Source organism: Balaenoptera acutorostrata, chromosome 4 (assembly GCF_949987535.1).
Source record: "Balaenoptera acutorostrata chromosome 4, mBalAcu1.1, whole genome shotgun sequence".
NCBI classification, from domain to species: domain Eukaryota; kingdom Metazoa; phylum Chordata; class Mammalia; order Artiodactyla; family Balaenopteridae; genus Balaenoptera; species Balaenoptera acutorostrata.
In genome coordinates, this window is record NC_080067.1 from 28770058 (window position 1) to 29923490 (window position 1153433).

The window sequence follows — 1153433 nt, forward strand, 5'->3', positions numbered from 1 at the left end:
TGGGCTGGGAGGTTGGGGGCCAGCTGAGCTCCACGTGGTCATTCAGGGACTACGCTCCTTCCATCTTGCTCTGCCATCCCTTAGGGAACCGTCCTTAACTGCACAATCAAAGCTGGGTCACCAGCCTGTCTGTGGTCCAGCATCTCTGCAGCTGCGGTCTTTCTGCCTTTGATCGCTCTCATTTCTCTCTCCCTCACTCCTTCTTTCCTTCTCTTCCCCTCCATCCCCCTCTCCTTTCTTTCCTTCCTTTTCTTGCTTTATCTTCTTCTCTTTTTACTTCCTCTTATAAAATATACCACACATAAGAAAAGTACATAAAATATACATGATAATAAACACCCTCTAAGTTAAGAAATGTAATATCGTGAGCTCCCTGAAAGCACCCCCACCTGCCTTCTCAATCAACATTTGCTTTCTCCTCCACAGAGGTAACAACTACTGACTTCCGTGGAAAGCATTTTCTTGATTTAAAAAAAAATAACTAAAAAAATATGTAAAGAACATAGTGTAACTTCTCCTGTTCTTGAACTTCATAGGAATGAGACAATACTGTGTCTTGCTTCATTTTTACTCAACAGTGTCTGTAAGATTCATGTTTTTGTTTATACTCCAGTTCATTTCTTTTCATGTCATATTCCATTGTTTGACCATATAATTTATTGATCTGTTTTGATGTTTTGGATTTTATAAACACTTCTGGTCTGTCTCCTCGTGCCCATGTCCACAGATGCTCTAGCAAATATGCCCTATGAGTAGAACTGCTGGGTCATAGAGATGAACGTTTTCAAGTTTATTAGATAATATCAAAATTTTTTCCAAAGTAGCAATAGTTTATGATTCCCACCAGCAGCGAATGAGAGTTCCCTTCCTCACCAACAGTTGGCACTGCCAGATTTTTTATGTTTTTAGCAATTTGGTGGTGTGTAGTAATATTGCTTCCTGGTCTTTAATTGCATCTCCTTGATTACTAATAAGATCGAGCATCTTTTCGTGTATATTGGCAATTTCAGTTTATTCCTTTGTGAAGAGCCAATGCAAATCTTTTGCAGTTTTTTCTATTAGGCCACCTGCCTTTTTCTTACCGAGCTGTGAGAATTCTTTGTGTAACGTGGATTGAAGTCCTTTGAAACTTACATGCGTCGCAATATCTTCTCTCATTCCATGGTTTGTATTGCCATTTCCTTTATGCTATTTTTCTGCTGAACGGAAGCTCTTATTTTTAATGTAGTTAAATGCATATATATATTTTTTCTTCATGGTTAGTGCTTTTGTATGTTTACAATTTTTCTTTCTCTATTGAGATCATTAAGCTATTCTTCTACATTATCTCCTAAGAGCATTAGTGTTTTACCTTTCACATTCAGGTTTGTAATTTAGCTGGGCTTGAATTTTTTGTATTGTATGAGATAGGTGTTCAATGCCATCTTTTTCCGTATGGACATTCAATTGTCCTAGCATCGTTTATTGAGAGACTGTCTCTGTCCTACCCCTTTGCAGTGACAACTACGTCACAGCTCAGGTCCATATATGCATGAGTCTGTGAAGGAGCTACCTGGTCTATTCCAGTCCATGCTCGATTTTTCTGTTCCTGCACCAATATCACACTGTCTTAATAACGAGAGCTTTATACCAAGTCGTGATATCTGCGACAGCAAGTCTTCCTACTTGTTCTTCTTTGAGGTTTGCTTGGCTTTGCTTGGTCCTCTACACTGTATATCCACTGTGAATGAAAAATGGTGCTTGCCTTCTCAGTAAATAAAGGATGCTGCAGCCATCAAGCCACTACAGCCGCCCCTGACGGTGAGCCTTGAGGGAACTCAGGATGGAGAAAAACAGGCTGCCGCTGCCAAGCTGTCAGCCACCGAAGGCACCCCCTATGGTGCACCCTGAGGGGACTCGGGCTGGGAAAGCACAGGATAGTGGCCTTACCTAGCTAGCTGAGGTGCATATCAAAGGAATGATTTCAATGAGCCCAGACTCTTGCATCTTCCCGTACATTAGGAAAGTGCTAATTTCATTAACTTGAGGTGGCTGTTTTTCTTTAATTAGCAGTAATCTTTTGATGTTCCAACTACCTGGTGTTTTGTTGCAAAAGCCCCTATGTATCCTTGGTCCGTCCTTCCTTCCTTCCTTCCTTCCTTCCTTCCTTTCTTTATTTTATTTGGTTGTGCCGGGTCTTAGTTGCGGCAGGCGGACTCCTTAGTTGCGGCATGCCTGTGGGATCTCATTCCCTGACCAGGGATCTAACCCAGGTCCCCTGCATTGGTAGCGCGGAGCCTTAACCACTGTGCTACCAGGGAAGTTCCCTCCCTTTCTTCTTCCAGTCAGTCCCTCAAAGCTATCTGATTGGCTGCGTCCCAGGGTTAAGTCCTCAGTTCTGGCTGCCAAATAAAACATAATTCTCAACTTTTAGGCTGTGCATTTTTTTTCAGTTGACACCACGAACTTTCAGTAAGTGGGTATGTTAATCCGAATAACCAAGTTTGTCACTAATGGAAGCAGTACCTTCTGAGTAGAACATTTATAAGGATTTGCATATGTTACCCCCCAATGGCACTCTAGAAAACACGATACAAATGTGCACCCCCAAAGCAGGTCAGAACAAGATTTAGCATGGAGAAGGACCATTTATATGTTTTGTGATTTAATTTAGGTGGTGGTATAATGTTGACCTCATGCCTCTAGTAGCTGTTCAAAAAGTATGTGCTGAATATAAGAATCTTTTGTACGAATAGAAAGGCCGAGTGTAATGGCAAGCAGAACGTGTTTTCCCTTCTCATTGTAACTGTATGTGTGGCACTCATGTGGCTTTGATGCTTGAAAATAATTGATTATATACTATTCTGAAAAGAAGAACGAGATACACTTAAAAGCAAGTTGAGTGTTTTAGAAAGGTCTTTCTTAACTCTAAACCTTCACAACAAAAGGGAATTGTATGTATGTATATAGTTCACAGAAGCGTTTCAATGGAATTATCAGATTTGGGGTGCATGGAGTTTGCCAGCATCTTTTGCAGTGCTCATGAGCCTGGAATGGAAATATTTACTGTTAAGAAGGAAATAGCATGAAGTTGTTCAGTGAGCTGGAGCCAGGGCTGCAGGTTGAGCATAACTGCTTTGGGTTGCACAGACGTAAACACAAACCCTCAGCAAAGGAGAAGCTAGAAACTGGAGGATTAATATTAGACATACAATCCTAAACCAAAACCGGAACATAAAAACCAATCAGTGGCTCTAATAAACCGTGTGGTTCATGACCTAACATAAGTGAATGGGGTGATCTGGCATGCCAGATGGAAAGTGTAATACACAAACAAAAAACCCCACTTCAGCCTCTGTTAATGAGCATTCTGACCCTAATCTAATCACATGCAAATCAGGAATTGTATAATCGGAACTCACCACACAGGGGAAGGAGTTCATGGGGTAGAATCTGCATTGTACCAGGAAGACCCTGAACTGGACCACTAAATGTTAATGGAGTAATTAAATGGAGGAAAGTTGCAAAATCAAATTTTACAGTCAAGATGTTTGTACATTCCCTCATTCATTCACTCAACAAATATTCAATCTTTGTTCAGTGCCTCCATATGCAAGGCACTTGTGCTAAGTCCTAAAGCAGTTTTAAAGATGTACATGATGGTATTATAAAACGTTCAGACAGATTTCTTAAGTGGCAATCTACTTTCAAATTGTTACCTTTCCCATAAAGTACAGTCCTTGTCTTTGAGAAACTTCAATTTCTGGCACGGTGTTTCTTAAAGACTAGGAACCCTACCACTCAGGGTACGTCAGATTGTTTTCAGGAAAATGAAGAATAATTTTCAGTTTCGGTCTGGGGCTGGTCTGTCTTCAATACCTACTAATTTCCCCCTCCTTTAAAAAACAAAACAAAAAAGCAAAAACAAAACAACACAAGACAAACAACAACAACAACAAAAAACACAAAAAACTAAAACAAAAAAGAAACCAAAAACAAAGAAAGGCTATAATCTCACTGAATTTAATAACTTTCTTTTGTTTTTTTATTACATTTGTATTTGGTTACTTTTCATTTGTAAAAACTGATAATGGTTTTCCATTTATAGTGGTGATAGACAATTTCTACCTAAAATAAATATAGGTTAGCTCTTGAACAGTGAATCAGATAAAATAAAATATTAAATAAACAAGAAAACAGGTGGTATCTGGACATGACAAGAGGGAGTGAAAGTGGAAGAGGAATGAATGAGGTTTGGTAAACTGCCAGAGGAGAAGTAAGAGACGCACACACATATCTGCTCAGCTAACTCAGTGGTTCAGACATGAGCTACAGACAGAAAGAGCTCTGGGAATTGGCTGCTTTTCTTCCTGTAGTAATCATGGAAGGCTCCCTGGAGGAGGCTTTTCAGCCTATCTATGGATGGGGACTAGCATTGGAGCCAAGGGCCTTGCAAAACGGGGGAAATGACTGTGAAAGCCTGAGGGTCAAGGCGTGTGCTGCAGTTGACAGTGGTCCCCCCATTTAAGTGCATCAGAATCAGCTGATTCTGGAAAAAGCTGAGAGCTTTTCCAGGACCCTGCCCTTGGAGATAATGATGCTGTGGGTTGGGGGAATGGGGTGTTTAAACCTCACTTTGAGCAGGTCCTTGGACCACAGTTTGAGAGGGCCTGTGAATCTAGAGACTAAACACAGCGCTGGAGGTCAGAGCCCATTGAGCACGGAGTCAGCATCTCTCTTGTGGTCATAAACTTGCAACATGGCTGGGCTGCTTCCACTTTCCTGTGTCTTCACTGCAATCCCGGCTAACATCAGTTTCAGCACTCTCACGTGGCCCACGAGGCTTATACACATATTTGCTACCGGTTTGGTGGTGTTTTTGTGGGAGAGATTGGGAGGAGAATGCTTGGATGTGGGAAGATGGAGAGAGAAGATCTGCTATGAGTTCTCTGTTCATGCTTTCTATATAAGCCTCGTGCAGGGCTAGGCCTCCAGAACTGGGTCCTTGGAGGACAGGATGAAATAAGGATGCTAAAATTCTGCTGGACCTAGCTATTCATGGGTAAAATTAGTGCCTCATTTCCAGTCTTCGTGAAATTTCTACCCTTCTCTGGTGGGAGGTTATAAGGACGAGCTTCTGTAAATTGCTTTGAAAGTGAACCATGATTATGCAAACAGATGACATTATCTACTTTCTCCTGACAGCAAGAATTGGTGATATGGGGAGTCTTGCAGGTAAATAAAGACTTTTTGAATCAGGAGGAACCATGGGATTAGACTACATGGGAGCCCCCAAAGCACACAGTGCATCTTCAGCACTTTGACTTGAACTACCAGATGGATAGTAATCTGTTAGGGGATATTCTGAGTGGGTTATTTAAAAGGATGTAAAAGATTGCTAACCCAGGCTGGGACCGTGGGCAAGCTGTGGGCACATCTGCAGCCATCGAGTACCTATTTCTAAGGGTTTCCGGCAGAACATAAGCAAACCATTGCCTGCCCGAGTGATATGGGAGTTTCCTAATAGCCGTAAATACTTAAGTTGATGGCCAGCATGGTTGGACAAATCCAGCTGTGTGCAGAAACAATGTCGTTCAGCTAAAACGTACCAAATGGCGCCATCGCCCTTGGGTTCTTCTCCAACACAGCACACCAGGCAGAAGGGCAAAACTTGAGCAACGGATACCCAAGTGCTCTGATGCGGTGACACCGGCAAAAATGCTGCAAATAGGGGAGGATGTTGTGGCTTTCACGTCATTCTGGACAGAGTTCAACAGGCCAGGGATCCAAAAGCTTCCAGAGCAGTGCCATGCATAGTAATTGAGAAGAATTAATTTTCACCAGAAGGAGAGGGCTTTCTCCTGTCATTAGTGACCCTTATTCCCACTTTGTTGGTACTGCCATTCTGTCAAGCACATCATCATATGCTATGATGCTGTCCATCATATCTTCATTCTCTGGGTACAGAGTCCGGGCGGTGGCAATGGCTGAACGTTGCTTCTCTATAGTGAGTATAAAGCCATGACCACTGTGGTCTGGGCAGAGGAGATTTGAGGGAAAAAGAAACAAAACATCCATCATTAAAACGATAATGGAAAAATAAATCTGGAGGAACCCAGAGGTTTGTCATAAAAATCAAAACAGATAGTTTAGTATAATAAATTCCTAATTTCTTTTTTTTTTTTTAAATATATTTATTTATTTACTTTTGGCGTGTTGGGTCTTTGTTGCTGCTTGCGGGGTTTCTCTAGTTACAGTGAGCAGGGGCTACTCTTCGTTGTGGTGTGCGGGCTTCTCATTGCAGTGGCTTCTCTTGTTGCAGAGCACGAGTTCTAGGCATGTGGGCTTCAGTAGTTGTGGCACACGGGCTCAGTATTTGTGGCACACGGGCTCAGTAGTTGTGGCTCACGAGCTCTAGAGTGCAGGCTCAGTAGTTGTGGTGCATGGGCTTAGTTGCTCCACGACATGTGGGATCTTCCCAGACCAGGGCTCGAACCCGTGTCCCCTGCATTGGCAGGCGGATTCTTAACCACTGCGCCACCAGGGAAGCCCAATTTCTAATTTCTTAACGTTGTACTGAAATTTCATCGAGTCAACTAGATCCTGAAATAAATGAGAAATGGGGCATTGGCTGGAGATGAAGAGAATGATATATTTTTGTACGAAGGCTAGGAGTTTAGACATTTATTGGATTGGAATTTGACCTGTGGCATTAAGATGTAGATTGCCTCCCAAAACTGTAAGTGGGGCACGGATTTGCAGAAGAAACTTTTCTGCATAAAAAGGTGTGTCCTAACAATGAAATCTTGCATAAAAATAGACAGCTAACAAGACGAAGGAAAAGAAACACTCAACAGATCAACAGAACATTTTGTGCTCTCAAAATGGAAGTGGCAGAAAGCACGCTTAAGCCGAAAGGTTGCTCCTTGAAGGAAGTAAAGCCACTTGTTACGTCGTGACTGAGAAAAGAGAAATCTGTCGAAAGACAAGGATATATCATCTGAAAACTAATGAGACGTTACATTCTGAGCCAAAATTGCGTCCAACTTTTCAGCATGTAACTAGGCAAGATCTGAGCCAAAGTATAAAGAGTTGACCTAAAACTTTGGGAATTCAGAACTAGAAGCTGCCACAGAAGATGAAAGCGGGGCATGGGCCAGGGAGGGGGGAAGACCAACTATAGACGGAGGAGATGCAGAATGCAACTATCTAGGTCAAGACCTACTTTCTTTCTCCGATTTTTTTCCCCGCTTGGATTTTCTATCTTGTGACTGCCAAAACAATGTATGCATGAAATTCTACATTCCCCTGCATTCACCGACACACCATAGAAATTACACACATAAGCATGGAGGTCACCTGTGGAAAATCGCTGGCTTTCTGCATAATAGTTTGTCTATAAGTTACAAGGACGGAGATAACTTGGCCCAGAATGGAATTTGCTTTTGTGCGTGGGGCTGAGTACCATGAGACTCAGAACATGCCCAAAGCACTCGCCTTTCTTCAGAAAAAACTGATGTGACGATGGGTTGCTACTGTAATTAAGCGCGGGCATAGTTTCTTTTTTTTGTTTCTATTTAATGCCAGCAAAGCAGCTATTTCTATGGCTTTAGGTAAATACGGAAGTTGAGAGTGAAGGACTAGTTCTGGAAATTTGTATTATTTTTACTGATTTTTGTGCCAAGAACATTCCCTCGTGTGGTTGTGCAGGTTGTATTCTGCACAAAGTTTCCAGCATCTGCTCCGCTGGCTGCGCACCCTGGCCTGGGGCTGTACCTGGGGTGGGGACGGTGGGGAGGAAGCATTTCTTATTAATATGTGTGCTAGCAACTGCTCCAGAAGGAGCCTGTACTAGCCACCTGATAATCCTGCGCAACAGAAAAGGGAGTGAAAAACCAGTCCACTCACCTGCGTGACCTTAAGTTATTTATTTAGGTGTTCACGCCCATTAACACCAGAATGGCTGCTACTGGGCTTCCCAAACTCTAAAGTGCAGACCAGTCACTCAGCGATCTTGTTAAAATGCAGATTCTGATGGAAGCCGTCGGAGGCCTGAGATTTTGCATTTCTAACAAGCTCTCAGGTGACCTTGATTCAGCCCATCCACTGACCATATTTTGAGTAGCAAGGCCCAGGGGACGTCAAGGCCAATGAATCCCAAGGTCAAACTCCAGTCATGATGGCCTCATCCTTCTGCTAACCACTGAATCCTTCTCCCATCTTTCTGCCCCTACAAATCTCAACCAGAACACTCCCTGCCCTGAAAAAAAATCCCTCGCTGAGCCAGATCCCCAAATGTCCTCACCAAAAAAGGGGTAGAAAAAGTGATATGGCATCCTTCTTTTTGCAGACCCCAGAGTTCACTCCTCCCTAAGGAGAAGATGCCCTTCACCTGGGGTGGGGGGCAGGAACTGTTATTTACTAACCACTCTGAGCCACGCTGTGTGCCTTCCTCCTGCACTTGCCCTGGCTTTTACTAGCCATTCGAGGAGATGGCTATTATTATCCCATTACTACAGATGGAAAACTGAGGCCCGAGGAGATGACATACTTTGTCTGGGAACATAGAACTAGTAAGTAAACTTGCAGGGAATTGAATCCAGGGCTGATTTCAAATTCTGTACATGAGCCACTATATCTTTTTTTTTTCATTTATTTTTTATTTTTTTATTTTATAAATTTATTTATTTATTTTATTTTTGGCTGCATTGGGTCTTCATTGCTGCGCGCGGGCTTTCTCTAGTTGCGGCGAGTGGGGGCTATTCTTTGTTGTGATGCGCGGGCTTCTCATTGTGGTGGCTTCTCTTGTTGTGGAGCACGGGCTCTAGACGCAGGCTTCAATAGTTGTGGCACGTGGGCTCAGCAGTTGTGGCTCGCAGTCTCAGTAGCTGTGGTGCACGGGCTTAGCTGCTCCGCGGCATGTGGGATCTTCCCGGACCAGGGCTCGAACCCGTGTCCCCTGCATTGGCAGGCGGATATAATAATAAAAGAGCCCAGCAGGTCAGGGGTTATGAGTGAGCAGCGCAATCAGTGTTAGTGTGAGATAATGAGAAATATACATATATTGGTCTCTGTCTTTGGTTCCCGGCGGCACAGGACTCCTAAAACCCTTGCAATTTCCTAAGTGATAAGAGTACTAGGAGCATCTTTTGTTCTAATGAGGTGACTCTGGGTAGGCTCCTGGGTGGCTCCTGGATAAGGGCTGGTCACCAGAAGGACCAAGCCATATTAGAAACAGAATTCTCAGCCCCAGCCCCCCTCTTCCAGCGAGGGAAGAAGAGCTGGAAATGGAGTTAATCATTGGTCATGACAACACGAGAAGCCTCCATACATTCCAACAATAGGGGGTTCAAAGAACTCCTCGCCAGTGAACACGTGTTGGTGCCGGGAGAGTGGTGAGCCCAGAGAGGGTGTGCAAGCTCCGTGCCCCTTCCCACATACCTCGCCCTGTGCATCTCTTCCATCTGGCTCTTCGTCCATATACTTTATCGTATCCTTTTACAATAAACCCATAAACCTAAGTAAACTTCTCCTGAGTTCTGTGATCCGTTCTAGCAAATTAACTGAACCCGAGGAAGGGGTCGTGGGAAACCTCTTACTTAGGACCGATTGGTCAGAACCCCGGGTGGCAATCTGGATTTGCGATTGGCATCAGAAGTGGGGGGCAGTCTAGTGGGACTGAGCCCTTAACCTCTGGGATCTGACACTATCTCCAGGCAAAGAGTGTCAGAATTGAGTAACGTTGCTGGACACCCATCTGGTGTCACAGCCGTGCTTGGTGTTGGGGAAAGAATCCACACGTTCGGTGACCTGGAGTGTCAGAAGTGAAGTGAGTAGCAAAGTGTTCTGTGGAGGAGAAAGACACAGGTGGGAACCTGTGGGTTCTTCTCATCCAGCTGGTGATAAATAAGGCCAGGGGGAGGTGTGAGTGGTGAGGTCACTGGTGCTGACGGAGAGGCTGGGCTGGAGTTGCTCAGGAGGACTGGTGGCTACACGCTAGAATTTGAAGGTGGGAACGCAAAAGAGTTCCTTCACAGCCGTCAGACGATTCAGGCTATTTCCTTTTTTGACAGTTAAGGCAAGCCCCTCTCCCCCCACCCTGAACTTGAGCATTTCATTTCAGCTTTTAAACTCAATTAAGCAGAGCGGTTACCTCTGGAGGTTCGTGGGCTCTGTAATGGGTTCATGAGTATTCATTATATTATTTAAAATCATATAAAAAAGAAAAGGGCCACCCTTGGACTAATGACAACAGCGTGTTTTAGCATTTTTTTTTTTAACTTATTTATGGCTGTGTTGGGTCTTTGTTTCTGTGCGAGGGCTTTCTCTAGTTGCGGCAAGCGGGGGCCACTCTTCATTGCGATGCGCGGGCCTCTCACTGTCGCGCCCTCTCTTGTTGTGGAGCACAGGCTCCAGACGCGCAGGCTCAGTAGTTGTGGCTCACGGGCCCAGTTGCTCCGCGGCATGTGGGATCTTCCCAGACCAGGGCTCGAACCCGTGTCCCCTGCACTGGCAGGCAGATTCTCAACCACTGCGCCACCAGGGAAGCCCAACAGCATGTTTTAAATCAAGGATTATGATTAATCCAATTCTGTACACTCAAGTTCCCCTGACAATGCATATTCGCTGAAACGATGACTGACTGAATCTATCTTGGTGCCCGGGGGGCAGGCATTCCCCAGAGGGGAATCTCGTGGTTCCACAGTGACACAGACAGGCCTGGAAGGAAACTGGCCGGGTAACCCAGCCTGACATCTTTTCTCGACAGACTATGGAGGAAGGTCTGGGAAGATCTCTCTGCCACGTCCCACAGGCTGGGCCCTGGGCCTACAGCACCCCAGAACGTTTGGCCTCCTATCTGTCCAGGATTAGGTAAATGCCACAGCAAGTTTCCAACAGCAGTTTCCTTTCCACAGCCCAGACCGCAGAGGACGGACTGAGGAGCCTGGTGGAAAAGACTCTGAATTGCAATAAACTCAACAGTGAACTGAAATTAAGGACAGCCCTGTGGCCTGACTCCTCTGGCAATGAAATTATGTGACTTCTTATAGGTCTGGGTCATTACTATGCTAACGGGATAAGTGGCTTAAAATGAAAGGACATCCTGAACCCACGTGTGAAGACAGGCATTATCAAGTCTTTGGGTGTCATTAGTTGTGACGAAGGTTGGAATTAATCGTGACACGCAAAACGGTAAAACATTTGCAAGCAAGGAGAGGGTGGAGATGCTGGAACCTGTAAATTGATGCCAGCTGAGCACTCACTGGGGGAGTGTCTGGCAAATGGATTTACTATTTTGCCAACTTCAGGAAAGTGTTACAGAATGGCAGACAAAACTGTTTCTATGCAAACAATTGTTTAGAAAAGGGTCCTTACAGCAAATAACTGCAATTCAGGGGCTTTCTGAGTAACCACAAAGCCAGGGACTAAATTTTAGATATTCGACATTATTTTTCTTGGAACCAGGCTGAATACTAACGTTGAGGTTTTCTTGCCTCCCTAACTCCCTCTCTTCCACCAGTCTTTTAATGTGTCAGTATCACTTCAGTTTTGTGGGGAAAGGGTAGAGGGAAAAAGGGAGAGGGATAGAGACAGCAGGGGGAAGGGCAGTGGGTGGGCCCAGAAATGGAGAGATGGGAAGTCACTCCATTAAACTATCACCTTCATCTGTAAACAGGGATTAAAAATGTCTGTCTGTCCTGACACGCTCCCAGGAGAAATGGCATGCTGCTTGAGAAAGCTGTGAATAAAATTCGATCTCTACTCTCCCTCCCTCTATTTGCATAAAATCTGTCCCAGAAACGTCTCCCCCTTACATTTTATCAGAACCTCGGGGGGAAAAAATTATCTGAACTCTACCCATGGCATTATGGATTTTTCTGGAAAACGAGGCTAGGTCAAGTTCTTGGAACATTTTTCTACCCTGAAAACTCATATGAATTAAGTCACTTTCTAAGACTACTTGCACTCCGAAGATTCGTACTTCAGTAAGATTCACTGAAGAATAATGGCGCAAACAACATTTTTTAATTTAGAAGGATCTTGCTGAGAAAGGCTGCCCCAAATAGTACAAAGATAAATTCGCAGTAACTTTGTCAAACTTCTAAAAACTCCATCAGGACAGGAGGCAGCAAAACGTCTCCAGGAGATCAGTCTGTTACCAGCGGCCCGTGAGCTTCAAGACCGGTCGCAGTTCGTAGCGATTCAGCCCAGGGCTCAAGAGGGGTTTAATCATCTGGGCATCTAGCTCCCCATCACCGTTCAGTTACTGGAGGCTATTATAATTGTCCCCATTTTGCGGATGAAATTGAGCTATGGCTTAGTCTCTTTTGGTGAGAGATTGAGAGAGAGAGAGGAGGAGGAGCAGGGGAGGGAGGGAGGAAGGGAGGGCTGTTCCTCATTATCCTAAAAAAAAAAGTACTTAAACCTTAACTTAAAAAATGATCTACTTCCAAAAACTGCTTTTCCTTTAGGTTGAAATCGTTTGATCTCATCTCTAACACCAAGAAGCAAAACAAGTATTTTACTGTAAATTGGAACAAAGAGTCACCCCCCGACCCCCCATCACCCCAATTCCCGAGGACGTCAGTCACAGCGGACGCGTCATTACGATCGGAGGTGGGGAGAGCGTCTGCTGGGGGCTAATAAAACCGAAGAGGCCCTCTCCGTAGGTGGAGTAGAGCGGGGAGAAGACGCCCCGCTGTCACACACCTCCGGAAAACTGAAGCTTCTTCTTTGACCCAGGGGTCAGAAAGATTTATTACTTCCTCGGTGAGGGAGAAGCCTCAGGCCAGCTGGAAGGGACGAGCCGGGAGTGGGAAGCCTGAGAGCCGCGCTCGGCCTCCTCGGAGCGCTCCGGGGCGCGGGTGCGTCCTCGGTTCCCGGAGAGGCCCAGCGGTGCCGACCCCGGGGGAAGAGCGGAGTGGGAGGCCGCTGGGGGATTTCTGCCCAAACTTTATCACCAACTCTTTCCGAGAGCAAAACTGTGCGGTTGAGCACGGTAGGGGCACGGAGAATCCAAGTTTCCCAGAGGTCGGGACGCCCGAGCGCTCCGAACCCCGCGTCCGTACCCTGGCGCTTGGCGCACGGATTGCTACGGCCTACGCCGCGCGGATGGCGGCCCAAGCGGCGCCGCTGTAAATCGGAACCCGCATCTCCAACCCCCAAGGTGGCGGCGGCGGGAGCTGGGCGCTGCAAGGGGGGGGCGGGCGCGGGACGCGCGGAGGAGGAGGGCAGCACGCCGAAGGGGAGGAGCCGCAGCGACAGACGGCGGCGCGCACCAACCCGGCGCCGGCTGGCAGGAGCCGCGCAGAGGCTGGCCCGAGCGCGTTGCAGCCGCTCCGCGTAGGGAGAGTCGGGTAGCAGCATCCTCCCGGGCGCCGGCTTTCGCGCGGCGGCTGCGGCGGCGGCGGCGGGGTTTTCTCTGCCCCGATGCCTCGTTGACCTGAAGAGGCTGGTGCCTCTGGCGAGGCGGGCAAGGGAGCGCTGCGGACCCCGGCTCCTTTGCCTAGAGCTGTGTGTGTGTGTGTGTGTGTGTGTGTGTGTGTGTGTGTAGGGGGTTTCCGGGCCAGTTGGAGGCTGAGGAGCGGCGGGGGCTGCCGGCAATGCCCGCCCGGGCATCCTTCGGGTGATGGAAGAAGCAGCTGCTGCCGCCGCCGCTGCCCAGTCGCGCTGCGCCCCATCTGCCACCGCCAGAGACATGGGAAGATTCGGGGCGCGGAGGCCGAGAGCAAGAGAGGCGAAGCCGCTTTGCCGGGAGCTGGGTCGCGTATAAGCCCCCTCCCCCTCCCCTCCCTCGGCCAACTTCACCCCCCAAGCGAGGAAGGAAGCTACAGTCCCGAGAGGGCGTTGGAGACGCCGATGGAGCCGGGCGCACTGGACTCAGCGGAGCGCAGAGCAGGGCTCCGGGCCCGGTGAAAGTTTCCCTTCCCCAGCCGCAGGGCGCCCGCTGCCCGGAAACTCTGCCCAGGGCTTGGGCTGCCAAGTCCCTCGGCCCCTTCGGAGGCGCGCGGACCCCGGGCGGAAAACAGCGCTCGAGAAGGCGAGGAACGAGTGACAGCAGGACTGACCGCTGGGCCGTGCTCCCGGGCCGCTCCGGGGAGCGCCCGCGGCTCCAGGTTAGCGGGGTAGCCAGGCAGACCCGAGGGTGGGCGTGAATTAGGGGGAGGAGGCGGCTGGGGAGGAGGATTGGGGCGCACCAGCTTACTCCGCTTCCCCTCGCAGGTCCTTCTCAGAGCCGCTGCCATGGGAAAGCCAACCCTGGGTGCCGGGGACCAGCCGCCGCTGCTGCCGCGCCCGCCTCGGAGTCGCGGCCCAAGTCCCAGCGCCCGAATCCGGGCCGCTGCGTCCTCCTCCCGGGTTGCAGGGCCGCCTCCGCCGCGCTGCCGGCCCGGGTTGTGCCTGTGATGAGCCGCAGCCCGCCGCGAGCCCTGCCCGCGGGCGCGCCCCCCCGGTTGCTCCCGGCCGCGCCTGCCGCCGGGCCGCGCGCCTTGCTCCCGCCGTGGCCCCGGCGCCCGGGTCGCCGCTGGCCCGCGTCCCCGCTCGGAATGAAGGTGTTCCGCAGGAAGGCGCTGGTGCTGTGCGCGGGCTACGCGCTGCTGCTGGTGCTCACCATGCTCAACCTCCTGGACTACAAGTGGCACAAGGGGCCGTTGCAGCAGTGCAGCCCCGACGGGCCGCTCGGTGCCGCGGCGGGGGCGGCTGCGGGCGGCTGGGGGCGTCCGGGGCCTCCTCCGGCCGTGCCGCCCCGCGCACACACGCGCTCGGACCCCCGTACCCCATACCGCTCTCCCGTCGCCCCCGTCCGGGCGGCTCCGGCAGCCGGGGCGGGGGCGGCGGGGGCCGCAGCCCCTCCGGGTAATGGCACTCGGGGCACCGGGGATGGCGGGGACAAGAGGCAGTTGGTGTACGTGTTCACCACGTGGCGCTCGGGCTCGTCCTTCTTCGGCGAGCTTTTCAACCAGAACCCCGAAGTGTTCTTCCTCTACGAGCCAGTGTGGCACGTGTGGCAAAAACTGTACCCAGGGGACGCCGTTTCCCTGCAAGGGGCGGCACGGGACATGCTGAGCGCTCTCTACCGCTGCGACCTCTCGGTCTTCCAGCTGTACAGTCCCGCTGGCAGCGGGGGGCGCAACCTCACCACGCTGGGCATTTTCGGCGCGGCCACCAACAAGGTGGTGTGCTCGTCGCCACTTTGCCCCGCCTACCGCAAGGAGGTCGTTGGACTGGTGGACGATCGCGTGTGCAAGAAGTGCCCGCCGCAGCGCCTGGCGCGCTTCGAGGAGGAGTGCCGTAAGTACCGCACTCTGGTCATCAAAGGCGTGCGTGTCTTCGACGTGGCCGTGTTGGCGCCACTTCTACGCGACCCGGCCCTGGACCTCAAGGTCATTCATCTGGTGCGGGATCCCCGCGCTGTGGCCAGCTCACGCATCCGCTCGCGCCATGGTCTCATCCGTGAAAGCCTGCAGGTGGTGCGCAGCCGGGACCCCCGAGCGCACCGCATGCCCTTCCTGGAGGCCGCTGGCCATAAGCTGGGCGCCAAGAAGGAGAGCATGGGTGGGCCTGCAGACTACCACGCCCTTGGCGCCATGGAGGTCATCTGCCACAGCATGGCCAAGACGCTGCAGACGGCCCTGCAGCCCCCTGACTGGCTGCAAGGCCACTACCTGGTGGTGCGGTACGAGGACCTGGTGGGAGACCCCGTCAAGACCCTACGGAGGGTGTATGACTTTGTGGGGCTATTGGTGAGCCCTGAAATGGAGCAGTTTGCCCTCAACATGACCAGTGGCTCAGGCTCCTCCTCCAAGCCTTTCGTGGTGTCAGCACGCAACGCCACGCAGGCCGCCAATGCCTGGCGGACCGCCCTCACCTTCCAGCAGATCAAACAGGTGGAGGAGTTTTGCTACCAGCCCATGGCCGTGCTGGGTTACGAGCGGGTCAATAGCCCTGAAGAGGTCAGAGACCTCAGCAAGACCCTGCTCCGGAAACCCCGGCTCTGAGAGGGGTTCCCGGGAGACCAGACTCCCTGTGGTGACACCCACAGAAGGATTGTGGTGTGTTTCAACAAAAACAGCCCAGATCCAAACTGAGGAAGCCCACACATTCTGTTATAGATACATAATATAAATAACCACACAGGCACTTGCTGTCAGTGTTTTGAGTCATTGAATTTCAAGGAACAGCCACAATACACACACATCTCAGAAAAGGCAAGGCTTGAAAGTTCTGACCCGCTGCCCTTCTTCTTCTCTCCCCTGCCTTTTCTCCCTTTTCTTACCCTCTCCCCTACCTGCCTTCCATTTTGAAGTGGGATGTTGATTAAATCAAGATCCAGTAACCCAAATCTTGTTTCCAAAATTTTCGTGGTATCTGTGAACATGTAGAAGAGTCATTTGGATGTCGGGGGTGGGGTGGGAGGTGTGGGAGGGTGGAGAAAGGGGAAGTGGTCCAGGAGCAAAAGCCCCACTGGGCATGCTAAACCAAGGAGGCATTCTTCTAAGTAGACTTTTGTGTAAAAAGCAAAGGTTATACGTGAGTATTAATAAAGAAAATAATAAATAATATTCTTTTTTATATTTGCCTCCATTACTTTGGATTTGCTTGTGTTCCTTGTCCTGTGCAGCTTCAGACAGAATCTGCTTCTCCTCCCCCCACCCCCTTTTCCTGTCTGTTTCCTAGAAAACAGCTAAGATGGGTGGGAGCAGCTTCAGACTCCTTGATAAGAGCTTTGGAGTTGTGTTCTCCCGTGTAAATCACAGCCTGTCAGGTGCCCAGGAATGGGAACAAATCTTCAGATTCTAAAGGCAAAAATCAAGCAGGGCAGTGGAGAAAAAGCACAGCACTACTTTCCTGTTCCACTTGGAGCACGGAAAGGAAGAAGCAACCCCTTGAGGATCTGAAGGCATTCGGTTTTGATTACTCTTGAGTAAACACTGGGAAACCTTGAAGCAGAGACCAGTGTTTTGGTCCTGAGGTTAGTTCAGAAAAAGGATTTTTTAAAAAAGAGAAGTATGTAGTTCAAAAAACTTCTGATGATAAGAACACAAACCTCAAAAATTAGTGTGAACGTTTTGTTGGCAGCGGTAGCAAGTTCTTCGGTTAGAAAAGTGACAGAAGTATTTGAGTTTGGAGCGTTTTTCTGCCTCTGACACAGTCCATGGAGGCATATGAAAAGGGAAGTTTGATCTGGGAACTGTAAGGGTACCCACAGGTTATCCCCCTTATTCCTGGCTTCCCATCCAAATTAGTGCAAAAGAGAATGTGAATTTATAATGGTTTACTTAGGTTGCTTGTGGGGTACATTGCTTTTCTTTTATCATGTTTTCTGAAAGTAAAAAATTGCTAAGAAGCTACGTGTTGCTGACAGTATAAGTCTTCAACCAAGAGCTTCTTTCAGATATGAAAATAAATTATGGGAAAGAGGAAATGAAAATGAATTATGAGTTTGTATGTTGGATTTTGAGATTTGGTATTTTCCAGGGAAAAAACCATTGCAATTTTCCTGTAGTGGTAATGGTGTTGCTGCTGTCCTGAGCCCATTTGTACTGAAGCATTCTGCAGAATGTTGTATTATGATAAGAAGTTATGAAGCTAAATAGGAACAAGAGAGTGTAGTTGTATATTACATTAAATACGGTACAAGTTCAAGTTCATCATAATTTTATTTTACTGTAATTTATTGTGAGATTTGTGCAAGCCAATCTGTATAGGTTAAATGCTGAGGATTTCATTTTAAGGAAAATATAATGAAAAGGAATATGTACGTGGGAAATACTTTAAGTATAATTTTTATTACAATGTGAAATCTAACTACACTGTTAAGAATTCTGAGAATTTAAAAGCACAGAGGTTAAAAAAAGGGATGTATTTAGCAGTGGATTTTATAACACATTCTAGAATGGTTATTTCTTAATTTACTAAAATTGTTTATAGTAATTGTGTTTATTAATCCAGATTACAGCTATAACACACTGATCATGGTTTCTATGATATTTTCATGGTAGCGCCTATGCTGAATTATCTTCAGCAGCAGTAGAATATTTGTAACAACTTTAATTTAAGAATACTTTAAAAGTAAATGAACAAAATGAATATTAATGTTGGATGACTAGAGATGAAACAGGTTTAGCAGGAAATTAAGACAGCATCATTAAAAAGCAACCACTCTGAATAAAAGAACCATTTAAAAACAAATTTCATGTGGCATTAGAATCAACTCGTTTCACTTAATCACAGTAAAATTCATGCTTAGTGTTTGAGTGAAGGATTTTTAAGCAGTTGAATTCATTCTTCTCTCTGGATAGCTAAGGACTTTGATTGCATTAAAGTGGAATCACGATGTTTTTGAATCTTGTATTTAAAAAATGTGAGATGCCACGTAGAGGCTTTGTAGCCTGCAGCACATTCGCGGTCTCTGCTCCGGTGAAATTTTAAGCTAAACACCAGCAGTTCTGCCCTTGCTGTGTTTGAACGGGGTTTCCGCCCATAATATCCTTGTTTTTGTAGCAGCTGCCTTCTCTCCACTCTGCCACTCCTGGGCTCGGTAATTTGACAGGGTGAATTGTTGCTCCTGGAGATTTGTACCTCGCTGCATTCTAGGAAAGCGAGACAGGTGTATTTCCCACTAACAGCCGAGATCGTCATATCAGTGACATTCACCTTCTACAAGTCTGAGAAGGAGAGAAGCAATTTTGGACGTTAGTCAGCTTCTGTCAGCCCCCGGAGCAAGCAGACTTGTGCCACAACAATTTGTGACAGCCTGTGACCATTTCTAAAGCAGCAAATGTGAAGGAGTTCCTTTCACCGTTCCCAACTTGGCAATATGTCCATCAGCAGGAGGACATATTCTTCAGAGCAGGTTATCAGAGTGATTTTGATTTTCACATTCTGCTTGACTGATAGCACGCCTGATTTACCCCATTGACTTTGGAATGCCTTTGTTAATTAGAAAGCTCTATTTGTAAAACAAAGTCTACTCAGTGCATTTAGCCAACAAATATGAGTTTGGAACAAGGGCAGCAGCTCAGGCTGAGTGCTTGAGTTTCAGGGAGCTCAGGCCACTCAAAGGCCTCATTCAAACTGACCCGTGGGTACCTTGTGGGCAGGCATGGGGGCAAATCCTGTACCCTTCAGTGTCTACTACACAGTGGGTACTTGATAACTATTTATTGAGTGAAATATGTAACTATCCAATTTTGAAAGTGCTCAGAAGGGAGAGAGTGGGGAAACGAGTTACCTGTTTGGAGAAAGTGCCAGGCTGTTCATCAGAGTTTGCTGAAGAGGATGGGCCTTAGGCTCTATTTAGATGTGGGGCATAGGCACTAGGAACACCTTCAAGATTTCCAGGGGGATCTGCGTATAGACCAATATTTCCCGCTGATGAATTAGAATTTCTGAACATGGAGAGGTAAAAGTCTCCAAATGAGGAATTCTATTTTTATTATTTGTTTTTTCCAACGGCATGAACAAGATAAAAGGCAGGGATCAGAACATACCGGCAGAATAAATGCTGCCCTGGTACCTAAGGGATGTTGTTCATGATTGCAGAAGCCTGTGATATTTATTTATGGTTTCGCGTGCTGTGAATTTCACCCAGGCAGAGAATAGTGACTTGCAGGAAGCGAGTCCTATTGTGGATAGTGGACGAGACAATGGCTGCCTGTCTCCATGCATCCCCTGCCTGGCCGAGGCCAGTTCTGTCCAGGGTTTCTGTTGCACACTGGAGAGCTGTGGCTGAATTAACGCTGTCTGTTTGAAATTAATGTGAATCTGAGTGAGGCCGTTAAATGAATATTCCCTTGGTCTGAACAATGAAATAAACATCATGTTGGAAACCCAGTCTCTAGAGATGACTTCAGAGAGACTAAGAGGGAAGTAAAAAGGCGTGTCTTATCTGTAGTCGTGAAGAAAGACGAGGTGTCACTTTACCACCGTCCCCCAACCTCCTTCCCTTCCCTCTCTACACACAGCACACATGCCCGCCCGCACATACAAGTGTGTTTGTGCACCGTCTTGAGGTCTGGAAGAGAGAATGTTTTTATACCAGCTAATGGGTGTGTGGCGAGGGACACTTTTTGATCTCAGGCCTCTGAGAGCTCGTGGGCGATGATTCTATCAGAACCAGTGACAGTTCCGTGTCAGGATCCAATGTGGACAGGTAGAAAATGTCAGTTGCAATCTGCGGAATGGCTGGAGGTAGGTGATGGGATGTCCCAAGGTAAATGCACAGTTTGTAGACCCCTTTTGTCACTCACCTTGAGAAGGACCCTTTCAAATCTGTCACGGCTAAGAACACAGTTGGTTTCCATACCTTTCCTTCTTTCTGGCGATCCAGCTGCTACTTTTGCAGTTCAAGTACGAGCCACTGAGCTGCTTGGGTATGGGCTCTGGTACAAGTGTTTAATAATTGAAATTACAGGGCTTGACTTTTATTACATCTGATACAATTCTGCACACCCTTCATCAAATTATGCTAAGGAAATGGTTCAATTCTGACTAACACATTAAGTTTGTAGAATGGGAAACTTTATGAACCAATGTTTGAGGGGTGGTATTGTTTATAAACTTGAAAGAGCCTTGAAGAAATAGGGCCTGTCTGTATACCTGGCAGGATGAGAGAGGATGGCCAAGGCCAAAGCTTAACTTTTGACCAAGCCAGTTGTTTGTAATCAGACATCAAATGTGTTCTGGGGCTGTTTGAACATTCAGGTTGGTGACAGTCACCCTGCCAAGTAAATTACTGTGAAAATGATCACTGTAACCAAAAGCTATACTCAGAACCATTCAGTAATGGCTCCCATCCTGAGTGTGTAGACAGGGCTTGATAGAAATTCACCTTGAGGCAGTGAGTCCTTGAGACAGGACCAGCTACATAATTTGTGGGGCTCCGTGCAAAATGAAAAGGCAGGGCCTCCTGTTAAAAAATTATTAAGCATTTCAATTCTGCAGCAGCAGAGAATTAAATCAAGCATGGGCCCTTCCGAGTGTAGGGCCCACAACCTGTACGGGTATTTGCCGTGAAGCCAGTCCTGCATCCAGATACAGAAACGAAATGCTTAATTATAGGAGAGAATAAATAACAGTGGCCTACAATTTCCTGGAAAGTGGCTGCAGGGTATCATGTGTAACTATAATTAAAGCCCAGACATCCTAGCGAGACAAGTGCACTCTTCATGATGGAATTCTAAGGAGGTGAGTGCACACATGACAAATAATCCTTGATGATTGTAGCAAGTGATTGACAAGGCCCTCTGAGTCATCAGTTGGGCTTGTGACAACTTGGGACCAATGCTGTTCAGGATGGATATTGCTTTATTAACTTCTGGTCCTGATTTTTCTTCCCTTGTAGCTAACCTGTTTATTCTTTTTGTTTGTTTTATTTTCTTTTGTTTTTTCCTGTCTTCCAGAATTCTTTTTATGAAAAATTAAAATGTCAAACTTCCACAAGAACTAGTCTCTTTATGTGAATTTTGTCTAGTATTCATCAAGCCCATTTGATCTGAATATTTACTTCTTAAGTTCAAGAAGTTATTTTCTATAACTTTATATAAATATAAATATATATATATATGGTCTGTGCCATCAGGGGAACCCTTCTGGCAAGAACAGGTCAGATGGTCTTCCATGAGGATGGAGAGCTCGACCTCCTTGCCCTCAGCGTGGATATGCTAGCAACTTCTGCTGACAACAATGTTCCCTTCCTTCTGAAACTACTGTGGGACTCTGTGCATTTGCTTCGTGTATAATAGAGAGGGAGAGTCTATGCATAGAAAAGCAGAAGGTCAGATTACAATGAACGCAAGGAGTAAAGGTGCAGGGTGTGCTAAGCCAGCAGCTAAGTCTCCTTATTGTGCCCAGTCTCTTTGGCTAAGTTTATTTCATTATAGGTGTGGGATGTCCCGCTCTTCTCTGGGGAAATTTCTCTGCACTTTCCTCTCCTCTCCTGCCTGCCATTTCTTCTCTACTTTGTAAATTCCTACTCATTATTGAAGAGCCTAGATCTGTTTGAAGGTTTTATTTATCAGCCCTGCTCCAAGGTGCAGACGTGTCTTTCTGTCTCCTATTCCCTCCGACTGCCTCGTGTATGGATCTATCGGTACGTATCCCTGCAGATTGGGATTCTTTGTTTATAATCTACTTCCTCTTCTAGTCATGGTCCTTCGAGAGGAAAGAAACTGGATCGTATTTGTGTGTGTGTCTCCCCAACACTGAAGCAGCATCTTGCTCGTAGGTCTTTAAAAAGTGAGTGCTGGGGACTTCCCTGGTGGCGCAGTGGCTAAGACTCCGATGCTCCCAAAACAGGGGGCCTGGGTTCCATCCTTGGTCAGGGGACTAGATCCCACATGCATGCTGCAACTAAGAGTTTGCATGCCACAACTAAGGAGCCCGCCTGCGGCAACTAAGACCCGGCACAGCCAAAAAAAAAAAAAAAAAAAAGTGGAGTGCTAAATAAAAGAGATCACCCAAGAAGCCACCGCAGCAGAAGGGATTGAGGGGAGCAGACACTGTCAGAGGCTTCCGAGTTGGGATGTGACATTCCACCATGGTCTGAACTTCATATGTGTGCCAGACAGAAGCGGAAAAAGCCAGACAAATCAATACGGACGAAAAGGAATTCCAAAAAGTCTTGTGGAAGGCCTCAAACGTGGTCTTTCCATATTAATGTTTGAAACAGAGGAACAGTAAATTGGAGCCCTCCAAAGAAAGGTAACAACTGAATTACAGTCAATAGAAATGATACAATTCTTTTGGTCCTACCCATGCACATAATATATATGTATTCTTTTTACATATTAAAAAAATTTTAATACAATTTTTAAAGGTTACTTTCCATTTACAGTTATTACAGAATACTGGCTCTATTCCCCGTGTTGGACGATACATCCTTGAGCCTACCTTACACCTGATAGTTTGCACCTCCCACTCCTCTACCTCTACCTGCCTCTCCCCCTCCTCCCCACTGGCAACTACTAGTTTGTTCTCTATATCTGTGAGTCTGCTTCTTTTTTGTTATATTCACTAGTTTGTTGTATATCTTAGATTCCACATATAAGTGAGCTCATACAGTATTTGTCTTTCTCTGTCTGACTTACTTCACTTAACCTAATGCCCTCCAAAGTCCATCCACGTTGCTGCAAATGGCAAAATTGCATTCTTTTTTATGGCTGAGTAGTATTCCATTGTGTCTGTCTATCTATCTATCTACCTATCTATCTATAGATATAGATATATACACAATGGAATCTATCTCTACATATAGATAGATATATACACAATGGAATATATATATATATATATATATATATATATATATATATATATACCACAGTTTCTTTATCCATTCATCTGTTGATCGACACTTAGGTCCCATATCTCAGCTCTTGTAAATAGTGCTGCTATGAACATTGGGGGGTGCATGTAGAAATGATACAATTTTTAAGGGCCCACTAGGAAAATGTATTGCGGTCATGTAGGCTGAGCCCGTGTATTTATTTTATCATATGGAGCTCATCACTGGTATGATCATCTTTTAACTTTTTCAGGGACTGGAAAAGTTTCAAGGAACAATGTGGAGGTCTGAATATTACATTTCCATTTTCAGATGTCCCAGTTACTCTGGCAAACTCTTATTCTCTCTAGGACTGAACTGGCTCCTGGGAGGAATTAAAATATTTGATGTTCTCATATTCATGCTCAGCACCTTTAGATGAAGGAGGGTATTATGTTATTTCTTTCTAAAAGAAAAATAGAAATGAAACACATTTTCTTTCTGAAAGAATGGGCATTCACATTTACAGTTTTTAACCCTGTTCCTTAACCAGCCATACTTGCTGGTGAGACCAGTATCCTTCCAGAATGTGAGCTCCGAGTGCACTTTTTTAGGTTAAGTCTTCATTTATATTTTTACATTTCCCAAGTGACTTCTCGATGTGTTGCGCTTTTTATAACTTTCTATCACCATTTTAGTTTCACTTTCAAATGCCCTAATTGTGATGGTGATAATAATACTAATACTGTCATTTACCCTTTGTAGAGCATTTGCTATGTGCTAGTCAGTGTGCAAAGTACTTTATATGTAGGATTCTATTTGATTCTCATAACAATCCTATGGAATAAGTATTATGGCCTCCATTTTTTTTCTTCCAATTTTATTGAGGTGTAATTGACATATAGCACTGTATAAGTTAAATATGTACAGCATCATGATTTGATTTACATACATCATGGAATAATCACCACAATAAGTTTAGTGAGCATCCCTCATCTCATATAGACACAAAGAAATAGATTTTTTTTTTCATTGTGATGAGTGTCTCCACTTTACAGAAGGGAACTATAGGGTTAGATGCTTAATTTTCCTCAGGTCACACAGCTATTTAAGTGACAGAGCCTCTTTCTTTTTGCTTGGTACATGAGAGGTCACACTATTTCCATATAAGGGATACCAACAAAATAGCAAAGCTTTTTATCCCAGCCAAATGCTTTCTGAGAAATGCTTCCTAAATGCTGGAGGCATTATGCCTTCAGCCAGGGAACAGGTGTTATCAGTATTGTTAGAGATGCATTTTTTGCAGCAGAAAGAAAGAAGCAATTGTCGGTCAGAATTCCTCTTGGAATGACCTTTGTTTAGCGAAACATGTAATAGGCCATTTTGGTGGTGGGAAGAAGGCGTGGAAAATCTGAACAGGAAATTTGGGGACTGGAAGAAAGAGTTTGAAAGGAGAGGGGAAGAGACAGAGGGAGGAGACAAGCCACATGACGGGATGCTGGAGCCCAAGGAGGGGACCCTGCAGTGATGTTCCGGGAAGAGAAGGGAACGGCCAGTGACAGGAAGAGCCATGTTCAGCCTGGAGGTATTTGCCCTCCTCCGCTGCAGTGTGTAGTAGCCTCTGTTACTCCAAGCCTTCAGCAAGGCTGCTACGTGCTTTGCCTTGAGCGGGTGGCGCTTTGCAGGCTGAAGGGATCAGGGTAGTGCCACCCAGGATGACATGGGGTGAAAAACTACAGGAGGTGAAAGGCAGGGAGGCAATTGCAAATTCAGTGGAAGCAGGAACTCAAGCTAGAATTGACCTGTGGGAGTGTGGGCTTACCCCAGGACTCCCTGGAGGCGTTGGGCAGGGAAGGAAACTTCTCTCCCACTGTGAGATGGGGCTTCTAGGCAATCTTATTTAAAATTTCAAGGATGAGGTGGTGTGAGCACTGCTCAAGGAGTAGGGGTGTCCAGGAGGTGGATGTCTGGCTTGCGACTCCAATGCTTTGCAGGCAGGGACTCAGTGCGCAGGTGGAGACCTAGCAAAGGTAGGAAGTACTGGCATGTCATAAAGGTTGATGTGATAGAGACAGCTCAGTCATCTACAGGTGTGGAGATGGAGGTGCAGAGAGGCTGAAAGATGTCCTCTGTGTCTCTAGTCAGAGAAACTGCCCAAACTAGAGATCACAGCTCTTGGTTTCCTGACACATCCTTGCCCTAAGACTTATTTCCTTGGCTCCTACCAGCTTTTTGGCCACTCCAGTGTTTCACAATATCTCTATAGAATGTCTGGGAATCAGAGAAGAAGTGCCCTTTGGGATTCTGGTCAAGTTTTAGTAGGAGATGAGGTTGAATCCAAAGCAGACAGCTGAGTTTCTGGGTGGTCTGCAAGTGTCATTCTCATGGGCATCAGTCAAGGTTCTTTGGTTGAAAAACAGACTCAATTACAGTAAGTAAAACAGGAAATAAGCTGGAAAATATATTGGGAGGCCACAGAATTGAAGAACAGCTAAAAAGCGAGGCCGGATACACTGGTTTTCTTGTTTCTTTCTTTTCTCCCTCCCTCCCTCCCCTTATCCCTCCCACACTCCCCCCACCCCCCCTCTTTTTTACTCCCTCCCTCTCCTCATCCTCTCCCTCTCCCTTTCTCTCTCTTTCATTTGCCTTGCTTCACACATTCAGAATTCAATGTCTAGGAAGAGAGAGTTGCATTGGCTGAGGTTGGGGCACCTGAGCAGGGCACCTTGACTGACAGTCCCACTGAGGCAGGAGATAGATGGGCCCCAGGCTGAGCATCTGAAGTCTGTCCCCTGTGGACAGATACTCCAAGATAAAGATAATGGCAGGAACAAGGAGGAGATGAGCCCTGCCAAGATAAAAGATAAAGAGACCACATATTTCTCATTCTTGAGGTCAAGGAGACCTCCTGACTACACATGCACAGAAACGCTCCTTGGGGGTCAAAAAGGGAGGGGACACCACCCCATAATAAGTGGTGTCAACCTTCCCACAGGCCTCTGCGCTGGAATCCATCTTGGCTAAGAGATGTGTGTGCACGGGGTGGGGGGACCCTGACATAAACCAAATATGGACTCAGAACCAGGCAAAGCAAGATGATTGGCCAGAGGAAACCTGGCAGAAATGCCCCATATAAGTGATTCGAACTACCACAAATCGTGACTCTCTCTCTGAACCCGCTGGTCTGTGTCTATTCACAGGTACTTTTTCCCTCCTAATAAACACTTTACTTGTTTTACTACTTTCTGTCTCTTTGTTGAAATTCATTTCTCCAAAGCAGACAAGCCACGGTCTTGTCACCAGCCACTGGCCCTCGTGGTCTGGTGGTGAGGATTCAGTGCTGTCTCTGCTGTGGCCTGGCTTCAGTCTCTGGTCGGGGAACTGAGATCCTGCTTCAAGCCACTGCAGGCCGAGGCCACCAGAGTTCACCACCAACCTGCACACAATGTGGGAAAGTAGTTTTCCACAAGAAAATCAGGGTGCAGTGATCAAAAGTAGGTGAATAAATTCCAGGTGGCCTTAAACCAATAAAAGTCTTCTATATTCATTTACATACTTTCTTATTATCTCCTGTTACCTTGAATAATTGGGACCAATCTTCTTCAGCGCCCACTACACACAAGGTGGTTCGCTCTGCGTTGCTGTGTTAAAATGTGGGCAGTGATATACCTTATTAGTGGTTTGGGCAGCCATGCTTGTTGGATGTAAATAAGAACATTCACTTATTTAAGTGATGGGGATTAATTCAGGTAATGAAATTCATGTAGACAGTGCATTTTGTGATGTGCTTTCATTCAGGTTTTAATAATTACGCCACCTTACCCTTCTGTAATGCTTTGTAGTTTACTAAGTATGGCAGGTATTGCTGGTTTCCTACCCACTATCCATTATCCCCTTCTTTCTTACTCACAGAATCTTAGGAGGCAATATGCTCAGCTAAAAATATTTCCCAGTCTCCCTTGCAGGTAGGAATGATCCTGCGACAGCCAATGAGATGTAAATGGAAATCTGCTGGGGATTTTTAGTGTCATGTCTCTGATAGACACAGAGCTTTTTCTTGCCTGTTTTGTCTTCCTACCTGCCTTCTTTCCTTGCTCCCTTCCTCCTCTCCCCCCTCCTTTCTGTCTATCCGTCTGTCTGTCTGTCTTGAGTCTGGAAGGGGAGACTCTATGCTGTGGCTGAGAGGTGCCCATGAAGGTAAAGGCCACTTGCAGAAAGACAGAAGCCAGGGATGTTGATGAGATCATGAAGTCACCGCACCAGTTGTGGACCACCAGCCTTCAGAATACCTGTGTTGTAGGAAAAATAAACACCTAATTGTTTAAGCTACTGCTGTCAAATTTTTTGTTACTCACAGTCAAACACAATCCTAATGAATACACTAAATAGTCTCACTAATACTTTATTAGATTATTAGAAACTTGCCGCCACCCGGCAGAAGTAGGAGTATGATCCATCTTCTATAGGAGAAGGAACCGACTCTCAGAGAGGCTAGTGACTCGCTCAAGGTCAAAGTACACACAGTAAATGTCAGTTTTGAGGTCCAAATTAGTACTCTTTCCAAATTAGTACTCAACCACTGGTTCTCAACTGTCCTTTCAATCTGCTTGGTGGGGAGGATTGAGGGCCAACCTTTGGAAAACTGTGTGTGTTTGCCATGACACTGGCATTTAGTGGGCTGGGAGCAGTATTGCTGAATGTTCTGTTGTGCACAGGACTGTCCCAGGTAATGAAGAATTGTCCCGCTCCAAATGCCAATAGTGGTTCCTTTGAGAAATACTGAGCTAAATTAAGCCAAAGAGAATTATGTACTTACTGACTCAGAACCAACAATAAAGCTGCCTCATAATGATACTCCATAAATGTTAGGTGATAATGATATCACCACCACCGTCAACATCATCATCATTGCTATTTGGGGCATTTAAGGCGGTAATGAATTTAAAGTTTGCATGTTTCTATAGCTACATTCTGTGGCTTTAGGTCAGGTGTAGAGAAGAGGGCTGATTGGATGATGGGTAATGAATAGGGAAAAAGTAGGAGAGATACTGAAACTCTCAATGAGAGCAAAGATTTGAGATTATATATATATATATATATATATATATATATATATATATATATACAGTTCTGGCAGGATAGATTATAGAACAAGCAGTCAGGAATTCTTGAATCCTATATTTCTGAGATGGTGCAGTTGTTCTCAGTCAAGGGCTAAGGTAGTTGTGTGGATTGAAGGGGAACATGTTAAGGAGCTGAAAAAGTCTAGGATATCAGATAGGTTCCCAACGTGGACACTCAAATCATGGATAATGGTGGTCTAAGCCATGGTCGTTGATCTGGGCGCTCAAATCTTGCACTTATCCCTGGTGTTTGAAGTTGACACTGTCCTCTTCTACAACTTGTTTAATCTCTTCATGTCCCAATGCACAAGCTAGCTCATTACTGCAACTCTATGTTCATGCCTGTGGAAGCTTCTGTTCCAGCTTACACCAATGCCTCCTTTCTTTGAGGACAAATCAGTACTTAGCTACACAGTATTTTGTATTGGCTTTAAAATATTTGATGTGTCAATCTGGTCTATATTCCAATTTAACTCTAATCTCGGAAACAATTAAACCATACTTTTCACTTCTCATTTCCTGCACGGAAAGTAATGAATGAAATATTTCTGGAGTGACTGAACTACACCATTGCTGAGGTAGAGGTTAAAGGCCCCCAAGAAACCAATCTTTTGAAGAAAGCAGTCTTTTCCAGATTGGGCACTGTGTGTGCTTTGCCTGTGGCTGGTGACACATACACACACACACACACACACACATGTGTGCATGCAATGTCAACAGTATTTATCAGGTACCAGTGTTTTTCTCTATGCACATGCTTCTATCACTTTATCAGGTACCAGTGTTTTTCTCTATGCACATGCTTCTATCACTTTATCAGGTACCAGTGTTTTTCTCTATGCACATGCTTCCATCACACCTCTGTTGTGGTGACTGTGGCCTTCTGGCTGCCTGGCATCCAACCGCTGATTTTCTTTTGGGAATCCATGCCTCCTGCTCTTTTGATGCACGTGGTTCTGCTGGGGCTAACTCCACCCTAAACACTAGTGTTTGCCATGGCGGAAGTCTGGCTTCCCAGGACACAGTGATTGGTTAAGTGTTGAACACATGACCCAATTAGAGCCAATGAGATACCCTGAGATTTTTGCTGAGATTTCTGGGATAAGCGGGCACTCTTATTAAGAGGAGAAAAAATATGGGCTGGTACCCACATTGCCTCCAAGAGAAAAGAGCCAAACCACAGGAAGCAGAGCCAAAAGACTGAGAGAGAGAAACCAGGTACTGGTGGAGAAAGAGAAACTAGGTATTCATGATGTCATTTTAGCCCTGCTTCAAACCGGACCTGAAGTCACCTTACCCGAGCTTTGCAATTACAGGAGCCAGCTACATTCCCTTTTCACTTGAACCACTTTGGATGGGTGTTTCTTGCTTGCGATGCAAAGAATCCAAACGACGGTTGAATTTTCCCAGAGTGTTTTAAGCTGTCTCTCCTATGACACCAGCTTCTCTAAGGCAGGGCCCCCGTCTTATCTTTGTATTTCTAGGAGAAGGCACAGTGCCTGGCACCTGGGATGCCTCCAAACTATGTTTATTTAATTGTGAAGGGAAGTGGGGTCCTCAGATCAGTGGCATCAGCCCCTCCCGATCCCGCCAGATTGGAATCTGCATTTTAATAGGCTCCCAGGTGATCGATGTTCACATTCAAGTTTGTGGCCGACCTATAGGCAATTTCATTTTGCCAACATTCAGCCTGGAGTGGTTCTGTACGAGGAGCACCGTCGCAGTTCAGTAAATCTGGCTGCATGCCAGGCTTCTTTCAGTGGGCATCTTGCTCACTTCCATAAATGTATAGATAAAGATGCTCAGAAAGACAGGAGCAGCACATGTAGCTGGTCCAGTCCCATGGAGTGAGGGACGTGAAAGCCCCCCATGGCTTCACCATGGATACCTGGATCTCTCCCTGCTCCACATTCCTGGCCACCTGTCAAAGGACCAAACATTTGTTTACTTATGAATATGCTAACAACCCACTAGATTCTTCTTGATTTGGAGAGCCTGAAGAAAGCTAATTGAAACCTGAATTCTGTCACAGTCTAGGGAATACTACATGTTAAAATGAATTCTGGGCTTCCATCCTGCAGCATCTGAGCCATGTGGCTGACTCCAGAATTTGATTTTTACTCTTTTTGAGTGTGCATTTTTAGAAGGACCAAAGGCAAACAAGCATTGTATAAATCACAGAAAAAATGACGGATATTCTCATTTTTTAGCATGTTTTCAGGTGATAAGAAAACTTGACCTACCAGACCCTCTAAAGATTAGATGCTGGTTAAAAATGACAATGTCAATCTTGTTCTTTTTTTCTGATTTCTGCTCACCTCAGTTAATAAGAATATATTTCTACCATAAGAGCTTTACACCCAATCATAATATGAATTTTGAGTAAATTTAGAGTCTCATCTAAGGGTCATATATGCATGTTTTATACATATGTACATGTAACGTAAATAATTTGCATAACTTTTGATTAACACAGGGCAGAAAGAATGAGTCATTTCTTTTCTGTAACTTAAGAATTTGTTTAAAAATGGCTGGTTGGAGACTTCAAGCTGGGGGTAGGCGAGGAACATGGTCATGTGCTTCCTAGCTGCGGTTTGCTCTCCAGGACGAGGGAGTGATGACTGATGCAGCATTGTCCCCAGGGTGGACGTGGTCCTGGCATTGCCATTGGCAGTTGCTCTTCAGAAATACCTTCAGACTTTTGGCTTTCATTGTTCAGTGTAGAGCTGAGAGTCAGCTGTGGATCTGTTATCTGGGCTGTCGTGATGTGATGATGCCTGATGCTAATATCTAAGGACTTCCAGGAGTTCCTAATGGCCTAGAGATGATTCCCTAACCACTCTGATGAGAGCTGCCCAGTGTGGTAACTTACATTTTAATATCCAACATGTTACTCATCCTTTGTTTCTTTGTGGCAGGTTAAATACCTTTGTTTCCACAATATTTGCCAGCCAACATTGTTTACAGCTCCAATAAATGGTAGAGAGCAAAGACACCACAGCCTAAACACGACACATTGTGCAGCACACTCAACCGGCTGTAGCCTGGAGGAGCACTTATGGGGCAAGGGCTCAGGACAGTTGGCCACACCAGCTCTCATTGCTAAGGCTGAAGCCTCAGAGTGTGGGGAAAATCAAGATCGTGGCCATAGATGGTTATCTATACATTATATCCATTTATCTATATAGGTACACACATATATATGCTTGTGTGTACACATGTATTTTAAAGGAAGCCATTTTAGGGACAGACAACTCTTTAACATATCAGAGCTGAGCAAAGAGGGGGAAAACACCCACCTTGGGCTTGAGTGCACCTCCCAGGTGGTACCTAACATAACAGCTTAGGGCCTGAGTGCACCTATCAGCCAGCTGGTGCAGGCAATGCCTTCTTCCTCCAGGAGAGGTACCAGCCCTTTTAGATTTGCCAAACTGGTGGTTGGTTGGTTCACTTTTCAAAAGCGACTTTATACTGACAGTGAATGGGTAGGAAAGATCCTCCTGCCTTTGACCTTCAGAGGATGATAATAATTTGCTGACCTCCACTGGGTGTGCTGTTCCGGCCACTGTGCTAGGCATATATGTCATCCACCCAGTGACCCTCTAAGGTAGCCACTTCTCTTAGCCCCACTCACAGACAAGGCTCAGAGATACAGTAACCTGCCCATGGTCACACAGCCAGGAACCCGGAGAGCCAGCAGTCTCAGCCCAGAGCCCAAGATCTTACCATGCAACTCTTTTTTTTCCCAGTTAGAGTTTGTAGTTGTTCTCATTTCAGACCGACATAACTACCTTCTAAGTTGAAAACCTAGAATAGACCTAATGATTTGCCACGAAGAGGAAAACATCACACAACTCCCTCTTTACATGTGGGTAATTATGGAGGGATCTTTGTTTTTGGCTTTTTCAGGCTTTCTATTCTTTCTTTTTTTTTTCTTTAAAGAAAACTTCAAGTTGTTTATCCAGAGACCCAATTAGGATCTAGTTTCCTATTTGAATCATCATCATGTATCATCCCTATTTTGAATCAAATGAACAGTTTGCATGGAAATGTCCTATCTGGGTGCAAGAGGAAAGCAATTATTTCTGTTTTGGTGCCATTTAGAATCAGCTGACAAGGAATGATTTAGGAGGACTTATTTACGTGTTTTCTTAATCAGAAGTGTGAGCGGGGGACTTCAGTGACCCCATTGCTAATAAAGATGCACATTGAAAACTTAGTCACACGTGGATGTTGGTTTTTTAGAGATTGAGTCCTCAAGTCATTATGAAAATATCCGGTGATGTTCTGAGCAGGTTGAAAAAAAAATTGCCAAACCTGTCATCTTCCACAGCATTATGTACTTAAAAATAAGGATAAAGACATTGCCTGTGTGTGACAACTGTTACTGTTCCATGTCATAGCTCTGTGTTCACCGACAGGAGACGGCTGTGGAGCATAGATTTGGTTATCCAGGGAGTACACACAAATCGCTCTGGCCTGTTGAACAACCAGTAAGAGGCAAGAAGGTAGGGAGATTTTGATTAAGAGTGGTGTGATGGGCTGGTGACATCACAGACTAGTACGGGCCAAGGACCCAGAATGATGTATGGGCTTATTAACTTCCTTGAGAAAGAGTTCTTGGGTTTTCCTTAACTTTCCTTGAGTATTCAAAGAAAACGTTGTATCTTTGGCTTCTTTTCCCAGGTGGGAGGTGTCTGATGAGAAGACATTGTCATTTACCAGCTGGGGACCATTCTGATCCCTGTTTTGTTATTGACCTTCTATCATCGGCAAGAAAATGAAAGGAGATGAAACTTCTGCTGCAGCCCAACGTTTAGAGGGCTCGATGTCTAATACTGAAAGAACTCTTCCTCACAAGAAAAAAAGCAAGCCCTCCATTGAGAAACTCATGTTCAAAACTCTGATTTGGGAGTGAGGGAAACGGCCCTCAGGGAGGAAAGGACGGTGAGCCGGGGTTCTAAGCCCGGTAGTAGAATGAGAGTTAGGATTAGGTTTAAGATTAGGTTTCCTTCAATACAGCATCCTTAGCAATCGGTAACTTTTTTTTTTTGGAATATATAATTGCACGAAGGAGGAGACAGAGAAGAAGCACATTTTTCCTATCCCCAAAGCTAAAGCTACAAACAGAAAACAGTGTTGAATCCACAACCCAAAATTTTGACTGGAGGATGTTGCTAGCTGTGTTCTTCTAGGACTTTCCTTTGGTTTCCCAGAAACCCACCATCCCTACTCTGTTCAGAGAGATGCCCCAGACCAAGGGATGACCAGGCTTCCAATTTCCTTCTCTATCTTGCTTCCAAAGTAGTGATTAAAGGTAGACGGCTGGGAGGAGTAAATGAAGGACCCTCCAGTGAAACCTTTAAGGCACTCACAAATTGGTAAGTTTTTATTCTTCCATCTGAGCTTAATATTTTTCTCTCTTCCCCTTTGTTGAAACTTGGACAGCAAACAGCCTAGAACTATTGATATATCCTTCACTCTCCTACTTCAAACAAACCAAAACAAACATTGAATCCACAAACATGTATTTAAGACACTGATTTGGGACTCATGGAAATGGTATCAAGCAAGGAAATTTAGAGTTTTGGTTGAAATGCCCTTTCTCCTTGGCTCATACAGTTTTGTGTACAGCTTGCAGGGCACCGAAGGAATTAATCTGGAAAAAAAACAATCAAAGGCTTTTAACATTAAACAGGCTTTTCATGTTCATAAGCCATCTGTGCTGTGACTTCAACCAGCAGAGTCCTGATGTTGCCACCCGAATGCTCCTTGCCCAGGAAGCGAGCCCGTGCTGTCCTGAGCTAGAGACGGTCCGCAGTCTGGCTGATTTCATGGAGGGAGGCATTGGTGATGGGGCTCTGTTGTCCTCCAGCTCAGCCAGATGTAAACAGGAGTTGGGGGCAGAACAAACATTCCCAGGGTCCTGCGGGGCCCACAGCATCTGGATTCCTTCCTTTCTTAAGCAGTGGGTCTGATTTCACTGGTGTCTTCTCTACTACCTGCCTGGGTCCAGGGTGGTTATGTTCATGCCAAGAATATTCTTCCACTGGGCAAAGCAACAGTAGCTTGGAAATTCAAATACAGATTCTCAAAAGTATATATACTTAATAATTCAGCAGAAATTTAAAGCACTGTAATGTGCAAGGGACACAGACAAGCATATTCTCTGCCCTCTTGGAGTGTATATTGTAGTAGGAGAGACAGACTAATAAACAGTTTAGGTACAGTGTGACAAGTGCCACTGTAGGACAAGTTCAGGGACAGTGAAAGACTTGGAGTGTATATTGTAGTAGGAGAGACAGACTAATAAACAGTTTAGGTACAGTGTGACAAGTGCCACTGTAGGACAAGTTCAGGGACAGTGAAAGACTTGCATGGAGGGAGGAGGACCTAATCCCTACTGGGTGGTGATGGGGGTGCTAGAAGTCTTCCAAGAGGAAGTGATGTCTCTTCAGGGGTCTGAAAGGTGAAACAGGATTTTCTAAAAGGTGTGGGGTTGAGGCCAGGCTAGGGCACCAGGCAGAGGGAACAGTGGGTGCAAAGGCCTGGGAGAAGTGGAGTGGGGCTGGCTTCTAGAGTGGGAGAGATGAAGCTGGCAAGATTGGAAGTACTGCTGGTGGCTTCCGAATAGCGTCATCCTCTTCATCTACAGTAATAGAACCAGCAAAAGCTAGCAAGGCATATGGCTGCCCAGAATAAAGACTACATTTCCCAGCCTCCCTTGCAACTGGGTGTTGCCCATGTCTAAGTTCTGGCCAGTGAGATGGAAACAGAAGTGAGTGTATATCCTGTTGGCTGTGCCCTTAAAGAGTGTGTCCTTCCTCCTGCCCTTTCCTGCTTCCTGTGGGCAGGAATGTGAATGAGGTCATGAGCCTTCTGGGAACGGCCCTGCCCCAAGAGTCCTGTTCCTGGAAGCATCTTACAGTTATGGGCTGCTCATACTCAGATGACTATGTGAGAGAAGAATAAACTTCTCTCTTATTTAAGTTACTGGTCTCTTGGGTCTCTGTGACAACAGCTGTATTTCTGTTCAAAATAATTCCAGAGGGAAGCTGTGCCAGATGTTTCTTTCTTCTATTTGAGTAGCATGCCTTATTGAGTGTCTGCTCTGTGGAGGGACCATGTAAAGCTGGAGTTACTGAGGTCACCACGCTGGACAGAGTGCCCACTCCCATGGAACTAGACTCTAGTGAGGCTGTTTGTAAGGCTTTGCAGGCAGAATCATAATAATGATGATGATGGAAAGGAGTATGATTGTTAGAGCAGCTAACATTCATCAAGAGCTTTCTCTGTGCCAGACACCATGTTAAGTGCTTTTCATGTTATGTCATGTAACCCTCACAACGGCCCTATGACCTACCTTCTATTATGGCCCCATTTTGTAGATGGAGAATGAAGAGGTTAAGTACCTTGTCCAAAGCCACATTAAGGAGTTTGTTCTCTATTTGGAGAGCAGTTGGAAGCAGGGTGAGGTCTGAAACATATGTGGGTATGAATAGGTGTGGCCAAAGGTGTGGGTTCGGGTTAATAGGTTAGTGCGGGGTTTAGGCTTGATCTAGACCTTGCTCTTTCAGGTCACTGCTGCCTCCTGTTGGTGGCTGACTCCTTAGCTCTCTGCCAGACCACACAGTTTAGTCTCTACAAAGCTAGCTGCCCCTTGCTTGCCAGCTCCAACCACAACCCCAACGGGAACCATTTTCTCTTTTAATGCTTAATTTTGAAATAATTTCAGACTTACAAAATGTCGCAAGAATAGTACAAAGAATTTTCTTATCCCCTTCACTCAGATTCCCCAAATGTTAACATTTCACATAGCCACAGTAAAATGATAAAAACCAGAAAATTAACATTGATGCCATACTGTTATGTAATCTAGAGACCATATTCATGTTTCTCCAATTGTCCATCTGATGTCTCTTTTCTGGTCCAAGATCCAATCTGGGATAGCATGTTGCATTTAGCTGTTATGCCTCCTAGTTTCCTTTAATTTGTGACAGCTTTCTCCTTAGTCTTTGTCATTCATGACGTTGACCTTTCATGGAGAGTACTGGCCAGCTACTCTGTGGAATGTTCCTTAATTGGATTTGTCCAGGTTTCATGATGATTGAATTCAGGTTATGCGTTTTTGACAAGAACATCACAGAAGTGGTATTGTGTCCTTCTTGTGCAACGTATCAGGAGGCACTTGAGATTGATTTGGTCCGTAACTGGGGATATTAACTTTGAAAACTTGGTTCAGGTGGTGTCTGACAAGTTTCTCCTTTGGGAAGTTACTATTTCCCCCTCCGTAACTAGTAGGTATTTTAGGGGGAGATACTCTGAAACCATGTAAACATCCTGTTTCTTATACTCGTGCCTATTAATTTTAGCACCCATTGATAACTCTTGCCCAAAACAATTATTACTGTGGTATTTGTCAAATTCTCTACTGTCATCATTCTTTCTACATTTATTAGTTAGAATTCTACTGCAAGAAAGAGCTTTCCCTTCATTCTCATTTATTTGTTTATTCTCAATTGTTTATTTATATCTGTATAGATTAATGCCTTTTATTTTACTCTATGGGCAATTATCTATTACTATCTTTATTTATTTTATTGCTGAAATTGTCCCAGATTTGGCCACTTGGATTCTGTGTCATTTTGACATATCTCCATCATTTTTTGAGCATTTCTTACTCTTTGGCGCCATAAGATGGTCCAGGTTCATCTTCTTTTCTTTCCCTGTCCTGGAATCAGCCATTTCTCCAAGAAGCCGTGATTTCTTTTATTGTAGAACGGTGTTTAGAAATTAAGATCTGAGTGCTAGATCTGGTCATCAACTAGAACAAGTGTAAGCCTCTATACAAGGGGGCATGGTTGCATGTTGCCACTTTTCATTCTTTTCAACTTAGTTTTATGGCCTGTGAGATATTGGGATAAAAGCCACTGTTCTAACAGTCACAGAAATATCAGTGTGCGTATTTATGTTTATTTACTATTTTTGACAAATATTTATTGAATATTTACTGTTCTAACAATTCATCTTTTTACCTGTGAGCATCAAAATTTATTGCTACTAGAGCTGAAAAGAAAATAGATTATGGATAATCTAACTCTGATTATATACATGTATGTGTTGGTGTGAATAGACTAGATCTATTTAATGCCTTATCACCTGGTTAACTCAGCCCATTTGCTCAAGCTACTGGTCAATTTAGTAAAGCAAAAATCAGCTTGGCTAGTTGTTTGGCATAGTTAGATCCTAATCAGCTAACTACATTTTTCATTTTTTAAATAATTGTACTGTTGTGTAGAGACAGCTTTAGTTAGAAATTCAATTTCCCAGTTTGTAATACATTTGCCAAGATGGTTGAGTCATATCAAATCAGCATAGCTAATACTTCTTCTCCTGATGGATATCATAGTTATATGCATAGTCAACAGGTAATTTATGAACTCTAAGCCCAAATCTCCCAGTGCAAAAGCTAATGCTGGTCTGTTTTGGTGGAGGATGTCTCTATTTCATTTTCGATGGATTCCTAAGCAAATTCACTCTATAGATCAAACAGAAGTGCAGTGAGGAAACCCTTGGAACATGATTCAATCATGCTGATTTAGCCAACAATTTCCCACATGGGTAATGCAGTTAGAGCAATCATATAAATCAAAACACCTAATTCTTCTTATCCAGAAAGTCAAAGACTTTTCTACATTGTATTTGATGTATTTGGTGGCACATAATTGATTAAGAAGGAAAAATACAAGATTTCAAAAGAGAAGTTAGGAGGAATTATATTCTTATAAAAAGATTTTTTTTTGTGTTGCTATTGTCCAGAGCTAGTTCCCCAAAAGATGAGCAGTTCCTGATATGATCAAACCCAGGTTGTGATTATAAAAGTAGTTGTTGTTCAAGAGATACATCTGAATAGGTTGTATACCAGACTTGACCATGGTACCATCCTTCCAAAGAGAAGGACACCCCCAAGAGCCTTGGAAAGATCACCCAGATATCTCTATTACTTCCTGTGTGCCTCACGGGACTATTTCAACAGAACAGTGCTTCTTATGGGTAGTTCTTCCCTTAAAATTGTATTTTGAAAAAATAAGGTCCATTCAAGTCTTCCATCTTAGCCTCTTGAGACACACTGTGATACCATTTTGAAGCCACTTGGGAGCATCATTTCTTCATTCAGAGCTCCTGATGGAGGGAAAGTCAACTTCTCTCACCCCAGCACAGAGACTCCTCTTCCAGTTGGCTCCTGCTCCAATGGATAGTCCTCAACTCCAATTCTCCTTCGTAGATTACCCCCAAGGGCAGGTGTTGCTGCCATCATGAGAATCGTGGGGAAGAGGAAAACTCGAGACCGACCCAGATCAACCAATTTGGCCACAGAATATGCTCTCCCTCAGTATTTGTTAAAAACCTAACAAACAACCTGGTGCTTGTTAAACACCTTCTCAGGACCACCCCCAAACCCCACATACATTTTGAGTCCATGTGTCGTTTCTATTGGTAATTGCCCCTAGAAGGTTCAGAGGGGGTTCTGCAAACCAGTTCTTGCACCTTGAAAACAGCACTTATGTTCTCCTACTCTCCTGGGATTCTGTGCCCTTATGATTCTTTAACATTACATTCACTTCTTCAAAAAGATGCTCATTTTCTATGTTAGAAACATGCCCATGTTCTACCCTGGAGAGCTAGGCCATCTGTTCAAGAAATGCTGCAGTGAGATCTGACATGACATGGACCTGCTTTGATGGTGAAAGGAAAGGAACATGGCACAGACTCACCCCAGGGCCTTTGCACTTGTGGTACCTTCTGCCCAGAATGTTGTTTCCTGAGATCTTTGCAGGGCTGTTCCCCTCTGGCCATCAGGTCTCAGCTTAAATATACCATCCCCAGAGAGGCTTCCCTGACCGCACAGGCACTCTCTTTCCTGTCCCAGTTTTATTCTCTTCATAGCACTCATCATGACCTGATATTATTTTGTTGGTTGATTTGTTTACTCGACACTTGGGGGCCTAGAATAGGAAGCCCTTGGGAGCCGGGACCTTGTCTGTTTTGGTCGTGAGCATATATCCCTGGTTTAGAATAGGAACGGCGAAAACTTACCACATGTTCACGATGCTTGTGTCAATTATGTACATAGAACCGTCAACTTTACCTGGAAGAAACAAGTATGCACCTCCTTCATTTGTATGCTGTGGTCTCAGGTACATCCCAAATTGTAAATCCACATGCCCCTGTAAGCTGCCTGTCTTTTGGAATTTTATTATTATGATCACCCTCTTTGTAAGAGATTAGAAAAGATGGATTTTGGTGGCAAGTGAAGGGCCATTTGCCTCTTACTTACTTCCAAGCCTTCTTCCCTCGCTGAACATTACATAAATTAAGCAGTTGCAGTGTCCAGGCCAGCAAGCTGTCAACTGCGTGCCAAGTGTACTTCACACCGTAAGTCAGTTCATAATGTAGGGGTGCCGATAGGATTTGCTTTACTCTGGCATCCAGGTCTGGCTGTGGCTTCTCAGGGGCAGAGGAGAGTCTGTTCCACTGGCCACCTCCCGGGATAAGCCAGCTCTGAGCCCTGCCATCTGATGTCTCTCTCCTAGCTCATCTCTTCTCACCCCAATTAATATCACGAAAGGGCAATGTTTATGTAAAACCACATGCCGAGCGGCCTTTCGCTCCTAATTTAAACTATTAAAATGCCATTAAGAATTGCACAGCACATTTCAGCACTGTTTTCCTTCATTATTTCTTGTTGAAGAACAGCCACGTGGAAAGGAATGCGTTTTGTTTCTGTGCAAAGTGGAGCTCGTTTTTTTCAGGATGGTTTATGGTACCCACTGGTGGAATTTATATCCCCAAATCCAATCCCCCCCCTACCTAGAGATGGAGTTAGTAGATACACTTTCTGTCAGCGAAACTCAGGACAATCAATACAAACATACCAAGGCATTTCTTTTAAACATTTGGCTGAATAAATCATCGTGGCCACCATACCGGAGACAGCCTTCATTTCAACTGTGGAACGTCTTGGAGCCTGTGAAATTTCTATTCTGTTGCTTGTTTCTTTTCGATAAAGCACCATCCTTTACTGTACCATGGCAAATGCCTCATCAGAGGTTACACCTGCTGCTCCGATGCAAAGCTGGTTATCCAAAGACCAGTTCGTATGTCACGGGAAACTCTTCATGAATATATAGTCTACCCGCAGGGCTTGTTATTTTTGAAATTTTGGCCCAATTTACATGGTTTGGAGATTAAAACACACGCAGTTTCATCTCAGCTTTGACCTTTTAAGTTGCTACAAGTTAATCTTCGGCTAAAAGCATGGAGAGTGGGAATAATTATATTTTGTGAAGGAAGCAGGCTATGAGCACAGAAGGGGACCGCGGTTATGGAAATGTGTCTCTTAGACAACGTTTCAATGCTAGAAATGGTATCAACAAAGAAAGATGGTGTTTTCGTGCATCTTTAAAATTGAAAACGTGCACTTAGATTCTGGATGGCTGCTTTGCAAGCAAGCTGCTCTTGGGTGTTTTTCTTTGCCCTGCTTGTCTTCGTGGGAGGGATGGTGTCCCCGGGCAGACGCACCGGAACGGTTCATTCAGGGAGCCAGTGTGGTTGCATCTGAAGCCAGGGTCCCTTTAGGCAATGTCTTCCTGACCTTGGAAGGAAGAGCAATTTTTGCCTTCTCTGCCCTGTTAAGGTCCCACAGCTAGCTGGGTGGTAGTCGCTCCCCCGGGACCCTCCATTTCCAGCTGAAATAATGGCGAGCTTGCTCAGTGCCTGCACTGAGCTCAAGGCTTTGCATCATGAGTTCATCCAATCCTCATGTCCACCCCTGAGGAGTGCACCAGCTACCCCATTGTATTGCTGGGGGGAACTGAAATTATTCACCCGGTGGCTGGCAGAGATGGGAATGGAACCCTGGTCCGTCTCACTCCAGAGCCCATGGCAGGCTCCAAACCATCGTGATAGGTCGCCTGCCATCTATGGAATTCAGAAGGTCCTTCAATCCCACCATTTGCTAGACTGAGGAGATGAGCAGAAATGCCGAGAACTCTCTACGCCCCGGTGTCCAGGGGAATACATTCTGCAGAGAGGGCCTGATGATATTTCCTCCCTGGGGACAAGAACGACCAAGCCTTCACGTAATGACATCTCAGGAGTCGTGACTATGAAGTAAAATCAATGGCTTTTTAACACACATGGGGATGGCGTCCTCCACCGTCAAAGCCTGAGCCACGATGGGCTGATTCCAATGACACCACCAGTTCTCTCTTCCTCTGTCTCCTCGGCTTCTGTATCCCGTCCTAGACAATGAAGCTCCTCTTAGAAATGGAGGAAAAGCACAGGGTTTAGTGTCCTAAGATGAGAGGTCAAGCCTGAGCTCCACTGATGACACAACAAATGACCTGAGGCCATGGAGTCAAGCTCTGAGCCTTCGCTTCCTTCCCTGTAAATTGGAGCTAATTAGAACCTCGTCATCACCTCCAGTGATGCGCCAATCTTTATCCTTTGAAGGTGGGTTTGATTTTTGGATTAGAGCTAAAAATCCTTTGCAGAAAGGGGCTGTGAATAAGGTGAGCTTTCTCTCCGGGAGAAGCTGGGCACATACGATGAGACGGCTGAGGCATAATGCTCCTTTCCTCTTGTGATTTGTGAATTGGCTCTATGGAGATTTCGGAAATGCCTTCCTCTTGGCATAATTGTTGGAAGAAGTATAGCACCTTTTAAACTAAGATGAAAGTGTCCTGTTTGTTAAACTCTCTTATAGATCATAGGATGCTTTATGGATCTTTATTTCCTTTGAGACTGTGATTGAATGTTTACTGCCTCTCAGATTTTCCTGGTGAAGATCTCAGGCCTGGGAAGGCACTTAATTCTTCCACAAGATGGTGAAACTTGGTGAATAGGAATACCAATCCTCCATCCTCTCTTTATGACACAACTTTAGACAATTCATTGAAACTCTTGAAGGCTCTGTTTCTCAATTTAAAAATGGAAAAATGCTGCCTTCTTTACAGGATTGTTGAAAGGATTAGAAATAACGTACGAACAGCATCCAGCACATTGCTGGCATGAAGTAGGTACTCAAATTATATCTGTCCTTATTGAAATTGCCTGAGCAGAAAAAGATAACTATTTTCACAGTTGGCTTTAAAAATGTAGGTTATTTCCAACAAACGATGACTCTCCCAAGCATTTAAGGACAGTCATACAGTTTTTAATAAATGTTTACTAGTGCCTATTCTGTGCCGAATTCATGATGGGTTAAACGAGGCCTGGGGTCACTTCAAGCAGTGGGAAGAAGGGAGAAAAAGATTAAGAAGTAAGGATAACTGCAGAACTGAATGAAGTCCCTGAACAGTAGACAGGCACTGCTACAACCCAACCCACTGTGTTGTGGAAACTTCTACAAGGTGAAGGCAGAATAAAGCAGTGGCTAACATCTTTGCTCCGCAGCCACTGTCCGGCTTTGAGTCCCAGCTCTGCCATTTACTGTGCAACTTTAACTTCACTGAGCCTCAGTTTTCTCATCTGAAAATGGGATGACAGCATTTACCTCATAGAGTTGTTGTAAAGTTTAAGTGAATTAATGTATGTAGAGCATTGAGAATCATGCCTGGTAATATTTGATAAATGTTTACTTAGAAGTTATTGGACTGACATTTATTGAGCATCTTCTCTATGCCAGGCACTGGTCCAGGCACAGGAGAGAGTGTTGGTAGAATACTTGCCCTCGAGGAGCTTTTAGACATGTAATAGAAGCACCAGGCAGGAAAATAGAGAACAAGGAAACACCAGATGTATTAGGGAAGGTGGCCAGGGAAGGCCTCTCTGAGCAAGTGATATTTGATGTGACATATGATGGATGTAGGGTGATCTTAGAGTCTAGATCAAGGATTGGAGGTAGAGAAAGACTAACTTTCACGAGAGTTTCACCTGTGACATAGTCCTGTGGTCAGGATCTCCCTGAGATATTATGTTGTTCCACAGCCACTCCCTTCAATGGAATTAGACACTGGGTAATTACGGGAACATGTCATCACAAATGGTAGACTCTATGCAGCGGTGGAGGAGAACTAAATCAGATACATGTTCCACACTGTTAGGAGGGCTATTTGCTCCGTCTCCTCACCAGATAATTCTAACTCCCCTTAAACCCATTTCATAGATGTAGAAAACTGAGCTACTGACAAGACCAACTCATATACTACACACTTATCAGCATTATACATTAATATAAAATGCCAGTGTTCTTCAGACAGCCACCTGAACTCAGCAGATTACAACACAGGAACTGAACGACAGACCCACTAACTGTCTGGGCTGGTGCTTGTGATCGCACATGGTATAATTAGCTCAACTCTTGCGGTGGCCCTGCTGTTGCCTATCCAATATGTATTTTAACTTTATTAATAGAATGGTCATTTTGTGTGGGGTTGACAATGTGTCCCACTAAAAACGCACACCTTTCAGACTCCCCACTAAAAACGCACACCTCTCAGACTCCATTGCAGCTAAGAGTGGCCATGGGACACTATTCTGGTCACTGAGGTGTAAGCAGAACGCTGCTAAGGGGGTTTTGGAAAAACATTCGCTTTCTGGATGCAATGCTTCCCCTTTCTGTTTCTTTCTTTTCTTCCTGCCTAGAATGTATATGTGATGACTTAAGATGCAGCAGCTATTTCGGAGCCATGTGGCAAAAAGCATGAGAACGGAGGCCTGAGATACAAGACTTGTGGGACAGAAAGAAGAGAGGAACCTGGAATCCTGATGCCAGTGTTGAGTTTCGGAGCTATTGCGAGACTGCAGACCCCAGATTGCTTCATGCATTAGACCAATAAATCCTTATCTATTTAAGTCCCTGGTAGTCAAGTTTTCTTTTATTTGCATCTGCACACATTTCTAACTGATACAAATAGCTTCCATAACAATGGGCTAGCAGACAGCAATAAATTTCCCCATTTGGAAATGGGCACTCGATTTTATGTGAAAACAGAGGGCATATGAGCAGATAATGAAAACAGTATACGGTCTAGTTCTCTGGAGGAGAATTGGCTTTTCTAGCTACTGCTTTGTCTTAACTTATGGCATCTGGCTTCCTATGTCTTTTGTTCCTTAAAAAAATTTAAATTGAAGCAATCATTTGTGAGGACGCCGACAGGCCACTTACATCTCCAGATCTGGCAGGGTTCCTTCTGCCTTTATTTAGCCTGATTTCTTGTCCTGGCTCTTTTCCTCTGGGTCACATCCCCCAGCATCTTCTTGGCTCTGTCTGCCACCCAAATATTGCTCTCTCTGCAGTTAATGATTTCGGAGGCAGTTCTTGTCTCTTCATTTTGACCAGGAGTGACTTGACCTAAAGCCATGAGAATGGCCCGAGAGAGACCAGTGTAGTCCTAATTGCTTTTCCTGGCCCTTCAAAAAAGAAATTCAACAACCAATACATTTGGAGGTAATTGTATTATCTCAATTAACCCCCTTGTTTTAGCTCCTGGTTTACTGGATGAGAAAGAGGAACGTGGTTTTAGGCAAAAGGCTCCTGGTGTGCAGTTACAGCTCGGAGTCTGATGCCCCCCTACCCACTCTTCCGTGTAAAAGAGAGAAAGTGCTGGGAACAGCCTATGCCTGCTCCTTTAGCTATCAGCGAGTAGGGACTCTGATGTCTGCCAAGATGTGACCAAGCCTTCAGATTTCTCTTTGTTTGTGTCCACATCTGCCCAGAGATGTCCCAGATTAAAGAAGTTCACATATTTCCTTTCCTGAAGTGATGAGGGTCACTTGGAGACAGCCTGGGGTGAAATGCAGAAGTGAATATGGTTATTTACGAATTGCTCTTACACACGGGAAATAATCACCTTCCGAGTCCCTCCTTTTCCAATAAACATATAATTGCATTCTAAATCAAGAAGTGCCAATACCTGCAAAAGCTGAATGTGGTAAAAAAAAAAAAAAAAAAATTCAAATGAATGGGCCTCTCCAAAGATGTTTTGCTCTGCTGTGTGCTCTGGCAGCTACTGCCTGCCAGAGGAGCATGCCTCGTCTAAACTCCTGGTTGTGTCAAAGAGATTTTTTCCCTAGTCTCCAATTTCATTCTTTTTCTCCCTTTGTCCTTGTGTTATTTATGGGACAAGGCTGAGAGTGAGTTGCTGAGGCACTTTTCAGCATATGCTTCATGAGTTATATGAACCTCAGTTGAATTTGCTTTTTTGTCTCCCTAGTCTAGGCTGAATAACTCTTCTCTGGAGTATAACCTATCAGCCTGCTGAAGGCAGTGGATACAACCCCCCAGCCCTTGCAGCCAGCCAGCCAGCCTAGACACTTCCCAATCATTTGCCTCATTTCCTGATGCAATGGGGCACCTGAAATGGGGCTCATCGTTTCAGCTGAAGGCTGCGGGACAGGGCATCGGTCACTCCCTCTGTCCCTCAGCTCAATAAATACTCATCTCGTGGATGTTGCCACTGAAGCCTTCTTCAGAAGTGAAGGCGCCTCTTCTCTCTGGAGCCTCCCTCCCTCACGCGGTTTGTGAAGTGCTAAGCTGACTTGAAGTGCTGGAAAATCCAAAGCAAACACATTTGTTAGACCAAGGCAAGTGGACCGGCAGGTGGGGCACCTCTTCAACAATCAGGCAAAATCTGAGTTGAACTACCCAAGTGTGGTGGACATTCGTCATTGTTGGCTTTCTCAGCATCAAAGAACCCTTCTTATTTGAGACAAGCCTCTGCTTGTGGGAGTCTTGGGGATGGGCAGGGCCCAGATGTCTATGAGAAAATCAAGGAGAAGGACAGATACTCTTTACTCCTTACTCCTTGCTTGCTTGGCAAATAAGACGCTTCCATCAAGCCTTGGAATTTTCAGGGAGTGATGCAAGGATGCAGGGTCCATTGAAGCAAGTTGTAGCAGGCAGAGGTGGGTGCTTTTGGCTCTCCTGGGGGTGACCTGACAACACCCTGCCCGGATGGGAACTTGTCTATGTTCTTGGGCTGCCCAGGCTGCCTTTTTCTGTCTGTTTTCCAAGCTTACATCTTCAGTCTTCCAATGGATTCAGAGAGTGCCTCCATCCTTTCAATACATCCCTTTTGGTAAGACCTACAACCATAACTGGCACGTGAAGGAAAAATTAAATCTCCATTCCTCCCTCCACCACCCAACCCATTAGAACAAAATCAGGAGAAACTGATAGGTGTTCCCTTTCAGTCATCATTTCTACCTGAGATGGACAACAGCCCATTTCTTGCATGAGAAGAATGGCACTCCTCACCCATCCCTATCATGATCTGAATTAAGGTCAGGATTGTTTTCTTTATTGCATTTTCAGGAGAGGTTTGGAGGAGGTGACCGATTGCTCATGTTTTTACCACACTAGTAATACATGAATGCATAGTCCTCATAAAAGACTCCAGCAATGCAGGAATATTCAGAGGGAAACAATGCAGGAATATGCAGACAGCCTCCCTGACAGCATGCCCCCATCCCTCTTGCTTCCTGCCCCATGAGACAAGCACGGTGAACACTGCTCTGTATTCGTTCGGTCCATGCACTTTTAAACACATAAACGGGACATACTGTGGGCTTTGCTTTGTGACTTGGTTTTCAATTAACAACTTGTCTGGAAGATCTTTCTATAAAGGCTCAATATATTCTTTTAACAACTGCACAGTATTCCATACCATGCTTTATTTAACCTCTTCCATTTAGGAAGTAGAAAAAAATGCTCCCATGAACAACCTTGTATATCTTTGTGTTTATACATAATTTTCTTTTCTAGAATAGGTTTTTCTAGAACTGAGTTTTTTCTAGAATGGATTTCCTAAATCAAATATTATATGTATATTTTCAACAAGAACCTACTGTATAGGACAGGGAACTCTACTCAATATTCTGTAATAACCTATATGGGAAAATAATTTGAAAAAGAATGGGTATATGTATAATTGAATCACCTTGCTGTACACCTGAAACTAACACAACATTGTAAATCAATGATACTGTAATATAAAATAAAAATAAAAAATATTGTATACATGTACAATTTTGATAAGTGCCATCCAACAGCTTTTGAAAAAGGTTTTACCAATTTACAGCCCCTTTAATAGAACGGCCTAGAGCCCAATTCTCCAGCCCTTTCAATGATTTTATAGGCACTTAATTCTCCTTCCACTTAAAATTGCCAAAGTGGTTTTGATTTCCTGCAACAGAATCCTGCCTGATAGTCCATGCTATGATCACAAGACTCCTCTGCTTAAACCACTGCTGTGCAAAAAAACCAAACAAACCAATCAAAAAATGGGCAGAAGAACTAAATAGACATTTCTCCAAAGAAGACATGCAGATGGCCAACAAGCACATGAAAAAATGCTCAACATCACTAATTATTAGAGAAATGCAAATCCAAACTATACAGTTAGGTATCACCTCAATCCGGTCAGAATGGCCATTACCATCAAAAAGTCTATAAATAATAAATGCTGGGGTGTGGAGAAGAGGGAACCCTCCTACACTGTTGGGAGGAATGTAAATCGGTGCAGCCACTATGGAAAACAGTATGGAGGTTCCTTAAAAAACTAAAAATAGAGCTACCATATGATCCAGCAATCCCACTCCTGGGCGTATAGCCAAAGAAAACTCTAATTCAAAAAGATACATGCACCCCAGTGTTCATGGCAGCACTATTTACAATAGCCAAGATATGGAAGCAACCTAAATGTCCATCGACAGATGTATGGATAAAGGAGATGTGGTATATATATATATATATATATATATATATATATATATATACACACACACACACATACATACATATATAAAATAATGGAATGTTACTCAGCTATAAAAAAGAATGAAATAATGCCATTTGCAGCAATATGGATGGACCTAGAGATTATCATACTAAGTGAAGTAAGCCGACAAAGAAAAATCTCATAAGATGTCACCTATATGTTAAATCTAAAAAAAAAAAAATACAAATAAACTTATTTACAAAACAGGAAGAGACTCACAGACATAGAAAACAAAGTACGGTTATCAAAGGGGGAAGGGGAGGGCAGGGATAAATTAGGAGTTTGGGATTAGCATATACACACTACTATATTTAAAATAGGTAAATAACAAGGACCTACTGTATAGCACAGGGAACTGTACTCAGTATCTTGTAATAACCTATATGGGAAAAGAATCTGAAAAAAAGAATATATACATATATCTGAATCACTTTGCTGTACACCTGAAACTAACACGACATTGTATGTCAACTGTACTTCAATTAAAACAAACACACTCACATACAAAACACCACTTCTGTGTATCAAATACAGTCCAAACTAAAACATTCTGTGCTTCCCTTGAGTCCTACTTTTCCTCAAGAACCAACCACAGTCTCTCTTGCCTCTAGCATCCAGAACAACTCAGGCCACCTTTCAGGCTCTCCAGAATTCTGCTCCATTCCCAAGTTAGTCAGTGTGGGTTTGTTTCCTCACATTCATCCCGTGCTCCAAACGAATGTATCTCCCACTGGTCTGCCTTTATCTGTAAAAATAATGGAAAAATAAGTGAAAATGGCTGGCCTCTACCCACATGTACTCCTGTCTTCATGCCTTTGCTTCTTCCCCTCTCCAGCTCAGTTGTGCCCTCCAAGCCCCATCCTCTCCTTGTCGGTGAGTGCCACGCTCAGGACAGCCCCACTGCTCTTGAAGGCTGCCCAGGGGATGCTGGATCACATTTCTCCCTTCTCTACTTTTGTTTGGGTTGTGCTCTGGTACACACTGTCCCACTCTCAGGTGAACGCAGCATTTGATTATATCAGAGGGTAAAGCCATTCTTTGGTCATTATTTTACACCTGTGTACATTTTGTCCCAATCTAGATTATAAGGCCCTAATGTAAAAGGGAGCACATCTTGTTTTCCTTTTGTATTCTAACATGCTTAAAACAAGAGAAAAGAAAAGAAAAGAAATTCACTGAATACTTACTATGGATAAAGTGCTTTCTTAAGCATGACCTCATTTAATATTCATGACAACTCTGGAAAGATCTTATTGAATTTCAGAGGTGTGAAACAACTTTCCCCTGACAAATTCCCAAAGTTCAGACTCAGATCTGCCTCAGCCCAGTGCCACAGTGCTTCCTAAATCCATTGCCTCATCAACAGCCCCTTAGGGCTTTATATTCTTAGCGGAGAGAAGTGGTGGACTCCTATTGTGAGTTACTAACTCATAAAAAATGAAAGTGTGCCTTCTTTGCCTAGAAAGATGATGTCTCAGGACTCTCAAAGTTTTCACTCTGTGTGCCTGTATTTTTCTTCAGATATTTAAAAAACGTTTAATTTTGAGATAATTTTAGACTTTCAAGGAAGTTGCAAAAGTAGTACAGAGAGTTCCATATACCCTTTATCAGGCCATCCCTAAGGTTAAAATCCTATAGAAATGTAGTATAATTATGAAAACTCAGAAATTAACATTGACACAGTACTATTAACTAAACTACAGATGATTTTAGAATTTCCTGAGTTTTTCTGAGAATGTCTTTTTCTGTTCCAGAATTCAGTGAGAATGTACTTAGGCATAATGTCCCTTTCATCTCCTCGGATCTGTGACAATCCCCCAGTCTCTCCTTGTTTTTCATGGTTTTGATAGTTTTGAAGAATACTGATCAGAGATATTGTAGAATGTCCCTATGTTGGGGTTTATCTGATATTTTCTGGTGAGTAGACTGGAGCTATGGATTATTGGGATGAACACCACAGAGGCTATGTGCCTTTGTCAGTGGGACATGTTGGAGGGTACATGATGTCATAATGACATCACTAGTGATGTTAACCTTGATCATTTGACTAAGGTGGTTTCTCTGCTGTACAATGACCATGTTTACCTTTGAAATGAATAAATATTTATTTGGGGGGAGGTAGTTTGAGATTATGGAAATATCCTATTTCTCCTTAAATTTTCACTCACTAATTTTAACAACTATCAGTGGGTTGTTCCTCCATTGGGCACTATGGTGGTGTTCTAATAGTGATTTCCTATTTCTCTCCTTCCTCCTACACTTATTTACTGGAATTCTTCTGTAAGGAAGTGTTGTCCCTTCTCTTCTATCTATTAATTATTTAATCATTCAATCATTTATTTATCTCACTATGGACTCAGGGGATATTTATTTTAATCTTTGGATTATGATCCAATACTTCTGCTATTTATATTGTTGCACACATTGTTCCAGCTTTAGCTATTTCAGGTTGGCTCCTGTGCTTTGTAGCATGCCTTTGTTTTCTTATTTTTTTGTAAAAAAACCCCTTTTTAACTTTCTGCCAATGTGAGATGCTCCAAGTTCATCTTTTTTTTAAATAGTAGAATGGAGTTTTACTTTGATTTACTGGAAAGATAGACATTAATAAGCAGCCAGTTGATAACTAGTTACAAGACATAATTGTTGAGCATCAAATTATTCTACCTTTCATTGTAAGCTGATCAAGATTTTAGACACAATGCAGATTAATGGCCATCTTATATTTTTCCTGCTCCAGCCCTGGAATCAACCACTTCTCCAAGGGGCGTGGGTTCCTTTCATGGTAGCATGGTATTAGAAACCAAGATCATGGTAGTAGGTATGCTCATTGTTACTGGGTTATTACTACTTCTAGAGTTTTCCTTTTTTTTTTTTAATTAAAAAATTAAAAAAATTTTTTTGGCTGCACCACACAGCACATGGGATCTTAGTTCCCCAACCAGGGATCAAACCCCTGTCACCTGCATTGGAAACGTGGAGTGTTAACCACTGGACCGCCAGGGAAGTCTCTATTACTAGTTCTAGACTCTCTCAGGAGACACACTGAGCTAGGACACACATGTGTGTATACTAACCTATGCATACATCTATATTTCCTTCTGTATTTTTGTAGCTGTATATATATTACAATTAACCATGAGCCTTGATAGCAAAACCAAAGACACTACAAGAAAAAAACAATGGGACAATGAGAAGTTATCATTGAATGGGTACAGGGTTTCAGTTTGGGGTGATAGAAGAGTTCTGGAGATGGATAGTGGTGACGGTTGCACAACAGTGTGAATGTAGTTAATGTAGCTAATATTTTAACCACACACAAAAAATAGCCATAAATTCACGTTGCTACCTCCCACTCCCATCTAGCAGGACAGGGATTATTCTAGCCTCCTTCTTGCCTTATTTGGAACTTCTTCCTCTAGCAGTAGGAAATTTAGCTCTCATTATCAGCAATATATGTTCTTGTATGTTCAACTCTAGCATACATAGAAAATGGTTTCAAAATTGCTAACCCAATACTCCTGTGAGAAACAAAGTTACCAACTAGAGTACATTCTTTATGTCTTTAGCCTTGTAGTATCCAGTCAAGATATTGTTTTCCAAAGTTACTTAGCTCGGTTCCTTCCTTCCTCACCTTCTTCAATGTGGTTATGTCGTTCATTTGTAATACACTTGGATTCATTTGTCACAAGTGCTGGCTTGACGGTCAGTGACATAATGCATGTGAAGTGCCTAATGCACTACCTGGCATGGCTCAGGGTCTTAAGAAATATGAGCTGAACCTGAATTTGTGGCAGTGATTAGTGTTGTCCGTCAGCTTCATTACTCCAGCCCCGTGAAATGTCAAAAGAGCTTTGATCGGGTTTCGAGTGCCATTCTTGGCTGTGACTCAGAACTAAGGTAACCAGCCCACAAAAATCAAGTCAGAAGTGCTGCCCTCATTAGCATTATGCCCTAGGCAGCTGAGTTACCTCTCACAGGACGATAACTCTATGGGCTTAAATGGTGAGTAACCGTAAAAGGTGTGAATCATGCAAGGGACAGAGAATTTCAGGGGTTAAAAACTATCTAGAAACCCAACAAAATGAGAGCCTATTCTTTCATCTTCTTGTCTCTCAAAACAGCCCCATTTGTCCACTCATTTGCTCTCCAGTAACAGTCACCCTCTGATCTCTGTAGTAGATTCTAAAGGTTCAGACTCACCAGTGTCAAGGGATGCCTCCCCTTGGGCAACTGGAGATTCAGTTAGGATTTTTTTGGTTGCAGGCAACAGGAAAAAAACCCTAGCTACCTTAAGCAGAAAAGGAATGTGCTGGAGGATATGAGGTTGCTCACAGAATGGAAGAGAAAGCTGCTGGACCCTGTTTCAGAACAACAGGGACTTAGAAGCTCTGGGAAACTCCATAGCAGGAAACAATTGTCACTGTGTCCAGGCCATGGCTGCCAGAATGAATCAATTCCAGAAACCTCTCTTTGTGTCTCTCCACACAAGACTCAATTTCTGGGAGTGTTCTATTGGTCTAGCCTGGGCCACATGCCCACCTCTGGTTGTGGGAAGGCAGAGCACCTTGAATAGAAACCCACCAATGGGGAGAGGGGGGTAAACTGCCAATAACAGAAGTCCAGTACTCTCTGTGATATGGTCATCTTTCTTCCGTCTATTGTGAGCTCTAAGTTAATTTAGCAATAAAAAAAAAAAGTTGAGCAATAGGCAGTCTTTCCCCATATTCCCTACATGTATTCGCTGTAAATCCTACGAAGTTCTCCCCTCCCTGCCAGGGTAAGTGTGAGTCAGATAGTGACACATGGTTGGCTTTGCTGTTGTCCAAAATGTGCTCTGGGTCATCCTTCAGGGTGGAGTGTAGCGAATGGTCAGGGTGTGTCACTTGGACGTTCACCCAGCTTCTCTTGAGACAGTCCTTTACTGTGGAATTGGGTGTTGGTTTGAAGCCCTGGGATTCCCCTGATTTCACATTTTATGAAATCCTCAAATAAAATGCAAATAGAAGTTAGGTTGGGTGTGAAAGTCAATTTAGTACAATACCAAGTTGAAGAGCGTGGAAACTTGGAATTAGGATGACTGGAATTCAAGTCCTGACGTGGCCACTCACCAGCTGTGTGTTCTTTGATGTATTATCTTCTCTAGGGCTCAGCTGCCTCATCTGTAAAATGTGGGAAGGTCTCGTAGTCAAAGGCACAAGCAATGGGATCAGACACTTGGATTGATTCCGTGGTCCACAATCCCTAGCTATATGACCATGGGAAATAGATTTAGTGTCTTTACATTTATTTAATGTCCTTAAATTATTTCCTGATCTGGAAAATGGGATAATGATAGTGCCTCCCTCCAAGGCTTGATCTGACAAACAAATAAAATAATTGACATAAGTTGCCATTGTTATTATTATCACAGAATTTCTGTTTTGTTTTATTTTTTGGCTGCGCTGCGCAGCTTGTGGGATCTTAGTTCCCTGACCAGGGATTGAACCCTTGCCCCCTGCAGTGGAAGCGCGGAGTCCTAACCACTGGACCGCCAGGGAAGTCCCGATTACAGAATTCCTTGAGGATTAAATTCCTGTATGTGAGGTGCTGGGCATAGGGCCTGCCCTACTACACTAAACCTTTAATAAATGGTGGCTGTTGGTATTATGTGGCTTAATGGCAGTTTGTGAATTACCTGTTCTTCCTTTCATTTGTCTGGGTAATTGAGTTCCTGTGTTTGTACATATATTTTAACTAAATTGCCTTGTATCTGGTGAGAAACTATGTAGCTTTTGTTTTCTTCAGAGACTAATAAGAGATTACAAAGACCTCAGGAGACTTTTAGAAAAAAATGTTTATTAAACTGATTTGATTCAACAATCTAACTTTCTCTGGAGCTACTGAAATGGTGAGCCTTGTCTTTAATTGCAAGGTTCTATTTGTAGAGCTCTAAAGGTAGCGCTGAAGATACATTCTAATAATTCAGATGAAGAAAGCAACAGACAGCCCTTTCTTAAAAAGCCTGAATCCTTTGTCCCCAGTTTCCCAGGGTTGTGCTGAATTCTCTGCTTTGCTTGTGGAGACAGGAATGTTTGACTGTGTCCGGAGGGTAGGAGTGGTCCACAGATCCCATGAAAGTGATTTTCTTTTCTTTTTTTTTTAAATTGAAGTATAATTGCTTTACCATGTTGTGTTAGTTTCTGCTGTACAATGAAGTGAATCAGCTATATGTATACCTATATCCCCTCCCTCTTGGACCTCCCTCCCACCCTCCACCCCCATCCCACTCATCTAGGTCGTCACAGAGTACCGGACTGAGCTCCCTGGGCTATACCGCAGATTCCCACTAGCTATCTATTTTACGCATGGTAGCATATATATGTCAGTCCTAATCTCCCAATTCGTCCCACCCTCCCCTTCTCCCCACCCCCCCGTGTCCACATGTCTGTTCTCTACATCTACGTCTTTATTCCTGCCCTGCAAATAGGTTCATCTATACCATTTTTCTAGATTCCACATATATGTGTTAATATACGATATTTGTTTTTCTCCCATGAAAGTGATTTTAAAGCTAAACTCCTCATTGGCTTCTGCATCTGAGCGTTTCTCTTTCTACCGCTTAGATTTCGTTCTTTGTCATGAGTTCTACCATTTTGTTTTTAATGCCTTCTGAATTCTTGGACAACTGGCCTTCTGTCCTCATGATTGATCACCTCTGTGTTTCTCTAGAGGCTGCCTTACCCCTTCCCTGGAAACCTTAGCCTCTAGCTCTGGTTACCCCATGATTTCTTGCTGACAGTGTCTTTGAGATGGAAATTGCTCCATCATCTCTTCTGAGGAGCAGGCTGTTTTGAAGAACTAATTTAACTTCTCAGTAACCACGCTCACCCCCTGCGTGGACTGTGGCTTCTCTGACCCTCAGACACCCTGCCCTACGAGGGCATGGCTTCTTAGCTGCATTTCTTGGTGCCCTTTGAGCTTCCAGTGTGGGCGTCTGTGGCCAGCAGCTCAGCTCAATACCTTATATCTTTGGGATGCCTTAGAAGCCTCCTTTTCCAACAGTGTCCCGTGATTCAGTCTTCAGTTTCTTTTGTAATTCCTCTGTGTCTAGCGGCACATACATGTTTCCTATTTATGACAAAGCTACAGTTTTCTGGAGACTTAACTATTTTTGAAGGGAATTTACGTATTACTTTCTTTTTCTTATTGAAGCATAGTTGATTTACAATATTATATTAGTTTCGGGTGTATAACATAGTGATTCAATGTTTTTATAGATTATACTCTATTTAAAGTTACTACAAAATAATGGCTATATTTTCCTGTGCTGCACACTATATCCTTGTTGCTTATTTCTTTTATACATAGTTGTTTGTATCTCTTAATCCCCTACCCCAATATTGCCCCTCTCCCCAGTGGGAACCACTAGTTTGTTCTCTGTACCTGTGAGTCTGTTTCTGTTTTGTTATATTCACTAATTTATTTTTAGATTCCAATATAAGTGATAACATAGAGTATTTGTCTTTCTCTGTCTGACTTATTTCACTAACCATAAAACTCTGCAGGTCCAGCCATGTTGTTGCAAATGGCAGAATTTATTCTTTTTTATGGCTGAGTAGTATTCCCCCCACCCCCCCCACCCCCCCCCCCACACACATATATTCTTCCTAATCTGTAAAATAGGGAAAATACACCACAGGATTGTGAAGATTAAATATGATAACATGGTAATCGACTGATGTGCCAAGTTATTTCAATGCAAGACAAGAAAGTCTTTTCAACAAACTGTTCTGAAACAATTGGATAGCCCTGCAGCAGGAAATGAGCCTCGACCCCTACAAGTCCACATTTAAAACTAATCTGAGATGAATTATAGACATAATATATAAAATCAGAGTCCTAAATCTTCTAAAAGAAAGTATAGGAGAATATCTTAGTCAAAGATTTCTTTGTCAGGATGTAGAAAGCACCAACCATAAAAGAAAAAATTAGTAAGTTAGACCACATCAAAATTAAAAAATTTTTGTTCATCAAAAGATACTGTTAAGAAACTAAACATACAAGATACAGACTAGGAGAAAATATTTGTAATACATGTATCTGCATAGATCTGACAAAGAATTTGTATCCAGAAAATACCAAGAATTCTTACAACTCAACAGTAAGACAAACAACCCAATAAAAACATGGACAAAAGATTTGAGCAGAGAAACTCACAAAAGAAGATATACGAGTGGACTAAAAATACATGAACAGATATTCAATATCTTTATGCATCAGGAAAAGGCAAACTAAAATCAGAATGAGATACCACTAGATATCCATTAAAATGACTAAAATTAAAACAACGGATAACACCAAGTTGTAGAATACCTGGAACATTCGTATGCTGCTGGTTGAAATTTAAATGGTGCAACCACTGTGGAGAACTGTTTGCCAATTTCTTATAAAGTTAAACATACATCTACTCTATGACCCAGTAATTAAACCTGTAGATATTTATCTAAGAGATAAGAGATATGAAAACCTATGTTCACAAAAAGGCTTGTGCAAGCATGTTCATGGCAGTCTCATTCCTAATAGCCAGAAACCAGAAACAACCTACATATCCATCAACAGGTTGAAAAGATAAGCAAATTATGGTATATCCATGTGATTGAATACTGCGCAGCAATAAGGAAGAACAAATTACTGATACATAACAGCATGGGTGAACCTCACTATGCTGAGTGAAAGAAAACAGATACAAAAGAGAACATACAGCATGGTTCCATTTATGCTAAATTCTAGGACAGAACTAGATGAATCTAGAGTGATAGGAATCAAACAATCATTGTCTTCATAGGAGGGAACTGACTTGAAAGTGACACAAAGCAACACTGGGGTGTGATGGATATGATTTCTATCTTTTCAGGACTGGTTGCATGCATGAGTGCATAGAACTGCCAGAACTCATTGAGCTGAACACATAAGATGTGTGCATTTTACTGTATGTAAACTATTCCTGAAAAAAAAAGGACAATGTGGTAAAGGGCACAGTACAGGGTAACTTCTCAGGAATGGTGGCTGTGGGTATTACAGGCATGGACAACAATACCAGTAGTTTTAGTTTTGATCTGCTGCCCCAATAAGTCAGAGGCTCTGTCAACCATCTCCTTTGCCTACCAGGGCCCTGTGGACTCACAGGGAACTTTTAGTAGATGTTCTGATTTGATTATTGTTACCCACAATGATGCACCTAAATTCTTTTTTTTTTTTATTAAGGTATAGTTAATTTACAATGTTGTGTTAGTTTCAAGTGTACAGCAAAGTGATTCAGTTATTTATATATATGTATTTTTTTCAGATTCTTTTCCATTATAGGTTATTACAAGATATTGATTATAGTTCCCTGTGTTATACAGTAAGTCCTTGTTGTTTACCTATTTTATACATAGTAGTGTGTATATGTTAATCCCAAACTCCTACTTTATCTCCTTCCCACTCCGCTATCCCCTTTGGTAACTGTAAGTTTGTTTTCTATGTCTCTGAGTCCCTTTCTGTTTTGTAAATGAGTTCATTTGTATCATTTTTTTAGATTCTACATATAAGCAATATCGTATGATATTTGTCTTTCTCTGTCTGACTTACTTCACTTTGTATGATAATCTCTAGGTCCATCCATGTTGCTGCAAATGGCATTATTTCATTCTTTGTAATGGCTGAGTAATATTGCACTGTCTATATGTACCACCTCTTCTTTATCCATTCATCTGTCGATGGACATTTAGGTTGCTTCCATGTCTTGACTATTGTAACTAGTGCTGTCATGAACATTGGAGTGCATGTATCTTTTTGAATTATGGTTTTCTCTGGGTATATGCCCAATAGTGGGATTGCTGTGTCATATGGTAGCTCTATTTTTAGTTTTTAAGGAATTTCCATACTGTTCTCCGTAGTGGCTGCACCAATTTAATTCCCACCAACAGTGTAGCAGGGTTCCCTTTTCTCCACACCATCTCCAGCATTTATTTGTGGACCTTTTAATGATGGTCATTCTGACTGGTGTGAGGTGATACCTCATTGTAGTTTTGATGTTCATTTCTCTTATAATTAGTGATATTGAGCATCATTTCATGTGCCTGTTGGCCATCTGCGTATCTTCTTTGTAGAAATGTCTATTTAGGTCTTCTGCACATTTTTTCATTGGGTTGTTTGATATTTAGCTGTATGAGCTGTTTGTATATTTTGGAAATTAATCCCTCATCGGTAGCATGGTTTGCAAATATTTTCTTCCAGTCTGTAGTTTGTCTTTTTGTTCTGTTTATGGTTTCCTTTGCTATGCAAACGCTTTTAGTTTAATTAGGTCCCATTTGCTTATTTGCACCTGAATTCTTAACTCACACATATTCTCTCTCTTTCTCCCCATCTCTCTCTCTCTCAAACACATGCACACACACACACAGACACAGAAAATCATGGACCCTCTCTTTCTTTCTTCCTTCCTCCTTCTCTCCTTCCTTCCTATTCATTTCTCATCTTTATCCCACCTCACTCCAAAGTCAATTTAACGCGGTTATAATAATAATAGAGTCAGCTACCGGATAAAATGGCGTAGGAAATAAACGTAAACCTAAAGCCACAAGGAAATAGACACCATTTGGTTCTCAGCCCTTGCTCGAGGTAGGCTACAAATTGGGCTCTGAGCTTCCTAGCCACAGCAACAAAAAGGGAAATATGATTAGTCACTAAACAGCCCACAGAGCAGATTCACAGATGCCCTCAAACAGCATCTTGAGCTGGTACCTGTTATTCAGAGCCCCAGGTGTCCAAATTTGTTTGTCCGAGTGGTGGATTAGTGGTGAGGCGAGAAGGAACTAGAGATTTATTTGCTCTTGGCTCAGTTTTCCTGGCGGGAGACACTGAATGTTTCCTTCTGGAAGCTAGTGTTGCCAGGGCTCTCCATGCAGTGGAGATCACATTATCTGTATTCTGAATCTCTGTGGTCATCCTCTGGGTGAGCAACCCACTCCACTGCCCAGTTCATCCTTCACGCTGTTTTTCTGCAGTTTCAATTTTGATGTTGACACCTTTTCTTGAGTGGTATTCTGTCAAGACAAGCTTGTTGCTGAATGGCCCTTCCCAACAGAGGTCTCTTTCATTTGTCTTGGCTGTTTTTCTTTGATTATGGTAGACTTATTTTTTCCCTTCCCCTTCTCAGAGTTATTTTAGACTTTAAAGCCTCTTCTTAGGGTTTCAGCCGAGCTATCAAGTGCATGGATGCAGGAATTTTTTAGATGGAGAGCCCTCTCCCATTGACCCTTTTAAGAATGAGCTTCCTAATTACGGGGAGTCACTGGCCTTGCAAGATATTACAGATCCATCTCCCTCTTGTCTTGAAGAGTTACTTTCCCTAAGAACCTGCTGTTTCGTAGCTGGAAATGAGATTTTTCAGGCTGCTCACTGGAATTAAACCTTGACTTCCAAGAATGAGCAACTTGTAGTGTCAAGTACACCAGACTGGGTGTTGGCAGATGTAGATTCCAGATGAACTTCCAGAGCTGACCCACTGTGTGATGTTAGGCAAGTGCTGTAAACTTCCTGGGCCTGCTTTCCTCATGGTGTAATGGAGGAAGTAATCTCAGAAGGTCGTTGTGATGATCAAACAAGATATAACACTTGAAAGTGTTTTGAAAGTCTCAGTGCTTTAAATTCTAAGTCTGTAATGGAGAGGAAATGAAGGAAATAGATTTTCAGTCGTATGGAATTTGTAGGTTGTATTCAGTGCCTTGGTAGGGGGACAAAAGTATTAGGAAACGCAGTTCTTATCCTGAAGAGTTTTAGGCAGAGTTTGAAATGAAGGTTGTGTGTAAAATGTAAAACATTTACTTTTGACAGCTCTCTGAAGTGTTTGTTTTTTTTTTTTGGTCTGAAGATTTTGGAGTCAGACTTGCTTCTTTAACCTCTCTTCCTCTAAACATTTAACTTCTTCCTCCTCACATTGATCTCTAGGCATTACAAAAATAGCTCTTACCTCCCTTGAATAGTATGTTTCAGATAATGAGAATTTCAGAACTCATCACGTTTCTCTTTTTGCTTTGGCTACCAGTAACCTCAAAGCCATAACTACTGCTGAGTTTAAATAACCATGATATTCATGGTGCTTGAAGCATTTCCTTTTGCTTCTTCTTTTTCCTACCTGATGTCTGACATTTTTTTTTGTTTTTGCATTTGAATAACCTTATTGAATATATCTTTTTTTTTTTTTGCTGGAAGTTGTTACAGATTATTTTTGGCAGTATAAATAATTTATAAATTAATTTGGAAGTATAAATAATGTCGGCACATAACAACAGATGACAAGCACTGTCCAACGGGAAAAATGTATTCTGAGTTCTAATTCAGCGTTTCTCCTGCTGTCTCAGTGGCTGAAAAGAGGACTCTCTTGAATTCTAAAGCATCAGCTGTAGCAGTCAGTGACTCCCACTGAAGGAACTGAGTGCCAGGTGGAAGTCTCTGACCACTTGAGAATTCTCTAGATTTGTAGAGGAGAAGGACAAGCTTAGGACTGGTGCTTTCTCAGTAGCTCAGAATGGTCTGTTCAAACAGATTTCCTGGTCTCCATTTGTAGATATATGTGTAGCCAATGCTTGCCACTCAGAGCAGTTCTCCTCAAACTTTAACCTGCCTATGAGTCACCTGTGGATCTTGTTAAAATGTGGATTCTAGTTCACTACTTGTGGGATGGGGTCCAAGAGCCTGCATGTCTAACAAACTCCTAGGTGACGCTGATGCTGCTGGTCTGGGGACCAGACTTTGAGTAGTGAGGACTTAGAAGTCACTCGACCCAATCTGTTGAATGGATGGATCTGACTTGTGCATGAGTCATACTTCCTAATTTTAGAACCACTATATTGCTAGACCTGTCTCCTCTTAAGAACCCTAATTCTTCAACGTTCCTAATTTCTTACTGTCAGTTGAGCATCTCTTCCACCTCTTGATGAGCTTTCGCCTTTCTTTTCTTCCCTCCTGGCCCGCACCAAACTCAAGTCCATTCCTAAAGGGAATATACTGTGAGCTGCAGTGTCACTGGATGGGTCCAGTCTCTCTAGTCTTAGAGGTAGACTAGCTTGTACTTTTCCTTAGAACTGGGGTGATGGGGGCAGGGGTGGGGTGGGCCTGCAGGGTTTTGTGCCTAGTGGGTGCTTCTTAGATATTTGTTGCTTGATTGATTTGCCTGTGACTGTAAAGGTTTTTGATAATGGAGACTGAAAAATTGACAAAAATTGGCTATCCTTTACCGACCTCTCCCTGCCTACAGAAGCAGAGGCTAATGGATGCAGTAGTGATTGAATAAATCACTGTGAAGATTAAGGCCCTACTCTGCAAGGGACAAAAGTGAGAAAATGGGTACTGGGGTCCAAACACTGGTGCATTTGGGTCAGGCTCTCAGGCAGTTCCTGTAATGCTGGTTCACCACAAATTAGGCCGCAGAGACCAAAGGTATTCACAACTCAGTGGCTGGAAAATGGTACAAAGTGTACTGTGAGGGTTGCATATTTGAAACCATCAATACTGCCTCTATACCACATGCTCTCTGCCATGGTCCTTTTCCACTCTCGTGATTCTCCATCACTTTCCTCCCTGCTTCAGTCAGAGAGGTGAATCAGAAACGTAAGGTGCAATTAGCCAGGATTCCTTTACCTGCCCACATGACATGCAAATTAGTAGTACAAAGTAATACTTAACACTGGCATCTTAGAACTTACATATCTGCATAATTGACTCTCTCTCTACTGAGTCCTTCATCTTGGAATAAGATTATAGTTGCCCCCAACAAGGAAAGTTTCCATTTATGTTGCAGAACATCAGTCATGAGGTGTGTCAAAACAAACTTGTTATTAGTCATGCTTACAGCATGCAAGTTCACTAACAATGTATTTAAAAAAATAAATTAGAGTAGATTCAGGGATTTCTGTCTAACCATTTCATTCTCACTGACTTGCATTTGATATGGTCTCAGGAATGAGTGGGAGAGAAAGGTTGTGTAACAATTAGTGAGTGGTAGCTTGCGTATCCATCAGGTGCTGAATGGCACTTCTGCCATCTTGAAAAATTCAGCTGAAGTCCCAAAGCCAATAATGATTGGGTGATAAGTTCCTAGGGAGTTGCTGTTAGCCATGTCCCTGCAGCCCCTACTGAGAAGGGGTCAAACCAGCCCAGTGAACCTCAGCCCAAGAACCACCTCCAACCTATATGAAGAGAAGACGAGAACTTCAAAAGGATCATCAAGGAAATGAGTGACGTGGCTTTGGCTTTTCCTTCTAAGCCTGGGATGGGGGCTCCCCCAGGGCACCAACACTGAATCACAAAAGCACTGATCAGGTATGTCCACTTTACCCCATCCCCCTTTCCCTGCTCCTACCCCAGAAGAGAACTGGGTGGAGGTGGAGGAGACGTGAAAGGGCGGTGGAAATACACACAGCTCTCCAGCCTCTGCAGGTCAGTGCTAAGCTTGAGGGGACAGGGTATCAGTGGTTGAAGGAGAGGAGGTTGAGCCTTGAATTGCATGGGACTGATATTTTGATTTTGAGTGGACCAGGCTTGAGAGTGAGTCTTGATGGCCAAAATGAGGCTTGTTCTTAGAAGTGGCAGAAACAGGAAAGTTATGGGATCGGTCAAGTATGTCAAGGGGTAGAGGAGGGCGGTCTGATAAGGCAGATCTGAGGGCAGCGGCTAGAGGAAAACAAAGCTGTTTCCTGTTTGAACCCTGCTTGCTTCAGACTGTTCCATGAGCTGGTTTCCCACGTGAGCCTGGGTACACCCATGGGAGTATGTTCTGTCCGTGACCATCACCTGACCTGGGTGTCTCAGGGGAAGAAGTGTAGGGAGACTTGGGGCTAGAACTCCTTTATCTCCCAGCCTCAAGGAAGACCATCCTGGTGTGGAAGGGGCTTTCTGAGGACTAGTTGTGGGTGCTGTCCCAAGATACGTCCCTTGAAGATATTCTCTCATTGGACACCTATTTCTTTGCATAAGCAAACACATTTTCTTTTTTTGTGCCTTTATGGAGTTTTTTTAAAAAATTAAAAAAATTTTAAATTTTATATTGGAGTATAGTTGATTAATAATGTTGTGTTATTTTCAGGTATACAGCAAAGTGATTCAGTTATACATATACATGTATCTATTCTTTTTCAAGTTCTTTTCCCATTTATGTTGTTACAGAATGTTGAGCAGGGTTCCCTGTGCTGTACAGGAGGTCCAGGAAGTTTTAAATTGAAATATAAATATTTCCAGGAGGGCAGCACCTGAGGTAATATTAATTAGTGGTTTTGGGGAATTGTTTGGTGGGATCAAGTCCCCATCCCTGCTCAGAAGCCTTCAGTGGCTCCCCAGTGCCCATGTGATTAAGTCTGAATAGTCTAGCCTGGCCCACAGAGGCTCTCAGAACTAGTGCCAGCCTACTCTTCTGGACCGGACTCCTCCTGAATTCTCCCATCCTACCCCGCAAGTCAATATTACAGCTCTTCCGGAGTCTGTGCATCTTCTTGAATGTGCTACTCACTTTTCCCATGGATTCCCATCCTGCTGTCCTCCCATCACTGTCTTTAAAAAGTCTACCCATTGGGCTGTGTTCAGATGTCACCTCCTACAAAAAGTCTTCCTTGAGCTTCCTAATTCATTTCTCTCTCCCTTAGTGATCCTTAATGCAGAAACCAGCCCCTACTTTGATAACATCGCACATCAGGAGTTAGAGAAAGAGAGGTAAAGTTTCAGCAAAATGAAAGCTCGTGAAAATTTTATCTGACAAACACTGAGACTTTTTTCAAGTGTATCATCGGCAACTCCCGTTCCTCTCCCCCGCGTTTTTTTTTTTTTTTTTACAGTTCTAAGCTTTACCCTTCCCTCTCATATGCAGTCTAATGAGATCTCCTCTCCCCTGAGTGTCATCTGGGTCCCCTTCCCCTGCTGACCACAAGGCAATTCTCAGAGGGCTTTGCTTACAAATTCTATGTGTTAACTGGCTAATGAGCACTCCCCTCCTCCCTTCCCTGCAGATCTTAGTACCACAACGCTTAAAAAAATTCCTGTGTCTGTAGCCATAATATTTACATCACCCTATAGCTTGGTCTGTACACAATTCTAGCACACAGTACTCCCTGCCAGCTTTAGAATTTTCTGTCTGCTCCCCTGACAGATTGTATACTTCTTGGCCGTCCCTTCATGTGGTACACACGTTCTACCTACTTCATGTAGAGAACTTTGTAGGGGCTTAGTAAATATTTGGTGAATGACAACTCATGAGATCTCAATCTGCAGGTGAAAAACTCCAGAGAGAGGCTAAAAGAGAGCTGTTGGAGGAGGTGTAGAACTAGCCGTTCTGTGGACCAGCTTCCGTCATGCCACCATTTTGTCTGAGATTGATCTGGAATCAGGCTGCAACATCCCTATTCACATAAGGCTACAGACCTCCAGCATATAAGGAACATTACACCTTTCTCCTTGATTTACCTCTTCGTGCCTCCTCAGGCACTCACGTTGGGGTGTGTGTGTGTGTGTGTGTGTGTGTGTACGTGTAAGATGGGGGCAGGCAGCACACGTGGGCTTGGGAGTGAGGGAAGTTGTAATTTTGACCGCTTACTCCAATGTGTGAGGAAGAGGGCTTGAGTTTTCAGTCTGGTCTCAACACCAGGTCTAGGATATTTCATTCTTCCCTGGCTGGTTGGCAAAGTGCAGTACACATGTTATACCCAGACTAAAGAGAGTGTGAGAGACACACGAGTGTTTCCAGGGTTAATTCTCCCTTCTCCATGAAGTCTGCAGATATTTACAGTCTACACACATCACCCCTTTACAGAAGATCCTACAGCATTTAATACTTGATACTACTCCAGCCCTTGATTATAGCCATTTTTGGTTAGTTTCTTTAATAACGTCTGTCTTTCATTTGCTTCAAAGCTCATCTCTTCCACTGCTCCCTTGCTTCCTGTCATATGAAGCAGTGTTGAACATGTAGGAGGAGCTTGGTAACTATTAACTGTTTTACTCTCTAATTAGATCCACCATGGAGTAGCTACCAGAAGGTGCTGGGTTTTAGGGGGTGTAGGAAAGTAATTTGGGGGAATCATCTCTAAAGACCAAATGTATGAATATTAATTTAGGTTGCTTCTCCGTAGACCTCATGGGACTTAGATCAGATCAACAGACTTTTCAAGAAATAAACCACAAGTAGCTGAAAAACACAAAAGTTCAAATTACATCCGGTGTAACCCTGTGAGAGAATTTCTACAGCAGAGGAAGTCTGTTATTCTTAACCTGAACTTCAGTCTTCTGCGATAACATGGGGGCTGCAAAAGTGTTTCTAATCTCACTGATAAAGTTATATTCTTACCCATAAATCTATCTGAAATGAGAGGGACCAAATGACTGAGAGCTGAGAAAATATTTCCCCAGTGACAGTACACAGTCTATGCATATGTGTATATATATTTAAATCAAAGTAATTGGTTAATATTATGGAAACTTCATCTCGGTTTTAAGTGGTGTTTCTCTTAATTTGATGTGCATTATTTTAAAAACATGGCACAGATGTAGCCTTTAACAGCCCCCGACCTCTGGCATTATTCATGCTGAAGCTTTCAACCAGCTGAATAGGAAAGCACTTTTAATTACAGTCCACTTCATTAATGTTTCTGCTGTCTAAGCAGAAAAAATTGGGATATGGCTCAGCAAAAGGCTGAGGAAAGCATAAAATAGGAAGAGTAATATATCTATTTCTCATAGAGTTTTCCTATGTAAGGAGCATCTTAATGATTTTCTTTCAATTAACATAGTTTCACACATCTGAGAATGAGAAATGCAAGAATATATTGTTAGGATAATCTGTATTTCCCAAGACATGTTCAGTTTGGAGTCGCTGGTCTTTATTCAGCTCTTGCTCTGCCAGTCTTCCCCTTCTGGGCCCTCACAGCTCGGTGTCAGTTCCTGATCTTGCTTCTGGGTTCCAGACTGAACTTTTTAGCTCTCTAATAAACATTTCAGAAAAGTCCTATTGAAATTTCTAACTCAGCAAGCTAACAGTGACTTCAAGATATTATCCCCAAGCAATATTTGCATCAATACCATTGACATCCTCCACATGCCTGAGTCAACTTTGACTTATTTTTCTGTCTCCTACAATCAATCCGTGGTGGCTGAGTCTTGTTGATTCTGCCTTTGAAATGTCTACAGAATACGCTCTCCAGTTTCCATTTCTACTTCCACTGCCATAGTTCCTGCTTGCCTGGGTCATGACAGCAAAGAATTGTCCCAGTTGGTCTCATGGGCTGCCATCGATTCCCTCTCAAAAGCACCCTCATGAGGCCTCCGGGTTGTCTTCCTAAAGAATGACTTGGGTGATGCCCTTCTCCTGCTGAAAAACTTGAGGTGGTTCCGCCACTGCCTATTGAATCTGTTTCCAACCTAACTAACTCTTCAGCCTCATTTTCTGCAACTCCCCACCATCTCCCCACACTAAGCTCCAAAAGACAACTCACTTTGCTCAATGAGATGCCCACTGTGCTTTTGCCTGGGCTGTTTTCACCCTCAAGAGCCTCCAGCAAGACAACATGCAAATATCCTGTATCTTCCCCTAGCCCCTCACCCCCGACTGGTCCAAGCATCATTTGTCCTCTGTTTTAAAAACAACCCTTCTTGGCAGGCTTTCTGGAGACTTTGTTTACATTTCTGTCTCTCCTGTGCACCAGATTTGAGCTCCTGGAGAGCAGGGACTATGTCATTTTTATCTTTTTTTTTTTATTTAAAAGATTCAAATTAATGATGGATATGTATTAACTGCTCAATGAATTCTTCTTGTTGAATGGATGAATAAATGAATTGTTACCTCCTTTGTGAATATCTGATACACTGAAGCAAAACTATTTTTCTCCTTTATGTGACAATAACATTTTGCATATTCTTCCAAGATTTTTCTCTTTGCATTTGGCTTTTAGCAGTTTCCTGTGATGTGGGTTGGTATATTTTTCTTGTACTTATCCTGTTTGGGACTTGAGGGGCTACTTGAATCTGTAGCTTGATGTCTTTTTTCAGCTTTGGAAAATTCTTTGTTATTATTTCTTCAAATATTGCTCTGCCCCTTTCTTTCCTTCTTCTCTTTGGGACTCTAATTCCATATGTTAGATTCTTCTACTGGGTCCCCTATATCTCTTTCAATATTTTCCATCTTTTTTTTCTCTCTGTGCTTCATTCTGGATAATTTCCACTGTCTTATCTTCCAAATTATTAGTCTTTTTTCTAGCTGTGTCTAATCTATTAAATTTATTGAGTTCTCAACTTCTGATATTAGTTTAGAATTTCCATTTGATTCTTTTTTATAGATTCTAATTCTCTGGTGAAATTCTCAATCTTACCATCTATTTTTATTAACCTATAAATCACAGGAGTTTTAAAGAATTTAAATAACTCCTTGGATTGCTGGAGGGGGAAGGTCTCTTTCTACTGTCTTTCTCCCCTCTTGGTGATCTCTCTTGGATGTCTGAAACATTTTATTGAATGCCAGATATGCATATAAAAATTTGTAGAAATTATAATAACACTTTCTTTTTCCAAAGAGAACTTAAAAAATCTTCCAGCGCTCTGGTGTTGCTGATAGCTCTGCCCAGCTTGTTATAGTCTTAGAAACCACTATTTGCCTTTCCTTAGGTGCTTGTATGAATCAGTAAATGCCTCAAGGGTAAATGCTGCTCAGATTGTTGGGTTAACCCCTCTGCTTCCCTCCTCCCTGAATCTTGGCCTCTTAAGTCCTGGCCGTCTTGCTGGCTCTGAACTCCAATTTTTGTCTCCCTATCTCTGTGAGATGGTGAAAGCTCTGCTCAGCCTTTTTGTCTCAGCAGTTGTTTTCTGCTTGGCTTCTCAGCCGTCACACACACTGTGTATGAATCAGAAAATATCCTAAAGAAAAAAGTGTTATGAAATATTGGGCTCACCTCAGGGAGTTTCTCCTCTCTCTGGGCTCCTGCAAATCCTGGCTTCCTTAAGAGTTTCCAATGTCTTCAAACAGATTTTTTTTTTTTTCATTTTAGCACATCTTTGTTCAGTGGGATGATTGCTCTGCTATGGCATAATCCGCTGTAGCTGGAAGTGGTACTCTGTGTATTCTTCTATTACATCATGCTCTTACATTATACATTTTCAGGTGTGTTTCTTTCTCCTCATTTATGACTTCCCTGAGGTCAGGAACAGTATTTTCTTTCATTTATCTTTCACAAAATGCCAATTCATTCATCAATTCATTCATTGATTTTGTTTTTGAGCAGCTACTATGGTACAAATGCTGAGGATACATCAGTGAATAAAACAGACAAGGTCTCAGCTGTTATGGAGCTCCTGTCCTAGTGGCGGAGAACGTACGCAAACAAACAAATGAATAGCAAAAAACCCCACCCCCAAACCAAATAGTAAAAGATGTTATGTACAGGATTAAATTAGAATGCTGGGGTCCAAGGTGGGTCACCACTGAGATCTAAATGATCAGAAAAAGTCAACCATAAGGAGATCTGGAGAATTGCAGGTAGAGAGAGGAAGCAAGGGCAAGGAAGGACCCAGCATGTTTGCTAAAGTTGATGAATTTTGTGAGAGTCTAAATTAAAGATTTTAACATAAGCTTTTTCTTTTTTTTTTTGAGAACATTAATTTATACATTTTGAAACATTTCGAATATTTGCTAAATAACTGTCTCTGAGGTACTTTAACTCATTTAGGAATCATGAATGTTACTTATGGTTTCTAAGAGCTAAAATATCTGCAATAGGCGTAACTCCCTATAGGAGGGTCCCTTGCTCACCAGGGTGGCAGAGCTGAGTAGAAACAATAATTGTTTTTTTCTTACCTTTGAGGTTATGTGTATCTGCAAACATGCTATTTTTGTTTAATAATTACATAAAAGTATTATATTTTTAGTACTGCTTTGTATCAGTCAGGATCCCAACAGTAAACAGAAGCCCATTTACATAGTTCAAGAGACTGCAAAGAAGAGCCTGCTTAGAATACAAAAGAATGAAATAATGCCATTTGCAGCAACATGGATGAACCTAGAGATTATCATACTAAGTGAAGTAAGTCAGACAGAGAAAGACAAATATCATATGATATCACTTATATGTGGAATCTAAAAAAAATGATGCAAATGAACATACTTACAAAATAGGAACAGACTCACAGACTTCAAAAACAAACTTATGGTTACCAAAGGGGAAAGGGCAGGATAAATTAGGAGGTTGGGATTAGCATATACACACTATTATATATAAAATAGATAATCAACAAGGATCTACTGTATAGCACAGGGAACTCTACTCAATACTCTGTAATAACCTATATGGGAAAAGAATCTGAAAAGGAATAGATATATGTATATATATAACTGATGCACTTTTCTGTGCACCTGAAACTAACACAACATTGTAAATCAACTATACTCCAATATAAAATAAAAATTTAAAAAAACTTTGATAAGGAAAATACAAAATATAAATATCCAAAATATCTATGTTCCTAGGCCTGAAGACTTGGTGGACTTGGGCTAAGTCGTGTTTAATTCATGCCCCGTGTTTTTCTCTAAAATATCTCAAACTGAACAATCTCTCATCCCACATCTGAATATTGTGTAAATTTTCAGTCAATATTTTTTAAATGTCTAAGTTAAATTTCCATCGTTTCTTTTCCACATTGAAAATGGGACAGTTCTTAGATGGGGTGTGGCAATGGGATAAATCTCATTGGTTCAAAGGGTATGTATACTCTTTTGTTCCTGAAAGTTTGAAACAATTTATGTCACATATTACTTTTCAAAAGCTTAGTGTTTACCATTCTAAAGTACTTTATAAAATTTTAACTCATTAAATTTCCAGCAATGCTGTCAGTAGGTACTATTATTACTATCCTCCTCATTACACGTATGGGGCAGCTGAGAAGTGTGGCACAGAGGGTTTAAGTACCTAACACAAGGCTGCACAATTAATAAATTGGATTAAAACTGGGATTCAAACCCAGGAAGTCTGGCTCCAGAGTCTGTGCCCTGAACCACTACGCCAGGCTGCATTCAGTGGAGGCTTGAGTTTACAGTAATTCCACTACTGTGGGGTTCAGATTTCCACACCATGAATTGAAGTGTTTATCAAACAATTAAACCAAGATTTTCAAAAGTGCCTAGTAGATAAGTCCTCAACTTAAAAAGACTGTTGATTAGACTTTTACCATTAGAGAATCCATTAATGTTTCTTTGGGCCAAAGAAACATTAATGAAATCTCTTACGGTAAAAGGGAAAGATCTAATTAACATTTCTTAAAATGTGTTCCTTTCAGGAATGCTCTTATAGGATGCTCCCTGTAAAAAGGTTTCCATCATCAAATAAGTTTGGAGAACCTCACATGCTATATACATATATTTTAGATTCACAACACACATAATAAAGGTACTGAAAAGTCCTTCAGGAAAGACACTTTCTTAACTTTTTTCAGCCTAGAATTTACCAAGTTAAACTGACCAAAGGATTATTTTTTCACAAAATTCTTATTAACATCCTATAGCACCAGTGTCGTACAATTTTAATCGGGTTCCTTAAAATCAAAGTGTTGGCTCTGAGTCTTCTAGAAGGCAAGCAAAAAGGGGCTGAAAAAAATGACCAAGAAGTGAAACAATGATACAGACAATTGTCTTTTTGCTTATACTGTCTGAATTCACCTTTTAAGTCTATGATAATCTGCTAAACTGACATTTCCTGTCATGGAATAACATTGTTGGATTTCTTCCTGATCTTAGTCAGCTCTAGATGTAAGCTTGGGAAGTATTGTGGAGAAGCTCACTTGCCCTCCCCATGTGTGCTGTGGATGTCTCCTCAAACAGCCTTGCTTTGTTTGATATTTTACAGTGATTTCTAAATGCTCAGAAAGGGCAGATTCTAAATCCGGATCTGGTGAGAGACGTTGTTACTTATCTGAGAAGAACAGCTATGGAGTGCGCACACATATGTGAAAAGATCTTTTTAAAACAAAGAAATGAGAGAGAGAGAGAGAGAGAGAGAGAGATAGATAACTTGATATAGAGATTTGTCATGTACTGAAGACTCTGTATTCGTCATATCACTTCATGCTTTGTCTACATCTGGGGACTGGAATTCCCAACCACATTCTGAGAATACTGTTAAAAAGACTGTATGCTCCCTTCTCTGCCATACACTCTCTCTCTCTCAACACAGTCAGGTTTAAGTTCACTGTATTTTGGACACCTGGTTCTGACTATGGTGTTGAGCCCCTGGCTTTGTCCTCTCTCCCTACCCCTTCCTGATGGTAGTGACCTCACCCCCAATCTTTTGGTTCCAACAATCCCAAGAGCAACACAGGGAACAATTTCCCTTTCTCACGGTCATTATTGCTCTTCCTGTTTCTCTCCCTCAACCGGGCTCCCAAAGCCCAGGACGGTCGGGAACCACTGTCTGCAGGGACCCTGGGTGCTGCCCTTCAATTGTCCATTAGACGCGGGCCTGTTTGGGCAGGGAGGAAACTGCTCTCTGAAAGTGAACCTGTGACCTGTGCAAAATGAATTCACTTTTCCATGGCACTAGAGGGCTATTTAGTAAATGACTTTCATTGCACAGAATTCCACCCTGGTGTCCTGGAAGACAAGACTGGTGTCACACAGGTGAACTATTTTCTCCCTGAGCAAAAGTGTTCCTACACAGAGGGCTCTGGGGGGCCCATGTGCCTGAGTCTTGTAGGCGGACTGAAGGATGTTTGGCTGAAGGTCTGCTGGGACGGGGCAAGCATGGGGATTGTGTTTGGCCCCTGAAGCTTCTAGACCTGGGTCAGGAGGGTTTTCTGGGGGACTCTGAAAACTGAATTCTTGACCACATTTTGTTGTGGCAACATCAGTGATGACCACAACAGTGGTAACAACTCCTTAGGTGGCTCATATCAAATTCTGGCACAGCTGAGGATACTTCACACACATTATGTCAGTTAATTTAGCAATAGCAAAATGAGATATGTTCTGATATCATTTTATGGGTGAAGAAATGAAACTTGAGAGGGTTAAGCCCCATACTTAAGGTCATGCACATAGAATACGATGGAGTGAGGGTTCAAATTCATTCATTTATTCAACAAATATTGACATTCTAGGAATAGTTCTAAATGCCAGGGATGTAGCAGGGAACAAAATCCAAAAGTGAATATAGTCTATTAGAGGATGAGAAGACTAATGGAGAAAAACGGAGCCGGATGAGGAGATAGCATTTGTGTGGATGACTGTTCTATTTCATGTGGGAAGGGGTCAGGGATGTCCTCTCTAACAAGGTGACATTTAAGGACAGAGTTGAAGGAAATGTGGAAGCAAGCCACGTACATATTCCAGAGATAAGGGAACAGTAAGTGCAAGAGCCCTGTGGTGGGCGTGTGCTTGGCCTGGTCAAGGACGGAGAAGACCAGTGTGACTGGAGCAGAAAGGGTGAGGGGGAAGTGGGTACTAATGAGGTCAGACAGGTGGCCAGGTCATGTAAGGCCTTAAAGGGCACTGTTAGGGCTTTGGTACTTACTCTGAAAGCCATTGGAGAGTTCTAGCAGACGCATGGTATTGAGGCCTTACATTTAATTTTATTTTCATGATGTAATAAAGGACATTTTAATCCAACAGTAATTCATTTCTGTATTACATACTTTGAACATTCCTCTAATTTCTTAAATGTAATTAACCAATTAACCAGAGGTTCCCAATAATGTAACAGAAAGAAGGTAATTCATAAATTTCTGTTTTTGAAACTTTGAAAAATTATTAAAACATACCAGGTAGAATTCTTAACATCTTAACTTTTTCATGGTATTTGAAAGGCATTATAAAATATCATAAAAGCCCTTCAGGAAAGAAGTCAAACAAAGTGACAAAGGGACTATCATACTTTACAAATGCAGTATAGTATTGTCTCTGGGGTCAGAGACCTTACATTTTAAAAAGCTGATGTGGAGTATAGACTGTCAGGAGGCAAGGACAGAAAGTAAAATACCATCATGAGCTCTTGTAATAATCCAAGCAAGAAATGATGTATTGAGGCCAGGATGGTGGCCATGGAGGTGAGGAGAAGAGTTTGAGGGCAGAGGCTACAGGATTTGGTGATGGTTTGGATACAGGATGTGGGGAAAGGAGAGGAGTTGAGGATGATGCCGAGGTGTTTGTGCCAGGAAACAGAAAGGATGCCATTGTCATATATTGAGATAGGAAGATGGTAGGAGGAGCAGGTGGGGAAGGGTTGGGAAGGGCAGATCAAGAGCTTGGATTTGGGCGAGTTAAGTTGGAGATGCCTAGTAGATACCCAAGTGGTGAGACTGAGTGGGTTGGTGTACATATAAGTCTGGAATTCGGGGCGGAGGTCTGAGTTGGAGATCACGAATCTGGGATTCTTGCTGTTTTCTAAACCATGAATCAGAAGAGATCACAAAGGAGTGAGTGTAAATAGAGGAGAGAAGAGGTTGGAGGCCTGAGCCCCAAGTTAGGGACATGAGATGGGCATGAACACAGGAGACAGAGAAGAACCAAGGGAGGGTGAAGTCCTGGAAACCAAGTACAAAGGTGTATCAAGGAAGAGGATGTGATCTTCTGTGAAAAAATGCTGCTGACATTTCCAGTAAGATGAGAGCTGGGAATTGACCACTGGATTCATTCATTCAACAACAACAGCAGATGAATAAATTCAGTAGAAAGGAGCTGTTTTGGCAAAGTAAAGAGGCTGAAAACCTGTTTGGAGTAGGCTCAAGAGAGATGGGAACAAGAGGAATTGGAAGCAGTGGATAAACAAAACAAAACAAAACAAACAAAACAAAACAACCCTCCAAAACTCCTTTGAGAAATTTTGCTGTGAAGTGGAGTTTTGGGATGGCATGGGGAGCAGAGTTAAAAGATTTATTTTTTAAAAGATACTTGGTATTAGGGCAAGTTTATATGCAGATATAAACAATCTAGCCAAGAAAGGAAAAAAGTGATGCAGAAAAGACGGGGTAAATGGTGGAGCAATATCTTTGTGTGGGCAAGAAAGGAGGGGGAAATCTTGGGCACAAGGGGAGAAGTTGGTCTTAGAAGTATGGAAGGTTTATCCACTGAGGGAGAAGGGAGGCACAAAATAGAGGATCACATGTGTGGATGGTAGGAGCATGTGAAAATTCTTCTCTGATTGATTCTATATTCTCAGAGAAATTGGAAGCCAAGTTGTTAACCAAGAGGGAAGATGGGGAGGAGATGTTGGAGGGTGTAAGAGAGGAGACAGGAGAAATCTAGGAGTGAGGAGAGTGAGTGGACTCAGGAAACAGACGTGGTGGCAGCATGAAAGACTGTAGATAATGGTCCTGAACTTAAGTTGGGACCTGTCAGCCTGGTTGTGTGCTTTTCTCCAGCCACATCCAGCTGGAGTGTATGAGTGTGGATGAAGGAGGGTATGAGGTTAAACTAAGGCTGTGTTTTTTTCCAGATGAATAAGAAGAAAGGAGGAAAGGGCAAGGGAATGATTACAGTGGTGAACCATAGATTCTAAGCTATGTAGAGAGGGAAGTGAGAATCTGAACAATAAAAGTGGTAGGATCAATAGATTTTATCCTGGTGGGTCAAAGAGTTGTTGCAGTTGGGGTACCAGAGGGAGTGATGTAATTGGTGAATGGGCAGCAGGAGATTTAAAGTGAGATTGCAGAGAGCATGTAGTTATTGATACTGACAAGATTTAGGGCGACCATGTGACTGAGCAGTTGAGGTAGATCAGCAGTGGTGGGGGGAAGGAACAGATCATTGGAAGAAGGGTAGGTCTAGGAACTGGGAAGCCAGAATATTGGAAGGTTCATTTCCATGGGTCTTGAAATCAGCGAGTATTAAGACAGGCAGGTGCTAGTTTGTGAACTTGTAGCTAAGAGCAGTAAAGAATGAGGGATTGTGACGAGGGTCTTGAGATCATGGCAGCAGGAGAGGTAGTGGACGTCTAAGCTGATAGCTGGCTGTGCAAAGCTGGGAGATTTTTAGGAGAGGTGAGATGTCAGTGAGAAGCAAGCAAGTCACCCACTCCACCTCCAGGCCCTGTGAAATGATGACCGCGAGACAGAAAATAGCTCGCAATGCCTGAGGGCTGAAGGGGAGGCAGCGTCCTCAGATGACAGGTGGTTTCAGATGGAGCAGGGAGGTGATGGAAATGTTTAGAAAAGATGTTGCGATGTGGGATTTTGTGGATGTGCAGTGAGCTTCAGAGGACACAGTGGGAGAGTTTCAGGAGTTGGGGAGGGGTGGGAGGGAGAATCAGAGTAGAGGATGTCTGGGATGAGGGCTGGGGTATAAGGGATGACCTGGAGTAACGCGTCTGTAGAAGTTGGCAAACGGGGATCCAGATGGTCTCTACAGCAGACAGTGATGTTGAGGCTGTGAGTGTTGGTGGTGGGAGGGGGCAGGAAAGGTGTGTGGGGTCTTCCCAGGAACACACAGAGCTTTGCAGCCCCCCTTGTCTCCTGCCAATGAGGGTGTGGGGACATGGCTGGGTGGTGGTATCCAGAGCACCTGAGCTTTTGGCCTCATTTCCATTCCTGTGGACAGAGGCCATGAACTAGGTGTCAGAGTTTGTGCTTAGCACCGAGGACCAAAGCTGGGGTCAGTGGCTCCTGTGCCACACCATGGTGAGACTGTCACATGTGGGTGTCCTGCACAGGAGAAACAAGATCATCTAGCTACCGTCTCTCTTCATTTCTTCACTCTGCTCTCCACGGAGTTGTCTTCATTTTCAGGAAGATTCTCTCCATGCCATGGTAAAGTCAGCCTAGCAGCTCCAGCCTTGCATCCATTCATATGACCACCCCTTAGGAAAGAAATCTCTCCCCCAGTGATTCTCCAGAAAGATACCTTGGGTTCTTCTCTCTGGCCTAGCCTGGTTCATATTCCCATTGTGGCCAAGAAGATGTGGAACTGCAACTGGCCAAGTACACCCCCCCATCCTGGAGCTGGTTCACATGAACTGGGAGCGTGGGAGGATAGGTCCCTGAAGGAAAAAAATTAAATGATTTGCATCACGTTTATTCGGAGGAAATCTGAGTGAGGAGATTGAAGGCTGTGGGGACAGCATGTCCAGCCTTCCTCTGTTATCCTGAACAATTCAACATTGGCCCCAGATTTGCATAGACGTTCAGCTGAACAAAAGCCCAGCAGTTCATCAGACCCATCCATTTTGGAAAGCAAGTTAGGCATCATCCATTGTTAATTACCTTTTTCCAACATCAGTCAAGATAGTCTAGGTTTTGTCACTGTTACAAATAACTACCAAAGTCTTAGTGGATTAAGCTTAATTATTGCTCATACAAAGTCCACTGTGGGTCCTGGCAGCCATCTGTCATGTGGTTCCTCAGGGACCCAGGATGCTTTGGTCTTATATGGTTTCACCATCTCAACATGAGTCCTCCCCGAGAGCATGGTACCAGGATGAGAGGAGACTGGAGAATTGGCGGGGGTGGTGGGAGTGGGGGAGCTTGTCACCATCTCTGCTTGACGTGACAGACTTCACTTCTCACATCTCATTGGCCAGGACTTGTCACGTGTCTGACGGGAGACACAGGGACTCCTCTTTGCTTCCATAGATACCTGTGCACTCCTTTGTCATAACACCTGCTTTTCAGTGTGGGAACTAGCTGTTTAAGTGTCTGTCCTCCCCCAAAGGCCGTGGGTATCTAATTCATCTCGGTGTCTTTGGTGACCAGTACCAGCCAGACATATTACGGCATTAAAAATATGTATGAATTGAATTAGTCCAACCTATTCATTTGGCATAGAAACCAAATAAGACCCCTAAAGATGAATGAGCTCAGAGAGGAGAAGTGGTTGACTCAAGTTTGCATAATTAGAACCAACACAAGAACCCAGTGCAGCTGACGTTTAGTCTGCTTCCAGCCTGTGCCACCATGTATTACATGCAGGTTGTGCATTATAAGGGGGGCACCTGGCTGAGCCCATGTCAGGCTTGGTGTCCTTGTTATAGGCTGTGCTTGCTCAGAGGAAGCAGAGGCCTTTTCTTTCTATAAAGCACTGTGTGCTGGTCAAGCCAGGTAACTTGGAGGCTGCATCTGCCTGGAGAGAGTGTCTTTTCCTGATTTGCATTAAGGTACTGAAACATAGACTGAATGTTTGTGTGCCCCTAACATTCATATGTTGAAACCTAATCTCTAATGTGATGGTATTAGGAGGTGGGACTTTGGGAGGTGATTAGAACACAAGGGTGGAGCCCTCATGAATGGAATTAGTGGCCTTATAAAAGAGACCTCTGAGAGCTTCCTGTTTTTTTTTGTTTTGTTTGCCATGTGAGGACACAACGAGAAGACAGCTGTTTAATTACCAGGAAGTGAGCCCTCATCAGACTCTGAATCTGCTGGTTCCTTGATCTTGGACTTCCCAGCCTCCAGAACTGCAATAAATATATTTCTTTTGTTTATAAGCCACCTAATCTATGGTATTTATGTTATAGAAGCCCAAACAGACTGAGATGTACTGTAAAGACCAGTAATGGTTCCTCTTTTGCCATGGGGCATGCCTAGCACCTAATACCCTTTAATCACCCAGGGTCAGGTGACCTAGTCTCTAAGGCCCAGGAAGAGAATAATCACCCTCTGGGCTTCCAAAAATAGATCACAGATAGATGCTCTGATTCTTCACCCTTCCAGCCAGGGAGAGATGGGAAGACCCCCTTTCTCCCCCAACCCTTGTACATTTTAAAACTTGCGTAGGAACTGAATTGCTCAGCAGAACAGCTTGGAGGAGGTCTCTGCCATCCCCTAGACCCACGCACCACTTTGAGCCATAAGAATGGCCAGCTTGTTCTGGATCTTTCCACATTTCTTCTTGAGAGACTTCTTGGACCGCCCCCTGTGGATCATGAATATTTTTGCCTTAATCCTTACTCCCCATCTGATAACCCCTCGCTACCTGCATGTTGCCTTATCCCTACACTGTTCTGTACATCCTAAAATATGACCCTTCTTCCATGCCTTTGCATCTGTCCAAACCCTTCCACTATGCCCTTTGGAGCTCCTGGTTTGTCTTTATCAGACATAAATTGTCATCTTTTCCCCCGAATGTTCCCTTTATCTTCTCACTCTAACTGGAACCTGGCTCTCCCTGAGGACTCTGCTTCCTCCACAGTTCTCTCAAGGAGAGACTTTGATTTCATACCCCATGGATCTGAAAGCCTGGAAAAAGGGTAAGTCTCTACCTTAGCCCCCTTTACTGCTTCTAATTAATCATTGCTCTTGCTTCTAACTTCAAAGACCTGAGCCCCTTTGAAGCACAGCATCAGATGTTACCACCTGCAGCACCTGCTTGCTGCTGTCATTCACTGACCTTAGTCCTTGGTGCTTCCAGCATCTGCTTTGCTGTCCTTATCTCTACTGCCAGTGATAATGACAATGATAGTTAGCATTTACCAAGTGCTCTTTTTTCTCCTGGAACTCTTCTAAGCTCTCTAAAAACATTATTTTATTTAACTCCTATAATACTATGAGATGGGTACTATTATCATCCTCATTCTATAGATGAGTAAGCTGAGGTGCAGAGAGTAATCAAATATCACACACAGTTAGTGACAGAGTCAGGGCTGGAAATACAGTCGGGCTCCAGAGCAAGTGCCCTTAAATACTGTGTTAAGCTATTTCCTTGTCGACGTTCCTGACAACCTTAACATCTCTGCAGATGACCCACTTGACACCCTGGCCATTCTGCTCCTTAATCTCCTTGGTTCCCCTGTTCTACCACAGCTGCCCACTCCTGCGATCTTTGCTTCAGTTACAACAGCATTATCTCCAAATATGGATTTCAAGTTCCCTCCTGTCTGGCATCAATCCCTGTTTTTCTTTTTCTTTTTTTTTTAATTTTAATAAACTTTAATTAGCATACAATAGGGAATCACTGGAGTTGTCTTTAGTAGGAGCTTGGCCTGAGAACATGTTAGGAGGACCGATTTCCAATACTGAGCAGGTTGGATCAGAGAAGAAGAGGAAGGAATCAGAGAAACAATTCAGGAATGTGTCCCAATATTCCAGGAGCAGAAATGAGGAGGACTAAACTCAGGAATGAAATACAGGGAACAAACGCAAAAGATGTGGTGACTGAAGAATCAGTGACTTGGTCTGGTGTGACAGAAGAGACTGAGGGTATCACAGGGGAAACCCAAGTTTCCCCTGAGGGCAAATGGCCCTCAGAAGAAGAGCTAATTTGAGGGACAGTGAAATATTGTCTGGCTTTGGGCAAGTTGTCAACTCCTGTTTTTCCAACCCTCTACTGAAGTGATCCCACTCCAGAAATTCCTCAGCCTCATGGAAGCCTCAAATCCAACAACTCCATTGACTCTGTATTATTTCACTTATAATAACACCCCCTGAAATCCTCATTTCCTTTTGGTGGACGATGGCAACAAGCTAGGGGAGCACTTCCTGCTTCAGTTATGTAATGCCGTGTAACAAATCACCCCAAAGCTTAGTGGTTCAAAACAACAAGCCTTTTATTCACTCACAATCCTGTGGGTCAGAAATAGAGCAGGGCTTGATGGGATGGTTCTTCTTCTCCAAGTGGCATCAGCTGGAGTCTCTCATGAGGTTGTAGTCAGATGATGACTGAGATTGGAGTGTCCACAATGGCTTCTGTCTCATGTCTGGACCCTTGGTGGTGATGGCAGGGATCTCTCACTCTCTCTCAATTCATACTGCACTGCAAGTGTCCATCCTGGGCTTCTTTACACAGCAGTTGGATCTCAAGAGTGAGTATTGTAATTAACAAAGCTAGAAGCTGCAGAAGTTACACAGCGTCACTTCTGCTGCATTCTCTTAGTCCGAAACAAAATGTATGGTGAGCCCAGATCCAAAGGGAGGGGAAATAGACTGTGTCTCTTGTGGGTGAATGGCAAGATTACACTGCAAAAGAGCATGTGGAAAGGGGTGGGGGAAGATTGTTGACACGATCCTTGGAAACAATTTAATTATGACACAGCATTACAATTTCTCCTTGGAATGGGCTTGTACCTCCCTTATCCTCTTTCCCTTCCTCCTTGCCTGGCAATATTCCTGAGCTGGTCAAACCCAACTATCAATTGACTCCGTGTTTGCACCTGAGTAGCTGAATGTTTCTGGAGAAAGACCACACAACTTTCTAATTATTCTCACTTTTATATTATTACCATGAGTCTCAAACGATCTCTGAAGACTTCTAGACAATCTCCACACAGTTTCCTGATGTTCACCCTTCCACTCTCCAGCAGGACCATTTCACACCTCTTCTCCTTCCTTAAATCCCCAACATCATTCTATCCCTCTAGCCCACCCTGGGGTTAACTTTACCTCACAAATTATATACACAATCAGATGAGAAGTACCTCATTTTCCCATCATCATATTCATCAACTTACAGGAATCTGCACTCACACACCTTGCCTTCCACTCTGTTGAAGTGGAAAAAGAATCCCTGATGCCACCCAAGGCAACCCCTTCCAGTCGGGCATGGCATTCTTTATCCTTTCTCACCTCATTAAATACTTCATTCCTGCATCTCTCCCTCCTCTCTCTAACATCATCAACTTCTCGGTCTCTGGGGATATCTTCTTCTCTCTATTTGCACTCTCTTCTTCGTGATCACAAATAATCTCATGGTCTTAATACAATCCGTCCTTTGATGATTCCTAAATTATATCTCTAGCTAGGGCTTGTATATCCTGCTGCCTATTTCATGTCTCCACTTGAATGTCTAATAGGCATTTCAAAATTAACTCAGCTAAAACAGAACAATGGATGTAACCCCCTTCTCCTACCCTAAACTGCTGTTCCTCAGCTTCCCACTGGAGCAAAGCCCACCACCATCCATTCTGTTTCTTATGACAAAAATCCCACGGTCCTAACAGATTCCTCGCTTTTCTCCATCCATCCCTCCCTCCATCCATCCATCCACCCATCCACCCATCCACCCATCCCTCCCTCCCTCCATCCCTCCCTCCCTCCCTCCCTCCTTCCATCCCTCCATCCATCCATCCATCCTTAAGTCCTTCCACTCTACTTCCAAATATGCTGAATATGACTGTTTTACCATCTCCACTGCGATCATCCCAGTCCAAGCCACAATAACATCTTATAGCTGCTCATCCTGCCTTCACTTTCACTGGCAGCAACTTACTTTATTACTAGTTGGGTAAAGCCATCACTATGTGGTTAAAATCACAGTGAATTGCATCAGACTGCCTGATTCAAATGACAAACTAATTAAAGAGAGTGAGAGACAGCTTATTAAGGAGAATATCAGGCCATCTCACTCTCCTCCTTAAATCCCTTTAATGACTTTTCATTGTAATTGAACAAAATCAAATGGTTAATCATGGCTGAAAAGGCTCCTGCCAAACTTTCTGAACTCAGTTCCTATATTCAACCTCCCCTTTTCCTACTCCGTTCCAACCAGCTGGCCTTTCTAGCCTGAGAACATGCTCCTTCCAATCTCAGCCCTTTGAATGTGATACTTCCTGCATGGCTGCTCTGAGAGTATCATCCACAACTCAGTTCAAGTCACCTCCTCCAAGAGGCCTTCTTTGATTACTGTAGGTAAAGGAGATTTCATGTGACCCTTTGTAGACTCTGTATCAGATTACTCCATTTTCTTCATAGCAATCACTATCTAAAATCTGCTTATTCATCAAGTTCCAAGTTTATTGTTAATCTTCCTCACCAGAATGTTAGTTTCTTGAGGCCAAGGACTCTCTCTTGTGATTCTCGGGACCTAGACGAGGCCTGGCACAGAGTATGTATCTGTAAATATTTATTAACTAACTGGACCAATGCTTTTTAATTTATTGAATAATATGAGTAATTCAAACACATGAGAAAATTTTCAAATAACATCAAGGCATAAAATAAGTAAAATTATCCATGTGTGTGTTCTCAGGACACCAACCCCCTCACCCCCATCCGGTTCTCACTCCCAAGAAGTAAGTTGGTTTTGGAAGTTTGTAGAATTTATCATATTACCATCACTTCTCTCCTCTTCTTTGTCCATTTTTAAAAGTTACATTATTGTTTAAAATGTCTTCTTTTGGTTAACTTTATAACTATAAATAGCACACATAAACCACTATTTCTTGTCTCCCCATTAGGGAAGAGGAGAAAATATACCCAGATACTTCCTTCCCCTTTTCTCTGGCCCCTCCCCTCTTAGCTTCAGTCATTACTTTCACATGATCAAGGTTTATTACATTTATATTCTGATCTGTAACTATAATTAAGTCTTCTGTGCTTTGATGATAGGTTAGTTTCTTAAAATTGAATACTATTAAATGGCAATTGGAAATTATGATTATGTAAATATTATTCAGTGTAGAACCAAGTAGTTTGATTAGACTTGTAGAGAAGGAAAAATAATCCCAAATTACCAAACCCATGAAATGCAATGGAGAAAAATCCAATCTTCAAGGTCAAATTAATTCTCTGTTTTCCACTCCACATTCTTTTACTTGCTAAATTCACCCTGCGGTTTAATTTGCTTTGACATATGACATTTCTTGACAGCTTTGTTTTGTTTTTTCCAAAATCTCTAATTGTCTTTTTTTCTGTTGATACAAAAATTATAACAATAAAAAACTTACTGAGGGCCAGGCACTAAATATTTTGCATGTATTATTTCATTGAATACCCACAATGACCTATGAAGTAGAAATTATTTTTATACCTATTTTTCAAACAAGAAAACTGAACCAAAGAGAATTTAAGTAACTGCTCAAGGTTACACACATAGTTTGTAATTTGAACCAAGCAGTCTAATTTTGGAGACTGAGATTTTAATCACTTTGTGATGTCTTTACCCAATTAGTAAGCATATCAAACTTCTTAATTACAGTGTTATTGAAGTAAATTTTTTTTCTAAATTGAAGACCTTTTGTGGGAAGGTTTCTGACATCCTGTTTCAATTTAAACTTTCAGGTTTAGTACTGCTGCATAGTTGTCATCTTACATTTTTTATTTTATTGTACTTCTGGTTTGGTCCATGTCTTCCTCTTTCTTTTATTTCACTTAAATTTTTGCTGGCATGCAATGACAGGTAAGTTCTTCAGAATGGGTAACTGGAAAGTAAAATTTCTGAGTCACTGTATGTTTAAAAAGTTCTTGCACTATGTTGCCCTCACACTTGACTGATAGTTTGGCTGGTTATAAATTTAGGTTGGAAATAATCTATCAAAACTTTGTCAGTATTGCTCCACTATCTTCCAGCATCCAGTATAGATGATGAGAAGTTTTATGCCAGTTGTTTTGAAGATATTTTTCCCCCTCTGGAAGTTTTATGTTCTTTTTATCTTTGATGTTTCAAAATTTTATAAGAATATGTTTAGGTGTGGGCCTTTTTGTTCAGTAATTGGTACATCCCAGACTTGTGCTTCCTTCTACTCTAGGAAATTTTCTTCTATGATTTATTTGAGGATTTTCTTCTCTCCAGTTCTTTTTTTCCCCCCTCTCCTTCTAAAACTCCTGTTGGATTGGTGTTGGAATCCTCAGGATGAAGTTAAATCTACCATGTTGTTTAAGTTTTTCTCTTTAAAAATTTTTTCCTTCTTTCCTTTCTTGTTTCTTTATAATGTACAATCTTTCTTTGACTTTGTCTTCTAGCCCTTCTATGATTTTTCTTTTGACAATTAGTTCTTTAATTTCTGAAAGGTTGTAGTTGTCTCTGCACATGTTCAAGTGTCCTGTTCAATTTTGATGGATGTGGTGTCTTTTTGAATCTGTCCATGTATCCTTGGTAATCAGTTGCTCTGCTTACCTTAGAGTTTCTTTCATGTTGTTGATTTCCTTAACTGTTTGCTGAGCCTTGGCTGCTTATTTCTCTTTGTAATAAAAGGATTAGATTTTCTACTATGGGCCACTAAAGTAAGTTTCTTCTGGAGCTGATTAGATCTATTTCTACAACTGATATCATCCTTCGCTTTCAAAAAAAATGTCTGAGTTACTCATCCTCCGGGGTCAGTATATAACCCGTTGTATTTTTATCCAGCTGAAGCCAGAATAAAGTGAGTCTTGTGGGAAGATTTAAGAGAAAAAGACATAAAAAGTCAATGTGTGGCTTGAGGGATAGATGTGCAGAAGGGGAGTCTGTCTGATAAGTGGAGGTTCTGGCATGGGTTAGTATTTAATGTGGCTGATTGTGTACAAGGGAACATTAGAGGGTTTTTTTGCTTTGTTTTTTTTTTTAAAGAAAATTTTTTTAGAGCAGTTTAAGGTTCATAGCAGAATTGAGGGAGAGTTACAGAGGTTTCCCATATACCCCTTCTCTCCTTACATGTGTAGCCTCCTCCATGATCCACACCTCCCACCAGAGTGGTACATTTGTTACAACTGATGAACTTACACTGACACATTGTTATCACCCAAAGTCCATAGTTTACATTATGGTTCATTCTTTGTGGTGTACACTCTATGGGTTTGGACAAATGTGTAATGACATGTACCCATTATTCTAGTATCATACAGAGCATTTTCACTGCCCTAAAAATCCTCTGTGCTCCTCGTATTCATCACTCCCTCCCCCCAACCTCTGGCAACCACTGATCTTTTTATTTTCTCCATAGTTTTGCATTTTCCAGAATGTCACATCGTTGGAATCATATAGTAGCCTTTTCAGACTGGCCTCTTTCACTTAGTAATATACATTTAAGGTCCCTCCATGTCTTTTCATGACTTGAGAGCTCATTTCTTTTTAGGACTGAATAATATTCCTCGTTTGGATGTACCACAGTTTATTTATACATTCAACTATTGAAGGACATCTTGTTTGCTTCAATTTAGAGGATTTTTGATGGTTGTGAGTTTTTTCTCCCCTTCTCAAAACTCAGAAATCAGAACCGTCTCCTCCAGCCCCTGGGCACCTACAAAGTCACTTCCCAGCCATAACCATTAACAGCACAGCAGACCTCTAGGACTCAGAATATAGAGCCACTGTTTAAATCTATATTGTCTAGAGAAGGGGATGGGCATGCTACCCCTGGACCAGCTCTGGCCTCTTCCTAACTTGGTATTCTGTATTATTTTACTAATAACATTTTTTCTCTTGTGAATATAAGATCATTGTGAAAAATTCAGAATTTAAAATATTAAATATCACTCAATATTCTACCACCCAGAAAAAAGGTTACAAATTCACTGTATACCTTTCCAGTTTTTTTGAGAAATAGATAGCATACGATGAACATAGTTTTTATTTGACTTTAGAAAAATTTATAGTTTATGTCTTTAAATATGCTTCAAAACATGATCCTTGATGTTGCATGATATTTATCACATGGCTACAGTACAGTTTATTTGCCTATTCTTTACTTTTGATTTTTGGAGCATTTCTAGATTTTCTATTATGAGTCATACTATGAGAAATATCCTTGTTCATAAAGCTCCTCCCGCCCCCCATCTCTTAGTTTCTTGGATTAATTCTTAGGATTGCAGATATAGGCCAAAGTGTTTCAGCACATTTTAAAGCTTTTGGAACATACTGCCAAATTGTCCATCTGTTGAGATAGTATCAACGAATACATTTTTTTGTTAGTATGTAAGAATTCCCTAACATCTAAACTTGATGTTATCTTTTAAAAAAAGAGAATGGGAAAAAAGATTTTCTATCAGCATGTTAGAAGAACATGATTTTCAATGTTCTTTTGTGTTTTTTTGATTCTTACCAAAATTAAATATGTCTATCCTATTTGCATTTCTTCTTTTGTAATTTTTCCTGCTCAGATCTTTTTGCCTATTTTTCTGTTAGTGTGTCTCTCTTCTATTATTTATAAGACTTTTATGGATTAAGAATTCTTCTCTTCTATATATATGTATATGGAAGAGAAGAATTCTTGAATATATGTATGTGTATACATATATGTATATATATTCAAACAATTTTTTTAGTCTCTGAATTTCTTTTTAGTTTTGTTTAGGACTTTTTTTTTTGAATAAAGAAGTTTTAAGTTTTTTGCATGAATCCTTTCTCTTATGGGTTTACTTCTTTGTCACTTTTGAAATTTAAATCTTTAAACCATCTGGAATTTACCTTTCTGCAAGCGTGATAGAGAGATCTAACGTTATTGTTTTGCTAAACATATGGCCAACTGTACCAACACCATCCACCAAATAATATTTTATTTATCCACCAAATAGAAATGTTATTTTTGAAATATACTTAATTCTTACATACGTTGGGATCTGCTTCAAGGATATCAATTCTTTCCTATCACTGTATCTGCTTACTGAAGTGCTACTATACTGTTCTAATTCTTGTATTTTTACAGTATATTCTTATAAGTGGTAGTGAATATTCCAATGACTTGCCTTTCTCAAATATTTAAAAGCAATTCTTGCCTACTTATTCTTTCATATGAACTTCAGAATAATTTAATCACACTCTTTCCTATCCCCAGTGTACTTAATCTAATGTGTTAAGCCTATAAATTAATTTGAAGAGAAGTAGCGTCTTCTCATTACCCAGGCTTCTTTTCCCAACATGATCTATCTTCTCATTTATTCAAATAGCTAACTTGTTGTTATATTCAGTAAATTATCTACAGTGTAATATCTTTGATAAACCCATAAAAACATGAAGAAATGTGATTTGACCCAAGCGGTCCTGGAACAGAAATCAGGAAACTTGGATTCCTGCTCCAGCCCTGCCACCAATTGGCTGTGTAAACTTGGATGATGAGCATCTTTGGGGCTCTGTGTTTTCACCTGTAAAATGAGGAAGTCTTGATAAAGACTTCTCTAAGATCTCTCCAGCAACAGCATCTGTGATTCCATGAATCATGATGCAAAATTTGTACAGCAAGTGGTCCCCCGCCAGGAGAATGTTACTCTAGCTCCCTGCACTAGCATCATAGGCGTGCACAGAACTCTGAACACATCCACCCACCATTCCTTACATGAAAGTCAGTAAGAAAGAGAAGAACTGTGCACACTATGGAATTAGTTTCATTTCTTACATTTTCTAGCTTTCAGTGCTGTGATAAAAACAAATTTAAAACCACCTTACCAGGCCATTGTTGCTGTTCCAAAGCAGGGTTGAGATGTGAGCTCTCAGTGGGAGGAGGGGGGCCTCATGGAGGGGCATGGAGCCGTGGGCACTGTTACCATTTTGCAAAGCTCCAGGGAAGCGAAACAAAAGAAATGGAGCTGCTTTGAAGGTCCCTGCCAAGCTCTTCTTAAGAGCAACAGGATTAGGAGGAAAATGAGGCTTCTAAGAGCATGACCAAGCATTTAATACCCCCTGGAACCCACAAAACAAAAGCACAGTCATCTTTATCTCACCAGTAAAAAGAAAACACGAAGGACAGTGGCTTTGCTTGATCTCATTAATTGGATTATAAAGTTTTTATGGAAATTCTACTGCAACGAAGTGACCAAAGCTTTATGGCCAGGACAGAATAACTCAGAGCAAAGCTACAGGTCCACCCAAGATCCTTCATCCCTAGAAAAATGGGGCTTAATTTCCACATCATAAATGGTTTGAATCTGCACAACTTTTCCTATTGCTTTTTTTTTTTTTTAATTGGTTTTTTTTTTTTTTTTTTAACTTTTGGGTTTTATTTATTTATTTATTTATGGCTGTGCTGGGTCTTCGTTTCTGTGTGAGGGCTTTCTCTAGTTGCGGCAAGTGGGGGCCACTCTTCATCGCGGTGCGCGGGCCTCTCATTATCGCGGCCTCTCTTGTTGCAGAGCACAGGCTCCAGACGCACAGGCTCAGTAATTGTGGCTCACGGGCCCAGTCGCTCCGCGGCATGTGGGATCTTCCCAGACCAGGACTCGAACCCGTGTCCCCTGCATTGGCAGGCAGACTGTCAACCACTGTGCCACCAGGGAAGCCCTCCTATTGCTTTTGAAAACAATTCAGTTTCAAGAACAATGGAAGATTGAACTCAGTTTGGTGATGGCCATTAATAGTTCTCATGTAGAAGGATATTTTGGAAAGCTCTTTTTTCCCCATTGTCACAAAAAAATGAACTGGTGATGCCTAAGCCAGCACTAGAAGAAGAGCTTAACATATTGGCAGATAAAAACACAGCACATACTGAAGGAATGTATTATGGACGTAAGCAATAAAAATGTTTTCAATTTCTTTTGGTGTTAAGCTACAGTGTAAGAAACTAGTCAATTTCTGGAGACTCACTTGAGGCAATTTGCATGTAGAATGTTTATTGCAGGATGGCAGCTGTGACTATGAATAAATGCAGCCAGTTCTTGTGAACGTTGCCTCCCATCTCTGTCCAGGCTACCAGCATCTGGAAGTTGTGACCACGCTGCATTAAGAAAAATGATTCAAGGGACTGAGAGACAGTGTTCAAAGTTTATATAATTTTAACTTAATTTGCAGCTAATTGATGTAGTCCTTTATGAGGTTTCTGTGAGTCCTCTTAAGGAACTCTTCCAACATCAAGAGAAATAATTGTTTTCTCCCAACTCCAGAACCTTCCTTTTCTTTTCCTTTGTTCTGTTTTTAAAAGGATAAATTCACCCTGTCGGTACACATTGAAATCCTGTCCCTTTTCTCTTTGGAAAATAGCTTACTGTGAAGCCTCCTTTACAACTGGATTCTGGGGAAGCATTTAATTACACACCAAGGAAGGAAGGTGCTCATGTGGATAAAAGAATGATGAAAATGCTATGAAAAGTGACAAGGATTGAAAGAGAGGATAATATGCCAAATTATAAAACCAAACAGACAAACGTCTTTGACTTCATTCTAGACCTAAGAAAGAGGGAGTGTTTACAAACCATCCTGCAAACAGAAGGCTTGTTTTCCCTGGGAGCCCTGGGAAAGGAAGGGGGTGGAGGCAACAGAGCCAGCCCACAGGTTGCAGCTCCTGGGAATTTCTCGCTCCAGATGCAGTGAGGGCAATGGACCAGCTCCACTTCCTCTTCCAGTTGCCTTTGAGGTCTGGTCCTAATGCTGAGGAGCCCGCGAGCTCCACGCCAGCCTCTCTTCCCGCTGCCCTGCACAGGCTCCCAGTGTTTCCCAAGAGCAAATGTCACCAACGGAGGTTGGCCTTCCATGACCTGCAGGTCTAACTCAGCTCTCCCAGTTGTATTTGCTCGTGGCATCCTGTGGGTTTCCTTCCCGGCTCTCACAGCCGTCTGTAAATGTGCATTGACTTGTGTGCTTACTGGTTTCTCTGGCCAGGTTGTACATCCCCGTCAGGGCTCCGCTGGGCTCCCCAGCACCTGGAACAGGCTTGGCACACAGCAAGTGCCCAGTACATCCTCGGTGACCAATGAGCGAACTTTGTGGTTTTCCGAGGAGGATTCATCTCCACTCCCGTCCCTGCCTTGTCCTGGCAGAATTCTCCAACAGCTTGATTTCCATCTGTCTCCTTTTTACTTTCTCACTCCCTTCCTCTGTCCTTTCCTCCTTCCCCTATTCATTTGTAACAACTTTATTGGTTTCCTTGTTTTTTCTCCCATACAGCTCTAGAAGGAAACAGATGGGTAGAGGATTTCGGATGAATACTGAATATCACATCCCCATTGATGAGATCATTTTGGAATTTTCTAAAAGTACTCTTTGTGGTTACGTGGCCAGGGAGAAAATATCTCTGGGTTTTTGAGAGTGGGGATGCTTCTGCCAGGTTTAAGTCATTATTAAAGAGACAAAGACTCATCAGGATAAAGCTGCTGGAAAGTTTTTTTTCTTTCTTTAGCAGTAGAGCCTATTCAATAAATAGCACTCACCTGGAGGTACGCTGGATGAGAGCTTCTTTTGTGTGTGTGTGTGTGAGTTTATGTGTAATTACTTGTCACTGTATCTAAATGTCATATCTGGGAGAAATTATCTTCCTTTAGACATTTCCAATAGCACCCACTTTGGGACTGCCAATAGGAGATTACTCGGCCCCAGAAAGAAGATTTTTAACGGCTCATATTAATAGCATATGATTTTCCTCCTCCCTTTAAAAAATGTGGGCAAATGTGTCAGAAAGGCAATGTCGTGCCTTGAGCATATGAAAGACGTTCCAGGTATTATTGCCTGCTTGTTACGTTTGATTATCTCATCCCTTACTCTCCAGAAAATGAAGTGCATATGGACTTGGCTCCTTCAGAGAGGCAATCTCAACTTTGTCAGGGTTAAGCCCATCGGTTGGGTGTTGAGCCGTCTCTAGCATTGATACTACAAGCTGGGTTGTTAGATTCAAAGAGCAAGTGGACATTACCATGGTACTTGGTGGCTAAATGCCCTCTCTTCCCAGTGATGTCCACAGCAGTTTGACTCTAGGTCAACCACCTCTCTCTCCCACCTTCATCTCAGCTTGAGAAAGGCTGCCCTTGGTGCAAAGCTGCAGCGAGTCTCGACTCGACATTTCAGGGAAGACAGGGAGATCTGTCGGTAACCTAGCAACGTGGCGACATAAGCATTCGTGTGCTGTTTAGTTTTTCAAATAATGAAATGATAGTCGCAACATTTTGCGTTTAAACAGCACAGTCTCCAAAAACCTTACAGACTGTTGTAAATAGAGAACAGGAGTCACAAGAACCTGCTCTTCTGGAGATGGTTAGCTCTATTTTACAGATGGCTAAGCTAGAGCAAACACAACACAAGAGTCCATTTTACATGAGCGGCAGAACTAGCTAGGAAGCATGCAGAACTTCCAACCAATGGAAAATGCTAAAGAAAACGATCTGTAAACCAGCTCATGTTTTCTCATTAAACTTTTCAACTCCTAGGGAGCAGAGAATGTGTTCTTCATATATTTTGAAAAGTAATTGCCTTACTGATTGCTAAATGGTAGATGAAGTCAGTGGGTAGGTGGTCTGCCTTGCAGCCTCACTGCTGAAAAAAGAATCAGCTCTAGGAAGGGTTTGCAAGATGTTGTTAGTTTTCTAAACTTGTGGTTATTCTGGGATTGTTTTCTGAAAATGAAATTTATTTCTGATCCGAAGGCAGATGCTGTTATTTATCTACTCCTTTTTTTGCTAACAGTGTGGTTTTTAAAAATTGGCACAATTTTTTTTATGATACTCTTTCCTTTGAGAGATAGGGTCTTTGTAATTTCTCCTTGAGTCTGGTGGGCTTATGACTGATTCAACCAATAGACTATTGTGGAAGTTATGCTAGATGACTTTCTAGGCTGATTCATAGAAGGCGATACAGCTTCCCTCCTGTTCACTGGAACATTCACATTGGGAGCTCAGGAAGCCATGAAAGAAGTCCAGCTACAATGAGGCCGCCATGCTGTGTGGAAACCCAAGTCGCACTGTGGGGCTATGTGTAGGCATTCTGGTTGACCACCGCCCCCCCCCCCCCCCGCCCCCCAAGCTGAGCTCATCCTTCGAGTCATTCCCGCCCGGGCACCAGATACTTGAGTGAAGAAGCCTCCAGATAATTATGCTGTCCACCACCCCACTCTGGCCATTCTCATTGTCCCATCTGAAATCCCAGACCTTGTGAAACATATTAGCCATCCTTTCTGTACCTTTCTAAATTATCAGTAAGAATGATTAGCTCATCATTATTTTATGCCACTGCGTTTAAGGAAGTTGGTTAAGCAACAGTAATAACCAGAACACTCAGAACCCCTGTCGTCCACCCTCCTCTGCATGTTTATGTCCTGAAGCAGAGGCTGTGGCCCTTTCTTGACTCCTGAGGGTGAGTATTTATTTGTCTAAGGCAATTGTGGCCATCTCATTTCTCTTACTACGTGTTTAGGTTGGGTATGGTCAGGAGATGCAATTCTGGTCAATTAAGTGAGTAGAAGAGTTTGCTGGGGCTGCTTTTGGGAAAATTTCCCTTCTTCTCCATAAGATTTGAAGGACAGACTGGTTCTCCCTGCTACCTTTGGATGCTGTTGTCTGCACATGACACCTACACCCGTGGTACCCATCCTAGGACCGTCAGGAGAGCAAAGAGGACAAGCCACACACTGAAGGGGACAGGTCAAAGAGAAGGATGGAGAATCTACGTCCTTGATGAGGCTCAACACTGACGACGCCCAATCCTGGAACTACCTCTGCTTTTGCACTTCTTGTTACGCTGACATTTTCCTCATTGTTTAAGCCTGTTTGTGTTGGGCTTTCTGAGAGCTTCAGCCACAGATTTCACATTTCAGAGCATAGGTTCTGGTCCTAAAGATCTAGATTCAAATTTTGGTTCTGCCACTTATTAGCTGTCAAACTTTGAGTTGTTCTCCATTTTCTTAGGCTAAAAAAGATTTTCATCACTCAATTCTTGCGAAAATAAAATCAGTCACGCAGTAGGTGCTTGTTGAGGGCCTGCTGTGTGCCAGGCGCCATTCTCAGCTCTGGGGAAATGGCTTTGTATCAGACAGATAAGCTTCCAACCCTCATCGTGGCTACATTCGTGGGAGGGAGAGAGATCGTAAATGAGGACATAAACAAGATAATCTCAGGCAGAGGCAAGCACGATAAAGCTAACATAAGATGAGGTCTGCAGAATGCTTAGCACTGGGCCTGGCACAGTGCAAGCAATCTGTAGTGGCATCTATTACCTTTATCATTCAAGTTAATAAATAGTATTGAAATCGCCATTAGGGAAAGTAAGTGCGCATGAGTGAACTTTGATTTTGGTCTGAGGATTATAGAAACATGAAGGTTGTTTGTTCCCCCTCCCCCATTTCCATCCATTAGGATTCAGTGGGTAAGGCCTTCTCTGCAATGCACTGGCCTGAATTTTTACCCTTCAGGATCTTGCAATTGGCTCTTCCTGGGTGCTGCCCTTCCCCAAGTGAGCCGAGGAGAGATGTGTGGTTGGTGGGAGAGCTCCACGGACAGTCCCCCGCTGGCTCTCTTCTGACCCTTGGGCAGCCAGGGCTATTGAAGTATGTCAGATGGAGGTGGCCAAGGGCCAGCATGTTCCCCTCCATGGTTGTCCCCTGCCTCAGGTCTCCCAGCCCTGCAAAGTGGGTAGATGGGTAACACTGGCTCCTAGAGTCCACACTGAGGCTGTGCATTGGAAGGCGTGAGGGCTTGACTTGTGATGAGGCTTGTTTAGACTTTAGAGCAGCAGTTCTGTGTAAGTACCCCACGCTAACCGATTGTGCCACTGGAGCTCCTAGAGCAGCGGTTTTCATTCTGAGTATCCCAAATACCTAGAAATTGGAGAATAATGACAAAAACAATGCAGTATGGATTTTTGGTAGGGACCTACGGGCCAGGCATTTGTGAAGTATTTTTAAATTATAGTGGTGTCTAAGAAAGATTAATGTATGAAATGTCCTGATTCCCAGCTCCAAGTGGCAGAGCAAATTCTCTCATAAGATGGCCCGCTGCTAATCCCCTTCAGTGACAGAGGCTGGACCATGTGTTTTGCACTCTCTTATTTCTCTGTTAAGGCATCCAACTACTGTTTGCTTTCTCCCTAATATTCACAGCTTGTCAATGCTAAATAGTGCTGAAAAGCAGTTTTGAAACCTACCCACACCTCCAGCTGAGAGATTTAGTTGAAGGGTTCTCTGCCCGTGTGTTTCGAAACATTGCTTATGCCATGCACTGCCTTGACCCTGGTTATCCCGAAGAATATCCCCTTCTCACGTTTCAGCTTGCTGAGCCGGCTTGGAATTCAATCTGGCTGTCTTGCCAGGCAGCGCTTCAGACCTGACTGAGGTCTTCAGGCTGCTGCTGTCAAGTGTGGAGAAGAAAAACAAGTCACGTCTGCCCAGCCCTGTCTGCTGGGCTCCTGAGAACGGCAGCTGTGCAGCCCTGGTGTCCTGAGTGATGGGCCACGACCACTCAACTGTGCAGAGTCTCGCCTCCGAAAATGCACATGCAGCCCTTTCTCTTTGTGCGTGCATTTGCAGCTGCTCACTGAGGCATTTCCCTGGAGCTCAGGATAGTGCATTTTTTGTTTAAAGGGGATTTTTGGTTTCAAGCGCTTCTTGCAGTCTTGTGGAGGAAACCTGTTGAATCACTGTGGGTGGCCAAATGCAGGGGCCAGAGGTGGCATCTGATGGTGTTTCTGATGGAGGGGCCACCGACAGTTCCAGCCTTAGGCCTCTGCAAAGGGGTGAGGCGGTCTTATTAAGAAGGGGTGTAGGTAAGTAGTTGCCTTCTGGGACACTACCTGTCATCCCACATTTTCCATCTCCTCTTTTGGTTATAGAGAAAATCCCTGGGCTCTTAGACAGACCTAGGTTTGAAAGCCAAACTTGCCATCTAGATACAGTTTGACCTTAGGTAATATGCTTAACCTCTCTGAGTCTGGTTTTTTTTTTTTAACCTATGTTAATGAAAATAATGTTTAACTCACAGGATTGATGGAAGAATTAGATGAGCTCACTGCATAGCACGGGGCTCAATAAATGTCTCATTTTAGATGTCCTCTTTGAAAATACAAGTGTCACATCAAGGATTCCTCCAATACAATGAGTGCTTATCAATGAGCACTCACTCAACACTTAATGATAATTAAAACAAGGATTGGCAGGAATTAAGTGGAGAGGGTCAAAGGGGAGAGAGAGAATCTCGTAGGAAATGGGTAATAGCACCAAAGACGTTGATTTTCTCACCTCACAGCTTTCCTGGATGTCAGGCCTTTTATGGAAAGCTAGTGTGTATATATATATATATATATATATATATATATATATTATATATTATGTATGTTAAAATCAGTTCTAAGGTATATATATATATACATAGTATATATAATATGTATATATATTATACATATTTTAAAATCAATTCTAAGGTACACATTTTAAAAAGTTAATATCTCTGAGTTTTGAATCCATTTGACAATTTATGACATTTATAATTACAATTTTTTTATGGTATACGAAATAACATATCTCGTAATTGATGGCATCTTAGTTTGGATGAATAAGGTAATACTTTTTATAAACAACAATAGTTTCAGGAATCTAGGGCCTTCTTTAGGATCTCCTAGAACTGCACTGCCCAAAACTGTAGCCACTAGCCCCATGTGGGTTTTGAGCACCTGAAGTGTGGCTAGTCCAAATGATGATGTGCTGTAGCACAAAATACTCACCAGAGTCTGAAGACTTCTGTATGGAAAAAAATAATGCTAAGCTATCTCCTTAATACTTTTCTGTTGATTACATGTTGGAATGATAATATTTTGGCTATATTGGATTAAATAAACTATATTATTAAAGTTGGTTTCATCTGTTTCTTTTTCCTTTTGTAAGGCTACTAGAAACTGTAAATTTCCATATGCAGCTCACGTTTTTTTCTCCTGGAAAGTGCTGCCTTAGAACAAAGATCTCAGAGTTGGTCTGCTGTGACCACCCGGTAGAAGCTGGATGGGCTTCAACCCCAAATTTGGTTCAGATGTTGAGACCGATTATGCCACATAACAAGAGGGTACGAAAAGGTTTGCTACTCACAAAATGAGGCTTTCTGGGGAGAACAGTGTAGGTCCTAGGCAGTTCCAAAAATACCCTGAGAGCTGAGGGATAGGAGACTGGCTTGGGGTTTTTATGGCCGTTCGGGAATGGGACTGGGGTGAGGGTTCCCATGTGCTGGCAGAGGCTTGAGTGACTAGAAAGTCCCCGGAGGGAACATCTGGGCTTTCTTTTCAGCTTTTCCAGATGTGGGGCAGAAGGGGAAGAGGGAGGGTGAGGTTAAAAGCTGTCAATTCCAACTGCTGATCCTAAAAGAGTCAGAATTATTACATGATCTAATTCTGTGCCTTCATTTTACCAATGAGGACTCAGATGCAGAAAGGGAAGGTGACTTGCCAAAGGTCACACAGCCAGCTAGTGGCAGTGCTGGTGCCGGAATCCAGGCCTCTGGAGACCAGAGATTTTTCCTCCCCTTCACAGCACCTGGTGGAAAGTCTTCTTGGAGGACAAGGAAATTCTTTCTCCAGGGGACAACAGTCTCCACGTTTTGTGGATCTGTTGGGAAGAAAGAAGTGCTGAAGGATGGCGGTCAGGCTCAGCATCAACCACCTGGGACTCTCTCTCTCTCTCTCTCTCTCTCTCTCTCTCTCCCTCTCTTGCTAGGGCAGCTCCAGGCCAACTTGCCTGATGTTTGCTGACAAGCTGGCTCAGGAAAGTGACTTGAAAAGTAAATACTAACTCAACCTAAAATGAAAAGGAAATCAAGAGCTGAAAAGGAAAACAAAAGAGAAAACCCCCCAAAAAACAAACAAATCTGTGAGAACAGAGTAGGCATTGTGTACTCACTTTTTTGGATGTTAAAGTGGCTTTGAATCAAGCCAGAAAGCTCTCACACCTACATTCTATGCGGATTAAAAACTTCCACGAGAGGTTATGAGTCCAGGGACAGAGAGTTCCCATTGCAGGTGCAGAGCTTAAATGCTTTACAAAGGAAAGGAAATAAGCTCATTGGGGTTTGTTTGAATACTTCCAGGAGAGTCGTTTCAAGTTGACAGCATGCATTTTGGAAGCCCGAGTACTTAAAAACACACTTGAGAAGGAACTGGTTTTAAAATCTGAAACTTTGCCTGGTTCTTGGTTTCTCTGAAGTGTCAGTAGTTTTGTGTTTTCTATTTATTGTATCACACAAAAATCAGTCTGAATTTGTTTTGATTTTTTTGATTTTCTCCTACCCAGGGAAATTGAGCTACCTTCTCAGTGGAAATAAGTTTGCATAAAGTCTCCAATAATGACCAGTTTCAGCTGACACTCGATGGGACCCTGGAATACGCTCTCTCTGCTGCCTTCCAGGAAGAACAAAGGGTAGAAGAGGTTGATTGAGAAGCAGATAAAGAGCTCCTCCTGTGTCATGGCCAACCAAGAGAATTTCATCCCTATTTGTGTGTAGGGTCAGCCCACAATTGTCTGGCAAATGAGACATGATGGATAGAAAAATGTGACAGCTGTGGATGATACCCAATTACTTATATTTAGCTTTGAACTATCTTTTGTTGGGTTGTGTCTTTTGAATATGGGGAATTTTATGGTTATAGCAATACCAGCATATATCAAATTATACATTCTATGCCTACCCTGGGGAAATAACTTGTGATATTGTCTCTATTGATTCTATTATTTACTATCTGAAGGGCATATTTTTGCTTGGAGAGGAATACTCGCTACTACCTATCTTTCCTTTCATGCTCAATTTATTAATTTTTTGGACTTTATAAAACAATAAGCATTCACATAATTAAATAATTAATATCTTCTAAATATTTGCATGCTATTCAACACAACTAATAAGTCAAAATTTAGGAGTTTGAGAAGATATTCCCCCCCCACAAACTTAGAAAATTATCTGATTAAATGTTTTCACACAGTAAATCTTTACAAGTCCTATGTATCAAGATTCTCCTAAATGCTCTAAACACCCAAGAGGGAGGTAAAACACACAGAATATCACAATGATTGCAGCCCTTATTCTTGTACTTACACTATTGATTGCAATGTTTTATTGTTTCTATCCAAATCTGTATCCTCATTCGCATCTGTATTCTTATACTTTCCCAGGGTGGCAGTAAGTGTACCAGACCAACTTAGATGCCAAGTTCTGGGATGCATCAGCAGATTCTTGGTCTGGATGTAGGACCAAGTTCGAGATGATTTAAGCCAGAACCCTGGTCAATGGCCCTGGCTGGGTCCACTTTTTAATTGTTTCTCTTGCTTGTCATGAGATTTTAGATTTCTGAGGCTTTTAGGCTTTTGATATTTGTTGTTCTTTCTCACTATCTTGCCATTATTGTATATTGACCAGGTCTTTAATTCTTGTTGGAACGTAGTTATGCATTCCTAGAATCTCATTCTTATTAATAAATGCATTTAGAAGATTAGGTTTGTATGGTAAGTTCTCTTCTTTGGGTTACATATTGGATGCTGTGATGTGCCTTCCAGCTCCTTCCCTGAGGACTGGGGCACTCATTTCCCAGTGGGTAGGCGTGTTGCCTGCTGACGGCTCAGCAGAAGCTGTCCTTGGGCAAAGGGAGCTGCCTTGCCCCAAAGACAGGTTGGTGTAGTGGTACAAATGCTGATCCCCTTGCTTCAATATTCTAAATCTTCAATATGGGAGCCATTCCAGTCTTGGAGCTCCGCGTGGGCTTGGCTTAGGCTTAGCTGCCATGCATCACAATTCAACTCCCCCCACCCCATTTGGCTTTCCTCACTTGCTTACAGGAGTCTTTTCCAACAAGACACCCTAACAAACCTCTATTTCAGAGTTTGTTTCCAGGAAGCCCACCTACAAATGTTTGTGCCAAGCATAGTCCTAGCAAGCGGCATCCAAAGTAGAATTTTGGAGCTGGATCACTGATCAGGTGGCAATGAGGACCCCATCATTGGTGGTAGCCCCCTGATATGTAGTGCAATTGCTAAAATGTCCCTGGTGGTGAACCGGGATGGGGTACTGGTGGAAGGGAATTCACTGGCAGATGCAACACCTCAGCAGTCAAGACGTTCAGGGAAAGTAAACTTTTTTAGGATTATGGAATTGGATGGTGGTTGGTTGGAGAGAAAGAAAGACTGAAGGTGATTAATCACCAATTTCAGATGAAGTGTGAAAAGCAGAGCCAGCCTGCATGTCTGGCAGCATGTGAAGAGATTCTCATTTCCTGCAGCCAAAGGGCAGAAAACAGTCAGCATCAAATCTAGGACTTCTTTATAAGAGTGATGGTGCTCCAGAAGAGGTTGAATTCTTAAACATGGCAAGTCTGCCACCCCAAGTTTAGGATTCTCATGAGAAAGGTGTAGGACTCTGAGATTTGGAATGGGGCCATCTGGGTTGATGTAATTAAACTCAATCCCTGGAGTCCCCCAAAGTCTCTGAGCTTGTAGAAATGGTCAGAGCCCTCACTATTAAAGACTAGTGTACTCCTTTCCTGAAGACAAGGAGGAAGTCTCTGCCTTGAAAAACAATACATCAGCCATGCCCGCCATCCCCAGGATCTATCTCCACCTCTTCTCTAGACCAGTAACTAGAGTTAAGCCACAGTATAACCTGGCCAGAGAAGTGCTGGGTCTGCTAAGGGAGGAGAGGGAACAGCAGTACCTGGGCAGCACGTGGTTCCCAGAACTGGGAGAGTATGAATGGGAGGCCGGATCAAGTGTGGGTGAAGGTGAAGGGGAAATACAAGGTTGGTCAAAGGGGAGTTTATGGATATGGGAACACTCTCTCAGGATACATGATTTAACACCTTGGCAAGGACCCTGGGGGATGAGGCTGACACGCTGCTAGCACATTGCTCTTAGAAGCTTAGAGAAGGTGACGGTCTACACTAGGTGAAGTAGAAATTCCAGAACTGTGGCAGATGGTGGAAGGGATCAAAGGCTCAGAGAATTGAGGATGCTAGAGAGAATACACTAAGGAAGGATAAAAAAGTACCAATTAACTTCCTGGCGTTCCATGCGAAAGCCAGAAGAATAAGGTCAGAAGGATACCAGCCTCACCGAGCAGCTCAGTGGTGGCTGTGTTCTGAAGGCCAGGGCTAACACAAGGTGACGCTGTTATAGCACCTAGTTTGGTGACGGCAATGGGGCTGATAGGATCCACAGGACTTCACTCTCAGAAGTGAGGAGGGCACAATAATCATAATTAATGGCAAGATCAAAGTGGCAGCCAGAAAACCTGACCCACTGAGAGCTATGGAGGTGGTTAGTAAAATGTAGCATCGCTGCAGGTGAGATAGACGGGCAACCACAAAGGATTGCTCAGTCCATACAATCAAAAGACATCAAGGCTAGATGATCAGGAAGTTGAGGGAACTAATCTAATGAAAATTCATGATGTCCCTTGTCTAGTTTCCAGGGCTGAGCCAGTTTTTGGACTTGGAATTTTTCGACTGAAAGAGAGGTAGAGTCCCTAGGAGGACGGACCCTGCAACACCATGGCAAGGGAATATGATATAATTCCTCTGGGTAATGATGCCCCAGAGGGCATTCCAATCATTTACTCAGTTAACGGTACACTGGATAAAGGGGAATACCCAAACATTTCAAAGACTGTTGGCAACAGAGTTGATATTAATACCTGGGGTCCCTTCCTCTTCAATAGCATAGTCTAACTCACAGAGTACATTGAGTTCATGGACTCATCCAGAGGTCTTTCCCTGGAACAGACATACTTGGTAGTTTGCAGAACCGCCATATTTATTCCTTGGTTCTAAGCTAAGAGATACTGTAGTGGAAAAGGCCAAGTGGAAGACTTTGCCGCAGCTGCTCTCCTCCTAATGGTCAATCAGGCAGTAACTTTGGTGGCCCTGAATGCACCACCCCTCCCAGTATTCACAGCTTTGAGTTGTCCCCTCCAACACTGAGTCTGAGCTTGGGAAAATGGGTATGAGCAGGCATGATGCAAGCAAAGGCTTGATAAGAGTTTGCACATAAGGGCTTGTCTTCTTGGAATGCTTGCTCTTGGGATTGGCTGCCATATAAATATGCTCTAGGTAGCTACGTGAAGAGATGATGTGGACTGCCAACCATCTCTGCTAAGATGCCAGCCATGTGAGTGAAGACATCTTGGACGTTCCAGCCTCAGCTGCCATCTGGTTGCATCTGCGTGAGAAACTCCAAGCAAGACCAACAGAGGGATGATCCAGTTGAGCCCCTGTTAACCCACAGAATTGTGCTAAATAATAAAATAGTTGCTGTTTTAAGCCACTCCATTTTGTGGTAATTTGTTATTCAGCAAGAAATAAACAATTGTAAATAAAAAATATAACATCCTGGGGGAAATGGCGGCAATTAACATAACTGATAAAGACCTAGACCCTCTCAAAGGGCAGAATTTCGAGTGTTGAATCTGGTCTATACTTTTATGGAAAGAGAAATGGTTCAAGGCAGGAATACGAATGGACTCCTGGGCAGTGGCAAACGACTGGTTGGCCAGAGGCCTGGCAGGAGAAAGATTAGCAGACTGGGGACAAAGAGGTCTAAGAAAGAGGTGCCAACTAAAAATTGGCATTTGCCATCTGCCTCTACGAGGATTAAGCCACTGCAGCCAGTGACCTTCAACACACCCTGAAAGGAGTTCAGGGTGGAGACCAGGAAAGAGGCGCTCTGTACTCTGGGAAAAACTGGCAGAACAAGCCTTCAGAGAGTTAGATATTTTCAGGAGAAGATTTTATAAGCCCATTTTTTGCCTCTCCTTCTGTCTAGAAGAGCAATAAAATCATTCATGGTGACATCTGCTGCTTGTGACTAGCAGCAACTTTCTGCAAAAATCTGTGCATGATTGCATGTACCCCCCTTCACCAAAATCATATATATACTGACCTTCCCCCCTGCCTCTTCGGAGCAGTTTCTCAGAGCTATCTGAAATGCTGTCTCCTGGGCTATAGTCCTCATTTTGCCCCAAATAAAACTTAACTCACAACTCTCACGTTGTGCATTTTTTAAATCAGTCTACAGAGGCATGTGGATGGACCTACAGGAGTGGCCACAAAGTGTACCCTGTGGGTCCTGGAGGACATTTCACATCTCTGGTCCAAGCATCTCTCCTCCATGCTGTATGTGAGAACTACATTCCTAAGTTGAACGTCTCTGTCATTTTTGTACTGGTTTATACCTTCCTAGGAGCAGGTAGGTCATTATATGCCTAAGGCTGAAATGACTTTCCTGATGGGTGGGTCTGAGTGTGGTGAGAAAACGCCAAACCTTCCTTCCTGGGGGATGGACTAGGGTTCAGATGATTGTGCAATCACTAATGACTTTTTTTCTGATCTATTGGTTTGAACACTGAGGTTTGCACAGATTGTGAACGAGAACTGCTATGTCAGTTCTAATTCATCCTTAACTATGTAATCTGAATCTTGAATCCAAGAAACATGTCCAGAGATAGCCAGGATCACACTGCAATTTATATTATTTGAGGTAGAAGGTCTTATCTTTCCTTGATTAAGAGGCCTGAGTAGGTAGTTGTCTTGGCCTTTAACTTGAGTAGGTACCTGGCTGCATTCCCAGCTTACACTTCATAGAGAAGGACTCCTGTCCTCACAGGGATCTTGTCCTGCCCGCCAGGTTTGTTCTCCTGACGCTGTCTTTCTGGCCACGGTTGATTGGAGCCAATGTGAGCAACTGATCCACACTGAACCAACCATATTTTTTCTCCTTGGAACTTGGAACTGAGCTATGACCCAGTTAGTCCTGGCTGGTCTATTGAAGCGAGAGGACAGAGACTTGGGAGCTGAGACATATTCACCCTTTGCTCACACACGCACAGAGAAGCATCAGAGGCCCTTCAGAGGGAAAAGAGAAGTGGATTCCACAGAGCTTTCCTCCTTTTGGCTTCCAGATCCCACCTTCCTTTTGCTTCCTGAATTTTCTTATATCTTTATAAGAATTCTTATATCTTATGTCTTTATTCCTATATCTTATATTCTTATATCTTTAAGCCAACTTGAGTTACTTTCTGTGACTTAAAACCAAAGAGATTTAACTAGCATAGACCCATTTTCCTGAACATACTTCTGGTGCCTGGATATTGCTGCTTGATTTTCCTTTCTTCCTTCTTCCCTCCTGCTCTTCTTTCCTCTCTCCCTCCCTCCCTCCTTTCCTCCCTTCCTCCCTTCCTCCCTCCCTCCCTTTCTCCCTTCTCTCCCTCCCACGCTTTTCCTTTTATGCTTTTCGTTTACCCCCAGGACTTCATTGCCATTGTGTATTCAGGTTACAGAGAATCCCTGTTCTAACCCAAAGTGGTTTTCTTGCCAGGAATCCCATAGGTACAAACCCTCAGCTTTGAAGGCTAAATTAAGCTTAAGGGTATACCTCCCAGAATATAGCTCGCAACCTATTATCTGAAGAAAATAAGCAAAGTCATTGTTCTTCCCTAAAGGCAGCCTCCTCTTAGTTAAGTACGTATGTCTAGTTCCATTTGTGTGATCTTCAACAGCTGTTTGCACTGAGAAGGGAATAACAAACCCCCAGAGACAAAGGACAACAAGAGGGCCTTTCACACGAGTTTCTTAATCTTTTCTCAATGTTCTTTAATAGAGAAGAAGAGAGACTTGACAGTCCCTTCACCTGTCAGTCCAGGAGAGGTAAAAATGCAACGCATTTGTTTAAATATATTTGATGAATCTCCACTCAAATTCAAGTACTCTTGCTTGTCATGGCAAAGAGAAAACAACAAAAGCCTGGAAGTAGGACACATTTTCAGAAATAGGAGGATGGTTGGAAAAACTATGATCACCCACACTTTAGAGAATTGAGCGATTATTAAAAAGAATGATTGGGGGCTTCCCTGGTGGTGCAGTGATTGGAAATCCACCTGCCAATGCAGGGGACAGGGGTTTGAGCCCTGGTCCTGGAAGATCCCACATGCCACGGAGCAACTAAGCCCGTGCGCCGCAATTCCTGAGCCGGCTTTCTAGAGCCCGCAAACCACAGCTACTGAGGCCCGCGTGCCTAGAGCCCGTGGTCTACAACAAGAGAAACCACCACAGTGAGAATCCTGTGCACCACAACGAAGAGTAGCCCCCGCTCGCTGCAGCAATGAAGACCCAGCATAGCCAAAAATGAATAAATTAAATAAATAAATTTAAAAAAGAATGATTGGTTATTAAAAAGAATGGTTATTAAAACCAGCAATATGTATTATAGTAAGAGCTTTATCTGGGGCAAAGTCTGTGCCCAATAAGTCTATCCCTTTCCATGAAATTTAGCTGGCCACATAGCTGCCAGGGGAAAAGACTACATTTCCCAGCTTTCCTTGTAGCAAAGTGTACTCACGTGACCAGGCCCTGGTTAATGACATATGTGGAGAAGTGAGATAGGCAACTTCTGGGCATGTCCTTTCCTCCCTTCTTTCCTTCATCTTATTTCCTGAACGTGGCTGTGATGGCAAACTTAGGCCATGTGGATGAGGGGTACTGCTTGGGGAGAATGGGTAACAAGATAGAAAATTTTGGATGCCTGGCCCACGGTATGGGACAGAGTTCCAGAAGGCCCCTTGACCATCTACCTAGGAACTGTTAAGTCAGATAGAAAGAAACTTCTGTCTTCTTAATTTGGATCTCTGTTACCTGCAGTCAGACTTATAGCCCAATTAATACCTCATATAAGTAGGAAAAAATGTTCAGTTGTAGAGTCATGTGTATAGTATGATATGATTTTAAAATATCTGTGAAGAATTTGCCTTGTATGTATGCATATGTTTAAATGATCTTCAAGAAAGGTGGGAAAGTATATGGCCAAGCTTCTAACTTTGATTTCCTAAGAGGTGGGGTAGAGAGAAATTGTTCACACTTTCAACATCTTTTTTTTTTTAACTTATTATAACAATCAAAACATTTTCTTAATTTATAGAAAAAATTATTTCAAGTCTTCCTGAAATCGGAGTAGCTAACATGAAGGTGCTAATTAAAACTGTTCAGTGGAAGGCTTTTGGGCTAAAAGTTCAGGAACAGAAACCCAGCCAGCTGTTCTGCTGTGGCAGGACGCTATATCTGCCTGAGAGACTTATGTGTGGGGGGATATTCTTTTTATTTTTTTGGCTGCATTGGGTCTTCATTGCTGCGTTAGGACTTTCTTTAGTTGCGGTGAGCGGGGCTACTCTTCATTGTGGTGCACAGGCTTCTCATTGCAGTGGCTTCTCTTGCTGTGGAGCACGGGCTCTAGGCGTGTGGGCTTCAGTAGTTGTGGCTCGCGGGCTCTAGAACACAGGCTCAGTAGTTGTGGCAAACGGGCTTAGTTGCTCTGTGAGGTGTGGGATCTGCCCGAACCAGGGCACGAACCTGTGTCCCCTGCATTGGCAGGCGGATTCTTAAACATTGCACCACCAGGGAAGTCCTATATGGGGCTATTCTTACAAACTTCTTTCTAGATAGAGGTCCTGCTGGCTCTTTTATGTGGTTGGGTAAATGCTACTGAGGAGGACTGATTATTTTGTAGTAAAAAGAGAGGAACTATTTTGTTTCATACAACATTATCTCTCTATTTGCTTCTATTATGGAGCAATTGTGGGGCGAGGTGGACAGAATGAGTGAAGGAAATAATTAAACTGTGGAAAGACATCTCCCTAGTGACTTCTGACCAGCTGACCACATGGCCAAAACTCAGAGTGAGAAGGGGTGTCTGAGAGCCATGAATTTACTGCCCGCAATGAATACAGCAACATCACCCGCAGGATGCAGAGAGATTTGCACATTTGTTGATACGGCCCCAGTTGGAAATGAAAATTTGGAAATCCTGGGCTTCAGAGTCAGTAACCAGCAGCAAAAGCTTTCAAATTCTTTTTCTAAGCATTTGTTGAGACAATGTTTTTTCTTTTTGTACTCTGCCCTACCTCCCTATTTTTCTAAGGAAAAAATGATGCCACAAGACTATAGTTTGACAATAGTTAAAACGGCGCTATTCATTGAGAAGAGGAGCTAATTAAATTTTTCCACTTGACCAAGGAAAGGGAAACTAATAGCTTCCTTTGGTTTTCCATATCTGGGTAAAGTGGTCAAAAATCACTGAGAAGAGAAGGATGTGGCACAGACACATTTGAAAGGACATCTTTTCCAGCACCAAAATGAAGACTATCCAAAAAGTACTAAATAAATTCTAAATGGAATTCTGAATTTGAATTTGGAGGTTGTCTGGCATAATAGAAAGACTAGGGAATTTGGAATCAGCTAGGTGTGGGTTCAAATCCTGATTTTCCACTTATAGCAGTGTAATAGGATATTAAAATAAAACTCTTTTTTTGGTATCACTTTTGGCCAGGGCTTTAAGACCATGATATTAATTTACATTACAAAGTGGGGTATGACACCACCATGTAGGACTTGCAACAAAGTGTTTAACACCGTTTTGGGACTCTTATCCCCTCAGCATCAAGGATATAAAAGGGTTGAATAGAGATTAGAAGATTTTTATTTGGAAAGGTGGGACATTTTTCTTTTACCTCAAGCCCAGGGAGAAGGTCTTCAGTGGGACCACCAGTGAGTTTGACATGTGTCCCAACGGATTGATGTTTGAGTCACGCTGAAGACATCAGAAAGGTAAGAGACTGTTGTTGCTTCGTTTCACCAAGAGAAGAGTGAAAAGATGCTGCATAAGGATGACTTTCACTCCCCAAGATGACTGGGGCAAAGAGCCTATGTTTCCTTCTGACCAGATGTTGCCCAGGAGGGCTGTCTTAGCTGCCAACCAGGAAGGTTGCCTGAAAGGGCAAAGTGAAGTCAGGAGAGAGTGTGGTTGGGTCCTGCTGGGTGAGGTTTGTGGGAGAAAACCCAGTCTTTGAGGAGTCTCTGAAGAACCCACATAAGTGCCCCTTGAGACAAAGAGTCAGTTGTATACAGCTGCCCATCCTAGGAAGTGCTGGTGTCACACCACTACGGTGGCAGGTGGGGTAGGATTGCTAAAGAAGACTCACAGGACCTCAACAGTCAGCGCTTATCAATCTACAGTTCATTGCAGGAAAAGGATGAAATAGACCATCAGCATTAAAGCCAGGACATACATCTCAGCCAAGGGCGGCCTCACAGCAAGGGGTCAGGAGAGCCCAAGTTCCAGGTGCCTTCCTCTGTAAGGGCTGAGGTGGGCTGCCCTTGTTCTGTCAGCTCAGGAACCACTGATGTGTGCACAGAATACTTAGGAACCGGGGAGCCCGGAGGAGAGTCTGGGCCAGGGTTTCTCATACTCTGCCAGTCACGTGGGTATAATTTTGCTATGCAGCCAGCTCCAATGGCCAAGGTTTTTGGGGTGGGCTCTCACCAAGACCAGGTGCAAATCATCAGCCTCACTGTTATCTAAAAAGATGCTGACAAGCTTGTACATACCACCCCAAACTCCTCAGACACATGGTTATAAAGTGACACTATTAATCATGCCTTGGCATGTCAGTGCCATGCTGGTGCATTTCATATCTGAGTAAAACAGCTCAGAATTATTCCAGGCTTGCTGGCATTAATCCTCTCCATGCACCAGCTCATGACTATCTCTGTCTAATAAGAATATTTCTGCCCCTGGCTTCTCCCTGCCCTCTAAGCCTAGAAGAGGTGAACGCGGCCTAGGGATTGGAGGGGAACAGAAACTCAAGATGAAGAAACAGAAAAGGAGCTGACCACATCTATTTCCTTCTCAAAGCATGTCTGACAGGAAGAAGATGTCATTCTAAGTGTAATCGAATCTTGTGACTCTTCTGTAAGACTGGATATTTTAATTATTGAACTGAGACTATTTTCATGAACTACACATAGCTGGAAAATTCTTTTTTTTTCTTATTGGTGATGATTGACCATAAAACCATGAGACTTGTCTTCAATTTCATCTAGCAAGCAGGGAAAAAATTAGGCCTCACAGGATGTGTTTGAATAGATAGGAGGAGAAGATGATCAAGCCACACATGAGCTTGATTCTTTTCATATATGGATTCCATGAGAATATTAAAGGTGAAATTGGACAAGTGTTAAGGAATGTCCAAGAAAAATGAGAGATGTTAAATAAGTAAAAATTGATGATTAAAACTCTCCCTTTCCCACGTCAAACCTAACTAGAAATAAGCACTGGAATCCTGCTGCTTTCTTTTTTTAAATTTTAAATTTAAATTTAATTTTTTTAATTGAAGTATAGTTGATTTACAGTGTCTCAGGTGTACAGCAAAGTGACTCAGTTATACATATATACATATATATTTATCCATTCTTTTTCAGATTCTTTTCCATTATAGGTTATTACAAGATACTGTGTACAGTTCCCTGTGCTATACAGCAGGTCTTTGTTGTTTGTCTATTTTATGTATAGTAGTGTGTATCTGTTAATCCCAAGTCCCTAGTTTATTCCTCCCTCCCTTTTCTCCTTTGTAACCACAAGTCTTTTCTTTTTTTTTTTTTTTTTTTTGCTTTTATTTGCATTTATTTTTTTGCAGCATTTATTCCCGGGCCATAAGTTTTTGTTTCTTCAGTTTCTTCTGGGATATCTTTTTCTTCTGTGCAACCTCCTCTTCTGGTTTAGGAACAATCTGTTCTTTTTCTGTGAGGATCATCTCAATGTGGCAGGGAGAGCTCATGTATGGGTTGATCTGACCATGAGCTCTGTAAGTCCTGTGCCGTATCTTGGGGGCTTTGTTCACCTGGATGTGCTCAATGACCAGAGAATCTACATCTAAGCCCTTAAGTTGAGCATTACTCTCTGCATTTTTGAACATGTGCAGTAAAAATTCAGCACTCTTTTTGGGCCTCCGACCCTGTGTCCAGCCCCACTGTTTGGCCTGGGGCACACCTACGAACTCCACCATTGTAATGATGGAATGGCGCACATTGCTTCTGTAAAGTGACATCCTTCAGATGCTTGGTGGCTTTCGGATATGCGTACCCTTAATGGCCTGGGCAGTTTCACCAGTGTTCTTAAAGCGAACACCAAGATTTGAACCTCTTGACTTGCATGATTTTGTGGGGTTTTCTGGGTCAAGTGAATATCGAACCATTTTTAGAGGTTACCTCAGGCCGTTTACCGGAAAAGGAAGCGCAAGTCTTTTCTTAACAAAGCAAAATGTTTACTTACATCGTTTGATTTTATGATGAAGGAAAAGGGATTAAGATACCAGTTTCATGAGTTTTAGAGCTGGTAGGCGGGATTAAGAGAGATCTTGAACAGCTGGGAAGATTGCAGGATTGACACATGGGACGTGCTCTTCCAGGCCATTAAGGCACGTCACCAGGAGCAGAATGATAGCTCCTTTTCCCCAGGCCCCCTTGCAGTTCTTGGTTTCTGGCCATCCGATGAGGGCGGAAGTGGTGTAAGCCACTTGCAGACCTGGCTCTTAAAAGCCAGGCAGACTCTCCAGTTTCCTCTTTCTCTGCTACTCTGAAGTTTTCTAGATGAAAACAAGACAGAGGAAGTTCCCCTGACCTGTATAGGGCTTTGTGTGAGCAAGTTCAGCCATAGAAATGTTGGGTTAACTGTAGGTTAAACCATCCTGACTAATATGTGGGAAAAGACCTAGGAAGAAAGGAAGCAGCAAAAACATAAAGCAGTTTTCCCAAAAGAGATCTAAAGGTGGAATCAATATTTCTCCTACATCAATATTTGTTGAAGAGAGCAGGGAATAGGGAAAGAAAGAAGAAATGATATTAAATAATTTTACCTTGTGGTTACACTAAAAAAAGAAAAACTTCTAAAAAAGAATAATACATATAAAGAAATGTATAAAAATCATACAATTTTCACAAACCGAATATGTCCATGTAACTGACAAGTGAGTAATAATAATAATAATAGTCATAATAATAATAAATCAACCCAGAGTATTACCAGGATCCTAGAAGCTCTCTTCATGACCCTGTCAGTCACAAGCCCACAGAAATACCTCTGTTCCGACTTCAAACTCTGTGGTTGCACCTGAGCTCTGCATGACCGTGTGGTTACAAATGAACCTCACTCCCCAGACCCACTTAAGTTTCCATATTATCCAGAAACTCCAGGCTTCTCAAAGTTTCTTATTTTTTTTGCTTTCATAACTAGTAGAAAAAAAATAAGTTAAAACAATGAGGAATTGAATGAAACCATTATCAAACTGATTTTAGTTCTTAGTGGATTTTATTTTCATTAATTTTAATTTCATTTTCTTGGGATAAATATCATATGTGTGTATGTCCACAAAAATTTATAAAACTAGTTATATGTTACCAAAAAAGGTCATCTTATTACATTTTTAAAGGTAGAGATTTTACAGGCAAATTGTATGGTTGTAATTCAATACAATTAAAAACAAAGACTGGAAATACCAAAATATCACTGCATGGAGAATAAAAATAAATAGAAAACACTTGGTACAATCCAAAATCAAAACTGAAGTTACAGTCTTTTTAAAACCATGAAAAGAATGCTTTATCTTAAAACCTAATAGCCACTGCAAAAGCTATTCTCATAGAAAAATCCATAGCCTTAAATATCTTTATTATTATAGAAGGACTGAAAATAAACATTGCCTATCTTAGAAAAATATATAATAAATCAAACAAAATAAGCCAGGAAGTGAGGATTACCATATTGCATCAATTCTAAGGCCCACTTTCCTTTTTCTTTTGACATCTCTTAAATCAGAACATGTCCTCAATTTCTGCTGACCATGTAGCAGTGTGACCTCGTTATTACCTGTGCCTGTAAGAACTTGGCTGTTCTTCCTGGTGGCATGATTGAAATCCCTTTAGATGTCAGTCAAAAAACCATTTAAGCACTGTTTGAAGAAGGGCTACGAATACTGGCTGATGTCTGAAATACTTTGAATGACACTTCCAGTAAGAGAGAACTAGCATCAAAACTTGAAGAGTGAGTATCAGCAATTTGGAAGAAAATCTTGGAAACAGTTGTGGGACGCTCTTAGGAAATGCTGTGTCACCAGCACGGAGGACAAAATTGTGTGGAAAAATTGGAACATTGATGACTGAGTGGATGATGATTTAAAAGAGCTGGTCTCTCAATCAGAAGACATCTTAGAAGTACTTTAAGTGATTTTATGTTTTCTTTTATGGATGCATAAGAGAAATATGATTAAAATTTATGCCTAATGAGTCTAAAAGAGCTCTTCCAATAAGTAAAAATTAAACATTCTAAAAGTGATAAGAAAGCCTTATGTCCTAGATAATGTCGAAGAGTTTTATTTTTTTAGTGGTGTCCAAAATAATGATGAAATGTGGTTACAGAGCCAAAAGTTAAAGTTATGAAATAGAAACCTGAAAGAGTAGAATGCATAAATAAATGGAAAAACTAGATTTTTGCAGAGATTGGTAACGTATAAATAAACTCTTCATGAGCCTGATTAAGGACAAAGTGTGGGAGCAAAAATATACAGGATTAGGAGTAAGAAAAGAGACAGAACTAACAGAGAAGGTAGATTGAAACAGTAAGAGAATATTACATGCAAATCATCAGCAACCTATCTGAAAATCAAGAACCGGGGTTGGTTGGACCTAGAGTCCGTCATACAGAGTGAAGTAAGTCAGAAAGAGAAAAACAAATACCGTATGCTAACGCATATATATGGGATCTAAAAAAAAAATAAGATTAAATGGTACGGATGAACCTAGTGGCAGGGCAGGAATAAAGATGTAGACATAGAAAATGGACTTGAATGTAAAGCAATTATACTCCAATAAAGAGGTTAAAAAAAAAAAAAAGAAAATGGACTTGAGGATATGGGGTGGGAGGGCGAAGCTGGAGTGAAGTGAGAGTAGCATCGACATATATACACTACCGAATGTAAAATAGTTAGCTAGTGGGAAGCAGCAGCATAGCACAGGGAGATCAGCTCGGTGCTTTGCGATGACGTGGAGGGGTGGGATACGGAGGGTGGGAGGGAGGCTCAAGAGGGAGGGGATATGGGGACACGTGTATGTATATGGCTGATTTGCTTTGTTGTGCAACAGAAACCAACACAGTATTGTGAAGCAATTATACTCCAGTAAAGATCTATTAAAAAAAAAAATACCAGGGGTTGGCAAACTTTTTCTCTAGGAGGCCGGGTAGTAAATATTTTAGGCTCTGTGAGAGGTAAATCGAGGCTATTACGTAGGTATTTAAATAACCATTTAAATATTTATAGAGAAAGATGTGGCCAAGATGGTGGAGCAGGAAGCCCCTGAGCTCATCCCCTTCCATGTGCACACCAAAATTACAACTATTTACAGAGCAACTATTGATGAGAATGACCTGAAGACCAGCAGAAAAGATTTTCCACAACTAAAGATACAAAGAAGAAACCACAGAGAGATGGGTAGGAGAAGTGGCGACACAGTAGAGTCAAGATTCATCCCCCTGGGGCAGGCAATCCACAAACAGGAGAACAATCACAACTGCAGAGGTTCTCCCCAAGGAGTGAGAGGTCTGAGTCCTGCATTAGGCTCCCCAGCCTGGGGGTCCTGCACCGGGGAGATGAGCCCCCGGAATGCCAGGCTTTGAAGGCCAGCAGGGCTTGCGTACGGAAGAGCCAGAGGGCTGTAGGAAAACAAGACTCTGCTCTTAAAGGGTGCACACAAAAATCTCACATGCTCCGAGTCCTTGCACAGAGGTAATACTTTGAAAGAAGCCTGGGTCAGACCCCCTTGCTGATCTTGGAGAGCCTCCTGGAGAGACAGGAAGCAATTTGGACACCTCCTAGGGACAAAGATGCTAGCAGCAGCTATTTTGGGGGAGCTCATTCTATCCTGAGGACACTGGGGATGACAAGGGCCATTTTGGAGTCCTCCCTCTAGCCTACTAGTGCCAGGGCATTACTGCCCACCGGCAGGCCAGCACCAGTCTTGGGACCCAGTCCCCCCACCCACTTATGGGCCGTCATCAGCCCTGGACACTCTGGTCTGTGCAGCCAGCTGCACGGGGACCTGGCCTGGCCCAGCAGGAGGCTGGCAACCACCACACCAGGCAGGACCTGGCAGCCAACTGGGCTGAGTGCCAGCTTCAGTGACCAGTGGGTCCATAGCAGTCACCCCTACCACAACAAAAAGGCCCACACAACCCAGATGAGGGGCACCCCTAGAGCATAAAGCTCTGGTGACCAGCGGAGAGTGTGCTGCTGGGTCCCACAGGAGGTCTATATAAAGCCACTTCTCCAAGATCAGGAGACGTAATTGGCCTACCTAACATGTACAAATAAATACAGCAAAGTACCGAGTGAATGGTATATTATAACCAAGGAGAAAAGGCAAGGGTGGTTGCCTCTAAATTATCAAGAAATTTATCAATAATTAATTATATCAGCAAATAAGAGAAAAGCAAATATGATCAGAGCAATAAACGCTAAAAAAATTTGATTAAAAGCAATCACAGCAGTTATTCCTAATAAAACCCCCTCTAAATAAATGGCAGTTAAGAAAAGCTACTTAAATATGATTAATGAGTGAAGAGGGTGAAAATATACAAACTACCAGTTATAAAATAAATAAGTCATGGGGATGTAATGTGCAGCATGGCGACAATAGTTAATAATACTGTATTGCACATTTGAACATTGCGAAGACGTAGATCTTAACAGATCTCATCACAAGAAAAAAAATTTGTAACTATGTATGGGGACAGATTTTACCTAGACTTATTGTGGTGATCATTTTGCAATATATACAAATATTGGATCATTATGTTGTACACCTAAAACTAATATAGTTATAGGTCAACTACACCTCAATTAAAACAAAAGGCTCTTTTTTGAAAACGAAATAGGAAACATCACTCTATGTACTGAAATGATGAAGGCAAGTCAATGAAATTCAAAAAAGACGTGCCAACTATTACCTTTATCATTCTATATTATTTTGGAGGTTCTATTGTATGTACTGAGACAAAATAAAAATAAAATACCGTAAGTCCCTTACATACGAACCTTCAAGTTGCAAACTTTCAAAGCTGCGAACGTGCATTCCATCAACGTCTGGCATGAGTGAAATTGCAGCTTGCTCTCCGTCTGCTATTGCTGACCTTCCTTCAGCTCTACCATCTCCCTTCTCCAGTCAGTAACTCTTCTTGCCTGTTCACTCCATGCCAGCTCCTGTATGCCAGGTGTTATACTGTACTACTGTACTTTTCAAGGTACTGTACTGTAAGATTAAACATGTTTTATTTTTTGTGTTTTTTTTTCATGTATTATTTGTGTGAAAAGTATTATAAACCTTTTACAGTACAGTACTATAAAGCTAATTGTGTTAGTTGGGTACCTAGACTAACTTTGTTGGACTAACGAACAAACTGGACTAATGAACGCACTCTCGGAATAGAACTCGTTCATATGTAGGGGACTTACTGTAGTAAGTATAAGCAATGGAGAAAAAAGAGGGAAACTGATCATATGATTCTACACCTAGAAAAACCAAGAAATTCTAGTTTTAAAAATTTCTAGGAAAAGAATTTTTCCTAGAGAATGAAGAGGAAATAAGAGAATTTGGTGATGTGGGACACAAGCTTTTCTTTATTCTAGAAATAAGACATGGAAATGGGAAAACATTTCATCGATAACGTCAACAAAAATTTAAACATATAGATAAGAATGGTACAGAACCTGTAAAATAAATGATAGTATGAGATGGAAGGATATAAATCAACAGCTGAATAACTGGAAAAACTTTCATGTTCTTGGATTGGAAGTGTTAAAATCAAACAAAATCAATTATGTCACTACTAATATGTCAATGCAATTTCAATTAGAATTCCAATGAGAGGTTTTGGGGGGATAATTGATTATGATGATATTACATTTCATATGGAGGAAAAAATGCCTATGAACAGCCAGCAAAAGTATAAAAAGAAGCATAGTAAGGAGGCATCTGCTTAACTAAAAAGCCACCATAATAAATCAGTATGATACAGGCATAGGGATGGCCATATAGATCAAAACACAGATGGACACTTCAGAAATAGATCCCATTTTATAGGATTAAAAAAATTTTTTTTTATTGAAGTACAGTTGATTTACAATGTTGTGTGAATTTCTTCTCTATAGCAAAGTGATTCAGTTATACATATATATATTCTTTTTCATATTCTTTTCTATTATGGTTTTTCACAGGATATTGAATATAGTTCCCTGGGCTATATAATAGGACCTTGTTGTTTATCTATCTTATATATAATAGTTTGCCTGTGCTAGGATGATTTTACATATGAAAATGTGGTATTTCGATTCAATGGAAGAAGAATGATTTATTTAATAAATAATGTGTGCAACAGGCTATCTGTCTGGAAGAAAATTAAAGAGGACTCGTATCTAGTGTCATTTATAAAAATAAATCCCAAATAGATGAAAGGAATGAGACTTGTAGGGTCTCTTTCAACGGATGGACTTCACATTTTGAAACTCTACTTTGGCCACTGTATCTGGAGTCAACCCTGTCCAAAGTCCTCACAGGATGAAGGGGAAGCTGGCATCTTCCCATCTGCCTAGCTGCAAGGGAGTGGAGGCTTTGAACACAATGAAGGAAGACAAGGAGAAGGCATACTGAGTAGGCGACTGGTGGTATCTGCTAAAGAAAGCCAGTTGGAGAGAGCGAGAGAGCGAGAGAGAGTTTATATTGGAGTATTTTTGTCATTGGCTGGGATCCATTGCTGTTACTACAAGACAGGATGGCTTTCCATTGCTTTGATTAGCTTTGGCTTCTGGCCAGGTCTTTGCTGTGGTACCTGCAGCCCCTAGGAGGACAGGAAGACTGACTTCTATCTTAGGTACCAAGGAGGAAAGAGTCCAAATATCATGTCTAGGACACCCGCCACCCCCTGCCTCCAACTCTCTAGAACTGCTCTTCCGCAGGAGGGAAAAGACATGTAATGAGTGCTGCCTCTTCCTTCATACTTAAATACTCTGAAGAAAAGGGGATGAAAGCCAGGAAACTAAGCAGAAGGCCAGCTGCTTTCTTCACCCACTTTTAAGGGATGCCCAAGACAGGTGCGGGGTCATTAACCGTTTCCCCAGCATCCTGCACGGGACGACCCTTGGGTGGGGTGTCTGGAAGTGAGCCGTGAAGGCCCGTCGGATAGTCGCCCTTGAAAGGCGTCCTATTCCTGGTGCTTCTGGCATCTGGTCCTGAGAGACAGAGGGCCCAGCATCACCTGAGGAGCGGTGGGTGTGGGGAGGAGAGAAGAGAGGCCAGCTGAGCGGAGAGCCCGGGAGAGGACTCTGCACTGTCCTCTCAGGCCTGGGGCTTGCTGGGGGAGCCGCTGACCAGAGCTGAGGACCTCAGGGAAGGGAAGGAGCCCTCTGCCACGCTGCTCACGGATGCAGAGGACGCTGAGCTCGGATCCCGAGGCGAAGCGTCGCTGCAGCCACAGGTAACCGTCTGAAGGACTAGAGGTGCTGGCGAGGGCAGGGGTGGCATTCTCCCCAGATGCCAGATTACCCTGCCCTGGCCAGAGAGGTGTTTATTTAAGGGCAGAGGCTAGGCACATCCAGAACCTTCAAGGCTTCTGTCAGGGGTTCTCTGACAGAGCCGGGGCCTGGGTGGGGCCTCTGTGCCCAGGAAGTGACAAAGAGGCACAGCACTAACCCCCCCCCCGCCCCCAACCCTTGCCCTGTCTCTGGCTCTCACCAACAGTGCCAGCTCGGGGAACTTCCCGAGCATGCAGTAGTCAGGGCAAGCCGCCCCTCAGCAAGGGTGTCTGAGGGAAGAAGTGTGGTTTTAGGGTCAGACAGACCTGGGCTTGAGTCCTGAGTGACCCACTTGCTAACCAGCTCTCTGATCTGGGGCAGGTCTCAGTTTCCATGCTGTTTGTTCATTTGTGAATTATGAGATCACACGGAGCTGGGGGGAGTGGTCAACAGGAATGAATGACACGGCACTTAGCACAGTCTGGCACCAAGTAGGCACTTAATCAATGTGAATTTCCTTCCTCCTCTCTGAGGAAGCAAGGTGGCCTTCCACGGCAGGCATCCTGGAGGTCCTTTTGTTTTCCTTTTGTTGGGCTCACCTGGCCCTGCCTCTGGTGGGTGCAGCGGGCACGGCTTAGTGAGCTCTATCTCCCGGCACCTTAGCTTACATTGCTACCTGCTGCTTTATCTAATTTCTTTACTGTTGTTTTGCTTTGCCTAGGACAGTGCCTGGCACATAGTAGGTGCTCAGTGAAAGTGTTCAATGAATGAGTTCGTCTCTTCTGTCCTTAGACTGCTTTGAGTGAGGCCCCCAAAATTCTATAATTTGCACCTGGACGATTACTGTCACTTCGAGATCCATCTCTGTTTTTTGGTTTATAGTTTTTCACAAAGAACTGTCACATTCTAAGGTCAGTACCAGGTTTCAGACCACATTCAGACATTATATGTATTAATACACACCCAGAGCCTGCATTAGAAAGAACTATTTTGCTGTAAAATAAGCCAAAGGTTTCTTTAGAAATTATTGGCTACTGGAAACTTAGTTAATTGACAATCTGCTAGGATTTCTTGGCAATCATCGTGCCTGCTCAGGAGTTTCTGCAAAGTGAGCAAATCTGACTTACAAATGGTTTTCAGATGTAAATGAAATTTTTATGAATACTAAACTGAACAATTAACGAGGTTGAAATAATGTTGTATTTTGGCAATAAACATTTATTAATTTATGTTTTGCTGGTTTCTTTTCACATTTGAGAGCCAATGATTTTATATTCTGGCCTCAAACATTTTTGTAGGTCCCTGAAGAACTCATGTGACATGAGCACAGGGCTGAGAGCGTCTGTTGGAGAAAATAGTCTCAGAGGATTGTAGACTCAGAATGTCTGTAACTTATTCTTATCTAGAGTGGGTCATGGGCTATCTTGGTAAAGGGAAAGGACATCTTAGGAGACTGTCTTTTAGCTCTAGCCTCTTCGGCATTCAGCCCTGATTCTCCTTTTAGTGTCTTTTAGTATCTTAGCCCCTACCTATTTCCTTTTGGTTTTCACCCTCTGCACTGAAACCTGTTATATCATTTGCCCTCAAGGCCACAATTCTTGGCTTATCAGGCTCGCTGATCTGCATTATTAAATTCTTGCATCGTTGGGCTGAGTCATTCATTTTTGTATTCCCTTAGAAAGGAAAGTTAGTAAATGTAAGTTGAAGGTAAGAAATAGTAGATGAAGTCTTTACATCAACTAAAAGGCATCTTCCCTTCCCAGGCGATGTGGCTATATCCCGTGGCCCCTGGTGGAGGTGTTCCTATCTGGAAATCCCCTCATTCTGTGTCCCTCTTCCTCATTCTGGCAGATGCCTCCGGTCTTGTCCCTTTTCAGAGAGAGGACAATGGGATGAGGGGGAAAGGAATGGAGAGTGAATATCTGAGAACAGTTTATCAACTGCTTTATTGGACTGCTACGCAGACTATAGTCTGAGGGCAAGTAGTATCTGTACCCGCTGGGGGCTTGTTGGAAATGCAGAATCTCAGGCTCCACCTCAGACCTGCGGAATCAGAAGCTGCATTTTAAGAAAGTCTCTGGGTGAATTCGTGTGAACATTAAGGTTTGAGAAGCCCTGGACCAGACATCATCACCTGGATGTCCCTTAAATACTCAATGTCCACAGGTCCGAATCTAAGCCCATCATCTGCTCCCACAACTTGCCCCCTCCTGAGCTTCTTCTCTTCCTCTGTGTTTCCGGGGTGCCTGAAATTATATTTCATCACAGGACTTGTTTATTGTCTATTAGGTTCCTTTTTTTACTGTTTTCTCCCAATTAGATTGTAAGCTTCCTGAAGACAGGTATTAAGTCCATTTATTTTCTGTCACCAACAGTGTTCGCTGAGCCTGAAACAAGTTTTGGCTTCTCTAACCTCAGTTTCCTCATCTGTAAGGTGCAGGGGCTGGGCTTCATCTCAGAGACTCTGTTCACCCATAACATTCTGTGATTCTATGATGTGCCTTAAAGAATCAGAACTGCAAGTTTGAGAAACACCTTGGAAGTCACCTAATTCGACAACTGCTCCCCAAACCCCCATATCGCCCCATGATACTCTGGCTAAAGCAGAAGCCCCTTCAGCCACATCCGCATGTAATGACTGTCCCACTTAAGCATGGACATCTTTAGCGACAGAGAAGTTAGGACCTCTGCGGTCAGTACATTCCATTTTCAGAAGGCTCTACCTTTTTAGAAACTTATTTTATAGTTTTGAGGCTTCATAGCTAAATTAAAAGAGAATGGATATTGGAATAGGATAGAAGTGGTCTCCAATTCCACAAGAGTTACTAACTGTGTGAGTTGAACAGACTCTAAGATGAGCCCATGAGCCCTGTCTCCTGGTGTTCCTGTCTTTGTGTAATTCGCTTTCCTTGAGTGTAGGTGAGCCCTGTGACTTATTTCTAACCAACAGAATGTGGTAAAAGTAATGGGTTGGCACTCCTCTGGTTACATTATGCTATGTGGCCAAGATGATGTCACTCCCATACCCATGATATATAAGACTCCATGTTCCTCACAGACCACCTCTCTATCTTCAATGCTGGCTTTGAAGAAGTAAGCTGTGATGAATCTTACAGCCACAAGGAAATAAATTCTGTCATCAGCCTGAGAAAGCTTAGAAGTGGAACCTTCTCCAGTCAAGCCCTCAGATGAGAACACATCTCTGACTGGCACCTTGATTTCAGCTCTGCAGAGGACCCAGCTAAGCCATTCCTGACCTCCTGACTCTCAGAAACTGTGCAATAATCAATGTGTGTTACTTTAAGCTGCTATTTGTGTAATTTGTTACACAGCAAAGAAAATGAATAACATACTGTATAATCTAGGGCTGGCTTCTTAACTTCATTGATTTTCTATAAAACATAATAATACCTACCACCTAGGGTTCTTGTAAGGACTGGAGACAATTTGCTTGCCGATAGTGGGTGCCATCAATGGTAACTTTTCTCCTTGTTATTTTGGTTATTGTTATTTTCTCCTTGTATCTCCCGAGGCTTTTCATAGCCAACTTCATGAGAGAGTTGTCTTTGGAAGCCATCTCCAATTCCTTGCTTCTCGTTCACTGGTCAGCCTTCTCCCATGTAGTTTTTGTCTGCATCACTTCATTGTCAAGATTACCAGCAACCTCTAGTTTATAAATCCAATGTCTCCTTTATTCTGTCATCAGTTTACTGACCTCTCAGACGATTTTGTTATAGCTGACTGCTCACTCCTTCTTGAGATACCCTGTTGACGTCCATGATAGAACACTCTTCTGGCTTTTCTCTTTGATGCTTTTTTTTTTCTGCTTGGCTGATGACCCATCTCTACCCAGTCTCTAATTTCTAATACAGCACGGTGTTAAGCCCTCCATTTCCTTACATACTTCTCCCTTACATGATTCATCCATTTTTTCCATGGTTTTCATTAGCATCTGCAGGCTCCCAAATTTGTAGGTCCTTCTCTGAACAATCCTCTGAGCTCTAGACTCATATATCCAACTGCCATCTTGACTCTTCCATCTGGCTACCTTACAGGTATCTCAGATTAACATGTCCAAAACTGAACATTCTATCCTCTTTATCCATTCCTCTGTGGATGGACACTTAGGTTAGTTCCATGTCCTGGCTATTGTAAATAGTGCTGCAATAAACATTGGGGTGAATGTACCTTTTCAAAGTATGGTTTTCTCCAGATATGTAGCCAGGACTGGGATTGCTGGATCATATGGTAGCTCTATTTTTAGTTTTTATAGGAACCTCCGTACCGTTCTCCATAGTGGCTGCACCAATTTACATTCCCACCAACACTGTAGGAGGTTTCCTTTTTCTCCACACCCTCTCCAGCATTTGTTATTTATAGACTTTTTGATGATGGACATTCTGATTGGTGTAAGGTGATATCTCATTGTAGTTTTGTTTTGCATTTCTGTAATAATTAGAGATGTTGAGCGTCTTTTCATATGCCTTTTGACCATCTGATAAAGAAGATGTGGTATATTTATACAATGGAAAATTACTCAACCATAAAAAGAATAAAATAATGCCACTTGTAGCAACATGGATGGACCTAGAGATTATCGTGCTAAGTGAAGTAAGCCAGACAAAGACAAATATCAAATGATACGGTTTATATGTGGAATCTAAAAAATGATACAAATGAACTTATATGCAAAACATAAACAGACCCACAGACATAGAAAGCAAACGTATGGTTACCAAAGGGGAAAGGTGTGGGGAGGGATAAATTAGGAGCTTGGGATTAACATACACACCCTACTCTATATAAAACAGATCATCAACAAGGACCTACTGTATAGCACAGGGAATTATACTCAGTATTTTATAATAACTTTTAAGGGAAAATAATCTGAAAAATATATATGTATATATGTATAACTGAATCACTTTGCTGTACACCTGAAACTAACACAACATTATAAATCAATTATACAAAACAAAACAAACAAAAACCCCCAAACCAAAACTGAATGTTCCATTCCCCACCCTCCCAGACTATTCACCAGCCTTCTTCCTCATCTTGATAAATGGTATCACCATCCACCAATTTGTTTCAACCAGAATCACCCTTGATTTCTTGCTTTCACTCATTCTTCCTGCCCCCCTGTAAGCAAGTCCTATCTATTACAACTAAAATAGTATGTCTTGAATGTGTCCTCTTCGCTCCCTCTATACTGCCACCACTCTGTCCAAGCCCCCAGGAGCAACCCCTTGAACAGGGACAACATCTAACTGCTCTCTGCTCTTTCCCTCAGGCCTCTCTTCAAACCATTCTTCAGGCCACAGCCAATGATCTTTTAAAAATTTAACTTGAATTATATCCCTCTACTTTTAAAAAACTTTACAGGCTTTTCTTTGTATTTAACATAAAATTCAGACTTTTAAGTGGCCTAAAGCCCTATATAGTGTGGGTCCTCCCACCATTTTCCTGTTCTTTCTTTTCCCATTGTTACCTCACCTTAAATATTCTTCCCCTTGTTCTCTGAATAGTGTCTTCCTTTCAGTGTTTTGGCTTCAGTTTAAACATAACTGCCTTAGAAACATCATTTCTTACTGCTCTATTTACTTTAGAATTCTGCTCTTCTTCTCTAATTCAGCACCTTGCTTCATTTCCTTCTTTGCACATTTTATACTTTGTAATAATTAATTTGTTTGCTTATCATCCATCTGCCCCACTGGCCCATAAGTTTCATGAGGGCAAGTTCTGGCTGTTAGGTGGCAACTTGGTAGATCTTTATTAAATGAATGAATGAATGAATGAATGACAATAGTGTATTCTATCCTTACCCTCTGGGTCCACCCAGAAACAGTGTCATCCCTCTCACGCACTCTGCCCCTTCAGTTCCTTGAAGACACGCTCCTTCCCTATCCCAAACAAGGCTTCTTCTTCCCTAAAATAAAATATTTTCCAGCTTTCCCTTTGTCACGTGATTTTGATGTCACTTTATAATCCTTGATATTCATTCAATAAATCTACTCAATAAAATAACAAATATTATTCACTCTCCTTTGGACAGGCCTCAGCTCTATTTTGTCAGGTTCTTATTAATATGTGTTCCCCTGCCCCCAGTAAATGGTATTTCCTAGAGTTGAAGAAACTCTTGTAGATGTTGACTGACTAGTCCAGCTCAGAGTTGACAAGGACTGTCATATCCCTCATTTCAGAGTCCATACTTCTATTGATTCATCCCAAGTGGGAGTTTCAAGAAGTCTAGAAGGGAAGGTGACGTCATCACAACAGTGGGGAGGTGGGAGTGTATCAATTACATGACTTTCGGTGAAAGTAACAGAAAACTCAACTATTAACAATGGATTGAACAATAAAGATTTTTAATATCTCATATAACCAGAAGCCAATCTTTAGGCTTGGTTAAGGAAGTGGTTCAGTGATGTCATTAAGGACTTAGGTCTTCAGTGTGTGTCTTTGTCCTTCAGTTTGCTTTCCTCATGCTTGCAAGATGGCTGCAGTAGCTCCAGGCATCACCAAGCCCAGATGTAGAAAAGGCACCTTTCTTTTCTTCTCATGCATCTTTTTTTTTTTTTTTTTTTGGTCTGGTAAGTTTAGGTTGAATTTATTAAGAAACATTATCAAGTTTATAGCAAAATTAATTCCAAAATCATTCAGTACTCAATAATAGTGTCTGAGGACAGTTCTCATTCAGAAAAAATTCAGTCTCAGTCCTAAGCTCCAAAAATTAAAATGTAACTTTACCACCATTAAGACATTAAGCTGCTATAAGGTAGGACAAGTCATTATATTCACCTTCTACTTCTGACAAAAAGTCATGGAACTGATGATATTTAAGTCCATAAGAGTAAGTAAAATACCCCATGGACAGTTCTGTTTCAATAACAAATGAATATTTTACACAAGTGCTGATAAATAGTACAAGGAATAAAGATAGACTTTTAGAATTTTACATTTTAATAAATTTAAAACGTAAAATTTGTAAATTTCTCTAAACCTTTTTCTGCCCCACATGTATTTTTATCACCTCAGTTGTAGCACATCTTAGCAGATTCCACTTCAGGTTGTAATAAATTAGTGCTTTTTCAACTTCTTTGAAAAAAAAATATATATATTTTAAATTTTTATTACTATTCAGAAAAGCTTAATCCAAATGGTGTTAACTGAGGCACCAACTAACTTTTGACCCAGTAGGAAAAGATGCAATAAAAAAATAGTAAAACTAGGACAAAATCAAATACACGAAGCACTTACATACATAAGTAACATTCAAAAACAAGCTAATTGTAAAATGTCTCAAAATTCTACTATTACATTATAGAGTCACAACTAATATAAATCTAAAAAAATGTAGCTGGATCTTTTTTTTCTTTTTCTTTTTTTTTAATTTTTGAATTTTATTTTATTTTTTTATACAGCAGGTTCTTATTAGTCATCAATTTTATACACATCAGTGTATACATGTCAATCCCAATCCCCCAATTCAGCACACCACCATCCCCACCCCACTGCAGTTTTCCCCCGTTGGTGTCCATACGTTTGTTCTCTACATCTGTGTCTCAATTTCTGCCCTGCAAACTGGTTCATCTGTACCATTTTTCTAGGTTCCACATATATGTGTTAATATACAATATTTGTTTTTCTCTTTCTGACTTACTTCACTCTGTATGACAGTCTCTAGATCCATCCACGTCTCTACAAATGACCCAGTTTTGTTCCTTTTTATGGCTGAGTAATATTCCATTGTATATATGGACCACATCTTCTTTATCCATTCATCTGTCGGTGAGCATTGAGGTTGATCCACGACCTGGCTATTGTAAATAGTGCTGCAATGAACATTAGGGACATGTGTCTTTTTGAATTATGGTTTTCTCTGGGTAAATGCCCAGTAGTGGGATTGCTGGATCATATGGTAATTCTATTTTTAGTTTTTTAAGGAACCTCCATACTGTTCTCCATAGTGGCTGTATCAATTTACATTCCCACCAACAGTGCAAGAGGGTTCCCTTTTCTCCACACCCTCTCCAGCATTTGTTGTTTGTAGATTTTCTGATGATGCCCATTCTAACTGGTGTGAGGTGATACCTCATTGTAGTTTTGATTTGCATTTCTCTAATAATTAGTGATGTTGAGCAGCTTTTCATGTGCTTCTTGGCCATCTGTTATGTCTTCTTTGGAGAAATGTCTATTTAGGTCTTCTGCCCATTTTTGGATTGGGTTGTTTGTTTTTTTAATATTGAGCTGCATGAGCTGTTTATATATTTTGGAGATTAATCTTTTGTCCGTTGATTCGTTTGCAAATATATTCTCCCATTCTGAGGGTTGCCTTTTCGTCTTGTTTATGGTTTCCTTTGCTGTGCAAAAGATTTTAAGTTTCATTAGGTCCCATTTGTTTATTTTTGTTTTTATTTCCATTCCTCTAGGAGGTGGATCAGAAAAGATCTTGCTGTGATTTATGTCAAAGAATGTTCTTCCTATGTTTTCCTCTAAGAGTTTTATAGTGTCTGGTCTTACATTTAAGTTTCTAATCCATTTTGAGTTTATTTTTGTGTATGGTGTTAGGGAGTGTTCTAATTTCATTCTTTTACATGTAGCTGCCCAGTTTTCCCAGCAGCACTTATTGAAAAGACTGTCTTTTCTCCATTGTATATCCTTGCCTCCTTTGTCATAGATTAGTTGACCATAGGTGCATGGATTTATGTCTGGGCTGTCTACCTTGTTCCATTGATCTATGTTTCTGTTTTTGTGCCAGTACCATATAGTCTTGATTACTGTAGCTTTATAGTATAGTCTGAAGTCAGGGAGTCTGATTCCTCCAACTCCGTTTTTTTCCCTCAAGACTGCTTTCACTATTCGGGGTCTTTTGTGGCTCCATACAAATTTTAAGATTTTTTGTTCTAGTTCCATAAAAAATGCCATTGGTAATTTGATAGGGATTGCATTGAATCTGTAGATTGCTTTGGGTAGTATAGTCATTTTCACAATATTGATTCTTCCAATCCAAGAACATGGTATATCTCTCCATCTATTTGTATCATCTTTAATTTCTTTCATCAGTGTCTTATAGTTTTCTGCATACAGGTCTTTTGTCTCCCTAGGTAGGTTTATTCCTAGGTATTTTATTCTTTTTGTTGCAATGGTAAATGGGAGTGTTTCCTTAATTTCTCTTTCAGATTTTTCATCATTAGTGTATAGGAATGCAAGAGATTTCTGTGCATTCATTTTGTATCCTGCAACTTTACCAAATTCATTGATTAGCTCTAGAAGTTTTCTGGTGGCATCTTTAGGATTCTCTATGTATAGAATCATGTCATCTGCAAACAGTGACAGTTTTACTTCTTCTTTTCCAATTTGTATTCCTTTCATTTCTTTTTCTTCTCTGATTGCTGTGGCTAGCACTTCCAAAACTATGTTGAATAATAGTGGTGAGAGTGGACATCCTTGTCTCGTTCCTGATCTTAGAGGAAATGCTTTCTGTTTTTCACCATTGAGAATGATGTTTGCTGTGGGTTTGTCACATATGGCCTTTATTATGTTGAGGTAGGTTCCTTCTATGCCCATTTTCTGGAGAGTTTTTATCATAAATGGGTGTTGAATTTTGTCAAAAGCTTTTTCTGCATCTATTGAGATGATCATATGGTTTTTATTCTTCAATTTGTTAATATGGTTTATCACATTGATTGATTTGTGTATATTGCAGAATCCTTGCATCCCTGGTATAAATCCCACTTGATCATGGTGTATGATCCTTTTAATGTGTTGTTGGATTCTGTTTGCTAGTATTTTGTTGAGGATTTTTGCATCTATATTCATCAGTGATATTGGTCTGTAATTTTCTTTTTTTGTAGTATCTTTGTCTGGTTTTGGTATCAGGGTGATGGTGACCTCATAGAATGAGTTTGGGAGTGGTCCTTCCTCTGCAATTTCTTGGAAGAGTTTGAGAAGGATGGGTGTTAGCTCTTCTCTAAATGTTTGATAGAATTCACCTTTGAAGCCATCTGGTCCTGGACTTTTGTTGTTGGAAGATTTTTAATCACAGTTTCAATTTCATTACTTGTGATTGGTTTGTTCATATTTTCTATTTCTTCCTGGTTCAGTCTTGGAAGGTTATACCTTTGTAAGGACTTGTCCATTTCTTCCAGGTTGTCCACTTTATTGGCATAGAGTTGCTTGTAGTGGTCTCTTAGGATGCTTTGTATTTCTGCGGTGTCTGTTGTTAATTCTCCTTTTTCATTTCCAATTTTATTGATTTGAGTCCTCTCCCTCTTTTTCTTGATGAGTCTGGCTAATGGTTTATCAATTTTGTTCATCTTCTCAAAGAACCAGCTTTTAGTTTTATTGATCTTTGTTATTGTTTTCTTTGTTTCTATTTCATTTATTTCTGCTCTGATCTTTCTGATTTCTTTCCTTCTGCTAACTTTGAGTTTTGTTTGTTCTTCTTTCTCTGGTTCCTTTAGGTGTAAGGTTAGATTGTTTATTTCAGATTTTTCTTGTTTCTTGAGGTAGGCTTGTATAGCTATAAACTTCCCTCTTAGAACTGCTTTTGCTGCATCCCATAGGTTTTGGGTCGTCGTGTTTTCATTGTCATTTGTCTCTAGGTATTTTTTGATTTCCTCTTTGATTTCTTCAGTGATCTCTTGGTTATTTAGTAACGTATTGTTCAGCCTCCATGTGTTTGTGTTTTTTATGTTATTTCCCTGTAATTGATTTCTAATCTAATAGCATTGTGGTCAGAAAAGATGCTTGATATGATTTCAATTTTCTTAAATTTACTGAGGCTTGATTTGTGACCCAAGATGTGATCTATCCTGGAGAATGTTCCATGCGCACTTGAGAAGAAAGTGTAATCTGCTGTTTTTGGATGGAATGTCCTATTAATATCAATTAAATCTATCTGGTCTATTGTGTCATTTAAAGTTTTTGTTTCCATATTAATTTTCTGTGTGGATGATCTGTCCATTGGTGTAAGTGAGGTGTGAAAGTCCCCCACTATTATTGTGTTACTGTTGATTTCCTCTTTTATAGCTGTTAGCAGTTGCCTTATATATTGAGGTGCTCCTATGTTGGGTGCATATATATTTATAATTGTTATATCTTCTTTTTGGATTGATCCCTTGATCCTTATGTAGTGTCCTTCCTTGTCTCTTGTAACATTCTTTATTTTAAAGTCTATTTGATGTGATATGAGTATTGCTACTCCAGCTTTCTTTTGATTTCCATTTGCATGGAATATCTTTTTTCATCCCCTCACTTTCAGTCTGTATGTGTCCCTAGGTCTGAAGTGGGTCTCTTGTAGACAGCATCTATATGGATCTTGTTTTTGTATCCGTTTAGCAAGCCGGTGTCTTTTGGTTGGAGCATTTCATCCATTCACGTTTAAGGTAATTATCAATATGTATGTTCCTATGACCATTTTCTTAATTGTTTTGGGTTTGTTTTTGTAGGTCCTTTTCTTCTCTTGTGTTTCCCACTTAGAGAAGTTCTTTAGCATTTGTTGTAGAGCTGGTTTGGTGGTGCTGAATTCTCTTAGCTTTTGCTTGTCTGTAAAGCTTTTGATTTCTCCACTGAATCTGAATGAGATCCTTGCTGGGTAAAGTAATCTTGGTTGTAGGTTCTTCCCTTTCATCACTTTAAGTATATCATGCCACTCCCTTCTGGCTTGTAGAGTTTCTGCTGAAAAATCCGCTGTTAACCTTATGGGAGTTCCCTTGTATGTTATTTGTCATTTTTCCCTTGCTGCGTTCAATAATTTTTCTTTGTCTTTAATTTTTGCCAATTTGATTACTATGTGTCTTGGCGTGTTTCTCCTTGGGTTTATCCTGTATGGGACTGTCTTCGCTTCCTGGACTTTGGTGGCTATTTCCTTTCCCATGTTAGGGAAGTTTTTGACTATGATCTCTTCAAATATTTTCTCTGGTCCTTTCTCTCTCTCTTCTCCTTCTGGGACCCCTATAATGCAAATGTTGTTGCGTTTAATGTTGTCCCAGAGGTCTCTTAGGCTGTCTTCATTTCTTTTCATTCTTTTATCTTTATTCTGTTCCGCAGCCGTGAATTCCACCATTCTGTCTTCCAGGTCACTTATCCATTCTTCTGCCTCAGTTATTCTGCTATTGATTCCTTCTAGTGTAGTTTTCATTTCAGTTTTTGTATTGTTCATCTCTGTTTGTTTTTTCTTTAATTTTTCTAGGTCTTTGTTAAACATTTCTTGCATCTTCTCGATCTTCGCTTCCATTCTTTTTCCTAGGTCCTGGATCATCTTCACTATCATTATTCTGAATTCTTTTTCTGGAAGGTTGCCTATCTCCACTTCATTTAGTTGTTTTTCTGGGGTTTTATCTGGTTCCTTCATCTGGTACATAGCCCTCTGTCTTTTCATCTTGTCTCTCATTCTGTGAATGTGGTTTTTGTTCCACAGGCTGCAGGATTGTAGTTCTTCTTGCTTCTTCTGTCTGCCCTCTCACATCTTTTTTTTTTAATCCTAGAAGTCTTTCCTCCCCCTCCCACTCCCATATTTTCACATCTCATTGGTAAGAACTGGGCCACGTGTCACCCCTAAAACAACCAATGGGAAAGGGAAGCAATCATGATGTTGGGATTGATTAATGAAGCTTCTCTGGAGTGGAGAAGGAACAAGTCTCTTCTGAAGCACAAGGCCCTGTCAGCCTTGAATCAACTCCGGGTTCTGCTAGCAAGGAAGTCAGGGCAGGGAATGACAAGCAACAGCAACTGCTTTAGGGCGGGTGATGCTTTTGGGTACGCAGACCTGTCTCTATGTCTCATCAATGTCTGCAGTGGTTGCCCTCTCCTGAAATGTGAACTTATCTTTTTCAAATTCTCAACCACTTTCAAGGGTTTTCTTGGGGGTGAAACTTATTCTGGACATGCTATATTTCATCAAACCTAAGAAACCATAGACTACAAAGTTCACCATTATCTAGTGAACTTCTAAGATAGAAAAAGTTATTTTAAACTCTTACGTAATGTCTTAACAGTCATTCTGCATGGTCCTTGATTGGTCATACTAACCTGTGCTGCTTTGAAATTTCTTTCATCTCTTCTGAAGGATTTGTCAATTTCTCCAGCATTCAGTTGCTTTGCTGGATGTGGGGCAAATATAACTGCTTCATTTCTTGTAGATTTCACCCTTTTTGAGGTCTTGAAAGAAGTTGATTGTTGCTTTGTGAGAAAGTATAGAATGGCAGTTTTCCTGTAGCAACAAATACTTGCTTCACAAATGTCAAATTTACAGCCCCTTCCTCTGTTTCTTTTTGCATCCACAATAGCTCATTGTTCGAATACCAAAATATAGGATAATCTTTGGAGGGCCTTTTAAACGGCATTGAACCTCCACACCCGTCCTTGCAGCCATGCATTGAACTCAGCTGAAAGTATGATAGCATGAACAGCTGTGACCAAGTTTGCCACACAGAGGCCATGACAACTATCCCATGATTGCCTTGATTCTAAGGCACATTTTGATTTTAAAAGATGTTAAAATGTGGAGGGCGGGGAAGCCTGTCTTAGAATCTGTGAAATATGGTACCTCTAAATAGCATGGTAGTCTGTGGCTTAATCAAAACTATTGATGGTTTCATGTCCCTCATTAATGGCCAACTCGGGCATGGGCCTGCGTGGACTAAAAATGCAGAGACTGGCTGGGCAGCCATGGCCCGAGTGGTTCTAATTAGATCAGAGAGACGTGGAGCGGGGCTCTTTGCTGAGCTGGCTGTTCGGCATGAATGGTCACCACTGGGGCCTGTGATTTTCTTATTGCTAATTGGACAAAGGCTTGTGTCGTCTGTCACTTCCTGCATTTGTTTTCTGCTTCACTGCACTCTTTGCCAAGGCAGTAAGATGTGGCTAGAAAGGAAGAGGGGTGTGTGTGTGTGTGTATGTGTGTGTGTGTGTGTGTGTGTGTGTGTGAGAGAGAGAGAAAGAGAGAGAGAGAGAGAGCGAGGGAGAGAGAGAGGCAGGCTTGCCAGTCTTGAGTTTAGTGATGAAAAACACTCACCTTTAAAAAATCGGTTCCTGGACTTCCCTGGTGGTAGAGTGGTTAGGAATCTGCCTGCCAATGCACAGGGAACACGGGTTCAAGCCCTGATCCAGGAGGATCCCACATGCAAGTATGTCCATGTGCCACAACTACTGAGCCTGCGCTCTAGAGCCCGCGAGCTGCAACTACTGAGCCCGAGGGCCACAACTACTGAAGCCCACGTGCCTCGAGCCCATGCTCTGCAACAAGGGAAGCCACTGAAATGATAAGCGTGCACACCGCAATGAAGAGTAGCCCCCGCTTGCCACAACTAGAGAAAGCCCGTGCGCAGCAACGAAGACCCAATGCAGCCAAAAATAAATAAATAGGATAAACTTATAAAACAAAAATAAAATTAAATTAAAAAACAAACAAAAACAAAAAACAAAAATCGGTTCCTGAAATGATGGGATCCAGTAGGCCATGTGAAATCAAAGAGGAAAACACAAGCCCTGGGTGGGATTCTGGCAAAGGGGCTCATGGGCACAATTTTCCTCCAGGACCCCCTCTCTGAGGCAAGGTCGGGCTCCTGCTGTGGCTGGGTCTGGACACTGCAAATCATGGAAAACAAAACCAGACCCAAGATCAGACTGCCTTCTGATGAACCTAGGGGCAGGACAGGAATAAAGATGAAGACGTAGAGAATGGACTTGAGGATATGGGGAGGGGGAAGGGTAAGCTGGGACAAAGTGAGAGAGTGGCATGGACATATATACACTACCAAATGTAAAGTAGATAGCTTGTGGGAAGCAGCCACATAGCACAGGGAGATCAGCTCGGTGCTTTGTGACCACCTAGAGGGGTGGGATAGGGAGAGTGGGAGGGAGGGAGACGCAAGAGGGAAGAGATATGGGGACATATGTATATGTATAGCTGATTCACTTTGTTATAAAGCAGAAACTAACACACCATTGTAAAGCAATTATAGTCCAATAAAGATGTTAAAAAAAGATGATCAATTAAAATAAAAAATAAAGAAAGGAAAAAAAAATGTGCGAGAACCGTCTTGTCTGATGTCAAGCAATTGAAAAGGCCCTCTCGGTTCGGATGATTCGCTGAAAAAAATGTGCCCTTTCGGCCAAGCTCCCTCTGCCTTGAAGTCTGTTGTTTTCAGCGTCTCAGTCCCCGGCCCACCCACTCTGCATTGTGTTCGCAAACCATCCTAACATGTCAGCGTGTGCTTGTCAGCTTCAGAAAGGAAGGACCAGACGGAGGTCTGTTCCCTATGGTACCCTTTTTCCCCCAGCACAGGCAGGCTGGGGCAGAGGCAGTTTCTGTTTCCGTTTTAGTAATCCACGCCCTCCTTCTCAGTTCTCCTAGCCCCCAAATCATGGTTTCTTCTTCTAATGTTTGCATTGTAAAATTTCTCCTCTTGGTAAGGAGCAGAGGAAAAAAAATAGTTCTTTTCTTTCTGGAAATAGTAAGTGGGATTTGCACCGCAGGTTAACTGTTTGTGCTCTGCACTCTGATAAAACTGGCAGCAAAACCCGCCTCCTTCCCTTATAATGTATAACCCGGGGCAAGTCCCTTAACCTCCGCAAATCTAGACTTGCTTATTTGAAAAATGAGGACAGAAATGGGAGACATGTCTCCGATCGTTTGGGGATGACATGGGATCACTCATGCACTGCCTGGCACCTGCTAAGTGTCCAACAAATGGTAGCCAGCACCGGCGTATTATTTTTATGCATTTGAGGGGCTGTAAGTTTCTTATTAGTCATTACAGAGTCCATCACCGTCAACCCCTCTGTTTCCAGAGGGAGGATTCTCACTTGACTACGTGTGCATCTCACAAACACGCTTTCTGTGGGCAATCACATCTCCCTCCATCCTGTATCCCCAGTTTTGTATTTCTATCGTGGTCAAGCCTCTCATCCCAGCCCCACATTTACACGTTCACCTGCTGACAGGACCCAGCTTGCAACTAACACTAAAACTGAACTCTCCCCAAACACGCCTTCCTCCATGGTTTCTCTCTCACCAGCATCTCCCAGTCACCCAGGGCAGCAACCAGCTCATCCCAGCCCCCACTTTCTCTCCTCCTCACTCCTGCCTTGGTGCCCCTTGATTTCTACCATTTTATGCAACGAGCTTCCCAACTGGCTTCCTCATTTCCATTTTCTCCATCTTCCAATCCATCCTTCACTGTGCTGGTCTTATCCATTCACGACACTGTTTAAAACCTTTGGCGACTCCATGTTACCTTCCGTGTAAAATCCAAACTCCTTAATGGGGTTCTCAAAAGCCCGGTGATTTGGTCCACCCCTCCTGCTCATCCCATCTCTTTCCCTTTGTCTTTAAATTCCTCACACTCCAGCTGTGCTGGATTGCTTGAAACACTCTTCCTGATCCACGGACATGTCTTGGACTTTGCATAAACTCTTCCCTCTGCCTGGAATGCAATTTCCGTAATTTTTCTTTGTGTTATTTATTTCATCTCAGTTGAGACTCCCATAAAGCCTTTCCTGACTAAACCCCTCAAATCTGGCTTTTGTTCCCCTCACATTGCACATTGCATCCTAAGCATTCCTTCATCCCAGCTCTTTCTGAAACGGAGCAGGACCCTATGGTCCTTCCCCGCCATGTCCTCAGCCTGCTTTTTGTCTGTGGAAAAACTTTAGCCAAAGAAGAAGTTTAATCAAAGAAGTGAGAAAATGCAGAAACAAAGGGAAACATCCAACAAGACTAAATAATAATAGTTTAGTCAGTGAGCAAGTTCAAGAACCTTGAGTTCCTCCTCTAGGGCTATAGATAATATTCTGAGCCGTATCCTGTGAGCCGTCTTATAGACACTAAAACCCCCGCCAGGTGGAAGAAGTTAACTACATGATGACCAGACTGTAACCATGACATAAGCTGCCATAATTCCAAGAATTATCCTCAAAGAAATGGGAAAAAACTGACCCTGGAACTGAAGATTCATTGTGCTTAAAACAATCAAGATGACGCTGATCAGACCACTGATGACCAATTTCAAGATGACGGTCAGAGCTGACTGTGCTGTTTCTGCATGTGACCCCCTCCCTACATCTATAAAAGCTCTTGCCCACTAATTGTCAGTTGGGGGGGGGTTGGCCTTTGGACAGGAGTCCGCCCTACCCCCGGTTGCTGGCATCCAAAATAAAGCAAACTTTCCTTTCCACCAACCTTGCCTCTTTAATGGCTTTTGAGTGGTGAGAAGCCAGACCCCACTTTCGGTTACATTACCACACTCCTTGAATGAAGGGAATTTTTTTTTTAAGCTTGGTATCCACCATACTTTGCATTAGGTCTGGCACACCGTACAAATATAATATGTTTCCTGGAAGAGTGAACAGAAGAAGGAAGGAAGAGATGAATCATTTTGATGGGAAAATATCAAGAAGGTAGGGACTTCCCTGGCGGTCCAGTGGTTAAGACTCTGCCTTCCAAAGCAGGGGGTGTGGGTTCAATCCCTGGTCAGGGAACTAAGATCCCACATGCCTCACAGCCAAAAAAACAAAACATAAAACGGAAGCAATATTGTAACAAATTCAATAAAGACTTTAAAAATGGTCCACATCAAACAAATAAACAAACAAACAAAACTTAAAAAAAAATAAATCAATCAAGAAGGTAGATGGTTCTCCAGGATAGTATGTCTGCATCTCGGTGCTTGCTGCAGGGGATGGCATCCTGAGATGAATTGCCTGCATTCCATCTCGGTTATCTGCACACGGAGAGAACCCTAGTTGCTTCCTGTGCTCTCCATAATCAAATAACATTGCCCACTAGGGTCAGGTCCCCGGCCTGGGAGGAATTAACCAGACGGCTTCCCAAGTTCTGTCCTTCTGACAATGGCGATCACATAAAGAGTTTAAGTCCACTTTCTCAGCTACTTGACCTCGGAGTACTGAGGACTTTGGAAGAACAAAGGCTAAGCTGCATCTGTAAGTCAGTCCTGACCCTGGTCTTTCTCACTGGATATCATTGTTTAGTTTTTGTATCGGTTTTTATTGTTAAGAAGGCTTGTCATGGTTAATAAGTTTCTACCCTTATTTCCTGTTTATCTGTAACAAGAAAGAAATTTTGACAAGGCACGAATTCATCTGTAGATATGGGGTGCTCTTTGAAAGCTTGTGGGTTTTTATGCTTTTTTAACAGATTGTTGAGACTTCTGACGCTCTGATTTACCCTGAACATATTTCAACTCTGAGTAGCTCTGATCAGCTTAATTTTCAAAACATTTATCTTCAGCGCACTGAGGGAGTTTTAATATGTCCTTAATCTAGTTTGGTCCATTTCCAGTGGTTTTGTCTCTTGTTTCTGTAAATAGAGAAGTAAAGCAATGGGAAGGGAGTAAAGGTAGCATTTATCAGGAGGAATTGTCCTTCTCTCCCATTAACAACTTCTGTGGCCTGTTTTTTCATTCATTTATTATAGGTCAAAAGTTACTTTTTGATGAGAGCTAATGCCTTTTGTTTCTTTAAAGGATCTTTAAAGGGCCAAGAAGGCCATGCCTACTCCTCAAGTGGGTAAACTTGATAAGGGAGGTTAATAGATTTATCCAAGGTCACATAACAAATGAGTGTCAGAGTCTGGGAAGAACAAACACCCAGGCCTAGACATGGTGTCACTGTGAGATTTTGCTAACTGTACCCTGGTGGTCTGATCCTTTATAACTTAGGGGACAGGCTTCCTTTATCTGTCAGTGTCTTCCTTTGTGAGTAGACAGTTTTCTTCCACATAAGCACAGATTCGCCCTCCTTTAAAGCTGACCTCAGGATCCTTTAATTCTTAAGCTCATCATCCTTAGGTATTCAAGACACAATGAAGGGGACACACAGTTCCTAGGACGTTTGTAGATGTCTCTTCCCAGGTGACATCAGCCTGCAGATGAATCAGAAATGATGATCTGGACTCATTCCCTGAGAAGCCCAGCATCTTCTAAGCCAGGTGTCTCCAACCCCCTGGCCGTGGACAGGTACCGGTCCGCAGCCTATTAGGACCCGGGCCGCACAGCAGGAGGTGAGCGGCGGGCAAGCGAAGCTTCATCTGTCGCTCCCCATCGCTCGCATTACTGCCTGAACCTCCCCCCCACCACCCTGGCAGGTGCCTGGTGCCAGAAAGTTTGGGGACCGCTGTTCTAAGCAGTAGTTCTTAACTTAGCTTCACGTTTAAAAGAAAATTCCAGAATTTAGGCCCCAACCTCAGAGATTTGTATTTAATGGGCTTGGGGTGAGGTTCTGGCATGGTAATCTAAAAAAATCTCCTTGAATGACTTTAACGTATAACCAGGGTGAAGAACACATATTCTTGGCTATCTTGCCGATTTGGTGTGGAACCACTTTATCCTTAAAAGCAAGCTTTGTAGAGCCATGGCCAAACGGTTGGAACCTTACTCTATTTTTTTTTTAATTAACTAATTTATTTATTTTTGGGTGAATTGGGTCTTCGTTGCTTCGCGCGGGCTTTCTCTAGTTGCGGCGAGCGGGGGCTACTCTTCGTTGCGGTGTGAGGGCTTCTCATTGCGGTGGCTTCTCTTGTTGCGGAGCACGGGCTCTAGGCGCACGGGCTTCAGTAGTTGTGGCATGTGGGCTCAGTAGTTGTGGCTCACGGGCTCTAGAGCGCAGGCTCAGTACTTGTGGCGCTCAGGCTTAGTTGCTCTGTGGCATGTGGGATCTTCCTGCACCAGGGCTCGAACCCGTGTCCCCTGCATTGGCAGGTGGACTCCTAACCACTGTGCCACCAGGGAAGCCCTCTATTTTTAATTTAAGCCACATTTATTGTACTCTGCAGATGCTGAAGAAAAAATCTCATCCTTGGGAATTACAGACTGATGATATAACTTCTCTGTAATGAGGCTGAGACAGACAAAGCAAAATGAATCACTCAAGAGTCTTCTAAAGCACCTGGATGGGTAGAATTTGAATGGAACAAGCTGGCTTGCCTTTGGAGTGGGTAAAATTATGCCTCTTGAACCTGTCAGAAGTCCTTGAAATAAAGCCGTGGATAAAAGGGACTAGTGGCTATAATTTATTTAGTCTTTCCAGAAGCCTTTGATAAATTTCTTCATGAGAAGAGAACCTGGTAACTGGGGAGGGAGACTGCAGAACTGCCAGGGATTAGGACTGATTAGGAACTGGGACCCCTGGGGTCAGGGACAAATGTCTGTTTTCAGTGTAGCCAGCTTCAGCGGGGACCCGCACAATGATCTGATCAACAAACTTCGTGATATCTAAGATTCTCTTTTGTTTTTATTACCCAATTTTACAGCATCTTTTGAGAGACAAGGGTTCTCAAGCCAAGTGGTTAATGACCAGCTCTCTGCCCTCCTCCTTGTCTATGACAGCTTGTCCAGAACAGGGCGGCAAGGTTGAGTGGCTATTTGTCTGGCTTTGACCCCAGACCTTGATTCACACTCTGAAAATGTAAGATCCTCTAAAGTGCTGTAAAGAAAATGAATCATGGGTATTCCAGAGACTGGAAAGGCTGATGGGATGTGGTAATCTACATAATCAAAGGCAGACAGGGCAAGAATTATACGCAGAAGAGCTGCTAGGAAGTTATGTGTCTCTCCTCCCATCTCTGGGGTCTGCTGTATTTGCTGGGGACCTTTTGTGGCTCAGTTAACCCAGGCCCCCTGTGTCTTAAGTCCCCTGGAAGGTTGTGCTTGGCCAGCGTCTACTTCTGCTTCTTTTAACCTTAGCACTTTTCTCTTTCTTTGGCAAACAACTCATCATCCACTCAATCCATGGAGCTCAGGAGGGAGCTGTGACTCACCCGCCCTCCCAGCACGCATCTATCTTAGCTCCAAGGTGGGCATGTTCCCTCAGCCTGGCCATTAGCATATTCCATCTCTTTGGCCTCAGTGACTTGTATAGGGCTGGTCACCTTGCCCAAGTTGGTCCAGTGAATTCCAACCCAGGGATTTTGTTGGAACTCTTGGAAAGAGGCTCCCTCTGTCCATTGTGTTTGCTAAGCTGGTGACCAGGGGCCACCCTGAAGAAGGTAGCTTCTTGAGACAGGGAAACAAAATGGAAGAAGGCAAAGCCAAGAGGTGGAGCATGACACACTTCTTGACAACATCTTTGGCGCATCCGGATCTACGTGTATTTACGAGATATGTCCACTGGACTTTTCTGTTATATTAGTCAACAGATTTTTCATCCCACATAGTCTTTCCTTACGCTTCTTAAAGCTGTGTTTCTGTCACTCACAGGATCCTTTCATAAGAGGTCCCTAAGTGAATACCCTCCTACACACCTTAGTGGCCCATCCCATTAAAACTAGTCTTTCCTTTCTCCTTAGGGACAGGCTCTCTGGACAGTGGTAGTGGCAAGCTCATTTAAGAAATGAGTCTGTGTTGAGGAGCCAGTCAGGGGGTTGTCTCAGGTAAAAAGTTTACATTAAATAGAAATTATTTTATTGAAGTATAGTTGATTTACAGAGTTGTGTAATTTCTGCTGTACAGCAAAGTGAATCAGTCATACATATATATATATATATATATATATATATATATATATATATACACACACACACATATAAATATATATTCTTTTCCATTATGGATATCTCAGGATACTGAATATAATTGCCTGTGCTATACAGTAGGACCTTGTTGTTTATCCATCCTATATATGAGTTTGCATCCGCTAATCCCACATTCCCACTCCATCTCTCCCCCACCCCCTGACCCTCTGCAACCACAAGTCTGTTCTCTATGTCCGTGAGTCTATTTCGTAGATAAGTTCATTTGTGTTGTATTTTAGATTCCACATATAAATGATATCATATGATATTTGTCTTTCTCTGTCTGACTTACTTCACTTAGTATGATTATCTCTAGGTCCATCCATGTTGCTGCAAATGGCATTATTTCATTCTTTTTTATGGCTGAGTAATATTCCATTGTATAGATATACCACATCTTCTTTATCCGTTCATCTGTTGATGGACATTTAGGTTGTTTCCATGTCTTGGCTATTGTGAACAGTGTTGCTATGAACATAGGGGTGCATGTATATTTTCGAATTATAGTTTTGTCTGGATATATGCCCAGGAGTGGGATTGCTGGATCTTATAGAAACTCTATTTTTAGTGTTTTGAGGAATCTCCACACTGTGTTCCATAGTGGTGGCACCAATTTACATTCCCACTGAAAGGTTTACATTTTGACAGCATTTTTCTGGAGCCAATAGTTCTTCTTTTCAGTTAACCTAGCAGAGTGATTGTGAGGAACACAGGGAAGGAGGGGATCGGGAATGAATTGTCACTGAGCATCTTCTACATGCCGGGTCCTGTGTCAGGTGCTTAACATAATGTTACCTCATTCTTACACAAATTGTGTGTATATTACTACCTTTGTTTCACAGATGGGAAAAAAAATATCAATAACAATAATAAATAGCTACAATTTATTGAGTGCTATGTTCTCATGTTAGCTATAATTCTACTTTATTCATTACAATAATAACCTGCAAGGTAGAGATTAGAACCTATATTTTATAGATGATGAAGCCAAGGTTCAGAAATGTTAAGTTCACTGTCATGCAGCTAAAAAGAGGGCAAATCTGTATCCAGACAGACTCAAGTTGGAAGCCAAGCTTGATAGGAAGCAGGTCTTCATTATAGGCTTGTGATGGGACTGGATGGGGAGATATTTGGGGCTAAGGAGGGACTCTTGCCATGGACGTTCAGTCAACAGGAATAAGTCACAGATAGTGTTGGCCTGAGCTACCTGACTCAAGCCCTGGCATACTGACCACCAACTTTAGTTGGGAGCTCTGGTCATGTTACTTGCTTGATGAGATCTAAAGGAGTTTTCTACTTGGGACTTTATAAAGAAAAGAAGAAAGTATAATTAAGAGCACAATGTAGAGCACAGTTGTCATCTAGCCTATATATTGTAAAATAAACCCTAAACATACTGGATACTCCTTAATTTGAGCATCAGTGTAATTACCAGTTGGTAAACGTGGAGCTGACTGGGGCTCGGGATGTCTGCTGGGCGCTGTTAGTATTCTCTCCTAGGTTGTGCCGGTCCTGGGAGTTCTGTTGGTCTGTGCTAATGTCCTGTGGTGATTTGTGTCCCACATGGATCCATGCCAGCCCCCTTCAGACGTGCAGCTCCTTTCTCAGTCAGAATCGATATCCAAGATACAAAGAGTTCTCTGCCTTCTAGAATGCAGCCCCTTGGAGCTCAGTCTTTAAGGTTTATCAATTGCATTTCAGTTGTGCCATTTACTTCTGTCCCAACTGTTACATTAATTAAACAAGGAGGCCATTGGACTGGCTCCAACGCCTTGACAGCCTACATAAACTAACCAACATTTGAGCCCATAAATGTCTCCAGGTTACAAGTCCAAAATGCTAAGGACAACGAATCACAAACAGCCAACCAGGCTTTACGCTACAGACGATCAAATCATTTCCTTTCTTTGCTTTTGCACCTTCTCTGCATAAGTCTTTCCCACTGCGCCTGTCTGCAGAGCACTGCTAACCACTTCTGGTTTGATGCTGCCCCAGTAGAAGAGATTTTTGCTCAAACTCTTATAATTTTAAGTATCTTACTTTAAATATTTTATCTTTCAACACCACCCATGGCTATGATGCTGTTGTAGGCTGGAAATGGCTCCCACAGACATCCAGGTCCTCATCCCTGCAACCCGTGGATGTTGCTTTATGTGATGAAAGGGATTTTGCAGGTGTGATTAAGTTAAGGCTTTTGAGATGGAGAGATTATCCTGGATTATCCAGGGGGGTCCAATTACAAGGTCCTTCTAAGAGGAACGGTCAGGCGGCTCAGAGTCAGGAGAAGGAAATACGATCACAGAAGAGGTTGGAGTGATGCGGGCAAGGGGTGATGAACCAAGGAACACGGCAGCTTCTAGAAGCAGAAAAAGGCAGAGAGACTCTCCTCCTGATCCTCCAGAAGCAACCAGCTCTGCCGACACCTTGACTTTAGGCCAGTGAGGCTGATTTTGGACTTCTGACCTCTAGCACTATAAGATAACAAATTTGTGTTGACTTAAGCAACTGAATTTGTGGTAATTTACAGCAGCAATGCTCCAAACCATAACTTAGATGCTTGAGGGACTTTTTTGTTTTCCTCCAGCAAATGCCTTTAACAAACACATGCCGCACATTGTTTTACTGATGTTCGTGAAGGTGTACAAATGACTTCCCCTGAGCCACCTAGGGTGGGGGGTTTCAAGGGTTCCTCTGGCTTGAAGAGGGGAGAGGATAACTTTTTTTTTTTTTTAATTGAGAAGATGGTGAGTTCCATATTTTAAATTTATTTATTTATTTATTTATTTATTTATTTATTTATTCTTGGCTGTGTTGGGTCTTCATTTCTGTGAGGGCTTTCTCTAGTTGCGGCAAGCAGGGGCCACCCTTCTTCGCGGTGCGCGGGCTTCCCACCATCGTGGCCTCTCCCGTTGCGGAGCACAGGCTCAGCAGCTGTGGCTCACGGGCCCAGCCGCTCCGCGGCATGTGGGATCCTCCCAGACCAGGGCCCGAACCCGCGTCCCCTGCATTAGCAGGCCGACTCCCAACCACTGCGCCACCAGGGAAGCCCGAGAGGATAACTTTTGGTTTGTGTGCATCCTCAAAAAAGCTCCCCTTCCTTACAAGGTCTCGATTCTCCACTTGCTTCCTGTGTTGCACTAACAATCGCTCCCCTTGCCACAGCAGCTGCCCGTTAAAACTGTCCCCTTGCTCTTTCACTGGGTTTTACTGTGATAGAAGAGTTTTCGTCAGTTGATGGATACAAAGTTAACCATTTAATTCACACTTACATGTTGTAATTTGAAGATAGTGGTGGAAGGCCAGGTTCTACTGGGTTACTGAAGGCCTCGGGGGGGTGGTGAATTCATCACGGGGCTGGGCTTCAGCTGGATAGGAGGATGACTTGACTTGGGATATGACTTGTGTGTTATTGGAGCCAATTAAACTCAGAAGAGACTGATGATTCAGCTGGATTTTATACATCCATAACTGAGCGTATTGAATGTCGCCGACTGGTATTGATACTTGCCATTTGGAGCCTAAGGAAGAAGAATTATCAGAAGCTTCCTTGGTAGACATGAAGTCAGAGCAAAGGGAAATATTAATATATCAGAGTTTGGGGACATTTAATTCAGGACAGTTTTCAAAAGAAGGCACTTAAAAAATGTTTGGGGAAGTCTAGTATGTGGAAGTTGGTGCATCAGGGGTGGAGGTTTCTCCGCCCCTGTGGTGGCCCCCAAAGGCCCTCAGAAACCCACCAGGGCTCTTCCAGGGACAGGGCTGGTGTGTCAGCCCTGTGCCATGGCAGGATATGCCTCCTTGCTGATGCCAGCTTTGGGATCTCTCCCATCCAGCCTGACAGAGCTGAACAAACACTGTCAGTGATGGGGTCTCTGGGCTTCCCTGCTGTGTACTCCAGGCCAACCACGCCCCCTGAGTTCCAGAGACTGTTCTTAAACTGGGTACAATATAATTGATTAGGATTGATTTTTCTAAATTACAATTACAGTTTGGTTTTTTTCTTTAAAATTACACTCTGGTCCCCTTGATTGGAGTTTTGAATATTCCCAATCTTTTCAGTTATACATTTACAGTCTCTGGGTTTATTTCCACAGATGGCTGAACTCATGCATTATGTATGGGTTTTTCAGGTGGTGACTCGGAGGGCAAGTCTGTTCTTGAATGTTTGCTGGGTCCTATGGTCACTCCTATGTTTTATCCACATGTGTGGTGCTGTCTCCCCGTTGAGTGGGGCTGCTGATACTCCTCATGGGAAACCGGCCCCTTAGCATTGCCAGTGTACCTGTGAGGGAGTCAGGATGTGTTTTCATCTTCCCCCCAGATTCCTGTACGGGGAGGGGATTGTAAGTGTTGACATTGGATCAGAACTGTCAAAAGCGTATAAACTCAGCTTCAAAACTTGAGAAACTTGAGTTGTGGTTCTCTTTGTTCTGCAGCAGGGCTAAATCCCCCTGTTTCTCAGCAATCTAGAACAGAAAAACAAAGAAACACATGGAACCCTCGGGTGCTACTCAACTGATGAGGACACTTCTATCCCAGCAACCCTGTCCTCAGGGTGGCCGTGCTCACTCAGCTTGGGTTGGCTGAGGACCCAGATTTCTTACTCTCCTTTAATCACTTGCGATTTCAGCTGTGGTTGGGTGGGACTTCTTGTAATTGTGTTTAATTAACATTGATGTCGAAACAAGAGTTCCCCCCTACCCACAACCTAGGGCGTCCTTCAGGGACTGCGCCTATAGTAGAGCTTCTGGTCGCCCTCTCTGCTTCCTTTTCTCTCCCACCTCCACCAGCTGTGCCCTCCCCTGGTTCAGAATTCCTGTGAAAGGCTGAATGGGAGGAGCAACTACACCAGCACACGTCAATCACGTGCTCCCTGTCCCCCATCCCCAACTCCCATCAACACTTTAGTCACACACTGTAAGGTTCAAACTATCGTCCTGTCTCCCAGGGCATCAGTGTTTGTTCAGAGACCCTCAGGGCTCCGGCCCTCTCTCCACAGAGGGCTTGCTCTCATCTTCTGCAGCTGTGCCACCTGCCTTCCTCCCTTGAACTTGACCTATTAATGCTTCCCTCCAGAGGATCAGCACAGTGTGGGAGATGCATCAATGGGCTAATTACATATGGTGGAGAAAAGTTTACCCCTCAGAGCAGGAACTCTTTTGAGGTTAAAGCCACCATAAGCGCTTATGAAATGCTGATGCCTGGACAGAGAGAGAGAATCATTCCTTCTGCCCCCTGCATCATTTCCAGGCCACAGGAGAAAGCCAAGGCTAGTGGGTGTTGGAGGAAGGAGCTGTCATTGGAATAAGTGTGATGGCTAGAGGTCACCTTAACTGAGCTGCTAAATGGAGTTGTGTGCTTTGTCTTTTTAATGTGGATGGGTCACTGTTTTTATGGCTGTACTTATGTCATCTTTCTTATAACTGGCTTGGCTTATTGGCACCGCTGGGTATTGTGGACTGAGAATTATTGGGAGTAATTTTTTTCCCTTCAAATGAAAAGCCTGCCCTACTTCTTCCGAGCTTATCCGTCAAAAGTACTTAGTATCACCTGACTGGTGGTAAGTGAGTGACTGAATTGGGTTTACTTGCAGCTTCTTGGCGTGTGTTTCTCAGAATGTTAGCCTACCAGAATACCTATCAGACATTTGATACACCCACGGACCACCGTTTTCATAGAAAAAAGATGCAACACAATTTTTAAAATAGTAAAGTGAAAACTGCATTCAAAATGAAAAACAATGTTTTTTTTTTTTTCCCCCGGTGAGAGACATGATATAGTTTACCATCTTTCACTAATGTGTCCATATCCATATACAGACCCATCATAACGTATCTGTTCAGTGAGGGAGAGTTTGAGCCACAGAGGAGTTTCCCTATAATCTATTGCTTTTTGGTTTGTATTTCTCCTAAATTTGAAAATCCTTATTCAAAATTATGTGTTTGGTAATGGAGGGACATATAGGGTGACTCTGTCAGATAGTTCTGGATATCAGCATAGGAAGGACAAGAATCCCAGATTATGGGGTGCTTTCTCATTATTGTCTTTCTGCCCATCAGCCCCTTGTCAATTAACACGTCCTACTAATGTAGATGTTTCAACAAGGAAGATGATGGCGAATGAATTCCTTATTTCTTCTTTGGTTTTATTTGTAAGTTTTCTTCATATTCTTCTGCAATATTCAGATATGGATTTTCAATATGCCCATTAATAAGCCATATATTTCTCTCTATCAGAAGACAAGAGAAATTGTTTTGGAAAATAGCTACTTCCAGGGATGGAGTTGTCTGTACCACTGTTTGTTTCTTAAAAATCCAGATGTCTCATTTCCAATATTAAAAATGATGACATTTCAGCTCTGAAGTGAGAGTTGCAGGCTGTTTAAGACACTGAAACTTCAAGTGTGATATGTAACTTGAACAACACAGTTGAAATGATTAGTTACAGAATTGGTTCCTACTGGAATCCAGAGTCATGAAGTAAAAAATCATATTACCCATTAAAAAAAAAAACTACGTGAGTCCCTTTCTCCTTGACATTCAAGATATTTTGGTGAGTCAAACACAGAGGACTCCCCATCCATGCTTTACGTGGTACACAGAAAAACTCTGTACTTGGTGACCACAATTTGATTTGATATGCCACTTTTTATTGTAAAATCAAGATCATTGCTTAAAAGAAAAATACCATCTGTATGCCAATGATTCTACTGAAAAGAAAATTCCAGGTCTAGCCTGCTGGTCCCAGAGGAGGATGGGATTGGAGGTACAGCAGGGCTAGACCAGTGACCACCCCAGTGGGACCCAGCCTGGATTAACAGACATGCCCCCCGCCCCCCAACAAATGACTCATGACACATGAGCTAAATAAATGCATACTGTTTGTATTGCTGAGATTTTTGTATTTGTTTGTTATCTAGCAATAGCTGACCAAAATATCTTATTTCTATCATTACCTTCCTAGAGTCTATTTTCAACACAGCAGATGGAATGATCCTTTTAGAAGTCAGATTTTGTCAGTTATGTGTTGCCCATGCCATGAGTTCTCATTTCACTAAGGGTCAAACAAAAATTTTTACAAGAACCCATATGGATGACCTCTTCGCCCTACTCATTTCCTCCTGATTTCATCGTCCACAAGCCTCCTCCTTGCTAGCTCTCCTCTAGTCACACTTATTTCCTTGTTGTCCTTAAACATTCCAGACAAGACTTTAACTCTCTCCCTGCAGGTATCTCCATGGCCTTTGCTCAAATGCCATCTTCTCAGAGAGGCCGCCTCTGATCATCCTACTTAAAATCCCAACTTTCATGTTACTCCTCATCCTGTAATCTCAACCTCCCTTACATTGCTCTATTTCCTTCCCCTTTGGTGCTATCACTCATTAATCTACCACTCAGTAATCTACCAGACAGTCATTGTTAAAGTCTGTCTTCTGCTAGAATGTAAGTTTCGGAGGGCAGGAAACTTTGTTTTGTTCACTCAGTATCCTAAGCACCTAGAACTGTGCCTGACATAGTGTAGGTGCTCATTAAGTATTTGCAGAATAAATAAAGGTCAAGAGGTATACTGGTGACCAGAGAGGTTCTCTCTGAATAATGCAATGTGTGGATGGACATTTCTGCTTGCTTGTCAAAGCCCTCGCTGGCCACCTAACAGCATTTTGTCAGTATGATCCAAGCACACCTTTCCTGGTCTACGTCACCAGGTACGAAACAATCATTTCCAAAATAAAGAGTCTTTTCTGTAGAAAAGGCTTTTAGTAACAAAGAGAACAAAAACTTGCAGGGCATTTTTTACTTCATTTATTTATTTCACATAAGCCTAGAGCTGATTTATATTCTATTCAATGGTGATATTATCCAAGTGAAAACTGAAATACTCACTCGCAAACTCACAAGATCACAAAGACCTTTCACCTTGAAAATCGTTTCCTAAAGTTTACTCTTGTTTTCCCTCTAAGCGGAGTATTTATAATTAAACTGGTTTAACAAACATTTTGGCGAAAAGTATAGTTTGACCCATTTTTTGCTGTTAGGCATACAACTTTGAATGGTGTTTCTGTGGCTTATAACTCTTCTTCAACTTTGGGCCAAGTTTGTTAATTTTGTACTGGAGTGTATTATTTTGTATTTGTTGTAGAAAAAGGGAAAGATTTTTTTAAAATTAATTAATTAATTTACTTTTTATTTATTTATTTTTTTGGCTGTGTTGGGTCTTCGTTTCTGTGCGAGGGCTTTCTCTAGTTGCGGCGAGCGGGGGCCACTCTTCATCATGGTGCGGGGACCGCTCTTCATCGCGGTGCGCGGGCCTTTCACCATCGCGGCCCCTCCCGTTGCGGAGCACAGGCTCCAGACGCGCAGGCTCAGTAGTTGTGGTGCACAAGCCTAGTTGCTCCGCGGCATGTGGGATCTTCCCAGACCAGGGCTCGAACCCGTGTCCCCTGCATTGGCAGGCGGATTCTTAACTACTGCGCCACCAGACAAGCCCCAAAATGGAAAGATTTTACCACAGAAGGAAAAGAAGTTTCCCTCTGCGCTCTGAAGTGGAAGTAAAGCTTTATGCCCTCCTCTGACAAGTTTTGTAAAAGATGACGTTCTTCGAGGGAGGGGTGAACTGATAACTGAGTTTCAGATACTTTTCCTTTGTGCTGCTTGTGTGCAGTTGTCATTCGATGAATTCACCTGCCTGGTCAGACACCAGAACCGCAGAAGCAAGCTCTCGCTCGAGTCTTGTTTGCTACCTACGTGTATAACATTTTGAATTATAGTATTTATAACCTAATGGTTCTGTCACTTAATTTCTGAACCCGCCAAACTGCTTGCCGACCCCTTGACTGATAAAGATTGCCTGTTAACTGCATCCCAAGCCTGAGAAACACTGCTCTGGCCCTCTGGCCTCTAGCTACTTGAAGTATGGTCCAGGGACCAGCAGATCAGCATCACCCAGGAGCTGGCTGGAAATGCAGAACCTCAGGTCCCATCCGAGACCTTCGGAATCTGAATCGTTATTTAACACAGTCCTCAGGGCATTCAAATGCCCTTTAAAGTTTGAGAAGTGATGCTCTAGACAGCCCTTCTTAAGATGGGTGTCAGGAGGGTGGGGTTACTCTCCTAATAAAGAACAGCAGCCTTGTAGGCCTCCGAGGATGGCAATAACACCAGCTGAACGGGCAATTGAGGGCCAGCAGAATAAGCCACCCCAGGAGGCGCCACTTGGGCATGTGGATTATCTCAGCCTGAAGACAATCGGGGCCCAGCAGGCTCAGGAAGAGCTTTTTACCTCCCCTTTAACTGCCTAAAAGAATTTAGATAGGGGGTCTGTACCAGGAAGAGAGCTATTGCCAGAGAGAATTTTTATACCCAAAAGACTCATCTGCGTGGCGAGGCAAACATTTGTTCCCAAACGTTGGCTCTTCCCATCTTCCTGTGAATTGTCTTCCTCCTCTTTGAAGCCCCAGATCCCTACTCCCTTCTCCTTAGCTCAGGATGGCATAAAAGCCTCAATTACCTGACTGCGGGGGTGTGTCATATTGTTATGGGGCTCCCATATGTACAAACTTTGTTTTTCTCCTGTGAATCTGTCTTATGTCAATTTAATTATTAAACCAGCCAGAGAACCTAGAAGGGAAGGAGAGAAGAGTTTTCCACCCTACGCAATCCCTGACTGTATCAAGAGTCATCTCTTGGGCTTCCCTGGTGACGCAGTGGTTAAGAATCCGCCTGCCAATGCAGGGGACACGGGTTCGAGCCCTGGTCTGGGAAGATCCCACATGTTGTGGAGCAACTAAGCCCGTGCGTTGCAACTACTGAGCCTGCGCTATAGGGCCCGCGAGCCACAACTACTGAATCTCGCGTGCCTAGAGCCCGTGCTCCGCAACAAGAGAAGCCACTGCAATGAGAAGCCCGCGCACTGCAATGAAGAGTAGCCCCCACTCTTTGCAACTAAAGAAAGCCCGTGCGCAGCAACGAAGACCCAACACAGCCAAAAATAAATAAATAAATTAATTAAAAAAAAAAAAAGAGTCATCTCTTCATTTCTAGCAGGCGCAGATTGTTGGGGGAGGGTGGGAAGGGCAGGGCTGGCTCTTGGTCAAGGTTTCACCAGGAAAAGGATGCACTTGGAGACCAAGGCCAGCTCCTGATGCAGTTCGTATCTTTGGACCCAGTGGTATGAAAAGGAGACAATTTGAAGTGATTTGGCGGGTGACGTTGCATGGTCACGGGGGCTTGAAGGGAGCAGTTATTTTTTCTTCTTTTGTTCAGGCAGCAGCTGTGGCTCCCAAATGCGTTGTCTGCTGGGGATTTAAAACTTGATGATTCACAAGTTTTGTGAGTTGGTGCTTTTCTAGCTGGACAGTGGTCTCGGCCGTGCATGTGGTTATAGCCTGAGGGTTGAGAATCAGACACAAATGAAGGCAGCATCCTCATGACCTCTGTTACTTCTTAGCCATTGTGTGGTTCCTTGTTGCCCCAGCAAGCAGGATGCCAGGGACGCGCCCTCCGGCCCCTGCCGTCACAGTTTGCCCTGCTCTTCCCCTTCCCTAGGCTGTCCCCCCGCCCCACATTCCCAGCTTGTACTGCCCGTCCCAATCACCACTTCCTCTTTGATGATTTTCTGCAACTGGATGATACTGCTCCCTCCTCCAAAATCCCTTTCATCTAGTGGTTTGCAAGCTTGGCTGCACATCAGAATCGTCTGAGAAGCTTTAAGAAATCCTAACATTCAGGCCACAGCCCAGACCAGTTAAGTCAGGATTGCAGGGGGTGGACCCAGGCATCAGGAACTTGTAGAGCTCTCCCGGTCCCTCCAATGTTCAGCCAGTACTGGTACCATAACACTTGTCTGATCACTGTAAACCGCATGAAGCTGAGGTACATCTGTCTGGCTTTCTGCCCCTGGTGCTGGGGCATCAAGGGTTCTTAGTGCATATTGACAGACTTGTGCTAAGTCTGCCTGCAGCCTGGTATAATTGCAGAAGAAGTCATGGTCTTTGGAACTATACGGTTCTGGGTTCAAAACTCCCCTCTGCCATGAATCAGCTGCGTGATCTTAGGCCAAGACTTAACATCCCTTTCTCCCAGGTCCACGCACGTAAGGCGGGAGTTGAAATGTGATGCTCCCAGGGTGATTGTGAGGATGAAATGAGATATTGTATCTGGAAAAGTGAGGCCCGTATCAAAAGGTCAACTAATATTTGTTTCCTTTTCTTCCTTTTGTCATTTTTCCTTTTTCCCTTTAGGCATGGTGCCAGGTACAACCAAGCTCTACCAAGCCATGACTGAATTCAGTTCAGTTCTGCTAAATCAGCATATCCTGAATGCTGGCCATCTGCAAGATAATGAGTGGACAGTGGGGTTTCAGGGAGGGGGACCTGGTGATTTTGGTTAACTGAAGGCTGCCTGTAGACCAGGCAAAAGATGGGTGAGTTTCACAGTACGACTGCATTGCTTAGGCCACATCCTGAAGTAGGGGGCATTTGAATCTGATCTCTTGTGTTTGGTCCTTGCTGAGGTGCTCCCCTCCCACTGACCAGTTCCCAGTGGGGAGGGGGCACAGAGGAGGATGCTGATCTGCAGAGAAGCTGCCTCCTGTGGTGCCAAGGCGCAGATGGCACAGTCCCCTCCTTTACCTCCGGGCTGGCTTGGTGGAGCTCCCCTCTCCTCTGCACTCATTGCTGAAACTAATCAGTCTGCCTATTGAGGTGATGCAACGAACCAAGATGTCTTTGAATTCATGTGCTGTCTGGACTCATCGTTAGTCATCTATGCCATCTTGACTGATCCCATTAATGATGTTGACACTGGCAATTACTAACTTGGATTATCAGCAGTATATTGTAAGCCTCTAACAAATGTTTGTGAAACTGAAGGGATGACAGGTTGATGGACAATATTTGGGAAGACTATGGAACCTTCCATAGGCAGGCGTCTTATTCCTTGCAACCTCCCCAAACCTAGCCTAACAGCTGCCCACGCTCAGTGATAAACACACCTGAAGGCTTCTTGGCTAATCTCACAAGTACTTCAAGAGCGTGCTTCAGGATCATCCTATGAACATCAGTTATCCTTGAACTGTGCTACGTATCTCCACACAGAGGGATAAGAGACTGGGGCAACACTATGAGTAAATCAGAAAACAGCACGGAAGGTGGTTTTTTTAGAACCAAATCCCTGAAGTGCTCCTTTCAAAAACATTTGAATTGATCAAATAATCTACCTGTTTCATTTATTTATTTTATTTTATTTTTTTAACATCTTTATTGGAGTATAATTGCTTTACAATGGTGTGTTAGTTTCTGCTTTATAACAAAGTGAATCAGTTATACATATACATATGTTCCCATATCTCTTCCCTCTTGCATCTCCCTCCCTCCCACCCTCCCTATCCCACCCCTCTAGGTGGTCACAAAGCACCAAGCTGATCTCCCTGTGCTATGCGGTTGCTTCCCACTAGCTATTTATTTTACATTTGGTAGTGTATATATGTCCATGCCACTCTCTCACTTCGTCCCAGCTTACCCTTCCTCCTCCCCATATCCTCAAGTCCATTCTCTAGTAGATCTGTGTCTTTATTCCCATCTTGCCACTAGGTTCTTCATGACTTTTTTTTCCCCCTTAGATTCCATATATATGTGTTAGCATGGTGTATTTGTTTTTCTCTTTCTGACTTACTTCACTCTGTATGACAGACTCTAACTCCATCCACCTCACTACAAATACCTCCATTTCGTTTCTTTTTATGGCTGAGTAATATTCCATCGTATATATGTGCCACATCTTCTTTATCCATTCATCTGTCGATGGACACTTAGGTTGCTTCCATGTCCTGGCTATTGTAAATAGAGCTGCAATGAACATTGTGGTACATGACTCTTTTTGAATTATAGTCTTTGTCCTTCTGTTCCCATCTGGAAGGAGAGGGGAAGGGAAGAGGGAGGGGAGAGAGATCAGGTGAGGGAGGGCATATCTTGGCAGGCAGGCCATCAGAGTGGGCAGTTTGGAAGTCTCTGCTGTGAGCTGACACTGCGGTCACAAGCAGAACTTCTCCTCCTCAGAAACCTCAGTTCTGCTCTGAAGGCCTTTAACTGATTGAATGAGGCCCACGCAGATTAGCTAGCCTAGTCTCCTTTAAAGTCAACTAATGATGGATGTTAATCACATCTACAAAATATGCATTCATAGGAACACCTAGATTAGTGTTTGAATGACTGGGGATTATATCATAGCCGAGTTGACAAGCGAAACTATCACGGCTGAGGAGAGGTAGGGTCGTACACGACCTCTAGAACAGTAACGGTAGATATCGATGCTTCTCTGATCTAGTTCCCTGTCCCCGGAATGCCAGAGCTTCTTGAATTCTCCGTGAGGGCTCATCCAGGCTCTTTTCCCGGGTGCACACTCCGTCTATCCACTGAATGTAGCACTTAGCCTCTGTCCGATTCTCTCTTTCTTCTTATTGTCAGTGGTTCTCCCCAGGGACTGAGTGAGAATCATCTGTGGTGCCTTCTGAGGAAAAATATGCTTGTCCCCTTGGAGATTCTGACACGGTCCCTTTGTGGGGAGGGCATATCAGAATCTCTTTGCAGGAGTTAGAGAGAGGTGATGAAGGTCATGTGGCATTTGAGAAACTCTTCAGTGAAGCTGTGATGCACATCTCGTCCCTCCAAACACTCACCTCCAGCCTGGACGTTTTCCTTAAACTTCAGATCCTTGTAAACCTCTGGATAGCTCCATGAAGCTCTACATGGGAACCTCAGGCTCAGCATGTCCAGAGCTGAATCCACTGGCTTTTCCTTGTTCCTCCTCCTAATACCCTCAGTGAATGGAGCCATCAACCTATTGTCACCTAAGCCTTAAACTTGGGATTGTTCTGGGCTCCTCCAGCTTCCTCATCTTCCATATCCAATCAGTTACCAACTTTGTAGATTCTCACTCTGAAACCTGTCTAGAAGGTGCCCCCTCTCCATCCTCCTTGATTCCACCTGAGTTAAGTCTCTTATCATCTCTCTCCTGGGCTAGTAAAATAGCATCCTAACTGGGTTGTTGCACCAACTCCCAGTCTTACTTGCACTCCGTCTCCTCACAATACATGTAATTTTCTTCCCTGTTTAAAATATTTCAATAGCTCCCCATTCTCAAAGGATCATGGCCCAGACTGCTTCATTTGATCTACATCTACAGAATTATCTCTTATTCTTCCATTTTCTCACACTCAAACACATAAACAGCCCCATGTGGAATAATTTACAGTTTCTCTAATGCGCCAGGCTGCTTCATACCCCTTTGTCCCTGCCCAGGCTGTTCCCTTTGATTGGAATGCCTTTGCCATATTCTAATGATCCACCGTACCTCCTGCCCCACGGGCCAGCAGCACCCATCATGTCCGCTTGGTCAAATCCTCTCATCTTTCAAGACTTCACTCAAATGTAAGTTCCTCCTCGAAGCCTTTCTTGACCATATCTTCACCCCCCACTCCCATCTTGAAGCCAGAGCCACTCTAAGAACCGATCATACATGAAAATGGTATCATTGTAAAAATTAAAAGTAATGTGGATAAACCAAAAGGCTCTCTTGATTCAGTCCTCCTATTCACACTCCTCTTTTTGTTATCAGTCTGCTGTGGATCATTCCAGACTGTTTTTTCACTAACAATTTATCTTGAAAATATTTCCATGTTGAGTGCATATGTATGGGTCCATCTCTACATAGAGTATAACTGCTGCAGAGTATGGGTATAATACAGTTTAGTTAACTCTTCTCCTACTTTTTTTTTAACCTTTTAAAAGGAGTTTTATTGATGCTATGCAGGCATTAACATTTCTCAAAAAATTTCAAATAGAAAGAATTAAATTGCTTTGCTTAGCAATCTTTTTTCCACTAATTTATCTTTTTTTTGAATTTTTGAATTTTATTTTATTTTTTTATACAGCAGGTTCTTATTAGTCATCAACTTTATACACATCATTGTATACATGTCAATCCCAATCTCCCAATTCACCACACCACCACCACACCCCCGCCCCCCACTGCTTTCCCCCCTTGGTGTCCATACGTTTTTTCTCTACATCTGTGTCTCTATTTCTGCCCTGCAAACCGGTTCATCTGTACCATTTTTCTAGGTTCCACATATATGCAATAATATACGATATTTGTTTTTCTCTTTATGACTTATTTCACTCTGTATGACAGTCTCTAGGTCCATCCACGTCTCTACAAATGACCCAATTTCGTTCCTTTTTATGACTGAGTAATATTCCATTGTATATATGTACCACATCTTCTTTATCCATTCATCTGTCGATGGGCATTTAGGTTGCTTCCATGGCCTGGCTGTTGTAAATAGTGCTGCAATGAACATTGGGGTGCATGTGTCTTTTTGAATTATGGTTTTCTCTGGGTATATGCCCAGTAGCGAGATTGCTGGATCATATGGTAATTCTTAGTTTTTTAAGGAACCTCCATACTGTTCTCCATAGTGGCTGTATCAATTTACATTCCCACCAATAGCGCAAGAGGGTTCCCTTTTCTCCACACCCTCTCCAGCATTTGTTGTTTGTCGATTTTCTGATGATGCCCATTCTAACTGGTGTGAGGTGATACCTCACTGTAGTTTTGATTTGCATTTCTCTAATAGTTAGTGATGTTGAGCAGCTTTTCATGTGCTTCTTGGCCATCTGTATGTCTTCTTTGGAGAAATGTCTATTTAGGTCTTCTGCCCATTTTTGGATTGGGTTGTTGTTTTCTTAATATTGAGCTGCATGAGCTGTTTATATATTTTGGAGATTAATCCTTTGTCCAACTTTTCTGCTATTGATGGACATTTTCTCCCCCAGTATTTTGCAATAACAGTGTCACAATGAATATCATTTTGTACACTTCCTTATGCATAAATGCCAAGTATTTCTTTTCTACAGGGATGCCTAAAAGTAGAAGTCTGGATAGAAGGTATACATATTTGATTCTACATTTCTTGACATATTTTTTTATTTGGTAGTTTTTTTCTTTCTTTTCTCATGCATCAGTAAAAGTTCTTTGTATATTTTGAAGAATGATCCTTAGTCACACAAACAAAAAGTATATATATATATATATATATATATATATATATATATTTCTCCACTTCATTTAAAAAATTTTGCTTATTGTGTCTTTAATTATAAGAAATTTTGTATTTTTATGTAGTCAAATGTATCATTCTTTGTTTCTGGTTTTTATCTTTCTCAGGAAGACCATCCATATGCCAAAGTTATTTACATATTCTATTTTATATTTTTTGTTATTCTGTAGCTTTATTTTTTACATTTAGCTGTTAAAGTTACTTGGAATTTAATTTTATGATGTTTGAGGGTATTACCTAATTTCCTTTCTTTTTCCAAATTGAAAGTCCACTGGTCCATACTGTTTATTGAATAATAGTCTATTCATCCATGCCCCCAAGTTGAAATGACATTTTTTATGTATTAAGTTTCTAAATATATTCATGAGTCCATTTCTGTCCTTTGTAGTAGATTTTCTTGATTGCTTTGCTTATTTCCAGGCCAATACTACACTGTTTTGGTTACTATAGCTTTATCGTATATTTTGATACCTTATAAGGAGTCATTATTTTTTAGCTGTCTGTCTCTACTAGATATGGGCTGGATGGGACTGAGTCACATGTCTTTGAATTTTAAAGATCTTTTACATAGTTTGCATCCATGTGTGTTGAATGATGCAAATGAATAAACCAGAAGCTATTGGTGTTATTGATGCTGTACTTTGTATTCTCAAGGTCTCAAAGATTGCAGTGTAAAATAGTTTTTCCAGTCCTTACTTCCTATTGCAACTCAGTACCTTAATGTGTTGCTTCATAGGAATCTTCTTCTTATTATTATTTTGAATAAATAGTGCATTTACAGTGTACAAAACCCAAAAGCTGCAAAAGTGAGAAATCTCTCTTTAATTCTTAAGAGGCAATCATACTACCAATTTCTTCTTCAACATCCAGAATGACAGCACACCATCTGTTCTGCACCTTGCTCTTTTTGTTTAACAATATATCTTGGAGATCATTCCACATCAGTACTTACGGTGCTGTTTCATGAGATGGCTGTGCCATGTTTTATTTAACCAGGATGGCAATTCAGTTGCTTTAATAAATATTCTTTATATGTATAAAATTCTCAAATATCTGGAATAAAAATTTTGCTTATGAAACTGGTGGGTCAAAGGGTATTTGAATTTTCAGCTTCGATTTTTATCATTAAGTTGTCCTCCAAGAAGTTTCCAGAAACTTCATGAATGAAGACCGTGATGGCATTTGCCACCAGGCTTCAACTTGCTCAGACGTGTGCTGAGTACCAGGGAGAACACTACAGAGACGTTAGCTGGGACCCTGACAGTGAAAGGAACTCGTGTGTGTGTGTGTGTGTGTGTGTGTGTGTGTGTGTGTATGTGAGTGTGATGTATACACGGTAAGAAGTTCAAGGAAGAACCTTAAGTGAATTAATTAGGGTCCTGTTTAAAGCTCTAATAATGAATGCAAGCATTAATGGTTTGAATAAAGCTCCTTTGCCTTTATTATTCATTAGAAACTGGCAGTAAATAATAGGTTTGAATTCCACCATCCTGATGCTGCTAATGAAAGCACAGAGCATTTCTTAAGATCATAAATTATTATCCTTCACAACAGGAGCAGAAAGGGAATTTGGTTTTATGAATTGCTAATGGGACACTAGCTAGCCTCTGTTCTGGTCTTGGTCTGATTCAGAGGGAAAGAGGCTGGTTATCACATCTTGAAGCTGGAACCCTGTCCAATTGGGCGGGACACACATTTCCTCAAACTCACAATATCATACCTACCTGGAGTCAGCTGGGATAAGTGGTCCAGCCCAGATTAAACAGCCCTCATTCTCCTTGTGGGTAATGGTTCATGATGTTCAGATGGAAAGAGATTTTTTTCCAAGCAGGAAGAGGGCTTTGCCTGTGGGCCAGGAGGCTATTTCGTTGTCTGCCCTCTTAGCCAGTTGGTACTGGGTGTAGACAGTGTATCGTCCCCTCTCTACCTCACCTCATTTCCATCCAGTGTGTCATATTTCTCTCCCTTCTCTCCACTCCTTCCCTCACTAACGTTTGTCTGTTTTGGGGGGATCTTCTCTTTCCCTGATGTGTCTTCCTCCACGCAGAGGAAAAGAAACAAAACACCGAGTTCTCATCCCTCCCTTTCACATGATAAAGGCAGAAATAAGATGAATCCTTCTCTCCCACCTTTCCTTCATCCTTTCTCCTCTAGCACCTCCTGCCCTGTTTTGCAAGTTTCTGGTCCCCTGCAGTGTGAAAGGAGGAGGTGCTCCCCTCTGCCTGACTCCGCTTTCCCTTCTCACATCCTCCCAGCCCGCTGTGCTCTCTCCACGCGTCACTGACTAGGCCAGCAGCCCCCATGGCTCTTCCTGGCCCAGAGGACCCCTGCATCTCCCTTACATCACCTTTCAGTCCCCCTTCACCTGGCACTTCGAGAGCAAGGGCTTAGCACTGCCAATTGGCGTGGACAGTAGAAGATGGCTTTAAATACATAAATAAAACAATCGTGCTTTTTAACAAAATTTTATTAGGATGAAGTCAAATTAGAAAACTTCCTGCTTTGCCATTTGCCATATTTACCCGGAATGACCATGTTATACTTAGCTGAGTAGAAAACAATTTGTGCCCTTGGATTCTACTGTTTGGAAAGCAAGAGAATCTGCGTAGTGGCGTGCCCAGCACCACCATGGTTCACGTCTAAAGCCAAATAACTGGTCAGCAAAGCCTATGTTACTTCCGAGCTTTGGGTCCCAGGAAGATGCCATTCCTAACCTGTGACTGGGGTCTGCTTTCTTGGAGTCTGATGTTAACATTTGTATTTCAAGAGAAGCTGTGTTTGAGGTATCTTAATGGCTTAAAAGTTGTGCAGCTAAATTAAAAGCTATTGCGTTGGTCTCCCCGCCATGGGCCGTGAGCCATGCCTTGTAAAAATGCTCCTGATGCTGCGTCCTTGTCTCCTCCGCGCGGTCTCTGCGCACCCTCCGCCCTGCTCCTCTCGCTCCTGCCCCTGCGCTGCTGCTGAGCTGTGAGAGTTGGAAATGGAGGACAGGTCAGGGTTCCTGTCCCGACTCCTGCTGTGTGGAGAGGAACCTGTGCTAAGGAATCTCATCACTCAGCAGACAGAGGGACCTGCCACAGAGCCAGGAAGTGACTCAGTTGCAAACAAGGACATGGTACGGAGGAGAGGACCCCGCTGTCCCTGGAAGGGGTCCTACCAAGGTGAAAAGTGGCACTGCATTTAGTGCAGAGCGCAACAAAGCTGTCACCAATGGCTTCAAGCAAGGGGAGGAGCAACTTGAAGAGGATGCGGAGGAGAACAGCGGGTCCCCAGGCGCCGTGGGTTCTGTGAGGCCGTCAACAGTGGTATCAAGCAAGCACTTATCTGGGCAAATATCCCCGGATCATTAGGAGCGAGTGGGAGCCTAGGTTCTAAACATATAAAACGTCTCACTTCCTGAAGAACTGGGCATTCCCTCCAGCTTAGGAGCCGCACATTTAAGCTCAGAAACTCTTTTTCTGATGTTTAAACTCTCCTTAATGAAGGGAAGAGAATCCCAAATCTGAGTGAAGGGCCCAGAGAGCTGCACACAGAAAAGAAACACCTTGCAGACACAGCACATCTGTTTCATCCTCCCAGCAGCTAGACTCCTCCCTCCCTCCCCCTGCACCCTTCCCACCCCACTCGATTCACTAATAAAAATGGCGCTGTCAAAAACTTAAATGCAGTTGCGTAACATAGAGGGATGATAATAAATTCTCATTTCTGCAGGCACCAGAGGATACACGTGATAAGGTTTTGAATCTCTCCAATTTATGCCCTTCAGACATTTTCCAGCCTCTCCCCCATGCAGCCGCGTCGGCTTGGCTTGATCGTCAGTGATCCCTGCATTACCTGTGATTACCTCGGCGTTGTTCACGCCCATTAATTCAGCTGGGATTCACCCGGAGTTTGCTCAAGCTTGAGTTCATAGCCTCCTAGGCCAAGGTCCCCCTCATAAATGCTTTCCTTGCTTGGAGTCTGGGGTGAAGCTTTCTGGTCCAGACCTGGCCTTGCAGGAGGGCTGCAGGGTGAGGTGGTTTGTTCCTGGTAATTCATAGCCAGTTCATCCTGGTTTACAATACATTCTACATCATCCTCTTTAACCTGTTCCTGGTTTTGGAAAGAAAGAGAGGTCACTTCCTGATAAAAGCAGAAAACAATAGCAGTCCTACAGTGTTAGAAACTAGGATGTTTGCTTTCCTTTTTTAACTGCCCTGTCTTGTCTTGGCTGAAGTGGCTGGTATGGCAGATGTCACGTTTTCCCTCTCTATGGGTAAGAGAACATGTGCTAATTGAGCACCTCTGTGGATAAGGAAGTTAAAATAAAATGCAGTGGATTTTTTGAATGGATACCTAATCTGGGTGAGAGGAGTTAGGAGTTTGCAGAATCCTGTGACCTCAGAGTACGGAACGATTCTCAATGTAGGTTTTGTAACGCCTATCACAAAATTCTTAAAATGCAATGTCTGTTATATTTTCTTTGAAGAGTATATCCTCACAGCATGTTTCTTGGGATGAGTGTCACAGGGCTAAAAAGGGTTGGAAGTTACCATAGCAGATAATGGTAGAAATGAACTAGATCCGGCCACTAAAGTTTTCCTCAGACAGAGATTCCCTTAAAGAAAGGAATTAAAATCTCAACTCTTCTTCCATTGGTTTTTGGAAGACCACACGAAATTACCTGTAGAATGAACCCTGGCTAGGTGACCTCAGCTCAGTGGTTTCCAACTTTGGCATGTCTCGGAATCACTCGTTGAAGCACAGATGCTGGGCCCCTGAGACCAGAGTTGTGATGTAGGGCCTGAGAATTTGCAGTTCTAACAAGTTTCCAAGTGATTCTGAGGCCGCCGGTCTGAGGACACACTTGGAGAACCACTGGCTCAGGCTGCGGTGTCCTGAGCACGTCTGAGATCTGAGACGCCTTTTTCTCTGTTTAGACAAGGGGTCGGCCAGCTGGACAACCTCCAAGGGTGCCACAGACTCCAAGATTCTGCTCCTCGCCAAGCCCTGACACTCTGATTTACTGATAAGGATTCTCATTGCTTCTCAGCATTTTTGATTCCACCCCCTTGAGCTATAAAGCCCAGGCCTAGTATTCTAAATCTCAAAACACAGCACTTTGTGAGGGCATATTCCTTCTTTTATATTTTCTAAATTCATTTTATGGTTACAAATAGTGGTCACAATAAAAAAAAATTGCATTTTTTTTAAAAAAAGAAGAACGAGCCCACATCAGCAACAACTGAAAAGAGAAGAGAGATGATTCTTGGTGCCGTGAATTTTAAAAATGCTTCCTCCTCAAGCTGGGAAGAAATAGCTCCGAGGTTCCCCGGGCTCATCAATAGTCACCATGCCTGTCCCTCTCGGGATATTTACTCACCCCGTAGGCCTGAGGACTGGTGAGCAGTCTGGAAATTGGGTCACACCATTCAGGTAATGTTGTGGTCAGCGGAGGACCAGAGTGGGTTAAAATTGGTTTCAGATATCTGCGAGGGCTGTTAGGGAATACTTGCCAAGAGGAAGCCAGGATTTAGTTTCTTACACAGCACAAACCTTTGCATGCCGCGAAAGAGACGGTTATTTTTACGTTTAAATCGCCTACTCCCTCATTTAGGAGGTAATTTGGCCCGCAAAAATGGCTAGTTATAGTCTTTGCTCCACACACGTTCCCAGCCCTCCTCGTAGTCTTTAATCATGGAGAAATGGCGCCTCGACCTGAATGACTTTAATAGCAGCATACGAGACTGTGTTTTCCTAAAACCGCACGCACATCTTAAACCAGAGGTAATTGTCACAAAGAAGCAAGAGGTATTTCATAAAACGTTCACTCATTCTAGGACTGGGTAGTGAACAGAGATTGTTTACCAAAATACTTTATTTTCACTAGTCAACACAGTCACTTTATACTTCATACATCAATGCATCTCCATACGAAATAATGTAAATAAGCTGGAGCCAGGTTTATTCTACTGTCTAGCACCTGCCTTTCTCCTCTCTTCATCCCAAAGTGCTCTAACAAGTGAAAAGAAAAACCTGTTCATCTAAAGCCGTTATGTTTCCCTCCAATCTATCTGTAATGAAATCCCTAGAGGCTGCCTCAGGTTGCCTTATTTATTTATTATTTTCCTCCAAGAAAAGTAGTGAAATTATTTCACCATTCTATCAGAAACAGCTTTTAAGCTTTGTATTATTTCCTCTTCTGGAGAATAGCTCACCTCATCGACTTTCTGAAATGCTCTAATAAATAGGGAAAGGGAAAACAAAATGGAAAGCAGGTACCATCGGCTCGTGAGGATGTACCGTCACCCCCAGGCACTCAAGACAAGAGGTCATCCAGGCAATGGCTCGTCTGGAGCCCACCCACCGCTGGACGACACCATTCTGTCATGCCCTGGATACTCTGAGCGTGTGGGACAGAGGGAGGATGCAGCCCACATGGGCCAGGAATCTGGTTGCCTCTGGCTTCAGATCACTCACCACCACAGTGGGGACAGAGCAGGCGAGGCTCATGAACACAGCCTAGTTATGATGCAAGGAGAGCGACTGAAAAGATGCTTGAGAGGGTCTGTAATTGCAACTGCGAATAGAAAACTTGACGACTCTTTTCAGATGAGCAGCTGTTGTGCTCAGTTAAGGACCGGGAAGATATTAAAGTTCAGAGCCTGGCATTCTTTGCAACATCTTGTAAGTCTATCTACAACTCTGGGAAGCCCTTGATGATTTGCCATTAATTTTTATTACAGAGTGTTACTACCTTCATTTTATGGATGAAGGAATTGAAGCCTAGAGATATGATGATTTTAAATAATCCGGAGGCTCCCTTTGCTATTCGAATCCACCACCGTCACCCCCTAGTGAAAGGTAATTTATCAGAGCAGAATCGTGCATGTGACCAGCTGGTTCTCTAGAGAGAAAAGCTTGCAGACAGCACCCCTGCTGGTGAGCTGCGGACCCTCTCAGGCAGGGGGCATATGGTCTTACTAGGTTTTATGGTGTGCATAGGTCAGAGAAGATTTTTTTTTGTTTTTTTAGGGAGGTGAGGTGGATGAGATATATATATTATACAACTGGAGTATAAATCAAAGAAAATCCAGCCAATTTTATTTCCAGATGGAAAAGTGACAGCAAGTAAGCAACATTTTTAGCGATGTTGTGTAAATAAAAATGAGGTCTGTTGTTCAAGAGAGGCCTGGGCAACTTCCATTGTTTGAGATTCTCAATATAATGAAAAATCAAAATGCCAAAATCATGTTACAAAACGAAAACACAAATTTAAACTTGCACAAGGCACATTTTCTTCTTTTCATCCTGATGAGGTATCTCTTCAACTTTATGTGTCTTGTTATTGGAGCTAACACTTATGACTTACTTTGTAGCTTTTTGTGACCGTGAGGCCTGGACCAAATGGGCTACCGTCTAGCCCCTCTGGACAAGCTCTTGGATTTTCGACTCAGAAGACTTGGGCACAACTGCCATCTCTGCCCCTTCACCGACTCTATGACCTGTGGTCTAGTGATTGACCCCTGTGAGCCTCAAGCATTGCCATGGCTATTAACTGAAATAACATGGAAAAGAGGTGTTACGCTTTCACATGCCATTCAAATGCTATTTTATTTAAAAACATTATTTTCTAAGCAATACTTTCTGGAGAGAGTGGTGTGTCAATTATTGTTCAAATAACAGAGGGGAAATGATATGAGGGTAGAGATGAGAGAGTGGCACTCCTGGCATTTGCTGCGGCATTGAGAGTCACAGGCTAGTTAGTGGTTGGAATATTTGAGCTGCTCCTACACCAAAAATAGCTATTTGGGTTAAACATTGTTGTATGGGGGGCTGGCGTCAGGTAGTAGGTGAGAGGCGGGAGAATTTGCTGACATAAGACTCTTCTAGGAAACTCATGATGCCATTCTGGCTGTGCTGGCATCTCAGTAGCGGCAAGTCAAAGGAAGGACACATACACCGCGTGGCAAAAGTGAACGGAACGTGTAAGCACCATCCGCAGACACGGCAGATGTGGACCAGAGTCTACGTTCTCCAACGTCTTGGTTTGCCCAGTGCTTGCCATATATAATGTGCTCAGTGGATGTTCGTCGAATTTATAGTTTAGGAAAATATTCAGGGGTATTATGAGCGATGGAGGTGGATTCTGGGTGACTGTGTCAAGGGAAGAATGAAGGGAGCAGATGACAGCCAACAAATGAGGATTTCCTGAGGATAAAAGCCTAAGGAAGGTCAAGTCAGAGATGGATCTCTTGGGCCTAGGTTATCAGAGAAAGGGGACCATGTGGTAATGGCATAAAATAAAGTGGTTAGAAAACAACTTTGTGCTTCACTCATTCAATCATTCATTTGTTCCTTCATATACTCACATGTTTTTATATTATGTGCTAAACTACTGAAGTATCCACACAAGGAAATTAACAATTACATTATAGAATGGAAAGCTCCCTTGTCTCTAGATGGTGGTCTCCTTGAGGGCAGGGCTGTCCAGTTCAGCTGGATACAATGCTTGGCACATATTAGATGTTCAAGAAATAGTTGTTGAATTAATGTTGAAAACAGGCTCAAAGAGAGTAAAAGAATTGCTCAGTGGAACAGAGCCAGCTAGTTATTGGCAGAGCTGGGCCCGAGACCCCAGACATTTCCACCACATTGGGCACCTTCCCGCTAGTATAGAGACACTGAGTAACAAGTCTCATCTAATTGGATAACTTATTTGGAATTGGGGACTCAATGACTTTCTGCGTTCTTCATCGCTGAGCAGTATCTGGGAAGTGGCTGGATCTCCAGGATTACCTGAATTATTAAAAAGTAAGAAAACTCTTTTGATCTACAGGAAACCCCAACTGCCAATTTTGCAAAATGTGTTATTTTTCTTATCAGGTTCTAGTATATGTTCGGAGAGAGAGAGATTCCCCATTGGGTATTTCTGGTACAGCTAGTTTTGCTTTTCTAATAAGCTCGAAATGCATCGAGATGAAATGTTAAGCTCTGGGGGGAAAAAAAACAATGACTTTTCTCATCTTTAAAGGGCATAAGTTTGGGAAGAGCAGTCTGGTTCAGGAGATGTAAGTAAAAGCTGGAACTCTACCCGGAATTTAACATGTGTGAAATAGGAAAGACAATTAACTCAGGCCAAAGGAGAAAATGCATCTGCTATCAGCAGGTCCAGAGCTAAATTTATTGCTTAACTGAACCAACATCCAAAATAGTGGTGACATTGATTTCTCTCTTTTGTTAGTTTCTGTTTTGATTATTCTAAGTCCTCATGTTTTGTCCTTTGTAAGTTGCCAAAACCAATGGGTGCACAGCTTGCACTTATAAGAGGCCTATGCCTCTTATAACACGGTCCTACATAGATTGCTCAGATGCAGAAACCCCAAGCAAAGATCCAGCTCCACAAAGAACATCTGCCCCTTTGAAGGGAGTAAGCCCCATTGCCCTGTACTATGGATTGAATGTTTGTGTTCTCCCAAAATTCACATGTTGAAGCCCTGACCCCCACTGTGATGGTATTTGGAAATGGCGCCTTTGGGAGGTAAGTAGGGTTAAATGAGATCATGAGGGTGGGGCCTTCCTGAGGGGATTAGTGTCCTTCTAAGAAGAGAATCCAGAGAGTTTGCTCTCTCTCTCTCCACATGTCCACAAAGGGGTCGTGTGAACACACAGTGAGGTGGTGCCTGTTTGCAAGCCTGGAAGAGAGTTCTCACCAGAACCTGACCATGCTGGCATCCTGAGCTCAGACTTCCAGTCCCCAGAACTGTGATAAAATAAGTTTCTGTTGTTTAAGCCAGCATTTTATGGTATTTTGTTATGGCAGCCTGAGAAGACTAACATGCCCCTGTTTCTGGACTTCTTGAAAAGTCTTTGATTTTAGAACCCTGAAGAGCTATGTTCTATCTTGGCTTTCTCTAAACATGCCTCATCGTGAAGACTGTCTTGGCATTTGTTAAAAATTCAGATGTCCAAGTCTTGCCCTGGAGATTTTGATTTGGCAGGTCTGGGAAGTGGCCTGGGACTCTGTATTTTCAATGGTCAAGGCGACTGATGATCAGGCAAGTATGGAACACAGTGGTCTCTCTCCAGAGTATTGCCCTCCATATGAGATTTAGAGCTTAAATAGGAAGAAAAAGAACATGGCCTCTTATGTCCATAAAGCCATCATTTTTAGGGTGAGGATAGGTATAAGATAAGCCCATTTTGCCCAGAACCCAGACCTGACTAATGCCAATTGTTTCAATTTGTCCCTGGGGGATGGGTCAGCAACTTGGCTCAACAAGATACAGTCTTGATGATGTTACACCTGAGAGTGGAGTAATGAAGCATCGCATCTTGTAGGAAGACTTTGTAGGAAGTCTTTGTAGGCTTGTGTAGGAAGACTTTGTAGGCTTGTGTAGGAAGACTTTGTGCCTATTGGGAGCATATGCATGTGTTTGTATGTATAAGCTTGATAAATGGTCTTGTTATCAGGAAAAAATTCTTGTTAATTCAGAGGTGTGTAGAGAAGGAAAGCACATTTATCTTTTTAGGAATACACCCTGCATCTTTTTATTTATAAGACATTTCTCTATACCTTATTTTCTCTTTACAACTGTAGGTGGGTATTATAGTCCCATTTTATAGATCAAGAAATGTGTAATCAGATGGCTTTTCGATTCTCTTCTAAACTATCTTTACCTCCCTTTCCAGAGTGCATTTAACTTCCAGGGCTGACTTGCTACCAGAGATGGTCAGGGATCAATGGCAGGTGGGTGGGGAAGGGTAAGTGCATCCCAGAGTGGGAGCCGACCTTGCCCTCCAAGCCCATATGTTACTGCAAGAAACCAGGTCCCATTTGCTATGGATTTGCTGAGTCCCCATGCTGGTATTTACTCAACATCCATAAACAGAACAAGTAGAGGATACCCCCAAATTGTACACACCCCATCATTCTTTGATTCCAATATACAAATCACACACTTTATGCTTTATTTCACAGGAAATGTGGGCTAACAAATTGAATTGAGTGTGTTCTCCCTCTTCCTTAGGATATGTTGGATTCTGTAATTGGACACACTGTCTTGCCATCTTGCTTAAGTATGTGATGAAAAATTTTGCTGAGCTGTATTTGGGGTTCAGGTTGGAGGAAGGCTTTAAGAGTCCAACCAAAAGCCCTCTTCTTTAAGCTCTTTCATCACTCTGTTCTCTCTAGCTTGAGGGAGGACTTCCCATTCTGCACTGGCACACGCAGAGAACGTAGAGGTGTGGTCCTGTCTTTGCAGCAGCCACTCTATTTCAAGAACAAGCTATCAAGAATATACAATGGAATATTACTCAGCCATAAAAATGAACGAAATTGTGTCATTTGTAGTGATGTGGAAGAATCTAGAGTCTGTCATACAGAGTGAAGTAAGTCAGAAAGAGAAAAACAAATATCGTATATTAATGCATATATAGGGAATCTAGAAAAATGGTACTGATGAACATATTTGCAGGCCAGAAAAGAGACACAGATGTAGAGAATGGACTTGTGGACACAGGGGGGAAGGGGAGGGTGGGACGAAGTGAGAGAGTAGCACTGATGTATATACACTACCATGTGTAAAATAGATAGCTGGTGGGAAGCTGCTGTATAGCACAGGGAGCTCAGCTTGGTGCTCTGTGATGACCTAGAGGGGTGGGATGGGGGAGTGGCAGGGAGGCTCAAGAGGGAGGGGATATATATATACATAATAGCTGATTCACTTCGTTCTACAGCAGAAACTAATACAATATGGTAAAGCAATTATACTCCAATTAAAAAAAATAAGAAAAAATAAATAAAAACAAGGAAAAGGCAGAAACCCGCAATTCACATACAAGGGTGAACATGTGTTCCTTTGGTTGACAATCCTAACCTTTACGATTTTAAAGGAAATTGCCCTAGACAACTGCTAGGGCAGAAATGAAGCCCGAATAAACACCCTGAGTGGTAAGCAGAACTGCCTGGAATAAGATAGCAAGGAGTGACCGCAAGCCCCTTCAGCCTGGTCTCTGAGCTCTGCTACTCACATGTCTGTTTGGAGAATGGCTCTCCCTTCAAGGCCAGGCTGGTGTGTCCCTTCCTCCCAATAGCCATCTCAGATCTGCCACGCTGAACTGCTTCAGCTCCATGGCGGATCCGGAGCAACATGTATAATACATACCTGCCTGACTGCATTTATCACATTGTCTTAAAGCTGATTGTTTACATCTCCATCTTCCTCTTTAGACTCTAAGCTCCTTGAGGGAGCTTATAAAATAAAATCTTTTTGTTGTAAAATGAAAAAGTGATACATCAAACATCACAAATCTAATGTGTTTCTTAATGGATCATTATAAGGCATGGAAACCTTCCAGTTTCCAGGAAATGGAACTATGTCGCCTACCCTTGAAACCCTTTTCAGGTGTCTCATCCTAATCAAAACTTCTTCCTCTCTCCAAAAGTAACTACTATCCTGATTTTTATACAAGTCACTTCCTTGAGTTTTTATTACAGTTTTGTCACTTAAATGTGCATTCTGGCACACTACAGTTTGGTCTTGCCTATTTTAAAAAATGTGTTATGTCTTTTAATCTATAGATTCCTCTTCCACCCTTTTCTTTATAATTTATTTGCTGAGGAACCTGGGCCATTGGACCTGTGGAGTTTCCCATGGTCTGAATTGCTGATTGCAAACTCATGTGCAGCCCAGCATGTTCCTCTGCCCTTCGTATCTCCTGCAAATTGCCAGCTGGATCCAGAGACTGGATGAGATTCAGGTTTTATTCTACCCCTTCTGCAAGACTAAAGAAGGCACATCATATCTGGTTGTCTCTCTTCGTGTGATTTTAGCAGACACTGATGTGTAATAACTATATCTATTTGCTCACTGGAGTATGCAAACAGTGAAATTCTAATTTTATCTTTTTATTATTTTATTAGGTAGAATACTTTTATAAAGAGACACTTTTCATTTGTCCTATTGGGATATTCAGTGGAATAGTCAATACAGGAAAGGCAAGATAAATGTTTGATATATTCCCTCTATTTACTAGTTTTCCAGATAATGATTGGTTATGACCCTCTGAAAATGACTGATTCTTTGTTTAAATATCACCATAAAGTAATGCATTTAAATGAATTTGATTGCAATTTTTATCACTGTTGAGGTTCAAACTGAAGCTCTTTGGTCAATGGGAATCTTCAGTTTGGCTTCTGAGTCCTACTGACATGATGCCAGTATCTTTGATAGCTTCCTTGTCATCTGCATGGCAAGTTGTAGGTTCATCTTATACATTTCCTGTTTCAGACCTCAAAGAAGCTATTTCTCCAAACTTCTCTGGGTTTTTTTCTTCAGTGAGAAAGGGTATTTTAACAGCACAACCTGGGCACCAAAGGTTGCAATATAAAATGGGGTGCTGGCAAATGTTTAACAACTGACTCTCTTAAAAAAAGGGCAGATTTGTAGCATTTCCCAATTTTCACGGTGTAAATACTCCCATTATGGCTGATTCCACTATACCAACATGGAGTCATTAAATGTGGAGTTGGGACAAAATGTGTACAATCTGTTCTTACCAGCTCTTGTAAACCAGCTTCACCACACCACTGATTATATATCTCATGAGTTCCTATGTATACTTCCAATTCAAGTTCAAGAACTTCTGATTCTCAAGGACATAGGGGATGATAGAATTAGATTACTCCACAATGACTCATTTGTATTATCCATAGTATTATACTTACAGTAGTCTCATAATCATAATATACTACCACTGTAATAATTACATCATATATTTAAAATTTTTGCTTATCCTTCCTCCATTCTAACTTCTCATTAAAAAAAGAAAATCTATAGTAGAATTATTCATAGTTGTACTATATTTACATTGTCAGAGTATATAACCATTACATTCTATACTCTCTCTCGACCCTCATGTAATCTTAGCACTACAGGTAACTGTATATTTAATGTTCACCTTCAGGCCTTATGTCAATGTCTTTCTAGTCATTTTGATTCTTTGAAGCTTGTTCTTTAGTAGATTCCTTAGGAAGCACTCATGGAAAGATTCTCTGAGTTCTTGACTATTGATAAGCGTTAGGGCCCTTTATATATTGAAACTCTGTTTTTCTGGAAATAAAATTGTGGGCTTATACTTTCTTTATTTGATTACTTAAATATGTTTCTATTTTCTTGTAACATAAGGAGTTGCTCCTGAAAAGTCTAATGAAAATATAATTTTCTTTCCCTTATAAATCACGTTTTTTTTCTCTAGATGTCCAAAGGACTTTTAAAAAAATTTCAATAATTTCACTAATTTTTTTCTGATGTTTGCTGTTCCTAGTTGATAGTCTCAGGTACATGGTGTACTCTTTCAGTGTGTTGTTCCCAATGTGTTAAATGTGTTGTATTTCAGGGAAGTTCTCTTGAGTTAGGACTTGTTCTGTTGCCTTGCTTTGCTCTTTTTTCAGGGATTCCTGTTTTCTAGATGTTCAATCTCCTGTGCCTATCTTCAATATTTGTCACTTTCTCTTGAATCTTTTTAATCTTTTTCTTCATTTATTTTTGACTTAAAAACTTCTCTTTCTTTTCACTTGCATTTTCTCTTAAGGTATTATCCATTGTGTTTATTTGCTTTTGTAGTCTTTCTAATTTACTATTCATTTCTGAAATAATTTTTTAAAAATTTTAAATTGTTTCCAGAGTTTTTTTCTAATTCTGATTTATTTTGTTCTTTCATAGCTCGTATCATTTTCTTAATGTCTTTTAACTTGTTTTAATATAGTATATTATAGTTTTGATCTATTTATGGGCACATCTTCTGGCATGCTTTCATTATTTGTAGAGATGTTATTCTGCTCCTCATCTTCTTTTTTGTTTTTTTTTCCTTATAATAAGTCTCTATGGGATTTGACTTCTTTTCTGTTGTTCGTTTTTATGTAAAATTAGTTTTCCTAAAGTTGTAGAATAAGGTAGGGTTCAGGAAAGCTGTTCTGACTTCACAGGGTTCCCTCTTCTGTTGTTTTTATATAGTGGTAAACATGGTGGCTTGCATTCTGAGATTTCCTGCCCTGTTTCCTGTGCCCACCGCACTCCCCCCCACCCCCCAGCTGATCTGGACCTTGTCTTTCCTTTATCGCTATTGTCTCTATGCAGCTCAGTTTTAACTCTACTCCAAGGCCATTTCTCCTGAGTGTAGGACCCTGACCTGGAAGGGAGACTTCTGGAAAAATGCCCGTGTGCTCATCACTTGTGTACAATTTTGAGAGATCTCAGGGTTCTCGACAGCTCCAGCCCATTCAGTCCTTCTTCCTGGGACCTTCCACTTACTCCTCTTAGAGAAAACTACATCCCCCACTCCCTGCCCCAACACCAGGTTTAGAGATGTTTATCAAATTGGTCCAACTATACTTTCCAGGAAATATTATTGGCCATTCAGTTCTCCTGATTTCAAGCCCCTCAGATGCTACGCTGTTGCTTCCTTTTTCCTCCTGAATGGACACTTGTACTATTGGTGGTTTGTTTCCCCTTACTTCTAATTTGGAGTTTGTGAGAAAACTTGCCCCTAGTTTTGCTGTACATGTGTCCATGGATTTTGGTTTTGTTACCTAATTGTTCTGCCTATATTTTTTTAAACTTAAAAATTTTTTACTTACTTTCTAAAATTGTTCTGCCTATTTTTATGTAGGGATTTGGAGAGATTGAGAGACTGCTGTTGATGCCACTGCCGTCTTCCCAGAATCCTCCAGGACTGTATTTTATTTGATCTTCTATCTTTGGTGATTAGTATCTATCACATTACTAATGAATGGGGATGTGGTCTAGTTAGATTTGTAAATTGTGCTCTGTCTGAATTGCCTAAGCTAACTGGGGACCGTCCATAATTCAACCAATGTGGCTTAGATTTATCAAAATGGACATTCTATGTCACAGTCAGGTAAGCTGATGGTACCTGGAACCATGATTCCTAACCTTCCCTGGCCTTGGATTGGCATCTCTGAAAGAATGCCTGTGTGCTCATCATTTGCGTAAAATTTCATGTGACATTTCAGAGAGTTCCCAGATGCCTTGAAATGCATCCATGTTCCCCTAGAGGTCCTGAGCTAGGAGACTCTGGCGATTAAGTATTAAGGACAAGGGCAGACTAAAGGCCGATAAAATGATGTGCTTGCTATCTTATTTGTACCGGGAGTTGGTTTTATCAGTGATATCTATAGGATCTACCTATCAAATGTTAATTCTGTTGGGCTTCTCGGTTCCAGATAGACAATCCAGGGACAGAGAAAGGGCAGTGGAGTTTGTTTAAAGGTTAAAGGAAAGAAGACAGTTGTAAGATACCAAAGCAGCCAGTGTAAGTAGGGCAAGTGTACAGGAGATAAACAGGGGGAAATATTGAAATCATGAGGCTGGAGGAAACCTGAGAGTTCATCTGAGCCACAGCCTTGGATCTCAATACAAAAGAAAGTCTAAACCTGGGGTTTCTCCAAGTGCGGTCACCTGCTCATCTGCGTCAGAATCATTGTTGCTTCTTAAAATGCAGATTTCCAGGCCCTTGACCCTGACCCCCTTAGGTGGGGGCCTAGCAATCTGCATATTAAGAACTCTCTGAAAACCACTGGTCTAAATGATGCAGAGCAGAATGGCATCCTGTCTCTTGAAGAACTCTGGATGTGGAGGTACAATATCTATGAGCTGCACGGTGCAACAATAACAATAATAATGATGACAATAGTATTACTTTCACTCTTAACCACCACTGCTTCTCCTCCTACTATTGTGGACTTAAAATTTTTCCCTTTGGGCACAGGATGGGATCACAGATTTCCAGGAATCTTTGCTGCCTATCAGACGCATTTCAATCCATTTGCACCACATGGGAGGTGACATTTGGCTCATTGTTTCAAGAGAAGACAGTTCTGGAGAAGAATGCTGCTGATACTCACATGGAGTGGGTCTTGGCTTTTCGTGGCCTTCTGGTTATTAGGCGAAGTGCTGCCAAAGACCCAGACCTCCTCTGTTAGCTCACGGTGATTTTGACAAGAGGCCTTTATGGGTCACCTCCCTTGTGGTGTTTTGGAGAACTGGGCTCTGAGAAGTAACTCTGCTCCAGCGTTCCAAGTCTTCACTCTTGTTTGGAGGGAAATTTTTATTTGATTTCTTCCCCCCAACACTGATTGCATCTGGTCTTGTGAGTATTGGAGCCTCAGCTGGCTACCCCAGGATTCACATTTAAGACGGAGGTGGCCAGCGCTGCCCAAGCCCTCTCGGGCTCATCCACGGGGCTGGGCCCTTCCAGAACAGAGTGCGTACCTGAGGGACATGCTTCCCCATGTGGGCATGGGCAGGGACCCCCTGGGGATGCAAAACTGTACTCATCTTCTACCTGTAGGGGGCCAGGAACAGTCACTTTTGCACTGACAACTTCAGCGTGGACTCCAGGGGTCAGGATACTCAGAGCACGAAGCTAAGGAGGAAATTACCTTCAATGTTTTCATGCGGAGGCAGATGGCAGACACCAAACACAGATGGCTGAGGTTCTGGCTCCATGACTGCTTCTCAATTTGAGCAAAAGTCTCCAACTCTTTGTGGCTCTATTTTCTCATTACTGAGGAGACTCATAATGCGATGTTAGATCCGGTTAGGTAAGTATTTAGAGATTGCAATTACCTCGTGTCTTTGTTTCCCAGGGCTGCGTTAACAAAGCACCACAAACTGGGTGGCTTAAAAATAACGGAAATGTGTTATCTCACAGTTCTGGAGACTGGGAGTCTGAGGTCAAGGTACTGGCTGGGTTAATTCCATCTGAGGGCTCTGAGGGCCAAGCTGTCCCATGCCTCTCTCCCAGCTCCTGGTTACGGCCAGAACTCCTTAGTATTCTTGGCTTGCAGGTGCATCACTGCATTGCTACCTTCATCTTCCCATGCTGTTCTCCCTGAGTTTTCACAGGACTGTCTTCTTATCAGCAAACCAGTGATATTGGATTAGGGACACACCCTATTCCATTATAACTTCATCTTAATTTAAGTAATTACATCCGCAACGAACCTATTTCCAAATAAGTTTACATTGTGAGGTACTGGGGCTTAGGACTTCAGTATGTCTTTTTATGGGAAAATAATTCAGCCAGTGATTTCCCGCTACTTCTGAATAATCCCAAGTCTTCTGTGTGTTTATCTATTTATTTTGGGGGGAGTAGTTAAAAAGGCAGACAGGCTGGGTTTGAATCACAGCTCTTATTATCTGTGAGTAAGCAAATTTCCTAAGCTCTTTGAGCCTCATTTTTGCCATCCATAGAATGGAAATAGCTTACAATAGTGACTTCATGGGGGGGATTAAGTGAGATGAAAATAGATACTTTTTTAAGCACAGGTCTGGGCACATAATAAGCACTCAGCAAACATTAGTTAACGTTATTATTATTATAATTTTCACTGTGTCCTTTGAGGAGTTGTATGTATTAGAAATATATTCCAAATATCCCCAAGTCAATTTACTCATGAAAACCCTTCCATGTGCCCCAAGGATTTCCTAATATTTCTTCTGCTGGCTGCTGGAGCCCAGAGGAAGGTACTGCAAAGTTTGTCTCAGGAGATTCTCTTCTGTTCTTGGAGCTGTGCCCCAGGTGATGGTGCCCAGGGAGGATCTGCTCACTGTTTCATGTCAGCAGGGTTTCAATGGAGCACTTACGTTCCGAGGCTCCTGACACAGGAACGACCTGTCTCCACGGGAGTGAGGCACTCACTCAGAAGGGGGGTGTTTTCATGTTGGGCATCGGGCTTTTAAGGTCGCCCTAGAGCAGCCCTTTCTCATCATTGTATTTGTTTCTCTGGGCTCTGGTTGTCCTTGAGGCCGATCCAGCTTTCCTGTACTCTGAAGACACCGTCTCTTCCTGGCCATTTAGTGAACTCCTTACTATTGAGAAAGACAAATCTCTGTTGCTCTGTCTCTCTCTCACACACACACACAAACACACACACACCCCAGCAAGGCTGACTGCTGTAACCCACTGAGTTAGTTACGCATATGGGAATCAGGGTATGTGACACTGGGTTATTTGGAGCTATGGAATGAAGCCCCATTCAGGAGACATTAGAAACTCTTTTTCCTTTGACTGAGAGGACACAGGAGGAGAGCCCTTTGTTGTTACAGGGTCACATGTCATAAATAATCGCATTCTGCTCTCCAGGCGCATTTTTCTCTCAGATGCAGTCACTTTCAAACTTGTTTTCACCTCTAACCCCTACCTGGAAATACATTTTATAATTGCTTCTCAGTACATGTCCTAACATCTGCCAAGTCATAAAACTAAAAATACTTCTGTGATGCACTTGGGTCTATTCCTATTCCTATTTTTATTCTTTGTCCTATTCTCCATCCTATCCTATCCTATCCTATCCTGTCCTATCCCATCCCATTCAGTCTGTCCTCTATATGTTTCTCCTGAGCATTGCTAGGATGCACCAATATCCAGGTCTCCTCGTCTTTCAGGTACATCAGCATCTTTGAAGAAGGTGCCTCGGCTTCCTTGAAGTAGGTGGGGCTATATCACTAATTCTGGCCAACGTGCTGTGGTCACGGTGACTAGCGTCACTTCTGCGCTGAGACATAGGAAGCCAGCAAACCTCCAGCTGACTCTTTCCCTGATACACTGATCCCAGGAGGCCTCAGGTTGAGTTGGTGGAGGCACAGATCAAAGCTGCCTGCATCACTGTGTTGCCTCATGGAGGTCTGTTGCCCTAGAGGGTCACCTGCATCCTTAGCGGCCTTGAAGTAAGAGAGAAATAAAAATGTTTGATGGGCCACTGAGATTTGGGAAGTGTTTGTTACCACAGGATAGTCTATCCTATTCTAATATGGTATTCTCGTGTATTTCTTTTCTTTCCTTTTTTTAAGAAATGCTGGTCCTGGGTTACTGAAACGATTCCATGACCCACTATGGGTAGCCTCCTACAGTTTGCAAATCTTTTTTTCAAAGCATCTGTCACATCGATAGCCCCAAAGTTTAGATAGAGAGAGAACGCCACAGAGGAGGGTACACACATGTCAGTGCTGTCTCTCTGCAGGGCTCCAAATACTGGGGATTGGCTGACTTAGGACTACCTGGTTGTATGACTTGGGACCTAGAGAGTGAGGCTACAATAGTTTTGGTGGGGAGGCACCAGAGACCAGTTCCAAAGGTGACTGAGTAGTGCATTTACCCTTTCTGTGGGACTTTTTTTTGCCTTTTGGATGTACATGGATCCAGATTCAGACCTCATATATACTGCATTTTATCAATAGTCCTGTGTGCACTGAGAACCCAAATAAGCAGTGTATCCTGCTTATTATTAAAAGAAGTTGGAGTACAGTCGCATGACTGCTACTACTGTACTGTCAAGTGGTGAGATCAGAGGCCTCCTTCATGGCTGCGTCCTTGACTAGATACTTGAACTTCATTATCCTCTCCTGATCCCACTTACTTTCCCAACCCTATTCCCCATACTTTTCCACGATCCTTAGTTTCTGATAAATGTAGTTGGGCACTGATTTCTGTTTATGTATCACTGTCTCTCTGGGCCTTTGCATATGCTGTTCCCTCCATTTGAACAGCTTTTCTTTTCACCTTGGCACTTGGAAATCCTACATCCTTTCAGACACAGCTCAACTGTCACTGTCTCTGAAATCCCATTGATCTTTTATTTACTCCTCTTCTAGGACTTACCACTCTCTACCTTATGATGATTAAAGTTCAATTCTCCTCCCGCAATCCTACCTTGAGCCAGAGCTGCTCTCTTTTAGCTTTTTTATCTTGGGGTTCCTCATAAAATTCCATCTAAATAAAAGGCTGCCTATGAACAACAATAACCATAACACATACCCTAAAGTTAGAAAATCCACTGACTTAAAAAAATAAGGTTGAGGGACTTCCCTGGTGGCGCAGTGGTTGAGAATCTGCCTGCCAATGCAGGGGACACGGGTTCGACCCCTGGTCCAGGAAGATCCCACATGCCGCGGAGCAACTGGGCCCGTGAGCCACAATTACTGAGCCTGCACATCTGGAGCCTGTGCTCCGCAACAAGAGAGGCCGCGACAGTGAGAGGCCTGCGCACCGCGATGAAGAGTGGCCCCCGCTTGCCGCAACTGGAGAAAGCCCTCACACAGAAACGAAGACCCAACACAGCCATAAATAAAATAAATAAATAAAATTTAAAAAAAAGAGAAAATGTTCCCTATTTCACTTACAAAATTAATTAAAAAAAATAAAATAAAGTAAGGTTGAGGGACTTCCCTGGTGGCGTGGTGGTTAAGAATCCACCTGCCAATGCAGGGGATATGGGTTCGAGCCCTGGTTCAGGAAGATCCCACGTGCCGCGGAGCAACTAAGCCTGTGCACCACAACTACTGAGCCTGTGCTCTAGAGCCTGCGCGCCACAACTACTGAGCCCGTGTGCTGCAACTACTCAAGCCTGCGCGCCTAGAGCCTGTGCTCTGCGACAAGAGAAGCCACTGCAATGAGAAGCCTGCGCACCACAACAAAAGAGTAGCCCCCGCTCTCCACAACTAGAGAAAGCCCGTGTGTGGCAATGAAGACCCAACACAACCAAAAAATAAAAAATAAAAATAATAATAATAATAAATTAAAAAAAAATAAACCAAGGTTGATTTACTAAGACATGGAAGGCCTTTGTAGGCTACTCACTGTTCCCATAGTTACCAAATACTATACGGACTTTTATCTTTGCATGCTCTGTTTCTTTTACAAGGAATGTCCTTCCTCACTATCTTTGGGGGAGGCCCATTTATTCTTTAAAGCCTGTGGGATAGATTGCTTTTTGCCTATCCAATATCCAGTCTCTCTTTCTTCCTTATGATAGCAAGTGGTTCTATTTCCTCAGCAGATTAGGTGGCCAGTGAAATTGAAGAAGTTTGTTGGGTAGAATTTCTAGAGAAGCTCTGCAAAGAGAGCTTCAATTTTGTCCTTTTTCCTTTCTTGCCTGGGACTTGTATGTGCTGTCTGAAGCTCCAGCAGCCGTTTCGGGGCCATGAGGTAAACTTGAGGATAGAAGCTGTATACTAAGGATGGTAGAGGAGAAAGATAGGAGGACCATAGGAATACTGATGACATCATAGAACTCTGTTACCAGCTGTAGACTGTTTAATGCTGGACTTCTTTTGCATGAGATGAAACCTCTATTTTGATTAAGCTATTGTTATTTGGATTTTTGTTATATGCAGCAAAACATAATCCTAATGGATATACTGCTCAATTCTTCTTTGTCACCATCCCTGTATCCTAACTAGGGAATTTTTTTACTGGGGCTCCTACAGGCCTTCACTCAACTTTCTGAGTATATTTATGTTGATATATAAGAACTATTTGACTATATATCTCCTCCCCTGTAAGCCTGTGAGCTCCTTGAGGGAGGAACATTGTCTCAGTGTTTTCTATTCATTTCTAGCTACTGGACATTAAACACTGCAGACACTTTTCGTGTCTGCAGTGCTTAATGTCCAGTAGCTAGAAATGAGTCCTCTCGATGTTTGTTGAGTTGAATTGAGACTTGAAAAGGATTTCGGGTTTTCTGTTAACTTGCAAATTCTTTGGGAAAGGGTATTATCTGAAACCTGAACCTTATTTGGGATTTAGTTGGCAAGAAATAAAATCATGGGAAATGACACTGGATGGGGGCCTTTGGGATGAGGGTGTGAGGGATGAGTAGGGCTGAACTGGCCACAGAAGGAAAGGTGGGAAAAACCACAGCCATGGATTTCAGCCCATCTGGATCTCCCTAGGGCAGCTCTTGTTTGCTGTTATGCTTTTCTGTACACAGAACCTCCCTCCCTGGAGAGCCCTAGAGGAGGCTGCCTGCGTTAGGAATGCTTTCCCTCGTCCCTCCTGCCTCTCTGAGAGGCAAAGCTTCTCTCCCGAGACCAGGTATCACAGATAACTGGCTCCTTGGGCATAGCTGCGAGTGCCTCCTGCATGCCCCAGCCCTGTCCCCTTGGTCCTCCCAAACCACTTTGGAAGGGTCTGTCACTCTTGAGTTGCAAGATTAAATGAATGCATGTTTGGATAAGATGCTTTTGGGCCCTAGATCAAAGTCTTCCCTACCCGGGCTCTAGACCCCTTTCAGAGCGAGTATAAAACCTGCCCCCCGCCTTTCAGTGAATTACAGGTGCAGAAGGAGAAAAGTCCTACATATCCACCGTATCAACACATCTTCTCAGGAGCAGAGCTCAGGTGGCGTCCTCTGAAACCGGTGTGCTGAGAAAATGGAAAGATGCACTTTCTATTAAAACCGTTCAAAAATTTTATTGGCATGGACAAATATGATCCTTTGGCTAAATAAAACCACTGGAGGGCCAATTAAACCATGCCACATGATATGATTATTCTCTCCTTGTAAAAATAATAAAAAATGTTTTGGTAGGTTTGCTGTGCTTTTGTGTGTCTGCTTTAATAAACGGTTCCAGGGTCTTTTTTTTTTTTTTTTTTTGGTAAGTCACAGATCTGGATATAAGCCAAACCAGTGGCAGGAACTGTCCCGCTTGCCACAGAAAAGGAAGAAAAAGCACCGAGTCGTTGTACAGTTTCACCCTCCTAAATCAAACCTTCCATTTGCCACAATTATTTACCATTGCTTTGTAATTGTGAGGAGACAGCTGAGCGGAGTTGGAAGTCTATTCATTCTTTAAAGTGACATAAAATGGCACTTGGAGTGCCAAACGATAATTGTTCTTTTCTCCTTGTTAATATCCAACCGCTACTAGGAGTTCTGTGAAAGATTCATTTAATGCCAGCTCCAGAAACTTCTGTGGGATTTGGCTCTTGGCTTCTCTTTTGAAAACCAATTTGAAATCACCCTCAGGAATTGGGAAGGCTGAATTGGTTGTGACTTTCAGTCAGAATTCCTCTCTAAATATTTTAGCAGGATGGAGAAATTTTCCTCATTTACAACCCTATCCTACTCAGTAGAGGTATGGGTGAGAAATATTGGCCGTTTCTCAGAAATATGATCACTTCAAGGACATTTCCAGCTCCACCTGAATCTTAGGAACTGGAATTTGGTAAGGAAACTAGATCTTATGAGATTTTCACCTAATCTAATAGGACCTTGGTGGCGAGACAAAATCTTGAAGTCCACGGGAACCACTCTGCAAGGATGGGAGGGTCCTTGCTCTTTGGCTACGTTCTCAGGGGTTCCCCCACCCAACAATGAAGTGACCATTTATGGGTAAATCTGCCAATCCAATGAAACTTTCTGCTGACAGAATGAGCGATACAGATTGGCTGCGTCCTTTGGCTTTATGTGAGTTTCCAAACACCCTTGAGATCCCTGTTGATTGACTACAAATAGGGCAGGGAAGGTAAAGACGTGCTGATATCAATGGGCCTTTCTACTGTACGGATGAGTTTCTGCTACTCCTGCCCTCCAGTTTCACATTCTATGCAACACTGTCAAGTTTCTGACCTGGGTTAGAATCAAAAGCAGCAAGCTCATGCCTCTCTGACCCTCTGGCTCAGAATTGCAATATTAATGGTGTCCAGCATTTATTAACACTAAGTATATTGGAAACTCTGTGTTAAGTGCTTTACATGAATCATCTCCTTTAATCCTAGGAAGTAGCTTTATCATTATCCCCATTTTATGGGTGAGGAAACTGAGGCCCAGGGAGTTGAGGCCATTCAGCTAGGAGATGGTGAAGCCAGAATGCACACTTGAGCTGCTACACTGCCAGCCTCACTTCCCCTCGCTTTGACTCTGGAGCTCAGAGCACGACGATCACATCCCTGGCTTCGGAAAAAGTCAGCAGAGGTGCCTCTTAGAAAAGACCTTCATTTTCTGTATTCTCAGAGCCTGCTTCAGCACCATTCATACCTGAGGCCATTAACCGAGTAGGTGACTGTGGCCCAGGAACTTTGTGGATTGATAATGGGCTTAGGTTCGGAACAGAATTATTGGTGTGAAAAGATTTGCCATGGGGCAGACTTCCATTTGCAATGGTTGGAGTTTTAATAGTCTGTCCCACGTAGCCCTGGTTCCTTGAGGAAAAAGAAGAGAAGGAGAGGAAAGCAGAGACACCCTGGAAGAGGAACTGGGCTGTCTCAGCCTCCTCCCTTCCTTTCTACTACATATAGTTTTTAGGTTCTATTCATGAGCTGTAGTGTTTTGAGCCTTTTAGGAATTGAATACACAGTTGAGGGAGTATGAAATGTGACTTAATAACCCAGCACCCGGGAGGGGTTGGATACAGAGCTTAGTAATGCACTCAGAACTGAAAGATTCTCTTCTCTTTCAACCAACAAAAGGCAGGCCAAGGACATTCAAGAACTGGTGACTTTGGAAGTTGGGGAATTTTCATCTTCCACGTGCCATCTGCTGATTGAACAGTAGTTGTTATTTTCTCCTAACTGAGCTTCTTTTTTTGAGGCTCATTTTAAGAGTGTTTGCAAAGGAAGGTGAGTGTGTGCTCTGGAGGTGGTAGGGGTAGGAAGCAGTGGGGTCTCGATAAACCTTCCCAGGATCTGCCTGAGAGCTTCGGCCAGGCCCTGGGCCTGTGCAGTGTTGCCAGACATAGCGGCTCTGTGACCTTCTTGAGGATTTGGAGGAGGCCAAGCCAAGCATTCTATGGCTCTTTCCGTTGGCTCCTGCAGGGCCACAGGGCTCCTGATGCCACTCAGAGCCCTTGGAGTAAATCTGACATTTTGAAAGGAGGCCAGGGCATTCTCGGTATAGGCGGTGCCCGGTCTCGAGCCGATTACCGAGGTTTATAGCCTGGTGACATTCCCTCCGGCTCCCAACCTTCCTCTCAGCCAGGGCCTCACAGGGTGTTCTTGTTCAGGCTAAGGCTGCATTGTTTTGTGCTGTGGACGGACATTCTCTTTCTCCCATTGATTCTTCCCAGTTTAGGGATGCAGCTCTGTCTGGATATAAATGGAGGTGGAAACAATCACACCAGATTTCAGTGACTTCAGATAACCATCACAGTGGCATCTTCTAGGGTTTCCCCCAGGAAGTAAATAACTCAGATTAACTCCAAACTCTTTAGAATAAAACTTCATAGTGTCTGCTAGACTGTGAAATGCAGGTGCCAATGCAGGTCACCTTTGAGTCATCAGAGCCCGTGACATGAGAAGTCTTAGAGCAAAATGTAGCTCCCCTATTTCTGGACCTCACAAGGTAGGTGTCAGCAAAGTTCTCCATCTCTCAACCCCTTCTCTGTCCTAGTAGCTGGGCTGGTGGGGAATGGGAGATAACCATTGGCAAACAGGGGAGGCCCAAGAATGCCTGGCCAAGCAGCTCTAGAGGGGCCGCTGGCGTGACCTGGATGAGGCGGCAAAGCAGATACCATTTCCTAGTCTCTGTTTGACCTGAGGCTTGGCCAGCTTACACCCTGGGCAAAAGTCTTGCGTTGCCAATTTAGAAGAGTGCTAATCCAGCAAACTATGAATAATTGGATGACTCAAAAAATAGCCTGTTAAGGGGCAGACATCAAAGGGTGCAATGGACCAGAGGGAAAAATTCTTTTCTCTCTTCTTTATCCTCTGGGAGCTTCTCTTCCTGTGCCTACCATTGCTAGCTTCTCTTGTGATTTCGCGTCTCATTTCTGTGATTCACAGGTGATTGAAGTGGAAATACGAACCAGGAGCAGATCGCCCGTTGTTTTGAGTTATCCCTGCAAATTCACTCTCTTTGCCGACACAGTGAAGGAGCTGACTGTGTAGCTATTCCCCCTGGGTTTGGAATAATTCCCATTGCTGCTATTCATGCAGGACAGGACAATCATTTTCCCATTTTCTGCTCAGCACCTTGTCCTTCAGTGGTGATGGAATAATAGTGAGTTTATAGAATCGTTGTATCTGTAGACCTTTGCACTTTAATTAGGAACGGGCTGGGCTAAGAGGAGAATTTGCATGAAGTGGATGCCAAAGGGGATTTTAGAGATTAAAAAATGTCCCAGAGGTAAACTATTTGGTTTTTCCAGAAGGGCTCAAAATTATGCCAAGTGCTTACACTTAAGTATCACTAGGATGTTATTCTCCAGTAGATTCTGGCCTGTCCCCCGAAAATATCTTCCTGGAAGAAAAACAAATTTAGGCTTTTGATTGGTTTGTTTTTATTCAGAAAAACTGAAATGGAATTAATTTTATATGTGGAGAACTGGTCTTTGCTTCTACTGCTGACAGTAAGTACTACAATAGGAAAAAAATGGAACATTTCCTTCCAAACAGAATTGTAGTGAATTGAGAACTAAAGAGCTTATGGAAAATAGCTTTCAAATGATTATTTTTGTTTGCTTAAATGCTTGATTATGATGATTGTAATTCCAGCTATACACAGAGAGAGCATGGAAAAAAAGCTAAGCCTAGACTCCTGTTATAACAAAAACCACAGAACACATCACACTTCATAAAATCCAAGTGCTCATAGGTTTCTTGGGACTGCTAAGTAAAATATAAATACACTGTTCAGGTTCTACTTGTTTGCATTTTCAAGGCCGAGAATTCTTTTTAGGCTTTCTTTAAAAGGTTTACCTTGGCCTTGGGTCACTGTAACACTTATGAAGTGAAACTTGAACTTGGAATTTTCTTGATTTGCCTGCAAAGGTTGGCCCTCTGGATTACAACAAGGGGCTTTTGGGGGTGACGAATACATCTGCTGATGGCTCAGGGTTTCAGACAACAGGATCATTCCAGCCCCTGAACTGGATACTTTTTGGTGGGATGATTTCATCACTGGTACAGAGGCGAACCCGGCTACAGCATCACTATCAAGCAGAGCCCTATTGACAACCATGTTCCGTGAAGTAATTTTTCTTGTTCTTTGCTTAGAAAGAGTAGGACCATTACAGACATGCAGCCACTTTAACTTCTCAGACCATGACCAAGATGAATAATATGAATAAACCCTGAACCAAGAACCTACAGGCAAACATGATGGGACAATCAAGTAGAGAACTTCAAATGATCTTGGAAGATCCAATAGCTGCCTTGGCAGTTTTAAGCTCTGATCTTCTCTGGCCAAAAGCAAACCAAATCCCCTTGCCTCTGCCCTCATGCAACCTGCACAATGGCCCCAGGGGTGATGAGGAAGCAGTGGCAAGAGAACTGACACTGTTGGTGGATGGCTCAGGGGGCTGGCAAATGGCTTCGAGAGCATTCCACCGTCAGCCTGTAAACCTGCCTCAGCCTGAGAACGACTGAGACCATGTGATAACTGCTGGTTTGCTCAGCGGGGCTGTCAGTGGTAGCACAGGCTGGGAGCAGAACATTCTGTGCTCAGGGTGAGTGGGAGGGATGCTTACAGGGCCCTTGTCTACACCTGCTCTGTTTCAGAGAGAAACAGATGAGCTTGGTGTTGGAGGCTCAATTCACTGCCTCCCAAAAAACTGGCAGCCAGCGACACGTTGTGCCAGTAGCAAGGCTGCTACGGTACACTTTGACTGGGCTTTTTGTTTCATTCAGTTTCAAGAATGTTTGTGAATCGTTTTTTAAAAATGCCCCCTTGTCTTTACCCTTTCAGCCCTGAAGCTCTGGAAAAGGCCAAGACCCGGCAAGGACACTTCACATTTGTCCTGGCCAAAATTGACCTCCTTGTCTCCCTCTCCCTAAGACCTGTTCCTCCCCTTATACTCCCTGTCTCACTGAAGAAGATTCCATCATTCAGTTTCGTGCTCAAGCATGGGGTTGCCCTTCAGCTCTCTTCTTCCATCCCCACCACAGCCAATCAATCAATCAATCACCAAGTTCTATCTATTCCACCTGCCAAAGACCTCCCTATCCATCCATCCATCCATCCATCCATCCATCCGCTTCTCTCCAGCCCGCAGCTGCAGTCCTCACCCAGGCTGCCAGCACTTCTCCCCTGGGTGGCTCTAACAGTCTCGTCACTGGTCTAGGGGCTCTGCTGACTGACCCCAGTTCACTGCCCCACTTCCACTCCCAGTCACAGAGTGGTTCTTCTTCAGTGTCGACTAGATCGTGATACTTCCCTGTCTACAGCACCATCAAGGGCTTCCCATGGCCCTGAAAAGTCTCACCTCCTTAGCCTGATACAACTGGACTCTTTGAGACCTGTCTCCTTCAATGTAACCACACGTGCTCAGTCCTATCTTTTCTCATCCTTTGCACTTGCTCTTTCCCCCACCCGAGTGCTGACTCCACCACTGTCCGTGGCTCCTCTTCTTCCTCAGTTTTTAGGACTCAAGGGTCAGTTCCTCCCAGAAGCTTCCCCTGACGCTCCCTCCTCTGGACTTCCACAACCTGCACCCATTGTAACTAGTGGGACGTTGTCATCTAATGTCAGAACTAGGACACCTATGGGAGTGAAAGGGGCACTTGTACATATTATGCACAGACAACAGGCAAACCCAGGCTGTATGGTCACCCTTATCATGGCATTTATCACACCTTCAAATTGCTTGTTAACTGGCCATGTCACTCCCCACCCTGGCCAGCAGACAGCAAGGTCCCTGATGACACAGAAGGCCCAGTTTTCAATTAGTTGCTGCCATAGTAGGTGCTCAATACATATTTGTTAAATGAATGAAAGAAGGGATGAAAATGAATGAAAGAAGGGATGAAAATGAATGAAAGAAGGGATGAAAATGAATGAAAGAAGGGATGAAAATGACGGAAACAAATAAGAGTCTGGTCATGTGGTCCCAGACTCCAGAGTCTGATGTAATGTCATTTGTCCCCAAACCCTGCTGGTAGGCCTTGATGTCTAATGGACCTAGGTTTTCTCTCTGTTTCTCCTTTGAAGAAGCCCTCAGCCATCACAAAGAGCACAGAGAAAGGGTGTACTAGATTTCCTTGCTAATAATCCCAAAATTCTTAATTCCAAAGCACGTCTGGCTTGGATGGGTTGGGTCTCGAAGTGTGTTTCCTGGTGGATAAGCACCTTAGGATGTTGAGACATGTTAAATGATAAATGGGTTCTGGGCCCAAATGAGTCATGGAAATTAAGCATGTCTCTTTATTGCTAAGGCTCACTGTGAAATAAGCAGTATTTCTGAAGATTAGATAGACACAGAACCTATCCCCCTTACCTCTCCCATCTCCCAGCCCTCATGTTCCATGGTACCTGCTTTGAGAAACAATAAAATCATGTTGCCAGGCCATCTCTATGTAGGTGAAAGCTTTGAGTCCCTCAAGGCCAGGCCTGTACTTTACTCATCTCTCCCCATTGCCTAGACCAGTTGGCACACAGTTGACACTCAAAAACATGTTTGTTGCATGTGGGCTGAAATGCCATGCACTCGATGGAAGACAGAAGAGATTGGGGTTGGGGAAAGCCATGTCACCCTGCCACGCTGGCCCCGCAGGTGGCCTAGGAAAGGGGAGGAGGCCGACTTGCCTGAAAATGATACAGGGAAGCGATGAGGTTGGTGAAACTTGTCTGTCACGCTTTGAGCCGTGCCCCCCTTGACCTCATACCCTGTTCCCATCCCACCTCCCCCATGGGATTTGGCTGTCATTGTCTGTTCACCAAAACACTGAGCTGGTGAAGCTTAGTCTCACCCAGTGGTGTTTGCTTAGATGGTTCCTGCTAACACCCTCTGGCCTCAAGGTAGAGCAACTCGAGTGGCAGAAGGCCAGGTGGCAGGGCTTATTTCAAGCAGGCTCCTGCTGCCCCACTAAGGTATGTTGCATTTCTCGCTCTGCCCACTTGGGTGGTTGGCCCTGATCATGCACCAAAGCCAAATGTTCTGTCCATCGCCCAGAGGGGGGCCTCACGGGTGAGTGTTCAGAACGGAAGAGTGTTCCTGAGACATCAGGAAAGAAAAGCACAAACCCAACCTAAAACCACCCAATGAGGGAGGAAAAAACAAAGATGGCGCTCAGAAGTTAAACGCTGCTCCTTTGGAGCAGGTTTAAAAGCCTGTCTTGAAGAATTTTTTGGCAGTGTAACTTCTTTTTCCTTCTGGGATACTATTCCTTCTTCCAAATTAATTATTAATTATAGAATGACAAAATTTCATGAAGCTACAAGCTGAATCTTCTCCTTTTTCACTGTCCTTTTTCCAATCTAAAAGGGGAAAAACAGTCAGAAGATGCCATCCTGAAACTTGGCAGCTGAGCCAGTATGGGCTACAAGCGAGTGCAGTGGGAGGGCCTGTCGCCCACAGGGCTGCTCTAAGCCAGCGATGCTGGGGCCAAAGGGACTCTCCTAGGAAAGAGGGGGGTCCATCTGCAGGGAAATGAATTACTTGAAGCTTTTAGAATACGAGTCAATCTGACTTCTCCCTGTACCTTACTAAAGAATGCTTTAGACTTTTAGATTTTGCTCCTATAAAGAAGAGCCGGCCTCTTGGCCTAACCTGCTACCAACCAGAAGAGCAGGCAGGAGTCAGGGGCTTAGAAACAGCAGAAGCCTCTTCGTTGAGCACGTGGGATGAGGACACAGAGCCAGAGGGCTTCCATTCGGCTTAGGAGCCCCTGGACTGGCCCCTGGCATGGTGCTCGGCTGCCATGGGATTAATAATGACGCTATGTAGCCTCGTCCCTTCAGGTCGGCTTTTACCTCCAAGTAAGTTCAGTCTGGGCTGACTCTGCTACCAAATGAATTAGGAAATGCTTTTGCTTTTCAGGGCCGTTTAGATTTCTGAACTACTGACGACAGCTTGTGGATTTATACTGTTATTTCCACTGTAGAGGTGAGTCACCTGAGGATCAGAGAGCTTAGGGATTTGGTGCAGTTTATACATCTGTGATCTGAACACAGCTTGGCCTAGTTCCAGAACCCAAGTTCTTTCTACTACATCCTGCCTCCTTCTGGCCACATGGAGGTCCCCTGCTTGTGTTTTCCTGCGTCTATGTGGCTGGGGGATCTCCCAGAGTTGTAAAATGAGAGCTGTGGATTGGATGTTCTAGAAGGTTCCTTCCTGACCTCTCATTCCATAACTCGAAGCAAACACATGTTCCGCTGTCTACAATGGGGTATATACATCCAAGTGGATGCCTAGGAAGGGAACTCTGCCCCCTTTAAGACCTCTTTTCCAAAATGTGAGACCCTGGTGCTTTTGGACCAAGTGACATATGTGAATCCCTTGATCCCTCTGTGCCTTGATGACACTTCTCTGGCTGCAGCATGGGTGGTCTTAACTGAGACAGGAGACCCGGGCTGGTTAATGCTACACTTTCTTGGGGGCAACATAGAAGACCCTTAAGTACACTAAGGCCCCAGAGCTATAAATAAGGCTCTGATTTTTTTTTTGGAGGAGTTGGGGGTGAAGGTGGGGGAAGAGACCCTTTAAATTGAAGAACTTGTGGGTATAAATCTCTCTTCTCATCTGTCTTTATTTTGGAGTGTGTTTAAGGATACATATAATATGCATTCCTCTTCCCATATATCTCTATGCTTATATCAATTCATAAATAAAATATACAGCTGCTCGGCTGAAATGTATTACTTGTCTGCAAGATTCCTCCTGCAGGTTAATATCTCCTGCCAGGGGAGCTGCCCTGGTTTGTATTGACTTTCAATGACCTACTTGTATGCACTGGTTCAGGCAGGGTTTAACAAGTGGTCTGGTAGATATGTGCATCTGCATGTATTCTTCATTTTTATGTTATTTTAGTATTAATTGGCTTCACTACGCCAAAAATCAATAGTATGTGCATAAAGTTAACTTGGCAGTTGCACCTTTAGACAGGAAACCTGTCATGAACAGATACTTAAAAAAAAAATGTATTTATTTATTTATTTATTTAGGCTGCACGGGCTTTCTCTAGTTGTGGTGAGCGGGAGCTACTCTTCCTTGCGGTGCACGGGCTTCTCATTGCAGTGGCTTCTCTTGTCGCGGAGCACAGGCTCCAGGTGTGCAGGCTTCAGGAGTTATGGCTTGCGGGCTCTAGAGCGCAGGCTCAGCAGTTGTGATGCATGGGCTTAGTTGCTCCACTGCACGTGGGATCTTCCCGGACCCGGGCTCAAACCCGTGTCCCCTGCATTGGCAGGCGGATTCTTAACCACTGAGCCACCAGGGGAGCCCTGAACAGATACTTTTGGAAATGGCTCCGGAGGGGAGACTAATTCATGCTGTTTATCATTCTACAGCTGTTCTGTTATTGGCATAATCGGCATTTTCCCGATAACTGCCTTCAAGATCTTCAGTGCTTATGGGAGAGAGAACCTTGAAAACGGAACCCACCTGAGGACTGCACATCATTGTGCAAGTTCCCTTTCTGTTGTTGAATGTGATCTGAGACTGAGGTTGGCGGCTGTGAATTTTAGTATGTTACTGTCAATCACGGGAGCTTATCTGAGTCTATTTGGCTTGGAATTGGAAATTCCTGAATAATGTGACACTTAAGCATTGGGTAGTCTCAGAATCAGAAGGCAGTTAAATCTCCATGATCAGATTTTAAAATATGATTCCTACAGTATTTACTAATACTGTAGGAATTCCATCTTTGAGCACAAGTCAGTGTTTTGAATGTGCCTGTAACCCTTGCAGGAGGTATATCTTGTTAAAACTAAGCATTCAGTTAGGGACCAGAGAGCAAAAAAAAAACCATTTATAAACCTCTTTTCTTACACACATCTGTAAAAACAAATAGAACAAATAATATGAGATGATGAAACGTAAATTCATATAAAATGTTGTAGAATATACTCAGCCAAGTCAAGCACTTGGTGCATTGTGAAAAACTGTTTCTTGTAAACTAAATTACAAAAAATTGGATAAAAAAATCAATGGACTATTATTTATGTTCCATTTAATCTAGGTGCTTTAATAATGTCTATCTGGCCAAATACAATATGGATTTTTCATTGCTGTGGGATTCACTTAACCTCAAACAAAACTAAAGAAAACTAAACCCCAATTGCTTAACGTCTCTTGCAATTGTTGGTGTTTACAGTGGGAAACAACACGTTGAATTTAGGCAGCCGATGGGGAAAGGGGAAGAGATGTAGGAGCCTTGGTTTTCTGCCTGTTTTCAACTGACAAACACTTATATTAGGTGTGAGATAATAGAAAAAGTATATATATATGTATTGGTCTTTGACCCTGGTTCCTGACACTGGGCTCCTGAATCCCTTGTAAATTCCTAAGTCATAAGCGTACTCGGAGCATCTTTTGTTCTAATGAGGTGACTCTGCGTGGGCTCCTGGGTGGCTCCTGGATAAGGGCTGGTCACCAGAAGGACCAGCCATGATTAGAAGCTTAGAATTTTCATATCCACCCCCATCCTCCTGAGAGGGGAGAGGGGCCAGAAAGGAAGTTAAAAATTGGTCATGACTACGTGAGGACGCCCCCATAAATTCCCTACAGTAGGGGATGTGGAGAGCTTCCAGGTGGGTAACCACGTCCATACCAGGGGGGTGATGCATCCCAACTACACAGGGGCAGAAGCCTCTGTGCTCGGAACCCTCCCAGACCTTGCCCTGTGTATTGCTTCATCTGCTGTTCATGTGCATCTTTTATCATATCCTTTAATAAGCTGGTACATGTAAGTGTTTGCCTGAGTTCTGGGAGCCTCTCTAATGAGTTAATCCAACCTCAGGAGGGAGTCGTTGGAACCTCCAATCTACAGTGCAGGTGATAAGCTGGGCTTGTGGCTGGCGTCTGAAGTGGGGGTAAGGGTAGCCGCCTTGTGGGACTGAGCCCCTTACCTGTGAGATGTGACGCTATCTCCTGGTAGGTAGTGTCAGGATTGAGCTAAATTGCAGGACACCCCGACATCTGGTGACCGGAAGTGTCAGAAGTGAAATGCGCTATGTGAGTAGTAAAGGAGATTACCAGGAAAGAAGCACAGCAGAACGGAACTGGGTGTCCTCTACTCTGGAAGGAAAAATCTGCTACGAGTAGGGTAAGGCTCAAATTCGTACTGTGCATTTTCAAATATATCGTATATCAAATGATAAGGCAAGACTATTGCCAAACAAGGTACCCAGTAAGTGTGTGACAAGGAAGCCGAGAAGTCTAGTGGAGGAGACTGCTTCAGACAAAAGTAGAAGTTCCAGTTTCTATTTTACATTAACTTTTTGAGAAAATCAGTTGTATTCCAAGTGGGTTGTCCAAATACTGAAAGAAAAGAAATTTTCAGGTGAAGGAGGGTAGAGGGGTGGAGGGGGGTCAGTGGCAACCCCTAGGGCCTTGCCCAAGCTCTTTCTGACAGGCCTTGTGCACTATAACTTCTAATAGTTGCCTAATTTAAATCTTATTTTGATTTAGTAATTCACGTCAGTGTCTCCATTTTGCAGATGAAGAAACTGAATACTCAGAGAGGTTGAGTTGCTTGCTTTAAGGTCACACAGCTCTTGCTTAGCAGGACTGGGGTTCTAAACTTGATCGGACAGCATGTTTTTTCTACACATGTCCCATGTAGGAAATAGATAGAAATGTGTCAAAAATAACATTATCATGGGGATTAATACATGTACAAGATGGAGGAGCTGATCAGAAGATCATTGATTGAAGTCCCATCTGTGATAAAGTTTAATGATTTGAGACTGGATTAGAAAAAGCTGAAGTCACCTCTGGAAGTCCATGAACAGAAATTAGTTTGCAGATAGGTTTTGTTTTGCCTGTTGATGAAACAGGTAAACATCTGAGGTTAAGATTTTTTTTGAGCTAACATTAAAACAAACACTAAACCTTATATAAACTTTATATAAAAATCTGAATAATCAGCAGATCTGGCAACTGAGTCTGCACTCCTGAAAGGTAACAAACAGTTGGTTCTGAGTACCAGCTGTTCACTTTAGATGTTGTCTGCAGTTTTCCACTTTGCCATAGTCCCTACCAATCCCTAATGTCTCCCTGACTCTGAAGCCATGTATCGATTGCTTTTACTTCTTTTTTTCCCCTCAAACCTGGCAGCTCCCTTTATTTGTCCTGCCTGATTTGTCCCTGTAGGCACTTTTAGGTGGGTTTCCTGCTACAGAAAGCAGTAGAAGCTAAAAGAAGAGAGACTTGCATTCAAGAATCTACCATGCCACTAATCAGTTCTATGATCTCAGGCTAATGCATTAACCACTCTGAGCCTCAGATTCCTCATCTGTTACGTGGGGATGATGAATGATTTGGGGAAGATTAAATTAAAAAGTTTATGAGATTTGGTTCAATAAATGTTAACTGATTCTAAGACATTCTTAGAAAACAGTTCTTAAAGAAATTTTGCCCTCACCACTAATCCACAGAGGATGCTAAAACTGACAGTGTACCAACAGCCTCTCACATCCATCTTATAGCTAACCTTTCAAATCACCTATACCCTTTTCTAGACCATTTTTTGCTCTCTTTCATTCTTCCTTTAGTCAAGTGATTTTTAATTGTGCTTCAGACCGTTTCCAACATTACTGTAATTACATAGCAAAATCTTTTCATAATACGAAATGGAGCAATTGAGCAAAACATGCAAAGGCCCCTGCCTCCCCAACACCCCTTCACACAACTGCTCATGGTATCCCTTCTTTGCTCATTGGGAGATGAGGCGCCCACACTTTCTGGCATGTGGCTACCATTTTGGATCTTTCCATCATCACTCCTGTTTCAAGGGCCTACAATCGTTAATAATATGGTATTGCCCAATCATGTCTGAATAGCTTTTTTCTTGACTTTAATCTAAGAGTCAGTCACAGTGGTGGTGTATTTACTTGGAAGGTACAATGGGAAGTGGCATTTGGAGTCCCAGTAGTGACAAGTAAGCGGTAGTAACCCTTGGGCTGGATGCAGGTTTTCAAAGAGTCCCTGACTTAACCTCAAACAAGAGGGAAAATGGCCCATGGAGGCCCTTGCAGAAATAACTGACCTGCATTTTGGCCAAAACGTATAATTCAAATAAAATTACTCAGAGTGGAAAATGGCTTTCTCTTTGCATGAATGAGAAAGGTTGAAATGCAATTTTTGTTTTGCCTGCTGATTTCTGCATAGCATAGATCTCTTTGGACCAAGTGTTGGAAGGGCTTCCCACATCTTGGGATTCAGATTAACCAGTGTGTGTCCATCCTGTGGGTAAACGTGGCGATCGGGAAGAGGGTGTTTAGAGGTTGTTCTGGGCAGGTGCTGAGGCAAGCAGACAGCAAAGGAAGTCTGTATGGATCCACAACCCAATGCTAACCTTTAACCAGGTGTCCATCTCATTCTGTGATTGAACTAGCCAGCATCCTTTTTGTTGGACTTGTCGGATCATAGCTCAGAGCCTTCTTGCATTTAATGGCATGAATGTGAGCTCTTACTGGGGATGTGGGGAGGACGTGACTCACTGGCACTATTTTCACGTGCTCCTTTCTCTTGGGAGTTCATTTCCCAAGTTCTAGGTGTGGCAAAGAGGTTCCCTGGTCTTCTGAAGAGCGAAGCTCAAGGCTGCCTAGCAGGGCGTTGGCAACGCAGGACCCGCTAACTTGGAACATTCGCTGCCGGTTAAGAATAGATTTCTAAGTGTTTCAGGGTGCTCAAGCACAGCTGAACTATTTCACTTTCCATGGCTGATCTATTCTTATGCTTTGAGAGCAGCTTCCGTAGTGCAGCCAGAACACACAAGAGGTTTGTTGAGCTAGGCATCCCGGGGCTTTGAGTAGGCGGATCTATTTTGGGAGCTTGCTGTGAGAATTCTGAAACCCAGTCATTCCAGATACTGAGTGTGCCCTAAGCTCTTTACCTTTCCTGCTGGAGAGGAAGGAATACAGGAGCACAGGCTGTTGGAAAAACCCTGCTACCATTGCCATTTTGTGATTTTAGGCAAGTCACATCATCCCTCTGAACCTCAGTTTCCCTATTTCTCAGACAGGGATCACTCTGTTAAATGAGAGGATAGGTGAGCAGGGTATATATGCTGTATCGCTGTATGCCTGATGCCTGGCATACAGTTGGTGCTCAAGAAATGCCAGTTCTCTTTTCTTTTTCTGATGCCCCCGTGTTTCTTGCCCTAGCAGAAAGTGAGCTGAAGGCATGGAAAGCGTGCTTAATATTTAATCTGTTATCCATCATATTCTTTCTCTTTTCTAGAGCATTACGGTTCTTTCCTGAGAGGTGAAGAAGGCCCTAAAAGATTAAATCAGCATGTAAATTTCAGCGTAGTTCAAAGCTAAGCCCCTTAAGAAATCTTTATTTTGCAGAGGGTCCCCTCCTGTGGCAGGGGCTCAAGCACAGGAGCTGCGGGCAAGCACGCTGGCAGGGCCACCGGGGCTGCTTGCCTTAGTGTGCGGGCTCAGGATGGCCCGGAGCGCTTGTTAAAACAGCTTGCTCGGCGGGTCCTGAACATTTGCATTTCTCACAATTCCCGGATGATCCTGATGCTCCTGGTCTGGGGACCGCAAGTGGAGAAACAGTGCTTTGTGGGAGGAGACACGCAGGCAGTTGGGACTCCAGGGCTCTGGACCCACGCTGGCTTTGAAAGGCTGCATGACCTTAGGTAAGTCACGTAAGCCCTAGGAGACACGGCTTCTTCTCTGTCCAACAACAGGCAAACAGCGTAATTTGGAAAAAGTACAATTTAGAGCAGAGCTTCCTAATCTTTTTTCTGTAGCGAGTGGCCAGCCCAGGTCCTGCTACACTGATGGAGGGCTGAGGGGATCACTATTTTGGCACATCTGTAACCCATCCCGAGTGTTTGGCTGGGAAGGTCAGATTAAGTGGTTAAGAGCGTGTGCTTTCGAGTCCTGGAGATCTTAGGGTAAGTCCTCCCTCTGCTTATCTGTGTGGTCTTGCAGCTGTCCACCTAGGTCTGAGCCTCAGTTTGGTCAGCTGTGAAATGGGCCCAGTGCTTGTATCTATATCATAGGTTTGTGGTAAATATCAAACAAAGTTGTGCACGTAGAGTGCCTGGCATGCGAAGTACCTTGCATAGAGTGAAGGCTAATAAGTATTAGGTAATATTTCTTATTACTAGCTATTATTATTGCCATTTCTAAAATTCTGTGATTCACTTTTGCACCTATTCTGGACCTTATTGGAAGAAGGAGATGAACCTTCAATGTTTAGAAATGTAAGAACTTTTTTGCTTTATACATTTTTTTTATTTTGGCAGGGGCATGGCTCTAAAAGAATGCTTCTCAGACTTGAATGTGCATCCGAAGCACCTGGGGTTCTTATTAAAATGCAGATTCATGGATGGAGTTAGAGTCTGTCATACAGAGTGAAGTAAGTCAGAAAGAGAAAAACAAATACAGCATGTTAACACATATATATGGAATCTAAGGAAAAAAAAAAAAAAAGGCCATGAAGAACCTAGTGGCAAGACGGGAATAAAGACACAGACCTACTAGAGAATGGACCTGAGGACACGAGGAGGGGGAAGGGTAAGCTGGAACGAAGTGAGAGAGTGTCATGGACATATATACACTACCAAACATAAAATAGATAGCTAGTGGGAAGCCACTGCATAGCACAGGGAGATCAGCTCGGTGCTTTGTGACCACCTAGAGGGGTGGGGAGGGCGGGAGGGAGGGAGATGCAAGAGGGAAGAGATATGGGAACATATGTATACGTATAACTGATTCACTTTGTTATAAAGCAGAAACTAACACACCATTGTAAAGCAATTATACTCCAATAAAGATGTTTAAAAAAAAATGCAGATTCAGACTCAGTAGGTCTGGGGTGGGGCCTGAGAATCTGCATTTCTAAGCAGCTCTCAGGTGACGCCCACAGTCCTGGTCCAGCTCCTACTCCACAGACCTGCACTTTGAGTGGCAAGTCTCCTCAGCAGTTGCTCTTGAACTTGGTTGCACATTGGAATCATTTAGGGACTTTTAACAACCTCAGACCATACTCCCAGCCAATTAAGTCCCAGTCTCTGGGGTGGGGTACAAACATCAGTCATGGTTGAAGCTCCACGGCTGATCCCAACATGTAGTTTTGACAGCACTGGTTCTCAAAGTTGGCTACATATTGGAGAGTTTTACAAAATAATGATGCTTGGGTCCCACTCCCAGAGATTTTGATTTGGTCCAGGGTGAGGCCCGAGCATTAAGGTTTTCAAAAGCTCCCGGGTATTTTAATGAGCAGTAATGTTTGAGAACCTCTTTCTAAAGTCCAAAGCACTCTTTAGTAAGGCAAAGGGAGAAGTCAGATTGACTTGTATTCCAGGAGATTGAAGCAATTAATTTCCTTTCAAATGGGCCCCCTTTTCCCTAGGAGATCTGCACTGAAATATGGCCAAAATAAGAATATTTTTTACTCTTATTTTAAAGGCAAAAAACTGTTTAACATCTGTATTCAGGCAGCTGTGTTGTACAGTAGCTCAGAAATAGGCTCAAGAGAGAGCATTCAGCACCTAATTCCTTCCATCACCACCTTCAGAGTGACCTTGGAAAATCTTTTCATGTTTATGTTTCCATATTTTCTCATTTGCGAAACCTGGCTAATCTTACAAAGTGACCACAGGACTGGTGTATGGTCAGCTGCGGCTTCAAAAACACTCCTGGGGCACTTCTCCTGAATTGTTCTGATTTGCTGACTACATTTGGACATTTATGCAAAATGCATACTTCGTGAGTCTTGAAAATCTGTCACATTTAAACTATAGTTTTCTATCTCTCTCTCTCTTTTAAGGGTACCAGTTGCTTCCTGTTCTATTCACACAAAGTTTAGGCTTAACACACCCCAGGGATTCAGAAAAATCAGCAAGAGGGCGGAAATGGTTTTTGAAAAGCTGTGGTTTTGCAGGCTTCGCAGGGTCAGTCTTTTTCTTGACCCCCTAAGTGGAAACGTCCCACAACTTTCCAGTGGTCCACTTGGCCCCCCGGCTCGCGCTTCTTCTGGATGATTGCCTGTACTTTAGCTTTATGAAACAAGCTCATACATCTTTGTTTCCCTAGCGCTTAGCACACTGCCTGGAACATAGTAGGTGCTTAAGAAGTGCTGGTCCAACAAATGAATGAAGTGGCAGAAAGAAGTAAAATCGGACAGTATGCAGGAGCCAGAGGATTTCAGGAAACAGAAAGGGTACGATATTTAACAGGAAAAGTAGGTAAAAATAAGGTATTGATGCTGATAAATATTGAAGGGAATGAAGTGAAGGGCTGAAAAAGCTCAGTAAATGAGATGCAGGAAAGGCCAGGAGGCCTGAGTGAGGTTTGTGAGGGGCAGAGAGGATGAAGGGACCCCTGGGACAGCTAGAGATAAAGGGGGAAATGACCGGAGAGAAGGAAGTAAAGGTAGTGACTGACGAGGGACCTCGGGCAGTTGAAGATAGAGGAAGGGAGTGAAGGTAGGAAGAAGGAGGCGGGGGAGGGGGAGAGCTGTCATGGGGACAGAGCCTCCCAGGACCAGGACAGCTGGTCCCCTCGCTGAGGACAGACAGGAGTGGCTCAGGTCTGACTGAGGCAGGGCTGGAGGGAAAAGCCAAACCGGTGCGAGTGAAGTGGGCCACTGCCAGGGTTCATCACGTTTCCTGGAATCGGATATTTTCAAACTGCATAATTCTCTTTGTTTTCAATTATCCTCTGCGAGCGAGCACAGTCCCTGCCACCTCACAAGTCCACCTCGGTTAAGCCCAGACAGCCACTGCTAACACCGGGATGACCCCTTGGCCGCCTCCCGGCCCTCCCTTTCCAGCCACCGCATCCTGCCCCTCCGCCCCCAGAGCCTCCGCTGCATCTCCAGTCATTTCCCCTCCCGACTTCCAGGCACTGCTGGCCAGTGTGACACACGGACTCTTAAGCTGCCTTCCTGTCCCCACGGACCCTCGTTCCTCCAGGGCCACTGCCAGCCTATCCGCAGCCTTTGTGCAGTTTGGGAAAAGGGGCCCGCGGGGTCCTGGGCAGATGAGTTGGAGAAAAGTGCCGGTGGGATAAGACAAGACTTGTGTCGCAGTCAGCAACTCTGCGAGGATGGTGTGTGTGTGTGTGTGTGTGTGTGTGTGTGCGGGGAGGGGTGTGTATACAGAGGTGTTTGGCGGAAGCTGCTCATAAAAAGTGATATTTGAACTGAGTTTTCAAAGATGAGCAAATGTTTTCCCTCTTCCAGATGGTTTTGCGGGGGGGTGGGTGGAGCAAAGGGAAAGAACTGCTTTGGGGCAGGAATAGCGTGTGCAAAGGAGCAGAGGTGGGAAACTGTGATTTTCAAATATTGCTGGAGCGTTTGTGTGAAAGGCGGTTAAGAGGGGACCCAGTGATGGAGATGAGGTTAGAACAGGGAGGAAGGACCCGGTCACGAAGGAACTTGAATGCCAGGCTCAGAACCAGATACCACTTTACAGGAACTAGGTAGTGTCTGGTTCGAAGCAAGGATGAGATGTGAGATTTGCATTTGCGAATGATTACTTTGGAAAGGTATTATTATTTAGTTTTTTAATATATGATCAAACTCAGCCTCAGAGGGGTATTTATAAATGACCTGCTCCATGTCACATAGTTAATGGCAGAACCAGAACTTGACTCCGTTTTGCTGTGCTTAAACCTGGATCTCTTTACCCAGACCTCAGGTCTGAGTGACCTGTGAGATTTTCCTTGCAGAACTTGCTAGGCCCATCTCACCTTCAAAAGCCACAAAGGACTAGATTCAGGCCAGTTCAGAGAATGCCCCTTGGGCCCCTAAAGAGATACTTTAAAAAATCTAGTTGCTTCATTTCTTAACAGAAAGACTTTATTCATACTAGGTTAGTCATTAGAAAGCTGAACCAAAAAATGCTCCATTGGGCATTTATTGGCACTGATTTCCAGAAAATATTTATATTGTCAGCTGGAAAGAGGGAAATTGGGGGAAAGAGGACTCAGTGATCTCTTAGATTTCCGTGGGAAGACAGCAACTACAGTCAATTGTTAGTGGCCACTGGATGGTGTATCTACTGGTTTTGGTCTCTGACCTCAACATAACTTCATTCCAGGTCTGCTTATGAAAACAAAATGGAATTCCTTCAGCGTTTTTCTCCTTTTCGTGTGTCCTATACATAGGTGAGATCTCTACCAAAGAGAGATGGCCTCAGGGAGGAGAGAAATGATAAAGAGCCTTGAAAATCCAATTTCTGGGGTTCATCTTCTGAATCACTGGTGGCCGAGGCATCCAGGAAATATCCACCTTAATGGTTGTGCCTGGGAAGTGCCTTTGTTCAACTCCAGCAGTGAGAAACTGCTTCCTGTGTCTAAGACATGAAACTGAGAGAGGAACCCAAAGTCTCTTAGTCATCTGGAGTTCTGCAAGAGAGGCACTTTGGGATTAGAGGGGATGTTTATACCTTGTTTACACTCAGCTTCATCTTGGTGGCATTCAGGCCTCGGTCAAGAACTTGGTTTCAAGTTGACAGACTTGATAACAGTCCAGCCAAGGCTGGCTCATGAATGAGACACCCAAGGTCTATCTTCAGAGCAGCCAATAAATTACTATTATCACTGCTGATAAGGCTGAGTTCTTTGAGATTTCTCTAAATAAAGATAATGCGAACAATAACGACTTCCCAGAACATTCCCACAGACATTCAAAATACATCTTCTATTAGTAATTTTTTAAAAAGCATTGGTTTAACATCCTCTCCTTCCTTCTAGAGTATTCCTATTAAAATTTAAGTCCAGTGACATTAAATGCGTTAGTTTTACACACAGATATTTTTTAGTTTTATTTTTTTAATTTTTTTTAATAAGTTAACTATTTTATACATATTAGTGTATATATGTCAATCCCAATCTCCCTATTCATCCTACCACCCCCCACCCCTGGCTTTCCCCCCTTGGTGTCCATACGTTGTTCTCTACATCTGTGTCTCTATTTCTGCCTTGCAAAACGGTTCATCTGGACCATTTTTCTAGATTCCACATATATGCGTTAATATGTGATATTTGTTTTTCTCTTTCTGACTTACTTCACTCTGTATGACAGTCTCTAGGTCCATCCACATCTCTACAAATGACCCAATTTCGTTCCTTTTTATGCCTGAGTAATATTCCATTGTATATATGTACCATATCTTCTTTATTCATGCGTCTGTTGATGGGCATTTATGTTGCTTCCATGACCTGGCTATTGTAAATAGTGCTGCAATGAACATTGGGGTGCATGTGTCTTTTTGAATTAACACACAGATTTTTTTTAAAGGTTGACTATTTGCAAGCCCAGGTGAAGAGCAACCCCACCCTTAGGTCACACCTCCCCTGTACACACACACACACACACACACACACACACACACACACACACACACCCACACACACTGGCATTCTAGCTCCTCCTGCTGGTGGCCACTCAGCTCTGCTTATAACTTTATAACTCAGGGTCAACCAATTGATCTGGGTCTATAGATAACAGCTTTGGAGAATATTTTATATTTTGATATCTGATCCTGGACCAGATGTCAAAATTAGATTTTTGGGCTTAAGAAAAAATTCCCTTTTCCTTTGCTCAGGAAGTGACAAGGCAAAGTCACAGCTTTTTTATTAGTATCTTGGTGCTCAAGAATCCTAATGCCAACTGTTGTGGGCCATTTGGGTAGATAGGGAAAGGGAGAGTTGAGGCCAACTTTTTGAGAAGCTCCGTTAGGCCTTTTTTCTGCTGCTTCTCACTCTGTTCCAGCAGGTGACCCCTGTCTCCTCCTCTAAACCTCTCACTGAATCATGATTATTTTGTTACGCAGCAGTAGCTACCGATGGTGATGCTAATAGCGACAGATACACTGAAGGCTAAGAACCTCATATTCTTTACCTCATTTATTCTTCTTGACAACCACATAAGGTAGGTAATGCCATTTTACAGTTGGGAAACTCAGGTTCAGAGAAGTTAAGTATATTTCCCAGTCACACAACTTGAAAGTGGTGGAAACCAGTACTGGAACCGGGTCTATCTGACCTCGAAGTCTGAAAGCAATTTTGTTGTCTTCATAAAAGTTCACGACTATTTGGATTTCACTTTCCTTATGACAGGGTTGCTGGGGGGAAGTGAATCGATAGGAAGAGAAAGTCTAGGGAAGGGGCTGCAAATGAAAATATAAATACTAGAGTGTGGATTGGTCTCAAGGAAATCTTTTGGCAAATTTGATGGATCCGGTCAATGACGGTCAATTCTATTTAAGGCCTCTGATCAAAACTAACTGGCCATCACTCCATAAAAAGAAATGACTGAAGATAAAAAGAAATATATTTTTGACCAGAAGTGGATTGGCAGAAAACCCAGTTCAAGTCATAGAACCATCTCCTCGGCTTCTTTCCTGGCTTGTCTCAATTTCTCAGCTGTCAAGTGGTGAAGAAGAATGTTTGCTATTTGTCAAAGTCATATTTATTTGAGAGTGAGCAAAACAGTGTAACAAAACCTCCTTTTGTGGTATATTCGGTAATTTAATCAGATTATGAACATTTGTTTTTTTCTCTTTGGCACGTATGACCTGAAAAATCACAAAAGTGGAATTCCTTAAAAACATTCTGAGACACGGACAAACACGGACATTGTTTTCCTTACTGTCCGGCTCCAGCCTTATTTTTTCCTGAAAGATATTAATGCAGCTCAGAAGCACCATCAGGAAGGCTGTGGGGAAGTGCAGCAGGGGTGCTGGGTAAGAAGGCAGGAGTTTGCTGGCTCCCTGGAGGACCCAGCCTCTTGCTGCCATCACACTGGCATCCACCTGCCTTCCAGCTAAACCCAGACACCTGCACCATGAACCTACCTGCTTTCAGTTTATGACCTAATATTTCACGCAAGGGCAACATTTAGACCTCTCCTCTAGAATTATTTGAGAATTAATGAGGCAATGCATGTAAAATGGTACTGCATACCATGCCTGCCATGCAGGAAACACTCCAGAGTTAACTATTATTCTATCTTTTAAAATAATTTCTCCACTTGCCTAGAAGATCCATGAAGGCTGGGGCAGTATTCTCACTGATGAATCACCAGGACCTTGCACAGGTATATGTATATGACACAAGCTCAATAAATACCTGTTAACACAAATATATAAAACCTGGCCCAGGACGCCACCATCTTCCACCTGGGATGCTTCCATGGCCTGCCTGGTCTCCCTGCTTGTCCTCTTGCCTCTAGACACATTGCCCACACTTAGCCAGAGTGATGGTTCTAAAATATAAGTACTATGTCCGTGGCTTCCTTATCATAACACCCAGCTCTGGAAGCTGGTGAACTTGGTCCCTGCACTGTCTAGCTGTCTGGCCTCTGCTTCTCCACAACCTTGTCTTTCCCTGCTCCAGCTCTTTCTCAAACATGCTTTCCTTTCTTCCTCCCTCTCTTTCCTCCTGGCCTGCAAACATGCTGTTTTCTTCCCCTGGTCACGTCTATGGTCTCACATCTATGTCTTCAGGTCTCAGTAGAAATCTTCTTCCTCAAGGAGGTCCTCCCTGCTCTCTGTTCAAAGTTATATTGACCTGTTTCCTGCTCTCCTTTTTCTTCTGTAAAACTTTCAGTGTTATAGTTTGTTCTTTCTAATAGATGGTAGCTCAGTGATATGCTGGCATAGGTTCCCTAGAGCAGATTCAGCACAACTTTTCCCAACTCTGTATTCGGTGACCTCACATTGGTAGATTGATATCAGCCATGGTGGGAATATTTATACCATGGAAATTGGCATATGTGACAAAGCAATTTTTTACTTGTTCTCCAGAAAGCTGGTTGTTAAACATTTATTAGCACACCCTTGGTTAATCCCACAAGAGCTGAAGGTATCCCCGTCCCTCCCACAGAGGCTGGCTCATAATAGGGTTCTTTAGATATTTATGGAACTAAATAAGTATAAATTTAGACTTTCAGGGTGACCATACTGAACTGTGCACTCTACCTATCTATCTATCATCTATCTATCTATCTATCTACCTATCATCTATCTATCTATCTAATGTCTCATTCTGACAATGACCTCATGAAGTAGGTACCGTGTCTCTTATCTTTCAAATGAGGAGAGTTAGGCTCAGCAAAGTAAGTGATTTCCCCAATGTCACGGAGTGAGTAAGCTGAAGATCCCTTGAGCCTGCGCCCTAGGGCTCTGCTCCAGCCTGCTGCCTCTGCTCCTGGCTGCCTGCACCCACGCTGTCTCTAGCCTGGCTTGGTTCTCTGAATATGGACTGAAGCCTGCCTGTTCCCAAATAGACTGGTCCGTCTGGATTCACTTGCCTGGTCCCCAGGTCTCACAATGATAGCTGGTTGGTTGTCCGCCCTCTGCTATGGCCTCCAGCCTGCCCTCTGGATGAGCCCTGTCTTTGGGGACCTACATGTGGCCCAGTGGGCACAGGACATGGCACAACTGATAAGGTCTGGGAAGCCTCCAGAGCCCCATGCCTGCGACTGCATAGTAGGGTAACCAACTCATCTCGGTTTGCCCTGGACTTCCCCAATTTTAGCACTGAAAGTCCCATGTCCTGGGAATCCCCTACAGTCCCAGGCAATCTGGAATGGTTAGTCATCCTACTTAGAATACAGAGACTTCTGAGGCCAGCAGACGAAGGGAAATCCCAAAGGGGCTTTGGAAGCACAGCATCCTCTTAGCCAGTCCCTTTGGTCACCTTCACACTGCCTGCTGACTCTGTATGTCTGTGTCCCTATCTTTGTGAGTGGCTAGGACCAAGAGCAAGCCATTTAATTTCTCTAAGTCTCTGTTGATACATCTGTAACATGGAGATAATGAGGACCAGCTACATAATTTGTGGGGCTCAGTGTGAAATGAAAATGGGGGATCCCTTGTTCGAAAATTAAGAATTTCAAGATGGCGATCGCAGAGCACAGGGCCCTTCCGAATGGTGTCTGTCTGCGACACCACTGGTCTCAAGCCCGTGAAGCTAGTGCTGGTTATCGATAACACCTATCATCCAGAGGTGTGGGGATTCCATGGCCCAAAGCATCGACAGCATTGAGCACGGTGCTTGGCCCAGGGAAAATGTCCAGAACGCGGGGGTGATTGTTTCTGTGGTCTGGCCTGGCTCCCCCTGGCCTGCTCAGCCTTTTCCAGAACAAATCCTGAATTCTTACCTTGATGGTAATGTGAATTGGGTGATTTTTTGTAAGTCACTTCAGCTTTTCTAGGCTCAGATTTTTCCCTCTATAAAACATGGGGATTGCAGGAAATCTCTAAAGAGCTTACCAGCTCTAAATCTGTTTTGGCCAACTCCGTGACATTTGTACATACGAGCAAAGTCTTAATGTTCTTTTGAAAGCAATTTCTCCCTCCCTGGGTTTGCTGAGATTCTATCTGGCCCTCAAGTTCATTTCATATCAAAGAGTCTTTCCAACCCTGAATACATAAATCAGGGTATGTATTCTTTCTAAAGTTCCTCTAATTCAAAGGTCAACCCATTTTACACACGAGCAGTCTGAGGCTTGGGATGGCTGAATGCTTCTTCTGGGGCCGTATAATGAGATGGAGGAGGGTAGGAATCAAGACCTGCTCCTCCACAGGATTATACCATTTCTTTCCTGGTGAAGGAAACGTCCGAAGACATCTTTATAATCATATGTTGCAATTATTCTCTTCTGAAAAAGTTTTCATAAAAACCAAGAAGAAGTAGAAAAGCAAAAAAAAAAAAAAAAGTAAATTTTCCTTTAGGCTCACTGGATGATATTTTTTTCAAGTATGTTCCTACTTTCTCAAATGCAGGACACCTGACCCAGGCTTAGTCTCATCATTTCTCCAGTAATTTCTATTTAGTAAGGATGAGGGTTTCCTCTCTTCCCATTTGAGTGTAGGATTCCCAGATCCTTTCTTCTCATGTTTCTGTACTCCCGGGTGAATAAACAGATGTTCCTTTAAAAGCACATCTTCTTTTATTTATTTAATTTTTTAAAACATCTTTATTGGAGTATAGTTGCTTTACAATGTTGTGTTAGTTTCTGCTGTATAACAAAGTGAATCAGCTATATGTATACATATATCCCCATATCCCCTCCCCCTTGCGTCTCCCTTCCACCCTCCCTATCCCAGCCCTCTAGGTGGTCACAAAGCACGGAGCTGATCTCCCTGTGCTATGCAGCTGCTTCTGACTAGCTATCTACTGGTCAGAATGACCATCATAAAAAATCTACAAACAATAAGTGCTGGAGAGAGTGTGGAGAAAAGGGAACCCTCTTGCACTATTGGTGGGAATGTAAATTGATACAGCCACTATGGAGAACAGTATGGAGGTTCCTTGAAAAACTAAAAATAAAACTATCATATGACCCAGCAATCCCACTACTGGGCATATACCCTGAGAAAACCATAATTCGAAAAGAGACATGTATCACAATGTTCATTGCAGCTCTGTTTACAGTAGCCAGGACATGGAAGCAACCTAAGTGTCCATTGACAGATGGATGGATAAAGAAGATGCGGCACATATATACAATGGAATATTACTCAGCCATAAAAAGAAATGAATGAAAAAAAAAAAAAAGAAATGAAATTGAGTTATTTGTAGTGAGGTGGATGGACCTAGAGTCTGTCATAAAAGCATATCTTCTTAACTTTTTGTTTCCCTCTATCTCAACTGGTCTTTTGGGGATATCTAATCATTCCCTTAAAAGAAAAGGTTGAAAAGAAGGAAGGAATGTTCTCAGTCATTCCCTGGGTCTGGTCCATGTGAATTCCCAGTAGACCTCTCCATGGGGCATCTGGTCATGTGCCTAGTGGCTGGAAATTTTTGAGCTTTTCCCAAGGTTGAGAGTTAGAGACAAAAAAAAAAAGTCTCTGTCTCTGGAAATCCTGTTACTTCCAAAAATATACCCACCCCCATTTGTGCTGGTTCTTTCACTGAGGAAGCCCTGGCTGGCCAATGGATCCAGCTCATTTTTGAGTGATATATTTTTAAATTTAAGGTTGTACTTTTCACATGAACTGGCTCAGGGCTAGACTAAACATGTATTGTTTTAGTGGGAGTGAAGACTGTAATTTTATCTCTTCTCTTAGTTTAATCTGCCCTTCTTCTGCTGCAGTGGTCCTGAACTGACAGATACTTCAGAGACAAAGGGAAAGGGTTTTTTGTGCCACTCTCAACATTCATTGAGATTTAAGGCCATATGCCATTTTCTCCATTTTCAAACAGCTTAGAAAGGAAGTCCAAAGGCTCAAATTCTAAGGAACTGTGATTTGCCAACCAGTTTGAATCAGCCTGTGAATGAGGTTTGTAAACTAAGAACAGTTTCCAGTGGGCACTCTCTCCCTTTTCCATAGGCTGTGTAATAATCTCCTTTCTAGAAGAAAGTCACAGAAGTCTGGGGCTGCTATGAAATTTTCAGCTGGTATCAGGCCAGAATGAGGGCTGAGAAGCTTGGAGTGAAATGTGGAGGTGGTGTGGCCTTTACAAAACAAACCCAGAAAGTCTTGCACTTAAAAAAAAAAATCCCAATTTAGAATCTAGGTTTCCACCAATTTCAGAAATGGATACTTTCTGCTTCCTGTCCCCATCCTGACACAAGGGATGCTTTCTAGTTGTAGGGATTATAGAGTTGTAGGGGTAGTTATAGCTGTGTAGGTAGATGGAGCATTCCCTAGAGGGACTAGGAAAACTAGGGGGCAAATCCTGTGTGTGCAGGAGAGGGCAGTGATGAGAATTGGTGTAACCACAAGAATTTGTGTCTCACAGGCTCATGAGATCATGGAGACACTAATAAGCACAGGTGATCATAATGTTCATGAATAGAAAATCAGAAGAAAATTTCAGATCCAGAAAGATATTCCGGGCCTAAAATCCTTCAGGGCTAAGAATGTCCTCAAGTCAAACCAGATTGTTGATTTGGGAGGATGTCAGATGTCCTTAGACCTCACATAGTTTAGAGATCAGAAAATGGGCACCCTGAAAGGTTGAGTTACAAGAGGTTGTAAAAGCTCTCTGTGTAAACGACTTGATTTCCAGAGAAATTTTTCCACCCAGTTTAGCCCAGACTAAAACTGGCTTCTTACCTACCCTACACGGTCAGTGGGAGATGGTGGTCTTTTCTTTAACAGCAAGTCCATCGTGCTCTAATTGGCCCTTGGTCAGCTGCCTTGTCTTTAGGGGCCAGGACTCTTCTTACCTGCCTGGTCTCTCTCTTGTAGGAGGGTTTATACTTTGCAATAAAAGGAAGGATGTCTCAGTGAGCGGAAAAGACAGTGAAACACTCCTGATAGCCAGAAACCAAAATCAATACTGATAGTACAGGTTTTGATAATTTGGGCCTACCTAGGGAAGACCTTACATGGCTGGTGAAGTGAAATGGCATATTATTTTGGTATGGGATCATAAATATTCTACATTAATAAATTAATGTGCCTGCTCTCCCTATTGGTTATGACCTTCTCTTACAGTTAGTTGGGAAATGTAATGGAACAAAACCATTTAAATATCATTCAGTATTATACATTTGTATGGCACTTAACAGTTAATGAGAACACAGTGTTTCATCTGCCCTAAATGTCTGTTTTGTGAGGTATGTGTTCCCATTTTCACAGATAAGGAAATTAAAAACATAGGGAAGAATGACTTGCTCAAGGGCAGTAATTAAGTGGCAGATGTAGGGCTTGACCCAGGGACTTTTTATTCCAATTCAAAATTTCCCTTCCATCTTAAAACAATTCAACTTTTCCAGGTTATGAGAAATTCTTTTCTAGGACCCTGGTGAAAGCAGACTTCACTCCCAGGCAGGTTAGGTGCTTCTACTGACAATAACTACACCTTGTACCTTGCGGAACTAAACAACAGTAATGGGGGAGATTAGGACAAGTAAAGTTGTATTAGAAGCAGGTGATATGTCAGGTCTTATTACATAAAATAAAAATATTGGGGAAAAATGTCTCTTCTAGTTATGTTGACATAATTAGTGGTGAGAGGAACTATCTTCTGAATGTTCTTTTGTCTCTACCTGTGGCTCTGGCTGACTTTGCTCCCCTGTGTACTGAATACCAACCCTAAACATTATGAGACAGAAGAATGATGGTTGCCCTTCCATATTTTAGTTTCTCTGAGATCGTCCTAAGTTCAGCCTTAGAAAATAATTTGAAAATATATTATACTTCCCTACCCCATGGGGAAAACAAAAACATTAGATGAGTTAGTCCTTTTGAGGGATGAGAGACATCCTATTCGTCTACCAGAAGGTGAAAAAAAGCATTAAGCTCCAATCCTCACGCAGAAACAAAATCTGAATGCTGACCATTTGGCCTGTTAAATCTTCTTTAAGTTACAGAGAGTCAAAACACCCCAGGAAAATACTCAGTTGCCCTCTCTCCATGTCAGAGGACATGGTGTAACCTACTTCTGTCGTTTGCTGAGCAAGGATTGATGTGTGGGCATGTGGGTGAGGGATGGTGGTGGATGGTTGAAAATGTATTGCAACAGGGCTCAGTCCAACAGCAAGTCAAAGGAACCGGAATGAACTTTGGAGGAAACACAGAAACGGTTGCCAAAAAGTTAACCCTCAATTGTAACGTCACAAAAGCACCTCTACAAAAGGTCTGGCCGTGCTGTTTCCGGAAGCACGAGCATTTGTCTGGAAAAAAGCTGCTCTCAAATCTTTGCTCCAACCTCCATCTGACTCTCTCTGAATCTGCCCCAAAGGAGAGAAGCAGGTTAGCTGCTTGATGTCACACCAGGGTGGAAAAGCATGGCCTTTCCAAACTGGACCCTGGCTCACCAGGCCTGAGGATGAGGTGGGACCCAGTGAAGTCATCTGTTCCATCATCCTGCCTTTCTCTAGTGGATGAAAACCTACCCTGCTTTCCACAGCTGGCAGAGAAGTAATATTCTACACCTTCCTTCAGGCAACTCCTTCCTTGGGGTAGCAACCCCACCTTCCTAGAAGGTCTTCTCACTTTTGAAACTGAGTTCCTCATGTCGCATCTTGTTTCAGTGCAGCTGGCTACCGTTTTCTAATAATATCAGACATTTGGGGACTGACGTTATCCCCCTCTCACCTCTGGTCAGTGCTCAGACCAAGATGGCATCTCGTGCCCCGTGACAACCCGTGCCTTATGTTGCTGACTCAGTGCGCTCCCCAGTGACTCCTCCATCCCAGAGAACAAGCTCTTGTTAGAACTATACCTCCTCTTTTCTCAAATATCCTCTTTCAGGTCATTCTCTGGGCAAGAGAGCTAACGAATTCGTCTTGTGAGACTTCGATAAAGCTAATAATATTACATAGGAAACAGCGCAAAGGGTCAGGAGGTTAAAAAAAACCTTAAGAACTAGAATTAATTGATCTTCTACTGTGGACCACATGGGCCCTCACAGTTAATCCTCAGGATGGTTCTTCAAGGTGGGTTTGGCCGGTGCTAGCTTTGTACTTGAGGAAATGGAGTCTCAGTTCCGTAGTGAATAGAAAAGCTGCAGCTCAGCGTCTTACTGATTCTAAGGCCACACACTCCGGGAAGGCAGGGGCCCAGAGATGAGGAAGGGTTCCATGCCCAAGGTTAAATCCTGTCCCTGCCTCTTTTTTTTTTTTTTTTTTTTTTGGGGGCCACACCGCGTGGCTTGTGGGATCTTATTTCTCCAGTCAGGGATCGAACCCGGGTGAAAGCGCAGAATCCTAACCACTGGACCACCAGGGAATTCCCTGTCCCTGCCTCTCTTTGAATTTTTTGGTCCCCTCGTAGCCATAGGGACATAGCTCCACAAAGCACAGCCAGGGCCCAGCTGGTTTGGGATTGGCAGAGTGCTCTAAACTACAGCCGTGCTCAGACCCAGAGCCACAACAGCCGGGACCTGCTTGCTGCCTGTCGTGAGATTCTTCATGCTCTCTCACCAGAATGTCAATACCTCTGTTTTCTCCCTGAATCCTCCCCAAATGTTCTCAGTGTTATTCCCATCCTACAGATGGAGAAACTCATGTCCTGAGAGCAATGAAGGAGTGAAAGTTCACACTCTTTTTACCTCTTGGCTTTTGAGGGCACACTTGGGTCTTTCCCTTTCTTCCATTTTTGGTAGAGGCAAGGCAGCATGTCTCTCTTCTCCTGGACTGTCCTGGAGAATGGCCCTGCCTGGGATGCTGGCCTTCACAATGCACCGAGCTGACCACGCCGCCAGACCTGCCGCTTTGTGGGACTGAAGATGTGGGTGTGCTCGGGAGGGGTGGAGAGTAAGTTCAGCAACCCTCCTGGGAGCTCCCACTGCCCTTGTGCCCACCTCCATCATGGGACTTAACTCTGTGAGTGATGACTTTTTAAGCCCTTGTCTCCCCATTGGACCATGAGCTCCTTGAGAACAGGATTTGCATCTTCTCATTTCCATCCCGAGCAGGCAGCATAGTTTGTTAGCACATAGTAGCTGTTCAATAAATATGTCATGGACGAGTGGAAGGAGAAACATGGCTGCCTCCTTCCTTACTGCTGAGATCACAGACTGCTCTATTCCATATGTTGTCAGTATCCCACACTCCTCTGGCTCACCTACCTCTCCCCACATTTTGCTGGCCCTTCTCCTTCTGACCTGTCCCCATAGAGGGGCTGGCCCCAGGGAATAGAGGTAAGGAACCCAGCAGACAGAGCCATATGCATGAGCTTGATGAGTCGACTTGGGGGTGGGGAGAGAATGGTTTGAATTCTACTTTTCCAGGGTTTGAAGGGGAACTCTGTGAGTGACACACAGCAGCTGTTTCCACTTAAAATTGATTACCAAGTATCACTACAAATGGACTCAGAATTTAAAACAAAACTCCATGGAAATGAATCATTCTAAATGGGTTGATGGAAGAAGTTTCTCCAGCTGAAGACCAAAGAGATCTCTGTTAGTCCTGCTTTCTGCCTACTGGACAGTCCTTCTAGAGGCTACGGTTCCCCCCACATTACAGAGATAAAACGAACCCCAATTCTTTCTCGCTGGCTGCTTGTCACTAATTCTAACTGGTCCTGAGCAAATGCCCTGGCACTGTCGGCAAAGCTGGAAGTAAAGTGTCGCCAGAGACGGAGGCGGCCAGGCTAGCCTCACTCTACTTTGGGGCAAGAGCCACACTCTTGGAGATGAACCTCAGAGCAGCCCTTGGACTCTATCACAGCCCTCAACAGTGAGTAGCTGGTAGGCTGGTGGGCAGTGCCATTTCCATCAGCCCTTCAGCACCTGGCAAGTTAAACATAAAATACTGTTTGGTTTTTGATTTGTTCTTATTAGAGAATTAAGAGTCTAATTCATAGGAACAAATAACCTCAAGGTGTGATACTCAAGGAAATTTCAGAGAGTCCTGGGGTTATTAATGGCCATACCATGGGCAGTCTTCGTAGAAAGCCTGATAGAGGCGGCAAATCAAATAAAGAAAATCAATTTTTGAGAATAAATTAAATTTAAAACGCATCAGCTGTAAGGCCCCAGCAAAGACAAGTTATAGTACCTCTTCTGGTCATCTAACTAATGGAAGTCACATTTTCTTCCTATTGTACTGGGCACACATTACCGAGCTCTGGTCTCTCTAAAATTAGATCTTTGCAAAGATATAGTTGGCTCATCCTGACAGGGCTGATGGGCGGCGAGAGCCTCTAGAAGCGACACACTCCAATGGGGAAGATTCTGTTCTGCTCAGCTCTGTAAAGCATTCTTTGTGTTTCAAGAATTGAGGTACTGCTGTGCGGCCTGAGAAAACGAAACCCAGCGGTCCGCTCCTCTTTTCTCCGCTGCTGAGCTCATAGAGTAGGTACACGGCTGGCCCTAATCAACATCCAGGTCATCTCCAAGGAGAACAGAGATGCCACTTAGTCCCTTTCCTACCTAGATTTGTTTAAAACCACGTGTGGGGATCATGCCTCAGGAGCCATAAGATAATAAAGACCCAGGGGGCTGCTTGTCCTTTGGTCAAGGAGACTTGACAACACGTACTTGTTGTCTGTACCGGTTTTAGGCTTTTATATGATCTTCCTTAATTGGAAGAATTCCCACTTGGGTAGAGCTAAAGTAAACCCAGTGTTTAAAGCTTCCCTGGGGTAATGCTAAAACGCGTATTAATTGTGTGCAGGTAGAGTGAACGTGATCCCACGGCCCTGTGCTGTGGAAGGTCCTGGAGAAGACGGAGCCTGGGATCTGGATGTAGAGAAAAGGCCTCCAAATGGCAGCCAGGAAGGACCTCTGGCTGATGAAAACAGCCAGGAGGCAGCGAGGGGAGACGGTGACACCTAAGTCCCCTTGCCCAAAGCTACAGCCAGAAGGTTCTGTGATTGATAGGTATCTGAGTGTCTGAGCCAGACAAATTGGGTTATACTTAGCGGAGGCACCCAGCACTGAGGGATGCTGGGGCGTTGGAACGTTTGAAACTAGATATGAGGAGGAAATGACGCGTTGTTGAAACTGCACAGGCGAGAACAATCCCACATCTTTAAACATTGAAAACCACTTGCCACTCACAAGACCACATGGGCAAAGGGGGTTGCCAGCTTTATTTCATTTTCTTGATCGATCCACCCAACATTTACGATGTGCAATTACTACATGTCAAGGAGCTTGCTAGGCAATGGTGATATAACCATAATTGTGACGTCGTTCTTGCCCTCAGACTGTCTCCTATTCTGGTGAGGGAGACAAAAAGTAAACAGGCAACTTCAAGTCCTGTGCTCAGTGATCTGAGAGGGTCTGGATAGGAGTCTTTGGAGCATACAAGACTGGAAGTTATTACCAGACTCAGTGGCAAGAGGACCTCTCCTACATTCCCAGGAGAGCTGGTATGCAACAAAGTGCCAAGCAGACAACACTCCATGCAGTGAATTGCTCTGGAGATGGGCCTTTAAGACTGCACTGATGTTGATAACCACAATGATATTAATAAAACACCTAGTTGTCCCCATATCAGGCATGTAAATATGAAGTAATGCACTCTCGACATTTGATAGAACCCTGACCATCTGACTTGGACAGACAGTGAAAAACTCAGCCCTGCTGGGAATCAGCAGGATATAATGGACGCACCAAGGAATAGAGAAGAATGACCCTGGCAATATTAACAGCAAATTCATATTGAGCACTTAAAACAATTTACAAGTGTTACTGCGTTTAATTCTCCCAGCAGCCCTCCCAGGAAAGAAATGATCGCTATTTCCATCTCATAGATGAGCAAATCAAGACTCACAGAGGTCAAGTAGCTTGCGTGGGCACAGTATCACACAAATAGTAAGTGATGAACGTAGGAGTCGATCTTAGTTCTGATCTTCGGGTTGTCATGAGGACTAAGCATGTGCGAAGTGCTAGGGATGGGGCCTGAAACGTAGCCAGCACCCGATGAGAGTGAACCATTATTACCAACACAGATAAATCTCGCCTGCAGATCTCTTCCGAGAGAAAAATAAATGATCTCCCCTCAAATGACCAACTTCATGCAGACCTCTCAGTGATTAAAGGCACAGACTACCTGCGCCTAAAGGAGAAAAGAAATGAGGCGAGAGCTTGCCAGCCCCCTGTGTCCAGCCAGGGTCAGGCTCGTGGTGTGCAGTGCAGGTGGCCCTCCACGGAGCCGGCTCCACGATGCTCCCTGCCCAGGTAGAGCCCAGCGGGGGCCCTGGGAGCCCAAGGCGGGAACAACTCCCACCCCATTTGTCCCTCCATTTTCTCTTGGGCTGGATGTTTCAGTGTTACTGATTAAAAGACTTTCTTCAGTCAAAATCCTCCTGATTCCCATGCCAGCAGGAGGGCGTGAGGTCTTTGGTGGGGCTCGGGGAGGGGGAGGGGTGGGGACGTGCGGGGAACAGGTGAGATGTGATGAACCACACTTCCCAACAGTGTTTTCCAAGACGCAGGCATTCTGGGCACTGGAGAAAGCAGACATCTATTTTCTTTCTTTTAAAGAGAGCAGTTTCTGCGTCTGGAGCCTGTGCTCCGCAACAGGAGAGGCTGCGATAGTGAGAGGCCCGCACACCGCGATGAAGAGTGGCCCCCGCTCGCCGCAACTAGAGAAAGCCCTCGCACAGAAACGAAGACTCAACACAGCCATAAATAAATAAATAAATAAATAAATTAAAAAGAAAGCAGTTTCTACCAAATTCATTATTTCTAGAGAGTTGATATGCTCTGTATTTCATTTCTTCCTTCTCTCCCCATCCCAATCTCTTTATAGGCTTTTGCCACCCAGCGGGATTTCGAGAAGTTTGTTACAACCGCCAGCAGTGGGGCTGGATGTTGATATATAGTCATCTTTTAATTTTTACTTTTTATTAGACAATCTATTTTTAGAAACTATACCTAAGGTTGTTTCTCCACTGACTAATAAATACTCCTGCATGCATTTCACCCTTCTTTCAACAAATCAAGACTGGGATATTTCAAAGGGAAGATGAGAAATAAATTAAAATTGTATTGAGAAGAAGCTGTCATTATTGCAATCTTTAAAATAAGGAAGATAAGCAGCATTTTTGTATTATTTCTTTGAGGAACTCAAAGTAACATTCAATTAGCCCTGTGAAGTAAATAGGAGAGAAATGTGATTAGGTGCACTTCTCTCACGAGGAAACAGACATGGAGAGGGAAAGTGACGTGCTCGTTCAGAATGCACAGTGCAGTCAAGCAGAACTTGTAACTACATACAGACCTCACAGTTAGCCGGTAAATGTAGTAGGCAACCTCCAGAAGCACACATTGGACCAAAGAAACCAAAACAACCTATCAGTCACAAATGGCTGCCCTTTATGGGGCATGAACCTTGGACTTGCCGGAGTTCCCACCCCTTCTCCCAGACATGGGGTGGAGTCTCTCTTGTCATTCCTGGTCTTTACTTAGCCTGTGATACCCATTTCTGTTGCCTGCCTGAGAATAAGGTACCAGCAGTGGACACAGGTTGGACACAGGACCAACTCAAATAATATGACAGGGAAGCAAAGGGACAGTCGAGGACTGTCAGCCCATTTCACAGTTAGGAAAATAGAAACACAAAATAGGAAGTCATTTACCCATAGGTCCTCCAGGCTTCTACTCTCTCTGCTACCATTTTGCCCTGATAATCTTGCAGATGTTTCCTGAAGACCTTAAATTTCAGTTGCAACAGAAATCCTTAGTGACTTGTTACTCTCACCACTTAGCTTTCCCCCCAGTACATCTATCCTTTAGGAGTTTGTGACTTGCGACAGACTGCAAATGTCAGATGGGGGAAAAGAAAAATGATAATAATACGCTGGGAGTTGTAGCCTCTTTGCTAATTCACAGAAGCCGTTTCCAGAAAAATATTGCCTGCTAATTAAACAAACCCCCTTTTTTTTTTCCTGACAGATGAAAACATGGGAAAAATCTTATCCCATCAGATGGAGAGCAGCCACTGCCCTGGGAGGTGGCTTCTTTTTCTAAGGGAATTGACTTCTTGGGAACAGCCGTAAAAAGCTTTTACAGTAGGTAGAGCTCTGATCTTCAAGCCACGTGACAAACCTTAACTAATGAATACACCCACACCCTGTGGGGAGGTATCATTCATTAGCTCCACTGCTTCAAGGTCTTTGCTATGACGCCCTACAAACACGAGTTGTCTGTCATTGGAGGTCCACCCAGTTCTCTGCCACATGGACAGCCACTTTGGAGCAGCTGGGATGACGGTTCTTACCACCCTCTGAAGTTATTTTACTTGTTTACTTGTTCATACTCTGTCTCTCTTCACAGCACTGTGAGTTCCATGAGGGCAGTGCTGGCAGATGCCCCTTGTTCATCTTATTCACTATGGTATCCTCTGTGCCTGGGACTGGCCTGGTGTATAGTAGTTGCTCAATAAATACTGCTTGGATGAATTTACTGCTTATCCTCTATACGCTACCACTTCAATGACAACAAGCTCCTGTTTAGAAGAAGAGGAAGTTTCTGTATTTGTAGTGCTGTAGTTGAAATGTATCCCCTCCAAAATACATATTCAAGTTCTGATCCCCAGTACCAGTGAATAGGACCTTATTTGGAAATAGGGTCTCTGCAGATGTGATCAAGTTAAAATGAGGTCATCCTCGGTCAGGGTGGGCCCTAAATCCAATGACTGTTGTCCTTATAAGAAAAGGGGAATTTGTACGTAGAGACACAAATGCGCGGGGAGAAGACGATGTGAAGACGAAGGCAGAGATTGGAGCAAGGCATCTACAAGCCAAGGAAGCCAAAGAGTACCTGACAGCAACCACCAGAAGCTAGAAGAGGCAAGGAAGGATTCCTCCCAGGGGCTTCTGGAGGCAGCATGGCCCCGCTGACGCACTGATTTCCATCGTCTGACCTTCAGAACTGTGAAGGAATACATTTCTGCTGTTTTAAGCCACCCACTTTGTGGTACTTTGTTACAACAACCCTGGGAAACCAGTCCATGAAGGTTATTACAGATCAGCAAGAGACCCTTTGGGGAATGAGACAGGAAGCTCTGCTCACTTTTGCTTGGAAGCTCAGTTTGCTTATGGCCTCCACTGCAGAGCAAGGCAGTATCATAGCAGCTTTGTCAGAGTGGTGGTAATAGATACGGATGGGAAGAAAGGGAAGTGTGTGAAATTTACTGAGGCCTTCCCTTTGTGCCCAGGAGCCCTCTGACCCAGGTGGGTCTGTCTGGTCTTCAAATAGGGCCGCCCTGAAGTCCTTCACATTCCAGGAGGTGTATCTCCTGGGATTAGCTTGTCTTGGCATGTTCACCGTCATGGATACCACCAGCCACCTAATGACTGGCTGCCCTTCATTTTGGAGCTTCAAGCTCTTACTTTGCGTGGTCTACATTCTCTGTTTCTGGTGAGACAAATGGGTCTGCTATGGGCACTGCAGTGTGTGTGTCAGGTATGCTCTAGGACATTTCCCCTCACATTAATCATAATCACTGAGGTCCAAAGAGTCAGCTGAAATAGTACATCCATTGCTCTGAAGTATATTCCTTCTCGTAACTAAGGAATATTTAAAACTTTAAGTAATTTTGGAATGTCAGTGGTTCTTGATCATGATTTTTAGCTCTTTAGGGAGACTCTGGAGCATGATTCTTAGACTTTTTAGGTGACAGACCCTTTGAGAGCCTGATGATGTTAAGGCGTCTCTCCAGGTGGACATCCATGCAACATCTGCATGATGCTTTAGGCCTTGGATCCTGAGTTAGGAATTCCTGCTCTGCCCTAGGTGGATCACCTTTTTCTTCACCTCAGCTTGTCAAAAGGAGAAGCTGCTTGGCCCTTCCAAGGACTTTTCAGAAGAGGAGTCCTGGCCTCTGGCTTTTGGGAAGTTAGTGGAGGAGCCCTGACCTTTTGGTTGATCTCAGCTGACTTTTTCCCTCATTTACATAATTCACCAGTAGGACGGTTAATATTATTTGTCAACTTGACTGGGCTACGGGGTGCCCAGAAATTTGGTCAAACATTATTTTGGGTGTATCTGTAAGAGTGCTTCTGGATGAGATTAACACTTGAATCAGCAAATTGAGTAAAGCAGATTGCTCTCCCCAGTGTGTAAATATGTATGTGTATCTCCTGTTTATTCTCTTTCTCTGAAGAGCCCTGACTAATATAACCAGGGAAAGAGGAGTCAGAATCTGTACCTCATTTTGCCTGTGAACTGCTTCTTCCTCAGTGGATCTAGGCCCTTCATATGTGTGTGTGTGTGTGTGTGTGTGTGTGTGTGTGTGTGTGTGTGTGTATGTTTTCAAAGTAGAAATTCCAAGGCTTACTTTTAGGGTATTAATTAGTGCACAATAGGTTGCCTACAGATTAACAGAAAGAAGAAGTCTTCCAGACCAGAGTGCCTGGCATGGTCTTCACACAGTTGTAATCATAAAAGATGGTTATGTTTGCTTTGTTTCTGGCATATGGATCCATTTATAATACATATGCGCCCTGAGGAAACTAATATTCTTTAAATGGATTCTTGAAGCTGGCTTATGTAAGTCTTCAGTTTGGCAGCCTAAGAAAATGGTTACCTAATCTTCCAATTATTTAGTTGGCCCTCTATACTTGGTCCCAATGTATCCAGTTTTCTTTGCATTATATTTATCAGTCTGTTCTTGGCGGTGGAGGTGACAGCCCAGGTTGAAAGTTACGTCCTATGCTGTTCTTTGCTGCTGTCATCACCTCTCTCCTTTGCTCAACTTAAAGCTCCTGCTCCCCTGGGAAAGGACAGAGATGGGGTCAGGGGAACAACAGCAGCCTTCCTTGAATGAGACTTATTGAACGAGTGGAAGCACCGTGGGGTCATTGTAACGCTCCCCAGGCAACGGGTGAGCCTGGTCTAGGTCTTGCTCTCCATGCCCACAGTCTCCCTGTGTCCCCGAAGCTCCAACAGCATAGCCCGATGGGAAAGCACTCTGCAGTCAGACCAATCTGGGCTTCATCTGCAGTCGGGGGCCCTTCCTCTTACTAGTGTGTGACCCTCGTTGGGTGAGTTCCTCCATCTCTGGAAGCAATACTTGTCTCTTGGGGCTGAGTGAGGACAGTGTAAATGTAAAGGCCCTCGGGTGGTGCTGATACAGTGTGGATGCTTAGTAAATAGTAGCTGCTTCTCCATTCATCTGCATTAAGGCTCTCAGGGCAGCCTCTTAGAGGCTGCTTCTCCCACCTCCAACACGGCTGTCAGCTTACTCTTCTTAATGTCATCAAAAATCTTCTATGGAAAATAGGTAAAAATTCCCCAAATCCTTTACTCTGGTTGGTCAGATTATGGACAACCTGCTGTTTTCTTTTTTATGTGTTTCTGTCTCTTCTCACTGACCAGAAAATAAATAAATAAATGAAAGCAAGCCTCTATCGCTTCTCCTTTTTCCGTGGTGGAGAGAACAGTTCCAAGCCTGCTCTCCATTGGCCCTGGTTGAATTTGTCCTCACTGGCTATGTCACTATGTCACTTAACCTCCCTCAACCCCCGATTCTCCTCACCTATAAAATACTGTTTGTGCAAGGACTGAACAGGAAAATGCATGTAAAATACCCAGCACAGTGCTTAAGCACTGAGAGCTTTGAGCGCCAGGAAGTGCCTGAAATACTGGCCTTGCTAAGGGTTTGTTAACAGATCTGCGGGATATAGTCAATTACGTCTCTCATTTCTTCACCCTCCATAACCCAAAACTTCTCCCTTGGCCTCAGTTCAGACAGAGCTTACTGTCAGATTGGGTTCTGTTCTGGCAGGGTCAGCTTGGCTGTCCTTTTCGTGTCCCCTCTGTCTCTGACTGCAGGCTCCCAAGACCAGGGCCCTGCCTTATATGCCACACGTGCAAATCAGGATCAAAAGCTTCTTTACCTGTGCTAAGGGTGAAGGTGCTGTGGGCAGGAGTAACTGAGAGGAACAGATACTCCTGGACGGCCTTGGCCTGTTCCATAGGACAAGACATCCCCGTGGGCTCTGCAGTGTGTTCAAATCTTTGAAAGCCCGTGGCCTTGTGCCAGTCAGGATTATCAGCAGCGGCATCAAAAGGTACAGTAATGGACTGTTTATTGGTGCCTTGTCAGTAACTGTTTAAAGTGAATCCTTCAGACCTGGTCTCTGCCTATAGGATGAGCTCCAGGCAGACACAGAGGGTGTGTCAGCCATCACTCACGCAGGTTCTGGAATGTGCTGACGTGCCCTCAGTCAGTCCTGAGGCATTGCAAATGTGTCCTGGCTTAATGTTTTGCTTAATGTTTTTGCTTTAGGAAGGATGAATCTATCTTCTTGTAGTTGAAGCTCTGATACCACTTGGTATTGGTTTTCTCTTCGTGCACGCAACTGTTCTGTGAGTGCTTTATGTATTTGCTTGCACGTGAATATTCATAGAAAATTCAATAAAAAGTTGTTCGCAATAATGAAAAGAAAAAAAACGTACAAATCTTGGATGTGCAGCGAAAGGAGGTTTTGACTGTTTTTGGACCCAATTATTGGAGAAATGAATACTTTGAAGGAGCGGAGGAAGGATTGGAAGAAATTTCTCGCTACGTCCATTTCATCCTCTGTCGGCCTTTCTGGGTACCTCTTCTTCCCAGGTACCTGTGGGGTGTTTGGGTTTCATTCTACAAAGAGTTTCTAGTTCTGTAGGCGTTTCTGAAGTGACTTAGTGTTAGTACCTGAACAGGGACACATTTTGTGGCGAGTAGAGAGGCTTCTTCTGGAGACAGGAAAAAAAGATCTTCTCTCGGAACAGCATTGGAGGAAATCATTGACCTGAGTTGTGGTAACAAACCTCAACTGGGTACTTAACTGTGCTAGATGATCCTATTGTGTTTTTTTAAGCAGATTTGCTTTTCTTCCCTGAAATGACTTGCCTTTCTCCCCTTCAGCTTCCTGCTCCACCTTCACTGTCAGCTGATGACCTCGCCACGCACTCTACTGAAAATAAAGAGGAACCATCAGCTGTACCAGACGGGAGCCACCTCCCTTCCCCACCATCAAACTCCCACCCGGCTGGCCTACACTCTCCTCCTCTGTTCCTCTTTCTTCTGAGTGTTTGTCCTGCCCCCTCAAAGGCCAGTCCCTCCTCCTGGGCTGGGGAGTCCATCCTCTGTCACCTTTTCAGGGAATTCTTTTTTTATTCACACTTCAGCAGTGCTGTCTCCCTCCCTCCCGAATCATTTCCATCAGCTACAGACCAACGTGATCTGGTATCTTCCATATTTCACTTTCCTCCCTATTTTGCCCCATTTCTTTGATTCCTTTTAGAGCTCCAGTACTCAGAAGAGTTAATTTATGCTCACTACCTTCACTTTCTCATTTGTATTCACTCCTCAATCTAGCCCCAGCCAGCTTTTGCTCCACTGAATTTGCTCTAGTCAAGGTCAACCAATGACTTCTGTGGTGCTAACTCCAAAGGACCCTTCTCTGTGTCCCTCAGCCCCTGGCACAGTGACTGTCCTTCTCCACACACCCTGCTACCTGAGTTCTCAGGTTTCTGCACCCTCTTGCCTCCCCACCTGCCATTCATGGGCCTATCCTTTGAAGTCTTCTTTGCAGACTCCCATCCCTCTACTGAAGTCTAAAAACTGGTATTCCTGGAGGGTCTGCCCTGGGACCTCCTATCTTCCCCCAAAACACCATCTCTCTAGGTGATCTCATCTATGGTTTTAAATAGTGTCTAGAGATTAACAAATCGCATATAACAAATATTATATCTCCATATGTTTTCTGAGCTCTAAATGCACATATCCAGCTGGCTACTTACCATTTCCATTGGCCAATCTCAAACTTAACTAATGTAACTGAACTCTGGAGCCCTCCCTGCCCCCACCAGTCTTCCCTATCTCAGTAAATGATGTCACCAGCCACATGGTGGCTGAAGTCAGAAACCTGGGAAGTGAGTCTTGACTCCTCCTCTTCCCTCAGCCCACCCCCCATACCAATGCCCGAAAGTCCTGTGATTCCACCTCCAGACTAGATTCAAGGCACCACGATTCCCTGCATCCAGGCCACCGTTGTCTCTTGCCTGTAATAATACTACTGCTTCCTGACTAGTCTCCCAGATGCCACGCTCACTCTGCACAGCATAACCGGAGTGATCTGTAAAAAAGTAAATTAGATCACAAGATTCCCCTGCTTAAAACTCTTTGATGCATGTTTATTTCACTTAGAATAAAGTCTACCCTCCAGGCCCTGCGGGATCTGCCTTCCTCACTGGATTTCCCTTGGACCTTGCTCCGCAATCATCCTCTCTCAGCCGCACTGGCTGCCCTTCTGTTTCTTAAACATGCTAAGCTCTTTCCCTGCCAAGTCTTTGCACGTGCTGTTCCTTCTGCCTGGAACCCTCTTCTCAAAGCTCCTCAAGAGCCTGGGTCCTTCTCATTTTTAGTTGCTGAAGGAAAGCTCTTCCCTGACTGCCTTTAACGTAGCTTCTCCCCGCTATGGTTCCTCTCCATCACGGTAAAAAATGACCGACTCTGTAATTATTCCACTTGTTTGATTTGATTTTTGTTTTATTCCCCTGCTAGATTGTTAGGCTGCAAGCTGCATGATAAGAGGGGCCATGTCTTCTAGCCCCAGCCCAAGTACAGAGCCTGGCGCTTAGTAGGCACTAAATAAATATTTGTAGAATCAATAAGGTGTTATATGTTTGTGCACTTAAATCAACAGTCACGTGTGTCTCTGCCTCAGGGGTCCATTTTCTCTTGCCTGTGTTCATAGTTCTTACAAACGGTGATAGAGGCCACTCATCTACCTTGTGGTGAAATAACGTAATTTTTTTTCATCAGCAGTAATGATCCCCTTGAATCTGTCAGCAGACATGGGTTCAGAAATAAGTCTTTTTAGGATAATTTCAGCTGAAAAAGCTCAGAAAGGGTCCTTGCAAGTATTCTGAGAGTACAGTGGAGAGCTGGAAACACGTTTTTCCAGAACTTCAACTAGAACTCTCACTTGCAGAAGCTCTTTGAGACAGGAAAGAAAGAGGAAGGAAGTCTAAAGTCTCCAAAAATTGCAAATGATAAATCCAAGTGAGAGCTAAACTTCCTCTCTTAAAAAATCACAACCTCCCACAATGAAAGAAAAAAATCATAAAAGTAGACTTGTGGGTGTGAGGTAGAGTGGGGCGAATGAACAGGGAAGGAACTTGACTAGTAAATGTGGGGAATAAAGAAGAAAACCAACTTAGACACTGGATCAGACACTGCGAAAAGAAGTTCCTTAGTACAGCGCCATATGGAACAACGATGAATTTTAATTCAAGAGAAGGAGACAGAGCTTTTGTCTGTTTGACTTTTTCCATCTCCTCTTATTATTACTAGTAGATTGATTCCATTTCTTGCACCCTGAGGCTTTTCTTGTTTCCTGTCATTAGAACTTAGAAGTATTTTCCTCTGTCCCCCACCCCCCCTTCATTTTTCTTAGTTCTTCCACAAACATCCTTCATATATGGTCACCTACTGGAGATAGAGAAACAGCCTCTAACATCTTTTGTGCTCAGTGTACTTGAGGGTAATACTCTGAATGTAACACAGGATTAACAGGACATTCTGATCTCAAAATTTTTGTGTTCGCACACTGTTCCAGAATGTGGTAGTAACTAGATTTTCCAAGCTATCTAGGGGAAAAATCAAGTACATGTAATAACTTTTGTGAGAAGCAGTGCCAGTTCTTCCAAATTCATTCTAAACTCTTTGAGCACTAACTAGTCCACTCCCCAGCTTTCATGTTCCACTAAAAGTTGCAAACCTGGAGGAGCTATTCTTACTAAGAAAAGAAAGGTTCTGAAAGGCTCCTCTCTTCCTGCTTGCAATGTGTGTCAACAGAGGGAGTTTTTCTACATAAACGTTTCTGCTCCTTGTACAAGTACTATCTGTTTTTCTTGCCTGCAATAACAGATACTTATTTTAATCAATAATAGATAGATACCTAGAAATCAGAGTCTCAGCTGGCTTTAAAAAGGTGAACTATTACATATGTTACTCTAATGGTGGATACATGTTATTCCATATTTGCCAAAACCCATAGAATGTACAGCAGAGAGAGTGGAACTCAATGTAAACTATGGACTTTAGTTAATAATAATGTATCAATATTGGCTCATCAATTGTAACAAATGTACCACACGAATGCAAAATAATAATAGGGGAAACTATGTGCCGAGAGAGGTGAAGTATATGGGAACTCTGCTCAACTCTGCTCAAAATTCTGTAAACCTGAAACTGCTCTAAAAAGTAAAGTCTAGTAATTAAAAAAATACAAAGTAGTTACAATCCCTCTGGTTTCAAGATCTTTCATGATATTAAAGATTGTTTCACAGAACCATTCTGAACAGCCTGCAAACACAGCAACAGTGAGCCACAAAGAATCAGGGGAACTCTGCCATCTTGAACGGGTGCTGACGTAACACTGGAGTTTAGATGTCCCGATCATGTCTGACACACTCCCCTTCCTTCATCTCCCTGATTCAACACGCTACACGGTATTCTCAGCCCAGTTCCCTGAGATCCTCTTTTTTAGAATATCCAGTTCTCCACCTGGAAGTAATTTTGTCACCATTGCTGGAACTTTCCCAGCTTCCACAAGTGGTACACAGGGCTTCTCCTGTTTCTGTCACAAGTCAGCTTTAGCTGCTGGAGGATATCTGGGTTGTTCTCCCTGATTAGCTTGATCTGTTCCCCCATTACCCTATTTGTTATGGACCCGAAAGATTGTTAGAACAGTGCCTGGATTTTTCCTTGCTGGTAATGCTGTTCTTGCCTGTCTGCAAGTGTGCTTGTTTTGTGCTGTTTTAGTACTCTGCATCAACTTTGCTTGACCACATGTGACCCATTTAAAGATCTCGTCAAAGAGCCCTGAAAATATAACCTTCTTGCCTGATGTGGGCCCCAAACTTTCCACTCAAGTTTATCTTTGCATGTGGCACTTGCTCTAAAAGGGTCAGGAATGCCAACAGCTGACTTTCAAGAGTCCAACCATTTAAGAACAAGGAGCTGTTTCTGAGCCTCAGGACAGCCGTGACCCAAACAGCACATTGCTCCATAATGCTGACAAGAAGTCCTACCGTATAAGGAATGTTTCCTACTTAGGGCAACCTTTTACGGATCTAGTAATTTATTGTCCCTTGAAGTGTGTGTGTGTGTGTGTGTGTGTGTGTGTGTGTGCACGCGCGCACGCGCGCATTTGGGGTGGAAGTGGCAGTATGCGAGTTGATGCAAAAGGTGAGAAGCTGAGCCCAGGGGCAGAGCGGGTTACTCAGTAAAGCCACGAGGAACAAAATAGCCAAATGGGAAAAATGAATGACTTGTAGACCCTGTAAAGGAAACTCCCCTGTGTGTTGGTAGCAGTGGGTCTCTACTGACATGAAATTTAAAGTCATTGATTAGCAAAACAATTTTGATTTCCCATCAGATTCTTGGGGGGGAGGGTTGTTACACGGGAGAAGCTGGGGACACCTGTGTGCACGGCCCTCTGCCTCCCGGTGCCCGCCTGGCGGGGCCTCGGGTCTCCTCCCGGCCCAGGGAGCACCTTTCCTCTTCCATTCGTCTGCGAAGCCTCCCAGCGGTTCCCCTTCGGGAAGGGCTGGTCCCGGCCTCCGCGGGAACTATGGGGTCCTCGCTGGAGGGACCTCAGGAGCCCGGGGCCCAGGTCCCTGGGCGCGGCTCCCTTTCCCCGCAGCTTTTCTTCAGCACCCGTACCTGCAGGCTTGGCTCTGTGTGTGTGTGTGTGGTGGGGGGGGGGGTTTCTCCATAATATAGGAGGGAGGGTAATTAGAAGGAAATCCTGAGAAAGAGCTTTCAAAATCCTTTTTACAAAGAAGCTGGAGGTGCAATTCTAGGAAAAGTGGAATTTGACCGGGCTATGACCCGCCGCGCCAGGCTGCTGAGTCCGAGGTGGAGGAAACAGATGGTGAGGTGAGGGACCGTGTGTGCCACCTGATGTACGGGCCAGGGCCATCGGCGGGACGGCACAGCATCGGAGGGAGCAAGTAGTGTGAGCAAAGGGCAGCCCAACTGCGTTTTAAACCAACATGAACTTGAGGGCAGGAGAAGAAAAGGATAAAGCGCTATCAATGGGAAGTCAAGACGTTTGTGAACGGAATGAGCTCAGTCATTTTATTTTAAATTCAGTGCCAAGTGGTGGGGAGTGGACTTAATTAGTTTCAAGTCTCACCTTCAACACTGGGGACAGGCAGGTCATCAGAAGCCAAGAGGGACAGTCTCGACAGTCTTGGTCCGTTTCTGAGGACTTTGACCGACAGTCAACTAATCAGACCTGAACTGCGGGATAAACGGCACTTGGACGTACCTCTCTTGCATTAATTTTCATTTAAAAGTAGTTTGGATATTATTTTGAGAGTGCTTCTTTAAACACAAATTTATTATTAATGGCTAATATTTTAGGATATGGTTAGTTACATTTTTCTTGGGTGTGAAGCACATGCTGTTTCCTGAAAATCATTAAAGATCTTCCTTCTGTTCATAGGAGTGACACATCCCATTGTCTTGTTTCCACAATGCTTAACTCTGTTAGAGCAAATGCCAATAGCGAACTAACTATCCCTTTGACTGTTTCAAATGCGACTTTTAATTAAGTGTATTAACCTGATGAATCATCACTTGAGCAGCAACCAAAATAAGATTATAGACATTTTCAACTTTTGGATGTCCACAGAACATGAAAAGCACTTTATGAGGCTTGCATTAATGCATATTTCATTATAATGTAATTCTGTATTAGATACTCCACTTATGCATGGAGCCAAAATAGTTCCTGCTCTGTAGCGATGCTGATTTAAATGAGTAAACCACAAGGAATCGAGAAAGCTTAACTCTTTGTGTATCCCAGCATGGTCGTGCTTACAAAAGAATTCTCTGGGGGCAGAATTTCACCTTTAGTTAGTGGAGAGAGTATAGCATTTATGTTTCAGGCGGGATGGGGTAAGAAAGAACGGATGCAGCATTTCTTCTGCACATTAACTGATTAAGGATAATCCTGAGCAAACCCTGAGCACTTTCCCTTTACTCCACATAGACAGCCGATCAGTTTCGCTGCACCGAGCAGTCAGCAAGGCCAAGTTGCACACAAGAGGGTTGTGAGGGGCTGGTGGGCTGCCTTGACCACCTGGATGAGAAGAACACCTGCAACAGAAATGCATAAAGAAACCCTGGGAACTAAATGGATGGCCCTCTGCAGGGCTGCCATAAAGCACCCTGCACAATATTACTAATAGACCTTTTACAATTTTTATAGCTTCCCGAGTTATTTTTGAGTCAGTGCTAGCATTCAATTATTTCCTGTTGAATAAGGAACAAAACAGGCCTAAAGACTGAAAGGAAAAGCTGCTGAGGGGAGTGATCTCTCCAGATGGAAGTGTTCTGGCAGATTGTGATTTGTGACTCAGAATGAGCCCAGATCACTGTGCCATATGGATGGCAGCAGAGCCTTTAGACACCGACTCAGTCACTCAGCAGACTTCTGAATTCCTACTATGCGTCCATTATTAGCTGGGCATTGGGAAACAAAGATGAGTAAGCTATGGTATCTGCCACCAAGGAGTCCATTCATTCATTCATTCGTTCATTCTTCAACATTTACTGAGCATTAATGATGTGCATCGTATATGGGGGGACTTGAAGATGTAAACAGAGAGTAAATTACCATATGGTACCATGACAAAGTCAGTTATAAAAATAGGGGAAAATGCTTCGCAAGGATGGAGGTGGAGAGAGAGACTAATTATATCTGGCGTCGTCATAGGAAATTGATAAAGTGACCTTCAGCCTGAATTTTGAAGATGGATTAGTGGATTAAGGAGTGGTATTGGTGGGGTGGGAGGAGGGCAAGGCCCTTTCCTTTCCTAGCAAAGGAGTAGTATGAGCAAAGTCACAGACTTAAGGATTCATGCTTGGGAGGAAAAATAAGAAAATAAGAAATTGATTGTGGATGAAGCTTGTGGCTTCATAGACAGGAAATGGAACTAGAGAAATAACGTTTTCAGCATCTTCAATGTCATGTTAGAGCTTTAGCTTTATTCTATATACTGGGAATGGCAATCCCAGAGCTTCCCCCTTTCTACCCTCATGGCAGATGACCCCAGTCTGCCATGAATGGCGTTCTTTCCTGCTGAGCCCAGGCCGACCCATGGAATCTTTCTCTGCACAGGGCTTTAGGAAGCCACCTCCACCTTACTAGGATTGGAACATAGGAAAAGTATATTCACTATCTTTGCTGTAGGCAAAGGAAGTATTCTAAGGTTTTTAAATATAGGCATGACAAGGTCAGATTTGATTATTGAGAAGCCTATTTTACTAGTACACTAGAGAATGGATTGGAGTGGGCAGAATCTTGAATCAGAAAAACCAGTAGTAAACTGTTTAATAGTTTAAGCCATTGGTTCTCAACCCCGTGTGCACACTGAAATACTTGAGTGCTTGTTAAAAATATCTTGTGCCTAGGTCCCACCCCAAACCAGTGAACCCAAATGATTCATGTGTGCCCAAGGGTTGAGATCCACTTGTCTGGGTGTTAGTTAATGAGAACATTTATTAAACGTAATAGGTTTTATCTTCCTTCATGATGATCTTGGAGAGGGGAGAAGATGACTTGGGGAAGATGGGAAAGGATTTGCCCTTGTTTGACCTTTATTCAAATAGTATAACTAATAATGACTGTGCTTTCTTGGCAGTCTTCTGTGTGTTTATGTGTTTGCTAACTTATATGCAGATGTATAATTTCACTTGATCCCCACATTAATCCTGTAAACATGTATTTATTATCCCCAATTTACAGCGGAAGTAACCACATCTCAGAGACCTTAAGTAACTTGTTTATGATCACAGGGTACTCTGATGCCAAGAGTTATATTCTTTTCACTCCTCCATGTTACTTTCAGAACTTTTAATTTAAATCATATATAAAACGCAGGAAATACATTAGAAGAAATAAGAGCAGTTGAGGAGTGTACTGTTACTCTTAGGGATGATCAAGTTCACTTTCCGGAACTAAAACCTGAGCTTCTTACTCTGTCAAGTAGGCTGAGCTGGCCCTGTGGCTCAGGAAATGGGTGACTTTTAAAAAAATTTATTTTATTGAAGTATAGCTGATTTATGCTGTACAGCAAAGTGATTCAGTTATACATATATATACATTCTTTTTCATATTCTTTTCCACTATGGTTTATCACAGGATATTGAATATAGTTCCCTGTGCTATACAGTAGGACCTTGTTGTTTATCCTTTCTATGTATAATAGTTTACGTCTGCTTACCCCAAACTCTCAATCCATCCCTCCCCCAGCCCACTTCCCCCTTGGCAACCACAAGTCTGTTCTCTATATTTGTGAGTCTGTTTCATACATACGTTCATTTGTGTCATATTTTAGATTCCACATATAAGTGATATCATGTAGTATTTCCTTCTCTGTCTGAGTTACTTCACTTAGTATAATAATCTCTAGGTCCGTCCATGTTGCTGCAAATGGCATTAAGGAAATGGGTGATTTTACACCTACTGTAGTCTTTTTATGGAGTACTGATGGGAACATCAGTGTTTTCCTCTGGTCCGGACAAGGTAATTCCCACCCACCAGGAACTATGCTGTCACTCTGTGTCCTGGTTGGCCTAAATCCTCATTGTATGCACATCACATCATTGCCCTGACTAGGTGGGTTTGCTTGGTTGTGATTCCTGTGAACAGATAGTACAATGAAACCTCTAAAATTAAAAGACACATTAGGTCCTTTTGCAAATGTATATAAAACTTAGATTTGTCCCACCAATTGCTATTTAGCAACCAATTAATGCTCCGAGCCTACCTAAATATCCAGATCATTTCAGAACTAATAAACTGGAAACTAGTGATTCACAGGAAGCACTAAGTTCTTACTTGGTCTGAAACTTCAATTCTATTATCTCTCTCTATACAACAGAGGCAGCTAGAATAGCCAGCAGCCATGACATGAGTTGAATTTGACAACCTGTATCTCATCTACAATCCAGCAGGCTGCTTCCTGGCCTGGGTGATTGGCCATGAAGGTTGGGCTTGAGGAAAGCATGTTACTGCAGCTAGGTGAGCCCCATGGCTTGCCCTGGTAATAAAAGCCGCCAGCAGAGGAACACACGACAGAGTGCAGAAGTCCCTAACTTTGTCTAAAGTCTTCAATTATCAGATTGTGTTAATTCCTAACAATGGAGCCAAGTAAGGGGTGTTTTATTCATTTGTTATGTTTTACTCTCTCGACAAAATCTTATGCATTTCATTAGCATCTGTTTTTTTTTTTAAATTGCAACGAGACCCTAGGACCTTGGCTTTCCAGCTGTGTTCTGTGGAGCCCCAAGATTCCTTGCTGTATGGGAGGGACCTCAGTGGATGTCATGGGGAGGAGAAGAAGGTAGGAGAGAGGGTTGGACTCTAGGCTCTAGGATGTTCATCCCATCTTCAACCTGAGCAGTTTTGCTTTTACTAATTTTATATTTGAAAAAAAAAAAAAGGCTATAATTGGTGTGAAGAGCACTGAACTAGACATAAGAAATCCCTGGATAAGCATTTGCATGTGTCAATCAATTGGACTTCTTTTAATTTTAATTGTCTGGAAATTCAATTTTGACCCTATGCATGTCTGAAAAAGTGGCCTGAACATAGCAGAAAAGAGGTGTCACAAAGCCTATGAACTTGACTCTCGGGAGAGAACTGGATCTACCTACAGGCCCTTATATCATGACCATGGAGTTAAAATGGGTTTCAAGTCAAGGTTTCTGATTTAACAATCCTGGTTATTACATTTCAACAGCATATATTAGTAGAGAGCTGTTGGAAGCTGACATGCGGAAAACTAATAGAAGCCACAGCAGAGGAAGTGACGTGAGACTCAGTCACCCACTGCACTGGAGGGACTATCCCACTGTGGGTCACAGTGTGGACTATGGACTCTAACAGATTTTGGTTCATGAGCCAATTTGGCCCCTTACTTACTTTGTGACTTTGAGCCTCAGTGTTCTCTTCTGTAAAATGGGCACAGTAGTCAGGCTCTACTGGAATCTGACAGGGCAGCTCCTTCAGAGACTTCTGGACTTTCCCAAAGCTTTCCTGTTGACCTACTCTAGCAGAATCCCCTGGAATACTGGTTAAATGTACAGATGCTCTGGCCTTACACCCAGGCTGCCTGAATCAGAATCTGCAGGGGGAGGACCAGTGATCTGAACTTTTAATCAGTGCCTCAGGGGATTCTGAGCTGCCTCCATGTTTAGAAACGACTACTTTAGAGACAGCTTGACAAACCCTGGTGGAGATTCTTGGGGAACTAAAGAGTGGGAAGGGGAATCTCCAGCCTATGGAGACCCTGGCCTTGTACCCACATCCCTTTCTTCCTAGACCTACATCCTCTCTGTTGGCAGAGCAGCATCCTTGCCTGGGTACTTTGAAAGTCAGAACCCACTGCTGCTTCTCGTCAGGGCCAGAGTGGAAGCAGTCATGACCCCATGAAGGAGAATCTCATGCTTTTTGCTTTTCTCTCAAGCAAGGAGGGATCCTTGAATGTCAATTAAGTGACTTTTATATATTATACAAGAGACTAATACGGATGTCTCTTTAAATAAAAAGCCCTATTAAAACATATACTCATGTGGTTTTGGAGAGGTATGGAATGTGTATTTTTTGTACCAGGTTGAAAACTGGCCACATTACCGTCGTGGTCTTGCAGAGTTTCAAGAAAGAAAAGAGCTCTCATTTTTTATTGCAATGTCAAAGTGTTACGGTTGTCAACCCAGTTGTGCCTAAATCCATTCTAAGAGGCTTCATTATAAATAAAACTGAATCTAGTTTTTGAATCTTTCAGTTTGCACAAAAAATGTGGCAAAGGGAAAGGCATTGTAAATATATTTGGCCTGATTTGGTCTGTGTTTTTCTGTGTCAGACTGGAGCTCGTGACAGGCAGACAGGGCAGTGTTATATTAACAAACACCTTTGTGAAACCCATAGAGAGAGAGGGAGAGAGGGAGCAGGTGGGAGCCAGTCAGCTCTGTTTAATCATTTACTTTTGATTTAACTCATTCCTAGCCTAGAGTGTGTGTACAGAACTTGGGACATGCATACACATAGTTTTAAAAGATTCTTTAAAAATAATGACACACCTGACTGCACCCAAACCAGGTGATGGCCTTACACAGGTGTTTGCTTCCACTCACAGCTGCCACTGGGTTGAGGAAAACAGTCAGAATGGTCCAGGGTAATCAATCACCTTTATGTTAAAAAATGACTTAAAGCAGCCTGAGGATTGTATGTCTAGGTGGCCAGTTGATTAAAATAATCATGCATGTGGGTATAGTGCTTGATACTTTGCCATTATGACAATAGCTTCTTCCCGTTTTGAAGATTACGAAAGAGATTTGAAAAGTGACTTGGCCAAGTCACTCAGTTATTAAGTGAAAGAGACAGGGGTCTGAATCCATGTGCTTTGAATCCAAAGACCTTCAAAGTTCCACAAGTCACACCACCTTAGCTTATAACATAAAAGAATGCCATGTGATCTCTTCCTTATTAGGCGTTGCTGGAATTATAACCAAGGAGTGGTTAAGAATGCTGGAAACCTTCAGATTCCGTAACTTAAATCTTACTGATGCCTCCTACACAAGGCTCTGTGTCAACTGACAGCCCGAGGGACGGACTTCTGGCTTCCCTACGCCACTACCTGCCACCGAGGGCTTCACTCTCAATCATCATCAATGGTTATGTGTGCGTCCCTGGAACGCCACCTCGCTCTGTCTCACCGTCTGCTCAATAGCGCTCCCTCCTGGTGTGGAGGCTCATAACACAGCTCCCTGGATAGGTGCCCTCAGCCTCCTTCACTGCTGGTGTGTGTTGGCTGTCATCTTTCGCTTTTGTAATTAATTACAATTTGCTGCATAGGAGCTGAGTGGCTGGAGGGAAGAATGCAGTTTCCAGCTCTCTCGCTCACCTACTCGGCTCAAGCCTCGGATGAGGATCTTCTCCAACTGGGCTCCAGGCTGCTTGATTCTCACTCAATGCACAGAATTCCTTTTCCCTCCTGCCTTCCTTTATGTCACATTCCCTCCTTCTGCATTGACATACTACTTTGTTTCTAATATGAATAAATGATTCTTCAGATCCTTTTCACTGCTGTTCTTAAGGCTCTCCATCATATTGCATTGTCCCATCATTGAAAACCCTTGTTGCGCCTGGTGAATGATAGTTGTCACTACAAGAGCAGATTGTTGACGTGTTCTCTGGAGTTCTCAACAATCACACGGCTCTGATCATTTCCTCTCCTGTTCCAAAGCTGAGCTTGGCTGTGTTCAGTTCTGATCGTTAGGCTCATGTTTACAACTGTTGCTCAATTCACTGTTTTCTCACAATTATTAACACAACTCTGGGAGTGACAACTGCTTCTGTAAAAGAATGGTGCTGCCTGAATTATGGGGTGTGCTACGTACAATTACAGCTCCCAAAAAGGTGTTAACTGACATGGAAAAAAGCAATCAGGTCAAAGACTAATGCATAGGAGAATTCTAAAGAGCATGAAAGACACAACATGAGAACGTGTGCATCGTGACATTGTAAACAAAATAATCAGTGTCTTGGAATCATGGTTGATTAAATTCCTGTTAGAAGCCCTCAGCACTATTATATCATGCTTAGTCTCCTAGGCACCCTTGCGCATTATCAGCCAGCAAACTATAATTTCATGCTTGAATGGCCTAATACAGTCTTAGGTTCCAGGTTCTGTGCACAACCACGCTAAGCCAGCAAAATTAAGTGCAAAGCAAATAAATAAATAAAGCAGTGGGCAGAGGTCAAAAGCCAATGCCCAACACCAGCCTGAAATAGAGCAAGCCTTTTTGTGGAATACGTTCGTGTTTTTACTATTATTTAACTGAAGGACCTTTTTGATTACCTGCCGATTAAACATTTACTAGAACACCTGCTATGTGCCAGGCACAGTGGTAGTCCTAGAGGCTATCATGGTGAGCAGCTACTGGTGAGCAGTTGGGATTTCTCAGTGGAAAACCAAGATGGGTTCCTATCTCAACCACTGTATAGCAGAGTCTGAAGAGACACTGTCAATGGGGTTTTGGTTTGGGCTTTGGCAGCTTTCCCAGGGCTCTCTGTTTGCACCCTCTTCAAGATTTCTTCTGGAAAGGGGGCACCAATCCTTTTCCAGAGGCGATTCATAATAATTATTTGCCCTTAGTATACTCATCTGTCTGTATTTCAGAATATACTCAGAAAAGGTCTTCTGTTCAGATCTTATCTCCACTCAGTAAAGGTTCTCTTAAGATCCAAAAACCTGTCTGCAGGTGCCCTTTCATTTGCTCTTTCTAAGATGACGGTATGAATGGCTTGGTATGAGGAATGTAAAAAAGAGAGATGAGGAATTTATTGAAATTTGTCAGTCATCAGGACAAAAGTTTTTATGCATTTCTACATATTTTGTGCAGTTAGGATCATCTGAACTTTACCACTCTTGCTGGTAGCAGAATCATAATTAAAGCTGAAAAGGGTACTTAATTCAAAGAAAATTCTTTAAGAAATACTTAACAAAACTCTTAGGACTGCCCCTCCCACTATCCTTTAGGCTGAAAAATCTGTCCAAATGCCTTTTGGCACTTATATTGAATATAATCAGTTCTTTTCCCTGGGTTTATCTCAGGATAGCATGAATTTGGTATGATTGGGAGGTAATTTTCCTTCATTAGGCTTTCTGTCACTGTTCTTTAGTGTTTCTATTGTGCAGACCCTTTGGAGCAGAAGACTTACAGGTGCCGAGCTCCCATGAAGTCTTGGTCGTGAGAACATATGCCTGAGATGGGACCAGTTTGGGAGCCTCCAATGCTTGAAGTTACGGATATGTGGTCTGGGGTGGTTTGGGGGATCCAGCGTAAGATTTCAAAGAAATCATCAATTCGTAACTGTATCAAGTGGCAAAGGAGGGCAAGAGAGTCATTCTAGGTCATTAGCTGTACAGTGCAAATTTAGACTGAAGAATGAAAGGTATTGGAGGACATCCTGTAACAAACATGACTGGGTACCTGTGAATTTAAGCACACTTTTCAGGAGGTGACAAGGTACTTGCCATAGTATGATGAGCAGGAGAAGCCGTGCAAGGTGGTTGGGGAGAGATGTGGAGAGGAATAACATTAGTTTCAGATACCAAATTGAGGATTAAACTTCCTGAGGAATTTTTGAGCCCTGCTGAAGTAAATTGAAAATATATTATTTTACCAAAACTGCTCCAATAAGCAAATGCAGAAAATGGTGCTAAATGGGTGCCAGAGATTGAAATTTTTCACAGTGATGTGACACATATAAGACCAAGCAAACTGAAAATTAGCTGCAAGAATTCCTTTTGGGTGATCTGTTTAATCACTCAGGTTGGGTACGGTATGTCTAGTGCATGTTCAAGCCGGGACATACAGGCATGTACACGCATGTGCATGCACACACACAAACATGTCTCTCTTCGTGAAAAGACTCTTCCTTCTTTCTATCTTATCTCTCTTTGGACAAATTGTCAAAACAATCCTCAAATGCTACATAATATAATCCTCAAATGCTAGTAATATAAAAATGACTGTAATAATACAAGTGGTATTATTGCCATTCATGGCACTGACACTTTGACTGTTTCTCAAATCTGCAACTATCCTATTTTCTAGTCTTTATTCTTTTGTCCGCTGAAATGACTGATACGGGCAGTTTAGACACCCAGAGAAGGATATAATGGTTTTGACCTTAATAGATGGTTTGACTGTGTAGCACATCCCATAGACTTAATACCAGAAGAGGTTATGAATGCTTTTTTTCCTTGGTTCTCTCCCTCTTTATTATGAAGGGATTAATTTTGTGTGATCAGGCTCACACGAGTACATGTGTGACAGGAAATATTAAACTCCTTTTGATTTCTCACTTTGTAGTGACAGGAACAGGAGGGCATTCTTTTAAAATTCTTCTCTTTTTCTAAGCAAAGTGTGGGAATGAAGGGCGAGAGTAAGCCAATTTTCAGAATGAGATGTTTTAGCAAGATGTTAAGAGGGAAAAAATGTAATTTTCAACAGCTAAGAGAGAACTGCCACAAGTGGTAGTCGATCAAATCAATGATATGGCTTCATAATGTGGTCTTGGATTCAGCAAAAAAAAAAAAAATGCTGTAAAGAGAAAACTGCAGGAGTCCCCACTGTGTCCCCCCAGAATGAATTTAAAGGGTCTGCTGGAACTTGGAAGGCTGTGAAAGTGGCCTGACTACCACTGATTCTTCTGATGGTGTCAAAGATGATTCATGGTTATATATAAAAGGAAGCACTTTTGTCTGCTATTCATAAGTTAAAAATGACAGAGGGTGTACATTTTCACTAGGCTATTTACCCAAAACTGCTGCCTTGGAAGCCTGGTTCTAGGTCCCATGAGTTCCTATGAGTTCTCTCTCTGTGATCTGAGCTCTGAACAAGGTCCTGAGCTGACTACCTGAGCAACATTATATCTAAACTAACAGCCAGGTGTAGTGATCAATGACCTGAACAGCTCGCGAGTTACGGCTCAAGGAATGGCTTACCACCAAACCCACATAACTCTCAGAATAATGATTCCAGCTTTTGGGCTGGAAATTATTTAAATGAAAGATTATTTACAAAGGGAACAGCAGGGAGAAGAATCATGTAAATTAGATTCATTAAGTGGACAGATTTATTCGCAGTTCATTTTGGGATAATTTATGCCCGTTTTCTCTGATGTCATCTGTTGTTCAGGTTAATAATTAGTCATGCTCATTATTAACTGATGGAGGTTGTTTTGTATTTTGGCAGAGGGAGGCATATTATTTGAGAAAGCTCCTATCAATATTCCTATGAATACTGAGCTTTCAATATAGGTAGAGGGTTTACTTGCAAAAATATACCTCTTTCATTTTTCCAAGCAATGCAATATTCTGATGCATTTAGTTCTATATTCTTAGGAGGTTTTGCAGAAGAATATATCATTCTTTACTAGTGTAAAAACAGTCAAGACCAAAAGAAAACAGGGTAAAATGTTCATTTTAAGTCTTTAGTGCTTTCTGTTTAGAACCAAAGATAATATTTTAAAATATATTAAGACATCTCTTTTACAGGCTAAGTTACAGATCTCTTGAGAAATCCAATATGATGAGGAGGCCCATTTAAAAGATTTTATGATCTGAAAATTAACTTTAATACTCTGTTTTACAATTCCTCCAAATGGAAGAAATGTATGTATCTAAGAAGATATGACAATCCATTTAGACCTTTTGAAATTCTTGGGTGTAGCTCCGAGACTGTGTCTCAGTCCTGTGTAATTTCGTGACTCTGACCTTGAGAAGGTGACAAGAATGATGTCCACTATTAATGTTGTTTTTCTTTAAAAAAACAAAATATTTCCTGGCATGTAATTGTTTTGTTTTGTTTTGTTTTCAAAAAATACTTGATCCTGTGCAGTATTTTACACTTACATCATTTCCCATTTATAATTCTTTCTTGTTTCAGTGTGTTGGAGGAAAAAAAAGGTGTCAGGTAGTTCTTCTAAAAAACTCAACCAAACAATAGCAATCAAAACATTCTAAGCTATCCTGAACGTAAATTCTGAAGGTAGTAAAACTGGTGAGAGATGATTTACATAACAGCTGGATAAAGGAGAGGGAATCCAAGAAAATGCTTGAGCTTTTTGTCTGTGTTAACAGTACAGAGGGGACACTGGACATGGATTAGTTTTGCAGGGGAAATTCCTGAGTTTAAGGCATATGTGTGGGGCTATCAAGTAAATTGCATCTACGTACCTGGAGTTTGACAGAGGTTTAAATTTGTGACTTATCTCTGTTTCCCTGTTATTTTAATCCAAGAGTATAGATGGACACTTAGGAATAGAGAAGAGAGTGAGAGGAGGGCCTTGGATAGAATCTTGATTAATCCCGGCATTTAAAGGACAAAGAAAGAAGAGCCTGAAAACGACTGGCCAGAGTGACAGGAGGAAACTCAAAGAGAGTGTTGAGTCAGGGAGGACAGGGAAAGAGCATGACAAGCAGGGAGCCATCAACAGCACCACATGCTGCTAAAAAGACAGGTTAGGAGAGAACTGAAAAATATCTGTATGGTTTAGAGATCTGGGGGTCATTGTGGACCCAACAAACTGCTTTAGTAAAGTGGTTGAGATGGAAGCCAGAACTGAGTGGGATGAGGACTGATTAGAAGGAGAATAAGTGGAGACAGTGATTATAGTCATTTTTTCTGAGAATTTCGACTTTAAAAGGGAAGGTGAAAGAAGATGATTGATGAAGGGGTTGTGAGGTTACTGAAAGTTTTTATTTATGTAGTTGGTGTTAAATGGTTAAGACTTCTTAAGTTTGGGGGAGGGATAAATTGGGAGTTTGGGATCGACATATACACACTGCTATATTTAAAATAGATAACCAACAAGGACCTACTGCATAGCACAGGGAACTCTGCTCAATATTCTGTAATAACCTAAATGGGAAAATAATTTGAAAAAGAATAGATACATGTATATGTATAACTGAATCACTTTGCTGTACACCTGAAACTAATACAACATTGTTAATCAACTATACTCCAACATAAAATAAAAATTTTTAAAAAGTCATTTCAAAAGATTTAGTTGAGAAGGAGTGGTTAACAATATAAGAAAAGAGAAAGTGTAGAAGTAGGTTGGTTTTAACGTTTGACAGATAGATGAGAGGAGTTCCCATCTAATGGCTTCTATTCTCCACTAGCCTCCTCTCTCTATTAGGAGGGGAGCTCATTTGTTGAGAGTGAGATGGGCAAGTTGGAGAGTTGAAGTTTCAGGAAAGCAGACATAGGTTTGAAAGAGTAATTAAAGATCAAAGTTATGAATGTTGTGAAGTAGGAGAGTTGAGCAGTACAGATCCATTTGAGGTTGGTATTCAACAGTTTAATGGAGAACAAGTCTTCCCAGGTATGTAACTCTCTCTAACAGGGCTCAGCGACTCAGATGCAGTTTCCCCCAAAAGCAGAGAGTTGGGTTCGCCACTGCTTGGGGTTTTGTCAGATGGGTGTACCAAAAGGATAGCGGACAAAGGAATCTAGAGTGCTTGGAAAGGTGTTATTGAAATGATGGAGCATGGATTCCGATCTAGGTAAGTAGGAAAGTGGGGAAAGGATAGACCTTAGTGAACTGGAGTCTCTATCACATCAAAGAATGGTCTCATCTATGCCTATGCCCCCCTTAATACAGCTTGTCTACAGAAGGAGGAAAAATAATGTCTTATTTAAAGTTATAGATATTTAAGGCCACTGAATATAAAGAATTTCTTTTTGATTAAACTAAAGGGAAAAAGAGAACTAAATCCAATTTTAACTACTCCCTCTCCCCTCAAATTTGTAGGAAGGTCCAAGCACAGACAAAACGGATTTCAAAGACAAGCTCAGACTTGTATAAATTCTTATCTGAATATAGATTTCTCCCTATATGCCAGTTAAAACTCTCTCAGCATAATAAATTTGTGGGAAAAATGCTCTCTTTTCATTTGGCTAAGGGTAAAGGAACACCACTGTGTAAAAAGAACTGGAGACCAGATGAGGAAAAAAAGTGGAGAGAGAAGATGAAAAGCATAACTTTACTCAAAGGGGAACCTCATTTAATTTTTCCATTATTCTCAGCAAAATGAGTGCTGAGCTAATTGCAAGAGAAAACTGATACTTGATGTTGTAAAAAATACACTTAAAAATAATCATACTAAAGTCTCATTTCTTTCTCAGCACTCTGTGGCCTCTTTGTATTATATTATTTTTATTAAAACCTTTGGATAAAATGAAAAGGAAAAGAAAACACTAGCTATTAGAAAACAAGAGAAAAATCATGAGAAAAAACATTACATTCAATCTCCTCAAAACTTTTCAGATGACTGTTGTCAATTTCCTTCACCAAATAATAAGTAATATCACAGCCAAGGGCAAGTTTAACTTTTCTTTTTTTCCAGAAAGGAAAATGACTAGTTATTCCGGAAAAGCAAATGAAAGGAAATGGAATTTCTCCTCACTAGCTAAACCTCAAATAAACAAAAAGCATCTAACAATCCAAGGACATGAACTTGGATCTAAGTCCAAGTTCATGGGGACGTAACTGAAGCAATTGCTAGAATCCCAGAATGTGCCCATCTGTGAGCCTATGAGATAATGGATAGCATTTTTCTCAACAAGGAACATCGAAGATATATTTCATCATTGAATTTGGTCATGTACTGGTTCAAGAACGTTCCCAAGCATGGCAACTAATTTAGGGCTTTAATAGAGAAGCGGCTTTATGTATGGTTTAATCAGATGGCAGCATGGGAAAGGAGCATTTGTTTGCGTTAACAAATGGAATGCTGAGACAGATAAAAGGGGAAATCAAGAAACTCACTCAAGGAAACAGATAAGTGAAGGAATAAAAGTGAAGTTCAAAATTCCTCCAAAGAGAATTTGTTATAAGAAAATGTAGGTGTTTTCGGCTAAACCAGAAATCAAACGGCAGCTACTCCCAGCTGAAGTCCAGAGCGATAAAACACAAGATAGGGAAAGGGCCCCTGGATGAGGGTGTCCCATGCCCAGGGTTTCAGGCCCAGCTCTGCTGAGCCTCAGTTTCTCTACGTGTAAAGAGAAAGAAGCATCCTGCTCTGTGCGAGAATGAAGAGGCCACCACTGTTGTCACCTGCCCACTCTTATCCACAGCCAGACGTAGCAGAGCAGCTATTTCTAACTCTGTCTTGAAAGAATTATTTCGAAACCAAGATGATGAAGAGGATCCAGTTAGAAAAAAAAAAATTTGTAAGGTGACAATTTAAGGAGCATCATAAAAAGGTGAGTTCATGGCTTGTCAAAAGTGATTAAGAGGGCTTCCCTGGTGGCGCAGTGGTTGAGAATCTGCCTGCCAATGCAGGGCACACGGGTTCGAGCCCTGGTCTGGGAAGATCCCACATGCCGCGGAGCAACTAAGCCCGTGCACCACAACTACTGAGCCTGCGCTCTAGAGCCCGTGAGCCACAGCTACTGAGCCTGCGCGTCTGGAGCCTGTGCTCCGCAACAAGAGAGGCCGCGACAGTGAGAGGCCCGCGCACCGCGATGAAGAGTGGTCCCCACTTGCCGCAACTAGAGAAAGCCCTCGCACAGAAACGAAGACCCAACACAGCCAAAAAGAAAGAAAGAAAGAAAGAAAGAAATGTGAAATTCTTAAAAAAAAAAAAAGTGATTAAGATTTCTTCCTTTGTTTCTATCAGAAATAGGGTAAAACCAGGTCTTGCTGGAAGCTAGATGAGAAGGTAAGCAGCTATTGATGGCAGCTTATTGGACTTTATTTCATTTCTTTCTTTCATTTTCACGTATGCTTCCTGTGATTGAATCATAGAAAGTCACTATGTCAATTATTTACTTCCTGGGAGTCTAAGAAAGAAAGTACCTTTATTTACTACATGCCATCCAAATGGTATGTTACATCTTGTTAAGTTTGCAAGGATAAAAACATGACAAGTGTGCCCTATTTCTGAAAAATAGACTCCAAGTTTGCAACAGAGAGCCAGGAATGTCTTTCCTTTCTTCACTCAAAACCACGGGAGAATAAATACTCCTTTTCATAAAGGTGGCTTTTTTGGGGCCAAATTCTCACAGAAGAATTTGTTTTAAGCACTTGTGTTGTGCAGTATGGTGTTGGCTGGAAGCATAAATAGACATACAAGACTGAAAAATGAGCTCTAATTTCCAAGCCTATAAAGATAGTGGGGGTACTGTGTGGGAATCATGGGTTGTCAAAGCTTTGGGTTCCTGAACTTGCACGAGGAGTGCTCTGCGTTGGGGTAGTGGTCTCCTTGTTAAAGAATAGGCAGGGGCATTCCAGGTCCTCAGAGATGAGGAGACTGGGGCTGGGAGGGGTTGCCTCAAGCTAACATGGCCTGCAAAGCCAGGACCCCAAACCAGGACTTCCGCCTCATATTCTTCCTGCTTTGTGACCTCTGGGGCCCAACTGCATACTCTCTGAATATGATTTCTGGTTCAACTGACTTTCTCACAAGGAACACTCTATTCACATCAATAATTGCCTGGATGTAATGCTTGAAATCATATTTTATGATAGAAAAATAGGCACTTTATTTACATGGCCAGATGGGATTCCCCAAGGATTTTTCTGATCATGGGGCAGGAGAAAGCCAGCTGCCCCAGGTCTCAGCTGACTGCATCCATGGGAATCCTGTCTTCCCCCAACCCCTGGCTACTGGATGACTTGAGTGGTACACATGTAGGAGTCCTATTTCTGTGTGCTTACTCCCAGTGAGGGACACCTGGCATTTTCGGACCACTGTTGAGCTGGAACAAAGTAATTTTGCCTGAAGAGCCTGTAGGTGGGCTTAAGGCAGAGGTGCAGCGATAGCTTTTTTCTCCTGCAGACATAGGTGCTGCCAGGTCGGTCCCAGAAGCCCCTCTCTTTGAGCAGAGCCTGGGTAAGCCTCATCTTGTGGAACTAGGGAAAAGCTGTAGTGTGTGGTTAGGAAGGAGTGTGGAACACATCCATTCATACCCTTGAGTAAGAATAACAATAGCAGCCCTTTACTGAGGGCCTATTTTTTTAAAACCCTATTCTAGGTATGTTTAACATTTCGAATCTTACAACAATCCTGAGAGATAGGTATTATTGTCATGGTCATCATCACCATTTCACAGATTAGGAAATTAAGGTTCAGAGGATTCAAGTAGATTCCGCAGTGTCACACAGCTGGTAAGTGGCAAAGATCTAAACCCAGCTATTTGACTCATCCTCCATGCTGCTCCAAGCTAATGAGTTTGAACTTGACTTGGTAGGATATGGTATCAGGGCTGTATTCATAACATAAGTTAACCTGAGGTTTAATTTAAGCGAAGTCTACAAATAGAAGACAGATTGATGAGACTGAATTTTCACAAAATACTAAAGTGTTTTGCCTCATTTTGAGTAGATTTTTTTTTTTTCTAAACATCTTTTTTGGAGTATAATTGCTTTACAATGGTGTGTTAGTTTCTGCTTTATAACAAAGTGAATCAGTTATACATATACATATGTCCCCATATCTCTTCCTTCTTGCGTCTCCCTCCCTCCCACCCTCCCTATCCCACCCCTCTAGGTGGTCACAAAGTACCGAGCTGATCTCCCTGTGCTATGCGGCTGCTTCCCACTAGCTATCTATTTTACATTTGGTAGTGTATATATGTCCATGCCACTCTTGCATTTTGTCCCAGCTTACCCTTCCCCCTCCCCGTATCCTCAAGTCCATTCTCTAGTAGGTCTGTATCTTTATTCCCATCTTGCCCCTAGGTTCTTCATGACCATTTTTTTTTTTTTAGATTCCATACATATGTGTTAGCATATGGTATTTGTTTTTCTCTTTCTGACTTATTTCACTCTGTATGACAGACTCTAGGTCCATCCACTTCACTACAAATAACTCAATTTCGTTTCTTTTTATGGCTGAGTAATATTCCATTGTATATATGTGCCACATCTTCTTTATCCATTCATCTGTTGATGGACACTTAGGTTGCTTCCATGTCCTGGCTATTGTATATAGAGCTGCAATGAACATTTTGGTAGATGACTCTTTTTGAATTATGGTTTTCTCAGGGTATATGCCCAGTGGTGGGATTGCTGGGTCGTATGGTAGTTCTATTTTTAGTTCTTTAAGGAACCTCCATACTGTTCTCCATAGTGGCTGTATCAATTTACATTCCCACCAACAGTGCAAGAGGGTTTCCTTTTCTCCACACCCTCTCCAGCATTTATTGTTCGTAGATTTTTTGATGATGGCCATTCTGACCGGTGTGAGAGGATATCTCATTGTAGTTTTGATTTGCATTTCTCTAATGATTAATGATGTTGAGCATTCTTTCATGTATTTGTTGGCAATCTGTATATCTTCTTTGGAGAAAAGTCTATTTAGGTCTTTTGCCCATTTTTGGATTGGGTTGTTTGTTTTTTTGATATGGAGCTGCATGAGCTGCTTGTAAATTTTGGAGATTAATCCTTTGTCAGTTGCTTCATTTGCAAATATTTTCTCCCATTCTGAGGGTTGTCTTTTCATCTTGTTTATGGTTTCCTTTGCTGTGCAAAAGATTTTAAGTTTCATTAGGTCCCATTTGTATATTTTTGTTTTTTTTCCATTTCTCTAGGAGGTGGGTCAAAAAGGATCTTGCTGTGAGTTATGTCATAGAGTGTTCTGCCTATGTTTTCCTCTAAGAGTTTGATAGTGTCTGGCCTTACATTTAGGTCTTTAATCCATTTTGAGTTTATTTTTGTGTATGGTGTTAGGGAGTGTTCTCATTTCATTCTTTTACATGTAGCTGTCCAGTTTTCCCAGCACCACTTATTGAAGAGGCTGTCTTTTCTCCACTGTATATTCTTGCATCCTTTATCAAAGATAAGGTGACCATATGTGTGTGAGTTCATCTCTGGGCTTTCTATCCTGTTCCATTGATCTATATTTCTGTTTTTGTGCCAGTACCATACTGTCTTGATTACTGTAGCTTTGTAGTATAGTCTGAAGTCAGGGAGCCTGATTCCTCTAGCTCCATTTTTCTTTCTCAAGACTGCTTTGGCTATTCGTGGTCTTTTGTGTTTCCATACAAATTGTGAATTTTTTTTTCTATTTCTGTGAAAAATGCCAGTGGTAGTTTGATAGGGATTGCATTGAATCTGTACATTGCTTTGGGTAGTAGAGTCATTTTCACAATGCTGATTCTTCCAATCCAAGAACATGGTATATCTCTCCATCTATTTGTATCATCTTTAATTTCTTTCATCAGTGTCTTATAATTTTCTGCATACAGTTCTTTTGTCTCCTTAGGTAGGTTTATTCCTAGATATTTTATTCTTTTTGTTGCAATGGTAAATGGGAGTGTTTTCTTAATTTCACTTTCAGATTTTTCATCATTAGTGTATAGGAATGCAGGAGATTTCTTTGCATTAATTTTGTATACTGCTACTTTACCTCATTGATTAGCTCTAGTAGTTTTCTGGTAGCATCTTTAGGATTCTCTGTGTATAGTATCATGTCATCTGCAAACAGTGACAGCTTTACTTCTTCTTTTCTGATTTGGATTCCTTTTATTTCTTTTTCTTCTCTGATTGCTGTGGCTAAAACTTCCAAAACTATGTTGAATAAGGGTAGACTTTTAATTGCAGAGCATCTCCCTGTGAGAGAGCAGCTCGGGAGAAAAAAACGAAGTTCTCTCAGCAGTCAAGAGGACTGTATTTGCAAGGCCAGACTGGGCCAGTGGCTTGTTTTCCCCAAAAAACAGCCTCAGCAAGAACACAGAGCAGGTTCATATAAATAGGTTTCCACCTGGGGGGTTACCAACCGCTTCTCTCCATGAGACTAGTCTTCCTGCCTCCTCTTTCTGTGACTGGCAGAAGCAGAGGGTTGGAACCCCCCCAGCTACCCACAGCCCCCCACTCCCTAATAACTGCACCTCCTGGCCCTTCTCTCTGAAGCCCCAATACCCACAGTACCACGGCATCAGGTTCTATGGATTTGGGGCCAGGGTTTTCTAGCATCTGTCCCTTTTCTTTCTAGTCCCGTTGCCACTAGTCCCATTTAGACCCTTGTGACTTCTCCCTAATCAATGCTGTTAGATCAATCTTTCTGAAACAAGACTCTCTCACTCTTGTGTCTACAAATCATCTGCTTTCCCATTATCTACTGAATCAAATCCAGACACCTTCACCTGATACTCAAAAGCTTTACAGATTTCCCTAAACACAGCTTTTTAGCCCCTTCCTCTCTCATGGCCAGCCCTACATGTGCCAAGCTGCCATCCTCCGTCTATCCCAGGCACAGTCTCACCTTCATGTGAGACCTTTGCTTTGCCTGGAAAAACTTACTAAGCATATCTTGTGTTTGTTTGATATTTCCTAGTTTTCAAAGTGGTTTCACTTACCTTATTCCATTGGAAAATTGTAATTACTAAGCAGGGCAGATAGCAGATTAGAAAATATTGGCTCTGAGCAGGCCTAGAGCCTGAGGTTCCACTGCCGAGAGGCAGGCCTAGGAGCCAGATCTTCAAATTCCCTCTCTCCACAGCTCTGGGATGCTTTTCTCTCTCCTTCATCTGTCTTTCCTCTGGCTCCCTCCAGTTTCTACTTGTCAAGTTCTGCCTTTTTTCCAAGTCCAGCTCAAATCCACTAGCTCCATGAACTCTTCCAAAATAACCCGTAAGAGTCAATGGCTCTCTCTTCCCTACGCTCTTACAGCTCCTCACCCAACTACCCTGGCACTTAAAGCAATTAGGTGAAAAGGCCTGAGAGTTCCAGGATAAGGGTTTGAGGCCAGCATAGATCAAGGTTTCAAGTCTTTCTGATTAGGATTTCCTTTAAGAAACACATTTTATATCACAAAGTAGTGTACACACACACCCACACCCCTGAAACAAGTTTCATGATACAGTATTTCTAATGCTGCAATACATTATCATATTTTCTCTAGTCTATTTTTTTTTTTTAATTAAAAAGTACTAGTTAGGAACCCACTAAATTGATTTTGAGGACTAATGAGTCCTGGTCAGCAGTTTGGAAAACTGATTTAAATTTAATCTGTCCTTTTAAATGGCCTAGACAACATTTTCAAAGATTTGTAAAAGACAGAGCTAGCAAGAGAACTATGTTCGTTGGGGGTTTAATCTGTGCTTCTTATCAGGAACACAAATATCTCTCACAAAGGCGAGGCCAGGAAGGAAGGGCCTCAGTTGGAGAGCACCAGCTTCTACTTGCTGGAAGGTCAAGAACAGGGATGTTTTTCCCCAGCTTTATTCAGGCATAGTTGACAAATAAAAATAGTATATATTTAAGGTGTATAGCGTGATGTTTTGATGTATGTATATATTGTGAAATGATTACCACAATCAAGCTAATTAACAAATCCATCACCCCATACATTTACATTTTTTTTTTTTTTTGGTGGTTAGAACACTTAAGATCTACTCTCTTAGCGCATTTCAAGCATAGAATACAGAATTATTAACTATAATCACCATACTGTACATTAGATCTCCAGAACGTACTCATCCTGCATAACTGAAGCTTTGTACCCTATGACCAACATCTCTTCATTTCCCCCAATTCTGCCCCTGGTAACCACCATTCTACTCTCTGCTTTTATGAGTTTGACTTTTTTGGCTTCCACATGTACGTGAGATTATGCAAGGAGAGGCATTCTTAATGGGCTAATTGATAGAGGAATGGGGTGCATCCCTTTCACAGTGGATCATCTTCAAAAGAGAGTGCCAGAGATCTGGGGAGAAAGATTTCTCAATAAGGTACATCTGTAGACTGAGAGCCGATTTGTGTGCTCGTCATAATCTTGACTAGAGCAGGAAATCAGCTAGAATTTAAAAATAATAAAAACGTAATAAAATTTTTTGTTTATATCTGCATAGTGAGTCTGAGGGCCTTCAGGCCTATAAACCTGTCAATGAATTTAGTATCATTTCAACTTTATGAAGCACTTGACGTTTGCAAAGTGCTTGTACAGTTACCAATTACCATAATGTTCATCTTCCAAACATTGCGGTTCAGAGAAGGCCTGAGGACTTCAGACTGAGAGTAAAAATTTTAAAAAAAGTAAAGGAAAAAGAATTGGTCAAGCTAAAGACCAGGCTTCTGGGCTTATGCTGCCAGAGCTGTTCAAGATGTGGGGTACCTGCTTCTGAGTAGGGTCCCCTCTTCCTGCAGCGCATGCAGCCAGCCTTGGCACGCTGCTCTTGGAAGCTCCAAGCACGATCTGCGTCTACGTGAAGCAGGGGAGGGAAAGGCAAAGGGCTTGACACCTGCAACCCAAGTGCTCCTGGTGTTGAGGGATGTAGGAAGAGGTGTTGGCGACTGCTGGGAAACGGTAGTGAGGAAAGGGACAAAGGAGTTATGGCCTTTCCTGTTCCAGCTCTTAAAGGCTGTATGTATAAGCTGGAAATCAGCTCTGGCTATGTTTATAGGCAACAGGTCAGTGAAACTCAACACACTGGTGTACTTCCAGGAATTCCAAGGAAATGGCTTTAAGGAATGTCAAAGGCAATGCTTTGAGGATGTGTCTGTTTCCTCTGGAGAAAGGTTAGCTCTCCTGTGCTTCTTCCCCTGCATTTAAAATCATCAGTTACCACTGGCAAGGGGCTCACCCCAGGGCTGAGCATGGCCTGAGGGCTGGCGGTGTTCTAGTTTATCAGTTTAGGAACAAAAAGCAGCCTTTTCTTTGGAAGTGATTTTTTTTTTTTTTAAATTCTTACCATCTTAGTGAGGATTAATTTTTTTTAAATTAATTAATTAATTAATTAATTTTTGGCTGTGTTGGGTCTTCGTTTCTGTGCGAGGGCTTTCTCTAGTTGCCGCGAGCGGGGGCCACTCTTCATTGCGGTGCGCGGGCCTCTCACTATCGCAGCCTCTCTTGTTGCGGAGCACAGGCTCCAGACGCGCAGGCTCAGTAGTTGCGGCTCACGGGCCCAGTTGCTCCGCGGAATGTGGGATCTTCCCAGACCAGGGCTCGAACCCGTGTCCCCTGCATTGGCAGGCAGATTCTCAACCACTGCGCCACCAGGGAAGCCCATGGAAGTGATTTTTAATCCAACATTTTCTGTTAGATTAGTTCAAACCTCTGTCAGAAGGGCTCCCTTTTCTGACCATGGTTAGGTAACTGCAGTACCAGAAGCTGAGCTGAGAGACTGAGTTGGCTTTTGAACCAGAAAACCTCCTGGTAGACCCTCATAGTTTCACCACCGGATTTTCCTTAGTGGAAGTTAAAAAAAAATCAATCTCTTAATGAAACGATACCTTTCTATGTTAATACGTTTGTGTTTCGAAACGCATATTGAGCGTTTCCCAAATGCTTTTAAAAGGAGAATGAGACCATTCCTGTCCTCGTTTGTATCCACATAGAAAACGGGTGGGTGATTTTGAGAGCAACTGTCCAGAATCATCCTAAGTTTATTGTTCTCTCAGTCGCCCCCTTCCACACAGCCACGAGTTCTCTTCATTATAACAAGCCGGACTACGTGACTCTGTGCTTAAAGCGCGGCATTGGTATCCCGCTGTCAATAAGATAAAATCCATTTTCTTGACCGTGACACACGTGGTCCAGCCCAATCTGTTCACATGAGAACTCTCTAGTTTCACCTCCCACTGATCTAGCTGCACTGAATCTCTTACCATTTTCCAAGTACCTCACACCCTGTTTGTGTCTCTGCCTGAGCTGTTTTATTGCAAAATGCCATTCACATCCTCAGCCCAGCTCCTTACGGATTCTTACTTTTTTCCTCCACCTGGTTTCTAAGTTACTTCTGTGTGGCTTCTCTGGTTCTCCAAAGTTGGTGAGTGCATTGGCTACACCCGCCTCTGGCTTCCGTAATGCTTTTTGCTCATAACTTTAATACAGTTCTTAGTGCATTGGTGGTTGCTGTCTCTACCTCGTTAGGTTACTGACATCTTGAGGGCAAGCACCATTTCTTATTTATCCCTGTGACTTCAGAAGCCAGAAGCCATGCTCATATTTTTGTTTCTAGGAAAGAAGTATTAAAACTAAAGTCAGTTAAAACAATTAAAGAAAATTTAAGCAAAATAATTGTTTTCTTCCAGGAGAAATATTAAAATTAAATGTAATTCTGGAAACATTAAATGTGTAGGTACCTGATAAATGACTGTCAGACAGATGAATCAGATTTGCGACAGAAAGGAAACTTTAAAGGCTCTTTAGCCTGTGACACGCTGCCCTACCTTCAGCCATCTGAGTGACCAAAACAAAGAAATAAAATTAATACCAGTGGGAGAGAATTCTGATTGCGCTAGGTGTAGGGAATAAGAGTCTCCTCCTTTGCTTCAAAGGCTGACACTATAGTTCTCTGGAGACCACCTCCTTTCTCTTCTCCCAATTCTGTGCCTTACAGGCAGCTTTACTCAGGCTTCTTTGAGCTATTCATGCCACACTTGTCATGGGACCATCCTCCATGGTATTCCCTCCACGCAGAATGCTCTTCTTCACTTCCCATTGTTTAATTTCATGTTAGGAAATCCCAGTTCCTCCACGGACTCTTTCCCACATGATTAGAAGAACAGTAGTGATTTCTCCTGTAATCCCTTCTTGCATTCACCGCCAGCGCACGTACCTCTTTGCCTGCTCTTATTTATGCGTTGGTGTGACATACGTTGAGAAGGTGTTATCACCAGTCGCCTTGTGGAGTGAACTTTAATTAGGGTGGGGTCATGTCTGCCCACATGCCTCGTGCTGTGTCTACCACAGCTTCACAATCAGACAAGGGCTGAGTACCGCTGTCCACGAGGTAGACCTGGCCTCTGTCTCCCTGTCAGGTGAGAATGAGACCGGCAGCCAAGGCTCATGCTGCTCAGGTGTCTCTGGTAGCTCCTGAATTTGTTGGCAGCCTGTAAACACCTTGTCTCCTACGGCTGAGAAGGAATGACCGAGTAGCAATTAAAGACAATTTAAGCAAAATACTCTTTTTTTCCCATGGGGAAGAAATATTGAAACTAAATTCAAAACTGGCAACATCAAGGTAATACATATGTTTTTGTCAGTCTTAACATTGTTTCCTTCTCCTTTATTTCTAATAAAATGATTCAATATGTACTGACCTAGAAATCTTCAAATGTAACATCACACTGCTAATGACAAAACATGATGGCTTCACCTGAAAGGTGCAATTAAAAGATTTCCTTTATCACAAGAAGGTATAAGAGGAATAAGTATCATCAAAGGCTTGTATTGCTTCCATTGTGGGACAGGAAAATTGTTGCACTTTTCTATCAAGCGAAAATCGCTTTCTGTGGTGTAATTTCCAGAAAAATAACTATGGGACGAAGTACTGTAACTTAGAAAAATTGTAAATGAAACAATCACATGTGGAGAACAGGGGACACAAGGAAGTGCTGAGCACCCAGCTACTTCCATCTACTCAAGATCAAATCAGAAGAATTGTGTCTGATTTATAGCCCATGTGGAATCTTTTGTTTCTGGAGACTGAAGACTTTCTTATAGTATTAAAATATGGCTGTTACAACAAAAAATTATTACAAGCATACAAGACCATGGATATTTTGGTCACTCAGAAATAATAAATGACAATGAATACCAAATACATTACATGATGCTGCCCTTTAAGAGAGGCAGACATCAACAGGTAATAATGACAATAATAAAGCTCACATTTTTGAGCACTTATCTGAGGACTTTAACTCATTTAATCCTCAAAACAAACCTATGATGTAGGGACTTGTATTATCCCCATTTTGCAGCTGAGAGACTGAGGCACAGAGAGGGTAAATAACTTTCCTAAAATTACACAGCTAGTAAGTGGGTAGGCTACAGTAGCAAATCAATAAATCCTGACCACTGAGCCAGATTTCCCTCTATTTGATGAAAACCAATGGTGGAATGTCCAAGTGTATCTTTCTTTATACCATAGTCATTTCCTGAAAAGACATCTGTAAATCAGAAACCTAAAAACAGAACCAGATTGGAATGTAAGCTCTGTGAGGATTTTTCAACAGTTGTATCCTTACTGCCTAGTATATACAGTACATGGCCCATGGTAGCCTCTTGATAAACATGTGATGAATACGTGAATAAATAGAGAAAAGAGGAGAGTCTAATACAGTGCTTTGCAATGAGAAAGTGCTCAACAGATTTTTTAAATTGGATTTAAAGGAAATTTGTTTTATGAATCCATTCGAGAAGAGGAGGATTCATCTTCTGATTTCCTGTTTGTGTAAATCCAGATTTTCATATTGTTTGCTTACAGTGAAGATGAAATGAGAAAGCATTCTCATTTAAGAGAAATATTATTAAAACTTTTACAGGGGAAAAGGCAAAACAAATCAGGGTTGCCAAAACGCTTGTAGAATCCTAGGATTATTGTAGAAAACTCAGCGATCATCTTGGGATCCACAACTTTTCACCTTCACAGCAGAGTATCCAACATGTTTGGGCAACAATTCACAATGTCATGCTTCTAGTCACTTGTCAGGACTCCGGAAGAGTTTAAGTACAGTTATGGGATATTTCAACATATTTAGGCCACAGGGTCTTAAGAAAATTGCACTATTTAACTGTTTTAAACATGTTTTGGCTCTGAGAGATAAGTGAACAAGTTACCATCAGTAGGAAGCTGTTTTAATAACTAGCCCAATTTTCCAATGGATTTAGCCAAAACAGAAGATAATATTTATTGTTCCCATTATATGGAAGAAGAAATCATGGAAGACCCAAGTTATGACCTGAACAAAAGACAGCTCATGTTTCCAGGCACTGATAACACCCCCTACATGGATTCTCACCAAACAGTCAAGGAATATAAGGATCCAGGAAGCTAGTGTTTTCTTTTAGTGAATTTTAATTTCATTTCGCTTAGGTGCTAAGTCAAGGGCTATCTACGAGATCTTTCTACACTAGCATTTGTGAGGACACGGATGACCAGAAGTCAAGCTGCATACCCAACGGATTAACCACGTGGGTGGGAGTGCTGGCTGCACTACTGCCCTATACAAGCTCAGCTCCTCCCTATAGCCAGCTTCCCAGGGAAGCAGTTATAATGCCATGTACATCCTCACGGGGGATACCACTGGGGATGTATTTAGAGAGAGTCTTTACAAAGCTGATTGCTTACGTTTGTTTCAAATATTTTGAAATGTTGGTGCTTTCTGAAACCGCTTGTGGAGCTATCTGGTTACATTTTGCAAGTGAGGGTTACAAATTATTTTAATTCATGGCTCCCTAAAGAGTTCCCCCATTAAACTCTGGTGATGCCAATGTCTCTCTTTCCTACACTAAGGGCCACCTGTCATTTCAAGGGGCTTTGGGGTCATGACTCATTTGAATGAATCAAATAAGCAAGACTTCATGAGAGTCAACCATGCCTACCTTGTTTGCTGTTGGCCTCAGTACCTCCTGTTTTGCTTGGCACATAGTAGGTACTCAATAAGTTGAACAAAAGGCATCTTACTTACATCCTCTGCTATCCCTCTGGCTTTCTACTTAAAGTAAAACACACCCTACCTCCAGACTGGTGAAGATTTTGATGAGCCACCCAAGAAGCTATCACGTCAAACTATCAATTGTATGCCAGGCACACTTAACAATAAGAGCATCACACACATATTAATGCCACCAGAGCTCACTGGATGGATTACCCGAACCAGGACCCATGGATTCTTCAGGTGGACACAGCCCACTCTTTGTTGATTACGAACGCTGCCTCCAAGCCCATCACTGACCTTGGGTGTGCCTTTTCCCTCCTTTGGGCTCAGTTGCCTCATCGATAAAACAGCAATCACAGAGCTAACGTTCCTTGTTCCTCTGAGAGTTTTTTGCTAAGTGAACTCAAGTCATTCACAAGGCCACAGTACCAACCCAATAAATAATTCATAGATGCTTCAGCGAGTCAGAATAAGAAAAAACTGCAATGCAGTGATCATCATTTAAAATGGAAATTGCTGCTTACAATATTCATACCTATGATTTAAAATAAGCATGACTGTGTGGGATATAATGAATTCTGTCAAGTTTTAGGAGGAAAAGGGTTCTTTTCCCTTCTTGTTTTTTTTTGTTGTTGTTGTTGTTTAAAGACTACAATGCCGTTACATTTAAATCCATTAAATACTTGTTTCCAAGGATCATTTTGAATGATCCTGATGTTCACGTTTATTTTTCCTGGAATGCGGTCTGTCACCCTTTGGTACAGGAAGGGGTCTGGTACCTGCCACTTTCCTTGCCAGACTTTTTAATGGAAAACTCAAGAGCTGCAACATCCACACATCTGCCATGGACCTTTCATTTTCTTGGTAACATCTCAGTGCACAATTCATTTCAAGCCAGCGATGGGAAGGAAGTCTCCATCCATGTGACTTTGTAATTCTGTTACTGTGTCAACTTGCCAATCCATTGTTATCTTTGTGCTATCTTTACACTTATGTAAAATGTTGGCAACCACAGGATAACTCCTTATTTTCAGTTGATGTCGGCGTACAGGAAGCGCTAAAAATGATTTTAGGCTGCCCTTTTTATTTTGGAAGAAGTCATTCTTATCCTCTGTCATTCACATTTGTAGAACTAATATATACACATGCTTAAGGGGAGAGGTGATAACTGATAGAATGGATAGAGACTGTAGAAAGTAGACAGCCCAGCAGCATCATTAGTCACCTACGAATAAGGCAACCTACGATTCCCACACCAGCTGCAACACTGCGAATTCAAGCAAACCGTTTTATCTGATGTCTTAAAATCTGAATAAGGGGGCATCAATTTCTAACCTTCTCATTATAAGAGATTGTTAGTGAGGATGATAGGTGGCTCTAAATTCTGATTTCTGTATACAAATAAAATCAACACACAATCGGTGAGATAAGATACAGTCACCCAGGCAGAGAATGGCTTCTAAGCCAGAGCCAGGCTTGAATATATGAGATGAGGTGTACGAATTAAACCTAAGGAAGGATGGACCAACCATAGGAAGGAGGTCAGTGAGGCAACAGGGATCCAACTCTGCCGCAGTGGCTGTCCCTGCCCCGGGAGAGGGACCCTGCAGCTGGGGGAGGGGTGGGCGTCCACCCGGGGTGTGTCTTTTGGTGCTGAAGGGCAGCCTAGGTGAAAAACCCTAAGATTATCCCCTCTGCCTTGCTCTGCTTTCAGACTCACTTAGCAACCCTCAGATAATTAATTGGATTTTTCTGCTACATCAACGTTTTAGAGTAAATGTGCCCTGGATAGAAAATATTGCTTTCTTGCTTGATTCATTCATTCAGTGAATATTTATTGAGTGTCCACTATATGCCAAACACTGCTCTATGCTTTGATTACAGACCCAAATCCCTGTCCGCAGGAAGCATACATCCTGGTTGGGGGAGAATATTATAACAAATGCATAAAGTGCATACGGTGTCAGATGGTGATAAGCATAATGGTGACAAACGAAGTGGGGAAGGGGAGAGCGAGTGCTCCTGTTGGGACGGCTAATTTAAATATGGAGTCAGGAAAGTCTCACTGCCAGGTTGGATGAAAGAGATGAAGGAGGGAGGCCTGCGAATGTCTGAGAGAAGAGCATCCCAAGCAGGGGGAAGAGGAAACAGTGCGAAGGCCCTGAAGCAGGAATGTGCTTGGTGTATCTCAGGAAGGCCGGGGCGCTGGAGTAGGGTGAGCCAGCAAGCAAGAGGAAGAGAAGGGACCGGAGGGACACTGGGGACCAGATTGCGACTTGACCATCCTAAGGGCTGGGAAAGAATATCCCTCCCCATGAGGATACATATGATGATTTAGGAAGTTGATGTCTGGTTTCTACTTGTGCCTCCTTGAGCTTGGCTAGAGTGCATCCATTTCTATGAAACTAAACCGTTCTCGGAGTCTTTGGCATATTGAACTTTCTGCCTTTGAAAAGTTGAGAACATGATTCAGAAACTTGGAGACTCCTTTATGGTGGTGTTCTTAGGGTGACCGACCAGGACCCCTAACCTTATCACCTCCCATATCTTCAACAGATGTTTGGGATGTGAACTCTTTATGACATAATGTAAGCAGTCATAACAGTCATTGCTTTAATAGTGACATTCTGGACGTATGGAAATGGGGTATATGTGTAGATAAGTGCTATCATGGACATAGAGTTGTCAGTGAGAGAGTTCATTTAAGTATATTTATGGATTTTATCATTATGTAATGCCTTTCTTTGTCATTACAGTCTTTGTTTTGAAGTCTTTTTTTTTTTTTTTTGGCTGTATCGTGCAGCATGTGTGATCTTAGTTCCCTGACCAGGGATCGAATCCAAGCCCCCTGCAGTGGGATCGCAGGGTTCTAACTGCTGGACCGCTGGGTAAGTCCCTAATTTAGATTTCCACAGATCCGGGCTTGGATCATGGAATTGACACTAGCTATGGAAACTTAAGAAAGTTAAGTTCTTGGAGACTTTGTTTCTTCCATCTCAAAGAGAGTCTTTGTGAGAATGAAACCGAAAGGGTGGTTATTAGGATTAAACGAAAGAATGTTCTCAATGGCAAAGCACTGGGGCTCAGTAACATGGTTCCCTTTCTCATCGCCCCCTTCTCAATTTCTGCTTTGCACCGCAAGACTCAGAATTGCTGCCCACAGGGAATCATAATGAAATCTTAACTAATCGTCAATTTTGGCACCATAGGCTTCCGGCAACGTTCTTGAATAGGAGAGCACAGGCTGTTTTTGTTTGTTTTTTTTTTAAATTTATTTATTTTTATTTGTTGCAGTGCGTGGGTTTCTCATTGCAGTGGCTTCTCTTGTTGCAGAGCATGGGCTCCAGATGCGCAGGCTCAGTAGTTGTGGCTCACGGGCTTAGTTGCTCCGCGGCATGTGGGATCTTCCCGGACCAGGGCTCAAACCCGTGTCCCCTGCATTGGCAGGTGGATTCTTAACCACTGCGCCACCAGGGAAGCCCGCACAGGCTGTTTTGTCAGAGGCCAAAACAATCAGCAGTCCATTTGTGTGGTACTATACCCTTGGACCCTCCCTCTTACAGAGCTGTGGAGGTGACATGAAATTATAATGTAAAGCACTCAACACGGTACTTGACCATGGTTCATCCTTATGGAATGTTAATTTTTATTATTTTTATTTTTCTGTAGCTTTCGGAAAATTTTTATGGGAATGCATATGTATTAATTATGCTATGAAAAAACGAAAACAAAAGTATATGAGCAATAGTGACTTGTTTTATTGATACCGATGGTGAGTTAAGAGCATCTTTGTATCCTTGGGTCTGAATACTGGGCATAAGTTCAACGTGAATTGAGTACTGTGACACTTAGTTTTACATGTTTACTTGACTAGGCTACCTCGTTATTCAATCAGACCCTAATCTAGGTGTTCCTGTGAAGGTATTTTCTAGGTGTGGTTAACATCTACAGTCAGCTGACTTTAAGGAGATGATTCTCAATAAGGTGGGTGGGCCTCATCTGATCAGTTGAGTGGACTTAAGAGCAAAACTGAGGCTTCCCTGAGGAAGAAGAAGTTTTGTCTTAAGATTGCAGCATCTTAGCTCGTACTGGAGAGTTTCTAGACTGACAGCCTGCCCTACACATTCTGAACTTGCCACCTTCACAATCACATAAGTCAATCCCAATGTATGCATGTGTGTGTGTGTGTGTGTGTGTGTGTGTGTGTGTGTGTGTACTCCTGACTGGTTCTGTGTCTGTTTCTCTGGAGAATCCTGACTTACAAAGGTGCATATGAAGGCTCATTTCTTCTTCTTCTTTTGTCAGTAATTCTTTATGATGCCTCATTTGCATGATGAAATTTTACTAAAATGAAACTTGAACAGCTCCAAACTGCAAAATCCATTTCTTTCAGCCTCACAGTTTCTTTTTGGCCTCAGCCAGGCAATCTGACCCCGGAGTTGGGGGGATCATCCCTACATTGACAGCAGCTGGCATAGTCTACCCATGAGGTTCATGGAGCACATCGCCCGGGTTCTAGGTGGGCAACAGGATGAAGATAAATGCCAAGGGGATAATTTGTCTCTAAAAATATGGATAAATCAAGAGTTTACAGAGTGGAAACTGGTTGGTTTGCTACACTCTGGGTATGAATTCAGAGCATAACTAGGATATAAAAACTCTGTTGTCTAAGTGAAAATATATTTATGCAGTGATGGTAGCCCCGCAATTTCTAGGATGAATGCACAGGAGGACAAATTACCATGAGAAGAGATATTACTGAGAGTGTAAGTCTGCTTTCATTTTTTGCTAGTTTGTCCATAATCATATGGAAATAACCCCCTGGTGAAATGTGAGACAAAAACTATGACATCATCTGAATTTAGTGTCACTGCTCTAAGCTAAAAATTTGGGTGGGTTCCTACTTACATTGTCTTGTCTCCAAGTTATCTTTTCCATTTTGCTCCTTTTCTTCTTTATAAAGCATTCCTTACAACACTGTCAGAATTTGAAAAAAAAGTCTTTTATCTAATTTCTGATTTGCCATTTTGTGATATTGTGATTTATAATAAGAAATAGAAATTTGGTCTTCATCCCCAGTTTTGGTAGAGAGCTCCTAAAACCCTTGAATTTCCTAAGTGATGAAAGCAAAAGGCATCCTTCTGTTATGTTAATGGATGACGTTTGGACCCCAACTAAGGTTGGGCGCTGGATGCCAGGAGAACCCACCATGTGATTAGAGGGCTGGAACTTTCAGTTCTCGCCCTCACCACCTCTGGGGAAGAGGAGAGAGGCTGGAGATGGAGTTCAATCACCAATGGTCAATAATTCATCAGTTGTGCCTATGCAATGAAGCCTCCATAAAACCCCAAAAGGATGGAGTTTAGGAGAATTTCCAGGTTGGTGAACAGGTGGAGATTCGGGGAGAGTGGTGCACTCAGAGAGGGCGTGGAAGCTCCATGTCCTTTCCCGTACCTTGCCCTATGCACCTCCTCCATCTGGCTGTTCCTGAGTTATATCCTTTTATAATAAACCAATGATCTAGTAAGTAATGAGGTCTTCTAGCAAATTAATCAAACCCAAGGAGGTCATGGGAACCTCCAACATGTAGCCGATAGATCAGAAGCATAGGTAACAACCTGGGCTTGTGACTGGCGTTTGAAGTGGTGGTGGTAGGGGCAGTCTTGTGGGACTGAGCCCTTACCTGTGAGATCTGACACTGTCTCCAGGGACATAGTGTCAGAATTGAGTTGAGTTGTAGGACACTGACCTGGCACATTGCCAGGACTTACTGTACATCTTGTCATAACCAAGCAGCCTTTATATGTACTCTTTAGCCACATTTTTATAACTTCCTACAAATTTGGTTATCAGATACTTTAAGCAATGGCAGGAGAAAATTGTGTTTCCAGAAGAGAAACAAACTGCAACATAAACCAACGTAACCTGCTAAGAACTGGCTTCCCTCAGAGAGACCAGTGACTGGTTAATGAGGTACCAGAACCTCCAAGAGGCAGTTAATGGCCAAGATGGACCACTTTTAGAGTGGTGGCAACCTACACAGTCCATGAAAGCTCAAGATTGAGTGAGGCAAGGTATTTGCCCATAGATAACAGAAGTATGGAAAAGCAAAACTGTAGCCTCAAAAAGCCTCTACCTTCCACATCTCATTTCATAATCCTTGGAATGTTCTACTTTTTCAGAATTGCTTTCTAATTTTAACCTTGTTTTACTTTTGCTTATCTCTGCAATCTTCAATTGGCTTCTCTTCACTTCACTCTTATTTTTTTTTTCTACAGTCATTCCTCAAATTTGCTTTCCTTTCCTTCCTGCTGTGAATTTCCTGTATTTCTCTTGCTTCTTCTCCCCTTTCCATTTTTACCTCTTCTTCATCTTATTCTTTGAATTTCTTTCCCCTGTGCTTAATTCTTCTTCCTTTCCCTCTGATCTGTTGTGGCTTTAATCATTGCTGAGCTGCTTTAAAATCACCCAGTGACTGACATTTTCTCCCTGAAAGGAGAGGGATTTGTGACTGTGGAAAACTAACTACAAAGACCCAACACATTCAATTTTCAGCACAGTTCTTTCCTTTCTTCTGTGGCGCTTTTGCCTGGGATTAGAGGTGGACGGCTTACTGCAACTCACAATGGCAAAGCCCTTCAGGCCTGACTTCTCAGCTCTGTGAGTCGCATGGCAAGGTGTATCTGAGCCACTATGTTTACACTGATTGCTAGAATTTTAAAATTGCCCGTCACTAGAAAAAGCTTACTCAAGTGTTTCCTGGAAAACAAAGTAGTATTATTTCACAATGTGATGACCAGACTTATTCTTCTCCTTGGACTATTCGTCCTCCCTACCCCCTCCCCCTTCATTTTTTTACAGCATGAAACAAAAACAGACAAATGTGTTCCTGGCAGAAGGGTGAAGGAGCTTTGTCACCCTGGCTGACTCCACCAGAAGTAAGATTTTTACAAAGGGACGAACAGTAAAATTAGTAAAATAGATCAATTTTTCAGGACTCTATGATTTTATCATAGGGCATTAGGAAACAGTAGATTGCCACGAACACACCAAATTCATTTGCCTCTGAGAGATTTCACTTTAGCTCTTTGTAACACTTAAGTATGGACTACACAGCTTTCTACGTTTTGAAATCATTCTTTTGGCTAAATTGGCTCGTGAATTCACTTTACCTTTCTGTGTTTCTTGAAGAGCAGGAGAGCATACCTCAATGGTTAAGTGCTCGAAGCCAGTGTCTGTCATGTAGCAGGACCTGGGAGGTTATCATTATCAAAGGATACTTGTGGTCAAAGCTGTACCACATTCTGAAGAGACAGGCAGTCTCTGTTTTTGTCGTGCTTTTGCCAGAGTTGTTTGCTTCCTAGGGAGAGAAAACAGAAAAAGGCATTGGATAAATGATCACTATAATTATTGATATATAATATCAACATTAATATACAGTATGTATATAATATTAATATATTTTAAGTATAAAATATGTGTCAAGCCAAATTAAACTTAACCGCTTTTAAAAAATCTTTCCAGATACAGGTATTTTCATCCAAATGCTGAACCTGCTGCCAAGCAGATTAGCTCATGGATCTTGCCATAGGGGTGACGTTCTTGTGGCACAATTCAACGTTGACGTTTTTTCAAAATTCCTATTTTATTAAACAGCTAAGAAATGCCACTTTGTTGACACCAGCGAACATGATATTTCTGTCAGATTGCTGTTGTGGGAATTTTGCAGTTACTTCTGTCAGATTTGGATGGTATTTATTTACGATTTACCAAAAGGTCAAGACTATAGGGATAACAGTCTAATAATTGTTAAACTAGTTTTCATTCATTTTATTTTTGATAGATCACTACCAAAGCCTATGGTTAATTTTTAATATCTTCCCCCTTCGATTCTTAAGTTTTGAAATAGATATTCTGGTTAAGAAGCCTGGAATAATTTAATAACTGGATGAATGTGTTTTTCTCCCCCTGACCCCATGCTCACTCTCTCTTTTTTTTTTCCTCAAAGGACCACAGTGGGAGGGAGGAAGAAAAGGACAAAAGAGAAAGCATTTGATAGGCGTTTATGTAACAGTAGAGGATGAAAATGTGAGAAAAAGGGAAAAAGGTGAAAAATTTTTGTGAACTTTAGGTAGATGATAATGAACATTGCAATGTGGTATGAAGGAGATTCAGTGACATTTTTACCTCTTCTGTGTATCTCATTTTGCATATTAAGAGAATTCCAGACTTCAATCAGTTGTAATTATCTTCATCATTAAAAACATTTATATCTTAACATGGACTTCATTGCTTTGTTTGGGCCCTCGGTTTCCAGCCCAAATTGTATCAGGAGTTCACAGTCCAGTAATAATGTGAACATTCTCAAGAAATCATGAGGCATGGAAGACAGTGAGAAACCACTGGTTGCTCCAAAGCTAGCCCTTAGTTGAACCCAAGTTGATTTACTTTATTTACTTTTTTGCCCCTTTCCAGATAGTTCCACTGATGGTTCATGATAAATAACTGAACACAAAAGGCTGTATTCTGCTCTCTGAAACACATGTAAAAGCAGATGCTGCACTCCCATGCCCCACAAACAAAAGGGGAATACAAGAATGCTAAGTGTGGTCCCTCCCTTTCTAGGCAGCCATTTATCCTTTGTCTAAAATGGTTGAAGCAGACACTCAACAATAAAATGAAAACCCAAACTGGCAGCCCTTCTCATTGGTTGTTTTAAGATCTCTGATTTCCAACACTGAACAGTTTCCTAAAAGGCGTTCCTTAGTATGCCACTGTTCTATGTGATGTTGATGGAAATTCTGTGTCGATCGTTCAGGAAAGGATGGGTTTGAGAGTGTCAACCAGGTTTGTTATATTCAGAAATTTTTGGAATCTTTCATTTGTAAGTGAGCGTTGTAAATCTTTGAGAGAGAAGCCTTTCTCAAACTTACCTGATCATGGACCACAGGCCCCATTCCCAAGTCCCACAGTGGGACATCTATGATCTTTTCATGGATGTCAGAGTTTCATAGATCTGTTTTCTGATAGACCCAGAGTGCCATGCCCTGTTATCTAGAGCTAGAATGTACCCATCGCATTTCCACAAAAGGGAAACCAAGGTGTCCAGTTCAATTTCCATCCTTCCCTGAACCTTTCTCTAGCTATTTCTACCCCAAGAAAGGTGTCAGATTTGCAAAGTCGCTGCTATACTTAGTGTTTTCTTCATCATCTTGCAACATTTGCAAGTTGTTTCTGAGTCACTGTCTCTCAAACAGGTCAGCACGTTGGGGCTCAGCTGGCAGAGTAAAACTGTTATCCCTAAACTAAACGAGGTAGTAAAGCTCCGGGCTAGCCCTGGGGAGTTCTCTCTCTCTTTTCTTTTCTCTTCTTTTCCTTTTTCTTTTCTTAAGAACAATAAGGAGTTACAAATTTTATCCATCCAGAGGCACAGGTAATTTTGATAGCTGACAATATCTACTGATGACAAGATAGTCATTGAAGAAAATTGATAGAAAGGAGTGTAAGCAAATTCCTGTTTTTTTGTTTGGCTGTTTGTTTCTAAGTTAAGGTGGGCTGTGTAGTGTTGAGCTTGGCTGGCAGTCAGGGGCCCAGGATTCTAGCACCCACTCCACAGCAGCCCAGCTGAATGACATTTGTAATAAGATTCCCCAGCTATGGAATGCTCATTCATTCCTAGGCAATGTGCTGGTCACATTATCCAGTCACTAACTTTTTCAGTCATTGTTTTTCAGTTTTCACAACAAACCCTCAAGGTAGGTTGCGTTATACCTATTTTACAGGTGAGGACCTAGAGAGGCCCAGAGAAGGGAAGAGATGAGTCCAAAGTCACACAGCTAGCAAGCTACAGAGCTGGAATTTGAACGTAGGACTAAAGGACTCCAAAGATGATGTTCTTTCTGCTGGTATCTCACTCAGCCTTTGAACTTCGGAAAGCACACACACTGTATGATATTTGGGCTATTTGGGCTGCAGTTTCCTCATCTGTAAAATGAATTGAGGGAATTGGATTGGCTGGTCTCTAAGGTCCTAATCATATGGAAAATACTGTTTTTTCATTAATGACAACAACAACAATAACAGCTGGCACTTCTTGAATAGATGCCATGTGCCAGAAACTGTTCTAAGTGCTTTTCATATTATTATTCCCATTTTACAGATGAGGAAACTGAGGCAACTGGCGCACAGAGAGGTTTCCAAGCACACTTGTGGCCTCTCAGCAGCAGCCATGATTCCTGTCATCTAGGTGGGTGTAAGTGAAGAGCAAACTAGAGCAAATGGGTATCTGAATAGGAGATGAGGTCAGGATACTGAAGGTTGAGATGCAGCAGCTATATATCCCCCCAAACCTAATGAAAATGCATGGCTCCCCTCAGCTGGGTGAATGCTGAAGGGTTGGAAAGTGTCCCTGTAGAAACTTAACTTCAGTGTTAAAAATTTCTCTAGACTCCTAAATACTGGTTTCAGGGATTTCTCAAGGTCTTGGAAACCCTCCCTGCCTTTCACTCCCTTTTTCCTCTCCTTTTTATTTTATTTCCTGAGGGGAATATATCAGAACTTCCAGGCACTCCTGAAAGAGCTTATACTCTATTTCTGGGAAATCTTCCAAGGTTATTTTTTGCCAGCTGATGAGAGCAACACATACTAGGTAGCATTTTGGAAAAAAATGTTAACACTTGCAATCTATTTTTCAAACTTTAATTTACTTGGGATACTGGAGATGTTATTCATTTCACTGCTTTGTAGAGAAATAAACTGGGTTCCAATGAGAATGGAACATAGAAAATGTTTTTCCAGGTGAGGGAACTACCATGGACGACCCAGCATTGAATTTTCTGCTGCCCTGAGATAAAATGTTCAGTGTATGTCTTAAATATCTGTTGGCCCAGTTCTGGATCCATTCATTTATTTCTCTGAAGTTATTGATGACTTAATAACTCGGTTATGAAAGGCCATCAATAAATGAGTAGAAATAAATGAGTTAGTCCACTGTGTGCTCTGCTTGTTCACTGGGGGCTGAAGATAAATGTGCCAAGGGAAGGCCAGCCTTTGCAGTCACCCTGGAACAGGGAAGAGACCCAATGAGGCAGCGCAGAGGGCAAGCCCCTGGGAGGGTCCAGATGGGCAGAGGACAGCAGGTAGCCTCAATTTACCTGGATTATTCTGAAGCAGAGATCAGATCACACCCGAGGACAACGGATATAAGCAGTCATCAGAAGAAGAATCTGGAACTTGGTGACAGTCTCTTTATTGCTAGCAATATGTCTTCTGTTTTGAGTTCTTTGATGCCAGAGGGGCAGTGGCATGCATGTTGGAACAAGCAGAGGATCCAGAAACTGAAGACCAAGATCTGAGTTCTGACTCTCTACTGTCTACCATTTAATAATAATGATACATTTTCCGGATCGGAGCCTCATGTTTCACAGCTGTAAATGGGAACTGGAGATCCAAGGGCATTGCATGTTAGCTTTTATTTGCCCTTGCTACTTCTAAGAAGCAGAGTGTTTGATATATGTGTAATTTCTGTTTCCTTTATTATCCTCCATTTCTGGGAAAATGTAAAAATGACTGGGGCATTTGCTATCTTTCCTTTTTCTCCTTAAACAAGGGAATAGATCAGAGGTTGGGAAGTGGCTGAGCACAATAAGGAGTGAGTAGCTGTCTTTTAAGTGACCCTTCTAGCACGACCCTAGACAGGGAGCAACAGGAAGATTAGGAAGGTACTCTTTGTTTTATGCTTATTTGGATCCCTGAGAGAAAACAAAGGCTCTGGCCAGAAATCTTTAAAAAACAGACATTGGAGCAAGAGGGGATTGTTTGCTGTATTAACCTTAATGAAAAAGAACTAAGCAAATGTAAATACATTCCTCTATCAATATTCAAATCAGGGGCCTTTGCTTAGTGAACCAGAGGAACTCTGCTCTGGGCTGGACATATGGGATTACTCCTCACTTCAGGGGCATTCAGTGGATTAAGACAGAGAAGATTTTCCTTTCTATTTCTAAGATTTCATATTCAATACTAATGTCAGTGGAGGTTGTACAGAATGATGACAAAGACAGATAATTATCATAACAAATCTGTAGAGTTCCTTACGGGTTCCAGAGCACTTTTTCAAGCAGTAAGGGTGAATGGGATTTGACAGCAGTACTTTTGCCTTGCCATCTCCCAGTGTGGAATGTATTCATGTAATAATTTCAAGTTTATTGCCTTCATTTACTGATTACCAAGGAGAAGACCAGATTCTCTGTCCCTAAAGAGAACGATTTCTGGATTCTGAAGAAGGGGGACATGATACAGTTGAGAGTAAATAGGAAATTTTTTTCAAATTTATGTTTTAAAAGGTAAGATTAACTCTTAGCCTCCACATAGAGAGTATTTTATACAAATATTTTCACCTTCCTCACACTACGATAAATTCATAAACGTTCCCAAGAAGGTATAGTCACAAAATACATGCTTAGGGAGAAAGAATGAAGGAAACAATCAGATAAGGATGGGTAAAAATGCCAAGAGGAAACGTAGACATCACAGATACACTACCAGATGGGCTAAACTCATGGTTTAGCTACCAAAAAAAAAAAAAAGGTCTGCTTCAAATAACTTTGTCCATACAAGAGATTCAGCTTAATCCAGGGAAAAATAAATTGTTTGGTTCAGGTAAATATAATATTTTGGTGATTTAAAAATGTATATTCACAAATTCTTTGGTACTTTTCCCTTTGAAAGATGGAGACTAATTTCCTTTCCTATTGAGTGTGGGCGATACATAATGACTCATTTTTAATCAATGGAATGGGGCAGAAGAGATGGTGATATACAAAGCTAGGTCATAAAAAAACATTGTGGTTTCCTCCTTTCTGTCTGTGTTGAACCACTTGAGGGACGTTAGTTACCATATTGTGAGGACCCAAGTCACTCTATGAGAGATCCATGTGGTAAGAATCCAAGTCTCCCTGCCAATAGTCAGCAAGGCACTGAGGCCTCCTGCCAACATGGAAGTGAGCCTTTCAGACCCAGTCAAGCCTTCAGATGACTCTAGCTCTGGCTGACATCCTGACTGCAACGTCATGAGAGACCCTGAGCCAGAAACACTCAGCTAACTTGCTTTCAAATTCCTGACACTTAGAAACTGTGAGATAATAAACGTTGGTTATTTTAAGCCACTAAGTTTTGGGATAATTTGTTCAGCAGCAATAGAAGGCTGATACAATTACATATTGGAATTATAAGTTCTAGATGTAAAAGGCACTGGAGTAGAAAATGCACCTTGGAACAAGAAGATCCTAACTCATGCTGTTCCCCAGTGACAGTGCCCCAAACCACAAACACCATAGCAAAGGTAAGGGTTCTACATTTAGACTTGTGATTTGAGTATACAGTATTATATTTTTGTCTGAAAACAAAACAAAACAATGTTTCCCCCTACAAAACTACTTGCAAAATACATAATGGCTGATAAGAATAACTGGTATCATAAATACATGACAGAATTCAGATATTGGGCAACAGGCAGCAAAGGGCAAATGAGGTAAGCCCTATATTCTCTTTTCTCTCTGCCTGGAGGCCCTTTCCCAATTGTAGTACAAGCAGCTAGAGTCCAAGCAGAGAACAATTCAAGCTGAGAGCAACAGTCTTACTGAGTTGAAGAACTACAAATTGGAGATTGGGTGTTATCGAAGTGGCTGGAATTTTGTTGTTGTTGTTGTCTTGGGAAAGTTACTTTAATTCTTTGAACTTCAGTTTCATCACTTATAAAATGGGGTTTATAATATGTATCTCGATTGGTCAACGTAAAGATTAAATGTGATTTTACATATGGCACCTAATTGCTAAATTGATGCTACCATCTTCCTCCACTTCCTCTTCCTCATTATTATTTCTGTTTTCTAGAGCATGTAATTATAGAATCTGTAAATATAGATTCTATATTCTATTCCATATATATATATATGGAATTTAGCCTTAAGCAGTAAAAATGTAGTGGGGAGGGTGTATACTTTTGGGTGTATAAGCCGTAAGTAAAACCAAAATAAATTCAGTGTTGGCCAAGGGAAAACCCAAGATACTTGCTGTGAAATAGTCATTTTATTTTTCTCAAAGTACTATTAGTTGCAATAACATAAAAAAAAACGTCATCTGGGTCAGGTCAATTTTAGAGCTTACTGTTCTATTTCTGAAATATTTGTTGGTATAGCATGGAATTTACATTCTGTGAGGCCAGCTCCAACAGCATGGGGACATAGTATGGAAAAATATTGATAATTGTTAGATCTGAGGAACAGATACGTGGGAATCTTTATTCCGTTTTCTATAGGTTTGTTAGCAATATCTAGAAAATATTCACAAGGCAAAATTAAATTTTATTTAATGACTAGATGACCCTACCATCTGCTAATCTCTTTCCCTCTTGAACCTACTTATATTTCCAGCATTTAAGTATCAATTGTGCAGAAGAACACATACTTTTACTCTTCTCCAAATGAGCTCTTTCAGTTTTAAGGGTGCTTTAAGTTATGGTTTTCTGGGATTTGGCAAACAAGTCTTTGTTCACCTGACTCATACCCTCCATGTTTTTACAGACACTTTGTTGTATCCCTTCTTAGTGCTAGTCTCTCTGCTGGAGAAATCGTAATTCTTTTAATCTCCCTCTGCTCATTGAAGCTGCCCTTCTCTGAACCTTTCTCAGCTCTGCTTTGACTTTCCTGAGCTGTGGTGACCAGCACTTATCCACCCAGGTTACACACAAGCATAAATGACAACCAAAACCAGAATTCAATGAAGGGACTTCTCGAAGCAAAAATAAAAGTGGAAGTTAGCATTAAGAGAGCACATAGAGAAGCCAGCGTAGTGTTCAAAATAAAATTATGTTGGAAAAGATGAAAATTAGCCTCACTGTCACAGTTGGCAGAGTCGGAGATGGAAGAAAAATGAGTTTTTAAAAAAGTTGATTCCATTACTTTTAAGTTCCAAACCTGCAAGTTTTTGCTGCCATCACACATAGAATGAAATCAAACTCACCACCGAGGCCAGTGACCTGGCCCCTCTCGGTCTCTCTTAATCCACCTGCACTGGCTCCCACCTTGCTCACTGGGCTTCAGCCACACTGGCCTTCTCGCTGCGCGTGGAGCGCACCACAACCCACTGTGAGGCCAGGGCCTTCATCCTTGCAGTTCCCTCTGGCTGGACTGTTTCCCCCCAGAGCCCACATACACATCTCACTTCTGCACATCGTTCAGGACTCTGATCAAATGCCACTTCTTCAGAGAGGCCTGCCCTGGCCAGCCATAGCCTCTCCTCCATTGTTCTCCATCCTTGTACCTGCTCTACTGTGCCCATTCTCTAAACGTATAGTATGTAGCTGTTTACCTTTTTTGTTCCCAGGGTCTCCCATTAGAGCCTAAGCTCTGTGAGGGTGAAGACTTTGAATTGGTAACTGCTGCATCTTCCTCACACTTAGATTCGTGCCTGACATGGGTGGGTTGTATGAATGAATAAATGAATGAACGAATAGACGCACGCACACCAATTAAGAGTGGAAGTTCTAGAACCAGATTGTCTGGGTTCGAATTTCACTATGTGTCCTTTGGTACGTTATTTAACTTCTCTGTATACAGTTTCCTTATTTAAAGTATAAGCATAATAACAGCACCCACTCATAGGTTTATCTTGGAAGATAAATGAGTTAACACAGATAAAGTGCTTAGAACAGTGTTAACAACAAGAGTCAGTACTCCACAAATATTAGGCTGATCATGAAAAAGGGAAAGAAGGGAAAAAGAGAAGCAATCGTGGCAGCCCTTCTTGGGTAGCGGGAATTTTCTATTGAAAGATTAAGGTGGGCGTGGTGCTCCAGCGAGCCTCACCTTCTTTATGATGCGGGGCTGCCAAGGACACAGAATCAATGACAAGGAAAACTTCTTGTTGGGGCGAGGGTGGGGTGGTGGAATTTTGTCTCAGGGGTTTTTTTTGTTTTTTTTTTTACATTTAAGAGACATAAAATCACAACTGCGATACCTTCCATTTCTCAAAGTGGCACATTTGCATAGACTATATATTTAAGGTTTAATACTTGCTTGTGGAATATCCTTTTTAAAGCTTCTGGGTCTGGTATGAGTAAGAATGTAATACCATTCACACTCTCAAGGTATTACAAGGCAAAAAGGAAAATTGTGACCTTCCTGGTCAGTCACAGCCACAAGTTCATATTTCCCAAAGGTTATTTTACTCTCCAGAAACAGAGAAAAAGGAAATTCCTTCAAAAATATGTACATGCCATTACATATGCTTATTATTGATTTTGAGAGTATATGATCAGTAACTGCCACAATTATCCGAAAGTTTTAGCTTTTGGCAAGTAAGAATAAAGTCTTTATTTTCAGAAGTTGCCCAGTGCAAAGATTATCCTATTTGTTAATGCAAGACCAATTTAATAAGGGCAAGCTGAGTGGAAAAATGCAATCCTCCTAAGAATTAGGTTTCTGGTCTGTAGTCAGAGCAACAGATGTTGATAATAAGCGAAGAGTTGTCAGGCAAAATGAGGGCCGACAGGTTCTTGACACATAGTTTGGAAAGTACCAAAAAAACCCCCTCTGTCCAGGTCAAGTGGCAGCTGCATGGGCACTGTGGTTTGTTACTTCTGGCCTGAGCCCACTGTTTCCTGTACTTGACATTGAACATAAGAATTATTCCAAGGGTGGAAAAAACCTTTTTCTGAAACGTAGTTACCTCGGTAGTCAACCATCATGAATAAGAACACTTCCAGGACACTTTTTAAAAACAATAGCAGCAGCAGATCAGTAGGAACCATGTAAATTATGCCAAGATTAGTTAGATAACTCTTTATGTGTCCTCTACAGGAAGCCCCAAGTGAGAAATTGTGGCCTGTGAAGGTCTGTACAGCTTGAGGACAGAGTATAATTTTCCCCTCTAATTATAGTAATTTAGTATATTACTGGTCACCATTTCCTTTCCCCCCCTTTGGTTACCAGAAAGCTTACTTGTGGTTCAACTTCAGCAAGTACGTAGGACCTTATGATCTGCTTATTCATGATTCTTTTTACTCCTCTGGTTTTGTTCCTGCTTTCATTAATTTTTTTTAACTGAGTTTTAAAGTTCTTAAAAAATATTTTACTATTATTTTATCATATGTGGTGGTGTAGGCTGCTTCATCAAATCCTTCATGAGATAAGATGGTTTTAATGAAATTAATTAAGTTAGGTAGTTTTCATAAATATAATTCTAACGACCTGGAGAAGTAGACATTATTATCATTCACATTTTACAGTTAGGAAAATTGCAATTCAAAGATGTAAAAAACTTGCCCAAGATTCAAATACCACGTAGTTTTCACTGTACTATGTTGTACTATCTCATTTCTCTAACAACAACACAAAATACTTTTTACTGGTTTAAGTATCTTCAGGTAAGAGTAATTACTAAATTGACAATGGTACGAATGAGCTAAAATAAAGTACATTTAAATTACAAAAGAAAAAAGTTAAGCTAGCAGGTAACCTTACCAATAATTATATGTAATTGTAAAATATCAGGCAGTTAGAGGAAGAAGAAGAATTTTCTTTGATGAATTTTCTTATTCTATCACTTTTCTTTTAAAGAAAAAGATATAAGAGAAGGACAAAATTTAGATAAAAGTTCTACGTGAAAGTAGGAGAATGGATTAGTTGATCTATATGAGATTTATAAAATGCTTTGTGAAAATCTGTACCACCAGCCCTTCCTAAGGACTCATTACAGCCCACCAGTGTAAGGAGATGCTTTGATCCCCTTTCGAAGGTCACCACTCTGGCCCTAATCCCAGTACGCTGACACCCTGCTGGGCTCAGTCCTGCAGTTAAGTGTCTTTCCTGGGCAATAAAGTCTGTGAAAACAGCACCAGCATGGGCTTGGAACACATGTGACAAAAAAATTCAAAGTACATATGAGCCAGGATCATTGCCAACTTCATTTTCCAGCCCTTTGTGTAGAGCATAGGATCCTTCCCTCTTTACGTGAACCAGGAAAGCAGCAGCGTCTTCCCTGGCGGCACTAACCAGCTGTGCCTCATTGATGGGACTGTAGGAAACAACACCATGAAATAAAAGAGAGATGGCTCCTCTTCAGATCCAGATATGATCAGGACACAATTCATTAAGCAGCACCGCTTATTTAAGATGTTATTCTCTCATGTCTGTCTACCTGCAATTTCAGCAAGAGGTGCAACGTTTCTACACAATTGTTTGCTTTATGTACTGAGTTAAAAATGATTAAAGCAAAATTGCCAATGACAGGTTTTACTCTGATGTTAGATTCAAGTCCAGAATTTGCGGAGACTACACTTCCCTTACTCAAGGCAATAGCACATTGTTCTGAATAATTTTCCCTGAGGATTTTCAGGCTGTGCTTTTGCAGCTTTTCAATGTTTCTGTATTTCTGTATACCTGGACCTGATAAATGAGAAGTCATGCAGGAGAAGCAGGCCCATCTGTTGTGTGCCCAACATGCATCGAACGTGCATCAAGTAAATTTCACTGAGATGACGGCGCTAGCAAGTTGCTGGGCAGGGATTTGAACTCCGGGCTGCCTGATTCCAAGAGCTGTGCTCTTGCTCCTACACTGCAGTTTCCAGGCTTCCTGCAGCCGCAAAGAAGGCACGAGTGTATGCTAGTTCTAAGCACTCTAGAGGTTATGCAAAGGTTATCGACACCCTGAAATCCTGCGTATTTTAGAGTCATCTGATTTATGTTATCTGCGGGGGCAGCCCCCTTTAGAATGAGCCTCCTGGCTATGGAACAGAAGCTCTCATGTCGCTGTACTCTATGCGTCGGCGTCTTTGACTTGCCTGGTGTGAAGAGGGCTCCTCCTTCTGATCTTCATCTGGGTCCACACCAACCCTGTTAAAGAGAACAGAGGACTGGTAAGGGCCTTGCTGCAGATGAGATGAGACAGCCTCTTGTGTCAGATCACCTGAACCAAAGACAATATGAATCGGAGGAAAGGTTCGGCAGAAAACCCTCCTACCTCTCCCTGAATCAAAAGAACTTCAAATAGATGTATGGCAAGAGGAGAACTTGTACAGCTGGGCCTCTGCACAGCTGGTGAGATGGAGCACCGACAGCTGTTCCCTGCTGCTGTCTTTCCCAGCAAAAGAGCCTGAGAACCCGGGATAGGAGCGCTCAGGAAAAGACCTCCATGGCCCCCAAAACAGGGATCCTAGAAGGAAGGCCACCTGCTCCTCCTGCAGGACTCACTGACAAAACTGCTCTGGGAATGTGGTGGCCCAGGCTGGGGGAGGCTCCCCAGGACAGAGAAAAAACAGATCCTTTGTCCAGATGCTCACGGAGGCTGGCAGCAGGGAGGATCCAGGTTTGTGGGGCCTGAGGCTTATACAATTTGGGGGGCTCTCTTTAAGCAAATTAGTACAAAAATACAAATACAAAATTAGGGATGAAAGTGACTCTTTGAAGAGAAAGAGAAAATAAATTATAACACATTTCATAATTTTAAAATCTGGCAAATGCAACAGACATCTCCACATCTATAAAATACATAATATTCTAATTAATTTACTGCCCGACATACCTCTAAAATAATTTTTTCCTCCTAAGTTTTGCCTGCATACTTTGTTACTCTCTTTATATGATATAATGATTTTACACAAGAGAGAATAGGAGGACAAGGTAGTCTCTCCTCTAGCAAGAGTCATCACAATTATTAATAATTGGGAGGCATTAAAACATGGTTCCTTACACACAGACACGCTTGCTGTGTGCAGCACTGCTAAAGGTTTATACCCCGAAAAGACAGGATTTCTGATTAATTTCACTTCACGCAATTCTCATCAACAATACCCAGTACGCTTATCAGTGTATATGCTGCATCCCTGAATGTACGTATTCCTGAATTTCCGTTTTGACAGGGCATCAATGAGAACAGAATCCTCCACTTCGAACTGCACACATCTCATGACTGGAAGAATTTTCCACAGACTAGCTTCTGGCTCAGTGCATCTGAAGCCTTGTTTTTCCTCCACTACCCCCAGACTTGTGAAGCCAGGCGCCATAGGACACGTTCATCTTCCACCAGCCTCGTGACACGCTTCCTGTAAGCCGTCGCTGCAGGAGGCTGGCCAGCAGTGACCTGCCCTTGCACAGAAGTGGCTGCAGACCACACAGCCTCGTCCCACTAAATGCAAACTAAATGCGCTCCCAATTCAGCTTCCCCTTGGTCGGACCCCACAGCTGCCCAGGGCCACTCCAGAGCCATCTGACCAGGCGAGAGGTATGACGGAGGGGAAACTGTAGTACAAAGAAACAGTGATCAAACCCAACAGTGGTTAAAATATATTCCTTTTGCAAATCTTACGAAAACATAGGACCATGGGAACACAATGCTGGGGCTCTTCCCAGGGCCTTGGAAGGGCCGGAGCATGTGAGGGCCTGGAGCTTGAACTTCCTCTGCTCCGGAGAGCGGGCCTCTGCCTGTGGTGGGCGGCACAGGGTGCAGCTCAGGGCCTCAGCCACCTGGCTGGGGCTCCGCCAGAGCCTTTCCTGAGAACGTCACAATTTCTGGAGCTTTAGAGTCTTTCCTTCCACTCCGGCCCCTGTAAACACTTCTGCAGTGCCCTTGTTCTGGTCCCTAGATGGGGGGAGGGGAGGCAGGTTAGAAGCTACCAGGCCTGCAGATGTGTTAGCCTGCGAAAGGAAAGCCAGGGTGGAGAGGTGGCTTGTTTAAAATACCTCTGATTCTTCAAAACTTAGTGTCCTCTGGGCATGAATAGCCCCTTTTCTCTAACCCAGAGCGTGAGATGGGCGGCTATTTATTGTGTGCTGAACCTTTTGGCCTTCAGGTAACTAGAAAGAGCCTCTGGTGGGGACTAACCTTTGATTTTCTTAGAGTAGAAAGAGCTATTTGATCTATTTCGTTGAAGTTGGAGGGAGAGAAGGACAGGAAGAGGGGGGGTGGAAAGGGGGTCAGGAAGGAGAAAGGAGGAGGGGGGAGGAAAGAGAAGAGAGAAGAGAGGGAGGGGGCGGTGTAGGGATGGGGGGAGGAAGGAGGGGCAGGGGGGAGAGAAGACTGGGAGAGGTGAAGGGGGGAGGGTGGGAGGATAGAGAAGAAGAGAGGGGGAGGGAAAGGAGGAAAGGGTAGGGGAGAGAGAATGGAGGGGAGTTAAGGCCCAGCCTCTCAAGGTGGGTCTACACAGTGACCTTGGGGTATGGGTGGCCTGAGTCCAACCTCTATGAACAGTGGGGTCCCAGTTGGAGGCACCCTGGTCCCCTTTCTCATGGGGCTGGGCCACCTTCAAGCCTCTGGTGGATCTGAGCTCTCTGGCGGAGGCTGGGAGCCCCTAGGGGCCTTTATTACTGAGCCCTAACCCTTTTCCCAACACCAGGAGCTACAGGCACCCATGCAGGCTGTGAATTGAACTGAGGGTCCTGAAGTTCCCACTGCTGCATTTGCTTAGGGCCTTTTTCTTTTTTTTAGTTCTCTGTCTAGAAAACTGGAGAGAACAGAAATCAAATTTCACAAGAAACCCAACATTTAAAGTTTGAGGCAGCACTAAGGCCTTCCTCCCCGGCAGCAGTCATAGCAGACATTTCTAGTTTCAATTATTCTAGAAGCCAGATAGAGCGGACGAATGATAGCAGTGGATTAAGTGCTTCAGTTTTATGTGGGACTCGGTGAAAAGCATCTCAGGGGCCCGAGAGATCGGCTGTTTTCCTCGGAGCAAGAATACCTCTCCTCCCTCCTCCCGTTTCAGCGAAGCTCAGGGTCTGCTCCTGGGGCCAGGCCTGCAGCCCTCTTGCCTAGAGCAGACTAAACATCTCAAGAGGCTTGAGGAAAGAGAGACTCCGTGTGAGTTATTCCCTCCTGGGGGCAGCTTGTGGGGAACAAAGCAGATATGGTCCCTGCCCTCACAGGGCATACGGTTAGGTAGGTATAATTAGAAAAATCTGAAAAGTTGATTATAATTTTTTTGGTTTTATTTTTTTAATTAATTTTTATTGGAGCATAGTTGCTTTACAATGTTGTGTTAGTTTCTACTGTACAGCAAAGTTAATCAGCCATACATATACATATATTCCCTCCCTTTTGGATTTCCTTCCCATTTAGGTCACCAAAGTGCATTAAGCAGAGTTCCCTGTGCTCTACAGTAGGTTCTCATTAGTTCTCTACTTTATACATAGTATCAATAGTGTATATGTGTCAACCCCAATCTCCCAGTTCCTCCCACCCCCCTTCCTCCCTTAACCCCTTGGTATCCATACATTTGTTCTCTATGCTATTATAATTGAGGTGCTATGAAGGAAAGGCACCTAAGAATGATGCCTTCTTCCTCTTATGATTTTGCCTCCTTTTCATAGCAATCTTGCTAAAATATATTACCTGGCCCCCTGCTTCCTTAAACAGAGTGTGATGGGGCTACTCGGAACTTTACTGGGGGTTTCAGTACCGCCACTGGCCCCATAAAATCTAACACTCACTTGCTATAATGATTTCCAAGAGGTACGTGAACCTCTTTATGCCCAGATTAAATGGTCCCTGGCTACTATTCTTTTTCTTTTTGAAATTCTTGTATCTGCCATTTAGATTGCCTTGATTTCCTACCTGCAACAATATGTTAGAATATTGTCTCTATGCTTGCCCCCTACTTTTTTTTTTTTTTTTAACATCTTTATTGGAGTAAAATTGCTTTACAATGGTGTGTTAGTTTCTGCTGTATAAAAAAGTGAATCAGCTATACGTATACATATATCCCCATATCTCCTCGCTCTTGCATCTCCCTCCCATCCTCCTTATCCCACCCCTCTAGATGGTCACAAAGCACGGAGCTGATCTCCCTGTGCTATGCGGCTGCTTCCCACTAGCTATCTATTTTACGTTTGGTAGTGTATATATGTCCATGCCACTCTCTCACTTCGTCCCAGCTTACCCTTCCCCCTCCCCATGTCCTCAGGTCCATTCTTTATGTCTGTGTCTTTATTTCTGTCCTGCCTCTAGGTTCTTCAGAAACAGTTTTTTTTAGATTCCATACATATGTGTTAGCATACGGTATTTGTTTTTCTCTTTCTGACTTACTTCACTCTGTATGACAGACTCTAGGTCCATCCACCTCACTGCAAACAACTCAATTTCGTTTCTTTTAATGGCTGAGTAATATTCCATTGTATATATGTGCCACATCTTCTTTATCCATTCATCTGTCAATGGACACTTAGGTTGCTTCCATGTCCTGGCTATTGTAAATAGAGCTGCAATGAACATTGCGGTACATGTCTCTTTTTGAATTATGGTTTTCTCAGGGTATATGCCCAGGAGTGGGATTGCTGGGTCATATGGTAGTTCTATGTTTAGTTTTTTAAGGAACCCCCATACTGTTCTCCATAGTGGCTGTATCAATTTACATCCCCACCAACAGTGCAAGAGGGTTCCCTTTTCTCCACACCCTCTCCAGCATTTGTTGTTTGTAGATTTTTTGTTGATGGCCATTCTGACTGGTGTGAGGTGATACCTCATTGTGGTTTTGATTTGCATTTCTCTAATGATTAGTGATGTTGAGCATCCTTTCATGTATTTGTTGGCAATTTGTATATCTTCTTTGGAGAAATATCTGTTTAGGTCTTCTGCCCATTTTTGGATTGTCACCCCTACTTTTTAATTTAGTGTGGGACTGATAGCCTGAGAGTCAAATTTAGTACATTTTTTTCTTTTCAAGTTTATAACACACACACACATATGTAAAAAAATAATACAATTGAAACATTACAGAAGGGCTTACAAGAAAACACAGTAGTCTCCTGCCACACCCTGCACACCCACAGACCGACTCCCTTCTTCTGAGGGCAATTTTCTGCCTTTTCTCCATTGTGATGTATAAACTGGCATCAGCATGCGTGGCACATTCACACAGCATCCCCAGGGTTAAGCAAACACGCCAGCTGCGTCTGTATCTCTTACTCTCCTCTTCAAGAAAGCAAGTCAGAGTGTGAAAGTAACCCCCTAAAGGGTTAACCCTGAATCCACTCACTTTTATGCATAAGAGATCATTTACACACTGTGGGTTCTTGAGAGATTATTAGAAAGAAGACACAATGAACCCTGGCATGTGGCAGCACAGGTGTATACATGCAGCAGCTCCCAAGGTGAGATCACAGGTGTATGGGATGAAGTGCACCCTCCTTAGGTGGTATCAAGGCTCTTTGGCACCTTTCCCACAGCCTCGTACCACCCTTTCTGCTCATCTGATCTAGACGCAGTGTTCCAGGGCCGGTAAATGGACCTGTCCTTGTTTCTGAGCCTCAGTACCCAATCGGGCCCCTGAGCTCTGGTCCTGCCTGGATCAGTGCCTCTTCCATCGACTGAATCCCCTCTCTCCAAACTCTAGTTGGTGGTTGGGCCATGCTGGCCATCACTTGCCGTCTGTGATGCCCCGCCTCCTTTCCTGAACTTCCCTCTCCTGCCCTTCCTCTTCGGATCACCACCGTGGACCATCCGTTTTGTTGCCCTAACTTGGTTCAGATGCCCCATCACTTAAAGTGTTCACTGACTTGGATGGCAAGTAGCCATACGCCTTCGACTCCGTTCTCCGCTTCCCGGCAGAACCCCTTCCGGGGTGTCTGTGATTGTCCTGCTGTGTCCCTGGCCCACCCTGTGTTCACCTCTCTGGCGCCGTGCTCTTCAGGATATGCCAGCCCTGGCTGGAATCCCAGCACTCAGGATCACCCTGTGGTTGTTGAGGGGTGAAGTGAAAGAGCCTCTCACTACTGGGTGACCTGCATCACTCATTGCCTTGGTTTCCTTGTGAGTACAATGGGGATAATGACAGAACCTGCTTCCTATAGTTGTGGCGAGGGTTAAATGAGAAAATACTTGTAAAGTGTTAGCTTAGGGCCTGGTACCCACTGAGCTCTCAAGACACGTGAGCAGCTGTTGTCCATGCTATTATTTTTATTATTATCAGTACTTTTTTTTAAATCAGTGGGGCCAGAGCTCAGAACTGCCATGCTCACTGCTCAACCCTTCTAGTTCCTGGTTCTGCACTGGGCAATCCTTGGGTATAAACTAACAGTTACAGCTGAGCCATAGGCAGTGGCCAGTGCACAGCAGGAATTTCCAGTTTCACAGTAACACATCTTTTCTATTTACAGAGGGCCAAGCTTCCCAGATTGGAATTCATTTACAATTTACTGGTAGGCTAGGGAGGTAAGAGGGCAACAAAGAAGGAAAGGAAGGTGTCTAGAGAGCAAGGGGAAGGAAGGAAAGCGTAGAACTGAGCAGAAAGGAGCAAAGAGAAGGCAGGTGCAAAGGAAACAGTATCTTACTATAAAGAATAGGTACGGGTGGTGGATAAATATCCACAAAGGTGCGTGCAACTTTAGAAAGGGAAGCCAAGGGTGGGTAGAGGAACAACCGCACGGCCCAGGATAATCTCTAAAAATATAGAGAATTGAAGAGACAGTAAAGGATTAAAAAGCAATTAAAGAGTCTGGTTAAAATTTTATACCATGTTTTGCATTTTTGATGCACCTTTTAATTTTAAACAAGTCGAGGGCCGCCTCTGTGGTATTCAGATGAAAATGAAAACGAGCTTTGCACGTATTCCCAGCTGTGCCCTCCAACGTCTCACTCCGGGTTCCTCATTTATGGCGAGCAGCCAGCGCCGTTTTCAGAGCCAAACACGACTCTGTGCACCATCATGCACCTCCCCTCCCATGGCACCTCCATTCTTTGGTGAGTTTTATTAGACATATTAAAGTCTCAGGATGCTCCCATAACCAACCACGGCAAAAAGAATGCTCCCAAGTTGGGTTTTTTCATAGAGGGGAAGCAAGGTAAGTAACTAACAAAAGGCTCGCTTTTCCCATTAAAGCCAACAAAATCCATTCTGATCCTTATCACTTAGCACCTCCGGAAAGGCAGTGAAATATTACCAGGGCTTAGTCTCATTGTGTGAATTCTAATAGTCTTGCGTTCCGTTTGGTTCTTTTTGACCCCCACCCCCTGCTGACAGGGGCCAGGTGGTGAGGGAGGAGAAACCATTTCCTCTAAGAACTGTATTTGATGGCTAAATGTAAAAAATGACATTTTCAGTAAGGGAAGAGCGACTGGATATTGAGTGCAATAAATACAGCAGGACAATGGAGGAGTCTGAAAGCCACCCGCTGAGGTTTGCGGACTATTGTGTAGCCATGAGAACATCCCACAGGGGCCAAATCTGGTACTTCACCCCATTTCCACCCTATATTATTCAAATAAATATTAGTGAGGCTTGTGTATGACCCAAATCAATCTAATATAATCACTCAAATATTTTAAATTTATTTTGGGGAATTAAGAAAATGGACTAACGTAATTGGAAAGACTCACCTCAGTTCATTTTGTGGTTTCAGCGTGGCACAGTAGGTAGATGAGTTAGGAGCCTGCAGCCAGGCTGTATGGGTTCAAATCTCACTTCTGTGATTTACTACACTTGTAACTTTGGGACAAACTACTTAATCCCTCTAAACCTCAGCTTTCTCAATTGTAAATGGGGATATGTATATATTAATGTAGGGGTTATTATAAGGATAAAATGAGTTAATACATATAAAGTGTGTAAAATATTGGTTGCCACTTAGGAAACACTCATGAAACATTAACTGATATTCTTGGTGTTATTAGCAAGAAATTGATGTACCCTAAATTGAGTGGTAAATAGGTTAAAGCCAAGAGTAGATTGTCTATAAATGATAGGTGCTAAGCTATAAAGATCAATGACAGGATTCCTGCCATCAATGACTCCAGATCTAACGGCAAAGACAGACATTGTAAGCAAAGAACTAGAGTACAGTGAGGTAGGCGTTGTACACAGAATTATTGGAACACACAAATAGAGAGCCCAACCAAAATGGGTTGTGGAAGGATTGGGCACATTTCAAAGAGGAGCTGGGTAAAAAAAAAAAAAAAATCATCCCCAAACCATATTCCACAGCCAGGTTAATGAACTTTCATTCTTTGTACACTGCAATATAAATTGAAGAGGAGTGTAATTCAACTAACTAATTGAATAGTAGTTGGAGTTTAGAATAATATTAAAATTTAAATAGCTTCATCAAGTTAAAACAACAACAACAAAAAAAAACCCACAAAAAGCAAAGAACTGGGTATTGAAAAGGGAGTGTAGTGTATGTGCTTGACATTAAGATTTGATTGCCGAGGGGCTTCCCTGGGGCTTCCCTGGGGCTTCCCTGGGGCTTCCCTGGTGGCGCAGTGGTTGAGAGTCTGCCTGCCAATGCAGGGGACACGGGTTCGAGCCCTGGTCTGGGAAGATCCCACGTGCTGCGGAGCAACTAGGCCCGTGAGCCACAACTACTGAGCCTGCACGTCTGGAGCCTGTGCTCCGCAACAAGAGAGGCTGCGATAGTGAGAGGCCCGCGCACCGCGATGAAGAGTGGCCCCTGCTTGCCGCAACTAGAGAAAGCCCTCGCACAGAAACGAAGACCCAACACAGCCAAAAATAAAATATAAATAAATAAATAAATAAAATTTAAAAAATTAAAATAATTAAAAAAAAAAAAGATTTGATTGCCGAGGCATCCATTTCTAAAGACATCCATCTTCTATAAACACATTGCCTGCTATATGATACAATTCCTAGCATAACAACCAGACGAGGAATTAAGCTGCCCCACCCATAAAGTTCCCTCTTTCAGAAAGCCCTGGGTAACCCAGATGACTGACTGCTTGAGTGACCCAGGTTCTCCTTTCCCATCCTCGAATTCCTACTCTTAATGCTTCAAATTAGCCAATAAAGAGTGAGCACCCGAAAACCTAGACACCCCACTCTCAAACCTAATAAAGGCAGAGCCCCAGGTCCATTCTCTCTCTCTCTCTCTCTCCCCCCACCCCCATGACCTTGTTGTGTGGCCTCAGGGGTGCTGAGTACACCCTGTGAGCAATGAAACTTGTTCCTGAAAGTTCCCTGATGGTTTTTGGAAGTGTGTCATGCAATCATAACAAAAACCACAAGGGCTGGTCCAGCCAAAACATTGGCCCCAGTGGGAGAAATGTCTGTGGTGTCTCCCTACGAGGAATATGGGCGAGTGAGTGCCTCAGGCATTCCTAACTCATAGCTTCACTATCAGTAGACTGGGACCCACACCACATGAGGATTTAGTGAAAGAGAGGTTGGGAGAGGGTACTCCAGGCTGAGGGCACAGCATGGGCAAAAGGGAAATTTAAAAGAACAAAGTAGACTTAGGACATGGTAAATAACTGTGTGAGTAGATTGGGAGGGCTATGCATGTTGAGGTGGGCAGAATTGCTCTGGGTGAGATCAGAAAGTAATTTGAGGCCAAATTATAAAGGATCTTGAATGCTATGCTTATGAGAGTGTTTTTTGTTTTGTTCTGTTTTCCTGTAGGCAGTAGGAGTTGAAATAATTAGATTTATGTTCTAGAAAAACAACTGGTGGCAAAATTGTGATATTAAGAAACTGGAGGCATGGAAGTCATTTAGTAGACGACTGCAAGAGTCCAGCCAAGAGTCTAAGCTAAGACACTGGTGGTGGAGAAGAGATGGATTTGAGAGATGTGTACATGGCAGGGCAGGGGGTGGTGGTAGTGGTACATGATGGACTGACTGTGGAGGGAAGGAGAGGAAACTACCGAGATGATTCTGAGTTTTTAACTCAGCACACCTGAATAGTTCACCCCTGCCCTTAACCATATATGAGAGGCGTATATATGGATTTTCTCTCTTTCTTTTTTTATAAAATTTTTATTGGAGTATAGTTGACTTACAATGTTGTGTTAGTTTCAGGTGTACAGCAAAGTGAATCATATATATATATATCTCCATTCTTTTTCAGATTCTTTTCCCATATAGGTTGTTACAGAACATTGAGTAGAGTTCCCTGTGGTACACAGTATGTCCTTATTAGTTATCTATTTTATATATAGTAGTGTGTATATGTTAATCCCAATCTCCTAATTTATCACTTCCTCCCATATTTCCCCAAGGTCAGCCCGCTACATTCTTATCGGCTCAAGAAAATAGCCCCTCCTCCTTAAGAGTTTTAGCTATTTGCTTGTCTGAAGTAGAGGTTGAGACTACATGGTAAAATCCAAGGAATAAGGGCGGGAAAATGGGTGTTTCAGGGCCAAGATCAGTGCACTGGAAATGTTCACGGAAGCTGGAGAAGGGTGTATCACGATCAATATTTGAAGACAGTTTGGACATCTTATTTAAGAAAGGCTACAGAGAGGCTAAGGAAAGAGGCTCAGGAGAGTAATTTATCATAGTCTTGAAGAGAGGTGAACATTTTCTGGATGAAGGCTGTGGCAACAGAGGTAGAAAAATTTCAGTTTGGATTAACCTCCGTTACATGAGACAGACAGTACCACATGGGAATTACCCAAATGTAGACAATGTGGGCTCAGAATCAAGAAAAGCACCCCACCTCCCCATTTCTTGTTTGCTTTTAAGCAAAGAATGATGGATCATGTCAGAGGTGTGAGAGTGAGTCCCTTGGTCAGTAACTGGGTAGATGGTTTACACTTCTATCAGAAGACTGGATTTAGAGCGCACAGAGGCATTGAACTTGAGGAGTGATAAGATAATATATCTGGCAATGAAGTGAAGGGAGAAAGGGAGGTTCCATAATTTGGGGACATGGAACATTTGATATGACTGTGAACTCCACAGACAAATAAGATACCGGTGAGTCTGGGGACGCTGCTGAGAGCAGAGCTGTCTCTCTGGGTTTCCACCAGCACGTGGACACGCTGTCATCTGTTGGTCTCCCGTACGCTCTGCTGGATTACACTTTCCCACCCCTGGGGCTTGGCTGATCACTAAATAGAAAATGGCTAGATCAAGTGTTCACGTGACACTCCTGTCCTGGTGTCCTGTGGCTGTCCACATGACTTTTGTTTTTCAGGAGATTATGGATGTGGAACAGATTCCTTGGGTCACTGTCGGGCTGATCAGACTAGAGAAGGGTCTGATGTCTCTTTAACTCTTTGCTGATACAGTTTACTACAAATACTAGGTAACAGCTAACAAGGCATATAGCCTAATCATTAGGAGCTAGACACCCTGACAAGCTGGTCCCACCATTTACCTGTGTGGCTATAGGCAAGAAGCTGTGCCTCGCTTTCCCCTTCCATAAAATGGAATATGAATAGTAACTATCTATGGGGTTGTTGTGAGTTAATGGATGTAAGGGGCTCAGCGCAGGACTTCACCGAGAAGTCCTCAGGAGCGGTCGCTGCTGTTATTGTTGTGGTTCTTGTTGATGTTATCCTGGCTGCTTAGGGCTTCTGGATAGAGATTTAACTGTGAGTGTCTCCAGCATGGGAGTTATGTTTCACCCTTCATCACCTGGCCTTAAAGTCCGTTTTCCACGTAACTCCTGGTTCCAGAGGAGGCTTATTTACAGTGTAAACACTGAGAAGAGGAGGTGCTTTCTGGATGCATAGACGAGCCATCGGGCTCGTGTTTATAATCTCTGACAATTTAGAAATACATTTGGGAACATATAAGTATGCTGAAAACGTTATGTTCTTTGAAAAATAAACACCAGTAAACAAGTACATGTCACAGACACAAACCAGATCTATATCCTGTTCTTTAAGTTTGGCAAAACGTCCCTTGAGTTTGGAGTGTTTAGTTTTGCCAGGATGTAAGCTAATTTCAGGCTACAGATAACAGTCAATTAGAAAGGGGATTGGGACTGAATACCGGACTAATTTCTTTTGACCTAAGCTGCAAGCACACCGACACACTTTGGTGGGAAGACAGATGTAATAACTTATCAAGGCATCTGGCCTTTCTTCCCTAAGGCTTCACTCTGGGTGCCCCGTCTGGGCAATTAGGGATTTATCAGAGCCAAGCGTTCATCCCCTTTCAAGAAAAGCCATCCTTTCAAGTGGATTAGCTTGCTTACATTCTAGTGTGTTACCAGGTGAGGCGTCTTCTCAATGTCAAACTGAAGACGTTTTATGAGAAAAAAGAGAGACATTTTATTACCGGATATAAAGAGGTTGTAGGAGCCTGCTTTAAATGTTGGTGTGAAACCAAAAGTGGTTGAAAATAAATCCCAGACTGTCAGCTGTCTGAGTGAGAAGTGGAAAATTTAAAACTTGGAAACTATGGTGGTTCCTTCACAGTCAAATAGCCTCCCATGGCAATACCAGAATTGCATCTCCTTCCCTCACTCCAAACCACCCCAGGCTATAAGGAACTCAAGGTGGAACTGTGGCCTAATCCCTGCTCTCCAGGAAAGACCACACTTGGCATGTAGCGCTGGTCTAGAGACCATCTCAGAGCAAGACTTCACACTGCTGTTCTCTGATGTGCTCAGACTTCAGTGGGAAGGAGCCTGGATGGGGATGTGTCCTCCTGATGCAAGGAGCATATTATCCCCATGAGAAATCACCCACAAAAATCAAGAATGGACTTTGACGACAAGGGGGAAATACATGAAACATACATTTAGGGAACCATTAAATTTCTTTAAGCAATAACCCAGGAGAAAAGTTGACCCAGCCAAAGTAAATGATGGCCAGGAGACATTTATGTGGAATGATGTCCTGGAAATTATCCTAAGAAGAGAACAACAAAGCTTTGCAACATTGATGGATGTTTATCTACAGTACAGCTGTTGCAGGAGGTATAATTCCAGTGGCTGGTTCTGAATTCTCCATCCCAAGTTGGCTTTACCTGTTGGTAGGGCACGTAATCTACAAGGTGTTTTGAGAAGGCTACCTCCCCAAATCGTGACCTTCTCTAACTTCTAATGTCTGAACTTCCTTAACATGAGATAAAGTGCTTCATTCCCAGTTGAAGATTAGACCTAAAGGCAAGGACTTGGTAGAGGCAATATTTGGACTTGTATTCACACAATGTACAAGTGACTGGATTAGGCTTATCCCTGAGAGCAGGAAGAGGTGAGAACAAAAGCCCAAAGGGCACCAAGGTATTGAGAGAGGGCATCATGGAACGTGGAAGGGCGGCAGAGTGTGAAAAGGCACCTGGAAATGTAAACTTGATAGTAGCAACTAATATATATTGAGTGCATAAGGAGTGTTAGAATAAGCATTTGGTAATACTCCTGTTTTATCTAAAGCATATGGAGGTGGGGAAGAGGATCTTAAGTTATCATTGTAATATCGTGTATTTTAATAATTAAAAATTTATAAAAGATTTATAACCCATTTCTTTAAGTTAGCCATTAAAAAGCACTTGCAACTGGGTTCTATAATAATTTTGCACCAGTAAATCTGTTGCTTCTGGCTATCCACCACCAACATCCTGCAGATAGTACAGAATTATTAACCATGTGGACGTAAAACATGAAAAAATAGCCAAAGAAAATTGTTTCACCAACACTAGTAAATCACTAAAATTGAAATTAAAACATCTTTGGGGTAAATAATGGTTGCCCAAACCATTACTTAAGCCCTAAATTGGAGGTAGATTGTGATCCATAATCTCTGCAAACAACTGAAATCTTATCCTCCTTTGGGGTTGACACTTTTTAAGGCCATGTGATGCTATTAATAATTAATACTCAGCCTTGTGATATACACATATTTAATTTTTTAATGAAAAAACTTCTTCCTTATCCTCAGAAGAGAGTTAAGTCAGAAATACCAGTCTCAATATTGCATTATAAGTGAGTAAATGTCTTAATTTTAAAAGGGAAATTCACAGGAAGAGGTAATGGCTAAGCTAGGAAGCTGTTACTGCATGACTCATCAAAAAGAAGAAAATAATGTTAGTTTCTTGCAGAGAGGGATTAAAGTAAATCGCTAGAAAAATAATGTTTTCTCTGGCCAAACCAGCTGCTATTAACCATGAGACTGAGGTGCATGCCTGCCTGCAGGACTGTGTTAAAAGGAAATGAAAATTTTAAACTTTAAAGTAAAAGAATTCATGGTTAATGCTAGAATTACACTGAAAACTGCACTTTGACTTCAGAATCAAAGGCTTAAAATCAGGGATGTGAATTGAGAATTAATGAAATGCCATTGGGAAGAAGTTATCTTAGAGCAGATGAGAAAGAGGAAGATGAAAGAGTGACTGAAAATCTGCTGTAAAACGGTTTCAGATTGTCGTGAAGACTACAGAAAGTGCCCAGCATGGACACAGAATTAGTGTCAACTTGGCAGAAAATGAAATAATGAGAGTTAAGTGAATGCTCATGGTGAATGCAACATTCAGGCTTTTTTAGCCTATCATTGCAGAAGATCGTGATGAGAGCTTAAACTACTGTATACGAACTAGTATTTTTCCTGACACCACACTATCCAAGTCCTAAAAGGAAATATCAGCTAGGACAGGAGGACTCTCTCATTCATTCCCTCCTTCACTCACTTATTCATCCATTCATTCATGAAATCCTGGTTGAAGATATACCATGACCATTATTACATCCTAGGTATGTGTTAAATCCAGATACGTGCTCGAAGTATTTACACTGAATTTCATCAAATCAAAGATGCCGTCAATTAATAAGGCACACTATTACTCTGTATATCTCTAAGAAGAAAAATGCTGCTAATTGTACTTCTGACATCATTGATGATAAGACAAGATTGACTTCAGCAATGTTAAGATGTGAAAAAATGTGCAGTTGGAATCAATGACACACCCACACAAAATAATCAAAATCCAGGGCTCAGTGCCAATGCCAGGCCGTTAATCACACTAGCCTCTGGACACTTCATGTATGAGTAGTGTATTATCTGCCTGGACCTCGGTGGGGGGAAAGTCTAAAGAGATATTTTTAAAATCTCTAAAGAGGTATGTTTAAATCTTTGAACAAATGCTCTTTTTATACTAACAGATTAAAAGGTAGTACATTCCCTCTCTTAATTGTATTGCAAACAACTCTTAATTCCCTGGGTGAATCAGGGCTGGGGCTAGGCGACTCCTCTTTCCAGGTCAGGAAAGTGCTGAACCTCAAACTGATCCTGAGTGAGCACCTTCTTAAATTTTGCATCCTGGGTACCTTGTTTGCTTCACTCTAGTCTTGATCTGGGATAAAATAACCTCACAATTGTCTTTGCTGCCCCACCCCTGGATTTGGGAAACGCGTGACTTTTTCCATTTGCCCTTCTACCTTCTCCACACTGTCCTGGGCTCCGGGGTGCTCACCATTGTGAACATCATTAACTGTGTTCTCTCGCCCTCTGACTTTAGATTGGTTTTGGCCAAAGGGAAGTACCGGCAGGATATTGGAAGGAGGGAGGAGAGTGAAGACAGGGTATTTATTCCTTAAGCTCCCTCCTTGCTAGGCCACCATGGTTGTCCGTGTCCCTCTCCCAAAGCCTCAGCTCCTAATTGGCAGCCTCCTCTATATAGCTTCCCTCTCTGGGTCCTGGTCAGTACTCCCTCTCCCTAATCATTTGGGTGGGAACTTCTCTCCACTGATTCTAGGCCTGGGGTACTGCACTATCCCTTGTTGGTTTTCTTAGGCCAGCCCATATCTTTGTAAATATTCCCCTTATTAACTTTCTTTAAATGAGTCAGTTTGAACGTGCTACTTGCTTTCTGCCTAAACTCAGGCTAGTATAAAATATTCCACATCTGTAAGCATGCAGCTGCAGTGAGTTCTTACTTTGAACTGGGAATTTTGTAGGCACTTGAAATTTCTTAAGGAACTCATGAATATAATAAACAAATCTTAAACAGAGTTTTGTTTCCAGCCTTAAAAGTTAAAACTGCGTTTTTAACGGTTTCTCTAGGGCACCTTCATATTCATGCCCCGCTTGACATAAACTGCTCTCAGCCCTAGGCTGGCTTAGATTTTTCACTAGGGAAATCTGCTGACTGCAGATATTAGGAGTGCAGATCATACCACAGACAGGACCTAAACAGGAGGAACTGGGAGTTTCGGTTTGACATATACACACTGCTGTATTTAAAATAGATAACCAGCAAGGACCTATTGTTTAGCACAGGGAACTCTGCTCGATATTCTGCAATAACCTACATGGGAGAAGAATTTGGAAAAGAATAGATACATGCATATGTATAACTTAATCACTTTGCTGTACACCTGAAACTAACACAATGTTGTAAATCAACTATACTCCAGTAGAAAATAAAAATTTTTTAAAAAGTGTTTCAGAACCGAATCCACTGATTACAACCAAAGGCAAAGTGTGCTTTATTAAATCTGCATCTTAAACTACTGAATTCTGTAGAAATGTTAAGAGTTTGAAGAAGTCTTTCTAGAAGCTGAAATTGTAACCCAGTGAAGCAGTGAGGTGGACCTCACCAACTCAGCAATCAGGATCCTGCTGACCTCCTAATGGTGAGCTTGGTGAAACGGTTCACACCAGGCTCAGAAGAGACCTTAGATGGTCTCATTCTACCACATCGTTTAAAAGATGAGAACGCCAAGACCCATAGAGATTACTTGGCAGAGGCAATTAGGTTGTAAGTAATAGAAACAAGACTTAAATCAGTTTTTAAATTTAGGTTGTTTCAACTTTGTATGTTGCCTACCTTAAATAAGCAAATGAACAATGATGGGGGAGATTATAAAATCTTTTTTATCCTTTGGTGAGAATGGACTTTTAGGGGAGGGAAAGATTAAAATGAAAAGATTAGTGGAAGATACTTATTGTCTGAGATGTCAGGATATAACAATGCGGAGTGAACTTGAAATTTGAGAACAATATAGCCTTAATGTGGCGTGAGGTGGTATTTCTCAAACTCTAGTAATTTGCTTAGTCCCTTTGTGATTTTTTACATTACTGAAAGCCACTTGTACCATTATTTCTTTAATATTTTTCTTTGAATTAACTTTCCTTTCTTCCATTCTGTCAGTTTTGCTTCATGTATTTTGGGGCCTTATTGTTCAGAACGTGTGTTTATAATTGTTATATCTTCCTAACGAATTGACCCTTTTTATCATTATAAAGGAGTCCTCTAGCAACGTGTGTGTGTGTGTGTGTGTGTGTGTGTGTGTGACAGTCCATTTTGTCCGCTATTAGTATACTTCTCCAGTTCTCTTACAGTTACTCTTTCCATGGGGTATCTTTTTCCATCCTTTTAGCCTATTTGTATCTTTGAATCTAGTAGGATCTTGTCTTTTTAAAATCTAGTTCAATAATCTCTGCCTTTTGATTCGATTGTTTAGTTCATTCACATTTAATTATTGATATAGTCAGATTTACCTCTGACATTTTGGTATTTTTTTCTATATCTTTCATGTGTTTTTTATTCTTCTGTTCTTAATTTATTGCTTTCTTTTGTATTAAATGGATCTTTTCTGTGTACCATTTTAATTCCTCTAATAACTTTTAAAATATTTAAAAAATAATTTTCTTAGTGGTTGCTCTGGGGATTACAATATACATTTTAACTTATCAGACTCTGTCAGATTTATACTAAATTAATTCCAGTGAGATATAGAAAATTTGTTCTACTCTATTCCCTCTCCCCTCTTTTGTATTATTAATACAATATATATCACATCTATATATGTTACAAGCACAAAAATATAGCATTATAATTGGTGCTTTATATAATCTTATGTCTTTTTAAGAAACTAAGAAGAAAGCAGAAAGATATATTTATAAAGTTGTTTACTCATCTTCTGATTTACCATTTCTGGTACGCTTCATTTCCTCCTGTGGACTCGAGGTATCATCTCATGTCACTTCCTTGGACTCGAGGTATCGTCTCATGTCACTTCCTTGCTCACTATAGGCAGCTTCCTTTCTTCCTTTCCCCTTTGTAGGATTATTATGCTATAGGCCCCATAGTTCAATTTTATATTGTTTAATCTTGTTGACTTTTAATTAATAAAGAGAAGAAAGGAAAATAAATATGTAATTATGTTGTCTTTTATGCTTAATACATGATTTCCCCTGCCAGCACTTTTTGGTTTTCATATGGATTAAATTACACCCTAGGGCTTCCCTGGTGGTGCAGTGGTTGAGAATCCGCCTGCCAATGCAGGGGACACGGGTTCGAGCCCTGGTCTGGGAAGATCCCACATGCCGCGGAGCAACTAGGCCCGTGAGCCACAACTAATGAGCCTGCGCGTCTGGAGCCTGTGCTCCGCAACAAGAGAGGCCGCGACAGTGAGAGGCCCGCGCACCGCGATGAAGAGTGGCCCCCCCTCGCCGCAACTGGAGAAAGCCCTCACACAGAAATGAATACCCAACACAGCCAAAAATTAATTAATTAATTAATTAAAAAAAAACAAAAACAACAACAACAACAAAAACTCACTGTTTAAAAAAAAAAAATTACAGCCTAGCCTTAACTTCTTTTCAGCTTAGAGAATTCCTTTAGTAATTTTTGTAAGGCAGGTCTGCTGGCTACAAATTATCTTAGTCTTTGTTTATCTTGGAATGTTTTTATGTTTTCCCAACTTTTGAAAGATATAGTGTTCTTGGCTAACAGTTTTTTTCTTGAAGCACTTTAAATATGCTATCCAGTGCCATTTGGACTCTACCATTTCTGATAAGAAGCTGTAATGTCATTGAGATTCTTTCCTATGTGATGACATTTTTCTCTGCTGCTTTCAAGATTTTCTCTGTCTTTTACTTTCAACATTTTGACTATGATATGTCTAGATATGGCTCTTTTTTGTTTTTCCAATTTGGAGTTCATTGAACGTGAATGTGTAGATCGATGTTTTTCATCATACCTGGGAAGTTTTCAGCCATTATTTCTCTGAATATTTTTTCTGCCCCTTTCTTTTCTCTCCTTCTGGTACTCTCACTACATGCATGTTTGTGTGCTTAATCGTGTCTCAGAGGATCTATTCATTTTTCCTCATTCTTTTTTCTTTAGGTTTTAAGACTGTATAATTTCTAATGACCTATCTTCAAGTTTGCTGATTCTTTTTCCAGTTCAAATCTTCAGTTGAACCCCTGTAGTGATTTTTCCATTTCAGCAAGTGTACTTTTCAACTTCAGAATTTCCATTTTTCAATTTGATTTCTATCTCCTTATTGATATTCCCTATTTGATGAGTCATGGTCATCATACTTTCCTTTAATTTTTAAAAAATGGTTTCATGGTTTTAGTTATTTGAACATATTTATAATAGCTGCTTTGAAATCTTTGTCTCCTTCACCTGGGCTCCCTCAAATGCAGTTTTTATTGCTTACTTGTTGTTTTCCTGTACAAGGGTCACAATATCCTGTTTCTTTCCATATTTTATAATATTTTGTCAAAAACTGGACATTATACTGTACCAATTCTGGATTCTGATTAGCCCCCTTTCCCACCCCCAGGGCATGATGATATTGCTATTTTTTATTAGTTTATCTGTTTAGTGGATTGCCTGGACAAATTATGTAAAGTGTATTTCCATTTTGGAAGTCTTGCTCAATTGATGTTTTACAAGCTTAGTCTATCTTAAGCAATAATATCTATGAAATTATGGTTTGATATGCTAGCTATGTATTTTATATATCCCTTTACCCTCAGTATACCATCAGCATTCATTGGATCTAATTTTAGTTTTTGAGTTTATTTTTTAAGTAGTTCTATTTGTAAGTATTGTTATTTCATGATATTTTCCTTCTTTCTTATAAGTCTTCCAAAGCTCAAGGAGAAATCTTACATATTAAAAAAGTAAAATAATACCAATTTTTTTTCTTATAATTCTAACATAGGTCCACTGGACCTTTTTAAAAAGCTAAAATATATTTTAAAATCTTAGTGATCTTATTTTTCCTATCTTGAAAAATTTTGCTATTCTGTCATCCTAGAAATTATGTCCTCATCACTCATTATTCCAAATGATGCTATAAAATACTAAATTAAGAAGAAAACAAGAAACCTGATGGGATCACCTAGATACACTAGTGATATGAGTCATCATTATTTTATTATCCTTTAGCTCTCTTATTATGTTGTCTAAAGTGTTGCATTACCTGTTGAAAAGGTGTAAGGGAAGACAGAAGACACTCTCTTTGTAGTCGTAGTCTGCTTTTAGTTTTCGTTGGACACAATTGAGAATTCAGAATTTTTTCATTTCTCACCCATAATGATAAAAAGAGTAGAATTTACAACAGAAGACATTTCACAATTATTAGACAAATGAGAAAACAAATGCAAAGAGACAGCAAAACTCTATTCTCTAAGGATGATGGTCAAATTGATTGTATTAGCAAAATCTTAGACCATAATTCTTCCAATAACAATATCCTAGATGAATTGTTTTAAACTCCAGAATCCATGAGTGATGAATATAATTCTAAGAGCACAAAGGAAATATGGCATTCTCATCAATTTAGTCATTGAACAGGAAGAACTTTATCATGTAATATTTTGCAACAAGAACTTGGATTATCCCATGTTTCTAAAAGGACATATCCATTATTTTTTTATCTTTTATGATGCTTTTGTGCCAAAATTATTTGATATGATTTGTAAGTAGACAAATGCTGAATCAGATATATACACAAAGATGAGTGAAAGAAAATTAAAACAATAGACATTATTATTTTAATTGCTGTTTATAAATCTAAAATGGAAATGTTTTGTAATGTGGAATTAAAAATATGGCCTCTTCAACGAAATTATGATTAATCAAAAATTTAAAAAGTCTTTACGTTTTCCATTTTCATGATGCAAATGCAAAAAGAAGACCCATAAGTAATGATAAGCTAGATCTTCTTAGTGATACATTTGAAATCTGGAATATGTTCTAGGTGCATGCATGACAGTTGACAAGCAATTAATTGAACTAAGAGAATGGTGCCCAGTTCAGATTTCTCTCTCTCATTTATGTACTTAGAGAAAGAGAGGAAAAATATATAACAAAAATTGTGTTTTATGTGTTTGTATTCTTAGTAAAATTTTAAATAAAGTTGCTTTTCACTATCCTTTTTTTTATATCTTTATTGGAGTATAATTGCTTTACAATGTTGTGTTAGTTTCTGCTGTACAACAAAGTGAATCAGCTATATGTATACATATATCTCCATATCCTCTCCCTCTTAAGACTCCCTTCTTCCCTCCCTATCCCACCCCTCTAGGTTGTCACAAAGCATCGAGCTGACCTCCCTGTGCTATGCAGCAGCTACTCACTAGCCATCCATTTTATATTTGGTAGTGTATATATGTCAATGCTACTCTCTCACTTCGTCCCAGCTTCCCCTTCCCCCAGTGTGTCCTTAAGTCCATTCTCTACGTCTGTATCTTTATTCCTGCCCTGCCACTAGGTTCATCAGTACCAATTTTTTTAGATTCCATGTATGTGCAGTAGCATATGGTATCCTTTAATTTTTCTGAAAATTATTTATAAAATGTTTTAAAATATTAAAAACAAAAGCATATTTGATCTAGATAGTAAATGGTGATGAATATTCTTCCTATTGTACTAGGTATTAAACACAAATGTGTAACTTAAAAAAAATTAAAGTTCATCATTGTACCTCTTAAAATAGTCCTGCATGCATGTGTATCACACTTTAGGCAAAGGGATGTGCTAGGATGCCTAATGGTTTTGGAACCAGGATGACCCAGGTTTGAATTTTGGCCCCACTCCTTTTAGCTGTGTGACCATGGACAAGAAACATCCTTTCTATAAATTCTAGTTTATTCATCTATAAAAAGAGGATAATAGAACCTGCTCTGCAGAGTTAACATCATATTCAGAGATGAAGACAAAACACCCAATGTATTTACTAGGAAACATTAGGTGCTCAATAAATGCTCTCTTCTTCCTTCTTTCCTTTTGGTATTAATAATCTTTGTTGAGGAAGATGTATGACTAGACTAAGACTGATGGAAAAATAGGTCTGGCTCAAAAGAAACATTATAAATAGAGGAATGGCACTGTGTGTGTGTGTTTAAAGACATATAATTAAGAGAAAATAAACAAATCTTAGTAGAAAAATGAGATGAAGAGTGTTTCTGCATGGATGAAAGAGAAGTGGAAGGATTATATCCTGGGAGTATTATACAAACTTCAAGGCCAGGTAAAGGCCTTGACATACTCTCTTAGCATTGTGTACAGACCCGTACAGAGAAGAGCTCCTACAGCTAGATCTTCAGTGCTCCAGATATCTGTTGGAAGTTTAAGTTGTTTTTTTTAAATATAGGGCATCTGATTATTTCTTGGTTTTCCCTACTGACAATTTCATTATCATTACTCAGAAGAAAATGAAAGTAACAAGAGGGATTTCTATTTTGCTGTCAATACTGACCAAGAAATCAGAACAGTGATGACAAAGAAAGAATGGAAAATTTAGGGAAGGTTTGGCACATTATCCTGGACTTTACTAATGTGAAGGGAAAAAAATGATAGGCTCAATTAGGTACACCTCTGGCTTTAGGAAGGCATACTTCATAACACTCAGGAAAGACATGGCTAAACAGTCAGTGGTATTAGAAATTGCTACAGCTCTTTTGTAGAACAATTAGGCAATATGTAAAAGTCATATACTGTTTGGCACCAAAAGCCTACTCCCGGGAATTGATTTTATTTCAAATGCCCAACTGACATTTCAAATAAAACCTAAACTAAAAGCAACATCATGTTCACCATAGATTATCACCAACAGTCCAAAAACCTATCTAGAAACAACTTAGGTTTTGTCCCTTGACCTCCACTCCAATTCCCCTAGAACTGCAGTCAGCAAATGCTTTCTGTAAGAGGCCGGTAGTGATTTAGGCCATACTCTGTTGCAACTACTCAACTCTGTCGTTGAAGCATGAACCCACTCATAAACAATATATAAACGAATAAGTGTGGCTGTGTTCCAATACTTTATTGCGAACTCTGAAATTTTAGTTTCCAATAATTTTTATATGTCAAGAAACATTATTCTTTAAGAAATGTTTCTTCAACCATTTAAAAATATAAAAATCATTATTAGCTCATGAACCATATAAAAACAGGTGACACACCTGCCCAAGGATGCTCTCACTACTGTGGTAGAAGAGAGTCTTGGAGAGGGAGCCCTTCTTTCCTCCCACTCCAGGACTGGGTCTGGATTTTTCTGGTACCATCCTATAGTAAACATGTATCTCTTGCTCATTTGTCACTTGAGATGCCAATTCCTATTTGTAATGTTCTTTTTGAGAAAGACACATTTGTCCAATGATAATGTTCTTCTGGTCATGCATCTTATCTCACCAAATATTACTGATACCAAGGAGAAAGAAGGAAGAAACAAGTATTTATTGATAATCTTCTATAATGGAAAAATATTCAGGTTTCTGAAAAGGAGTAAATGTGATTCCAAACAACATAGCCCTGTAAACGTGATGGACCCCCCAAATAGACTGAAGAGCCGACTGATGCCACATAAAAATAAATGCACCTGTAGGATGGGAAGCCTCTGGTATAATCCAAAGAATTGTGCTATTCGTTCAATTTTGCACCGTACAATCCCTGCTGACCCTCTTATATAGAGTCCTCCTGAAAAAGGACTGTAGCTTTCTGTGCTCATAGATGTGTAGGGTTTTTCAAGGAGCACCCCTTCCCTCTTAACCAGAGAACCAGGATTCTCTTCATTTCAGAGATTACGTGGCAAATTGAGGCTGGCAAGAGTCTTTAGAATCAAAGAGTCAGGGCCTAACCAAGCCTAAGGCTCATTTCAAAGTCCATCCCAGTCCATGACTCAAGGTCTTTCTGTGGGAAAAAGACAGAACAGGGAATGGGTTTAAATAATGTCTTGATCAAGGTTAACTAAGCAGTGTCTTTCTCATAATTTAATATGCATACTCATCATCCGAAGATATTGTTAGGATGAAGAATCTGATTCAGAGGGGTTTTAGTCAGCTTGGGCTGCCATGACAAAATACCATAGACTGGGTGGCTTAAACTATAGACATTTATTTCTTACAGTTTTGGAGTCTGGGATGCCCCAGATAAAAGTAGTGACTGATTTGGTTACTAGTAAGATCTCTCTTCCTGGATTGCAGATAGCTGCCTTCTCACTATGTTCTCACATGACCTCTTCTTTGTGTGTATGGCAAGAAAGAGCACAAGCTCTCTGGTGTCTCTTCTTATAAGGACACTAATTTGATTAGATCAGGGCCCCACCCTTACAACCTCATTTAACCTTTATTACCACCTAATAGGCCCTATCTCCAAATACAGTCACATTGAGGGTTAGAGCTTCAAAATATGAATTTGGGGTGGTGACACAATTTAGTCCATAATAGTAGGTGTGTGTGGGGCCTGAGATTCTCTATTTCTAACAAGCTCGCAGGTGATATGGATGCTATCTGCCTTTGGACCACATTTTGGGTATCAGAGAACCAAAGTTAAAGGTCCCAGGTCTTGCTTTAGGACAGAATCAGGGTGCTCAATGATAAATGGGATGACACGGCTAATCATGTTAGTAAAGCTTGTTCAGGAATGATGCCAATGAGAATAACAGCACTGCATCCTATTGATGTGTAAAATGTCATCAAAGAAAGCACAAAGACATGAACAGATTAGCACATTGGCAGTCAATTCTTCAACAAATGACCCTAAGTGAAACTGCCTTGAACGGTATCTTTCAGATTTCTGGATTTTTTCTAAGACATGTGAAGTTCTCCAGATGAAATGCTTATGCCTCCAAATCTGAAAGCTTATTACCAAAGACCCCTTCTCTGGAGCATTATTAAATTTTCAGCAAAGAGACAAAAACATCATTACTATATGAGAAAAATAATCTTAGCACATAGAGGGGAAAGAAGACTCCGCCTGAATTTCCAAATTTGTACTACTAGTAACTCTACAGGGACAGATGCAACTTAGAAAAAGATGAAGAATCAGGCCATTTTGCCATCATTTTCTTTGGGCTGCTGATAAGCATCACCAGCCAGGAGAAATGAGGACTGACTTTATGAAAGAGCTGCACACACACACACACACACAAAAAGGAAAAGAAAAAGAAAAGAGAATGCCTGCCCAGATGTATTTTGACAGTTTCCTACAAATGAGGCAAGTTAATTCTGGGCTCAGGAATACTATTTTTCTCTAGTGATATGTCAGTGGTTCTCAGAACTACTTTGGGTATCTGTGCCTTTATTTTCCTTGAGCATGAATCAGGCTCATTTGGATGTGAGGTCAGGCCACTGTGCCCATTAATGTTATTAACTCAAAGACAAACTTTAGAGACTTCAACTGTAAATAGTGTGATATCCTGCTATTTCTTCTGACTGAAAAGTGGTGGGTAAAAATAATTATCTGACCTTCCATGGCCTGAACATGGAAGAACACTTCTTGGGATACTGCACAGATGTTCTCAGATACAGGTTCATGGCTGGAGGACCAAACTGAGTTCTCCATATTGTAAGCATCTCTGGGAGTCCAGAATAGTGACTTAGCCTCTCAGCAACAAAGCATAGCCTCAGATGAAGGACCAGAAATGTTTGATTAAAATCAGCTGCCAAAGCACTATTTACAGTAGCCAGGACATGGAAGCAACCTAAATGTCCATCGACAGAGGAATGGATAAAGAAGATGTGGTACATACATACAATGCAATATCACTCAGCCATAAAAAAGGAAAGAAATAGTGCCATTTGCAGAGACATGGATGGACCTAGAGATTGTCATGCAGAATGAAGTCAGAAAGAGAAAAACAAATATCGTATAATATCTCTTCTATGTGGAATCCAGAAAAATGGTACAGATGAATTTATTTGCAAAGCAGAAATAGAGTCAAAGATGTAGAGAACAAACTTACGGTTACCAAGGGGTGAAGGGTAGGGTGTGACAAATTGGGAGAGTGGGATTGACATATATACACTACTATGTATAAAATAGATAACTAATGAGAACCTACTGTATAGCACAGGGAAGTCTATTCAATGATCTGTGGTGACCTATATGGGAAGGAAGAGGGGATATATGTATACGTATAACTGATTCACTTTGCTGTAGAGCAGAAACTAACACAACATTGTAAAGCAACTATACTCCAATAAAAAAATAAACAGCAAAAATAAAATAAAATAAAATCAGCTGCCAATATTCAATGTTTTCAGTTCATTCACAGGTTAAACCTCACCAAAAGACTAAATTAACATGGTACAAATCAGTGGTAGAGAATTAAGCAAATATACTTTGCCTGAACCTATCCTTCTCCATCAAAGAGAAAATCAAGCTGGCCTAAGTAGAGGCACAGAACAGAAAAGTCTTTCCTGGATGCTTCACTGCCTGGCTCTTTTTTTTCCCCCAAGCAAATATTATCATCGACTTGCTGCTTTTCTAGAAGCTATGCAGGAAGATTGACTTGGATGGAATCCAGAATGTTTGTCACCAGTTTTGTTTGAAAGAGTTATCTGAATATTAAGAGATCTTGACCAGTGATTCTTTTATTTGATTCCCAAGATCTAGATTTCTCAGTGATATGTTGTTAGGGTTCTGGACTACAGGAACAGAAGGAAAGAAGGACAAAGAAAACATAAGTTGAGCTGACGTGCTAAAGCTGTATTAATAGTCATTGAGTTACAACTGTGAAGTTGTGTTTAATTACTTTAGGAACAAGTCTCTTGAGAAGCTCACTTGTTCCCTAAGTAGGACATTAGAGTTGAATAATGAGGCCTTGAGGAATAATAATGAGGAAATGCTGACCTTGCTGGTTTCTCTCTGTCCCCACCCTCCATCCCCAATCTCCTAGGACGGGCCCTCTGAACTGTAGCAGAGAGGGTTGGAGAGGATGGAGCTTTCTTCTCTCTCACTCCAGAGCTTGGCTGGACATTTCTGGAATCAGTCTATATTAAACATATATATGTTTGATTATTTATCACCTTTATATGCTAACTGCATCCCTGGACTGGTAACAGAGGCATCTGGGTGAGCAGGGGCATATTCAGATTTATGATGAGTACAGCGCCTCATAAAGTGCCTTGCCCATCACGGGCACCTCAAACGCTATGTATTTGAAATTGAACTTCATGTCTTCCCTCTCCAACTTATTCTTCCTTCTCCATTTTCTGTCTTACTAATAGTATCACCTTCACCTGATGACCCAATCTCCAACTCTCTCTCCTCTTTGACTCCTTTTACTTCCTATTTTCTGCTTCCAAATGCCAGGATCATTTCATTCCAGAACAGCTTCTCAATCCAGCTCTTCTTTCTGATCCTGTTGCTTTGGTATTTTAGGCTTTCATCACTTTGCTGCAGAATTATCTCCACCCTTATCTCAGGGCATTGCTGAGAAGAATTGTCTTCCTCTGCACTTTGCTATCCCTCTTCTAATTTCTTAAGTTGAATAGGTACATTTTATTTATCTTCAGTCTTTCTTTACTTTCATTTTAATTTTTCTAATATACTAAAAGCATTTATAGCTTTACATTTTCCTTTTGAATACAGTTTTAGCTGCGTCCTGTACTCTTTGGTATGAAATGTATACTTTTTCATTACTCTCTAGATAATGTCACATTTTTGCTAGGACTTGCCTATTGTGGCGAAGAACGTTTCTTAATTTGCAGGTAATTACACTTGTTTTGGGTAACCATTTGTTGTTGATTTACAATATACAGTAGACCCTTGAACAACATGGGTTTGAACTGCATGGGTCTACTTATATGCAGATTTTTTTTTTCAGTAGTAAATACCACAGTACTACATAATTCATCCGTGTTTGGTTGAATCCCTGATGCAGAATTGCGTATATGCAAGAACCTTGAATACGGAAGGTAGACTACAAGTTATAGGAAGATTTTCAACTGCACTGAAGGTCAGCACCCCTAACCTCCATGTTGTTCAAGGATGGGGATTATGATATTGTTTCCTTTCCCTTTCAGGTGAATGATACTTAGGTTGGATAAGATTTTAGGATCATAATCTGTTTTTATTAATAATCTTTCTTTTTCTGTACAGGTGTTATTTCAGCGTTCTTTAGATTCTAGTATTTCAGATGATGAACAAGTGACCTGTTGTTTCTGTCAGAAGGTCTGTAATATTTCCTCCTTATCTTTGAAAGGTAGAAATTTCACTAGAGTATATCTCAGGTTTTTATTGTTGTTGCTTTCCCCTCTTAATTCATCCTCTCTAGGACTCAGTGGAGCTTTCAGTCTGAAGGACCAAGTATTTCTTCAGTATAGGGAATATTTTCTTCCATTATTTGCTTATTGCTCTGCACACGTTACTTCATATGTTAACATGGTAGATCCTCTGGATGTGTCTTCTAGGGCTCTTTTCTCATTCCACATGACTTATACTCTGGGGACTAGTTCTCTGTGTCTTGAGATATTTCTTTAACTTGATCTCCCAGAACATGAATTCTATTCTCAGCAGTGAGCATTCATTTTTTTCAATTTGTCTACTGAACTTTTAAAATTCAGAAATATCATTCTTGTTTCCAGAAAGTCTTTCTGTGCTCTAATTAGATCTTGCTCTAATTACTGTTATTAATGTCCTCTCTCTCTCTTCCATTAGTTCTAATGTAAATGAAGTTGCCAGCTTTACTTGCTCAGCCTTGTCTTTCTCCCTCTGTCTACAGAGTCCCCTTAAGTGGGTTGTAATTTTTCATTACCTACTGATGTGGTGTGCTCCCTCAATCCGTGTACCCATCAGCCCATTGGGGAATTCTATCAGTGATGGCAGAGCATGGGGCAGGAGGCATGCCAGTGCCCATTTTTATGGTCTGGCGGCCAGCAAGCAGGAAAAGTGTTACTTTCTGCTGAGGTGCTGATCGAACTCTCTCTCAATAGAACAGATCCAGCCCACCAGGGAAGCCCCATGTAGGTCCAAGAGGGTGAGCATAAATTGGTGACCTCTTCGAATTCCACATCTGTAGTCGGGAGAGACACAGCCCCCTTCCGAGGGCACAGACAGACATCTGCCAGATGGGCTTCTTTGGGGAGTCACAAAATCCAAGGTCCTCACTTTATGGCTCCTCCTCTGCCATTGGTCACCCGGCCTTGCTGGTGACTGCCAACTACAAATTGGCACTTGCCATCTGCCTCTACCAGGGTTAAATTATGAGCTGCTGCCGCTGCTGACCTTCAACACCCCCTGAAAGGAGTTCAGGGTAGAGATCGGGAATGAGGCACTCTGTGCTCTGGGAAAAAACTGGCAGAACAAGCCTTCGGATAGTTAGATATTTTCAGGAGAAGAATTTATGAGCTCAAATTCCTGCATCTTCTCATATCTAGAAAAGCATTAAAATCCTTCACGGGGTGGGGGTGGGATGGGGAGGGGGGTGGGATGGGGAGGGTGGGAGGGAGGGAGATGCGGGAGGGAGGAGATATGGGAACGTGTGTATATGTGTAGCTGATTCACTTTGTTATAAAGCAGAAATTAACACACCATTGTGAAGCAATTATACTTCAATAAAGATGTTTAAAAAAAATAAAATAAAATAAAATCCTTCACGGTGACATCTGCTCCTCGTGACTAGCAGTAACCTTCATGAGATTAGAAGCAACCTTCTGCCAAAAATGTGCGCTTGATCGCATGTATCCCCCTTCACTCAAATCACATATAAACGGATCTCCCCACCACTTCTTTGGAGCAGTTCCTCAGAGCTCTCTGAGATGCCATCTCTCTGGCTATAGTCTTCATTTTGCCCCCAATAAAACTTAACTCACAGCTCTCACGTTGTGCATTTTTTTTTCCAGTCAACACTGCCATGGAGGCCGAAGTCCCCAACATGCTCTCCCTCGTTGTGTCCTCTGGACTCTGACTCTAGTCTCACTTCTATTGAGAAGGACAGGGGACAAGGCCATGCTTTCTCTCTGGCAGTCCCCTTCTCAGATTCCAAGTTATCTTCCTAAAGTGTAGGCAATACTAATACCTTCCAGTGGCCCCCCTCTCCTATAGCACAATATCCAAGCCCTAGGCCCTATGAGCTGAACCCTCCTTAAGCTGGATGCACTGAACCAGGCCTCACCCCCTCTGTTTTCTGTCATACCTGACTCCTCACTTTCTCCAGACCCATGCCGTGTATTCCCTTTTTGTGTTGACGTGCACGTTCCCTTCATCGGGAAGTCCCACCACTTTCCCTTGCTCTGACTTCCGGCACCCTCTTCATTCTCTGATTCAGATACCACCTTTTACAGGAAGCCTCAGTTGGAATTTATTCTTCCCTCCTCAGTGCCCCTATCGCTCCTAGTTGTTCCTCAGTGGCAGCACTTCATACAAGCAGCCTTTTCTTTTCTTTTCATTTGGCCGTGCCGCGTGGCTTGTGGGATCTTAGTTCCCCAACCAGGGATCGAACCCGGGCCCTCAGCAGTGAGAGTGCCGAGTCCTAACTACTGGACTGCAGGGAAGTCCCAAACAGCCTTTTCTTAAATTACCCTCTCTCTCCCACCCCAGACCCTACATAACATGAGGGCAGGTTCTAGGTCTGTTTTATTTTATCTCTTCTCACAGTGTCTTCCATGAAATGGATGCCCAATATTTGTAGTGTTGAATTGACAATGGAAAACGATTAAACTGGACATTGGTGGAGCAACCCTGAGTTTTTTTTTTTTTTTTAACTATTGGTGGAAGATAGTGTCATTAAGATCTACTGGAGTTTAACAGAGGAACTGATGTCCTCAGCATCAGTTTACAGACTTGCACCTTCAGAAAAGGCCTCTGAATCGCATGGGAAGGACTTCCAATTATTTTCTCCTACCCCACTGAGGTGTTATTGTAAAGAGAGAGATGGGATGTGGGTAACACGGTTTGTGGTCAGTCACAGCCACTGCATATTACGCAAAGCCTCTCCTCAGTTGCCTGGAAGTATGCAGCTTAGTCAGGTAGAAGATGGCCGGCGAAAGACCAGAGGTTCGTGCTTTTCAGAAGACCTGTCTGTCATACATGAACCATTGCAAAGATAAGCGCTGAGGGGGAAATGCCTCTGACACTTTAGGAAGTTTGAAAAGATTCATCATGTTAAGAAGTAGAGAGATTAGTCAAGCAAGGTGCAGTCCTACAGAATGCACAAGAGTTGGGAGGTGCCTTTCCCAAGGTGGCTGATAATAATGAAGCAGGACTCACCCTACTTCCACCTGCTTGCAGACTCCCACTTCATGGAGAACCATAACTTTCTGAAGAACACTTCACCTGTCACCAGACCTCTGTGTGACTCAGGAATGAGCAAAGATGACACAATTGGATAATCAACAGTCTAACCTTGACTAGTTGAACCATTTTCCTGCCTGGGGCTCCTTGAAGTAGCTGGTCTCTTGCTCAGCATTTTCTTGCTCTTGTTTAGAAAGCCAAGTTGAAGGTACTAAAATACAGAGACCTGTATTATTAACTGAGTGTGTGTATGTGTGTGTGTTTATTGTAAAGATGTATTAGCAGCAGCCTTCCCTCGGTGAGAATATATTGCAGCTCTTCCTGGAAAGGAGCCTATTGGCCCCTTTAAGAATCCCATTTAGCACACTGTCACTTTAAATGCGCCATTTAAAGGCAAGGGCCAGTGCCTCACCCAGGGCCAGACACATAGCAGGCTCTTGAAAAATGTGCTGAAAATGGAATAGTCAGTATTCAGCGGAAAGGTAGAGATTCAGTCTGATCTTTCCTTTCTTTTTGGCCTTTACACCATTTGTTTTTGTAATTGCATTCCAATTTCTCCTTTCCTCTCCACAACCTCTTCAAGGCTACATGTGTATATGTGTGTGTTTGTATGTGCATGTGTATATGTGCTTATGTGGGTAAAGTTGTATATGCTTTTATATATGTGTGTATATGTGTATATCTGTATATATGTCTGTGTATATGTGAATATATTTTTGTGTGGAGGAGTGTATGTGTGTGAATCTGTACATGTCTGTGTATGTGTATATACTTGTATATATCTACATGTATGTGTTTATGTATGTTGGTATGTAGATATATGTGTGCATGCACACATTTAATATATATAGTATAAATATATATTCTATAAATAAAAAATGTGTATATCAGATACCCACTACAGTTGATGATCAAGCCATTTCTTCATAAAAGCTAGCCTGAAAAGAGTCTAAACGACATCTTGCTTAAGTATATTCCTTGATTCTTGTAGCATTACTGGAGGAGGACAGGGGAATGGGGTATAGGAGAACATTTGGGATGCTGATATTAGCCTTCCAGTCTAAAGGGAGATATTGATGGTACAGGAAAAAGGGAGAGGAGGACTGAAGGAGGGAAGATCTGAGAAGTGAGAGAGGATAGAATCCAGAGCTCAGGGGAGAGGTTGCTTCAGATAGGAGAAGGGGCAAGCCTTCTACTGGGTTAGGAGGCTCCTTCCAAGCTGGGTAACCCTGTTTCTGTGTTCTCAGGGCAGTAGCAACTGTAGCAGAAGGCTCTGAAATTCTCCTTGCTATGCACTGAATTGGGTCTCCTAAAATTCATATTGAAGCCCTAACCCCCATGTGATTGTATTTGAAGATAAGGCTTTTAGGAGGTAATTCAGGTTTAAGTAAGGACGTAAGGGTGAGGTCCTAATCCCATAGGATTAGTGGCCTTGTAAGAAGAGGAAGAGAGATAAAGGTCTCTCTCTCTACCTGCACACACTGAAGAAAGGCCATGTGAGGACATAGTCAGAAGACAGTCATCTGCAAGGCAGGAAGAAGGTCCTCAATTGGAACTGAATCTGCTGGGACCTTGATCTTGGACTTCCCAGCCTCCAGAACTGTGAGAAATAAATTTCTATTGTTTAAGCAATCCAGTCTCTGGTATTTTGTTCTGGCAGCCTGAGCAGACTAAGATGCCCCTCCTAAGGACTCTTACCACACAGCCATTGACCTGTGAAAGAGTAGCTTCCAAGGCCCAGAGGGACTCTAGCTTTGGAAAGAGCACATCTTTGCTTTGTGTGATGGTCACAGAGGCTGGGACAATGGGAGACTCTCAGAGGAAGGAGTATCAGGATTCCGTAGCCTTACTCTCCAGTGCAAGGAGGTTCATTACATGCATTTCTTGTGTTCCTCTACCATGGCATTCTATTTGGTTAATTCCTACTCAATACCCTCAAGAAGCAAGCAGACCCAGCAGGAGGATCTGTTCTGAGCACAAAAAGGTTGACATAAAAATTCATGATTTATTGCCTCTTCTCCCCACTTCTGCTACCCATGCTTCATGGTGAGGCTGTACCCGTTTAAGAATTCAGTCTCTGGAGCCAGATGCCTGGGTTCGTCACTTTACTGGTATTGTGACCTAGGGCAGATTGCTTCACCTCTCTGTGCCTTTGTTTTCTTATGTGTAACGTGGGGACAATAACACTATCCATGTTGTAGGCTTGTTGTGGAGAGTCAAGAAAATTAATGTATGTAAAAAATCTTAGCATGTGGTAAATACTTAATGTTGGCTCTTATTATTTTTTTCTGTTCTTCTTCCTTGAGTTCATTAGCAGGGGACCCATGGCAGTTCCTGGAGCTGAAGCATGGCCAGCTCAGTTAGTCCAAGGCATGTGCTTCTAAAGGAAAATGGTCTTGACTGTATCGGGAGAAGAAGATGGGAGCAAGTTAAGTTGGGGTGGCAGGTTTGGTAGTGGAGGGTGAGAGGGTGTGTGCCTACTGGCTGCTGTTTTCTCAGTGAAGTGCGAAACAAGGTCATCAGCTGATGGGCATCGTGGAGGAGGGGCCGTGGGAGGCTTGTGAAGGCTGGAGAAGGAATGAGTTAGATGTCTAAGAGAGGGGGAAAATGAACCTTCTAGAGAAACCTAGCAAGCTTGCTGAGGAATATTGAGTGCCAATTTGAGTCTTGAGATCATGAATTTAAAGTGAAAACAGAGGCTTGATTGTGTGAATTTCTTCCAACATCCAGCAACCCAGGGTGATGCAGGGAGAAGGCGTGGAGCTGCTTTCTGATCGACTATCCTCGTTTGCAGGGCTGTGTGTCCACTGTGCACTAACATCTGCTTTTATACATGACGATTGTGCCGGTTTTGTTCATAACACACTATGTTAATGATGAAGGGAAATATTCTAGAGTCTTCTCACTTTGTTGTAGCTTCATTTTCATTTCCTTGTCCCTTTCCCCTGAGACCACATGTGTAAATGACCAGTTTATGGTAATTTAATTTGTAGAATGCTTTGGACAAAGAACTCATTTTCTTAGTTTATGTGGCTTTGGGTACTATATTTTCTTTTTATTACCCTATCAGGGTTTTAATCTCTTTGTGCCAAAGCAACAAAGGCACAAGATGACAATGAAAGCTCATACTTCTAGAGCACTTACTATGTGCCAGGCACTGTTCTAAGCACTTTACATATATGAACTCATTCATTTTTCAGGTAGGGCACAGGCAGTTTAAGTAACTTGCATGAGGTCACACAGCGAGGAAGTATCAGAGCTAAGATTCAACCAGGCCGCCTTGCTCTGGACTCCATGCTTTATACCTCTATGCTTCTCTAGGGCACCCTTGAAAAGAAGTTAAAAAATTTGTGTCTCTTTAAAATATTTACTTTCTGAGAAAATTTATAATAGATCTACCTACCTCTAACTAGGCTATTTCCTTACCTTCCTATCACGTTGCATGTACCTCCCCGCTGTCGACATCATTAAGGATAAAGATGACCAGTACCATCTCTCCAACCAGCCAACATATATTTATGAAAGGCCTACCTTGTTTTAGCACGAATGAGATAAAGATGACCGAAACACTCTCCATGCATCCCCAGAACTCAGTCTAGCTGGGGATCAGACAAATGGACAGGGAAAGTAAAACAAAAGATATAGGGAAACCCCCAGAGACACAAGATCCTGTGAAAAAACGAACTACATAAAGAAAAAGAACAGGTCAATGGTGCTGAATTTATTTCATTCTCAATGGCAGCCTTTTTAGTCCCTGAGCAGATGCCAGCTCTTCTGGTTGTGTTACAGAAATACTCTGGCAACAAGATGCCAAAAACTCTAGTCATTGTGCTCTTGAGTTTCCAGAACAAGGGGAATGTGGAATGCTGGGAACTGGAGGTGGTGTTCTGAGCTCATTGTTAGCAATTTTAATTTGCCTCTTTGGCCAAGTGGGGCATGTTCAGAGTTCCACAAATCAACTGGATGGGGTCACGTCCTGGGCATATTTCTCTTGACGAGTAATGTGACAGTGGTCTGAACAGAAGGTAGGTCTGGAGCCCCTCACACATTGGATCCAATCTGGACCCAGCCATTTACTGGCTGTGCAGCCTTGGGAAGACATTTAAGTTTTCCAAACTGCAGTTTTCTAATCTATGAAATGAACCTTCCTTGCAGGGATGTTGTAAGGATTAGCAACGAGTTTGCAAATTTCCTAGTATAATATGCATTCAATCAACCCAAAGCCATCATTATTTATTATTACACAGAGTTAAAACTCTATGGTAAAATTTTCTTAAATGCATCCTTTATTGCTGGAACAGTCATCTCTTCCTCCTAGTTCTATCGCACCTGGGAAATATTCAGAGAGGGTGAAAATGCCATAAAAATGCAACTTATTATACTCAATTGCTCTTTTAGAAGGTTATCTCACTGGACCATACTTAAGAAATTACATGATCATTTTAACTTCGCTGCCCATTTTTTAACTCTATATAGGTATAATTATAGTTGTATTATTATTGTTACTATTATTATTACTTAACATTGTGGTGAGGGGAAAGGTGAAGGGAATAATTATTTATTAATCGTTTCTATCTACCAGGCACTCTGCCAAGCAGTTTTGCATACAATTAAATATCACAACCACTTGGGAGCTTGGTGGTAGCATTATTTACATTTTAAAAATGAAGTAACAAGGCTCAGAGAAGTTGAGTCACTTGTTTAAGTTCACACAGCCAGTGGGTGTCAGAGCCAGTCTGGCCACAGGCCCTTTACTCTGACCTCCATCCTGTGTGTCCTCCTGAAACAGGTATTATGGTCACAGCTATTTTACAGATGAAGAATGGCAAACCGGAGCAGTTAAGTGACTTGTTCAAGATCATACAGCTATTGAAGAGGAGGCCCGGGACTCAGTCCCAAGTTTCAGTGCAGTTTTCTTCCTTTTCCTTGAACCCCGGGGGGGGGGGCAGACAATAGAGTAGAATGGTTAAGAGCACAGGCTGTTAGGTTTCTTGCTGTCAGAGATGGAAATATGGAAAGGGAGAAACTAGAACGGTATTAGACTAGTTTTGAAGGCATGGTATGAACTCGTATATAAAGGTATATGTAGCTGCACCCAGAACAGAAACGAACGTATATGTAAATCTCTCTCTCTTCACGTATACACGTAATTCCTAATTCTTTCTACCTAGACGCCCAGCTTTGAAGCAGCAATGAGCACACCAACACCACACCTTGGTTTCTAAATACCGTTCTTCATTAAAAGAAACCAGGGCTCCTTGGAGAAATGGTTGATGCCAGGGCTGGAGCAGGGAAGGTACAAGATGAGCCTGGAATATCTTATTGTGCCAGTTCGCAGGGAAGTGCTCTAAAAATGATGGGAAAATTAAAAAAGACAAAGCAGACAGGTTGAAGGGGCTCCCAATAGGCAAACTGAAGACAACTGGAATATCAAAATAAAAAACAGAAGTAATACATTATAATCCACTGAATAAGTAGAAAAGCACAAGTCTATGCTGGTATTCATAAATAAATGAATGACTTGAAAATTGATAAGGATTGGAATATTTACATAGCTTCAAAATACCCCCCCCCCACAAAAATACTTGTTAATTATGGAGGGTAAAATGCAATGTGATAAGTCCAAATCATGAGCCCCCGATAGCACGCAATGACAGGAACTCAGCATCACTTCTGTGCTATTCCCACTAAAGATGAAAATCTGAATCTAATCATGAGGAAATACCAGATACCCACCAAAGGAAGGATCTCTACAAAAGATCTGGCCTGTAATCTTCAAAGGTATCAAGGTCATGAAAGTTAAAAGATTGAGGAACTGTTCCAGATTAAATGAGACCAATGAGATGTGACAAATAAATGTAACACATGGTTTTGCTTTAAGGGACATTAGTGGTAAACCGGTAAAATGTGAATGGGGTGTGAGAATTAGATGGAAGAAATGTTTTGAATGTTAAATTCCTGATCTCGGTGGTTGTGTTGTGGTTGTGTAGGAGAATATCTGGTTTATTGGAATTGCATGCTAATATATTTCAAGGTAAGATGTATCAGGTGAACGACTTACTCTCAGATGGTTCAGGAAAAAAAAGGTCTTTGTATTGTATTTGTTTTCAAGATAAAAATTTATCTCCTCCAACAATAAAAATCTCAGAACAAAAACAACAATAAAATGGAACACAGGTGGTACATGCAGAAGTCACAGTAAAGTGGTTAAAAACATTCTTTAGGCTCTGGATTTGAATTCCAGATTTGCCACTTACTAGCTATGTGAACTTAGGCCTAAGTTATCTGTGACTTACTTTCTTGGTCTGTAAAATGGGGATAATAAAAGTACCAACATAGATTCTTTGTGGATTTAAATGAGTTAGCAACCATAAAGTACTTGATATCGTGAGGTCTATAATCAGTGCTTAATACCGCTGGTTGTTCTTCTTACATGGTAGGCAATGATATGGTTCTTTGTGATCCATGTTCCCCTCAAGGTGTATGCCAGGGAGAGAGATCTGGTGTACTCCTTCCGACTTATTCAGCTAGAAATAGAATTCAGCTAGAAAACATGTGCTATGTGGTCAATCCTATTATTCAGGCAGATGGCTGTAGATTTCACAGACTGAGAACGTTTAAAATAACACAGATGTGTTTGTAATCTTTGGATATATACTTTTTGATGTAGGGCCCAATGGGGATTAGTTTTTTTTTTAAAACTATACATAATTATCATATCAGGCCAAGATATTGTGTTAGGAATAATCTAGGCATTACTATGAAGAAAAAGTGATTATCGCATTGACAAGATGTTTCTTAAGCAGTTTAAAAAATATACATGCATGGCCTATTATAAAGGATTAAAGTGTATCCACTACCAACAGTGGCTAATTCAGTTAAAAATGGAAATAAAAAATGGAAATTAAAACAATGTTCTGGTTGGAAAGGAAGCACAGACAGCACTTTGATGTTGATTCTTTGAAATTATTCCTTTTCTGCCCTTTGGATACTTAATACCGAGCAGGAATGACACAATATGAGAAGCTGAGTGTGGGCGTGGGGAAGTAAGACTAGCATTTTGCTAGTTATCTTTCAATGCATATTTTTTTGGGGGTCCATCTCCACTAATGAAATTCAGTTTTAAGAACCCTGAGTTCTTTTTCAGTTAGCTTTGGTTGACATGAGAGCCGATGGGCTCTGACAAAGCCTCTTTGCTCTCTCATTTGGCGGTCTTTGAAAATGTTACTTTAAAACGTTTTAGAGGTTCACCATGACCACTGCTAACATGACAAAATGGGATCCACCTCACCCCTTGGAAAAGAGTGACAACCTCCAGCTGGGCTGAGCTCTAACCTTGACCCTGGGATGTCCACATGAATATGCCCGCGTTCTGAACTAAAGAGCCACATTGGCTTTTTTTTTTTTTTTCTTCTCAAAAGGCAGAGAATTTTTGATGCACCTTCAAGATTCCATTTATATCAGTGACATAATAGTGTCAGCTCTTTGAAGGAAGAAAGAAGAACAGGCAGCAACTGGTATTATATTTTTAAGTGCCCAAGAATCAATTACATCCTTGCTGAGACAAGAGGCAATTTTCCCATTTAAACTTCACAGATGCACGGACTGGCAAATTATTGTTGGGTTGTTGCTTCTTTTATGATAATTAACAATTAAAAAGCACACTTTATAATGTAATTAGCTGTTTACTGGCTGTTACTGGCTCAGGTCGTAGCTGGGACTTTACTTTCAAGGATATGAACTACTAAAAAAGTATTTTCATCAACTCTTTTAGATTCAGTCACTAGTGTGGAAACATTTTGGCCCCTCACAATTAAGCCACTGAAAATTTCCAAGCTGATCTGGGTTTATAAGAAGCATCTTGTGGAAACCTATCAGTTTCCTTTCTTAAAACATTCAGCTGGGAGTTCACTGATTCTTCATTTCTGGGAAATGTAGCAGCAATTTTCTTGCCTTCCCCCTCCCCCAACCTTTTTCCTCTTGTTCATCCTTAAATAAATTATTTTACCTCCATGTAGGCTTATATTCTTAATATTTTTCAAATACACACACACATGCAGAACACACAAGAAGCTAATTTTGTTCAAGGTCAAATAGAAATTTTATGATTACCCTTACACGGCCAACCTATTTGAAAGAAGCTAATAATTTAGATAATAAGCAATGCCATGTCGGAAAATGGCACTAGAAATGGAAATTGTTAAGTGTAACAATGGATGACTGTTTATAATTATAAAAGCTAACACTTATAGGGCACTTATTATGTACCAGGCACTGTTTAAAGTACTGTATACACTGTCCACAATTTAATTCAGTTAATGACCTCACAATGACCCTCTGAGGTGGTTTCTATTATAGTCCCCAGTTTAGAAACAGAAAAGGGAGGTGCCAGGAGGCTGGGTGATTAGGCCATGGCTATGGAACTTGCAAGTGGCAGAGCTGGATTCAAACCCAGGCAGCTGGCCCCAGAGCCCATGCTTTCAGCCACTACAGTCTACTAGTATCTACAAAACATGATGACTGTTGAAGCAAGGTCAAAGCTTCTTGTTCGTTTGTTTGTTTTTAAATCCATAAAAATGAAGTAAAAGAGATTTGAGAAGCAATGTCTTCATATACTCATTGACAATCCGCACTGATGAGATTCCTGGGGAATATACATTTGCTTACTATGAACCAGGCTAAAGCATGAAGTGGGTTAAATGTCCAGAAAATATCCATGGAAATAATGGCAAAAGTTATGCTTGTGTAACACACTCATGCACATAAGGTTATTGAAGTTACCCATACCTCCTTATGTGGTCTCAGACTCTAAGAAAAGAAACCACCATATGTTGTCACATATTTAAAACTATTATTGTTATTATTTACAAATTTAGGCTACTTTTTAGATATTTAAAACTATTCTTGGATCTTCTTCTTATTGCATCAGGGCATCTTGTGTAGAGTAAATGGTCTCTAATAATGGTCAAGTAAGGTACTTCTTACCCATACCCTATCCTTTTACAAAATAGGAGTTGAGGCAACTTATGATAGAAGGTCACGTAGTTGGACAAGGACAAGTGTTATGTCATGATGTGGGGGATGGGCGGGGGAGGGATGGGTAGAAAATGATGGTTTTAGAAAACTTAGGGCTGGACATAGTTACCACAACTGAGCCCAGCATTTCGTGCTTAATTGGCACCAAGCAATGGTGTGATGTTGGTGAAATGTGTCTTAGCTCCGGATATTCCATCTTTTATCTTCGTTCCCTGCCCGGCTACTGGTACTTAATTCTGATATTTCTCTCCACATGTCTCCTGAGGCTCCTTCCTCCCAGGGTCTCTCAGCTGGCTGTCAGCTCATCTCTTAGAAGTCACGGCTTGATATCGGTTTGAGAAACTACCTCTCCCAAGAGAGCAGGGTAGAATAAATGAGAACACTTGGAAAACTTGAAAAGGTGTTAGAGGTATTTATTGTTATTATTAATGGGACAGTCAAAGCAATAATACCTTTAAATTAGGGGACTGATTCAAGTGGTGACTCGGGCAGCTGGTTAGGTTGTGAGGATGTCTGGATGATGTTTGGGGTAAGGGGTCAACTTGGGACTCCCTAATAAGACTGTATGTAAAGCAGGCATTGACTTGCATTAGGAAGGGAGGAGAGAAGGCAGGTAAAGGTAGAATTCAAAGCCCCACTGAGTCTAGCTGCAAGGAGAGGAGTGGAGAAAGAGGTCTATCCCTGCTACCTTTCTAACCACAATTAGGGCAGTTAATCTCTACAAACATTTGTTGAATGCCTGCTGTGTGTCAGCACTGTGCTGGATGCTACGATACCATGGTGACCCAGACACATCCCTGCCCTCAACAGGTTGATGGTCTAGTGGATGACGCTAGGAGGCAGCTCCTCTCCATGGCTGTCCACACCAAGATACTCACTTTTAGAGGAAGTCAGACAGAGGTCTGGGAGGAAGGGCTTGCACACCTGGCTGGAGATCACCCCTGAAAAGGGAGAAGCAGAGTATCTGTGGTCCTGGTGGTCAGAGAGTGTGTAGGACAAAGCCTGCATCCACGATGGCCACTAAGGCCCAGTGGAGGCCAGAGTCACGGTGTCCTGGGTTCATTACTTGGCTGTATTGGCCTTAGAGGTCATCTCCTCCAAATCTGTTATTTTACAGATGAGGCAACTGAAGCCCGCAAGATATGCTGATTGACTGGGCAGTGAGTGGCAGAGTTAGAAATAGAAACCAGATGCTCTGATGTCCTATTCATGCCACACTTAGGCCTGAGCCACAGGGGCTTGGCAGTTATGAAAATAAGGACACACTTAGGGGAGGGGATATTTTCTGTCTTATGAGTCATTTACACTCCAGGGGTAGTGACTTCATCAGAGCCTCTAGGAGAACAGATTTGGAAAGAGGGTGAAGAGAGGTAGGCAGCAGTCACCTGGGGTCGGGGAGAGCTGGTTACGGCCACTGAGATCAAGTTTTGCAGACTCATAATGTGGCTCAGTCACACACAGACACGGGTGCCCTCACACGTGTGCCTTCCTGCTACATCACGTAGGCTGACAGGACAGAAGCCTCTTCTGACAAAACGCAAGCGAGCTCTGCAGGCTTAGGGAAATTTTGAGTGTTATATACACGCGTACATCCCTCTTCTCTACTGAGAGGCAAACCCCAAAGGCAGCATAGGAGCCCAGCCCACGGCTGAGTCAGTGGTGCTCACAGACACACAGGAAAGGCAGGACTTGGAAGCCCCAGCTGGCCCACCTGGGCCCCTGTGGAGGGGGCGGGGCAACGACAGCCAAGGTGGGGAGTGGGTGCTTCCAGGCAACTCTCCTTCCACTGAGCCCGCCTACAAGGGGTGGGGAGGCCGTGCAGCTGCACGTGGCCTTCTGGGAAAGCATCCTCTGCACTTGCGTCAGCTGCATGAAGAGCTCGTGGCAGCGCTGTTAGTCATGGACACACCTGGTCCACCAGCCCTACTGCTCAACCATCTTCCAGGTAGGCATGGTCATGTGACCCAGTTGGGCCAAAGATCCATAAGCAGAAGCTGTTGGATGGGGCTTCTAGGGGATCTGCTTTCCTGGTTAAATAAAAGGAAGTGACAGAGCCATGTGTTATACATGCTCTCTTCCCCCCTCTTCCTTCTGAGGACACGGATCTGTGGCAGCCTCTTATGACCGCGACAAACATGACAGAGATGACGGAAAGAGCCTGAGTCACCATTGTCATCATCGATTTTCTGCACTAGTTCTGGACAGATCCTTGGATTTCTTAATATGTGAGACAAAGAAGACCCTATTTGTGTAAGTTACATAGTTGGGTATTTTCCTGGTATCATAACAAGTAACAACCTTGGGATTCAAAGCCTTTCACAATCCGATGTCACAAAACCTTTCCCGTCTCACCTGCTGCCACCCCCCTACCTTCTTGAAACCCCATTCCTCCGATCCAAATATCACAGCCCTGAGAAGTCCTCCGGGGAACTGGTCGCACACCCTGCTCTACACTCTAACCTTGTTCGTACCATCGCCACGACACATAAAGCCATGTATTATTTGCTGATTTGCTTAGATTCTTTCAATTGCCTCCTAACTTGACTCCCAGCCTCCACCTTTGCCTCCCTACGGTGTATTCTCAGGACGAGAGGTTCCTTTGAAACACCAGTCAGATACATCTCTCTTCTTTGTATCCGCTAGCGACTCCTCGTTCTTTCAAAGTAAAAGGCAAAGTCCTTACAATGGCTTGTAAGGCCCCGTACGACTTTCCTGCCCCCATTTTTTCTCCAGGGTCTCCTTCTAACTCTAATTCTTCGCCCACACTGGCCCGTAGACACTGCCCCAACGTGTCAGGCTCGCTCTCACCTACACTCTGCGTAAGCGGCTCCCTTTGCCAGAGCTCTCTTCCTCCTCCCCGTCCTTCAAGTGTTTGCTCAAGAGACACCTTCTCGTTAGACCTACCTGGACCACCCTAACTCACACTGCAACCCAACCCCATCCCCTGTATCCAGCCCTCCACTCTCCCTTACTCTGCTCTATTTTTCTCTTTGGCACTCACCGCCTTCTAATATACTGTATAATTTACCTATTTGTCGTGCTAATTGCTTATGGTTTACTTCCTCTTGCCAGAAGGAAAGCTCCCCGAGGGCAGGCATTTTTGTCTTTTTTCGATAGCTGACTTATTTCAAGTGCCCAGAATTGTGCTTTGCACATAAATATTTGTTGAGTGTATGAATAAATTGATTCGTATAAGATTAATATGGCACTGAGGACCTACCAAGTGCCACACCCTCTCAGGTCCTAGGGATGTGGTGGGAATGAGTTACGGTCCTGGCTCCTGAAGAGTCTGCAGCTAGATGATTGTTTACCATCCTGGTTACCCTACTTAGACTAGTCTCACTAATAGATAGAGGGTATATTCATCATACAAAGGAAGAATAAGAATTAAAGCATTAATTTCTGGAGGGCTCCTTCATTACAATCCCATCCATAATTCATACAGAAAGGGAAACAGATTGGGTCCAGGTTTTGAGGAACTTTACAAAGAAAGATGTTATTACAATTAGCAGGCTGCCCAGGAATCAGTATTTGAAGGGCTTTCTTTCCTTGAGATGGAGGCCAGCTGGCTGATCTTGCCCACATTTTATCTCATCTGAAGGCACTCTCGCCTTTTTGACTACAGCTGAAAATCAGCGTCCAGGACATAATCTGATTGGAGCCATAGCATCAACCAACTCCCTTGGGAATGAAGTTACAGCCCTGGTAATTTCTTTGAACTTAACAATGAAAGGGAGAATTTAAATCAAAGCCTTGAGACAGCATTCCTTTTCATGCACATCTAATTGGACTTGATCATAAGATTCAGTCTTGATAAGTTTGCTCTTGATTTCCTGGAAAGGTGGACAGTTCCTGTAATGACTGCAGAGGTTTCCTCCCTTTACTCAAATGTGTCAGGGCAACAAGAGCACCTCTTGATTTTGACTTTATGGCTTTTTTAAAAGAGAGGGTCACTTGGTCTCTTTTTGGGGGTGGGGGGTTTATAGCACAAGCATCATGGAGATTTATTTACTTGTATTCAAAAATAGTGTGGTGAATAATTTTTATTGTGTGTTTTGACTCTGCTTATCTCTTTGATGGAAAAGTACTTTATAACTGATAGGCATTTCAGCAGATCAAGGAGATTCATTACCCTGGCGGTTTTTCATTTTCAGATAGGAATGAGTAGAAATTATCCAATTTCTCTTTTTGTAATAACGTCCAATACATTTAGTGTCCAATTTCACACTGCCCCTTGATTTATAGCGTTTGCCAGATTGATCAAGATCTGCTGATATTATAAAAGGTTGGTGTCTCTTAACCCTATGAAGCCCAGGAGGCAGGCATATAGAACCACACAAGGATTAAACCTGTCTGACTCTCATACACACTCCAGAAAGCAATTCATTTATATTCTGTTTACTCGTGTGTTTCTATCTTGTCCTACCCTGCCCCACATCTTGAGGAAATGTGCAGATTCTTGGCAGCAGCAGGAGTCTCTCAGAAACCTTTACTAAAACCACCCATAAAGTAAAGTAAGTGGGGAGTTGCATACCAAACCTTTAGTGTTTCAATGGTTTTGAAGTTTTGATAGCTTATATCTTCCTTATTTTGCACATCAAGTTTTCATTTAGGTGTCTTCCTACCTGATCTCTGCCTCACTAGAGGGTGATGTGCTGCAGAGGGCCTTCGGAGCAGGCTCTCCTGGCTCTGCCAGAAGACATGCAGATGGTCAGCACACACATGAAAGGATGCTCAACATCGTTAATCATTAGAGAGATGCAAATCAAAACTGCAATGAGGTATCACCTCACACCAGTCAGAATGGCCATCATCAAAAAATCTACAAACAGTAAATGCTGGAGAGGGTGTGGAGAAAAGGGAACCCTCTTGCACTGTTGGTGGGAATGTAAATTGATACAGCCACTATGGAGAACAGTATGGAGGTTCCTTAAAAAATTAAATATAGAACCACCATCTGACCCAGCAATCCACTACTGGGCATATACCCTGAGAAAACCATAATTCAGAAAGACACATGCACCCCAATGTTCACTGCAGCACTATTTACAATAGCCAGGTCATGGAAGCAACATAAATGTCCATCAACAGATGAATGGATAAAGAAGATGTGGTACATATATACAATGGAATATTACTCAGCCATAAAAAAGAACAAAATTGGGTCATTTGTAGAGACATGGATGGACCTAGAGACTTACAGAGTGAAGTAAGTCAGAAAGAGAAAAACAAATATCGCATATTAACTCATATATCTGGAATCTGGAAAAATTGGTATAGACGATCTTATTTACAAAGCAGAAATAGAGACACAGACTTAGAGATAGAGAACAAATGTATGGATATGGAAAGGGGGGGTGGGATGAATAAGGAGATTGGGAATGACATATATACACTATTGATACTATGTGTAAAATAGATAACTAATGAGAACCTACTGTATAGCACAGGGAACTCTACTCAATGCTCTGTGGTGACGTAAATGGGAAGGAAATCCAAAAAAGAGGGGATATATGTATACATATAGCTGATTCACTTTGCTGTAAAGTATAAACTAATAAAATATTGTAAAGCAACTGTACTCCAATTTTAAAAAATGGGCACAAGAATAAGATAAAAAGTCAAGTATACAGCACATAGTAGCACTACACAATGATACATGCATTCCTCTCCCCAACACACACATACTTAGTTTCTTCTAATTTATGTAATGTTTCAAGTTTGCTTCAAGTTTCAGCATCTTTTTCAAGGTGGCCTTTATCGTGAACTACAGTATATGATGCTATGTTGACATGTGGATGCAGTTCTATCTCTGCAAATATATTGAGAGTCATTTGAGAATAGGAACTAGGTGTTAAATTGTTTCTTTGGTTTCTTGCATAATGTGACTGCTTTATAGACATTTAGTGACTGATGACTTAAAAGAGAGAGGCAAGAAAGGAAAATAAAAGAGAAGTTTTATAGGTTATCTTTCGTGCTTATTTAGAAATCCTATGTTTAGCTTTCATTATGCTGGCATCTCCTCTAGCGCCTCTGAACTGAAGAAGTTCTCATGGAAGAACATCCTGTAATTTTTCCTTTCCAGCCTCTGTACTGTGCTGTAATTTTCCTTTCCAGTGTTCTATTGCAAATACTAACCACCTTGGCCTCCTCTTGCTGGCCCCATCCAATCTGCGGGCACAGGTTGAAAGAAAAATCCTTATTTCTCCCGAATCTACTGGTTCTGTCTCGAAAATGCCTCTTGTGTCTGCCCCTTCTCCCTATCCCCACAGCTACTCTCCTAGGTCAGGTATTCATCTCATCTCATTTGGATTCAGTTCCATAACCTTCCATCTCTCCCCACCCCAATCCATAACCTCTGCTGCTGGACCAATTTGATGTGGGTAGAGTCCTCATCATCTCAATGCCTCTGATGATAGAATCATCTCCCTCAGCCTGGTCCCCAGCACCCTCCATGACCTCTCCACACCCAGCTCTCTCAGCCTTACATCCATCTCTTTATGTCTCCTGGGCTTCATGCTAACCAAGCTCATGTGGTCCATCCCATGAGCCTCTTCTGACCTCTCTCCTACCGCTCATGTTAACCCCTTTTTTGGTCACCCAATATTGCCCTTGACTGCAGCTCTGGACCCTGTTTTCTTTCAGGCATGGCTCCTGTGCTTCTTCATCATCAAGCTTTCCCAACCTTCAGCTGGAATAAACACCTCCTACTGGCATCACTTAGACCTTATCAAGATACCTTTTAAAATATTTATCCCTCTCAATCTTGTCTTATATTTAATATAATATTTCATATATTTTGTATTATAAAAAATTCTATTTTGGGATGTATTTTCTCCCCTATCTATTTTTTTTAACATCTTTATTGGAGTATAATTGCTTTACAATGGTGTGTTAGTTTCTGCTGTAATAACAAAGTGAATCAGCTATATGTATACATATATCCCCATATCCCCTCCCTCTTGCGTCTCCCTCCCACCCTCCCTATCCCACCCCTCTAGGTGGTCACAAAGCACCGAGCTGATCTCCCTGTGCTATGCAGCTGCTTCCCACTAGCTATCTATTTTACATTTGGTAGTGTATATATGTCCGTGCCACTCTCTCCCTTCATCCCAGCTCACCCTTCCCCCTCCCCGTGTCCTCAAGTCCATTCTCTACATCGGCGTTTTTATTCCTGACTATCTTGTAAGCATCTTGAGGACAGAAGGCATGACTGTGTCTTTGCTTTTTAAAGATTTTTTTTCCCCATATAAACCCAATGCACCTGATTCTCTGAGTTGGAGGAAAGGCATTGTAGATAATGAGAAAGTTGGAGTCCAATAACCTTGTATTTTCTTGATGAAGAAGAGAGTAAAGTCAAGGTTTTAAAGTAAGAGTTTCAAGTAACTTATTAAAAAAGTAATAATTTGTTTATGTATCTAATAAATGCTTAGCTTACATATCCATTTTCAATTATAATTCTACAGCAAATCCTACTGTCCAAAACAATTTGCAGACTCATTACAGAAAATTTGGGAAATTCAGAAGTCAAAGCAAGGGAAAATGTCTTCACTTTGAGTCTAACACATTGCCTGACACCTTAGGCTTTCAGTAAATTATCTTTAAGTAATTAATCAATGAAATCCAGCCTTCCAGGAGATAAGGGCTTTGGAATGAGAGGGCCAGGGACATGGAAGCCTAGGGCAGATTTCAGAGCAGCCTGTGGAGTGGCAGGATTTGAGGGGTGACAGAAAGCCCCACTTAGATCTCCCCCAAAGGGTCCCAGCTTGAGTGCCACTCAGTCTGAAATGGCACCTGAGAATCCATCTCTCTACTCTGCTTAGTCAAACCACTAATACACCTGCAGGACTAACATAATTATATACAAAACAGGATTGCACCACACACGTTACATCCTCTCCTCCCTCGAGGGACATAGTGGCGCTGGAGGTAGGACCAGGAGGAATCGTGTAGAAAGATAAGCCACAGACCCTGACACTAAACCTTTAAGATGATTGTGCCAGCTTTTATGTCACTGTAATCAACCCCCTAGGCCCTTTTTCCTTACCCTCCCTCATCCTCAAGACAGGCCTTTCCTGCTTTACCTCTAGTCTCTCTTTGCCCTTCTCTTGCTCCAAGTTCCTGTCAATCAGCCCTCACAGCACCTCTTCAGACACAAGGGCCACGGGGGCTCCCTTCTCCATGGGGAGAAGTAGGTTCAAGTCTGCATGAGGCTCACACTCGGTGTCTGTGGTGGGCACAGGGTCTAGTCTTAGCTGACAGGCTCAGCTCATTACCCTATCCCGGGCATGCCCCTCTCCCACCCCAGGTGGCTAAAGAGCCAGACCCTGGCCTGTGAACATTTCATATGAGAGCACTTAGCAGTCACACGAGACCCTGTTATCTGTCATGCTCACAAAACATTTTGAGGCCTTCAGGTGGAAAGTGCTATAAATGCAAAACAGCCTCAGTCAGACCTCGTTCGGTCCATCAGCAAATGAGAGGTGAGTTACCGTCCTGTTCCAACGAGTCCCTTGCGATTTGGTCAGATGATTTGTGAAAATCAGAGCAGAAGCAAGGGCCTCTCCCTTGCTTTCTTCATGGCGCGGATGGAAGAGGCAACAGTGAGAAGTACGGCTGCCCTGATTCTTGGTCTAATATAGCAAAATAAAATATTCCCTCTTCACGGACAGTAATTTGTGACTAATTAGGCATAAGTGCTTTCTGGCTGACCAGCTCCAATCCAGAGGTCAGCTGGTGTGTTTCCTAACAGATCAAAAAGAGAGAAGGCAAATGCTTGTCACGGGGAAATGAGCTTCCTTAGCTGGGATGCTTGGCCGAGTCTGTGGTAGCCTTGCTGCTCTGTCTGCATGGGTCTGCCTGAGCCACCTTCCTCCTAGTTAACTCATCTTTTATGGGTTCACTCAGAAGTCACTCCCTTCTAGGGAGCCCTTCCTCCACTCCCTGGATTATGTAGAGCCAGGCACCGAGCTAGATCCTCCGGTTATGTCTCATAGTCTTGTGTGCCCTTTGTGTACAGCTCTAATCAGAGTATTATTGTCTCACACTTGATTCAGCTTGTTCCTCCCACTAGACTCGGAACTTCGTGATGGCAGGACTGGGTCTGCCTCGGTTCCCCACTATTGCTCCAGCCACAGAGGCTGCCGCATAGCCGATGCTCAATAAAACTGAATGAAGGAATTACAGACTGTTAGCACTGGAAGGGACACCGAAGCCCCCAGAGGTGACATAATGTGTCCAATGACACAGTGTTCCTTATAGCAATCATATTTTCCTGATTTTGAATTCCACATTCCTTCCCACATTCACTTGTGAGGCTCTCTGCCTTCAGAATGAAACGGGTCACTTCCAGAACTACCCTGGTCCTTGGCCTCGGGCTCAGATTCCAGGATGGTAATCAGTGGACATAGGGTGGCTAGAGAAAAGGGATGCCCAGTGCGGGTCCTGTCATATTCAGCACCTTCAGACGGTTAGTGAAACCTGCTTCCTTTGAGGACTTGGGATACTGTATTGAGCTAAAGATCTAAGACTTTAACCCAGAAAAACAGCTGATCTCTACTAGACGGACATTTGAGGCCCGAGGCAGCTCAACAGGCAGAAAAGTAGGTCAAGTTAAATTCTGTACACAGGGAGATCTGTGGCTAAATGATGGGAGGCGTGTTGTGATCCCACTGATACGGTCTCAGGGAAAGAAAGATTCCCCACCCCCTAGTCACCAAATTGGAGGAGGAAAAAATGAAAGGGTTTTACTTACTAGAAGCATCTTTTCTGTTCAGGGAAGAAAAATAGCTCTTAAGAGTGTTCAAGAAATAATTTCCATCAAGAGCAAGGCCATAAACATAACAGCATGAATGGTACAGAAGGATGTAAAGAGCCAGGTGCACCAGGAAACACACTGTCTTTAAGTTAAACAGCTGGTTTCCCTCTTATGGTCACTAGAAAATTATAGAGGGGAACTGTTAGCTTGGTATTTCTTTTTTCAATAGTAAATCAATGGATCCTTCATTTTCACTAAATTGTTTTCCTGCCCTCCAGGGAAAATATGACACAAGCATAATGCAGATGAGGAAAGGAAAGGCCAGGCTGGGACAAAACATTTAATTAAACCCCCTTTTATAAAACAACCTTCCTTCAGCTTGACAAATGGATGGAGCAAAATGTGCTTATACAAGCAAAACAATGAACCAGGTCCGTACAGTTTAGAACTCGCAGGGATCAGTCGCGGGTGGTAATTCAGCCCATTGCTCGTCAGGTGTGCGCTGTGGGGAGGGGCCGGGGGCGGGAGGCCCGGGAGGTCTCTGCAGGAAGGTGGCTTCAGAGCAGCAACTCTGCACTCCCTTCACAGAGCAGAGGTTCGTGTGGGATTTGGCAGTGCCCAGGTTTCTGTGTTTCTGGAGCAGGGTGGAGACAGACTCTACCAAGTGTCCCCCTGGTGCGCATGCGTGTGTGTGTGTGTGTGTGTGTGTGTGTGTGTGTGTGTGTGTGCGCACGCATGCGCACACACATGCGAAGTAGGGGCTGGGAGGGAGCGTGGTGGAATTCTACAAAAGAAGTACACTCCAGGGTACAGCCCGAAAGCCATCTCTGCCTTCCAGCCTGAGAAATCGTCTAGCTTAGTTGTTCAGAAACATGTGTCTGAGATTCACAAACACCTGGGGAGTTTTTTAAAACGCAGATCCCCAGCCCCACTCGAGACAGCGGAATTGGTCTCCCAGGGAAGAGTAAGAACACTATCTTACAAGCCCGTAGTCTGGAATGACCCACAGCGTTTGGGGCCCTTTGGTCCGTCCAGCGCCTGCTTTTGGCAGCTGAGGAAACCAAAGTTTGAGATTGTTGCAGCCACATGGATCTTGAACCTCTGATCAGGGAGTGGACCCCAGTCTCCAGAGCCACACCCCACCGCCTTTCCTCAGGAATGCGGTTGCTGGAGAACTCAGGGGCTCATTTGACTGAGGAAGGTCACACTGCCGCTGGCTGAACTCAGGCCTCCCCGTTCCAAGCCCAGGGCTATTGCTACAATAAGAAGCTGCTTCCTTTGTCCTTGCTAAGGTCCTTTCGCTTGTTGATTCAGTCATTTATGCAGTTGTTCAATTTGTACAGTGTTCACCTTGTGTGATTGCCCACTCTGTGCTACTCACAGCTGCAAGGGGTGGGGATATAAAGTTAAATGAGCAGTGTCTATATCCTAGGGAATAACACAGCCTAACAGGAGTGACAGCAGTAATAATGCACAACAATTATAGGAACTTATCACTTGCAAGGCACTGTTTGGAGCCTTTTCTGTTCACTTAGTTAATCCCTCACAATAACCCTGTGCAGTAGGTGCTATTGCCCCATTTTGCAGATGAGAAAACAGAGGCACAGAAAGACTTGCTTCAAGTCACACAGCTGAAGAGACCTAGGATTTAGTACCTTGGTAGTTGGGCCTCCGAGCCCGTCTTCCTAGCCACAGCCTCGCACTGCCTCTGGCTAAGCTCGCTGTACCTTGAGAGTCCAGTGGAGGCACAGGGTCAGTTCTCCGTGGGATCAGGAAAGGGTCACAGATGAGAAGTCGCCACAATCAGCACCAGGTGGAAGGTGGAGTAGGAAGAAGAATTAAGGCAAGAAAGGCACCCTGAGCTCTGGGGGTTCAGGAGTACAGGATGGAGGAGGGACCTCGCAGTGGGTTACCTGTCACTTCCTGGTTTGTGGAGTCATGTGGCTTTCATGTGTAATCTGTCCCCCTAGTAAGGGGTCACCTTTTGGGACCATGCCATTCCTCTGTGTCCCCCACCCAGAGCCCCCAATAAATACCAGGTGAATGAAAAGGAGAGGGTGGGGCAGAGAATGCAGGGACCCTGGCTCTGAGGAGAGGAGACAGTTCAGGGGCAGCTGTGGCCACAAGGACGAAGCAGAAGCCAGTCCTGCTAGGGGCAGAGGTGGCTCTTCTAAAGCTCTGGCACCTACGTCTGGGCTTTAAAGGTAAGCCCACAGTGGCTCTATGGGTTCAGGAGTTCAGAGGCTACCCTGGTGTCAAATTCAGCCTGCCCCTGACCGTATGGGCTTCCCAGGGCAGCAGAATTAGCCAATGCAAGTTGCTTTGCCTTCATGCTCACTTAAGCCACATTCAAACTGTGCTTAGAGCAGGAAAGTGACAGTTACGATGGAGTGAATGATGCAGGAAACAAGGGGAACACAGGCTGATGCTAGTGGAGAGTGTGTTTGACCTTGGTTTGCCGCTTTCCTCGGCAGGGGAGACCCACCTAAGGATTTTACAAGCTCTGAGAACACAGTGACTTCATGTTTCCTGTAGGAAATCAAAAGGTCCTTTAAGGCATTCTAATGATCTCTTTAATCGCCGCCATGCTAATGTGGTTTGAATTCTGGGAGACTTCCCTATTGTTTATTGTTGACAGAGTGGGGACACATCCCAATGGGTACATGAAGTTCTTTATGAAACGAGCCATAGGAACCTGGAGGGGTTTGCCAAGGGCCTCAGCAAGCCTCTGCTTCCCAAGGCAGGGTCTTTACTGAACATCGAGATGCTCTTTCTCTCTTTGATGCGAACTTCCAGAATGATCACAGAGGGCTTTGTGGTAGAAAACCACTTGAACAAGTACATCCCCCAAAGGAGCTTTGCTGGCAAAATTGAAACTGTTTAAATATGTTCATACAGAGGAAACTTTAAAATAAGTCTGGTGTAACTTTTGCAGGTTGTTGTTCTACAGAGCTTGGTCCAGAACTACAGATTTAAAGATGCTGTTATTGGGAATTCTGTTCACTGAACTGAGCATCCTGAGTGGTTTGGCCTCGCTGGAGTGAGCGAAGGTGGGAGGGTGGAGCGGGAGCCAGGGCTGCAGAGGCAGGCGCTGGCACGTTGGAACGCTGCCTTTTAAGTACCATATGAACCAAAATGGACATGCAGCGACAATTTCACACAAAAAACAAGGTGGACTTCCGACAGAGCAGTTTCTGAAAGGACTCAGTGTGTTGTTGGAGAACAGCATCTTGGCGCCCTGGTCCAACATAACGGAGAGAATCCACTTTCAACTCCCCAGTTCAGAATGTTCACCAAGCTCTCACATGCCTGACAGCCAGACGATGGCAGAGTGATCAGCTTTTGTAAACTGCTTGCTACCCATGCAAATCCTAACTTTTAAAAGCCACCTCTTTCAAGTATCCTTCATTAACAGGGGAAAGCGAAACAGGATGGGTGAGGCCAGTTAGTAGGCTGGGTTAGGTGTGTGACGGGCTGCGAGGGTCCGCAGGGTCGTGTAAGGAAACTGGGTGGGTTTGTGGGACCCAGTGGGGTAGGAGCTGGTGGTGAAGGACAAGGCTTTTCCTATTTCAGTTGGTAGAATGTTCTCTGAGGTTATAATCCTTTGTTTCCAGTACTTAAGCATCATCAACTGCCCTTTAAGCCGTGTAAAGTATGACTGAGGACTCCGGTTACAGCCTCTGGGAAAGAAAGGAGTTTCTGAACCCTCGGTAACCCTTTCTGGCTGAACAGACACGTGAAAGCAGAGTGTAGAGCAAGCCACCCTATAGGTGAACAGAGTAGGGCAGAGGTGGGGAGGGACGGAAAATTACATTTTGAAGCAAGGTTTAGAATAATTTTATCATCATGTGCTTCCCATGTATGATTTCTCAAAGCCACCCCAAGTCTCCTGTGCACTGCTTGCATAGGTGCCTCCTATACTGATGAGGTGAGCATTGTATTCAGGTTTTAAGCATAATAGTGTTTTAAGATGTAACCTTATTTGCTGCTCTTTTAATTGCTGCTTTGCAATGTTTTATCTATTTTAATTAGTTTTAATGTGCTGCATGTATCCCAAGATGCTTCTGTGAAGGGTACCATTTTAAGAAGTGAAGAACTAGATAAATAAATCCACATAAGGATAAGATTACATTAGTCAAACCTGTGTCTAAATGAGCATTTTTTAATTTGCCCAATGTTGAGTGTTAATGAGCAATAGTCTCTCTTTCAAGTGTAAGGACTGAGGTGGGATATCCAAGGTCAGACATGGAGCATGGGTCGAACTGGGAGTGGAAGGCAATATTCCCAAGAGCTCTCTTCGTTTCCAATAACTAGAATCCATGCTATCATGTTTGAGCTTGAGCTTATGTTCTCAACAAGTCTTTAAAAGTAACAATAGCTCTAATGAAGGCAAAAGTATATATTTTCCACTTAACTCTAGCAGCAATTGAATTGTAGTTCTCTTGGCCAGGAAACAAATTCCACAGACCCAGTTCTTAACCTGAATCATGTTACCCTTGGTCACACACTCGACTGCGTTCCTTGGCTTAGTAAAGTAGGAAACGGATGGTGGGTTCGGAGTTTCCTGAACCTGAAGTAGGTACTGTAATGACATAACGCCTCTCCAGTCCCCCACGGCCACACCAAGCTTTTTATTTCTGGATTTAAGCACAGGCAAGGTGAAAACAATAGCTGAAATTTCATAAAACAGTAGTAGTTACGCCTAAATGTTTTTACTGACTTCCTAAAAACACATTGGAATCAGCTCCAACTGCGTTTATAAATGAAAAAGGAAATGAAGTTCAACACCCCCACTGCAAAATTCTTTGGTCCTGAATTGGCCAGATGCCTAGATTTCCTTTACGTAAACGGGGTCAAATGTGAGGGCAGCCAATTGTAACCTAAGGTTCTGGCCTCCTGGAGCCTCATGATCAAAGATGTCAGTGAAGACACTACGAAGTCGTGATGTAACTTCTTAGTACGGAGAAAACCCAGGCAGATGGAAGCAACAAGCCCAGGGGTCAAGAGCCCTTGGAGCAAATGTGGCTCATGCAGCAAGAAAGAAAACACCTTTCTCAGGCCTCTCTCCCCTCCACCCAACACACACACACACACACACACACGCACACACACACACACACACCACACATACACACACACCCCTCTGCTTCTACAGACTCCTTCTGTGGGGCTGGTCCTATGACTTTTTATTACTCTCAGATAGCTTAAAAAATAGTCCTCTGATCAAAACAATGAGGAACCACCTCATTCTGGGCAGAATGGCTATCATTAAAAAGTCTACAAATAACAAAAGCTAGAGAGGGTGTGGAGAAAAGGGAACCCTCCTACACTGTTGGTGGGAATGTAAATTGGTGCAGCCACTACAGAAAACAGTATGAAGGTTCCTCAAAAAACTAAAAATAGTGTTGCCATATGATCCAGCAATCCCACTCCTGGGCATATATCCAGACAAAACTATAATTCAAAAAGATACACGTACCCCTATGTTCATAGCAGCACTATTGACAATAGCCAAGACATGGACTCAACCTAAATATCCATTGACCCATGAATGGATACAGAAAATGTGGTACAATATATATATATATATATATATATATATATATATATATATATATATATATATACACATACACACACACACACACACACATACACACACACAGTGGAATAGTATTCAGCCATAAAAAAGAATGAAAAATTGCCATTTGTAGCAACATGGATGGCCCCAGAGATTATTATACTAAGTGAAGTAAGTCAGAAAAAAAGACAAATACCATATGATATCACTTATATGTGGAATCTAAAATATGAAACAAATGAACTTATCTATGAAACAGACTCACAGACATAGAGAACAGACTTGTGGTTGCCAAGGCAGGAGGGTGGGGAGAGATGGATTGGGAGTTGGGATTAGCAGATGCAAACTAGTATATATAGGATAGATAAACAACAAGGTCCTACTGTATAGCACAGGGAACTATATTCAATATCCTGTGATAAACTATAATGGAAAAGAATGTGAAAAAGAATGTATATATATGAACCACTTTGCTGTACAGCAGAAATCAACACAACGTTGTAAATCAACCTTACTTGAATAAAATACACTATAAAAAAGAGTGTGTATAGTATGTTATACATATGGGTGGGGCAGACTTACTTTTCATTATTTACTCTTTTGTATCTTTCAAATTTTGTACTTTATATATGCATTTCCTATTCAAAAAGAAATAAAATAATTTAAAAAAAGAGTCCTCTGGTCACTTGTAATCACAGAAATAGTCTCAGGTAATAACTATGTTCCGTCGCATGTAATAATATCAGAATCTGAATTTCATTCCAAGTGAGTTCCCTTCACCAGCTTGGGCCTGCTACCAGGATCCATCTTTCTTTTGATCCTCCTGATGTTTCCCACTCTACTCCTACTTGCTAGCTTGGCTTCTCCAAGGTTAGGGGATAGGAGAAGGAGGAGAAGTAAATAGGCAAGAAAGGTTTCATTTGTCTGGCACAACTAAGGTGCCATTTCCCTTTGGCTGTGACAGATGTTGGAAGTTAACTGGTGTGGGCATTTGTGAGGGCTCTTCAGGAAGCCCAGAGGGCTCTCTAACCTGTGGTTTCCTACATGGTTTGTGCGTTTCATCCACCCCTCCTTTGGCCCCTGAACAACCAACTGTATAGCCCTGGCTTTCTTCCGCTGTGATCCCTGGCCTCTCCAGGTGACAGTCTAGGGCCAGGTCTATGACAACTCAGCACAACAAGATCAGCTTATTACATCACAGGATCAGTCAATAGGAAACATGCTCCTTAGATGCGTTCTCAGTGGAAACACATCAACTTCCTAAACTGTGGCTCTCACTCTGTTGCAGGCCGTCTCAGCCAGCTCCTGGCCCTTTAGATTTCTCAGGTGAGTCAGGCAGCAGGTCTGACACTGGGTCTCTCAATCCTCTGGGGACATTCATCAAGCTTGTCAATGGTCTCAATGAACCTCGTCTCAGGGGCTTAAGGGGAGGGGCAAGCTTCATCTGTGTTGTCCCTTTCTCATACATGATGTGACTCACAGATTTACTTTGCCCAGTGGAATGTGAGTAAACATGATACACACCACGTCCAAGTGGAAGCTTTTAGAGACTTCGGAAGTTTCAGCCCTTTCTCCTGTCATGGGAGAGGAGTGTGCTCCAGATAAGGCTGCTCCTTAGCCTGGGTTTTAGGATGAGAAAACAGATGGCAGAGCTCCAGCCAACCGGCAGCCAAGAGGAGTCAAGCCCAGCTGAGGTGTGGCTAAGTAGAGCCCAGTAGAGGCAAGCAGACATGTCGGTGACTCCTAGCCTTTACATAACTTGAACAACAAACATCAAACATCAACAAACACCTTTGTGGTTGCAGATCACTGAGATATTTGGGCTACTGTCCCTGCTGCAAAAACTGACTAGCTAAGTAGTGGCACAGTAGGTATTAGGAAAATTAGAGGGAGTATGTCCTAGAATCCAAGTGAAGAAGAAGGTTTCAAGTAAGAAGGAGGATCAGTTGAGTTAAATGTTGTTGATCGTCCAATAAAATGAAAAGTGAGGCTTGACCATTGGATTTAGCAACATGCGGGGAAGCATCAAGACTGGTAAGAACAGGGACTTCCCTGGTGGTCCAGTGGTTAGGACTCCGCGTTTCCACTGCAGGGGACCCAGGTTCAATCCCTGGTCGGGGAACTCCTGCAAGCCCCGCAGCCAAAAAAAAGAAAAGAAAAAAGTCTGGTAAGAACAGTTTGGCGGAATGATGAGGGCCACTGCACTATCAGAGTACATGCAAGAGAGATTGGGAGGAGAGGATTTGTAGATACGGTGATATGAAAACTCTTTTGAGGGATTTTGCTATAAAGGACAGCAAAGAATGAGGTTATAGCTGGAGGGGGATGTGTGGGCAGGAAAGGTTTTTTGTTTTTACTTAAGATGAGAGTGATTACACTAGGTTTTTAAATTATTCAGGGAAGGGGACAAATGGGGGCAAATGATGATATGAGACAGAAGAGAGATAAATGCTGGAGTGATGTCTTCCAGTAAGCGAGAGAGGATGAGAGTAACACGCAAACAGGAGGATAAGCCTTAATTGGAGTAAGATCAGTTTGTCCCTTGTAACACAACAAGGTGGAGTTTAAGGGCATTGATACAGGGAAGTAGGTAGATGAAGGGGGAACTTGTGAAAATTATCTTCTGATTGCTTCTGTTTCCTTAGTGAACTGAGAAGATCATCAAAGGAAAGAGAAAGCTGGGGAAGAGGTGATGGGGGCTTGCAGGGAGGAGAGAAGGTACGAATGAGCTTGTCTAGCAGAGTGGGATTGTTAATGGGTTAGGGAACTTTAGGATTATTTCTGGGCAGCCCTCAAAGGCCCTGAGTGCCTTCTGAGTGCCAAGCATGATGCTAAAAGCTAGAAGACAAAGGGAAGAGATCCAGACCATGCCCTTGGGAGTCTCACAGTCTAAGGTAGAGAATGCTACCATCAGCAACATTCTTCCTTTTCCCCATTTCCATTTGATGTGCGTCACATACTTGAAACTACCTCTGTATCCCCCCCTAAGCCCCACCTATCGCAAATACACTTGGCAGAAGACAAAATTACGATGTTGTTATTTATTTTTATAACATGTATTAGAAGTTATGAGACACACTGAACAATCCAATGAGAAGGCCAGATTTTCATTTCACCTTAGTATACTACTGAGTTAGACAGGATTTGGCTCAGTGACAGAGAAAAACAAAATCACAGCCAGATGTTTGTGTTGAGGATTGGAGGCAGAAATATTAAGTAAAACAAAAAATCAAAACTATACTATCAATAATCATCAGTAGCTTTACAAAATATATTTATTCCTATACTTTTGTGCTTCTTTTGTTGTGTTGCCAACAAAAAATTTTTCCAAAAATGATTGCCTCAAAGTTTACCCTGAAAAAAGGAAACAGAGCAAGTCAAAATCTGCAAATGCCCTGTGTGACTTCTATTTAAAATGGTTTCACATTAGCAGTCCCTAATGGTACCCCTCCTAATTTCCTACTAAAATGCTTTTGAAGACCCAGAAAAGGCCAACAACTCCAATACCATTGAAAACCTAAAATAACGGGCAGGCTAGTGCTAGAATCTCACAGGAGTTTTCAATAATCATAAGCTGGAGGAGGGACCTTCAAGATGGTGGAGGGGTAAGACATGAAGATCACCTTCCTCCCCACAAATACATCAAAAATACATCTACATGTGGAACAACTCCTACAGAACACCTACTGAACACTGGCAGAAGATCTCAGACTTCCCAAAAGAGGCCTAAGGGTGATCTACACGCAGAGGCGGGGCCAAATCCAAAGCTGAACCCCAGGCGCTGTGCGAACAAAGAAGAGAAAGGGAAATTTCTCCTTGCACCCTTGGAAGCAGTGGATTAAATCCCCTTGATGTACCCTACATCTGTGGAATACCTGAATAGACAATGAATCATCCCAAAATGGAGGTGGTGGACTTTGGGAGCAAATGTAGACTTGGGTTTTGCTATCTGTGACTGATTTGTTTCTGATTTTTATGTTTATCTTAGTTTAGTTTTTAGCGCTTGTTATCATTGGTGGATTTGTTTATTGGTTTGGTTGCTCTCTTCTTTTTTTATTCTTTTTCTTTTTCTTTTAAAAATTAAAAAAAATTTTTTTCTTTCTTTTTTTCTCCCTTTTCTTCTGATCCGTGTGGCTGACAGGGTCTTGGTGTTCCGGCCTGGTGTCAGGCCTGAGTCTCTGAGGTGGGAGAGCCAAGTTCAAGACATTGGACCACCAGAGACCTCCCAGCCCCACATAATATCAATCAGAGAGAGCTCTCCCAGAGATTTCCATCTCAATGCTAAGGCCCAGCTCCACCCAATGGCCAGCAAACTCCAGTGCTGGACGCCCCATGCCGAACAACTAGCAAGACAGGAACACTACCCCACCCATTAGCAGAGAAGATGCCTAAAATCATAATCAGTTCACAGACACCCCAAAACACACCACAGGATGCAGCCCTGCCCACCAGAAAGACAAGATCCAGTCCCACCCACCAGAACACAGGCACCAGTTGCCTCCACAAGAAGCCTACACAACCCACTGAACCAACCTTAGCCACTGGGGGCAGACACCAAAAACAACGGGAAATATGAACCTGCAGCCTGCAAAAAGGAGACCCCAAACACAGTAAGTTAAACAAAATGAGAAGACAGGATACACACAGCAGATGAAGGAGCAAGGTAAAAACCCACCAGACCAAACAAATGAAGAGGAAATAGGCAGTCTACCTGAAAAAGAATTCAGAGTAATGATAGTAAACATGATCCAAAATCATGGAAATAGAATGGAGAAAATACAAGAAACATTTAACAAGGACCTAGAAGAACTAAAGAGCAAACAAACAATGATGAACAACACAATAAATGAAATTAAAAATTCTCTAGAAGGAATCAATAGCAGAATAACTGAGGCACAAGAGCGGATAAGTGACCTGGAAGATAAAATAGTGGAAATAACTACCACAGAGCAGAATAAAGAAAACAGAATGAAAAGAATTGAGGACAGTCTCAGAGACCTCTGGGGCAACATTAAATGCACGAACATTCAAATTATAGGGGTCTCAAAGAAGAGGAGAAAAAGGAAGGGACTGAGAAAATACTTGAAGAGATTATAGTTGAAAACTTCCCTAATATGGGAAAGGAAATAGTCAATCAAGTCCAGGAAGCACAGAGAGTCCCATACAGGATAAATACAAGGAGAAAGACACCAAGACACGTATTAATCAAACTATCAAAAATTAAATACAAAGAAAAAATATTAAAAGCAGCAAGGGAAAAGCAACAAATAACATACAAGGGAATCCCCATAAGGTTAACAGCTGATCTTTCAGCAGAAACTCTGCAAGCCAGAAGGGAGTGGCAGGACATACTTAAAGTGATGAAAGGGAAAAACCTACAACCAAGATTACTCTACCCAGCAAGGATATCATGCAGATTCGATGGAGAAATTAAAACCTTTACAGACAAGCAAAAGTTAAGATAATTCAGCACCACCAAACCAGCTTTACAACAAATGCTAAAGGAACTTCTTTAGGCAGGAAACACAAGAGAAGGAAAAGACCTACAATAACAAACTCAAAACAATTAAGAAAATGGTAACAGGAACATACATATCTATAACTACCTTAAATGTAAATGGATTAAATGCTCCAACCAAAAGACACAGACTGGCTGAATGGATACAAAAACAAGACCCATATATATGCTGTCTACAAGAGACCCACTTCAGACCTAGGGACACATACAGACTGAAAGTAAGGGGATGGAAAAAGATATTCCATGCAAATGGAAATCAAAAGAAGGCTGGAGTAGCAATTCTTATATCAGGCAAAATAGACTTCAAAATAAAGACTACTACAAGAGACAAAGCAGGACACTACATAATGATCAAGGGATCAATCCAAGAAGAAGATATAACAATTGTAAATATTTATGCAGCCAAAATAGGAGCACCTCAACACATAAGGCAAATGCTAACAGCCATAAAAGGGGAAATCGACAGTAACACAAACATAGTAGGGGACTTTAACACCCCACTTTCACCAATGGACAGATCATCCAAAATGAAAATAAATAAGGAAACACAAGCTTTAAATGACACATTAAACAAGATGGACTTAATTGATACTTATAGGACATTCCATCCAAAAACAACAGAATACACTTTCTTCTCAAGTGCTCATGGAACATTCTCCAGGATAGATCATATGTTGGGTCACAAATCAATCCTTGGTGAATTTAAGAAAATTGAAATCATATGAAGTACCTTCTCCGACCACAACACTATGAGACTAGACATCAATTACAGGGGAAAAAAACTGTAAAAAAATATAAACACATGGAGGCTAAACAATACACTACTAAATAACCAAGAGGTCACTGAAGAAATCAAAGAGGAAATCAAAAAATACCTAGAAACAAATGACAGTGAAAACATGACCACACAAAACCTATGGGATGCAGCAAAAGCAGTTCTAAGAGGGAAGTTTATAGCAATACAACCCTACCTCAAGAAACAAGAAAAATCTCAAATAAACAACCTAACCTTACAACTAAAGCAATTAGAGAAAGAAGAACAAAAATACCCCAAAGTTAGCAGAAGGAAAGAAACCATAAAGATCAGATCAGAAATAAAGGAAAAAGAAATGAAGGAAACAACAGCAAAGATCAATAAAACTAAAATCTGGTTCTTTGAGAAGATAAACAAAATTGATAAAACATTAGCCAGAGTCATCAAGGAAAAAAGGGAGAAGACTCAAATCCACAGAATTAGAAATGTAAAAGGAGAAGTAACAACTGACACTGCAGAAATACAAACGATCATGAGAGATTACTACAAGCAACTATATGCCAATAAAATGGACAACCTGGAAGAAAAGGACAAATTCTTAGAAAAGCACAACCTTCCATTCCTGAACCAGGAAGAAATAGAAAACATAAACAGACCAATCACAAGCACTGAAATTGAAACTGTGATTAAAAATCTTCCAACAGACAAAAGCCCAGGGCCAGATGGCTTCACAGGTGAATTCTATCAAACATTTAGAGAAGAGCTAACACCTATCCTTCTCAAACTCTTCCAAAATATAGCAGAGGGAGGAACACTCCCAAACTCATTCTACTAGGCCACCATCACCCTGATACCAAAACCAGACAAAGATGTCACAAAAAAAGAAAACAACAGGCCAATAGCACTGATGAACATAGATGGAAAAATCCTCAACAAAATACTAGCAAACAGAATCCAACAGCACATTAAAGGGATCATACACCATGATCAAGTGGGGTTTATCCCAGGAATGCAAGGATTCTTCAATATATGCAAATCAATCAATGTGATACACCATATTAACAGACTGAAGGATAAAAGCCATATGATAATCTCAAAAGATGCAGAAGAAGCTTTCCACAAAATTCAGCACACATTTATGATAAAAACTCTCCAGAAAGTGGGCATAGAGAGAACCTACCTCCACATAATAAAGGCCACATATGACAAACCCACAGCCAACATCATTCTCAATGGTGAAAAACTGAAACCATTTCCTCTAAGATCAGGAAAAAGACAAGGTTGCCGACTCTCACGACTATTATTCAACAAAGTTTTGGAAGTTTTAGCCACAGCAATCAGAGCAGAAAAAGAAATAAAAGGAATCCAAATCGCAAAAGAAGAAGTAAAGCTGTCACTGTTTGCAGATGACATGATACTATACATAGAGAATCCTAAAGATGCTACCAGAAAATTACTAGAGCTAATCAATGAATTTGGTAAAGTTGCAGGATACAAAAGTAATGCATAGAAATCTCTTGCATTCCTATACACTAATGATGAAAAATCTGAAACAGACATTACGGAAACACTCCCATTTACCACTGCAACAAAAAGAATACAATATCTAGGAATAAACCTACCTAAGGAGAAAAAAGATCTGTATGCAGAAAACTATAAGACACTGATGAAAGAAATTAAAGATGATACAAACAGATGGAGAGGTATACCATGTTCTTGGATAGCGAGAATCAACATTGTGAAAAGGACTCTACTACCCAAAGCAATCTACAGATTCAATGCAATCCTTATCAAACTACCAATAGTATTTTTCACAGAACTAGGACAAGAAATTTCACAATTTGTATGGAAACACAAAAGACTCTGAATAGCTGAAGCAATCTTGAGGAAGAAAAAAGGAGCTGGTGGAATTAGACTCCCTGACTTCAGACTATACTACAAAGCTACAGTAATCAAGACAGTATGGTAGTGGCACAAAAACAGAAATATAGATCAATGGAACAGGACAGAAAGCCCAGAGATAAACCCACGCACATATGGTCACTTTATCTTTGATAAAGGAGGCAAGAATATACAATGGAGAAAAGACAGCCTCTTCAATAAGTGGTGCTGGGAAAACTGGACAGCTACATGTAAAAGAATGAAATTAGAACACTCCCTCAGACCATACACAAAAATAAACTAAAAATGGATTAAAAACCTAAATGTAAGTTCAGACACTATTAGACTCTTAGAGGAAAACATAGCAAAACACTCTATGACATAAATCACAGCAAGATCCTTTTTGACCCACCTCCTAGAGAAATGGAAATAAAAACAAAAATAAACAAATGGGACCTAATGAAACTTAAAAGCTTTTGCACAGCAAAGGAAACCATAAACAAGATGAAAAGACAACCCTCAGAATGGGAGAAAATATTTGCTAACGAATCAACAGACAAAGGATTAATCTCCAAAATATACAAGCAGCTCATGTGGTTCAATATCAAAAAAATAATCAACCCAATCCAAAAATGAGCAGAAGACCTAAATAGACTTTTCTCCAAAGAAGATATACAGGTCGCCAACAAACACATGAAAGGATGCTCAACATCACTAATCATTAGAGAAATGCAAATCAAAACTACAATGTGGGGCTTCCCTGGTGGCGCAGTGGTTGAGAATCTGCCTGCTAATGCAGGGGACACGGGTTCGAGCCCTGGTCTGGGAAGATCCCACATGCCACGGAGCAGCTGGGCCCGTGAGCCACAATTGCTGAGCCTGCGCGTCTGGAGCCTGTGCCCCGCAACGGGAGGGGCCGCGATGGAGAAAGGCCCGCGCACCGCGATGAAGAGCGGTCCCCGCACCGCGATGAAGAGTGGCCCCCGCTTGCCGCAACTGGAGAAAGCCCTCGCACGAACCGAAGACCCAATACAGACAAAAATAAATAAATTAATTAATTAAAAAGAAAATCCTTAAAAACTACAATGTGGTATCACCTCACACCAGTCAAAATGGCCATCATCAAAAAATCTACAAACAATAAATGCTGGAGAGGGTGTGGAGAAAAGGGAACCCTCTTGAACTGTTGGTGGGACTGTAAATTGATACAGCCACTATGGAGAGCAGTATGGAGGTTCCTTAAAAAACTAAAAATAGAACTACCATATGACCCAGCAATCCCACTACTGGGCATATACCCTGAGAAAACCATAATTCAAAAAGAGACATGTATCACAGTGATCATTGCAGCTCTATTTACAATAGTCAGGACATGGAAGCAACCTAAATGTCCATTGACAGATGAATGGCTAAAGAAGATGTGGCACATATATACAATGAATATTACTCAGCCATAGAAAGAAACAAAATTGAGTTATCTGTAGTGAGGTGGATGGACCTAGAGTCTGTCATAGAGGGTGAAGTAAGTCAGAAAGAGAAAAACAAATGCCGTATGTTAACGCATATGTATGGAATCTAAAAAAATATATATATGGTTCTGATGAACCTGGGGGCAGGACAGGAATAAAGATGCAGATGCAGAGAATGGACTTGAAGACAGAGGGAGGGGGAAGGGTAAGCTGGGACAAAGTGAGACAGTGGCATGGACATACACTACCAAATGTAAAATAGATAGCTAGTGGGAAGCAGCCGCATAGCACAGGGAGATCAGCTCTGTGCTTTGTGACCACCTAGAGGGGTGGGATAGGGAGGGTGGGAGGGAGACACAAGAGGGAAGGGATATGGGCATATATGTATACATATAGCTGATTCACTTTGTTATATAGCAGAAACTAACACAACATTATAAAGTGATTATACTCCAATAAAGATGTTGAAAAAAATAATAATCACAAGCTATATTGAGAAGAGCAACCAGTGGCCTATCCCTACCCCTACCCCACTTCATGGAATACAGCATCCTTGCCTGTCTGCAAGACAGCTGAAACCCACTATGTTCTTTGCCTCACTATCTACTGCAACCTAGAGAACTTGTATCAACGAAACAACCTAGAGCAGAAAGTCATAGGGTGGGATGCAAGGTGGCAGTTGGGGGTGTTGTGTCAGCCTCACAAAGGCAGGGACTGTGGTTTCTTGTATTCTATGCTTTATCTGGTGGCTGGCACAGAGTAGAAGCTCAATAGATATTTGCTGAATGACTGTGAATGAGTGGAGGAAAGGACGGGGGACAGAGGTCAGCATTTGCAATGGCACATTGCATTCCAGGGGTACAAATGTCCCATAAGTAAAGTGGTAGCCAAGGGTGGAGGTGGGGAGATGCCAGGAGCAGAGTGTGCAGCTCTGGTTCAGAGGGCCTCAAGACTGAGAAGTGAGGATGACAGAAACTTCTACACATAGGGCAGAGCTTCAAAGAGGAATATTTGCTTCATCCTAGAGCCTAGGTTCCAAATGTTGCAAATTGACTTGCTTCTATGGCTCCCAGAAAATAATGTGATGAACAACCAGATGGCTGTTTAGGGGAACCAGGGGCAATCCACATACCTGTCTGTTGGCAAATACCAAGTCTGGAAATCTTTCTCCATATTCAAATACTACTGGAGACAAGAAAAATCACACAGAGCTTACCAAGATGTTTTATAGAATGAAGAAAAAGAAACATCTTCCTGAAGACCTAGAAGAAATGAGCCTCTGGAATCAGGATAAAACTTTAGAAAACTGTTAGGCATCCTCAAAACATGCAGTAATCCTGGACTATAAGAAACAGGTTGGAAAGTCACCAAGGAGAGAATAGATTACATTATTCGTGTTTAACCTGACCTTACTAGAAACAATTTGGCAAAATATATTTTGAGCTCTAGAAAATATTCTACCCTTGACTCCTTAATTTCATTTTTATTCTAAAAAAAAATCAGAGATACTAAAAGTTTTATGCAAGTATGTATGTATGTATGTATGAAATAATTACATCATTTATAACAGTTTAAAATAAATCTAGTCTAATATATTCTAATGCCGATGTAGATAAATAATTTTGGCATATTCATATGATTTTGTTATTCAGTCCTTGAAAACATAATTTCAAAGGATAGCTAATAAAATTGGAAAGTTATCATGCTATATTTTAAGTAAAAAAATAACAGATCTGAGTTTTGCTTAAAAAAAACTGATTTCCAAAAAAAAGTCTATAGAAAAATGTACTGTTAGTAATTATCTCTGTATAGAAGAACTTCAGCTGAATTTCTTTTTTTAAAATAATATTTTAGTTTTCTAATTTTATACAATAAGCATGTATTAGTTTATACTCATAAAAATTAAACACCTGCTTAAATGCCTGGTAATGGCTCATGAAAAATAGAATTAAGATTACTGTTTCAAACATTTGTATTTTCTCCCCTTTCTCTGAGAATCCCTTTGAAATGCTAAGAGCGCTGTATAAAAACGAGTAGATCCATGGCGACAGTAAAATAAAAAAAAGAGAAGGGTGGGATTATTTTGCTGGCTAGACCAGAATAAACTGCAACCCACATGGACAAAGGCTGCAGGCAGGCAGCTGCACTCCCTGGCAGAGTCCCAGGAGGGCCACGCAGAGGGGCAGGTGAGGAAACCCAGGCTGTTCTGGCCCCAGAATGGACTGAACCAAACCCATTCCCAGCTGGAACTTTCCAAACAAAGATGATCACTTGCTTGGTGGGGACTCATGTGTGGGTGCTGTGCCCAAGGAGAAAGAGCCACAAGGAGGCTCAAGGGGACATGCGGTGACCTTTGAGGTCCACTTTGAATCCTGCAGAAAATAAGAAATAAGCAGCCAGTGCCACTGAGAAGTCAACTGTTGAGATGCTTTTCACCCTCATCTCCAAACATGAGTGTTGCTTCATAACTGGCCAGTTATACTCTGCACTACAGATCTAGCATTGGGAAGCATCGAACACTCTGCCCATTAAAAAAAAGGAGAAGAAAAAGAAAAGAAAAGAACAGCTAAGAGTCTTCCAAACATTCCTTGTACCGAATACAATGAAATCTGCATTAAAGCATATTTTGCCTCTAATGGGCAATTCCCTGTCTTAAGCAATTTCTTACAAGTGACTCTGTGTGATAGAATTCAACACTTATTTTTAAAAACTCCAGTTAAAATCCCATATTTTGGCTTGCAATTGATCTCTAGGGTAGATGCTAAATGGGAGCTTTATTGTAATTCTTTGGATTTTACACATTTTAAACCATAAGGTTTAAAGTGCATGCTAGCAGGTAAAGGATTATAATAGATTAAAAAAATAAGACTTTATTTTCTGAAGAGAAGTTAAGGACTTCAGGGAATGAAATGATGTTGATCAAAACACTGAAATCTACTAGCTCACTGCTCACTTATAACCAGAATGAAATGGAGGAAATAGGGAGTCCCCACTGTCTAGTGCTAATGAAAATGACTTTTCTATATTACTTTTACTCTTTAAGATTCCACATTATGAGAACTAGGGGATAGAAGAGGGGCATGAACATATAAGAAGGATACAACCATTTTAAGTTTCATTTCTGGGATGAGAAAGACATACCAGACAATTTGAAGATTCTCTGTCATAAAATGGTGTACTACACACAACACATCAGAAATATGTGAAAGACTGTATAAAATTAGAATGCAAGACCTTGATTACAAAAAAAAATTATAGTGGGAAATTTAATGTACCTCTTTCAGAATCTGACATCTAGTAAAAATATAGATAAGGATATAGGGAATTTGAGTAACATAATCAAGAAACTCAATACATATGTACAGAACTTTTTTCTTAAAAATAGCAAATATACTTCTTTTCATGTCCATGGGATGTACACCCAAATCAGTCATGTACTTGATCACAAAGAAAACTTACATTTTATTATTTAAAAAATTTTTTTTGATGTGAACCATTTTTTTAAAGTTTTTATCGAATTTGTTACAATATTGCTTCTGTTTTACATTTTGGTTTCTTGGCTGCGAGGCATGCGGGATCCTAGCTCCCTGACCAGGGATTGAACCCACACCCCCTGCATCGGAAGGCAAAGTCTTAACCACTGGACCACCAGGGAAGACCTGAAAATCTTACATTTTAAAAGTAGAATTATTACTGATAACATTCTCATAATTTGATAAATTAGAAATAAATTTTTAAAAAGGTGATCAAAACTGGGATCATTTGGTAAACTAAGAAACTGTCAAAAAATTACCTATCAAAGGAAATCAGAACTGAATCATCTCAAATGTAATCATTGAATCAGACAAGGATCATCAATGGACGCTAAAAACAGTGGCTTACAGAGAGATTGGAGACAGGAGATTCACACAGTGCTCAAGTATTGCCCCATAGGTTAAAAACTAATTCCAGGGCTTCCCTGGTGGCGCAGTGGTTGAGAATCTGCCTGCCAATGCAGAGAACACGGGTTCGAGCCCTGGTCTGGGAAGATCCCACATGCCGCGGAGCAACTAGGCCTGTGAACCACAACTACTGAGCCTGCGCGTCTGGAGCCTGTGCTCCGCAACAAGAGAGGCCGCGATAGTGAGAGGCCCGCGCACCGCGATGAAGAGTGGCCCCCACTTGCCGCAACTAGAGAAAGCCCTCGCACAGAAACGAAGACCCAACACAGCCATAAACAAATAAATAAATAAATAAAAGTACTCTTAAAACAAAAAAAAAACTAATCCCAAAGGTAAAACTATACTTTTACAACGGGGGTTAGCACTATAACCATATGAACAAACTTAGCATCACCAAGAGTGGGACAACTTGACCTTACGTGCCTGTTGATATGAAATATGCATTATTAATTTTTTTTTTTGAAATACACATTATTAAGCATAGAGCATTACCAATGAATATTCTTTTCTTTTTGGCTTAAACAACAGACATTTATTTTGTCACAGTTCTAGAGGCTAGAAGTCCATGATCAAGGTGCCAGCATGGCTAAGTTGTAGTGAGGGCCTTCGTCCTGGTTTGCAGACAGCCGCCTTCTCCCTGTGTCCTCGTTGCGTTCCTTGGAGCGTGTGTGCAGGGAGACAGCGATTGATCTCGATCTCTCTTCTTACAAGTCCACCAGTCCTGTCAGCTAGGACCCTACCCTCATGATATCATTTAACCTTCATTACCTCCTGAAAGCCCTGTCTCCAAGTATACTCACACTGGGGGTTAGGGCTTCAATGTATGAATTTTGAGAGGACACAGTTCACTACACAGCATGGTAAGTCTCAGTTTGGACTAGCCACATCCACATGGTCAAAAGACATGGGGCTACCAGGTACCGTGTGGAATAGTACAGTCCAACAGTTATACTTGAAGCATACCCCTAACGAGTGAGAAAGACTTGTGCATTTGCCAATGAATATACTTGTCTAAAAGGTTCAACCTGAGTTTCAAGCCTTGACCTAATTTCTAGTTTACAGGAAATATAGCAGAGAGAAGAACATATTAATGGATGCTAGGAGGAAACAAACAAGTCCAGAATGTGGAATAGTGTGCAAAACAACTGACCTGGTTTCTTCTAAAAATCAATGTCATGGGGAAGAAAACGAGAGAAACTGGTTTAAAGAGACTAAAAAGAAAAAAAAATTGACCAAATATAATACATAATCTTGATTTGATCATGAATTAAAAAACATCTATACATAATTTTTTTTGCAATAACTGGGGAAATTTGTGTATGTACTGATAAAATTATTAATTGTTTTTAATATTTTTAGACACAGTAATGGTATTTTGGTTACCTAATAGAATGTCCTTGTTTTTCAAAGTTGTAACCTTCAGTATTTAGATAAGAAGTGTATGTCTGTTTTTACATTGAAATGATTCAGTGAAAAATAAAAGAATAAATAAAAACACATATTTAATATATGTGATATATATATGTATATATGTGATATATATGTATATATAAAGGCAAGAAAGCAAAACGGGCATATTATTACCAGTGGATAAAACTAGGTAAATGGTATATGGACATCCTTTTTAGTTGAACTATATGAAATTGACAATACTTGACCATTTTTGAGTTTAAAGAAATGACAATTTTACATTTGAATACACCAATTACCATAGGAGACACTTGAAGGGTGATTAAAAACCCACCATTAAAAGAACTCCAGGAACCAGATGGGTTTACAGCTGACTCCTAACTAGCCTTTAAAAATCTGATCATTTCTATGCTATGCTATTTCAGGCCACGAAAAAATAGAAAAGTCTTTAGCTCATGCTATGAATGTAGCACTTCCTTAACACTATTTAAACCCAATAAAGGCAGCCCCCTCTACCCCCAAAAAGAAAAAGTATAGACTAACCTCAGTTATTGTTATAGATAGCAGAATTGTAGGAAAAAATAGCTATCCTGAGATTGTAAGAATAACTCAATACCAGGATATCTATCAATATATTTCATCACATCAATAAAGTAGAGGAAAAATCTATGTGATTATCTCAATATATGCTGAAAATACTATTAAATTTATCTGACATTTCTAATAAAAGCTGTGAGTAAAATAAGGTTACTAATGAGTGCTTAGTTCTGCTTAAAGGACTTTAACATGTATTTTCTTATTTAATGTTCACACATTTAATCTTCAGAGACAGATCCTGTTATCCCCATTTTGCTCTCTAGGCTAAATGTCTAGAAGATGGAAGGTCGAGTCCTATAATAATTGTATGTTTAACTTTATAAGAAACTGCTAAAGTGATTTACAGATTGGCCATAACGTTTTGCATTCCCACCAGCAATGAATTCTCTTTAAATGTGAGTATGTAGCTTGTATTTTCATTCTCTTAACAGTGTCTTTTGCAAAGTGAAAAATATTCATTTTGATGAAGTCCAATTTATCATTTTTTTCTTTTGTACATGATGCTTTTGGTATAACATTTAAGACTCCTTTGCCTAATTTACGGTCATGAAGATTTTTCTCTTATGTTTCCTTTTAGAAGTTTTATAGTTTTATATTTTGCATTTTGATCTATGATCCACACATGCCCTGCATGTCTGCCATCCAGTGTACAGTCTGGGACCTGAGTGATGCTCTATCTTGTAGCTCATGTCTCACACTTTGGTGTGCTGTTTAGGGTCAGATACATGCTTACATAGCTTGGAGGTGAGCCCAAAAGTTTATACACAATTTTATCGGATCACTTTCTTGTATTCCCTCTACTCCACAATCTCTTCCATGTTTTCTGGCTTCCCAAAGCCCAGGGCTTTCGTTTCCCTACACTGCTACATGTTTCCCATGATTTTTCCATAATATTGGGCCCGTTTCCAAGATCAAGCAGTGATAAGATTAAGAGAGAAAAAAAATGCAGTGGGACTTCTTCCCAAGGCCTCTGGACCTCAGTTCCTCTGGTCGGGAATTTGGGGTCCACCCAACTGTTGCTGCCATCATTACCACTGCTGCCCCAGGTTTGCCTGGTATTGGGATGAGAATGAAGTAAATGATAACAACAAACAAAAGAGGGGATTTCCCTCACTCTTTTGACCCTCAGCAGTCCTCTGTCCTGTTCCTTATGTCCCAAACAGATAATTTCTTTTGCAGTTCTGTCTGCCTTCCTTGTTGTGCAGTTCTGGCCTTTAAACTGCCTTTGAGTTCAGGTCAAGAGATTCCAGAGAGGAAAAAAAAATGGGAAATTCACCACTGTTTTAATAGTACTCTGAATTCTGGTTTCCTTCCCCAATCTATCTGCTACCACTTGCTTTTAAGAGTCCTTAGATGACTGCTACATTCATTCTGGCCAGGGATTTTAGTTGCATTCGTTGGAAGAGACAGAGGGGAGTAAGTGTGCTTACACCATCTTGACCAGAACTGGGACCCCTCCATAGTCTTTTGGATCACAAGTTCCAACTATTGCATTTAAAATATTTCTTTTTCAGACTTCACCTATTACCCAAAGTAAAGATACATCTATGACTTAAAGTAAGCCACCTATATTTGATCATACTTTATGGTAGCAAGCTAATAAATTCTCTTCGATAGAGAAGAATGTTCACTGTTTGGTAAACTTAATAAATGGGTGAAGCTTATTAACATCGATGTTCTCAAGAGCACGTTGGAGGAGATAAATAAGAACATGCCTAGTGGAGGAGAGCTGGCACTTATGAACATAAAGACTACTATCTCTGAAAGTGGGAAGATTCAGTACATAGAAAGAAAGCATATTAATGAACCCAGATGGCATTGGAGGCAAATTTAGGAGCTGCTAATCCCTGCTTGTCAAAAACCTAGGATATATTTAGGTTAACAATAGGTTACTAGAGTTATACAACATCTTTAATAAAATATGTCAAACTAGATTGATTTAAGCAATAAATATTTGGAGTTGTGAAACATTTTTTACAAGAGCCTACAGAAAATAGAATGTAATTTTAAATGGGGGTGAGAGGTAGGGGATATTAAGTATAAGTTTACATTCAAATGAGTAAACTGGTTTTCCATGTTTCATGACAAAGGGTATTTCTCGGACCTGCCAATTAATAAAAATTGAGACAAAATGTACAAATTGGTACACAGTCAATGCAAAATAATGAATTGATACACATTGATGAAGCGGTGCAAATTAAATATCTGAAGAGATCCTAAGCAAAGATGATCATGTTCAGAAGGAAATAAAGCAAGCTCTAGAAAGAATCTTTCTGAGCTGTTGGATGAATATAACGCTTTTTGTGAGCATTTTTCCTTAAGAGGTTTATCATTTTGAATGCAGAAATAGGAGCTGCCTGTAAAACTGATGAATCTAATCATTACATAAAATGAACTAAGCTCCCCAGAGGCTATTTCTTTCTATTCCCCATGTAAACCATGCTTTCATAAATACAATTAATTAATAACACTTTATGTGTATGTATGTGTGTGTGTATATATATGCCATAGGCAGAAAAAGAGTGTTTGGATAAGAAAAGGCTCATAGGTGGTCTTTTGGGTAGTGTTACAGCAACATTTATTGAGCACTTACTGTGTGCCCTAAATTTATATGTGCAATACTTAATCCATATAAAAATCTAAAGAGGTAGGTATTATTATTGTTCCAAGTTTACAAATAAGAAAACTGAAGCATAGAGAGGTTGCATTTCTTGCTCAAGATCCCACAGCTAGTAAGAGAGGGGGGCATGGTTGGGCCCCATACCGTCTGCCTCCAGAATGTGTGCACTGATTTACTATGTTAATACACCAGTGAAGTAAATTGTTAAACATGCACGAGACTTTGGATGCTAGAAAGAAAACCAGGCACGACACAGCTGGATATGAAGGGAACTTGATTATATGTATTCTTCCATTATATAAAACTGACATTGCCTCACCTCAGCAATAAAGGAAGTCTGTATGTAAGCAGGTATATTTAACTCTACTATTGTTTAAGATTAAAAACTATTACTAAAGACAGTTCTCTCTTTACCACTGTGTGCATTCCCATGGTGGCTGTTATTATAAACTTTGTGGCCAGTGGGTATATGTGATAAAGAAATCATTCTAGGACGACATAAAATAGGATGGGTCATAAACCCAAAATAAATTTTAAATACTTAATTAACTAAAATAATGGTAGTGGAGACATTGCACTAGCTAAAAGTTATTCACTCTGCAACGGACACAGGGCAGTATGTGTGATTTTTTGTTTGATCTGAGGAAGGGGCTGACAGCAGGCTGACTTGGGATCCCGAATGGGGTTGGGAAATGAGCCTGAGGGTAACAAATTCCTCTAATTCCAAATTCCTATAATTGAGGAAGACAAACGTCCCTGCTTGGCTACCTGAGATCAGGGCTGGCCTTGTTTACCTTTAACTTTTCTAGATCAAGGAAAAAAATCTGCAGCAAGAAACTTCTGTGTGGCACTAGCAGGTCAACCCCATCACTCATGAGGGATGAAGATTTCCTGTGTTTGTTTTTAACTGGCCTGTCTTGCTTATAAAAGTACATCTCTTTTTCCCCAGAGAATTTGTTAATCAAGGTAGTTTGCAGGCGTCAGGAATTAGCTCATTTATTTGGGGCAGCAGAAGAATGAACCAGTTGGGAGCACAGGCCCTGGGCTCAGGCTGCCTGGCCTTGTAGTCTGACTCTGTAGCCGGACAGTGGGGTGACCCTGGGCCACTTTGCCAGGCCTCACCCACCCTAGGAGGCAGCTACTGCTATCATCCCCGTTTTATAGATTAGAGGCTGAGTCACAGGGAGGTCTTATGCCTGGCACTTTATTTTCTAAGTATCTAGCACAGAGTAAATAGTCAATAAAAACCAGCTATTACTCTTTGAGATGTTCGAAGCAAAAATCTGGAAACTGTAGAAGTCATCTTGCTGGGGGCACTTTCTCATATTGTCTGGAATACAAGTTCTGAATTGCTCTGGTGTGCAAGGCTTTCTGTACTGTGGCTGAGGTATTTCGAAGAGATGGGTCCAGCATTCCTATCTGGGAGAAGCCAGGAAATGTTTGCACTGTGGTGTGGGCTCCATTCTCAAGAGTTCTGTTAACTCCATGTGCCACCCTACCCTAAACTAAGGATGGGGTTACCATCCCAGATTACTTACCACTGCCGGAGAGCTCTGCCCCACTGGTTTCTGAGGTGTATTTGTAGGCATGTGTAATTATTTGGTGGACAGTACTGTTTATTGGCCTCTGTAGGGCAAAGCCTGACACCTTTGATCTCTTGTTTCTTGGCTAACAGCAGAGCTAGTCCTTGGAGACTGGGAACTGGGTTTTCCTCACCACCAGCATTAATGTAATTCACAGAAGGGAGGATATCTGGATTCTAATCGAGAAACCATTCTGCTTTCTTTTACATGAAAACCTCCAAAATAATACTGGGGGAGTCTTTTCTTTTTCTCTAGAATTTTAAGAAACAAAGGTTCGCGATTTATTTCAAATGCTGCATTAAAAATATTTGTTATTATTAAAAAAACAACAGCTTTAGGACAAGAAATTTGAATGCGCTTAGGATAAAACTTAACCAATGAAGAATTTGTTTCATATGTTAAGATCATGCTGAGTCCCTTTAAGCATGAAGTCATTGCTGTTTTAAAGTTTTTCTATCAAAGTGCAACTCATATTAATATTATCAATTTTTACCTTACATAAAACATTTTATCTGCATCTTACGGTGGTAGTTTGCAGTTGAATGGCAAATTTTATAGGGACTAAAAAAGTAAATAAATAAAATCAAGTACATACCTAATAATTTAAGAGAAAAAAAATGTAGAAATTTAAAAAAACCAAAAAGGGAGGGCAATGTAAAATGTATAAATAAATCATAACCAAGTGAGGATGCCTGAGTTCATTCAATATTACATTTGTACACCTGCCCCTTGGGTTTCCCTTTATGTATCATTTTATTAAAGCCCCAATTTACTAACATTCTGGCGTTTTATGGAAAGAAGCTGACATGAAAGTCGGTCAATGAGACGTTGCTCTGTAAAGAAGCAAAGTCTTGCTAAATATAGTGTAAATGATGGACAACTATCATTTAAAAGCGATAATGAAATGAAGGATTTCTTTGATAGCATTATAAACCACAGTGGAAGTGGAGCATATGCTGGTATCACTGTAACATGGTCAAACCAAATTTATGTCATGCTTGTGTGTGTGTCTGAACACACACTAACTTATGATCCTATTCTTTTATGCTTATTCTATTGTGCTCTATTTCCTTCTCGTTGATCAATGCACAATGAATTTTTCTCTTCAAGTTAGCCCCTGCTTCCCTCCAGCATAGGTGCTAAAAGTTTTAAACTTGAGGCTCAGGTGTGGGGCCCTGGGCAACCCCAGCCAAATCTGACAGTATTTAATATTAGCCCCATCTCTATGTGGGGTTATAAGTCTAAACCAGTGGTTCTCAAAATGTGGTCCTAGAGCCAGCAGCAACAGCATTGCCTGGAGTGTGGTTAAAATGCAAATACTTAGGCCCTGAACCAAACCTACTTGATCAGAACCTCTGGGGCAGGGGCCCAGCAATCTGGGGGTTTAATGAGCCCTCCAGTTGGTTCCGATGTTCATTAAAGTTTGAGAGCCTTTGGTCTTAACTTGGTCTTGCTGCCCTGTATCCTGTCTGCCTGGGTTGACTTCCTAGATGCACACATACCTATAAAGCTCAGTTATCCCCTCTGATTTCCTCATGACTGGGTCTCTGTCTCTCTGACTGGGTTTATGCCCTGATTTCAGATTAACACTCTAGCTCCCAGCTGGGATTTCCACCTGGCCTGCTGGACCAGAGCCCTGTCAGCTCATTTCCTTAAATATATCACGGTCCTGCTTTTACTCTTCTCCCCTCCTGGCTGGTGGACAAGTCTGGCATTGAATCAGTTGGGCCGTTTGGGGCCAATTCGCACTGGGGCATCTCCACGACCTGGAAACTCCATGCTGTGCCTCCCAGCAGGCCATAATAGCACTGGCCTAGGATGACCTCCAGGCCCCTCACCTGTGGACGTTATAGTTGACATTACTATCCTTCTTTATTAGTCCCTGTCCTATAACCTGATAAACATTCTAACTGCCTAAGGCCCCATTTTATATTACCCTGTCCCTACTGATTTGGATATCAAGAGACTGCATGAGCTATGACATCTATCTGAAGTCAGTGGATATCTTTGGAAAACACTACAGTAGAGTTAGGTAAACATTTTAGGGTAAAACATGTTATTGATTTGGGGACAAATCCTTCAGGGTAAAGGAAGACAATAGTAGAAAATAAGTTATATTTGAATTACTTTAAGAAAATGTTGCCAGCACCACTTTATGTTCTAAATATTCTAATTTACCCGATAGAGCATTCAATACATTTATCTTGTGAGGATTGGTATCCTCTAACTTCTGCTTTCCAAGTCCTAATTTTTCCATGCATGGATCCACCTACTGAATTTATTTTCCCGAAACCTGAACACACCATTATCTTACTATCAGTTAACAGGAGACTCAACACTATAGCGTTTAATAAAATATTCGTGCTCATCCAGAGGAGCCTATAAGCAGCTACCACCGTGAAAGAAATTGAAGGTCACACTTATATGCCTAGAAAATAGTTCAACAAGCATTTCAAAACATTCTCCATTTCAACCTTTGGTCAAAGCCCTTTTATGTGTTAGCAATGTTCACAATACTTGAAGAGGTCCTTTTTTCTTTGAATTCGGTTTAATGCATAACCACTTGGCCCAGTTTAGACATAAGCTTTCTTACCCTAAACTCATGAGTCCTGCTTCTGCTTCTATTTGTCAGATGGATAGAAATTTGTCAGTAAAGGCTTAACAAAAGGAATTTACATGTGTGGTTATATTCATTCAATTTTTCATGGAGCAATTATTTATTCCATTCTACTATGTGCCAAGCACTACATTGGTGCTGGAATACCAGAGTCCTTGCCTGAAAAAAAATCTTCTTGGAAATCCCTTCCCAGTCAGATGGATCTTTTCTTATCAGAGGTGGTGGGTATGGATTTGCCTCACAGAAAATGGGTGGGGACCAGGGAGGGGCTGCATGATCATCAAGATGTATGGCTTTGGAAAGTAAAATGTGATTTATGCAAAGCACTGTTACATTCTGGGATATGAAAATGAGGACCCAGATCAAAGAAACAAAGACAACAACATTTTACTTTTTCACAATTGGCACAAACTATTCATTTTTCATCATATCTTCTACTACCTGCACACTTTGGGTTAATACCAATCATCTTCCAAGCACTGCTTATTGGATGGCCCCTAACTGAAGCCTTGACCCGATTTTCCTTTAAGAAATTGTCTAATCTGTGTCTATAGCATCCCTCTGGCCGAACATATGGTTGAATAATCAAATACATTTAAGCATTTCCTGTGTCTCTAATTCTATCCTAAGTGCTGTGACAAATTAAAAACTAAGCAAATTCATTTTCTCCTTGGTATTATAGCTTTTTCTGTATAAATTCTACTGTATCATAAGTATCTTGAGGACAAGACTCATGTCTTACTCATTTTTGTAAACTCCATAGATTATCACATTATACTCAGTAAATATGATTGAATGGAAAAATTCATAAAGAAATTCATTTCTAGGGACTGTAGACTATAAACATCATCCTGAGATTTCTAGAACTCTTGGAAAAGTCAATTCTGTTGGTGATAGGTCATACCGTTTCACCTTGTGAATGAAGGTCAACTTGACCCCAGGGAAAGTTAGTGTACAGACATGCCATTGTACTCTTGACCAGTCAGCAACATCAGAAACGGAACAGTGCAGCCATGCCTCATAATGATTTCCTTTGTTAAGCAGTGTCACTCACCTGATCTGAAGCCAGGTCAGCATGGGGGTTGTTCCTCCTCCGAATACCCAGACTGTGAAGAACACCAGGAGCAGAGTGGTGGTAAACATCATTTGCTTGGGCTGAGATCCTGTGTTCCGAATAGCTAAGGCAAAAGCTATCGCTCCTCGCAAACCTTACAGAGAAAAACCAAAGAAGGAAAAGAAACATCTGAACGAGTGTCATTCTCATTTCATTGAATTTATCTTTACAATTTACTGACAAACACAATTACATTTTAAAATTAAACTTTTAATTTTGAGATAACTGTAGACTCACATGCAGTTGTAAGAAATAATAGGGACTTCCTGTGTGCCCTTTCCCTACTTTCTCCCCAGTGGTGATGACTCATCTTGCAAAACTGTCTAGTACAATATCACACCCAGGACTTTGACACTGATATAGTCAAGATTCAGTACAGTCCCAACACCATAAAGATCCCTCATGTTGCCCTTTATAACCACACCTACTTCTCTCCCACAAACTCAACATCTGGCAGCCAGTAATCAATCCTCCATTTCTATAATTTTGCTGATTCAGGAATGTTATATAAATGGAATCGTGAAGTATGTAGCCTTTTGTAATTGGCTTTTTTTCACTCAGCGTAATTTTTGGATACTCATCCAGGTTGCCAAATGTATTGATAGTTTGTGCCTTTTTATTGTTGAGTAGTATTTCCATGGTATGGATATTCCACAGTTTGTTTAACCGTCAACTGTTAAAGGACATCTGGGTAGTTTCCAGTTTTTGGCTATTACAAATAAGGCCTTTGTGTGAGTGAACGTAAGTTTTCAGCTCTCTGAGATAAATGCCCAGGAGTGCAATCACTGAGTTATATGGTATTTGCATGTGTTTTTTTAAATTAATTGATTTTAATTAAAAATTTTATTGAAGTAACATTATTTAAATTTATATGTATAGCATTGTATATATTATAACATGTTTCACGTGTACATTATATTTCTTTTTTTAAATTTAATTTTATTTAATTTTTTTATATAGCATGTTTTTAAAGGAAATTACTACCAAACTTTTCCAGAATGGCTCTACCATTTTACATTCCCAGCAGCAATAGATAAGTCATCCAGTTTCTCTGCCTTTACCAGCCTTTATTTTAAATTTTAGCCATTTTGATAGCTTGTTGGGGTTATAATTTCCATTTTCCTAATGGTATTTACATTTTTTAATGTGCTCATTTGTGATCTATCTACCTGCTTGGGTAAAATGGCTCTTTGTGTCTTTATCTCATTTTCTAATTGAATTGTTAGATGTTTGTTAAATTCTGAGAGTTCTTTATATATTCTAGATAATAGTCCTTTGTTGGATATATAGTTTGCAAATATTTCCTCCCACTTTGTAGCTTTTTATTGATAAAGTCTAATCTGTTGATTTTTCCTTTTATAAATCATCTATGTGGAGCCAAGTCTAAGAACTCTTTACTTAGCTCTAGGTCCTGAGGATTTTCCCTTATATTTTAAAATTTTTTCTAAAAGTTATTTAGCTTTACATTTTACCTTTAAGTCCATGCTCATCTTGAATTAATTTTGGTATAAGGGGAGAGTTTTAGGCTGAGGATTTTTTTTTTTTTTTTTTTTTTTGCCTATGGATGTTTAATTGCTCTCCTGAATTGCTTTTGTACCTTTGTCAAAAACCAGTTGGGTGTATTTGCATGGCTCTATTCCTGGGTTCTCAATTCTGTTCCATTGATCTATGTGTCTATTCCTATTCTGCCGGTACACTGTCATGATTATTGTAGGTATATGGTAGGACTTAGTATCGGGTAGACTTCCTGCACTGTTGGTGGGAATGTAAATTGATAAAACCACTATGGAAAACTTTATGGAGGTTCCTTAAAAAACTAAAAATAGAACTACCATATGACCCAGCAATCCCACTACTGGGCATATACCCTGAGAAAACCATAATTCAGAAAGAGTCATGTACCACAATGTTCATTGCAGCACTATTTACAATAGCCAGGACATGGAAGCAACCTAAATGTCCATTGACAGATGAATGGCTAAAGAAGATGTGGCACATATATACAATGGAATATTACTCAGCCATAAAAAGAAATGAAACTGAGTTATTTTTAGTGAGGTGGATGGATCTAGAGTCTGTCATACAGAGTGAAGTAATTCAGAAAGAGAAAAACAAATACCTTATGCTAATGCATACATATGGAATTTAAAAAAAGAAATGGTACTGATGAACCTAGTGGGAGGGCAGGAATAAAGACGTAGACATAGAGAATGGACTTGAGGACATGGGGCGGGTGGGGAAGGGGGAAGCTGGGGCAAAGTGAGAGTAGCATCGACATATATACACTACCAAATGTAAAATAGTTAGCTAGTGGGAAGCAGCAGCATAGCACAGGGAGATCAGCTTGGTGCTTTGCTACGACCTAGAGGGGTGGGATAGGGAGGGTGGGAGGGAGGCTCAAGAGGGAGGGGATATGGGGATATGTATGCATATGGCTGATTCACTTTGTTGTACAACAGAAAACAACACAGTACTGTGTAGCAATTATACTCCAATAAAGATCTATTTTTTAAAAAATCGGGTAGAGTGATTCTTATTTTTCATTTTCAAAAGTGTTTTAAATATTCTAGATCTTTTGCCTTTCCATAAAATTTTAAAAGAATATTGTCTGTATATACAAAAAAAATCTTTCTGGGCACAAATACTTTTAGAAAATCAAGTGTGTGAGACAACAAGGAAAACCAAGCTTATGGGGCATTGAAAATTAATAAACGATTAAATGACATTTAAGAATTATTCCAGCCTGAGAACATACTTTTACAAAGTCTATAATCTAAACCGACCTATTAAAACCTGCTTTGTTGTCTATTTTTCTTCTTTAATAATAATATGTTAATTGCATTTTTATGAATCCATATTAAATATATTTGCAAGAAGAGGTTAAAGAAGATTAAATGCTAAAATTTCAAATCAAAGTGTGATGACATTATAAAAACAGATGTAGACTTTGAAGAAAAGTAAATAAAAGCACAAGTAGTAAAATAAAAAAGTTAAAATCGAAAATCTCTCTTGGGTAACACAAGACTTATAAGACATTTACAGGCTCTGTTATACCATGTAACAGGGGCAAATAAACATTTATAATGATAGCAAGTATAAGTCAAAGGTAGTGATTTTTGTTACTTTTATAGGAAGGTTTAAGTCACATACATAAAATTTCAATGGTCCATTTTTTATAATATTCATTGTATTAATATCATCTAGGTTTCTAATTTTCTAAATCTTTATTCATACATTAAAAGACTTAGAAATTGGATACAGGGTAGGATGAGAAAATCTGTAACTACCTTGGTCTTTATCCTTGGCTTGGCAACTTAGAATATAATGCTCCTTTCTTATCTTTACACTGAGAATATACAAGAGACAAGTTGCATAACTAGAGAGACTTAATATATTTTGCCTGAAACAAGGAAGCCTCAGAAAGAGAGAGGAACATGCACTCTGATTATAAAATTATCTTCAAGGAACAAAATGTAATGGAGGAAGAAAATTATTCTAAATCTCCATGTAGACAAGGAAATGGCCTGAAGATAAGAAAGATAACATTTGAAGTAGATATTAATAAAGAAAAGTTCTTATACATCAGAAATTCTGAACACTTAGATGGCTGTACTCAAGAAGAGTACACCAGAGACGTTCATACACTTAGACCCAGCTGGGGACAAGAGAGTGGGGATATTAATAACCCTTATTACTGGAGAATATTTCAATAATGTTCTCTCCAGGAAATACAAATGGTGTCATTAGGGAATGAGAACTGAAAGAAACAGTTTTCCAACAGCCTTCTATATCTGAGGAGAAAATTTATAGGTTAAGGTAAAGCTGCTAGCAGTGTTTAATCAGGACAAGATTGGAGATAGAAAGTGATCTTTTCTTTTTCTCTTTTCCTCAAGCTCACATTGCCAGAAGTGTCCATAAAGAAGCATTACTCCAGTTAAGTGGTGTGTATTAGAAATATTAAGTGATAAGACTCTAAGTATTTGTTTTCATTATATTGAATATCTGTGTGTGTGTGTGTGCGTGTGTGTGTATGTTTTTGGCTTTGTTTTTTCATTTTTTGTTTTGTTTTTACTTTGAATTTGGTGAGAAAGAAAAAAATAGAGACTGGAATAAAAGTTAAAACTTGCTATATCATGTTTATTGTAAAGTTCATGTTAGTTATCAAGGGCAAGGAAGGACATAATCATTTATCTTCCTGAATATGTTTAATAATGTATTGCTATTATGTTAAACTAGCATAACTAGGCTCTTAAATCTAAATTATCTATACATGAGCAGTTCTGAGTTTAAAAATATACTCAAAAGATATATGTTATTCTGACTTCTAAAAAAATCTATATCCTATAAATAAAACTCTATATTTACAGGAGATGCAATGTAGAGATCTCTTTAAAAAAAAAGAAGAAAGAAAAAAGCAGCCACTGCCTTGTACTTGTACTTGTGGAATATTAAGAAACACTGATATTTAGAACCAACTTCCAGATGGCTCGATAAGAGGAGCCCTTCCCCATATAATGGTCACCTAAAAAACCACAGAAACAGTGTGCTTTCGGAGAAGAGAGTATCTGCCTGTGGCCCTGGCCACTTGTCGCAAATATGGCTCATGCCACATGTGAGATGGCCTAGTAGCATGGGAAGCATGGAACTGAGAAAGGTGAGGTCACTAAGTAGACAAAGCGAAGCTCATTTAGAACTCTAGATGAGAACAACTGCCTACATACCATTCATCCTTTATGATGCCAAAGTTATTGATCACACATCTGGCACCTAGACAATTGTCAAATCAATGGCCATTCATTGCTTCATTCAGCACATATGTGTCTTAGTCTGACATAACAAAATACCCTAGTCTGGGTGGCTCCAGCAACAGAAAATATTTCTCACAGTTGTAGAAGCTGGGATGTCTACGATCAGGGTGTCAGCATGGCCGGGTCTGGTGAGAGCTTTCTCTCTGGCTTGCAGAAGGCTAGCTGCTTGCCATGCAAGAGCAAGCTCAGTGGTGTCTTTTCTTAATTCTATCATAGGGCGCCCCACCCTCATAACCTCATCTAAACCTAATTGTCTCCCAAAGGCTCCATCTCCAAATAACATCATATTGGAAGTTAGGGCTTCAACTTATGGATTTGAAGGGGACACATTATGTGAGGGGAGTCCATAGCAATATGTACTGATTATCTGTTATGTGGAGGCTCTGGGCACACTTATCCTATCTCCTTCACACCACGGATTTGGGAAACAGAGGACTTTAGGACTGAAATAAATTACTTAGGCTACCAGCAAAATACTAGAAATTAAAGATTAGTATTGACTTAGGAGTTTCTTTTAGCAAAACACTATTTTCCAAGAACACATGCTATTTTGCTTACAAACCAGGAAATTCAGAACTCATTGTCAAAACTTGTGTTTTATTTTGTTTTATGGGTACTTTGATTCTTTGGATTTACCTTTCTTTTTCTCTTTGTTTTGGACAACTAATGGACATAATTTTATACTTTTGGGGGTTATAGACTATATCACCTCATTTTAGATGGGTTTACTGTTCAGAGACTTTGACATATTTCACATACTCAGTTGGAAAATTAGCATCATCTTGGGGAATAAAAGAATTACCTGAAATTAAATGTGGTTTCATTTAAAGTTGGCCTCTAAGGGATTCTTATGTTAATTATGTTGATGTTCTATTCATAACAATAGAAGACTATTGAACCAAGGAAAGCTTTCAGGCAAGGACCCCTGCTGCAGAAAAAGTGCAGCTTCCTGTTTATCTTTAAACAGCAAAAGTGAAACTTAATCTGTTATAAATTTGCAAATGTGCTCTGAACAGGGTGAAGGTCATATACAGCTACATTTAAATCACAAGAATACAAGTACCCCCTAAGGCATTTTCATTGAAGGTGCAAAGCAAGAGTCTAAACCTAAACATTTATTGAGCACTCACTCTGTGCTACCTGTTACCGAAGGCACAGTGGGAGATGCAATGGCGAGGAAGCTTGGGCTCCTGTATTCTAGGGCTCATGGTTCTACAAAAATGAGTCTCTTAACAGGTAAATTATGATCAAGTATATTAGAGGTATAAAGAGTATGCTTTGCATGTATAGTCTGATGAAGAAAAAGGTAAGATTGCTAAACTTCATGAGGGCCCAAATCATGGCCATTGTCAACAAATGTGCAATGTTTAAGGCACTGAAATCAATGGTGGGGTGAAAGAGGTCTTTGCACATGTGGTTTTCTATACTTGAATCATTTTTCTCCCATTCAAATTTTCTCTAGTTCTTTCTTCTATAACCCTCACCCAAATTTCACCTAATTCCAACTGATCTTCAGAGCTCAGCTGAGCCTCTGATTTCTCTAGGAAGCCTCCACTGAGGTCTGGGCCTGGGTTAGGCTGACTGACATTCCCAGTACAAACTGTGCTTGGCTTATCAGGTGACTTATGACATTACACTGTAATTGGCTGGCTCTTTGTTTATCCACACACGTAGATCAATGCCAAGCACATAAAAGGTCAATGAACAGATGAATGTTCTGATTCTTCATGATTCTTGATTACAAATGGAAAAGTGGTTGATACCTCTTAGTTCAATGGAACGGTTGAGTAATTGTTTCTTCAAGTTTGGCTTCTGCCCTTTTATTATTTATTGAGACCCTTAAAGCCTCGTACTGAGAGTCAAGAGACCTGGGATCTGTTCTCAGGCCTGCCCGACAGGATGCGTGATCATTTGCCTCATCTGAATCTGTGCTGTCTCATCACTAAATGGAGGTTTTTAAGACTAGCTTGTGGTCTTTAGCCAGAAGTGCACATCAGAATCAACTGTGAAACTTAAAAATGTATGAGTTATTCATGCTAGTGTCCTGACTCTAGAGATTTGGATTCAGCAGAGAATGAGTTACCTGAAAGCTCAGGCTCCTCTCTCTTCCCTCTGTACCACCTTGGTCCAAGGCCCGTCACCTCACACTCTGACTGTGCCCCTGACCAACACCCTGGTCTCTTGGCCTAACAGCCTCCATCCTTTCTTCCTTCCAGACTATCGATGTCCCTCTGAACAGCTTCCTCAGAATCTAGCTTTATGAGGTGGTGATCTGACCCAGAAACCATAAGTGGCTTCCTACAGCCCATAGGAACACTTCAATCAGAATTTTGCCCCCCTTTTGGGGTCTACCTCCCCTTGTCCACTGAGAGCTTTGCATACCAACAAGGTGGTCTTCTTTCTCTCCGTAAACAATTGTTATCCTTGCCCCTATGCCATGATCCCACTGTTAAGCCTGTGTTTCACTTCTTTCTGCCTCTGTTCCACCCCCCATGAAGTTTTCCTGGAATACTCCAGTCCACATTGCTCTCTCTTTCTTGGAAATCCTACAAAACATATTGCTCATGCCACTCATATTATTAAATGATAGTCTGAGATGAATCAGTAGTTTAATATGATCTATTCTTTACTCTCAATTATTAATCTTTTAAAAGGTTGGAATTACAACTTCTTTACACAGCTTAATATCTCTCATAGTATCCAAAACATGAAACTCAGTAAATGCTTTTGAATTGAATGATTACAGTGGCTTCAGACTCTCAAGATACGAGGTGGTGACGTTCATGTGTTCCTTCATTCATTCGGGCTCTAGGGGATAGCAGAAAACAAGAGATAGTTTCTGCCTTAAAGGGGTTTCCAGATTAGTTTAAAATAGAAAAAAAAAAGTAATATGTAAGTTGTTGTGAAGGAAACAAAAGTAGGATAAGAAGATAGAAGATATATTTATGTGAAGGGTTGGAGTGTTCAGGGTGGTTAGGCAAACCACTTTGGTTAGGTGACATTTGAGCATAGACTCTAATGAGGGAGAGGCCATGTGGGTGTCTGGAAGAAAAGCACTCCAGGTTTCTGGAACAGTAGGCGCAAAGGCCCTGAGGCAAGGATATGCCTGATATGTTCACAGAGCAGCAAAGGGGCTGGTGTGGCTAGAATGGAATCAATGTGGGGCAGGAGGTGGGGGTGAGTGGAAGGAGATAATACCAAAGAGGTAACCGAGCCAGATCATGCTGGGCTCTTGAACAGCAAGGCTTCTGAATTTTATTTTGAGATGGAAAACTTCAGGAAGGCTCTTGGCAGGGTAGTGCTAGGATCTAGTCTATGATTAAAAGGATCACTCTGGCTCTGCTATGAAAAACAGATCTCCAGGCTGGAGGCAGGAGGTCAGTGAGAAGCCTGCTGCATAATCCAGGCAAGAAGCGGAAGTGCATCAGAACAGGATGGTAGCATGGTAAGTGCTGGAATAATGTCAAAGGTTGACAATATTTGCTGATGGGTTGGATGAGGGCTATGAGAAGAAGAGAGAACTCCAAGAACTTATGGCCTGAACAACTGGAAGAATTGGGGGAAACTGTGGGAAGAGCATATTGGGGTGTCTGGGGGAGATCAAGGGTTATATTCCAGCCATGTGAAATCTATGATCCCTGGTAGTCATACAAGCGCAGAGGTTGAGTGGGTGGTTGGATCTAAGAGTCTGGAGTTCAGGGGAGAGGGTTAGAGTCTTTTTTACTGGAGACAGTGGGGAGTTCGGAGGAAAGTTTGGAGTTTGAAAAGTGTGGGAAGATAAAGCTTATTTTAAACCATGTTTTATCTTGCTTTAAGAACTTTGTGCTGTTCTTCCCAGGCTTCCCCTCGCCCCCTTCCCCAGTCTCCCCCGCCGGCCCCCAGCCCTGGCTGCTCCTCTTCATCATTTCGGTCCTCAGAAAGGCTGCCCTGACCATGCCATCTAAGTGCCCTCCACTTGAACCCAGGCCTTTTTTACATGTCATGTATTACACTGATCACCATCTGAAATTATATGTTTGTTTTTTAGCCTTTAAGACTTGTGTCCCTCCACAAGAAAGTGAGCTCAGTGACAGCAGGCCCAGTGCTAGGATGATGCCTCTCATATAGTAGGCACTCCTTAAGCATTGGATAAATGCATGAGTGAATGGATGAGGGAAAGATCATATTTTGCCTTTGAAACACAATTGGAATCCAAAGGAAAATGAACAGTAGTTGGACAGGGATGGAGAAATGTCCCTGAGAAACTGACCCATTCTTTAAAAGAAATATCCCTTAGATAAGTTATTTTGCTGCCTTTCTTTTCATTTGGGATATAATCCATTGCAATACCTTTTTTCCTTTCATTTCAAGTACATCACTCTGATAAATCAAACCCTAGTTTGAGTCTACAATAGAATTATGTATTGCTTTTACCTTTGCTGAAGTCCCATGGCCTTGCAAAAGGTAACTACTTTCAGCAAAAATGTCAGTCTGATTTCAAAATACATTTTCTAGGATAGTACAACCTTGTTATACAGTCCCATTTTCAGTTCAACGTCATTTTATCACATGGAAACGAAGCCAACAGATTGTTTCAGTGAAAAAGCCTCTGCATTCAAAAATAAATTGAGTTTCTCTGGAAACTAAGTCTGTGTTAGACAAGCAGAACTTTCTTTCCTTCATCTCTCTTCCTGAACTTGAATCATTTAAACCTAAGGCCACTAAGAAGGAATGCGACGTAACTTCAATATATTTTTGCATAAAATGAAGTGTGTTTTTGGACACCTTAGGGAGCCAGGAAGGGTAATTGTAAATAGGATTAGCTCTGTCACAGCTCTGAGTCAACATGCATAGATGCTTCTGTCTTTGGAAGTTTATTTTTACGTAGGGAAGGTAGATGTGGTAGGAAACTGTGGAATAATCCTTGCCACTAGCTGAAATCTTCAATGGAGGGTTTCAAGAGAAAGGCTAAGAGACATCAGAAGAAAGTCAACTTTCTGTGAGCAGTACCCAACTTATGGCCAGCTTGTGTTTCAAAGGTCAACTTATAAGTTTCCTGTTTGACCAGTGGTTCTCAACTTGGGTGAGTTTGTCCCCCAGGGAATATTTGTCAATGTCTGAGGACATTTGTGATTGTCCACAACTGGAAGGTGGGAGGCGCTAATGTTAATCTAGTGGGTAGAGACCAGGGGTGCTGCTAAATATCCTACCATGTACAAGACAGACCCCACAAGAAGGAATTATCAATCCCCAAATATCAATAGTTGCTGGTTTGAGAAACCCTAGTTTAGACACTGGATTGCTTTTTCCCATAGGAGCAATGCTAAAAATGTTCCTACTGCAGAGGGCTATTTTGGCAAAGATGGCTATCTGTCCACCGGAACCTATTTTTATCATCCATGCTATGCTGCTATAACTGCATAAACTACATTTCCTAGCGTCTCTTGCAGCTAGGAATACAGCTGGTTCTCACCAGAGAAATGAGAGCAGAGGTGATACATGTCTTTTCTGGGCCCAGTCTCTCTTTCCCGTTCCACCAGCCAGTTATAAATCATGATGAATCCCTATAGCAGTAGCTCCCAGACTTTAGCTACATCAGAATTACCTGGAGGACCTGTTCAACCTTAGATTGTTGGGCTCCACCCCCAGAGTGTCTGATTTCAGTCAGTGGGTGGTGGGGCTTGAGGATTTGCATTTCTAACAAGTTTCCAGGTGTTGCTGATACTGCTGGCCCGGGGAACACACTTTTAGAACCCTTGACTTAGGGGATTATGATGCCACAGATGGAAGGAGCCTGGTGATATCTGAATCACCACCTGGAGGAGAGGCATCTTTCCCCCACCCTCATGTTAATATCAACCCTACCTGTGACTTGAATGAGAGAGGATTTACTACTGTGGTTCAACAACTGAATTTTAGGAGTCTGTGTGTTCTAGCAGCTTAGCCTATCATAAGGCTCTCTACATCTACCTACCCTACATCTCTCTCCCTTACATGTCCCTGTAGAATCACAGAATATTTTCTTAACAGATGAGGGAATATGGGCTGGGAAGGATGGAGTAGCCAAGGTTACATAGTAAATGGTATGGCTCGTTATTCAATCTGCTTCATTCCCCCCATTGAATATATAACCCATAACAAAGATAAAAAATCACGATTATCTTAATAATTTGAATTTTTAGGAAAGATGCGAAGAAGAAAATTTTCTTCCCCTTTCCTAGGCAGACGATCAACCTGAGGCAACATTTTGAAAAAGATATTTTGCCTTTGCTCTCCCTCCCCAATTCTTTCTGTGCCTTCTCTCTCTGTGTCTCTGTCTCTGTCTCTCTCTCCCCTTCCGCGCATTACTGCCATCATGCTGCTCTCCCCATCCCAGTCCCAGCCACCCTACTCTAAAATGATCGGTTTTTGACTCTCCAGTCAAAACCCCCATTTCCGCATGCAGCCAAAATGAGCTTCCTGCCAGGAAGAAAACAATTGGAAGGAAGAAATCTGCTGGGGAAGGGTAGCACACAATTCTCCTGAAGGGCGTGCTTTTAAAAATAGTTAACATGCATGCTTTCACATTTACTTGTGGAATTTAAAACAGCTCCAGGAAGGTCTAGTGACATTTTTCAGGCACTGAGGGAAGTGGACGGTGAGTGGGACTGAGGATCCTGTAAAGGGAGGAAAAGGCTGTTATTCACAGGCAGGGCATCTCTGGTGTCTCCTTCTGCCCTCGAGTGCGACCACAGGTCTCTAAAAGTTCCTGGTGCTTTTGGAAGAGGGTCAGTGGGAGGCTGGGCAGTGCGGCTGGGACCCAGCCCTACTCACAGAGGTTTGGTCTGTCTGTGAAGGATTTGGTTGCCCAAACAGCACTGGAATGTCCCCAGTATATTACAGCAAGTGCCGAAAATTCCTAAATGATGTAATGGCCCTATGGAAATTTAGCACAAGGCATTTTTAAATGTAACTGCTTCTTGCTTATTTGCACATATAACTTACTAGAGTCAGTCCTATTGACTTCTTCTGAACTCTATCCACAGAACCTGAGGGCAGAATTAGAGGGATTTATGCATGGCACAGACAGACTTATTTTTTGAGCTTTGTTCGTGTGCATTGATGGTTTTCTAAGGTTATGTCTACCGAATGCCAAAAACAAGCAAGCAATTAGTAAGCAAATTCAGGCAGAAAACAGGGAAAAACAATGTGGTCCTTTTGTTTGCCTCAGCGGACAGGTTAGCTTGGTTAAAACTATCAGTCAGACATTTGTGATATCTGTGACACTCCTGAAAAACTGAAATGCACACAGGAAGTTCCCAAATTAAATAAGATTATTTATTTTTCTGTATCTAAGGCCTTATCCTTGAAACACAGGGAGAGGTGACAAGTGTTCTGGGTTGTCCCCTTTCATTACTCAGTGTCTCTCAGGGGCTAGAGTGTTCTTATTGGCTACTCTCTCTATATAGTGCGGTTGGGTAATCTACAAGGCCTTGCCACTTTTTCACACTCAATAAATGTCTAAAAGTAGATAGTGGCATTTTGTATGTGTCAACTTGCCCCAGAGGGGGCTACAATATATTTTCATCACAAAAACTGGTATTTTGAGTTTCACTTTTGAGTTTACAACGTTTCATGTCTTAGTGCCAGGAGTAGGTCACTGCTGCAACTAAAAGTAGAATATCAGCAATTGTCCTTAAATGCAGGGGAGGGGAGTGGAGCCTTGGATCTTGCCTTCCACAGGTATGTCACTGGCACTTAGCACTGGCCTCAGACTAGGTCCTCAGCAGTGATCTGATGGTCAAACCTTATTTAGAATAAAAATCTTAATCTCTGATAGGAGGTTTTTCCGAGAGCAGTTGTGAGTTTATATGAATCATGTCTCTGTGAAGCACTAACGGCTATCCCCTCTCTGGTGGTTAAAGAAAGTGATGGAAACTCCCAATTGTCGAATGTGGCCTAAGTGGCGGTCCCTGTGCCAGGCATTTTATATACACTTTCTGCTCTGGTTTTCAACACTGACCGTCTAAGGTAAGTACCATTTTACAGCCACAGGAGCTGAGGTTTAGAGAGAGTTAAGCATAGAGTGGCCCATGGCTGAGACTGCTTCAGAGCCTGAGCCCTCTGCATTTCACCAAAACAGTAGCTCCTATTTAGAAAATATGTGGGCTGCCCAATAGAATCGAACATGCCGCTTAAAAATGCAAGAGCTAATAACTTTTACTGTAAATTTATTTTGGAACTAAGTGAAGAATATGCTATTTTGACCTAATCATAGGAGAACACTATGGGGCTGGCTGTAGCTCAGAGCTCGTTCTCAGATGTTCTGAATTTGTCATCATCACATAAACTTTTCTCAGCATTTGAAACCACGAGGACTTAATGGGATCTTCAGTTCATACGGACCTACCGTGCTTGTCTACTTTGTCACGGCAACGCGGCACGTGGTTATTTGTTACTCAAGATGTCTTTTGTCTGACTGTTTGGTACGCTGGTTAGAACATTTTCATGACTCATTCTCTGCATAAGCTGGTCAACCCTGCCCCATCTGAAGACCTCAGAAGACCTTCACCCGTCAGCCACCTGTTCACTAATGCCTGCCCCGCGCCACAGTGGGTGCCACGTGAGACAGGTGGGGACTGGGTAGAAGTTCATCCTCTCTAATGGAGAAAACGTCCTCAGCCTATGTCCCATTAGCTGGTTAGTGACCTTGTACTGGTAAGGAAGAGAGAGTGGCCTAATTAATTGCACAAGATACGCCCAGAGCAGGAAGGAGATGTACCACCACGGGAGCGGGAGGGAACACTGGACTCTGGGAGAGGGGCTGCGAAGAGGAAGGCTTGGCAAGGAATGCTTGACAGCCTGATGGCGTCATCTGGGCTGTCGCTCTCTGGAAGGATGAACAAAGGAAGAGACAAGGAGAGAAAGAGTCCTGTCGGGAATTCCCTGGCGGTCCAGTGGTTAGGACCTGGCGCTTTCACTGCCAAGCCCGGGTTCGATCCTTGGTCGGGGAACTAAGATCCCCGCAAGCCAAAAAAAGAAACAGTCCTGTTGCTTAGAAGACTCAGACTCTCAGACAACCCTTGTACATACATTTAAAGAAATCTTTTTCCCGAGCTGAAGTCAAGCCTGATTCTTGATTCAAATAATTTGGCTTGGGCTTCCCTGGTGGCGCAGTGGTTGAGAATCTGCCTGCTAATGCAGGGGACACGGGTTCGAGCCCTGGTCTGGGAAGATCCCACCTGCCGCGGAGCAACTGGGCCCGTGAGCCACAATTACTGAGCCTGCGCTTCTGGAGCCTGTGCCCCGCAACAAGAGAGGCCGCGACAGTGAGAGGCCCGCGCACCGCGATGAAGAGTGGCCCCCGCTCGCCGCAACTGGAGAAAGCCCTCGCACAGAAACGAAGACCCAACACAGCCATAAATAAATATAAATAAACAAATAAATAAATTAAAAAAAAGTAAATGGTAGCAGAATTCTTTAAAAAAAAAAAAAATCATTTGGCTCATATAAAAGTCCCAGGGTTTTTCATGAGATCTTAGGTCTTTAACTGGAAATCATAAACATCCATCCAACAAAAAGCAAGCAAAGATTTGAAAAACAGTTTCATATCCGAATGCTACTGTTGAGGAAGTGTTAACAATGTTTGCTGTTACGAATGCTCAGGGAAGGGTTTTTTAGCCTGAAGTGAGTAGGTGAAAAATATTTTCTTTTATTTCAAAAACAAAAGTCTTTATTTGTTGATCTCTTTCCTTAAATTTATTGTTGCTTAGCTCCCACCTGGGCAAACATGGTCTGAGAGCTGCCTTTGGGGTCAATTCTGGATTCAGAAGTTCCCAGGCTGATAGAACAGGAATGGATAGTCCTTAAGTGAAATTTTAGTGAAATGTACACTTTTAGTTGCATAGACATTGTTGTAGGTTGTTCATTCATTTGCCTATTCATCCATCAATTATTCGTGGAAGGTTCAAGTAGTGGGCTGGGTGCTGAGGTACAGACTGAATGAAACAGATAAGTATTTGGCCTCACAAATCTCCCTGTCTAGAGGGGCACACAGGCAGGCAAACCAAAAATCATGGTAGCATGTGATGGGTACTAGGAGAGGAGAAGTATTGGGTGTTATGGAAACAGAGGAGAGGGACATCAACCCAGACTTGAGTTACAAGGTTTCCTACAGGAAGTGATGTCTAAGCCAAGATCTGAAGGATAAAAGGTATTAGCTGAGTAAAAGAGTGAGGGTGGGGGGGGGGGAGGTGTGGAAAGGGGTCCGGGCAGATGGTGAGCCTGAGTGAGCAGGGAAAGAGTTCCACGTACTCGAGGAACTGGAGGGGATTCTGTAACTGGGTAAACACTGCTGTGCTGATCAGACGGCAAGGGGAAGAACAAGAAGTAAGACTGGTACCCAAGAGGGTCCAAAGCAGAACAGAATAAGGTGGGAGGGATGGACTGAAGAGAGAGCTTCATAACAGAAACCACGAATCGTGATTATGTTCTGGGATGCGCTTCTCAAACTTTCACGTGCCTGCGAACTGCCTGGGGATTTTGTTAGAAAGCAGATTCGGATTCAGCATTTCTAAAGAGACTCCAAGTGATGTCGTAGCTGCTGGCCCCTGGACCACACTTTTGGGTCTGAAGGATCAACAAAGCATGGATGTGTCCCTTTTACATGGTGGCTGGTAGCTATTGTGGGACAGTTCTGGTGGGTTAATAGCGTTCCATTAATTTGGGTGGTCATAGACACAGAGTCCTGTTCCTAGGCACTGCTGAAGAAATAACCTTGACTCTTCACTTTCATGAATTCCACTTATGTTTTCTTCCTGGGTATAACTGATCAATCAACTGGGAAGGCCACTTCTTGGTCAAAGTCTCAGACTGGCTCTGACAATGGCCTGATTGGTGGCTCACCAAAAAGACACTGAGAAAGGTCGTCACCTACACCTGGGCAGTGGTCCTTAAGCTGTCCTTCTGCAGAACACTGAGGTTCTATACAGTATTTCCCAGAACTTGAATAGTAATGGCAGTCTTTTTACCATTAGGGGGGAAAAAACTGAATGCTAATGGGAAAATTTTCTTAAAGTTTTACTTCCAGGCCTTTCTCTCAGTTCTTTGGTGCCAGCGGCTATCTGAATGCTAATGAGTGCTGGGGACAATCAAATGAGCGGCAAGCAACATAGCAGCAAAGCCTGGCCACGCTTGGTGCTGTTGTCTTTATGGCTATGTAGACTCATGGATGAGGTTTTATATTATATCCATACACTGAGGTCACATTTCCCTGGTTAAAAACCCTTCCCAGTTTATGCAATAGGACACATCAGGGTTGCAATGTCTCTTCAAAGTGCAACAGCAATGGACAAATTGGAGAATTATGTCCTGTGACACACCGTTGGGCCCCTTGAACCTGCCCGGGTGCTTCAGGGCCTCCATTCCATCCGGATCAGCACAGCAGCTCTGCACGGAGCCTCTGAAGCCCAGTAGGTTAAAGTCCCCAGCCACGGTGGTGGTTTCAGGAACGCTGCAGGGGCTCAGTTGGGCTTGGTCTTTCCCCTCCTTCAAGCAACTCCCGGCTCTTATTTAGTTTTAAATTAAATCAAAATTGCAGCACATGGATTTGAATTAAAACAAGAGGCCCGGTCTTTGTAATATGCACCACATCAATAGGAAAGGTAATTTGTGCAAAGCACATCCCCTCCTTTAATTTTAACCGCAGAGCTCTGCTTCTCCGGTTTCAAGGGAGCTGAGCACTGGGCAGGGCAGCTCACGCCAGGCACTAACTAGGGCTGTGCTGAGAGGGACAGGAACAGTTTCAGGGGAGCTTAGCGGTCCTCTTAAGCCCTTTGTGCTGGGTGTCACATGATACAGCAGAGCAGTTATGAACTCCTGGCCTTGAATTTAAAGAAGGTCTGAAAATGTCTCAGGGTAAACTTCCCCAACTGACTCTTAACTGCAACCTAGCTACCAAAAACAGAATTTGCGTTATTAAAAGCTTCTCAAGGCAAATGAGGCAGAGAGACCACACTGCTCCTGACCTTGAGACCTCATTTTAAGGTTCCAAGGTTGCATGTGTGTGGATTACTAGACTACACAAAACCAATCGGGTAGGGTCTGTGCTAGGTGAGAAATTCAATCTGGGTCCTGACAGTCACTTCGCTCAGTTTAACTGGCTCTAGAGGTCAAAGGTGGAGACCTTTGACCTCTAGAGCCAGTTAAAGTGAGCGAAGGGGTGGGGGAGGGCACAGGGTGGTGGAAGTGGCAGTAGGGTCATCCATGAACAATGTGAGCTTTGCTCAAAAACACTGCTGTACCCCAGCCATCTACACAGCTCCACGCCTTGCTTCAATGCTCACTGCCGGTAGTGTGTGCTCCCCACCAGGAGGTAAGTCATAAGCAGCTGGATCCCTCTGCAAACTGTCACCTCCAGGCACATCCAGATTTGGAAACGGGTCTGATTCAGGTTTTGTGGGGCCTGAAACTTACACATTTTTGGATCCTCTTTAAGAAAAATGATACAAAAACACCTTTCACAAATTTTATATACCATTAGGACACACTGCTAGCACCCATCCCAGGGTCTTGGAAGGTGGACACGGGGAGCTTAAAACTGAAGCTTCTTTAACTTTACAAGTAAATCCACTTCTGCTTGAAAAACATCACCAGTTCTCTACCTGCCCAGGGCAAAAAAGGCATGCACAAGGTGAGGGTAAAGGTGATGGAAAAGGCTTTGTCAAATAGTAGGTGTAATTGACTAAGACAGAAGTTCTGGCTCTTATTTGATTGGTCTTTGAACCATCTGTGGCGCATGGGCTTAGTGAACCAAGCTTGGCCCAAAGCCAAGTTCTCTCTCTTAGGCTGCAAGCCACCTTAAGGGCAGGGTTCTCGTCACTGTCTTCGTTCACCCAAATACCTACCAAAGAGAGCCTGTCAGGGAGTGTCCGCTGAATGAGTGGCTGGGTGACTGATTGAGGGATTGTGTAAATAAATTCACGCTCCCATTTTAGATCGAGGGTCATTGTTGTTTACCTTCTCCAGAGGACTCTTTGAAAAATGTTTTAAGCTATATAAAGAAAGGCTCCATCTAAATTTATTAGTGAGGCATGGACAACTAGTTTCCACCAGAGAGCTTCTAAACTTATCCTTCTTACTGGATGACCAAAACCACTCTAGACATAATCAATAACATTAAACTACATTATAATGCAAATATTCTTCAAGGGGTTTGGCTGTTTCTTCTGGTTTCAGCAGCTGTGGTGCCCACACACCCAGAAAAGGCTAGATAGTGTGTTATTTGATCTGCTTTTTCACTTCCTCCTCAGGCTTACATTATCTTACGTTGACCTTTTAAATTCTTTACTTCCTGTCGAATATATTTAAAACTTTAGGTCCTGAGTGAGGTACGGCATATCAGAATTCATGCAGAAAATCAAAGCCCGGTCTGAACCATTCTCTTTTGAAGAAAAGTACTGTGCTGCACATGGTGAACTCCTCTAATCCTTCCTACACTCTGAAGGGGGTCAGTGGGTGCAGTGTAGAACCTGAGCCTATGGCTGGGAGGGGTGTCACCCACGTGTGTGGTTTACTGTGAACAGGATCAGGGTCAGGTTTGCATGAGAGACATGTTGAGACATGCTGGAGTTGGCCTGGGCTAGGAAGGGCACGGTTTTGATTTAACTTTTGTTCTCATGACCTTGAGGGTAAATCTGAAGTTGTGTCAAGACAGGTGAGAAGGCTCTAAGTTCAAAGTCAAGAGGCCTGGGTTCAAGTCTCAATTGCATCTCTTAATGAGTTGTCAGATCGTGAGCAAGATACTCAAAAACTCTCCATGTCTTTCTCTCTCTCTTTCTTTTTTTTAATCTGCAGGAAGAGACCAAGAGTGCCTATCTTATCTTGCCCTGGCTATGAGTCTCAAAACATTACCCACAAAAGGCCTTAGAAAGGTATAAAGTGACTTTGGAGTTCAGCATCTATGATTCCATTACATAACCATGTAACATTACAATCTCCTCATTTTAAAGCTAAGAAGACTGTTTTTAGTGGAAAATCCAATGTTCTTAATGACAGGAACTAGCAGATGGATATTCCCTTGAATTAAACTATTAATGTCAATCCCATTAAAGTGATGGGGTTATTATTTTTCTTCTAGAGGATGAAGATGATCTAGAACAGGGCCAGATAGTAAATATTTCAGGTTTCGTGGGCCATACAATTTCTGTTGCAACATTCACCTCTGCTCGTATAGCACAAAAGGCAGCCACAGACAATATGTAAACAGAGGGGTATAGCTGTGTTCCAACTTTATTTAGAAAATTCCTGTGGGCTAGATTTGGTTCAAAGGCCATAGTTTGCTGACTCCCTGATTTAGAATATCATAAAGGTATCACCGAATTCTGGGCTTCCTCACATCCCCTGGTCATACACACCATACTGCTGGCCTCAGTTTTTAATGCAGCTCCAATCCAACAGCTAAGCAAACATAGAAGATGCCAAATCCAGAAAACCACCAAGCCACGAGGTTATTTGGGCAGACGCTTCACATCCCAACATGGCTATCTAAACCTTGCATTTCTCTCACAATCTTCTTTGTAAAAAAACAGCATTGTTTAAAATATAATCTCCAAGTTTTAAAAATAAACCACCATTCTCCAGAGTAAAGCTACTGGTATTTTGATGGGAAAGAAGGAAAAGTGCTTCCCAGCTCCTAGAAATGCTTTGCAAAACTGCAACCCAGTGCCGACTTCTTATTTATGTGATCCAATTTGCCTTTTGCTTTCTCATAATAGGAGTCAATCATTACCAAAGTTCATCACTGCTCTAAGTCAAAGATCACCTATCGGTACGAATTATCCTCTGTATGACTCCCTCTCTCACCCCGTCGGCATGTCTGGGAATGTAGAGAAGCACTGTCAGAGGCCTACAGAAGGACATTTTTAAACTCTGGGTCTCCATGTGCCAGTACTTGATTAAGTGACTCGTTCTCAGCCTGAGAGCTCCCACCCTTTACTGTGTGGAACAGGCTAGGAGGGAACTGAAGGTGAAACAAGCCTTTTATTCCTAGTACTACTTCTAAAAATGTGGATTTGGGACACTTAGTTGGGTTTGAGGTGAAGTCTCACAGACCTGGGTTTAGGGATGATTTCATCCTTGGCCAAGTTACTTGACCCCTTTGAGATCCTGAATCTCAGTTTTTCCATATACAAAATGGGTTAATATCTGCTTTACAGGATTGATATATAGTGAGTGGCAAACAGCAGATATTCAATAAATGATAGTTTTTCTCACTCTTTCCATATCTCCCTGTATACCCCAAATTGTGTTTGCTCTGTTCTGAAGCAGTTTTGTTTTACTCTCATGCATCTTCCAATGAACTACCTCTGAGTGTAATATAAGTGTACAAATACATAGAAGGTATGTAAGGGGAAAGGTCTCCAAACAAGAAAAGGCTGATGGTAGGAAGATTAATTGAACAGAGAGAAACAGAATCCCAAGAGTAGTTCAGGGTCAGCAAATTCATTTTGTTTATTTTCTTTGGGAAAAAAAGAGACTCCAGGTATGGTTTGAGAGCAGAGATCCTGTCGATTTCATCCACCTGTGCCTAGAACGGCTCTTGACATTTGGTGAGAGTGCAATTAGTACTTGTTTTCTCAACTAATAACTGATCATACTTAGATATGATTTGCTTTTGTATTAACCATAAGAAGTTCCTGGAGCTTGGCATTAGGGAAGGAGCAGGGGTTCTAAGGAGAAGGAGCTTTAACATTGAACAAAAATGGTACCATTTACACACTATTTACCTGCCAGTATGCAATTTATGAAATTATTAAATTATGCAAATTCTCCCAAGTGAAAATTGATCTGAAATAAGTCAGGGGAAAGTCCAATGCCTACTCCAGGCCAGTTTCTGGTAGATACTGAACCTTGAGGCCATTCCAACAAGATTCCCTTTAATTTCATTTCCCTTCTGCAAAAAAGAAAAAATCCCATTGTTGTCCAGAATGTATGGATATCCACATGGTAGTATGCACAATGGGATAAAGAGCAGTTATGCTTCCCCAGAAGGACTCCAAGTATCCTCATGGTTTTCCAAGTACCGGGAAATTACGAGAGAAGACGTGCACTGACACACAATGTAGTTCACATACCTGAAAACATCATCATGTGCTGAAAGTTCCAGGGGATCTTGTGTTTCCGGCCCAGATTCAGGAGGAAGGAGAGGGGATATATGTTGCATGCTCTGGCTACAAAAATTGCTAGCTGTGGATAAGCACGGGGAAACATTGAGGAAAATGTTGCTGCAATAAGGGTGAGAGTTCTTGAGCTTTAAATATTATGTCCTTAAGCTTCTCTATATTACGACCCAGAAAACAGGAATAAACATGTCTATACATGTATGTCCAACTTGCTTCCAAAATTCATTTTTCAATGTCAGTTCCTTTCCAGAAACAGTAGAGAACTCTGTCTTCTTTGAACATATACTCGGTTTAAAATTGTTAACCCAATACCATTGCAATCACTGTAAATTTTCTCATCATGTTTATGTGACTGATAACTGACTCTACACTCAGTTCTGCTGCAAAATGTGAGGCAGGGACCGTTCCGAGGCTGTGGCATCATTCTCTCAAGCAGCACTTTAGAAAGGATAAATGTGCTTCAGCTCACGACTATCATCTTACTTTCCATCAGTTTATACTCCTTAAACCTAGCAAGTTTCACTTAGTTTTTTTCTTTTAGTGGATTTAATTATGAGAGGAACTGTCTGTCTAAATGTATAATACAACTTCTGCTTTAAGAGGTGTTTCATTAAAATCCAAGCTTTCTAGGTTAAAAATCTATGAAAATATTTGTGGTAGTCATCTCTCCCCTTTTGACATCTTGGACTCCTTCCCTGATAGTCCGTCTATTCTAGTTTGTCCTCAAATGGGATGGAGTTATTTGGGAAGAGGGAGCTTCCTTCTAAGATCCAGGTTTTGGATGGAATTTGAAAATTCACTTGACTGCTCAATGAAAAGAGAACAAGAGGTAGGTGCAGGTGCTTAGTTGGACCCTGGCTTCCAGAAAGGAGTTGGCTCTCCTAGCTGTTACGATCATCTGCCTGTGATCCGAGGGGCCATCTGCCCATTTTCCAAGTGGGAACAAGGACAACAGCTGCTGACTGTCCTTGGGGACATCTGCAGTGGCTCAGTATCCTTTCTGATAGACATCCCTTCCTACTGGGAATGCTTATACCCCGGACCTAGAGCTAGAAAAGCCCCCTGCATTAAAACTGAAGTCTAGATTTTACCTGTCCTTTTACTTACAGGAAAGGGGCTATCTTATTAAAATAAACTTACATGTGCACAATGCTTAAGACATTGAAAGCACATCTATCATGTTAATTTCACTTGATCTTTACTCTATCTTTTTTTCAAAGTCCTCACTGGAAAAAAAGATTTTACCATCTTGCCCTGTAAGTATTTCTGAAGTTCTAAATCCTGGCTGTCTTCTGATACATTCTAATGCAGATTAAATATAAAAAATGGATTGACATAATTTTTATGTAAATGATTCATAATGTGAGTTAAACATATTTTGAATGTTCAAAAAATGTCATTTTCTTTTAGTTTTTCCCCCTTACTTACCTCAGTATTTTCCAAACTTTTTGTTTTGTTTTGTTTTTAGTTTTATTTATTTTTGGCTGCATTGGATCTTCGTTGCTGCACATGGGCTTTCTCTAGTTGTGGTGAGTGGGGGCTACTCTTCGTTGCAGTGATTTTCCAAACTTTTTATCCTGAACCATAACATTTAATAAAGGCCCCAATTTCTTAGGATGCTTCCCCCCCTAATTAGAATTACTTGTCTGCCTTGAATTTGAGCTTTGCAGTAAACCTGAGGAAATTACTTTAACAATTTAACAGAATAATCACTAAAGGTAAGTAGTTTGTTCTCTTTTCTCATCACCCATTGTTCTGTATTTCAAAGGATACAAAGGCTCCAAGGATGAAAAGAGCATTAAAGATATGATTCTGGAACGTGAACAGCGCCAGGCCCATGTAACAGAAGATGACATTCTCAGCCAAGAAGTTCATAAATTCAAACAACTGAAAACAAAACAGAAAACAAAACCCATGAATTATGACTCAGCTTTGAGTCCATTTAATTTCCTGTGACTGTACTTGGTGACTGGATGGTCCTCCTGTATCTGGGAAGGCCATCCTTTGGCCTTTTGCTCAGCCTCTGGCGGGGTGCAGGGGCCCTGCCTATCCTGCCAGGTCAGCTGACTCTACCCTGGCTCTCTACCCAGTGACAGATGCTGCAGCCGCGTCAACATCCCACCCTCCTTTCCAACTGCAAGGCTGCCAGAGATGCCCCAGGGTGCAATTAACTGGTATGATCCTCCATGGAACAATTCCTACTAGGATGAAAGAATAGTCCCTGTTACAGAAACTGAAACTGCATGATCTGCTTAACGTGTACCGTAGTGAATGATGCAAGAATTGTTTAGCCCCTTCTGCACATCACCCAGTAGATGCACTTGAGTTCCCAGACCCTGGAGAACTAAATTTAAAAAAAAAAACAAAAAACCTTTAGCTAAATTACGTTCCTCAGGCAGGCAGGAAGGGCAAACCTGGAAAACTTAGAAACCTGTGTGAGGATGAATGTCGATTATATTTCAACATTAGAATAATCAGTATATTTCAAACTTCAGACAATGAGACTCATTAAATTGACTGATGCAGGTATAGCCATTAAATGTCTACAATCTCTAGCTGGTAAAAAGAAAGTGATTAATCCCAGGGATCAGTTAATTCAGCAAGAACACAATAGATACATCAAATTCAGTCAGAGGGACAGAGTAATAACATGTTATGCTGAGGGATGCTCCCAAGAGTTATCCTTAGACCATTAACTAAACAATTTAAGTTGAACAAGAAAAACATTCTCCAACTTCCAGATGAGAAGTGAAAGGGAAAGGTGTCCAGGGGCTACAGCAAAGGCAGATTTAGAAGAGATTTTAGTTTATGTTCCAGACTCTTCATTTGGAAGTTCTGAAACTTCTTTCCCAGACCTACATAAATCATCATGTTAGGTAAACATCTCCGGAGACATTTCTCTTGATTTTTTGAGGACTCATTATTTTTTCATGTAATGTATTTACAGCCCCACAAATAATGCCCAATACCTGTTCACTGACAGCTGACAGAATGAAAAGGAGAATCTTGTCAGACACATTATTTAAAACCAGTAATAGAAAGAATGGATTAAAAAAAAAAAAACAGCTCTTTTGGTACAGGATGGTCTTTCTGCAGGGGTAGCGATCATCAATTATCCTGAGTACTCACTTTACATTCTAGGCCAGCCCATCTAAACAAACACCGTCACTCAAATAACCACAGACAACTTGAAAATATGGGGGGAAATATAGGAGATGGGGGACACTTTTCTATCTCATTAGGTCTTTACTTTTTCAAAAAGTGAGATTTGGCTGCTGTCTTAATCTGCCATAACATGTCAGGCTGCTATAACAAAATACTATAGACTGGGTGCCTTGAACAACAGAAATTTATTTATCATAGCTCTGGGTCTGGGAAGTCCAAGATCCAGGTGCTGGCTGATTTGGTTCTGGTGAGGGTCCTCTTCCTGGTTTGCAAACAGCAGCCTACTTGCTGTATCCTTACATGGCAGAGAGAAAGAGAGATCTTCTCTCTTGTGTCTCTTTTTCTGAAGGCACTAATTCCATTCATGAGCACTTCACCCTCATGACCTAATTACCTCCCAAAGGCCCCACCTCCAAATGCCATCACACTGGGGATTAGGACTTCAACAAATGAATTTGAAGGGGGTTAGGCGGAGACATGCAGTCCAGAGCAGCTACCCAGTTTTTGACATTAATAATCACATATCAAGGTTAAATTCATAGGGCTTCTTCTCCAGTCCCCATCCCAAGTGTATTTTACTCTAGAGGGGACATTTTGCTGACTAGGATCCATTCAGCCTCTTGTTAGTCGTCATACCCCAATTTGCCTCTGTGGTCCACCTCTTTCCCCACGCTCAGCCCAGCGTGTTTGGTTCAGAAATGTGTGTGATGAATTCAGCAATTATTAGCTGGAGTTAGAACGTCTGATTGTGAGACATTAAAAAAAAAAGTAAGCTAAGGAAACAAAGGATATGTTTGTATACATATGAATCCATCGTGTATTAACATATACATATACATATACACATAACTTGCACTCCACTTTACAGACGTTGGACATTCCTATTAAATTTTGTTTTTTACCATGAACATGTTACTTTCATAGCTTAAAAAACTGAATTAAATTATAACAAAAATTTTAAAGTGGAATAAAATACTTCCCAAATGTTTTCCTTCCTTAGCCTTGCTCAAGCACCAACTCTTCATCTTTTTACTTTCAGGAAGTTATCAAGCATTCTTATCTATTTCTAATATTTTTCTTATTTTCTTTAAAAATTGTTCTTGAGTGCAGGAGAATACAAACAACAACCAAAAAAAGCATTTATCTTTTTGTGGAACATCTTTTTCAGTGATCTCTTTATTCACAGATCCATAGATTATGTAGACAACATGCATAATGTTACATAAATCTGACCGTATTTTTATATAATTTACTTTAATTAACTCAGTAATATTTCACAAGCCTCTTTCCATGACAATAAATCTCAATCTACTGAACAATTTTTAATGGCAGCACAATATCCCTTTGTATCTTCATACCCAATTTTATGTCACTGTATCTATTATTACCCATTATTAGACATTTCGTTGTTTCAGATTTTCCCCTTATAAACAATGCTGCACTGAGCATCTTTATACAAATCTCTCTCCCCAGCTGAGTGATTACTCCTTAGGTGAAATTCCTAGATATGGGCTACTTCTGTCAAAGGATATATATTAATTTTTCTTTTTCAACATACTACCAGTCTGCCCTTCAGAAAGATTATACCAATTTACATCTCTAATAATGGTGCAGAGGCTGCCCTTTCCTCACACTCTTGCCAAAATTAATTTTTATCCATTTTAAAAAACCTTTGACAATCTAATAGACTCACTTATTTTAAATTTTAGATGGTTGTTAGCATTTTAAAAAAGATTCCCTTCATAGCAAGGCAGCAGCACTGATTAGCACTCCTTTGTCTATTTATATCATGTAACAACAATCCTCTGAATGAATAGGCTTCATAATAACTTCCTTCTCAGGGCACTTAATGAAAATGTGTGGGCAAATTCAACTTTGTGTTTCACATGCAAAAATATCCTGAAGACATGTTTCAGAAAGAGAATGTACATTAAGGCCAAGCTGACAGAAGCAACCAGTTTGACCTTTAAACCTTCATTGCCTGAGTCTGGCCCAGAGTAGTCAGTTACTGAGGGAATAGATTTACTGGTCAATTTTAGAAAAAAGAAAAAAGAACAAACTCCACCCCCAAACCAATAATAATAATAATAATAATAAATGTCAAACTAGTTAATTCAGTATTTAATATGAATAACCTCGAATCTATTTCCTTCCCACTCAGGGTCAATGAAAAATAACTTGAGTCAACATTTTATTTATCCAGTACAGTAAGCAACATTTGTTTTATTTCCCTTAATTCACAGTTTGTGAGCCTGAGGAGGGGACCCAGGTTAAAAGTAATATTTGCTTAGCAAAGCTTTTCTTCAGGACAAAAAAGCACGTTTAATAGGGCAAGCAAGACTAGGGAAATATTTAAACTGCATAAGAGGACAATCTGTGTTTAAAAACTCTGAAAGTTCATGGTAACAACTTACATGTTAAACAACTTAATCTGGTCAGCAAATCGTGTTCTCTAAAGACTTATTCGATACTATGTTTTTCAGTTGGTGTTACTTACTGTACTTACTAGAAAGTAAGAAAAAGTCATATCATCTGTTTTATAAAATATGTTTATTACTAATTCTGATTGACTTTTTCTCCTATTAGTAAAAGAATGAAACAACCATATTACTGTGGTTCATATACAGAAATATTACAGTTCACTATACCCTGCTTAACTAATACTAATTAAATTCACATGAACTCCTCAATATGGCTTTTATTTGACTTAAAGTTTGTGTCAACATATTGACTTTCATTTACTTGGCCAAGTAATGCACTGAAATTCATTTTAATTGGGATGTTAAAGAACCTACAAAACTATAATAAAAGTGAAAGGAAAGAAAGAACTAAATATATTCTTTTATTTTCCCCATAATTTTGCCCTGGGATTAATTTTTTGTTTGTTTGTTAATAAAATTTGCCCTTATTGCTAACGGGGAGCCTTCTTTAGAGAATATCTCAGATTTCATTTTTTTATACATTATTGGGTATATCTATAACTACTCTGAACAAACTGGAATACAAGTAAACAATTTTTATTCCTATATTGGGGGATTTGCAAACAAACATTACAATATATTCTATTAAAATTATAAACTTTTGCTCCTGGGATTCTAATATTTGCTTAGTCCCAAGTCCTGAGGAAATCTGTTCAAGGTGAACCCAATAATTCCTGTGGGCTCTACAGGTAGCATAGGACTTGAATTGTGCTGAAGACCTGTGACCTTTACCACCAGGACATAAGGGATCTGAAAGCTTTGTTGCCAGTCAAGGTCATGGTTCCCAGAGTGAAGCCTCTCATTAGGAAGCCGAAGATCTATAGTTACAAATAAGTACAAGTGCAATCCTTTGAGATCCTCTTGTAGATTTAGGACACTGTAATAATATCAGTATTACTACTTCTAAAATAGTAATAATGCTAATGGGACTCATTTTTTTAGGACTTAACTTGTGCTAGGGAATGAGTTAAAGGCTTTTGCTTGCTTTAAACATTTTTAGCAATTCATGTCATTATGAAAAGAAAACTCATAAATTGACATTATTTCTATTTTACAGTTGGGGAAATTGCACTCAACCATAGTAATGCATTTGCCCACGTAAAGCACAATAAAGGGAAGAACTGAGTTGTCCTGAGTTTTGTCCAAGGCCCATGCCACTTCTGCCAGACTAGGCTGCTTCTCCATTAGACAAGATTCAGGTTCAGGGACAGCAAGAAGTTTATAATAATAGTATTGGTGAATATTTGTAACACATTACAGTCTGCAAAGTATAGTTTCATTCATATATACATCCTGTTTGCTCATCAGAGCAACTCTTGGTTGGTAGGGAAGATATCTGTGACTCTGACCACATTGTTTTTCAAGTTAAGAAACCCGAAAGGTAAATTTCCTTGTACCCAACTAGTGGATGCAGGGGGTGACTTGAGGTAGGGGATACTTATCCCCACGCAATGTCTACTACCATCCGCTCACCAAGGTCAATTCTTCCAACCCTTTCCCTCCTCTCAAAATACAAAAAGTAAAAACAAAGGTCTTGCCATGCATTTGTAACTTCAAGACAAATCTCCTTCCCATTCATCCCTTTCCCCTTAGAGGAATTCTGGACTTTTCACTGTGCCTTATATAATGATTGTATACGGTTTTATATATATATTACGATACATATATATATCTTTATATCTCTATCTATTTATCTATCTATGGCCTAAAATAAGACAAACTTCATGCAATGTCTCTGCCCCATTTGCAGGAGGTGGGCTCCAAATCCAAGATCAGATTCTTCAAGGTTAGGACTATACAGGCCCTGAAGTAAAGGAGGCTCAGAGAGCTCCTTTACTGAGCTAACCAAGCTGGTGCAAATGATTTTCAATGCTTGATTTGGGTATTTTGAGCATGTTGGCTATCTCCCGCATGGTAGAACATTGATTGCTCTCAGGTAATGTCTCGATTTGATCGCTATCAACGTCAACTGGTCTACCCGACCGCGGAGCATCGTCCAGCGAGAAATCTCCAGTGTGAAACTTCGCAAACCACTTTTGACACGTTCAGTCAGTCACAGCACCTTTTCCACACACTGCACAAATCTTTTTTTGCATCTCAGTTGCGTTTTTACCTTTCTTGAAATAAGAAAGCATAATATGCTGAAAATGTTGCTATTTTTCTTCCATCTTCAATATTAAAATGGCTACACAAAAATTCACCAATTTTGATGTCTTTTTAAAATGCATGCTGATATGACAGCTGTCACATACAATCTAACAAAATTGTTTCGAATGAAGTTAAAGACAGCTAAGTGCTACTAGAGCCATCTTACAGAAAAAAAAACAAAAAAACAAATGAAACTTTTGGCCAACCCAATATTTCTTTGTTTGAGAATTCTTGGGTTCCTTATGCACTCCTGGCTGCTATCCAGCTCTCTCCCGTCCCCTGTATTTTTCATTGTTTTCTTTTAAACTTAATTTGACTTTTTAAAAACATGAGAATTTCAAAAGCACAGCCTATAAAAACACAACAGAACACATTTTAAGAAGATGAATAGGCATCATTAAGTAAGTAAAGCTAATATAGGAAATAAATGTAGTTACAGCTACAAGGAATTGAGCTTCATTAAACTGAATAAATACTATAGCCAGATTTTCTTGAAATCCTTGAGCTTATAACATAAGGGGAAGGTTATTTTCTATGAATTTGCTAAATTACTTTAGCCAGTAAACACTGATAATAGTGTTCTTATTTCTGGATGTTTCCCAGTTTTGATTCTTCCTTTTTTGGGGGCTATTAAGGTAAAAGTGTAGAGTTTTGTAAGGTTGCATTTAAGTTAATACACTATTAGGTTAAGAATAACTTCTCAAGTCTGCAACTTCAAAGTTCTTATTATCATGATATTGATCAGGAATATTGGTTCCCCAAATAAGACTGGCCTTAGATCTATTTTGATGAAATTAAACACACACACACACACACATGCACACACACGGGCACACCACAATATAGGAACACAAATTTCAAAGGTAGAGTCACCTTGTGATGTATGTAGTCCAGACATCTAGCCAATGCTTGATTGCTCCAACACTCTTGTTAACGGGCTCTCCAGCTTATAACTGAGCACAGCCAAAGGCAGAAACCTCACCACTTACCAAGGAAGCAAACGGCATTTTTAGACATCTATAACTGTAAGAAAATCTTTCCTTATGTTGAGCTGAAATTTGGTTCTCTATCACTTTCAACTACTTCTCCTACTTCTACTTCTTTAGCTCATAAAAAAAATAAGTCAAGTAGGGTATCATTTTATTCCATTCTGCTTTGCTCTAACAACAGAAAGGGGATTTCTATCAGAAGAGTTGCAGTTTAGGCAATTTTACAGTGTAGGCAGCAAGTGCCACTTTTCATCCTACAGTCTTGTTAGTCTTGAAAGTAAACATTTTGCTAGGAGTTTGTGGTTGGCATGTGGAGCCTCTAGTCTAGAATACCTGCAAAGGCTTGGGGGGTTAGAGTCACCGGAATTATGTTCAAATAAGTGTTCTCCAGAAGGATCTTCTCAGCAAATCTAATAGTACTGGCCTTTAGGAAAAAAAAAAAAAAAAAAAAAAAGGAGACGGCATAACATAATTTCTCGGTGGTTTGGCCAACAAATAAATTAGCTAGTTGAAACAATATATGTTCTTTGAAGAAATTAAATCCATGCTTTAAAAACATCTTTTAATGAAAAAACCAAGAGAAACATCGATATTGTTAGGCATTGGTATAAAAAAATTCACACATTATCAAAAATTTTAAAGGTCAATATCCCATTTCTTCTACTTTTTCATTTAGCTATTCTTAATCTCTTTTCTTATTCATCTTGTGTGTCTTTTTATCTTTATAATTAGCCTATGCTCAATTCTTTCTTGAGCAGGAGTGTGAAGAATGTACACAAAAAGGAAGATTTCTAATGATGTAATTTCTTTGGGTCTCTGAGTTGAATACCAATACCCCAGCCCTTGCCACTGATCTGAGTGACGACCACCCACAACATGGCTGAGGATATATTGTTCAATCCACCATGAGAATATTGTGCTCTTTCTACATGAAGATTTGCCACTGGCAACATACAGTATATTGAGCCCCAAACACTGTGAGCTGTGTTTGACTTCTTCCTGCCATCCCATTTCCTTGATGAAAGTGTTACAAACTAAAATGCCTAGTATTAAGGACATTACTCAGTGTTGTTTTATGATCAGCTATTTCACAATGTAATGCATAGAATAGCAGGACAAATGCAAAACACTAGAGCCAAACCAGTATTCACTGAGAAAGGCTTTGCCTCAGTATTTCAGATTGAGAAGTTGAAGCATGTGTTTGGAATAACACTTGGTTGTAAAGCTAGCTTGAAAATTTCCAGAGATTCTTTGCTTCATGTTATGTTACACCTAATAAACACTGTCATTTATGTTAGTGCATCTATCATATTTGAATTCCTTTGATAAACTTTCTGAATTAGATAATTTTGAATAATTTACTGTAATGGTACGACAGTAACCAGAACTTCTCAGAAAAAACTATTTTACCACCCTTACCCCACCTCCTATTTTTGAGGGAAAGTAATTTGAAGACTAGTTCAACTGATTTGCTATCTAACCTGACCAAAATCTTTGTTCAACTTTTCCTTTTGCTTTGAGGTCATCTCTTGTACAATACATGGAGGTAGGTTTTGCACAATTTAGAATGTAAAGAGGTATATATTTTTTCTTATGTATTTCAATCTGATTTTAAGTCTGATACAAGTATATAACACAACTTTATATTATATGTAAATAGTAATATTCAAACTCTTAATTTTTTGTTTTCCAGATGGTTAAAGAGTTCATTGATTTGACTGACAAAGAAAAAAATCACAATGAAGGGTTAAAAAGCATTTTAATTATGAAGAAGATTTTGAATTCAATTTCTGAACTATGGTGGATTGGATTATGGAAAGGCATTCAATAGAAGGTTTGAAGCTTAGAGTAGAACATTGTGCTAAACATGATAAGAAATTGGAACATGTGAAAGAGTCTTTATAAGTCAGAGAAATCAATGAAAATGAGACAAAAATATATGACAACTGAATAATGCCATGTAATTAGAAAACAGCTGCCAAGTGATTTTTATGAAGGCACGAATATCACTAAATCAATAGCTGATGAAAATTAAGTTTGCTTGACTTGTTTCTTTGTAATGGAGAGTTAAAATGTAGTGAATGTAGATTGTCAGCGCTTGTATTGAACTCCAGAAAACTCTTATTTTACACCGATTAACTTTGTTGAGCTTCTTTTTCAGCAAGATTTATAAAGCCCCCTCCCTGAAGCCTCTTTGTATTGAAGCTACTGCACACCCTTGACAATATAAATAAAATGTCAAAAATTATGAATGATTACAGTACGTGAATGTATTTCCCTTTGTTTCTAAGGAAGGCAATTTTATTTTCACATAAAAACCAGGCATGTATCAATCGATTCTGAATGAGAGTTTTAGCTTTGACTTACTTTGGTGGTTTGGAGCTAATTTTATTTTTGTTCCAAACTCTTTGGGTACTTCAGAGTTACCACACAAAGATCCCTCAGAAAGTTCTCTTGGGCTACATGTGTATTTTTGATGATATTCAGAATGAGTTTGTATGCAAAACAAATCATATTCAAATATCGAGGGAAAGACTCAGCTGTAGATATGCCCTAGAAGATCTTAATCAGTCTCTACTCTCTAGTTTAACCCTCCATTCCTTCTTACCACGTAAATTTTTAGGCTTAATGAGAGTCAGTTCCACTTGTTCCAAAGTCTGTTTATCTTTGCTTTAAATTGGTATCTGTAATTGTTAATTTAACTACGTAGATTAAGTGTGACTATGAAAGAAAGAGTTGATGCTTTTCAAAACTAAGTTAAATATGTAGAAAAGACTTGGTAAAATTTAGTTGCATAGAAAATGCTACTAAATTAGTGGTGAGCAGGACAACTATAAAACGTTTAAATACAGAAAAATTCTTAACGTATATGCTTTGCCGATGTCTTTAATTCTTGGCTCTGAACTAAAGACACAGAAATAGAAACTGGAAGTTCTGGTAGATATATTTTGGGTGTGCTTTGTGCAAGAAAGGCATCCGAGAACCCTAAGATTCAAAGAAAAAGCATTGAATCTTTATCAAAAGATTGGCAAATGAATATGCATTTATGTAAGTGACGATTAAATGTTGGAGGTATTTGTATCATTTTAAAATGATTCCTTGCTTTAACTGACTTTTCCATTAAGTGACTGATGCTAATTTTGTTTTAGATAAAAGTGGTGCCTGTTTTTCTCTCTTTTAATACTTTTTTTGTATTTAATATTTCCATTTGATTATTTTTTACGACATCTTGTACCTGTTCCAAATTACTAATATTCTTCTTTATCTCTTTAAGGATACTAATTATGTGTATTTTAAACTGTTGGCTTGCCTTTTCCAATAGTTTTGCTTCTTGTGGTCTATGTCCAGATTTTGGTCTCTGTTTTAAGTGGTTGTGCTTATTGGGCATTTTGTTATTTTGGCCTGTGAGCCCATATTTTCCTGGGGTCAATCCTGTCTGCCAATGTTATGAGGGACACACACTAGAGTGTTCCTTCAGTGATTTTTAGGAGATGAGCAGGGATGAGCTCCAGGGTGGAGAAAGCCCTCAGCACCATCAAACTTTTGATCGCCCCCCAAAAATGAACTGGTTTCACTCCTCTGGCAATTCCTCTGTCAGGGATTCACCCTTAAACCCTTAGAACATAGCAACACTGGGAAGAGGCAGTCTCTCTAGGTCATTTTCCATCATCCTGGGGGTTTGGAGGCACAGGAGATGGAGGACAGAGGATGCTCAAAGGCAGGGCAACTGGTCATCCTGCACTTTTGTCAACTTCTTCACTGCCCAGATGCTACTTCCAGGGCTACCACAATGGATGCTCTAGGCTATTGCAATGAGGTGGGCGAAGATCACCCCAAAACAATAAAGGCAAGAAGCAAATGCAGAAGTTAAAATCTCTAACTGATTCTCTCTTCGGGCTCCTGCTTTCGCTGCTGTGCAGGTGTGGCCATCCTTCATACCACTTCGACCACCTCTGGCCTCTGGACTCTGGCCTCTCCAGGTATTCTTATAGTTTTTATTACTTGCTTGGTTCCATGTTTTCTCTCAATTATGTAGTTTCTCCAGGTTTCATTTGGGAAGAAGGAGCCAGCAGCTGAAGCTAGTTTGCTATCTTGTGATCACTGAATTTTGTATTATTTTTAAAGTTAAAGTTACTGATTGAGAATGATAGATGGTATTGAAGTGTTCTCCTCCATAGGGGTTTCTGAGTTTAATTTGAGTCAAACTACTGAAAAGCCTGCTCAAGGCAAAACTGGGGATATGAGGTAGTCTATGGCCTATGCCCTTGGCCTCTCTGTGTGGGGCACTTCCTCCCTTTCCATGGGTGAGGAAATCATATATTTCAGACTTTTGGGGACCGACCTATTTTCATACACTTTGTTCTTTTGTCCCCATCTAAGTACTATTGTGCTTTTCTATCCTCTATTCTATTTTTGGTTTGGAAAACAAAGTTACTCTACCCTAAGAGATTTCATTCCTTGTACCCCTTATACTTCAGACGCCAAATATCCTAGAATCTTGACTTCTGGAAAATCAAACCGAAAATTCAGGAAAATGGGTAAGTCACAAACAAGCAATTTCTTAAAGAAGATATACAGATGACCCCAAAACTAATCTGTAAGTTTCAGAAGGGCACCTAGCACATTTGTTGTGTTTGTCACTGAACACCAACTCCCAGCAGAGAGCTTAGCATATCATAATGCTCAATAAATATCTATTGAATAAACAAAGTGAATAAAAAGGGAACTCTAAGGAATTGCCTGTGTCACTGTAAGTTTGCACAATCTTCCTTCATGGAAATTTAAGAAAATATAATAAAATTTATAAGATGTAAAACCTTGATCTGAACAATTCTACTTCTTGGAATTTTTCCTAAGTAAATAATGTGACAAGTATACATAGATTACATCAAGATGTTCATTGCTTAAAATAAAAAGATATGGACGACAACCAAAACATACATCAAAAGAAGAATGCTTAAACAATTTAAAAGGGATTACACTTCTGAAGGTTCACTGCCATGTATGATGTTTCCTATGGCTTTTTACCAGATACATTTTATCAGATAAAGGAAATTCTTCCCTTCTATACTTTGCCAGGAATTTTTAAAATAAATATTTGTTTAATCTTTCATATTCAATGCTTTTTCTAAATCTACTGAGATATTTTCATTTGTTTATGTGGTAAATTATACTTACAATATTTTAATATTAGAGCATACTTACATTCCTGGGACAAACCCAGCTCAGTCATAATGTACTTTTGATCTACATTGATGAATTTGGATTGCTGATATTGTTTTCACAATCTTTGTATCTACGTTCATAAGTGAGATTGGCATACATGTTTCATTTTTATTACTGCCATTGACTGGTTTTTATTTCAGGAGTATTATAATAGTGTCATTAAATGACTTGGGAAGCATTCCTCCTTTATCTTTTTTCTTAAAAGGTAAGTATAAAATTGAATGATTTGTTTCTTGAAAGTTAGATAGAACTCACCTATGGAACAATCTGGGCCTTGGTTTTTTTTTGGTGAATGGATTTTTAGCAACTGATTCAATTTCTTTAATGATTATAAGTCTACTTAATTCTTTTTCCCCTTCAGACAGTTTTTGTTTTTTTTTGAGTATCACAATGTTTATTGATAGATACAAGTATATAAGATCAGGGCATGAACATGACTTGATAAATTAAGTAGACTTAATTTCAATACTATAATAAGAGGGACCAATTCAAATTCTCACCATTTGTTTCACACCCACAAAGACCACTTCAAGGGCATTTACGATCTCTCAAAACTGATCAGTTTTGTGCAAGTAAACCACATTTCTTTTAAAAAGACTTGTGCACTTGCCCAGGCTCAAGGATATTAAAATCTAGCACATAAAGCCCATTACTAGAGGTAGAAATACAGGCAATACACTATTACGGCAGCAACCATCAATTACAGTTAAGAATTTTTCTGTAACAACCAAATGGATAATCAAATATTGCAACAACTCAAGTATTACTGAGCAAAGTGCATTTCTACAGTATTCAGTGTTGCTATTCAGTCTTCTAACTTAAAACAGCCTATTGGGCTTCCCTGGTGGCGCAGTGGTTGAGAATCTGCCTGCCAATGCAGGGGATAAGGGTTCGAGCCCTGGTCTGGGAAGATCCCACGTGCCGCGGAGCAACTAGGCCCGTGAGCCACAACTACTGAGCCTGCGCGTCTGGAGCCTGTGCTCCGCAACAAGAGAGGCCACGACAGTGAGAGGCCCGCGCACCGCAATGAAGAGTGGCCACAGCTCGCCACAACTAGAGAAAGCCCTCGCACAGAAACGAAGACCCAACACAGCCAAAAAAAAAACAAACAAAAAAAACAGCCTATGATAACTGGCAGCAAAGAAGGTCCTTGCAATAGACTGCCTCTGCTTAACTTGATGTAATTACTGCATGCTGCTAGTATACTAAGCGTTAAAGATACTCCTAAAATATTTGATGGTAGACTATGATTAAGACATTACACAACAAAAAAAAACCTTATGCAGAAAGAAATCCTAACAGACGTGCTTCTGCTTTAAATATTGTGAAAATGCTACAGCGGAATGAATTTTCGTAGTGGTTAGGTCAAATGCAGTTACATCATAGCACCAGTATGTTTTGCACAATTTAAGTAAGGCTTTGGCTGGTTTTTTTAGTCAGCTTCTTCCTCTGATTCTTCTTCTTCAGCAGTTTCTAGCCAGGTTAGCCACCGATTCACCTGGAACAAAGCCTTGCCTTTCCCTGGAAACTCTTGGGTTATATCTTCTTTCCAAGCCAAGAAAGCTTCTTCTTCAATAATCTCCATGTCATAGAAGTGAACAAAATGTGAAGTAACATGCCTTTCGGGAAGTTGCTATTGTAGCAGTGCACCTGAAGAGCATAGAGGGCACTGACTTGTAGATCAGCATGATCATGAAGAAATTTCTGCATTACTGGCTTGAAGGAAAGAAGCAGTTGTTTTTCCTGCTCTAACTGTTCTTTGGAAGGAGCAGAGGAAGAATCTGTTTCATCACTGGGTTGGTTTACTTCACTAGAAACGTACTGTAAGAAGCTAGTCATTAAGATGTTCACAAATCCTTTATCTACATGAAGTTTGGGAGAGATGTTATCTTTAATCCACTTATATATGGTTTGAGGAGATGGATCCAACTTTATTTGCTTTAACAGTTCCTTCTCCAATTTGAGGAGTGGGAATAAGAAACTCAGTCCCTTTCCTTCCAAGGTCTCTAATACACAGTCCTTATTCTGGTCAATTTCTGGGAGCATTTTCTGCATATTGACCTTGCTTTGTTGGAAGAGCTCTGTTAACCATTCTCAAGCTTGTAATTTAGCTAATTGCTGAAGACAAAATAAGAAGAGAGGAAAATGGGTGCCACTTTCCAGTGGTTGAGCTAGTTCTGAAATGCTGCAGCTCCAAAATGATAGTACGAGCTACAAACTGTGCTAAATATGATTTCACCAAGGGGATGTCAACTTCCAGTTTGGGGCACTGGTCCAATACATTCAGGAAAGCCTGCATGAAGTTGTCACTTGTGACTGTCCCTTCCTCTTTGAGTAAACTGATCAAAGAACTTGCTTTTTCTTTATCTTCATCACTTCTGTCTAGTGTCAGGATGATTACTTTGCTTAACATATCGGGGAGAAAACGTTTAGGAGCCCTCATCTCTCTTACACCATTGACAGCTTCGTTTCCATTTCCACTATTCAAATATTCGGTTACGACAGTTTTGGTTAATTTAAGCAGCTCTTCCTTTGATGGTGGTGGCTTTTTACTGGTCTTGGCAGGCTTTTCCTGAATAAGTGGTGGATTAGTTTTGAGACCAAGCTGAGGTGTCTGTCCCAGAGGTGGTGTTTGAGTGAGTGGTGGTTGTGCACTAGGAGAAATCATAGTTATCTGGCACTTGATTTTTATTCATTAGGAAAGACTGAGCAGGTCTCAGGCTAATCTCATTTGCATTAAGCTGTCCTTAGAAAACCGAGGTGGCATATCCTTCGACTGTCCTTGCAGCTGGGATAAGAGTCCCTGACTCTCGTTATGGTAGAGCTGGCTTAGCCCCTGGTTTTCATAAACTTGCCTTCCATCTCCCCAAACTACGATTGTGTGGGAGGCATGATGTGTCCCCCATGGCCATTGAAGAGTTGATTTGAACGATGACGCCCCAGGGTGGGTGAAAATCTATCCTGGATAACTCCTGGACCAGTACCAACTCCACTACCTGGCATTTGTCCAAACATGTCAGCAAGTCCTCCAAGTGCGTCCCTATCCATTTTCATCCTGGGTGGCATGAATGGTCCCTCCAGAAAGAAGTCACTTCTCATCCCTTGAGCCATAGGAGCAGGAATAAACACTCCTAGATCTTTTAATGCATCTTGACGGATTTGATTGATCGTCTTTGTTCCATTGTCAAGAAAAGCCTTGCGAGGAACTCAATGGTGTTCTCTCAACTCTACAGTATCCTGCAGCGGCAATTCCTTACTTAACATCAAGGAGCACATTCGGGCAAAGTACTGATCCTTTAAAGACTTGGCTTGTTCATGGTCTAACCTAGGTCCCACTGTCCTCATTATCTGACAGGGGCACTCTAAATCCTCTCCCATATCTTTGAGTTGGACTCTCTTCTTTTTTTCCAATAATGTTTTGATGCACTTATGAAGGATAGATGCATGAATAAGATCAAGCTTTCCAAGTTCTCCAATGAATTTGATGTTCCCCAACATCTTGATCTTAGCAATGGCTCTCTGTTCCTCCTCCTCGGGGAGGAGGGGATTTTCATGCTTATCACAGACATCAACATTTCTGGTTCGGTTTTCAAATTCATCTTGTAATTTGGAAATTAGGAGGTGTCTGAATGTTGTGCTTTGCTTCTGTCCTGCTTGACCCTCTGCTGCTGGACCATCAAAGTTTGGTGCATCTTCTGCCAATCGCAGACATAGCTGAGCATACAGTGAGCTATATTTTGGCTCTTCTAGGGCTTTGTCCACAATCAGCAGTATGACCCCTTTAAGGATGAGTTTAGACTCTACACCCACATTGAGGAACTCAAGGCATAGCTTGTCAGACTTCTCAGGAGTAAGCTTATTTACTATGCCTCTTACTTTCCTGAAGATTGCATCATGTCGTTCTTTTTTTTTTTAATTTTTTTTTTTTAAACTTTCGGTTTATTTATTTATTTATGGCTGTGTTGGGTCTTCGTTTCTGTGCGAGGGCTTTCTCTAGTTGTGGCAAGCGGGGGCCACTCTTCATCGCAGTGCACGGGCCTCTCATTATCGCGGTCTCTCTTGTTGCGGAGCACAGGTTCCAGACGCGCAGGCTCAGTAACTGTGGCTCACGGGCCTAGTTGCTCCGTGACATGTGGGATCTTCCCAGACCAGGGCTCGAACCCGTGTCCCCTGCATTGGCAGGCAGATTCTCAACCACTGCTCCACCAGGGAAGCCCATGTCGTTCTTTTTCATTTGCGGAGTTGTTTGCTGCGGAGTTGTCATCTCGTCTAGTGCTTGATGCAGGAATCCATTTCTGAGCCTTCTGCCCTGGGGTTTTCCCCAGGAACTCGCTGTTGCCAGCAGTCTTGGGGTAGTGCTGAGGTGCACCCTTAATTCCTCCTCCGCCCGAAGAAGCACTGAAACGAGAAGCACCCACTTCTACCATCGCACTCTCCACTTTGGCAGCTTGACAATGAAGAATCTTCAAAAGAATAATATTAATGGATGGGGTGGGGAAAGAAGGGGATGGGAGAAGTGAAAAACCTTCACCGAGAACTCAGCAGCTGCCACTGCAGCTGTCTCCTCAGGATCCAGTCATCCGGGACGGGGAAGGGAGGGGGAGGGGAACGGAAAACAAAAAACGGGGAGCCCCTTCAAACAGTTTTGGTAAGTTATATGGTTCTACGAAACTGCCTTTTTCACCTAAGTTCTTAGATTTATTTGCATCGAGTGTGCATGACATCTTCTTATCTTTTTAACCTCCACAGCACCTATGGTATTGTCCTCCTTTTCTTTTCTCACATTGTTAATTTTTGTTGTTTTTTTTTTTTTTGCCTTATCCAGATTGTCTATTTTATTGGGTTTTTTCAAAGAAACAATTTTTTGGCTTTGTTGATCCTCTCTATTGTAGTTTTGCTATTTCTTTTCTTTTGTTTTTACTGCTTTTACCTTTATTTTTTATTTAATTTTGTTCTTTGGACTTGTTCTGCTTGTTCCTTTTCTTACCTCTTAAACTGATATTTTTACTCATTAGATTTAAATTCTTTGTAGTTTTTAACATAAACATTAAAGGATATAAATGCTCTAATTTCATTTCAATACCACATTTAATTAGTTGCAAATTTTGATGTGCAGCTTTAATTGTATTTCTTTTGTAAAATTAAATACAATTAAACAAACAATACATAAATATGCTTAGAAATAACTAGAACATTTCAGATGATAGAGTCCCCTTTGACTATTCCTCCTGGTCCCTCCCACATCCATCCCATGTAGTCCATTTTTATCTAGAAAGGTATTCTCATTAAAATATATTTTTTGTACATGTTTTTCAAAAACAGTACTATTTTGAAAATATGCTGAAGGAAAATATAGTATCATTTAAAAAATTTGCTGGTTGTAGGTTTACACATGGCTAATTTAATAGATACTACAAAATTGCCCTCTAAATTAGTATATTTTTTACCTTTACATGAGCAGTTTATTGGAATATCTGGTTCCCTAAAACCTTAAAACACCTAGCCTGGTCAACTCTTAAAAATTTTGTCAATCTCATGAATATTATCTTATTATCATTTTATTTGTCGCCCTGATTAATAGGGAGTTTGGGCAACTTCTCATGTTTATTGACCAATTGGAATTGCTGTTCAATGAATAGCCTATCTTTTTCTTTAACCATTTTCTTTAGATTTTTGTTTAAAATTATTCTTGTTATATATTGAGTAGACAATATGTAATATTTATAACTATGAAATATAAAAATAGATAATAAAGCATATGCCTACACATTCCCCATACTGTTAAAGAAAAAGAACATGGCCTTTATACTTCAGAATTGCTCTCTGCTCCTCTGTGATCCCATCCCTTCCTTTCTGTCTCTGTGGTAATCACTATCCTAAATTTTGTGTACCTTATGGCCTTGTTCTTTATAATTTTTCTGCAAATCTTAACATCTCTAAACAATATATTATTTTGTTGTTATGTTTTTCAAATTTATATAAATGAAATCACATTGAATATATTGCTCAATATTTTGTTTTTGAGATTCATCGTGTTGTTTTGCTATAGTTCTGATTCATTCATTTTCCCAGCTATATGATATAAGCAATGGAAATGCAGTTATCCATTCTACTGTTGATGAACATTTGGGTTGTTTCCAGTTCTTTGCTTTTACAAACGGTGGAGCTTTGACTATTCTTGTACCTGTCTCCTGATGCAGGTATGAAGCACTTAACCAGAGAGTATCTACTAGGAGTGGAACTGCTAGGTCAGAAGGGACATTGATCTTTTGCTTTACTGGTACTGTCAAATTGCTTCTCAAATTTACCCTCCCACCAGCAATGTGTAAATGTTCCAGTTGCTCCACACTCTTGCCCAAACTAGGCATTCACTCATTCATTCATTCATTTATACATTCACTCAACAAAAAGTTATTGAGGACTTACTATGTACCAGCCACTATTCTAGGTGCTGGAAATGCAGTAGTGAACACAACTGACAAAAACACTTGCCTTTTGGAACTTAAATTCTGTAGAGGAGACATTAAACAAGATAAACAACTAAAATATATAGCATATTAGTGATATGAACTAAGGTTAAAAAAATAAAGCAGGAAGGGAGATATAAAATATCAAGGCTTTCTTTCCCCCTCCAAGGAGTTCACTCTGCTGCCAGGGAGATGAGAGCCACAGCTGTTAGACAGCAGTCCTGATACTCTTGCCTGCAAGAATGAAGGCTAGAGTTAACGACCTCCCTCCCCCCAGGAGAGGGCAAGCCTGATGGAGAAATATTGAGAGGGAAAGTGCAGAGGTCAGAAATGATCTGATGTGCCGTGTGGCCAAAACAGGAAGCTAAGTAGGAAAAAGTGGGGTTATTCAGTGTGCTGGCTGAACAACCCCCTTCTTCTCACTGACTTTGTCCCAGAAATTTCAATAGCTCCAGATTATTTTTGGCTTTTGGTTTCCCCTCACTGGAGGCTGAAAAATAATTATCAAGGTGGATGTTGAAATTTTAGATAGAGTCCAATGAAACTATTACTGACTTAAAGTAAAGACAAAGTAAAGACCTAAAAAAAAAAGTGAAGATGCAAGCCAGGTAGACATTTGGAAGAGGGACAGCCCAATTAGAGCTAGCAGCAACACAAAGGCTCTGAAGAATATCAAGGAACCCAGTGTGGTTGGAACAGAGAGGCAGAATGCGAGAGATCAGAATGAGAACCATGAACACGGTGATCTAGGAACTTGAAGGACTTAGTGAAGGATTTTGGCTTTTACTGGGGAAGAAGAGAGGCACTGGAGGGTTCTGAGCAATAGAGTGACATCGTTCTGATTATGCTTTAACACCATCCTTCTTGCTACCGTGCTGCAAATAGAAGCCAGTGATGAAGCAGAAGGGCCAGTCTGATGGTTATTGTAATAGTCCAGGTGGGAGATGTCAGTGAACCTGGACTAGAGTGGCAGTGATGCAGCTGGTGAGAGGAGAGAATATTCTGAATATATTTTTAAAATAGAAATGAGATGATTTGCTGAAGGCCAAAGACGAAGTCAAAGATGACACAAAGATTTTGGCCTAAACAGATAAAATAATCCTAACGAGGTTAATGCCTCTACGAGGTAGGAAGAATTAATAGCCTCATTTAATAAATGAGGAAACCAAAGCCCAAAGAAGTACAGTAACTTGCCCAAGACCAAATAACTACGTATGTGGATCTGGGATTTGAACCCAGCTAGGCTGACTCCAGAATCTGTACTCTTAACCACTCAATTATATTTTTCAATTTTTTTCAACCTGGTAGTTATGGTTTGAATTCCCTATGTGACCACTGATTTGAATATTTTGTGATATATTGATGATTATTAGGATTTCTTCTCATATGAAATATCTACTATCTTTGTCTAGTTTTTTTTTTTTAAGCTTTTTTCCTCTTGTATCTTTTCTTTTTTTAATTAATTAATTTATTTTTGGCTGTGTTGGGTCTTCGTTTCTGTGCGAGGGCTTTCTCTAGTTGCCGCAAGTGGGGGCCACTCTTCATCGCGGTGCACGGGCCTCTCACTATCGCGGCTTCTCTTCTTGCAGAGCACAGGCTCCAGATGCGCAGGCTTAGTAGTTGTGGCTCACAGGCCCAGTGGCTCTGCGGCATGTGGGATCTTCCCAGACCAGGGCTCGAACCCGTGTCCCCTGCATTGGCAGGCAGATTCTCAACCACTGTGCCACCAGGGAAGCCCCCTAGTTTTCAAATCAATGGGTAGTTTATCTTTTTCTTATTGATTTGTAGGAATTCTTTATATATTCTGGAATATATGATCCTTTGGTAGTTATATGTCAAATTGCAAATATTTTCTCTTGTTTATGACTAGCCTTTCTCCTGTTTTTATGATGTCTTTTGATGAACAAATGTTCTTTATTTTAGTGAAGTCAAATAGATCAAACTTTTCCTTTATTTATTTTTTGTACTTTAGAAGTCTTCTGAAATAAAAGGAAAAATTAATCTATGCTGTTACAGTCAAGACAGTGGTTACTCTTTTGGGGAAGAGCAGGGAGGTGACTGTAAGGGGCATTAGAGAGGCTTTTGAGGTGCTGATAATGCTTCTTTTTTTTTTTTTTTTTTTTTTAAGATTTTTAGAAATTTCATGTAATGTCTGAAACATTTATATTAACATATTTCCATACAAATAACCCAATGAAAGTTTAGTATTAGTTGTTTTGTTTGTTTTTTTATACTGCAGGTTCTTATTAGGCATCAGTTTTATACACATCAGTGTATACATGTCAATCCCAATCACCCAATTCAGCACACCACCATCCCCACCTCATCGCAGTTTTCCCCCCTTGGTGTCCATATGTCCATTCTCTACATCTGTGTCTCAACTTCTGCCCTGCAATTTGGCTCATCTGTACCATTTTTCTAGGTTCCACATACATGCATTAATATACGATATTTGTTTTTCTCTTTCTGACTTACTTCACTCTGTATGACAGTCTCTAGATCCATCCACTTCTCAACAAATGGCTCAATTTCGTTCCTTTTTATGGCTGCGTAATATTCCATTGTATATATGTACCACATCTTATTTATCCATTCGTCTGTTGATGGGCATTTAGGTTGCTTCCATGACCTGGCTATTGTAAATAGTGCTGCAATGAACATTCGGGTGCATGTGTCTTTTTGAATTACGGTTTTCTCTGGGTATATGCCCAGTAGTGGGATTGCTGGGTCATATGGTAATTCTATTTTTAGTTTTTTAAGGAACCTCCATATTGTTCTCCATAGTGGCTGTATCAATTTACATTCCCACCAACAGTGCAAGAGGGTTCCCTTTTCTCCACACCCTCTCCAGCATTTGTTGTTTGTAGATTTTCTGATGATGCCCATTCTAACAGGAGTGAGGTGATACCTCATTGTAGTTTTGATTTGCATTTCTCTAATAATTAGTGATGTTGAGCATCTTTTCATGTGCTTCGTGGCCGTCTGCATGTCTTCTTTGGAGAAATGTCTATTTAGGTCTTCTGCCCATTTTTGGATTGGGGTGTTTGTTTCTTTGATATTGAGCTGAATGAGCTGTTTATATATTTTGGAGATTAATCCTTTGTCCGTTGATTCATTTGCAAATATTTTCTCCCATTCTGAGGGTTGTCTTTTCGTCTTGTTTATGGTTTCCTTTGCTGTGAAAAAGCTTTGAAGTTTCATTAGGTCCCACTTGTTTATTTCTGTTTTTATTTCCATTACTCTAGGAGGTGGATCGAAAAAGATCTTGCTGTGATTTATGTCAAAGAGTGTTCTTCCTATGTTTTCCTCTAAGAGTTTTATAGTGTCCAGTCTTACATTTAGGTCTCTAATCCATTTTGAGTTTATTTTTGTGTATGGTGTTAGGGAGTATTCTAATTTCATTCTTTTACATGTGGCTGTCCAGTTTTCCCAGCACCACTTATTGAAGAGACTGTCTTTTCTCCATTGTATATCTTTGCCTCCTTTGTCATAGATTAGTTGACCATAGGTGCGTGGGTTAATCTCTGGGCTTTCTATCTTGTTCCATTGATCTATGTTTCTGTTTTTGTGCCAGTACCATATTGTCTTGATTACTGTAGCTTTGTAGTATAGTCTGAAGTCAGGGAGTCTGATTCCTCCAGCTCCATTTTTTTGCCTCAAGACTGCTTTGGCTATTCGGGGTCTTTTGTGTCTCCATACAAATTTTAAGATGATTTGTTCTAGCTCCGTAAAAAATGCCATTGGTAATTTGATAGGGATTGCATTGAATCTGTAGATTGCTTTGGGTAGTATACTCATTTTCACAATGTTGATTCTTCCAATCCAAGAACATGGTATATCTCTCCATCTGTTGGTATCATCTTTAATTTCTTTCATCAGTGTCTTATAGTTTTCTGCATACAGGTCTTTTGTCTCCCTAGGTAGGTTTATTCCTAGATATTTTATTCTTTTTGTTGCAATGGTAAATGGGAGTGTTTCCATAATTTCTCTTTCAGATTTTTCATCATTAGTGTATAGGAATGCAAGAGATTTCTGTGCATTAATTTTGTAACCTGCAACTTTACCATATTCATTAATTAGCTCTAGCAGTTTTCTGGTGGCAGTTTTAGGATTCTCTATGTATAGTATCATGTCATCCGCAAACAGTGACAGTTTTACTTCTTCTTTTCCAATTTGTATTCCTTTTATTTCTTTTTCTTCTCTGATTGCCGTGGCTAGGACTTCCAGAACTATGTTGAATAATAGTGGTGAGAGTGGACATCCTTGTCTCGTTCCTGATCTTAGAGGAAATGCTTTCAGTTTTTCACCATTGAGAATGATGTTTGCTGTGGGTTTGTCATATATGGCCTTTATTATGTTGAGGTAGGTTCCCTCTATGCCCACTTTCTGGAGAGTTTTTATCAGAAATGGGTGTTGAATTTTGTCAAAAGCTTTTTCTGCATCTATTGAGATGATCATATGGTTTTTCTTCTTCAATTTGTTAAGATGGTGTATCACATTGATTGATTTGCGTATATTGAAGAATCCTTGCATCCCTGGGATAAATCCCACTTGATCGTGGTGTATGATCCTTTTAATGTGTTGTTGGATTCTGTTTGCTAGTATTTTGTTGAGGATTTTTGCATCTATATTCATCAGTGATATTGGTCTGTAATTTTCTTTTTTTGTAGTGTCTTTGTCTGGTTTTGGTATCAGGGTGATGGTGGCCTCATAGAATGAGTTTGGGAGAGTTCCTTCCTCTGCAATTTTTTGGAAGAGTTTGAGAAGGATGGGTGTTAGCTCTTCTCTAAATGTTTGATAGAATTCACCTGTGAAGCCATCTGGTCCTGGACTTTTGTTTGTTGGAAGATTTTTAATCACAGTTTCAATTTCATTACTTGTGATTGGTCTGTTCATATTTTCTGTTTCTTCCTGATTCAGTCTTGGAAGGTTATACCTTTCTAAGAATTTGTCCATTTCTTCCAGGTTGTCCATTTTATTGGCATAAAGTTGCTTGTAGTAGTCTCTTAGGATGTTTTGTATTTCTGCGGTGTCTCTTGTAACTTCTCCTTTTTCATTTCTGATTTTATTGATTTGAGTCCTCTCCCTCTTTTTCTTGATGAGTCTGGCTAATGGCTTATCAATTTTGTTTATCTTCTCAAAGAACCAACTTTTAGTTTTATTGATCTTTGCTATTGTTTTCTTTGTTTCTATTTCATTTATTTCTGCTCTGATCTTTATGATTTCTTTCCTTCTGCTAACTTTGGGTTTTGTTTGTTCTTCTTTCTCTAGTTTCTTTAGGTGTAAGGTTAGATTGTTTACTTGAGATTTTTCTTGTTTCTTTAGGTAGGCTTGTATAGCTATAAACTTCCCTCTTAGAACCGCTTTTGCTGCATCCCATAGGTTTTGGGTCGTCGTGTTTTCATTGTCATTTGTCTCTAGGTATTTTTTTATTTCCTGTTTGATTTCTTCAGTGATCTCTTGGTTATTTAGTAACGTATTGTTTAGCCTCCATGTGTTTGTCTTTTTTACGTTTTTTTCCCTGTAATTCATTTCTAATCTCATAGCGTTGTGGTCAGAAAAGATGCTTGATATGATTTCAATTTTCTTAAATTTACTGAGGCTTGATTTGTGACCCAAGATGTGATCTATCCTGGAGAATGTTCCGTGTGCACTTGAGAAGAACGTGTAATCTGCCGTTTTTGGATGGAATGTCCTATATATATCAATTAAATCTATCTGGTCTATTGTGTCATTTAAAGCTTCTGTTTCCTTATTTATTTTCATTTTGGATGATCTGTCCATTGGCGTAAGTGAGGTGTTAAAGTCCCCCACTATTATTGTGTTACTGTCGATTTCCTCTTTTATAGCTGTTAGCAGTTGCCTTATGTATTGAGGTGCTCCTATGTTGGGTGCATATATATTTATAATTTTTATATCTTCTTCTTGGATTGATCCCTGGATCATTATGTAGTGTCCTTCCTTGTCTCTTGTAACATTCTTTATTTTAAAGTCTATTTTATCTGATATGAGTATAGCTACTCCAGCTTTCTTTTGATTTCCATTTGCATGGAATATCTTTTTCCATCCCCTCACTTTCAGTCTGTATGTGTCCCTAGGTCTGAAGTGGGTCTCTTGTAGACAGCATATATATGGGTCTTGTTTTTGTATCCATTCAGCCAGTCTATGTCTTTTGGTTGGGGCATTTAATCCATTCACGTTTAAGGTAATTATCGATATGTATGTTCCTATGACCATTTTCTTAATTGTTTTGGGTTTGTTTTTGTAGGTCCTTTTCTTCTCTTGTGTTTCCCACTTAGAGAAGTTCCTTTAGCATTTGTTGTAGAGCTGGTTTGGTGGTGCTGAATTCTCTTAGCTTTTGCTTGTCTGTAAAGCTTTTGATTTCTCCATCAAATCTAAATGAGATCCTTGCTGGGTAAAGTAATCTTGGTTGTAGGTTCTTCCCTTTCATCACTTTAAGTATATCATGCCACTCCCTTCTGGCTTGCAGAGTTTCTGCTGAGAAATCAGCTGTTAACCTTATGGGGGTTCCCTTGTATGTTATTTGTCGTTTTTCCCTTGCTGCTTTCAGTAATTTTTCTTTGTCTTTAATTTTTGCCACTTTGATTACTATGTGTCTCGGCGTGTTTCTCCTTGGGTTTATTCTGTATGGGACTCTCTGCGCTTCCTGGACTTGGGTGGCTATTTCCTTTCCCATGTTAGGGAAGTTTTCAACTATAATCTCTTCAAATATTTTCTCTGGTCCTTTCTCTCTCTCTTCTCCTTCTGGGACCCCTATAATGCGAATATTGTTGCGTTTAATGTTGTCCCAGAGGTCTCTTAGGCTGTCTTCATTTCTTTTCATTCTTTTTTCTTTAGTCTGTTCCGCAGCAGTGAATTCCACCATTCTGTCTTCCAGGTCACTTATCCGTTCTTCCGCCTCAGTTATTCTGCTATTGATTCCTTCTAGTGTAGTTTTCATTTCAGTTATTGTATTGGTCATCTCTGTTTGTTTGTTCTTTAATTCTTCTAGGTCTTTGTTAATCATTTCTTGCATCTTCTCAATCTTTGCCTCCATTCTTATTCCGAGGTCCTGGATCATCTTCACTATCATTATTCTGAATTCTTTTTCTGGCAGGTTGCCTATCTCCACTTCATTTAGTTGTTTTTCTGGGGTTTTTTCTTGTTCCTTCATCTGGTACATAGCCCTCTGCCTTTTCATCTTCTCTGTCTTTCTGTAACTGTGGTTTTTGGTCCACAGGCTGCAGGATTGTAGTTTTTCTTGCTTCTGTTGTCTGCCCTCTGGTGGTTGAGGCTAAGAGGCTTGATGGGAGGCTCTGGTGGTGGGTAGAGCTGACTGTTGCTGTGGCGGTCAGAGCTCAGTAAAACCTTAATCCACTTGACTGTTGATGGGTGGGGCTGGGTTCCTTCCCTGTTGCTGTGGCGATCAGAGCTCAGTAAAACCTTAATCCACTTGACTGTTGATGGGTGGGGCTGGGTTCCCTCCCTGTTGGTTGTTTTGCCTGAGGCAACCCAACACTGGAGCCTACCCGTGCTCTTTGGTGGGATTAATGGCAGACTCTGGGAGGGCTCACGCCAAGGAGAACTTCCCAGGACCTCTGCTGCCAGTGTCCTTATCCCCACGGTGAAACAGAGCCACCACTTGTCTCTGCAGGAGACCCCCCAACACCAGCAGGTACGTCTGGTTCAGTCTCCCCCAGGGTCACTGCTCCTTCCCCTGGGTCCCGATGCACACATTACTTTGTGTGTGCCCTCCAAGAGTGGGGTCTCTGTTTCCCCCAGTCCTGTCACAGTCCTGCAATCAATTCCCACTAGACTTCAAAGTCTGATTCTCTAGGAATTCCTCCTCCCGTTGCCGGAACCCCTGGTTGGGAAGCCTGACGTGGGGCTCAGAACCTTCACTCCAGTGGGTGGACTTCTGTGGTATAAGTGTTCGCCAGTCTGTGAGTCACCCACCCAGCAGTTATGGGATTTGATTTTACTCTGATTGCGACCCTCCTACCGTCTCACTGTGGCTTCTCCTCTGTCCTTGGACGTGGGGTATCCTCCTTGGTGAAGTCCAGGGTCTTCCTGTCAATGATTGTCCAGCAGCCAGTTGTGATTCTGGTGCTCTCGCAAGAGGGAGTGAGAGCACGTCCTTCTACTCCGCCATCTTGGTTAATCCCCTGATAATGCTTCTTGACCTGGGTGCTGTTTACACAGTTGAGTTCAGTTCACAAAAATTCAGCAAGCTGTGCACTTATATGTATTTCTCCTATGTATACTATAATACTTCAATTAAAAAAATTTTAAGTTAAATCTGACAGTCCCTTCCTTTTAACTCATGAGTTTAGTCCATTTACAGTTTTATTCACTATTAATGTATTTGATTTTATTTCTACTGTCTGTTTTCAAATTACTCTGACTTTTCTATGCTTTGGGGGTTTTGTTGTTGTTGTTGTTCCCATTTCCTGCCTGCTTTTGTATTGATTGACTTTTTTCCTTCTTTATTTCCCACTGGGTTGGAAGTTATGCATTCTATTATAACATACATATCTTATGTAAAGTGAATTTCTGTTAGTACACCCTTTCAATAACTTAAATTAAAATGCTTTGATCTGTTTGTGCCTCATTTTAATAATTTACTTTATTTTCTCATTTTTGCTTCCATCTATTATTTCTTTAATATTTTAAATATAAATTTTTATAATCTTTATCCAATTATTTATTGTATCAAAATCTTGAGGTCTAGCTCTGTTGTTTGCTATTCCTGCTGTCTCTCATGGTGGTTTGTTTCCTTGTGTGTTTTTAATTTTGATCTATGAGCTAATAGTGGAGTTTTAACAGAGGTGACATCTTTGTGGCCTTTGTCTAGAATGTGGCTTGCCAAAGATGTTTTGTTTTTGTTTCTGCCAGTTGTTCCAGGCATATTTCCAACCTGGACCACATTTTAAATTTATTTTTTAAGTTTGGGTATTGTGGATATCATAGGCAATATAAATTTAAACCATAAACTCTCATAAGGTCAAGCCTGAAGTCTAAATTTCTCAGGGGATACATCTTTCCCCACCTAGAACCCTCCAATGTTTTCTGAGATAGTGTAGATATAGTAGCTCACATGTAAGAACTATTTAGGAGACAAGTCTAGCCTGGAAATTAGACTTGAAAATAGTTTAAAATCATTATTTGTATCCTCTTAATTCAATTCCCATTTATTTCCAAATATTGGTTGACTGTTTGCCTTATGTTAAAGATGTGCTAGTCACTGGGGATACAATAAGAAATAAAACATAATTCTTATTTTCAAGGAAATAATAGTTGGATAGAGAAATTTACAGTCTTGTTACATAGAAATGGTCAAAACCTAGTATGTGCACCACAAGTTCTCCCTTGTATGCCCATGACAGGTATTTAATTGGTCCCAGCTTTCTTTTCCATTGATTTTGGAAACAGCCATAAAACTCCACCTCTACATCATATTGTCAGTTCATCTGAGTCTTCATATATCATCCTTTCTTGTCTTTCCTGACCTAGAAGAAAGACCTGAAGCATCTAGTATTCCCTCCAATTATAACCAGCTTCCAAGGGCAGAAAAGACTGGGCACCAGGGTGGCATAGAAACAACCAGATCTAACAAGGATTTCCCTGTGCTACTTTAACACTGCCCTGGATATTTACCTACACTGTGGCACAACCTTGCCACTTCATGGCATTATATTCACTACATTAGAAACATAAGAATATAAGAAAGCATAAGTGAAAATATGCTTAAAACTTCAGTAAAACACAACCTAAAAGATTACCCTGAAAACTAGAGAAAAGGTAATAGAAAGAAACATGATCTGTAAAGTTTCTCATTAGGCTAACTGCCTGCCTCTCGTTACCCACACCTCCCGATTCTCACTGGGCCTGCCCGGATTTCATTTGGTTCTCAGGTCATTGCTTATTTTCATATGGGGGCTACATAACAGGGTCTCTTCCAGTCCCAGAATTCCATGGAGAGAAAAAGAGAAAATGTCAATAATTAATGAACTGTCAGGGAGACACAGCTTCAACACGTCCTGAATCATGGAAAAATTCCTACTCTACAGCTCTTAGGCGTGACCAGCGAAAGGCCAGCATTTAACTTTTCTGAATGTATTTTCATATAATGCTTACCTTTGCTTCCAAAACGCACGATTTCATAAGGTAGGAAAAAATTGATATGTAAATTACAATGAAAAATGTGGATAGGAGTGACTTATTTTTACTTTTCACAAAACTCAAACTTTGCAGAACTTCATATTTTTCTTAATTTTTAGAAAAACAAATGAATAAATTTTAAAAAAACATATAATTAATTTTATCAAAACTCAAAGCTAACCCCGGTAATCACCCCTTCTAATAATTTGTACCTCTTAGGAACTGTTATACTTAATGTCGAGTCATAAAAAGAAAGTGTTGAGTTATAAAGACACAGCTTGAATCCCAGCTCTTTGGTTGCAAGCTGTTTGAACTTGAAAACTTGAAGCCTCAACATTATTCCATGTAGAATTGGAGAATTTAATACCTACTGTGCAACATTGTTGTTATGTAAACCTTCCGGCAAACATGAGGGGCTCAATGAAGGGTAACTGTTATCATTATATTTTTCTGTAATCCCCTCAATGTCTAGCACATAGGGATTCTCAATTATTAATCGTTGAAAGACAACCAATCATGACAAGATTGTGTGTATTGTGTATATCTAAGGTAAGAAGGTAATGAGAAAGAAACAAAATATTTATGGTACATATATTTTATTTTTACTTCTGCCACATAAGCTATGTAAAAAGAAGAAAGAGTTGAATATAGATGTCTCCTTTACCCAAGTCAAACAATGAAATCTAATAATAATGTTACATTTCTTTGATATGCTGAAAGGACATGATATTGGGGGTCCTTTTTTTTTTTTTCTTCTTTTTTTGGCCTCACCGTGTGGCTTGCGGGATCTTAGCTCCCCGACCAGGGATGGAACCCTGGGCCCACAGCAGTGAAAGTGCCAGGTCCTAACCACTGGATCACCAGGGAATTCCCTGGGTGGTCCAGGGAATGGATGCCTTAGCAGAGCAGACGCAAGACTGAAAAGGGAAGACCAGAAAGGAGGAGGAAGATCAGGAGAGGACTGACTGTCTCATAGAAACCAAGTAAAGAGGTGGATTGAAGAATGTATCTGTTGTCTATGGTGAAAAACACTGTGCTGAGGAGAAATAGCTAGAAGGGATGGAGAGGTTGAAGACACAGGGGGGAAGAAGATGACCCAAGTCCCTGAGGAGATCCAAGTCCCTGCTCTCACAGGAGAGGAAAAGGATAGAGGCTGAACTGAGATGAGGGATCAAGGTTAATAGATTCCCCATCCAACTAATAGTCTCAGGTATCACAGTCAAGCTGAAGGCAAGGGTGGCATGGGATTGGAGAATGTGCAGAAAGAGGAGAAAGTGGATCAGCTTTAATAATCAGGGAAGACTGTTTGGTGGCCACATTGTTTCTTCATACGTATATATTTGTTTCGAAAATGCTTGACTGGGCTTCCCTGGTGGCGCAGTGGTTGAGAATCTGCCTGCCAATGCAGGGGACACGGGTTCGAGCCCTGGTCTGGGAAGATCCCACATGCCGCGGAGCGGCTGGGCCCGTGAGCCACAATTACTGAGCCTGCGCGTCTGGAGCCTGTGCTCCGCAACAAGAGAGGCCACGATGGTGAGAGGCCCGCGCACCGCTATGAAGAGTGGTCCCCACTTGCCGCAACTAGGGAGGGCCCTCGCACAGAAACGAAGACCCAACACAGCCATAAATAAATAAATAAATAAATAAAAGAACGTGAATTTCTTTAAAAAAAAAAAAAAAAAGAAAATGCTTGACTGTACTAAAATCAGTTTTTGCATATATTTTTTGAAACAAGACCATAGAATTCTACCTATACTAATCGTTTGGGTTTCCAGAGTGCCCATCATTATGACCAATTAATGGAATTAGATTTCTTGAGATCTATATCCGTACTCAACCAAGATGAACAAAGTATACTGAATGCTATACAGATGTCAAAAGAAATTGTCAGCCTAGGAAAAATATGGCTACCTGTTCTAAAAAATGCTAGCTAAAGGAGGATGCAGTTAAGGAACTGGTTCTTATATTTTTAAGGCTTTTGAAAATGTCATTTCTCTATTTTTATATTGTTTACATTCACACAAATCCATTATGAAAAAGACCTCATCTTGCATAGTAAGGACAGAGCTCCAACAAGCGTCGATTATATGCTAGTGTCCCTGCGTGAGCTAAGTATTATTTCTCCCATTTCCCAGAGGAAGCCTCTGTGGCTCAGACTGTTGAGTGACATATTTAAGATCACATAGCAAGTGACAAGTAAGGACCCTGGCTCTGTCAGCTTAGTGACGGATGCTCTCTCTAGAATGCTGAAGTAGCATATGAATCTCGTCCTTCAAATCTCCCTACCATCTTCTCTTTGCTCTGTGAGTCTCTTGGGGAACCATTTCTTCTTTTACTTTAGGAATTAGCATTCAAACGTCATTACAACCTTAAGAGCATATTTCTGGGTCTGTAATGAAGAACAATTTTATCCCTTTAAAACATACCCTTTCACTTAGATGGTGTCAACAAATTGTTGTGGCATCTGATTTAATCTGATATATAAACAAGAAAGAATGAAATGATAAAAATCCACAGGTTGTGAGAGAAGAAAAGTAGATGGATCTAGATACATCTATTTGGCCAGTAATGACAAAACAAAGAAGACTTAGAATTAATGGGAGATGCTTAGTTTGTAACTATCAAGTAGATGGTGCAGGATACAAAATTGTACACACACAGTTTATTCCTGACTAAATTAAAATAGCTAAGAAAGACTAGCAGAAAAAAATGCCAAGTTCAGGTAATATGCAATGAATTCTTAGCATACATTTGTAAATCCTGGAATTGTGGGTAAATAAAATACCTATTAGTTGTTCTGATCAGGAATGGAGAAACTGTGTTGGTTCTTTGGAAATACAATGATATTCTAAAAGACAAAGAGAAGTGATGATTTGAAAGAAAAGCAGTTTGCAACAGATCAGCAAAAAAGAAAAAAAAAAAGCCAAAGTATTAGCAGTTACAGTGGTTGCTTTTAGGCAGTAAGATTTTCTTTTACTCTCATTATTCTGTTTTATATTTACTGGTATACTACAAGAATTATGTTATTTTTATAAATAGAAAAAATAACAGAGTCAAAGCCATTACCAAAAGCTTTTGGCAGGTGCCTTTGAAGTCTGGGTCTTTTAAGTCCACAGGGGGAACGACAGCAAACCATCAAACCACAGAATCCCTGCTTGTATGGGGCAGGGAGTGACAAAGCAGTCGCCAGAAGCGCCACAAGGAAAAGTCTCTTGGGCTTGTTGTCTTGTTCCAAGGAATAGCCCAAATGCAGGTCTACACAGGATTGTTTCAATTCACCTGTCATGGTGGCGAGGACGTGAGCAGCCGCCCAGAAATGCTTGGGAGCAGACTGCCCTGTGGGCACGCAGTAATCAAAGAAAACAGGCAGTAATCGTCCAGCAGTTCCAGCTGCCTTTAATGTAACTCCAAGCTAATATACTTACTTCCTGTATTTTAGCATCTACACTGGGTTTAAAGAAACGGATCTGCCAATAATTTAAGAGAACAAAGGCCCCTCTGAGCCCACACACGCCCCTCCCCAGCACTGCATACTGCCCCCTTGCAGCTGTGCTCACCTCCAGCAATCAGTTCCATTTCTAAGGAGACAGAACAATTTATTCAGCTTCAATTTGCTGAGAGGAAAACCTCCTATTCTCTAATATTAATTCTGGAAGCAGATTCAAAAACAATTTTTGTTCCTTGCCAAGGTTTGGGGCTTTGAAAGATATTAATGTAGACAGTCTTTGAAATATTAGGAGTTGGCAGCCATTGTAAGGATCTTGAACTTAGCAAGGAAGTCTCAGTGCAAAGTATATGCTATCTTATGTGTTGAAATATATATCAAGCATCCTGTGCGGTGAGGGGCTTGGGCACCCTCGCGGAACTATGGACGCGGACGTGGACAATTGATGCATTCATTTCAAGCAGATCTACCCCGTATTAGGGACCAGGGTTATTTGGGGAGATGTTTTCTTATTTTAAAGTAGGTTTTTACATTTCCAGTTCTGAAACTCCTTCCATGCAGTTTTAGGCAAATCTACTTGGAATGCACAAAAATATACCCAGAACAGTGATGACCTGTTTCCCCTTCACAGATTTAACATTTTCATTTTTGTTTTTGCTTTTCAGCATTTTTCATAGATAGCATGAAATATGTTCTGGCGTTCCTTTTTATGCCTTAACATAAGATTAATAGACTATCATTTTAACTAAACATATTAGCCGTATTGGAGCACAGTAGGATCCAGTACAGCGAAAAGTATTTAATTGACACTTGACAAAACTTGACAACTTGTGTCTTTTCATTGTTAGCATTTTCTATCGGTTCAGGAGAGTGAAAATCAGGGAACATGGTCACAAGGCTGATGTAACTGGATTAGGATGATTGTTTTCATCTAATTGACTAGTTGTCTTGGTGCCACACAGTATACGCTGAGCGCTATTGCATCAGAATTTGCCGGCTCTCATATGATGAAAGCAATCCTAGAGACTCCCTGTCCCAGCCCACCTTCTGACTTATCTTTCTAAAACACAGTGTGCTCCTGCCGTTGCCCATCAACTTTAGCTGGCTCCTAACTGTCTGTCAAATAAAAGCCAAACTGCTTAGCATGACTTTTAAGACTCAACCCTCTCCAAGATCTAGCACCAGGCCCATCTCCTGATGCTTAGCCCTCCTCCTCTCTGCCCCTTAGTAGTGGGAGCAGAGCCAAGGGGTGGTATGGGCCACATATGAAACTGTTTTGCAGGGAGTGGTGGTCCAGGCAGAGGGGAGGGACAGGCTTAGAGGACAGAGAGTGGCACCTCATGTTAAGAGCATGTGCCGGCATGTGCACCTGGGACAAGGTGACGAGAATGCCACCAGGTTGGGGCTAGGCAGTGGCATGACCAAGGCTAAGTGGCTGTAACGAAAGTAAATATCCAGGGCATGGAAGTGGGAGGGAAAAAAAGAAGACTAATGCCGGAGAGGGATGGAGAAAACTATATCCATTCCTTTTCCTCAGAAACCACTTTCATCGGCAGACTTCGCAGAAACCATAGACACCCAAGGAAGGGAGAAGTGAATATTTCTCCTTTGAGCACTAACTTTGGGTTCAGATTCTTTGGGCTCAGCTCCCTGCTCCACCACTGCAGGCTCTGTGACCCCACTCAGGCAACTTTGCTTTTCTGTGCCTCCTTTTACCCACTGGTAAAATGGAGATAAGAAGAGTTCCTACCTCATAGAATTATTGGAAGGATTAAACAAATTAACTGAGGTGTCTGCACATGGTGGGTCTTCAATAACTCTAACTGATGATTATATTTTTCTGATAAATTTGGACATTTTTTTCTTTACACATTTAGGAAATAAGAAATCACAGAAAGCAGAATTTGACTGTAGTGTACTGACTAGGGTGACCAACTAGTCTCAGTTTGCTGGGGTCTTTTCCTGTTGTAGCACTGAAATCTCACACCCTGGGAGCCCCTCAGTGCTGGGCTAACCAGGACCATTGGTTGGTCACCTAGGTGGGAACTCTTTGCAAACAGAATGCCCAGCTGCTCAGCAGCATGGTATTAGTTGAATCATACGAAATTGCCATTTCTGTAGTTGAAAACATCAAATAGCCACAGTTTCATATGGTCCAACATAGTAAAAAGTCCTAACATGGCTAGGAGTAGGTAAGGAGAAGAAGGTGCCTTCTATACTTTAACTTGTGCCTTTAGCTTAAAAGAAATAAAAGGCAACAAAGATTTCTTGAGTATTTACTATGTGGTAAATCAGGACTTTACTTTGGTTAATCTTCATGATTCATAAGTGGGGAAAATCAACAACATGAAACAATGGAAATATAGAGCCAGAAAGAGCATTAACTTGAAAGGAAAAGAAAAAAAGCCTGAAGGAGAACATGTGCATCCTAAAGATGAGGAGAGAGCCAGAGCCATGGTGGGAGGAGAGAGAGCGTCTGAACAGGGTGCAGTGACCCTTGGGGGAACCTAACTCGTTGAGGTTCAGATCCAGAAGCCTCTGGAGCAACAATCACAGTATCTCACTCCAGGGTGGGAAATGCCTTTCTGGAAGGAAGTCAACCTTCCATGGCCTAAACCACAACACTGAGATAGTTAAGAAAAACATAAGTTAAACTTAAAAGAATTGTTTTTTATAAAAACACAGGAGGGAGAAAAAGTCCAAGTTCATTGGCTTTTGGAAAAGACCTAGAGGATTTCTTATTCATCTGAAGCATTTTGGCCCCATTTCTACTAAAAAATTTTAATTGTTTTTGATATGTAATCCTCTCTAGGGGTTTGGATAAAACAAGGGCATTATGAAGTTTTGTTTGGGGAATGTCATCCCATAAAAGGATCTGTGAGTGGATTTTGGAAGGATCCAACACTGTTTTGTTGGATAGTTTTATATATTGGATGAACTGAACACACTAGAGCAGGGATTTTTAACTCTTAAGAAAACTCGAAGTACATTTTAACAGAGAAGAAAATAGAAGTCGTAGCTTTCAATTCCAAGGACTCTGTGACCTATGAATGGTTACTGGCTTCAAGGGAAAGACTGAGATTTATATAAAGTATTTGATATTTATATAAATTTGTATAGTATTTATAAAGTAGTTGATATATATTAAAAAGTGAAGAATTCACAAATGGAAGCCTAAAAAAATTGGACATTATATCTGATGCTGTATTTTTAGCTAATTTCTCAAAAGAAAAGTCTGTCCAAGGAGTGCCTTACTTCGTTTTAAATTTATGATGGGAGGAAGGGATGCCACCGCCCATGACTCCAGGATGGAGGAGTGAGGATGAGGAATCTGGGGTCGTGCTTGCCAAGAGTCTAGCCTGAGTATCACCTGTTCTTAGAGCCTGGAAGGCAGCTGCAGCCTCGTTTAAGCTTTATGGTTTATTTCAGCCTGCATTTATTGAGTCTGTGACACACACTGTGCAAGCAGAAGGGAAGGAATACCTTCCTTTGAGGAATGGAGAGGTTTGTGACTAATAAACAAGAAGTGGCACCTAAGCAACTGAATTATCATGGTTGGTAGAATATCCAAGTTATTTTATCTGGTCAAGGTTTTCCCTTACTGACCAGATGGAAAAATGCCCATGCATTTTCTCAAGTCTGTCAGAAGTCTTGAAAACACTATCCAAATAGTTGTTGCAGCACACAGCAAACAGAGACAAGAATCAGGCAGCTAAAGGGCAGATATGGCCTCTCACTGCTCTGTCAAGACATGCGTTCCCCACTACCTGTTTTCTGATCTAACCAGCTTCAGATTGGTTGCTACTCTACCTAAATTCATTGAAAAATTGCTATAATGTGATCCATGATTTGCCTATGTCAACTGAGCTTCTTTTAGCATTTTAAATTTGAGTTCATGGAATAAGATAATTCTATTACAGATCAGAAGCTTGAACTGCAAGATGTAATTATGAGTCCTAATTCTAGCACTCAGAAAACAAATAAAACAAAACAAAAACAAAATAACCAAAACCAAACCTAACATGCATATAAGTGCCACAAACGCTGTAAAAATGAGTGTGTGAAAACTTATTTAATCCTCACCACAATTCTATTCATTCGTCAACAGCTATTTGGTGAACTCTGTTACAGATTCTGATGCCGTGAAGTAGAAGCTATCATTATCCCCATTCATGAATGAACCTGATTCACCCCCTCAGGCCTCCTTTTGGGTATCCTGGCCTCACCGACCTCTTGAGATTTTTGAATGCTCTCTTGGCAAGGAAAGCAAACTGCAATCCCCAAACTTCCTCTTTCCTGAGAGTTCTGCTCTGGACTCTCCTGAGCCCACAGTGAATTCAGCTGAGTTTAACTTATTTGATTCTCTTCAAAAGAGTAGCAAGGGCTCCTTTTCTTGTCCTTGGGGATCGGGACTCAGATGAGGGAATGAAAGAACCCACACCACAAGTGGTCCACAGTCCGTCCTCCTGCTGGAAGTGCAGTAAACGAGGGAGGAGATGACATGTGGGAAGCTTGTCTGAAAAATCTTTAGAAAAGAGGCAGTCTATGCAAACTTCCTTCACTGGGTTCCTTCTCATTTCCTCTTTATATCTTAACTCTCTATAAAATACAAAATGTGGGTGTAGATGATGAGAAATGGTAGGAAAAAACAAGACCAAATGATCTAGGTAATTGTTACTCAGCATATATCCACAAGCCTCATTTTAATGAAGGATATCTATATCGTGGCCTGGAACATTGCCCATGACATAGTAAGTTAAAAAATAGTAAAAAGTAAAAGAAAGAATCTTTGGTGTAGGGAGATACCACAAGTGCATGAGCAGACCCAGGCCAAGAGCCCAGGTCTCCCATGTCCAGTGTCAATTGCCCTACCTTCCCTGCTTCCCAGATGCCAAGGTTGTGTGAAGACTGACTTGGAGACACACAGTATAATTCAGTACTTGTATTCTCTCGCTTCTGGGAGGCATTGTGCAGGTGTTAATAATTCAATAAGTCATGGCTCTAACCCAGCAGAGGATGCTTTGAAAAGGACAAACACACTGAAATCTGGGAAAGTGCAGTAAGTGAGGCTAAACAGGTAGAAGTAGTCAGATATATGAGCATACCACATGCAAAACATAGCAAAGCTGACCTTTGTTGTGTTACTGATGCATAACCATGAAAAAAACCCTACATCTTTAAATATCATATATCTTCGAATCATCTGGAGGTAGAGGTATGTTAAAAATGTATCTGAGAGAGAGAGAAAAATAATTCAAACAGACCATTGTAGCCAACGCGCCTTTGTCAAGGAAAGGTCTTTGTAGCTAAAGTGAAATGGCATTTCTTTTTTAATGAGGTGAACATTTGTGAAGAGCTATTATGCATATTTTTCAAAAAATAATAGCATAGATCTCTCCTGTAAAGCAATAAATGTTGGGTTTAGTCCACCTAACCTACTGTCTAAAATATAATGCAATTTTTAACATAAGCATCTACGAATAAATTGAGTTATATATTGCAATTTGGAACAATTCACAAAGCTATGGCAAAAAGCTTTTCTTATTAAATATTTCATATGGTAAAAGCTGAGTGTAATAATTATCTTGCCCAGATTTCACTTAAAAAAAAAAAACCCAAACTGTTATGTTTGTGGGAAGAAAGCCCATATCTTACACATTGAAAATTAAATCAGTTGTCAGATGATACTTTGAAACTCAAGACCAGCTCATAGTAATTAAAAGAATAATGTTTCAAGAATCAAGTAAATCTGAAAGTCAATAAAACACAAAAATAATTTATTGGTGCTTTTAAACACTTGAAAATAAATTCTAAAAAATTATTTTAAATGATGCGTAACTTCTGTGCAGCCGAACCACAAATCAAATCATCTCTCTGTTCACCTAGTTCAAAGTTTGAAAGGTAAAGCGTGACTTTTTGAAGTTGACTGACCGTAAAATGTGAATTTTTTAACTGGATTTCTCAATATTCCTGTGGTAACAGATTTCTCCAGGACCCCACTGCATTTGGGCATCTCTCCCAGAAACCTGGAACTACTCCCCCAGGGTCAGGCTGTGTTTTGGATGCAGGTGCTGGGCATGTTTTAGCAAGAGGATCATTTGTTCACGTTAAAGATCATGGGTTCATTTAGGGACCCCAGACTCTTTTGGTCCACAGAGCTCGGGTTTACTCCCAGGGCGGAGCTAGGGGTCCTGGCATCCCTCTGAGTCTTTTGTGCTGACCAGCAGGGTGGATTTAAGTGTTTCTTTATCAACCCTGGTGGTTGCTTGGCTTGACATTTGGAAACTGGTGGAAGAGTTGGGATGCTGGACAGTGGGATCAGAAAAACATATTTGGAATAAATAAGTTTGGCATGAGGTTTTCTTTGAACTGCAACCCTTAAGTCATTGGGAAACTAATGGTACAACTAACATTTTACTTAAAAAAAAAAAAGGCTTAAAAAAGTCACTTTTGTGTTCTGTGGCATAAGCTGAAGCTTCTGTTGCAATTTAAAATCAAAAGGCATTTTCTTTTCAAATGGAATTTCTAGGTTGAGGGAGGCCTTTTTAAAAATGATAGAAAAAGAAGCTTTGATTGCATAAATCGTTAAATCATTAGACTATTCGGATGAACAATAGAAATGAAATCATCTCTCTTTTAAAAGCAGATCTGAAGTTTAACCCCTGTAGGTTACCACTTAAATCATCATAATAAATCACAACCAAGGAAAACACTTAGGAAAGAATCAATCACTTAAAAGCACTTAAAAGTGCTGAGAAGGCATAGAATATATACCTTCAAGTCAAAGTAAAATTAAGATACTGATGAACATAGAGATTGGAGCAAGTCTTAAGGCAGCTTAGAAGACTTTAGTGTTCTGTCATAGAAGTTTCTACATCACAAAATCCACTAGCACATACTGTTCCTGAACAAAAAATTCATGTTAGAAGCAGAACCTGGAGTCAGCTTCAGTCCTATCACTTTCTGCCAGTGATACCTGGGTGTTTTATTTTCATGTCCAGTTGAACATTGTCAATGAATTTACATTTTTTAAATTTTGCTTAACTCTGAAAAACATGGTGTAAATTGCTTGAAATTAAGTACTAATATACGCTTTTGGAAACAGCATTTTTTTTCTATCTATTTCCAAGTAGTTGAGTATGTTCCTTATGGTGATATGAGCTTTCAGAGTACTGATAACTTATGACACAAATGTGTTCTTTGTGGGGGAAGGATTCAGTGAATAGAATAAGGTGTTCTAAGATGAAAGCTCTTGAGAATGTTAAAGAATCTAAAATTCTTGGGACTTCCCTGGTGGTCCAGTGGTTAAGACTCCGTGCATCCAATGCAGAGGGCATGGGTTAGATCCCTGGTTGGGGATCTAAAATTCTTAAACATGTACAATAATTGCACATAGATTATAACTTTAAACACACGTTTGATTCTTCTTTACACGTCTACCTCATCATATAGAAAACATTAAACTTTCTTTTGTACAGTTCTGAAAATTATCAAAGTGTGCCTTAGCCATAGCTTCTGAGAAATAGACATGGCAAGTTTTCTCTCAATTCATACATGGTAGAGTAGAGTAATTAGAATCACTGTCATTTAAGAATACCACCTCCTTAGCTGAAGACATTGGAGATTTGATTTCAACATTCTCAAGAGTATTGACTCTAAAAAGATATTATTTATTGAGGCTTCAAATAATTTTAGGTGGAAAAAATTCTCTATCCTAGAATTATCTATAGTATGGGATACTGTAGGTAAGTCTAGATTCATATGGATCGTATATTTAGCAACTTTCCAAAGGTATTTCATGAAATTCATCACAAATAAATGCTCCTATGAAACTAAAACTGGAAATGAAAGTTAAACTGTGGGATACTTTTAAGTCAATAAGAAGAGGTAGAAGAAAGGCAGCTTGGTGAGGTGGGAAAAAAAACCTGAACTTGGAATCTGTCCTAAACCCATCCAGGTCTATTTGTTGTGTGATGAGTTAGCTCTCTGTGTGCCAGTTTCCTCCTCAGTAAAATAGCTGCTCTTAAGACCTAACTGACCAGTTGTTCTCATGAAGATTAAATATGCTAATTTTGAGTAAACCACCTTAGACAGTGACTGGCACCTATTAGATATTCAATAAATATTAATCAAATCTGCAGTCTCCCAAGTTAAAGATGAAAGTAGTGAAAATAAATACCCCTAAATAGCTCATTCTAGTTGAAGTACCATTTTTTATGTAGTGCAACAGTTTTGCACGCTGTGATCACTACAGTGAATCTGTGACTTTTAAAGTGAAACCTCCATTTGTCTGCTTCAGACAGGTGAGCAAGTCACCCTACGAGGGGTCTGTCAATTGTTTTCTTCGGCTTGTCAGTTTGACTGCCTTCCCAGATCTAAGAACTGTGGAAATACTTATCCGGGTAATGTCCCTGAAACATCCTGACTGCAAATATAAAGGCATTTGTACAAACATCTAAATCCTGATGGCCCTGAACCTCCACCTACTCACACAGAATGTAAAATCCCTTCCAGAATCTCCTTTTCTCTTGAATGTTTATGGGAATCCCAAAGGGGAACCTCGTGAGTGATGTTAATATCCCCCAAGTCACTGGCTCTTGAGCATTGCTGTATATTAAAGCCACCCAAGGAGATTTAAACAGCTCTGCTGCCTGGTCCATCCCACCCCATGCCAATTAAATCAGAATCCCTGGGGGAGGCACCGGGCACAACTCCTGGGTAATTTCAGTGTGCAGCCTGGTTGGAGAAGGGCCTCAAGCCCACTGGCGTGCAGTTCCCACCCCAAGTGAAGTCCCCTGGACAGTTTGGCTTCTATCTGCTGGATCAAAACTCCACCTGTCAAATGACAGAACCCCAGCCCTTCCCCGTCCAGTGTCTTTCTAGAGTCCCAGCTTTGGTCCCTCATTAGAATCACTTAGGTAGAGTTAAAAAATATATATATATTGCAGCCCAGGCCCTACCATAGAGTAACTCAATCAGAGTTCCTAGGCATGTGGGATTTGTAAAAGCTCCTTAGTCATTCTAAGAGAGTCCAGGGTTGAGAACGCCTGCCCTGAGGGCTTTCAGGAGGAGCGAGCGGGGGTGGGGGGGGCGGCACATATGACCAGAGTCTGGAACTTGCCACGCCTCAGCTCCAGCTGCTCACGTGCTTGCTCGGCTCAGACACAGCCCTGCTACCTGCGCCCACCTACTCTCGCTGTGCTCCGAGCTGCTGGCCGCGCTCTCCATGCCGCCTGCACTGCAGCTGCCGGCTGCCTGCAATTCTAAGACAGCCTCATTCCTGCGGGCACCTGTTATTTTTGCCACCAGCACCTGAAGCTCTATTTCTGCCTGCCTCCTGGTCTTTGCCGCTTATCTCTCCCTCCAACTTCTTTTCCTTGTGTCCAGTTCTTTTAGAGGTGGTCCCTTAGTAGAGGTATTTGGACACACACTTAAATTCTTTCTAGTTTACCAGCCAGCATTCTGGGAAGAGAGGAGGGTCCCAGCAGGGACACAATGCTGCCTCCTCCTCTCCCCATTTTACCAATTAGTGCTCTCGTCCTCAGAGTATAGGCAGGCCAGCAGGTGGGTGGATTAGGAGGGCCACGTCCATTCTCACAAAGTCCCACAAAAAGGTGCTGACCCTCAGGGCTGTACTAGACTCCTTCCCATTTACAGGAATTTCCTGCTTAAGGGTTTGGTTATTCCTCTCTGTGTCTGGCTCCTGTCATTAACCCCTTCCTCATACATATATCACTACATGCCTGAAGCCCAATCAGGGATAAAATTCAAGCTCCTTCCCTTGGGTTGTCTGGACCTTGGGCAAATCAGGAACTAGGGCTAGATGCCTGTATTAGTGCCTGGGAACATTCTGGAGCCTTTAATAAGGTATTTTTTTGCCCAGAACATAGGGAAGACCCTTAAGGAATGGTGCTTTATTCCACAGGCCAGTGTATCTGAGACCTAGCAACAGTCCAGCCATTACATGAAACATTCAGTAGGGCCAAACAAGCCAGAAATGTTCCTTTAAAATCAGACTACTTTTCCCTGGAAGGTTAGATGGTTTCAAACTCTTTTGTCCCTAATAAAGTTGGATGAATCAAAAGACCCCTGTAGACTACCTGCCCCCACTTGGTACTATAAAAGCAAGCCAAAAACCGAACAATAAGTCAGCACAAAGGGGAAGAATGGTGGTGTTTTCCCTAAGAGGGTGGTGTAAATCATTAATTTATGTCAGAACTGAGTACAGGCAGTGTCATAACATTGAATCATTATGACACTAGACTACAAACCACCATTGGGAACACCTGCAGAAGGAATAAACAGTTAAGATATAGTTTGCCTTGTGACCCTAGGAAAGAACCCAGAGGCTGCTCATAGAACTTCACAGTAACTCTCCAGAAACCTGCTATGTCAGAACTCAGAATAGTGAAACTCAGCTGGTTCTCATCTCATCCCACGTGCTACCTGGAGCCCTTCTCTGTCTGTCTGTTGCTAGTTGGCCAAGAGATCTTCTACCTCGGCCCTGTGTTGTAGGTCCCTGTGCTATCATCAGAGCAGCATCTTTAGACAAGAAAAGCAAGTCAGAGGATGACTAGTGCTGAGGTCTGAAGTCATTGTCCTAGAAACCCAAAATAACATTTTTTCCAGATCTGAGTCCCAAGGACCACATTTTCACAGATCTCTGGGGAAGAGAAGAGCTGTGTAAATTCAGTTACCAAAAATGACAGAAAAGATTAGACATTCTTTCTCAACAGAAGAATTCCTTTATTTTTCCATCAGGCATCTTTGCCCCTCTAGTTTGTCCTTGAAAACTTAATTGGAATGGAGCAAGGCACAGTACGAAAAGGGAAAAGAAGTATGTTTGCAAGCATAATTTTTAACATCTTGGAACCAACGGAAAAATACATCAGGAATAGTTTGTTATTTGGGTGTTCACTGCTAAAGCAGTCCATAATAAGGGACATTCTCTTCTCCCTCAAGAACAGATTGGTCACTGCTGACTCCAATCAAGTTCTTTCTCAATGTAACCAACCCAGAACAATTGCATTAAGTGACTTTCCTAAAACCAAAGTCTTATTCTCATTTATTAGATTTTCCTTTCAGGTAATTTGGAGTTCTGTATCATCTCTCCACTGATGAGATTTTTTGGATTTTTGAGCTGTGCCTCCAGAAGCAATCCAATTTCTCTTCTGGAGGAACTGCACAAAGACTTAACATTTTATTAAATCCATTTGCTGCATCTTTCAAGACCATCAAGGAAATGGCATCCTTAAATTTGGCAGTATTCTTTAACAAACACACGCTCTGGTGCATGTATTCAGCCTTGATGTTTTCTGTGCTGCATCAATCAAATTTAATTAAAATGAGTAGAAAGATTACAGTAATTTCCATTTATCATCCCAAAATGCCATTATGAGACTGAAGCCCCTCATACCTGCATCTGTCAAGCATGGTGATAAAACTATAATGGGCTATTCAAGGGGGTTATGTCATTGCCATCCTTAGAAATTTTAAGGTAATAATGAGCAACCATCTGTCTTGAATGTCATCAAAATGGGGACCAGGCCAGCTGATCTCTTAAAACCTATTCAGATAAATTTTTCCCATTAAGCAGTGAATCAGACTCATACATAGAAGGACATGGATCATATATATTTATATGTTAATACTTAAGCATTAATAACGATTTTTTTTCTTGTTTTCTAAAGGTGAAAGAAATGAGAAAAAATTGAGACAAAGGGCAAGAGAGAAAGAGAGAGCGAGAGGACCATCTCTCTGAGAGGCTGAAGCTCTACATAGTGGTAAAGAATACAAAGCCATTATTTTGGGGAAAATGTAGTAAAAAATTAAGTTTTAGAAAATGCTAAATGAGGTAAGTATACTTTCTTAGGGTTAAGATAAGACAAAAATGAAGAGAAGGCTTTGAATCTTGTTGGCAAGAAATGTCATGGTGAATTAATATGGATCCCCAAAATGTTGCCTATTGGGTAGAGATAGTCCTGGCAGGTGACTCAGATATAGAGCCTTTTATGATCGGGATGAAGAAGCAGAAGAAAACAACAATAATACTCAATTACTCTTAGCTACATGGAGTACTGATGAATCAGGAAGAAAGAGGAAAACAACAGCAGCAAAATGGAATAAAATATCTGTCACAAGATAAAGAGGTGAATAGGATAGAAGATGTGACAGCATCGATACTTTGGTGGAAGAAGAAAAGTCATTCTTGGTTCTACCTATCAAGGCCGTCTCTGGTTAGTGTTAAGGCTGAGAAAGGAAAAGAAGAGAAAAGGGAGGAGTGTTGGTCGGCAAGGACAGGGTTACTTGGGTTCATTGTCATCTACAAAGGGGACAGGGAGGAAGAAGCGAAGCCCAAGGAGAGGAAGAAAATGACAGTGATAAAAGGAGAAAGGAATGAATTAGAGAACATGGTAGTAGAATAGATAAACAAATCCGAGTGCTGTTTCTTAAAATGATCAGTATCATATGCAGTTTCATAACTTAAAGAAGGGGGAAAATACATACACATCACTGTCTACAGGAAAAGTCTATAATCAAATATATGAAAAAGACATGAAACTAATAATGGGTTATGGTGCACAACTCTATCCTTTGGGTGACCTTTTTAACTTCTCTAAGGCTTGTAAAATATGATTAATATTATTATTTACCTCATGAATTTTTTGGTGAATTTTAATTGGAATAATTTATGTGAAATATATATTTATAATGCCAGGTAATAGTGTTCAACGATTGTTGTTATTAAAATTTTTGAAAAGCTGGAGAGAATAATAGATGGTTTACTAGGAAAGTAAAGTTGACTGAAGAAGTAGAAAACCTAAGTATTCAATCATATAAGAAATTGAAGCCATAATCAAAAAATTACTTCCCAAAATGGCATCAGGCTCCATGGTAGTTTTAAAATATGTTCACAATTCTTTGAAACTCCTCCTTTCAAGAGGTGGAGCTTAATTCCCCTCCCACTGAGCGTGGACTGGTCTTAGTGACTTGCTTCTAACAAACAGAATATGGCACAAGTGACAGTGTGTGACTTCAGAGAGTAGTTAATAAAGGGCATTGCTGCTTTCTTCTTGCTCTCTCTCTTTCCGGTTTCACTTGCTCTGGGGGAAAGTTACCTTCACACCATGAGGACACCCAAGCAGCCCTATGGAAGGCACATGGTTGAAGAACTGAGGCTTTCTGCCAATGGCTATGTGAGTGAGCCATGTTGGAGTGGATCCTCCAGGCCCAGTCGAGTCTTCAGATACTGCAGCCGTGGCCAGCAGCTTGTCTGCAACCTCATGTGAGACCCTGAGCTAGAACTACCCAGCTAAGCTGATGCTCCTAGACTCTGATCCCTCAAAAACAATACAAAATAGTACAAGTTTGTTGTTTTAACGGATACATTTTAGGGTAATTCGTTACACAGCAATAGATAAGTAATACACCAAAGGTTGCTTTTGAAGGTGGGTATTGCGTATTTTTAGCTTGCAGGGCATATCCCTTGAGCATTGGTCTATGCCCAGGTTGGCCCCTGGGTTGCAGAACTGACTCTACCCCTCAGGTCATCGAACTTCCTTGGGCTTCTGTTTCCTCCAACATAATTCTGGGTTTAAAAGTTTATGTTCCCACCTTGCTCTGAACTTCTTAGATTTTATGACTTAAAATTCTCAACTGCAATTATAAACTATGATAAACAAACACAGACGTGTGGTTAAAAGAGTAGCTAAAATTTAATCGAGTAGTTACAGTACCATTATGTTACAGCTTTATCAGAGAAAAAACTTACATGAAAAACTTTCAAGGGAAAGCACATCTCATGTCTTACTTGGCTTTATTTCTCTCTGGGCCCCAGTACCTGGCATATAGGAGATACCTACTACGGAGGGTGCCTAATGTTCATTTGTGGCCCCTACTATAATCCAAGTTGGTTGTGGCATACAACTTCTTAACTAGGGGTTCACAGACAATAATTCTTTCTGGGCACCGAAAGTACAGTGTGTTCTTGCCATTATGTGGGAGCTCCACTCTCATTAGCATTTAAAAGAGAACACTTATTAGCTGAACTACTAAATGTCCTTTATACAATATAATGAGTTTCATTGAAAAGAATCACCAGCTTAGCTAAGGAGAAATTTAAACACTTTGCCATCATTTATGAATTCAACCCTTCTAGGATGGTATTTTTAAACGTACTTTGAATGAAGGGAAGAAGAAAAGTGGTAGAAATCTTGACAAAAGAAATGTAATTAGAGTTTTTTAAAAATGGCAATTCTATGCTTTATGAAGATATCTTTGATCTTACTTCTCAGAAGCCAGGGAGACAGGGGCATTGTTGCCCCCGACTTTCTCTCTACACTGTGCCTCAGAACAGGTAACTGGGATGGAACGAGCTTGCTTTTGTTAAAAGTGATGGAGAAAAATTGCACAAAACCATAATCAAAAGCCACTGTAATGCAAATCAATAAGGCAGAGGCACACTGCAGGAAACAAGCAATGGAATTATACTTGATCTTTCTTTCAATATCTCAAGATTACCCTAGACATTTGCTTTGTACATCCAACTCATTACATTTAAATTAATGCATCATATCAGAATTAAATAAAACTATTAATTAGCATACATTGTTCCCCCTCTCTATTTTTTATCTTGGAATGTTAAAGGTCATAATTCATTCACTCATTCATTTATTTATTTATTAATTCAGCAACTCCTAAGTTCAAGACAAAACTAAATGGTAAATTTCCATAAACTTTTCATATAGACCACAACATCCTAAGAGATTATACAGGACAAAGGTATACCTAGAGCCACAGAAGGTTAAGATAAATTTAGATGTTACATATGTAAGCATTTATCAAAAGGACGTGTGGTGAGCAGGGAGAGTGATGTCATGGGTTGATGTCATTTCCTTCATGATCCTACCTTCATTATCTTTGTAAGGCACAGATCTGATTATTATCCTCATCTCTATGTCTAAAAGCCTTAAGCAAGTATGAGCCTTATAGAATATAGTTCTCCTAAACATAGCACAGTGAGACACTAAAATGTCCACCTGAACTCACCTCTCCATTTTAATCCTCAACCCTGTCCCACACCTTCCCCTTTCCTGCTCCACAACCTATACCAGCAGCCCAAACCCACCCCTATCTACTTCCCCAAGGCAACCTGAGCCCCAGGCAGAGTGTGCTATCTCTTTGTTTCTAGGTCTTGTCAAGACCATTCTTAGTTTTCTGCTTTTGCATACTCTCTTCTCTTTGTTTTCATTTCCCATGAAATCTGCATGATAATCTCCTAATTATCTTTATAGCCATCTCTAAAACACCCAACCCACAATCAGCTTCCCGTGAACACCTTGCCTCCAGGGAGCAATTCAGTCCCCTGGTTGCCTTTTTTTTGGCCTTTGTCTCCCTGGACTCTAGCATGGTGCCTGCCATGCAACCATGTGGTGCTCAGTCCACACTCGGTCCATGCTTGAAATGAAAAGCTGGGAAGCCCTTCAGTCAGACCCTGACACTGAGTGGTAGCAATGTAAGCTTTGTTCTCTCCACCCCAAAGAAGCAGGCAGTCTTTGAAGAACCCATTGCAATCACTCACGTAGGAACAGAGAATTTTTCCAGAAAAAAGTATCCAGCCCTCAGTGAAACTTTTCACCCCAGGATAAATCAAGGACTTTGATGTTCTACAGCTTCATCCTTGGATTTGATTTGACGGCTTATTAAAATGTCTACCCAACGATTTGTCAACAAGAGTAATGGCAAACTTTGACTGCTCCTCTCATCTCTATGCATTGCACTGTAATCAAGTGATCCCTGCCCATCCCAGTCTGCAAGAGGGAGCCAGATGCGTGTTTTATGCTCTATGTCAAGTCAGAGAATTATTAGGTTTACAGCATCCTCCTTAAAACCCAGTCATATAGTTCAATCATTCATTTTACAAAGGAGAAAACTGAAGCTCACAGGTGTTAAATTAATTATCCAAGGCCCCACCGTTAGTTGTAGAGATAATGGACAAACTCCAGCTTTCTGGACTCTCGCTGAAGTGTTCTTTTCACCATATCATCTGGATTTCCCCACATTCCTGTTCTTTTTCTTGAATTTTTATTTTACAAAGTCATGCACAGCACATCTAATTTGGCTCCCATTGTCTTCTTTTTTTATTATTGGAAATTTAAATTTGGATTTGCATTGCTGCTTTTCCATCCAATGGTGATAAACACTTAAAATATCATCTGGGGGAATGGAAATAAAATAAGCATCTGGAAAGAATGTGCTGTAATGAAGATGTCATTGTTTGCCCATAAATGCTAGGCAAAGAATCTGGCTTTTCAAAAATAAATGCACGAAAACATCTATGTCCATCTCGATCTATATTTTAATAAAAAAATTAAAATGCACTGAAAGACTTTCAAAGATGACAGAATTAAATATAAGATAAATGACTAATTAGCTGAAAGGATAATAAAGATAGCCAAACATTCATTCATTCATTCACTCATTCATCTATCCATCCACTCAAGGTTTACTGAATAAATGATGTTAAGCCCCCCAACTGCTACTAAACCCATTTACTAATCAAAGAATAGTAAAAGGCAAAACAGTTTGAATTACAAATCAAAAAATCTAAGTCAAAAATTTCCCTCTGCCACTCATAAGTCTTGGCAAACCCTCTAACACACGGTCTTCTACTCTGTATTATTCCCATCAGCATACAAAAGTACTGTTATTTCTCCCACCTTAAAAATAAAACGATTTGTCTTTCGGCCTCACTTTTCCCTCCAGCTATCATCTCATTTCTTTGCTCCCCATCCTTTGAAAGACTCGTCTATACACACAGTTTCCAATTTCTTTCCTTCCATTCTATCTTGAACCCATTACATTCAGGCTTTTACCCTGACACTCCACCAACACGGTTCTTATCAATGTCATCAATGACATTCATGTTCTTCACCTTACTTGACCTTTCAGCGGTATTTGACACCATTCACCATGCTCCTTCTGGAGACTCTCCATCTGACTCCCAGGACACCATACTTTCTTGGTTTTCCTTCTCCCTACTGGCTTCTCCCTCTCGGTCTCCTTTGCTGGTTCTTGACTTCTTACCTCCATTGGAGTGCCTCAAAGCTTGGTTCTTGGATCTCTCCTCTAGTACTTCCTTAGAGATCTCATCCAGCCTCATGTTTTCAATATCATCTCTATCCTGGTGACTTCTAAAATTATACTTGTAGCCTAAACTTCACTCCTGAACTCCAGAATTCTTTGTCCAACTGGCTACCAACAGCTTTGCTTTGTGGACTAATACGCATCTCAAATGTAACAAATCAGCACTTGGTTGTCGATTGTCCCTCAAATGTGCTATCTTGCAATCTTCTCCAGTTAATACATGACACCTCCCTTCTTTTAAAATTTAAATCGTATCATGCCACACCTGAACTTAAAAGCCTCTGGTGTTTTCCCACCTTGTTCAGGCTTCCCAGGACCCGTCCCTTGTCACTGCTCAGATATTGTCTTTCATGCTCTCCTCTGGTACACTCCACCTCAGCCACATTGGTCACCTGTCCCAGGGTGCCATTGTGTATGTGGTTCCCAATTTCTGGATAGTTCTGCCCCAAATGTCCACATAGCTCCCTCTTTTCTTTCTTTCAAGGATCACCTTCTTTTTGAGGCCTTCCTTGGCCACCCTGTTTAAAGGAGCAACCCTGCCTTCCCATATACACACACTCCTTCCTCCCTTCCTTGCTTTATCATTGGCCTTATAACTTACCGTGAATGTTCTGTATGTTTTGCTTATTTATTTTGATTACTCCAAACTCCTCTACTAGCAATTCTTTTTGATTCACTCTTGTATCCCAGCACCTTGAAGAGTGGCTGGCACAAAATAGGCTCTCACAAAATATTAGATGAATGAATGAAGGTAATCAGTGATAATAAGAAGAGCTACCACTTAGGTAGAGAAGTAAGTAAAAATTAAATAAGTACTTTGTACATGTTAATGCATCATAGATGTTAATTATTTAAATTAACATTATACATTCATGTGTATCTGTTGGAAGTAATTTTTAGGTGGAAACTGCAAGAAGGGAAGGAGAAATTCTAATTAAAAGGGATGGTAGATCTGTGATAAACCATAATGGAAAAGAATATGAAAAATAATATATATATGTATTACTGAATCACTTTGCTGTACAGCAGAAATTAACACAACATTGTAAATCAAATACACTTGAATAAAATAAATTAAAAAAAAAAAAACAACCCAAAACCTTGGAGGGAAAATTAAAGGATACCCTTTAATCTTTAAAAAAAAAAAAAGGATGGTAGAGAAGTACATGGTTTTGCAAGTCAGCCTCAGGCAAGGAAGAGACAGCTGATGGAAACACCCTGGAATCTGGCCCAGATTATCAGCTCCCAGGCCTGCCTAGGGGGTGAGGGCATGAGGGAGGAAGGGGTTGGGAGGAAGGCCGGGACTTGTGTGAGTGGGGTCAGGAGGTCGGTATGCGGTCTTCTGGATGCTTCAGGGTGAGACGTCTAGGCTCACAGACTGCCCTGTGCTGATGTCCATCTCGAGTATCTCTAACGGTTCTCAGTTTCTAGGTCAAGAGCCAGGGCTTGCAGTATTCGTCTGTCTATAGGGCTAGATGTGCATACCCTAAAGTAAGCAAACCGCTTTGAGTCCAGGGAAAGGGTTGCCACGTATGTTCACATACTCTTTACTAGAGTGCTTTGCTATGAAAATAGAAATCCTCATGGTGAGTAACAGCACCAGAAAGTCTCTATTATGCTGCTTTGTGCCTAACACACAGTGATGCAACATGTTTCTTCATGGCTTGGCGTGAAAATCAATTCACCGGCATCTAGATGGTCATTATCAGTTACAAAACATATTTTAATGTAAAACTGCAGTTTTAAAAAGGCACTCTAATTCTTGAAGCTACAAAGGATATATTAATTCTCAAAAGTCTTTGTATCCAGATATAGCTGTTTCATTAGCTGATCTAGGCACAGTCCAGGAATAAAATTCTTTTGTAAATCATATTACCTAAGGATTTTTTTTAATATATAAATTTATTTATTTAGTTATTTATTTTTGGTTGAGTTGGGCCTTCCTTGCTGCACACAGGCTATCTCTAGTTGCGGTGAGCGGGGGCTATTCTTCGTTGCGGTGCGCGGGCTTCTCATTGCTCAGTAGTTGTGGAGCACGGGCTTAGCTGCTCCGCGGCATGTGGGATCTTCCCAGACCAGGGCTCGAACCCGTGTCCCCTGCATTGGCAGGCCGATTCTCAACCACTGTGCCACCAGGGAAGCCCATAACTAAGGATTTTATAACACAAAGTTGATTTTCATTGATTTTTTCCTACACTTCACTAATTGACTTCCTTCACTCCCATTAAACAGTCCTGGGGACAGAGGCAAAGAGGCTATTTCTCCCACTGACAACGAACACAACTCAGGGAGATGCAGAGGAAGATAATGTATTCTGTAACCATGTGTTGTCATATAATACTTTCTAAACCTTTGCCCGTTTCTAAAGGAAACAGTGGCAATCTCTATAATACCTGCCTCAGCTTTTCTTTACAATTTATAATTGGTTTCCCACATGGAGTTTAAACTTTGCTTGCTACATTGGTGCAGATGTGGCCAAGGACTTCTGATCTGTGAAGTTCATTAAAGGACTTGATCTCATTTTTTTTTTTAAATGGTGACCTCAGACTCTATATACTAGAGTGGGGAATATGTGTGTAGATGTATGCATATATATTCATGTATAAATGTGCACAGTTGCTATGTATGCATATATTGAGAGAAAAAATAAATAGAAAATGAGAGATCCTGAAAGAAAAAATGTGAGAAAGGTATGAGAAGGGAAGGGAAGGGAATTAACATTCATTAAGCTCCTACCATGAACCAGACACCCAGGAAAGAAGACGATGGGGGGAACAAAGATGGAGGGATGCAATTATCTGGATGTTAAAGAATGAACTTGTAAAAATCTCCTTCCCTAAAGGAGACTGCTGTAAAAATGGATGCTGGCAGCCCATCAGGGAGTGCTTGTCAAGCCATTCAGAGGAGAACAGAAGGCTGTGGGGCACTGATTTTGGCTTTGTCTCCCCTAGGTGCTGGGCTGCTGTCTCGCCATGAGATGAGCTATCTTTGAAGTTCTGCTGAGCGGTCTAGATAGCGTGACTTAAAAGTGCAAGTCCCTAAACAGAGTTCAGCCTTTCAGAATACAAATGCTCAGAGAACCATATGAGGTCAGGAAAAACCAGCCCAAGATATTTCCCTTTAAATTCTAGAGAATGCTAGTAGTCTCCATAATTAAAAGGATCCTAGGAGACTATGTGTTGGAAGTTTCTAGGTATTGGTATCAGTTTTTTGGTTCATTTTTTAAAATTGGGGCTCCTTAAAATGTCTGTAAGTGCATCTTCTGAGTCCTCTGATGGGCAGAGATAAGGGTGACCTTGCAGAGTCCCTGCTGGGTAGGTGGGAGATGGGCTCAGGTCCAGCTGAGCTTGGGACATGACAAAGAGAGAAGGATGAAAACAATAGCCATTTTACAGAGCTTTAAGGTAAGTCTTCGAAAACTGTTTAGGAATTCCTAGCCGATCACAGGTTTGCTTAGATGTCTTTTTGGTGTTTTTCCACTCCCACTGCCCCAACATCAGATGTTCTCAGCATCATTGGGCTTATTATAGGAGCCTATCTACCTCCATTTGCATTTTGGGATAGATTGCAGTAATTTGGTTCTATTCTTCATAATTTTCTATATCCATGTTTCTTGTCATGTAACTTTACAGTGCTCTCCCACTGTGAGCTAGTGACCTGCTCAGCCCCTTGACCCTGGGTTCAGCCATGTGATTTTCTTTGCCTATAGGATGTTTAGGAAATGTGATGCAAGCAGAAGCTTGAAATGAACTGGCACACGGGGATTTGTTCTTCTGCCAGGAGAAGAATGACAGACATAGGGCACTGGTTAAGGTGCTCTAGCCAAGCCCACTCTAGCATAGAGCCCCACCAAACCCACAGACAGTGAATCATCCTAGTTGAGACAAGTAAAGCCACCCAGATCAACCCAGATCAAAAGAGCTAAGCCCTGCAGATGCACGATAAATAAGTGTTTATTGCTAAATGCCACTGGGGTTGCTTGTTATACAGCACAAGCTAGTTGATACAAATGCCATTTGATCCATGCTCTTCTTGTCTGTCAGTTGATATTTCTAAAATGGAACTTCAATTATCTGAAAATTACTCTACCTAAGACACTTCAATGACTTCCTGTTATGGGCTGAGTGATGTCGTCCTAAATTCATATGTTGAATTCCTAACCCCCAGTACCTCAGGATCTGACCTTATTTGGAAATAGGGTCCTTGAAAATGTAATTAGTTAAGTTGAGATGAGGTCAAACTGGAGTAGGGTGGGTCCCTATTTTAGTATCCTTATAAAAAGGGTAAATTTAGAGACAGACATGCTCGCAGGGAGAATGCCATGTGAACGTGAAGGCAGAGATCAGGGTAATGTGTCTACAAGCCAAAGAACACCAAAGATTGTCAGAAAACCTCCAGAAGGTCAAAACAAGGAATAGAACAGATTCTCCCTCAGAACCCTCAGAAGGAACTAATCCTACCTATACCTTGATCTCAGACTTCTACCTTCCAGAACTGTAAGACAATAAATTTCTGTTGTTAGAGCCACTTCCCATTACCTTTAGGTTAAAGTCTAAACTTCTTCACAAGGTATGAAAGTCCTTCCATAAGCTGGTCTCTGGCTGTGTATGAGGTCTCATCGCATACTGTATTCCACTAACTTCAGCCTTACCCCATTCACTAGCCACATAGAACTATTTAAAGTGCTCCAATCAACTGCTTCAGAGCTTTTGTCCATGCTACAACCTTGGCCTCGAATGCCCTTCCTGCTACCTTCTCATCCCCCACTGGATCCCACATCTTTACCTAATTAACTTCTATTTGCATTTCAAGCTCCAGATTGGGCTATCATCTCTGGAAACTTTCTCTTCACCTTCCCAGTCCTAACCATGGGAGGAAGCCCTATTGAATTCTCCCCAAACAACCTAGATAGACATTTCTATCTCAGTACTTATCACACTGTGGATAATTAATTGCTCACTGCACATCTCTATTGTCCTCAACAGACTTGATAATGAACCACTTAAAGGCAGGGTCATATATTATCTGCCCTTTTATTCCTTGTACCCAGCACGGTGCTTGACACAAAGTGGTGATGCAGCAAATGTTTGTGGAAGGAATCTGTGAGTGTTTATGCGCCAACATCAAAACAGATGTGTTCCTGGCATATGGGAGATACATTCTGCTTATGTGACAATTGGCAGTTGAGTTTACTTGGAAGCAAAAGCACCCAATTAGAGACCAAACATTACTTCCTTATCCTTCTTCATTTCCTTCTTTCTATAAAACTACCCAATCTCACATGCTTTATAATGCTTTTAGATGTAAGTGACTGTGAATTATTACTGACGGTGGGCCTTTCATCTTCAAGACTGACAGTCTACGTTCCACATTTCTCAGGAGGGAGAGACTATTATAACTATATTTTTGCTTACCAAGAGAATTGTTAATAGTTATCCTGAAGAAAAAAAAAAAGTCTATAAATATCCAACCTATAACGAAGACTTCAGCTTACTGTCTTCCTCTACTAATGAAATTCTTTCCAAGTGCCCTGCCAGAGTTGCTACGTAACCATTACACTGAGAAAAGAGACAAAGCCTGTAGTGAGCTTTTTCTTTTACCTGTTTAGTCCTCATTTTGGAATCCAACGACAGATTGTTGTAGGTATAATGTGCCTGTGTGACTCCACAGAAGAGAACAGCAACTATCCCTGAAATTTAAAAACACACCAGTCAAAATCAATTTTCTTTCCCATCTAAGTCAAAGGAGTAGGGCTATCTCAGCTGGAAAACAGACTTGGTATCAGTAGAGTTAACATTGCTAATAATTATGGTGATGAAACCTTTGGTAAACCTGGCTGCTTACTTTAAACATGGAACTTAACAGGATTAAAGTTAAAGAAAAGCATTAAGAAGTAGATTCTTCCTGGGGATAAATGATTCTCGGGTCATGAGTTAGGAAAGTTATACTTGGAAACCCATGAACAAAAGACTGTATAGTTAATTCCAGGCCTCTCACAGCTACTGCCAACTACTCGGCTGCATTTTATACTAAATGCTGGCATATTTGCTTAGACATTTGCTTTCCACTGTGTACCTTCAGGAACCTGAGAAGTTCCTATCATACCATAATTTAGTATTAAAAACCACGAGTCATAAACCTAAGACATCGACAAGGGTTCAGTTGCCTCGGCCAATACTCCTACTTGCCAAGCCCAGAAAGAGATCCTTGTTTGCCTCTACACCTCCTTGGCAAAGCTGGGGGCTTTGTCTTTCTGCTGCTGGATAATCTCGTGAACACATCCAAGGCACACACTCCTTGAAGGTAAGCTGGTCTGTTCTTGTGTGCTTCTTATCCACAGTGGGCCCTCAGCTGCTTCTTGGTTGGTTGCAGGATTTATTTCTTAAGCCATCATTATACCCAGCTTTAAATGCTACATGAAGCCACACATACACTAGATGCTGTCTGGGGACAGAGGAGGAGCAACCATGGGACAAATGTGTTATTTGTCCCTGGGCTCTGTTATTCTCTGTGTTATTGCCCCTGAGCTGAGGTGGGGAAGCGGTAGGGGCTGCATTCTACCTTGGATTAGAGATTTGATTAGCTATGGGAAATTGGGCATAGAGGAGGGCTTTGGGAAAAACACAAGATGTAAGTAGTCTTCAACCCAAACCAAGGGGATTGAATTGAATTTTAAACAGCACACTCTTTCCAACTAAAAACACTCATAAATTAAATGCTGATGATTCTTAAGAGTATAGAGATATGTGAACTGAATACTGACATTTCAAATGAAATAAAAATTCTGCAGTAAAGAATTTTAAAGAACCAAGCATATTTTTTATATGTACACTGTATGCTTCTATTTATATGTTGGTTATTTCTGGCGTTGGCTTTGGATAAAATATTGCTAAGACATATTTGTCTAATACATTTACATCACTTATTTCCTTCTAATATTATGCTTCAAACTTTTAGGCAAAAGAATAAAAACAGTTAGGAAATTGTGCCAAGAAATAATATATGCAGTAAGCATTTATATAGTTGCTTTGGGTAACTTTTCAGTTTTCTAGCCTCTCTTCAGAAATTCAAAGAAAAAAATGCTTATGGAATACTATATTTCACTCTTCACAGAATTTCTATTAAAAAACAACCAGTACCAGGGAAACTTTGGGGGTACTGAAGTACTTCAAGGACTTCGAGGAACTAGGAGGATTGCCATGCATGTTGTTTTGTCATCAAGTAGTTTTCTTTCTTTATTTAAAAATGCAATTTATCTACCTCTGCTGATGCAGCAGTCTGTTGGAGGTTTTTCTGGGTGAGGTTTAGCCGACCTCCTACTGTTGTAGGAATGTTTTGACTATATATTGATCTGCGGAGAAGTAGTGAATAAAAAGGGAGGGGGGGTGTGGGTAGTGCACAAATGCATTCTGAGAACAAAAAGAAGTAACAAAGAATAAAGGATAGGTAAGGGCCCTAAGATTGGCTGAATGCTTATTGTGGGCAAGGAACACACTAGTTTTATTCACATCATCTTATTTATTTCATTGATTTATTATCTCACAACAGGCTTCGCACGATTCACCAGCCCTTCCCGCTCTCTTCCCCTTCTCAGTAATAGCATCTCCATTCTTCCTGCTGCCCAGGCAAAAAACTCTGGGAACACTCTTTACTTCTCCCCTCTCTATACATCGGCAATGCTGTTGACGGGTCCTTCAAAACCTACCCGGCACGCGGTCACCTCTCAACACCTCCGCACTAACACCCTTTTCTAAAGCCACCATCATTTTCTGCCTGGATTACAGCAAGAGCTTCCCAATTGCACCTCTGACCCCGTCTCCCTTGTTGGCCCCCCACAGTCTACCTTCCACCCAGCAGCGCTAGTGAATCTTTTAAGACAATTCAGACCATGTCAGTCCTCTGCTCCCAGCTCTGTAATGGAAACCCATAACAAGCAGGCCCTGTAGGATCTAGTCCTGTTCCCTCCTCCCCTCCCCACAGCTCCCTGACCTCCGCTCTTACCATGCTCCCCCCTTGTCACACACCGTCTTCGTCTTCGCTAAGCAGGTTCCACCACAGGGCCCTTGCATGTCCGGTTCCCACTGTTTGGAAAAGTCTTCTCCAGACATCCACATGGCTCCCTCCTTTCCTTAAGATGTTACATTATCAGACTGGCCTCTGCTATGTACTATATAAAAATAATCCCTCTCGTCGTTCTCTATTTGCCTACCTTGACCTATTTTTTTAATATTATTTACTGCCACCTAACATTTTATATATTTATAGGTTTATTTTCTGCCTTCCTGCACTGTGGTGGAAAGCTCAGGGAGTGCAGAGTGATTCACTGGCCCCCAGCCATTAGAGCAATGTCAGGCACATGGTAGGCACTCCACATATTTGCTGAATAAATAAATGAACATTCCTATCACCAGGTAACAAGAAACCAAAGTAATTTACTCAAGGTCACCTTGAAAGTGGCAGAGCTAAGATTCAAAATTCCACAGACTCCCTGTACTTTTCTGCCTGTATTAGACCCTCCAGGAATGTTTTAAGGTAACCTTAAGCCATCTAAAAAATATCATTTCTGATGTCCCAGGGAAAGAGTCAGAGATTTGATGATGAAGATTATATACCTGAGTTGGCTGGACATCTCCTTTGAGGATATTTTCTCCAGTAGCTCCATTGGTTTTCCCATTAGAACACTAATAGGCAAAGTTTCTGCTAATATTTTTTGAGTTTTGTCTACAGATATGTCACACGAGCAGCAAACAATGGAGTCTGCCTACATGACCAGAGTCTTGATGTTGTAATTAAAATAAAACAACAAAGCTGATCTGACCCTTAGTATTAGCATACATAATCATAATTCTATAGCTTGGTAATTAATTAACTCACACAAATTAAAACACATTTTGAAAATGTTTCACCCGAATACATCTATTAGCTATAAAGTTCTCCGCCATCTAAACAGATTCACAGTTGCCAGTTTTCTACCTTACAAAAGTATATTTTAATTGCCACTATATTTTTACATCCCTGTGCCTGCTAGCCCTAGTTGTACCACTGTTAAGTGAGGCCCTAGACCACTCTCTTACATGCTCTGGATCTCAGATTCTCAGTTGTAAAAAGGAGGGGGAGGGGGACTAAGTGTTCCTTGTGCCGGTCTGTGAACTAGTGTCTCAGCCCCGAGCCCACCCTCCTGTGCTGGTTCTGTGACCCTGAGGTTGGGGGTCTCCAGATCACATCTTCCTTTGCCTGATGGGCTCTGTCAGCTGCATCTCAGCAATGGTTCTTCACCGCAGCTTTGGCAGCTGGTCCCAGCCTTGTTTTCTCTTTTTGTTTTTTCTTGTTTCCCTTCACTTCCAGACCAGCCTCCTGGGACCCCCTCAGAGAAAGCAGCAGCAGTCAGGCAGTGTCCTCAGAGGTCTGGGTCCCAGCTCCGTGGTTCCTTCTTGGGAGCTTCTAGATTCTCTTCCCTTTGCTCCCTCAGTCCAAGGGGTCACACTTGCTTCTTGCAGTGACGACCTCTGTGCTGCCTCAGTGCCCGTTTTTTACTTTCGCAGCTCTTGCTAACTACAAAATTTTTTTAAATTATATTTTTGTGTCTTATTCTCTATTTTTTCTTTCTGTGACTTTCTAGAATTGACATGATTCCATGAAATAATTTTAGGGTCATGGAACAATGATCTATTAAGAATGTTTGAGGAGTCACAAATTTTTTTCTTTATTTTAAAATTATTTTTTAATCCCAGCAACACTGGAATATAAAATAAATTAGTTAACATGGAATAAATTGATGATATATTTTACTATCAAATAGTTCAAAAATTCTTTCCCCCTCTAAAAATCAAAACACAACAAAACAAACAAGTTGCATCCTTTGATCAAAATGTTATAAAACTGGAAATTAACAAAAAGCATAGCTACATAAGTGTATCCATTAGAGATTTTTAACTGTATTCTTTTAAATAAAATTGGAGTTGAAGATGAAATCAAATTTGAAATTTTAGCTTATGTAGAGATAAATAACAGTAAGTGTATAGTACATTTCTTATCAAAACCAATGGGATAAAACCAAAGGATTGTTCAGAGGAAAGGTTATAGTCTAACATGCATTCTATTAGAAAAAATAAAAGGAAAATAAATGGACTATTTACCTAAAGAATCTAGACAAAAGACATAAAAATAGAACCAAAGACAGTAGAATTAAAAACTTAATAAAGAAAAAGGAAAAAATACAGCCAAAGAGAACATTCCTAATAACCATATGGTTCATGCCTCTCAGGCCTTGGGGTCCCTCTGGTGTCCATCCTCCCCAGCCTGCCGTTCTCTGGCCGTGGCTGCAGGTATGCAATGTGTGATGTTGGCCAAGGGCTTCACGCACCTAAGACTCAGTTTTCTCATTTGGATAGGGCCCACCTGTCTCACAGGTCTGTTCTAAGTATAAAGCAATACAATGGATTTTAAAATGATTTGTAAACTAAACACTAAAAAGTAAATATAAGGTTTTACTATAATTACTAGAAGTAGGTGAAAGGAAGAAGACATGAAAAGAAGGAATGACTCAGAGAAGCTCATTACAGGTCTAAACACAACAGCATTTCCTATTCAACAAGTTGCTGGGGGAAGAAATACAAAACACCTAGCACGTCTCACACATTTTATGTCCTTAATCATTATTTGTTGCCTTCTCCTCCACACCAACTCCTGCAACAAGGAAAAGCAGATGAAAATGTGTGCCTCACTCCTAGAAATCCAAACTTAGACAATTCTCAGTAATACTACAGTTAAGGTATCGGAGTTTTGCAAGTTCTATCTATCTACTGAGATATTCAATGAGGAAAGCATGGGTTATGGATATGGGGAACGCAAGGATGAATAAACACAGTCCTACACCTCAAGTAGCTTTATGTCTCCTACCAGAGACAACACATACACAGAGATATCTAAAAGCAGGTAGAATGAAGTAGGTGATAAGAAAATGGGAATTCTGAAGGAGTGATTTCTTTGGGGCTGGGGAAAGTGGGAGAGAGATGGGGAAAGTTTTCCTAAAGGACACAGAGGCATTTAGGTCTTGGAAGATAAGAAGAATTTGGAGGTGCAGGGTTGGGGGTAGGGAATTCAATGTGAGTGAAGGGCAAAAGCTAGGAAACTATGTGGCATGTCCCAGGAACATGCAGTTTACCTGCACACTTTGGGTTTGAATCTGTTATAGGTTAGGGAATAAATACACGTTGAATTAATTAATTACATTTTTCCAAATACAAAACTTAGAAGAAACATCTAATATGCTCTATGTTTAAAATGATCAAACTAATTATTATAAGTATGAAAGTATTTCTCTTACATGCTGTATTAGTCCTAGTATCCATAAAATAGAACTATGAAACATCTAATATGTTGATCTTCTGCTGGCAAACATTACTGCATTTTCTTTCCTAACTGAGGTAAAATCTGATCATTCTGCTTCCATCTCTTCTGACAAACACAAGCGGTCATTAAATGCAACTACGAGGGTTGCATGTCTAAGGCTTTGGTTTCAAGTTGTATTTATGGGGCCCTGTAGCAATGACAAGTGGAAACAAGTACATACATCCAGATCCACAGGGACGGAGCATGCTCAAAAATATCTGAGAACTAAAATAGAGAAGGAGCTCTGAAAGAAATCAAGAAGTGGCTTAGAGAAAATAACAATAAGAGTTTCTGACTCACGTGTGTGCTCAAAATTGCCTTTCAGTTTGCACAGTGAGCTTTTAGTGGTGGGCAAGATCCCTAAAGAGCTGTCTGCAAGGACTCATTTGTGCAATTTTGAATAAGAACTAGAACCGATACTTTATGACACTAACTAAAAGAGCTGTATGAGAAACCACAAGGAGGTACACAGTTAAATTCAAATTATTGGCAAGCAAAGGAGTTTAGAAAACAGCATGAGGAGGTCTGTAATTCTTTGGGAAGAATAATGATTCTTCTGGCAACTAAATTCTTTCCAGAGAGATCAATTTTGAGAGGACAATTAGCTCCTTTTGGTTAACAGAACACCATTTACACTCTTCTCCATGATTCCCACTTCTGGACCTTCTCAGAAAGCATTAGTGTTACTAATGCTTGTGTATATACAATATTTAGTAACATTAACCTATGCTTACACACATCACACACAAACCTATGCTTACATCACATCAAGGTTCATTGTGTGGTTGTAAATTATGTAAGAAAAAATGTACTACAATGGGTGTCAGGAGACCTGGGATCTATCTGGCATAGTTCGGACACTTAACTAGTTGAATGACTAATGCAATTCAAATTCATTGCCTGGTCCATTGTTTTCTTCTCAAAGAATTAAAGAAGATGGTCTGCATTAGTGTTCTTTAGATTGGGGTATGCAAGAAACCCACTGAAGGGTAGAAGAAAATATAAGAACTTCATAAATTTTTTTTAACTTTTTATTTTATATTGGAGTACAGTTGATTAATAATGTGATAGTTTCAGGTTCATAACTTTTAATTAGAACTTTTGTGTATTTTAAGGTAAGTAAGTACCATTGTGGGCAAAAAAATACGCTTGTGTGCAGATAAGTGCATGATAAAACTATCTTATTTTATTTTTTTATGATAAGGGTCAAGAAACTGTGGTAAATACTGCTCTAGATGATCTCTAAGCACCTTCCCATCTTAAGTGTCTGTGATCTGAATTGCTGTTTTTACATTTGCTTCAAGGACTGCATATATGGAATTGAAGAATTACATGGGACCCCCACGGCCTCATGTGGACTTCCTGACAACTAGATTACCTTCTCGACCTAGATCTCCTCAAGGGCTGGGTCTATTACCTCCTTCTTTGTATTGCTCCCCATCCCATAACAGTGCCCAGTAGACATCAGACACTCAAGTGCAGGTTTGTCAAAGTAATGAATATCTATTTCAAGAAATATTTATCTGCTCTAAAAAGAGAATGAAGGAGAAATTATTTTTGATCCTCACATACAAATAGATGTTTATCTGGACTTATTAGTGGCAGAGTCTATTTTCTTCTAACATTTAACTTTTCTTATTCAAGACTATTGTCACGTACGGTCTCTGCTACTAATAACATTATTCAGTAGTTCTTTTCTCATTAAAAGTTGATGAAGACTTCAGATACAGAAGCTGAAAAATAAACATCTGCCACATGGAGCATGATTTTCTTTGACATTAAATGCAGACTTGAGGGGTTTCTAAGACTGGAGAATATTGCGTTTCTGGACAGGAAATATTGATTATATCATCAGAACACAGAAAGAGAGAGAGTGAGAAAGAAAAAAATGTGTCTTGCTCTCAGGCGGCACTCTGAGGGGTTTTAAGGTTGATGGGTTATTTTTCCATGCCACACTTTTATTTATTTTTGATCTAGTAAAACGAGACGTTTCTGACAGGTTTCCTACCACCACTGTTGAACGTGAACCTGGAACTGAGAAGTCAAAGATTTAACGAAATGGAAAACTCCTTCAGGGAATATGAAGGATTCCAAGTTTGCAAAGAATACAATTACTGTCTAGTTTACTATATTTGGCAATGCTACAGTTGGCAGATGAATGATGAGTCTGTGGGATACAAGAATATCAATATAGAAAACAGCACAAATCTATGTTCTTCTTTCTAGATCCTCCAGTGCAGAGGGTAGGCATGCAATTAAGATTACTTCCTGTCTGTGTTGCAAGGTTTATAAATTTCCATTTAAAACAAAAAATTCCTTTAATAATGTAGTAGTGAGTACTTATGCAAATTAACTTGAGGTCTGGAGGAGAAGAAAAATATCCTTTTGTTTAGATCCCTGGCTTTCCACCTCAAATGTTGGTGTTGTCAGGTTTACTCCTTTTCAGTTTTCATTTCCTTGGAGTCACTGAAAACATGCACACCAATGTCACCTAAATCTCTAGTCAGCGGCCTCATCCCAGATATCCATGTCCAATTGCCCACTGTACCTTTCCATGTAGAAGTTCCACACTTGTATAGAATCCAGAAGACTTTCAAATGAACTAATTTTTGTGTCTCTCTTTCTGCTACATGTATTCACTCACATTCCCCATTTTGGTGAAATGAACCACTGATTCATTTGATATAATTCCCAGTATCCTCGACTCCTCTTTCTCCTTCAACTGTGTTAATCATTCGTGCCATCTGTCTTCTGAAAATTTTCTACACGCCTGTGCAGGACATGAGCAACTTTCTCTTTTCCCTATGGCTGCTGGCACCGTGAGGCGATGTTAAGTAAAGACAGAAAACATTTACAGTGAAGAAAGCAGAGCTAAATTTGTCCACTATTCAAGTTACATGTGCAAGATTGTCTGAATATTGAAACGATGAGCTATTTGGTTCAAGAAAGTGCAGGTGTGAGTTAATGAGTTATTATGCTAGGAGATGTACTCTACACCTGTGTTTATTGAGATGGCGTCTTTGCTGTTTGCCCTTGGTTCAGCAAGCTAGTTAATAAATCCCCTTGAGAATTTTGGGTGTCTATTGCTACAGCTTGAATGCCTAACATTTTGAGCCTCTGGCTCTATTTTTGGCTTGGAAAACACTCGGTGCACCTCATTTGTTGGTGAATTGTTGGCTAATTAAGTTGGATTCATATGGTCCTGTCAATATGAAAGCAAGAACAGTTTGAAGCTGAGATGTCAGCTAATGACATGTATTTAGAAGCTAAAACCGGCCAGATTTGAGTTGAGAAACAATTCAAACTAAGTCCTCCTGGTGATTTGTTTTATTTACTGAGATCTAGAAATATATTTCCCATCCAGTCATGCAATGCATCAGTGGCAAGCCAAATGGAACACATTTATCTCTGAACTAGAAACCTTCTTAAGAGTTTCAGACAAGTATTCGCCAAGTCGAGAGATGATGGAGATGAGAAGTAATGAGCCAACTTACTTACTCAGATCAAGTAAAGTCTCAACGTGTCCAGTAATAGTCATTTCATTTGGAAATCTTTCCTCGTCTGTTGCCAAAAAGAAAGACATTCCCAGTTTCCCCTTTTCCCGACTACTTATTCTACAAAAGCCTTTCAAGAGCTGACCTGACAGATAAGCAGGACCTGAGCTTTCAGGTGTCAGCTTTTCCTTATCATGACAATGTAATTAGGCCCTTGTCATTTGAGACCAAGGGGGGAACAAGGTTGGGTGATGGGATTGAGGTGAATTGACTGTTTATGTTGTGCTTCATGTTTGTGTGTGCTGAGTTCTTCTCTCGTTCAGACACCTTGGTCAATTCCTTAGTGAATGGGCCAGAGCGACATTTGCTTTTACCCTTCTACGTTCAAAATTTTTTTCTGAGTCTCTTACTCTCTAGAGTCAGACTACAAAGCCCAATAGCATTGCTTAGTACAGTAATCAGGACTTTTTTTCTTTCAGATTTTTACACATTTGTTTTCTTAGATGGAAACCATTCTAAGCTGAGTAAATAGTGGGCTATACTGTTTAACTTTTCGTATGAGAAAGTGAGGGATGCCAACAGCCTCCCTCCTCCTCCTTCACTTCCAGCTGACATAAAATATGCCCCAGGAACCTAAAAATGGAAGCTGCCTTTATTACAACAGTGCCTGGAAGCAGAGAAATCATTAGATGCAGTGTCAATGTTGCCATTAGAAATCTTACTCTTTGGGTGTTTAATGACAGTCCCTGAAAGTTTGCTTCTGGCGAAAACCTGACCCCCAAAGTCTCAGCTGGGAAACAGATTATAAAAATGAATTTTCAAACCACCTGTCCAGCTGTGCTTTTTGGTTATCTTTATAAACTGAAAAGCAGCTTCTATGACAGGATTCAATGCCACCAGAGATTATGTTATAAATAATACTGCTGAATTATTTTCAATATTCAATTTAAAATAATGGCTCAGTAACCTAATGACTTTTAGAAAATAGGCCAAGAAAAATTCTACTTGATCAGAAATTAGGTATGCATGTGTACCAGGTACCTGACAGAGAGAATACCTCGGGTCATGTATTTACTCAAAAGCCACATTTTGCATGTGTGCCATGTCCTTCCACTACAAAATAATAAAATCTTTTTACCTCAGCAGTAAAGAAAACTGAGATACCAATTAATAGGGTGACATTCCTATCCCTCAGCAAGTTAGCAGAAGAACTAGAAATCTGAGACATACCCCTTAGGGGCTGATTTTGTAATTAGGGCAGAAACTTCCATATACATTCTCTTCCTTCTGTGCTCTCCCAGTTTGTGAGGACTCCCTAAAGTCCATTTCTATCTACACACCCTCATCTTCTAGAAAGACTTCTCACTTGCATTTGATATTCTGCCCAGTCTTCGTAAATAAAAGTTTTCTCAGACAGCACTTGTACATTTCCAGCAGCAGAGCATCAGACCTTTGGGTAATAGAAATGCCAACCTTCATTTGCATGTCTAAAAGCCACTTGTTTCCATAAAACTAAGTGCTTCTGTGTGACTATTGAACATTTGCAGGTGCAATTTCCAAGAGACTGAGATGAGGCGGCTGCAAATGTGGCCCTTGAAGTAAAAGATGATCAAAATAAGTCAAATGATCATCATCAAATTAGTAACAACTAAAAGTGAAAGCAGCAAATGTGGTCATGAGCAAGCCCTGCCCACCACACTGAAGTGTTCATAATGAATCTTATAAGGGGGCGAATCGAAAAAGAATAATGAAGACTGTGCAAACTGTCTTTGTAAGCTTGATTCTTTTTGTTCGTCTATCACTATGCACCTGGTATGAGATGGTCCCAAGCATCCTAGCCTAGAGGCTGTGCTGTCTTTGAGCCTCTCTTCCCTTCTGAATTGTCACCAAGTTATGCAGCTTCTTTTGTTGAAATACCTCATAGAATATTCCTTCCCTTGTACTATTTAGATTTCTTTGTTTGCAAGCAATAAACACTGATTCTGGCAACTGTAATCAGAAAGGAATTTATTGGAGGGAAGAGGCATAAAGGCAGCTCCAGAGATCTGTGGCAGGAATAAATAGAAGGTCCCAATAGAGTTTTGCTGTTGGAAAGTCCGAGTGCCAACAGTTGTATATACTTCTAACTAACTCCCTCCTAAAAGCTCATATCACAGGAAAGGAGTGTTTGGTTGACCTAGCTTCGGATGCCCCTATTCTCTTCGGCAGGGGAGGATGGGGTACCTTGGTTAAGAAGATGGTATCTGATGGAGGAGGGGTAGTTCCCCAAATAACATCAGGATGCTATTCTCAGTGAAAGTGAGAACAGGCGCTGGGCAGCCAAAGCCGACATATGCCCACCATATTCTTTTAGATTAGGCTCTTGTTTCCCAAGGTCTCCATGTCTCTATTTTAACTTAAGAGTTAGGGAAATGAAATTGCAGATTAATGTAATTTATGATCTATCCTTTAGTTGATGTATGAATCTGCTCTGAAATATCCTGACCGGTGGACATAAAGAATCTACAAGAATATTATTAGGCATAAGGCACTCACTAACTCATAAAACAGTCTGTTATTCAGATTTTAGAAAATTTTCCTTTTGTTAAGCTAAAATCATTCATTCCATTGTTCAAAAGATATTGAATGCCTAGCACGCTTCAGCCACACTGCTGGTGTTGATACAGTCCTCACAAATCTGATAGTCTAATATAATTTTGGCCCATCAATCCAAATTCTACACATCAGCTATGGTTCTATATGTCAGAACTGCGGAGAGTAAATCAAATAGCATGGTGACGTCTAGATGCACATAAACAAACAATAGCCTTCCAGAAACTATAATGGAAGAAGTTTCCATTCATCATAGTATGCCAAAATATAAAATAGCTTAAAAAGTACTTAACAAGAAATTTGTAGGTCTAATGTGAAGACAACTATAAAAATTTACTAAGGGCCATAAAAGATGAGTTGAATAAATGGAGAGACATAACATATTCCTCTGTGGGAAGACTCAGCATTGTAAAAACACCATTCCTCCTAAAATTAATCTAAAAATTCAATACAACCCCAATCATAATCCTAAAGTTATTTTCTGCTTGAAACATAAGAAAGTTATTTTAAGTCATTCTGGAATATAAATATGTGAGTATAGCAAAGAATCTCTTGAAATTGGGGAAGGGGGATGAGAAATGGATCTATTAGCTATTAAAAGGAACCATGGAGTTGAAATGATGAAAACAGTAAAGACCAAGAGCTCAGTGGAACAACAGAAAGCCCAGAACATATATACACATATATGTACCTACATACATGGACATTATATTGTAAATTCATAGGTTAAGTTTGAAGGGCGTTAGGATGAGTGAAGAACAATCTAGGAAGAAAATCAAATCCCTACTATATCCCATACCTCATAGCAAGACAAATTCCAGATGGATTCCAATGCAAAAATAGAACCAGACGAGTATTAAAAAAAAGTATACATTATTATTAATAACAGTGGGCTTTATAAGTAGAAATCAATAAAATCTTGGGCTTTCTAAGGAAGAGATAAAATTAACCACATGAAACTTGAAAATGTCTATACCTACCTTTCCCTTACATAAACAAATAAAGCATAACATATTTAAAAGGTAACACCATGAATTGGAAAATATTTATAGCCCACATGACAGTCAAAAGGTTAATATGTTTTAATAGATAAAGAGTTTCTGAAATTTAACGTGACAAAAATAAGCACTTCCATAGGAAAAAAGGACAAAGGTCATAAACAGGTAGTTCACCAAGGGAGAAATACAAATTGCCAATGACATATAATTAAAATGATTTCCTCAGTAAAAATATAATGAATTTATATCAGAATAAGATGGAACTTGATTATCAAATTAGCAGGGGTGAATATGAGTTTGGGTGATGAAGATGTGAATGAATGAGCTCTCTCTTACATCATTGGTGAAGTACAAAGGAATGCAAATTTTCTGGAGGATAACTTGGATAAATTTTTCCAATTAAAATGTTAGCATTCTTGTTAACCCAGGAATTTTATTTTTAGGTAGTTATATAAATAGAAGTTCATACATCAAGCTATAAGGATTACCATTGCAATCATATTAACAATGTTTAAAACTATAAACAATCAAAAGGTTGGTATAATAAATTATGGCAAGTTAATATGATATAGTACTAGGCAGCAACTAAAAATAATACTATAGAAGAATATTTAATGCCATGAAAAACATTCACTATAAATTGTTAAGTGAAAATAAGCAAGTTACTTAAAAATAAAAATGTAATTACATATATGTATGCATGTATATATTTAATTACGTATATGTATTTGCATATAATTAGATCAATCCAGACAAATACTAACAATAGTTATTAATAGGCAGTGAGAATACAGGTAACTCTAATTTTATTTCCTTCTGTAAATCTACATTTTCCAAATTTTCTACAATGTATATGCCTTACCTTGGTAGTAAGAAAAAATAAAAAATATATTCTTAAAACAGATATATTTTGTTTAAAGCAACAGAAATCCTTTTCTTCAAATGAAATCTTAGGTGAAAACCCAGTCTGTGGAACCAATAAGAGGGGTGAAGTAGGGATGGCAGGCCTAGAGGCCTGCTCCCTTGATGGGCACCCTTGAGCCCTCACCTAGCAATGTCAGGGCTGGGGGAATTCTGCTGAGAACCCATTGTGTGTAAACACCATTTCTAGGTCCTACATGATGTGTTGTCAGTGAACCCATTCAGGGCCCCAGGATGGCTGGTTACCGCTACAGTTACTCATAAACTATTTAATAGCTCATTTCATTTACTTCACTATATTCATTGTCATATGTTCATTCGTTAAGCACTTTCTGAAATGTTTTTCTAGATTTTAGTTTTGCGTTATATTAGTTTACTTGTGGATTAGAGATAAAAAGATTTTCTTACTGCATGAAATATCCTCAGAGAATATAATTTGATTCCACACCATCAGATTTTATTGAAGGTTGATATGAGAAATGACTACATGAAGAATGGATCTCCATCTTCCCTAAAACAATACATTGTCTGTTATGGTGCTCAAAGGCCCTTACATAAAGATGCGTGTGATAAATTCCCCTAAAGTTTTAGAAGAAAAGTTTGCCCATTTTTACAAATAATTGTAACTTCCTTTTATAGTACTGTATTATTCCTATATAACTCATCATGTTTCCCTTTTGGCTTTGGCTGCCAGAAAGCTCGGAGCTATATTTATTGTTGCCAAACCACAGCAATGAACAGCTGCCTTATTTTGCAGAAAAACTCTATCCCGAAGCACTTGAGTGTCTAGCCTCAACTAAACGGTCCCTTGATATGCATGGCTCATGTTATGAGTTGTCTCAAAGCCAATTTAGAAATAGGCAAGGATTAAATGATAAACAAACAAACACATAAGTAATTTGGACTAAGCAGGCTTGGTCTTTGGCAGTACAAAATGCTCACACCTAAAGTTTGATTTGCATCAAATGCCTTTCGGGCATGTTGCTTAATCTGGAGTACTGTTCTGGATGAGCGCTCCCCTGGGTGCAGATGTGGACATTTGGGTCTTTCTGCTACCAAGGCCCACACATGCATCGACCCACCCCATGATGCTGGCTCCTCAGAAGAGATCTGCATGGTATCCAATAAGGGTATCAGGTCAAAAGCATAGCAAAAGAGCAAGGCTCAGATAAACTAAAAGTTTATACGTGGACCATAACCTTAAAAACAGTTAAGAAAACAAGATATTGCTGAACTGGATCAGGAAATAGACAATCTTCACAAACAGAAACAATCTTAAGCATTGGGATGTGTGTATGTAAGTGTGTGAGTGTGTGTGTGTGTGTGTGTGTGTGTGTGTTTATTACAATGATCAACAGTAGACTAAAATATATCAGGTGAGTTAAGGTACTTCTTTACCTTTCCAGAAGGTCAAATATGTATTCTTATTGTTAACATTACTTACATCATTTTACAATATGGTAAGTGCTGAAAAGGGCATAGAATGTGGAGGAAAGGGAACCACAATTTTTTGAATGACGTATGTAAATTGTTTCCTCCATTATTTCATTTAAGAGACACTTGTATCCTTTTTCTTTGCAATGCATAAGCTCTTTAGCAACCTTTCTAATAAGATGGTAAGGCCCTAATATAATGGATGTTGCGTTAGAATGGTTTGGAATGATACTGGGCCTGGTAGGGTGGCCTCTGGTAATGCAGTCTTGATTATAGTGTCGTAATAACTGGCAGGTGGCTGTCTGTATCAGCAACAGACACCCTCAAAGCCTGTGGAAATAGCTTGGTTCCCATGGCTATGAAGTAAGGTGGGTCAGCTGCCCAGAGCAACAGATTATCATTACAAAAAAGATTTGCCATGGCTTTCATAGGAGAGGCCAAACCAGCCTAGAAGCAAATGGACGAGGCAGGCTTCTGGGGCCCCAAATATCTTCCTACTCCTGGGAGCCTGCCTCATATTCTATAGATAGAATTTCATTCAAGGTAGCAGTGCTTGGTACCCATGAGCCCAGGCTCTAGAATCAGATCTCCTTATTTGAAATCCCAGCTCCACCACTTACTGTTGGCTGAGTAAACTGGGCATAGTCTCTAACTTTGGGTCCTTCTGCAAATGAATGAGAAAATCCATGAAAGGCAGTTAGCCAGCACCTGGCTCATGGTATGCTTTCACTATATATCAACTTTTATTATTATTTACACTTAAAGTACCACCTTTTAAAATGCAAGTACCCAGGGAGGCATACCTTATTCCCAGTTAGTATTTCGGAGGGGGGCGGGGGGGGAGTCTCACCACTTGAAAGTCAATTAAGATGTAGTGAGCAGCAAGGGATCCAGGCCTGAAACCCGGGAGAAGCGAGGAGCTAAGCCAATGGAGAGAAACAGCTTTGAAAGTTTGCTCAGAGCCACGGTGATTCCTCTACATGGAAAGGTACCCAATCGTTGCAGCTAGCCAAGCGCAAACCCTCGCTGTTGCAGAAAGGCAATCTAATTGCTGAATCCAGATACAAGGATGCGTGGCCCCTGGGACCTTAGGGTCTGCCTCTCTCTCTATCAACTGCTGCATCTCAGAGGACTCTACATACAGACCTTCTACAGTAAGAGGCATTAATTAAACCGTGAAGCCACCAAGTGAGCTCCTTGTTTTCTGGCCTGCCACGGAGCGTATGCAAAGATTTTTAAACACGGCTGTGTGTGGAGGTGAGCACAGCAGGAGAGGCTGCCTACGTGGGCGCTGCTGTTAACAGCCAATGGAAGGCCACCACCCTTTCCCCCAAAGCGGCTGTGCATCCCTTCACACTCTGAGCAGAGACTCCTATGTGTAAAGTCAGCCATCACCTCAGGATACCAGTCATTCATAGATTTCAACATCCCCTTCCTGACCAGCAAGGAGAGAAGAGGAAACGGCAGTTTGGAGACTTTCAGTTGACCTGTTGTATAAATGGATGATTTTTTTTCTTCTCCCCAGGGTGCCCAGGAGAGGCTGATTCTGACACAAACCTATAGAAAAGGGCCTCCATTTCACCTCTGGCTGGGTCAGGGAGGGGGGCATGGGGAGAGGCGGGGGAACACATGTGTTCACACATCCAGTTTGCTGCGCTGGACGAAACACTGACCTGTTAGGCCAGCGGCCTCGGCAGACAGGAAGGCGCTCCAAGACAGGAGGAAAAACAGGCCCGTTTCCAGCATAGGGAACTCACGCAGTTTGGTAAACTTGGTCAAGTGACAAAGACGCGTTAAGGGAAATAACAACTGCTTTTATGAAGAAATCTCCTTTTTGGCTGAGAAAAACGAATCTGGTTGTGTTTGAGATGAGAGAACTAATTTTCAGACCTGACCGTAACTCTGACTGAGGCTTTACTTTGAAGGCCAGCAGGAGTCATGCTTCATTGCGGGCTGAACACTCCTATAAAAATGCAAACTGGTGTTCAGATAAAGAAGACGTCTTACTAAGAGGATAAAATCAGCTAAGTGTAGACACAAAACTTCTAAAATTTGGCCTCGGCCCTTGGGGTGTGCCCCTCAGAATACTGGCAGATCTGGGAAAACAAAGCCGAGGGGAGTGAGGCTGGGTGAGACGCTGCCAGTGTGTCAACACTGCAGGAGGCCACTGCTCCCCAGGGAGTGCTGGTCTGGGGACAGATCATCTTGGAGAGCCTTCTCTCTTGGGGATAGAAATTGGATCAGGAGGAGCATTTATGTTCAGTGATAGGGAAACTGCCCGGACTCTCTTTGTAAAAGTAGGATGGAGGAAAATGGGTATTATTTCTAGGTCGAGCAAGATGCCCTTTGGCGGGCAATGGTTCATTCTGGCCAGGATGACACTTGGTCAATGGTCTATAAATTGCAAATAGAACAAAAGGCACAGTGATCTGAGTCAGGCAGAGAATGGGCTATGGGGAGATGATTAGGAGTAAGTGATGGATGGGAAAGGGCTACATTGTAATTGTGTCCACCACTAGGCGGAAAATGCCCTGACAGATAAAAGAGATGTTATGCTGTTGCATTTTTTATGTTTCTACAACAAAGTGTAAGGAAGATTCCATATTAAGAGATGTTTGGCAGCAGGGCAAGGAAGCAAAAAGTATGACCTCTGCGTTAGAAGATCTGGGTTTGAGTCTTGGCTCTGCTAGTCACTGGCTGCGTGATCTCTGAGCAGCATGGTAACCTCTGTGAGCCTTATTTGTATCCTAGGTGAACTGGCAATAAGAATAATACCTGCTCAGACAATGTGCAGAGGAACATGCAATGAAGATATTAAAAATGTTTTGTAAAGTCTTAGAAAGCACAAAATACTAAGGATAATGTCATGGTTGGGAGTGTGGCTTCTGGAAGGCAACTCTACCTGGGCTCGTATTCATTGTATCAGCTTAGACGGGTCCGTGGGCCACTCTTCGCTTTGGTTTCCATGTCTGAAAATGGGCATAATAGTGCAACCTACCTCCTAGGTATATAAACCACTTACAATATGTTAAGCACTCAGAAGAGTGCCTGGTATGTAACAAAGGATGTGTAAGTTTTTCAATTAGTGTGATTTAAATAAATTTGTTTTGTAAAACATCTTTTCTGGAAAGAGATTCAGTAAGGGTCTGGAAGCAATTCTTTATCTGGAGGAAAACATGGGCTGCCCTTTGACCCTTTTCCAGTGTCCCCTCTTCTTACTTGGAGGGAAGGCTTTGTTTCCAAGGGAGTTTGTTCCTCTGAATTCCCTCTTCTAGTTTGTTGTAAAGATAAGGCTCAGGCCGATTTGAGTCACAGAATACCAACTGGGCATAAAGTGTTCTTCTCTCTCCGTGGCCTCCAGGAAGTTGTTCAGTTCTGAGTCAAGCCCTAAGCTTGTCCGGAGCCCAGGGGCCCACACCCTGAGGAGGCTCTGCCTCACGGTGGACAAGGCATCCAGGCGATTATGGTGGAGGAATGGACTGTGCCCCTGTCCCCTTCACAGCCTGAGTTTGTGACCCAAGGCCATCAGGTGTTGCCACTGTTACTGAGCCCCTGTCTCTTCCTTTTCTCCACCCCTTTCCCCAGATCTGATCCAATGTCAGGGCAGACTTCCAGCCTCCAGGAATTTTTACCTTCCTTATCAATTCGTTTACTTATGTGTCCATACATTCCCTGCACACTGGGCAGAAAAATGTTCCAGTCTCAGCCCTTCCACCTCATGCCGTCCCTGGGACCAAAGGCCTGGTTTTAAACTCCTGCCCTAAAATATCCTAGCTGTGTGGCCTTAGACAAGTTGCCTAACCTTCTGTGTCAGTTTCTTCAGCTGAAAATTGGGGGAATAACAGTATCTCCCTGCCAGGGTTCTTATAAAAACTATCTGAGATAATCTATGCAAAATACTAAGGACAATGGCTGGCACATGGTACAGTTCTGAACATATGTAAGATGACATAATTAATATCATGCCCATTATTACTGATATGTGACTCAGAGTGAGCTACTTAACCTTCTTGAGCCTCGGTTTCCTCCTGTGTAACCCTGTGTCTTACAGGGTTAATTCGAATAAGAAGATATATATAAAGGCCCATGCTAGACATTCACTAAATACTGTGATCATTATTATTACTCTACTCCAAACAACATGTGACTTCCATCGTAATTCCACTTAATAATTAAGAGGCAACAGGGAGTAGGGATCAAGAGCATGGTCTGTCTCTCGGTTTCATTCCTTGGGTTTGATCTTGGCTCTACTTCCAAGCTGTACGACCTTGGGCAATAGCTTACCCTTTCTAAGATCCAGTGTCCAGTAAAAGTAATATCTGTGTGATATAACCATTGTGAAGGTTAAATGAGTTATTGCATGTAAAACAAGTAGTAGGGGGCCTGACATGTCTCCAGTACTGGGTAGATTGTTAATCATTATTTTTAGTTGGAAGTCAGCCCCACCTTTTCCGACTTACTTTTGTCAATGGAGTTGACATTCTCCAAGGTTTCCAGGACATGACTTTGGGGTGGTCTTTTGATTCTCTCCTCTTCCTTATCTCTTAGTACCAACCAATCACTAAGTCCTAGAGATTCTTCTAAACATTGGCCTCCTTCCCGATTTCCCCCCACAGGTTATCATCACAGTTTTCCTTGATCTTAATCTTCCTTCTTTCATTCACCCTACATACCAGTTCCTTATTTATGTTTTAAAAACAGGACTTTCATTGTGTCCCTCTCCTGAGCAGAAAACTTCAGTAACTGTGGACCATAGAAAGATGCCCAGGCTCCTTTGAATAACACTCCAAGATACTCCACAAGCTGACTCCATCCCACCTGTGTCCCCTCATCTTCCGCCGCTCACCAGCCTGAGCCCTCAGGTCCTTTCAGGCACAACTGCCATGGGCCATGTCAGTGCCCCCTCCGCCACACCTCCATGGATGTTGGTCTTCTCCTGAATCTCTTATCGTGTGACTTTTGCCTGTATCCTACCCATCTTTCAGGTCAAGCCCAAGTCCTACTCTGCATGTAAATACTGCTTTTCAGATTATTTTCCAGAATCATAAGATTGGCCAAGAGTCTGTTGGACTATCCCAGACACAGTGGCCTCATCATCATTTGAATTTTTATAATCTTAATAAGGTGGCTGTAGCTTTAGCCCTCACTTGCCAACCAACTCTTACTGTAGAGCTTGTCTTTCCAAGTTTGTCATTAGTTGAAGGCAGAGTCCATGTTTTATTCATCTTCTGACTTATCTTAGAAAACTTTAGTAGAACCTAGCCTTTTAGCAGTTGTTCAGTGAACTGTTAGGCTAGTCCTCATGAAAAAAGACCCAAACATTTTGCTTTCCTTGCCTTGATCCCTGACCCTTCTTGCATCTTTCTCCTTTCTTACTTCTCTTTTCCCCAAGGTCTCTGGTCCTTTGTTCTGCCTCTTCTCTGTAGCCTCAGTTAACACTTGACATTAGCCTTCTGGCTTTCCTCTTCAAATCTGACTTATTTTTGTCCCATCCAACTGCTGTGAGTGAAGAGCTCACCAGACCAGCTTCTTTCCCTGGCTCAAATCCTCTAGGAACTTTACCCATCCTCCCACCTCTCTGCTGAAAAAGAGGGAGTAAGATGACACAATTGCCTGGATATGGCAAACATCATTTCTGCTTTGCTTGCTGTTCCCCTTCCATAAAAGAGCTGTGGATTCTCGTTTAAACTCACAGTGATCATTGGCTTGGCCAACCCTGTGAACTAGTGATTGATACAAGTTTGAAAAGGAGGCAGATAACACTTAGTTTATCACTCCCAGTCAATCATGTTTTATTCTTGACCTTGGATCTTCAGTTCTTCCTCTTGACCTTAATATATCCAAGCCTGATACCCCCTGGCCACCTATATTCCTAGGTGGGAATTTTTTAAGACTGTTGCTATCCTAGGATCAGACAGTATGAGCAGTGCTAGAACTGGCCTTGGACAGGAAAAGAGCCTGGGCCCCTCTTCCACTGGTACCGACCTATGCTTCGAGGGGTGGCTCGGAATCAAGATGGCTCCAGTGGTGCTGTACTGCACTTGAACAAGACTGTCTAACCATTTCCTAGCCTGGAATTTGTCAGTCCTCAGAAACGTTCCAGGGAAGCTGACTGCTCTTAACAAGTCCCCAGCTTTCCACACAAGACAAAGGATATCAGTGCCGTGACCACAGCATACGCAGACCCCATTGCAAATGAGCCGGCGAAGATCCCCAGGAAATTCCCCACGGACTGGAAGAATGCCGCAGCGTCAAATGCATTCGGATTCTCCTTGGGACTGTAAATGGATATGGAACTGAAAAGAGAAGAGGGTGAAGGTTAGTCAGCGACTCCCATCTCGTGGCCCAAACACCAGAAGTCAGAATTTAGCACCCACTTTCGGGAAGGGCACGTTTTCCTACGAGGTTAGGTGTTGGTTGGAAGCTTTCAGGGGAAACGGATGAGGACAGGGAGAGGTGGAGAAGGCACAAAGCTTTCCGCTTCCTTACAACCCAGTTCCATGGTATCGCTGTCCGTCAGTAAACATTTTTATATAGGAAGGGTCGTAAGGAATATTGTTTCTGAGCAAACTAGGCATTAAAACATGGTAGGTGTATAAGGAATCTGCTGAGGAGATGATAGATAACTGTGAATTATTTAGTGGCCATATGTCTTCAGTGCTGTTATATATTCACAAATGTTCCTGATAAAAAGTGTACTTTTATGGCCTGTGCACAAATGGGCGATACAAATCACAGCATGCACAAAATATTCTGCTGTGATCTTGTCATAGACCACAAAGCATTGCTCCTCTCCAGTGTAACCCTTCAGAAACAGCGCCCAGAGGACGCTCAGAGCATCACAGTATTAACCCCTGGGGAGAGACAAAAACCCTCCTTTTCCCACTGAAACAAATGGCAGCAGCTGCCTGAGGTCATCTTTTATACCCCAATTCCGGTGGCTGCCAACAGATTTATATCCACAGAGAAAAATCAATCCACCAATAGGCAGTCTGTTCACTTAAATATTTTTGAGGATGTCATATTTGTTATTTTTTTTTTTGTAACTGGGGCCTCAAATCCCACAGTGTTAATGTAAAGGACAAGGTGTGTCCTATGTTAGGAAACATGAGCTCCGTATTATAGCATCAAAATGAACAGATGTGCTAGAACCAGTAGCTTTCGGGAGACTAATGAAGTAACTTTTCAGATTTTTTTTTTGCACTTTTTATTTTAATACAAGGTCTTCAAAGCTAATCAGACAAAATCAATAGTTTCTCAGCGGCTGCTGGGAGGGACTTTGTAGCTCTTAGAGAGCAAACAGTACACCAGGCACACTGACTTGAGATTAGACAGGATTTTACAGAGATGTAACTGAATCTCTTGTGGCTTGGATGATGAGAGTACGTTAACTCTCTGACCTGACTTTTTGTGTCTAAAGACTAGTTAAGAGAGAACAGGGGGAGTGGGTTCCAATTTTCCCTGGATGTCTTTAAACCCCCAAAGTAGGCCAAACACTTCTCCTTTTTTTTTTTTTTTTGAATTTTATTTATTTTTTTACACAGCAGGTTCTTATTAGTTACCCATTTTATACATATTAGTGTATATATGTCAATCCTAATCTCCCACTTCATCACACCACCCCTTCCCCGTTGGTGTCCATACGTTTGTTCTCTACATCTGTGTCTGTATTTCTGCCCTGCAAACTGGTTCATCTGTACCATTTTTCTAGGTTCCACATATATGCATTAATATACAACATTTGTTTTTCTCTTTCTGACTTACTTCACTCTGTAGGACAGTCTCTAGATCCATCCACATCTCTACAAATGACCCAATTTCATTCCTTTTTATGGCTGAGTAATATTCCATTGTATATATGTACCACCTCTTCTTTATCCATTCGTCTGTCGATGGGCATTTAGGTTGCTTCCATGACCTGGCTATTGTAAATAGTGCTGCAATGAACATTTTGGTGCATATATCTTTTTGAATTATGGTTTTCTCTGGGTATATGCCCAGTAGTGGGATTGCTGGGTCATATGGTGATTCTATGTTTAGTTTTTTAAGGAACCTCCGTACTGTTCTCCATAGTGGTTGTATCAATTTACATTCCCACCAACAGTGCAAGAGGGTTCCCTTTTCTCCATACCCTCTCCAGCATTTGTTGTTTGTAGACTTTCTGATGATGCCCATTCTAACTGGTGTGAGGTGATACCTCATTGTAGTTTTGATTTGCATTTCTCTAATAATTAGTGATGTTGAGCAGCTTTTCATGTGCTGCTCGGTCATCTGTATGTCTTCTTTGGGGAAATGTCTATTTAGGTCTTCTGCCCATTTTTTGATTAGGTTGTTTCAAACACTTCTGCTTTGATCATGTAATTGGATAAGGAAGATGAATGTGGATCTCAAATGGAGCCCTGATATGTATGTGAGAAAGAGACTGCCTTTGAAGTGTTCTTCTTTTTGTAAAGTGTTGTGCTATGCAGAAAAAAGGAAAAGCAAACCCATATTTGGGTCCTTTATAGCTGACAGTCCTGGGAAAGGGTGCCCATGGCTGCGTGTGTAAAAAAAACAGTAGTGATGAGGAAACATTCCAGTTGCTGTCTGTCTTTCAAACAAAGGTTTTTGCACAGTAACACAGTTTTGTAAATACTTCTGTTAATTCCTAAGGCTGCTCCCAGCAGATCTGATCCTTAGAACAGGCATCTCTTCAACCCCATCTTCACCTTCGCACTCGCTGGAAGTGTTTTCTCTGTCCCGATGCTTCCCTAGCTTGAAGCACCACCATCACTTCTTTTGGCCATATTCCATATCATTATTTATGTAATGTTTGTTTTTAAATCAACTCATTTTTATTCAAATGCAAAAGCTTTTATTAAATAATATTTATGAAATCATAGTTTTGATTTGCTTCATATATTGCTTTTTAATACACATGAGATTATGTAATTATTAAGTTTGAAAAAAAAAAGTTCCCCTTTGTGTCACCTAAAATCGTCTGGGTATCTCCACTGGTTCATAGTATGCATTTTGGGAGATGCTGTTTTCTTCCTGGGCTCTGATCCCCACCCAAAAGTGTGCAGCCAAATTTCATACCTTCCCCGTGAGATCTGATTTAACTAAAGGGAAGAGCTTAATTCTCCTTGACCTATGGAGACTCGTTCATTGATTTGCCAGCCCTAAAGCACTTCAGGATGTTAGTCGGGATGCATGGGGTACCTGCTATGTACCAGGTGATGGATTCGATGCAGGGAGTGGTGGGCTGGCAGGGAAGGGCATGGAAAGGAGAAGCAGAATTTGAGCCAACAAACATTTTATTGACCATGTGCAAGGCATAGGCAGAGAAGCCTAAGATAGAGATGACAACTAGCTCAAGTCACAGAGCTGAGTGTGACTGTGAGAGATGTGCAACATTTAATGGGGCAAATGAGGAAAGGGGCACTAGTTTAGAATAGAGGGGATTTAAGCAAGTCAACAGTCAGTGATGGGGAGCAGGCATTCCAGGTAGTGGAAAGAGTGGAAGCAAAGGCAAGGAGGCAGGAGAGTTGAGGGCACTTCAAAGTGGAACTATATAGTTATGGCTGGAGCCTGGGAGCATGTATGTGGGCACTGGCGGAGGGGTAAAGGCAGGTAGGTGGCATCACTCAGAGCTTTAAATTCCACCTTAAGAATATACAAAAGCCCTCACATTTATGTAATATTTAGTCCTCTTATGCCTGCATTATAACTGTATTTGATCCTATCACATCTCTGCCAGCTAATTAGGGCAGGTATATGGTTATCCGTCCTTTTCTTTCTTTTCTCCCACCTCCTTTTTAAAAATAAAATACAGAAACTAAGAGTCAGAGAAATAAAGATCATATAGCTACTAAGTTCAAAATGTAGATTTCTTGTTTCTCCCTTGAAAAAGTGATCTTGTTGGGAGGCAAACATGAACCCACATCAGGACCATTGAGTGAGTGTGGTTCTGATTCTAAGGGCAATAGGAGCTCAGGTGCCAGAACCCTGGGTTTCATGTGTGGATGGAACATGAGCGGCACCCTCCCACGTGCAAGGAGAGCGCGGAGCACCTTGCATGGGGCAGCAGAACCCTCTCTCCCGTCCCACTAGCAGGTGAGACGCAGGGCTTCTCCTGGAAACCTGCTTTCATGCCTGCCTCCTGCTCCTGGACTTCAGCTTTGCTAGGCCTGGCCTGGGCCTCTTTCCTCCTTGTATGCCCAGGACACAGCCTGATGCCCGGCCCGTGGCAGGCTATATAAAGGCTGAGGGAACGAGGGCAGGCTGACTGGAAAGCAGGAAGGAAATAAGGAAGAAATGCAGGAAGAGAAGAGGCTTGCAAAAGCTAGTCATCTTGAAAATGGATCATCATCTACAAGATTTTTTATTAGGCATTGACTCTGTGTAGTCATGTTGTGGGTACTTTTAGGGTCATCAATCCAAGCTTGAAGTTAACACTTGAGACTCTTAACTTGAGCCTCACAGATCTCATCCTTATTGGCTGTATGGCCTTGGTTAAGTTACTCCATCACTCAGGCTCGGTTTCAAAGTCTATAAAACGGCCCTAACAGTACGTATCCCACAGAAATGTGTGAGAATATGAGGTACATTTAAAAACCTATAAAAAAAAATAAGAGGGACTTCCCTGGCAGTCCAGTGGTTAAGACTCCGTGCTTCCATTGCAGGGGGCACGGTTTCGATCCCTGGTTGGGGAACTAAGATCTGGCATGCCTCAGGGCACGGCCAAAAAAAAACATAAAAAAAAAAAAAAAACCCTATACATTTATCTTACAGGTTGTAGGGCCATTCATTGAGTGCTGATTATGTGCACAAAACATAGGCTCTCAATGAATGTTGACCATCGTCACCACCACTGCCATGATCATCACCATTCTGCTAAGAACTTCCACAGGCTTGCAATCAGAGAGAGCAGAGCGCTGTGGCTGAACCAGGCCTTGATTCCAACTACGGGCCGATGGGGTGTGGCTTCCCTCCCGGCACACTGTGCTTCCAGGTTGCTGCAGAGGGACAAGTCACTTTTGCACGGGAACATCAGGGTCTCCAGGGAGGAAACGGCCACAGAAGTGACGCCAGTAGGTTGTTACGTTTTGCGTGGAGCTCTTGGCTCCGTGGATTAAGGAGGAAAGGAGCGTCCTCAGCAGCCTGGACAGGGACGTGCCCCAGGACAAGAACAGGCCAGGAGACTGAACTTGAGTTACATCTCCCCAAGTTTATCAGAGGACATTCTGCAGGCAAAGCCCTCTGGCTTCTGGTGAGGAGTGAGGCGAAGAAAGCAGGAGCCTTAGGTCCCAGAGACATTGTATCTCTCCCGACTGCCAGGATTTTAGGAAGTTGTTCCTCCAGGCTCTAAGCCCTGGCAAAGGAGGCACCTCTCTGGGCTCTGGTTTGCAGCTTCAACACTAAGCCTCTGGATTACGGAGCAGCAGCTGCAGAGAGTTTTCGGAAATGACCAAGGGTTTGGGTAGCATCTGTAGAGTTTTCTGACTTCAGCCTGAGAAAGGACGGAAGATCATGTTCTAACGGTTTCAGCACTTTGGACTTAAAAGGGAAATACCTCCTCCCGTGCACCAAGGGAGATGCTTGAACCATTAGCGGATGCAAATATCAGAGCGGGCAGAGGCAGGGAAGAGGAACTGGGCTTCCTGCTAATCTGTGTGGTGCTTGCTCTTTGGGACACCACTCTGAAGAGGCACTGTTTATAGCACATGCTGGTGAAGATAGATCTGTGATCTGCAGATTTCTGGAGAAGAATGTTTGAGTTGGATAGAACCAATATCCTTGAAAAGGACATGACCAGAAATACCCAGTGGTGTTTAAATATTCATCTTATAAATTGGATATAAGTCCAGGTTATTGATTCTGATTCATTCTGTTCAGGAACAGATTATTCACCAAAAACTAGTTTGATGATAGTGTACTGCATACAGTCTCAGAAATAAATATGCGTATCTTTTATTCAAAATTTTTGAAATGGATGAAATATCCTAAATTCCTTTGATGAGAGCAACATGAACAAGGATCACACTGCTCGCTGTATCATTTAAGACTCACAGACACCATCGAAACTCCAGTGTTTCTCAACAACCCATCTTTTCATCTTTATGCTGTTCCTACAGGAAACCCCCTGGCCACTGAGGTAGCGTTAAGGGCATAGTATCTGAATCTGAGATCTGGGTTGAAATCTCAGCTCTGCCACTTACCGGCTGTGTGAACTTGACCAAGTTACTTAGACTATATGCACCTCAGTTTCCTATGATGATGATAATTAAAAAATGATAATAAAATGAGGATGATAATAATAGTACCTATCACATAAGGCTGCTATGAGAAGTCAATCAGTTAATATTTATAAAGCATTCAAAATGGTACCTGGCACACAGTAAGAACTAGATAAGCATTTCTTAAGTTAATCATCCTTCTTCAAATAACCCATCCTCCTCCTCCTCCTCCTACACTTACTCCTTCTTCTTCCTCTTCTTCCTTTTCTCCTCCTCCTCCCCCACCCCTCCTCCTTCCTCTTCTTCTCCTTCTTCTTCGTCATCGTGTTGTTTGTCTGTCTTTCCGTCTCCTTCTCAAACTGAGAGATTGGTTTAGTTCTAAAAGAAGTATCCCAAACTAGATGTCCAATCAGTACCTCAACCAAAACAGAACTGAGATGTCATCACCTGTCTCTCTCACACTCTGACTGGTCCCTGGTCTAGACTCTCTTGGTATCAGGGATCATTTGATCATACAAATTGTTTTGTGTAGAATGGCATGTGGCACATATGCTCAATAAATGCCAGCCATGAGGAAGAAGAAGAAGGGGAGCGAGGAGGAGAAAACGAAAGAAGAGGAAGTAGGGAAGAAGTTATTGCAATCATGCTGAGAATGAAGACGAGATAATGTATAGAAAGTATTCTATAAATGGAACCACCATCACTGCCGCCAATGCCATCCCTTCCAAAACTCTGGCCACCTTCCCATTCTGCACCCTACTGAGTCATCTCTCTCCTGATTCTTACAATCTTTCTCAAGACCACCCGGCTTTCATCACCACCCACTCCTGTTACTCTTTACTGCTACTGCTAAGATATTTTCCCCATAATTACCCACAGAAACTACTCAACAACCTCAAGCTCCTGGGCAGCCTTCTTTCATAATGATGCTCGCCTCTGACAGGTCCTCCCAACTCCCACAATCTACTCACTATTCTGGATGCCTGATTGGGACAACCTGCTTCTCTATCTCCCAGTCCAGTCTCACTTCTCTTGTTAACATGAATCAATGCCACTTTAAAATTTTAAAAGGAAAGTTTTTTGTTTTTTTTTAAAAAATTATTAGCACCTTTTAAAATTATTATTATTATTATTATTATTTTATTTTGGCTGTGTTGGGTCTTCGTTTCTGCGCGAGGGCTTCCCCCAGGTGCGGCGAGCAGGGGCCACTCTTCATCGCGGTGTGCGGGCCTCTCACTATTGTGGCCTCTCTTGTTGCAGAGCACAGGCTCCAGACGCGCAGGCTCAGTAGTTGTGGCTCACGGGCCCAGTTGCTCCGCGGCATGTGGGATCTTCCCAGACCAGGGCTCGAACCTGTGTTCCCTGCATTAGCAGGCAGATTCTCAACTACTGCGTCACCAGGGAAGCCCAAAAGGAAAGTTTTAAGCATATACATCACACCCGTTTTTTAATTTCTATGAATGTAATCAAGAAAAAGATGGGAAGATGATTACTATAGCCGAAGATATACAAAAAGGACCTTCCATTTTCTCTGCCAAATCTTTAATCCCTAACAAAAAAATTTAAACTACTAGCACCAGTTTATTACAGAGTTCTTGATTCTTCCAACTGTACTATATTGAATCCTTCTTTGTGCTGGGTGTATAGGTCCATTAATGATGTCTTGGTCACATTCCATTATTCAGTTCCTTTCAGTTATCACAACTTAGTGCTGTCCAGCTTAAAACCTAAATCTTCAAAGCAAGGTCCTTCTTCTCCCTGCAGAATATTCTAGAGCAGCAGGCAGGATGACTTGAAAGGGAGGAGTGGTGCACTTGGTGGCACAGTGGTTAAGAATCCGCCTGCCAATGCAGGGGACATGGGTTCAAGCCCTGGTCCAGGAAGATCCCACATGCCACAGAGCAACTAAGCCCATGCACCACCACTACTGAAGCCCGTAAGCCTAGAGCCCGTGCTCCGCAACAAGAGAAGCCACCGCAATGAGAAGCCTGCGCACCACAAGGAAGAGTAGCCCCCGCTCACCTCAACTAGAGAAAGCCCGTACACAGCAACAAAAACCTGACGCAGCCACAAAAAAAAAAAAAAAAGTGCTCAGGAATGCTCACCTCCAACTCCCTCCTGAGCACCAGCGCCCCCTGGTGTTAGAGGCATGGAGGAGTGATGGGGAGCCAAGCTCTCCACCTTTTGTGGCCAATTGTTTGGCCACAATGGACAGGGTCCCTGGCCTCACTCTTGTCCCTGCTTGGTCCGTTTCTTGGAAGCCCCTGCTGACATGGTGGCACCTCCAATTTATTAAGGATCCCCTCACAGGGACCACTCAGTTTTCCTTCTGCCCTGCCAGCTCTATATATTCCCAGCCCTTTTCTATGGCTTGGATCAGGGGCCACTTGGGGAATTTGGTGGCTCTCACACCTCTCTTGATCTCCAGTCCCCTTTAGCTGGGGCACCCCTGAGCACCCTCCATGGGCCACAGAGCACGCTTCTAGGAGGGCTCACCTTGCGCGCTCCCCAAACACAAGAGACTAGGGAGCCTTCAGGTCCTGCGGACACAGAGGACTCCAGCTGACTCCTTTCAGAAATCTGTAGGCCAGCCCCTGTGTTCTGCTCTCTCACTCCGAGAAGCCACGTCCAAGAACCTCCTTCCCCGCTCTGTTTTGAGAGGGGCTCAGCCCCTCGGCAGTTCCTCCCACGGGGACAAGCTGGCAGCCTTCCTCTTGCAGGCAGTCTCGATCTATTTGGGTGATTCCAGTGGCATCCCTTCCACTTGACTTAGGGGAGAGGAAGCTCCCTCATGGGGAGGGGTAACAGCTTCACACCTCAAACACTGCAGTCTCTCCAAGGAGGACCGCCTTTCTTTCCCACTCCTTTCATACACTGTTTTGAGACCAAGGAGATGGGGTAGGAATTGGAGGAAATGAGGCTGATTCTGTTGCTAATTAAGCCTGTTGGGAGGTGTGTGGTTCTAAGTGCTGGGAACCCCTGACGCTCCTTTTAGTACCTATAGGCATTTAGCAACTTTTGCTTCAGGTCTGCTCCCTAAACCCAGTTTGGAAAACGGGCAAAAACCCACAGGATGACGCATCTTGTGACCTTTATGTCCGGGCGCTTCTGGTTTCTTTTCTCCCCATCTATCTAGAGTTGCCTTGTCATTCTGCTCTGAAGGATACATTTTAAGGAGAAATACAACATAGAGGGGTGATGGAAATTTGTAAAAGCTGCTCTGTTTGGTTGGCCCTGAGTTTCACAGGTAAGAAAGTAGAAGAAAAACTAATTACAGTGCTATTTTGTGTTTAAAATTTTTTATCTCCCCCACAAAAAAGAAACAAGTGGATCCTTATCTATTATTTATCTTTTAATAACTCTACCAACCTGCCCTTTCTCAAGAAGTTGCTTAATTATGAGTAAGGAATTGATTTTATGGGGCCAAGAATTGTGTGTACACATTGGAATTCATTCTGGCATCTGCCTGCCCATTATTCTGGCTTATGTTCTGCCAAAGGCTGATGAAGTTCTGTCAGGAGAACCTGCTGTAAAACATAATGACTTCAGGAATTGGGGGCATTCCAGGCACCCTGGGAGGTTAGAAAAGCTGCCTTTTAATAATAAGTGGTTCTGGCCAGAAGTTCACTGAGCTTGAGTTAGAACCACAGGGTCTCACCTTCCCAAGGGCCAACAGCCCTGCAGGGTCAAGGGCTGTGTTTCAGGAGGGCCATTAATGAACTCTTTCAGCTTCTGAAGGACTGCTTAGTTAATGACCGCTCCCTTCGGGTCCAAATTCACACCGAACAGTGATTTTTCCAAATCCTTGACAAATATCACTTTGCCATTTTGATGTCTGGCACCACAAGAGAAGGAGAATTTTGTGGGAAGTATGAGTTAGTATATCACGGCTGTCCCCAGAACAATACGATCTCAGGCTGAATTAATGGATTCATTCTAACAACAAATGTTTCTTGAGCACCTACTATGTGCAGACATTGTTCTAGACACTAACGATCCAGCAGGGAACACAACAAAGCTTCTGACCTCATGTTCCTTACGTTCCAGTGGAGAAAACAACATAATAAATAGCTAAGCAAGTAAACATATGATTTAAGGAGAGACAGAAAAGAGAAAGAAAGCAGCATGAAGGGATGGAATAGAGAGGGATGAGGGTGCTGTTTTAGTTAGGATGGTCAGGAAAGGCTTCTCTGAAAAACATTATTAAGTGGAGTCCTGCATGAAAAGAGTGGGGAGAGTTTTCTAGTCCCTGAAGCAGAGGCAGTGTGGCTGGAGGGGATTGGGCCAAGGGGAAAGTGGTAGGAGACAGGGCTGGAGACTGGGCTGGGGCCAGGTCTTGTGGAAGTTTTCGGGACTTTCTTAGGACTTAGGATTTTCCTCTAGGGGTGAAAGGGCATCCACTGGAGGGTTTGGGGTAGGGGAGCATGGTACAGAACATTCCAGGTGAAGGCTATGTTAATAACAGTAGAGGACGCTAGACAGGAGTCAGCATGGTCCCGTTGTCCTCCCCCATGGCTGGATCAGACGGGGCTTTCTTCTTTGGTCTTTCTTCTTTGGCACCATCTGAACGAAACCTGACAAACCATAGCGGACCACAGAAGAAAGAGTAGGGTGGTGGGGAAGAAGAAGTAAGGACGGAGGGGAGTTTAAAGGACAGATGAATTTAGCAGGAACAGCTACAGTGAGCATTTGAAAGGTGGTCAAGCAGAGGAAGGACTGGCCTCATTCTCTGTGTTTCCAGAAGGCAAAATAAAGTCCACGAGTAAAACATCAGAGGGAGAAAGATTTCAGCTTTATATTCTATTGCAGAATTTCCTAATTCTTAGATCTGACGGAAAATGAAATGAGATCTATAAAAGTCAAGTTCTCTGTCGCTGGAGATACTTAAGCATAGAATGAAAGAGTTACCTGTCAGGGTGTTATGGAGAAAATCCATGCACTAGACAGTTGGATAATGTGGCCTCGAGGAACCTCTTGCCCCCAGGGTCATTGACCCCCTATCTCTTTCCAGCTTCCTCCAGGACTATCAGGAGAGGAATGGAGGGTACTTGGCTTTCTACCCAAATCCTGCCATTGGAAATGGCCGAGTATTCAGCGAGCAAGGGGCAGTACTTCAGTGGGGATTCAATGAAGGCGCCGATGATTTAGGTGGGAGCCATGCTGATAATGACATCAAGAACAGTTACAAATTTCAGCACGGAATAAAGTCTTTGACAGATTCCTAAGTGGCTCTGGTCCATTAAGTTCCAACTTTAAAGTGACAAAGAGAGCTCTGAGCTTAAAATTGGTCAAAAGGGAAGAAGAGTTAAAGGTTTGTTATGAATTATATGTACATTTTCTTTGAAAGGAGATCTTAAATTACTTTGCGATTCAGCCTGAAAAGTCTTGTCAGAATTGGATTAGTCTGTGGGCTTTGAGAAATTTTCTCTTGCACCTAATATTGAGAGGAAAGTGAATCTGAGATAGTCCTAAAGATAAAAGTAACTCGCAAATACTCTTCTTATTTTGTTTTCTTTCTTTCTTTCTTTCTTTTCTGAAGCAGAAACAGGAATTTGAATTCCACTACTGTGAACCTATTTAAAAGAGAGAGAGAGACACTAATTCTCATGATCTAATGGGGACTTCAACCCTTTCTCCAACTTTTCAGTTCCTTTAATCCTCACTAATGAAATCTTAGCTCCAAAGAGTACTGTAATATGTGAAACTTTTAGTCATAATAGATATAAAAAGATATAGAAAAGTAGGTTAATAGCCACTAAAGATGGAAATCTAATTAAAATTAAAATATAATCATTAACAGGTGTAAGAAAGACCAAATATTAATCCCCAAGGTTGAAATGGAGAAGGGGGTCAGGTGCTCCAACATTTACTGAGAACTCAAATTACATATTATTCACTGTATTTGTTACTATGGAGCATTCACTATGTGTCAAGCGCTATGTTAAGCATTTTTATAAACATTATCTCACTGAACCCTCACAGTGACCCCCTGAAGTAGGTGCTATTATGATTTCCATTTTATAGATGAGGAAACTACGGCTTATGGAAATTAAGTAACTTTATATATCTCACCTCATTTAATCCTTCCAACAATGTAATGAAGAAAGTATTTGCATTTTAGAGATAAACAGACTCAGGGATGGTAAATCATTTGCCCCAAGTAACTCACTAGTAACTGGAGCGGCAGCCATTCAACTCAGGTCTCACTAGTGAAAGCCCGTGTGCCATGTAGACGGGGAAGTGAAAACACTTGGATCCATCGCCTGAGTGTACACCCAGATAAATAACTCAACAAACGTTTCACGTTCATAGGATAGAGGCAAAGACTACTCACGGAAGGTTAACATTTTAGGACTTCTAGTACTAATTTGTAAGAAAAAAAACTGCATTAGTGAATATATTCATTTCCATATGAGGAGTTTTGCTGACCACCTACTGCTGCTTGTAGGTCAGGATTTCTTCATGGAGGGCTCTTCTCCACATCGAATGAGTTTGTCATGAAACTACGTACACTCCGTGTCTCTTGATGTTCATGCCAGCACCAACCCAGGTCTCATATCATCTCATGCAGTTGTTCACCCTGTGCTGCCATGTGGTGACTACTGTCTCTTTATAGTAATTACTTGTGTCACAGTGTCTTCATCTAAGACATGGTGATAATAACAATTGTGCCCCCTTCATAGAGTGGGGATTAACTGGGTGAATACGTGTACAGTGCTTCTACTTGGAACACAGAAAGCACTCCATAAATGTGAGCTGCTATTATTGTTGTTACTGTTATTTATATCAATATTATTGTTGGAATGACTATCTTTCACCATTTGCTCAAAAGAAATCAATAAAAACTGAGCTCTTCTTCTTAGAATATAGAGGCATTCAGGAATTCCAATTAAGGTGTCAGAAACATTATAAGAATCTTCTGAGGTGGAATGAGTAATACATTTAGAGTTAGATCATGTACTGAATTCATCTTTTTCTTAATGAGGCCTGTAAAGCAGAAGGTTATTGGGATAGTATCAGAAAAGAAGATGCATGTAAATTGTTAACAGTTAAGACCAAAAGATCCACGGTTGTTTTACAAATCCAGCAGAGTTTAACTTCCAGCAGCCTTGCTGGAGAAGGGGACACCAAGATAGACATACGACAGAAATCCCGTTGCTATACCTGAAGCAAAAATGTTCATGAACAGAAAGTATCTAATGAAGTTGTATAGAATTGCGGATCAGCAACAATCAAGGAAAAATCATGAAACCGATGGAGTTTGCTTTCATGGCGATCACCAATTCACAGCTCACTGCACGCTACATAGAGATAAAAAGAATCCAAAAACAGGCACTTGCTTTCATTGGGGCCTGCAGTGCTTCATAGATGCTGTGTGCTGAGGACAGAGATGAGGGGCTCAATGACACACTAGCTTCCTCTGGTTGGGTCAAAGGACTTTTCATAGACAATGTCCTATGAAAAGCTTTCCTAATCTGGGTGCCTTTCATTCCTGTGCTAAACAAAACTCACTCCTGTTATAAACAGCTTCCTGAGACAGCCTGATGGAGTTTCACCTGGTGACAAGCCAACTCCCAGAAAATATTTGCACTGATCAACTCATATCCCCAGATCCTTCTCCTGTTCTTCTATTTATTAGCAATTAAGTGAGCATCTGGGCCCCAAATCACAACCTAATTGAGAATCTGCATCCATAAATAGAGTTGCAACTAAATAGAGTTGCAGATAATTTTGCTTGAGTACAAGTTTATCTTTGGGGGCAAAGCACATAGGTATGTTGCCTCCCCTCTACAGATTTTGATTTTATGTTTGAAGCATGGGAGCTGTGGACCAACAAATCTTACCAAAGAGGGTTTTGCTTTCACATAATGCTTTTAAATTACATTATATGTGTCTAGCAGTTGCTATAAAGTATATATTGCAGAATGCTAAAGTTCCACAGTAGAGTCATCTCTGATACTGCATCTTCAGGATACAGCTTTATCTAGGATAACAATGTAGACTTTACAGTATATTTGAATCTCAAACCAATACAACTTGTAAAAATTGAGAGATTTCTAACTCAAGCAATTAATAGGTTTTTCCCACCCATGTAGTAAAGATAGTTACTAAGACTTGGAGTCAGATGCCAAGCACCAGGATGAACACTTCATTTACCAAGGCCATTGCTGAGTCGTGAAGGAGCACAGGCTCCTAGGGCTAGGGCCCTGAGCCCTGGGCCCTGAAGCAGTCTTAAAGATTCAAAAAGATAGGTTTTGCACATCTAGGTGCACAATAGGTCAGAGGCTGGGGAAAATGCAGACTGGAAGACTTGGTGGAGGACTGGGGTGGAGGCAGGTCAGTAGAACACTTCAAGTTAGACCCAGGTGAGCAAGCCACAATGAGTATATATACAACCAGCAAGGCAGCCAGGGAATCAATGATTCAGGGAGTCCAGGGATGGATGTGAACCCAACATAAATGAACACAAGCACTTTGCTGGAAGGAGAGTCCTTAGCTTTCATACACCTTCGCCATTTATTCCATGACCTCAAAAAGGTTAAATACCGCTGAAGTAGGGGTACACAAATTCTGATGGCAGAACAAGGAGGGAGTGGTCAGAAGCTGAGGCTAACAGTGGTCTGCAGAAGGGGAGATAAGAGACAAAATCAGATAACCAGACCAAGGTACAAGAAACAGGAGTGGGCTCATGGAGGAAACCCCGTGCTTAAGCCATGGCCTTTCACTCACTGCCTGCTCGGGTAGGGGTCGTATATGGCAGCTGTGGGCTAGCAGGTGATGCACGGGAGAATGTAAGTAAATAATGACATCTAAGTATATCTGGAGAGAAAGGTGAGGTTTTGAGAGTTGTATTTACACAGGAATAAATGACACAGGAAGTATAGCAGATAACATCGTGAAGTATAAATTAACTGTGGCTTGAATCAATCCTACTCTCTATTCAGGGTTTAGCTTATGTCAACTTTATTGATTCAAAACATCCAAAGTCACTCACCATCACCACCACCACTACCAGGGCTTGGTTCTCCCCTTATGTCAATCAGAATGTGTGAGACACAGCAGCTCCCAGGCCTTGTTCAGTGCACCCATGGCAAGATCTTCAAAAGATCTACTGTCTTTATTTATATGTCATGAGAGCACATTGGAGAAACAGGGAATTTGGGAGAGAAATATTCCTTGATGACTCAATTATGAAATAAGTAACATGTTGGTAATAAAAAGCATTTGGGATGTAGATGTTTCTCTCTGAGATGGGTTAAAAACTAGTGAATTGTTCATATTGTTTGTAAGGGAAGAAACTGGTAGCCAGGGTGGGTCAGAAGGAGGGGCTGGAGATGCAGCTCCTCCTATTTGGAGGGCAAGTGGCAGGTGGTGACAGCTGCTTTTGGATAATTCCCCTCTGCTCCTTTTATGGTAGGGGGTCTCTCTCTCTCTCTGTCTCATTTTGTTTTTTGTTTTTTGGATTTCTTTGGTCAGGTCTATTTTGTATTACCATTCTACCCACCACTAACTGGGTATGCTACCAGCTAGTGTTGAACTTTACTACTTAAATGGGACTAAGGTTATATGGAAACTACAAAGTCTTTGAGATAAAGGGTGAAATTCAATAATTATACCTCACTGTCTCCTCTGGATTAAGTGTATTCATTAGATTTTTATTCAAACCTATTATCACCTTCTTGGAAAATCCAGTTTTTAAAAAAATGCCTCAGGGGCATTGCTAGAAAGCATCCAAATGGAAACAGAGGTGAGCCAGTGATAGAAGAGGGGAATGCCATTTAGATGAAAACAGTAGAGGATTGTGCTGCTTTCATATCCATTTTGTGTGTGTGTGTGTGTGTGTGTTAGAGAGAGAAAGAGCGAGAGCGAGAGTGATAGCGAGAGCGAGAGCGAGAGAGAGAGAGAGAGAGAGAGAGAGAGAGAGAAAAGCTCTGAAAAATCTTATGCAGAGAAATAGCAAAATCCATGTTTTTGTGTGAGAAAAGCCTGCTTTATCACTTAATGCTAATGAAACATCGTCAGGAGGAGGCCAGTGCATAATTAGAGATTATAGCACCATGGATGCGTATGGAGTGTGACGGTGAAGCCCCAGGTGACTTCATCACAGGAAAGGTATGATAATCCCCGCAAACTTAATGCCAGAATTTGGGGAATGTAATGAAATGGAAAGTCTCAGAGAACCAGACAAGCACCTCTGCCATCTTTTGCCTTGGATTGCCTGACAATCTTTGGCTCTGGCACCAACCGGTCTGTGTAGGTGGCAGTGGAGAGGAAAGAGAACACTGGTTCTATTAAATTATTTACTTTGAAAGCGTTTTGCCTTCAAACTTCTGGATTTAAAAAAAAAGGACTCAGTAAATTACCAAAATGACGACAGAGAAAAAAATAATAATTTCTGGCTTTTCAAACCATAATAAAATAAACTAGTAAGATATAAAAAGATAGTTTGTTGGTAAATTGAGCGATCAGTCCGTGCAATGCCAGCTTAATTATAGAGTCTTAAATACTGAACTTGGAAAGCATATATGGTATGTTCCTGCAAAATATTCAGTGTTAAAATCCTCTTGGACTTTGTGCTTTCCACATTGCAAAGCTAATAGCTGCCACTTATTGAAGCCCTCTTGCAAGCCAGAATGGTGATCAGCATTTTGTATACATTATTTGTAGTCGTTCCAACAACCCCACAGGAGAGACAATATTATCTACATATTACAAGGAGAAACTGAGGACATTGAGGGAGGTTAAGCTACGTGGCCAAAGACACATGGCAAGTAAATGGTAGGACCAGTGTTAGAACCCAGTTCTAAACCTCCTGTGTTGCCTCTCCCTTACGGCCCCCTCCCAGTAAACTGTCCTCAAGTGTGCATCAACAAAAGGGTAGCTATACGTGGTGTTCCCAATAGGTAAGTCCTTCCCTTAGGTAATCTCTACTGGTGAGGTGAGGTCTTTAAAGTATCTATGTGTATATTCCTTTAGTTCTTCCTTTGTGTGTTTATTTAATAGCAAACCAGCAGAAAAAAAAAAGAAAAGGTCCACAGGGCTATTGAACCTGAAGTTGAACAGGGTCAGCTCTCATCCAGACTTTCCCCTAGGCTTAACAAAATGTTTGTGTTTGAAAGGTGGAATGTTTTGTCTGTTATCTGGCAGGAAGTAGCATATCTGTCCTTGGCTGCTACTAAATTTTATGGATAATCAAAACATTATTTTTCTATCAGAATGGAATGTAGTACCAAACGGAGTAACCAATGATGGAAGCCTACACCACCAAAGCAGACTTGAAGACAGATGTCACCCAAAAATGCAACCCTTGATGAGTTCTCCTTTGAACATACCAGATTTTGGGGCAGTGGTTCCTTGTGACCTAAGCACAGCAGCAAAGGTGGATCTGATCCACCTTTCAGATCCAAGATCCTCCCAACAGAATCATATTCCTTTGGCTTCAGAGTGGTCCAGCAAAATGGAATACATTTATTAAATGAGAAATTAATTATACTAAGCTGCATTTCATGCCAGATGGTGATTCCTTCTCAACCAACAACTCTTATCAAACATCTGCCTGAGGCTATCAGATCCAGGAAAATGTATTGACTTCTTATGAAGAGAATGATTATCTCCCTTCTTTACTGCTGCATTCCTTTCAATGTTCCCTTTCCTGCATCAGGATTAAATCAGCACGTCCTCCCTTTTTGCCTAGTTCAGTGAAAATAAAATTGTTAGAGTCACCTTCCTCTTGAGTCTCTCAAGTAAGATATGATGCAATGCCATGAATAAACTGAGTCGGGTGGTATGGGTGGAGTGTAGAAATAAGGGGAGGGGTAAATCACGAGCACTGAAGATTTCTCTGGAGACAGTCCATCAAATGGTGTTCTGATCCCAAATTCTGGCTTATTTTGTGTAACAGTTGCTTGGTTGGCTTGAATGGGAAACAAACTTGGCAGCGGAAAGGAGAGAGATGGGACATATTGCTTGCTGCACAATAGATTCTAATATGCTGCCTTGTCTTCTAATGAACATAAAACAATCCCTAGTGGCTGGGCTTAACGGGGGAAAAGTTTTTTGTTTTCCAGTCATTTCCTGGAATAGGATGAGACGGAGCCTTTTTGCAATATGTTGCCTATAGCCCAGGGCAAAAACTTTCTCCATGGGCTTCTCTGCTTCTTCCGAGTGATGGGAGGAAAACAAACCACAGCACAGCATAGTTTAACCAAGTTCAGATGAAATATAACTTTGGTGGTGAAATATACACTCTAAAACTTTAGGATCCAACAACCAGAAAAATATATGGAATAACTTTTATTTAAGGGATTTGAACTTCGTGAGAGATAGAGCAGATCATGTAAATCCTAATCTTTTCTCAACACACACACACATACACACACACACTCACATACACACACACACTCAGAGACATAAGTAGCCACACACCCCTGCACAAATGAAGCACCTCATCGGGTGCCAGAGTTCTTTGGAAGTGAGTGAAAGACTTTGGTTTTGATGGATGTTTGTGCTATGCTCAAGACTTATTTATCTGTAGTCTTAGAGACCACAGCTTTTGGAGGTCTTATTATTTCCATAAGGTACCCCAAATTGGTATTGCTTTTCTGTTTCCTTATAGTTAAACACTTCCTGTTGAATTATCTGGCTGCTTCCATCAAGAACATGGTCTACGGGATCATTAAAATGATGTGACATCATGCTTAGGGAATATGAAAAACTTGTTCAAAACTCAGCATGCAGATGCTCCCCCCATAACGTATAAAGTCTTGAACATATGTCGTGGCAATCTTCTTTGCTAGCTTCCCTTTCACTCTACTTCTTAATGCTTAGCAAAGAGAGAGTGCCAGAACATTTAGCATGAGCCTATGAAATATGTCATTAATCTCAGAACTGAGTTAAAAGAAAACCAAAACTTACTCTTAAACTATTTTATACTTATTGGCTGAGATGGGAGCACATTGGGTCCTATAGTCCCAAATTTAGAGGTTCCTCAAAGTTTGAAGGAAGGTGTGGTGCTAAAAGCAGAAAACTGGCTTCAATTAATTCTAATCATCACTATCCTTGCTATTAAGCAATTCTACTTAGAGTACCATATTAGGTACCATGGAGTTAAAAACAAACAATGAGCACTGCTCTCCCTAGAATCCCATTTTTGGGAGCTAGTAACAAACAGTTGGATTTTAACTCAGGGGCCACAGATGAAAGCCTCCATTCTTGCTTACCAATTCCCTGAGCTCTCCAGTTCCCTGCTAAATTTCTTTTGAACACACTCTTATACTTTTGTATTTTTTAAAAATGGAAATGTTAGCAGGAAAAATCCACTCCACTGTAAGGGGCACATTATTCTGAGAGCATAGCTTTCCTCACAAATACCAGCATCACTTCCACTGCTCTGTAATAAGTGGCTGCAGCTGTTGCCATGGCGATTTTCATTTTTAAAACACTGTATCCACACAAAGACAGGCAACACAGCTGTTTCCAGGAGGAATCATAAAACATGTCCAGATGTAATGATGCTACTGTCTTTTGCTGGAGTAAGAGGGACATGCGTATAAGTCTAAGCAGAACTAAAGATGGGGCGGTAGCTATGCTGCCATCAGGGCTTGTCGGAGGGTAACTTAAAGCTGATGAGAGTTCAACTTATACCCAGTTTTCTCAGGCAGATACTCAGCACCAGGTTTACATAATTTTCTCCAGTAGCTGCCTTTCCAAAACATACCCTCATGCCCCAAATCTCAACGTTACCCCAGAACATTCCAGAAGCAAGCTCAACTGACGGCACTCACTCAGTCTTTGTTTATCTGAAGTTCCATGGCCTCCTACCTATGTGTTATTAAAAGGCTGCAAGGAAGTCCACACAACGTATTTAAAATCATTCCCCACTTTCCAGTTGGGGAGAGTGTGCTGCCTGCTGCTGTCCTGGTCCTTCAAGAGGGAAAAAGTTTGGTCTTCTCTGTGTGGGGTGCAGCAGGCATCAATAAAGACACATAGATACACGTGGAGCTGCCATTTCTTTAACAATGACATTAGGTTTCTCAGGGAGCAGGACCCTTTTGCTTGTTGTTTTGTTTTTTGTTTTTAAGGCCTTGATTTGCTTGGCAAATCAGATGCTGAAAATTATGTGAGTAGCTTCAAAATGTTGGTGGCCTCAATCCCTCATTGTAAACAAGATTCAAACTAGTTATCCCTTCGTTAACCTGAAGGGACAGTTCTTGCTGTCACACAGGTGCAGTGGGACTCTGGCAGCAAAGTAGGAAAAGAAAGCTTACCATATGCCTCATGGGAAAAGGGTTTGAAAAGAAATTATATTCCCCCCTGTCTCATATCATTATTTAACTCTTAAAAAACATAATTATGTTTCTGGAATTCTCTGTATTTTATCAAGCAGTTGGTTACAGCTATTTTGTTATCACTAAGAGCATTGCATTATAAATGGTATAAGTCACCAAATGCCCAGGAATCTAATAATAAAAGGACTTTACTTGGAAAGCATAATTGGTCCTTTTATTCTGTGAGGGCCTTTGTTTGCAAAGAAATACGGCTGTGGTTAACATCTGAGTAATCAGCAATCTTTGTGGTGGTTATTGTTATTAAACATAAGGTTGAGATGCGACCCACAAATAATCCACGGGAAGCTGTGGGGCTTTACGAGCTAAACAATTGCCTGTGTTTGGTCCTAACTTGCCACTGACATTCTCTGTGACCCAGCAAAATATCACTTCTCTCCTTTGTACTACTGCAATACAAATGGCGCTGAGGCTGACCAAAGACAAGGCTGTGAGGAATAGGGAATCCAAGTTCCTTCACAGTGCCCTGAAGTGTTCAGTGTCATCCATAATGAAGTGTATAATAAAATAGAAATAAAACAAACTCGTCTGGGTCCCTCAAGACCTATAAGAAATCAGTGTCGCAAAATATTCCATTTGTCTTCTCATGATGTCACAAAGTAGGAAATCAGTGGCTCTTACCATTTTTTTTTAAACTCAGAAACCAAAGGAAACATGGAGAATGAAGTCACTTGTCAAGGGTCATGCAGCTAATCAATAACTGTCCCAACTATTATTTTCTTGGCCTCTCACCTATCAGTCCAGTGCTGCTTGCAGATAGTCTGCTGCCCTGAAAGGCAGCAAAAACAGAGAAGTTTACTCTAGACAGATTAGAATTCTTTAAGTGTGCAAAAAATAAACAAAAGTAGAACTCACTAATTTATCAGATTTAAATATTAACCTTGGTAAGTCAATCCTTAAAGCTAATAAATATTATTAATAAAAATCATTAATTCAATATTAATGATGTACAGAGATTGGTGACATTCTTGTTCCTCAGTGGATTTGAGATGACTGTCCCCAAACTCAACTCCCAGCAAATCAGGAAAACTGATCAGTATGGAAACACCTATGTTGATCAGCAACCATGGCTAAGGAAAGAATTGGGAAATGGTTTCATAGTCGTCTAGAGGAGCTAAGGTAATGAAATATGGGCAATACAGGCTGTTAAATAGACCAGAAGGCTGAAATATTTTTTTTCACAAATGCTTTCAACTACTTCAAATGCTCTTTTTTCACTGTGCCCAAGGCTGAGAGAAGAGACCCACTGGGCTGTCCCTCTAGCTCTTGGCAGAGCTTGCTGAAGATCAGAAAACAATATGGGGAGGAAGCTCTGTGTGATTTATTTTAACTGAGCACAAGAAAGTGGCAATTGGGGATGCAAGTGTAAATGCTGCAAGTGTGTATCTGTTTAGGTACACATTTCATTTCTTCTAGGCATGGGACGCTGAGGGGAGAAACAGTCTCAATAATGATAGTAGGGGAGTTATTTTTCAAAATTTCTTCTCTTTAATTAAATTCCAGTATGATTATTTCTATTGGTTTTCATGCTTATTCATTCAATGAATGTTTGCTGAGTGCTTACTAAGTGCCTGGCACTATTGTAGATGCCATAGGTGAATATAGAGGGGGGAGGCAAAGAGACAGAAAATAAATATGAAAATCAACAATCAATCTTTTGAGATGGGGAATGATCTGTGACCCTCCCCACACAAAGATCTGAAATAATTCAGAATTTAGAATTATAAAGTGACTTCATAGACAATATCTTATCTGAGTTTCATCATATTCCAATGATATAAGTTTTGTGGCGAAAGCTCCATTTTGTAGATTTGGGAACTGAATTTAAGCAAAGTGAAGTGACTTGGCCAAATCCGTTTAAACAGTGAATGTTACGGGCTGGGGGGATGGGGGGGATGGTGAGGGGGAGGGATAGGTTGGGAGTCTGGGATTGACATGTACACACACTACTATGTATAAAATAGATAACCAAGAAAGACCTACTGTATAGCATAGGGAACTCTGCTCAATATTCTGTAATAACCTAAATGGGAAAAGGATTTGGAAAAGAATAGATACATGTATATATATAACTGAATCACTTTCCTGTACATCTGAAACTAACACAACATTGCTAATCATCTATGCTCCAATATAAATAAAAATTTAAAAAATGAAATACATAAAAAACAATTATCAAAAACAAAAACAAAAAACAGTGAATGGGGAAGCCAGGGTTTAAATTCAGGACACCTTTCTTCAAAACCTCTGCTCTTTTACTGTATCATACCACCTCCAAGGATTGATTTAAAATTTTATGTGCCTATGTACAGTTTCCAAATCCACTATTAAATAATTCTCCAAATTCATGTATTTAACCCTCCAACTCCATACTGCTAATTTATAGCTTTGCAGTTTAACCATGGCTTTCAAATTTCACTGTGCAGAGATAGGAGGGCTGGTGCCAGACGCTCTGGGTTTGAGAGTAAGTTCTATCACCCTGGAGGCAGCAATTTACTGGGCAAGTCACTCAACCTCTCCAAGTACAGAAACTTACAGAACTGCTGCAAGGATTCAGTGGGATAAGAGGCAATGCATGGCACATGCAACATGATGGTTACAGATGTAACCCTGGGGAGCTACCACGACTTTTCTTTGCCTCTGTTGGCTCACTGGTAAAAAGGGAATGATAATTACATTAGTTTACCTTATTTATCTCTTAGGGTGGTCATAAGAAACATATTGTACGACAGTCGTAGGAAGACTTTGTGAATGGTGAAGTGTAATTATCGCTAAAGGAATCCTCTAAATCAGATGCCCGACACAAGACATGTAGCTAGACTAGGCTTCTCATTATTTCCATTCACAAAGAGGACCCAAGTGGTCTGCTGAAGTTTGGGGCCAATGCCATGGTGTGAGCAGAACTCCAGCTAACAGACCAGGTGGTTTAATTCCTAAGTTCTCAAGCCCAGAGGGCTGCAAAGCACACCTTTTGGGGGGCTATTTAATGAGCCCATTATCTAGCTCTCATATGAAGTCACCCAGAAGGAAGACCCAGTTCTACATATTTTGAAAAATGCCTGAACTCGATGGGATGTGTCCACGTGTTTGCACAGGAGCACTGCTCCCTCTGTAGACTCTTCTGGAGGAAACACCCTCGCTGGGCCCAAGACCCTCTCACTCACCCTTCCCTCACCCCTCACGGCTCCCACACTCATCCCCACCTCCTGCACCCCGAACCCCTACCACCATCCCTCCGAGCTCTCACACTCCCCTGGCTAAGACTTGCAACCCTGCTGGGGAGATTTCCTGGAGAAATTCTCCTCTATTACATTTCCAGCCTGTATATAACAGCTTTCTAATGTTCTCTTTCCTATTTATTTTAAATTTTTCGACAATGCCTTTCTTCAATTTTTAAAAACTTATTACTCCTGCAGGCTTTATTCGTCCTTAACACTATCATATAAAAAATTAACTTTGCTGTTGTATTATTCAATGTTTCAAAGCAGCCAAGAGTCAGGGGAGAGAGGAGGCCCATTGAACCAGTTTGCTTTGAAAAATCGCTGGCTTGCTCATTGTGGGACCAGCGGCACGTAGCCAGCCCCATTGTCATGGGCCTCCTTCCCGTGCATGCTCCTGACCCGGGCTGGAGGCTCTGACTCAGATCCAAGGACTCTAGGTCAACACCTCTCAAGATCTCAATGGTGAGATCTTAGCTAAAGTCTGCCCCTTAAGAAGTTCTTCCCGGTGAGGAAAGCCAGCTGCGTATCATGTCAGCTGCTCCAAACATTTACTAGTTGCCTACAAAAGGAATTAAAGCAATTTTTTTACACTCTAGAAATTCTTAATATTCAAATACATTACTTTAACTCTGTTTAATACTAGCTTTTGTGCTTCTTTTAATTAATATTTCATTCATTTTTAATGGTTTAATAAATCCTTTTAAAAGGCTAAAGGAAATATGGGTATGAGTGGGACAATTCTGCATGTAGTCTAAAATGAGAGCGCCTAATCTCTTTTCTCCTGGCTGAATATATCTGATGCTTAGCTCTGTAATATTGGGTAAATTACTTAATCCCCCTGTACAACAGGGATAACAGTACCTGGCTTTCTCCAAAGGAGTCCCTTTCACATTTTAAGACAGTTCCCTTCTTTAGCTCTGTCCCTGAGGACCATTTAAGATGCAGTCCTACTGAAAGTCAAGCATGTGAAATGGCATTTCTAAGACCTGTGGCTGAGAATGCCTGTGACCACACATGGCTTAAAAGTTTTAAAGCCAAGAGTTTTTCTTCCATATTTTACGTGCAGAAATCTATGTGCAGCCTTTTTGAGTAATTGAACATAATCAGATTTCTTTCAAGGAAACTGTTGGCTTTATCACTGCAGGGCTGGGAAAGAAATATGTGCATCAGGCCTGCACATTTTCACCCCGTACCAGGTACATTAATCTCCTGAGACTGGAAGTATATACATCTCTCATTAATCAACAACATAACTATTGACTTGCAACCTCAGAAGTCAACTCCGAATGGTCTTCATGCACTACTTACAAGTGCTCACATCTGAGGTTCCAGAAGAACCATCTAAAGTACATGAGAACCAAACATTCTTTGGTTGCTTTGGCAGCCATCCCTTGAGATGGCCTCCAATGATCCCTGACACTTGGTATCCACACCCTTGTGTAGTCCCCTCTCCCATTGTACCAGGGCTGATCTGTGTGATCAACAGAAGTGATAATATGTCGTTTCCGAGACTAGATTGAAATAGTCACCACGGCTTCCATTTTGGTTGCTCTTTCTTTCTCTCACATGTGCTACATCATAATCTTTCAAACTTTCTCTTGGATTGCTCTCTGTCGGGGAAGTCAAGTCATGCCCAGCCCTGTGAAGGAGAATGTGCAACATGGCAGTTAAACGTTCTGCTGACAGCCATGTGAATGTGCTTGGAAGTGGAGCCTTCAGTCCCAGTTGAGTCTTCAGAGACTGCAGCTCTGGTCAACAGCTTAACTGCAAAGTCACAAGAGACCTTGAACCAGAACACCCAGCCTCAACAGACCCTCAGGAATGGTGAGATGAACGTTTGCCATATTAAGCAGCAAAGTTGTGGGGTAATTTGCTACCCAGCAGTGGATAACTAACAGTCACTTAAGCTCTAACTTTGTTTCACATCAGATCATCAGGAAACAACTTTAAAGAACTATTATAGTAGTGGCTTTATTTAGTTAGGGATTATTGCTCTACTTTTAGCTTTGGCAGAGGGCGGATTTTAGAAGGTCAATATGAAGAATAATTTTGTGTCTTTCATAAGACTGTAGTCAAGAACATTGTCTACTATGTCACCCTATGCCCTATTTCTCATGGAGTTCAATAACAAACAACACCGGCAGATGATCTGTGTGTTTCCTTTAGCTGGCTTGAAGAACTGTATAAACTGATGTACTTCCCTTTTCACTTTGTCGCCAGGAGGCTCTGAACAAAATTTAGTGCTAAATTAAGTATCTAAGTGGTGCCAGATACTCATGTTCTTGTTTCTTTTAAGAGATGTCTTTTCATCTTTTACTTATTATCCTTTTTGAAAATAAATAATTCCTTAGTCCTGTGAACTAATTCAAGTCCTTTCTGGACATAATTAAGTCTAATTCAAGATACTGTGAGTTTGTTGAGTAACTCTTAGGTGCCAAGCAGGGTACCAGGCCCTAGAAATACAAAGATGAATAAGACAAGAAGTAAGTCTTGCTTTTAAGAAGCTCAACATCTAGTACTGAACAGCTATGTGGAGAACCAGTCATAAAACCAAGTGACAGTCATTCTCATCACAGAGTGAATGAAGCAATGATGAAAGTGTTAGCAAGAGAAAATAACTCCTGACTTGAGACAAAACCAAAACTGGGCCTGACGAAGAGGGAGAGGCTGGCGTTATGTTTCAGGGAAAATAAGCATCATCTAGGATATGGTGAGAAGCTTAGTGCGGCTCAAGTGGGGGTGAAGTGGAGGTGGAAGTGTATGGGGTACAAATGAAAACAAGTAATATGCTTCTGAGTATCTGGAAACACAGTTTACATGGAAGAGGTTGTAACACAATAAGGCCTATTTTTTCCGCATGAGTACTGACCAAATTAATAAATAGCTAACATACCAGGAAATAATAAAGCTATTTCATAACAGTTTACAGCACCCCTACTTGGCTGTGATACTGCTGAATTCTTGCAAAACTAGAAAGAAGGAATAATTTAAAATTGGAAACATGTCCAATTCTTATTAATTACCCACAGATTCTACCAAGTTTCCAACAAGGGGCCCACTGGTTGAAACAAGAGTTAGAGAAAGTTCTGGAGGCTTTGCTTCCAAAGAAACCACGAAACCTCACAAAGATACAAATGCACAAATACGAGGCAAAAATGAAAGGTTTTCTGCTCTTTTTTGCTAGTCTAAGTCCCACGGGAACCCATTGTGTTTATATTTACTAAAATTAGTGTCTGTGTTTTCTTTACAGGACCTCGGATTACTCCCCAAAATAAATATGCTTCCCTTGGAGTATGTCAAAAGAGCAGATCATCTTTCTGATCTTAGCGAGTTAAAGAGCCTACATGCTAAAGCGAACTAACCAGATTAATCAGCCTTTTACATATTTATTAGGAGCTGAATGGTGACGTATTTTGTGGCACTCCACAAATTTTTTACTTCCTTAGACCAGAAGTTACAAACTCAGGTGCGTGCAAGGCCACACCTATAATGTAAAGGAACAAACTGTCTGTGGAAACAAGGGAGAGGGGTGAGAACTCCATCTTTCAGTACTGGCACAGGCATGCAGGAGGAACTGCATTTTTTTGGTTACTTTGTTTGTAAGAGACACTAAAACTCTTAACCATTATATAAAATTGGCCAATTTTTAAATGTTGGAAACTAATACAAAATTTTAAACATTGTGTGGACTAAACAAAATGTGTCTGAAGATGGGATATGAGCAGTGGACCATATGTTTGTAACTTCAGCCTTAGAAAATTATATTAGCAGGTATTATCTTTGGCACATATTAGAAACCACTTTTAAGATTTGTATTTGTTTTCATTGACTTTATGACATCACTGAGTGCTGACAGGAGTACAGAGCAGTGTTAAGGAAGTTAAGTGTCCTCAGAAAGTCATTAATAGGTGGTTCATGCAACCAGTACAACTAAACTAATGTAGAGTTTCTTCCCGTATTAGTGTATATAAATTTAAACGTAAATTATAACAACTTTTTGAACTCATAGCTGAATGTGAAATAAAGAAGTGGAAATCCCTAGGAGTAAGAAACAAAAGGAAAACTGAAAGCAAAAATCAGCTCCACTTGATGCTACTAAAAAAAACAAAACCTTCACAAAAGACAAGTTTGTGTGCTTTCTTTAATGGACTTGGAGGACAATTTAAATCAATATCCTTCACTTTTCATTCTAACTTTGTTTAACAAAAAAATTTGAAAATATATACATAGTGTAAAAAGAGAAACCACTATGAGGAAGAGGCAGAAAATAAAAAAAATTTAAAAATGGAGAGCTAGAACCATAAGAAATAGAAACAGCAGCACAGTCTGAAAATCCCTCCAAAACAGTTACATTTAAAACGATTAATGGTAAGTTAAAAATAAATATAAAACATAATGAAAGAACATAGCCAATTTTAAAAAGAAACAAACCAAAATCTAGAAAGTAAACTGCAGGCAATGAAATTAAAAACTCAGTTGGCACAGCTCAAAAGAGAAGTAGAGAACAAGAGCTGAGGAAATCACTCAAGTAACATAAAGAGAGAAAAAATTAAAAAAAATAAGACACATGGAGAATAAATTGAAAAGATCCAATATATATCTAATAGCAGTTTCAGACGAAAGAAAAGAGATGAGGGAGAGACAATATTCTAGGAGAATTTTATATAATTGAATAATCATTATTCTGAGTGGAATAAAGTAAAATTAATGCATACTTAGACTTGCTGCAGTGAAACTGCACAATTACGGTATATAAGGAGAAAACCAAAAATCAACCAGAGAGAAAAGATAGATTAGTTTTAAAAAGATAACGATTATAGAGCATATTTTTAATCAATAGCAACAAAGTCCAAAATACAATTTTCTAACATGTCTAAAGTTCTGAGGGAAAATATTTGTCAACTTTGAATTCTATAACTAGATAAACTATATTTCAAAAGTGAGGACAAAATAAAGAAAATTTTAAGTCAAAGACTAATAATTTACTGCGAAATTACCATTACTGAGATAATCTGCTAATCTCACATCTTTAGCAAAAGAATCATTACAGAAGAAGCTTCAAAAAGAAGAAAACTGGACACAGAAGAAAGAGTAGGTTCATGAAGCAATGTTGATTAAAGAAACTATTAAACATGAAGATGAACCAAAATAAGCATTAATTGTAACAACAATAATTATTATTGAATGGTTAAAAATGAGGTGGAATTAAAATACTAGCCAAATAGTAACATGAATGATGGGAGAAGTAAGAAGAGTTAAAGCATTTTAATTTCTTGGTATTATCCAGGATGATGCTAGAGATACTTATTTATTTCAGACTTTGTTAATTATGAATGCTATGTGAATTATATATTTAAAATTTAAGGATAATGACTAAGGTAACAAAAAGAACTGAAATGAATCACTCCACAGTAGTGTAACAACGACAATATAAAAGGGACATAGAGCACTCAATATTCCAAATGAAAAAGCAAAGGAGAAAACAAGAAACATAGAAAAGCATTTACACTGAAAGCACAAAGTAAGGTATATGTACACACGTATATGCACACATGTGTGTGTGTGATCAGAGATGAAAATGACATGATCTATCATCCTATTTCACTATTTAAAGATATATTTTATATGTATTCAATAATAATATATAGTATACTATATATAATGTAGTATGTAATATATGTATTATATATTGCATCTTTATGTAATCTATATGTATCATATATACAATTATCACATGAGTACAAAGATATATATATATATATATACACAAGGATTTCATTTTTGTAATAGTGAAAATATGGCAACAACTTAAAGGTCCACCGATAGGAAAATACTCAAATAAATTTTGATATATTTATATAATGAACTATTACTCAGCAGTTAACATGAATGGATTATATCTAGAATTACCAATATCGATAAGCTGAAAAAAAACATGACGGCAAATGGAAAAAGCAACTTTTAAAAGAATAACCTAGCAGACATCATGACTAGCTACTTAAAAGTTTATAGCCCCCCTTTTTCCCAGTGACTTTCTCTACTAAGGAAGCTGAAAAGCTAAAATATTCAATACTTTGCCCTCTCTTGTAGCAAAGGGTGTATCAGTTCTAGCAAATGAGTTGTAGTGAAATTCTCTGGGTGTCTTTTCCTTCCCAAATAAAATGACAAAACTTAACAAGGAAAAGACTGTTGCCTTCCCTCTTTGTCCTCCCTGGAATGTGAAGTCCTGAGGTTTCGTAGCCAACTCACCAGCAGGTGAAGAGTTACCCACTGCGACAGTGGAGCAGGATGACAGATAACATCACTATCATCTCAGATGACATCACTGAGCCACTGGATCACCACAGGACCACCTTTCCTTAGACTTCTTGTTTTGTGAGACAAATAATACTCAATTATTTACTACCTTAGAGTGTATTTTCCTGTTACTTGCAGCTGAATGCAATCTAATTGAAATAAATAAGCATAATACCATTTACGTAAATTTTTACATAAAATTTACAGAAATATGTTATATATTGTATACAGATACATACAGACATAGGGCATAATAAAAAATGGTCGGGAAGGGCAAACACTGACTTTAGGGTAGTGGTTACCTTCGGGGAGAAGGGAGGTGGGGGAAGGAAGAGAATAGGAAGGAACAGGACTACAATAGTAGCTGTATTTTTATTCCTTTAAAAAGAGTTCTGGGCTTCCCTGGTGGCGCAGTGGTTGAGAGTCTGCCTGCCAATGCAGGGGACACGGGTTCGAGCCCTGGTCTGGGAGGATCCCGCATGCCGCGGAGCAACTGGGCCCGTGGGCCGCAATTGCTGAGCCTGTGCGTCTGGAGCCTGTGCTCCGCAACGGGAGAGGCCGCAATGGTGAGAGGCCCGCACACGGCGATGAAGAGTGGTCCCCACTTGCCGCAGCTGGAGAAAGCCTTCGCACAGAAACGAAGACCCAACACAGCCATAAATAAATAAATAATTTAAAAAAAAAAGAGTTCTAAGGTAATATCAATCTTTTGAAAAAAATCTGAGTAATGGGTATATTTTTTTCCTTATACTTTCACATAGTTGAATCATTTTAAACATTTTCTCTAAAACAAAAGAAATGTGAAATCATGTAAAATCTCTAGTTATCTATGCTGGAACATGGTTTGTTGTGTCCCTTGTAGGTAGTGATCCGTAACTCCATTATCTGACCTATTTCCACACTCCAGGGAGTTAAAGCAGGGAAGAAGATAAGTCTATTCTCAGTCTGTTCCAGGTACAGTTGCTATAACTGTAGCAAATGACCTAAGAGAACAGATATCTGGGAAACTTTTATGTTGCAACAGAGTAAGTAAATAAAATTGTGGAGAGAGTGTTCTAAGAAGCAAGCAAGAAAGCACGATGATTTGCAGTTGGAGTTGGTGTAGGCAAAAATATGGGATGATGACAAGCCTGAAGAAATCCCAGCTCCTGGGCCAATTTGTTACAGGGCAAGCCAGCCTAGAATCAATATTTTTTCAATTACATTTAAAAACTGTTTCACAATCTAGTATTTGGACAGCAAGCTAGCAATGTTGTAGTTATTAATTTTTAACAAAATTTTAGCTATACAAGATATGTATTCTCATGGGAAAAAAACTGAAAAAAAAATTCAAAGAGTGCAGAGACTATAAAATGAAAAGAAAGACTTTTCCTTCCTCTCCAGGCCCCAATTCCCACTCCCAGAAGTACTATTAATATTTCTTCTGCTTCCAAAACTTTTATGTATGGATTAGCAATATATACCCTCTCTTATTTTTAGAAAAAATATGAGAAAATACCATACGTATTATTCAATAAATTGCTTTTTAACTTAAGTGATATATTGGATGTCTTCCAAATTAGCTCACATTTAATGATTTCATTCTTTTGAACAGTTGCAAATATTGTATGAAGTGATCACGTTTATTAAACTAATTCCATATTGGTGGACAATTCGGTTGTTTTTAATTTTTTGTTTTTATAAACAATGTTGCAATAAACATCCTGTTATAATTCATCTTTTCCCTACAGATATGAACAGCCACTTTTATCATATCCAAAATTCCCACATGTGTTTGTTTGGATTTTTTCTAACTCTAGTCTTCCATAAAGCTGCCAGCCTTTTCCTTCACAGCACCAAACTTTGATGGCTAGAGCCTCACAGTACATTTTAGGATCTGGTAGATCATGTACCTCATCATTACTCAGGACTTCCAGAATTTTCCTTGAATGTTTATTTTTCCGGATAAACTTTAGCATCATTTTCTTAAGTTTAAAATATCCAATCTGTTTCTCTGAGCTGTCAGCCATTATTGTGCACTCCATCTCCAGAGGATTTACTTAAGAAATTGAGGCAGGGAGAGTCTGGACTGCGGACAACAGGCACAGGGGAGGAAGACTGGGATACAGAACTGAATAGAGGTGGGTTAAATAAGAGACCATACCATAAACTGTGAGAACCCCCAGATCCTTTTCCATGCAGTACTCCCAGCATGTTGGTAATCTACTTACACCTCCCATTAGAAGGACTATTTGTAGACGCTGACTGGTTCACAGGTACTTAGATTTGGAGGTGCCCCCAAATAAAGGCCAGGTTCCCCAGTTACCCTACAATGAGGCTCACCAGTTGATAGCCAAGACTTGCCCCAGCCCACATCCTATGCCTTCTTAGGCTTTTTCTCCCCCCTTTACTCTTAAATATAGATATTCAGACAAGCCTGTCTAGAGAGGTGAGGAAAAACAGAGAGCACAATGAAAAGACAGGAAAAAAAAAAAAAAAAAAGGATTTTCAGAAAACAGACACAACTTAAGGTACTGAAAAAAATCTTCCAAAACCTATTATCAGTATTTTGAGGCAAGAGAAAATATTGCATTCATGAAGCAAGAATAGGTCTCCAGAAAAAGAAGCAATCAGAAAACAAGAAAGGGGGCTTCCCTGGTGGTGCAGTGGTTGAGAATCTGCCTGCCAATGCAGGGGACACGGGTTCGAGCCCTGGTCTGGGAAGATCCCACATGCCGCGGAGCAACTGGGCCCGTGAGCCACAGCTACTGAGCCTGCGCGTCTGGAGCCTGTGCTCCACAACAAGAGAGGCCGCGATAGTGAGAGGCCCGCGCACCGCGATGAAGAGTGGCCCCCGCTCGCCGCAACTAGAGAAAGCCCTCGCACAGAAACAAAGACCCAGCACAGCCAAAATAAATAAATAAATAAATAAATTTAAATATCACAACACCAATTCATGATTAAAAAAATAAAAAAAATTGGACGGAGGATTAACCAAGATGGCGGAGTAGAAGGACGTGCTCTCACTCCCTCTTGCGAGAGCACCAGAATCACAACTGGCTGCTGGACAACCACTGACAGGAAGACCCTGGACTTCACCAAGGAGGATACCCCACGTCCAAGGACAGAGGAGAAGCCACAGTGAGACGGTAGGAGGGGCGCAATCAGAGTAAAATCAAATCCCATAACTGCTGGGTGGGTGACTCACAGACTGGCGAACACTTATACCACAGAAGTCCACCCACTGGAGTGAAGGTTCTGAGCCCCACGTCAGGCTCCCCAACCTGGGGGTCCGGCAACGGGAGGAGGAATTCCTAGAGAATCAGACTTTGAAGTCTAGTAGGAATTGATTGCAGGACTGTGACAGGACTGGGGGAAACAGAGACCCCACTCTTGGAGGGCACACACAAAGTAATGTGTGCATCGGGACCCAGGGGAAGGAGCAGTGACCCTGGGGGAGACTGAACCAGACGTACCTGCTGGTGTTGGGGGGTCTCCTGCAGAGGCAAGTGGTGGCTCTGTTTCACCGTGGGGATAAGGACACTGGCAGCAGAGGTCCTGGGAAGTTCTCCCTGGCATGAGCCCTCCCAGAGTCTGCCATTAACCCCACCAAAGAGCACGGGTAGGCTCCAGTGTTGGGTTGCCTCAGGCAAAACAACCAACAGGGAGGGAACCCAGCCCCACCCATCAACAGTCAAGTGGATTAAGGTTTTACTGAGCTCTGACTGCCACAGCAACAGGGAGGGAACCCAGCCCCACCCATCAACAGTCAAGTGGATTAAGGTTTTACTGAGCTCTGACTGCCACAGCAACAGTCAGCTCTACCCATCACCAGAGCCTCCCATCAAGCCTCTTAGATAGCCTCAACCACCAGAGAGCAGACAACAGAAGCAAGAAAAACTACAATCCTGCAGCCTGTGGACCAAAAACCACAGTTACAGAAAGACAGAGAAGATGAAAAGGCAGAGGGCTATGTACCAGATAAAGGAACAAGAAAAAAACCCAGAAAAACAACTAAATGAAGTGGAGATAGGCAACCTTCCAGAAAAAGAATTCAGAATAATGATAGTGAAGATGATCCAGGACCTCGGAATAAGAATGGAGGCAAAGATTGAGAAGATGCAAGAAATGATTAACAAAGACCTAGGAGAATTAAAGAACAAACAAACAGAGATGACCAATACAATAACTGAAATGAAAACTACACTAGAAGGAATCAATAGCAGAATAACTGAGGCAGAAGAACGGATAAGTGACCTGGAAGACAGAATGGTGGAATTCACTGCTGCGGAACAGAATAAAGAAAAAAGAATGAAAAGAAATGAAGACAGCCTAAGAGACCTCTGGGACAACATTAAACGCAACAACATTCGCATTATAGGGGTCGCAGAAGGAGAAGAGAGAGAGAAAGGACCAGAGAAAATATTTGAAGAGATTATAGTCGAAAACTTCCCTAACATGGGAAAGGAAATAGCCACCCAAGTCCAGGAAGCGCAGAGAGTCCCATACAGAATAAACCCAAGGAGAAACACGCCAAGACACATAGTAATCAAAGTGGCAAAAATTAAAGACAAAGAAAAATTACTGAAAGCAGCAAGGGAAAAACGACAAATAACATACAAGGGAACTCCCATAAGGTTAACAGCTGATTTCTCAGCAGAAACTCTGCAAGCCAGAAGGGAGTGGCATGATATACTTAAAGTGATGAAAGGGAAGAACCTACAACCAAGATTACTCTACCCAGCAAGGATCTCATTTAGATTTGATGGAGAAATCAAAAGCTTTACAGACAAGCAAAAGCTAAGAGAATTCAGCACCACCAAACCAGCTCTACAACAAATGCTAAAGGAACTTCTCTAAGTGGGAAACACAAGAGAAGAAAAGGACCTACAAAAACAAACCCAAAACAATTAAGAAAATGGTCATAGGAACATACATATCGATAATTACCTTAAACGTGAATGGATTAAATGCCCCAACCAAAAGACATAGACTGGCTGAATGGATACAAAAACAAGACCCATATATATGCTGTCTACAAGAGACCCACTTCAGACCTAGGGACACATACAGACTGAAAGTCAGGGGATGGAAAAAGATATTCCATGCAAATGGAAATCAAAAGAAAGCTGGAGTAGCTATACTCATATCAGATAAAATAGACTTTAAAATAAAGAATGTTACAAGAGACAAGGAAGGACACTACATAATGATCCAGGGATCAATCCAAGAAGAAGATATAACAATTATAAATATATATGCACCCAACATAGGAGCACCTCAATACATAAGGCAACTGCTAACAGCTATAAAAGAGGAAATCGACAGTAACACAATCATAGTGGGGGACTTTAACACCTCACTTACACCAATGGACAGATCATCCAAAATGAAAATAAATAAGGAAACAGAAGCTTTAAATGACACAATAGACCAGATAGATTTAATTGATATATATAGGACATTCCATCCAAAAACGGCAGATTACACGTTCTTCTCAAGTTCGCATGGAACATTCTCCAGGATAGATCACATCTTGGGTCACAAATCAAGCCTCAGTAAATTTAAGAAAATTGAAATCATATCAAGCATCTTTTCTGACCACAACGCTATGAGATTAGAAATGAATTACAGGGAAAAAAACGTAAAAAAGACAAACACATGGAGGCTAAACAATACGTTACTAAATAACCAAGAGATCACTGAAGAAATCAAACAGGAAATAAAAAAATACCTAGAGACAAATGACAATGAAAACACGACGACCCAAAACCTATGGGATGCAGCAAAAGCGGTTCTAAGAGGGAAGTTTATAGCTATACAAGCCTACCTAAAGAAACAAGAAAAATCTCAAGTAAACAATCTAACCTTACACCTAAAGAAACTAGAGAAAGAAGAACAAACAAAACCCAAAGTTAGCAGAAGGAAAGAAATCATAAAGATCAGAGCAGAAATAAATGAAATAGAAACAAAGAAAACAATAGCAAAGATCAATAAAACTAAAAGTTGGTTCTTTGAGAAGATAAACCAAATTGATAAGCCATTAGCCAGACTCATCAAGAAAAAGAGGGAGAGGACTCAAATCAATAAAATCAGAAATGAAAAAGGAGAAGTTACAACAGATACCGCAGAAATACAAAACATCCTAAGAGACTACTACAAGCAACTTTATGCCAATAAAATGGACAACCTGGAAGAAATGGACAAATTCTTAGAAAGGTATAACCTTCCAAGACTGAATCAGGAAGAAACAGAAAATATGAACAGACCAATCACAAGTAATGAAATTGAAACTGTGATTAAAAATCTTCCAACAAACAAAAGTCCAGGACCAGATGGCTTCACAGGTGAATTCTATCAAACATTTAGAGAAGAGCTAACACCCATTCTTCTCAAACTCTTCCAAAAAATTGCAGAGGAAGGAACACTCCCAAACTCATTCTATGAGGCCACCATCACCCTGATCCCAAAACCAGACAAAGACACTACAAAAAAAGAAAATTACAGACCAATATCACTGATGAATATAGATGCAAAAATCCTCAACAAAATACTAGCAAACAGAATCCAACAACACATTAAAAGGATCATACACCACGATCAAGTGGGATTTATCCCAGGGATGCAAGGATTCTTCAATATACGCAAATCAATCAATGTGATACACCATATTAACAAATTGAAGAATAAAAACCATATGATCATCTCAATAGATGCAGAAAAAGCTTTTGACAAAATTCAACACCCATTTATGATAAAAACTCTCCAGAAAGTGGGCATAGAGGGAACCTACCTCAACATAATAAAGGCCATATATGACAAACCCACAGCAGACATCATTCTCAATGGTGAAAAACTGAAAGCATTTCCTCTAAGATCAGGAACGAGACAAGGATGTCCACTCTCACCACTATTATTCAACATAGTTCTGGAAGTCCTAGCCATCGCAATCAGAGAAGAAAAAGAAATAAAAGGAATCCAAATCAGAAAAGAAGAAGTAAAACTGTCACTGTTTGCGGATGACATGATACTATACATAGAGAATCCTAAAACTGCCACCAGAAAACTGCTAGAGCTAATTAATGAATATGGTAAAGTTGCAGGTTACAAAATTAATGCACAGAAATCTCTTGCATTCCTATACACTAATGATGAAAAATCTGAAAGAGAAATTATGGAAACACTCCCATTTACCATTGCAACAAAAAGAATAAAATACCTAGGAATAAACCTACCTAGGGAGACAAAAGACCTGTGTGCAGAAAACTATAAGACACTGATGAAAGAAATTAAAGATGATACCAACAGATGGAGAGATATACTATGTTCTTGGATTGGAAGAATCAACATTGTGAAAATGAGTATACTACCCAAAGCAATCTACAGATTCAATGCAATCCCTATCAAATTACCAATGGCATTTTTTACGGAACTAGAACAAATCATCTTAAAATTTGTATGGAGACACAAAAGACCCCGAATAGCCAAAGCAGTCTTGAGGCAAAAAAATGGAGCTGGAGGAATCAGACTCCCTGACTTCAGACTATACTACAAAGCTACAGTAATCAAGACAATATGGTACTGGCACAAAAACAGAAACATAGATCAATGGAACAAGATAGAAAGCCCAGAGATTAACCCACGCACCTATGGTCAACTAATCTATGACAAAGGAGGCAAAGATATACAATGGAGAAAAGACAGTCTCTTCAATAAGTGGTGCTGGGAAAACTGGACAGCTACATGTAAAAGAATGAAATTAGAATACTCCCTAACACCATACACAAAAATAAACTCAAAATGGATTAGAGACCTAAATGTAAGACTGGACACTATAAAACTCTTAGAGGAAAACATAGGAAGAACACTCTTTGACATAAATCACAGCAAGATCTTTTTCGATCCACCTCCTAGAGTAATGGAAATAAAAACAAAAATAAACAAGTGGGACCTAATGAAACTTCAAAGCTTTTGCACAGCAAAGGAAACCATAAACAAGACCAAAAGACAACCCTCAGAATGGGAGAAAATATTTGCAAATGAATCAACGGACAAAGGATTAATCTCCAAAATATATAAACAGCTCATTCAGCTCAATATCAAAGAAACAAACACCCCAATCCAAAAATGGGCAGAAGACCTAAATAGACATTTCTCCAAAGAAGACATACAGACGGCCACGAAGCACATGAAAAGATGCTCAACATCACTAATTATTAGAGAAATGCAAATCAAAACTACAATGAGGTATCACCTCACTCCTGTTAGAATGGGCATCATCAGAAAATCTACAAACAACAAATGCTGGAGAGGGTGTGGAGAAAAGGGAACCCTCTTGCACTGTTGGTGGGAATGTAAATTAATACAGCCACTATGGAGAACAATATGGAGGTTCCTTAAAAAACTAAAAATAGAATTACCATATGACCCAGCAATCCCACTACTGGGCATATACCCAGAGAAAACCGTAATTCAAAAAGACACATGCACCCGAATGTTCATTGCAGCACTATTTACAATAGCCAGGTCATGGAAGCAACCTAAATGCCCATCAACAGACGAATGGATAAAGAAGTTGTGGTACATATATACAATGGAATATTACTCAGCCATAAAAAGGAACGAAATTGAGTCATTTGTTGAGACGTGGATGGATCTAGAGACTGTCATACAGAGTGAAGTAAGTCAGAAAGAGAAAAACAAATATCGTATATTAATGCATGTATGTGGAACCTAGAAAAATGGTACAGATGAGCCAGTTTGCAGGGCAGAAGTTGAGACGCAGATGTAGAGAATGGACATATGGACACCAAGGGGGGAAAACGGCGGTGAGGTGGGGATGGTGGTGTGCTGAATTGGGCGATTGGGATTGACGTGTATACACTGATGTGTATAAAACTGATGCCTAATAAGAACCTGCAGTATAAAAAAACAAACAAAACAACTAATACTAAACTTTCATTGGGTTATTTGTATGGAAATATGTTAATACAAATGTTTCAGACATTACATGAAGTTTCTAAAAATCTTATATTTGTATTTGTATGGAAATATGTATGGAAATATGTTAATATAAATGTTTCAGACATTACATGAAATTTCTAAAAATCTTATATTTGTATTTGCATGGAAATATGTATGGAAATATGTTAATATAAATGTTTCAGACATTACATGAAATTTCTAAAAATCTTATATTTGTATTTGTATGGAAATATGTATGGAAATATGTTAATATAAATGTTTCAGACATTACAGGAAACTTCTAAAAATCTTATATGTTCTGGTATAATGTTATAAGTAATAATCCTAGTTATTACTTTAAAATGTATATCTCAGAAATAACTAATTTTCTTGTCAACTGCATTATTATGAACTTTCATCAAATCTTTAACCATGGTCATTTTTAAGTCTTTTGTCATTTACAGACAGTTCTGGGTGTACTCTGATGATTTTGCAAATATGTTCCTATAAAAGGGTTTCATCTTCAAGAAATTCATGGAAAAGACTCTGACAAGTACAGGTTTCTGGTAACTGACTGTACTGCTGAACTGAATGAATAAGCATTTTCAGAACTCTAATGAAAAACTGATGAACTCATAAAAGTGCTAACAAAAGATCAAGATGAAAAAAAATTAATTACATGGGACTGAGTGAACTGATGAGGATGAGTATAATTTTTGTGACTTTCTGTCTGAATTAAAAAAAAAAAAAAATCCCACAAGGACTCAGAGGCAAAGAATATACAAATCAATTTTCACTGCAAAGTAAAGGAGCTGTTACAGTGGAGGATTACTGGACTGAATGTCAATATTATGACATAGTATGAGTGAGTTTCATGTTTGGTAATTGCAATCACTGTTGCTTTTGTTGTGGTCATCCATGTACAATGCTTGGTGTCAGTCTATTTATCTCTTGTAAAAATAAAATACAGTGTGTGTGTGTGGAAAAAAAAATAAAAAAAATAAAAAATTAAAAATTAAAAAAATTGCTCTTTATGTTCCCTTTTCAGAAACATACTAAAGGATATGCTCCATGAAAATATAGGGGAAAGATGAAATAGAGCGTGGATGTGAAACTATGAGAAGAGATAAGTTATTGAAGGGAGTAAATGCCAAGAGAGAAGTGGAGGTGAGGACAGAGATTTAAGCCTCATAAACTTGGGACCAGGAGAAAGATGCAGTTAAGACAAAACAAAAGGGGGTCTAGAGAAAGACAGATGGAAAGCTAGGTTAGTGCAGAGTTGAGAATAGATGGAAGTGGAGAGAGTCCTAAAAAGTTAAACAGTTTTTGATGCTTCAGAGAAGAAGTCTGAATTCTTGGAAAGCACAGTTTGAATAGACGCAAAAGGAATGGAGAAGCAGGTTTGTTGAATCAATGGGATGGAAGTCAGTTTACAGGGGTTAAGAAGGGATAAGAGAAAGTAGAGTAGAACAATTCATTTACTAGTTTGGTGATTCAAGGAAGAAGAAAAATATATTCGTAGTAAAAATAGATAGTAGAGACAAGCAAAAGTACTATTTAAGGAGGAGAAAATAATGGCATAGCTGAAAGAAAAAAATAAAGGAGATGATACAGAAGAAGAGAAAGAGATACAGCAAAACAGAGGAAGAGATGAGCTTAGAAGCAAAGTCTTAAAATGGACACAAAGGGATGAGAATCCAAGTGAAGTCAGTCACTCTAACAAGAGGGAGAGTTTATCTGAGACACATGAAAAGATTAAGAAGATAAAGGCAGGAATGATGATATGTTAAGGTCTGATTGACTGTGTAAATGTTAATTTATAAGCAGTGACTTGGGTATTACTATAAATCAATGTCTGAAGGAGAAACTCAGAAGGAGGGTAAAAGAATCAGAGGTTTAAGGAGCAAGGAATAGATCTGAAACGTTAAATGGCAGAACAGTTCGGGCTCAGCAAGAACCACTCTCCTCATGAGAGATAGACACTTGCAGCAAAAAACTTTAATGGGACCCAATAAAGGGACTTGGTGATAGGAAATAACTAGTTCACGAGAAATGTGTTAAACAAGATAATTTAGTCAAAAGAATGAATTGCTGAAAATAATTATCAAAAACACTTTTTTTCCCCCACAAATAGGTAACTTGGGTGCTCCTTCAGTTTTATTTAAAATGTTTTGTTGTTAAATATTTTTGTCAATTTCCAGAATATTTTTTCCTTTTTCCTTTCTTAAGTTTTCAGTATCTATCTTTATAATTATTACTGTACTTATTTGTAATAGTAAAAATTTACCAAAGACACTCACACACACTCACAAATAAAACTAATATCCAACAATAGATGATTGGTTAAATGTTCTCAAACACTAAGTATGGTATGAGATAATTTCTGAATAAGGTATATATGTATATGTTATTCATATGTATGAGCAAAGAAATGGTACATCTATAATAGTGGTTGTCTCTAGGTTGGATCATGGTGGGGTTTCTGATGTACGTCTTTTTGCTTGTCTGCAATTTATGATTTTCTTCTGAAGTACGTAAATTACTTTTATTTATAGGTAAAAAGAAAAACACAGAAAAGGAAAAATACTAAAATTTTTCAGACTTAGGCCTTTTAGATATTTTTCTTTAATTTATAAAGTTTGAGTTAATTCTTAGTCAAGTGTGTCTACTCAGCTGTTAGGCCTGTTCTGTGGTCTCCTCATATACTACCTCATGACCTTTATACAAAAAGTTATAAAGTCTTGATAAAGCGAAGGGAAACATTCATTTTTTCACCCTCAATCCATTAAAAACTTTTCCAAACAATTATGGCAGGCATAACCCCCAACTGTTGAGTATTTAGGTTTTTTCAACTTATCAATAATACATTTTTTTGAACATTTATTTCCCCTTGTATTCTGGGGGATAGGGGTGGGGTGGGGAGACTTGGAGGAAACAGCAAAAAACCAAAAAGAGATGATCAGAGGAGAACAAAGCATTTCAAAAGTGATCTGGTGCACTTCAAAAATCGAACTGCTACATGAAAAAAAAAACCCAGAATGGAATTGATTTATGGAAAAATATTATTGTATTGATAGATCAATTTGTTTGCAGCCAGTTGGTCTTTAAAGTTGTTTTAAATTGGATCCTGTCCTGCAAGATGACTAGGAAGTGTTCTAGGGCCTGGGAGCATGAATGAAAAATACAGAGTGGGTTGACTCAGAGTGGATCTTGGTTGGAAAAAATCAAGAGGTGAAAGACAACGATATTATAGAGGTCGACGTGAAGCAATTGGAGATTAAAGCAGGGGATACTTTTAAGTCAATGCTTTAGGTCAATCATCAATGTTCGAAGCATTCAAAAGACAGATAATGAGTGCTAGACTTCACGCAAGGCAGGATCCCAGCCTGCCCCACGTGGGGTGTGTCATTGCAGAGTTACACTGGCCCTGTCTCCGTGCACAGACAGTGATTGCCAGTGACACAGCAAGCTTGAAGAGAGGTAGGTATCACTATATATATAGCAGCACGGCAGTTAAACTTTGCATTTTCGGCCTGTTTCAAAGTCTCAAACCCTGAACCCATGTGAATTTGCATGAGCGCAGCCCAGTTAAATGAAATATTGTCTGCAAGGTAGAAGCAAATCCTATGCAATCCTATGGCCTTCAGACAGTCTGTCTCACTCATGGGCTACTCTTACATAAATAAGCAAGGATCTGGCTTGGCTTTCAATCACACTGACCTTCAGGGCGGTGCCCTTGTGCTCTGACAGGTTTGCAAGAGGAACGTGTTAGGATGCCAGACCACCAGTATGCAAGCCGATTGAATACAGAGGTAAATAATTTCTTCCCTGAGGTGATTTCAAGGTTCTCCGACAGAACTGTTTATCAAACCTCCATTTCATAGTATCGTGTTGTTTACAGAAAAACAGACCAAAATACCTGCAACTGTCCTGAGCAGATTTTAAATGACATGCTCGGGAATTCCCAGCTAATTTGCAACAAGTTACATGTTCATACATCCCTGAGGGCAAACTCTGTGACACCTCTCACTGAAATGTTCCAGCTGACACTTAGAGAGGACGACTGTGATTTCAATTTGAATATTACATGTAAACAAAAGGAAGTACCTCAATAGCAACTTACTTAATGAACTGCCTTAGAAACCTGAAGCACTTTAAGAAAGCTAAATCAAACCAATATGGATCTTTTTTCCTAATGTAGAAAAAAAGAAAAAAAACTAACACAGCAGGGGCTGAAATATGTGACAAACAATTTGGAAACAGCTGTGCAGATTGCAATAGTCTCCCAATAATATACTGCTTGTATTTTCTTCTCAGTTTGATTCCTTGACTCCTGGAAGTACTGAAAAGTTACAAAATATTTTCTTATGGCAAGGTGTTTTACTGTGGTCAATTACCTTTCCTTCTGTGTGCTGTGCTGTCGTTAGTCACATGATTAATGTCTAAGGGGGCAGAGGGGGCGGGGCCCCGAGGTATGCTTATTTTTTTTTTTTTTCTTTCTTTCTTTTCAAAAAACATCTTAGAATTGAAAAGTGTGTAAAAGAAATTCCAAATGTCAATAGCAAATGATTAATTTCCTGGCAGTTATGGATAATAACTTACTAAAAAGAAAATTAAGCATGGAATCATAAAGAATTTGTGAAATTTCTGTAATTTTAATATGTTTGAAGCCTTGGCAACCAGTCTTCAGAATATATCAAAACCTCTCAGATTTTGCAATTAAATCTTATGACCACAAAATCTTCCACAAATATATTTATTAAGTGCTACTAGCTAGTATTAAGTTGTAGTAAACCTAGTATTTCTGGTGATTTTACGTACATTTTTTTACATGTCATCTGGAATTTGTTTTCACGTAGGGTATGACAGTAGAGTTATAATCTTTTCCTCTTGTCTTTTTATAATTAACCAGCAAAATGTCCCAACTTCATCTTCTTTTCAATTTTTCACTGAATTGTAATGTTACTTTAAACATAAAACACGTGTGCATACATGTCCACAGACACACCTCTGTTTATTTCTGAGTGATCTATTTTTTTAATTTGACTTGTCTATTCCTGTACTGGTACCATATTGCAATAATTATAATTGTATCATTCCATTAGGCTTTCTTTTTCAGAATTGCTTTAGACATTATTGTAACTCATTTATTCTCCTATACAAAATTTAAATAATTTTATCCAGTTTTAGTAGAAGTGGTCATATTACTTTTGGGAATTGCATTACATTTTAAAACTAATTTAGGGAGAATTAACATTTTTAATAATGAGTTTGCTTATGCAATAGTATATCTCTCCCCTCTTCACATTTTATAATTCTCCTCCTATAGTTTCTGAGCATTACCTCTGCTTGTGTTTTCCATCACCCATCTGCTCCAGAGCAGGACCCAATAGCTTGAATGAGTCTGGGTTATTCCACTGTTTGCTTTGGGGGAGTCTTCAACGAGCCATGTGATGAGTACATCATTTCTGAGGAATAAGACTAGTGTTTCCTAGGCTCAGTTTCTCTCTAAAAAAGTCGTTCTACTCATTTGTGGTATGCTTGTATCAGTTTCTGATCCCCTTTCCCCCTCCCTCCACTCTTGCTACGTATCATTTGGTAAGCTGTATATTTAGTTCTTTGATCAGTCTTTCTGGCTCTCAATCATTTCTAACTCTCCTTTCTAATGAACCACAAAGCTTATTCAGAGACACCTCTAGCTTGGGAGAAAATAGACTATGCAGAGCTCTCTGATTCCAGGCACTTTAATTCACAGTCCTCCAACAGACAATAAGAGTACATCTTACTGATTGCCTAATAAAACCAGGAGAAATTGCTCTCTCAATGTGCTATAATTGGATCATATCTTTGCTCACATGGCATTCAATAGGGATCCAGGACAATTTAAGGCTTTTGGGTTTTTTTTTTTTTTTTTTTGGTTTCTTTATTAGCATAAGAAAGATATAAACCATGGTTAGGACATTGAAAACTTTCCACTCCCATGATGGGTGGTGGAACTATCAATTCAGATTCTACATTCATGGGATCTTTTTATGTGTCAGATGGGGTACTTGTTCTCTCAGATACTATCTGGCTTTATGACAATCTCAGTTTTTCAAAAGGTAGCTGTAAGCCCAGACATTTGAAATAAAAAATAATAGGTTATGAAAGCTTAAGTCCATGTATTAAAATGATCACAGGAGATAATTGAGAGCCAATAGTAATAGTAAAATAAATGTAGCAGGCATCACTTGTTGAGTTTTTATTATGTACTAGATGCTGTAAATAATTTATCATCATTGTTAAACAACTGCATGAGATATGTAAAATTAGCCCCATTCTATAGATGAGGAAAACATCTCAGAGAGATTAGGTACCTTCCCCAAGGCTGCACATTGTGAGTGAAAGAAGGAGGAATTGAATCTTCATCTGACTAATGTTTGTGTTCTTTTCAGTACAGTATTTTGCTTCCATTCATCCTTACTATCTACACAACTCTAAGAAGTTTAGAGAAGTTGATTATCCAGTTTTATACTGTAAAACATATTAGAAATGGCAAATTGGAAAGAGTTTGAGAGACTTCTGGAAGTACAAAAGATTACACTGTACAACAATGACAGAGTTAAGTTGCCACAGAGACCATATGGCATATACACCTAAAATATTTATCATCTGACAATCTACAGGAAAAAGTTTGCAGAACCCTGGATTAGAGTAGATGGAAGCAGGGGGACAGATTATTCACTGATGGCCTATGGGCTTCATCTGATTGCCATGTTTTATTTGGCCTATACATTGTTCTTTTGTTTGTTTAAAAGAAAATATGAAATCTTTTCAACATTTAAAATTGAGATCACACATAAAAAAATCCAGATTCCTAGTTACTCTTGAAAAATCAGAAGTTCTAACAATTTTGGATGTAATTTTCTGCACAGCAAGAATTAGAGCTGAGTAGGGGCAACCCCCTGCATGGGCATGAGCTCTCCATTTTCCCATTGTCCTTCCACTCCCAGCCTAATCCACTTGTCTATCTACCTCTGTCCTTCAGGAATCTAAGTGTACAAACTCCAGAAGAAGCTGGAGATAAAGGTAGTAGTGATTCAGTAAAGAGCTAGGAATGCCCTGTTGAGGAGTTTGAACTTGATCCTGAGGTGCCGGGGAGCCACTGAAAGGTTTGAAAGAGACAACTGACCTGAGGAGATTGGCCTTTTAAAGAACAATACTCTGATAGCACCATGAAGAATGAACTAATGGAAACAGTGACTGAAGGCAGTAAGACCAGTTAAGAGGCTTTTGAAGAAGTCCAGTAAAGAGTTGAGGGAGGCCTTAACTTGGTGTCAGAGGGAAAGTAAAGAGGCAATCGGTATTAGGAATATTTACAAGGCAACCAAGAGCACAGCTGGGACTGAGCTACGAAGAGGAGATATTAGATTGACAAAAGCTCACCACTGCTACTTGTACTAGAATGGTGTGGGGAAAAGCGTTAGCACTGACCATTTTTTGAACACCCACTTGGGGATTGTCAACAAACTCTTAAAGTCAATAAGGCATAGGGCCTGCTTTGTATGGTTGACTGATCGACCTTGGGTCAAGATAGCTTATGTATCAGGAGCTTTGGGGATGACAGGCGTTGAGGTGGGGCAGAGAAGCTCTTCGGAAGAGACTATAAAAAGAATGTCTAGGGCCAGTGGCCTTCCATTATAGGTAGGTGTAGAATATTAGGGTAGTTGAAGGGAGAAATGGCTTTGTTGGGAGCCTTGGGGTCCAATGTACATCCTAGATTTGGAAAGTCTCGTAGATACAGATAGAAATAGAGACCTCACAGGGGCTCAAAGATAATACCAAATCCACGTGCCTCTTTCTACTGCTTCCTAATTCTGCCTCCAAAACCAAGGATGGTTTCTGATGGTGGAAGAGCAGCTTCTTCAGGACCAACCTAGGACTATGAAAGGAGACTTACCATTCCTCTCAGCCTCCTTAGATGCACAGCAGACGAGTCACTTCTTGCCTGCTGGAAAGACCCTCACGAGCTTTCCAATAAGGATCTATTCCCACCTCATAGTAAGGAGAATTGAAATCCTACTTTCACTTGTGAATGGAGAGATAATCTCAAAACAGTCATTTATTTGAAGAAAAAAAAAAAGAAAAAACAAGTACTCAATAGCATTTTCTAAAGATTTTGACCAAATGCAGAATGAAAGACACAGAGGGTTTAAGCCATTTCTCTGAGAAGACATGGCAGTTTCCATGGAGCATCACATCAAAGGAACTCAAACCACAGCACCCTGAATTTTGAAAATAATGGTAGCTTCCCCAATCAAGTTCATCATTAACAGTGAACTGAATCTTACAGAAGAGAAAGGATTTTTTCCTTAACAACCCACACACCTCTGTCGAATTCATTCAGAAGAGTAGCTGAGGCAATTTTCGAAGCCCTATATTTTACCAGTATTATAGAGAGGTTGCTGAAGAAAGTCCACAAGGAGTAACTGGAAGACAACGGGAAAAGCAAAGAGGTTAAAAAGGAAACCTAGAAAATGCTGTCACTGTAAAGATTACAGTTTCTGAAACAAAATCTCAGACAATGCTCGCTGTTTGAAAGAACTTGTGATAACTGCTCTAGGCAGAGTAATTTTGTTTGTGTATGGAGAAAAAAGAAAGAAAACACATTTTGAAACAGTAACTAATATTTAGAAAGGAAACTTACTGGAAGCAAACTAGAACCATTATGCTTGTCTGATAAAAATGGGATTTTCAAATTTGCAAAAATTTGCATTCTCTACATAATGCACACACATTTTCCATGCACAGCATTCAAATATTAAAATCTTTACAGAGCCTTTTATTTAGTGTAATGCATGTGTACAACATTTTGCACTGTCCCAGATAAAAATTCATCTTGTGGTGTCACGCTGTGTGGATCCTGAGGAAAGGCACACAAATCATCATTTTAACAGGACAATAGCTTTGGGTAAGAGGATAAGCTAGTCCTCCTTAATCTCACTACCCAGCAGCTGATTCTGGAGGGCCACCCACATGGCCAGAGATTTGAGGAAGAACTGAGGTGAAGCATTTCTAAGAATGGCCTTTTCTTTCTCAGTATCTCAACAACTTCTGGACCCACTGAAAGAAGAGACCAAATAATAAATACCACTTTCATGGTGTTTTACAGTCAACAGAAAGCCCATCTCATTAAGTTTTCATAAAAGTTGCTGTTGATGACAGCAATGCTGGTCAAATAGATGGAATAATTGTCCTAGATCATTAGGAGGTGGCAGATGCGGGGCTTCAACCCAGGCAGTGTTTGGGTTGTCACAGCTGTGTCTTGGCCAAAGAAGAGCAGCAGCAAGAGTGGGGGAACCCCTCTTCCTTTCAGTGGCCCCTGTGTCCGGGAGTCATGACATGATACTTCAGTTCATTTTCAGGGAGGGTCCTTCTCTTGCAGGTCCTCTTTCTTTTGACATTTATTCTATAATATTTATATCACTTCAAATTGTACCCACTAACTCTCTGCGCAGTGGCTCCATTACTAAGTTCTGCCACTTTCTAAGGAGTTTTAGGCAAGTAGCTTAACAGCCCTGAGCCTAGGTTTTTAAAAATCTGTTAAATGGGGATAAGAAGTATCTATCACATAGCATTGTTGGGAGGATTTAATGTAATGGTGTATGCAAATCACTTATCAATACATAACACGTACTAAACACTCAATAGATAAGAAAAAATTTTTTTTAAATTAGCGGGAAGCTAGTAATAGGCAAGTCCAGTGGAGAACATTTACTTCTCCAGTTAAACTGTGAGCTGTCAGGAGGACAGGCCATTATTTATTTAATGTATCTGTATTTATTGTATTTTATTTATTTTATTTAATGTAGTCTGTATTCTACCCTGGGGCTCTCCCTAAGAATATGTTAATCCTTTCTACACACGCTTAGGAAAACACTACTTTCTCACCTCTTAGAAGGAAGATGGTCTTGTTTAGAATGTGAGAGCCTAGGGGGCAGAAGCTATTTCCCTAAGGGACAGATGGATGGGGATGGAGAGATGGAAGGATAAAAGGGTAGAGAGAATAACATAATAACTCACTCTTTAATATTCATCGTTAGTTAGATGGAATATAGAGACCTATTTGAGTCACTTAAATTGATTATTTCTGTTAGAACAATCATTTTCTGAACTAAGTTATCTTCTGAACTATACTTTGGGATGTCAGAGTTACACTACATAAAATAAGAGGCATTTCATTAACACTCATTTTGCAGATGACATAAATCAGGTCCAAAGAGTATTTTCAAATATGTCTTTGAAATGTCATAGTTAAACCACCTTATTTTCTCCAAGATTAATGCATTCAAAATTTCTTCTTGTGCAAAAAACAAAAAAGTAAAATACATTTTAAAATTTAAAATGTAGCTTAGGGAATTCCCTGGTGGTCCTGTGATTAGGACACGGGCTTTCATTGCTGTGGACCCAGGTTAGATCCCTGGTGGGGGAACTAAGATCCCACAAGCCGTGCGGTACAGCCAAAACAAAACAAAACAAAACAAAATGTAGATTAGTTAAGTATTTTTCTTTTGCTAGAAAGATTAAAACAGACACAAATACCAGCATTAGAGGAGCTTCAGTATCAGCGGTTTACTAATCAAAATCTCTTTTGGGTAAGTTCATGACCATTTCTGTTTCCTCTGGATCACCAGCACTTAGGTCACTTTTTTGGTGATGTCATCAAAAGAAAAAGGTAATATTCTTTAAATGTAACTAACTGCAATCAGTCACCATGTGGTGGGGGGAAGCACTAAGCAATAAATGGTCTGTCTACGCAACTCATCAATCAATTAATGAAAAATCATTTATTAAGCTTGATAGTTCATCTGATCTCCAATCAACTCACTCAACAAATATGTATTAAGCATCTACTAGTGCAAGGAACTGTGTTGAGTGATAATGACATGTTGGTAAGGAAAACAGACATGGTCCTTGCCCCCATGGAGTTTACATCATAGTAGGGGATAAGAGACAATAAATGAGTAAATAAATGAATATATAATTGCAAATCATGATAAGTGCTATGATCAGGGCACCATACTTACGGTTGGCAGTATTAAACTTACATATACTAAAAGAAATTTTCATTGCTGATCTGAAGTTCAAATTTAACTGGGAGTCCTACATGTTCATTTGCTAAATCTGGCAACCCTACCAGTATAGAAAATAAATGTGTGTGTGTGCACATGTGTGTGTGTGTGCACACGTGCGTGCGTGCATGTGTGTGTGAGAGTCGGGGAAGAGATATATTAGATAGGATAATCAAGCAAAGCTCACTCTAGACACTCTATTTAAACTGACACTGAACAGATGAAAAGGAGCCAGCCAGGAAAGGAATAGGGTGGCATATGGTGGGATGTTGTTGCAGGTATGGGTAGGGAGTACAGAATTCCAGACAAAAAGGGGTTCATAGGGGGTTCAAAGGGGTTCAAAGGCCCCGAGATGTTCATTCATTCAGCAAGTATTCACTGAGTGTCTATTATGAGCCAGGCCCTGTGCATTGGGGGTACAGTGGTGAGCAGGACAGAAGCATTCTCTACTCTCACGGACCTACAAGTCTAAAGTACCAACTGAGGACGACAGGGCACAGCAGCAGTGAAATCATATCTAGCAAGGGGACGGAAGATAATTCAACTATACCATTTTTATTCCCTTAGCTGCTAATATGAGGCTCAATGAAAAAACAAAAATATGTATTTGTTGAATTCAACACCCATTTATCCTGAACTTGGCCAGGGGAAAAAAAAAAGAAAAAAAAGAAATTGACAGACAACCTTTTGTTACCCTTTACAATAATTGTCTTTGGGTTGCTCATCAATAAAATGCCTCAAAATTAATGAGAAGTAAAATGAACCGTCTAGAGAAAATTCATACTCGTTTAAATAACTCCCTAAACCAATCAACTCAAGTGGAGAAAAAAGGCAAAAGGCACAAAGACATGAACACAAAACAACCACTTGGTTGATCCAGTGTGCCTCAGGAATAGCAAAGATGCTCTGGATGCGAGAAAAGACCAAAAAAAGGATAAATTCTAGAAATATAACCATCTGGAAAGTTCCAGGATAACCACAAATATCTTATACTCCAGTGAATTGTCTTTTTGCTCTGAGGATCAGTTCATCTGGGGGAAAGGAGTGATTCTTGTGGATAAGAGCACAAAGCCATCCCTCTCCTCATAGAAGCTAAGGCAAATTTTTTCTGCCTTGACAATTATCTGAGATTTTTCAGATAATATCCATTGTATTAATGGTAATGCAGTTCAGGAAAAATGATCAGAGATTACCTTGCAAGCCATGAGTTGAGTTCATTATGTGAAAATCTAAGGGGAAGAAATAGAATCTGATTTAAGGCTCAATTTTTAATTTGCTTATCTGAGCAAATTAAAAAATGAATTCATATTCCAATGTATTTTATGAATATTACAGACTTTGCTTAAAGTGTATTTCTTTGCAAATGCTCTTACCTAGGTTTATTCACCAATTAATAGCCCAAAACAAAACAATCTGATAGGATGATTATGATATGATAATAATTCAGAGACTAGTTATGTCAAACTAACCTTAAATACATAGGGTAGTCTATTTCTCTAGCCTGTTGTTCTCTCTTGGAATCTCAATATCATATTCAGTCTATTTGTTATACCTCTTAGAGTCATATCAATTGCAAATTTGACAAGTCTGCAATCTGTCCTTCCATGTCAGTCAGCGATAAAAATATTAAACAGAATAAATCCCTCAATCGAGCTCTCTGCCAAGCTACTAGAAATACGGACTTTTATTGCTACTTAAATCAATACCCAATTACTTAATTTTGCTTCTTACTAACTCTAACTTCTCCATATTATTCCACAAGTTTCTAATGAGAGGCCAAGTGCCTTGCATAAATCCAGACGAAATTTAGTAGGGATTAAAAATAATCCCTGCATCTGGGTCAAAAATTCTAATGCACTTTTGAAAACATAGCAGCAAACTCGTTCACAGTAGAGCAACTAGGATGATGAATGAAATCAGAACTATGTCGTACGTAGAACAGAAATAGGGATTTGCAGAGAAGAAAACATTGAATTTTTTTTTGATAGTTTTTTTTTTCTAATGTATAAATGGCTTTCATATGAAAAAGAAGGTGTTCGTCTTCATTGCTAAGGAGGCAAATTCAAACTTCCACAGAGGTCTGGCAGGCAATGTGAGTGAGGGAGGACAGCCTTACTCTTGCTTTTCCTCCTTTGATAGAGACAGAAGCACAAGAAATAATGCCTTTCCTCTTAACTCTCCTGTGAAAAGGCACTGTGTAAACTCAATAGCCCACGGCAGACGATCCCTGGGCTCAGTTTAGGGGCAACACGGAGTGGTGGGAACTATGACTGAGGTATTCTGCGCGGATTAAAAGCGGGGGCAGCCGTTTCCTAACGCCAGCTCATTGTTGTCAGGGGAGATGTTATCTATGCACTCCCAATATTAGTACAGCTAACAGCTTTTTCAAAAGTAATCAGAAATCTGGGTTTTTATCTTAATTCTCTTGATTTTTAAATCTGGGCAATAAATTCAGAGTTTAAAAAGAAAACAAAAAACTTTGCCAGTCAACACTGGGGAAGCCCAACAAAACCAAGCTTCTAGTTACTATAGGATTCCCAGAGGTGAGCCCAGGACCAGTGATTTGCAGATACAGGGAAGCAGGTAGGAGGTGAGTGGAAAGAAGCACTCGCTGCTCCCCAGAGCTGCCCTGCTTTCCCTCCAGATCACCAGCTCTGGGTGGAGTGACCTCCTGCTGGTCATGACGGAAGGCAGCCTTATCTGAGACTGCACTGATTGAATTTTAATGCCCAGTCTCACTCTGAGAGGCTATGGTTCCAAATAAAACTTTCCCTGGGGGTTCAGAGAAAGGAATCTATGGCTGGAAGGTACTTGATAGTGTGTGTTGGAGAGGTAGGATGTAATCTCAGCTTTGCAAAACAATAACCATTTGGAGACAGAGGACTTGGGAGGGAATTCCTAACTGATAAAAGAGCAGGCACAAAAGAATTAAGGTAGAAATGAGGATAGACTGAAACGGAGATGGCAATGAGAAGATTCTAATGGAAGTGGATTGTTTATGTCACTTACACCTAGGGTCACAAACTGGCCCCCTCCGGTTAGGCTTGGCTATCACAATGCTTAAAATTAAAATTGAACTGGAAGTACTTTTGGAGGGCATGCACCCTCCACTTAGTCACCGGCCCCACCACTTTTTGTTGTCTTGTGTCCTGGACCATCACAAATTCGTATTACCTGCTTTGTTCACAAACTACTTAGAGCTGTACTATCATTAATACAAAGGCAAATTTTTTTGATTTTATGTGACTATATTTTCCTGAGTCAAGTTCATGATGCATACATCCAATACGTCTTAAACATTCTTATAGGAATTTGGAACTTCGAAAATGATCTAAATGAATTGGCCAAAGATTTCAATTTTCAATCAACTGGTCTGGCATCCGAGACACACACATTTCTAGGGTTTCACTCTTATAATTTAAAATCAGGTTTTGCTGTCACACAAATACCTGTGCTTGTATAAGCCTTTTACAACCATCTTCCCATTGGATTCTCACCAAATCCCTATTCATTCATTCATTAGACAGAGGCCTACTAACTACAGATGGCCAACTATTATGCCAGTTGTAGGTGCTCAGAATGTAGCAATAAACATAACTTAAAACCTCTACTAAGTAAGCAGGTGAGGCACTTTTTTTCCCATTACAAATGCATTTACTACAGAAGTAAAACAGAAATACACCCTCTGTATTGAAGATTAAGGCAATGCAAAAGTGTACAGAGTAAAATGTGAAAGCCATTCCCTTACGTTTATATGCATTTACATACAAATGTCATTTTTGCATAAATGCTATTATACAATATGCATTTTTGAGAAACATTATTTTGTAACTAAAAATGTTGATTTTTCCATGTCTTCTACTTTTTATAGGCTCCAAAGTCTTCCCTGGTTTGTATGTAGTACTATATATATATATATATATATATATATATATATATATATATATATATTTAATCCTTATTGGAGAATAATTGCTTTACAATGTTGTGTTAGTTTCTGCTGTATAACAAAGTGAATCAGCTATATGTATACATATATCCCCATATCAGCTCCCTCTTGAGCCTCCCTCCCACCCTCCCTATCCCACCCCTCTAGGTGGTCACAGAGCACTGAGCTGATCTCCTTGTGCTATGCAGCTGCTTCCCACTAGCTATCTATTTTACATTTGTTCGTGTATGTATGTTAATGCTGTATATAGTACAATATATTTAATCTCTTCCTTATCAATGGACACTTTTGGCTGTTTAAATTTTTGTTGTCGTTATACTGATGTACTATATAGGTATCTTTGTCTGCATAAGGAAATATTTCTTGAGGTATATTACTAGAAGTAGCTTAACTGAGTACATTTAAAATGTTGAGTGATACCGACAAAAATGTGTATAAGAACACCTGATTCTCCTCATTCTTGCCAACACTGAACTGAACGTGAAAAAACTCTTTAAATCTTGCTAATCAGATGGATGTAAAATGTCTCATTTGAATTTGTATTTTCTCCATTTGTAAATAAACATCATTTTACGTGGCTATATATATGTGTGTGTGTGTATATATATATATATATATATATATATATATATATATATACACACACATACAGAGATCTGCAAATTATTTTTTCATATTTTTATTCAACTTTCTATTGAAAATGTTTCATATTGATTTGTAGGTGTCCTTTGTGTATTTAAAATATTAAGACTGTAAAGATGTTGCAAATATTTTCCTCTGGTCTGTCATTTGTCTCCTATTTATGCAACTTACTTTTAAAAATTTGTGTATAAATTGGTTAATTTTTAATTTTACTGTTTTTAAGTTTTGAGTGGTATTTTTTTGAGTGTTATTTAGGAAGACCATCAACATTTCAAAATTATAGAAATAGCTCCTGGTATTTTTATAGTTTTTTCTTAACATTTTGCTCTGTAACCCCTCTAGAGTTTCTTTTTAGGAATAATATGAATTAGGCATTTAACTTTGTCTCCCAAAGGAATAGCCCATTGACCCACACTATTTATTAAAACACCTAATCTGTTGCCTTTATATTGGAAGAATAATTTGGCTTGGGTTTCACATTCTGTCCCTCAGAAGTAAAAATGTGCTGCCTTTCCATCTTCTGAAATTGAATGTCACTTGGGCCTTGGTCAAGTCCAAGGCCAACCTGATTATTCCTGCTTTTGTAAGTGACTTGGATTTTCTGCTTAGATGTCCCCATAATTCTTTCTTTAAACTTGAAATTCAATAACTTTGCCAGATTGTCTCATCGTGTTGATGATTCCAAATGAAAATTTCCTGGCATCTGGTGGGTCCTTTAAGTCTTTCCATACACTTATTACATCATTTCAGGAGAATATTGTTTTATTATGTTTTAAAATAATTTCCATGTGCTTTCTTCTTCAAAAACACTCAACTATCTGCCATCCACTTCTACCATATTCCCTATAGTCATTACTATAACTTTGTTTTTTTCTACTTTGTTTCATGTTATTTCCTTAAATCTATCTTCTATGTCCCTAACAGTGCTTTCAGAGAAGTTCATTCTATTTTTGTTGCTTCTAAAGTCTTTTTTATCTCTTAAGTGATTTTATTTATCTCTCCGACTTTTCTCTTGAGCTCTGCTGGCACAGTTTTAATCTCCCTTGATTTTTTTATGTCTCTTCTGTGAAATCTTTAATGATATAGCTATATCTATCTATATCTACATCTAGAGAGAGAGAGAAAATTCATACTGTCCTTCATAATAATGGAGAATTCTTTGTCTAAACTTTTCTTTAATACTTTGGTAAATTTGTTTGGGGGATTGTGGGCTCTCCTTTGGCTTAAATTGAAAAAAAATATTTTGCAGTTTTGATGAACATGTCCCACTCCCTCCGTTTTGATTATTACTCATCTTTAATAAAAGAGACTGGCTATTTATTAAAGAATAGTATAGTGCAGGGATACAGGGAAATGGGTGGAATAGCGTTGAGTAAGCGGAAGCCAATTGCAGTTCTAATTTGGGTTTTGTTCTGGTTATCTATCATTGCAAAACAAACCACCCCAGAACTTAGCGGTTTAAAACAACAATCAGTTGCTTTGTTTACAAATCTGCAAATTGGGCGGAGCTCAGCAGGTTCACCTCATTTCTGCTGCACGTGGTATCAGTGGGGCAGCTCTAAAGAGGCTGAAGGATCCACTTCAAGGATGGCCCACCCAAAGGTCTGGGAAGTCAGGCTGGCTGTCATTCTCTCCCCAGGTGGTACACTTCACAGAGAGGCTTGACTTCACAGTAAGGTGGCTGCGTTCCAATGGGGAGTGTCACAAAGAACAGGAAGTGGAAGCTGCTAGTTTCTTAAGGCCTGGGCCTGGAAATTGGCACAGCATCCCTTCCTCTGCATTTTATAGATTTACGGGGACAAGGGGAGGGAACATAGACTTCATCTCCCCATGGGAGGACTGTCAAAGAATTTGGGAGTCATGTTTGAAAAACTGCCCCAAGTTGTCTGTCTCAAGCATTTGTTGCTAAATCTGTTTTCTTTCTTTTGGGAATACATCTTTTTGCAGTCCATGGCATTCAAATTGAGTGCCATAGAGAAAAGATCCATAAGTTACAGATAAAGTCTGTTTTGGTTTGGAAAATTTTGCCTCCCTCCCTCCCCACCATGCAAATAGCCTCCTGCAATGCCCTAGCTGAGAAACTAGAGTGTAGGTCAGCATGATTTCTACTCATCTTGCATTTTAAAGGGTCAGATTATTTTCCTCCATTTCTTCCTTGGCCCATCCAACCTGATCTTATCTGTGATCTAAACAATGGAATGTTAGCTAGGCCTTTCAGTGATGTGATATGCTGTCAAGTCTGAGAGGAATTGACCTGGCTCAGCATCTTTCCATCTCTTGTTCAAGATTTCACATTATTTGGCAGCAATACTTCATACGTAAATATTTCATAGTTTGTGGTTTGGAGTTGTGACTGTTTCTATGTTTCACGTGCTATGAAAATTTCCTCTCTATTTTTCAATGTTTTTCATAGTTTTAGTTTGTTTTGAGGGAGTCTAGTAGAATAAATATTTTATCCTCCTGTTTTAAGCAGAAGCTCCATGTGAACTTTAGAATCACCTTAAAAAAATCTGTTGGGATTTGAGGAGGCAGATTATTCTGAAGGCACAGATTACTTGGGGGAAGGGCTGACTACTTTACAATATTGAATCTTCCCATCCTATTTCATAGTAGGGCTCCTCATTTATTGAGGTTGCCTTTTTTGTCCTTCACTAAAGTTAAGGTTTTTCTTCTCACATATCTTATAGGTTTATTATTTAGGGCTATTCTAATTATTTTAGATTTTAAAATGTTATCGTGAGCAAAATAATTTTCCCATGACATTTTATCATCAGTTGTTACTGAAGTCTAGAAAAGCTATTGATTTCTGTGTGTCAGTCTTCTGTCCAGCCAGATTTCTGAGCTCTCTAAATTTTGCCATTTGAGTCGCTTGTATTTTTAAGTAGACAATCATATCAGCTCATCTATTAAGTATTTAATTTTAATTTTTATATTTTAAATTTGTATGATTTTACTTTTAAAATTTCAACTTATCCCTGTCTTCAGGATATAGTCTTTTATCCCATCTTAGTAAATAATTATACATGTTTTGGGCTTTGGTTTTCTATAGTTTTGTTTTCCCATGACACTGATCTTATTGCTTTCATAATCTATATCTTCAGTGCAATCTCGCTTCTAAAATCCCAACAGATTTTTATATTTTAAATTGGGATAGATGTGTATACTGAGGCTGCCATCTTGATGAAATTAGAAAGCAGGCTTGAAGAAACTGACTGACTTGCTCAATGGTATAAAGCTAGTAAATGATAGAGTCATCATCCAGACACCCAGCCCAGCCTTCGCTTCTTCGTGGAGAAAATAAAACACACATTCCACACATGAGGTATGATCTAAGATTAAAATTCTTCCACCAAAACTTTTACCAGAACTCCTAATAAAACGAAATTGAATGCATACATGTGTATATTTTTTACTTTTCATAACTTGTTCTTATAAACATGCTAATGAAAAGGCTAAAAGCAGACTGCTGTTAGAACAATAGGCAATGTCTGAAAATCTAAATGTTCAATAGTCACATAATGAAAAATTAACTCTGCTTTGAAGATATTCTGATGTCCATAAAAACAGAGTAGGCAGAGGAGGGTGGGGACGGGGTTAAAGATAAAAAAGGATAAACCTCCAAATATACTGGGGTCAGGATTTAATGTAACGGCACCAGGGATAGCACGCTCAATCAATGGCATTAGATCACATTTGACCATTTAGCTGTCATTCTGGAAATAAGCTAATCGGCACAGGCTTCAGAATTTGACTTTCATATATTCAGTTGAATTAAGTACCTTTAGAAAAATCAGATGGAATTACATAACGATTCTGATACTATAGGATAATGCCAGCAAGCATGTGGTCTGGATTTTATGTGTTTCATTTCATAAAAGAATTCACTGGGCACTCACTCCACTATCTTTTGAAATGAGAAACTTGATGTTAACCCATGAAGAGCAACCTAAATACTGGAAGAATTTTTTTCCTTTTCCCTTCAACACTGCCTGTCATTCTGGCAATGAAAAAAAATGATGTATTTGAGGACCCCCGGGACAGGAAAATTGATAAGAGCTCCCAACTTTTCCATAAACAACCGATCTTTTAAAGCTATTAACACAGGAGCTGGGCATTCAAAGACAGTTCATTTATCATCTAATAGCAAGCCAGGGTATCAGGCATTATGGTCATGCTCTGAAAAATGGGCCCTGAGTTCACCCTCTATGGCTGAACAGCTGCTCCTTCCCAAAGTTTTAATCTGATTCCCTGAGCATTACATGCCCCAGTAAGGCAGAGCCCACATAAAACCTGCAATAAGCCTGCCATGTAAATTCATTATGGAGCCCAAATAACATGAACAGATTATATTCTCCAGGCCAAGAGAGAGCTTTTAATTTAGACCAAAATTATGATCGCATACTGATTTGACCCCTTGTTCTCTGGAAATTTTTTTCTTGGGAAAAATTCAGAATTGATCACCTAAAATAAAAGGCATTTTCTTGGTTGTTCAGAATGAGAAGTCAAGCTTAAACACATTGGAAAGAAAATATGCTTTAGGTCAAAAAAAAATCTTAACCCAGAGCTCCTGAAATATAAAGTTTTGTGTTTTTTGTTTAGATACACTTCCCTCTCTCTGACGTGAGAGCCACAGCTTTCTACATATTCTAAAAGAATGACCTCCTCCCCAAAAGTTTACTGTGTAGTGTTTTAGATCATGTTATGAACAGAAGCCAGTTTGGCAATGTTGGAAATCTAACCTCACGTGAAGCCCAAGCCATGATTGGTTCTTCTCATAGATGTCCCTGATACCTAGTTACGAACTATCCTCCATCACTAGGCCACTGTCTTGTGAATGTATGCCACTGGTCACAACACAGAGAAGGAGAGACAATCACTATTAATTCCCCCACCAGATATTAAAGGACATTAAATAGAGACAAAGGCATTCATGTGTAGTGACAAAAGTGCAATGTATCAATCAGAAGAAGGACTGACTAGTCATAGAAGAATTGAGAATCACAGAATCAAACACTGCAAGTGACCGTCCCAGGTTTATCTAGTGGGGAGAGAGCAAGGTTTAGTTATCCTAACAAATGTCTTAAATTGTCTTAAACGTCGGTATGGATTTGGGGAGTGGTTGCCTACCACTTCAAAATTCCAAGTTCAGTTGGGAAAAAAAAAAAAACCTTTTGTGTGAAAGATGCAGATAAACATCTGATTCATCAATCTACCCTTCATCTGTCCCCATGCTGAGCATACAACCCTTTGGATATTATTTGTCTTTATATGCAGGTCAGCCCACAGGAAATATTGCTTTTATCATGTGATCTTTGGCGTACTTGAAATCCCGATGACAGTAATTTCCTGTGGTGAATTAATAAAGTGGATGCTGATTATGATTCAGCTTCCTAAGTAGCTTGACTATAGAAAGAAAATGAGCTGATCATGCTAGCGTGGATAGTCTGGTCCATGGGTCAGTAACTTCTTGGTGTTTATTATATCAGCACCCTGGTGTCCAGCTCTGCCTCATGCATACTTGGCTTAGTGCAAATCATCCTCTTAGTACATGGCTGGTCATGCCAGCCCTAAACTAGAGAACATCACCAGGTTCTTCAGTGTAGAGAGAGAGCCAAAATTTCAAACAGGGGCTAAAATAAATAAGGCACTACTATGACTTGGTGACAATGTACATCAAAAGACAGAACTACCTCTTTCAACTCTCTCTCAAGACTGGTTTTTTGCCTAAAACATTAGCTCACAGTCATTTGTGCACATAAAGAACAATTTTTAAAAGAATCTCCATCACACAGCATATCAAGAACTGGTGTGGTAGAAAACGTCCCCTGCCTTCCACCCATGGAAGTAACCTCTTCTCAGGAATTGGCAAGAACTGAATAGATGAATTCCTAGTGTGGAGCATAAATCTGGCAATAGGAGAACATGAGGAAATCAGAACAGAGAGTAAGCAAAAGTAGGAAGACAATGAGAAAGATGAAGGACAGATCCAGAGAGAACATGACGAGTCCCACACTTGAGATACTAGAGGTACAAGGGATACAGCCTATAATCTTCAACAGAAAAATGGAGGGATGCCAGGGAAGATACTTTACCAGCTTCCTAATGTATAGAAATACCTCGTACAGTTTGAAATTATTAAAGACTATCTAACGTTTCAGAGCAAGCGTAAATTGATTGCAGCATTTCCAAACCAAACTGAAAAAAGATTATTTGTTGTCAGACTCTTGCACCATTTTGAGAAACATTTCGATAAATATGGCGCCTTGAGTGAAAATTGGATTGCTTTAAAACAGCTCTTTTGCTGTGTCTCCACTTCTTCTATATACCATCCATCATCTCTCAGTCCATTATCGTTCAATGTCCACTATCTCTGAATATTGTAGTGGATAATATAGTGCTTGTTTCTTCCATAATTTACCTCCCCCATTAATCATCATTACTGTTGTCACAGTCATTGCTTATTAGATTTATGATTGTTTCACCAATATCTTTGCTCACCACTCCTTGTCTCCCAAGTCTTTGTGAGCTCAGTTTCTTATTTCTATAATTGATTATCTATGAGTGGTAAACTCTATTTACCTGAAAATGTCTTTATTTCATTCTTTCCCTTGAATAGTATTTTAGTTGAATTTAGAACCTTGTTTGTAGGTTATTTTCCCTCATAACTTTGTACATATTATTCTACTGTCCAAATTGTTTTCCACTGTAAGTAATTCATCTTTCCTCTCTGGTTGCTTTTAAGATTTCCACTTTGTCTTTGATGATCTCATATTTTACTATAATATATTTGGATGTGGGTTAGTTTTAATTTTTCCAGCTCTGGACATAATATGATGTTTCAGTTTTTCTCTTCAACTCTGGAAAATTATCATCCATTATCGCTTCAAATATTGCCACAGATTAATTCTGCTCTGTATTCTGGGTCATTTGCAAACTTTATCTTCTGGTTAACCAGCTGCATTTAATAGGACATTTATCTCATCCATTTAGTTTTTAACGTCGATATCTGCATTATTCTTTCCTAACTTGTTTTCTGTTCCTCCATTTATCTCTTTAGTCATTTTAATATGCTTATTTTATAATATATCTCAAGATTTTATAATTTTTGTTTAGTTCCTTAGGGTGCTTGTTCTTCTGACTTACTTTTATCTCCTGACTTTTCTTCATAGTGGAGTTATTTCCTTTTGTGGCTTGTAAATTTTTATTGTGAATTTACTTTCAGGAAGGGTTGTTTTTTTTCTGTGGGATTTCCATGTGTCTGGGTTGAGATAGTATCACTTCAGAGAAGTTTAGCATATTTAGAAATAAGGAAAGGGAAATAATGCTGGGGCAGATGTTTCAATAGTCCTAAAATCTTTTAATCTTAATTCATTGGCTTGTATTTCCTACACACAACTTCCCAGGCCAGGGATTCTGATGCAAAATCCAGATAAATGACAAGTTTCCTCACCATTTTTTAAGGCTGACGGACAGAGTCTGTGACGGAGGGACCACTTTGAGAATCCAGGCTTTATTCAAAGAGCTTTGCTCAAGTTTATCATCATGAGTGAGCCTACAAGAGAAAGGGCTCTGATTTCCACATGGAAATGGGACTCCAGCTCCAAAACCTCTGGGTTTATATCCTATACAAAATCATGCAGCTACTGACAGTGGTATCTTCCCACTCTTGCCTTGTACACCTGGGAATTTCCTTTTCTCTCCTTCAAATCAATTCTACATTTAGCAAAGACTGTTTGCCTTTTTAGATAAAACTTTTTTTTTTAACATTTTTATTGGAGTATAATTGCTCTACAATGGTGTGTTAGTTTCTGCTTTATAACAAAGTGAATCAGCCATACATATACATATATCCCCATGTCTCCTCCCTATTGCGTCTCCCTCCCACCCTCCCTATCCCACCCCTCTAGGTGGTCACAAAGCACCGAGCTGATCTCCCTATGCTATGTGGCTGCTTCCCACTAGCTATCGGTTTTACATTTGGTAGTGTATACATGTCCTAGAGAAATGGAAATAAAAACAAAAATAGATAGATAAAGAATTTTTTAAAGTTTGTAAAGGCATAGGGCCTATGTGCTTCATTTTGATTCATTATGTTCTGAACATTCCATTATTGTGAAATATGGTAGTTGTTGTTCTGGGATTAAACTTGACTTCCAATCACTTTCTTCTAATAATAGATTCCATGCCACTGGCCACAAGGATGGGGATATCATTCAGATCTGGCCAGTCACCAAGTTTAATTTCCATAGAGTACTATGTGATTGGCCTAGAGGTGATCTTCTGATACAAGCAGAGCCAACAGGAGTCCTTCTCTGTGGCTGATATGCAAATATTGGTAGAATTAAGTGTTATTTTGAACTAGAACAATATAAGCCTGGAGATGCCATAAGTCACTCTCTCCTACTTCGTAGTCATCTATCTGTGCAGTCATCTGTCTGTACTAGGAAAGAATGACACTAGCACTCAGAGGGAATCAGAGCCAAGAAAGAAAAAGAAAGAATAGACAACCACATTTGAATCCCTAAATCCTGGCATGCCCAGAGTCAGCCCAACTCATGTTAAATAGGCCAGTGAATTCTTTTTGCTTAAGCTAACTTGAATTGGGTTTCTGGCACTTACATCTGACTTACACACCAATAAATTAAAGTATAAATGGAATTGAGATAAGAAACCATCAATATGGATTTTTTTTTTTAATTTTAATTTATTTATTAAGTTTATTTATTTATTTTTTAGCTGTGTTGGGTCTTCATTGCTGCACGCGGGCTTTTCCCTAGTTGTGGCGAGCGGGGGCTACTCTTCATTGTGGTGCGCGGGCTTCTCATTGCGGTGGCTTCCCTGTTGTGGAACACGGGCTCTAGGCGTGCGGGCTTCAGTAGTTGTGGCTCGCGGGCTCTAGAGCGCAGGCTCAGTAGTTGTGGTGCACGGGTTTAGTTGCTCCACAGCATGTGGGATCTTCCCCGAACAGGGCTCGAACCGGTGTCCCCTACATTGGCAGGCAGATTTTTTTTTTTTTTTTTTTTGACAGGCCCTGAGAATAATTCCTTTTATTTATTTATTTATTTATTTATTTATTTATTTATTTATTTATTTATTTATTTATTTTTGGCTGTGTTGGGTCTTCGGTTCGTGCGAGGGCTTTCTCCAGTTGCGGCAAGCGGGGGCCACTCTTCATCGCAGTGCGGGGACCGCTCTTCATCACGGTGCGCGGGCCTTTCACTATCGCGGCCCCTCCCGTTGCGGGGCACAGGCTCCAGACGCGCAGGCTCAGTAGTTGTGGCTCACGGGCCCAGCCGCTCCACGGCATGTGGGATCTTCCCAGACCAGGGCTCGAACCCGTGTCCCCTGCATTAGCAGGCAGACTCTCAACCACTGCGCCACCAGGGAAGCCCAACAGATTTTTAACCACTGCGCCACCAGGGAAGTCCCAATATGGATTTCTTTTATTTATTTATTTTTGGTAGTTCAGTCTGTAGTGCGTGGTTTGACATGAAGCAAAGCAAGTTCTGAGTTCCTGAGAAGCAGTGAGTAAACATCAGATCTAATCTGAGAGGCAAGGGATTGGAGTCACAGGATAAAGTCAATGTCAATTCCCAGTAATCTGAACAGGGGCATTAAAAGATAGGGTAGGGGAGATGCCAGAGTCATAGCCAGGAAACAGGAACCAGGGATCAGGAATAAAGAAAAGCAAACAAGGCCGCAGCAGCAGGCAGGGGTGTGGGCAGCAAACACTGGGCGTTCTGAGTTATGCTGGAGGTCAGCTGAGCTTTGCCTCCCAGTAGCTTCTTAAAAGATGCCAGGACGCTGTCCCATTCCTGCTAGGTGGTGCCACCTGGTGTCCAAAAAATGAAGTTGGCATGGAATTGACTGTTAGGGCAAGGAGTCCTTAAGCAAAAAGGACCATAATTTTTTTTTTTTTCTAATTATGTATCCCAGCAGTATCTAGGCAGGCATCAAAATAAATGTATTTTATGCTGATTATCAGTTTCCAAGGCAAATATCAAAGTGACTTACCCTCAGAAAGATGTGTCAAGATATAAGAAATTTGTTTTTAAGTTAAGCAGATTCATGAGAAATATTATACTTTCCGGTGGTAATAACAGTTTTGGTTCATTCTCATCAAAAGGAGACATCTCCTTATCACCCTATGTTTACAGCTATGGGTAAAAATGGGAGAAGAAGTAGCGCTAGTGAGCATAACTAATAAGGCGTTTCATAGATTTAGAAGAAGCAGTATGAAGAATATTAAACATCCATCCTCTGGAATGGATTTTAATGAGAGGATTAGTAAGATGTCCCCACCTGTGTTTGAAAGGTTGAGAAACTTCCAGATAATTAGCTGCATGTCATGGCAGATGGAGTAAAGTATATCTTTCGTTCAAGGAGCTTGTAATCTACTTAGAGATGATGGTACCAAGAGAAATAATAGATTTCCTTAATGATATATGTTTAGAGCCAATCCCATAATTCATAGAGCAAGTTTTTGTTGCACATATTAAATCTTGCTTTAGCTACCGTTTGCCTCTTTCGGTGAAGAACTGTTGAGAGTAGGGATGAGTGACTGTGCCCTTCCATCTACATTACCAACGCTCGGCATAGAGTCGGGCACATGCAGGTCCTCAGTACATTTTTGTCAAATTGCTGGATGACATCTCAAGGTTCCTGATAGTCGCATGGTACTTGGAGTCTCACAGCCATCCCATTCATTTCCATGTTAAATTTCCCTTAAGATGCATGGACTATAAGAAATGTGGTCTTTCAAAATGTCACTCACTCTTAAGTACCAAGCATTCACCAGTATCACACTTGAAATGACATTTTCTAGTAAGAGCCTCTAAGCAGCGTAACACTCTTATTTAAAAAGAGAGAATGGTGTCCATTTCTCCATCTCTTTCAATAATCTGTATTAAATTTCCTTGTAAGGATTTGCTTGACAGAAAATAAAGGCACCTAGTATGTATTTATTATCATCCAAGAGCCAGCTGTTTAATGAGGTTCTTATTTTATCTCTAAGAAAATCTGGAGCCATTTGTATACTGTGGAATTACTTTACAAGAAGATGTTTCAGTACAGTACTGGCAATATTTCAGTTTTGCAGATAAATGGCTGAGAACAAATCATCATCCTCTTTCTTCTCTTTCATGGGTAGAAAAAAATTTCAAACTTAAACCTCTGTAGAATCTGCATTTAAATGAAGATTGCCAATTATCAAGTATGTTAACGGGGGATTCTTTGGACCAGAGTCGATCATAAGTAGTTTAATCTATTTCCAATACATATATACAAGCAAACAGGAGAAAATAAAAATCACCTATGATCCCACCTAACGCTCTGATTTTGTATATAAATAATAATGTGTTCTAATTATATACCCACATGCATACACACACATGAATTTGGCTGTGATTTGTTTTTTAACCAAAATAGATCTTAGAGTATACACCATTTAAAATTTTTCCTATTTTCTTAAAAGATATATTGTGAATATCTTTTAACATCAACACTCTTTTTCTATCATTTTTCAAATGTCTGCATAGGATTTCATGATCTTAATATATTGTAACTTACTCAACCAACTAGTAACTTATGTACAACTTTTTGTTCAAATCAATGCATTCATCTTCATGGAGAAATTTCTGTGCATGCCCTTAACTGCTTCTTAGGATAAATTTCCAGAAATAAAATAAATGGATGAAAGGATTCACAAAATCTAATGACTGTAAATATCACCAAATTGCCTCTGTAAAATTTCTATCACTTTTCTCTTTTTGCTCAGTAATGTGGGAGGGTTCCCATTTCCCCAAACTCCAATTTGCCCCAAGTTATGATTGTTCTTTTTTGAGTTCTGAAAATTTGAAGATTCGCTAGGCAAAAAATGATATGTAATTTGTTTTATTACTAGTGAAGGCGATCTTATTTAGTGGAGCATCAGCCATTTTTGTTTCTTCTCTTGTTCATTATTTATATCCTTTGTCCATTTTTCTATTATGCTTCCCTTTTCTTTACTGGTCTTTTATAACAGAAGTAATATCAGCAGCAAGTATCTAATGTTTATTGAGTGTTATGAGCCAGGCCCTGTTCCAGGAGCTTTATGTTTAATCTCACCCAACGAGATAAGTGCTGTTACCACCCCTATTTTATAAATGACACATCTGGTGCACAGAAAGTAATTTGCCTCAGGTAACATAACTAATATACATTTGGTATATTAAAAAGATTAACAATCATTATATATATTATAAAGACTATTAACATTAACAATCATTATATATATTATAAAGACTATTAACCTATCAATATGTGTGTTGAAACTGCTTTCCTTGGTTTATCCTTTGTCATTTAATTTTATTTGTAGTGAATTTTGCCTGCTAGGATTGCTTGACTCTATTCTCATCAAATAAATTGGATTTTATTTTGATATTTGATCACCTGAAGAATGTTTTATATAAATATAATTCAAACACATACAAGCATTCAGACAGTATGAAAGGACACAAAGAGTTAAATTATCTTTTCCCCCTTTGTCATGGTCCTACAATAGCAAAATTATCTCCTTTTAACCATTTATGGTTTTATTTCTTCCGATGGCTGCCCCATGACTCTAAATAATATGTATATGCTTCCATTTATTGATTTATCAACTCCACACATATATATTGATTTCTTACTGTGAGAGATGTGACATTTTAGGTAACTTAGCCCTGCCTTTCTCTCTCTCCTCCTCCAATTACCTTCCACAAGTAATGTCAATTTTGGTTGTGAGTACCTGTATAACTTTAAGTAATATACTTCAACCTCTAGTTCTTTAGACAGTGTACCTTAACTAAGTGGTTCATTCCTAATGGGGGAAATCACATGTAAAAATGGTTATTCTCTCTATTCCTTGGATCATAAAATGCCATATTTATGAAGGAATACTTCACTAGAAGCAGGTCTATCTTTAGTCATAACAATGAAACCAGAGAGATCTGTGTAAGTACAATGAAAGATATTGATATACGTGACTATATAAATTATAAGTATATACATTTATAAGCATAGATTATGTAGATTATACAGATTATAGAGCCTTTCCAAATATATTGCTTTATTTACTGCCCAGAATAATTTTGTAACGTACACAGAACTATTCTTACATATTATAGGTAAGGAAACAAGCATGAAGAGTTTATGGCCATATGAAGTCGCTGTTGTGGTCTTTTAGGTTTTGTTTTGTTTTGTTTTGGTTCTGACCAGCGTCCACTTTTCCTTTCTTGTGGCAGTATTACTCTGAGCAAGAATCCCACCTTTCCCCAGTCTCAGTTCATGTGCTTCCAAGTAAAACCAATTACTGCCCTGAATTTATGAACAATGTGACTTAGACCTGAGACAGTAAATGAAGCACATTTCCCTGGCCACAAGTGGGTCTGGAATGGCATCAGAATCTATAAGGTGTACTAAGATTTATGTTGGGAATAATGGGATAAAGATTCTTGCTCTACCCTCCTGAAGAAAGATGCAGCTCTGGGACTCGCTGACAGCTATCTAGTGACCGGGTGAGGGAGATAACCCTGAAGAAGCTGAGTGAGGTGAGAGTTCAGCTCATTTCGCTGGATCTTTTCCTGAGCCATTTCTACTCCTGCTGTTCAGTTACATCAGCCAACACAGACTCCCCTTGTGTTTACTCCAGTTTGGGTTGATTTCATGTCAACTGTAATAATTGTACAGTTAATTCGTGACAATCCTGACACCACCACTTTTGACTTAAACCTAGGGCTCTTTCTACCCTACCATGGTGCCTCTGAAAGTAATGTCTTTGTTCAGGATTCAAAAACACACACCTTTCAAGATGTCTTCATTATATCTTTTGCCTTCCTTCACAGTCTATTACACAATCTTTAGAAATGCAAATCCATCACATGGAATTCATTCATGAGCCAATACGCATACGTATTTCGGTATGACATTCCCTATATACTTGAAATAATAGCATGGATCAGAGAAAAGTTAATTTCAGAACTTTTTTGTTAAGTAAAGTTACTTTTATCTTAAGATAATTCTGGATCATTTTAAGCGTTAGGGACACCACCCACCACGTGCCGCTGTGTACAAGAGTTGTGGTCATCTAATTCAATTATAAATTAGCTGTCTGAAATTCAGAGCACATTTAACCTAAGAAAAAGTATTATAATTAGTTACTCGCTTCTTAGATTAGCACAGAAAAGCTGATTTAATCTGAAATGTGGCTAAATTACTTTGTATTTGAATGAGAAATACTAGAGCACATTACTGTCAAAAAACTAACAATAAAACTTTTTTAAATACTAAGAGGATGGTTCTTAAGCAAGGAGATTTGCTTGTAGAAGATGGAAAGACAAATGAAAGTGTGTGGCTATTCCAAAGAGGCTCTGGAGTCACTGCCAAGGCCATAGTGACTGATGATTTAGGTCATTTACTGTACTTGATTTCACATCAAAATGTGTCTTTTCCTTTCCATGGTACAATAAAAACTCTACCTCTATTCTTGAACTTCAAAACCACACAAAGATGGAACTGAGAAAGGGAAAATACAAAGGAGGTTCTCATTTGCTCTTTTAATATACGTTTCAAGTGCAAAGTCTCCATCTTCAGAAAGTTACTCTCTAGAAAAGCAAATATACGTGTAAACCCAAGATTGCATGGCCGAGCTGGCAAGGAATCGATGGAGGCGCATACAGAGGTGGAGGAGGGACTTAGCATGTGGGCTAGTGGTTCCCAAAGGCAGAGACTGAGGTACATGGTAAAAGACTTGATGGGGCAGAAGCAGGAGCTGGGAAGAGAGAGCTTTGCGCCTGTGAAGAGAGGCATGAGGCTACAAGCCAGAGAGATGTGTCTGGCTACTCTGCGAAGTTAGAGTGAAGGAAGGGAAAAATGGAGAGACAAATGTTTGAACTCCTGGTCTGAAAGTCAGGGAAAACTGTTAAATAGGGTTCTTCCATGGGAACTAGAAGATAGTTGGAAGAGAGAGGGTGGGGATGCAGCATTAAAGGAGAGGGAATGTGTGTGTAAGTAGATGTATAAAAAGAGATTGTCACATCGCACAGGGAGATCAGCTCGGTGCTTTGTGACCACCTAGAGGGGTGGGATAGGGAGGGCGGGAGGGAGACGTAAGAGGGAGGAAATATGGGGATGTATGTATATGCATAGCTGATTCACTTTGTTATACAGCAGAAGCTAACACAACAATGTAAAGCAATTATACTCCAATAAAGATGTTAAAAAAAAAAGAGATTGTCATACGTGCTGTAAACTAAGTTTAAGAAGCAAGTGAGAAAAGTGAAGAGTAAAACACATGGAGGATTGTGTAAGGTGAAAGAAGAAGTGGTCAACAGACGGCACAGGCGGACAGAGAGTCTAGACCCAGGGTAACCTAGTTACAGGAGGCCCTCCGTATCCGCGGGTTCCTCATCGAACAATCCGAGGTTAGTTAGTTGACTCAGCAGACATGGAGCCCACGGATAGAGAGGGCTGACTGTACTATGCCATTTCATATAAGGGACTTGAGCACCTGTGGATTTTGGTATCCACAGGGGGCCTGGAACCCATTCCCTGTGGAGACAGAGGGACAGCTGTACATTAACGCTAAGTAGAGCTGCTGGAAGAGGCTGGTGGAGTCCAAATGCACCAGGTGGAAGAACGAGCTTGCAGGTGTGAATGTGTGGAACTTTCCGTGTCAAGTATTCCTAATTTAGAATTATCTTTATTTTAATGTTGAAACTCACTGGAGTCACTCTGCACAATACCTGAAATGCCAAAGCTGGGAAGCACAAGATTTCAGCTAGACTGGCAAGTGTCTGGTGCCTAGAAAGGAAAGGACCTTGCCATGGTGGGAAACACATTTTCTTAAGACATGCAACGCACGGGTAGGGGAGTAGAAAAGGCGCTACCAGTAATAACCACATACTGACCTGAGGAGATCGTAAATGGACTGTTTCAAATGCCCCCCAGGCTTGTGCTCAACAGTGTCAACATTCATCCTTGGAGTCTGCATTTTTAATGGAAAACTACTGTGCATGGTAGTGCTGAAAGTAGGAAGGCCAAACCTTTCCTTGGCTGTAGCTGCATGATTCTTTCCCAAGGCTCATTTGTGCTTTAGTCGTTTTGCTTTGCTTGGCCTTTTTACAACATGGCAGCTCAGGAAGAGAAGATGAGGGACTCAGCAGATTTTTAAAAATTTTTCCTCCAAATGTTCCTTTAATACTAGTATATCTTGGACAAAGATCCCTGATGTTTTAATTAATTGTTCTTGGTGTTTCTTTAAAAGCATCCTTTGGCATTTGTGAATCTGCCATGGCTTTTGCTCTTAATTTGCACTCACTGGTATTTTCCTTTAATGCAGGAGAGGCACTTCTCAGTAGCCAGGTGAAATATAAGTCTTTTTGGAGACTCTTTCTTGAAAGTTGCTGAATTCAGTGGTAACATTGGGGTGGCAGCCTTAAGAAAGGTCAGCTGGCAGAAAAAAAGAATAGTGCGGCTCTGTTGCTTCTTACTCCCCTCTGGGCGATCTGACTTTTAAAAATCCTTTGTTACTTTGCGATACATTTTCAAATGCATTTGAAGTAATTAACACCCTGAATTGAATCTTGTTGTCACATTTAATTATTAGATAGCTACCTTCCTTTAGGGTATTTGACTGTTGCCCAAAATGTTGGTCTTAAGCTAAAACCAAGAAGAGACCTCTGACATAGTGAAAGCCACCAAAGTGTCACTTATTAAATATAAATGGTAAGCATCTAAAGGGGAGGTGAAGAAAGAGCACTAGTTCTCATCTGGAAAAGAAAATTCTTCCAGGATGAAGGGAAAATTACATTAACTCTTAGCGGACGAAGCTCCATCATTTTTACTTGTCACGTGATGATTTTAAAATGTGTGTGTTCCTATACCGTGTTACATTTGCACTGATAAATAAAGAATATCCCGACTCTCAACTTCTATCTCCAATTTGCCAAAATTAGTATAAATACAACGGTTTCTATTAGTCTATTGTCTGGAAAGTGACATAAGGAAAAAAATTAAATGATATTGATTTGAAATGAAGAAAGCTTATTTATGTGCATTTTAGGAAGCCTAAGTGAATCAGCTAAATACATATACTGAGAAAAAAAATGTTACCCTTTGAGTAGTATCTTGTAATAAGCTGGAAACATGAAGTTTATTAATGGTGTTAGAAATTAAGTGGCTAATGAAATGTTCCTATTCTTGGACCTCTTCTGTGATAATAATTCCTTAAAAGTTAGAAATTGACTGTATCTCTATGACATAACAGAGAAGATACTATTAAAGCCACTAGGAATTATCACCAAGTAGAAGCACATTTTACACGGTCAAAGAAGCACAGGCCAAGTTCTGGTACTTACTATGTAAGGACTATGGCAACTGCATCATTCAACACACTCTCCCCAAACAAGAGTGTGTACAGGTCGGGGTCGACATGCAGTTCATGGAAAATGGCCAACACCGTCACTAGGGAAGACACACAGATAAGCAGAGTTAGCTGGGACGTAGCCATGGACTTGTCCTTGGTTGTGGTCACCTGTATAAAGCACTCATTAAATGTTCATCTTCTCAAATCCATCACTATACACGCACCGAACCTTTAATCAAAAAACAATCTGACTGTTCACTCCCCTGCTTAGAGATTTCTCTGGGCTCCCCACTGCTTACAGAGAAAGTCTGAGCTCCTTGGTACAAGTCTTCTATAATCTTCACACTCTTCACCTTCCAGCATCTCTGTCTGCACCACTCCCACCCCGCAACCACCCTTGGCTGCCTCCCTCAAGCCACAAGGAACTTGCCATAATTTCCCAAACATGTGTCATTTTTTAATTACCTTGGCATTTTGATTCACTTTACTAGAGCAGCTATTTGTTTCCCATCCAAGCGCCACTGTTCCCCTCCTTCCTTAAATATGTAAACACAGACACACACCCATGCACACACACACACACTTCTCGCTCCAAAAAAACCCAAACCAAAACAAAACAAAAAACCTTTATTCAATCTTTGAAAGCCTTTCAAATTTCCCCTCCACCCCCCTGATCCCTCAGCAAAGACCTGGGTCACTCCTTTTTGATCCCAGAATTTGGGATCGCAGAACATATCACAGAAGAGACTGTGAGCTCTTGGCAAACGCTCAATGAATGTTTGATGCGTGAACGACTAAGTGAATGAATGAATGAATGTTGTTGCAGCGACTTAGTCCTGTGAAGGGAGAGGTAGTTGGCACCTGGCTCTCATTCTCTCGAGATCACACTCATCTATAAAGATGGACTCAATGCTCCTAAAAGCAAGACCTGAGGATTCATTTTTGGCAGTCTGCTGCATGGCTACTATATACCTCATGTCTGTATGGAGGCTTTGGGAGTACACCAGGCAGTAAATAATCACACACTGATTAGCTGTGGCCATCAAAACTATTCAGTGTCTTGATACTTGAAACAGTCATGCAAAGTGTGAACAGTAATCATTAGGAAAATGATCCATTGAGTTGACTGCCAAAGGGGAAAAGAGGATGGTTGAAAATGACACTGATGGTAAATTTTTAAGGCAGGGTGGGCATTTTCATTTCTGCTCTTTCTTTTCCTATTTCATGGGCCGTGAGGTTAGCAACTGTGTTGTATAAAAGAGTGCTGGGGGGAGAAAAAGCTGAGTTGGACTCTTTTGTAAGTAGAATCAAGAAGTTTGGCGCTTGTCCTGCCATAATGGAAGGGTTTTAGTCAGATGGTGACACAACCCAATTTAACCTTTGGAAATTAAGTTCAGGCAGCAGGGCAGAGGGCAGAATGGACATGTGGCTAGAAGCTTTCCCAAATGTTCTGGCAAGAGATGAGTTGTACCAAGACAGGAAGAGTCCTAGATTCAGTCTCCTAAACTCTTTCACATCCTGCTCTGCCCTGAACATCCACCACCCTGGGTTCTCATAGGTCAATGACCACCGTGCTTTGTACTTTACTTACTCGTTGGCTCTCATCTTCCCTCTGTGTCACTAGCCCTTAGCACGGTGCTAGAATATAGCAAGCCTTTAGTGAGTGAATGAATAAAAGATAATGTCAGGGAGGATACAGCAGAGGTGACAATACCCGCAAGATATTTGGGATGGAGAATTGGTGGGTCTTGGTGCTTGAGAGACAGCAAGGAGTGATCTTGGTTTCAAGCCTGGGCAGTTGGTAGATGGGCTGCATAAGAGAAATTAGTTTGTAGACAGGGGCATTTTGTAAGTTTGGTTTTTGACATGTTGACTTAAATAGCCAGGTAGAATTTCCAATGGAAATTTCAATAAGAAAGCTGGAAATAAAAGGCTGTAAGCTGAGTTGGACAGAGTTAAAGCAGAAGAAAGATTTTAAGTGTTATAAGCATGTAGATGGAACATAAAGCCACAGGAGTGGCTGAGATTGCCTGGGCAAAGTATATAGAAAGAGAAGAGAGTTCATGAGAGATCCTTGGGGAACACTTACAGCTAAGGGGTACGTGGAGAAAAAGAAGCATGAAATATATGCGTGGGATATTTGCCAAACCTGACCCTAAGCATGAACAAGTTGGCTGAAAACCATATTCATCATGCAAAGAGTTTTATTTACTAAAAATTATCCTAGGGAAAGGAGTATTGAATTCAACAACTAGCTTTGAGGTAAAGAGACAACAGATATAAAATGTCATGAATTGGCATGACAATTAGCTGGCTCCCATTTTACTAGGCATAGAGTCAAATTCATTATTCCAGCTGAGTAGATCCTTAATCACGATAGGCAGAATGGCAGAGATGTCCTCTCTACTAGCATGTAGCTGTTCACATTTCCCACCACTCTTAGCCTTTGCAGGCGGTCGTAGGAGGGGCTAACAATTACCTCTGCTAAGTAACCTCTGCCTCCTGCTAGGATAGTCAAGACCCTGCATCTAATCAAAACAAAGAGACTTCCATTGGGGGTTTTAATTAGCAACATTTTCCTTTTGCTAGGATTTTGTGGAATAAAAATAATTTTTAAATTAGAAAATTCTATCATGGAAGCTCTATTGAACACTGGCTGTTGTTTTATTGTGATTGTTGATTTTCCAAGCTTTGAAGATGACTTGCAGCTTGTCTGCACTCCCAGACACACAGGTTTCCTGGGCTCACGAATAGGGATGCAAGGCCCAGGGTTTCTTTCCCCACGTCCCCAGTTACGAAGTCCACCCTGGGCTGGGATGGACTCTGCACCTTTCCAGTGAGAGGTCTGGGCCTTAGGAGGGAAATGTTTTTAGTTGAATATCCAGTTTTGTTCAAAACTGTTCTGACATTCCCACAATTCCTTTTGCACAAAGAACTGAACTCCACTTCATAAACGTTATCCCACACAAGAGAGAAAGCTATTACTTTGTGCATTCCTATTTACCCTGTGAAGAAATGGAACGGCTTGGAAATAGAGCCAGGCAGTGTGTCCTACAAGAGGGAGTATTTGCTGGGACCACAAATAAGTTGAATAGGTGAGTCAGGAAATTAGCCGCCCACTCTCGCTGCTAAGCTTAGAGCTTTTAAAAAACACATTTAATTAGCTCACTGGCAGGGCTCAATCTCACACACAATGTCCAAGACTCTGTGGCACCTTCCCAGGAGAGAAGCTCTTGGAACAGCTGTGGACATGCTCACACCAGCTCTGCCCACGCGTTGCTGGGTTTGTAAGGACAACCTAGGTCCGAGGCTGGGCTGAAAAGCAATGCCTAGTTAGATGAGCCTTCTTGTGACCCTATGAGGAGAACATTCTAGACCCCATGTGGATAAGAAGGGAAGAAGACACAATCCAATTTCTTAAGCCTCTGATTTTATCAGGGGATTTAGTCATATTTGCCTTTGTCATGCTGTGGTTGTACTCATCGCTTAGTGGTGGGTTGAAAGCTCCGCTTGGGGCTCGGGGCCCCTCCCCAACACATCCTCTTTCTACTTGACTTTTTAGCTGGAGAAATATCCGCTTTGTCTCCCAAATTGGTAGTAAGGAATGCAAGCATACATAACTTTATGCTCAAACACACATATACACATACACACAAACACACACAACTACCCCCAGGTAAGAGCAGTGGATGGTTGAGAAATGCCACTGACTCACTGGAGATATCTGAGAAAATAGTTTCAGCAATCAAACAGCGAGGGGTCTTGGGGGAATGAATGAGGCGGTGGTGTGGATGGCACTTCTGAGAAGCTGGTGATAAAGGGAAGCCCATGGAGCAGAAAGCCAAGCGAGGCTTTCTCTTCCATTTCTAAATCACAGATTGAGAAGAATAAGCGGAAAGAGAAGTTGAAGAGGGAGGAAAAAGAGGGGAACCCCTTTAAAGCACTGAAACTATTTTCTCATCTCAAATGTAATAACCATACCTGGAGATAAAAATTCAGATAATGACTGGCTGACCCCATCAGTACCTCAATGTGCTGACTCTTAAATGATGTTTTGCTTTTTTTTTTTTACTGCTAGCTTTTGAACTGACCTCTTTCTTAATGCTCTTTCAGTCATTTTTAAGTCTTTAGGGTGATTTAGTGACAGTCCCTTCCCTAGAATCTCCATTAGCAGCTCTCTGACCCATATTTTCTTGGTGTTTTACAAGGAATTTAAATTTCAAATGATATGGGTCTATGGACAACATCACACAATAGTTCCTACCCCTGTTGCTCTAAGTCATCACTGAGCCTTGTCAAAATGCTGGCTTTCCCTGGAGAGTGCTCTCTGCGGTTTTCTGTGCAAATCAGTGTGTATGACACTTGTCCCTGACACATGGAGAATCAAAAATGTCTCTGGCTTGTGCAGCTGAACCATGTCAGGCCTGACAGGTGGAGAACCCTGGTAGTCTCAAAAATAAGGTAGCATTTTTGCATTTCCACAAGTGATTATTGGGAAAATGTGGGATTTTTTTTTTACTCCTGTAATTCCTACAGAAGAAATTCTCCTGTAACTCTTCCCACTTTTCTGAAATACTACACAGAGTGAGATTTCAAGGAGAGGCTTCCAAAAAAGCTGAGGCATCCTAGGCTCGAATACTGGAATTATTTTGAGCCTAAACCTTCTCACTGAAGCCTTGGCAGCAGAATCAGTGCATGTACTGGTTTTGCCAGTCAAGCTTTGCTAATCATATCCTAGAATTACAACTAGAAAACCTAACCCTTCTGAAATAAGTCAGAGAAACTATGCCAGATCTAGAAAGCTAACCACTAGATTTACTTCTTTGAGGTTATTCTAAATCAGAAGTTACACAAATCATCATGGATGATTTAACCCTAAAACACTGCAATTTTATTTTGGCCATCAATATGATATGTTATTTTGGTACCAAGTTAGTAGTGAAGAAAATACCATATGCAAGCACACTATTGCAGCCGTCTTCACCAGGGATTCTTGGGAGAAACAAGCCCTAATGCCCCAAGGCAATGGTTTCAAAGTATGGTCTAGGGTCCTTTGGGAGTTCCTGAGACCTATCCAGGAAGATCCCCAAGGTCAAAACCATTTTCAGAATAATATGACAATGTCACTTGAGTTTTTCATTCTTATTATGTCATCTGTGTACGGTGGAAATTTCCAGAAGCTGTATGATGTGTGCGAGTGCAATTGAATGCAGAAACAGATGTGAGAATCCAGCTGTCTTCTACTACACCACACATTAAGGAGATTCGAAAAGATGTAAAACAATGTCACTCTTCTCAGTAAATTTTTTTGTTTTGGAAATAAATTTATTTTTATAAAAATATGTCATTTAGCTTATAAGTGGTTTATGATGGCTATTTTAAATAGATCAATGAAAATATGTTAAAAAAATTTAAAGTTCTAACATGGCAAGAATTGATAGATGTAACACCCATAAACAAAAAGCTCCTTGAGGTCTTTCCTAATTTTGAAGACCTGTAAAGTGGTTGTGACACCAAAAAGCTTGAGAACCATTGTCCAAAGGCATTTGTTGTATGTAATGAATTAATTTACATCCTATGCCGCCAGAATGATACTGGCTAAGCATCATCTTTGAGAGAAATGAGAAAATAGTTGCTCAAATCATTTTCTGTAGAATTTAACTCTCTTGTTGGATTCCTGTTGAGAAAGCCTTCCTAGATCTTAATATCTTTTGCCACACTATAACCAGCTGATTCTTCTGGCGTATATGTAGAGGATTTCTAAAACTCCCACATGAGGAAAATTATTCTTTTCATATTAATTCCACTTGCACATTTCTGGAATCACAGTTCTGTCATGAGTGTTTCTGTTTGTTTAAGTCCGTTTTTGGAATGTAAGTGCTTTGTGGACAGAGATTATTTCTTCAATATATGAATAATAAAAACACTGACAATCATACGTCCTTTCCTTGACTTCAAACATGGCTGAATGTTGTTCCAGAATAATCTACTTCCTCTTTTGCTTTAAAACCAGGAGTACAGTCCTTAGCAGTTACTGAGAATATAAAAAGGTAATCAGAAGATCACAAGGTTTGGTATTAAGAAAAAAAAAAAGATATTTAAAGATTAGGAAGGGAGAAACCTGAGAATAAATACAGGGGTCGGGGAGATGTTTCCCAGATTCCGTATTTGGGAACTTATGGGCTGAAATCTGTTGGCACTTAAGCTGGTGCTTTAAAATTTTTCCCAAAGGTACCTGCAACAGAAATATTCTAAATTTATCATTAGCACAGAACATAAACATTTAAAATAAGACCCAGTTTTCTCACCAGTGGGGTTTAATGAGCCATGGTGCAGTTTAATGGGGAATCTTTGCAGTATGCTCAATATCTGAGTGAAGATGACTCACCCTGTCATCAACAAGCGTTCTCCAATCAGGATTACGACAAGCATTTTGCCATTTTAAAAATGAACACAGTAGGCAAGGGTTTGCCTACAAATCATGAAATAAATTCAGAGAAAAGCTCAGTGGAGCCATAAAGCAGACAAAGCTTGGATGGGTCATCAATGGAAGGTAAAAATATCACTGACCCATTAAATGTAACAATTGTAGGAAAAAAGATGGTAGTGTTAGTCATGATCATAATATAAGTGGGTTTCACAAATAAATTTTTCTCTTGCTACAAAAAGATATGAAACAAGCAGGTATCTTATACCATCATTGCCCAATCTGTGGATCAAGACCCTGAGGGACGTTACAGAAAGGTTTCAATTAGAGGGTGCATATTCCTGCTTTCTAAGCAGTTTAGACAAGCTGCTAAGGGTGAACAAGAGTAATATTGAGAAGAGTCCACACTGGGCGTGTGTGAGAGAGAGGGGAAAAGGGACAGGAGGAGAGGGATCATACCATGTGTCCAATCATTCATGCCATCACTCTGTGAGGTAGGCTGGATAATGCCTGCCCCTGCCCCCACCACCAAAGATGTCCATGCACTAACCCCTGGAACCTGTGCATATATAACCTTACATGGCAAAAGGGACTTTGCAGATGTAATTAAGGTTCCCTTAAAATGGGCAGATTATGTTGGATTATTCGGGTGGGTCCAACCTAATCACACAGGCTCTTAAAAGCAGAGAAATTTCTTTGCCTGGTCAGAGATGCAGTTGAAGGCAAGGCAGAAGAGAGACTGAAAAAAAGAGGGAGTCAGGAAGATTCCAAGTGTGAGAAGGATTCAACATTCCATTGCTAACTCTGAGATGTAGGGACTCACTTGCAAGGGCCAGAGGGAGATCTCTAGAAGCCAAGGTATTCCCAGCTTTCAGCCAGCAAGGAAACAGGAACCTCAGTCCTATAACTGCAAGGAACTGGATTCTGCCAACAAACAGAATGACCCTGGGAGAGGATTCTTCCTAGAGCTTCCCTGTAAGAGCCCAACTAGCCAACACCTTGATTTTGGCCTTGTGAAACCTGGAGTAGAGACCTCAGTTGAGCCGACCTGGACTACTGACCTATAGAACTGTAAAATAATAAATTTGTGTTGTCTTAAGCTGCAACATTCCTGGTAATTTGTTATAGCAGCCCTAGCAAATGAATACACTCTGCTACCCTCTCACCATAGGAACTACAAAATGGCTAAACTTCCAGGCATTTGACTTTTCAATATATGAGTTACTGAGTGGGGATGTAGCTAGAATGGCCCTTCAGTCCTCCCTGCCCCTACCCCACCACGGGTAGAAAAGAAGTCACTTAGACAAATCTTTTAGCTCATGCTTAGCAAGGGAAAACCTGGACCGATGAGAAGGCTGTGGGTTTGAAAATATTTGTGCGCATGGGGCCCTCTGTGCTAATTAATTATCCGTGTGAGTCACCCTTGGTACGATCATCACACACAACAGATCACTCATTTACTCAGAATGTATTACTTTATAGCTCATCAGATTACTTTATTTTCCGCTGTTTATTTTATATGACCTACACTGTGAAGAATTGGTGCTGAAGTGGGAATGATGACTTCCAAACCAGGGTGGAAAGTTAGCACAACTGGGTAAGCCAAGTCTAAAGCGAGCAAGCCAAAAGTCATAAATCAGCTCTCAGGATAATTTTTATTTTTTTTCTTTGAACTTTGTTTTGTATTTTATAAATTTTTTAAAATAAGCATGCATTATTATCTTTACTTTTCATTTCGTGGCCATTTTTATTTTTCTTCTTTGAACTTTGTTTTGCATTTTATAAATTTTTTACAATAAGCATGCACTATTTTTAGAATAAGAAAGGTAAAAACCATCTTAAAAACTGGCCAAACTTAATAAGGAGATACAGCGTGCAACTCGGAGTCTCTTCCCACGGCCCAGGATGCCATATGTGAGGACCCCTCCCCTCCTCCCTTTCTCTCAGAACTTCCTCCCTGGGCTTCCAGACTGTTGAGCCCTCTATGTGACATGACACTGTGGACACTTCTTGTCTCTCCAAGTGCTCTCCTTTGTGTTGGGGATACAAGCTTCACCTAATTTCCCTTCAACCCCTCTTGTCTCTTTTTCTCTCTCTCTCCTGTGTAAACTCAAACCTTTTTCTCTTTCTCCTGTGTAAACTCAAGCAGATGCTGCCCAGGAACTCCTCCTCGGTTCCCTTCTCACTCTACCAACTCTCCCTGAGCAATCTCATCCACACTAAGTTATCTCAATCTCCAGCCCATCTCTTCCTCTCCCTCAGCTACAGACTCCCGTATCCAGCCACTGCCAAGACAACTCCACCTGGAGTTCTTCTACTGGAACAAATACTTGTTAAGCATCACTGTGTGCCTGGCACTGGGTATGGATGTGTTATAGATTCCCTATCCCCTAACCAGCCTTTGTCAATCGGCTGCTCTGGCTCTTGAACTACCAGTCTCAAGGAATGGCATCATCACCTACCCAGAAACTTCTTGTTTGTGTTAAAAAATGTGACTTATCTTATTTACAATGAAAAAAATCTCTGTCATTATAGGATATAATTTCAAGAGACAAGCCACACTTTGCAGTTCAGTGGTTTACGAGGTCAGTCAAGGAAAGAAAAAGAAACCAGTTCCAGAGGTGCTATATTACATCAGATACTGCAGTATGAACTAGCTTTGTCATATCTGAAATTTTAGCCCTCTACAGTAATCCTTTCTGGATTGGAAAATAATATAAGCGGGCAGAAGTTCAGGTGCAGATAAATGCTTTTTCTTATGTGAAAGCAGTTTTAAGAAACAAACAAACAAAAACACCTCCCAAAAAACAGCCTGCAAGCGTTTTTACTTTTCTTTAAATTGGTCCCCTTGGATAAAAAGTTGGTCATCACTGGTTGTTCATCTATATATTTGTTGATGCGTTTGATGGTTTTGGCAAGCAGCAGGCAATTAATTCTGTTGACCTAATGAGTGAACAAATGAATGAAACTTGAAGGTCATGTGCCATGTGGCTAACTCCCTGAAGATCAGACCGGCTCCTGCCTCTCTTGTGTCCTCCCATTGTGGTCAATGACTTCTTTGCCCACTCACTGACCTGATAGCACTTGTTATAAAAAGCTGTCTCTGTTTCAGTTCAAAATAATACATTGAACACTACAATGTGTTTTTTTTAATAATACCCAGGTAAAGGGTCAGTCCCTGTCCTTTCTTGGCTGTGTTCTAGAAGGAGGGAAACCACTTTTCAAGGAATCCTAACCCCAGAGGCCTCTGAGAGGCTTTGTAGAGCAAGGGGACTCAACCCAGGCTGCTACTTGGGGTGCTGTCCTGGTTCCTTAGGCATCTCACCCTTCAGGAGGTGCTCACTTGCAGGTTGTGCAAGTGCTGACGCTGCACTTACGTGACTCTGAGAGTGAGCGCTGCCTTCAGTGTGACTCAGTAGTTGCCTCACTGCCCCATGGTTTTGACCTCAGTCAGCCAAGCCAAACCCTAAAGGGAGCCAGAGGGTGCCCTTGTCCAAGGAAACACTCTCCAAGAAATTTCTGAATCCAATCTGCCCCCATATGCAATATCTTCTTTAACACATAAATGGAAAGTGTGGGCTGGACACTGACTTTCAAAACTTCTGTTCTGCAGGTCTGTCTTTGAGCACTGCTGAGAATGAACTGCTTTCATTTAAACAGAGCCATTCTGTTCCCCAAAGCAGCGAGCCAGAGAGGTCTGTCAGCCACAGCTGTTTCCCAGCTGTCCCCGGAGCTGTTGAATTGCTTCAAATGGTTTTTCAGTGTGTTCTTGAAATCCCATCCTCAGAACACCTGGAGTCTTGCTTTATCCACTCTCAATATCCCGGGCATTTATATAGTTGGTTGTCACCCACTATCTTCTCTCATTCTGTTCTGTGGAGCTGACTTTCCATAACTAGGCTTCCAATTTCTGAAGCAAGACCTTTGTGCCAAGACCTTGCTATTCACAACTCTGTTCTGAGGTAGACATAATGGTTGGGAACTTGACTCTGACGTCAAACCAACATGTGTTCGGATCCCAGCTGCAATGCAAATGAACTTGGTGATCTTGAGCCAGTTACTTAACCTCACTAAGCTTTCAGTAAGCTTCATTGGCAAAAGGGAGATTAAAATATTCCCTCCCTCGTAGGTTTTTGGAGAATGATTAAGTGGGATAATTTATGTAAAGTGTCTGGCATATTGTATTTCAGTTAATGGTGGTTACCATTAATGCTATTATTCATGTCAGCAAAACCTTCAGAGGGTTTGTCCATTATAAAATGGCATGACACCTTCTCCTTGTGTGTTTCCCCTTTGATACTCAAAAATGCCTTCAAGAGAGGTAAATAGATATTATCAAGCAGAGAAGTGATGAAAACTCTTCTCTGCCTCCCTCCATTTCTCACAAATTACCCCTTGAATTTCTGCATTTGGAAAGAACACCTACTCCTACCCAACGTACATTTACTTTCTCTTTCTGAGTCTCAAGGTCCCCGTCTAAAAATGAGATTGAGAGAGCTTGTCTTTAAGGTCCTTCCAAAACTAAAATTCTATGGCTCTCAGACCTAAACTCCAAACTGTAGACTCTGGGTGTGGAGAGTGCATATTTTCCTAATTATGCTGATGGAGCCTGGGTGGGAACTGAGATCAGGGGTTGCAGAGCAACAGGTGCCTAATAGTGTCAAAGACAAATGATCATGAGCTTGACTCTTCTGCATAAGTGAGGAGAGAGCTGTTATAATAGCAAGAGTGTGTGCTCTCGATTTGACCCTGGCCCCCAGAATTATTAAGCCAGGACACCCCCAAAGGGAGTCTGAGCCTAGGAAGATCTTGCTAATATTGAGCAGGTCATGCCATCTGTGGCCTGAATGGGCATTAAAAAAAAACCCTACTCAAATGGCCACCTCTTATAGGAGAGAAACACGGTTTGTGGTTCCTCCAACTGACATGTTGTCTTCTTCAATCAAGCAAAATACTGTCTTGAAGGAGGTCCTATGCCTTCCCAGGACCCTTTTCCCACCACAGTGATACAAGAGTTCATGGGGCCCTTCCTCCGAGCTCACAAAGCTGCCTGACTACCTCTGTCTTATCTTTTAAACTTACTGCCAGTTGTCATATTTATATCTCCCTTTAGACTGGAGTTTCCTGAGGGCAGGATCCGTATTTTGCTTCTCACTCCCTCCCTCAGTCGCTCCTACAGTACCTAGTGCATAGCAGGTGCTGAATAAATGTTTGTTAAATGAAATCAACAATAAAGTGAGAACTTGGCTATTAGGTTTCATTCTGTGCTAAGCCTAATGGGCACATCACTGTTCTATAATATTTTGAGAAATAACAGTGGTGTAGGTCAAAGAATGTTGGCTACACTTTGTCTCCCATCTCTGCCATTTTTGACCCTTGTAGACTTAAATAAACCACTTAAGTATTTATAATCTTAAGTTTCTTAAAATGGAGATAATTGACTGGCTGTGGTGATGATCCAATTATATGATATATGTGTACACACTTAGTTAATTGTTGTTATCACTAAATGATATTCACTCCAGGTAGAAAAATTCAGATGGAGGTTTTCGTTTGCTACCAATTGGTGGCTTTGGGTTCTAAATTTTGACTTAACAGATGCTTTGATGGTTAGAATAACGACATTACTGATTTTAGAGCTGGCTGCACGTTAGCTGAAGTCAATAATACATTTTGATCATACAGATGTTAGTGTCTTATAGAAAACATAGTCTAATCATCTAAGAAAATAGAAGTCCTGGCTTTTGTGTCAATCTTTCATTGACTTACTATAAAATCTTAAGAAAAACCCAACATTTCTCTGTGCCTCAATTATTTCATCTAAGAAATGGATCCTCTCTACCCAAGAAAACTACATGAAAGTAATTGAAATACTGCGTGTGGAAGCTATTTCAGTTCACTGAAAGAGATACATAATATAAATTCAACCTGTTCTTTTTATTTCTGGATAAATTAGCTCAAGAATAGAATCTGGGTTTATATGATGGTGTTTTATAGACCTGGGTTTATGTAGAGACTTTTAAACTGATGCTATCCCAGTGTGTTTAACATGGAATTGGACAGACACACAAAAATGCAACCGAATACTATTAAATGACACTGTGTACAGGTTTGAAGCACAGATTGCCTCGTAAAACTGGCTGGTCTGTCTGCAGTCTCTAGAAGCCTGCTGCCTTCTATGGGAAGTACGCTGGTCTAATATCCTCTGACTTCCTCAGAGGTGTAATTTTTTTCTACCTGGAATTCAATGAAAACGTATGAAAAGACCCCGAATGATCCCTCACTGCTTGCCTTCTTCCACAGCAATACTAATACAGTACTTCTCTACCAAATATTAAACAATAGAAGTAGAGTCACACAAGTTTCTCTACAGATAACTAGGCAAATGATTTAGGGACATAACCTTATACTGTATGTGAGCTTTTTTTTGGAATATGGGAATAAAACCATCTCAATCTCTTCCTATGCTGCTTAGCAGATATTAAATGAATGTTGCCTTTGTTCTCAAAGCCAGCCCTGGTGCTGAAGAGACTGCTTTGTAAATACATCTTATTTTTTTCTGTCTGCAGATAGAAAGTTATTCAGTTTTCTCTTGAATTCCTGTGTAGAATGCTGCTAACACCAGTGTTGAGAAACCACAAACTTGGTGATTCTGAAACTCCGAAATGCAGAGGCAGAGAGGACCAAAGAAGAAAAAGAACAATATATATGACTGTAAAAGAAGAAGCTATAGTACAAACAAAAGAAATGAATGAAGACCACAATTAAATATTGAAAAACAATAGTGAAGAGAGTGTGTGATCAAAGGGACCTAAGAAAAACAGAACTAAACAATGAAAAGTCTTCTGATTATGACAATGTTAATAATAATTCCTCCCATATTAAAAAAAAAAATCAGGGCTTCCCTGGTGGCGCAGTGGTTAAGAATCCCCCTGCAAATGCAGGGGACACAGGTTCGAGTCCTGGTCTAGGAGGATCCCACATGCCACAGAGCAACTAAGCCTGTGCACCACAACTATTGAGCCTGTGCTCCAGAGCCTGCGAGCCACAACTACTGAGCCTGCACCCACAACTACTGAGCCCGCGTGCCACAACTACTGAAGCCCGTGTGCCTAGAGCCCGTGCTCCACAACAAGAGAAGCCACCGCAATGAGAAGCCCGCGCACCGCAACGAAGAGTAGCCCCCGCTCGCTGCAACTAGAGAAAGCCCACGCACAGCAATGAAGACCCAATGCAGCCAAAAATTAATTAATTAATTAATTAATTAAAAAAAAAATCAAAATTCTAACCAGAGAGTTCAATGACAAATGAAAAAATATGAGAGACAGCCCAATTAAGTCACCCTCACTGGAGAGGCTTTTCTCCAAAAATAACAGTTCTGCTTTTAATTATAGATTCTTGGGTCTATTAATCAGCCATCTTCCTCAAGGCTAAGCTTGGTGCAAATAACAGAGAAGGATTCAGCAAAATGCCTTGTTTAATTAAAAAGAATTTAATTAAAAATATTTTTATACACATGACCAATCACCATTATTTATGCAGATGTTCCTTCGTGCTTCTTTGGAAAGGCTTTTTTTCTTTCTTTTCCTCCTTTGTTAAAAAAAATATGCTGTTCTTCTGCAAGAACTACTGTGAAATGAGAAGCACCATGACTGGTAGTCAATACCTATTTTTATCAAAACAGCAGTGTAGCTCGCACATCACCCGTGCAGCCGTAACCATAGTAACCCCAAATAGAAAGGGTCTTCTTCGGATTATCAACACGATCAAAGGTAAGATAGTTCATGTGCCTCTGGAATAGTTACACTGCAGCAAACTTTAAAGGATAAAGGTGGCTTTTTTCCCCTTACAACTTAAATGTTAAATGAAAATAGTGACTTGCAAGTATGGTGTATAAAAACACCTTTCATTTTGGCAGACTCTTATTTCCTCAAAGTGTTAATAATAGAAAAGATGAAAACTCAGTGCTGTTCATTTGTCCAGTGCTTCCATCTGATTATGCTGAGGAGACAATAATAATCATTTTGCCAAGTTGGAGAATTTGTGACAGGTAAAACCCTACCCTTGGGCGCCCTGCAGGATGAAAAGTCATGTTTTGTGCCCATGCACTCAGAGGGTAGCTTTGGTCAGTGGTGATTGTAGACACACATTACGTGGGATAAGCTATAGTCAGTGACTCAAGGTGTGGGCTGGCAGTCAAATTATGAAGAAAAGGAGCCTTTAATTAGAGAAGTGGAACTCGTTTGAAAGAGCAGTGAAGTACCAACCCAAACACAGATCTGAATTTGGCTTTCTAATTTGTGGTAGTATTAGAATGGGGTGAGGAGGGATGGGTGAGCAGGGAATAAAAGGCTAGAGCACTCATTCTTAATTATTCCATGATCTATATAATCCAAAACAGAGGCTGGTATTCAAGCCTTTCTACTACATTTTGCAATGCCTGATGTGACTCCAGGAGCAGCATCTGGAAGCACAGGGAAACTACTCTGAATTTTACATGTTTAAATAACATACACTGGGAAACCATCAACAAAATGAAAAGACAATCTACAGAAGGGGAGAAAATATTTGCAAATGATGGGACCAACAAGGGCTTAATTTCCAAAATATACAAACAGCTCATGCGGCTCAACAACAAAAAAACAAACAACCCAATCCAAAAATGGGCAGAAAACCTAAATAGACGTTTCTCCAAAGAAGAAATACAGATGACCAATAGGGACGTGAAAAGATGCTCAACATTGCTAATTATTAGAGAAATGCAAATCAAAACTACAATGAGGTACTACTTCATACCAGTCAGAATCGCCATCATCAAAAAGTCTACAAACTATAAATGCTGGAGAGGGTGTGAAGAAAAGGGAACCCTCCTACACTGTTGGTGGGAATGTAAGTTGGTGCAGCCACTGTGGAAAACAGGAGGTTCCTCAGAAAACTAAAAATAGAATTACCATATGATCCAGCAATCCCACTCCTGGGTATATATCCAGACAAAACTATAATTCAAAAAGATACATGCAACCCTATGTTCATAGCAGCACTATTCACAGTAGCCAAGACATGGAAACAACCTAAATGTCCTTCAACAGGTGAATGGATAAAGAAGATGTGGTACATATATACAATGGAATACTACTCAGCCATAAAAAAGAACAAAATAATGCTATTTGCAGCAACATGGATGCAACTAGAGATTATTATACTAAGTGAAGTATGTCAGAAAGAGAAAGATAAATACCATATGATATCACTTACATGTGGAATCTAAAATATGACACAAATGAACCGATCTATGAAACAGAAACAGAATCACAAACAGAGAGAACAGACTGGTGGTTGCCAAGGAGGAGAGGTTTGGGGGAGGGATGGAGTGGAAGGCTGGGGTTAGCAGAGGTGAGCTTTTATTTATAGAATGGATGAACAACAAGGTTCTACTGTATAGCACAGAGAACTATACTCAATATCCTATGATAAACCATAATGGAAAACAGTATAAAAAAAGAATGTATATATATGTACAACTGAATCCCTTTGCTGTACAGCAGTAATTACCACAACATGGTAAATCAACTCTACTTCAATATAAATAAATAAATAAATAATGTACACTGGATGCTACAAAAAGTAGAGAATCCACACAAAGATATACACAATTAAATTGTTGTTTCTTTTTAATCTTTTTACATTTGGGATTTACCTTGAAAGTGGATGGAGAAGTAATGAAATATCATGAGACAACAACTGTTTCATCATGGTTACTTAAGAAAAGAGTGGATAGCTGGCAATTTTATGTTCAATTATAAACAAATAGGAATGTTTTGACAGTGTCATCTAAAAAGTCAATAAAGTGACTCAGAACAACTCATTGTTAGTAAAAATTTGTTTAATAATAATACCTAGCAATTTACAAATAACAACATTTCTTTTGATCTCACAAGAATTCTGTGAAGAAATTGAAGGTACATGATGTTTTGTTTTGTTTTTACAGTATCTATTTTAAGGACATGGAAAATGAAGTTCAGAGAAGTTAAATCACTAAAATGCGGTGCTCCATTCACCCATGACACTAATCTTGCCTTAATGAACATATACTTTCAATATCCAGGATAATTTGGCCACTGGAAGGCCCCATCCTGACCTCATTTTTAGGTAACTCTCCTACACCATCACACACCTATTTTATTTTATTTTTATTTTTTAAAATTATTTATTTATTTATTTATTTATGGCTGTGTTGGGTCTTCGTTTCTGTGCGAGGACTTTCTCTAGTTGCGGCGAGCGGGGACCGCTCTTCATCGCGGTGCGAGGGCCTTTCACTATCGCGGCCCCTCCCATTGCGGGGCACAGGCTCCAGACGCGCAGGCTCAGCAGCTGTGGCTCACGGGCCCAGCCACTCCGCGGCATGTGGGATCTTCCCAGACCAGGGCTCGAACCCGTGTCCCCTGCATTGGCAGGCAGATTCTCAACCACTGTGCCACCAGGGAAGCCCCCTATTTTATTTTTAGTGGCAATTCCTCTTGGGATTGAAAGTTTATGATCCATCCCTAACTGTGATCCTTTTATGTAGAGAATTTCCTAGGCGATCTCTTAAATGCTTTAACCCACAAACATAGGAGCTGGTAATGTATTCCTCAGTGCCCTGGCTCACTCTAGCTTTCCACTTGAGACCAGCTAGCCCCAGAATTAGAGTGACACCTAGCTGTGATCTTAGGTAGCACATGCTGGGAAAGCTGGGCAATGGAGGCTGCCCTGCCAGGAGACAGTCAGGTGTGTCTCAGGAGGGAGGTCACCACCTCCCGGAGGTGGAAGTCTCCAAGGTTTTCTAGCAGCACTTTCTATACTTCTGCAATCTCCTGGGAACTAGGACATTTACAGTTCACATTGTCTGAGGAGGGAACACATATGGTGGTGAGAATTTATCTTTACTACAATTATCCTAACAAGTCCGTTTTTGCCACCCTTGAAATTACATACATATCCTATAAGTGCGTAAACCGATATTCACCTCAACCTAAAAACATCAGTACTGGGCCTACTACACTCTTTATGATTCACCATGTTTACTCAGGGTTGCAAATATGTCACTCATCAGCTCTTATATTCATCAGGCTTCTTTCCGGACTAGCATCATTAGCGTCAGCTGGACATTTGTCAGAATTGAAGTTCTGGACTCCACCTGGACTTACTGAATCAGAATCTCTGGAAGTAGAGCCCAGTAACCTGCATTTTAACAAACTCTCCAAATGCGATTTACATACGCTCAAGTTGGAGAATCACTAATGGAGAACAGGAAGCGAGTGACCTCAGCAATCATCTAATTCCTCTAGGAATATATGAGGAAACTAAGCCTAGAAAGGTTAAGTGGCCACCCAAATTTGCCCTGTGAGTTAGCAGCAGGAACTGAACTAGACCTTAGATCTCCCAATGCCCAGTTACGAAAATAACATGGTGGGCTTCCCCGGTGGTGCAGTGGTTGAGAATCAGCCTGCCAATGCAGGGGACATGGGTTCGATCCCTGGTCCGGGAAGATACCACATGCCGCGGAGCAACTAAGCTTGTGTGCCACAACTACTGAGCCTGTGCTCTAGAGCCCGTGAGCCACAACTACTGAGCCCTCGTGCTGCAACTACTGAAGCCCGCGCACCTAGAGCCCGTGCTCCACCATGAGAGAAGCCACTGCAATGAGAAGCCTGCACACCGCAACGAAGAGTAGCCCCCGCTCACCTCAACTAGAGAAAGTCCGCGCGCAGCAACGAAGACCCAACACAGCCAAAAATAAATAAATAAATTAAATAAATTAAAAAAAAATAAATAACATGGTGCTACAACACTTGTCAAGAAGCTGGTTGGGCTCAATATTAGCAAAGCAGAGACTTAGACTTTGTATCTATATTCCTCTTGGCTTCTAATTTCAATAAATGAATTATCCATGCATTTAATTTGGGCTGCAGACAGCATAATGTCAGAGTGAATATTGTAAATTCAATTAACATGAGCCAGTAGTCTCCTTATGAAAGCCAACACCCAGGGTCCAGGGCTTCATCAAGCACTTGGGATTCTTAGCACACTTTAGCTGCCAGATCAAGTCAAGATGTGTGACTTACATGTAATATGCAAAGTCGTTGAATTTTTTTTTTTTACTTCATAGTATGCATAATATCATATCGAGTTTGAAGATTTTCTTTTAAGATCTTCTAATTACACTTTATAGTGGTTTAATAACATGACATTAAAAAATTCATCAATTTTCCCATTTCTATGAAATTTTGAAGTTTTCTTTTTTGCATACATAGATGTGCTTCCATATGAATGCATAAATATGTAAATGTCACATTATATTTATATGCTTTCTGTTTGCTTTGTTTTAATAGTCTTTTTTTTTTTCTTTTCCTTTTTGACATGTCTCCCTTTTCCCCATCTCTTCTTTTCCTTCCAAAGTAACCCAACTTTACAATCTAGTACATGTCCCACCAATGTCTCTTCATATGAAAATTCTCTTTATATTAATCACATACACACACATTTGTAACAGATTAAATCAGAAGTTTAAACTGAGGAGAAAAGAAAAAAAATAACATTCTCCACAGTGAGATGCACAACTTTAAAGTACTTCTTATCCAAAAACCAGTTACATGATTCCTTTAAACCTCTCACCTACCTTAAGAATGTGAAAGGGTCTCTAGACTCTAGCCTAGCAGGTTAAGATTTGTGAATGGTGTTCTGCTACTTGTGAATTGTGAATCTCACACTCCCACATGGGGAGGGCTGGGGGTGTTTGACCTCATCTCAAGCCTATGAAAAGGATCTTTGCCTAGACCGTCAGACAGCTTAAGATGTGACCCCTGGAGTTGGGGAACACAGTGGAATATTGGTTGACTCTCGCCTGAGAAATCTAATGGGATGTGGCTGTCAGCTCCTCTAATGGTGGCTTATTGTTAATCAAATAAAAAATTCCCTTACTTCATCTCTGCCTGCATCTTGTAGGAGTCAGGAACTGCATCTAGCAAGGGGTAGATGAGGCATGTGAGAAAGAAGACCCCAACCAACCTGCCTTCAACGGGCTAGTAGATGTGGGGCAAAGTCTTAAATTAAATTGAAAACATGCAATATTACATGATATTGGACATATTCATTGCTGAATTGAGACTCTGATTGCAACTTAAAGACCAAAACTTTTCATCCACATGGGAAAGGAGTAGTCTTTTAAAAGAATACTTTTAAAAGAGCAATGGGAGAAAAAAAGCAGTTTCTACAGTTATACCCCATGAGTCCTGCTTTATACATATATATGTATATGTAAATACAAATACAGGCATTCCCATGTATTTATGTATATAAATGTATTTATATACATAATGTACATACATAAGTACATGGGAATGATTGTTGTTTTTAAAAAATTTGAATCATATGTATACTTTTCTGCATTTTGCTTTACATAGTCAACAGTGCCTCCTGGAAAGCTCTCAAGTCAGCTGGAAGAGCACTAATTTTCTTTTTTAATGGCTACATGACATCGTGTAGATGTGCTGCAACCTATCCAACAATTCCCTTATGGATAGGATTCACTTTGCTTCTTTTTTTTTTTCCCCTCCACTTAAAAAGATGTTGCAATAAACATCTCTGTCCATATATCCTTAAGAACCAGTCTTTTTACTTGTGTAGGACAACTTCCCAGGAGTCAGATCGCTGGGAGGAGGGGCTATGTATTTTAAATTCTAATAGCTGTTGCAAAATTGATTTCCAAAAGTCTGTTGATGATTTAAATTTCCACTAGAAATGTGTAAGAGTCCACTTTTCCCTGCCTCCCTGACAGCAATGACTGTTACTTGCTGTTACAATTGTTGCCAAACTGCTAGGGGTAAAATGATATGCTGTTACTTTGTTTTACATTTCTATGGTTTCTGATGAGTTTGAATAACTTTTCACATTTGAGGCCCAAGAGGATTTGCACTTCTATGAATTGTCTCTTTATTGTCTTTGCCCATTTTTCTGTTATTTATTGCCAGATTGTCCTTTTTAAGTGTCATTGTATATTAGAGACAATGATACTCTGTCCTCTATATTTAAATGTTTTTTCCCCCAACAATTTAAGCAATTTAAAAATTGTTTTAAAACAATTTTATATAGTCAAGTACATCTATTCTTTATTTGTAGATTCCAGGTTTCCATTCTTTGTTAAGAAGAATTTCCTTATCTATAATCTGCAAATATAAATGTACAGATTTTATTGCAGGAGTTCTTTTACTTCATTTTTTCATTTACATTTTAATTCTTCTAGGTATATTTTTGTAAATGGTAGATAAGTATCCAATTTTAATGTCTTCTAAATGGATAGCCAGCCAATTTTACAAATATCATTTGTTAAATATACAATCTTTTTCCCACTGAATTGAAATACCACCCCTCAAATTCCCATTTATACTGAGACTTGTTTCTAGATCCTCTATTCTTTTCCACTGGTCTCTCTATTCCTAGGCCAATACCATATTAATTTGATTATAATAGCTTTGTAGTTTATTCTTATATCTGGTTAGGCAGTTCCTCTCATGCTTTTATTCTACTTTATAAACTTTAAGATAATTTTATCCAGTTCCAAAATTTTAAAGTGTTAGGTTTTCATGGGAATTGCATTAAATTTTTATATTAATTTGAAAAAAAGTGGCATTTTTATCATAGCATTCTTCCCATCAACAAGACAATGAGCTAGTGCTAGTGTAAGCTACTGGCTTCCTCCCCTAAATCAATGATAGAGAAAGTATACAAAGAAAATGGAATTGGAGCTAACAGACTATAATAACAATACCAACAAAAGCCATGAGAAATCCCCAGGAAGAAAGAAGTCTGTTTTGAATTGCTGCTTGTGGAAGGGAGGTGAGGGAGTTGGGAAAGGTACGTACATAAGACTCCAGCAAAGGGCAGCTATACACAGCAGTGAAAAGACAAATTAGAAAAAAACAATATAAGCTCCACCCTTTTGGCTCACTTGCATTCCATGGAGTAATTATTGCTCAGCTCCTTGCCACACTAAGCATACACAGTTAGCTAGACACCAGAACAAGTGTTCATGGGAGTAATATCAGGCAGTACAAAAGATCTCCTGGCATAAGGAATTGACAAGAATCTTAGTCATTCTCTTTCCATACAAATCCTGGGGCTGGTGGATTCCCAGTGCTGTCTTTCCTTAAGGGTCTAAACCCGACCCGAGAAATTAGCTAATGTGGGTTTCTCAATTTTGGCACTATTGACATTTTGGGCCAGATGATTATCTGTTGTGAAGGGAAGGTCTTAACTGCATCATCCTTTGATTTATCTACTCAATTGCTTACTTGGAAAAATCATGAATTTTATCTGCCCTTGATCCTCTTAACTTTTCTTATAAAAATGTTGTTCAAATTGTCCTCTGACTACTTCAGGAATTTATTCTGTGTGTGTGTGTGTGTGTGTGTGTGTGTGTGTGTGTGTGTTCTGTTTGTTTTGACTGATCTTCCTATCTCAGGCTACTGAAAGGCCATGTTGTGTTTTTATTTTTCTTTGTTGGGTTATTGGGGCTTAAGACTGTTCGTTGGACTACCCTCCAAGACAGCAGTCCCATAAGTGGCAGAAAGTAGGCCAGTGGTGTAGAAGCATGTGGGCTACCCTCAGACAGCTAGATGAGGCTACACCTTTGCCCAGTAATCAAGGAAACCAAGTTCACTCATACAGGATCAAGTGGGTCAACCTATTCCCCCCTTTCCATCACCAAGATCCACAGACTTCTGCAAACCCAAACCTTTGTTGAGTATTCATAGCTTTCCAGTCTCCATCTAAAAACATCTGTGAAGATGGCATCTAGATGCTCATGCTACTCATGGTAGAGAAAGCTCAGTGCTTGTTATTTCACTTGTGGTGGGCTCACTGCTTCACCAGCACTCAGTTGCATATAGGCTTCTATCTGATTTTAGCAAAATCAGGTAGATTAGAGTGAGTAATAAAAGGCAAGGAAGTCAAGTTAAGGCCATCACTTTCCCAGAACTCACTGCAGACCTTCATGAATTTTTCAGAGTGATTATAATGTTGTTTTGACATGACTGTCTTAGGGTCAAGTAATTCACCTCTAAACCTTAGTTTACTCTTTTGTAAAATAAGAGTGTTATCTTAAATGATTTCTAAAGTCTCTTTCTGCAAAGTGGGAGGGAGACGCAAGAGAGAGGAGATATGGGGATATATGTATATGTATAGCTGATTCACTTTGTTATAAAGCAGAAACTAACACACCATTGTAAAGCAATTATACTCCAATAAAGATGTTAAAAAAACAAATAAGTAAAAAAAAATTAAAAATAAGTTAATTAATTAATAAAAGAAAATTCTACAATTTTATTATTTTAAATTACTCCTTATACCATCCAAAAGCAATGTGCAGACATTGTCTTGATCCTTGGTCTAATAGAGAAGCTATAAAAAATTTTATGAGACAATTTGAGAAATTTAAATCTAGCTATATATTTGATAACACTTACAATTATATTAGTTTTCTATTGTTGTTGTAACAAATTATCACAAACTTTAAACAAAACAAATGGATTAGCCTATAGTTCTGGAGGTCAGAAGTCTGACATGAGTCTCAATGGGATAAAGTCAAGGTGTCTGCAGGGCTGCACTCCTTTCTGGAAGCTCTATGAGAGATTTGGTTTCCTTGTCCTTTTCAGATTCTAGAGACCACCCTCCACATTCCTTGGTTAATAGCCCCTTTCCTCCATCTTCAAAACCAGAAACATTTTACCTCTTTGTGCCTTTCTTCCATAGTCACATCTATTCCTGATCACTGCCAGAAAAGGCTCTCCAGCTTTTAGGGACCCATGTGATAAGATTGTGCCAACCCAGATAATTCAGGGTAATATCCACACTGCAAGGTCTTTAATCACATCTGCAAAGCCCTTTTAGCAAAGTAAGGTAACATATTCACAGGTTCTGGAGATAAGGACATGGATGTCTGTGGAGGACCATTATTTTGCCTACCACAAAAATTATTGTTAATATTTTAGTTGTGATGATGGCATTGGGGCTATGTTTTAAGCCAGATGTTTAAAATGGAAATTTGTTTACAGCTGCTTTATTTGACCAAAGATCCAGATATTGTCTACTCATTCCTTTTAGATGATATAAGGATTGGTTTACAGTAATAACATAGGATTTTTTGCAGCAATAATAATTCTAGCTAATAATTTGAAAGAAATGACAAAATTAGAAAAGAATCACTATTTTGTCAATCTTAATGAAACTAATAGGTTCAGACAATAAGCATCAATGGATGAAACTATTACATGAAAATTTCATGGGAAAATTCACAAGGAGGAATCAGGCTGTCACCACCTGAACCCAACTGATCACACTTAACATCACTAAAAGTCAACACCCAGAGAATGTGTAACTTCTGATATGATGCAACATGAGCTACACAGCATCCCCTATGCAGCATTTTTGCAAAACTGGTGAACCTGAATCTAATCAAGATTTTTTGAACTAACTTTCAAAATGGAAATACAGGAACAATTAAATGACACCACCGGTAAGTGAACAGACAAATCTAGAATGTGGGACGTCCTATAGAGCTGACCGATTTCCTCAACAAGTCAATAGCATAAAAAGTGGTGGGGTAGAAGAGGGCAACGCTACTTTGGACTAAGAGAGAAGGCAGAGATATAACACCTAAATGTCAAATGTGAAGATTTTTGGGTTCTTATTAAAGTAAAAGCCAAAAATCAGGGAAATTGAATGTGGACAGGGTATTAGATGATATCAATGGATTATGGGAAATTTTGCAGGTTTGATAATGGCTCCATGGTTATGTAAGAATAATGATCATAATTATAGAGATGCATACCAAAACACATGGGGAAAAATGGCAATGTCTGGGATTTGCTTTCACATATTATCTTCTACCTGTGAAATATAAATATAAGTGTATTTGTGTTTTATCCGAAGCAAAATTGTCACATTATATATATTACACTCCCAACTCATGAACAAATGGAGGTGGTCAAGGGAACATTCCACTAACCAAGTATGTAGATTTATGGAAATCCATTTACTATTACCAGGAAAACAAGCAAACATGTGCATCTTTCACTTGCTGATGGTAAAATAGCAGCCTCATCTTAATACAGCATAAAAATAACAAGTTAACAATTTTTAAAAATGTTATCTTATTTAATTTTTATTTTATTTTATTTATTTTTTTAAACATCTTTATTGGAGTATAATTGCTTTACAATGGTGTGTTAGTTTCTGCTTTATAACAAAGTGAATCAGTTATACATATACTTATGTCCCCATACCTCTTCCCTCTTGCATCTCCCTCCCTCCCACCCTCCCTATCCCACCCCTCTAGGTGGTCACAAAGCACCGAGCTGATCTCTCTGTGCTATGTGGCTGCTTCCCACTAGCTATCTATTTTACGTTTGGTAGTGTATATATTATTTAACTCAATATTCAACTAATATTATTATTTCAAAATGTAGTCAGTATAAAAATTATCAGTGAGATATTTTACTTTTATTCACATTACGTCTTTGAAATCTAGGGTGTATTGGATACATACAGCCCATCACTGTTGACTAGCTACACTTCAATAGCTACGTGTGGCTCAGAGCCACCACATTGGACAGAGCAATGCTCAGGTAAGCCCTATTTGAGGTTGCCTAAGTCAGGACAACCTGGATTAATTTTCTTGAGAGAAAATAGGACAAGTCTACAAAGTAAGAATTATTTTCTAGTTTTAAATACTGGACTAATACTTCTGGAGTTCAAAATAGCACAGCTGTATTTGAGTCTCAAAGTAGCTGCATCACATAAAATGAAGACATTTTAATCCAAATAGGAAACAGGGAAATTGATGAAGTGAGAAAATGCACAGCCCACTGTGCATTTTCCTGAATGAATGGCTTCCTTGAGACCTTGGAAGAAATGTCAGTCCTGTAAATACCAGGATGAGTTTCTGGCATCTTCTGGGTGATTAATATTTAATGTATTGTGCTGACTTCTTCCTTTTCCTAAAGGAACCTCCTATTTTGGACATCTTTCAACCTGAAAAAAAACCCCCACACTGTTATAACTGCTTCTGCAAGTCTACAATCTATGGCTTGGTGCTCTCTGGAAAGTGTTAAGCTACTGATCACCGATGAAAAGGGGGAAAGAAATATTGGCTGCATGGTTGAACAAAAAGAAAGACACATTTTTGTTTTAGTTGAGTATATCTTTTTGTTTTGGAGGACAGAAACTAATATTTGCCCTCAGCTTGTGTTGGAAACTCAGCTAAGTGCTAGGAGTTCCACCTTCATCTTGAGTCACTGTTCCTCCTGGGGCCATGAGTCTCCTTATCTCCAAGGATGAGCTGGGATATTCAACTGCTTCACATGTCACATTTGAGAAGAGATACCCTTTCAAGCTCCACACTTTGCTCTAGCAGTTTCTTCCACAAATTTATTAATTCATTAATTTAACAAGCATTTATTGAAAACCTACTGTTCTAAATACTAGAAATATAAGAGTGAAAAGATAGGGAAAAGAAAAACAGAAAAAATAGAAAAAAAAGCGCTCCTCTTTCAGAGGGACAAAGAAATAAGGAACAATAAGGAAATAAAATAAATAGTAGATCAATAGTGATTAGTGCTGTACAAGAATGTAAGTCAAGGAAAAAGGATGGGAAGCACAGTGATTTGGGGCAAACTGTGTTGGGGGGAAGAAGGGTGTGATTTTTGATAGGATGGTTAGGGAAGGTCTCATTGAGGTGACATTTGGGAAAAGACCTGAAGATGGTGAGGATGGAGAAACATCAAATGCAAATGCCTTGAGGCAGCAGCAAGACTGGTATGTTCCAGCTAACATCATACTCAATGGTGAAAAGCTTAAAGCCTTTCCTTTAAAATCAGGAATAAGATTAGGATGCCCACCCTCACCACTTCTATTTAACACAGTATTGGAAGTCCTAGCCACAGCAACCAGACAAGAAAAATAAATAAAAGGCATCCAAATTGGAAGGGAAGAGATAAAACTGTCACTATTTGCAGATGACATGATACTCTATACAGAAAATCCTAAAGTCTCCAAACAGTCTTCATGTATTATTAGAACTAATACATGAATTCAGTAAAGTTGCAGGATACAAGATTAATATACAGAAATCTGTTGCTTTTCTATACACTAATAATGAACTATCAGAAAGAGAAAACAAGAAAACAATCCTGTTTAAAATCACATAAAAAGAATAAAATACCTAAGAATAAATTAAACCAAGGAGGTGAAAAACCCATACTCTGAAAACTATAAAACACTGATGAAGGAATTTGAAAATAATACAAGTAAATGGAAAGATATCTCATGTTCTTGGATTAGAAGAATTAATATTGTTAAAATATCCATACTACTTAAAGCAATCTACAGATTCAATGCAATCCCTATTAAAATACCCATGACATTTTTCACAGAACTAGAACAAATAATCCTAAAGTTTATATGGAACCACAAAGACCCAGAATTGCCAAAGCAATCTTGAGGAAAAAGAGCAAAGCTGGAGGTATTACACTCCAGCTTTCAGACTATACAAAGCGACAGTAATCAAAACAGCATGGTACTGGCACAAAAACAGACACATAGATCAATGGAACAGAATAGAGAGTCCAGAAATAAACCCATACACTTATGGTCAATCAATCCACGACAAAGGAGTCAAGAGTATACAGTGGAGAAAAGACAGTCTCTTCAGTAAGTGGTGCTGGGAAAACTGAACAGCTGCATGTAAAGCAATGAGATTAAACATTTCCTCACACCATATACAAAAATAAACTCAAAATGAATTAAAGACCTACATATAAGACTGGAAAGCAGGAAACTTCTAGAAAAGAATATAGGCAGAACACTCTTTGACATAATTCTTTTTTTTTTTTTTTTTTTTTAGAAATTCACGTTCTTATTGATTGATTGATTGATTGCTGTGTTGGGTCTTCGTTTCTGTGCGAGGGCTTTCTCTAGTTGTGGCAAGCGGGGACCACTCTTCATCGCGTTGCGCGGGCCTCTCACTATCGCGGCCTCTCTTGTTGCGGAGCACAGGCTCCAGACGCGCAGGCTCAGTAATTGTGGCTCACGGGCCCAGTTGCTCCGTGGCATGTGGGATCTTCCCAGACCAGGGCTCGAACCCGTGTCCCCTGCATTGGCAGGCAGATTCTCAACCACTGCGCCACCAGGGAAGCCCTGACATAATTCTTAGCAATATTTTTTTGTATCTGTCTTCTAAGGCAAAACAAATAAAAGCAAAAATAAACAAATGGGACCTAATTAAACTTAAAAGCTTTTGCACAGTAAAGGTAAACATTGACAAAATGAAAAGACAACCTACTGAATGGGAGAAAATATTTGCAAATGATACGGCCAATAAGGGGTTAATATCCAAAATGTATAAACAGTTCATACAACTGAGTATCAAAAAACAATCAACCAATTAAAAAAAGGGCAGAAGACATTTTTTCAAAGAAGATGTACAGGTGGCCAATAGGCACAGGAAAAAATGCTCAACGTTGCTAATCACCAGAGAAGTGCAAATCAAAACCACAATAAGATATCACCTCACACCTGTCAAAATGACTATCATCAAAAATTCTACAAATAACAAATGTTGGCAAGAATGTGGTGAAAAGGGAACCCTAGTACACTGCCGGTGGGATTGTAAATTGTTGCAGCCACTATAGAAAACAGTACGGAGGATTCCCCCAAAACTAAAAATAGAACCATCACATGATCCATCAATCCCGCTGCTGGGTACATATCCAAAGAAAATGAAAACACTAATTCTGAAAGATACATGTACTCTGATGTTCATAGCAGCATTATTTACAATAGCCAAGATATGTAAGCAACCTAAGTGTCCATCAACATACAAATGGATAAAGATGTGGTATATATACACAATGGAATATTGCTTGGCCATAAAAAAAGATTAAAATTCTGCCATTTGCAACAATGTGGATGGACCTAGAGGGTATCATGCTTAGTAAAATGTCAGACAGAGAAAGACAAATACACTATGTTATCACTTATATGTGGACTCTAAAAAATAAAACAGATGAATGTATATAACAAAACAGAAACAGACTCAGATATAGAGAACAAGCTAGTGTTTACCAGTGGGGAGAAAAGGGGGAGGGGCAAGATAGGGGTATGGTATTAAGAGTTACAAACTAATACATATAAAATAAATAAGAAACAAGGATATATTGTACAGTGCAGGGAAATATAACTATTACTTTGTAATAACTTTAAATGGAGTATATTAAAATATTGAATCACTATGTTGTACACCTGAAACTAATATTGTAAATTGACTATACTTGAATAATAATAATAAAAAAAAGACTGGTGTGTTCAAGGAATAGCACATGGGTACAGTGGAATTCCCAAGTATCTTTACATACCTTAAAGACCTCTCTGTGTCACTCACTCCATATAAAGGGACATTTCAGACTTAATAATAGAAATCATTATCTTGTATAATCTAAATATACCAAACTGGGACCCAAGTCAGTGATGAAAGGGACAGGAGGATAGTATGAGGTCAGAGAGACTCCTAATGGGCTTTGGCCATTTGTAAAAAGAGGGATATTAACTATAGCATCTATTTCCAGTTGTTGGGTCTCTTACTCTATTACCATTTTGTTGATTGTTTCTCTCCCCTCCACCATCCTCCTATTTTTCCTTGTCTAAACACACCTGAAGATGGGCTGGTTCATCGATCAAGCCCTGCAAGTACTTCTCTTCCCATACCCTGCAGTTTATCATACATGGTCTCTTTGGGGGCTCTGCCTTTAGTTATCCACTCTTTCTGTTAAGGGATGCTGATGACATTTACATCATCAGCAAGATCTTCATCAGTGAGGAAAGGAGGAAATTAAATCAATCAATTAATATCTAAATCACCCGAACTGAAGATAAACTGAAAATTGGCTGAAGCGAGTCTGAAATATGCAGGAAGAATTAGATTTAAGTCTAAATATGTAACTGTAAAAGAAAAATATGAATAGTTAATAATACCTCACTAAGATTTAGCTAAGGCTAAATGGGAAAGAATTAATTTAAAGAAGACCAAGAAAAATCAGACCTGGAGAGCATAGGTTCTCTTTCATAAATCAGTGAGTCACAATAATTTAGGCAATAAATGAATAATTGTGGGGTAAGATTAACTAGGTGTTTAACGGTTGTTGAAGATCTTAAATTGCACCAATTTAGCAGAGAGTAGATTCAGTGTGTTTGAATATAACAATTAGCTCCCAGAAGAAAAGGGAGCTTAAGTATTCCTGTTCATGTGTGGGTCTCTGCTATGTGAGATCTTCTCTAACATTTGCTGAGTTGGTGTTAGAACCCCAAATGTCTGCGTGGAGGGCTTTGGGTTCACTTTTAACTACTTTAAAACAAAAACTTGTTTTAAAATAAAATTTTTTAAAAAACCAAAAAAGCAGTCTCACAGAAATAAGCGCCAAATGTTGGAGCTGGAAAGGGCTCTAGTCGAAACATTTCATTTTACAGATGAAAAGTCAGTTTCTTCATCTGTAAAATGAAGGGGTTGGAAAAGATGAGATCGAATATCTTCCACTTTCAATAACCCATAAAATCTAGAGAGGCTAAGGGGTGCCCAAAGTTGTTCAGCTGGTCTGTGCCAGACTTGGAAAGTGGACTTGATTCCCAGGATTCTCATTATGGCTGTGAGTCAATTCTGTATTTTAAAAAATTCAGTCAGCTCAGTTGTTTGATACAATGTAGATAAATAACCATCTTACTGAGCTAGATTTTTTTTTTCTCTTTCAATCACTTTTCCTGTGTCATGTAAACATAACCTCAGGAATATCACTAGTCACAGAAGGAGCAAAGCTTGAACACAACACACATGGAGCTGGCTGAATCACTCCATAAAATACAACAACTTGGCCATTAGCATTGGGACCAAGAAACAATGGATGCAATGCTTTTCAAAATGCAGATTTGTGCACAGGTGACCTAAAATGGGACCTGACTATGAAAAGCAAAGTATCCATATATGGCAGAAGAGAATAACTTGAACTAACTAGAAATCACTGATGGATTGAAAATAATTTACTTGAGGCCCCATTCCCGTGGATGCCAAGGGACTTCTGCATTTCCCTGGGGTTGGGGGATGGTAGCATGAAATATTCCAGCAATGAACAGCAATGAACAGACCTAGTGGCCAGGTCTCCTCTAGGCCTGGAGACGGAACGGTCTATCCCTGTACACCACTCTAGGACTCTGATCTTCTAATCGACACCACGGGTTCTAAATCTGAGACATACTTTCATTTCATCTCTTCCATGAAGCAGGTCAACATCATACATTAAAAAAGGCTTTTTCCTCCCCCATCCCATAAGCAAAATAAAACAGACAAAAATGTGCAAAAAATATTTGTAACTTATATTACAGACAAAGGGTTAATATCCCTAGTATATTAAGGGCTTCTAAAGCATGAAAAATAAAAGACCAACAACGCTACTGGAAAAAGGGCATCTTATAAACATTTGATTTTCAGAAAAAAAAATGCATATGTTCCCTAAACGTATGAACAAATGTTCAACCTTACTCATATTAAGAGAAATATTAAGTCAAGCCACAGAGAGATACATATCCTCACTTATTGTATGGGCAAAAACCCAAAATTGTAACAGAATTCTGCATTGGCAAGGCTGTACAGAACAGATACTGTCACATGTTGCTGGTGTGAATGCAAAATGGTACAAACTTTATGGGGAGGAATTTGGCATCTAGGAAATTGCAAATACCTTTTAACCTGTTTCTACAAATCTATCCCAAAGAAACAGGAGCAAAATGTGGAAAGCTATTAATTTTAAAGTTATTAACTGTAACACCATTAATAATTGCTAAAGACAAAAAAGAACCCAAATGTCCATTAACAGGCAACTGGTTGAATAAACTACGGAGTACTCTGCAGCTATAAAAGAAAATGAGAAAACTCTTTATATGTTGCTATGGATTACTCTTCAAAATACTGTTAATTAAAGAAGAGCAAGGTGATGAACCATGTGTGCAGTAGTATATAGTCGAGCGTGTTCATGTTTGTTTGCTTAGATTTAAAAATAGAAGCGTACCAAATGTAAGGCCAGACACTATAAAACTCTTAGAGGAAAACATAGGCAGAACACTCTATGACATAAATCACAGCAAGATCCTTTTTGACCCACCTCCTAGAGAAATGGAAATAAAAACAAAAATAAACAAATGGGACCTAATGAAACTCCAAAGCTTTTGCACAGCAAAGGAAACCATAAACAGACAAAAAGACAACCCTCAGAATGGGAGAAAATATTTGCAAACGAAGCAACTGACAAAGGATTAATCTCCAAAATATATAAGCAGCTCATGCAGCTCAGTATCAAAAAAATAAAGAACCCAATCCAAAAATGGGCAGAAGACCTAAATAGACTTTTCTCCAAAGAAGATATACAGGTTGCCAATAAACACATGAAAGGATGCTCAACATCACTAATCATTAGAGAAATGAAAATCAAAACTACAACGAGGTATCACCTCACACCAGTCAGAATGGCCATCATCAAAAAATCTACAAACAATAAATACTGGAGAGGGTGTGGAGAAAAGGGAACCCTTTTGCACTGTTGGTGGGAAAGTAAATTGATACAGCCACTATGGAGAACAGTACGGAGGTTCCTTAAAAAATTAAACATAGAACTTCCATATGACCCAGCAATCCCACTGCTAGGCATATACCCTGAGAAAACCATAATTCAGAAAGAGACATGTACCACAATGTTCACTGCAGCACTATTTACAATAGCCAGGACGTGGAAGCAACCTAAGTGTCTATTGACAGGTGAATGGATAAAGAAGACGTGGAACATATATACAATAGAATATTAGCCATACAAAGAAGCAAAATTGAGTTATTTGTAGTGAGGTGGATGGACCTAGAGTCTGTCATACAGGGTGAAGTAAATCAGAAAGAGAAAAACAAATACCATGTGCTAACACATATATATGGAATCTAAAAAGAAGAAATGGTTCTGATGAACCTAGGGGCAGGACAGGAATAAAGATGCAGATATAGAGAATGGACTTGAGGACACGGGGAGGGGAAGGGTAAGCTGGGATGAGGTGAGAGAGTGGCATTGACACATATACACTACCAAATGTAAAACAGATAGCTAGTGGGAAGCAGCTGCATAGCACAGGGAGATCAGCTTGATGCTTTGTGACCACCTAGAGGGGTGGGATAGGGAGGGTGGGAGTCAGACGCAAGAGGGAAGGGATATGGGGATATATGTATACGTATAGCTGATTAACTTTGTTATACAGCAGAAACTAACACAACATTGTAAAGCAGTTATACTACAATAAAGATGTTAAAAAAATAAAAATAGAAGCGTAAACTAAAAACCAACCAAAATGGTTGAAAAATTAGGATAGAGAGGACAGGTCTAGAAGCTAGATTTCTCTTCTTTTGTCCTATGGTTTTCATTTTGGAATTCTGTAGATATTTAATCTAATTTTAAAACAAAAATTAAAAGCAAAATGAAATAAACACTATTGTATAATTGACTTGTGGCTTACCCACACAGAGGATTATTTCAAGAGCTCTTAAAACAGAGTAATTTTTAACTGTTCATCCTAGTGGCACATACACAAAGGTTAAAAAGAACCACAATGAAATCTAAGCAGTTTTCAATAATCATATTTTTAGTAATAATATGTGTATTGTAAATTTGAAAATATATATATTTAAAGGAAGTAAGAAATTATATTAATGTAATAGAAAGAAGAAAAGTAGGCAGAAGAAAAATTTAAATGCAAAGTAAATTCAAGGCAGTTAAGTTAAATTTCTATAATCCTAAATTGGAAGTAATAATATTAATATGAATTTGTGATATTATTTCTCCTTCAAAACAAATAAAAATATGTAGAAACAATGACCAATACAATAGTAATGAAAACACCCAGTGCCCACATTTTGGTCTCTAAATAAATTTCCCTCGTAGAAAGAACCAAGTCTTCTTAGAGAAATGTCTGGTTCTAAGTCAGGGTACAGAAAACATACAAAATAAGGTTGGAACATCTAGTCCTGCTCCAAAACAAGAAATCTATGAAAGACTATTGGGTTTGTGGCAAAAGGATATAGGAGAAACTTGAAGAGGCTCCCAGTTGTCAAAGATGGAATATTTTGATCAAAAACTATAAATACAATAGTAGATTGAAACATATCAACTATGTTTAAATCCATGTGTTGATATGATACTCAAAAAAAGCCCCAAACCACCTCCTTGATCATATGTGGGAGATGATAGAGAAACAACTCATTATTTTGAAAATTAGAACATTAGTAAATAAACAAAAAGAATAAATAATTTGTCCTGATTTTTTGTTCAAATAATTATCACAGGGTACTCAAATAGTTGACTTGGAAAACTGCTTCTTTCAGGAGAGTACCAGCTAATACATGCAAAATGTAGGATAGAATTAGCATACCACTAGTTTGTAACCCCGAACAAATACTAGACTAAGCATAACCATCAACAGGTACTAAAGCCATTAGCTAAAATGCGGACGTCTAACATTAAGAGCTTCTCAAACTTTACTGTGCATATAAACCACTTGAGGATATTAAATTCTAGAATCTGATTCAGTAGTTCTGGAGTTGAGCCTGAGATTCTGCATTTAAAACATGGTGCCAATACTGCTGGTCAGAGGGCCATTCTAAGAAAGAGAAGAGCAGCCCCTAGTATACGGGAGCTGGCCTGGCACTATCAGCTGGGCTTTGTTGTTCTCTTGTTGAGTGTAAACAGTTTCACAGAAAACATCAGACAAGTTTACTCTGTGACCATAATGGATCAAGACAAAAAACAAGCCTACCGTGTAATCACATCTAAACACAAAAAATGAACACTGTCCAAACCACAACATCCCTATCTTGGCTATTATAAGTGGCACTGCTTCTTTACAAATTGTAGCCTTAGGCTCTATTCAGTCTTTCCTCCTGCTGGATAAGACTTACTAAAATGCCCAATCACTCATGCTTTCTGACAGCATCTAATCCAGAGCAAAGCCCCAATTCCTTAAGCCTTCACTAAAATCACCAAGCATAAGACCAAGTCCTATAACAAGTCCTTTCTAACACTGTCTGAGATGTCTCATGGCTCCTCTGGTGAGCATTCTCTTCATTACAACATGTAATAAACACATCTTGTTCAACTACAGGTGTGTTCTGGTGGTCTTTGCTGGAGTAGCAATTCAGTAGTGTGATGGATCAGGCTGACAGGTGAGTCACTAAACAATATGTGCTTCCTGATGTGATGCTATAGAGATTCATAGCAAGCAAGTAATCTTGCCAAAAAAGATGAATGCTGATCTGATTAAACCTCTAGATTTAACCATCAGTTTACAGTTTACAAGAAGTTTACAAGATCTGATTAAACCTCTAGATTTAACCATCAGTTTACAAGAAATACAGAAGCTAGAGGAACATTTTAAGCAACCGTATTTAATTCAACCATGAGACAATTTGCCTTTTTTTCCAACAAATAAGTGAAAAGAAAAATAGAAGATGGAAGGGGAACATATAGATTAAAAGAAACTCAATAGTCATATCCATCAATTGTAATGTGTAGCCCTTATTTGGGTCCTAATTTATACAAATTACTACACAAACTAATAATGATAATGACAGACAATTGGGGCTATATGAACAGAGGCTAGCTCTCTGATAACATTAACAAAGATTATTAATGTTTTTAGGTTTCATAATGACAATGGTCATTTTTCAAAACATTTACAAATAAAATGATATGCTGTCTAGGATTTGCTTTAACATAATTCAGTCATAGGGAGAAGGAGTGTAGAAGGGTATACATAAAAACATTGGCCATATTTGATAATCATCATAATTAGGTAATTTTAAGGGTATATGACGATTCTTTTTATTATTCTCCCTACGTTTAATATGTTTAAAACATTACATAGCAAACAATTTAAAAAATTATTTTTTACCATTTAATTCAATAGAGCATTTTTGAAAGAAGAAAGTTAAATAGAGAGAAATTAAGGACCACAGCTCAAAATGGCTACATATTCTACAGAAATAAACAGTAATGAATTTTAAAGAGTCTTTCCCATTACTGAAATTGCTTTCAGAACTATTTTTTGAGAGGTGTTAGAATATTCACCTGTTTCTTTTCTTTTTTTTTTGTAATCACTAACAGATATGTCAACTGCAAGTGAAAAGGAATAAGGAATATTATTATGTAGACTTGGGTGATGGTCATTAGAGAAAAATTCAATTTAAATGTTTGACTCTTAGAAAGAAGGAAACATATTATTTGGGCAATTACCTGGGTCTGTAGCAGACATCAGTGAACCAAAAAACAAACAGTCAGTGAAGTGAAAGTCTCCATTTTTCAGCTGGTCAGCATATACCATAGCCTTCACAAAGCCATACATAATTAACCTGTTGAAGAGAAAAATATGATCTTCAAGCATCAACTTGAATCCTGTGTAAACCCATGCCATCATAGCTGACATTCTAATGGGCTTCCTGAATAAGCATGATGCACAAATTACCACTAGTCTGCCAATTTGTAGCCATGCTAGTTCTCAGTACACTGTACCAAATATCACAATTTACTCACCTGGCAAAAGGTAAAAGAACATTTTATAGTGTACTTCAGTGAAAACAAATCTCAAGGATATAAAAAATTATCTGTGAAATACGGCATAGCAAGTCATACCCACAAATATAGTGGCTGGGTTGACATCTGTAAATGGATTGCTTTTCAGTTTTACTGTTTTGTCTGCTAGGGTGTCTGAAAAGGGTTCAAATGTCAAGTCTGTCACTGTGATGAGAAGGCTACTGGCCACTCACCGGGCACTCAGTCAACCAGTTACTTTACAATAGATGAGTCTCTACTACTGGTGGTGTCAGGACACTTCCACACCAGGTAGAGAATCACTGTTAGGTTTAGAGCACCTGTAACTTCAACACACAGTTGAAAATGAATCCTGAAACGGTTACATTTTGATCTTGCAAAGAAAGCTATTCTGTTCATGAGATTATGTTTACCAAACCCATGGAATGCAAATTATCTGTTTTGGTCATCATTTGCCACCCTATAGCTTCTAAATTGTATTTAATTATTTAATTGACTGATTTTTCTAAATCCTAGTGGAGGAAACACAAAAATTGGTGAACTGGACCACGGTAGAATCGCTAAAAGTGACTGTAAGAGTCCTTAGAAACCACTGACTCTCAGACCAATAGACTGTTGCTTAGATATTCACACGTATTTAAATTAGTTTCTTGAAAAATGTTCTAGGGTTGTGAGCATGACTAAAAAGACGAGAAATCAGATATTCGAAATTTTAATGACAGTGAGAACGTAGATATTTCTAATTCTCTTATGAAAACTTTCTCTATGAGAGAATATTTCAGACACACCTGCATTTAAATCCAGTTTCTACCACTTACCAGTTATGTGACTTTAGGGCATTACTAAAACCTTCTGAAGTAGGGATAACAATTATGGTTAGTCTACAGAGTTGTTCTAAGGATTACCTGAGGTAATATAAATTTGGGTTTTGACACATAGTAAATTCTCAATGAGATTATTACTGCTAATAGTAATTATCAAAATAGGTAATATTCACTTTCTATATCTATTTCTTCACATGTTTTAACTCCTTTCATCCACACGTTGATCCTACAAGGTAGGTACTATTTGCATTTTACAGATGAGAAAACTGAACACTGTGTGATCAAGTAACTTGCTCAAGGTGACACAGCTATTAAATTGTGGAACCCAGACTTGAACTGAGGAATTTGACTCCAGATCCCGGGCTTTTAAATCCTACATCATATTGCCTACATGAACAGTTCTATATTGTACATTATATGTTATCTCATACAACATACTCTTAACTAGTCCATAAGGTGGTTGTTCTACGTAGGACAAAGGCACAGCAATGGAGTATCGCTAAGAACTTGGAAATACTACTACCCATGAGTTGAACTATTAAGACAACCAACATGGGTTCGAGCAGAGACCCAATATTGCTGTGAAGCGTGTGGATTCTAGCAGAGGAGGCTGAATCTTAACTAGGCTGCAAGTGTTAACATATCTGAGAAAGCCTGTGTCATGCGACACAGCAATGGTTTCTGGGAAGAGGCCTCAATCATGGCAGCTCACCTACACTTATCTTGGGGAGGGCATTCTGCTGGTTACCAGGGTGTGCAGCCTCTGGATAGGTTAAGAGTAGAGTCATTCAGCTTGTTTATTCAATAGATGTTTATTACTGAACCCCTACTATTGTCAGGCTCTGTGCTAGGTGTTTAAAATACATCAGTGAACAAGACAAAGATCCCTGTCCTTATGGAGCATGTCTTTTATAGCAAGGCAGATGGCAATAAATATAATCATAGATTTTAATTATATATGTCATCCACATCATCCTCTGAATTAGAATCTGCATGTCTGATGAACACTGAGACTTTCTGGACAGTCACAACATTACCAGGGAAATGCTCTCCGATAGTCATCCCTTCAGCCTCACCTGGTGTTAACCTGACTTCACCACAGTTCTTTCTCATTTGAGCTACACTTCCAATATGGAGCATGGACAGGCTCTGGAATCAGTATCAACTTTATGACCTATGACTATATTTCTGAATTCTCTACCCATTAGTTAATTTTACAAGTTAGGAATCTGAGGCTTAGAATTAAAATGACTTGCCCCATATTGCCCTACAGAAGCCATTAGATTGGGTAAGATAAAAAAATATATATGCATGCATATATATTACCCAGGCTTGGGAAGATTACTTGGAAACTAGAAGCCTCATATATATTTGATGAAAATAAAATTAAAGTCTTTATAAAAGCCAATTTGACAATTTATTTTAAAAGTATTAAATTTTTTATATTTTGTAGCTTATTAAATGATTTTCTATGAATTTTTGCCAAGAAATTAATCTTAATACACACCAGAAGGTGAGTATTTAGATTATTTCAAATTATTACTATTCATGAGTGAAAAATTCAAAGCAATCTAAATGTCCAGTGAATAAATTACTGAACACACATATGATGAACTAATATGCAACTATTAATACTATATACAAGAGTGTATATTAGGCATAGAAAAGTAAATTGATAAAGCAAATTATAAAGTGGTAATATATAATAATTTCTAATTTTATAAAAATTGAATATATTTAAGCACACATATAAACAGAAAAAGATCAGAAGCATACAGTCTGGGATGTTAATAGTGGTTATAAAATGACATGTGACTATTTTCTTTTTTCCTATTCTGCATTTTTCAGTTCTTTCTAAATAAGAGTCATAATAAAAAAATAACAATGTACATTAGTGAGTGCTATTATGTGACACGACATTCATTATGTCATTTAATCTTCATAATACTTGAGTTAGGTACTATAATTATTCCTTTTTACAAAGGTGAAAATTAGGATTCAGAGAGGTTAAGTAAGTTGCCTAAGGTCACAGAAGTTAGCTTGTGACAGAGCTGGATTTGAACCCAGGCAGTTGGATGCCAAAACCTGCATACGCAACCACCATTCTATAAAGATTCGGAATTGTTTTGAAATCAAGAGAAACACATGTGCATGTACACACACACACAGGCACACACATACACACATACCCCTATACACACAGTTTGTTCTTTTAAAAAAAGAAAGTAAATGATTTGTTTACTCCAAATCAACCCCTGAACACAAAATAACTATAATTCCAATATCTTCCTTGAGATAATACCTTAAAAAGCAAGAAAAACAGAAAAAGCCCAGTGCAGTATGAGCTCAGTATGATCATTTTGTTATTATTACCAATAACAATGGTCATTGTCACTGATAATTATAATGTCAATAATTAGTGTGTATCTATTATGTGCCAGGCACTTTTTTTTTTAATAAATAGCTATTGTTATTGTTGCTACATTATTATAACTAACTAATTATAACTATATTAACTGGGAGGATAAAAAAATGAACCCATTAGCAACCACCACATTCTCACAGGGTGGTATGTTCTATCAGCACTTCACAGAAACTATTTCAGATGGCTCAGGATACAGGAAAGATGTGGTCTGATGGGGAGAAGGAAGCCAGTGAATTCCAGTGCATGCAATGCTGTGAAGATGGTGGACCCAAGTGAGATGTCCTTCTGGGGTCAGCCTGTGCTTAGGGACAGCCCAGGTCACAGGGATGGACAGAAGCAGAACTGCCATATAAAAAGCAAAATTGCTGATAACACTGATTTCAACAAATACCCACTTAGTGCCATTCTTTAAAAAGCAGAGTGCTTATGCTACAGAGGATACAAAGGTGCAAATCCATGACCCACCTTCAAAGAGTAGAGTTTCACAGGATGGCAGTCATGTCACTTATAGAAGGCACTGGGTAAAAGAGAATTTGAAGAAATGTCCTACACAATGCTCCACATACTCACTTTACTGAGTGTTTGTGACACACGTACTGATTTTAAACTTCATGAGCTTGTTTCACACTATTAAAGCTCCACACCTAAAGGCATGTTGCAAAAATGTTTCAAAACAGAAAGTTCCAGAAGGCTCAATTGCTTGGATGATCTTTAAGTATGCCATCTTAGTCTCTCTCAGTATTTTTTAAAAAGAATACATCTTCTTTTTTAAAAATAGTCTTGATCAAGCTATGAATAGATCTACTGGAAAAAGCAGTTTTTTGAATTGCTAGAGATATGCAAGGGGAATTGCTGTCAGTTTGGAAACAGCTGTGTGGACCAGGCCTGTTAACTGTCAGAAGAGCCACATTCCTGCCTGTGAGAGCTTGTGAAACAGACCATTATGTGGACCTCACTCTGCAGTGGGAAAGCCCAGCACCAACAGGCTCTGGAAGCAAAACAAAGATTATAATCTGCACCTAAATTGCTGATTTCTATACTCAAACATTTCCTCTGGATAAGCATCTTTATTTATTTGTTCACATTTTATGGATAGTTTCAATCTCACAGTTTCTTTTTTTTTCTGGGGCATGCATTCAAGGGCAATACCCCACTAGAGAAGTCATAAATTCTTTTTCTTTACAGCTTTACTGAGATATAATTCAAATATAATATTGTGTCAGTTTAAGGTATACAATATGATGATTTGATATATGTATATATTGCAAAATGATTACCACAATAAGGTTAGTTAGCATATCCATCACCCCACAGTTGTATTTTTGTATGTGGCGAGAACTTTTAAGACCTACTCTCTTAGCAACTTTCAAATATACAAGAAAGCATTATTAACGATAGTCACCATGATATACATTACATCCCCAGTCATCTTATAACTGGAAGTTTGTACCCTTTGACCATCTTCACTCACTTCTCCCACCTCCCCCTTGCCCCCTGCCCCTGGCAGCCACCAATCTGCTCTCTGTTTCCATGAGAGAACTCATAATTTATTAATGTTGGGATGGATGGAATTGGGAAGGTCTTCTAGCCAAATTCATTCACTCATGCATTCATTAATTTGCTCATTAACTCATTCATTCAACAAATAAGTACCAACAGACATAATTCCTCCTCTCAGGGAGCTTATATTTTATTGGGGGAGCCAGATGTTTAATAGCTAATTTATAATTTATTATTTTAACAGTATTGTGGTTAAGTCCTATGGAGAGAAGTACAGATTGCACATGTGCACACTTCTATTAGCTGGGAACAATAAAGGGGGACTTTATTTAATAGGAAAGATTACAGGTTCAACTTGAGAAATGTTGAGATTGAGCAACTGGTGAGCCTATTGGGTATTCAGAGTTGGGTGTGAATGAAAGTGTGAAGAGAACATAAAGTGGAAGAGGGCCCACGATTGAGGCCTGGGAACTCCAGCATTTGAAGATGAGGTAGAGATGATGAGGAAAAGAGGATACAAAGAATTGGTCAACAGAGACATGAGTGGACATCTGGTAGAGTGCCACAAGAGTCAAGAGAAGAGTGTTTCAAGAAGGAGGGTATGGTACATAGGATTGAATGTGGCCAAGAGAGCCCTTTCATTTAGTGTCATTATGAATGTGGGAGCTCAAGCGAGATTAGAATGGCTTGAAGAGCCCACGGAAAAAATGAGGAAATTGAGACAGGCAAATACCCACCCTTTTGGGAGGTTTGGCTATGAGGGAAATCAGGTCTGTCTCCAGAAGGGGGTTTAGGGTGAGACTTGAGCTGATCTTAAAGATGTGGGGAAGAAGCTGTGAAGACGCTCACATCTCATGTGTGCTGACAAACAGGAGTTACAAAATAAGAATTCTGCTTTGTCCAGAGTAGTGGCATGAGATGGTGAGTCTGATTTTAGGTGAAACTATATGGGCCTTAAAGGGTCTGTAGGATCATTTGCTCCTATGGGTATCAAAGAAATGATTCTCCTCTTTTGTCACTGTTTCTCAGTTTGTGTGTGTGTGTGTGTGTGTGTGTGTGTGTGTGTGTGTGTATATATATATATATATCTCACATATGTTAATATATATATATATAAACTCATACATATATATGATAGTAAATTCTCTCTATATATATTTATATATATAGTATTTAATATCATAAAAGCCATTACTAAGGCTTATGAGAAATGCAAAGATAAGTCAGGCATGATTTCCATCCTCAGGAAGGAGAGACAAGTCACCTACAAAAGTAGAATACGTGATAGAAAGTGTTACGTGTCCTAGGTGAGTTGCAGATCAAATGCACTGAGTTCACAGAGGAGAAGCAGCTCTCTTGGGGACTCAGGAAAGGCTTTGAGAGGAAGGTGGCATATTTGCTGAATCTGAAATATACATTCAAGCAAGGAGGCTGCCAGCAATATCCCATCTATATGTGAGATGCCCAAACTACTGATTTTCTTCCCCTAGAATGCAAAACTGTTCCTACTGAAGGTGGTTTCTTCTTGGATCAATAAAAACACAATGGACAAAGAAATGAAACCTCTCCTTTAGCAATCCAGGAAACCATCTGCCATCTGCCACCCACTGCAGAGATGGCGGGGAAAGGCTTGTCCTGACTGTACTGTGACTCTAGTTATGGCCTTTATCTCAGCACCCACAGTGGGCTGCTCGGCCCCAAGAAGCCCACGAAGCCCGTGGGCCCTGCTGTAGCTGTGTCAGGTGCTAAGATTTCATACACTAGATGACCCCTTGGCCCGTTCTAGTTTTCCCACCAGTCCCAAGACTTTGCTCCTTCTGTTTTAGTGAAAGCTGAGGAGAAGAGGAGGATGAGGGAGTCAACTGGGTGGCTTGTGGGCATGTTAAAAGAAAATGGGGGGGCTTCCCTGGTGGCACAGTGGTTGAGAACCTGCCTGCCAATGCAGGGGACACGGGTTCGAGCCCTGGTCTGGGAAGATCCCACATGCCGCGGAGCAACTAGGCCCGTGAGCCACAATTACTGAGCCTGCGCGTCTGGAGCCTGTGCTCCGCAACAAGAGAGGCCGCGATAGTGAGAGGCCCGCGCACCGCGATGAAGAGTGGCCCCCGCTCGCCACAACTAGAGAAAGCCCTCGCACAGAAACGAAGACCCAACACAGCCATAAATAAATAAATAAAAATTAAAAAAAAAAAAGAAAATGGGGGATCGGGTGAAGCCCCACTCAGCTTTGCTATGGTGACAAGTGAGCTCCTGCCCAGTTCCTCTATCAGATATCTTGTACCAGCAACTAGGAGGAGTGCAGACTGCCTGCCCTTAAACCTCTTTCCTCTGAAAGGGGTAGAGGGAGAGAGGATCAGAGGAAGGGAAAGGTTGTATCCAACTTTTCTGTCCCTAAGTGGAAAGAGGAGGCTGGTTAGGGAAGGGGGTGGGGGTAGGAGGAAGAGGAGAGATGAGGGGAGGGTTCATTGTCAGGGGCGTAAATGCGTGTGTCAGGGTTGGGAAATTCTATGCCAGAACATTTGACCGCTCAAAAATTTTGTTTGCAACAGCCATCAGCAAGACAACTGTACCCCCATGGCTTCTACTCTCCTACTCTCTTCTTGGCTGCCAACCCCATGGAACTTTAATTCTTTTCAAGGCGCTGAACTGTCATTGGGTAGGTGGCTCTCTCGCCCTGAGATTTTAAGGAATAAAAGTATTAGGAATAAAAATGGGGGAAGGAGGAAGGCAATGAACATATGAACATTTGAGTTCCTACTCTGTAGAGCTCCCATGTGAGTGCATTTTCTATATTTTTTAAATCTTCACACACACACACACACACACACACACACACACACACACACACACACACAGCAGTTGGTCAGCCATCAGGAATCTTATATTACAGACAAGGAAATCCAGCTAAGGATAGAAATGAGATTTAAATATATGTTCCTTTCTACTTTTTAGTATTGGACAGTGAGTAGAAAATTTAAGATATCTTTGCCTTGGCTTCCCAAATTTTAAAAGTCAATTACTATATTGTTTCTGAAAGAATGTTTTTGGCATGATACATAATGGGACCAGCTTTTTAAGGGTTAGGAATGCCTTGAAGACCTTGCTTTTCAGCATCAAATTTGGCTGTAAGAGGGTTTGGAAAGCACCATACCTTCCATGATTTTCCCTTTAAGTCAGTTCTATATCAGGCTTCCTATGGGCCTAGAAGAAAACATGGTCACGATGTCTTTTCAAGAATGGAAAGGGTGCAGAGAGGAGGTTGTGATGAAATACACTGTTTTTTAACCATGGCTGGGGTCTGAGGCTTTGCAACCTTGGGATCCTTGGAACAAAGTTAAGTGAGTCCATTTTTCCACATACTCTACTGCCCACTTGCCTGTCAACTTGTCACTTTCTTGGACCTCCCCAGAGGCCCTACATAGTTGCCTGCAGGGAAACAAGCTTCCCTCCTGTTAAGTGCTTCACAGTTCTTGGAGGAAATGTGATATAAACCCCAAGCATGAATATGGAATGGGCAGAAGTCACAATGCTGAAATGCAGTAAGAAGTTGAGATCTACTGAAAGTTGTAGATCTACTGAACTACACACAGGTGAGAACTTGACCAGGCATCCTAATTGTGTGTCTACTCAGATCCACTTTCTGGGAGTACGCTGGCTCATCCAGGGGTGAAAGAGGATTGCTTTTGAGAAGACTGAGAGGAACAATGAAGGCAGTGTGGGAGTCAGTCACACTCACTAAAGGCATCAGGTACCCTAAATGACAACCTCCCTTGCAGAGTTTGTCAGCCTACGCCAGCAGCCAGGGATGCCTGGCCCTTAGAGTGCTCTGAGTCATCTCAGCTCTCTCTACAACCTGGGCACCTGCCTTCTCCTTTCAGAAAACCATGCCTAATACTTACTGGATATAATCACTGTTCTCTTGCTGCCATTCCTCTTTCAACTTGTATCCCACTGTCCGCCCTTTGATGTGGTTACCAAATCTCTCTTCTTTATTTCATCCAGATCCTAAGTTCCACTCATGCATTCTTTGTGTGCCTATCTTGCCTGACTAATTTGAAGAAAGACAGCACATCTGGACTGTTCTGCCTTCTTCCCTCTCTGTTCCCATCTCCATTCTATGCACATATTACCCAGCCTTGCTAGATACTAAAGGTTACAAAGATGAATCTGATACGGCTTCTGCCCTCTAGGAGCTAATAGCTCCTAGAGAAGGGACAAGCTAAGTGTGTAAATAACTGGACTACTAAGTGAAAAATAACAAGTTTGGTAAGAAAGCTAAAGGGATATGGGGCTCAGGGGAGGAAAGGAGAACTATGGTCTGGGGGAAGAAAGCACTGGAGGTGCATATTTCTTGAAGGACCAATGGGGTCAGACACGAGTTATAGTCATGTAAAAGGGTGGTCACTAAGGAAAAGTTAACATGGGCCACCAAAGTAAGTGGGTGGCAACACATGCGGTGTGGACAATGAAAGTTGGGTAATTTAGTGTGATGGAGTCTTCCACTATGAATTACTATATAGTCTAATTCAACGGTTCTCAAATTTTGGTGCATATTAGAATCACATAGGGAGCTTGGAAAGTCATGATGCCCAGGCTACATCCCAGACCAAGTATACCAGAATCTCTGTAGGTAGGACACAGGCATTAGTATTTTTTTAAGTTCTTCCACTGTTCCACTATGCAGCCAGATCTAGACCAAGTGTTCTAAATCACCACATCATGTCTCTAGTGTCCAGACCAATCACCTAAGGATCAGCCAGGAGAGTGTGGCCAGCCATTCTGCCTTTCTGATGAGCTCCCAGGTGCCGATGCTGCTGGTCTCATGCCACACTTTGAGTAGGAGACCCTAAATGAGGACACTGCTAACTAAGCAAAATCACTGAGACACTTGTACACATTCTGGCTCTAATGGTAAACTCTAGGCAGCACTTTGAATTCACACATGGAGCTTGCCTGAGATGCAGTTAATACAGGTTCACATACAGATAAGCACCTAATACTTACTACCCACTGCATGGTGACTTGGTCTCCCTGCTGATTTGTGGATGAGTGATGAGGCTTATTGAATAACATATGAAGATTCAAGGTACTGTTACCTCTCAGTTCCAATCTGGAGCTCTTTGTAGAAGAAAATTTAAAAAGAGGTGGGGAAGAGGGAGTGAAAGAATGTCTCTCCCAGTAAAATGTAAAATTTAACAGACTTCCATTATGCCTTTGATCTACAGCTCCATGGAGACTTCTGTCCTAGGTACAGAGACCCACCCTTCACTGACACAGGGAAAGAGCGTGGGTGACTGCTTCGGTCTCATCACATCTGAGGCTGGTCACTGCAAAGTTTTACTGAGTCTTCAAAAGTGATAAAGGGTATCTTCAAGCTTTTCTTTTTAAATTTTTTTTTTTTCACTCTTAGCAGAAATTTGCATGTCTGTTAAAGGAATACTATGCCTGTTAAATAAAACAACCCATTTCTTTGCTTTGGGCTGAACTATATCAACTCAGAAGCTCTGACAGTACAAATACGTGTATGTACATGTGTGTGCATGTGTAATATACACATGCACACACACATACATACACATATATGTATACACATATATACATATAATCTTTGATTAATAACAAATGAGCTTGTACAAAATATCTCCAACTATGAAATTCATCCAGGCTAAAGCAGCAAGAGAGGACCCTGCTGCCCTGTACAGTTAGGCCCTTAGCCACTACTTTTCATCTTTAAAAACACATGCATGACTGTTGCCTCACTTGCTCTCACCCTTCCTGGGAGGTACATAAAGTCAAGCTCCATTATCCTACTTTCACAGATGAAGTAACCGTCACAAGGAGCTTAGCAGCCTATTACAGCCTCACAGCATTTGCTCCACCATTTTTCCTCAGGTGTGAAACTGAAACACTTTGGAACCAGTTGTTTAGATCTGGGGAAAAAAAACCTTAAAAAATTATTCAACTCAGAATCCCTATTTAAAAATATAAAAACCATGACTCACCTAGGTTAGTGGCTTGGTCAAAGTCACACTGAACCCGGCTGGCAGGGGATCCAGGACTGGAATGCCAGTTTTCTCCTAAAGAGATTTTACCAGAACTGGCAGATACCACAGATGCTCTGCTGCCTAGGATTTCAGCAAAGGGAATAGAACCTGTGATTTGAATATAATTTGCCTAATCTATTATTCCCAGAAAACTTTTCATCCCTTTTCATATTCCCTAAAGCATATTTATGTTCTTCAGCTGTACCATTTGGAACCCTAAAGCCAACTGCTGGTTGCAACAGAATGTAAATAACAAGAAAATGCAACTCTCTGGATTTTTCCCAATCAGATGAATTTTCCAGCAAGTAGCAAGCTCATAAATAATGTAGATGTGTAAAACATATTTAGCTCAAAGTAAGATGTTACACTATTCACTGTTTGATTGATGGCTTTAAAATATATTATCATTATTGGTGACAAGATAGAATGAACAATATATCTTGTGAGTGATGAAAATCAAACATTAATTCCTTGCCCTGATTCTTCTTTTTCAACCATGTCAATATATTTTTGAAAACTTTTTCATCTAGAATGGAGAGTTTCCAATGGTCTGTTTTGCTTATGATGCATGTAATACAACTTCTTACTTGAAATTCCTTTGTAGTTGTAAAGTGAATTTCTTTTGGAATATTTCAAATCAATTATCAGAGCCCAGAGACAGATTGTTCTCATGGGCTTCTCTACTAATAACAGAGTTTACCAACTAATCAAATATAGAAAAAAATCACCCAAATGATTTAGAGAACAAGAAAACAATAAAATACTTAGTGCCATAAAGAAATTATGTATTCCCCTATAGATCCTGAGCTTTGAGATCACTACTGCTTCTCCCCATCAACCCAGCAACACAAGCATTTCCTAAAAAAGGCCATTTGGTTTGTTAAATCTTGTTACTCCCAAGTGTCCCTGGCATAATATTAAATGACCAGACTCCAGGGCTAGATCTACATGGGGCCAGCCTGACCAACCTATGGGAACATTTCTGACAATTACCCACCTATCTGGTCTACACAGCACCAGACAATTGATATAACTACTCTTCATCTATGCCCCTACTTATTGTCTACTAACCCCCATCCACCTGACATACAGACTGCTTTACACTATTAGGCATTGGACTGAAATGTAGACAGTTGAGCATGTCCCCATGTGATTTGAATTGAATGGGCTTTTAATTCAGTTGTAAGACAGACATGGTGGTATGAACCATCTGCAGAGGACTCACCCAAGTAAATGGGTCAATAGTTAATGATTTAATTTCTTAACAACTCTACACCTCTGAAGAACAAAGCACCTGTTATTATCAAGCATAATTTCATCTTTAAAAACGCAACATATCAATAGAAGGAGTAAATGTTTTCTTCTTTATAAAAAATGAGGCTCAGAGGGAGAGGTAAGAATCAAGTTTATTTATTAAGCCATAGAGTACATTTTTAATTGAGTGCCTACTATATACCCAGAACCCTGCTAGGTGCTAGGCATAAAATGGAAAAAAAAGATAATGAGCAGTCTACTCAGGTACGTAGAGAAGTAACCGATTGTTAAAATCTGTTATGGTAAGTGCCTCTGCTGCTTTCTAGCTCTTTGACTTTAGGCAACTTGTCTATCTCATCCTTTCCTCAGTTTCCTTGTCCATAAAATGGGTATAATAATAGTCCTCCTTTTGTACAATATTATTACCAGAGAACCACTGCTGAATGACCCAAGGGCTTATTTAGTTATTCCAGCTCTTACTTTTGTTGAGAAACACAAAAGGCCATTTAGCCTTTGAGACCGTCTCCCTCAAAGAATCAGCAAAGGCTCAGCAAAGGTTTTCTGAGCTTTTCAGATCAGAAAGGCTCAGATTTGGAGTTATCAAGAGAAACCTTTAAAAGGTTGTTTTCAACATAGAAACATACAGTTTCATCTAATTTCATTATAGAAATTTTCCAAGACCTGACTGGCAAAGAGATTACTCCTTTAAATGATTTTTCAACCGGATCTAGTGTTGTCAGCACAGCACACAACTGAGAGACCACCTCCCCCGACCCCACTGCATCCAATTTTGGGCCCCCCTGAAAAAAACCAGCAAGTAGCCAAGCAGAAGATGGTGAAGAGAAGCTTGCCAGGAGGTCACGAATAGCTTAATTAGGTTTATTCACCCACATAATGAAAATATTCAAACAAATATCACAAAATTCCCAACGCTAGTGACGTGACAAGAGATGATAAAAGAAGACAGATCTATGGCAAAAGAAGTAGTGGAGGGGAAAGATATCTGTATTGATGAAAGTATATTTGTGCAGACCTTGAGACATACTAATTCCACTGTATTCAAAATTGGTCTGATCTCAGCTAAAATATTTTCTTTTTTTTTTTTTTCACACACACACACTGTATTTTATTTTTACAAGAGATAAATAGACTGACACCAAGCATTGTACATGGATGACCACAACAAAAGCAACAATGATTGCAATTACCAAACATGAAACACACTCATACTATGTCATAATATTGACATTCAGTCCAGTAATCCTCCACTGTAACAGCTCCTTTACTTTGCAGTGAAAATTGATTTGTATATTCTTTGCCTCTGAGTCCTTGTGGGATTTTTTTTTTTTAATTCAAACAGAAAGTCACAAAAATTATACTCATCCTCATCAGTTCACTCAGTCCCATGTAATTAATTTTTTTTTTCATCTTGATCTTTTGTTAGCACTTTTATGAGTTCATCAGTTTTTCATTAGAGTTCTGAAAATGCTTATTCATTCAGTTCAGCAGTACAGTCAGTTACCAGAAACCTGTACTTGTCAGAGTCTTTCCCGTGAATTTCTTGAAGATGAAACCCTTTTATAGGAACATATTTGCAAAAGCATCAGAGTACACCCAGAACTGTCTGTAAATGACAAAAGACTTAAAAATGACCACGGTTAAAGATTTGATGAAAGTTCATAATAATGCAGTTGACAAGAAAATTAGTTATTTCTGAGATACACATTTTAAAGTAATAACTAGGATTATGACTTATAACATTATACCAGAACATATAAGATTTTTAGATAAAATATTTTCTTATTCAAAACACCCCATTGGAAAATGGCTCTTAAGATACTGAGGGGTTAGAAACATGTTAGATGGGCAGGAGATGTAGAGCTGGGTTTGCCACCTGAGAGAAGGCCAAGAAGCAACATGGCACCCAGAGTTTAGAATTGGAAGGTGGTCATTGGAAGGGAGAAAGAGAATTTAATCCATTTTCCTCCAGACAACCAGGACATTACAAAGAGTCAGATCAGCCTATTGAAGAACTGTCCACAGTGTGGTAGGAATCCACTATGGTGGGAAGCAGTGAGTTTCCTTCCCTGGAGGAATTTTTTTGTTTTTTTAACATCTTTATTGGAGTATAATTGCTTTACAATGGTGTGTTAGTTTCTGCTTTATAACAAAGTGAATCAGTTATACATATACATATGTTCCCATATCTCTTCCCTCTTGCATCTCCCTCCCTCCCACCCTCCCTATCCCACCCCTCTAGGTGGTCACACCCTGGAGGAATTTAAGCATCCCTTAAGTATTCTACAAAAAAGATGCTGGCTTATTATATGAAAAGGATACAGGTGTACTTGAGGGAGTGAATTTAGGGGGTGGAACTAAATAAATTTTAAGGTGATTTCAAACCCTAAAATTTCATGATTTTATAAAAATCTGAAGAATAAAATAAAAGCAAAGACCAAGAGAGGAAGATGGGACACTTCATAATTGACAATACTTTCCAGCATTTAGTCAGTTATCAAAGTAAAAATAAAGACAGGTTTGACAGGACCTAAAGTCTGGCACCAGGAACTGATTTTATTAACCAGCACTCTTTTCCGAACTTGACAGTAGCTCCTTCACAAATGCTTATTTTGGAATAGAATGCAAACAGATGAAGTTATCCTTGCCTGTGTCAAATACCTCAACCTTCCCAGGAGATGGGAGGAGACATTCACAAAACTCATTGAATTCCCCAAGACTGGGGAACAACCCATTTTTATTTCCCAGATGACACTGAACAGGATGTCTAGCAGCTTCTCTACCTTATCTAATACCCAGGCTCCTGTTCTGGCTTCTAGGAGGACCTGTAGGCACCTCAAACTCACTAGCTTTGAGTCTGAACATAGGATCATCTCCAGAACCCTGGGGTTATTCCAGTGACTTTTCTCTTTTTTTTTCTTCAGCAAAGGCAGCAACTCCTACCCAGAAGACTGGAGGTCATCTTAGACATATCTCTACCTCCTCCCCATGCCTCTCCCTGTAGGCAATCTATCACTAAACTGCTATTTTACCTCTTGAGTTGGTTTCAAATACATCTATCTAGCCTAGGCCACATCTCCTCCAGATATCTCTATGCTTGCTGAAATTGTCTCCCTGTGTCCCTTCACTTCCCACCAATGTGTAGCCAGAATCATTGTAAAACACAAATCTGACCATATATCTCCATGTTCAAAACCTTTTCATGACTTCCCATTGCTCTTAGATTAAATGCCAGAATACTTGTGGTGGTTATTCCTTTCCAGGTCCATTATCCATCCTTTCCACCCTGCTCTGTGCTCCAAGGGGCTGACATGTATGAGCTCCATCAGTGGGCTCTCCTATTCTCTGGATTTTGGTTCGATTTGACCAACAGGTCAAAGGGGTGAAGGGACACTAGCAGGAGATCAGAGTGGCAGACAAGCATAAGGTTGGGGTGTTTATTCTTTATGCTTTCAGTTCTCTCCCTTCAGGGTCTATATGTGCTCTTTGTCCTTCAATAAAGGTCACACCTAAATTCAGTTGGTCCTGTCCACACAGATCTCTTCAGGTTCTAATACATCTTCATCACCTCCCCCCTCAGATAATTGTGCCCCACTATTACCAGCCCTGGGAAACCAGACTACCCCTTATGTTTTTTCTTTGCCCTGCCCACATCTTTTAAATAGTCCTCAAACATCACTCTTTCAATGAAACTATTCTGGAACCTCCTGCAAGAGTCAGATCTGCCTAATAGAAGCTTTGGTCATGCCTTCTCTTCTTCATAACACTCACCATAGAATTAAATGATTAATTGTATAATAGACTGTCTAATATCTGTCTTTCCTGCTAGGATGAGGGTAAGGACCATCCTGTATTAGCCATCCCCAAATCCCTAGGACACTTACACATAGGTGTTCAATAATTATTTATCAAATAAGAAGGTTGGTGAGAGTGGGGAGGAGGGATAGGTGGAGAAGAAGGCCAAGGCAGGAATGAAAGACCCCCAGTCAGATTGACCAGAGCCATCACAAACCAAAAACTTTCACACTACAAGGCCAAGAAGTGAGGGCAGCATAGACTGTCCTCTAATGGTCATAGAAAATTTGGGGGAGGTATGACATCAAAAAATTGTTCGGCAGGATATTTTTCACAAGGAGACAGTCAAAGAGAATATCTTCAATTAAATGCGTTTTCAAAATGTGAGGTTTATACCCCAAAGAGTAAGTCATTTTCTGTTACTGCACACAAAGCCACCACATAGCAACTTGGCGGGAGTTGACATAGGCATTGCTTTGAGTTATTTTCAAAAGAGAAATGGTGTTTTTTCTTCAAGACTCAAATATCAATATTTTTCAGAAAAAAAAAACACATACTTAATTTCTTATTAAGCATTGCTTGTTAATTATCAGTTCATATCAAAGAAGAGATTAATTAAAGTGTCTCATTCCAGACTCCTGCCAAGTCACGAAGAGTGGCCACGGTTAGCCCTGGAGCCTATGCTGAACTCTGGCAAGTTTCTCCTGTTACGTGGCTGTGAGAGGAGAAAGGACACTCAGAAGAAGCATCATCAGAGAGCACAAGGTTGAGGTTGGGAAATCAGTCCAGCATGCGGTTGTCAGCTCAGAGGGTGATGGACAAAGGCTGAGGCGAAACAAAACAAAACAAAATCAAACAAACAGAAAACCAAGCAAGATGATGACCAGGGGAGAGATGGTAAGTGAGGCAATGTGCAGCAGGCAGAGGGAGAAAAAGGAGAGATAATTATAGAGTGGAAGTGGAGGAGGTTGCTAAAGCCCTTTATGTGGCTCTTTTGCTGTTGGCTTGGATGTCTGGGAGATCTATGGGGAGCAAAAACATAACAAAACAACAACAACAAAACAAGAGCCATGTTTTCTCCAACCACAACAGGTGAGACCCGGGATGGGGCAAAGGAGGACGAGCAAGAGGGTGAGGGAGAGAGGACTGCAAGTGAATCACAACCTTCAGCTGCTTTACCGTCTGTAGCTCCTTGAGCTTAATAAGCCTCTTCTGGTGCCTCCCAGGGTGGGTGAACATGGCGGAGCCCCTTTCCAGAACATCAAAGTTGTCCTTACAGTAATCATCACCTTATACAGATATCAATGTTTCTTAATCTGTAATGTACAGATCAAACACTTAGGGACCTAGTTAAAATGCAGATTCTGATTCAGTAGGTCTCAAGTGGGGCCTGAGATTCTGAATTCTAATGCATTCATATTTGAATACAGGTGATATGAATACTGCTGGCCAATGGACCACACTTTAAGGAGCAAGGTCCCAAACTACACACATGATAGGCATTTTCCAGTGAATGGCGCTGTCTCAGCACGGCGCCTCTATTTCATTCCTCACCTACCACAGAGGCTGTAATCTGGCTGCTGAGAGGCAGTTGAATGCCTTAAAAATTGTTAGGATTAGTGGCTAACAGTAGAAGATCACACACAAAAATTCAGACTATGAGCTTCTCTTGGAAAATAAGAAGATCTAGCAGTGCTGGACCATGTTCCCCTCATGGAAGCAGCCCATTGGAACTGAGCGGTGGCTGCCTGCTTCCCTACCTGACCACAGTCTGAACTACTCTTACATCTAGCTGGCTTCCATCTTCACATCCCCTGCCGCACCCCCTCTGCATTGGTGTCTGTGAATTCTGATATATTACTCTGAACTGAGATGCACCCCGTATTTTGAAAGAGAATTTTGCTTCCATTCAAGCCTTTTTAGTTATCAACGCATTTCTCCATTTTAGAAAGCTATGTCCCTGGTATTAAGGATGCAGACAAGTTCAGAAGGAACACGTTTTCTATGGCAAGGTGGCCTTATCCGCTTGCAGATAAAGAGAGAAAAATGATCAGTTGAATAAACAGCGGCAGGGTTAGTAGGTCCACATGTCACAATGTGGATGTAACGTTCTCAAGGGGTAAGAATTAAGCAGCTAATCATGTTCAGTGATGACTGAAGGATCCAGATGGTGATGGAAAGTTCAAGCCACAGAAGTTGCAGATCAAATAGGTTATGAGGAGTTAAACAGGGGAGAAGAGAAGGACTGAAGCTAAGAAGAAGGAAACAGAAGATAGCGCAGCCCAGCTAAGCCATTTCTTAGGAACTGGCAAGTTTACACGCCTCTGACTTGAAAACATTAAGAACAAACAAGAAACATTCAGAGAGAACAATATAAAGCTGAAATAACTCCTTTTTCTTCCTTGCCATCTTGGGATGTGCAAGCTCGCCTACTGGTTTGATTTGCACTGTTTACTTACATTTTTCTGTTCTTCTCACATATTTCTCTCTCCCACACATACACACATATTTGAGAAGAAACTCAGGGGAAAATGTTTTCCTTGAATAATGCTTTCTTGTTTTTGTTGAAATGGTATCCAACAGAGTTCTTACAGAGTGAACATTTCTGCCCCTGCTAGGGAATCAAGAGCTTTGAATGAAAAGCACAGGCAGCAAAGTGCCAGCGAGACTGGATCGGGCTCAGTTACGTCCCTGCTGTACCAGCACCTCTCACCTGGAGCTGAACGCCTCATGGGGTGAAATACCTGGGCTCCACTCCTTCCCAGCCCATTCCCACTTACCACTTGGACAGGCAGGCTCTGTGATTGCTCTCGAGCCCTTCACAGCTCCCCTACAGGTGGCCCATGCCCAGCCCTGCAGCAGCTCACCTGGGTCAGCCCACCCTGGTGGTATCTCACGGATCAAAATTTTCCTTATCATTTCTCGTCTTATAAAAATTATTTAATCTTGAATTCCATTCCTTAGGATCCTGCTTTCTGAGTTTAGAGGTGAGAACTGAATATAGGGGAAAGAGCATTTGACTCATCATAAACTCTGGGTTCAACTCCAAGCGCTGCTATTTAGTAGCTGTTTGAACTAGGAAAGCTCAGCTTCTCAGAAAGTCAGTCTCCTTCTCTGTTAGATGAGGATAACAATACCGACTTGGAAGGCTGTTACACAGCAGGTAGCCAAACAAATGGCTGTTGAATCTTAAACAGATTTTTGAAAATCCATGCTAATATGTTCATGGACATTAATTTCGTAATGTGTTCTTTCAATTCTCATTTGCTTCTTTATAGAACATAGTGCACATTACTGAGAGGCTCTAACTGTGGAAATTTGTATTCCATGGTGGATAAAGGGCTCAGATTTTCCTCCTGCAGACAGGTGACTTGCCACCTTCTATTTTACAAGATCTTTGGGCAGGACTCGTAGCTCCCTCAAGGCACCTCCATTCCTATGGGGAGACATCTGGGCTGCAGCAGCCCAGGGGCACCAGATGCACAGGCATGATGCTTGATGATGATAAAGTAGATTGTAAATTTAAACCCTGTTTTTACTTGGGAAAAAAGTCCCTTTTCTTGTGTCTTTAATAAAAACACAAGCAACCAAAACATATCCTTTAGCTTTCAAATAAGCCCTTTCAGGAACGGGAGAAATTAGTTTACAAGACAGTTTTGGATCTTCAGCTTTTAATTATCTTTGCCCTAATTAATCCAGTCACTATTTTATTTGAGTATTTGCTTGTTTTTCCTAATAGGGAGATGGTGAGAGTCTTAACAATGTGGAAGACGTGGTACTGGAGAAATACGAGTCCCTATTTTTACTTGGAAATAAAATATATGCAAATATGTGTGTGATGTTCCTTGTTGAATAACATGTCAGGCTGATAAAATTGCACCTTGGTACTTGCTGTTTCTTTCACATGGAATACCTTCTACCTCCACCACTCCCACCCTTGGACAGCCCCTGAAGTAGTCTTACTCGTTCTTCAAGTTTTAATTCAGGGGCTGCTATCTTTGGGAAGCCATCTGGACCTGTCCACCGTTTACACTGGGTCTTCCAAGGTAGTGTTCTCTCCTTCCTTCTCCTATTCGTGATTCCATGGTAGATGTAGCTTATCTTGTCGTTTGGTAACATTTGTTTTCTTGTTGTTACTAGGCTGTGTATGCCCTCTGCAGGCACCATATTTAATTCTTCTCTTATCTTCAATACTTAGCACAGTACCTGGCCTTTAAGAAGTGCTGAATAATCGCTTGTTGAAAACATGTATGATAAATGAAAAAAAAGAAATACTCTGGTAGCTGTATTGAACTATCTCCAATCCTAGTCCTGTGTATGCCCTCTTGTCATTCTGGGATATCACCTTCCATTTTTCACTCAGCCACCCATATGTGTGTAGGTCAAACATGGTAATATTTTCAATCAGAGAATCAGAGGCCCTCCTACATGGAGACTCCTTGAAGTTCCCTCCTGAAAAACTGCTTCTACTATTGCTCCTACTGTTGAGTAGATGCCCAATAATTATACAATTAAATAAATAATCTACTTTTTATTCTAATGCTTGGCTGTAATTCCTAACCCTAAATAACTGCCAGTATTTTTAAAATACTGAATGTTCTAAATTAAACCCAGTTGATATTTGTAAAGATTCTGATGCACACACACACACACCAATGTGCCACACTTGGGTTCTCTACTGGAATTATGAGGCAGATATTCCAAGGGTTCTATCCATATAGCTATACACATGATAACTGATTTGAAAAAACAAAAGAGATTTCTACCTAGGCCCAGGGTTTTTCTTTGCAGTTCTTTGCCCAGCAATCAAAGTCAGGACTAACTGTGAGGCTGGAGGCCACCTGAGGAGGATGCATTTGGCTGCCAACGACTCGGGTCTCACTTGCTGAGGAAAGAACAAATGAGCAGGTGAGGAGTTTTACTTGTTTTAATTCAAGCCAGATGTACAGAGATGTCAGGAAATCAGGCTCTCCTGCCAGTAGAAGTCTCCTCAAAAGGCTTAGGCCTAGGTCTCCTAGGCCTGCGGGTGTCCGGTCACACCCTTGCAGGGATAACTGCAAAGAGCCAGTATCCCTTTCTACCTCCACCTTCTGTTGCTTCCAACAGCCTCAGCTTTCCCCTCATTTCCACCCCGCTGTCTCTGAGGAATACATGTAGCCTTCAACAGGAAAATGGGCAGAGCATTGAAAAGTGCCTTCTTGGGTTCTCATGTTCAACTCTTTTCTAGGTCCAGTTTAGGAAGGCAAAAGAATGGGTAAATGAAAATGTTAGCTGTCTAGGTATAGGAAGAATTGATTTAATATTTTGAGGCTATAACCCATGTATAGTTCAGTCCTTAAGTATTTTCCTTAAGCTTTATCTTTGTTACAAGAACAAAGTCCAGGTCATCAGATATAATTTTTGAACCTAAAAATGTCCCAACAATACCTCTTCAAAATCCTCCCTTACATCTCCCACCTGCTGCAATCACATGTCACATCCTCAGAGCTTGTGGGAGGAAGCTATAGGAGAGGACCAAGTCAGAAACCCCTCATGTGGGCAGACAGAGGGAGGAGAAATGCTAGCAACTTCCGTTCATTAATCCTTTTAATGGCATGGTGTAAAGAAACAGAAGTGGTGAGTTCTTTCTTTAGATATCAGTTCAATTACCACTTTTTTGGAAAAGCTATCTTTTACTCACTGACTATATAAATTCCCACTATTAGATTCTTCTCAGCACTTATCAGTGTTATGATTCTACATTTATTTGATTAGGTCTTTTATTAATGTCTATCTCATTGAATTCAAGTTCCATGAGGAGAGGAAATATGCTCTTTTATTTTTTGTCCTCATCAATGTATCTCCAGCACCTAGACAATACTGAGTATCTAAAATAAGAGTTAAATATTATAATGCTATCAACATGTTATCAACAGAAAATTGTTAAATGAATTAGAATTCATCCACAAAGACTTTAAATAGAAGGAGGAAGCTCTTCTTCATACACTAATATGGAAAGATCTCTAAGCTATGTTGTTGAGTTAGAAACAAAAGAGGAGGTGGAAAAGGTATGTTCTACTATAAAATAAATAATCCAATGTCTAACTGAAAAAAAAAAAGAAGTGGTGAGTTTCCACTCTCTGAATCTGAGGATGCCTGTGAAGGTGTAGGAAGGGAATCTCTGGAGAAGGAGGTAGTTAATAAGAAGAGAGTGGAGGGGGGCTTCCCTGGTGGCGCAGTGGTTGAGAACCAGACTGCCAATGCAGGGGACGTGGGTTCGAGCCCCGGTCCGGGAAGATCCCGCATGCCGCAGAGCAACTAAGCCCGTGCACCACAGCTACTGAGCCTGCGCTCTGGAGCCCGCGAGCCACAACTACTGAGCCCGCATGCCACAACTGCTGAAGCCCATGCACCTAGAGCCTGTGCTCTGCAACAAGAGAAGCCACAGCAATGAGAAGCCCGCGCACCGCAATGAAGAGTAGCCCCCGCTCAACACAACTAGAGAAAGCCCGCGCGTAGCAACGAAGACCCAACGCAGCCAAAAATAAATAACTAAATAAATAAAAAGAAGAGAGTGGAGGGGAAGAGCTGAAAGTGTGTCTCAATCATCCATCCCAGGTCCCGGGGAGAGGCCTTGTTACAGTGGCTGTGGAGGTGGGTAACTCCCCTCCAGCCGCATCCCCCTAACTTCTTCGCAGGAGCCCAGGCTTTATAGAGTCCCTTGGGCAGAAGTGAGGCACCGAATCACTGGTGGTGGTGGTTGTACGGCTCAGCGGTGGTGGAGACTGAAGAGAGGGGAGGAGGGAGAGAAATCCCCACACAGTTGCAGCTCAGCACATGGAGAGAAAGTGGCCAGCCCTTTCTGAGGTGACCTTTAACACTGAGGGTCGGATGGACATCAAAGACCAGATGAAGAAGAGCCCAGGAAAACATCATTTTTTAAACAGAAGGTTTGCTTTTATATCTCAGCAATCTGACAAGTCAGTGTCTAAAACAAAAGTATTATTGAAAACATGGCCTTTACGAAGATTTTTGTGAGGCCAAAAAATTTTTTTAAGTGAACGAAGGAAAGCAGTATCATGTTAAGTTTTAAAGACTCTGATGAATGGAGGCGTGGGGGGTATGATGGGGAAATAAGGTGCAATTTTGCCAGGTGTAAATCTGGTAACACTCTCCTTCCTCCTGAATTCAACAGTTTTCTGCAGGCTAAAATGAGTCGTAGTCATCAATAAAATTGATGGCACACCCTAGGGCCAAGCCAGTGTAGCGAAGGTCTGGCTTCCTGGAGTCTCACACAAACTGCAGAATCACATAGAATGCAGGTTTCCCCCTCTCTCTCCTTGGTCAAAAATTCTCTGACCTTAACTTTCTTTTCCTTTTGTTCCCCTTCTTTGGGAAGAGGACATTTTCTTTTCACTCCCCAACTCCCCTTCAATTTTCTTTTCATTTTTGGTCAATTTTGTCTTCAGTGGCCAGTAAATAGTCTCTGTGCTATGTTTCCAAGACCATTTTCTGTTTATTTATCCATTCTCTATTCCTAAGGACCAATTATTTTTGGAAATTGGTATTTTAATATTTGCTGAGTACAAACAGGGCTCAGAAGACCAATAACTTGGCTGTCTCCTAACTTTCTCCCCAGCCTCCTGACTATAGTTAGATGATTACTGTCCACTTCACTCCTAGCTAGTCAACCCAGCAGGCAGGTTGAGTTCTGGTACCCCTACAGATAAATAAACCCAACAACACATAAATCTGCTCTGAGTTTCAGTATCTGCTTTCTTTAGGTGATAAAAATATGTCTTCCTGGTATGTGATTGATGGAACAAAGATTGCTTTTAGAAATCAATAAACCAATAAGCAGAAAACAAAGCAAAACAAAACAAAAAAACCTGTGTTCCTGAAAACCACAGTCAGGAGAAAAATTTGGTCAGACTCTTGCACACAGAGAATTAGAAGCTAAACTCCAAAAACAAGTGTCCTGGGTAGAGAGACCCAAACCTGCCATTGCCTCAAGTTTAAGTCCATCAGAAGGCCAGGATGGTGATGAATGCGGCCTCTATTTCCTGTATACAGGTCCCTGGGGTTTTAGGGCAGGAGATAATTTTCATATTTTTCATGTTAATCCAAAGAATGAAACATTTTCTAGCCAGAAGGCTAGACTAATGGGTTGGTTGCCCAATGGAAAATGTGTGTTTCAATGACATTTTCAGAGGGCTGCCTCTATATTGGACTCAACTCTCTATATTGGACTCGACTCACAGGAAGAATATTCCCTGAATAAGTTGACATTTCTAAACTATGCACCTTTTATAACACAAATAACTTGAAGTAGAGCGGTCAGTAGGTCAGTTATCCAGAAAAGGTGATCCATCTAACACTTCACCACCTCAGTCACTTGTCCAAGTGTGTCCTTGGTCCAAAAGCATCCACACCACCTGGGAGTGTGTTAGAAATGCAGAATCTCAGGCCCCTCCCCAGACCTGCTGACTTGGAATCTGCATTTTCACAACATTCACAGGTGATTAGAATTTGAGAAGTTTAACTTGTGAAAGTTTGAGAAGCCTAATGAAGAAAAACAAAATACCCTTAATAGTCAGAGAAGCTAGAATAATGTTTAAATAATTGCCCAATTATTTACTGGAGATGGAAGTTTTACCCTTGCTGGAATTGAAGACCACTGTGGAGATCTCTTTTCCTCTGTCTTCACTTGCTCTCTCATTTCCTGTTTGAGTTGTAACTTTCTGGAGATTTAACTTTTTGGAAAGCCACCTTTGAGTAAAGGAGACCGGTCAGCAGGGGAGATGATGGACAACTGAGGACAGTCTCTTGCAGCTATATCCTGGCTAGAAAACATCAATTAACATATTTCTCAAACTGAACCAAAAAGTAGCTCCTTCAAATTATTTCAAATTATGTAAGTAGACTGAAATAAAACTCTATTGATTGCTTCTGATGAGAAGATCCTAATATGCTAAACACCAAAAAAATTAACTTTTATGAAAATGCGTTTGGTGAGTGAAGTCAGACATTTTACCTACCACAGAGTAATTACAGACTTCCGCACCAGTGGTGGTCCCACGGACTTGAGCATTCACTCCTCACAAGTAAAATATAAAGGCGAGACACCAGAAGGGCCTTTAGAGGTCAGGTGGTTCAAGCTTCTCATGTTATAGTTGGGAAAACCAAGACAGAGGGTTAGAAATAGAGTCTGTACAAGAAAGAGCCCAGGCCTTGTATGTATTGCTTAATCCACACCTCTTCCCACCCCAGCACTGCCTGCCCCCAAACCCCGTGATTCTTGAATATGTTACTATCTTGCTGCTGAATTTCTTCAGTGTCCATTTTCCCCTCTCCCATTATTGCATAAGGGCTTTGAAGGCAGGAGATGTGTCTTGTCCTTTATCCTGCCCAGTGATTAGGAGAAAGTTAGAAATACAGAACTAATCAATGTTGCCTATGGTGAGGATGAGGGTGACTGACTGCAGAGGGACACCAAGGAAACTTTTGGGATGATGGACACATCCTTCATATTGATTGAGGTGGTGCTTAAATGGGCATACATTTGTTAAAGCTTATCTGACTGTACACTTAAAATGGGTGCCTTTTATTGTATGAAAATTACATCTTGATAAAGTTCATTTTAAAAGGTAAAAGAAAAGACTATCAGACATAGATATCACACATAATGATATCACATCATTAGATTTGTGCTTGCCCCTGAATATTCTGAATACAGTCTGTGACATGTCTTTTCAGTGGATAAGCTACTTGTCCATGAATAAACTATAATATAAGTATGTTCAGATAGGAGGCAAGGAGAGGTGAACTCTGACTTTTGTAGTCAGAATTTTAAAAAGTATTGACCCAGTTAATTGAATAAGGTCTTCAGAGATGGAAAAAAAATCCACCTCCTTTCTAAAATGCTTAAGGAAAATACTCTGAGAGAATATGGTTGACTGGAAATATAATAACAAAGATAGCAGTTATCTTTACTTAATTCGCAAGGAATCCATCATTCCAGCATAATGTATAAAGGACTCATCCCAGTGCCTCAAGATTGGACTTACTGCATCACTTGAACTATTTAATAATCACTTGAGGATTGAGATGAATCACAGAAGATTTTAAACATAAAAGACCCCCACCCCCACAAAAAGTCCTGAGTAATTGTAAAAAAGAAAAAAGAATAATAAAAAAAGAAGATTCACCAAAGGGCAGACAGCAGAAGCAAGAAGAACTATAATCCTGCAGCCTGTGGAACAAAAACCACCTTCACAGAAAGATAGACAAGATGAAAAGGCAGAGGGTTATGTACCGGATGAAGGAACAAGATAAAACCCCAGAAAAACAACCAAATGAAGTGGAGATAGGCAACCCTCCAGAAAAAGAATTCAGAATAATGATAGTGAAGATGATCCAGGACTTCAGAAAAAGAACGGAGGCAAAGATCGAGAAGATGCAAGAAATGTTTAACAAAGACCTAGAAGAACTAAAGAACAAACACCCAGAAGAATTAAAGAACAAACAACTAGAGATGAACAATACAATAACTGAAACGAAAAATACACTAGAAGGAATCAATAGCAGAAGAACTGAGGCAGAAGAACGGATAAATTACCTGGAAGACAGAATGGTACAATTCACTGCCACAGAACAGAAAAAAGAATAAAGAATGAAAAGAAATGAAGACAGCCTAAGAGACCTCTGGGACAACATTAAACGCAACAACATTCGCATTATAGGGGTCCCAGAAGGAGAAGAGAGAGAGAAAGGAGCAGAGAAAGTATTTGAACAGATTAGAGTCGAAAACTTCCCTAACATGGGAAAGGAAATAGCCACCCAAGTCCAGGAAGTACAGAGAGTCCTATACAGGATAAACCCAAGGAGAACCATGCCAAGACACATGGTAATCAAATTGGCAAAAATTAAAGACAAAGAAAAATTATTGGAAGCAGCAAGGGAAAAATGACAAATAATATACAAGGGAACCCCCATAAGGTTAACAGCTGATTTCTCAGCAGAAACTCTGCAAGCCAGAAGGGAGTGGCATGACATATTTAAAGTGATGAAAGGGAAGAACCTACAACCAAGATTACTCTACCTGGCAAGGATCTCATTCAGATTTGACGGAGAAATCAAAAGCTTTACAGACAAGCCAAAGCTAACAGAATTCAGCACCACCAAACCAGCTCTACAACAAATGCTAAAGGAACTTCTCTAAGTGGGAAACACAAGAGAAGAAAAGGGCCTACAAAAACAAACCCAAAACAATTAAGAAAATGGTAAGAGGAACATAAATATCAATAATTACCTTAAACATGAATGGATGAAATGCTCCAACCAAAAGACACAGGCTTGCTGAATGGATACAAAAACAAGACCCATATACATGCTGTCTACAAGAGACCCACTTCAGACCTAGGGACACATACAGACTGAAAATTAGGGGATGGAAAAAGATATTTCATGCAAATGGAAATCAAAAGAAAGCTGGAGTAGCAATACTCATATCAGATAAAATAGACTTTAAAATAAAGAAGGTTACAAGAGACAAGGAAGGACACTACATAATGATGAAGGGATCAATCCAAGAAGAAGATATAACAATTATAAACATATATGCTCTCAACATAGGAGCACCTCAATACATAAGGCAACTGCTAACAGCTATAAAAGAGGAAATCGACAGTTACACAAAAATAGTGGGGGACTTTAACAGCTCACTTACACCAATGGACAGATCATCCAAACATAAAATTACTAAGGAAACACAAGCTTTAAATGACACAATAGACCAGATAGATTTAATTGATATTTATAGAATATTCCATCCAAAAACGGCAGATTACACTTTCTTCTCAAGTGCGCACAGAACATTCTCCAGGATAGATCACATCTTGGGTCACAAATCAAGCCTCAGTAAATTTAAGAAAATTGAAATCATATCAAGCATCTTTTCAGACCACAATGCTATGAAATTAGAAATCAATTACAGGGGAAAAAAAGTTAAAAAACACAAACACATGGAGGCTAAACAATACGTTGCTAAATAACCAAGAGATCACTGAGGAAATCAAAAAATACCTAGAGACAAATGACAACGAAAACACGACTATCCAAAACCTATAGGATGCAGCAAAAGCAGTTCTAAGAGGGAAGTTTATAGCTATACAAGCCTACCTCAAGAAACAAGAAAAATCTCATATAAACAATCTAACCTTACACCTAAAGGAACTAGAGAAAGAAGAACAAAGAAAACCCAAAGTTAGCAGAAGGAAAGAAATCATAAAGATCAGAGCAGAAATAAATGAAATAGAAACAAAGAAAACAATAGCAAAGATCAATAAAACTAAAAGCTGGTTCTTTGAGAAGATAAATAAAATTGATAAACCATTAGCCAGACTCATCAAGAAAAAGAGGGAGGGGCTTCCCTGGTGGCGCAGTGGTTGAGAGTCTGCCTGCTAATGCAGGGGACACGGGTTCGAGCCCTGGTCTGGGAAGATCCCACATGCTGCGGAGCAACTAAGCCCATGCGCCACAACTACTGAGCCTGCGCGTCTGGAGCCTGTGCTCCACAACAAGAGAGGCCACGATGGTGAGAGGCCCATGCACTGCGATGAAGAGTGGCCCCCACTTGCCACAACTAGAGAAAGCCCTCACACAGAAATGAAGACCCAACATAGCAATCAATCAATCAATCAATAAATCTTAAAGTGTACAGTGGTTTAAAAAAAAAAAAAGAAAGAAAAAGAGGGAGAGGACTCAAATCAATAAAATTAGAAATGAAAAAGGAGAAGTTACAACAGACACGGCAGAAATACAAAGCATCCTAAGAGACTACTACAAGCAACTCTATGCCAATAAAATGGACAACCTGGAAGAAATGGACAAATTCTTAGAAAGGTACAACCTTCCAAGACTGAACCAGGAAGAAATAGAAAATATGAACAGATCAATCACAAGTAATGAAATTGAAACTGTGATTAAAAATCTCCAACAAAAGTCCAGGACCAGATGGCTTCACAGGTGAATTCTATCAAACATTTAGAGACGAGCTAACACCCATCCTTCTCAAACTCTTCCAAGAAATTGCAGAGGAAGGAACACTCCCAAACTCATTCTCTGAGGCCACCATCACCCTGTTACCAAAACCAGACAAAGATGTCACCAAAAAAAGAAGGCCAATATCACTGATGAGCATAGATGCAAAAATCCTCAACAAAATACTAGCAAACAGAATCCAACAGCACATTAAAAGGATCATACACCATGATCAAGTGGGATTTATCCCAGGGATGCAAGGATTCTTCAGTATATGCAAATCAATCAATGTGATTAACAAACTGAAGAATAAAAACCATATTATCATCTCAACAGATGCAGAAAAAGCTTTTGACAAAATTCAACACCCATTTATGATTAAAAACTCTCCAGAAAGTGGGCATAGAGGGAACCTACCTCAACATAATAAAGGCCATATACGACAAACCCACAGCAAACATCATTCTCAATGGTGAAAAACGGAAAGCATTTCCTGTAAGATCAGGAACAAGACAAGGATGTCCACTCTCACCGCTATTATTCAACATAGTTTTGGAAGTCCTAGCCACGGCAATCAGAGAAGAAAAAGAAATAAAAGGAATACAAATTGGAAAAGAAGTAAAACTTTCACTGTTTGTAGATGACATGATATTATACAGAGAGAATCCTAAAGATGCCACCAGAAAACTACTAGAGCTAATCAATGAATTTGGTAAAGTTGCAGGATACAAAATTAATGCACAGAAATCTCTTGCATTCCTATACACTAAAGATGAAAACATCTGAAAGAGAAATTAAGGAAACATTCCCATTTACCATTGCAACAAAAAGAATAAAATACCTAGGAATAAACCTACCTAAGGAGACAAAAGACCTGTATGCAGAAAACTATAAGACACTGATGAAAGAAATTAAAGATGATACAAACAGATGGAGAGATATACCGTGTTCTTGGATTGGAAGAATCAACATTGTGAAAATGACTATACTACCCAAAGCAATCCACAGATTCAATGCAATCCTTATCAAATTACCAATGGCATTTTTTACAGAACTAGAACAAAAAATCTTAAAATTTGTATGGAGACACAAAAGACCCCGAATAGCCAAAGCAGTCTTGAGGGAAAAAAATGGAGCTGGAGGAATCAGACTCCCTGACTTCACACTATACTGCAAATCTACAGTAATCAAGACAATATGGTACTGGCACAAAAACAGAAACATAGATCAATGGAACAGGGTAGAAAGCCCAGAGATAAACCCATGCACCTATGGTCAATTAATCTATGACAAAGGAGGCAAAGATATACAATGGAGAAAAGACAGTCTCTTCAATAATTGCTGCTGGGAAAACTGGACAGCTACATGTAAAAGAAAGAAATTAGAACACTCCCTAACACCATACACAAAAATAAACTCAAAATGGATTAGAGACCTAAATGTAAGACTGGACACTATAAACCTCTTAGAGGAAAACATAGGAAGAACACTCTTTGACATAAATCACAGCAAGATCTTTTTAGATCCGCCTCCTAGAGTAATGGGAAAAAAACCAAAACTAAACATATGGGATCTAATGAAACTTAAAAGCTTTTGCACAGCAAAGGAAACTACAAACAAGACGAAAAGACAACCCTCAGAATGGGAGAAAATATTTGCAAATAAATCAACGGACAAAGGATTAATCTCCAAAATATATAAACAGCTCGTGCAGCTCAATATTAAAAGAACAAACAACCCAATCCAAAAATGGGCAGAAGAACTCAGTAGACATTTCTCCAAAGAAGACATACAGATGGCCAAGAAGCACATGAAAAGCTGCTCAACACCACTAATTATTAGAGAAATACAAATCAAAACTACAAGGTATCACCTCCCACCAGTTAGAATGGGCATCATCAGAAAATCTACAAACAACAAATGCTGGAGAGGGTGTAGAGAAAAGGGAACCCTCTTGCACTGTTGGTGGAAATGTAAATTGATACAGCCACTATGGAGAACAATATGGAGGTTCCTTAAAAAACTAAAAATAGAATTACCATATGACCCAGCAATCCCACTACTGGGCATATACTCAGAGAAAACCATAATTCAAAGAGACACATGCACCCCAGTGTTCACTGCAGTGCTATTTACAATAGGCAGGTCATGGAAGCAACCTAAATGCCCATCAACAGACGAATGGATAAAGAAGAGGTGGTACATATATACAATGGAATATTACTCAGCCATTAAAAGGAACGAAATTGGATCATTTGTAGAGACGTGGATGGATCTAGAGACTGTCATACAGAGTGAAGTAAGTCAGAAAGAGAAAAACAAATATTGTATATTAATGCATATATGTGGAACCTAGAAAAATGGTACAGATGAACCAGTTTGCAGGGCAGAAATAGAGACACAGATGTAGAGAACAAACATGGACACCAAGGCGGGAAAGTGGCGGCGGGTGGTGGTGGTGGTGGTGGGATGAATTGGGAGATTGGGATTGACATATATACACTAATATGTATAAAATGGATAACTAATAAGAACCTGCTGTATAAAAAAATAAATTAAAAAATTCAAAAAGAAAAAAAGAAGCTGCCTCCCTAATTATAGTTCAAACAACAAAAAAAGGCCTAGAGTTTTAACATGACAAAGGAGAAACAAACTTTAATTAACACTGTCTGGTACATAGCAGATATTCAGTAAATATTTGTTGTCTGATAAGCAGGAATAAAAAAAAAATTCTGAGTACTTTGAGAAGAGGATACAACTGTCTAAAATCTTATCTTTATTTCTAACCAAGGTAGCTCAAACATAGACTGCATATTATCCAAATATAAAAGGTGAACAGTAAAGAAAATCTGCGTTATTAAATGCTTCCTCTATAAGTGCTACTTGGTGCATCAATGGAACTATTGTTACATTTTAAAATCCAACTCCAGTGATTGGATTGGTGTGTTGTGCTGTTTGAATTATAAAATTTAGAATTGAAATATATCCCTATCCATGCATTACCCTATGCGGACCAAAGATTCTCTGGCCACTCTTCAGCCTTGACACTTGTTTCTCTCACTATTATTAGATTACTCTTAGTGAATCATATTTTATTTACTACCATGGAAAAAGCCTTCTGCGTCTCTCCTGCCAAAATTTTATGGCTAGCAGGGCTCATCTTCCATAACAAATTATATCTTGGCTTCAAATTTGTATAGTAAAGAAAAAAAGACAGCTGAGAAAATAAAACAGATTAATTCACTGTGTGCTTTCCCTTCACAGATGAAGAAAATGTTTTAGACAGTGACCCAGCTTGGGCTATTACTTCTACTTGCCACTGTGAGGTCTGTTAGTATTGGATTATTCATCTATGTCAATAGATTCAATCATTTAGCTAATATTAATTTATTTAACAAATATTTATTGATGACTATTTTGTGCCAGGCACTGTCCAGAGGAGTTACCATGTCCCCATGCCTCCTAAATTGAATTTATCATCATGCTTCCCTATATTTCCTGCACAAATTTTTATTTATTCTCTGTATTCTTCTATATCTCATACTGTCCCTTAAAGTTGTTTTTAAGTCTTCAGTTATTAGCTGATGGTGCTGTTATTAAACAATTAATGGGAGACAGCTACACTTCTAAGGACTGTGGCTATTCTGGGCCAGGCATTCAGGGTAAGGTGTGAGCAAAACAACATGGTGCTGTCCTCTTGCAAGTTTACAGACCAACAGAAGAGACAGACATTTAATGAGCAAATAGCATGGTGACTTCTTGTGGTGAGGATGCTAAGAAAATCACGATATCAATGATGGAGAACAAATCAAAGTAGGATGGAGGAGAATGGAAAGAGGAATCAAATAAAGCACTGTTAAAGCTGAAATCTGAAGGATGGAAAGCAGGAAGTCATGTAAAGATCTGGAAGGTGGTCATTGCAGGCAGGAGGACCAGCATGGACAAAGACCTTGAGGCAAGGGATATAGCGTATTCTAGGACCTTGAAGGAAGTGGAGCAAAATGGATGAAGGGGACAGAGGGGTGAGGTAAGCTTGGAGAGGAAAGCAGAGCCTTGATAGCCATGGTAAGGTATTTGGATTTCATCTGAAATACAGGAGAATCCACAGGAGGATTTCAAGCAGGGATGAGGAGGTAAGTGGTCTGAGTTACATTTTTAGAAAGTTGCTGTGGCTGATAAGCATAAGTGCAAGGTCATGAAGGAGGCCCTCACCATATCCAGGTGAAGAATGATTTGCTCGGAGTTGGGAAGCGGCAGTGAGGATGGAGCGGGGAGAATACTAGAGATATATTTAGAAGGAAGAAATGGCCTCACTTAACTCTTGATTCATTGGATAAGTGGGTAGAGGTATGGAAAAATCAAGGACGACTATCAAGGTCTAGTCTGAATCGAGTAGATTATGGTTCCAATAACTGACGTGGTGAAGATGTTTTGCAGGGAGCTGATGATCGTGACATGGTTGAAAAAGAAATGTTTTTTTGGTCAATGTCCTATCCTTATCATATAAAGGTCATCCATAATCTCGTCGCTGCTTACATATTTAGACTCATCTCCTTCCCCTCTTGCCTCATAACGTATGTGATACCAACACCTAATTCCCTCTACCACCAGGCAGTTCCTTACCTCCACACCCTTGTTCATGCTCTTCCCTCTGCCTGGAATGTCCTTCCTTCATCACCTAGCCAAATCCTTCTACTTTGCAAAACTTAGCTTATACATCATCTCCCTAAGGAAGACTTCCTTGATCCTCAGCCTAAGTACCACTCTATTGAGCTTCCAAATTTATACACTATTGTGTTGGCTCTGGAATACAACAGACCTGAGTCTGAATCCACACTACTTGTTATTTTAGCTGTGAGGTCTTGGAAAAGTTACTTGACCTCTCTGTACCTCAGTTCCTCTTCTGTAAAACCAGAATAATAATATTCTATTATTGGTATGTTGTGAGGCATACATCATATAATTGAGGTAGACTGCTAGCACAAGGTCAAGGCTCTTCAAACATTAACTCTCCTCACTCCTGTCCATGTGTCTGTCTCCTCCACTGGTCCAGGTCTACTGGAGAGTAGGGATTAAAACTTGAAATTGTATCTGTGGATCCTAAAACTCCTGGGCACATGGGATACACTCAACATATATATAATCAATGAAATTCAAACTCCTCAAGACTGCATACAATACCTTTATTGGTCCATAAGCCCTCTCCATCTTGTCACCTCACACCGCTCTCTCATCCACTTCTCTGTGCCACTCCCCCAATTCACCTCATTGTACCTTCTTGCCCCCTAGAAGATTCTCACCTTAGATGCCCTCTTCTTCTGGGGTTCCCTGTTTTTGTCGGTCCTTCCATCTGAAAGTCCATTCCCAACTTGGAAACTCCTACTATTACTTACCATTCAGAATCAACAGAAATATTATCTACTCTCTATACGTGGCCAAGCTCCCCCTATTGTATTCCTCAAGGATTTCACCTGTGTACATACTTTTATGGTAATGTTTTCTATTGTATGATAGGTATGTGTTATGTGTGTGTTTTCTCTTCTATCCTGTGGGTTCCTTAGGTACGAATCCTGGTATTTATCTCTGTATCTTGTTCTTCAAACTGTATCACATATAGTAAGTGGTTTATTACATAAATGTTTTCAGAATTGAAATGCACATGTTAAGGCCAAGTGTGGTGGCCTTATATAATTCTGACAATCAGAACCAGAAAGAGGGTCACAAAAACTTCAGGGAGCATACTCACTGTTGGACCACCTTTCAAAGGGAGGTATTTTGGAGACTTTGGCATGACTGTGTAACTCAAGAGCAAGGATTAGTCTTATAACCCATCTTCCATCATTCCTCAAACCTACCTTCTTTCCCTTGCAGCATCTAAATAAGTAAACTGTCTTCCTTTTTTGTTCACCATTCTCTGAGATTATCTTATGATGCAGACAGTCCATTTCTACGTAGCCTGCCTTTCTGAATGGATTTACATCTAGGGATGAAGCAGTTGGGCTTTCCTTACTACCTCTCTTCGCTTTTTCAGTTCCTACTCCCTGAAACATACTTTCTGCTGGGCAAGTTCTAATCAGTCTCTGTATGTCCTACTCTATGTCCGACCTGGAGATTAGAGCTCATCACTACCCACTCTGGACTACCAAGACATTTTGTACATTCCTATCTTACAAGACATATCATACCATCTGTTAATAGGGTTATGAGCACTGCAAGGGCAGGGGCTATTTCCAATTCATCTTCATACCTTCAATGCTCATCTAAATGCCTGGTATATTGTAAGCACATAATAAATGATGGATGGATGGATGGATGGAGAGATGGGTGGATGGACAGAGCAGAAGATAGAGCCTTGCAGACTAAGCCACCTCCCCTCCCCCAGACCTCTACTAAACTTTCAGAAAAGTTAGCATGACTTAAAAAAAAATCTGTCAGTTAAGATGATATAGGTTGCAAATGACCAAAAAAAACAAAAACAAAAACAAAACCTTGACTCACATTGGTAATTTTCCAGCTCAGCCACTTTCACCTGATCAACATAGACTGTTTCCTTGTGGTCACAGCATGGCTGCAATATCTTGTTCCAACCCTTATATATAGACACAATAACTTTCAGAGATGAAAGGGCTATCTCCCCTTAGGAGAGAGGAAACCTTTCCCGGAAACCCCTCAGAGGCATTCCCCACAAGTCTCATGGGCCAGAACTAGTTCACATGCCCACCAATCTCTGGCAAGGGGCCTAGTCATGCCTACAGAGATTTACTCTTGAACTAGGGAAGAGATCACCATTCTTAGAGCCATGTGGGTAACGGGTAGATGCCTAAACAAAATAGGAGTGCTGGCAGCAAGGGGAAGGAAGAGAGGATGCTGGGTAGATATCTGTTCCTCAAGCCGAAGTTCCCAGTTGATTCCCTTATTCAATATGCATACCCAAACAGGTTTGAGTTTGAATTCTGCTGCTCCTTCCTGGCCTGTGCAAGGTCTAGAAAGGGACGAGGACAGTGTCCCTGCTTGTTATCAGCCCTCACTTCATTCCCTCAGTGTCTTGATTCTCGTACTCCACAGTCCGTTCTCACTCATCTTCCCACCTGTAGGCTCAACCACATAATGTGTCCTCAGACATACTTCTGAGCTAGGAAGTGCTTGAATATACCTGTCCTCCTCTAATATCAAGTATTCTTACTGTTAAGATGACTTGTGATGCACAGCCCCACAATGAATATAATACTCTTAAGATGCGAAAAAGTCCCCTTTGCTGCACCCCTGACCCAGGATAGGTCCTTGGTGCCCAAGTTGCAGTCCCCTCTCCATATCACCTTGCCCTTTTCTGAGGAGATCCTACTGTGTCTTTTGCTCCGGTCATCTTTGAATGAAATCATTCCTTTCCAAGTGGTAACATATCCCCATGATCTGTTTGCTTCTATCACTATCCAACTGTCAAAGGATGTGAGACATCACTTGAAATTGTGCTCCGGTGGCTCCTTTAAGCACTTCTCTAGCCCGCCATCTGTTCAGCTATAGCTATATGCCCAGGAATTGCCTTGATGTCTTAGTCTGGTTCCCTCTCAGTGCATGACCTGCTGAACAGAGTTTATTTACATGGCTTCTGTTCTTGAGGATTGGATCTGCTCCAGGAACCCTGTGTTGGTTAGTGACTAGGGAGCTGTAACTTGATGTTTGCTGGAGCATGTGTCACTGACTCAGAGGATGAACTTGACGACAACAGAAGGCCCAGATCTCACACTTCAAAAGATAAGCACACTGTGCCATGAATTTAAAATATTTCACTTTGTCTGAAACTTGGTGGCAGTTTATGCCTCTATGTCAAAAATCCACAAGTCCCTTCATTTGGCCTCCTAAATTCTATTTCGCATTTTATCTGTAAATATCTTAATTTGCGTTTAATCTGTGATCTCATCATGGACAATGTAGAGAGTTTACAAAGAAAAGTGGGGCAGCTCTTCATCATTCTCTCCTTATGTGACAGAGATCCCTCAAGTACCATTAATGACCCTTTTCTCATAAATGAAAGTGCGTGTTTATGGTGTTAACCTCAAAGAAAGAGCTTTAGGCAACACTGCCTTCAGCTGCATGTGTGAATGTCTCAGAGAGACACATGGGAATTGTGAATGGGGATTTAAGGACAGCCTCTGACCACTTGAACTTCTCATTAACAAAGCCTTTGCTTAAATGTTTAATGTCCAATTTTACAATAGACAAATCCATGCTTCACTAGAATCCATCTAAATACTTCATTAACCTTCTCCCTTGCCACACCTCCTGGGAATTCAAGGCGCCGCTGAGTTATCTCCTCTAAAGGAATTTTGTTACTCACAGAAAATAACAATGACCAGTTTGTGAACTCCAGAGAAATGAAATTTGGATCAGAGATAAGAAAAGTGGTAAAGTATGACATGATCATCACTAGAACCAGTTCAGTTGGACCACATGGCTGTCTTAGACTGAATATGCTGAGTGGTAACTAGCACTTGGAATGGTGAAATGGGGCTAAAAAGTTGTCAAAACCATCAACTGACCTATCAGTTAGTAAAGACAATACTTTGCCATATTCTCTACATCAACTGGATATTTTATTTTTTCCCTAATTGTCTGTTCCATGAACTATTATTACTTCTTACAGGTTTCACTTTGGCTCAGCTTTTGGCTTTATAATCCTCAGATTCTGAACTTTAACAAACGTTGGAGAGAAAATGGCTTTTGAGTTTTTCTCAAAAGCTTAGGTTTGGAATGTCAAAAGCAAAGGCCTTGAAGGATTCAGTCATAATGAATAGATATGGAAGGATATGATTTCAATCATATGCCAGGTTTTTCAATCCCTCTACCCTCAGCAAGCACCAAATCCAGATGAGGGACAGTTTTCCAGGCTAAACAGAGAGAAGAGATGGGGATGGGAGGAGGGTAAAGAAAAGACTTTACACAGTGGTTCGTCCCTGGCTGCATGTTGGGAGTGGGGATGGGAGGATAGATGCCACTCCTCAGGTAGACTTGGGGTATTTGAGAGCATAGGCTGTATGGACTGTTTTCTAGGTAGGTCCCAGTGAGGGCACCTACTTCACCTTGGTCACTGGTGGAGCATGCCTTGAGAGACGTCGGGTAGACAGAGGTGTGAGGTATCCACACACACAGGCCTAAGGCAACTTTTCCTAGGTACTGTGGTGTGATTCATGGCAAACAGGCAGATAGCCAGCAGACCCAAGAGGTCTTGCTGTACAAACAGTGAGGACATGGTCATCATCTATTTGAACCAAAGATGAGAAACTACCCAGGATTCAGATCTAGCCATGGACTGTGGACAGAGGACAATGAAATAACAAATGCCCTGACTTTCCATTTTTCTCCTAAATTCCAGGAGTCCAACACTGTGACTCCTGGAATTTAGAGAATCCCCAAGAAAAGAGAAAGAGAACATCTTGAACTGACTGAGGATAACTCGGATTGACTAATTAAAACCTTGAATTGATTGAGATTAATGTAACTAGTCAAGATTTTGTTTTTGCCCCCAGGCATAATGGTGATTTGAATTATGGAAAACATAAAGTTACATGCTTATATACCTGAGATTTTGACAGATTATATATATCTATAATTTATGGAAAAACAAAAGAAATATACAAAATAAACCCCAGGATAGTAGAATTATGTCTTATTTTTATTTCTTCTTCACATATTTTTTATTTTAAACATGTTTCAAGAGGCATGTGAACTTCAATATTGGAAATAAAACTATTAGTTACATAAGAAAGAAGAATTTGACGTAAGTAACCAGTTTGTGAGCATCAGAGAAATGAAACATCAATAAGAGAAGATCCTATCTAAGCCCTTCCTACTCTGCAAGCTGTTTAGAAACCCCATGAGTACTTCTGTCCCAGGATGTAACGGGATGCGTTTGCTCACCTTAGGCCCTTTCCTTCCCATCTTTCTTGCTAGCAGAACCCTGAGTTTGTTCAGGTAGCCTCCCTTGGTTGCACTCTGGGTGACAGGCCGCATGCCAGGCCCAGGGGTGAAGCAGGACAATCTAAGCCAATGAAACATGAGGGGAAATCTGCTAGGGGTGGGTGGGTACTGTGGAAAATGTTCCTTAGCTCTTAAAAGGAGACTCAAGGTAGACAGAGTCCCCCTTTCAGCTTCTGGTCACTTGTGTGTGAGAAATAGCTGCCTGGAACTGTTTCTTCAGCTATCGTCCAACCTCACAGCTATTGTGAGGAGGGGAGTTAGCTTGGTGGGAAGAGACTGAAGATAGCAGAGCAAAAAGATGAGAGGACACTGGCCTGGATTTAAGTTGCTCAGTTAACCAACTGTGAGAACTCCAGAGGTCTGGTTATTTGAGACAGTAAATCCACTTATTGTTCAAGTCATTTTGAACTGTTGTTGTTTTCTTTTACTTGCAGCCCTGTTACTTGGTGCACATACTTAGCACATGGTACGATCAATAATGACTGATTTACTTGTTTGTTTTCCACTTTCCATGTGTCCTTCCCTCATCCTGCCCTGTATCATGACCATCTTGAGAACACAGATTATGTATTATTTATTTATCTTTGTATGGCTGACCCAGGACTATGAAAATGTAGCTTAGGCTATACAAAAATTATTCAGTCATAAAAAGGAGTGAAGTTCTAACACGTGCTACAACATGAATGAACCCTGAAAACTTATGCTAAGTGAAATAAGCCAGACACCAAAGAACAAAGACTGTATGATTCCACTTACATGAAATATCTAGAATAGGGAGATTCATAGAGACAGAAGGTAGATTAGAGGTTACCAGGGGCTTGGAGGAGGGAAGAATGGAGAGTTATTACTCAATGGTTACAAAGTTTCTATTCGGTATGTTGAAAAAGTTTTGAAAATAAATAGTGATAATGGTTGTACAACATTGGAAATTCAATTAATGCCACTGAATTACATACTTAAAAATGTTTAAAATGGCGTTTTACGTTACAAATATTTTTTTCACAATTAAAAAAAAAGAATGAAGGAACACTGTCCCTACTACCTACTACTCATGGGTCTTACACTCAGGATGGCCACAAGGAGGATTTTGACAGGGATGGGGGGCGGAGGGGAGGGGAGAGCAAGCTAATGGTCGCAAGGCTGTAGGAAGCCTTCTTTAGGGGCTCACAATTCAGAGGAAGGAATGAAGGGGGATAATTTGTCTCTTCTTTGTCCTCCATTTGTAAGGGCCCAGGAATCCCACAGTAAACACTTGTGATTTACAGGCATTTTGACCACTGGACAGATCATTCCAAACAGGTACTCTGAGAGAAGGACCAAATTGGAACCAAAGGTGGAAGCAACTGCCCAGTGGAAACAAAGAGAGGAAAGTCTGTCTACTTGAGTCAGTAATACTCAAAACTGTTAATTGTTCATATTTCTTTACAGTTTTATTTTTCAGCATTTGGAAAGATGCCCTATTTTCATTCACTCAACACTTAACTACCTCTGAGCACTAGTTTAAATTTGTGCTAATATAATAGAAAAACACATAGAATCATTATGGTAGCTGTCACCAGTACAGACCGCCAAGGGGAAAGCCTGAGGTCGCAGCCTGTCATGTTACATGCTCAGAACTAGCCCAGCTTCTCCTCGGCCCACCTCAGGAGCTATGAGCAGCAGAATACCTTTCTCTCCTGCCTTTGCTGCAGCCTCGATTCCAGGGCAACTACCACAAGGGCAGTAGAACAATGTATATCTGGGGCCCAGGCCCCTGCATGCTGAATCCTGGGTAGCTAGTACAGCATATTCCACAGGTGCTGTCAAAACAAGCATTTTGGTATCCTTTTCTCCTCTTATTCCTTCTCTTATCACTAAGCCTCATTGCCAAAGAATTTCATCCTCTGAGACACTTGAATCTATTTTAGTGGGTGTGGTTATTTCTAAGTTTATTACGCAATATTTAACATATTCAGAAAAGTAAGGAATAAATCAACATACAACTGTAGTAACTATATACCCACCCAGCTCAGAAATAACATGTTATCAACACAGTTGAAGGCCCCGCTTTAATTACATCTCCATTCTTTTCATTTCACCAGATAAAAGAGTTTTTCAGCCCCTCTCAGTAATAACCCAATGTTCAAGAAACATAAATACTAGGAAATTATTCCACATTTGCTCATTAATTCACGTATGTTTTCATTCAACTAATGCATCAAGAGTCTAGTGTGTGCAAATATCATGGGAACAACTTACTTGTCCCCTACTCACCATTCTGTATCGTAGGCCCCAATTTTCCTACTTTGTATTCAGTTAAATGGCAAACAGCCGATTGCCATCTTTGGGATAATGACCATATTGCTCAACACCATTAATAAATTGTCTTCCTCCTTCTCATCTCTAATACCATGAACCTCAGTCTCTATAGTCTTCCATTCCAAAGTTCGTTCTTCAACCTTCAAATTAATCTTGTGGTTCTTCTCTAACCCTTTTCCAATGTTCTCATGTCCTCCCATGTATATGTGCTGTTACACTAATGAGTAAAACATCTATGGTTCCTAGAAAATAATGTCAGCACTTATTGATTACTGATTATGTTCTGGTTACTTTACATATAGCTACTATCTTTTATCTTCATAAATACCCTTCCTAAAAAAAAACCTGGGGAGGTTTGTGGATGAGCAGACTCTATTATGGAGAGATTCAGTAATGTGTTCAAGGTCACAGAGGTGACAAAGTTGGGAGGTGAACTAAGGTGGAGTAACATGGCCATGCTCTTTCCTCTACTCTCCCTCTCTAAATGGCTAAAGAAACTCCCTGGTGACTTGTGGTTAAGTCATAATAAAGATGATCAGATTGTGAATTGTGAATTGTGTTGTCACACGCACTTTAGTAAAGATGCATCAGTCAATCTGGCTACAGCTCAATCAGATCCATTTAACAAATGACAATAATTAGCGTACTCAGAGTCACACACTTGCCTTGTGTAGAAGGAAGGGCCTGTTCACTAGAACACAGAATGCAATCCCTGACAAAATCAACACTAATCCATGTGAGAGCCACACTTCTTGTCCTGTTGGTAAAATAAAATTCCCCATTCCTCAAAGAGAAAGCAATCACTAGAATGGCTTTTGAGGACCAACTACCAAAATGAAAAGCTTAATAATGATTAAAGCTTCTGCAATCAATAATGTGAAGCAGAAAAGGAGACAACAGACCTCTAAAGGCCTCAAATAAAAGAACTCCTACCCTTTGGGGAACCCCAGGAATTACCCAAGTAATATTTTGTTCAACCTTGGAATCCTAGATTTAAAAGATATGCTATCTGTAAAATTAGATTTGCAGAAACACTCCAGTGAGCCTGAGAAAGTAAAGTTGGAAATTAAGACTTTCTCATGGTCTGTCCCACAAAGCCCAAGGTAAGGAGTGTTATAGAGTCAATGCTCAGCACAATGCCTGGCATACATGAGCTATGAACTGCTGACTGAAGGAATGAAGCAATGAACCTGCGGAAAGCTGAAGGGAAAGTAAGACTCTGTAAAAACATTCAAACTATAGGCTTCCTTCTTAAGACTTCATGCTCACCAAATAAGGCTTTGAATAACTAATCTAATTTCTCAGGTATAATAATTCAAGGAAAAAATTAACTAAGTGGATGCCTCACAGATACTGCCAAGAGTTAGTGTGTAAGATCATGGGTTGTAAAGAGAGATGAATTCAAATCCCTGATCTCCCATTTGCTACTTGTCTAACGTTGAGCAAGCTACTTAGCCCTCTCTAAGCCTTAGTTTCTTCAACAATGATTTTAATGTGCCCCTTTCAGATTCCCCTGGCAACTTATTTGTTCTTTCCCATATCTTGTCATTTTTCTTTTTGAAAATCACGACACAAAATCTCAAAAGTTAGTGGGTTATGCAGACAACTTCCCTTGAGATATTTTTAATAGAGGATGCTCTTCCAGGAATCCATACCTTTATATACATTGTGTTCTTTCCCTGGAACCTTTCATTTGGCGTGTGGAGTTCCTAACGATTCTTTAAAGTCTATGCATCTCCATCCTTGGAAAGTTTGCTCTGCTCCTACCCCACCCACCCCCGCTCTTGACACAAAATTTAGTCTCTCCCTGACTCACATTCTTCCTTGCACCTGTATTATAATAGTTCATCACCCACTACCTTATAGCTATTTGCTTATGTGTCTGTTTCTCTTCTAGCCTGGGAGTTCCCTAAAGGTAAGAACAATGTTCTCTTTGCCATTATGCACGAGCATCCTGTCAAGTGTTCATCTGCTCCTTTACTCATGTTTACTGAGCATCGACTACATGCCAGGCACAGTTCTCAGCACGTGGATTCCAAGGTGATCAAGGTAAAAATCCTACCCTCTTAGAAGTTATGTGCTAGAGGAAGTGGATATTCAATAAATGTTGAAGAGACACAGAGTACACCCTAAACAGGGGGCTCTGTGGAAGTAACTATTTACTCCCTCTTTCAAGTTTTACCTAAATTTCTGGGGTATGTTTTAACCAATAGCAAGAAGGTCTAAGACTGAGAAATCTCTGTCTTATTTGCTGTTAGTTCTCATGATATTCAAAATAAATGACTATGGTAGGTGACATCTGTAAAAGACAAACACACCACAATTCTATGCTCCTGCACACTAAGGAGAGGGTAGTTAATTGGCTCACTAATCAGTTTTTGAGCACAGGGCTAACAGGATAATGGGCCAGTAATGAGATGACTCTTCCAAGCCAGGCTGCCAGCTAATCACATCTGGTTTGTAAAGTATTAATCAGCTCTGAGTCAGTGGGCAGGGAACATTAAGAATGCGGTTACTTCCTAAATAAATTATTTTCCACTTACTCTGACAATCATAATTGGAGCATTTGAAAGAATTATTTTAATACACTAAGTAGAGAAAAGCTCAGATATTGAGTCATTCTAATAATATTCTTTGATTAAAAAACCAAGTTATAATATTTTATATTATTAAAGATTTACGGTAATAATAACTCAATAGGCTTCATGCCACATTAAAAATGTCAAGGCAGTATGTCACATTTTAAGATTTGCTCTGGAAGTACCAAGCTTTCTAAGTCTTTACATCATTTCATCATGAAAACAACATTTTCTGCCCCAGTATTTTAATTAGTCCTTTAACTGGAATTGTCTCCCTGTGTTCACTGGAAAATTAGCTCTTTTCATTTTCCTATTACTCTTTATGTTCCAGGTACATTTGATGTTCTTCCTGTTAGTCATTTGCCTTTTCCAATTTTTACCAAGATGTTCTCACAGGAATTGGATGCACTTTTATTTTTGGAAGACAGCAGGTAGAATAATTAAGTTTGAATCACAGAAATAAAGGCTTGATTCAGAATTCACTCAATACCTAAAATAAGAACCCCACTAAAGGGAGTTTTAAAACTCCCATGAATGGCAAAGCTAGTGAAGATTGTGCTGATGGCATGTTTCAATCTCAAGTTTCAAACATGTGCAGGATGAAGGTCAATGTATTTGGTTTGTGTAGAAAACATTTTGCTTATGAGTTTATGTACAATTTCTTCTAATATGCTGTCCTATACTAATATTTTTATATACACCTACAGAAAATATGATTTCCTAGCATTCATGTTGGTATTTAGTTTTCTTCTAAATATATAATAAGCTTTTACTGTAGAAAATTTGAAAGTGGGGGAAAAGTATAGAGCAAGACATTATCCACCTTCTCCCTCACCCTCTAAGACCTTATCATCATCATCATCAAGAATGTTTACACTAATTCAATACTTAAAATGTGTTCACATGCTCTGTTAATACTTCACATGAATTTCTCACTTAATCCCCACAAAATCCTATGAGATAGTATGCTAGATTTTTAAAACTATTTTAAGTGATTAGCTTATAATATTCCCATGCTTCTTTGTGCCTTTCCTTTATCACAGGGGCTGGAAGACCAAGAACTACATGTCCTAGACTCCATTACCACTTAAGCTCTGCATGTACTTTATATTTTGCCATTTAGTGAGATACTCTATCTAGCACTAGATCTGGGAGACAAGAGGGAGTCAGAATTCATTCTTCTTTCTCCTGCATTGGCAGATATGTGGGCCTGAGGAGAAATCAGTCTTTCAGTGGCATCTGAATCCCCTTCCAGTCACATGCCATAGGACACAGGCATAACTGGGATAACAGCAAGGTGTCCTACAGTCCCTCACCACTGGATGGGATCTCTGGGACACAGTTGTAAAATCTAATGGCCACCCTCTTGACTTCCCTCTCCAGCCCTTCCAACAGTTTTGTAAACCCCCAAATATTATTACATAGTTTCTGCTTGAAATACCTAGAGTGGATCTGTTTTCTCAACTGAACCGTTAGTGTTATAGCTAAATAATAATATGACTGCTGGGGCATCTTACAACATCAATAACCAATTCTCCAATTATCTGGACACCAACTAGATGTCCAACAATTTAATTTAATTCTGACACTACTTGGAGTTAGCATCAAATTCTACAAGTTAAAGGGCTCAGTTCCACAAGACTGCCCTCAATTCAAATGCCAGTTTACAAGTTCTGAGCCACTTTTAGTTCTGACCCACCAGCTATAAATCGGGAGTTGCCACAGCCCCTTCTCGGTTCAGTAACATGCTAGAATAGCTCAGAGAACACGTAAAAACTTTTTACTCATTATTACCAGTTTATTATAGAAGATACAACTTGGGAACTGCCAAATGGAAGAGATGTATAAGGCAAGGTATAGTGGCAGCGGGACGGCGGGGGCAGGGGGTGGGCTGGAAAGGCACACCACCCTCCCAGCCCTTTGATGTGATCACCAACCTGGAACACATCTTTGAACCCCATCATTTAGGGCTTGCATAGAGGTTCTATTATATAGGCATTGTTGATTAAATCATTGGCCATTGATGGCTGACTTAATCTCCAGCCCTTCTTGCTTCCCTGGAGGTCGTGGGGTAGGGCTGAAAGTTCCAGGCTTCTTTCTGATCATGCCTTGGTCTTTCTGGCAATCAACCCCTGTCCTGAAGCTATCTAGAGGCCTGCAAGAGTCACCTCATAAGCATAAATGCAGGTATAGTTGAAGGGAGCTTATCACAAATAATGAAAGACACTCCTATCACTCTGAAAATTCCAAAGATTTTAGGAGCTGTGTGCCAGGAAGCCAGGAAAAAGACCAAATATATATTCCCCATTGTACCACAACTCCCATTTCACAGTGGAGAACAAAAAGAGACTAACAAACTCATTCAAGGCCACACTACTAGAAAGTGTTAGAGCTGAGGTTTATGTCCATTCAGTCTGCATCCACAGGCAGCACTTTTAAGTCCTATGATAAATTGTATATAAGTTTAGCACATTTTATGCCAATCTAACTTTTATGCATTTTAACCCATTTGTGACCCATACCATTTATAAAATATTGCAAATTGCTACTTTTCAAATAGTACATGATTTTCTTTCTCGTTTACACACTTAACTTATAAGTCATAGAACATTTCATTTTATTTAACATAATATATTTAAACAGTCTTTTAATATTGGACATTGAGACAAATTCCAGTTTTTACTCTTAAATAATGCTCTCAAGCTTTACCTGCATTTCACATTGTACCATAAAGAGAGATTCCTAAAAATTGGGTTACTATATCTCAGGCTACAAATTTCTTTAAGATTTTTATACTTATATTTTAAAATAATGAGCAAATGAGCAAATGAAAAATGAAGCAAATTTGAGGTATATTTCCAAACTAAACAAAGTAAAAGAAATTTCTTTGTGCCCAAACCACTTGTTCCTATTAACCACCACCTGCAAAAAAAAACACAAAATGTTCCTGATTTTAAAAAGGTCAAACCCAAAGAGAATAGTTATTTAATACTTACTTAAAATCTGCCATGAAAGGAAACAAAGATGATGATGTTGATAATTGTCACATTTATTAAATTTGCAGGTTTAATATTTCCTTACTAACCTTACCTGGTATTGTGATCAGTGACCACAATAAAATTAAGGAAGCTCCAAAGTTCAAGTTTAATTTCATTTAGATACTTAAAGTTTCATTTGCCTTCAAGCAATGATATTTTCTATAATAACATATACAGGGTTAACCTGTTCTTTTGCTTCTGTTAAGCCACTGCCTGAACACCTGAACCAATGGTTCTCACAGTGTGGTCCCTGTACCGCAAACATCAGTATCTCCTGGGAATTTGTTAAAAATGCAAATTCTTGGGACCCACCTATACCTACTGAATTAGAAACTTTGGGGTGGGACCTGGAGATCTGTGTTTAAGAAATCCTCTAAGATTTTTTTGTCTATTTTTTAAATCTCTATCCCTATCCTTGTCAAGGTATCTTGGTCTTACCTATGCTCCATCTGAGATGCTATTTCTCTTGGTTGGGTGTCTGTAAGGTGAGTTAGAGCATTAGTTTTGTCAACCAGGACTGTCTTATTTAAGAGTCTGACAAAATCCAGCTTCCTCCATTTGGAGATCCTGGAATTCTCTAGAGTATACCATTTGAAGAAGTTGTGAACTTAGTGAGAAGTTGGCCAACGTTATGAATTGACTGTTGCCTCATGTGTTGTAAAATTAAATGAGACTAGATCAGAGAGAGCAGCATCACTACTTTAGACAAAAAGTTAAGAGAAAAATATATAATGTATGACAGATCATTAATATCTGTACCCCAGATGGTTTTGAACTGTCGAGAATGTTGTAGGTTGAGGATCTGAGGCTGAAGCAGGATTCTCAATTGGCTATGCATTAAAAGTAGATATAGGTATGATGTAGATGGGCCTTGTGCATAAATTAATTCAGTTTTTCCCAGACTTCAGCCTTCCCCCGTCACTGCCAATTTTCATTAATAGGACCCAGTTTTAAAATTAAATATATTTAGCTTTGTCCTAATCAATAATTGTCATGAAATCCTAGTTTTGTTAGGCTAGTTATATACTTTTTTCTAGTACAAATTAAAATAAATGCGTATCAGTGATATGTTTGGTAAATATGAGATTAATTAATGTATTAAATTATCACATCTCTTCATTAGAGAATCTCAGGAAAGAATGCAGACTTTGACAACAGTATCTAGCTATATCACAAATGTATGAAACAACTCACTAAAGGAGGAAGGAGGAAAAGGCTGACCTAAAACTAAAGACAAAAGGAACTGCACATAAATACTTTAATTGATAAAATTGTTTTCCATGGAGGTAGAGGTTAAAAACTCTGATACTGCTATACATGTATATTGAAATTAAATAAGTAAATGGTTCTCCCCTTTGGAGAGAAAATTTATAGGTCAGCAAGGGGAGGAGGCTAGAACAATCCTTGTGGTAATAGAGTTGGAGACTCGGTAAGAACTCATGTTTAAGTTAATATAGATTCAGAAGGTTACACATAGAGATATTTATAGATATATGCATGTAGACAGTATACACACATATATTTCCTTGCTCTGTCAGCTGAGAGGCCTAAAAGAGAGGACCCAGTAGCAATGAGTACACGTAGCCCTCAGATCTTGGTTTCTAACATCATTCTCCAACAAAAGAAACCAGTGTTCCCTAGAGAAATGGCTGATTCTAGTGCTGGACAGGAAATAAACAATCTGAGCCTGGAGCATGTTGTAGCCCCAGAAAGTAAGGAAGTGACCCACCCCCACTCAAGGAATCCCACAGTGATGGGAATATGTCAACGGGGTATAGGCGCCAACTGAAAGAGTTTCCAGTGGCCAAAGCTAAAGTAATTTGAGCAATAAAATAAAGTAGTATTGGATTATCAACCAGAATATTAAATATCCATGAGTCCATACTGAAATAAATAAATAATTGAACAAATTAATAAATGGGGGAGAAGAGACAAATCTCTCCATGTAGAATTCCAAAAATTGATGCAGATACTCCATGGAAAGGAAAAGGAACATAACTCTCTATGTCATAAGTATGGACTGCACATAGTGACTCCCTTCCAAAGAGTAATTGGAAGGGGGTGAAAAGAGTAATTTTATAGTGGAGAAACCTGACAAACAAACACTAATTCAGGCAGGTGACCAAGGTCAACATCAATAGTCAAAAATCATGTTGAAACTTTGTACCCTTGATATGATATGATGAAAATGACAATTTACCGTTGTGATCTTTCTCCCTAAAACATATAACCCCAGTCTTAATCATGAGAAAAATATCAAACAAATTCCAGTAGAGGGACATTCTATGATATATCTGACCAGTACTTGAAATTGTCAGTCATTAAAATCAAGAAAAGTCTGAGAAACTGTCACAATTAAGAGGAGCCTAAGGAGACATTATAACTAAATGTAATGTGATATTCTGGATGGGGTCCTGGAACAGAAGAAGGACACTAGGTAAAAACTAAGGAAATCGGAATGAAAGCATGAACTTTAGTTAATAATAATGTATCAGTATTGGGTCATTTGTTGTAACAAACGTACCAAACAGTTAAAAAGGAAACAACGGGACCAAATGGAGTCACTTGTGGTAAGCCTCATGCCAGCAAATCAAGACTTAACACCTACCCTAAATGCAGCTACAACCTCTCCCAGGAATGTAGTCTTAGCCAGTCAGTCTGGAACTCTAGTCAGGACCAATGCGGTCATCTGCCACATGTGCCCTTCCATCCCCCATAGGGAGGAGGCACCCAAGCCTGAAGTCTACTCTTCCTCCCCCTCTGCCTATAAAAGGCTTCCATTTTGTACAGCTTCTCAGAGTTCCTTTCTACTTGCTAGAGGGGTTGCTGCCCGATTCATGAATCGTTCAGTAAAATCAATTAGGTCTTTAAATTTTACTCAGTTGAATTTTTGTTATTTAACAAAACTAATGTAAGATGTTAATTACAAGGGAAACTGCATGGGTGGGGGGTATGGGGAGACATAATGGGAACACTCTGTAATAGCTGCTCAATTTTTCTGTAAATCAGTAACTGTTCTAAAATATAGCCTATTATTTAAAGAGTTAAAATAAATGTATCACAGCTCTCCAGGAGAGCCTGCTGCCTGTTCCCAGGAGGTTCTCTTCATCTCATTCCAATTTATGCCAATTCAGGAGGGTGATTCGGGGCTTCAGCCCAACTCTCACTCTGCTTATACAGCCCATGGCCCAGGTAATAGACTGCACCCCTTCAGAGGGGTCAACTTTGTGTAATTTGTATAAAGGCATTGGTATATGCTTGTAATTTGCATAGATGCCTTGGTATGTGCTAGTTCCTGTGTTAGTTTCCTGTGGCATTCCTAATTATTTTGGGAATGAAAGCATGATGGTGAGGAGAATATTTTTTCTGCTGAACAGTTCTTTAGACATGAATGCAAGTAAGAAGTTCACCTTTAATATATTCTGACACTTTTAAGCCCCTAAAGGCAGAAGTCTGGACCAGATGACCATCTAGACTTTAGATGGTCTAAAGAATTCTGATTCTGTGGATGCAGGTAGTGAGTAGCTAATATGATTAATAGTAATAATAGTAGCAACATCAGTTAAAGACTTAACCACATCCCAGGCACCAGCAATATAGAGTTCAAAGTAATTTTTGAAAAGTCCAGAGTCTTTAATGCCTCCAGGTTAATGCCAGTTCTCAGTTTTGCTTTAGAGCACCACAATGTTCCAGTTGTGCCCTAGGCTCCGGTGTCCCCAGACATTGGCTCAGCTGGTAGAAACCTGCTGCCGCCCTAGTCCTCTTCAGGAACATTGGCAAAGGCTACTTCACACCCGTCAAAGACATCCCTCATGGCACCTCTTGCCTGGGGGACCGAATCTCTAACAGGCCCTGAATGTGTCTCCCTCATCACGGAAATCCAGGCTGTGCTAATCAGAAACGACAGTTACCTGTACGTAGTCATTTCCCACACAGGTGTCCCTAACTCAAAACCGCTTCAGAGCTGAGCCACAATAATAGAAAACTTGGCTCCCCCTCTCCCCTGGGCCCCATCCGCTCACTCCCCAGCCTACCCAGGCCCTCCCTGCATGTGTTCCTCTCACCATTAAAGAGAACTTCCTGTTTCTTTTTTTTCCCCTGTCTTACTTAGATAATAATTAGAATTCACCATTTTATGCTCTAAAGGTTTTAAAAGGCTTAAAAAAATCTCCACTGGTCTTGTAGCTTTTTTAGTCAAAATGATTAAGTGAAAAACAGCTTTAAATGTTTCCTGAATTAGGCAAATGAATAATGATCAAGTCTGATTAAGTGGAGAATCAGAGGAAAGGGGTGTGAGCCAGGGGCAGCGTTTCATACCAGGTATTTACTGTGCCAATATCCAGAGGAAGTTTTTAATGAGAAAGGAATTAGATGATACTTATCTGAAGTGAGCCCACTAAGAGGAATTACCTTAGGTTTGGTGGATACCCAGAATGCAGAGTTAGGCATTCATTTTTAAATCAGTCCAAGTCTAATGGCCAATTAAGCCCCATTTGTTCAACTCTGCCATCCTCTTTTGTTGTTTACTGCTTCGACTTTGAATGCCAAAAGCTTTTAAAAGAGAGCTTGACCTTTACACAAAGGAGATTTTTCAGTTTAACTTCTAATTTAATATGACTGGCATACAAAATATACTAGTTTGATGCTCAGGCAATAACTCACAGGAGAGAGAGAGAGAGATGGAGCTTCCAGACAAAACACGGCATAGAGACTGATAAATAAAAAATACTGACCAGTGAGCATTTTCAACCAACCAAGATATGTTTTTATAATAAGCTTCTTTGATTGCAAAGCATTTACAGATATTTTTATTGTTGCAGTACAGAAAAAAGCCTCCAGAAAAAAAGAGAGATTTTCAAATAACTAATTCAAATCGTCACAATTGTATCTCCTGGATTGTTCTCAGTTTAAAGTGATACTGTTATTTTTTAAGACCATTTTTACTCCTGTGTCATAATTCTAGCTCAATGACTAGCCTAGAAGTCTGCAAAGAACACTAAAATCATCCTTCATGAAAACTTTACAGCTGTGCAATGCTGCCTTTATGGGATTAACTCTTAAGCCTACTTAAAGGATTGGGATAATAATGTCACCAATACTTAGAACACTAGGGCTTGCTGTACATTTTTCTGGAAATTCTCTTCATCAAGGTCCTGACTTTGGGCAGTGTAGATTCAGAGTTTTTATTCATGGCAGGGGTCAAAGTTTACATCTATCTTGGGACAACCAATAGGGATAAAATGTATAAGATTAACAAGGTCCTGCCTCATGGAAATTGCATTTCAATTGAAAAGAGATAAAATAAACACAGGAAATCACTTTGGAAATTGATACTTGCTGTGTGTGATCAGATGAATTCCTCTATCAGGGGGACACCTGAGCAGAGACTGGATGAAAAGAGAAACTAAGGTAGAACAAGGGAAACTGCAAGAGCAAAGGTCCTGAGGCAGGAATAAGCTCAGAGTTTCCAGGAAGAGAAAGAAGGCCAACGTGGCTGGAGAAAGTTGACCATAAGCAATACTCTAAAGGTAGGCAGATGCAAACTGGTATATACAGGATGGATAAACAATGAGGTCCTACTGTATAGCACAGGGAACTGTACTCAATATCCTGTGATACACCATAATGGAAAAGAATATGAAAAAGAATGTATACATATGTATAACTGAGTCACTTTGCTGTACAGCAGTAATTAACACAACATTGTAATTCAACTATATTTCAATAAAAAATTTAAAAAGGTAGGCAGAGGGTAAACCATGTCACTTAGGCCATAGCAAGCAGGTGGAATCTTATTCCCAATGTGCTGAGAAACAATTAGAGGGTCTTAGGCAGAGAAGACATGGATTTCCTGCATGGAGAATAGATCTGGTGCGCTAGTTTGTAAGGTCTGAGAGTGGTTCAAGCAAGAAATGATGGTAGCTTGAACTCGGAGCAGGTGCAGGAGGTGTTAGGGAGGAGACAGCAGTGTCCATTCATTCAAATATTTACTGAGTGCTCCTTGAATGTCCGACAGTTTCCTATGTTCTCTTTTTTCTCCTCCTGAACCTTCAGCCTTAGCACTTCCATCATATCCCCCTCATAGCACGTACCACATTGTATTTTCATTTTCTTAACTGTTTGTTTCTGTGTCTCTTCTCACATGCTAAATTGTGAGTTCTTGAAGGACATGTATGGAATATAATTTATCTTTCTATTTCCAAAGCCCAGGGCCTGGCATCTAGCGGTGTCTCAATAAATGTTTTTGTGTTTAATTAATATGTTGAATTGAATTCAAGACTCCTATCTCAAATTCTCAGGAAAAAAGATTGTCATCAAGCCCTGCCTATCTGAGTACATGAACCAATTTTTTAAAGTGCTCATACAATTTCCTTCCAAGGTAGTGTGGTTTGCCACCGGCCCATTCCAAATAAAACTAGTGCTGATTAATATAAACAAAATAGGAAAACAGTTGGCTAGAAATCTTTGCTTTCTTCTTCATCTGCTATTAGCTCTCCTCCATAACCATGGAAAAAGATGACCAAATAGAAAATTTTTGTCTTCACTGGTGATGGTCTTGACAACATCCAAGGTGAAAATATTTATCTCTCTATAGTAAATCATGTGACAAATCTAATTGCTTTTTCCCTCAAAAGTAATATTTTTAATTCTTTTGGACCAAATATTATAACTTGAACCATCAGACAAAGACAGTGCAGTGGTAGGCTGAACAGTGAGGCCAGAAAATGTCAGGTCCTAATCACCAGAACCTGTAAACATTATGTTATACAGACACAAGGACTTTGCAGCTGTGATGAAGTTAAAAATCTTGACGTGGGGAGATTATCCTAGATTATTCAAGTGGGTCCTAAATGCAATTACATATATCCTTATAAAACAGAGGAAGAGAGAGATCTGAACACACAGAGAAAAGGAGATGTGAAGATGGAGCAGAGAGGTTTGAAGATGCTGGCCTTGGATATCGGAGCGATGCAGCCACAAGCCAAGAATGCCAGCAGCCAGCAGGAGCTGGAGGAAGCAAAGAAATCGATTCCCCATTAGAACTTCTAGAGGAGAAGCAGCCCTGCTGAGACCTTGATTTTAGACCAGTGAAACTGATTTCAGATTCTGGCCTCCATAACTGTGAGAGAATACATTTCTGTTATTTTATGCTTCCAAGTTTGTGGTAATTCGTACAGCGGCCATAGGAAACTAATACAGCAATGTTACGCTTTGAGTTATTTTTTTAAGACTTCTCCTCGGGCATGTGGTCTGCCTTCTGTCCTCTGCAGCATCCCACTTTACCTCTCAGCTCACTGCACAGGCAGCACTAATCTCAGACCTGGTGAAATGACCACCTGTCCAAGGTCCTGTGCTCTAGAGACCCAACTACCGACCTTGTCCAGATGTCCCCTCTCCCCAGGGTGGAAAGTGTATGGGCCAATGAGATGTGGCCACCCTGAACCCATAACCCTCGTATCCAGGCCACACTCTCTTGTTCTGAGACCCCAGGATCCCCTGCCACTAATGGTGCCAAGCCAGCTCCTGGGACTCTATGGGCCCTTTTCCTAAGTCTGAGATGGAGCCAAAGTGGGTGGCAGCCAGGGACCAGAGACTCACACTCTCACTGCCCCTATGTTCCGGCACTGAACTTGGCGTCTTGAGAATTCCAAATTGGAGTTGGCCTTCCAGGTCATTATAAAGGTATATCTGTCAAGGTATAAGTATGAACATATTTATTTAGCAGTCTTTGGGCCTGCCTTTTACCTTTAAATATGTAGGCTTATGATATGTGGGTGTCCGTCTGTGCTCTTGTCCTGGTCCCCACAAATGTTATAGACCCAGGAATAGGTCTGGGCTTACCAAGCTGACGTCTTGTGACTTCCTCTTCCTTGCCCAAGTCCTAGTGTCTGATAGCTAGTTTAAAGATCATTCCATGTTCTTGAGCTTCTTGATCAGAGTTCTTGTATAATACAAGTTCCTGGCACATTACTACAACCAACAGGGGAGAGGATGCAATAACAGAAAGAACTGGGGCTTTGGAATCAGACTTGGCATCAAATCTGTGCTCCACCACTGGTGGCATAATCTTTAAGTTCATGGGGCTTCAGCTGCCTGTCACTTGCCCCAGTGCAGTGACCTCAAAGTCTCTACTCTTGCCCTCCAAAGCCCATTTCCCACCCGGGAGCTGGAGAGATATTTTTGATAAGACAATCAGATCATGTCACTGGCAAAGACTCTCACCAAACTTAGTCAGGCTCTTGCCCCTTTTCAATTAGGCCCTGTTTGGGGTCCTTGTCCTTAAGAGCAAGAATCCTTCTAAGTCAATTTATGAAGAATCCTTCACCCTCAATATCTGATCACCCTGGCTTGCCTTCAACAAGAAGCCTGTTGAGTTAGTTTAGCCAGAATCCGCCCCTCAGCCCTAATGTTTCCTCTAATAATTATTTTGTCCACTGACCCTCACCCTGCTCATTGGTTGTAAAACCCCTCTTGTCCTTGTATTCAGAATTGAGCCCAGTTCTATACTGAGGTCTGTTTCCCCCATTGCAATAGTTCCTGGTTAAAATTAGTTTTGACCACTTTACTGTGCAGCTCTCGTTTTGCTTTGGCATCAGTCCTCTGAGGAAAACTACCTAAGGACTTCCCGTCACACTTAGAAGAGCCAGACTCTCCAGGACAGCCCACAGTTGGGGTGTGGCTCTTGTCTGACTTCCTCTCCTCCCTGCTTCTCCTTGCTCACCTTTCTGTAGACCCACCTTCCTTCCTTTGTTCCTTGAAGATGCTCTATTCATTTCCTTTTTAGGGTCCTTTGTATCTGCCTGGAATGTTCTGCCTTCACATTGCCTCAGGACGGGACCCCTTCTTGCAAGTACCTCCCAGCTCAACTATCACTTCCTGAGTGCCACTCCCAGGCTCATTCTATCACATGTTTACTTGTTTGTTTCTGTATTGGCTGTCTATTTCTCCTAACAGAGTGGAAGCCCCGTGTGGGCAGGGATTTGCTGACTGGTTCCCTGCTGTATTCTCAGTGCCTAGCATAGTGTTTGCTCTGTAACTATATCCTGAATGAACACTTGTCAAGGGCTTGCTCTGAGGGTTCAATGAATCCGTCACCCATCTCACATGAGATTTTTAATAAATGCCAGTCTTCCTCACCCCCTTCCCTTTGACAGGATGTGTGATTTATGACCCCCTGGGCTCACTACCTCTTACTTGTTTCAGGAATGTTCATGCTTTATCTGGTACCCCAGTGCTTCTCTTTCCCATCATAAACAGAAAGAACCTATTCCTCCAATGAAGCTCCAAGAGTTGATTATTTTACTCTTGCTGCTTTGGATTTTGTTGCCTTGATAACAGAGAGGACCTTTCTCATGGAGAGTTCCTATTCTTCCTTCAGGCCTAAGCACAAGTATTTCCAGAACTTATCTCATGGAACAGTGATAGCTTGTATACTATTCTGTCCTTTCCTATGACCACAAGCTGCCTGAAAGCAAGGGTCACATCTTATCAACCATTTCTTTCCTGCAAGTAAGAAGCATATCCAATAATCCCAATGAATATGTAAGTTAATTACATACATTTAATATATATGAAGTCTAAGAACAGCTTTCTTCCTGATTGCATTCATTTGTTCATTCAAGTACAGCCGTGTAAGAGGTGCAGGGCCATGTATACCTATATATATATATATATACTTTTTTTTTTTTTAAGATGTCTTTGTTTATTTACTTCCTTGCTTGCTACCACTATCCTCCTTCCCAAACACACACACATGCACACATATATATAGACACTTTCTTTATAAAAAAAGATTTCAGGGGGCTTCCCTGGTGGCACAGTGGTTGAGAATCTGCCTGCCAATGCAGGGGACACGGGTTCAAGCCCTGGTCTGGGAAGACCCCACATGCCGCGGAGCAACTAGGCCCGTGAGCCACGATTACTGAGCCTGCGCGTCTGGAGCTTGTGCTCCGCAACGAGAGAGGCCACGATAGTGAGAGGCCCGTGCACTGCGATGAAGAGTGGCCCCCACTTGCCACAACTAGAGAAAGCCCTCGCACAGAAACGAAGACCCAACACAGCCATAAAATAAAAATAAATAAATAAGCAAATATGGTTAAGAAAAATATATTAAAAAAAAAGATTTCAGAAGTCTTAAAGAGGTAATGTAAAATATGAAAGATTTATTTCAGCTATATAAAATAGTTGAAAGTAGGGTAGAAGAAGATATAAAAAAGGATGGTACTAACTGAAGACAGGAATAAAACTAAAATTGCAGACCAAAAAAACCCAAACATAATAAAGATGTGCATAATAGAATTATACAAGCATGTGAATAATAAAAGTGTCATTTTTCATAGAAAACAGTTAAATATGGCATATATATTTTCGAACTAAACTTAATTTTTTAAATCTTTATTTTTTTTCTAGACTTTCATGCATTTTATGGATGCAAGTACAGACTATTTAAAGCATTTTTTTACTATAAATATCGTGAACACATGGTTTTACTCATTTGCTTGTTATTTTAAATTGATATTCATAAAGCCTACATAAATCTCTTTGCCTTGTTTTGGAGGAATTGAAACTGTTGGGAGGTTTAAAACAGATAGCTATGGTGTCATTCTTTATCATACACAATCAAGATGCTTTCTTCCTTTATTCTTTGTTTTTTCCTTTTAGAAAAATGAACCCACGGTTAAAGTTAAGAAGAAAATTAACTGTAAAATCACATTTTAGAAACACTACAGTAACTTGAAAGACAACCCACAGCAAAATGCTGCAGCATTAAAGAGCTAGGCTAAAAATTCTACATCTGGAGACTTAGCTGGAATTCCTTTTATCCCACTTAGGAAAACATTCCTAGATGCCAAAGATTAAGCATGCTACTTTATGGGACTAATGTTTAATGTTCTCTACTTCATTCAAAAGTGAAAAGCAAATCATTCATAAAGCTCAACAGTTTATCAGAAGCCTAATATTTGTGTTACATCTTAAAGCTAGAGTTGAGGAGAATGGCTTCTTGGGACAACACTCTTGATGTTTAGTTGATTTCAAGGCCTAAGTGGCTCAATAGTTGATCTGCTTCTTATTATAATTCTCAGATAGCCAAAATTGCCCTTGAACACCCCTTATTGGTCCATGAGGCATAACTATCCTGGTTTCAAGAACATACTTCTGTACAGTAATCCTTGAGTATACCATTAAAGTTTCAGAACCACTGGTCAGACTAAAATAAGGAACAAAAGGAAAATCTATATGCCGATGCTTAGGCATCTAAATTATTCTGCCTTTCAGATATGATTAAACCCTAGCAGTGAGTAGGGGGAGAAATGTAAATTATGCAGGCTCCTCTGCAGGTGCTACTCCATTTTTTGGTAAGACTAAGCCTTCATGATCTTAATATTTGTTAGTAGATTTATCGTTATAAGGATAAAAGTGAGTCAGCTTATGGTTAACTGCATGATACTGTATTGTCTTGATTTTGCAGTTAAAAGCGGCCCTAAATTCAAATAGAAGACAATTAATGCATCAATACCATCTTCAGTTATATCCATTTATTTTGAACTTTGTTCTAACTTTCAATTGAGCCTTTAATGGCTTAGTAAAAGACAATGTGTTTAAATTTTCACTGACATTTTCTATTTTCACAAGCTTCACGTTTCTTCAAAGAGCCCCAAACTCAGTGGCATATTTTTCGTAATACCTGTAATCAAGGCCTTCACCCAGGTCCTAAGCAAAGCTAACAAATAATTATCCTTCACAACAGAGCTAAAAACAGGAGTCTAATTAATTAAAGCACTAATTGAACTTCCCCATTACTGATACATTAGTTCCTGCTCTGACATAAACATTAATCAAAGTCGTTGAATAATTCAGCTCTCCACTTCCCCCACCTGTGTAGACAAATCTACCCGCTATCCTATAATGATAACATAGAAGAAAATGTTTCATAATGCTGTTTGGTAATGTCTTTGTTAAGTACCAATAACCGATAACTACTCTACAGAAAAGTGGGAAGAAGGTACAGGGTAAAAGCAAATTGTAGTCATATGTATGACTACATATGGTATGTAAAATATATACTTAAATAAAATATATTTCTTATTTAAATAAAGTATATTAATATTACATATAAATATATTTATGTATTTCCTCTTTAAAAAAATAAATCCATGGAGGAAAGAGTCTTTTCAGGAAATATTTTTAAGTATTTCACAAAACTTTTGCATTTTAATGAAGTGGGCCATTTAGACTGCAACTGTACAGGGAGGGACAGTGGATTTCCTTTAATTATGTGATTAGATAAATATTTATATTTTTTTCTCTGTGTTGAAATTCAGGCTTCCTGTTGAGTCTAGCTGTTGGCTCTCTCCTTTCCAGCTGGCAGAACCAGTTTCCAGGGCTGCTGGAGGAGATGCACATCAGATGCTGCTTCGATAAGATAGGAAGTCACCATTATGGACAGTTCTGCTTTTGAAGCCAGGCTGGCGGGGACCCCAGTCCGGCGTTGCAGGATGAGTTGTGGTGGCTGCTTTGGCCACCCCTCCATCAGGTTCTTGCTGATGCACAGGTTCTTGGACAGGAGGATGTACACTCTCAGAGGGCACCCTCCTTTCTAAGCATCTATCACCTTAAAATCACTAGTAGGATGTTCCTAGAAGGCCCACCTAATGGTTTAACATGGAGACTGTAGTACATGATATGATACATGGCCTCATCTCCCTTCAGGAATGCAGGACTTATTCCCCTGCTGCTGTCAGTCCCTTAGAGGGATTGCCCTAGTTGAAGAGACTCACCTTGTATAAGGGCACACTTCCTTCCAAAGGCAGCTTACATCCAGTGCTATAAAGGGTATAAAGGCCTGGCCTCCTTGTGTCAGTTTGGGGCAACTCTGAAGGGTGGTCCTGGCTCGAGGGTCTCCCATCCCCTTGGGGTCAGCTAGGGCCTTCCTTGGGACTGCGTTGTAGCTCAGCTTCTCCCTCTGCCCCATCCTACCTCCCTCCACAGGGCTGTATCACGAGAACACTTCCTAATCTCTGCATACTAACCTCTGCTTCAGAGTTGGCTTCCTAAGGAATGGGCCTGTGACAGAAATGACAGGAAGTTCCCTTCCAGAAGAAGTAAATGGTTTTTATTCTTCAATTTGTTAATATGGTTTATCACATTGATTGATTTGCATATATTGAAGAATCCTTGCATTCCTGGGATAAGCCCTGCTTGATCATGGTGTATGATCCTTTTAATGTACTGTTGGATTCTGTTTGCTAGTATTTTGTAGAGGATTTTTGCGTCTATGTGCATCAGTGATTCTGGCCTATAATTTTCTTTTTTTGTAGTATCTTTCTCTGGTTTTGGTACCACGGTGATGGTAGCCTAATAGAATGAGTTAAGGAGTGTTTCACCCTCTGCAAATTTTTGGAAGAGCTTGAGAAGGACAGGTGTTAGCTCTTCTCTAAATGTTTGATAGAATTCACTTGTGAAGCCATCTGGTCCTGGACTTTTGTTTGTTGGAAGATTTTTAATCACAGTTTCAATTTCATTACTTGTGATTGGTCTGTTCATATTTTTTATTTCTTCCTGGCTCAACATCATTAATCATCAGAGAAATTCAAATCAAAACTACAATGAGGTATCACCTCACACCGGTCAGAATGGCCATCATCAAAAAATCTACAAACAATAAATGCTGGAGAGGGTGTGGAGAGAAGGGAACTCTCTTGCACTGTTGGTGGAAATGTGAATTGATACAGCCACTATGGAGAACAGTATGGAGGTACCTTAAAAAACTAAAAACAGAGCTACCATATGACCCAGCAATCTCACTACTGGGCACATACCCTGAGAACACCATAATTCAAAAAGACACATGCACTCCAGTGTTCTTTGCAGCACTATTTACAATAGCCAGGACATGGAAGCAACCTAAATGTCCACTGACAGACGAATGGATAAAGAAGATGTGGTACATATATACAGTGGAATATTACTCAGCCATTAAAAGGAACGAAATTGGGTCATTTGTAGAGATGTGGATGGACCTAGAGACTGTCATACAGAGTTACGTAAGTCAAAAAGAGAAAAACAAATATCGTATATTAACACATCTATGTGGAATCTAGAAAAATGATATAGATGATCTTATTTGCAAAGCAGAAATAGAGACACAGATGTAGAGAACAAATGTATGGATGCTGAGGGGGAAGGGGGGGGAGGAATTGACACATACACACTATTTATACTATGTATAAAATAGACAACTAATGAGAACATACTGTATAGCACAGGGAACTCTACTTAATGCACTGTGGTGACCTAAACGGGAAGGAAATCCAAAAAAGAGGGGATATATGTATATGTATAGTTGATTCATCTTGCTGTACAGTAGAAACTAACACAGCATTGTAGAGCAACTATACTCCAATAAAAATTAATTTAAAAAAAAGAAGTTAAATGGTATGACACTGATTACAGTCACTAACAAGGTGGGCATGGCATCAATAGGCAAATGATAAAAGGATGTGAAAGAAAGTAGTTGGAGGTATGGGGGGAGAAGTAGGTCACACTGGAGACTAAAATGAAATAGGCAATGTTTTCCTTTCTTCTCAGGCTGAGTTGAGTCAAGTGGATTCTGGACCAGAGCCTGGGGCCTCCTCAGTGAGTCTCACTATTGAAAAATCTGTTCTCACCAACATGACCCGCTGTTGAGAGGAAAGGACAGCTAGGGTTGGGAGGAGAGACTATTCCTCCATCCACAGTCTATTTAATCACCTCTCAAACACTCATCAAACTCTTCAGAATCAGCTTCAGAGTTACTTCAAAGAAGCCTTACTTCAAAGTGATGTTCAGAGATTTGAAAATAAACTCCAGAGTTCTCAGAAATCTCCTCAGCAGCAGCAGCAGAGTGGGCACCTCTCCTGCCCTTATCGTGGTTGGGAGATGGCAGCCCAGGGATCTGTCTCATTAGCAGAAAGAACAGCAGCCCATCTTTAGCACTGCTGATACGGACACAAACTGTTCACAGGTTTCTAGCAGAATCTGGCCACCATCCCGTCTGTTTTGAATTCTCCTTTTTATCACCTTCACCATAGGTGGTCTAGTAAGTCTCCAGATGAGACCATGGGCTTTAGACACCACTACTTGATGAAGGTGAGACATGATTTAAAACAGGAGATCCTCACTGGGCTTTACTGACCAACGTGCAAAGAAAAACCATCACAGCTGCCAGCATAGGCCTACCCACCTCGGGGGAGTGAGGGTGGGTGTTGTAGGAAGGCAGAAGGTAGAGGCACGAGTATGGCAGCAACTTTAAAGAAGAATAAGTGTAGACCTAATACTTGGTGATGTCTTTATCCCCCAAAGCCTGGCTGTCTGCACACAGCCCCATCTCAGGAAAAGGCCACTGGGAGAGCTATGTGAAAAGGTTCCTTTTCTGGTTTTTTTTTTTAAGTTATCTGCCAGATGCTCTGAAAAGAGCTTTTTGTGTTGAGCTTAAGGCAGCTCAGTTTAACTAGCAGTAGGCACAGCATTGTTAAAATGGATAAAAATGGGAGATAAGCTTTGCTCCCACAATCTGCTTCCAATGGATATGGGAAAGAAGAGAAGTGGCTCTTCGGAGGCACATTGTTGCTGCACTTCCTGGGCTCAAAGGCCTTCCTCTAAAATTAATATTTACCTCCAATTACAGTTTCCTGGGGTAAGGAGTCCCCACTAATGATCCTGTTCTGAAAAGCTTTGATTTGTTGAAGGGGTAGGCAAATCCACTCACTTAGGTACCCCCTCACAGAAAGCGGCCAATGAAAAGATTAAAATCAGGGCAGGAGGAATGTTTTATTTACATTTCTTTGAAGTTCACGCCTTCATTCCTTCTCTTTCCCCACTCCCTTGAGCAGAATGGCTCCAATAAGTTTTGCTCTGCTTTTAGAAAGCTCACATCTGCCCCTTGGCTGTAGTTTTGCTTTGTATTTTGTCACATTTGGAAGGCTTTTCTGTCTCCTTGAAATTAGGATTTGGCCCATGTGGAAAAAAAAAGAAAGATGTAGATGTATGACTTTGCTGACTCCGCATGCATGCAAACCAGGAAGTAGCAGACTAGCTGAACCTTGCAGAGATACCAAACATCAATTGAAAGCTTGCTTTCCCCTCCCCACCAGCCCCATTTTCTGTTAACTGCAGCCATACAGAGCTCCAATCCCTTCTTTGGATGGGTGAAAAAAACGAGGTGGAATTTTTCCTCCAAGAGAGGAAAAGAAAGGAAGCCAACGGAGGCCGTCCCCTGGGCCTGATGAAGCACCGGCCTTTGTTCTTTCCTGGTGCCCTTCAGGACCCTAACAGGTTACTACAGCTGAGTTTTGGAATGGTGACCATCCATGGCAACGTTAGAGGATTTCCAGGGATGAAGCTGTACTCCACTGCGGCAGTCCCGGGAGCTTTTCAAACCCCTGTGGCCCCTCACTGTAGATGGACATGGTTGAGTGTGGAGGGGACTTAGTCCTCTCAGGCCTTCAGCCTTGCCGATCCTCAGCCTTGTCGAGATCACTTGCATATCTCTACCGGTGCTGCCCAGAATCGTGTGTAGTTATAACAGATATAAGAAAGTATCTTGAAACTAATTTTTTTTTTTCTTTTAGGAGTCAGTCGTTTTTTAAAATTTTATTGAAGTATAGTTGATTTACAATGTTGTATTAATTCCTTCTGTACAGCAAAGTGACTCAGTTATACATATATATGTTTATATATATTCTTTTTCATATTCTTTTCCATTGTGGTTTATCACAGGATATTGAATATAGTTCCCTGAGCTATATAGTAGGTCCTTGTTGTTTATCCATTCTATATATAATCGTTTGCCTCTGCTAATCCCAAACTCCCAATCCTTCCCTCCCCTAAACTCCCTCCCCCTTGGCAACCACAAATCTGTTCTCTATATCAGTGAGTCTGTTTTTGTTTCATGGATATGTTGATTTGTATTGTATTTTACATTCCACATATAAGTGATATCATATGGTATTTGTCTTTCTCTTTCTGACTTACTTCGCTTAGTATGATAGATCTCTAAGTTCATCCATGTTGCTGCAAATGACATTATTCTTTTTGATGGCTAACATTCCATTGTATATATATACCACATCTTCTTTATCCATTCATCTGTCAATAGACATTTAGGTTGTTTCCATGTCTTGGCTATTGTAAATAGTGCTGCTATAAACATAGGGGTGCATGTATCTTTTCGAAGTATAGTTTTGTCTAGGTAGATGCCCTAATTCTTTATGTGGAGAGAGGAAGGGAAAAGGGATACTGAAGAAGAAAGATTTTTAATAAAGAGAAAAAGTAAATAACTTACCAGATATTGTCTGCCAACAGGGAACAGACCAAGACATGTGCTGAATCTTCCCCTATAATCAGGTATGTCTGGATGTCTCAGGATTTCTCTTTCTCCTCCTAGGAGCCAAGAAAAGGGCTCGAAGCCCAACCATCCTCCACAGTTTTGGATAGACCTTTCAGAGATCACATCTGAGAGACTCTTAAGACAAAGGTATGGAAAAGAGATGGCCAGCTGTCAGGATTAGCCACCTGAATCCACAATAGGGGAAACGTGAGACCGAAGAAATAGAAAACACAGAAAAATGTAACCACTGAGCTGATAAAATAAGGGAAAGTGTTCTTGCAGCCACCCTGTCTCAGTAAAATTTAGTTCCAATATGGTAATCCCAGGGTCAGGCTATCATGCTTTGGGACTTTTTCCTGCTCTTATCCCTCTGAACAGGAGTAAGGTCTACGGCCAGGAAGCTCCTGCCAATGAATATTTTCTATTCTTCCTTTGTCAGGGTTTTCCTTTTCAACCTCCCAACAAGATCATTTTGCCAGGGGAGTGTTTTCTTGTGTGTGAAGGGTTTGGGGGATTGTTTGTTCTGAAAAGCATCTGCAGACAATAATTGGGAAATGTGTTAAAGCTGCCATCAATTTGCTTTATTGATATGGAAGCCTCAGTGGGTCCCCGAGGAGAACAGACTTTTTCCCCATATGAGCAAGCGACTGAAAAGGCTGAGCCACTGAAAAGGACGAGTCAGACAGAGGCAGGCGCCAGGAGAGGAAAGTGACAAGGGGAAACGGAGGGGCGGAAACTGAGCCAGAAGTCCTAAGACAAAGCCTGCGATGAAAACAAAATCTTCTCGAGATGTTCAAAAGGAAAGCTGGTTATCACAGAAGCTCCTCCAAAAAAAGGAATTTTCAGGGATTAAGACAAGGGTGGGTGGTGACAAGAGATGAGGGAACATGTGTATCAAAAGAACCTCATCTGGATGGCATGGTTCCTGTCTGTTAAGCAGTTTAGTCTTTACAAAAGCTTTCTCCCCCCATTACAGCATAGTGTTTAGTTCTGCCATAGAGAAATCCAAAGTCTCTTGACTTGTTGTTAATGGCACCTGGACAAATGGTAATTATCAGCCTATAATTCCCTTGAGGGGAACTGATGTTTCAATAAATTATAACAGCTGAGTCTGAGTGGTTTACAGCGCCATCAAAACCTTGCTATGGACATATAATCTTATAACCACAACTTGCTAGTAAATAGGTGTTTGCACAATGGGTGATTTAGGAGCTTCCAGCCCTTCTCAGGGAGCAGTGTGGGCTGCCGGGCTCTCTCCAGCTGCCCCCAAGCCACCCTAGAATGAACTGAAGACAGACACTTCCCCTCTCAATAGGTTGCCAAGGCTCACTGCCTTGGCTTCTCCAAGGTGAACACATTTGGATCCGCACTGGTATACACATCTATAAGATTTGTTGATTCCCCCAAAAGAGTACTCCCCAAAATGACCACAAGTGTGTTCTCAAGCATTTAACATGTTCACAGGTATCTCAGAGCAAGGAAGAGCTCTACAGATTATATTCAAGGACAGAGCTAAAGAGGGACTGCCTAAATCAGTATGCAACCTTGGTCATGGTGATTTAATAGTAAAACTTACAAGACCTGTTTTGAAAATGTGTTAGAGCCCTATTAGAAGCATTGGGTTAAAGACATTCAAGGAATATTTATTGTGAGGCTCCTATGTGGACAGGACATAGAAGTGTCCCATTAAACAGTCAGGAGGAAGATAGAAATATGGCAGGATTGCTAAAAAGCACTAAAAAAAGTCATAATTCATTACTTATCTAGTGTATTTAAAGTATATACTCCTGTGACTTCCAAAAATAGTTTGAAGTTGCTTAGAATATAATGTCATAATATATATTATGCCAAATATAGCTATTATATATGCAAATATGCATGCATGTGTGTGTATGTAATTTTTAAAACATACCAAGGGAAGAGTGGGAGAGAACTGTATTGGATATTAAGAAGTAAGTTAAAGTAATTTGGCTCTAAGTTTCTCTTTGAACTTCCTAGAACAAGAAAAGAAATGAAAAAAAAAAAAAAAAAGAAAAGGAAAGAAGAAAGAAAAGATGATGGCTATAACCGTTGAGGAAACTGAGGTTCCAGTAAGAAACCTGATCAGTGGGGCGTCTTAGGTAATGCAGTGGGGACTCCAGGGCCCAAGTCTCTAAAACACCATGGCAGGTAGAGCACCATTTCTTACCAATCGGGTCTTCTTCCTCCTCTCTGCACCCACACAAAAGCAAACAAATCACTTTTCATCCATCACACTGTCTCATAAAGAGAAAATATCTACAGGCCTTTCTGCGCCTATGGTCACAAAACATGAAGGCCACAATCTCACAATTAGACCTCAGGATTCAGGAAAGAAAAGCTCTTCTTCACAGAACAGTGGCAGTATCCAGCCCTTATAAATCCTTGGAATAAACCAATTAAAGCCACTGACTCACCAGGCAAGGGCTTTAGCATGAAAAGAGAGTTATTGCTGTCATTTCCATACACTGTCTCATTCTAGTACCATATTTTTAGTGTGCTTTCTTAAAAATATCTATGCTCCAAATTGCCTGACAAATTTTAGCACAAACATCCATTTGCCTTATAATCTTTGCCCTACGTATGTTAAGCCTCCAAAGATTTTCAGAAGTACTTATTTTCAAAAGCATTCATTGGTCCTCCACACCTTCACACTTCAGAAACTAAGGCACCCTGGGGAGAGTGTTGGTTTATTGAATGGATAATCCATTTTTGTAACAATAAATAGAGACAGGTTGAACATGTTAATAGGAATTACCACACTATAAGAATTTCTGCAATAAAATAATTTCAGACTTCAATATCAGCTCAAGAGGTCCGTCCCTCCAAACAAAGGTGTATGCTTCCATTAACTGGGCAAGAGAATTCTAGAGTCTATTCTTTGATTAATCCAAAGCACAGAGTTAAATGTCTGGCTGAAGTAACAAATTAATCCTGGTAGTTCTACTCCTTTTAATTGATCTCTTAAATGGTTCTGTTTCTATTTTTAATTGTCCTGTTACTGTAAGCTGCCTCAAAGTCTTTTTTAAAAGGTGTAAATCATGTATAAGCAAATGTAATAAAACACAAATGCTTTCTACAGGAACTTAGGTAAAATGCAGGATGAACCAAAAGATGCATATCAGGGTACAAGACAAAATGAGAATAAAGTTTCCTTGTGATATCCCAGAAACTGTCCCCTGGAACAATATCAGGTCCACAGAGCCAAACAGTTTACACGTGCTAGAGGAAGAAAAAACCAAACCAGTAACAGGGAGAACTCAGGGTTCTCTTTTCAAAAATATAGATTTGTGACACCTAAACCAGAATCACTGGGCAAATTTAAATGCCTTCAAGTTGGAAGTGTGGGTATAAATGAATGAAGTGGTGAAAACCCACAAAGGGTGGGCCTTATGGGGAAATGGAAAATGTGCCTTCCCACCATTCAAATGTAAATTTTTATAAAACATGCCTCAAGACAGACAAAATCTTGTACATCTGTTGACCACAGTTGTTGGCTCAATGGCTATGTTGTGACCCCTGATCTAAATAATCAATATATTTCACGCCACTAAAGTTTCTCAACAGTGGAACTACTGGCACTTGGAGTGGAACCAACTTTCACTGTGCAGAACTTCGCTGTGCATTGCAAGTCTATGGTCATCCGGGTCTCCCAGGAACCAAAAGCTATAGCACCATTCAGGCAACTGAAAGTGTTCCTCCCACCACCCCATAAATTTCAAATGTGTGTTTCCCACCCCTCCACCCCCCACAAAGTGGGAACTAGTGTCTAGTTCCATGTCTAAACTATTCTACATCTTAGTATTTTCATATCTTACCTTGTATTTTTCCTTCTTCACCAAATGATTTTCAGGATTTAAGAAGAACAGTATAATAGCAGGCCCTTTCCTTTGTCTTACATCGAATTAGAAAGGGTACTATGAAGGGGCTGGCGGGAGATATGAAGATAATGAGATGAGGAGGAAGAGAAAATGATCAAGGGCAAGTCAGTACAGTCACTAGGCAAAGGAAACAGCAGGGAAAGTATGTGGGGATGGAGGCTGGACTAGTGATTTTTATTATTGCTACCACCACACAGTTTTTCAAAGCTGCTCTCTTTCATCCTCTTCCATCACCTTGGAACTTTCCCAGAATGCCCAATTTGAGAAACTTTGCATTATATCTTTGGCCCCTAAATTAAGTTAGAATCCTGTCTTAATGACCACCATTTATAACATCCAGTTCTACATAATGAGGCCATTGCCAACTCATGGTCAACAGCCCACAGTAACTCAAGGTTGCTGTTATGGATATAATTAGCTTCCTTAAATGAAAAACTCATGTAAGACAGATGTATTCCCAAGTCATTGTTCATTTACCAGTCAACCTAGTTAATACACCTACTGATATAGTGTTTCATTCAGAAATAAAAATTACTTTTGGATGATTGCATGTTATAATATCCTGTGTAAATCTGGCATCAATTCTCAAAGTTCAGTTTTTTTGTTTCCTCTGAGTGGAGAATGTTGTAAACTATAAGGGCTTGATGACTGTGGGGATTCCCCCTGATGGAGAAATGGCCCTCGCATTTTTAAAAAATGGTAAAAAAAAAAAAAAAAGGTCTCAGGGATATGCAGATTTGAAGATGTTTGGAATAAAACTGTTAACAGAGAAGAGAAAATGAACCAAGGTGGGGGTGGGAATATAGGTGTCAGACAATTTCAAAAGTTCAGAATAGAGGAGTGTCAGACATAGGTAAAGCAGGGTGGAAGAACCAGTGTAAGGAAAGGTCAGGACGTATAACTGACACTAAGCTTGGTTCTAGCAGAGAAGCAAAGACTAGCAGACGGCATGTGTTGCAGGGGAGAGAGGGGATATGGGGGAGGGGTGGGTTGGGGGAGGAAGGAGTCCTCTAAGCCTCGGTATAAAGCTGGGCTTTTAAATGTAACGTCCATGCTTATTGACAAGGAAGGGAGGATTACAAAATAAGAGGTCACTAACAAGTTCCTACAGCCTCAGAAACGGATTCAAAGTAACTCTTGATATGTTTTTAAAACATCTGTACTTTTTAATAATCATGATAATATCAACAACTAGTTGACAGTTCATTCGTTAAGCTGTAGGCAGTGTTCTATTAGCTTTACATGGATTAGCTTCTTGCATCTCAGCACTGTGGCCATCCTCATTTTACAGCTGAAGAAACTAAGGGGGAGAGGGTTAAATAACTTGTTCAACTCTGTCACATGGGTACTAAGGGGAATTTGAAGGCAGGCATCTGGTTCCAAATCCCTGCTTTTAACTGTCAAGTGACACTGCCTCTTTTCACATCTGACACTCTCTGTTATTCCCAGGATGACAGACCCCTTGAGAACTATCTCTACCCCACCAAGAGTGGACCCCAGAAGCCCTGTGTGCACTATCCCCTCCCCAGGACGGAATTGTTCAAATCAAGGTAGGCACCTTGCCCCAAACTAATCCCTTCAGATTCTCCCCAACCCCAATAGTTTGGAATTGGGATAGAAATAACCAGTGAGTTTGGTCCTTTATGCTGAGAAATGTCACTGTAGGGGCTACCATGTATCTGCCTTCTTCCCTTCAGGTCTATGAGAGACAGAAGATGGGGAATGAGTGGAAGGACACAGAAAAGAGATAGAAAGGGAGCATTTCCTAGGTCCTTAGTGGGTGTCCAGCTCCTTTTTTCCAGGCCAAACTGAGGCCAGCTCCATTCCTGCCATTAGATTCAGTAAAATGCCCTATATCCTCATAATAAGAATCCCTTTTTGCTTATCCTGCTCTGAGTTGGTTTCTGTCACTTACAACCAGAGATGTAACTAAAATAACATAGAGACCTCCAATCTGTAGTTTCTATCTCTTCCTCTGTATTTTACTGTCTTAAGCATTTATCCCTTTCATCAACATTTTCTGTCTTCTTTCAGATAAGAAACCCTTTCCTAAATCCCTCTGAGATTTAGTCTTAGAACAATAATAATATCACAGACACCAGCAGACCTCCATCTCCTACTAGAAAGACTGGGAACAAAATAACCACAGAGTGTACAGTACATATTTGCTTTACGGAAATGATTTTTAAAGTGATAACAATAGCCACCACCGCCATCACATCTGATATCATAAATACCCTTTTTATTTGTAGAGTAGACATTAATTTTAATGGTATTTGGGCTCTTTTGATAGTCTACCAAATTCATTAAAATGGAATTCTACTGTAATCCCTGATAAGTAATTAAAATAGCCCCTGATAGGAGCTTAACTTTTATACTCGCAAATAAAACTTTGCAATGGATTGCTTTAATAGCGTGATGATCTCCAAAGCAACTTTCCCACATCAACTATGTTTTTATGAGGGGGATGGAGGCAAGGATACTGCCTATGGTTATTTTCTCAAGTTGACCTGAACTTGCCTGAGCCATTAATATGCCTGTGACTAAACACAGATAGAGCAGAGAGACCTTCTCCATCATTCTCATTTTGCAGACGAGGATGCTGAGGCCTAAAGAGCAAGGTCACACAATTTAGTGGCAGCGTTGGCACTGGATCCTGAGTCAGCTAATATTCCTGATTTAAAGCTCTTTACATTTCACCTCTTTGAGAAGGCTTTGTGGCTCTTACAAGCTTCATAACATTAAGAGGCGACCTAAGGTTGAGGAACTCAGATCAATTCACATGAGAAGTATCCAGTAGAATGGCCAGGCCCTGGATGGGGAGTTCTGGTCCAGGCTCTGCCATTTACAGAGCTGTGCTTTTGGGTCCCATTTGAAAAAAAAAAAAAAAAAAAGGTGAGGAGATGCAACTAGTTCCAATGGTTTCTTGACATTTTGGAGAGTCCTCAGGTGCCTCTAGAAAATCTGGCTAGCCTCCCATTGGGGCTTTTGGTGGCAGCTTCTACTGGCTTTCCTATACAGTGATCAGAACTGGAAATTCATAGGCTCTTCTTGTGAGCCAGGGGAGTTCCCCACCCTCTTCCTTCAGAACCCAGATAATGTGCATGAGATTCAACCCACAATAACATTCAGGTATCTTTGTCAGTCACTAAAGCCAGAGCCATTTAGTTCACAAGCTTTGGAAATTTACATCCATCTACTTTTTTTTTTTTTAACTTGACTTTATCTTACTAGTTTCTTTACTGAGCAAAGAAATTTTGAGTTCAAAAAAATCTCTTAATCTGACTTAAGGTAAATGTCTTTATAAACAGATAAGTTCAAATAATAGACGTGTGATTTGGTCACTGTGGTTCTAAAACAAAGCACAAACCCCTGCACTTCTCTTTTATAAAAAAATACCATCATGGATTTTGTACTCCTAGTTTCTGGTATCAATTCAGCCTCCTGCAATAGGTGTTACTAAAAATCTTTGGAGTGCTTGTTTGTACATGCCAGATTTTCTTTAATATACTAACCAATAAATAGTTCCACTCTGCAATCTTTCAGAAGAAAAAAAGCTATGAAAAATGAAGTAAAAAGCAAAATAAAATATTTTTCACATTTCTTCATTTTTGTCCTAAAGCATGGAATGTGGCTCAGGATCTCCACCTAGTGGAATCTTAAGGTGATAACTCTGTTGTAAAATCTCTAAAACTTAAGAAATTTGAGGATGGGGCCATCAAGTCAGATTTTTCTACACAAAATGTATTTATTGAGAGTCTGATATGATAAGTCAATATTGCTTCTTTTTAAGTGGGAGGGTTCACATTTCCTAGGTTACTATTAAGAGATCTTTTTCAACTCAGATCTCTGATCCCTGAAAGCCATCCTTTGTCATATCATAAGCAGGGTACTTGGGTTCTTCCTCTTTCCCTTTGCCAAGCTCATATCAGAAGACAGTGCTTTATAAAAAATCCACTCTGAATGGGTAGGGAAAAGAAAGGGACTGTTGATCAGGAAAGGACATTTTTTCCTAGTTATTAATTCTTATGAAAATGTTGATGGAGAAAGTTGCTGATAAGGTATCTAACAAGGTGATGTAAGTGCTCTCAGATAGATTAAAGAGACATAATAAATCATGGGGCTCTCATCTACTTCTCAGGATGAATACAGATTATATCTGTGTAGACAACTGAATGAATTTCAATGATAGCATGTAATTTTCCAGATAGACCACTTCTGATCATTTTTCCCTTTGAAAGGTAAAACATATGCAATGCAAGTTACACATCCACAAGCAGTGCTAACTGCTGCTCTCAGAGTAACTTTGGGAAAATCTTTAGGTGCATAGTCACCACCTCATGTGCCCACCTCAGTGATCTGGAAAGGCTAAGACTTGCTTTGCTGAATTTTCCATCTTCTCTTCATCACGTCTGGTATTTTGTTTCTGGCACCTGTGCTCATTACCAATGATCCCTGAGAGATCATTGAACCAAGAGGGATCCCTGAGTTCATATCCTATGAGTCTGTCACACTATCCATATGCTGCCTAGAAAGATGCGGGGCATTTGGGGTTCAGTAGGGATCTTGTTATAATTATGCTCTTCAATAGACTAGCTGTTTATTCATGGCCAACACATAATTTATACAATAATTGTCCTTTACTCCAAAAACAAAAAGCATCAGTGGTCAATTGGTATAAAGACTGCTATCTATGAAAAATATAAGCCTGGGATTGCTGATATAAGTCACTGACATAAATCTGTGCTTCATGGTCACCCTGGGCTCTGTGCAGCCAAATTCAAATTACTTTCCTGTCACATTTTGGTGTAATGATTGCATTAATGGCCCCAATTCCTCACCCTTCCATCTATTTGCCATGTCTGTTCGTAATGCCCTCTCACTCTGCCTATGGCCTCAGCCCTGTGGCTTGTTTGGCCAATAGGATGCTAGCAGACTAGGCTCAAGCAGGTGCCTGGCAAGGTACTTGCACCATTCTGCTTCCTCTCTCACATCATTGCCATCACCGTGAAAACATATCCAGGTAGGCCTGCTAAAAGATGAGAGGTAAGTGGCCCAATCACTCTTGTCACCCTAGCTGAATATCAGATATGTGACTGATACCAGTTGATATAAGAAGAACCAGCCAGCAGAGCAAAGCCTAAATCACTGATCTATAGATTCTTGAGCCACTATTACCTTAAGCCACTGGGTTTTGTGGTAGTTTGTTACACAGCATTATTGAGGCAATAGATAACTGATAGAGGATGCACACTAAATTTTGGGATGGCTTAGGGGTTAACCAGAGAAGTTCTTATTGAAAAATAGTCATCTGAGAGCAAAGAAGAACTGTAGTTTGGGATTTTGAAAAATGACAGCTACAGGGAACAAAAGTGAAAAAGTACTTCATGGTGAAAATAAGCAGACATTTAAGAAAGTTGAAAAGGATATAGTATCAGGCAACAAGGCCAGAACCAATATAACCATGCTTAGTGAATGTGTATGGAAGGAAGGGATTCTGATGGAAGAGAATGGCTACCACACAGGATTTGACCTCACCACATATTTAAAAATAGCGGGATGAACATAGGCAGAACACTCTCTGACATATATCGCAGCAAGATCTTTTTTGATCCACCTCCTAGAGAAATGAAAATAAAAACAAAAATAAACAAATGGGACCTAATTAAACTTAAAAGCTTTTGCACAGCAAAGGAAACCATAAACAAAACAAAAAGACAACCCACGGAATGGGAGAAAATATTTGCAAATGAAATGACTGACAAGGGATTAATCTCCAAAATATATAAACAGCTCATGCAGCTCAATATCAAGAAAACAAAAACCCAATCAAAAAATGGGTGGAAGATCTAAATAGACATTTCTTCAAAGAAGACATACAAGTGGCCAAAAAGCATATGAAAAGATGCTCAACAACCCTAATTATTAGAGAAATGCAAATCAAAACTACAATGAGGTATCACCTCACACCAGTCAGAATGACCATCATCAAAAAAATCTATAAACAATAAATGCTACACTGCTGGTGGGAATGTAAATTGTTACAGTCACTATGGAGAGAAGTATGGAGGTTCCTTAAAAAACTAAAAATAGAGCTACCATATATCCACAATCCCATCTTGGGCATGTATCCAGAGAAAACCATATTTGTAACAGTACATGCACCCCAATGTTCATTGCAGCACTATTTACAATAGCCAGGACATGGAAGCAACCTAAATGTCCATCGACAGAGGAATGGATAAAGAAGATGTGGTACATATATACAGTGAAATATTAGCCATAAAAAAGAATGAAATAATGCCATTTGCAGCAACATGGATGGACCTAAAGACTGTCATACTGAGTCACACAGAGAAAGACAAGTATCATATGATATCGTTTATATGTGGAATCTAAAAACATGGTACAAATGAACTTATTTACAAAACAGAAATAGAGTCACAGATGTAGAAAACAAACTTATGGTTTCCAAGGGGGAAAGTCGGGGGAGGAATAAATTGGGAGATTGAGACTGACATATACACACTATTATATATAAAATAGATAACTAATAAGAACCTACTGTATAGCACAGGGAACTCTATTCAATACTCTGCAATGACCTATATGGGAAAAGAACCTAAAAAAGAGTGGATATATGTATATGTATAACTGATTCACTTTGCTGTACAGCAGAAACGAACACAATATTGTAAATCAACTATACTCCAATAAAAATTAATTTATAAAAATAAAATAAAAAACAAAACCAAAAACATAAAAATAAAAATAGTGGGATGATTGCTTTAACCATTAAGGAATTGCAAATTGCATTCCTACAAGTAGGTCTTGGTTTTTTTAGCTGTAAGTGGAGGGGTAGACTAGAAGAGTTCCAAAGCTCCTTCCACATGTCCCATAACCCTATTATCTCAGTATACCAATTCATTGTTTTGAGAAACAATGCATGGTAGTCATGCCCACAATTACTGTATGCAATTAGAAAGCAGTATATGTAGCATTAATACCACTATGATTTGAGTGTGTCTGAGCTGAAGAATACTTCATGAGAATTATGCTAATAAGATGGTTAGGGGTTTAGAGCATATGTCTCATTCAGGAGGTATGCCCCTTGATTGGATCTCCAGAAGTTTCTGCAGGGGACAGAGTGAAAGAATTGATGTTTGACTACAATAACAAGGCCAAACTTCATGCATGTTATTCATGTCTTCATGCCAGGGTATCTTCAGACAGGATTGGGCAATAAGACCTCTGAAGATATGGATGATCCCCCAGCTACATGCAATTTTCCATACTGAGTAAAGCTATTTACTCCTTCCCTATCATATACACACATGAGCTGGCATGGCCCTTCATATGATTTGGTTACTGAAACAGAAACAGAAAGAGAGAGAGAGAGTGCAAGAAAGTGAAAAAATAAATTGACTTCAAAGGCTACCTTAACTGACTATCGTGTTTTGGGAGAGGAAGGATAGTTTCATGGGCAAATATCTCATTAACCTCAACTAGAAAGCTCCCTGTGGCCAGGGACTCATCTCACTCTTAAATACCTGTAGCATTCAAGCCCATTGGAATGAACACTGTAGACCCTCAACAAATATGTTGTATTTTTTCTCCTCTTTTGTAGTAGGGGACTTTTAGTGCAGCCTTGTTTTTTTGTTTTTGTTTTGTTTTGTTTACAACTTTATTGGAGTATAATTGCTTCACAGTGTTGTATTAGTTGCTGCTGTATAACAAAGTGAATCAGCTATATGTATACATATATCCCCATATATCCTCCCTCTTGCATCTCCCTCCCACCCTCCCGATCCCACCCCTCTAGGTGGTCACAAAGCCCTGAGCTGATCTCCCTGTGCTATGCAGCTGTTTCCCACTAGCTATCTATTTTACATTTGGTAGTGTATTTATGTCAGTGCCACTCTCTCACTTCGTCCCAGCTTACCCTTCCCCCTCCCCATGTCCTCAAGTCCATTCTCTACATCTGTGTCTTTATTCCTGTCCTGCCCCTAGGTTCATCAGAACCATTTTTTTTAAGATTCCATATATATATGTGAGCATACGGTATTTGTTTTTCTCTTTCTGACTTACTTCGCTCTGTATGACAGACTCTAGGTCCATCCACCTCACTACAAATAACTCAATTTTGTTTCTTTTTATGGCTGAGTAATATTCCATTATATACATGTGCCACATCTTCTTTATGCATTCATCTGTCAGTGGACACTTAGGTTGCTCCCATGTCCTGGCTATTGGAAATAGTGCTGCAATGAACATTGTGGTACATGTCTCTTTTTGAATTATGGTATTCTCAGGGTATATGCCCACTAGTGGGATTGCTGGGTCATATGGTAGTTCTATTTTTAGTTTTTAAGGAAACTCCATACTGTTCTCCATAGTGGCCGTATCAATTTACATTCCCAGAAAGACTGCATGAGGGTTCCCTTTTCTCCATATCCTCTCTAGCATTTACTGTTTGTAGACTTTTGATGATGGCCACTCTGACCAGTGTGAGGTGATACCTCATTGTAGTTTTGATTTGCATTTCTCTAATGATTAGTGATGTTGAGCATCCTTTCATGTGTTTGTTGGCAATCTGTATATCTTCTTTGGAGAAATGTCTATTTAGGTCTTCTGACCATTTCTGGATTGGGTTGTTTGTTTTTTTGATATTGAGCTGCATGAGCTGCTTGTATATTTTGGAGATTAATCCTTTGTCAGTTACTTCATTTTCAAATATTTTCTCCCATTCTGAGGATTGTCTTTTTGTCTTGTTTATGGTTTCCTTTGCTGTGCAAAAGCTTTAAAGTTTCATTAGGTCCCATTTCTTTATTTTTGTTTTTATTTCCATTTCTCTAGGAGCTGGGTCAAAAAGAATCTTGCTGTGATTTATGTCACAGTGTTCTGCTTGTGTTTTCCTCTAAGAATTTTATAGTGTATGGCCTTACATTTAGGTCTTTAATCCATTTAGAGTCTATTTTTGTGTATGGTGTTAGGAAGTGTTCTAATGTCATTCTTTTACATGTAGCTGTCTAGTTTTCCAGCACCACTTACTGAAGAGGCTAACTTTTCTCCATTGTGTATTCTTGCCTCCTTTGCCAAAGATAAGGTGACCATATGTGCATGGGTTTGTCTCTGGGCTTTCTATCCTGTTCCATTGATCTATATTTCTGTTTTTGTGCCAGTACCATACTGTCTTGATTACTGTAGCTTTGTAGTATAGTCTGAAGTCAGGGAGGCTGATTCCTCCAGCTCCATTTTTCTTTCTCAAGATTGCTCTGGCTATTCAGGGTCTTCTGTGTTTCCATACAAATTGTAAAATTTTTTGTTCTAGTTCTGTGAAAAATGCCATTGGTAGTTTGATAGGGATTGCATTGGATCTGTAGACTGCTTTGGGTAGTATAGTCATTTTCACAATGTTGATTCTTCCAATCCAAGAACATGGTATGTATCACCATCTGTTTGTATCGTCTTTGATTTCTTTCATCCATGTCTTATAGTTTTATGCATACAGGGCTTTTGTCTCCTTAGGTAGGTTTATTCCTAGGTATTTTATTCTTTTTGTTGCAATGGTAAATGGCAGTGCTTCCTTAATTTCTCTTTCAGATTTTTTGTTGTTAGTGTATAGGAATGCAAGAGATTTCGGTGCATTAATTTTGTGTTCTGCTACTTTACCAAATTCATTGATTAGCTTTAGTAGTTTTCTGGTGGCATCTTTAGGATTCTCTCTGTATAATATCATGTCATCTGCAGACAGTGACAGTTTCACATCTTCTTTTCCGATTTGGATTCCTTTTATTTCTTTTTCTTCTCTGATTGCTTGGCTAAAACTACCAAAACTTGTTGAATAATAGTGGTGAGAGTGGGCACCCTTGTCTTGTTCTTGATCTTAGAGGAAATGGTTTCAGTTTTTCACAACTGAGAACAATGTTGGCTGTGGGTTTGTCATATATGGCCTTTATTATGTTGAGGTAGGTTTCCTCTATGCCCACTTTCTGGAGAGTTTTTATCATAAATGGTGTTGAATTTTGTCGAAAGCTTTTTCTGCATCTATTGAGATGATCCTATGGTTTTTATCCTTCAATTTGTTAATATGGTGTATCACATTGATTGATTTGCATATATTGAAGAATCCTTGCATTCCTGGGAAAAACCATACTTGATCATGGTGTATGATCCTTTTAATGTGCTGTTGGATTCTGTTTGCTAGTATTTTGTTGAGGATTTTTGCATCTATGCTCATCAGTGATATTGGCCTGTAGTTTTCTTTTTTTGGTGACATCTTTGTCTGGTTTTGGTAACAGGGTGATGGTGGCCTCATAGAATGAGTTTGGGAGTGTTCCTCCCTCTGCTATATTTTGGAAGAATTTGAGAAGGATAGGTGTTAGCTCTTCTCTAAATGTTTGACAGAATTCAACGGTGAAGCCATCTGGTCCTGGGTTTTTGTTTGTTGGAAGATTTTTAACCACAGTTTCAATTTCAGCGCTTGTGATTGGTCTGTTCATATTTTCTATTTCTTCCTGGTTCAGTCTTGGAAGGTTGTACTTTTCTATGAATCTGTCCATTTCTTCCAGGTTGTCCATTTTATTGGCATATAGTTGCTTGTACTAGTCTCTCATGATCCTTTGTATTTCTGCAGTGTCAGTTGTAACTTCTCCTGTTTCATTTCTAATTCTATTGATCTGAATCTTCTGCTTTTTTTTTCTTGATGAGTCTGGCTAATGGTTTATCAATTTTGTTTATCTTCTCAAAGAACCAGCTGTTAGTTTTATTGACCTTTGCTATTGTTTCCTTCATTTCTTTTTCATTTATTTCTGATCTAGTCTTTATGATTTCTTTCCTTCTGCTCACTTTGGGTTTCTTTTTTTGTTTTTGTTCTTTCTCTAATTGCATTAGGTATAAGGTTAGGTTGTTTATTTGAGATGTTTCTTGTTTCTTGAGGTAGGACTGTATTGCTATAAACTTCTCTCTTAGAACTGCTTTTGCTGCATTCCATAGGTTTTGGGTCGTCATGTTTTCATTGTCATTTGTTTGTAGGTATTTTTTCATTTCCTCTTTGATTTCTTCAGTGATCTCTTGGTTATTTAGTAGCGTATTGTTTAGCCTCCATGTGTTTGTATTTTTTACAGTTTATTTTCCTGTAATTGATATCTAGTCTCATAGCGTTGTGGTCGGAAAAGATACTTGATACGATTTCAGTTTTCTTAAATTTACCAAGGCTTGATTTGTGACCCAACATATGATCTATCCTGGAGAATGTTCCATGAGCACTTGAGAAGAAAGTGTATTCTGTTGTTTTTGGATGGGATGTCCTATAAATATCAATTAAGTCTCTCTCCTCTAATGTGTCTTTTAAAGCTTGTGTTTCCCTATTTATTTTCATTTTGAATGATCTGTCCATTGGTGAAAGTGGGGTGTTTAAGTCTCCTACTATGATTGTGTTACTGTCGATTTCCCCTTTTATGGCTGTTAGCATTTGCCTTATGTGTTGAGGTGCTCCTATGTTGGGGGCATAAATATTTACAATTGTTATATCTTCTTCTTGGATTGATCCCTTGATCATTATGTAGTGTCCTTCTTTGTCCCTTGTAATAGTCTTTATTTTAAACTCTATTTTGTCTGATATGAGAATTCCTACTCCAGCTTTCTTTTGATTTCCATTTGCATGGAATTTCTTTTTCCATCCCCTCACTTTCAGTCTGTATGTGTCCGTAGGTCTGAAGTGGGTCTCTTGTAAACAGCATATATACAGGTCTTGTTTTTGTATCCATTCCGCCAGTCTATGTGTTTTGGTTGGAGCATTTAATCCATTTACATTTAAGGTAATTATTGATATGTATGTTCCTATTACCATTTTCTTAATTGTTTTGGGTTTGTTTTTGTAAGTCTTTTTCTTCTCTTGTTTTCCCGCCTAGAGAAGATTCTTTAGCATTTGTTTTAGAGCTGATTTGGTGGTGCTGAATTCTCTTAGCTTTGGCTTATCTGTAAAGGTTTTAACTTCTCTGTCGAATCTGAATGAAATCCTTGCTGGGTAGAGTAATCTTGGTTGTAGGTTTTTCCCTTTCCTCACTTTAAATATGTCCTGCCACTCCCTTCTGGCTTGCAGAGTTTCTGCTGAAAGATCTGCTGTTAACCTTACGGGGATTCCCTTGTATGTTATTTGTTGCTTTTGCCTTGCTGCTTTTAATATTTTTTCTTTGTATTTAATTTTTGATAGGTTGATTAATATGTGTCTTGGTGTGTTTCTCCTTGGATTTATACTGCATGGGACTCTCTGCATTTCCTGGACTTGATGGACTATTTTCTTTCCCAGGTTAGGGAAGTTTTCAACTATAATCTCTTCAAATATTTTCTCAGACCCTTTCTTTTTCTCTTATTCTTCTGGGACCCCTATAATTCGAATGTTGGTGAGTTTAATGTTGTCCCAGATATCTCTGAGACTGTCCTCAATTCTTTTCATTCTTTTTTCTTTATTCTGCTCTGTGGCAGTTATTTCCACTCTTCTATCTTCCAGGTCACTTATCCGGTCTTCTGCCTCAGTTATTCTGCTATTGATTCCTTCTAGAGTATTTTTAATTTCATTTATTATGTTGTTCATCATTGTTTGTTTGCTCTTTAGATCTTCTAGGTCCTTGTTAAACATTTCTTGTATTTTCTCCATTCTATTTCCGAGATTTTGGATCATGTTTGCTATCATTACTCTGAATTCTTTTTCAGGTAGACTGCCTATTTCCTCTTCATTTGTTTGGTCTGGTGGGTTTTTACTTTGCTCCTTCATCCGCTGCATATTTCTCTGTCTTCTCATTTTGTTTAACTTACTGTGTTTGGGGTCTCCTTTTCCCAGGCTGCAGGTTCACAGTTCCTCTTATTTTTGGTGTCTGCCCCCAGTGGCTGAGGTTGGTTCAGTGGCTTGTGTAGGCTTCCTGGTGGAGGGGACTGGTGCCTGTGTTCTGGAAGGTGGGGTTGGATCTTGTCCCTCTGGTGGGCAAGGCCATGTCTGCTGGTGTGTTTTGGAGTGTCTGTGAACTTAGTATGACCTTAGGCAGCCTCTCTGCTAATTGGTAGTGTTGTGTTCCTATCCTGCTAGTTGTTTGGCATGGGGTGTCCAGCACTGGAGCTTGCTGGCCATTGGGTGGAGCTGGCTCTTAGTGTTGAGACAGAGATCTCTGGGAGAGCTTTCACCAATTAATATTACATGGGGCTGGGAGGCCTCTGGTTGTCCAATATCCTGGACTCAGCTCTCCCACCTTGGAGGCTCAGGCCCGACACCTGGCCAGAGCACCAACACCCTGCCAGCTGCACAGCGCGGAAGAAGAAGGAGAAAGAGAAGGAGAAGGAGAAGGAGAAGGAGAAGGAGGAGAAGGAGAAGGAGAAGAAGGAGAAGGAGAAGGAGGAGAAGGAGAAGAAGAAGAAGAAGAAGAAAAATGAACATACAGAACCCCAAAACAAACGTTAAAAGCAAAACTAAACAGACAAAATCATACACACACACACACTCACAAAAAGAGAAAGAAAAAAAAGGAAGAGAGTAACCAAACCAATAAACAAACCCACCAATTAAAACAAGCACTAAAAACTAAACTAAGATAAACATAAAACCAAAAACAAATCAAATGCTGAAAGAAACCCCAAGTCTACAGTTGCTCCCAAAGTCCACCCCCTCAATTTTGGGAACTTTTGTTGTCTATTCAGATCTTCTTAAAATGCAGGGTTTATCAAGTTGATTGTGGGGATTTAATCTGCTGCTCCTTAGGCTGCACAGAGAAATTTCCCTTTCTCTTCTTTGTTCGCACAGCTCCTGGGGTTCAGCTTTGGTTTTGCCCCCACCTCTCCATGTAGTTCATCCTCAGGTGTCTGTTCCTTGCTCAGACAGGAAGGGGTTAAAGCAGCAGCTGATAAGGCTCTCTTGCTCACTGAGGCTGGGGAGAGGGAGGGATACGGTAGTCATAATTGGAACAAGGGGCGTGCCTGCAGCAGCAGAGGCTGGCATGATGTTACAACAGCCTGAGGCATGCCATGTGTTCTCCCGGGGAAGTTGTCCCTGGATCATAGGACCCTGGCAGTGGTGTGTTACACAGCCTCCTGGGGGAGTGTGGGTAGTGACCTGAGCTTGCACACAGGATTCTTGCTGGCAGTGGTGGCAGCAGTAGTGGTCCATGCCTGCCTCTGGGATCCAAGATGATAGCTGCAGCTCACACCCGTCTCTGGAGCTTGCTTAGGCAGTGCTCTGCTGTCTGTGGGCACATGGTGCAGGAATCCCATCTCCTTGTGCACCCTGAAACAATGGTTTCTTGCCTCTCTGGCAGGTCCAGACTTTTTCTCAGACTCCCTCCCGGCTAGCTGTGGCACACTAGCCCCTTCAGGCTGTGTTCACGCAGCCACCCCCAGTCCTCTCCCTGGGATCCGACCTCCGAAGCCCAAGCCTCAGCTCCCAGCCCCCGCCCGCCCTGGCAGGGGAGTAGACAAGCCTCTCGGGCTGGTGAGTGCTGGTCGGCCCCGATCCTCTGTGCGGGAATCTCTCCGCTTTGCCCTGCACACCCCTGTGGCTGTGCTCTCCTCCGTGGCTCTGAAGCTTCCCCCCGTCCATGCCCCCGTCTCCGCCTGCGAAGGGGCTTCCTAGTGCGTGGAAACTTTTCCTCCTTCACAGCTCCCTCCCACTGGTGCAGGTCCTGTCCCTATTCTTTTGTCTCCATTTTTCCTTTTTTCTTTTGCCCTACCCAGGTATGTGGGGAGTTTCTTGCCTTTTGGGAGGTCTGAGGTCTTCTGCCAGCGTTCAGTAGGTGCTCTGTAGGAGTTAGTTGTTCCACATGTAGATGTATTGGTGATGTATTTGTGGGGAGGAAGGTGATCTCCACGTCTCACTCCTCCACCATCTTGAAGGTCTCCTTCAAGAACCACGCTTTGAGAACCACCATCCTGCTGGTCTTGGAGAGTCTCTGGGAGAGCGGAGGGCGTGCAGCTGTGGCTCACCCTGGGAATGTGAACACTGGTGGAGGACACACTGAGGAACATTCAGCCGCAGGAACACTGCTGCTGGAAGCTAATTTCTTGGCTCATTTGCACTGAGACCTGGCACCACCCAACAGCCCGCAGGCAACAGTGCTGGGACGCCTCCAGCCAAACAACTAGCTGCTTGTTTTTATAGAGGTGAAAAGCTTCAGAATTTTTTCAACAGTAAGTATGACTCTTCCTTCATCCTTTACAGCATGATTTTTTTAAAAAATCATGGAATGTTTAAAAATAACAGCCTATTTCCTTAATGAAATGGCCATTTAGATGTCTGGTTTCCCAATCATCTTTATCATTTCATGCATTTCTGTGACACCTCTCTATCTTATAACTAAATGATTATAAAGGAGAAGCCTAATGGTTTAGAATTAACTACACAGACAGTAATTGTATCTTTCCAGTCTCTCACTCCCTCAGAATTTTTTAATGATCAAAATATATTCTCTTGAAGAGAGCTGGTGTGAATTCTCATGTTTGCTCTGTTTGTTGCAAAGTTTGTACCAGGCAATTAAAGGTAAGTAGATGACAGCTATAGAGATACTTTCCATAACCACCCTGTTTGCTACACCCCCTCCAGCTGGACTTTTCCACATTTCTTATCACTTCCTTTCCCCTCTTATTCTTCACACCACCCCCGCATCTTGCTTGCATGCAATTTTCACCCATTAACTGCTATACACTAAGTTTACACACCTGAAGGGCTCCTCTCTCTCAATGATTCTCAGTCAGGAGGAAAAATCATATAAACATTTCTACCTATATATAACAGTGATGGCTGTGATAATAAGCAATCAGAACACTACTGACTGAGGGGACAAAATGTATCTGGCATCGTTCTAAGAACTTCTTATATATTAATTCATTTAATCTTGACAACACCCTGCCCTATATTTTGTCCCTAAGTTATAGATGCTGAAAAAGGCTGTTCTATTTTTTTTAAGAGAATGAAACATGGTTCTCTTGGAATCAGATGCACCACATTCCTCTGAGCATGTGAATCTAGTAGTAGAACACGATTTAATGAGGTACTGAAACTGGATGGAGTGTATCTCATCTAACCAAACACAGGAGGAACTGTGTTTAAGATACCAAAGGGCTACTTCAGGTGAAAGAACTCCTACTCATGCATACAAAAAGACACAGATTCTTTATAGTGAGGTTACTGAGATATCCAGTGCTATATACATAATAGGTGCTTTAAAAGTAATTGCTGAATAAATGGCATGGCATGTTAATGCTCTAGGAATATGTCTTCATTCAGTAAAATGTGGTAAATAAAGGGAAATGGTATTTCTTGGTAAAGTTTCCAATTCCAAAGTACTAACGCTATTTAAAACAAGATTATATACCTCTATGCAACATTTAGTACAAATGTTTATATTTTGTCACTTTGAGTAAATGTTTCACATTCACATATGAATAATTAAAAATAATAAGGTTTTTTAGTCTGTTATAAAAGGTTAAGCATGGATTAGTGGTTAAGTGTTTAAACATTCACTCAAGTTCCCCCATTTACTGTCTGTGAGACTTTGGCCAAATTATTTAACTTTTTCAAGCCTAGATTTCCTCATCTACAGAGTGGAAAGAAACAACATGATAGAGTTATCAGATTAAAGGAGAAAATGTAAGTAAAATACTTAGCAACTGGCACATAGTAGGTAGTAAATGTTGTTACTACCGGTAAATAAAGGTGAGGCAAGGAGCTGTCAAATTAAATGAAAATAAATTGTATTTTATAATCTTAAAAATACAGGAGTGGCTTCTTCAATGCTTACTACAACCTGAACTTGCTTTGGCCCCTGCTCTGCATCATGCTTATCCTATGCCCAGAAACCAACACTTCTCTTTATTCCCCTCAGTGGATTTATACAATCCTTATCCATGTTAACATTAGTGAAAACAAGCCCATATTGAATTCAGTTGCTGATACCAGCCTAGTCTTTTTAATGTTTTATTCTTCAGTCCCTAAGGTATTCCTCTGAAACAAAAGCAAAATCAGAAGAAAACACTAGAAACTGTGAGAACTCTCTTTTCCACACTATTACAAATGTTCTCTTTTGCTATTTTCTAAGAGTAGCTTGCGGCCACCAAATTTCCAGCAAGCTGTGCTAACTTGTAATTCCATGTAAGCTAATGAATAAAAAGTACAAGCAAACATACAAAAACTAAAAATATAGCAGCGAGTTAGGCCAATACTGATCTCAAAAGGTAGTACTCCAGGAAAAGGTCAAGAAAGCACAGCAATCTGTGTTAGATAAATAGGAGCATAGGCTCTGGCTAAAATTCAAAACCTTTTTCCTCCCAATGTGACACAAGGATGGATGATGTTTACATGAAGAATACACACCCTTGAGTACAGAGATAAGATATGCCAAGAGATGTGTGGAATTCCTAGGGAGCTAGCTGCAAGCTTGGTCTCTTTTTCCCCAGTTCAAGAGAAGATATAGCTGCATGCAAGTAAACATGAGTGCTTATGGATAGCCTGAGAGTCATTCTAACTATATAAAGCATATAAATTATTTCCTCTATTGATACTTTATCATTCAGAATAAATTACTTGCAACATATCATGTTTCTCGAGTAGGAGGACTCATCCTCATAAATATACAAATTTTTCACAAGTTAATTTATAAATTTAATGCAATCCCAGTAAAAACACCTAGTTCTGGATGATTTTGGTGCAAGATTTTACAGGTGATTCATAAGTTAATACTGAAAATAAACAAACAGGAATAGTCAGAAAAATTCTGGGGAAAAAAGGAAGAGACACTAGCCCTTTCATATATGCAAACATATTTTACAGCCATAATAATTAAGAAGAAGGAGAAGAAGAAGAAAAAGATAGTGAGGTACTGGTGGTGCTTAAAAAAAACAATCAATAAAACAGATTATACTGTTCAGGAATAGACCCAAATAAATGTATAAATATAGTATATGACAAAACTAGTATTTAAAATAAGTGGGCAAAAGATTAGGTGTTTGACAAATACTATAAGAATAAATAGCTATTTATTGGGGGGGGGGTTGGATGGAGGGTGGATAAAGTTAGAGCCTTACATCATAACTTTTATGCCAGAAATTGAAGATAGACCAAATAATTACTACAAATACAAACAGGCATGAAAGCACTTGAAGAAAACACGGAAAAAATTAATAAAATTTAGACTGGGAAAGGCCTTTGTGAGAAAAATCTAAACGCCACAAAATAAAGTATTGATAACAACAGTTATACGGGCAAAAAAAATTTCCTGCAAATAAAAATGACAAACTGGGAAAAAATATTTGCAACTCACATCACAGTAGACTAATCTCACTAATGTATAAAGAGCTCCTACAACTCAATAAAAGACAAAATAAATAAAAATTATGAAGAAGACGATTCACTGAAAGGAAATATAAATGGCTTTTAAACAAATTTAAAGATGCTCAGCCCTACTCACAGTAAGAGAAATGTAAATGTAAACTACAAGCTATTTTTTTTTTCACCTATCAAAATGGCAAAGATCAGATCAAAAGGTTTGTAGAAGGGAAAATGCCTCCCCTGTTATGTTCCACTTGGTGCCCTGATTCTAAGCACACATTATATAATATTCCAGCTTGGCTGCTATAACAAAATGCCATACACTGGGTTGCTTAAGCAATAGACATTTATTTCTCATAGTTCTGAAGGCTGGGAAGTCTAAGATCAAGGTGCCAGCAGATTACATTCCTGGTGAAAGCCCTCTTTCTGGCTGGCAGATAGTTGCTTTCTTGCTGTGTCCTCACATTGGCAGAGAGAGAGAGCGAGGCCTGGCCTCTCTTCTTCTTCTTATAAGGACATGAATTCCATCATTGGAGCCTACCTTTCTGTTCTCATCTAAATTTAATTACCTCCTAAAGGCCCCACCTCCAAATACCATCACTTTGGGGTGTTAGGGCTTCAACATATTAATTTTAGGAAGGGGACACAAATATTCAGTTCATATAACACAACAATGCAAAGAAGCAAAGGGATCTCATCACAGGCCTGAATTGTAATGGCTGGTGAGAGCGTCTGTAGGGAACTGGGAAAGGAGTATTCTCTACATAGAACCAATGTTCACTGAGTGCCAACCACGTTAAGGAGGAGGAGGTATTCTTTATGATATTTATTTCCTTCTTATGACGTGTTGGGTGGGATTCTGATTCAACTGCAAGTAGTGCATAGCATGTACCAAAGAAGGGAAGCGATGGAGTGACTAGACTGAGTGAAGCTTGCTTTTTCAGATTAACACTGTCATTATTAGTCACACACACATACACATAGACAGACACCCTGACCTTGCAGAGAGTAGGTGTCATGGGGGAAAGGCTGAGATCTCAAGCTCAAGGATAAAGAGACTGAATGGGAATTTATCCTCTACACTGAACTGTCCCATTTTAGGTTAACTTGTCTTTGAAAACCCAGGAAACTCCTTAATTATAAACAGGAATTTTATTGACATTGGGGTAGACTCGGTTAATAAGACATTATGATTTCCTCTCTACTCCTGTTGCCATTCCTTGTCATATTTTTGGCTGTGAAAGTAGTGGAAACCACTCAGAATCTTTTCTCTTCTTGTCATCACTTGGAGAAGTGACCACTTCCCCTTCCTGAATTGACAGAGGAAGAAGCAGCCTCCTTTCCAGACTACCCTCCAGTCTGGGCAGCAGAAACAAGAAGAAGTGCTCAAGGATGGCCAGATGGTCAGCTGAGCCACAGTTGGGCTTCCAGCCTAGGCAGATGGGTTCAAGGCAGCCTCAGAGGAGCTCCCGAATGTGTGTGTGGAGGGGCAGCAGAATGTTTCTCATGGGTCCCAGAGTGGCACACTCATGACTTAGACTGCTGGAAGCCCTGGTGAGACTTTGCTGCCAGGACAAGGAAGGGTATACAAATGAAATGTGTAGACCAATGCCTGAAGTCCAGACTATGGTGTCTCTGTGAATGCCAGCGTGCCCTGATAACATCCAGGAGGCCCCCCACCCTGATACCTTGGGGCTCCAAAGTCTCCTAGTATTGGACATGATCCCAGGGAGAGAGATTTAGCTTCAGCCACACAGACAGGATATTAAAGCCTCAAAACCGAAACAAATTTTAGTTACAGGAAAAAAAGTAAAGAAAAGTTTCTTTCTGGTACACTCAAGCTTGTGGATTAAAGGACAGTCAGTATAATCAAATACAGATATTTGAGAAGGAGGGTTCTAGTTAGAAGGGCCTCAAACTCCAGGTTGGGTCATATGTAGTTTATCCTGTAAGCCCAGGGACTCTGTGGTTGTTTCCGAGCATACTCTCTGCCTAGTTGTAACCTGAAGTGAAAGCAGGTTCTGGAAGGAGCTGTAGCACTTAACCCCTATTAGTTAAATACTACAAATGGCCTTTTCACTTCAAAAGAAGAGTTGTGACCACTTTTGTGAAGTGCTAATTAGCAAGCTTATTGGTTGCCCCAAAGTCCAGTTTGTGGAAAACTGTCAGATTGGAGCTGCGACTGGAAACATTTATAGAGACACCACTGCCCCCAAGAGGTCCTGCCCAACTGATTCCAATTTCAGAAGTGTGGCAGCAGTTCTGTATTTCCAACTGCAAATTCCAGAGAAATATGGAAATGAAGTTGATTTTAACTATGTTGAAAGGTAATACTTTAAAATTATCATTGTTGGAGACCATGGTGGGTTTTGGTGTTTGTTTTATTTATTTATTTTTGGCTGTGTTGGGTCTTTGTTTCTGTGCGAGGGCTTTCTCTAGTTGCGGCAAGCAGGGGCCACTCTTCAATCGCGGTGTGCGGGCCTCTCACTATCGTGGCCTCTCTTGCTGCGGAGCACAGGCTCCAGACGCGCAGGCTCAGTAGTTGTGGCTCACGGGCCTAGTCGCTCCGCGGCATGTGGAATCTTCCTAGACCAGGGCTCGAACCCGTGTCCCCTGCATTGGCAGGCGGACTCTCAACCACTGCGCCACTAGGGAAGCCCCTTGGTGTTTGTTTTGTTCAGCTTTTTTTTTTTTTTTTTAACATTTTGAGTATGTGTATTGCTCAAATAACTAGTTCCATTAGACCAAGAATTCTTTTTTTAGTTGTATATTAATCTTCACTCTATCTAGTGGTGTGCTGCTAAATGTTTAAAAACTAGCTCTTTAAGAAGAAAAGCCCTGATTTATAGCCTTTGCCGATTTCTATGATGTAAATACACAATAGCCAATTTCAAGCTACCAATGTGAGATCTCTGAAGTAGATTTGGGAAAAAATGCACAGTTGCTAGCACATTCTTACACTGTATTTCCACCATACAGATACACTTGTAAATAACCTCAAAAGCATGAATAATAAAATGTAGCGAAAATTAAGAAGTGATGTTTTTACTATTAACTTTGTTTTAATATAATTTATATATTTGTATATTCACATAATTTAATAATTTTTAATAATGGATGTGTTTGACAACTGACTCACAAAAGTCCTGAAACATTAACCATTGGCTCTTGTGAGCCAGTACAAGCCACTTCAGTGTGGCACTGATGGTCACACTGTCCCTAGCATGGTGATTGCCACCTAGTAGGTGTTTTACATATGTTTGGTGAATTAATTGGTTCATTAGTTAATGAGTAACTCTCTGAGCCTAAAAGTCTTCCAAATGCAAATGCAATAAAAGATTCAGGTCTGTTTAAAATCAAGTAAGGGGTGGAGGAGGTGACCCCCTCATATAAGGCAAAAAGGCATGTAAGGCAAAAATTCTGTTTTCTTGGCTTTAATAAATAATAAATCAACTAGTAAACTTCCACTTTTGCTACTATGTAGCGTCCATATAAACTCAACAGCTGAGTGTTAAACTCAGCAAGACACCATAACCAACTGTGGGACAGTCACTTAGCCTTTCTGAGAAAGGAACCTTCACTGGTTGAGGGCCTCACTGGTACCAGTGAGGCCTTTCATTTCTAAAGTTGAGCCAAGGGTTTAGAGGTGTTTGATTTATTATTATGCTTCATAATAGGCATGGCATATTGGTTAGGGTCATAGGTTGAAGCCGGCTGGCCTGGGTTTGAACCTTCACACGTACTGTCCATGTGACATCTGTCATGGTTCTTACTCCCACTGGGCTGTGGTCTCCTCACCAGCAAACTGAGGACAACACCACCATCCACTCCATGGGGTGTTTGTGAGGACTGAATGGATTAAGATATATGAAAGGCTTGGAACAAAATACATACATAAAAGATGGCCTATAAGGTTAGCTATTATATTATTATTATGTGTATCACGTATCATATTATAAAGAAGGAAAGAAGACAATCTTTAAAAAACCGAAAGTTGAGCTACATATTGCTGCAACATTTTCTAATTCTAAAAATGTTCATATTATGTACATATTTGCCAACTCTGAGCCTTTCAAACTGACCTAGCATATGTGGACAAGCCCAAGGCTGGATGAAAATACCCCATCGCGTTCCAGCCATCCCCCACCCCTCCCCCAGGACCCTCCTCTCCCCTGTCTCCTTGGTTCATTTCCTCCTCAGCTTTTTCAGCTTCACAAGCCTCATTGTGGCCCACTGCCATGGACTTTTGTCCCCACCCGGCCCGGGATAGGTGACCTGGAGTTGGATTTCCCGGTCCCATTGCTAACTTGTGTGAAGGACCCCAGGTCTCACTAGTCAAAAGAGAGTGGCACCTCCTGGGACCCACCCCTACCCTGCTGGCCTTGCCCCTCCTTGGCCCTCTCTGGAAGGGGAGAGGAAGTAAATAACATTTAAAACCTGTATTTGTGGGGCTTCCCTGGTGGTGCAGTGGTTGAGAACCTGCCTGCCAATGCAGGGGACACGGGTTCGAGCCCTGGTCTGGGAAGATCCCACATGCCGCGGAGCAACTGGGCCCGTGAGCCACAATTACTGAGCCTGTGCTCCGCAACAAGAGAGGCCGCGATAGTGAGAAGGCCCGCGCACCGCGGTGAAGAGTGGCCCCCGCTCACCGCAACTAGAGAAAGCCCTCGCACAGAAACGAAAACCCAACACAGCCAAAAATAATAATAAATAAAAAATAAATAAATAAATTTATAAAACCTGTATTTGCAAATATGAGTAGACTGGAGATGAGGCTTTAGCTCTGGCAAGACCTTAAGGTAACAGGGGAATGAAGAGGGAAAGTACTGGACTGAATTCAGAGTTAATGAGGTTAAATGAAATGATGATTATATAGTGTCTGGCCCTTAAGAGGTATTCAATAATTAATATTTTCCTGGGACAAAGGAGAACTGAATAATAAATAGTTCACTTTTTTTTAAGCCTGACTAAATTATTTATCATCTCCAGGTAAAACTGGGAGGTTGGATTAGTTGATGCCGCAGGCAACCCTGCCTCAAAAAATCACTACATATTCTCCCTTAGGCTAAAGTTTGATTATACATAAAGCCCAGAAATAAGAAATAATAAACCTTGTTGAGTCAGTTAAAATTGTGATTTATAAATTTTCCCACCAGAGGGCACAATATAAAAGCCAATGGCTGCTGAGCTACAGCTGGTGTATCCTTCACTGTGTATAATCATTTCATTCTGCTGATTTTGGAATGGAGTTTCAGCTTCCTAGGTGGTGATAGTTGCCCCCTCCTGTTTAACATCCATTTTAATATAATCCACACTCCATTCTTCACATGTTTAGGGTTTGCCTTGAGTCTGAAATCCACAAATAATTTTACCAAAATGGCTTTTCACATCTGCTTATTGAAACAGACCTTTTTTAAGTTCCAACTTTTCTTTCTAATAGGCAAAAGATTGTAACTTTGAAATGATCTTGAAATGTAAACTTACAATAACACTCTATGGTGCCTTTAAACACTGCCAAAATCTGTCTTCAACTCTGTGTGGGTGTTAGTGGTTAAAAAGCAAAGGGTGTAGCTTTATCAATTTGTTTTGTGCTCTGAATCTAGTTTACATGCAAATTCTCGGGACACTGAGAAAATATACACATCCTTATCATGTTCTAAATAAAATCTATCACCTTCAAAATTTAAATGTATGTTCTTTAAACCTAAAACATCACAATTTAAAAAACTAATTTACTATTCTTTTCTGCTTTCTCAAAACATGTGTTTATTTAATATAATGGCAGTTTGAAAGGATTTTAATACATGTAATAATAAGCTATGTATTATTCCTATCCTTCAAAAGGAATAGGTATAAAGATTATCATTAGATCTTTTATTTATATCTTTGTGGCAATTGTATAATTTTTCAAACCAAATTTTGTTAAGGGAATTTCCCCCTATTGATACGTTCTTCATAGTAATTTAATGGACTTATCCAGTGAAGTTGTAAACTAGTAAGAAAAGATGTGAACATCTGAAAAAATCTGAACAGCAAGGCAGGTGATGAAAACAAACTCTAAAGCATTATAAAGTCAACTCTTCCATTCTAAGGAATATAATTTGTAATGTTTTCTCCCCCCTTTTATTTTATTTTAATTTATTTTTAAAATATATAATTATTTATTTATTTTCTCCCCCTTTTCTAAAAAGGATAAAGCAGGAATATGCCATGTAAAATAAAAGCTATTTCCCATAACTATAACTTCTCCTACAGACTTATGGATTTTTAAAAATCGTATAACTGGAGGGAAAAAAAAAGACTAAAATTCAAATTAATAAAACAAAAAGTCTCATAAATATCATTCGATGTTAAAATTTTAAAATCTGAGGGGGGGGATATTTTTCTAGATCAGAATTCTTTTCAATTATAAGTAATGTTTTGAAGCAATATTTTACCAATATTTCCCCTTCAACATGAATGAATTTCACACCATGGTAGGAATGTTGCTTCAACTGAGGAAAATCTATCCCTACATATGTTTGTTATTTTAGAAAGACTACAAATTTTGAACATTTCCCATCATAAGAATTTTGTAAACTCACTTAAGAGAATGCTAAGATATATTTTCAATATAAAAATTTCCTTCTGGGGAAGCAACTCACAATATTCAGGAACTGAGTATCTATCTGGTGAAAGATGCATTAGTTTAGTTCTTTGGGGGACTAAGGAGGCCACCAAAAGGCATTTTTGTCACCTCTTCCTTGGCCCCATTCTCTCTTTCTTAAAAATACTAGGCTGGTGTTGGTGTACCCATCACAGAGATCATGCCTGAATCTCAGCTCTACTGGACCCATCTTGGAAAACAGCCATTCTTATCAAAAACTAGATAGCCAGAGTTACTTGAAGTCTGGCTGCCTCAAAGAAATTTACTCAATATGGAAAGCTTACATCAGGAAGAAATGTAGTTAAGTCAGATTTCAAGTATCCAATTGAACTGCCTCCCTTTCCTCCCTGACTCCAATAAAAGAAAATCTGAAGCAAAGTTTCTCTGAGGTATATTTTTTTATATATATCTTAAATTAAACATCTCCTTCTTGAAAAAATGTCATCTCATAAAAATGCTTCAGTAATTTTCTGATGAACTTTAATGGAATTAAGATTTGTTCTGAGAAACTAGTTATCCACCTAGTGGACTTTAACCGAACTTTTTCTAAACCATAACCTAGAATTGATTTTCTAACCATTTTCCTTTCCTCTATGAAATACCCCTACCATAAGGACATTTTTGAATTGACCTCCTTGAGCACTGCTTCTCACACTCTCTGTGGTGAAGGAGCATTAATCAATTAGTTAATTATTATTATTATTAATTCCAAACTATTGCCACTGGTACTTTTGTAAAATGCAATAAAAATGAAATGCTGCATAAAGTGTATTTTTACATTACACAAAACGCAAGTCCAAATATTCTATTATTAAGTTCAACAGATATCAAATGACTGTGCATATTCTTAAATGCTTATTCTCAGTTTTTGTAATTATTCCTCCCAATCTAACAGCACCCAGCTCACAGACCAGCACCAGTCTGCAGATAACACTCTCAGTAGCATTGTGCTCATGGCCTTTCCTCTTACAGCAAGGTTGTAAAAAACTTGACATGTTCTCATAGCTACATTGCCTGAAGAGTACTAACGCTCCTCAAAATATGTTTCAAAGTATCTAAATAGCTATGAATGACTCAAGGTTTAAGTAAAGTTCCTTTCATCTTGCAAAACGTTAAAACAAAAATCCCATAACTATTACTGAATGCTGAAATTCTTCAAGATGGGAGGAATGGAGTCAGAGAACGGCTTTTGGAACTGTATATCCGTGCTTAACTATGTCCCTTGTAAACGTATCCATCTGGGAGGTAGGGAGGAAGAGAAAAAGGAGGGTTGGAAATCATCTGGCAACTATGTAAGAAAATATCTTTAAAAATAGCTGTATTTTCCTAAGCTGATATATGGAAAGTTAGTTAAATTTAGAAGGAAAGAGAGAAAAACCTTTGAGGAAACTTCTGTACTTTTTCCCAACAGGAAAATCGATTTCCTTACAAAGAGTTATTCATTAGAAGTAGCCAAGCTAAACTGCACATCAGTGGAAGTAATAGAACAGTTGAATCTAAGATTAGAGACACAGCTCCTAAAAAGTATAATTTGGGCTGCCATTGAGTCAGTTAATGCTGGTTGACTTGCATGTCCTGTGTATGTAATTTCCTCTAGAGATCAACTAAATACAGTTATCCAAACTTCTGTGAACACAGCACTAATTCTAATGTAGGACTCTTGCAATGACATGAAATTACACCTCCAGTGTCCTAAACAATTTCACTGGATTTATATTCATTTCTGGATCTGGCTCAGGGATGTCTTTGGGGGGAAATCTCACATCCCTGCTGGCTTGATAGGCAGTTAAACTAATAGATGTAAAAAAATTTAATTAAAAATTGAAAGTGGTGTGTCTGTGTGTGCGTGTGTATGCGTGCGTAGGTATGTATATATATATATTATGTACGTATGTGTATGTATTATACATATGTATATATGTATATGTATACCTGCAGTGTATGTAATACACTGTTATTATTTATCATGTCTATTATAAGTCTCAAATTTCACTTGTTGTATTGAATGATCAGCAAAAGAATAGATTTCAAGAGTGGAATAGCCCTTAACCAAGGATGTAAAGCATTTGAAGAGATCTAGGAATTAGAAAAAATAGATATTATTTCCAGTTTTGACAAATACTAATGAAAAAAGTACCTTAGAAAGTAATTTAACTTCTCTAATATTCAGTTTTCTTACGTATAAAGTAGGATAATTTCTGCCTCTGCCTGTCTGGTATGGTTGTGGTAAAATGCAAATGAATACACTTTGTGAGGAGGGCAAGGGACTATGAGAATAGTACACTCTGCCCATATTTCTAACATGAGTATCATTTCTGTGAAAACAGGCCATTTGAAAGTAAAATTTTTTCCTAAAGCATGTGCCATCCACAATAACCACTTACATTCTTCCAAATGAGTCTCCATCTACTTTCCACCCTTAGAGGATAATGCTTACCTTTTCCTACACTCTTAATTTCTCTCTGCTGGGATAAGGCTGTAATTGTATTTAGCCCTGTGAAGCACAGTGGATAACTTGTTAAATAATCAGGTTATTGATTCCTGTAGAAGTCTTAAATTTGTGACCTAGAATAGATATATATATTTTTGCTGCAAATTAAAAGCAATGCCTTCACAATCATGTAAGCAATTCATCTATTACATATACATATAAATATACATACACATATACATATACATATGTTAGCAGCCATAGGTCACCTGGATAGAGGACAGCCCAATAACAGAAGCCAAGCTATACAAAATCAATGGGAAAAACTAAACACATAAGTAAATTTTGAAACAGAAGTGGCAGGTATTACGCAGAGAGAAAGAATCAATTAGTAACAAATGACTAAATTACGGTTAGTATTTTGGAGGGAAGAAAACGCTGGCCCATTACATGCAACCAAAAAACATAATGAAGATATTATGATCATAGCCATGGAGAAAATGATCTTGAGAAATGTGATTAGTGAATCACAGCCAATTAGGGATTGATGATACATTATGATCACTCTGATGAAAAGTTTTATTCAATCATGACTTTGTCAGTAGTGTAGTTTGGACACTGAAAGAGGAGAAGCAAGAAACTCATGAGTGCTAATATCCATTCTGTAAAATAGAAGAAATATGATTTAACTTGGGCAATTAAGAAAGCATCATCCTCATAACACCTAGTCTAAGGGATTGGGGAGGTGGCCACCATATAATAGAGGCTAACCAGAGGGAAAGTTTCCCATCAGCCATAAAGAGTTCAGTTTCTAGTTCTATTATTCTTAGGACCCCTGGTACTATGATAGAGATGAAGTGTAGTAGGGCCATTGCCAGACTGGTCAACTAAGGTGCTACCACTAAAACAGGCTAAGTGGACTTTGGAAGTCCATGAGCCCAAAAAAGTTATGGTCCTAGGTTTAGATAAGGATGAGAACCTCTAGTTTTCATCCAATACTGGACCACTAGGGCTATAGGAAATATCTGGTATATTCTATATGTTATCAAAGAAAGAGGTTGTGTAAAAGATTTATAAAGCAGACATTCTTTTTTTAATTAATAGACTATTTTTTTGAGTGGTTTACAGAAAGATTGAGTAGAAAGTATTCAAAATCTCAAGATAGTTACCCATATACCCCTTCACTCTCCTCCAGTTTCATCTACCATAATCCAATACTGATACATTATTATTAATTAAAGTCTGTAGTTTACATTGGGGTTCATTTTTTGTCTTTGTGGACACTCTTCCTTAAGAACCCTAAGCTTCTACTGTATATTAACAAAATTCCAGCAAGAGTCTATTCCATAAGTAAGAATATTTGTGAAAGTATTTTGCTAAACTTTTTAACATTCTAAGGAAAAATTAAAAATTGTTTTAGTAAATAATATGAAAATGTATATTCTTATGATGAGAAAAATCTTTAAATGGAGGGTTGTGATAATGAATGAGTTTTATGTGTGTAAAGTGCATGTCAGTGGCTGGCACAAAGTAAATGCTCAATAAATGCAAGCAATTATCATCATTAGAGTCAATAGTTCTCATAGTTGTACACCTTATTTGAAGAGGGGGACCAAGTGATATGGTATCCTTGAGAAGCTAAAGAAAAGATTGAGTAATCCACTTCACCAAGCACTAGAACAGAGTTGCCAAGAAAAATCCAGTCAAAAGCAGGTCAAATTCATATAGATGTTGAAATCACAAGGAGGAAGGAGATGCAACCACAGGGCAAATAGTCAAGAATCATATAAAAATAGATCATAGGTACCTATCATCCTGTAGCAATGACCTTCAAGTTTAAACTTGCTCATTGATGCTAAAACAATGATGTCGGGCTTCCCTGGTGGCGCAGTGGTTGAGAATCTGCCTGCCAATGCAGGGCACACGGGTTCGAGCCCTGGTCTGGGAAGATCCCACATGCCACGGAGCAACTGGGCCCGTGAGCCACAATTGCTGAGCCTGCGCGTCTGGAGCCTGTGCTCCGCAACAAGAGAGGCCGCGATGGTGAGAGGCCCGCGCACCGCGATGAAGAGTGGTCCCCACTTGCCACAACTAGAGAAAGCCCTCGCACAGAAACGAAGACCCAATACAGTCATAAATAAATAAATAAATAAATAAATAAATAAATAAATAATGATATAAAACAATGATGTCATCATTCATATTCATGATTCTGTTGATAATGTAGCTTACCTATTGGAAACCTTTATAGCTGCCTCTCACGCAGAGGGAATTAGTAAGTAAGGGTGAAATAGAGCAATAAAGCATCTCAGAGCTGTCGTTAAGATTGACTTCTATTCCTTTTATTGGGGCCATTTCATTTTAATGACATCAGAGCGTAATTGCTATATCAGGTAGAGTACCTCCCACACTGATACTGCTAAAACCCTTAGACCAGAACTTTGGGCATTTCTCACTGAGATGGCTCTATGTGCCCCACTAACAGTAATCTACCAATTACCTTCTACATAACACACATACAATATTTGACTCGGATATGTGCACAGACACAGATAGCTATATAAATCTTGTGGATATAAATTCTGAAATTAATTGATTTGGTTTAGTTTCAGTGGTGCCTGGGTAATATGAATTAAACGCAAGTTAAAATCATCTTGATTCCTATAGTCTGTTCTTACTAAATCCCTAAGTAAGGTATTAAATCTCACTACCAGTTTGGAAGTGCAGCATAGTAAATTTACCTAGGGCTTTTGTTAATATGCAGATTAGGACTCAGGAGGTCTGGGATGAGGCCCAAGACTGCATTTCTAAGAAACTCCAGTTGTTGCTGCAGGTACAAAGATGGAACTTAAGTTGTAAGGATGCGTTTAGCGTACGAGCTCTGGAGTCAGTCACGTCTTGGAAAAATTACTTAAGCAATATGAGCTTCATACTTCTCACTTACAAAAAGGGAACAATAGAAATTATCCATCTCTGCTGTTTGTTGTGAAGATTAAATGAGATAGTAAATGCAGAATGGTCAGTTCAAGACCAGGAACCAAAAAAATGAACCAAAAAGTTAGCTTTTGTTGAAACTTTTGTTACTTCTACTACCTCTTTGTCAACCAAAGGATATACATTTCTCAGATCTTTTCATTAATTCATTGATTCACTTGGCAATATAGTTATTGACTTTTACTAAAAGTAAGGGCATGATTACCAAGAGGTTAATTCTATTAGGTAACATAAGACAAGGATGGAAGGGGATAGCACATAAGGTCCAAACTGTGCTAGATTTGACAGTCAAATTCAGAGTGAGCTTATGGTTGAAGCCAGAAGATTGACAGTTACCCATGATGTCCTTTATTTCTCTAAATCTGACGAATGGCCATGTCCTGTCAGTTCCACCTCCCAGTTAGCTCTCAAATCCAACCAAGTAGTCTCCAGGTTTAAAGTAGCATCACCTCCTAGCTGCTCTCTTGTTTCCCACCTTGACTTTCTCTCATCCATTTTCGTATTCCAATTGGAGTGAAATTTTAAAAGTGCATATCTCCTGTTGAGCACTCTACGGCCTACAGAGTTATGTCCAAACTCCAGAACAAGGTCTCAGGTTCCCAGGAAAAATTCTGCCCTCACCCTGTGTATCTCCTACTGCTTCCTATCCATACTCTGGCCTCCCTGGATGAAAGCCAGAACTAAAGTTTCACCTTGCTGCTGGCCTCCCACGTGCTATACTCTCTGCCTGAAATGTCTTCTCTCAGATCTTTTCCTGGCTTCCTCCTTTGAAATAAATGTAAGATCTCAGGTTAGAAGTCATTTCCCCGGAAGCCTCTCCTGGCCTCCTTGGTGTGCTCCCACAGCTCGCCCTACCTACCCCGTCAGAGCTCTTATCACTCCAGACCCAAGCCTCAAGCAGATCCTCCAAGTCCCTGATCTCTTTGCAGCATTCACTTCTCTTTGCTCACACTCTCTGTAGCTGTGCTTTTCCATGTGTTCATGTGACTCCCTCATGAATGCCTCCCTTGTAGACTGTAAGCTCCAGGCCAGCTAGAAGTGGGCTATTTTATTGCTTTTCAAGACTGCTAAATTGCAACACTAAGAAAATGAAATGTTGAAAATAAAACCATTTATAATATAATACAATATTCCTAGGAATAAATTCAGTTAAATTTGTGCAAGACTGTTACTGGAAGACTTAAAGAAAACGTAAGTAGAAAGAGATATCAGATTTTAAGAATAGAAAGGCAATATCATAAATATGTCAGTTTTCCCTAAACTGATCTATAGATTTGATGCAATTCTAATCAAAATACCAACACAGTGAGTCAAAGAATCTGATGAGATGATTCTAAAATTTTTACAGTAAAAGAAAAAGATCCAAAGAGCTATGACACTCATAAGGAATACTGTAGGATGTGTGTGGTGGGGAGGAGGGTAAGGTTGTTCCTATTAAATATAGTTAATTACTAGAAGGCAACAATGATTAAAGTAGTGTGATACTGTCACAGGGCTAGACAAATTGATCATGAAGTCTGACAATACTAAGCACTGGTGAGGATGTGGTGCAATGGAAACACACCAACTGGTAGGGATACCACTTTGGAAAACAATATGGAATCACACATTCCACTTCAAGTTCATTGTTTAAAGAATCTTTTACAAGAGCCCCAGGTGACTTGTACAAGAATATTCATAGATGGGACTTCCCTGGTGGTGCAGTGGTTAAAAATCTGCTTGCCAATGCAGGGGACACAGTTTCGATCCCTGGTCTGGGAAGATCCCACATGCCGCGGAGCAACTAAGCCCGTGCACCACAACTACTGAGCCTGCGTGCCACAACTACTGAAGCCCGTGCGCCTAGAGCCCGTGCTCTGCAACAAGAGGAGCCACCGCAATGAGAAGCCTGCTCACCGAAATGAAGAGTAGACCCTGCTCACCACAACTAGAGAAAGCCGGTGTGCAGCAACAAAGACCCAACACAGCCAAAAATAAATAAATAAATTAAACAAAAACAACAAACAAACGAACAGAAATAAATGCAGCTTTATAAAAAAAAAAAGAATATTCATAAATGGAAGCAACTCCATCAATAAGAGAATAAGTAAAGCGTGGAATATTCCCACATTTGCATGTTACCAATGACAGTAAATGAAAACCATAACAGCTGAAAACCATAACATGGATGAATCTTAGAAGAGTCATGAGTGGGGGGAAAAAAGAAAATGGCTTGATGACATAAAGTATAATACTGTTTTTATAAAGTTCGAAAGCACACGGAAAGACTGTAAATAAAAATTCAGCGTAAGATTTACCTCTGGGGATGGGGGGAAAGGAGAATGGGGAGGAGCACACAGGTAAGTTGGACAGTTTTGGCAATGTAGCTTATAGTATAGTGAAAGATTCATGGGTTTCCATTTTTAAGGTAATTTTCAAGGCCCTGAAAACATACAATAAAGGCCATGTGGCATAATTCCTTAACCTTATTTCTTCTTAAACTGTTCAAGCAAAATGAATAAGCTGCCAAGATCAAGCTTTAGTCATCTCCAAAGCTCCACCCTTTCCCAAAGCACCACAATCAGTCAGACAAAAGTGAATGCAAATCAGGTTTGTTATGACAGCCCTTGGCAAGGGATGTGCAGCCATGAAAGAAACCTCCTCAGCAAGGATGTTGTTGCCTTTACAGCTAACATGGCCACACCTTTGCCTCCACATTCTCCGCATCACTGGTGGGAAACAGAGCAACTGAAATTCTCAAATTAAATAAAACTTTTCCATAATTCTCCACTCTAGCTGAGCAGGGCTCAATTTTCCATGAATGCCATTTACTTTGGTAGCATAAAATCTTAGTGAGCCATGCTCTCTACTTTATTTCCTTTGAACTTTTGTATATTTTTGCATAAAGTTTTATATCCAAACATAGAATGTTATGATACTTCTTCGAAAGTCACTTAAGTCATCAGGGTACAGATTCATTATTACTCTTTTCAGACCATCAGGAAGTGTAACAGAGAAGGCTGGTGAGTTGGCCTTTCTAAGGTCAACTTGATTCTCCATCATGTTTTCCTTCCGTAGCCATAGGTTTCACACCAAGTTTTGAGTCCCATTTTTTAATGCCAGCTCTTACCTTGATATCTCTGAAGATATTTTATAGTTCCTTCCTGTGGTAGAATATTTGCAAGGATGACCACAATAATTTTCCCATCCCTGTATGCGTACCCCTTTGTAATGTGATTTTATCACATCCTGCATCAAGAGCTGGAGCCTATTTCCCCATGCCTTGAATCTTGGCTGCTCTTGTGATAATTTGACCAATACAATGCAGTGAAAGTGATATTGCAAGACTTCTGGGACTGAGCCTTAAGAGTCTTGCACTTCGGTTCTCATCATCTTGGAATGCTGCCCTGAGACCACCATGGCAAAAAGCCAGGGCTAGCCTACTGGGGAGTGAGAGGTTACATGGAACAGAACTGAGTCCCCAGACCAACCAGCTAATAATCAGAATCAGCCACCAGACATTTGAGTGAGCCCATGTTAGAGCACCCAATCCCTGTCAAGCCCCAGATGACTGTGTCACATGAGTGACCTCAGATGAGAACCACAGAACAGCTCAGCTGAGTCCAACCTAAATTGCTGAGCCACAGAATTGTGAACTAATAAAATAGCTGTTTTAGGCCACTAAGTTTGGCGAGTGGTTTGTTACACAGCAACAGATAACTGATATATTTCCCTTCTTTTTTTTTTTACCTTTTATCTGCAAGGGCTGTGGTGTGTGTGTGTGCATGTAGAAGCGGAGCCACATTTAAATTTTCTCCATCAGATTTTGGTCAAATTGAGAAAAATGTTTGACTTTGTGCCCAAGGGTACTGAAGAATGAAGATAAACTAGGTAATTCCAAGACTTGAATATTTCATTGAAAAGGAATCCCATAGTTAGAATCTTTAGAATACATTATTTAATAATAAGACTTATCAGGTAAATTATTTTTCAGAATAGATTGTTTCAATTATGTTTATACTTTTTTTATTGTTATATATTTCTCTTTTTCCATGTCGACAATCTCACATATTTTGTTCCTTCTACATGATTTTCAGCATTTCTCTTCCTAATTTGGAGTTAGGTTTTATTTGCTTTCCTTTTTGAATCTTTCAGAATTTGTTTACTTTTCTATGTCCTGTGCTGTCATTCTTATTCCCGACATCTTCAAGGCTGTGATAGAAGGAGTAAAGTGGTAACTAATGCATAGATCCATATGGCGCTCTGACGGCTTCACCTCCTTTACCTCCAAACTACATCTCTGATATTCTCCACAGTCCCTCCCTCCCTCCCTTTTGTTTCTTTTCCTCATAAACTTCACTCTCCTCTTTGCTGCCAGAAATACAGCCCGTGCCTGCTGTGATATGGATATGAGAAACCACACTTCTAAGCAGCTCGGGCTGTACTTGACAGATTAGAGATTATTTTTTTCTCATTTGGCTGTGTCAGGGCAGCAGCATATTTATTTTTCTCTTTGACACCAGTGACAGCTATTACTGTGCCAGCTCCGTATCTAGAGAGTAAATGAATGCACTGAGGAGGTATGGGGCCTTCTAGGCTGACTCAACACAGCCTTCCGAGCTCTGCTGTGTTGCAGCCTACTGAAAATGGAGTCTCAGAGAGCAGCAGCCCAGACAGAGTCTCAGGGGACAGTGAGAAAAACACGGTTGGGATGGAGGGGAAGAGAGTGGGGAGAAAGAAGAGAGAAAGTGAAGATAGATAAGGGAAGAGAGAGGAAAAACAGAGGGCTTTGTGGTTGATAAGAATTAACCAGGGGATACTGGCAAATACACTCTTGGCACCTTTGCATCTCTGCTACTGCCTGCCAGCCACAGTTGTTCTTATTAAAACACACACGAAGAGAAACAATAGAAGAGTCTGAGTTTCCCAGAAATGGAAGTAAGCAACGTAATCAAGCTGCTTATATTTATAAATCTATTAAATAGCTCCTTCAACTTGTTTTCCCTTTTATTTTCTTTTTAATACAATTGACACATGCAAGAGAATATATAGAAGATATATGCAAGTTATAAATTATAGTAGTATATTGAATACCTGGAAACTCACTCCAACCCACGAGCCAGAATATTACCAATAACTTATTTCTTCCACGTGTTTCTTTCCATTCCATTCTTTTCCCTGTTTCCCAGAAATTACCACTTTGCTGAATTTTGTGTTCTTAATTCCCTTATTTACTACACATATGCATATATGCATTCTCACCTATATGCATGTATGCTTATGCAACATTGTTTAATCTTGGTTATTTATGAACATTATAAAAATAAGGTCTTATGGGACTTGATTTATTGATCTTACCTTATGTTTCCAAGATTCACCTCTATTGTCATTAGCAATTTTATTTCATTGCTTTTCACTGCTGTATAATATTATATACATTTATTTCTCTTTTCTCCTTTTAATGAAATATGAGTTGTTTACAAGTTTTTGCTATCATATAATATATATATTAATAATATATATAACTATATATGATAATATATATATTATTATATAAAATTGCTACAAATATTTTTATGCATGGTGCACATGTGCAAGGGGGTCCCTAAGGAAAACACTCAGAAATAGTTATAAGTTATACAAATATGTACAAAGTATATAAGAATGTATTTATAAATTTTAAAATTATATACTCATAAATATATACATTGGAATAAATTTATATTCAAGAGTAAAGAAATAATAATAGACAAGGTACTCATGAAGAAGAGTTTCTTTTTAAGATATAAAGACTTATGATGAAGCCATCACAATTAGGACAGTGTGGTATTTCTGCAGGGATAGATTAGAGACCAATAAGACAGAATTAATTGTCTAGAAACAGAAACCACAACATATAGTACAGGAGGAACTGTAGATACTGGGGAAAAGTGGGACTAGACAATAAATGATGTTAGAATAATTGGCTGTCCCTTTGAGAAAGAAAAATTTAATTGGATGTCTACTTCATATTATACACAAAAATCGATTCCGGAAAATGGACTTACTGCAAAAGGCAAAATTTTAAAACACTTTAGAAGAAAATGTCTTTCTGATTCTGGGGTAGGGAAGGATTTTTTAAATAAAATACAAAAACGTTAACCATAAAGGAAAAAATTATAAATTTAACTACATTAAATTTAAGAAATTCTGTTCATTAAGAGACATGAAAAAGTAAAAGCACAAGACACAAACTGGGAGAAAATATTTGTGGCATATGTAACTGAATACAGACTACCATGCAGAACATACAAAGAAATCAGGCAAATTAATGAAAATATGGTAAAACAACTCATTAGAAAAATGGACAAAAAGTTTGGTGAGTTATCATATGAAAATATAATCAACTTCATTAACAATCAGAGAAATACAAATAAAGACCACAGTATAATTTCACTTTACACCTATTAGATTGCCAAAAATTAAGACGAAAAATTGGTACAAGTGCTTTGGAAATGATTTTGCATTATTTTGTAAAAATGAGTAGTATTTTGCAGACCCTACCACCTGGCACTTCCACTATTAGGCATGGATACAGAATGGCCACCAAGTCTGGGACCATGGACGAATACGTAATAGCTAGTTTATTGCTATTACATTATAGTACATGATAAGATAATAGCATGCATATTTCCAGACTTTATGGCCACACTGAATGCAGTCTAGAGAATTCTTCAGTTCTAATTAAATATGGAGATATGTGAAATCCTTCCTTTCCCAACCCTCTCTTTGCTTAGGCTCTTGAAAAACATACTTGTTCTTTGTCAACTTCAATCTCTTAGCAAAGCTGATGAAACAGTGAAATCTATGCAGACTCTCTCCCATGAAAAATTCATGGATGATTTCAGGGGGTTGAATACCCCACCCTGAAGTCCTTCTATGAACCATTTAAGGGTCTGTGTTTCCTGGATTAAGAATTGGATTAGCAATTTTCACTGCAAAGTAAAGGAGCTGCTACAGTGGAGGATTACTGGACTGAATGTCAATATTATGACATAGTATGAGTGTGCTTCATGTTTGGTAATTGCAATCATTGTTGCTTTTGTTGTGGTCATCCATGTACAATGCTTGGTGTCAGTCTATTTATCTCTTGTAAAAATAAAATACAGTGTGTGTGTGTGAAAAAAAAAAACAAAAAAGAATTGGATTAGGAATTAAGAACTGCTCTAAGTCATTCTCTTTCCAGTGTTAGAACTTAAGGCACTGAGGTATCACTCGGTCTCCATCTATGAACTAAACCTCTTCAGGTTTTGGTTCTAGACACTTGTTCCTTCTTCCAGGTTTAGGAGTCAGCCTTTTGAGACTACTGAACCTCAGCATACATTATCCCATTTAAGGACAGAGCAACAGCGATTCCAGAACCAGCACCATGGGCACTTAGACCTACGGGTCCCCAGCTCAGCAGGCATGATGACACAAGAGGGCAGTGTCAGGCATGCTTCTGTGGCATATTAAGGAGCCCAGCAGGAAAATCAACATTCCTGAGGAATGTTGATATGAATAATATAAACAACCTCACACTTCTGAATCCAAGTTTTCCAGAGTGAGTTACGCAGAGTCCAGCAATTCTAAGCAAGTAAAATGGATTCATACCATCCCTCCAACTACCTCCGGTAAGAAAAGACAGGTTCCATTTCTACTTTGCAATTATATTCACAGCTCATTCTTAAACATTCAGATTTTTCGTAATTGCTAGCCATAATGATAAATACAAGAAACTGAAATTATTGAGGACTTGGTTTGTCTGGCATATATAGTTATTAATTGCAAAACACTACAGGAAATGGAACGCATCATCTTAGGAGGAGGAGGAGGACAAGGAGATTCTAAGTGTATCTGTTCTAAAGTCAGACTGGCTATGCCAGTTAATACCATTACTTACTGTGTAACCTTGAGCAAGTCTCAACCTCAGCATCCTTGTATGTAAAATAAGGATAAAAATAGTACCTGTCTCATAGGGGCATTATGAGAATAAAATGAGATAGACACATAGGTCAGTGTCTGGCACATGGGATGCGATTTAAAAAGTGAGCTAGTTTTAACATTAACACCCCATTCTTCATCATTTAGATCCATGTCCCCTTTCTTTCTTTCTAAATTATTATTTATTTATTTATTTTTGGCTGTGTTGGGTCTTCGTTGCTACGCACGGGCTTTCTCTAGTTGCAGAGAGTGGGGGCTACTCTTTGTTGCGGTGCGCGGGCTTCTCATTGAGGTGGCTTCTCTTGTTGTAAGCATGGGTTCTAGGCACACGGGCTTCAGTAGTTGTGGCACGCCACGGGCTCAGTAGTTGTGGCTCACGGGCTTAGTTGTTCCGCAGCATGTGGGATTTTCCCAGACCAGGGCTCGAACCCGTGTCCCCTGCATTGGCAGGCAGATTCTTAACCACTGTGCCACCACGGAAGTCTTCCATGTCCCTTTTTTCCAAATAGTTTTGAAACTGTGGCATTTGTTTTAATTCCTCATTAACAGAGAAGCTAAAAGGGTATCATTTTCATTGCTCTTGAAGAAGAAGCACTTCATGGGTACTAATGAGTTCTTAGAACAAAAATGTATGTGCTGACAGTAAGCATTAGGTAGGTTGTCATTGTGATGACATATCTGTGTGGCCAAAGAGTGGAAACATGGAGTCAAAGATAAAGGAATAGTCCCCAAAGATGAAGGAGATGAATAGCAAAATAATTCAAACACATGGGTTTTATTTAAAAACAGATATGTATTTAAAATATTTCTTAAGTGATAAAATGGGGGAGAAAACTAGAAAAGATGATTTGATTCTTTAAGAACAATCCATCCTATAAAAAAATCGTTAAAGGTTTCTTTGACTTTATTGCCAGGAGGATACTGTTAAACTTTCCCATGTAATATGAAAGATGATTTACATCTAATTTTTGAAATGAAATGAAGTTAATAAAGGTTAAGAACTCTTTCATTTAAATGGACCCAATGATCTAAATTACTAAAGCCTCTGAATCCAGCTCTAAAACCAACCTGTAGTTTGATTACAGTGTTTACCTACAGAAGACCATGACCCACTAACTGAGTTTTCATTCATATTCCACAATCACTCTTTGTGACCTTCACATTCTCATAAATTTCTGATCCTGGGGCTTCCCTGGTGGTGCAGTGGTTAAGAATCCACCTGCCAATGCAGGGGACACCGGTTCGAGCCCTGGTCCGGGAAGATCCCACATGCCGCGGAGCAACTAACCCCGTGCGCCACAACTACTGAGCCTGCGCTCTAGAGCCCACGAGCCACAACTACTGAGCCTGCGTGCCACAACTACTGAAGCCCGTGTGCCTAGAGCCCATGCTTACAACAAGAGAATCCACCTCAATGAGAAGCCTGTGCACCGCAACGAAGAGTAGCCCCCGCTCTCCGCAACTGGAGAAAGCCCACATGTAGCAATGAAGACCCAGTGCAGCCAAAGATAAATAAATAAAATAAATAATTTTAAAAATAAAAATATAATATATTGCTGATCCTGGGCTTCATGGCCATCTGTCAGTTGACTCTCCAATATTTTAGTTCCCACATTCTCTTACATTGCTCAGTGAAACTTTACTCTCTAACTTGGAAACTTGCACAATATTCCCCATACCCACCAGGACTAATGCACTTGAGAGTATGGAAAATCCAACTACCTCATCCTTCTTCACTAAATGACTACCCAGAATCTGCCTCCTTTATAAAATCATTCTCAGAGTCCAATCTAACTGACTGTCCTGAATCCCTCCTCTTGCCCATTTTATGCAAGTATAAATAGATCTGCGTAAACTCAGGCCTCCCCCTTCTTCCCCTTAAAAATGTGGATTTCTTTTAGATAGGGTTCCCTAATAGAAATCTCTCATGTTGGTGAGAACTTTTAAGGGGATAAATGAAGAAACAAGGGGCATGTTAGTAAATATTGACTGATTTACACCATTTATTCTTTAGTTTAATATTCTAAATGCTATTTTTTAGTGATACCAATACATAGAAGTAAAGCACATTTTTTGGCATTAAGAATTTGACTCTGGAGCCAAACTCTTTGGTTACTAATACCAGCCCTATTACTTACACTGTGTTATTCTTTCTGAACCTCAGCTGTCTCAACTGTTAAATGAGGGTAATAACAGTATCTACTTAACAGGATTATTTGGAGGATTAAATGAAATAATCCATGTAAAGTACTTTTAAAAAGGGCATGGTACAGATTAAGCACTGAATAAATGTTTGTTGCGTTGTTCTTACCACCATTAATTTATCAGAAAATATAACTGGTCATTTTCTAAGACTTTTTCTAAGACTTAAGTATAAGTTTGACTCACAACAGGAGTCACCAAATTATGAAAGTGTCAGTTTGGTCTGAATTTAAGTGTGTGCCTTTCTTTCAAAATTTCTGATTGTATCTGGAGAACAGCATAAAAATAAATGATTGTTTCTCATCGTACAGTACCCCAAACAACTGAACCTACCAATACTCTTCCTCTATTTCTGCCCATAGCATAAGTGTGAAGTCGCCCATTATTTCCTAGGGGTTGAATCCAATGGACCTACGCCTATCCCACTTGACCTCTCCTGTGTTAGACACTGTCCACCCTCCATCTACCTTTTCCTTTAACTTCCAGATACATTCCCTGCTGGTTTGCTTCCTGTTTCTTGGGCCCAGTACTTAGTCCTTCATGGGCACCTCTTCCTTTCTTCAAATAGTGCTGTTGCATAAGGACCTTCCTTTCTCCCTCCACATGCTTGCCCCGGATGACCTCATTCTCTCAAGATTTCAACAAGTTGATAGCTCCATATCCACCTTTACTGCCACTGCCTAAGACTAGGTCCTCATCACTTCCAACCTAGCCTGGAAATTGCCTCTAAAATAGTCCCCTTGCTGCCTTTTTCCCACTTCACATGGCCACCAGAATGTCCTTCCTAAAGTATAAATCTGACCTTGTCACGCTCAAGCTAAAGCTCTTCAACGGTTTCCCTTACCTTGCTGGATAAGATCCTAAAATCTTTAAACTATCTAACCCTTCTGCACTTTAACCTAATGACCCACATTAGGAAGGCAACCTACAAGTTTTTGTTGTCCAAACAAGGAACATGGTTCTAAAAGTTTTGCCAGGGCTGTACTTTTTATTCAAATCACTTTTCATTATAAATTATTGATTGCAGCCTTAAAAATCAATTAGAAGAGTTTCTCAACTCCAGTAAATACATATCACTAGATCTCTTGAATTGAAATTTTTAAGAACAAGTCAATTATATACAATGCACAAGTGCAAGCATACACACACACTATACATTATTGTGCTTTAAAAATAGATGTATAGATTTTTAATAATAGTAAAGCATATTATATAAATGCATACACTTATATATACTTAAAATCAGTTATGCAAAGGAAACAGAGTAATAATGAAACTGATTATGCCATAATTTGACAGCATTGTCCACAAGTTTAGAATTTGGATCTATTATAAATCTCAGATTTCCATATTATAGAACTGCTAAAGATCAATCTTGCTATAAACTGATAATCATTTATAGAGTCCACACATCTCAGAGTCTTGTGTCAATGTATAGGAATAATATTAGGGATGTATAGAAATTCAAGATAAGTTGCTAAATGAAGAGGGGGGAGATGGAAAGACCTACCGGATCAAGAGCAGAAGTTCTGAATTTTGTCCTGACCAAGGTCCTACTTCTCATAGATGGTGAGACTGAAACAATTAATGAGCCTTTCAAGATGTTACATTCCTCATCTTCAGAAGGAGGGGTTTTAATTACACAGATCTCTGAGGCCCTTGCCAGCTTTGAAATTTGGATATTTAGCTATGGCATACCCACAGAACAGAGAAGCCCCCCCGGCCCCGAACAAGCTTTGAGAAAGATCAAATCCACTGTGACTCTCAATCACAAACAGTTGATAGATCTCTTAGTTGTCCAGATTTTATAAGGCTCCCCAGTCTACATCTCTGCAAGCCTCCACCTTCAGGTGCTAAAATCTTCAGCTTCCTCACGGCCTTAACCATGCTGGGCATTTTCATATAACGTAGCCTGAGTTGTTCTAGGCTTGAATCAATAAAAATTTAACAGAGAATTCAAAATAACCACCACCCCCCACCCCCGCCGCTCCCCACTTTCAGGTCCAAATAATGATAGCTCCTTAGCCTTCCAGTGACACACACTAAACATTTCATAAGGAAAAGGCTGGATGAGTGACTAATGTGTGTTTTTAGCCTCAGTTTCTTGTGTTAGGTATATAACAGCTGTATGCAGTAAAATTCCAGGGTAGAACTGGCTGTATCGACAATTTAAGACATCCACGCCATTGTAGTCATAGCAGCTGTACATGTTTTCTGCAGTGGAGATTTAATGTATTGGATAGGATTATAAGTGAATTGGATTGGCTTCACCATTTTGTACCACATTTTGCTTTATGATGAGCTGCAAGCCAGAGTCCGTATAGTTAGACTTGGGGCTTAGCTGCCTAACCAATAAAATATAATGAGGAAAAAAACAAGTCTGCATTCTACAATGTATCCCAGCATTAAACAACTCTGCTGATATTTAGAGATGTCTGTCTCAGACTGCTCTCTTGTAAACTTTCCCTTAGAAAGAAAACCCTTAACGTATAGTTACTATTTTACTCCCATCAACTATAGGTAAGGTTCTGCCAAGAAGAAGGAAAACGAATGCGATGTGCGTATCTGCGTTATTTAAGCCAAAAAAGGCAACGTGCTTCACATAATTCAAACCAAATTATCCACATTCCGTTAAGTCAGAAGTTCAAAACTCACAGAGAAAATCCAACAGTCTAATTCTAGTTTGCTTTGATTTGAAGACTTGTGTTTGTCAGAAGACATGCAAGCCTTGGAATTGAGTCAGAAAAATGTGTAAAGAGGTGATATACTGAAAAAAATAGACAATTCACCCAGTCAGTGTGAGTCCAGGAAATGTGAGATTCCTCCCACGTTTCCAGAGCACTGGCCCTACAGCCTTCTGGAACTTGAGCTCCGAATGTCACTTACCCTATGACGATACAGGAGATGGCAGTTCCCAAGAAGGCATATGTTAAAATAGATCCTAAGTTCTGAAAAAAGTGTCTCTGGGGAGAAAAAGATATATTTTATATAGTACATCAGCATTTTTCTTCTTAGTGTTAACAGGAAATAAAAATAAATGCAATAAATTGCCCCACCCTTCCCTCACTGTTGAGGCAAATTTTGTTTTTGGAGCATTAGTTCCTGGTCTTATTGTACAAATAAGGCTTAACTGATTTACACAGCAAAGGACAGAAGTTTCAAAAAAACAGGGGAAAAAATACACCTGGAAGGTGACAGGGTAGAGATGAGGGAAACTACTGCCAAAACTGGCTGGACCTGAGAGAGAGGGAAGGGACTGGGGCAATGGCCATGCAGGATTCTGGGATGATTAAAGGAAGACAGAGTTTTTCAGAAGTTTTGTTGTCACTGAAACCCCTTTAGCACTTTAAATACACTCTTCTAAAAGATTTAAGTTGTCTTTTGACTTTTATTGGATCTCTGATTTACAGTTCTTCTGAATGTGATGAAACAAAACCTTAATCACCTACAACAGTTTATTCTAATGAATCACACAAAATGATGCCTAGTCTTGGGGCTGGGGATGAGGAAGGATGACTGGAATAAGTCTAGCTTTCTAAATCTTTTCAAATGCTTGCTTGGGAAAACTCCCTTCCAGTTCTGTAAGTGGCATCTGAGTAGCCAGAACTGACAGAAAGAGGGAGCCTGGAGTACACAAGAAAATCAGGTCTGTGCTGACAAAGCAAAGGCTGCTGGAGCCCACAGACCAAAGGAGGAGAGCCCTAGGAATCTCTGGAGTGGGTGGTGGGCAGCAGAAAAGCAACTGCACTGCCTCTGCATCTCAAAACTCATTCAGGCCAGAACCTCACTCTGCAGCACTGGGGATGCTAGCACCTAAACTTTTATGTGAATTACTAATTTAGGAAATGTGAGCATTCAGGCTGCACCTAAGTAATGTTTTGCAAGTGCATAGAAACTGCAAAACCGGACTTTGTCTCTATGAGCATCAACAGCTGAGTACTAGCAAAGCAATCTTAAGTTCTCACCCAATGGGTGATGGGTAAACCCAATGTAATTCACAGCAAACTCTTTGGTTACAATCATCTAGAATAATATTGCTCAGTAGAAATATAATGTAAACCATATATGTCATTTAAAATTTTTCTAGTAGCCACATTAAAATAAGTTTTTAAAAAGTAAAATGAATGTTGATAATAAAATGTTTTATTTAACCCAATATATTCAAACATTATCATTTCTATATGAAATCAATATAAAACATTATTGAAATAATTTACATTATTTTTTGATACTGAGTCTGTAAAATCCAGTGCATATTGTACACTTAAAGCACGTCTTCAGGGGCTTCCCTGTTGGTGCAGTGGTTAAGAATCAGCCTGCCAATGCAGGGGACATGGGTTCGAGCCCTGGTCTGGAAAGATTCCACATGCCGTGGAGCAACTAAGCCCAGGCACCACAACTACTGAGCCCAAGCGCCACAACTACTGAAGCCCACGTGCCTAGAGCCTGCGCTCCACAACAAGAGAGGCCACCGCAATGAGAAGCCCGCGCACTGCAACGAAGAGTAGCCCCCACTCACTGCAACTGGAGAAAGCCCGCATGCAGCAATGAAGACCCGATGCAGCCAAAACTAAATAAATAAAATAAACTATGATAACTGTAGAAAAATGACTGATTAAAAAACCCCAAATATTAAAAAATAAATAAATAAATAAAAGTTAAAAAACAAAACAAAAAAGTAAAAGCACACCATTCAGACTAGTCACATTTCAATGGCATGTGGCTATCGGTCAGTATATTGGACATAGCAGGATTTAGAAGAATTCTAAGCATGTCAGATTTGAATCTGCATCACATATGATCTAAGATAATGATATTCTTACCAAATAGGTAAACCCATAAAATAAAATAATTTTTTTCATTAGTGCTGGCAAAATTCTCTACTTAATGATAAAAGAAGAAAACAATCACTGTATATTTACCTTCTTTAGGCTATATCCGGCATGAAATATAATTGGTGGCAGTAAAACATTGAAGAAGATTTCTGGATCAAATGTCATCTGCCAGAAAAGACAAAAGTATAGTTAAGAAGATGCTCCTTTGGGCTACTAAAAATAAGTTTAAAAAAATTGTTATAGTCACCCTTGCTAAGGTTGTCTGAGGCATATTAACATGATATTAAATTAGCAAAGATGAAAATAAGAGAAAATGCAAACTTAGAAATTCATAATTGAATACAACTATAAAGTAATATTTTAAATCCAAAACTTACACTCTATTCTGTAGCTAATAAGAACATCAAAAAAACCTCAATGAAACCTCTCTAGGCAAAGAAAACCTTTTCCTTTTCCTTTGATTAGTTATTCATTCCTCATATTTTCAATGTTTTTATTCTATTTTATTTTTTTCTGGTTGAGGGGATTGGTAGTGTTCCAACACTTTAGCTCTGGCAAGGATTTATTTAAGGTTTTCCCAAATAAAACATTTTTAGAAATTTAGTCTTACTTTTCCCACTTTATCCCATTCTGAAGTTCAAAATATTTTCTGGACTCTGGAAAAACACATTTGAAAGTGAAACTGGATTTTTCTAGTATTTGTTTATTGGCTTTTACTTAAATGTTAAAATAAACTTGGCAAAAAATTCCTTGGTGTGAAGTACAATGAAATGAGATGTAGAAATTCTTGAATCCGATATCTGCTATTTGCTGGGTAGTCTGAAAATGATAACTCATTTAATCTTTAAAACCTTCCTTAGGCTCATTCTCTTCTTCCACACTTTCCGTCTCTCTCTCTCTCTCTCTCTCTCACATACACACACACACTGCCATTCATTATTTCACCACTAAGGGCTTCTTACCATTACAGCACTCGTCAAAATCTTTGAGATGTATGGGTTTCACAACTATACTTTCGAATTTCCTCCCCCTTTTTGCCTGAATTCTTACTCATCTCTGAAGCTGGATCTCAAAAGCTACTCCTCTCTGAAACATGCTTTGATTTCCCAAGTCAAAACTGACCATTCTTTCTTCTATGCTCTTTCAGCACTTTGTACCCTCCCTTGCAGCATATGTGTTTCATAACATATTTTACACGATTATTGGTTTCCGTTTGACTGTTTTCCCAGTTAAATTGGGAACCCATCAAGGATCACAATGATGTCTTAGTCAATTCTGTGCTGCTTTCATCCCCCCCCAGTGCTAGCCCATTGCTCAATTGGAAAAAAAATTAATTGCCTTTGAGAGACAAATCTATTAAAATGGAATGAATTATATATATCCCTAACAACCTTACACATTACAGGTAAGAATTACTTAAGTAAAAATTAAGAAAAGCCTTCCTTAACTCCCATTTTTTACTTTGGGCCTAATTGAGCCTTGCCAGAGTCCCTCTTAGATTTTCCGCGTACTGGCCCCTCAACTCTACTCTTCTAATATTTGGGAAGGGGAAGGGGGGGAAGTAGGAGCCACCTAACTCAGCTGGGCACCCTCTCATAAACCTAGTTATTCCCTCATTGATGCTACAACTTCTTGTACCAGTGAGCATTCAGATAGATCAGCTTGGCCCATCCCTAACTCTCTGTGCCAGTTTCTTCATCTTGAAAATGAATACAATAATCTGGTACCTAATTTTATGGTGGTTATAAAAATTAAATGAATTAATAATTACAAAGCCCTTGCAGCGTTGCCTAACATCTAGTAAGCACTTTTAAGTATTTATTACTAAAGAAAATGAAATATCTGAATTAATATTTTGAAGTTATACTATTTGAAGAAGTTGCCCTGTTGTTAGGAACTCTTTGAGTGTTACAACTGTGTAACATTTGGGCAAAGATATTACTTTTCCTTCTAAGTTTACTCTTTTTTCTAAGATTATCTGAAACACCATTATTGATCTATTTTTGAGGCCTCTTTGAGAGTGTATCAATTGCATATTTGAAAGTTTTTAGCAAAGAGATGTATTTCTGAGTTCTGGAGGAGAGAAGCAATGCAGCCGTGACCATCTGGAAGAGAGAATTACAGTGGCACAACATCTTGGACAGAAAATTCCTCACCTTGGCAGTTTTTCTGCAAAAATCAGGTTAATCACTCAACCAGAACATTTCAATAATCAGAATGCCCCATTCCCTGCATGCAGGTTAACTAATGTGTTATTGAATTATATTTTCTGGAGCAGCCAGATGAAACTGGCAGGCTGAGAATGGCATGCAGCGTACGAGGATTTATTTGTATATACAAAACAGATTTGTGTTCCTTTCAGACTTGCTATAAGCTTGGGAACTGCTAAATCAGAGTTCTGGGAGTAACTCCAAACCCAGGCAATTTCTCAGAAAGGGCTGGATCTGCCGCTGCACCAACCTCCAGATGGCGATTCCACATGTCATTTTCCTCAGACTTTGTGTTCAAATCGTGGCCTTGGAGATGAGACTATTTTTAAGGCCCAAACAATTAAAATTTTTCATTATAGTATGAGGGGGGAAAAAAACCTAAGACAGGTGTGAAAGGGAAGAGCAGAAAGTTAAAAATCTTCCAGCTAAATACATTAGTCTTAAGATACAAATTTTATAGACCAGCACTGTCCAGTAGGACTTTCTGTGATGTGAAAATGTTCTATTACTGTCCTGCCCAACACAGTAACCATGGGTCACATGATCTATTGAGCAATTGAATTGCAAGCTACTGGAACTGAGGGACTGAAATTTTTATTTTCTGGGGCTAGTAACTATTGGACAGTACATTTATAGACAGTTACTAGAATTTAAAAATTCAGACCATTTAGTTCTTAGATGGTTTATCGTCCGATATAAGGAATGGCTAATTTGGAGCAACCGACCTGAGACTCAGGTGGTAGAATTATGGATGCTTCATGAAAACTGTGAGATTTTTAAATACTGAGATTCAATTCTTAAAATACCAGATAATATGAGACAGAAAAATACCAATATGTTCAACTATTACAAGGATGCAGTAGTTTTACCTATTAACTCAAATATGCACCGGTATTTGGCTAGGAATGGCCTGGACATGTTGATAGAGATAATCAACTTGAAAACTTCCAAAAGCAGAAAGCAAAGGTACCAAGTTTAATTCTCATCAGAAGGTTATAGATACAAAAATTCTGTTTGGGGCTTCCCTGGTGGCGCAGTGGTTGAGAATCTGCCTGCCAATGCAAGGGACACAGGTTCGGGCCCTGGTCTGGGAGAGTCCCACATGCCGTGGAGCAACTAGGCCCGTGAGCCACAACTACTGAGCCTGCGCATCTGGAGCCTGTGCTCCTCAACAAGAGAGGCCGCGATAGTGAGAGACGCGCGCACCGCGATGAAGAGTGGCCCCCACTCGCCGCAACTAGAGAAAGCCCTCGCACAGAAACGAAGACCCAACACAGTCAAAAATAAATTAATTAATTAATTAATTTAAAAAAAAAAATTCTGTTTGGTCCTGAGTATTAAGGCATCCAGCAACTCAATATGAACTATCTAGGAAGAAATATCAGTGTTCTAGGCAACTACTAAATAAATAAGCACTAAAAGAACCACTTTAATAGGGGACTGGGGTTTATGTGGCATATTACTCCCAAAGAGGCCTTTTAGAAACATAGTTTCATCAACTCTGACAGCATTCCTGAGTGGTAACTGGCAAATGCAATTATCCCCCTTTTCCAGAGACAGGAGAAGAAATGAATGGCATGCCCAGTGTCAATGAATGTGTCAGGGATATGGCTGGGAATCGGGTGTATCTGCATGGGCAAGCTAAATGTGTGCTTTCCAAGGGAGAACCAGGCTAACATAACTACTTAAAGCAAGACTTAGGAGTGTTTAAGAGAAGTTGGGACTCAGAAGTAGGCTCTCATTATTTTGGCAATTCCCAATTCCTTTGGAAAAGTAAAAGTGGTTAACACAATAATGCGTTCACTTATCTTCAATGCTTTGTTCATTAGAAATCTAACAAGCCTCTTCTCTGTTGCAAAGTTCTTGAAGATATATGATAGATGGACTGAATCCATGAAGGTTATAGTCAAAAGAAAGACGCTGTGTAGTTTCAGTACAAGGCACAGGGTTATGTTGTAGTTCATGGTTCTCTAGGACAGAGACACCACTCTGGGCTTGCTGACCCTGCATGGAGGCTTGATGTTGAAGCAGCGTATGAGCTGGGTTTTGAAGGATGGGTAGGAGCCTCTCCGTGGGGCACCAACATACAGAACCATGCTCCTTTGTCTGCCCTGGAAGCAGTGGGCCAGGGTTCACCAAGCCACAAGGGAAACTGGCAGCTTTCTGGAGTTTCAGTTATACTTGATAGCAAGCAGTTTGAAATATTTTAAATATTTTTTAAAATGCAGATATATTTAAAAGTGAAAATCAAAACCCATATGCATTTTTAATATAAATATGAGAATTCAAAGAAAACTTGGCTTGCTCGGGGGAGGCAGCTTTGGGATATACATAGAGACAACTCAAGGGTGTGCGTTTCCTTTCCTCTCCCCTAACTTCTGGTATGAAAAGCACCAGAGGGGGAGAATGGAGAACAAATTCAGAATATCTGATGAAAATATACCACCTACTAATTAGATGAGCTTAGCTCACTTAATCTCTCTGAGGCTCAGTTTCATCATTTGTAATATGGGCATGCAAATGCCTACTTCCTAGACTTGCTTTTGAGGATTAGATGTAATAAGAGATGTAAAGTGTTCTACTTGGTACCTGACACTGATTGTTTCTCAAGAAATGCTCACTATACCTGAATTGAAATGGAAGAAACTGTTGAAGCAATGGGTTAAGGATTGGAGGCGCAAGGTGCACTTGGGGCACAGAAGTAGAAAATGTAGACCTCCTGAGTGATGTGGGAGGAGGTCAAGGCCTGGCTATGCATACTGCTTATATATAATATGCAGGTAAATATTCTACACGTTCTCCTTTTCCACACAAATCATGGAATAGGCCAAATGCTTTAACAAACTACCCTCAAATCTCTATGACTTAACACAACCAAGGTTTATTTCTTGCTTGTGTTCCCATCCAGTGTGGCCGCTCTGGCCCAGCGGAAATGAACTGAAACTATATTCATTCAAACACGGAAAAAAGTAGAGATATTTTACACAGCAGGATTAAACAATAAAATGGCTATTGGGAGTATAAATTTGTATAACCTTTTAGTAGAGTAATTTAGCAAAAGGTATCAAAATGTCAAATATCCATACCATTTGTTTTGTTTTGTTTTTGAAATTTATTTATTTATTTATTTTTGGCTGCGTTGGGTGTTTGTTGCTGCAAGCGGGCTTTTCTCTAGTTGCAGGGAGTGGGGGCTACTCTTCGTTGAGGTGCGCGGGCTTCTCATTGCAGTGGCTTCTCTTGTTGCAGAGCACGGGCTCTAGGCACATGGGCTTCAATAGCTGTGGCACGCAGGCTCAGTAGTTGTGGCTCACGGGCTTAGTTGCTCCACGGCATGTGGGATCTTCCTGGACCAGGGCTCGAACCCATGTCCCCTGCTTTGGCAGGTGGATTCTTAACCACTGCGCCACCAGGGAAGCCCAAATATCCATACCGTTTGATTCAGCAACACCTCATCTGAGAATTTATCCTGCAGATATGCTTGCACATGTGTGGAATGACATAAGGACAAGAGTATTCATTGCAGATGAATAAATGGGAAAAAAGAAAGCATTGAGGATGATTGAACAATGGACTGGTTAAATAAATCACAATATTCACCTGACCCTTGACCAAGGTAGGGGTTAGTGGTGCTGACCCTCCATGCAGTCGAAAACTGGGTATAACTCACAGTTGGGCCTCTGTATACGAAAGGCTGAGGAAACTGTCTATGAACTGATATGGTTGCTTTCTAAAATTTGCCGTCAAGCTAAAAAAGCAAGGTGTAGAACAGTCTGTCTGGCATGTGTAACAAACACTGCTATGGCCTCACCACACCCCATTTTTGTTTTGTCCTGGCCAGACACTTAGACCACATTTCCTTGTAGTCACATGGGGCCATATGACAAAGGTCTGGCCAAGTGAATATGGATAGAAGTAATATAAATAATTTCCAGCCCCGGTCTCTAAAAATCCCCTAAATCTTGCATGTTCTCTGTCTTTCTGCCTTTGTTAGCTCCTGTAGAACATCTGGCAGAGGTCCCAAACACTAGGGACTCGCAGAACCGCTAGATTAAAGGAAGTTGGGAATGATTAATGGCCCCTGGAGAAGACTACAGTGGTCCCCTCATGGCCCAAAGGCCACACTGGATTGGAACACAAGCAAGAAATAAACCTTGATTGTGTTAAGTCATAGAGATTTGAGGGTAGTTTGTTAAAGCATTTGGCCTATTCCATGATTTGTGTGGAAAAGGAGAACGTGTAGAATATTTACCGGCATATTATAAATATGTGTGTGTGTATATATGCATATATATATACTATTGTCTATTGCATATTATATATATAAGTTATACATATATATATATATATATATATATACAATCAGTTGCTTCCGGGGAGGCCAGGGAGGAGAACTTGGTGGCAGGAAGCACGGGGGTTGGGAGAAGGATTTTCTGTATGTACTTAGTGAGGGATGACTTCCTTTGCCCTGGCTTCATATCTATGGATACAGAGAAGACTGCTGCTTAGAGCAGGGCATCCCAGCATTTTTGCCATCATGACACACACACAGAAAATGAGTATATTGGGTCAATGGGGTAAACTGTGGGGAAATTAGGGTCCTGATGAGACTACTCAGGGGTGAAAAGATGAGACTAGGACTCTGACCATCCTCCGCCTGAGGATGAAGGGACTGATGTCTCGTGGCACACCTGTAACCCATCAGCACACCAGCTGTGGAGCGCTGTACAGGATTTAACACTCCTGGCCCTGGTCCCCCCTTTCACTCACTCTCCCTAGGAAACAGAGAGTGACTAGTCTAATTGGTAAGCTGGAGTAAAGGAACTGAGTGTGTGCATCTCAGCTCCCTCTCTCTCCGTGTTGGAACCGGCCTGCTTGCTCAAAGTGGATGCCCCTGGCTCCTCCCAGGCCTCGGGAAGGCTCATGCTGTCCAGCTGGGTCCGTGGCTGGGTGGGTCAGTCTTTCTAATTCTGGGGTGAAAGATGAGCAAGCCAGCTTACAGACTGAGCCTCATTATTTTACCTAGCTTTTGCTCTCCGTCTTTCTCATTCCTGTACCTATGTCTCAACTAGCTATAAAATCAGATGGGCAACTATACTTCCAACAACAACAAGTCTTTTTTAATAAATACTATCAAGTTAAAAATCAGATGGGCAAAAGAAATGATATTGAATAATGTCTTCAAGATTCCAACCTACCTTTTTTGTACCTTTTGAACGTTGAGCCACATGAATGTATTACTTACTCAAAAAATAAAGTCATTTAAAAAAAAAAAAAGGTGTCTCAGGTAGATTAGTTTGAAGGGGCCTCAAGTTTAGCCTGGATGAAGGGAAACCATTGTCAAGTCACAGAACCAAAATGAACACAAGATAATGACAATGTCAATGAAGGTGACTGTGACAGAATGGAAAGAAAGGACCAAACCCAGGAGACATCCATTCATTCAATGATATTTACTTAGAATAAGTAAGATCAGGGTGAAGAATGGTAAGGATATAAGTTTAGGGAGGTAAGGAAGCCATACAAACAGCAAAAAGATAATGAATTACTGTTTTTTAAAAATGGGGAGAAATCCTGTTCTTGACATTCAAATCTGTGGAATGGCCAGGTTAGGAGATAGTTATTCACAGTGAAAAGCATTCTTCCATTTTTCCAGATGGAAGAATGGTTTCCTACAGAGCTCTTATATGCGGCAGGGACTCACCAGAGAAATAGGCTTTACCTCCTGTACGCTGTTGTTTAAGAAATACATAGTGCCACAGACACACAGGCTGTCAGAAGGAGAAGCTGCCTTAGAGGTCACCCAACTTAGGGGTCTGCAAACTGATTTCTGCCAATCCCTGGGCTCCACGGAGGGAGTGGTGGTGATGGCAAGTGGAAACAACTGCGCTGCGTCCACCGTGGCTCTGCCCTCCAGGTTCTGCCTGAGCCGTTTTGATTTCACCTGTTCCACACATTGTGAAGGATTTTCAGATTTTCTTTGAATGAAGTGTTCCTCTGCTAAAAAATGTTTGAAACCCTGACCTAATGTTATCCCCCAGAAAGTTCAAGGGACGTGTGGAAAATCACAGGATCGCTCAGAGGCACCACTGAACTTTGAAACCCTAAACCAGAGCTGTTTCTCTTTTTATTATATTTATATTCTTAAGTTTGCTTCAAACAAGTTTTAAATGATGTGTCAGAGTTGAAGACTCTTCCCCAGAAGTGACCAATACCCTGAAGTTAGAAAGTGTTTTCCGTCCATGACTGTATTCTTGTACTTCATATACATGTATCCATAGCAATAATTAATATTATTTGTGTATTTTTAAATTTTACAGAAATTTAGCCATAAATAGCCTTTTGCATCCTGCTTTTTACATTCAGAAGTGTTCTTACAATTTATCTACGTTAATACACGTGCGTCTTGTCTATTTGCTTAAACTGCTGTATAGTCTTCTGTTGGATGAATATATCACGATTGTTTTTTCCCTTCTCTGATAAGAGAATTAGGGCAATTAGGTATTTTCCTATTTTCACTATGACTAAAAATAATGCAATAGATTTTCTTGTACTTAAGCCTTTGCACACGTGTGTAAATTTCTCTAAAAGAGGAAAATACATAGCAGTAGAACTGCTGGATGATAAGGTATACAAATCTTCAACCGTAGTAGGTTGAAGTAACTTTAAAGTGGTTACACCATTTACACTCCACGGGAAAGTACAGGAGTATTTCTCCACCTTCTAGCCAACACTTAGTATTGACAAATTTCTAATTTTTACCAGTAAGATATATATGAGCTGCTACCACATTACTGTTTTCTTTGCATTTCCCATTACTAATGAAATAAGCATATTTTCCTTGTTTATTGGTCTTTTGTGACATCTCTTTAGTGAATTTTTGGATCATACCTTTTACCCAGTATGACTTTTTCTTGTTTATTAGTTCTTCACACAACCTGATTACTATTCTGTTTTGGTTATTTACACTTCAAATACATTCTTCTATTCTCTCACCTCCTTAAACTTTTTAACATTGTTTTTTAACTTTGTCAGTGGTGTCTTTTCATGCAAAAGTTCTTCATTTTAATGTAGTAAAATTTATTCCATTTTTACTTTGATTCAGCTTTTGGTAACTTCTTAAAAAAAATCTTTTCATCTTGATGTCATAAATATATTTTCTCCTAAAGTTTTATAATTGGCTGTTTACCCTAAACTTTTAAAAGCCTGAGGAAAGGTAAGGGTATAATAATAAATAAATAAAGCAAGTTGCAAAGTTTGAGAGACCATCTGATTTAAATCACATAGAAAAATATGTAAAATATATGTAAATATATTTTATTTGTAATAATAATTATAAATTATCATTGAGAAATTGTGAGATTTCTCACAAAACTATGATGACTTTTCAAGTAATTAAAATTCCAGAAGTTAGAAATATACTATTGTGAACATTGTACATGCAAAAATGACAGATATAAACACTGGTATTTCATTGGAGGTAGGTAATGTTTATAAAACCAGGCAAACTTAAGTGGAGAATTGAGAACAAAACATTCATATAATTCTAAATATTTAGCTTGGCAACATGGAGGTGTGGAAAGAACACTGAACTCAAAGTCAGAAGACTTGGTCCTAAGACCAGTTGGGCCACAGATCAATCTTGACCAAGTCACATAAGCTTTCAGGGCCTCAGTTTCTGAAACATAGGGGTGATATCTGATCACCTCATGGAATAATGGTGAGACTGAAATGGAAATAACAACTACCATGGAAAAGGGAATGCACAGTCATTATAATTTAGGCAGGGCTGAAGCTCAGGGTCTGTCTTCCTCACTTATAGACTACTACAGTTACCACTTGTCAATTAATTACAATAATAAGTAATAATTTTTAAAAACCTGACATTTCCATAAGGCTGTTACAGTTTTAAAAGTGCCTTCATACATAGACTCTCATTTTTTGTTTACAACAAACTTTTGAGGTAAGTACTGTGAACACCCCATGTTTACAGAGGTGGAAACAAGGCTCAGAGAGATACGGGGCTTTCACAAAGTCACACCTTGTAAGTAGCAAGACTTGACTCAAACCTTAGCTTCTAATTGTGAGTCCATTGATTTGTTGATAACAATAAAGAAAACAAAACTAACAGTTAATATACCTTGAACACTTACTATGAACCAGGCACTATTCTAAGTGCTTTACATGTATTTTCTCATTTGCAACTCACAATGACCCTACAAAGTATTGATAGTTAGGAATATCCCATTTTACAAATGGGGAAATTGAAGCATAGGGAAACTAATCGTCTCACCCAGCATCACACAGCTGGTAAGTAGCATTTGAACCAAGTAATATGATGCCAGGGACCGCCTTCTTAACTAAAATAGTCCATCTGCCACCCACCTATGGGTTCAGATTATCCACTCCACTACTGGATGTGTCCTCATGAGCTTCAAGTACATAAAGACCACCTACATTTTCCAGATCATTGCCACAGCACCTAGACACCGACAGGCAGAGAGTCTCCTATGTTTCTGCATAAGATTCTTGACATATGACCTTATCTCTGTTACCTTTGTGACCCTTTACTAAGGTAACCATACCTTCTGGTTTGACAAGAACAGTCCCAGGTAATACCTGTTGTCCTGGCCTAATTATTCATCATGCCTCACTTAGCTCTCAAGAGTTTCAGTTTGAAAATCAAATGATATGGTTTCCTACTCCCGACCCTAGACACCCAGACTCCTGACCTTTTAACTCCCTACATATAGCTTGGATTGGCTGCTGATGCCCTTTGCTGTGTGGGTTGCCTACCCGCCCTTACCTCCACTAGCTGTGGTATTAACACGACAGGGGGACTCTCTGGCTACAGATCAGCAGGGGAAGAGAAAATCATAGGTGTGTGTGAGAAGGGCCTGGTCCCCCATCTCACCAAGAGTATTCATTCCTCAGTACCCAGGGGAGGGTTGCAAAAGGAAAGACATCCAACACAACTGAAAACCTGTGCCTCAAGAATGGTTTCCCCCTTAATCTGGAATTGATCTTAATCTTGGCCAATTTTTATATTATAAGCCAGAGAAACTGTGCTTTCCAACCCTCGGAATATACAGGAGCACCACAGTCCCACAGAGTTTCTTCCTTGCCTTACAATTTTTCTGAGCTTGCATTATCTTTTTGGTCCTTAGTTTTGAAGTGTGCTTGCAGCTTCCCCATCACAAGACCTCACCAGGGAGCAACTGGCCTGGGGAAGCTGGACAGGGAAGGCCTGAGTCAGCAAGGACCACAGTCACAGCAGGCATGCTTGAGGGGATTTGGGGGAAGTGGGGTGGGGGGGAGGTGCTGAAATCAGCAGAAAATGATGCCAAACATCTTGATTTAAAATGAAAATGATGTATTTTTCAAACAGTGCATTCACCTTAAAAATGATGCATTAAAAAACAACACCAAACTTCCTTCAACATGCCCACTTCAAACTTTGTCCCAAGGAGGAAATCCATGCTTGCCAAGGGCCGATGTTAAGGAAGCAGAGTAATATTTGCAGCACACCTACCACTAAATAACTTTTTCTCCTTTATTTTGTAAAGCTAAAGTGGGTATCACTGATCCCTGTTTTATAGATAAAGAAAAATATGAGAAGTTAACTTCTCCAAGTCTCAATGCTGAAAGTGGCAGAGGTAGGATTCAGTCCTAGGTGTAATTGTAAAACTGCAAGGGACTGAATATTTGCATCTCTTCAAAATTCATATGTTGAAATCCAACCCCTAACGTGTTGGTATTAGGAGGTGGTGCCTTTGGGAGGTGATTAGGTTGTGAGGGTAGAGCCCTCATACATGGGATTAATGTCCTTATAAAAGAAAACTGAGAGAGCTCTCTCATTCTTTCTGTCACATAAGGACACACAGCAGGAAGACAGCCATCTATGAATCAGAAGGCTAGCTCTCACCAGATACCAAATATGCTGGTGACCTGATCTTGGGCTTTCCAGCTTCTAAAACTGTGAGAAATAAATGTTTGTTGTTTCAGTCATCCAGGCTATGGTATTTTTGTTATAGCTGCCCACAAGGACAAAGACATCAACCTTACACATTTCTCTATATCACCTTAGAGGTAGTCAGTTCAAGCTGATGATATGAAGCTCTAATAGTGAAATTTTAAGACAGTCATCATGTGAGAAAGAACTTTTTTGTGAGATGAAACATGTGGTTTGTGGGTATTTTCAGTTCTCCTAAAAATGCAATGATATAGGCATATATTCAGTGGTGTGCTACTAAATCATCTCTCTGGAGTAAAAAAAGCCTACAGGCCTCGATTTGCAGTAGTTGACAATTTCTGTCGTCTAAATAATCCTACCACGGCCCATTTCAAGTTGCCAATGTTTGATCAACTGGCTTGCAAGATTCCTGGATATTTAATAAATAATCAGCTCTCAGAGCACAGACTCCTAGTACTCCACTGCATTATTTTACTTCAACTATGTTTTAACTCATCATTTGGGTACTCTTCTTGTGCACATAACCTATATAAAGCTTCTCAGACTACTGAAGGTATAGGAGACCAGAATATATTATATCCCCCCAAAATATGTCTTTTTGGCCTTAGAATTATTTTGACCTGATTATTTTGAGAAACAGCAGACACAGGAGAAGCTCTGAAAACAGACTAGAAGTTACCCTTTTGTAAGGGAAACTTACATTAAGGAAACCTCCGTTTGTAAGGGGTGTTTCCTTCTAGGAAGAGAAGGATGACTCTAAGTCATATGAAACTTATCAATAAAAAAGGCACAGGCTTAAATCTGCATAATAACCTTACCCTCTTTACCATACATGTCCTGGTCCCCTTCCTAAAACTTGCCTGCCCTATACACTTTTCGTTATTTTAGCTAAAGATGGTACTGAAGCCTGAATTCTAAGCCATCTCTTTGGGTTACTCATTCCCTAGATTTCTCCCAGGTATTCATGAAATAAATATGTTAATAAACTTCCGTTTGTCTTTCTCTTGTTAACCTGTCTTCTGTTACAAGGGCCCTAGTCAAAAACCTAGACAGGCAGAAAGATTTTTCTCCCCTACAAGGGTCAATGTGTTAGACGCTGGGATTTTCTTTCATTGAAGGCTTTATCACCTCTGCTGCTTAGAATGATGTCAGCCCCTTCAGAGATTGCCAAGACTGAAGAGAGCCAGCTCACCCAAAGTCACGCCCTTCCCAGAGTGGCCCACATCCAAAGACAAAATGACTTGGTATTTTAGAGTCCAGGCCATCTCAGTCCAACTGTGGATGACTCTGAAGAGCCATTCTAACTCCAGAGCTTCCCAGGGAGTTAGACAAAATTGTTGGGCCTGCATCACAGCTTAACTTCTCCCTTGGCCCTCTCAGCCTTTCTTCCTCTTCCATTCATAAGGTGTTGATCTCAAGGGCACTTAACCATCCCACTAAACTTCACCTCTGAGTCCTCTAGGAACCCAGGAACCCAATAGTCAGAAAGAACGGTAAAGAGGGGAATTCCCTGGTTGTCCAGTGGTTAGGACTCTGTGCTTCCACTGCAGGGGGCACGGGTTCTATCCCCGGCTGGGAAACTAATATCCCGCATCCGTGAGGCATGGCCAAAAAGCAAAACAAAACAAAACAAAAAAGGAACAGTGAAGAGAACCTGAATTTGTAAGCATTCTCGATTCACACACCTCCACCTGAGGCAGAACTCTGTAAATCAGACCATGTCTAGTTAGCCTTATAATTAAAAATGGATCTGAGGGGAGCAGCTGGGAGACCCCTAACACAAGACAGGCTTACACGGCATCAGGAGACAAGCCAGTTAAATGTATAGCTTCCTTAAGGTTCTCACCTCTCCTGAAGGGTTCCCACCCTTCCTGTGCTACTGATGCATATCCTACCTTCAGGCTGTATAAGCTACTAATGAGGAGCTTCTTAACGACCTTTGGGAAGAACCAGGAAATGCAGTTGGATGGAACCTTATATAACTACTCACTGTAGCCCAGCAATGATAAATGTGCACTCTCGCCACAGTTTAATGTTTTAGAAGGAATAAAGCAAAGAGGAAAGAAATTGAAAGATCCATTTTAAGTTTTATCTACTCAGACTATAAGCCTTATGAGAAATCTCTCTTTCTACCTCCCTCCTTCTCTCTCCCTCTGTTTGTCTCTCCTGTACCCAGCCTCCTCTTCTCCCTCTCCCTCTACCCTTACTCAATTATTTGGAGAAGAGACTGCCAGTAATTCAACCCTCCAAGTAGCAAAAAGCCATCACAAAGTCCTGGTACTTCACTCTGAGGAGAAATCTGTGATAGATACTTGGGTATAAAATGGCTGACAACTAAGACAGGACACAGTAGCAGTGAGAAGTTGCAACTGAAAAGCAGAGAAGAATACTTCATTATATCACCCACTCACTTGCCAGGTTCCACAGAGTATCAACCATATGCCAAGCACCAGCACGCATGTGCTGTCAGCTGGGAATACAATGTGACCACAGACAGACCTGGTCCCTCCTCTCCTGGGGCCTATAGTCTGGTGAGGAGACAGACATTAATCCAACATCATGGATTTAAATCTTAATTTACAACTCAGCTAAGATACAGTAGGAGAACACCAGCTGGAGCTTTGAAACAATAGAACTAGGTACTGAAGTATGGTAGCGTGGGATCACTTGGGGTGGGATTGAATGTTCTCACAAAGCTAACAGCTCCTAAGAGCGTCCCTATCTCAGGCCAAGAGCCCATGTACATACCGGTGCTGCTGAGACTCAGAATATAGTAAGATTTCAGAGAAGAGCAGAATTTTTCAGGAAACATATCAAAAATCATTAAAATAAAAATAAAATTTTAATAAAATATGAACTATTCTATTGGTCCTTAAGTTGAGGTGTACGTATGTTAGGAAGTAAACAAGATGATCCACCTGAGTGTGCAAAAAACTTTTTATATTTTATTTTTATCTCATCCTTTAAAAAATTCTAGTTTGATACTGCTTTATAATATACACAGTACATTGGTACAATAGTACTTTCATCTCATTTGTAAATAAATAGGCATATATTAGGTACACATAATAGTGTTTTACTGATGCACATATCAAAGTATGGAAATCAGTGTTTTAAAGTACTTAGCAGTTAGCTGGTGCTTAATAATAACAATTAATATTTACTGAGGACTTATTAATGCTATAACATATTATCTGGTTATATGAATTATTTAATTTAGTCCTCATAATAACCTTTTGAGGTTGGTTTGAGGTTGCCTCATTTGACGAAACAAAGGCACCAAGGGTTAGGTCACATGCTGAAGATCAGGTTAAAGGTAGACCAGGGATTTAAACCCAGGTATTCTGATTGCAGCGTGGGGCTCTAACCATATTATGCCACCTCATACACGCCAGTTCCCAGCATGTATGTATTGATGTTTAAAAGAATAATATTTTGGTGTTTTTTGGAAAGATCACCTAGGAGGAATATTTTCTTCTGAGATAACACACAATAAATACAAGACATTAATAATTACAGAAAATAGTATCAAATAACAAGGTATAAGTCATTTTTTTTAAGATTGGTCTCTCATGGAATATATTTCACCATGATCTTGAACTGAGTAGGATAGGGAAGTGGAGAGAATAGCTTCAGAGCCCTCAGCCACCCCCCTCCCCCCAGAATAGCTTTGAAAACCTGTCCTTTGAGCGCTAAATGGATGGCTACTCAGCACCCCAAAATGTTAGTCCACAGTGTGGTCTGCCGTGCTGGCTCCCATAGTTCCTAAAAATGTGTCTGTGCTACCACTTTAAGTCCCTTCTGGAACCAGGCAAATGGATGAACAAATGGACGTGCTAAGATGGTCCAAGACCAGGCAATAGTCAGGAGGCAGAGGTGATTGGGAGTTGGGTGGGCATCTCAGTTGTTTCTCCCCATTGTGGTCTGGGATATCTTCTCGGGCTTGAAGCCAGGAATCGGAGAAGCTATCCCTTTACTCCATAGCTGCTCTCCTCTTATCAAATTTTGTCATGTTAGAAAGAGGGCCACGCCAGTGTTCATCCTACTCATACACTTTCACATGACTTCTTTCCTTTCCCAGAGAAGAGTGAGTATGAGAGATATCAGTACCATCTGTGCTGTAATCACATGACACTCCAAGAGACCATTGCCACCAACAGTTTTTACATTCTTTTGAGTAGCTAGGCTTTTTGTTAAGAAATAAAATCAGACAGCTGGTTGGAATGCAATCCCTGCCACAAATAAATGTTCCAGTGGTCAGTTTCCTTAGAACATGAGTCTTGAGTGATGATCTGTGAAGAAGAAGAAAGGAAGCCATAAGAGTTTTTGAGTGCTGCCTCCATAGCCCTGTGTTAGAAAGCTGAGCTGCCTTCCAGGTGGCAAGGGCTTAATCCAAACTCTGCCACATAGATCTGTCTAGGGTAATTCTTCATCCTGCATTGGGGGTGCTCCAAGTTACAATCAAACTGTAGTAGAACAACTCCTTCGTGCCTGGACTGTGCATTCTGAAGGCCAGACTGCAAAAGTTGCCAGGATGCTAGGCAGAGCCTGAAAGTCTTTGGGGCACGATGTTCTGTTATTTCTACATTTTCTGCATTTTCACTGCCCATTCCAAGTGGATGTCTCTCTTCTTCTCCTCTACCCTTCTCAACCACAAGAAATAGAATTTTTCCAGAACTTTTTGTATAGACAAAAATGGCTTTGGATGTTGATGAAAAATATAGCAAAGAACTGGCAAGGGAAAAAAATGACCTCCAGAAAGCAAAGGCATCTAGTCTTATTTAGTTTTGCCCTCAGTTTTGAAATTCTCTGTTTACAGATCTCTGCGTGGCTCACTCCAGTTTCATTCAGATCTTGGCTCCAGCTTCACCTCCTCAATGAGACTTTCCCTGCAGGACATACTTAAATACACTTCTCTCACCATCCCCTCATTTTGTTAACCTTTCTTTATAGCACGTGTATCCACCTGGCATTAGATTATGAATGCTTATGTTGAACTGTACTTTATCTATCTCTCCCCTAGAACCTAAGCTCCATGAGATCGAGGACTTTGTTTTGTTCACTACTGTATTTGCATCATCTACAACAAACAAAATATGATTAGTACCCAATCAATAAATATTTGTTGAATGACTAAATGAATAAAGAAAATCTATGTTGTTCAATGACTAAATTAAAACCAAATGGAACTAATCATCAGGGAAATGCAAATCAAAATCACAAGGACATAGGAGATATCATCTCACACCTGTTAGAATGGCTATTATCAGAAAGACAAAAGATAACAAGTGTTGATCACGATGTGGAGAAAAAGGAACACTTTTCACACTGTTGGTGGGAATGAAAATTGGTGCAGCCAGCATGGAAAACAATATGGAGGTTTCTCAAAAAATTAAAAAGTGGAACTACCATATGATCCAGCAATCCCACTTCTGAGAATATATCCAAAGGAATTGAAATTAGGATCCTGGAGAGATAGCCACACACCCATGTTCATTGTCTCATTATTTACAACAGCCAAGACATGGAAATGACCTAAGTGTCCACTGATGGATAACTGAATTAAGAAAATGTGGTGTATATATATAGATATATGCAATTGAATTATTCGACCGTACAAAAGCAGGAAACCCTGCCATTTGTAACAACATGGATGGACCTTGAGAACATTATGCTAAGTGACATAAGATAGGGAAAGGCAACTACTGTATGATCTCACTAACTTGGAATCTAAAAAAAAAAAAAAAAAACCAACGAACTCATGGAAACAGAACAGATTGGTTGTTGCGAGACCTGGGAGATGAGGAGTGTGAAAAATGGTTGAAAGTGGTCCAAAGATACAAAGTTCCAGTTACAAGATTAATAAATCCTGGGGATATAATGTACAGCATGGTGACTATAGTTAATAACATTGTATTGTATATTCGAAAGTTGTTACGAACTTAAAAGTTCTCATCACAAAAAACTTTGTAACTACATGAGGTGATGAATGTTAACTAAACTTATTGTGATGATCATTTTGCATTTGATATATATACAGATATCTATATAGCTATATAAAATCATTATGTTGTACACCTTAAACTAATGTAATTTTATATGTTAATTTTATCTCAGTAAAATTGGAAAAAAATTTTAATGGAATATTTAGAGTCGAGACATTTCTGAAATCATTTCTCAGGCCAACGTTCTACAAAGAAAGTTGAACAAAGGTGGAAGAAAACAGATAAAACAAATTTAAAATGTTAGCTTTCTTTATTAACAACAGATCTCTTAACTAAGATTTACGATGGAAGTAGCTAAGTCTATCCAAACAGCCTCATGCTCTGCCAAGCTTGAGATTCCCCCAGGACAATCTCATGTGTAAGAGTCAAGACTTGTCATGACAAAGAAACATAAATCATGAATCCCTGTTCTCTACAGAATGGAGAAATAATTGATAGTGTCCTACAAATGTTTCTCCAAACCCAAAGTGCTGATTTATCGTGATGCTTGCTTCTCTCATTGTGCCTAGCACAGTTTTAGAGATTTCTTTCCTGTCTTTTCTTTATCCTCTCCAAATGTGTCCCAGCACTAACTGCACATATTTATCTCATGGTCTAATGACTCCTTCTGATCAAGCTGTTCCTGTTACCAGAAGAGCTGGCCTCTGAGCCAGAATAATCAAGCAAAAAGAAAGACTGGAAAGAACAGAAATAGTTTACAAATAAATATGTGAGAATTAAGACTCTGAACCACAAACAGTCAAAATCACCATCAGAAAAAGTTGGACAGTGAGAAAAATATTAAGACACTGATGTTTTGATACTGCAAATACAAAATTATTTTTTAAAGTCATATAATTAGCTGTGGCTATAAGGACTTCCTTAAAATATCTCAAAAATATACAGTATTATCAACACAATTGATAATAGCTTCAGTGTGACCTATTTGCCTGGTAATTCTCTTTACTGAAACAATAGACAGAACAGATTACTCAGCAGTGTAACTTACTCCAAAATAACTTTCCTTACCAAATGATAGTGTCACTTGTCACACAGGAAGTGAAGACTTGGCAAACATTTCACTGGGTAGTTTCCTTTGACTTTTCACATTACAGTCAAATGACTTGTAAATTATAGGAAGTATAAATTTAACTGTGCTGACAACTTTTTGAAAACCTACTGGGTCTGCAAGACTTTTCCAGCCAAATGGTCTGCTGACCTTTCCAACTCAATGTGGAAAAACATAATGTGTTAAATCAATGATAAATAAATTAGTGATGAGACAAATTAATTCATTCATCAGTTTTAAACTATACTTGTGATTTTCCACTACAAACCAGCTCCTTCCCTTAACTTTTAAGGTCCCCATTTCTGTCCTGCCACTCTCTGTGAACCCACAAGAGAAGGTAGCAGAATTAGCTCTTCTCTCTTCCTCCTTGTGCCCAATTGGTCCAAACTCTACAGCGTCTTCCTTCCTTGCTTCTCTTCCATCTGCCCCTTGGTTACCATTCAAGCTTAGCCTCATCTGTCTCTCTGCTTTCACTCTCTACTTTGTACACAGGAGGCTAACTATTTCTTTTCTTTTGTCAACATTGCACTCTTCCACTGACTACCAATAGAGCAGGCATTACTCAGCCTGGCATTTAAGGCATTCCGTAACCAAGATCTGCCTTTATTCCCACCCTATATTTCATTGGTCTTCCGTACTTCAAATTATTGGAAATGTTTTTCTTTCTTGGAATACTCTCTACCCCTTTTTCTACCTCCACATCATGCTTTTACCTCTGCTTGGAATGACTCTCCTACCTTCACACACTACATATATCACCACCAGAGTTAATCAGCTATCCTTCTTTGAAATCTTTCCTGTCACCCTAACAAGAAATAATATTGCCCCCTTTGAATGTCTGTGGTATCTGACCCACTCCTTTGACAGCTGTCTTGTGGTGTATTTGTTCATTTATTCATATGCTGTGTTTTCCCCAATTTACTAACTCTTTGAGATCATTCTTTATTTCAGAATTGAAATGGATGAGACTCACTCAGTTCACTTGTGTTGAAAGAATGAATGAATGAATGAGTGATGGAGAAAGTTCTTTTATCTCCTGCTCTTCAAGAGCAAGGTTTAAACTTCCTATTGATATGAAATTCAGAAATGCTTCGTAGACATTTTAGTATGCCTAAACACTCTGTAACAAATTAATGTACGTAAAGCCACTGTGTAATAGAACATAGGCCCTACTCAGTTAAAACTACTTAAGGATACATTAGATCCACAGAACAGTTTGACAAACAGTGTTGGAAACATTAACTGGATAGATACAAAGCAGCACGGTCTAGTTTTATTCTCTCAGAAGGTTGTTTTGAGATCATCAGCTGCTCATAACATATAGAAAAATACTGTTTTCATACATCTTTAAGCGAAAATATTTTTTCCTTATCTGTATTGAGCATGACCAAAAGAAGCTTGGCATATGGTATTTCCCGAAATTTTTATATGTTTATAATGTGGCATAAAAGCACAGTACACTGCTGCATATATACATGCCAACAGCTCTCATATTTTCCAGTTTTATACCTTCTTATTGGAAGAAACTCAGGGAGCCATCAAGCCCAGAGCTGTTTCCAAACACATCGAGGCCTAACCATCTCAGAAATACACATGCTCTTACAAGTATTCCAAGAGATGATTATATAGCACAGGAATTTATTTCAGCCTCTTCAAATCCTGAAGTCAGAAATTTCATCCAAGCCCTTAAACTACATTCTTCTGAGAGTAAAACTCATTTCCTCATCCTGTAACTTTTAGGAACAAAGGCCAAATACTCCCTTAAATCTGTACCACAAAGAAAAAGGTGCCGGTGGAGCCGCACCAGTGGCTTCTGTAACACCATAGTGCTAGACCTCTTTCTGTAATTCTGACCATCCTCTTCTCTTTCCAGCACTGGTCCTCATCTCCTTCCACCCATCTCAGTGTAAGATAGCCCAGGCCTCAGTCCTTCTCTGTCCACAGGGCCACTCAAGAGCCTGTCCAATGGTGTGGGATATCATAAATCACTCAGGACTCAGAGTAAAGTGCTATGGGTCTCAGTTCTGCCTCTGACCAGTAGTGGGGCCCTGGACCCACCATGTAATTTCTCTGGATATGAATTTCTATCTATATGTACACAACTAAGATTAGATAATATCTTAGTCTCTTCAACCATTAAGTATCCAGGACACTATTCTACCAACTCCAAGATGATAACTTCCAAATAGTCTAGCTGTATATACTCCACCAAGCTCTCAGATTCTTCCATTTACTCATTCATTCATTCACAAACTATTTATTTAGCAGCAATATGCATCAGACACTGTGGTAGTCTTTGGGGATACACTGGTCAATAAAAAAGGCATGATCCCTGCCTTTGTGAAGTTTACAGTCTAGTGGACATCAAACAATGTAAGAATGATAATTAATAAGCAAGAAAATACATATAAAATTTCATATGGTGCTAAGTACTTTGAAACAAAAGAGAGGGCAGGAGAGAAAGAGAGAGAGGGGATACAGTGTGAGAAAATCACAGGGCAAGCCCTCTCTGAAGGGATGGCATTTCAAGATTCTAGGGATAAGAAGGAGGCTGACATCCAAAGAGAAGGGGTAAGACCATTTTAGGCAAAAAGAATAACATGTGTAGAGGTCCAGAAGAAAGAAAAGTACTTTGTGTATAAAAGGGGCTGATAGATCTGCAGCAGTGGAGGTGAGGAGAAGAAGCAGAAAAGTGGCATTTCTCTCCTCACTATATTCACCTGAACACAACACAGGACCAAAATCAGTGGTTCCCAAACTTGTTTGCACATTAGAATCACCTGGTGAAAGAGGGGAACGCGGGGCCGGTGGGGGGGGGTGTTGAACTGAGAGATTGGGATTGACATATATACACTAATATGTATAAAATAGACAAGTAATAAGAAACTGCTGTATAAAAAATAAAAATAAAAAAAAGAATCACCTGATGATCTTCTAAAAGTTCCAAAGCTCAGGTGGCACCCCAAACCAGTAAAATTACAAACTCCAGGGGTGGGACACAAGCACCAGGATTTTTTGCAGCTTCAAATGATCGCAAAATTCAGACAAGTTTGAAAATCACTGACTTAAATCAATTTTAGGGCTTAAGTTCTTCTTTGACTCATCTATAAAATGATGGAGTTCGACTTAATCAAGTCAGGGCTCTTTCTTGCTCTAAATTAGATGATCTCTCTCCAGATGCAGATCCACAGTCATTTTCACCCATCCTCTTGCACAAATCTTCCTTCCCTCCCTTCCCTCTATCCTAGGACTCCCACATTCTCCCAGCCAGACCTGAAACCTTAGAATCTTAGATTCTTCTCTTCACAGTGTTCCTATAATTCAGGCAGGTTCTGTTGATCCAAAGCGTTGATGAAGCCCTTCTTCCCTTTTCGCCTAGATAACCACTTCCTGCAGCCTCACCCTCGTCCTGCCCACATCTTTCTGAACTCAATCCTGCTGCCTATTCAAGCCATATCCACATTTCAAAGCCCTTCTCAAGTTCCACCTCCTCCAGGAAGACTCCCTAACAAGCTCAAGTATCTATGACAACTAATCCATAAAGCTTCATAATCCTCATTGTCTATATGATACAATTTAGAACTGAAGTATATACTAGCATATATTATACATTGGTCTTATCTCCCCAAGGGATGTTAAATAAATGGAAAAAAAACCCACATATTTTATTAATCCCTGGCATATATTAAGCATTCAAATATTAGTAGCAGCAATGGTAGCACTGGTCTTAGAGGTAGTGCAGTGGTGATGGTGTTGGCGGTGGTATTAGAAGTGGCAGTGGAAGTAGTAGTAGAGGCAGTGACAGCAACATAAAGGGTCTTATGGCAGTCAGGTACTTTATATACATCATCTCATTTAAACATTAAAACAATCCTACAAAATAGTTCTAATCTCCCCACTTTACAAATAAGAAAGTTGGAGATTAGGAAGTTCAAGGAACTTACTAAGGATAGACGGCAGATCTATCTGGTCCTGAATTTTTTTCCCATTACTCCATGTTACCTCCCTATAAGCCTTCCAATAAATAGGCCCTTTTTTGGAATTCTTTTGCATCTGACATAAATTAATTGCTCGATTGATATGAATACTTGCATGCGGTGGACAATTCCCAGTAACAAATACAGACTATGGGCATTTCATTTTTGCAGACTAACTAGGGTCCCCCAACATTGGCACTTAAGCAACAAATGTGTGTTAAGATATCCTCTGGCCTTTTATAAAAAAGATCTTTTCCACTTAAAGTTGTCTAATATGGTAACTGTACCAGTGGATGCCCCTTTCTCCACCAGCAAGGAGCTGGGGGATTTACCCTGGGTACTGAGCTGCCTATTGCCAACCTGGGATGCCACGAGGAACAAATGCTAATTGTGAGTCAATAAGTCACACAATTTAGAAGTTGGTCTATAAAATACTTGAGCATTCAAGGTCAATGAAACATTTCATGTGCAGAACTCATAATCCACCCAACGGAAAAAACAAGAAGGCCCCAGAAACTTAGACATTTTCTCCATCTCTTGCCTTAATTTTTCAAAAGCAAACACTGGAGTTTGGCTGCTGATAAAAAAAAATCAATAGGTCAACAACACAGTAACAAATTTTCTGATCAGGTGTTTGTAGGCTATCCTGTTAGAGAACAGGTTGCTATAAAAAAACAGAGATAATTATCAGCATCTTTGGGGCGGGGGGTGGTGGTCAACCTGTTTGGAGAAATAGTGCTGCTTAGAAATGCAGATAAAATAGGTAAGAGAGTGAGGAGGGAAATAATTTATGTTCCAATACTAAGCAAAGTAAAACTGAAGACAGTGCTTAAATTATGCTGCTAACAAGGTCACTTTAAAAAATTATTTCAAGATAGATAGTTTTTATTATTCATGTAAATAGAAAGATCTCATGGAAGAGATCATCCAAAATAGCAGATCTAGAAGTTGCTCCTGTTTACTTCAGAAATACATTATTTAACTTGCTTTTTTGTGCTTCACTTCACTTTATTAAGTCTGATTTAGGCTAGTATTATAATCAGTTTGACTTTCCTGAGCCCTCACCAAGTGCTAGGAGGAAGTTAATCTAGAATGTGCTAGTGGAAGATAATGTGAAAAAAAAACACTAGAAATTACTCTTCTTGAATGAAGAAAAATCCAGACCATGTATCTCCCCTCCTGTCTCAAATCTCTCGAAATGGAAAAAAAAAATGTGTATTTTAAAAGAAAACTAAATTTATATGGGATAAAATTGATAAAGTGCACTTCCATAATAGCAAGGAAGTTCTCGGCTCTAACACAAAATGATCTAGAATAAATCTCATAAGATCCTGATTCTTAGCATGTACTTGTGTTGTTAAACACAAATTCACTTATTCCAAAGACTGATCCGCACACAAGACACCACAGAAGGGAACCTCACCTGTTTTCTGACCCAGAGTCCTGAGAGCAGAAGAAAGTTTCCCTTCTAATAACTGAAGCAATTCACGCATTTGCAATAATAAAAACATTTTTAAAAGATGAGTAACTTCACAATCTTCTTTTTTCAATCTAAGATTCCCTAACTAAACTGATGGAGTCAAGATCTCTTGAGACTGACTGTGTGTCAGTGTATAAAACAGCCAAGTGGCCAGTGTTTTGTGTGGGCAGCTAAAAGTCAGCCATTCTAGATCAAGGCTTGCAAGTGAAAATTTTTTTATTCTCCTCCATTTTCCTTTTGACTTAAGGGAGATTTAAACTGCATAGCCAGCTGGTAATATATACAACAACACTTAAAACACACATGTGGGACTTCCCTCGTGGTGCAGCGGTTAAGAATCCGCCTGCCACTGCAGGGGACACAGGTTCCATCCTTGGTCTGGGAAGATCCCACATGCCGTGGAGCAACTAAGCCCGTGCGCCACAACTACTGAGCCTGTGCTTGAGAGCCCGGGAGCCACAACGACTGAGCCCAACTACTGAGCCCAAGCACCGCAACTACTGAGCCCGTGTGCCACAACTACTGAAGTCTGCGTGCCTAGAGCCCGTGCTCTGCAACAAGAGAAGCCACTGCAAGGAGAAGCCTGCGCACCACAACAAAGAGTAGCCCCCGCTCACCGCAACTAGAGGAAGCCCATGTGCAGCAACCAATGCAACCAAAAATTAAAAAAAAAAACAAACCCAACGCAACTAAATATTTAAAAAAAAAATGTGAAAACTTGAATCAAGTAACATGAAAGGCAGAGTCAGCTTAATTACTATTATCTTTTTAGCTTATGGAACTGTGGCTTGCAAAACAGTTATAATAAAAAGCATTATTTTTTGCAACTTCTAGAAAAAAAATACAGACAACTGAGCTTACAATCAGAGTATATCAAGGCATTAACCACTTAGCTAAATCGCCCCATTAGTGTGGTGTTGAAAAAGGGCATATGTAGGTGTATGGATGCATTATTTATGGTGGCTCATATATGATGCAATTATTTATACTGGAAAACAAAAATATGTGACCAGAGAGGGAGGATCCTTACCTTTTCAAGTATAGCGTTGCCTTGATGAGGATTGATGTTGTGCCGGCTTATTTCTCTCTTGTATTTATATTCATAAACTTGGTCAGTGATATTAATCAGCAGAGTTGAAGGGCTGAAGACCAGTTTTCCACAATCATACACAGTTCCACTTTCAATATCAGTTGGTGCTGTAGCATATCGTAAAATTAATCCCATTACAAGGCCTAAAATAAAGAATAAATAATTGCACTGGAGAAATGTAATCTAAAATGTTCATTACTAGATGCTTTCAAATATATGATTTGTAACTTGTATAGGTGGCAGAAGAAAGGGTCGTTGCCTGGTTTAGAAAATTGTTTACTCTTCCATAGATACCAGCTCAACAGACTGTATTGTTAAAATATTTGCAATGGACACTGTTAATACTTCTCCTTTTTTCCTTCCTAATGGACACACAGATTTTGGAGAGAAGAGCTACCCACCTCTTCTATCCATGCAAGTACTCAAGAAAACCTTGGCCCCATGAGAGATACTGAGTAATCTAATCAGTCAGGAGATGGAATTCCCCTGGAGAAAGTTTCTGGTCCACAGATCAGCACATATCTGAGACAGCCCCATCAGACTAAAAGGTTGCACTTATATACTGTGGTTAGGGGACAAGTGTTCTTATTCTCTCCCTCAGGACATGATCAAGGCAATATGTTTCTCTACTTTTTGCTGGCAGGTATCTTGTGACCTTGAGGGGATATAGTCCAAGGACACAGTCAATATACTGAGGATGGCTGGACTGAAATATAGACAGAACCCAGGTCCTGGATGGCTTCACTGAGCCCTGGATCAACCTATCCTGGAGCTACCCTAATTCTAGACTTCCTGTTATGTGACATAATACATTTTCTAATTTTTCAAACAATGTAAAATCAAGTTTCTCCTTATCTGCAGCCAAACGCATTCTAATGATACAATATTCCCTTAGCAAAGAGTTGAACTCAAGTGACAATCCTTGACTTTTGAGTTTACAAACTCTGTGAGGATGCTCATGGTAATCTGATAAATGTGAACTCTCTTAATATTGTGGATTTATTAACAAAATCACAAAGAAACTTTAGAGGTCCACACATTCCTCAATTTAAAATTAGGATTGATGTATTTGTTTTAGGATAAATCCACAGTTCACTCTTTAAAACATCAAAGGTTTGAGGTTTTACCACTCTTTTGTAAATCTAGTCATCTAATGGCCTTTCATTTATTCAATAAAACATTTGTTGGGTGCATATTTTGTTTCAGACATTTATAGACTTAAAATAAAAATACAGTCCCAGTCCTACAGGAGCTGAAGTTTGTAAAATGAAGATCCATAAGCAAACAATTATAATACAACGTGACATGTGCTATGACAGCTGGTAAGTACCCTGTGTTATACGAGTATAGAGAGGAGACACTCCAAAGCTCTTTGAATGATGCACAGCTTTAGATGAATCTTAAAAGGTCACATAAGATTTGTCCAGATGACCTGAATCAGGGAATGAGCTGGGATCCAGGCTGCACATGTGGGTGGCAGCACGTGAGTAACGGCAGAGACAGATAAACGTTCCCTAGGAATTTTGTTTGCCGACGTGTAGAATAGTTGTCAGGAAGTGGCTGCTTGGCCAGAGATTGTGTTTCCAGCTCTCTGGCATTTGGTTGGGTTCTCACCGATGGAATATAAGCAAAAGTGATGTGTGTCAGAGCACTGAAGAAGTAGGTGAGTTTTCCCCCTTCTCTTTCCCCATTTATCAGATGGATGGGGCGGAAACAAAGGCCCTATAGGTAGAGTCACCACACTGAAGAAGTCTGCGTCCCTGAGACACCAGGTGGGGGAAAGCCATCCACCAACCAGGAAAACCTGCACTGGACTGTTACTTGAGTGAAAAGTTAACTTCACTTGTGTAGTCACTGAAATGTGAGTGGTTCTGTGTTAAGTCACTAGGATAACCTAATAATATAATGTATAAATACAGAGGAATTTAAGAAATCTGATGGATTTAGGGAATCAGCAGTGGAGTAAGAAGAGAATAGGTGGAGAGAGAGAGAGACAGAGACAGAGGCAAAGAGAGAGAAAACCTCTAGACCACAGGGGCCAGGTCATAAAGAGACTCCTCTGTCATGCTAAGAAGTTTTTATTTTTAACCCAATGGTAATATAGAACTATTGAAAGATTTTAGGCAGGACAGTAAAACAGTCAGATTTTCATATAAGATCTATCACTTTGGCAGTAATGTAGAGAACTAGAGTAATAGGTGAGAATGAAAGCAGATTTCTGTCAAAAATATTTTTACCTTACTTGTTCCTGCTTCAGTATTTGGCCCACTCCCCCATAATAGTGAGAAATATTTTATCTTAACCTTTGCCAGCAAGAAAAAATAAGTGATGGGTATGTAACCACCATGAGCACTTGACCCATCACAGAACAGTGGGCAGCCTTCCATGTGCAGTGTCAAATGACTACAATAAAACTAGTCAGGACAGAGGAGGGAAGACACACCACATACACTGCACATGGTTTAGGGTGCCTGCGTAAGAACATCACTTTTCCAACACTCTGGTGGAATCCTAGGAAGGATTCATTTTCTAAAAGTTACTTGGCAATTACCATGAATGATACTATGACCTCTCTTTTCTGCTAAGTAGAATATAAAGAAGGGAAACAAGGTACTACATGCATAGGGCTTGAATGGAGAGAACCTGTATTGATAATATCTGAAATTCCCAAAGGGTGAGCCGTGAGCCGCTTATTTTTGCAATATGCTTTCAGTGCAGTAACAAGAAGTAAACACGAAGTGTCCACCGTTTTTTCTCAAGCAGGGGAAACAAGTATTTGTCATAATAACAAGTGCTTAGTACCTGGGTTTCTGTGGTTAAATTCATACAATGCCTCAAAAGCTAAATGGCGGTGCCTGGCCCTCTGTACCATGTCTGGTTCCAGCCTTCGAGAGGCGGCACACTGGAGTAAGTGGAGTAAGCTGCTCGCTGCCAGAGGTGACCAGATGTAATAGCCATGCAAATGCACCTTGCAGATAGATCTCCCACTATGAGGAGTAGTCTGACCAATGGTCTGGAATTCACGACTGCAGTCATGCCGAAGCCAGCCAATGACTGATCGCAGCAGGGGCACTAAGACAGGGAGATGGGACTCCTCTGAAGGGTCACCATGGCTCAGACTCCGCATCAGCTTTGCCCAACCTTTCTTAGAATTGCACCGCAGCTTAAACCTTTTCCTACGCAGCCTCCCCTCCTTCCCTCTCTCCACAGGGGTTGGTTGGGCTGCTCCAAGACCTGATGGCTGGCCCAGCATCCGCAGTCTCCCTCACCATTTTTCCTCAAAGGAATTTTCCCCCAATAAACCTTTTGCGCAGCTAATCTCTCTCCAGCATCTGCTTCTTGGAGGACCCAAATTAACAGACTAGACAGAAGGCCCTGGCCCTCCTTCTCCCCAATCCCAAGGGTTGAGAGGAATCAACATCTTGGCACAGTACAAGGGCCAGTGGGGAAGCTGCAGTCTCACCATGCACTCGGTTAACAAATGCATCCACCCATTTGTGTGCAGTAGCAGCAACGAGAAAATCCTTAATGTTGGAGGCCAGACACCTACTCCTAGAGCCTCATAATGCTTTTGACAGCCACTCAGAGCTTTAGCTGTATGCTGACACAAACGGAGAATGTTGAGTTAACACGCTCCAGACCAGTATTGCATGAGAGCAGGTGATAGATAAAGTAGGATTGCTAGTAGGAAGAAAATGCTAATGAAAAGGGGTTATTTTTATACTGCCACAAAGATACAGGGTAAAGAGAGCATCAACCACTTGTGCACAGAAGAAGAAAAGACGGGACTGTCTACCATGACTTATGGACACAAACCAGTACTCTCTTTGGTAAGCCACGAACCAGAACCCTACCTGCCCGGGGAGAAAAGGAGGCAGCCTGTCCCAGCAAAGCAATACCACAAACACATGTGTGCATAGCCCTGACCCCAGGTTGTATCCTCACAAGCATGACACTTTGTTGAGCTCTGTCACTTGGCCGGCTGGTGGCATTACCTTGTCCAAGCAGAAACTCTAGTCCAGATGCATCCCCTGGGTCTACAAGTTTGAGCATCTGGGCAACTAGGGTGACAGTAGTGGGAACTTGCTTTCTAGTGAACGCTGACCTTGCCCCAGAAGCACACAAACCCCCAAGACAGATGTTGGACAACAGACCTCATCCCTAAGGTCCTCACAATCCTACAAAGTCCATCTCAAGTCCCAGCTGAGGGACCTGTGCTCTGATGCAGCCTGTACTCACTAAGTTCCCTAATCTTTGAGTACTTATAGTTTGCACCACACCCTTTTTGGCCCCATTTTATATAAAGATGTATATTGTTCAGCACTGCTTTGTAGACTTTGACTTTGTCACCCCCACTGGATAATGAGACTGCTTAGGGCAGAAGCTGTGCTATTCTTCATCTCTTTTTTTCTCTAGAAAAGCCAAACACTTTAGGCAGTTATAACTCAACTTTCTCCAAGTCCACAAACTCCCTTGGATTCAAGAAGAAAAGGATCCTCTGAGTTTATGTAGTTAGTCAGTGACATTTTAAAATGTCACATGTAAGGAGCATCACACCAAATGTTGTGATGTCCCTGTCCTTACAGAGCTTGCAATACAACTCTCACAGCAGATGCCTGACATACAGTTGACATGGTGATGTCTGTGGGAGAGGAAAGGAGGGACGGAGGAAGGAAGGAGGAAAGAGCCTCACGAGCACTCAGAATGCGAACCATTTAGAAATATGAGCCTCTGCTTTCTGGACTGGCTCTCCATTCTCCACATTGAAAATATGAGAACACCCCACTCCCTTCCTCCCTCCTTCTGCTTTCATGCTACAGACATGGAAGGCATTGCTCTAGGACTTGTGGGAATTATAAAAATGAACAAAATATGGCCCTGATCATAAAATATTAAAATATTTTAATCCTACCAGGCCTCTTCCTTCTGCCCAATCCTGTGATCCCGATTTCCAGTGAGAGTAAGGTACAAGGGTTTCCTAAGTGTCTTCTTATATTAAGCCTGCATTTCATAACCGGTTCCCCTGCATCTTATTTAGTCATTCTACATGATGCTGAAATGTTATCCTAAAGAGAATTTTCTCAGAGGAATATAGATGGGGATTTACTTTTAGATATAATGATCATATTTATATGTAATGAAATGGACAACAGGATGGTTTTTAAAACACAACATGTTGAAATCTCTTTGGCTGTGTTCAGACCAATGATTGTGTTCACACACTATCACACACACTGCCACACCGCGTGGCACACTCCAGCGGGCTCCTTTCCGATTCTCCTCCTGTAGCAGTCACGCAAAGCAACAAGCCCAACTATACACATGCGTCTAATCAGACTATCACACAGGTATATTTAAATGCCACGTGACATTGGAGAGAATTTAGGAGCCTCAAGAAAATGTAGTTAATACATGAAGATTGAAGAACTGAGTTTTGTAGTTCTTTCACTCGCTATGCACGGAGTGGTTACCAAGAATAATCTAAATAAATGAGGTATTGTCTCTTACTGAAAAAACAAGATAAATCCTTAAGCTACGTAATATGATATTTCAACTTAATAAGGGTATCAGACACTGCTGATTGGCAACTCAGCATCTATCCCCTCTTTTTCCCAACAAAACCCTGATTTGTTCGGCTAACCATCCCTCCTCACATGTGCTCAGGGTAAGTTGACCTCTCTCTGAGTTCCAAGGGTGTTTCTATTCCCCTTGCTGATAATTGGTACTAGAAGGCATGTAACTCTATTCTTGTCAATAAAGTGTGAAGAGAAGCTTGCTAGGAGGCTTCTAAGAAAAGTTTTGACATCCTAAAACAGGGGCAGAGGAGAGATGGGCTCTCTTCTTCCTCAGGCTATTATTGTGCCTGGTCAGGACACCAGGAACTGCCATGCCCACCTTGCTCCCAGTCTGGCATTGAAGTCAGCACTGGGAATGGCAGAGCAGAGAAAACGAAAAAAACCTGCATCCTTGAAAACAATAGCAGTTGCTGAATCAGCCAGCCCTGAAGACTACTCTTCTCTAGACTTCTAGTTATGGGAGATAATTAATTGCCATACTGCTTAAGTCTGTTTGAGTTAGGGTTCCTGTGACTAGCAGCTGAACACATCCTAACAGATACAGTTTTTTTTTTAACAAGTGAATGTACAAAGTCCCAAAGAACCCTAAAGGAGAGATCAACTAACTCCACCCCCTAAAGTGTTAAGGAAGGCTTCGCAGAGGAGCTCCTTAAGGATGCACAGGATTTGCAAGGGAGAGAAGAGGGCGTGGACTTTATAGGGAGAAGCACATGGAAATCAATAAGTGGGGGACTAATCGGGAACATCGAGCAGTTTGGGTGGCCCACTAGGGCACCTGAGATCAAGGACCCCCGTGCAGCTGAGAAAAAGAGGGTGTTCAAGAGGGAGAGATGGTTGCCAAGAAGATCCTGAGGAAGAACAGAGTGAGTTCCTTTTGGAAAGGCAGATTTGTTCTGTTTCGGGGCAGAGGAAAGAGCGTTTGGAGAAAATTATCCGAAAAGAGAATTGAGATACAGTGGGAACATGGAGAGGAAGTTAACATCAGAAATAGTGTCTATTTATGTGAAAAATAATTTAGCAAAGGAATTTGAGTAGAGGAATTTCAAGATGACAGGAATAAAATAAAGCCAAGGAAGAGTGTTCTTTACCACTCAAGACTTTTTATAGTGGGAGACTCTTTAAGGCAGGGAATCTAAGATGTTATTTCAGTCACTCAGATTAAAAAAATATGAACTAGGGATCCAAATGTGGAAATGAAGAAGGAAAGGGTGTGATAAATATTCTAAGGAAGCCAAATCAGTGGACACCATTTAACTGTAAGATAGTATTCACAAATATTAGACATTACGTGTTATGGCTACAATTTTTAACTGTTTACTTGATATTTATCCACCTCTACCATCTTATCAAAGCCTTTGTCAGAACACTGATTTAGAGGGGATGATATGGGTTTGAGTTTCAAATGCTAAATGCATTCCCTAACATTTTCCTTTAGCAGTTTAGTTTTACACTGAGATTAGTCAGGGATAGAACCAAAAGTAAAAATATACAATGCCTTCTGGCTATTTAGGGCTTTTGTTCTCTCTCTGCCCTCCCACCAACCTTCTAAATTCAAAGGACTAAAGGAAAGTGTGGGTGTTGTTAAAAGGGACATAATTTATTGCTTTGTGCTGGCTCACTATCAACTTGCTTTGCTGAAGAAAAGTACCCCATAAAGATTTCAGAACAGGTCTGTCTTGCGGGGCATCTGCCCGCAAGAGTATCCCATGATATTCCAAGGTGGAAAGTGGTCCATGAAGCTGTTCCACCTTGGGGTGCTTCATCCATTTAAAGTTCTATCTTCTCACAGGTTAGAGTCATATGCGAAATGACAGAGTCCCAACCATGAGATCTTCCACCATGGTAGGCTGCCCGATGTGCACATCCATCCTTGGTGCATACCAGACAACACACACATGCACACACTCGTGCACACAACACACACAAACACACACATTTCACAGCACTCCGGGATTCCTAACATAGCACTATAGGTAACTTTTCTCTAGAAACTATCTCAGCCACAGCTTATATGTAGCTAATACCGTTCCTTGAAATCATCTTAGGAAGTTTACAAAAGAAATATAGAGATATCTAACTAGATAAACACTGACTAAAACAAAATGATTTCTTTTATAATGTTTACACAGAATAATCTATATTTTCTCAAACCAGAGGTGGAAATGTCACAAAGTATTCTAGATAGTGATAGAGGAAGGGACTCTCCAATACATGGAGATTGTCTCCCAAACTCTGTCTTCATCACAGCAGGGTAATGAAGTGAGAAAGAAAAAAGATAGGAGAAAAGAAAGGAGACAAAACTAGAAACTGCATGTTTCATTATCCTAGTGGAGTAGTTCTCAGACTTTAGTGCATCAGAAACCTCTGGAAGTTTCATTAAAACGCTGCTTTGCTGGACTCCAAGTTTTTGATTTAATAAGGCTGGGTTGGGGGCCACATATATCCATTTCTAACAAGTTTTCAGGTGCTGCTGCTGCTGCTGCTTCTGGAACCCTACTGTGAGAAGCACTGTCTTGTAAGGCAGCAGTTTCTACCAATACGACTGCCGTCACAGTCACAGAACTCCATCAAAATCCATGTCACCTCAGGTTCATGCACACAGGTTTCATCACGCTTTGAGAGCCCAGAGGTATAAGTAATTTTATCTTCAGTCTCTTCCAAAAATTTAATTCCATTAAACTAAGATTAGATGAAAGCCTAGTTTTGCACACTCCACATGAATAAGGCATTTGCAGTTCCTTCCCCACCCATTCTGACAACCACAGGCATTTAAAACCAGAATCACTGTGGCCTTGCAACACCACCTTCTCTGATGCTGGGGCAGGTGTTTCCGGGTCAGCCCCATCACTCTCACTGGGACATTTCAACCCAGCTGCTTGGCATGGATGTGCTTTCACAATATTGCTCCCACTGTCTTTCCCATGCTGGGCTTTTTGCTATGGACAGTATAATGTTTCTGAGGCCTCAAGGTAAAAAGAAAACTTAACGACCCACCTCCCTTTCCCAACCTCTCCTCACTCCTGACTTCCTGGGAGAGCTAAATACCAACAGCAGACTTTGATGAGAGGACAACTGTGGCCAGAATTTGAGAGCACCAGCTTCCAAAAATGGTGTTTCTCCCAATTATTGTGGGCAGCCTTGGCCATAGTTGTAAATTTTTGGGGTTTCTGTTTCCTTGTGTACAAACTGAAGATCCTCAGGCCTATTCTGCATGGATATGGTGATGATTAGCCATGAGGGTTAGTATGTAGTTAGATCTTTCAATCTCTGTCTTTCTTTTATAAACTTTCTAAAGTACTATCACCTGGCACAAAATAGACATTTATTAAGTAACAGCAATGCTTCTAGGGCTAAATGTGTGACACAGGTGAAAGAATATGGGTTTTATGATCATGGGTTTGAAGTTCAGCCCTGGTGGTTACCAGGAAGTCACTTTATGTCTCTGAGTGTTGGTTTCATCATCTGTAACATAAAAATGACAATACCTCCCCCGTGCAACACACACATGCACACACAAACACACCCATGTTTGTGATACCCAGTGGCATTATGGAGCCAAACTGCCAAGGTATGAGTCCCAGCTTAGGTATCTAGTACATGTGTGACCTTAAGCAGGTTACTTAATTTTTGGTGCCTCAGTTTCCCCACATAAAAAATGGTTGTTGTGAGGATTAAATGAGTTAATATATGTAAAGTGCTTATGACAGCATAATTCACACGGTAAATGCTATTTGTGTTAGCTATTTTCATTATTGTTACTTGTTATATTGTTATTTTTATTATGTTACTTTGACATCATAAATATTTAACAAATATTAGTTTATCATGTTCCCACTTGCCTAACCATTTAGACTATATATAATATCTCCATAAACAGTTTAAATCAAAAATTCATTTTCTTGATGTGCACACTCATTAGCCTTTAGCGTCTGAGATGGGATCCTTTGAAGCAACACAGTAGTTTGCTCTATGGGCTTCCTCTGTAGCTCCTTAGTGATTCAGAAGCACAGCAGAATATATAGGAGGTTATTTTCTTAAAATCAACTTTTAAAAACCTACACAGAGCAATACGTCTTTGATTTTTTCCACTTTTTCAAACTTTCTTTGGCTAACACTTTACAGCATGGAAAACCTTGCCCTAATCTCCGAAGCTTCTTAAAACCAACCTTTTTTCCCCCAAGAGGGGAAGCAATTTTAATTCATTAGGCTCTTAACTCTAATTACCTTTCCTGCAGATCCCTTCAACTTAAACCAGAGCCACTCTGGTTTTCATATGACATGCATCCACAGATCTCCAAATCCACAGCCAGACCTCACTGTTCTGATGGTATAACTTTCTCTCTTTGCCTTTCTAACAGGAATTCAACAGGATTTACTGAGCATTCCGTATAAAATCAGAGCAGGACTGGAAGAACTAAGAATGGTAAAATAACACTAATTAAAATCCCATCTGGGAGAAAGACTGGGATGTCATTATAGGCTGGTAGCGTTCTGGGAAAAAAAGCTATTGGTTTGAGTTGGAGCGGCTGAGAGTTGCCTGATGGCTAATGTCAGTCTTGGCCTGAATTTTGAAGGACTTTTGCAGCTGGAAGGAAGGTTAGTGAAATCTATTTCATTTCTTCCTCATTTTATAGATAAGAAAACTAGGGCTAGAGATTAAATCACTTGCCCAAAGTAATGCATCTAGCTACTGAAAAAAAAGAAAATCATAAGGATTTAAAAACCCAAATCCCCAAGAGAGCATCCAATGCTTTCTCCATAAAGCATGCTACATTTGAATAAGTAAAAAGCCTCAGAAGGGCCTTCCAGGCAGGGAGAAGGGTGTGAAGTGTCAGTCAACATCTCTTATGGGCCTGGCAGTCAAGGAGGCAGGGCTGGACTGAAGCAGAGTAAAAGGCATCAGTAGGGGAGAGCCACACCATGTCCACCAACTCAATTTTATCCTGAGGAACCTCCAAGCAGTGTTAGGATAAAATTAATGCCTTATGATTTTTTAAGAAAAATAGCTTTTAAAACCTTAGTGCTTGACTATGTAACTATGTTTTCTTTAAATCTTGAAAAACAGGCTGTTGAGTGAACTCAATTGGCCTTATTAAGCTGCTAAATATATTCTTAGAGGATCAGACATAGTTTAATAGGTTAATATAATATAGTTTAATGAATTCAAAATCTAAACTTTGTGGCTTAAAATTTCTCTTCAGCCCACTAAACAGTGAGCAAGATTTCCCCTTGTATTTGGAGACTGTCCCTTATATTTTAAGGCTGTGAAATCAAAGGTAGAATTCTAAGGGATTTAAATTGTTCTGTCCCTAAACTCAGATCCCAACCCTCAAATGCATGGCATTATGAATATCCTACAAAGTAAGGGAGCTCCCAGTGATGTATAATGGAATTGTTAATGCTATCAGGGAAGAAGGAGCAATTTTTCTTTTACGAACAACGAGCAATGGATACAGGGCCCTAAGCGAGCAGCGCTAAGTGCACCATCTGTTGCCAGTCAATATTTTGACCATTAATACTCTCTTAAGCTTTTAGTCCAATTTAAATGAATATCATCATGGCTTATACTTTAAGCCAGTTATGGATTCTAATCCTTTGATTTTGAAATAATGAGAGCTGTAGAATGTCATGAGACACAATTACCAACCACTGTTCCTGGTGAAGCAAAAATATTGTTAAAATGCTGCCACTAATTTTTAAAAGCATCCTAGGACGCTTGATACCAAGAAAGATAGATTATTTGTATCTGGAGTATCAGAATTATCTCCAATGAACTCCAGAGTCAAACCAAACACCACCCATGATTTTTCTTGGCCTCTACAACACTTCATATAATATAAGGTTAACAACTTGGAAATTGTTCCTATAACAATAACTATAAAAGAGCAGTTAAATGTTCTGTTTGATCACTTTTCTCCTCACTTTTATTTAATTGCTCATTTCCTAAGACCCTGCTCCCTAAAATTTTTTTTTTTTTCCAAACATCTTCATTGAAGTATAATTGCCTTACAATAGTGTGTTAACATCTGCTTTATAACAAAGTGAATCTGTTATACATATACAATATGTTCCCATTTCTCTTCCCTCTTGCATCTCCCTCCCTCCCACCCTCCCCATCCCACCCCTCTAGGTGGTCACAAAGCACCGAGCTGATCTCCCTGTGCTATGCGGCTGCTTCCCACTAGCTATCTATTTTACATTTGGTAGTGTATATATGTCCATGACACTCTCTTACCCTGTCACATCTCACCCCACCCCCTCCCCATATCCTCAAGTCCATTCTCTAGTAGGTCTGTGTCTTTATTCCCGTCTTGCCACTAGGTTCTTCATGGCCTTTTTTTTTTTTTTTCCCTTAGATTCCATATATATGTGTTAGCATACCCTAAAATTTTTTAATTGGATTTCCCCATATACAGATAAAATGCATCAACATCTAGTGTGTCTTCTAAAGGATAACTGACACATATCGGCGGAATAGTGACAGAAAGGCAAAAGGCTGGCTGGGCTGAAACAGGAAATCCAGTGCCTTAGAAAAATATTTATGGTTCTTGATACAGAGGAAAATGAAACATTATACAAATAGTTGATGAGAGTAAGAGCAGTAGTCAGTCCAGTAGGGGAACTGTTAGTCAAATTCATTGATAAGCGTCAGGTACAGGACCAAGCAATTTTAGAAGGTGTTTCATTACAAGCATATCTGTCTGTAAGATGGAGATGACTGAAGTACAGTTTACTTTCAAGTGTTCATCTCCTTTAAGATAAAAAAAAAACTTTTAAAAGTTCAACGTGAACCATAGTTTTGTTTCTTTTCTTCCCCACTGATTATCACCAGGCCCCTGGCAGAACTCTCGCAAGAGCCACGGCTTCCATCCTCTGGTGATGAAGGCCTTTATTTGGTCTTACTCTGAAATTTCATTCTTTTGGACTTTCTGGAAAAGAGAATCTATCTGACTAATCTTGAAAGCATAAACAATATGAGGATGCATCTGGATCTCACAGATACATCTTCTCTCTACGACAATCATTGAAAGAATTTATTTATTTTAAAATATCTTCAGCATCTCTTAATAGAGATAGATAGATAGCCCAGCTTGGTGGCTAATTACATGACCTTCATATCTCTAAGTCTTCATTTCCTTACCTGTGAGATGAGGATGCTGGACTTACAATCTCTGACTCCTTCCCAATATATGAATTTCAAATTCAGTTATAGCTACTGGGAGATTCCTTCACTTGGCATCTCCCTTCCCCTCACCATGCTAGTGGGAACCTGCTGTATAGCGCAGGGAGCTCAGCTCGGTGCTCTGTGGTGACCTAGATGAGTGGGTTGGGGGGAGGTGGGAGGGAGGTCCAAGAGGGAGGGGATATATGTATACATATAGCTGATTCATTTCGTTGTACAGCAGAAACTAACACAACATTGTAAAGCAATTATACTCCAATAAAACAACAAAAAAAGGTTTATCTGAATGTCCCATCTTATTTCTCTGTTGTCATTTCAGACGGTTTTATTACATCACTGACAGAAAGTCCCTAATAAATATTTTAGACATAACATTTAGATCATCCCTGAAGAAGAAATATGAGATGTCACCAGTGCTATCCATATGGACTATTTTCAGAGATTATCAGTGAGAACTCTTTTGAGATGAACATGAACCTTATTAGACATGTGGATGAGTAAAATCACATGGACGCCGCCATGAGTGGCTATTCAGTTTGGGGGAAGTTCACTTCTTTGAGATTTAGTTTCTTCCTCTGTATAATGAGGTGGCTAGAGAAAATAACCTTTAAGACCTCCTTAAATTCCAACAATTATAATTCTATGCCAATAAAAAAAAACTAAACAACACTAAAATAAAAGTCTTTTCACTGATTTATACAGTTCAAGATAACTCAAGGATACTAAAAATTCTAGTAATGGGATAGTTATACGTATATATGGATGTCTCCATAATTTTTTTTTTTAAACATCTTTATTGAAGTATAATTGCCTTACAATAGTGTGTTAGCTTCTGCTTTATAACAAAGTGAATCAGTTATACATATACAATATGTTCCCATTTCTCTTTCCTCTTGCATCTCCCTCCCTCCCACCCTCCCCATCCCACCCCTCTAGGTGGTCACAAAGCACCGAGCTGATCTCCCTGTGCTATGCGGCTGCTTCCCACTAGTTATCTATTTTACATTTGGTAGTGTATGTCCATGACACTCTCTTACCCTGTCACATCTCACCCCACCCCCTCCCCATATCCTCAAGTCCATTCTCTAGTAGGTCTGTGTCTTTATTCCCGTCTTGCCACTAGGTTCTTCATGGCCTTTTTTTTTTTTCCCTTAGATTCCGTATATATGTGTTAGCATACTGTATTTGTTTTTCTCTTTCTGACTTACTTCACTCTGTATGACAGACTCTAACTCCATCCACCTCATTACAAATACCTCCATTTCATTTCTTTTTATGGCTGAGTAATATTCCATTGTATATATGTGCCACATCTTCTTTATCCATTCATCTGTCGATGGACATTTAGGTTGCTTCCATGTCCTGGCTATTGTAAATAGAGCTGCAATGAACATTTTGGTACGTGACTCTTTTTGACCTATGGTTTTCTCAGGGTATATGCCCAGTAGTGGGATTGCTGGGTCGTATGGTAGTTCTATTTGTAGTTTTTTAAGGAACCTCCATACTGTTCTCCATAGTGGCTGTATCAATTTACATTCCCACCAACAGTGCAAGAGTGTTCCCTTTCCTCCATAATTTTTATAATCCTTATACATTGCAGTGTTTCAGAACTTGCTTTCAATAACTCCCATATAAAAAATTTATAAAAAAGGACAGAAATCAAACAGCTCAACTTAATCCCACACAAACCTTAAGCTTAAACTGCCTTAAGAATAGCAATTTAGAGAAACGCTATCTCAACTATTGCTCAATGTGCTAATTTGTTTTTCTTCTTTATTGAAGTATAGTCGATTTACAATATTGCATTAGTTTCAGGTGTACAGCAAAGTGATTCAGTTTTACATATATATACATACACACACACACACACATATATATATGTATATATAAAAACAAATCTTCTAAAAATTCTTTTCCAGTATAGTTTATTACAAGATATTGAATATAGTTCCCTGTGCTATACAGTAAATGTGCTAATATTTTATGACTTCAACCACAACTTAAAAGTATTTCATGCAGTTTTTAAGGATTAAAGTTAATCTGGGAATTTTCATGTTAAAAAGTAAAAGTTACATTTATGTGCTGTGAGTACAAAGCATGTCTGAATTTTAATAGGTCACCAAAATTTAATCAAAAGTTTTACAAAACAGTATCTCCATCATAGATAAGCTGAAATTGGTAAATGAGTCATAGTTCAATCAAATTCAGGGCTATGAAGAAATCTTTCCCTCTAATAAAGGTTTATAATTTTAAAACCAGTGTTGTTTTGCTAAACTATATATAGCCCTTTAATTTAATGCCAAGAATTACATTGTTTCTGGCTTCTCAGATTACATCCTATATCCTCTTTGATTATTTATTAGAAGAGTCAGTAGAAAGCCTGGTCCACTGATGGTGGAGAAGGGCAGTGACTGACGCCAAGGGCTTTACATCTGGTGGTGTCACTTCCCTTCTCTTTGACTATTTCTCTTTAACCTAATTGTAAGTTTTTCCCCTCAAATGAGAGTTTTGTTATGTGTTTTAAGTCCCTCAATGGAAAGGAACTTAACTGTGCTCTGAATGGACCAGCACATCAGCTTCCTGAAAGAAACTACACTGCTTAGCCTAAAACTTCTGCCTTCTAGCTCAAGTATCTCACAGTGGGATCCAGTTAAGGCATCCGATTTCTTATGGTCTCAAATCATGACTGTACATTGTTATCATCAGGACATCATATGGTTAGCATATAAAATGTGCACTGATCCTGTTCCCTGAACCTCAGGGGTATAAAAGGCTTTAGGACTTCCAAAATAAGGGAAGTGAAATATAAAAGTATATTCTTTACTAGGACTTATAACAATGCCTCAGCTGTTTCCATTGTGTTCAAAGTTCCTATCCATTATCAGGCTAAGAGTGGTAAAGCAAACTATTTCATAAATCAGATCAGTTTTAAAACTACCAGTGTCTTACACTTTACTTTAAAAGATGCGAGTACAGACTGGATAATCTCTGTCACATTTTATTAAGCTTTCTGAAAGGAATGATGTGGTAAGTTGCACAGAAAGAGCAATACCTTGGGAGTTTAAAAGGTTAAATTCTTTTCCACACCTTGTCCCTCCCTCCAAAAAAGAAGGTACATAGTAAACCATACTAATAATAACAATAATTATAAACTAGAAATTATGAAATCGGGCTAAGAAATGAAGAGCACTGCATAAAGAAACTTGGGTATTATAAGAAAATAAAACATGCTCACATAATTAAAATCGATTTGAACAAAATTACTCCAATAGTAGCGGTGGAATACATACTTTTCTGCAAGTTTTCTTCTTGAAACTAGTTGATGTAAGAGGATTTACTCAATACATGTTTAAGTGATGTTATTTCTAGGACTCATCAGCCCCTCCAGTGAAAGAAGGCTGCTCTCTGTGACTTCCCAATATCTATCATTACAAAAACAAACAGCTAGCCCTGTTTGTCTCCCCACATGACAATGGACCTGCATCTGTCAACAGACTCGCATTATGTGCCGCGTGAGAACATGACTGTGACATTTACTCTTGTGACAAGGCAAATTTTGGCAGCTCATCTGGATAGAGATGAGCATTCATTATGCTGCAGCACCTTTCATCAAGCTAATGACATTTCAATCAGCACGTTTTCTCCAGTTTCGGTACTTTGATCTGAGCACACAAGTCTCTAATTACGCCCAAGCAACAAGTTTCACATCAATCCTACAGTTTCTGCACTCACCGTACACCATTGCTCCTCCGGTTTCATGCAAGAAGCGAAATCGATGATTTTTAAATAACCAGATTGTCAAAATGGTAAGGATGAGCAAAAAATTAAAGACAAGCAGCTCCACCGCTCCCTGATGTTGAAACTGATATTCGTCCCTCTCTGACATGAACCTTTGCTGTCTCTCCATTCTCCAGTCTACTCGGGATTCCTTAGATAAAAACCTGGATAAGGACTGTTTTATCAAGGTTTGCCTAAGACGGTCTGGCTGCCTGAGGATTTCAGGATAACACTGCCACTTAAGTTGCTACTTCATGAGCATTCTGCCTTGGCTTAGTATTCAGATGGCTTCTAGTTACAACTTCCTGTTTCTCTCTTAAAGCAGCCTCGTCTCTTTTCAAACTCCAGAGTGTGGTTTCATCATCGACTCTTACTGTCTTTAAATGATTCATTCCATGAAATTAACTTTCATATCGGACAAACCTGCTATCAGTCATTCTGAGATCTTGAGTCATGATCTTATCGTTTAGAACAAGTCTTCTTAAGCTGCATAAGAGGTGAATTGTAGATTAATAATAAAGCAGATCACCTTACATCACCAACATTTTCTAAATTCAAAAAGCCAATTCCTGAATCATAACCTCACTCACATGTGAGATTTTTCCTTTCCAACCAAAGCCTAGCAATGTGATGGGGACAGACTGAAAATGATTTCACAAGGATTTTTTTTTTTTAAGTTTAGAAGTAAGAAATAATTTTTTATATGACTGTCTCTCTCTCTGGTTTTATATAACTGGTAGTCACAAGAGCAGCATTTAAACTCTGAATCAATTGCTTTTCTTTTAACAAGAATAAATGAAAGCACAAGACAAAAAGAATTTTGTCCTATCTCTACAGCTGTGTGCTGTTTTTATATGTTCAGTCAAAAAAAGAAAAGAAACTAAACACGTGTCTTTGAAGGAAGAAACCATACAGCCATTCCCAGTAATGCCACATTTGTGGATTTCTCTTTGTAAAGCTCCTGGTCCAGACATTCAGGATCCACAGAATCTGCCACGGATCACAAATCTCCTCTGTCCTATATGCAAAACAATGTGGTTCACTGAGGAATAGTCTGCCACCAACAATGAAGTTTCCAGAATTCCAGGGCACAGACAGTGATGATTCTTCAGATCATCTTGCATGTGGCAGGTTAGTTCTGTTTGAATTAATATTCTTACGCTTTTTGAAAAAGATCAAGATAACACTACCATAGGCTCTGCTGTTTTCTTAGTAATTGTTGTGATTCATTTGCCTTATTGGTCTTATGATACAATTAGATACAGGGTTAAGTGAGGTTCTTCATCATTTCATGATATTATTATAACTCAGGAGTTGGAATAATCATCTAGTATCCCCATACTTGACGGAATTAGTATTCAATTTATATGGTGTAAGTGATTCATTGAGTAGGATGAGTCCAAATAGAGCCTCAGAATATCTTGTCACCAAAAGCTAGAGGTCAAACACACAGTATATTGGGGGCTAAACTAGCTCCTCAATAACAGTTTTACCCACAGAGAAAGTTTATCAACCACTTAATACAAAACTCTGCTGTTTCAGCTTCTTTGCCTTCTGCAACTTTTGAAGCTGATTTCCTGAGTTTAACTCAGCAGGGGGTATTTATGTGGGCTGCAGATGTTCTTTTAACACACTACCCTTTTTGGCAGACATATCCGTGATGACTAATATTCAAACTGTTTTGAAATCTGTCAGATAATGCTTGCAAGCATTTCATGAAGCTTTGCTAGCAGGTTCTACCTTTACAATCTTGCAACCCCTCAGGTTTAGTCTCGAGTTGTTAGATTTACAAGATAACCCAAATTCAAAACGTGGCAATTTCTTATCTTTTTTTTTCTTTTTCTTTTCAGTCATCACTTAATTACTTTGGTTTCCTTTTAATAATGATGATTATTCCATCTGGCCAGAATAAACTTTCTTCGGTTGTCTTCTTACGACATCCAATTTTACTCTCTCACCCAATGAAGCAACTCAGTGACAGGATTAAAGGCCTATGGAATGTTTTGATTGGTTAAAAATCCTAAACTTGATGTCAACATATGAAAAAAGGTATATTTCACATAAAAATATCAGACACGTGGTTTCTCTAGAAAAAAACTGGTAAGACCTGGCACACTGGACCCTCCTTCCCATGTGGCCACAATCTGTTAAGGCTGAGGGGTTTCCTGTTTGCCACAAGTCCCATTCATTCTATTTCACTCATTTATGTTCCCTGCATGACCCCTACTGTCATTTGAACATGTGGCCCCCGGTTCATTCCAGGAATGGAATACATTCACTATTCCATTGTCCAATCCTGATACTGTTTAACATTAGGATGGAAAGCTGAAAAGAAAAGGGGGCTTAGGAAACTTTTCCAATTCTTCCATTCAGAAAAGTATTTCAATTCCTCCTATCTTGTGTTTTCTTCTCAGAATATCATTTAATATTCTTATGTACCAAGAAAAATAAGAAAATGAAGTAGAAGCACATATTACTTTGGAATCTACTATGAGCCAGCAAGTATGCTGGGAAATTTAATTTAATGTAATAGTCATAAAAACCCTACGTGTGAGGCACTTAAGGCTCAGAGAGGGTTGGTAATATATCCAAGGTTGCACAGCCAGTAGGGGTTAAATTTACACACAGGGTTTAGTGGCGTTAAGATGGCATTTTAGCTGGGGTGATCAATTCACCTTGCCTTGTTAGAGACTTTCGTGGTTTTAGGACTGAAAGTCCTGTATCCCAGGAAACTCCTCAGTCACAGGCAAACCAGCACAACTGGTCACCCTAATAGCCAAGGTTCCCCAAATTTACAAATCCTGTACTATCAAAAGTGACTGCTCTTTATGAGATTCCTGAGGGAGATATTCACAAGAAGAAGAATATCAATTAAAAATTAAGGCAGTATTTTATTAGCTGGTGACATAAACCTTAGTACTAGGTCTCTGACCAAGTTGGGATCTCAAAACTTAAATACTCCCAAAGAAGAATTCTTGATTGTCCCTTAATTCAGATATTAACACCTATTGGCCACTGAGTCAAAGGTTCTTGCTGCAAGATGCAACATGCCAGTAAGAGGAAGGATGTAAAGAGAAAAACAGGATGGCCGAGCTTATGCAGTGAAATTCCCCTGTCTCAGCTTGCCCATCTAGTCTCATGGAAGGAAAAACTTGAAGAGAAGACACTTCCAAGCCAAATAACTTGGTGTAGCATAATAACCCCACCCTTAGTGAATGTGACCAGTTAGAACCCCTAGACTGTGTTTCATAATCTAGCCAATCATTTGAGAGTTCCTCGTTCTTGGAGAGGACAGTGGAGATTGTGGGCTCAGAGGATGGAGAAGGGAAACTTTCCTAGGGTGAGGAGAGATGCTGGGAGTTCCTCTTCCCTGCTCCCTAGAGCCCCACTCTGACCAGTCTTAGTTCTCTCTCAACCATCAGGCTTAACAGAAAACACTTAAGTCAATTCAGGCCCTGGGTTAGAGGAAAATCCCATTTCCTCATTCACTTGGCCTTTCTCCTGATACTTATCCCTCTCTGAGACCAGTGAGATGGCAGTTTCATAGTTTGCCCCCAAAGGTTCTAAAATAGACCAGGACAGGACTGTAATTAAGTTTACTTGAAGGTCACACAATGCACTAAACTGAAGATTCACCTCCTATTCTATTTTCAAACTTGCCGTAAATCCATCTGTTAAAGTAATTAAATGAGGCAACTATTAGACTGGGGTGACTCTAATGCCTTGGTCACCTATGCAAGCAAACCAAACCTAAGCCAGAGTCAATGTGCTCAAATCCAAGAAAATGAAGTTTAAGAACAACCAATCACAAATGGCCAACTAAGATTTCCCAAATAAGGCAACCACGAAAGCTATAGCAAATCAAATACTGTCCTTGCTTTGTTTCCCTATCTTTTCTACAAAAAGTTCTCTCTAAGCTTCTGTTGGTGGAGTGCTCCTAATCACTTTCAGTTTGGTGCTGCCCCAGTTTGAATGCATGTATGCACAAATAAACTCTTGAAAATTTGAATGTGCTTCAGTTTATCTTTTAACACATCTTAGCTTTCCCTACCCTCCAAAAGTCACATGTTAGCATAAAAATGTCCCTGATTTGAACAATATGAACTGCACCCATTAGTAGATTCCCACAGAGAAATGAAAGTTCAAAACTTTCACAGAAAGTTAAATTCCATGTAAACACTTGGACAGTATTAAGTTCCAAAGACATTCACTGCCTAATACCTGGTTTTCATCTTCAGACTCTGAGGCTATGGGACCAAGGACCATGAACCCAGGACATAACCCCCAAGTGCATGTTTTTTCCACTGCTCTTCATTATGGCGGCAAAGTGAAATAAAGTTCACTGAAAACTAGTGAGAATGAGAGGGCTTGTATAATTTCATTAAACAACTCATATATAGAAACATGTGTGCATGAATGAGGATCTCGTCCTTCTTCTACCCCACCAAGTTCCAGCCATGCTCTGAGGAAGGAAAACTGGGGTACAGACCTTACTGTTTTCCAAGGTGAGGTCTTATCTCTAGATTGTTCATCCTTGATGTACACAAGTACATAATAAGGACCCCAAACCAGTGATGACCAGAGAAAAGGGGAATCGCCTTACACTTGCACTAGATGCCACTTGCTGGCTTTGTCCCAGCAAACATATACTGGATCCCACTATTTTTATTTAAGCATTGCTTCATTGAAGGGTCCCAAAGCTGTGCAGAGCTGAAGGGAGGCAAGTCTGACATTTTGCCTGTGATCTAGCCATGTCATCCCTGTGCCATCAAAGGGCCTCACAGCTAAAGCCTCAGTGACGAGGGTCCCAGATGAATATCCCTTGATTCCTAATTCTGCCTCTTCTCTTTCTTTGTTCCTAGACTTCTATCCACAGCATATCACCCCTTTTCTTTTGTAGAGGGTACCACTGTAAGAAATAATAAATGTTACATGTCAATTATATCTCAGTTTTTAAAAAGTTTAAAAAAAAGTAACAAGCTTTGGTCCATTGGTCCCCTCTTCTGTCTTGAACATACTGAAGGGTAAGTTGTGAGAAAAATTTCACTCACTGCCTTTTCATTTTGTTCAGTCAGGTCTTCACAAGGCAGGGTAAGTGCAGGCTGGCCACAGTGGCTGAAACCTCCCCACAACCCAGGATGGAGACTTCAGAGCTGGAAAGAAGTATGAGCTCTGGAGCCAAGGACAAGGGAGGACGAGATGGAGAACTGACACTCCAACCTGCATCTATTGATAGTTTTAATGCAAAGTTTCTGTGATCAAAGACCTGAGAAAATTCATTCCTTTGATCTCCTAAGTGTCTACAAGATAAATTCACATTCCTCTTAGGATGTAACTTCTATTCTGTGTCTTACAAACTAATAACTCTGACCTCATTCGCTGAAATATATTGATAGTTTGCCCTATCACTTCTCCATTAAATTATAAAAATTTTATATAAACTAACGAAGAAAGGCACCTTGCCCCTCACCTCTCCCTGGTCTCTGCATATTTCTCCAGTTAGAGAAACGTACACAGGAGGAGAGAAGACAGAGTTCCCAACAACATGAAGTTGTATAAACTTGGAAATATTTTTCTGAAATGAAGTACATAAATGCCAAGCAGATTTTGACAGAAGTGTCTCTTAGACACTGGGTGGGGGAAAGAACTATTCCCCAAAATATTATCAGGGCTTATAAATCTCAATTAAGCTGTAACAGAGAACATTATGTTATAGCAGGTCTTCCAGGTTCCCAGATTCTTCAACAAAATTACTTTTAAAAAAATAGATAACTTTGAATATTTATTCACTCTTAGTATCCTTGTTAAAAGAAGAATTTTTCTTCAGTACATTTGGGCTTCAAAATTGAGAGACTATAAACTATATAAGTTTTTAAATGTTAACTGAAGAATCTTTTTTTTTAAAACAAAAATGCCTTTTTAACTCTACTTTCAACTTCCTTAAACCTCGTCTGTTAAGGCACTCTAATTAAGAAATACTGAATTTGGAAAAAGCAGAATCAATTGGTTGTCAGCAATTTGAGATAGAAACAGTATTGGATTCCACCAAAAGCTACTATAATAGCTAGATTCATCTCCATGTGAAAAATGGAATCATTCTGCTGGAATTGTTAGGCTCCGTGAGCAGCCTAACCTCACAGCTCCTCCCTGCCACCAACTTAACCAAAGGAGAATACAAGCAAAACAAACAGCTGAACAAAATAGTCACATCTGAAATATAAAATTTTTGTGAACTATGTTTGAGAAGGTGGCTTAGACCACAGGTCTCCCACCTCATCCCAAATCTACAGAGAGGCTGAGGAGAGCACATTCAGAGACACGCCTAATGATGTAAGACCTTATCAGCAGAGCAGAATACACATCCATGCACTCAGCCTGTTTTAAGGAGGTCTCCTGCAGAGACACAGCAGGAAAAAGAAAGAAAGAATGTTAGGGCTTCAACCACCCCTTAACCTTCTGGGCTCACCTTGACTGTAGTAGTCAAAGAAAGAAACGGTTCAGACGTCTCTGCTCCTAAGCCCAGGAAACTCCCCTCTAATAAGGCGTGGCCCAGCCCATGTGATGCCTGGATCACCCACTGAACATTCTTGTTCCAAGGGATCAAGAGTGAAGCCGAAGCTCCTTCATGGCACTTGCAGAAGGTCAGAAGCATAGGTAGAAGTTTTCTCCTGCATGAACCAGTGTGGAAATGTGGGGATAGGAGCAGAAATGTTCCCCATAAACTCTCCCCAGGTATTTGTTAGACTTCACTGCCAGGCTTGTGATCAACCAGGAGCAGACTGACCCACTCAAGAATGGAAATCAGCATTATATCTAAGCAATCATGCTCCTGTGTTCAAGAGGATGCTTCTTTTGCATCCACCTGGGACAGTGTGTTGAGTGGTCTAACTATTGCTCCCAAAACCTGTGAGGAAGAATAAGAACTCCTTAAATTTGCCTTAACTCCACCACACACCAAAGGATGAAAACTCACTCCTATTCAATTCTTTTTTTTTTTTGGTAAGTTGTGTTGATCCACATTATGCAACTCACAGCTTAAAAAAAGTATAAAAGCTCCATGTGCCAGCATAAAACTACTCAAAAAACACACCATAGAAACAACATTCAAACACCCCAAATTTGAATATTAATTATTTGATTGTTAAATTATGAGAGAAAGTACTAATATTCTAAATCAAATTCGCCTTCTCCTTGTAAACTAAATTCAATTTTTTTTTCTGTCTCTTTCGGGGTTTAACGGGTTCATCTCACTCTGATGTGGCCAGCTTTCTTTTAGCAGCTGCAGTGTTGTGCGCCGTCTCTGAAGCACTAGAATAATTGTAGCTTCTTCAGCAGCTACAAAGTTGAACTTACCCAATTACAACTTACTCATGCATTCTGCTGTGCCTGAGAATCACAGCACCAGACTTATTCTAACAAAGTTTAGAAAATACAAGCAAGCAACTCCTGTGCCACCACAGCATTATCCCAAGCAAAATTATCTGTCCAGAGTTTTGTAGACAGTACAATCTAGGTCTGTATTTTTGTTATCTGCAGAACATTGCTGAGAGTTTTATCCTAGGGAAAGACAGGCACATGAAGAAAACGCAGTTATAGATAAAATATTTTGGTTTCAGGCTAACCGACAGACATCAATCTGGGCATGTGGTCCAGAGGCCATTTCCAGCAAATTTAAACCCACAAGGGAGAAATTGCCCATTAATGGTCATACCGTGTTTCCTGCAATGATGGGAAAATTCACTTGGATATATTGTCTCACCATTAGAAAGAGGCATTTAAAATGCTATCTTCTTGCAGAAAAAGCATTTGATAAAATTTAACATCCATTCATGATAAAAACTCTCACCAAAGAGGGTATAGAGGGAACATATCTCAACATAATCAAAGCCATTTATTACAAACTCACAGCCAATATAATACTCAACAGAGAAAAACTGAAAACCTTCCCACTAAATTCTGGAACAAGCCAAGGAGACCCACTTTCACCACTACTATTCAACATAGTATTGGAAGTCCTACCCACAGCAATCAGACAAGATTAATAAGAGGTATCCAAATTGGAAGAGAAGAGGTAAAATTGTCATTATATGCAGATGACATGATACTTTATATAGAAAACCCTAAAGACTCCACACAAAAACTATTAGAACTAATAAATGAATTCAGCAATGTACAAGGATACAAGACTAATATACAGAAATTTGTTGCATTTCTTTACACTAACAATGAAATATCAGAAAGAGAAAGTAAAAAAAAAAATCCTGTTTAAAATCACATTAAAAAAAGAAAAAAAAAACACCTAGGAATAAACCTAACCAAGGAAGTGAAAGACCTATATGCTGAGAACTATAAAACATTGATAAAAGAAATCAAAGATGACTCAAAGAAATGGAAAGATATCCCATGCTCTTGGATTGGAAGAATTAATATTGCTAAAATGGCCATACTATCCAAAGCAATCTACCGATTTAATGCAATCCCTATCAAATTACCCATTGACATTTTTCACAGAACCAGAACAAATAATCCCAAAATTTGTATGGAACCACAAAAGACCCAGAATTGCCAAAGCAGTCCTGAGGAAAAAGAACAAAGCTGGAGACATAATCCTCCCAGACTTCAGACAATACTTCAAAGCTAAAGCAATCAAAACAGCATGATATTGGCACAAAAACAGACATATAGATCAATGGAACAGGATAGAGAGCCCAAAAATAAACCCACACACCTATGGTCAATTAAGTTTTGACAAAGGAGGCAAGACTACACAATGGAGAAAAGACAGTCTCTTCAGCAAGTAGTGTTGGGAAAGCTGGACAGCCTCATGTAAATCAGTGAAGTTAGAACACGCCCTCACACCATACACAAAAATAAACTCAAAATGACTTAAAGACTTAAATATAAGACATGACACTATAAAAGTCCTAGAAGAGAATATAGGCAAAACGTTCTCTGACATAAATCGTAGCAATATTTTCTTAAATCAGTCTCCCAAGGCCAAAGAAGTAAAAGTAAAAATAAAGAAATGGGACCTAATCAAACTTACAAGCTTTTGCACAGCAAAGGAAACCATAAGCAAAACAAAAAGACAGCCTACAGACTGGGAGAAAATATTTGCAAATGATGCAACTGACAAGGGATTAATTTATAAAATATACAAACAATTCATATAACTCAATATCAAAATAACAAACAACCCAATCAAAAAATGGGCAGAAGACCTAAATAGGCATTTCTCCAAAGAAGACATACAGATGGCCAACAGACACATGAAAAGATGCTCAACATCACTAATTATTAAAGCAATGCAAATCAAAACTACAATGACACCAGTCAGAATGGCCATCTTCAAAAATTCTACAAATAATAAATGCTGGAGAAGGCGTACGGAAAAGGGAACTCTCCTAAACTGTTGGTGGGAATGTAAATCTGTACAGCCACTATGGAAAACAGTATGGAGATTCCTTTAAAAAACTAAAAATAGAATAACCATAAGACCCAGCAATACCACTCCTAGGCATATATCCAGAAAAGATGAAAACTCAAATTCAAAAGGATACACGCACCCCAATGTTTATAACAGCACTATTTACAATAGCCAAGACATGGAAGAAACCTAAGTGTCCATCAAGAGATGAATGATAAAGAAGATGTGGTATATATACACAATGGACTATTACTCAGCCATGAAAAAGAATGAAATAATGCCATTTGCAGCAACATGGATGGACCTAGGGACTGTCATATTGAGTGAAGTAAGTCAGACAGAGAAAGACAAATATCATATGATATCGCTTATATGGGGAATCTAAAAAATAGTACAAATGAACTTATTTAAAAACAGAAACAGACTCACAAACATAGAAAGCAAACTTATGGTTACCAAAGGGGAAAGGGTGGGGAGGAATAAATTGAGAATTTGGCATTAACAGATATACACTACTATACATAAAATAGATAAACAACAAGGATTTCCTGTATAGCATAGGGAACTAGATTCAGTATCTTGTAATAATCTATAATGGAAAAGAATCTGAAAAAGAGTGTATATATATATATATATATATATATATATATATATGTAGATAGGTATCACTTTATATATATATATATATAATTTATCACTTTGCTGTGCACCTGAAACTAACACAATACTGTAAATCAACTATAGTTCAATAAAGAAATTTAAAAATAAAATAAAATGGTATCTTCTAAAACTTTGAAATGTGCAGGAGTGACACCTCTAGTCCAGTACTCCGGATTAACCCAAGGCTTCATTGGTCCGCTCTGTGTCTGTCCTGTATGTTGAAAACCTCTTAATTATTTATTAATGAAATAATAAACATCTGGACCTTTAACGTAGTCCACCATAAAATCATGTGAAGGAATAGTTAAAATAAGAATGGCAACAATTTTATGGTTGCTGTGACTGCATAATGGGAATGTTATATTATTCTATCTATTTTTATGTGTAATTCAAAATTTCCACAATAAAAAAATTTAACTATATTTTTATTTCCTTCTTGATTGCTGCTTTTAGAGGATCCAGTTCCTCCCAGAGCCTGAACTCTGTCTAGTGATACTGCCTTCATCCCCTTCTAAGCACATTCATGACCTAACATTCTGTGTAAACTCAACCTCTTTCCTTCTCTATTTCTGCATTCCCAGTAGAAACTCAAAAGGATTTTAGCCTGTGCTGGAGCAGATTTGGAGCTGGAATTCCTTTAACCTTAATCTAAGGAACCATATCTTATAGATGCAGTTCCCTCTTATCACCCTGATGGCCTCATTTAAAGAATTATCCTCAGTACACCCCTAACTGAATCCTCTGTGGATAGTTCTAAATGAGGATCATTGTGTTCTTTTTCATGTCCTTTCCCCCCAAACCTTGCCTTTCCTTGGCTTTTGGACTTTTCAGACCTTGAACGTCTCTCTTCCCACATCACTGGTAGCAGAGCTATTCATTCAGCTTCATCTTTTCCTACAGCAGTTTAATATCCCCTAATGTTCCATTTCCTTCTCTTCTTCCATGAACTCTGCAGGCTCAGCAGAGCTTTGAATTTTCTTTCCTCCTGGGTAGCACTTATTGCTGGATCAGAGTTCCTGACTTTTTTTTTTTCAAACCAGACAGTTGTTCTGGGATCCCCTACATGAAATCAGTCAGTTCTGGGTCAGCCAAATGTGTTCACTGTTCAAACATATCCAATTACCTTCACCATCCCAAGCTCGATAATTCTACCCATAAGTACCTTCCATCAGCCTAGCACCTGACCCTGGCCTGGAATTGATCTCTTTTAAACCTACCAGGCTCCCCTTCACTGTACCTCATCTTCCCTAAATCTTTGCTCAGAGTCCTAACCCTATGATTTTCCTGGACATCTTCCCCCAAACAATGGCCATACGAGTTTGCCACCTGAAATGACTCTGTTACCTTCGGACTCATCAAACAATGTTTAATGTATTCTCTGCTACTCTTCCCAGTCCTTCTATCATAAATGTTGTCCACTTTTTCTTGCTTTTTTAAAAAACTTATTTATTTTTGGCTACATTGGGTCTTCGTTGCTGCGCACGGGCTTTCTCTAGTTGTGGCGAGCGGGGGCTACTCTTCTTTGTGGTGCGCGGGCTTCTCACTGAGGTGGCTTCTCTTGTTGTGGAGCATGGGCTTTAGGTGTGCAGGCTTCTGTAGTTGTGACATGCAGGCTCTAGAGCGCAGGCTCGGTAGTTGTGGCACATGGTCTTAGTTGCTCCGCAGCATGTGGGATCTTCCCGGACCAGGGAGTGAACCCATGTCCCCTGCATTGGCAGGTGGATTCTTAACCACTGCACCACCAGGAAAGTCCCCGTACCCAATTTTTCTGCAACCACCCAATACAGCATTTCCATGAAATGTCCATAAATATATGGATAATAATACACGCATAATATGAGGGAATTATTGCTAATATTTTTAAAGACAGTTTTTAGAACAGTTTTAGGTGTTACAAAAAAATTAAAAGGAAGGTGCAGAGATATATAGTTTGCCCACACACATGCATAGCCTCCCTATTATCAACATCACTCATCAGAATGGTATATTTTTTACCAAGTATGAACCTACATTGACACATCATAATCACCCAAAGTCCACAGTTTACCTTAATGTTCACTCATGGAGTTGTCCATTCCACGGGTTTGGACAAATGTATGATGGCATACATCCATCATTATAATATTATACAGAATTTTTTCACTGCTCTAAAAATCCTCTGTTCTCTGCCTATTCATACTTCCCCTCTCCTCACCCCCTGCCCCTCACTAGCAATCACTGATCTTTTTATCATCTCCATAATTTTGCTTTTCCTATAATGTCATATAGTTGGCTCATACAGTATGTAGCATGTTCAGATTGGCTTCTTTCACTTAGTAATATGCATTTAAGATTCCTCCATGTCTTTTCAGGGCTTGATAGCTTATTTTTTTTTTGCACTGAATAATATTCCATTGTCTGGATGTACCACGGTTTATTTAGTTATTCACCTACTGAAGGACATCTTGGTGCTTCCAAGTTTTGACAATTATGAATAAAGCTGCTATAAGCATCCATGTGCAAGTTTTTGTGTGGACATAAGTTTTCACCTTCTTTGGATAAATACCAAGGAGCATGATTGCTGGATCATATGGTAAAATTATGTTCAGTTTTCTAAAAAACTGCCAAACTGTCTTCCAAAGTAGCTGCACCAACAATAAATGAGAGCTCCTATTACTCCACATTCTCCTCAGCATTTGGTGTTGTCAGTGTTCCAAATTTTGACCATTCTAATAAGTGTGTAGTATCTCATTGCTGTTCTAATTTGCATTTCCCTGATGACATATGATATGGAGCAACTTTTCATATGCTTATTTGTCATCTGTATATCTTATTTGTTGAGCTCTATGTTCAAGTCTTTTACCTATTTTTACTTGGGTGGTTTATTATTCTATTGTTGAGTTTTAAGGGTTCTTTTTATATTTTGGATAGCAGTCCTTTATCAGATGTCTTTTGCAACTATTTTCTCCCAGTCTGTGGCATTTCAGCACCATTTACTGAAGAGACTGGTTTTGCTCTATTTTATTACTTCTGCTCCTTTGTCAAAGATCTGTTGACTACACACTGAAGTAGAGATTCAACACATCTTTAGACTGGTTTGGGTATATTAGGAGGATAATATATAAAATCACAAAATATGAGTATCTGTTATGTATAAGAGTATGTTATATATTCTAAGAAATATAAAGAGATTTAAGGCACAAGTCCTCTTCTTTGGACCTACACTGGACTGCATCAGGGTCCCCAAGACCACCCCTGGGTTTGGTGATTTCCTACAAAGACTCATAGTACTAAGCATATAGTCATACTGATGGCTAAGATTTATTAGAGCAAAACCAGCAAAAGGAAAAGGCACATGGGACAAAGTCCAGAGGAAACCAGGTGCAAGCTTCCTAGAGTTCTCTCCTGGTAGAGTCACTCAGCGTGAGCTTAATTCCACCATGGCTGAATTGTGACAACGTGTGAAATGTTGTCTCCGGGGGAACTCATTTGAGACTCAGTCCTCAGACTTTTAACTGGGAGTCGGTCACGTGGCAGCCTCTGCATAGCATGTACCAAAATTCCAGACTCCCAGAAGGAAAGCAGGTATTGAACACAAACCACGTGGTTTACCCAGACGGTTTAGGCGCAGTGAGTGGCTCTCATCAATTAGGGAATGGTGGGAATGCTCCCCAAATCCAGGTTCTGATGCCAGCTAAGGGCCAGCCTTGTAAGCAGGCCTTTCTAAGGAGAACAGTGTCAGGCTTGCCATGGTAACTCTTTTCTGCACATGGACACAGTAAAAGTTATTATGTATTTAATAACTTTATAATAATTAAATAATTATGTGTTCAACCAAAGTTATTATGTATGCCTATTGGGCCTGATGTCATGCTAGTGGCATCTGTCAGTCACAGGTACAGCTGAATGATTTTTAAAACAACTGAGCAAAGTATATGATTTGGTCATTATTCATTGACTTAGTGGTTCTCAGTTACATTTATTAATTCACACTTCTGTTGTAGGACTTAATGATTGTCTTGACTTATTGGTCTTGTTTCTAAATAATGGCAACTTTGTAACAAAATTATCTATAGTCGGACATCAGTACTCTTGAATAAAATGGCTAGTTCTTATTTCACAAAGAAAGGTGCAGTATGTTTTAGTTTTAGAAGTTAAGCTAAATCTTTAAATGACTAAATTAGCAGGGAATATTGTCAGAGCAGATGAATCTAGTATTTTTAACAACTGATTTATGCAACTCATCTCTGAAGGTAAGAGTGAAAAGTCTACATTTGAACACAAAACCAAAAAATTACATGGCTTGAAACTTAAAATATTGTTAAAATGAATAAATATTATTAATAAAAATGTGAGTTATAACTTCAAAAAAAAAAAGACCAGTTGACTATATTTATGAGTGGCTCTTTCTGGGCTTTATGTTCTGTTCTATTAATCTGTTATTTGCCAATACCAAGTTATTTTTTTTTAATTGAAGTATAGTTTCTGTACTATATTATGTAAGTTATAGGTTTACAACATAGTGATTCAAAATTTTTAAAGGTTATACTCCATTTATAGTTATTATAAAATATTGGCTATATTCCCCATATTGTACAATATCACACCATCTTGATTACTGTAGCTTTACAACAAGTGTTGAAGTTGGGTTGTGTCAGTTCCCCAACTTTGTTCCTTTCCTTCAGTACTGTTTTGGCTATTCTGGGACTTTTTCCTCTCCATATTAACTTTAGAATGAGCATGGCCATATCCATTAAATAACTTGCTGGAATTTTGATTAAATCTACAGATCAAGTTGGGAAGAACTGACATCTTGACAATATTGAGTTTTCCCACTCATGAACATGGAATATCTCTCCATTTATTTAGTTCTTTGATTTTATTCATCAGAGTTTTATTGTTTTCTTCATATAGGTCTTATACAATTTTTTTTTTTTTTAGATTTATACCTAAGTAGTTCTTTTTTGGGGGGAGGGGTGCTAATGTTAATGATATTGTATTTTTTATTTCAAATTTCACTTGCTCATTGTTTGTGTATAGGACAGCAATTGACTTTTGCATATTAACATTGTATCCTGGAACTTTGGTATAATAGGTTATTAGCTCCTAGAGTTATTATTAATATTTTTAGATATGAAAGAACCTTGTGGTTAAATTTTGCTTTTTAAATCCTTATTTCTTTAAGACAATACAAATGAAATTATATGGTGTCTGAAATTAACTTTAAAATAATCCAGCAGGGGATAAGGGGCTGGGGGAGGAATGGAGAGGTATAGATGAAATGAGAATGACCATATGTTTATAACTGCTGGAGCTGAGAGATGAACACATGGAGGTTCATCATATTATTCTCTCTTCTTTTGTGTTTGTTAGGAAATTTCTGTAATTAAAATGTTTTTTTTTTAAATACGAAGAAGGAGGAGGAGGAGAAAAGAAAGGGAAAGGAAAAGAAGAGAAGAGAAGGGAAGGGATGGGGAGGGAAGGGGAGGGGAGGAAGGGGAAGTTTCACTCTCAACAGTATTCTCTATCTGGGCTCTCACTGGGAGAATTAACCCAGTTAGCTCTCTCAATCTCATTTCCTATATTTGGTTTCATGAGCTCCCCAAACTCCTTGATTGAGTAAAAACTAAAATATTTCCCTTTTCCCCAGTTACATCTTTTTTCAAGAATTCAACCTTTCTTCAAAGGTAAAAGTTCATCCTCCATCTCTATACTCTCAGTGTGTATGCCTTCATTTTGCTTTTACTTTTTCTCATTGATGTTTTGATTGTAAGATCAAACCTCTTTCCAGTTTTCTTTCCTCAATGTATCACTAAGCAAACCAAATTCCAAATGACAGAGTGTCCTGGAAGGAAATCTTGAAATTGTTCCTACTAGCCTTTGGTTCATAATGAGGATGGTTTTGTTTAGAACTCTACTCCAGCTTAAAAAGGTGACATAGCTCCTTTGGAGAAATTGCATATTCCTCTTTGCCTGTTGCACTACCCTTCCATGGTTGAAGCTGTAGTTGGGATAAATCCACACTGATGAGCAGAATTGCTAAAATACCCATTTCAGAGCCAATTTACAACCCAAAGGTAGAGGTTGTATATTTCCAAAAATCCTATAATGGAGCCTCATGAGCCCAAGAGACTATTTGTAAGATTTGGAACTTATCTGGAGCTGCTACTCAGGCCTGATGCTAACAAACTGGAGGTCAGAACGAACACATTAGTGTCCTGTGCCCCAAGCACTGTATGGAGAAAAAAGACACTACGAAAGTAGCAATCATTCTTCCTACAAATGTCTAAAAAGGCCTCACATAGTGACGACCACGTGTTTTGAGGTGGCATTTAACCAGAACTCTGATTCTGAGCATCCCGTGCCTTATGTACCAGCTATGGCTGTATAATAAACCACTGGGAGCTGCCCCAGCCCAAGCTGACCACTGAGTCTTACACTGAGATCCTCAGTCTCCCTAGGTTGCCTTTTGCTGCCCACATGCCCATCTTATGTATATACTTGCTTCCCAGCCTACGTTAGAGGTCTTCTAGATCTAAAATCCTATTCTGCTCCCCTGCAGAGCGCTGACTGATAAAGCAAACACTTAAAGAACAGATAGCCAATTGTATGAATGGTTTAGCAGGGCTTCTGCTAAAACATGTTGGAGACCACAGCTTAGACCTGAAGTTTTCTTAGATCTAGGATCTGCACATTTACCCTGGGGCTGTGTCCAGGTTGCAGATAGGACTCTGTGTCCACTTACCCAGTCAGCTGCAAGGACCAGGCTACACTGTGTACTGTCTCCAGCAGGGACTGATGCCCGTGGAAGGGCGCTACCCAGGTGGGCTTACTGCTTGGCCACAGAAGTGCAGGTAGGCCTGTTTGCACCTGAGAGCCCAGGGGGTCACAGAGATTAAGGTGGCCCCCTCCTCTTTTTATGGCACAGTCCCCACAACCAATATGGCCCAGTGAGTATCACGCTCTGTCCACGGCAGGTGGAGGGAGGGGCACAAGCTTTCTCACCAGAGCTATTCTGAGAGGACAGAAATATTGGTGAATGCATCCTTCTCTCTGGGCCAAGATGGGATCATGTGAAGAAGAGGAGAAATTTTTCTTTACAACTTTTTTTTTTTAATTGAAGTATAATTGGTTTACAATATCGTGTTAGTTTCAGGTGTAATACTTCCTTCACAACTCTTAAGTTTGAGGTTTTAAAATTGAGGAAACTACAGTGGGAAGGCCAGAATTTCAAGTGAGTCATCTAATCAGAGAGAAGTCACAAACTCAGAAACTTTCCTGAAAAAAGTCATAGAACTCTTTGATTTTACTATTGATAAAATAATATAATTGATAGTTTTGTATAGTAATGCTTCTCACAGTTTTTCTAAACTCTAAAAATTCCATCCTTGGAAATACAATCTTGTATTTTAATATCTCTGCAGTAATAGAATTTGCACCCAGTAGGAACACTCTATTATTTATCAAATACTGTGGTTCTCAAAGCGAGGTCTGGACCAGCAGCATCATCATGGCATGGAAACTTGTTAGAAATGAAAATTCTTCCACTCCAGACCATTACATATGCAAGAAATTCTGAAGGGGTAGAGCCCAGAAATCTATATTTAACAAGCCCTCCAGATGGTTCTGATGCTCATTATAGTTTGAGAATGACTGGTCCAAGAGATATCTTGATAGATGTATGAATTGATAGAGCAATAAATGACTCATATCATAAAGTAAAAGGAGCAAATAGACAAATGAAAAAGTGCCAAAGCCTGGTTTAAAACTAGTAAAATAACTGGTATGGAACATCACATGTAAGTAATAACACACATGCCAAATCCTCAAGGTGACACCCACTCTCAGATAAATTAGATGCCAATATGTTCTTCTTTAAGAAACAGTTGTGTGTAGCCAGTGCTATCATTTTTTTCCTTTTTTTTTTTTAATTGTGCAGAAAGATAGTAAACATCCTGCTCATTTTCACAGGCATTGCGTCACTTTCATTTCCAAGGATTCAGCATTAGCGTCTCCCTGTGGTGTCTTGCAGGACTGGCTTCCTATCTCTTCCTTCATCATTCATCCAATTTCTCCTCCCCTTCATACACTCTGCTTCACCAAAAGCCATCATTATTCTGAAACAGTATTGCATGTGGTTCTGCACAATGTCACTAAGAGCTTTGACACAATAGACATAAAGATGATTATTAATCCAGACATCTAGGATAACACATAGTGTTTTCTTATTCCTCTAACCTCATTTTCTCCTACCTCCTCTACTCTCAAGAAGTTCCTCCTGACACAATGTCTCCTCTCTCCATTCCTGTATCCAATTCTAGCTCAACACTTCAGTCCAAGCTTCCTAGTGATGTCTCTGTGATTCCATGCTTGTCCCATTCTCATGCTTTCATCTCTTTCTTCCCCATATTATCTCATTTTCTTCCTTCTTTTCCTTTCTCTTTCCCTTCTCCTTAATTTTTGCTCACTCCTCTGTATTCTTCATTGGTTCCCTCTTTTTCCTTGTTGTCTTCTCTTCCTCACCCTTCTTTCATCGTATTTCCCCTTTCAGTCTAGCTTACTCACGAGAGACTGAGCCACCTGGGAGGCAGACAGGAAACACTAGAGGTGCTCTTGGAACACTGAGGACACTTGGTGAAGGGCGCTGTCCTGTGCTCGGTGCTCTTGGAAGTAACAATATTTAGAAGCCAGGGTTGGCCTGACAAGTATGTTATGCACATTTCTTTCCAGGAGTTTACCCAGTTTAATTCTTCCAGTTTCAAGCACTTGACTTCTCTGGCTTCATTTTCCTATCTCTCCGCCAATCCAATTACACTACATCCTGAAAATATCTGTTTTCTAAAACAGGCAAGATTGTCACCTCACTCCCCTGTTCTAATTATCATAAAACTGTTGCAGAAGAGATAGGTAACAGGGACTTCCCTGGCGGTCAAGTAGTTAGGACTCCATGCATCCACGGCAGGGGACACGGGTTCGATCCCTGGTCGGGAAACTAAGATCCTGCATGCCACACGGCATGGCCCAAAACATAACAGTAACAAAAAAATAATTTAAAAATAAAAATAAATAAAATTTAAAAATTAAAAAAAACTTATTTGTTAAAAAAAAAGAAAAAGGTAGTTAACAAATAAAATGTACCTATACAACAGGCTTTAAAACATCACGTGGCAGAGGTTTAAATATCTTACAAAATTCTCATTTTCCCAGGGTGTGTGCTATTCCCATAAATTCATAAGCCTCAACAAGAATCCAGAGGGTTTATCAGAGTTCTACTATTCAGGCTTTCTGGGAAGCCATCCACTCCTTGTTGTGACCAGTAATAATCTGTTAATAATTTTTGATAATTTTCTCCCATTTACAGTGGATTTCTGCTCAGGAACATCCCTGTTTCTTGCTGAACACCACCTTCTTCATTCCTCAAATTCAGCTATGTCCTCTTGAATCCAGTGACCATTGTTGTCCTTAGGAATAGCAGAACTGGACAAAAGTGTGCTCTTTGTCACCTCTCAACAATCTACCCTTTATAAAATGTGTTTGCCATCGGTCCTGCAACTTTGTAGCATGTGTCGTAGGTGTCCCTGACTTAGTTGTGCTGATTGTTTCCTGGTTTTTACAGACAATAATAATAGCTAACATTACTGTGACAATACCATTTCATACAATCCACTTAACCACCCAATGAAGTAGATACTATCATTTTGTCCATTTACCACTTGAGGAAATTAAACACAGAGAGAGCCACTTGCCCAAAGTCCCATGGCTAGGAAGTAGTAGAGCTGGGGAAGGAAATCTCTATATCATCCATCTCTGGATTTGAAAATAAAGATAGTAATAATATAGACTTAATTAAGGCCTTTTTGTATTTCTGTTTGAGCTCTTTTTTTCCTTTTCCTCTCTTTGATCTCATGTCATGTAAATCTTACTAAGTCGGAATTTGGATAAAAGGCTTTGAAATGGATAGATTTTTTCTTGAAAATAACACCATTAATTAAGGGCCAAGTTTCTTTTCGTTGAACATAACATTATTAAAATTGCCAGAACATTTTCTTGAGTTGAAGGTGGAGGGAGATTCTCAGCAGCACAATTCTGAATGAAATTTTGATCACCGATGATTTTTCTTCACTTCCTTTTTAAAGCATGAATCCACTTCCTGTTTAGGCAGTTAGATATTCTCCTTATTTTGTCCCTGTTTTTTTCAACATGTAGTATCAAAAGAACCCCCTTTTTACTGCTTATAACAATGTACGTCAGGAAAATAACAAAGTAATATGACCTCATTTCTTTTATGCCAGGATAGGATGATGCTTTCAGTGTGTGTTTGGGTAGCTATAACAAATTATCATAGACTGGGTGATTTATAAACAACAGAAATTCATTTCTCATAGCTCTGGAGGCTGGAAAACCCAAGGTCAAGGCACCAGCAGATTCAGTATCTAGGGACACCTCCTTCTGGTTCAAAAACCGCCATCTTGCTGTATTCATGTGGTGGAAGGGACTAAAGAGCTCTCTGAGGTCTCTTTTTTTAGGGCTCTAATCCCATTCATGAAGGCTTCACCCTCATGACCTAACCACCTCCCAGATGCTCCACTTCCAAATATCATCACATTAGGGATTAGGTTCAACGTATGAATTTGGGGGGCACACAAAACTATTACACAGTATAGAGAAGTATGTAAATAGACTTAAGTTCATTACTGGTAGAGGATATTATTTCCTTGCCCTCTTCTAATGTTGTGCATAAAGGCATTTTATTCACAAGGATAAAGAGTATAAAGTACATGGTTAGCTGGATCTTAGTTTGAATATACATATACTATGAAACTTTAAATGCATAGGGCTTAGGGCTTCCTTGGGCTGTGTCATGTCCTGCATATCAAACTTACATGAGAAAGCCAATTACACACTGGACTGTTAGATTCTTTGATTTTTAATTCTGAGTCTGCCACAGGCATATGTGTCTCTGAGAAAGTCTTTGAAAAGCCTTGTTTTCACTGCTACCCTTGTAAAATGAGATTTTACAATCTGCTAGGGAAATTCTGAGGATTAAATATCAAATGATAGCAAAGCACTTTGAAAGTACTAAATGGGGTTATTAATAATTTAAGAGAGAAGCAAGCCTTCATCTGAGTTGTTGAAAGGAATATGTGGCATATTTATTTCAATCACTTATCATTTCATTGAAACTTCCTCTACCTTGAGCTACTCAGAAAACATCTGATTCCCTTAAAAATAGGACTTTAAAATTAGCTCTCTTTTTATAGTTTTTCAAAGTACTGCCACACCAGTTATCTTGTTGGATCCCCACAAAACCCCAGGAGATATAAATAACATATTGTATAGAAATTTTATAGACTACAAGGAATAGAATACCCTACAAATACTTGTTTAAATAAACAGACGTTTATTATTCTCACTTAAGGAAAAGCCCAGGGGTAAGAAATTCAGGGCAAATGCAGAGACTCAATGGTGTCATCAGAGATCTTAACTCCTGTCTTTTTCCCTCTATCGTCTTCGGTGAATTGACTTGTCACCTCATGTTTACAAAATGGCTGCTATATGACTCCAGGTGCCATATTTATTTTTAAGGTAGGAGAGAAGGAAGGAGGGAGTCCTGTTAATTATATCTTTTTTTTTTTTAAATAAGGAAAACAAAAGCTTTTCTAGAAGCTGCTCCAGAGTTCCACTAGAACTGGATCATATGATCCCTGCTAGGGCGAGAGAAGGGAGGGCAGTAAGTGTATGGCTTTCTACGCTCCGTGGCAAGGAAGAAAGGGGCTGAGAACATTTGGGGAACCCAACGCTAGTGTTGATGAAAAATGACAGGCATTAAAAAGTCAGTTTTTCAAGGTGGCACAGCAGAGGAGATAAAAACAGATCCGAATCGTTCTGCTCAAGTGGAAAAAAATCTAACAGTAAATTGTAAAATCAACTGAAATTCTTTCGCGGGTGATCACACTGAGGACTACTCCAGGTACCCTCACTACATGACCCCAGTGCACTCCCATAACAGTGCAGCAGCAGAGGAATGGCTTTCTCCCTTGTGCACATGATGAACTTGTTTGTTATTTTTTGAGGAATCATCCTTTATCAGCAATCCAACTCCTTAGCCCGCACCCTCCTTCTCTTGTTCTCCTCCATTATATAGAGAAGCACAGCAAGGTCACACGGAATAAGTTGGAAAAATTAATCACTTGACAGAGGACTACCATGGGGAAGACAACTCCTGTGGCTTCCTCTCTGAATCAGTCAGAGTGTGGCTGCAAGAAAAGGAGCTGAAAGGATACAGTGTAGGAAATTGGGTGCTTCTGTTAGTGGTGTAGGGGCTGGAGGAATTACTCCCAAACAACGTCATGCAACAAGCCCTCCAAGAGAGCTGCTACCTCTGACACGTTCGGAAATATGGGGCTTCAGGAGTTGACGTTTGGATTGGTTGACCTCAAAACCCACTGCCACCTACTGCGATCCAGGGATCAAGAAGCTGAAGCACTGCCCTCCCCATCACAGCTGCCTCTCAACACACATGGAACTAGTGAAGGGATGCTGGACTTCTCCAGAAAAATCTCAAAATCCTCACAACGATGTTTGCCAGTAAGATCCAAAGCAACAGGAAGATGGCACCCATCTCACGTCCACCTTAAAGACTCTGCATAAGTGCGTCAGATTAAAGAGTTAATCTGTACCCAGAATTCCACCTGTGTGGAAGTTTAGGAAAGGTAGGTTTCAGTATGCCAGTCTCTGCATAACTCCAAGCACATGCGGAGGAGTTTGGAACTAAGGCTGAGGGCCAATCTACCATATCCATAACATCCCACCGCTCCCAAATATGGACGGAGACAGGAACCAAAGGGCAATAGAAAGGAGTTTCCCATTAGCATCTAACTTTTGGCTGGGATTTGCTCACACTTGATGAATTTAACTTGATTGTAAGTTCCAGGGACAAAGACTTAATTTAGGATAAATTCTACAGGATATCTGATCTGATGTCTGGAATATAAAAGCAGGAGTCATTATTCATTGAGGACTCATTTTGTGCCCGCCACTATTATTAGTGCTTAGCACGTTAATTTATTAAAACCCACAATAACCCTGTATGGCAGGAAATGTTGTTAGCGCCGGTGTTCGGATGAGAACACTGAGGCACAGAGAGACTAGTTGCTAAATGTCATCAAGATGCCAGTGGTGGAGCCACATGGAGCAGAGCCATCCGGCTCCAGAGCCCAGGTTTCTAACAACTATAATGGATTGCTGCTCCATAAAATTAGTTTACATTTAAAGCCATACTCGATCAATTTGCCCTTCACAGTCTCCCCTTCGATTTACTAGTAACATCCTGCTGGCTCCCTAATCAACTGATCTTGATGATTTTTATCGAAGATCCAAGATGGTACCATTAGAAGAATTCCTGTTCAGCTAATCCTATTTGACACTGATTCCCATCATAAAATTAGACCTACCTTTTGCTTGAGATTCCGAGATTTAAACTCATGCAGAAAGCAATTTATTATTTTCCTAAGAGTTCCCCCAAAGTCAAAAGTGAGGACTACTCGTTTTGCAATTTTCTCTTCTCAGAAAATAGCCCCAATTCTCCGGAGGAGCCCCTAGGGCCAAATGTTATAGGACCCTCCCTTTAGGCACATTTGATTGGTCCAAAGTTGTTCATAGGATATTGAACCCTGTAACTAAGAAAAGAGGCTTAGTTCTTCTTAAAGGGCCAAGCTAGGAATTGGGAATTGGGAAAACATACCATGCAAATGAAGCCAACAGACCTAAGAGAATGATACCCAGAAAAAAAAGAAGCAGCAATGACCAACGGATGGGGAGAAACTGATATAGAGAGAGGAAATTGTGGAAGTGACCAATCTGATTCTAGCTGTGCCCGACACCAGGCTGTATCCCTGCCTTTATTTCATGAAAGTGCCTCAGAGGTCTTCTCAAAAACTTCCAACAACTTCCCCTCTGTTCTAGTTATTCATTCATTGCTGTGTGACAATAAACCATCCAAAACTTAGTGGCCTAAAACAATGTATCATTTATTTTGCTTATAAATCTGCAGTTTGGGCAGAGCTGGGAGGGGACAGTTTGTCTCTGCTCTTGGCAGCACCAATTGAGATGGCTTGAAGGCTGGGGGCTGGCTCACTTAGTCCCAAGTCTGGCAGTTGTAACTAGCTGCCACCTGGACCTCAGTTGGGGCTGGGGTGGAAACACCCTTACAAAATCTTTCTAAGGTGCTACTTGACTTCCTTACAACAATGTAGCTAGATTCCAGGGGCAAGCGTCTGTAGAGAGAAAGAGAGACTGGAGCAGCTATATCACCTTTTATGACTTAACCCTGAAATTCAAATAGTCGTCACATGGTTCCAGGCCCACCCAGATTCAGGAGGAGTGTCAGCATCATATTGTAAGAAGAGCTCGTGAGATTGGATATATTGATGTAGTGACCTTTGGAAAATATAATCTACCACATCCTCTGTAAAGTGATATCGTGTTACTGTGATGGAATAAATATATGTTTGGTCTTTGTCTGTGGTTCCTGGCACACAGCTCCTAAAACCCTTAGAATCTCTGGAGCCAAAGAGTGTCTCTTGTATGCTAATGAGGTGACTGCTGACTGAGGGCCCTTGATAGCTTCAGGATGGGGTCTGGCTGCCAGAAAGACCAAGGCACTACTTGAGGGTTGGAAATTTCAGTGCCATTGCCTAACCTACAGGAAAGGAACAGGGGCCAATGACTGAGTGAATTCCTGAGTTACACCCTTTATAATAAACCAGTAATCGTAAGTAAAGTGTTTTCCTGAGTTTTGTGAGCTGTTCTAGCAGATTATCAAACCTGAGGAGGGAGTCATGGGAACCCCCAATTTATAACTGGTTGGTCAGAAGTAAGGTGATCCGGAACTTATCAATACAATTGGTGTCTGAAGCGGGGGCAGTACTACCCTGAGAATGAGCCCTTAACCTATGGGGTCTGTGCTAACTCTGGGTAGTTAGTGTCAGAATTAAAATGAATTGTAGAACACCCAGTTGATGGCTGAAGAGTAGGAGAATTTATTGGTGCTGGAAGAACACCATGCATTTTATGTCAGAAGTGTTGTAAGTAGAAACAGCTCACAGTTACGTAAAAGTGTTTGCTACTTATAAACAAAAGTGTGTGTAAGATTTAAATAGATAATATATTTGTGTGGTCCAAACTTCAAACAAAAAATAATTTGTGTATTTGTATCTGTGTAGATAGATAGAAATATAGTGAAAAATGTCACTCCCTCTCCACACCTGAGACCTCCAGGTGCCCTCTGTGGGGACAACATATGCCATCAGTTTTCTGAGCTATTTTTTGCTACTATAAGAAAATGCTGTACATAAATAAAGACCTCCCCTTCAACTATTCTATACATATAGTAGCCCCCTTTCAATACTTTATCCTTTTAACTTATATTTAGACATCATTATGTATCTATGTAAATTTTCTCAGTCTTCTTTTTTAACATCTTTATTGAAGTATAATTGCTTAACAGTGTTGTGTTCATTACTGCTGTATAAAAAAGTGAATCAGTTACATGTATACATATATCCCTATATCTCCTTCCTCTTATGCCTCCCTCCCACCCTCCCTATCCCGCTCCTCTAGGTGGTCAAAAACCACTGAGCTGATCTCCCTGTGCTCTGCAGCTGCTTCCCACTAGCTATCTATTTTACATTTGGTAGTGTATATATGTCAATGCTACTCTCTCACTTCATCCCAGCTTACCCTTCCCCCTCCCGGTGTCCTCAAGTCCATTCTCTAGGCCTGCAGCTTTATTCCTGTCCTGCCCCTAGGTTCACAAGAACCGCTTTTTTTATTTTTTAGGTTGCATATATATGTGCTAGCATACGGTATTTGTTTTTCTCTTTCTGACTTACTTCACTCTGTATGACAGACTCTAGGTCCATCCACCTCACTACAAGTAACTCAATTTTGTTTCTTTTTATGGCTGAGTAATATTCCACTGTATATACGTGCCAAATCTTCTTTATCCATTCATCTGTCAATGGACACTTAGGTTGCTTCCATATCCTGGGTATTGTAAATAGTGCTGCTGTAAAAAGTGCAACATTGTGGTACATGTCTCTTTTTGAATTATGGTTTTCTCAGGGTATATGACCAGTAGTGGGATTGCTGGGTCATATGGTACTTCTATTTTTAGTTTTTTAAGGAACCTCCATACTGTTCTCCATAGTGGCTGTATCAATTTACATTCCCACCAACAGCGCAAGAGGGTTCCCTTTTCTCCACACCCTCTCCAGCATTTATTGTTTGTAGATTTTTTTTTTAATTTTATTTTTATTTATTTATCCTTGGCTGCACTGGGTCTTGGTTGCGGTGTGTGGGCTTTTCTCTAGTTGCGGCGAGTGGGGGCCACCCCTCGCCGCTGTGCACGGGCTTCTCAGTGTGGTGGCTTCTCCTGTTGCAGAGCACGGGCCATGGCATGTGGACTCAGCAGTCGTGGCTCGCAGTCTCTAGAGCGCAGGCTCAGTAGTTGTGGCACATGGGCTTCAGTAGTTGTGGCTCGCGGGCTCTAGAGCGCAGGCTCAGTAGTTGTGGCGCACAGGCCCAGCTGCTCCACGGCATGTGGGATTCTCCCGGAACAGGGATCGAACCCATGTCCCCTGCACCGGCAGGCAGACTCCCAACCACTGTGCCACCAGGGAAGTCCCCTATTGTTTGTAGATTTTTTGATGATGGCCATTCTGACCAGTGTGAGATGACATCTCATTGTAGTTTTGATTTGCATTTCTCTAATGATTAATGATGTTGAGCATTCTTTCATGTGTTTGTTGGCAATCCGTATATATTCCTTGGAGAAATGTCTATTTAGGTCTTCTGCCCATTTTTGGATTGGGTTGTTTGTTTTGTTGATATTGAGTTGCATGAGTTGCTTGTATGTTTTGGAGATTAATCCTTTGTCAGTTGCTTCATTTGCAAATATATTCTCCCATTCTGAGGGTTGTCTTTTCGTCTTGCTTATGGTTTCCTTTGCTGTGCAAAAACTTTGAAGTTTCATTAGGTCCTATTTGTTTATTTTTGTTTTTATTTCCATTACTCTAGGAGGTAGGTCAAAAAAGATCTTGCTGTGATATATGTCAAAGAATGTTCTTCCTATGTTTTCCTCTAAGAGTTTTATAGTGTCTGGTCTTACATTTAATCTTTAATCCATTTTGAGTTTATCTTTGTGTATGGTGTTAGGGAGTGTTCTAATTTCATTCTTTTACATGTAGCTGTCCAGTTTTCCCAGCACCACTTATTGAAGAGACTGTCTTTTCTCCATTGTATATTTTGGCCTCCTTTGTCAAAGATAAGGTGACTATATGTGCATGGGTTTATTTCTGGGCTTTCTATCCTGTTCCATTGATCTATATTTCTGTTTTTGTGCCAGTACCATACTGTCTTGATTACTGTAGCTTTGTAGTATAGTCTGAAGTCAGGGAGGCTGATTCCTCCAGCTCCGTTTTACTTTCTCAAGATTGCTTTGGCTATTCGGGATCTTTTGTGTTTCAATACAAATTGTAAAATTTTTTGTTCTAGTTCTGTGAAAAATGCCACAGGTAGCTTGATAGGGATTGCACTGAATCTGTAGATTGCTATGGGTAGTATAGTCATTTTCACAATGTTGAATCTTCCAATCCAAGAACATGATATATCTCTCCATATGTTTGTATTGTCTGTAATTTCTTTCATCAGTGTCTTATAGTTTTCTGCATACAGGTCTTTTGTCTTCTTAGGTAGGATTATTCCTAGGTATTTTATTCTTTTTGTTGCAATGGTAAACGGGAGTGTTTGCTTAATTTCTCTTTCAGGTTTTTCATCATTACTGTATAGGAATGCAAGAGATTTCTGTGCATTAATTTTGTATCCTGCTACTTTACCAAGTTCACTGATTAGCTCTAGTAGTTTTCTGGTGGCATCTTTAGGATTCTCTGTGTATAGTATCATGTCATCTGCAAACAGTGACAGTTTCACTTCTTTTCCGATTTGGATTCCTTTCATTTTTTTTTTTTTTCTTCTCTGATTGCTGTGGCTAAAACTTCCAAAACTACGTTGAATAAGAGGTGAGAGTGGGCAACCTTGTCTTGTTCCTGATATTAGAGGAAATGGTTTCAGTTTTTCACCATTGAGAACGATGTTGGCTGAGGGTTTGTCATATATGGTCTTTATTATGTTGAGGTAGGTTCCCTCTATGCCCACTTTCTGGAGAGTTTTTATCATAAATGGGTGTTGATTTTGTCAAAAAGTTTTTCTGCATCTCTTGAGATTATCATATGGTTTTTATCCTTCAGTTTGATAATATGGTGTATCACATTGATTGACTTGTGTATACTGAAGAATCCTTGCATTCCTGGGATAAACCCCATTTGATCATGGTGTATGATCCTTTTAAAATGCTGTTGGATTCTGTTTGCTAGGATTTTGTTGAGGATTTTTGCATCTATGTTCATCAGTGATATTGGCCTGTAGTCTTCGTTTTTTGTGACATCTTTGTCTGGTACTGGTATCAGGGTGATGGTGGCCTCATAGAATGAGTTGGGGAGTGTTCCTCCCTCTGCTATATTTTGGAAGAATTTGAGAAAGTTAGGTGTTAGCTGTACTCTAAATGTTGGATAGAATTCGCCTATGAAGCCATCTGGCCCTGGGATTTTGTTTGTTGGAAGATTTTTAATCACAGTCTCAATTTCAGTGCTTGTGATTGGTCTGTTCATATTTTCTATTTCTTCCTGGTTTAGTCTCAGAAGGTTGTATTTTTCTAAGAATCTGTCCATTTCTTCCAGGTTGTCCATTTTACTGGCATATAGTTGCTTGTAGTAGTCTCTCATGATCCTTTGTATTTCTGCCGTGTCAGTTGTTACTTCTCCTTTTTCTTTTCTATTTCTGTTGATTTGAGTCTTCTTCCTTTTCTTCTTGATGAGTCTGGCTACTGGTTTATCAATTTTGTTTATCTTCTCAAAGAACCAGCTTTTAGTTTTATTGATCTTTGCTATTGTTTCCTTTATTTCTTTTTCATTTATTTCTGATCTGATCTTTATGATTTTTCCTCCTGCTAACTTTGGTTTTTTTTGTTCTTCTTTCTCTAATTGCTTTAGGTGTAAGGTTAGGTTGTTTATTTGAGATTTTTCTTGATTCTTTAGGTAAGATTGTATTGCTATAAACTTCTATCTTACAAGTGCTTTTGCTGCATCCCATAGGTTTTGGGTCATCGTGTTTTCATTGTCATTTGTTTGTAGGTGTTTTTTGATTTCCTCTTTGATTTCTTCAGTGATCTCTTGGTTATCTAGTAGTGTATTGTTTAGCCTCCATGTGTTTGTATTTTTTACACTTTTTTTCCTGTAATTGATATCTAGTCTCATAGTGTTGTGTTCAAAAAAGGTACTTGATATGATTTCAATTTTATTAAATTTACCGAGGCTTGATTTATGACCTTAGATATGATCTAACCTGGAGAATGTTCCATGAGCACTTGAGAAGAAAGTGTTGTTTTTGTCTTCTGTTGTTTTTGGATGGAATGTCCTATAAATATCAATTAAGTCTATCTGGTCTAATGTGTGTTTTAAAGCTTATGTTTCCATATTTATTTTCATTTTGGATGATCTATTCATTGTTGAAAGCGGGGTGTTAAAGTCCCCTACTATTATTGTGTTACTGTCGAGTTCCCCTTTCATGGCTGTTAGTAATTGCCTTATGTATTGACGTGGTCCTATGTTGGGTACATAAATATTTACAATTGTTATATCTTCTTTTTGGATTGATCCCTTGATCACTATGTAGTGTCCTTCTTTGTCTCTTGTAATAGTCTTTATTTTAAAGTCTATTTTGTCTGATATGAGTATTGCTACTCCAGCTTTCTTTTGATTTCCATTTGCACGGAATATCTTTTTCCATCCCCTCACTTTCAGTCTGTATGTGTCCCTAGGTCTGAAGTGGGTCTCTTGTAGACAGCATATATATGGGTCTTGTTTTTGTATCCATTCAGCCAGTCTGTGTCTTTTGGTTGGAGCCTTTAATCCATTTACATTTAAGGTAATTATCGATATGTATGTTCCTATTACCATTTTCTTAATTGTTTTGCATTTTTTATTGTAGGTGTTTTCCTTCTATTGTGTTTCCCACCTAGAGAAGTTCCTTTAGCATTTGTTGTAAAGCTGGTTGGTGGTGCTGAGTTCTCTTAACTTTTGCTTGTCTGTAAAGGTTTTAATTTCTCCATTGAATCTGAATGAGATCCTTGCTGGGTAGCGTAATCTTGGTTGTAGGTTTTTCCCTTTCCTCACTTTAAGTATGTCCTGCCACTCCCTTCTGGCTTGCAGAGTTTATTCTGAAAGATCAGCTGTTAACCTTATGGGGTTCCCCTTGTATGTTATTTGTTGCTTTTCCCTTGCTGCTGTTAATATTTTTTCTTTGAGTTTATTTTTTTATAGTTTGATTAATATGTTTCTTGGCGTGTTTCTCCTTGGATTTATCCTATATGGGACTCTTTGCATTTCCTCGGCTTGACTGACTATTTCCTTTCCCATATTAGGGAAGTTTTCAACTATAATCTCTTCAAATATTTTCTCAGACCCTTTCTTTTTCTCTCCTTCTTCTGGGTCCCCTATAATTCGAATGTTGGTGTGTTTAATGTTGTCCCAGAGGTCTCTAAGACTGTCCTCAATTCTTTTCATTCTTTTTTCTTTATTCTGCTCTGCAGCAGTTATTTCCACTATTCTATCTTCCAGGTCACTTATCCGGTCTTCTGCCTCAGTTATTCTGCTACTGATTCCTTCTAGAATATTTTAAATTTCATTTATTATTTGTTTGCTCTTTAGTTCTTCTAGGTCCTTATTAAACGTTTCTTGTATTTTCTCCATTCTATTTCCAAGATTTTGGATCATCTTTACCAATATTACTCTGAATTCTTTTTCATGTAGACTGCCTATTTCCTCTTCATTTGTTTGGTCTGGTGGGTTTTTACCCTGCTCCTTCATCTGCTGAATCTTTCTCTCTTTTTTTTTCAGTTTACTGTGTTTGGAGTCTCCTTTTCCCAGGTTACAAGTTCATAGTTCCTATTATTTTTGGTGTCTGCCCCCAGTGGATGAGGTTGGTTCAGTGGCTTGTGTAGGCTTCCTGGTGGAGGGGAGTGGTGCCTGTGTCCTGGTGGGTGGGGCTGTTTCTTGTCTTTCTGGTGGGCAGGGCTGCATTCAGTGGTGTGTTTTGGAGTGCCCGTGAACTTAGTATGACTTTAGGCAGCCTCTCTGCTAATGGGTGGGGTTGTGTTCCTGTCTTGCTAGTTTTTTGGCATGCGGCATCCAGCACTGGAGCTTGCTGGCCATTGGGTAGAGCTGGGTCTTAGTGTTGAGACAAAGACCTATGGGAGAGGTCTCACTGATTGATGTTACATGGGGCTGGGAGGTTTCTGGGGGTCCAATGTCCTGGACTCAGTCCTCCCACCTCGGAGGCTCAGGCCCGACACCCGGCTGGAGGACCAAGACCCTGCCAGCCACACAGCTCAGAAGAAAAGGAAAAAAAGAAAGAAAGAAAGAAAAAAATGAACAGACAGTACCCTAGGACAAACGGTAAAAGCAAAAGCAAACCTATACAGACAAAATCACAAAAAGAAGCATACACATACACACTCACAAAAAGAGAAAAGGAAGGGAAAAAAAATATATATATATAAAGAAAAGAGGAACCAAACCAATTAACAAATCCACCAATGATAATAAGCACTAAATACTAAGCTAAAATAAACATAAAACCAGAAACAAATTAGATATAGAAAGCAAACCCCAAGTCTGCAGTTGCTCCCAAAGTCCACTGCCTCAATTTTGGGAACTTTTGTTGTTTATTCAGGTATTCTTAAAATACATGTTTTATCAAGTTCATTGTGGGGATTTAATCTGCTGCTCCTGCGGCTGCACAGAGAAATTTCCCTTTCTCTTCTTTGTTCGCACAGCTCCTGGGGTTCAGCTTTGGTTTTGTCTCCACTTCTGTGTGTAGGCCACCTTCAGGCATCTATTCCCCGCCAAGACAGCAGGGGCTTAAAGCAGTGGCTGATTAGGGCTCTCCTGCCTACTGAGGCTGGGGAAGGGGAGGGGTATGGTAGTCATGATTGGAATGCTGGGCAAGCCTGAGGAGGCAGAGGCCGGCGTGACGTTGCAACAGCCTGAGGCACGCCATGTGTTCTCCTAGGGAAGCTGGCCCCAGATCATGGGACCCTGGCAGTGGCATGCTGCTCAGGCTCCCAGGGGCGTGTGGATAGTGACCTGTGCTTGCACACCGGGTTCTTGATGGCAGCAGCCTTAGCAGTTCATGCCCGTCTCTGGGGTCTCAGCTGATAACCGCGGCTGGCGCCTGTCTCTGGAGCTCGCTTAGGCAGTGCTCTGACTTCTGTGGGCACAATGGGAAGGAATCTCTTCTCCTTGTGTGCCCCGAAACAAAGGTCTCCTGCCTCTCTGGCAGGTCCAGACTTTTTCCCAGACTCCCTCCTGGCTAGCTAAGGTGCACCAGCCCCCTTTAGGATGTCTTCACGAAGCCAACTCCAGTCCTCTCCCTGGGGTCTGACCTCCAAAGCCTGAGCCTCAGCTCCCAGCCCCAACCTGTCCCGGTGGGTGAGAAGACAAGCCTCTCAGGTTGGTGAGTGCTGGTTGGCACTGATCCTTTGCACAGGAATCTCTCCACTTTTCCCTCTGCACCCCTGTTGCTGCTCTCTCCTCCATGGCTCCGAAGCTTCCTCTCTGCCCACCCCACGTCCCTGCCAGTGAATGGGCTTCCTAGTGTGTGGAAACTTTTCCTCCTTCACAGCTCCCTCCCCGGGGTGCAGGTCCCATCCCTATTCTTTTGTCTCTGTTTTTTCTTTTTTTTTTTTTGCCCTACCCAGGTATGTGAGGAGTTTCTTGCCTTTTGGGAAGTCTGAGGTCTTCTGCCAGCGTTCAGTAGGTGTTCTGTAGGAGTTGTTCCACATGTAGATGTATTTTTGATGTATTTATGGGGAGGAAGATGATCTCCACATCTTATTCCTCCGCCATCTTGAAGGTCTCCCTCTTCTCAGTCTTTTTAAGGCTGCTTAGTATTCCAATGTAGGGATGTAGTATAATTTTTCCAACCCCTGATCTATTAATAAACATTTAAGATTGTTTCCAATAAAACTATTAAGAACAACTCTACAATAAATTTCTACATCTGTCTAAACCATTAGCCAGACTTATCAAGAAAAAAAGGGAGAAGACTCAAATCAATAGAATTAGAAATGAAAAAGGAGAAGTAAGAACTGACACTGCAGAAATACAAAGGATCATGAGAGATTACTACAAGCAACTATATGCCAATAAAATGGACAACCTGGAAGAAATGGACAAATTCTTAGAAATGCACAACCTTCTGAGACTGAACCAGGAAGAAATAGAAAATATGAACAGACCAATCACAAGCACTGAAATTGAAATTGTGATTAAGTCTTCTAACAAACAAAAGCCCAGGACCAGATGGCTTCACAGGAAACTTCTATCAAACATTTCGAGAAGAGCTAACATCTATCCTTCTCAAACTCTTCCAAAATATAGCAGAGGGAGGAACACTCCCAAACTCATTCTACGAGGCCACCATCACTCTGACACCAAAACCAGACAAAGATGTCACAAAGAAAGAAAACTACAGGCCAATATCACTGATGAACACAGATGCAAACATCCTCAACAAAATACTAGCAAACAGAATCCAACAGCACATTAAAAGGATCATATACTATGATCAAGTGGGGTTTATCCCAGGAATGCAAGGATTCTTCAATATATGCAAATCAATGAACGTGATACACCATATTAACAAACTGAAGCAGAAAAACGATATGATCATCTCAATAGATGCAGAGAAAGCTTTCGACAAAATTCAACACCCATTTATGATAAAAACCCTCCAGAAAGTAGGCATACAGGGAACTTTCCTCAACATAATAAAGGCCATATATAACAACCCCACAGCCAACATCGTCTTCAATGGTGAAAAACTGAAACCATTTCCACTAAGATCAAGAACAAGACAAGGTTGCCCACAATCACCACTATTATTCAACACAGTTTTGGAAGTTTTAGCCAAAGCAATCAGGAAGAAAAAGAAATAAAAGAAGTAATGCTGTCACTGTTTGCAGACGACATGATACTATACATAGAGAATCCTAAAGATACTACCGGAAAACTACTAGAGCTAATCAATGAATTTGGTGAAGTAGCAGGATACAAAATTAATGCACAGAAATCTCTTACATTCCTATACACTAATGGTGAAAAATCTGAAAGTGAAATTAAGAAAACACTCCCATTTACCATTGCAACAAAAAGAATAAAATATCTAGGAAAAACCTACCTAAGGAGACAAAAGACCTGTATGCAGAAAATTATAAGACACTGATGAAAGAAATTAAAGATGATTCAAATAGATGGAGAGATATACCATGTTCTTGGATTGGAAGATTCAACATTGTGAAAATGACTCTACTACCCAAAGCAATCTACAGATTCAATGCAATCCCTATCAAACTACCAATGGCATTTTTCACAGAACTAGAACAAAAAGTTTCACAATTTGTATGGAAACACAAAAGACCCCGAATAGCCAAAACAATCTTGAGAAAGAAAAATGGAGCTGGAGGAATCAGCCTCCCTGACTTCAGACTATACTACAAAGCTACAGTAATCAAGACAGTATGGTACTGGCACAAAAACAGAAATATAGATCAATGGAACAGGATAGAAAGCCCAGAGGTAAACCCACACACATATGGTCACATTATCTTTGATAAAGGAGGTAAGAATATACAGTGGAGAAGAAACAGCCTCTTCAATAAGTGGTGCTGGGAAAACTGGACAGCTACATGTAGAAGAATGAAATTAGAACACTCCCTAACACCATACACAAAAATAAACTCAAAATGGATTAAAGACCTAAATGTAAGGCCAGACACTATCAAACTCTTAGAGGAAAACATAGGAAGAACACTCTATGACATAAATCACAGCAAGATCCTTTTTGACCCACCTCCTAGAGTAATGGAAATAGAAACAAAAATAAACAAATGGGAGCTAATGAAACTTCAAAGCTTTTGCACAGCAAAGGAAACCATAAGCAAGACGAAAAGTCAACCCTCAGAATGGGAGAAAATATTTGCAAATGAAGCAACTGACAAAGGATTAATCTCCAAAACATACAAGCAACTCATGCAACTCAATATCAACAAAACAAACAACCCAATCCAAAAATGGGCAGAAGACCTAAATAGACATTTCTCCAAGGAATATATACAGATTGACAACAAACACACGAAAGAATGCTCAACATCATTAATCATTAGAGAAATGCAAATCAAAACTACAATGAGATGTCATCTCACACTGGTCAGAATGGCCATCATCAAAAAATCTACAAACAACAAATGCTGGAGAGGGTGTGGAGAAAAGGGAACCCTCTTGCATTGTTGGTGGGAATGTAAATTGATACAGCCACTATGGAGAACAGTATGGAGGTTCCTTAAAAAACTAAAAATAGAAGTATCATATGACCCTGCAATCCCACTACTGGGCATATACCCTAAGGAAACCATAATTCAAAAAGAGTCATGTACCAAAATGTTCATTGCAGCTCTATTTACAATAGCCAGGACTTGGAAGCAACCTAAGTGCCCATTAACAGATGAATGGATAAAGAAGATGTGGCACATATATACAATGGAATATTACGCAGCCATAAAAAGGAAAGAAACTGAGTTACTTTTAGTGAGGTGGATGGACCTAGAGTCTGTCATACAGAGTGAAGTAAGTCAGGAAAACAAATACCGTATGCTTACACATATATATGGAATATTTTTAAAAAAAAAGAAAGAAAAGAAAAAAAAATGGTCAGAAGAACCTAGGGGCAAGACGGGAATAAAGATGCAGACCTACTTGAGAATGGACTTGAGGATATGGGGAGGGAGAAGGGTAAGCTGGGACAATGTGAGAGAGTGGCATGGACATATATACACTACCAAATGTAAAATAGATAGCTAGTGGGAAGCAGCCGCATAGCACAGGGAGATCAGCTCAGTGCTTTATGACCACCTAGAGGGGTGGGATAGGGAGGGTGGGAGGGAGGGAGATGCAAGAGGGAAGAGATATGGGAACATATGCATATGTATTACTGATTCACTTTGTTATAAAGCAGAAACTAACACACCATTGTAAAGCAACTATACCCCAATGAAGATGTTAAAAAAAAAAAACTTCTACATCTGTCACTTTGCCCATGTGTGAGTATATTTATAGGATAAATTTACTGGAAGTGGGACTTGTCCCTGGTGGCACAGTGGTTGAGAATCTGCCTGCCAATGCAGGGGACACAGGTTCGAGCCCTGGTCTGGGAAGATCCCACATGCCGCGGAGCAACTAGTCCCGTGAGCCACAATTACTGAGCCTGCGTGTCTGGAGCCTGTGATCCGCAACAAGAGAGGCCGCGATAGTGAGAGGCCCGCGCACGGCGAAGAAGAGTAGCCCCCACTTGCCGCAACTAGAGAAAGCCCTCGCACAGAAACGAAGACCCAACACAGCCATAAATAAATAAATAAATAAATAAATAAATAAATAAATAAATAACCAACTATATGCATTGTCAATTTTGTCAGATTTTGCCAAATCTCAGCACCAATTTTGAGGGTATCTGTTTTCCAACATGTTCCCTAACACAGCATGTTATTAGGGTCCTCTTGCCTGCCACCCAGTAAAGCCAGTCTATTGACACCTGGTTGTAGTGAAGGAAAGTACAGTGTTTACTGCAGGTGTCAAGCAAAGAGTACAGGCGGCTCATGCTCAAAAGACCCAACTCCCTGATGGTTTTCAGGGAAGCGTTTTTAGAGATAAAATTTAGGGGTAGGGCTGCAGGGTGTGTGACTTTCTTCTGATTGGTTGGTGGTGAGGTAACAGAGTGGTGTTCCAGGAATCTTATGCCAGGCTTCCGGTTGGGGTCTGAAGTCCAAGTTTGGTTCCGTAACAAAACCTGAGTGAAAAGTGATTCTTTCTGTTATTTTCTTCCAGTGTAAGCATAATCTGTAGGTTTTGTTTGCTTGCTTGTTCACTTTTATTCACCTTAGAGTAAGTACCTTACAGTAAATTATAGACTAAGATTGAACGGAGTTAATAATGTGAGTCTAAACACTTTGGTATAAAAAAGGCAATACTGATTGTTTCTCCTGCATGAGTAAAACATAATCTGGAACTAGATGTGTGGACAAAATGAAAGATAACTAAGACTTGTTATCATTAAACCGGTACATTAAACTGCAAGTAGCACAGTGTTCCCTTTGTGCAATGAGAGCATTCATACTAGAAAGAAGAGGGTCTTCTGGGCAACATGCTAATGCTCTCACTGGCCCTCTATGGCTTCCCTCTTTGAGTTCTTTTTCCCACTCTCACTTGTAACACAAAAGTGAGTTGTAGCTAAGATGTCAGCTTTTGACGCTTAAGATTTTGCTTTCACCAGTGTGGAGTTTAAACAAGGGTCCTTTGAAACCCAAGAGCCTTACAAATGCTGACATGAATGGCAGAACTTGGATATTAATAGCTCTTGAATGTGTGATGGCAGGATGGGAAAGGCAGGACCACTGACCAAGACAGGAAGGGGTGCTTCCAGATAGGGACAGCCAGGCTAGCATGGACCTTCAGGGTTGAAGATAAAAATAAGGAGCAGGGTAATATTTTCAAATATCACCCAGTGTCGTTTCTGTGTAACTCAGATGTTTTTTCCCTCTTCAGCTTTTCATCATAAAGACAAATCCAGAAAAGCAACAAACTGGTAAGACCTGAAGTTAAGAAGACTTGTTTGAACTTTTTTCCTAGCAAGACTTTTTTTTCGTACTAATAACCTGACTTTTCAATGTTTTTATCAAATATCCCACAACTTGGTTTTCACACATCAGGATCTAAAGCTGGAAGATCAGACAAGGAGGAAAAAGGTCAAAGCTCAAAAGGAGAAAGCTCATCCAGAAGCTAGAGGGAGAAAGTGAGTTTCCCAAAAGTGCTCGGGAAGGCAGGCTCTGGAAAATTAGAAAACAGTGGGACAAATTCCCTTCTCTCCCTGTGAGGACCCTGGGTAAACCACCAGCCTGTCATTACTGCCTCCGACAGCTTTGGCAAGGCAAGGTAATGTAGCAATGCTTGTAGAATCAAGGTACAGACTTGTACGTAGGTATGGGAACAACCTCATAGGGTCCAACTTCTCCTGTGGAGAAGCAGCCAAGGGTTCCTGTAACTGTGAAGAAGGGGTCCCAAGGAGACCTGGGGTCAAATGAGAAGCCCACAGTATGAAGGAGCCTGACAACTGGGGGAAGTGACAAGGTCCATGGACATTCTGACCTTGACACTTACAGACTGTGGGCAAAGTACTTACTCTCTCTGAGCCACAGTTTCCTTACCTGTCTATCTATCTCATAGAGGTGGCATGAGGATTGCACAAGCTAGTACCCCTCAAGTTGTTAGAACTCACGACCTTGCACATGATATGTATTCAATAAAAGCTAGTTGTTATAAGCATCAGTTGCACACACTGCCCTGAACACCAGGTGAGACCATCCTCACTCCCATAATTGATGCAACAGGACCCCAGTCACTAATGGGCCAACAGACACTGAGGCAGATGTGGCAAGTGGTCAAATGAAGTGAGATACTGTAAGCAGGTCCAGCAAGGATGAAATGACACGTCTCTAGAGCAAACTCATAAAGCATGTCCCCCAGATTTACATCAACCAAAGAAGGAAGTGATGGAATAGCACAGTGTAATTGCCATTTTAAACTGTATGAGATAGAGACAACATCGGCTGACAAATCAAGTATTTTCTACCATAAGAGGCATGGAAGAATGTAGAATAAAATGGGACCAGTTATTAAAAAAAAAAAATAAGTAAAGGAAGTTCCTTTTTATGAACATCTGAGCCATAGACGTGAACTGAAATCTTGTTATAAGGTTCTCTGGCCTTGTTTTGTAGGAAGGTAATTTAATTTTATGCACATTTGATTCACATTCATCAATTTACTTGTCCACACCTGTCTGTAGAGGTGTTAAAGACTGCCAGCATTCATTGATCAGTAGTTCCTCTGTCAATTATAATGATTTTAAAAAATAAATTTTATAGGCTTTTCTGATTCTAAACATAATAAAATTTGACATTTAAACAAAGTATAATGAAGAAAATTTAAATCACTAGTTATCCCACCAACCACAATTAACCACAGGTAACATTGTAATGATTTACTCCAATTTTAAATTTATGCATATGTATTTTTAATTATAATCATACGATATCTAAAGTTTTGTATTTTGTTCTTTTACTTAGCAATTTCCCAGAGGTAAAAATTTGTTTGGAAATCATGGTAATACCTATATAATATTCCATCATGTGAGTAGACAAACAGGTATTAAACTTTTCTCCTATTGTTGGACATTTAGATTGTTTCCGATTTTTTATTATGATTAATAATGCTATAATAAGCTCCTTTTACCTAAATCAGTAAGTATGCATATTCTGGATTTATCGTTGAAACTACTAAATCTTAATATGAACTTCACAAAATTTACATTCTTTTTTCCAAAATTTTTCCCCCAAATATTGTCTAAATATACATGACCTCAAGCAGTATATGAGAGTGCCCTTATCAACTAGCCAATGATGAACTGTATCCTTTCTTTAAAAAAAACTCTTCATAATTCATTGGTCTTTTTTTTTCTAGTCATCCACCCATTAATTCATTCCTTCAAAAAAAATTTAGTGAGGGTCCGCTCTGTGCTAAGCACTGTTCTGAGTGATAGCGATAAACAAAGTTCCTGCTCTCACAGAGGGCAAGGGTGTGAATAAGGTCAGAAATGCATCCACAACCAGATGGCATGAGGCTTTCTGTGCCGTGGCATGTAAGGCCTTTGGATTTCACTTTTAAATGTAAGGAAAGCCATAAAGAAAATTCAGGTAGAGCAATGACGTGATCTTGTTTACATTTTTAAAGGATCATTCTACTGTTGGTAGTGAACAGCACATAGGCAGACAAGAGAGGTATCCATTAGCCTAAATTGCTATGCTTTGGGGCCAGGAAATTGGTAAGTGGTTTGTACAGGGGAGGTGGGGTACAGGTGGTGAGAGGTGGACTCTAGATTATTATTTGTAAAAGTGTTTTTTTTTTTACATAATGATGTAATGAAGCAGCATCTGGACCTATGGCTCTACCAGTTAATGCCGGACCTCCTCCTCCAGCTCTCAGAAACAGCTTCATGTGCCAGGTTCACCATGGTGAAGGGCTCCAGTTACCTTCCAGGTCACCCACGTCATTGAGGTTGGAGGTGATAAGAAAAAGAAATGCAATTTCCAGTCTTTCCCTGCTCTCCCCCACTTAAGACCATCTTTCTTTCCCATTTGTCAGCTCTGCTGACATGAGGCCAGCACCAGATGCAGAAACAACTGCTGTACATTGATTTCTCAACTGGTTCCCACAGTTGTGTAAGGTCCAATCCTTGAATAAATCCCTGACTCTCATCACTCATAATGGTTCTGCTTCATTGACAGAACCCTGACTGGTAAAATGTCTCTACATTTATTCAATTTTTTCTTTACACCTCTCAGTAAAATATTGTAGTTTTCATCATGTATGCTTTACACATTTCTTGATAGGCTTATTCTTAGCTATTTTATGTCTTTTGTTGACATTGAGAATGGGACCTTTTGTTTCCATATCGTGTCTTCTAATAGGTAAACTTAGAGAAATTAATGTTTTGTATATTTTATATGATATCTGGGCACTGTAGCAAACTCTTATCAGTTCTAGAAGTTTTTTCAGTACTCTTTACACCACTTAGAAAAGGAGAAAGCACTGGAAGTACTATAACTATGCCCTTAACCCTTAGGCATATTTCAGCCTGTTCCAGGATAACTCCTTTATGTTCTTTTTCCATTCTCCCTTCTTTTTCACCCTGGCAGGAAGTGTTTCTCCCTCCTTCATTCTTCAGCAAAAATCTCAAGCTTTTTTCAGTTGTTCTTTGGAAAATGGTGTTTATAAACTCTCCCATGATATTCCCCTGCTGAGAAGTAAAAAGCAACTACCCTCCAGACTCCCGATTTCTCCCAGTTTTACCCAGACCTTGGAATGGATTATCCAGTTCAGCCCACATTAAAAAGCCCTTAGTGTTTCTTTTCAGCCAGTGATAATCAGATCAAATTGCAGACTTGAAATGTAAATGACCCTGAATCTGAATGAACTCACCCCTGGTGAAATTTCAGCCCCACAGAAAATTGGGTCTGCTTCAGTCAGAAGATCCAGTACTGAGCCGAAAGAAGACAAGAAGGCTAAAAAAGGGGACAAAGGTTAAATAAGCAAATCATAAACACTTAAGAAAAAGAATAATTTTCCTCAGTCCATGAGCCTATTAAAAATTCAGTTCTTAATGACTGGAACACAACAGCACTGCTTACATAAAAAGGGCTATTCTTCATCCACAGCTCCTCTTAGCTGAATCACTGAATCACACAACACAAATCATACTTTAAAATGTTGTAAGTTAAAAAAAAAAAAAAAAAAAGAATAAATGGTTTTGCTGAATGAAAGTACTGTGCTTCCTTTAAAAGAGATGGGAGCAAAAACCTTTCTATTCACTGGGACCATGGGCCAAATCAGGCCCAACCCTTTTTATTGTATGGGTTGCAGGCTAGAAATGGTTTTTCTTTTATATTTTTAAATTGTTGAAAAAGAAAAAAATCAAATGAAGAATAATATTTTATGACATATGAAAATTATATGAAATTCAAATTTCAATGTTATTAAAAGATAAACTGATTCATATTAAAACTTTTAAGAGTTTATTCGAGCAAAAATTGATTCAAATGGGGCACTGCCAAACCAGAAGTGGTAAGAACAGCTCTGCTGACAGGAGCTCAGGAAAGACTTTTATAGAAAAAAACGTGGAAGCAAAGAGAGGAAATTATTGATGGGTACAGCTTAAAGCCTAGTTGGCTGTTTGCGATTGGTTGGCCTTAGGTTTCAATTTCGTACATTTGTGGTATTCTAAGGCTTACATTTGGGTTTGCTTGTGTAGGCAGTCACAGCATTAGGGCTACCTCAGCCTGATGGCTTCCTTGCTTAATTAATTTAACAGTGTTCATAATACAATTTCATTGGAACACAGCCACACTCATTTATTTACATGTTGTCTATGGCTAGTTTCACGTTACAATCGGAGTTGAGTTGTTGCAACAGAGTATGGCCTAAAATGCTTACTATCTGGTCCTTTACAGACAAAGTTTGCTGACCCCTGGGTAGACTAGTTTCAAAACCTTGGCACTATTGATATTTTGGGCCACTCCCTAACCACCCTTCCATCCCTTGTGAAAAAACATCTCCAGACATTGCCAAATGTCCCCTGCAGGGCAAAAATCCCTCCTGGTTGAGAACTGTCACAGGCCAAGCCCACTGGGGACTGAGGTGGGGGGAGTAAGATGGAATCTAGGTGATAAAATCTTACACCTAAATTATGGATTAGCATCCCCAGCACAGAACCACTGTGCCCCATACCCCAACTTGGCAGACCATGTGCAGAAGCGCTGCCCACAACACTGCAGTTCAAGGCGGAAACTGCATACTGTGTGCAGAGATGCTGTGCCCAACACTTCAGTCTGGAGTGCTGTGAGCAACATGACTGCAAGGACCCGTAGGAACTCCATCCATCCCTCCCTCCGTAGCAGAGAACCCTATAAAGAAGCCCTGCCAACATGTACTCTAGAGAACACGTACTCTGGAGTCAAGCTTGCACCTCTCCATTCTTTGATCAAAGGATAAAGCTTTCCTTTGCTTCTGAATGGAGCTTGATCTCATTCTATTTACTTGATTGACACTGGGCAGAAGAACGCTTCTTGGGGGCCGACTCAGACTCAGACAGGTCGGTAACAGAACCACTGTTGTAAATGATGAAAACACCACCCCAGTAATTTTCACAAGGCTATAAGGATGATTCAGGTTGCTAAAGACAAAAAGGAGGAAGGGAAGGGAAGGGAAAGAAAAAGGAAAATGTTACCTTATCTCTTGCTGAGTTTTTTAAATACTATTTTTAACTTTAAAACTCCCCAAGCAAAAAATGTATAATAGTGTTTAAAAATACAACTCACGTGGACTCTAGGTATGCAGAGATTGTAAAGTTACTTTTGGTTCTCAGCCTTCCTCTTAGCAGCCCCATTAATATAATGTAGCACCTCCTACTTGCAAAGACTTCTTACATGTTAATTTTCTGATAAACTTTCAGTTGTATGCGGAAGTTGCTACACATTTATTTTGCTACAGGCCCTGGGCCTTATTTCTTTAGGTTCCAGAAAGTTCTATTATGAAAAAGAATTTCCCCAGTCCCTTCAGTGAGAATTCACTCTGTGGAGAGTCTTTTCCCTCAGAATTCTTTTTGGTTTAACTTTGTTGAAACTTTCCTGACTTCAGCTAACCCTTGCTGTGACCTCAAAGACCAGCTTCCCACCTGTCTCTTGGGGTCCCAGATTGAGTTTAGCCTGGCATTTCTGGAAATTGTGCAGTGGGCTCAGTAGCAGCCTGTTTCCCTGAGGACTAAGAGCCTCCTGAGGGAGAACGCACGCTGAGGGAAGTAGATGCCAGACACAAGGGGCTTAGCCAGGAACACCTGAAGGGAGAGAAGACTGTGAACACAGTGAGTCGTCTGCCATGCACATTTGCCTCTGGGTCCAGTCCCCACTTGACTGGGACTCATGTCCCTAAAATAAACCTGGAAGAGCTACCACCCTAAACCATCATAAGACACTGGGCACTTGTCTATCTAAATAACAAATTTTGACACCTAAAAAGGGTTAAATTTTCTATTTTAATTTTCAAGAAGCTAAAAACATAATTCTTATACCAATATAGTGAGCATGTGTCAAATAATTTTTTAATTCCGTAATGAAGGAACTAACATCTGTTTTGAAAAGCTGGTTCAAAATAGAACATGAGAAACTAATACAACAGATCCTCATTACTCGCAGATTCCATATTTGCAAATTTGTCTACTCATTAAAATTTATTTGTAATCCCAAAATCAAGCCTTGCAGCACTTCCGTGGTCATTTGTGGAGTGTTCAAGGACACACAGAGGTCATGTGCAGAGAGGCCAAAAATTTGAGTCTCCCAACATATAAGCTCCCAGCCAAGGTCAAACAAGTGCATGCTCTGCCTTCTTGTTTCAGGTCTCATATTGTAAATAAGCGTCCTTTTTGAGGTCTATTTATTGCCACTTTTTTTGCATTTTTGCATTTTTCTTGGTGATTTTACTGTTCAAAATAAGTCCCACATGCAGTGTTGGGATTCTATCTATTGCTTCTAAGCTCAAGAAAGCTGTGATATGCCTCACAGAGAAACTCTGTGTGTTACATAAGCTTCGTTCAAGCACGAATTATGGTGCTGCTGGCTGTGAGCTCAATGTTAATGAATCAACAGCATATACCAAATAAGTTGCCCTTTAAGCAGAAACACATACAAATCAAGGTTAAATATTGATTAAAATGTGACCAGAAGCTTGAAGGAACCTAACCCTGTACTCCCTCTAGGAGCAATGGTTCAGTATTCTCTAATTCAGCATTCAGAGTGACCTTATAGAACGTAACTACCACAAACAATGAACATCAATTGTATATATATTCAGAGAAAAGAAAAGAATGCTGGAATAAATTTCAAAGTTAGATTTTAAAAAATGGTCAGTGACTACTAGGACAATAAAACTTTTGTACTAGACAGAAATCATTGGCAGTTTATCAACCTTCTGTAAGTTAACACCCAACTTTACATAGTCTAAGACTTAATCAATAGGAAATAGAAAGTCGAACAAAGTTATAGTCCCCTGGAGCACCAGCTGCCCCTTAATCAGGCTTGGTAGGCAATGCTCTAGAGTTCAGGGTTCCTCAGCCTTGGCACTACTGACACTTTGGGCTGCATAATTTGGATAACTGTCATGGGGGGGTTATTCTGTGGTCTGTGTGATGTTCTGCAGAATCTCTGCCTCTTCCCACTGGACACCTACAGTAGCACCTTCCCTCCCAGTCATAACAATTAAAAGTGTTTCCAGATATTGCCAAATGACCCTGGGGGACAAAATTGCCCATGGTTGAGAATCACTAGTCTAGTATGATTTTGAAAAAAGCACACAGTTACCTGTTGCTTTTTCTTCTGTTTTAGATTTTTTTTCTTAATACATTCATAAAAAGAGGGAGAAAGATGTACTTTTCCCCCTGCAACACACAGCTTTGAAACTTTAAAACATGTACCATAATTTGTAGTCATGTCTATAATGCTTCACTAGTTATATTGTCTCACCCATGATGGTAAATGAAGCACAGTGCCAGGAACACAGAAGACATTCAATAAACATTTCCAGTAGGAAGTCATGAAGTTTGAAGGTTCCAGGATCTAAGCCTGGTGTGAAGTATAGTATTTGGGGATGGAGAGGACAGGTACCTTAGGAGAGACAGTCTTACTGAAGCTGAATTATAGTTGCCCATAGGAGGTATCTGCCTGCCATCTCCCAGAAGCACTGGAGGGCTGCAATCTGAAAGGGATGAGACCCTGAATGAGCAGGAAAGGAGAGATCTAGTGGAAATTTAACTCCATGTATAGAACAAGCTGCTAAGGCCTGGGGGATTAGGTGATACTGATATCAGCCAGTGATACTGTCCCAAGGATGGCTCTATGAAAGTCATATGGTCTTCCAGAGATCAGAATTTGGAGATAGAATGGGTACAATTCCTGGCTCCTCCACTGAGTAACTGAACCTCTTAGAGCTTGATTTCTCCATCTATAGAATGGAAATAATAATAGTGCTGTTATGAACTGAAATGTTGTCTTCCAAAATTCATATATTGAAACCCTAATGCCCAGTGTGATTGTATTAGAAGATGGGGCCTTTGGGAGATAATTAGGTTAGATGAGGTCATAAGGGTGGGGCCCTCATAATGGGATTAGTGCCCTTATAAGAAGAGATACCAGAGAACTTGCTCATTCTCCCTATCCAAGTGCACCAAAGAAAGGCCATGTGAGGACACAGGGAGAAGGTGGCTGTCTGCAACCCAAGGAGAGAGCTCTCATCCAACATCAACCCTGATGGCACCTTGATTTTGTACTTATAACCTCCAGAACTGTGAGAAATAAATTCTTGTTTAAGCCACCCAGTTTATTGTATTTTGTTATGCCAGTCCGAGTTAAAACAAGTATCAACCTCATAGCATTATTGTAGGGATTAAATAAGAAATATATGCACATTTCCTAGCACAGTGTCTAAGAATTCTCTACATCTTAGCAAATGGCAAATATAAGAACTCTCTACAGTTTAACCAAAAAAGACAGAACCTGAAATGACAGTGGATAGAGGCTGACTTGGAATTGCCCCCTATACACAGTATTCCTTTCCTGTTTGGGATCCAATGGTGCATTTACAGCAGCAAAAGTTGATATTCTTACTAATTTATTTTGAAATTGGAACTGTGAAGCAATACCAGTCCCCAATATGCAGTTTGATTATTTTTATAGCTATCAATTTCTATAACTACCAAAAATGTATCAGGCCCAATCTATAATAATAGATAAATAATAATCCAGTGTTGCCTTCTTGAAGGGGTGCTGCATGTTGTATTCCATTTATGCCACACCTAATAGAGCACCCAATAGAGCCATATATTATGTGACTTGACAGTTCATCTATGTGCAGAAAGTGAGAAGTTGGGGCCTCTGCACAAATAATGTAAAGCTTAGTCTGAGACTAAACTTGGCAAGTTCTGTGTCAAATAATTGTGTGGTCTGGACACAGCAGGATATGAATTAATGATCCAGTGTGAACACCATACTTTAATAATAGGGACATTTTCCACTTTCTTTCACAGTGGTTTATCTCACTGTCAACATCTGATAAGTATTTATAAACCTTATTTATGTCACCTTCTCTTTCTACTCTCAGGTCCTTTAAGTATAATGACCAACTCCTTCCATGTTTCTGTGAAAATGGCCAGAAAATAATTCAGAAAACAGACATTATTTTTGGCTATGCTTAGAACTTCAGTCAATAAAGAACAGGCCAAAGCCAAAATGAAGGGTAATTTTGAAAGGACAAAGTAGAGCATTATATGAAATATTCCAGATACCTTGCAGATTTCCCTGACAAGTTTCTAAGAAGACACTTTGTCCCAATAAATACGTTATTTGGGTAAGTGTATGGAAAAAAAGTTCGTTTATAACATTTGGATAGTAAACATTTCTGATTGAGAACATTTGTTTTAAATATCTTGGCCATTTATACAAAATGGCCTTTTGTTTGGGAGAATTGAGGAACAATAATAATTTTTGCAAAAGTTTTCCACTGTTGCTTAAATGAAAACGTGTTTATAGAAGTGCAGCAGCTGAGTGTAGCCCTAAGGTCTAGATAAAATGGAGGTCAGCTGTACCGGGGTACCAGGTCCCCTCGCTCATAAACTCAAAACAGCTGTGCTGGCAGTGCTGGATGGGCAGAGGATCAGAGTCATGGGCATGATCTTGGCCTCCTGCCCCAGTCCTCTTCCAGAGCTAAATCACAGGGCTTATAAGTGACCTTTTGAAGTACTCTCCCTGTGGCCTTGGAAAGATGTACAGGTATAAAGAGAAGGGTTAGTGCCCTAAGCCAATTCCTGAAAGCAACTTAGTCAATGAAGCATGTAGGAATTTTACCCTGTAGCCCCAGATGTGCAAGAATGTCATTTTCTTTATTCAAATCATAATTCAATCTCCGTCTTGATTGGCCAGAGCTGTTGGGAAATTCAATCTGAGGATTATTAGGTCCACTCACCAGGGTCATGGGAAAGTCCTGGGGATCTTACACAGAGAAGAACATTTCAAAGGGTGAGAAGCAGCCAGGAGTTTGGTCCCTCTTTGTTATGTGCGTTAGCAAAGCCCACATGTCCTTTGAGGTCAGGGGCACTGCTCCTCTTTGGGAGAAGGCAGGAGACTCTGATGCAAGCCATTGTCTGACATCTAGTAGGTCTCAGGTCCCTGGGACCTCTGACCCCTTCTCAGCCTGAGGAAATTGTTTTCCTTTCTTATGCTGCTTCTGAAGTATTCTTGGGACACTCTCCTTCCTACCTTACCTCTCTCACGGGGGTTCTCTAAGTGTGATTTTGAGAGTAGCAGCAGCAGTACTGGGGGAGCTTGTGAGAAATGGAAATCATCAGAATCTTGATGTAGACGACCAGAAGGAAGTGTTTTAACAAATCCTCCACGTGACTCTGATTTGAGGCTACATTTTGAGAAAGACTGACCTAGCACAATGCATTCAATTAACTCAAAGTTTTGAAAGCAAGAACTTAGGTAATTTCTGTTTTTAGCCTTCAATATAGCACCCCACTCCAACTCAAGGCCACGGAAGGAAGAGGCCTGGCTATGATCAAAAAATAAACACTCAACATAACACATAAGTGTCTTGCACAGCAAAGGATCTGAATAGACATTTTTCCAAAGAAGACATACAGATGGCCAACAGACATATGAAAAGACGTTCATCATCACTAATCATCAGGGAAATACTAATCCAAGCCACAATAAGACATCACCTCACACCTATTAGAATGGCTATTATTAAAAAGACAAAAGGTAACAAGTGTTGGCAAGGAGGTGGAGAAAAGGGAACACTTGTGCACTGTTGGTGGGAATGTAAATTGGTGCAGCCACTGTGGAAAACAGTATGGAGATTCCTCAAAAAATTAGAAATAGAACTACCATATGATCCAGCAATTCCACCTCTGGGTATTTATCCAAAGAAAATTGAAAACACTAACTCAAAGAAATATATGCATCCCCATATTCACTGCAGCATTACTTACAATAGCCAAGATGTGGAAACTAACTAACTGTTCCTCTGTCGATGGATGAATGGATAAAGAAAATGTGGTATATATAAAAGAGATAGTATTCAAGCATAAAAGAGAATAAAATCTTACCCTGAAGGCATTATACTAAGTGAAATAAGTCAGGCAGACAAAGACAAATACTGTGTGATCTCAATTATATGTAGAATCTAAAAACAAGTGAGCTCATAGATATAGATATCAGATTGGTGATTACCAGAGGTGGGGCATGGGAGGTGGGCAAAATTGGTGAAGGGAGTTAAAAGGTACAAATTTCTAGTTATAAAGTAAAAAAGTCACGGGTATGTAACACAAAATATGGTGACCATAGTTTGATATACCATATTACATATTTGAAAGTTGCTAAGAGAGTAGATCTTAAAAGTTCTCATCACAGGGAAAAAGAACCTCTGTAACAATGTATGGTAAAGGATGGTAACTAGGCTTATTGTGGTGATCATTTCCCAATACATACAGACATTGAATCATGCTGTACATCTGAAACTAATATATTATATTTCAATTATATCTCAATTAAATAAATAAATAGGTACTCAATAAACTTTTAGAGAATAAAAAACAAAAACATAAGCACCCCTCTGATTTTTCTGAAATTGGAAAACAAAAACACAAATGAATATCTCAGTAAATATTTTAATAAATTATCTGGCCACAAGGATTAACTTTAACGATAATAGATTTCTGAGCAAGCAAGTTTCAGGAACAATGAGATGTGGTAGAGTTGGGGTGATCTGGGGTCAGGAATGAGTCTAGGAAAGTGAGATAATAGATGAAGGAAAGGTGCTACATCAACTATGGGGAAGAAAAATGTCATTTTCCTGGACCAGCATGAAATTCTAGAGAAGGTGGTCATCAAAACCTTTATTTCCAAAAGTGAGGCCTCAGGATAGCTCTGCAGTGGTGATCATAAAAAGGCAGTGACTTACACTGCTCAAAAACAAAGTGCAAAGCATAAGAAGCCCTGACTGTCCCGAGGCTGTAACAGACAAATTTCCACTCTTCCCTTTCTGCATGTGAGTGCAGTTGTACCTGCATATGTGGCCACTTAGCGATGGGCTACTGAATCCCAGGCCTCCTTGCATCCAGGTGTGACAACGAAGTGTGAACAGAAATGATGTGCATCTCTCCAGGCCTGGGCCTTATACATAGCCTCCTTCCCACTTTTCCTTTCTGTGAACTGGAACAGGTTGCTGCTTGTGATCTACCTTTGACCATGCAAATGAGGGCGACAACCTACAGTGGAAGCCAGAGGAAAGGAAGCTGTGTCCCTGAATAGCCATGTGGTGCATAGCAGCTCAGCAACCCACCCTGGACCACTAGATAAGCGAAATAATTTTCTTTAATCCCCTAGCTTATTGGCTTCTTCGTTATAGCAACTTAGATTTTCATGTAACTAATAGAAAAATCAAGGTCCCATGTGAAAAATCAAGGCAATGCTTAGAATTCATTGAAGCCCAATAACACCAAAGCCCACACAGCAGGTGCTTCATAAATAGTTACTAAATGAACAAGTGTGGCACCATGAGGAGCTGTTGGGGCAAGAGATGCCAACTGTCTCATAAAATAATCTGCCTGAAAGTAAATCTAAGTGGTGGGTTGCCATCTACAGTGAGAAGAACAAACAGCACACAAATAGCAACAATGGGTTAAAATCAAATGGGAATCTTTGTGTGTACAATGTAGAAATGATTGCTAATTATACAGCAGTCATTTAAGTGACTTGCAGAGAGTAATCAGAGTCACTGTCATTTTCCAAAACAAAAGATTTATACACGCACAGACACATGCAGACAGGTAAATTCTTCTTTTAACAAGTTTGATGAGACATCAAGATTGCTATTCTGTTCATGGTCCATAAAAAAATGAAAATCCATTGCTACAATATGCAGACTGAATACAAAGTAGCTTTTTACGTACTCTGTAAAGGCAGTTTTTGGTAGTATATGGCATGTAACTCCAACTCCATTTGCTGAACCTTTTGAGGGCCTACTATGTTAGAAGTATTGCAAAGAAAAATTCAAAGATACCAACAAAAACATTAATAAAGATATCAGAGGGAGAGAATGTTATATAAAACAGAGGTTTACATTTCTAAGAAATGGCAATTAAGGAGTGCCTGAACCATTCTGGCTATGTCGAAACTTTCTGTGGTGTCTGTGATAAATGCCTATCACAGAAGTTGTTCTGACACTTAAATAAAATAACATACATAAGGTACACGGTGAATTAAATGAGCTCCAGAAAATGCTAGTTCCTTTCTTCATACCCTGTAATATAGTATTTATTTTTTTATAAATTTATTTATTTATTTATTTTTGGCTGCGTTGGGTCTTTGTTGCTGTGCACAGGCTTTCTCTAGTTCCGGCGAGCGGGGGCTACTCTGTTGCAGTGCACAGACTTCTCATTGCGGTGGCTTCTCGAGCACGGGCTCTAGGCACGTGGGCTTCAGTAGTTGTGGCACACGGGCTCAGTTGTTGTGGCTCGCAGGCTCTAGCACACAGGCTCAGTAGCTGTGGTGCACGGGCTTAGTTGCTCCACGGCATGTGGGATCTTCCCGGACCAGGGCTCAAACCCGTGTCCCCTGCATTGGCAGGCGGATTCTTAACCACTGCACCACCAGCGAAGTCCCATATCCTATAATATAGTATCTTAAAAACTTGAAATAATTTTCAAAATGTTTCATTGGTGATGTGTCCTAGAGCCATAAAAATAGTTTTACCTATCTCAAGCCCAACCTATATGCTTATGTTAACACACACGCTCCATCCAGAGCAAGCAAAGAGTAATGCATTTTGCAAACCAAAGGATAATTGGCTATGATGGATATCAGGGTTTTCTGATGTAAGCCAGAAAACTCCACTCTGGTTATTTATGCTGACAGCTGATTTACTGGAAGGAAATCTAGTAGCTTAAGGATCCACAGAAAGCTAAAAAATGATTGCTCATTTACATTTTTGCCTAATCATGGGGACAGCTGTTATAATGTCACTGTTGGCATGGCCACCTTGGGACACAAGATATGTCCTTAAATAATCTTCAGTGGTTTCCTTGACTACTTCCTAGTGCCAGAGCCAGTTTCTGTACCAGCCCAGAGCTGCTGGGCCCTCATGCTCTCGGGCCTGAGCCACTTGTCTGGCTTCCTAGACACTTAGCTCCAGAGATGGAGCATGCTGTTTCTTTTTTTTTTTTTTTTTTTAACATTAATAAACACAATTTATTTCATAACTATTAGGTATCTAAGTGTTTGGCAGTGTACAGACATTTTTGCTAATCCCAAGAAAACCCTGTGTGGTGTTTCTTCTTTTTTTTTTTTAAACATCTTTATTGGAGTATAATTGCTTTACAATGGTGTGTTAGTTTCTGCTTTACAACAAAGTGAATCAGTTATACATATGTCCCCATATGTCTTCCCTCTTGTGTCTCTCTCCCTCCCACCCTCCCTATCCCACCCCTCTAGGTGGTCACAAAGCACCGAGCTGATCTCCCTGTGCTATGCGGCTGCTTCCCACTAGCTATCTATTTTACATTTGGTAGTGTATGTATGTCCATGACACTCTCTCACCCTGTCACATCTTACCCCTCCCCCTCCCCATATCCTCAAGTCCATTCTCTAGTAGGTCTGTGTCTTTATTCCCATCTTGCCACTAGGTTCTTCATGACCTTTTTTTTTTCTTTTTTCCTTAGATTCCATATATATGTGTTAGCATACTGTATTTGTTTTTCTCTTTCTGACTTACTTCACTCTGTATGACAGACTCTAACTCCATCCACCTCACTACAAATAACTCAATTTCATTTCTTTTTATGGCTGAGTAATATTCCATTGTGTATATGTGCCACATCTTCTTTATCCATTCATCCGATGATGGACACTTAGGTTGCTTCCATATCCTGGCTATTGTAAATAGAGCTGCAATGAACATTTTGGTACATGACTCTTTCTGAATTATGGTTTTCTCAGGGTATATGCCCAGTAGTGGGATTGCTGGGTCGTATGGTAGTTTTATTTTTAGGTTTTTAAGGAGCCTCCATACTGTTCTCCACAGTGGCTGGATCAATTTAGATTCCCACCAACAGTGCAAGAGGGTTCCCTTTTCTCCACACCCTCTCCAGCATTTATTGTTTGTAGATTTTTTGATGATGACCATTCTGACCGGTGTGAGATGATATCTCATTGTAGTTTTGATTTGCATTTCTCTGATGATTAATGATGTTGAGCATGATTAGAGCATGCTGTTTCTATGGTGCTAAACCTTTGCTGCAAACATCATCACATCTCCTATTACCATCTACCTTATCAGTCTCCTCTGAGATGGGATTAGGTGTTGTATGTCCAAAGCAGCTCCAGGGCCAGTCCAATCTGTCCACACATACTGAGCCTTCCCCAGAGCTGCCCCTGAGGGCAGGTGATCACAACCGAAAAGTGCAGGAGATTAAGCACCCAAATGAGAAGGACTTTGATCTACAGGAGATGCAAGATGGGAAGAAGCTAACAGGTAATTCTTCCTCTTCTCTGCTGCTGCTGGGCTGTTCTGAGACAGACCTCCGTGCACATACTGTGGTCATGTCTCACATAACTGAGCTACCAATGGTGTCTTCTTGAAAAGCTGTGGCCAGATCTGTAATGCATCACTTTGTATTTTCTTTCCCTCCTGCTCTGCTTCACTTCCCTTTTCCTTCTCACTTTTGTTTCCCTGGCAGACAAAAAAACTTGGCACCTAGGGTTTCCTTCCAGGCCCTTTTATTGAGGGAACCAGTGTTATGTCAGTGTCACAACCTTAACTTTCAGATTTCCAGGCTGGAGCAGTCAGTTGGTTGATATTGGGCTACAATGCTCATGTCCCACGCCAGTGAGCTGGGAAAAGGCACCTCTGCCTCACCTATGATGCTATGGTGAGAGGTGGGGTCCTGCTTCTCATCTATTTGGAATTAACCCCAAACAGGAAAAGTGTTTGGATTCTGAACAGTCACAGAGGTGACACATTTCCCCTCTGAACCAGCTTGGCCTTTGGAGCTCCCTCCCCTCCCCTGGGTTTCTCCATGTGGGGTGTCTTCCCTCTATGCAGCATCACCCCAAGGTATCTCCTCCACTTTCACCTCCTGACCCTGCCAAATCAGTTTTCACCTGTTCTAGACTCTCTGCTTCTGATATGCTTGTTGTTCCCCATTAGACCAAATATTCCATATTGACCCATTCTTACTAGCTTCCCTCATTCCCAAATTCAGAATTCTTTTCTCCTTTGCATTTCACAGTCCACAGGCCAACCAGCCAGCTCTCACACCTAGCCCTGGCATTGGTCCCTTGTCTCGGTTAGCATTCCAGTTCTTTGCTGCCTGAAAAGTAAGAGTAGATGGTTTCAGGTATAAATAGAAAATGCTGGACATCTTACATCTTTCAGGACAGAGGAAGATTAAGCCAGATTCAGCAAGGATCCAATTCTTTGGATTTGAACAAGGTGACCAGACATCTCAGCCTTGTTTTTAAAAGAAGTGTCTGGGGAAAAGTCTTGGACTGCTTTCAAAGGGGACTTGCTGATACTGTAGATGCACTAGACTATAGTGTCTATGTAGTCATCTATATTGCTGCCCAGTTTGGTGAAAGTATACACTGTGTGTGATTGTTTAAAAACATCATTCATTCATGCAAACAGAAGTGGTAATGTTCTCTTTAGCCAGTCCTAACCTGCTCTGATTAGCAGGTTCTCACTTTCAAATACTTCTGGGAATTTCCAAGGTATGCTAATGTACTGCATCTTTCTCTCATGACCACAGATGCTGTGTATGGTTATGCAGGTCTGTAATGTATAGGGGAACCACACATAAAGGGGAATCATTCCCACTGCGGACATCATAGAGTTATTACAACACTTTTTCTGGCAGATAGACGTAAAGTGTTTTGTTTTAACAAACTAAGGTATCAAGAGTTTAGCTAAGCTACTCCATAGTATTGCTGCCTCAGCATCCGTTTTGTTCAGCCAAGCAGCCTGCAGTAACCTTAAATGGACACTAGCCCTGTCATACAAGCACATGCCCCAGATAGCAGCCAGTAGAATCAGAAGCAAAAGTCAGTTCCCGATAAGACTTCCCCAACAGCCCACGTGATCAATCCCCCTGCCTCCCAGTGCCTGCTTGCCTTATGCACCCCTTAGATAAGACCCTCATGGACTCACCAAAACACAGCTCTTTTGGTTTGAATTGGTCAATCTGCCCCTTACTTGGGAACCCCAAAGCACTCCACCAGTGCTTAATAAAGGCATGTGCCCAAGGTCCTGTCTCTTTCTCTCTGACTCGACCTCCCCATGTGGCCCCTTGAGATGTCCTGGGCACTTCCTCCAGGACCTATGAGTAATAACTTCTCTATTTCACTTTCTCTTGGGTCTGTTGTTGAACTGCAGCTCATCATCCAGAACCCTGGGCTGCACTTAACAAATGTTCATTTGTTTACGTAAGTATATTAGATCAATTTCCTGGCAAAGGTAAGTAAGGGGTACCGAAGAATGGGCACCTTCTCCTAATTTTTACAAGGGTGCCGTAAGAGCTAGCGGCAGCTCTTCTTTTTCCCCATACAATTTCTTTGGGTTGGTTTAGACATTCTCTTTAGAAAAAAATTGTTCCAGCAGGGGTCTCTCTCCGCACATGGTACAAAAAATTCTTAGCTGTTGGAATGGAATATTTTCATTTTGCTTACCAATCTTACAATGTAAATGGATGTGGTTGCAAAATATATCAAAACTCTTTTCTTACACTATTAGAAAACCATTGAAAATAATATAGTAGAATTTATTCTACTATATTATAATATAGTGTATTATAAATATATAATATAGTGTTCCATATTGTGATTTGGATGATTAAACAGGTATGTTCACTATGTGATAATTCATCAAGCAATGCATTTACAATATGATTTTTAGGTAGTTTTCTGTTTATATATTATACTTCACAAAAAGTTTTATTTTTTTAAGATATAATCCATAATTTGACTTCTATTTGCATGTTCCCCTCACTTTTTTGTTTCATTTCTTAAGTATCTAGAATATTAGAAATTGGCTATTTTATTTATTCATTTCATTGAATTTTATACGTATTTTATAAATTATGATGCTTGGTGTATGTTTTGGTAGAAAAATATGGAAAAATTAAAACATAGCTGTAATATTAAAAAGAAAAATGCCACTTGTTTGAGAGTATTATCCAGGAAAAAGCTTTGCATTGGTTTTTGAATCACAGACTTTGACAAAGAGGCATTATCACTGTTGGCATCCAAGCTCTTGGGAAGGATCCCAAAGACCAGATGGATATTTGCCCTGTGATATGCTCTGGGGCTTGGTTTGTACTTCTGGTGGGAACAGGTCAGAAGGGGTCAATGGCTACTGAAAACGTGGACCTTCCTGAAGAGTTTTGTTCATCTCTGGGGTCAACCAGTTGACTTTTTCTGAGCAGAAGAGAAATGGCCACAAACCACCCCTTGCCAAGTTAGCAAATGACATCTGAAATACAGTGCTTGAGAGAAATACTTGTCATTAAAATAGAAAACAGCAAAAATTAAAATCCTATTCAAATTCTTGAGTACAGATTTATGCAAAGCACCCAGACTGCTGGTTTTATTTCTATGTTTTAATCTCAAGCTTTTGTTATTTTTCTTTTGCTTTATTTCTTTATGACTGCACCTATCACATCTTTCCCTGTCTCTATTTTCATTCCTTCTTTAATCTCTCATTTCTCAAAATCTTCTCTTAATTCTAAAAAAATGTAACAACATTTTAGTGGCATCTTTTCATAAAGTAGATATTTTCCATTTACAAAAATTAATATTGGTCCATTAGAAACTTCAATCTGAGCACTAATAAAACAGAAAATATTAAGTGAAAATGTTTTATTCCAAATGGCATTGCCACTTACTTTTTAATAGTATTAGAGTAATTACCTTAATTCTCTCTTGGAAGAAAACATCCATTAAGATACTTTAATGAAGGAAATATATATTTGTAATGGACCAAATGGCAACATGCCCTTGTCTGAAGCAATCACACTGTCCAATAAAGGAAGATCCACATTTAAATGTGGTGCCTCTGAACACCAAGTATTACAAGAATTCCTAGTCAGAAGGATGCTATGCCAAAAGCACTCCATAAATTGGTTTACCCTTTATTACTATCCTGTGGCCTCATTCTAAATATTTCTTTATTAGTAATGGTAGTGTGCTGGATAGTTCCAACAATATAGATCTTAATATCCTATGTTTATCTCTGGGCTATTCAAATCAATAAATATTACAAATTCTTCATTGGAAACACTTTTTCACCATTTTATCTTTACCATTTTATGTTTCTTCCTGCCTTCCTATTTCTTATGTGAGCCACGTCTCTGCCCTCTGTTTTTTTTTTTAAATTTATTTATTTTATTTATTTACTTTTGGCTGAGTTGGGTCTTCGTTGCTGTGCACGGGCTTTCTCTAGTTGTGGTGAGCGGGGGCTACTCTTTGTTGCGGTGCACGGGCTTCTCATTGCAGTGGCTTCTCTTGTTGTGGAGCACAGGCTCTCGGTGCGCAGGCTGCAGTAGTTGTGGCATGCAGGCTCAGTAGTTGTGGCTCACAGGCTCTAGAGTACAGGCTCAGTAGTTATGGCCCACGGGCTTAGTTGCTCCGTGGCATGTGGGATCTTCCCAGACCAGGGATCGAACCCGTGTCCCCTGCATTGGCAAGCAGATTCTCAACCCCTGTGCCACCAGGGAAGCCCCTCTGCCCTCTGTTTTGCATATTGTTTCCTTTCTCTCTTGTTTGTTCAGCATCTGTACAATCATTTCTCTTTGCTCTGCCCCTTGCTTCAGCCTCATGTTCATTTCAGCCTCCATATTTTTTCCTTCACAAACCTCTTTGATTCCAGTTGACAGTTTAAGGGTTTTTTTTCTTTTACTTTCCAGAGGCTCCTGTTGCCATAGTGATACTTGATGAAGACCATGACTGCTTCCATTGGCACTCTGGTTGCTATAACAATGCCAGTTAGCCGAGAATTCTGTGGAAACTTGTGAGAAGGATGCTAGCTTACACCTTTGTGTGGGACAGCCTGCCAGGAAATGTTTCTTAGTTAATGGTTGTTTGTAGCAGTAAAACTCGAGGCCATAAACTTAAGGGCGGCCCATTCAGGAACTGAAAAACCAAGACACCAATGTTTATATCTTCACACCCTGAAAAATTTCTCTCCCTTCCCTGTCTTTGTTTGTCTTCCCTTCCTATTCTAATTATTCTTGATATTAAAAACATACTTGCTATGGACTGAACTGTGCCCCCACAAAATTCGTAAAATTGAATTCCAGTCCTCAGTGTGACTGTATTTGGAGATAGGGATTTTAGGAAGTAACTAAGGTTAAATGAGGTTGTAAGGGTGAGGCCCTGATCCAATAGGATTGGTAGCCCTATAAGAAGAGGAAGAGAAAGAGATCCTTCATCTCTCTTTCTACCATGTGAGGACACAGCTAGAAGGCAGCTGTGTGCAATCCAGGAAGAGAGTCCTCACCAGGAACTGAATTTACCTGCAGCTTGTTCTTGGACTTCCCAACTTCCAGAACTGTGAAAAATTAATTTCTGTTGTTTAAGCCACCCAGTCTATGGTATTTGTTATGGTGGCCTGAGCTGACTTATACAATACTTTAATATTAACATTTATAGATCTTGTTAAGTGCTTTTGCTTTCAGAGACATCAATTTCTGGAAATATACCCAAATAAGAAGTTATAGAATATCGCAATGTACATTAACAATATTTCATTCTTGAATACTAGATGAACAAGAAGAAAAAGATGACAACATTTATTGTCATTTTTGTGATCCTTTTTGTTGTTGTTACAACTTTCTTATTCTCAAGAAAATATAAAGAAATGTGTAATTATCTTTGTCTTTATACACACTATAACTCACAAAAAGCTGGACAAAGTATTTCTTTTATTTTGTTGCAATTGTGTCACCTCCCTAGGCTGTAAAGCTAAGCAGCTTACAAGCATTCACACTGGTCTTCTCATTTGTGCCAACTCGTGTGGAGTAAGGAAGCAACTACAGCATCAAAGCTTACTCAAAGCCTCCTCAGGACTGATGTCAAAAGAGCTAAAACTGCTTTAAAAAAAATAAGGTCCATAAAAAATCTCTTTCTAGTGACAGGTGTTCCAGTACACAAAATGCCAGAAGAATTTCAAAAACTGACCATACACAACCAGAAAGGAAGAAGAAAACCCTGGCACATTACAAAGTGTGTTAGTAAAGGACATCAAAACAGAAATTTTGCTAATAAAGAGGTTATGGAGCAGCTAATTCATTGGCCGCTACATTTGCTTCTACCAAAGGATGAGGCACTATCATGTTGAAAAAAGCAGTGTCAATATGCTGTATTATCAATGCATAATTTTACAGAAAATTTTGGAGTGTAAATACTCTGAAATTGTTTGAGAATTCTTAGGGACTTTAAGGAAAATAAAGGTGCTGCTTGTAGAATGAGACGGAAAGTAGTTTCTAATTATAATTGTTTTACTTGTGTTATAAAACCAGCTGATTTTTTTTCTATTATAATGATTGAACAAGAGCCTCTGTGTTAGTATCATTAATAATGCTAACAATAACTTCCTATAATGTGCCAGCACTATACGAAGTGATTCACATCTATGGTCTCTACTTCCCACTACAAACTTGAAAGATGAGAAACTAACAGATGGGGAAACAGGTTCTCAGAAGTAAGGTAACTTGTCTAACTTGGCCACATTTGCATTATTTCCCTTTCAGGCTCAAGAATTTAAACTGATAGTACAGTCCAAAGCATGATCAACCCAAGAAGCATACCACAAACCCTAAGGTTGGCCCCATATTCAGTTGCATAAATTCTGGAATCACAATAACTGAATCAAATTAGTTGAACAATTGCTACAAATGCATATTACCTTTAATTCAACTTGTTGGTTTATTTCTAGGACTATCTGAACATTAATCCCAAGCAGTTTTCTCACCACTCCATCTTGATGAGCCAGGTATGATGTGGCTTGAAAAAAGCAAAGGAAATTTATGAAAACTTGAGTGATTTCAGACTAGGTTTAATTATTCAAGAGAACTTCAAACCTGAAAATGTAGAGACTTTGATTTCCAAGCTGCTGCAGCTTTGAGTGACTGAGTCACTGTGTGTGTGTGTAGAAAGAGAAAAAAAGAACAAGTGAGCCAGAATGAGAGCAGACTGACTCAAGAGGAATCATGTTTGTTGCTACATTTTGTAATTTGTCATTGTCATTTTATGAGTAATAGATTAGAAATTATTGCAATATATAACTATAACCAATTTTAGGACATCTATATATTGCTAATTGACATATAATATAAATAAATTGCCCTTCTGAGTGTTGTGATTTTGCACATACTTTTGTCCCTGGAAACCCCAGAATATGAATGATTCCATATAATATCTGGGCTTTTCAGACCAAACCTTTCATGTTTCTAAAGGGGGAAAAAAATCCCATCAATAAAATGTTCTCCAAAGAACTGTCTTTTCTTTGAAAATGCTCATATCATACTCCACATATTTCTAAGAGGTGCTCCCACTGAAAGGAGGAGAGATTGGAATTTTAGGGATAGCATGGAGGAGGGCCAGACTAACCCAGCAGGCAATGAAGCAAAGGCCTGTGGACTTCTGGGCTGTTTAACACCTGATGATTCAATGGTCCCTCAGCTCCCAACTCCTTTCATGTGCTAAGCCCAGGTAATGGTGTCTTCCTAGTTCTAAAGTCTTGGGTCATCCAGAGTGCATCCCTCAGGTTAGTGTTTAGAATATAGTCTACATGGAATGAGAAGCAATGACTCTCCTTTATTGATCCCTAAAAATTAGCAAATCAGTAAGTAATGTGGATATGGCGTGGTAAGAAAAGGACTGAGTGAAGAATCAAGAGACCTGCCATCTCATCCAAGCCTAAATAACTTTATTTCTGGGCCTCAATTTTTTTTCTAAAAAAACACTTCTGGGGTGTTATAGAGGAGGAACGGCTGATGTACTATAGTGGTTTTCAGCTGAGATATGCAACAGAAGAGTCCTTCGTTAACATACAGAATTATATGTTAACATTTAGAATCATAACCCTGGCCCCAGTCACAGGGTTATGATTCAGTAGCTTTGCATCTGTGCATTTGACAAGAGCTTCAGGTGCTTTTTTTTTTTTTTAATTATTAGCACCTTTTATTATTATTTATTTACTTATTTATTTGTCTGTGTTGGGTCTTCGCTTCTGTGCGAGGGCTTCCTCCAGTCGCGGCAAGCGGGGGCCACTCCCCATCGCGGTGCGCGGGCCTCCCACCATCGCGGGCCTCCCACCATCGCGGGCCCCCCCCCGCGGAGCACAGGCTCCAGACACGCAGGCCCAGCATTTGTGGCTCACGGGCCCAGCCACTCCGCGGCATGCGGGATCCTCCCAGACCAGGGGTGGAACCCGTGTCCCCTGCATTAGCAGGCAGCCTCTCAACCACTGCGCCACCAGGGAAGCCCCAGGTGCTTTTGATGTAGTCAGGTCTGTGAACATGTTTTGGAGAACAACCCCTACAATAAAGATGATGTTGAGTTTCAAGCGTTGTTTTTTCAACGCATTCTTCAACAGAGGCAGATGGCAAAACGACAAAACACAATTAAATAAAAGCAATTTTCTGATGACCAAAGAGTACAGTTTGAGTACACAGTTCTCTGAGGTTCATGTTTGATCTTATGTTAAAATATAAAACATCAAGAGGGATTCAAAAATAGGTAACTCCCTATTGTGAGTTTCCCTTTATTTTAAAAGGAGGTGGGTCCCAAACAATCGCACTGATAGGCACACAGAGAGAGTCCAGAAGCATGTGCAAAAGTGTCTTTTCCTTTGGTTCAAGTTGATTATTCCAGTCCCTACAGAGTTCACAGAGGGACGGAGATTCAGAATTGGCTTCTTCATTCTTATTTTCTGTAGTTCCTTAAAAACCTGAAGTCTAACTTTTAAACTGTCAAGGCATCCGCATGTGGTCATTCCTCTGAGGTTGGACATTGGAGGATGGCCAGGACGCTCCTCCCCTTTTGATTTTCTCTTTCCTGTCCTTCTCCTTTTTCCCACTCCTTGGTCATTTTAGCTCTTGGTTTGCCTCACCCTCCTTTTTTAAAAACAACTTTATTGAAATATAATTTACAAACCATAAAGTTCAAAGCATGTACTTCTATGGTTTTTACTACACTCACAGGCTGTGCAACCAACAGAAAATCAATTTTAGGGCATATTCATCCCTCCCTCCAAAAACCCACACTCCTTAGTGGTCACTACCTGTGGCCCCTTTCCCTCAGCCCCTGACAACCATTAATTTATTTTTTGTCTCTATAGATTTGCCTATTCTGGACATTGCATACAAATGGGATCATATAATACTGGCTTCACTTTCTTTTACAGAGTCCACCCTCTTCTACCTTTGGTTTAGCCTCTTGTGTTAGATTTTTCTTAGGCTAGACAGGGATAGGGATAGGAAGAGACTCTAATCCTATATTACGAGGTACCTGCGAGCTAATCACACTACACTGTTAAAATCTTTTTAGCAGCTCTTTCAGTCAGCTTTACTAAAAGGACTTCTCTATGATTCTCACCTTTGGAAGTGACTGGATCTGATGAGGAAAATGGAGGCATAGGGAAAAAAATAAAACCTCTGTACAACTAAATTTCTTAATTAATAAACATTTTTTAGAGCAGTTTTAGGTTCACAGCAAAATTGAATGGAAAGTACAGAGAGTTCTCATATACTTCCTATTCCCACACATGTACAACTACCCCCATTATCGACATACCCTACTAGAGTGGTGCATTTTTTACAAATGATGAACCTACATTGACATATATTATCGCTCAAAGTCTCTAGTTTAAGTTTCACTTGCGGTGGTGTATATTCTATGGGATTTGACAAATGTATAATAGTATCTATCCACCATTGTAGTATCATACAGAATCATTACACTATCCTAAGAATCCTCTGTGCTCTGCCTATTCATTCCTCCCCTCTACCCCCAATCCCTGGCAATCACTGATCTTTTACTGTTTCCATAGTTTTGCCTTTTTCAGAGTGTCATATAGTTGGAATCATATAGCATGTAGCCTTTCAGTTTGCCTTCTTTCATTTACTAATATGCATTTTAAGGTTCTTCCATGTCTTTCTATGGCTTAATAGCTTATTTCTTTTTAGCACTGAATAATATCGTGTTGTCTGGATGTACCACAGTTCATCCATTCACTTACTGAAGGATATCCTAGTTTCTTGCAAGTTTTGGCAATTATGAATAAAGCTGTTTTAAACGTCTATAAGCAGGTTTTTGCGTGGACGTAAGTTTTCAATAAATACTGAGGAGCATGATGGCTGGATCATATGGCAAGAGCGTGTTTAGTTTTGTAAGAAACTGCCAAACTGTCTTCCAAAGTGTCTGTACCATTTTGCATTCCCACCAACAACGAATGAGTTCCTATTGCTCCACATCCTCACCAGGATTTGGTGTTGTCCGTGTTTTAGATTTTGGCCTTTATAATAGGTGTGTAGTGGTATTTCATTGTTGTTTTAATTTGCAATTCCCTAATGACATATCATATAGAACATACTTTCATATGCTTATTTGTCATCTGTATATATTCTTTGGTGAAGTGACTGTTCAAATATTTTGCCCATTTTTAATTGGGTTGTTTGTGTTTTCACTGTTGAATTTTAAGAGTTCTTTGTATATTTTGGATAACTGTCAGATATCAGATATGTCCTTTGCAAATATTTTTTTCCCAGTCTGTGGCTTGTCTCCTCATTTCTTGACATTGTCTTTCACAGGGCAGAAGTCTTAATTTTAATGAAGACCAGATTATCAATTACTTTTTTCATGGATAGTACCCATGGTATTATATCTAAAAAGTCATCACCATACCCAAAGTCACCTAGGTTTTTTTCCTAGGTTATTTCCTATGAGTTTTACAGCTTTTTGCTTTACATTTGTGTCTCTGATCAATTTTGAATTGATTTTTGTGAAGGGTGGTCTGTGTGTAGATTCATGGTTTTTGCATGTGGTGTCCATTTTTTCTAGCACCATTTGTTGAAGAAACTGTCTTTGCTCCATTGTATTGCCTTTGCTCTTTTGTTAAAGATCAGTTGACTATATGTATGGGGGTCTATTTCTGGGCTCTCTTTTCTGTTCTATTGATTTTTCTATCTTTCACCAATACCACACTGTTTTGATTACTTTTTCTTTATAATAAGTTTTGAAGTCGGGTAGTACAGTCCTTTGTTCTTGTCCTTCAATACTGACTTGGCCATTCTGGGGTTTTTGCCTCTCTATGTAAACTTTAGAATCAATTTGCTGACATTTACAAAATAACTTGCTGAGCTTTTGTTTGGGATTGCATAGATTCTCTGTAGATCAAGTTGGGAAGAACTAACATCTTGACAATATTGAGTCTTCCTTTCCATGGACTTGAAATATCTCTCCATTTACCTATTTGATATATTTCTTCAGATTTTTGTACTTTTCTTTGTATAGGTCTTGTACATATTTTGTTAGATTTATACCTAAGTATTTAAATCTTGGAGGTGCTACCGTAAATGGTAATATGTTTTTTATTTCAAATTCCACCTGTTCATTGCTGGTATATAGGAAATTGACTGACTTTTATATGTTAACTCTTCATCCTGCAACCTTTCTATTTTACTTATCAGTTCCAGGAGATACTTGATGATTCATTTGGTTTTCCTACATAGATAATCATATCATCTGCAAATAAAGACCGTATTATTTCTTCCTTCCCAATTTATATACGTTTAATTTCCTTTTCTTTCCTTGTTACTTTAGCTAGTACTTCCAATATGATGTTGAAAAGCAGTGGTGAGAGGGGGACCTCCTTGACTTGTTATTGGTCTTAGCAAGAACACTTCAAGTTTCTGACCCTTAAGTACAATGTTAGCTGTAGGTAGATAGTAAATATGCTTTATCAAGTTGAGGAAGTTCCCTCTACTCTTCATATGCTCTGAGTTTTTATCATGAATGTGTATTGGATTTTGTCAGATGCATTTCCTGCATCTATTGATATGAGCGTGTGATTTTTTCTTCTTTAGCCTGTTGATGTAATAGATTACATTCATTGATCTTCAAATGTTGAACCAGCTTTGCATACCTGAGGTTAATCCTACTTGGTCATGGTGTATATTTCTTTTTAAACATTGTTGAATTTGACTTGTTAATATTTTGTTGAGGATTTTTTTCATGTATATTCATGATAGATATTGGTCTGTAGTTTTCTTTTCTTGTACTGTCTTTGTCTGGTTGTAGAATTAGGGTAAGGGTGGCCTCATGGAATAAGTTAGGAAATATTCCCTCTGCTTCTATCTTTTGGAAGAGATTGTAAAGAATTGGTGTACTTTCTTCCTTAAATCCTTGGTAGAATTCACCAGTAAACCCATCTGAGCTTGATACTTTCTATTTTTGAAAGTTATTAATTACTGACTCAATTTATTGAATAGATATAGGCCTATTCAGATTAACAATTTATTCTTATGTTAGTTTTCAGAGATTGGGTCTTTCAAAGAATCGGTCATTTCATCCAGGTTATCAAATGTATGGGCCTAGAAGTGTTCATAATATTCATTTATTATCTTTTAATGTGCCTGGGATCTGTAGTCATGTTCACTCTTTCTCTTCTGATATTAATAATTTGTGTCTTCTCTCTTTCTTCCTTAATAAGCCTGGCTAAGGGCTTATCAATTTTATTGATCTTTTCGAAGAACTAGCTTTTAGGTTTTGTTGATTTTCTCTACTGGTTTCTTATTTTCAATTTCATTGATTTCCACTCTAATTTTTATTATTTCTTTTCTTCTGCTTCTTTTGGGCTTAATTTTATCTTTTTTTTTTTTTTTTTCTACTTTCCTAAAGTGAAAGCTTGGAGGATTGATTTTAGATATTACTTCTTTTCTAGCATATGCATTAATGCTGTAAATTTCCCTCTAAGCACTGCTTTTGCTGCATCCCACAAGTTTTCAGAAGTTGTGTTTTCATTTCATTTCGTTCAAAATATTTTTAAATTTCTCTTGAGATTACTTCTTTGGCCTATGTGCTATTTAGAAGTATTTTGGTCGTTTCCAAGTACTGGGGCAGGGTGGGGGTGGGGGTCCAGCTATCTTTTTGTTATTGATTCCTATCTCACTTAATTCCATTGTGGTCTAAGAGTAGACACTGTATAGATTACATTCTTTTAATTTTGTTAGGTATGTTTTAAGGCCCAAAATGTGATCTATCTTTGTGAATGTTCTGTGTGAGCTTGATAATAATGTGTAATCTGCCATTGTTGGATACAGTAGCCTTTTGATGTCAATTGTATCCAATTGATTGGTGGTGCTATTGAGTTCAACTATGTACTTACTGATTTTCTGCCTGCTGGATCTGAACATTTTGAATAAATGGGTATTAAAGTCTTTGGATTCTTTTATTTCTTCCTTGCAGTTCTATCAGTTTTTGCCTCATGTATTTTGACACTCTGTTGTTAGGTGCATACACAATAATGATTGTTATGTCTTCTTGGATTATTAAATACTTTACCTTTATACAATGCCGCTCCTTATCCCTGATAGCTTTCTTTACTCTGTGGTCTACTCTACCTGAAATTAATATAGCAACTCTCGTTTGGCATTATATAACTTATACAATATACTAATGTATATTGATTAGTATGGTGTATTTTTCTCCTCCCTTTACTTTTGATCTATATATGTCTTTTTTTAAAAATTTTATTGAAGTATAGTTGATTTACAATGTTGTGTTGATTTCTGCTGTGCAGCAAAATGATCCAGTTATACATATATATTCTTTTTCATATTCTTTTCCATTATGGTTTATCACAGGATATTGAATCTAGTTCCCTGTGGTATACAATAGAACCTAGTTGTTTATCCATCCTATATATAACAGTTTGTGTCTGCTAATCCCAAACTCCCAGTCCTTCCCTCCTCCACCCCTCTCTCCTTCCCCTTGGCAACCACAAGTCTGTTCTCTATGTCTCTGAGTCTGTTTCTGTTTCATAGATAAGTTCATTTGTGTCGTATTTTAGATTCTACATATAATTCTTAGCATATGGTATATGTCTTTCTCTTTCCCACTTAATTCATTTAGTATGATAATCACTAGGTCCATCCATGTTGCTGCAAATGGCACTATTTCATTTTTTTTATAGCTGAGTAATATTCCATTGTGTGTGTGTGTATGTATGTATGTGTATGTATATATATATATATATATATATATATATATATACCACATCTTCTTTATCCATTCATCTGTTGATGGACATTTAGGTTGTTTCCATGTCTTGGCTATTGTAAATAAGTGCTGCTATGAACACAGGGATTCATGTATCTTTTAGAATTATAGTTTTGTCTGGATACATGCCCAGGAGTGGGATTGCTGGATCATATGGCAACTCTATTTTTAGTTTTTGGAAGAATATATATGTCTTTATATTTAAAGTGGGTTTCTTGTAGATAACGCATAGTTGGGTCCTTTTTCTAAAATTTACTCTAGCAATCTCTGTCTTTTATTGGTGTATGTAGGCCATCATTGACGTAGTTTGATTAATATCTACCATATTAGTTACACTTTTCTATTCACTGCCATTGTTCTTTGTTCCTATTTTTTTCTTCCACAATCTTCCTGCTTTTTGTAGTTTTACTGCAAAACTTAATATAATTCCTTTTTGAGCATATCAGTTGTACTTTTTTTTTCATTGTTATCCTACAACATATATTTACAATTAATCCAAATCCACTTTCAAATAACACTATAGCACTTAACAGGTAGTGCAAGACCTTATAACAAAACATTCCTAATTTCTCCTTCCCATTTATTATATTATTGCTATAATTTATATTCATTTATACATAAGAATTTATAAATGAATACGTTGTTGCTATTATTATTTTAAACAAACTGCTGTTAGATTAATTAAGAAGAAAAATAAAATTTTTATTTTACCTTCACCAATTCATTCTCCAATGGTCTTATTTTACATAGATCTGAGTTTCTGACCTATATAATTTTCCTTCTCTCTAAAGAACTTCTTTTAATATTTCATGCAAGGTAGGTCTACTGGTAACAAATTCCCTCAACTTCTGTTTGTATGAGAAAGTGTTTATTTCTCCTTCACTTGAAGCATAGTTTTGCAGTGTACAGAATTCTAGGTTGTTTCTTTTGTTTTTGTTTTTGTTTCTAGACTTCAAGTATTTCACTCCATTCTCTTCTTCCTTTCATGATTTCTGAGGAGGAGGTGGATGGGATTCTTTTTGCTCCTCTTAAGGTAAGGTGTTTTTTTGTCTGGCTTCTCTCAACATTTTTTCTTGTTCTTTCATTTTCTGAAGTTTGAATATGATATGTCTAAGTGTAGGTATTTTTGATATTTATTCTGCTTGGTGTGCTCTATGCTTCTTGAATCTGTGGTTTGGTGTCTGACATTAATTTGGGGAAATTCTCAGTCACAATTGCTTCATATATTTTTTCTGTTCCTATCTCGTTTTCTACTCTTTCTAGTATTACCATTACGCATATGTTACACTTTTTGTAGTTGTCTCACAGTTCTTGGCTATTCAGTTCTGGTTTTTCTTTTTTCTTTTAAATTTCACAACTATTTATTATTTTAGTTTTTTATTGGAGTATAGTTGACTTACAGTATAATATTAGTTTCAGTTGTACAACTAGTGATTCAATATTTTTATACATTATGAAGTAATCACCATTATGAGTATAGTTACCATCTGTCACCATAAAAGTTATTAAGTTATTACAGTACTATTCCCTGTGCTGTACATTACATTCTCATGACTTATTTATTTTATAACTACAAGTTTGTACTTCTTAATCCCTTTCACCTATTTTGGCCATTTATCTCCCCTCCCTCTCCTCTGACAACAACTAGCTTGTTCTCTTTATCTATGAGTATGTTTCTATTTTTTGCGTGTGTTTGCTCATTTTTGTTTATTAGATTCCATATATAAGTGGAAATCATACAGTATTTGTCTTTCTCTGTGTGACTTATTTCACTTAGCATAATAACCTCTAGGTCCATCCATGTTGTTGCAAATGGGAAGATTTCATTCTTTTTTATGCTGAGTAATATTTCATTGTAGATACATACACCATATCTTCTTTATCCATTCATCAATCTATGGATACTTAGGCTGTTTCCATGTCTTAACTTTTGTAAAGAATGCTGCAATGAACATAGGTGTGCATATATCTTTTCAAATTAGTGGGGTTTTTCCTTCATAAAAATACCCAGGAGTGGAATTGCTGGATTTTATGGTAGTTCTAATTTTAATATTTTTAGGAACCTCCATACTGTTTTCTATAGTGGCTATACCAATTTACATTCTCATCAACAGTGCAAGAGGGTTCCCTTTTCTCTATATCCTCACCAACACTTGTTATTTGTTATCTTTTTGATAATAGCCATTCTTACAGATGTGGTGATATCTCACTGTGGTTTTGATTTGCATTTTCCTGATGATTAGTAATGTTGAGCATCTTTTCATGTGTCTGTTGGCCATCTGTGTATCTTCTTTGGAAAGATGTCTATTCAGATCCTTTGCCCATTTTCTAATCAGCGTTTTTTTGTTTTTGTTTTTGATGTTGAGTTGTATGAGTTCTTTGTATATTTTGTATATTAATCCCTTATCAGATATATTGTTTGTAAATATCTTCTTCCATTCAGAAGGCTACCTTCTTGTTTTCTTGATAGTTTCCTTTGTTACGCAAAAGCTTTTTATTTTGATGTAGTCCCATATGTTAGTTTGCTTTTGTTTCCCTTGCCTTTGAAAACAGACCCAAAAAATATTGCTAAGACTGATGTCAAAGAGCATACTGCTTACGTTTTCTTCGAGAAGTCTTATGGTTTTAGGTCTTGCATTTAAATCTTTAATTGATTTTGAGTTTATTTTTGTATATAGTGTGAGAAAGTAGTCTGGTTTGATTCTTTTGCATGTAGTTTTCCCAGCACCATTTATTGAAGAGGCTATTTCTTCCCTCATTGTATATTCTTGCTTCCTTTGTCATACATTAAATGATCATATAAGCGTGGGATTATTTCTGGCTCTCTATTCTGTTCCATTGATTTTTGTGTCTGTTTTTGTTCCAGTATCATTATGCTTTGATTACTATAACTTTGCAGTATAGTTTGAAATCAGGGAGTGTGATACCTCCAGCTTTGTTCTTTCTCAAGAATGCTCTGGCTATTCGGGGTCTTTTGTGGTTCCATACAAATTTTAGAATTATTTGTTCCAGTTGTGTGAAAGATGTTACAGGTATTTTAATAATTGCATTCAATCTGTAGATTGCTTTTGGTAGTATGGACATTTTAACATTATTAGTTCTTCCAGTCCATGAGCATGGTATATTTTTCCATTTATTTGTGTCATCATCAGTTCCTTTCATCAGTATCTTACAGTTTTCAGGGTACAGGTCTTTCACCTCCTAGGTCGAATTTGTTCCTAGGGATTTTATTCTTTTTAATAAAATTGTAAATGGGATTATTTTCTTAATTTATTTTTCCTATAGCTTGTTATTAGTGTCTAGAAATGCAACAGATTTCTGTATATTAATTTTGTATCCTGCAACATTACTGAATTCATTTATTAGTTCTAACAGTTTTTTAGTGGAGTCTTTATGGTTTTCTATATATTATATCATGTCATCTACAAATAGTGACAGTTTTATTTCTTCTCTTCCAATCTGGATGTTCTTATTTCTTTTCCTTGTCTATTACTGTGGCTAGAACTTCCAATATTGCTCCTCCTGCCTCAGTGACAGTGGACATTCTTGTCCTATTCCTGATCTTAGAGGAAAAGCTTTCAGCTTTTTGTCATTGAGTATGATGTTAGCTGTGGGTTTGTTGTATACAGCCTTTATTATGTTGAGATATGTTTCCTCTATACCAATGGATGTTGGATTTTGTCAAATGCTTTTTATGCATCTGTGGAGATGATCATGTGATTTTTATCCTTCATTTTGTTAATGTGGTGAATCAGGTTGATTGATTAGTATATATTGAAACATCCTTGCATCCCTGGAATATATCCCACTTGATCATGGCATATGATCCTTTTAATGTACTATTGATTGGTTTGCTAATATTTTGAGGATTTTTGCATCTATGTTCATCAGGGACGTTGACCTATAATTTTTTTTGTAGTTTTTGTCTGGGTTTGGTATCAGGGTAATACTGGCCTCATAGAATGAGTTTGGAAGTGTTCCTTACCCTTGAATTTTTCAGAATATTTGAGAAGGATAGGTATCAACTCTTCTGTAAATGTTTGGTGGAATTCACCTGTGAAGTCATCTGTTCCTGTTTCCCCCACATGGAAGGCTAAGTCAGCTAATTTGGTTATTTCCCTTTCTCCAGGTAGATAATTGCTGACAAAATCCCAGCAGGTTTAGGCTCTGGTAAAATAATTTCTCCTGAGGGAAAGATTTGTTAAGAACAGAATGCTCTGGTGTACTTGAAAATGGTTCATTTTCCTCTCCTCCTGCTGGAAGCATGAGGGGATTTGTCTCCAACATTCACTATGAGAACCTGGTAGAGCTCCTGGAGGTAAATCTCACAATACTGTGGGCCCTCTCTATGACTGGGTCTCCCTGGAGTTTTTAATTCTCAGACTTGCCCACACTAAGCCTCTAACAATTCATCAATTACAGTTTAGATTTTCCTACCCTGGCACAGGCTCTCATGGTTTGCTGATCTGGTTAGTTGTGATTCTCCATATCGTCTGTCTCTCCAATTGTCATGGTTAATTTTATATGTCAGCTTGTCTGGCCATAGAGTACCTAAAGGATAAACATCATTTCTCAGTGTCTTTGAGGGTGTTTCTGAATGAGATAAACATTCGAATCAGTGGGCTTAGTAAAGTAGATTGCCTTCCCCAACGTTGGTGGGCATCATCCAATCTAATGAGGGCCTGAATAGAATAAAAGGTAGAAGAAGGAGCAATTTTCCCCTTTTTTCTGCCTCATTATTTCACCTGGTACATCTCATTTCATCTCCTGCCCTCAGAGTGAGATTTATACCATTGGCTCCCCTGCTTCTTAGGCCCTCAGACTCAGACTGAATTACACTTCCAGCTTAGGTCTCCAGCTTTCAGGCAGCAGACTGTGGGACTCCTCATCCTCCATAATCACATGAGCCAATACATCTTAATAAATCAATCTCTCTAGATAGATAGATAGATAGATAGATAGACAGACAGACAGATAGATAGATAGGTTCTTTTTCTCTGGAGAACCCTGACTAATACAGAAGTTGGTACTATGAAGTTGGAGTGCTGCTGTTGCAAATACCCCAAAATGTGGAAGCAGCTTTGGAACTGGGTAATGGGGAGAGGCTGAAAGACTTTTGAGGTAGAAGTTAGTTAAAGATTACATTTTGAATGGATCATTAAAGGTGATTCTGGTGAGAGCTCAAAAGAAAAGAATAGAGCTGTAGAGAAAGCTTCAGTCATCTTAGAGAATACCTAAGTAATCCTGAACAGAATATTGGTAGAAACACAGGTAAAGGCCATTCTGATGAGATCTCAGATGGAAATGAGGAACATGTTATTGGAAACTGGAGAAAAGGCGATCCTTGTTGTGAAGTGGCAAAGAACTTGACTGATTTGTATTCATGTCATAGTGTTTTGTAGAAGGTAGAACTTTTGAGCAATGAAATTTGATATTTTGCTGAGGAGAGCTCTAAGCAAAATGTTGAAGGTTCTTTCTGGCTGCTTGTAGTAAGATGTGACAAGAGAGAAGTCTTTAGAACATTGAATTGTTAAGCAAAAAAGAACCAGAACTTAAAGATCTAGAAAATTCTCAGCCTATCCATACGCAAAAATGAGAAAGCATGTTCTAAAGAGAACATTAACGGTACAGGAAAAGATAATCTGATAAGGAGATTAATGTGAATATGAACCATGGACCTAAATGGCCATCTCAGCAGAAGCCAGGCACTATTCTCCAAGACAGGAAAGAATGATATCCCATCTTCCCAAAGTGATTCAGAGATCATCAGGCCTACCACTTCCACCACAGTCCCAGAGTGAAAGGGCCCAGGTAGCAGAATGGTTTCAAAGGATGAGGCTGCCTCTCCAGTTCAGCTGGCTAGAATGCCCAGTACTTCAGTGACATGGCCCCAGTGCTTCAGTGATATGGCCCCAGCAGAGAGCTGCAGCAAGGGCAGGGCCACTGCAGAGAGCATGGCATTAACAGTGCCCCACTGACTCTTGGGGTGATGTTGCTACCCCAGTGGGATGAGAGGGCAGAACACTGAGCCAGAGAGGATTATTTTTGAGCCTCAAAGTTTAATGTTATTTGCCCTGTTTGGTTTTGGACTTACTTTGAACCCATTAGCCCCTTTTTCTTTCTTATTTCTCCCTTTTGGAATTGGAAATGTCTATCCTATGTCTGCCTCACCACTGTTTTTTGGAAGCACACAACTTGCTTGGTTTGACAGGTTCAAACCTATAGAGGAATTTGCCTCAGGATAAATCTTACCTTCAGTCTCACCCATATCTGATTTAGATGGTATTTAGATAAGACTTTGGACTCACACTTTAGAGTTGATGCTGGAACAAGTTAAGACATTTGGGGTTGTTGGGATGAAATAAACGTACTTTGCATGCAAGAAGGACATGAATTTTGGGAGGTCAGGGATGGAAAGTTACAGACTGAATATTTGTGTTCCCTCAAAGCTCATATGTTGAATCCTAACCCTCAATATGACAGTATTTGAAGGTGGGGGCTTTGAGAGGTGATCAGGCTCATGAATGGGATTAGCGCCTTTACAAAAGAGAACTCAGAGAGCTCTCTTGCCCTTTCTTACTATGTGTGAACATAGCAAGAAGAAAGCCATCTATGAACCAGGTAGCAGACTCTCACCAAACGATAAATCTGCTGGTGCCGTGATCTTGGTCTTCCTCCAAAATTGTTAGAAATAAATGTTTGGTTGTTTAAGCCACACAGTTTATGATATTTTTTTATAGCAGCCAAAACTGACTAAGACACTGATCCGGGGGGCAGTGGATTACTCTATAACCTCACTGCTCTGATAGACTGAGTTGTTGATTTGTTCAAGTTTTTACTTATTGTTAGAACAGAGTGATAACTTCTATGATCCTTACATGCCAGGCTGGATACCAGAAGTCCCTGATGAAATTATTTTTTGGAAACTCATTTTTGATTAAGGCTGAGAAGCAAGATTCAAGGCTATATTACCAGGCTAGTACCAGACTAGTAGCATCCAGAATACTAAGTATTTATTCAACATGTATTTATTTAGTCCCCACTATGTTGTGTATTAAGGGCTCTACAACTGTACTAGTTACTGGGAATATAACAGGAGCCAGATATAATCACTATTCTCAAGGAGTTAGAGGGAGGCAAGACAGAAAAAAAGTATGTAATCACATATTGAAAAAGAAAAAGTTGTTCCAAGCCTGATCTGAGAAAGAACATATTTTGAGTTATGTAATTCATGATGTCCTTTTGGGAGAAAGTATTACTTCTGATTAATTTTTAAATAATATCCTTACAAATTTTAATAGATAAAAAGTTGTTCTGGGGAATCAAGTAACCCATCATCCTGATGACTGTCAGTCAAAAGTTTGATAAACTTTTACCAAATATTCTTTTCTTTTTGATCTGATTCAACAATAACTACCTAATCATTCTTTTGACTATAAAATTCCTTACCAAGAAAGAATCTTTAACCAGCATACACACTCATAGGCTTTTTCCTTGCAGCAAAGTTGTAATGAAACTTTGACACATACTCATAACTAAATTGGCTGAAAAGCAGCACCAGGTGCCCATCAACAGATAACTGGATTAAGAAGATGTGGTGTATATGCACAACGAAATATTACTCAGCCATAAAAAGAGTGAAATACTGCCTTTTGCAGCAATATGGATGGACCTGGAGAATATTATGCTTAGTGAAATAAGTCGGACAGAGAAAGACAAATACTGTATGATATCACTTTTTTGTGTCTAAAAAATAATACAAATGGATATATATGCAAAACAGAAACAGACTCACAGATATAGAAAACAAACTTGTGGTTTGTTTTCTATAAAAGAGATAGAGACAAAGATCCAAACTACTATGTATAAAATAGATAAGCAACAAGGATATACTATATAGCACAGGGAATTATAATCATTATCTTGTAATAACTATAATGGAGTACAATCTGCAAAAATACTGAATCACTATGCTGTACACCTGAAACTAACACAATATTGTGAATCAACTATACTTCAGTTAAAAAAAAAAAGAAAAGAAAATTACTAAGAGTTGTAATAGAAGTTAGCACACGGATATGGGGAGCATTTGAATTTTGGGTGTAAGAGTGGGTGGGCATGGGGGTGGGGAAAATTCCTCCAGAAGTGACATCTACAGAGTGAATAGAACAAAAGGCATTGGGGAGATGAGAGGAGTCTAAGAGTAGCAAAGAAAAGAGACCTAGAAGAGGAAAAGCACTACCTCTATAGCAGGGCTGTGGCTGCCTTGTCTACGTCCCTTGGCTTGAAAATTTCCTTGTTCTCAGGGCACTTTCACCGCCTATATCTGCATCTCCACCTGAGAGTTTTACCCAGGGCAGCAGAAGGCCATTCTTCCCTCTCTTGGGAAATGCTGGTAAAAAGCTTGAGAGGACGATTACCCCCTAGAGCAGCCCTCAACCAATGACAGAGTGGTGCAGTTAATATGAAAACACCCCAGTTCCTTCTTCCCTCAGGTGGGATAATTCTAAGTGTGTTTTATGTTTCTCAGGATTTCCCCAGGGATGTAGCTCCAATCCCCCACTGTGGGCACTGGCTTCCTTTTCCTGTGTCATCTCCCCACTCCTTACCAGTGTTTTCTCTGCTTCTCAGATAAAGTGCTTTCCCTCCAGTCCTTGTCACAGGGTCTGCTCTGGGGAATCCAGACTAAGCAGCCTTATTGGGTGAGGTGCAAGCAGCTGAGCAACAGAGAAAACTTGTAATATCCAAAGAGGTTAAAGCAAGGTTAGGCCAGAGTACGCAGGGCACTAAGCTGCCAAATTTAGCATATAAAAATACAGAACGCTCAGGTAAGCTTCCATTTCAGATAAATAACAAGTAACATTGTAGCATAAGTATGTTCCAAGTATTGAAAAAACTATTCTTTGTTTATCTGAAATTTAAATTTAACTGGGCATCCCGTATTTTATCTGACATTGCTACATGATCTAGAAAGGATTTGGAGCTTTATCTATAGGACACTTTGATTTCAGTGTGAAGCATGGATTTGAGAAAGGCTGGGGAGACCAGTGAGGAGGCCTGGATCTGGGGCTGTCAGGGAGATGGGAAAAATAGACAGAAAGCATAAGGGCATTTAGAAAGCTACCTGCACATCTCAGACTAGCTGCCAGGGCAACAGAACTATCTCACTGGATACAATGGGAAAAGACTTCCAAAAACAAGTTCAAGATGTCCTGAAAATACCCTCAGGCTGTTTACAGAAAGACATCAAAGTAGCAGTACAGGGCCTCCTTTCCCCGCCTCCCCCATGTGCTTATGCCCATGGAGTGAAACACTCTTCCTCAGGCCCAAACACCTAGCCCTCGAATTCAGGCTGCAGGGGCCCTTTGGACCTGACCACTCCCCCTAAGCTGTTCTGAAGACCTGCATTAGAATGGACTCAGCTCAGCCCTGTCCACAGACAAGCCTCTGACCAGAGCTTCCGGGAATTACCAGCTCTGCATGGCAAAGGGCACTAAGGAAAAGCAAATTCTCTTGTTGGTCATTTTCCCTTTGTTGTTGTTGCTTTTCCTTGAGATGGACCTTGCCCTATTTGATAACCCCAGCCGTTATGCCCACATTTCTCAGCGATGTCACAGAAAATTCATCCTCATTATGGAGATGAATGGAAACCATACTTGGAATCACACAGCCTTCTCTTTGTGAAGAGCTCTTCGGTTTCATTTCAACTTTCATGAAGGAAATTCTATTCCTGGGGGAATCTACTTCAAAAACAATATGTTAAAAGAGAAAGAAGAAAAATGAAACCTATTATCCCAATGGTAGATTCTTTCTTCTGTTTCATTCTGTTTCTTCAATTTGTAAACTGCACACCAAAGACCATTAGGGGACATAATTTGAATTGCTTTACTCCAAAGTTAAAGTGTGGAAAGATTATGAAAAACAAAAAACTGCACCAAAATGAAAACAGGCTTTCCTTCATTTTCTAACACCTGAATTTGACTGTAACTTTCATTTCTGAAATTGTATAGGGTTTTTCTTCAAACTAAATTATAAATACTTGTGTCAGACACTAGAAAGGCACATACATGAGTGGTTATTTAATGGTAACCTTTTTTTTTTTTGGCTGCGTTGGGTCTTTGTTGGCGGTGTGCCGGCTTTCTCTAGTTGCGGCGAGCGGTGGCTACTCTTCGTTGTGGTGCATGGGTTTCTCATTGCGGTGGCTTCTCTTGTTGCAGAGCATGGGCTCTAGGCACAAGGGCTTCAGTAGTTGTGGCTCGCGGGCTCTAGAGTGCAGGCTCAGTAGTTGTGGCGCACAGGCTTAGTTGCTTTGCAGCATGTGGGGATCTTCCCAGACCAGGGCTCGAACCCGTGTCCCCTGCATTGGCAGGCAGATTCTTAACCACTGCACCACCAGGGAAGCCCATGAGTGGGTATTTAGAAGTCATGTGTTTTCTACCCACATTCACATATACACACACAGGCACCATAGTATGAGTGATTTGAATTAGCAGAGTTGTTAATCACACATTCAGGCACCCCACAGTAGTCAAGCTGGCATCCCAGGGTCTCTGGAGTGCCAAGGATCATTTTGGTTATTTACATATACTATATGTTTAATTCTCATAACAACTTCATAGGGTGGTTATGCCTTTCTCCACTTTATAACTGTAGAAACTGAGACTTAGAAAGATTGAATAACTTTTCCAAGGTCACACAGTCAATAAGTGACAGTTATAGGCTGAATTGCATCCCCTCCAAAGCTTATATATGTTGAAGTCTTAACCTCTAATACATCAGAATGTAACTGTATTAGGATATATGATCTTTAAAGAAGTAATTAAGTGAAAATTAAATCATTAGGGTGGATGTTAATCCAATATGACTGCTGTCTTTATACGAGAAAGATACCAGGGATGGGGGCCCACAGAGGAAAGACACTGTGAGAAGACAGCCATCTGCAAGCCAAGGAGAAAGGCCTCAGGAAAAACCAACCCTGCCAACTCCTTTATCTTGAATTTCTAGCCTCCAAAATTTTGAGAAAATAAATTTCTATTGTTTAAGCTACCCAGTCTGTGGTACTTTGCTATGGCAGCCCCAGAAAACTAACTACAGTGACTAACCCACAGTTTTCACCTGGCCTGAAATCTTTTTTCACCAGGGAATCAGGCCTAGGAGGAAATGGGGTTAAGGGAGAATTGACTTTACTTAATATCCAACATCCCAAGGCAAACTGGGGATTAGCTCAGGCTAACTAAGTTATCCAAGATGATCCAACGTGGTAGCTATGGTGGTGATGTTATGATGGTGGGTATTCTAGGGAGGAAGGACATCGCAGCAGAAGTTCCTAGGCAACTCAGCTCAAACCCAGAAAAGCAGGCAGTAGCACTGTCCTTCCAGATAATCAGTTTATTGAGTAAGATCCCAGCCCATGATCTGATTCTCAGAAGCAGAATCCAATCCCCCTCATGTAACCCAGCACAAGGGACTGGCAAAAGTGTAATGTGTGGTCCACATTCTCTTCCAAGGCACCTCCTCTCCCACCAGTATCCCAGGTATTACCCTAGAGCCTTGACAGCTGAAGGATGAGGCCTCTCTCCTGGTCCAGCACAGATTAGCTGGGGTGCGGCAGGGCAGGGCAGGGCAGAAACTGGGCCCAGGCCCAATGATCCAGAAAAGATCCCCAGAATGTTGAAGGGGGCTAGTTCTCCTTCCCACAATGAACTTTTTCTTCTCAGAATTTTTAGCATTTCCCAAAAAAGAAGGAGGGAGTACAGTTATCTATGGAATCCAGTTTGCATAGATGCCACTTTGAATAAATAGCAGCCAGCTTCAAATAAAAAGCAGCTACTCCCTCTCCCTGGTTCCCCAAGGCAGAGGCTGTGATTTTATTCTACCCACCCCTTCCCACCCTCACCACCACATTTACAGGCGAGGGTTCTCAGCCCTGCATCTTCTGGGCTGGATGGACGCCCAGTTCAGCTCATAAATTCCTCTCTTATAACTCCCATTTGTTCTATCAGTTACCAGACATCCAAAAAACATTCTCATAATCTTTGCAGTTTGATATTTCTGATATGCAGGCTGTCTAGAGTTCAGGGATCAGGGTGGGGGCCCTTTCTGCCCAGGTTTAAGGGCTATACTGGAGTATATAGTTCCCTAGAGAATTGGAAAGCCGAACAGAAAATTGAGGCAGAAAAAGTACTGACTTTGACCAGACCCTTAGTGCAGGGACTGACCAGCATGGAAGACCAGAGCTTTCAATACATGGAGGCCCAAGGCTTGCTGAATCCTGAACCTAAAACTACGTCCAATCCCACTCCACCCACCACTGGCAAGACAAAAGTTCCTAATGCCCCTGTTCCGTCCTACCATTGTCAGAATCAGCCAGAATGGGACTCCCCAGATCCATCAACGATGGCCTTTTTTGCCTCACAGGAGTGGGTCTGGGGGTGAGCAGTACTTGCCATGGTTAATATAATCAGTGGGGTCCTCTCATTTCCAGAAGAGTCTAACCTTGGAGTGGGGGACTCTCTGGAAAAAAACTCCAAAGTACTGAGATATTGAAACTACTCCCTAAAAGCTCCTGGTGGGTCAGATGTACAGTGAGAGTGTAACATCCATGGCCTTGATGTACTAAGTGGAATATAATTTCTCTTAGAGTTGTTACAGAATTACCAATGTAGAGCCATTTCCATTAATACATGCACCTCCCTCCCTCACACATACATTCCTGAGGGGTGAGGTCTCTAGGTGGGTAGCTGCATTGGTCCATTGGTTGCCTTGTAGATATGAATGCTTTCTCTCTCCCAGGAAATTGTCTGGGCTGTTGTCATGGAGCAAATTGTATTGTCAGAGTCAAGTGGGATCCAGAGCCTCAACTTTCAAGTGTGGGGAAAACAGAGCAATGGCTCCCTGCTGAGGGAGCAAGGCCATCCAGCCATGGAAGCCTGGGGTTCTGCTCTCTGTGGTGAGGTGCTCCTATTCTGTGACTATTTCACCCAGAATTACTTCTCTTCACACTCTTGGTATTATTGGATATATGCAAATTAGGCTAACCTAATACGTTACGTGTTGGAAAGCTAAGGTGGTCCTTACTGACAGTAGGCAGCCTTTGTGTGTTGGTATTGATGAATTTCTGTGGCCAGAACTGGCACTTACAGTCATAATTCATATACTCTTATACTCTACATACTCAATATTGTTTTCCTCAACTGCTTCTCTATATTTCAGTTGTCTGTAGTCTCTGCCCCCTGCTAAGATGTCATACAGAACCAGAAGATCCATGAATATTAGAGTTATAATGAACAGTCAGATGTCATTTGAGCCAAAGTAGAGGAAAACTCTACTGACGTGTCTCTAAAAGTTGCACCCACCCCCTTCTTCAATACTTACAGTGTCAGGAATTTCACTGCTTTGTGAAGGAAACTATTCCATTGTTACACAGCTCTAAACAGGATATTTCTATTTCTTTTTCTTTCATTTTCCAGATTATTGCCTAATCTCATAAAGCACACAGAGAGAGTGTCCTGATCCTGCACAGTCTTTGAGCACATGCGATGGGTATCCATTCTCTAGGAAAGCCTGACATGGCAAGCTTAACCTGGCCCATTCCCACAAGGTAATTTACATAAGTGAAAACAAGGGGCAAAGAACAAAAGCATAATATGCTTTATAGCTTGTCCTTTGTTCAGCAATTTTGCATGCTTCTGACCTTGTAAATTTGTCAGAGAGAAAAGAAAGGTGGCCTCTCATCACCACAAATGAGAACAGGAAAGTTACTGATGATTTCCTCACTGTCAATTATCTTTCTTGGGTCTGAAGGGGAGGGATACCTCTTCTGAAGCAGGAGGAAGAGTGACCAGATTGTGCCATGGATCTCGACCATGGACGACCCCCTTTGGATCTCTCCTTCCTAGGATAGGTTTCTCAGATCTTTGAAACAGTTGGAAGAAGCAAAGCGTCATCTGTCAGGGCTGCGAAACCAGTGCAGGTGACATCTGACTATTACCTCACCTTTTCTTAAGTATATAAATAAGCAACTTTATTCAAAACCTTGACTGATGACTGTCTCTTGGCATTTTGAACCTTTTTATCTATTGCTGTATAAAAAGAGTTTATTAATTTATTTGAGGCCTGGCATAGAGAAGGGAATCTTCCCTAATCTTTAGCCAAATATTCCCTTAAAACATCCTAGAGGAAAAAGAAGAAGTTGGGGCAGAGGAGGAAAGTGGAGAAAGAGAAGAAAAAGAAGGAGAAGAGGGGACAGGGAAGAGGAGGGGTGGGGAATAGGAAAGGAGGGAAATTTTCCAGCTCTTTGTGACTAATGGACTAAACGGCTTCAGTCACCTGTTAGAGGTGAGTCGTCTGTTTGCAGCTCTACTTAGATAATATCTGTTGTGCTTTGATGTGGCAACCCTAACAGACTAAGACAAAAGAGCAAAACATATGCTTGTTTCACAGTTTTTCAAAGAAAACATAAAAATAACACTGACCTCCATGTGTATATCATCAGACATTTTACAAAGGTTGTCACATCCAGTATTAAATTAGATTCTAACTGCAGACTTAACTGGTACATGATGATAGCCATTTTACAAAAGGGAAAAGCAGACAGACGAAGGAAGGTAATTTGTGCAGTGTCACACAGAGGGGTCAAAGTCTGGACTTGTACCCAGACCACTGTTCTTTGCACAACACTAAACTGCTCTCATAACAATCAATCTTCACACCATGATGTCATTTATAAATCTAATAAGAAGGTTTCAGTGTTTTCACACAAACATCAATAAAAGTGTTTCAAAGGGAATTGTTAGTCATACCTTCTAAACTAAAGATGACCTATGGATTTCATCTTGCAAGCCAACTATGATCGCTTGGGAGGGGCTTCCAATCCTGTTTACTGATGAGGATTCTGAGGTCATGAGGATTCTAATACCCAAATTAACTAACCATGTCAGCCACAGGCACAGGAAATGGGGTGTGCAACAGGCGAACCTGGGATTACACATGGTACTCCAACCCCCAGAACAATATGGGGTCCTCAGGGATGAACAAATGAGTTTCCCAGTGGGAAGAACAAAAATATAAACAAGGTTGGCCAAGGACATTTTTGTTTTTAATTCTTTTTTGAGTTGCTTCTGTCTAGTTGCCTCTCTCTGACCTCTCATTTTCTTCGTCAGTATGGAAAGTTGGAACCTCAAAACTAAAGTCTAAAAGAAATTCCTCACATGAAGCTTTATACGTATGGAAGATAATGAGTTTCTGAGAGACAAGGTCTTCAAGATTTTACAGTAAATGCAGAAGCAGATTTTATGAAGGACTGATAAGGAGAAGCAAAATTGGTTCTCAAGAACATTCCTAGCAACTGTTTCACGGTTGGTAGAACAATTGGATATATAATCAGGGAGTACACAGCTTTGATTATAGTGGATTATACCAAAAGACATAATAATACTGCTATAATTACATATCAGCAGTTAGGCCTCAAATTCTTTTTTTAGAAAATAGTTACAAGTTTTGTAAAGCTACAAGTTTTATAGAAATAGATCCAAGATAACAAGAAACACAAGGATCACAGTAAAAATCCTTTGTGACTAAAAAAGTGGCATCCTGTTCCTCCCCACTCCTCCATCCTAAACATCCTCAAAAATAAGTCCTTACTGCACAGGACAGTAAATTGCAAAGCATATTCAGATTTTAACTTAATTTTTTTTCAAGGATAAGCTAGATGCCTGCTTTCAAAACAGATAACACACTTAAAATGATGTAAGAAGTTAAATGGCTCAAACAAGACTGACCAATTTAGCAATATTTACTAACAGAAGTAACTTCATATAACTGCTTTCCTTACCAAAGCCTATAAAATGCCACTTTCATTTAACAAAAATGATGAAAGCTTTTTTATTGTTATGAAAACCAGAAATATATAAAGATCATTTTAGAATAAAATTAGAACATGTTTCAATTCAATCTTGTTGACTTTTTAAAAGTTATGATTCTTGAAGCTAATGCTTTTCCCATTAATTTTTAAAAGTAATTTTCCTAAAGGTCTTTTTTTTTTTTTTTCCCCAATATTTATTTATTTATTTATTTATTTTGGCTGCACCGGGTCTTAGATGCAGCACGCGGGATCTTCACTGTGGCATGCAGGATCTTTTTTTGTTTTTTTAATTGCAGCATGCGGAATCTTTAGTTGTAGCATGCTGACTTCTTAGTTGTCACATGCCGACTTCAGTTGGGGCATGCACGTGGATTTCAGTTGCGGAATGCATGCGGGATCAGTTCCCTGACCAGGGATCGAACCCGGGACCCCTGCATTGGGAGCGTGGAATCTTACCCACTGGACCACCAGGGAAGTCCCCTCAAGGTCTCATCTGAGCTATGAGCCAGATATTTGCTACTCCTAGTATTTATATTCTTGAGAAAAGCTCTCTGGTAACATAAATAATAAAGCTGAACTTCTAACGTGGTTCTTTGTAAAATGAAGGTAATAACTAATTATAAAATCAAATACAGAAAAATTGAGCAACTGTGTGACTCTAGCAAGAGCACTTACATTTCATGTAAAAACAAAGTGAGGAAGATTCAAACTCACTCAGTGACAGGTTTTACTTCAATAAAAACATGGATTCTTATTTCATAAAGTACTTATTTCCAAGTTAACAATCGATTACTCAAATATTTTTTCTTTGAAAATAGGGCTCAAATGAGATAAGAGAAAATTAATCTGAGTTATAAAAATACACAAAGGTCTGAAACATTATATTTTTACATCAGAGTAGGACACTTAAAATACTCCATTGTATTTGTATCAGAAGTAGTTAAATTTTTGATACAAGTTACCAGATAGAAAGTAATAATAATTAAATTAAATAATAATATAGTCTTAACTTTATGAAGTGCATTAGTGTTGCCAACTCTCACGCTTATGGTCCACATGTCATCTGGGCTCCCTTCCCATGCAGTCTGGGAGAGACTGATCTGACCTCTGCTTGGTGACATCTCTGAGCCTTCCTCAAGTTTCCCACAAGTACAAGGTGAGAGGACAAGGAATAATCTATATTCTTAAGGTCATTTTGGCCTCCAGGCTCCTTCTGACCCAGTTCCAGTGTTAACTCAGATGCAAAACATGCCCCTTCTTGAGTCGCCCAGAAAATTTTGCTCTCCCAAAGCATGTGAAAGTGTATAGAATTTTCTGAAGATTATGCCTGATGGAAGATTTGGAAGGGCTTATCTTGAAGCACACAGGTAATTTCATATGGACATATTCCTCTCTGCTTCTTTCCTGTCCTTCAGTCTCTCCATTACTGGGAATGTGCACTGGCCCTTCTCCCCATGGAGATTTTTTTTTTTTTTTTAACATCTTTATTGGAGTATAATTGCTTTACAATGGTGTGTTAGTTTCTGCTGTAATAACAAAGTGAGTCAGCTATATGTATACATATATCCCCATATCCCCTCCCTGTTGTGTCTTCCTCCCACCCTCCCTATCCCACCCCTCTAGGTGGTCACAAAGCACGGAGCTGATCTCCCTGTGCTATGCGGCTGCTTGCCACTAGCTATCTATTTTACATTTGGTAGTGTATGTATGTCCATGCCACTCTCTCACTTCATCCCAGCTTACCCTTCCCCCTCCCTGTGTCCTAAAGTCCATTCTCTACGTCTGCATCTTTATTCCTGTCTTGACCCTAGGTTCTGCAGAACCATATTTTTTCTTTAGATTCCATATATATGTGTTAGCATACAGTATTTGTTTTTCTCTTTCTGACTTACTTCACTCTGTATGAGACTCCAGGTCCATCCACCACACTACAAATAACTCAATTTCGATTTTTATTATGGCTGAGTAATATTCCATTGTATATATGTGCCACATCTTCTGTATCCATTCATCTGTCAATGGACACTTAGGTTGCTTCCATGTCTTGGCTATTGAAAATAGAGCTGCAATGAACATTGTGATACATGACTCTTTTTGAATTATGGTTTTCTCAGGGTATATGCTCAGTAGTGGGATTGCTACATTATATGGTAGTTCTGTTTTTAGATTTTAAGGAACCTCCATACTGTACTCCATAGTGGCTGTATCAATTTACATTCCCAACAACAGTGCAAGAGGGTAACCTTTTCTCCACACTCTCTTCAGCATTTATTGTTTGTAATTTTTCAATGATGGCCATTCTGACTGGTGTGAGGTTATACCTCATCGTGGTTTTGATTTTGCATTTGATTTGCATTTCTCTAATGATCAGTGATTTGAACATCCTTCCATGTATTTGTTGGCAATCTGTATATCTTCTTTGGAGAAATGTCTGTTTAGGTCTTCTGCCCATTTTTGGATTGGGTTTTCTGGTTTTTTTGATATTGAGTTGCATGAGCTGCTTGTAAATTTGGGAGATTAATCCTTTGTCAGTTGCTTCGTTTGCAAATATTTTCTCCCATTCTGATGGTTGTCTTTTCATCTTGTTTATGGTTTCCTTTGCTGTGCAAAACATTTTAAGTTTCATTAGGTCCCATTTATTTATTTTTGTTTTTATCTTCATTTCTCTAGGAGGTGGGTCAAAAAAGACCTTGCTGTGGTTTATGTCATAGAGTGTTCTGCCTATGTTTTCCTCTAAGAGTTTTATAGTGTCTCGCCTTACATTTAGGTCTTTAATACACTTTGAGTTTATTTTTGTATACAGTGTTAGGAAGTGGTCTAATTTCATTCTTTGTTATGTAGCTGTCCAGTTTTCCCAGCACCACTTATTGAAGATGCGGTCTTTTCTCCATTGTATACTCTTGCCTCCTTATCAAAGATAAGGTGACCATATGTGTGGGGGTTTATCTCTGGGCTTCCTATCTTACTCCATTGATCTATAGTTCTGTTTTTGTGCCAGGACCATACTGTCTTGATTACTGTAGCTTTGTAGTATAGTCTGAAGTCAGGGAGGCTGATTCCTCCAGCTCCATTTTTCTTTCTCAAGATTGTTTTGGCTATTCGGGGTCTTTTGTGTTTCCATACAAATTGTGACATTTTTTGTTCTAGTTCTGTGAAAAATGCCATTGGTAGTTTGATAGAGATTGCATTGAATCTGTGGATTGCTTTGGGTAGTATAGTCATTTTCACAATGTTGATTCTTCCAATCCAAGAACACGGTATATCTCTCCATCTGTTTGTATCATCTTTAATTTCTTTCATCAGTCCTATAGTTTTCTGCATACAGGTCTTTTGTCTCCTTAGGTAGGTTTATTCCTAGGTATTTTATTCTTTTGTTGCAATGGTAAATGGGAGTGTTTCCTTAATTTCTTTTTCAGATTTTTCATCATTAGTGTATAGGAATGCAAGAGATTTCTGTGCATTAATTTTGTATCCTGCTACTTTACCAAATTCATTGATTAGCTCTAGGAGTTTTCTGGTAGCATCTTTCGGATTCTCTATGTATAGTATCATGTCATCTGCAAACAGTGACAGTTTTACTTCTTCTTTTCCAATTTGGATTCTTTTTATTTCTTTTTCTTCTCTGATTGCTGTGGCTAAAACTTCCAAAACTATGTTGAATAATAGTGGTGAGAGTGGGCAACCTTGTCTTATTCCTGATCTTAGTGGAAAAGGTTTCAGTTTTTCACCATTGAGAACAATGTTGGCTGTGGGTTTGTCATATATGGCCTTTATTGTGTTGAGGTAAGTTCCCTCTGTGCATACTTTCTGGAGGGTTTTTATCATAAATGGGTGTTGAATTTCATTGAAAGCTTTTTCTGCATCTATTGAGATGATCATATGGTTTTTCTCCTTCAGTTTGTTAATATGGTTTATCACATTGATTGATTTGTGTATACTGAAGAATCCTTGCATTCCTGGGATAAACCCCACTTGATCATGGTGTATGATCCTTTTAATATGCTGTTGGATACTGTTTCCTAGTATTTTGTTGAGGATTTTTGCATCTACGCTCATCAGTGATATTGGCCTGTAGTTTTCTTTTTTGTGTGCCATTTTTGTCTTGTTTTGGTAACAGGGTGATGGTGGCCTCATAGAATGAGTTTGGGAGTGTTCCTCCCTCTGCTATATTTTGAAAGAGTTTGAGAAGGATAGGTGTTAGCTCTTCTCTAAATGTTGGATAGAATTCGCTTATGAAGCCATCTGGTCCTGGGCTTTTGTTTGTTGGAAGGTTTTTAATCACAGTCTCAATTTCAGTGCTTGTGATTGCTCTGTTTATAGTTTCTATTTCTTCCTGGTTCACTCTCATAAAGTTGTGCTTTTCTAAGAATCTGTCCATTTCTTCCAGGTTGTCTATTTTATTGGCATATAGTTGATTGTAGTAATCTCTCATGATCCTTTGTATTTCTGCAGTGTCAGCTGTTACTTCTCCTTTTTCATTTCTAATTCTATTGATTTGAGTCTTTTCCCTTTTTTTCTTGATGAGTCTGGCTAATGGTTTATCAATTTTGTTTATCTTCTCAAAGAACCAGCTTTTAGTTTTATTGATCTTTGTTATTGTTTCCTTCATTTCTTTTTAATTTATTTATGATCTGATCATTATGTTTTCTTTCCTTCTGCTAACTTTGGGGGTTTTTGTTCTTCTTTCTCTAGTTGCTTTAGGTGTAAGGTTAGGTTGTTTATTTGAGATTTTTCTTATTTCTTGAGGTAGGATTGTATTGCTATAAACTTCTCTCTTAGAACTGCTTTTGCTGCATCCCATAGGTTCTGGGTCATTGTGTTTTCATTGCCATTTGTTTCCAGGTATTTTCTGGTTTCCTCTTCGGTTTCTTCAGTGAGCTCTTGGTTATTTAGTAGTGCATTATTTAGCCTCCATATATTTGTATTTTTTACACTTTTTTTCCTGTAATTGATATCTAGTCTTATAACGTTGTGGTCGGAAAAGATACTTGATATGATTTCAATTTTCTTAAATTTACCGAGGCTTGATTTGTGACCCAAGATATGATCTATACTGGAGAATGTTCCATGAGCACTTGAGAATAAAGTGTATTCTGTTGTTTTTGGATGGAATGTCCTATAAATATCAGTTAAACCCATCTTGTCTAATGTGTCATTTAAAGCTTGTGTTTCCTTATTTATTTTCATTTTGGATTATCTGTCCATTGGTGAAAAGGTGTTAAAGTCCCCTACTATGATTGTGTTACTGTCGATTTCCCCTTTTATGGCTGTTAGCATTTGCCTTATGTATTGAGATGCTCCTGTGTTGGGTGCATAAATATTTACAATTGTTATATCTTCTTCTTGGATTGATCCCTTGATCATTATATAGTGTCCTTCTTTGTCTCTTGTAATAGTCTTTATTTTAAAGTCTATTTTGTCTGATATGAGAATCGCTACTCCAGCTTTCTTTAGATTTCCATTTGCATGGAATAGCTTTTTCCATCCCCTCACTTTCAGTCTGTATGTGTTCCTGGGTCTGACGTGGGTCTCTTGTAGACAGCATATATACAGGTCTTGTTTTTGTATCCATTCTGCCAGTCTATGTCTTTTGGTTGGAGTCTTTAATCCATTTACATTTAAGGTGATTATCGATATGTATGTTCCTATTACCATTTTCTTAGTTGTTTTGGGTTTGTTATTGTAGGTCTTTCCCTTCTCTTGTGTTTCCTGCCTAGAGAAGTTCCTTTAGCATTTGTTGTAGAGCTGGTTTGGTGGTGCTGAATTCTCTTAGCTTTTGCTTGTCTGTAAAGCTTTTGATTTCTCCATTGAATCTGAATGAGATCCTTGCTGGGTAGAGTAATCTTGGTTGTAGGTTTTTCCCTTTCATCACTTTAAATATGCCCTGCCACACACTTCTGGCTTGCAGAGTTTCTGCTGAAAGATCAGCTGTTAACCTTATGGGGATTACCTTGCTGCTTTTAATATTTTTTCTTTGTATTTAATTTTTGATAGTTTAATATGTGTCTTGGCATGTTTCTCCTTGGATTTATCCTGCATGGGACTCTCTGTGCTTCCTGGACTTGATTGACTGTTTCCTTTCCCATATTAAGGAAGTTTTCAACTATAATCTCTTTAAATATTTTCTCAGTCCCTTTCTTTTTCTCCCTTTCTTCTGGGACCCCTATAATTTGCATGTTGGTGTGTTTAATGTTGTCCCAAAGTTCTCAGAGACTGCCCTCAATTCTTTTCATTCTTTTTTCTTTATTCTGCTCTGCAGTAGTTATTTCCACTATTTTATCTTCCAGGTTGCTTATCTGTTCTTCCGCCTCAGTTATTCTATTGATCCCTTCTAGAGAATTTTTAATTTCATTTATTGTGTTGTTCATCATTGTTTGTTTGCTCTTTAGTTCTTCTAGGTCCTTGTTAAACTTTTCTTGTATTTTCTCCATTCTATTTCCAAGATTTTGGATCATCTTTACTATCATTATTCTGAATTCTTTTGCAGGTAGACTGTCTATTTCCTTTTCATTTGTTTGGTCTGGTGGATTTTTACCTTGCTCCTTCATCTGCTGTGTATTTCTCTGTCTTCTTATTTTGCTTATCTTATGTGTTTGGGGTCTCCTTTTCACAGGATGCAGGTTTGTAGTTCCCGTTGTTTTTTTGTCTGCCCCCCCACAATGGGTAAGGTTGGTTCAGTGGGTTGTGTAGGCTTCCTGGTGGAGGAGACTGGTGCCTGTGTTCTGGTGGATGAGCCTGGATCTTGTGTTTTTGGTGGGCAGGACCACATCCAGTGGTGTGTTTTGGGGTGTCTGTGAACTGATTATGATTTTAGGCAGCCTCTGCGCTAATGGGTGGGGTTGTGTTCCTGTCTTGCTAGTTGTTTGGCATGGGTTGCCCAGCACTGAAGCTTTCTGGGTGTTGAGTGGAGCTGGGTGTTAGCGTTGAGATGGAGATCTCTGGGAGAGCTTTCGCCGATTGATATTACGAGGGGCCAGGAGGTCTCTGGTGGACCAATGTCCTGAACTTGAGTCTCCCACCTCAGAGGCTCGGGCCTAACACCTGGCTGGAGCACCAAGACCCTGTCAGCCACAGGGCCAGGTACATGGGTGTTTCCTGCCTTTTGGGAAGTCTGAGGTCTCTGCCAGCGTTCAGTAGATGTTCTGTAGGAGTTGTTCCACATGTAGATGTATTTTTGATGTACTTGTGGGGAGGAAGGTGATCTCCATGTCTTACTCCTCTGCCGTCTTGAAGGTCCTCCCCAAGGAGATTCTTGCCCCATACTTTCAGAAGGTTCTAGCTTCCTGCTTCCGTCTCTTCCTGCCTCATTCCCTCAGGGGTAAACAAACTTGTCTCTCCATCTCCAGAGTCACAAGTTCTCCAACAAGATGCTCACCAAGATACTAAATATACCTGAACATAAGAGACCCAAGAATGTATTTTCCAAAAGAGAAGATCCCCTTTAAAAAGTTTTTAGCCAACTTAAATATGTATATAAATGATTGATATAGAAGAACCCGTCATATGTCTTCTTACAGTATTGAATTTATCAATTTAGTCACACAATCATACTTAAAAGAATGCATTATAGAGGACCTATACTGCTTTTTTTCTAATTGGAGTATAGTTGATTTACAGTGTTGTGTTAGTTTCATGTGTACAGCAAAGTGATTCAGTTATACATGTACATATATTCATTCTTTCTAAGATTCTTTTCTCATATAGCTTATCACAGAATACTGAGTAGAGTTCCCTGTACTACACAGTAGGTCTTTGTTGGTTATCTATGTTATATATAGTAGTGTGTGTGTATGTTCATCCCAGGCTTCTGATTCATCCCTCCCTGCAACATTTCCCCTTTGGTAACCATAAGTTTCTTTTCAATACCTGTAAGTCCGTTTCTGTTTTGTAAATAAGTTCATCTGTTTCTTTTCTTTTTTTAAAAAATTAGATTCCACATATGAGTGACATCATATGATATTTGTCTTTCTCTGTCTGACTTACTTCACTTAGTATGGCAATCTCTAGGTCCATTCATGTTGTTGCAAATGGCATTATTTCATTCTTTTTTATGGTTGAGTAATATTCCATTGTATATATGTACCACACCTTCTTTATCCATTCACCTGTCAATGGACATTTAGGTTGCTTCCACGTCCTGGCTATTGTAAATAGCGTTGCGATGAACACTGGGGTGCAGGTACCTTTTCAAAGTATGGTTTTCTCCAGATATATGCCCAGGAGTGGGATTGCTGGATAATATGGTAGTTCTATTTTTAGTTTTTATAGGAACCTCCACACAGTTCTTCATAGTGGCTGCACCGATTTACATTCCCACCAACAGTGTAGGAGGGTTCCCTTCTCTCCATACCCTCTCCAGCATTTATTGTTCGTAGACTTTTTGATGATGGCCATTCTGACCCATGTGAGGTGATACCTCATTGTAGTTCTGATTTGAATTTCTCTGTTAATTAGTGACGTTGAGCATCTTTTCATGTGCTTTTTGGCCATCTGTATGTCTTCTTTGGAGAAGTGTCTATTTAGATCTTCTGCCCATTTTTTGATTGGGTTGTTCGTTTTTTTGATATTGAGCTGCATGAGCTGCTTGTATATTTTGGAGATTAATCTTTTGTTGGTCGCTTCGCTTGCAAATATTTTCTCCCATCCTGTGGGTTGCCTTTTCATTTTGTTTGTGGTTTCCTTTGCTGTGCAGAAGCTTTTAAGTTTAATTAGGTCCCATTTGTTTATTTTTGTTTTTATTTTCATTACTCTAGGAGGTGGAACAAAAGAGATATTGCTGCAATTTTATGTCAAAGAGTGTTCTGCCTATGTTTTCCTCTAAGAGTTTGATAGTGTCTGGCCTTACATTTAAGTCTTCAATCCATTTTGAGTTTATTTTTTTGTATGGTGTTAGGGAGTGTTCTAATTTCATTCTTTTACATGTAGCTGTCCAGTTTCCCCAGCACCATTTATTGAAGAGACTGCAGAGGTTCTCCCACAAAAGTGAGAGTCCTGAGCCCCACATCAGGCTCCCCAGTCTGAGGGTCTGGCATCGGGAGGAGGAATCCCCAAAGCAGTTGCCTTTGAAGGCCAGCGGGGCTTGAGTGCAGGAGCTGCACAGAACTGGGGGAAACAAATTCTTCATATTTGACATAGGTGTCCTTTTGCCATCAATAGAGCCATTGTTGAGTCATCTAACACAGTTCTCTAAAACACATGAAGTTCATTTCTTTCTAATTTGAAGTACAGCATACTTAATCCAGTCAGCCCAAGCCATAAAAATCAACCTGTTATTTATGTTCTCCATAATGTAACCACTTAATTTTCTGCTTTTTAAATTGACCTTTAAGCCTTATTTACAATGACATTCAACACTTGCAATTGAGAGCTTGTGCTGGGGAATAATGATTACAGCTGGGTTAAATTTCCTTGCGTCCTTTTTTGTAACCAATTCTCTTGAGTGGCCTTTATAAACAACTGAAATTAACATTGATTGAAGTGGTTTCAGGCTGATCTTCCCCAAACAGTTCTTTGTCCTCCAACATGATACTACTGAAATAATGTCCTATGAGATTTGAATTTAAGGTTGCTATCTTTTTTGGAGGGATAAATAATTTTGAGGGTAAAAAAACCCAAACTCTCACCTTATGTTCTAGCATATAGGAAACTGTCCCTTAACTTTCTCCCTAGGAAGGACTGTGGTATCAGTTGTTAAAATTTTCCTTATTACAAATATATTAATAATATCATTTAATCTCCATAGCAGGGCAAATATTAATCCTACATTACAGATGAAGAGAATGAAGTTCCAAGAAATATAGCATTACATGGCTTGACATTGGGCCAAGTCTAGCCAAGTGGTTTTCCCTAGAATACGATAAAAACAAAATACAAGAACCTCTGAAAGTTGCTAAGAGGGTAAATCTTAAGTATTCTCACCACAAAACAGAAATGGTAATTATGTAATGTGATGAAGGTGTTAGCTAATGCTAGGGGGTAATCATTTTGCAATATATACATGTATTTTCAAGTCCATATGTCAATTATATCTCTAAAGCTGGGGGAAAAAAAGAAATGTGTACAATGAACTCATAGTACGGTTATAATATCAGAAAAATAAAAGACCACCAAATTAAATATTTTTTTAAAAAATACAGTAACCTGGAGCGGATAAACGCGCTCACCTTAGCTCCTGGATGAGAGGGAGGATGCGGCAGTGACTGCGTGCTGAAAAGCGAGGAAGCAACTAAAGGAGTCGGTGACCGACAGAGCAAGAGCCGTGCCACGCCGGGGCCTAGTGGCCGGGCCAGACTTTGACTATTTTCAGCGTCACTCTTTCATGCCGGCAGAGGTGGCCCAACATAACCAGCCGGAAGACCTCTGGGTGTCTTACCTGGGAAACGTGTACGACCTAACGCCGTTATTACAGGAGTACAAGGGAGACCTCTTGCTGAAACCCATCGTGGAAGTTGCGGGCCAGGACATCAGCCCCTGGTTTGATCCAGACACCAGAGACATCGGCAAAGCACACAGATCCACTGACCGGTTCCCTGAGATATCGCACCCCCCGGGGCCGCTTTCTGCATGTGCCGCCTCAGCTGCCCCTTTCAGACTGGGCCAATGATTTCGGGAAGCCTTGGTGGCAGGGGTCGCGTTACCAGGTGGGGCGGCTGTCCGCCAAGACCCGGAATATCTGCATCATTAACACGCTCACATCGCAAGAGCACACACCGGAGGTGGGGGCCCGGGAATCAATGTGAGAAATCCTACACAGCTATCTCTCCTGTGCTGCACATGCTGCCAGCTACGCATGGAAATATGAAGGGGAGAACCTGACATGGATTATACTCTGGAAGAGAATGGCATCTGGGATGAGGAGGAAGAATTTGATTATCTCAATATGGACAGTACACTCTACACACCTGCAGTACTGCTGTACTTCAATGATGACCTCACAGAGCTATAGAAAGGGAGATGTATGCTCATGTAGGCTCAAGACATATTTTGAGTTTAGCTGTTTCTGTGCCCTGTTGGAAAAGAGGTGGGGATGGGGTGGGGAGGGTGGTACCTGGACCTAGACCTCCATTCTGCTCTGGGAGCTGGCCTGAGGTTGCCATGCCCGACTGAAGTGTAAAGGTCCTATTCCTCGGGTTAATTACAATTTACTCTGAGAAAGTTAGGAATAATGCTAGAAGTGAATTAATTTTTAGGAATGATACAAGAAAATAAAGTATCTTAGATCAGGGAGATGTAGAAGAGGATAGTCAGATAGAGCTCAGGCAGAACTTTTCAATAGTAAGAGAAAGAGAAGTCCAACACAGGGATGAGGGATGGAAGAACTTTTCTGGCAATGATGGAAATGGGATGGCTGCAGGAAGATGGGATTTACAAAGACAGGAATAGGAAATGTCTATCACTGGCCATATAAAACTGGCTAATCTCTCTTCTGAATAGTATTTGGCAGCTGAAATCCAAGAGGAACAAAGGAAGTGAATGGTCACCAGGTAATTCAGGCTAGATATTATGCTATGTGCTTTATATACCTCATTTAATACAACTACCCATAAAACAGATACCATTACCACTATTTTACAGATGAATCTTCTGAAGCTTAGCAAGATATAATAGCACAAAAGGCACACCAGTTAGTAACCAGATTGCAAACCCAGGTCTTCCCAATTCCAAAGTCTATGTTCTTCTCAATGTCCAGGCTCATTGCACAATGGGAACCTATAGGCCTATTGTGTAGTCAGCTGTGGTGTTGTGCTTTTTTGTTTTGTTTTTTTAGTTACTGTCTTTGCAAGGGACTTAGCAGAGTTCTGCAGTGGCAGAGAGGACACAGGGAAGGCTATGTGTCAGCTGAGTCATAGCTATTGAGGCTACTTCATGGTTAGTCGCATAGCAAAACTTTCCTCTGACTTTTCTGAGGCAAAGAGGTGGGTATATACTGACTCCAGGAAAATTAGAGTGGGAAAGGGCCTTTGGATTGGGACCGTTTAGAAGGGGGAGCAACAAGGGGGCAACAGCATGTATATTCATGATGGGCCTGTGCCTCTGAAGGGAAGATGAGGAAGACAGGGTCGACTTTGCCAGATGGTGACTCTACAAGGAGGGGCTTGACAGAGGTGATGTAAAGAGAAGTGCTAATTAAGGCAGAAAACTACTGGTGTTCAAAAGAGAACAACCATGGAGGGCAGTGGCCAGATTTGGTTCCCTATGACCTAAACAGGGAAGGGGAATGAGAATCACAGGTGAATTTCTTGACAGTAGCAGGCAAAAAAGAAGCAGGGAGATGTTAGTGCATCTTCGTGGAAGGTGGCCCCCTATGAGACACTGGGTAGGCTGCAGAGGAGTGTGCTGAGGGGCTGACTATGAACGGCATGGACAGAGGTGGAGACATCTGTATCCACCTGCAGTTGTTTCATGTGTATCTTGTTTGCGCAACTAAACCCTAAACTATTTGAGAACCAAAGCTACGCTACTGCTGTAACCCCAGCCTCAGGGCCTGTGCGTATGGGACCTGCGCAAACTCGTCCTTCTTCCAGAGTTTCCTACTGTAGTACCTCTCGCCAGAAACACATCCCTCTCCGCACACACCCAGTCACTCTCCAAGTAGATTCTATGTCCTAAACATCTCTGGAATCCATCTTCTTTTCTCGAAGCTGTTATCATCACCTCTGGTCTGGGACTGCTGCAATAACTTCCTAACCAGTCCTCCCATTTCCACTCTGTCCTCCACACACAGCAGAGTGAGCTCTGAAAAACAAACCTAAACATCTAACTTTCCTCCTTCAGATTCTTCAGTGGCTTCCAGTTGCTTTTGGAATAAAGTCCTAAATGCAAAGTCCTTGCATAAATCAGCCTCTACCTTGCATCACCCCTCTTTGTTCCCTGGCTTTCTGTTCACTAAAGGTTTTCTTGCCTCAGAGCCAGCACACAGGCTCTTCTCCCTGCTTACAACACTCTTCCATTTCCCACCTTGCTGATCCTAAGTGTTTCTTCCTCAAAGAGACCTTTTCTGATTTCTCGATGCAGGTCAAGACTTTCTGTTAAATCTTCTCTTAGCACCATGCCTATTTCAGAGCACTTATTACAATGGTAATGTTAAAATTATGGATGTAATTCGCTGGCTGGCTGCTAGATTGTAAGCTCATGAGGGCAGAGATCGTGTCCATCTTGTTCACTGCTGTATTCCCAATGTTGGGCACACAGCCGCTGCTCAATAAATTTTGACTGAATGAACTCAAAAAAATAAAAATAAAAAATAAAAAAATAAAAATACAGTAACCTGGATAATGGCTTGAGATTAAGAGGAAGGTTTTTCTAGCAATTAGCTCTGTAATATCAAAAATAAACACAATTCTTTTATTTCTTCATTACTAAATACTTTCAAATATCCCTTGGAATTCTTTTCAAAGCCCTTTTCTTTTTTCCTGTGATAGGGTCATTTGTTACCAAATTCAAAGGTTTGAATAATCAATTTCTCAATATGCTATTTTCATATTTTTAAAGAATTTGTGCCTATGCTAAGGTGAGAAATTATCCATCTGATACTTGCTTATTTTTAACATGAAAGTGACACATCACGTCAAAGACTATTTCTAAGGAAGTTTTTGTTTTCACCGCTGAGCTGAGGTAAAGGATTTTTTTCTCCGGCATCTCAGGGGGACTGCTCAGCATGAGGAGTGCACTATTCTCAGGAGAGGGCAAGCCAGATGTTAGGTGGGATTTTGGAAGGGTCTGGGCTGAGGACTGTGAAATGCAGGCTATGTGGGTGATAGAACTACTTGCAGAGAAAGGCTGGGGAGAGAGACTCATTTTTAAATAGCTGCTCAAGGGTGAAAACGTGGAGAAGGAGAGCTGCTAATAGATGTGTGTGTGTGGAAGGGGGGTGGTTTGCTATATGATGCACAGTGTGAAATAACTGTGCCACCCTTTTAAGAAAACTCAGAACACATGTGCAAGTTATTCTTCAAGTTTTTTGTAGTTTCTTTGTTCTTTAACACAAAGGTGAAAGGACTCAGTGCTTTGTGTTCAAATTCCTTTCTGGGTAAGGGAGAGAGAGCACAGAAGAGGTAGCCAAGCTAAGTTCTTTAAGCAAAGGCTGGTTCATCGGACTGACAAATCCTGGATTCAGGCCAGCCTTTCAACATTTTGCAATGCCAAATATTTCACTTTTATCCTCACTGAGGAATGATAAGACCTGAGCAAGATACATGGTTCCTAAAATGAATGTGAGCTGGAAGAAGACACCAGTTCATGCAGAGTAAGAACTCTCTTAGATTGGACAGCTGGGCTCTTCAGCATGGTCACCTTCTCAGCTTGAACCCCACACATCAGCAGAAGCCACTTAATTAGTTTACTTTAAGAAACCACTATCATAGGAATCAGGAAAAACCCAAATTCATATAATCAGTATATCTTTCTCCTTTTAAGTGAGCCCTTGTGAGCAGCCAAATCAGAAAAAGGACCTTTGTTCAGAAGGCTCCTTGTTGGGATGAAATCAGATCAGGCAGAAACACTAACTTGAACCTCAGAAGGGGGAAGGTCTTGCTTAAAAAAAAAAAAAAAAAAAGCAAAAAAACACCCTATAAAGTTCACTGGTAATACTCCCTGCATCCGTAACTATACCAGGACTCACTGGATATCAAACACTATGAAGTCCAGCTGCTAGGTCAGTGGGTGCTCCTTGACTGAACAGCCCCACCTTATTGGCAAGCCTTTCTTTGGACATGGAGATTCGTTCAGTCTGGGGACAGCCAAGACTCCTGTCTTTCTAGTTACTTTGCATATGTCCTCTGCTTTGATCATCAAGTTTAACTGTACATAAGCAATCTTATTTCCTTACTTTCCTACACCTTGCTGAGGCCCACAGTGCAGGTGCCTGAGAAAATACTCCCATTCCCTCCTAAACAGCAGGGCTATAATTTCTGTATGAGAAGCTATGCAGTCACTCATTCCTTTCTAAAAAGAACTCTCCCCTAAATTTCTATTTCTCCTTATTACTTAATTTTAAAGACTCTAAGAAACCTATATAAACTTAAAGGTATAAAGATCTATAACAAATTTAAATTATATTCCTTCTTAAGGTTTAGGCTTTGAACATTAGCAGAAGATATGGCTTTGTAAGTATCTGTGTCAACACCTCATTTTGCTCCCTTTCCACATTTTTAGAGTTAATAGTAAATTCTTCCCTAATCTCCTCTTCATTAAGTCCAAACGGAATTCTAGCCCATCAACCACTTATGTTTATTTATTTGTTTTTATTTTTGTTCTTGTTCTGCATAAAGTTAAAAAATGGGGGGGGAATGCATTTTAGAAGGCTCTGTGCTTCCTGGGGCAATGCAGTATCACAGCAATCATTACGTCTAAGTGTCCTGAAAAAAAGGTCTGGAAAACATTTACTCTGCCTACTTATATATTGGGCCTGTTTCCATGGCATTCCCAGATTTAAGTAATGCATGGGGCCCTTCTCTACCCATTCCGATTAATTATTCATTCACAAATATTTACTGAGCATCTCTACTCTGTGTCAAGCACTGTATGAGGTACAAGTCATACAAAAGAGAACAATGAAGTTTATATCTAGAGACAGTGTCTACAAAATTTTTAAACTGAGCAATACTATTAGGAAAAAAGAAGCAGTACATCCATTATTTATTTATAAGTAACATACATGTGTTCCTGGACTAATATTGTATATATTATAAGAGTTCATAAAAATAGCCATTTTAAATGGATCAGATTTTCAAAAGTTAACAAGAAATATATGTTCTAACATTTTCTCCCCACACATCACTGGATCAATTTGCATAGCAATTAAGGTGTGGAGGTGCCCTACTTTGAAGACCATTGAAACTGTTGACCAATGTTTAATGCATCTGTCATTGACATTGAAACAGTGAATTTGTAAAGTGGAAGTGTATTTTTTGAACTATTTTACAGATGAATAGACCTCTTTCAAAATGTTATGTGAATTTAAGAATTATATGTCAATGTAGGAAAACAACTTAAGAAGAAATATATTTTTCTTCAAACTTCTGCAATTTCCCAGACACAAAATTATGCTATGTTATGATTTCCAATTGGTAACAAATAATACATGGCATGAAATGAGTATCTCAACTTGGAATTCAGACAGAGACTATAAATATTTTATTTTACAGTTCTACTTCTTTACCTCTGTATTAATATGAATTAAATTTAATGACATGCCAATACAATATATAATATAGTCATTACACAGCATCTTGTAGACAAATAAAACATTAACTTATTAATAATTGTGATTCTTTACTAAATTTTTCTTTAACAAATAATGGAGGTATTGTTGCTTGTTGTCATAACTCATCTTACTGCTACACTAATAACTCTTTCAAGGAAGACTTTTCAGAAGATGAATAAAAAAGGCAACAGCCATAGACCTAATTGCTAAGGATGTGTTGGGTAAAGGGAAACATCTTGTCATTTTTTAAATATACTAAAATCTTAAAATTTAAAAATATATACATATTTGTAAATAAATGTATATTTGTGTATGTTTGTATCTATAAGCCATAGGATTTGAAAAGAGAATGAAGTGACGCTACATGGGAAATTCCCTTAGTAGGAAAGCAAATCTTCGAGATTAAGTATGAAAATAAAATACTGGAGGTCAACAGGGAGAAAACAGCTCCTTGAGAAACTTCAGTAATCAATCCCCAAAGCTTTTAAAAGCCTCATTTTAGATCTGATGTGGAATCGGAATATTTTAAATGGAAAAAACATTACTTCAAGTGAAAATTTTTAGCTGGACTATTAAAAAAGGGGATGGCTATATTTGAGTTCTCTTGATCTCAAGGAAACTGAAATTCATATTACTACGTGAAAGAAGCTTTACCTAGAAAGGTTACATACTGTATGTTTCCGATTATATGACATTCTGGAAAAGGCAAAACTATGTAGACAGTAAAAAGATCAGTGGTTGTCAGGGGTAGGAGGGTGGCAGGGGTGAACAGGCAGAGCGCAGAGGATCTTTAGGGCAGTGAAACTACTCTGTATGATACCACAATAGTGGATACTTGTCATTACACATACGTTGAAACCCATAGAATGTACAACACCAAGAACGAACCCTAATATAAACTATGGACTTTGGGTGCTTATAATGTGTCACTGCAGGTTAATCAATTGTAACAAATGTACTACTCTGGTGGGGGATATTGATAAAGAGGGAGGCCATGCATGTGTGGGAGCAGGGAGTATATGGGAACTCCGGACTTTCCTCTCAACTTTGCTGTAAATCTACAATTGCTCTAAAAAAATAAAATCTTAAAAAAAATAAAGCCTACTTAAAAAATCTATAAGCTCTTGGATGCTACCATTTTTTAAAAGGAAGTAAATTTTTTTCAAGTAAAATTGTAATATTGTTTCCTCAGGTTTTAAAACATTCCACTATTGTGATTTTTAAATGAAATCATATTACTAAAATGAGCCATTTTATACATAGATGGTCCAATGAGTGTAAAAAATATTGACAAAGTTTTGGTTGGTTGAAGTACCTTTCTATAAATGCCATTTACTTTTTCCGTACTCTTGTTTGAACAAATAAAAGCAACAATTAATTGGAAAACATTTTTAGTTTGGTATGTGCTCAGAAAGACAACTCAAAATATTCAATAAAAGACCATTTTGGAGGCTGTACTTTGAAGTAAAGCAGAAAACTGAATGAAAAGCAGATAATAGACCAGGATAGAGGGAACTGTGAGACAAAGGATCAAATAAAAATTATTGGACATCCCCAAGAACCTTCCAATGGCTTAAATGTGCCCTACAAATAGTTTCAAAGATCTGTAATTTTTATCCTTAAAGCAAGATCTAAGGGGGGAAAAATGCTTTGCTTTTTGTGTTTCTATAGTATTTACCACACTACATAAAAATGTTAACATGAATTTCTCCTCTTATAATAATGATCTCAGAAGTTTTGATGTTGTAAGTAACAGAAAACTAGACGTAAACCGTGTGACACACTGCTAGTTGTCTCCTAAATCTATCTCCCCCTTCTTGCTTAGTAATCAAGTTTTAGGTAGGCATGCAGATGGAGACTACAGTTCCCAGTCTGCTTTGTAGCTTGATAGGACCATGTGATTAAATTTAGACCAATATATGAATAGAAATAACGTTTGCCATTTCTAGGCTTTGGTCTTAAAAACACTGGGGATATATCTCTCCAGCTTCTCTTTCCCCGTTTCCTATAGGCTGGGGTATAGACATGGCAGTGACCCAGCTTCAACTATTCCCCAAAAAGAGGTAACCCTAGTGATAGCAGAGGAATAAAATGGAGGGTTCTTGGTCCCTGGACAGCCTCATGGAGCAGAGCTGCTTCCTCAGCCTTAGATGGTCAAGTCAAACTATAACACAAGAAAGAAATAAACTACCATCTTATTTTAGCAACTAATTTTGGGTTTCTTTTTTTATTTTTGGTCTCTTTGTTATAGCAGCTTAATATTTACCCTAGGACAGAACAAATTTAAAAATAAAAGGGATTTACTGACTAATGAAACTAGAAAGTCTAGGGTTTCTGTGGGCTTCAGGATTGGTTTGATCAAGGAGTCATTCCTTTCTAGGTCTCAGTCTTCAATGTATTAGCCTCATTCTGAGTCTGGCTTTCCTACAGTGGTACAACCATTAACCAATCACTGAGATCCAAACATGAGAATATAAAATCTACTTTGAGCCTGAACTTCATGCCTCACCCTAGAGCCAGGGGTGTATGAAGTCATTGTGTCTACCAAAATGAAAATTCAGGGAAGTTTCTAAGAAAAGAAAAATAGAGGCTGGAGAGAAAGTCACACCACAATATTCACTACATGTGATTCTCAAAATTCTCATTCACTGGGAATTTTTAACAAAAAGAAAGAAAAGAAAAATGTTCCCAGGTCTGCCCTTTCTCTGTAACCCCAGCCACTCCGAGAACCTCTGCCTAATAAACTGTGAGCTTCTTATTTGTTTTTGCTTCCCCAGGACTTAGGATATGTGCCAGGCACACAATAGAACCCAAGAGATATTTGTTTAATTGAGTTCACTTAAATTAAGTTTGAAAGAATAATTAGGAGAAAAGAGAAATTGTATTTAGGCAAAATTTCAGGTTAAATTTTTTTAACTTCAATTTTAAGTTTGGGATATTAGGGGACTAGGCTGAATGAAATATCTTTGAAGGAAAACAGGAGTCTCTTGGATAGATTAATAATTTTTTTAAAAATGTAAAGGGAAGATATAGAAATCATTCACCTTTCTTTCATGAGGCTTTTGTTACACTCCACCAGGGGAAGAGTGAGGTGGGATGCTGACTGCCAACAGCGATAGGCAGTATGGAATATTTGCTGAAGGGATTAAAGTTGCAGAGGGTATAGTCCATCTCTAGCCAGGACCCCAGCTGACAATTATAGACAGAATTGTGGTGTTCAGAGTTAGAGAGCAGGCCAGGAAAGCAGCACCATAAGAATGCTGTCTTGAGGAACTTATTCCATTCACATTCTGCCCCTTCTCAAAAGCAACTTGGAAAGCAAGAAAACTCTAGACCATACAAAGTATAATTATTATCATTCCAGCCTCTGAAGTCCATCTTGTCTGTGCAGACACATTACAGAAAATCACACCCTTCAGGCTTCTCCCAGAAACCGTATGTTCAGGGCCTACAATGTTCCACTTGAGCAAGAGCGTTTGGCTTCGTGGCTACATCCCTGTGGCCCACCGTCAAAGGAAACATCTTTTCTTTTTCTTTTGACTAGGCTGAGCTAACCATAGGGTAAGGGCTGTGGAGAACCAGACTCCAATCCTCGGCTGGCTTTAAACATACTACTTAGGAGAGAAAGCCTAATAAAGCAAACAGTGGTGAATGATGAAAGATGTGTACATCCTATAGACATTAGATCATAAACTTCTTGACAGAATTGTCTGTCTAATTTGGTCTCTTGGTCCTCTAACAATGAGCTCAAAGAATAAAAAATGTTTCTTTTTATGAAAAGTTCTTCATACAGAATAGCTATGCTGTTTAAGTGAACTGTAGGCAGAGTAAATAAAACTGTAGTAGCTAATTGACAAGTCCTAAGATGTTCCTAAAGTGTTGGAAGATATTTTAAAAATCGCCTTAAGAAAGCATTGCTAGATGCTTGAAAGTGATATCTAATCATTATTATTAATAAATATATAATCACTAATCTGTTTTATATTCATTTGTCCCAAACTACTCCTCAAACAGCAATCATTCCATTTTATATGTTAACAATAAAAAATAGACATAAAATATGTCTTTTACAGGCAAAATTAATCTATTGTGGTAGAAGTCAGAATAATAATATGAGAAGGATGGGTATCAACAGGGAAGGGGCAGAAGGGAACTTTCTGGCAGGGTGGAAATGCCTATATCTTGATCTGGTGATGGTAACAGAGGTTTATATGTTTGTAAAAATTCATCAAGCTTTCCTTTTAAGATTTGTGTATTTTACTGTATGTAAAAGATATCTTATTTTAAAATATTTTTAGAGTATGTATTTTGCTCAGGCGAAATCCTAGATTTAGATGCTTTTGGCTTCAAAGATTCATTTTATCTGTAACAGCATGAGCATAAATACTACATGGTACGTTGCAGAGGCAGCATTTTCTTCACGTATGGGCAAAAACTCCTGTTGAAATTCTCATCACATTCCACACAATAAATTAGTTCCTGAGGTTGGTTAATATCGCTGGAAATTAACAGTCTTTTAAGGTAGTTTTTTTAAAATGGTAAACTAAGAAAATCCTGCAACTCCAGCTAATTTTGCTACAGTTTTGCAGCAGTGAAAATATATCTTTGTCTGTAGTCCAACCACCATAAAATCCTGTATCCCTGAGATTATAAACTTGTGGCTATGATTATGTCACTGGTTTAAATATAACTCTTTCAATATAGTTAAATTTTGAGAATAAATACAAAATTAGAAGGAAAAAATAATATATGGTACACCCAAAATTTTGAACACAAAATTCAGTGTTAGGATCAACTCAAAACATGATTTTGTTTTTTTCATTCCTTTTTGACACTCCCACCCCTACTCCTCAAAACACAAAGCCTGTTTAGGACATCAATCCCTCCACATACAATTATTTATTCAGTGCTTATAAGTTCCTAGGCACTGGGGCAATAAAGGAAAAGAAAGTAATGGCCCTTTCCCCAGAGAATTTGCAATCTAAATGAGGAGACAGAACAACTCATTTAAAAATCATTACTTTTAAAACATTTAAAATTTATTTTATTTTATTATTATTAAATTACCATTTAAAGAAAAAAATGATAAAAGATATCATACCTAGTGGTATGCTGGTAAATGTTTAACAACTGGCTCTCCAGGAAAATGAAGAAGCCTTGATTTGTAGCTTTTGCCAATTTCTATGTTGTAAATACTCTCACCATGGCCTGATATCAAGGTACTAATATGAAATCAAGTGGCTGGCAAAATTCCTCCAATTCTGACCACCTGCTCTCATGGGTTGGTATATACCGGTTCTGGCACACCACTGCTTCAATATCTCGTGAGAATGCAAATTATTTCTATAGCAGCTTCAAACCATGTAGAATTATCAAAAAATTCACTTTATTAAGCATCTACTAAAAATCAAGTACTGTGTTAGATATTAGGAACAAAGAAGATTAATTATAGTCTCTGCCCTCAAGGATTTTATAATCCATGAGAGTGGGATTAGATAAGTAAGCCACAGACTATAAATACGATTAGTAAATGCCATGGTAAGGGAAATGCAAAGGAGGGAGCAAGTAACCGGATCATGGGTCAGAAACGCTTCCAAGTGGAGGTGATACTTGAGTTGAACGTTGGACACAGGTAAGACGTACTTCCTCTCAAGCACTATTGGTGACCTGACTTCAGCAGATCTAACACTTCGAGGCAGGCAAAAGTTATTTACCAGAAATTTTGGGAAATGCCTTTTTATTTTTTCCTTATAAATCTGTTCAAAGGTAACAATTTTAAATAAATATTCAAAGCAATTGATAGATGACAAAAATAATCAAGTGAAATAGTAGCAGTTTTCCTAGTGATTAAAACCAAATATCTTAATACCTTTTACCAGCATTTCCTAAAGTAAGTTCCATGGAGTGTTAATAAGTCATGTTCAAAATAAAATGTCATGGTTAAGTAAGCTTGGGAAACATTTAGTGAAGAAAGTTAAACAGGTTGGTTACTGCCAGTACTTCCCAGAGGCTTTAATCTTCCCCTGTGCATTGTGATCCTTTAAGAGTGGGTTATAACATGACTCCTTTGCAGAGACTCATAGGATTAGTGTTCCAAGAAGTAGACTTCAGGAATTATAAAAGTATAAATGGCTCATTAAAAGAGTTTTAAAGGGATTTTTTCCCAACAGAGTCTTTGTGACACATACCTAGTCAAAACAGTAATATCTCTGTCATTAAGATACCATGAAAAAAATCACCACTTTAGTTCTACTTCATCATCTCTCAATTATAGCATGGGTAGCATAACACCTGACAATTGAGAATAATTTAAAATATCTCTAGAATCGGAACTTCCCTGGCAGTCCAGTGGTTGGGACTTCGCCTTCCAGTGTGGGGGGGATGCGGGTTTGAACCCTGGTCGGGGAGCTGGGATCCCACATGCCTCGGGGCCAAGAGACTGGGACATAGAGCAGAAGCAATATTGTAACAAATTCAACAAAGACATTAAAAAAAAAAATGGTCCACATCAAAAAAAACACAAATCTTTAAAAAAAAAAATAAAGTATCTCTAGAATGGTAGTAAAGGTGGTACCAAATGTGAATAAATACTACGCCACTTGTTAAGCCCTAATGGCATTTGGTGAGGTGACACAACAAACCTGTGCCTCCAAATCTTGGTTCATTGCCAGTATCAAGGCTGAACTTATGAATAATGAATTTTCTCTACGGTAGGAATTGCCAGAATGGCTCTTTTGCCCTCATTTTCCACAGGGCAGCTTTTGGTACCATCTTTATAAATTCCTTTCTTATTTACTTTTTAAGGCATTTCTTGGAGTCCTCTAATAAAGAGACATCCACCACCCACACATCCCAGGGTTTAGTCAATACTTAGCAGACTTATCAGCTGTTTTCTAAGTGACAATCAGCAGGAAGCTTGCCCTGAGAGAATACATACAGAAGCAAGACACTTGCGTTTGGAGGAGAGGGGAAAGATTTGTGCACAGTATGGGTTTCCCTTAGAACACAGCAGTCAGGTTTGGTAGGCAGTGAATTATCTGTGTCTGGGAGAGGCACTCCAAAGCTGGAAGAATTTCTCCCTCCTTCTAGCTTCTCATCTCCTATTGGTGTCACACAAATGTCCAGTGGTGATGTAGTGTGTTAAGGTCAGCCTCCCAGGAGACAGAGGAGGGCAGAGAAAGGAAAACAAGGACGTGAGGGCCCACAAAGCATAAACAGCACGTCTTCAAGGCCAACTAAACAGGGATAGATGCTACCATTTTGAAATTTCTTCTCCCTAATTTATGTTGACAGATGTTTATTTATTACCCAAAACAGAATATATCTAGCATCTTCAGTGTGTTTAGACGTAGGCCAAACAAATGCAGCCCACTGTTGCTTGCTTTGGTAAATAAAGCTATGTTGGAATCCAACCACACCTATCAACTCTACAAAAGGCAGAGCTGTAGAGTTTCAAGAATGATTTTAGGCTTGCAAAGCCTAAAATATTTACTATCTGGTCTTTGACAGAAAAAGTTTGCCAATCTTTCCACTCAAATTTTCTAAAATGTTTCCAAAGTGACTTAATGTTTATATTTTTGAAATCAGATTTTCTCTGTGAAAAGATTCAGGTTATTTTACACTAAAAAGCAAATTATAGTTAAGTCTGATAATAGCTAGGCTAGCACATGCAGCTGAAAAGTGGGAAAATAAAATATTTGTTTTGAAAATATCCTTTTTTAAGATCACAAACATCTGGATATTTCCCAAACATCTGGAACACCAACTGATTGACTCATTATGTTTAGCCAGGCGCATTTTGTAAACACTAGCAGTCAAGACTAAGCATTAGAGGTAAAAAATAATAATTTCATATAACATCCTTATACAAAATACTTCACATCGGCTTTCTTCTTTTAAAATGCACCAAGAAGTACAAAGAAGTCTATAATTCTGTCAGAGATTTTGGAGAATTTAAAGAATATGATATTGTCTTTTTCTTTATATCTAATTCGGTTATGAAATCTCTGTAATCTCATTGTCTGAATGATAGAAGATAATATCATTATGATGTTTTTTAAAAAGGCCTCAAAACTTAGAGTAAACAATGAACTTTTCAGTAACTATATAGTAGAGTATCAGCAAAGTGGTGTGAGGAATTTCCCATCTCCGAACAATTAAATTGAAATAAAACTTGTTCCTTGGTTGCTCAATGTCAGCTTTTTTTTTTTATTTTTTTTTTTTATTTTTTTTTTTATTTTTCAAACATCTTTATTGAAGTATAATTGCCTTACAATAGTGTGTTAGCATCTGCTTTATAACAAAGTGAATCTGTTATACATATACAATATGTTCCCATTTCTCTTCCCTCTTGCATCTCCCTCCCTCCCACCCTCCCCATCCCACCCCTCTAGGTGGTCACAAAGCACCGAGCTGATCTCCCTGTGCTATGCGGCTGCTTCCCACTAGCTATCTATTTTACATTTGGTAGTGTATATATGTCCATGACACTCTCTTACCCTGTCACATCTCACCCCACCCCCTCCCCATATCCTCAAGTCCATTCTCTAGTAGGTCTGTGTCTTTATTCCCGTCTTGCCACTAGGTTCTTCATGGCCTTTTTTTTTTTTTTTCCCTTAGATTCCATATATATGTGTTAGCATACTGTATTTGTTTTTCTCTTTCTGACTTACTTCACTCTGTATGACAGACTCTAACTCCATCCACCTCATTACAAATACCTCCATTTCATTTCTTTTTATGGCTGAGTAATATTCCATTGTATATATGTGCCACATCTTCTTTATCCATTCATCTGTCGATGGACATTTAGGTTGCTTCCATGTCCTGGCTATTGTAAATAGAGCTGCAATGAACATTTTGGTACATGACTCTTTTTGACCTATGGTTTTCTCAGGGTATATGCCCAGTAGTGGGATTGCTGGGTCGTATGGTAGTTCTATTTGTAGTTTTTTAAGGAACCTCCATACTGTTCTCCATAGTGGCTGTATCAATTTACATTCCCACCAACAGTGCAAGAGTGTTCCCTTTCCTCCACACCCTCTCCAGCATTTATTGTTTCTAGATTTTTTGATGATGGCCATTCTGACCGGTGTGAGATGATATCTCATTGTAGTTTTGATTTGCATTTCTCTAATGATTAATGATGTTGAGCATTCTTTCATGTGTCTGTAGGCCATCTGTATATCTTCTTTGGAGAAATGTCTATTTAGATCTTCTGCCCATTTTTGGATTGGGTTGTTCGTTTTTTTGTTATTGAGCTGCATGAGCTGCTTGTAAATCTTGGAGATTAATCCTTTGTCAGTTGCTTCATTTGCAAATATTTTCTCCCATTCTGAGGGTTGTCTTTTGGTCTTGTTTATGGTTTCCTTTGCTGTGCAAAAGCTTTTCAGTTTCATTAGGTCCCATTTGTTTATTTGTGTACTTATTTCCATTTCTCTGGGAGCTGGGTCAAAAAGAATCTTGCTGTGATTGATGTCATAGAGTGTTCTGCCTATGTTTTCCTCTAAGAGTTTGATAGTGTCTGCCCTTACACTTAGGTCTTTAATCCATTTTGAGTTTATTTTTGTGCATGGTGTCAGGGAGTGTTCTAATTTCATACTTTTACATGTTCCTGTCCAATTTTCCCAGCACCACTTATTGAAGAGGCTGTCTTTTCTCCACTGTATATGCTTGCCTCCTTTATCAAAGATAAGTTGACCATATGTGTGTGGGTTTATCTCTGGGCTTTCTATCCTGTTCCATTGATCTATATTTCTGTTTTTGTGCCAATACCAAACTGTCTTGATTACTGAAGCTTTGTAATATAGTCTGAAGTCAGGGAGCCTGATTCCCCCAGCTCCATTTTTCGTTCTCAAGATTGCTTTGGCTATTCGGGGTCTTTTGTGTTTCCATACAAATTGTGAAATTTTTTGTTCTAGTTCTGTGAAAAATGCCAGTGGTAGTTTGATAGGGATTGCATTGAATCTGTAGATTGCTTTGGGTAGTAGAGACATTTTCACAATGTTGATTCTTCCAATCCAGGAACATGGTATATCTCTCCATCTATTTGTATCATCTTTAATTTCTTTCACCAGTGTCTTATAATTTTCTGCATACAGGTCTTTTGTCTCCTTAGGTAGGTTTATTCCTAGATATTTTATTCTTTTTGTTGCAATGGTAAATGGGAGTGTTTTCTTAATTTCACTTTCAGATTTTTCGTCATTAGTGTATAGAAATGCAAGAGATTTCTGTGCATTAATTTTGTATCCTGCTACTTTACCAAATTCATTGATTAGCTCTAGGAGTTTTCCGGTAGCATCTTTAGGATTCTCTATGTATAGTATCATGTCATCTGCAAATAGTGACAGCTTTACTTCTTCTTTTCCGATTTGGATTCCTTTTATTTCTTTGTCTTCTCTGACTGCTGTGGCTAACACTTCCAAAACTATGTTGAATAATAGTGCTGAGAGTGGGCAACCTTGTCTTGTTCCTGATCTTAGTGGAAATGGTTTCAGTTTTTCACCATTGAGGACAATGTTGGCTGTGGGTTTGTCATATATGGCCTTTATTATGTTGAGGAAAGTTCCCTCTATGCCTACTTTCTGCAGGGCTTTTATCATAAATGGGTGTTGAATTTTGTCAAAAGCTTTCTCTGCATCTATTGAGATGATCATATGGTTTTTCTCCTTCAATTTGTTAATATGGTGTATCACATTGATTGATTTGCGTATATTGAAGAATCCTTGCATTCCTGGGATAAACCCCACTTGATCATGGTGTATGATCCTTTTAATGTGCTGTTGGATTCTGTTTGCTAGTATTTTGTTGAGGATTTTTGCATCTATGTTCATCAGTGATATTGGCCTGTAGTTTTCTTTCTTTGTGACATCTTTGTCTGGTTTTGGTATCAGGGTGATGGTGGCCTCGTAGAATGAGTTGGGGAGTGTTCCTCCCTCTGCAATATTTTGGAAGAGTTTGAGAAGGATAGGTGTTAGCTCTTCTCTAAATGTTTGATAGAATTCGCCTGTGAAGCCATCTGGTCCTGGGCTTTTGTTTGTTGGAAGGTTTTTAATCACAGTTTCAATTTCAGTGCTTGTGATTGGTCTGTTCATATTTTCTATTTCTTCCTGGTTCAGTCTCGGCAGTTTGTGCATTTCTAAGAATCTGTCCATTTCTTCCAGGTTGTCCATTTTATTGGCATATAGTTGCTTGTAGTAATCTCTCATGATCTTTTGTATTTCTGCAGTGTCAGTGGTTACTTCTCCTTTTTCATTTCTAATTCTATTGATCTGAGTCTTCTCCCTTTTTCTCTTGATGAGTCTGGCTAATGGTTTATCAATTTTGTTTATCTTCTCAAAGAACCAGCTTTTAGTTTCATTGATTTTTGCTATTGTTTCCTTCATTTCTTTTTCATTTATTTCTGACCTGATCTTTATAATTTCTTTCCTTCTGCTGGCTTTGGGGTTTTTTTGTTCTTCTTTCTCTAATTGCTTTAGGTGCAAGGTTAGGTTGTTTATTCGAGATGTTGCCTGTTTCTTGAGGTAGGCTTGTATTGCTATAAACTTCCCTCTTAGCACTGCTTTTGCTGTGTCCCATAGGTTTTGGGTCGTCGTGTCTCCATTGTCATTTGTTTCTAGGTATTTTTTGATTTCCCCTTTGATTTCTTCAGTAATCACTTCGTTATTAAGTAATGTATTGTGTAGCCTCCATGTGTTTGTATTTTTTACAGATCTTTTCCTGTAATTGATATCTAGTCTCATAGCGTTGTGGTCGGAAAAGATACTTGATACGATTTCAATTTTCTTAAATTTACCAAGGCTTGATTTGTGACCCAAGATATGATCTATCCTGGAGAATGTTCCATGAGCACTTGAGAAAAATGTGTATTCTGTTGTTTTTGGGTGGAATGTCCTATAAATATCAATTAAGTCCATATTGTTTAAGGTATCATTTAAAGCTTGTGTTTCCTTATTTATTTTCATTTTGGATGATCTGTCCATTGGGGAAAGTGGGGTGTTAAAGTCCCCTACTATGATTGTGTTGCTGTCAATTTCCCCTTTCATGGCTGTTAGTATTTGCCTTATGTATTGAGGTGCTCCTATGTTGGGTGCATAAATATTTACAATTGTTATACCTTCCTCTTGGATCGATCCCTTGATCATTATATAGTGTCCTTCTTTGTCTCTTGTAATAGTCTTTATTTTAAAGTCTATTTTGTCTGATATGAGAATTGCTACTCCAGCTTTCTTTTGATTTCCATTTGCATGGAATATCTTTTTCCATCCCCTCACTTTCAGTCTGTATGTGTCCCTAGGTCTGAAGTGGGTCTCTTGTAGACAGCATATGTATGGGTCTTGTTTTTGTATCCATTCAGCCAGCCTGTGTCTTTTGGTGGGAGCATTTAATCCATTTACATTCAAGGTAATTATCGATATGTATGTTCCTATTCCCATTTTCTTAAATGTATTGGGTTTGTTATTGTAGGTGTTTTCCTTCTCTTGTGTTTCTTGCCTAGAGAAGTTCCTTTAGCATTTGTTGTAAAGCTGGTTTGGTGGTGCTGAACTCTCTCAGCTTTTGCTTGTCTGTAAAGGTTTTAATTTCTCCATCGAATCTGAATGAGATCCTTGCTGGGTAGAGTAATCTTGGTTGTAGGTTTTTCTCCTTCATGACTTTAAGTATATCCTGCCACTCCCTTCTGGCTTGCAGAGTTTCTGCTGAGAGATCAGATGTTAACCTTATGGGGATTCCCTTGTGTGTTATTTGTTTTTTTTCCCTTGCTGCCTTTAATATGTTTTCCTTATATTTAATTTTTGACAGTTTGATCAATATGTGTCTTGGCGTGTACCTCCTTGGGTTTATCCTGTATGGGACTCTCTGTGCTTCCAGGACTTGATTAACTATTTCCTTTCCCATATTAGGGAAGTTTTCAACTATAATCTCTTCAAAAATTTTCTCAGTCCCTTTCTTTTTCTCTTCTTCTTCTGGTACCCCTATAATTCGAATGTTGGCACGTTTAATGTTGTCCCAGAGGTCCCTGAGACTGTCCTCAGTTCTTTTCATTCTTTTTTCTTTATCCTGCTCTGTAGTAGTTATTTCCACCATTTTATCTTCCAGGTCACTTATCCTTTCTTCTGCCTCAGTTATTCTACTATTGATCCCATCTAGAGTATTTTTAATTTCATTTATTGTGTTTTTCATCATTGCTTGGTTCCTCTTTAGTTCTTCTACATCCTTGTTAAATGTTTCTTGCATTTTGTCTATTCTATTTCCAAGATTTTGGATCATCCTTACTATCATTATTCTGAATTCTTTTTCAGGTAGACTACCTATTTCCTCTTCATTTGTTAAGTCCAGTGTGTTTTGAGCCTGCTCCTTCATCTGCTGTGTGTTTTTCTGTCGTCTCATTTTGCCTATCTTACTGTGTTTGGGGTCTCCTTTTCACAGGCTGCAGGTTCGTAGTTCCCGTTGTTTTTGGTATCTGTCCCCAGCGGCTAAGGTTGGTTCAGTGGGTTGTGTAGGCTTCCTGGTGGAGGGAACTAGTGCCTGAGTTCTGGTGGATGAGGCTAGATCTTGTCTTTCTGGTGGGCACGTCCACGTCTGGTGGTGTATTTTGTGGTGTCTGTGGCCTTATTATGATTTTAGGCAGCCTCTCTGCCAATGGATGGGGTTGTGTTCCTGTCTAGCTAGTTGTTTGGCATAGGGTGTCCAGCACTGTAGCTTGCTGGTCGTTGAGTGAAGCTGGGTCTTGATGTTGAGATGGAGATCTCTGGGAGATTTTTGCCGTTTGGTATTACGTGGAGCTGGGAGGCCTCTTGTGGACCAGTGTTCTGAAGTTGGCTCTCCCACCTCAGAGGCACGGCCCTGATGCCTGGCTGGAGCACCAAGAGCCTTTCGTCCACACGGCTCAGAGTAAAAGGGAGAAAAAATAGAAAGAAAGAAAGAAAGAGGCTATAATATAGTGAAGTAAAATAAAGCTATTGTAAAGCAAAGCTATACAGACAAAATCTCACCCAGAAGCATATACATATACACTCACAAAAAAAAGGAAAAGGGGAAAAATTAGTATCTCCTGCTCCCAGAGTCCCCCTCCTGAATCTGGGCTGATTCGTTGTCTGTTCAGGTGTTCAGCAGGTGCAGGCACATCAAGTTGTTTGTGGAGCTTTAATCCGCTGCTTCTGAGGCTGCTGGGAGAGATTTCCCCTTCTCTTCCCTGTTCGCACAGCTCCTGGGGTTCAGCTTTGGATTTGGACCCGCCTCTGCGTGTAGGTCGCCTGAGGGCGTCTGTTCCCCGCCCAGACAGGACGGGGTTAAAGGAGCAGCTGCTTCGGGGGCTCTGGCTCACCCAGGCCGCGGGGAGGGAGCGGTACGGAGGAGGCGGGGCGAGCCTGCGGCGGCCGAGGCCGGCGTGACGTTGCAGCAGCCCGAGGCGCGCAGTGCGTTCTCCCGGGGATGTTGTCCCCGGATCCCGGGACCCTGGCAGTGGCGGGCTGCACAGGCTCCCGGGAGGGGAGGTGTGGAGAGTGCCCTGTGCTCACACACAGGCTTTTTGGAGGCGGCAGCAGCAGCCCCAGCGTCTCACGCCCGTCTCTGGGGTCCGCGCTGATCGCCGTGGCTTGCGCCCTTCTCTGGAGTTCGTTTAGGCGGCGCTCTGAATCCCCTCTCCTTGCGCGCAGCGAAACAAAGAGGCAAGAAAAAGTCTCTTGCCTCTTCGGCAGCTGCAGACCTTTTCCCGGTCTCCCTCCCGGCTAGCTGTGGTGCGCCAACCCCTTCAGGCTGTGTTCACACCGCCAGCCCCAGTCCTCTCCCTGCGATCCGACCGAAGCCGAGCCTCAGCTCCCAGCCCCGCCCGCCCCGGCGGGGGAGCAGACAAGCCTCTCGGGCTGGTGAGCGCCGCTCGGCGCCGAGCCTCTGTGCGGGAGTCTCTCCGATTTTCCCTCTGCGCCCCTGTTGCTGTGGGATCCGCGCTGATAGCCGCGGCTCGCGCCCTTCTCTGGAGTTCGTTTAGGCGGCGCTCTGAATCCCCTCTCCTTGCGCGCCGCGAAACCAAGAGGCAAGAAAAAGTCTCTTGCCTCTTCGGCAGCTGCAGACTTTTTTCCCGGTCTCCCTCCCGGCTAGCTGTGGTGCACTAACCCCTTCAGGCTGTGTTCACGCTGCCAGCCCCAGTCCTCTCCCTGCGATCCGACCGCAGCCCGAGCCTCAGCTCCCAGCCCCGCCCGCCCCGGCGGGGGAGCAGACAAGCCTCTCGGGCTGGTGAGTGCTGCTCGGCGCCGAGCCTCTGTGCGGGAACCTCTCCGCTTTGCCCTCCGCACCTCTGTGGCTGCGCTCTCCTCCGTGGCTCTGAAGCTTCCCCCCTCCGCCCCCCGCAGTCTCCGCCCGCGAAGGGGCTCCTAGTGCGTGGAAACCTTTCCTCCTTCACGGCTCCCTCCCACTGGTGCAGGTGCCGTCCCTATTCTTTTGTCTCTGTTATTTCTTTTTTCTTTTGCCCTACCCAAGTACGGGGGGAGTTTCTTGCCTTTTTGGAGGTCGGACGTTTTCTGCCAGCGTTCAGTGGGTGTTCTGTAGGAGCAGTTCCACGTGTAGGTGTATTTCTACTGTATCTGTGGGAAGGAATGTGATCTCCGCGTCTTACTCTTCCGCCATCTTCTCTCTAATCCGACATTCTTGTTTTTAAGGTTTATTATATACCCAACGGAGCAGAGTTGATCTCAGCATCACTGATGAAAGAAAAGCTCTGAAAGGGTAGTCCTCTTCATTTGAATTTACTTCTTTGGAAGGAATCCAGGAGAAAGAAACAGGAAGTAGATTGGTGGTTGCTGGTAGGTTGGTGGTGAAATGGGTAAAGCTGGTCAAACTTCCATTTATAAGGTATCTTCTGAGAGTGTTTGGGAACCGTCGACCGAAACGGCCTGTCTTGGCCAGGCACGATGATAATAACCGTTTGCGCGAGCTGTCTCACCACAGCAGGCCCGGATTAGGAACATGGTGCTGCCACTGAAAACTAACCGGGAGCTGTCAGCTCTTTTGATGTCGGAATAGCCATTGGTTAGAGCCAAATAGATTGTCATGAAAGGGTCTGGGGCTTTGGAACCAGACTGGGGTTTGACTGCTGGCTCAAATTCCTTTTAGGCTGTTTGGGCCAGTTTCTACTTAATAAAATGGGGATAATATTTGTATTGGTGATAGATATAGTATATATGGTGCCTGAAAAAAGAATAATAATAACAATAAAACAATGGCTCCCATTTATTGACTTGCTTACTATGTGCAGGCTACCAAACTCAGTATGTCATATACTTTACATCATTTAATCATCTCAAAAGCCACAAAGGTAAGTACTGCTGTTATCTGTCATTCAGAGATGAGTTCATTGAAATGTTAACTTCCAGTTTACAAATTCTACCCTTAGAAGAGCAGCTACCAACCATCTACTGCCTACTACATGCTGGAGACTTGGCATTTATTTTCTCTTAAGGTTTAGAGAGATTAAATAGTTTGCCAAAGTTACACAGCTAATCAGAGACAGAGCTAGGGTCAGAGCCCAAGAAGAAAACCCCTCAGGGCCATTGCCTTTAACCTTTACTGTACTACCTCAGCAAAAAGTAGCTATTATTATTATTATTATTATTATTATTATTATTATTACCATAGGTATCAGTTTAAAAAAATAAACATAAAATCAATGTACTAAAAAGATACACCTATGCATATGTTTGAAACTTGACAAATGTAATTAGGGAATCAAATAGTTTCAGGTATAACCTATTGAATTGAGAGCATCTATCTTTGTACTGAATTGCAAAGTAAATATGAGGACAACTCCTAAAAGTCAAAATAGAGCTACGCACTAAGCACTCCACACCTGAATCCACTTTCCCAGGACAATCCTTCTAAGGAACAGAATTTGAAATTTTGAATTCCAAAGTTATGTTCACATCTGCATCAGATATCTTAAACAGTGTGTGTTGCTGAAAAGTGATAAAGTTTGCAATTATGTCATCTCAAGCTCTGAGAAAGTAAGGTGCAGTAATGTTTGTGAAAGAGCATAGGGCCATATGCAGTCCATGTCAGAAAAATCAATTTGAGTTCCTATGTTCTTGTATCCTCACTTCAGATTGTCAGCCAGAGCGATATGCAGAAAATATATAGCTTGTCTGAGTTTGCCCTTGCCGAAATAGTCTCAGACTTATGGGATAAACAGATTAAAATTTCTATCTGAGATAGACCTTTTCCCCTCCTGATTTTTTGGTTTTGTTTTTTTTTAATCCATCATTGGATTTAGGGATGGCTGCCTGCTAACACGTCTGCAAAGAAATGGCATATAACCAAGAAAAGTGCTGCAAAAGTTTGGTTTTTATTACAACATTTGGGCAAATTTTGAAGAAGATGTCTTCAAACAATAAAAGGTAGTGTTCCAAGAAAATCAAAAATTTTGACCACCTAACTCTCAGCAAGCCATTTCCTGCAAATTCTGCAGGAAGCATAGAAACCGGTCCACGCTGTGCACTTCAGTTGGGGACAGAAAACATTACAAATGTGAACAGCCTTTTCTGTTCTGCCTTTTCATCATTCCATTCTTTCCACACTGATAATCAACCGGTAATTGATCCTTTTTTGGGTCACCCATTCACTGGAGAGTTTCTGAACATATGGGCATGCCACCTTCTGGGGAAAGGTGTTTATCTGCCATTTACAAAGGATTGGAACTTACACGGATCCTTTAAGAAAAAGGCAATGTCCTTGATACTTCCGCTTGCATGACAAATTATTCAACTGATTTGTTTCAATAATTTTCTTTTTCCAGAATTAAAGTCAAGTATTATTCATTATTATCATTTAATCTTAGTTTTAGCTGGTCAGTATAATGAGCAGAAAATAGCTAGGGAGAAATAAAGTCTATAGTCTGAAGGATTCCTGTCTTTCTCACACTTCCTAGGGACCTGTGGAGAATTCAAGACACAGCACCTTAATGTAGCCCCTGATTCAGAAGTCATGCTGAGAATGTACTTCATAGGTCTTAAAAACAGTCTGAATTTTGCTTTCCTTACTCTATGGTACAAGATTTGATAGCTTGAAAATAGATACTGAAGAATTTAAATTCTAAGTTCATTTGGAAAATCTATAATGCACAAGAACTCACCTCATTTTTATGATTACTCTATCAATAGCTTAACAGTGCAAAATTAAGTTTATTCCTAAGGGTAATAGACTGCTTCTATGGTAGCTTTTCATAGCTGAAGATAGGAGAGATTAAATTACCGCTTTAACAGTGAATTGCCGGGCTTCCCTCGTGGCGCAGTGGTTAAGAATCCGCCTGCCAATGCAGAGGACACGGGTTCGAGCCCTGCTCTGGGAAGATCCCACATGCCATGGAGCAACTAAGCCCGTGCACCACAACTACTGAGCCTGCGTCCTAGAGCCCGTGAGCCACAACTACTGAAGCCTGCGTGCCGAGAGCCCGTGCTCCGCAACAAGAGAAGCCACCACAATGAGAAGCCCGCTCACCGCAATTAGAGAAAGCCTGTGCGTAGCAACGAAGACCCAATGCAGCCAAAAATAAATAAAATAAATAAATTTTAAAAAAAACAGTGAATAGTTTTAAATATTTTAATAACATGCTGATTTTTACAAGAGAACCTGAACTGTTCCCTCATCAATAGATAGGGTTGCAACATAAAATACAGGATGCCAGTTAAACTTCAATTTCAGACAAATAGGATGCCAGTTAAACTTCAATTTCAGACAAATAATAAATACATATTTTTAGTATAAGTATGCCCCCCCTACAATATTTGGGACATGGATTACTGAAAAAAGTTCCTTGTTCCTCTAAATTTCAAGTTTAAATGGGAATTCGGTATTTTCATTTGCTAAATCTGGCTTTGAATGGTTTTCAAGAGTTCAGCTGGCTATCAACACCCTTTACATTCACCCATTCATTCAGTCACTCACTCATTAATTCATTTAACAAGTATTTGAATACTTCCTATACTATTGTCAGCATGGGGAATAGTTTTGCAAAAATCCCCTACCTTATAGATCAGTGGTTCTCATTCTTAGTTGTCCATTGTAATCAGCTGGGGAACTTTTAGAAACACATTAATAGACCCTTGGATACAACCCTCAAAGATTCTGAATTACTTGTTCTGGGGTCGGTCCTGGTCATTAGACTTGTATAACCTCCCCAGGTGATTCTAATGTATGGCCAAGGTTGAGAACCACTGCTGTAGATGGAGACAAATTGTTTTTTTAGTCTTTATTTTTGCAATACCTGCACCTGCCACCAGGTGTGTCCATTAATGCTTGATTCACTCAGCATATCAACTCTCTTCATAGAAGCAAACCGCATACAATTTTAACTGAGATTTTTCCAAAGCAATATAACTTTTTTAAGCGAGCATTATACATTTTTAAATTAAACTATTTTGCCTCAATTTTAAAACTATGAGTATTTAAATAAATGCATTTATACATTCATTCAAAAATACTTATTTCTGTCTAAGCATTGGGCCTTGTACCAGGCACTGGGGATGAAGCCATGAAAAAGACAAAGCTACTCTTCTTACAGGAGGGACAGACAATTCATATGGAAACAAAAAATAAATACTTCCTATGAAGAAAAAGAACCAAGGAATACAAAAATAAAAAACTAAGTAGTGGAGAAGGGTAGCATTGTACAATACAGCAATCAGGAAAAGCTTCTCAGGGGGACGTCTGATCAGACACCTGAATGAGGTGAAGGACTGAATCTGCAAAAATATCCAGTGAAAGGTAAAAGAAATAGCAAGTAGGAAGGTCCTGAAGCCAGAGAAAGCTTGGTGTATTTGTAGGAAGAGTTGGAAGGATAGTGTGGCTGGAGCAATGGTAGGGGGAGAGTGATATCAAATAAGGCTAGACAAGGGTATGTAGGCCCTTAGGCCAAGGTAAAGACATTGGGCCATATTTTGGGCTATGGGGCAACATATATGGTCTAACTTACAATGTAAAAATATCACCCTGGCTTCCATGTAGAGACTGGATGGTAGGGTAATGGTCTGGTAGGAGCAGGCAGACATTTAGGAGACTATTGCTGTGGTTTGAATAAGAGATAATGGCGACTTGGACTAGGATGGTAGGGGTAGTGGTTTCAAGAAGTGGTCGGACTCAGGATATATTCTGAAAATAAACCAAACAGTTCTTGCAGATAGGTTGGATGTAAGGTGTGAAGGAAAGAGGAAATAAGACTGAGATTTTAGCCATCTACAAAGATGGGGCTAAAAGGCTGACACAAGTGTTCTGTTAGGGCCAGGTTAAACTTGAGGTGCCTAATGGTCGTCCCAGTGGATAGGTCATAATGGCAGATATGTGTGTATGGGGCTCAGAGGAGCAATCAAGGCTGCAGATATAAATTAGATCATCACCAGTACATGGAAGTGTACCATTTTTCTCAAGTTTAACACATTGGACTGTTTTTAAACAAAGTGGTGCAGTCATTTCCTTTCAATGTGAAATACTTTTTCTAGGAGTTATACCCATGACCTTCTCAACTACACTGGCACCTGATGACTTATAATCCTTTACTACAGAAAATGTATATAAAAGGAAACATTGCCCCCACAACTTTTTAAATGTCCCTGGGATGAACACAAGAAGTAATTGTGAAAATTATATTGGATGATGCATGAGGCCTTTTTAGACTATAACTAAAAAAACCTTCTCATGACTAAGAAATGATCATTTTCAGCTGTAACTACTTTTTTCTTAAAATTGTTTTATCACACATTTTAATATTCAAACAATCCAGTGGTATTTTTAAAATAGTAAGTAAATTATAAATAAAAATTAGATTTTTTATACCATTATATCTTTTAGAATGGGGTTCATACAAGTAGCATAATTTTTGATAGATTAAAAGGAGAATTTTAATATACCAACTAATCTTTATTATAATATTCACTAGAGAATATTCAGTTTGTAACATTGTTGGAAAGCTGAGTTTAGTAGAAAAAAAAGGATTTTGAGTTTCCTATTTGCCACTAAACTAGTTATATGACTGAACACAAATTGTTTAGCTGCCTGGAAACTTAGTTTTCTTATTTGAAGAAAAGGCTACTTCTAAATCTACTTCTAAGGGCTTTTGATTAGGTGAAATAGTGTATGTAAAAATATTTCATAAATAATAAAATTATACATGAAAGAAACAGTAAATAAATCATGGACTATTGTCCACATTCTTTTCTATTAATAAATATCACACATCTAGTACTTAAGAACTCAAGGCAGATGGCAATGACGATAAAGTCGCTGTGAAAAATTAGTCACAAAGTATTTTAGACTCAAAAATATAAAGTCTAAAAATCTTACCTCTTTTTTTTTTAACTTGTTTCTCTCGTGTTATTACTTTATTTCTTTTTCTTGAGTTGTTAAGGTGACTGAGTTTATCTTTTTTTTTCCTCTCTATCTTTGATAAGGATAAATGAGGAATTTGAGATGGTAAGATTAAGGAGTCAACACTGACAGATGGAGAAGGAAGAGAACTATGAAGAATTCAGATAAGGCACAAATAAACTTCAACTCAGCTCTCTTTCAAAATTTAAAATATAAGCAATATATAATTATGTGTTTACATTAGTGATTAAAATATTGCTAAAAGCTTTTTTAAGAGAGTTAATTTTAATTAATCATCAAAACACTATTATTGGTCAACTTAGTATGGAAACAACTGTATTAAACAGCAATAGGATTCATTCCCATTTCTACCTCTGATACCTGGCCCTGTGAATACTGGCTATGGAAGAAACAATACCATATACTGGATGCTGATTTAGACGTAAATAGCCTCCTGAAGAATATGAAAGTGGCACCACTTACTATTACTCCTAGTGATCCACTAGCAAAATTTTTGCTCCCTATACCTGCAACCTTACACTCTGATCTACAGGTCTGAGTTTCAAAGGGAGGAATGCTTCCAACAGGAGACACAGGTAGAACACTATGTGAAGACAGAGAACTGGAGTAACGCATCTACAAGCCAAAGAATGCTAAAAATTGCTGTAAACTACCAGAAGCGAGCAAGAGGCAGGGGAGGATCCCCCTGTATGTTTCAGAGAGAGCATAGCCCTGCAGACACCTTGATTTTGGACTTCTAGCCTCTAGATCTGTGACACAATAGATTTTGGGGTAATTTTTTTAAGCCACCTAGTTTGTGGTACTTTATTATGGCAGCCTTAGAAAAATGAGACAGCCACTGTTTTAATAAAACTTCTAGATTTAACAGGGCATAGAACTTGTTTAGAAAGAGTTACTATTTTCTAGGAACTATTAGCAAAGGGGCTGTGTCTCCTGTCTTTCATAAGCAGTTAAGAAGGAACAAGAAGGTAAATTGAATCAGGTAGTACAATCTTTAAGTAAAAAAAAATGTTTATGCTCTCCACAATAAAGCACATTTTATTTTTCTCACTTTAAGACAACATTAGGAGATTCTAGATATGTAACAACATTGGCAAGTAGACTTGGAGAACATGAGCCAATTTTATAAGTAACAGGATGATTTAACGTCCAAGGATGTACTTTTAAACTTTACGCAAGCCAAGGGTCTACAAGACAGGAGAGGTCATTTATGTTGTCCAAACTCCTAGAGCAATATTTGATTTGGGCCAAAGAAGTACAGACACTCCAGATAGATGGGAAAAGGGAAACGGGAAATTTTAAATAATACCAGAAGGAAACTTTTAAAGGAATATAACATCTATCATTTTGTCTACAGTGATTTGGTTAAGGCTGAGCTTTTAGAGCAGTTCAATTGGATTTTGAAATCTAAAATGTGGTGTTATTTTACTGCTCAAAACACATTTTAATACATTTATATAATTCAGCACTTTATCACTAGTTAAAAACCACCAGAAAATCTGAAAAAAAATCTATAAATATCATAGTCAGAAATTCTTTAGAACTTTAAGAGAAAAAACAGAAAATTCCATTTTGTGAGAGAGAAAATCATGGCATCTGAGTTAAAGGAGAGATTCGAAAAGTGGTTCCAGGAGATAGTAACAGAAAGATATATTCAGTAACAAAAGTGGTAACCAGAAGCTAGCAATAACTTTTTAGTTAAAAGATCATGAAAAGGCTGCTGGAAGAACCAAAAATCATAACCATATGTCAAGAGTAAGTACACAACATAAAAAAAGAAATTATTTAGACAAAGGGACATGCTAGGAATTAGATCGTTCTCATCAAATGGTTTGACTGACTTTAAAATATTAATAGTTGGACAAAGCTTTGATGATTTAGAACCTTTACATGGTGGAAAGTAGGTGAATAAAAATGGTTTTTATACATATGGTTACCAAAGGGGAAAGGGGGGGGAGGGATGAATTGGGTATTTGGCATTAAGAGATGCACACTACTATATATAAAACTGATAAACAACAATGGCCTACTGTATAGCACAGGGAACTACATTCAATATTTTGTAATAACCTATCAGGGAAAAGAATCTGTATATTATATATGTATAACTCTATAACTGAATCACTTTGCTGTACACCTGAAGCACTGTAAATCAGCTATACTTCCATTAAAAAAAGTGGTTTTTATATTGCACTACCCAGCAATATTTCAACATTACCTTTCCCTTGAAGCTTAAGGATATCTGATAGTTGGGATTTGAGCAGATCAAGGCCCCAGAACTAGGAAATCACCCCCAGAGATGCTATCTTCTGGTGTGGAGGACCATATTTTCTAGAGGAATAAGTATAAACTATCATCTTTATATATTTATATTTAGAAAAGAGTAAATTAGTTCAAGCCATCTACTATGACCCTCTCAGAATTTTATGCCGGATCTTTTGCTTTTAGCTGGCTAAGAGAAAAAGTGAGAAGGTTGCATGAAACATTTTGCTGTCAACCCTGGAAGTGGATGTATCCCATCTACCACACTACTTTGTCTAGAATCCAGTCACAAGGCCATATTCATATTGCAGTTTGGGCCGGGAAAGGCAGTCTTCCTATGTGGAAGGAGAAGTGGGACTGATAAGCACCTAGCAATTTCTGCAAAATAATTGACACATACAAACATGCACAAATATCCCCTATTTTCACTTTGTTGGCATTTGCAGGTATGTCTGTGCCCAACTATTAATTTTCAGCCTTTCTGGATTAGATTGGTTTTAGATGAATCTCTTGAATCTACAGTTTATACCTAGGTTTAGCTCTATGATTTGACCTAAGAGATTCCTCTTTCACTAGGTGCGTTTATTTTATTTAAATTTATTGATCTGATAGATATGTTTGCTCTTAGTTTTGTCAAATTGTTTTGTTTTCTTCTTTTAACTTTTTAATGTTTATTACAAGGTTATCTTTTTTCTTTGGTTTAGTTTTAAGCTTATTTTCTTCCTAATAATTTCAATGGTTTTCTTTTTAAAATTAATATAATCTATTCTGATTTTTTAGGCTTGAAAACTCTGTTTGTTGGCTTTAAACATGTATAATAATTTGGTTTTGTATTAAATTCTTCTGATGTTCTTTCTTTTCCTGAGGAAAATGTAAATAATGTTGCATCATCTTCTAGCACTGATTGTAACTAGGATGAATTTCTATATAATTTTCTCTTTATTTTTGGAATAAGGTAAATTTTTAGGCTATTTATTGACATTGACTTATTTGTGTAAATGTGTTCTACAACAAGATCTTGCTGAAACTGCTAAATAGTTTTCCAAAGTGTTTTACTATTTCACAATCCCACCAGCAATGTATGAGTTTCTGTTGCTTCACATCCTTGCCAGCTCTTGTTATTTCTAGTTATTTTAATCTTAGCCATGTGAAATGATGTGTAGTAGTAACTCAATTGCATTTCAGTTTGTATTTTTCTGACAACTATTGATAGTGAGCATTCTTTCATGTGTTTGTTGACTACCTATATTTTTACATATTTATGTAATACATATAGTTTTATATAAAATATAATTATAATATAAATATATATTATGTGTATTATACATGTATAATTATACACACATACACACATATATATATATAAAATTTGATAGATATAACATTTTTTCCCAATATGGCTTACCTTTTCATTTTCTTAATCATGTGTTTTAAAGAGCAGAGGTTATCCTGAAAAAGACGAATAAAGTGGGAGGCATCATTTCCTGATCTCAAGCTATATTACAAAGCTAAAGTAAGTAAAACAGTATGATACTGGCATAAAAACAGACACACTGACCAAGGGAACAGAATCGAGAGCCTAGAAACATAATAAATCCACACATATATGGTCAACAAATATTTGACAAGGGAGCCAAGAATACTCAATGGAGATGACAGTCTCTTCAATAAATATCGCAGGGAAAACTGAATATTTCTAAGAATGAAATTAGACCCCTATCTTATACCTTTCACAAAAATTAACTCAAAATGGATGAAAGACTTCAAAATGAGACCAGAAGCCATAAAACTTCTAGAAGAAAACATAAGAAAAAAACTCCTTGACATAGGTCTTGGCAATAATTTTTTGGATATGACATCTAAAGCACAAGCAACAAAATCAAAGATAAACAAGTGGGGCTACATCACTAAAAAGCTTCCGTACAGCAAAAGAAATAATCAAAAAGTAAAAGGACAACCTACAGAATGGGGAAAAGTATTTGCAAACTGTATATTTGATAAGGGGCTAATATCCAAAATATATAAAGAACTCATACAACTCAATAGTATAAAAAGCAAATAATCCAATTAAAAATGGGCAAAAGACCTGAATAGACATTTTCCCAAAGAAGATATACAAATGGCCAACAGGTACATGGAAAGGTGCTCAACATCACTAATCATCAGGGACATGCAAATCAAAACCACAATGAGATAGCACATCATGCCTGTTAGAATGGCTATCATCAAAAAGATAAAAGATAAATGCTGGTGAGGATGTAGAGAAAAGGGAACCCCTGCACACTATTGGAGGAATTGTAAATTGGTACAGCCACTATGGAAAGCAGTATAGAGGTTTCTCAAAAAATTAAAAATAGAGCTATCATATGATCTAGCGATTCCACTTCTGGAAATATATCTGAAGGAAATGAAAATGCTAATTCTAAAAGACACATGCACCCCAATGTTCATAGCAACATTATTTACAATAGTTAAGACATGAAAACAGCCAAAGTGTCCATTGACAGATGAACGGATAAAGAAGTTATGATATATATACACACACACATATATATATATCACCATATATATATATATGTATATGATAGAATATTATTCAGCCATAAAAAGAAGGAAATCCTGCCATTTGTGACAACATGGATGGACTTTGAGGCATTTATGTTAAGTGAAATAAGTCAGACAGACAGACAGAGAAAGAAAAATACATATGATCTCGCTTATATGTGGAACCAAAAACAAAAACAAAAAACAAATTCATGGTAAAAGAGATCAGATTTGTGGTTACCAGACGTGGGGCTGTGAGGGTAATTGGATAAACAAGTAATAGGGGTGTAATACACAACATGATGACTATAGTTAACACTGCTCTGTGGCACACTTGAAAGTTGTTGAGAGAGTAAATCCTAAGAATTCTCATCACACACACACACACAATTTTTCTTTTTTTTTTTTGTATCTATATGAGATGATGGATGTTGACTAAATTCACTGCAGTAATCATTTCACAAATATGTAAGTCAAATCGTTATGCTGTACAACTTAAACTTATGTGGTGCTGTTTGTCAATTATATATCAATAAAACTGGAAAAAATATAACAAAGATACTATTGCAAAATCTAAAAATAACTCATTTATTAAAACCACTCCAAAAGGAACCAAGACTGTGACTGTGTCATAACAAAACACATAGTAATACAGGTTTACACCAGAAAGCAGTTATCACCATGAGATCTTTTGGCACCTCTACATGTCCTTCAAGCAAGGAAAAACAATTAAGTAAGGATAAACTGGGTGAGCATTGTAAACCAACAGCTAATAATTAAGAAGAAACTGGAAAAGAGAAAAGGAGTAGGAAAGTCAGAATCATAGAATAAATGTTAAAAAAAAGAATATTAGTAGATTTCAAACTAGTCTTAAAACATATAGCTGCTCTCACATTCTACCCTGGGATGAAGTGTGGTCTTACCCTGCCAAATAGAGTTTTTAAAGCTGCAGTAATTTCCTGGCATGAAGAATTACTTCAGGATGTTAACGGAGTCAGGATGCTCTCCTTGTTAGTACCTGCAATTTATATTCAGACAATTAGATCTCAGAATCCACATGCCCAGTCTCTCAATAACCTTTGTAACCAGTTCTCCAGTTACTTTAGTTCCTTACCTCATAAAATGTATTTTATATATTTTATTAAATAATTTGTTAAACTATAAAATTTACAATAAAAGCATTTTAAAAAAAGTTTTCAACTTTGATAAAATAAATTTATCCTTGTTTTTTTTTTTCTGGCCGCACCTTGCATCTTGTGGGATGTTAGTTCCCCAACCAGGGATTGAACCTGGGGCCACAGCAGTGAAAGCACCGAGTACTAACCACTGGACCACCAGGGAATTCCCCAAATTTATCATTGTTTTTGATTTCATGATGAGAACTTTTGGTGTTCTATCTCAAAAACTTTTTTCTACTCCAGTTCTGTGAAGATTTTCTCCTAAGTTTACTTCCAGAAGTTCTATGATGTTTTAGCTTTTATGTTTAGATCAATGACCCATTTCAAATTAAGTATCTGTAGTTTTTGAAAATTAAATCAATCTTGCATTTCTAGAATAAATTCCACTTAGTTATGATGTATTATTTTTATATATTGCTGAATTTATAATATTCTGATAAGAATTTTTGAATCTATGTTCCTAAGGGATATTGGTCTGTAGTTCTGTTTACTTACAATGTCTCTGTCTGGTTTTAGGGTATTAGGATACTGTTGGCATCATAAAATGAATTGGATATTGGTAATAGTTTCATTACCACTATTTTCTGAAGGAGTCTGTATAAGATTAGTGATGTTTTCCTTTTAATATTTGTTTTAATCTACCAGTCCAACCGTGTGGGACTGCTGTTTCCTTTGTAAAAGGGAAGTTTTAAAATAATCAATTTCATTTTTTTAAATAGGAGACTTACATGTTTTTTTCCCCCCATGCCAGTTTTAATTTGGCCTTTCAGGAGTTTTCTATTTTATCTAAGTAGTCATAGTTTTTAACAAAATATGTCTTTACTATCCTTTTAATGTATGTAGGCTCCACAGCGTTTTCTCCTCTTTCATTCCTGTCTTTGGCAATTTTTGTCTTTTTTCATTTTTTCCCGATCAGTCTAGCAAGAGGTTTATCAATTTTATTGATCCTTTCAAAGAACTAGCTCTTTGTTCAATTGATTTTCTCTATTGTTTATTTTCCATTTAATTTATTATTCTATTCCTTATTTCATTCCTCCACTTACAGTGGGTTTAATTTTTTGTTTGTTTGTTTTACTTTTTAAAATAGAAGCTTAGATCATTGGTTTTAGATCATTGGTTTTTAAATGTTTCCTCTTTTCTAATATCAGCACTTAAAGCTATAAATTTCCCTGTAAGTTACTGTAGTTGCACCCTACAAATTTCGATGTGTTATTTTCATTATAGTTCAAAAATAATATCATTTCATTCAGTTCAACATTTTTTCTAATTTACCATGTTATTTATTCATTGACCAATGGGGTATGTAGAACTATGTAATTTAATTCTAAAATATTTAGATATTTATTTCAAGATAATTGTTGCCATTGTTTTCTAAATTAATTTCATGTGGTCACAGAATACATGCTGTATGACTTTGATTATTTTACATTTATTGGAACTTCTTTTATGGCTCAACATATGATCTATCTTGATGAATATTTCCTGCCTATTCAAAAATAAGATGTATTCTGTGTTGGGTGTAGTTTTCTATAATTTCAGTTAGGACAATCAGGGTGCTATTGTTATTCATGTTTTCTAAAATCTTAGAGAAATTTTCTGTCAACTTATTTTATGAATTACTAAACTGTGTTGAAATCTTCAACAACATTTATGGATTAATTTATTTTTCCTTTCAGTTCTCTTAGTTTTCACTTCTTGCATTTTGAAGCTCATTATTAGGCACATACACATTTAGAATTATGTCCTCTTGATTAAATGATCCTTTAATTATTATGAGATGGCATTCTTCACTTTGGTAATATTGTTTGACCTGAAATTGATTTTGTCCTATATTAATATAGCCACTTTATCTTCTTTATGCCTAAAGACCTATAATTGTCTTTATATTTAAAGTGATTATTGTGGACACCATAAAGTTTGGCCTTGCCTTTCCATCCAGTCTGAAAATCTCTACCTTTTAATTGGACTGTAAGAATATTTGTGCAGATCCAAATTTCCATCTATATTTTTATTTAGCCAAAAATAACTTCCTTTATTTTTGTAGTGCTTGTAGCTGGACTGTTAATGATATATTTTCTTAGCTTTGTCTGAAAATGTCTTTATTTTTGCCTTTATTTTTGAAGGATATTTTAACTAGATATGGAATCTGATCAATAGTTTTCTTTTTCTTTCATTATTTTGAAGATGTTTTTCCGTCGCCTTCCAGCTGATATTGTCTCTAATGAGAAGTCAATTTTAACCCTTATTAATTCCAAAGCATGGAAAATGCCCCCCTTTTTTAATCTTTGGTTCATTAAAATTTTTCTCTTTATCACTGATTTTCAACAATTCGATTTTATGTCCCTTGGTATGGTTTCTTGTGTTTGTTCTACTTGGGGCTTATTGAGCTTCATGGGATTGTGAGTTTATAATTTTCTTAAAATTTGAAAAAATATTTGACTGTTATTTCATCAAAAAAATTTCTGCTCCCCTCATTTGGAATACCATTTGTACTTAAGTTGGATCACTTGATATAGTGCCATAGCTCACAGAGTGAATATGTTCATTTATATTCAGCCCTTTTGCTCTCTGTGTTTTAGTTTAAACAATTGTTAACTGCTATATCTTTAAGTTCATTGATTCTTTTTTTTTTTTTTTTTTTTTTTTTAATTTTTTTATAGCTACTTTATTTATTTATTTATTTATTTTTGGCTGTGTTGGGTCTTCGGTTCGTGCGAGGGCTTTCTCTGGTTACGGCAAGTGGGGGCCACTCTTCATCGCGGTGCGGGAACCGCTCTTCATCGCGGTGCGCGGGCCTTTCACTATCGCGGCCCCTCCCGTTGCGGGGCACAGGCTCCAGACGCGCAGGCTCAGTAGTTGTGGCTCACGGGCCCAGCTGCTCCGTGGCATGTGGGATCTTCCCAGACCGGGGCTCGAACCCGTGTCCCCTGCATTAGCAGGCAGATTCTCAACCACTGCGCCACCAGGGAAGCCCCTAAGTTCATTGATTCTTTATTTTACACTGGACAATCTGCCATTAAGCCCATTTATTGTTTCCTGTGTTTTTTTTTTTCTTTCATTTTGGATATATTTTTCAGGTCTCAAAGTTCATTTTAGTTCTCTTTTCATATCTTTCTTTCCTCTTATAATTCTTTAAAAATATTTCTAATTGCTATTTTAAAGAATGTGTCTGCTAATATCATTATTTTATTTATGGGTTTGTTTCTATTAACTAATTGCATTCCTAGTTATTAGTTGCTTTTTCCTGCATGTCTAGTAATTTTTGATTCAATGCTGAATATGATAATTTTCATGTTGTTGAGTCTGGATTTTTAGTTTTCCTCTAAAGAATGCTGACTTTTTTGTGTAACACAATTATTCATCCATTTGATGTTGTTTAAAAAGTTTTGTTTGTGAGGTGCTAGACTAGCCTTAATGTGGATATAATTTAGCCTTGTTACTAAGGTAGTACCCTTTTGGGGTCTCTGCTGAATGCCTGGACTGTTCAGTAATGTTACTACACTTTGGCTGGTCTGAACTCAATATATCCCAGGTCTGTCTATGCTCTACCTTCCTGCTTTTCATTCTGGAAAGTGCCTCCAGTTAGAAAGGTAGAATGATTGCTGGACTCACTTAAGTGCTTTCCCTTCTCTTTAGGATCACAGCCTTGTGCTGCCTGTTTTCTGAAGTCTGAAAACAGTTGTCTCCTATACTTTGTCCAGTTTTTTAGTTGTATGCCAGTCTAGTACTTTTTACTTACTTTATTTCTTTTTTGTCTTTTTATTGTAAAATAAAATAAAATTACAGAAAAAAAACACAAAAGAAAATGAATCTTAGTGAATTATTATATGGTTAAATACCTGCTATGGTCTGAATTTTTGTGTCCCCCCAAAATTCATATGTTAAAATCCTAATAACCAAAGGTGATGGTATTAGTAGGTGGGGCCTTTGGGAGGTGCTTAAGTCATGAGGGTGGAACCCTCACAAATGGGACTGTGCCTTATAAAAGATGCAAAAGAGAGCTCCCTAGCCCTTTCTGCCTACTGAGAAAACAAGAAAAAGTCTGTGACCTGGAAGAAGGCCCTCATCCAGCCATGCCAGTGCTGTGAACATGGACTTCTGGCCTCTAATACAGTGAGAAATAAACTTCTGTTGTGTATAAGCTACCCAGTTGTGGTATTTTGTTATAGCAGCCCAAACAGTCTAAGACTATACCTCTGTAACTACCACTCTGGCCAAGAAACAGAAATTGACTAGCCATCCTAGAAGCTTCTCTGTGTGCTCTTTCCCTCACACAGCCCCCTCCCACCCATATCTAGTTTCCCAACTTTTATAATACTCATTTCCTTGGAGTTTTTATGGTTTTCAATCACTGAAGTGGGCATCCCTAGAACCTTACCCATTTTTGTTAACTTGAATTGTCTTATAAGTCTCTTTTTATATATGGGTGTTCCCTTCATCCCTTTCTATTCTTTACTATTTGTCTGTTGAAGAACTGAGCTGTTTGTCCTGTCCATTTTCTCACAGTATGAATTTTGCTGATTACGTATTCATGGTGTAATTCAAATATTCTATTTTTTCTATTTCTTGCAAACTGTCTTCGGGATCCAGAAGCTTGATAAAACTACCTTTTTATCCCTTTGGTAAGACTATAATTTTCATCTGAAGGCACTTATAGCTTGTTTTCACTCAGTTTTGATGTGTGCAGCCATTTGTGTTCAATGCCTAGATTCATTAATTCATTGGTGTTTGTGAAATAGTGATATCCTAATGTTTTTATTAGCTGAAATAAGTTTATAAGAAGACACAGACTTATTTACTATTTACCAAGTGGTATGGTTCACTTAGGTAGGGTGACATGAATGCTTGCTGTTTTCCTTTCATTTGTTTTTAAGATAATGATTTGTGACTATAGTAGTTTCCTATGGCTGCTGTAACAAATTACCACAAACTTGATGCTTTAAAACAACATATATTTGTTCCCTTACAATGCTGGAGGCCACAAGTCTGAAATGAGTATTATGGGGCTAAGATCAAGGTTTCAGCAGGGCCACACTCACTTCAAAGACTCTAGGTGAGAATCCCATGTCCAGGTGCTTCCTCCATCTTCTCTCTTTGACAATGTTTCCATCATATGGCCTTCTTATTTTCTGTCTGTAGTCAAATCTCCGTCTCCCTCATAAGAATACTTGTGATTATGTTTAAGACCCACCTGGATAACTGAGGATAATCTCCCCATCTAACTATTCTTTTTTTTTTTTTAATATTTATTTGTTTATTTGGTTGTGCTGGGTCTTTAGTTGAGGCAGGCGGGCCCCTTAGTTGTGGCTCAAGGGCTCCTCAGTTGCAGCATGCATGTGGGATCTAGTTCCTTGACCAGGAATCGAACCCGGGCCCCCTGGATTGGGAGCACGGAGCCTTAACCACTGTGCCACCAGGGAAGTCCCACCATCTAACTATTCTTTTTTTTTTTTTTCATCTAACTATTCTTAATCACATCTGCAAAGACCCTTTTTCCACATACAGTAAAAATTGTATATCTCTGGAGGCCTACCACAGTGACCAATGAAATCTTTAAAAAATATTATTTAATATTATTATGAACTCACAAGTTTAAACATATCTGATTGGCTTCAATCTATTGTAATTTTTATACAAACTATGGCCAATTAGAGCCTCAGTTTGACTTCTGAATCCTTGTGACATGACCCTTGTAATTTCTGATTGTTTTTCTGCTATATAATACTTCAAGATGTTCTAGTATATTTTCTGCTGTAGACCTGGAATCAATCATATCTTGAAGAAGCCTTTATGGTTTCCTTCAAAAGAAAATGATATGTCAAAAGTATAGTCTGGAAGCTAGGGTTGCTATTTGCTACTGGTTGGTGACTTTTTTTTTTTTTCCTAGGATTTTTCAAATTCAGGACGACAGGGTTTTTAATTAACCTTTTTTTATTTTACATCTTTCTTTTCACACTGAGAATCCTTATTCTCAAGGTCACAAGTAATGATAGATTTAGAAAATATCACAATTGCTCATTTGTTTTATCCTTATTTTTTATCCCATATTTAAGTATCTTAAATATGTTGTTCCATTTCTTCCTGCATAAAGCATTGCTGTTAAAAAATCTGATAATTTTGATGCCCTTCTGAAATATGTACTCTTTTGCCTAGATTCCCAATGATTTTTTTTTCTTTTCCTTTAAAGTCCAATACCTTTACTAGAATATTTCTTGGTCTTAGTTCTTCTGGATATTCTCATGTAAAAGTGTGCTCTTTTGATGTATATTTCACAGTAATATTTTTCAGCAAGTTTTTAATATTTGTTCTATTCCCTAGATGTTTTTTTTTTAGGGACTCCTATATCTGTATGTTGAATCTTCTTTTTATAGCTTCAATATTTGTCATTTTCCCTCAAATCTTTTTTTATTTCTTCATTTTTTTTTTTTTAAAACTCCCTCCCTTTAATTTACTATTTCTTGTAAGGCATTATTTGTTGTATTTCTCTCTGTGTGTGTGTGTGTGTGTGTGTGTGTGTGTGTGTGTTAAGTGTTTTTCTTCTAATTTATTCTTCAGTTCTGAAATATTTTTTATTTCTTTTTTGAGCTTTATTAGCTAATTTGAGTTTTTCTAATTCTAATTTTTGTTTTCATATCTTGTATCTTTTCATTAAGCAACATTAAGTCTCTTAGCTCATTTTGAAATGGTATGTTTCAGTTTGTATACACGTTGAGCATGTCTTCTAGTATGTTTTCTTTGCCTGCAGGGTTATTCTGTTTCTTATTGTCATCTTTTCTTATAGTTACTTGTATGTTATTTGACTTCAATAGTTTTCCAATGTTCATTTTTACATGGATTTAATTTGCATAACTTCTTAGATTTGGTTCAGACAGCTTTTCTAACTTCCCATGAGCTCCCTTTTCTATAGTTTACTATATTAGTAAAACTATAATTGCTTGCTTGGTGCAGTTACCAGCTCCGTTTCCTTCTCCCTTTTCTCTGGATCTTCTTTTTTCCTTTGTCTTAGCTGTTCCCATGCTGAACAAATTTGTGTCATCCCAGCAGTTTCTCTTCAGTATGAGACCTTGTACTTGAAGTGAGCCCTAGTCTCAGTTATGAGAATTTAGGGGAATGAACCAACTCTAAGACTTAGGTCTGATTACTGGAATATGCTACAACTCTCCCAGTTTTAGCTGCTGTTCTCAAATTGAATTGTCATCATTTCCAGTGAATAACTTTTAGCTCATGTGGGGTTTTTCTGTTCTCAGGTCCGTCAGATGTCCCTTGGCTTCACACTGCTTTCCCCTACATAGACATTGATAAGACACAGGTCTTGTGACTATTGTCCCACCTGCTTGTATTCTGGGGTTTGTGAGGACAGCCAGCCTGTTGTTTGTTTGTTTTTGGCTTTGTTATCTAGTTGCAATGTCTTTTTATGTGGGGATTCAAAAGATCTCAAACATATGCTACCATCTCCATTACCATCTTCTCAGAATCTCACACAGTTATTTAAGTGAGATGACTTAATATAAAAAAGTTATTTAGATGTTAAAGAACTAAAAGGCATAAAAAGAACTCTTGAATATCACAGAGCTAGAAACTGCAGGAAGCAACTACCATATCTAGATCTGGGAAACCAAAGAAGTGTTTATTGCTTGGCTGGTGCTGGCATTTCTGAGTTCAGATGAGGGGACTCATGGAGTTGGGATCCAGCTCTAAGAGAAGCTGGAGCAACATTCGTGTTGGTTTCCCTGAGGGGGCATAATCAGCATGATATTTGAAAGACTGCAAACTACAGTCAACTGCTGCTGCTGAAAGGAAATGTTAGTGCCAGAGTGAAGCTTTATTGGGGTGATGCTAATAGGAACAAGAAGAAGATAGTAGGAAAAAGAAGAGTTTTTTTCCTCCTCTTTCTGTCCTGTGATCATCCTATACTTCCCCCTATTGCCAGAGCTTAACAGGGAGCAAGCTGACAAATCAGAAGTGCAATTACCAGAGTTCTAGTTCCAGCATCACAAAGCAAAATATACAAGGGTCAATTTGAAGCTGAGAGATAATACCTTAAAAACTGGCTTATAACTGTTCTATTCTCTTTGTAAACTGTGACTTTTATCACTGCATAATCTTTATCTTAATACTTTTAACCTTTTTATTTGATCTGATATGAATGTTGCCTTTCCTCCATTTTTTTGTATTCAGTTGTTTATCTCTTTTCCTATTTTTTATTTCCAATATTTCTTCACTGCTTTAAGTGTGTGTGTGTGTGTTTAGGAATACATTGATAAGTTTTGTTTTTATCAACTCAATCTGAGAATCTGTTTTACACAATGGGGAATTTAAACATTTGTTATGATTTATTCCTTTCACCTTATACTTTGTTTGCATTTTTAAACATTTTCCCTTTTTCCTTCTAAATATTTCCCTTACTAGTTCCCTCTCTGATCATTACTATTACTTATCTTGTTCCTCTTTATAATTAGCAAATTTTATTATACTTTTCCATTCAACTGGTGATTATCATTTTCATATACTCAACATGAAACCCATATGAAAGGGTTATATGAAAATAAGAAACCAATTAATTCTGTTTTTAGGTGCTCTGCTCCTTCACTGGATGAGCCCTTTAGAATACTTTTACTTCCCCTCTCCCCACCCCCCAACTGCTAGGATTTATGAGCATATTTTATTGATAATTACCTTTAGTTAGTCTATTATCAGGGATTCCTCACATATGCCACTTTTATTTCAAGAATCAACAGTCTGTACTCATATTCTACATACTCAGCCTGCATCTCTGTTTAGATTTCTCTTCAGGTAACAAATGTGTCAGAGCTCATCACTCTTTCATCCAGTCCATCTTCCCATGTCTTGAGGGCTGTATTTTCTTTCATTTGTTTGCTGTTTGATAACAGTCCTTTCCTTTACTATTTCTTCAGTTGTACTACTGAGTGATATATTCTATCAATCTTCGCATAGTTCCAAACAACTTTGAAATTGACAATTAAATGATATCTTAGTTATATTAGAGTTATTGGGTCATAGTCTTTTTTCTCAATATAAATGATACTAAATTTTCCTCTTGCTTCTCACATTGTAAGTAAAAGGTGGTCTGATTATTTTTCCTTCATGATTTATTCTTTTTTTTAAAAACCTTTATTTATTTATTTATTTATTTATTTAGGGCTGTGCTGGGTCTTCGTTGCTGCGCGCGGGCTTTCTCTAGTTGCGGCGAGCGAGGGCTACTCTTCGTTGCAGTGGGCAGGCTTCTCACTGCGGTGGCTTCTCTTGTTGCGGAGCATGGGATCTAGGCAGTGTGCTTTTCAGTAGTTGTGGCACGCGGGCTCAGTAGTTGTGGCTCACGGGCTCTAGAGCGCAGGCTCAGTAGTTGCGGCACATGGGCTTAGTTGCTCCGCGGCACGTGGGATCTTCCCGGACCAGGGCTTGAACCCGTGTCCCCTGCATTGGCAGGCGGATTCTTAACCACTGTGCCACCAGGGAAGTCCATGATTTATTCTTTTTCCAAGGAAGACAGACTTTTTTTCTTTATCCTTGGAACTTAGAAATTTAAGATTATTTCTAATATGTCCATAACAAGATAGCATTAAAAGTCAGCATGTGAATAAAGAAAGTTGAAACCTCAACAAAATGACAGGTCCTTAAGATATTATTGAGTAGATTCTATGACCCTTTCTAATTGCATGATATTGGCATATCTTTCAGGTAGTCATTTTTGTTTGCTAATTTGTGACTGCTGATATTTCCTTTCTCACTATCACTGAGGTCCTTTCTTCCCTTTTGCCTATAATGCAATTCTTGGAATTGGGCTTTCATTGTACTGCTGTGTAATATAAACCATGATAATTCTGATGTATTAAGACATTAGTTATGGTTGCTTTGCTATAGCTGATGGGAACTCCCCTCCTTTTCTGCAATGTCATTCTTAGTAAATAGCAAAGTCTTATTTAAAATTTGGAGTCTATGGTCTTATTTTCCACAACAATGTTTTCATTCATCAATCCTGCCTGAGTGAGATCTTTTATTTTGCAGATGAATGTCTTTCTCCAGTTCAGGAACATTTTTTCTATATTTTTTTATATGAAATGCTACTCCATCTTTTACTCTTCCTCCCTTTGGAACTCCTGTTACTCACTGTTGGTCTTATGTGTCTTTCAGTTCTCTGATCTTGTCTTTTATGCTTTCCATCTACTCTTGTATTTTTGTTCTGTGCTCTCAATTTTCCTCCATTTGATGTTTCATACTATTAATCCTGATATATGATTTATGTGCTGAGTTTTTGGTTTTTTATGTGCTGAGCTTTAAAGTTCAAAAATTATGATTCAAATCCTTGGGTTGGGATAGCGTGAGATAAGGATACTAGTTAATGTGCTCCTAAAATTTCCAGGCTAAAGACTCAGGCCTGAAATAAGCATATAAAATCAGCAGAAATGAAGGAGTAATAAATTGTGTTAGTTCGCTGGGGCTGCCATAATAAAATACCACAGACTGGGTGGCTTTAACAACAGACATTAATTTTCTCAAAGTTCTGGAGGCTGGACGTCTAAGATCAAGTGCCAACAGTATTGATTTCCTCTGAGGCCTCTCTCCTTGATTTGCAGATGGCTACACACTTGCTGCCTCTTCACATGGTCTTTTCTCTGTGTGTGCACAGCCCCTGGTGTCAGTTTTTGCGTCCAAATTTCCTCTTCTATAAAAGCAAATGACTACGGCCAAAAAATAGCTTCTCTTATGTCAAGAAAGCCATGCCTGCTTAGGCCCAAAATAGCTTCTCTTATGTCAAGAAAGCCATGCCTGGTTCTCTTTCTCCAAGGATTCCCCCCCTACCCTATCTGCTTCACTTTCAGTCTTACCTCCCCAGAACACCAGTCAGATTGGATTAGGACCCACACTAATGTCCTCATTTTAACTTAATTATATCTTTAAGACCTTATTTCCAACTACAATTATACTCTGAGATACTGGGGATTAGGATTTCAACAGATGAATTTTGGGGAAACACAATTCAGCCCATAACAACTGTCACTGTAAAAGTAAATACTTGCTGTTTATTCACATCAACTAATTCCTGTATCAACTAGGTTTCCAACAATTCAATTCAATTCTGACACCAACTCCCAGAGTTAGCATCAGGATCCACAAGTGTCTCGGTTCCACAAGAGTGCCCCCACTAGAGACACTGGCCACAAACGGGGTGCCAAAATACTTACATTTCTGCTCAGCAGACTAAACATTCAAGGGTTCCCTCAGCCCTCTCAATAGGTTTGGTAACTCACTAGAACAACTCACAGAACTTAGGAAAGCATTTACTTATGACTACTGGTTTATTATAGAAGATATCATTCAGGAACAGTCAAATGGAAGAGGTGTGTAGGGCAAGGTATGGGGGTAGTTGTGTGAAGCTTTCATGCCTTCTCTGGATGCATTACCCTCCCAGCACCTCAGTGAGTTTACCAACTGAAAAACTCTCCAAACTCCATTGACAAGGGTTTTTAAAGGAGGTTTCATTACCTGGGCATGATTGATTAAATTATTGATAATTGGTAAATAACTCAATCACCAGCCCCTCTCCCTTCCTGGAGGTTGGAGGGTAGGGCTGAAAGTGTAAGCAGACAGGGTAGGAGGTCCCAGAGAAAGAGAATCAGGCATGGCTTTTTAGACATAAAAGAAACCATTTTTGGCCTAAGTCCTTTTCTGATCTAAGCCTGGCCACAATGTTTGCCCTTGAACAGGTCTCAGTAATTAATGATCTTAAGAAAAGTGAGGCAATGTAGGACAAAGGAAAAGCAGTCAAGAAACAATAGTTCAGGGATAAAACAGAGTCCTAGTTCCTCCTCAAGGGATATACAGAACACTCTGATACATATCTTTGAGTTCCACAGGAACTAAGGCCCACACCCAGCTGGAAGACAGTAACTCATGCTGAGACGTCAGACTGCTGGAACCTAAGGAATGATGATGTTGACCTTTTCTGACCCTCATGACTTTAATCAACTAAAGCTTGGACTTGGTCAACCTTTGCTCCAGTTGAATGCTAAATTCTCCTCTGCTTAAGCCCCTTCATGAATATGCATACACTGCCCAAGCCCCTTCATGAATATGAATGTACCCTTAGCTTAAAACTTCCTCAGTTTTGTTGTTTGGGGAGACAATGCTTTGGGAAAGATCCCCGGTGTTCTCGTTACTTGCTGCAAGTAATAAATCCTTACCCCGCTCTTTGGCTTGGTTGCGTCTTTTGGCACTCACTAAAAGGCGAACCTGTTTTCAGATAACAAAAGTTCCGAGCTTCTAATCATGGATTGGTCTTTCTGGTGACCAGAACCCATCCAGAAGCCATCTAAGGGCCTGCCTTACCACTAAGGAAGTTCCAGAAATTTTCGTTTTGTGAGAGAAACTGGGGACAAAGACCAAATATTTTTCTATTGCACCACATTTATGCAAAAAGGTGACATACTGGACTGCAAGATGCTTTTGAATCCTTGATGAATACAGAGTGGGAAAAATGCCATTTAAATGTTATAAGCATGTCTGCCTTTTAAGAGGTTAACTTTACCTTTAGATTGCTTCTGTTCTAAGAAAGCCACAAAGTGGGCCTGTAAAGTAAATCAAGTCATCTGTCTATTGTTCTTGAGAAAACCACAAGAATCTTGAATGTAAATATCCTAGAGCAGTTAAGAGTTTTGTTTTGTAAATCAAATGTACCTAGGTATCAGGTTTCTACAAGTTTTGTGGCTTCCTTCGCAAAAGTATCCTTTTCTGTTTGGATCTGGATTGCCCTGTGTACTATTTTTGTCCTTTTTCTTTGAACAGTTGTAGGAACTCCAGTGTTGTAAAAGAAAAAAAACTCTAAGAAGAGAAAGCTGACTGGAAAGGTGACACTAGAAATCAGTTGCAAACTCAGCCAAATTTAGAGACCAAGCAGGTGGCATAAATGTGTGTGAAACTGTTCATTCTAAAACTATATTTAGTGGTGAGTGGTTTAGGGGTAAAACTGGAAAGTTTGTGCCTTCTCAAGGAATTTAATTTCAAAAAATTTTTTAAAACACTATGAAGTAAGTTTAGTTTCCAGCTATGGTGGAGTAAGAGGGACCAGATTTTATCCTCCTGCCATAACAAACAGAAAATTGGACAAAATATATGAAACAATGGTTTTCAGACTCTGGGCAATGTCAGCACAGGACAGTGATCACTGACCCTGTTAAAAAGGAAATAAGGAAGGTAAGCCCTATTTTGCCCAAGCTTATTTCTGGAGTTTCCAGGTTGCATCATATGAAAGGGTACCCAAGCAGAAATCAGCAGTCACACTAAATTAGGGAACTGGAGTTTGGTGTTTAAGGATGCCAAGTTTTCTATAATTTGCAAGATATAATGATGTTGAGGAGATATAATAATGTATAGAAAGCACTGCAGAGATCTGTAGAAGGCTGACCTAGAGTCTTGCTGAGGATTAACCTGCACATTGCGCTGTGACTTTTAAAAATATCTGTGGAATTTGAAAGTAATTTTTAAAATAAATTTTTTCTTAGTATTTTCTCTGAAATTTCCTTTGAAATTACTTCCAGTTTTAAGAGAGAAAACAATGTAAAGAAAATGTAATTCATTGGTAGTCATTTTGGTACAAACAAACATTCCAAAAAATGAATAAACATACATGTTACGATTTAATGATTTTTATAGGAAACTTTTTACTATTTACTATTGGTCATTGCTTTGGTATTTAAGACTTTAACACTGAACTAGTTTTTCTCTCTTGATATTGAAGATTACTTAACTGTTTTTTAAATTGTCTTTCATTATCTACAGTTCCATACTAAGTACTAGTGTCTTAAAGACTTGGGAATCAAAACCTAATCCAACAAAGAATTAAAATCTGCCCTTGGGAATTCCCTGATGGTCCAGTGGTTAGGACTTTCACTGCCAGGGCCCAGGTTCGATCCCTGGCGGGGGAACTAAGATCCCGCCAGCCGCGCAGTGTGGCCAAAAATAAAATAAAATAAAATCTGCCCTTATATAGAGTTTAAAGCTTCTTTTAAAATACATTCTAGAATGTCAATTACTGTATTTACTACTGAGTCTGCAAACTAATAGCTGCAATTAGGTACTACCTTATGTTAGAATGATATAACATTTATAAATATATAAATTATTTTTACATTTCAGTTTAATCCACTAAGTTGCTATTTTTACTTTGTCAACAAGTTCTAATAATTTTTTTATCATTAATTAGATCACTACACGTTTTACTTATACAATTATTTCAGTTCTATTTTCTATGTATCAGGCAAATCTTCAAGGAAGCTTAGTTATTATAAAGGAATATGTAACATTTCTAATCCCTTTGATGTGATTTAAGATTTTAATCCCTGACTTTGAAACTGAGCAGGATCCTTCCGGCCCCTCCCAGGTACAAAAACCCCTCCATGTCTCCTGGTTCTTGTTTGCAGAAAAAGACTTTAGTCTCCTAGGCCTTCCCTGAGTTCCAAAGAGCAGACTCAAATAGTTACTAATTAGGGAAGTTAGGGGACACAGAAACAAAGGAAAAACAGTAAAGTAAGAAAAGTAATGATAACCTAAACCAGTGGTCCCCAACCTTTTTGGCACCAGCGACCAGTTTTGTGGAAGACAATTTTTCCATGGACCGGGGTGGGGGCATGGTTCAGGGAGTAATTTGAGCAATGGGGGGAGGGATGGTTCAGGAGGTAACACGAGTGATGGGGAGTGATGGGGAGCGGCAGATGAAGCTTCCCTTGCTTGCCCGCTGCTCACCTCCTGCTGTGCAGACGGGTTCCTAACAGGCTGCAGACAGGTATCGCCTGGGGGTTGGGGACCCCTGGCCTAAACAATAGTTCAGTGAAAAAGAAAAAGAGTTCTAGTTCCTCCTCCAGGGAGATACACAACGATCTGATGTATATATTCCAGTTGTTGTGCAGAAACTAAGACCCCCTACCCAGGTGGAAGAAGGTGGACTACATGCTGACCACAAGCACATAGACCCCAGACTGGCTGGAACCAGAAGGCTGACGGTTAAGATTCCTGAAAGGTCATGCTGTTACCTCACCACCAACCAATTAGAAGACAATCCCTGAGCTGCAACCCTCATCCCAAACGTTGCCTTTAAAATCCCTTCCATGAGAGCCATTGGGGAGTTTGGGTCTTTTGAACATGAGCTGCCTTTTCTCCTTGCTTGGGCCCCTGAAAATAAATGCTGTAGTTTCCTTAACCACAGCCTGGTGTCAGTAGATTGGCTTTGCTACAAGGCAGGCAAGCAGACTCAAATTCAGTTCAGTAGCAACTTCTCAAAAAATAACCAGAGCTTTACTATTTCCTGGAAGAAAAAAAAAAAAAAAAAAAAAAGGAAAAAAAGGGATAAAGCATCAGATTGTTATGTATATCCCCTGAGGAGGAACTAGGACTCATTTTTTTCACTGAACTGTTGTTTAGGCTATCATTACTTTTCTTGCTATACTGCTTTTCCTTTGTTTCTGCATCCCCTCCACTTTCTACAGAACGTATAGGGCAGCATAAGAAGTACAGAAAAGTAGTAGATGATCTGCCAAATCGGAGAGACCAGTGAATCAATTATATCTCTATTGTGAACTCACAGTTCTACTGGCCATACTCTGTAATTAGATTATACTGGATAATAAGACATCTCTACAGTTAGTTCCTGTGACATAGTGATTTATAATAAAAAATACATATTTGCCTTTGGTTCCTGGCCCATAGTTCCAAACCCTTGTAATTTCCTGAGCAGAGAGCAATGTGAGCACCTTTTGTTATAATATTTGGTCTTTTGTCCTCAGTTCCTTAAATCACTTCAGAGCCATCAGGGTGAAGTGGGTGTCTTGTTATTCGTAACAAGCACCCTTCCACCACAGCTGGCTTTTGTTAATGAGGTGACTTTTGGAGAGCACCTAAGGATGCCACTGGTTGCCAGGGGAAACAATTTGAATATAGGATTGGAACTTTCAGTCCCTCTCCGTGATGACGGGAGAGGCAAGAGGAAAGGGACTGGAGGTGGAATCAATCACCTATGGCCAATAATTTAATCAACTGTGCCTATGTAATGAAGCCTCCATAAAACCCCAAAAGGATGGGATTCAGAGAACTCCTGGGTTGGTGAACATGTAGAGAGTCGGGAGAGTGGCACACTTGGGGAGGGCATGGAAACTCTGAGCCCTTTGCCCATACCTTGCCCTATGCATCTCTTCTATGTGGCTGTTCCTGAGTAATATCCTTTTGTAATAAACCAGTAATCTAGTGAGTAAAATGTTTCTCTGAGTTTTGTGAGCCACTCTCACAAATTAACCAAACCCAAGGAGGGCATATGGTAAGAGGCATAGGTGATAACCTGGACTTACACGACCGGCTTCTGAAGTGGGAGGGGGAGTCTTGTAGGATGGACCCCTTAACCTGTAACCCAAAGAGGGGGTCGAGGGAACCTCTGATTTGTAGCTGGTTATCAGAAGCACAGGTAACAACGTGGGCTCACAAATTTCTTCTGAAGTAAACGGCAGTCTTGTGGGACTAAGTCCTTACCCTGCGGAATCTGATGCTCTCTCCAGACGTACAGTGTCAGAATTGAGTCAAATTGTAGGATATCCAGCTGGTGTCAGATAATTGCTTATTGATGTGGGGAATGCCCTCCCACACACATACACCCCACACACAAGAAGTGGTGACCAGAATCTTTAGGTCCCCAAAATGGGATTCTTAATTATTTACCTACAGGGTTTGTAAACCCTTTTATAAGGAAAAAACCCAAAACGTCGACCTATATCAACCACATAATTTTGAAAAGTAAATACACATTACATTTGATACCCAAGTGCAAAACATAAATGGCCTTCCTCAGCTGTGGCTGACCTTTATAACGGGCACAGCCATTAGGCTGAAGACTACAGCAGATCTTTTACCTATACATGTGGTTTCCGTGAAGGGATCCTTACTTAGAAAGAAGTCCGAGCGTTAGCTACCCAGAAGATTCTGTTGCTCTGAAAAGGGCAGTTGTGGTTCTCCCAGCTTTCTGGCATGCTTGCTTAAAAAGAGCAATGGGCTGCAGCTGCCATTATCCAGCAGAGGTGGCAGGAACATCAGTTGCATAAGCCAGTAGATTCAGAGGGGTAGGAGACATAAAATGTGAGGCTTATGAGGAAAAGAGACTGTCAAGGGAAAAAGAAGCAAAATTATCCTAGTGCACAAAATCTACTCTCTTAAGAGGAGTGCTATCAATGCAAAGATAATGTCTATAGCTATAGGAATTTCTTCCTTATTTATGAATCTTTAATATTTACTTATATCTCAGTATTTCTCAAACATGTAATAAAGTTAATACGTATGTACCCGTCTCTCCACTGGACTCTGAAAACCCAAACCCTCAGAAACTTGTACTTGGGTGGAATTGAATGAGGCACTTCCAGTATGTATGCCAACTCATAAAGTAGATAATAATAATGTGAATTTACATAAGTTTTGGTTTAACTTTTCAAAAGATCTTAACAACTGGGTGTGTAAGTGATCTCTCATTGAAATGGTGTTAATTTTTTTGTCTTTGCATATCTTACTTTCTCTGCTGAAAAAAACTGGGAAAAAAACAGAAGTAATAAAAATTTACTAAGAGAAAATGTGCCTCTCCGGATTAGCGTAGTCAAGGTAGAAAACTCTTATGTAACACTACATGTTAATCTGAATTGATATACATCAATAATTATAAATTGCAGTTGCAGTTGAGCTAATTTGAACTATTCTGACCAAGTCAGAAAACTATATGATTCAATTATCTCAAACAAAGTGATGGTTTTGAGGTTTATGAGTTTGAGAAGTCTATTTTTTACATCCAACGAAGCTAACTGTTTGATATTAAACCTGTCCTAAAAAACACCTGTGTATAGTGTCATTGATTTAAAATACAATAAAATGTGCTTAAAATTCTATTGAAACACTGAACAGCTTTTAACTACAAAACCTGTTCTTATGGTACATCTAATATACATAAATGAGATAATTAACATTACTTAGTATTAAGAGTTACAGTTAACATTGTCAAGTGTTTGAATTTTAGGTATTGGAGTTGGAAACAGGGAAAAGACCCCATCATTTTGTGGGAAAATGACATAGGTCTTTTAATTAGACTGAAAGTAATATATATTATTATTATTCATATTTTGATAGGTAGCTACAGGTTTCAACAGCTAAATTAAGCTTAGAAACACAAATGTGGCACTGCAGTAAATGGACATGGAAAATTTTAATTGTATCTTCCTCTTTCTTTTCCTCTCAATCTCCCCCATCTCAGTAAACGGTATCTCTTCCAGTAGTTTGGGACAAAAACTATGCAGTGATAGCTGATGCTTTTCCTTCTCTCACATCCAAACCTTGAGTAAATTCTGTTACATCTGTCTTCGGAATATAACCAGAATGTTCTTACCAGCTTCCTTGCTATCAGCTGTCATTTCTAGTTTGGATTACTACAATAATATTTAATCCTAAAGTGTTCATTGCTTCAACTGTTCATCCATCCACTCATCCAACAACTACTAATAAACAACCACTTATATCAGACACTGTTTGGGGTACTTAAGTACACAGAGAATTGCCCCTTTGGCCTTTACAAAAGGAATACCTCTTATCCATCCTAAATTTACTATGATGCACTGTCCCAGGACATAACTACCAGGGGACTAAACAGTCAATAATGAGAAAATTAATGACTCAGTAAGGAATCATTTTCCAAGTCGAGATTCCAATGCTTTGCTTCTAAACCAGACTAAACTGGAGAACCTAATTGATATGTCATTAAGAATATTCTGATAGATCACTGTCAGTAATGATTTTTGGCAAACAACATTGAAGGAATAAAAAGAATTGAATGTCATTACTTTATAACATTCTTTTTACTCCTCTCAACTTAAATGAACAAGATGTTTTGGCCTTTACCTCTCTAAAACTGAAAAAGAGAAAAAGAATGTACGTTGAACTCTGTCAGATTACAGCAATAAATAATACTCATCCATGAAAACTTTACCTAAATGATAAAAAAACCCAATCTCTTAAGAAATGTATTTCAATAAAATATTACTTTTTATAATACTCAAAATTGTGACATTTATACTTTGATCAGCTGTATACTAATAACAGTTGTGATGATAAAAAATTTCTCTGAATTGACAACGTTCAGAACATTATGATCACAAGATATGCAATAAATGTAAATATACACTTTTTTTGCTGCAGAAAAGAATAACCAATAAAACTTTCATACCTAAAACCTTACTACCTAACAGTGGCATTTTGTAGGTTAAGAGTTTCTCAATAGTATAGCACTATTGACATTTTGGGCTGGTTAATTCTTTGTTGTTGGGAATTGCCTTGTGCAATGTAGGATGTTTTGCAATATCCCTGGCCTCTCCCCACTAGATGCCAATAGCCCCTACTCCCTAGTTATGACACCAAAAATGTTTCCAGATATTGCCACATGTCCCCCCACCCCACTGAGAGGCAATATTCCCTAACTGAGTGCCACTGCTGCAGGGAATATAATAGCAATGTAATGTAAAACTTTATCAAAGAGCTAGTTCATTTTTTAAAAATATATGATGGGTATCAAAATATATTTAATCCCATTGCATACATTTAAAAGAGTGAGTGATTGTAAAATTACATTTTATGATCTACTGGAAATTACATTATTTGTCATTATTTGAACTTATGGGGAGGAACTCTGGATGTTAGCTCACAATCCATTAGCCAAAAGCATTCAGTATTTCATAGATAGCTGGGTAATATACATTAACATTCATTTATAGATCTTTTCCCAAACCCTAATAGGTACCTTAGAACACTCTTGAGTTTATATCATATAGCTCTAAGCCTTTTTTTTCCCCTTGAGGAATGTATTAAGTTCTTGAAGACTATCTTTCTTTGTAAAAGTCTAGAAAACTTAACTGAAAGAGTATCAAGGCTTTTAAACACATGTAATATATTTAGATACAAATATTTTTCAAAATTCAACTTATATAGGCTAGTAATCTCTTTTACTGCCATTCTTCAAATAATGCCTATACAATTACAAAGATTTGGAGACTGAAAATAGCTTAAGAACTCCAAAGATCTTTTCTATACATAGAAGCAGTACTTAATCCTGCTACAAGGCCCCTAAATAGTGTCTCACTGCGCCTCAATCCTCCCAGCTTAATCACTGGCAAAAGTGCCAATGGAATCATTCATTCTAAATAAAAATATAAAAATGTATGTAGTGCTTTTATTGTTTTAAAGCAATTCCACATAAATTATCTACTATTAATTGAACACATCTAAATGACAGGTAGAAAAGATGTTAGGGATAAGAAATTTGCATTTAGTAATAACTTGCCTAGTTTACAATTCAGCAGAGCTGACATCTCCAGACCAATCGCACCAAACTCTTTTCTTACGAAATCCTCATTTGAGATATTGCTCATAATTTTACATTTTATGAAGTTTTGGGATGCTTTGAAGGTAAGTTAAATCCAATTACTGCCAAAGGCTTCAAAAAGTCCTTAGCTTTATCACATTTCTTAAACACTTTGCACAGGCTTTGTACAAACTGGAAGACTAAATTGTCCAACTTGTCTGTAGTCAATGTAACACCATTTAAAAGTCACTTCTGTGTTGAATACATTTATTAAATTGTACAAAGGTTTTTTTTTTCCTTTTTCAAAGTCTGAATTCTTATATCATGAAGGTCAAAACACTGACTTCAACAGTACTTCTCAAGAGAATGGCTCTGCCTTTTACAATTAAACAGTTATTGAGAACAACACAGAAAAATGAATTTGATAATCCAGTATAGATGTTTCCCATTAAGCCTTCCAGAGTTGATGTATACAGGCCAGTTAATGGTTCTTCTAAAAATCACTGTCCAATCCCTATCATTAACTCAGTTAAAACCCAGATATTTAATATCACATCAGGAATCACTTGTCCATCAGAAAAACAACCAGTCCTCTTTTTAATTATTCTAGCGCTAAAACTGAAAAGCATTATAATTGCATATTCCAGCTACTGTAGAGTCTGGGTCCCCTAAAACTTCTACCAAAACAAGGCGCTGTAGTTCAGCATTTCCCAGTTATTTTTGCAGTTGTGGCGTAAATCTGAGCCAAGGTGCCCGTATGGCGCACCAGGCGGCCCCGGGTCCCCATGGCTACCGCCACAGCAACACGTCGCGTCCCGCAAGGCAGACCCCAGCTCATGGGGAGGGGGGTAGGGAGACCGCCCGCGCTTCAGGGACGCTCAGGGGAGGCGCCGGGACACTGTCTTCCCCGAGTTGAAGGAAACGGCTTCAGGGCCGGGCTGGGAAAGCTGGCGGGGAGCAAGCCAAATGCTCGTCCCTGCTTCTTCGCAATGGCTAGGACAGAACTCCCGGCGACACCAGGCCGCGTCAGTTCCCTCTACATCTTTCTTTCCCTTTTTTATCACGGTGCCTTGCAGACTTCGTTTTTTCCGTGCCCACGCAGGATAATTTAAGATGCCTCCACAAACGTGACAGACGCCAAAGGTGAAGCCCCCGAACAGTCCCGCCAAAACTCACTCCTTTTCCCACGTTTTCTCCGCAGGGCCACCCACGAGTGAGAGGTGTGCGAGCCCAGGGGGGTACTCGAGCTCGCGCCGCGGCCTCGCTTCGCCCCGCCCCCGGGCGCGCGCCCCACCCGTATAAGGCTCGGGGGGGGCACGCCGCTCCGCCCACCTTGCTTCCAGCCCGCGCGCGCGCGCGCGCGCGACAGGCGGAGGCAAGGGGTTGCAATAGGTTTCCGCAGTTCCTATTTTTTTTTTTTTTCCCCCTTATAAGACTGTTTCCACAATGGCCAAAAACAGGGCCCAGTAAAAGTCAACAATCATAAAAGAGTAACTGTTGCTAAAAGTAATTTCAGCACAGGAGCTCGCGAGTTTACCCCGCCTCCAAAAAAGCTCGAGCTCCGCCCCCATGGAGCCGCCCCCCGCCCCCCCCGAAAGCCGCCCCTGGGAGGCCGCGCTTACGCTTTCCGGGCGGTGCGCGACGCGCTCGCTCCGCCCTGCCAGCCCCGCCCCCCGGCCCCCCTCTCCCTCCCTCAGGAGAGCCAGCGCGCACGAACTGGGGCATGCGGCGTCAGGGACGCGGGGGCACCTCATCCTTCCCACCTTCCTACACTGTTGCTACTTTTCGATGTGAGACATTCCAGCTTCTCATCCCCTTCCGTGAGTCCCTCCTTTCCTCTTATTAGAGACCCCATTCGCTCGACGGGCGGCCACCGGCGCAACAGCTTTCGCGCCCCAAACAAGAAGAGCGCGTGCGCGCACACGGGCGGACGCGGGCGCGCGGCCGTCGGGTCCCCGCGCTCCCTCCCCCTCCCGCTGCTGTATAACTTGACTGGCTTGGAGGAGGCGCCGCCGGAGTCGGAGGGCGGGGAGCTCGGAGGAGGGAGCTCGAGAGTTGTGGAGACTAGTGACTGGGAGAAGTCGCAGCCTGCTCCGGTCGGCTCCTTCCCGCTCCCCGTCTCTCTCTCTCTCTCAACACACCTACTCCGCCTTCAGCCCCAGCCTGCGCCCTCGCTCCTTTTCTCGCCCGGGGGCCCCTGCCAGTCACTCTCCGGGTTTCGGCGCGGCGGGGGCGCCCCGGGGGTGCCCTCGCCCTCCGGGTGCGGGCGGACGGGCGGCGGGCGGGATGTGGCGCCTGGTGCCCCCCAAGCTGGGCCGCCTGTCCCGCTCGCTGAAGCTGGCGGCGCTGGGCAGCCTGTTGGTGCTGATGGTGCTGCACTCGCCGTCGCTGCTCGCCTCTTGGCAGCGCAACGAGCTGGCCGACCGGCGCTTCCTGCAGCTCAATAAGTGCCCGGCGTGCTTCGGTACGAGCTGGTGCCGCCGCTTCCTCAACGGGCAGGTGGTGTTCGAGGCGTGGGGCCGCCTGCGCCTGCTGGACTTCCTCAACGTGAAGAACGTCTACTTCGCGCAGTACGGCGAGCCCCGTGAGGGCGGCCGCCGCCGAGTGGTCCTCAAGCGCCTCGGCTCGCAGCGCGAGCTGGCGCAGCTCGACCAGAGCATCTGCAAGCGGGCCACCGGCCGGCCCCGCTGCGACCTGCTCCAGGCCATGCCCCGCACCGAGTTCGCGCGCCTCAACGGCGACGTGCGGCTGCTCACGCCGGAGGCGGTGGAGGGCTGGTCCGACCTGGTGCACTGCCCCTCGCAGCGTCTGCTCGACCGCCTGGTGCGCCGCTACGCCGAGACCAAGGACTCGGGCAGCTTCCTGCTCCGCAACCTCAAGGACTCGGAGCGCATGCAGCTGCTGCTGACCCTGGCCTTCAACCCCGAGCCGCTGGTGCTACAGGTAGGCGCGGAGACCGGGCGGGGGGCGTCCTGCCGGGAGGGCCGCCGGGGGAACGGGAGTCCTGAGAAGCGGCCCCGCCCGCGCCCGTCGCCGGGTCAGGACCCTGTGCGGCGGACGTGGGGAGGGGGCGGCGCTGGGGGGCCCCCTGGCACTGTGAGGGATCGCGGAGGGCCACCCGGCTGCTGGAGAGTCTGCTCTTGTCAGCTGGGCGCGGGCGCATCTCGGGTCTGACTGCGGATCTTTCAACGCCAGAGGGAGCGCGTCTTGTACGCTCGCAAAATGTCTCTCCGCCGAGTTTCTTTCGGCTCTCCTCCCTGCCTTTCTGCTTTGATCCGCCGGGGCTTGCGCTTCCGCGGCGCAGTGTGTTCACGAGCCCTTGGACCTTTCTTAGTTCTCCAGTGTTTGTGTACCGCGTCTGGTCTCGTCTTCAGCACCCCGCGCGGCTGGCCTCACTTCGGCCCCAAAGTCTTTGTTTTATTCCTTAGCTCATTCACCTGGCACGTCACTGGGGCCGCCAATTTGGGGACAGACTCGGGAGGATGAGGTCAGAGAATGGGGACCGGGGTCCGGGGTGGGGTCAGTCTGCGAGCCGTGCTTTGGGTGGGATTAGAAAGAGGAAAAAGTAAGGCCCGTTGGACTTGCGGCTGCGAGGCTTTTAAGGCCAAGACGGACATTTTCATCCTGAGCCTGTGACCTGCTCTATTCATGCGGTAATTTGGCTGCAGGAAGGTGAAATGTTAGGCCAGGGCTAGAAAACTGGGAAAGGAGAGTCATCTCTCTTCTAGCTGACTTATTGGTTCTTTCGTGACTTTATTTTGAAACCAAACGAGCCTTTTAGGGGAGTAGGTTGGGATCTTTTTACCGGTGGTGGCAGCCAAAAAGAAAACAAAACCTCTCAAAGCTGTGTTTACCTTGGGAAAAGTTGCTGAGTTTATCCACATTCCCACTCGCCTTTAGTGCAGTGTCCTTGGATAGTGGTTGCAACTGTTGGGGTTTTGATCTAGCCTGATAACCGCAGGGAAAGTTACCTTGCTCATTTTCCATACCAGTTGTGCTGTATTTCAAATACAAAGGGGAAAAAAACATGACGTAAAATTAATCACAAGTAATTTTGAATACTTCACGCCCTTTCGGCGCTGCTAAGAATGTCGCTGATGGCTGGGGGCGTTTTACAGGGGTGCATTTTTTTTTAATCTAAAGTGCATGAATAGGAATGTGCAGTATTCATTTATATTGCTGGCTTTTCTCAAGTTCTCCGCTGCCCAGCTTAACTAAGAGAAACCAGCATCGTTTGATTAGTTCAGCCAAATAATTTTAACACAAAATAAGTACTTTGCCTCCAACAAAACCGTAGTAAATTTTAAGTCGTCGTAGGATGTATGTAACGGGTCATTTAAAGTACAGATTGTATATTAAATGGTGCTCTCTTTAACAGTGAATGGTATATAAAACTGGTTTAACTTTCCTCGAAGAAATTACATTATTCGGTAGTTCCAAAACTAGTCAGCCTCTAAAGTTTAAGTCCATACTTATGATACGTACATTTGATTTGAAAGTTTTTTTCCATTTAAGCTGCTTTTTCTCTTTGAGAAATAGATGTTTATGTTAGCAAGGTTAGTCCCTGGAGAAAGCTGTAGCAGTATGGTTTGCTAGGCAGATAGTCTCTCAAATTCTCTGGGACCCAAAAATTTAGTAAAGAGCTATCTTAGTAATATACATTTTCTGCAACTATAATAGTGGCTGCATATTGAAAGGTTTTTATCAGTTAATTCTACTTACATTAGAACCAATATTTTAAGAACGTTGTATATCCAGTTCTATAAATGTATGGCATTTTAATATGAGAAACGTTGACATTTGATTTGCACTAAGGTAAATCTGCTTTATTTGGGAAACCTAGATGTTTTTGAAGCTTGAAGTTGTCTTGGTATTTTCAGTTTACTTTATAGTTGAGACAGTCAAGTGTGTACGTACGTATATCTTGTTTTCTGATGAACTCTTCGCTTAAACTTTTTCTTCTTCTGTTTTCATCTTTAGTGATAAAAAACTTTTTTAAAAAATCAGTTATATTTTTGTAATTTAAGCTTACTTGACACAATTGCAGTGAGCAGGTGGCTAGGTGGGTTATAGGTTAAGAGTTTGTTTTCAGTATGTGAGGAAATATATGTATCAACATTGTTGACTGTGATATTTGTAACTTGAAATTTTAATTTAGTTCTATAGCTGTTTACATGCTGTGTGAAATATAAATTTGGGGTCTTTAATACCAGTCAGTCATTGGTATTTTTTTAAAAACTGTTGAACAAACAAGTAGAATAAGAAGACTTATTTTTAAATAAAAGATCTTCATGGAGCTGCTACTTACTTTACAGAACCACTTAATCTTTGGTAAAAACTAATGAGTTAAGTATGAACAATATAATTAAAATTTGATGACAGTATAAAACCACTGAAGTGAAAGGAATCTCAGAATTCTTTGGTCAAGTACAAAGATTGTTATACACTAAGTCACATCATGATGTTCATTACTTTTTGTTAGCTAGACAGACATACACAATTTTAGTATTTATACAGGTTTCTGTGAAACTGTTAATAGCTGTTTATGGTAGTATTAGGATATTAATTGATAATGGTAGAAAAACTCACTCAGATTTGGCTCTCTATATATTTTGGGGTTCATGTATTTTTAAAAAATATTTTTAAGGGTACAAGTGTGTGTTTTACAGCTTGAAGAGGAACTTGCTTTTTTTTTTCTTTTCTGTTTTTTTTTTTTTCCAGGAGAGGGAGCTACTTATTGAATTTTTGGACAGTTGATAACAAACTAGATTTTTCTTATATTGCCCCCAGATTAACTACTTGAGAGAAAAAGTCTTTTGGATTGAATTCATCAAACGATTCTTAAGAAAAGTTCCAATGTAGGAAACATGCTTCCAAAAATAAACATTTAAAAATCTCTTTTGATAAGGTACTAAAGAAAAAACTGAAAAGTGTATATTAATTTAACCCATTAAACATGCATCTTCTGATTTTAAGAAACAGTAACAAACTGAAGTTTCTGTTATGCCTTGAAAGGAGCCATGAATGGTCTTACATGTCTGCAAGATATGTTATGGACATACCTTACCTATGTAAGGCTATACAGATTTGTAGTATTGATTTCCCAATATGAAATGATACAGAAGTACAACTCTCTTCCCATTGTTAGATAGTTTCACTAGCCTTCAGCAGGTTATCTAATTCTAAGGAAAGTTGTTCTGCCATAGAATTATCTTCTAAAAAATTTTTATAAGCATCAAGCAACAAGATAATGCTAGGATCTTTTTTTTTTTTTTTTTTACATGAAAATCATTTATATTGCTATACATTAGCACTGACCAACTGGGATCTTTATTTTCTACTTTTTCTCTTCACATTTTTACTTCACCCAGAGGTATATTTTAATTACAAGTATGCTAATCTTACCAGAAAAAAATGTGGAGAGGAACTATATAATATTCCTATGGAATTTTTGGAATAGTCAGAAATTGAGGTGTTGAAGTATTTGGCAAGATAGCAGGATATTTTCTGTTACTGATAAAATTTCTACCAGTATTTGTACTTACTTATCCTTGAATTTATAAAAATTGTGTGTATAAGGGAGAAAAATGCTGTCTGGATTTCCTGAGGCCCAAACTGTCTCTCTGACGTTATGACTTGGAGATAGTGAAGATGGTCTTGTTTATAGAAATAAGCAAGCTCTTGGTTGTTTGGGGCAAGGAGGTGGGAATTTGTTTTATTATATTTGTAGAACTTTGTCTTAAATTTTCTGAATCATGGTTTTAATGGGATTTCCTTAATATTTACAGTGTGTAAGTATCATTGTTTAAGCTATAGATTTTAAACTTTTCATTTCTATTCTTGTAAATGACATAATACATTGAAAGCATTTTATGTAGTGCCTCATGCATAGTAAGCACTCAATAATTAGAGTGCTTAGATATTAAATAAGTGACTTAATTAGCCAATGCATTTGATTAGTGGTTTTGAAGCTTGTTTGGAATATGAATCACCTTAAAAATAGTTATGATTCTGAATATCAACCGTATCTTTAATTACACTGATTTATTCCATTCCTACATTACAAGATGGATTTTATAATTAAACTTTGAGTGAATGTTGTTGTTTTTGTCCTTAAAAATAATTTCTATAGGAAAAGAATGTACTTTTAAGATGCACTAAGATGCAGTTTTTGATGTAAACAGAAGATTATGGCCATTTATCTAATTGTCTTACTTTGGACCAGTTGATAAACTTTTTATGGGACTCCCTTTACTTAGCTATAAAGTGAGACTACTGGATTAAATTCTTTTCAGCCCCAACATCCTGTGACTCTCAAACTCTCGACTTGAGAAATTATTCTTCTTCTGAGCTTGATTTTAACTGGTGGGTTTAAGCTCATATAAAAGGGGGTTGGGGGTTTTTGTACTTGATCCCTACTATGGTTTGGAGGCCAGGATAGATAGTCCTGTTTCAAGCTTGTCTTCCTAGCCTCAAATTTTTACACACATGAAATCAGATTAAAACAAATCAAAATTTGAGACTGCCTTTAAAGGAAACAAATCTGGAGCTAAAGGTAGCTAAGGGTCTTGTGGGGTATTGGCACCTAGAAAGGATGTTCCAGACTTTGTCACGGGAATTTCTTTTCAAGCCACAGTTTAAGGGGTTACCTCCTTTTCTCCTCCTGGCTGCTGCTGCAGTAACCGTACTCCTGCACTCCCCGATTTAGGTTTCAGAGATGGTTCTGACTAGGTAGTCCTGAGTAGAGCACTTTTTATCTAATAAATGAATGAGCTTAAATCTAGAGGGTTTTTTTTTTTTTCCTGTTTTTCTTGCTTTTTATCTGAGGTTTCATTGACACTTGATTGTGCTTCTTGACAAAGCAAACAATAAAATCTGTGTAACTCAGGTCCAAAAAAGAAGGAGACTTTTATTTTGGAAAGATTATAGAAACAGTCACCCATAGGAAAGCACCACTTCCAGATCAGTGGAGCAAAATCATTTGACACCCTAGCCTATTTTCTGGATATGTTTATATCTTTTGACTATTATTAGTTCTGAGATCCTTTCTGTACTTTTGTCTAATCTTTGAACTATTTTCCCTCGTATTTCCATTGCTTGCATCAGCACATATTCCTCACATATGTTGGTGGGGGGTAGAAAGCTTACTTTTGGGGGATCTACTTTCTGGACATAGGTGGTCAGTTTCTCAGTGGCTCATCAGGCTGGTTTTTATTCTTATTTTCTGGCTTATGTCTCTGGTCTACTTCCTATATTGCACTTATTGCTGCTGACTCTTCACAGAATGCTGACACGTTTTCTTTCTTTACTTTTCACTCATTTTGTATCTATTAAACTAACATGGCCTTAGAATATAAGCCCTGCATTTTTCCTATCCATGCAATGAACTTTAGTAAATGATCATAAACTGTCTTGAGACTGTAAATTATTGGTGTAAGATGAGGATAGTTATTCATCCTGGTCATAGACCTTGAAAGGTTTTAAATTATGTAATCAAATTTTTTATCCAATTTTTATGTCTTTTTGTAGATTATAGGAGGAAGTTATCTGTAAAATACCTGGAAGCTCTTTGGACTTACATAGCCCTGGACTTAGAGTCAGAGGAACTGAATTTTGTTTCCTCATTTGCTAAATAGTCTGTTATAAGGCATTTGGATTGAAACCTTCTTTCTAGGCAGCTACTAAGTAGCTTAGCTGTGTAGGAGGTAGGTATATAAATGGCTGATTACCATTAGTTATTATGCTATCATAATAAGCCCTACAAAAAAAAAGGATATTGTGCACCCTGTCAGGTGACTCATTTAGGGAGGGACATCTGGGTGTATCTTCATAAGAATGGATACCAGGGAAGATTTCACAGAGGAATTGAATTCTGAGGATAAATGGGATTTTGCCCGTAGATTTGGGAGGTGGGGGTTTGGGGGGGCCCAGGAGGTGTGGTGAGGACAGTATTGAGGTAGCGTTCTGTACTACCACAAAGTTGTTGGGTGGCAATGAACAAGTCACTTAATGTTTCAGACCCTGAGTTTTTTATTCAGTAAAATGGGAATGTTAATACTGATCGAAAGGATTATTTTAAAGGAGATAGGATTATTCAGATAATATACGCAAAATACCCTTATTTGTGAAGTTTTTTACAGTATATTATTACTTTGCAAATCAGCTTATTCCATTTTTAGACATCTATAGTAAACTTCCTTAGTACAGTGTTGATATCTTAGAAATATGTAAATTTTACTCTTCCTGTGGCAAATGTTCAAATGTCACCACCCTTACGTACACATACACACATCATAAATACCTATGTAGCTACTGCTTCAGGCTGTAGTTTTTTTGGAATAGTAATTAAAAGGGGGTTAGGGATTTGTCCCATATGATGAATAGAGTGAATATTGTATGAAACATGGTTTTTCGTAAGGATTCACTAATACAAAGCAAATAGTTTAATTTTTCTCTGTAAATCATTATTAAGCGTAATAATTTTGTTTAGTACATTGATGAATGATAATTTTAAAACTAGAGGTTAAGTCTGGGTTATTTCTAGACATTCTTAGACTCTGAGATAGAATGTTAAAAGATTTATTATTTGAGGTAAGTTTGATGTTTCAGGGTCTTCATAATTTGCTCATTTGGAATTTTAACTATGAACTGAAAAGATCTGACAGGAATTCTGTAACATTGCCCCGTAGTACTGGGAACTGACCTATATGCCCTTAGGGTACAGTAAAGATGACACGCCAGGGCACAGTTTGTGCAGTCTTTGCTTTCTGGGGCATTAGATGTGGGCAGCAAATAGAGAACAAGGTAATCTTAGATTTTACATACTATGAAAAGATTCCTATGATGGAGAATTGGATTGGGGATAGAATTTTAAATTTGGTGGTTAGAATTCAGTGACATTTTAGCTGAGGTGCGAATGATGAGAAAAAGCCAGTGGTGCAAAGTTCTGAGGGCAGAGTGTTTTTAAGCAAGAGGTATGACAAATTCGGAGGCCCCAACAGGATCAAGCATGAGAGTAGCAAAGTATGGTAGAACACAAGATCATAGAAGTAGGCAACGTCCATATCCTGTATGGCCTTGGAAACATGCTTAATGAGTTTAGAATTTTGTTTTCAGAGCACTGGGAAACAGTAGAAGTGTTTTTAGTCGGGCCTGACTTGTGGAGAATGGGTTATAAGAAATAAGACAGGAATCAATCAGAAAGGCTTTTGCACTGGTTTGTAGGAGAAAGCTTGGTGGTTTGTATAAAGGTGGTTGCAGTTGAGGTTATGAAAAGCTGTTAGACCCAATATGTTTTGGAGAAATAGCTGACAGGACTTGATGGTTGGGATGGGTTACAGTATGAGGGAAAGAGAAAAATAAAATACCTCCAGGGTTTTTGGTCCGAGCAACTGTTGATGAGGAAGCCCAGAGAAGGAATGGCTGTTGGAGTAGGGGGAACCAAGAGTTTTGTTTTGGCTATGATAAAGTTAAGACAACAGGAATACAAATCTAAAACCAGGCACCAAGTATTTAATGCAGAGATAGTATGTTCCTAGCAGGTATTTTGCTTTACTTCTGAAGGGCTGTGTTAATTCAGTTAAAGGGAAGGGGGGAAGTTAGTATTGTTCTGTTGGCAGACTTTTTAAAGAAATCAGGTCTTGACTAAAGAAAGTAATGTAGGTTATTGGGTCCAAAAGAAGCTGCTTATATCTTTTTATTTTTTTCTTTATTTGACATTTTGTTTTACTGAAAGTAAATATTTGAGTATAGTGTTTCTAGGTATATCTTTCAACTTAGAAACATGGGTCACAGTTGCTGGTTCTCATGAGGTAAGAAAGGGTCAGTTGAGATAGTTAAATATTTATATATTTAAAATTTTACATTTACAATTTGTGGCCAAGTAATTTGTTTTGTTTTTTTTTTTGGTGTGGGAGAGCATTTCTTAAGCTACTCATTCTAAAAGATGAGTTATTTCTGTTAAACTTGGTAGATTTTTTGTTTTTGATGTGTTTTGACGTTAGTTTCCAATTTTAGATACAGCTGTTGGACATGATATTCAGTGAAATAACACAACCATGCTATTTTCAAGGCATTGCTTAATATTGTTGGAATTCTAGGTGGGTGGAAATGGCATTCAGAAAATTATTTAATGAAATAAATGGAACATAGCCTGTGACTTGAAAATCTTGAGATTATTAAGATTCTACAGTATTTGCAATGGATTTTGGCCACTATTGGGCAGTATAAATTGAGAAGCTGAGGTCTTAGAGAAATTTTATCAAAAATTAGGTAACCATTAAATCATCCCAGTAATTTTACTATATTTTCCCTCCAGACAGTTCACAAAACTGTGAACACATTAGTCTGTCACCAGCGCATTTGACTAATCTCTATGAACAGCTGTTACAACATGCGTTACTACAATGGGATTTTGTTCAAATTTTGGCTTTTAAAAATAATTTTGAAGCTCAAATTGAACCTTTAAGCATTTTCTATGCTTTTAATAATTTACTTTCTAAAAATGTTCTCAAGTTTAAATTTGCGTGTACGTGTAGAAATGCCAATTCTTTAGAAAACCTATTAACTAGATTTTAGATTGCATGTTTTGACTGTTAATGGATTTTTTTTTTCAAGTCAGTGTCTTTTTACTAGGAATTTTCTCCTTTAAAAAAAAAGAGCCAGTCTTGTAACACATTTCCTTCTTAGGCGAACTGCAAAGTTATATTCCTTTTAATGGAATGTTGTGAGATAATAAATGGCTATAAAATACTTTATGTTTTTTGTATGAAAGGAATTCGGATCTTTTAAACTTAGTATGCAAACTCTACTTTTGGTCATGTAAGGAGAGAAAAAGATAATAGAACACAAACTCTTTAGAGTTGACCTTACTTTGTTCTATCAGTTTTTCTTATACATCCCATATCTCCTTTTTTGGGGACTGTGTTCTGATATAATAGAATAAAATGACCTAATTAATCTGGTAGGACAATGGCTATTGATTAAAGGATATTGTAATATTGTAAAAACTTGTTTTTCGGAATGATGTTATATACCACAGGATATTGACTAACTCCAGTAAGTAAGATGTTTCTGAATGTTAAGGCTTGGACACATACTTTGTTTTTTCATGGCATGTGGACCATGTTGAGGAGTTTGTGTTTTGTTCTGTAAGTCCCAACGTGATCTGATCCCTACCTCTCTCTCCAGACTCCATTACCTCAAGCAATTCCCTCCTCATTTCACTGCAGCTGCTTTGGATTTTTTTCAGTTCTGAGAGGACAGTTTCTGGCTCTAACATATGCCTCCAACATTCTAAACTGCCTCATCCCCAGTCTACGTAATATTATACTCATCCTTTAGATCTCTCCCTAAGTAGCACTTCCTTAGAGAGACTGCCCTTTACCACACCATCTAAAATAGGTCCCTACTCTTCTTTCTCAACATATTGTATACTTTTCTGTGATTTGCAACAAATTCCATAATTTATTACTTATACATGTTTAATAATCGTCTTCCTAACTCAGGCTAAAAAGCCTTCCTTAGAATAGGGACAATGTTTTATTTACAGCTCTTTACTTAACATTTCATGATGGAGTTAGGCTAGATCTAGGATTTTTTAATTCAAGATTTGTATTTTTTCATTCCACAGTAACTGTCTCACTGCCTTTTACTCCAGCTGCTTGTAGTACTCAATGAAATGTGGGTTGACCTACAATCCCTTATCTGTAATTCCAAATTTAAAAATCTGAAGAAAAGTAGGTTTCGTCAAATTAAAAACAAACAAATGTGAAAACACGAGGTAATTTATGTGCTTTATCCCTCTTAGGATGAATAAGCTTATAGTATTTTTGCACTGTAATATGTTTTCTTGTGAGGTGCTACCCCAGACTCTCCTTGAGGCGTTGCATAATATGAGTATGAAATATACGTACTGTAACCGTTCCAAAATCTGAAAACTTCTGAAACAGAGGGATATTGGATTGAGGGGTTGTATTAGCCTGAGTTCACCTCTTAACTACCTGTGTGACTTGAAGCAAATCACTTAAACTAGTAACTACCTGTGTGACTTGAAGCAAATCACTTAAACTATGCTGATAAAGTTGAACTGTATTTACAACTCAGGTACCCTCCAAATCTAGAATTCTTAGATTTCACATGACCATTTATTGGTCACAGAAAGTGTCGTGACATTTGGTTTTGATCAATAGATAGGTGATAGTTATATCAGCATTTAGAATTTACTTTGTGGTGCTTACCTATTATAAATGAAAATCAAATTACAATGCTGTGTTTATACATATTACCAAGTTTTAAATTTTTTATATTTTTAGTGCTTGTGGGTGCCCTATACATTTCTCATAGCATTGAGCCTTTTTAAAGTTTGGTAACTAATTTATACATTCCTTTGTAAATTAAAAACTACTAGAGGACAGTGAAGATAGATTTCTAGTTTAGTCGTTCTTGGCTACGTTTGGAAGGTGTTCATTATTTGTAGATGCCTTTCAGTAGGCGGTTTGCAAACAAGCATCTCTATTGATGAATGTCTGGACTTACATAAATAGGAAGATTTAAACAGGAAGTATAAAAATGTTTTGGTAAGCAATTCTTTATAAAGCAGTAGTAAATTGTACATTTCATACTTTTTTCTTTGATCTTACATTGCCCTGACGAATATGGGGCAAATATTATTCCAGTTTTACAGAGGAAGAGACTAAAGCTCTAAAAAGTTTTGGCTTTGCCACCATCACACAGCTAGTGAGATGCAGAGGTGAAGGTGGAACTCAAAAGCTAGACTTGTGATATCAAGTCCATTATTCTGCTCATATACTGTTTTACCCTTTAAATATAGAAATTTTATGAAATATTATATACCTTAAAGAGTATAAAATATTAAAATTTTTTCTTTATTGATTATATATGTTTTATGTCACCTTCATTTTATTTTCTCATAAAATGAAGATGATCCTAGTGGTTTTGTTTGTTTCTGAAACCTTGGCTTTAAGCTAAAAGATACCTAGACATGATGATTTATCTTAGGTTTCATATTCACAGTACTTTTTATTATGTAAATTAACAGTGAAGGCATTTAATGTTGCTTTAAATCTTAGAGTTAAGCATGTTTGACGTGATACTTAAATTTCCATTTTTAATTTTTAAATTGGTAGTAATACTCTGTAGACTTTCTTTGGGTAGTCACCCACTCAATATAAAAAAATACAGTAATAGAGTAGTAAATATATTGTTTTGTAACTATTATGTACCTTTGTGTAATCTTAAACTAATAGTTATAAAAACTTCACATACTACACTTTATGACATATACATTCAAGCCTGATGAAAAGCCCTGAACAGTTAATTGGAGTGCCTCCAATCCAATTAGAATTTAAACCATTCCAGGTTTAAAGACTCTTTCCTTCACATGAAAAGTGTTTGTAAACATTTTTTCAGTAGTAAATAATCCTGTAAAATACACACATTTTCTTACACAGCTCAATATCAGAAAAAACCAAACAACCCAATAAAAAATGGACAGAAGATCTAAGTAGACATTTCTCCAAAGAAATACAGATGGTCAAAAGACATATGAAAAGATGCTCAGCATCTCTAATTATTAGAGAAATGCAAATCAAAACTGTAATGAAGTACCACCTCACACCAGTCAGAATGACCATCATCAAAAAATCTGCAAACAAATGCTGGAGAAGGTGTGGAGAAAAGGGAACTCTCCTACACTGTTGGTGGGAATGTAAATTGGTGCAGCCACTATGGAGAACAGTATGGAGGTTCTTTAAAAAACTAAAAATAAGAGTTGCCATATGATCCTGCAATCCCACTCCTGGGCATATATCCAGAGAAAACCATAAATTCAAAAAGATACACGTACCCCAGTGTTCGTTGCAGCACTATTTACAGTAGCCGAGATGTGGAAGCAACCTAAATGTCCACCAATAGACGAATGGGTAAAGAAGATGTATATATACACCGTGGAATATTACTCAGCCATAAAAAAGAATGAAATAATGCCATTTGCAGCAACATGGATGGACCTAGAGATTATCATACTAAGTGAAGTAAGCCAGACAGAGAAAGACAAATGTCATATTGATATTGCTTGTGGAATCTTTAAAAAAGAAAAAAAAGATACAAATGAACTTATTTCCAAAACAAGAGGAGACTCACAGACTTCGAAAACAAACTTATGGTTACCAAAGGGGAAGGGGGGGAGGGATAAATTAGGAGGTTGGGATTAACACGTGCACGCTACTATGTATAAAATAGATAACCAACAAGGACCTACTGTATAGCATCAGGAAATATGCTCAATATTTTGTAATAACCTATAAGGGAAAAGAATCTGAAAAAGGATATACATGTATAACTGAATCACTGTGCTTTATAATTGAAACTAACACAATATTGTAAATCAACTATACTTCAATAAAAAAAAATTAAGTAAAAATAGAAATAAAAATGAAATACACGCATTTTATTTCAGGTTACTTTAAATTGTGTGCCTGTTGTGCTACACAGTTTGAAAATCTGATTTTAAGATTTTGTTTAAAGAAAAAAAATGTGGACCTCAGCAGTATACTTCTTATCCTAGCTACTGTGTTTTGTGCACTGTGGGAGTTGGGTAGTCAGGAAGTCAGAAGTTGTGTTTCTTATTGCTTGATATATTTAATAAATCCAAGCAGTAACCTCTTAAAAGTTTGTCTCTCAAACTCTCCTTCATCATGGTAATTTGATTCTAAGCCAGAATTGTTTTAAATACAAATTATAAATATTTTGGCTTCCTTGAAGCATTTTCAATAGAATGCTGAATAGAATTCTGTTCTCATTAATGAAGTCTGACTATTTTGACTACACAATGAACATTCTTCTCATGAGTAAGTGATGTGGATTCATTTGTTAAAGTTCTTCCAAAAGATTAGGTAGCAAACTGTATGAAAGAATTGTAGTGCTCTTCTTAAAATGAGGTATAACAGGATTTCAATTAACGTTGTCAGAAATTACTGTATGAATGTAAAGTTGCTCAGTATGACATTTGTTCATATATTTTATCATCTTCCATGAGGGACTTGAGTAATGAAGTGTATATCTGACTGTCGTTTGCCAGTTGGAAAGCCTCCAAAAACAAGGAGGCATTTGTACATGTGCAGAGGTTGGCAGGGTTCCCTTTTCTCCTGTTGTCAAAGACCATTTTATTTTCACAAAGATATGTTTGTATCTGTTCTACAATATGGCATGTGAATAATATACCAATAGTGTATGGAGGAGTTTTTTCGTTTACTTTTTGCACGACAAAACTATGTAATCTCACATATTTACTTATTTTCAGTGCTTTCATTTATATGTCAGGTTTTATACATGAATACTTCTGGGAAATAGTTAAATCTTTTGTAATCATTTTGTCTAAATAAACTTTCAAGGTTGTGGAGGTATTTTAAGTTGGGAGGAAAGGTTGAAAATAACATGTGGTTAGCAGTTTTTGCATGTCACATTGGACGTGAGCAATCTGTCACTCTTCCCATTGCCCACAAGAAATTTTAAAATCTCAGGTAATAAGATTAAAAATGTACTTTCCTCTGATTATTAAAGAATCAGTAGATATTGTCTCTGAACAAAATTGAATCAATTCATTTACTATATTTAAAGATTCATACTATCATATCTAAATTTTTAATTTACATAATTAGTATTTTATCACAAAACTCCAGATCTTAAAATTTAAAAGAAAAAAAAGGTATATGTACCAAGAACAAATACAGTTATTGTACATTGATAGAGTTGAAAGGAAACACAAATGAACATAGGTAATTATGGATGAAGTTTGGTTCTAAAAATCTTTTTTGTTTTAAAGTTGATAAAAGTTTTAATGTAAGGGTATTATTGAGTTTTGTCAATTTTATAAAAGCTCAGGGTAAAATTACTTACTTTTCTTGAGAGGCCCAAGAAGAGCCTCATCTCCAGCTCTTGTATGTAGATTGTTCAATTTTTAGCAATAGAAGTAGGCTACATTTATATTCTGTAGTGTTTTGCTTTGTTTCCCCTGAAGTTTGTGTAAACATCATCTTTATATAATTTCTTCCCCCAACTTAAGGAAAGGTACTAGACTGAAAAATGTCTCTTAAAAAACACCTCTGGTCATGTGATCTTCTAAAAAGTTGTTTAAAACAATACTTCTCACCCTTTTGCACTCCATTGCTCATCTTGTAGTTGGGTGTTTTAGCTGTGGAGAGTGAGTACCTTAGAATAAGCCTGCCATTTTACTTAGGTTGAAAATGACTTGTTCATGATCCTGGAAGATTTTTGTTTTAGGTTGTTAATCTTCCTAGTAGTTATAAAATCCATTAGAAAATCTTGCCAAGATTAGGAGAATAAATAATTTTGAAGTTGGGTTTAAGGTGAATAGACAATGTGATGGCACTGGAAAGGGAAGCAAGACTAACTTGGGACCAGAGGTACTTCAGTAGAGATTGCATTGGTAGGTTATCAGATTGCTCTTTACCAACCTTTGGGTATAGATAGAAGATACTTCCCAAGAATCCTTCTTGAATTCCACGCCTGCTTTCCTCTGGACTAGATAAGGCCCCTATTAAAGACTTTCTTAGGACCTGCCCCACCTTTTAGTAACTAACACTTATCACACTCATAATTATTTGTTTGGTATATGTTTTTTCTTCTAAAATTTTTATTTTAGAGACTATGTAGTTCACTCTTATTTCCAGCATAACACAGTGCCTGGTGCCTGGTAAGCACTTGCTGGCTAATAGGCCTACAGTCCTATTCATTCAGAAGAAAGGATTGGTTGATTGTACTTACAGGAGTCAAAAAGGTAAAGGAAAGCATACATAGTTTTAGATCTGGTAATAAAGAAGGTGTCTTGTGTTTTGTTGATCAGTTTGGTTCTGAGATTTTGATAAGAAAGACTTACTTTATTTTAGCTTTATGATGTAATCTATTAAAAAATGTTCACGTCCATGGTAACGGTATGAGTTAAAGAAGAAATAAAGTTACTCACAGACATTGAGAACAGACATGTGGTTGCCAAGGGGAAGGGAAGGAGTGGGGGAGAGATGGACTGGGAGTTTGGGGTTAGCAGATGCAAACTATTACAAATAGAATGTATAAACAACAAGATCCTACTGTGTGGCACAGGGAACTATATTCAGTATCCTGTGATAAACCATAATGGAAAAGAATATTTAAAAAAAGAATGTGTATATATGTATAACTGAATGTAAATCAACTATACTTCAAGAAAGAAAGAAAAAAAAGTTGATCTCTATTGAACTGTTGAATATAAAAAGAAAATCCAAGCTCATGCCTAGTAGAAATCCCTACGGAGGATCTGGGGTAGACCTAGGATATCTTCATCAGAATCTCTTATAATAAGATAATTCTTTTGTAGAGTTTTCCATCTGATGAAGGTTGGCCATTTGCAAAATATCTTGGAGCTTGTGGAAGAATGGTGGCTGTAAATTATGTTGGAGAAGAACTGTGGAGTTACTTTAATGCACCATGGGAGAAACGAGTTGACCTCGCTTGGCAATTAATGGAAATAGCAGAGCAGCTGACAAACAATGACTTTGAATTTGCACTCTACCTCCTGGACGTCAGCTTTGACAATTTTGCAGTTGGTCCTAGAGATGGAAAGGTGATCATTGTGGATGCTGAAAATGTTTTGGTTGCTGACAAAAGGTTAATTAGACAAAGTAAGTATATAACTTTTAGATGTTCTCTATGTCAAAATAATGTGTACATTTATGTGAAGCAAACTTTTAATTTCCTCCTTAGAGGGCAACCTTGCATCTTTCTTTGTTTTATTTGACCAGTATCAGTAAACAAATACTGATTTATTATACTTACACTTGTACTCTTAGTCACAGTTTGTCCTTATTTAGAAAATATCTTTCAGGTTCAAATGGATGCAGATATACTGTCTCTGTGTGTGTGTGTGTTTGTGTGTGTACACACATGTCTTTTTCATACTGTCTGCTTTATGCTGTGGTTTAGGATCTAATGCAGAATTAAGTTTTTATATAGTTAAAGGCTACAAGAGAGACTATACTGCTTTTGTGGAGTCCATATTTTTCTGTGGAATCTCTTACAGTGATATTCTGTGTTTCATTGTTCTGTGAGGTCCCTTCAGTGATTTTTTTTTTTTCTTTTTAACCATTTAGATGATTCCTAGCACTGCAGATCTCTAACTTTGGTCTGACATTATTACGTCTCGTCCAAAACTTTGCTCTCCGTTTATTTATGAGCTCTTCAAAGGATAGGTGGGCAGAATGGCTCAAGTGTTTTGAAAATTAAGTGTCATAGGAATTTTAAAGTTTCAGGGACAAAGCCTGTAGTTCTATAACTAACATACTTAGTAAAAAAAAATCCCGAAGGGTTGTTATTCCATGGTGAAGGTCTTGTATTCTTAATCCCCTCGTGTCATATGGGGGTCTGTTGATGAAGAGACCAAAAATTTGTGGCACCTACGGAATGCAGTGAATGTAACAGCAGTCTATTAGGTTTATATTTTTTACATCAGCTTGATCTTGTTAAATACTTTATTTTTCTCAATGCCTTGATCTGATTCCATACTCACGAAACTACTTTCTGATCATTTCTTGACCTGCCATGTAGATCCTTTCATGGGGAGTGGATGCCATGCTTTGGAGTGCTTCATTTCCTACTTATCTCTTCCTACATTTGTGAATGTTGTAGCAGCTTACACCATGCTTTTCTTTTTCAAAGTGTACAATTCAGTGGTTTTTATTATATTCAGAGTTGTGCAACTTGCCTAAACTTTAAAACACTTTTATTCCAGTATTCGTAAAAATAATATTTTTGTAATTTTTTTTTAATATGGGCATTCCTGGAATACATGTTACAGTTTTATACCAACTAATTCCTGACCTTGAATGAATACAATATAGCTTCTGTATTCTCGCATTTCATACAGTGAGCATTGCTCCAGTGCTACTTTAGCTCTGGCTAATTCTTTTCAAATGTCTCATGGTAGGGCTGTCTAAATAGACACTTTGCAAAAGGCCATATTTAGTTATTCACCCTCTTTTCTGAACTCTTGTAAATGACCTTTACAGGGAAATTGTGATTTTGTTGTGGCAACTCCCTCAACGTCCTTCCCTTTATCATCTAAACTAGTAACAACAATACACATTCATTTTTTTCAAACAGAATAGATCCTTCCTTGAGAAACTGTTGCATCAGTTATCTTCTTCAACTTTCCACCCTCCTCCATAAAATCCAATTTTTCTTACCTTCCCCAAAACAAGTATGCATAAGATTCTTTTCTGCTTTCCCAGCATTTTTAAAAGTACTGCTTACTGCCTGTCTCTGCTTCCTCAGCCTCCATTCATTTCTCAACCCATTAAACCTGACTTAGAAGACTGCATTACCATCTGCAAGCACCCAATTGGCAAATTCGTGAAGTGACTGATTAGTAACAACTTTCTGAACTTCTTTCCTCCTTTGGTTTCCTTCTATTCAGGTAGTTCCTTTTTTAAAACATAAATCTGATCTTAGCACTCCTTTGCTTAATGCTTTTAATGACTTCCCATGGTTCTTCGAGTAAAATTCGAACTCCTTACAAGAGAACAATCTGTGTGACTTGGAGCTGTTCTGCTTCATTTTTAACATCCCTCCACTGCCCTTAATGCTTCAGCTACAGTGGCCTTTTAGTTTCTTGAATGAACCTTTCCACTGAATACCTCACAGCTACTTTATATTACTCTGTATTTATGTATAAAATATTAACATTATGTTAATAGTGTCTGTCTTGTCATCTAGTTAGAACCTCAGACTTTACTCATACACTTCCCTGTTAATTTTTGTCTCAAATGTTTCTACAATCTGGCTTTTTTTCCTGGACCATCTTAGTCCCTCCAGTCTTCAGCTCAGATTTACATTTCTATTGGACAAATCATGGTCATGACCATCCAAGGTACAGACTATTTTCTAGCCTTATCTGTACCGCCTCCCCAGTTATCTGTCTCATGCTCTAACCACAGTGAATTTATTGTTTCCTGAACCAGCTGGACCAATCCCTTAAATCCATGCCTTCTTACATACTGTACCCTGGGCCTAGCATGCTGTTTTCCCTCTTTGCTTTTCAGACTTGCTTATCTTTCAAGCCCTAAATCAGTTGTTCTCTGTGCAGCTTTCTGCAGCCCCAGGCACAGGTACTGCTTCCTCTGCACTCACGTCGCACTATGTCATACTTCTGTGTGGCACTTTTCTCTGTATCATGGAGAGTTTCACTCTACGCTGAACCTTTTAGCAGCAGGGACCTTGTCTGATCCTTCTGCCTGGCATTGGTGGACTCCTAATAAACATTTGTGTATAAATTAATATATTTAAATGTTTAATGTTACACAATTTTAAGAACAAATACTGTGTTAATTAGTCAAATGTTACATTTTGGGAAACAATAAACTCTTAAAATGTATTTTTCTCTTTCTCCTTTTTCCCTTTTCACAGATAAACCTGAAAATTGGGATGTATGGTATGAAAGCAAATTTGATGACTGTGATAAGGAAGCTTGCTTATCATTTTCAAAAGAAATTCTTTGTGCTCGTGCCACTGTGGACCACAATTATTATGCTGTTTGTCAGAACCTCTTATCCAGACATGCCACCTGGCGTGGCACCTCTGGAGGACTGCTTCATGATCCACCAAGTGAAATTGCCAAAGATGGCCGACTGGAGGCCTTGCTGGATGAGTGCGCCAACCCAAAGAAGCGCTATGGCAGATTCCAGGCTGCAAAAGAACTGCGTGAATATCTAGCACAATTAAGTAACAATGTGAGGTAGTCTATGGTGAACTTTTCTTTGCTTTGCTTCATTTAAATAGCACTGGCTAAAACGAAACCACCAAAACTTATCTGGAAAAATGAAATTTGGAGGTGATACATTCAGAGGATGATAAACTTGCACTGATAGATCTTAATGTTAACATCCATCAAAGTAAGACATAATTTCAAAAAATCACATGATGCTTCTGCAAATAAGTTTGTTCTTACACTTTGGAGGCTTGAGCTATCGTTAACTGCTTTATCCCCTGAATGCCTGACTGGATTAATGAGTATTGTTAAGCTATTGGAAATGAGTCTGATAGTTATGTTGGCTTGTGTATCAAAGGGTACTTGGTACTTGACTTAGTTTGCATTATGATCATGATTTTGTGAATCTCTTGTATTCACTTTGAATGTCAAGTTAGATTGGCCTGTTTTATAGGCTACTTTTTCCTTCTGATGTGTAGGTTTGGTTTTTTTTTCCCATTTTTATGTTTTTAATTAAATTTACACATTCAGGTTACTATAGGTATTCATTTACATCTGGGCTAGTTTTCATTCAGTGCTGTGTGGTACACATTTACCGTTAGGGCAGGATTCCCAGGTTTACTGTTTTTTCAGAAAGCTGAATATTTTATTATGTAAATACATTTCTTCCCACTTTCTGTGTTTTCACCATTGCATGAGATCATTTAAGGTTGTTTAACAGTTACATCCCTCTATGCCAATAAATTATAAGTGTACACTAAACATGAACTTTGGCATATGTTGCAAAATGTCATTTTTGTCCCTTAAAAGGCTTTAAGAGTATACTAGCAACCTATACCTTGATGTTAATTTGATTGAGGGAAAAAAAAAAAAACCCAGTATTTTTTAAATGCTAACTATTCCAGGATAGTAATGCATATGCCAAAGAAATATTAGACCTAGTCCTATGGTTAGATTTTTAAATTGGTCACCTACCTATTTTTACTATCCTACTCCCAGTACTTCAACTCTGTCATTATTAAATTCATATCTTCCTGATTATTCTTTTACATTGAAAAGTCAAGCTACTGCTTCCAAACATATGTAACTTAAAGATGTCGTACCTTTTATTCATTGGTAGTTTTGCAAAAGTCAACGTGGTAGTCATTGTTTGAGTTTAATATGGCATCATAACTTTTTATTTATTGATGGACTAATAATTCTTACTGTAAAGCAGACAGGTTTAGCCAGTCTGTCCAACTTGATCTTCATTACCCAATTGTTAACCATAAAAAACATCAAATTTAAGTATATGGATAAAAGTTAAACGTGTAAGATTTCTGTGGGCTGTTTATTTTAAAGTTACAATATATTTATAAATTGGCTATCTATTGCTAACGTAGGTGATATTTTTCTGTTTGAAATTACAACTTTTGTTTACCGCAAAGTTTGGTGTAGTGTGCAGTATTTAGTTCTAGACTGATCTTATTCTAATCAGAAAGTGATTAAAATATGCACAACCAAAGCCAAGTTTTTCTTTTCTTTTTCATTCATTCAGCAACTATTTATTGAGCATCAACTCTGTGCCAGGTACATTACTAGCTGCTACACACTGTCTGAACATGACATATGGTTAAGTAACTTTAAAATGATTATCAAAGACTTTAATGTGGGTATTTCTTAAGTTGAAAGAGCATTCATTAAATTGGGATGATGCTTTCACGTTATTTTACTGTTGTGATGGAAGTTGTACCTGTAACCATCTACAACTGGGTTGCTACAAAAAGAGCAGGAGGAAATCAATAAAGTTAATCCCAGTTTAAAAACTGGAAGAAGGGTAAGATCTCTTTGTTGTGAAGTTAAGTTTTATACATCACTACATTACATATATCAACTAGCCCTCAAAGAAATATTTAAGTGCTGGAAATTTTACTAAGCTGACTTTTTACAACTTTGGAAAACTTTTGAGGGGAGTAGGTAAAATTACTTGTCAAACATTCGCCTCTTATTCAAAACTTCAAATAAAATACACATTTTCAAAATGGAGCACCTTTTATATTTGATAAGTATTCATTACAAACCTTAGAATGCCAGTCATTAGAGGAGTTGTCTTTCTGTGGTTTAGCAGACACTTATCTTACTTTTTGGAAGAGTGATTGTGATTGCAGAACAGGAAGTGAGAAAACACTGCCAGCAGTGATTGCAACTTGAGGTAGTTTTTTATAACTACCATTTCCCCTATGAGATTATGTGTAATTTCTTTTATCTTTGGAAAAGTTGAGGAGAAGATAGTAAAAGAATTAGGAATTTAAAATTACAGGGAAAAATATGTATGTGAAAAGCAATAAATATTTTGTTCACTTTGCTATCAAGATGTTCACTATCAGATATTTATTATACAGCAGCAATTTATATTTTTAATCATTGCCCATTAATAGACGCAGTAAAATATTTTTGAATCAGACATTTGGGGTTTGTATGTGCATTAAAATTGTCTTTTGTACTGTAAGTTACTGCTTAATTTGAATATTTTATCAGAACTGTCTCCCTGTGCCTTTATAATATAAAGTTGTTTCTACAACTTTTAATGATCTTAATAAAGAATACTTTAAGAATCACACTTTTCAGACTATCTCTTAACTTCAAATATACAGCTTTTTCTTGAATGGAAAGTGGGGTTATATAGATAAGTTTTTTTTTTTCTCTTGCATATATTTTGATATAATTTTCAGAAACTTATCTGGTTGGGTGTGATCTGAACTTAAGGTATGTTTGTTTTCTTCTGTTTTTCTGTAGTAGTTGGTGACTTTTTAAACTTTTACTACTAAGATGGGATAGTGAACTGCATTATGGAATTTTTCAGATGTATACAAGAGAATAATATAATGAACAATAATAAACTGTGGTTATACTAATTTCAAAAGTTAGCAATGGGTGGCCCAACTTGTTTCATCTGTACCCCAGCCTACTTGCCCCAGCTTATTTTGCGAGAGATACCATTTGATTCAGCTGTGCACATTAGGCATTTATTTTCTCCTCCAACAAAAATTTCACATCTAAAACCTTAATACTTCAATATCGCCAAAGCAAGAGAGCTTTCAGAAACTCAAAGATGTTTTCTCAGAAGCTCAAGATCCAACTGCAGGGACTTTAAACCACTGGCGATATGTACATGGAGTAATATGATGATAAATAAGGATAATAACTGAAATGCAATGAAATTCATTAAATATGTAACCTATGCATTCAAAATGATAAACCTGAACAAAAACAAAACAACTCAGTTACCTTTGGAAAGATGTTGAGGAATTATTCTGAAAACTGGAAACCTGGAGAGAAAGAAGCATTTATCCTGCCTTACCCCAGGATAATCAAATAACTGAGGGGAAGAATTTGTAGAATTATTCTAGTTAGTATGCAGAAGGAGTATTGTTAGAATCACCGTTTTTAAATTCCTAATGAATTGGCAAGAGCTAGGCAATGCACATCAGTGGCAGCTGAAGCTATTAATTGAAAAGCTGATGAGGAACTTTGGATGAATGGATCTGAATGGCAGCACCTGATGAACTCATTGGTTAATCTTAATGTGTCTTCTAATACAACTCAATGAAAAAGTACCCAGCACCACCTATGAAGTGTCTTGACAGGGAAAAGAAAAAAAAGCCTGAATCTGATCAAGCCCCTAGATCTACCCATTAATGGGAAAAACACAGCACAAAAGAACATGGTACAGAACACCATGGGCATACAATCAACAAAATCCAGAACACAGGGAATTCTACAGGATAAATGACTTGGCTTTGTTTAACAAATTGCAAGGAAAAGGAGGGGGACCCTATACGTTGAAAGAGACTTTAGTAACAGAAAGTAAATGCAAATGTCACCTTTGTATCCTGATTTGAACAAATCTACTTTAAAACCAAGTGGAAACAGAAATTTGAACAACTAAACAATAAGGTGGATGTCTTGAGTAACCTCATCTACTTTAATTTTGCACTTGCCTTAATATGTGGAAAAACCATAAAACTACCTATACTAAGTCTAAATTTGTCTATATGTCTAAATTCTGGATAAAGGCATTTTAGTTCTTTTTTTTGAAAAGTTATTTGCCCATGGTCACAAAAATAGGTAGTGGCAGACCTCGGGCTCAACATTGATGTTCTCGTTGACTTCAACACTCTCCTGTACCATGTGGCAACTTTTAAGAACCAGAAGCATATAGTTGAGGACAAGAGCATATGAATATAATTGCATAAAACGTTTACATCCATATCCTCAATTTTTAATAAATTAGTGGAGGGGAAGATTTGTGAGGGCAAGAAGTAGAAAAATCCCAATTAAGATACAGGGTAGGGGAGGGGGAAGAGTAAGCTGGGACAAAGTGAGAGAGTGGCATTGACATATATACACTACCAAATGTAAAATAGATAGCTAGTGGGAAGCAGCTGCATCGCACAGGGAGATCAGCTCAGTGCTTTGTGACCACCTAGAGGGGTGGGATAGGGAGGGTGGGAGGGAGACGCAAGAGGGAGGAGATATGGGGATATATGTATATGTATAGCTGACTCACTTTGTTATAAAGCAGAAACTAACACACCATTGTAAAGCAATTATACTCCAATAAAGATGTTAAAAAAAATTTTTTTAAAAAAAGGTAAAAAAAAAGGAGAGATGGGGGAAAAGAGTAGAGAGTGAGAGAAATAAAAGGGTAAGATCTTTTCTACTTTGACCTTGAAATGTTAGGCCTCATAGATCTATATAGATTAGATTACTCTTCCCAACATGAGTTTACTAATATATTCTGTCTCTAGGGATCTACCTCAGCCTTTCAAGTTTTTTTTTTTTTTCCCTTTCACCTTTCTTTATCCTACAGATAACTGGAAACTGTACCTCATGCCTTATACTCCCAAGTTCTAAGACTATATAGACCTATAAGAAAGTCTGCCTTGTAAGGTGACAGACCATTAAAATAAGCTCAACATTTATGCAGTCAGGCTTGGGATTTTGTTAATTTGTTTTCCTTTTAGTTGTATATCTCAGGTGTTTCGGTGACTCAGAATACTGAAAGAGGTCACCTGTAGGCTGTTAGATGAAGATAGGACAAGCAGAAGCAATGCTCTCTGTATTTTACTTTAATCCTGAAACAAAACCAGTGGCTCTCCAATGACATTGAGCGGTCTCACTATTTTTCCATTTTTTCTTTTTATACTTAAAGACATTGATTATTGGTTTTAGTTTCTTGTAATATGTATTCATTTTTTTCTTTTTTTAGCTATGCAAATTACTTAATTATACTTAGTCTCCTAAGGACTTCTCATGTAGGTTATCTTTACGTTTTTTAAGTAATCACTTCATAATATTGGGTTACCCAAATTATTTCCTGACACTTGCTTTGAAAGGTGTTTTCAGTTGTCTCGTTAACAATTCTGAAAGTCAACCTTCTAGAATTTTTTTTTAATCAACGCCTGTATTTTTGAGTTTCTTTGATTTTTTTTTCCACTATTACTGGGACACTATATTTTTGTGGTCCTTTTATGTAATGATTTTCAGACATAGCTTATTTTCAAATATTGTGGAAGTAGAATAAGGTAAGAATTAGAAGTTACAGGCAGATTTTGGTCTCATGAAACTAGTTAATGATACTGGTGTACTCAGATGTAATGAAGTTTTGAGTATGGATCTTTTCTATCTTCCTCTGAAACTAATATTCTCTTTTAAAAAGTCATTTTTTTGTTGTTAAAGCCACAAATAGAAATCTCAAACACTTAACACTCACAGGTCCCCCATGGAAAAATGTTTCTCTGATGTCATTTGAGAAAAGGCAGTGAAAAAGAGAAGGACATCTTTGAATTATTAAAAATGTATACTTAAATGTTTCTGAGAGTTTGAATCTCTTCTTTGACACTTGCCAGTTGTTCCCCTAGACAAATTATTTAACATCTGTAAGATAGTGTTCATATTAAAGAAACACAGAATTTCCTCTTTTGACTCTTAACTACAAGTTTACTGGCCAGATGCAGTAATGTATGGGAAAACACTTTGTAAGCTGTGAAGTGCTATACAAGTACATGGTAATAACAAATAAACATTGATGGTTTGCCCAGAGAGAAAGAAGAGGCTTCGTTCAAGGATTAAATAATTGGCTTCTTGCTAGCTGGAAGTGCACAGGCACCCATGACTTTTACCTCTTTATAACTTAAGGCTCTAAACTAGTTTTAGCAGGAGGAAAGGCAACAGATATTTTTAGAAAACTTCCTGTGGTTTAGATGAAATTGCCAAAGATATGATTCAGCATGAGAATTTTAAGTTTCCAGGTTCTTGTGCTTCATAGGCTAATAATTTATAATCCACAGGGGAAAAAGAAATCACAAACTTTTTTGGGGGAGGGGACTGTTCCAAGACTTTTGTCAAATTTATCACTTTTGAAGCTTAATTTTTGCATCTTTTGTTGAAATATCAAAAAGTAAAAAATATCAGTTACCATGATACTTAAAGTATGGCTATTTATTTTCAGCTCATGGTTTTACTTAGAATCTCCTTTGATCAAAAATAATGAAACCAGTATAGTATATGTAACTTAAGTCTTAACAGTTCTGAAAAGAGGAAACATAATGGGGCTGACATGGCAAAATATGCAAACTTATTAATAATCAAATAATAAGCCACTTCTTCCGTACCCTCCTCATTGGAAGGAAACAGTACCAGTAAAAATGGTACAGAAGCAGATGAAGAGTTTTTCTTCTTGGCTTGGCAGAACATGAGTCTAGAGCAAGGATTTAGTAAAGGGCAAGGGAGGCTAGAAGGCAAAGAGAGAAATCCCTGGATGGATCCAGACATTTTCTTTGCCCTTTTTGATGCCTGTATAAGAATTCCAAAAGTAACACATGAATATATACCCAATAAAATCACCCCTCTTCCCCTACCCCAGCTCTTCTTCTTCAAATAAGTAACTGCTTTTCATACTGTTTGTGTTGAATTGCATTTATGTAGCCATATATACAGATTTTTTACATAATGGAGATAACATTAACTACATAATAGGCATCATACTAGTCTTCAACTGGATTTTTTTTTTTTGGTAGAACTCAGAGCCTATCAGTCTAAATCTACTTCATTTTTCTAAATCAGGGGTTGGCAAACATTTTCTTTTAAGACTTTGCAGGCCATGTGGTCTTTGTTGGAATTCCTGAACTCTGTCGTTGTATAGCACAAAAGCAGCCGTAGACAATACAAAAACTCAGGAGCATGGTTGTGTCCCAATAAAGCTCTATTTGCAAAAATAGGCCAAGTTTGGCCCATGGGTCACAGTTTGCCAACCCCTGTTCTAAATTGTTACATAGTATTTCTGCATAAAAATAACCATACTTTATTTTTGTAATCACGTCCAATTTTTCACTATTAAACACAGTTGTTTTGACTATCCTTATACAAATAACACTGTACATATATGAGTACTTCTGTAGGAAGTGAATGCCAGGTCAAAGGTATGCATATTTAAATATGGAAATATAGCTTCCAAACTCTCCAAAGACTTGCCAACTTATTCTCCCCAAAACTGTATGAGAATAGGCTCCTTACTGCCTGCCAACACTGACTATAACTTATTTATTTATATATATATATATATATATATATATATATATATATATATATATATATATATAGGCTATGCTGTACACCTTGTGGGATCGTAGTTCCCCAACCAGGGATTGAACCCGGACCCTGGCAGTGAAAGTGCCGAGTCCTAACCACTGGACCACCAGGGAATTCCCTATTTATTTTTATTTTTACGAATATTATGTGCAAAATACTATTCCCCTTATTCCTAATAATTAGTTGATGAAGCTTGAGAGAACTAATAACACCATCTTACCTTCCTGCCTGATTTAGAATAAATTGAGAGGCAGATGCAGGAATCAGGAAGATGGAGAATATCACCTATGCTATTTATCAATTTAAAGCTGTTGGACAGCATGGCCTATATCCATGGTAACAATAGTCTTCTGAATACTATATCCTCGAATTAATCTTCCCCACTTTTATCACAGGCAGTGTTGAAAAACGACAGACCTTCTGCCATTGGTAGTCTCTCCTTGGAACACATACATGGAGAAGCAGAGAGTTTGTGATTCAGAAGACAGTCATACCCCTTAAGGAAAGAGAAAGTGTCTGACCACACATGTCCAGTTCCCTTTCCCAACTCACCAGTTAGTTGAGTCACTGGGGAAGGGGAGAAGACAGATCAGGAGTGCCCCTCTCAGGCAGTCCTTCCACTTGGAAACATGAGTTAATGTCTTCCCCCAGCACTCCAGCTCCAGCCTTAGTGAGGTTAACCATCTTTCCAATAAGTTTGATGACCATTTAATTTTTTTGTGAACTGCTTGCTGTTATCCTTTGACCACTTTTAAAAGCTGGTTGATATTTTTCTGTTGATTTGTAGGAGCACTTCATCTTATTAAGGATATTAATCTTTGGTTATTTACCACAATTACTGCATTTATTAAATCTAAGGTGCCATTGCTTGTGAGATACCATTATTTTATATACTCCTAAGGGGAGTAAGCTTAAAAAACAAAATAAAATGCTGTTAGTGAAGCTATGTCACAGTGAGTCTTATCACTTAGAATTTTTATTTTATATGTACTGAAAGAGCTTGCTTAGACTTTTTGAGTGTATACTTAAGAGGGAAAATATAAGCAAAATAGATTGGCTAAGGTATTTGCAAAACATTTTATATTCAGAATTCATCCACTCTCTTGACCCACTTTTCAGAGCCCTTGCTGTACACATTTTTCCACACTATATGTCATCCTCTGTGTCACCAAGAACATTGGTGCAGCCATATTTCTCCAAAGAGTGCTTCGGTGCTGTCTCCAGCATTTTCTTCCAAGCCATAGCCACCAATTCTTTAAGTTTTGATGCTGGCACTTTCTTGAACTTACCAATAGAAGTAACAGGGCTTCAGACAAAAAAACTAGAAGTCTCATTCTTCTCCTTAAATGGTTCTTGAATAGTATGTCAACCCTAGTGTTTTAAGGTTGAACCTTTCCAATAATAATGGGAGTATCGACCACATTTGAACATGTGCAGGCAATGGCTTCATTTCACAGCTACAGCCTGGTAGACAGCAAATGTAAGATGCAGAGATTGTTAAACAAATGTTGGTTTCAGATATATTAAAATTTGAAGAAATGTTTGTGTTCTAACTTATGAATTAGAGTGCTTTTTTTCCAATGTGTCATGCCTCTTCTTTCTATGGTAAAATATATAAAACAAAATTTGTCATTTAACCATTTTTAAGTGTACAGTTCAGTGGTATCAATTACATTCGCAATATTGTACAACCATCACCACTGTCTATTTCCAAACTGTTGCATCACCTCACACAAAACTCCGTACACATTAATCAACAGCTCTGTATTACCCCTTTCCCCAGCCCCAGGCTTCTAATTTACTTTCTGTCTCTATGAATTTGCCTATTCTAAATATTTTATGTAAATGGAGTCATACAACATTTGTCCTTTTGTGTCTGGCTTCCTTCACTTGTTTTCAAGGTTCGCTCATGTTGTAGCATGTACCAGAATTGTATTCCTTATTAAGAATATTGTATTTTATGTCTATACCACATTGTGTTCATCCATTCATTTCTTTTTCTTTCTTTACTTTTTTTTTTTTGCCTCACTGCACGGCTTGTGAGATCTTAGTTCCCTGACCAGGGATCGAACCCGGGCCCTCAGCAGTGAAAGCGCAAAGTCCTAACCACTAGACCACCAGGGAATTCCGCATCCATTTATTTCTTGTTGGATGCTTGGATTATTTCCATCTCTTGACTATTGTGAATAATGCTGAAAGTAATGTTAGCATACAGGTGACTGTTTGTGTCCCTGATTTCAATTTTGGGGGTATATACATGAGTGGAATTGCTGGGTTACATGGGAATTTTATTTTTAACCTTTTCAGAAATTGCCAAACTATCGCATATCTTTTAACTTTAACATCTGATTGACACCATGGAGATGAACAGAAAGTTGTCCATTGTTGTCCCAGACTTGGTAAGGGTGCAGCAACGGCCCTGAGGGAACTGGGAGCGACAGTGTCCACACAGGTGTATGTCTTAGGAAGTACAAGAGCAGCCAGAGGTTCTTTAATTGTATCTTTAGAAACAAAGAGATTAGCCGTTGTAAATAAATCTAAGGAGTAAGCCTATGCCCAGAGTTACTGAACAATTCATCTATTTAAATTTGGAAAAGCAGGTGGGAAGAGCTCAATGGCTCTGCCTAAGAAAGGAGAGAGACTGAGGAACCACAGAAATGACCTGGAGCTTGGGGAGAGAAGAAGCTACCAAAAGGAGACAGGGAAAGAGAAGGAACAAATGATTTAGGTCTATTACATCATTTTCAATACCATTCCCCTTGAGCACACACTAAGTGACAGGCATTGTGCTTAACACTTTATATCTAATCTTTAAAGCAAGAGAGGTATGCTATTTCCATTTTACATACTGGAAACTATGGTCCTAGAGGTTAAGTGTCTGCCCAAGGCCACAGAACTAGTGAACTGCAAAGATGGGGTGTGCCCCCTCCCCCAGCCCTCTTCACTGTGCCGCTCTGGCCCTTCAAGTTCCACATTTGAAATGCTTTCTTTAACTACCACCCTTTCCTGCCTACCGTTGTCAGAAAGAGCGAGGCCCCTCTTCCTTGCAGGCTTGCCTTGCCCTTCCTGGGACCGGCTGTTGCTCCGTTGTGATCCTGCCCGGAGCTGTGCAACTCTTTCACTGTGTCAGGTGTCTGGTTAGTGACGTACAAGGCTTCATTCCCAAGCTTAAACCATCCCTCGTGCTGCTGGTATGAACTTGCTTTCTTATAACCTCCTCTGTCGACTTAGTGCATCTTTCAACATCAAACTCCTGTCTCTTCCTGCATAACGGGGCCTCCTATTTTCACAGGAGAAAAAAAAAAAAGGTAGCTTATGGGGGTACCTTTCTAAAGTGCACCCACCCACATACCCTATCCCTGCCCTCTCAGCAGACCCTCTATTTCCTATTTATTTATTTATTTATAGCTCAAAGATTGTGCCTCCTAAGAGCCATGTCAAGGGATCCTGTGCCCCTGGGGTTGCGACTGCTACTACAAGGGGTCTCAGATCTGTCACAGTTTCTCTTTTTCTTGTTACTCTGAGAGTTACATTTGCAAAGCACACACACGCCATACTGATTTGTTGATAAAATGACTGTCATAATAACAGTCTCCAAACACAGCTTCCTCTCGCTGACTTCCTTCTCAAGAACTCGCACTTATATTCTGTTGTCCCAAAGTTACTCCCAGTTCTCCCCTCAAGACGTTTAGGGGCCAGGAGCACCAAGGACAGGAACGCTAGCTAGAAGCCTGGATTGAGTGCAGGGCTTCAGGGCTCAGAGGAAGCATTTTAGAGAGATGCTAACTCAACGCCCAAGTGCAAATGCTGAGTGATATTCCAAAGAATTAGAAAAGCTAGACATCTCTTTAAGGGATTAATTGAAAAAAGGATGGTCCATCCATGCAGTCAAATACTATGATGCTTTCTGGCACTTAAAATGATAATGCAGAGGTACACTTATTCACATGGAAGTGAGTGAATCCAGGTATGTAGGGCCTGAAGTTTATACAATTTCTTTAAGAAGAAGATAGATTCAGATACCTGGAAGGGGTCTATGCTTATGTGGGGCTTTAAAGCTTAAGCTTCATAAATGCACATTGTGAAGAAAGTAGTTTTCTCAATAGCATGTGAAACTTTGTACTTATTTCAGAAAAGCCTAATGGGCTATGCAGAGGGCTGCTAGCAGTGGTTATTTGTTGTATTTTTACTTTTGGTATATTTTTATTTTGTATCTCTGCAGTGTGATTATATATGTGTGTATATGCATATATGTATGTGTGTGTGCATTTCACATGTATATGTGTATGTATATATGTATATTTAAACATATATATATATATATTTATGTTTTTCATTTGAAAATCAATGGGTCATCCAGACTTCAGCCCAAAGGGCTAGGCAGATTAAGAGACTCCAGGTCCAAGATCGTAGGATGGAAAGTTGGGAAAGCAGATGTAAGTAAGGTTTAAACCAGAGAGTAGGAGCCAGGTTTTTTTTTTTTTTTTTTTTTTTTTAGCAAATAGAACAGATTTTTTTTTTTAACACTTTTTATTTATTTATTTTATTCATTTATGGCTGTATTGGGTCTTCGTTTCTGTGCGAGGGCTTTCTCTAGTTGTGGCAAGTGGGGGCCACTCTTCATTGCAGTGCGCGGGACCTCTCATTATCGCGGCCTCTCTTGTTGTGGAGCACAGGCTCCAGACGCGCAGGCTCAGTTATTGTGGCTCACGGGCCCAGTTGCTCCGCGGCATGTGGGATCCTCCCAGACCAGGGCTCGAACCCGTGTCCCCTGCATTGGCAGGCAGATTCTCAACCACTGCGCCACCAGGGAAGCCCCAACCAGGTTTGTTTTTTAATAAGGTTTTTATTAAGCCTTCTAGAGTTACAGAAAAGTTGCAAAGGTAGTACAGAGAGTTCCTGTATAACCCTCACTCGGTTTCCCTATCATCAGCATCTTTCATTACAATGGTAAATTTGTCACAGCTAAGGACCTAACGCTGGTACGTTATTAGTTCGACTCCATACTTCTTTGGATTTCACTAGTTTTTGCCTAATGTCCCTTTTCTGTTCCAGGATATCACATTACATTTAGTCCTCATGTCTCCCCAGCCTCCTCTAGTCTATGACAGTTTCTCCAACTTTCCTTGATTTTAAAGATCTTGGGCAGTTTTGAGGGGTACTGTCTGATGTTTTTATCATGGTTATGCAGGGATTATGGGATTTGGGGACGTATGACCACACAGGTGAAGTGCCATTCTCATCTCGTTAAGGTTCACGTTCATACCAAGGGTTCATGTTACTAGCATGACTTATCATTGTAGGTGTTGACCTTGATCACCTGCCTGAGGTAGTTTTTGCCAGGTTTTTCCACTGTAAAGTTACTTTTTTTCACTTTCCTCTTCTATTCTTTGGAAGCAAGTCACTAAGCACAGCCTATACTTGAGGGGTGGGGAGTTAAGCTGCGTCTTTCAGAGAAGTATCTACATAAATTATTTGGAATTCTCCTGTATGAGAGATTTGTGTCTTCTCCCCCATTTATTTATCTATTCAATCATTCATTTATATCAGCACAGACTCTTGAATATTTATTTTATATTTTGGGCTATAACCCAATACCATATTATTTGTTTTATTGCTTGAATTATTTCAGCTTTGGCCATTGGGAGCTCTTCAGATTGGCTCCTGTGTCCCTTTGACATGACCACATCGTTTATTTTTTCAGCGTTTCCTTACTTTCTGGCACTACAAAACACTCCAGGTTCATCTGGTATATTCCCTGCCCCAGCCCTAGGATCAGCCATTTCTCCAAAGATCACTGGTTCTTTAATTGGAGAATGGTACAGAAAGCAACATGTGGGCCCTTGCTGTGCCTGTTGCTACAGAAGTGTCATTGCTCCTACGCCTTTTCAGTGCACAGAGACAGGAAATATATGTATGTGTATTAACATACATGTACACATATGTATACACACATATCTATAGTTATTCATGTATCTATCCATCTGTACCTATATTAAGCTAAACATGAGTTCATGCTGATGTCGCCAAACTTAATCCAAGCCCACACGGTTCATTCTAGACTGACCCTCTTGTTAGCCTGTAACCTCCTTTTCCAACAGGGAGAAACCTGGCTCCCAGCACCTGTCCTGCCTTTACTTATTTGCTCAATCTCAGTATATATGTAGAGTACTTTCAGAAATGTTAACCTCCACAGGAAACGACTTTATCAATCTAAGTACAGTATTTATGCACCTTTCCTTTTGTGTTTAGTCTTAACAGTTTCCAGACAAAACATATTCCAGAGTTACTAAGGTCAGCATCATTTATTTAAATGCCAGGTTCCCTTCCCTTCCCTTCCCTTCCCTTTCCTATCCTTTCCTTTTCTTTCTATATTGGGAGCTGTCACTCCAGGTATGAGTGAGGAAGAATGCATTAAAGACATTGTGGAAGATAATCCATCCCACTTGTACACGAACTCCTTTGCAATGTGGCTTTTCTCCTCTTCCCATGAAGAGGTAGATTCTGTTCCCCCATTCCTTGACTCTGGGACTGGCTTTGTTACTTGCTTTGGCTGATAGATGATGGCAGAATGGTGTAATTTTGAACCTAGGCCTCAAGATGGCTTACAGTTTTTGCTCTTGCCCTCCTGGAGCACAGCTGATGTTCTGTGAAGGAGCCTGAGAACATGGCCTGAAGACATGTGACTCAGCTGACAGGCAGTACCCACTGCCAGTTATGTCTGTGAAATAAAATTCACATTTTATGGCAAGACAAGAAAAATTTAAACATAAAAGATTTTCTCGACCCTTTGGCTTCCTGTCTACCACATTCTGTGCATTGCGGATCTGCATTATTGCATTGACCAAACCTCCCTCATCGTCAGAAATACCTGATCAACCATAAGGAGCAACATTCTCCTAGCATCAAAAATACAACTCCTTAAAAGATAACATTCCTTCCTGATCTTGTAAGGGGCCCCCATGACGCTTAGATCTGGATTATGTAAACTGCCCATAATATGTCACTTAGTGTACAACCCTTTGTCTCAAAAACACTTATATAACTGTACCTTGACTTCTAATGGGCAGAAACGGTTCTCGGAGCCTTCCGACATGCTGTTCCCAGGTTATAATCCTCAATTTGGCTTGAATAAAATTTCCCATTTCTTTCTTAGATCAACTGATTACTTTTTCATCAGCATGTCCATGAGGTCATCATAGACCATCCTATCTCAGTTGAGCCACCTAAAACCTGCAGCCACGTGAGTGACCTGGCAAAAGCAACAGAAAAACTGCTCAGCTGAGCCCAGCCTAAATTGCTGACTCACTGAATCATGAGCAAATAATTGATTTATGTGGTTGATTTATGCTTATTTTTTAAAGTCATTAAATGTTAGATACTTTTGTTTAGCAGCAATAGATAAATGATCCAGGCACTGATACAGCCTGAGCATTTTTTAACATTCAAGGAGGTTCTACACCTTACCCCACCTAAGTTTTTTTTTTTTTTTAACATCTTCATTGGAGTATAATTGCTTTACAATGGTGTGTTAGTTTCTGCTTTATAACAGTGAATCAGCTATACGTATACATATATCCCCATATCTCCTCCCTCTTGCGTCTCCCTCCCGCCCTCCCAATCCCACCCCTCTAGGTGGTCACAAAGCACCGAGCTGATCTCCCTGTGCTATGCGGCTGCTTCCCACTAGCTAGCTATTTTACATTTGGTAGTGTACATATGTCCATACCACTCTCTCACATCGTCCCAGCTTACCCTTCCCCCTCCCTGTGTCCTCAAGTCCATTCTCTACATCTGAGTCTTTATTTCTGTCCTGCCCCTATGTTCTTCAGAACCATTTTTTTTTTTTTTTTTTTTTTTTAGATTCCATATATATGTGTTAGCCTACGGTATTTGTTTTTCTCTTTCTGACTTACTTCACTCTGTATGACAGACTCTAGGTCCATCCACCTCACTACAAATAACTCAATTTCCTTTCTTTTTATGGCTGAGTAATATTCCATTGTATGTATGTGCCACATCTTCTTTATCCATTCATCTGTCAATGGACACTTAGGTTGCTTCCATGTCCTGGCTATTTTAAGTAGTGCTGCAATGAACATTGTGGTACATGACTCTTTTTGAATTATGGTTTTCTCAGGGTATATGCCCAGTAGTACCCCACCTAAGTTTTTAGACCATTCCCAGTAGGCTGTGTAAACTGAAAGGAAAACACAGAACATAAAAGTTGTTAGTTAAGTTTTATTCAGGGACCTTACTGAGGACTATAGCCCAGGAGACAGCCTCTCAGACAGCTCTGAGGAACTGTTCTAAAGAGGTAAGTGAGGAGCCAGCATATATATACAATTTTGCTGGGGAAAAAAAAATGTCGAACATCAAGAGATTACTGCTAATCACAAAGAATGGACATCTCAAGTTAAAGATTTTAGTGCTTTTCTGTGTATGGGAAGATGCAAGAATCTGGGGTCATTGAAATTTTTCCTTAAATATGTATCTTAACTATCTAGAGGCCCGTCAATCCAAAGCACAGAATACTTCCTGTTTTTCTCCATCCTGAATTCCCCTCAGGGTGCACTGTCAATGGGTGACTGCAGTGGCTAATAATTTGATCCTTGTAGAACTATTATGGCAGGCAAGATTTTTTCTTTATAGTTATATCATATCAGCCAAATTAAATCATTGCAGGTCACATGAGAAATAGCACTACTATTTCTATAAACAAATATTATGAAATCAAGCCATTGATTTCACGTTTCTCCATCATGTTATGACTTTCATAAGGACTCCCAATGCTGGATCTTTAGAACATCAAAAGATTGCTAGAGGTTCCATTTGTGTACATACACGGCTAGGTAGAGCTTCGAACTCACAACACCTCCTCAGCCATCATAACTTCTCTGCTGTCCCTTTGTAACTTTATTTTTAACTTCTGGATTCAGCTTTAAAATTGAAAGCTTTCCACACTTCCTGATTATTCCCATCTTTTCTGTTCTTTCTCACCTCAGTTTGTATGTAGATGATGATGATGATAATGATGACTGCACCTTTACATATAATGCTTACGCTACTTTTCTCCAGTATCAGCCTGGCCAGCTGGGACCTGCTAAGTCAGATCGGCTAGGACAGTGCTGACACAGAGCTTCCCAGGGAGGTCTGCTCTCCAGTCTTGGAGATTACCCCATCCTACTCAGAGCACATTCTCTAACACATGGACTGTCTCCCTCTGGGAAGGCACTTCAGAATGCGGGCAATACCTAGATTGTAGACAACACTTAAAAACATGACAAGGCAGCCGCAGAAAGAAATGGATGTGCTACTCTTTAGCAGAGAGAATTGAATCAAGGGATCACAGCGGAGACCTTTAAATACCCATAACTAATTCTCACTTTTAAGAATTTAGGGCCAAAGGGACGTTAGTGGTTTAGTCCAGGAGTTTCTGAAAGTGTTACAAGCAGAGGTAAACTATTTGCAAACAAAATCCCCGAAGGATTCCCGATAGATAGTGAAGGCCCACTCTGACTGCTGTAGCCATCACCTATGTCAGCCTCAGGGTGACCCCAAAGGAGGCACTTCCTCAACACCCTATTACTTTGAAAAACACAGTTAAAAGAATCATTCATCAAATCTAGTTTCTTTTTTTTTTTTTTAATTTTATTTTTTGGCCATGCCACACAGCGTGCGGGATCTTAGTTCCCCGACCAGGGATGGAACCCATGCCCCCTGCAGTGGAAATGTGGAGTCTTAACCACTGGACCACCAGGGAAGTCCCCAAATCTAGTTTCTTCATGATACATGAAAAATTATACCAGGAGTGGTTAAGGTCATTACCAGGTAGTAGGAGGGGGCAGTTGGTGGCAATATTTAGCCTAGAAACTGGTCTCCTGCCCCAGTTTGGGTCTTCTTTCACTACATATCCTACTTCTCATTTGATCTGCTCCCACTCAATAATCTTTCATGATTTAAGTCCATATCACCAATATTTGAGGGTCTCTTACTCATATTATTTTGTTAAGATTTATTTAAAATGGATGTGCTTTTTATGCGCATCATGGTAGGATGATAAATATTAAAAAGGAGTAGAAAATAAAATAAAGGCATGAGGCAATACTTTTAAAAAAAGGATTCATTTCATTTTTAATGGTAACCACAATAAAAATTTAAGGTAAAAATGTGTAGAAGCGTCTTTAAATTTCTCACTTGGTTCTAATTTTTTTCTTGTGATGCACACTTTTTCAAGTACAGGTATTTCAGTCTGATTTTGAGAAAATGATCTGTTCACTCTTACTGAATTCATAAAACTAAGTTCTGAATTATAAGTATGCCGTTACTGTCTCTAAAATCTAGATGAATCTTGGCAATCATGGGGAAAATTGTTAAGCTCTCTAGATCTTTAGCAATGCTTTTGTTATTCTGACAAGCTGTCCAGACTGTCAAAAACATATGTAGGTGATGCGGTCCCTGAAGAAAAATTTATTTATGTCATACCTTTGGATGAAGGACCCCCTTAAGAAAACAGTTTAGTCGTTTGGGTCCCATTTGAAATTCCCAGCAATTCTTTCCCCATAGTGTTTTTACTAATTAAGAAGCATTTACTTACTGTCTTTTTTGTGCATTCTATAGGGATAAAAAGAGTGATTAAAAAACTGAATTCAAGCCATCAGTTTTTTATTTACCCTGCATGTCTGGTTTTAACAAAAATTCTGAGTTTTGACAACTGCTAAAAGTAATGTTCATATCTGTTTTGTGTTCCTTTTTAAAATACTCTCAAATCACATGTTAGGAGATGACCCATCAGATGAGATTAGCTTTTGAGTTTACATGCCACCTCAGGTTATATTTAGTGCTACTGGCAAAAGATTTTATGGGTCTGCAGATCTTTCAACTTTGTTCAAGTTTTTGGCAAGATTTTTTTCTGTGTGTGTGATATTTGTTTCCTCTTGGCAAGTTTCTGACAGCTTGATGCTTTTTAAAATATATGCCTGTGATGTGATCTTCAATACTTGCCTTGCACCATTTTATATTTTGACATGAAAAAGTTAGCTTGTACCAGGCCTTGAGCTCAACAAAATATATACTCGTACGTGTTCCCACATTTTAAAAGGTTGTCCTTTCTTTGGAGGGCATTTCTATTTGTGGATGTACCTAGAGTTACATATATGAGAAACTGGAAAAAGAAGAAGAGTTGTGGCCATGGGAACTCATCCTTCACCTACTCGCCACTGTCTTCAACAAGATCAAGAAGAAATGCCGGAACAATTTTCAGCCTGACTGTTTTCAAACAGGATACTGCTGAAAAATCATTCTTAAAGGAGGGAAAAGCTTAATCTGAAAAAGTAGGACACATTCATTAATTTTTTTTCTGTCTGTTTACATTTGAAGTCTTTAGGAGAGCAAGTTCATCTTTACCACTTTAAAGTGATAAAACGGGACATCAGAATGGGCTGTCTCATCATAGTTAACCATTAGTCCCTTAGTTTACTGTAAGTTAACATTTTTAGAAACTGCTGAGGTTTCCCCCTTTTTCCTCTGAGCAGCTGCCTTGTAAATAAATGTGCATGTCTGGTCAGCACTGAGGTTGGTTGAAGAATGTTTAGGACATTTTCTTTGATCTCTACTGAGGGAAAAAAAAATCAAATTGTGTGCTTTACTCCGTAGGATGCAAGGAGGCAGTCCTAGACAAAAGCCTCCAATGTAATTTCCATATGGAAACCATGGCCCTAAAAGAACTCTTTCTGTCTTATAATGTTCCAGATTTGAATTCCATCTGTACCCACTTTTTAGTTCCTTTGCTGCCACTCCAGAGCTGAGTCACTGTGAATAATCTCTTTGTCTTTGAGGCTAGGTCAAACCTGAAGGATAACATAAGAAAATGCCTCATCCTTAAGGTTGAATTAGCTCTTTGGATTTGCGAGTAGATGTTCTTTGCTGAGAGCTACTACAATGTCTACCTAAATGTATTCATCTTAGATAATGGGGCACCAAAGTCAGGATGGCTGCAACCTCAAGGCAAAGGCTGTATATTTTTCCATTAAATATCATTTGGCAGAGAAGACTTAAATGCTGCTGTTTTGCTATGATGGAGCTAGTGGTGTCTATGGGTAAATTTAAGCATATACATTCTCAGAGCATATTTAAGCATTTTAAGGATATTTTACCCAATACTTTAAAAAATGCAGTTTGCTGAATTATAATTCAGAGTATTAACTTTTAAGTTTGAGGGCATTTGCCAAGTTTTAGAGAAAGAAGGTAAGATTTAGATGCCAGAGTATTTTTGACTGAGGCCTCTCCTTACCACTAGTGAGCTGAATAATCAGCTCACTAGTGGATGGGAAATGATGGGAAAGTATTTCTATCTAATGCGAGTTCTGAGCTATGCACCCAGTGATTTAATATAATGATGTGTGACCACACTTTCTCAGGCATTATGTAAACATGACAGAATCAGGAAAATGAACACATTATTATCAAAGTGCAGATGGGAAAATCACTTTTTTCTCTTTGATTTTCAACTTTTTCCTTCTAAAAGGAAATAGGATTAAATTATTCCTAAGGATAGTTTCAGCTGCAGTTTTCTATAATTTCAAGTTGATATAAATTGACTGTGGTCTTCATTATACACTTATACATCATATCTTGAGTTCTCAAAAAGTCCTGTCTAAAATAATAACTACTCTGTGTTCTGAAATAATATCTACTATATCATTGGATAAGTCATATTGAACAAGTTACTAAAAAGTTGTTAAATAGTTAAAAATATTCTTTCAATAAATATTACACTGTTAACGAACTGGAAGTCTGTCAGTATGATGGGAAGTGAACACGAATAACTAGAGTGTAAGGCAAAATGGATTGTATTAAAAGCTTGCTGGAGGATTAGATGTGTTTTGTAAACTGTAGTGGGTCTTAGCAGACTTTGCGTGAGAAACAGGTTGGTGCATAAAGTAATAAGACCAAGGGATAAAGTTTTTCTTAGACCTATTTTTCCATGCTTTCTTGTGAGTGATTTTAGTACCTTAATGAAATATATTTGCTTTCATAGACATTCACGTGTGTGTGGCGTGTTCTTTGTTGGGATGAGGTGTGTTGTTGATGGAGATGAATGTGGAGGATGATATTGTTGCTAAGTAAGTGCTATTCTCTAAATATTAAGAGTCTCATCAAATTTCTCTTAAATATCTGTAAAACAAAATCATATTCTCATTTGAAATAGAACATGAATGTGCCCCTGTGGAAAAGATGCATTGAATATGACTGAGCCCCTTCCTTGGTTTATTTTTCTCCATGGCACTTTTTATCATTTAAGTACTGTATATTTTAGTTGTTTATTTTCTTATTTCCACTTGCAAAAATGGCTGCCAGGGTTTCAGCCCAGTGTGTCAGGAGGCATTTCAAAGAGAATGGGGTAAATGAGCTGGTCTAATGTTTTGAAAATATATCTATTATATCTGAATGGGGTTGCCTATTTACTAGATTGTTCTATTACATACCCACTATGGGCTTCGAACACCAAAATACGAACACATCACATCTCCAATGTCTCTTTCTATACACTTGAAATTAGAGTTTCCATTAGACATCACTTATCTAAGTGTGGTTTATCTTTTAATTAAAATATTTATTGGCATAATTAAATCAATTGTAGATGGATTACTAAAATCATCTTAGAAATAGTAACTAAGGATCATTTGTTTATACTAAGAAAAAAAGTGACTTAAATGTCTGAATCTTTCCAATAATTGTTTCCAACAATTCTTTCTTCCATTGGAATTATTCCTTATAAGTATTCTAAAAATGGTGATGGCTACTAAAAAACAGAATTTGTGTTCTCAGGAAAACTTGTTCTTATTGGGAACAGATTCTAAGTTATTTTTTGTGAAATAGTTTCCAGTGCTTCTTTACCTGATTAGCATCTATTCCTGATTTTGCTTTTATTATGTATTTGTACATGAGAGTAAAATTGATGTAGTCTATAATACCTAACAAATACACTGAACTAAATTAACAAGTGAGAAGACTTAGAGAACCAATTTATGGTTACCAGGGGAGAAGCATGGGGGGAAGGGATAGTTAGGGAGTTTGGGATCAACATGTCCACACTGCTATGTTTAAAAATGGATAACCAATAAGGCCCTAATGTATAGCACAGGGAAGGAACTCTGTCCAATATTATGTGGCAGCCTGGATGGGAGGGGAGTTTGGGGGAGAATGGATACATCTATATGTATGGCTGAGTCCCTTTGCTGTGCAGCTGAAACTATCACAACATTGTTAATCGGCTATACTCCAATATAAAATAAAGAGTTAAAAAAATAAATTAACAAGTGACAAGGAAAATGTGACATTTCTTTTACACATAATTACTGATCAAAGAATAGAGCATGGGTGTTTTGCAACAATAGAACCCATTTTGAAACTTTCAATGATATCAAGGCAAATATTATAAGAAGATTTGTTAAAACATTTATAGGAAAAAATAAGACTCTAATGTCAAAGTGAATATTAAGAAAAATATGTAAACATGACAGAATCAGGAAAATGAACACATTATTATCAAAGTGCATAGCCATCATATGAAAGATATGAAATAAAGAGCAGCTGGGCAATTTGAAGGCTAGATGCATCCAGTATTATATTTGGAAAACAGTACAAGCCACTAGCATCTAAGAAATGACAGACTGTCTAGTGAAACTTCTCTACCATCAGGAAGAAAATGCCTGAGAAAGTGTGGTCACACATCATTATATTAAATCACTGGGTACATAGTTCAGAACTCGCATTAGATAGAAATACTTGCATGGTAGAGGGAAAAGTGGAGAGAGCATTATGGTTAATATTCTTTGATTGTAAGTAACAGAGAGTAACTCAAGCTAGCTTGTGTTTTTAAAAATGTATTTATTATAAGTGTCTCATATGCCGACAGCATGGTGTGGTCAGGCTTCAGGAAGGGAGTGACTCCAAGAACTGGAAAACATCAATTTCTCCCCATTTCTTATCTCTGCTTCTTCCTGTAAGTGTGCTTTGATCACAGATCTAACACCTGGCTGGGAAGACACCCAAAGACTATGTCTACACAGACTTGTAGGGTAAAGCTAATGCAATTCTTGGAGTGTTGATCATGATCAGAAGGTTGGACCTGGGATGGTGACTCTTTTGATAGAGCTGGGAATCTTTAGGGCTTGTGCTCAACATGAAAGGAGTTTGGGGGTAAGACAGGTGTGTCATAGTAGGGCAGGTCAGAAAGTAAGTGTATATGAGATCTGATGTCTGGGAGGTAGGGGCTCCAGAAAAGGACCACAAGCTTGGCTAGGATCTTACAGGGCCTTACCTTGCCCTTCCTGCCCTTTTACCTGAGAGAAGGTTCTTCCCTGGGCTCTTGCTTGGCTTGCCTTCCATCTCAACACAAGTGTCACCTAATCAGAGACACCTTCCCTGACCACTCTATTTAATGAAACCCCTATACCACATTTAAAGTACTCTTTCATAATTACCCTGTTTTATCTCCTTAAGCATTTATTTTTCTGGAATTGTCTTGTTTGTTTACCCATCTATTACCTGTTCTCACCTTCTTCCACTCTTTATGACATCAGAGGCCTTTTCTGAGCTGTTCTCCTTTGTGTCTCTATCGTCTAGCACAATGCCTAGCACATAACAGGTGCACAATAGATATCTGTTGGATAAATGACTAGGAGCATATATGGCTACTGTAGAATTGTAGCTAGGAGCAGTATGTAGTACTAGAGCTGGGGATTGTATGGGTAGCTTGATTCTGTAGCAGAGTGAAGATTTTTCTTGTCCTATCAGAGGAGGATCTTCCCTCCCACCTATTGGGGGCTTAAAGTACTTATTTATTATACCTATGCTTTAGTAAGATTAGGAAATCAAGACTTCTCAGCTGGTTTGGGGCTCAATCTTAGTATAGGAGAGGGGATTATGTGCTCAGAGTGTAATGGGCCTTTGGGCACATCAGATACCTCTATGCTCTGTGAGGAAGGGCTCAGCCATCTCTTACATATTATTGTTTTAGAGCTATTGCCTATCTCCCAGATTCAAGGAAAGACAAATGGTGGTTTTGGGAAAGAAAGAAGTGGCTGCAGCTATTACACTGAATTTCTAATAGAGACCTTGTGGGGGGAGATGTTAATGAAGCAAGAATTTATTTTAAATCACCTCTATACATTTGAAAGATTTGAATTAGATTCTATGAAAAGGTAGGATATCTGCAGGGAAGCTTGAGTTTTGGTGTTAGGATACCATGGTTTTCATTGTAAAGTTTATCGATATCTTTAATATCATAGGACTCAAACAAGGTCCTATGCTCTTCCTTTTGGGCTGTCATTCTGAGGAATGAACTTCATGAAAGGATAAGATGTATGTCCATATAAGCAAGAGGAGTTTCTCCAAGAAGGAAGTTGGAGTGAAATTTGGAAGAAGGCAGGGAAGCTGGTCAGTCTTGAGGATTAACTTTTTCACTAGAACTTCAACTCAAATGGCAGGTTTTGGTAACATTACATTGAAAATATGTTGCAAGTTTGTCTATATTATATGCTGAAAATCATTTTTTATGTATTGGTCATTTCTTTAATTGCTTTTCTCTAAGAATAAACTTGTTTTTGCACAGCCAGGAAACTTTGCTCTCTGAATGTCAGTTTCAACAATCTCAAATGAGACTCTCAAATGAGTCTAACTTTAGTAACTTGTGGCTTTCACCACAGTCTCTTCTCCCTATATTTATGAATCTATTATTTATATTCTTTCTTGGGGAAATTAAGTAATGCAATTAAGATTTGCTTATTCTAGAGTGTGTTAGAAAAGGGGAGATTTTAGCTTAGTCCCTCCTGAGTTCTCCCCTTAGAGGAATTTGCACCTTCGGATCATGTGTGCTTCTCAGGGCTGGTGTGAAAACACATTCAAAAAGTTCAGGCCTTCACAGGTTAAATGCCATGTGCTAATCTCAAGTTTGCATCCTCTGTTCCAAGTTCTGCTGAAACTGTGCTGGGTGAATCTCCACTGACTTTTCAGAAAAACTCAACTCCTATACAGAGGAGTAGGATCTAGGTCCAGTATATATCCCCCATTCCTAAGAGCACATTTCCCTAAGGCTGAGGTATTCTGAGAACTGGTGAAGGTGGGGTCTAGGGAGACAAGAAAATTTAGTTAATGGTGACTATCAGAACACCAAATCCCACTGAAGAGTAGAAGGGAGTAGGCAGATACAGGTTCCTTTCTCTTCTGACTGTACAATTCCCAAATCTAGTTTCTTTCAAGATCTTCTCACCAGACTTCTGCTTCTAGCTAAGAGAGAATACAGAGATTGAATTTAACCTCCTGCTTTAAACAAATAAGACAAAAATATATGAAAAAATAGTTTTCAAGGCATTGGACATAAACAATAAAAGATAGTGATCCTTGAAAGATGGGAAACACATGAAGTTAGCCCTACCATTGCCTCTGTTATTGCCTGAGAGAGTTTTTAGGCCTTGGCACAGAAAAAAGAAATGGAGGCAGAGAAGGGTGGACTCCCTGAGTTAAGAAGATGCTGCTGGGAGTTCAGAGAGATTATGGTAGGTAATGTTCACAGGGCTGAGTGTTGAAAGAAGAGAGCTGCACAGAGAGAGAATCTTGGAAATCTGCAGAGGATCCTTCTCTAGTATTCAGTAGAGTACTAATCAACATCTACATGGGAGGAAACTACCTAAGGTCAAGGAAAGAACTATTCAAAAAAAAAAAAAAGATTAGAGGTAATAGAACCTGGTATTCACATACTGCCAAGAAGAGGGCCTGATTTCACTGGCTGCACTGGAAAAATCTCACAATTCAGGGCATTGGGTAGAGTACTCAGAAAGGTCTCAACCGTGGAGAATAATTAATCAGCCCTAAACTAAAGTTACTCTAGTCCTACTTAACAAATCTTAAAAGCAAAATCTAAAAAGATCAAATTTTTCCAAAATAACTTGTGTTGAAGAAGAAAACTCAAGAATATTTATACAAAAACATGCAGCCATCAATAATATAAAAATCACAATGCCTGGTATCCAATCAAAGATTACAAAGAAGCAGAGATACATGACCCATAATGATGAGAAAAATCAATCAATTGAAGATGACCCAGAACTGGATTAATATAAGGACATTAAAACAGATTAAACTATATTCAAAAAGCTAAATAGAATATCCTTCTTCTAAGACCCAAATCAAATTTCTGGAGATGAGAGCCACAGTGACTGAGATTTTAAAATATACTGAATAGGATAAACAATAGATAAGACATTACAGGAAAGAAAAAGGTTAGTATACTCGAAGACATAACAATAAAATGTATCCAAAATGAATGGTTGAGAGACAAAAGAACATAAAAGAAAAGAGAAGGGCATCAGTGAGCTTTGGGACAACTTCAAGCAGCCTCATATGACTGTAATTGGAGTCTCTGAAGAAAGGGAGTGGGGTATAGAAAAATATTTGAATAAATAATGGCTGAAAAATTTTCAGAGTTGTTGAAATTTTAAACCCACAGATCCTGGAAGCTCAATGAATCCCATTTACAAGAAACATGAAGAAAACTACACCAAGTCACGTTATGATTAAATTACTTAGAAGGAGTGATGAAAGGAAAATCTTAAAAGCAACTAAAGGAGAAAAGAAAAAAAAACACACTATAGATTAATAAAGATAAGATTTGAGAGGAACCAAGATGGCAGAGTAGAAGGACGTGCTCTCACTCCCTCTTGCGAGAACACCAGAATCACAACTAGCTGCTGGACAATCATCAACAGGAAGACACTGGAACTCACCAAAAAAGACACCCCACATCCAAAGACAAAGGAGAAGCCACAATGAGATGGTAGGAGGGGAGCAATTACAGTAAAATCAAATCCCATAACTGCTGGGTGGGTGACTCACAGACTGGAGAACACTTATACTACAGAAGTCCACCCACAGGAGTGAAGGTTCTCAGCCCCACGTCAGGCTTCCCAACCTGGGGGTCTGGCAAGGGGAGGAGTAATTCCTAGAGAATCAGACTTTGAAGCCTAGTGGGATTTGATTACAGGACTTTGACAGGACTGGGGGAAACAGAGACTCCACTCTTGGAGGGCACACACAAAGTAGTGTGTGCAGTGGGACCCAGGGGAAGGAGCAGTGACCCCAGGAGAGAGTGAACCAGACCTACCTGCTAGTGTTGGAGGGTCTCCTGCAGAGGCGGGGGGGGGGTGGCTGTGGCTTACCATGGGGACAAGGACACTGGCAGCAGAAGTTCTGGGAAGTACTCCTTGACGTGAGCCCTCCCAGAGTCTGCCATTAGCCCCACCAAAGAGCCTAGGTAGGCTCTAGTGTTGGGTTGCCTCAGGCCAAACAACCAACAGGGAGGGAACACAGCCCCACCCATCAGCAGTCAAGCAGATTAAAGTTTTACTGAGCTCTGCCCACCAGAGCAACAGTCAGCTCTACCCACCACCAGTCCCTCCCATCAGGAAACTTGCACAAGACTCTTAGATAGCCTCATCCACCAGAGGAAAGACAGCAGAAACAAGAACTACAATCCTGCAGCCTGTGGAACAAAAACCACATTCACAGAAAGATAGACAAGATGAAAAGGCAGAGGGCTATGTACCAGATGAAGGAACAAGATAAAACCCCAGAAAAACAACTAAATGAAGTGGAGATAGGCAACCTTCCAGGAAAAGAATTCAGAATAACGATAGTGAAGTTGATCCAGGACCTTGGAAAACGAATAGAGGCAAAGATCGAGAAGATGCAAGAAACGTTTAACAAAGATCTAGAAGAATTAAAGAACAAACAAAGAGTGATGAACAATACAATAACTGAAATGAAAACTACACTAGAAGGAATCAATAGCAGAATAATTGAGGCAGAAGAACAGATAAGTGACCTGGAAGACAGAATGGTGGAATTCACTGCTGTGGAACAGAATAAAGAAAAAAGAATGAAAAGAAATGAAGACAGCCTAAGAGACCTCTGGGACAACATTAAATGCAAAAAAATTGCATTATAGGGGTCCCAGAAAGAGAAGAGAGAGAGAAAGGACCCGAGAAAATATTTGAAGAGATTATAATTGAAAACTTCCTTAACATGGGAAAGGAAATAGCCACCCAAGTCCTGGAAGCACAGAGAGTCCCATACAGGATAAACCCTACTATGCCGAGACACATAGTAATCAAACTGGCAAAAATTAAAGACAAAGAAAAATTATTGAAAGCAGTAAGGGAAAAACGTCAAATAACATAGAAGGGAACTCCCATAAGGTTAACAGCTGATTTCTCAGCAGAAACTCTACAAGCCAGAAGGGAGTGGAATGATATATTTAAAGTGACGAAAGGGAAGAAACTAAAACCAAGATTACTCTACCCGGCAAGGATCTCATTCAGATTCGATGGAGAAATGAAAAGTTTACAGACAAGCAAAAGCTAAGAGAATTCAGCACCACCAAACCAGCTCTACAACAAATGCTAAAGGAACTTCTTTAAGTGAGAAAAACAAGAGAAAAAAAGGACTTGCCTTTTAAGTTACCAAAACAAACCCAAAACATCAAGAAAATGGTCATAGGAACATACATATCGATAATTACCTTAAACGTGAATGGATTAAATGCTCCAACCAAAAGGCACAGGCTTGCTGAATGGATAAAAAAACAAGACCTATCTATATGCTGTCTACAAGAGACCCACTTCAGACCTAGGAACACATACAGACTGAAAGGGAGGGGATGGAAAAAGATATTCCATGCAAATGGAAATCAAAAGACAGCTGAAATAGCAATACTCATATCAGATAAAATAGACTTTAAAATAAAGAATGTTACAAGATACAATGAAGGACACTACATAATGATCAAGGGATCAATCCAAGAAGAAGATATAACAATTATAAATAAATATGCACCCAACATAGGAGCACCTCAATACATAAGGCAATTGCTAATAGCCATAAAAGGGGAAATCGACAGTAACACAATAATAGAGGGGGACTTTAACACCTCACTTACACCAATGGACAGATCATCCAAAATGAAAATAAATAAGGAAACAGAAGCTTTAAATGACACAATAGACCAGATAGATTTAATTGATATTTATAGGACATTCCATCCAAAAACAGCAGATTACACGTTCTTCTCAACTGCCCACAGAACATTCTCCAGGATAGATCATATCTTGGGTCACAAATCAAGCCACAGTAAATTTAAGGAAATTGAAATCATATCAAGTATCTTTTCTGACCACAACGCTATGAGATTAGAAATGAATTACAGGGGAAAAAACGTAAAAAACACAAACACATGGAGGCTAAACACTACGTTACTAAATAACCAAGATATCACTGAAGAAATCAAAGAGGAAACCAGAAAATACCTGGAGACAAATGACAATGAAAACACGACGATCCAAAACCTATGGGATGCAGCAAAAGCAGTTCTAAGAGGGAAGTATATAGCTATACAAACCTACCTCAAGAAACAAGAAAAATCTCAAATAAACAATCTAACCTTACACCTAAAGGAATTAGAGAAAGAAGAACAAAGAAAACCCAAAGTTAGCAGAAGGAAAGAAATCATAAAGATCAGAGCAGAAATAAATGAAATAGAAACAAAGAAAACAATAGCAAAGATCAATAAAATTAAAACTGGTTCTTTGAGATGATAAACAAAATTGAGAAACCATTAGGCCAATTCATCAAGAAAAAGAAGGAGAGGACTCAAATCAATAAAATTAGAAATGAAAAAGGAGAAGTTACAACAGACACCACAGAAATACAAAGCATCTTAAGAGACTAGTACAAGGAACTCTATGCCAATAAAATGGACAACCTGGAAGAAATGGACAAACTCTTAGAAAGGTATAACCTTCCAAGACTGAATCAGGAAGAAATAGAAAATAGGAACAGACCAATCACAAGTAATGAAATTGAAACTGTGATTAAAAATCTTCCAACAAACCAAAGTCCAGGACCAGATGGCTTCACAGGTGAATTCTATCAAACATTTAGAGAAGAGCTAACATCCATCCTTCTCAAACTCTTCCAAAAAATTGCAGAGGAAGGAACACTTCCAAACTCATTCTATGAGGCCACTATCACCCTGATACCAAAACCAGACAAAGATACTACAAAAAAAGAAAATTACAGACCAATATCACTGATGAATATAGATGCAAAAATCCTCAACCAAATACTAGCAAACAGAACACAACAGCACATTAAAAGGATCATACACCATGATCAAGTGGGATTTATCCCAGGGATGCAAGCATTCTTCAATATACGTAAATCAATCAATGTGATACACCATATTAACAAATTGAAGAATAAAAACCATATGATCATCTCAACAGATGCAGAAAAAGCTTTTGACAAAATTCAACACCCATTTATGATAAAAACTGTCCAGAAAGGGGTCATAGAAGAAACCTACCTCAACATAATAAAGGCCATATACAACAAACCCACAGCAAACATCATTCTCAATGGTGAAAAACTGAAACCATTTCCTCTAAGATCAGGAACGAGACAAGGATGTCCACTCTCAGCACTATCATTCAACATAGTTTTGGAAGTTCTAGCCACGGCAATCAGAGAAGAAGAAGAAATAAAAGGAATACAACTTGGAAAAGAAGAAATAAAACCGTCACTGTTTGCAGATGACATGATACTATACATAGAGAATCCTCAAGATGCCACTCGAAAGCTACTAGAGCTAATCAATGAATTTGGTAAAGTAGCAGGATACAAAATTAATGCACAGAAATCTCTTGCATTACTATACACTAATGATGAAATATCTGAAAGAGAAATTAAGGAAACACACCCACTTACCACTGTAACAAAAAGAATAAAATACCTAGGAATAAACCTACCTAGGGAGACAAAAGACCTGTATGCAGAAAACTATAAGACACTGATGAAAGAAATTAAAGATAATACCAACAGATGGAGAGATATACCATGTCCTTGGATTGGAAGAATCAATATTGTGAAAATGACTATACTACCCAAAGCAACCTACAGATTCAATGCAATCCCTATCAAATTACCAATGGCATATTTTACGGAACTAGAACAAAAAATCTTTAAATTTGTATGGAGACACAAAAGACCCCGAATAGCCAAAGCAGTCTTGAGGGAAAAAAATGGAGGTGGAGGAATTAGACTCCTTGACTTCAGACTATACTACAAAGCTACAGTAATCAAGACAATATGGTACTGGCACAAAAACAGAAACATAGATCAATGGAACAAGATAGAAAGCCCAGAGATAAACCCACGTACCTATGGTCAACTCATCTATGACCAAGGAGGCAAGGATATACAATGGAGAAAAGATAGTCTCTTCAATAAGTGGTGCTGGGAAAACTGGACAGCTACATGTAAAAGAATGAAATTAGAGCACTCCCTAACACCATACACAAAAATAAACTCAAAATGGATTAGAGACCTAAATGTAAGACCGGACACTATAAAACTCTTAGAGGAAAACATAGGAAGAACACTCTTTGACATAAATCACAGCAAGACCTTTTTTGATCCACCTCCTAGAGTAATGGAAATAAAAACAAAAATAAACAAATGGGACCTAATGAAACTTCAAAGCTTTTGCACAGCAAAAGAAACCATAAACAAGACGAAAAGACAACCCTCAGCATGGGAGAAAATATTTGCAAACGAATCAACGGACAAAGCATTAATCTCCAAAATACATAAACAGCTCATGCAGCTCAATATTAAAGAAACAAACAACCCAATCCAAAAATGGGCAGAAGACCTAAATAGACATTTCTCCAAAGAAGACATACAGATGGCCAAGAAGCACATGAAAAGCTACTCAACATCACTAATTTTTAGAGAAATGCAAATCAAAACTACAATGAGGTCTCACCTGACACCAATTAGAATGGGCATCCTCAGAACATCTACAAACAACAAATGCTAGAGAGGGTGTGGAGAGAAGGGAACCCTCTTGCACTGTTGGTGGGAATGTAAATTGATACAGCCACTATGGAGAACAGTATGGAGATTCCTTAAGAAACTAAAAATAGAATTACCATATGACCCAGCAATACTGGGCATATACCTGGAAAAAACCATAATTCAAAAAGACACATGCAGGCTTCCCTGGTGGCGCAGTGGTTGAGAATCTGCCTGTCAATGCAGGGGACACGGGTTCGAGCCCTGGTCTGGGAAGATCCCACATGCCGTGGAGCAACTAGGCCCGTGAGCCACAACTACTGAGCCTGTGTGTCTGGAGCCTGTGCTCCTCAACAAGAGAGGCCGCGACAGTGAGAGGCCCGCACACCGCGATGAAGAGTGGCCCCTGCTCATCGCAACTAGAGAAAGCCCTCGCACAGAAACGAAGACCCAACACACCAAAAATAAATTAAAAAAAAAAAAAAAAAAGACACATGCACCGCAATGTTCATTGCAGCACTGTTTACAATAGCCAGGTCATGGAAGCAACCTAAATGCCCATCAACAGATGAATGGATAAAGAAGATGTGGTACATGTATACAATGGAATATTACTCAGCCATAAAAAGGAACGAAATTAGGTCATTTGTAGAGATGTGGATGGACCTAGAGAATGTCATACAGATTGAAGTAAGTCAGAAAGAGAAAAACAAATATCGTATATTATTGCATATATGTGGAACCTAGAAAAATGGTACAGATGAACCGGTTTGCAGGGCAGAAATAGAGACACAGATGTAGAGAACAAATGTATGGACACCAAAGGGGGAAAGCGGCAGGTGGTTGGAGTGGTGGTGGGATGTTTTGGGAGATTGGGATTGACATGTATACACCAATATGTATAAAATTGATGACTTATAAGGGCCTGCTGTATAAAAATAAATAAAATTAAATTAAAAAAATAAAGTGTTAGTATTTAGTCTATTAAGAGTATATAGTACAGTTTTAACTTTGTTCTTTTAGACATAACTGTCTTTGTACTGTTCACAGTTTGAATGTTTATTCAATATTTCATAACACTTCCCAGAAATTTTTAACTAACATCAAGGTGTTTTGTTTGTTTGATTTGTTTTATGCTTGGGAAATTAGTATTGAAAATATCACATTATTTCTGAAAATAAAATAAAATAAAAAGATTTGACAGCAGATTTGTCAGAAACGATTTAAGACAAGGATGTCCTCTCTGGTGTGGAGATTTTTGCTTCCTACTTTACTTTCTTTAATACTACCACGGAGAGGGTTTGGGGCACCTCATTACAGCCTCACAAGTGTGGGTCCCTTGTCTAGCCTCTCCACTCCGCCTTTGAAAGTTTGTGGCAGCCCTATGTCACAAGCAAGTTTCTCTGCACCATTTTTCCAACAGCATTCTTTCTTTTTTTTTTTAAATTAATTTATTTTATTTATTTTTGACTGCATTGGGTCTTTGTTGCTGCGTGTGGGCTTTCTCTAGTGCGGCGAGTGGGGGCTACTCTTTGTTGCGGTGCGTGGGCTTCTCATTGCAGTGGCTTCTCTTGTTGCGGGGCACGGGCTGTAGGTGCACGGGTTTCAGTAGTTGTGGTGCCCGGGCTCAGTAGTTGTGGCTCACGGGCTCTAGAGCGCAGTCTCAGTAGTTGTGGCGCACAGGCTTAGTTGCTCCGCAGCATGTGGGATCTTCCCGGACCAGGGCTCAAACACCTGTCCCCTGCATTGGCAGGCAGATTCTTAACCACTGAGCCACCAGGGAACCCCCAAACAACAGCATTATTTCTTAATTAAGTTATGTACATTGTTTTTTTAGACATAATGTTATTGGAAACTTACGAGACTAAAGTATAGTGTAAACACAACTTTTACATGCACTGGGAAACCAAAAAATTCGTGTAATTTGCTTTATTGCATTATTCACTTTATTGCAGCAGTCTGCAACCAAACCCACAATATCTTTGAGATCTGTCTGTATAATAAAAAAAAGATCTAAAATAACATGAACTCTACCAATAAAAATTTATATGTGTTAAACATGATTCATCGGGTTCATATTAAACTCCTAAAATTGTCCTGAAAATGGAATTTATTTTATGTGTCCTTGTTTTAAAATGATTGTTTCAGCCATATTGGACATTAGCCCTCAGTGAAATTTATGATTTGGAATTAATTATATCGCTCTCTAGCGCTGCAGATGTCACACCCTTCTCCTTTCCCATGGGAGCACAGGATCTAAGCCCTCTGAGGATAACACCATACCTAATCACCTAGTGATTAGGTAGGTTCTTGTGTTTGCTTCCACAGCCTTCTCCTTTTTCTTTATATGTTCACTCTAATATATGTGCCAAGAATGGATGGGATACAAATATGTGATTCCTGGAAAATAATTCCTCTTTATTATTTTCCTTTGGCATTGAGACTTTCATTTCTACCAATTGAAGAACAGTGAAAACTAATCTTTGTTAATAATATTCTTCAAATTACATTTTTACAATATTTCAGGAGTTCCATTTGTGTTGAGAAGTCCATATTAAGCATTTGTATAATTCTGATATAAACTCTCTCATAAAATATTATTAACTACTAATCTATATTTCTAAAACATTTTCTTTTGGATTTAGAGAATCCTTTATGTCCCTGGGAAACTCCACTCAGAGGACAAGGCTGCAGGAAATCTTTGTGACAATTGGTATAGTTTAAATGGATTTGTTGGGGCTGGCAGTGACTGAAAATTGTTGGTGGGATTGAAAACATATCACATGAAAAGCTGCACACAGATGTTTACAGCGGCTTTATTCATATCTGCCAAAACTTGGAAGCAACTAAGATTGCTTCCTTCAGTAGGTGAATGGATAAATAAATGGTGGTACCACCAGACAATGGAATATTATTCAGTGCTAAAAAGGAATGAACTATCAAGCCATGAAAAGACACAGAGTAAACTTAAATGCATATTACTAAGTGAAAGAAGACAATCCGAAAGGCTACGTACTGTATGATTACAACTATACAACACTTTGGAAAAGGCAAAACAGCATGGAGACAGTAAAAATAATAGCGGTTGCCATGGTTAGGAGGGTGTCGGGGATGAATAGGTAGAGCACAGAGTATTTTTAGGGCAGTAAAGCTATTCTGTATGATACTACAGTTGTGTGTACTTGAATTGCATGTATATCAAAGCCCATTAAATGTATGACATCAAGAATGAGTTGACTGAAGAAATATACTGCTCCAGTGAGGGATATTGATAGTGGGGAAGCTCTGCATCTGAGGGGGTAGGGGGTATAAGGGAAGTCTGTACTTTTGGTTCAGTTTCTGTTCAGTTTTGCTGTGAATCTAAAATTGCTCTTAAAAAAAGAAAAGCCTTTGAATTAAAAAAAATTGTTGGTGGGAATTTGGAATTAAGAATCCATTTGATGCAATGAAAATAACATGATGGACCTTGAATCAGACAGACATTATTTGAATCTTGACTCTACCAATCATTAGTCTGAAAACTTTGTGAAATTTAACTTCTCTGGGCCTCAGTTTTCTTGGGAATAAATTAAGTGAAAAAATTTTTACCATGCAGAATTGATATGAGGACTAACTTAGATAACTTCCTACATGCTCAATAAATAGTAGCTATTATTTGTAATACATTTCAGATTTGGGACCAAAGGACTAATTCTTCATACCAGTGGGAGAACAAGGAAGGTAATAGATACAACTGCACCCTTTCAGAAGCAGTTTATGGGAGACAGAGAGAAGATTCAATCTGACCAGGCTCAAGCATACTGTGTTTAAAATTTTTACCTTTTACTCTAGCAGTGATAATGCGAGATCTCTTTTGATAAATTGTTGGTGTCTTAAAAATACCATGCATGCTCCCACCCCTGAAAAAGTATTCAAATGATCTAGTATTGGAAGTGATACACAGAAAATCTTTATTTCTTGATGAGTTTTCCCTCAAGTATTAGAAACTTGACTAATATTTCTAAAAATAGAAGAAAGAAAAATACATACGTGAAAAAAATTACTAGGAAGAAGTAGTCCCAGTATATTGGATCCTAGTCACTAATCTTATTGAGAAATTAAACTTGCAATTAGGCTAATAAATGGGGAGCAATGACAGGGCAAAGTATCTTGAAAAATCCAAAAGAAAAATTGAGGCAATTGGGAGGAGTGGGTAACCATGAGAACTGGCAAATAGCTTCTTATCCATTTTCTTCTTTACCTCACACCAAAAATTCCCTACCTAAAAAAATAATAATAATAATAATGTCCAGTGGCAGAGCTTTTGGTCTGTTAGAGCATCCATTCCTTCCTAACAATCCCCCTCCCCCGCCTTTTTTTTTTTCTGTTTTTTTTTGGCCGCGTTTGGTCTTCACTGCTTTGCGAAGGCTTTCTCTAGTTGCTGTGAGCGGGGGCTACTCTTTGTTGCAGTGCACAGGTTTCTCATTGCCTCTCTTGTTGTGGAGTATGGGCTCTAGGTGTGCAGACTAATTGCAACATGTGGGCTCAGTAGTTGTGGCATGCGGGCCCTAGAGAGCATGGGCTTCAGTAGTTATGGCATGTGGGCTCAGTAGTTGTGGTGCGTGGGTTCAGTAGTTGTGGCTCGCGGGCTCTAGAGCGCAGGCTCAGTAGTTGGGGCACATGGGCTTAGTTGCTCCGCGGCATGTGGGATCTTCCCGGACCAGGGCTCGAACCCGTGTCCCCTGCATTGGCAGGAGGATTCTTAACCACTGAGCCACCAGGGAAGTCCCTCGCCTGCCTTTTTTGTTAATATCTCCCCTTTGTCCCCCTGCAGCCCATGGGCTTCGGGTAAGAAGACCCTTTTGCTCAGTTCTAGGGATTGGTATCACTGACCAAAAATAATACCTCTTCTTTGCCAGTGATTGCTTCAGAAATGGGCATGTGATGTGACCCAGTTTGTGCCAGTGAGATGTAAAGAAAGGTTTGCTAAGTGTTTCAGGGAAAGAAATTTTCTCGCTCTTAAGAAAGAGCCACTCAAAAGGGATAGTCTTGCTTTCTGTGGTCATCATGGAGGTGCAGATAAAAAGCTCAGAACTGCCACAGCTCTTTTTCCACCATGCAGAAGCTAATCTAAGGATGAAATTAATTCACAGTGGAGGATTTAGTGGAGTGAATTACAGAGAAATAGGACTGGAGCTTATTGGCTTGTTCCAAATCTTCACTATGCCTTCCTCTGGAATTCTAGGTATATGAGCCAATACATATCCTTATCCTAGACAGCTTAAATCATATTTTTATTTGCAGCTGAAAGCATTCCAGCTAATATCAGCTGACTAATGACCTATATTAGAAATGGTTATTTCTGACATATTGTTGTTGTTGTTGTTTTATTGATTGATTGATTGATTGCTATGTTGGGTCTTCGTTTCTGTGCGAGGGCTTTCTCTAGTTGCGGCAAGCGGGGGCCACTCTTCATCGCGGTGCGCGGGCCTCTCACTATCGCGGCCTCTATTGTTGCGGAGCACAGGCTCCAGACGCGCAGGCTCAGTAGTTGTGGCTCATGGGCCCAGTTGCTCCGCGGCATGTGGGATCTTCCCAGACCAGGGCTCGAACCCGTGTCCCCTGCATTAGCAGGTGGATTCTCAACCACTGCGCCACCAGGGAAGCCCCAGACATATTGGTTTTTTAATAACATTATACACAAAAATGTTAACAAAGATATGGTAAGACCTTTAGACCATGGCATAGGATAAAGAAAATCAGGAATTTGATACCCTGGGAAAGAGCTCTGAAAAGGTATTTGACTTGCTCATCTAGCTACCACCACTCATTTTTGAATGATTAAGCCATTATGCTAATGTTCTTTTGATTCACTTTTTTTTTGACAGTTTTGTGAATTATATGACTTCATACCTATATGGGTTAGAGACGTAGCAGAAACACCATGAATAACTATGTAAGAGAATTGGAATAGACTCAGTGAGACTTAATCATGTCGTGGATAATGGGAGCTGAGTAATATTGACAGTTATAGCAACGATAATGGCAGGGAATTTTTTATAAGTGGGTTTAATATAACTTTGACTCCAGATATAATAGCCTTTTAAGACTAAGTTTGCTAACAAGTATCTTTAAAAGGATGAATGTGTTATCAAATTGTGGAGATAGAGTCACACGGATAAATTCTATGATATGAAAACAACCCGCCTCGATTTTTCAATACACGAGTAATTGTCAACATAGAGGAGGACAACACACATTCCCTAGTTATCCTGAATTGACTTTCATGTACTTTGAATTTTACTTGTAAACCTTCTTAATGGGAATGGGATTAGAATGTCACTGATGAAGAGTAAATGTAGTATGTCATTCATGATGAAAATAAGTGTGTATTTGTTGAATAAATGAATGAATGAAGACTGTTTTTCACTTTTGTTTCAGTGACCACTTAAGTAACTGGCCTGTACAAGGAGTCCTATATAGTTAGTTAAGATGCTGGATTCTACAAACAACTCATGAAACTCTTCACATTACTTTATTGTCAGAGTTTTACTCTTCGCTCTAGGTCCAGGTTCATCTTTCCAGAGGCCTATAGAGCATTTTCATATGCATGTCCCACTATCAGCTCAAACTCTCATATCCTGAGTCAAGCCTCCCTCTTATCTGGCTCTTCTTCCCATCTCCCCACCCCTCTTTTCAATCGGTGGCATACCTCTCTCCCAGTCACTAAGGGATACGTCCATGAGTCATTGTTCACTTTTTCCTCTCCATTATCTCTCTTATTTAATTAGCCATGGAGTCTTGCTTACTATTCCTTTGCAGTGTCCCTTCCTTCCTAGTGCCATGGCTACAGCCCTCTGCTGACTCATTGTTGTTACCAGCACGTCACTCTTTCCCAGCTTTTATTTACCTCCAGGTCAAACCATACTGCATATTTTGGCCAGATTAATCTAACTAGAACATTGCTTTTATTGTGGCTCTCTTTGGCTTGAGAACTCACAGCAACTGTATATGACTTGAAGTTTGAAATCCAATTGAACTTGACTGTCATTCAAGGTCTTTTATCATCAGTCTAATAGTACTTATAGAAATTGTCTTTTAAATCTCCTCCAACTATACTCTCTGCTATAGCTTGGTTTCTGATACAAACTCAGCACATCCCCACATCTTTGCTTATGTTGTCTTTGCCAGAGATGCCCATTTTCAAACCCTTCTCCAATTCAATCCCTTCTCTTGCTTTTTTACCTTCACCCTGACTCTCAGTCCAAATATCCATGCCATGCTTTCTTCCAGGTCCAGCTAAGTCTTACTTCTATAAATATTTCTGACTATCTCAGTTCAGTTATTCCGTTCTGAAGGAGCATATCCCCAAGGCTAAATTGCCTCAAGTTGTTTAAACTTATGAAATTGGATGTCAGTATTATGCAGCTTTGAATGGAATGAGCCTCTGCCCCCATCTCTGGCTGGATGTAGGCAGTGGGGAGCCCTGGGGCTGTGATCTACTCATAATATAGCTTGGTGGTTGTCTGCTAACTGTGGTTTTCCTCTTTGTGGCTTCTTTAATAGGACTTTCTCTCATGGAAAAGATAATTAAATGTTGACTTAAAAAATTCTTCCTTATGTATAGGTGCACTGTAGCTATAAAATCTACTCTGTGTTGGGAAATTGCTTTAAGAAAATTTAAAGTAATATTTAGAAAAAGACCAATACTTGGACTCTGTTACAATATATGTAAAAAGCAGAATGAAAATTTGGATATATTAATATCTTTAGTATATCAAAATATATGTACTCTAAAAAAAGACTGGAATATTAATATTAGCCGTGGTCATTTTTGGATGATGGTATTGAGTGACATGCTATCGTTTAAGATACTTTATTTTTTTAACTTGTATTTTAGAGGAGTAGAATAAGATATGCTCTTAAGTGTTCTATAAAATTTACTGAATTAAGGCCCAGAAACCTGCTGCTTTTTTGAAAAGCATTAAAGAGTATGAATAAATAGAAGATGAAAAATTATTCATTAGGACTTATGGGACAGGGAGATAGTTAAATGCAATATAGTGACTATTTTGCTTTGAATTTCTAAAGTTAATAAAGTAACAGAAGTAACTTTAAAAAGATAAATAACTTTGTTTTGTTTCATTTATATTTATTATTATTAAAAATATAAAACATACTGAAAAGTATAGAGAATACCACATATAGACACCCATACACCCCTTACTGAGATTTTACAATTGTTAAAACTTTTGCCATATTTGTATTTTTTCTGAAATCTTTTAAAATAGATTATAGGCATCATGACATTTTATCTCTAAATAGTTCAGAATGAATTTCTTAGAAAATGAAGGCAGTTTCCTACATAATTACAATTCTACTATCACAGCTAAAGATATAATAATAATTGCCTTACACTATTTAGTACTGAGCCCATATTCAAATTTTCTGTCTTGTCCCTAACATGTCTTTTATAGCCAGTTACTGAAACCAGAATCCTAACGAAGGATGCACAGTGCTTTTGGTTGTGATGTCTTTTGTTTGTTTTTATCTACAACCCCCACTTTTTCCTCCCTCCCTCCCGTACTTCCTTCCCTCTCCATGATATTAACTTGTTGATGAGACTAGGCCAGTTGTCTTGTAAAACCACCTGCTTTTTGAATTTGTTTAATTGCTTCCTGGTGATGCTGCTTTAGCTTGTTCTTCCAGCGCCTGTTTTTCTGTAAACCAGAAGTTTGATCTTTAGGAGTGACTTGATTCAGGTTGTACTGATACATTTTTGACACAAATGCTTTATGAGTAATGTCACCTAGTTCCTAATGCATCCCACCACCCCTCCACCATCATGCCAAGACTGATTCCCTGAGTCCAAGAGGCCCCAGACAGATCCTTCCCTACAAACCTACATTCCTCCCCTCCAGCCAGCAGTCTCTACAGTGATGCCTCAGCACCACCAAGTAGCTGAACTTTAAGACGGATTACTTTTTTGAAAATAAAATCCTCTAATTAAATAGTTAATATTTAAATACACTTGATTTTTTAGAAATCCCTTGGAGGATGTGAAACATATATTTGACTTTGAAATATGGCCATCCAAAATCTACATCCTATAATAAACGATATAAACACTGTATTAGACCAAATGACTTAACAGATGAATTCATTTTTCTTCAAGCATAAGCTCAGTTCTTTTAAAACTCTCACGTTCTGCTAAATAAAAATATTGATATGTTTCGTGCATGCTGCAGAACTGATGGCTTCTGCTGTGTAAGCATCCTGGGGTCCTTACACTGCCTCTTTTCTGGGGCTCACAGGAGCCAGAATACAAGTGCCCTTGTGTGTGCTTTGCGTGCCTCTCAAGGCATGCCTTCTGCCAATCAAAACTGACTGTTCCCACTGTGCCAACCTTCCTGGGCTTTTGCCAGTTCCTAAACTTGGCAAGAGAACTTGTGCTGCAAAAGTTTGTGTTGCTATATTTCCCGCTCACTTTAAATGCTGGGCAAAATACAACTCTTTAATTTTTCTTTGGGAGGGTACTTAAATATTCCTTTAGAACTTTGGGCTCTCAGCAGATGCACTTTGTGAAAGGTGCTAAAATTTATGCAATTTAAATAAAAATTTAAATGAATGCCTATAACCATAATTGGTTGTGTATATTTGCTGTCATTATCATAGGGCATCATTTGCCTAATTAATGGAATATACACTTGATTCATTGACATTTTAGCAACATTTCAGAATTGCATCTAGGATGTGGCCATTGAGTTGCTCTTGAACTTTATAATATTCTTAGTGACATTATCATTGGAAGTTATGTGCTCAAAACAAGTCGGGGAATGGATTCATCACTTACTTCGTCTTTAATTTAGCAGATTTAAATCTCAGGATGCTTTGTCCTTGGGGTTTTGTTTGTTTGTTTTTTTTTTTTGGCTGTGTTGGGTCTTCGTTGCTGCGCACGGCTTTCTTTAGTTGCGGTGAGAGGGGGCTACTCTTCGTTGCAGTGAGTGGGCTTCTCACTGCGGTGGCTTCTCTTGTAGTGGAGCTCGGGCTCTAGGCACGCAGGCTCAGTAGTTGTGGCTCGCGGGCTTAGTTGCTCTGCGGCATGTGGAATCTTCCCGGACCAGGGCTCAAACCCGTGTCCCCTGCATTGGCAGGCGGATTCTTAACCACTGCACCACCAGGGAAGTCCCCCTTGGGTTATTTTTGTATTACAGAAAATACACTTTTTTAAACATGGATGGTCAGAAAATGTGTAAGTTAGAAATACTAGTAAGGCTTTCTGCACCAGATAAGGGTCCATACGGCTTTGTTCTGGATTCCCGTCGTAACTTAAAGGGAAACTTTCACAATGTCCGGAGCCCTTGATGTCCTGCAAATGAAGGAGGAGGATGTCCTCAAATTCCTTGCAGCAGGAACCCATTTAGGTGGCACCAACCTTGACTTCCAAATGGAACAGTACATCTACAAAAGGAAAAGTGATGGCATCTACATCATAAATCTGAAGAGAACCTGGGAGAAGCTTCTGTTGGCAGCTCGTGCCATTGTTGCCATTGAAAACCCAGCTGATGTCAGTGTCATATCCTCCAGGAATACTGGCCAGCGAGCTGTGCTGAAGTTTGCTGCTGCCACTGGAGCCACTCCTATTGCTGGCCGCTTCACTCCTGGAACCTTCACTAACCAGATCCAGGCAGCGTTCCGGGAGCCAAGACTTCCGGTGGTTACTGATCCCAGGGCTGACCACCAGCCTCTCACAGAGGCCTCTTACGTTAACCTGCCTACCATTGCTCTGTGTAACACAGACTCTCCTCTGCGGTATGTGGACATTGCCATCCCATGCAACAACAAGGGAGCTCACTCAGTGGGTCTGATGTGGTGGATGCTCGCCCGGGAAGTCCTGCGCATGCGCGGCACCATCTCCCGTGAACACCCGTGGGAGGTCGTGCCTGATCTCTACTTCTACAGAGATCCTGAAGAGATTGAAAAGGAAGAGCAGGCGGCAGCTGAGAAGGCTGTGACCAAGGAGGAATTTCAGGGTGAATGGACTGCTCCAGCTCCTGAGTTCACTGCTGCTCAGCCTGAGGTGGCAGACTGGTCCGAAGGTGTGCAGGTGCCCTCTGTGCCTATTCAGCAGTTCCCCACTGAAGATTGGAGTGCTCAGCCTGCCACTGAAGACTGGTCTGCAGCTCCCACTGCTCAGGCCACTGAGTGGGTAGGAACGACCACTGAGTGGTCTTAAACTGTTCTTCCACAAACTCTTAAAATGGAAATAGGTTGATGGAAAATAAAGTTTCTAAAAATTGAAAAAAAAAAAAAAAAAAGAAATACTAGTAAGGTAGACAAAGACGTAGGTAGAAACATTTATTTTTCGCAATTATAAATAATCTGCTTTCCTTTTTAGAAATACCTTTGACTGGAAAGGATTATATAGTGTATGTTCTTCAAACTATTATGTAAAATTTTATTTCTCCATGAGTTCTTAAGCTAGAAGCCAAAACAATGTTTTTCCGGGCCTAAGTGCATTGCTTGATCTTGCAAAACCTATTTCATGGTCTGCTAGATTCTAATGGAGATGGTTGGTAATAGGATAATATTTATTTATATATAAAATAAATTTACAACAGAGTGCAAAAAGCATGTAACCAAGCAGTACCAGCTTTAAAAAATTCATAGTGAGACCACATGAATGTTTCTAGTTTTTCCAAGAGAACAGTTTCTCCACACACACAATATAGCTACCTCATGCACATACCTATAAAATATATATATGTTCCTTTTACTCAGAGGTACGTGAATACCTTGAGGTATCATTGTGGGTGATTCTTGCTATCTAATTTAAGCTCTAGGATTCTTACTATCCCAAGAACTATTCATCAGCTTGCTGCTTTCCTTGAAATCGATTAATAGCAAATGTTGAATTTATTTGTTTAAAGCAAGTTCTGTGCACCAGTTAAGTGATTTATGTATTTCACCATCTAAAAACAGTTAAAGAAGCTTCTATACTGTCTTTTGGTGACCTTAGTAGCTGATGTGTTAATAACATTTCGGACTGACAATTTGTGGTAGGCTTCTTGCCCAAAGCTCTGCGGTGAATTATTGCTGCATTGCAGATTACAGTTTAATTCCTAAAAAAAAAAAAAATGCCTTGTTGATGTTCGGGCTGCAGAATCCAAAACCACACTCAGTCTGCTGCATCTTGGAAAAATCATCCTTATAGATGGAACTTAATGTGATTCATAAATACACTTCGTGCCCAAAAACATAATGTGATACCTTGATTAGTGAAAACTCTGGGAACTGGTCTCCTTTATCACGAAACTGGCAGTATTAAAACTGTGGGAAGTAAAACTTTGTATGTGGTTAACCGGCTTGACAGATGGCACTACACGGCTTCCACTTGTCCCATCTAAATACAGGTGGCCAGGGCTACAAGGAGCAAAATTGTGAGGCTGTCAAAATATGCCTCACCCCGTTACACCAATGCCCTCCTGTGCTCCTTACTCTCAACTTTGCCAAAAGAGGAAGCTCTAAGAACTCTCACTTCCACTAGCTTTCCTCGTTGACTGAATGCCTCTTGATGAGCAAATTACAAAATGGCAATCTATATCCTGCGTTTGGCTGGCAAAACTTTTGTTTGCCCTCACAGAGTATTTTGTTTTGTTTGCTCGAATGAATTAGTTACCAGTGTTTTGAAAATACAAACGTGTTACATAAAAATAGGGGTCAGCATCTCTCTTGAAATATAAGAAGCTCTTGCAACATTTGTAACCATCCAGACTTTCCCTTGGCCACCCAAAGTTGAAGCTGGGAGATGTCTGTCCCCTGCAGACAAGATGTACCGTCTCCAACAACTCCATCTTTCTCCCTCCTTAGCTGCTTCACTCATTTATATCACCTGCTGGCCCTTGTGGACGTTTCTTTTGACTCCTGTATTTAATGATTATTTTACCCTCAATAGCACTTATGTTTTACGAACTTAAGTTTTATACCTATACATTCAAATTGTGAAGGGAGAGATTTGGTTTCCTCTTAAAAGAATATCAGACCTTGGGAAGCAGGTATGTAAGCAACTCAAATCATGTGGTCTCTAGATTGTGAAAGTAGAGTTACTCCTATTAAAGATGGGGGGGATTGTGGGTGGAGGAAAGAAATAGATGAAGCAGATTAAAAGGTACAAACTTCCAGTTGCAAAATAAACAAGTTACAGGTATGAAGTGTTCTCTGTGGGAACTATAGTCAATAACTATGTAATATCTATGTGTAGTGACATATCGACTAGACATATCATGGTGATCATTTAGAAATGTATAGAAATATTGAATCACTATATTGGGTAACTAACATAGTGTCGTAGGTCAATTATACTTCAAAAACAAACCCATAGAAAAAGAGATAAGATCTGTTGTTACCAGAAGCGAAAGAGTGGGGAGTAGGGGAATTGGATGAAGGTGGTCAAAAGGTGCAATCTTCCAGTTGTAGGATAGATAGGTACTAGGGATGTAATGTACAACATGATAAATATAACAGTGCTGTAAGTTATATGTGAAAGTTGTTAACTCTTAGTAAATCCTTACAGTTCTCATCACAGGAAATTTTTATTTTTCTATTTCTTTAATTTTGTATCTATATGCGATGATGGATGCTCACTAAACATTGTGACAATCCTTTCATGATTTATGTGACTCAAATCATTATGCTGTGCACCTTAAACTTATATAGTGCTGTGTGTCAATTATATCTGAATAAAACTGGGAAAAAATGAAAAAAAAAATAAATACAAATAGGAGGGGAGGAATGATACTTCAATGTTTTCCCTAGACTACTCCTCCCTGTCCCTCCCCCTCCCTCCACTGGGTCACCAATGGCACTTACTGGGGCGGCTGGAGCTGGATGACTGTGTGTCTTTTGCTACAGGGTCTTACTGAAACCTGGGCTGTCCTGCCCTTCAACAGGTCACCTGGTGAAACTTTTCCAATCAACTTTTCCCCAAACCTTCCACCTTTCTTAACTACAGGGTTAATACTGGGTTTCTTTCCTAAAATCCTTTAGCATGATTTCTCATCATTTATTTCAACACTGACTCATAGGAGGCCTGTTTTATGTTTTTCCACAGATTTGATGCTATTTTCTTTAGTATTTTGTCATATGCCCCTGTATTATATGTCATATTTTTACCCTCCTACATGAAGATCTGAAGCTAACACCTAGATCTTTTGTATTTTTTTCTGTCTTGCTTATGAAATATCTGATGAATAAGTGTGTCATTGGAACACATCCTCTTCATTAATAGAGGTATTACCGCAAGCCTGTGTTAATGTCCCACTGGAAATAAGCCTGCAGGAACGCTCATATTTTCAACAGATTTTATTTGCTGAATTTCTCCCTGGTGCATTCTTTCCAAGTAAAGTATGAAAAATGCATTTTTATGCCTGACATTTGGATTTTATTTTAAAACTGCCCATTGTTTTTATACACACTTGTATATATTGCTGCCTAAGGCTGCTTTGTAAAATTGCTTGTTCTTGAAACCTGTTGATCATAAAGTGATCACTTTGGGGTTTTCTGTTCTGCCCCAAGCTGGGTCTGCTGGGGAGCAATGAATGTAGTCAGACCAGGCTGAGAGCGTTCCTTCAGTCTGCCCAGGATAGGGTCATGTATGATGCTTTCCTTTCTATCCATTGGGATGTATGGTAATGGGATTTTACTAATCTAATATTCGTCAGGGGCATTGGTAGTATAAAAATAATGTCCTGAGAGGGGGAGTATTTCTTTCTCATATGAGCTTAGAGACAAAGGCTTAGTAGTGAAGCATGTCAGAATATGGTGTGCTCAGAGTTAGGCCTGGCCTTCTGTGCCCAGTGACTATACAGATCCCAGTGTAGATGCAGGAATGTGAACTGGGAGGTCAAGGAAAAGCATGTGTAGGACCAGGGAGAAGACATGGGATGGGAAAAGAGGGGTTTTTTTAAAGCAAAAACCTCAAAGGAAATTTGACAGATATTCCTTTAAGTAATCCACTTTTTCTTCCCATTTGACCTACTTCCTAAATACGTAGACATTCCCAAGAGTTTTATCTACAGTCACAGTGTCAATGGAAAACTAAGTTGATCCAGCCTGGGCGTTGGGTCCCAAAGGTTCTGAGAGGCCCACTTTAGTAAAATTTTCAATCGTATTGATTGTGGTAACTAAGTAGACCATTACATTTAGAGAGCATTGTGATACCAACAAAATTGCATCTGAGTAAAATTTAATTTTTTGGCTTCATTTTCTTAAACTGCATAGAAGTCTCAATATGGTATCCAAGGCCACCTATGGTTTGACCCTAATTTATTTCTCCAGACTCATCTCTCACTTAAGATTCTTATATGCTGTGTGCCACTGGACTGTTTCTTTTTGTCCTTTCCCTTCACCAGGGAGTGTGAAATAATGTAAAAAATATATGATAAAAATATAAATCTCTCTTTAAAAAACAAACAAACAAACAAAAAACTTTGGCCGTGATTCCTGGCCCAGAGCTCCTAAAACACTTGTAATTTCCTAAATGATAAGAGCGCTAGGAGCGTCTTTTGTTCTTATGTTTGGTCTTTGACCCCAGTTCCTGATACAAAACTCCTAAACACCTTGGAGTTTCCTGGGTGATAGGAGTATCTTTTGTTCTAATGAGATAACTCTTGGTGGGCTCCTGCATGGGAGGCTGGTCACCAGAAAGACCAAGCTGTGATTGGCAGCTTGGAATTTTCAGCCCCACCCTCCATTCTCTGGCAAGGAGACAGGGGCTGGATATTGAGTTAATGTTCCATTATGCCTATGTGATGAAGCCTCCATAAAAATCCCAGTACTGCAGGGTTTGAAGAGCTTTGGGTTTGGTGAACACAACTACGTGTCAGGAGGGTGGAACATCCCAACTCCACGGGGACAGAAGCTCCTGCACTGGGGACCCTTCTGGACCTCACCCTGTATGTCTCTTCATCTGGCTGTTCATCCTTATCCTTTATTATAACCTTTGTAATAAACCAGTAAATGTTAAGAAAGTGTTCCCCTGAGTTCCGTTAAGTTATTCTAACAAATTATGGAACCCAAGGTGGGGTGGTGGGAACCCCGACCTATAGACAGTGGGTCAGAAGTACAGGTGACAACCTGAGACTTGCAATGGATGTCTGAAGTGGGGGCAGTCTTGTGGGACTGAGCCCTTAACTTGTGGGATATGATTCTAACTTCAGGTAGACAGCGTCAGAATTGAATTGGATTATAGAGACTCAGCTGGTGTTGCAGGGAGTTGCTTGATGTGTGGAAAACCCACACATATAGTGTCAGAAGTGTGGTAAGTGTGAGAAAAAAGGAAAACACAGGAGTGTTTTTCCTAGAAATGGGAGAAATAGCCTTCTATGCACTTTTGCTTGTTATATGCCACTTACTTTTGAAGACCCAGGTCAAATGTAACCAACTCCATGAGGATTCCAAGAGCATCTCATCAGAAGTAATCTGTCCCTCCTTTATTTTCCCCATAGTATTCTAACATCTCGATTTTATCACATTCCATTTGCCTTATGTTTGTGGTTGCTTGTGTCGCTGTCATAATTTTCACAAAAGAGAGATACATATATGTGTGTGTATATATATATATGAAGTCTCACACAATGTATATTATGTATAATATCACAAAAGATTATATATATACACATATATATTGGTTTGGCCAATATATATAAATATATAAAATGTTACAAAAGATTATATATATGTGGAGGCAGGACTGCTATGTCGTTCATCTTTTTTATTTCCTGTAGTACTCAGCACAGTATCTTAAACCCAATAGATGTTCAATACATGTTTGTAAATTTGTAGATCTTTGGAATTTCAACTTACCAAAAGAATTAATTTGATACCTGAAATACGAAGTAGAAGGAAAAGATTTTATTTTGGGCAAAAAAATTAGAATTTGACTTTTGAGAATGTGGTATTTTAGAGTAAATCATGAAGAAAGTATACATTTGAAAGCAGTTAGAACAATATCAATGTGATATTCAGGGAATAAGGGAGAACTGTGGTTGAAAGTATTAGTCCCTAGCAGGTTTCTGATTGGCCCAGTAATTCTCAACTTGTATGTGTTTCAGTTCAGGGATATCTACCAATTTGAGCAGTGTAATTTCAGCATGATGATTCAACTATTATCTCAGGCATTATGGATATTTGTGCAAAATGAAAGAAAAAATCTCTTACATCATATATACCCCCTGTAGGAGGAAAGATATATATATATATGTGTGTGTGTGTATATATATATATATATATATATATATATATATATATATATATATACAATACAGATAAGCAGAAAAGTTTTAAAGCGTTCTTTCAGAATCATGTACTCTTAGTCCATTCTGACTGCTGTAAGAAAAATACCATCAACTGGGTGACTTACAAACAATAAAAGTTTATTTTTTACAGTTGCAGAGGCTGGGAAGTGTCAGATCAAGGTGCCAGCAGACTCAGTGTTGGTTGCTTCCTGGTATATAGACAACCATCTTCTTGCTATAACCTCAGCTGACTGAAGGGGCAGGAGAGCTCTCTGGGTCCTCTTTTATAACAGCACTAATCACATTCATGAGGGCTCCACCTTCATGACCTAATCACCTCCCAAATGTCCCATCTCCAAACACCATCACATTGGGCATTAGGTTTTAATATATGACTTCTGGGGGGATACAAACACTCAGTCTAAAGCACATACCATATGCATACAGTCACTATTAATATTTTGGCATTTTATTTCCAATTATATCTTCATACATACATATCCATAAACACACATTTGGAAGAAGACAAAATTATCTCATTTTTGTTACATAATATCAAGGCTCAGAAAGAACAGATGCTCAAAATCTTTATTAATTTTTAAAAAGTTTTTTTATGAAAAATTTCAAAATATATGTTAAAGGAGTCAGAATAGTATTATGAATCTCCATCCTCAGCTTCTACAATTATCTCATGACCAATCTTGTTTCATCTATGTCCTCACTCTTTTCCCCCTCCTGTATTATTTGAAGCAAATCCTAGATACTAGTTTGTGCATCTAAAAGATAAGGATTCTTTTTTTTTTTATGTATAGCCACAAAACATTATCACAAACAAATATAATTAACAATATTCCTTCTTGCCATCAAAATACAGTCAGTGTTCAAATTTCCAAGAGTCTCATAAATGCCAACTTTATAATATTTATTTATATTTTTACTTGAATTTGTTTAAATTATTTAAATCAAGCTCACACATTGTGATTAGTATGATTTTAAGCCTCTCTTATTCTATGGGTTTAAAACCATGCCATCTGTCCTGTACTTTCCTGCAGCAAGTTCTTTATTAATTTTGATTCAATTAAAACCTCAGAGCTTACAGCTACCTCTGATCTAACATGAGAAGAAAAGGAATTAGAATTTATGGGCAGATATATATGTACATGGGCAAGCCATGTACAGTGTCTGAAGGATAACTTTTGTTTATTGAAGTTTCATTAGCATTAAAATGATACCCTTATGATCATGAAATTCTGAACACAAATTTATGAGGTTTTTTCTCAGAAATTAACTTCTAAGAAGGGTATAGTCCTTGAATGGTGTAATTATATTACTGTATCAAATCTCTAGAGGTACAATACTTGCTAAGATAATCCAATGCCATGGGTTTGAGGTCAATTAAAGCATAGTTCACTGTCTTTTTCTGTAATAAGCTTGCATAAAGACAAAGCAAAGCAGTGTACAACAAATAAACTCATGCTGATTCAGGTGACAGAGGTTTTTTTTTCAGAATACATGGGAAAGAGTGGAGGAATAGAGGGCTCCCTGTGCAATCCTGGAAGACCAGGGACAGCTGAATGGTCAGGATTCATTGGGCAAAGCGGTGGTCCTGCAGTTGACCTCCAGCACTCTTGGAGATACAATGGCAGCTCTAGAAACTATGCATCCTTACTTTGGAGGAGCTTCACATGACAGCAACCCATCGAGCACCATCTCTGCCTTTATTGCTCCTGCCTTTATTAGTTGAATTCTTTCCACTCTCCTTCTCTTGGTGGCATGGTTTTTGATGCCCTGTGGCTTCTACCGCCTCATGACTTCTACAGACATATAGCTTCTTCTAAGTGCTTTCACTCTGGGTGTCTCTCTGCTTCTGATTCTGCTACCCACTCCTATCTTTCTGTGCTTTGCATTCAAACACCCACTTCAGAGACTCTGATTCAGTTACTCCCCATTGTCCTTTTCTGGCAGAGCATGAGTACCAGGTATGTTTTCAGTTTTTACTTTCTGATTAAACCTTTCTCTTTCTATACTCCCTACTTTAATGATCCAGACCACACACCTGTGTGTCATCCTTTTTCTCATCTCAACTAATCTAATGGTCACCAACTCCCACTGATTCTATTAATATGTCATGCAGTGCTTTTTTTTTTTTGGTTTTTTGATGTGGACCATTTTTAAAGTCTTTATTGAATTTGTTACAATATTGCTTGTTTTATACTTTGGTTTTTTGGCCCCGAGGCATGTGGGATCTTAGCTCCCCAACCAGGGATCGAACCCACACCCCCTGCATTGGAAGGCGAAGTCTTAACCACTGGACCGCCAGGGAAGTCCCCTCATGAAGTGCTTTCAAATCATCTTTTTGATCTCCTTGGCTACACTCTTATTATCTTCCATTAGGATTATCCCAATACTCCTCTAGCAGTGTTCCCACCTCTAATTTCTTCCTTTTCTCTAACCTCCACATTACAACAAGAGTGATGTTTCAAAACCACAGTTTTTTTTTAGAAGTGTTACTTGGCTTACTTTTAAACTAAAAAAAAAAAAAAAAATTCTCCTATTTGTCTATGGGGTAAAATGTAAACTCCTTAAAATGCCCTCCAAGGTTCCTCACGAATCATCCCCATACTCCTCAGCAGCCTCATTTCTCACCAGCCTTCTCCCATGGGTGCTGTTCTCTAGCCACTAAGAATTATCATCAGTTCCACAAACAAATTATTGCCTTTGATCCCTCTAGCCCTTTCTCATACTGTTCCTCCTTCTTGAAATATGGACACCTTCTGCCTCCCTTCTCCACCTATTAAAATTCTATTGCCCTTCAAGGCAAAACTAAAGGTCATCCCGTCATTGCTTGCCTAGGATGATGGAGCTGTTCACCTGCAGTGTTTCCACAATATTTTATCTGCCTGTGTCAGACCACAGATCACATTACTCTGTCATTATTTACTCCTCTGACTGCTTCCACCACTGCTATGGGACCTCTTTTAGGACGTGTTCCATGACTTACACTGGTCTCCCTGATGAGTGCAGGACCTCACACTTAGTAGGCATTTACCACCAGGAGTGTTTGTTGTATAAAAATAACTGTGAAATTATTCTTTCTGCTGCAGTGTTTAAAGCTCTTTGTTTCTATTAAGGATACAAGATACTGAGGCATCATTTCTGAAATATTACCTTGCTGAAATATGTGTAAAACGGAATTGCAGCCAGTGGCAACTCTAGCTGAAGAGGAAATCCATTGTTACTAAACTTCACTAAATACCTTACCCGCAGCAATCAGTAAAACTTCTGCTGGGGAAGAAGGGTCTCCTTTTATTTGTTTATGAGTAAAAGTTATGCTTTCTGATTAGAAAAGAAAAAAAGAGAACCCAGAAATTTATGTTATCATCTGAGAAGCATCTTTCTGCTTTCTGCCCCCCCTTTTTTTTCTCACATGTAGAACAGACAAAAGAGAGACTCTGGGGGTCCTGAATCTGTGGGAAATGATTCAGCAACAGGTCTTGAATGAGGAAAATCACAAATATTATTCTTTGACCCTTAAATACTCATGAACAGCAGTTACAAGATCCTTCAAGAATATCAGTGCTAAGCTGTTCTGAAGTCTTTACTCCAGAAACTTTCCTCTCTACCCCTATGCCATATGCCTCTCAAGTGATTGTCTGATTATTATTACCCAAGGTGGGGAGAGAAGAGTTGATTTTTAAAAATTGAGATTTTTAAAAAGGTTCAGTTTATTTTTTTTTTAATTTTATTTTTTCTGTAAAATTACAATTTGGGGTCTTCAAATAGCTGACTTTATTTTTCGTGTGACTTTGTATAACTACTAAAAACTTAAAAGCAAACAACATGCAGAAACTGCATCATGATTCACTTTATTTTCATTAGAGACAGTTTCCTGTGGTAGGTAAGAAGTCGTAGTGTGGTAGGTTTATATTTTAATTCTTCGACTCATCTTCCTGTGTGACCTTGAGCAAGTTACATGACCTCTCTGGGCCTCAGTTTCCTCATCTGTAAAATAGACATTATAAGGACGCCTACTTCATAGGGAGTTGTGGATTCAATGAGTTGTTATTTCCAAATTGCTTAGAAGGGTGCCTGGAACAGAGGAAGTGTTGTTTGAATGTTTGTAAAATATATAAATATTCCCATAGGAGTGGATAGTGTATGTGAACATCATCTATCATGTACTCTTTGTTAGTGTCAACAAAAATTAATCAGTCGATCTAAGAAAGAAATGGAAAATTTTATTTGAGTCATACTGAGGGTTATAACCCGGGAACAGCATCTCAGAAAGGTCTGAGAACCGTTCTGCCCTTTAGAAGTCAAGGCACAGTTATTTAAGTTTTTTGAGACAGAAGGCTGTACATTAAATGACAGTTTGCACAATCCAGAGCTAAGATCAAAAAAGGAATGTTATCTTTTAAGGAGTTGTCTTGTTGATGCTAGGAGAATAAGGCTAGAAGAATGCTTTTTATGGTTGAGCCAGTATTTCTGCTGTTGGGGGAGGTTTGGTGAATGCATAATGCAGATACACAATGCATAGTAGAGGGGAAAGAGGAGGCCAAAGGGCAGAGAAAATTTTTTATGTTTATATTTTTTTGTCTTGCCATAAAATACAAATTTTATTTCACAGTAGAAAAATGGTTGACAACTGTAGCCTTATTTATTTGTTTTTAACTTTTTTGAAGCATTGTCAAATATATTTTCTTCCTTGATCTTTACTACAATACTCTGAAGAAAAGGAACAATAGATAAAGGTATTAACATCTGAGTTACTTGCCCACAGATAATTAACAGCATGAAAAGAGGTAGAACTAGAGTCTTTTGACTTTCCAAAGGCATCTGCATTTTTAAGAAATTGGACTGCATGATTAGAAATCAATATGTGTTAAGTTTAAAAATATTTTATTGATAAAATGACAGGCTTTAGCCTGTTTATTTTGAAAATGCATACAAAGGTAGCTTAAAAAAGTCACTGTGTCCAGCTTTATCTACAAAACACAAAGTCTGAGTTCTCATTATTAATTTTGATCTAGTAAGTAAGAATATTAATGTTTATAAAGAACAGACTTGTGGTTGCCAAGGGGGAAGTGGGTGGGGGAGGGATGAATTGGGAGTTTGGGGTTAGCAGATGCAAACTATTGTATATAGAATGGATAAACAACAAGGTCCTACTGTATAGCACAGGGAACTATATTCAATATTCTGTGATAAACCATAATGGAAAAGAATTTTAAAAAGTATATATATGCATAACTGAATCACTTTGCTGTACAGCAGAAATTAACACAACATTGTAAATCAACTATATTTCAATAAAAAAGAATATTAATGTTTAATATAGTGAAATAGCCTTGTGCTATGACCAGAGCTGTTCAGCAGTTGCTAAGTTCTTTCGGTAAATATCAGGAGCTTCTGGTGATTCAGGATCTTTTAGGCCATATCTATCTCTCACCACCCTGTCTGAGGGGTATATTAGAATTAAAGTAAGTCTTAGGCCAAATTCTATGAAGCAAGGCATTACTTATTAGCAAAGAGATACCATAGAACAATTTCTTGAATCTTAATTAAACACCCTACTTCCTGTCATCAGACACTTGATCAATGAGATACTAGGTTTTATCCCCAGGCTCTGCCTTGGATAGGGGAAAAGAGTATAGAAGGCTTTTGGAAAAAAGACATGCAGGAAGAAACAAGCGAACATCTATCAGTCAGAAGTCAGACACTTCAATTCTTAGGACATTAGAAATGACTCAGTATATATTTTGAAAATGGGAATATCAACAGTAAATTAGATCAAATGTGAATTTTTAAAAAATGAAATATACATTTGAAACAAGGGAGACATAGTAAACAAAGTAAATACAGTTCCGAAAAGAAATTCAGATATCTATTGCAAAGAATTGGGGTGGGTCAAGTTTTATTTTGGAAGAACAAAGAGCGATGTGATATTGAAGCGTTCATGAAGTTGCTTCCAGAGAGAAAAATTAAGAATTTTTAAAAATGAATTGAGATTTAAAATTTTAGAACATATATTAAACTTCTGTTGATTATGGAGGTTCTGATTCTGTCATCATTTTCTCTCTTTTCTGGGTATAAAAATCCACACATTTATACCTACATATTTTTTATTAACTCTGTTAACTCTGCCTTTCCAAGCACTATCATTGTTCACTGTGAGAGATACTTGGGGAAGGTGAAGTCTGAGAAATGGGTTAGAAGGAACGTCTTGTAGGGAGCAGGAAACTACAGCTGTAAGTGAGATAGAGAAGGAATGAATCCTATAGCCACTATTAGTGTAATGGCTTTTCAAATTCATAACACAGTCCTGAGGTTATTTGTCCTGTGTCTCCACGCAGTTCCTTCAGACTTCCTTGTTGCAGTGTGGTATTACTCAGGGTACTCCAGAGAAACAGAGTCAATATAAAGAGACTTATTTTAAGGAATTGGCTCACACAATTATGGAGGCTGCCAAGTCCCACAGTCTGCCATGCATAAGCTGGAGACCCAGGAAAGCCAGTGGTGTGCTTCCAGTCTGACTCCAAAGCCCTGACAACCAGGAGGACCGATGGTGTAAGTTCTAGTCCAAGTCTAAGACTTGAGAACCAGAGGGCCGATGGTGTAGATCCCAGTCTGAGGGCAGGAGAAGACGGATGTCTCTGCTCAAGCAATCAGACAGAAAATTCTCCCTTCCTCATCTTTTTGTTCTATTCAGGTCCTCAACCAATTGGATGATGCCTACGCACAATGAGGAGGAGCATCTGCTTAACTCAGTTCACCATTTCAAATGTTAATCTCTTCTGGAAGTACCACCCCCCTTCCCCAGCCACACACACATCCAGAAGTAATGTTTTAACCAGGTATCTGGGTACCTGTGACCCAGTCAAGTTGACGCATAAAATTAACCATCACTGTATACTGTGGTACACCAACCAGGTAGGCTTTTTAGGAATATGCTGAGTCCCACTTATGGTTTTCATATCAATTATCCTCTATCTTCAAGAGGGTGGTGATCCTGTAGCCCGTTCTCCTGCATTCCAGTTCTTCCTATTGCCTGATTCTTCTGTGTCACCATAGAACTCTGCAGCTCCCACTCAAGTCAGTCTCCTCGCTCTGGTATCCTGAGAAATGTCACGTCTTGGGACCTGGTGAAATTGTGTATTCTTTTACATGTTTCCGATCATACAATTCTTAAAAATATTTAACATTATTTTAGTTGAATGTGTACATTTTATGTGGCTTTATCTGTCCCCAGGTCATACCTTATGGAGTCTTCCTATTGATATTTTCCATAATCAGAAAATGCCTTTTACCTATGTTTTTACATTTATTTGCTTCATTATAATTATAATGTATAATGAATCATTATAATTAATAATGATTAATTATTTATTAATCATTTGATATAATAAATGATTCAGTAAGACCATCTTGATTGAGTACAAAACGATAGAAATATTTTTTTTGGTTCTTCTCTCTCAGGTTATTTTACATTAGCCTTTTCCCCACTCATGTATCATTATGGATTTATGGCTCTTCAGATTTAAAGTATGAGTCAACTTCAGCCAGTTTTCTCCTTTTGATGCCCAGATGATTACAACTTTGGCCAATGGGAGGTCCGTTATGATTGGCCCTGGTGTAATTTTGACATGACCTCATAAGCTTCCTTACTTTTTGGCCTATAAGGTGATCTTCATTTGCATTGTAACTTCCTGCCACAGACACAACATCAGGCATTTTTCTAAGAAGCCCGGGAAAAGCAGTATTGGTGACCATAGAACCTGGTGCTAGGGCACATTTCAGAAGTGACACTGCAGTTAGGAAAGGTTTTTTGGGGGAAGGCTTGTTTTTTAAATTTTGTGAAGAAATGAAGTAATCTTCCCTTGTGGGCATATTTTCCATGCCCAATCGCATTTTCCAAATTTCCAATCCCATTCTATCAGTAGAGTATTCCTACTTTAATTCTTGATTTTAAAATAGTTCTTCCTTTCTTTTATACTATACGATATATCGTATGCTTTGTATGTCTTATAGGATTCTAGATTCCTAACACAATCAACATAATTAATTACTTACTATACTAACAATACCATAGCTTCAAGGTAAAAATACAACATTAATACACACAGTGAAACTGCTAGAATAAAGTCCAAACATTTCTATGTATTTCCTTTTGTTTTTAAACTGCATTACTCTAAGGGTTTGCAGTTAAAGTGCTTTGTTCTAGAAATTATACAGCTTTTGTGTAGCTACATAATTATTATGTGATGGATAGTTTAGTTCAACTCTTTCCATTAGCTTTCATTTTGAGGGCCTTGTCATATTATAGGCTGATTTTCTAAATTCTCGAAACAGGAGGCTTTTAGCTGCTAGTCTTTTCTTGGTGGCTATTGTGAACTAGGAGACAGAAAGATCTGCTCTACTTGAGATAAAATGCGAAAAGCTCAGTTTTCAAAATTCTGTACATTGTCTATAACATCATCATCCCTGATAAAAACTTAAAAGTAAATCAGATATTAAAATATTACTAAGTATTATTGAATTTCTAGAATATCAGAATCTATATATTTTATGTATTTAGTTATATATATTTTAAACTCTGCTAAATCATCTCCTGATCTTATTTTGCTTCCTTTTCTGAGCTACAAATTCCTATTTTATTTTACAATATATAACATCCCGTTAAGGACTGAGCATCTCATGACTTACGTTGTTATACCAAATTTATGGTATCCAAATCCAAATCTCCCAACTAGGATCATATTGACCCAATACCGTGAAAGTCTTCCATTTTGCTCCAGGGATATCAAGGCAACACCTCATATGTTACAACTCATGTGATTATCAAAGAACAAAACATGGATATATAGGCTTCTCAGGCTTTGTCTGGAATAAAATGTCAAAAATACTTACTACACATATATTATTGGTATCCTTAGTTTAATAATGATTCTAATAAACACAGCCATTTTTTCAGAAGCCTTTGGATAAACACATAGATATTATGTTAGGATTTATGAATTCAGACTTCTAAAACTCAACTAAGAATGTTAAAATCTATCAAGAGTATATCCAAATAAAATGAAATAGATTTAAAAATAATTGGAAAATGTGGAAGATTTTATACTCAAGAAATTCAAGTGGAAACTTTTCCATGGATTCATATAATTTTCAGATTCTCTCGGGGTCTTGTTAGAATGGTACTTGTAAAGAATACCCAGGTTTATAATTATAACGCATTTCAATTGCACTTCGTTCCAAATGAAAGAAATGTCATATTTTACATAAAATGTTAGCTCTTCAGATTTAGTGCAGAAATTCAAATTCTTGAATGGAAACAAATATGCTATGCCTGAGATTTCCAATTTCATATCTCATAGTAAATGCTCTTGTAACTAGAGTACAATATAAAATTATATTCCTTACGATTCATGTACACCAATAGAAATTTCATTTTTATTATTCAATGTTTTTAAAACTTATGGTTTGAGATTTAAAGATGTCAAAGTATAATAGGTAGATAGTTAAAAACATAATTCTCATAAAAATATAGAATGAATCAAAGATATATTCAACTCATTAAAGAGGAAACCAGCAGGGTGGCAAAGCTGGATCAAAGGAGTATTCAAAAAAAGAATGCTGAAATAAGAACACTAAATTAGGTGCAAAACAGGACAATAAAGCTTTAATCTTTGGGGTTGTATTTTCTATAGGGCAGTCATTATTTACATCTCTACCAGATCAAAATCATTTGCAACTTATATATATTCTGCAAGTTAATAGCTAACTTTACACCGTCTGAACTTTAATCAACAGTAAATAGTAAGTCAAACAAAGGAATACTCCCCTAGTCCACTGACTCTTATTAGACAATGTTCCAGGATGACAATGAAAGGACACACACTCATACTTTTGCCTATTTCCATATATTAGATATATTTTTCCCAACAGGGATGTTTAAAACAGCAACAACAACAACAGCAAAACCTCCACAAAATTGCAATGAATGTTTTGGAAAGAAAAGTGAGATAAAATATGAATATTTTATTAAAGAAAAGGATGTTATGAGGTCACCTCTTCCCCAGTTTTCTAGAACTGAAGTCCGGCATATGGGAGGATCTTAGTTCCCCAACCAAGCATGGAACCCATGCCCCCTGCAGTGAAAGCATGGAGTCTTAACCACTGAACCTCCAGGGAAGTCATCCTCCCTCTCTTTTTATTCACTTTCAAAGGTTGGCCTAGGCTCAAGCCTAGAATCAGTTACTTGGCTTGTTGCTGGTCTTTACCAGACCACAGATAGCTTTTTCTTTTTGAGTGTTAGACTCTTCTTGTAAATAAAAAAAAAAATTATTTAAGACTATTTTTAAATTTTCGTACACAAACTTTCAGTGTCATCCTGTCTTTCTGGTTAAAAAAATCAACTGTCATATTCAGTCAAAATATTCTACTTTACATTCAATACATTTTATACTTTTTTAAAATAGACATTTTATATGGTAAATATATTTGGAGTGCTCCTTTTCAAACAGACAGTTTTTAAGATTCTTAAAGAATTCTCAACATCATTTGTAATTCAACAAGTTTATGTTTGTAATTATCCAAACAGGTTTTTAGTTTTTTTTTTTTTAGGATAACATTTTTTTAGGATAATATTTTTTAGGATAATATTTCTCATCTATGGAAGAGAGATTACATTACAACCTAAAACAGAATTGCTTACAATTATACCTGTTTGAATTTCAACATCTACTCACTGCTTCCTGCTAGACTAATAATTTTTCTATTCCACTGTTCTATGTAATTTAGGCTTACTTGAGAGAGGTTATTTTGATCTACTTCCTACCATTTAAAAGTGAAGGAATGGACAGCAGAGGAAGGCTTTTTCTGGGGATTAGTTTTTGTTCCATTTACTCTAAGTGGAATGGCCACCACTGGCCATTATTTCTGAGGCGTGACCTCCTCAGGGTTTAGGAACTTCAATAATAATGGTTTGAATATTTAATCTTACACCGAAGTAATTGTTCAGAAACTTTCCTACCATCCTTGAGGAAGGAAATCTGGAAGATGGTAGGGGCTCACTGTATGGGTGGTTATAAGCCTAGGAGCAAAGTATGAAGGTTATTGAGGTTACTGGACACTCCTTTTGTTAACACGCGTTCGTGTGACCAACTCACAGTGAGGCCAAACAAACAAACACCAGAGTTTGGAGCAGAGAAAGGTTTATTGTAAGGCCATGCAAGGAGACGAGGTGGCTCATGCCCTAAAAAGCCCTGAGCTCGCTGAAGAGTTTCGACAAAGCACTTTTAAAAGTCAGGAGAGGGTGGGGGGCTCACAGGGTATGTGATCAGCTTGTGCACAGTTCTCTGATTGGCTGATGGTGAGGCAGCAGGGTGGTGTCACAGGGGTTAACATGATCAGTCCTTAGGCTCTAGGAGGTTTGGGGCTACATGCTCATGGTTGTCAAGTAGTTAACATTGTCCATTTGTTGGAGAGGGGGGTTTTTTTGCATCTGCAAAACTCAGGAAATGTGCAACCAAATACTATTATCTGGGTACTTCAGAGAGGAACCACAGCAGAGGATCTGGGGGAAGGCCTGTCCCGGGAAGGCCCCCATGGGGTCCTGCTCAGTTACACTTTATCTGTGCCAGGAGTTTCACAGGGATCCAATCAAAATCTGGTGGAGGGACCTGAGCCTGTACCCCCTCTAAGGTAGCAGGATTAGAACATTTGCTCCTGGGGCCTTATAACAGATACATTTATAAGGTTTATCCCCAAATTCTCTCTCTGTACTTAGTAAGGTTTTCAACCTCTTCTGGGCATCTGAGAAGGAATCAATTAAAATATGGCTTTTTTTTTTTTTTTTTTTTTTGCATGCTTCTTCTTCCTGTAGATACCAGATTCCATCTGGCCAGGATGGAATTTTTCTATTAGAAAAACATTTTCTATTTTTTCTGAGATGATTCAGGTCATGATGATCCTAGAAGTCATCAAGAGAATACCTTGGGTCATCGCTGGTACACCAAATTATGCAGAATGGAGTCCATTTAGTTGAAAATAACTGAGCAGGGTGGGGCTTTACTTCCCTGACTCTTGGACAGAGAGCATCCATAAAAAGTGGATCTTGCCTAAGGATGAAAGTAGGCTACCTAGAAAAAGTGATTTATGGAATCTTTATAGAAAATATGTTACATGGTAGGGAGGGATGACAGGATAGACAGAACAAGCAAACACAGAAGTCGGGCTCAGTGTACTTGGAATAATGAGAGCCTTTTGAAGTGAAAACTGCTCAGGGAATGTTTTCTGGAGAATTTCATGAGACTTTTTCCTGTAGCCCATCTACTCTTTTTCAGGGTCTGTTCTGTTTCATGTCAGGCCAAAACTACACCAAAGTATGGTGGGAAAAGACCAGCATAACATTTGTCCCTTTGGAGGATGAAATGATGGGTCAGTCATTTCAGCTGGAGTCCAAGTACTAACACACAGTAGTTTTTTTTGTCGTTCTTTTTTTTTTTTTTTAATTGGGGTATAGTTGCTTTAGAATATTGTGTTAGTTTCTGCTGTACAAAGAAATGAATCAGCTATATGTATACATACATCCCCTCCCTCTTGGACATCCCTCTCACCGCCGCCCCCCCCCCCCCATCCCACTGAGCTAGGTCACTGCAGAGCACAGAGCTGAGCTCCCTGTGCTATACCACAGGTTCCCACTAGGTATCTGTTTTACACTTGGTAGTGTATATATGTCAATCCCAATCTCCCAGTTCATCCCGCCCCCCCCCCCCCCCCCCCGCACATACTGTATATTAACCCATATATTGTGGAATCTAGAAAAATGGTACAGATGAACCGATTTGCAGGCAGGAATAGAGACGCAGACATAGAGGAAGGATGTATGCACACAATAGTTTTTGAACACACACATTTAAAAGCAATTGAAGTATTTATTTTGCAAGTTTAGGAGATAGCAGTAAAAAAAAGGTCAAATACACATTTGAAAAGAAATTCAAATAAACATTTTAAAAAGAAGGGGCAACAGAGTAAACAAACATTTGAAATAAAAGCGAGTCAATTGGGAGTCAATTCAGAAGAACAAAGGAGAGCGTCCTGTCATGTAATATATTCAAGGCAGTGTATACCCTAAGGGCATCTTTGTTATTGGAATTTCTACCTTTTAGAACAGGGGTCCCCAACCCCCGGGCCGCAGACTGCTACCGGTCCGCAGCCTGTTAGGACCCGGGCCGCACAGCAGGAGGTGAGCGGCGGGGCGAGCGAGTGCCGCTCCCCATCGCTCACATTACCGCCTGAACCATCCCCGCCCCCGCTCCCCGCCCCGGTCCGTGAAAGAATTGTCTTCCACAAAACCGGTCCCTGGTGCCAAAAAGTAGGGGACAGGTGTTTTAAAATATAGGACATAATACACCATGGGCTAGGAGGGCTTCTTTCATTACCGTCACTGATTGGCAGTGAGACCTTCGGTGAGTTATGTAACCTCTCTGTGCCTCTGCTTCTTGATCTGTGCTACATAGCTCTGCGTATCTTAAGGGGGTTCAGAGAGACTGCATGAGTTTCTGTGTGTATGAAGCTTAGAACAATGCCTGACTCACAGTACGTGATCAATAAATCTTAGTTCTTCCTACTTTGAAGATTCACTTTGACATGGATGCAAACCACGTTCCACCGTTTTAGTGGCCCAACATTAACTCTGGAGTGGTCAGGCCACAGGTCACCTGGGAAGTGGGGAGAACCCAGAACCCCATGTGTTGCGGGAAGGGAGACCCCTTCCAGGGTCTGAGAGTGGGCTCTTGTCTAACACTCGGAAATGAATTGTCCGAGGGGACACACGTGCTGACAAAGCAAGAGACTTTATCGGGAAGGGGCATCTGGGCGGAGAGCAGCAGGGTGAGGGAACCCAGGAGAACTGCTCTGCCACGTGGCTCACAGTCTCACATTTTATGGTAATGGGGTTAGTTTCCAGGTTGTCTCTGGCCAATCATTCTGACTCAGGGTCCTTTCTGGTGGCGTGCATTGCTCAGCTAAGATGAATTCCAGCGAGAAGGATTCTGGGAAGTTGGTAGGACATATGGACTGGAATCTCCCCTCTCCTTTTGACCTTTCCTGAATTCTTTCAGTTGGTGGTAGCTCGTCAGTTCCGTGTTCCTTACCAGCACCTCCTGTTGTAAGATAACTCACGCAAGTGGTCACTATCATGCCTGGCCAGGGCAGGTGGTTTTTGTCAGTGGTTCCCCTAACAAACGGAGCCGTAGGTTTAGAGTGTGGGGCTTGCTGACTTTTTGTGCTCACTTCATTCAAGGGTGGTAGAGTCTGTATAATCATTTTAGTCCAGGTAAACACCATGGAACACAATTTATTTCACGCATGAAAATTATTTTCTAAATACCCTCTATATTAATTAACAAATATCCTAGCGCATATTTCAATAAAGGCATTTGAAGGGCTTACTAGACACCTCTGTCCTGTAGATTTCTGACTGGGGTCTTCCAACCACTAATGAGCTACCTGGGAATATAAAGTTAATTTACATACGTGTATCATACTATTTATACTTAAAAATTACCACACAGATAACTTGACCTCTCAGTAAGTATGGGATAAAGTTTAAGACACAAATCAGTTCTGACCGCCAGATTACCTATTAGATTCCTCTGTCACCCTAGACTATACTGGAATGTTTATAAAGCAGGGCCCACATTGAATATTTTTACCATTTCTTTCCTTACCAATACAGCTGCACTGATTTAACTGAGGCATTAGGGTGGTATTCATAAAGTAAAATATTATTACAGAAGATAGTTTATGTGATAGGAAATAAATCATGCGAGCCCTATGAAGAATTTTAAGTCTCATTATATCAAAGTTACAGTTTTTCATATTTGTGCAGAGGATTCTCTTAAAGGAAATGATTAAGGAGATATTGGAGAAAATTGTAGTGTGATGCATATAGAAGTATTCTTTTTTTGAGAAAAGAGACTTTGAGACTCGAGATGGCAGCTTTGAAAATATAGAAGCATAAATTCACAAAATATTCCTTCCTCATTTAAAGTGAATATGCCTTCACTTTATGAAGGGGAAACATGGATGAAAATTTTTGAAGAGACTGAAGTGAAAAACTAATGATACAAAAAATAGAGACTCATAAATCTCAAAAAAGTTTAATGTAATTTTTATTTTAAAACAGTTTTATCTTTACAGAAAAAATTGTGAAATAGTTCAGAGAGTTCCAATATGTCCAACATGCAAGTTTCCCCTATTACAAACATCTTACACTAATATGATACATTTATTAAGATTAATGAACCAATTTTGATAGACTACTATTAATGAAAGTCTGTTCTTCATTCAGATTTCCTCAGGTTTTTTCTTTTTGTTTTGTTTTATTTTTCTTTTTTTTTGCACCGCGCAGCATGCAGGATCTTAGTTCCCCGACCAGGGATCAAACCCACACCCCCTGCAGTGGAGGCACGGAGTCTTAACCAGTGGACAGCCAGGGAAGTCCCCAGATTTCCTTAGTTTTTAACCTGATGTCCTTTTTTGTTCCAGGATATCATATTTAGTTGTCATGTCTTCTTTAGGCTCCTCTGGGATGTGACAGTTTCTCAGACTTTCCTTCTTTTTGATGATCTCAACAATTTTGAGTAGTACAACTCCAGTATTTTGTAGAATGTCTCTCAATTTGGATTTCTCTGAAATTTTTCTCATGATTAGACTGGGGTGATGGGTTTTTGGGAGGAAGACCACAGAGGTAAAGTGACATTCATCACATCATATTAAGGGTATATAGTGTCAACCTGAATGAATGATCACTGTTGATACTGACCTTGATTACCTGGCTGAGGTAGTGTTTGTCAGGTGTCTTCACTGTAAAGTTATTTTTTCCTCCCTTTCCATACTGTACTCTTTGGAAAAACGTTATTATGTACAGACTACATTTAAGGAATACGGAGAGAAACTTAAACTTTAGAAGCTATAAAAGTAATGCAAAAAACCAGGAAAACACACACACAGAAAGAAGTGCCTATGCACATTGTTCAGTAGCTTAATTTTTTTCACCTGTGAATAAACTATGAAAATATTTTCATGCCAAAAAATGTTTCTCCAACATGATGGCAACAGCTGCAGTTATTCTATGATGCTAATATCCCATCCTCCATTCAGCTGTCCATTGTTGGCCATGTGAATACAGACTCTGGGAACAGTAAAGCCCAAGGACACGGGTGTGCAGTCCTCACAACCAAGGGCTTAGTGCGGAACAACTTGGGAGAAGGCTGTTTGTTGTCATAATTTTTTTGAGTCTCCATCGTGCTATGATGCAGAGAAGCTCACCTTTTCCCTAATCCTATCCTCTACTCTTATAGCAAAACAAAAAATGAGACAACAAGGTAATATGTAGAATTTATTTAATACATTTTAAGATATTTTATACATGCAGAGTAGATATAGGCTGATCTCCAGTATTGCCAGAAAAATCATTTGAAACTTGGAAATAGGTAAAAGAGATTACTGGGTATTCTTTCAGTGTAGTGCTGGGCTTCTATTAACTTGGCCATTTATAATTCTGTGGGACAAAGGTTAACTTGTAAATTTATGTCAGGTAATATGCAAATAATTTCTGTCCAGTGGAATAGATAACCTCCGTTTTGGTCAATTAACCAGTTTTAAATCTAGCCCAGTAATCTTATCCTAATATTTTCTTCTTAAATTGCCGACGTATACCTTTTCAAATGTTCCTTGAACCAGTTCTCTCATTCAATAATGCGTTAAATAAAATCTTTAGCATGTGTTTATGTTTGCTTGAGAGCCACAATTTGCTTTTTTGAAATTATATTTTAACAATGTTATATAATGAAGTTTGTTTATACATACATTTCAGCACTACTTTAAGACCCTGAAAGGTGCTTTGATTATGATGTTTTAGCAGAATACTATTTGCTTTTCATGCAATTTTCTATACAATCTAGTATTAGCACAATATTATGTGACACGTTCTAGTTTAATGAATACTTATGCATTGAAAAAAATGTTAGCCTAATTATATACTTAATCAGAATTTTTCATTTTCTGCATACTTGTGGAAATATGAGTTTAGTACAGTTAGAAAATGCAGATGAAATAAATGCCAAATACTAGAAATATTAGGTAAAATTTGACAACATTGTTGGATCCGATTTTTATAGTGGGGTTTGGCTTTACTCAGGTGTTAACAAACTATGTTCTGTTGGTCAAATTGAGTCTGTTACTTGTTTTAGTTAATAAAGTTTTATTGGCTCACTGCCATGTTCATTCTTCAATGTATTGTCTATTGCTACTTTTATGCTGTAGCTGCAGAGTTGGGTAATTGTGACAGAGACCAAGTGGCCTGCAAAGCCTAAAATATTTATTGTATGACTTCTTACAGAATAAGTTTGTCAACTCTTGGCTTTACCTGTTCTAGGATAGGACTTACCATCATACGTGGGTAATGTTTTACTTTACTAACAGAGAACGTTGAACAGCAAAACATATATGATAGCAAGAGCTACTTTTCTGTTTTGCAATGGAAATACTTAAAAAACAAAAATCTAATCTACCTCTAATATTTTATTGATCAACATACATATTTATTACATTTATTTTTTAAATTTTATTTTAAAATTTATTTTATACAGCAGGTTCTTATTATCTATTTTATACATATTAGTGTATATATATCAATCCATGTCTTGCAGTTCATCCCACCCCCACCTTCCCCCCCTTGGTGTCCATACGTTTTTTTCCCTACATCTGTGTCTCTACTTCTGCCTTGCAAACTGGTTCATCTGTAATGTTTTTCTAGATTCCACATATATGCGTTAATATACGACATTTGTTTTTCTCTTTCTGACTTACTTCACTCTGTATGACAGCCTCTAGGTCCATCCACGTCTCTACATATGACCCAATTTCGTTCCTTTTTATGGCTGAGTAATATTCCATTGTATATATGTACCACAACTTCTTTATCCATTCATCTGTCGATGGGCATTTAGGTTGCTTCCATGCCCTGGCTGTTATAAATGGTGCTGCAATGAACATTGGGGTGCATGTGTCTTTTTGAATTATGGTTTTCTCTGGGTATATGCCCAGTAGTGGGATTGCTGGGTCATATGGTAATTCTATTTTTAGTTTCTTAAGGAACCTCCATACTGTTCTCCATACTGGCTGTATCAATTTACATTCCCACCAACAGTGCAAGAGCGTTCCCTTTTCTCCACACTCTCTCCAACATTTGTTGTTTGTAGATTTTCTGATGATGCCCATTCTAACTGGTGTCAGGTGATACCTCATTGTAGTTCTGATTTGCATTTCTCTAATAATTAGTGATGTTGAGCAGCTTTTCATGTGCCTCTTGGCCATCTGTATGCCTTCTTTGGAGAAATGTCTATTTAGGTCTTCTGCCCATTTTTGGATTGGGTTGTTTGTTTCTTTAATATTGAGCTGCATGAGCTGTTTATATATTTTGGAGATTAATGCTTTGTCCGTTGATACATTTGCAAATATTTTCTCCCATTCTGAGGGTTGTCTTTTCGTCTTGTTTATGGTTTCCTTTGCTGTGCAAAAGCTTTGAAGTTTCGTTAGGTCCCATTTGTTTATTTTTGTTTTAATTTCCATTACTCTAGGAGGTGGATCAAAAAAGATCTTGCTGTGATTTATGTCAAAGAGTGTTCTTCCTGTGTTTTCCTCTAAGAGTTTTGTAGCATCCTGTCTTACATTTAGGTCTCTAATCCATTTTGAGTTTATTTTTGTGTATGGTGTTAGGGAGTGCTCTAATTTCATTCTTTTACATGTAGCTGTCCAGTTTTCCCAGCACCACTTATTGAAGAGACTGTCTTTTCTCCATTGTATATCCTTACCTCTTTTGTCATAGATTAGTTGACCATAGGTGTGTGGGTTTATCTCTGGGCTTTCTATCCTGTTCCATTGATCTATATTTCTGTTTTTGTGCCAGTACCATATTATCTTGCTTACTGTAGCTTTGTAGTATAGTGTGATTCCCCCAGCTCCGTTTTTTTCCCTCAAGATTGCTTTGGCTATTTGGGATCTTTTGTGTCTCCATACAAATTTTAAGAATTTTTGTTCTAGTTCTGTAAACAGTGCCATTGGTAATTTGATAGGGATTGCATTGAATCTGTAAGTTGCTTTGGGTAGTGTAGTCATTTTCACAATATTGTTTCATCCAATCCAAGAACATGGTATATCTCTCCATCTGCTTATGTCATCTTTGATTTCTTTCATCAGTGTCTTATAGTTTTCTGCATACAGGTCTTTTACCTCCTTAGGTAGGTTTATTCCTAGGTATTTTATTCTTTTTGTTGCAATGGTGAATGGGATTATTTCCTTAATTTCTCTTTCTGATCTTTTGTTGTTAGTATATAGGAATGCAAGAGATTTCTGTGCATTAATTTTGTATCCTGTAACTTTACCAAATTCATTGATTAGCTCTAGTAGTTTTCTGGTGGCATCATTAGGATTCTCTATGTATAGTGTCATGTCATCTGCAAACAGTAACAGTTTTACTTCTGCTTTTCCGATTTGTATTCCTTTTATTTCTTTTTCTTCTCTGATTGCCGTGGCTAGAACTTCCAAAACAATGTTGAATAACAGTGGTGAGAGTGGACATCCTTGTCTTATTCCTGATCTTAGAGGAAGTGCTTTCAGTTTTTCACCATTGAGAATGATGTTGGCCGTGGGTTTGTTGTATATGGCCTTTATTATGTTGAGGTAGGTTCTCTCTATGCCCACTTTCTGGAGAGTTTTTATCATAAATGGGTGTTGAATTTTGTCAAAAGCCTTTTCTACATCTATGACGATGATCATATGGTTTTTATTCTTCAGTTTGTTCATATGGTGTATCACATTTTATTGATTTGCGTATATTGAAGAATCCTTGCATCCTGGGATAAATCCCACTTGATCATGGTGTATGATCCTTTTAATGTGTTGTTAGATTCTGTTTGCTAGTGTTTTGTTGAGGGTTTTTGCATCTATATTCATTAGTGATACTGGTGTGTAATTTTCTTTTTTTGTAGTATCTTTGTCTGGTTTTGGTATCAGGGTGACAGTGGCCTCGTAGAATGAGTTTGGGAGTGTTCCTTCCTCTGCAGTTTTTTTGGAAGAGTTTGAGAAGGATGGCTGTTAGCTGTTCTCTAAATGTTTGATAGAATTCACCTGTGGAGCCATCTGGTCCTGGACTTCTGTGTGTTGGAAGATTTTTAATCACAGTTTCAATTTCATTACTTGTGATTGGTCTGTTCATATTTTCTATTTCTTCCTGGTTCAATCTTGGATGGTTATACCTTTCTAAGAATTTGTCCATTTCTTCTAGGTTGCCCGTTTTATTGGCATAGAGTTGCTTGTAGTAGTCTCTTAGGATGCTTTGTATTTTTGTGGTGTCCGTTGTAACTTCTTTTTCATTCCTAATTTTATTGTTTTGAGTCCTCTCCCTCTTTTTCTTGATGAGTCTTGCTAAAGTTTTATCAATTTTGTTTATCATCTCAAAGAACCAGCTTTTAGTTTTATTGATCTTTGCTATTGTTTTCTTTGTTTCTGTTTCATTTATTTCTTCTCTGATCTTTATGATTTCTTCCCTTGTACTAACTTTGGGTTTTGTTTGTTCTCCTTTCTCTAGTTCCTTTAGGTATTAGGTTAGATTGTTTATTTGAGATTTTTCTTGTTTCTTGAGGTAGGATTTTACTGCTATAAACTTCCCCCTCGAACAGCTTTTGCTGCATCCCATAGGTTTTGGATCATCGTGTTTTCAATGTCATTTGTCTCTAGGTAATTTTTGATTTCCTTTTTGATTTCTTCAGTGATCTCTTGGTTATTTAGTAACGTATTGTTTAGTCTCCATGTATTTGTGTTTTTTACTTTTTTTCCCCCTGTAATTTATTTCTAATCTCATAGTGTTGTGGTCAGAAAAGATGCTTGATATGATTTCAATTTTCTTAAATTAACAGGGTTTGATTTGTGACCCAAGATGTGATCTATCCTGGAGAATGTTCCATGTGCACTTGAGAAGAAAGTGTAATCTGCTGTTTTTGGATGGAATGTCCTATAAATATCAATTAAATCTATCTGGTCTATTGTGTCATTTAAAGCTTTTGTTTCCTTATTAATTTTCTGTCTGGATGATCAGTCTATTGGTGTAAGTGAGGTGTTAAAGTCTCCCACTATTATTGTGTTACTGTCGATTTCCTCTTTTATATCTGTTAACATTTGCCTTATGTATTGAGGTGCTCCTGTCTTAGGTGCATATATATTTATAATTGTTTTATCTTCTTCTTGGATTGATCCCTTTATCATTATGTAGTGTCCTTCCTTGTCTCTTATAACTTTCTTTATTTTAAAGTCTATTTTATCTGATATGAGTATTGCTACTCCTGCTTTCCTTTGATTTCCATTGCATGGAATATCTTTTTCCATCCCCTCACTTTCAGTCTGTGTGTGTCCCTAGATCTGAAGTGGGTATCTTGTAGATAGCATATATACGGATCTTGTTTTTGAATCCATTCAGCAAGCCTGTGTGTTTTGGTTGGAGCATTTAATCCATTCACGTTTAAGGTAATTATCGATATGTATGTTCCTATGACCATTTTCTTAATTGTTTTGGGTTTGTTTTTGTAGGTCTTTTTCTTCTCTTGTTTTTCTCACTTAAAGAAGTTCCTTTAGCATTTGTTGTAGAGCTGGTTTGGTGGTGCTGAATTCTCTTAGCTTTGGCTTGTCTGTAAAGCTTTTGATTTCTGTGTTGAACCTGAATGAGATGCTTGCCAGGTAGAATAATCTTAGTTGTAGGTTCTTCCCTTTCATCACTTTAAATATATCATGCCACTCACTTCTGGCTTGTAGAGTTTCTGCTGTGAAATCAGCTGTTAACCTTATGGGAGTTCCCTTGTATGTTATTTGTCATTTTTCCCTTGTTGCTTTTAATAATTTTTGTCTTTAATTTTCATCAATTTGATTACTATGTGTCTTGGTGTGTTTCTCCTTGGGTTGATCCTGCCTGGAACTCTCTGTGCTTCCTGGACTTGGGTAGCTATTTCCTTTCCCATGTTAGGGAAGTTTTTGACTATAATCTCTTCAAATATCATCTCAGGTCCTTTCTCTCTCTCTTCTCCTTCTCAGACCCCTATAATGTGAATGTTGGTGTGTTTAATGTTGTCCCAGAGGTCTCTTGGGCTGTCTTCATTTCTTTTCATTCTTTTTTCTTTATTCTATTCTGTGGCAGTGATTTCCACCATTCTGTCTTCCAGGTCACTTTTCTCCCTCAGTTATTCTGCTATTGATTCCTTCTAGTGTATTTTTCATTTTAGTTTTTGTATTGTTCATCTCTGTTTGTTTGTCCTTTAATTCTTCTAGGTCTTTGTTAAACAGTTCTTGCCTCTTCTTGATATTTGCCCCCATTCTTTTTCCGAGGTCCTGGATCATCTTCACTATCATTATTCTGAATTCTTTTTCTGGAATATTGCCTATTTCCACTTCATTTAGTTGTTTTATCTTGTTCCTTCATCTGGTACATAGTCGTCTGCCTTTTCATTTTGTATATCTTTCTGTGAATGTGGTTTTCATTCCACAAGCTAAAGGATTGCGATTCTTCTTGCTTCTGCTGTCTGCTCTCTGGTGGATGAGGCTATCTAAGAGGCTTGTGCAAGCTTCCTGATGGGAGGGACTGGTGAGGGGTAGAGCTTACTGTTGCTCTGGTGGGCAGAGCTCAATAAAACTTTAATCTGCTTGTCTGCTGATGGGTGGGACTGAGTTCCCTCCCTGTTGGTTGTTTGGCCTGAGGCAACCCAGCACTGGAGCCTACAGGCTCTTTGGTGGGGCTAATGGCGGACTCCATGAGGGCTCATGCCAAGGAGTACTTCCCAGAACTTCTGTTGCCAGTGTCCTCGTCCCTGCAGTGAGCCACAGCTGTTCCCCGGCTCTGCAGGGGACCCTCCAACACTAGCAGGTAGGTCTGGTTCAGTCTCCTATGGGGTCACTGCTCCTTTCCTGTGGGTCCTGATGCACACACTACTTTGTGTGTGCCCTCCAAGAGTGGAGTCTCTGTTTCCCTCAGTCCTATCAATGTCCTGCAATCAAATCCCACTAGCCCTCAAAGTCTGATTCTCTGGGAATTCCTCCTCTCATTGTCGGGCCCCCAGGTTGGGAAGCCTGGCGTCGGGCTCAGAACCTTCATTCCAGTGGGTGGACTTCTGTGGTATAATGTTCTCCTGTTTGTGAGTCACCCACCTTATGGTTATGGGATTTGATTTTATTGTGATTGTGCCCCTCCTACCATCTCATTGCAGCTTCTCCTTTGTCTTTGGATGTGGGGTATCTTTTATGGTGAGTTCCAGTGTCTTCCTGTCGATGATTGTTCAGCAGTTAGTTGTGATTCTGGTGTTCTCTCAAGAGCTTATTACATTTATTAAATAAATATACTTTGAACTTCTCATTCGTGAGCTAGTCTTATGTAATCAGGCCTTCTAAAATATTTGCGTTATACTGTTGACAATTGATTGAGTCCTAAAATAGTTTAATAGTTTACTCTGGCAAATAATTTCTTGGCTTGGGTATATAATGGCCTTTGCTGACTGAGAAATATAGAATATTTCTGTTATTTTACTCTATGCCCACTTTCTGATGAAGTGATATAAAGTAATACATTTTGGTAATATTTGTAAAGCTTCATTTTGGTAACTGTGTTTTCAAACAGAAGAAACCAGATTTCATGTTAGTGCAAGAGTAGAGGAGAAATACGTGTTTTCATTTATAACATTTAGAACATCTTTTGTTTCATGAATTGGTAATTTTCAGAAAGAAAAACTTTGGCATTATATAATTAACAGATGGCAAGTTCTGAAAATGCCAGGTCTTTAAAATCCAGATGATACTGATGGTGGTTTGATTAGTTTCCAAACTCACTAAGCCAACCTCTGTCTACAACTCTTTCTTCCCATTTTTTCTTTTTAATTTATAAGTGAATCTGTTGGTTCCTGTCCTTTAATCTATTGAAATGTTCCCATTCTCAGTTCTGAGCTATGTGCCTTTTCAACAGATGCTCACTGAGGATTTCCTGTGGGCCAAGGGTTTGAGTGGTGTTTATGGATAAAGTAAACAAGGGCATAACAGGGAAAGGACCTTGCTGTACACATTTTTCTTTCTGTCTGACCAGACCGTGAATATGACAGACACCTCACAGGCACTTATTAAGGATGATAAGTGGGCACCCGCAGACAACTCACACTTAGTAGAAGCTGCTGCTGACTCTGGAATTACATTTTCTAGCTGCTATGCAATCAGCTGCAGGCTGCAGGCTTCCAGAGCCTTCCACCATAGAGCTATCTCTCCAGCTTCAAGGTCACTGAGGAATCCATCACAATAGATTTACAACCTGCACTGGCTCCATTGTTCCTTTTTATCATACCCTACCAAGGCTGCTGGTGGGAGGCTAAGAGGCCCTCCCAGGATTATAGCTCTAATTCGGGGACTTAAGAGTTAGTTGGATTTATATAACTTCCCAGCACATGCTTTCTTTGTGTGCTTCGTAACTAATGATTTCCTGCTTATTTCTTGTAAGTCAGAGCCTAGAAGTTAGCTGGGGGTTTTCTTGATAAATCAAAGTCACATAGGTGATAAGGATTTTGTGAGATTGAACATACCAGCTTTTAAGGCTGTTCAGCTTTAGACACATTCAGAATTACAGGAGGACCCTCACATTGCTCTGCCTTGCCCAGTGTATGCCCTTTCAGACAGATTTTTAGTGTCAACATTTTTTGTACTCAAAGAGAAGGAAACAGTGAGTTCCAAAAGAGGAAATGCTAGGAAGCACTACATGTACCTTTAGGAGTTCAGGAGAGGAAGCTCTTGGTCTGTGTTTGTCAATACTCTGCTCTGCTGACCCTGGGTTGTGGCTGAGTTCATTCTGTCAATACTGTAAAATCAGATCCTATTTTTGTTTGCCTAGTGCCTAATTGGGAAAGTAAGGCAGTGCTTTTCTAAGTAGTTGTTGAAAAAATCATTAGGATAATTAGGATAATCTTTGTTTAAAGAAGCAAATACAGGAGCTGTAATCAGAATCATGCTTGTGGGTTAAGGAGGAAATCCAAGACAAATATCTTCCTGTCTCTGATTCCCATTCTGGTAATCCTCTTTTTTTTCATCACCTAATGATATGCTTCGCCTCCGCCTCTGTTGACTTGACCTCTCCTTTCTGTTTCTATTGATGGTTAATCTATAAAAGAGACAGGGCACATTCATCCAGCTTACAGACGACCCAACCTTCACCTCTGCTTAAAAACATTTCTGAGGGACAAATACACCTAAACTTGAGGGCTGGTGGTTCTTCTTTGTTGGTACAGGAGCAGTTGATCATGAATATTTTAAAATTTTCAACTTTAAAATCCCTTCTGTTTTTCACCCATGGGCATGTATGCTTATGGAGGTTAAAATAATGGGCATAAAGAATCTTAATATTATGTTGTAAATGATACTTCAAGTTGACTATAACAAAATCTAAATTACACAAGAAGCAAAAATGGAATGACAGGTAATTTTCTAAAGTCAATGATATAGGCCAGCCCTAAATTGAAGGTTATTCAGATAAGGGGAACTTGGCAGGCTTGCAGACACTGTGTTTGAGTTTTGTTCCTGTCGGAGAACTCTCTGAAAGGTGCCAGGTTTAATGGAATTTAGATACAGACATTCTCATTTCAGCTGAAAGTTGAACATACCTCTGTGTCTGATTCATCCCTGTAATATTGCCAAGTCTGATAGGCTTGAAGAAGCACTTCAACAATTTTTACAGTCTCAGCTCTTGAGTAAGCTGTCACAGAATCTCCATTTGGGGGTTAGGAGAAAATAAGGAGAATCAGAGTCACTCTAGGCAGGTGAACTTGAGCCGTACCAAATAATGGAAAATTCTAGTATAGTAATAACATTCAAGAGCAGAAGTGAGCCAGCTGACACAGGTGAGTTTAGGTAGCTTCAGAGGTTTGGGATTTAAGGAGTCTAGAGGAAGCCCCCACCCTTGCTCTAGAATCTTCCTCTCACTACTCTTAGATGAAGTAGAGATTCGTAAAATAAAGCATAGCTCAGAAAGCAACTATTAACATTTCACGTGAGTCAGTTGACTAGCTTTCTCTTGCAATGTTGCAGCCTGCTTAGGGCAGGTCCCTATAGGAATCGCACAGAGAGTAATGAGGCACTGGGGTGGGCCAGTCAGTACATGAGAGGCAGGCTTGTGTGGGTTATTGCAGTGTGACCAAGAGTAGGTGTAGAAACCGAGTGGGTGCTTTGGAGAAAAGGAAAACTGAAAAAGTGTCAGAGGAAGAGTTCTAAAGGCACCTTGTCTGGATCCTTGGTACTCAGAGTGTGGTCTGTGTGGACTGCAAGACCAGAATGGGCATTTAACCAGATCCCCAAGTAATTCATATGAGCACCAAAGTTTGAGAAGCACTGGTTTTCTTTTGTCAAGGGCCTGTTCAAGCAAGATAGGTTTGCGTTCTCCTGAGATCCCTGATAGACTTTCAGGACGCCCACTTGAGCGTGTGGATTCACCAGCCAAATGGAGAATCGAATCGCATTCATTTTTCAGCAATGCCATTTCTCTTGGCAGCTATTCTAGCAGAGAGAAAGGAAATTAAACCTTGTCTATTGCTATAAGGATGAAGGTGTCTTTGAACTGTCAGAAAGAAGAGTCAATACCGATTAAGGACCAAATCATGCCCTAAGAGAGAGTTAAATAATAGTTCTGAAGAGGCAGGAATTTGCAATACTAGGAACTTCAGAGGTAAATGTGACAGAGTTCAAGTCTTTATCATCATAAAGTCTTAGGAAGGTTATTGGCTACATTAAGATAGTTTTCAGGTTTTATAAGAGATTGGGAGAATTTTGTATCAGGAATAATTTGTAAATGTGAAGGAAAAGCTAGTTTTTAAAAGACCATTTTCAATACCAAGACACAAAGTTAGAGCCAGCATAAGGGTATTATGAAAAGCAAACTTTGTAAACAGTTTCTGGATGACAGATTCTGTTGGGAGAAGTGAGATCGTTCTTGATAAGGCTGGCAGCAGAGCCAGGTAAGAAGGTAGAGCAGATGTTCGCTGGGGAATAGTTGAAGAAGAGGGAGCTACCAGGAAGCAATAGGGAAACACCATCATCCATTAGATTCACGTCAAAGTTTATGGAGCTGGTATTTTCTACCAGGGCCCCCGCTAGGTATGTTAGTGGTAATAAAATAAGCTTTTCCTGTTCTCCAGCTGTTCAAGTAAAGACAATTAACCACAGTATCAATACAAGCCAGCTTATGGTAAGTGCCATAATGAAGGAGCATGAGAATATTTTGCATCATCAGAAGAAACAAAAGAGTGAACATGGTCAGAATAGAGGTAACTGAAGTGTGAGGTGTTTTGGTCTCGTGGTACTTGGGATATGTAATTTAGAACCTGGCTGTGCACTTACCTCAATATTTGGCCCTCTTTTGAACCCTATGAGAACTTTCTAGTTTGCTACCCAACACCTATAAACAAATTGGCTTGCAAAACACACCAGCTGCTGTACTATTACTGTTCCTCTTTTGCTTTGATTTCTTGTTGTGTCTTGGTTGCCAGGGCTTGGTGGTGGTTTAATAATATGATTCTTTTGGTTTTTTTAAAAATTAATTTATTTATTTATATTTATTTTTGGCTGTGTTGGGTCTTTGTTTCTGTGCGAGGGCTTTCTCTAGTTGTGGCGAGTGGGGGCCACTCTTCATTGCGGTGCGTGGGCCTCTCACTATCGCGGCCTCTCTTGTTGCGGAGCACAGGTCCAGACGCGCAGGCTCAGTAGTTGTGGCTCACGGGCCGAGTTGCTCCGCGGCATGTGGGATCTTCCCAGACCAGGGCTCGAACCCGTGTCCCCTGCATTGGCAGGCGGATTCTCAACCACTGCACCACCAGGGAAGCCCTAATAATATGATTCTTAAATGTTTGAATGCTTTGCATAATGTTTAATTTTAACATGGTGGATGAAAAAAGTTAGCAGCTCTTTCCCTGTACTGTACTTAGTTGATTGATTGATTCGGGGCTTATTACACTAAATTGCCAATAGAAATAGTTGTTTGAGAACAGAGCTGGCCTCTTCCAACTTTTAGAGATCGCTGAAGCTTTTGCAGCCTCATCCCTATTCCTTGGGACTCTTGCAGAGCCTTTAGATCCTCAAAGCCTCCCAAGTTCATGTACTTCATTTGCATTAAAAAAAATCCCTGACCATTGCTTCATCTACATCTAGGCTTTCTCATGCTACAACCCACTGCAGTTTTCTTTTTTAAAATTAATTAATTAATTAATTAATTTTGGCTGTGCCGGGTTTTAGTTGTGGCACATGGGATTTTCGTTGTGGCATGCATGCAAGGTCTAGTTCCCCGACCAGGGATCAAACCCCGGCCCCCTGCTTTGGGAGCGCGGAGTCTTACCCACTGGACCACCAGGGAAGTCCCTCATTTCTGTTAGTTTTAGATTAATTTTTTTCTGATTTTGTAAACTAAGACTATTATTAATATTTTTCCTTTTAGATAGTATAATTACATTTAAACAGTAAAATTTTTACCTTTAAAGGAGCAGGTACAGAGGGACTTGCACTTCTTGTAGGGATTTCCTATGCCAGAAGTAACAAAATAGTGGCTGGATATGGGCCACCAACGTTTTTTATTTGTTTGATTTAATTCTCAGAGTTTTTTTTTTTTTTTTTTAAACATTAGTTGCTAATGGATATATAAATCCAAATTTCTGGCTTCCTTTGATGAATCAAAAGCTCTGTTTCATCTGGTCGATATTCTCTCCTAGCAAAAGTTGGCTAGTGCTGAGGGGCAGCTGTCTGCTCTGAATGGGTCATATCCTCTTACTGTGCAGGGCACTCCTGCTTTTCTCATATATTCTCAACGTTCTTGACACTGGTAGGCATTTGTGTTTGGAAATCCTGGTCTAGTTAGTCTGTGTATGGGAGCTAGTCTATATTTAGTGAGCAAGTAAAATGAAAAAATAAATATTCTCCCTCTTAGACATCAAACTAAAGTTTTAAATGTCTATCAGCTCTTGAACGATACGAAAAAATTCTTTTGGATCTAATAAGTTGGCAAGGACTTCCAAAATTGCAGATAAGTTCTTGTATTACTATGGTTGAAATTAACAATTATGCAGAAAATAAGCAATTTTGTCTGTTGAGAAAGTTATCGTACTTTGCAGATACAATTTAGAGCACTATTGGAAACTGAGCCTGTAGTAATAAAGAGAGATGCTGAGTAAATTATTTTAACAAAGCTCTGCTAACAGTACACTTTAATGAAAACTTCTGAAACTCTGAAAGTTGGAAGTTAGCAAAATTAATCTGTCAAAATGGAAGGTAGATTTTTAATCTCTCTTAAGAATTGAGGCAGAAAGTCAAGCATAGCTAAAAAATGATAGGCTTTACATAAGGGAGGCAGTAAGATTACTAAGCAAGATACTCTTAACACATTTCAAACTTAGTTATGCTAATAGATGCTTTCCACTAAAAAGCTGATTTTCCTTTTTAATCTTTATGTTCAAAGTTATTAAAGATTAATTTATAACTGTGGATTACTTTTTTCTTTGTTTCAATTGAGAATTTCTTTTAAAGCAAGTAAAGCAGATTTTAAAAAAAGGATAACCTTAGTTTAAAGTAGGTTGAAGTAGAAGCAAGATGTTTTTATTGTAATAAGTAGTGTTAGAGAACATTTGAGGGCATACAGCTCAATGGAAAAGAGAAAAGTACATGAGAATGTGCTCCAAAAGTATGGCATTTGTAAATCCTTCTTATTCTCAGAAACAAAATATGGGGTTTCCTCACCTCAAAATTTGTCTGTATACCTGCAGTAACTTTTGCCACCAAGATTTCAGTGTTTCTTTAGTCCTCAGTGAAAAGGCAGGCATCCCTTTGAGGGGTGTATGTGTCTTGTGGGAGCAGTGTAGTGAAGACTTATTTTCTATAACTGTTTTACTATACTTTTTTTTTTTTTTTGCAAGTAGGTATTGTCTTTTACTACAAACTTTAAATTCTGATTTTGAAAGCATGGTAACATTGTGAGAAACAGACTTTTTTTTTTTAAGCAGAGTGACTTGCTCCAGGCCAGGAACTCAATGACTTGCTCCAGGCCAGGAACTCAACTTTATACATTCAAAACCTACTGTACTGCTCTTTCATTTTTTAGCTGGAAGCTATGATCTACATGTCTAAGCCTCCTCCCCAAGTGTCATTTTGATGGGTGATGGATTTGAACATTGAGTTCTGAAACCAAGAATCTAGATCAATTATTGTCCTTTTCTCTCTGTTGTTGTTGTTGTTTTAGTTTCATTCATATCACTTTAGAAAGAAAGGGATATAGAATTTTAACTTTTGGGAGGGAATTTTGGGTCTCTTTTTTATCCAGTTAGCAGTGTCAGCAGCATAATCTGCTAAAGAAATAGAGATGCCGGTGTCCTGGCTTTAGAAGAAGTGAAACTTCACCCTCTCTCTGCAACTCTTCCTACAAGGGCTGGCCTTTCTGAGCCTAGGGTTTGGTACTTGTAAGAAATCTTGGAGATCATTTATTTTCTAGTATTCCTCCTTGATTGTCCCATGGCTCATTCATTCTGTCCCGTCTTTTTCCCTATAACCTAAATTTATTTTATGTGTTCAATACAAAATGGAGACCAGACTTGAGACTTTCCCAAGCAGACAAAACCATTTAAGCCACATAAGCAAAAACTAAATCTAGCTTGCTTTATGAACATAAGCAAAACTTAACTTAGGTCATTTCTTGTAAATGCCTCTGACCATCATAAAAATAAGTCATCTTCCTTAAAAAGGTATGAGATAATTACTTTTCACCAATACCCTGCTGCCTGAAAACCCTCACTATAATGATCAATCATTGTAAAGGTTAACAACTTTCTCATTTTCACTTTATAGTCCGTCTTGTAACTTCATGTTCCTGAGCTTCATATCAGTGTTAGAATTAGGAAGTTCCCAGCTTGCAAAATGTTCTTATATACACCATCAACTCTTACTATTTACTATTTATTGATTTGGTGGCTTTAATTTTGCTATTTCTGGATTTTTAACATTTGAAAAAAATTTTTTGGATCAATATTTTCCACCTTTATTATAAAAATAAAAAACATCTTCGATTGGTTAGATACATTATTTGGAACATATTTGAATTGTGAAAAATGGTTTTCCTATCACTAAAAACTATAGGGTGCTCAGAGGTGCATAGGCAACCTCTTATTAAAACATGTATATAATTTATAGTTTCTTCTCTATTAAAGTAATACACAGTCACAGTAGAAATATTGGGAAAACTAAAAAACATAATAGAAATCATCCATAACTTTGCACAAAGATGAATTTGATATATTGTCTTTAAAAATATTTTGTGTGGAATCCTATATTTGTGATTTTTTTTTTACAAAATTTGACATCATGCTGTGTATTTTTGTATTCTGCTTTTTAAAAAATATCCTGAAAAATTTCCTGTATACTTATACATTCTTCAAAAACATTTTAAATGACTTAATAGCATTCTATTTATAGAAGAAACATAATTTAATCAATTACTTTCAGTCATTTAGATTGTTTTCTGTGTTTTCCTATTATAAAGAATTCTGTGATACCTTTTTACCTAATGTCATCTGTGCTCCTCTAATTATTTCCTTAGAATATTTTCCTAGAAATAGAGTGGTTGAAACAGTTTTAATAAAATACCAATCCCAAAGATACTTTTCATTCTTGTATTTACCTGACTTCTCAGAAGTGTTGCACCCACAAAACTCTTTTTCTCCACAACTCAGCAGTTTCAACAGCAATATCCCATTCTCCTTCTGTTCTCTTTTCTTAGCCTATCTTATCTACTCCAGTGGCTTTAAATGTAAACTCTATGTTGACAATTCACTAATTTCTATTTCCCATACAGATCTCTTTTCTAATCTGTTTCCTCACATCTTTGGATGTTTCCCAGGCATGTCACACCCAACATCTTCACACCTGATTGCCTTTTCCCCTTCCCAGCCTGTTCCTCCTTTGCCCTACTAGTGAAAAAGCCACCATCTACCCAGTTGTATAGTTGATCACTTGCTCATGCTAGAAACCTGTTCTTGATAGCAGGTACCTCACATCTCACATCAAGGTCTATGACTTCTACATCCAACATAGATCTCAAGTCCATTTCCTTCTTCCAGTCGTCATCTCACACCATTACTGCATTACTGCAGCTATTCGTAAAACAATTTAATGCTAGTTTCCCCCACCAGATCGTAAGGAGAATTTTTCATGTCTTGTTCTCTCTCCAGTCTGCAGCAGAGTATCTGAGTTTTATTGGCACTCAGCAAATTTATCTTAAACAAGTGAAATAATTTAAATGGACAAAGGACCTTTCAGAAATGCTGTAACAAATTAAATTCCCATCAGCCATTTATAGTTGTGCTGGCCTTCTTGAAATCTTCATCAAGTTGATAGGAGAAAAATGATTATGCTTTATTTTAACTTACAGTTTTTGTTACGGTGAAAATTGACCTTTTAAAGATATGTTTATTGATTATATTCTTTTGTGAACTGTCATAACAAGTTTTTGACTGTAATCTTTATATTAATTGATTTTGAGTTATTTATATGTTAAGTATACCAATACTTTGTTAACATGTTACAGATATTTTCCCAGTTTGTCATTTGTCATTTTAATTTTTGTTTCTGGTGTTGTTCTAATATGCATAAAGTTTTAATTTTTATTATTAAATTTTATCAGTGATTTATTTATGGTTTTTACCTGTGCTTTTATGCTTTGGAAGTTTTTCCTCTTCATATAAGAGATTAGTCACAATTTTTTTCCAGTTGGTTTAAATAAAAAAATTCATTCTTTTTGTCACATAGATTTTATTTTGGTGAATGGTATATGGTAAGGTTCTAATTTTATTATTTTTTTCTCATATATGCATACTTAAGAAGAAAGAAATAGTTTATCTACTGAAATCATATTAAATATTAAGAACAGAAAACACAGACGTTTTTTCTTTAATGAGTTAAAGATGTCTTTAATGTGCTCTTAAATATTATTATTTCTTTTATCACCCAAGTTGTTCTTCATAGCTGACTTTGATAAGGGATGGTGTGTATGTGTGTGTGTGTTCGCGGGTGGGGGGAGACAGAGAGAGAGAGAGAGAGAGAGAGAGAGAGGGCATTCTATCTGACATTGCTGAGGAGTAGAAATTCACATTGCCATATTTCCCATGTGCTATACATTAATAATTTGGAAGTAATAATCATTTTTACTTTAAGTAATGCTTCATGATATTCAAAGAACTTTTATGCCATTTTCTTATTCAAATCTCAAATAATTCCTTTAGGTTGACAGGGCAGGTATTATTATTATTATTATTATTGTTGTTGTTTTTAAATAAACTGAGAGATAGAGTTTCATAGACTTATTGATGGAGATTTTTTTAAAAATTTTATTTATTTATTTATTTATGGCTGTGTTGGGTCTTCGTTTCTGTGCGAGGGCTTTCTCTAGTTGCGGCGAGTGGGGGCCACTCTTCATCGCGGTGCGCGGGCCTCTCACTATCGCGGCCTCTCTTGTTGCGGAGCACAGGCTCCAGACGCGCAGGCTCAGTAGTTGTGGCTCACGGGCCCAGTTGCTCGGCGGCATGTGGGATCTTCCCAGACCAGGGCTCATACCCGTGTCCCCTGCATTGGCAGGCAGATTCTGAACCACTGCGCCACCAGGGAAGCCCCCTAAGGCTGAGCTCTTAAACCTGGTTTTAACAGTAAGACTTATGAGAACATATACATAGAACTGCAGAGTGATGATTCAGATTATCTAGGAGATTCAACACTATATATGGATCTTTCTAGATTTAAAAAAATATCATAGCAATTCTTATTTTTATTTTAATTCCCATGGCAACACACTAAAAAATTCTAGCCAAGGTCTCTGATACTAGAAAGTAATGTTTTCTTATCTGCCTCAAAGAATTTAGTTCTTTCTATAGGTAACCTCAAAAAATAGACATCTTGCTCATTACCAAAATATTTGTTTCAGAAATTTTGGATAATTAAAAACTATTGAAGAGAGTAAACATGGAAAATTACTCATAATTCTAACCCATAATTCATAATTTCTACCTCTCAGAAATCAACATTCATTTTTTTGGTTGTTATTTTCATTTAGTCTTTTCTCTCTCTTTGTACATAAATACATTTAAAATATTTGGGGCAACCTTAAAGTTTTAACTTTGTTTTTGTTCCCTTAGTATTATACAATGTTTATTTTTATATGATAGTTCTCTATAAAAAGTGTACTGAACAAAGACCAGGTCATTAATAAGTAATACAAAATCACAGAACCTTGGAAAACAACTATAACCAAGAAATCCTTTGTGGTATTTGATTTCAGTTACTCTATGGATCATTGTATAGGTTCTCAAAAATATTTGTTGAGTAAATGTTGAATTTCAATGAAAAAAAATGAAACTAGGCTAAAGAAATAAGAAGAATTATTTTCATCTCTTTTCCTCTATTTATTATTTTGGCTCTTCTGAGAAGCAGATACCAAGATGGGATTAAATTGCAAGAAATTTATTGGAGAAAACACCTGTGTTCTAGTTTGTTTGGGTTGCTATAACAGAATACAATAGACTAGGTGGCTTATAAACAATAGAAATTTATTTCTCACAGTTCTGGGGGCTGAGAACTCCGAGATCAGAGTGCCGATAGATTTGGTGTCCGATGAGGATCCACTTCCTAGCTCATAGATGACTTACTTCTCATTGTCCTCACATGGCTGCAGGGGCAAAGGAAACTCTCTGGGTTCTCTTCTATGAGGGCACTGATCTCCTTTATGAGAGCTTTGCCCTTATGACCTAATCACCTTTCAAAGGACCCCCACTTCTAATACCATCATATGGGGGTTAATATTTCAACATATGAATTTTGGGGGTACACATACATTTAATCTACAACATTCCACTGCTGGTCCCCCAAAATTCATGTCCATGCAACATACATTCATTCCATTTCAACAGCTCCAAAAGTCTTAACTCAGTCTAGCATCAACTGAAGTATAAAGTTCAAAGTCTTGTCAGAGTATCACCTAAATCAGTTATGGGTGAGACTCAAGGTACAGTCATTATGAGGCCAATTCCAGCTCTGAATCTGTGAAACCAAACAAGTTGTGTACTTCCAAAATATGAAGGTGGGACAAGCACAGGATAGACTGGTTCCAAGTAAAGTCCAAACTCCACAGCAAACGCTATGAGATCTTAAGGTTTGTGAATAATTCTCTTTGGCTCAATGCTCTGCCTTCCAGGCCCAACTATGATGGCATTGTTGCCCCATGGCTCAGTGGGATGGCCCTGTAGCAGCTTTCTGCCCAGACCCTGGGGCTCTCCCAGGTTGGGGTCCTGTGCCAGAAGCTCTGCTAGACAAGTCTCATCCTTTGAAATCCAGGTGGAGGCAACCATGTCCCTCAGGCCCACATGGAAACTGACAAAATTTGCTGCCTGTGTCCTCCAGAGGGGCAGCCAAACCAGCCCATGCTGCATCAGGGCCCACAGGCACCAGTCTTTTGACTTTGAAATCCTGTTGTCCCTTCTGCTTCCCAGCCCTCCTCCCTTCCTCCGGGCTTGTGGTAGACTGGCAACTCTGATGCTCTCTGAATTGACTTTGAGGTCATTCTTGCACTGGCTTGGAGAATAGCGCCTGGCTTCTGTTGAGATAGCTGACTAAGTCCATGGTTCACACTCAGACTAAAATCTTCATCAAATCATCACTTGGCCACACCCTAGTTTTCCCTTCCCAACACACTCTCATGTTTTGCAATGTCCACAGGCCGAGAGTTTTCCAAATCTTAAAACTAGAACTTAAACTAGTTTCTTTTTGCTTAACAATTCTTTTGTAAAGTCATTTCTCCTTTCTCACATTTTACTATAAGCAGCCAGGGGGAGCCAAGCTGCACCTTCAACACTTTGCTTAGAAATCACTTCAGCTAACTATCCAATTTCATTGCGCACAAATTCTACCTTCTGCAATTGAGCCACGTGCTTTGCCACTTTATAACAAGGATCGCCTTTCATCCATTGTCCAATAGCATGTTCCTCATTTCCATCTGAGACCTCATTAGGATGGCCTTGAATGTCCACCTTTCTGCCAACACTCTGTTCATGGCTAGTTAGGTAATCTCTAAGAAGACTGAGGCTTTCCCTGGAGCTCTCCTCTCCTTTATAAGCTCTCAGCGCCATTGCCCTTAACAGTCTCCTCGCGGCAATGGAGGCTTTTTCTAGCATGCACCTCAAAGCTCTTCCAGATTCTACCGGTTACCCAGTTGCAAAGCTGCTTCCACACTTTCAGGTATTTGTTAAAGCAGCACCTCCACCTCTCAGTACCAGCTTCTGTCCTAGTCAGTGTGAGCCGCTGTAACAGAACACCAAAGCCTGGGTGGCTTATGAGCAACAGAGCTTTATTACAGTTCTAGAGGCTGGAAGTCTGAGATCATGTTGCCCGCACGGTTGGGTTCTGGTAAGAAATGTCTTCTGGGTTGCAGATGGCTGTCTTTTCACTGTATTGTCACATGGAGGAAGGGGTGAGGTCACTGGGTTTTTCTTTTGTGAGGGCACTAATCCCATTCATGAAGGCTTCACCCTCATGCTCTAATCATCCTGTTGGGAGACAGAGATATTGAGTAATATTCTCTGAACTGAGAAGGAACTTTGAGACTGAAAAACTGAGTGTGCAACTCCATAAAGTGCAATTATGAAGTTTGTTGTGGGTAAGTTACATACAGGCAGGAAAAATGGGGCAGGCAGACAGAAGATCCAGAGGCATTTGCAGCTGCACTGTGCATCACTGAAAGGGGTACAGGGAGATTTAAAGGGAGCAACACTAAAAATAGTATTTGACTATCAAGTGAGGAGCCTGTCTGTACTGACAAGAACTGGGATTTTTTTCCTTCCTCACCAAGGGTCTCATGACTATTAACCATCTGTATCAGAAAAAGACACTCTTCCAGTTTTCATATCAGATGAAGGCAAGGGTAAAAGTTGATGGGGAACTTATCTGGTTTGGGCACATTCCTTGTGAGTAGGCTAAAGTTCAGTTACATAGAGAAGGGAGTGGGTAGAACTGTGGGTCTAAGATGGAGCTGACAAAATGGAATTAGTCATACCCCTAAAGATCTTTTTTTTTTTTAAATTGAAGTATAGTTGATTTACAATGTTGTGTTAATTTCTGCTGTACAGCAAAGTGATTCAGTTACAGATATATATAGAATTTTTTAAATATTCTTTTCCATTATGGTTTATCACAGGATATTTGTGATAGTATCCTGTGCTATACAGTTGCCTGTGCTATACAGTTGGACCTTGTTATTTATCCATCCTATATATATTAGTTTGCATCTGCTAATCCCAAACTCCCAATCCATCCCTCCCTCACCTCCCCTCCCCAGTGGCAACCACAAGTCTGTTGTCTATATCTGTCAGTCTATTTCTGTTTTGTAGATGAGTTCGTTTGGGTCATATTTTAGATTCCACATATAAGTGATATTATATGGTATTTGTCTTTCTCTTTCTGATTTACTTCACTTAGTATGATAATCTCTAGTTCCATCCATGTTGCTGCAAATAACATTATTTCATTCTTTTTTATGGCTGAGTAGTATTCCATTGTATATATACACCACATTTTCTTTATCCATTCATCTGTTGATGGACATTTAGGTTGCTTCCATGTCTTGGCTATGGTGAATAGTGCTGCTATGAAAATAGGGGTGCAGCACACACCCTCAAAGTTCCTGACTCCTAATACCATCATATTGGGGCTTAAGATTTCAACATATGAATTTTGGAGAGACATAAACATTCAGTCTATAGCAACCTGTAAGGGAAAAATGGGAGGGAGCTGGAAGAGACTGAGAGAGCTGTCAGAGCCATGCAGGTCTGACCTTGGTGAAGGAGAGAGGGAGCCTCATACTGCAGCACCATTCTAAGAAAGTTTCAGTAAGAAGTCCTTGAGTTAAATTTGCCTCTCAGAGTAGGGCCACATTTTGCAGGAAGGGACCTGCCTTAGTGCTCCTACCACATCAATCATTGGCTGAGAGCACCCCAGGGGAAGCACAGCCTTGGTGCTAACACATTGGTGAATTCAGAGCACCTGAGCCTTCAGTCCTTATGCCCCTGCAGCAGGAGATCTCACTGGTGCATTTTCATGGACACTGCATCCCAAATTTGCTGGCTTTTACTATAAAGGGTAAAACTGCTATCAGCATCTACTTATTCTCCCAACCTAGAAATCTTAGCATCGTAAGTGACTTTTTTGGTCTTTTTGAGTTTTTGTAACTAGCTTTCAAATATTTCCCCTCTTGTCCATCTTCACTACTATCACATGTGTCGGGTCCTTGACAGGTCTCATGAAGATGATCATAGCCACCCTCCAACTGGTCTCTCTTGCCTACAGTCACTACCTCAACAATTCACTCCACACTGCCAGGCAAATATTCCTAAAATATGACTCACTCTCTTGCTTAAAAACATTTCATGGTTCTCAGTTACCTTCAGGGCAAACTCAGAATTTGATGCAAATTCCAAAGATGAAAACCCCTTTCCAGCCTCAGCTCTTACCGCTTCATACTTTGCATACCCTTCTAGGACCATACTGGATTTCTCACTAATCCCTCAATACAACATGCCCTTTAATGTCTCCATGCCTTGGATCATATACTTCTCTACCCTGGAGTTCGATTCCCTTGCTGTCCTCTGATGAACTTAAACTTACTCCCCAACCCCCAAAAGGATTAAGAAACATTCGAATTTTGTCATATTTCCTTCAGAACTTTTTTATAGCTATATTGAGATGTAATTTACATTTCATAAAATCTACCTATTAAAAGTGTTCAATTCAATGGCCTTTAATTTATTCATAACCAATTTTAGAATATTTTCATCACTCCAAAAAGAAACCTCATATCCACTAGCAGTTATTCTCCATTTCTCCTCTCTCCAGCTCCTGGCAACTGCTAATCTACTTACTGTCTCTATGGATTTGCCTATTATGCACATTTCATATAAATGGAATCATTCATATGTGGCATTTTGTGACTTGCCTCTTTCACTTTGCATAATATTTTCAAGATTCGTCCATGTTGTAGTATGTATCAGTATTTCATTTTACTACCAAATAATATTTCACTGTATAGACGTACCACATTTTATTTATGCATTCGTCAGTTGAGGGACATTTGGGTTATTTCTATTAGGGGCTATTATTAACATTAGTATACAGGTTTTTGTGTGCACATATGCTTTCATTCCTTTTTGCTATATACCTATAAGTGACATTGCTGTGTCATATGGTAACTCTACTTCTTAACTTTTTGAGGAAGTATCAAACTGTATCTAAAGTATCTGTACCATTTAAAATTCCCATCACTAGTGTTCAAGGGTTCCAGTTTCTCAACATCCTCACCAAAACTTGTCATTATGTCTTTTTTTATTAGCCATCCTAGTATGTGTGAAGTGGTAGCTCAAGGTTTTAAGTTACATTTCCTTGGTGGCTTAACAGGATTGTTAAAAATGAAACCCAGCTATCATCTCCTCTCTTAGGCCTTCTTTGATTCCGTGGATCATCCCCTTCCTTGTATTTCCATGGCTCACTACATGTTACTCTTACTCCATCTATTATATTGGACAGTTGCCATTTGTTGGTGAACAATTCCTTCCTAAATTTTGAGTTTCTTGAGGGCAGAGATTGGTCATTTATTCATTCTTGACTTCTACCTAGGTCTCATTTCTCCAGTGTGATTGAGAATAGACTGATCTCAAACCACATGGAGCACATCCTTTATTTTACCCATTATCTGTATTGCATAGACCTGCTCTTTTCATTTCTGCCAGGAAGCTTCCTGGTCACATTGTCTGATGGGATATGTGTCAGAAAGAAATAACGGCACAAAACTGAGATCTATGTGTTTCTATCCACACCTTCTCAGAACTAATCTCTTCATATGGTTCTATTTGCCCTGGGGAAACTGAGGCATCCCATAGTAGGGATGTACTTTAGTTTGTTTATCCATTCATCAGTTGAAGGGTATTTGAGTTTTTGCAATTATGAATAGTCGTGGATAGGTTTTTGTGTGAATATAAATTTTTTTAGGAGTTTATCTTTCTTTTTTTTTAACATCTTTATTGGAATACAATTGCTTTACAATGTTGTGTTAGTTTCTGCTGTATAACAAAGTGAATCAACTATATGTATACATACATCCCCATATCCTGTCCCTCTTGCGTCTCCCTCCCACCCTCCCTATCCCACCCCTCTAGGTGGTCACAAAGCACCGAGCTGATCTCCCTGTGCAATGCAGCTGCTTCCCACTAGCTATCTATTTTACATTTGGTAGTGTATATATGTCAGTGCTACTCTACAATGGACTATCTTTCTTCTTTTTAAAATTGAAGTATAGTTGATTTACAATATTATGTTAGTTTCAGGTGTACAGCATAGTGATTCAGTATTTTTACAGATTCTAGTCCATTTAAAGTTATTACAAGATAATGGCTACAATTCCCTGTGCTGTACAATATATCCATGTTGCTTATCTATTTTATGAGTAGTTTGTATCTCTTAATCCCATAGCCCTAACTTGCCCCTCCGCCCTTCCCTCTCCACCTGGTAGTCACTAGTTTGTTTTCTATGTCTGTGAGTCTGTTTCTGTTTTGCTATATACATTTGCTTGTTTTATTTTTTAGATTCCACATATAATTGATGGTATACAGTATTTGTCTTTCTCTGTCTTATTTCACTAAGCATAATATTCTCTAGGTCCATCCATGTTGCTACAAATGACATAATTTAATTGCTTTTTTTTTTTCTCTTCAGCTAAGACAGCAAAAGAGATGATTTATTGTTACATGTTACATTCAGCCACAACTGAGAATAGAACTAGTCCAGTATGTCAAAGGTCCAGGGCAAAGGACCAAAAGGGACCGTTTTGATACAAGTAAGGTGGGTCTCTCAAAGGCAGTCGAGGCGATCAGAATGGCCATCGATGTTCCAGATCCACTGAGACAAGTTCTAGACAGTAGGCAAGCAGTCCAACAATTTGTACCAGCGTCCTTGTCCTCTGCCTTCCCTTGTTTCTGCTCCTGTGGCTTCCATGGGTGTACAAGTTTACTTGGACCTCTGCCTCATCTTTCTTCTTTTGCGCTTCAGCCTGCGCATTCGCTTCTTCCTCCACTTCGCTCGCATGGCGTGGAGGTTTCTCCGAAGATGGCACTAAGGCCGAGAATTTAATTACTTTTTATGGTTGAGTAATATTCCATGATGTATATGTATATATCTATACATATATATCACATCTTCTTTATCCATTTGTCTGTGATGGACACTTGGTGTTGCTTCCATATCTTGGCTATTGTAAATACTGCTGCTATGAACATTATGGTGCACCTGTCTTTTTGAATTAGCATTTTCATTTTTTTCCAGATATATACCCAGAAGTAGAATTGCTGGGTCATATGGAATTTCTATATTTAATTTTTTGAGGCTCACCATACTGTTTTCCACAGTAGCTGCATCATCTTACATTCCTACCAACTATACACAAGTGTTCCAATTTTTCCACATCCTTGTCAACAATTGTTATTTTTTGTTTTTTGTTTTTGATAGTAGCCATCTCAATGGGTATGCGGTGGTTATTTCATTATGGTTTTAATGTGCATTTCCCTCATGATTAGTAATATTAAGCATCTTTTCATATGCTTGTTGGCCATTTGTATATGTTCTTTGGAGAAGTGTCTCTTCAAGTCTTTTGCCCATTTTAAAAATAAGTTTGATTATTTTCTGTTGTTGTTGAATGAGAATTATTTTTCATTGTTCATTAAAGTAGAAATTCTTAATTCTTTTGACAAGAGTGGGGTGCACTTCTGATAAAGTACAAAATTCTTGTGCCCCTAAATTATGACACTTACCACAAGTTGGCTTGTACTGTGGCTAATTGTCTTCACTTGAACAAACTGAAAGCAAGAAAAGGTCATATTATTGATTCTTACTTGATAAATCTCAAGTTCCTGGGAAGGTAAGTAGCGTATCAGAGTCCAAGGGAGTAAATTAGGGATGCATGGGTATTTCAGAAAAGCTCTCAGGTGTTTCAGGTATTTATTTCTCTAACAAACCAATCCCAAACTGAATGGTTTAAAGCAACAACCATTTAATTTCTCATGATTGGTGGGTTGGCACAATGGTTCTTCTGCTAGTCTTCCCTGGCCTCACTTAGGTTGCTGCATTCAGCTGGCAGCGGGGGGGTGGGAAGGTCCAAGATGGCTTCACCCACACCATCATGTCTGGGGCCTTGTTGAGGATGCCTAGGAGGCTGGGAGCATTCTCTGTCCACATGGTAATTCATCATTCACCCCAGCTTCTTTACATGATGTCTGGCTTCCAAGAAGGTAAAAACAGAAGTTTTAAGTTCTCTTAAGATGGAGATCCAAAACTCAAAAAGCACCAAAGTCAAAATAAGTCACAGGACCAGCCCGGCTTTAAGTGGAGGGGAAATAGACACCACCTCTTGATGAGAAAAGGGCACAATTACATTAATGAAAGAGCACGGGGATGTGAGGAATCATTGTCATCATCTGGGGACCGTCTATCACGCCAGGTGATTCTGAGGTCTCCTTAGGGACAGGACTCCTCTGGTTTGAGAATCTCCTGTGTGTAAGCTCAACTACTCTAATGACCATTCCATTATATTTCTCTCTCTCCTCCACAGCTGCTCTGATTCTGTGTCTATTCATCATAGTAGCAACAAGACCCATACATGTAGGAAACTGTTGTGCGAATGCATGAAACTATAGCAACAGATCTGTAAACATGGTATCAAGGCTGTGGGAACAGAAATGTTTCCAAAGAATGTTGGGGTTTTTTTTTGTTTTGTTTTTGTTTGTTTTTTTAGTTGACTGTCTATAATAGAATTTATAAGTACATTTTTCATGTAATAAGATAGGTAGATAGCTCCTGACCCAACATTGGTAGAGCACTCATTTTAAATTGTTCTTATTGATTCACTCACAGCCTTTCACTGATAGGCCTCGTGACCCACAAAACACATTTATGAGACAGCTGCCTGGAGCAGGTGCAGATTGACTGAGAAACCATGTGGCACATATATACAATGGAATATTACTCAGCCACAAAAAGAAACAAAATTGAGTTATTTGTAGTGAGGTGGATGGACCTAGAGTCTGTCATACAGAGCCTGTAAGTCAGAAAGAGAAAAACAAATACCGTATGCTAACACCTATATATGGAGTCTAAAAAAAAAAAAGAAAATGGTTCTGAAGAACCTAGGGGCAGGACAGGAATAAAGACACAGACATAGAGAATGGACTTGAAGACACGGGGAGGGGGAAGGGTAAGCTGGGACAAAGTGAGAGAGTAGCATTGACATATATACACTACCAAATGTAAAATAGATAGCTAGTGGGAAGCAGCTGCATCACACAGGGAGATCAGCTTGGTGCTTTGTGACCACCTAGAGGGGTGAGATAGGGAGGGTGGGAGGGAGATGCAAGAGGGAGGAGATATGGGGATGTATGTATATGTATAGCTGATTCACTTTGTTATACAGCAGAAACTAACACACCATTGTAAAGCAATTATACTCCAATAAGGATGTTAAAAAAAAAAAAGCAGTCTTATCCATGCAAGGTTTGCACTCCTTACCCACTTTATGAGAAGCAGAGCAGTGGGGAGAAGCAGAAAGAACCCAAGATCTAGACCTGTTTTTGGTGCCAAGTTGTGGTATAACCTTGGCCATGTCAACTAAGGGCTCCTGAGCTTCATTGTCCTCATTTGTAAATTTACAATACATGTCTCAGTGTTGGGAAAACCAAATAAGATGACCTGTATAACAGCTGGCAGTTGCATCTCTTGCTAGCACGAGTGTCGAAACTAGCATCCAGAGCAAGTAAACCAGACACAAAGGTTCTGTTGATATATTATTGTACATTGAGCTCTGATAGTGGCCTATTACACTTAAAAGCAATTTCCAGGTGGTTTTTCTGTTTGTACTTGGCCTCTACTCACTCTAAGTCATGGCTGTGATTGCTGCTGTGGTTGCTCGAGCACGTCAAGTTTGGTTGCACTGATAAATGTATAATTAAAATCAAAAGTAAATGAAAGTAAATGTAATTCAATTTATAAAATTCTATCTCACTATTCAACGTAATACTATCTCACATTGTATTATTATTTATCTTGTTTGTGTGTCCAGTTTCTCAATTAGATTGGTTAGCTTTTGAGGGCAGAATTTGGGTGCTTATGCTATTTGGATCTCCTGTATCTGAAACAGTTTCTTATAAAAATTTGGTGATGATCAAAATCAGTAACTTACTGCATAAAACGTGACACAGTTCTCCTAAACTGTGCATGATATTTAGGTAGCAGTGTCTTGTTATGGGCTGAACTGTGTCCACTCCAAATTCATATGTTGAAGTCCTAACTTCCAGTATCTCAGAATGTGACCTTGTGTGGAGATAGAATGTTTATAGAGATAATTAAGTTAAAATGAGCTCATTAGGGTGGGCCCTAATCCAACATGACTGGTGTCCTCATAAGAAGGGGAAATTTGGACATGGAGATGCACATAGATGTAAGACAATATGAAGAGACATAGGGAGAATACAGCCATCTACAAGCCAAGGAAAGAGGCCTGGGACCAATACTTCCCTTCTAGCCCTCAGATGGAACCAACCCTGGTGATACTTTGATTTTGGATTTATAGCCTCCATAACTGTGAGACCATAAATTTCTGTAGTTTAAGCTACCTAATCTGTAGTACTTTGTTATGGCAGCCCTAGCAAACTGACTCATGTCTTAGGAAAATGGACAGAGTTTTGCCCAGCACCACTTGTTACATGTAGAGGGGAGCTGTGTATTACCTGTGAACTCATTGGTGATAATCACAATGATAAATATAAATTAGAGAGGTTCCTCTTATGAGGCCTCTATGCAGCTTCTCCCTGATGTCCTATTTGATAGGTGTCTGGAAGAGAAGTAATAAAGATACTTCTAAATTCATATGTTTTTCATCTAAGAGAAAAGTTGGAGACTCAGTGATGGTTCTCATTTCCAATTTGGATTACATTTCTTTTTCTAAGAATTCTTTTTAATCACAGGGACAGCTTTTGGGCAAAAGGATGGAATATGTGTTTTATAGTAAGAGCAAAAATTACTTGATGAGTTGATATCAGTGTGGGTAATTTGCATCGATGTGATCTTCTACATGATAATAAGATAAAATAACAAGTGGTGAAAATCTTTTTTTTAACTCAGATGATAACCTGTATAAAGGTGTAGTTAACCAGGCTTTGAGGTAGTAAATGGTTACATTTGGACACCGTAATAAGGCCTCTTATTCCAGGTAAGTATGATCCACAACAGCGGGGCCACAACTGTGCATTTGGGTAGATCTTAGTGTCATTTTACTTTTATTTGAGACTCTGAAGATATCTCTTTCCATCCCTTCTCCCTTGTTGCAATGAATATCTATTAAATGCCATGAAAATTTATGCTTGAGCTGGCTAAGGACATGTTGAATAATATGAGTACCTGTGTAACCTCCTAAGGCTAATTTTATTATCAAATTCAGAGTCTAATTACTAGTCTAGTTGTGTTTAAAGGCATGGACAGCAGTACTTTTTTTTTTTTTTTCTATATAACTGTAAGTGTTGCTTTACTCACTAGTTTTTAAGGAAAGAAAATTGTGAGAAATTCAAAGCTTGTGGAGTCCTAGTGAAAATGACACAAATTCTTCTTGCCTGGGCTTGCAGAACCACCAGCCTTTAGTAAGGAAAGACATATTATTGTAGCTTTTCTAATAAATAAATAAGTAAATAAATAAAAAGGTATGTGCATGCATGCACATGTGTGTCTGCATTGTATGTTGTGAGAATGATGGAGAAATTTACTTGATTATGATTCTAGAATCTGTGCAAATTTTCTTTGAGGGAAAGGAGGGAGCAGGCAGCAGTGAGAGAATGGAAAGAAGCACTTTGTGAAAAGCTAGTGGGCTATAGGTATTGGTTAGAATTACATTCAACTAGAACAAATACTCTCCATTCTTCAGTTGTTTTTATTTAGGAAAAATCTGTGCTAAAGCTAAGACAATGCAATAAATCTTCCTCTCCTCCTGCAGTTTCTTTGGATGAGCTAGTTTAGAAATAGCAGTCTTTGGAAACTATGACCAATCATGAAATGTGGTAATTAGGTTTTATAGAAAGATGTTGTAAGGAATGAGATGATAAATATGAAGACACTGTAAATTCTCAAGGGGAAAGTTATTACTAGAGTGGATTTCTTTATACATCTGGGTAACTCACTTTTCCTGGTTTTAAACATTTTGTGGGTGCGTGATTCATTAAGGAAGTGTGGCTTTGTTGGATTTGTTTTTAGGGGAAAAAAGTTGTGTTCAATTTTAAATATTAAAAAAATGCCCACAATGTAAAGTCAAATCAAGAGTAAAGGCTTAATCTTGTATGAGGTAACAGGAGTGTCTGGAGGAATTCTATTTTATTCCATCACTGTTGAGATGAAAACAAGACTGGAGCATTCAGAATATCAGCAGGTTGTCCACATGCTAGCATGATATAGTGAGCTTTGGGGTAAACAGACATTGGTCATTGCTAGCTATCTGGATTTGGGCAAGTTATTTTACTTTTTTTGAGCCTCAATTTACTCAGCTATAAAAAGGGGATAATGCTGTCTTATCCACACTCAGATGACCTCCCTGTGATCACGTGGCTGTTAGTAGGGGTTCAAAAGCTGGCTTTGGGCATTCCTTGCTCTGAGTCTTACATCCTTGGTGGGAAACACTGTAGAATGAGAAAAAAAAGCCATTGAACTGCTCCTGTGAAGGAAAAACCTTCCCCAATCCACTTTATTCGCCAGGAGATTGTCCAGCAAGCAGCCTTTCTTACAGAGAACATTTGATTGTGGAGTTTCCTTAAGCAAACCATTACACGAAGGAAAAAAAATTAAGGATTCTATTTTCATCCTGCTGAATACACATTAAAATGTACACTTTACTTTCTGTCAAAGTAATAAATATTGGGAAGTCAGAAGGTTGCTTTGTGAAACTCTAGAGCATTTAAACTTTTTCTTTTGTATTGGGACTGCTTCAATCTCTGATAAGAATGCTTATTTCCAGGAAGGCAACTAGATCTAATTCAAGAGATAAAGGGCAGATCTCTGACAGAAAATTGCCATCTGATGGTAGAATTTTCTATTTATTCAGTATAACTTATTTCAGTCTTTCACATTAGTGTGGGCTTTGAGACATCAGAGTCTGACAAAACCCCAAGAGGCGATTTTTAGATACAATGTGTGTCTGGCAGAATGATTTACATGATATATTTAATTATATAAATAAAATGTTATTTCTTTGAAAATGGAAATTTTCAGCTATTCTAAGAAAGAGTCTCTCCTCCCCTAACCCCAACGCTCCTTTATTTGTCTTTTCCTATAATAGCATTTTTGTAATTTAATCAAGTTGCATCCATTCCCTGAACAGAAACAGACCAGAACAAATAAATTTATGACTTGGTTCTTATTGCATCACCCGTTAGTCTTAGATTGATTGTCTTTATCTCTCCTTAGAGAATCTACCACAAAGGTAGGCTTCATAGGGTAACAGTCGGGAATTTATTACACAGTGTGTTTACATGGGAGTTGCTGAAAGATGGTATCTCTTACAATCCTTAACCATGTTTGGACCTAGCCACATCCTTACTCACCTCTGGGCATCATTTGCTTGTTTACTGAGGAATACAGAGAAGAAGAAACAGCTTTTGGATTTTTTTCTCAGTCTCAGACTGGTTCAACTAACTATTTTTTCAAGGTTTTTGTATAATATAAATCTTTGAATATACACAATATAACGATTTTTTAGAAAAAGGATTATAAGCAGTCTTTATTTAGATGGGTATAGCTGCAGTGTTTTTCATAATTATCCATTCCATGCTTCTCTAATAGTTGGTACAAAAGGGACTCAGAGGGCTGGATTGACTTGTGCAAAGGCATGAAGTTAAGCCAATAAAAGGGCTGAAACTCAAATCTCGAAGTCTCACGCCAGTGCCCTTTCCTAGGAACCATTTTATCTTAGAGTGGAGATTTGAGTGTTATGACGGCAAGGCAGATTCATTTCATGAGAAAATTCAGATTATTTGAGGAAAGAATGTAAGGCCCGATGTGTTCTTTTCTTTTCTTTTTTTTTCCCAATGTGCTCTTGACAAAAGATATTTTTCTGGAGTTAGAGAAGTACAACAAAGGCTTGGCTCTGATCTTTTCCTAAAAAGTCAGCTCCATCATCCATTGTTCATCTTACAAGCCTCAATTCCATGCCTAGCATGGTCCAGGTCTGTGCTCAGTCTCACAGAGTCAAAGGCAAATAAGACACTGTTGAGGAGCTCAAGGAGCTTATGATTCAGCACTGGTCTCTAACTACCCTTGCTCCCACCTGGAGGTGGAGGAAGAGATACTAAAACTTCTAAATAAGTTTGTTTCCTGAAAACAAGAAAAACATTAGCTTTATGAAAAATTTAGCATATGGATCAAAATAGTCCATGTAAATAATGTATAAATCAATATACTTGCTTTGGAGATGGATATGCAAAATTTTTTACTAATAGGAATGTGAGACCAGAAATGTCCAGAGTTACTGTATGGTGAGAACAGTAAATAAGCGTAGTGAATTTGGAGACTGGTATAGGGGAGATAATTTTCATGAACTAATTTTAATATTATAAAGGATTGATTTTCAAATTGGGAGGGGAAGACTCCCATAGGAAGTCATATTATATATATATATATATATATATATATATATGTATATATATATGCATTTTTTTTTCTTTTTTAAGGGAAGAGTATAGTTTGAAAAACCTGGTGTTTTGTCCTGTTGCTTCAATTTATTTTTGAAATATAATACCCAATATAGCTATGGAATGGTGAGAAATTTTCTTTATCACTGAGTCATAGGCAAAAGAATGAGAAAGAGCTATTAAGTGAGGTTTAGAGGAAAGGCAGACTTTGGAATCAACCATTAGGAGTTTCACATCTTTGCTGACAACCCTGGTCGAGTCCTTGTGGTTAACACGTTTTTTTTCATCTGTAAAGTAGAAATAACAGTAACAATTTGGTAAGGTTGTGGTGAGAATTAAAGAGAAATAAAGCGAGCACATCCATACAGGGCCTGATAGATCCTAGAAGAGGCAATAAATGTAGTGTTCTTCCTTTGCAATAAGACATCTTAAGGGTTAAATACCCATCTTTCTGTTAAACATTGGCTTCTAAAGATTAAAATTCCACATGAACCCTTCAGTTCTTTATGAGTGGTTTTCATGTTGCCTCAAGTAATTGTGACTCTTGATATCTTGATAAGATCTTCATATTTGTTCCATAAAGAAGTACACAAAGAAACTGGCAGCATTGTGGTGAGACTTAAAATTCTATCATGGATTTAAAAATGAGTTGAGAGATTAGCAAAACAAGGAAGAGAAAAAGGCAAGTCACAGCATGAAAAGAAATTAACTGTACAACATCCATGCCTTCTACACTGGGACTTGAAATGTTCATATTTTCAAAGAAGTTTCTGACAAGCTGGGCTGAATGGCCCGACGGTTAACGTGCCAGATGATAAATTATTTAGTCAGGGCAAAGATGAGAAAGGAGCTTTAAAGACTCTCAGTACATACTAAATAGATTAGATAATTGTGGAACAAACATAGTTAACTGAACAAAATAACAGCAGGAGAAATGTGAAACAGACAAGTGTGAAGTAGGACACACTGAAGAATAGGATGTAAATTATACACACTGTACATTCCTAATTGATTGTAAAACTTCTCAGGGCAATGAACTAACAGGTACTGTGGGTCAGTTAAGGAAGCATCTTGCCTGGTATATGAAACTTTCCATAGAGTGAAAGAGCATTTTCTTTTTTTTAAAAATTAATTAATTAATTAATTAATTTTTGGCTGTGTTGGGTCTTCGTTTCTGTGCAAGGGCTTTCTCTAGTTGTGGCAAGCGGGGGCCACTCTTCATCGCGGTGCGCGGGCCTCTCACTGTCGCGGCCTCTCTTGTTGCGGAGCACAGGCTCCAGACGCGCAGGCTCAGTAGCTGTGGCTCACGGGCCTAGTTGCTCCGCGGCATGTGGGATCTTTCCAGACCAGGGCTCGAACCCGTGTCCTCTGCATTAGCAGGCAGATTCTCAACCACTGCGCCACCAGGGAAGCCCCCACATTTTCTTATTAATAGCATTATCTTAATTCTTTAAAATATTATATTTGTATTCAATGTAGAACATTGCATAGAGGAATGGGAAAATTCTTGGAAAACAGCAAGTGGAACTGGGGTGGAGGGAGTGGGAAAGGAACACAAATAAAATTTTTTTAACTATCTAACATGTGCCTGGCATGGGTTACCATAGTAAATTGTATTATTTGCCCACAGTTTTTGCCATTCTCTGTATTCAAGCCCTTTGTTCTGTGGCTTTGCAGTTTCTCCTACCAGAGATGGGTATATTTCCATGTTCTATTAATGTTGGATTTGCTATGTGGCTTGGATGTTAACAGACATGATGTGAACAGATGCTGAAATGTGCTTGTACATGAAATGGACATGTTCTCATGCATGTCCGCCATTGTTGTGAGATCATGCCTGGGGTAGCCACTGGTCTAAGGAGGATGAATTCTTCTTGTAAACCACTAAGATTTTATAGTGATGGTTAACTTCATGTGTCGACTTGAGTAGGCCATGGGGTGCCCTGATATTTGGTCAAGAATTATTCTGGGTATGTGTGTGAACGTATTTCTGGATGCAATTAACATTTGAATCATTGGACTGTGTTAAGGAGATTGTCCTCCCAATGTGGGTGGGCCTCATCCAATCAGTTGAAGGCCTGAATCAAACAAAAAGGCTAACACCCTGGCAAGTAAGATAGATCTCTTTCTACCTGGCTACTTGTGCTGGAACATCAGTCTTTTCCTACCTTTGGACGCAAACTGAAATATTGGTTCTTCTTGGGTCTGAAGTCTGTTGGCTTTTGAACTGGAACTGTGTCATCAGCTCTTCTGGGTATCCAGCTTGCTTGCTTTAGAGCTTGGGATTTCTCAGCTTTAATAATCTCTCTCTCTCTCCATGTATCTATCTGCTTATGTATTTATCTATGTATCTGTATGTATGTATGTATGTATGTATGTATGTATATATCTCTCTCTTTTCTCTCATCTGTCTCATATTGGTTCTGCTTCTCTGGAGAACCTAATACAAGAGTTCTTTGTTACAAGGCAATTTGCTATATTAGCATTGAGTTGATACAGTTACAGTATTTGTAGGTGGTTATCTCAATTATCATGATTATCCCCTGTAAAATTTTCTCCCCCCCATTTTTACAGATGCAAAAACTCAGGTTCCAAGTGGTTAAATGACTAGTCTAAGGTCATATGGTAAGTGTCACATGGTGGCAATGGAATTTAAATCCAGGTCTTTGTAGTTTCAAAACCCGTGTTCCTTTCAATATGCTATGTTGTTCTCTGGTACCCTAGTGAGATCATAAGCAGAGGATATTAGAAAGTCAATTATGGTGCAACTATAGTTCTTTCTGGAAGTTTGCTCTAAGCTAGATTCAGTCCTCAGCTGGACGTTACTCTCTAGTGCTCCAGATGTGTGATCAGCAGTCTAGGCTGACCCAGTGATCACTCCCATTGGGCTAAGAAATTGCAGATGAGCACCTAGCACCTTAATTACCTCCCACCTAAATGGTACATAAGGAATGACCTCTCTTTTGTTCCTGTCACTGTCTGTTCTTTTTATTCATGACATCACATGGGTCAATTATGTTTTTATCCTTATCCAAGTGGCCCTAGGAGAATTCTCATTAGGAGAAATGAATGTCTCAGGCCACTTGGTGTAACCCAAATAACTCCCTTCCAGATAGCTAGGAAGGAAAAGTACTAACCAATTTCAGAGGAATCCTGGAATCTTGTATCTTGTTGATTATCTGCTATATTCTGCTCTAGGCTAATTATAATTAATGTTAGCATAAATGTGAGTTTCTGAGTAGACAAAGCCAATATATTTACTTTTTTTTTATACTTTGGTTACATCTGACCCAACAAATTAGGTTGCTTAATTCTAGATTTAATAACAGTGTCTCTTTTTCAGTTAAGACTCCTCCTATATTTGATATAGTTTTTTGGCGGGGGTTAAGAGAAAAGATGCTGCCAACATGTATTAAACCATAAAATTAAAATTGAAGTCTCGGTTTTAATGCTTGGTGATGGAGTGATTTTAATGGGGCAGTCCTGTATCGTTGAAGCTCAAGTTTTCTACCTTGACACCCTGAGTTATCTTTTCTCCCTCAAAGGTTTTCTCCATGTCCAGATATATTTCCATTTCTGTTTTAAGAATACAGAGGCCTATTATGGAAGAAGACAGGTAGAATGTGCCTGATTCTACTAGGAATGTGAGAATAAATAGCCCATTGTTTATAACTGGAAGCATGTAGTCTTGAGAAAATTAATTCTTTTTTGTTTGCTTGTTTGTTTTTTTTGTTTTTTTAAATTTTATTTATTTATTTATTTATGGCTGTGTTGGGTCTTCGTTTCTGTGCGAGGGCTTTCTCCAGTTGCGGCAAGTGGGGGCCACTCTTCATCGCGGTGCACGGGCCTCTCACTATCGCGGCCTCTCTTGTTGCGGAGCACAGGCTCCAGACGCGCAGGCTCAGTAGTTGTGGCTCACGGGCCTATTCGCTCCGCGGCATGTGGGATCTTCCCAGACCAGGGCTCGAACCCGTGTCCCCCGCATTGGCAGGCAGACTCTCAACCACTGCACCACCAGGAAAGCCCGAGAAAATTAATTCTTGCCTTGTGTCCCACTGGACTTTCGTGAACTGTGATTTTTAGTCAGTATAAGCACTTCTGAGACAGACCTTTTTTTCAGAGACATTCGTGTTAAAAATCTTACCAAGGTTTAATAGAAATTTTTGATCATCACTTTTATTTTTGCATTTCTTTTTTTACTGTTTTTCTTTTCTGTTTATAAGAATAATGCATGTTCATTATAGAACACTGCGAGAAAAAAGTATAAAGAATAAAATTCGCTTACATATTCATAATGTAGACTGAATAATAATATTTTGATTATTTTGGTTTTACCTTTTATCTGTGAACCTATATGTACATACATTGCAACCAAAATGTATATATTGTTTTCTTTTCCCCCTTCAGAATATTTCCTGAGCGTTTTCCTATGTCTTTATAAACTCTTTGGAAACATTTATTTATAATTCTGATCTTGAATTTTCCCTTTTTGGGGGGATGACTCTCAAATCTATCATGTCAAGTTAACAACTCCTTGTTCTAGATTTTGACCCAGACAATCTCCTACCTACTCAATAGGCTGCAAACTGTCCTCACCGCCTACTTCTAGAATATTTTCCTTTTCAAATCCCAATCCCTCTGTTAATGGTGCTGAAATTCTCTTGATAATGTAGGCTAACAATTTTTTAATCCTCTTGCATTTCTCTCTCCTGTCCCCCTGTTTCCAATTACTCACTATGCCCCAGGGTAAGATCTTGGCAATGTCATTCATATTCTTTCTTCCTTTCCAGTCTTATTTGGACAATTTCTTAAGTAAAGCCTGTAGCAGGGCAGTCCTTGTTCCATTGTCATGGACACCATGGCCTTCTTCCATTGCCACCTCCCTAGTGTAGACCACCATTACCTGCCTCTGGATTATTATGATATACTTTTAACCAGATCCCAGCTTATGCTAAGGCAAGCTCAAAAGTCCTTGAGGAATTATAGAATATCAGTGATGAAAGAAGCTTTCATCTAGGAAAGAAAATGAGGTTTAGAGAGATTAATTTTCTTGATATCAAATAACTGTAAGTAGCACTAGAACCAGGTGTCCAAACTCTTATTTTAGAATTCTTTCAATTCCATTACATCTTCTTCAGAGCTTTCTTAATGAGTGTTAAGTAAACACCAAAATCCTTAGCCAGCAATTCAGGGTCCTCCACAATCTGACTCCCAGTTCACACTTCCAGCTCACCTCTCCTTGCTCTTTGAACACCCCTCATCGTTCTACCGTATCGCTCCTGCCTTTCTCCCCATGTAGAATGGCATCACAGCCTACCATGACCCGCCCACACCCACCTCCACTGGTTGAAATGCTTCTTGCGATTCAAAGCCAAGATGTAACCTAGCCTCTTCAGTCATGTCTTTCTTGAAGATTCCTGTTGAAATGCCCTTTAATCTGCCCTCTAAACTGCAAATCATTTGAGTATATAATAGTTGTCAGTTCCTGGTAATACAGATTTTACATAAAAACATGGATTGCAACATCCCTACTAAGTTCTCTGCTCCTTAAGGACAAGGATAAGGAGTTCTTAATCATTATTTCATTCAAAACATGTAGAACACAGCCTTCTGTGTAGTTCAGGATCATGAAATCTTTTTTTTTTGGATAAATAAATCATCTTATTGGTTCAGATACAGATATTAATTATAATTATATTCACAAACAAAAGTTCGAATAGTTTGAAAATTCTGACAAAATTACTAAATTATTTAATTTTGATATCCTATGTTAGGGTGTGCACATCAGAAGGAGTACATGATACTGGACTGTAGGAAGGAAATATTAAAACTTTTATATATGTTTATCTCTTGATCTTTAAAAATATTGCTGTTTCTTGTGTAGGTTTTATATATAATTTATTACTAAAGAAGTCAATGTAGATAATTTACAAATGAACTTATTTGTAAATAGGATATGAAAGATGTAAAGGAGGCTATGAAGTCAAAAAATTATATTGCTGGGATGCACTCAGAAATGTACAAAGAGGAGTTTCATTTCTGGCAGTGGCTGGCTAGACTATTCTGGACAGTACTCCCACTATTATAGTTTCCCCAAATAGCTTGCTATAGTTCAAATCAGGGAAGTTTCTTATTGCCCAGTGTTCAAAATAGATATGTGCACTTGCTTAAAATGTGGTCCTGATTCTCATCTTTAAAGAAAATCCAATCTTCATAATGATACAGGTGAAGCTGAGGGTTGATCTTTATCATGGGTCTAGTCATGTTTTGCTGGTTTGTGGCAGATGAACAAGGAAATAAGGAAATGTATTGGCTCCTCTCCTGCCCTGAGGGGGCTCCTAGTGAGTGAATTACATGGCTACCACAGCAGATGATGGCAGGATACCAAAGTTTGGATTTCTATACACAATCAATTTCTAGATGCTCACTGTTATAAACCAACTTCAACCACCCCACAGGCATCGTTTTTAGGAACAGTCAATAATCAATGAGCAAATACTGTTCTTAAGTCTACTTATATATTCTTTTAAATTAAAAAGTGTACTTTTTCCTGAATAGAAATTTATATTGTAGGAGTTTTTTTCCAGCTTATGATGATTATTGTTACATTTTGTGAGATAGATGTTGAAGGAAACTTTTTAGTTTTATGAGGCATCTATCATAATAATTTTAAAGTGTTTTATTTAACTTTGAATAGGCAATGTACCTATATAGTTAAATACTCAAAAAATATAAAATGATTTACAGTGAAAACAGTTTTTTCTCCCAACTCTGTCTCCCAGTTGTCAAGTTTTCTTCCACACAGGGAATCAATACGATTAGTTTCTAAGCAATTCATGAGATAGTTAAATACGAGCAAAAATAGTATACATTTTCCCACTTTTCTTGAGCAAATATTATCATACTATATGCGTTCTCTTGGTCTGTGGGTCTTTGAGATATTTTCACATCAGTATATGTATGAGCACCTCAGTCTTCCTTTTTTTTTTTTTTTTTGCTTTTCCTCAGACATACTATTTCTCTGTATGTATGCAGTATACTACTTAATTTTTTTAAACCAATCCTCTATTGACAGATATTGAGATGTTTCCAGTATTTTGTTTTAAAAAATAACTTTGCAGTGAATTATCTTGTTACCAGAGATACAATATAGGACAATATTTTAAAATTGGCTTTGCTGGCTCAGAGGGCATGTGCATTTGTCATGTGGAGAGCTATCAGCTACTTACCCTGCAGAGTGAGTCTCCCCATCTCCAATTTTATAGGAGACACACGCGGCTCCTGCTTTCTTGAAGTTTTGCCCATGGAGGGCATTACCAAACTTTTGGATCTTTTCCAGTCTAACAGGTAAAAAATGGTATTGTGGTGTAGTTTTAATGTGAATTGTTCTCATTATAACTGAACTGTGTCATTTTCATATACCTAAGAATCATTTGTATTTCTTCTTTCAGGATCTGTTTCTTTATGAACTTCACCCATTTTTTAATTTGATTTTTTTCTCTCCAATTTGAAGGAACCTTCTTTCTTATATGTATATATATATAAAATCAGCCCTTTTTCTGTATGAATTGCAAATTTTTTTTACCACTTTTTTTCTGTTCATCTCAATTTTATCTGAAATGCCTTTGCAGCATTAAACCACCAGCTTCCTAAATTTCAGTCAAAAACAAGAAATACAACTAAAGAGAAGAAAATTTGGAAGAGAAAGATAACATTACATGAAAGATAATTAACAGGAAGTTGAAAAGTAACATGTGGAATTTACGAAATTCCTTATTTTACAAATGAGGATGTCGTGACTCAGAGATGTTAAAGGTCATACACAGTCATCCAGCATGTAGTGGGAGACTATACAGCAGGCATTGTTGGTTGCCAACCCAAGGCCGTTTACTCTTCCTTGGTGGCTGATCCTACTTGTTTAGGTTTTTACCCCTGACTCAGTGACCCAGAGCTAATCCTGATTAGTCTCAGCCTTAAGAATAGGCATGCAAACTCTTCCTGGCAACTAGCCAATGAAATGAGAGGAAAAGTCTGTTCAAGGGGCTTCTTGTAAAAGTTCTCTGGCTCACGAAAGCAGGCACACAGGACTGATGCCCTCCTTTTTTCAGCTGGGCTTTGCCGATTGAGATTTGCTGCCTAGAACTGAGGCAGCCACCTTGTCACCACGAGGGGAGCTAGCCCTAAGGCGAGTGGCATGCTGAGGATGGCGGAGCAGAAAGGGAAATCGCTGGGGTTCTGGATGATGTTGTTGAGTTGCTGAATTAACCAATTTTGGAAACCTTCTTCCTTGGATTTCTAGTTATATGAGGCAGTAATTCGTATTTATTTGTTTATTTTTTATCTTTGCAAGTATTTCTTTTATTGTTTCCACTCTTTTCTTGATGCCCCTCAATGGAAGCAGTGAAGATGACCCAACTGCTCTTGTGAGTTTAAGATTGTCAGTGTCACCTTCTCCTGCCCCCTTAATTAGTCTCTGCTTCCCTCTCCTCTCCCCTCCTCTCAGCCCATGACTTTGGTTATCTTCTCAGGTGTGGGGAAACTCAACATGCAAATATATACCTGAGTCTCTAACCAATGGCTTTTTGGCCTAAGAGTTGATTATTTTCTTCATTTGTTTCTGGTTTTTCAGTGTGCAGCCAACTCATTTTTATTTTAAAAATTTAGTTTAATTATTTTTAATTGCAGTATAGTTGATTTATAATATTGTGTTAGTTTCACGTGTACAGCACAGTGATTCATATATATATATATATATATATATATATATTCTTTTTCATATTCTTTTACCCTTATAGATTATTACAAAATATTGAATATAGTTCCCTGTGTTATACAGTAGGTCCTTGTTGGTCTTATTTATATATTTACTTTTTTAAAAAACTGCTTTATTAACTTCACAATATATAATGAACATCTCTCTGTGCAGTAAGTAAAACTCTCCTGCTGACAGAAACTTATAGATTGGGTCAAAAACACAACATTCAATTAGAAGCTGGAAATAGGAGACCCACAAGAAACAAGTAACACCAAAAGGTCTACAACAGAGGTACACCACAAACATTTAAGTTAAGGAAGCAGGTGTGTCTCCCTATTAACTTCAGGGAAAACATCAGGATTCAAGGCATAAGGCAAAACTCATCACGATGGTCATGGTGAGGGAGGTCTGTGCTAACTGCCCGCAGACTGCTTTTCCATCAGCTCCCTCACCTCCTCCCCAATCCTTTCCATATTCTCCTCTCTCATCCTTGCCTGTGGTTCTCCAAGCCTCTGAGTCGTGTCCCATCTATACTGCAGGATGGGCTGCCTAACATGGAACTGCCTATGAAAGTTGTATGCCTAACATGGAACTTTCCTCTAGGTATGCAATATTCACCAGCTTCCAAAGGGAGGGCCAAAGGCTCTCTTTTATTAGCATCTTGTTCCTTTTCATCCTTTTTTTCATTCTCCTGGTTGGCATTTTCCATGCTGAGATTTTTTTTGCTGCTTGTTCTTCTTGGGACGCCATTGCTTCTGGGCTGTCCTTGCTGTCTCCTTCTCCTCCCGATTCTCTCACTGCTTCACTGAAACCCGCAGACCTGCAGAAGGTTGGGGTCGGGGCAGGGTGGTGCTGCAGCGAGGCGGTTGGCTCCTTCCCGGCCCCTTGTTTATTTTTTAAGCTAGTTGAGTTGACGTTTCCTATCACGTGCAGCTTAGAGCTTTGATATTGATACAACCCAGGACTTAAATCTCCCACTCCAAGCTAAGTGAAGTTTTGAATATGTTGTGTTCTTTACAGATAGACACCAGGTGTGAAAATCTTATCATTTTCATGGAGAAGGATATTGGAGAACATTTTTCCTCCAGATTAAAAGCAAGTGGAGAAATTCGTATTTATAAAGCTAAATGAAATACAAAATTCTTTACCGTGATCCCACTTCAGGCAGGCTAAGTCACTTGTTCTGTATGGTAATGATTTTTCAAAATGTGTGGAAAGGTTTTGCTTCTTTGTGACATTGAAGTCAAAGTTGATACTGATATTTTCATTTGGGGCTCACTTACTGTAAAAGCGCACACCTGTCCATTGTTTTTCATCATTCTCCTGTTCCTGTCAGTTGGGTGTATGATATAAAATAAGATGCTTCTGTGTAGCACTTAAGACCCTCCATATCCAGCCTCAATTTACCCCTCTGACCCCATTTCTCACTATATCTCTTGATTTATCCTTTGTGCCAGCGAGCCTGAATTAATGTTCTTCCCACCCATGACCTCCCCATGTCCTTGCTACTTTGTTCACCTTCCTTCACTTTGCAGGGCATGGCTTATCCTGTGCTTGAAGTCCAAATTCTGTACCTCCTATCTCCAATTCCATCTTCCCTGTGAAGTTTTCCATGATACCTCTTTCTCTGCTCTCAACTCAGGTGGCAAGTAGTACTCCTTATTCTGAACTCCCGTAGCATTTTATCTTTGCCTCTTTAATAAGTTGATGCCTTGTATTTATCTTTATTTTTTTAATGTATTTTTCCTCTGGCTACTTTCTCCTGCTTTTTAAATATTTCTAAATTTGTAAGTATGACTTTAAAAATGGAAATACCTAAATGATCTTGAATTTCCTGACTACCCTCTTAAGCTCTTTAAGGGCATACTTATATTTGTTTCATTTTTATAACTCTCCAGTAGTGCTAACACTAACACTGAGCCTTGCCCATAGTATTTGTAGGATAAATATATTGGATATTTTGTCATTTTTTCCCAAACACTTTTACAGCTTGCTTGTTTGTACTTGTATCAATTCAACTATCCATCAATAAATCTCCAGAATGATCTCTCAGAGTTGAAAAGCAAGGAGTCAATCACACTCCATAATTCTTCAAAAAGGAAAGGATTTCAGTAGTGTCAGGTAGTGTTGGTCAGAGTAACTATAGCTACTATTCTTGCTAGTCATGGTAGAATTCAATAATTAAAAGTTGGATTGTTTTTTCTGAATCACTGCCCACCTCTGTCGCATTTGCTCCTAGGACGTCATAGCAGAACAATAAGACTCTAAAAAATACATCCATTAAATCAATTAGCTTTGTGGGGAGTAGTAGGCTATAATTACTTGCCTTATAGTAGACTGATCATAATGTGCTTTTAAAATTCACATATTTCCTGTGAAACCTAAAAAAGTTATACAAATGAACTTATTTAAAAACAGAAACAGACTCACAGACATAGAAAACAACCTTATGGTTACCAAAGGGGGAAGGGGGAGAGGGTAAATTATGAGTTTGGGATTAACAGATATACACTACTAGATATAAAATAGATAAACAATAAGGACCTACTGTATAGCACAGGGAACTATATTCAATATCTTGTAATAACCTATAATGGAAAAGAATCTGAAAAAGAATGTATATATATATATGTATAACTAAATCACTTTGCTGTATACCTAAAACATTGTAAATTAACTATATTTCAATTAAAAAATAAAAATAAAATGTACATATTTCTATAAAAATAGAATTAATGTGTATTATATTCTAGATTAAAAATCCCTTCAGGAACAAAAATGTTTATTTCCCCTTGTTTCAGTTCAGGTCCTCCAGGAAACAGAAGCTAAGACAGTAGGAAGTACAGGACATTTATTGGGGGCTACATCTATGAAGGATAAAGGGGAAAAGGAGTGAGAGTAGGCAGGGAAAGTCTTTAGATCTGGGTGTAGTACTTGTGCAACAAGTACTATGACTTAAGAGTAGGAAGGAGGGAGGATTGCGTCGGAAAAGCCTTAGGCTGTGGTGTAGGTCTAAGAAAGTCTTGTCCAGACCAATCAAAAGCTCTGGTGTAAAGATGGCCATGGAGAAGGTCCACATTGCACAGAAATGGCTGTGCCCTAGCACAACCTCTGAGCTCACTCATGGGCTGGGATTGAAAACTGTAGTAAATAGACAAGGTGGTGCACCTGGGTGCCCTGAGCCACCTGCACTTCCTGAAGCAGGTTCTCTCTTGAAGGAAAAGCTGAGTAGCTCCCTCCATGTTTAGGGCCACACTAAACATGACATCACATATGTACTTGTAGAGAGTAGAACCTGGTTTAGGAAAATGAGTGTATAAATTGAAAGCATTGTGTTTTTATTCAATGCTTCAGTCTGTGCACATGCTGTGGCTTATTTGCAGATGAAAGTCTTTCTGTGACTCGGTGTTGCTCAAAATGAGAATTAGCACAAAAATGACTTTGTATTTTTCCCAATATTTCCAAGTGGCTTTAAAGTTTGCTCACAAATCAATGACTTTGAGTGACTAAATAATTTTCTTCACTTGGACAGTGCTTATCTTGCCTTAGATTGAAGCTATTGCTAAATTTAAATTTGGGCTGAAACATGCACTCTCATTTCTAAAAGCCGGTAATAACAGCTCCAATTTGCTGGTGTGTATTGTATGACTGTTGTTTACACTGTACACATGAGTGTACATGTTGATCTATAAGGTAGGTGTTGCTATCTAAATTTTATAGACAAGGAAGCTGAAGTTCAGTATGGGAAAACCTCTCAAGTTAGGTCATGCTTTTAGAAAGTGGTCGGGCTTGGAATGGAATCCACGTCTCTTTCACCCCCCAGCCTGTGGTTTATCCACTGGCCAAGATGCCTTGCCTGACGGTTTTCACACAACTGAGTACGTACACAAATTACAACTTCAGGTCCATGCAAGAAATCAAGAGGGACGGGAGATAAATTTTATCGAGTCTCTCTTTACTATATCACTGTATTATTTCAAATATTTTAAAGTTGAAAGTGGTAATACCTTTAATTCACAGCACAGAGTTTAACTGGAGAATACAGCAGTTACAGAGTTAGTCCCGTATCCTCGGTTTCACATTTGTGGTTTCAGTTAACCCTAATCAACCGCAGTTTGAAAATATTAAATGGAAAATTCCCAAGGTAAACAATTCATAAGTTTTAAATTGCATTCCGTTCTGCACAGAGTGATGAAATCTCACACCATCCTGCTCCATCCCACTTGGGATGGGAATCATCCTTTTGTTCAGTGTTTCCCACCAGTTAGTCACTCAGTAGCTGTCTGGGTTACAGATCGACTGCTGTGGTTTCTCAGTGCTTGTGCTCAAGTAACCCTTCTTTTATCTAATAATGGCCCCAAAGCACAAGAGTAGTGATGCCGGCATCAGATATGCCGAAGAGAAGCTGTAAAGTGATTTCTTCAAGTGTAAAAGGTGAAAGTTCCCAACCTCATAAGGAAAGAAAAAAATATCATATGCTGAGATTGCTAAGATCTACGGTGAGAACAAGTCTTCTGTCCATGAAATTGTGGAAAGAAGGAAAAAGAAATTTGTGCTAGTTTTGGTGTTGTACCTCAAACTGCAGAAGTTATGGCCACAGGGTGTGTGTAAGTGCTTAGTGAAGATGGAAAAGGTGTTAAATTAGGACAAGCTATTTTTTTTGGAGGGGGGGATTCACATAACTTTTATTATAGTATATAATTCTTTTGTTTTATTATTAGTTGTTATTGTTAATCTCTTTCTGTGCCTAATTTATAAAGTAAACTTTATCATAGGTATGTACGTACAGAGAAAACAGTATATTTACGGTTTGGTACTACCTGTGGTTTCAGGCATTCACTGCGGCTCTTGGAATGTATCCCCTGTGAATAATACTGTATTAGCAAGGTTTTATTATATATCATGCCAGCAGAGTAGTTAATGTGTGCACAATTGAAATGAATACATTTTATAAATTTTTGTTAAAAGAACTAGCTATATTTTTTCTTCCAGTTGGCTGAACGCTTTGGGTATTTATCTCGTCCTTTAATAATTTACTATATTACTGTATACTGACAGGTCTTTAAATTCAAATCAACAGAAGCATTTCCTAAGAATCCACAAGTATGTGGAGTTAAACAGAGTTAGTACTTAATGGAAATTAAGGATACTGTTCAGAGTTTGTTAAAAGGAAGCTGTTTTGCAAGTCAGGAAACCATTTTATATTTTTAATACTCTGCCCCCAAAAAATATGTTTTTGAAACAAATTTTGGGCTTTTTGTGAAAGAGACAGTTTTAGAATTACAGATAACTAGTAAATTCTTAACATTTTTATTCTGTTATTTAAACGATAACAGACAAGTACAGTGAGTAACATGAAGAACCCCTGTGTACCCATTAATATAGTTGAAGCACTTCTTGTAACACGCCCAAATCCCATTCCCCTCCTTCATTTTTACGGGGTGACCTCTGTCGTGAATTTGGTGTTTATCATTCTCATTCACATTTTTATACTTTATTCCATTTATATATATGCACATGCTGCCCTCCCCCACAAACTCATAAGTAATACTTAATGTGTTGCATGTTTTCAAAGTTTGTGTAAGTAGTACCAGATTATACATTATGTTTCTGAGATTTGGCTGTTTTGATTCACATTACCTTATACATGATCTAGAGGTCATTCATTTTAGCATTATGTAATATACTATCAAATGAATATTGAAATACCGCATGTTAAGAATCCATTCTCGACAGGTAGGAGATTGTTTCTAATTTTCACAATTACAAGTAATGCTACTATGTTCATTCTTTCTTTTGTTTCTTTTTCATAGGTAGGAGTTTCTCTAGGGTATATACCAAGAATGGAACTGCTGGTTTGAAGTGCATATGCATCTTCAAATTTCACTAAAAAATACCAAGTTTTCTTTGAAGTGGTTGCATCGTTTCTGTTATCACAAAAATGGAATTATTAGATATTTTAAAACTTTTTCTAATATAATGGATATTAAATAGCATAACATTGTCTTAAATTTTATTTTCCTGATTACCAGAGAGATTGAATAATTTTTATTAGCCACTTAATCTTCTCTTCTGTGAATTGCCTGTTGATATCCTTTGTCTACTTTTCTATTTGGTTCTTTGTCTTTTTCTTACCAATTTGAAGAAATTATTTAAATATGCATACTACACCTTTGTTATTTATTTCATTACAAGTATTTTTTTTCCAGTCTGTGTCTGGGAACTTTGATTATGTTTCCTTTTTTGAAAGAACAATTTTCACTTTTAGGTAACTGAATTTATTAATCTGCCGTGATAGTATGTGGTTTTGTTGTGTTTAATAAACTCTTTTTTACCCTAAAGCAACAAAAATATTCTATATTTTTTCCTAAATGTTTGAAAGTTTTACTGCTTTACATTGAAGTCTTTAATCCATCTAGAATTAATTTTTGGAGTGAAGTAAGTGAGACCTAATTTTTTTTTTCATGTAGATAATTATTTGTCCCAGCATCACATTTAGAATAGCTCTCTCTTACCCCACTGTGATGGTTAATTTTATATGTCAACTTGGCTAGGCCACAGTGCCCAGATATTTGGTCCAGCAGTATTCTAGATGTTCCTGTGAACATTTTAAAATCTAAGATTAACATTTAAACAATAGAATTTGAGTAAAGTATATTACCTCCCATAGTGTAAGTGGGCCTCATCCAATCAGTTGTAGCCCTAAATAGAAAAACACTGACCTCCCCAGAAGAAAAGGAGGGAATTCTGCTAGCAGACTGTCTTCAGACTTGAACTGCAGTATCAACCCTTCCCTGGGTCTCTAACACCTTGGCATACCCTGCAGATTTTGGACTTGCTAGCCTACACAACTATGTGAGCCAATATTTAAAAATAAATCAATCCCTTTCTCTACTCTCCCCCTCACCCCCTTTACCTTTCTCTTCCTCTCTCTCTCACTATAGAGATGGATAGATAAATGGGTAGATAGATATACAGATAGATAGATGTAGATACACACACACACACACACACACACACACACACACACACACACACACACACACACACCTTATCGGTTCTGTTTTTCTGGAGAACCCTGACTAATATACCCACTATTTTATATGCAATCCTGCTGTCAGATATCAAGTTTCTGTGTGTGCTTGGATCTTTTTCTGACTCTCTATTCTGTTTAATTTGTCTATTTTTCTACTTCTTTCCAACTTTATTATCTAATATCTGGTAGGGTAATTCTTGCCATTTAATTCCCTTCAAAATTGACTCTTAACCTCTTGTTCTCCCATGTGAATTTTATGACTCGCTTGACAATTTTATTAAAAACCCAGCTCAGATTTTTTATTGTAATTGCTTTGAATTTATTGATTAATTTGACAAGAATAAAGTCTTTGTGCTATTGGGTCTTTTCATCCATGAATATGGTATATCTCTCTACATATTCAACTTTTCTATTTTTTTTTTAATAATTCATAATGATTTTCTCCATCTTTTCCCACATATTTTTTTGTTTGGGTTGCTATTTTTTTGATTTATTCCTATGTATCATATTATGTATTATTATTATTATCAGTGGAAACTTTTTAAGTTAACATTTTAAATGGGTTACTACTATTGTGTTACTATCCTCTATCTCTCTCTCTCTCTCTCTCTCTCTCTCTCTCTCTATCTATCTATCTATTTATTTTAGGAGGGGATCTGCTGACTTAACTGGGAACTGGGTAGCCTGGAACAAAGACCACATTTCCCAGCTGCATTTGAAGCTGGGGGTGGACATTTCATTAAGTTCCAGCTAAATGTATGTAAGTGAATGTGTTGTGTGAGGCTTTGAGGAAGTGTCTTTAAAGGAGAGGGGTCATGCTCTTCTTCCTCTTTTTCTCCTTCCTGTTGGCTTGGATAAGATCACGGTGACTGAAGCATTAGGCAAATGGCTTTAAAGTCCTGTTTAAATGCAACTTTAAACACTCCCTGAATCTTGGTATCATGGAATGAAATTTTTGGTCAGTTTGGCAAAAACTATAAGTTCTCCTCTGATTTTTTTTAAATTTAATTTATAGCTGTTTTCTTTTGACAAAAACCTGAAACTTTAACACTAAGATAACCCTTCTCATTCATTTTTTAAAACATGTGACTGAATTTGATGTACTATTATTTATTTAATATTTTTGAATGCTCGTAATTGAGACAGATATAAATTTTCTTTTGTTGTACTGTTACTATCCAGTTGGGCTCTCCAGGTTATATTGACATTCCAAAATGAGTTAAGTAGCTTCCTCACTTTTTCTGATCACTGAGGCAATTTCTGTAAGATTTATACTGTCAGTTCCTTGAAGTTTTAGTAAAACTGCCAATATAATTGTCTAAGCCTTGTGTCTTTTAGTGGGGGAAACTTTTGCTCACTAGTTCAATTACTTTAATTGTATGATTTTATCTCAGCTTTCTCCCACCCCTCACCTCCAGTGTTTCTCTGACCCATTGAGTCTGTCCTGACTTTCCTGAATTTCCTGGCCTCATTAACCTGTACCATTGATCTCTATCTGGAACTTCAAAATGCAGTTCACTTGATTTTTTGTTGCTGCCTCTCAGCTGTGCTTGGAAGGAGATAGTACCAAACAGGACCCCTTCCTTCCCCTTTCCACTGGGTATCTTTAGTCTCACCAAAATTGGCACTCCATAGTGGGCAGATATAAGTAGTTTTCCTTACTGGAAGGCTAGTCCAGTTATTTTGGACTTTCCATTGGGTCTCAAAGGGAAAGCCTGATGAAGTCTGAGGTGCTTTAAAACACATGTAGTGGGGGGAGGGGAGGGGGTCTCTGGTGACACTTCCTTTTTCTTCTGACCTGACTCATCTGCCCTCAGATTCTCCGCTTCCATGCCCCAGACACTGCTGTCCTTTTCTCCTTATCTAAAAATACCCCTTCTCAAAGTAAAAGACCTGGCCCCTTGGAGCATTTCTCTCTTCTCTTATTTAGTGAATCTTGCTGTATTGAGTACTGGGGAGGAGAGGTTTCAGTCCCATGGGTAGGGGATGTAGTTTCTCCAATTTAACTTTTCTTTTTGATAGTCTCTCATCATGAGCCATGAATCATGGACTCTCTCTCTCTTTCTTTTTTTTTTTTATTTTGTGTCTTTATAGTAGAATTTTACTGAAGAAGGCAGAAGGATAATGTGGAAAGAATTTTAACCTTGGTTTTGTCCCTTCCTATTTTCTTTTTTTTTAATTTTTATTGGAGTGTGGTTGATTTAAAATGTTGTGTCAGTTTCAAGGGCACAGCAAAGTGAATCAGTTATACATATACATATACCCACTCTTTTTTAGATTCTTTTCCCATATAGGTCATTATAGAGTTTTTTTTTTTCTTTTTTCTTTTTTTTTTTTTTTTATTATAGAGTATTGAGAAGAGTTCCCTGTGCTATACAGTAGGTCCTTATTAGTTATCTATTTTACATATAGTAGTATGTATATGTCAATCCCAATCTCCCAATTTATTCCTCCCCTCCTTTCACCCCGGTCATCATAAGTTTGTTTTCTACATCTGTGACTCTATTTCTGTTTTGTAAATAAGTTCATTTGTACCATTTTTTTAGATTCCACATGTAAGCAATATTATATGATATTTTTCTTTGTCCGACTTACTTCACTCAGTATAATAATCTCTAGGTCCATCCATGTTGCTGCAAATGACATTATTTCATTCCTTTTTATGGCTGAGTATATTCCATTGTATATATGTACCACATCTTCTTTATCCATTCCTCTATCGATGGACATTTAGTTTGCTTCCATGTTCTGGCTATCGTAAATAGTGCTGCAATGAACATTAGGGTGCATGTATCTTTTCGAATTAGGTTTTCTCCAGATATATGCCCAGGAGTGGGATTGCAGGATCCTGCAATGGGGAAAACCACCTGAACCAAGCAGCTCCAACTGTATCACCTCCGAGTCACTCTCTCCTGGGGTTACCACTGCCACCACATACTGCTCTGGGTGGGGGAAGCCCTGGCTTCTCTGGAAAGTTCCACCACTGAAGTAGGCTGGCGTGAAAAGACATGGTTTTCTCTCATGGTGCTGAGAGAAAAGCAAGCCAAGAAAACACTCAGAGCACAGAAACCGTCCAACTGGCAGTTCTGTGATCCTACTCTTGCTCGTTTTCTCTCTGGGCTTGTGGGTCTGGCCCCATCCTACATCCTGCAAGGCGCTCCCAAAGGACTGGGACATATTTTTGCCCACCTTATCAGGGAACCAGTTTCCAGCTTCAGCTGGCAGCAAGATAGGAGCTGGCACCTTGATTCCCCCATCAGCTGAGGTTACTCCTCGGCTCACTTTGGCTGCTCCGTATAAGAGAGTCGGGTCTATTGCCCACCAGGTGCCTCCCACCAAGTTGTTTTTCCAGCCCTAGCAGCCTCCTCTTCCTCCGGGAGTTGGCAAGACTCTGGTGATTGACACGACAATATGCTGTCCCTGCAGGTGCAGGCCTTTGCCCTGAGCCTGAAGGCCAGTGGAATGACAGCATCTCCAAAATTCAGCAGCACAAGCAGAAATGGCAGGGATGGGTAGCTTCACCACCGTGCTCTGCTATTCATCACCTAAGGTGAAGCAGGTGTAGGAGGAAGCTCACAGCAGCTCCTTTGTTTGACGAGTGAAATTGATCTGTAGAAGGCTGAATGCAGCAACCGGCCACTTGCCGTGACCCAACGAGACACAAGTGCACCCAGCACCCCTGAGTGGGCTCTGCTGACTCACTCCCTCTGGCCCCTGCTTCACTCATTTGCACGGGGCCCAGACCCACCAAGGGTAGAGAAGAGGGGGAGCACGAGAGATGGGAAGGGATGGGAATGGAGTTTCTAGCAGTGCCTGCGCCTATTCCAAGAAAAAACCTGCATCCTCTAAATCATTCCCCACCTTCCTCATTCATGTTCCTGACATCTCTCCCTACCCTGACACCCACCCTCAGACAGAAGAAATTCAGCTGCAAAGTGAAACCTGTTTCTCAGGGCAATTGTCCCAATAAGTATCTATTAACATATTTATTTTGCGTTCAGGCTTGGCCTTTAGAAACTCTCTTAATGGTGATTTTTATTTGAGGAGAAGATGTTGCTAATTTTGTTTAATTCTAGCATGTCTCTCAGGAAGGCACTCAAGACTTTGGAACTCCATTCCCCTGCGTCTAGTTGCTTTACTGCTTTTAGACTGCCAACATTGTCTACAGTCAAAAGTCCCATTTTGTAGAGACTGAGGCGTAGAAAGAATGAGTAACTTACAAAGTAGGGTCTTCTGTTTGTTACTAAATGTGGCCTTTCTCTTTCTCTGCTTCTTTCCTTTAATATCCAATTTTGGGGGGGATTATGAGTTTAGCCATGTATCAGTGGACTTGAAGGAGTAGAGAAAATTCAGAAGCTCATCAGAAAGTATACATGGGAAGTAGGACCAAGGGTGTGAGGTCAGGAAGGCTGTTTGGAGAGAACCATATTTCCCAGGTCATGAATGGTATTTTTTTCTTTTTCTTGCATCTCAAGAGATTCTTTAGAAGTTCCAGGTTTTTCTCACATTTGATTTTTCGTTTGTGGTAGTGACCCAGGTTGCTGAGTATCAGGAAGAACTTGCTTCAGGCAGTCACTTGTCCACACTTGTTTAAGGAAGATGAAAGACATCTAGAGTGGATCTGGTCCCAATGTGCATTCTAGAGCCAACCCACAGCCTAGAGCAGTCATGCCTGCAAAGCTAAAGACTTGTGCATAAGAAAAAGCAATGCTTATGTTGTAGTCCCCTGAGTTCTGGGGTGCTTTGTTATGCATGTCATTACATGTCTGTCATTAGATATGTAATGTCATTACAACAGTAGCTGATTGATACATCCTCCATCTCTCCCCATCCTACTTTCTCTTGTGAAACAACATAATTTCTCCACCTGTAGCTCTGTCTTCATTTATCTGGATCACTTGGGACACCATAAAGAGTCTAACATCTCTTCTTTTCTTTGGGAACCTTGTCTTGAAGCTGGGAAACAACACAGGCCTTTTAGGAAGGAAAATATTATTAGCCTGAGGATATAAGAAACTGAATGTTGTCTGTGTGTAATCTCAGATGTCAAGCTATAAAGCTAAAATGTTTGCCCTATGCTCTAAGAAACATTCCTTCCACTATTGTTTCATGTTCTTTGGAAAATCAGAAATAGTCACTGGTACTTCTCAGGACAATGGTACAATAAACAGGCTGATTACCCAGGTGTTCAATGGAATGCTGCCTTTGTTCCCCTCTAGAGGGCTAAACACTCCAGACATGGCAAGATCCATTTAACCAGATCTGAGTAGCTGTTGAAATCAGTATGTGGCATTTTATAGTTTTCACTTTAGAATTTCTCTACCAGTAAGAATGTATTAAAGATGATCTGGCCTAGTCCATACATCTCTACTGTGAGTTACCTAAGTGATCTAGAAACATTGCAATGGAAAAAATAGCAATTTGAATAATTTTCATGATGCCTTTGGCCATGGAATTATAAGGAACAATTCCATTCCAAGTAGGTTCTTACTTAACTATATTAGATTATGAAAAGAGAAAGCCATGAAAAAAGTAGAGTTGAAAAATGACATTATTCCCTACAGGCCCCACAAATTCAAAATTGATACCTTCCTCTGAGCCTTAGCTCTGTATTCCCTCTGCTTTGAACACCTCTACTCTTCTTTTAATCCACATTTCACTAGTTCTTCTTGTCTATCCTAAGTCCCACAACCTCCCATCTTTCCTGACTCATTTTGCTTTCTTTCTTAAAGCATGCAGGTCCTGCACCCATAGGTGCAAGATTCTTATTCCAAGGTGTTCTTGAATTCATCTACACATATATATGTATATTCTCAATCAATAGACGTTAAAAGTATAATCACAATCATACGCTCATATACCTTCCATTGCCCTACACATACACACACACACACACACACACACACAAACACACACACTGGTATGTAAAAAAAGATCCTTACAGTCTGCCACATAGCACTACAGAGCTTGTGCACAATAAACTGTACCTGGCCTTAGATCCTCATGTCCAGGATGGGAATCACTTGTCAATACTGCACACCCTCGCACTTGTGTTAGTGGTGTTCTCTAATAATTTTATATCTGTAGGGCTTGTCTCCTAGACAGTGCAAGCTCCTTGAGGGAAATATCCTCAGAAAGGTCTTTTTTATAGCTACCAGAGTGAGGCATATAATAATAGAAGCAAAATGAGCACGTCTTGATGTATTTACTCTCTCAGCCATCCCCCCAGCCCCTACTATCCACCTGCACCGCCACTCTATTCAGGCTCCATCTCCTGCATCTCCTTTGTGAAGCCTATTTTGGGGGAGTTGGGAAGACACACAGTACCCTTTTCTCCAACGAGTAATCAGTCTGACTCTTTTTTTCAATTATAAAAAAAACCCAAAAAACTGTCATCAGTTCATACAAGTAGTGTGTGTGTACGTGTGCTTAGTTTTAGGATATAAAAGCTCAGAAAGACAAGATTATAAATCATCTACCTTTATTAAAACTCACCCCCCTCCCCCGCCACCGCCTCAGCACCATCACTAACAGTAGTAATGACCTGGACCAACAGATGGTACACAAGCCCTGGCATCGACAGCGTGGTTTCTGCCACTCACGCAGAGGGAGGTACGTGAGCACAGAGGACAAGCCTGTGTGCTCAGGATGTGGTCTGGCTGGGTTCCCCGCTTTCCTACCGCTTCCTGTGCGTGCTCGTGCAATCTTGGCTAAGCCATGGGGCCTCTTGGTGCCCCGTGCCCTCACTGGGTAATTACCGTACCTTCCTGTCAGGGTTGTCATGAGCATTAAGTGGGTTCACACACCTAAACACTAAGAGCAGTGTCTGCACAGCGTAAACACCCCGTTCAGTCTTAAATATTTTGTGTTATCTCCTTTCTCTGAGCTTCAGCTTCCAGAAGACAATACCTGTAAGATTCAAAAAGATCAGACGAGGTAAACATGGGAAAGTGTTTGTAATGTGTAAAGAACTATACAAACATAGGGCATTACGTCTTTTAAAGTGGCACTTTGAAACATAGTACTGATTTTTGTGCTGCTTCTTGGAAATTCCTCCCCCAGTACTGAGTTCTTTGCTTGTGTGATTTGATAGCAGAGTTATGGTGGATATTACTTTAGACACTATTACAAAGTAAGAGATGTCAGACCAGACCTTTGAAAGTTAATTCGGGAACAAGGTGGAGCGTGAGGGAAGGAAAGGAAGTGTGAGATGTGCTGGGGTAGGGGGTGAGGCTGAAATCATTGAAGAAGCAAAACTGGGTGATTAGCAGCGGAGCTCACATGAATGCTCCTTTCATGGCAAAACTGTGACACCCTTGAGTCTCCTGACAGACGAGGCACACGAGTCACAGGTACTACCCCTTCCCAGACAGAATCCTATGGCTGCTTTCAGCAACACCTCCCGCCCTTGACTTCACTTCCTGCTGCCACACGAGGCATCAGGGTCCACCGAGAGCACCCCACGGTGTGCAGGACACTGTTGTCTCGTTTCACAGAGGCTTGTTCTGGTTCTCTGCTAGTTGACCTCTAATTCAATGAACTGATCAATGCTGATGTGTAGACAGCCTTACTACATCTGTGTTATCTGAAATTGCTTGAGGCAGGGCACAAGGTTTACCTACCATGGTGAATTACTTACACCTCAGCTCACTGCCTGTCTTTAAAACAGATTGGGCTTAGGCAAACATTGGTACCTGAATGAAGAAGGTGAAGTTTAAGGATGAAGGTTCTCAGAGGGCCTGACTTCCTCTCTGCAGCCCTGCAGGTTCCATTGCTTTGTGTTCTTAACCCCCACTTTCAGGTTTAGTCCTGGGCCCCTGTTTGGTAGCCCTCTCCTCCTTCCTCCCTCCCCCCCTTCCTTCCCTCTTCCTGCAAATATTTTTGAGTACCAACTCTGTGTCAGATAGCTGGGATTCACCAGTTCCCATCCCCATGGAGCATACTTCCAGTCTTTTTTAGGATAAAGCCAGACTATAGGAAGTAGAGGTTTCATTCTTTTTATTAAAAACATTTTTTAGGGCTTCCCTGGTGGCGCAGTGGTTGAGAATCTGCCTGCTAATGCAGGGGACACGGGTTCGAGCCCTGGTCTGGGAAGATCCCACATGCCACGGAGCAGCTGGGCCCGTGAGCCACAACTACTGAGCCTGCGCGTCTGGAGCCTGTGCCCCGCAACGGGAGGGGCCGCGATAGTGAAAGGCCCGAGCACCGCGATGAAGAGTGGCCCCCACTTGCCGCAACTAGAGAAAGCCCTCGCACGAACCGAAGACCCAACACAGCCAAAAATAAATAAATAAATAAATAAATAAAGTAGCTATACAATTAAAAAAAAAAAAAAAAGCATGTGTAAAAACATTTTTTAAAAAGCACAGTTCTTAAAATTAGAGTAATTCATGATTCTTACGGACTGAATGTTTGTGTTCTCTCAAAATCCGAATATTGAAACCCTAACCCCCAATAAGATGGTATTTGGAGATGGGGCCTTTGGTGAGTTATTAGGGTTAGATGAGGTTGTTAGTATGGGGCCTTAAGATGGGATTAGTGCCCTTACAAGAAGAGACACCAGAAAGCTCGCTTGCTCTCTCTCCTCTCACGTGCACAAAGAAGAGGTCATATGAGCACGTGGAGAATGGTGGCTTCCTACAAGCCAACAAAAGAGGCTGCAGAATATCTACCTGCAGCACCCTGATCTGGACATCCCAGCCTCCAGAATGATGAGATAAATTTCTGTCCTATCAGCCACCAACTCTATGGTATTTTGTCATGGCAGTGAGAGCTTACTAATACAATATTCACTATAAAACATTCAATAAATAAGGAAGTATAAAGCAAAGACTCCAAACTGGAGGGTCTGCAGGTGACATCAGGCCTGTAGATATGTTTTGTTTGACTCACTTGGTATTTTTTAACAGTTTTATTGAGGTATAGTTTATATACCATACAATTCACCCACTTATAATGTACAGTTCAGTGACTTTTACTATATTCACACTGTCATGCATCCATCACTACGATCAATTTTAGGACATTTTTATTACTCCAGAAAGAAGCAGTCATCTCTCATTTACCCCCAACCTCCTCAATCCATGGCAACCACTAATCTGCTTTTTGTCTCTATAGATTTGCCTGTCCTGAACATTTTGTATAAGTGGAAACATATAATATGTGGTCTTCTGAGACTGACTTCTTTCATTTAGCATAATGTTTTCAAAGTTGCTCTTTACTGTAGCAAGGATATATATACATATATCCTTGCTACAAGCCAAATTATATTCCATTGCCAAATTATATTCCATTGTATAGACATTACACATTTTATTTTTTCATTCATCAGATGTTGGACATTTGGGAGGCTTCTACTTTTTGGCTATTGTGAACATTTGTGTATCAGTGTTTTTGTTTTTTTGTTTTTTTTTAACATCTTTATTGCAGTAAAATTGCTTTACATTGTTGTGTTAGTTTCTGCTGTATAACAAAGTGAATCAGCTATACGTATACTTATATCCCCAATTCCCCTCCCTCTTGCATCTCCCTCCCACCCTCCCTATCCCACCCCTCTAGGTGGTCACAAGCACCGAGCTGTTCTCCCTGTGCTATACAGCTGCTTCCCACTAGCTATCTATTTTACATTGGTAGTGTATATATGTCCATGCAACTCTCTCACTTCGTCCCAGCTTACCCTTCCCCTCCCCGTGTCCTTAAGCCAATTCTCTACATCTGTGTCTTTATTTCTGTCCTGCCCCTAGATTCTTCAGAACCATTTTTATTTTTAGATTCCATATATATGTGTTAGCATACAGTATTTGTTTTTCTCTTTCTGACTTACTTCACTCTGTATGACAGACTCTAACTCCATCCACCTCACTACAAATAACTCCATTTCATTTCTTTTTATGGCTGAGTAATATTCCATTATATATATGTGCCACATCTTCTTTATCCATTCATCCGATGATGGACACTTAGGATGCTTCCATGTCCTGGCTATTGTAAATAGAGCTGCAATGAACATTTTGGTACATGACTCTTTTTGAATTATGGTTTTCTCAAGGTATATGCCCAGTAGTGGGATTGCTGTGTTATGTAGTAGTTCTATTTTTAGTTTTTTAAGGAACCTCCATACTATTCTCCACAGTGGCTGTATCAATTTACGTTCCCACCAACAGTGTAGGAGGGTTCCCTTTTCTCCACACCCTCTGCAGAAATTTTTGTTTGTAGATTTTTGAGGATGGCCATTCTGACTGGTGTGAGGTGACACCTCATTGTAGTTTTGATTTGCATTTCTCTGATGATTAGTGATGTTGAGCAGCGTTTCATGTCCTGGTTAGCAATCTGTATATCTTTGAAGAAATGTCTATTTAGGTCTTCTGCCTATATTTGGATTGGGTTGTTTGTTTCCTTGATATAAAGCTGCATAAGCTGCTTGTATATTTTGGAGATTAATCCTTTGTCTGTTGCTTCATTTGCAAATATTCTCTCCCATTCTGAGGATTGTCTTTTCATCTTGTTTATGGTTTCGTTTGCTGTGGAAAAGCTTTTAAGTTTCATTAGGTCCCATTCGTTTATTTTTGTTTTTATTTCCATTTCTCTAGGAGGTGGGTCAAAAAGGATCTTGCTGTGATTTATGTCATAGAGTGTTCTGCCTATGTTTTCCTCTAAGAGTTTGATAGTGTCTGGCCTTTTGTCTAGGTCTTTAATCCATTTTGAGTTTATTTTTGTATACGGTGTTAGGGAGTGTTCTAATTTCATTCTTTTACATGTAACTGTCCAGTTTTCCGAGCACCATTTATTGAAGAGGCTGTCTTTTCTCCATTGTATATTCTTGCCTTCTTTATCAAAGATAAGGTGACCATATGTGAGTGGGTTTATCTCTGGGTTTTCTATTCTGTTCCGTTGATCTATATTTCTGTTTTTGTGCCAGTACCATACTGTCTTGATTACTGTAGCTTTGTAGTATAGTCTGAAGTCAGGGAGCCTGATTCCTCCAGCTCCGTTTTTCTTTCTCAAGATGGCTTTGGCTATTCGGGGTCTTTTGTGTTTCCATACAAATTGTGAAATTTTTTGTCCTACTTCTGTGAAAAATGCCATTGGTAGTTTGATAGGGATTGCATTGAATCTGTAGATTGCTTTGGGTAGTACAGTCATTTTCACAATGTTGATTCTTCCAGTCCAAGAACATGATATATCTCTCCATCTGTTTGTAACTTCTTTAATTTCTTTCATCAGTGTCTTATAGTTTTCTGCATACAGGTCTTTTGTCTCCTTCAGTAGGTTTATTCCTAGGTATTTTATTCTTTTTGCTGCAATGGTAAATGGGAGTGTTTCCTTAATTTCTCTTTCAGATTTTTCATTAGTGTATAGGTGTGAAAGAGATTTCTGTGCATTAATTTTGTATCCTGCTTCTTTACTAAATTCATTGATTACCTCTAGTACTTTTCTGGTAACATCTTTAGGATTCTTTATGTGTAGATAGTATCATATCATCTGCAAACAGTGACAGTTTTACTTCTTCTTTTCCGATTTGGATTCCTTTTATTTCTTTTTCTTCTCTGATTGCTGTGGCTAAAACTTCCAAAACTATGTTGAATAATAGTGGTGAGAGTGGGCAACCTTGTCTTGTTCCTGGTCTTAGGGGAAATGATTTCAGTTTTTCACCATTGAGAATGATGTTGGCTGTGGGTTTGTCATATATGGCCTTTATTATGTTGAGTTAAATTCCCTCTATGCCGAGTTTCTGGAGAGGTTTTATCATAAATGGGTGTTGAATTTTGTTGAAAGCTTTTTCCACATTTATTGAGATTATCATATGGTTTTTATCCTTCAATTTGATAATATGGTGTATCACATTGATTGATTTGTGTATATTGAAGAATCCTTGCATTCCTGGCATAAATCCCACTTGATCATGGTGTATGATCCTTTTAATGTGCTGTTGGATTCTGTTTGCTAGTATTTTGTTGAGGATTTTTGCACCAATGTTCATCAGTGATATTGGCCTGTAGTTTTCTTTTTTTGTGACATCTTTGTCTGGTTTTGGTATCAGGGTGATGGTGACCTCGTAGAATGAGTTTGGGAGTGTTCCTCCCTCTGGTATATTTTGGAAGAGTTTGAGAAGGATAGGTGTTAGCTCTTCTGTAAGTGTTTGATAGAATTCGCCTGGGAAGCCATCTGGTCCTGTGGTTTTTGTTTGTTGGAAGATTTTTAATCACAATTTCAATTTCAGTGCTTGTGATTGGTCTGTTTATATTTTCTATTTCTTCCTGGTTCAGTCTCGGAAGGTTTTTCTTCTCTAAGAATTTGTCCATTTCTTCCAGGTTGTCTATTTTATTGGCACATAGATGCTTGTAGTAATCTCTCATGATCCTTTGTATTTCTGCAGTGTCAGTTGTTACTTCTCCTTTTCCATTTCTAATTCTGTTGATTGGAGTCTTCTCCCTTTTTTTCTTGATGAGTCTGGCTAATGGTTTATCAATTTTGTTTATCTTCTCAAAGAACCAGCTTTTAGTTTTATTGATCCTTGCTATTGTTTCCTTCATTTCTTTTTCATTTATTTCTGATCTGATTTTTATGATTTCTTTCCTTCTGCTAACTCTGGGGATTTTTTGTTCTTCTTTCTCTAGTTGCTTTAGGTGTAAGGTTGGATTATTTATTTGAGTTTTTTCTTGTTTCTTCAGGTAGGATTGTATTGCTATAAACTTCTCTCTTAGAACTGCTTTTGTTGCATCCCATAGGTTTTGGGTCATCGTGTTTTCATTGTCATTTGTTTCTAGGTAGTTTTTGAATTCCTCTTTGATTTCTTCAGTGATCTCTTGGTTATTAAGTAGTGTATTGTTTAGCCTCCATGTGTTTTTATTTTTCACAGTTTTTTTTCTTGTAATTGATATCTAGTCTCATAGTGTTGTGCTCAGAAAAGATACTTAATGCGATTTCAATTTTCTTAAATTTACCAAGGCTTGATTTGTGACCCAAGATATGATCTATCCTGGAGAATGTTCCATGATCACTTGAGAAGAAAGTGTTTTCTGGTGTTTTGGGATGGAATGTCCTATAAATATCAATTAAGTCTATCTTTTTTTTTTCTTTTTTTTTTATATTATATTGTAGTCTATCTTTTTTAATGTGTCATTTAAAGCTTGTGTTTCCTTATTTATTTTCATTTTGGATGATCTGTCCATTGGTGAAAGTGGGGTGTTAAAGTCCCCTACTATGATTGTGTTACTGTTGATTTCCCCTTTTATGGCTGTTAGCATTTGCCTTACGTATTGAGATGCTCCTGTGTTGGGTGCATAAATATTTACAATTGTTATATCTTCTTCTTGGATTGATCCCTTGATCATTATGTAGTGTCCTGCTTTGTCTCTTGTAATAGTCTTTATTTTAAAGTCTATATTATCTGATATGAACATTGCTACTCTAGCTTTCTTTTGATTTCCATTTGCATGGAATATGTTTTTCTATCCCCTCACTTTCAGTCTGTATGTGTCCCTAGGTCTGAAGTGGGTCTCTTGTAGACAGCATATATACAGGTCTTGTTTTTGTATCCATTCAGCCAATCTACATCTTTTAGTTGGAGCATTTAATCCATTTACATTTAAGGTAGTTATCAATATGTATGTTCCTATTACCATTTTCTTAATTGTTTTGGGTTTGTTATTGTAGGTCTTTTCCTTCTCTTATGTTTCCTGCCTAGAGAAGATCCTTTAGCATTTGTTGTAAAGCTGGTTTGGTGGTGCTAATTTCTCTTTGCTTTTGCTTGTCTGTAAAGGTTTAAATTTCTCCGTTGAATCTGAATGAGATCCTTGCTGGGTAGGGTAATCTTGGTTGTAGGTTTTTCCCTTTCATCATTTTAAATATGTCTTGCCACTCCCTTCTTGCTTGCAGAGTTTCTGCTGAAAGATCAGCTGTTAACCTTATGGGGATTCCCTTGTTTGTCATTTGTTACTTTTCCCTTGCTGCTTTTAATATTTTTTCTTTGTATTTAATTTTTGATAGTTTGATTAGTATGTGTCTTGGCATGTTTCTCCTTGGATTTCTCCTGTATGGGATTCTCTGTGCTTCCTGGACTTGATTAACTATTTCCTTTCCCATATTAGGGAAGTTTCAACTATGATCTCTTCAAACATTTTCTCAGTCCCTTTCTTTTTCTCTTCTTCTTCTGGGACCCCTATAATTCGAAAGTTGGTGTATTTAATGTTGTCTCAGAGGTCTCTGAGACTGTCCTCAATTCTTTTCATTCTTTTTTCTTTATTCTGCTCTGCGGTAGTTATTCCACTATTTTATCTTCCAGCTCACTTATCCGTTCCTCTGCCTCAGTTATTCTGCTATTGATTCCTTCTAGAGAATTTTTAATTTCATTTATTGTGTTGTTCATCACTGTTTGTTTTCTCTTTAGTTCTTGTAGATCCTTGTTGAATGTTTCTTTTATTTTCTCCATTCTATTTCCATGATTTTGGATCATCTTTACTATCATTACTCTGAATTCTTTTTCAGGTAGACTGCATATTTCCTCTTCATTTGTTTGATCTGTTGCGTTTTTACCTTGCTCCTTCATCTGCTGCGTATTTCTCCGTCTTCTCATTTTGCTTAACTTACTGTGTTTGGGGTCTCCTTTTCACAGACTGCACCCGTTGTTTTTGGTGTCTGCTCCTGGTGTGTAAGGTTGGTTCAGTGGGCTTTGTAGGCTTCCTGGTGGAGTGGGACTTGTGCCTGTGTTCTGGGGGATGAGGCTGGATCTTGTCTTTCTGGTGGGCTGGACCATGTTTGGTGGTGTGTTTTGGGGTGTCTGTGAACTTTTTGTGATTTAGGCAGCCTCTGTGCTAATGGGTGGGGTTGTGTTCCTGTCTTACTAGATGTTTGGCATGGGGTGTCCAGCACTGGCGCTTGTTGGTTGTTGAGTGGTGCTGGATGTTAGCGTTGAGACAGGGATCCCTGGGAGAGCTCTTTCCGACTGATATTACGTGGGGCCTGGTGGTCTCTGGTGGTCCAATGTCCTGAACTCGGCTCTCCCACCTCAGAGGCTCAGGCCTGACACCCGGCCGGAGTACCAAGCTCAGAAGAAAAGGGAGGAAAAGAAAGAGAGAAAGAGAGAAAGGGAAAAAGGGAGAAAGGGAGAAAGGGAGGAAGGGAGGAAGGGAAATAAAGTTTTTAAAGTAAAAAATTAAAGAAAATATTATTAAAATAAAACAAGTAGTTAAAAAAAAAAGAGAGAGCAACAAAACCAATAAACAAATCTACCAATGATAGCAAGGGCTAAAAACTAAACTAAGATAAACATAAAAGTCAGAAACTGGTCAGTCGCATACAGCAAACCCCAAGTGTACATTTGCTCCCAATGTCCACTGCCTCAATTTTGGGATGATTCATTGTCTATTCAGGTATTCCACAGATGCATGGTACATCAAGTTCATTGTGGAGATTTACTCTGCTGTTCCTGAGGCTGCACGGATAAATTTCCCTTTCTCTTCTTTGTTTGCACAGCTCCTGGTATTCAGCTTTGGATTTGGCCCTGCCTCTGCATGTAGGTTGCCCTCTGGCATCTGTTCTTCACCCAGACAGGATGGGGTAAAGGAGCGGCTGATTAGGGGGCTGTGGCTCACTCAGGCTGGGGGAAGGGAGGGGTACAGAATGCGGGGATAGCCTGTGGCGGCAGAGGCCACTGTGACGTTTCAACAGCCTGAGGCACGCCGTGTGTTCTCTCAGGGAAGTTGTCCCCGTATCACGGGACCCTGGCAGTGGTGGGCTGCACAGCCTCCTGGGAGGGGAGGTGCGGATAGTGACCTGTGCTTGCACACAGGATTCTTGGTGGCTGCAGCAGCAATGTTAGCGTTTCATGCCTGTCTCTGGTGTCTGCAATGATAGCTGTGGCTCTTGCCCGTCTCTGAAGCTCGTTTAGGCGGTGCTCTGAATCTCCTCTCCTTACGCACCCTTTTGGGAAGTCTGAGGTCTTCTGCTAGCATTCAATAGGTGTTCTGTAGGAATTGTTCCACATGTAGATGTATTTTTGCTGTATTTGTGGGGAGGAAGGTGATCTCCACATCTTACTCCTCCACCATCTTTAAGGTCCTCTCCTGTGTACCAGTTTTTGTGTGGATGTTTTCTTTTCTCTTGGGTATATACCTAGGTGTGAAATTGCTGGATCACATGGTAACTCTATGTTAAAGCATTTTAGAAACTGCCAGACTGTTTCCAAGCACTGTTTTACATTTCCACCAGCAGTGTGTGAGGGTTCCAATTTCTCCATATCCTCACCAACACTTATTGTCTGACTTTTTCTTCTAGCCATTCTACTGGGTGTGAAGTGGTATCTCACTGTGGTTTTAATTTGCTTTTCCCTGATGGTAAATGGTATCTTTTCATGTGTTCATGACCATTTGTATTTGTAAAAAATAAATCAGGCACATACCTGGCAAAGAATTGCTCCTGCAAACTTTGTTGCTTCTTTGGAAGAAATATTTCTTACATCAGCTTGATTCACTTGGTTATGTTGCCTACTTAGCCCTGTAGGTATATTTTATTTCAAACTCTGGTGCCCCATGTGCCAGATACAGCTACTGTTGATGTTTTGGTTTATCGTCTTTCTGATTATATCCATGCATAATGAGGCTAGAACATTTACTGGTTCCAAAATAGCCTTCACTTTGAGCAGATTCATCTAGGAGGGTAGACATTGTTTTGGGGAGATACCTGCATGTTGGTGGGAGAAAACAAAAATGGGTTGGTTTAGTGGCTCTGAAAAGGAAAATGAAAGACTCAGAGCTCAGTTGAATGGAAAGCTTGAGACCAAAAATGCTGTTCATAGTAAAGTAACAGTTATTTTCACTGTTTCTAGAGCTACATGAGAGCAAGCAGGGGGTATGTAATGAAGAAAACCTTGGATGTGGGAAAATAAAAGTTGTGAGGGTATGCCCAGGTAATAAAGAGCTGGTGAGGTGGACTCAAGGGAGTCTGGGAATCAGGAGGACCACAAGCATGGGAGAGAATGTTCCTTGTCAAAGAGTGCCCTGTGGGTTTAGGAATGGCAAGTGATGCCTGATATTCATTTTCAAATAGTTCTGTGTACTAAGCTGAAATGAACCTCCACTGTTCACAGGTCTTCAATTAAAGTATACTGCACAACCAGCCTTTTATTATTGGTAAGAGAGGAAATAAAGAAAGACAGTCCATGCTGATGGCCAAGTGGTGGAGGAAGAGGACAAAGAGGTGCTTAGGTGAAGCTTAGAAAAACTGAACAGGAAATTGGAATGAGGTGACAGGCAACCTCTAAGAGAATGTTAGCCCTCTCTCCTTTAGAAACATGTCCCCCTCTCCTCCCAACATGTTAAAATTGATTAGGGCTAGAGGTGTTAGGTTTGAATATTTAAAGGAAAAGCCTAAACCCTTGAGGACCTGGGACATCCAGGTAAAACTTAGATGAGATTGGACTATCCATATTAATTTGCAACTTTAAAAAAAAATTAACATTGATTCCTTTCTATATTCAACAAATATTTATTGAACGACGACTACATGCCACACACTTTTCAAGCACTAGGGACAGAGCAGTAAACAATGGAGTAGACAAATTGCCTGCTCTTGTGCATTTGCAGTCAGAACATATAGGTAAGCCACATTTTTAAAATGTAATTGACTCTTGAACAGTGCAGGGGTTAGGGGCCCCAAGCCTCCACACAGTCAAAAATTCCAAGTATAACTTATAGTCAGTCCTCCACATCTGAGGTTCTGCATCTGTGGATTGTGTAGTACTATTGTATTTACTATTGAAAAACATCCATGTATACGCACACCCATGCAGTTCAAACCTGTGTTATTAAAAGGTCAACTCTAGTTGGGAAGTATTTCATTGTATGGCTGTATTACAGTGTACTTAGCCAATCGCCCATTGACGGACATTTAAGTCCCCCCCCCCACCATCCCCCACAGTTGTTTTGCTATTAAAAAGAATAAATAGAGGGAGAGAGATGAAGGAATGGTCTGGGACTCCGAGTCTCACCACTTGGGTTCCTCTTCTGAATCTTACTTTGTGCCCTGTTCTCTATCTTGTTGGGCTAGCTGGGCTTCTGTTTTGCTCCTACACCTAAGTTTTCCTTAAACTCCAGAGTCATCGTTGAACTGCATGAAGGGATAGAGCTCTGATTCCTGCTTGACCTGCTCTGGAACCAACTCCTCACCCTGCATTCCCTTTGCCCTGTTGGGTATGATTCAAAAGAGCTGTTTGATGTTCTACTTGCTAGCATTCTGGAACTCTCCTCCCCTGCTTGGTAGTATAACTGAAACTCTGGAACTGTACATTGGGTTTGTGATCTCACATTGCATTTCAAGCATTGGCAACCAGTGCAGTTCTTTCCAAATGCCAAACTTTTTGTTTTATTTTTTAATAGTAATTTTATTTGAAAACATCCTCAAAATTACCAAAAGGATCCAAGGACAGTAAAAGAAGCTTTTTTTTGCAGAACCATTCAAGGATAAGTTGCCAACCTGATGCTTCATCACCAAAGAACATCTTAGTATATAAATCCCACAGTCAAGAACATTCTCACAGATAGCTGTAATACAACCATCAAATTCAGGAAGTTAACATCGAAGTATTGGGGGGTTTTTTTGTTTGTTCGTTTGTTTTTTATTGGTTCACATGGCTTTATTGGCTGAAAATAAGTAAAAGGAGCAAAAATAAGAGAGTTGTTAACAAGAATTTTTGCAAAATATTTCAAGCACATAGCTACTACATCAGTGAAAGTACTGAACAATTCATTTGTGATAATGTTGCAATCATGCTCATATAGTTATAATAAGAAAATAAATTCTGAACGTTTAGAAAATAAACCTCATTTCATATTTCTCTCTTAAGTTCTAATAAGGGAATGGCTATTTTAATTCATATATATAAATGCAAATGCATTACACAGAAAAAATATATTTGTTCTAACTTATCAACCTATCTTGATCTCAGTTATAACAACTGCATACTTGATTTTATTATTAACATATTTTAAAAATAAATTCCCTCACTAAAATATGTGAAAGAATTATGATAAGCCACTTTAGGAAGGCTTTTAACTATTCGGGGTTGTTATATAATAATCATCACCATAATGTTTTAGAGATTCAAATTCTAAGGAAAAAAATAACTTGTGCGTGTAAGCAAAAGCTTCATTTTTAAAAAATTTTTGAATTTTATTTTATTTATTTTTTATACAACAGGTCCTTATTAGTCATCAGTTTTATACAAATCAGTGTATACATGTCAAACCCAATCACTCAATTCATCACACCACCACCCCTACCACCCCACTGCTTTCCCCCCTTGGTGTCCATACATTTGTTCTCTACATCTGTATCTCAATTTGTGCCTTGCAAACCAGTTCATCTGTACCATTTTTCTAGGTTCCACATATATGCGATAATATACGATATTTGTTTTTCCACATATATGCGATAATATACGATATTTGTTTTTCTCCTTCTGACTTACTTCACTCTGTATGACAGTCTCTACATCCATCCACATCTCAACAAATGACCCAATTTCATTCCTTTTTATGGCTGAGTAATATTCCATTGTATATATGTACCACCTCTTCTTTATCCATTCGTCTGTCAATGGGCATTTAGGTTGCTAAAATGACCTGGGTATTGTAAATAGTGCTGCAATGAACATTGTGGTACATGTGTCTTTTTGAATTATGGTTTTCTATGGGTATATGCCCAGTAGTAGGATTGCTGGATCATATGGCAATTCTATTTTTAGTTTTTTAAGGAACCTCCATACTGTTCTCCATAGTGGCTGTATCAATTTATATTCCCACCAACAGCACAAGAGGGTTCCCTTTTCTCCACACTCTCTCCAGCATTTCTTGTTTGTAGATTTTCTGATGATGCCCATTCTAACTGCTGTGAGGTGATATCTCATTGTAGTTTTGATTTGAGTTTCTCTAATGATTAGTAATGTTGAGCAGCTTTTCATGTGCTTCTTGGCCATCTGTATGTCTTCTTTGGAGAAATGTCTATTTAGGTCTTCTGCCCATTTTTGGATTGGGTTGTTTTTTTAATATTGAGCTGCATGAGCTGTTTATATATTACGGAGATTAATCCTTTGTCCGTTGATTTGTGTGCAAATATTTTCTCCCATTCTGAGGGTTGTCTTTTCGTCTTGTTTATGGTTTCCTTTGCTGTGCAAAAGCTTTGAAGTTTCATTAGGTCCCACTTGTTTATTTTTGTTTTTATTTCCATTCCTCTAGGAGGTGGATCAAAAAAGATCTTGCTGTGATTTATGTCAAAGAGTGTTCTTCCTGTGTTTTCCTCTAAGAGTTTTATAGTGTCCGGTCTTACATTTAGGTCTCGAATCCATTTTGAGTTTATTTTTGTGTATGGTGTTAGGGAGTGTTCTAATTTCATTATTATACATGTAGCTGTCCAGTTTTCCCAGCACCACTTATTGAAGAGACTATCTTTTCTCCATTGTATATCCTTGCCTCCTTTGTCATAGATTAGTTGACCATAGGTGCGTGGGTTTATCTCTGGGCTTTCTATCTTGTTCCATTGATCTCTGTTTCTGTCTTTGTGCCAGTACCATATTGTCTTGATTACTGTAGCATTGTAGTATAGTCTGAAGTCAGGGAGTCTGATTCCTTCAGCTCCATTTTTTTCCCTCAAGACTGCTTTGGCTATTCGCAGTCTTTTGTATCTCCATACAAATTTTAAGATTTTTTGTTCTAGTTCCGTAAAAAATGCCATTGGTAATTTGATAGGGATTGCATTGAATCTGTAGATTGCTTTGGGTAGTATAGTCATTTTCACATTATTGATTCTTCCAATCCAAGAACTGGTATTTCTCTCCAACTGCTGGTATCATCTTTAACTTCTTTCATCAGTGTCTTATAGTCTTCTGCATACAGGTCTTTTGTCTCCCTAGGTAGGATTATTCCTAGGTATTTTATTCTTTTTGTTGCAATGGTAAATGGCAGTGTTTCCTTAATTTCTCTTTCAGATTTTTCATCATTAGTGTATAGGAATGCAAGAGATTTCTGTGCATTCATTTTGTATCCTGCAACTTAACCAGATTCATTGATTAGCTCTAGTAGCTTTCTGGTGGCATCTTTAGGATTCTCTATGTATAGTATCATATCATCTGCAAGCAGTGACAGTTTTACTTCTTCTTTTCCAATTTGTATTCCTTTTATTTATTTTTCTTCTCTGATTGCCGTGGCTAGGACTTCCAAGATTCTGTTGAATAATAATGGTGACAGTGGACATCCTTGTCTTGTTCCTGATCTTAGAGGAAATGCTTTCAATTTTTCACCATCGAGAATGATGTTTGCTGTGGGTTTGTCATATATGGCCTTTATTATGTTGAGGTAGGTTCCCTCTATGCCCACTTCCTGGAGAGTTTTTATCATAAATGGGTGTTGAATTGTGTCAAAAGCTTTTTCTGCATCTATTGAGATGATCATGTGGTTTTTATTCTTCAATTTGTTAATATGGTTTATCACATTGATTGATTTTTGTATATTGAAGAATCCTTGCATCCCTGGCATAAATCCCACTTGATCGTGGTGTATGATCCTTTAAATGTGTTGTTGGATTCTGTTTACTAGTATTTGGTTGAGGATTTCTGCATCTATATTCATCAGTGATATTGGTCTGTACTTTTTTTTTTGTAGTATCTTTGTCTGGTTTTGGTATCAGGGTGATGGTGGCCTCATAGAATGAGTTTGGGAGTGTTCCTTCCTCTGCAATTTTTTGGAAGAGTTTGAGAAGGATGGGTGTTAGCTCTTCTCTAAATGTTTGATAGAATTCACCTGTGAAGCCATCTGATCCTGGACCAGATGTTTGTTTGTTGGAAGATTTTAAATCACAGTTTCAATTTCATTACTTGTGATTGGTCTGTTCATATTTTCTATTTCTTCCTGGTTCAGTCTTGGAAGGTTATACCTTTCTAAGAGTTTGTCCATTTCTTCCAGGTTGTCCATTTTATTGTCATAGAGTTGCTTATACTAGTCTCTTAGGATGCTTTGTATTTCTGTGGTGTCTGTTGTTACTTCTTTTTCATTTCTAATTTTATTGATTTGAGTCCTCTCCCTCTTTTTCTTGATGAGTCTGGCTAATGGTTTATCAATTTTGTTTATCTTCTCAAAGAACCAGCTTTTAGTTTTATTGATCTCTGCTATTGTTTTCTTTGTTTCTATTTCATTTATTTCTGCTCTGATCTTTATGATTTCTTTCCATCTGCTAACTTTTGGTTTTCTTTGTTCTTCTTTCTCTAGCTCCTTTAAGTGTAAGGTTAGATTGTTTATTTGATGTTTTTCTTTTGTCTTGAGGTAGGCTTGTATAGCTATAAACTTCCCTCTTAGAACTGCTTTTGCTGCATCCCATAGGTTTTGAATCATCGTGTTTTCATTGTCATTTGTCTCCAGGTATTTTTTGATTTCCTCTTTGATTTCTTCAGTGATCTCTTGGTTATTTAGTAACGCAGTGTTTAGCCTCCATGTGTTTGTGTTTTTTACGTTTTTTTCCCTGTAATTCATTTCTAATCTCACAGTGTTGTGGCCAGAAAAGATGCTTGATATGATTTCAATTTTCTTAAATTTACTGTAGCTTGATTTGTGACCCAAGATGTGATCTATCCTGGAGAATGTTCCGTGTGCACTTGAGAAGAAAGTGTAATCTGCTGTTTTGGATGGAATGTCCTATAAATATCAATTAACTCAATCTGGTCTATTGTGTCATTTTAAGCTTCTGTTTCCTTATTTATTTTCATTTTGGATGATCTGTCCATTGGTGTAAGTGAGGTGTTCAAGTCCCCCAATATTATTGTGTTACTGTCAATTTCTTCTGTTATAGCTGTTAGCAGTTGCCTTATGTATTGAGGTGCTCCTATGTTGGGTGCATGTATATTTCTAATTGTTATATCTTCTTCTTGGATTGATCCCTTGATCATTATGTAGTGTCCTTCCTTGTCTCTTGTAACATTCTTTATTTTAAAGTCTATTTTATCTGATATGAGTATTGCTACTCCAGCTTTCTTTTGATTTCCATTTGCATGGGATATCTTTTTCCATCCCCTCACTTTCAGTCTGTATGTGTCCCTAGGTCTGAAGTGGATCTCTTGTAGACAGCATATAGATGGGTCTTGTTTTTGTATCCATTCAGCAAGCCTGTGTCTTTTGGTTGGAGCATTTAATCCATTCACGTTGAAGGTAATTATTGATATGTATGTTCCTATGACCATTTTCTTAATTGTTTTGGGTTTGTTTTTGTAGGACCTTTTCTTTCTTGTGTTTCCCACTTAGAGAAGTTCCTTTAGCATTTGTTGTAGAGCTGGTTTGGTGGTGCTGAATTCTCTTAGCTTTTGCTTGTCTTTAAAGCTTTTGATTTCTCCATCAAATCTGAATGAGATCCTTGCTGGGTAGAGTAATCTTGGTTGTAGGTTCTTCCCTTTCATCACTTTAAGTATATCATGCCACTCCCTTCTGGCTTGTAGAATTTCTGCTGAGAAATCAGCTGTTAACCTTATGGGAGTTCCCTTGTATGTTATTTGTCATTTTTCCCTTGCTCCTTTCAATAATTTTTCTTGGTCTTTAAATTTTGCCAGTTTGATTACTATGTGTTTTGGCGTGTTTCTCCTTGGGTTTATCCTGTATGGGACTTGCTGCGCTTCCTGGACTTGGGTGGCTATTTCCTTTCCCATGTTAGGGAAGTTTTCGACTATAATCACTTCAAATATTTTCTCTGGTCCTTTCTCTCTCTCTCCTCCCTCTGGCACCCCTATAATATGAATGTTGTTGCATTTAATGTTGTCCCAGAGGTCTCTTAGGCTGTCTTTATTTCTTTTCATTCTTTTTTCTTTAGTCTGTTTCGCAGCAGTGAATTCCACCATTCTGTCTTCCAGGTCACTTATCCGTTCTTCTGCCTCAGTTATTCTGCTGTTGATTCCTTCTAGTGTAGTTTTCATTTCAGTTATTGTATTGTTCATCTCTGTTTGTTTGTTCTTTAATTCTTCTAGGTCTTTGTTAAACATTTCTTGCATCTTCTCAATCTTTGCCTCCATTCTTTTTCCGAGGTCCTGGGTCATCTTCACTATCATTATTCTGAATTCTTTTTCTGGAAGCTTGCCTATCTCCACTTCATTGTTGTTTTTCTGGGGTTTTATCTTGTTCCTTCATCTGGTATATAGCCCTCTGCCTTTTCATCTTGTCTGTCTTTCTGTGAATGTGGTTTTTGGTCCACAGGCTGCAGGATTGTAGTTCTTCTTGCTTCTGCTGTCTGCCCTCTGGTGGATGAGGCTATCTAAGAGGCTTTTGGGAGGGACTGGTGGTGGGTAGAGCTGACTGTTGCTGTGGTGGGCAGAGCTCAGTAAAACTTTAATCCACTTGACTGTTGTTGGGTGGGGCTGGGTTTACTCCCTGTTGGTTGTTTGGCCTGAGGCAACCCAACACTGGAGCCTACCTGGGCTCTTTTGTGGGGCTAATGGTGGACTCTGGGAGGGCTCACACCAAGGAATACTTCCCAGAACTTCTGCTGCCAGTGTCCTTGTCCCCATGGTGAGCCACAGCCACCCCCTGCCTCAGCAGGAGACCCTCCAACACTAGGAGGTCAGTCTGGTTCAGTCTCCCCTGGGGTCACTGCCCCTTCCCCTGGGTCCCTATGCGCACACTACTTTGTGTGTGCCCTCCAAGAGTGGAGTCTTTGTTTCCCCCAGTCCTGTCGAAGTCCTGCAATCAAATCCCACTAGACTTCAAAGTCTGTTTCTCTATGATTTCCTCCTCCCATTGCCAGACCCCAGGTTGGGAAGCCTGACATGGGGCTCAGAACCTTCACTCCAGTGGGTGGACTTCTGTGGTATAAGTGTTCTCCAGCCTGTGAGTCACCCACCTACCAGTTATGGGATTTGATTTTACTGTGATTGCGCCCCTCCTACCATCTCATTGTGGCTTCTCCTTTGTCTTTGGATGTGGGGTATCTTTTTTGGTGAGTTCCAGTGTCTTCCTGCTGATGATTGTCCAGCAGCTAGTTGTGATTCTGGTGTTCTCGCAAGAGGGAGTGAGAGCACGTCCTTCTACTCCACCATCTTGGTTTCTAATCCCCCAAGTATTGTTAACATTTAAAGCTGAGATCCCTCCCCCCCACAAAAGAAAAGATCAGTGTTAGTATTAGCCTACATTAGACACAATTAGAAAGGAAAATCTGCAAGTAATAAAAATACTGTGCTTTCCAAAAAAATTAAAAAATAAAAAATAAATAAATAAAGCTGAGGGCTTCCCTGGTGGCGCAGTGGTTGAGAATCTGCCTGCTAATGCAGGGGACACGGGTTCGAGCCCTGGTCTGGGAAGATCCCACATGCCGTGGAGCAACTAAGCCCGTGAGCCACAACTACTAAGCCTGCGCGTCTGGAGCCTGTGCTCCGCAGCAAGAGAGGCCACGATAGTGAGAGGCCCATGCACCGCGATGAAGAGTGGCCCCCGCTTGCTGCAACTAGAGAAAGCCCTCGCACAGAAATGAAGACCCAACACAGCCAAAAATAAATAAATAAATAAAGCTGAGATTCCATTCAAATTTCTTCAGTTGTCCTAATAATGTAATTAGGGCAAAAGGATACAGTTCAGACTCACGTGTTGCATTCAGTTGTCATGTCTCTTTAGTCTCTTTCAGTCAGTAACAGTTTCTTGGTCTTCCCTTCAGTTTCATGACTTTAATGATCAGTTATTTTGGAGAACACCCTTCAGTTTGGGTTTGTATTTTTTTTTTTTTAATGATGAGATTCAAGCATCTTTGAGGGGCTCTCTCAGATGTGATATGGTGTTCTTCCCATTACATCCTATCAGGAGGCTTGTGATTTTGAATTGTCCTATGTCTGATGATCTTCACTTTGATTGCTTGTTAAGGTGGTGTCCGCTAGGTTTCTCCACCGTAAAATTATTCTTTTCTTCTTGCAGTTTATAAGTAATTTTTGCAAAGGTAATTTGAGACTCTGAAATATTCTTTCTTATCATACTTTCCATCTATTTATTTATTTATATAGTTTTGAACTCATGGATTTCTATTTTATTTAATGGACTATTTTCCATCACTATTAGTATTTATTTAGATTCTCAAAAGTCCCAGGTGAGATCAGTGGGAGCCCTGTCAAGCACATAGCTAAAACTCCTCACCCTACTATGTATTGCCTTCCTCTCTCTAAGTGTAACACATTCTTTACGTAGTTAGTATATTCTTCTGTTATCAGCTTGCTAGCTAAGGGTGCTTTGTCACCACTGAAAACTTTTATTGATTTCCACCCCAGAAAATTTGGGTAAATTACTGCAATTAGGCACTGAATGTCAGAGTATCCATACTTTTGGCTCATATCAATGTTTATTCCTGCATATTTTTATAGTATATACATTAAATTACTTTAAAAATAACTAAAATCTTTTAGTCTCTGAGAACTAACATCCCTTAATTATGATGCCATCTGCTATGAAATAATCAGCTTTCCATTTGTTGTTTCCAACTTAGAAATATTTATGATATTTATGTGCATGTTTGATTCCAGCTACCTCAAAAAAAGAATTTGAATTTTCCTATAAAAGTAACATGTTTATGAAATAGGAGAGCTAAAATAAGAAAGTAGGAATATAAACCATTACCAGAGGAGAATCAATGATCCCTCCTCCCTGCACCCCTCAACCCCCACCCCTGGCCTCTGGAAACCACCAGTTTGTTTTCTGTTTCTATGAGTTTGGTTTTTTTAGGTTCCACACATATTTGAGATCATGCAGAATTTGTCTTTCTCTGTCTGACTTATTTCATTTAGCATAATGCCCTCAAGGTCCATGCATGTTGTCACAAGGTCAGGATTTCCTTTTCTTTTATAGCTGAAGAATATTCCACTGTAAACGTATACACCACATTTTCTTTATTCAATCATCTGTTAATGGACTCTTAGGTTGTTTCCATGTCTTGGCTAATGTAAATAATACTGCAGTGATCATGGGGGTGCAGATATCTTTTCGAGATAGTGGTTTCATTTCCTTTGGATATGTACCCAGAAGTAGAATTGTTGGATCACATAGTAGTTCTATTTTTAAATTTTTGAGGAACCTCCATACTGTTTTCCACAGTGGCTGCTCCAATTTATATTCCCACCAACAGTGCACAAGGATTCCTTTTTCTCCACATCCTTGACAACACCTGTTATCCTTTGCCTTTTTGATAATAGCCAGTCTAACAGGTATGAGATACTATCTCATTGTGGTTTTGATTTGCATTTCCCTGATGATTAGTGATGTTGAGCTCCTCTTCGTGTATTTATCGGCCATTTGAATATCTTCTTTGGAAGAATTTACATTTTTAACAAGTTTCTATATAATGCTGATACTGCTGGTTCAGGAACCACACTTTGTTAACCACTGCTCCAAACAAATTGCCAATTCCATTTACTTAAAACTCACTATTATTATTTGTTATTGTTATTATTAATTTTTAGCCATTGCCCCTTTGCCTGGAACTATTCCTCACTATCCCCACCTGTCAAAACTCAATGCTCTTCCTCCTTCATAGCTCATTTCAAAGATGCTTCATCAATAAAACATCTACTCTTAATCCTAGCTATATGGGCTCCATCCTTCCCTGAGCCACCATTACTGCTTTGATCATAGAATGTGCCTTCTTTATTACTCTACCAGACAACACACTCCTTGATGAAAAAAGACTGAATCTTAATCTTTTTTTTTTTTTAATCCTTCTAGATTGGTTCCCTAAGAGCTTATAGCAGATCTCTTAAATGGGATTCAAGGATATAATTATATCTATGGTGCATTTTGGCTATTTCTTCCACCCTCATTTGTACAAAATCTAATATTAACTATGGTTAGACCCAGTATGTACATTTCCCAGGTTTTTCTATACTGGGAGCCAGGCTCGTATTTCACCTGTTATACTAAAAGGGTGCTGTTTGTTCAACGGTTTGGAACCCCAGATCTCTTCTTTAGAATCATGCTTAATCCTTTCTAAAACAGTTTGTGACGGGGAAGGGAATGTCTTTGAAATAATCCAAATTTAATTAGAAACACTGGGTGCTAAAATTTGATTTTTAATATTTTTTTTAGGTGAGAGAAGCTTTGCTCCATTCTTTCTGCAACTGGTTCTGCCTTTTCCTCAACCCCCTCTCTCTTTTTGGCCATTTCTCCCTGCCAGTCTTTAAATCCAAGGGCTAAATTCCCAGAGATTTCATTCTTTGTGGTAGAATGTGGCTTTGGGCAGTTACACAGACATCTAATTACAAGAAGTCGAATAAGCTAGTGCCTGCCTGAGGCATTCGCTGAGGAGGGGTTTTGGACACCCCTTCTCTGAAAGCTCTTTCTGTCTGTCACCTGCCTAGACATGGAGAGTCCTGCCCTCACACAATTTCCCCAAAGAAGGGTAAACATGGGGGTTTCCTAGGAGATGGCTTTTCCCAGAATTTGAATACTTGCTTTTCCCACCCTTGTCCAGAGAGGCAAACTGCCAGAATGTTGTACAGGGTTAGCTTTTTGGTTATCTAACAAGAGAAAATGTCCCCAGACTGTTAACTGTGGGAAAATATTAGAAATAATATTTTTCAAACTCTGCTTAAAATTTTGTCACTCATATTGTTGTTAATTTCTTTAAGGCAGGCAAAATATACATTTTATTTGGAAGTTAGCCATACATTTTTTTCTTTAAGAAAGAAAAATAAATTATTTAAAATTGTTTCATAATTTATTTACAGAAAGATTAGTAATCTAATAAAGATTAGATTAACTAAATAAAGTTAATACTAGCCCCCACCCCCCTGCCCCAGCAAATCATCCTGAATGGCAGGTTTTTTTCTTTGCCACAGAAACTCGAATTGGTTTACTGTACATCAAACCTTTTGGATCTGAGCTCTGGCCTCATAATACGTTCCCAGAGTCTGGAAGCCCAATTTGGAAGACCTCGGCTGCCTTCTCAGTGTAATAAAATTATTTCTACGTATATTGGTGTCAGATATTTTTCAACCTCTTAGTCTGTTCTTCAATGACTTAGGGATTGTTTATGAAAAGTAAATAAGGAAATAACATGGTTGGATTCTAAGAAGATTTTAAAAGTTTGTTTACAAAGATATAATGAAAACGACCTACACATAAAAGTGACTAATTGAATAATGATGAAGAGTATAATTTGGAAGAAAAAAAGGGGTCTGAAGGGATACATTCTCAAAGTTAGAAAAGTATATTAAGACAACTCATAGACCTGATCATCGTCTAGGATTTAACTTTCCAAGCTACACAATTCCTGAGACAATGTTCAAGTTAGAATTTGAAAGTGTTGTTGGAATGAACCACTAAGTAAAGAGGCTGAAGGAAGAAAATATGTAAATAAAACTCCTATAGTCCCAAACAACCAACGTGGCTTACTTATCCACAAAGAAGAAATAAACTTCAATGAAAGTGATGTAATAAAGTATTAATTAAATATAGTAGTGACAAGTCACTGGGTCAGTGTCTGATGCTGAGGCCTTTGGGTGATAAGCCAACCCATGATGGTGACAAGCACCACATGATGTGGCTGGTGGGGACAGGGAGTGGAGGTGGGAGTAGACATGTGTGGAGAGGGATGTAACCCCCACATGGGCAGTGTGTGTGCTATGCTGGTTTGTGCTTTTACTGGGCATTCCCTGGTGATGCTCTGTTTAACTAGATCCCTTTTGGCCTTTCCAGGGTGGCAACTTGATGGGAGCAGCCTTACAAAGTATGTTGGGTTCTTTCCTCTGATGAGGTCACATGGAGATTCTACTAGCTGTTTGCCCATCAGTTTGTACTAGAAACTGGTTCTCCTGGAGGCTAAGCAAGCATAAATGAAGCAGAAACACTCCGCTTTTTAAGGGGCAGACTAAGTGTTAGATGCCACTTCTGGGATGCAAATTAAAGTTCCAAGAACGGTTAAGCTCTGGGTACCTGAAACAGATATCTTTATCATTTCCTTGGCTTTGCAGGTGTGTGTGTGTGTGTGTGTGTGTGTGTGTGTATGTGTGTAATTCATACATCATGGTCACTAAAGGAATAATAATAATAAATTCTAATTATAGGCTCCTTTCCCCCATCCAATTTTTTTTAACTTTTTAATGGGTATTCACAAGAAAACTTTACGTAATTTAGGACTAAGCTTCAAGATCGGATGAAGACTGAATTTGAATTAGAGGCAGCTTTGGATAGTGCAAAAAGTATGAACTCAGGAGCTGGGCAACCACAGGATTCAAAACTTGGTTTTGTTTTTGTTTGTTTTTAACATCTTTATTGGCATATAACTGCTTTACAATGGTGTGTTAGTTTCTGCTTTATAACAAAGTGAATCAGATATACATATATATATGTTCCCATATCTCTTCCCTCTTTCATCTCGCTCCCTCTCACCCTCCCTACCCACCCCTCTAGGTGGTCACAAAGCACCAAACTGATCTGCCTGTGCTCTGCAGCTGCTTCCCGCTAGCTATCTATTTTATGTTTGGTAGTGTATATATGTCCATGCCACTCTCTCACTTTGTCACAGCTTACACTTCCCCCTACCCATATCCTCAAGTCCATTCCCTAGTAGGTCTGTGTCTTTATTCCCGTCTTGCCCCTAGGTTCTTCATGACTTTTTTTTTTAGATTCCATATATATCTGTTAGCATACGGTATTTGTTTTTCTCTTTCTGACTTACTTCATGCTGTATGACACACTCTAGGTCCATCCACCTCACTACAAATAACTCAAATTCGTTTCTTTTTATGGCTGAGTAATAGTCCATTGTATATATGTGCCACATCTTCTTTATCCATTCATCTGTTGATGGACATTTAGGTTGCTTCCATGTCCTGGCTATTGTAAATAGAGCTGCAATGAACATTGGGGTACATGACTCTTTTTGAATTATGGTTTTCTCAGGGTATATGCCCAGTAGTGGGATTGCTGAGTCGTATGTTAGTTCTATTTTTAGTTTTTTAAGGAACCTCCATACTGTTCTCCATAGTGGCTGTATCAATTTACATTCCCACCAACAGTGCAAGGGGTTCCCTTTTCTCCACACCCTCTCCAGCATTTATTGTTTGTAGAATTTTTGATGATGGCCATTCTGACCGGTGTGAGGTGATATCTCATTGTAGTTTTGATTTGCATTTCTCTAATGATTAATGATGTTGAACATTCTTTCATGTGTTTGTTGGCAATCTGGATATCTTCGTTGGAGAAATGTCTATTTAGGTCTTCTGCCCATTTTTGGATTGGGTTGTTTGTTTTTCTGATATTGAGCTGCATGAGCTGCTTGTAAATTTTGGAGATTAATCCTTTGTCAGTTGCATCATTTGCAAATATTTTCTCCCAGTCTGAGGGTTGTCTTTTTGCCTTGTTTATGGTTTCCTTTGCTGTGCAAAAGCTTTTAAATTTCATTAGGTCCCAATTGTTTATTTTTGTTTTTACTTCCATTTCTCTAGGCGGTGGGTCAAAAAGAATCTTGCTGTGATGTATGTCATAGAGTGTTCTGCCTATGTTTTCCTCTAAGAGTTTGATAGTGTCTGGCCTTACATTTAGGTCTTTAATCCATTTTGAGTTTATTTTTGTGTATGGTGTTAGGGAGTGTTCTAATTTCATACTTTTACATGTACCTGTCCAGTTTTCCCAGCACCGCTTATTGAAGAGGCTGTCTTTTCTCCACTGTATAGTCTTGCCTCCTTTATCAAAGATAAGGTGACCATATGTGCGTGGGTTTACCTCTGGGCTTTCTATCCTGTTCCATTGAGCTATATTTCTGTTTTTGTGACAGTACCATACTCTCTTGATGACTGTAGCTTTGTAGTATAGTCTGAAGTCAGGGAGCCTGATTCCTCCAGCTCCGTTTTTCTTTCTCAAGATTGCTTTGGCTATTCGGGTCTTTTGTGTTTGCATACAAATTGTGAAATTTTTTGTTCTAGTTCTGTGAAAAATGCCAGTGGTAGTTTGATAGGGATTGCATTGAATCTGTAGATTGCTTTGGGTAGTAGAGTCATTTTCACAATGTTGATTCTTCCAATCCAAGAACATAGTATATCTATCCACCTATTTGTATCATCTTTAATTTCCTTCATCAGTGTCTTATAATTTTCTGCATACATGTCTTTTGTCTCCTTAGGTAGGTTTATTCCTAGATATTTTATTCTTTTTGTTGCAATGGTAAATGACAGTGTTTTCTTAATTTCATTTTCAGATTTTTCATCATTAGTGTATAGGAATGCAAGAGATTTCTGTGCATTAATTTTGTATCCTGCTACTTTACCAAATTCATTGATTAGCTCTAGTAGTTTTCTGGTAGCATCTTTCGGATTCTCTATGTATAGTATCATGTCATCTGCAAACAGTGACAGCTTTACTTCTTCTTTTCTGATTTGGATTCCTTTTATTTCTTTGTCTTCTCTGATTGCTGTGGCTAAAACTTCCAAAACTACGTTGAATAATAGAGGTGAGAGTGGGCAACCTTGTCTTGTTCCTGATGTTAGAGGAAATGGTTTCAGTTTTTCACCACTGAGAACGATGTTGGTTGAGGGTTTGTCATATATGGCCTTTATTATGTTGAGGTAGGTTCCCTCTATGCCCACTTTCTGGAGAGTTTTTATCATAAATGGGTGTTGATTTTGTCAAAAAGTTTTTCTGCATCTATTGAGATTACCATATGGTTTTTATCCTTCAGTTTGATAATATGGTGTATCACATTGATTGACTTGTGTATACTGAAGAATCCTTGCATTCCTGGGATAAACCCCATTTGATCATGGTGTATGATCCTTTTAAAATGCTGTTGGATTCTGTTTGCTAGTATTTTGTTGAGGATGTTTGCATCTATGTTCATCAGTGATATTGGCCTGTAGTCTTCTTTTTTTGTGACATCTTTGTCTGGTACTGGTATCAGGGTGATGGTGGCCTCATAGAATGAGTTGGGGAGTGTTCCTCCCTCTTCTATATTTTGGAAGAATTTGAGAAAGTTAGGTGTTAGCTGTACTCTAAATGTTGGATAGAATTCGCCTATGAAGCCATCTGGTCCTGGGATTTTGTTTGTTGGAAGATTTTTAATCACAGTCTCAATTTCAGTGCTTGTGATTGGTCTGTTCATATTTTCTATTTCTTCCTGGTTTAGTCTCGGAAGGTTGTATTTTTCTAAGAATTTGTCCATTTCTTCCAGGTTGTCCATTTTATTGTCATATAGTTGCTTGTAGTAGTCTCTCATGATCCTTTGTATTTCTGCCGTGTCAGTTGTTACTTTTCCTTTTTCTTTTCTATTTCTGTTGATTTGAGTCTTCTTCCTTTTCTTCTTGATGAGTCTGGCTAATGGTTTATGAATTTTGTTTATCTTCTCAAAGAACCAGCTTTTAGTTTTATTGATGTTTGCTATTGTTTCCTTCATTTCTTTTTCATTTTTTTCTGATCTGATCTTTATGATTTCTTTCCTTCTGCTAACTTTTGGGTTTCTTTGTTCTTCTTTCTCTAATTGCTTTAGGTGCAAGGTTAGGTTGTTTATTTGAGATGTTTTCTGTTTCTTAAGGTAGGCTTGTATTACTATAAACTTCCCTCTTAGAACTGCTTTTGCTGCATCCCATAGGTTTTGGGTCGTCGTGTCTCCATTGTCATTTGTTTGTAGGTATTTTTTAATTTCCTCTTTGATTTCTTCAGTGATCACTTGGTTTTTAAGTAGTGTATTGTGTAGCCTCCATGTGTTTGTATTTTTTACAGATCTTTTCCTGTAATTGATATCTAGTCTCATAGCATTGTGGTTGGAAAAGATAGTTGATACAATTTCAATTTTCTTAAATTTACCAAGGCTTGATTTGTGACCCAAGGTATGACCTATCCTGGAGAATGTTCCATGAGCACTTGAGAAGAATGTGTATTCTGTTGTTTTTGGATGGAATGTCCTATAAATATCAATTAAGTCCATCTTGTTTAATGTATCATTTAAAACTTGTGTTTCCTTATTTATTTTCATTTTGGATGATCTGTACATTGGTGAAGATGGGGTGTTAAAGTCCCCTACTATGATTGTGTTACTGTCGATTTCCCCTTTTATGGGTTTTAGTATTTGCCTTATGTATTGAGATGCTCCTATGTTGGGTGCATAAATATTTACAATTGTTATATCTTCTTCTTGGATTGATCCCTTGATCATTATGTAGTGTCCTGCTTTGTCTCTTGTAATAATCTATTTTAAAGTCCATTTTGTCTGATATGAATATTGCTGCTCCAGCTTTCTTTTGATTTCCATTTGCATGGAATATCTTTTTCCATCCCTTCACTTTCAGTCTGTATGTGTCCCTAGGTCTGAAGAGGGTCTCTTGTAGCCAGCATATATTCTGGTCTTGTTTTTGTATCCATTCAGCCAGTCTGTGTCTTTTGGTTGGAGCATTCAATCCATTTTCATTTAAGGTAATTATCGATATGTATGTTCCTATGACCATTTTCTTAATTGTTTATGTTTGTTATTGCAGGTCTTTTCCTTCTCTTGTGTTTCTTGCCTAGAGAAGTTCCTTTAGTATTTGTTGTAGAGCTGGTTTGGTGGTGCTGAATTCTCTTAGCTTTTGCTTGTCTGTAAAGGTTTTAATTTCTCCATCAACTCTGAATGCGATCCTTGCTGGGTAGAGTAATCTTGGTTGTAGGTTTCTCTCCTTCATCACTTTAAATATGTCCTGCCACTCCCTTCTGGCTTGCAGAGTTTCTGCTGAAAAATCAGCTGTTAACCTTATGGGGATTACCTTGTGTGTTATTTGTTGTTTTTCCCTTGCTGCTTTTAATATTTTTTCTTTGTATTTAATTTTTGATAGTTTGATTAGTATGTGTCTTGGCATGTTTCTCCTTGGATTTATCCTGTATGGGACTCTCTGTGCTTCCTGGACTTGATTAACTATTTTCTTTCCCATATTAGGGAAGTTTTCAACTGTAATCTCTTCAAATATTTTCTCAATCCCTTTTTTTATCTCTTCTTCTTCTGGGACCCCTATAATTCAAATGTTGGTGCATTTAATGTTGTCCCAGATTTCTCTGAGACTGTCCTCAATTCTTTTCATTGTTTTTTCTTTATTCTGCTCTGCAGTAGTTATTTCCACTATTTTATCTTCCAGGTCACTTATCCATTCTTTTGCCTCAGTTATTCTGCTATTGATCCCTTCTAGAGAATTTTTAATTTCATTTATTGTGTTGTTCATCACTGTTTGTTTGTTCTTTGTTCTTCTAGGTCCTTGTTAAATGTTTCTTGTATTTTCTCTATTCTATTTCCAAGATTTTGGATCATCTTTACTATCATTATTCTGAATTCTGTTCCAGGTAGTCTGCCTATTTCCTCTTCATTTGATCTGGTGGGTTTTTACCTTGCTCCTTCATCTGCTGCGTATTTCTCTTTCTTCTCATTTTGCTTAACTTACTGTGTTTGGGGTCTCCTTTTCACAGGCTGCAGGTTTATAGTTCCCATTGTTTTTGGTGTCTGTCCCCAGTGGCTAAGGTTGGTTCAGTGGGTTGTGTAGGCTTCCTGGTAGAGGGGACTAGTGCCTGTGTTCTGGTGCATGAGGCTGGATCTTGTCTTTCTGGTGGGCAGGTCCACGTCTGGTGGTGTGTTTTGGGGTGTCTGTGGCCTAATTATGATTTTAGGCAGCCTCTCTGCAAATGGATGGTGTTGTGTTCCTGTCTTGATAGTTGTTTGGCATAAGGTGTCTAACACTGTAGCTTGCTGGTCGTTGAATGAAGCTGGGTCTTGATGTTGAGATGGAGATCTCTGAGAGATTTTTGTCGTTTGGTATTACGTGGAGCTGGGAGGTCTCTTGTGGACCAGTGTCCTGAAGTTGACTCTCCCACCTCAGAGGCATAGCCCTGATGCCTGGCTGGAGCACCAAGAGCCTTTCATCCACACAGCTCAGAATAAAAGGGAGAAAAAAAGAAAGAAAGAAAGAACGAAGATAAAGTAAAATAAAATAAAATAAAATAAAATAGTAAAATAAAATAAAGTTATTAAAATAAAGTAAAAAATAATTAAGAAAAAAATTTTTTAAGTAAATAAATAAAAAACAAAAAACGGACAGACAGAACCCTACGACAAATGGTAAAAGCAAAGCTCTACAGACAAAATCACACACAGAAGCATACACATACACTCTCACAAAAAGAAAAAAAGGGGAAAAAAAAAATATATCTTTGCTCCCAAAGTCCACCTCCTCAATTTGGGATGACTTGTTGTCTATTCAGGTATTCCACATATGCAGGTACATCAAGTTGATTTTGGAGATTTAATCCTCTGCTCCTGAGGCTGCTGGGAGAAATTTCCCTTTCTCTTCTCTGTTCCCACAGCTCCAGGGATTCAGCTTTGGATTTGGCCCTGCCTCTGCGTGTAGGTCGCCTGAGGGCATGTGTTCCGTTGCTCAGACATGATGGGGTTAAAGGAGCAGCTGATTTGGGGGCTGTGGCTCACTCAGGCCAGGGGGAGGGAGGAGTATGGATGCGGGGTGAGCCTGCGGCGGCAGAGGCCTGTGTGACGTTGCACCAGCCTGAGGCACGCTGTGTGTTCTTCCGGGGAAGTTGTCCCTGAATCACGGGACCCTGGCAGTGGCGGGCTGCTCAGGCTTCCGGGAGGGGAGATGTGGATAGTGACCTGTGCTTGCGCACAGGCTTCTTGGTGGCTGCAGTAGCAGGCTTAGCGTCTCATGCCCGTCTCTGGGGTCCGTGCTGGTAGCCGCGGCTCGCGCCCTTCTCTGGAGCTCCTTTAAGCGGTGCTGTTAATCTCCTCTCCTTGTGCACCAGGAAGCAAAGAGGCAAGGAAAAGTCTCTTGCCTCTTAGGCAGCTGCAGACCTTTTCCCGGACTTCCTCCTAGCTAGCCGTGGCGCACTAGCCCCTTCAGGCTGTGTTCACACCACCAACCCCAGTCCTCTCCCTGCGATCCGACTTTCGAAGCCCGAGCCTCAGCTCCCAGCCCCCGCCCACCCCGGCGGGTGAGCAGACAAGCCTCTCGGGCTAGTGAGTGCTGCTCGGCGCCGAGCCTCTGTGCGGGAATCTCTCCGCTTTGCCCTCCTCACCCCTGTGGCTGTGCTCTCCTCCGTGGCTCCGGAGCTCCCCCCTCTGCCCCCCGCAGTCTCTGCCCGCGAAGGGACTCCTAGTGTGTGGAAACCTTTCCTCCACGGTTCCCTCCCAGTGGTGCACGTCCCGTCCCTATTCTTTTGTCTCTGTTATTTCTTTTTTCTTTTGTCCTATCCAGGTACGTGGGGAGTGTCTTGCCTTTTGGGAGGTCTAAGGTCTTCTGCCAGCGTTCAGTAGGTGTTCTGTAAGAGCAGTTCCACATGTAGATGTATTTCTGATGTATTTGTGGAGAGGAAGGTGATCTCCATGTCTTACTCTTCTGCCGTCTTGAAGCTCCTCCCCAACGCTCTGTTTTAATGGCACATCTATTAGGCCAACTCATTGGCACCGCCCTAGTCTCTGAGCTCCCGCCCCTGCTCCTCAGGCCGTGTCCCCATGGGAGGCGGGGCTGTGTGCTCTCTTGGTTTTGTTTTTGAAACCTGTGTGACCTTGGACAAGGTAACACAACTTGTTGACCTGTAGCTTCCTCGTTTGTAAAGTTGAGATAATCACATCTACCTTGAAGAGTGGTACCTCAGATTAAATGCAGCATGAATGCTCAGCATTTAACATAGTGCCTGGTTCATAAACAGCCTACAGTCAATATTAGTTTCCTTTCCCCTTTGTCAGTGGCAAAAGCTAAATGATTAATTTTTTTCAGCTTTGGCCATTAGGAGCTCTTTTAGTTAGCTCATATATCCTTTTGACATATACTCATTATTCTGGTTTTTTTTTTTTTTTTTTTTTTGAGCACTTTCTTACTTTCGTGCTCCAGGTTTTATTTCCTGCCCTAGTCCAAGGATCAGCCACTTCTCCAAGGAGCCTTTGGTACTAGAAACCAAGATCTGGGTACTAGATGTGCTCACATGTATTACTATTTTTTAAAAAATATACTTTATCTTTTATAGCAGTTTTAGATTTATAGAAAAATTGAGAAAATGGTTCAGAAAGTACCCCCATACCCCACAGTTTTCCCTATTATTAACATATTAGTATGGTGTATTCTTTATAATTCATGAACCAACATTGATATTTTATTAACTAAAGTCCATATTTTGTTCAGATTTCCTTAGTTTTTACTTAATATCTTTTTTCTGTTCTAGGATTCTATCCAGGATACCATATTACACTTGGTAGTCATGTCTCCTTAGGGTCCTCTTGGTTGTGACAGTTTCTCAGACTTTCGTTGTTTGTGATGACCTTAATGGTTTTGAGGAATACTGGTCAGGTATTTTGTAGGATGCCCCTCTAGTGGAATTTGGCTGGTGTTTCTCTCATTAGACTGTGATTATGTGTTCGGAGGAGTAATATCCAGAGCTGAAGTACTATTCTCATCACATCATATCAAGGGTAATGCTATCAACATGAGTTACACTGTTGATACTGACTGTGATTCCCTGGCTGATGTGGTGTTTGTCAGGTTTCTCGACTTTAAAGTTACTCTCTTGTTCCCCCTTGTTCCTGGAAAATACTGTGCTCTTTGGAAGAAGTAACTATGTGTAGCCCATACTTAAGCAGTGGGTATGGTGTTCCCCCTTGAGGACAGAGTATCTACATAAATTATTTGGAATTCTTTGCATGGCATCTTTAATCATTTTTTTATTTGTTTGTTTTCTGATCTCTGTTTTTCAATGCTAGAAGTGAGGTGTCTGTTTATATTGGGCAAACATTTTTTTTAAATTTATTTATTTTTGACCCTATTCGTTCTTCTTTGCTGTGCGCGTGCTTTCTCTAGTTGTGGTGAGTGGGGGCTACTCTTCGTTGTGGTGCAGGCTTCTCATTTCAGTGACTTCTCTTGTGGCAGAGCATGGGCTCTAGGCCTGCCAGCTCAGTAGTTGTGGTGCACAGGCTTAGTTGCTCCACGGCATGTGGGATCTTCCTGGACCAGAGCTCGAACCCGTGTCCCCTGCTTTGGCAGGCGGATTCTTAACCACTGCACCACCAGGGAAGTCCCTGGGCAAATTTTAATTAAGCAAATATATAGGCCTTCACTCATTAATATTCAGAACAACTGATGATAGATAAACACTTTTAATCTAACATTACTCACTCCTCAGTTATTAAATCTATGGGAATATAGTGAGCTTGGCTCTGTTTTTCCTACTTGAACACTCATTTCTTAAATCTTTCTTTCAGCTTAAAGGTATCAGAAATATCCCTACTAATGAAAAGTTGCTTTTCATTTTTAATGTATCTCCGAATTTCTACATTGCTGAGTTTCCTGATGGTTGACCATGAAAAATTAGGCTTTGATCTTATTTTAAAGAATAATTGGCCACTAAAAACATGAGGCAAACTAGACATACTGTGAAGAGCACATTTCTCACAATAATTACTAGGTTGTTTCCTAGTAAATGGCAGAGCTGTGCAACATTACATTTAGTACGAGAATACATGGAAGCTGAGAGGAGTTTAAGGTTAAAAGGAAAACAAAATACTCCCTGGGGTTTTAATCACTAATTACAGGTCTATAAATAGCCATTTCTTGGATTTGGAAGGCATTTGGTCTCCTGGATATGATTTAGTTTGGCATATGGGCTTACCAGGTTTTTTTCCTTCTTCTCTCTGTGAACTGCTTGTAATGACTGGACAGGTCAGACATGTAGACAGGTGGTGCAAATGTTTGGGGGAAAAATACAAAAAGTAATTGTCTGCATTTGCCAGCAGTTCTATTTAGTGACCTACAGGAGTTGACCCTGCCCTATATTTAGATGTTGCAAGATGATAGACCACAGCATACTGTTTATAGGCTCTCATTTTCTGAGTAACTATCGTGTTTTCATTGAAAAGGTTTATACTGGTTTGTGTAGCACCTGGTCCATGCAATGTATAAGGAAATTACAAATAGTTGATGAGAAATACTGAAAAAGAAAATTCAAACCAAGAGAGAAGTATAGCCATTTCCTCCCCTTTTGAACAAAGATTTCTTTCGCATTTCAAAGTCAGCAAAACTTTAATGTGTCTGTAATAACAAGCATGGGTTCTTTTGGAAAAAGTAATATTTTAAAATGGAATTTGCATAACTGGAATAAAGTGTTGTATGGCTATCTGCCAATACTTTTACTCCTTGTTTTATGTATCATTATTCTGTGTAATTTAGGATTACGTCTGTTTTTAAGGCCCTGCTGGCTCTGGGATTATTATCTGTTTCCTAACATTTGAAAGAAAATTAACACCCAGATGCTAGTTCTGTCACCTATTTTGATAGAATCTAAATTCTTGTAAAACATAATTGGTTTCAAGGCACTTCCTGAGGAATCAGAAAATCTCATCTTGTACTTCAAAGGGAGAGTTGGTTGAATGTGAGTTAAAAGTTCCACTCCAATCAGAAAATTATACAGTTCTGGGACTTCCCTGGTGGCACAGTGGTTAAGAATCTGCCTGCCAATGCAAGGGACACAGGTTCAAGCCCTGGTCCGGGAAGACCCCACATGTCGCAGAGCAACTAAGCCCACATGCCACAACTACTGAGCCTGCACTCTAGAGCCCGTGAGCCACAACTACTGAAGCCCGTGCACCTAGAGCCCGTGTTCTGCAGCAAGAGAAGCCACTGCAATGAGAAGCCTGCACACTGCAAAGAAGAGTAGCCCCCTCTCACTGCAACTAGTGAAAGCCCACATGCAGCAGTGAAGACCCAATGCAGCGGAAAATAAATAAATAATAAATAAAGTTATAAACAAAAAGTATAACTTTAAAAAAAAAAGAAAGAAAATAATACAGTTCCTTTACTTCATAAAGTTCAGTTTTCCCCTCAATATACTCAGTGTTTTACACATATAATTTCACACTTTTTGAAGGTGGATGAGAGTTTAATTTTTTATTTTTACATGATTTAGTAGAAAAAAGAGCTTGAGGCACTGAGCGGTTTAAGTCGATGGGTTTGCCATAGACTAAGCATTTTGAATTTTAATCTAGAACTCATTCTACTGGGATCTCATACTGAGATTCTGAAAACATTACAGTAATAGAGATAGGATAGTAATCTTCCATGAGACTCTCTTTGCTTCTTTCTCCCTTTCTCCCAACATCTTCTGGACCTTTAACACTACAAGAAAACATGAAAAAAAGCTGCTGATCAAGCACAGCTGAGTTTATTAGACCTCTGTAGTGAATAAGAAGATCACCTTGACAATCTTAGCAGTGTCTCTGAAGTCAGGGAGGATATTTACAGGATTTTCGGGTGTGGGCTGAGTAATTTTTAAGGTGAATCTTCTAAGGCAAGAAACTGGTTGAAATTAGATAGAGTTTATAACATAATAATTTTGGTTAGGTAGCTATGTCAAGGCTATAGTTTTGAAGCTGTTAGTCTTTTTTTTTGTATTTTCTTTATTTTTTTATATAGCAGGTTTTTATTAGTTATCTATTTTATACATATTAGTGTATATATGTCAATCCCAATCTCCCAATTCATCCCACCACCATCCCCTGACCCCAAAGCTGTTAGTCTTGACAAGTAAGCTATTTAGTTGGTTCTATAGTCTTGTCTTTAAGAAGCTAGTATTTCCTCAAGCAGTTAGCGAAGTTACTTTATGCTTGTTCTCATTACTATTTAACATGGAGAAAAGAAATTTTGCCTGTTCCGGGATCCTTTAACACAGGGACAGAGATTATGTTGTTTTCAGTCCCCAGTATATACACATCCAAACTCTCAGCAACTCTTGTTGGCTTCACTTCTTCTGTCCCTACTGCTACTCCTGTAGTTTCATCGCCATCATCTCTCGCCTTATAATTTCCAATTTTTTCTTCTTTTTCTTATATTTTTCTCAAAACTCTCTACACAGTTGTCAACTGATCACTCTTGTCTCCTACTTAAAATCTTCCAAAAGTTTCACATTGCATTTGTTGAGCAAGCGGTATCTGTTGCACTTCTGCCTTGGCGTCTCGGTAGCAGAGTCCAAGGAAAACAACACTGTCAGGCACTGGATGGAACGACACTTCACTCACTTAGAGGGGAGACAGAGCAAGATCAGCTTCAGTGATGAGTGTCATAACCCCATGGCCAGCAGGTTACTCCTAGCAGCCCACGCAGGGCAATTGGCCTGCATGCACCCTTCTTGTGCTGCAGCGGAAGGACCCTGTCCTCCCCCTGCAGGTAACAGATATAGTAGTGGGGCTGACTGGATATCATATGACACCCAAGCAGAACAAAGCAGTACATGATTGAGTCTGAAACAGGGAAAGATATTCTCATGTAAGGTCATAAACCCATCGAGAGCTGTGAGGTTGTGAGGACTTTTTTGCTCTTGGTAAGGCAGGGCTGCAAGTTCATGGCCCATTCTTATGTGGCTGAGAGGGGGTTGAAGACAGCATGCATATGCATGAGACTGCCTTCCCCAACACTCAGCATGAAACCCAAACTTCTTGCATTGACATAGAAAGCCCCAGCTGTCTTCTCTGGCTTGAACTTGAGATATTCTCCCCCTTGGTCCAGCACTGTGTTCTGGCCATAGTGACCTTCCTTCTGTTTTGGCCTTGAGGCCTATGGATGGTTCCATTAAGTCTATCTAGTAGGCCTGTGCCTCCAGTCTTGGGGTAGTTTTCTCCTTGTAATTCAGATCTCATCTCAAAGATCATTTGATCAGAGAGAACTTCCTTGACTATTGAATCCAAAATAGTCCTCTTTGCCCCCATATATTATGTGATCTTATTCTACTTTCTTCTTATGATTTATCATTATTTTAAACTTTTTTGTTCACTTATTTACTTATTTTTTTCCTGCCTTCCTTCACACAGAATATAAGCAGGAACCCTTTGCCTTGTTTAACATTCTATGGCCAGTGCCTAGAATATTGCCTTGTACATAGTAAATTTTTTAAAATATTTGTTTCACTGTGTTTGTGGGGATTTAGGGAAACACTCACATACACTGGAGGTGCAAGTGTAGATTGGTACAGCTCAGCAATATCTGTCAGGATTAGAAATGTTATTTATGCTCTTTGATGCAGCATTTCTCCATCTAGGCATTTATCCTACAGATATACTTGCACATCCGAAAAATCAGGTACGTGTAAAGATATTCATGGTGCAGAAAAGAATTAACATAGCAAGCCTGAGGCTGCTGTCTTAGAAGGACTTGCTTACAAGGTGACCCTTGGTTGGCATCTGAGAACCCAGCTGGTAAATAGCTACCTGCACTGATATAAAACTTTTCCTAAGTGATAAGGCTGTTATACCCACTTGGGGACATTAAACAACTGCTTTCCTTCTAGAAATTTGGAATTTTGGTAGTGGCTAGGCAGGGGGTACCTATGTGATCAGTCCCCAGTGAAAATCTTGTACTGAGTGTCTAATGGATTTCTCTGGGCAGAAACATTGCACGCGTGTTACTACATTGTTTGCTGCTGAAGGAAGGAACACACACTGTGTGTCCCCTCACAGGAGGAAGAGAACATAGGAAGCCTATGCATGCATTTCTCCAGTCTCTGCTTGTGTCTTTTTCCCTTGCTGAGCCTGTTATGTATCCTTTTGCTGTAATAAACCTTGTTGTTGTGAGAACAACCATGTTCTGAGAGCTGAGAGTCCTTCTAGTGAATCGTGGAATATGCAGATGGCCTTGGGGACGTGTGAAGCATTTATTAAAAATTGTCTTCACAGAAAAATATTAAAACAAGTAAAATGTCCATGAAAAGAGAACTAATAATGGCACACTCACAAAAAGGAATACTGTACAGGACTCCTATATGAGGCAATTCTATATTCTGATGTGGAAATGTTAGTAAAATATCTAAAGGGAAAAACCAGAATTCCAAGTGGTTTGTATAACTTTCTATGCTGCTATTTGTGCACATTCACATCTATATGTGTTTGTAAATGTGTAGAGTATCACTGGAAATATGTTCAAAAATCTGATAATAATGGATTCCTTTGAGGAGAGGAACTTGGCGGCTGAGGGGAAACATTGGGAAAGAGAGGTTTTACTATCTATTTTACACTAATAAGTTGTCCACTAAGTCACATGTGGCTATTTAAATTTAACTTAATTAAAATATAAAATATTCGGTTCCTCATTTGTACTAGCCACATTTCAAGGCTTCATAGTGTCATGTGGATAGTGGCTACAATATTGGATAGCACAGAAATAGAATATTTCCATCTTTGCAGAGTGATGTTTTGGATAGCACTGATCTATATTATTTTTTTTACCATTTAGTATTCATACCATGTTAATGTTATATTTTTTCAAAAAATTAACTAAAATGAAACAAAATATTAGTTCAATGAATGAATGAATAATAAATGTTGACAAAAGTTCTTTATTAACAGACTGTTTTGAGAATCTCAAGAAAGTAAGATCAGGTCACCTGTTTTTGTGGTAGAAGTTTACATCTAGTTGAAGTAGGTAAGATAAACAGCAGCTTAAATTCTCTCTACCTATTAATAAAAGCAAATCTTCAGCCTAGGGGCTGAAGCCAAATCCAGATCTTGGAAACCCTAGCAAATTCACCAAGGAGAGTGCCAAGGAGCCCAGAGTGGGTTTGTTGGCCTCTCCCCTTCACCAGCTCCAGCAATTTATGCCGTGGGCATTTGGCTAGCTCCCACATACTAGAGTAAAACAGACCTCCTTGCTGTGTTCTTCCTCACTCCCTCAGTAAACAGTGCTTGTACTTTCATGTCCCCCAATAAATTATAATCAGTTTTATATGCTTAAGTCGAGAGATGTCAGGAATGGAACTATTAGTATTTTTACAGCTCAGTTCAATATTTATTAAGTGCCTACTGAATAGTAAATGGCCTTTACCCTTGAGGTTCTTATGGTCTAATATGGGAGATGGAAAAAGGGAACAGACTATGTTGATATAATCACAATACACGGTGCCAATGTAAAGGTTTGCTCAAGATGCACTGGGATGTCACGGAGCAAGGCTGCCTGATCCAGTCATGAAGGGTGCATAAGGCATTTTAGGCACAGAGAGTGGGAAGTGTGCTCTAGGCAGAGGCAAAAACAAGAGGCTGTGAAGGACCCTGTCTTATTGGGAGTCCCATAGTAGCTGAGTCCTAGAGTCCAAAACTACAGATGGAGACCAGGGCAAGAAGTGATAAGAAAGGCGAATAAGAGTGAGGTGGTGGGAGGCCTTGTGCCGAATGCTAAGTAGCTGGATTTTATCTGGTAGGGATCTGGAAACCTGAAAAGGGAGGGGTGTCCCTTTGGGTAAATTTCCCTGAATGCATGTTGAGATGGATTTAGGAAAGCAAAACCCAGGCAAGGTGACCCATTAGGGGACTGGTGTCACAGTCCTGGTTTCCTCAATATGGAAGTCATTGGTTACTTTTGTAAAAGCAGTCTCAACGAAGCCGTGGCAGCAGAATCCAGATCACAGAGAACCATGGAGGGGTTTTGAGGTGAGGAAGAAGGAAATGAGTATAGATGGAGCTTCCAAAATTTGTGGCAAGTAATAAGGTGAGAGCCAGAAGGAGACAAAGATTCAAGGGTGGGATTTCCCAGAATAAGAGAGGTTTTTATAAGGAATATGTCTAACAATATTGTGATCCTACCTCTCATAAAACGGCTTCTCAAATAATTTTACAGTGGCTGAAAAGACACCAACATAGTAAAAGAAAGACAGATAGAAAAAAGTAGATTCCTGACAGCATAATTTGAGTTTCTGGATCCAGTTTTGCCTGAGGCTTCCAGATTCCCCACCTCTGTAGCGAGACTTTTTTTTTTTTTTTTTTTTAATTAATTAATTAATTATTTTATGGCTGTGTTGGGTCTTCGTTTCTGTGCGAGGGCTTTCTCTAGTTGCGGCAAGCGGGGGCCACTCTTCATCGCGGTGCGCGGGCCTCTCTTGTTGCGGAGCACAGGCTGCAGATGCGCAGGCTCAGTAGTCGTGGCTCACGGGCCCAGTTGCTCCGCGGCATGTGGGATCTTCCCAGACCAGGGCTCGAACCCGTGTTCCCTGCATTGGCAGGCAGATTCTCAACCACTGCGCCACCAGGGAAGCCCTGTAGTGAGACTTTTGAGTTAAGTGAGTAATTCTCCATTTTGCTTGAGTCAGATTGAGTTAGTTCTTTGTAACTTGCAAATTGTGAGTAGTCCAAACCTTTCTTCTGTAAGACTAATTGGAATACATTTCTGTTTTTACAAAACACACACACACAATCTATTCAAAGTGTTGAAATGAAGTTAAGAACCAGTAGGGAGAAAATGGTATAAGATAGACCAAAAGTAATTCATAATTGATGAAACAAGGCCCTTGAGAGGATGGTAGCTGATGAAAACAAGAACTTGAGTAAAGTGATTATTTATAAAAGTACTTTTTACAACATCTTAGTACGAAATTTTAAAACATGCAGAAAAGTTGAAAAATTATAAAGTTAGCAATCATATATCTATCACCTAGTTTCTAGCATTAACATTTTGCTACATTTTCTACTTTTGCTTTATTACATATCTCATCTATCCATCCTTCTATCCATCGAACAAAGCATCTAATATTTTTGATGCAATTCAAAAGAGTTTGCAGATATTAGTACTTTTCATTCCTAAATAATTCAGCAAGCGTATCATTAATTTGACTTCCAAACTGGTTTACAGTTATAAGTACCTAATATTTAGAAAAAAATTATCTATAATACTTCAGTTATTCTAATGAGCTATCTCTTTGATCTTTTAAAATTCAAGCAGTGTTATTACTTTTGTGCTTTACTATAATTTTAAAGGACATTTTTACATTTTCCTCATATTTCAGAGTGTGATTTATTAGAAAAATTTCTGCAAAATATAAATTAGACTTACTCAAGTAGGTTTCTAATATGTCGCCTTACAGAGGAATCAGAAATAGTCATGCATAAGAGTATGAGGTTTGACATATGTTTACTGTCATCTTAAAAATCAACTGCATACTAGTGGCTCTTTCATTACTGTATTGCCAACAGCCTTGCAAGTGATCATGCCTGAGTTTCAATTAATATCTTCCTTGATAGAATGCTGACCCTGGAAGGCATTGTGAGCCGAGGCTTCCTAAGAGCTTTGGTTTTGTAACACAGCCTGGGAGAATATTTTTTTTTTTGCAAATATAGAAATTTAAATATTCCATACTGATAAATATTTCATGTAAGAATCCCACCTTGGTTCTTGTCCTAGCCTATCACTGCATCTAAATATGTCCTTTGTTCTCTTTATATTATAAAGCCTTGCTCTCTGAGTTTAATTTCTGGACACATGAATATTATTTCTTGGTCTGGCATCATTTGCTAAATTGCTGCTGAATCCTCCTGGTTGCTCAATAGTCCGTCATTGTCCCCTCCTCTTGACCTCACAAGGACTCTTTGAACAGTGATCTAATGTGGCTCTGTCAGTGACATCCAGAGGACTGGGGTACAGTCTGGCCATGGGGGGCTTAAAAGAAACTACAGTCCTGCTTCATTCACTTTGCTCACATTTATGTGATTTTGTATCTTGAGTCATATGTGCCGTGTGTGTTAGTGTCCTCTTTTCTGGGATAAGATTGAACAAAAATGTTCTGTTGATTGCCCGTATGTAAACAATTTGTCTGAAAAACAGTTTAGCTGGTCTTTCAGAATTTGAAAGAGTGTCCTTCTCTTTCCTCTCTGGTTCATTCCTCCAGCTGTGCTCTGGATCTCAATTTTGCTCCCCTTCCTATGGGACTTGTACCATCACATATGCCCTTTCTCTCCTGAAACGTCAATGTCACCCTTTCTATTTTCTATTTCCTATCAGCACTTAATTATACACAGATATCATCTTAAAATTTTTGGTTTTAAAACTCCTTATTTAGCCTCTTATTTCCCTCTGGGGGCCATTTTGCCTCTTATTCCTCCTTCTTCCAAGACTTATGCACACTTGCCATCTCTCCTTCTTTATCTCTTTTACTCCTTAAGTCACTGCAAGATGACATCAGTCTTTGCCCTCCAATGATAGAGTTATTTTACCCAAAGTCAATAAGTTAATGGATACTTTCAGTCCTAATCCTGCTTAATTTCCTTTGCAACCTAATAGCTAATATTTATTGGGAGATTACTATGTGTTACGCCTTAATGACACTGGTAACCTCACAACAACCTATAAGGTGAGTCCTACTTTTATCTCTATTTGTTACATGAGGAAACTATTGTGAAAGAAGTTGGGAAAGGTCTTCAAGGTCACCCAATAGTAAACCATGAAGCCAGGATCCTAAGCCAGACAGGTGAGCCCAGAGCCATTGGAGGGATGTCCTTGACTGTTCTTCCCATCCTCTGACCTGTGGACATTCTCTTGATTCTACTGTCTTTCTCTCAAACTGTTCAATTTTCTCCACCTTACTGCCACTATCCTAGTTTACCGACCTAGAATTACTTAAAATGCTTCCTAATCAGCTGCTCTGCTTCCAGGCTTGTCCTGTCCAATCCATTTTCTAGACCATAGTCAGGATGACCTTGCTGAAACTCAGATTCCATCACAGCAATCTCTGCTTAAAATCCTTCAATGGTTCTCTGGTTTTTAACCAAAGACACAAGTCCCTTTATGTGGTCTAAAAGGAGCTTCAAGATCTGAATCCTGTCAAATTTACCTCTTTGGTTTCATCTCTGTCCTTTTTCCATTTGCCTTTGAGGACGCCAGTCGTTTGACAAAGGGCCCATGCTCTCTCTTGCTTCAGGCTTTTTTTTTTTTTTTAAAGCCTTTCTCTTGTCTTGCTCTTCCTCAGCCCCCTGTAGTCCGGTCTCATTTTATGCATCACCAATAGGAAGGCTTCCTCTGGCCCCCACTTACCTGTGTTACATGCCCTTTGTTTACTCCCACAGCTCCCTCGCTGTACTTCAAGCTGGGACGTTCCATTCTGTTTTTTACTTACTCATTGATGGTTGCCTTCCCCATTAGAGTGTGTCCTGCGCACCTAACCCAATGTATGATGCATGGGAGGGTCTCATTAGATATCTATTGAATGACCAAGTGAATGTCAAGTCCTTAGAAACTTCAAATAATACTAAACAATGGACTCCTAAATGCATGTTAGTTTGCTTTGTAATGTTTCTGAGCCTCCCTTTCTTCACTTATGAAATGGGGATACATAGGTATCATAGTTCAAATATGCTTTTATGATGAAGGCACATAACTTAAGTAGCACACATTTTATTTATCAAAATCAACAGAGAATTTTTGTTATTAATAAGGAAAAGCAGAATTAAATGTTTTATGGACATTTATATAATCTATATTCTTACTTTATTTTTTAATATCATTTTTTTGAGAAATAAGTTGGTTTAGGATGAAAGATTAATTTGTTGGCAGTGTGTTTATATTGTCTGTATAATAAAAGCATGAGCCTTTAGATTTTCAATTGCTAATTCACAGGGAAAAATGACAGTGTTATCAGAATAATGGAATGGTGCATTTTATGTATAGAACAATGTACCAAAAGCAAGGAAATTATTTACAAGTGCTTATGATAAGAAATTATAAGAAATTATTCTATGAATTATTTTTACTTTGCTTGAAGAACTGTAGCAAACACAAGGAAAATTTTATTTATGAGGATTATGCTTGTAGTTCTTGATTCACTGCTTCCCTCCAATTTTTTTTTCCCTGAAATATACTTGCTCAAGTCTGCTTTGCTGTACTTTTTACATTGTGCACTTCTAACCATTCTAGGATATTTATGACCTTTGTGTCTTTTTATGACTTTTATCATTTATATCTGATTTCTTGAAAGGCCATTAAAAGCTTTGGCATTAGGCCAAATCCACTTGGAAGTCACATATGTCTCAGTCAGAATATTGGGTTATGCTGAGGTAACAAACAACTCCAAATATCTATGGTTTCAAATAACCCAAATTTATTTCTCATTTAATAATGTGTATTGTGGGTCTAGAGTGGGTGGGATTCATCATCTCTTTAGGATCTCAGACTGAGGGAGTGGCTGTCCACCTTGAATGCAGCTAACCACCATGCCAGATGGAAAAAAGAAAGCTTGAGTGTCTCCCACTGGCTATTAAATGTTCTGATTTGGAAGTGACATACTTCATTTGAGCTTATGACTCACTGACCAAAATAGTCATATGGCTCCACCCATAGGGACACCTGGAGATTCCTGGAACATGGAAAACTGGACATACTTGGCAAACTATGCTGACTCCCTCGGTATGTCTCTGATACCTTCATTTCCCCAATAACTTGACTTCCAAGACTTCTTAACAGCCTTCTCAGCATTTTCAAGAGCAATCATTAATATCATGCTAGATTCCAATACAACCTGTTTATCATATGCTCTTTGTCTAATGCTCCTACACAAAGGCACAGGGTCATTGTGCTGTTCATTAGCATGTTCCTACCACTGCCTGGCTCCTGCAGTATCACTGCTACACCACCCTGCAGCTCTGGCCTGGGACTTGTTTTTCTGTTTCTGAGCATCAAGACATCACTTATGCATCAGACATACTTCCTTCTTTCCTTTGAGAACACCAGCATCTGAAAGAAATGGGAAATGTCCTATTCCAGAGTCAATGGATGTAAACTCTTATCAAAGAACTTTTGGATCATAGACTCCTACATTGCTTACACTGTAACAGAGAAGAACAAACCTGACTCCGTAGTGGATCTATTCCTTTAGCTCTAACCTTTGTGCTCTGTTGCCCGTGCTTAGTCATGCTGGCTCTGCACCTTTGTAAAGGATTGTTGCCTGTAGCCTGAAATATACATAATAGCCCTTTCTCAAGGCTCTGCCTCCCAGTCTTGGCCTTTAAAGGTATAGCACTTTTCATTCATATAGAGATAAAATGTTACAGAACAGAGAATAGCATTTGTCTTGGAGGTTTACAGGAACATTGTGACCAGACCTACATGGGCAGGTGCAAGTACAAAGGACTATCACATACCTTCGGGGGTCTGGCCAGAATCAAGAAGTTTGCAACAACCAGCACCCCCCAACACACACACAGACACACACACACACTTTTATTATAAAAGAAGCCTGAATGCTAACTCAAGTAAAATGGTGCTTTGGGACACTAGTCCACCATCTTCTCGGTCTGCTGGCTTTCTGAATAAAGTCACTATTCCCTGCCCCAACATCTCGTCTCTCAATTTATGGGCCTGTTGTGCAGTGAGCAGTATGAGCTTGGAGTTAGTAACAACACTACTTAAAAAAGAAATATCTCTTAAACCTGGCTCCCCATATCCTAAAATTCAAACTAGAAAACAGCAAATGCTGGGACTTCCCTTTTGGTCCAGTGGGTAAGACTCCCCGCTCCCAATGCAGGAGGCCTGGCTTCAATCCCTGGTCGGCGAACTAGATCCCACATGCATGCCACAACTAAGAATCTGCATGCTGCAACTAAAAGATCCCACATGCCACAACTAGGACCCAGTGCAGCCTAAATAAATAAATATTTTAAAAAAAGAAAACAGCAAATGTCAGAGGAGCACAAAAGGTATGGTACTGTAATTAGAATAAGAGAATAGCACCTCACTCTAGAGGTTCACCACAGATAGGACCACCCATGCATATAGTATTGTCACAGTGCCCAGTATTTGTCTGTTTTCTTGTTTGTGTGTTTATTCATGAATATATGGCTGTATCAGCTGTGATAAATTTTCATTACAGGAATTTTAAGATGTTTTCTGTCATGGTTATCTCACCTTTTTTTTTTTTTCTTTTGGCATCCAACATTGACAGTGGAAAAATGGACTTATTATAGTTGGTAATTTGGTTACTTCCATTCCAAATGTGAGTATCAATTGAATTATTACATATGTTTTTTCCAAACTAATTCTTAATTAATAGGCCCTAGATAAATCATGGCTTTAGACAATTTTGGACACACCTTTGATTACAGGCACAATGCTAAAATTGAAAAGGAAAAAGCCTGATATTCTTATTTTTCCATGATACTTTCGGAATCTTTCTTAAAATACAATAGTCTTTTCAAAATCCAGCCCCTGCTTTTAAATAATCATAACATGAGGTTTTAAAATGTTTAATATGTCCCTGAGCTACCTACTAGTGTTCCACAGTTTCTTTGCTTTCATTAGAAAATTAATTACATCACCTATGAATACAGGGATCCTATGAAAGAAAAAAAAAAAAAGACTCCAAGAGGCTGCTTTAGGTAAAATCTTCACAAGAGTTCTTTTTCTTTTTTTCCAAACAGAACCTTAAAATAAATTTGGAGCGTGGAGCAGAGTATAATGGTGACAGCAGTGTGCCTGCTGCCTTCCAAAAGTTGAATTCTGTGTCAGGAATGATAATTACCAGCTCTGAAGCATAAAAACTATCTAACTCTATCCTGATTACTAATTAATCAGGTGCTAAAGGCATTAAACCCATGACCTTGTTTCAGCAATGGAAATTACAAAGTCATGCTTAAGATTTAAAGGGACATTGAGTCCTTCTTCCTTTTCCCCACACCTCTAAAAGGTTAAATGCAGTATTAAAATAATTCCCTGTTAGGTGTGTGTGTGTGTGTGTGTGTGTGTGTGTGTGTGTGTGTGTGTGTGTGATCATTTCTTTTATTCTCAATGAAGCAGAACTTAACAGAGACAGTGTGGTTTTCTGAAGGCTCAGTTTTAAACTGTACATTAAAAGGATCATATACCATGATCAAGTGGGATTTATCCCAGGGATGCAAGGATGGCTCAGCATCTGCAAATCAATCAACATGATGCACCACATTAACAAAATGAAAGATAAAAATCATATGATCATCTCAATAGAGGCAAAAACTGCATTTGACAAGATTCAACCCTTATTTACAGTAAAAACTGAGTATAGAAGAAACATAATAAAGGCCATATATGACAAACCCAGAGGTAACATAATACTTAATGGTCAAAAGCTGAAAACTATCCCTTTAAGATCAGGAAAAAGATAAGGATGCCCACTCTCACCACTCTTATTCAACATAGTATTGGAAGCCCTAGCCAGAGCAATTAGGCAAGAAAAAGAAATAAAAGGCATCCAAATTGAAAAAGAAGAAGTGAAATTGTCACTATCTGTGGATGGCATGATTTTGCAAATAGAAAACTCTAAAGACACCACCAGAAAACTATTAGAAATAACAAATACAGTAAATTGCAAGGTACAAAATCAATATACAAAGATCTGTTGCATTGCTATACATTAAAGTGAGCTAGCAGAGAGAGAAATTAAGAAAACAATTCCATTTATAATCTCAACAAAAAGAAAAAAATACTTAGAAATAAATTTATCCAAGGAGGTAAAAGACCTGTACACTGCAAACTATAAGACATTGTTGAAAGAAATTGAAGAAGACTCAAAGAAATGGAAAGATATCCTATGCTCATGGATTGGAAGAATTAACATTGTTAAAATGTCCATATTACCTAAAACAATCTAGAGATTCAGTGCAAACCCCTGTCAAAATCCCAACAACATATTTCACAGAAATAGAACAAAAAAATTCTAAAATTTATATGGAACCACAAAAGACTCTGAATAGCCAAAGCCATCCTGGTAGAAAAGAACAAAGCTAGAGGTATCACAATCCCTGATTTCAAACTATATTACAAAGCTATAGTAATCAAAACAGCATAGTGTTGGTACAAAAAAAAAACAGATACATAGATCAATGGAACAAAATTGAGAGCCCAGAAATAAACACACATATATGGACAAATAATTTATGATAAAGGAGCAGAGAAAATACAATGGAGAAAAGAGTCTTGGGGACTTCCCTGGAAGTCCAGTGGTTAAGACTCCATGCTTCCACTGCAGGGAGCACGGGTTCAAACCATGGTTGGGAAACTAAGATCCCATAGGCCACAAAGTGCAGCCAAAAAAAAAAAGTTTTTTCGATAAATAGTGTTGGAAAAACTGGACAGCCACAGGCAAAAAAATGAAACTAGACCACTATCCCACACCATACACAAACATCAACCCAAAATGGATTAAGGACTTGACTGTAAGACCTGAAACCATAAAACTCCTAGAAGAAAACTTTGGCAGTATGCTCTTTGACATTGGTCTTAGCAATATCTTTCTGGATAAGTTTCATCAGGCAAGGGAAACAAAAATTAAAATAAAAAAAGGACTACATCAAACTCAAAAGCTTCTGCACAGCAAAGGAAGCCATCCACAAAATGAAAGACCTTCTACTGAATAGAAGAAGATATTTGCAAATCATATTTTCAATAGGAGTTAATATTCAAAATATATAAAGAACTCGTATAACTCAACGGCAACAAAAACCAAAAACCTGATTAAAAAATGAGCAGAGTTGTTGAATAGAAAATTTTCCAAGAAGGACATACAGATGGCCAGCAGCTACATGCAAAGGTGTTCAACATTACTAATTATTAGGAAAATACAAATCAAACCGCGAGATATCACCTCACACCTGAATTAACAGGTGTTGGCAAGGATGTGGAGAAAAGGGAATGCTCACTGTTGGTGGGAATGTAAATTGGTGCAGTCAGCATGGGAAACAGTATGGGGATTCCTTGAAAATTAAGAATAGAACTACCATATGATCCAGCTATTCAGCTTCTGGGTATTTATCCAAAGAATACAAAAACACTAATTGGAAAAGATATGTTCATTGCAGCATTATTTCCAGTAGCCAGGACATGGAAACAATCTAAGTGCCCATCGATGGATGAATGGATGAAGATGTGGTACACACACACAGACACACACACACACAGACACACACACAGACACACACACACACACACACGCACTGGAATACTACTCAGCCATAAAAAAGATGAAATCTTGCCATGTGTGAAAACATGGATGGACCTTGAGGGTATTATGCTAAATGAAATAAGTCAGATGGAGAAAGATAAATATCATATGATTTCATGCATATGTTGAATATAAAAAACAAACAAACAAACAACAAACAAAAAAATGAATGAACAAACCAAACCAAACAAAAACAAACACATAGATACAGAGAACAGAGTAGTGGTTGCCAGAGGGTAAGGAGGGGGAGAGTGAAATGAGTAAAGGGGGTCTACTGTCTGGTGATGACGGAAACTAAATTTTTGATTGTGAATATGCTGTAGTGTATACAGAAGTAAAAAATAACATTGTGCACATGAAACTAATATAATGTTATAATATTACTACAATTAAAAAAAAAGATATAAAGGAACACTTGGTCCTCTTCCTACTCTCCATACTTCCAAAAGGCTAAATGCAGTATTAAAATATTCCTTGTTAGGTTTTTTTGGTGTATGTAAGCATTTGTCTTACTCTTATTGAAGCAGAATTCAACAGAGTGTGTTTTTCTGAAGGCTCCGATTTGAACTATAAATGATATCCTTGGACGGGTTCCTAGAGATTATAAAATTCTACCTCCATGTTGATAAAGAAGTGAGATTTATCTTTGTAGATAAGGTTTTATTTTTTGGTAATGCATGTTCATTGGTAAAGATTTGAACAATTATCAAAAAGAAATAAAGAAGAAAAAATCACTCATGATGATAGTGCTTTACATTTTGGTGTCTATTTTCCATACATTTAATTTTTATTGGTAGACCAGTTTATTAAATCACACTGTACTTTTCTTCTATAACCTGATATTTTTATAAACATTTTTATGACACTAAATGTACCTTGTCATATAACATGATTACTGGGTAGTAGTCAATTGAATAATATACAAAAATGTATTTACTCAATCCCTATTACTGGACTTCTTTTAAAATTTTTATTTTATATTGGAGTGTAGTTGCTTTACAATGTTGTGTTAGTTTCAGGTGTACAGCAAAGTGATTCAGTTATACATATACATATATCTATTATTTTTCAGATTCTTTTCCCATATAGGTTATTATAAAGTATAGAGTGGAGTTCCCTGTGCTATGCAGTAGGTCCTTGTTGATTATTTTATATACAGTAGTGTGTATATGTTAATCCCAGCCTCCCAATTTATCCCTCCCCTGCCTTTCCCCTCTGGTAACCATAAGTTTGTTTTCTAAGTCTGTGAATCTGTTTCTGGTTTGTAAATAAGTTCATTTGTATCATTTTTTTTAAGATTCCACATATAAGTGATACCATATGATATTTGTTTTTCTCTTTCTGACTTACTTCACTCTGTAGGACAGTCTCTAGGTCTATCCATGTCTCTGCAAATGGCACAATTGCATTCCTTTTATGGCTGAGTAATATTCTATTGTATATATGTACCACATCCTCTTTATCCATTCATCTGTTGATGGACATTTAGGTTGCTTCCATGTCTTGGCTATTGTAAATAGTGCTGCAGTGAACATTGGGGTGCATGTATCTTTTCAAATTATGTATTTCTCCATATATATGCTCAGGAGTGGGATTGCTGGATCATATGGTAGCTCTATTTTTAGTTTTTTAAGGAACCTCCATACTATTCTCCATAGCGGCTGTACCAATTTACATTTCCACCAACAGTGTAGGAGGGTTCCTTTTTCTCCACACCCTCTCCAGCATTTATCGTTTGTAGACTTTTTGATGATGGCCATTCTGACTGGTATGAGGTGATACCTCATTGTAGTTTTGATTTGCATTTCTTTAATAATTACTGATGTTGAGCACGTTTTATGTACTTTTTGGCCATCTGTATGCCTTCTTTGGGGAAATGTCTATTTAGATCTTCTGCCCATTTTTTGATTTTTTTTTTTTTTTTTTTGATACTGAGCTGCATGGGCTGTTTGTATATTTTGGAGATTAATCCTTTGTCAGTTGCATCATTTCCAAATATTTTCTCCCATTTCGTGGGTTGTTTTTTCATTTTGTTTATGGTTTCCTTTGCTGTGCAAAAGGTTTTAAGTTTAATTAGGTCCCATTTGTTTATTTTTGTTTTTATTTTCATTACTCTAGGGGGTGGATACAGAAAGATATTGCTGCAATTTATGTCAAAGAGTGTTCTGCCTATGTTTTCCTCTAAGAGTTTTATAGTATCCGGTCTTACATTTAGGTCTTTAATCCATTTTGAGTTTATTTTTATGTATGGTGTTAGAGCATGTTCTAATTTCATTCTTTTACATGTGGCTGTCCAGTTTTCCCAGCACCACTTATTAAAGAGACTGTCTTTTCCCTATTACTGGATTTTTAGATTGATTTTTAGATTCCAACTCTTCACTGCTATAACACTGCAATAAACATCCTTTTACATAATTATTGGTGTACATCTCTAAGTAATTCCTTTAGATAAATGGTTAGAAATTGAGTTAGTAGGTCAAAGGACAGAAATATTTTTAAGGATTTTGACATATTGCTGTTCAGAAAGTATGTCCCGTTTTCATGACTATCATGACTATCAGCAGCATATAAAGGGACTCCTTTCATTAACCCTCAGGAATACTGAATATTAACCTTAAAACAAATCTTTATCAGTAGATAGGTGAACATGAGATTTTATTGTCTCAAACTGCATTATTTTACATTCTATTAAGATTGAACATTTATCAAGAATTTCTATGAATTCTTCATTAAGTTGTCTATTAACGTCCTTTATTTTCCCTTTAGGCTGCTTAACTTTTTTTATTGATTAGTAGAGAATTCTTTACATATTAAGGGTATTAGCATCTTTATCTTATATAATACAATTTTTTTTTCTAGATTGTCATTTACACTAGAATTTCTTTTGCCTTTTCCTGTATTTTGAAATGGGAATGTGGACTTTCAGTTTTAATAAATATGTAACCTAGAGAAAGAAATTTAATTTTTCTGGTACTCCGTTGCCTCATCTGTAAAATGTGTGTGGGGAGAAAGGGATGTGGGTGGTTGGGAGGGAGAAACTAAACAGATTAGATGAAATGACCTGTTCCAACTCTTCCAGGTCTAAAATTCTATGATTTCATTCCTTCCCAATTCTATCCTAATTACTGCCTATAATCAAGCCATATGGTACCTTTTTGATCTTGTATATTTTGGGCAAGCATTACCATTGCTCAGTAAATCACAGTGCTCCAAATTCAGGGTTAATTTTCTTTTAATGAAGAAACTTCTGCATGACTCCAGGGCTTTTTTCTTCTGTTAAACTCTTATGAACCATTTCCATTTAAAAAACACCAATAGCTTTAATGAATTAGGCCTGCCGCTTTCATAAAATTGCAGCTAATGAATGACCTTGCAGACAGAAATGGGCAACACGATTAGAGATACCAAAGTTTTCTTTCCGACTCTGAGCCAGTTTAACCTTTTCATCAAGTGTGTGGACACACACATAAGGCCTCTGAAAATGAAATAATGTCCTTATGGCTTCAGTGTTAAAAGAAGAGACAAAACAGTTTATACCTGAAGCCATCAGCAGTCGTCTGATTACTAGGAGACGCTGCAGCTTGTTGACAAGTGGTTCTCATGGTGATTTACAGTTATTAAGTTTGGACATGTCTGTATTTCTAGATTTATATATTCTATGGCATATTCTCTGTTTTTATACTTTAGTAGGAGTAGCCTGGGGAAGTCCCAAAGCACTTCCCTTGTAGTAGAACAGCATGCTTTGCTTCTTGGTATTGGCAGAGTGTTGAATAGGCAGATCCTGAACCTCTGTGTGTGTCTTACCTTTATAGATCACAGGAGACCTCTGCAAAGAGCCAAGTGATTCTCCTTTTTTAGGCCTCTTTTTTTTTTTTTTTGGCATTACATTTAAAAAAAAAAAGCTTACTCATCAAGAACTCTAGAAACTGGCATTTCTTGCTGACAGTGTCTGTAAAGAACACTGAGGGACTTCCCTGGCTGTCCAGTGGTTAGGGCTCTGTGCTTCCACTGCAGAGGACGTGGGTTTGATCCCTGGTCAGGGAACTAAGATCCCTCAAGCCTCGCCGTGCCATAGGGCATGGCCAAAAAATTTTTTTAAAAAAGAAAAGAACCCTGACTTCAGGTTGTTTTTCATTAAGGTACTGTGTCTCCTGTTTTGTTCATTATAGTTTTGAAAGATCCATCTTATGGTCAATTTTCCCAGAAAATCTTAGTTTATAATTACCTGGAATCACACTTTATTTCGACTTAAAAGGTTTCCTCCTCCCCCAAATATCACTGAAGGAGAGGCTGGGAGACTTCTCTGCAGGAAATCACTTCCATGAGCTGAAATATAGTAAATTTCCGCTACTTCTCTGAATGCTACTCTCAATCCAATATGGCTGTTTTTACTTTTCTTCTTCCATCACTGAGTATTGGAAGACAATTCTTGCTGTTTTTTAGGTTATAAGCTAGTGTATGATATGTATGATATTTTTGGAAGCTTCCTGATGTGCGTCTCTTCGTTGGTAAGTTCTCCTCCACTCCGTCCACCACTGTGTCATGGCCAAAAAAGCTAGAGTCTGGAAGAGGAAGGTGTGGTGCAAGGGAAGGAAGACAGGAAAGAAAAGTAACAGAAAAGCTCCTGAGAGCAGTTTCATTCAGAAGGATAGTTGGAGGAGGAAGAGGGCGAGAGATGAGAGAGACAAGTGAGACTGAAACCAGCTCCTTTCTTTGGCTTTGGCCTGGGCACGGGGATTTGACAAACCAAAGGGAATGATGTGGGCAGAGTTTCCCCTTGATTCATTCTGGGATTCTAGGAGAAGACTGTCTCACAGCTTGCTCTCCTGCTGACCTGGATCTCCTCACAACTGAGAATGCCCCATAGCATAGCATGGGAAGACCACCGAGGTTAGCCCTTTGAGCTGCCTTTGGCTGGTGTGTGATCTGAATAGAATCTGGAGGTCCTCACAAGCTCCCGTGGGAGGTGGAAGTAAGCTCTCTGCCTGCACACGTTCCTAGCACGGCAGTGACAGTAACGGTAAGAACTACTTATATAGCACTTGTAGGTGCTAGACACTGCTCAAAGTATTTCACCTTTATTAATTCATCCTCTGAGAAACTCTGAGAGGTAGATACTATTATTATCCCCCTCCCCACTTTATAGATTTGGAAACCCAGGCACAAAGATATTAAATTTCTTGCCTAAGGTCACAGATAGTAAGCAGTGATCTGAACACAGACAATCTGGTGTCATATCCTGGGTGACGATCATTGTTCAGAGTGGAGTGGGTTCTATAACCAAGGTCTGTAGGACAAACTGCCAGGGCCAGACCTCAGGATGCCCCGAACACCAACAAGAATCAACTAGAGAAACCTGTGTAATCCTGATCAAATGAAGAGGCAGTTAAGTGATGGGCTAATCTTTACTATTCAATAGGAGATGCTAGAAGGCTCGGTGATGAGGAGAGTTGCACAAAGAGCACAAATATGTATACGCCATGCCCGATGCTCCAAGAGCATGTCATTCTCTGTTATATACCCGCTGCCAAGCTGAGGAAGGAAGGGAGAAGGGTAAAGAACAGCCTTTATCAAAACATGATTGTGTGACCTAAGCTGATCAGTGACGAGCTTGGTCTGGGGTTACTCTATCGCACTAAGATCTAGTTATTTTCTCTGCCATCATGTGGGTGGGGCTCAGGAGGGAAGCTGAATCTGTTATAGGGAAGTTAAGGTAGAAAAATTTTCCTGCACATGTGAATGTAATGTAAGTACCCAGAAGACTGAAGTCATTTTCTTTTTCTGCACATGAAAGGTACTGGAGTATAGTTTTGTCATCATCCATGGGGGGAAAAATAAACCCTAGATGTATTATTATCATTTTCCACTAACCAGAGTGAAGTATGACTCAACCAAAATTATCTAAGTGCTTTTGTTCTGTTTTCTATGTGAAAATTACTGTAATTACATGACTCGAATTATTTAAGATTACTGAACTGCATTTTTCTTTCAAAGTGACCATTAGAACACAATGGTGTTCTATGCCACACAGTTTATTCTGATGGCTAATGTGAGAGCCAATTACCTTTCTATTTTTGGAAGGATAAGGAATAGTAAGATTGTATAAGACAGTTGCTTAACTTAAGAATTGTATAGATTTGTCCTCGACAAAGACTCTCTTGACTGTTAAGGAGATGGTCCAGGGAGTGGGTAGACAGTGCAGTTCAGATGAGCCAGAGCCTGACTCAGCACGATGTTATGAATGACCAGGGTGCTTCCCAGGTGAAAAGAAGCACTCAATCACACTTTGGGATTCTCAGGCAGAATCTACTGGAACTCCTTGAGAGCAGTTTGGAGTTTAGACAGACCTGGGGTTAAGGTTTAATATTAATTGACTTATTATGGTCTGGGAAACTTTGGGGTTGGGTGCAGTCCTTCATGGACTTTATAGAAGTTTCTGTCTTTATAGGGTGGTATGTCCCAAACTTTAAGCATTGGAGGACAGTTTTCACTATGACCGCCTGTAGTGTTATTTATTGAATACTTTTGTTTAGATTGATTCACTATGTTTACTTAAATACATTTGTTTAAGAAGGAACATTTGTATGATTATCATAAATGGTTAAAAAAGAGAAATCTTTGCCATAAAATAGGAGTTCATAATCAATATAAATACCATTAGACTTCCTCCTTGACGTGAATCGGATTGAAAGAGAATTGAAAAGGCAATGAGACTAACTCTGTGTCCATGTACCACTGAAGACCATCTGCTATATTACTTAATATCATCTGCACAAAGTTTTTTGATGACTATGGAAATATCAATTTAGGAGAAAATATACACTCTTCTCCCCAGGACCAGCTGGTCCTGTCTCACCCAACCAGAGGCTTCAGAGCACTGTTGGAGCTACCCTAATGATGAAGGGCTTGGGGGCAAACAAATGGTGGGCTTTCAGTTGGAATCCGGTTGTGTAGCACGCATAAATGCCTCCTAACCAGCACAACCTATGGTGTCGTATATCACAAACTACCCAGGGTTTTCTTTTTTACTTTGAGGTGGAAAATATGCAATTAAAGGGAAAACAGACATTTTTTATTTGGGTGTGCCAACCAAAGTGCACTTCATTTCATGACCTAAACAAGATGGTTGTCTTTGTGGATGGTGAAAAGAATTGCTGGTGTCCTTGAAAGGAGGGTGAACACTATCTGGTACCATAGCGTGTGACATTGAAGAAGTTAGGGATGGTATTCGTTTCCTATAGCTTCTGTAACAAATCACCACAAACTTAGTGGTTTAAACCAACAGAAATTTATTCTCTCACAGTTCTGGAGGCCACAATCTGAAATCAGTTTCACTAGCCAAAATCTAGATGTCAGTGGGACTGCATCCCTCCAGGAGATCTAGGGAAGAATCCCTCCTTGTCACTTCCTGCTTCTGGCGGCTGCCAGCTTTCCCTGGCTTGTGGCTGCATCACTCCCATCTCTACTTCTGTGGCCACTGCTGCCTTCTCTTCTGTGTATATAGTCTCCTTCTGCCTCTCTCTTACAAGGATGCTTGTGATTGGATTTAAGACCCACCCAGATAATCTAGGAAAATCTCCTCATCTCAAAATCCTTAATCATATTTCTCTTTTTAGCAAATACTTTACATATACAGGTTCAAGGCATTAGGATATGGATAGATTTTGGAGGGTTTGTTTTTCAGCCTACTACAGGGAGGGAGTGTTCTCTGATTTAGTGGAAAGGTAAGGTTTGTAAAGCACCCTCTGTGAACCAGACACCGTGCTGAGTACATTGTGTATCAGCTTATTTATTCCTGACAACAAGCTTACAAGGTATTGTTGTCCACATTTCACAGATGAGGAAACTGTAGCAGTTTCCTCACTTAAAACATGTCCAAGGGCTTCCCTGGTGGCGCAGTGGTTGAGAGTCTGCCTGCTAACGCAGGGGACACGGGTTCGAGCCCTGGTCTGGGAAGATCCCACATGCCGCAGAGCAACTAGGTCCGTGAGCCACAACTACTGAGCCTGCGCTCTAGAGCCCATGAGCCACAACTACTGAGCCTGCGCGTCTGGAGCCTGTGCTCTGAAACAAGAGAGACCACCATAGTGAGAGGCCCGCGCACCACGATGAAGAGTGGCCCCTGCTCGCCGCAACTAGAGAAAGCCCTCGCAAAGAAACGAAGACCCAACACAGCCAAAAATAAATAAATTAATTAATTGGGAAAAAAAAAAAAATAGGAAGAAGCCAACTGGAACACATACCACAGTTGCTTCTAAAAAGTTAAAAAAACGCGTCCGAGATGACAAAACCAGCAACTGGCAGATGATTTAACAATCCTAATTCTCAGCAACCACCTCCCATCATATTTACAACCTCACTGATCTTCTGTTAACCAGTGAACATAATCTGCTCTCCTAGATGCACTGGACCCATCTGGTGTCTGCTTAAGTTCCTCGTTCTCTGTTGAAGGCACCTTTACTGTAAGCTGCCGTGACAGGCCACAGTGAGGACACACATGATTCTAGACCATGACCTGTAGTCCTGACTATCCTGAATTCATGGGTGCATGTAGACTTCCTTAATTAAAAAGGGGGTGAAAAAACCCTCACCCTGGTAGCTAAAGCACAACAAATATCTCCTAACTTAATATCTAAGCTGCTTCCGAGTTCATCATGTTTTCAGTAGTTTCACTGAATTAACCAATCATAATGATAAGCTGTTTATCTTGCCTACAGGAGGCGGAAACATTGCAATTATTCACCTTCACGTGCACTTTGTGTGGGTCTGAATTATCTTTAGCAGGTGCTGGAATTGCTGCTAAGAGCGGAGTTTACCAAGGCTCTTAAACACGAACCTGTCCAACAGCTTTATCTGGACAGAAACAAGCAAGGGCTATGAAACAAACATTCAGGCAGGAACAAACTTGCCTGGGACGCTCCGTTCAAGGTCTAGGTTTGGGGAAAATTTTCACAGTGATTTCCACGTGCCCTCCTTCAATCCAGTTGAGGTTAGAAAGCAAATTATGATGAAATCTTTTACCACAATCTGGTTAAATGGGGTTTCCTAATTGCCTGTGTTATGAGCTAAGCTTATAGAGGTAGAGTGCAAGGAACTAATCCCCTATAGACCGAAGAAATGTTGACACTGTTTAAAACACCTGCCAGGGCCTGGTTTCTGAATCCCAAGTATAAGGCTGCTCTGTGTGGGGAGAGGAAAAGAAGTGAGCTAAGGCATCCATGTGGAGGCCTTCTGTTGATACATAACAGAGAAACAGATATTGGGTGGATTCATCTAAGAGAGCATTCAGTATTTTGCTCCAAATATAAAAGTTTAACAACCACGTGTTTCTTTTTGCAGAGGTGAGTCTGAAACACAAATAAACAGATTTAGGGCATCATGCACATGGGAAAAAAACACGTTACACTTAAGACTCAGAGCTGTTTGCTTTGGAAGGCTGTGTTTTCCCTTTGCAAACTGGGTGAAATAAAGGTGCTGTCTCTCCAACTCCTCTCCCTCCTACCTCCCAAACTTCAACTCCAGGAAGTTTCCCGTGATCTCCAACAGCTGCTCCTTTCCAATTCCTAAAGGTTTATGTCGTCTCTTGGTATTTATCTTGGACGCTCCTCTGGGTTGAGCTTATTATCTTATTGCTTTGCCACTGCAGAATTTATTGAATAAAAGGGAGCTGCTGCTGGCCGTGAGCTATGAGTGGTAAGTCCAGACTTTCAGAGTCTCAGGAATTAGGGCACCAGCGCATCAGTAAGATAAAGCTGTTACCCCTCTAGCTCTTGGGATGAGATTTCTCTCTTTGGAATGCAACTTCTGCAGAGGTAACAATTCAGATTAAATTAGTTCAGAACACAAGAAGGCAATTTTTGGGCTTCCCTGGTGGCGCAGTGGTTGAGAGTCTGCCTGCCAATGCAGAGGACACGGGTTCGAGCCCTGGGCTGGGAGGATCCCACATGCCACGGAGCAACTAGGCCCGTGAGCCACAACTACTGAGCCTGTGCGTCTGGAGCCTGTGCTCCGCAACAAGAGAGGCCACGATAGTGAGAGGCCTGTGCACCGCGATGAAGAGTGGCCCCTGCTTGCCACAACTAGAGAAAGCCCTCGCACAGAAGCGAAAACCCAACACAGCCAAAAATAAATAAATAAATAAATAAATAAAATTTAAAAAAAAAAAAAAGAAGGCAGTTTTCATTTGTAAAGGGATTGAGAGTTTTTTGGGTTTTTTTTTTCTGCTGCTTTTTCTTTTTAAGCTAGACCACCAATCTAAACACAAAGATAAATTGATATGGGATTTCGTTTTTAAATGGCTTTAAGTAATACAAACAATAATATGAAAGGAAAGCTGTTGGGATGTTGCTGAGTAACATCTGACAATGGCATTTTAATAACTGTAGGTAATAAATTTAAGGTTTTAATTTGCGATGCTGGTATTTTAACCGCTTTACTGAAATACGCCAGTGTGAACTGCTGAGGCCTATTAGGACCCTTCCTCCAGGAAGATTCAGGGAGATATTGATGTATCAGGCCCTAGGGTGATATCTAGGGCTGCACAGAAGTGAACCACAAAGGAAATAGTCTTTGGCTTAGAATAATTTACATTCCTAATGCATGTTAATCTGCAAAATATTTGGCTGAATGCTTTATACTGGGGAAATTCCTATTCATGCTATAAAATATAATCACATGCCTTTCATGGCAATGAACTACTCAGATTTAATGAATTTTTCTTTAAATGTGGAGTTAATGTCCTATTTTAGAATTACGTTTGAACAGTGAGTCTTTGAGTGAGGGATTATTCACTTAAATAGTCTATGGAGCCCTTCATAGACATCAGGAAAACGGTGATAAAATGTCAGTTCCTCATTTCCATTTGCTTAAAAAGTACAATTATTAAAAATAAGCAGTATGGAGAGTCTAACACGTTGATACAATTCATACTTTTCTGCGGCTCGGGTGACTTGTGAAGGAAATCATGCGGTCTCTGGTTGCCACCTGCTTCTTTGGTCATAGATTAATAACATCTGACCAAGCATGAAGGCATGCTGAGGCCATCTGCCATCACACATAGCAGGATGGGTTTCCACTTCTTCAAGTAGAATTCTTACTACATGGCTCCACTCTCAGACGATAGTCATCCTATTGGGCTGCATGACCCAGTTATTTTGACAACAAGAATTCAGTACTCATCTCAGTCAAACCAGAACTACTTAATCTGCTTGGTAGTGGTTAAAGTATTAGGCCACCTGTATCATTTCAATGATAATTATGAGCTCTCTTCTCTGTTTATGTAGTAATGGATGTCAAATAAGACCTTTGCATTCGTCTCTGCGCTTTGATGTGGTGCACAAAGCTAAGAAAAATAGATACTCAGAACCTTTTCATGTTAAAATGAATTGGATCCTCTTTCCTCCACACCAATTCCTCATCTCCCACTCCCTTTACCATATAATCTCCACCGCCTTCACCACCATGGTCATATCATTGTGATCACTGCTCTCTTCAAGATCTCTTTGTGCTCTGGTCTTTTGATGCCAAGGAGCCAAGAGCTGATTCTTTGGATGATAGAGAAGGATGGGGTTATAGAGAAGGATGCTCCGCTGGTCTGGTAGCCACACGGTAAAAGTTCTCCTGAGTCAGTGACCCAACCTTCTCCTTACTTTTCTCCTTCAGGATATAGCGTGGTCTCCAGTGCCATCACTATTTGGCATTCCAAAGGAAGCCCACCCGATAGCCAGAAAGTGGGGATGGGGTGGGGAGCGGGTACAATAGAAATGACATTAGCCCAAGGACTAAAAGGACTTATTCTTGTTCTAAGTATAACTAGCTGGGCCACCTAGGGAAAACCATTTGATCTCACAAAGCATTTGAGTTTTTTTTTTTTTTTCACTAGAAAAACTTAGGGGACTAGAATTGATGGTCTTAAAATTATGTTATAAAATTTCACAGTGGTGTTCCTAGGACTACTGGTCAGACCTCACACCTCCCTTCCTTCTTCATCCCACCTGGAATGAGACTGATTACCTGGCAGCCAAAAGTGCTACCTTGCGACCATGAGGAGGAAGGCCTGTACATTAAGATTTGGGGATCTGGGCCCCTGATGACATCACTCAGGTACCATTCCAGCCCTAGACTGCTTTTTCTCAACTTCCGGTTGTGTGAAACAATACACTCTTATATAGTGAGGCTACTTTTAGTCGGTTTTCTGTTGCAAAGAGCTGAATGCAGTTTTAACGAATGCAGCCTTATACCAGTACCGCTCGTCAGGCAGTTCTGAGGTCAATAATCTAATCATACTTGGCATTCAGTCAGTATTTTGTAACCATCTCCAGTATAAACTGTTTCTATCAGATACCTGAAGGGTTTTTTATTTCTTTAATGGCAGAGTTTTTAGCACCCCTGCAGATAAAATTGCTTTAGTGTTCTTTTATAAATGTCTTGTTTTTAGATGACAAATCTGAGCACAATATTTGTAATCCACCCCTTCCTTATATATTCATAACAGAGAAAAGGTGATTCCATAAATCAAAGTGGGAAATACTAAACCAGAGAAACTACTCCGTCATTGACAACTAGTATAGTTAATCATGGTGATTTTTTAGACTAAAAGAAGAGGCTGTTCTCTTATGCCCTAAAGTAATTAACCTAGCCTCTTTGCTAATTTTTAGGTAAACAGACATTCATTTCTTTTTGCCTTTAATAAATCAAATACAGTTATTGCCTGCAAAACTGAGTGACTAGCAATTTTAACTGAAATAAAACTTGGATTTGAATTACATTTTGAAAGTGAAATTAATTTAATAAGTAAATGTGTATCTTTAAAAATTTTGATTGAAATATTCTAGTCTTCTATATATTCACACTTTGATAAATGTCAGTGGATTGCTAAAATAAACTGAAATGCAACTGTAGTCTTCAAACAAACACAAAAATCCTTTGGAATAAGATTCTGGCTGAAATTTGAAAATGTTGAAGACATATTTGGTTGAAAGATGTAGTGGAAACATGTTACCTAGGTTACATGAATTTATGATCAAAAATATAAAATGGATCTTTTAAGAGCATAGAATCCATCCTCCTCCAATTTAAATTTATCTGAAGTCATTTGTCAATTTGATGACTCCTGCTTTATAACATCACTTATATTTTTGATATCAAAGGGAAAACATATTTTCAAGAAAGTTAATATCTCTATTCCATAAAGGTACAATGGTTTATTTATAACATGCCATTTTTATCGTAGGTCACCAGAGAGAGAAATCAGGCTTTTTTTGGAAAGAGTTCAGAATGGAAATAGAAACAGTTTGGATTTTTTTTACTAACATGTTAAATTCCTATAAAATAGTTTACATTCATGTAACAAGATATAGTATAGACTAGTGACAGGGATGTAGCCTTTGAAACCTAACAACAGGCTTGCATGGAATCCTTGTTCTCCGAATCCACCTGTGGCAGACACGTGTTTGGCTCACCCACTGCCTTTCCCAGCTTCCTTTCCTCTCCCCAACTTCCCACAGAGCAGCTGAGAAAGTAAGATTCCAGCTTCCCCAGACTCTCTTCCAAAGAAGTTGTCTGTCCCAGTTCTGTCCACTAAGCTGTAAGGGGAAAGCTCCAGGGCATTTCTAGGAAGTTTTTTCCTAAAAAAGACAGAACAACATGAGGAGAAAGTCGTTTTCTTTTTTGCCACCAGCCCAACTTCTTCCTGTATTGCATCTGTAAATGGATAAAATGGTTGTAGTTATCTTCTGACCAAGAAGCAGAGAGCAAGAAGATGCCAGGACTCCGACCTGCACCCCTATCTGGTTGAATCACTGACCCAATCCTGGGGTTATCAGCTTTCTGATTCCTTATAAAGTGATTAAAAAAAAAAAAACTTTCATTGCTTGTAGCCAAAAGCATTCCTTACTGATGTACAACATTTATTATGATGGGCAAACATGTTAACTTTTCTGAGCTTCAATTTCCTTTTATGTAAAATGGGACTAATAGTACTTAACTCAGTTTATGATTGTTGTTCTGTAAAGATTCATCGAATAATGTATTTTAACAGACTAACACACGAGAGCAACTCATTAATAAATACCTCTTTAGTTATGCTATTGGAGCTAGTGTTGGTTTAACCAACTTGTAGAAGAGAGAATTTAATAAAGACCTTCTAGTTTGCCAAAACTATACGATCAAAGTTTTAACTTTTTCTTTCTCATGATTTAATTCTTCCAGCAAATCTACAAGGAAGCTATGATTTTCCATTTACAGATGAGGAAACTGAGGCTTAGAAATACTCTTCCAAGGTCACCCAGTTTGAATGTGTCAGAGCTGGTGTTTGTGCCCTAGAGATCACCCTACGTGCCTTGGAGGATAAGAGAACCCTGAACTGGGACCGTGAGAAGGCATCAAATTAGAGAAACAGTGGATTTAAAAACTCAGACAGAGAGGCCCAAGGTGAGTGCCAAAGAGAGATGCTGAGAGTTCTGGAATGTATACATACATATCTAAGGATACCAGTGGGAGGTGAAGGGGAGGACTTGGGCAGCAACTGGGATGGAGTGCAAGAGCTATAGCTGAGAAATAGGAGCTGAGAATCAGGGTCCAGAAAAGCAGATAAGGCCGGTGGTTGACTCACATGCCTTCATGAGCCCAGACGGTAACATGAATGTGTGAGTCTAGTAGAAGCAAGACAAAAATGGATGGGGGGGGGGGGGGACTAGATACTGGAAAGGGGGTACATAACTCAACTAAAATCATTTAAATTGTTTTAAAATACTGTGCTGACCAAATAAGACACATCCTTGGAAAATGTTTTCTTGCTGGCCACTGGTTTGCAACCTGTAAAGTAGTATAGCAGAAAATAGAAATCCAGGTTGTAAATGACTTCAAGGTCCAAGCTATTTTCCTTACCACATATTATTTGATATTCATTTACTCCTTCATTCATTCATTGGTTTTACCAATCAACAATATCATTTAGTGTCTTTGGACCACGTACTGTGGTCCAAAGGTGCTGGAGAGGAACAAGACATCGTCCCCGTTCTTAATAGAAAGAACATCATATTTATACACTGTAATGGTCCAGGAGAGGCCTTAGAATAGCTCTTTTACAGAGTGCATTGGAGCTAAAAGGACAGAGCAACTGAATCTGCTGCGAGTGATCATGGGAGGCTGCTCAGAGGAGGTGAGACTTTACTGAGTCTACGTGAATAAATAGAATTTTGCTTTTGCTGTACATTGTGCATAAGATGAGGGCAGTAGGTGGAGTGAGGAAGATTAAGAAGAAACTCTGCTTTCGTAAATAGATGAGAATAATATTATTTTCCATATCCAAGTTTCCGGTTTAAGTAATTCATATCAAGCATAGGGAACAATATATGCAAGGGTCAAGAGACATGAGAATGGGGAAAGGAGTGTTGCTTTTCAAGGTACACGGCCTTGAAGGCGGGCCAGATAATAAAGGGCTTTTATGACAGCAAGTTAAGGTGTTTGTTTGGATTTTATCCTGCAGGCATTTGAAGAACTTTAGTTAGGAAAATTCATGTGCAAATTAGCATTTGGAAGGCTAGCTCTGGACTCTTTGTGAAGGCTGGATGCAGAAGGAGAAAGATTAAAGACAGGGAAACCATACAGAGGCTTCTTCCATAGCATGGGTGACATATGACAAGGGATCGGACAGGGATCTGGGAAAGAATGGGACCGACAGGAAAAATAGGGAAGTACAGTGATGGGTTATGCTTACTGTTCAGAAAAAGCAGAAAAGAGAGAGAAGTCTAGGGTGGGGCTGTCAAACTCTAGTGAGCCACAGAACTACCTGAAAGACCCCTGGTAGTTTGGGCTGGGGCTTAATTTGCATTTCTAGCACATTTCCAGGTGATGCTGCCATTGATGCTGCTGGTCTGGGTACCACACTTTGAGAAAGCCTGGTCGAGGTAACTTGCAGGACCCTGCCTTGGGTGAGTGATGGCTTAAACCTACTCTACCATGAAATTTAGAAGTTAAGACAAGTACCGAATCAGCAGCATATCTTATTAACAAGTTATAAACAAGTTGTACCAAAATAAGTGGTTAGATAGGAAGCTTATGATTTGTCAAGTCTCTGGTTCTAATATGGACTAATATCATATTATCATGGTTCTAATATCAAAAGGTTTTGAACATCACACAGTTTTATTTTCCATGAATGATTCGGTCATTGAGGCAGAGAGAGGTGGAGGGAACCTCATAATTAGGCTTCTATAATTAGGAATGTAGAACAATTTGGGGAGATGATTCAATGACATTTCTTTGTAGTTTGGATCATAAGAAGAACTGTAAACAAGCAAATTATAAAAATCTTGAAATAATAATTCATACTCTGTCGAAAATACTTTTTATAAGAAAATACAGGAAATGTTATTTTCTCAGAAGAGCATCTTAGAAGTAAAGTTTGGCTGGGAGATAATAAATGATCCTATTATTTCCAGCCATTGAAAATATATTTGGGTGTTTGATGTTGCATCTGTGGTGGCGGCCCTCCACCAAAGACTGACTGAAATCAGAATCTCAGGGGATGGAAGTTCTGAATCTATATAAACAAATTTCCCAGGTGATTCACACTCACACTGAAGTTTGAGAGCCGATAGCATAAATAGTCAGCTCACAGGGAAAGAGGTTTTCTTCTCTCAAGAGATATCCTTACACTTATGTCGTTGATCTAGCTCGTGTGCCTCCACCATTGTCTCTTTTCTCCCCTCCAGTTTTATTGAGATTTAATTGACATATAACATGTAAATTTAAGGTGTACAATATATATATGCTACACATATATATTGTAAAATTATTACAGTATGGTTAACAGCTCCATCACCTCATGTAATTACCTTTGTGTGTGTGGTGAGAATATTTAAGAGCTACTCTCTTGGCAACTTTCAAGTATATAATACAGTATTGTTAACATTGTCTCTTAACAAGCAATTGTGGTAGGTATTCATCTCAGTCTACAGACTCTGGAGCTTAAGAAAGTAACTTTTTTTCTCTCTCCATCCCTCCTCCCTCCCTCCCCTCCTTCCTTCCTTCCTTTCCACATCTTTGCTTCATTTTCCCTTGGTTGAAGCTTGGTTACTCTCAGTGTGTGGGGAAGGGGAGGGAAGTATAGATTGCATTGTAAGCAGATGGCACAAGTGTTACCCACCTCACTTTCACTCATGTCCAGTTGGCGAGAACTCAGCCATATGGTGCCTCCTGGATTCAAGGGAGCTTGGGTAATTTTGTCCTGGCTGGGCAAATGCAAGCCCAGCTAAACTCTCATAATTTGGAAGAAGGGCAGAATGGATTTTGGACGAATAACTAGCAAGATGCCACACTTCCTTTACATTTTTCTTTCCTCTTAATTTTGTCCAGCTGCCTCTCTAGAGGTTTACCTGAAGATTTGACTTATATCAAGTATTTTTCTCAAAGTTTGAGCAATATCATTTCAAGGCTATTTCCTGAGGATTGAGGAGATGCTTGGTAAAGGACTTAACCTGTGTTCACTGCCAAGTTTAAGAAACATCTAGGCATGTGGGGGAACTGGTGAATGTCCTGACAGAGGTCTATGTGCAGAAGGAAGGGCCTTCCCAGGGAGGCCTCATCCTAAAGCAAGAAGCCTGTCAAGGCCAGCTGGGCCTGCTAGCGAGGGCTTTCCCGTGGGAAGGGTACACCCAGCTAGTGCAGGGTGGTGATTATCCCCGAATCACTGACAGCATGTTTGGGTCCTTGAGAGGAAGAGCAATGTGTAACTAACACCCGAAAGAACTTTGTAACTATTTTGGACCCAAGACACATTCCTTTTGGGGACCATTCCGGTACTTTTTCACATGAGTAGAAGCACTGATTTCCTCCCATTGTGCTATAATGAACACAAACTTTGATACCTGGCAGACAAGGAGCACACCTGTGTGGGACTGTGGTATCTGAGGGACCGCCAGGGAGGGGTCCTCCAGGTGGAAGCAACACAAGGCACCCTGGGTGTTTGGTGAAACTGTTATTAGCATCGCAGTGAACATTATGCCTTGAAGATGCTGGTCCCAGCTGAGTACGGGGAGACGGCTGTATCCCGATAAGCACAGCAGATGGTCTAAGGAGCAACGCTGAGCAGATTAACAGCAGTGTCTGGGGGTGTGTCAGCTTGGTCAGTGTCAGGTGAGTAGGCTGGAGGTCGAGCCCATGTGAGACCCTGCCTGAGGATGCCCCAGACAGGGAGTTTACCGTGGGCCAGAGCTCTTGCGTAAGTTGGTGGGAGCCAGAGTCAGAGCAATTTAGACTCCCTAAGATAGAGACCTATATGGCTTAGGCCAGGTGCAAAACGTTCCCTGTCACTGTTAAGAAAAGAACTTCTACTCCATAAACTCTATAACTGAAAGCTCTGGAACTAAAATTTGAAAATAGCTCATGATTTAAATTGTACTGGTTTGTACTAAAGAATACTTCCCAGACCTCATCACCATGCCTTAAACAATTTGAATTAGTACAGAAGGAACAACAATTTAAGGTGAGACAGTCTGTGTGATATTATAACTAAACCTGGAGAAACACTAACAAATAATCTTCCCTCCTGTGGGCCCTCATAATACTTTGTATCCCTCCTGTAGTTTATTGCTTTCAGCCTTTTAAGTTATTTGTTTTAAAAATCGTTAAAGCTGGAAGAGACCTCTGAGATTAATTATAGACAGGGACGTGCCTAACCAAGCTCTGAGAGAGAGATTAAGTGACTTGATTACGATCACATAATTTCTTATTCCTCCTATTAGGTTACAATGTCCTCGAGGGCAGGCATCGTGGCTCACCTGCCATGCCACACTCTGCCAAGCCCGGTGCCTTGTTCATTGATGGTACTGTAGAAATCAGCTGAAATGAGCTACACTGGCTCTTATTTATGTGAGATGCATTTTATATTGGGAATTAGAAACGGGACTAAAATCTTATGAGAAGCCATACAAGAATTTAAAGGCCCATTTCTATGTAAGAAACTAGGACTCGGATGCATCTTCTAATGGGTGAAACAAACAAAAATGTATTTATTTATAATTTATTTATTTAAATTGGAGTATAGTTGATTTACAATGTTGTGTTAGTTTCAGGTGTATAGCAAAGTGATTCAGTTTTATATATATATATACACACACACACACATATATATATATATTCTTTTTCAGATTCTCTTCCCTTATAAGTTATTACAAAATATTGAGTATAGTTTCCTGTGCTATACAGTAGGTCCTTGTTGGTTATCTATTTTATATACAGTAGTGTGTATATGTTAGTCCCACACATTTATGTAATTCTTACCATGTGCTAAGCATCGTTCCAACTGCTTTACAAATTTTCACTCCTTTGGTCTTCATAATAGACCTAAGAGTTAGGTCGTATGATCCTCACTTTACAGGTCAGGAAAGGAAGGCATGGAGAGGCAAGTAACTTATTTAGGATCACACAGTGAATAATGACAGAGCTGGGATTCAAACCCAGTCAGCCTGACTCCACGCTGCTTCTCCAAAGGTGTGGCCTGCTTAAGCAGTTCTGTGCAATTTCCTCTCCCTCTCTTTAAAATTATAACTGGTGTGCAAGGCTTTCTTTGGCAATTTCTGCAGCCTGGTCACAAGCACCATGTGAGACTCCAAGAAGCCAACATTTGCCACGGCTGACACATCTTCAAGTCTATGTCAGCACAGGATGAACCGCAGCCAAACATGACACAACTGATGGGGCTCTGGGATGGCTGCCGTTAGAATCCTCAGGCAGAGTCAGCGCAGGCAGAGGCTTGTGAGACTTTGCTGACACAGCCTGCCAGCCTCAAGAGGCTTTTGTGGTGACCAGGGTGGCATGGAAGGAAGTTAAGACATTAGGGGTTGTAACTTTCTTTCTGCATCTTGCAGAGGTTGTAATTCATTCTGGGGAAAGTGCTGGCACTTCAAGCATTAGATCTATGTCCTTGAATAACTTTTCTTATCCAAGATTTGAACAAAGTACAAAAGTGGTTAAGCTGTCGTTTAGACTTGCCAGAGAACAGAGAAGTGACTGGAACGATTTGCCATAAAAGGAAAAGTACTCATTTCCAAAGCCTTTACTGAAATGATTGCTTTACTCAAATTTCAGATTTTCCCCATAAGATATAAAACTAGCCAGAGACTCTTGGTTCAGACTGAGCTTGTTTTATCTTAATGGCATATGTGGATTCAACAGTAGAAAACTGGGGAGGATTTTAAGCCTCATATGTAACCTGGAGTTGATATTTAGTGGGAGAGTGGGAAATAGATTGAGAATAAGATGTGGGTGAATACCAAAACGTGAAACTTTGAAATGTTCTTTGTTGTGATTATTATGAGATATCAACTTTCAATATTCTTATTTAAGCTCTTTTGAATTCCTAGGCTATTGTGATTTGGCCAGTGTAGAGAAAAGGGTCACTCATTAATGTGTGGTAGTTTCCCAGCCAAAGCCCTACCTTGGAACACACTGCTTGTCATCTGCTCAGTTGTTGTACAGAGATTCAATAAAGGGAACATCTTTTCCATTATAAAAAGGAAATTCCATTTTAGAAAGCTGGATAATTGTATACAGTTTAAATCAACCCTGAAATAATATTGGAACCAGACCAGATTCTGAGGTTAAAATAGATATCTTGGGACATATTCAACAGTTTGATGACAAAAGCCCACCTCCTGGGATTTATAGCTTGAGAGACTTTCATTCAATTTGGAAACAAATTAAATGGAAAAATTTGGACCAAAACGTGCAACTCCCAACAATACATGGGGCTCAGATATTTACCATATGTTTTTCAAGACCAAAATACACACTGAATTTCAACGAGGTGCCAGGTATAGTGTTGTACAGTATAGTACAACAAGAGATAGTTCTGACCTCAAGAAATTATACCTCTGTGTTAGCACTGAAATTCGTGGAGATCTTTCCCATTCTTTGATCTTGCATATTGAGTTTATGATGAAGCCATGTGACAATGCCTTTGGCCATTAGATTCATTTAAGTAATTATTGCATAGTTTTTAACCTTTTGGTGTCATGGACCTTGGATCAGTTAGGATTAAATTCAGCTGGAAGTGACCAAAACTTCAAATAACTATGGCTTAAACAAGGTAGTAGTTTATTTTTTCTGTAAACCTAAGCAATCTGTAACTAGAATGTCATCTCCATGATCATCAAGGATTCTAATTTATTTTCCTGTTATCTTCAACACTTGATTTCCACGTTATATTCCAAGATGGCTCGTCAAACCCCAGCCATCATGTTGATGGAAAGAGGATGGAGATAATCTCTTTTTCTTATTTAGTAACATGGTCATCTGTTGATGCCTTGCTGCAAGGGAAGGTGGATAGGGAAGTCTTTATTCTGATATTTCTGTTTTCAGCTAAAAATGAAGGTAAGGATGAATATTGGTAGGGTTGACAATCATCATTCTATGTGACAGACACCTTTAAGAATCTTTCCAACTACAGGAAAAAAAAAAAGGAATGAGAAAAAAAACTATCACATGGAGACTAAACAAATGCTACTTAAAAACCAGTGGGTCAACAATGAAATCAGGAAATACCTTGAGACAAACAACAATGAAAACACAACCTTATAAAATCTATGGGATGCAACAAAAGCAGTTCTAAGAGGGAAGTTCATAGCGATACAGGCCTTCCTCAAGAAACAAGAAAAATCTCAGAAGACTCTTTTTAAATGCTAAGATGTCTTTAGAAAAATTCACATATGCATACACACATTTTTAATATGATTTTAGGATTTTTTTCAGACTTCCCCTCTGATAGAGTCTTACCAAGTTCCCCAGAAATATGAAAATATGTAATTGACACTTTCATCAGCACCACCCTTGTCACAAATAGGATTCTCCAGAAAGCAGATCTGAGATGGAGTTAGAAGTTTTAAAGATTTTGGTGGGGGGAAAACACTTGTCAAAATAAAAGGAGAAGAAATAGGGTTTGGCAGATGGGAGGCATCAGATAACTATGCAGAACTGAGAAAACTCTGCTAAATCAATGGGGGGATTTTTGAGCAGAGACTGCCTTTTAGAGAAGTCACACTGGGCAGAAATGGCAAGGCCCCACTGCCTTGCTTAATCATTGACTGGTGTCTTTCCTGGCTAGAGTGAGACCTTGAGGGTAATGCTTAAGGGAGGTCCTAAAGGAGATAAAAGCTAGAGGCTCTCTACTAATCACAAGCTTTGCAGCTGGGCAGGAGTCCTTTCTTGAAGGGATATGAGTGGTGCATCCATTGTCTGCAACAACCAGCTACCATTCAGTGGTTTAAGTTACCATAGGACCATCAAAGCCTGCTGTGGGTGTTAATGTCACTCTTGCAAAATTATACCTCTGTGTTAGCACTGAAATTCATGGAGATCTTTCCCATTCTTTGATCTTGCATATTGAGTTTATGATGAAGCCATGTAACGGTGCCTTTGGCCATTTGTAATGAACGGCTTAAGAAAGGAGCAGGACAGCATCACTGTAGGATAACAAAATGGAGGAGAAACTTCAACAACTGAGCCATCTGTGGCTGAAACGTCATCTCTACCATCACCTACTAACCTGAGAGGGGCTAATGTCGGTCAACAGTTAGAGTCTTGGACACTCCCCATTATCCGAGGGTGAGTTTAGTGGTAACAATTGCTCTATCAGGCCAAAGAGTGATATGCCAGTGTTCTATGTCCAGTTCAAGAAGGAAGACTGTAGATTCTACATGAAGAATGTTGACAAAATTGTTGATTACTTAAAATGATCAAAATGGAGCTCAGTTAGTCTTGTAGAAGTTCAGCTCACCTCCTGTCATGAGTTCTTGATTATTCACATAACTTAAAGCCTAGGAGTTGTTATCATACTTAGGAAGTTATCAGCAAGTTGCTGCATAACTTATCCACAAATGATGAGTTTGCTCAGTGCCAGGAAGGCCTCCACCATGACAATATGTTAACCATCTAGTGAAAATGTGAATTTGAGATATCCAGTGTCATTTTTTTCTTTCTTTCTTTTTGGGCAACAAGTGTTGAGAGCTGATGTAATTATACTCTTCAATTCATGGCATACTAACTCAGTGTACTATTTAAAGCTTTAGCCTTAATTTAATTTTATTTTCCCCTTATTATTTTCAATCCCCGACATAGGCACTCACTCTTGTATGTTTACTGTATGTCCTCCAATAGGTCTGTATCTTGTAAAATCTGTATGGTTTTTCTGTGTGTATCTGTATTTTAAATTTCTATGCACATTACTCTGTAGATCTCCCTTAATTTTTAAAGTTATACTCATGTTGCTGTATATCCGTCCAGTTCTTTGCTTCTAACTGCTGCCTAGGATTCCAGAGCATGCATTCACACCACTTTATTGACCCCCTCCCTAGCGATAGATCTCTTAGGTCACCCCCAACTCCTCGATGCCACCATCAGGGCTTCTGAGAGTCACATCTGCTGAGATAAGATACATGAAGTGTAAGCAGTAACTCTGCCTTTAAGGCACTCTCAGAGTTGGAACTACAAAAACTGTTAGAACAATAAAAAATCTTCTAGCACAGTGATACCCAACAGGGGGTGATTTGGCTCACCTCAGGTCAGGAGACATTAGGCAATGTCTGGAAACATTTTTGATTGTCATGACTGGCATCTGGTGGGTAGAGGCTAAGAATGCTGCAATGCAGGATTGCTCCCTACAACAGAGAATTATTCAACCTAAAATGTCAATAGCACCGAGATTGAGAAACTGTTATAGCAAAGTTACTTTTACCTCTGCAAATCTATTCCCTTTATACATTCTTTGAGTTTTGATCTGGTTTGGTTTTCTTGCTTCTGCTTCCTTGATGTACTGTGACACTGACATTCCTTTCCTTGTTTGTCCTGCTTTATTTATTGGCTTTGACTTCTGCTCTGTCTTGTTCCTCTAACTGTGGTCACTTGTTTTGACTGGGATCAGTTCATGGTAATTTCCATTTGTATATCTACAGGCAGCTCCTACTTAATGGCTTGACTTTTCATCCCAGTTCTTCTCATTCCTTAATATAACACAGTAATATTTCTTGCTGTAAATCAATAACTTGATATTCTGATTCATATATCTGTGGAAGAGATATTAGTTACGAAATAATCTCCATTCTCCTCTTCTACCTTACTAACTGGACCCCAATTTTATTCCAGGTGGAATCAGTAAAATATTAAATACCCAGGCCTCATTTTCAGTTATTCGTGACATGTAAGCAATCACTGTTGATGGGTCTTCCAAAATGTTCCTTGAAAAGAAGACCGACAACTCCCATGCTCATTCTTTGCTCTCTACCTCTTCTTCTGTATATCTTCCTGGAATGTGGGCATCTTGGGCATCTTGAATAATGAGGCAGCCCTGATAATGGAAGGAAATGACAGGAATAGTGGAGTAGAGAGATAGAGTTTGAATCCATGGTGGTGAGTGTAACCACTACACCAGCCATGGTTCACAACTTTGGACTTATTTTACATAGGAGAGAAATAAAACTCTATCTTTTTTTTTTTTTAACATCATTATTGGAGTATAATTGCTTTACAGTGGTATGTTAGTTTCTACCTTATGACAAAGTGAATCAGATATACGTATACATATATCCCCACATCTCCTCCCTCTTGCATCTCCCTCCCACCCTCCCTATCCCACCCCTCTAGGTGGTCACAAAGCACCGAGCTGATCGCCCTGTGCTATGCGGCTGCTTCCCACTAGCTATCTATTTTACATTTAGTAGTGTATCTATGTCCATGCCACTCTCTCACTTCGTCCCAGTTTACCCTTCCCCCTCCCCGTGTCCTTAAGTCCATTCTCTACGTCTGCATCTTTATTCACTCTTATTTAATGATGATGTGAGCTTAGCTCATATGAATCCCCCATGTGCCCCGCCCCATGATGGAAAGAGGAGCTTTCAGTGTGCTGGCAAAATGGAGTCTGAGCCTGGAAAGCTAAAGATACTAATTTTAGACCATGTTGGACTCATGAAAGTAAATTCTCCTCTATGAAGCCTCCCACCTGTCGCCACCTTTTCCAGGTGATTGATAGACTTTGTCATCACCTGCCTGAAAGCCTCAAGATTCACATCATTACAAACCTTCAACATGAACTATCCACCTATGAAACCATTTTCTATTTCTAGCGAAATGTTATTTTAGAAGATGTTAACTATATATGTATACACACACACACACACACACACACACACACACACACATATGTATATAACATTATGTATTGTCTGCCTGAAAATATTAGCAAGAAGCAATGTGTCATGATCTGGAAATGGTAACTGACGTTCAAACCTGGAGAAAGTGCCAAGTTTCCAAACTGACCAAGAAAATGGTCAAGTATCATTATTGATTTTAAAAGACCATTGCAGGGGAAAATCTTCTTTTTTTCTTAGATGCCATCCCAAAATGTTTTGCATTTTTGTGGAGCTTAAGGAACATGTGAACTTCATTCAAGGAAGCCAGAAAGCCCATGTCCACAGGACCTGAGCAATGGATGTGCTAAGTCTTTCATCGAAGGCCTGCCTTCTTTAACTGTCTCCATTCTACCCTAGAAAAAGACATATCATGTAGCAAAGGATGTATTATGGTGTTGTTGGATCTATAGCTGTTCTTTACACATTGAAAAGAGGTTGTGCATAATAGTTTAGGTCATGGATAGCGAATATAAAGGTGTCACTGAGCTCCTCATCAATTATGATATTACTTTTGCGAGGCTGTATGAACAATAGTATTATCAGTATCCCTCTAATCCAGAGACATCAAAGGTTCATATTTTAACTACATGACTCACCTGTTAAGGACGTTTCAGAAACTATAAAATGAAAGTGACAATAATCCTTCTTAGGACACTACAACTGCTGAAGTGGAATCAGCTTAATGGATTTGGAAATATCAATGTAACCACCTCAGAATATGATATCTGCTTATCATATAAAGATAATGCTAGATCAAGGTACAGAGGTATTATAGGAGCTGAGGAGGCTGAGATTCACTGTTTCTAGTCCTGGGGTATATCTAGGCCAGCCTGTAGCCTGAGGAATGACCTCTTTCCTCTGTCTACCTAAAGTGCAGGGGCAGACCCAGTCCTTGGGCTGTACTCTAAAGAGATTGCTGTCTGGCTGAATTAGTGCTGAGTCACTTGCATCTACCCAGGGGAGTTTTATGAAACTTCATGAAAGCCTGACCAGTGTCTTTATTTATTTTTTTTTAAACCACTACTGACTTACTCTGACAGAAGGCATGAGAAAAGTTAGAGTTAATTCCTGGGGCAAAGCTGGAGAATGGAGAACATCAGGATATAACCAATAGCATAATATTAGGGAACACAGGTGTGCATGTCTATTGTTTGGATAGATAACCTTAAATCTTTCAGTCTCTTGGGACAAGCTGATTCTTCAAGATTTAATCAGATTGCCTTGAACTCCAACCCTTGTGGTCTTCCCCAATATCTCCAGGGATCTCAGAGTCTTCGTTTTCCTGATTCACTTTAGTTTTGAGTCCTGACTTCTGATTTATTCCCTTCTCTGTTGTGAATTTCATGTACAGCCTCTTTTTGGCATCACCAGGCTGGACATTATCTACATCCCTTTATTTTTTGAAGTGCAAGGATACATGACATAAGTAGCCGCCTTTCTGCAGGAAAAAGGAGGTACAAAGTGGTTAAGTAATTTGCCCAAAGTCACCTAACTAGTAAGTTAGAAAAAAACAACATGGGACCTGACAATCTTGGGACAAGGCAAACAATGACTATACAAAGTGATAAGAAGTGCTGGAATGGAGAGATGGAGGGTGGTGGTCAGTTGCTCTGCCTGGTAGAGAAAGAATACCCTCAGACAGGGAAGACTGTATTACACTAGAGTCAAGTCTTGAAAGACAAATAGACACTCAAAAGTTAGAGGGAAGGTAGGGAATATGGGAACAAAGACCCAGAGGCAGGAGACTATGGCAGTTAGCCTGAATCACCAAATATGGGAAGGAGCAACAGCGGCTAGAAAGCTGCTTACATAGACGTGTGCCATGCTGAGGTTTCATACTGTGGGTATTAGGAGGCCACTGAAGGATTCTGAGCAGGGGCATGGCATGACTGAATTTGTAGGTTTTGCTATTTTGATGATTCTTCTGCTTACTGTCAGTGCCTTTCTTCCCTACTGAAGCCTGTCACTGATGTGCTATTAAACCTGGGTCTATGTTCTCAGGAACTGTCCAGCATGAGCTGACTCACCGTAAGAGTGAGCACCGTCCCAGACATGCCATCATCTCCTCCCCAATTACGAGAAAGCCACCTCTTCTCCATCATATCTCTGGGTGTTTCACTGTCCCAAGTCAGAAGAAGACAGCTTGAGAGATTTGAGCCAACTGCCTTCTAACTGCATCTCCACCTTCCCTTTGGAAACAAAATTACAGCCCATGGAAGAGAAGTATCACCCCACCAACGCACAGGCCCTATAATACGTATGATGCTGGCCTCAGCCAAGCCTCTATGACCCACCCAATCACATTCGCTACTCCTCTCCCTTAAAGGCTCTGGGACTTGAACCAGCAGCCACTTCTCTGCATTGCAGGTGTCTCAGAAATGAGGTTCCTTGCTCACTCTACAGCAGTTAGAGGCGTAAAGTGCTCTTGAGAGAGACTCTCGCTGGTTCTAAAAAATAATGCTCTTTTAAGTACGGCGAGAATGCTCTCTTATAATTTATTTAAGAGGTCATAAAGTTTCTGCCAGCTCTGCCTTTTCAAACCCAGCCTCAAATTCTAAACCAGAGCACTGAGCAGCCATTATCTTAAAATTCTCCTAATCATTCTGTGTAACCTTTCCCCAAATAGTCTAATAGCATAAAGAGTTTTCCTTCAAAGGAAAGGTTCCAAACTTCATTTCTGATATTTTTCCCAAGGCGGTTGAAACTACCTGAAATGTACATAAGACTTATACAATGGAAATAAAATTACCTTAGTAAGACTTTAAACTCATGTTGAGTTTCTGGAGCTATAGTTCTTCTATACGACAGGCCTGAGGCAAAATGATACCATAGGAAACATTTGCACATACCTTGTTGGCAAAATTTCTCTCAAGGATGTCTGCTTTCAGATTTTATACCTTAGTGTGTCTGTACAGTCATGTAGTACCTCTCCCAGAGTAATTTTCATTTTGAGACTAATTGCTACATCACAGGATCCGGATTTACTGTAGCTGAGACTTGGATGAGTCAAGCAGTGGGGTTAGGTGACTCCTGCCCCTCTTTAACGAATACCAATATACATTTATTAATTAACCCAGGAGTGTGAAATCTCTAGGGAAAATAAATCTTGAATTGTGTTCACAAATTGCCTTTGGACTTATATAGACATGCCTGATGGACTTGGGAGCCAGGGAGCTCAGTATCAGTAATCATATGATTATATATGTGTATGATGATTTAATTCCTGTTTACCTCTTCCACTAGACTGTTAAGCTCCATGAGGGTGGGCGCCAGGACTGTTTTTTCTCATCATTATATTTCCCATACACAGCACAGGGTACATAAGTGTAAATCTGTACTTGTGGGTAGAATAAAATGGCCTGGAAGCTACTTGAGAGAGACACATGAGATAGAGGAAAAGGAATGGGTGTCTTAGTCATCTCAAGCTGTACTAACAGTCTTGGCGGCTTAAACAACAGAAATTTATATTTTACATTCCTGGAGGCTGGGAAATCCAAGGTCATGGTGCTGGTCAATTTGGTTCCTGGTCAGATCTCTCTTCTTGGCTTCCAGATGGCTGCCTTCTTCCTGTGCATGGTGGCATGGCGGTAGTGGTAATGTGGGGAAGGAGGGGAGGGGGAAATAATCGCTTCCTGTTCTTATAAGGCCACAGTCCTATGGAATTAGGACCCCTCCCTTATGACCTTATTTAACCTTAATTACCTCCTAAAGACCCTATCTCCAGATACAGTCACATTGGAAATTAGGGCTTCAGCATATGAATTTTGGGAGGACATAAACCTCTAGCAATGGGTTTCAGAGACAGAAGGACCTGAGGTAAAATTTACTTATGATCTGTACAGTCTCCAGTAGTTTAAAGTTTCTGAGTCTCAGTTTCCTTATATGAAAATGAAGATAATAATAGCTACCTGCAGGTTTATGAGAAGGATAAGTAATATAAACAACACTTGACTCAGGACTTAGGGCAGGAACCCAATAAATATTGGCCCTCTTGTTTATCTTTATGGGGCTTTCTTAGGACTGGCTTCAGATGGGACTGAGACGTGCCTGGCAAACACTGGGGGTGGGATGTCCAGAAGCCTCTTTACATGGGGATCCTTGATGAGGAAGAATCTGTGTTCAAGAAACCTGACTGTTGAACATCACATAGGTGAGATGAGTTTGAGTGATGACTGATTTGTCTGAACACTCCTTTAACTTGTACCTAAGTACTATGGTGACCAGGGGCAGGAACAAAGAATAAAGATGTTGTCAGTAAAAACGGTGATGAACAATTTCACTATAAAGCCTGTGTATGGAATATTAATAACCTTACTTTGGTATTTCTCTAACAGAATGGAGGGAGGGAGAGAGGGAGACAGAGAGAGAGAGAGAGGGAGGGAGAGAGATTGAAAGAGAGATTCTTTGCTATTCTTTGCTATAACACAATAGAACAAAGTCCAAGTCTGGAATCTTGAGTTCTCTGGTGTTCTCTGGTGTTCTCTGTTAAAAGTGCCCAGTGAGTATCTGATGAGAAATGGTGGTGCCTTTCTGACTTGACAATACCCAGCAGATGCCTGGCAGGAAGGAATACTTCAGAATTTGTGTCCAGGTAGAAGCAGACATTTTCCAAAGCAAATCTCCTAGAAATACTGTACCTTCTTTTCAGGTGGGTGAAATGCAACCTGAGCAGAAAAGAGCCAAAAGATGGGATGCTCTCGATGATTACTGTTAATATGACTTCTCTGATAAATCTAGAGGTCTATACCTGCCTGGTATTTTTATTGGCTACTTAGTGAGTTGTACAGGGAAGAGAGCTGGATCTGCAAGCAGAAGTCCCACCCGGAGCAAACTCAATTCTGTTACTTGATAGGTATATAATCCTTTTTTTAAAATGCAAGGACTAGCTTCTTTATATGTATCATGATGATCATTATATTACCCTACAGGATGGTTTTTTAGATTGAATGAAATAAAGTATGAAGCACTTTGCACCTAGTGGGTAGTGAACACATTTATTGAATTGAGTTGCCTGGGCAGCAAGACTCGTGGAATGCTTCCACCCCTACAATCCACTAGCTGTGTCCACTTTAGCAAGTCTTTAATAATTGCTGACTTATTACTAGATTCTACCTCCAAGCAATCTGGCAATCCTACCAGTTTCTCTGATCTGTTTCTGCCTTGCCAAGTTCTATTTTTTTAAATTTGTTTTGCAATCATTGGTAATAGGGACTGGCTGTGAGACTACAGCTTCATTGCAGAGGTAGCATTTTTGAGTGAACCCCCATGGTGGTCCCAAGAATGGCAACTGGACTGCTGCATGGAATTTGTGAGACCATTTCATAAGTGATGTTTTCCAGAGGAACTCTGGTTTCATCAATTCCAGAGCAAACTTTGGACCTTGGTCAAGGTTTTGTAAGCATTCGTACTCTCTGGGACCAAATTCTTAATTTATAAAAGAGAAGGTGTTGAGGTGGAGGAGATGGGTTTAAAAAAATGCAGTGACTCAGTGCTAAGGACAGTCAGTCCTAAAGAGAAATGGTTGGTTTATCCTGAATTAGATCCTTTAACTTTGGCAAATGTGAAGCTTATAATAGATTGTTATGAGAAATTAATTGGCATCTTGTATTATTTTTCTGTGATGTATGTTCTTTCTTTAGAAACAAGAGGACTTAAATTGGGCTTCTTCCCAAGGTTTGGGCTCTCCTTGTCCCCAAGAGAGGATTAACAGGTTTTTGTGAAAAATAGAAAGAGTTTTAGGCATACCAAAGCTGACCCGAAAGAGCAGGCGAGAACTCTGATGGTATTTTGTGCTCTCACTGGCTAATTGCTCTACCCAAGAAGTTCATGCCTCAGACACTGAGAAGGAGCACGAAAGGGTTGCAGGTGGCCCAATGAGGGCACTTGGAGGTGGCAGGACCTGGGAGTGAATGCCTGCCTGTGAGTATGAGGGCATGGCCACTGGACTCAGTGAAGTGTCCCTGGTGAGGCTTGGTGCAGAGGGAGTAGAGCCTCAGACTTTTTTTTTTTAAATTAATTAATTAATTAATTTATTTATTTATTTATTTATAGCTGTGTTGGGTCTTCGTTTCTGTGCGAGGGCTTTCTCCAGTTCTGGCAAGCGGGGGCCACTCTTCATCGCGGTGTGCAGGCCTCTCACTATGGTGGCCTCTCTTGTTGCGGAGCACAGGCTCCAGACGCGCAGGCTCAGTAGTTGTGGCTCACGGGCCTAGTTGCTCCGCGGCACGTGGGATCTTCCCAGACCAGGGCTCGAACCCGTGTCCCCTGCATTGTCAGGCAAACTCTCAACCACTGCGCCACCAGGGAAGCCCCAGAGCCACAGCCTTTTGAAAGGGTTTTGTAGGCCTGGTCAGGGAGCATCCTCATCATCCACCTGACGGAATGATAACCAGACGCCTCATTCTTGTCTTTTTTTTTTTTTTTTTTTTTTTACTAGATTACCAGTTTATTATAAAAGGATACTCAGGAAAAGCCAGATAGAAGAGATACATAGAACAAGGAATGGGGAAAGGGTGCTGAGCTTCCATGCTCTCTCTGATTGAGTAAGCCCCCCCCCCAAGATCTCCAAGTTTTCACCAACCCAGAACCTCTCTGTACCCTATCCACTTGGGCTTTTATGGAGGCTTCATTACTTAGGCATTGATTAAATCACTGGCCATTGGTGAGTAATCTCAAACCCCTCTTTCCTCCTCAGAGGTCAGGAGATGGGACTGAAAGTTCCAAACTTCTTTTTTTTTTTCCTGGTTGATCTTTGTTTTTTTTTTTTTTTTTTTTTTTCCACACACACACACTGTATTTTATTTTTACAAGAGATAGATAGACTGACACCAAGCATTGTACATGGATGACCACAACAAAAGCAACAATGATTGCAATTACCAAACATGAAACACACTTATACTATGTCATAATATTGACATTCAGTCCAGTAATCCTCCACTGTAACAGCTCCTTTACTTTGCAGTGAAAATTGATTTGTATATTCTTTTCCTCTGAGTCCTTGTGGGATTTTTTTTTTTTTTAATTCAGACAGAAAGTCACAAAAATTATACTCATCCTCATCAGTTCACTCAGTCCCATGTAATTAATTTCTTTTTTTTTCATCTTGATCTTTTGTTAGCACTTTTATGAGTTCATCAGTTTTTCATTAGAGTTCTGAAAATGCTTATTCATTCAGTTCAGCAGTACAGTCAGTTACCAGAAACCTGTACTTGTCAGAGTCTTTTCCATGAATTTCTTGAAGATGAAACTCTTTTATAGGAACATATTTGCAAAATCATCAGAGTACACCCAGAACTGTCTGTAAATGACAAAAGACTTAAAAATGACCATGGTTAAAGATTTGATGAAAGTTCATAATAATGCAGTTGACAAGAAAATTAGTTATTTCTGAGATATACATTTTAAAGTAATAACTAGGATTATTACTTATAACATTATACCAGAACATATAAGATTTTTAGACGTTTCCTGTAATGTCTGAAACATTTATATTAACATATTTCCATACATATTTCCATACAAATACAAATATAAGATTTTTAGAAATTTCATGTAATGTCTGAAACATTTATATTAACATATTTCCATACATATTTCCATACAAATACAAATATAAGATTTTTAGAAATTTCATGTAATGTCTGAAACATTTATATTAACATATTTCCATACATATTTCCATACAAATACAAATATAAGATTTTTAGAAATTTCATGTAATGTCTGAAACATTTATATTAACATATTTCCATACATATTTCCATACAAATACAAATATAAGATTTTTAGAAATTTCATGTAATGTCTGAAACATTTATATTAACATATTTCCATACATATTTCCATACAAATACAAATATAAGATTTTTAGAAATTTCATGTAATGTCTGAAACATTTATATTAACATATTTCCATACAAATAACCCAATGAAAGTTTAGTATTAGTTGTTTTGTTTGTTTTTTTATACTGCAGGTTCTTATTAGGCATCAGTTTTATACACATCAGTGTATACATGTCAATCCCAATCGCCCAATTCAGCACATCACCATCCCCACCTCATCGCAGTTTTCCCCCCTTGGTGTCCATATGTCCATTCTCTACATCTGTGTCTCAACTTCTGCCCTGCAAACTGGCTCATCTGTACCATTTTTCTACGTTCCACATACATGCATTAACATACGATATTTGTTTTTCTCTTTCTGACTTACTTCACTCTGTATGACAGTCTCTAGATCCATCCACGTCTCAACAAATGACTCAATTTCGTTCCTTTTTATGGCTGAATAATATTCCATCGTATATATGTACCACAACTTCTTTATCCATTCGTCTGTTGATGGGCATTTAGGTTGCTTCCATGACCTGGCTATTGTAAATAGTGCTGCAATGAACATTCGGGTGCATGTGTCTTTTTGAATTACGGTTTTCTCTGGGTATATGCCCAGTAGTGGGATTGCTGGGTCATATGGTAATTCTATTTTTAGTTTTTTTAAGGAACCTCCATATTGTTCTCCATAGTGGCTGTATCAATTTACATTCCCACCAACAGTGCAAGAGGGTTCCCTTTTCTCCACACCCTCTCCAGCATTTGTTGTTTGTAGATTTTCTGATGATGCCCATTCTAACAGGAGTGAGGTGATACCTCATTGTAGTTTTGATTTGCATTTCTCTAATAATTAGTGATGTTGAGCATCTTTTCATGTGCTTCGTGGCCGTCTGTATGTCTTCTTTGGAGAAATGTCTATTTAGGTCTTCTGCCCATTTTTGGATTGGGGTGTTTGTTTCTTTGATATTGAGCTGCATGAGCTGTTTATATATTTTGGAGATTAATCCTTTGTCCGTTGATTCATTTGCAAATATTTTCTCCCATTCTGAGGGTTGTCTTTTCGTCTTGTTTATGGTTTCCTTTGCTGTGCAAAAGCTTTGAAGTTTCATTAGGTCCCACTTGTTTATTTTTGTTTTTATTTCCATTACTCTAGGAGGTGGATCGAAAAAGATCTTGCTGTGATTTATGTCAAAGAGTGTTCTTCCTATGTTTTCCTCTAAGAGTTTTATAGTGTCCAGTCTTATATTTAGGTCTCTAATCCATTTTGAGTTTATTTTTGTGTATGGTGTTAGGGAGTATTCTAATTTCATTCTTTTACATGTGGCTGTCCAGTTTTCCCAGCACCACTTATTGAAGAGACTGTCTTTTCTCCATTGTATATCTTTGCCTCCTTTGTCATAGATTAGTTGACCATAGGTGCGTGGGTTAATCTCTGGGCTTTCTATCTTGTTCCATTGATCTATGTTTCTGTTTTTGTGCCAGTACCATATTGTCTTGATTACTGTAGCTTTGTAGTATAGTCTGAAGTCAGGGAGTCTGATTCCTCCAGCTCCATTTTTTTGCCTCAAGACTGCTTTGGCTATTCGGGGTCTTTTGTGTCTCCATACAAATTTTAAGATGATTTGTTCTAGCTCCGTAAAAAATGCCATTGGTACTTTGATAGGGATTGCATTGAATCTGTAGATTGCTTTGGGTAGTATACTCATTTTCAAAATGTTGATTCTTCCAATCCAAGAACATGGTATATCTCTCCATCTGTTGGTATCATCTTTAATTTCTTTCATCAGTGTCTTATAGTTTTCTGCATACAGGTCTTTTGTCTCCTTAGGTAGGTTTATTCCTAGGTATTTTATTCTTTTTGTTGCAATGGTAAATGGGAGTGTTTCCATAATTTCTCTTTCAGATTTTTCATCATTAGTGTATAGGAATGCAAGAGATTTCTGTGCATTAATTTTGTAACCTGCAACTTTACCATATTCATTAATTAGCTCTAGCAGTTTTCTGGTGGCAGTTTTAGGATTCTCTATGTATAGTATCATGTCATCCGCAAACAGTGACAGTTTTACTTCTTCTTTTCCAATTTGTATTCCTTTTATTTCTTTTTCTTCTCTGATTGCCGTGGCTAGGACTTCCAGAACTATGTTGAATAATAGTGGTGAGAGTGGACATCCTTGTCTCGTTCCTGATCTTAGAGGAAATGCTTTCAGTTTTTCACCATTGAGAATGATGTTTGCTGTGGGTTTGTCATATATGGCCTTTATTATGTTGAGGTAGGTTCCCTCTATGCCCACTTTCTGGAGAGTTTTTATCATAAATGGGTGTTGAATTTTGTCAAAAGCTTTTTCTGCATCTATTGAGATGATCATATGGTTTTTATTCTTCAATTTGTTAATATGGTGTATCACATTGATTGATTTGCGTATATTGAAGAATCCTTGCATCCCTGGGATAAATCCCACTTGATCATGGTGTATGATCCTTTTAATGTGTTGTTGGATTCTGTTTGCTAGTATTTTGTTGAGGATTTTTGCATCTATATTCATCAGTGATATTGGTCTGTAATTTTCTTTTTTTGTAGTGTCTTTGTCTGGTTTTGGTATCAGGGTGATGGTGGCCTCATAGAATGAGTTTGGGAGAGTTCCTTCCTCTGCAATTTTTTGGAAGAGTTTGAGAAGGATGGGTGTTAGCTCTTCTCTAAATGTTTGATAGAATTCACCTGTGAAGCCATCTGGTCCTGGACTTTTGTTTGTTGGAAGATTTTTAATCACAGTTTCAATTTCATTACTTGTGATTGGTCTGTTGATATTTTCTATTTCTTCCTGATTCAGTCTTGGAAGGTTATACCTTTCTAAGAATTTGTCCATTTCTTCCAGGTTGTCCATTTTATTGGCATAAAGTTGCTTGTAGTAGTCTCTTAGGATGTTTTGTATTTCTGCGGTGTCTGTTGTAACTTCTCCTTTTTCATTTCTGATTTTATTGATTTGAGTCCTCTCCCTCTTTTTCTTGATGAGTCTGGCTAATGGCTTATCAATTTTGTTTATCTTCTCAAAGAACCAACTTTTAGTTTTATTGATCTTTGCTATTGTTTTCTTTGTTTCTATTTCATTTATTTCTGCTCTGATCTTTATGATTTCTTTCCTTCTGCTAACTTTGGGTTTTGTTTGTTCTTCTTTCTCTAGTTTCTTTAGGTGTAAAGTTAGATTGTTTACTTGAGATTTTTCTTGTTTCTTTAGGTAGGCTTGTATAGCTATAAACTTCCCTCTTAGAACCGCTTTTGCTGCATCCCATAGGTTTTGGGTCGTCGTGTTTTCATTGTCATTTGTCTCTAGGTATTTTTTTATTTCCTGTTTGATTTCTTCAGTGATCTCTTGGTTATCTAGTAACGTATTGTTTAGCCTCCATGTGTTTGTCTTTTTTACGTTTTTTTCCCTGTAATTCATTTCTAATCTCATAGCGTTGTGGTCAGAAAAGATGCTTGATATGATTTCAATTTTCTTAAATTTACTGAGGCTTGATTTGTGACCCAAGATGTGATCTATCCTGGAGAATGTTCCGTGTGCACTTGAGAAGAACGTGTAATCTGCCGTTTTTGGATGGAATGTCCTATATATATCAATTAAATCTATCTGGTCTATTGTGTCATTTAAAGCTTGTGTTTCCTTATTTATTTTCATTTTGGATGATCTGTCCATTGGTGTAAGTGAGGTGTTAAAGTCCCCCACTATTATTGTGTTACTGTCGATTTCCTCTTTTATAGCTGTTAGCAGTTGCCTTATGTATTGAGGTGCTCCTATGTTGGGTGCATATATATTTATAATTGTTATATCTTCTTCTTGGATTGATCCCTGGATCATTATGTAGTGTCCTTCCTTGTCTCTTGTAACATTCTTTATTTTAAAGTCTATTTTATCTGATATGAGTATAGCTACTCCAGCTTTCTTTTGATTTCCATTTGCATGGAATATCTTTTTCCATCCCCTCACTTTCAGTCTGTATGTGTCCCTAGGTCTGAAGTGGGTCTCTTGTAGACAGCATATATATGGGTCTTGTTTTTGTATCCATTCAGCCAGTCTATGTCTTTTGGTTGGGGCATTTAATCCATTCACGTTTAAGGTAATTATCGATATGTATGTTCCTATGACCATTTTCTTAATTGTTTTGGGTTTGTTTTTGTAGGTCCTTTTCTTCTCTTGTGTTTTCCACTTAGAGAAGTTCCTTTAGCATTTGTTGTAGAGCTGGTTTGGTGGTGCTGAATTCTCTTAGCTTTTGCTTGTCTGTAAAGCTTTTGATTTCTCTATCAAATCTAAATGAGATCCTTGCTGGGTAGAGTAATCTTGGTTGTAGGTTCTTCCCTTTCATCACTTTAAGTATTTCATGCCACTCCCTTCTGGCTTGCAGAGTTTCTGCTGAGAAATCAGCTGTTAACCTTATGGGGGTTCCCTTGTATGTTATTTGTCATTTTTCCCTTGCTGCTTTCAATAATTTTTCTTTGTCTTTAATTTTTGCCACTTTGATTACTATGTGTCTCGGCGTGTTTCTCCTTGGGTTTATTCTGTATGGGACTCTCTGCGCTTCCTGGACTTGGGTGGCTATTTCCTTTCCCATGTTAGGGAAGTTTTCGATTATAATCTCTTCAAATATTTTCTCTGGTCCTTTCTCTCTCTCTTCTCCTTCTGGGACCCCTATAATGCGAATGTTGTTGCGTTTAATGTTGTCCCAGAGGTCTCTTAGGCTGTCTTCATTTCTTTTTATTCTTTTTTCTTTAGTCTGTTCCGCAGCAGTGAATTCCACCATTCTGTCTTCCAGGTCACTTATCCGTTCTTCTGCCTCAGTTATTCTGCTATTGATTCCTTCTAGTGTAGTTTTCATTTCAGTTATTGTATTGGTCATCTCTGTTTGTTTGTTCTTTAATTCTTCTAGGTCTTTGTTAATCATTTCTTGCATCTTCTCAATCTTTGCCTCCATTCTTATTCCGAGGTCCTGGATCATCTTCACTATCATTATTCTGAATTCTTTTTCTGGAAGGTTGCCTATCTCCACTTCATTTAGTTGTTTTTCTGGGGTTTTTTCTTGTTCCTTCATCTGGTACATAGCCCTCTGCCTTTTCATCTTCTCTGTCTTTCTGTAACTGTGGTTTTTGGTCCACAGGCTGCAGGATTGTAGTTTTTCTTGCTTCTGTTGTCTGCCCTCTGGTGGTTGAGGCTATCTAAGAGGCTTGATGGGAGGCTCTGGTGGTGGGTAGAGATGACTGTTGCTGTGGCGGTCAGAGCTCAGTAAAACCTTAATCCACTTGACTGTTGATGGGTGGGGCTGGGTTCCCTCCCTGTTGCTGTGGCGATCAGAGCCCAGTAAAACCTTAATCCACTTGACTGTTGATGGGTGGGGCTGGGTTCCCTCCCTGTTGGTTGTTTTGCCTGAGGCAACCCAACACTGGAGCCTACCCGTGCTCTTTGGTGGGGTTAATGGCAGACTCTGGGAGGGCTCACGCCAAGGAGAACTTCCCAGGACCTCTGCTGCCAGTGTCCTTATCCCCACGGTGAAACAGAGCCACCACTCGCCTCTGCAGGAGACCCCCCCAACACCAGCAGGTACGTCTGGTTCAGTCTCCCCCAGGGTCACTGCTCCTTCCCCTGGGTCCCGATGCACACATTACTTTGTGTGTGCCCTCCAAGAGTGGGGTCTCTGTTTCCCCCAGTCCTGTCACAGTCCTGCAATCAATTCCCACTAGACTTCAAAGTCTGATTCTCTAGGAATTCCTCCTCCCTTTGCCGGACCCCCAGGTTGGGAAGCCTGAGGTGGGGCTCAGAACCTTCACTCCAGTGGGTGGACTTCTGTGGTATAAGTGTTCGCCAGTCTGTGAGTCACCCACCCAGCAGTTATGGGATTTGATTTTACTCTGATTGCGCCCCTCCTACCGTCTCACTGTGGCTTCTCCTCTGTCCTTGGACGTGGGGTGTCCTCCTTGGTGAAGTCCAGGGTCTTCCTGTCAATGATTGTCCAGCAGCCAGTTGTGATTCTGGTGCTCTCGCAAGAGGGAGTGAGAGCACGTCCTTCTACTCCGCCATCTTGGTTAATCTCTCAAACTTCTCTCATTCTTGTCTTAATAGGTTAAAGTTCTAGTAAAATGATGTGAGGGTGAGGAAACCATGAAAATTTATGATTTTGGACATCTTGTTGGCCTTGGTCAACAGATGCAGGATTTTAGTCCATTTAGTACAAGTAAGAAAGTAAGACATGTCTTACACATTGAGGGCTGTTGAGCAAATTATACATGTTACTATTCCACCTAACCCTGGAATAAAGAACTACTCCTCCAGTAAATTACTTACAAGCCTAAATGGGAACTGGTTATGAAACCTTTACTGTTTTGTTGATGGGAAAGTTTTCTTAAAAACAAAAACATAAAAGAAGCAAAATATCAAATCAGCATATTAAAAATTTAGAAACAGTCTAAATATCCATTAGCAGAGAATAGATAAAGTGTGAAGTTTTAATACAAAGGAAATCAATGGCAATATATCTCAGACTTTAGTGTGCATCTCTATCATGCAGGGACCTTGTTAAAATGCAGATGCTGATTCTGTAGGTCTGGGGTGGGTCTCAGGATCCCCCATTTCTAATAGATTCCCAGGTGATGTGATGCTGCCGATCCAAGACACTACCTGGAGGAAGGTTCTATCCAACAGTTAAAGTGCACCAGAGCTACACCTGCCAAGATAAAGAAATCTCAAAAATATATCTTTGAGGTAAAGAAGCATGTTGTAGAAGGATGTGTAGGATATAATACAATTTAAATAAAATTGAAACAATACAAAACAATGTTGCATATTTTTCATTGAGGCATGACATGTATATAGTGAAAGTGTAGAAACAAGGGTAAGATTGATAAACATTAAATTCGTAATAGTGGCTATCTTTGGGGGAACTGGAGAGGAAAGAGATTGAGGAGATTATACATGGGGCTTTGATATGATCTGCAGTGTTTGTTTCTTAAGCTTGGTGGTGTGTACAAAGGTGTAACGTTATTTTCTTTATTTTTGTATGTCAGTATTGGGACTGTGTGTGTGTGTGTGTGAATTCAGTTGTCCAATAGAGATTCTGTATAAAAATTTGAGCTTTTTCCTTGTGATCTTTTGTTTTGAAGATACAGTTAAAGAATAATCTCAACTGATTTTATTCCTTGGAGGCATGGAAGATGGGTAAAAGACAACAGTACTATACTGAGAAAAAGGAAAAAAAAATATTTAAGAAGAGATACGATATTTTCTTAAGTATCTTCAGCAGAGGTTTCTGTTTTTTCCATGATAGGTAATTCAACACATATTTTATTGTTAACATTTAACATTTGCCAACGAGGGACTTCCCTGGTGGCACAGTGGTTAAGAATCCGCCTGCCAATGCAGGGGACAAGGGTTCGAGCCCTGGTCTGGGAAGATCCCACATGCTGCGTAGCAACTAAGCCCATGAGCCACAACTACTGAGCCTGCACTCTAGAGCCCATGAGCCACAACTACTGAGCCGGCATGCCACAACTACTGAAGCCCGCACGCCTAGAGCCCATGCTCCTCAACAAGAGAAGCCACAGCAATGAGAAGCCTGCTCACCGCAACTAGAGAAAGCCCGCACACAGCAACAAAGATCCAACGCAGCCAAAAATAAAATAAACAAATAAATTTATAATTAATTAATTAATTAATCATTAAATTTGCCAATGAATAAACGTTGACATTCTGGTAAAAAAGGAGCTTGTGTTAACACTGGAAGGGTGTTAATTAAAAACAGCTCATATTTTATCATTAACTACATGTAGCATTGATGTACTTACAAGGAAACATTTTCTGTTATTCTATTTCTGTTTAAAATTAGGGTCTTTTTTTTGAAGGAAATTAAAGAACTAGGAATTTTAGTGAATAAAAATAAATGTCACAGAGAGAAAAAATGGTAAGATCAACAAGAGATAAATGGGCAAAATACACAAATAGTATTCTCACAAAAGCAGAAATACAATTTATATACAAATATCTTGAATTATGTTCAAGTTCACTAGGTTTGAAAAAAATGCATAACAAAACAGCTATGAATGATGCTTTTTGCCCTTCTAATGAGCAAAAAGCTTTTATTATTTCTTTAAACTATAATATTTAATTTTGCCGAGGATGTGTTACTCTGAGCACTTTCATTTAATTGGTATTAGAGTAAATTGTAACAATTTGGAACCCATTTGGCAGCATGTGCCAAGAGTCCTGAAATGTTCATTATGTCTCCTGAAGAATCTCATTTAAGAATTTTATCTGAAATTCAGAAAATATGCATAAATATTTTCATCACAATTTTATATATAATAGTGAAAATCCTGAAGTAACCTAAGTTGATTTGGATCCTACAGAAAGAGGATGTGAAGATGAGATTATATATATAAGAGATTTATTGGACAAATCTGTGAAAGATAAAGAAGGGGGAGCAGAGTTGGAAGAGCCTTCAGATTGCAACGTAGTTCTCAGAAAGTCTCAGCTATACTGATGGGGAGTCCTTGAACAACGGTTGTAGGGTTCCTGCTTTGGGTAGGAATATCCTGGCTCTAGTTCGCACTGTGTGCTTAGTCACTGCCTGGGAGCAAGCGGTCCAAGTGGAGCCTGACCTTGGTGTGAACACCATGGCAGAGCCAAGGAACGGTGCCTGGAGCAGTCAGTGAACTATGCTTCCTGCCACTGTTCCTCTTGTAGATCTGAGCAGTGCACTTCCATGACGCCACAGAACTGCTATGTCTAGAAGATAAAATTTTAGGGTAAGTTACCCTCTGATGAGGGTAAGCTTGGTGATGTAACAAACAACCACCTTCATGACTTAAAAAATAAAGTTCTAATTCTTGCTCCTGTCACAGTCTGATCAGGTATTTGGTAAATGGCCTTTTATGTGGTGATTCAACAGTGCATATTCCTTCCAACTTCTTGGATTCCTGAGTCTTTAGCTTGTTCCTCTATAACCAGTTGAGAGAAGAAGGAAGGGAGGGCAGAGGGAAGATTTGGAAGACAGACTTAGGAGTGACATACATTACTCTCATCTGTAGTCCGCTGACTAGAATATAGCTAATCTAACTGCAGGGGCACCTGGGAATGAAGAGAAGCACATGGGTGCTGGCACTAAGAGTACCAATATTCTGCCACATCCATGATCCATCCATTCAGCAGAATAGTATGCAGATATTTACAAATGTCTTTAAAACTCATCCTTAATTTTATTGAAAGCTACAGGTAAAGGTAATATGATTATAAGCTATATATATTAACTTTAAAAAATAAATCTATGAAAAGAAATAATTCAAGAAAGAAATTTTCTCAAATATCACCATAATTGTCTTAGAACATGCCATTGTGGAAGTTTTTCTTTTTAACTGTTTGTTATTTTTCAGTCATTTTCTATGCATTCCTGTAAATTGCTATTTTATATTTTACAAACATAATCTATAATAGAAGATATGAAGGAGTTAACTCCAGGCTGTTAATACTAATTACTGAAAGACTGGGTTAGGAATGGGGAAGGGTGAGCTGAATAAAAGGAAACAAAATTATTACAGTTAAGAGAAATAGTCTATAAAGGTAAAATACCCTCCAGACATTTAGTACAGAAATTTAGCAGAAGTTAGAGTTTAAATTTCAAGATGTAATATTATTTATTTTTGAAAAACAAATTTTTTATAACTCCTCAAATTTAAGGAACTTCTACATTGTTAACATGGGACAGTTTTGAATATAGGCCTCTCTGATCCGCTGAAATGTCTGCACTCTGCCCTTCTCCTCTTCCCTGGCCGCCTCTGCTCTCAATGACGAAGCTGCTCTTGTCCACTACTAATGCTCTGCTCTGGTTTCTTCCAATGCCACGTTCTCTCCCAGTAAGTTAGTGCTGTTTAACTAAATGACAGCTTTAATGTCAACCGCTACTGCAGCCGTTAACCCACTCCTGATTAAGCAGGGTTCGTGCCACACATGTAGTGAAACCAGTATTTTAAAACAAAGCAAAACAACGCACACACATAACCTAAAAAACACAGCACTGGACACATTTTAGAGTAACTCTTTATCCTAAACATGCTGATATGAAGTGAACAAATGGTAAATTCAGTTCTCTTTTCAAAACCAATCAGCCATTACCAAAATAAATAAATCCGACTCTAGGGGTCTCCATTCTATAGTATGTTTACTTCTGTTCGTTGGGTTCAATCTTGGAGGCCAGATGGGACTAAGACCAGCTGAACTTTCTTTCTGATTGGTTTGGGGTTGCTGTAGCAGCTGAAGATGATCTCTGGGGAATTTGGTTGGCGTGATTTCTGTCCCCTAAACGAAGAGGCTCACTTTATCTTCAACCTTGATCCTCTAAATCTACTTATTTGCCGTACACAGATACCAGCTACAAGTTGGCCTAGAATTTTAACCACTGTGATTTATTTGATGAAAATTCACCACAATTATCCTATCTGGACCAATTTTGCACTGACTACTAGATTGGGCTCTGATTTGGGAAACCTTGGAAAGAAATTGTAGGTGGCCTATTTGCATAAAATAGCCAATAGTGCATTTGCTTCATAATATGCTGGTCTGATTTAATTTGTGATTAGAAGGAAATAGTCTAGATTCCCTCAGAAGCCATAGAAATAGCAGAGCTAACGGATGTTCTCTGGAATGAGCCTTGATTCATCATGGAACCGGGTCTAGCCACTCTTGGGTGGCAGTTCTTAGGCTTTGGAGCCCAGATTATGATGAACAGTCTCATTAGGTGATTTTATGTGTGAATACAATGCATCCATGAGAACTGTCACATGTATGATTTGTGAACTTTGGACTTTGGAGATGTACTGTAACTCGACCTATTAACACCCACCGTTCCAAACGTGGATGTTAGATGAGCAACTGCTGATGATTCCTGCATATGTCCAATCCTTTGTGATCTTCCACAGTTGGTTTCTACTTATTTTATTCCCCACTGCCTAATTCAAAGGCCAGATATCTGACTTAGCTCCACACAGATGAGGGTGTAGAAATATTTTCCTCTTTCTGTTCTTGGATTGCAGGTAAATGATTGTCTGTGCTAATACTGGGGAAAGAAAGTCAGAATCATTCAACACTTGGCTTAGAATTTGTTTTTTTTTTTGGCCATGCCATGCTGCATGTGAGATCTTAGTTCCCGGACCAGGGATCAAACCAGCACCCCCTGCAGTGGAGGCACGGAGTCTTAACCACTGGACCGCCAGGGAAGTCCCTTGGCTTAGATTTTTATCAACATGCTTTGGGGATTGTTACTGAGGTGTAATTAATAATATTGTCTCATCTCCAGGTGAGTTTCTTTGACCTACTGCCGACTCAGCACTTCTTTTTTCTGTCATGGCTTCAGCATAGTTGAGGAACAGCTGGCATTGGCTGTGTGGAAGTCTAACTGGCAAGGAAACAAGGATTTGCACTCCCACCTCTTCATACTCAAATTGGTTCTTCTTTAGCAATTCTTTAACCTGTTTCTATAGTTAGTTTTAAAGTTAAGTCCTGCCTCGCCGTAAGGCTCTTTATTTTGGTGGTGTTTATCCCTCCTGTTTACCCACACGTTGGAATAATTACCTTCCTGAGCAGTGGGTCTCCCCAACACCTATAGGAGAGATGCTCCATTGACCAGCTGTCTCCCTCCCCAGGAGTCTGAGAACAACTGAACTCAGTGCAAAAGGAAGACCAATGTGTTATTTCCACCCTGTACCACCTTTGCAAAAAGTCAGGTGTGCAAAGACTTATTTTGATTTGGGGATGGTTTTCCCCACGAGGCATAGCTCTTCCGTGACCATCTTCTTCTTCACTCTGGAGTTCACTCATCAACCACCTGTGAGAATAGCTGCAGAGGTGTGAGAAAATTAATAGGCTGGATGCTAGTAAACTTTAAAGATGAGAAGTACTTTACAACAGCTAATTATAATTTATTTAAGTATTAAAACTTTTTTATTATGTGAAACTGCATCTATAGAATTTCTGTTGACAAGAAAAATATGCTGAAACATCTTTGAGGCAAAACAAATAAAGTAGTTTAAGTCAAAATGATGATTCCCAAAATTTTCTTTTGGGACTCTTGGCTTAAAACCAAACTAAGTCCAACCAAATCAAACAAACCAAGCCTAACCATCCAAACAATAATGTCCTTAACGATGGCCAATATATCTTACTATGTCACCATATTATGGGGCAATGTTATGTGCTTAATAATATGAGTTTTGAAGTTGCAGAAACTAGATACAAATTCACACTTTACCAGTTTCTAGCTGTAAAATATTGGGTAGTTATTTAACCTTTCTTGAACTCAGTTTTCTCATCTGTAAACTGGGATATTGGGAGGACTAAGTACTATAATGTGTTTGTAAAATAGTGACTGATTCAAAATAAGTGCTTGATTAGTCTGTTTGGGCTGTTACAACAAAAATGCCATAGACTGGGTGGCTTAAAGAACAAAAATTAATTTCTCACATTTCTGGAGGCTGGGAAGTCCAAGGTTAAGGTGCTGGGAGATTTGGTCTGGTGAGAGCCCACTTCCTTGTTCATAATTGGCCATCGTCTTGGTGTGTCCTCATGGCAGAAGGGACGAGAACTCTCTGGGGTCTCTTTTATAAGGCACCAACCCCATTCATAAGCGCTCCACCTTCATAACCTAATCACCTCCCAAAGACCATACCTCCTAATATGAACACCTTGGGAATTAGGATGTCAATATATGATTTTTTTAGGGGGGCAGGGGCGACACAAAATATTCAATCCATAACAGTGCTCAATAAAAACTAGGACTTAGGAGTTGTAAAACATTGCCCTTCACCCAGTGTGCACCAGGGTCTCATTTCTCCAAACCCATGAACTATGGCCAGCATCTGGACTGATTGGTGATATTGGAGACTAATTAATTGCCGTCCTTGGTGCACCTGTGTTTTAACATTTGCTAATATTACCCTTATGTAATAATATGTTGTGAGACTATTTCAAAGTGAAAAAAAAAAAAAGCAAAGTAGCCTCTTCATTCTCTAAAACTCCCCCACCTTACATTTCACACTTCTTGCCCTTTTAACAGACCTCACACTAAAAACAAACTAATAAAACAAACAAAAAATTCAATCCAAGCAACAAAACACTCCTTTTGGAGACTATTGTATTGATGTGTTGTGTAAAGACAAATGTAAAATGCAGATAGACAATAGCAAAAAACTTAAAATCCTCTGCTGGTTTCAGAAAACCTTTCCTAAGTTATTGAAGTTACTTTGAGTTACTTCATATGTTTGACTGAGAGCCAGCTTATCTCCCTTGTTATCTTTTGCTTGATCGTCTGTCTAGAGCAAAGACTGTCTCTCTGTCTGTAGAGGAGATGGCACAGCCTTTGTTGAGTTCTAAATTAGGAAACATTTGTTCTAGTTCTGAATTGGCCCCTAACTTGCTGTGTGACTCTGGCTTCCTCATCTAACTTCTCTGATCCTTAGTTTTCTCTACTCTATTGGTAGCATGTTATATATAAGTGGTAACTATTGGGTCTTAATAATGATGTTATTTTGGCAAAATATATAGGAATTCTTAAATCTATTATTTTCTCAAGAATTCACCATTTGAGCTCAGAGAGAAGATGGCGGAAGAGTAAGACGCGGAGATCACATTCCTTCCCACAGATACAGTAGAAATACACCTACACGTGGAACTGCTCCTACAGTACACCCACTGAACGCTGGCAGAAAACGTCCGACCTCCAAAAAGGCAAGAAACTTCCCCCGTACTTGGGTAGGGCAAAAGAAAAAAGAAATAACAGAGACAAAAGAATAGGGACGGCACCTGCACCAGTGGGAGGGAGCCGTGAAGGAGGAAAGGTTTCCACGCACTAGGAGCCCCTTCGCGGGCGGAGACTGCGGGGGGCGGAGGGGGGAAGCTTTGGAGCCACGGAGGAGAGCGCAGCCACAGAGGTGCGGAGGGCAAAGCGGAGAGGTTCCCGCACAGAGGCTCGGCGCCGAGCGGCGCTCACCAGCCCGAGAGGCTTGTCTGCTCCCCCGCCGGGGCGGGCGGGGCTGGGAGCTGAGGCTCGGGCTGCGGTCGGATCGCAGGGAGAGGACTGGGGCTGGCGGCGTGAACACAGCCTGGAGGGGTTAGTGCACCACAGCTAGCCCGGAGGGAGACTGGGAAAAGGTCTGCAGCTGCCGAAGAGGCAAGAGACTTTTTCTTGCCTCTTTGTTTCGCTGCGCGCAAGGAGAGGGGATTCAGAGCGCCGCCTAAACGAACTCCAGAGAAGGGCGCAAGCCACGGCGATCAGCGCGGACCCCAGAGACGGGCGTGAGACGCTGGGGCTGCTGCTGCCGCCTCCAAAAAGCCTGTGTGTGAGCACAGGTCACTCTCCACACCGCCCCTCCCGGTAGCCTGTGCAGCCCGCCACTGCCAGGGTCCCGGGATCCGGGGACAACATCCCCGGGAGAACGCACTGCGCGCCTCGAGCTGCTGCAACGTCACGCCGGCCTCGGCCGCCGCAGGCTCGCCTCGCCTCCTCCGTACCCCTCCCTCCCCGCGGCCTGGGTGAGCCAGAGCCCCCGAAGCAGCTGCTCCTTTAACCCTGTCCTGTCTGGGCGGGGAACAGACGCCCTCAGGCGACCTACACGCAGAGGCGGGTCCAAATCCAAAGCTGAACCCCAGGAGCTGTGCGAACAGGGAAGAGAAAGGGAAATCTCTCCCAGCAGCCTCAGAAGCAGCGGATTAAAGCTCCACAAACAACTTGATGTGCCTGCATCTGCTGAATACCTGAATAGACAACGAATCAGCCCAAATTCAGGAGGTGGACTCTGGGAGCAGGAGATATTAATTTTTCCCCTTTTCCTTTTTTTTGTGAGTGTATATGTATATGCTTCTGGGTGAGATTTTGTCTGTATAGCTTTGCTTTACAATAGCTTTATTTTACTTCACTATATTATAGCCTCTTTCTTTCTTTCTTTCTATTTTTTCTCCCTTTTACTCTGAGCCGTGTGGACGAAAGGCTCTTGGTGCTCCAGCCAGGCATCAGGGCCGTGCCTCTGAGGTGGGAGAGCCAACTTCAGAACACTGGTCCACAAGAGACCTCCCAGCTCCACGTAATACCAAACGGCAAAAATCTCCCAGAGATCTCCATCTCAACATCAAGACCCAGCTTCACTCAACGACCAGCAAGCTACAGTGCTGGACATCCTATGCCAAACAACTAGCTAGACAGGAACACAACCCCATCCATTGGCAGAGAGGCTGCCTAAAATCATAATAAGGCCACAGACACCACAAAATACACCACCAGACGTGGACGTGCCCACCAGAAAGACAAGATCTAGCCTCATCCACCAGAACTCAGGCACTAGTTCCCTCCACCAGGAAGCCTACACAACCCACTGAACCAACCTTAGCCGCTGGGGACAGATACCAAAAACAACGGGAACTACGAACCTGCAGCCTGTGAAAAGGAGACCCCAAACACAGTAAGATAGGCAAAATGAGACGACAGAAAAACACACAGCAGATGAAGGAGCAGGCTCAAAACACACTGGACTTAACAAATGAAGAGGAAATAGGTAGTCTACCTGAAAAAGAATTCAGAATAATGATAGTAAGGATGATCCAAAATCTTGGAAATAGAATAGACAAAATGCAAGAAACATTTAACAAGGATGTAGAAGAACTAAAGAGGAACCAAGCAATGACGAAAAACACAATAAATGAAATTAAAAATACTCTAGATGGGATCAATAGTAGAATAACTGAGGCAGAAGAAAGGATAAGTGACCTGGAAGATAAAATGGTGGAAATAACTACTACAGAGCAGGATAAAGAAAAAAGAATGAAAAGAACTGAGGACAGTCTCAGGGACCTCTGGGACAACATTAAACGTGCCAACATTCGAATTATAGGGGTACCAGAAGAAGAAGAGAAAAAGAAAGGGACTGAGAAAATTTTTGAAGAGATTATAGTTGAAAACTTCCCTAATATGGGAAAGGAAATAGTTAATCAAGTCCTGGAAGCACAGAGAGTCCCATACAGGATAAACCCAAGGAGGAACACGCCAAGACACATATTAATCAAACTGTCAAAAATTAAATATAAGGAAAACATATTAAAGGCAGCAAGGGAAAAAAAACAAATAACACACAAGGGAATCCCCATAAGGTTAACATCTGAACTCTCAGCAGAAACTCTGCAAGCCAGAAGGGAGTGGCAGGATATACTTAAAGTCATGAAGGAGAAAAACCTACAACCAAGATTACTCTACCCAGCAAGGATCTCATTCAGATTCGATGGAGAAATTAAAACCTTTACAGACAAGCAAAAGCTGAGAGAGTTCAGCACCACCAAACCAGCTTTACAACAAATGCTAAAGGAAATTCTCTAGGCAAGAAACACAAGAGAAGGAAAACACCTACAATAACAAACCCAATACATTTAAGAAAATGGGAATAGGAACATACATATCGATAATTACCTTGAATGTAAATGGATTAAATGCTCCCACCAAAAGACACAGGCTGGCTGAATGGATACAAAAACAAGACCCATACATATGCTGTCTACAAGAGACCCACTTCAGACCTAGGGACACATACAGACTGAAAGTGAGGGGATGGAAAAAGATATTCCATGCAAATGGAAATCAAAAGAAAGCTGGAGTAGCAATTCTCATATCAGACAAAATAGACTTTAAAATAAAGACTATTACAAGAGACAAAGAAGGACACTATATAATGATCAAGGGATCGATCCAAGAGGAAGGTATAACAATTGTAAATATTTATGCACCCAACATAGGAGCACCTCAATACATAAGGCAAATACTAACAGCCATGAAAGGGGAAATTGACAGCAACACAATCATAGTAGGGGACTTTAACACCCCAGTTTCCCCAATGGACAGATCATCCAAAATGAAAATAAATAAGGAAACACAAGCTTTAAATGATACATTAAACAATATGGACTTAATTGATATTTATAGGACATTCCACCCAAAAACAACAGAATACACATTTTTCTCAAGTGCTCATGGAACATTCTCCAGGATAGATCATATCTTGGGTCACAAATCAAGCCTTGGTAAATTTAAGAAAATTGAAATCGTATCAAGTATCTTTTCCGACCACAACGCTATGAGACTAGATATCAATTACAGGAAAAGATCTGTAAAAAATACAAACACATGGAGGCTACACAATACATTACTTAATAACGAAGTGATTACTGAAGAAATCAAAGGGGAAATCAAAAAATACCTAGAAACAAATGACAATGGAGACACGACGACCCAAAACCTATGGGACACAGCAAAAGCAGTGCTAAGAGGGAAGTTTATAGCAATACAAGCCTACCTCAAGAAACAGGCAACATCTCGAATAAACAACCTAACCTTGCACCTAAAGCAATTAGAGAAAGAAGAACAAAAAAACCCCAAAGCCAGCAGAAGGAAAGAAATTATAAAGATCAGGTCAGAAAGAAATGAAAAAGAAATGAAGGAAACAATAGCAAAAATCAATGAAACTAAAAGCTGGTTCTTTGAGAAGATAAACAAAATTGATAAACCATTAGCCAGACTCATCAAGAGAAAAAGGGAGAAGACTCAGATCAATAGAATTAGAAATGAAAAAGGAGAAGTAACCACTGACACTGCAGAAATACAAAAGATCATGAGAGATTACTACAAGCAACTCTATGCCAATAAAATGGACAACCTGGAAGAAATGGACAGATTCTTAGAAATGCACAAACTGCCGAGACTGAAGCAGGAAGAAATAGAAAATATGAACAGACCAATCACAAGCACTGAAATTGAAACTGTGATTAAAAACCTTCCAACAAACAAAAGCCCAGGACCAGATGGCTTCACAGGCGAATTCTATCAAACATTTAGAGAAGAGCTAACACCTATCCTTCTCAAACTCTTCCAAAATATTGCAGAGGGAGGAACACTCCCCAACTCATTCTACGAGGCCACCATCACCCTGATACCAAAACCAGACAAAGATGTCACAAAGAAAGAAAACTACAGGCCAATATCACTGATGAACATAGATGCAAAAATCCTCAACAAAATACTAGCAAACAGAATCCAACAGCACATTAAAAGGATCATACACCATGATCAAGTGGGGTTTATCCCAGGAATGCAAGGATTCTTCAATATACGCAAATCAATCAATGTGATACACCATATTAACAAATTGAAGGAGAAAAACCATATGATCATCTCAATAGATGCAGAGAAAGCTTTTGACAAAATTCAACACCCATTTATGATAAAAGCCCTGCAGAAAGTAGGCATAGAGGGAACTTTCCTCAACATAATAAAGGCCATATATGACAAACCCACAGCCAACATTGTCCTCAATGGTGAAAAACTGAAACCATTTCCACTAAGATCAGGAACAAGACAAGGTTGCCCACTCTCACCACTATTATTCAACATAGTTCTGGAAGTCCTAGCCACAGCAATCAGAGAAGACAAAGAAATAAAAGGAATCCAAATCGGAAAAGAAGAAGTAAAGCTGTCACTATTTGCAGATGACATGATACTATACATAGAGAATCCTAAAGATGCTACCAGAAAACTCCTAGAGCTAATCAATGAATTTGGTAAAGTAGCAGGATACAAAATTAATGCACAGAAATCTCTTGCATTTCTATACACTAATGACGAAAAATCTGAAAGTGAAATTAAGAAAACACTCCCATTTACCATTGCAACAAAAAGAATAAAATATCTAGGAATAAACCTACCTAAGGAGACAAAAGACCTGTATGCAGAAAATTATAAGACACTGATGAAAGAAATTAAAGATGATACAAATAGATGGAGAGATATACCATGTTCCTGGATTGGAAGAATCAACATTGTGAAAATGTCTCTACTACCCAAAGCAATCTACAGATTCAATGCAATCCCTATCAAACTACCATTGGCATTTTTCACAGAACTAGAACAAAAAATTTCACAATTTGTATGGAAACACAAAAGACCCCGAATAGCCAAAGCAATCTTGAGAACGAAAAATGGAGCTGGGGGAATCAGGCTCCCTGACTTCAGACTATATTACAAAGCTTCAGTAATCAAGACAGTTTGGTATTGGCACAAAAACAGAAATATAGATCAATGGAACAGGATAGAAAGCCCAGAGATAAACCCACACACATATGGTCAACTTATCTTTGATAAAGGAGGCAAGCATATACAGTGGAGAAAAGACAGCCTCTTCAATAAGTGGTGCTGGGAAAATTGGACAGGAACATGTAAAAGTATGAAATTAGAACACTCCCTGACACCATGCACAAAAATAAACTCAAAATGGATTAAAGACCTAAGTGTAAGGGCAGACACTATCAAACTCTTAGAGGAAAACATAGGCAGAACACTCTATGACATACATCACAGCAAGATTCTTTTTGACCCAGCTCCCAGAGAAATGGAAATAAGAACACAAATAAACAAATGGGACCTAATGAAACTGAAAAGCTTTTGCACAGCAAAGGAAACCATAAACAAGACCAAAAGACAACCCTCAGAATGGGAGAAAATATTTGCAAATGAAGCAACTGACAAAGGATTAATCTCCAAGATTTACAAGCAGCTCATGCAGCTCAATAACAAAAAAACGAACAACCCAATCCAAAAATGGGCAGAAGATCTAAATAGACATTTCTCCAAAGAAGATATACAGATGGCCTACAGACACATGAAAGAATGCTCAACATCATTAATCATTAGAGAAATGCAAATCAAAACTACAATGAGATATCATCTCACACCGGTCAGAATGGCCATCATCAAAAAATCTAGAAACAATAAATGCTGGAGAGGGTGTGGAGGAAAGGGAACCCTCTTGCACTGTTGGTGGGAATGTAAATTGATACAGCCACTATGGAGAACAGTATGGAGGTTCCTTAAAAAACTACAAATAGAACTACCATACGACCCAGCAATCCCACTACTGGGCATATACCCTGAGAAAACCATAGGTCAAAAAGAGTCATGTACCAAAATGTTCATTGCAGCTCTATTTACAATAGCCAGGACATGGAAGCAACCTAAATGTCCATCGACAGATGAATGGATAAAGAAGATGTGGTACATATATACAATGGAATATTACTCAGCCATAAAAAGAAATGAAATGGAGGTATTTGTAATGAGGTGGATGGAGTTAGAGTCTGTCATACAGAGTGAAGTAAGTCAGAAAGAGAAAAACAAATACAGTATGCTAACACATATATATGGAATCTAAGGGAAAAAAAAAAAAAAAAAAAAAGGCCATGAAGAACCTAGTGGCAAGACGGGAATAAAGACACAGACCTACTAGAGAATGGACTTGAGGATATGGGGAGGGGGTGGGGTGAGATGTGACAGGGTAAGAGAGTGTCATAGACATATATACACTACCAAATGTAAAATGGATGGCTAGTGGGAAGCAGCCGCATAGCACAGGGAGATCAGCTCGGTGCTTTGTGACCACCTGGAGGGGTGGGATGGGGAGGGTGGGAGGGAGGGAGATGCAGGAGGGAGGAGAAATGGGAACATATTGTGTATGTATGGCGGATTCGCTTTGTTGTGGAGCAGATGCTAACACACTATTGTGGGGCAATTATGCTTCAATAAAGATGTTTGAAAAAAAAAAAAAAAAAAGAATTCACCATTTGAGATAAACAAAAAGAAAAATAAGAGTATAGTGGCAGCACAAATAAGGTTAGCAATGGCTTTGGCCTTCGAATTTAGGCAGTTCTGATAGCTCAGCTGAACCTTGAGGATTTATTATTTTTTTTTTAATTTAATGCTAAGTAGGCCAAGAGAACTTCAAACCAAAGCTAGCTTTGCTTGTTTTTTTTTGTTTTTGTTTTTCCCTAAGCACAAGCTACAGACCTTGTTCTTCTCACCCAAGAGACCTGAAGATAAGGCGTGAAAGGGAAAACCAGCAGTTAGGATTACCGCCTCAATGAGAGGGCAGGAGAGATGGAAGGAGAGAGGGAAGGAGGGGGAGTGAGAGAAAGACTGAGAATCTGAACAAGAGCTACATGTTGGTCATTCAGAAATTATAGAGTGAAAGGAACACCCCTCATGACTAACATTTACTTGGGTACAGTAACACCATTAGTGCACTGCCCAGTATACGGGATGCTCAACTTTTGTGGTGTTATTTGACAAAGTTGGGGTGCTATACCTTTTCAGTCAAAAACAAAAATCACCTTTGGCTGTTTTCCTGATTAAGAAATCAGGGGATTGAAACCAGGCTTTTATTGTAAACAACCTGACTTGGATCAGGCTTGGTTGGAAAGTAGCAGTAGCTGCAGCATGGACCACAGTTATTGGGACTTGTTCTGGATCTTTCTGTGAATCAAATACAGCACAGTTCAGTGCTTAAAAGCATAGACTCTGAGTTTGAATTCCATCTCTGCTACTATTTATATGGTCATGGGTGAGTCATTTGACCACGTATCTCAGTTTTTTCATCTTTAAACTGACAGCTACTACTAATCTCTATCAATGTAGTAGAAAATTCAACTTTGCACGAAGAGTGGTCTGGCCTTTGCCCTACTTGAGGTTATCTGTAAGTCCTTGGAATGTCTTGCCTGATGAGGGTGTCTTTGTTTACCTGGGGGCTTTGAGCCATGCCAGAAAGTCTAATAATGTGATTTATGGTGGGGATGTTGAATTCTATGCTATCCGTTTGACCTGTGAAGGCACTGGAAACTGATGTTAGCTGTGCGGGCAGTCAATGATGGAGCCCCAGTGAAGATTCCAGAATTCAGGTGAGCTTTCCTGGTTGGCAATGCTCTGTGTGTACAGTCACCCATCATCACCAGGAGGTGTCAACACTGCCCACGACTGCACGGGAGAGGACACGTGGAAGCTGATGTGGTACCCTCCTGGACTCGGCTCTATGCATCTCCGCACTTGGCTGATTTTGTTTTTAATTTTTATTTTATATTGGAGCATAGTTGATTAACAATGTTGTGTTAGTTTCTGCTGTACAGCAAAGTGAATCAGTTATACATATACATATAGCCACTGTTTTTTAGATTCTTTTCCCATATGTCATTAGAGTATTGAGAAGAGTTCCCTGTGCTATACAGTAGGTCCATATTGGTTATCTATTTTAAATATAGTAATGTGTACATGTCAATCCCTTGGCTGATTTTAATCCGTAGTTTTTTGGTTTTTTTGTTTTTGTTTTTTTTTGGCTGTGCCGCACAGCTTGCGGGATATTGGTTCCCCTACCATGGATCAAACCTGGGCCCCCGCAGTGAAAGTGCAGAGTCCTAACTACTGGACCATCAGAGAATCCCCTAATCTATAGTTTTTAGCTTGTAATAAACTGTAACTGTGAGTCTAACAGCTTTCAGTGAGTTCTGTGAGTCCTTGCAGTGAATTATTGAAGCTAAGGGTTGTCTTGAGGATTCTGAACTTTCAATTGGGTGTCAGCAGTGAGACAGTCTTGTGGTCTGTGTTCCCTCTGAATTCACACATTCTTATAGGGCTTTGTAGAGGATTAAGTTGGATAATAGATGTTAAAGACAAATATGCCTGGCACAGAGCAAACTTTCAATAATTCAGCTATTGTCATTGTTTATTAATTTGAAGTTATACCAGGCAAGACCCGAGAAGTGACTCAGCCAAGGTTGTCAAATTTAGCAAATAAAAATACCGAACATACTTAGTCTAAAAAAAAAAAAAATGTTCATCTGAAATTCAAATTTAACAGGCCTTCCTGTATTTTACCTGGCAACCCTAAACATAGCCCAATGTTTTCATTTTCTAGATGAAGAGGCTATATCCACAGGGGTTAATACACTGGTATCCATAGTTAGAATGTGGTTGATGTGGGATAAGAATGCAGATCTTTTGATTCCCACATACTTAGGAAAAACCTAAAATACGCTACAGGTACAGGAGAAATACCTTGAAAGGAAGACTAATAAGGGAATATAAATGCTGGTGATGTATAATGAGGGGTTGAAATTGCCCATTTATAGCCACTCAATCAGGGAACCCTAAGAGGTCTCCTGGGTTCTATCCAAGGAGTGATCACTTGACAGAGAAATTTAAATTTTGTGTGTTAGGACAGGCCATTTGAAATCTATTCTGAGCATTATATCTACTCAATGCTTTGCTACTGTAAATATTTTCCAAACCTGTTTGAAGGAAATTGGTATTTTCTGGGTAACTGTCACATGTACTTTGAATTTTACTGGTGGTCTTTCCTATGGTTGCTTAGTTCTTTACAATTTATAAAGCATTAGTACTTCATCTTCACAATAACTTGGAGGGGTAGGCTGAGTAGATAGTAAAATCTCAGTTTTACAAATGAGTAAACTGTGGCTTAAAGAATGTTTGGTATGCCCACATTCACTGGCTGGTATGCTCACATTCACTGGCTGGTATGCTGAGGAGAAGGTATGGCAACTTCCAACTCCTGGTCCAGGGATTTCTTTACTGTTCAATGGTTTATGATTCCAGACACATATAGTGAGATTATAAATGAATTACAGAACCATTTCCTTCTGTATTAGTCTTCTCTTGCTGCCATAACAAAATATCATAGACTAGGCGGTTTTAATGACAGAAATTGACTTTCTCAAAGTTCTGGAGGCTAGAAGTCCAAGATCAAGATGCCAACATGGTTGGTCTTTGGATAGGGCCCTCTTCCTGGCTTGTAGATGGCCTCCTTCTCCCTGTGTCTTCAGATAGCTGCTTCTTTGTGCACTCACGGAGAGAGAAAGAGATCTCTGGTGTCTCCTTTTTTGGTTTGTTTGTTTGCATTTTAAAGAATTTTTAAAAATTTTAGTGAAATATAGTTGATTTACAATGTTATGTTAATTTCTGCTATACAGCAAAGTGATTCAGTTATATATATATGTATTTTTTATATTCTTTTCCATTATGCTTTATCACAGGATATTGAATATAGTTCCCTGTGCTATACAGTAGTACCTTGTTGTTTATCCATTCTATGTGTAATAGTTTGCATCTGCTAATCCCAAACTCGCAAACCTTCCCTCCCCGCCCCCCATTGACAACCACAAGTCTGTGAATCTGTTGTGTCTCTTCTTATAAGGACATCAGTCCCATCACATTAAGGCCCTATCTTTATGATGTCATTTAACCTTAATTACCTCCTTAAAGCCTTCATCTCCAAATACAGTCACATTAGGGGTTAGGGGCTTCAAAATTGAATTTTGTGGGGACACAGTTAAGTCTATAACACCTACATTACATACCTTTGCGTGCTCAGTCCTTTGTTAATGTCAAGTGACGTAATGGGAAAGAGTGAGATTTCTAAATGAGACCGATGAGGTCCACTCCTACCTTCTTCCCCACATACCCACATAGTAGTTAAACTATTAATACTTCAGTCAGTTTCACCTCCATGAGCCTCAATAACGATAACACCTCATAGGACTGTTGTGGGCAAGAAAATGAAATGCTGTTGGTAAAGTGCCTAACATTTACAGAAGAAATTGTTCAAATACTAATGCCCTATCCCTTTTGATGCCACAAATAAGGAATAAAATGAAATAGTGATTAACTTGTCTTGATCATTATATTTTTACTTTTGGGGGAGAGAATTGTGTGATTGTTCACCAATCAAGTTCTTAAATAATGTTTTTTCCTAAATTGTTTTCCTGTTTCTCATTTTCAAACTGCATTTGCTTTTTTTCCCCCCTTTTAATTAATTTGTTTATTTTTGGCTGCGTTGGGTCTTTGTTGTTAAGCGTGGGCTTTCTCTAGTTGTGGCGAGCGGGGGCTACTCTTCATTGCGGTGAGCGGGCTTCTCATTGTGGTGGCTTCTCTTGTTGCGGAGCACGGGCTCTAGGCTCTCGGGTTTCAGTAGTTGTGGCTCGCGGTCTCTAGAGCACAGGCTCAGTAGCTGTGGTGCATGGGCTTAGTTGCTCTGTGGCATGTGGGATCTTCCCGGACCAGGGCTCGAACCCGTGTCCCCTGCATTGGCAGGCGGATTCTTAACCACTGCGCCACCAGGGAAGTCCTGCATTTGCTTTTAAACCATATTTTTATGGTTTAAACATTCATATTTAATTTGAAGGATCCCTGTAAAATCTTTGTCTATGGGTGGCCTAAAAATGGCTGTTTTAGATGAAACTGTTTATTTTGCAGATAATTCAGTAACAGTCCTGTTTTGACTTTCCTATCCTGGATAGTATCACATTTTACAAACGTATGAGTGAAACATGCTGATGTAAAAAACAAAGACGCCTTCATTCAGAGCAAACATAACCTTCCCAAATCACAAGGATCAACTATAGACTTGTCTATACAACCCGTCTGACTAAAGTCTGTGGCATATTTGGCTACAGAAATCATTTGAAACATCAACATTGAAATATACAATGCTTACTTTACAATGTGCCACAATGTAGTTGTGTTGGGGAAGAACCGAAAGACCACTTTGACCACCTAGAGAGAAAACCAGTTGATTTGGACTTATGATTTTGAGGGTCTTCAACTTGATTTTAGACATTACAAACTTTGAAGCATGAGAAAGGGTAGATTCATCCCTTCAATTTTTCATGACGTTATTTCATCCCCTGCTCTACCTCCTTGAAATATTTAAAAAGAGACGCCTTTAGTTTCTTGCAGCTCTTTTGCTTAGAACATTGGCTGTAGATTGAAATCACCTGGGGAGTTTTTAATATCCTGTTGCCAGTCTCACGTAAACCAGTTAAATCAAGACCTTTTGGGGTGGGGCTCAGGCCTCCATAGGTATTTGTTAAAGCTCTCCAGGTGCTTCCAATCAAGACTCAACCACTGTGTTAGAAGAAAACAGACAAATCTTTTGACCAGAACAGTAGTTTTAAACTGAGCTGAACATTACTATCACCTGGGAGAATATGGAGACGCTATCATTGCCTGGGGCCCCATAGTAAGGTGCTCTAATTTTATATGTTTGGGAATTTTCTCTATTTGACAGCAACTTGCCTGTAATACATATGTAGAGTTAAACTCACAGCTTTGAGCTGTGAGTTCAAAAGCAGTAAGCTCCTTTTCTCTCCTCTGCAAATCTCTAAATGGTGCTTAGATATACAATTCCCAGGTTCTATTGTATTTTATGAATGCTTAAACCTTCTATTTCCATACAAATTCATACATGGTTAAAACAAAAGAAAAAGATGAATATATACAGTACTTCCAAAAAGATGAATTGTTCATATAAGAAGAGCAAAAAAAAACCCCCAAAAACCCCCACAAAATTTAAGCCAAAAATGTCAGGAAAAACACACAAAAATAAAAATCAACCATAGTTAACTTACGTGTAAGCATTTACATTTCCAGGAACTATGCTAAATATTTCTTTGGTGTTATTTAAACATCTAACAATCTTGTGAGGTAAAGACTATTGTTAACCTCATTTTTTAGATGCAGAAACCAAAGGTTCATTTCCAAGGTCACATGCCTATTAAGTGGCATTATTAAGGTCTGAGGTTTCACCCCACTCCTAAGCTAACAGGTTAGCCTCTTACAGTTTCACGGATGCCTGCAAAAGACACAACACTCCTGGTTCAAAGACAAAGGACATAGCAGGTAGCATGAATTTCATGTTCCTGTCAGTTACTCTTGCCCTTCAAGTCCCAGGGAGGCAACGTGGAGACAGACCCAGCTGGATGCTGTGGGTTCACATCACAGCTGAGGAGCCCCAAGTTTAGGAGATCCCAATCTTTTTAATGGATTGCTCACAAACTTGTCCAACAATTGCCCTGGGTGGAGACATTATTATACTGGGCAACAAATAATATGCCCTCTGCTCCAGAGACACTTGGACCATCTCTGCTGTCCCAGGTTGTTCACTATACAAACAGCTTTGAAAAAAATATTCCAGAATAAAGGCTGTTAGTACCTCTGCTGAAAGGATGTGCAGAAATGTGAGATACCCATGGATAATTGTCTTCCAACACGGAGTCATATTTTCAGCCCAGATGGTCTGACTCTAGCCTGTGCTTTTAACTATCATACAGGCTCTCCTTGACAAACTGGAATAAGTAATCAGAAGAGAAGAGATGGGAAGATGAAGTTCAAAAGCAAAGTGGGAAGCTGTGGAATAAGTTTTGAAGTTGACAAAGGAACTAACTAGTTATGTACCATTTCCATTTGTCATGTAAAGTTACTAATTTAGGGATATGAATCACCTTTATCAGGAGCTAATCTCCATTCTGTTTCTCTTGAGCTTGATTTTCTGGGGATAATTAAGATGTTTTACTGTCTCTACTATTGCTGGCATCTCGAGAAGTCAACGAAGAAGGTACAGGGGTTGAGTGTTTTTTCTGCTAGAACATCATGCCAAGAGATGAGGTCTTAGAGCTTCCTCGAGGATAGAATGACTTTCTTCACAGCACCAATATTGTAGATAGGCATTATTATTGATATACTACATTATTATTGATACAGTATAACCAGGTTGTGGGATCCATAATTGTATTGTTTCCATGTGAAATGGTATTTCAGGCAACCAGCCTTTGAATGAAATTTTGGAGTGAACGGAGAGTATTTCTGTAATATCAGTTGTCGTGTGCATATTTCTTTAAAAAGGTAAATTTTGAAGTCTAATTTCAATTGTTTCTTGAATGTCGCATGATCAGGTACCATTTATCCTCCAATAACTCTTTAGTGGAAAAATGACAAAGCACTAAGAGAAAATATCTTATACTCAGCGAGGCTGCCTGTGTGCTAATATCAACTGGACAATTACCCAAATATAGTTTATAATTTAAGAGTAGAATAATAGAATATAAACTGAAATGGTGCATACATAAACATGACATGAATTATATTGTTTTAAGATATAGTGTCTGTTTCTCAATTTATAGATGGATGCGGAGGTTCAGTGAATGCTTTGCTGGCTTCCTCCCCTTATGAGAACAGCCAATAATTATCTTAATATCTCCTGAAATGATCTACAAGTAATTCAAATTGATGACAACTTGAGTGGTGCCAAACGACTTGGCAGGAAGTCAGAGACTTCTTTGAACACAGCCATTTGTGCTGATCTGCTCTGTAACTCTATATAATGGGATTTGACTGATGCAGCATAACATTAGCCATCTAGAACAAAATTGGGAAGCAGTACTATCTCCAAGCCATCAACATGAGGAAAATATGGCTCTGAACTGTGTGTGTTGAAAGGGGTTCATTTTCTTCTTGCTATTTGCTAGTTTAACATGAGACCATTGAATCTAGGACCACTGGCCTATGTAAATGAGCTGGATATGCCCAGGGAGATCTGTGATGCTTCGCCATTCAGAGGTAATAAACCGGTCAATAGATGACACATAGTTGAAAGCAGAGACATCTTTTGTCCAGTGTTATTTCCATATGGAGCAATGGCTTAGAGAAATCTATTCCTGAATCCTAAATAACATTTTATTTTCAGGATCATTAATCCCAACTCTTTCCATTCCTAGTTTTTATTAGAGATGAGAAGATAATCCACTTATTGACAGGAAATTATCCCTAGGACATTCTTGGTCATTACATTACTTCCTTAAATGTATCAATGATTTTTTGTCAAAGAGTAAATTGACATGGTTGTGGGAGTTGGGGAGAGTGTGGCATCTCTTCCACTTATGATAATGGTGATATTTTGTGACCTTTTCATTTCAATGTGTTTCACGTGGGTCAAACTCTTCTATTTGTTACAATCTTCTTTTCATTGACTGCCACATGTTGAATTTTTTTTTTAAGGAAAAAAATTTTTTTTTAGCTGCTGAAAAAGATGAAGTCCATATTAGGCAGTAAAGTTTTTTTTAATATATATATATTTTATTGAAGTATAGTTGATTTACAATGTTGTGTTAGTTTCAGGTGTACAGCACAGTGATTCAGTTATATATATACATATACACATATATATGTGTGTGTGTGTGTGTGTGTGTGTGTATATATATATATATATATATACATATATATATGTATGTTTATACTTTTTCAGATTCTTTTCCCTTATAGGTTATTACAAAATACTGAGTATAGTTCCCTGTGCTATACAGTAGGTCCTTGTTGGTTATCTATTTTATATATAGTAGTGTGTGTATGTTAATCTCAACCTCCTAATTTATCCCTCCCCCACCCTTTTCCCCTTTGGTAACCATAAATTTGTTTTCTATGTCTATGGGTCTATTTCTGTTTTGTAAATAAGTTCATTTGTATCTTTTTTTTTTTTTTTAGATTCCTCTTATAAGCAATATCATATGATATTTGTCTTTCTCTGTCTGACTTACTTCACTTAGTATGGTAATCTCTAGGAATAGAAGCTAAGTTTTAAAATTTACAAATTTCACATAATTATTAAACAAATATTAAGTGTGGATCAACTAGGCACCAAGCAAAGGGCTGTCTCTTATAGACAAAGAGATGAATTATACCTAGTCTCTACAATTGAATCTCTACAACTAAGTTCCTAGCCCTGCTTGTTTCAGAAATGTCAATTCTCCTGCTTAGTAAATCACTTGGAATCTTTTTCTAAATTTTAAAATTTGATTTGTTCGTCCGGATGTTCAAATGGAAGTTTGCTAAAAGCCACATGCAGCAGACAGTAAGGTGCATAGCCCAGATTCCCATTACCTGTGTTGACAGGCCTCCTCTCTAAACTCCTTCCTGGAATTGCCCTCAGCTGCCTTGTGCAAGGATGTGTCCCCTCCCGGGACATGCAGTCACTGGAGGACCATGTATAAAAGCTCAGCCCCCCTCACCCCAACTCAGGATGACTCTGCCAGGCCATCCCATCTCCAGAGCTCCCTATGGAATTTTTAAATAGCTTGTGTACATATGAGTTTCCTAAAATTAGAAATATAACAAAATGAAACATGTTAGAGTAAACTCATTGATTTATGTCTGGTCCTTCCTGAAGTCCTACTAAAACGATCCCAAAGGAATGAAGAAGTTTAAAAAGCCCACAGGAAAAAAAAAACCATGAAGAATAAAAGAGAAGACTACAATAGACTAAAAACATAAACCAATATTTTAATTGCTGGGAAACTGATGTATGAGTGGGAATTGACTTATCCAACTACAGAAATCTCAAATCTAAGCTTGCTAGTGGAAGAGTAAAGAAGAACCAAGCCAGTTTGTCCTGTGGATGCCTGGAAAGGCTAAAGAGTTGGTGGTATCAGGTACCTCAGGACAAAGGATATAGGATTGGATGAAAAAAGGGAAGATCAGATGAAAGTCTTGAAAGTATCAGACCATGGGATCACCTTCCTGATTGCAAATTGTTACCTTTCTCTAACCCATGAAGAAGCCTGAGTAAAATTTTCTTACTCTAGATGTTGAGTCAGACAAGTTCGGAGTTGGGGAATACTGAACACACCCAGGGTGGCTGTGGTGAGGCACACTGAAACTACAGGAACTAAGTCAAAGGCTACATACTGAATTGTGAGATCCTTACACCATACTTCCCATCCTTGGTTCCCAGAATGCTCTTAGCTGGGTGATTTCTCCAGGTAAGAGACTGGAAAATTGCTTTCTTGGAAACTGATTAGCCTAAGAAAAAATTCCAATGTGCTGAATCAGGGGTCCTCAATGAAATTGCTGGGTTTTAATTTGACCATGCTACAATAAAGCCCACCAGTTGCCAAGATTACTCAGGTCTATAGAACTTCCAGTCATCAGTTTAGTGCCTTGCTCTTAAATGTGAAGAGATAGCAAAAAATCACCTAACCTTCAAGGAAGCCTCTATAAGAGAGAGATGGAGAAGAGGAGGAGAAGAGGGAATAAAGTCAAAGAAAAAGAGGCAATACAGATAACAGGCTAACATATGTGCATGTGTATGCTCACATGCACGAGCGCACACTCACACACACACATACACACACACACACACACTGCTATAGACTGGATACTTATGCCCCTCCCCAAACACATATGTGGAAACTTAATCCCCAGTGTAATAGTATTTGGAAGTGAAGACTTTGGGAAATGATTAGGTGGATCTCTCATGACTGGGATTAGTGTCCTTATGAAAGAGGCCTCAGAGAGCTCTTCCACCATGTGAAGACACACCGAGAAGACAGCCCCCTACAAACCAGAAGGAGGTCTCACCAGACATCACATCTGTTGGCCTTGATCTTGAACTTTCCAGACTCCAGAACTGTGAGAAATAAATTTCTGTTGTTTATAAGCCACGCAGTCTATGGTATTTTGTTATAGCAGCCTGAACGAACTAAGACACACACCCCCCCCCCCAATTAACATCCTCATAGAGATTGTACACATGAGGTAAGAACAAGGGGCCATAAAATAAAGATGAGTCAGATAATAAGAAATGGTAATATAATATTAAAAGATGGTAATATAAATGAAAAGTCAAAAAGGATTGAAAGTTAACTTCTAAAATATCTTCCAGAAAGTATAAAAATAGTGGAGACAAGTTAAAAATAATACATCCAATAGGCCTGACATTCAACTAATATGAGTTCCAGAAGGAGAGAACAAAGAAAGGAGATGGAAGGAAATTATCAATATATATGAACCTTTTCCAGATTCTCCAGTTTGAAAAGCCCATCAAGTTTCTAGCAAGAAATCTCAAGTGCCCAACAAAGTATATCATCTGGATATTTCAAATGTCAAGGTCAAAGTTAAGAACCTTTAAAACTCAAAGATTCTAAAAAGAAAATAAAAAGTTATATATAAATGAATTAGAAATCACAATGCATTAAGTAGCATCAGAACCTAGAACAGGGAGTGGCAACTTACAACCTGTTTTTGTAAATAAAGTTTTACTGGAACAGGGCCATGCCCATTTGTTTATAAATTTTCTATGATTCCTTCAAGCTGTGATAGCAGAGTTAAGTAGCTGCAACACAGATCATACAGTCTGCAATGCCTAAAAATTTAATATCTGATGCGTTATTGAAAAAAGTTGGCCAACACCTGAGCTAGAATTCAACTGAGTGAGGCCTTCAAAATGATGAGAATATATGATTTATAACCGATAATTTGTTACCCAGCCCCACTAAAAATCAATCATGAATGTAGAAAATGGCATTTTCAGACATGTAAGATCTTGAACATTTTACCACCCAAACACCCTTCTCAGAAAGCTACTAAAAAAACAAAATGAAGGGGATTCTCAGAGAAATTAATTAAAGCAAATTTTAGGGTGAAATCTGTAGATCAAGCAATGCAATTTGAAGTAGGTTGATGGGGGATTTGGTAGGGATACTCTAATGACTAATATTGCTAGAACATTGGATACATATATTTAGAGGAAGTTGGAGCACTTGGGCTGAATTAGTCAGGTATACATACATTTTTAAAGCAAATATAAAAGATAAGGCAAGTATACCTGCAGGGAAGCACAAGTTTGTACAAGAAAGATAATGTAATAATAGCATACTTAGTAGCTTAACTGTGAACAATATTTAGCTGGTCATAATAATGTGAACTTAATCCAAAAATATGATATAACTGTATTTGGAGGATGGGGATGAGGGAAGAGTGTGTGTGTGTGCGCGTGCGTGTGTGTGTGTGCGCGAGCGTGTGTATGGAGAATGGCACATTCTTCCTCTTCCATGTAAGAATTAAGTAATTGATAACAGTATAATCATGTTATTTTAAAATATGGATGTATATACCCTAAGAAAAAGCTACGAGAGATGAAAGTGGCTGCTTCTGATGAGTGAGAATCAGTTGTTGGCAAGGAGAATCGGGAGTGGGGAGAAAGGGGACGGAAGATATCAACTTTTCATTTTAAGTCTAGTATTTATTTTTAAACTTTGTAGCTCTATTTTTTTTTAAATTGAAGTATAGTTGATTTACAATGTTGTGTTAGTTTCATGTGTACAGCAAAGTTATTCAGTTATACATATATATATATTCTTTTTTCAGATCCTTTTCCACTAGAGGTTATTACAAGATATTGAATATAGTTCCCCATGCTATATAGTATGGTCTTGTTGTTCATCTATTTTATATATAGTAGTTTGTATCTGTTGATCCCAAGCTCCTAATTTATCCCTAACCCCCTTTCCCCTTTGGTAATCATGAGTTTGTTTTCTGTGTCTGTGAGTCTGTTTCTGTTTTGTATATAGATTCATTTTTATTATTTTTTAGATTTCACATGTAAGTGATATCATATGATATTTGTCTTTGCCTGACTTACTTCACTTAGTGTGATAATCTCTAGGTCCTAAAGTGTGAACCTCTATTACTTAAATAAAAATGACAGTTAAATCTTAATTAAAAAAGAGATCTGACGTCTAGCCTTTTACTAATTTGAGCCTATTTGAAATTCTTTAATTATCAGTGTTCATGTACAAAATCAGATGTTCATGGATGCTGAAATTTTTTCAGGGTGAAATGTCACCATTCTGTAGATTAGAAATTTTCCCATTTTCATTGCACATAGCTATTTCAGAATGAAGGAACAGCTCGTAATCACTGAAAATTTGAAAATGGTTCTCCTTCCTCGAAACAGGTCAAATATTCAAGGGAAAAGTGGTGAAAATGTCATTCCTTTCTAGCAGTTCCAGAAATCTATAATAAAGACACTCACTGAAAAGATTTTTAGAATGTGAAACTAACTTTGAGGCAGATGGCTTAATGCCAGAAGACAATTAATAATCCATAATTATAAGAGATGAAGATAAATATGAAAATGATAGATACAAAAATCTGCTCATTAAACTGAAAGATTAACCTGATCTACAATTTGGGAATTTCAACTACATTCCTAGACAGAGGACTGAATGCACAGTCGCAATAATAACTGCTGCATCTTTTATGCAGGATTAATAATACACTTCCACTGGTGATCATGATTTATAACACAATGCATATTTCATAGAGGTTCAATCACACATTTTCCAAAGAAATTATTGTTTCAAGTGCAGTCTTGAAACTAGAACCCAAAGTTCACTGATGTTCTCACTAAAACTCATGTTCTTAGAACAATTAGAAATATAATTCATTTGAATGTCAAAAAAAGAATAAAATCTTTGCATAAATTTCTGGAAATATAAGAAAATTATGAGAAGTATTCAATTTCCAATACTTTCTATCTCCAAATCTTGGCAAAAGCAATTAACATAATAAAGAATAAAATTTATATATATGCAAAATTGTGGACAAGGTTACTTAGAATCCACATCAAACTGTAGAGAGGCACTCATTTTGGAATTCGGTTGTTGAGATCCCTCAGATTTTAGAGTTACATTCTACTGATTTTGTCCAATTTAAGATTATTTTTGTAAAGTAGATGTGGTCCAACTGCCAACTACTATACTGAAGTTTCTCAGTAAACTACAGAAAATGATGATCAAATGCACTCTTTATTCCTGATTTTGTGTTTCTCCATCCAATTCCCATTTACTCTCCTACTATAACAAGCTACGTGGGAAGATAGGAAATTGCAAGTCTACTGCCACATCTTTCTTGCTCTTTTGTTTTAAAATTTATTAAAAAGAATTATTCAAAATAATTCAATTGGGAATGGTTTCTCAAAGGGGTTTTTTGGGGGTGATGTTAGAAAGGGGATTTGGATACGGAAAGAAAAAACGCTCAGCAAAATGCCTAGCACAACTACTCCACTCCTATGGCTGCCTGACAGTCCTCTTTTCCCAAAAGTAACCAGCCTAACATGCACAGTTATTCTACATGCCACCAGTGTCACAGTACTCCACTTTGCCTGGAAAAAATGATAGCATGAGGTAAAGATTTGTATACACTAATGAGCAATAGGTAATGATTTGGCCACATGTTTGGAAAATTGGAAGGGGCATAATTGAAGAAATAGTGACAAGATATTGTGGAAGAAAAATGTAGATGAATCTCTCAAACTAAGTCCCCAAATGTTCATGTGTGTCTCCATTACAAAAGAAGTTCTTAAAAATCAGGTGGATAGGATGTGCGCTCTGATTTTCAGTCAGCCATTTACCGCTGCCATCCTAATACTTGTTCACTGAGCTCATAAAGTGGTCATATTGGTAGGATGGACGTGGAGTCCATCCTAGGACTCAAGAGCATTTACTTCTCACCGAGGGTGATCTGGCTATTATCACCGAGAGTCCAATTTGCAAGAAAGCAGCTACTAAGCTGGGGCTTTAATTTGGCTTTATACCTCTGTGACCATCCAACCATATGGGAGAAAATTGATTGCCCTTGAAACTGCAGTTTATTCCCACTGGGATAGATGTCTGTTCTGAATTTGCACTTGTTTTCTATTCACATTATGACTCTGTTTACTGATGAAATTCCTTATACCTTATACCTTGTCATGATATCCCTTATTTTATTATTTCCGACCAAAGAATTTGATTTAAGGTAAAGAAGTTTCACTGAAATCATAAAATAGTGGAACTGACTATTGGTGGTTCAGTTATGATTCCATTTGACACACATCATCTTATGAAAGTTAGAGTTTCCTTAACATCAGAAAATATGGATTAAGTCATCAAGGAAAATAAGTGGAGGGGGCTGATGTTCCTTTTCTGACACTGTGTTGCCATTCAAGTTTTTAGTTTTGTTTCCGTTTGGGGAATGTTGAGGGAACATAGCAATGGGTTCACTGCTTTGGAAGCTTGGACTACCATCTAGTAATTTTGCCTTTGTCATGCAACTGGGAAAATTGTGAAAAACAATTATGGCATTAATTGAGGTTATTGGCCCTGTTTATCAAGGGGAAATAGGGTTTCTGCTGTACAATGAGGCAGAGAGACAAATGGTAGGAACCTGGGAAATTATTTGGGGGTACCAACTTGTTTTGGTATAGACTAGAGGAAACAGTTAGCATAAGACTATTACAATCCAATATATGCAAGATCACCAACCACTCAGGTCTTCATACTGCAAACTTGGATTATATCACAGAACAGGTAATCTCTTCCAGCTGGGATACTGCTGATACCAACTAAAAGCCATGATACTCTATAAGAGGCAATAGAGGAAGGAAGTAAAAAAACAGCCTCATGACCAGTAGCAGAAATGATAGTATTAACCTTTACCATTATTTTCCTCCTTGGGTGTTATGCACACATCTTTATACTTTAAATCAATATGTATTCTCATTTTTCTTCCATTATCCCACTATTTTATAAAGGGAATTATGTGGTAATTAGATGTTCCAGTTAGTTTCTACAATATAGAATATTGTGATGGTATCATGAAGGAACTAGATGAGGTAAAGAGCAATGCAAGAAACTGTGGACTTGGATCTGGATGAATTTTGGTTGTTTCTTTAAGGAAATAGATGAATTTTTGTTATACAGGGATATTGTTGAAAATGTACATATGACAGTTTGGGTGTATGGATATCATATAGTCAGAGAAGTAGACTGTAGTGGAATTTGTTTTTCATTGTCAATATAGCATAATTTTCTCTTTAAAAAAAACACCAGCACTCCTATTCCCTCTTGAATTACCTCTTGTCTATTGAATATAGTCTCTATTGAATATAGTCTTGTACACCTCTTGTCTATTGAATATAGCCTTGTATACCTCTTGTCTATTGAATATAGTCTCTATTGAATATAGTCTTGTACACCTCTTGTCTATTGAATATAGTCTTGTACACCTCCTGTCTGTTGAATATAGTCTTGTACACCTCTTGTCTATTGAATATAAGTATGCTTTAATTGTTCACATCCTCCCTTAGCCAAGGGGTAGCACATCACCCAAGATAAGTGAGTTGGATGCTTTCTTCAATTTTGATCAAGGAGACAAGACAACTGGCTGTGTTTGGAAGGAGATTTTTACCCTGATGGTGGTGTATTGACTAGATTGTCCATGTTACGGGCAAGTTTCTTCCCCACACAATTTCCTCAGTAGGCCTCCTACCTTCAAACTATGTTGTGAGACTCCAATAACTTCTCTTTTGCTTAAGTTAACCAGAGTATTTCTGTTGCTTGCAATTATGTATTGGCACAGAGCCAAAAGGTGTGGAGAGTTCAGACAAGCACGCAAGATGCTGAGTGGTATGTAAGGTTTAAGGGTTATGGAAAAATAATGAAGTGTAAATAGCAGGAGATGTATAGGAGACTGCAGACCACACCTTTTCTTGTAATGGGCAATTATACTGGACATTAGAAGGTGCAGATTGCACTCAAGAAGGATATAAGGGGGTTATGTGGTTGGAGGGACAGGTATCAATGCATGAATTGATATATGGAAAATTCTGTGAAGAGTTGAAAGATAATTCCTATTGAGTGTGGGTGTAGGGAGAAATTAAGAAGGAGTCAATTTTGAGAGTATTTCATTAGGCTATTCACATAGTTATATTAAAGTAGGTTTTTAAAAATTCCTAGGGACTTCCCTGGTGGCACAGTGGTTAAGAATCTGCCTGCCAATGCAGGGCACACCGGTTCGATCCCTGGTCCGGGAAGATCCCACATGCTGCAGAGCAACTAAGGCCCGTGCGCCACAACTACTGAGACCACATGCCACAGCTACTGAAGCTCGCGTGCCTAGAGCTTGTGCACTGCAACATGAGAAGCCACCGCAACATGAGAAGCCACCTGAGCACCACAACGAAGAGTAACCCCCGCTTGCTGCAGCTTGGGAAAGCCCGTGCGCAGCAACGAAGACCCAATGCAGCCAAAAATAAAATAAATTTATTTTTAAAAATGTTTTTAAATAAAAATACCTAAAATGATTTTTTGAAAAGGCTCTTAATAATCTCACGGTATAGTCTGTGTGCAAATCTTACATTATAGTCTGTGTGCAAATCAAGTATCATAAAAGTACACTGGAAATATATGATGTACCATACAAAAGCATAAATGTTATTATGATTATTATGACTATGATTGTCATTGTTATTTAAATCCAGTCATGTTGTTTCATGAAACGTTCTCTTTGAATCATTACAAAAAAATTTCCAGATGAAAAATGATGCTCTAAGTCACTGGGTATAGTAGTCTAAATACATCCTTCATTATTGAGAAGTTAAAAAATACAGCACCAGGAAAAATTCTATTGACTTTATGGTTTCTATGTACATGAATGAATATGGAATGTGAATATGTGCCTTTAATAACTTTTATTTTAAATTACTTTTGCTTATTGACTCCTTAGGAAAAATCATAAATGCTATGGTATGATAGAAATATCAGTGAACTTGGAATCAGAAAACCTGGAATCAAAACTCAGCTTCACATCTGTGTGAGCCCTCTCAGTCACAATATTCTACACTTTTATAAAGAGAGTAATAATCTCTACTCCCAGGGTTGCAATGATCATTAAATGAGACATTTTAAATGAAATTATTTGCAAAACATAAAGCAGCATAAGTAAGTGTGCAATTATTATTAATAATTAATAGACTTTTTAGTATATTTCAGCTTGTTTTTCAGAAAACCAACCAAAGTAAGACAACATGCATTCTTTCATCCAAAAAATAGTTACTAAGTTATTACTATGTGTTTGGCAGTATTCTAAGTACTAAACATAAAACAGTAAACAAAACAGGCAAGGTTTCTGCTCTCATGCAGCTTATCCTAATGATCAGATAGAAAATAAACGAGAATCAAATAAATGGAAAAAAAAGATTATTTCAGATTTATTTGTGTGTGTGTGTGTGTGTGTGTGTGTGTTGGTCATATAGTAAAACAAAGTGATGTGAAATAGGGTTATTGGGAGAGTTAGCTTAGGTTACATCTACCTGGAATGGCTATCAGAATTAAGGTAGTAAACAGCAGAAATCAAGAATTTGTCCATGGACATATTCAAGTGGGAATGTCAGGTAAGAACATGATGTTCAAAGGAGAGGTTTAGGCTCAGATATAAATCTGAGCGTTTTCAGCATCTGGAAGTTGTCTAAAGCCATTGGAAAGCATGAAATTGTCTAATGAGGAAAAAACATTACAAAAATTAGAAATGATTCCAGGTGGTGTGAGCCTTGGGGAACTCTTGTATTTAGAGATTTGGTAGAGGAGAAGAAATCACAAAAGAGAGTAAAATTGAATGGCCAGAGAGGTATAGGGAAAAAAACCTCAAAAAGTATGAAATCATGGAGCAAGAGAAGAGAGTGTTTCTGGAAGGTATAAGTGATCAGCTATGGAAAATACTGTTAAGATTGTGAGTAGTATGAGGAAAGAAACGTGTTGATTGACTTGGCAACATGGAGGATATTGGCGACCTCGAGAAATGCGATTGTATGGAGTGTTAGCTGTCTGAGGAATGAATGGAAATGGAAGAAAATTGGATTACTGGTGTCATTTGAGAGCTTAGTTTCTCAAGATGCTTAAGAGATGGAGCCTGGAGCTAGTCATCCTGAGAAATAATTGAGGAAGTAGGGAACATGAATGGAAGGTAGTGTTGTTGAAAATCTGAGGAGTGTTAAAAAGTGTTGTGCATGTTTCCATGCAGGAGGAAAAGGGACTGTTGGGAGATATAGGGGACTAAAAATCAAGTTACTACTATGTGCCAGGTATGTCTAGATGTTGCATTTAATTCTTATAATCCAATGAGATATGTTGGAGTGTCATTAATTAGTTGATGTGAAAAATGAAAGGAAGATATGCACAAAATCTTACAGACCATCCCAGTTCCCAATACTGTACAAAAATACATGCCCCTCATTCTTCCATTTGTGAAAAAAAAAAAAAAAATCACAGGCCCATGAAAAGATTCAATAGATTCCAATGAGCACATCATTCCGTGGCATCAATGAGTATGTTTTCTCATAAAAGAATGATACAGCAAAACTTAGTAGAAAACTTTAGAAATGTCATTGTTGGATAGTGGTTAAGGGCACAAGCTTTTGTCCAGATTTCACGCTCTGTCATGTAATATATAAAGAACTTGCATGAGTGAATTTGATCTCCAAATTCACCCCTTTTGTTCCGTAACATAGAGATCCCTCCCACTAAAGGGTCAGGATATATTTCCTTGCTTCCTGACTTTAAGTTCAGCCATGTGACTTTAAGAATTGTTGCTGTGCCACTTACCAGCATAGGCCCTAAGAGTCCTTGCATATTTCTGCTTGTCTCCTTGCATTTTTTTTCTATCATCATTAAATGACCTTGTGCAGACTGGCTCATTGGCCCCAGAAGGAGGAGTAGAGACACATGGAACAAAGTGGAACCACCTGGATAAGCCCACCTAGATCAGCCAACCTCCACCCAAGCCCCAGACCCTTGAGCAAGCCCAACCAAGATGAACAGTGCCTTCCAAATGAGCCCAGTCAAGTCCAGCCTGGGGCTTTGTAATGTAACTAAAGCTTTATAAATCCCAGATTCCTTGTCTGTTAAATATGAATAATCTAAGGATATAATGTATGCAAATCTATGAAACATAGTAAGCTTTTAATGAAATTATTTAATATTGCCTGAAACATATCATTTAATGAAATTATTATTATTACTACTATTATTTTTATTAAATTATTTAATAAGATAATATTCTCAATAAGATTGAGAGAAAATTGGCTGTTTTGGAGATGAGAAATGAATGGCAAATAAAATATGCAATAAAAGTAGTGAATAAAAGTTTGGATGTTTGAAAATAACCTAATTTAATTTTGTAATAGTTTTAAATGAAGGCTCAAAAACTCAATCAGAGAAAAAACATAAAGAGAAGAACATAATAAGAGAAAACACAAAAGCCTATAAATATACATCCAGTAGATCCAAAATATATAAAACAGGAATTCCAAAAGTCAAGAACTAAGAAGGCAGAAGGAAAAAAAAATCAAACACGTAGTAAATTAGTTGAGCCCACATACAGGATTTATCTTCTGAATTATAGGATTTATTAAGTAGTGGACACTTTTCAACTTTTTCTTATGGAAAATTGCAAACCAATAGAAAGGTAGACAGAATAGGTTAATGAACCCCTGTATACCCATCACCCAGCTACAATTATTAGTCCTTGGCCAACTTGTTTCATCTACATGCAAATTAACTTCTTCCTCCTCAATTATTTGGAAGTAAATCCTAGATACCATATCGTTTCTTCTGTAAATATTTCAGTTCTTATTTCTAAAACAAATGCTTTTAAAGAGGCTAATCATTATCATTCTTAAAAAGTTGAATTGATAATATCTCCTTAGTATCATCAAATATTGTCTTCTTTGAATTTCTAATTGTCTCATAAATGTCATAAAATAATTTTTTTTTTTTTACAATTATTTCTTATTAAAGAAAGAGTGGGTTGTTTTTTTTTTTTTTACTCCTGGAGTTTTCCAGTCTGAGTTTTGCGAATTGCCTCCCTGGTGTGTTGAATAAAAAGATCTTTTAACCTCTGTATTTCCTAAAAGTTAGTATATGGATCTAGAGGCTTGACCAGAAAAGGTTGATTTTTTTTTTTTTCCAGGTGAGTCTGCTTCATAAGTGCTTTCTATTAGGAAGCATGCAATGCCTGGGTTTTTATCTTTTTTTGATATTAGAAACAGTTGATGCTCAGTGCCTAGACTCATTATGGTTTGAAAAATAGTAATATTCTAATTCTATCATTCATTCCTTAGTTAGCAAATAGAATATTTCTCTAAAAGAAGTTTCCTTTTATTACCCCATTGTACAGTATAGGAAAGGCAGAATAGGTGTATGATTCTTTCCCTTTGTTTACTAGTTTTCAAAATTATGACTTTGTTCACTAACATCCTATGTACTTAATTTTTTATATCATGGAGACATAGATTTAAGTGTATGTGATGAGTTTCAAAGCACTTACTATTTCTTATTAATGCTGAAAATTTGTCTTTGACCAGTGTGAGCCTCTTTAGGTTGACTTCTGAGTCTTTTTGGCATGACCAGTCTCGGAGTGTTTCCTTGCTGTGTGGTCTGACAGTATACTGAGCTCACTTTGTAAAATTTCTACTCTAGACCTGGAATCAGACATTTCTTCAAGGAGCCTCAGTCCCTTTTAATGAGAAATAGTATGTGGTGACCATAATCTATGTGGTAAGAGCATTTGTTACAAATGGGTTTGTCATTCTCTCTTGGCTTTTTTAGCATGCAGTTAGGAAATACTTTTTTTAAAGGAAAATTAATCACAAGTTTGCACTGGTACTTTCAGTTCAAATTCAAGATTACAAAAGGTTTTACTTAACCATTTCAACATTACATTTGTATCTCCTCTACTCATGCTGAGAATCCTGGTTCTGAGTAACATGGGAGAATTATAGAATAAGAGTATCACATTTATATTTTTTGTCCCAAAATATACCCATAGCAGATTCAGACTAACAATATCAACACCTTGCTAACAGTATGATTACTAAAAAATGAGTTTTAAAATTTCTTTTGCTTCTTCGGTTATATCCTTCTAGGAATGTACAGTCAAATTACTATTTTTAAAAGTCATTTGGAAGAATCTCTGTGCCATCAACTAAACACACATTAAGTTTACTCCCAAACTATTATTTTAATTTTTTTGAGGTTCCTTTAAAATAAATTTATTTATAAATATGTAAAATTTAAAAGCAAGACATATCCAAAGAAATGAAGATTTTTATGTTCTTGTTCTCCTTTTAAAGGAAACCACTTCTTTTATTTTGTGTTTTTTTTCTATTGTTTACTTTTTAAGATTGGAAGGTAATGTATTTATGTTCATACCCTTCCTTTTTGAGCTGAATGGTAGCATTCTGTATGCAATTTTCCCCACCTTGCTTTTTTCTTCTTTTTTTAAACTTAACTATATTTTTTGGAGGTCACTCCATATTAGCACTTGCAGATATTGCTTATTCCATCTCAGAGTTACATAGCACTCTACTTTGTAAGTACTTTATTTAATTAGCTCTGTTGAAGGACATTTTGGTTTTTACAAGGTAATAATCTTGAAATGAATAACTCTGTGCAAATTACTTCATTTTCTTGCCAGGGTATCTTTGAGAAAATTTTTAGAAGTAGAATTGCTGGTCAGAAATAATATTTTATTAGATGTTGGCAAATTACCTGCCATAGAAGTTATGCATTACATATTCATATGAGCAATATATATATATATGAGCAATATATATATATATAATATATGAGAGAGCCTGTTTCCCTATAGTTTCATTGACAGAGAATGTTGTCAAACTTCCAGATTTTAATTGCAGGCAAAATTAACAAAAATTACACATCTAGAATATATCTTGGTAAAAGTTGAATTTTCAGAACCAAAAGGAAATCTGCACACATTTTTTGCGGGTGGTAAATCTCTCTCCTTCTTAGCCTTACTAAGCTAAAGCAGGTTATCTTATAAGGAGTTAAGAAACACACACATAAACACACACACACACACTCACTCACACACACCGGATGTCATTGAATTCCCCAAAACATTGAATGGAAGAAACATTGGAATAGTTTCTTCAAAGTTTTAAGGGGATAATTGTCACCAAGGCATTCTATAACTTGTGATTTATATTTCTTAAATAAATGCTTTAAGAAAGAAATTTTAGACAGGCAATGATTTAGAAAGTAGATAACCCAAATAGACTTCCCGGAAAAAGTTAGCAGAAAACTTTCTCTAGCTACTTAATAAATGAAACCAAATAAATATCTAAATTATATGGAAAGTTTGAGTTTTGGAAAAAAAAGTTAACATAGTTATGAAATACTATGTGGCAAAATATTGTTATTATTATTATTTGGCTGTGCTGTGTGGCATGTGGGATCTTAGTTCCCCGAACAGGGATTGAATCCATGCGCCCTGCAGTGGAAGCATGGAGTTCTAACCACTGGACCTCTACGGAATTGCCAAAATATTATTTTTAAAGAGAGGATACAGTAAGAACAAATAAAATACTTGGGATGTAAAATTTCCAGATTATTTTAATGAAAACTATGAGTTGAGTGTGGGTTGAAACAAATAATAAAGGTTAAATTTCTTATCCTGCTGATGGGAGATTTCTTTTCTTTGATTGTAATAGAGAAATAATAGTTCAGTTTTTCACAGTTAATTTAATGGTAAATACTGAAAGCAAAAAATTTAAACCACTTTACAAAAAATGTGAAGAAAACTTGAGTAAAACAGCAATATTAGAAAGCAAGAAAGCAAAAGAAAACATAAACACCAAAAATCCCACGATAAGACCAAAGAAAGAAGACTTGATGCAATTTATATTCAACATACTTCAGACAAAAATTATTCACAGAGGAAGATGGAAAATAAGAGTACACATCAGTAATAGTGAATATGTTATATTTTTTGATTATCTAGCATTTTTGAAAACTTTCCTATGTTTGGAGAATTTCCTACTTATGTGTTTAGCATCCTCAAAGCAGAAACCAGAAAATTCATTTTGTCACTTTCTTGCACTTCAGGCACAAGTGTGTGACCTGGGTAAACCCAATTACACTCAGTGCCAGACTGTGGTTCAGAAGTGAGTAATGTCAGAAAGGAGGCTCAATGGAGAATTCATTTTACTAGCTGTGCTAGCCAGTACAGTACTTCAGCATTTGCCTCTCAAGTGTGAATTGCCTCCAGGACCGAATTCCTGGCACAAAAGTTTCATCAGTATCAGATGCAAATAAAGTCTTTTCACTGGCAGTCACATAAACTCTAGTTTCAAGTGCTTAGTACTGGTGGCAGTGACTCTTCTCTCCTTGGGCCAGTTCTGTGATATGGTGGTGGGCAGTAATTCTGGAATCTTTAGCCTGTTCCTCCATCCCTCTCAAAATGTCATCAGCTGCCATATCTTTATAACAAACTCATTTTCTGCTTAAACTGTTAAAATTAGCTTCTTTTGCTTACTACTTATAACCCTAAATGATATAGACACTGACTCCAGAAGACATATTATAAAATAGAACCTCGGGCAAATAGGAAGTATCTGGAATTGGTTATCTGGTCTGATTTAGGCTGAGGGCTCTGAAATCTAGCCAATATGAAAGGCTCTTGGCAAGCAGTGTGAAACGGCCCTCTAATTTTCATCTGTGGCCACCTGCAATGAAATAGTCACAGAAGGTGAGTCTTTGAGGGAACCAAGGCCACAGCCAAAAAACCATACGCAGAGACATAAGGAATTCAAGGAACATAGAGTGTTTGATTCTAACAGCATTTGATAACTTAAAAAAGAATTACAAGTTCAAAATCTGAAGTTCGTATTTCAAGAGAGAGAAAGAAAGCCATAGAATTTCTTTGCTAAAAAAAATATTTTATCAATTGTGGCATAGGGCTGAAATACATAAAAAACCAAATTCAAATTTTGAGCCTGCAGTTGCCGCTATTTTGCACTTAAATTCACAGCCTTGTCTGGTCTCTTATGTGACAGTTAGGGCTTTGGGAAGGACTTTAGACTTAGGGAGATATGAATTGAAATGGATTGCTCACACACAACACGTTCATTTTTGCCTGCCCCCTAACCCATGTTTCCCAAGAGGGCTCTGAAAAAGACTCTCTAAAGGGCATAATTATTGAAAAAAAAATGCATTGGTAACAGCAGTTCTATCATCTTTGAAAAGCACTCTTGAAATTGTTCTTTGTTAACTTGGGATGCTGGTAAGAGACACTGCCTTTGAAATGGGATGCTTCATTTCAAATGCAAAGACAGCTCCAGGAGTGGTAGATTCAAGCCCTTAAATGCCAGAGCGTGGACATGACAATAGTAATTGGTAAAGGGATAGGCGTGTTCATTAAAGTGGTTTGACTCACAGTGATCCATGGTGGGTAATTGGTTATTGATCACTAGGCCTGAAAAAGATGAGAAGTCCACCTAATCAAGAAGGATCCTACTTGATTCTTATAACTTACAAAAAAAAGTCTGGTGAACAGAAACCTAAGAGTCATAACTTTTCCCAAATCTTGAACCTTAGTCTATTCACAAACCTAGAGCCCCTCAAAAGAGGAAAGACTTTCTCGAGGAAAAAGCAGGTGCAAATTTCACAAACATATACAGAAAACCTCCTAAGTCTCTATGTGGCCATTTACCTGAGTCACTGGACTGGGAAAAGACAAATAAGCAGACCTTTCAGGCATTGTTGGAAATGGACTTGAACAGACAGAAAAATCTTGGGTCCCAGAGCATCACTTTTGTCCATCAGTCAGAATGGAGTCTTGTGTGGATCAATGAAAAGGATTTTGACCCAATTCAACTTCATGAATAACTTATTGGTACCTCCAAACCATTATCTGGCTATTCTCCAAATTCTGAGTGTATAATTTTATATAAATATACTTAGCAAATGATAGGATTTCCATAGTGACTTTCTAAATCTTTGAGCAATAGGTATTAGGATGCAATGAAACATGTAGAAGCCCATCAAGATTTTCCTTTCACCAAAGCTGAAAACCAAGAGTAAATTTCTTACTAAGACATTTTGGTAAGACAAATGCAAAATGCAAGCCGGAAGACAGGAGTTCAGTTCCATGAAAACAGAAGAGCTTGCTTTCTTATTGAAATTTCTGAGGTCCAGTAGTCTGGGACTTGCAGGAAAATCTCTGCCAAGGTAAAGGACAAGTTGCTGTAACTTGGATTTTGGAGGCAACATATATTACAATTGGGAGTGTTACTCCATTTGCTATTGTTTATTTATGGTTAAATTACTAGAAAATTCTGTAGTTAGGGAGAAGGAGCTGACATCCAGCTCTAGACTTATACTTTTAGATTTGAGATTGGAGGAAAATTAACCAACTTTAGAGGCATATCTTAGAAGGGGGACAGTTTGACATTTGGGGCAGGTTCAAAATGTAGAACAGTTTTATGTGCGATCCAGGCAGTATTGTGAGGCCCTATTTGATTGTGAGAAGGAATTTACTTGGCATTGATATTCTACAATTAAGTTTGTCAATAATTTTTCTTTGCATCTTTTGTCATGCACAAAAAGAACAAAATTGTGCAAATAAAATCTTAGGAGCAGGGCCATGAGAGGACATCAGAGAGAGAGAGCTGTCAGATGACAGCTCTCCCAACGCCTAAAATGCTCATTATGAATGATGAAAGGGGCAGAAATAGCAGGGTAGATTTCTAAATTATTTTAGTATATTACATAGAAATTGCTAATTTATGGTGGCTATAAAAGTACGTTGAAAGATAATAAAACTTTTGAACCCACATTCTTAGATAAATTTTCTGCAGAAGTTCCATAAACATTAAATAGTACTTCAAATAAACACATCTAGCGTTATGAGACACAGTCAGATTTGATAATCCCTTTTCTTAGGACTATTTTCTAATCACTTGTATTGTTTTGTTCAATTTTATGTCCTATTTATGAATATGCCTATGATCTAGCTTCTTGTGTCAATCCCTACTTAAATTTGATTCCTTTAATTTCAGGGTTGTGATAATTTGGAAATGGAATAGAATGAAAATTAAATACCGTTAATGCATACCTATAATTATTTTTTAAAATGAAAAATAAAGAACACTGAAAAATAATAAAACACTCATAAACCTCCTTGAAGATTAAACAGAGGTTAATTTTTACTAATTATTCCAAATTTTTAAAAAGTTAAATATTACATGTAAATCTAATTCTCTTCCTTCATTCTTTCAGCCTGTTTCCACTCTTGAGGCAATCCTAATCTGAAATTTTGGGGTATTATTTTCTATAGCTATGTATCCATATACAATATAATATTATTATGTGTACTTGAAAATGGACATGCACGTTTGCAAGTTTAAGTCTAGAGCTGGGTGCTAGCTCCATCTTCCTCACTACCATGATTTTCCAGAAATGTGCACCATAGTTTTTCCCTATTTTTTTTGTTTCTGAGATTTATATATATATAGTTTAATAATCTGTAATATATCATATTAATATATGTATATATTTCATTGACTTTTATCTAATGTATAGGATTCCATTGCACATGTAAACCATGGTTACTTCTCTTTCTACAGCTAAGAATCAGATTATTCCTCTTTTTCACTATTACTAACAGAGCTGCAATAAATAATTTTGGACTTGTCTCCTTGTACACATGTAATGTCTTCTCGAGGGTAGACACCAAGAAATGATGTTGTCAAAATAGTCTCCAAAAGACTGTAAAGTTCTACATGTTCACCAGTAGAGTGTAAAAGTCCCCTTTACATTACATTTTCACCCATACTTGCTGTTAACAGGCAACTATTTACTTCCTAATCTGCTGTATAATAGATCTCATTGTTACTTTAATTTTTTTATGTTACTCTGGTGGGAGGCAGACTAATGGTCCCCCCAAAATGTCCATGTCCTAATCCCAGGATCCGTAAATATATTCCCTTACATTGCAAAAGGGACTTTGTAGATGTGATTAAATTAAGGAGTTTAAAATAGGAATATTATCCTAGATTACCTGGGTGGCCCCAACAAAATTACAAAGGTCCTTGAAAGATGGAAGAGGGAGGCAGAAGAGTCAGGGAAGATGTGAAGACAGAAGCAAATGTTAGAGCGATGTGGTTGCTCTTGTTGAAGATAGAGCAGGGCCGCAGACCAGGGAATGTGGGCAGCCTCCATAAGCTGGAAAAGTCAAGTTAGTATTGACTGAATGCCAGACTGTGTATGTTAAATTGTAGAGATCCAGTTAATACTATATTTCTTCGTCAAGCTCTACTCTTTGCAAGGCAGGTAAAGTTGGGGCTGAACTCATTAATCCAGTCAGAAACTAAGCTGGTTCATAATTGGGTTGCAATTTTGGTAGAGCTCAGTCTACCTCTCATTCTTCTCTGTTCTAGGTCATAGCCCTCCAGAGCATTCATCTGGGAGGGTATTGTATGCCCTCAGACTCCTCCCCCTGGTTATTCCTGAACTTCTAGTCTTTGCCTCCTTGGCCTGATGGGTTTCCAGAAAATTCTGCTCTGAGCCTCCTAGCCTCAGCCTCCTCCCTTTTGCAGCATCATGATTTGGCAAATGTCTAGAGGAGAACACCATCAAGTGTCCAGTTAGAGAATTATTGAGTCTCCAATTTTCTCTCTCCATCTTTTTAGACTACTAAAATCTCTGATGGTTTTTCTATTCCTCGAAGAATTTTTCGGCCCAGGCAAAATCTAAATTCTTAGCCTTTCGCCCAGTTCCCCAAATCAACAACTGGGCCAGGGAAAAAGCAGCTGCAAAAAAGTCAGCTCATTTCTTCGTGGTTCTGCTGTCTCCACAATCCAGACCCTCTTGGATTTCACTGATCTGTAGTCCTCCAATAATAGTTCCAAGCTTAGCATTCTTCTTATTATCTAGCTTCTCCTACTGTTCTGATAAGGAATAAGACTTCAGCTTACCTAGAAATTGAGGTATTGTTATATTACATAAAATTCTATGGGATCAAATCTTGTTTTTATGTCTTCTGACTCTTGCTTATATACATTTTTCCACGTGTTATGTTAACTTTGTTTGCCAACTAAGTTTTAGCAAGGTCTGCTTTATCCATTAGTCTTGTGTGGCTAATTAGTATTTATGAGCAGAGCCGTCTATAGGCATTTGGGAATTTTTTCCCCATACTCTGAAGCCACCAATTCAGAGTGGGCAGCCATTCAAGTATTATGATTTTTTGCTGGGATCTCAAGTGCTATGGTTCTATTGCTACTTTTCAGTCCCTAGATTAATATTAAAATTCAAGTCCCTAGATTAATAGTACTGATGCTCTCTCCCTGGATGTTTTCAGTGTTATTTCACAGACACACCATGGGGTTTTCAGAACTTTCTTGAGGTTAACACCTGATATTTCCCCTTACTGTTTTATCAAGTTATGCTATGTATTGAAAAACAAACTTGTTATATTTTACCCAGTTTTCCTAAAAACTTGTATTAGAAAATTTTTTTTATGTTATGGTCTACCAATTTACTTTTTCTACTGATTATGAAACAAAGATTGGGAAGGATAATTTGCTACAAAAAAGTCTTTGTAATTCAGTGAACAAACCATATTTGCACTAGGGAATATATTTGTTGTACTATTTAGAAATACTTTTCATTGTTCGTATTCACTGAAACAGGTTGTTAAGAATATTTTTGGTCTGGTTTGAGTTACTACATATACTTGAAAGAAAAAAAAAAAAAAGATACAAGAAGCAAAGCAAGACAAAACAAATATTCCGTAATTCAGATTTATCATCCTCCACAATTGGTGAAGATACACAAAATTATATGTATACAAGGAAATAATTTTTAAATAATTTAAACTTCAACACTTGAAGCAACTTGGCAATCATGAAACTTATCTAAGGTCTAAAGTTTTTCTGATACTGCCTTCTACAAGCAATGAACAGAATAGGAAAAGTCCTTTTGCAATCATAACAACATTTGAATGTATCATCTAATTTCGTGGAGCTGTATTCTTATTTATTTATTTATTTATTTTTGGCGGTGTTGGGTCTTTGTTGCTGTGCACGCACTTTTCTCTAGTTGCAGTGAGCGGAGGCTACTCTTCGTTGCGGTGCACGGGCTTCTCATCGCGATGGCTTCTCTTGTTGCGGAGCACCGGCTCTAGGCGCGTGGGCTTCAGTAGTTGTGGCTCGCGGGCTCAGCAGTTGTGACTCGCGGCCTGTAGAGCGCAGGCTCAGTAGTTGTGGTGCACGGGCTTAGTTGCTCCGTGGCATTGGGATCTTCCCAGACCAGGGCTCGTGTCTCCTGCATTGGCAAGTGGATTCTTAACCACTGCGCCACCAGGGAAGCCCCTGGAGCTGTATTCTTTGTCCTTTACTAAATTTAGAGCCAAGATTTTTTTTGTATGGGATTAAAATACTTAGTAATATTGGAAGGAAAAGAGGCAATTAACACAAGGTTTTTTGATTACAACAAGGCATTTTGAAACCTTTATTGTTGCAGAATTTTTAGCATGTCTGACAGACTATACTAAAATTGATGTGCAATTTTCCCATTGCTTGATGAAATGTTCACTACATGGATTTTTCCCTAAAAGTCAGAACAGGGGTCCTTTTATGATCCAGTAGTAAACATCATTAGTAGAGATGATGGAGACTTCCTGAGTTTTTAATGCATTCTGAGAAACCACCACAACTCGGCAAAGTCTCTCTGTGGTTGCTTTATTATGCAGAGCCTCACTGTGTAGTAAAAATAAAACCAAATTCATTTGGGCACAGTCTTTTTGTTGCTTTATTTAATTTTCACTTTGGCATATGGCCCTGCAAGCTTTAATAGGGCAGATGTAGCTTTGGAAGAGTTTACTAATCCAACTTATTTAATGACTTCCAGGGTAGAAGCCAGCTCAGCAGTTTTCTCTCAGTCCATCTTTAGTTCCTCTTCTCTTTGATTTTTCCTATGGTAGGAAACCTCCCCGTGGGGCTACCTATTATCAGTAGACGTTTTCTTGAATTTTTGAGGTAACTGCCTTCAGGTTTCTGGGCTGCAGAAGCACAGGCAGAGTAAATGCTGCTAAGGTTGAGTTATTGATTCCTGGAGGGAAAATGCAAGTTGCAACTCCTTTCATGATGCACAGCATGGAGGCTCCAGATTGCTCTGCGGGAGAGAGAGTTGATTGTGTAGGGTTAGCATTTGGGAAAATCCTGCATGAATTAGAATTTTTGATGATCATTGTCCTTCCTGATGTTAGGGAAAGACCATGGAGGGAATATGGGCTGCAGAGCTAAGCAGTCCGTCCTTCAGGTCCTGAGGGACTGGATCATGTTCTAGATTTCTCTGAGTCTAATTTCTGACAGTAATATATATGAGTGACTACTTTACAGGATTTTGTGAGGTTTCAGTGGCTGAAAGTGGTGTTTCCCAAACTTTAGTTATTCACACACCATATGAGCAATTTTTAATGTTGTTATCTGGGTTCTATCTGTATTACTATTTACTTACCATGTTTTAACAAGTAACTCTCCCCCTTCCCATGTTTTAACTTATTACTTCTTTGGCCTTATCTCAAGAAATATTTGCCAAAATTTGATGCACTTGATATATTTTTTTTCTATTACACATTAAAATGAATGTAAAATTATCTCTTGTACATCTTAGACAAAACTGATATTATGCTCAGTTAATACTTAATATGGTAGCCTTAATTGTACTAGCCTGTGTCTCCCACTAGACTGCAAGTTACATGACAGCTGGCAATTTTATCCAATTTATTTAATCTTATATTCTTGATACCTAACATAAACTGTGGCATACAAGAGAGCCTCAAATTGTCTGAAAATTATCCTGGTAGTTTCTTGTTTCCTTGAAAAAAGAACCAGATGGGAGAGGAGACTACTGCTTCTCTCCGTGGAAGGTACTGCACCCAAGCTCAGCATCCCACAGGACTGAGGGCAAAAGGGGCTCTGGCAGAAGGAGCTGTGCTTGAACCAAACTTCCCATGAACTCCAAGAGCTGGATTATTGGCTTTCCCAGATGACTACAGAGACCTCTAGAACTGTACCTGGTGTGCCTGGTTCCCCAGTATTCTGATTACTACCACACTCTCACTTCTGCCAGACTTTCTCTTTTCTCCCCTACCCACATCCTCTTTCTCTCTTTCAAACACACATACACACACACACACACACACACACACACACACAGTTGTCTTCATGACTGCCTGAGAAGGAGGGAGATCAACACAGTGGCATGGGCCTGCCCCTGAAACCTTCACCCGTGGTGTGGCCAGGCACACCCATCTGCTGGATGACAAAAGGATGGGGCCTCTGCCTTCTCTCGTAATCCCAGGCTTGGCCTGTACGTGTCTCCAGTGTAGCCTTTTTCTTACACTATAGGATACAATATGGAAATCTTCCCAAGCCCTCCTTCATGACAGCTGGCAAGCAAAAAGGGACACACTCTGTATAACCAAAGGATGGCAGCATATATTTGTAAACTCATGTTCAGTTAAACAAAATACTCTGAAATCAGAATATGTCCCTACCTATTGCCCAGTCTCTGGCACATAGCAGCTTCACAATAAATATCTGTTGGCCCGTGATGAGTGAATAAATGAATACTTGTAGCCAGTGAAAGAATAAATGGCTGAAAAAAACTTTTCACAAGTTGTTGTTTCATGTTTAATAGAGTGAAATGCAGAAATCTCAGAGGAGTAGTAAACCAGAAGTTATGTTAGCTGGCACTTTTAGAGGATGACTTATTCTAGATAACCAATTCCCAAACAAGTGAAATTTATTCTTCAAAGCATATATGTATTTACTTTTGAACAAACTCTCTTTAAAAGGGTACCCTACTTCTCTGCCTTATTAAATTGAATATGTTTTATATAATTCAACATTGTCCTTAATACTTATTAGTAAAAACCCCATTTTAAAGACAATTAAAATTAGATATAGATCTAGAAATTCCAGGAGTCTCCTTTTGTGTAATTTTTGCTTCACTGCAAAAATAACCTGTGTATCCAAGGGGTACAGACACAAAGTGTGTAGAATGTGAATAGTGTTTGGTAGGAGTTGATTCTTTATTTCCACAATGTTTATCTTACACGGATACTTCTTTAGAGAAAGGAATTTGGAAAGATCATGCACAAGCAAACCTCAGAGATATTTCAGGTTTGGTTCCAGACCACTGCAATAAACCTAGTCACATGAATTTTTTTGGTTTCCCAGTGCATATAAAAGTTATGTTTACACTATACTGTAGTCTATTAAGTGTGCAATAGCATATGTCTAAAAAAAATACCTTAATTAAAAAAATATTTTATTGCTAAAAAATGCTAACTATCACCTTAGCCTTCGGGAAGTTGTAATCTTTCTGCTGGTGGAGGGTCTTGCCTCATTGCTGATGCTGCTGACTGATCAGGGTGCTGGTGGCTGAAGGGTGGGGTGGCTGTGGTGATTTCTTAAAATGAGGTAACAGTGAAGCTTGCTGCATTGAATGACTCTCCCTTTCACGAATAATTTCTCTGTAGCATGCAGTGCTGTTGATAGCATTTTAACCACAGTAGAACTTCTTTCAATACTGTAGTCAATCCTGACTATACTACCCAAAGCAATCTACAGATCCAGTGCAATTCCTATCAAATTACCAATGGCATTTTTCACAGAACAGGATCAAAAAAAAAAAAAAATCTTAAAATTTGTTTGGAAACACAAAAGACCCTGAATAGCCAAAGCAATCTTGAGAAAGAAAAATGGAGCTGGAGGAATCAGGCTCCCTGACTTCAGACTATACTACAAAGCTACAGTCATCAAAACAGTATGCTACTGGCACAAAAACAGAAATATAGATCAATGGAACAGAATAGAAAGTCCAGAGATAAACCCACACACCTATGGTCAAGTAATCTATGACAAAGGAGCCAAAAATATGCAATGGAGAAAAGACAGTCTCTTCAATAAAAGACAGTCTCTTCAATAAAAGACAGTCTCTTCAATAACTCCAGCTCTTGGAGTTCATGGGGAAACTGGACAGCTACATGTAAAAGAATGAAATTAGAACACTCCCTAACACCATACACAAAAATAAACTCAAAATGGATTAAAGACCTAAATATAAGACCGGATACTATAAAACTCTTAGAGGAAAACATAGGCAGAACACTCTCTGACATAAATCACAGTAAGATTTTTTTTTGATCCACCCCCTAGAGTAATGAAAATAAAAACAAAAATAAACAAATGGGACCTAATTAAACTTAAAAGCTTTTTGCACAGCAAAGGAAGCGATAAACAAAACAAAGAGACAACCCACAGAATGGGAGAAAATATTTGCAAATGAAGCAACCAGCAAGGGATTAATCTCCAAAATATATGAACAGCTCATGCAACTCAATGTCAAAAAAACAAACAACCCAATCAAAAAAAAAAAAAAAAAAAAAAAGGTGGAAGATCTAAATAGACATTTCTCCAAAGAAGACACACAGATGACCAAAAAGTACATGTAAAGATGCTCAACATCACTAATTATTAGAGAAATGTAAATCAAAACTACAATGAAGTATCACCTCACATCATTCAGAATGGCCATCATCATAAATGCTGGAGAGGGTGTGGTGAAAAGGGAATCCTCCTACTTTTGGTGGGAATGTAAGTTGGTACAGCCACTATGGAGAACAGTATGGAGGTTCCTTAAAAAACTAAAAATAGAGCTACCATATGATCCTGCAATCCCACTCCTGGGCATATATCTGGAGAAAACCATAATTCAAAATGATACATGCACCCCAATGTTCATTGCAGCCCTGTTTACAATAGCCAGGACATGGAAGCAAACTAAATGTCCATCAACAGAGGAATGGATAAAGAAGGTGTGGTACATATATATAATGGAATATTACTCAGCCTTAAAAAATGAAATAATGCCATTTGCAGCAACATGGATGGACCTAGAGATTATCATGCTAAGTGAAGCAAGTCAGACAAAGACAAATATCATATGATATCACTTATATGTGGAATCTAGTAAAAAAAAATGATACAAATGAAGTTATTTACAAAACAGAAACAGACTCACAGATCTTGAACTCAAACATATGGTTACCCAAGGAGAAACATGGGGGGAAGTGATAAATTAAGATATTGGGATTAACATATACACACTACTATATATAAAATAACTAACTAATAGGGACCTACTGTATAGCACAGGGAACTCTACTCATTTTTCTGTAGTAACCTATATGGGAAAAGAATCTGAAAAAAAATGGATATATATAATGTATAACTGATTCACTTTGCTATACACTTGAAACTAACACAACATTGTAAGTCAACTATACTCAATACAAATTAAAACAAAAAGAAGATGTGGTACATATATACAATGGAATATTACGCAGCCATAAAAAAGAATGAAATAATGCCATTTGTAGCAACGTGGATGGCTCTAGAGATTATCATACTAAGTGAAGTAATCAGACAGAGAAAGACAAATATCATATGATATCGCTTATATGTGGAATCTAAAAAAATGGTACAAATGAACTTGTTTACAAAACAGAAATAGAGTCACAGACATAGAAAACAAACTTACAGTTACCAAAGGTGAAACGTGGGGGGAGGCATAAATTAGGAGATTGGGATTAACAAATACACACTACTATATATAAAATAACTAACTAATAGGGACCTACTGTATAGCACAGGAAACTCTACTCAATATTCTGTAATAACCTATATGGGAAAAGAAACTAAAAAAGAATGGATATATGTATACGTATAACTGATTCACTTTGCTGTACATCTGAAACGAACACAATATAGTAAATCAACTATACTCCAATAAAAAGTTTACAAAAAAATTGGAGTCAATCCTTTTACACCTTGCTTTGTCAACTAAGTTTATGTAATATTCTAAATCCCTTTTCATTTCAACAATCTTCTCAACCTCTTCACTAGGAGTAGATTCCATCTCAGGAACCCACCTTCTTTGCTTATCCATAAGAAGCAATTCCTCACCCTTCAAAATTTTATCATGAGATTGCAACAATTCAGTCATATCTTTAGGCTCCACTTCTAATTCTAGTTCTCTTGCTGTTTCTGCCACATCTGCAGTTGCTTCCTCCACTGAAGTCTTGAACCCTTCAAAGTCATCCATGAGGGTTAGACTCAACTTCTTCCAAACTCCTGTTAATATTGATATTTTGGCCTCTTCCCATGAATCACAAATGTTCTTAATGACATCTAGAATGGTGAATCCTTTCCAGAAGGTTTTCAACTGACTTTGCTCAGACCCATGAGAGGGATCACTATCTATGGCAGCGAGAGCCTTTAACAATATACTTCTTCAATAATAAGACCTGGAAGTCAAAATTACTCCTTGTTCCATGAGCTGCAGGTTGGATGTCGTGTTAGCAGGCATGAAAACAACATAAATCTCATTGTACATCTCCATGAGAGCTCTTAGGTGACTGGGTGCATTGTCAATGAGCAGTACTATTTTGAAAGGAATCTTTTTTTTTTTCTGAACAGTACATGGCAACAGGGGGCTTAAAATATTCAGTAAACCATGTTGCAGACAGATTTGCTGTCCTCCAGGCTTTGTTGTTCCATTTATAGAGCACAGACAGAGTAGATTGAACATAATTCTGAAGGGCACTAGGATTTTCGGAATGGTAAATGAACATTGGCTTCAACTTTAAGTCACCACTGACATTAGCCCCTAACAAAAGAGTCATTCAGTCCTTTGAAGCTTTGAAGACAGGCATTGACTTCTCCTCTCTAGCTATGAAAGTCCTAGATGGCATCTTATTCCTATATAAGGCTGTTTTATCTACATTGAAAATCTGCTGTTTACTGTAGCCACCTTCATGAATGATTTTAGGTAGATCTGGATAACTTGCTGCAGCTTTTACATCAGCACTTGCTGCTTCACCTTGTACTTTTATGTTGTGGAAATGGCTTCTTTCCTTAAACCTCATGAACCAACCTCTGCTAGCTTTAAACTCTTCTTCTGCAGCTTCCTTATCTCTCTCAGACTTAACAGAATTGAAGAGAGTTTGGGTCTTGCTCTGAATTAGGCTTTGGCTTAAGGAAATGTTGTGACTGGTTTGACCTTCTATCCAGACCACTAAAACTTTCCACATATCAGCAATGTCTGTTTCACTTTCTTATAAGTCAGGTGTTCACTGGAGTAGTGCTTCTAATTTCCTTCAAGTATTTTTCCTTTGCATTCACAACGTGGCTAACTGTTTGGTGTAAGAAGCCTGGCTTTCAGCCTATCTTGACTTTTGACGTGCCTGCCTCACTAAGCTTAATCATTTCTAGCTTTTGATTTAAAGTGAGAGATATGCAGCTCTTCCTTTCACTTGAACACTTAGAGGCCATTGTAGGGTTATTGATCGGCCTAATTTCAATATTATTATGTCTCAGGGAATGAAGAAGGCCAAGAAGAAGGAGAGAGATGGGGGTACGGCCAGTTGATGGAGCAGTCAGGACCCACTCATTTATTAATGAAATTCACTCTTATATGGGCACGGTTCATGGTGCCCCAAAACAATTACAATAGTAACACCAAAGATTACTGATCCTAGATCACCATAAGAAATATAAAAATAAAGTTTGAAATAGTGTAAGAATTACAAAAATGTGACACAGAGATACAAGTGAGCAAATGCTGTAGGGAAAATGGTGCTAATAGATTGCTAGAGACAGAGTTGCCACAGACCTTCAATTTGTAAAAAACACCATATCTGAGAAGCACGAGAAAGCAAAGAACAATAAAATGAGGTATGCCTATACTATATTTACTTAATCACATATCTGTTCTGGACTTTGGATGTTAGCTTGAATTCTTGATTTATCCCAGTTTCTGCCTTGCAGAACAACAAAAACCTAATTTTATTTTGATTAGAAGTTCTTTTGGTGACTTTGTAGGGGACTACATTCAATCATGGATGTGCACAAGGATATTCATTGGAGTAGACTTTTATAGTTAACCTTTATTGAGCACATACACTATTACCAGTCATCTTCTAAGCATTTTAAGTTTACATTGCAACTCTATGAAATGTGACATCGTCACCATTTTCAGATTAACTGATGCATAGCATGGTTTAGTAACACCCCTAAAAATCTCACTGCTAGAAACAATGTTGGCTTTTCTTGGTGCCCTGCTTTTCTAGACGTATATCCTCCTCCAATCCCCTATGTTATCATTGTTATAAATGTCTTGTCGGAGACAATGAGGTCTAGGGATAACCAATGGGAGATAGATCATAGTACCAGAAACAGCTTTTACATTGATGTCAAATTTCACCATGACTGGAAAATTATCCCGCACGTTGGGAAATTTTTTGCTGACGTGTCCTCCATGGAGGCCCAGCCCATGTCACGCCCTTCTAACCATGAAGCCTCTCCTCCCCAAGGAACCTCTGCGTCTCCAAACCTCACCTATTCTCCTCAGGCAACCTGGGGGCAAAACACAGTTTTCTTCCCTCTACTATGCTGGGCAGCTCACCTTCCTTTTTGTAATTTCCTCTTCCTTTAGACCATGAATGGATTGGTATTCTTCATGCCCAAAGAGGCTTTTCTAGATATTTTCCTAAACAAAGAGCCATCTCCACTAGTGTATGGAAATAGTGATGGTTAATGTTTTTTGTCTGTTTTAAGTATGGATAGTTTCTTCTCACTACATCTATTATTATAAAAAAAAAATTGAAAAGAACTTAAGCGTGTGATAATAAGACACTGGCAACTAAAAGATAAGGCCATAGGATGAATTGTATATTTAATTTCACAGGAAAGTGTTCACTAAACATTAAGTGAAACAAGCAGATTACAAAAGATTACAAAACACAATGTGCAGTTCGATACTTTTTTTCTTTTTTTTTAAGTCTATTAAAAAAAGACTACAACAGGACTTCCCTGGTGGTGCAGTGGTTAAGAATCCACCTGCCAATGCAGGGGACACGGGTTCAAGCCCTGGTCTGGGAAGATCCCACATGCCACAGAGCAACTAAGCCCGTGCGCCACAGCTACTGAGCCCGCACATCAAAACTACTGAAGCCCACGCGCCTAGAGCCCGTGCTCTGCAACAAGAGAAGCCACCGCAATGAGAAGCCCGTGCACCACAATGAAGAGTAGCCCCCGCTCGCGGCAACTAGAGGAAGCCCGCACGCAGCAACGAAGACCCAATGCAGCCATAAATAAATAAATAAATAAATTAATTAATTAATTAAAAAAAAAAGTCTACAACAGAGTGATCCCCTCTGGGTCTATCTTTTTTTTTTTTTTTTTTTTAAAGATTTATTGATTGATTGATTGATTGCTATGTTGGGTCTTCGTTTCTGTGCTAGGGCTTTCTGTAGTTGCGGCAAGCGGGGGCCACTCTTCATCACGGTGCGCAGGCCTCTCACTATCGTGGCCTCTCTTGTTGCGGAGCACAGGCTCCAGACGCGCAGGCTCAGTAGTTGTGGCTCACGGGCCTAGTTGCTCCGTGGCATGTGGGATCTTCCCAGACCAGGGCGCGAACCCGTGTCCCCTGCATTAGCAGGCAGATTCTCAACCACTGCGCCACCAGGGAAGCCCTGGGTCTATCTTGATGTGTAAGACCCTTTGTTCTTTGTTCAAATACTTCTAACTGCTATGCTTTCCTAATACCGCCTTCACTGACAACTAACAGTTACAGACTCTGAGGGCCTACTCTGCGCCAAATAGAGTTCTGTGCACTTCACAGGAACTAACTCATTTAAACTCATTCAAAACAACCCATGGAGGCATGTATCACTGTTATCCCCACTTTATAGCTGGGTAAACTGAGGCACAGAGAAGTTAAGAGCCTTGTTCAATTCACCAAACAGTCAGTAGCCAAGCCAGATTTGAACCCAGAAAGTCTGGTTCAGACCTTACACTCTTTCTAGTAAGCTGGGGTATTTATCCTCTTTCCTCTCTACATCTCAGTTGTTTCTTCCTACTTCAGTTGGTTCTGCTTCAATCAACCTTTGCCATTTTTCCTGTGTGCTCCCCTGTTTGTTAGGGTAGAGTGGGGATGCTCAGAGTAAACATAATCTAACTTATTAAACCAATAACCTTAATTTTATGTACAATACTAAATCAATAGCTTCTGGACAACGGATATCTTATGATATCGCTTATATGCGGAATCTATAAAAAGTGATACAAAAGAACTTATTTACAAAACAGAAACAGACTCAGACTTAGAGAATGAATTTATGGTTACGGGGGGGAAGGGTAGAGGGGAGAGATAGTTGGGGAGTTTGGGATTGACATGTACACACTGCTATATTTCAAATGGAGAACCAACAAGGACCTACTGTATAGCACAGGGAACTCTGCTCAGTATTATGTAACAACCTAAATGGGAAAAGAATTTGAAAAAGAATAGATGCATGTATATGTATAACTGAATCACTTTGCTGAACACCTGAAATTAACACAGCATTGTTAATCACCTATATGCCAATATAAAATAAAAAGTTAAAAGTAAAAGCTTCTGGTCAAAGGAATGTTTATTAAAGCTGCCCTGCCCCTCCCACATAGAAAGGGAATAAGTCTTTCCTTGTCATTTAGAGACCTCTTCTTGTTTAATACATGTATGAGGCTGTTTCCAGTAGTTGAGTGGCTGGACGTCTGACTGTTGGGTGTCATTGCTGTGATGATTATATACTTAATGCTATTTGCTTGTCAACCCTTTTACTGTCTATGGAAGAGCTCAGAGATAAGGGGATTAAGTGAGCATCTGGTGCCTCCAGTGATAAACTTGGAGAAGGCCCGGGCCTGTGAATAATAGATTGTGGGTGGAATATTTTTTTTATTTACGCCTGGAGAGTCTTTGAGGTGAAGAATCGTGGGTGGGAGATGCCCATACAGCCTAGGGACACTGATAGCACACTTGACAGTGGGCAGAGCCCACTTCCCTGGTCCATTGTAGTCAGGCCCTCGACAGGGGTCCAGAAGCGTCCCTACCCCCCAGTTGTTTTCTTCCTCCACAGGAGAAGGGAACAGCCCAGCTAGCAGGAGAACAGTGGGCCTCACAGGACGTTGTTATGAGGTTACGTTTTCATCTTGTTCCAATCTCTGCCTGGCTGGATAGAAGTTTCTTCTCCAGAAGGGTGCATCGTAAATGTGTCACCACATGAATTCTCAGTAAGAGCTGGTAATTCTTCATATCTGCCTTCAAACATTTTAGTAATCAATTTCCCTGAAGTCTCCTGCTGAAGAATATTAAGAGAGAAGATCAAAGGCAGCTGCACAATTGATGGTGCTAAAAAGGGGGGAAAGTGACACTGATTTCCAGTAGATAAGATGATGCTTGTTGTTTCACCATGGTGTCCAAAACAAAATAAATGATAAGAACTAAATAAGGAACTCCTGGAGCTTGCTTGTACATGAACTGATTTCCCTTCCGCTCTCTGTGGCTGCAGTGGGAGAGAAGCCCTTGGAAGACTGTGTGAAATGATTGAAAAGCAAATGCCTTTGCACTGAATTTATTATCTAGTCTTTCCAGTTGTTTGACTGTGGGATTCTGCTCTGCTCACCTCTCACTGCTCCACCATTTCTTACCTTAGTTATTATTATAAGATATCCCTTAAGTAAATACATGTGAAAAATTGAAATGTAAGAGCGTAACATAATCTCCCTTTAAATCATGTGTTCATCTTGACATGTACGGATTGCCTTGTTCTTCTGTAAGATGCCAAACTTTGGGTATTAGAATAGCTGCCCCATGGCCCTTTGACTGGGTTGCTTTTGTCATCACAGTACATCAACCTAGATTTGCCCTGTCACACAAACGTGCCATCAGTAGCTTAGTTTTGACAGTTTTAGTTATGTGTCTCCTTGTAGCATATTGTCACACACTGACAAGAAGAAATGTAGTTTGCTAAATACAAATCCTCTGGGCAAAAGAGAGAAGTAGCTTTTGGGGTAAGAACTATAACCTATTTTTAAGTAATTTGTTTCATGTTGGATCAAGAACCATTCCTAGGTGATAGAAAAAAGTGTTTTAATATCTAATTTATAAAAAACGAAGTCTTAGAAAACTAGCAGATGATTTTATAACATTAAACATTAATCCTTCAGTTATGCACAGTTACCATAAAATATTAGTGAAAATAAGGATGTGGTAACACCAGCATCACTTCTGGCACTAGAAATTTATACATGCTCTGCTCTACCAAAGGAATTTCATGGTGGTGTGTGACGCCAAAGGTAAAGAACCATAGTGTGATGCCAGCGTAGACATAGACTGACCATCTGGCACAGAGGAGGTCAGTTACCTTGGAAACATCTGATCTCAAGCACAGATTTGTAAGGGATACAATAATAGATTGTTTTTTGAAAACATGTTTTAGCTGGCTGGCTCAGGTGGAAGAACATGAGACTGTTCAGTTCATGGTTGCGTCCATGATGGGCTCCCAAAAACAGCAACAACAATAACAACGGGTTTCCGTGCTTAGGCCCATAGCATGTTTTCTCCGCCTCTATTCCCATCAGTCCCAGCTCGAGTTTCCTCATTTTATTCCTTGTCTTTAGATTATTTTTTTCTTAAGCAGCATTTGACATGATAAAAGCTTAGCCTTATGAATGAAATGTGTATTATCTGACATATCTTAAGTCTGAAATTAAAAGTATAGCTTTCCAAATAGATCAAGCTTCTAAAACATTCTAACAAATCAAGGTTTTCCTGATTGGCTCTTCACTGTTTCACAAACAAAAGACAAATCTTTAGGGACCTGCCCCTTTGCTCAGGGTGGCCCTTTGGTCTGGGACATCTGATATCCTCTTGGTTTCTCTCAATCTATTCTTCCTTTATAGCCAATTTTGTCCTCTATCTTATCATGCAAATGTACTTACCTTCCTAGAGCCTACTTATACTCTTTTTTTTTTAATCGAAGTATAGTTGATTTACAATGTTGTGTTAGTTTCAGTTGTACAGTGAAATCATTCAGTTATACATATACATATATACATATTCTTTTTCAGATTCTTTTCCTTTATAGGTTATTACAAGATATTGAGTATAGCTCCCTGTGCTATACAGTAGGTCCTTGTTGGTTATCTATTTTATATATCGTAGTGTGTGTATCTATTAATCCCAAACTCCTAACTTATCCTCCCCCACTTTCCCCTTTGGTAACCATAAGTGTGTTTTCTATGTCTGTGGGTCTGTTTCTGTTTTGTAAATAAGTTCATTTGTACCATTTTTTTCTAGATTCCACATATAAGTGATATCATATGATACTTGTCTTTCTCTGTCTGACTTACTTCACTTTGTATGATAATCTCTAGGTCCATGCATGTTGCTGCAAATGGCATTATTTTGTTCTTTCTTAGGGCTGAGTAATATTCCACTGTACATATATACCACATCTTCTTTGTCCATTCATCCATTAATGGACATTTCTTACTTATATTCCTGTTAACTGAGTTCATGTCTACCTTCCCCACTGACTGTAAATTCTTCAAGTGAAAGAAATGTTTCTTCTTTACTTTTGTTTCCTGCAGGGAGAGTAAATGCTCAGTAATTGTAAACGTAACTAGAAGGCCCTGAAAGAGGCCCTGGAGCATGGAGCACGTGGTATTGTTAACCTTGTAGGAAAGGGTCCAGGAGATTTGGGTCTGAGTGATGTTTCATTTCATGGTGTCTCCATATCTCTGGATGATACATTAGTAAAGTGGATGAATCTGAAAATAATTTTTTGTTTTTTTTCTTTTACTCAAGAATACATTCACCGTAAAAGATACAGAAACAATAAAACTAAACAGAACAAAACAAACAACAATAAAACAAATAATAAAAACTAGACAAAACAACAACAACAAAGAAACATGAAAACCCAAATGAAAAAATAAGAGCCAAATAATAAAAGCAGGCAGGGAAAAAGAAAGCTAGGAAGTTTAGCTTAATTAAGGCAATCTCTTGTACATTTACTGTAAGGGAACATTAAAAGCCTTTTCAGTGTCTCTGACATAATAAACCAGTTGTTGTTATGACAATTCTTTGAGGGCCCAGGTGAATTAATTAGCCTATTCCATAGCATTAATAAGGTCAGCTGGGCTTTTCAGGACCCGTACAAGAAACAAACATTGAAATCTCTAGTAAGTATCTCAAGTGGAGATATTCTGAGCTGTTGATAGAACTTCCCAAGCTAGGGCCCCTGCTCCTTGGATCACCTGCTCCAGGTCTGATAGGATTGAATTTGGGTGGAAAGGCAACCTTAACAAATGAGGCTGTGATCCTGGGTGTTCTGTAACCCATTGGTAACCACCTCCAGGTATATAAAACATGTCAGTGGTATGTCCATGTACATTCTGCCACCAGTTAAAACAAAGGGTCACAGAGTCAGAGGTAAGACTTGTAAAGCACTGACAGATCCACTGTTCATAGATCAAAAGTTTTCCCCAACTCTGTCCAATCCTGGCCAATTTAAGTAAAAGGCAGGGTGAAGGTAGGGGATGTTTGTAAGGAACCAGTGGAATTTTATCAAATGGAAGGACAGATGGTGGATTCAGAGCTGAAAGGTCCGAGACAGAGGTTCCCCCACTTCTCCCTTGACTGTCTCTATTTTTCTCAGCCCATCTGCTTAACCTTCTAGTCTCTTTGTAGATCACTTTTCTCTGCTTCTTCACGCAAGGACTACAAATACCAACATGAGACACATCTCCCCAGTCACCACATTTATATGTCCTTAAAAATTCAGTTTCATCAGGTAAGTGACAGGAGCCCCTGAGTCTTAGCAGTAAACTCACAGGAAGGAGGATCTCATTAATCCAGCTCAGGTCAGTATTTACCTTAATGGAATGATTTGGGCAAAAGGGGCAGGGTCCCAGAGGTTGACTGCTGGAGAGGAGTTTTAGAGAGAAGGGCAGAGCCCAGGCAGCATTCACAAAGGTCTCATTTAATGAATGTAGGACCAACCACATTTGCAGTAAGTGAGGACCATGTGGAGGCTTTTGTCTGTTGCAGGAAAGGACATCTGGAATATTAAGGAATCAGCTTTCATTTCCTTCTAGGTTAAGGAGGGAAATATTTCGTATCTTAATGAAGGCTGGGCCTTGATCATCAGTGACATTACTTAGAAGTACTGAGTCTCAGTCACTCCTGTAGGAAGCCAGAGAGTGAAGTTCAAACACACCTGTGAAATTTAAAAGGCACGAATAATCGCTTCCATAATTGTTTCTGCACATGTACCGTGAGAAAAGCAGTATCGGGAACAGCAATTAATGATTTTAATAATAGTTGTCATTGCTGTGGACATGAGTCAGTATCTGGCCTTCAGCTGTGACATCATCCTCTCAGCCACTGTAATCACTTTTTTTTTAAATCCATGTAGAACAAGACACAAATGATATCCCTTTGAACCATCAAAAATGATGATAGTTGTGGTGACGGTAGCAATTGGCAGCAGCTACTTCCTTTTCCCTGCACTCCTCCGGGGTCTCCCAGCAGGACTGCTGTCTTCCTTTGTCACCATCGGCTCCTTGCCTTCTCCTCTCCCTATGGGTCCCTGTTCTGTTTTTAATTCTATAGATACTGCTCAGCTCTACAGACACAACCTCCACACTCCCAGCCAGAACATAGAGCCACGCTTTATGCTTTACACTTTTCACATGAAGTGTAGACCTTTATGAACATGATGTTTAAAATATAATTTGTGTATCTGAGTCAGACCAACCTAGAGCGAGCACATTTTAAGAATTACTCTGTAAACATCTTTCTTCTTTTCCTGTTTCCTTAAGTGATGATTTTTTTTTTTTTACTTTATACTGTGACTTTCATTATTATGCTTTAGTTCTGATGACAGAGCTACCAACACAATAGTGTCTGCTCCAGTAATTTAACAGAGGAAAACTTACCTCCAGCCATTCTGAAGCATTAATAAAAAGCCTGGGGCTAAGGGAGCTTCAATGGTGTTGGAAGGAAAGGTATTAGACGTCAAGGCGTGGAAAAGTTACCTCAAAGCAAACAATGTATTATGACAATTTGAGAATCTAATAGTTATATAGTTTCCTTTTTGTGTTTCTGCTGTTATGGAAGATATAGGGAACCTTTATTATTCTACTCTTTGTTTAGTTTCCCATCTAATTTCAAGTAGCTATAAGACAGGAACCTTTTTCATATTTCTAATGCCTCAGCTGAGCCCACAGAAGGTGTTCAATAAATGTTTGTTGATTGATCAATATGAACAAATATTTATCCTTGTAAAAAGTTTTCCTGGGTTTTTAATAATACTGAGGAGAGCTCAGTGTAGCACAGAATACAGGTTTTTTTTCTCTTCCTGTTTCCCTTTCCTCCCTAAATAATTCAGATGGGGTTGATAAAGGTGTCCATGTCATTGGGAGTGGGGAGCCAGGGGGGCCCAGAGTGGGCTGGCACTCAGAGGTCTCACAGGGTGAAACGGGCACCTACATCTGAGGGTGGCCCAGCATGGTTTCCTTAGAACCTGAGCAGGGTGAGAGAGAAATTCACGTGGATGGGTGGTCTTGTGTAGCATGTCAGAGTCTGAGCAAGTTGAGGAGGTATTCACAGACAGGGGCAGCTGCCATCAGGAGTTGGAGCCCGAGTGGGCTGAGGAGGACATCCAAGCTGGCTTTTGAGTCTTTGGATGGGGAATAACCAGAAATGGGATATTGGCTATATATATGAAGAACTTGATCAAATAAATATTCTAAAGATAATGGGAACCAGTTTCTCATGGTTGGAAGAGGTGTTACAAATATAGCAAGGAAGAAAACTGGAATGAACTCTGTAGATTGGATTCAACAGTATTGGTGTGAATTCATGGCCTTTAGTATAGATCAATAAAGATAGGTAACTATAGAATTAAATATAGTTATGTGTTTGTAAATACACTGAACATTGATGTATGTGTGTGTCTGTGAACGTGTTAAGTGTATACACACATAAATTCCCTAGCTCTGTCCACTGAGAGGGCTCTGGAACAACTATTCTCCACAAAAAGGATCCAGGGCTCCTTTGAGAAATACTGCTTTCAGGGATGGGGCAGGAGAAGTTTGATAAGCCTGAGTCATCTGTGGCAGAAGACAGAACTCAGAAGTCTTCTTGGATGGGTTCCCAGTAACCAAACCAAGTATACTTTGTGTATCAAAATAACTAATGATTTTAATGAATTATAACTCATTGGCAAAATAGGAAACCATGAATCCAGGATGATACAATTAAATAAATAAATAAACAAACTAAAAGCTTGATAAGAAACAGGATATTTAGGTCCCATGTTAATCAAGTGATCAGTGAATACCATTATCAGCTGGACAAACTGAAATTATGTCCCAATTCTCATATACTAGATATATAAGTGAATGACTAATGAAATATGAAGAAGGAATTAATGCAGATGAAAGTTGAAATATATATAGATTAAAAGTCTTATTAATAAAAGCAATAGACAGCAAAATTGACAAACATTTGCTACTGTGATCAAGGGAGAAAATAACATGAATGATAATATAGTAATAGAGAAGAAGAAATAGGGCTATTAACTAGAGCTGTGGAGATGAAGAAAATGCCATTTACAGATTTGGACTAAGTACATTTGCAATTCTAAGAGACAAAATTATTTTTCTAAGAAGATACAAATTAATAGCAATGACTCAAAAAGTAGTAGAAAACTTTAAAACCATCAACAACCACAGAAGAAATGGCAAATGTAGTCAGAAATCTCCCTCAAAGGAAGAACTAGTGCCCGATGGTTTACTCTGTTTCATAAAAATTTAAAGGAAGAGCTAATTCTCATGTTTTAGAAATTCTTGCAGATGATTAAAAAAGGTGGAAAGCTATCTAATTAATTTTCCAAGGCTAAGTTTAGAGTGATACCAAAACAGAATGATTTTAATACAGAAAAAAAAGGCAAACTTCTAGGAGTATTCTAATTATAAACATAGATGCAAAACTTCAAAATTGCAGCAGAGTATTGAAGGTACAACTAAGTAAGGATTATCTTAGGAATTTAGATTTTTCATTAGGAGGTCTAATGTAATTCTCTGTAGAGAGAGATTCAAGTGGGGAAATACCATATAATTGTCTTAACTGTTGCCCTTCCAAAACAATTAATAAAATCTAATACCAGTTAATATTAAAAACTCTTCACTTGGAACAGAAGGGAAGTTCCTTAATGTGCTAATGGGTATCCATCAGCTATCCACAGCAAGTGTCAGAGAAACTGGTGTAACTATTGAAGACTTCTTAAAGTCAGGAATAAGACAAAGATGCGAATGATTACTGCAAGTCTTCAACACTGCTAGAGGATTAAGCCCAAACAATAAATTTGATAAGAAAAAAGAAAGAGGAACTGTTGGAGAGTAAGAGGCAATTGTCATTATCTGGAGATGACACAATGACCTTAAATAGAAAACACTGAATTTAAATGGGAAGCATTTTAGGCCAGTGAGACTTAGATGTGCTATTAGAACGAACGATCTGGGCTTATGAGGAGGATCACTGTCGATGATACCACTCTGGTTTTAGCCGCATTCTGGCCAGGTAACAAAATTAATTTTATATTGAAAAGCATTATTAAATATTTGTCCTATGTTAACTCAAGTTGTTTCCATAAGAAGTCACTGTTATCTTTAGAAATGAAGCTTTTATGTGTTATGTCATTATTTGGGAAATGTTTCTAAATAGAAAATAGAATTGGGCTGGATTCCAATTGTTTTGCTGTTCCTTCAAAACAACCATTTCCAGATATTTGCTTTCTTTTTCATCTCCTTATGGAAAGCCAGCAGATTCACATATGTGAATATATACAAATTCATATTCTATATTTGCCGTGGAGTTCCATTCTCTTTTTATTTGTATGACCTTCTGAGTTGTAGAAATTATTATTATTGTCATTATTACTTTCATGCATCATTGAACCCTTTTCAAGCCGTTGATCTAAGTTTTCAAACGGGCATTAACTCAGCATGATACAACAGAAAATATTAAATTCACAATTATGGAAAATATATCACAAAAGATGGGAAAATTCATCAGCTGAGGCAAAAATACACTCTGTTAACTGAAGCATAGTCAAGAAGAATTGATCAGCACACTCACAGTACCTAGGACAACTTTTCAAAATGTGATGATTATTGGACATGTGACAAGATTTCTGTGAAAATCAAATCATTTCACATTTCACCTCATAAGGTTCTGAAATGCTTGTTAGCATAATCATTTCGTTGCTTTCTCTTTTAAAGCTTCCATGTTATCTGAGACCACTTGATTGACAACTGTGGACCACCAGATGTCTGGAAACCTCACTTCAGTTTTCGAAACCCTGCTCCACAAATTTGAGGAAGGAAAGTTGAGACAAAATCTGAGTTGAAATTACATAGAGAAGTGAAATCGCTGAGAGAGACCACTCACCTCTACTCTGTTTTCAGTGGAGAGGCTCAAAGCCATTCCCTGGAACGGAGAGCCTAGTTGTGATGCTTTCTCCTCCATATTTGAGGACTTATTTATAAGTTTGCAAGCTTCCATGGTGATGATGCTTTAGAAGTCATTGGAAGTGGGAAAGCAGAACCTCATAGAACTTTTTCCCCAATAAAATCACCTCTAAAATTACCTATAACTTGTCTCTGTTTTCAAAAAAGGAACACATTAGTCTTCAGTTTAAAGGAAACTTTCCAAAAACATTTTCCAGTAGTATTAAATCTACTTTTTTGTTAATACAATAATCTAGATATAAATCTGAGTTCATTCAGTATAATACTTGGTGCTTTTAGACAAAAGAAAGTAAACAAAACCCTCAAATTGCTTAGGAAAATATTCAAGCTTGATAGAGCCTTTAGACATTGATATAGGCATGTGGCTTTCGGTTTCTGTATATTGAAGGGATTGGCTATGGTAAAGTCAAATAAAAATGTATGGGTGTGTGAGTGGAAAAAGAAAAGAGAGAGGGAGAAGAGACCTCTGTGGATGATTCCCTTTGCTAACCTCATGTTTTCTTGGCTTTGAAGTGGAAATATCTGGTATTTCCAACTTGGACTAAATCACAGATTTCTAATGAGTTTTCTTGATATTTGCTCTGACCTGATTCAGGTCAGCTTATTGCTTTTTCTTGTAGTTGAAAAGCAGAGGAACAGGAGGTAAGCCTTCCTTTGCTCATTAAGGTTTCAGCGAGTGATCTTAACTCAAGCATTTCTAATTAAAATGTAAAGATCATTAGTAGGCACCATTAATAGAGGTTTGTCTTTGGACTCAGAATACTCTGATGGAAGTGCCAGGCGCACTCCTGCACCCACTGGGGCTGAACAACTGCTGCCCTTGGCAAGGTCTCAGAACAGGCTGGGGTTTCTGTCTGCTAACTGAGCTGCTGGTGACAACTGCAACTTATGTCAGGCTCAGGGGCAAGGAGAAGTGGAGAGGAGAAACAAATTGCAAAGGCACCTTTTCCTTTTTACTGCTACCAATTTTCAGCACCGGCAATGCTGAATGAAAAAGAGGCAGAGGCATAGTGAGGCTGGTAAGAAAGACATTAAATACTATTTAAAAATTATTTATTGCCTCCCCCTCCCCCCGAAAATAAGATATATATTCATATGGTGGCATCATTTTTATTCCTTTTGGGCTTGAGGAATTCAAGTCTCTATGTAATCCCCAATCATGCCGAACATTTTAATATGTGTTATCTTTTCCCAAAGATGAATATTACTTTTAGTTTGACATTTTAAATTGAGAGATTAACTGAAAGAAAATTCTAATTATAATAGCTAAATTATTTGATTTTGAATATGAAAATTGTGATTAATTGAATCTTTAAAGGTATATCATATATGTACAGGAATTAAATGAAGGGTTTAACCCAGAGCCTGTAATACTTATGGCTTGTTTTATATATGTTATATTAAAAGACTAAATTGAATAGACATAATAAACAGCAAGTTAAAACATAGAGAGCTATGAGAATGGCCTATTACTTGGCCTTCATCTTAGAAGTATTAACGTGGGGATTTAAGACAAATCAGAAATAAGAATAATATTAATGGTGTTCTAGACACTCTGGTAATTATAGAAAATTTTTGCTAATTTATTGCTTTTGTTTGCTTCTCCATACAATCATCTGAACTTCTGACCCATTTCAATTAAGTTACAATAAAATTAGTGTTTCTATTAAAGTACTTGGAGCTAATAGAATAAAAATTGTTTCTTCCGTAATCAAGGCTACAGTGTTGCCTGGGGAGGGCTTTTTTGGTGTATGTGTGTGTGGGGGGCGGGAGGGAGTTATTTGTAATTTCAAACGCAGTTAGACTCAATGGCAAATACTCATAATTTACATGTACATTATTATGCCTTTCATCTTATGGATTAAATTTGTTTGAATTATTTGAGGAAGAATGTGAGCATTGACTTTATACTGTGGCTTTATATAAAATTAATAGAAGGTTTAGAAAGTTTAGAGACTTTGAAAATGTACACCATGCTATGACCGGAGGAAGAAGACTATTATTCCCCAATATACGTGAAGTAAGAAGGCGCTGGGTTTTCATCTGTAGCATGAATGAAATGCTCACTTCATAAAAGGCTCTTAATAATTTGAGGGCATCAAGGAAGATAATCATCTGACTACTGTGACAGAGTGAAAGAGCGGTAGAAGCAGAATTGAGTCAAGGAAGAGGTATATTACAATCACTTTCCTTTATAATGAGAACAGATAGTGTCCAGTTTTCATTTAGATATGGCTATTGGAATATACTGGGATAGGCCCAATTACTATAGATATATATTTTCAATAGAGATGACTTGTTAACTATAAATCAATGGATTCAATTGTCATACTTCTATAAGACTTTAAATGTAAGCATTTATAAATCAGAAGAAACTAGATTATATATTTCACTGTCATCATGGCTCATATCAAATACTTATCCATTTTAAAATATATGTATGCATCTAGAGTGACCAAGTGATTCCCTCTCAAATACCGAGTACGCCCAATATGACAAATGTAAAAAAGTCCTATTAAAGAAGACCTTGAGTAACCCATGGAGTGAACTTACCAAGTTGAGTTTATCAGAGCCTGCAAGACCATAACCATTAGAATGGTGGTTCTCAAGCTTGAGTGGTCATCAGACTCACCTGAAGGCTCATTCAATCCATATTGCTGGCCCCCACCCTCAGATTTTCTAACAAGTGCCCAGGGAATGTTGATGCTGCTCTCCAGGGACCCCATTTTGAGAACCACTGCATTAGAAGATGCCTAAGAGATTTTGAGAAAAGATTTTTCTACCTTATTCCAGTTTTCACTTGACTAGTTTTTTTCCTTTTCTTTTCTTTCTTAAGAAAAGAAATTAATTAATTAATTAATTTTTGGCTGCGTTGGGTCTTCGTTGCTGCGCACAGGCTTTCTCTAGTCGCGGCGAGCGGGCTCCTCATTGAGGTGGCTTCTCTTGTTGCGGAGCACTGGCTCTAGGCACACGGGCTTCAGTAGTTGTGGCACACGGGCTTCAGTAGTGGTGGTGCATGGGTTTCAGTAGTTGTGGCGCACGGGCTTAGTTGCTCCGCGGCATGTGGGATCTTCCCAGACCAGGGCTCGAACCCATGTCCCCTGCATTGTCAGGTGCATTGTTAACCACTGAGCCACCGGGAAAGTCCTAGACTTTTTTTTTTTCTGTGTAGCTTATCAGAAAAAAATATATATATATATTGTAACATCACTATAAGATACAATCTGCAATTATTTTCACATTGTGTTTTACATTACAACAAACACATATAATGTATATTTAAAACATATATGGTTTTATAGCTCTCTGTTTATCTCTCACCAATCAAAATATAGCTTTTTACCAGATTGATCTGAATTCTGTTAAACTCGTAAATACCTTAGTGATTTTGAATTTGAATTTGGAGATGGTGGTTAGAAAAGGATTGGAAGTTGAAGGAAAAATCTCTAAGGAGATACCACAGTTTTTTCTCAGGGTGATCTTAATGACCCGTCATCGGC

At 39.8% G+C, this 1153433-nt stretch overlaps 4 protein-coding genes and 3 pseudogenes across 7 annotated transcripts; 4 read left to right on the forward strand and 3 right to left on the reverse strand.

Annotated features, from left to right (window-relative positions):
* Positions 1–12678: 12678 nt before the first annotated feature.
* On the forward strand, positions 12679–16550 carry CHST2 (carbohydrate sulfotransferase 2). Its single transcript, XM_057546064.1, has 2 exons — positions 12679–14096; positions 14203–16550. Exon 2 carries the CDS (start codon positions 14385–14387, stop codon positions 15975–15977), a length of 1593 nt encoding a protein of 530 aa, XP_057402047.1. The 5' UTR covers positions 12679–14096; positions 14203–14384; the 3' UTR covers positions 15978–16550.
* A 133642-nt stretch (positions 16551–150192) lies between these two features.
* On the reverse strand, positions 150193–710484 carry SLC9A9 (solute carrier family 9 member A9). Of its 4 annotated transcripts, none has more exons than XM_007188090.3 (17): positions 710175–710484; positions 693624–693826; positions 667991–668068; positions 665955–666031; positions 554196–554311; positions 518365–518470; positions 446421–446559; positions 441937–442042; positions 425034–425122; positions 369981–370094; positions 368160–368271; positions 347201–347354; positions 268295–268346; positions 256734–256813; positions 158846–158951; positions 157318–157575; positions 150193–150274 (listed from the first exon to the last, which is right to left on the reverse strand). In XM_007188090.3, the coding sequence occupies exons 1-16, from the start codon at positions 710347–710349 to the stop codon at positions 157348–157350; spliced, it is 1935 nt and encodes a 644-aa protein (XP_007188152.2). In that variant the 5' UTR covers positions 710350–710484; the 3' UTR covers positions 150193–150274; positions 157318–157347. The 4 variants fall into 4 exon arrangements, with proteins under 4 accessions (XP_007188152.2, XP_057401815.1, XP_007188151.2 ...); XM_057545832.1 differs by lacking the exon at positions 150193–150274 and adding an exon at positions 155983–156448; XM_007188089.3 differs by lacking the exon at positions 150193–150274 and having other exon boundaries at positions 157120–157575.
* LOC103017392 (eukaryotic translation initiation factor 4 gamma 2-like) lies at positions 383638–386122 on the reverse strand (annotated as a pseudogene).
* Positions 710485–763426: 52942 nt separating the features above from the next.
* LOC102997259 (cytochrome b5 domain-containing protein 1-like) lies at positions 763427–804332 on the forward strand (annotated as a pseudogene).
* A 54664-nt stretch (positions 804333–858996) lies between these two features.
* Positions 858997–881684, forward strand: DIPK2A (divergent protein kinase domain 2A). The gene is made up of 3 exons (XM_028167999.2): positions 858997–860250; positions 875702–876005; positions 878785–881684. The coding sequence occupies exons 1-3, from the start codon at positions 859594–859596 to the stop codon at positions 879114–879116; spliced, it is 1293 nt and encodes a 430-aa protein (XP_028023800.2). The 5' UTR covers positions 858997–859593; the 3' UTR covers positions 879117–881684.
* A 39204-nt stretch (positions 881685–920888) lies between these two features.
* On the forward strand, positions 920889–921906 carry LOC130708170 (40S ribosomal protein SA-like). Its single transcript, XM_057546142.1, has one exon. The coding sequence runs from the start codon at positions 920958–920960 to the stop codon at positions 921843–921845; it is 888 nt and encodes a 295-aa protein (XP_057402125.1). The 5' UTR covers positions 920889–920957; the 3' UTR covers positions 921846–921906.
* A 64012-nt stretch (positions 921907–985918) lies between these two features.
* LOC103020264 (protein BEX1-like) lies at positions 985919–986307 on the reverse strand (annotated as a pseudogene).
* Positions 986308–1153433: the final 167126 nt, after the last annotated feature.

Excerpts from the sequence above, each read along its gene's own strand:
- DIPK2A (XM_028167999.2), top strand. The coding sequence starts at position 859,594 with ATGTGGCGCCTGGTGCCCCCCAAGCTGGGCCGCCTGTCCCGCTCGCTG. Across the intron at positions 860,251-875,701 it reads CCGAGCCGCTGGTGCTACAG|AGTTTTCCATCTGATGAAGG; the intron begins GTAGGCGCGGAG and ends ATTCTTTTGTAG. Across the intron at positions 876,006-878,784 it reads CAAAAGGTTAATTAGACAAA|ATAAACCTGAAAATTGGGAT; the intron begins GTAAGTATATAA and ends CCCTTTTCACAG.
- CHST2 (XM_057546064.1), top strand. The coding sequence starts at position 14,385 with ATGAGCCGCAGCCCGCCGCGAGCCCTGCCCGCGGGCGCGCCCCCCCGG.
- SLC9A9 (XM_007188090.3), bottom strand. The coding sequence starts at position 710,349 with ATGGAGAGACAGCAAAGGTTCATGTCAGAGAGGGACGAATATCAGTTT. Across the intron at positions 425,123-441,936 it reads CGAGGCCGCTGGCCTAACAG|GGATAGTTGCTGTTCTCTTC; the intron begins GTCAGTGTTTCG and ends TTTAAATTTCAG. Across the intron at positions 268,347-347,200 it reads CTGACCTGGCTTCAGATCAG|GGTTGGTGTGGACCCAGATG; the intron begins GTGAGTGACACT and ends TCTCTTTAACAG.
- LOC130708170 (XM_057546142.1), top strand. The coding sequence starts at position 920,958 with ATGTCCGGAGCCCTTGATGTCCTGCAAATGAAGGAGGAGGATGTCCTC.